The sequence below is a fragment of the Neovison vison genome, chromosome 4, assembly GCF_020171115.1.
Source record: "Neovison vison isolate M4711 chromosome 4, ASM_NN_V1, whole genome shotgun sequence".
Lineage (NCBI taxonomy): Eukaryota > Metazoa > Chordata > Mammalia > Carnivora > Mustelidae > Neogale > Neogale vison.
Genome location: NC_058094.1, coordinates 149,790,724 through 150,765,898, shown reverse-complemented (window position 1 = coordinate 150,765,898; position 975,175 = coordinate 149,790,724). Strand labels below are relative to the sequence as shown.

At 36.2% G+C, this 975,175-nt stretch overlaps 2 protein-coding genes and 5 pseudogenes across 9 annotated transcripts; 4 read left to right on the top strand and 3 right to left on the bottom strand.

Annotated features, from left to right (window-relative positions):
- Nucleotides 1-2,355: 2,355 nt before the first annotated feature.
- On the top strand, nt 2,356-514,916 carry CACNA2D1 (calcium voltage-gated channel auxiliary subunit alpha2delta 1). Of its 4 annotated transcripts, none has more exons than XM_044245914.1 (39): nt 2,356-2,844; nt 99,918-99,999; nt 118,218-118,334; nt 280,009-280,068; nt 318,100-318,141; nt 339,984-340,113; nt 376,405-376,536; nt 393,851-393,920; nt 396,298-396,348; nt 398,748-398,847; nt 426,044-426,202; nt 432,315-432,419; nt 445,816-445,894; nt 447,015-447,064; nt 448,471-448,560; nt 452,812-452,889; nt 454,737-454,811; nt 455,085-455,159; nt 462,266-462,322; nt 463,807-463,878; nt 466,441-466,502; nt 470,426-470,502; nt 471,748-471,768; nt 472,416-472,476; nt 478,885-478,982; nt 481,793-481,880; nt 482,934-482,996; nt 483,637-483,740; nt 484,620-484,706; nt 486,048-486,115; nt 486,518-486,556; nt 487,988-488,059; nt 489,116-489,268; nt 489,352-489,404; nt 491,030-491,085; nt 491,482-491,611; nt 493,665-493,774; nt 494,778-494,860; nt 510,794-514,916. In XM_044245914.1, exons 1-39 carry the CDS (start codon nt 2,750-2,752, stop codon nt 510,908-510,910), a joined length of 3,261 nt encoding a protein of 1,086 aa, XP_044101849.1. In that variant the 5' UTR covers nt 2,356-2,749; the 3' UTR covers nt 510,911-514,916. The 4 variants fall into 4 exon arrangements, with proteins under 4 accessions (XP_044101849.1, XP_044101848.1, XP_044101851.1 ...); XM_044245913.1 differs by having other exon boundaries at nt 462,251-462,322; XM_044245916.1 differs by lacking the exon at nt 471,748-471,768.
- LOC122905267 lies at nt 110,335-114,325 on the bottom strand (annotated as a pseudogene).
- LOC122905745 lies at nt 418,307-418,401 on the top strand (annotated as a pseudogene).
- Nucleotides 514,917-671,608: 156,692 nt separating the features above from the next.
- Nucleotides 671,609-762,406, top strand: HGF (hepatocyte growth factor). Of its 5 annotated transcripts, none has more exons than XM_044245909.1 (19): nt 671,609-671,676; nt 672,651-672,812; nt 679,764-679,929; nt 684,116-684,228; nt 685,731-685,845; nt 691,271-691,413; nt 697,211-697,331; nt 698,701-698,819; nt 713,802-713,976; nt 716,544-716,671; nt 726,158-726,260; nt 731,079-731,212; nt 737,139-737,177; nt 738,356-738,452; nt 741,822-741,896; nt 742,873-743,019; nt 743,518-743,624; nt 743,710-743,855; nt 760,272-762,404. In XM_044245909.1, exons 2-19 carry the CDS (start codon nt 672,725-672,727, stop codon nt 760,446-760,448), a joined length of 2,193 nt encoding a protein of 730 aa, XP_044101844.1. In that variant the 5' UTR covers nt 671,609-671,676; nt 672,651-672,724; the 3' UTR covers nt 760,449-762,404. The 5 variants fall into 5 exon arrangements, with proteins under 5 accessions (XP_044101844.1, XP_044101842.1, XP_044101845.1 ...); XM_044245907.1 differs by lacking the exon at nt 671,609-671,676 and adding an exon at nt 672,247-672,412; XM_044245910.1 differs by lacking the exon at nt 671,609-671,676 and having other exon boundaries at nt 672,455-672,812; nt 691,286-691,413; nt 760,272-762,406.
- A 143,186-nt stretch (nt 762,407-905,592) lies between these two features.
- LOC122904021 lies at nt 905,593-906,049 on the top strand (annotated as a pseudogene).
- A 45,421-nt stretch (nt 906,050-951,470) lies between these two features.
- On the bottom strand, nt 951,471-952,515 carry LOC122905403 (annotated as a pseudogene).
- Nucleotides 952,516-959,472: 6,957 nt separating this feature from the next.
- Nucleotides 959,473-959,885, bottom strand: LOC122904020 (annotated as a pseudogene).
- Nucleotides 959,886-975,175: the final 15,290 nt, after the last annotated feature.

The following is a 975,175-nucleotide window of genomic DNA, read 5'->3' as shown; positions in this document are numbered from 1 at the left end:
GAACGGAGCTGAAACAATGCATTGTACAAGGCTATGGCTAACCCAATAGACACGTAATGCTATGTTGTGAAAATGATCCTGTTTTAGTTACCATACATAAGAAATACAAGCCACACTTGGAATATCCTCATTAGAAAGGTTTAGGATAATAAAGCATTTAATAGCAAACCTCGCAACAGAATAATAAGCAATGATTTAGGCTTACAGTTGATAACCAGCACTTTCATTAAGACCTGTAGAAGCAGTATCTTTCTTCATCAATTTCGGGTATTAGAGAACACAGTGCTTCATCAAAGGAACCCAAAGAAACTGAGATTTGGCTCAAAGGCCAACAAATAATGAAGGCTGACTTACCTTCTCGAAGTTTATTACATTCCTTTTGCTCTTTAAGCTCTTCCTCTTAGAGATATAAATTGGAAATGGTGCACTTTCTTAGTAGGAAATCTGAAGTCATTACTGAAATAATTGACAGAATATAATACAGTATTTTTATGTAGGGAGGCTATTATGATACCAACATATCACATAGACAGTAATGGGCATCTAATTCTGCTATTCGTAATCCCCATGCTGTGAAAGAAAATCTGCTTTTGAATCATTAAAAATTGAAGCAAAAAATGATGGGCTTGACTATTTGGTTATCTAAATTTGGACTGGAAGGCCATCTTCAATTACATAAAATATCCTTCCCAAGCTCTAGTTCTCAATCCCATTACATCCACTTCATTTCTCATTTGCCAGCTCCCATGGCCACACTCTTTATGCTTAGCAAAAAACAAACCAAGTTAAGTCTCTGTGGGGGGCCTTTTGTGAGGCCACTCAGAATAGGAAGAAAGAAACAGAGTGCAAGCTAGAGATGTAGAGCATATAAAGAAAACAAATAAGGCACAAAAAAGGAGGAGGAAGGGAGAAGAAAACATCACCGGGTCAAGAATCATGAAATCACATACACTTTAACATTTTTGCTAGTAAGTCTTCTCTGTTTGGGGGAGGCTGCCCTCAGAAAGCTGGAAAATCAATTCTGAATTAATAAGGGTCTTTTTCCTTTCACAAGGTCCTGGTGAAACTAAAAAAGGAGCTAATTAAAAAAATCTTACTGCCATCTCATAATTACAGGTTTTACCCATATGCAGGATGGTCATTTTTTCCCATCAGGAATGGTATTCTTTTCACTTCCTGCCAAAAGTGCTCCAATACATTACTATAGGGAGTTTAAGAATTTAAGATTTTCAAGGAAACCTTTCCACCATTGGCACACCATTTCCTTCTGGAAGGCCTGTGCCCTAGGGAGAGGCCTAATCCAAGACCCTTCTGCTCTTTTTAGAAGGGCTGAGCTCGCCTCACCATTGCTTTTCCTGAGGGTGGAGGTGAAACTGGTCTGATACGGCTGCTCCCTAGCTCATACCCCCCCCCCATCCCTCCTCTGCCTTTCAAGTCCATTTCGCAAACTGCCACCTGTTCCTGCTGCCTACCCTTTTCGTGCTTTCACACTGACCAAGGGAACTCACTCCTGCAGCAGCCCTGTCAAGGCAAGGCAGCCCAGGGGCCAAAGCAGGGCGTTTTGAACCTTTTGGAGGTAGTCTCACTAGGATGTTAAAAAGCCCTTGGCAGCACTGTCCTCCCGGGAAGGAGAATTCGTCCCTTCCCCACTCCGTCCTACCGAACGGCAGGTCTGGAAAGCTTTTACAGCGTCAGGTCCTCCTCTGACAGTCCTCAGCCCGGGCCCTGAGGTTTGGTCCTCGCCAGGTGAGCCCTACTTGGGCGTGGGGCCGCTGGCACGACTCTCATTCTGCCTTGCCAAAGGCTCTAGCCTCTGGCACTCCGGGGCAAATAAATAGTGCCACCTGGTAGAGTCGAAAGCGGTGCTTTAAAATGCAAATACAACCCCCTCCTGCATTTGTTGTCAAATCACTTCTCCACGATTCCTAGGCAGGCAGTGGATTCTGCGCCTTGGAGAAGGGCTGGGGGAACGTTCCTGCCTGTGCAAAAATAACCCCCGAAGACGCAAGCCAAGTACTCGGCTGGAGCTCTCCAGCCTGTGGATGCCCGCTGGGCGGCTGGCTGTCCCCCGGGAGCCCCGCAGGGCTGGGTCCGCTCCCCCGCCTCACGCCGGGCGGCGGGAGCAAACCGACGCCGACTTTGGGAGTTCCTTTCTGCCTTGTATGGAGGGCTGCTCCGGGCCCGTCTCCGCCCGACTGCTCTGACGCCCAGCCCTCCTGCTGCCCACCCCCAGCCACCTCCCTCTGACTTGCCCGGAGAAGCCAGACGGAGCCTCTCCCTGCCACAAGTCTCTCCGCCTGCCATTCCCCCATTCCCGCATCCACCCCCACCCCCTCCCCAGCGCCGTCACCCCTCCTCCGCCCCCGCCTCCGCCTCCTCCCGCTCCCCCGTCAATCGGGGGAATAAATCAGGGAGGAAATCGGAGGCACTGAGATAGCGAGAGCGCGCGAGCGCCGGCGGACTCGCCCAGGTCTGTTTCCAAAGTCGCCCTTGATGGCGGCGGAGGCGCGGCAGCCGCGGCGCGGAGCAGCCGACGCGCGCTAGTGGGTCCGCCCGCCGCCGCCCCTTCCCTCGCGCCGGGTTTCGCCCCTGCCGCCCCCCGAGCCAGTCCGCGCCCCAGCCCCGGACGCGTCAGCTCTCCAGACGTCCGCGGTCCGGGCAGAGCGGGCGCCTTCTCCTCCCGCGGTTTCCAGCACCGTTCCTTCCCCCCGGCTGGGGAGGGAGGCGGGATTGATCTTCGATCTCGAAGATGGCTGCTGGCTGCCTGCTGGCCTTGACTCTGACACTTTTCCAATCTTGGCTGATCGGCCCCTCGTCGGAGGAGCCGTTCCCTTCGGCCGTCACGTAAGTCGGCGGGCCAGGGAGGGCCGGGAGTGCGGGCCGGGGGGTGCCGCGGGAGCTGGGCGCGGGGACGCTTCCCGACGCGCGGGGCTTTTCTACCCGTGGGGGTGGGGAGCGATCGGGGCTCGGATCTGGAGAGGCCGAGCGGGAGGTGCGCGCCGCTTGCCGCCGGAATGCGCGCCGAACCGGCGTCTCGGGTGTCGCGGTGGGGCCGGGCTGTCCCGGGAAACGTCCGCCGACGAGTCGCGGCGCCTCAGCCCGTCTCGGAAAGGATTCTTTAGACTTAAGGAGTTTAGCTGTACTGGGAAGAAAAAAGTTTCCAGCCAGATATCCGCTGTCCTCCAACCCAGTCCAGGGGGGGGGGGGGAAAGTTGTGTTTGCTTGGGTGTTTTACAAATAGGTGATTTCACGCTTGCCAGGATAGGATGGACTTCTCCCGCGCATGGCCTGGGGGATGCTCTCTAATTGCTGTAGTGCCCAAACTCATTTAGATCTCAAATTACTGGGCGCACTTGACAGTCTCATCCGAGGAGTGCTCGCTCGGCGCAGCTTCGAGTGCTGTCCACTCCGGGGGCTTGCAGGTACCGGGACCACGCCATCCAACCCCCTCATCCTTCATCTGGAGCATCTAAGTGCAGGCAGACACACTGTTCCCGTTCTTAGAATGAGTAGAACCTATTCTTTGAGGAAGGGATGAACGTTTCCAGAGTCGCCTGCAATTTTTTTTTATTTTTCACATTTCTAAAATAACTTAAAAAATTCGCAGCTGTTCTGGAAAATAGAGTTTTTAGAGGTAACTGTATAGTCTCACGGCAGGAAGGGAATGAAAAATAATTCTCTTTTCTCTTAGGCTGGAAAAAAAGAAGCAAAGTCAGTAGCTCATAAAAATATATACACGTTTTTTAAATGCGATGAAGAGCCTATCGGGCATTTTGGGAAAGCTTTTATTTTGGTCCATAAAGCTACTTTAGAGCTTCTAAGAGTAGGTGATCTTAAATGGATGAGTCACTTTAATGCATTTTACATAACAAAAACAAAGCCCAAGGTAGCCTTCCCGGTATTTCTGCTGTTGGGAATTATTTGCTGTCCTTTGTTGGCTGCGTGCTCAATACTGGAGTTTTGGGTGGATGCTAATAGTGAACCTTTACCAGTTGAAACCCTGCAGCGTTATTTAAGATGCAGCTTAAAGTATTTATTACATTAGGTGTCAGTGCAAGAATCCGAAGGATGCACATTCTCACCCGGAGAAGGGGAGTGTCGAGTATTTTTTGTCATTGATTTACGGTCATGTTCCTTTTTAGATAATCTTCCATAAAAATGATTGCAGATCCTTTTTGTGATGAAATGAAAGGGTAAATGCCATCTGTAGATCTTTCTTTAATTGGCAGGGTGTTCCAAGTGGATATTTTGAAATATATAGGCTAAGAATTACTCTAAAGATGCTTCAAAATTATTCACTCTTATTAGGAAATTACACCTTTATTGATTGAATTCTTTATTCTTTTTGTAGCTTGGCCTATAGTGCGAGAACTCAAGTGACTCGCTTGCATTTGTATCAAATAAAGAAGTGGCTCTTTAAAAAGGACGCGGTGTGTGCAGTTTACATATTTTTAACGTGTCATTTTTAACTGACAATTTATCAGTATTTCTTTCATTTGGAGGGAATGCATCATTCCCCTCACTGGGTGAAACTGTGACTTTTTAAAGATACAACAAAATACAACCTTTTATTCCTGAACATGGCATTGTAAAATATTAATGTACAGATCCTTTTTGTGAGGACATCTGCAAAAAATTCTTTCCTAAAAATTAAAATAGCTTAGTGTTTATGGTCAGAGATTCACTGGAGACAAGAAAGAAAATAAATAGTGAAGAAAAATAGGAATTGGGAAACCACAATTTCTTTCCTTTGAAAGAATATAAAATTTTATTTTTTAAGAGTGGGAATTTAAGGTATTTTATAAATAATATGAAACATCAATAGTTTTGTAGAGTGAAAGCTTAATAAAAGAGTTTGTAGAGCTAAGTCAGTCTCCTGTAGGTAACATTAACGCTATTTATGTAAGTCTTGTGTTGTCTTCAGTCATTTATTTCTAAAGTTAAAATACCGTCTTCTGAGGAGAGGAGAAATGATAGTTGACATTTGTACTTCTAGTTAGGTTTCTGAATAAACTTTATGAAATTTAAAAAAGTGCAGTGTTAATTTTATCAAGGCCGTGCCATTTGCTTTTTTTGCAAGAAAAGAATTGTTATCGAGTGTTTATCATGATAAATCTCAACTCTTGGGAAAAATTTCAAGCTTATAAAAACTCAGTACAAAGAGTATAGTATCATTAAAGGCAAACTATTACATTCTTTATATAAATTTCTCTGGAAATCATTAATAAATTCTTTTTTTTTTTTGACAATTTTATTTTTCCCCAGAAAAAGCAGTATCAGTTTTAGAAGAAGAACATGCCATCAACACAGTATAAAATTAATTGTGCACTCACTGGAGTGAATCCTGAATTCGAATTACTAATACAAAGCTTTAATTATTTTAAGTAGTGTTTACAGTAATATTAAAGGTTTATGTTTTATTATAATAAAACAAATGTGTCATTTAAAATTTCTTTTTAAATTTTTCCTGCTTTAGTGTATATCCTCATACAGCATATTCTTCTGGATTTAAGTGTAGTTAAACTGTTCTAAGACCTAACACTAAAATTACAAGGTTCCCCTCCCCCAACCAAGAAAAGAATTTTGATACAGTTCTTTTGCTAGGTTAGGCCTTTCTTTTGGAAATGATTGTCTCAATAAAGTGTGAATCATAAATATGCCAGATGGTATCAACCACCTAATGCATATTGGTTTATATATAAATGGAAATCACATCATTTTGATGTTATAGTATGCACACGTTATATTGGTAGTTTAAGGCAGAGTTTTCAAATAGGGAGTTCTTGCTTGTTCTAGAAATAATTTCTTAGCACGTAAATGAAAATACTTTTGTTTTAAAACTCAGAATAATACGTATGTTAGCCAGTATTGTAATGTTAACTTAACTCTGTTGCTCTTTATTTTAGAATCTATTTACAAATCCAGGTTTAAAAAAATAAAAAGTCACTGTAGTTATAACTACTACTAAGGTTAAACTTCTATCTAAGTCATATCATAACACCAATCAGTCAGAATAATTGGCTGAAAGCCCATTGTTATATGGGGATTTTAATATAAATTGTGTAATAGAATACATATATTAATAAGAATTATAGGTATCTACAGGAAATAGATATATTTCATGAAAGAATAGTACTTTGGGGTTTAAATACTTCAGATATAATTTTTTTTTCTGTTATTAGACAAATTTATATTTAAAGGCTGTAGAAAATAAGTTTATGTCATAACATTGGAATGGGTATCTTTTTCACGTGTTAGAAGTGATATAATTATTTTCATTGGGCTTAACAATGTCTATTCACATACTACATGTAAAAGAAAATGTGCCTTAAGCTAAAATATGAGGTAAAAAGCATAAATTAGAATCCAAGAACAATGACATTAATAAATCCCTTTCTCAGGTCTTCAATTTGTTCTCATAAGCTTAACTATAAGACATCTATTATTCCACAGGTGTATTTTTAAAATATGCAACAGTAGGTATGTTTTTCAGATAAGTAGCAACATGGTATCTTAATATTTATACGTGGATATATGTGTAGCTATTTGGATCGGCATTTGAATGAGCATTAAGCAGAGTGTGATGGAAGTGATCTAAAAAGCATTTTGGAAAGGTATAAGAATCTAAGCTTATTATGGCTTGTAAAAAGGAAATAAAACATATGTTTATTATTTTAGTATGGCTTTTACTAGTTTAATTATAATTTAATAAGTGCATCTAAAATTAAAATCTATAGCAAGTTGTTCATTCTGAAAATAGAAACTTTACCCCTCTTTTTCAAAGAAATTCTGGCTGTACAGAGACTTTCCTATTATTTCTCTAACATTGATTAAAAAAAAAAACAAAATGCTTTTCATTCTCGGATTTATACATTGTAAGGTTTTGCAAAAATATACATAACATACGCAAATTAGGTATTCTCATTTACCATTTAGGTTTATAACTATATGTAAGAAAAAACAATGCTTTTAGGAATTTTTAAAGAGTTAAAAATTGTACCTATAACAAGGTATTATTTAATTGATATGTTTTCTGGAATATCATTCTATAAAACACACACACAGAAGTTTTGTTTCTTTCCCTGTTTTTTTTAATACAGTTACAGATTTCCAGGAAAGTAATCTGTTCTTCTTAATGCACATCTTATTTTCTAATAAGTGTCTTTGCACTGTTTGTAACCTTCAACTGGATACTTAAGTGGTTAAAATAAAGTGAAGTATATTTTAGGGAAATCATCTGATTTGTTGATTTCCTTCAGTCTTTTACTTGTATAGACATAATCAGTTCCAACATAAACATACTTGATAAGAGTTTGAAAAAGTCAGAATTTGTTTCAGTATTTCTAAAAAAGTAACATTTTGTTATTACTAAAGTGTTAGCCTTCCATCATTTGTAGTAGTATTGTTGTAGTATTTCAGGAAAGCATATGTGCTGTTCACCGTGGGGAAGGAGCTCTGTTCTATCACATCCGTCCTCATTTACTTAAGGCTCATGTGTGCATCAGACACTGTGTCACACAGTGTCAGCCACTTTTTCTTTTCATGGGTTGTTTATGTCTAGTACCCAATGTCCCCAAGCCTTTCATAGGATTGCTTTCTAGTAAACTTTGAACTGTATCAAGATGGTAAACCATGTAGCTTATGCGTGATTTATTGTGTGTGTGTGTGTGTCCCAAATGATGAAACTCATTGTGTCATATTGTTGACAGATTTGAAAGAAAAAGGCAATTGACTTCAGTGTTAATGGAAATAAAAATGGTAGTACTTCGTAAAAATAATGTAGTTACCTTTTCCTTCAGGGTCTAAAATATTAACATTGCATACATAGATAATTCGCCTACTTTGTATTACAGTATTTTATTTATTAGGTGGTATTTTCTTTTTATGTATCTATTTATCATTGCATGCACACACATGTATTTCTTTTAACCTTCTTCAAGTGGTTTGCTAGGGTAGAAAAATGTCAGTGAGGTAAGTTTATTAACAGGCATGTATGCTTGAAGATTCCTGCCAATCCACATCTGTTTTTCTTGGTTGAATCTCTTTCAAAATATTTTTATAACACTAGCATTTCAGAATAATTTGTGAAGAGAATCAAATGAGATACTGTATACAAAAGTAGCTTGAAATGCTCAGGTCCTATAGAGATGAGTTGGTAACATAACTGATGAGTAACAAAGTATGATTTTGCCATTTTTTTAGCAAAATAAGTATGGGAAAGAAACTACTGCTTTTAAATGTTGGGCACCTATTAAAAGACCTTTGCATACTAAGTGAATTTTATTTTGGCCATTTAGATATGGATACTTAGAAATTTGTGAGACTTAAACATATTTGGTGTGACATGCTTTAGGAGTAAAGTATAAATATGAACAGTTTTAAAAATTTTTATTTGTAAAATATAAACTGTTAGAATTCTGTTACAGGTTTATATAATTTGTAGTAATTCAGTATTATTGCTCCTTTAAAATTGCCATTTATACAGATTTTAACAAGATCATAAACAAGGAAAGGATTGATATTGTGGCCTCAACGAACTGGCACACTTTTACAGTTAATTTCAATAATGCAGGATCAGGTTGTTGCATATGAAGCAATATTTAAAGTTCTCTTTGAATATGAATGCGGGATATTTCTGGCTAAATGTTATTTTAACATTTGCTTCTGCTGATTTTTTTTTTTTTTAACCATATGCTTCTGCTGGATTAAAAAAATTAGGATACATTTAAAATTCTGTATCATAAATGGAAGAACAACTGAAAGTAGAAATGATGGCAATGGATAATAATGGTGTTGCCCATTTTAAAGGCTTCAGATTTGGGCATGATCTTACTGTCAATTTGAAAATTCTTTTTCCTGGGTCATTAAAAATTTATTATAGTTGTCTCTGGGCAAACCGGAAAAATAACTCCTGTATTCTTCAAACAATGAATTGCTACTTCTCTCTCTTTCATACAGCTATGCATTTACTCTTAATCATGATTTATTATTATTTGTCTCTAACATCTGATCAAACGGGGAGTTTTTGCTTTGTTTTCTACCAAGTGACCTGTGACCAGACCTCAGGACCTTCTTGTTTGAATCTTCTTTGACAGTTTCAGGGGCCTTTCTCTTTATCCTCGGACATTTGTCTCTATAGGGAAATTGTTGAGGGATTTTGATGCACAGATAAATCTGGAATACATGATCAACACTTCTACCAAAATTGTCAAACAGTCTAGACAGTTGTTTCTTTTGACATTTTCCCGCCTACTTTGGGGGATAATTAGGGAAAGAGGAGAAAGAGCTAATAAAATTGTTCTCTGTCTAAGGTGCCTTCTGTCAGGCTATGGAAAGGGACGTTTAGACATTAATGATGTCTTATTTTGAGGGTTAAAGGAAGAATGGCTCAGTAAAATAAATGGGCTTAGGCACACTCAGGAAATCTGTTTTAGAAAAGTGATCAAGAGGTGTTGTGGTGAAAATACCATGAGAAATGATGCATGGGTACGAGGGGCAGACAAAGGAGCTTTCCAATTTACACGTGATGCGAATTTACATTAAGGATGCTAAAGGGGCTACTGGTAATCTTAAAATTTTCTCCACCCCCCCCCACCACTTGCCAACTGAGCGTGGCTATCCTGGAAATTATGTTTCCTGAACATATTCATTTATAGAAACCTAAATATTTATAATATGGGCATTCACCTTAAAAATCAAAGACCATACAGTTGTCAAGATCTCAAATACAGAAGCAATTAAACATAATTCTTTTTAAAGAAAACCTTGGCATAATGGTTAATTAGATAAGAGATATTAGTATAACACTTTATTAAAAGCTTAAGTGCTGATCATGAAAAAAGAAATTCCAGAAGTAAATTTCTTCAATTAGATGACAATTAGAATGAAATACCTTGCAGGTAGGTAGGCTTCGGATTTCTGAGTACATAGTACACATTATGTTTTACTTGGCGCTTTTTTCTAAATGTCTCCTGATTCGAGTATTTTTAACATCACATGTAATTTAATGATTAACGCAGGTATTGGTATTCAGTATAAATTATGTAGTGCACTGAACTACATGCAGAATATCCAAAGTGAGGAAGAGAGTCCCCAAGGAAGACATTTACATCTCCAAACCTGCTATAAAGGAGCCAGGGATCTGTCAGAGCATGACTAAGGAAAAGCACATAGCATGCTGAAGAAAAACCATCTATTTTGTATTAGGCATAGGGCTTCCAGATGGGAAGAGATGTTGCTGGGTTTGAGTCTGGGTTGTAAAATGTTTGCATCAGGGCTGTAATTTTATAAGACCTGAAGTGGGGGATGGGCAGCGTTCCCAACAATGTGGACGTTTATGGTAGCCCAGCTCTGCATACTCAAACAATGTTGGCCTTCATCCTAGGGTTTTTTAAAATTAAAAAAGGAAAAGTAATACGTGTTGAATCACAGTATGTAGATGATAGATTCAAGAGAGCCCGTAATTGAAGTGGAGACAGGGGGAGCCATTAGGAAACCATTGCATCATTCCCAGAGTGAGAGATGCCTAAGGTCCAAAAAAGAATAGTGGTGAGGGGAAAGCAGAGCAGATGGGAAACATAAGGCAGAAGTAAAATTTCAGGTGCTCTTGGTTATGGGATTTGAGGAATCAGGAAGAGATGAGTCAGAGGTGATTCTAAGAGCCCTATCAGGTAAACCAGGCTACACTGAACTTGGTAGACTAGAGAACACAGGAGGAATGGTGGAAGTACTAGTAGTTTCACTAATGGACATCTTGAGTTTGCAGGGTCTCTGTAGATGACTGTTAGGCCGTTAGAAATAGGTATTTGGAGGGGACTTGGATAATATAAGGCACAGTTCCAGTAGACTGTTGAAGAAGGAAGCGTGGTTTCGGTGCCTTGAGGAGTTGGTAGCCGGTGGCATTATAACAGCAAGTGCAGGTACTTGAAAGGCATTTTGCAATGTGAGGAGGAGAGATCGAGAGAATTCGTTCAGAAAGGAAGTTTAAGGGATTTGGCATTCTTTTGTTTACAGAATAAAGAGTTCTATCAAGCAATTTGGAATTGTACATAGTAAAAACCCATAGGACTATTTTAAAAGGGGAAATATTTTTTAGTGGTCGTGGCTGGAGGGACGATCCCTGATGGGAGTTAAGGTCAAGTATGTGCCAACAACTGCCGAAGGGGGTGGGACTGCCACCAGGATCATCTCTCGTTCCCGTCTCTGGTTTTCTTTGCCTAAGTCTTCTTTCCTCTCTGTGACTGCAAATCGGCTTTCTCTGCTTCCCGGTGTTTACTGAATAGCTGTGAGGGCTTACATTTTCTCCACTGAAGTTTTGAACCAGGTTGAGACTAGAGTCCTAGTCCCAAACATAGCCTCCTAAACAAGGTATGTCGATATTCTGAATATGGGCCGGTTCGCCATCTATAACCCGTTCAGTTGTGACTGGGAGATGGGGTTTGTAAAAAGGACTCTGGTTGCCTGGGGTTGTTGGGTCGCTCCCGCACACGTTGGTACCATCTCCCGGTGAGGCTCTACATTGCAACAGGCCAGTTGCTATTACTATGAATAGAGCAAGAGACAGTTCTTAGAAAAAGGCTTGTGGAGGGTGGGGAAGGTTGTAGAGACAACTAGGTAAGTGTTACCAGACGGGAGATTTGGGCTTATCAGAGGGAGAAGGCCAAACAGCAGAGATGAAAGAGCCGAGAGAGGCTGTGATTGATGGGAGAATGTTCTGACGGAGGCAGGTGAGGAAGGGATCAAGAGGAAGAACAATGTCTTACAAAGTAACTTCTGAAATATGAAACAGCCTTGAGAATTAAAGCAGATGGTTGGAGAACAGGATAGATACACTTTTAATTTGCTGGAGATGTTTTTGAAGGAATGCTCCAGATTACAGATTCCATTCTCAAAAAGGAATGACATGATTCAGAAATGTAATACATATACATTAGCAATGTTCAAATTTTGAGTTATACCAACTAGAGTCTTTCTTGACTCGATAGTAACAAAACTCTAGTTTACCACTGGATTCCCTTTGGACAATAACATTTGGTTCCTTTCTTTTTCTTTTTTCTTTACCTTTTTTTGGGGACAGATTACCATGAAGGTCTGTGTAGTTTTGCAGATTTTAATATATGCATATGCCTATTGTAGGAAGATGTTGCAAGATATCAGTGAAAAGAAAAGAAAAAAAAAAAGAGCAAATAGTTCTTTCTTTGGCCAGTAACACAATTTATTTGTTATTTGGCAGATTGGGGTAGTTTACTGCCCCACCCTGTAAGTGCTCCCACCCAACCCCATATCCAATATTCAGCACAGGGAAGAAATTTGAATTGTAACAGATCTTTGTCAAGAAAACAAAACAATGAGATTGATAAGATTGCACCCCCCCCCAATATTCCTGCAAAGCCTGACCCTGGTTGCTCCTTAAAAAGGCATTTCAGGGGACACCTGGATGGCTCAGTTAGTTAAGCAGCTGCCTTCGGCTCAGGTCATGATCCCAGCGTCCTGGGATCGAGTCCCACATCGGGCTCCTTGCTCCGCAGGGAGCCTGCTTCTCCCTCTGCCTCTGCCTCTGCCTGCCTCTCTGTCTGCCTGTGCTCGCTCTCTCTCCCTCTCTCTCTGACAAATAAATAAAATCTTTAAAAAAAAAAAAAAAAGGCATTTCAGGTCTCCCAAGGATCTGGGAATGACCCGCAGCTGCCATCACAGCGTTTCCCTGAGTGTCCGAGATGACTGAATGAATGGCTTGGATCGCAAATGTCAGTGGATCTAAGAATCAGTTTTGATCTCACTGGTCCCAGCTCAGTGTGGAAAAACCACCCTTGTGCTTTGTAACAAGAGATGAGTAGAGTCAGACGGGAGGAGTGGACTGTTTATTTCCCTTTTGCGACTTTACTCTTATTTTCTCTCTTGTAGGTATTCACAGTGTACTTGAGTCTGTGTTGATGTCTCTTCCCGCAGCCTGTGCAGACACGAGTAATTACTAACAGCCATCTTCCAACGATTATAATTTTGCTTTCTGATCAATTGCAGCTGCTGGTGTATGCCAAGGGCTGGGAATTAACATGGTGTGTTTTCTAAGCCATTGAACCCTCAAGCTGGTCCCCTAAGAGAAGTATTATTATCTTCCCTGTTTTATAGATGAGGAAAGGTAACTTTAGAATATGAAGAACTTTTCAGGATTTTCTTAGGACCGAAAAATTTGATTCCAAGCAGATTGATTCAGAATCCGACCCCTACCTGCTGAACTTGGCTGTCCTGTTACGGCCGGAGCTCCATGTGCTGGCCTCCACCCTCCCATCGGCTCCGGTTGCGGATGGCTGCATAGTCCAGCCGTGGGGTCGAGGGCAAAGAGGCGTCATTGTAAAGCGGAGCAGAACCAACTCTCAGTTTCAACATCTCCATCTGCAGAACAAGGATAATATTAACTTAATCTTGAACCCCAGTGTTACATTATAAGGATCAGAGGAGAGGATGCTTGGGGAAATTTGCAGGACTGGTTAATGGGCAGACTTTATTATTTGTACCACTTGGTGAGTTTTCTGTCTTCCAGAGATCATGAATTGATGACTGAGGTTTAGTGAGCTAGATTCTTGGGCTAATATATCACTCAGGCCATTAGAAAAGCCTTAAATGAAGGGGCAAAGGAACACTTAGCAGGCCTGAGAAATATATCTTCCTAGGCCTTGTGTAGCCTTTAATCCTAAAGCGGAAATGAAAGGACTAGTGAGAGCGAAGTGTTCCGTCTCGGGGTTCAGGACACAACCCGTGTCCTAAAAGGGACCATGAAGACAGCAGAACCACAAAAGAATTGATGTGTTTTATCTTGACGTTTCAGCCAACACCTGTTGTCTGAGAACTGTGCCCCAGGAAGTTGAATCTATTTTTAAAAAGCCATCCCTTTGCTGATAACCTCTCATTTTCAAACACAGATGTGAGTTTTCAGCTTTGAGACAGACTCTTGGAAAGTTAATAAAGCAATGTGGCCACGATGTTTATAGAAATGAGTTCAGACAACCCTACAAATTGGGTGAGCACAGAGGAGTAAAATCGAGGCCAGTTGCATTTTTAGCAACCAACGCAGAAGTTGGTAAAAATCTGCCAAGAGCCTACTGAAAAAGACCAATTTTCTTTTGACTCATCCAGCATGATTAGTTACACTCATTTAAGCCCATCCCTTCCCTTTACGGTATAAATGGAGGTCAGCTTGCCACAGACTCTCATCTTTTGTTGGTAGAAATAAAACACCTAAATAAAATTACTACTGCACACATCTAATTGATTCATGGAGGAGAGCGAAGTTTTAGATGAAAATGTGCATTAATAACATGGCCCATGAGTAGTACAACTTGGGGATACCATTGAAGCCACTCATTTTCAAGTGCCAAGGACCAGCATTTTTATGGCAGTCATCTTGACATTTGCCACGGAAAGGGATGTGCAAGAGTCTTATGATGTTTGTCGTCTTAAAAATACTGAACCCTCCATTGTCTTGACATTATATTAGAATTGACTTAAATTTACATTCGCAGAAATGTTAGGAGAGACGAACAAATGAGCCATGTGAAGCCTCAGGAGAATAGGCACAATGGAGGGTGGACGGACTGCTCTCAATTAGACATGCAGAATGCTTGGGTGTCTTTCCAAACACCTGATTTTTCTGTCAATATACATGTAGAAATCAGGATTAATTTTCATGAGGGAAATTTTATTGTGCATGGGGAGCTCAGTTCCCAGGGGATTGATACATGGTGTTAAGGTCTGCTGGTGAGTAATTGTTTAAAATTTATATTAATACTCTACGGTAATAAATAAACAGGGGGGAATGGTAACTCATCACAGAGCAAACCATGTTTGTTAATTAGATGAGGTCATTCATCTCCTTAAATTATCAGATGTGACACAACCTGTCTGTGTGTTGTCTAAAAGCCAGCTGGGTCCCTGGGTGTAAATGACCATGACAGAGGGGTGGTTTGCAGATTTCAAGCCTTGAATTTGGTCCCACCCTTTCTGGGTTTTTCTACAAGTGAAGTAGATTGGCCCCTGGAATTCCATTTTTATAATATGCACAGGGATCTAAAACCTGGTATCAACAAGCTGCTCAGAATGTGTTTTTTTCTTTCTTTTTTCTGTTTCCTCTGCATCCCCACCCTAAATAATTGCAAGGAATCATATTTATATGCTGCATTTAAATATGGTATATATAAATATATACCATATATATATACCATATTTATATTTATTACATATAAAACAATATATTACAATGATATATATTACATATATTAAACATTATATGTATAAATGTAAACATACTGTATGTAAATATTGTATATAATATAAACATAATTTATATAAAATGAAAATAATAGAACTTTAGTAAAGTGTACTTTATTAGATTCAGATGTGTTACCTGGATGTAGAATATATATTTAGAAGACATTATAAAAGCTGAAAGTGCTTCCTAATACCCAGAAGTGCTGTTATAGATATGAAGGATTGCAAATTTCATTAGGAATAATTGAAGCATCAAAACGGTTGGGATAGGATATATGCTTGCTGATTACAATTTTAATTTTTGGTCAGCTTTGAGTCCCGTGGATCCCACTCTTTCACATCTTTCAAACCCCACGGTGATTCCATATTGTCGCACTTGCCTCTGAAAGTTGCTCGGAAGCATGTTGATAGACACTTGAGCAAAGCCAGAACCAGACTAGTCTGTCTTCTGAAAGTCTCAGGGACTCAAATTAGGCACTTTGGTATGGTCGAAAGAAACAGAGTTTTGAGTCCGGTAGCGTGAAGGTTAAAGCCTGCCTCTGATACAGTCTGTGTAATCGTGGGAACTTCACCTGAGTTGCAGTTTCATGTTCTGTAAAAGGGGAATCATACTCTATACCTCTTAGGGAAATTCTGAGGCTTAGATGAGAAGCCATCAAGTCCTGGTGTGTGTATATTTCCCCTGAATTTGCGGAGTGAAGGGTGGAAACTGTTAGTTTCTTTCATCCCATTTACTTTGAAACCAGTAGAACTGGAGGTTTTTCCTCCCAGTTTTAATCCACTCCTTGGGCAGTCTATGGACATTATTAGGAATTACTTGATTTTTCTAAATAATCTCTTACTCTCTTCATGTTGAATAGATCAGAGCATTGGGAGAAAGCCTTCGCTGAAATGGGCGTGGGAATGGAAGGACTATGTTAAACCTAACCCAGAACTTTGTTCAGTGTCCTGAGGCTGGGCTTATGGTTCCTCATGCTTTTTGCGGTGGTGGTCACCTGACTTTGGGTTGTACCTCACTGGGAGAGGTGATGAACTGCGTCAGCTGCCCGTCGGGACCAGACCCTCTCAGCTTACCACCTTAAAACAGGTTCCTCCCAAGACATGTAGGTCTCTTGTATTTTAAATGAATTTGGATGTTGGATTCATGCTAAGTATCATTAAAGCTTCATTCTTGGCCGTGACTACCAAGTCTTACATTTGAAAAAGTGCTCATCTGTGGGGTGGTTCAGCCTTTCTAACCAGGCTTCTTCATCGGAACCGTAGAACCCCCTGATAGTGATTGGAGAGACTATTTCTCAGTTCTCTCAGAAGTGGTTCATAACTGGTACCATTCTCGAGGCACAGAGAAGTTACTTTTTTCTTTTTTTAAAGATTTTATTTATTTATTTATTTATTTATTTATTTGACACACAGAGAGAGATCACAAGTAGGCAGAGAGAGAGGGGGAAACAGGCTCCCTGCTAAGCAGGGAGCCCTACATGGGGCTCAATCCCATGATCCTGAGACCATGAACTGAGCCGAAGGCAGAGGCTTAACCCACTGAGCCATCCAGGTACCCCGAGAAGTTACTTCTTAAATGGATGGTTGCTTTGGAACATTACGGCTTAATTCTCTCATGGAACTTGCCAGGTTGGTTGAAAGTATGGATTCAGAGCTCAGCTGTCCAGTTATTAACTGGGTAACTTGAATGGTTGGTAAAACCTCCTCAAGGTTTGGAGAATGAGGAATGTTAATTCATGTAAAGCAAAGGCACATAGAAAGCACCGAATGAATATAATTTCATTAGAACCAAGAGACTTTTGTGGAGTCAGGTGACTTAGGTTCCCACTAATAATGTGGGACCTGAGGAAGAATTCCTGGCTTTAGGACTTTCTGACAGCTAATTGCTCAGCACCCGACTATTTCCTAACAACTTGGTATTATAGTGTGTCTGTTGAACAGAAACTAGATCTTTCTAGGTTCTCTAGTGCTCCAGTGCCTGTGGGTATGTTTTGGAAAAGATCCCACCTCCCTCCTCCGTATTTCAGTTTTCTCTCTTCTGATCTTTCTGAAGTTTGATGTTTTCTGTGCTTTCTAATACTGTGTGCTACCTCTAAATTGCACTAAAGCATAGTATGGTACCAGGCTTCTTTCTGTATCTGGTTGAGGGGCATATTAAGAAAAATGTAATGAAGTTAGTGATGTAGCATTCTTGTGTACAGAAGAACAGCGTTAGTGGTTCATTGTCTACCTGATGAATTTGTTCTGTGAAAGAGGTCCTATAGATGTTCTCCCTTGATGCTATATTTCCAGTAATAGTAGATAGTAATAACCAGTTTCTACCTGAAGCTGGTAACTCTAAAACCGTATCAGGAATAATTGTGATACTATGTAAAACATAGAATGGTGCCCCTCTCCCCCTTGTAAGACTAGTGATAAATATATCATATTTTACCTTGAGGGATAAATTAATAAAAAAAATTTTTTTTAGATTCATTTATTTTAGAGGAGGGGGAAGAGAGAGAGAGAGAGAGAGAGAGAATGCATTTGCTTGGGGGTGAGGAATGGCAGAGGGAGACGGGCAGAGGGAGAGAGAGACTCCTAAGCAGACCCTTCACCGAGTGCAGAGCCTGACACAGAGCTTGATTCCAGGACCCCGAGACCACCAGCCCAGCTGAAGCAGAGTCGGCTGCCCAAGCATCCAAGCCACCCAGATGCCCCTATCATGAAGTGTTAAAAAAAAAAAAAAAAGTATAAATCAATTATATTATACTGTGAAAAATATAAATTCTAATTTTTCAAGAAGAATTTGTATTTAAGCTCATCATGTATCTTAAAGTTCTGAGGGGTGTGTGTGTGTGTGTGTGTGTGTGCATGCCCAGTTGACTCGCTTTCCTCCTAGTGATTAAATGAGAGAAGTCAGGAAACCTGTTAAATTCTGAACATGTATGCCAAGAAGATTTGAATCAAATTACATAAAAGGGATTGAGCACTGACCACCGATTTAAGTGAAAGCAAACCAGACAGCATCTTCATAAAGGCATTTTACATGAAGATGGATAGATATGAATCCCTTGTGTAGATTCATTTATTTATTTCGATTTGGTGTTTTTCATACTGTGTAGTATATTGCCACAAACTTAGTGGTTTCACACAGCATGCATTTTCTCACCATTTTCGCGGTGAGGAGTCTAGCCATGGCTTATCTAGATCCTTTGCTCGGGGCCTCACAAGGCTGTGGTGGGTGTTGACTGGCCTGCTCTCCCTTCTTGGGTTCCTCTCTTTTCCTCTTTTAAGCTTATGTGGTTGTTCACACATCTTCGTGGTTGTAGGAGTACCTCCTCCCTGCTTCCATTTGTTCTCAGCTCCTAGATGCTAACTTCTTTTCCTCTCACAGAGTGGTTCACTTCTTCAAGGCCAGCAGGAAAATCTCTCTGTTCAGGAGGAGGGGCCCAGTCTCTCTTAACAACTTTCAACTGATTAAATAGAATTCCCCAAGGGGTTCCTGGGAGGCTTAGTCAGTTGAGCATCTGCCTTCAGCTCAGGTTATGATCTCCAGGTCCTGGGAAGGAGCCCTATATCGGGCTCCCTGCTCAGCGTGGAGTCCGTGTGTGTCTCTCTCTTCCTGTGTCTCTCCACACTGCTCATTCTTGTCTCTCAAATAAATAAATAGAAAATCTTTAAAAGAATAATAAATAGAATGCCCAAGATAATCTCTTTTGATTAACTAGGAATCAAGCAGTTTGAGATCTTACTTGTATCTACAGACTCCCTTTACCTTTGCCACATAACAGCCTCTCCGCGGGAGCCATGTCCCTTCATAATCACATGTCCGACCCCCTCTGTAGGAGAGTAGAAGATACATGGCAACCAACTTAGAATCCTTCCTTTCATAGGTTTTACTATAAGGTAATCATAAAAACACCCAAAATTAGAAAATAGGATACTCGTTTCTTTCCCACTTTAGATGTTCACAAACTTTGGAAATGCTTGGAAATAGATGAACTATCATCTTGCCTCCAGGCAAACTGTGCTTTTTGCATTGGTTCTGATCCATCCTGTAAGGAAAGTGAATTACAGTAGCTCAGTAACAACTCATTACTAGTGTTTAGATGAACTTTTCACCCTCTGCAAAACAAAGAATTCTCTATGCCATTTTTAAGCCAGTTTACACAATTACTGTCAATAAGTGTGTGGAAGATTGTAAGGCAGTTCTTTTGAAATATAAAGGATTAAGTTACTTCCGAGTTAAGGGTTATACTTCATGAAATCTTAGGTCTTCTGAAATTATTTGCATTTCCCTGCTTGTATAAACTTAGGTGATTTTCTCAAATCTTAATCAACATTTTTTAAAAATACATCTCGATATGGAATGGGAATGTTTCTAACTAATGCCCTAATCATAAAGTATTAATGCAGAAATGTTTATATGTAACTGAAAGCATCCATGTATAATTTCTCCTATTCAGTGAATAGATTTAGCTATGACTTCTGCTTTTCAGGAAGCAGAGGAAGATGATCATAAAATGCTTCTTCACAATACCTGAGTACTGGGTACTCAGTAAGTTTACCTTTAAAAGGGGGCCCTCCTATCCTGCATGCAGTACTCCCTTGCTCATTTCATTTGGGAGGTACTGCTGATTGCCTGGTTTGTTCAGGATTTCTCTTGTTATACATCTAGCACTAATTAATTTGCTAACACCAGGGGATTCCGGCCAGAGTAATTGTCTAATGCAGTGCTTTTCACACTAACTGTGCTAAAGGAATAGAGTTGATTCTTTTTTTTTTTTTTTTTCGGGGGTGTGTGTGTGCAAATTTTGTATCCATTGCAGCTGTTGGTTTTTGTAAAATATAGTGAAAATCAGTGGGAAAATGCAATTTAAAAGATATGGCTCTGTTTTTAGGTTAAATAGTCACGACATTACTTTTTTTAACTATTACAAACATGTCCAAACATTCTCCATTTCTATAGTTTTCCTTGAGCCGTATCTGCAGAGCGCAATTTGAGTATCACTGATTTAATTGGTTTGGGGTTTAAGGTAACTAAATGGCTGTTTTCAATTTAACAATGACGTTTAAAAAATAGATTTTGATGTTAAATCATTTTTTAAAGTGACATAACCTACTTTTTTCTTTTGGCTATTGGAAAGCTATGGACCTTTTCCTCAAAATAAGCACAGTATTTTAGTTTAAAAGGTTGCCTGTTTCAGATTGCTACATGGTATATAGTTTCTTAGAATTTTATGTCACTTACAAGCAAATTTGACTTTTTGTGTATTCTCCTTAGAACATTTACTATTTGAATGAGCCAAAACACTGGCTTTGGCAGAGCAGATATTTTGGTATTGCAATAAAGGGGAAGACTGCATATTCTTTATATGATTTAGTTCTGTAAATCAGAGCTAATAGGAAGGTAGCTAATCCTTTTTGATGGATTCTTGGATATATTCAAGAAACAGATGGATCCAATATTGTTACTCCACAAATATCTTATGTCCCAGAATCAAGATGAAAACATTTTAATACATACCTGAGGCAGGTTGATTCCCCGCAACCACCCCCCCCTTTAAAAAAATCTGTATAAAGTGTATTTGGCTTATGAGGCTGAGGGTGTATAAAAAAATCTCCATAGATACCTCATATCTCAGAGTGTCTGCCAAAATAGAAAAGTATAAACATTCTCACTGTATTGAAAAACATCTGTTTCAAACAATATGATTCTCTTAAAGGCAATTAAAAGTTTTCAAAGAATGGCTCAAATGTTCACTTCGTAGGTAGTAAGAATTGCAGAATCTTTTCATTTTTTAAAAGACCCCGATTTCTCCTTAGGCAACTTGAGTACATTGAAATTATAATGTATGAAAAGAAATTGTTGATTTTTGATCAAGGTTTGTTTATTTTCTCCCGCTTCAGCTAGAGATTTTTCTGACAACCTTTGCTAAAGATGTTCTCAAATTGTAGGATTTTTATCTAACAAAACCAAAACATACGAAGTTCTAGCCATAGACTGGTAAAACAAGATGATCTTCTGCCATTCTATGCAGTCTCTTCTGAGTTACATCTATCACTGTACATTTATTCCTGGACACTTATCTCAAGGACTTTCAGAGTTTTTCCCAATTATTGAGATAAACTAGTTTTCTAAAAAAGCCCTGGAATTTATGTATTTTAAGAATCCCTTGAAGTGTCCTTACTCAATTCTTCAGTGGGTCACTTAAAACTAATTGAATTTAACAACTCTTGATAAAGATGCTGCATCTCCCAGCTATTATGTAGGATGTGAAGCCAAGAACAATGGCCATATTGGCATTGCTAAACAAACTCCTGCTAACCCTCCCATAGCAGCTCGTACTTCTAAGTGATTTTCAAGATAAGCTCACAAAAAAATACCTTATTGATAAATTCCGTTATAACATAATTTCATGGGTCTTACATACTAGAAATTATGGCTATTTCTATGTAGTTTGAGTATTGCCTTTAAGAAAGAGGATGATAACTTAAGAGCATTAGAAAGACCATGATTTGAGAAATCTGCTGAAATTTTACCAATAGAAATTGTCCATCACCTTGATAACCATTACAGTTAATTATTACAATAAATTAGTAGCTGTTATTAATCTTACGTGCACATCATTTAAAACATCTTGGCAAGATGATCCTCATATATGACTGTTTCAATTTAATCTCATGCATTTGCAATTTGGCCAGAAATGTGGGTGAGAATTTAGAACCAGATGTCATTGTCTTATAAATTTTACATCTAAAAATAAAGTATTATTGGGGTGCCTGGGTGGCTCAGTCAGTTACACATCTGCCTTGAGCTCAGGTCGTGATCCTGGGGTCGAGCCCTGTGTCAGGTTCCACCTTCAGTGGGGAGTCTGCTTGAAATTCACTCTTTCTTCCTCTGCCCCTACCCCCGATTGTGCTTTCTCTCTCTCTCTAATAAATAAATAAAATCTTAAAAAAAAATAAAAAAATAAAGTATTATCCTCTTTGTGAGCAGGTTTGGTTAGGGTTTGGTGAGGCCTTTTTCTTACAACTACATAGAGCAATAGGGAGAGAAAATAGGTTTAAGAGTTATATATAGATGAGGCACAAAAACCTTTGTTGCTTCATGTAATTTTTATGAGGCCAAGGTGTTTTCTCCAAATTATCTATGAGATTATTCTATTGACATTTGATGGTTTTGAGAAATGAAAGTCTTTGGGTTATTCGTCCTCTTTCCCGACCATCTTTATTTATTTATTTACTTATTTTTAAAAGATTTTATTTATTTATTTGACAGAGATCACAAGCAGGGAGAGTGGCAGCCGCAGGCAGGGCCGGGTGGGGGAGGGAATCAGGCTCCCTGCTGAGCAGACAGCCTGATGCAGGTCTCCATGCAGGTCTTGATCCAGGACTCTGGGACCATGACCTGAGCCGAAGGCAGAGGCTTTAAGCCACTGAGCCACCCAGGCGCTCCCTGACCATCTTTAATTAGATTTCAATTAAGGCATATTTATTCATACCTGATCTGATTAATTTTGAGCTAGACCTGCCGCCTGGTGAGCCCCGTGGAAGTGACATGGTCATTACATTTAGTAGTGTAGGAGGCAGTCGCCAGCTGGGTTAAATGTAGTTTTGTGTCCATCTGCCTTTCTTTCCCTATACTTCTGCCACAATATTGACTCTTTTCCTCATGGATCGAGTGCCCACGGGCTCTTCCTTGGTTCATCAAATTCCTGCTTTTATGTTCCATAATTTGAGAACTTCCCACTCTCTTAAAACAATAACCAACCAAACAAACCTAAGAGGAATTCTTATTTCCCAACCCACTGAGTAAACAGAACCTTTCTAGAGACAGCATTTGAAGGAGAGCTGAGCACAGATGAATCTCTAATGCACAGACCATATCAGTGCAGACCTTATTTTTAAAGAGGAGATATTTTTGTATTTCTCTCGTTCTCTTGGGTCTTGTAACTGTTACTATTCAGTCTTAGGGTTTTCTGTCTAACTTCAGATTCTATTCCTTAAATATCAGATATTATTGTAAAAAAGTCATCATTTTTGGTAGCTATCAGTGGCACAGATAGAGCGGTAATAGAGCCAAGCATGGCCAGTAAAGAACTACTGTGGGTTTGTGTGGTATTTTATAACAGTTAAACAGGAGTGCTGTTTTACAAAATTAGAGGTAGTAGAATGCCAGTGTAGGAGATTAAGAAGGGTAGACCATTAGGATAAGAGGGACAAAGATGTTTTCAAGGACATGCACTTAAAGAATTGTAGAGAATAATTGAGTTACATACTTAAAGAACTACATGATATAACCAACATGAGAGGAAAGTGTGGTTTGATTTCTTTTTGTGCTCTGATATTTCTATCTTGTGTCATTCTGAATTGAAGGTTGAAAATTGACTCCACATAAAACACAATATAAATTTATCAAAGGCAAGTGCTCTGCAAAATTGTTGTTTAGAATAAAGAAACAAGGATCTCAAAACACTTAAAGCAATTATTCCTTGTAGTGTTTTACAAAGAAGATAGTCTAGCATTTTTTAAGAGGGAGAACTGGGTTTCTTCTTTATACACAGTTAGGTACCTTTCTAAATACTTGTCTCATGCTTTTATCTGACAATGAGAGTGGTTCTGTTTCTGGCTTCCAAGATGTGGTAGGTTAAAAGTGATGTTTTATCTTGTAAAGAAAACAAAATCAGAAATTGGTAATAGGATAAAAACTAGAAAGAGGTTTTTGGGATCTTTAATTAAAATTATATGCAATTCAGTTTTGACTCATGTATATTTGTTACCGGTTCTGGTCTTTTCCCAGATTCAGATATAGCGGGATAAAGGCTAAACTATTTTAGTTTAATTTTATGATATTTGTTTATATTTCATAATATATAGTGTTTGGTAACAAGGTATAATTTTGATAAGTTTGAATGATGTTAGAGAAATTTGACTGAAAATAACTATTAAGGTTTATTAAAATGCACCTAGGAAAGATGGTGTTACCATGTGGAATTTTTTTTTAAAAGATTTTATTTATTTATTTAACAGACAGAGATCACAAGTAGGCAGAGAGGCCCACAGAGAGAAAGGGGGGGGGGATGTAGGCTCCCTGCTGAGTAGAGAGCCTGATGCGGGGCTTGATCCCAGGACCCTGAGATTATGTCCTGAGCCGAAGGCAGAGGCTTTAACCACCGAGCCACCTAGGCACCCCATACCAAGTGGAATTTATACCAAGCTGCTAATTTTGCTGCATAATATCAGGATGGGTTTCTTTAGCTTGGCATTATTGACATTTTGGACCAGACCATTTTTTGTTTTTTCGTTTATTTTTTATTTTTTTTAATTTTTAATTTAAATTCACTTTAGTTAATGTATAGGATATTATTAGTTTCAGAGATAGAATTTATCAGTTGCATCTAACACACAGTTCTCATTACATCAGGTGCTCTCCCTACTCATTACCCAATTACCCCATCCCTTTATGCCACTCTCTGTTTCTTAAAGTTAAGGATCTTTTATGCTTTGCCACCTCTCTGTTTTTATCTTATTTTACTTTTCCTTCCCTTCACCTACATTCATCTGTTTTGTTTCTTAAATTCCACGTATGAGAGAAATCAGATGGTATTTGTCATTCTCTGACAGACCGTTTTTTGTAATGAAGGCTTGTCCTGTGCTTTGTAAGATATTTTGTATCATACCTTGGTTTCTTTTTTTTTTTTTTTTAAGATTTTATTTATTTGACAGAGAGAGATCACAAGTAGATGGAGAGGCAGGCAGAGAGAGAGAGAGAGAGAGAGAGAGAGAAGCAGGCTCCCTGCTGAGCAGAGAGCCCGATGTGGGACTCGATCCCAGAACCCTGAGATCATGACCTGAGCCGAAGGCAGCAGCTTTAACCCACTGAGCCACCCAGGCGCCCCATACCTTGGTTTCTATCTCTTAGAAGCTCAAGCAACCCAACCCCAAGTCATGATAGTAAAAAATATCTTCAGGTTGGGGTGCCTGGGTGGCTCAGTGGGTTGAGCCGCTGCCTTCAGCTCAGGTTATGATCTCAGGATCCTGGGATCGAGCCCTGCATTGGGCTCTCTGCTCAGTGTGGAGCCTGCTTCTCTCTCTGCCTCTGCCTGCCTCTCTGCCTGCTTGTGATCTCTGTCTCTCTCTGTGTCAAATAAATAAATAAATAAAATCTTAAAAAAAAAAAAAATATCTTCAGGCATTGTGCGATGTCTCCTGAGGTACGAAATCACCCCTGGTTAAGAAACACTGATCTAAGTGAAATCTGCACAATGAATTGGCCCATGATATGTGTTCCTGTTGCCAGTGCTGTCTATTTCTGGCTCAGTTTCATAATACTTATGTGGTGTTTCCATTTCAGTAACATTTTGTCACATCAGTGAGTTTTATTCATTAATCCCTGATAATAAGTATGCTATTAAAAAAGGTAAATTGGCTAGTTCAAAATATTTTCCAAATTAAGCTGTTAAATTTAGTGCTTTGTGAAGCAGGAAGTGTAATTATTTAGCATATAGTCAAATGTACAGGGGTACAATTCCGCTGTTCCTGGAGATCTGTGAATTTCCTGAAGGAAAATTTTGCAGTGAAACATGTCTTTAACAGAAGCGTCCTGGTGTCTGCTCTTTCCTGCTGGGTCTGGAGCGGAAATGAGACAATCCATCCTGTCCTTGTGCACACTGCATAAAATGCTTTGTAGATAGGAGAAATGCTGGACACTTGCCAGGGTGGCCTGTGGGCAAACTGTAATTAACATGGACACACATATTCTTGCTAGGGGTGTTTGTTTCACCTGGGAAAGCTACATAGAAAACTAATGAAGGTTTTCTTGGCTAAACGTGCTCCATTTTTTCAGAGGGAAACAATTAACAGAGACCCCAAAACAAAAAGAACACTATTGGGGTGAGCTCATTGTACTACTAAGGTGTATTGTGTAGTGTTCTATCTTATGGGTGGCTCTGAAATTTTATAGGGCTTGCCTGAGCAAAATATATCTGACCAAAAATATCTTGATGAGCGTGAAAAGAATACCAGGTGTTTCTGCTCATCGACTTTCTGTAAATGGAGAACAGCTACATGCTGGCTTATTCTCTTTGAGGACAGTGCGCTTACAAGAATGACAACACAAAGTGGTGTAGCATTGACACCGTAATCCCAGCGAGTGCTGTCTACATTGGTTAGGAGCGAATGCTATTACATGAGGGAAAATGAAAACTCAGAATGGTCCACGGCAATCTTTTTCCTTTATTTGATCAAAAAGTAATTTCTCTGCTTCTTTTTCTTCTGGCTTCAAAGAAATAATACAATATTTTACCTCTTCAGTTGATTGGCTTGAGTGGGGCTCTTGAAGTATTTTGGATCCATTCTACTGATTGACTTAGGAGAGGCCAGAAAAAACCCACTTTTATATGATTAGTGTCTCCTTTTTATATTGTGCTCTCTATGATACCTTTTTTGTACATATCGTTTTATTAACAAAAGTAGAAATATACTGGGGCACCTGGGTGGCCCAGTCGGTTGAGTGTCTGACTCTGGGTTTTGGCTCAGGTCATGTTATCAGGGTTGTGAGATGGAGCCCCATGTCTGGCATCATGCTCAGTGTGGAGTCGGCTTCTCCCCTCCCTCCCCCTCTGCTCCTCTCCTCACTCATGCTCTCTCTCTCAAATAAATAAAATCTTTAAAAAAAAAACCTGAGCTCCTACTGTATGGAAAATCTGGGGCATTTCTACATATTTTTCTCCTTTTTTGGGGTGCTCATTTTTCATACATGAGCAAAATAATCACTGCCTTTCATTTTCTGTACTACAGAAACGTGGCAAAATCTATTCTGACCCTACTTCATTTTATTTCAGCTCAGCTCTTCCGTTTGTTTGCTGTCATATTGGGTTCTATTTGGACCGTTTTGGTTTCTGCCTATTGTCCTGCCTGATTACTAACAACGCCCTTTCACTCTCAAAAATACCCAGGTTCAGATAACAAACTGTGTAGATACCCTGTGCTCAGGCAATTTCAGCAGTAGGTCTTTGCGTGTAATCCAGTATATGTTGACATCATTAGGAAATTTAGATTGTTTACTATTATTGTATAATGTGATAGACGGTAGGAATATTTGAGTATATATAAACTTCTAAACATATGTCTGGATTATAGATCTATTCTCAAAAAAGCACAGTGATCAAGAAACTCTTGGTCCACACTATCAACAGTAGCTAAACTATGGAAGCAGCCCAACTGTCCTTTGACTGACAAATGGATAAAGAAGTGGTGTATATATATACAATGGAATATTATTCAGCCATCAACAAGAATGAAATCTTGCCATTTGCAATGATGTGGGCAGAGCTAGAGTGTATCATGCTAAGTGAAATAAGTCAGTCAGATAAACACAAATACCATATGATTTCACTTACATGTAGAATGAAGGAAGGAAAGAGATGAACATATGGGAAGGAAGAAAAAGAGAGGGAAACAAACTATAAAACGCTTTTAATGATAGCAAACAGGGTCGGTGGAGGGAGGTAGGTGGGGACTGGGCTAAATGGGTGATGGGCATTAAGGAGGCACTTGTTATGATGAGCACTGGGTGTTAGATATAAGGGAGGAATCACTAAATTCTAGTCCTTAAACCAGTATTGTACTATATATAAGCTAATTACTTTAGATAAAATTTGGGGAAAAAAAAGGAAAGACACACTTGGTCTTGCTTATTCATATTCTAGGTGTACTCTTTTCTTTAAATGCATTAAGAAATGGGATATTTAGGGGTGCCTGGGTGGCTCAGTGTGTTAAGCTGCTGCCTTCCGCTCAGGTCATGATCTCAGGGTCCTGGAATCTAGTCCCGCGTCAGGCTCTCTGCTAAGCAGGGAGCCTGCTTCCCTCTCTCTCTCTCTTTCTCTGCCTGCCTCTCTGTCTTCTTGTGGTCTCTCTCTGTCAAATAAATAAATAAAAAATATTAAAAAAAAAACCAAAAAGAAATGGGATATTTATTATATATTCTACAATAGCTGCTTAACGATTTTAGCAGCTGTCAGTTACCAAGTTATGCAAAACATTAATGTGAGGAACAATCCTAATTTCTGCATTACCTGCTTCTTAAATTCCTGCGTGGGACACCTGCAAGTTGACTTATGTTTGCCCAAAATATATGTGTTGAATTTTGAATCCCGCATTATCGCAGAATGTGACCTTATTTGGAGATAGCATCTTTGAAGTTTTAAATTGGTTAGGATTAGGTCATACTGGATAGTCTACATCCATATAAGCAGGGACAGCGTGGACCCCAGCACATATGGCAGCTGCCAGACGCTAATTCAGACACCATCACCGTGTCTGTCAGCGCTGTAGGGAAGCTCATGAGATTGCCTTCAATTATTGAAGGCCTGGTACATCATACTTGTCGTCATATACCACAGTTGCTGCTATAGTTTCCTTTTCAATATGGCATCATTAAAAATAATTACTTTAGAACATTTGGTTATAAATACTTTCTCTATTTATACTCCTGGACAAATGATCTTTTACTGGGTATGTGTCCCGTACCCTACATAGACACACCCATCTATCTTGCTTTTCTTCTGGATATTTTTTTCTCTTGTAAGAAAATACAGATTTATAAGCCCAGTATTCTCAAAGATAAGGTGCAGGGCATTTAAAGCTAAAAGAAAAAATTTAAAGTCTTAGGAAGCATAGGTTTCTAGAACCTATGTGGTGGGTAGGACTCATGCATAACCTGTTGGCTAGAATAGGTGCAATGTAGCTTGTCTCTTAGGTTTTAAACCTTTTTTTTTTTTAGATTTTATTTATTTATTTAACAGAGAGAAAGAGAGGGAGAGAGAGAGAGATCATGAGTAGGCAGAGAGGCAGGCAGTGGGGAGGGGGATGCAGACTCCCTGCTGCGCAGAGATTCCCGATGTGGGGTGCGATCCTAGGACCCTGAGATCGTGACCTGAGCCGAAGGCAGAGGCTTAACCCACTGAGCCACCCAGGCACCCCGTCTCTTAGGTTTTAAAGGCAAATATTCCAGGTAATTTCATGCAGCTTCCATACTTCATGTCTAGGGAGGTTTTTTGAGTATTCTCTTACAGAGACAGACATGTCTGATGTTTTGTCCTGTGCTGCTCTCTGGCATAACACCAATGGATCTGCTCCAGATTTGGAAAAATGTGTGATGGGTAAACAGGATGAATCTTGCCAAATAGACTTTTCAAGAAATAAAGAAAATCCTTAGGCTTTTAAAGATATGTTTAATGAAAAATAAAAGGAAGCCAATTTTGAACATCTTTTTTTTCTTCTAAAATAAGGTAATGTGATAACAGTACCTTCTACTTTGGGACATTTTAAGTTAGAATAGTATGAATTGGTTGACATATACATTTTTTTTTTTTAAGATTTTATTTATTTATTTGACAGAGATCACAAGTAGGCAGAGAGGCAGGCAGAGTGAGAGGAGGAAGCAGGCTCCCTGCCGAGCGGAGAGCCTGATGTGGGGCTCCATCTGAGGACCTTGGGATCATGACCTGAGCCGAAGGCAGAGGCTTTAACCCACTGAGCCACCCAGGTGCCCTTGACATGTACATTTTAAGAATGCTAATGATGTGATTATAAATATAAATGGGTAGCCATAACCAGTGCATTAAATACAGAGTTTCTCAGAGGCATACAGGCCCAGGGTGTACACTCTTCTAGAATCAGAAGTCAGGGTCACATTGAGGTATTAGTGGTAGAACTCTGTTCCATTTCTTTCTTTTTTTTTTTTTAAGATTTTATTTATTTATTTGACAGAGAGAGATCACAAGTAGGCAGAGAGGCAGGCAGAGAGAGAGAGGAGGAAGCAGGCTCCCTGCTGAGCAGAGAGCCCAATGTAGGACTCCATCCCAGGATCCTGAGATCATGGCCTGAGCCAAAGGCAGCAGCTTAACCCACTGAGCCACCCAGGCGCCCTCTGTTCCATTTCTTGAAGAGGAAAGTTTTTACAGTAAATATGCCGGACAGCTACACCTCCCCAGAAAGTATAACAATCACTTGTAGTTGAGTCCGTCCTGGGTGTGCTTTCTTTCAGAACTTGACCCTGTTTCCCTGCCTGGCCTCCCTGGCTAGATTGTGTGGTATCTGCTTATAACACTCATCGCCACTCTTACTTTCCACAAACTAATACTCAATATTTCATTGTCTGGAGTTTTGTGTAGTAGGTCTCCTCAGTATTTTTCTTGCTTTGTTCGATGCTTCCTTCCACTAGGGTGTAGGATCTTTTGTGATTTTGGTCTTTGTGCTAGGCGTGGGTCCATGAGTCCAGTGGGCGATGTCTTATTCTCCATTTCCTGGGCAGTAAAATGCTTTCACATACTCTTTCGTAGTGAGCTCACTGTGCTGTGATATTCAGGTGAGGTAGTGTCAATGTGAATACTTTGAGAACTGTGAAGCTCAACATTGATAAGTGATGTTAGGCCATTCATTTTCCTCACTGAGCCAGGATGCTGGATTTGCAGAACATTAAATTCACCATTAACATTGGTCATTGGACTCTATTTCACTACCTAGCTTTTTCTGAGCTTACCTTATCTTGGAAATGCAGTTTAGATAGCAGTATTTATATGCTGTGATTTTAATTGTAACCGTGTTACAATTATATCTTGGTTTATTGTTCCAGTATTTTACGGGTTGAAAATCTGGTAGATGGATTGGGCGAAAGTAAGTTATAAATGTTATTCATGATAATATATGCTCCTTAATAAAATAAGTTGATGTGTATTGTCATCCCATGTATATATATCTGTATAATATACATGTATATTCTATGTATACATATTTACTCAGTAATAGAGTCTATGCAGTAATTTAGTAAACACTGCCAGGCAGCATATTAGTCCCTGAACAAAGTCAGTAGAACAAGAGCATACCTTAGATAATTTATAAGATAATAATATATTTTATATATAGTATATATAATATATATATAAGCGATATTTAATATTTATTAAGTATTTTCATCTGCTATTATTTTTTTTTTTAGATTTTATTTATTTATTTTTTTGAAATAGAGATTGAGAGCACAAGCAAGGGGAATGGCAGAGGGAGAGGGAGAGGGAGAAATAGGCTCCCCGCTAGCAGGGAGCCCAATGCAGGGCTCTATCCCAGGACCCTGAGATCATGACCTGAGTCGAAGGCAGACGTTTAACCGACTGACCCACCCAGGCACCCCTTTTTCATCTGCTTTATTTATTAAGGCTTTATTCTTATTAAAATTTTCTTCTGAATTATTTTAAGTTTACAAGTATTTTGATTATAATCAGAAAGTAGTATGAAGTTTTTCCATAAAGTATAAATAATAGAACAAGCTCCATTTCTTTTCTTAAGTCATAATGAGGCTTTAGAGCCACACTACATCAGCCGTTGTCCCGGAGCCCCTTTAGAAAGCTGCTGGTCAGAAGTATGAGACCCATGCGGCCAGGCAGAGATGAGAAGACCTCTGATCAGCCAGTTCTCTGCCCAGGCCTGAAAATGCAGGCACATCACTTCTCTGGCTGAGAAATCAGGGCATGAGTGGAAATAAACTTGCTCATGACCCATTTTTCTTTGGATAAATGTTCAATGTGATGGAGCAAAAATTAAATAAGTCAATACAAAGTTCCTTTAGCCCAGATATGAAAGTGGTTCTCCAGTCAAATTATAAAAGATAAAAAGTGAATGGCTAGGGGCACCTGGGTGGCCCAGTGGGTTAGAGCCTCTGCTTTGGCTCAGGTCATGATCTCAGGGTCCTGGGACTAAGCCCTGCATCCGGCTCTCTGCTCAGCGGGGAGCCTGCTTCCTCCTTTCTCTCTGCCTGCCTCTCTGCCTACTTGTGATCTCTGTCTATCAAATAAATAAATAAAATCTTAAAAAAAAAAAAAGTGAATGGCTAAGAAAAGTCCAATTAAGAATCTCTCAGAAAAGTTACCCAGAAAAGCCCAATTAAGAATCTCTCAGAAAAGTTACCCAGAAAAGTTAAGGGCTGTTTAGTTTGTTTTAACAGATACAAATACATATGCAGATGAATTCAAATAATATCTTTTTGTAATTTGTAAGATAAAATGACTGTGGTTAAAATAATTTAGTAATGAAATACCTCACTTTTTGCAAACTGTTGATACTTACTTGAGTGGTTCGTATGCATTTTAGAGCTTTTTGTCTCATTTTACGTCTTTGAAACAACTTGCAAAATGTTTGTTAATTCTGAATTTAAGAGTGTTTTGAAAATCTCAAGGGAGACATATAATGTTTACTCTAAATAGACCTTTTGAATTTCAAGTATTCCTTTCAGCACAGGTTCTTTGTAATTTTCCACAGTTATACCAAGAATTGATGACTTCTGGTCTGAAGAGTAAGTTGAGGAGCAATTCAGTATGTATTTCAAAAATAAAACTAGTGCTCACCAGGAGATTAACAACTGATTTCTTTCTGTTTTGAGAACCAAATCAATAGAAATGGTTGAAACAGTTACCTGCACTGATAACTTCAAACGCAAACGCAGACATGTAATTGAAGCCGAGAGCCATCCCTGGGGAGGATGATAAAGGCCCAGAGGCAGTGCCTGTGAAATGAGGCCAGTGTTTTGATCCAAGTTTACTTTTTAAAATTACTTCTTCTCTGTTCAGTGACACTTAGGTGGGTGATGACTCAATTACATTGTTTGAGATTTAGGTAAAGAGATAATAATTAACAGTGACCTAGGATTTGGGGACATTTTCAAATATAGATTGTGTGTGTGTGTGTGTGTGTGTGTGTGTGTGACAGAGAGAGAATGATTGAATGAATGAGAAAATGTTTTGGCCTGAGGTGAGTAGATGGACATCTTGAGCAATTTTCAATTTCTATGCAATTTTTCAACTTTTTGTCAAATTTAGACATCTCTTGTGTATGCCTGTTGTGGGAAATATACCAAAATGCAGAAGTTCCCCCAGTGAGGTTTATGATTCAGGAAAAAAAAAAAATTCCCCAAGATTACTTCTATCCCTCTTAGCTCCTCTGAACTATATGCCAGAAAAATTGGTAAAGGCAAGGCGTCCACATACCTATAACAAAGACTTTAAGATTTCGGATTCTTGGATATAAATGTTGTGCCTATTGAAGAACATCAACAACATATGAAATAGTATTGCCTCTTGATGTTTTGATCATCGGCTGCTTATATATAACCATGGCTGCTAGCATTTATTAAGTGCTGGGTTCCAGGCAGTATGCTAATGTTTTACTTATATTACCTTATTTAATTCTGACCTTAACCTTATAAAATAGGGGTAGACATTATGTTGTTTATTTTATTTATTTATTTGACAGAGAGATCACAAGTAGGCAGAAAGGTGGGCAGAGAGAGAAGAAGGAAAGCAGGATCCCTGCTGAGCAGAGAGCCCGATGTGGGGCTCGATCCCGAGACCGTGGGATCATGACCCGAGCCGAAGGCAGAGGCTTTAATCCACTGAGCCACCCAGGCGCCCCTTATGTTTTGTTTTTATAAGTAAAGAAGAAACTGTGGTCTTAAGCAATCAAATGGCCTTTCCTGGACTACAGAGATAGGAATAGTGAGGCAGGGATATGCCTCTGATCTGTGGGATTCCACACTTGCTGTCTGTCACAAGATTATATTGCCTTCTCAGGCAGAATGGCTTGGGTTCACAGGTATTGAAAATAGCATTTAAGGGGTTCCTGGGTGGCTCAGTCAATTAAGCATCCTACTCTTGATTTCAGCTCAGCTCATGGTCTCAGGTAATGAGGTTGAGCCCTGCACTGGGCTCTGCCCTGAGTGTAGAGCCTGCTTGAGATTCTCTCTCTCCCTCTGCTCCTCCCCTGCTCTCTCTCTCTTAAGAAAAAAAAAAAAAAAAATTAAAATAAGGATGACCTGGGATGCTGGGTGGCTCAATCAGTTGAACATCTGCCTTTGGCTCAGGTCATGATCCCAAGGTCCTGGGATTGAGTCCCGCATCAGGCTCCTTGCTCAGCGGAAAGCCTGCTTCTCCCTCTCCCATTCCCACTCCCCATACTTGTGTTCCCTCTCTCACTGTATCGCTGTCAAATAAATAAAATCTTAAAAAAAAAAAACCTAAAATAAGGATGACCTTATTTTGGTCATTAAATATTATTTATTAATATTTTAACATTACATATTACTACTAGAGTTACCATAATATTAATATGTAACTATTATATACAATTATATGATATTAATGTTATATAGAATATTACTAATAGTATTGGGAAGTCTATAGTTTTTCTTTCTCTAAGTCAGTGATTTTTAAATGGAGGACATTTAAACTGCTGTTTCTCTGGATAAATTAATGATTCTTTTAACTCTTGCTTCTTAGAGATGAGTCCCCAAAAGAATACATAAAGTATTAATGGAATAAACATTTTCCAGAATAATACATGTGAAAGAAATCTTCAAAGTAAAATGGGCAAATGCATATCAAAGACGCTTCTTTCAGAATGTAATCCTGCGAGAGCAGTCTTGAAAGATTAGAAAAGATTCTCTTTACGATTATGAATTTGAAACAGCTGGAATGAATTCATCCCTGATCAACACAACTGAGGATCGTTTTTGAAAGTGAGGGATGGAGAAAGTTAAGAGACTCATCGCTCGGGACTGAGGTCACCTGCTTCGAACCAGACTAAAATAGAAGAGAACAAGTGTTAAGCATTCATTCTGCCTTCTCCATGCCTTTCTAGCTTTATTTTTAGAGCTCTGTGAAGGGCAGTCTGGAGCATTGTTTGCCCTGATGTGCCTGTGTGCGCAGTCAGACTCGCCCTCTCTCTTGCAGTCTTTGCCTCACTTGACAGGTGTGAGGGACTTCCTGACTGTCCCAGGCCAGGCACCCCGATGTAGCTTGCTTCTTCCACCCACTGAGCTCATAAGAGAGGTAATTTTTCTACTGCCTGTTACCATGTATGGGTTCTTTCTTTTTTTAAATTTTATTTATTTATTTGATAGAGATAGATCACAGGTAGGCAGAGAGGCAGGCAGAGAGAGAGAGGAGGAAGCAGGCCCCCTGCTTAGCAGAGAGCCCCATGTGGGACTTGATCCAGGACCCTGGGATCACGACCTGAGCCGAAGGCAGAGGCTTAACCCACTGAGCCACCCAGGCGCCCCATATGCGTTATATCTTAAGATGAAGGCAATCAGAATGAAAGGGAAGGTTGGATAGATAGTGGTACAGGAGTGATTAAAAAATACGTAACAAAGAGCGGATTAAACTGCTGTGATATATTGATTCATAGGGAGAGAACTGAAAAAGAATATTTCGGGTTCTCCCTTAAAATAGCTAAACTCTCATAAGTGTCCCAAACCATACAAACATACTATTTTTTTTTTTTTTTGGTGTAATAAAAGCAGACAGAGCCCATTTTTTTTTCTTATTAAAATTGTGCATGTGTGTAATCATAAGAACCCTTATTTAGCAATTTATCCAGAGTATGCTCTTTTCTCAAGACAAAAGTAGAAGTAGCAATTTAAAAGGTATTGTTAAGAGCCACAGTTTCAAATACTTAAAAATTTAAAACCCAGAAAACAATAGTGAGCAGGAGAGATCTGAGGCAATCCGTTTCTCAGGGAACTGTCGGCAGGCATGCTGTTCGTTGGAATGAGAGAGATCTAGTGGTTTTATAGCACAGATACACATTTGAATCACTTGGGAAGTTTTCAGAAATTACCAACGCTTAGGTCCTACCCTAGAGACTTTGATAATTGGCTTGGCATTGGTATTTTTAAAAAATTTCCTCAGGTGATTTTATTGTGTAGCCATGGCTGAAACCACGAACTTTGTGAACTCAACAACAATTAGTTCTGCTCTTGCTGATACCTACGTTATCTGGAATTCCACATTCCACCACTTCGTGTGTCGGTTTCTTGTAGTAAGAGCTATTAGAAGAGATAACGCCTATTAAACACTGGACAGCTCTGTGAGGTGCATTCAGAAGTATAAGCATCCAGTTAGATCGGATTTACATAACTTGCAGAAAATAACATATTTTAAAGTATACTAGCATTAATTTAAAAAGTCTCAAGGCTTTCATTACCAAGTAAGGTATGATGAAGAGTCACTCAGCTATTTGTTTAATATCTACTGTGTAGGAGGCTGATGAAGAGACTGAGGGACTTGTCATTTTATTTGTTCTCAAGGAATTTATGTGTGATTAGGGGAAGCTAAAAGATAGAATTTAAGAAATAATTAACCTTCCAAAGCTATGTGTGTTTCTCAGCAACAGACCAACAGTGTTGTACTGAATGTAGAAAGAGTACTGTCTCTGGGCTCGTGTTGGTCATAGACAGTTCACAGGAGGTGGTGTGTCGCTTGCAAAGTTTACCAGATGGTCAGTTTGTAGTCCTCCCCACTACAGCTTTTCTTTTAAAATTTCAGTCCCTACTTTAGAAGTGCTGAGGTCACACCACCGGCTCAGACCTCTTTATAGTCTTTCCCCTGTAGACAGATTTTCTTCCTTGAAGCACATTGTCTTGGGACCATCCTTAATTAGCTGATTACGCCTCTTGTTTACAACTGCTTGATCCTTGAATATGATGTTTGTCTCAGAGCAGGGTAGGTCTTGAGATGGCCTCCACAGAATGAGTGGAACATAGGTGCTAGGATCGTACGTTGATTTTTCCCATTTCAGGTTAGTACAAAGGTAAACAGTGTATCTGATTGAAAAAGGAAAGTTACAGTAGTAGTGGGTAGAGTTTGTACAATTTATCTTCTGTGTACCCCCCATCAGCTAAGTGCATTTTTGTTATTATCTTACGTTTATAGCTTCTGTCAGGTATGAGTTACTTTTATTTAGTAAAAAAACAAAACACAGAAAATAACCCCCCCAAAGAGTTTATAATGTTACACATTAATAAGTCATCAAGTTAAAATTCAAACATAGTCCAGAATCCATTCTTTTTTTTTTTTTTTTTAGATTTTATTTATTTGACAGAGAGAGGTCACAAGTAGGCAGAGAGGCAGGCAGAGAGAGAAGAGGAAGCAGGCTCCCTGCTGAGCAGAGAGCCCGATGTGGGACTCGATCCCAGGACCCTGAGATCATGACCTGAGCTGAAGGCAGTGGCTCAACCCACTGAGCCACCCAGGAGCCCCCAGAACCCATTTTGATACCAGAATCATTGTTCTCTGTGCTCTGCTGTGCTGCCTGCTACAAAGAAGTCATGGGAAGGGACAAAAGGAAGTGTGTGGTCTGAAGAATGGATTTCATCCTGATGGAAGGGGAGAGCCATTGAGGATTTTTGAAAAGGGAATATATTTTTGGAATTTTGGAACATTGATATGGCAGAGATACATAGATTATATCAGTTCAGTAAAAATGCTTATTCATTAAAAAAAAATTAGGGACTACATAGTGTATTCTCCACAGTAGCTAACCTCTGGGAGCAGAGCTGTGTTAACGAGTGCTTTTAATCTAGAACTCTCACACTTTGGAGATAGAATTATGAGAGGGCATCTGCCCTTTCCATATCTTGTTGTTGAACCAGCCTATTGGGTAATTGCGTTACGAAACTCAGGTCCTTTGACCCAGCAACAGTAGGAACGAGGCTGGACCCCAAATGTACAAACACAGTTAAGGCTTTCCTGGGGCAACAGCTAGAGCTGAAGGGGGGGCACAGTCGTGGGTGGAGTGTCAGACTGGCTGCTGGAACGGTGGTCAGGCAGTTTGAAAGGGGCAGAGGTGGGGAATGAGGAGATGTGTTAAGCAGGCTGGGGCAGGGGAATATGGGAAGTTGGGTGCACAGGTGAAGTTGATGGAACATGAGTCTTCATACATAGCATGTTTCGTTTGCATGTTAAATCTCCACCCCGGGTGTGATTCTTAGTATAATGAGTGGAAAAATTGGTGGAAGTTTAGCACAGGGGTCCATCTTGAGCACAGATTGGTTTGGTGTGGATTCCCCAGTCTTTGTAGTAAGCATCCCCCTTTCAGGAAGCATCCTCCTCTGCATTCCTGTGAGATATACTACTCAAGAGGAATAGGGTTTTAGCTTTTTTTTTTTTCTTCTTTTCTTTTTTTATGAAGTCCACCAAAGAATGCTGGACTTTGCAGTCTGTGTTGAGGGGACCCAAGTGCAGTCCCTGTTCTGTCTGTGTTGGGTCCTTGTTGGTGTTTCTTTTTTGTACATGCAGCTGTGATAATGATGAATTCTTTGGGAAGAAAGCTACCTAGACATCACCAAGGCTTTTGGTGATTCCTCATCCGTATAATCTCAGCTTAAGGGAATGAAGAAATGGAAGTGAAGGATGGAGAGAAGAAATAATAGAAAGGAAGAGTGGGCAGAATTTGGTTACATGAAATAATGAGAAAAGCTGGGAGCAGTCAGAGATTGTTTCAGAAGTATTGGTCTGAGTGACATTTTAAAATTTCCTATCTACTCACATAAAGCTGCCAACATGGAAAAGGAGTGAGCATTTACAATATTTTTCTGCCTTCTACTTTTCGTCTGTGTTCTTTAAACCTTTATGTTTTGCTTTACACAAACTTTTAAAAAAATGGTTCTGTCACCATGAGTTAATATGTAGCATGTTGTGACATCCTAGTTAGTGTTCCAAATGTTACTTTGAAGTATGGAAATAAGTTCATCTCATTGTACACATCATTCTTTTTATGGAACATTTGATATGTGGGACTGTGAGAGATACCACTGTTGGCATGTTTCTTTATAGCTGTAAAGAGAATTCACATTGGAGAGCTTATGAAAGAGGGACTCTGTAAAGCAAGGGAAAAGCAATTTATTTATTTACATGATATTTTTTTGTGTGGCAAACAGCTAATGGTTCACTAAGTTTGACCAACATGTTTTGGAACTGTTTTTCTTTTTAAAGATTATATGTATTTATTTATTTTAGAGAGCTCATGTGCAGGTATGGGATGCGGGGCAGAGGGGGGAGAGAGAGGGAGAATGTCAAGCAGACTCCATACTGAGCGTGGAGCTTGTCTTAGGGCTTGATTTCACAACCCTGAGATCATGGCCTGAGCTGTAACCGAGAGTTGGATGCTTAACCGACAGAACCATTCAGGTGACCCTGAATTGTCTTTCTTGATGGCTGGCACTCCTTGAAGAAAAGCGACCTATCATTAAGGGTCAGTGTTATGGCCAGAACACAGAGTAAAACCGACCTTAATAAGCATTGACCCTCTTCCTGGGCTTTCTTACTGTCATGCTCTGATGGGGCATTAGAGAGGACCATGAAGTTGTTTCCAAGGAGTCCTCAAAGCCCTATGGGCACCAAACATTATGGCCTAGACATGGAAACTGTCTTATTCATAATAATTTTTGCTGTTCCTCAGTTCTATGTCAGTGCTATTATTATTAACAAATTATATTTGGGCCTATGCACTTCATTTAGTTTTTTGTTAAAAGAAATCTTCATTTAAAAATTTAAGCCACCTGTGACAACATGGATGGACCGTGAGGATGTTACGACAAGTGAAATGTCAGGCAGAGAAAAACAGATACTGTAGGATCTCACAGATGTGCGGGATCTAGAAAACAAAACAAATGGACAAACCATACAGAACTCATGTGTATGGAGAACAGAGTGGCGGTTGCCACGGGGTGACAAGTAAGGGTGGGTTGGTGAATACCCTGTAGGATTCAGGACTTCCTGTGGTGGGGTGAGTGGGTCTGGGCAGGTGGTGAGCAACAGTGTGGTTACTATAGTCAAAGGATTGTAGTAGATTTTTGCAGGTTGCTGGGAGAATGGATCTTGCAAGTTCTCATGGCAAGGAAAAAGAGTCTCCTTGTTACTTTTTTTTAAAAATTTTTTAAATGATTTTATTTATTTATTTGACAGAGATCACAAGTAGGCAGAGAGGCAGGCAGAAAGAGTGAGAGGGAAGTAGGCTCCCCACTGAACAGAGAGCCCAATGCGGGACTCGATCGGAGGACCCTGAGATCAAGACCTGAGCCGAAGGCAGTGGCTTAAACCACTGAGGCACCCAGGCGCCCCTCTCCTTGTTACTTTTTTTGGTGACAGATGGTGACTAGATTTATTGTGATCATGGATTTGCAGTATATACAAGTGTGGAATCATGACGTTGTATACCTGAAGCTATCGGTGTTGTGCATCAACTATATCTCAACTCAACACATTTTTAGTGGGCCTTGCTTTCAGTCATTTTTGTGGCATATGTGCAGATAATTTTATAAAAAATTCAGTTAAGTGAATTAAAACAATAACAATCTTTCAGTATTTGGGAGGTAGGAAGTATACATCTTATAGAGGTACAGAAATATTATGAGCTATTTTGTGCACAGTTATTTTACTTACCTCTGTCCAAAATAAAGGTACTCAAATATGGATGTCATTCCCATTTCCCATTGCCTTTTTGAATTTTGAATATATTCTCATAGCTCATAGCAATGTAAGCTCACACACCTGGTGAGTATGCTCGCTTGTGGTAACATTACCTTGGTGGCAGGCAGAGCCCTCAGAAAACACTGGAACAAAGAGTTGAAGACAACTGTCAGGTAGCTATTAAGTTAAACTCTGCTGAAGTTCTGTGTCTGCCAATCCCCGGCTTTGATTGGACGGAAGACGTTTACCACCAAAGGATCTGCGTTCTTGGCCTCTTTATAATTTTTTTTAGGGAGTTAGTAAGCATATTTGATTATTGAGATTCATTTTTACTTATGTAGGCCTATCAATTGACATTACTTAAACATTACTGTGATGCAGTGTAATTATTGAATTTAAAGAATAATGATAATTACCTGGATAAAGTTGAAAAGAAATAAAAAAGTCTAAATATAACAAAGGGTGAGAAAAAGAAAGAAAGAAAGAAAGATCTTCTAAGGTTCAGGTAAGAATTTAAAGAAAAATAGCAGTGTTTTGAACCCCAAAACTATGATTTCTAAGCCAGGTCTTCTCCAAAGAGAGAGAAAAAAAATTAAGACTTTATTTTTTAGAGTAGTTTTGGGTTCACATTAAAATTGAGAGAAAGGTAGTACCTAGATTTCCCATATACCCTGTGTCTCTGCACGTGCATGGACTCCCCCATTTAGTGACATTTTTTCCCTTTTATATATAGTACAAGAGTTCAAACTGTGAACCCAGATGTGAAAAGAGTTGAGAATATGATTTTTTTTTTAAGATTTTTTTTTATTCACTTGAGACAGAGAAAGAGAGCATGAGCAGGGAGGGGAGAGGGCAAAACAGATCCTCCCCCCACTGAGCTGGGAGCCTGATGTGGGGCTCGATCCCAGGACTCTGAGATCATGACCTGAGGCGAAGGTAGATGTTTAACCTTCTGAGTCACCCAGACACCCGGAATATGATGTTTTTTGATGGTACATTGGGGAATATCTTCCAACAAACCCCATTCAAACTCTAATCCCCTTATTTGAAGCGTAGTTCCAATTCAGACCTGATAATTTGCATTTTATAAATAACAGAAGTACAGACTGAGCCATGTCCCTAAATCCCCTTCTGAATTCCACAGAGAACATTGCTAATATTGCTGCTGGCCACTCAGCCACAGTATGAATTCCTAGTTTGTCCATTTTCCTACTGACCAGCTCCTGTATTGTTTTATTTTTGTTTTTGTTTTGGCCAGGGGTGCTGCAATGCCTTTACTTAGAAATGAAGTTATTTCCCCAGCTTTAGAAATAAGATTCTTTTTGCATAAATTTATTTGTATATCCAAATTTGTATATTGATTTTAAACCTTAATTGTATGTCTGTTTTAGATCATTCTGCTAAATTTTAGTATACTTAATACATACATTTAAAAATGTACTTAATACGTACATTTAAAAAGGTATTAATGACCTATTATTTTAATGTGATGATTATCTCAATTAGACGTGCATCTTCACTTTTTATTTTTTTTTAATTTTTTTTTTATTTGACACAGAGAGAGGGATCACAAGTAGGCAGAGGGAAAGACAGAGAGAGAGGGGGGAAAGCAGGCTTCCCGCCTAGCAGAGAGCCCGATGCGGGGCTTGATCCCAGGACCCTGAGATCTTGACCTGAGCTGAAGGCAGAGGCTTAAACCCACTGAGCCACCCAGGTGCCCCACATCTTCACTTTTTTTTAAAGATTTTATTTATTCATTTGACAGACAGAGATCACAAGTAGGCAGAGAGGCAGGTAGAGAGAGAAGAAGGGAAGCAGACTCCCTGCTGAGCGGAGAGCCTGCCGTGGGGCTTGATCCCTGGACCCTGAGATCATGACCTGAGCCAAAGGAAGAGGCTTTAACTCACTGAGCCACCCAGGCGCCACCATCTTCACTTTTAAATTGAGAACGCTGCCTTTCAGCATATTGAAATATATGCCTTTGACCGTATTTTATGTTCAGAACCCCTAAGAACAATGATATGAAATGACCAATCAGATAATTTAAAGATGTGAAAGAGACTATTGATATTTTTTGCTAACCGTCCCTTTTTACCTCAAGAAAAATTATTATAACACCAAGAGAATTTTATTTAACCAGTTTTGAAACACTCTAGCTCAGTGAGAATAATTCTCAACATCAACTAACATGGGAAAGGAAAGTATCTTGGATGGCTTGGATTCTTCTATTTAAATCTCTACTCACTACCGCAAATAAATATAGATTTAGTGTTTGAGTGACAGCAACAAATGCTGAAACCTAATCCTGAATTCTCAGTGCTCCGACGGGTCATATTTGGCAAATCACTGCTGTCCCTGGACTTCACTGATCCAGCAAATATCTTTTCTGTTGACCACAGAGGGAAACTACGTGCAGCATTGGGCATAGTGTCATGGTGTTCTTTCTGCAGTGTCAAGTTAGTACTGACGGAGGGTGTGAAAAACGAGTGAGTTTGAAAAGTCATCTAATGGTGCCAAATGTGGAATTAAAGAGTTTGACCTTAATTGTTTTATAAGGCATACAAAAGCAAGCATGCAAGAAATATATTTATTCCTCTGTAACTAAATTTTAAATTTGAGCAAGAAAAATGATAGTAGAAAATGTAAGCTAGTTACTTACAACTAACCACAGTCAATTTAAGGATTCTTCACTAATCCACGAGAACCAGGGGTGGCAATTCCGTTTCCAGGCTTCGGAAAGGGAGGGTTCATCTAGTATCCTTTGATAATCTAATGGCTGATCTGTTTTGAGCGATGTCCCTACTTGCAGATCCTTAGATATGCATGTTTCTGCACCGGTCACTCTGTCCTCTTCTTTGCAACCGTGAGGTTCCCTCAGGTCACTGGCCTCTATCAGCCACTTCCTGTGTCTCTATTTTGGCCAGAGTTTGAAGAACTTTTTTAGAACTCCCATCCAAGGATTTGACTCTTTGGTCTGTGTACTTTGGTATCCTCCTGTGACTCCATAGAGGGCTTAGGGGTGAGGGTCAGAGAAGGGGAGAAGAAAGTAAATTCTCAGTTAACAGCATTAGATGCTATTGCTTTGCATGAAAACTACTGAGCACTTACATTACTAATACAGTTGGTCATATAACTTGAATATTTCCATTATCACTATATCTAGCAAGGGAGTGTGGTTCGATTTGGGTGATGTTGGAAGCTCAAACAATCTGAAAAAAAGTCTAGAAATCTTAGGAAAATACTGTTTTGTTTCAGTTGTGATTAAAAAAAAAAAAATCCTTCAAGGTAATGGTGTAAAAAATCACTGTCAGCTTTGGAAGGGAATTAGGGGACATTGGGATCACTTCCCCGCATTCACTCCACTTTCTGCCCACTGTGTGGTATCCATACCACTGATTGCGCATGCACGCGAATCAGTGAAATCCCATCCCTCTGGACTCTGGTGGGAAGGACACCCAAGTTGGTTTAGAAGGATGTCTGGGACTATTTTTCAATACATAGGGAAAAGAATATTTATCTTATGGATTTTGTAGGATACATGTGAAATTGGGGATTTTTCCATGATTTTGCTCCCCTAGGTGAGACCATCTTGACATGATATAGGGCTGAAGGCAGTGTGAAAATAATTAGAGTCTTAATTGAACCATACTTGAAGTCCATAATACCTTGAGAGATTTTTAACAAGTATGGTAAAAATAATTCTATTAAATGAGCTAGGACTTTGAGTTTTCTGTCACTTGCTACCAAAAACACTCTTGCAAATACAAAGTTATGTTTGTCGTCAGTTCTCAAATATGTTGCTTTTAGGCCTTCCCCCAGTCAGAGTCTTGTCATCAGCTGCCTCTCTTGACTTGATTATAACCAAGTTCAAAACTAGAGCTCTTTCCACCACACCCTTCTTATCCCAAAAATCTTTCTTTTGTATTGGCTAATGGCGTCACCCTTAAATGTTCTAAGTCAGGAAACTTAAACTCATCTCAGGACTTCCCTTTCTGATGTTCTTCTGTCTCACTCAAACCCAGAATCAATTGGCTATCACATCTTCTTTCTTCCTTCATTTTCTGTCTCTACTGATTAATGGCTTGGTGCCAGCCTTTTCTACCTCTTAAGGCATTTCTTATTAAAAATAGTAATCTGTTAACATTGTGGTCCCTTAACCACACATCCTGTCCTTCACATTGTAGTCTAATAGCTTAAAAAAACAAGCAAGCAAAGACAAAACAACTGATGACGCCCTGTCTTTATTTAAAAAATTTTGGTGGACTGCACTGCTTACAGGATAAAGGTCAACTCTTTGGCCTCAACCTACTTTTTATGATGGAAAGGTCTTCATTCAGGTCTCACTTCATCATTTTAAAAATTAGAGGGATATTCATCAAGCCATAAATATATCGTGAGGGTTAATATAGGTCCTATGTGAGTGTCTGGGACGTGGGAGGCTCTAGATTAGGTGGTAATTGCTGTTATACACTGAAAGGTAGGAGTTACTGCTGAAATTGGGCTCTGTGACATTGCGTATGCTTTTGCCTGTCCTGCCCAGGCTTTTTATGCATGTCTTATCTTTTATACTCCAGTTGATTCTTTCCCTCTGTAAAGCTGTCACAGCTCCCTCTGTTATAAAAGGTGCATTTTGTTAAGAACTTTCATAGCAACTATTGCATTGTATTACCATATATATATATATATATATATATATTTTTTTTTTTTTTATGGTGGGAAAATCTTTTTTTTTTTTCAATTTATTTATTTTCAGAAAAACATTATTCATTATTTTTTCACCACACCCAGTGCTCCATGCAAGCCGTGCCCTCTATAATACCCACCACCTGGTACCCCAATCTCCCACCCCCCCGCCACTTCAAACCCCTCAGATTGTTTTTCAGAGTCCATAGTCTCTCATGGTTCACCTCCCCTTCCAATTTACCCAAATTCCCTATATATATATATATATATTTTTTTTTTTTTTTTAAAGTTAGTACCACAGAGAGGCTCAGTCCATCAAGCGTCTGACTCTTGGTTTCAGCTCAGGTCACGATGTCAGGGTTGTGAGATTGAGCTCTGAATCTGCCCAGCATGGAGTCTGTTTAAGATTCTCTTTCTCTGTCTCTCCCCTTTGCCCCCGCCTTCAACATGCACGTGTGTGTGCTCTCTCTCCCTCTCTCCCTCTCTCTAAAAAAAGTAAGTAAAAAAAAAAGTTAAAAAAAATTGAAAAAAATAAGCCTTTTTCCCCCTCTTTTGAGTTTTTGAGACCAGAGACTAACTCTTGTCCACCTTCTAAAATTAATCTCTACCCTGACACTTCCTATCCCCCTTTGCAACTTGTATTTTTTTTTTTCCAGCACTTAGATTTAGGTAATACAGTTATCTAAATAATATTTTTTCTCACATTTTTTTAATCTTTCTCACTAAAATATATGTTCCATTAGGATAGAGATTTTTCCCTTTATATTTTTATTTTTTTTAAAGATTTTATTTATTTGAGAGAGAGAGAATGAATGAGAGAGAGTGTGAGCAGGGGAAGGGGCAGAGGAAGAAGCAGGCTCCCTGCTGAGCAAGGAGCCCGATGCAGAACCAGGACTCTGAGATCATGACCTGAGCCAAAGGCAGATGCTTAACTGCATAACCGACTGAGCCATCCAGGTGTCCGGATTTTTGTGTTTTTATTCAGAGCTGTATCCCTAGTCCCTAAGAGAGGTACATATTGAGGAGATGAATGAATGAGTGTCTCACTTATCTTTAATTTCTATTTCTTCTTCTTCTTTTTTTTTTTTAATTTCTACTTCTTAACATAGTATTTGCCATAGGTTAGGTGCCAAAGAAACATAGCTGAATAAATGAATGAGTTATGCTATAAATCCAGAAAATTGGAAGAATGTGTGTTGGTGATTTAAATGTAGAAGATTCTCTATTAGGGTTTAGGTGCATTTAATAGGGAGAAGATAAGGGTGAATTGTAGTGCTATCTCCTAGGTGCCCTCTTTGGGATTTAAAAAATATATATATTTTTAAATGGAGGGTACAAAATGAAAAGAAAGAAGGTAAGAAGGGATATAGAGTCTCTTAGTTTTTATTCATTTATACAGAGAGTGGATTACCATTGTCATGTCGAAGTTTTGCCACTTTCCCTGTCTGCCAGTTTATAAAATGGAAATATAAACTTGTTTCCTTAAGAACAATTTTTTTAAAAGATTTTATTTGTTTATTTTGAGAGAATGAGAGAGAGGGGGAGGGAAAGGAGGGGGCAGAGAGAGAGGGAAAAAGAGATCTCTAGCAGTCTTCCCGCTCACGGTGGACCTGGATATGAGGCTCAGATCTCATGACCCTGAGATCATGACCTGAGCCAAAACCAAGAGTCAGATACCCAACCGACTGAGCCACAGAGGTGCCACAAGAACATTTTTTTCCCTCCAAACTCTTTTTCTGTTTTGTGAGAATATTTCAGTTCCTAAAACACACAGTTTTTGTTAAATCACAACAGAGATAAACACAATTGAGTGGAAACACAAGTGCCTTTTCCTTGATCATGGCTTTTATGAGACTGAAAACTTCTGTGTCATAATAACGGAAATCTAGCCAGATATTGGTGATTGTGTTAGATTTGAATTGGTGACTTAAATGTAGAAGGTTCTCTGTTCCAATTTCAAAATAACTCTCAGTTTATAATTAAGGAATGAAAGAACAAAAGGAAGAACAAAAGAAGGATGAAAGGAAAGAAGGGGGAGTCGCCTCTGCTTGTGTTCAGTCTCTCGCTGTGTCTCTCTGTCAAATAAATTAATAATATCTTTAAAAAAAATGAAGGAAGAGGGAAAGAGGAAGGGAGATAGGATGGAAGCAAAGAAGGAAAGAGAGACTGCAGTACTTTTGTTTTTGGTTTTGAGACTCGCTCTGACTTGTGATTCTAAAATGACATATATTTTGTGTCCCAACAACAGCATTTAGCTTCTCTGGATGTAGTAGTGTGGATATACAGGTACATATACATGTATACAGACACATATGTTTATGTAATAATAAGTAGTTCAACACGTAATAAGCAATAATGAATTAAAAACCCCACAGAGTTGTTCTCTGATTTGAAAACTATATTAATAATCTTCTCTGAACAGAATGATGTTTGTCCTTACTGTGGCAACGAGCCAATTACAGAAGTGGTAAATTAGCTGATTTGCTGCAGTAAAAATCATGAAGCAATCATGATCCACCTCTTGCAGCCCAGGGTGCTTCCCTCCTCCTTAAGTCTCTCTCCTCCTTGTTAGGCAGGGGCTGTTACTGAGGCTCCAGGGCCACTGAGTTGGTTGTACTCTGGTCTCAGCCTCCTACGGTCCTGGTGTGCAAGGACTGACTTCATCTCTAGACATTTAGGGGGTAAAGCAGTTGGATGTAGTCTCCCTCAGAGGCCTTGCCCTTGGCCTCTCTGTCCACCTTCTGTCCCACTGGCTGGTCTCACCAGCCCCTTCCCGTACTCATTACTCTTGGCTGTCGGTCATGCAGTTGGCTTGCCCTTTTCCTCCTTATCATCTTTCAAGACCCAGTTTCAAGTCTTACCAAGTAAGCAAGTTGAATCTTGACTCCTCTACTCTGTTCCTTTGGTGAGTTCCTTAACCTCTGTGTGTCTCGTTTGTGCAACAGTGTCTATCACAGAACATGGTACTAATGATTAACTGAGGTCACAAGTACTTAGCATAGTCTTTCATATGACAGTATATGCAATGAATTTGGTGGCCGGAAAAAGTTAAATGCTACCTTCTATGCTAATGTTGCTCTTTCTTTGAACAAATGCCTCATTAATATACTTACTATATTAATTATAATTGCTGGTATGCCTTTATGTTTTCTAGTAGTTTGTGGGCTCTATTGGCACAGACTTTTACATTTTTCAAATGCTCAATTTTGGGCAAAATGAATATTGCTAAGAATAATCTGGAGTGCCTGGGTAGCTCAGTCAGTTAAGCGTCTGCCTTCGGCTCAGGTCATGATCTCGGGGGTCCTGAGATCAAGCCCCACACTGGGTTCCCTGCTCAGTGGGGAATCTGCTTCTCCCTCTCCCTCTTCTCCTCCCCCACTTACTCATGTGCTCTCTCTCTCTCGCTCTCTCAAATAATTAAGTAAATAAATCCAAAAAAAAAAAAAAGAATAATCACAATCTAAAAATGTCGTAAATACAAATACATAAAGTGTTGGATAACTATTCATAAAAGAAGAAAATAGAGCATCAAAAGAATGCCAAAGGAAGAAAGAAAGAACTTTGAGTACTAAACTGTGAGCATATTAAATATAAGCATATTAAAAAAATACTGTTATATCAATATAAGACCATTTATGTTCATTAAAAATTTAATTAAGAATATAATGGTAAGGGCAATCCATGTGAGAGCAAGGAGCTTGTTAGCTGGAAAGACCAAACGCTAATGATAAACAGAAACAAGAACAAGAACAAACAAAAAACAAACTGAGGGGAAAATGGGTTGGTCAATGAATGCCTCTTCTGTCTAGATTCTGGTTCCAAGACCGAAGGACTGTGGTTGGCAACCTGTTGTAGAATGATGGGGGAGAGGAGGATCATGCAGCTTGTATGAAAAACCTGGAAATTGATGAAAAATACAAAGAACTCAATATAAGACTTGAAAAAGAAAAGCATTTAAGTCCACAGCCTCAGAAATTGGTTAGAAATAAATGGGTGGGGGCTGTCTGGGTGACTCAGTTGGTTAAGGAACTGCCTTCAGCTCAGGTCATGATCCCAGAGTCCTGGGATCCAGTCCCACAACGGCTCCAAACTCAGCGGGGAGTCTGCTTCTCCCTCTGACCTTCTCTCATTCTCTCTCTCACTCTCTCCTCACTCTCTCTTTCTCAAATAAATAAATAAAATCTTAAAAAAATATATATTTGGGTGGTTTGGGATGTTGTTAGACTTTGTTTTCAGTTAAGGAATATAAGTTAAAAGGAATTATATTTCATAACATCAGTTATGGAGTATCAAACGATTACCTAAAGACTTTTTTTTTTCATGTTTTCTGTATTGCCAATCTGTGGACCCATATTTTAGTATTTTGAGTAATAGTTTAGATCTTGGTTTTTTCATAGATTTCCTTCATTAATTGGATACCAGAAGTAGCAAGACCACTGCCAAGAAAACCAAGCTTCAGAATAATTGTGAGTTTCACTTAAAAAGTTGTAGATAGCAGCAATGGCCACGGTTGCCAAACCGTGGAAAGAACCAAGATGCCCTTCAGCGGAAGAATGGACAAGGAAGATGTGGTCCATATACACTATGGAGTATTATGCCTCCATCAGAAAGGATGAATACCCAACTTTTGTAGCAACATGGACGGGACTGGAAGAGATTATGCTGAGTGAAATAAGTCAAGCAGAGAGAGTCAATTATCATATGGTTTCACTTATTTGTGGAGCATAACAAAAAGCATGGAGGACATGGGGAGTTAGAGAGAAGGGGGTTGCGGTAAATTGGAAGGAGAGGTGAACCATGAGAGACTATGGACTCTGAAAAACAATCTGAGGGGTTTGAAGTGGTGGGGGCGGGGTGGGAGGTCTGGGTACCAGGTGGTGGGTATTATAGAGGGCACGGATTGCATGGAGCACTGGGTGTGGTGAAAAAATAATGATACTGTTATGCTGAAAATAAATAAATGAAAAAAAAAGTTGTAGATGATGAATAAAAATGAAGGGGAATATTACAAATTGAGGAATAGTTATGTAGAAGTAAAGAGCAGCGAGTGCAGGACCCCAGGGCAGAAATGCATTGTGAAGTCACCGAGTAGTGAATCAGCTGTGAGAAAGGCTAATGTAAGAAATGTTAGCTAATGTAAGAAATGTTAGCTAACTTTTAGCTAATGTAAGAAATGTTAGCTAACTTAAGACCATTCAAATATTCACCTTCATCTTTAAAGACCCAAATTATGAGACATGTAGGATGATACCTGGAACTCTGTATTGCTTGAAAATTACACAAACCTTAAAAGTTAGGAAGAAAAAGCTTGGAGAGGAAAGGGCCATTATGGTAGTTGAGAAGGTATTGTCAACTGAGAAAAAATGGTTCCTAAAATGTGAGGTTGGGTTAAGGGGTTAAGAGCAGAGTATTTTTTTTTTTTTTAAAGATTTTATTTATTTATTTGACAAAGATTACAAGTATGCAGAGAGGCAGGCAGAGAGAGAGAGAGAGAGAAGAGGAGGAAGCAGGCTCCCTGCTGAGCAGAGAGCCGGATGTGGGGTTCGATCCCAGGACCCTGGGATCATGACCCAAGCTGGAGGCAGAGGCTTTAACCCACTGAGCTGCCCAGGTGCCCCAAGAGCAGAGTATTTTTTTTATTTGAATTATACATAGAAAGATCTTAACTAATAATTGCCAAAATAATAAAATATATTTGAAAGTCCAAATCTATTTGGAATAAATAAGTTTTTTTTCTTAAGATTTTATTTATTTATTTGACAGACAGAGACCACAAGTAGGCAGAGAGGCAGGCAGAGAGAGAGAGAGATTGGAGGAAGCAGGCTCCCTGCAGAGCAGAGAGCCTGATGTGGGGCTTGATACCAGGACCCTGGGATCATGACCTGAGTTGAAGGCAGAGGCTTTAACCCACTGAGCCACCCAGGCACCCCTGGAATAAAGAAGTTTTGAGTTGTCTGCCTGACTTTAATTATCATGTTCTTCTGCTACAAAATATTTTTATAGGCTGAAGAAATACACACTTACTACTAAACATTGACCAAAGTCTTAAGTGTTGTATTATAAGTACAGATAGACAGGCTTGTTATTTTCACTTCCTTTAGACTATTAATTATACTCCAACTATTAATTGTAACCAGCAGTTCCTGTCAATGAACTACATAATATTCAGTTTATTTCCTTTAACATTTAAAAAAAAAACATTTTTGCCTTTTATAATTAATATGAGTGTTCTGCTTAGAGGTTTTGTTTTTTTTTTTTAAACCGTAACCTAATCGCACAGAATTACTACTAGCATAATATTGGGTGGAAAACCTGCTTTTGAAAGCAGAATGCTGGGCATGAACCCTGGCAAGTATGATTTTACTTCCACAGCAGGTAAAGCACATGGTGTAAAGGAGTGGGTCCTGGGATTAGATTGTCACTTAACTCAGGGCGCAGTGTCAGGCAAGTATCTTTTAAGTTCTCCATAGCTCAGTTTACTCTTCCACATTGTACAGACTGTCAGAGTTGAGGTTTTTGTCTTTTTTGTTCAGTGGAGTATTCCTAATGTCTATAATAATGGCGTACATATGTAGTAGGCAATCAATAATTGCATCTCAAAGTGAATGCCTGTGTTATCTGCCAATGGGGTACTTTAAATGAAGACCGTTTCCCATAATTCCTGGCAAATAGGCAATGTTAGTTGTTGCTGTCACTTATTTTTATTATCATGCTTAGTTTCTGTTATTGTGGTTGAGGGTGAAAGAGGTTTACAAATAAACTGTTCCAAGTAAGAGGGTGATGTTTTGCAGAAGGGCTCTCCATTCTGGTAAAGTATGTTAGTATCTGTTGGTTAGTTCTATTTAGTCAAACATAGACAGCGGAGAGGATAGATTTATGTGCTCCTCACTAATAAAGCTTTGAAGTGGCCTTCAACATCTTCAGTTCTTTTCCTGTTATTCTTCTCCTTTTCTGGTCTCCTTGTACATAAAAATAGCCTTTGATTCTTTTACTTCTGATGTTTGGGTTTATTCTGAACTTGAGACTAGTAACTTAAGCCGTTGCTGTTACGGCTTGGTTTTTCTCGTCCTTATTATTTCTCTACCTTTTCATTTTTTATATGCGATAATTGTAGCTAATTCATCGTAATGGCTAACCTGTAATTATTCTCCCCCCAAATATAGAACTGATTTGGAAGCTCACAGGTCCAGTATAATATTATCAGGGCTTAGGAACTTTATAATATACTCAGTGTTAATAGTAGCTGGAAATGTTTGTCATTTTTTTGAGAAATCTTTTTTTTAAACAGAAAGGATTCTAGGAAAGCCAACAATCCAAACAGCCCCTAAAAACCCCCCTGTACATGTTGTTCCTTTGGGAATGGTCCCTTATTTTCTGTTCTCCATGCAAGATCAACTGCTCTCACATGTCTACGAATCAGACTAACTGGCAGATGACCTTGAATGTTGATTACCTCTTTCTCTTCCTCTCTCTTCCCACCTGCTATTTACCTACCCATTTTATCTACCTATCTCTCTATCTGTCTGTCTGTGCACCCATCATCTATCTATATATGTATGATAGATTTTATCCATGGTAGATTTTAATATGGATAATTTCTTTTTTCCCCCTTCTTCCTTCTCTTCCAATTTCGTGCTTCCTGTTTCTGCTTCTTCCTTCCCTCTTTGGCTCTTTCCTTTTTTCCTTCCTTCTTCCTTCCTTCCCTTTCTTTTTTTCTGTGTCGTTTTTGTTGTAAACTGTTTAAAATTTATAAAGAGGAGCCAAGGTACGATGATATAATCTCTGAATTCTGGTTTGAAATGCAGAGAGACATGTCTGGAGCTCTGTCCACCCGAAGCCCTCCTTGACTCCTCTCATTCCACTTGCACCCAGAGTTAATCAGACCCTCCTCTGGGTCCTGTTCCACCTTATACTTGTTCCTATTGATGTCCTTAATTTTAATGAGATTTTACTCAGTTTTTCTTCTGATATTATTTGAAAGTAAGAATTGCATATCTTTTATTCCTTGCATTGCATGTTAGGCACGTACCAAAGGTTCAGTAAGTTTATTTTTCACTCTTGACCTTGGCAGTTTTTTTCAGTTCTTTTCACTTAAACCTTCTGTTGTTCCCCAGTTCTTATTTCAATAAAGGGTTGTCTTCTCACTGATGTTTCATTAGGGATCTATAAGATACCTACCTGCAAATAAGAAATTGTATATAAGTTATATATATGTACATATATAAGTAAGTCAAATGCCTGTGTATTTTGCAAGTGTGTTTGATTTTGCAGTTCGGAATATCAAAAATAAATATTTCTTTATGATTATTATTATTTTTAAAGTCTTCCTCTATATCATGAAAAGGCAGATGAAAGCATTAGTATCCATACAATGTGGCACTTAGTGATTGTGCTCAAGCGACTGCAGTCACTGGCAGATATTTTTACAAATGGATTTTACATGTTGGAGAATTTTTTCAAGTCTTAGTTTTGATTACATTAAAATAATTTAAGGATGTGCAGAAAGTACATTTTTTTTTGCCATTACATTAGAATGAAACACCAAAAGGATTAAATATTTTTCTTAATCTCACTCAGTAATTTAAATGTGTATTTTATTAGCTTTTATTTTTTATTTGTCTATATTTTTGTTGATATGGATTCAGTACTCTTATTTGAGCATGGTGTAACTTCAACACATCTGTGTAGCCTTTCATACGGATTATACATTCTTTGTATTCAAGAACATGGTTAGCATTTGTTCTTTGTGGAAGGATTCAGCATTTCCCTTTTGCAAGATGACCTTCGTTTCCATTACTTCATTAAAAGAGATGTACATGTCTGTATATAGGTAAAAATTTTACATGCAGATGCTGTTTGAAGGTCAGTCAAGTGATATTACCTCTTTTTCTTTCTTTGATTCATTCTTTCTTTCTTTCTGTGTGTAGGTGTGAAATTTTATCATATTGAATCTTTCAGGAATGAGCTGGAAGACTGATTACTTATAACTCCTATTTATAAAACTCATGATGTTGATAATATCAAATTGATATCACTCCCCGAATATTACTAAGAAAGGAGAAATTATCTTTCAAGGTAAAGGGCTAATATATTTACTTATTGTCTTTGCTATTTTCTAATGACTTACAGAGGCAATGGAATATTTAAATCCAAGGGAAAACATTTATAATTAGAATTTTTGCATTAACATGAGATGGGATACAATTATTCCCTTTTTTACTTGATGTAGTTATTTTTATGTATTATGAGAGATCACAAGTAGGCAGAGAAGCAGGCAGAGAGATCCAGGGGTGGGGGGAAGCCGACTCTCTATGAGCAGAGAGCCTGATGTGGGGCTCGATCCCAGGACCCTGAGAGCATGACCTGAGCCGAAGGCAGAGGCTAAACCCACCCACGCACCCCTTGTTCATGTATTGTTTTATCTGTTCTCTCAATCATAATAGTAAATTCATTCTTTCTAAACCGATAGTGATTTAGCATGGCAGCCCTCAAAAGAGTATTTTAAAATAAAACAACATTTCAGGAAAGAAAAAGTTTATATAAAACAAGGAATGACTGATTGCAGGTGGGAAGAAAGTTAATTTTTCCGGCACCCTTTAAGTCCCACCATATAGGACCCCCAACTTTATCTCTGCAAACAACTCCTGCTTTCTGTTCAGTTTGCATCTGTGCAAAGAAGCAGAACTTAAGGAAAAAGTCTATTATGTGACCACAGTTAAGGCACGTAAAAGCCAGATATAATATTTTTGTGCTGTATGCTCTCTTGGCTTGCCCCATAATACTGATTTTTCTTTTTGATGTTGATGATGAAAATTTCAGTGGGTTTTGAATTTACAGGTTACTCTGGATAATCTGAGGCTTCAGAATTGGATGAGTGGGTTAAAAGGTGAGTCAGAGGGAGAAGGAGAGATCGCACTGCATAATTTGCCAGTCCTGTTCAATCCACTGTTAGAAATTATGAGGAATTTCCTCCTGACACATAAAGCATGCATACTACCTAATAATCTAATTATATCCTTGCGTGGTGAATGTGTTGTCACATTCTAAAACCATCTCTGAATTGGCGCCTTTTTTTTTTTAATTTTTTTTTTTTTTTTTACCTTGGTGCTCTCTGCTTTCTGCGATTTTATATGGTCATATGAACTGTGAGTGACACTCAATATTGACAAGTACAGTGCAAACAGCAGATGGGAAGATATTGATGGAGACATTTGTCCATGAGCCAGTTGTCTTGCTTAGAAGTACAGCTTTTTGGCAGTTTTGGGCTTTTCCCCCCTGCTTTTCTATGCTACGTACTTTGGAAAGAAGTCCATTTATGTCTTTTTCATGGGAAAAAAAAAAAAGTGAATGTCAGGACAGTCTCAACCTTAAATAAAACCGCTCTTAGTAAACGGAGTCACTGTATTATGTAAAATAATACTTCTTTCAAAATCATACAGTTGCTGTGATAAACATTAAAAGATCTATTACAGTGTTATAACTCTGTTATTCTATTTAGTAGCTGACAGTTTCTATACTGGATACATAATTTTGTACGTGTGTGTGTGTGTGTGTGTGTGTGTGAGGTACTTACCTATAACCCATGGTAAGCACCTCAAGGGAAAAAAAGATGTCTTTCAAGTCCTTCGTGGAGGGGAGGTGGGGATCAGGCTTCCTAGTTTTCTGGAACTGTACACATTCACAGCAATTGCTGAATAATTTTTTTTTTTTTTAAAGAAGTAGCTTTCCATCTTTGCTATTCATTTCTTTGCTAACTAGCTATTTCTTGATGATGATGTAGTCCTTAAGACCTGATTTAAGGAATGCTAAAGAGTCTGTCAGGCTTCCATTGTATCCATTGTTTCATACAACTGCTTGAAATCTGGGAGAATGAATATTCAACTTTCCCAACAAGTTTTTCTTTTCCTCCAAGAGAATATTAAGGTTAGCACATGGGTAAGGGGCCAGTGATCCCGCTTTCTGTTAAAGGTTGGTCAAGACCCAAGAGAAGAATTGCTCTCTCCAGTCTTTCTCCTATAGATTCTTTTATTGACTTTGACTAAATTAGAATGTTCTAGGGATGGCCATTGAAATGGGCCATACCTGTACTGCCCTTTCTGTAAATCTTTCCAGATTTCTTGAATGCTAGTTCATCTTGATTTTGCTTGTTCTGTCCTGACCCCTTAAAGTCCTAGAGAAATTCCCACTACCCCATATTCTCCTCTGAGACCCTGATGCATGTACATCTTCTTAAACTTAAATAACAACACTGAATAGCATGTGAGATATGTTTAACTTATCTGATTACTTATTTTTACATACACTAGTTGATGTGATTTTCCTAACAACCCAATAGGTTAGGTATCACTATCTGTATTTTATTTTATTATTTTTTTAAGATTTTATTTATTCATTTGACAGAGAGAGCTCACAAGTAGGCAGAGAGAGAGAGGGAAGCAGGCTCCCCGCTGAGCAGAGAGCCCCATGCTGGACTTGATCCCAGGACCCTGAGATCACAACTCTAGCTGAAGGCAGCGGCTGAACCCACTGCGCCACCCAGGCACCCCACTATCTGTATTTTAAAGCTGAGTAACCCAGGTTGGGAGTCTCTGTGGTCATGTCAAGTGAGAATGAGGCATCAAACTCAACTATCAGCAAAGTGAGCCAGCTACATCATTAGAAGGCTGTGGGGCATGGGTGCCTGGGTGGTTCAGTCGGTTAAGTGTCAGGCTCTTGATTTCGGCTCAGGTCATGATCTCAGGGTCCTGGGATGATGCTCTGTGAGGGGCTCCATGCTCAGCATGGAGCCTGCTTGAGTTTTCCTCTCTCCCTCTTCATCTGCCCTTCCCCTTGCTTGTATGTGCATGTGCAGTCTCTCTCTCAAATAAATAAATCTTAAAAAAAAAAAGAAAAAAAGAAGCCTGTGTTGTAGGGAGACTAGGAGATTATTCTAGTAGAGATAATACCTTATATTATCATGCACATAAATGCAACTTTATTAATAGACTGCATATTTAAAAAAGGGAGATGAAGTAAAGGACCAGGAAATCTTTAAAAAAAATCAGAGTATATGTAATATATAAGTAAACTTTAGAATTCACTTGTTTGTCAGATATACCCATTGTGAGTATTCAGACCTCTAGTGTGCATTAAAATGTTTGGGGGCACAGAGTGCCTGGGTGGCTTAGTGGGTTAAGCGTCTGCTTTTGGCTCAGGTCGTGATCTCAGGGTCCTGGGATCGAGTTCCGTATGTGCTCTCTGCTCAGTGGGGAGCCTGCTTCTCCCCTCTCTCTGCCTGCATCTCTGCCTACTTGTGATCTCTCACTCTCTCTCTCTGTCAAAAAACAAACAAACAAAAAAACTTAAAAAAAAAAGTGTTTGGGGGGTACAATTATTTGACAGAGAGAAATCACAAGTAGGCAGAGAGGCAGGCAGAGAGAGAGAGAGGGAAGCAGGCTCCCTGCTGAGCAGAGAGCCCCATGCGGGACTCCATCCCAGGACTCTGAGATCATGACCTGAGCCGAAGGCAGCGGCTTAACCCACTGAGCCACCCAGGCGCCCTGAGAGCTGTCTTTCGAAGAAAATAGTCTAGGTATTTAAAAATGATCTTCCATCCTTATTGTCTGATTTACCTTAATTTTTTTTTTCAGTTGTGTAATTTCTTTTCACTTTTTCTGGAAAACAAAGCTTCGATTGTCAATTCTTGAGGCGAGATCCTGAACATACTACCCTTAGAGTAAATTTACATATTCTCATCTTTTCTGTGAAAGGTGAAACTGTAGAGAGACTCACATTAATTTCAAGCAAGGCTTTCCTTCCCTTTTTCTTTTCCTGAGAAAATGCCACCCTGGAGAAGCAAGTAAGCCTCAAGTGTGGTGGTCTTTGATGCCCCTGAATTCTGCTGAATGTTTTTTGCTTCTTAGTGGACATCCTGCTGCTGTTCTCTTGTGTGCCCTGGAGCTGCTCATAGCTTCGATACCCTGACCTTTGTGGGTCATTTGTATCGTGGAGAACACGCTTAAAAAATGAATAGCCAACTTGAGTATATTCTCACAGTCTTATGCATTTTGTTCTCGGAACAGTGTACTGGTGGTTAGAACACCTGGAATTTATTTTCTAACCTGTTCTCTAGCCAGTCAGTCCTCCCTTTCGCCCCAGTAAAGGAAACCAACAAGAAACCGTAGCCTCCTCCTTTGATTATCAAATATAATGAAATTTGTAGAAAATTTGCTAATTCATGAAAGAAAAGTGAATTTATAAGTAGAAAGTCAGTACTTTGGGCGCCTGGGTGGCTCAGTGGGTTGAGCCTCTCTCTGCCTTCCGCTCAGGTCATGATCTCAGGGTCCTGGGATAGGGTCTCTTGTCAGGCTCTCTGCTCAGCAGGGAGCCTGCTTCCCCCTCTCTCTCTGCCTGCCTCTGCCTGCTTGTGATCTGTCAAATAAATAAAATCTTAAAAAAAGAAAAAGAAAGTCAGTACTTCTTCCCTGTTTTCATATACTTCTTTCTCTGCCAATGGAAAATCAGATCTAGAGATGAAGAGATCCGCTCTGATTTAACTTGAACCGAGAAACCTTCACTTTGAACGTGAACAACTTATGCTTTTCTAATGTATTTTTGTTTTCTTTGCTACTTCACGTTTGCAAATGGCTAAGGAAGTGACGAAATGGCTACTGCTGTGGTCTCAGATACTTTGAAATTGACAATGTCTGAAATCCTGTAGGAAAGGTAGTTGTTTATTTGTGATTCCTCCTGGTCATCTGTGTTCCTCGGAAAATTAAGGGGCCATTTAGGAGAGTGAAACCTGATATTTTCTTGGTAGCTTTCATTGTTGGATCATCATATCCATTTATTATAACTTCATAAATAAAATTTGCCACCCTTGGCACTTTGAAGCGTGATAAAACATCTGTGAATTTGAAGAAACATTAAATTTGGCAGTACAGAATAAGCTAACAATATTGCTCAAAATTGTATGTTTTTGACTCACATCTGAGCTTCCCTGATCCAGCAGTGTTCTTCCGTTTCACATAGAGAAGAATAATACAGAAAATGCCCTTTTTAACACGAGGCAGAGGGGAGTGGGGTTTGGAATAGCAGCAAAGGATGCTTTAAATTTTGCAGGGTACGATGACTACAATTATTCCTAAGCTATTTCACAAGTATTTATGACTTCATTAGTACTATTTCTAATGGTTGTTTATGGAAAAACTAAACCTGGGGAGGACTGGCAGTATGGATTACTTTGCTCACCATCATAGTAAAGGCATTTAATGATTTATAAAGGACATATGGCCATTGGAGATGGGTTTTTTTTTTCCAAACAGCTATCTTAAGTGCAATAATTAATAATTAAACTGTCACAACTATTCTTTAACCACATGATATATATTTAAATGGTCGCTATTTTATACTGTATGCATTAACTGTGTGTGTGTATATGTATGTATGTAGAGGGTGCTAACCTAATTGCTTGAGATGTAACAATTTTCAATGATCACAATGTATTTTTACAATGAAATGATTAACAGTGGATTAGGTACTTTTGCATATAGAGTTTTTAAGTGGTGTGGGACTATATTTTACCTTGCTCTTTATACTTGCATGTGTATTTCTGCTGTTTCTCCCTTGGCTTCCAAAGGTTATGATTATGTTAAAATGTAATTTGAAACAGGAGCTAATTTCCTTCCTCAATCTCAAGTGCAAATGTATCTCTAATGTATTGTATATTTTGCACTTTCTAATGATGTGCAATTGCTTTGGTATAAAATCATCCCAGGAGAATGCAGTACAAAATAAGAATTGGGATTCTGGTTGATTAAAATGGAAGGGTATTCAATACTACCGTCCCCCCCCCCTTTTCTTGCTGAGTGTGCTTATTGCAGTGGTTATTGCTATTTGAACAGGCAGAGGCTGCTACTTACTTAATGGTAGCTGGTGGTCTCTAGGGGAATTTGCAGAAGATTCCAAGAAGGCGTAGTGATTCCATGAACCAAAAATATTTTGAAATTACCTGGAAAAATTCTAGTTCAATGTTTCTAAAAGTTCTTACAACTCTAAATCTAAATATTAATGCTAGGGTGTAATTAATGTTATATAATTTAAAAACAGACAAATAAGGGGCACCTGGGTGGCTCAGTTGGTTAAATGGTTATATGTCAGACTCTGGCTCAGGTTGTGATCCCAGGGTCCTGAGATGGAGCCCTGTGAGCCCGGTAGCAGGATTCCTGCTCAGCGGGGAGCCTGCTTCTCCCTCCTCTTTTGCCCTTTCCCCCAGAGAGAGCATTTTGTTTCTCTCTTACTCTGCTCTCTCTTTCAGATAAATAAATAAAACTTCTAAAAAACCAAATAAAATGTCAGAAAGTATATCCAGCATAGGTGGTATTTTGCTGTAGTGTTCCAAAAGTGTATTTGCAAGTTGAATTCTTTGAAAAACAAATAATGTATTGTATCATAAAAAAACAACAGTTTCCCAAGTCCGTTTGTAAAGCCCATTTAACCCACATGTACCAGATGAGTTAAAATAGAACGATTTCGAACTCTACTTGACCACCAGACTTTCGTGCTCATTTATTTATGGGCGTCAATGAGAGACATTTTTAGACCCGAGGGGTGGAGAGTAGAAATACCTATAGAGGAGTCCCTTTCTCTAAAGATCTGCTGATTCCTTCCATAATAAGTTATAATCCATTCCAGTTTGAAGTATCTTTCTTATTTCACAAATGGGACCCAAGGGTCTCCAGCCTTTTTGGGTAGCCAGTAGCGGGGCTGGAAAAAGAAGGATAAGCAAAGCACAAGCTAAACAAGCTGTGCTCGTCTTCCTCGGGGAGCTTGCCATCCAGAGGGAAGGCAGAAAATCCTTAGGTCCATGGTCTTGTGACATGGTGAGGTTCCTTAGGAGATGTTGCGGTGAGAGATGGGAACTACTAATGCAGCCCAAGAAGAAGGACTTGCAGTGGGCCCGTATTTCAGTAGGGGCTAACGGGATGGGAGCCTCTCAGTACATTAATGCGATTTATGCTCCATCTACGTGCATTAATTGATTCTTACGTCATGCCCCCTATTCCCTTGTGTCTTGATTCAACACTCAGTTAAAAACAACTCCATCTTTGCTATTTTCAGCAGTGAAATACACTTTCTGTTGATTTCTGCCCTAACTTCTTCTGACTTCAAATTATATGAAAAGTATCTCTTCCTCAACTAGTTGTTTTTGTTACTTATATATCAGGCAGACAAGTAAGCTTTACATTCTTTTATCTTTAGCCTCTTAATGCAATGTTCATTTTGTATTGTAAAACATAAATCTTTCCAGAGTATTCTTTTCCTTTTTCTCTCTTTTCTTTTTTTTTTTTAACTCATTTTACTATGAATGATCTTTTTTTTTTTTAAGATTTTATTTATTTATTTGACAGACAGATCACAAGTAGGCAGAGAGACAGGCAGAGAGAGAGGCAGAGAGAGAAGGGGGGAAGCAGGTTCCCCACCGAGCAGAGAGCCCAATGCAGGGCTCGATCCCAGGACCCCAGGATCATGACCTGAGCCGAAGGCAGAGGCTTTAACCCACTGAGCCACCCAGGCGCCCCGATCTATTTCATTTTAATTTTAAAATATTTTACAGTGAATTGTATTAGTCTGCTTGGGCTGCTCTAATAAAACACGGTAATAATATCGTGTGTTTAAATAATAGATATTTATTTTTCACTGTTGTAGATGCTACGGAGTTCAAGATTAAGGTGCCTGGTGATTTGGTTCTGGGTGAGAATCCTCTTCCTGGTTTGTGGGTTCCCACCATTTTACTGTGCTCTCACCTGCTGGAGAGAGAGCATTTTACCTTTGTTTTATAAAGCCACTAATTCCATCATGAAGACTGCACCCTGATGCCCTCATCTGAGTTCAGTTATCTCTGTACAACCTTATCTTGTGATAAGTCACATCAGGGAGAAGGGCTTCAACATACTGATTTTGGGGAGGAACATAATTCAATCCATAACATCGAAATTAAGTAAAAGTTTGAAACCAAAAGGAGCTTTTTTCAATTGCTACATTAATTCTCTGATGTTTTTGTCACGCGAACCTTGAGAAATGAGAGTTTTAGGTGTATGACTGACAAGGAGCTGGTTATTCTGTAGTATTTTACCATTTTGTATTTTCAGCACTCATTTGGCTACATGTTATGGATATATACTTCATACAGACTTGCAGATTTTTCCAGAGCTGCTTTGGCTTATTTAGTTAAAAAAAAAAAAATCATTTGGCTTTTCAGATATGTAAAATTTTCAACATCTGCATGCCTTAGTGTAAAGAGGACTATATAAGTTATTTACTGATAGCAGTGTCAGAAAATTTAATTTGTATGAAAATAACTTTGAGTAAGATAGGAATCTAACATGTGCATATTAGTCAATAAGCATTAATATCAAATAGAGCTAATTCAAAATAGATGGGTTTAGGCCAAGAGATAAAGTTCCTGTGGAGATGGGTGCAGGGAGAGGAGAGCTCAGGTATAGACATAACGTGACAGAAATACGAACCATGGGGCCCCTGGGTGGCTCAATCGTTAAACATCTGCCTTCTGATCAGGTCATGATCCCAGGGTCCAGGGATCAAGCCCCACATTGGGCTCCCAGCTCAGCAGGGAACCTGCTTCTCCCTCTCCCACTCCCCCTTCTTGTATTCCCTCTCTTGCAGTCTGTCTCTCTCTCTCCGTCAAATAAATAAAATCTTAAAAAAAAAAAAAAAAGAACGATATAGATACCATTCCTGCTCTGAGAGCCTCAGCTCATTTTGCATTGCACTGAACTTTTCAGACATATTTGCTACTAATTTATTTATTTTGACCGAGGATGCTGTCAATTTTTATCAGAATTTCCGAGTACATTGTCTCTCTCCCCTGTTCAGATACCATCATTCTTCTGTGACGCCCCTTTCTGTCATAACTATTAAAAATCCTCCTTCTTCTCAGTCTGTGTATTTGCTGCTCTATTTCTCCTTAGTGCTTTCTCTTCCAGACAAGGGCTGCTTATGAATAATTGAGTGGCAAATCGTTTCCGGTTCAGAGTGTCAGTGGTACGGCCAGCAGTCTTGCCTACAAACATCCTTGGGATGGAAGAGTGTAGTCCAGGGGTAATTGTTCTCTTTTGGAATAGATCAGTGGCCCAGAAATCTTGGTAGAAGATTTGGAAACACAAGTTCTGCAAACTCGTCTAGTGGAAAGAAATACCCACTTTGAATAATGATCTGTTTTCTGATCAAGGCTGCATTAGAAATGGCAAATGTGTAAATATCCCTGGTGGTTGATTTTACAACTTCTGCTGACTTTTCCATTACTAGATAAAATATCAGTGTGAGTCCTTCTGCTGTGGAACGGATGGTTTAGAAGAATCACGGCACTCTTTCAGTAGAAGTAATTGAACAAGTGAATCCCAAACCATGGAATCCCAATCAATAGAAGCAATTGAACCATTGACTCCCAAACCAAACTTCTGCTGTCTGCATATCTCTTGCCACCATTGTATATTTTCATGCATAAATGTCTCCAAATATATTTCTGCTTTGTTTTTAGAACAAAGAGTAAATATTTGTGAATTCCAGTCATATCATAATAGATTATATATTCTTTCTGTATATCTAAACATGTCACTTGATTAGTCTTAAATACCCATAATTCATCCAATCTTTTCAGAAGCACCATTTTAGGCCGTGTAACGTTTACGGTATCACAAAGCGTATTATGGAGGAGGTGGTCCCCTTACACTTACTGAGACAACCAATGACAAATAGAAGGTCATTTTCTGATTTAAGAGGTCACTCTCCTTTCTTCTCTGGAGGGCCTCCATCCCGCCCACTGCCCCTCCTCTGGCAGTTCTCTGAATAGTCTCTGTGAATGGGCCAGCACGCCTCTGTTGAGGCCTTCGCCACTCTTGGTGCAACACTTGAAAAGAGCAGGTGGGGGTCAGAAGTGAATGGGAGAGCCCAGGATCACTGCTGGGAAACATGTTCAAGCAAGTCACAAACTAATCTGGGAATGACTTTAGACAAAGAAGACAAAAGAACACTTTAGGGTCTAAATCACCCACTTGACAGAGGACGGCTCCAAGATGAGAAGCCATGGAAGTATTGGTTGCTTCTGTCTTCCTTTCACTTTAATTCTATTGAATTTTCAAGGTGAAGGACCAAACTCAGGCTTCTCAGAAAATCAGGAGATTTCCTTAAATTCTTAAAAGAATTGCTGTGTACAATTATTTATTATGCATGTCTGCTTTCTCACTAGGACACTGTGTGGATATAACCCAGCTTCAACTTGAACTTTATTACTTTGGGGTTCAAACTGTCTTTATTGAGGATTTATTCTTCAAGTTAGGATGCTTTATTTATCTTCTGGATGTGTGGTTTTAAAAAGAGTCTCATCTGTAATATGGGCAAAACAAGTCTGTTAAGAAAAACTGTACTTCTTTGAATCTTTTTGTGTTTATACACTTATAAGGATGTAACACAGTAGAATATAAAAATAATACAGAGTTAAAGACAGGAAAAGGGTAAATGTAAATAAGAGACTAGTGTAGTTTAAATCCAAATATATAAACCACAGGGTGTTCCATAGTTGTAAAAAATTGGCCTGCGGATTTCGTTCTTGAGTCTCCTAGAGGCTGAAGTAAGAAGGGAAGTAAGTCTGTTATAAAATTTATATATAGAAGTAGTGTACTAATTTTATAGGGGAGCTCAAATCCCTTTTCTGGTACTTAGATCTGAAAGAGATTCGTCCATGGGTTTCCATATATGAGTTGTTGAAGGATTACTATCTGTAAGACTGGAGTTGTAAACTTCCCTACATTGTAGCTGAGGGATTAATAGCAAAATCAAACTTAGGAAAAGTAATTTTATGGGGTTTTAAGATGATGTGATCCAAGAACAACATAGCTTTGGTCGACAAATAAGATCTAGACTCCAGGGAATGTTTTTAAACAGTCTTCCATAAATATCATTTTACTTCATTAGGCTAATGATAAAAGCAGTCACCAATAATTTGAGAATACACTCTCATAGGACCCTGGAACCTAGATGATCTTTGTTGCTTCTTGGAGACATATTTATATACTACATTGACAGTGAAAGAGTAGTTGGTAGGTTAGAAAGTTTGGTGAAGATGCAGTTTATCTGATCAAAATGCTTATTAAATGGAGAATTTACCCACCTCCCCCCACACCTCCCCCCCACCCTGGTCACCTAGCTCTCTGTAAAAATGTGTTCTAAGAGGGTATCTAGAGTTAGAGTCAGCTTTGCTTTATGTAATAGTTCTGGATTACTCCAAAACATGAACAGTCAAGTGATCAATTCTCTAAACTTATCCTCAAAACAAAAAATAATCTTAAGATATTTTCTTTATTTATGGACGTTGATATAACGGAAGTATTGACACGAAGTTGATGTTATGAATTATCTGAAAGCACAAGCTGGAGTTTTCATAGATTTATTTCACTTTTTTTACCTTTCCAATCAGTCATAACACTAGTTTTTCTACTTAAATTTTATCGTCTCTGGAGGTGAGAAGAATGTGAGATTTGAAATGAACAGTGTTTTAATGCCAAACAGAAACTTTCTGCTTCTTGGCTAATGCATTGGAAGACAATTATAGTTAGAACAGAATGTAAATACAATAAATGTTGACGATTTAAGCGTAATGCTGTAACGGGAGGAAGCTGGGTAAGGAGGGAGGGAAGGGGGTAAAGGGATGTGGCAAGACATTATTTTTTTTACTTTTCATACTTAATGAGTAAGAAATATTTCCTGAAACCTATGGATAGTCCAGTAGGTGCTTAAGATACTATCTCAGTTTAAGGATGAAAATAATAGAAAATTAAAAATAATTATAACTAAGAAAAGTTGGAAGAAGAGAGAAAGACAGATAGGGATATGGGGGAAGTTAGGGAAGTGGTACATGGGAGTTAATTTCCATAGATTTCATAGGAGTAAGTAGGCCCTTTTTACATCTGAAGAATCAAGAAATGGAGGTGAAAACAGATTATTTCAAGAATGAACATGGCTAAAACAGGAAATGTAAAGAAAAACTGGAAAATTGGTTGTACCTTCATGAAATAGAACTAGGCATGGAATGATATAAATCTTTTACTTTTCATTTCAGAACTTTCCATACACATATTGTTTTTATTTTTATATTTCTAAACAGGTAATGAGTGATTCACTGGGTATATTAAGTTTGAAATTTTAGGAAATTTTCCGATTAGTCAAAAATATTTGAATGTGTTTGAGGATAGTACACATATTTACATACACATGCAGGTTTTCCTAAATGCTGTTTTTTTTTTTTTTTAAAGAGATCAAAACTCGAGTTGAGATCGGTAGTTAGATAGTTAACCAACTGAGCTGCCCAGACACCACCCCCAATGCTATTTTCAAAGCATTTTATGTAGATGTAAACAAATTAGAGGTATATAATTGTTTTTATAAGTGCATACAGTTTTTGTATGGGTAATCATGAGTGTTTATATTTGTGTAAGTACTTTATAGATTTTAAATGGTTAAAAATGGTAGTGCTTCTATTATTTATGAAGGTTGTCTTTGAAATGTTTTTCTAGGGAGAAGTAAATATCTAATAACTCTATGAGAAAAAAAGTCTTATGAATTATGTTTCCATGAATTCTTTTTTTTTTTAAGATTTTATTTATTTATTTGATAGAGATTACAAGTAGTGAGAGGCAGGCAGAGAGAGAGAGAGAGAGAGAGAGGAGAAAGCAGGCTCCTTGCTGAGCAGAGAGCCTGATGTGGGGCTTGATCCCAGGACCCTGAGATCATGACCTGAGCTGAAAGCAGAGGCTTTAACCACTGAGCCACCCAGACACCCCGCCCATGAATTCTTTTGACCCATACTCTGAAATTCATTATTCAAAGGACAAGGGGCCAGACCACCAAACGTGTAATTTTATTTAATTTATTATGCAAGTGGTGAGGGAAAGACACTGAGAAACTTTGAATAAAAAGTAAATGGTTCAGATCTCTCTCTCTCTCTCTCTCTGACACACACACACACACACACACACACACACATAGGAGAGCACCATGTCCTTTTCCAGTCCTTCCCTCATCCCAATTTTAAGAAAAATACAGTTTAACAGGAAAAAATATAAATTCTTTAAGTTATAGTTTACTGTAGTACAGACTTAGGAACAGACTTGGATATAGCTCCTGAGTATGGCATAGACACAGACACAGACACACACAGACACACACAGACACACACAGACACACACACAGACACACACACAGACACACACACACACAGGAGAGTACCATGTCCTTTTCCAGTCCCCTCCCTCATCCCAATTTTAAGAAAAATACAGTTTAACAGGAAAAAATATAAATTCTTTAAGTTATAGTTTACATTCTGTAGTACAGAGTTAGGAACAGACTTGGATATAGCTCCTGAGTATGGCATAGACACAGACACAGACACACACAGACACACACACACACACACACACCCTTCAGCAGCAGTCGCAAGTTGACTGTAAGCAAAACCCTCCATCCCTAATGAGACCCAGAACTCTGCCCTGGACAGATGACAACTTGCATGTTGGCATCATGTCTCAGAGTCAAAATTTTATGTAATAAGTTTATTGATAAATTACTTTCAAGGAGACTGACTAGGATGCTAAGGTAGCAAGGAATCATATTTTAGGAAGAATAATAATTTGATATTTTTATCAAACCCAAAGAATTCATGACAGAATTAGACATGAAAGCATTCAGAAATTTAGGGCTAATGAAGTGAAAATCCTAGAGAAAGCAGAGTATGGCTCACCTGAAAGATGTTTCTTCTGTCAATTAAAAAAATGAAAATAAAATCCAGCTCAAGAAGCTGAGCGTGTCATGTCTCATAATGTTTAATCCAGTGATAATCATTGCTATTCACTGAGCACTTGTGTACCAAATACTCTTACATCCTTTTAATCTGTTATTTTATTTAATTCTCACAATATCCGAAAGGAAAAGAGATTGCTAAATAGCTTCATCCTGTAGGTGAGATAAGGAAGATTCAGGGAGACTGATTTTCCTGACTGGATCTTACAGGCTGAATGTGACAGGAAATCCCGGTTCTTCTGACACTGAATCTTGAACTTCCACAAAAGAAGATCACGTCTGGGGTGCCTACATGGCTCAGTGGGTTGATCCCTCTGCCTTCGGCTCAGGTCATGATCTCGGGGTCCTGGGATCGAGCCCTGCATCGGGCTCTCTGCTCGGCGGGGGGGGGGGGGCTGCTTCCTCCTCTCTGCCTGTGTCTCTGCCTGTGTCTCTGCCTACTTGTGATCTCTGTCTGTCAAATAAATAAATAAAAAAATCACGTCTAAATGTAATATATTTAGATGGCACATATTTGTAAGAGAGTCTGAGTTAAATGTGCTGATGGCCTTTTTTGTTTGTTTTGTGTTTAATGTTATTTACACATCTTAATTATTTTCTTTGATCTTACGTGAATCCAACTTGACATGGCTTTCTAGTAGTTACGGTTGTAGTATTTAATGGCATTAGGTAAGAAGACCAATCCTATTTCCCATCAGGTAGTTAGCAGAGCTGATCTTTCTGGAGATTGTAAGAAAGCATTTTGATGTAACTTGATGTTATTAAAAGGAAGATCTAGAAATGCATGAATTCCTGCCAAACACTGATCTTGTTTTTGGATTTTTTTTTTTTCCAGAAGAGTTGTATATACATATATATAATTCAGGAAATGCAATACTATCATAGAGGTTTCCCAGGTGATTGATAGCATAATGCAGTGTTTTGGAGCTGATGGCTTAGCTGTAATTAATGTCTTGTGAATCTAAAATTTGGGCCCAGAATGCTCCTATATTTGTGGAAACAATAAGAGCTAAAGCAAGACCAAAAGAGAAGAGAAAGCTAGATCCACAAAGGGAATTGGTCTTTTTTTCTCCATCCAAATTCTCAGACCAGAAGTTGGAGAACATTACTAATACAGTCTAAGGTCTGATAATTCTTTGGAAAAGTGCAGAGGGTGCAAAACAGAGAGAGAGAGAGAGAGAGAGAGAAAGAGAGAGAGAGGGAGAGAGGCAGATCTTTTCTCCTCAAGTATCCTTGCCCTTTATGCCACAGTGACTTCTGCACACGAGGATCAGTATTTCAGGTGCAAACCAGTGAGATTAGGAAATCCTTCCTTTAGGCAGGGAAGGGTAAGGAGGTATGCTTCTGTCTGGGAGGAAGGAGACAAGTGTTTCATGTTATGTACATAAAGCAAAACCGTTCCCTCTCTTACAATCTTTATTGGATTTTCCAGCCTTCATTCTTGACGGTTTCCCCAAACCACCTAAGAGTCTTTCTGACCCTACCAACTCTGTAGGTAAATTATAAACTGAGACAAGTTGATAGGAAGAGCTGAATCCAACAGATGGTCCCAGTTGTATTGATCTAAGAGAAGAATCCCAATCTAAATGGAAAAGAGAATCTAATACCTTCCAGAGCAACTCTGAAGCTTTAATCAATAATTGGAACATTAGATTTTGGCAAAAGAAAAGGTGTTAGATTTTTAAAGCTGACTATATGACCCCGATAGAAAAGAATCAATTTTTATTAGGAATGGAACCTAATAATTTTGCACAATACATCTAGAATTTCCTTGACAAAACTTGAGTAATGGATTAGCTTCACTGCAAATTAGGTAATTTCTTGTGACTCTAACATAATGCATAAGAAGCTTCAATCAATAATACTTGCGTTAGGGAACAGTTTTGAAGTAGGCAAACAGCACGTCTAATAGTGTCATGTGTATATAATTATCTCAGCGTGCCAAAGGGTGGGAAACAGTCTTCAAGTGGCAGAGAATTAATAACCCTCCATTTCATTGTTTAGCATTCTATTCTAAACTTGTATTGGTTTTGTTTGTGTTTTCCTCTATTGCCTTAGAGATTTTCTTATAAGTATAAACTTGACATTGCTCAATACAACTTACTTTCATGAACAGTGAGCTGAAATGCTGTTGAAAGCCAAATATTTTACTTGTCAGTGTCTGAGAAGGCTAGTCGCGAGGAAAAATTTAATTGGGCTAGGTACTGTATGGAAATTGCATGCATATATAGAATCAAGAGTGTAACCCACATGAGTTCTTCTAAATTAGGTACGGTGGTATATATTTGGAAAAGAAGCGTGGAACTGTTCTTTTCAGATGAGAAGAACTTAACCATTGCTGACACTACTGAATTAATAAGATATCTGCTGTTTTGGATTATTGTTTACTTAGCTGTGAAGAGAATATACAGTGCATAGTCAAATATTATATGTCACGTCTTGGTTGTTTCTCTTTGAAGAGAACGTTAGCCTTGTGATAGGGAAGGAAGCCCAGGACAGATCTACTGCAGATCCTGAGTGTTAATGCTGGTATTATCAAGTTCCCAGCTGTTTTCTGTGTATGATAACAACAGGGCAAACCGTAAGTGTGGTGTCACGTGCATTAATGCTTGTTTTATTTGTAGTGTGTGAATGACAGGTATGCACTGAGCTGCTTAAGACGTGTCGCAAGAGGGAAAAAATATTCATTAAAAGCTCCTAGTCATTTAAAAATATATTTTAAAGAATTTAAAAACTAAATTTGCTGATGTTTGAGATCCAGCCACATTTTTTTTTTTTAACTGACGCTTAAGCTGGTGAATTGCACCAAGCCAGCCAGATAATTCTTTCTTAAGAAAAAACCCCAAAACCAAAAAACAACACACATACGCATATTTCTTGTATTTCCTAAGAGGTAGAGTGCCCAATGCCCTAAAGATCCTTTTTGTGACACCTCTTTTCTGTATCCCCAGCTCTAGCTGACAGAATCACAGGGACACGTGGTTTGTACCACCGACAGGCAACCAATGTGTTTTCAGTCATTAAGACTGCTCCTGGAGCCGAGAGAGCCTGAGGCAATCACCAGTAACTGATTTTCACCCTAGGGACCCCATAGACACACTGTTTGGGGCTGTAGGCAATTAAGACAGTCTACTAGGAAATCAATAATATATGGGGGGCAGAGTGTATATTTGCTAACCACTGTGCTAAATACACTTATGTGTGTGTACCGCCACAAAACTCTGCATCTTTCTGGAGGAGAACCTACACATGGGAAGCTTGTTAACCTCTCTGACATGAGTAACACAAACAGAATTGTAAGAAGGTTTGGAAGCTCAACCTGATGAAGGAAGTGTTGTATGTAGTATGGGGTCTTAAGAGGAGAGAGGAGCCATGGACCTGGGGCCACTGGGAACATTTGCCCAGGAAGAGGCTTGAATGGGGCACACACTCCCATCCCTCTCTATGCCTGTGCTCCTGAGATTCAGATAGCTGAGATTTTCATCGAGGCACTTGCAGTTTCGATAGAGATTTTATGATGTGGTAGGAAAATCTGTGTCACTGAAAATGCCCAGAAACATTGCCCAACAGCGTCACCTCTAGCTTCTGAAATACAAGCAGCCACCAGTATCTTTGTGTTCTCTAGTGGCCTGAAATGAGACTTAGGTGATAGGGTATCAGTCGGGCATTTCTGTATAACTGCAGACCCTGTGGATAACAGGGTAGGACAGATAGAATAGTTGCAAACCTCAGTGTTCTCTCTCTCTCTCTCTCTCTCTCTGTGTGTGTATCTTAGGAGCATTCAGATTGAAAGTTGTGTTCCTCTAACTTTTCTGCTCCTCATTTTTTTCTCTTTGTATATCTCTGACCCTGGTAGGGAATGCCAGTTTTTCATTTGCATTATCTGCAGAAATTCAGATAAAATATAATACTTTCTGGAATAAATCTCTTATATTCCATCAATTTCATGCCTGGAGTTTGTCGAGGATTAGAAAACTGGCATGTGACTTCTAGACTGTAAAATGTACAATTCAGCTACTCCCTTAGCCTTTTATGGAAATGCCTTATTTCCTACTTTCCAAATACTTTTGTTGAGAGAGATTTTCATAAGGGTAAACTGAGTCACATCAGTCCGCAGATAACTATATACATACCTTTGAGGGCAGTTAGTCAAAGGGACAGAGAACATAATTGTGTTAACTTTCTGGGTTCTGTGCTTTGCATAAGGAAGTGAGGAGAATCACTTGGCACATTTCAGGATTTCTGAACTCCCCTTAATGATGGCTATAGGCTGATTTAATCAGCAGACCTTGCAATTGCAGTGACTGAGAATCCGTCCTTGCAACATAACAAATGTTGTGCAGTAAATTGCCGGAAGACTCAATTCCCTCTTCTGTGTATGTGGTTTTTTTTTGTTTTGTTTCTGCTTTTATGGATGTTTTTGTTTGTTTACTGTGCTCTGTCTTTACTAAAAAAATTTTTTTAAACAACTCTTTTATGAAAAACATTGCCATATAGAACCTTTTTCTGAAACTGTTGCTAAATCTGAATTCTCTTACTCTTCATTTGGTTTTCTTTATTTTTCTACCTGTTTATTTGATCTTCTGGTACTGATTGAAGCCACCATAAATTCTCATTTGCAAAGATGGATGGAACAGTGACAAAAAGCATGGATCAAATCTAGAAGGAGCACTTGTGTTTGCTGTGGGGTCTGTGTGCACACCTGTGAGTGTGCGTGTTAGATGTCTTGATCCATTTGTACATTTCTCTGGGGAATTTTCAGGCAATTAAGTCAACCCTATTGCAAATAGAGCCCTCTCCGTACATTCTGATTTGATAGGAGAATGGGTAATTCCTGTTAATGACTAGTACATCTGTTCAATTATATTGTTTAGTATTGATGGTTAATTACGTGTCAGATTGGAGGATGGGGAGACCATGAAAGCACGATTCCCTTTTAAATGTCAGAGACTCTTCCTAAACTACCTGTCTTATTAACATACATGGAACACTTTGACAGGCATTGTGTTCTTCTGACCTTAAAACATTTCCCGTCTTGGGGGAGAAGTGGAATGTTCCCTGGAAAGGGAGCTGTATTGGAGCTGGTTTGCCTTGAATGTCACTCATGTCCAGTTTCGTGTGGAGTGACCCCTGTCAACCTTTCGCTGGCACCAGAAGAAGGGCTGTCCATGGGTAGTATGATTTTCTTAGATAGCTTTTTCTTGGGGAGGGTTTTCTTTAGAAAATATGGCTCTGAATGAAATTGAGGCTGTAGTGTTTAAAACTACAACTTGCTTTTTTCCTAGCTATATCTAGATATAAGCAAATGAAACAGCATTTGCCTGTTTTCGTCTTTAAATGGCATGATCAACCTCAACTTATTTGCAGATTATAGACTAATGCATAGACTTGTTCAGTGAAGAACAGTATTTATAAATGTGACCCTTGAAAACAGAAGAGGAATAGATTTGTAATAGAGAGGAGAGTGGCTAAGGAGACCAGCATTCTCTCCCTTAGCTAGGAAGTTACGAATGCCACCGTATAAAAGCCTTCTTTGCCAGTTCGTATGTGTATTTCATTTTTTATTGATGTCAATGGGTGGGTTGAGGCCAAAGATGATTACGTTTTACTTGACAACTCCTGCTCTGTCACAAGGCAGTATGGTGTGTTTTCATAAAATTATGTATTATGTATGAGATTCTGTAACAATTAAAAAGGGGGAATTGACAGCACGGAAAATTAAGTTCTTAAAAATGAATCATAATGGTGGAGGCTTGCTTGAGTAGAGGGCTGATCTTGTTTAATCACCTTGTCTCTGAGCGTTTGGAGTGTTTTTGTGGACTGTGTGGTTTCCCTTAACAAAGGAGAAGGATATTAATATTACATTCAAATAGCAATAAAGAGTTGTTGATTGTAGTGACTTCAATTAGACTCCTCTTTCCCAAAGAAAAGGACTTACAAGGCTTATGACAGTATATTAACAACCTGGCAGTTTCTCAGTTCGGTAATGCTCCTGTTCGTGTTAGTGATCTTTGTTTTTTTCTGGCTATACCTTAAGATAGTAAAATATGAAAATACATAAAGGAAACCATAAGCCTTTCTCTTTATTTTAGATACAGTGATACTTACTTATCCATTGTCCTAGGTTCCTTGCAAGACCTCCCCTTCCCAGTTTTATCAATATTTAATCTTTTATAAATACTTGTCAAGATTCTTCTCTGCAAACCTTTCTAAACTTGAATAAAATTAGTCTCTTTTTTATGTTTTAGGTGAGATTAGAAGATGAAAATCTGTTTTCTAACATATATTACTATAATTCATTACAGAATGAGGTTTTGCCCTATTAAATTTTTCTTTAAAAAAAAAAAAGGTTTTATTTATTTATTTGAAAGAGAGAGTGAGCACACAAATGGGAAGAAGGGATAAAGGGAGAAGGGCAAGCAGACTGCCCACTGAGCAGGGAGTCCAATGTGGGGCTCTATCCCAGGACCCTGAGAACATGACCTGAGTTGAAGGCAGACACTTAACCAAATGTGCCACCCAGGCATCCCATATGAAAATTATTTCTTTTTGTTGTACTAATCAGTTCTGTAAGTTATTTATTCAGGAACTAATTCATGTATATCTTAAATGCAGCGAGGAATCTCACATTAATTTCCAGGGGATTGACAGATTTTTTTGAGGAATGGTTATGCTAAAACTACCCAGTATTTTTGGAAATGCTATAGTGATGTTACATAGTATCTTAAATTTTACAGTTTATTTTTGTGTTACTAATGTTGTATTTTTATTTCTGACAGTATTATCTTAGAAGTTACATATAAGTTAATACTATAATAACCATACATTTTATCTTATATAAAAATTTATATAAAATATAATATACAAGCAAAATAACTACAGTTTTTAAGCTTCTGATCTTATTAATTTGTTTAATATGTGAAATTAAAGATCAGTTCATTTCATTTTACTTTTTTAATAATAGAAAGTATATTAAATATAGAAAAATACAGAGGGGGAGAATTGCAGAGGGGAATTTTAATAAAAGCATGAAAATGACAAACAGTTGTACAACGTTTCAGGCCTATAGTTTTGCAGTGAAATAGCACATTACGGATCTCAAGGAATTTCATTATAGTGAAAGTTATTTCTCAGATCTGATCTGGAACAAGTATTTTTTTCAGTCAAGTTTTACATCAAAGGCACAGTTATCCCAATGTAAATAAATGTTCCCTCTTGAAAAAGCTAAGGATATAGATTAGTAATACATTTATTTCTCAACCTTAAGTTTCTAGTTCTAACCTTGTAGACTTTGGGGAGCTGCCACAGTAACTTAGCAAAGACTTACTATGTTGCAGGTAATTGTTTTGAGCACTTCATGGGTAAGATCTTTTTTAATCCTCACAAGAGCCCTGTGAGTTACGTGCTCTTAGGAGCCTAATTTCTCAAATGATAGAGCAACGTCATCTAGTCTTCTTACCTCATCTAGTAAACAGCCAGAAGATTAAAATCCAAGAAGTCTGGGGGCGCCTCTGTGGCTCAGTCGGCTAAGCGTCTACCTTCTGCTCAGGTCATGATCTCAGGGTTTTGGGATCAAGTCCTGCATCAGGCTTCCTGCTATGGGGGAGCCTGCTTCTCCCCCTGCTTGTTCTCTCTCTCTCTCTGTCAAATGCGTGAATAAATAAATAACCCAAGAATTCTGACCAAGAGCCTAGGAACTTAACACAATTACTGTGATACTGCAGACTGGGAAGGACTTGCTCCAAATCTTGTTAATTGTTGGTAGGCCATATCTGTCTCAGGAGGGTTGTAAATTAGCCTTTAAAAATTCTGTAATTAAAACAAAAATCTGTAATTATTACCTTATAATACATCATGTTGTAAGAGATTTAAACAGATAACATGTACAAAATAAACTATAGAGACCACTTCTTTGGACTCATCTCCCTGCTCCCACTACTTGTACCACTGGTTCCAGTTTGGTGTATGTCTTTCCAATAATGTCCACTTCTAACTTCTTGTATGAATGCTTACCGAAGAAAGTATTTATTTATCTACATATACATTTGGGTAAGTTCATACTCTGTGCATTATTATGACTTGCTTTTTCCATGGAAGATCTTGAGATCTTTCCATTCATTTTTTTGTTGTTCCTTCATTTTTTCCATTCAGTCTTCCAAATGCTGTGTATTCCATGGAATTGATGTGTCTGTCTTCAACTTCTTAAGGAATCATTGTATGTTTAGATTGATTTTCTTTATTTCCTTTTACTAAAAATGTCCTAATGTTGAAACATCTGTTTTTTCCTGGAATAAATGTTCTGTGGTCATGGTGCATTATTATTATTTTTTAAAATTTCCTCTTTGATTTAGTTAATCAGAATTTTATAGAGATTGCTTATATTCATAGGTGAGATCAGTTTATAGTCTTTTGGGGGAGGGCCGTGTCTTAGTAGTAGGATAATTTTTTGCTATTTCTCAAACTTGTATACATATTAATTTATAATCAGAAAAATAATGTTACTTCAAAAAATGTTTGCTCAGAAGCAATAATTTCTGGAATTACTAGAGGCAGAGGAAGCCGGAGGCAGATTGTTCAGTTAGCAGGCCACTCAAGCAGTAGCCTGTACACTAGATGAAAAAGTCCTTCAAAGCAGTGACCGCGAGAATGGAAAGGGAGAGATGACAGAGTCTTGCATGTAACAGAGTTAATATTAACTTACTCAGTGGTTAGCAAATTCCTCCCATGTGTCAAACCCTAGTCACTCTCATTGTCACCTTGAAGCTAAAAGTTGAATGGAGAGCTTGACAAACAAATAATTACTATGAAATACAACAGCCTTTTGATATTATAAGTAAATTGTATAGGATCCTGGACAGAGTTACTGAGAAGTAAATATTTGAATTTAGCCTTAAGGAATGAATGAACATTTTCTAGGTAGAAGATTTCAAGTAAGAGATATGTCTACCAGAGAGAATACAGCACGTGATGTTGTTAGTAATATCCTGTACTCAAATTATTTCAGATTTCTGGATTTTTATGCAAAATGATCTTAGGATGAATTCACATAATTCCAGAGTAAGACTGATACAAGGATCCTTGTTATGTTCAGCAAAAGAACAGAAAATATCAATAGAAGATAAGATTGGAAATATAAGAAGTACTAGTTCTTGGAAGGTCCTTGCAAAATATGAAAATGTGACTGTGATATACCTGGAAATTTCTTTTTTTTTTTTTTTTTTTTTTAGATTTTGTTTATTTGACAGACAGAGATCACAAGTAGACAGAGAGGCAGGCAGAGAGAGAGAGAGGGAAGCAGGGCCCCCGCTGAGCAGAGAGCCCCATGTGGGACTCGATCCCAGGACCCCGGGATCATGACCTGAGCCGAAGGCAGCGGCTTAACCCACTGAGCCACCCAGGCACCCCTGGAAATTTCTGAACAGGGAGTAAAATGAATAGGAAAATTCTGAAAAGGAAGTAAAATGGTAGGATCTGGCTATTATGAGTACTAGGCAGGGCTTTACTTTTTTGTTCTTGTTATTATTGTTTAATAATAGAGGGAATACAGTCCCTTAGCAACGATCTAGAAAATTGAGACTCTATTAAATCATATGTAAAATATGTAAAATTATATATTTCTTGGAATTAATATTTTCTATCAATTTAAAGTAAAATGGTCCATTGATTTGCTTACAGTCTAAAAATGCAGATATAGAGCTAATCTATTTGCACTTTAATTTCAGAATCTCCTTTTGACTTTGAATGAGAAATCAGCTATGGAGTCATTTTTTCCTGCTTCATAGAACTTAATGAGCTTTAAAAAGTAATTTTAACAATTGGCAAAGCTATACAGTGTTAAGCAGTAACCTCGGTGTATTTCCACAAAATTTGTGTGGCTGTTTTTCTTTGAAGAATCTAAATATTTACTTTAGTATGCCAATACTTTAGCCTCATAGGGAAATAACTCTGCAGTCCCTTGGGTCGAAGTTTCTGCAAGTGATGTAGTGCGTTCCCATAATCGCATCAAATGCTGGCAGTTGAAGTCTCATAGCCGAGCAAATTGCTAGTGGTTTGTATCCCTGGATCAAAGCTGGTAGAGGTGGACAGTGCCCACAAATTGTTACTCTCTGATTTATCAGCGGTTGCTGACACATTGGCTTCATTCCTGTTGAATTTTCTGATTTTTGCTATAGGGAAACAACATTTATTTTATTTTTATTTATTTATTTAGTTAAAAAAAAAGATTTTGTTTATTCATTTGTCAGAGAATGAGAGAGAGAGAGAGCACAAGCAGGGGGAACGGCAGGCAGAGGGAGAAGCAGACCCCCCTGCTGAGCAAGGTGACAGATGGGGGACCTAATCCCAGGACCCTGAGATCATGACCTGAGCCAAAGGCAGACGCTTAACCAACTGAGCCACCCAGGCGTTCCACAAAATTTCTTTTATTTCTCTCGTTCCAAAAGGATTTGAAATAATGGGCATTTGTATGAAAATTCAGAATTTGAAATCTAAGTTTACTTGCATATGGCATTAATAGAAACTTTATGGTCTCTGTGTCAGCCAAGAATTTTTTTTACCCATTCTTTTCCATTTCATTAAGAAAAAACAAAAGTCAAGTTACTGGATTTAAGACGATGTTTCTTCAGTGGAAGCCTTGTTTACCCTACCTCACCCTTAAATGTAGATATCTCAGTTTGACTTTCTCTGTGCTTTTCCCCAAAGAGTTGTACATTTATTTATTTAATATCTTATTGGGCAATCTTGCTATCCCAGCAAAGCTAAGTGCTTTTGATTTCAGATAAGACAGACCTCTTAGATGGTTTACATTCAATTAGAGGAAAGAGACTGAAAACAAGTAAATGCAATAATTGCAAGACTGTGAGTGTCCGAAGAAATCATAAACGCCCGATGTTAGGGACAGGAGGCAGGACAAAGTGATGGGTTCAGCTAGTGTGGCGAGGAGTGTGTCTGTGAGGAGGTGACATTGGTCATGGGGCCTAAAGGGATGGGAAGGAATGAGAAGACATGGAGGAAAACATGGTAGGCAGAAGAAGCAGCGGGGAAGAACGTGCTATTCAGTGATGATGTCAAATTCTACGTAGAGTGACAATGTCAAGATCCTAATTTCTTCTTACCCAAAATGTTAGTGAATGCACGGAGCGGTGTATCTATGTTGTGACAGTCATGGTCTGCGACGATGGCTGACTCAGGAGTTATTTCTCATTTGAGTTCATTTTCTCTCCATGGAGTCTGAGTGCTAAAGCTTTCTCTGGTTCATTAGCTGAAATATTAAGGAGTTAAGATACCCCCAGTTAGGATTTTAGAGAACAACCAAAGGCTCCTCCCCATAGTAGCTTGATTACCCAGTTCTTGTGTCATCCACTGTATTCAGCAGAAAATAGGGTTATGCAAATCAAATAACATAATTTCAGCCCTTCTTCAAATCTCTGCTTATTAGCCACATAGAACTCATGAAAAGAATGTGGAAGTTGTCTGCCCAAGGTTTAGAAATAGTGTGTTCTGTAGCTTTTTCAGTATTTGCTGCAATGAAATAATTAAGATTTTAAGGAAATGTGTAACTGTAAGAGTGGCTAAGATTTAGAGATGCACAAATGTGAACTCCATTGCAGGGAGCCAACCTAATGACTGCTACAAACAAATCACCATTCATTTATTGATCTGTCATTGATCTGTATAGCAAAAATCGATGTTACTCAAATCCCTCATCCACCCTGAAAAGATGTATACTTGAACTATAAAGATCAATTAACAGTACCTTTCTTAACAATAAATTAAATTTAAACCAAAAGTGTCTTACAAATAAAATCTTATAAGAGATTTGCCTTCCCAGTTCGGTGTTGAATAGACCAAAGCAACGATATGATCCATTGTAATTGGATTAAAGCCTGTATATCTTCTGAGTCTTTAGGACTGCTAATTGCATATTTTAAAAGTTGCAATGATTATTTGAAAGTAATATATTGTGCACTGTCTAAAGTTTTTGGTGAGGAGCCAATTTTTTTCAAAGGTGCTAAGGTAAATTTTCAATGTTTTTAAAAGAAAGTTCACGTTCATTTTTAAAAAATGTGCTTTTATTTCTGGTCTCCTTTATTTTTCTGCTTTCCTCCCCACTCCTCCCAACTCCATGTGTCCCTTTTCCTCATTCCTTCCCTTGATTTCTTTCTTTTCCTTTGGGTCCATTGAATCTCTTTCAATTTCTTCAGTTTCATTTTCCTTCATTTAATCTTCTCTGCTACCAGGTGGCTGTGTTACAGATTCAGGGAGAGTTGGTTAATCAGGAGCATGTTATTTCCCCTGGGCTCCCCAGCTCTGTTCACTCCTCTGGATTTCTCTAATGAAAAGGAAAGATACTGTGATGGGCACCATGGAGGCTCTTCCTTCAATTTTCTTGTCTGCCCATTCATTTCACAAACTGCCCCCTTTGTTAAGTCAGAAGAGTCAACCTAGAGTACACCGCTTGGGTGGAAATTAGAGCACCTTTCCCACAATTCTGACAGAGGTATTTTCTTTAGATGGATACCCTGTTCTTGAATTTATCCAAAGTGAATTCTATGGACTTTCTGAAAAAAATCTAGCAGGAGGAATTTGATTGAGAGATTGAGGAATAAGTCTCTAATTTTTCTCCCCAGCTTTGTTGAGAGATAATTGACCTATATCATTTTACGGGTTTGAGGCCTGTACTGCATGATGGTTTGATTTATATATATTGAGAAATGATGACCAGAGTAGGTTCAGCTAACATCCATTCTGTCATACAGATACAAAAAAAAGAAAAGAAAGAGAGGGAAAATTTTTTTGCTCTTTATGGTGAGAATTCTTAGGATCTACTCTCTTAAAAACTTTCCTACATATCCTACAGCAGTGTTAGCTGTAGTCATTGTGGAGTACATTACGGACCTTGTCCTTATTCATCTTATGACTGGAAGTTTGTACCTTTTGGTCACCTTTCTGCAGTTCCCTCCCTTTCTCCAATTCCCCTTCCTCACCACCCGCCTCCCTCCAGCCTTTGCTTCTAGTACCCACAAGTCTGATCCCTTTTTCTATGACTTTGGTTTTTTTGTTGTTTTTAGATCCCACTTAGAAGTGAGATCGTACAGTACTTGTCTTTCTCTGACTTATTTTACATAGCATGTCTTAAGGTCCACCCATGTTGTTGCAAATGGCAGAATATACTCATTTTTTTTTAATGGCTAGATGATATTCATTTATATTTCAGTGTGTGTGTGTATATATATCCCATGACTTCTTTATCCATTCACTCATCAATGGACAGTTTGGTTGCTTTCATAATTTGCTGTATGTAATTTGAGCCCTGGTGTTAACATAAAGATCATTAATAAATAATAAATATTTATTACATAAATTATTCTACTTACTTCTTTAACTTCGCTCATCCTAAAGAAATAGGAGAACCAAATTAATTTCACATTGTGGTAGCATTTTGCATGCCATGTGTTGGGATTTCAGAGTAAGAAATGATACACAGAGAGTGGAGGTTTTTAAACAAAACTTCATAGCCATCTTTCTTAACCAGTTTGGGCTTTTAGTAGCTCTTTTTGTATCCAGAGATAGCCAATAAAGCAGAGACTCTACTGATAGGTCCTCAGTTAGCTTATGAAATTCTTGGGAGAAAACTTTTTTGATCCATAATTCTGAAGTTACTTACTCTCTTTTTGGAATTTGCTGTGTCCTTGTCTCCAGTTGCCGTTCTCTTCCTAGAGCTCTGCATTCTTTCTGCCTAGCCCCTTTGAACCATTATGCCTGTGGGCTACTTCTCTGATTCTTGACTCCAGCTTTGCTTTAGGACACGAGCTGCTGGATCCTCCTCAGATATCTAGTCCAAAGAACCTGGGTGGAGGGCCGACTCCAATCCACTCCTAAACCCCAAACCTAGGTCCTAGAACTTAACTCTTGGTGAGAAAGATGCTTCTATTAAACTTACCTGGATGATTATTAATCATTATCATCTGTTTGCCCTTAGTTGCTGATGGTTGTTTTTCTCTTAATACCAGGGAGGAGATACAGATTCTCATTTTGCTCATGATATCCATATATCTTTATTCATCCCTTTCATTCTGTTTAAGTCTAAAGGCCACTAAAAATGGCAGTCATATGGCCATAAGTCTGTTGTATCTATTTTCTTTTGGCTAGGCATTAGGAATAGGATGTTTAAAGACATCTTTAATTTTCTTCTGAAATTTTTATAATTTTAGTTGTAAATTCCAATTCAATAATCATCATTAAAAAATCAAGCCATATAGAATGTATATTAAAAACTAAATCTCATTTAGATGATTGCCTAACAGTTTATAAGGTAGATATACCACAGTTTCTTTTGTCCCCAGAAGAGCTTAGTTCTGTCCCCAAACAACAAGGTTGTTAGTAAGGTGATAATGCCTGTCACAGAAAGAATTTGGGAGAATTGACATGATAATTTTTCATGGGTAGTGTACATGGGCAGCTTCTACTAACTAGGAAACTGGACAGGAAGAATAAGATGTTTCCTTCTTCTGTACTTACTAGAACTGAAAATAACGCTTATTACCCACAATCATTGGATAAATAACTTCAGTTAGAGATTTAGTTACACGGTGCTCCTAGGTGATGTAAATTCCCATGGGGCTGCCATCTCCCTGATGTAATCAAGAGATAGGCGAGGACAATCTGGACCTTGGGGAGATACACCAGGGATAGTGGAAAAGACAGCCCGCCACACAGTAAAAGATGTGTCAGTGGGCTTTCCCCCATCCTTCTACTACTACAGGTGACCTAAAACAGGTAGTATGTATTCTAACAGTTTGCCTACACTCAAATCCTTTTGTATTTTCTGAGTAGCCATATGAGGAGTCCATTCAGCCTCTCGTGCAGAGGGAGCATTCAGAGAGACACTATGGGCTGTCAAAGCTGTGGGAGGCCGCTGAGTCACATATGAGTCACACATCTGGCTTTAGAAATCTGTAGACTTCCACGTTACCAGACGGGGTGGTCCATTTTAAAACTGCTTGTTGAAATTCACATTGGGATGTGCGCTGAACGGAGCACCAGGAACAGTGACAGAACGGCTGTTAAAAAAAATTAGAATTCTGCAACGATTCATTCTGATGGTTGATGTTTAATTCATGTTACTGGCTGCTCCATGATTCCTTCCTATTTCATAAAGATGATGGGTTACGCGGGCGCGCCACCTTACCAAAGTGGTGTCCTCCGTTCACTGGGGCTTCTGACATGCTTGCCGTTGTTTCTTGGATGACTCAATGAGATGTGTGTTTAAGTCTTTCCTTCTAATTGCAGAAGAATTATTTCCAGTGTGGAAGATACAACAACATTAGGACTTTCTATAAGGAGATTGACCATTGCACTGTGAAGTTTTTCTTTCATATTTTATATGAATAATTTAAATACCAGAAATCATTGTGTTATTTGCTTCCTGAAAGGCAAAATAGACCCAGGGCTGATTTTTTTTATTGCCTTTTTTTTTTTTTTTTTTTGGTTAGTGATAGCAAATCATCTAATAATAAAGATTTACCTAGAAAACTCACATTTTAGGGCCCCTGGGTGGCTCAGTTGGTTGAGTGATTGCCTTCAGCTCAGGTCATGATCCTGGAGTCCCGGGATCGAGTCCCACGTGGGCTCCACACTCAGCAGAGAGTCCGCTTCTCCTTCTGACCTTACCCCTCTCATGCTTGCTCTCTCTCTCAAATAAATAAATGAAATCTTAAAAAAAAAAAAAAAAAAAAGAAAATTCACGTTTTAAGCATGGATTTAAAAAGGGCTTCTAAGTAGTTATAGGTATGTGAATCCTGCTTCACAGCTTTTTTTTTTTTTTTAATTTACTGGTTATGACATAGGCATTTCAGTTGAATTTAGCGCAATAAAGTGCTTTTTCTCCCTGATAATTTTTTCTATTTAATTGCCTTGACTTTCAGTTATTTTTTTCACAGACAATACATAAAAGCCCATAATTTTATAATGCTGTAACTTAAACATCACCAAATATTACATATATTACATTATTTGGAAAATTTAATTCAAATAAAAAATGTTTGAAATTGTGACTAAGAAACTAGAACTAATTTCTTTTCCTGTCTTCCTCTGATATTTATATAGGACTTCCACTGATGGTTCATATTCTTTGCAAGGAGTTCTTTGATAGTGCTAGAAATTGTTCAGGTTTTCACCATTTGATAAGCATAATTTCATGTTTAAGCACAATTCTCATTGTTAACTTTATGGCGATAACGGAGAAAAACGATTTGATCAAAACAACCAGTTTAGCTCTGTGTTTATATGGAGCAGGTCAGAGGGAGAGCTGGCTCTCACACCCCCACACGTAGCAATCTCGTGCTGGGCATGTGCACTGTGCCCAGACCCTCAGCAGCGCAAGGGCCACGAATGCTTAGGCAAAGGGGGGGTCCAAGAGAAGCACGTGTCTGTGGGGACAAAAAAGTTGAGAGCAATTAAACTGTATTTTCTGGAGCTGAAAGGATATTTATCACTTCAAATTTGAAGGTTTCATTCCATTTTTTTTTTTTCCCCTAGATTTTCTGTGCCTTATGACAAAGGAATTTAGAAAGTTGGGGATACGCCTCCCTTGCCGTGTTTCTTTCTGATGGTTTTCAGAAGGCGAGTTCTTATTTGTTGCATTTGCAAGTTAATAAATTTGCATTGACAGCTTTTTGGTTGTTAGGTAAACTCTGTCCTGGAAAGGCTGCCAGACAAATGATCCTATGGGCTGTCTTTACAAGGAGGGCCCCACCAGTCAATTTGGGCCTAGGCTTTCATATACTTGGATTTGTTTGTGTATCTGAACTTTCATTATGAAGACAATGAAGGCCAGCTGAAAGTCACATCTTCCAACCCTATTTGAAGGATTTCATGTTGCTTTGAGAATATTTTCTATTTAGAAACATAGCAGGGCTGACTCTACATCTAACCTGCTACTTGATGTCAAATCTGTGTGCATGTTGTGAATAACAGGAGAGTCCGTGGCTGTGTACCTAACACCGACCATGCTTTGGTAATGAAGGCAGAGCAATTCATGATTTTGAAAATAAAACAAATAGTGCTTATTTATTTGCTAATATGAATGAAATCTTAAAAAAAAACAGTGTGAGGAAAAATGATGGCATTTCAGTAATCGTGCATTTTTCCACAAAAAAAAAAATTTTTTAAGATTTTTATTTTTTCATTTTGAGAGAGAGTGAGAGAGAGAGAGAGAGGGAGGAAGAAATGAGAAAGAGGGAGAGGATCTCAAGCAGACTCTGTGCTGAGCGCAGAGCCCCTACCTGGGGCTTGAGCTCAGGACTCCGAGATCTCAACCTGAGCCTGAATCAAGAGTCAGATGCTCGATCAGCTGAGCCACCCCGGTGCCCCTTCACAAAATTTTTATTAAGGAGTAAAATACTTGAGTTTTCTCAATTATTTAAATCTTCATTTCCTAATTTCCTTTTCTCTTGCCATATAAAAATAAGACTTATGTAGAACCCAGGGCTCTGACCCTCTGTAAAATAAAAGACAGGAGACATTTGTGAGTTCTGATAAGAGAAGAGTTGAGGCCTCCTGTCTGGTGGTTTAATGAGGAGAGCCAAGCCATGTTTCCAACCACCCTGTCAATTAGCACTCATTAAGACTGTATGCTCTGTTGGCTTCTTAGGGAGATTTGTCCCACTTTGCCATTTACTAACTCTTTGATCTTGGCCAAGTAACTTCACCTCCCTATACCTCAGTTTCCTTAACTGAAAAGTAAGACTCCATACCTGCTTCTGTAGATTCTTGGAAGAATGAGAGGATGTTCCCATGACTTGTTTAGAACAGCTCCTCACACTTAAGACGCTCAACGGATATTATCTACTATCCAATGAGTGTCTGCTGTATGTGTAGAACTGTGTTAGATATTCTCAGAATACAGAACTATAGGCTGTGGCCTCTCTGCTCCCTGAAATTAAGTATTGCTGGAGAAGAAGAATACTAACATAAGACCTGTATCAGCGTGTGTGCCATTTTGTAGGACAGGCTATGTAAATCTTAGAAACATAGGGAAAAGAACAATTTCTGAGGCTTTGAGGACTTGGGTTGTCCAGAAGTAGGATCTAAGTACAGACTTGAACGATGAATTTTGGGAGCTGAGGGGACTTAGGTAATTTCAGGTGTGTGGAAAACACGATTGCCTAACGTGACAAAACTGCCATGATTGTGAGGTGGCTGAACTGGCTTGACTGTAGATATTGACCCATACAGGGAATTGGATTGGCCATTTAGAATCCAAATATAATAAGCACTTGAGTATTTGGTAGTAAAATATAATGAAATATAAAATATAATGAACCGTGAAGTTCATAATTCAGACAAGAAAGAAATAAGGACATTTTTAATCAGGACATTACATAATATTCACATGCTTGAATATGGCTTGAATAAGTTTTGGGAACAGTGCAATGACTGAAAAAAAATACAGATTAACAGTGCAAGGGAAGATCTTCAATAAAATGCATGGAGGTTTAGTAATAAGCAAATAGAAATGCAGGTGATTTCGTTTATAGAATACCAGTAGCAGATTGCGTGGCCCACGTGGGACACCTCCATTGGTCCCAAGCTAGAGGGATGAGACTGGAGGTTGTAACTCACTGGGACAGGGAAGGGTAAAAGACTCTCAGGGCCTCAAGAGACCAAATACCTCACAGGAGCACCCATCCCCCCCTCTAGCAAACCATGGAACTTTTGTTCATACCTGCCCTAAAGTGTATGGCTCATTGGTTGTCTTGGAAGCAAGAAGCAAATTCCTGGAGCTGAGGCAAAATATATTCACTAAAGAAACAATGAAAAAATTCTTGGATAAAAGAAAAATCAATCCAAGATAGTATAAGGAGTGTATGAAGAACCTTTGATCTTTGAGAGTGAGGAATGTGAATATTTATGACACAGATTGAACACACACACACACACAAGAACAGCAAAAGGCCAATAGAAAATGAAGGCAGAGGAACATGAACAGCTTAAAATCTGATTTTAGTGATAACCCCTCCTCCTTTTTCCTACTGTCAAGGACTTTTACCTTTCCACTGTGATTAGCACGTTCACGTCCCTTTCTGCATTTCTTACAGGATTGACTCTAGATAAAAATGGAATACTAAAGCATTTCACAAGTCTAAACAGCTTTCTAAAAACAGCAGCAGTGTTATTGAAAATGGTTTCAATTGAGAATAATTTCAGGAACTAACATTCCTGGCATAACACCCATCTCGCAAACAATTCTAGATTTAAAGCAGATATCAAGCATACTCCTTTTACACCAGGAAAAAAAAAAAAAAGAATTTAATGATATAGTTATCTACATTATGAGAAATGCCTAGTTAGCAAAATAGTGTGTCTGGGCTATCTACATCTTTGGCTTACTTATGTTATATTTATCCAACTACAGGAGCACTGTGGGTGGTTTATTACATAACAAAAAGCAGTGTGGCATTGGTGGGATATTTATAGAAAGTAGAACACTTTTGAAATATATGATCTTATTACTTCAAATTTATGAATAAGCTCTTTATATATACCACCACAACTGAAGTGGTCAGATTGTCAGATCTTGTGATATTCTAATTCTTTCCCAGGTCCACAGGGGATAACTATGTCTCTTACCTCCTTGGTTTAAAAATAAAATTATTTCTCAAGAATAGTGGCATCGGCAGATAATGCTTAAGACAAGGACCTTAAAGGCTGCAGACTTCTTACTCTCTCCCTCCTCCTTACTGTAACAGCCCCCTCCCTTCCCTTTCTCCTGTGTACCTCGGATTCCTCTTTTGCTTTAGTCTCTATGATAATTGCTAATGGGGTAATTCAAGGAGGGTGTGGAAGAAAGATGGCTGTTTTACTACTCTCTCCTTGCTAATAGCGGTGGGTTCATATACAGCCTTCTCTTTTCTAGAGGACTTACCACATAAAATAGAGCAAGGAAGGACAGTTACTCTTGGTAGGACCTATTGTAACAATTCTTATCTATCCCTTTGGCTCCTTTGTTTCAACCAGTAAAAAGGCAAATTCTTTCTGTAGCATTTAAAACAATTAAGTAGATAACTATGTAGATTTGACACTTCTTACTCAACTATTACACTTTACAATAGATTAAACAGGGTGTAATTTGTGCTGTTCTGAATTTCATGTTCCTCAAATGCATGCAAAATGAAATGGATTACCATATATTTTTTTTCTTAAATAAGGAGTTTCCTGAACTAGGGACTGCCCTTTTGAAAGCTGTATAACAGGCAAATCTGATCTCAAAAGGAACAGTATGTATTGCTTGGCAAGTTTTTTTTTTTTTTTTTTTTTTCAAATTTAGTGAAAACTTGACTATCTTATATATTTGCTTTTAAAAATTTGGGCTCTTTCTGTACCATGAAATGAAGTCCAGGATATAAAAGAATTATCTTACTAGTGAACAAAATATTTGTCTTAATATTTAGAGATCTCATAGTGAGTTCTCCAGTATAATATGAGTTTGCAGACATCATCTGTTGACGACATATTCTACTAGTTGACTCTGAGTTATTGTAGGGGCAGAGAAGTATTATGAGATTATTTTTTCCCCCTATGACATTCATTACATACTTGAAAGATTTGGAATGATGAGGTGTTCATTTTAGAGTTTTAATAATTCCCTTAAAATAGTCATATTTTGAAAATTTGCTACTTTGAAAAGTGGGTGTTTTGTATAGATGCGTGGGTCCAGCAGTTCATTTTTTCTGATGTGGATTGTGGAGAGAAGAAGAGATTTAGTAAATCAATCACTTTCTCTACTTAAGTAAAGATAATTGTGCTTCTTAAAGACACAGTAATGCAATTATATTTCATTTTAACACATTTTTCTATGTATTCGTTAAATATCTCTGTGCCTACTATTTGCACGACTGTACTAAAAATAGTGAGGATTCAGTGGTGAATGAGAATAAAAGTATATCCATCTAATCTGAAAGTGTACAGGAGAATAAACACAAAACTCAATTATTTAAAGGCTTCTGGCATTTAGTGGTTAGAGGAGAAAATCTTGAGTGTGGGAGGTTGTGAAAGGTGATAGTTCAGTCTTGTGGAATTTATTCCATCACAATGAATGTGGAGGGTTAATTTCAGGGAGAGGTTAGAGAGCAAACATAGAACATGGAAAAGGACAGTCAGCACACATGGAAATGTATGAGGTTCCTTGGTGATTAGAAAATAAACCTTGTTATGGGACGCCAGGGTGGCTCAGTGGGTTAAAAGCCTTTGCCTTTGGCTCAGGTCATGATCCTGGGGTCCTGGGATCGAGCCCCACATTGGGCTCCCTGCTCAGCAGGGAGCCTGCTTCATCCTCTCTCTCTGTGCCTGCCTCTCTGCCTACTTGTGATCTCTGTCAAATAAATAAATAAAATCTTAAAAAAAAAAGGGTTTTGATCAGGAAGGGATGCTGTACTTTGTCAAATGCTTTTTCAGCATCTATTGAGAGTATCATATGGTTCTTGTTCTTTCTTTTATTGATGTGTTGTATCACATTGATTGATTTGCGGATGTTGAACCAACCTTGCAGCCCTGGAATAAATCCCACTTGGTCGTGGTGAATAATCCTTTTAATGTACTGTTGAATCCTATTGGCTAGTATTTTGGTGAGAATTTTTGCATCTGTGTTCATCAAGGATATTGGTCTATAGCTCTCTTTTTTGATGGGATCCTTGTCTGGTTTTGGGATCAAGGTGATGTTGGCCTCATAAAATGAGTTTGGAAGTTTTCCTTCCATTTCTATTTTTTGGAACAGTTTCAGGAGAATAGGAATTAGTTCTTCTTTAAATGTTTGGTAGAATTCACCGGGGAAGCCGTCTGGCCCTGGGCTTTTGTTTGTTTGGAGATTTTTAATGACTGTTTCAATCTCCTTACTGGTTATGGGTCTGTTCAGGCTTTCTATTTCTTCCTGGTTCAACTTTGGTAGTTTATATGTTTCTAGGAATGCATCCATTTCTTCCAGATTGTCAAATTTGTTGGTGTAGAGTTGCTCATAGTATGTTCTTATAATAGTTTGTATTTCTTTGGTGTTAGTTGTGATCTCTCCTCTTTCATTCATGATTTTATTTATTTGGGTCCTTTCTCTTTTCTTTTTGATAAGTCTGGCCAGGGGTTTATCAATTTTATTAATTCTTTCAAAGAACCAGCTCCTAGTTTCATTGATTTGTTCTATATTTTTTTGGTTTCTATTTCATTGATTTCTGCTCTGATCTTTATGATTTCTCTTCTCCTGCTGGGCTTAGGGTTTCTTTCTTGTTCTTTCTCCAGCTCCTTTAGGTGTAGGGTTAGGTTGTGTACATGAGACCTTTCTTGTTTCTTGAGAAAAGCTTGTACCGCTATATATTTTCCTCTCAGGACTGCCTTTGTTGTGTCCCACAGATTTTGAACCGTTGTATTTTCATTATCATTTGTTTCCATGATTTTTTTCAATTCTTCTTTAATTCCCCGGTTGACCCATTCATTCTTTAGAAGAATGTTTAGTCTCCATGTATTTTGGTTCTTTCCAAACTTCTTCTTGTGGTTGAGTTCTAGCTTCAGAGCATTGTGGTCTGAAAATATGCAGGGAATGATTCCAATCTTTTGATACCAGTTGAGTCCTGATTTAGGACCGAGGATGTGATCTATTCTGGAGAATGTTCCATGTGCACTAGAGAAGAATGTGTATTCTGTTGCTTTGGGATGAAATGTTCTGAATATATCTGTGATGTCCATCTCATCCAGTGTATCATTTAAGGCCTTTATTTCCCTGTTGATCTTTTGCTTGGATGATCTGTCCATTTCAGTGAGGGGAGTGTTAAAGTCCCCTACTATTATTGTATTATTGTTGATGTGTTTCTTTGATTTTGTTATTAATTGGTTTATATAGTTGGCTGCTCCCACGTTGGGGGCATAGATATTTAAAATTATTAGATCTTCTTCTTGGTCAGACCCTTTGAGTATAATATAGTGTCCTTCCTCATCTCTTATTATAGTCTTTGGCTTAAAATCTATTTGATCTGATGTAAGAATTGCCACTCCTGCTTTTTTCTGATGTCCATTAGCATGGTAAATTCTTTTCCACCCCCTCACTTTAAATCTGGAAGTGTAGGGATAGAGGGCACATACCTCAATATCATCAAAGCCATCTATGAAAAACCCACCACAAATATCATTCTCAATGGAGAAAAACTGAAAGCTTTTCCACTAAGGTCAGGAACACGGCAGGGATGTCCATTATCACCACTGCTATTCAATATAGTACTAGAAGTCCTAGCCTCAGCAATCAGACAACAAAAGGAAAATAAAGGCATCCAAATCGGCAAAGAAGAAGTCAAATTATCACTCTTCGCAGATGATATGATGCTCTATTTGGAAAACCCAAAAGACTCCACTCCAAAACTGCTAGAACTTGTACAGGAATTCAGTAAAGTGTCAGGATATAAGATAAATGCACAGAAATCAGTTGCATTTCTCTACACCAACAACAAGACAGAAGAAAGAGAAATTAAGGAGTCAATCCCATTTACAATTGCACCCCAAACCATAAGATACCTAGGAATAAACCTAACCAAAGAGGCTAAGAATCTATACTCAGAAAACTATAAAGTACTCATGAAAGAAATTGAGGAAGACACAAAGAAATGGAAAAATGTTCCATGCTCCTGGATTGGAAGAATAAATATTGTGAAAATGTCTATGCTACCTAAAGCAATCTACACATTTAATGCAATTCCTATCAAAGTACCATCCATCTTTTTCAAAGAAATGGAACAAATAATTTAAAAATTTATATGGAACCAGAAAAAACCTCGAATAGCCAAAGGGATATTGAAAAAGAAAGCCAAAGTTGGTGGCATCACAATTCCGGACTTCAAGCTCTATTACAAAGCTGTCATCATCAAGACAGCATGGTACTGGCACAAAAACAGACACATAGATCAATGGAACAGAATAGAGAGCCCAGAAATGGACCCTCAACTCTATGGTCAACTAATCTTTGACAAAGCAGGGAAGAATGTCCAATGGAATAAAGACAGCCTCTTCAATAAATGGTGTTGGAAAAATTGGACAGCCACGTGCAGAAAAATGAAATTGGACCATATCCTTACACCACACACAAAAATAAACTCAAAATGGATTAAGGACCTCAATGTGAGAAAGGAATCCATCAAAATCCTTGAGGAGAACACAGGCAGCAACCTCTTCCACCTCAGCCGCAGCAACATCTTCCTAGGAACATCGCCAAAAGCAAGGGAAGCAAAGGCAAAAATGAACTGTTGGGATTTCATCAAGATCAAAAGCTTTTGCACAGCAAAGGAAACAGTTAACAAAATCAAAAGACAACTGACAGAATGGGAGAAGATATTTGCAAACGACATATCAGATAAAGGACTAGTGTCCAAAATCTATAAAGAACTTAACAAACTCAACACCCAAAGAACAAATAATCCAATCAAGAAATGGGCAGAGGACATGAACAGACGTTTCTGCAAAGAAGACATCCAGATGGCCAACAGACACATGAAAAAGTGCTCCATATCACTCGGCATCAGGGAAATACAAATCAAAACCACAATGAGATATCACCTTACACCAGTCAGAATGGCTAAAATCAACAAGTCAGGAAATGACAGATGCTGGCGAGGATGCGGAGAAAGGGGAACCCTCCTACACTGTTGGTGGGAATGCGAGCTGGTGCAACCACTCTGGAAAACAGCATGGAGGTTCCTCAAAATGTTGAAAATAGAACTGCCCTATGACCCAGCAATTGCACTACTGGGTATTTACCCTAAAGATACAAACGTAGTGATCCAAAGGGACACAGGCACCCAAATGTTTATAGCAGCAATGTCCACAATAGCCAAACTATGGAAAGAACCTAGATGTCCATCAACAGATGAATGGATCAAGAAGATGTGGTATTTATATACAATGGAATACTATGCAGCCATCAAAAGAAACGAAATCTTGCCATTTGCGACAACATGGATGGAATTAGAGCGTATCATGCTTAGCGAAATAAGTCAAGTGGAGAAAGACAACTATCATATGATCTCCCTGATATGAGGAAGTAGTGGTGCAACATGGGGGCTTAAGTGGGTAGGAGAAGAATCCATGAAACAAGATGGGATAGGGAGGGAGACAAACCATAAGTGACTCTTAATCTCACGAAACAAACTGTGGGTTGCTGGTGGGAGGGGGGTTGGGAGAAGGGGGGTAGGGTTTGGACATTGGGGAGGGGTATGTGCTTTTGGGTAAATTGGAAGGGGTGGTGAACCAGAGAGACTATGGACTCTGTTAAACAATCTGAGGGGTTTGAAGTGGCGGAGGGGTGGGAGGTTGGGGTACCAGGTGGGTGGGTATTATAGAGGGCACGGCTTGCATGGAGCACTGGGTGTGGTGAAAAAATAATGAATACTGTATTTCTGAAAATAAATAAATTGGAAAAAAAGTATAAAAAAAAAGGAAAATAAACCTTTTTTATAAATAAAATACTGTAACATTTTAATGAGATTTTTAGTTGTCTTTATTATTTAGAATGCATAGAGATCTGGAAATTTTCAGGTCCTTGAATTCACTTGTCCTTCTCCTTCTTTCCTACATGCTGATATCTGCCCCATATTCATCTGAATGCCTTTTTTTCTCTCATCTTTCCCTTTCCAGTCAAGAGATGGTGAAGACATTCACACATTTATGCTGATTAGTACCAGAGAAAGTGATGACCTCCAGTCTAGGGCACTTCTTTAAATAACCTCTGGCTAGTGCTCTTTTTAAACGTCCAACTTCCTTTCCAACCACCCTACCTTCATACCTGCTGCTTGTCTCTGAACAGAGGACTGTCTCTTCTATTACAAAAGAAATAGACACCAGCTTTCTCATCAAGTTGCTCTGGTTATTTCCATTTACCCCAAAGCTTTTATATTTTCCCTCCAATCTCTATGGGGGAGCTATCCTCCCTTCTAGCCATGGATTAGGCTTCTCCTGGGTTATGCTTATTCTTCACGTGTTCCCCTCCTTTATGTTTGGATATGGGGGGTGAGCAGGAACAGCCCTGATCTAGAGCTTCTGAAGGACCTTGCTCCGTCAATACAGTACACGTTCTCTCCTGAATCTTCAGCATCTCCTTTCTACTTGTTGTTCTCCTTGTACATGGAAAGATGCCTAAATCTTTCCTACTAAAAAAGAAAAATAAGGGTGCCTGGGTGGCTCAGTTTGTAAAGCATGTGACTTGGCCTGGGTCATGATCTTGGGGTCATGGAATCGAGCCCGGTGTCGAGCTCCACACTCAGTGGGGAATCCACCTGCCCCACTCCCTCTCCCTTTGCCCCTTGCGCTCTCTCCCTCTCTCAAATAAATAAGTAAAAATCTCAAAAAAGAAAAAAGAAAAGTAAGTACTCCTTGTTCTTTGTTCTTTTCTTTTCTTTTCTTTTCTTTTCTTTTCTTTTTAAAAGATTTTATTTATTTATTTGACAGACAGAGATCACAAGCAGGCAGATAGGCAGGCAGAGAGAGAGGAGGAAGCAGGCTCCTTGCTGAGCAGAGAGCCCGATGCGGGGCTCGATCCCAGGACCCTGGGACCATGACCTGAGCCGAAAGCAGAGGCTTAACCCACTAAGGTTTGGATAAATTTCTCCCACTTTATCTGATGACTGCATTACATCCTCTCTCGAAATTTTCCTCTTCTCTGGGTTTTGTCATATCACTGCTCTTGGATTCCCTTCTCTTTTGCTACTACTTAGATCCTCTGTCCCTTCTTATAAATGTTATTTTTCAGAGTTCCAGTATTGGGCATTTCCTTCCTTCTGTACACTGTCCTTTGGGAGTCAGACATTGACTTACCTATGTTCTCTATATACACTGGAAACAGCAAATCTTTATATTCTTATTGGAAATTGTGAGGACTCCAACTTAGGTATATTCAGTTGCCTACACATGGATCTCTCAGAAACATGTCTAATTGAACCAATAAAAGCAACACAATCATGTCCCTCTAAATTGTTCTTTCTCCTGTGTGTTTATCAACATGTCTTATCATTGTTTAACTGAGGAACTCCATGGATTATCCCCAAATTCCACTCACTGTCTACATCCCATACTACGTGAAAGCTTCTTGTCCACACTTCACATTTTTTTTTTAATTGAACTGATAGTTTCTTATACTTAGCCTCTCCTCTACTTTTCTCTATCCTCTTACTACCACTGAGCAGGTTTGAATCTCTCTCATTTCTTACTCTTCTAGACCTTCCCTTCTTATTTTTCATTTTCCTTCTGAGCCACCATCCTCTTGGCTATCAGAAAAAAAACGGTTTCATCATGTTGATACACACTTGCTGGATCTTGTTACTCTCTAACTCCGCCTTTTCCATGATCTCCTCATTATTTTGGGAATACAATCTAAATGCTTTGGAATGTTATTTAAGACCCTTGCTCTGGCCCATCTGTCTACCTGAATTTTGTCCCTGCCGTGCCTGCTCCCACCCGAAGCCGTTTGTTGAACCGACCGGGACTCCAGCCATTCGGGCTACTTGTAGTTGCTGCGTGTGCCGTGTTTTGTATTCCCTCTGCTTTCACGTTTTCTTACTTGCCTTCTCAGTTTTTGTCAAATTCCACTTGTCTTCCAAATTTCACTTCAAGTAGCTACTAGCCCACAGAGCCTTCCCTGTCTGTCTCCCTGCCCTACTGCCTTAAGAGTAAACTCTTAAGTGATTCTCTATTGGTCCTGAAATGTATCCCACTCATGGGATTCAGGACACACTACCCCAAAACACGATACTGAATATTTTAAGCTGAGGGAGTTTGAGAAATGGCGTGTGCATGAAGGACTTTCTGACCTTTCCCTCATAGGAAGGTTGCCTGCCCTAAACCCAGGGGAGAAGAACATGCTTATCTCTGAAGACGAGGGACAGAGAGAAGACTGAATGAATAGGCTTTGTTAGGTTCCCTCTAGTTTACGATACATGGATACATGGTTCATACTCTTGTCTCTATGTATCTTTCCCTACTTTCTACTCTTTATCGGATTAGCATAAGAATGCTCAGGTTTAACCATTTCTTTGGGTCTCCATTTCCTTATGAAAGTTCTCTTGTCATGTAAAATATGTATAAAATAGATGTGTCTGTTTTTCTTTCTTAACTGCCCTTTGTTATAGGGGCCTTCTATTGTTCAAGCATTCTTTAAGTTAAGAACTTAAAAATGTAGAAGAAAAAGATACTTTTCTTCCCCTATAACACCATGTTTTTGTTCTCTTCTGCCTTTTTCCTACCAGATCTGATTTCAAGACCAATCACATTGTAAGGCATATATCTTTCATTTCTACACCTGGAGTTTTTAGTATCTGTTGAATGGGTTAACAGCAAACAAAATCTTCCTTGTGGAGTCCTGTGTTAGTTTCCTATTATATGAAAGGGATATATCCTCAGTAATTTTCTCCAAAATTTCATAGTAGCTTCTGGGGATATTTAATAAAATAGGGCTTAGTGAGTATATGTATGTGCGTGACAGTTTACGCAGAAAGAGAAAGATTGAGAAAGAATCTGCACGTATGAGTGTTTTCCGTTGTGTAATTTTTCACTTCCATGATGAATGGGATCTTTGCTTATTTCTTGGCCATTATAATCTTCAATTCCAGGTGTGAAAGGCATAATACTTATGAATTTTAGGAGAACCAGGTAATCCCCCATATCTATGAAAAATTATCCTTGCTCCCCTGAAGTGTTCTTGACAGCTTGTCATGGATGGCAAGGAGACTGGGTAGGTCCTCCATTCCCAACCAAAATAGATTAAACTCGATGATGTCATTAGCAGTGACATTACACTCAGGTATCAAGTTAGAATGCACATTTTGGATCACTTTAGCATAAATCAGAATTCAGGCATGAGGTAAGTTTGTTTGTTTGTTTTTAATATATATTCTTTGTGTCTTAGTTTCTTAGCTAAAGGGACATATAACACTTGTTACTGTTTGTTGATGTTGGGAATTATTTTTAAGAAGAGCTGATTTATTTTCTCTGGGTCTTAGGACTTTTTCAGTAACTGCTTGGAGAAATGAGATAGTCTGATGTGAATTAGCAGATGGCATCAGGGGGGCACCTGGGTGGCTTGGCCAGTTACGCATCTGCCTTCGGCTTAGGTCATGATTTCCAGGTCCTGGGATCCAGTTCTGCTTCAGGATCCCTGCTCAGCCGGGAGTCTGCTTCTCCCTCTCCCCCTTCCTCTGCCTCTCCTCGTTCCTGCTCTCCCCCCGCCTCAAATAAATAAATAAAATCTTTAAAAAAATGGTGTCAGTGCTCTTTGCTCCTGCCCAATCCCTAAAGTAATTTATTGTTCTGAATAGAAAAATGGAGCACAATTGTATGTATCTAATAATAGTAGTAAGAATATTAGTAGTTCGTATTTGTAGTATTTTTCAAATGGATTATCAGGAAAGAAGGATTTACTTTGCCATTCAAGCTCCTTCTGGCTGGATTAAGAATCACATTGACCTGAGACAGATTAACTGGAGAAAATAAAATTTAATAGCATACCTGTGGGGAATCCAAACAGACATGGAAATTCCAAAGGTGTTGAGGCTTATTTTATGAGCTGAGGAGGGGAGAGGGGTCTGAGTATACAAAGGTGAGAAAGACCATTAGCAGGAAGGTGAGAGGAGATTCCCTATTAGGTTGATAAGTTTCTTAGGTAAAGAAGAATCTCTGGTCATAGCTGTCCTCCTTATATAAGTAGGCAGTTAAGGGGGAGGTAAAGAGCTTTTCCTGAATCTACTGGGTTTTGATTGCCTTTGACTCAAAATCGTGTTCTTGCCAAAGTGGCCCATTTGGGGCCCATCTTGGTGGCCTGCCCTTGGCCCCTACAATACGTACCAGCTTATAAACAGCAGGAAGTATAATATTAGAGTAATGTGACAGCCTTCATTTTAATGGTTCTATAAATTTCTTTCCATACTCTCCTCCTGTTTTGTTTTATTTATTTATTTATTTATTTATTTATTTTCTTCATAATTAAAAAAAAATTCTTGATAATTACTTACCTCTTAAGGTTATATTTATAAGCCTCGGTTAATAAATATTCTTCCCTATTTTCATTTGTGTGAAAGTATCACCAGCTTTTATGTATTTCATTAGTTAACTCGTTCGCTTCACATGTGAGTCAAACCTCTGTGTTTTCTTTAAAGCATTCCATCCTTTTTCTGTGACTGACTTTGTTTTCCTTATTCCTCTTTAGTTTGTCAGTTTATTATCTTTTGTATGTTCATCTGCACCTCATTTAAATGCCTGTTTTACATTATGCTCCCCACCGCCACATTTAATTTTTTAAATTCTGTTATATTTAAATATATCTGACAAAAAGTTGGTAACATTGTAGTTCTCTTGGAATTCTTATCTTTCCAAGGAAAAGAAAGACAAACATAGTTAAATCTCATGATGGAGCACTTATGAAATACATAGTTAATTTTTAAAACAACACTTTCCTAAACCACTCTTAGATGTGGTCTCTTAAAGGTGGGAGAACACTTGGTCCTAATAAAATTTGAAGAAGTAGAATAAATAGGCAACAGATAGATACACATGTCATACATATGTAGAGAGAAGTTCAAATTCAAATATAAGTCATTTCCTACCATTCTTACTAGTGTTTTGTTATATTTGCATGGGCAGAAAAGAATACATATCATGTGTCTTTTAATAAATAAGCATGAATAAATGCAATATATGAAGGGATTACAAACTATATTGATTTGAATAAGGAACATTGTGTGCTCTTCGGTAATCTCTCTAATGACAGGAAGAAGTAAGACCATTGATTTAAGCTTTCCTAAAATGTCCTGATATCTGTAACTTGTATTTTAAGATCTCCATTTCATTAATCTGAAATATATACATGCAGAGGATTTGAACTGAAATCTTTCAATCATAATTTTAGTGCTCAGAAACATTCCTTTAAAACTTCATCCTTGAACTAAGAATTCAAATCTAAGAGTTTAGCTAAGGAAATAAAATACTTTTAAGCTTTACACCCTAAGATATTTGTTGCTTCATAATTCGTAGTGGTTAAGGCTGATGATCTTTTAACAAAAAAGGATGGTCAAATATATTATGGGATATAAAGATAATAGAATATTAAGTGGCCATTAAAATACAGTGTTTATAAAATATTTGTAATGGCATGGGAGAATATTTATCATATGACCTAAAAGCAAACAGAGATGTGAATTTTACATAATATGCTTTCAACCATGTGAAAGAATTTTAAAAGACCAGAACATATCAAAATGTTTGGCGGAATACATCAAAATATTCCCAGTGGTTATCCCTGGGTGATGGAATTATGAGAAATTTAAAATTATTTATGTTTTCTTTTTTCAAATATTCTATATGTAGCACATCCTTGGTATTATATTAAGAATACTTACAAGCTAAAGGGTAAAGTTCAGTTTAGAATATTCTATTTTTTTAGAATATTAAAAATATTTAGAATATTCTATTTAATATAGTAATTATTTGTAATTAATTATATAAATATATTATTTAATATAGTAATTAGTAGTTAATTATTAATATAATTCTCATAAAAATTAAGGAAACATGTACCCTCATATTGGACAAGACATTTATGGCATTTTCTTTTAGTTTCGTGGCATCTCAGCATCCCGAGAAGCTGACCACTGAAGGTTCATTGGTTTTGTAATTTGAAAGTGGGTTGGGAGGGTGGACATAGTAGGAACTTGGAGGGGGAAGAAAATATAAAGGCAATTTAATGAATTATCTACAGCACGAGTATAGTATGTGTGTGGTTTCAGTTTGCCAGAGATCTGATAGAACGTTGTCTTCTGATTTCTGCAGCATCAAGTCATGGGTGGATAAAATGCAGGAAGACCTGGTCACACTGGCGAAAACAGCAAGCGGAGTCAATCAGCTCGTCGATGTGAGTGACATCCCGAGAACTTTGTTCATCTTTTCCTTGATTTGAATGCTGTCCTACCTTCTAGGAACTGCACTTATTCTTCTTCTTCTTCTTTTTATTTTTTTAAAGATTTTATTGATTTATTTGCAAGACAGAGAGATTACAAGTAGGCAGAGAGGCAGGCGGGGGTGGGGTGGGTGGGGAAGCAGGGTCCCCGATGTGGGGCTCCATCCCAGGACCTTGGGATCATGACCTGGGCTGAAGGCAGAGGCTTAACACACTGAGCCACCTAGGCGCTCCATAAGAACTGCACTTCTTCTTTTTTTTTTTTTTTAATTTATTTATTTAATTGATAGATAGAGAGTACAAGTAGGCAGAGAAGCAGGCAGAGGGAGAAGTAGAATCCCTGCCGAGCAGGAAGCCTGATGCGGGGCTCGATCCCAGGATCCTGGGATCATGACCTGAGCGGGTCGCTCAACAGACTGAGCCACCCAGGCGCCCCGGAAATGCACTTCTATATTATGAATAGGACATGATTTTTCATGCGAATTGGGTAGTGGGATCAGACAAGGAGCCTTGGTACTGCTAGTTATTATTATTATTTTTTTAAGATTTTATTTATTTGAGATAGAGACAGAGAGCATGTGTGAGTGCAGGAGGGGTGAGGTGGGGTGGGGTGGAGGTGGGGCAGGGGCAGAGGGAAAGGGGGAAGCCTACTCCTTGCTGAGCAGGGAGCCCAGTGCGGGACTGATCCCAAGACCCTCAGATCATGACCTGAGTCAAAGGCAGATGCTTAACCGATGCTTAACTGGTGCTCTGATACTGTTAGTTATTGTGAACAAATAAATGCCATTCCTGAACAATTCATGTAGCGATCTCAACACCCGTTACCGCTTACCTACAGTCTCTCCTTAGATGAGTTCATGTGATGTGTAGATTCCCCTAGAACTCATCTTGGGGTTTTATGTTCCTGTTCTTCAGAGTATATTTTAGAATCTCTCACACAGTGGTGACTTGAGGTCCTGTGATGGATTCTTTTGACTATCCTCAGTGGGAACACATGTTCTTTCTTTGAGGGTAGATTTTATTTTTAAAAATGGTTGGAAAGTGTTTATAGCCATGTCTAGAGACTAGAGTGAGTCATTGAGATGGGTAATAAAGATTTTTGTGCAAGAAAAGAAGACACTCTAAAATATGGTTTTTCTTACAATTTATGAAATGGCTATGAGAGTCACTCCAAAATGATTCTTGAAAATGATAGCAACATATAAATGATAGTAGAGCATCTTACATAGATTATTTTCCCCAGATAAGAGTGTTTATATGTGTAGGTTTCACAAGATTTTTTAAAAAAATTAATTGTCGGGGCGCCTGGGTGGCTCAGTGGGTTAAATCCTCTGCCTTCGGCTCGGGTCATGATCTTAGGGTCCTGGCATTGAGCCCCGCATCAGGCTCTCTGCCCAGTGGCGAGTCTGCTTCCTCCTCTCTCTCTGCCTGCCTCTCTGCCTACTTGTGATTTCTGTCTGTCAAATAAATAAATAAAATCTTAAAAAAAAAATGTCATTTCATTAGAGTCTCTACTTGCTTTCCAGTTCTAGCAACAATTTGAAAGTACTTTTATCTTGTGTTCTTCGTGAGACAATGAGACCTTTTGTTTTCCAAAAATGTGATGAGTCACAGAGGTGAGATATGGTATAAAAGTCAATTCATGAAGGGTATATGAATATTTATCATAGGAATATATATATGTTAGTATTCTTCCCTGGGACACACTGAAATATATGGTTACCTCATGTATTGATCGAACTTTATGAAGAAACATACCAAAGTATGTTCAAGAAACTTAAGTATTTGTGAGATGAGATAAGGAATGTTTTGGGAAGTGAAAAGTGTTCTTTCTGAATAACAGTGACTAAATGTAATTCTAATCAACATTTATTAAGCACAGATTATGTCTCAGGCTCTGTCCAGGCTGCCAAAGGCTGACAGAGATGCAGTTCCTCTCTGTAGAGGACTGACACTGCAGGACTCAAAAATCCCCCTTCAGAGTGAGAAGGTTCCTGAAAGCTACTGTAACCTGATGCTTGGGTTCCTCAGTGATTGTCCTTATAGAAAAAGGTGTTAAGGGGCGCCTGGGTGGCTCAGTGGGTTAAAGCCTCTGCCTTCGGCTCAGGTCATGGTCCCGGGATCCTGGGATCGAGTCCCGCATCCAGCTCTCTGCACAGCAGGGAGCCTGCTTCCTCCTCTCTCTCTGCCTGCCTCTCTGCCTACTTGTGATCTCTGTCTGTCAAATAAATAAATGAAATCTTAAAAAAAGAAAAAAAGAAAGAAAAAGGTGTTAAAATGTCAAATTGGGCAGCATAATAAAGTGAGCCTCTGTCAAAGTGATGGAGTTTGTGGAAATGAGAAAAAAAGAAATGAGAATTGGCAGATTCTGGTTAGAAGTTATATGACTTTCTTTATTGACAGCTTGAGATTAAAAATAAACTGCTCTTGGGAGCTCTTCTTCCCTCCTCTCCAGTTTCTCTAGCCTCAAAAACCACTTTCTTGGCTGACCTCACTGCTCCTTTTGGTGTTCATCTGTGAACCGTTTTATTGAACCTGCTTTTTGCAATGAATCACTTAAAAAAAAAACTCACCTGATTTCCATTATGGTTTATCAAGTATAGATTACTAAGAACAATGCAAATCTTGAATGAATAAATGGCCTAGTCTGAATTAGGATTAAAAAAACAGAATGGACCGGAAGAAAGAAAATCCCCACAATATTCTGTTTATGAGCCATGTACCTAATAAAGTGACAAATAAAAAATACAAATAGAAAATTGTATATTATGTAACAGGAGCAGAGAGAGAGAGAGAGAGATCGTGCGCACATGCAGAATCTATTATTGGAAAAAGAATTTAAATACTGAGACACATGAAGAGTGTTATTTTGTGTAGATAAATGATTCCATATGCCCCTTTCCTTTTGCTTAGAAAGCAAAGGTCCATGATGGGGGCCAAAGGGTTCCGTTTCTTTTTGGCCATGAAAACCTAAAACACAGAGTAGCTGAAGGGCAGCAGAGTTGAGAGTGACTTTATGCAGAGTTTGGGGTTATTAGATGCACAGTGAGGATCAGAAGTTGAATAGAGAAATTTAGTAGATTCCTAGGTTGATATTTAATATTGCAGAAATGATAGTTCTTCCCAAATTATTTAATGGAATTGTTTCTAGTGGCATCAGGGAGTATAGCTAAGTTTTTACCTAAAGGCCCAGAAACCGCTCCAAGAGGCAGCATAGCTAAAATCAGACATCTTTCCAATTTTATAAAAAATGGCTTTCTAGCATCCTCAAACACTAGCCTAGGGAGGGTTGATAATGATTAAGGCATTGTGTTAATTTAAGGTGGACATTGTATTACTTTGATATATTTATGTATTGCAGTATGGTTATAATGATACCTGTCACATTACATACCTTTAATACATTGTTATTGTCTGTTCTTAACAAACTGTATACAGACTTTCAGACTATTTCTTCTATTTCTTGAAAAATGCCTTTTATATTTTAATGGGGGTTGAATCTCCAGAAGGCTTTGAGTGATCTGGCTGTTTTAACAATATTAATTCTTCTAATCCATGAGCACAGGATGTCTTTTTATTTGTTTGTGTCTTCTTTGAAATCTTTCAACAAAGGGAAGACATTTTATTACTTTTAAACATAAACACATTGGGGTACCTGGGTGGTTCAGTCGCTAAGCTTCTGCCTTTGGCTCAGGTCATGATCTAAGGGTCCTGGGCTCTCTGCTTGTATTGGGCTCTCTGCTTGGCAGGGAGCTTGCTTCCCCCTCCCTCTCTGCCTGCCTCTCTGCCTACTTGTGATCTCTCTCTGTCAGATAAATAAATAAAATCTTTAAAAAAAAGAAATAAACATACACACACATAGACATACAAATTCCTGTAGCTGGCAAATGGAAAGGCTGATCATTATATACTAATGAAGAGATAACATTTTAAAAATCAAGATGGTCTAAATCTTAGAAACAAAGCTTTTTTTTTTTTTTTTTAAGGAATTATTTATATATTTGTCAGAGAAAGAGCTCCAGCAGAAGCAGGGGAGGAGGAGGGTCAGAGAAGGGAGAAGCAGACCCCCCAACTGAGCAGGGAGCCCAATACAATGTGGGACTAGATCCCAAGACCATAGGACCATGACCTGAACTGAAGGCAGACACTTAACTGACTGAGCCACCCAAGCATCCTGGAAACAAAAGTTTTTAACTTTATAATACATTTACCAGCAACTATTTTCTCATATAATAAGTTGATAAAATATTTCATGTAAAGATATACTTAAATCAACCAGTACCTAAATTATCAGGTATTCTGAATTAATAGGTTTTATAATAATGGATTTGTTTTATGAAAAAGATTTTTTTTGGGGGGAGAGGGAGAGAGAGAGAACGTGCACACATGTTGAGGGAGGGACAGAAGAAGGGGGAGAGATTTTTTTTTAAAGGATTTCATTTATTTATTTATTTGAAAGAGAGAGAGAGAAAGAGAGAGAGAGCAGGGGAAGGAGCAGTGGGGGAGGGACAAGCAGACTCTGCTGAGTGCAGAGTCCCATGCAGGTCTTGAAACCAGGACCCTGAGATTATGGCCTGAGCCGAAATCCAATACTTAACTGCCCAAGACACCTGGGTGACCTTGAGAGAGAGAATCTCACGTAGGCTCCAAACCCAGCTCGACCCAGATGCTTGATCGCCTGACCCTGAGATCAAGACCTGAGCTGAAATCAAGAGTGGGCTTGATGAACTGACCGAGCCACCCAGGTGCCCCATGACAAACTTTTTTAAAAGATAGATTGATAAGTACAGACTACTGTTTGCTTTTCTATAAACTCCACTTCTGAATGTTCAAAAAGAGCAAAACAAAATAGAACTCTACAAAGAGGTCAGAGAGCCTCAGCTGCCCCACTTGAGTAATGCTGTTTCATGGAGGGGGCTGGGAGGGGAGCAAATCATGACACTGCAAGCAAATCACGAGCGTCTGGGAGTTTGTTGTCTCTTTTGTTCTCTTTCTTTGCACTTGTCCCTTTCCCTTTAGGAATCCAAGGCTTTCTCAGGGCTTCCTCTTTATTACCAAAAAAAAAAAAAAAAAAAAAAAGGCTGATGGTTTTCCTTCACATTAAGTCTATAGTAACTCTTTTGTCTCTAAGCAGAACAAATTTGATACTAGGCAGTGGTATGAAGACTGTATTTTGAAAGAGGTAGAGTTTTTCCAAACAGGTCATTCTAAGTACATCTCTTTTCCTGATGGGGGTCGGATGGGGGTGGTGGGGACCCACAGAATTGGACTGAGGTATGTGATGTACCAAGGACATTGAATTGAAGGAGGCACCAGTTTGGAGAATCATCAAGTGAGTGAGGAGCTCCTGAAATTTCATGCCCTGGGTGACTGGGGTCCTCACTTGACTGGGGCCCAGGGACAATAAGGACCTGACTTGCTCTATATCTTCTGCTCCCTGTGGCTGGAGGCCCAGGCATTTGCAGCCTTCTGGACACCGACACCACATGAATCCCAAGCCTCTCTGCTACTTTTTCTTCCCTGTTCCTTTCCCATCCTACATATGATATCAGGTTCTCTTACAGGTTTTTGTTTTTGTTTTTTTTTAATGCTCTGTAAGCTTCCCAGACTCATTTTGTGTTTATAGAAGGTGCACTGGCTATTCCTGTATTTATTCCTAACAATATATGCATTTTGAAATCTCCGCCCTCATTATCTGACACTGCTCCATAGTCCGCTTCTATTTCAATTTTAATGCTGTGTTGGTGGTCTGGGAATCCACACTTTTTCTTAACAGAGATTATTGTATCCTTTTAGCTTTCTAAGAGAGTTGAAATTATGCCTGTCACCTTGTTTTAAGGCTTTCTTCTTAACTACAAATTCTTTCTGGTCTCTGACATGCTTGGCTAGAATATGCAAGCATATTTAAGAAAATTTGGGGATGGGCACCTGGGTGGCTCAGTTGGTTAAGTGACTGCCTTCAGCTCAGCTCATGATTCTGGCGTCCCAGGACCGGGTCCTGCATTGGGCTCCCAGCTCCATGGGGAGTCTGCTTCTCCCTCTGACCTTCTCCTCTCTCACGGCCTTTCTCTCTCTCTCTCTCTCTCTCTCTCAAATACATAAAACTTTAAAATACCCCCCCACCCCAGAAGTGTATTTTTGAAGGTAAAAACATTCTGCAGTGGCATCATCATAGAACTTGCTGGTTTTTGATTCACTGCTGTGATTTCGTAGAGTTATGTTACAATCAATACCTTCACATTTCAGTGTGCTCTCAAAGCTGTCAATATGACACGTGTCTAAATATTGAGCATTCAGTACTCTTAATTAAGTTAGTATTTACATAAGTGTTTTCAGTGAGTAATTTCTTTTCATTAGTAACTCGTGGTATTAACAGACTGATGCTTTTACTTTGACATTGTGGTCACGTCACTTGTGTCAATAGAATATTCATTTTCTAGGTGGCGGAGAGTTTAGTATATTAATCTGTTTACAAAGGAAGATACTCCGGAGCAGAATGTAATTAATCATTGGTGATTTTGACTTAGGGAATCACCAAGGTGCAGAGACAACAAGGGCTGGGATCTTCTTTTCTCCTCTGGGGAGTGCTTTTAAGTAGCTGGTTGGTGTCAGATGTTCTCTTACCTGCTTGTCAAGTGAGATAGAGCCTAACACTCTCTTCCTTACAGAAATGGTTTAGGGGTAAAAGGGAATATGGAAACCTGAAAGCAATAAAAGATACTATGAAAAAGTTAGATGCAAAATATAGCTTTATGTTCATATTCCATTATAAAAGTAACATAATTTATAAAACTAATAGAACTATTTTGTGAGAATAGTATAATTAATTTTCAGATAAAACTATTTATTGCATTTCACATTCTGGTTTTATTTATAATTGCCTTATTCTTTCAGTGATGAAATGTAACCAAATGAATTGCCATAATTGCATAGGCAACTTGAGATTATAGTTATTTTAAGGGGACAATACTTTTTTTAAATCTAAGTAGACAGAAATATACTTTGACTGCATATAGTATTATCAGTAGAGAATATGGATTCCCTTTACCCTCCTACTGGAGATTTTAAAGTAAGAAGTTGATTTTTTTTTTTTTAACAGTGTAATTACATTCAATTTCAAAGATGTGGAATAAACTCTAGGGGATTTCTAATCTGATAGTGACTTTCAGAATTTTATTAACAAGTTTTTCAATGAAGTACTGTGTGTTCATGAACAGTAATAGTAAGAGACTATTACAATGTTTTCTTTTTTACCTTACCAGTCTGTACCTATTATCAATAATTAACATTTAAGTTATACTAGTACTTGAGGGATGCATGATTATTCATTGTTTTTCCAAATAGCAATTTAATGGCTTGGTAATACTAATTACAGAGAGAATGATGTAATGCTGTCTGCGTCCTTTTCTTGTCTCTGAGCTACACAGTGAAGATGGAAAATAAGAACCGCTAAATGATATAGCCAAGTGGTAGCTTCTCTAGAGTGAAGATGAATGGCATAAAAGACCATTATTTGCTACTGCACCCTCTCGGTATACAATGTGCAGATTCTTATTATTTATATTTTCTGATGACAGTTATTGTCTTTATATCTAGAGCTGTGGTTCTCAGCCAGGGGCAGTTTTGTCCCCCAGGAGACATTTGTCATTGCTTGGAAACATTTGTGATTGTCACAGCTGGTGAAGGGGGGGTACTCCTGGCGCCTCATGTGTAGAGGCCGAGGATAGGGCTAAACATCTTACAAAACACAGGACATCTTCTCACCACCAAGAGGTATCTGGTGAATATGTCTGTAGCGTTCAGGTTGAAAAACTGCTCTAGAAGCACTGAGACATTTGAGGCAAGGGTAAAGGTATGGAATTCTTTAAATGAATGTAAATGTGTAAACTTGGCTGTCAGCTTTGGTAGGTAGCAGTTTTCCTTTAGAAAAACCATTTGTTAATAAGGTATAATGGTTAAGAGCAAATTAAACAGTGCCGCTTTTTAAAATTCTTTTGTTGGCAGTAGAATGAATTTGGGTCGTTTGGGGTTAGGGACATTAGGCAAGCAGCTCACTCAGCCTATGGTTAAGTATTTTTTAATTTAACTTTAATGGAATCTAATATGATCTCTTCCACTTTTAATTGCATATGAATTTGCTGCTCAAAATACATACACAATTCATATATAGCTCCTGATATACAAAAGGAAAGATGCTAGGTTAAAATAATATCTCTGGGATTAACAAACAAAAGAACCCCAAGTAGCTGGCTTCTTATTTTATGTGTCTTAATGCTTGTTTTAATTCAGGGTACTCATTTTTTTAAAAAGATTACAAGTATTTTTCTTAAAGATTTTATTTATTTATTTGAGATGGGAGGGACAGAGGGGGGATGGAGAGGGACAAACAGACTTTGCACTGAGCATGTAGCCTGATTCAGGGCTTGCTTTGAAGAGCCTGAGATCATGACCTGACCTGAAACCAAAGTCAGGGGTTTGATCAAGTATGTCCTTAATTCTGAGTATTCTTTCTTTCTTTTTTTTTAAAAGATTTTATTAGAGAGTGAGAGAGAGCATGGGCAGGGAGGATCAGAGGAAGAGGGAGGAGCAGACTCTCCACTGACCAGGAGCCCCCAGTACGGTTCATCTCAGGACCCTGGGATCATGACCTGAGCTGAAGGCAGGCGCTTAACTGACTGATCCACCCAGGTGCCCCTAATTCTGAGTATTCTTGACCATAAACTTACTCTTCACCTTATGTGTGAAATGTCTCCAAGCTAAAAACTGAAAAATTGTTACTATGCATCTCTTTTTTTGCTCAAGTTAGTCTTTATTGTAGTTTGGTTACTGTGTTGTAGGAATGAGCCCTTGTATTGCAGTTTAAATATTAGCACCTGTTCCAATGTGTAGCATGGCAGTAGCACAGGCATGTTTATGGTTGTCGCTTGTTCTAGTCCTTCTAGCATCTTCTTTTTTTTTTTTCCCCTTCCCTTCTACCATCTTTAATGCAAGGTTGATAGGGTCACCATCAAATTCTTGTTAATAAGAACGGGAGTATGTAGCAATTTATGCTGTGGAAGGTTCTCCAATTCTGACTTCATTCTTCCTTAATATTCTTCTTAAAGACAATGTCTCATTTGAAATGTGATATTATCTCAGCTAAAAAGCTGTACCATATCGAATAGAAAGAATGGAAAGACTAGGGAAATATTGAACTGCTGTATTTGATTTTTGAATGGCAGTTTGATGTAGTTCTCATCAGAAATATATGCAATATGGGGTTGGGGCTGGGTGGCTCAGTGAATTAAGCATCTGCCTTCAGCTCAGGTCATGATCCCAGGGTCTGGGATCAAGCCCCTCGTTGGGCTCACTGCTTAGTGGAGATCCTGCTTCTCCCTCTCCCTCTGCTTGCTGCTCTTCCTGCTTGTGCTATTCCTCTGTCAAATAAATAAATAAAATCTTAAAAAAAAAAAGAAATATATGTACTATGAATTCAGGAACATGATCAATTATGTATATTCATGTATATGTGTGTATGTATGTACAGTTACATGGGTATGTGTACATACATTCAGAGGATGGTCATAGTAAGCCTATGTTATATTTTCAATTCTTCCTATGTGTTAATTTTCCTAGGAGTTCTGAGTAAGATAGGTTGGAGTTAACTATAAGGTATAAACCATTACCCTGAATATTTTTTTTTCACATTCAGCATTTTATTTGATTAGATAATTTACATATCTCCCATCCTTCTCTTTAATTTAGTGTGACATTTCATACTACTTTAAAGAGCAGGTTTGGTCAAGAATGGAATGAAATAGCAAAAACAAAACCAAAAAGACCCAAATCACTGCTGCTTTTAAAAAACCAAACTCTGTCACCACTTATATTGCTCATATTCAAATCAAAATACACAAACTATATCTATATATAATTTTATTATTGTTATTGTATTGTATTATTGTATGTATTTATTATTGTTATTATATATTGAGATATATATATTATTATATATATATATTTTATTTGACAGACAGAGATCACAAGTAGGTGGAGAGATAGGCGGGGTTGAGGGGTGGGGGTGGGAAGCAGGCTCCCTGCTGAGCAGAGAGTCCGATGCGGGGCTCGATCCCAGGATCCTGGGATCATGATCCAAGCCGAAGGCAGAGGGTTTAACCCACTGAGCCACTCAGGTGCCCCCCGACAAGTGATATTTGTGCAAAACATCTTCAGCATTTCCTTGTGGCTGGCTCTCCTCACCGCATGCACAGGGCAGGGCTGCATCTGCACATTTGTCAGCTGGTCGGTCTGTCAGTTTGTCCTGCTGGATCTGGGAGGAGGCTCACGCAGCTTCACATTATTGGGAGGGTCTGGATGGGAGACGCTTAAGGTCCTGAAATCCCAAACTGTCATGGCTCCCATTGATGCCAGTAGTGCAAAATCTGCAACAATCTCTCTTGTCCACCACGTAGACAGACCCTCGAGTGATGCTCTTCTGGTGCAGCGTCTCCAAGGCTGTGTTGCGGTCCACAGTCGTGGCCCTCTTGTCTGTGCTGCGGAAGCGATCCATGGCAACTGTGTTGCACTGGAGGCTCAGGTTTAAAACGTCTAGTTTGGACATGAAAGCCCAGCAGCCCAGCAGCCATGGTCATCGTCATTAAGGAGCATTGAGCAGCGGTCATGGCCTGCAGCGACAACGCTATTCTCTGAGACAAATGACCACTTAGGAGGGGTAGGAACTCTGTTTCCAGAGTTGAGACCTGCACCGTTTTGGAGGCATCAGCAATGGATACGGTACTGTCATGAATGACCCAGGCCAGGCAGCTCCCGCTGACAGAGAAGCTGACCCCACGCACCCAGCCACCAGTGCCGCGGCCACCAAAATCGGACATCTGCTGACCAGAAGGCATCTTGCTGCCCCAGGGGGTACTGGCTGGCTTTTCACCCACCTCTTGAATGTAGGCAGGAAACACTCTGCCTTTGAAATCACAAGATCCTCCCGCCTGCACAACCTGGCTGGGATGCCCTTCCAAGCTGAGGAAGTGCCCTGCATTTCATAGCTGCCCATGGTCGGGTCTCACTTTGCCTTTCAATCTGTATTTTCCAATAATTCCTGTATCACACGCATTCTGATTTCTTTCCTCCCTCATTAACACGTGTATCTCTCAAAGGGTGACTGCAGTCGCATCTTGTTGTCTGTCATAACCCAGGGGATTGTACTTCCCTCTGAATTCTGACAACACAATTTTCTGAATCTCTTCAGTGGAACACTGTTGTTCTTCGTATTTATCATTACCTCATTTTGTGCATTTACTCTATTTTTGGGATCTAATTATCATTTGGGTGTTGTATTTACATTCCATTATCTAATTGCATAACACCTTACATGGCTTTGTTATTTTTTTAGGTTCAAAATACATATTAATTTTAAATTACAAGGAGGAACTTGTAAGTCAGCATTCACATTCCCAGCAAGGCCTGGGTGCAGTAACAACTATCTACTAGTTACTAGTAGTTACTAGTAACTAGTAACTAGTAACTAGTAACTGTGTAGGTACTGTGTTATGTGCTGGGCTGTACCAGTGAACAAAACAGGCAAAAATGTCTGTCCCCTTAAAATATACATTCTGAAAATTTAATTTAAAAAAAGCAAAGAAACCAAGGAATATAAGTATTCCTTTGATTATTCCAAATGGTCAAAAAAAAATTACATTCTGGTTAAAGGAAATAAGAAATATACAACAAACATGATACTTAATAAATTATGTTAGATGATGTTTGCATTTGCTTAAAGGTAGCCAAGTAGAACTCTCAAGCTATAAAAAGTTCAAAGGTAGTATCGTTATCTCAGAAAACTGGGTTATAGGAGAAAGGAAATAAAAGTGATTTTTACCAATTGTGTTAAATACAACTGACAATGTATTAAAGAGCATTAAAGAGTGAGAGATTTTCAAAACTTGACATTTATTTCTGAGATTACATCATTTACTATTTTAATTAAAGAGGAGGAGCGGAGAGTTTGATGAGATCAGGAGTTAATTAGTAAATATTGCATATTCTTTTATGGCAGTATTTATTTTTTTTAACTAATTTTCAATGGAGGAAGGTAAATCTTTTAAAAATCATTTTTGTTGGTAAAATATATTCTAGCATCAATTCAGATCAGTGACAATAGATATTTTTTTTACCTTAGATGAAGGATTCTTCACATATCTGAACATCTCTTTCTGTTGGGCAGCTTGTCTGATGATGTAACTTACAATAAATCAAAAGAAGGACTTTATTATACTTGTGAATCATTGCAAAATTTCTTAAGGTAAGGGAACTTTGATCTTTGAAGGTGACCACGAAAGAAGATTATATCATTCTTTTGTGTTAATACATTTTTTAGACACAAGACATTCTCAGTTGCTAGGGAACGAGTAGTCCAAAAGCCCACAAAACACTTAATAAAGAAGAAAAAAAATATAACGAAGCCATCCCATATTGCAAAATTTAAGTAAAAGTAAGTGAAATTGATTTTTGAGTCTCTGAAGCAGTTGAGGTAACAGGCATCTCTTTGCTGCCTGCATTAGTACTGAAGATGTGAGAACGTACCCCTGTAAGACAGTAAAGACAGTGAAGTGATAATGATGGTTGGAGTTCTGTCCCATTTTCTTTTAGTCCCTCTCATTATTATGAGGTAGGATCATATTCATCCAGTTCACATATATTTTTGGACAATGTGTGCGCATCTATTTTGATATTTTTAGCTTTTCTCTCTAGAATTTCATCTCAGAATCTCACATTATTGTGAGGGTCATAATAGAAGTCCTGAGATAATTTCATTATTTTGTAAAGTTGAACGGAAATCGGAAATCGTACATTTCTCACAATAGAGCTCATTCTTCCTGTGAATGAAATGAACCCAATGAGTAATGAAACGAAGGTGCAAAGTAGTAATTAATAATGTTAATCATGACTTTCAAAGCCTGAGGTCTTTCTTAGCATTTTTGCTTTTTGGAAGAGTGAATCACTTCAGCAGTTTATTATAGACTTACTATCCAGAGGCTGATTATTATTGTTACCTCTCAGCTAGGAGCTCTTCACAAATAGTTCATTGTTTTAATTTTTTATTGTTACTCTGACAAGTCACCCAAAATGTATTGGCTTAAAACACAAATTTGTTATTTTACAGCCTATAGATTGGGAAGTCCTTCCCTGGGCTTATGGCCCTCTTTCTCCATCTTCAGAACTGGCAACATCGGGAGGGTTTCTCCTCATGCTTTGTTCTCTCCGGTTTCCTCTTGCATAGTCATTTCCTTCCCTTCCACTTTTCAGGACTCTAGTGATGACTTTGGACTCACCAGAAAGGTCCACGATAATCCCTTTCTTTTCAGTTCACCTGATGAGTAAAATTTCATTTCATCTGCAAACTTAATTCCCCTTTGCCGTGTAACAACATATAGTTCCAGGTCCTGGCATTTAGCAAGTGGGTCCCTCTGGGAGGCCAGTATACCTCCTAGCATAGACATCCCTCTGGTACTCTAATATCTGCATGCTGCTTTCCTTCCACTAGTCAGACTTCTGCTTCTTCTGCCCTTCATCCACCTAACTATTGTCCCACATGTGGCGAAAGAATCCTATTGGTTCAGTGTGTTGTCATCATTTATACAGATCTTTTGGACCTGTTGCCTCACAGGCCTTCAGGCCAGAAGTTAGCTGCTTCTAGACCTGATATGTCTTGATGCAATTATTCAAGAGCCAGGGTCAAGGTGATACATTAGACTATTGCTACCCATTTGTAAGGAAACGTGTAAGACTCTTCTTTCATCGGGGACTGTCAAAAGGAAAACTTGTCTCAGAACGAAGACTGGGCATGGCAGAAATCTTGATTGCTTATTCAAGATGAGTTTCATGGGAGGGAAAGGGTTGTCAAAATTTACATATTTAAGACTCAATATGCAGGCATTTCTGTTTCTCTTAAGGGAACTTAACTTATTTAAGACCTGCCATTCTCATCCCCTGGGTGGAAAAAAAACCTTAGTTGCAGAATTTCAAGGTGTCTCCCAACTCCCTTCCAATAATCTATGGTGTTTTTAAAAACTTTGCTCCTTGGCATCTGGTGCAAGGGAAAGCATGTGACAAGATGTGTAGTATATTCGCTGTTTTCCGTGCTCTTGGCATAGATATTGAATATGATTGCTACTAATACTTGGCCAGTCTCTTCAGCCTCTTTCGGGCCCCTCAATTGTGGGTGGTTTGCACCATCATCCTGCAGCTGGAACTCAGCTCCCCACTGTCCATCTCTCAAGCTCTGCATTGATATTCCCTTGATTATCACTGACTTAGTCTCCTAGCAGACAGATTAATGCTGAGCTACCTTTCTTGTTCATCCCAGCAGCCTTTCTTTTTTTTTTTTTTCCACGTCCTGCTGAAGCCAGATGAGATCCCAGGCTGAGTGGTATTACAGATCTACTTTGCCTAAATGTGCCACGTTACCATTTCCCCTTTGGCTGCTTTCCCCTGGGCAGTGGTTTGCTCCTTTATGTGATCTGGGACCCAAACTGCCTCCACTCTGATACTCCAAAGCCTGAATTTCAGTATTCTCACTAATGCAATGGTTAAATTTTTCAGATTTCTTAAAGTGAGTAAATGGTATAATGTAGGTGAAACACCTCAGAGAGATACAGAGTAGAAGCCTCAACGTGATTGCTAATCACTTTGAACCCATTTGGATTTGCATCCAAAACTCGGAAGCCTATCTTGCTCTGGGTTATCTGTGTTATTCCATGACATAATAGTAAGTATTCTGATTTCTGAAATATTTCTTTAGTTATGTTTATGAAGTAATTATGTCAATGAGTGGTATCACTTTTTAATATTATACTTGAGATTATTTTTAAATGGATCATTCTGAAGATTATCTTGAAACTATGGACTTGGAACAAAGAGACTTAGACGTTTCCAGTGGAAAAAGGAAGGGAAACTATATTCTCTGTTGTCCATGAATGTAATAGTGAATGGTCATTAAAGCCAGTTAATTAAGATGGTAAGAAAGCAAGAATTGACAGGTGACAGATATTTTTTCTGTTAGAACTTGTGGCAGGGATGGAAGTGAGAGGATTTGCACGGCAAAAAATTAAAACATATGAGTATATCTGTCAGGAGGAAAAATATCCTGTCTAGGATTCTCATTATCTACTACATTCTTTCTAGTAGAAGAAATGGAAGCTAGTGTCAACATAACGTAAGAGGAATTGACATATGATTTGAACGGAGCTCTGTCTGGTATCGAAAACTCATGTTATTTATTTACACTGTGTTCTTTTATTTTTTTCTGGAAAGAATTGGATAAAATGGTAAAACAGACAGTTGTTTTTTAAAAAAGGAAAAAAAGGGGCATCTGGGTGGCTCATTCGGTTAAGCATCTGCCTTTGGCTCAGGTCATGATCTCAGGGTCCTGGGATTGAATCCTGCATTGGGCTCCCTGCTCCGTGGGGAGTCTGCCTCTTCCTTTCTCTCTGCCCCTCCCCCTGCTTGTGCTCTCTCTTTTTCTCTCTCTCTTTCAAATGAACAAATAATAAAATCTTAATAAAACAGACGCAAGAATTAGTTCTTTTGGTGGGGGCAGTTATATGGTTTTAATTAATTTTTATTACCAAGAGACATTTCAAATGTGGTTTTATACATTACAGAGTACAACAGGATATTTGTATTGGGGCTGTAGATGTAAGCTTCCTTGACTTCACTTATTTAAAGTTTATTTGTGAATTAGGTTCTGTTTTCTTTTTTTAATTTTCTAAGCATGAAAAAATTACCCTAGAATCAATTTTAGAGTTTTCTGTATCTATTTGAGAGGATTTGCATATACTTGAACTGAATTGTTTTTGTCTGATTCATACTCCATTTGTTCTTTAAAGAACTTATATCTGGCATATGTAGGTAGTGACTTAATAAGTGACATTACGTTTTGTACATAATGCAAAGTACAGATTGTATATTTGGAACTGATCTCTACCAACTCTGAATTCTGTCATAGTCCCTGTACCACAGGAAGAAGGTCAGACTTCATTTAGAAATGAACACAATATTAACGGCACAAAGCACAAGTGCTTTCACACCAATTAGCTTTATTGGTTTTCCTGCAAAGAACTAAATGCCCTGGATCAATTACAGTGATGTTGAGGTTTATCTGTTTGTACCCCAAATCAATTAATCTTTTCAGGAGTTCATGTTCCTGGATGTCATCTTAGGCTTAAATGAAAGAGCCTTGGGCTGGATGGAGTTGTTCATGGGCAACTTGGTCTTTAAAACAGGGCTCCATAATCTGCCCCTTAGCAGAAAGTCTGAGCAATCCAGTAATAGGCAGGAATTCCAAATAAAACTGAATGTGGGGATTTTATATGACTGGATGACTGTGCCTTGAATAGTTGGGATGATGAATCTATAGGGTCAAAATTTAAATGACTATGAGAAAAACCTCATAGTTTGAATAAGTTAAAAAAATTAGTAAAAGCCGGATTTAAATCTTTTAAAATGATTAATTTTGAATTCCCTAAAAATATGAAAACTTCATGTAAAACTAACATGTTCAGTTACAAATACATGTTAGCGTATGCATCTGTGCATATGTGAAAGCAGCTTATACCAGTAGCATCCGTGGTCAGCTGGAAGCAGGCTGTAGGACCTGTTGGTAGTATTGCACAACGCTGGAGTTGTGCCAGAAAAAACAGGGTGGAACTGGTTCCTGCATGTGCCCTGGATTCACTTCTCCTAAGACGATAAAAACCTGCCAGGCCCTGGCTTTCAAAGATGGTTTAGTCATGCATGTGCAACCCATCTGTTGGATGCATAAGGGGTTTCCTACTCCGCTCAGCCCTGAAGCCACAAGCATGGTTGCTGTTTCTCCTCACCCCTCCTTCTTTAATTCCTCCCCCCTGCCAGGAGTGTGCGGGCTCTGAAAACAGGTGCATCTGAGGCCACTCCAGGGAAATCCTTCTATGGACACTGATGGGAGGCAAAATTACAGGCTTCTTTTGCTGCCTAGCTTGCTCCCAGCGTAGTTTGATTCAGTGATTCAGAGAAGACCAAACCCCAAAGATTCAGTTTGCTAATGAAAAATATTTACAGTTACAGATTTAACCAAACTTGTATGTAGACCTCCGTGACTTTCAGCCCTTCTGTGTAGTAAAGTTCCCCGTGTTACCTGGGTGAACCGGAGCAGAGGCTTCATTCTCTCTCTTTCTCTCTCTCCCTACCCCTCTCTCTGCTCTCTCCCCCTCCCTTCATAAGGTTTAGCAGCATACACTTTAATCTCAGTGGTTGTAGCTGGCAGGATAACCGTGGGGAGTCTCCTTCAGTACATTATTGGTTCCTCCTTCCTCCTACCTTGGTTCACTGCACACATCCTCCAAGTCTGACCTGCCATGCTTCTGTCCTACTGTTTTCTAGCATGGCCTTTCTTAAAAAAAAAAAAAAAAAATCTCAATGGCAGTTAAGACCAGGTTTTGTATTCAGGGAGGTACAATTTCAAGTCACAAACTTGAAATACACAGGGGCGCCTGGTGGCTCAGTTGCTTGAACATCTGCCTTCAGGTCTGGTCATGTACCCAGGGTCCTGGGATCAAGCCCCACGTCAGGCTCTCTGCTCAGTGGGAGCCTGCTTCCTCCCCCTCCCTGCTGCATCCCCTGCTTGTACTCTTTCTCTGTCAAATAAATCTTAAAAAAAAAAAAAAAAAAAGACCTTTAAAAAATTGTGTACACAGATCTTTGTGGTACAAGATATTTTTTAGCCCCCCCTTTTTTTTTAAATTCTAAAGATTTTATGTATTTATTTGACAGAGATCACAAGTAGGCAGAGAGGCAGGCAGAGAGAGGGGAAGGGAAGCAGGCTCCCTGCTGAGCAGAGAGCTGGATGTGGGACTAGATCCTAGGACCCTGGATCAAGACCTGAGCCGAAGGCAGAGGCTTTAACCCACTGAGGCACCCAGGTGCCCCTATTTTATTGCCTTTTAACAGGGCATGCTAGCTGGTGGTCTGATAGCAAATTATTATTTACATACATATTTTTGACACATCCACATTCTAAAAAGATCGCAATGAAGAAAGGAAAGAGTGGGTCTTTCTAAAGTGGGTCTGTTTAAAATATATTCTACTATGAACTTAGGAACCACATAAGCAATTATTATTAATTTTCTTTTCTCTCCATGCAGATTTATGAGAAGTATCAAGATTTGTATACTGTGGAGCCAAATAATGCACGGCAGCTGGTGGAAATTGCAGCCAGGGATATTGAGAAACTTCTAAGCAACAGATCTAAAGCTCTGGTGGTGAGTTTAAGTTGGATCTGCTCATTTTGTTATTTTCCATTGCTTATTTATTTTTCATACTTCATTTTCTCTAGTATGCTTCCTTTACCTTGGAAACAGTGTCGAGGTAACGTGTTCCTAAAGGGTGAGAGATCACAGTTTCATAGTGGAACGCAAAATAATCAGCGTATTTGTGATGATTAGTTCATTTTTTATGTTAGGTGATTTAATAACATAGGAGCAGTGTATTTAATTGGGGCATATATCTGTTTATCCATTTGTAAGTTATGCATTCATCATGTTTAAATCTATGATACAACATAAGACCCACAAATATTGCCAGTACCCTTCAAGCTGTCTTTGTAATCATCTCTTTTCCCTGTAAGGCAGCCAGGACTCATTTTCTTTTCTTTTTAAAAATAGACACACCTCGCATAAATGTTTTGCAAAACACGGTGGTTGTGAGTTTGCTTGTTTTTCAGCTTTATTAAAATATTGTAGTGTATACAGCCATCAACACTTGCTTTCTTCCCTCAGTGTTACGTGTGTATTTATCTGAGTGTTTGCACTTGGCTTAAATTCACTCTCATTCACAGTTGAAAATTATCTTATGAGGGCTTATCTCCATTGGTTCATTTCTTCTCTGTTGGCAAACTATCATTCGAATTATCTCCAGATGAGGGCTACTGTGAATACTACTGCTGAATTTTCTTGAACAAGTCTCGTGGTACATAAATGCAGGGATACCTGTAGGGTGTTATATACATGACAGGAGAATTAATGACCATAGTGTACTCACAGATATGAATATTGTTTTCCAAAATGGTTCTATCAGTTTACACCTCCACCAGCTGTATACAAGTCCCCACCGATCCGTATTCTGGCCAATAAATGGCCATGACAGATTTCTTAATTGTGGACCAGCAAATGGAAGTAAAGTGTAAAGTAGAACCTCCCCTTCTTAGTCATGAGTCATAAGACAACTTATTTCATTATCCACTCACCATTTTTGTTTCTTCAGTGAAATATCTGTTTATATGTTTTGCACATTTTAATTTTTTAAATTGATTTTTCGTCATGTATTCTTGATGGTAACTCATTTAAGTTCTGTGTAATGCAAATATCTTTTTGTGACTTGCTTGTGACTTGTCTTTTCATTGTTCTGGTGATGTATTCTGACAAAATACATTCTTCATTTTAACGTAGTCACAGTGACCTTTTAAAAAACTTATGAGTAAAAAAAAGTTATTAGTATTTCAGGGTGTGTGTTTTAAGAAATCCTTCTCTGTCCTGAGATTGTAAACATTCTTTATATATTTTATTCTAAAAAGTTCTGTCTTTCAGATTGATTTACTCTGAGACTAATGTCAGTATACATTGTTAGATTGCAGTTTATTTCTATTAATTCATTCATTCACTCATTCATTTATATATGTATACTTAAATGACAGAGAGAGAGAACCCAAGCAGGGGGAGAGGCAGAGGGAGAAGCTCTCCCTGCTGAGCATCAACCTGATGCCAGGCTCTATCCCAGGACCCTGGGATCGTAACCAGAGCCAAGGGCAGATGCTTAACCACGGGTCCCTAGGTTGTACTTCAGATTAAATGTTTTTCTAACCAATTTTCCATGGCCATTTTTTAGCTTGCCTTACCCCAGAGAGCTCCAAATATCAAGCTAGATTTCTGGCAAACCCAGTCCCTTCCCGTATTCTTCAGAAGGATTTTGAGTATTCTTAAACCTTCACAATCTAAGTTTTAGATTCTAAGTTTAATCTAAGTTTTAGATTCATCTTGCCATTATCAAAGAAAATCTTTACTGGGATTTTGATTGGTGTTTGCATTGACTCAGACCAACTGGGAAGATTGATATCATTATGGTATTTTGTCCTTCTCATTTATAAATAGACTCTTCTTGCCACTGAGCAAGTTTTTATTCTATTAAATAATAATTTAAAATTCTTTTGTAAAGTTCCTATACATCTTTTGCTTGGGACAATGCTGGGGCTTGTGTTTAGCTTCTCTTAGTCTACAAATCACAGTGCTGTTACAAGAATTTGTCCCAGGACAACTCCCAATGTCCTGTTTACTTATCACTCACAGTTCAGATTTTTAGCTTACTCTATTATATATCTATATATCTGGGCACTCAGAAATTTTGCCTGCATTTTGGGCACTGGTAAATCTTTATGGTTCTTAAGATATCCAGGATCTTATTGTAATATAAAAGGAAACTTCTTTGGAATACTTGAATGCCATATTACCAGAAATTGAAACATTTAATTTTTAAGAAATATTTACATGACTTATCCATGGTAAAGTAGGTTTTCATTACTGGAAGATTCGAAGCATTCTTCTCGTAAATTTTGGGTATGTGAATACCATTTTTACGCATCATTTACAAATGTTAGTGTTTTCAATAAAAGTTTATTTAATAAAAATAAGTACTTTCTACTTAAGTAATTAATTAATTAACTCACTCAATGACAACTGAAGAGGATTCCAATTATACTAATTTTTATCAGCTTACCTTTTTCCTCCAAACATAAGAAGTGGATAATCTGGACATCAAAGTCCCATGAAAAATGATCACAGAATGAAATATCATGTCTCTTGCTTTAATTGGATTAAAATTGAGCCTATTGAGAGTTTCTTTTTCACCATTTGGATTTAAAGCTCTAGACACCTGGCACATTATTTGAGTCCTGTGGGGGACCAGTGACTATCCTAAATGCATTAATGGCAAAATACAGAAATTACAATGACTAATTAAATGTGGAATTAGATTATATATCAGGGGGAAAGAGTCATGTTTGTTTTCAGACTAAATTCTTTATTTAACTTTTTTGACTCCATGAAAACAGAACACACATTATTTCAAAGGGAAATGTTTTGAGGCTAATTGAAAAACAGGTGCTACATTGTACTGTAAATGAATGCAAGATGGCATTATTAATTAACTTCTATTTTTGTTGTAGGCTTATACTCTGGGAGACTTCTTGACTAAAAGAGCTTAATTTATCTGGGTGGGATGCCAATGTAATTCCACAAGTAAACATACCAGAAAATACCATGAATGTACAAATTTGAGGTAGATAAAGTTTAATGCCAGATCGACCTTATGAGTATTTACTAAGTAGCATTATCTAATTATTTCTTGTAATAAGACTAAGCTCTTGACATCATTATTAGTGTCATTTTTCCATGAGAAAACTCGGTCTTCGAGAAATCTTCTAACTTGCTCGAGGAAGTGTATCTAATAACTAATTCTGTGTCAGTGCTTCTTAAATTTTAATGGTGTTGGTTCATCTGTGGCTCTTCTTAAAATGTACAAGCTTATACAGTAGTCCTGGCCAGAGAGACTACATTTCTAAAAAGTATCCAGGTGATACTGATACTTCTGGTATAAAACAATACTTTGAATTAGCAAGAGTGGAAGAGCATTCAAATTCAGGGGTGTCAGACTTGATTTGCATTTTAAGAGTTGCATTCTTACCTACTATATAAATATATTCTTTGGTCTAAAAAAAGTGTATAATCGTAGAGGATGAAAGGAAGGCTAGAGAATTTGCTATAAATTACTGTTCATTCAGAGTGACTAAGAATTATGCTACTTAGGTATTTACCCCAAAGATACAAATACAGTGATCTGAAGGCGAACGTGCACCCCACTGTTAATAGCAGCCACATCCACTATAGCTAAGCTCTGGAAGGAGCCTAGGTGTCCATCGACAGATAAATGGATAAAGTAAGATATTATATATATATATATATATATATATATATATATATATATACACACACACACACACACACACACAATGGAATACAGCTCAGCCGTCAAAAAGAAAATGAAATCTTGCCATTTGCAACAACGCAGATGGAACTAGAGGGTATTTATTATGCTAATCAAAATAAGTCAATCAGGTAAAGCCAATTATTATATGACCTCATTCATTATGTAGAATTCAAGAAACAAAACGGAGGAGCATAGGGGAAGGGAGGGAAAAATAAAACAAGATGAAATCTGAGAGGGTGAAAAACCATAAGAGACCCTTAACCACAGGAAACAAACTGAGGTTTGCTGGAGGGAAGGAGGTGGCAGGGTGGGGTAACTGGGTGATGGACATTAAGGAAGGTGTGTGATGTAATGAGCACTGGGCATTATATGAGACTGAAGAATCACTGACCTCTACCTCTGAAACTAATAATATATGTTAATTAATTGAATTTAAATTAAAAAAAGGAAAAAAATCCAATGATAGAAAGAATAAATAAACAAATAAAATCTTTCAAAGAATTAGTCAGAAAAAAAAAAAAAGACTTGGATATTCCAGTTGATAGAATATTCTGGAAGGCTACGAATTTTTTTAAGGGACTCCTGTATCAATTAGCCATCTTCAAAAAATGACTAAATGAAGTAAAATATATAGTATTGAAAAAGTTTTCTTTTTTATTTGAATGTGAGAAAGTTTTAAGCCTCTATTCTTCAGTATCAAGATGGGCAACCTAAGAGGAAGTAGCAGCTTGAATTGGTTGTTTACTCATGTATCTACTGAAGAAATGGCCAGTTTAGTTTGATAATTCAGTTTTCTTGTTTGTTTGTTTTGTTTTGCTTTTAAGATTTGAGACTTGAGAGAGTGAGAGAGAGAGCATGAAAGGGGAGAGGGTCAGAGGGAGAAACAGACTCCCTGCTGAGCAGGGAGCCCTACGTGGGACTTGCTTCCTTCCTTTATTCTTTCTTTCCTTCCTTCCTTCCTTCCTTCCATTTAGTGGTATGATTACTTTTTAATATCTGTGATATATTTTATTACGTATGCATGTACACAGATTTTAAGGTTTTGAACCTTACATTTTTAATCAACAGCTTGTTGATTTAAAACTAATTTTATTGTCTTTTATTTATCTTGAATTTGTTTATGTGTTTGACTCTAAACTATTCCGACAAGATTGTCTTTTTTTCGTGTCAGCATTGATTTTGATGTTTTATTCACACTCATTTTATGCTATGGTCTTTTTATGTGTTCCTTCAGCCAGCCTTAAAGCTGAAAGAGAAACCAATGTAAAAAGTTTTAGTTTCTTTCGCCCTAAAACTATGTCTTTTATAAAAGTAAAACAGACTTTTGAACTTAGTTTTTTGTTTTGTCTTTATGACCATATAAAAACATGTTTCTAATGATTGATATTCCAGAAAGCCTATGACACAGGCACATGAAACATCTACTTATTCTTGTTTTATAAATGAGGAAACTCAGACAAGACTAGTGTTTTTGTTTAAGGCTTATACAGGTAACACGAGGTAGTGGTGGAATTCAATTTTAAGGTGTCTGTCTAAAGTTTTTTTACCCTCTTCTAAGCCCACACTGGTAATTTTGACCATTTTATTTTCAAAATCTTCTGCTAAGTGACTATTTCTCTGGCACTTATTACATCCTTTTCTCAGAAAATGGCTCAATGTGATGACTAGTAATGTTAATCAGTATTAACATTAATTGCTAACATTATTGAATTGTTCTAAGACATACTCAAAGAGTGTTTACAAGCAACAACCCCCTCCAGAAGAACACCCCCAAACCACAATGATCATTTAACATTGTTACCAACATTTATCTTGGCCTGATCTAGGCTGAAAAATCTGCAACTGTGTATGAATAGTTCATGGGAGAAAGCTCTTTAACCAAATGATCTAGCTTCTAGTGGTGCCTTCTGAAAGATGGAGGTGAATGAGATCATGGTCTCATGGTTCATCAACCTGCATGGCCAAGGAGACCTACTGAGTAAATGAAGGTTTTCAGACATTTTGCTCAAAGAAAAGAGGAGCAAGATTATGATAACTGAATTTTTGTAGTGACACTTTTCCAATTATGGTGTATCCTGTCTCCCTCTGGTGTCCTGGTAAGTTGAATTGAAAAGACTCTAATTTATTATAAAGCTTTAAGTACTGTAATATGCCCAGCTCTTTTTTCAGCCTTGATATTGAGCTACAATGAGGTAAAGAAAAGAAGAAAATAACAAATGTTTTCAATGACTCTTAAGTAGGGTCTTTCTTCTGGAAGGATTAGTTGTTGTTTAACCTAATGGTTTTGTTTTGTTTTGTTTTCTTACATGTTTCTTTAGCTCCTAATTCCATAGTTCTCTTTCATGTTTGTCAAAAATGCCTCCAGAGTTTGCTAAAATGCAGATTCCTGGCCTTTATCTCTAGAGATTTTAACATGGAGCTATAGGAAGAAATTTCAGAAAATTGGGTCCAAAGAGGTGTTATAGAGATTCAGGAGGAAATGTGAAATTCTTCAGAGACTCAAAGAAGAACAAAAAATGTATTATTTTGGGTTATTAGTATTAGGAGTCATTGGTTTACCTTTGCGAGAATAGATTCATTAGACTGTATTGGAACAGAATAAAGGCTACAGTGTTAAAAAGTGATTAGATTGTGAGAAATTGTCAAGAAGTTTGTTTCATGAAATTTGGTAGCACAGTGCAGGAAGAGAAACATGGAGTACTATTAAAGACTTTGTTTCTCTTTTCTGTTTGTCGTTGAGAATGGAGGGCATATAAGCATGTTAATAGAAGGGAAGGAACCTGTGACATCTGAAAATAAGAAAAAAATGTCTGAATGTTGAAGATTCCAGAAAAAGTAGGCACAGAGAAGATCAGAGTCATGTGATTTATCTTTGAACAGATAGTGGTATTTTTCACTTGAGACAAAAGGGATATTAAATATAGGGCCACCTGCATGGTTCAGTCATTAAGCATCTGCCTTCGGCTCAGGTCATGATCCCAGGGTCCTGAGATCAAGCCCCACATCAGGGCTCCCTGCTCTGCTGGAAGCCTGCTTCTCCCTCTCCCACTCCCCCTGCTTGTGTTCCCTCTCTTGCTGTGTCTCTCTGTCTGTCAAGTAAATAAATAAATAAATCTTAAAAAGAAAAAGAGATATTAAATATGAATAAAGACTTTGCAGGTACAGACAATCTGAAATTCATACTGGATGACTGCTTCTCTCTTGGCAAAGTGGAAGTTCATATTTTATGCAGGGGATGAAGGGGCTGTGGGATCTTCAGGCCCACACTAAAGACTTGGGAGATCAGAGTAAGAAAAAGTGAAGAGTCTGTTGTGGGTAAATGAAATGGCTGATAAATAAAACCTTGGGCCTTCCTAATATTGAGAAAAAACAGAAGTCATAAAATGACTTCATATTCTAAAAATGAGGTCCTAAGCTGCATATAAATTTGAAAGAGCTTTCTGAAGTGTGTGTGTGTGTGTGTGTGTGTTGACCATTAGTCCAAAATTTATCTCGTAGTTATAAATTTATCCAGACTGATGAGAACAAGAGAAATTACTTTGGAAAAATTATGAAATGTTGTGCTCTTTCTGTTCCCCGAAGAAATTGTGTTTCCTCTTCTCTTTAACGTTAGTATAAATGTCTTTGTGAGGGTTACTCATATGGCTTACGTGTATCCCTTTCACTCTGAGTGGTAAAGGGACCATGTAGTCTATTATTTGTTTTACAAAGCTGAGATTACTGTTATTTATTTGGATTTGATACATACCTCTGGATGTTAAATATTGAAGTGCTGAGGCTAGACATGCTGGCCTGGTGGCTGAGCCGTGAAAGGTAGCTTCATTGGGTATAAGCTCCCACACAGCAGAGTCAGCCCTTTTAGGACGGAGCTGGTCTGTGACTCGATCCAGTAGGATTTCCTTCCAGGGCCAAAGCCAGTATAGCAGAAAGAGGATAGATGTACCCTCTCAGATGGAAACTGAGGAGTAGGGCTGTAAATGGCACCCAGAGTGTGGTGTTGGAGTTGTATGAACTGCTTAGCTTCAAACAGTACAGAAAGCACCCTAGGAGGGGAACAAGTCAGTGTTGAGCATTCACCACTCCCAGAGAGGACCAACATGTAATTACAGTCAAGAAAGTGTCTTCCGTGCTTCTCATGGTGCTGTTGCTAAAATCAGCGCCAAATGCTGGTAAGCGGGGTCTGCATGGGATCAGGAGGAAGAGCTCAGAGAGTGGAAATAGAAATCTCCCACAGTCCTCAACCTGAAACTCCTGAAGTTTTTCAGCCCCAACTAGTCCCAAGCCAGGAAGAAGATAACAGATAATTTTTTTTAAAGATTTTATTTATCTATTTGGCAGAGAGAGATCACAAGTAGACAGAGAGGCAGGCTGAGAGAGAGAGGGAAGTAGGTTCCCTGCTGAGCAGAGAGCCCGATGTGGGACTCGATCCCAGGACCCTGAGATCATGACTTGAGCCGAAGGCAGCGGCTTAACCCACTGAGCCACCCAGGTGCCCCAACCTATAAATTTTAAACTGAGCTTTGACTTGTAATTTTTAACCTAGATGGGATATTTTAGTTAGTTGAGATTGTTTTTAGGTGTAAAAGTTGTATATTCAGTGCTGAATGGAAAAGTTAGAGGATATATAAGGAATAAAATTGTGTTCAAATATGATTAATACTCAAGCCAAGGACTAAAATTGTGTTCAAATATGATTAATACTCAAGTCAACTAATGGGTGATTTGAACCGATTGCAGGTTTGTTTTCTCTCATGTAAAAAAAAAACCTGGAGGTAGGTAGCTCAAGAGATTTCCAGAAGTCCCATTCTGTTACTTCTGTGTCCGTCTTCCTCGGTAACTCCTGTCTGCAGCAGGGAGTAAGAAATGTGGGACCTTTAATTAAAATGGGTATCCAGCCAGCTGGTGTCTCCATGAAGACCTTTTTAAGATTTAGTGTGTATTTTAGGGAAGAAGGTCTAGAGAAAATTCATTTTAAAGAAGCAGAGGAAAGAGAGGAAAACATTGCTGGTATGCATATATGTATGTATGGATGGATGGATGGTCGGATGTATATAGTGCTCCACTCCTTAAATATAATGCTTATATGCACAATCAGGTCGGCTTTCTCTAACAAGGCTTGGCACAATGTGAGTAGTAGTAGTTGAAAGGACTGTCAAATCCGTCTTGGGTTGAAGATGGGCAGAATACATTTTGTAAACACCAAGGATACTTAAGAATCGTAGTTGAAATATTTGAAATCATGAACCATGGTACATAGGGTCTGGTAATGGTCAAGAATGACAAATTCAAGAGAGTAGACATTTTTATGTGGATAAAGTGTAAGTTTATAGGGAACGTCGGAGAAACAAGAAATTGTGGTAAATGATGGAAATGAAAGAAATTAAGAGTTCTAGTGATAGCGAGGTTGAGGCATGCGTGAGGGAGCAGGTTACTTAGATGGAAAAGAGTGAAAGTTTTTCCAGTTTTAATAGTGCTGAGCAAACTAATAATTAGCACTTAACGAATATCTGCAGTGGTCCAGACACTTTGCTAGGCTCTTCCATAAATTATATTTCTAATACAGTTTATATTCTGCAAAGTTTGTATAATTGTTTTCACTTATGGATGAGAAAGGGAAAGTTCAGAGAATTTAAAAAATTTTGGCACATAATTCAAAACCACTTACATATATCTTCAAAATACTTGGTGTTTCTTATGTGCCTCTTTAAGCTTAAAACTTATCACATCAATTCATTTAGCCTTCACAGGGCATCGGAAACCCCCACCCCCAGAAGAACAATTAAAGGTCTTGACCAAGTCCTACCTAGAGTGAGATATTTGAGCTTGAATTCTTATTTTTAGAATCTATAGGTTGTAGCTCTGTGAGGTTCTCACCTCAGTGACATCTGAATAATCTTAGCCAAAATATATTTATGTGTCATTTGTCCAGTCAGCTTCAGTCTCTCTGTGAAGGTGACATCCTGACTTTAGTGGGGTCTCATGTAACCTTTGGATTTAATTCCTGTAATGTCAGCATCTATTTTGTTTGTCCCGTAGCATCAAACACACACTTAACACGTTCATTTTGCTACTAAATAACATATAGACATACCTAACACGCAGAATGTCTTTCCAGTTAATGTTTTTGAAATAGAATGACTGCTGATTTTTGAAATCCAATTTTCACGGAGTAGACCAATTCTCAGTACAATGTTTTTGTTTCTGGGTTTCTATGCCTGTAACACAACTATTTATATTTACTGCCTCCAAAATCAGGTTTTTTTTTTTTTTTTTGTCTGGGAAGAGTCTTGATTTACATTCCAAATGCGGTTAGTAGCATGTCAGAATCCCATGTCGATGATTGGAAGAGCAGGCCAGGTGCCAACCAGGGAGGTGTGTGTGCTTTCTTTTGGCTCTGAGAGGCCAGGCAGGGCTGATTGTCTGTTAACAATCCTGTTCATCTTTTCATCCGGAAGCCGTGTTTGTAGCATTTTACACTATCATCTAAGCGTTTCTTACATTTTTCAAAGCACTTGGACATTTGATAAGTGCACACTGGACTGTTTTACTTAGGCTTTCAAAAGTTGGTTGGGGGTGTGGATTGTTGCAGATACACGATGGATTTGTTTCCATTGCACATAATAGATGATCAGTTATCAGAATTTTCACTCAAAATACCAAGTTTTTCTGAGGCAGATTCCTGACTTAAATGGGATTTGCCCGTATTTCTTGATGCCTTTTGTTAATGTGTCAAATGGATATCTCTAGCAATACCATCACATTTCCTCTCTCAGCTTACACACTTTAGAAGCATCTTTATGGATTTTTCAATCTAATATGATGGTAACGATAGGAATTTGGGGCCAAACAGAAGGGATGGTAAAGAACCCAGGGCTGTGTTTAGAACCTCTTAAATGACACTAAGAGGGAAACAGATCCTTATGTCCTGTAACTGTAAGGCTACTCTTTACCACACTCAGTGTTCTCATTTTTATCGTATTTTGTTTGATTAAGATATTCTTTAAGTGCTAGCAGTGAAGGGTTTTGAAACAACATGTGCTTTTGTAAAGTACTCTCTCTCACATTGAGAGAGAGTATTTTCTTCCTCCTTCATTCCATGAAGTAGTGTCTGCGCTAGATGACTGTCTAAACAAAGACACTTCTGAAAGAAAGGTAGTTGACAGGTATCCCTTTAACTTGCAGGGCAAGATGAATGGTGTAGCTCCCCTAATTTTTTAATAGAAGGTGTTCAGACGAGGAAAGGTTTTAGGCAAAAGTTGTAATCTATAGGAAAAGAAATGTCTTTTGGAAATATGATTTTCATAGTCTTGGGTTGCCTTAATTTCATAGGATCCAAAAGTAATATTTCGGGTATCAGGAAGAGCCCAACTCTGTTCACCATCTGACCAGGGTAATGAATGCTCTACTAATGTGGCACTTGAAAAACTTAGAGTAAAAGAGTGATGGGTTTGTTGATTGCATTTAGGAAATGAGAATTTGATGCACAAAGTGACTGGCAAAGCTCGCATAGGCAGGAATGACTATGTAATTTGCGGGGCCCAATACAAAATGAGAATATGAGGCTCTGTTTAAAAAGGGATGAGGAATTTTCAGATGGCAGCTGCAGAGTGTTATACCTGGTGGGGTCAACCTGAGTGAGCCCAGGGCCCGATCCGACTGCCCAGGTCACACACCCGGGAAGCTGGCCAGCCATGCACACAGGTGATTAGTGGTAGGAATGGAACTGGACGTGGGATTTGTTCAGTGCTGTGCCTGGGGTGATTGTCATAATCTTTACCTGGTGACTTGGGAGGTCGTGAAACCTGTAGCGACCGTTAGAAGATTAGCTCAAAGTGAGGCAAAAAAAAAAAAAAAAAATCCATTTTTCTTTCTACCTCTGTTTTATGAAATTACAAACTTATTTCAACAGCATGATAGAAATGCTCTGATTTAAATGTGCTAGCGTGATGTTTGGCATAAAAATAAATCCAGGGAAACCACGCTAATCTAAGGGCACCTTCTTTGATTCACATAATAGGATCTGTGGGTTGAACATCATAGCATGCCGTAAATTTGGAGGGAATCTGATCAGACACTGTTTTTTTGTTTAAAGATTTTATGTATTTATTTGACAGAGAGAAATCACAAGTAGATGGAGAGGCAGGCAGAGAGAGAGGGAAGCAGGCTCTCTGCTCAGCAGAGAGCCTGATGCGGGACTCGATCCCAGGACCCTGAGATCATGACCTGAGCCGAAGGCAGCGGCTTAACCCACTGAGCCACCCAGGTGCCCCTGATCAGACACTGTTAACTGTGAACACCATTTTAGCATTTAATAGAGTTGAACTTCCAGTGGCTCTCTGTTCCTGAATGTTCTTAACTTTGTTTTTTTTAATCTAGTGATGGGTACTTTATCTTTTTATCCATGAACCCCATATTATCCTATCGCAGAATTACATAAACTCTAAACCTTCTTTGGTGAATTAGTTTTCTAGCTTTTACTGAGTAACATGCAGGTAGAAGAAACCCTTTATGAGATAGGCAGTGCCAGCCCTGCTTTTATATATATATGTTTTTTAAATTTATTCTCAGTAATTTTTTAGAGCTTTTAAAATCAAGAACTGCATTTGCAAAGACGAGCTGTCTGTGCCTTCTTAAAATCCCCTGACACAATCTACCATTAGAATGACAGAAAGCCCTGTTAATTTTAATTAAAATATCATAGAACCATCAATCTTAAAGGAAATTTGGGGAATTCATTTTTCAGGTCTTCTCTTCTCAGATAGGTACACCACCAAGTTTAGGGAGGGCTAGTTCTCTCAAACATTTTTAGTGATGATGTTTCCAAAGTTTTAATACCCTGTTAGTTGCTTAGCTTGTTTTTCAAGAAATTATTTCTAACCTCCACATCCTTGTCCAATTTAAAGTTACTTTGTTTTCTGTTCTCTGTGTGCATTGAATTTCCATTGGCCTTCTCCTTGCAAGAATATCTCATTTTGTGTTTGTGTGTGTGTGTGTGTGTGTGTGTGTGTGTTGGGAGGGTTGAAGGTGGTACAGACCATTGTCGGGTCATCCTAGCTTTGTGTTCTTAGCAAGTAATGATGATTCTCATTTGCTGAATGATCATTATTGCTGGACATTGTTTTAAATTCTTTACACATATTATCAAATTCAAGCTTATGTGGCAGGCACATTATGGTGTCTAAAGATCAGAGATCTTACTTAACAAGGCCAAAGCTTGGAAGAGGTTTTAAAAACACAGGCATCTCTGACTCTTTAAAGCCCATGTTTTTTAATATGCTAAGCTCTGTAACCTAAGGAACCCTGGTTTCTTTAGCTTTCCTCTATGTCTGGACATGTTTCTCATTTCTTTTTCATTTTGTACTGTATTCTGGAACTTACCAAATATTTATTCTCCAACTTCCTTAAAACACAGAGGCCAGAAGTAAAGATGGTAATTTATAGGGGGCTGCTCAGAAAAATCCCAGTACAACTGCAAGTTAACCATTTTTCATTTGCATGTGATCCAAGGTGAGAGCTGTTATTCTCTGTGGGTTCTATGGTAGATGATATGTATGTTAGATGATTCTGTTATATTTTAAACTTACGTTGATAAATATACAAGTATACCTTGTTTTAACTAATTGACACTATATGAACATATAGTGTAAGATGAAACACAAAAACTCTGAAGAGTCTACTAGAGTAAATGACTTTTTTTTTTTGGTGATTACCCTTTAAGGCCATTGTGTGTGTGTGTGTGTGTGTGTGTGTGTGTGTGCGCGCGCGTGTGTTATTTGCCAGTATTTTTGGGAGATGTTTATGTCACTGGATAATAATGTATATAATTATTTTTAATAGCTTTGTAGTATTTTGATTATGTCAATATATTGTTGTTTATTTGACCAGTCTCCTATTGAGATGCACTATTTTGATATTTTCCCCCCACTGTTTCTGTATTTTTGATATAGACAGTACCAATACTATTTATAACACATCTTTATATATGGAAAAAGGTTTGATTTTTATTTTATTAGAATTAGGCCATATAAATGGTTGACTAAAAACATATAGGGCATTTATACTTTTCTTTTAAGGAAATAGAAATCTTTATTCTTTCCACTAATTCCTTCTTCCCCTTTTTTATATTTGTTTTTAAATCCCAGGGCTTTTGATAGACTCAGGTGGGAGTGACAAGGTTGCCCTTGGCCCCGTATAATAAGTTAAATACGGTTCCTAAAACTGGAATTAATTTTAAATGATAGATATATTTTTAATTATTATAATAATGTCAAAAACTCATACTGTTCTCTGCAGATTAGTGCCTTTGTTGTTGGCAACATAATCAGTGCAAAATTAACAGGCTGGCTGGGGCAAACATCTGTCTTCCAGATTTATTAAAAAAAAAATACTCAGTGTAAGAGTTGCAGCTGCTGATTACACATACCAGCTCATCTGCTCTATCTTGCATGCATGATCTCAGCCCCAGGCAGGACGCCAGCGTGCCACACTGCATGAGTGATCCTGCCGTCGGCAGACCTTGTATTCTGGGACAACTGACACCATCGAGGCCCAGTTAAGAGCAAAAATCAAGTTGTGTCTTGACAGCCGAGGCATTAGTTACAAAAGACTGTCTACGCCTTCTGTGGCTAATTTATTCATTTAGTCCCAATTACTCCCCAACTGCAGCTGCTCTTATAAAGGTTGGTCTCGTGTTGCCTGACAATCCAATCGCTTCTGATTGAACTGTCTTTTCTCAGAAATTCCAGGTCAGCTGACTTCAAAGTCCGATAACACGTCATAAGGACTCATTTTCTATGAGAGGGTTTACAGAGAATTTATTGCCTTGTACCTTACTGCCTATGCCATTTTTTCCTCCTTTACAACAACATATTATGATCTCTTAAAAAGGAAGAGAGTTAAATAAATCATCTAGTATGATGTTTATATGCTCAGAAGACTTCTTTACAACATGGCCATGCAATAGTCATTTTTGCTTACAGTTAATCATAATGAGTTTGACTTTTTCAGAAATGTCCATAGTCATTAGATGACTGCACACATCAACAATCCCCTCTTGAATGGGCTAGTTTAAACTTAGGAGATAAAATACATCATATATATATATATATATATATATATATATATATATTTTCCATTATTATAGTATATACATGTATACTATACATAGTATATAATATCCCATGCCTTTTTTTGGTAACCATAGTTTGACTCACTAATTGTATCCATTGAGATGAAATTAATCCCCACAGTTTCTCAGTAGAGTGATGACATTTTTAAGTTGAAATAGTACAATGTTTCAAAAATAACAAATATCTTACATAACACTTTAGATAGAAGGATAATAGTGATAACAATAATTTACTAAGTGCTAACTGTATAATAGGCACTGTGCTAAGAACCTTATTTGCATTTACTTATTTAATCCTTAATATGCATCTGCACTTGGTGTTAACATAATCCCTTTTTTATGGTGATATTGTGCCCAAGGATTTGAATCCAGATCCATTTAATTCCCAAGCTTTATAGCAGCATTTCTCCTCATTCTGTCCTGACTTACTATGTGTCACATACTCTGTGGAGTATTTTACATGTATTATTGCACTTAATAACTACTTTTCTTTCTCTTCCTCTCTCCTTCTTCCTCTCTTTTTCCTACTCTTGTTCTTTAGTACTTATGTAAAAATGTGTGGGTGTCAGCTGATGAAGACAGAGATCACAAAATCCCAATTTTTAAATTTCTTAATTTTTTTATTAAGCTCAGTGTAATTGCTTCAGCTTATATGAGAAAATGAGCCATTTAAGAGTGTCTGTAAGCCACACGTTGTGCTGGGACTCTTACACCGAAAAATAAGTATATTCTGGGAGAGGTTTAGGGATACTGTGGTCTAGATATTACAACATACACAGTTGTGGTAAAAGATAAATAATAACTAGAATTAGTCTTATTTCTGAACTTGTGCTTAAATACCAGGCAGATAATTACTCTCATCTAAGCAGTGAAACCAGCTCTCTCTATATAGCTCAGTTAGTTGACATCTCAGTAAGTAAATTTTACTAGTTCTGAACGCACTGGTGGGCTATAAGCCCAGATGCAGAGCTGAGTGGATCACTTGGGGTTCTAAAGTTAAGATATGTTAAAGTGACCAGCATTTCATTACAGACAGTGAGCAGTTGGATGTGAGGGATATCTAGCTCCAACATTGGTCACTCCACGGATCATCAGGGTTGATTTGACTGATCTGGTTGGCTGGTGGTGGGCCCTCCCCTCCCTTCTCACTGCTTGCTCTGGGTATATCCTTCCTGAAGCTGCATTCTGTGACAAAGAGGACAACCTTCTGGAAAGAGGAGTTCAGTTTTCATTCGGGGGGTATCTCAATTAGATGGCCTTTAAAATAGATGGGTATGTGGAGAGAGGGAGAAAGAGAGGGAGAGGGGGAAAGAGAGGGAGAGGGAGAAAGAGAGGGAGAGGGGCATCATGGGAGGGGAAGGTAAAACACAGACAGCCCCTGAGTTTCTCTAGTAGAATCCAAAGAACTTGCGACAACTCTTTTAGAATTTTTATGCCTCCAGAGTTCTAGGTGTTTAATGTACTCACTGTTATTCTTTTGCCCTCAGATGATTTACGGGAGCTTTATAATATCGAGAATGATGTTATCTTTTGGGAATTTGGAGGGGGATAGCTCTTTCTTTAATTTCAGTGATGTCGGACGTCTGCCAGTCTTCGGGCCTGGAGAACGAGGCCTGCTTCATGTGGCTGCACTTCCATGATCAAATTTCTCCTCACTAAATGTAGTCTCTAGTCCTTAGCTGACATTTCACACCCACTGCCCTATCGCTGTTGCAAGCTAAATCAGCGTATTAAGAAGCGGCAATTGGCCCCTAATGCCTGCCCCAGAAAAAGTTACCATGTTTTAGTCACCACAGAGATCCTCAGCTGCTCTCCCTGAAGTATTTCAGACATGCTCAGTGATTTGAAACAGCATTTCTCCGCTGCGCAGAAGGCGCACTGAATAAATACTGGAAGGAGGACAGTTTAAAGACTTAAAGGCAGTTCCTGTCAAGGCAGGCCATACTTTTCCTCTCAGCCGCACACACATGGGAATTATCCCTATGATCTGCCAGTGTTTTATTGCCACATAAGTAGGCGTCCGTTACGGAGGAAGCCGGCAGCGTACATTTTTGTTGTGTTTGTGTGACAATAGTAATTTCCTGCTTCCCCGTTTAGTGACAGTGTTTAAAAAGGAAAATAATGCACACATTTTAGGAAGCAGTGAGCTCCCAAAGACTCTTGATAGCTTATGTAAATGCACGGTCGTATTTATGGTACAGCTGATGTTTTAAAAGTGGATAATATTCAGCTCCTGTGAACCTGTGAAAGACTGGCGTCCGCCCCATGTGCCCTTGTGACGTTGGTGTATCTTTTTCTGATTCACTTGTGGTGTTAACTGGTCAAGTATTACCATATGAAGTGTTTTGATTTGCCCAGAAAATCCTGATTCAGTCACATTAATTCTTTCCTTATGCTTCAAATAACAAAACCATTCCATTGTATTTAATTCTTGTTATTAGAGAAGAGGGAAAATACTTCAGGCCCGTCTCCTTGCAAGGAGCCGGATTTTTGTCTTTATGATAAATGGGGGTGGTGAGAAAGGAATTGGAGGTAGACCCAGCAGTGATGAAGATATTGGATATTATTTTTTCCCCCAGTGTTGATCAGAGAATAAATAGATTGACTCATGTTTATAAAGACAGCTAGTAATGAAAGGAAATTATTGAGTTAATCAAGAACATAAACACGAATCAGCAGACCTCAGTGAGAGATAAAACTTGATTTGTTCTGTCCTATCAGTGTTTAGAACAGTGTGTTAAATATGCTTAAAGAAGTTGTTTAAATGGCTAAATTAATTATTATATAAAATCATTAAAATACCTTATTCAATATCTAGTTCCTTCGTAATGCTTAGTGATTCTGATATTGTCATTTGTTAATAAGTAAAATATATATTAGGCTTTCGAGAGACTCTGTTTACTTTTTCTGACCCTGGTAGTCCCATACTACAAAACAAATAATACATTTAAAAAAAATTCCTCTCACCTGGTGCCATTAATCTAAAATTTTTAGAATTAATAATATCATCCAGTATTTGCAAAGCATAATCAGTGATGAATTAAAATTCAGTGAGGGGCGCCTGTCTGGCTCAGTTGATAGAGTATTTGACTCTTGATCTCGGGGTCATGAGTTCAAGCCCCACATTGGGCATAGAGCTTATTCAAAAAGAAAAAAAAACTTAGTAAGAAAAAAAAAAAGACCAGAGAATAAATTAAATTTTAATTAATTCTCATATTTGTGGCCTTGATTTATATATGGAATTAGCTATACTGTGAAAGGCAGTGATTGTATTCTGTCTTGTTCAGAATTTAATTTCTAGAGTCTTAATTTCCTCATTTTCTTCATGTCATCAATAGAGAATGACATTTTGTTTCCAATTGAACAGGGGAATTTTTAAAAAAATCACTTTGCCTTGTAATGTTGTCTCACTTTATTTTATTTATTTGTTTATTTTGCACATCTTTCCCTCTGCAGCATTTTCAACCTTTGGCTAGAGTGTTTCTTTTAAACAATATCTAATGAATTTTTAATTTCTGATTTAATAGGATAATTTCTTTTTTTTAATTGGAAGAATTCAGTCCATTCATAATTAGCTTACTGACCAAACAAACAAACCAAAAAAATCTCAGTTTTATTCCTTCCATGGGACTGTTTATCGTTTTTCAAAGTTGCTGCCTCTTATGCTTTTCTCACCCCCGCCCCACTCTGATCAAATTGGTTTTCTTTCTGTTTTCCCCAGTGATATTTAATTTGGAAGTTTTCTTGTGCTTTTTGAATCCTTGCATGGCTCCTTTTCCCTTCTGTTTTTTCAGTGACCTAATTAAATAAGATCTGTGGTTTCCCCACATCAATACTATTAGCTACCCTCCTCTGTCCTACTGGTACAACTTTAAGAGAAAGAGTCTTTCTTTCTTATCTTCTTCTTTCCTTCCTTCCTCCCTCCCTTCCACCCTCCGACCCTCCTTCCCTTTCTCCCTCCCTCCTTCCTTACTTCCTCCCTTCCCTTTTTCCTTCCTTTGTGATTTAGAGAGAGAGAAGGAGAGAGAGAGAGAAGGAGAGAGCACGCATGGGAGAAACAGAGAGAGAGGGAGAGAATCTCAGTCCACTCCCGCTGAGCAGAGAGAGCACAATTCCGGGCTACATCCAGGACCCTGGAATCATGATCTGAGCTGAAATCCAGAGTTGGCCACTTAACCGACTATGCTACCCAGGTGCCCCAAGAGACAGATTTTTCTTATTAGAATTTCCCTGAGAGTGTGTCCCTTCAGTTTCTCTTTCAAGGCTATTTTTTAAGCATTTAAATTGTGTGTTTCCACACAGTACATCTTTATCTCATGGGCTGTCGTCTTGTTTCTCAGTACTTTGTGGATTTTATCTCCCTCTCTTCTATTCTCCACGCTTCAGATGAGATGTCTAGGGCAGATCTGTTTTTTTCTTCTGAATGCAGTGTGTTCATTATGTCTAAGCTTTAGTTATTGGAATTCAAGAATTTTACCAGGATATGCCTAGGTGAGGGTCATTTCTGATACATCTGCTTTATGATTCTGGGAGCCGTTCTGATCTTCAGACTCAGGTCTTTTTCCAGCACATGTGTGCTTCTTTCTAGTGTATGTTTACTTTGTAGCCTCGATATTGTTTTAAAATATTTTTTATTTGTGTGATTGTTTGGTTGCCTGGATCTCTTCTCCACTTCTTTGAGCTTTTCCATTATTTCCATTTCTTTTTTTTTTTTTCAGTTTGATCTTCTTACATGTGAACTTTCAGTCTCATAGTTCTAATACGTATAATGATTACCCTCTTTTTTAACTCACCTGCTTAATTTTCTGTTCATGTAAACTCATGATTTTATGCTACTCCCTGCATTTATTTATTTATCTTTTAAAGATTTATTCATTTATTTTGAGAGATAGAGAGCGAGCAAGAAGTCTTGTAAGCGTGGGAGGATCCCAAGTGGACTCCCTGCTGAGTTCGAGTTTGGAGCCCCGTGGAGCTGGATCTCAGGACTCTAGGATCGTGACCTGAGCTGAAATCAAGAGTCAGGTGCTTAACTGACTGAGCCACTCAGGCACCCCTCCCTGCATTTATTTTAGTTTTTCATGAGCTCCTCTTTTTTCGATTTTATGTTCTGTTTCACTAATATATGTTCTGGTCATTTTACTTAACCTTCTCTCTGGACTTAACATTTTTATCTGTTCCTCTGGGGGTTATGGTCTGGTGATTGAAATAAACCTAATGCAAGAATCCCACAGGGGTTGAAGGCCAAAGGATTCTTTGGGCCCATATTGTAACAGAGCTTTTAATCAGTTCTGTTTTCTAGAGTCTCCCTGCATATTCTGAGCCTCAAGAACAAGGAAAACTAACCTCACTCATTTCCTCTTTGTGGGTTTTTAAAAATTGTTTCTATTTTTAAAATAATTTTAAGGTAATTTTAAACTTACACAAAATTTGCAAGATTAGTAAAAAAAAAATGCAGTTGTATCATATTCCCCACATTTCCCTAAAGTACTTTATCACAGCCACATACAGAACAAGTTGCAGAAATTTTCCTTCTTGGCTTTTTGAGGTCAAAGAATGTCACAGGGGACTGCATCCAACTTTGTGTGGGTGTGAGGGCATCATAGATGCTAAATTCCAACTCTTCCTGAATCTTCTATTTTCAGTTCTCATGGGGTATCTGTACAACATCCAATAAATGTTTACCCCCATTGTAGAAAGAGGCTCTGTATTGTTTTTCCTCTTGGATCTTACTGTGAGCTGATTTGTGCCCTTCCTCAAAATCATTTTTAAGAGACTCAGCTCCCCTCCCAGTTTCTCCAAATGTAACTGTATTTGTGATAGGGTATTTATTTATTTAGAAGGAAAGAGAGGGAGAGCAAGCATACACAGGGGGTGGGGCAGAGGGAGAGGGAGAAAGAATCTTAAGCAGACTCAAGGCTCAACATGGAGCCTTAGTTGGGGCTAGATGTCCTGACCCTGAGATCATGATCTGAGCCAGAATTGAGACCTGGTTAGAGAGTTGGATGTTTAACTGACTGAACCGCCCAGGCATCCCAAGATAGGATCTTTAAAGAGGTAATTAAGTTCTGGTTCCTGGGTGGCTCAGTGGGTTAAAGCCTTTGCCTTCGGCTCAGGTCATGATCCCAGGGTCCTGGGATCCAGCCCCACACCGGACTATCTGCTCAGCAGGGAGCCTGCTTCCCTTCCTCTCTCTCTCTGCTGCCTGCCTCTCTGCCTACCTACTTGTGATCTCTGTCTGTCAAATAAATAAAAATAAAATCTTTTAAAAAATATTTAAAAAGAGGTAATTAAGTTAAAAGGTGGTCATTATGGTGGGCCCTCATCCAATATGGTAGATTAGGACACAGATGAGCACAAAGGTTGATCATCTTAAGACTCAGGGTGAATGTGGTTTGGCCCTCTACAAGTCAACGAGATGGGTCTCAGAAGAAGCCAACTCTGCCAACGGTTTGAAGTCAGACTTCTAGCATCTAGAAGAGTCATACTTTGCTATGGCAGCCCTAACAAATGAATGCAAATCTTAATAGCTACAATGACCCAGAGGTAACTGACTCCTTTATATAGAAGGGTGATAGGCTTAAAAATCCAGAACAGGAGAGAGAAAAAGCTATTTGTCCTTTTATCCCCCAACAGTGTAATACGAAGAAGCATGGTGAAGGGTGCAGAAGCCATTGTGATCACTCCTACTTGCTTTGAACCTTCACATTATCACAGGTATAATGATGGATAAGTTAATCTCATGCATTTCTGTGCCATATTAAAACACTATTACTGCTGCTAGGGTGATTGGACATTTGAGTCAGTAGAGAAGGCCTGCTGTTTAAGGTTGCAAAACAAAATAGATGATCATTTATTTCTTATGAAAATATGAATCAAGTAAATTAAGTAAGGTTCTAGTATTTTTTTTAAAGGAAAAGGTGACGTGCAAAGGTTTGAACAACCTATTTGTCTCTGGAGCTGTAAGATCATTGATAGTTAGCACACCTCACTAATGTTAGATTTCCTTGCAATATTTCCTACATATTGTTGATATTCACTATGTTTATTTGGTATTCTGACTACGGGAACAACTAAGAAGACGGTTTTTTGCCAGAAGTCTCATTATCTTGGTATTCAAAAGAGCTGGATGAAAACAACATTCTCTGGCTTTCTCACATTGTCTAATGACCCAGCACATACAGCTGACTGGAAGACTAAATGCTTTTAGCATTTTGAACACAAGTATAATTCCTTTAGTGTCCGTAAAAAATTAATGAAGACAAATATAACTTTATTTTTTCCTTCAATTTTTAATTAAGCTAAAATGGCAAATATAAAAAATAGAAAACAATGAAATCAAGCAAACCAAAAGTATTTACCTGTCTGCATTGGCAACCTTTGATACTTTGAGAGTCAGATAGAAAAGAAACCAAACATTAAGATTGAAAGTGTAGTGGCTTAAATGTTATTTATTCACGGGGCGCCTGGGTGGCTCAGTGGGTTAACGCCTCTGCCTTCGGCTCAGGTCATGATCCCAGGGTCCTGGGATCAAGCCCCGCATCGGGCTCTCTGCTCAGCAGGGAGCCTGCTTCCTCCTTTCTCTCTGCCTGCCTCTCTGCCTACTTGTGATCTGTCAAATAAATAATAAATCTTTAAAAAAAATGTTATTTATTCATCTGATTCTTTTAAAATGGTATGATTTCTTTCATAGAAGCATGGGATATAAATAAACTTGATTGAAAATAATAATATTACTTATAAATGTATTTAAATAATTGGTAGATATAATTAACCAATATATAATACAGTTTTATTTTTTGTACTTATTTTACAATAAAATATATTATTTGTTTTATAAAATAAACATGTTTGATATAAGAAATATGAGAATGAGAAAAACTTTAAATCTTATCATAGCCATGAGATAGCCATGATTTATATTTTTGGTGTATATCATTCCACTATTTCTATAAAAATATGTACTTTAAAAGTTAGGTTATGCTGACATATTTTGTGTGTATGTGCATTCATGAATTGGACTCTTGCTATAAATATTTCAAATTTATCTTCTCAGTTAATCTTCATAATTATCATAATTATCATTTTAGAGAGAAGCTATCTAAAACTCAGATAAATATATATTTCAAAATCATAGGATTAAAAAAAATGTCTATTTGAGAGAGAAAGAGCACCCATGGGGGAGAGGAGCTGTGGGAGAAGGAGAGAGAATCCCAAGCAGACTCCATGCTGTGCTCAATCCCACCACCCTCAGATCAGGACCTGAGCTGAAACCAAGTGTCACTCACTCCACCAGCTGACCCCTGGGGCACCCCCCCAAATCAAAAGATTAATTAGTGGTAGAGTTAGGGCCCTTTGAAACTGGTAACAACTGATGCTTTGAGTCTTAAAAATTCTGTTGTATCATTTCCCTAACACATCACTACAGTTCCTGCATTTTCCTGTATTACTGCCTTTTCATTTATAACATGCCTTTTGTGCTTGCCTAAACTATCGTTTGGACATAATAAAGTTTATTGAGCAGTCCCCTCTCAGTAGACAATTAAGTTTGATTTCTGTTTCTCTGTAAGTAAGTAATGCTGGGATACCTATCCTTATAGTTAGTCATTTCCCAAATCCTGGATGATTCCCATGAATAAATTTTGCAAATTAGAGACCATAGAGCTGAGGCTGTGCACATTTCAGGTCTTTTTACTATTTATCCTCAAACTGAGCTCTGAGAGTTTGTGCCACCATTTAAGTGTACCCAGTTTTATATTGGGTATTAATATTTGAAAATATATGGCAACTGCATAAATGAAAATTTTATCATTAATTGATATATTCTTTATGATACTACACGAATTACTAAAACCCTGAAAATCTAGAGTTTTAATAATGGGCACAGTTAAATGAAGATTTTGCTCTCCCACAGAGTTTAAATGCCCATGGAACATTCTTTTTTTAAGGAAGAAATGTTAAACATACTCTCATTGTAGAATATAAAAGTATATAATTTATCAAACACAATGTACAGTTTTTTTTTTAAAGATTTTATTTATGTATGACAGAGAGAGAGATCACAAGTAGGCAGAGGCAGGCAGAGAGAGGGGGAAGCAGGCTGCCTGCTCAGCAAAGCCCGATGTGGGGCTCGATCCCAGGACCCTGAGATTATGACCCAGTGAGCCACCCAGGCACCCCCACAATGTACAATTTAATGCAAACATTCCTCATTTATGTAAAAAACTTATTAAAAATAGAATGAAATTTTTGAAAATTAGGTACCAGATTATTTTTGTCATCTAATATGTTAGTAGAAATTAATAAAATTCTATAAGGCTACTCTTAGCAACTCTGCTTTTTCATTATGTATGATTGGGTCAAGTAACATTTTGTAGTCCATATAAAATACTTGCACATTTAGATTCATTAAACTTAGAAAATATTCATCAAAGTATTCACAAAGTAGTCACATAACAAATCTTCTTTTAGCTGTTCACTTTCCTATCCTTGCATCTTTTATGCAATAATAATGAAATTGCAATGTGTAAATTTAAATTGCAGTGTAAAATTAATTACATTTGGATGTTATTTATCAACTTACATATTTTTGTAAAATTTAAATTTGGAAGTTGCCATCAACTGTTTTTTATAATCATTAATATTGGTAGTCCAGATACTAGTTCCTTAGTACTATATTGAAATATTTTGGCTCTGTTTTGAAAGAGAGATTATATGAATGTAATAGATATTTTAATTTTAGAAAGCCTATTACACATTCATATTATATCCATAACATTTTTAACTGTCATTTGCTAATTGCCCTTAGTAGAAAAAAAAAAGTTGATAGTATCTATTCTTAAGGAGATAAAAATAATTACTGCAAAAATATTACCTTTCCTGCATACTTAGGATAGCAAAAGGAAGCAAAACACTGATGCTTTTCCCCCGTCACACACATATTCTGAATAAAACTCTAGTTTTACATGAATTAGTGTTTTCGGTTTTGTTTTATATGGACAACATGATCTGTATGGGAACTCACAGAAGAGCTTTCCACGTTCCCATTTACTGTTACATAAAATATTATTCATTTGTAATGAAACCTTTTATTTCTATCAGGGTCTGTCAGCCCTTGTATGATCTGTTTTTTCTTTTTTTCTTTGATTTTATTTCATTTCTCTTGACCTCTCAAAATGCTTCAGTTCCTGGACATTTTTTTATCTTCATTCTCATGTAAAAGTATTTGCCTATTCTTTTTTTTTTAAGGTTTTATTTATTTATTTCATAGAGAAAGAGACCTAGTGCACAAGTAAGCCAGGGGAAAGGCAGAGAGAGAGAGAGAGAGAGAAGCAGGCTTCCTGCTGAGCAGGGATCCCAATGCAGGCTCGAACCTAGGACCCTGGGATCATGACCCAAGGGGCTGAAGGCAGATGCTTAACAGACTGAGCCACCCAGTCTTTCCGGAGTATTTGCATATTATTTCCTTTCCCAGGTCAGTGCTTTGTCTTCATTCCTTAGATCTCAGTGTGAGGGTCAATTGATTAAAATAGCCCTGTTTGACTGTATTGTTTGAATCAGAAACCCCACTCAGCATTGTTTTTCTGAGTTAGACTCCTACATTGCTTTTAGAGCAGTGATTACAAATTGATAATTATACAATTTTTGTTCATTTATTTCATTGTCTCCTTAAGCCCTAACGTCTGTGAAGGCCCATTTAAGTTCTTATTCTTTATGTCTGCCTGCCTCACATAGTGCCTGATGTACTGGACAGTTTAATAAATATTTACTGAGTAAAAAGTTGCTTACTGATTAAAATATAGCTCTGTTTCCTTAATAATCTTCCTAATACTTCTTAGTTTTTTTGTAATCCTATTTATTTAGGCTTTTAGAAATGAATTTGAATCACATTTATATGATTGCTGCTCATATAGTAATAAAACCAAAAGTTTGAATGAAATAATAGTGAGGAGACATTGAACTCATGTAGATGTATTATTCCTTCTTACATGAAACAATCTTTGCTCTTGTATTTGAGAATACCAAAAAAAAAAAAATGCAAAAAAATGAGCAAATAAAAGAACCAACTTCAACATACCCCCTCAAAATAAAAAACAATAACAACTACAACTACCGAGCATAGTTTGGTCTAAGATCAACGTTTATATTTTTCTTTATTGTTTTTAATTTTTTTTAAGATTTTATTTATTTATTTGACAGACAGAGATCACAAGTAGGCAGAGAAGCAGGCAGATAGAGAGGAAGGGAAGCAGGCCCCCTGCTGAGCAGGGAGCCCGATGTGGGACTCGATCCCAGGACCCTGAGATCATGACCCAAGCCGAAGGCAGCGGCTTAACCCACTGAGCCACCCAGGCGCCCTGTATTTTTTCTTTAATGTTAGTATCATATCTATATGATATAGAGAGAAATTATTAGTATTTTTTTTTTTAAGATTTAGAGAGAGAGAACACATGAGCAGGGGGAGGGGGATAGAGAGAGAATCTCAAGCAGACTCCCTGTTGAGCTAGGAGCCCTATGTGGGACTCGAGCCCATGACCCTGAGATCATGACCTAAGCTGAAGCAAGAGCTGACTGCTGAACTGACTGAGCCATCCAGATGCCCTGAGAGAAATTATTTTTTTCCAGTTCACCAAGTCAGACAAAAATGATTGGACTTTTACCCTTGTTTTTACTCATTAATTAAATGGTACCTACCTTAACTCTTACTATTATAAAAACCGTTTGTGGGAGCCTTCCTTTTAAATAAACTCCATAGTGTGATTGAACTTTCAATATGAAATTTAAAATAAAAAATACTGCCACCCAGACATTAAGAGTATTATAGAAGTGAATGGGAAACTTGGATTTTGGCAACTTCTGAAATATATAGGCAAGAAAAGAAACGAGGGGGACCTCAGAGGACTTGATAATGTGACTCTACTATTATCCTTTAGTGGCAACTATAGTTATTGTCCTTTTCTTTAATAAATATCGATAAGTACAGGAATATAAAGATGGGAATGTCCCTGCAGGAATGTCCACATTGTCCTTGGATTCCCAGTTTATAGCAAATACTTATGTGATATAGATCTTTAGACTATTACTTATTAGTGCATTTAAATAATTCATATTAACATTTATTTAGTAATTCTGATTAACATTTATGTTCTACAGTAGCTGCAAATATTTCTTTTTATCAAATCAAAGGATTTTGAATAATGTTTTCTAATTATGCATTTCAAAATAATTTTTAATGCTTTAAAGAACAAAAGTTTTTTAATTTTTTAATTTTTTAAAATTTAAACCTCAGTTATACCCTACTTGATTCTAATTAAAACTACCCTTTAGCAATAAATTCTGCTTCTGCTTTATCCATATTACAAGAGTAACTGTAGAACATTATGGTTGGATCTCTTTTGGTAATAAGGTTGTGTATAGTGAATGAATACATAATTATTTTTAAGATTGTTTATTACTTCTTCTGTTATAATGCAAAATTCTTTATTACTGGCCTCCAGCACCTTAAATAAAATACATTCCTGAGATACGGTGTTCTACAGAATGAGCTGAACAAAGCCGTAAGTCACAGATATTAGTGAAGACCACCACTAGATTAAAAAGGCTAAAGGTAATCTTGGGAATAACTGTAGGCACTATATCTTAGAAATACATAATTTTTATAGGGCCCCTCCTTCTTCTTTTTTTTTTTTTTAAGATTTTATTTATTTGACAGAGAGAGAGAAATCACAAGAGATTTGTGAGAGAGAGGCAGGCAGAGAGAGAGAGGAGGAAGCAGGCTCCCTGCGGAGCAGAGAGCCCGACGTGGGACTCGATCCCAGGATCCTGGGATCATGACCTGAGCCGAAGGCAGAGGCTTTAACCCACTGAACCACCCAGGCGCCCCTCTCTTTATTCTTTAATAAGTACAGGTAAAACTTCTCTACATTTTAATTTCCTTTAAAAATGAATGTTGACCTTGCTTGAGTTTTGTTAGCCTACTAAATACTATACATTCTGTTACTCTGTAGTTTTTACAATAAGATTAGGAGTATTTGCTTTTATTTAGATATAGCATGTAAAAAACAAGTGGTAGATTATTTTTCAAACCTATTTTCCCCCAAATTAAATGGGGGGATAATGTGTTTCTTCAATATGAGCTGTCAGAAAACATTTATGTCATACTGATTATCAGGGTTATTGTCATACTATTGAATGGGATAGTGCATTTAATAGGATTTTCTTAAGTGAATAAACCTAGTATCCTAGACCCTGAAATATAAATGATCTTTGCATATAATAGGCAATCTTCAATTATGCTGAGCGAAATAAGTCAATCAGAGAAAGACAATTATCATATGATCTCTCTGATATGAGGAATTTGAGAGGCAGGGTGTGGGGTTGTGGGAGGTAGGGAAGGAAACAATGAGACAAGATGGGACCAAGAGGGGGACAAACCATAAGAGACTCTTAATCTCAGGAAACCGAGGGCTGATGAGGGGTGGGGTGGGGGTAGGGATAGGGTGGCTGGGTGATGGACATGGGGGAGGGTATGTGCTATGGTGAGCCTTGTGCAATGTGTAAGCTTGATTATTTACAGACCTGTACCCCTGGGGCAAATAATACATTATATGTTAATTTAAAAAAAAGACACCATAATAGGCAGTCTTCAACTACATGCACAAATCCACAAATCCTGCACAAATCCTAACAAAAACTATTAGTTTTTTTTTTTTTTTTTTTTACTGGATATAGACCATTAACCAGGTACATAGATATTAGAGATAGAAGAATTCATATTTATATACAATCAATAAGGATACTATACCACCTGTGAAACTGAGACCATAGAAGGTACAATAATAATACTTAGGGGAGAATGATTAACTCCATGGTGTTGGCGTTGGGCTGGGGTCAGGGAATGCTGTAGCTGCATTGGAAACCAGCGCATACTGAAGTGAGTAAAAGTTTGACAGCTTAAAAAAAGAGACATACTTGTAAAAATAAAATGTGCAATTAGGTCCCCTAGGTCTAAGTTCCTGTAAATTCATCAGAATCCTCCCTGCTACTCCAGGAAGGTTTCTAATTATGTGTCTTTCTGCTAATTAATTGTGGTAGCTCAAAGCCTCATCTCTTGTAAGAGCTGTAGTTCTTCAGACTGCAAAAATTTAGCTTGACACATGGAGCAGACTGATTCAGATGTCACAAATGCTCTGAGATATTAACCCCATTATAAAAGGGTCACTTATAGAAACAGCTTTTCCTATTCAATATCTGCATGTTTGCCTAGTAATCTCACATTTCCCCCATCCTTTAGTTATGCTGTCGCAAAGTTGTCCTGTGTGATAGCAATAGTGACTCATTTATGTTCAGACACTAAATAGTACGTCCTGCTGAATTTTGAAATTATCCCTCCCAGTACAATGTCTGAGTCAGAGCATAATTTTTCTTTTTTTCTTTCTTTCTGGCCATGCGTGGGAGTAGGCGGGCCAGGTGCTCTTGTTATGGAAATTTGGATAGATGAATCTTTTTCTCCTCTGATATTTGTTAGTTACTGTAATAAGGAATATTTTACATTACTGTATAAATTTGTTTTTTTTCTTTATAGACTATTTGAGGAAATGAGCAAATGGAGTCTTCCCAAATAATGATGTCTCCGGTTTTACCTTCCTTTCCTGAAGGATTTTGTGCAACTGATAATTAGGTGGCAAGGCTTCCTCTGTTACCTGATTAATTTAGCATGTAAAAATACCGATAAGTATGAATCTCTGTATACTTGTTATCTTCAGCTGATATATTTTAGACTGATTTAATTTTTTTCTTTGCCTTTGTTAATTAGATTTTTATAAGTGAATATATCATCTTGCAAAAACAGAATAAAACTGTTTTAGCAAGATAGATATAAGAAGTAGAAGATATAAATTTTAAAAAAATAGCTTTAAATTTATTAGTGTAACCCCCATCTGAAGTTTCTGAAAGATAGTATTGATACTTTCTAGACTGTTAGATTAAATTTTGTTGTGCATGACTGGGCTTCAGAGACACAACTACTCTGCCTCTAGGTAATCATCTGTTTTGTTACAAGGGATTCTACTATAATTATTTTAAGCATGCTAGATTCCTTGACTTCTGAAATAGGTTTTAAATCAGGAGATAGTTAGTGAAACAATTTATTATTAACCTTTAGTCAGTCTTTTCATTTTTTTTTAAAAGATTTTATGTATTTATTTGACAGAGAGAAATCACAAGTAGATGGAGAGGCAGGCAGAGAGAGAGAGAGGGAAGCAGGCTCCCTGCTGAGCAGAGAGCCGGATGTGGGACTCGATCCCAGGACCCTGAGATCATGACCTGAGCTGAAGGCAGCGGCTTAATCCACTGAGCCACCCAGGTGCCCCCAGTCTTTTCATTTTTAAACCTTATTTCTCTTCTAAGAAAAAAAACCTGTCATCTCAAACTACAAAAAGTCACATTTGTTTTGCATCAGAAAATCCCATTATAATCAAAATAAACGATGAGTCCTGCTACTTTATAGAAACGTCAGGTATGAATAACTCTGAATTCCTAGATTCAAGAGAAAAAGACCTGGGATAAAGGAGCCTGATAGCAGGTTAAAATTATTTTTATCATGCTTCTGTGTTGTAGCGGACTCCCATTAGCAAACAAATAAACAGACTTCTAATTTTATATAATAAGCACAATGTATTTTATTATCAATTTTAAGTAATTTCTTAAAAAAGTAAATATTTGGTATAATAGTAAAAAGTATTTAACCATGTCAAAATATAGCTACTCCAGCTTATGTTGCTATTAAACAAATGGTTTAAAAGTTCTAGAGTTATGATGAAACATGGTGGCCTAAACAATTGCATTTATCTTTACTTCCTCCTGAAACTCCATTAAAGTAAAATTAAGGGATGATGAGACTTAAATCCTTGAGGATAAAGATTATAAAAGAGTAGATAATGCCAGATGGGGATGCTAATAAAAGTTGAAAGGAGTGATCGTTGACTTAGAAGAGCAAAAAAGCTAAGTACCTGCTTTGGGATGATACATGATCAACTCTACTACATTGAGGAAGAAACCCATTTGTTCATCAGAGCTCTGGAAGAGTTTAGAAATTGGAGTCACAGATGATTGTGAGAAGTTGGGCTCAGGGTAGGCTAGAGATTGGTTGAGAATGTTTCAAAGTTTTATTCCCAGTCCTTTCTTCACTGATCTCAACCTTCAGTTGTACCCAAGAAGTTCTGAATTTGGAGAAACCAGGAGATATGAAGAGTGTCCTCATTCTAAAAGAGGTATCATCAACCTAAAAAAGGAAACTCTAAAGAGTTAAATGAAGTCTCCCTTGAGTTGGGAAATTCCTAGGTTCCTTCCCTCTTAAATCCCGTAATTAGATATTTGGAGACTTAGTTTCTGAAGATACTGGCCCAAGAGGTAATCCTACAAAGACTGACGTTCTGGCATTCACTAGCAAAATGGCTGGGTCACCAACTGATCATCCTGGGGCAAAGCCCCCATATCAGAAGGGAAGTCCATGCCCAAAGATCTCCTAATGAGCTCTTCAATGCCTTACTTTTAAATATGGAGATACAAAGATTACATGTATTTGAGGACAGTTTTGAACATAATGAGAAAGTCAAAATGACAAACTGGATAAAAAGAAGAAAAGGACAAAATCAAAAACAGACACAACACGGTGCAGGAAATAGGAAAAGTTTAGAAAACTTGGGGTGCCTGGTGGCTCAGTGGGTTAAGCCTTTGCTTTCAGCTCAGATCATGGTCTCATGGTCCTGGGATCGAGTCCCACATGGGGCTCTCTGCTCAGCAGGAAGCCTGCTTCCCTCTCTGTTTCTGCCTGTCTCTGCCTACTTGTGATCTCTCTCTCCCTATCCAATAAATAAATAGAATCTTAAAAAAATAAAAAAGAACACTATAAAAAAATCCTCCTTAGTTAAGAGACCTTTTATTTTTGAAATAAGATTAGAGTGCTCTAATTCACAGAACATATAAAAATTGATAATGGAAATAAAAACATTAAGTAGAAGGGAGGGAAGAGAAAGTTGGGAACACTTTCCTATGGAAAAAAGGTAAAGGAATAGAAGACAAAGTCTTAGAAAATTAGAAAGTCAGTCTAGGAGATCCCAAATAAAATAAGAGTACAAAAAAGAAAAAAAATAAATGGGAAAAAAAGCTAGGCATATGTATGTGTATGTATGATTTTTATTATATATTTTTATATACCTTATGAATGCATATCCATGTATTCATATGAATGTTTATGTATATCTATGTATCAGTTATATATGCAACGCATAATTTCCTATAAAGGACATGAAACCCAGATGGATAGGACTCTGTAAGTATGAAATACAAGAAAGAAAAACATTGGCAATAGGTTTTTAGAGAGGAGATATTATAGCTCTAGGCAGAGAAATAAAGGATACTACACTGGAATGAGAGTCAGAAGGCAATATACTTAAAAAAAAAATACTGGAAGTTCAGAACATAGGAGTTGCTTTCAACACTGAAAAATGCTAATTTCCAAACTAGATTATATATCCAAGTCAAACTATCAATCAAGCATGAGGTAAGGCAAGTAATTTCTCAGAAAATTGTTCTCCCATACATCTTTCTAAGGAAACCACTGGTAGGAATGCTCCAGCAAAATGAGGAAGCAAGTAATAAAAGGAATACATAGATTCAACAAAATAAAACAAAGACAAAGAATTGAAAATAGAAAAGGTAAGGAAATTGCTGGATGTCAGGGGAGTGGCAGGCTGGCAATAAATCTGTCCAAGTAAGTGCAAGATGATGGAGGCATCTGGATTGATGTCTCTGTGGAAAATACAAAGCAGATAGATTGCTCAGTATACTGACTGAAGGGCTTGACCAAAAGGATTGACGGTTTCTTTCGAGAGCCTGGCAATGTATAACTTCAGGGAAATCGAAAGGTTGGAAAAGAAAGAAAATGTTATCACAGTATCCTACATGACTTAGCTATGACTAATATTTACATTACTGTAAATTATGTCAACTCTGGAAATTGAATTACCTAAAATTTGTGACTGTCTATGCTGGAAAACTCAAAGGAGGGAAAAAATGTATACGTATGTGTGTGCTGGGGAAGGGGAAGTAACATGACAAAACTAAGTACTTTTCATTGGAGAAATTCTATGGATATTATCTAGATTTAAAAAATATATCAGTTTTAGATTTGAAGTTAAAGTTAGATGTTAAATTTGAAGATAAAGTTATGAAACAGAAGAGGATAAATATGATTGAACGAACATAATGGAATGTAATATGATCACATATGGCTGGCTCTGGAAATCAACTGGGAGTGGAAAAGGGTGTGGCATAATTTTTAAAAATAATGCTTTCTTTTGTCTTCTATGACTTGTAGTATGTATTGACTTTTAAATTAAGCCTCTATCTGAATTATTTAGGAACATAAAATTTAATGAACAATAAAATACTTCATGCAGTTTTTATTTGGAAGTAAATATACTACATTTCTATTACATAAAGTGCTGTATTACCTCTCAAACTGAGCTTGGACTCTTGCTTCTTTTCTGTTTGTGCCTCTTTTTATCCAGTCTAATATTGCTGAAAGTTCTGTCTGTTTGCTTCTCGAATTCTCCAGTTTTGCATTCATTAAGGTTGAAACAGCAACAATTTGTCCTTCTGTGCCTTGGCATGTATTTGAGGCGTCCTTTTGATCCTTCCCTGTGTAATGGCGGCCTCTGTCCTCTAGTCTTCCTTTCCCAGACGTTCCTTCAGTCCATGAGAGTGCTCTCGACGGGAATGCAGTGATATCTTCTGAAATGATTTTCCGACTCCTAGTCTCATTGTGCATCAATTTGTTCTACCGTGCTTCCAGGTTAAACTTCAGAAGTTATAGCTGTGATGCAAGTTCTTTTTTCAGGGAGCAAAAAAGAGTTAAGGGAAAGAGGAGGCCATGTCTTTTCAATGGAAAAGCAGTTGTCCTGAGGAAGCCATTATTATGTCTGTTTCCTGGTACTGGTGAGAAGGTGATTCACTCAACGTTGTTTACTGATCACGGATATATGTCAGTAGCTCTATGAGTTACTAGGGTTCTAAATATTAGAAAGACAGGTCCTTCGCTTTTAAGTCACATTGGTCGAAATGCTGTCAGTATTAATGTTTTCACAGAGATGGCTAGAGTTTCAGAGCCAATAGCTGGCCAAGTATTTGCCAAGAGAGGGTCGGAATCAATGAATTCTGTTTCAGCTATGTTAGGTTAAATGGTGGCTCTTTTCCCCTGTACGTCTTTACTCACTGGGGATATTTATTCTTTTTTTTTTTTTACAATGTTTACTGCTTATTTTTAATCACGGCCGTTTCGTTTGTTATACTTCAGCTTTAGAGATGAATTATGGAGATGGTTACTTTCTTTGCTATGGTGAGCCCCTTTCCTCTCTGTCCGTTTCTCTAACTCTCGTTCCTTACCTTTTTATTCCGGGCCTCTGCTCTCTCCTATTCGCAAACGATTGCAACTTCAAGATGAATAATTCATATGGTTCATTGTATCCTGAATCGGCATATCTGAGAGCACATATTATACCTTGTGTTTGTGCAGGAAGCCTTTTGTTCTTTCCCGAGAGAAGAAAAAAAATAAGTGAAGTGTCAAAAGATGTTTGTGCTAAATTATGTATATGTTGGGCATTTGCTTCTTTCAGTCATGCTAGGGGGTATGTTTGAATGTGGGGATATAGAACTAGGCTTCATTGTACTTTTTTGCACTGGATACATTCAAATATCATTTCATCTCAATTCATCATAAACAAATAGTATTCATCTTCTTTTGGAGGGCCAAATAGGGAACTACTTCAGTTGCATACCATCAAGATATACAGCTGTGTGGAACTCAGTATTTGCACTATGTGGTCATGGTGCCTTTCTGATAGGTGGTGGCTGTTGCAGGCTGGCTACATGACTGTGATTTATTATTTAACTATGGGCTGTGTTCTTTTCAGCGGGGGGCTGCTCTCCCCGCAGCTCCTTTGAGATCAGTGACTGTCATCCTACTTTGCACAGTGGCGTGGACATCATTCTCCGTTGCAGATCCCTCTGAACTCCTCCGAAAGGATTCATTTTCATAACCTCAGTGGAACACACAGAGAATTAGTGCCTAAGCTCATTGACTCTCTGATATCCAGTGTGTTCAGAGAAGCATAAAACCATAGGCAGCTGTTCTTTTGGGTCCCAGTTGTCAGGTGGGAAATTACGAAGAGCTTCATGCTGCTCTAAATAATTAAAATTAATACCAGAAGAAAACCTGCTCAATTAGCATCAGATTCCTTACAGATATGGAATATTAAGCTGGTGTCTGTATGAGACAAGTGTGCGCTTGCAAGATACAAATATTTAAGTAGGAATAATTTTTAATCTGCCTAGACTACTTAACAAAATATATCAATTCAATGACTCTTAATAAAGAAGCGAAGTATTCAGGGGTGTGTGTGTGTGTGTTTATTAGGTAGGGAATTCAAAGAAGCTTTTAATATGAGCTTCTCCCGTCTTCCCCCCAGGCTTCTTAACCCCAAAGCTGCCCTACCTCCTCTCAATTTCCTTTAAATCATTCACAGGATAACTTTTGGTGGACAAGGATGGGACCAAAGGGAGCCAGGAAAAAAAAATGATGTGTATCTCTTTCTCTCTCTCTCTCTCTCTCTATATATATATATGTATATATAAACATGTGTGTTTATATATACATATATATATACACACACTTTTTTTTAAATGGGAGAGAGAGAGAGAGTGAGAGAGCAAGTGGGGGGAGGGGCAGAAGGTGAGGGAGAGAGGATCTCAAGCAGACTTCATGCTGCGCATGGAGCTCAATGCAGGGCTTGTTCCCAGGACCCTGAGATCACATCTGGAGCCGAAACCAAGAGTCGGATGCTTAACCCACACAACCACCCAGGTTGCCCCCAAAATAACATTTTCATTAGAAATATTGAAAAACAAGACTAAGTTCTAAATTTGGAATGAAGTTCAAGAAGACAACCATGAGAATGTTTACTCTGTGGTGCTTGAAGACCTATATATAACATTCTTGGGAAGACTGTACCTCAGGAACTGATGGCATGTCACACAGCAGACAGACGGCATCAGCAAGCGCCCAGCGTCCCCTGCTCTGCTCCACATCTGAGCTGAGAAAAGCAGAGCCGTGCAGGAGGCTGTAACCAAGGTAAAAGTAAGAATATAAACAAGTTCTATTCTTAGTCCTGGTGACTCTCAGAGCTTTATCCCTTTATATTTATGTCATTAGAAAGCCCACAGCTTGTTTTCTCATTATTTTAATTGTCCCCATCATTTTTAAAAAAGCTTGTCAAGGATAGCTCGCCGGAATACATGACATTTGAATCATTAAGGAATCATATTATGATATCCCAGATCTGAAAGTAGAATGTGCATTTTAATGCCATCTTTTGAGAATTTGGGTCAGCCCTCCTGGGAGTTCTGCATTTGATATTCATTTCCTCTCTCAGCTGTATTTTTTTCGCCGAAAAGACGGTGCAGTGAAGCATATAGGACAGATGTTGTGTATGAGAAAGAAAATGGAAAACAAACACAACCGTGCAGTGGGATTCGATTGGGAGGAGACGTAATAGATTTCAGTCTGGCTTTTTCTCTGGAACTTTCCAACCAAGTATAGCATCCCTTCCCAAGGCTGCCTTACTGCTAAATTCCTGCCTGAATATAATTTAAATTAGTAGGAAATATTTTTAAAAAATAAACAAGGGGTGGGGAGAGCCTGGGTGGCTGAATCAGTTAACCATCTGACTCTTAATCTCAGCTCAGGTCTTGATCTCAGGGTCATGAGTTCAACTCCCGTGTTGGACTCCATGCTGGGCCAGAAGCCCATTTAAAAAAAAAACAAAAAAAAAAAACAAAAAAAAAAACTAAACAAACACACAAAGGGACTTCCCGAGGAAAGAGAGAAGGAAAACGCCAGGTTAGATTTCCCATGTGTTAATTGATCTGTATGTACCTAACTGGACAGTTGGTGTTGAAGTTTCTTTCTGGAAATCCTTGAAAAAGGAAAGAAAATACATTGGTGCTAATTGTCGCTGCCCTGGGTTGAAGGCATATGTTATTAAAAAAGAATGTTCAAAGGACGATGATAATAAATTGTAAATGAACTGTAAATTAGATCATCTGATGATTAAAAATGAAATAAGTCCTTTAATCTATATGTGGTTGTTAAATGATACAGAAGGCAGAGAGCACCTGCCTGTCTTTCCCTTGACCTGGACCTGCTGTGCTTTTGAAACCTATAGATAAGTCAGATAGCAGCCCATGGAGACTGTTTCTTCTTTATAAATGGGGGAAAAAAAGAAGAAGGAGAGCGCACACACACTTAAACAGTAATGAGGCAAAGTAACTTGGCTAAGGAAGTAAAAACCTATTGGGGGAAATTCTGTCTAATGAAAACATTTTTATTTTTGCTTCTTTCTTTCTATCTATCAAAACAAACCAAAGCTTTTTAAGGCCAAAGGAGGTACTGAGACATGATCTAATCTGCCTTCCCCCGATCAGGCTGTGCTACATCAATAATCAGTGCTTGGGATTCAGAATATGAAAGTAAGGAAACCAGGGGGAAGAGAGCAAAACTGGAATATTAAAGATTTTGAAGAAATCAATCTGTCGTGTTTTATTTTGCTATCTTCGTTTATAAAGAACTGCAGGATTACTTATCTCTCTCTGTCTCTCTCTTTTAAACTGTATTGGAACTGGGGTCCATTTCAGTGAGGGGTTTTGTTTTGTGTCGCATAGACTGTGTGTGTGTGTGTGTGTGTGTGTGTGTGTGTGTGTGTATTCAAATACTTGGGAAGTCAAAATTTCCTGTGAACAGTTCTAAATCCATTTCTTCAGAAGTGTAAGAAGAGGGGATGCTCGGCTGGCTCAGTCGGTAGAGCATGCGACTCTTAATCAGAGGGTCATGAGATCAAGCCCCACATTGGGTGTGGAGCCTACTAAAAAAAAAGAAGGGAGTGTAAGAAGAAAAGGAATCGGGCAAGGGACAGAGTAAGGAAGCAGGACAATGGCACAGACAAGGGCCCAGAGGAAAGAAGAAGAGCGGAGAGATGCCATCCAACTTCCCCACAAAGAGGTGTTTCCCAATCCCTGGGCTCCTTTCCTCCCAGCGAGCTTCACAGTGCTGTCTGCATGACAAGTGGTTGTCCATGGAAGCTCCTGACACACAATTGCCATGTAGGTGAACGTGGGAGAGAGGGAGAAACCGAAAAAATTGGAAGCGATGGTATGATGTCGGTGGTATGGAGGGCACAGAGGTTAGGTGACATACAAGACAAGGGAGAGGGAGAAACACAGCTATTGGAGAGCCTGCGAGAACACTCTCCTCTTTTAAGGACTAAGTGGTGGACTCTGTGCCTTTTTTATCTTTGATCTACAAATACCAGAACTGATTATTCATTCCAGTATATACTCCTAATGGTCTTAAATGACTGTGCCTATTTTACCTATTTAATGTAATAGGGAAAAGATAGTTCCTAACCCACATTCTTCATAGAAGGTCCTGTGGGCTCTAGACTCTTCATGGTGTTATAGCCAAAATCACTAGGGTACCGTTACGTTTCCTTTTGCCCAGAACAGTCCTAATTTTGTCTGTTGCCACATGTGTTTACATATGCAGCACTCACTTTTATACCAAATGGTTCCATTTTGACAAAATTTTATGTGGTCCACTCATCACAGTGGGTCCATCCAATGTGTTCCAAGCCAAAGCTGTCACCGTGTGTCTGCAGGCCCGTCACTGAGACCTTCCCATCGCTCCTACCCAGTAGCTGAGATTTCTTATAACTGTTATTTGGTTCATCGAAGAACTGGGGTTAACAAACCTTCAAGCTCTTATATGTTAAAAGTAAACAGGAAATAATTATTTCAAGAGGATCTACTGTATCCCGGCATCCTTTGTAGTTCTGAAAGATAAAGGGGCTGGGACTCCCAAGATTACCCAGGGCTGGGCCATGTAGGGATTTGGGGCCTGATTTGAGGAACATGTAAACTGAACTGGGCAGCACTTGGGACATGAGAAGGCGGGTCCCTCACAGCATGTGACTCTCCAGAAGCTGATGGCCCAGGGGCCACCATGCGGAAAAGGGGGAAGACATGAAGACTCCTGAAGGAGGGGCTGGCAGGTTGGGCCTTCCATGTCTACGGGACGTCACCTAGCATTGCTGGGAATCCTAGCTGGAGTGCTCTGATGGCAGCAGTCTCTGGGGGTCTCCCCGGCCCAGGGCTTCTCTGTTGCTCAAACACGTGGGGTCGGGTGTTGAGGGGTACACAAGGAGGCAGCTGCCAAATGATTCTGCATCTCTTGGGGCCGTTTTAAGAACAACTAGTTGTGTCAAATTTGAGATTGGTGCCGGAGGGCTTTTGAGCTAATAGTCTTGGTCTGCTGAGAAGAAATAACCATATACACGTGTACACGGGGCGTCCCTGGCTCATTTCTCTAACAGGCTGCTCCATGCATCTTCTTAGCATTAACTGAATGAAGGGCTGGACCACTGTGGGTCTGATGCAGGTTCTAAGGACAAGCCAAACAGCTTGTGTGTTCTCTTAGCCTTTACTGTAAGAGGGCATATGGCAAATGCTTAGACACATTCTAGTCACTTTTTTTGGTCAGTTGAGGTCTTAAAACATTTCCTCCAAATATATAACAAAGGCGCTACCCCTGTGCCCTCTTAGACTCCTTGCTGTTGTGTGATCATAGTCCCTTTTCCTGGTCCAGCTCTGAACTGTGTTCAGCAGACGGACCACCGCACCAGCATGGCAGGCAATGGTATCACGTTAATCTGTAGTCATTTGTGACACCGATTTAGTGACTATATTATACTTCCTCTCCACTCAGACTCGAATGAAGCTTGGTAAGTTCATGCCATCATAGGACTCTCTCAAAGGTCTCTTGCCAAGGTGAATTTGTGATACAAGTAATGTGGCAAATATTAACTTTTATCCATTCTTAATAAGGGATGCTCTCCTTTACCATTTCCAAGGACATGGAGACTAGAAATAGAGTCTAAAATTATAGACTCTGTATCAACATTTGTGAGGCTGAGCCCCTAAGACCAGGAAAATGTTGGCTCTATTTTATAAATTGTATAAAGGGTTTGTCCAAGGGCCCACATTAGTTAAATACCTTGGGTCTTTTCTATAACAGAGCCCTGAAGACCCTTAAGTCTTCAGACATTTAGAGCTGGCGGAGACTAGTAGCCTGCTGGGCTAATGGTAGTGATAGTGCTTTGTACGCGTTCAGTCTTCCACATGTGCAACAGAACCCACAGTGATTGCCATCGCTCCCCCTGCAAACTTCCTTACATGTGCCTCCTCGCCTTCTCGTGCTCACCCCTACCTGTAATCTGACAATATGCTCAAATCCAAGCACTTTCCCTTAACTCTCCAGTAATGGGAGCTACTGTTTCACCTTCCTTTTCTCTCTGGCTTCCAAGCATCATCATCATCTTTACTTAACTCACTTAAAAATTTTTTTTTTTTAAAGATTTATTTATTTGTTTATTTGACAGAGAGAGATTACAAGCAGGCAGAGAGGCAGGCAGAGAGAGAGAGGAGGAAGCAGGCTCCCTGCTGAGCAGAGAGCCCGATGCGGGACTCGATCCCAGGACCCTGAGATCATGACCTGAGCCGAAGGCAGCGGCTTAACCCACTGAGCCACCCAGGCGCCCTCACTTAAAATTTTTTTTTTTCTTTACTTTTCATTCTTTTTTTTTTCTATTAAAATTTTGGGTAATTCCAGTATAAAGAAAAGAATAAAAATAATTTCTAATTTCTCACCTGAAGATTACCACTGTTAATGTTTTGGTATATTCCTTCTAGTCCCCAGACATATGTCTCTAGGAGTGGGGAGAGGGGAGAGAAAGAATGTATTTGCAGGAGAATTGAAGATGAGAGAAAGACAAGTATAGAGTTTGAGTAAGAGCTGTAGCTGAATGTAAGGTCAGAGAGACAAAGAGAATACACATGCCCGTGGGCTTGGATTTCGTAGTTACTATTTTGCAGGTTTCTTTTTTCCCTTATAACTATATGGTGAGGATTTAAGGTTTTCCTGGAATATTTAAGATCACTCTCATGCCATATTGATGTAATAGGATGTATTTATTACATTTTGATGTTGTTTTTATATTTTATTATTCCAAAAAACACTGTAGTAAATATGCTTGAAGATAAAGGTTTATCTTTTTCTAGAATTATAGTAATTATGTTATGAAATCTTGGTATTCTTCTAGAATATTTTGAATGCCTACATCCTGTATGAAATCAAGGCTTTGATGCATAAACTGGGCTCCAGCATGCTTGCTTAGACGCACTACCAAGTTCCTACTTTCCTAAACCTTAACTCATATTATCTACATTTCTTTTTAAAATTTTTTTAAAATTTTTAGTTAAAAAAAAAAAGACACTTTACTATTCATTTTCTTAGTAACTGGTGTGATTGAATCATTTACTGTTTTTATTTTTTTTGTTACGTGGCTTTTCATCTTCTCAGTAAATTTCCTATTTCTGTCTTTTGCCAAATTTTATTTCATGGGTTTATTTTTTTGTAATTTTTTGTATGAGCCTTTATATATTATGATTTCATGCTGCTTTATCATTCCTTTAAAATTCGTTAGCTGAGTGTCGGTTTTGATGAGCATGGAGGACGCAAGGTCTGCGTTGGCCTGAATGGGCCGCCTGCTTGGACAGCTATGGGACACCCAGTCGTGATACTAACATTTATTCCAATTTGCCTCTCCCTTTCAGTTTTTACTTGGCGTGTTATCAGTCTTTTTCTTTATAATTTTTGTTTTAGCCATTTTGTTTAGAAAAAAAACTCTAATTTGGCACTATTCCTTTTCTTTTCGCTAATTTTTTTCATTGTTTTTGTAGCCCCCCTCCCCTTTTTTTCTCTCTGCACATTTAACCTTAATCCATTTGAATGGATTTTGGCATATGCAGTGAAGTGGGCACCTTCCTTTTCTTCCCTTATCCAGATAGTTAACTAATGGTTCCAGGATCATGTCTCCATTTATTAAAGAATTTATCATAAACCTGCAATTGAAATGACACCTTTGTTTCTAGAGTTATAGCTCTATTCCATTAATCTGTTTTATATTATTTTATTAGTAACATGCATCAATGTTATTTTTTTTCCTTTACTGTGCAATTTAATATCTCAAAGTCCACGTATAACCTTGCTTATTTAAGAAATGGATATTCTTCATGGTGCATGTGAGTATAGCTTTATTAGAATCTTTCCATAACCTTATCCCCCCAATACATAATTTTAATTCCTAATTGTATATAATCTTGCTTTCCATAGTTATAGATACTGTTCTTTAAAGTCTCTAATGTCTTAATCCCCAAATCCAATTGCTTGTTAGCAAGTCTACCAGCACCTATGACATTTTATTGTGTATTATGATACATGAATAAATATCTATTCTCTGTTTGTAAATTTTAACCTTTTACAAAACCAAAGGCTCTTCATATGCTGCTCCTTCCCGGCTTATCTTTTTTATTCACCTTGCCGTCACCTTGTATATAATAACCCTTACATGTTCCTCTCCTACCATTAGAAGGGACCTTTGGGGCAGGGAGGTTTGAAAATGTATCCTAAGCCATCAAACAATCTGAGGGAGGTAAGGCTGAATTCTGGAGTACAGACTGGAAAAGATTGATACACTATTTTCTGAAATGATGTTTTTTTAACTTCAATTCTTTTCTAGCAGCAGGTGGATCGGTACGCTTCAGGGAAGGTCTGATATGGTCAAAACACAATTGTAGGTGTGAGTTTCCTGTAGTAATCTGTAAGAAGTGTGGGAGACAGAAATCCATGTTTTGTTTCAGATATTTAAGGTTCTCTTGTAAAGTTAAAGTTTCTTGAAAAATTCTGGAAGTATAGTCACCGTTGCCTTGGAACTGAGAATTTTACTCAGTTTGATTCTTACATTGGGGGAAATTGCAATGTTTAAATTTATAATATATTGCAGAAACTACATGATATACCTGAGTTGTCCCTGCGGCCCCACTGTACACCCAGGTAATAGATTTGAACAAAAGGGAGCTTATCAGAAATAATCTAAGAAATGTGTTTTCACTTTGCAATCCATTTTATTGACTTGAGTATCCTTACAGAATACCTTCTATGAGTATTCTCCCATTTTTCAATTTTATTTCTGCTGCACTTTCTTTAATAAAATGGAATTATGATTTTATTTGTTGGCAGTATGGGAATTAGTTGTAGGTGTAAGAAAATGGGATAATCATTTGGGCCAGCTCTACTGAGAGAATCAGGTATGCCCTCCTCCTGCTAAGAGTTTTTCTCCATAGGTCCCACTCACCTCTCTGCCTTCAGCCCTCCCCTGACTCACGGGGGTTACCCAGGGCGCATCGGTTTCAACCGTTACACAGATTTTCTGTCTGGGTCTTGCTATTCTTTTTTGGTTTAGATATTCTCCAACTTTCCTAGATCAGTCAGCGAATCTAAACATGACCGTGACAACAGATTAGATTTGGCTTTGGTATATGGAGTGTACTTGCTTGGTTTTCTTGATAATTATGATATTATGAAAGATTTTAGAGATTGCTGTCATAAAAAGAAAATCACCATAAATCATTTCAGTAGAGAGGGCTTTACATTCATAGGATGTAATGCCATTTTAAGATGGAATTAAGGAGTTTTGAATAAACATTTTGAATTTATAAATTTTTTGGCCATTCAGTTAAAGTTCATAATGACATATTTGTGCATTTAATGTTCCTGTTTGTATTGTAGTTTTCGTACTGATGTAAAATTTGTAAAAAAAGAGCATATCTTTTTATAAAATACCCACGGTATACTTACAGTCTTTCAATGATCCCTCCTTTCTTTGTGAGAATATGTAAGCAAAACAAAAGGCAGATCACAACTTTTTAAAGCTTTGGGGGGTAACATTGCTTAGTAATCTATGTGAAACTTAACTCAATATAACTAAGAATGTTCACTCTCTAAGGGAGGGCAATTAGTAGATAATTGTTTACGTGCAGGTGTTGTCTCCACATTCTCTTGCTGTGATAGATAATGTGACCTTCTCTTCAACATCCAGTCTACCCTCTCTTCGGTGTAGCATGTTTTGTTTGGATGTCACTGGCCAGTTTCTCACATGTACTGTCTTTTGAAACAGTTGATTCTTATAATACCTAGGACTCAGTTAACTAACACATGACCTTCCATTGTCTAGAAGGACCGATTTAGGTTATCTCTTCATCAGTAGCTGTGTGAGGAAGAGAAACCTCTTTCTTTCCCACTGATCTGAAGCCTGGCTCTCCTAAGAACAAGACAGGAGCCTTTGGATCATAGGACACTTGATTCCTTGTTCCTTCTGCTGAGGTGCTCAGTCAAGGAACACCGAATGACATCTTACCTCGGGACTTACCAGCTCCACCATCAAATAAATCCTTTGCTGGTCTTGTCAGTTTGAGTTCAGTTTTCATTTATTTGCAGATGAAAGAAACCTGGCTTATATACTTGGTGCCATGGAAATAGTTCTGACCTGGATTCCAAATTAGGAACCTCAATGCTTGTCTTAGCTTTTCCATTTGCTTGCATTTTGACCTGAGGCAAACAAGTTATTTCTATATAGGAGTAGAACAAGATGACATAAAAGGTTCCTTGTAGCTCTAAAATTCTAGAATCTTGAGATCCTAAATTGGTTTCCAGATTAAAAGTAGGGGGAAGAAAAGCAAAATGTGAATTTTGGTTAATGATGAAGATGATTAACTTCTTCCAAAGCTAGACTAGTCCTCTGGGCACTTATCAACAAATTATAGACCTTGAGAGTGGGATGACAGATCTGTGTACTCTTTGTGATATATTAAGATGACACACATCAGAGTTTCATCTGGTTAGACTTTACCATGAGTAGAAAAATGCCTCAATTTCCTTATTAATTATTTGAGCCTTCAGTTTTGTTTCTCTGAGATCCTTTGTTTCTGGGATTCTGAAAATTAAGATTTCTGAGTTCTTTTGTCACTCAAATGTTTCTTGACCATGTATATGCTATATGTGCACATGTATGTGAACATTTGCAGACACACATGTGACCCACTATTTTTACATATTCACTAATGCCTTAATATAGATAGTAGCCCAAACCTAACATTAAAAATATTATTACAGGGGCGCCTGGGTGGCTCAATGGGTTAAGCCGCTGCCTTCGGCTCAGGTCATGATCTCAGGGTCCTGGGATTGAGTCCCGCATCGGGCTCTCTGCTCAGCAGGGAGCCTGCTTCCCTCTCTCTCTCTGCCTGCCTTTCCATCTTGTGATTTCTCTCTGTCAAATAAATAAATAAAATCTTTAAAAAAAATATTATTACAAGTAGTATTTGTTTTCACTTATGGTTTACAATACATTTTATTGTTTACATTTGACACCTATGTATGTGTGTATATATATATTTAAAGATTTTATTTATATACTTGACAGAGAGATCACAAGTAGGCAGAGAGGCAGGCAGAGAGAGAGAGGAGGAAGCAGGCTCCCTGCCGAACAGAGAGCCCGATGAGGGGCTTGATCCCAGGACCCTGGGATCACGACCTGAGCCAAAGGCAGAGGCTTTAACCCACTGAGCCACCCAGGTGCCCCAACACCAATATATTTTTAATTGCTGCCTTTTTTGATTTACAGATTTACTTTAATAAATGAGTGCCAGATTTTATGTTTTCTAAATCACTATGACTCTTCTTCATATTGCTTAAAAGTCAAGACATGAAAAATGTCATGGCTATTATAATTTTTTGTTTGCTTTTTTTTTTAATGGGTATCCAAGTATAATTTACCTTTGATCATTAAAGCTGTGAGGAGAGACCAAATTGCGTGAAAATTACCTGAAGTAAATTTAGTCTTGTCATAAGATACAACCTCATAACATTTTAGTTTTTTTTATAACTATAAAATTATAAGTTACCAGTAATAAGCATTTCATATAGTACTTCTTTTTTAGGTTAACTTAATTTACTTGAACGTCTTAACAACAGATCAGTGTTTCAGAGGCAACGTGGTTATGAGCAGTGTCCACAGCCCAAGGAGATTGCAAGTGTGTCAAATTGGGCAAGAAGAGATGATTGGATATTATTTAAAGAATTATTCAGGTTCAATCTCATGCACATTTATCTGCATTCAGATAAGAATAAACCTGGAGAAGAGGTCTTCATCTCTCTCTGGTTTCTGAGATTTAGAAACATTGATATCTGATGATGAGGAAATATCTTAGAGGGACCATTATTGGCCAGTTATTGTGGTTTCTAGGAAATACAGACTCTTTGGTTGATAATCAGATTTTGTATATGGTCTGTTAATCTACAAAATAAGCATTTTCTCAAAGTTTGGATTGGCACCTTTTTGGAAGTGGCTGCTTCTTTGGCAATCTACTGCTGGAAATGGGCACATTGCATCCTGGAATGGAAGAGGAGCAGAAAGGATCCTGTCCTCTCATATTTCTCCAGAACATACGCAGTTCAGTTTATTCCTCCTCTTTGAAAATGCAGATAAATCTATTTGTCACCTTAATAAGCAGATAGTATTTTTTTCTTTAAATACCAGGACCATGTAACTTGTTGACAAGATGGAATAAAATTTTCATGAAAACAGAGGAAAATTTTAGAGCTGATTTTTCTGCAGAGCTTTTCTGGCTAGAAATCCTGGGATAGGTGGCTAAGGGCAAGAGTGCCAAGAACTAGAAGAAGTCAGATCATTTTGCTTAAATTCCCAGAAACCTTGGAATCCATGAAGAACTAATGCATATGTTCTATTGATACTTATACAGGATTATCTCTGATAATCAGAGCCTTATAAATGGTTGCCTTTTAAGTCTTAATGCTCTATATGCCCTCCAATGCCATGAAACTAATAAAATTTTAATTTGTGGGTTAAATGGCAATCTTGTTGGGTTTATCATTAATTTTTTTTAATTGCTTATATCAAAGAAATAAGAGGATTCATGACATGTTATGATAAGGTTTTTTGTTTTTTTTTTAAAGATTTTATTTATTTATTTGACAGAGAGAGAGAGAGATCACAAGCAGGCAGAGAGGCAGGCAGAGGGAGGGGGGGAAGCAGGCTCCCTGCCGAGCAGAGAGCCTGATGCGGGGCTTGATCCCAGGACCCTGGGATCATGACCTGAGCTGAAGGCAGAGGCTTTAACTCACTGAGCCACCCGGGCACCCCTATTATGATAAGTTTTAACAGAGTTCCATTTTTGGAACTTGTTTGGGCTCCTCCAAAGATGGGAATTTCTTTTGTCGGGAAGATGTATAATTTTATTTGTTGATATCACTATATTAGGTTTATCAGTGTGTTTAAAAAATTAAATTTCATTCTACCTGTTGTATAAATCATATTAACATAATATATTGACATGCAAGCAATTTGTTTTTGTATGTGATACATTAATAAAATTGCATGTAGGAAAGAATGTACAAATTAAGGGAGAGGAACTGTCCTTCAGAGAGCTGAAAGTTATAAATATTTTGTTATTCCTTTTTTATGATACAGCCTTAATTTATATTTTCAACATATTTGTGTGTGTATGTTTCTATATATACATTTCACACATAAGCAGTTTCATAGAGATATATGTATACCTCCAACTGAAGTTAGAGATTGGCTATTTCTGTTGGATCAAGTTTCTGTCATTGTCCCAACACTCGATGTAATCATACTTATATTTATGTCCCCAGGATCAGTAATTTTACTTTTCTAATCTACAGTGATTATGTAAGACTGAAAAGGACAGGGCAGCCTGGGTGGCTCAGTGAATTAGGTGTCCAACTCTTGATTTCAGCCCAGGTCATGGTCTCAGGGCCGTGAGATTGAGCCCCGCATTGGGCTCCACTCAGCTCAAAGTCTGCTTGAGATTCTTTCTCTCCTCCTGTCCTCACCCGACTTGTGCTCTCTTTCGCTGAATAAATAAATACATACAATCTTTAAAAAAAAATATTTAAAAGAACAAAATACAATTAAATTTCCGATACAGAATTACACTGATGCCGTTGCTGCTGTAGAGTTGAAGGTAAAAACTCTGTCCGATAAAACCATTGGCTCTTCACTAGTACTGAGTTGAATCAGTTCTAAATGGTCAAATATTACTTGATGTTAAAAAAAAAAAGAAGGGGGGGAGTGCGTCTGGCTGTCACAGGTAGCAGAGCATGTGACTCTTGATCTCAGGGTTGTGAATTCCAGCCCCATGTTGGGTGCGGAGCTTAATTAATTTTTTTTTTTTTTTAAACAATGTCAATGTGTAACCTTTCAAAGTATCCATTACTCAGAAGTGGTCTTTGTTAAGATTTTTTTTTTTTACAGTTACAAATATCTAGACAAGCTGATTTAAATAGCAGGCATATTTATTGAAAGCGTGTTTTGCGTAATTCACAGAATTGAGGAAGTTGACTACAGAGCCAGGTTAGGGTTGACCCACTTGCCACAAGCCCTGTATGTAGGCATCATCCTTAAAATGCTCCCGTCAGTACTGGTCACTTGGAGCTGCTGTTGCTTTTTCTAAATCTGGATGTTTCTGCCACAGCCAGGATGAGTCTGTCACTGTCTCTACTTCCCTGAGTCACTAATTTTTCATTCAAAGTCCAGGACAAGTCCGTCTAAGTGGCCAAGTCAAAGTGGTGGGCCAAGTCCCAGAAGCCAGCAAGGCAAGCATCAGCAGCTTTCGATTTCTAAACTTGGATGTGGCCACTGCTTCCTGACATAGTTTACCTCTTGGGAAATTCACCAAAGAAATGTTTCAAGGACCAAAAACAGATAAGTAAAAAACTGAGACAAATGTCCACTGTAAAGTTGAGCTAATTGCCCTGTAAGTACTTGTAGAAGATGCTATCTGTGAACTCTTGTCTCCAAAAATGATTTGACACCTCAAGAATACCTGATGACTTGAATCAGCCAACTCAACTCAGGTTGAAAATATGATAAAGCAGAACTCCTTGTTTGATGGTTTTGTTTGTGAAGAACTGGCAACAGTTAAACAGTTATTTGATGAGGATGTAAATGAGGTGATGTGAGTGGAGACCTTGGAATGGCATATCTTTTACGGTGGAATATTTTTATTAAGTGACAGTTCAAAGCCTGTTGTGGTCTGCTTCATTCACTCTTTAAAAATATATCCTGTTTCCATAAAAAAAAAAAAAAAAACTTTAGTTATACCATCTGTCAAATATATATATCAAATATATATATATCAAATATATATACATACATATATATGTATAAACAATTATTTAGTGCTTACTGTGTGCATGCTCCTGCTCTGTTGCTTACAAGATACACACTTGGATGTGTGAGGACTGCTGCTTTTCGGCTTCTGGGGCATATCGTCTTTAATCAGCTTGGCAGGATGGAGTGTTGCTTGTGGGAAGTAATTACAGGTTTTCAATGGAAATGACAGTGTAAAGCCAGCTCGATGGTGCTTGTCATGCTGAAGAGTGTATGAAACACATACACAAAGTATGGGCTCTCTGTAGAAAGACCCCTTCCAGGGATAATGACAGAGCTGCTTTCTGTACTCATGGAATCCAGAACAACCTGATAGGGAGTGCAGCCTTCACCTTGAGGGAACAGCTGTGCTATCCATTCAAGAAGATCAGAGAAGTTAAAAAGGAAATATTAAATAATGGGCAAACACTGCTGGGTACGTGCTCTAAGATGCATTTATATCGAAAGAGTGTTAACAAGGTGGGAGTGGTGTTGACATTTTGATTACTTGGGAAAACAGGCCAAACGTGGTCTTGATTCTCTTTCTTTTCAGGGAACTACACACGAAAGAGCCAAGGATCTTGCTGTAGGTCCTAAGTAAATTCTGATGTTTAAATGAAGTAATACATTTACACTGTGATTTAGTTGGCGGTATCAGCGACATAGTGCTTGGTGGAAAAAGCTCTGTGTTGTGCAACAGTGTATATATTTCATATCACATTTGATGCTTGATCAGAGACCCATTCATGAGCAAGGGTTTTCCTTCAGTATACTTCTGCTGCCACATGCCACACACAGTGTGTGTGTGTCCTTGCCTAGAATTTTCTTTGGCTTATTTTTCCCGTTCCCATACATTATGTCATCTTTATGGATGCGTGGAGCAGAATATATTGGTTCTTCCTCATTCAGTCATTTAGAAATATAGGCATCTGACAGTTTTTTATTGAGTGCCTAATATTTATCAGCCACTGATGTAGAGGCTAGACCCAACAAACAGGAACGAGTCCCCTCCCTCATGGAGATTGTATTCTTGTACTCTGAGTGTGGAAGTGCATTCATTGCATTACCATGAGCCCCTGCACATTGTTGAGGATGTTGGGATGGGGTTCTCCATTTTTCTTGACCCTTTGTCTTGCGTCAGTAAGGATAACCTAGCAGTGATGAATCAGGGTCTGATGAAGCAGTACGAGGTAGAAATGAAGAAGAAAAACGGTGCAGGGCCTTTAAGCCAAGAAGGCTTCTAGACAGTAAGAAGAATAGGCGATAGTCCATATTCCCAACATTCATTTAGAAGACATTTCTTGAGTCCCTGCCATTGGGTGGGCATTTTTCTAGGAACTAGAGGTACAGCAGTTATCCAGACAGGTGAGTTTTCTACTGTAATTTTATATTTTATAAATTAAGGGAGATAACCAATAAGTCAAAAGAAAATTAAAGAGAGATTTTTGTATAATGAAACATGCTCTAGAGATTGGTGACCAGAGGTTGCCTAGGTGGGCTGCTCTGTATATGATGGTTAATAAAGGTCGTCTAAAAAAATAAATAAGATAAATTAAAAAATAAAGGTCCTCTAACCTGATGCAAGAGTTATGCAGTGGAGGAAGCAGCTACATATAGCTGTGCAGGTGCCACTCCTGGGGGGTGGTGGTGGTCAGTGCAAAGGCCCTGAGGCCTTGGGAGCTCTTTGTGTTCCAGAATCAGGAGGGCCAGTGTGACTGGAGCTGTGAGAATGTCTAAGAAGAGTTCAGAGAGGTAGCCAGGTTCAGATGACGTATGGTCTTCGAGAAGAGCATCTGCAGTGTATGTGACAAAGTATTTCCTTATTTTCTTCACTGGATCTATTGTTCTCTCAGTATTAAGAAATCGATGAGTAGAAGAAGAGAATACAGTTGACCTTGACCAACACAGGTTACCCACACACACAGTTGAAACTCTGCATCTAGCTTTTGACTTCCTAAAACCTTAAGTACTAACAGCCCGCTATTAACTGGAAGGAAAGCCTTACTGATAACATAAACAGTTGATTAACACATATTTTGTAAATTTTATGTTTTGTATGTATTAGGTATTATATGTATTTGGTGTGTCATCGTATGCTAAAGTAAACTGTGGAAAAGAAAATGTTATTAAGATAATTGTAAGGAAGAGAAAATACAATCACAGTACTATACTTTAAAAAAAATCCACATATGGGGCGCCTGGGCAGCTCATTTGTTAAGCGTCTGCCTTCAGCTCAGGTCATGATACCAGGGTCCTGGGATCAAGCCCCGCATTGGGCTCCCTGCTCTACAGGAAACCTGCTTCTCCCTTACCCACTCCCACTCCCCCGATTGTGTTCCCTGTCTCGCTGTTTCTCTCTCTCTCTCTCTGTCAAATAAATAAATAAAATCTTTAAAAAAAGAAAAAAAGCTATGTATAAATGGACCCACGTCGTTCAAACCCACGTTGATCAAGGGTCAGCTGTATACTTGTAATTCTGTACTCGGGTATAAATAACGTTTGGCGCTTTTATTTCTCTTCCTCTTTCTGTCCTCATCTGCTCACATGCATGTGTGTGCAGGCACAGACACATGTGTACACATGTGCAACTTTATGTTCAATTGAAGTTTATTTTTAAAGATTTTATTTACTTACTTGAGAGAGAGCGTGCACACAAGTCAGGGGAGGGGTAGAGAAGCAAACTCACAGTGAGCAGCGAGCACAATGTGGGATTGGATTTCAGGATCCTGGGATCATGACCTGAGCTGAAGGCAGAAGCTTAACGGACTGAGCCACCCAGGGGCCCTATTAAATCGAAGTTATGCTCCTTACATATTTAAAATAAGCTGTTGGCACTTGCTCTGTTAAGAATGTTTGTCTAGGTCATCAAATGTAATGATGAAAGAATGGTATTACATAATATATGAAATATACAATAATATGTAACAGTAAACTTATGAAATGTCATGGTAACATCATATGCATATACTGAGATCTGTGGCTCATTATAAAAGCTTCAGTTTCTTAGCATCACAAATATGAATGCCATAAACATTTGTATATGAAGGTATGTATCTAAAACTCCAATTTCCTCAGCAGAATTTTCCAAGGTGGAGACATATCAGAAGCCATTATTATTATATGGATACAGCTTGCCAAAATTTCCATCTGAAATTGTAAGCAGAGTATGAGAGTGTCTTCATCTTTACTTCCTTTGCAACACTGGTTATTATTTCTTAAACATCTGAGTTGACAGATCACAAATGGTATCTTACTTTTATCTATTTCTTTTGTAGTTTTATTTAGGACATGAAGTCAAGTTTGTTTATTATATTGTTGTTTTAGTTATCGATGTCTGCATAGTGCATTATCCCAAAAGATAGTGTCTTTTTTTTTTTTTTTTAAAGATTTTATTTATTTATTTGACAGAGTCAGATCACGAGTAGGCAAAGAGGCAGGCAGAGAGAGAGAGGAGGAAGCAGGCTCCCTGCCGAGCAGAGAGCCCGATGCGGGACTCGATCCCAGGACCCTGAGATCATGACCCGAGCCGAAGGCAGCGGCTCAACCCACTGAGCCACCCAGGTGCCCCCCAAAACACAGTGTCTTAAAACTACAAACATTTATTATCTCGTGGTTTCCATGGGTCAGGAATTCGGGTGTTGCTTTGGTGGGTGATTCTCGGTCTCTTATGTGATCAGGGTAATCTGAAGGCCTGACTGGCGCTAGAGGATCTGCTTTTGAGGTATCTTGATCTCATGACTATTGGCAGGAGATCTCAGTGCCTTTCCACGTGGCCCTCTCTGCACCCTGTTTGGCTGTGGTGGCTGTTGTGCCCCATGGCGAACGATGCAAGAGACCACGAGGACCAAGTCATAGTATCTCTTATGACCTTGTCTCTTAGATTACACACTGTAACTTCTACTCTGTGCAGTTTGTTGGAAATGGATCACTAGGGCACCTGGGTGGCTCAGTCGGTTAAGTGTCAGACTCTTGATTTCAGCGCGGGTCATGATCTCAGGGTCGTGGATTCGAGCCCCATGTTGGGCTCTGTGTTCAGCGTGGAGTCTGCTTCTCCCTCTCCTTCTACTCCTCCCACCACACTCTCTCTGTCTTTCATATAAATAATTAAAATTTTAAAAAATGTAGAATAAGTCAGGCTTACCACTTGAAGGAAGGAATGTGAGAGAATTTGTAAACATATTTGAAAGCCACACAATAATTCTTAGCGATTTCTCCCTGGCATTTAATAGGCATGGGCCGTGTTGCTCTTACCGCCCTTGGACAACGAATGTACCACCTCACTATCAATGAAGGCTTTTTTATGAGTGTTTCATGGATTCCAATGACCTTGCTGCCAAAATTTTCTTTTTAAACTTGGAATCCTACAAGTTAGCTTATAATAATTTTTTATAGGATAACCTATCTTATAGAAATTATATTGAGGGAAAAATTTTGTTAGAGATTCTGTGTCATAAATTGATCTTCTGGATTTCTGTTTAAATGCGTTTTGACTTACATACATCTATGGTTTTTGTATGTGTACTGTTTGTATTGTTGGCTTACTATTTACTGTCTAGGACTGGAAATATTATTTATTTCAAATCAGATAGATTCAGGATAGAAGAAAATGTTAAATAGGGTTTTACATTGTAATTAGTTTCTTTCCCGGTTCCAGCCATTTATTTACCTCTCTCTTGAAGCCTTTTTATGTCTTTGTCTCTCATTAACAACTGTCTGTCTAAAGCTCAATTTCTCTCAGCTTCCAAACAGGGATAATAAAAGAAATTTATCCACAGGTGATTGTGGTTGTGGTGCTTCAGGGAAAGAAACTATGATATGTTAGTTATTGCTTTGTTCTTGGTGGTGGTAGTGGTGATAATCTGAGGATAAAAATCAGCAAATTGAAAACGAGCAAGGTTCTGTGAAATTTGGCCATTTGGAACAGGCTCACTTAAGATGGTGAAAGATACATAAAATTATAATGACTAATTTCCATTTTGATGGAATAAGTATATTTTACGGAATAAAGGATGGGTATAAAGTCAGAGAATCAAGATCATTTATTCAGTTATTGCGTGTAGGGAAGAAACAAGAGTAAAAATAAGTGACTCAAGCTTTTGAGGTTGAATGGCTGTCTGAATAGTGGTAATTTGAGTAGTAAGGGGAAACCCTAGAGGAGAGCTAGATTCAAGAGAAAGCAGTGGCTTTGCTTCTTTACATGATGAATTTGAGATGATGGTAGGCTTTCTTGATGGCTGCCTACCAGCAAGTGAAGTTGGAAGATTGACACTCCTGAGAGAAAGGATGGTAGTAGATACATAGTTTTACTGAGGCGGCACTTGACCTGAAAAAGCAAGAGCAGAGCGCTGAATCTATGGTGAAGGCATTATATTTATAGGCTAGAAGTGGGGAAGAGAGCCAGAGTCTCAAGGGAATGATGACATTGACATGGATAGAAGAAATATGTGCAGAATATGTGCAGCAAGAGAAGGGGTTTGTAGTTAGTCACATGGGAATACAGTTAAAGAAAGATGATTACGGAGAAAGTGAGATGAATTTGACGTCATGGATATTAGCATAGTTAGGCAGAAGCCATAATGAAATAAGTTAAGTAATGGGTGAGTCCTAAGGAAGTAGTTAAAGGGAGTTTAGTGATGAAGGCATTAAGAAGGTCAGTGTTCCTGGGTGGCTCAGTTGGTTGGACGACTGCCTTCGGCTCAGGGCGTGATCCTGGAGTCCCGGGATCGAGTCCCACATCAGGCTCCCAGCTCCATGGGGAGTCTGCTTCGCTCTCTGACCTTCTCCTTGCTCATGCTCTCTCTCACTGTCTCTCTCAAATAAATAAATAAAATCTTTAAAAAAAAAAAAAAAAAAAAGAAGGTCAGTGTTCAGATTCACTAGAGTGGCCAAATTTTTAAGAAAGACCCATAGTGCTAATTGTTCACCAATATACAGAACAACTGGAATTTAAATTCAATGGACATGGGGTTGCCCATATTTACAGCAACCACCAGTGTCTAACCCTATGAATATACCTTAGAATATAGTTCTTAGAATATACCTAAGAGAAATGAGTGCATGTATGTACTAAAAATCATGTAGAATCATTCACAATGGCTCTTAACTATAAACAATTCAAATGTTCTTCAACACAAGATTGGATAAATAATCTGTGCTACATTTGTACACTGGAATATTGCACAGCAAAACAGAAAAAAAAAAAGAAAACAAAAAAAAGAAAACCACCACCAACAATAAAAAACCAAAACACCACTACATGCAACAATAGTTCTAAATCTTACAGAGAGAGTGAAGAGCCAAAGAAGCCAGATAGAAAAGAGTATATACTGTATGATTTGATAATACGTGAAGTTCAAGAACAGGCAAAAACTAATGCGTGCTCACGGAAGTCAGAATAGCAGTTCTGTCAAGCATGGGTAGCTGAGGAGGGAGGCCAGCTGTTGACTTCACTAAGCATGAAGACACATGAATCAAGTCCAAAAAAGTCAAACAAACAAATAAATAACAGGAAAAGTCATAAAGAGCTGAGGAAAGAATAGCTAGGAACTTAGTTACCTGGAGCCACTGATGGTTCTGTAATTCACGGTCAGGGAACCGGCGAGGAAGAAAGACAGTGTAGAGCTATAGAACAACGTACGAATCTCTCCCATGTGCGTTTTTATTCTCCAAAGTCACAGTTTAATACTTTGACTTGGGAGGAGGGGAACATATGCACGAAGAGCTTTATTCTTTCACGCCACTTTTTTCCTAGTATCTCTTGTGCCTCAGTCATTAGCTCAGAAAATTTTTACCAAGTACCTCTTATTTGCAAACACTGAGGTAGGTATTAAGGATATGCTGCCATTGAAAGGTGCAATCTTTACCTTAACAGACTTCCAGTCCAGTAGTGAGGATTATCAGAGAGACAAACAATGTTCATAGACATACAAGGACCACGGAAGTCTGTGGAAGAGTTCTCCACTCCTGTGGTGAAGAGAAAGCCTGGGGGGATTTCAGGTGGTACACCATGGGATTATGACACATGAAGGAAATGGTAAGGTATGAGACGAGGGAATTAAGTAGAGGCCAGATAACTAAAGGGACAGTTACAGCATGTGCCCTTGGAAGCCTGCACACTGGAGAGTGAGTGGGCACATTTGGGTTTGAATTTCATGACTTGTCTGTAAAGTGGGGAAACTGGTGTCCATTTTGCAGGCTCATGAGAATTAAAAATGGAAATCCCCACTTGTTATTTTAGTGAGGGTAGCCCTATGACAACAGGGAATCTCTTAGAGGTGTCAGGGAAGGAGAAGAGGAATTGGGCTTCTTGTGAGTTCACATTGACCACTTCAGTGAGGTCTGGGCCGAAGGACTGCAGAATCTGGTTTAGACAACCAGTGTGAAGGCTGCTGCAGAAATCCTGGAAAATGAAGACAGCCCAAGGGAAACGGCTCCTGTGCAAAGGCAGGACAGGTGAGAGATGAACCAGGAGGACGTCCAGGGCGTCCTGAGTTCTTGCATGTGAACATCGAGAGGAAAGAAGATGTTTAGGTTTTTGGTTTGGATAATCAGATGGACTCGGGGTTTTTTCGCTAAGGACCAGTGTGTGGTTGGAGAATCCTTCCAGCTTTGGTTGCAAACTGCTTACACTGCCTCGCAGTTTTCCACGCTGTCTCAGCTTGTGCTCTGCTTCTGGCCCGAGGAACCACTTAGTGTCTTTTCAGGGTCCTCTTGCCACCCTCTTGGATAGATCAGGCCTGGCTGGGAGTTTCCTGGACACCGTTTTCTGTCTTTTTCCTCTCTTCAGCCCTTTATCAGGCTCTTTGGATTTATTGTCTTGGTAAAGGGTTCTTATCATCGTGTCTAGTCCCCATCCTTCATTTTATCTTTTTTTTGGGGGGTGTCCTAGGTGTCTCTCAAGTTCTCTTTCCATTCCCGTTTTCTATACAACTCATCCTTGCTTTTCGTCCCTTCTAATCATTACACAAGGCACCTAGCCCCCCATGGGGCCAAACTAGTTCCTCGGCCTTTTTTGCCATCCCTGGTTCACATGACTCTAGGAATTAGCTCAGAATTCTTTTTGGGGGTGGCTGGTTTGGGTTGAATAAATAGGCGAGGAAGAGAAGTAAGAATGGACGATGTGAGATGGAAGGAAGGGTGAAGAACTGGGTTGTGCCAATACATGTAGTAATTAAATAAACCCCAAACCGTGTGTCTCCGGTTTGCTTTGTATCAAGTTGACAGGTGGTTTCATCTATTTTTGTAAAAGAGCCTTTAGACGTGAATCTCATATTTATGATATTTTACGCATTTTCAGTTGAAGTACTTACTGCATATTTATAGAGATGATATCTGAAACATTAAATTCTTAACCATTATTACAGAATTTTCTCAAAGGCAAATTTTAACTTTGGTGCAGTTATAACACTGTGTTTCCTTTGATCAATTTTAATATTTCCATTAAAATATTAAAATATTTATTCCATTAAAATATTTCCATTTCCATTCTCTGTGTATATTTCACTAAAAGTTTTTGTCATCCATACTAAAAACAAAACTTTACACCAAAAGCAGATTTTTCCTCTTCCTATATGAAGTATTTTGGTGACTGAGTTCACCAAAGATAATAAAATAATTCTTACTTATTAATTGTTGATTTTTGTTGTCCAAATAAGACAGCTTGTATAATCTATTTTTTAACAAGGTTGGCATTAAAACCTTTAGTTTCTTCAGTCCAGCAGGGCATCACGCGTTGATGCTGTGTATGAGGAAGAGTGAGAAGTGATGGTTATACAAAAAAATGCTGTTTAGCACCTGTGGTCCAGGAATGTATGGGCTAACAGACAAGTGTCCAATGACATTACACATTAATACCATGTTATACATTTTAAGCGCTGTAGTTGAATGTCTTTTTTTTTTTTAAAAAAGATTGTATTTGTTTATCCGAGAGAGAAACACAGCGAGAGAGGGAACACAAGCAGGGGGAGTGAGAAAGGGAGAAGCAGGCTTCCTGCTGAGCAAGTATCCTGATGTGGAGCTCGATCCCAGGACCCTGGGATCGTGACCTGAGCTGAAGGCAAATGCTTAACGACTGAACCACCCAGGCACCCCTATAATCGAATGTCTTAAGATGATTTGTTAGCAAACAGATTACTCTGAGCTGTCTTTCTGTTTGGATTCAATATCAGTTGGTGCTGGCATATATATGATTGCGACACTTCAGGGCTATCATGTGTCTCAATATTAAAAAGTCAGACTTTCAACAAATCATTAAGCCAAAATTAACCATCCGTTGAAAGAGAAGGCAAGTATAAGAAAAGACATCCTCACCCCCCCACACGCAATAAACATATGAAGGTGTTTATCCCCTTCCTAGAGAAATGCAAATCAAAACATCGGTATAGCCTTTTCCAAAGATACTTTTTTTTTTTAACTGAAAAATAAGTGGTTTTTGTTTATTTGTTTATAAGGGATTTTTGGGGAGGCTTTTGATATTTGCCTTGACTCTTAAATTAATTTGTCAATTTATGGAGGCTAGATTCTGGACACCTTCATTGGGAGATATTCTGGGTGATGAATTTGGTGGATGAAAGTGTATTTCAGAAATAGTTTGTACTGTGATTGAAATGTAGATACAGAACAAATCAAATGCTTCCTGGATTCAGCCTTTTTTAGGTTAATAAAGTTCTTCTTCCAGTTTATCTGGGCATCGGAAAAGGTCAAACACATTTTTGTTAAGAATTAGTTGAAGAGCTTTTCCACCAGTAGACAGTGATAGAAAGCTTTCAAGCACTGACCTTCTCTATTTGGGGTTTCGTAAGATCCTGCTTATGAGTTCATTTCTATAGCTGTTACAGTTTATTTTACATGTAAGTGATAGTAAATGTGTAGCCATTTTCACAAAATGTTCTGAACTCACTTAAGAGTATTTGGAGAAGCATACACTTACTGAATGCAGCGACAGCTCCAGCTTATTGTCACAGCTGAGACCTGTGAGGGAGTCTGTCCGCTGCGAAGCAATAGTACCCTGCACTTACAAACCTTAACTCAAAACCCAGATTTCAGATAGACAGAGGAGATGTACCTCATTATTATCCAAAGGCCAGGCAATTTTTCTTTCACTCTTCAAATTGGTTTATTGAATACAAATCCTTTTGTGGGTTTTTTTTTTTTCCTTCCCAAGGTAATTGAATGGCTCCTCTAAGACTGTCTCTATATAACTTTATAAAAAATAATGCATTAGATGCACACAAAGAAAGTCATCATCTGGTAGATCAAGTAGATGATTGAATGAGGTAGAATATATTTCCAGGTATATTCCATCTAATTATATTACATATATTTTCACTGTTTCATCATCATATAGACAGAGCTAGAATCATTAAAAATAGCTACCCAAAAATATAAGATTCTGTATTGCCTCTCACTTCTCAGAATCAAATTCTGGATAAGGGAGAAGGAAAATAAAGAAGAGAATGATTGAAAAATCAAAAGTTTAAAGTATAAGGAAATGGAAAATGGACTACCAATATGGGAAGTAGTTGAAGAATCAGGTATAGTTTTAAGATCAGTTTCTCTTCGAGACAGCAACAGTGTAAGTTCATGTAGAGCATGATAGACTTTCCAAATCTTTCATATTTCATATGGGTTTGTAGTAAAAGGCTGATATTCAGAAAAGAAAAGGAACCCAGAGCAGATGAAATAAACTTCTGCCTATGTAGCCATGAGTCCCCAAAATAAGCTAAAAGGACCTACGGCAAATGGGATTTGAGAATTTCCTGAATGAAATCCTAGTGTGTGTGTGTGTGTGTGTGTGTGTGTGTGTTTACTAAATAGGACAAAAACGACACAGACATCAAAAAAATGAAAAGAAAAAACAAAACAAAACAAAACCCCACCACATTCATATGCATGGGTTAGATTTGGCCCTGGAGATCTTAGATCAAATATGATTGGGTTTGCATTGCTTTAGGAAAATTGTAAGGCAATATTTGGGAAAAAAAACGTATGCGGTGAAATTTAGCATTTCAATTTGAAAATAGCACTTTGGTTCTAATGAGCAGATGCTCAACTGTGTATTGAGAGACCTGATGCAATTAAAAGATGTTTTTAGGTGGGAGGAGATCATTCAGCCATGGATCGCCTGTCAGCTCTGCCTTGGCCAGCTTTCCTTGTGACAGATGCGGTTAGTTTTTCCTAAGTCTATTCAGCCAGCCATTAATTTAGCAATGGTCTCTCCAACAATAACTTATAAGACCCGGGTTTGGAAGAAGACTTACATGTCTCTTTTTTAATATAGCAGAGATCAGATGTGTCAGTGAGGTGATATGAACATGCTTGATAATGGGATGAATCACACTGAATTTTCAGGAGAGAAGATAGACTGAAATTGGAAACAGGACACATCTAGTTGGGAAAATCTGCTTTAATATAGGTGTATATTTTGCTTTGTAAATCTCTATATGTGATAGACACAGAGAGATATCACTTGTTAAAATAAGGGCAAGAAGGTTTCTTTTTGGAGTCAGTGGCTCCATCATCACTGGTGTATTGGAGATGACACTAATTTTATTTTTAACAATCATAAATGAGGAAGCAGGTGCACCTTGAGTATGAAAGTGGAGCTTAGAGACGCTGTCATTTACTGGAGGCAAAATTTGATTCAACTGATATGCTTTCCCTTGTCCATTCTTTTCCTTTTCTTTCTTCATTTCTCTTCAGGTCAGAGGCTGGCAGCATAATTAAAATTTGAATTATTTATGAAGAGCCATTAAAGTGGGTGGCTTGCAGATTAGTCAAAGACAGCAGAGCTGACACTAAGCTGCATTTCTTTTACTCTCTCACAATAAATGATACCTTGACTGTATGCCTTGAAAATAAGTGTATGACATTGAAGCTTTTAAAAGAAAAATGTATAAAACATTGTGACCATTTACACTGAAGCGAACACAAGTGTGTATCTATAATCATTATAATGTGCAAAAACAGGTCTTTGTGTGTGCATACATACATAAAAGATGTTTCTCTGCCAATAATTCATTAATATTGAATAGAAATATAATTACCAAGGGGAATAATTTTTTGTAGATATATGAAGATATGACTAGGACTATAAATATACACACATGGGTATCATTAAGTGCGCATTTTATATTTGGACAGGGACACTGAAACAGTTCAGAAACATCTGTCACCAGCGTGATGTGTTGAGAAGCAAAGAAATGGAAATGGGTGTCTGTTTTCTCAAAAGCATTAGCATCTATAAACATAAACATCATTTTTTTTTTAAATCTGCCAATTAGAATGAGTTTATGGGCCTAATGCAATTTTTGAAAACAGTGAGAGCCTACCTAATAATGTTAAACTGGAATATTCCCCAAATTAACAGAAAAAAATAAACCCATATGATGTTTTTCTTTATATCCTCATCTTAGTCTTGGGGAAGAAGGCATATTGTGGTATGTTTCATTTTGCATAATTATTGAGGCAAACTTCTCTATTTTTGCTTACCATACCCATGACTTTGTTCATGCCATTTAGAGGAATATCAAACATACCTTTGCTTTCTTAGCCTTTTTCTTCTGCATGAAAAGTGGCCTGATTCTAATTTCATTAAAATGGAAAAATATTAAATGTATCCATACCTTTATTTTCATTGTTAATATGTCTCTTTTAAGATGTCCCTATGGGAAATATATTAATACTCCATTGGTCTGATCACTTTTGTCTAACATTTATTCAGTCACATTTATTTCTAGTTTCAGAGTTAGTTTTCTGGATAAGGTCAACTTTTTCTTTTTTTTTTTTTTTTTAAAGATTTTATTCATGTATTTGAAAGAGACAGTGTGTGCACAAGCCGGGAGTGGGAAGGGCAAAGGGTGAGGGAAAAACAAATTTCCCATTGAACAGGGAGCCCAACTTGGGGCTCAGTCCCAGAACCCCAGGATCATAACCTGAGCCTACGTCAGACGCTTAACTGAACCACCCAGGTGCCCCTGGACAGGGTCAATCTTGTGGGTTTTGTTTTGTTGTTTGGTTTTGAGGGGCAAGTTTTTGTTTTGTTTTGTTTGTTTCTTTGTTGTTTTTGTTTCTTTTTGAGTTGGTAGTAGTTTGTTTTGTTTTGTTTTTTAAGAGAGAGAATATGTGCTCATGGGATTGGGTGGGGGTGGGGAGGGGCAGAGAGAGAGGGAGAGAGAGAATCTTAAGCAGCCTCCATGTCCTGTCCAGAGTCCAATGTGGGGCTTGATCTTATGACCCCGAGATCATAACCTGGGCCAAAATTGAGATTCGGATGTTACCATGACTGAGCCACCCAGGTGCTCTGATAGCAGTGCTTGAAAAGTAACACCTTGCGGGTTTAATCATTTAAGTTTGAGTTAAAGTTCTATTTGTCTGGAGTCAAATGGCCAACGTGTTTTTCCTGGCTTGTTGATGTGTGTCTATCTATAAAAAAGTAACATCGGTCTCTCTTGTCTTGTGTTCTCTCTCTTTTATGTCACTAAATCTCGTCCAGCAGATTTTTGCATGTAGGTCCATTGGTGTTGCATGATGAAATAATAACAATGTCAACAAATACAATAAACTTAATGCTTCTTGTTATTTGTTAGCATGGGAATATTCCATGCTTTGTCATTTTCAGAAAAAAGGACAGGTTGGTCAGCTTCCTCATTAGCATTTGAAATTGGCATTAACATCCAAATAAGTCACGAGAAAGATTATTCCATTCTAACACTTTGAATGCCAAGTTCACTGAAAGAAAATTACCAGTAACACACCTGGCTTTACCAATAGCGTTTACCCCATTTTTCTACTTAGAATGAAAATATGTCTATTTCTAACATTCTCTTTTCTCCATTTGGTGCTTATAATCTCTGTCATACGGTGGCTTCTATTTGATTGAAAATGATTAAGGAGAATACTGTTCTTACGTATAGGTGGAGCTGCTACCTTTACAAGACTCTGGAGTACTCTGAGAGACAGTGTTCTGTCTCATCAGCTCGTAGCCTGTCATGGATTGGTACCTGACAGGAACCTTCCTCAGCCTAAGGGCGCTTATTAAAATGGAAATACCCTGGTTACGTAGTAACCATGTAGTAGGTTGGCCTCACTCACTCTTGATGTTGTGAGAAAAAATAGGAAAAAGAGTGGTCCGAGAAGTCTGGAGATGAGAAGATTCTTAGAGCTGCTCATGCTGCTAAGGAAAGAAAGGGTTATAGCACATTGTAGGGCTTACCAACGTGTGTTCCACAGCACCCAGGGTCTAAGAGACATACTGAAAAAGTGGGCCGTGATCCAAATCATTCTGGACATGCTTCATAACCTGTCTCCCTCTAATAGACCACACTAAACCCGTGGGTATTTAAAAGGCAGGATAAGTCTCTATGTAGGAAGGTCTACTTAAGTGTCTTTAGTCCAATGTTTTATATATTTTCAAATTATATATATATATGTATATATATACACACATATATATGTGAATATATATGTATATATATGTATAACATAGTATCATTTGAATACTATTTATGTATATATATGTGTGTATGCATGCATAAGATCAATTGAGTATATGTATATAAATGTTTGGAACTAATGTTCCTTTGGACATACTTTTGAACAGTTTGAGAGCTACTAGTGTAGTTTTTTTTTTTTTTTTAAGAGTTTATTTTTATTTTATTCATGAGCGAGAGAGGCAGAGGGAGAGGCAGGCTCCCTCCCTGCTCTGGGAGCCTGATATGGGACTCCATCCCAGAACCCTGGTATCAGGACCTGAGCCTAAGGCAGACACTGAACCAACAGAGTCACCAGGCGCCCTAGTGTAGGTTTTATTTTTTATTTTACTTCTTTATTTTAAAAAAAAAATGTTTACATTTATTTGAGAGAGAGAGAGAGACATAGTGAGAGCGGGAACACAAGCCAGAAGAGTGGGAGAGGGAAAAGCAGGCTTTCCGCTAAGGGGGGAGCCCGATGTGGGACTTGATCCCAGGACGTTTGGATTATGACCTGAGCCTAAGGCAGACGCTTAATGACGAGCCACCCAGGTGCCCCTAGTATAAGTTTTTTTTTTTTTTTTTTTTAAAGATTTTATTTATTTATCAGCGAGAGAGAGGGGGAGAGAGTGAGCATAGGCAGACAGAGGCAGAGGCAGAGGGAGAAGCAGGCTCCCCGTTGAGCAAGGAGCCTGATGTGGGACTCGATCCCAGGACACTGGGACCATGACCTGAGCCAAAGGCAGCTGCTTAACCAACTGAGCCACCCAGGCGTTCCGCCCCTAGCATAAGTTTTAAAGACAGGCTTTAGGGTCTCCTGGGTGGCTCAGTCGTTAAGTGTTTGCCTTCAGCTTAGGTCATGATTCCAGGGTCCTGGGATTGAGCCCCACATCAGGCTCCCTGCTCAGTGAGCAGGAAGCCTGCTTCTCCCTCTCCCACTCCCTCTGCTTGCATCAAATAAATAAAATCTTTTAAAAAAAATAAAAATAAAAACAGGCTTTACAGCTCAACAGTGTAAAACAAAGTCTGCTTCTGTCAAACTGGCAACTTTGAGCAAGTTACTGAACCTTTCCAAAGCCTACTTCTTCAACTATCAACTAGTACAAATAATTTCTACTCACACAATTGTGTTAAGGATAGAATGCCATAATATGTGTAGAACTCTTAGTGAATTTCTATCTTATAGTCATTATTAGATATTATTAGATAATAATACACGTGAGAGACTTATCTTTAAAGTCCTATTTTGCCTATTTCAAATATTTGCTTACAGTTAACCTTGTGTAATTGTCTGGTTTGAATTATTTGCATATTATTTCATGGGCATAGCATTACTCCTCAAGGAAACATTTAGTTTCCTAAAGTAAATATTTGTTGTTTTTGCTTCTTGATATTTCTTTGTATTTCTTGTAGTACTTGTATTCCATGTGATCCTGGTGGGATTGTCAATAGTGATTTTGATGTTGATGACAGTATCATTAATAATGACCATACATGGTACTTGCCAAGTATCAGGCACTATTCTAAGTGCTATATTCAAGTGTGTGTATGTATATATATTTATATTTATATATTTTGTATTAGCTTGTATATATGATATAAATTTAACGTATATTAATTCATTTGATCCTCACACCAACCCCCATAACATCTGTACTATAATCATCTCAATTTTATAGGCCCTTCCCCCCAAACAGCAACAAAAACACATGGGCCAGGGAGCAGTTAAGAAACGAGGTCAAGGGCACACAGCTAGTAAGTGGTTGAGTTAGTGGACAGACTAAAGCAACAGGACTCCAGTGTCTGAACTCCTCCCCACCACACCATATATAGAGAAGAGCCCTCAGGAAAGGCCTTGTCCCTCACTTCCCACCTACGTGAGAGTATGGCCCCAGCCAAGCCCAATTTGTCAGTTTTCTAGCATTCCAATATCAGTGTTCCTGAATGGTTTTCCTCCCTATTTTAGAACCCTTATACCATTTAGGACTGAAAGTAGTATGTTCTCAATTGAGAAGGATGAATTTTATTTCTTATGTTGTGAAATGTTTCTAAAATACTCTAGAATACTTATTCAAATGAGATTGGTTAGCCATTTGACAATTGAAACATGTATGTCCAGAGACCTGTTGGAATCTACAGATTTGCAAAAAGCATTTGCCATTTCAGTCCTTTGTAGTTCCCATTTGTAAATGGGATGGTATGGTGGTCAGTAGTGGAAGGGGCCTTTAGCTAGGCTCAGTGACTGAATCATTTACATTCAAATTCAGGCTCATGGCCATAAGAATTCAAATATGTATCATAGAATTATTACAAAGAGGTCCATGTGATAGCTTTTTTTTTTTTTAAGATTTTTTTTTTTTTAAATTTATTTGATAGACAGAGATCACAAGTAGGCAGAGAAGCAGGCAGAGAGAGAGAGAGGAGGAAGCAGGCTCCCTGCCGAGCAGAGAGCCTGATGTGGGGCTTGATCCCAGGACCCTGGGATCATGACCGGAGCTGAAGGCAGAGGCTTTAACCCACTGAGCCACCCAGGCGCCCCCATGTGATAGCTTTGATCACATACCAATAGTTCAAACACCAAATGTGATGTGAATGTTGTACATGTACTTACAAAAGGACACAGAATATCTATAATTTAAAATCAAATTAGGAAAATTCATTTTGCATTCTCACCTTATTGCCACCTCAACTACTTGCACTGAGGTCTTACCTAATGGTCCTTTCTTGCATAGAAGATGACAACTCCAAAAGAGTGCATCTGTCTGTCTGTCCATCTACCTGTCTACCTGTCAGCATCATCATCTATGCCATTTACCCATTTGTATCCCAGTATTTATTTAGGAATTAGATATAAATTTTCTTAAATCATTATAGTTTTCTTTCAATAAGTAGAAAAGAAACTTTCAAAAGTGCTGGCTTATATATTCCTCTTACGTCAGATGAGTGATTATTGAGTGAAATCACAGAGGGGTGTGATTAATATTTAAATACCTTCAGAGGAGCTTTCTTGATGTTATATTTCATCTTGTTATCCTAAACTGTTTCAAGTGGCACTATGGGTTTTAAACCCATAGTTCTTTTTTTTTTTTCTTGTTTTTTTTTTTTTTTAAAGATTTTATTTGTTCATTTGTCAGAGAGTGCACACAAGCAAGGGGAGCAGCAGGCAGAGGGAGAAACTGAGCAGGGGACTGATTTGGGACTCGATCCCACGATCCCAGGATCATGACCTCAGCTGAAAGCAGACACTTAAACAACTGAGCCACCTCATCCTGAAATTCACGTTTTTCATAACAGTGGTGACTGAACTACAAACCTTAGCTCTGTAATTGCTGGTGACTCAACAAAAGATTATCTAAGGGAAGGCTTAAATGGTGGACCTGTCAGAAATGTCCAGGAGTAGACTTTTCTTAAGGAAAACAATGTATACCGTTGTTCATTGAACTGGATGGTTTTGCATGTTTTTAGATTGGCCAAGAAACTCTGTCCTTGGCTAAAACTCTTAGAAATGCTATTTTCCTCTTTCTCCATAGGGAGAACGAGTAAGTGAAGACCCACTGAAGGACTATAATTGCTTATGGAAATGGGCAGAAAAAGCCACCATGATTATAAAATGGAGAATGTTTGCTTTATTTTATTCATAAGAGTGAAGGCTGGGATTCCTTCCCTTTTCAGCTCTAATGTCATCAAACTTCATCTGTATCCATTGTGCCTCTTTCTCTTCAGTCCCTGAGAAAATGTCCTTTCCTCTGCTGGAAGTTCATGGCATTACCTGTTTCCAAAAACATTTGCTTCCCATCTCTTTCAGCATTGGGGTCTCCCCTCCACCAAGTCTCTGTTCCTATTTTATTTTCAATCTCTTCCATTTGGACAGCTCCTGCCTCAAAGTTTGTAAGTTTATGCATGCTCTAGTCTTTTCCATCTTTATAGGATAAAGCTACAAACAGAATTAATATTCTTTTTTTTAGGATTTTATTTATTTATTTGACAGAGAGAGATCACAAGTAAGCAGAGAGGCAGGCAGAGAGAGAGAGAGAGAGAGAGAGAGAAGCAGACTTCCTGCTGAGCAGAGAGCCCAATGTGGGACTCGATCCCAGGACCCTGAGATCATGACCTAAGCCAAAGGCAGAGGCTTAACCCACTGAGCCACCCAGGTGCCCCAAATTAATTAATTAATATTAGCCTCTAGCTAATGTGTGTCTTCGCTCCTTTGTAGCCAACTTATACCAGAGCTTCCCAGATTTTCAGTTTCACGGACCAGTATATTTTTCTTAATGTGAGAACGAGTTTAGAGAGTTTTTAATGGTCTAACAAGTGTAATAACAATTACTGTGTCTCACCGATTTACCTTCTTAAAAGGAGGTTATTATACATCATAAAAAGAGAAAGGACGTGGTTATTCTGTTCTGACTACCTATTTTAAGGTGCATATAGTCCTGGTGTGTAGAATTCGTACTCTCATTAATCCCTTCATGTCTTTGTTGTGATCTCATTGTTGTAACTCAGTGCCTGTATTCATATTTTAGGCATCACCACATTGGCTTTAAATCAAAACAAGGAGTGTGATTTAATTCAGTGGATTGAGTTGCCAGTTGTAAATGGAAATTATCCCAAGATGCATATGCATTTTCCCTGAAAATAGATGACTGGCACTGAGTGTGTGTTTTTAGTGTCAAGCCAGGGGTAATGTGTATGATTGGTGGTAAAATATAGACTGCTGTGGGCTTGGGGCCAGAGTCCTGTCTCTCATTCTGTGCCAGTCTCTTCGAGGAGCAGAGCTGACTAGAGCTGATTTGCTTGCCTGGGATGCCTTATGTAAGATACCATACTGAGTGTCATAAAAGGAGGGAAAAATGAACCATTTTCTTGACTGAAACTCAAAGAAGCTTGCTTGCTTTCCCTCCCTCCCTCCCTCCCTCCCTCCCCCTCCTTCCTCCCTCCTTCCCTCCCCTACCGTCCTTCCCTCCCTTCCTCCCTTCCTTCCTTCTCTCTTTCTTTCTTGTTTTGTAATAAAAAGTATTAAAATTTGACATCAATACAAATAACAACGACAGTATAGTATAATATGGTTAGTTTGGGGAATAATAACAGAATACTTCAAAATTATAATAATTTAGGTAAGACTTATTTATGCCACCCTCATTGTTGGCATTATTCCTAATGAAGCCTTAACACATATTGTGGGTAAGGAACTTAAAGTTTTGAAACCATTATTTCCAATGATGGTACTGTAATCTGAGCATGTACTCAGAGCACGTAATCAGAGCATTAAGTCAAACCTTTAATCAGATATAGCTGATTCAAAAGTTTTGCTTCAAATTTTAAATAGCTTAAAGTTTCAAGTTATTTTAGTTCTCTGTGCTTCTGTTTTGTTGAGATAATATTATCATAGTATCTTCTAATGAATGATTTGGTTAGGGGTTTTTGTCCATAAACATTACTTTATAAGTTAGGTTATAACTAACTAACGTTTTCTGAACAGGACAGTAAACTCATTTTGAAAGATTGAAATATACTTCAAAAACAGTTCGGGACACCTGGGTGTCTCAGTCAGTTAAGCGTCTGCCTTTAGCTTAGGTCATGATCTCAGGGTCCTGGCATGGAGTCCTGAATCTGGCTCCTTGCTCAGCAGGGATCTTGCTTCTCCCTCTGCCTGCTGCGCCCCCTGTTTGTGTGCACTCTCTCTCTGACAAATAAATAAAATTTTAAAAACAACAGTAACAACAAAAAACCCATTTCTTAAAATGCTGTACCAGTAATCTTTATTCTTTCTTTGAAGTATATGCTATATGTGTAAAATATTGAGAAATATGTGTGTGTATGTGTATATATATATATTCCTGTACCCATAAATGTGTGCAGTGATTACATGGTTTACTTAATCAGGATTACTCTATGGTCCAACTTAATGTGATTGCTTGTAAAATGTATTTAAAAACACACAGTGAATTGTACAAGGAAAGAATAAATTTTATACTTTCATATATTCTTTTCTGTACTTGGAAGCCTAGTGTTGAAGCTTCTGACAGCAACTTGGAAAGAAAATCAAACTGTGATAGTTAGATTTTACTGATATGCACAGGCACATAGACATATTGGAAGTCTGAAGTATGAGTCTTAGTAATCCAGAATGATTGCTTCAGTAATTTGACAGAATGTATTCACTTATTTAAAGAATGAAAACACTAAGCTGAAGGGCAGTTGGTTATTTAGTTTATATAAAGAAGGGACATTGTAAGAGAAAAACCTTTGACAGTGACTAAACACTACCTCTAGAGGGAGACATTTAGCTATTGATCGTTGACATTTAGGACCCATTGAAGTCATTGGTCGTTGTTAGATGCATTATCAGTCTCTCCTACTCACTACTATTAACTATGTGATTCATCCGGGGACCTTATTCCGATCACATGCTCAAAGCTGTTTATCGTTTGGCTTTTGAAGAGGTTTCACGCTCAAGGAGAAAACACATAGGTTGTGCCAGTGATAGTACAGAAAATGATATTTCTCCTGTCTTATGACCTGTGTTCATTTTCTCCTTAACAAAGTATTTATCAAGAGCTCACTAATGGGATCAGCTTTATTTTGTACTCTGGGGATAAATCAGTGAATAAACAGGCAAATTGCTTGTTTTAAAAAAACATATTCTGGAGTGGTGAGACAGAAAATATATATTGACACTGAGAAGAATACAAGAAAAGACACGAGTGTGATGATATGACACAGAATAAGTGGGGGAGTGAAAGGACTAGTTTAGAGTGTGGTGATGTCTGAGGTAGGAAATAAAGGCTAGGAACATTTGTTTAGCAAGTTAGTAGACAATGGTTTTCTAAGAGGAGAAAACCAAATATTCTGATCAGGTTAGAGTTTTAGTGTATAAAAGAATGCTAATAGGATACAGTGAGGCTGGGGATGAAGGGAGAGATCAGATTAAGTAGAATCTTATACATCAGTGAGTTTGGATTTTTTTCTGAATGCAGTAAATAGGAGAGGTTTACATCGACACCTAAGAGATAGATCAATGTCAAGGGCACTAATGAAACCAGGATTCTAAATCTCTAAAGCTGAGAGTCTGACTCTGGAATGTGGTAAATTTAAATGAGGTAACGTACTCCACCCTGTGAGGTCTTCTGGGAGGTCAGTTTTTCTTAAAACCTGAACCTGTATATTTTTTCTGTGTATGCTAGCAAAGAGATGAATGATAGCATAATATTATACAATATCAACAATGTTACATAGTTATTGTTTTAAAACATATGAATGTTACATAATTATTATTTCAAAACATATGACTGACCCCTCTTGCTAACTTGGAAAATGTTATGCTTATTTGGGCAAAGAGAAAAAAAAACACTTAGCCTAAAGGGAAATAATGCCGTTTTCCTGTAGGCCTTTTTTTTTTTTTTTTAAGGATTTTATTTACTTATTCATGAGAGACAGAGAGAGAGGCAGAGGCAGAGGGAGAAGCAGGCTCCCTGCTCAGGAGCCCAATGTGGGACTTGATCCCAGGACCCCAGGATCATAACCTGAGCTGAGGGCAGACGCTTAACCAACTGAGCCACCCAGGCACTCTTCCTGTTGGTCTTAAACACGATCTGTCCTCCCACAATGAGGAATCTCTACCAAAAAGGCACATGAAGAATTAGGCACAGAATAAATAATAGGGCTAAACAAATGAAAATTTGAAGAAAGTGAACCAGTGAAAGATGGATGAAAACAAGTGATCATTATAGCTTTCTTTTTCCACAATTATATATATATAATACTATTTTTTTCCTATTAAGCACATTTCAGGAAAATATAGGATGTCCAAGGTATTTATGCTGAATGTTAAGATGTTTTGTTTGTTTGAGGGGCGCCTGGGTGGCTCAGTGGGTTAAGCCGCTGCCTTCGGCTCGGGTCATGATCTCAGGGTCCTGGGATCGAGTCCCGCATCGGGCTCTCTGCTGAGCAGGGAGCCTGCTCCCCCCCCCCGCCTGCCTCTCTGCCTACTTGTGATCTCTCTCTGTCAAATAAATAAATAAAATCTTTAAAAAAAAAAAAGATGTTTTGTTTGTTTGATATTCATTTTTGGAAGGGCAGAATATGAATTAGCCAAAATAAATAGCAGGAATGGAATCAGATGAGAGGAGGGAAAGATGTGATCTTTTAAAGCCCTTAATGATATGTAATCCACTTTCACATAGCCCTCTACTTAGTATGTGGCTAAGCAAAAATATAATTTGTATTTCCTTATCGGTAAAATAAAATAAAGATGAGATGAATCATCTGCTGGTGGCATCAGTTTTTGATATTAGTTTGTTTTTAAGTCAGAATAGAAACACTCCCAAGCACAGAGTCAAGAAGAAGGTGAAGCTGTTTATCAAAATGACTTGTCATGGAGGAAAGAATTGTTTTTGTTTTCTTTTTGTTTTTTGTTTTTTTTTGTCCAAAAAAACCTGCCACTTAAAAAATATTTTAACCTTATGTTTCTTAGCCATATGGGAATATACCAAATTCTAAATTCATGCCTGGTTCAGTAGCTTCAAGGAGTCTGTTCTAAAACCTTGCACATTTCTGGAGAATAAACCTCAACTCTATTTTATTTCTGTTGAAAAATCATATGATAAAAATACATTGTGTCAGACCATGAGATTTAGTAAATGAAAAATAAGAGAGAAGGATTTAATATACAATATTAATATACATCCAGTTTGTATGCCAATACTGTACATCTTACCACATTCTTCTTGGTTGTCTTAAAAGATTTATCAGTATCTTTCAAATTTCCTGATAAAATTGTCTTCCATAACCAACAGTTCTTATCGTTGTGTCCTTGACTAATGTTCTTGGACATTATATGATACATAATATATAGCAGTACTGTACTCACACAGTTCCTTTCTCTCTTTATGGATTCCCCTTTTAAGTAAATTTCATAAGTCTCACTGGCCATGGCCGTCATTCCTACCTCAGTTAATGCCTTTTATCATTGCTGACCTGTTTTTGCAACCGTGCTCTTTAGAGTCTCACGGCCCTTTGATTTGATTGATTTTCCACACGAGCGCCAGTCGTCCTTTTAAAATTCAAAACTTCTTTTATTGCTTTACCCCAAATTCCATACTCCTGTCTCATTCCCTTCAGGATGTAACTCGAATTATTTTGAAAGCCAAACAGAGCTTGCATTCTGGCAGAAGCCCCGTTTCTCTGGCCCTTCCTCCTCCTGTCTCGTAGCCGGCACACTTCCATTTTCTGAATGCCCACACGCTGTGTTCTGACCTTGAACACCCTTCATGGTATTCTTCACCTGGTGAACTTGTCATCCTTAAAAGTGGGCTTCTCCCACAAAACCTACCTAGATTTCACTCTGCTTTCCTCTCTCTCCCAACTCACCCTTTTCACCTACCACAATGTATCTGGGTTGAGGGCAGCGTATTTGCTTAAATAGCTGAGTTCTTATCACACTGCGGGGACATTTTCTAGAGTTGTGATGTCCCCTATTTTGTAACTCCTTGAGTCTAAGAGCTCTGTATCTCCATTGATGAGTACAGTGGGCACTCGGTAAATATATATTTAATGAATGATCAAATGCATGTTTAATGAAGAGAGGAAGTATGTAGTTGTGATAAAGCCCGGTGGCCCTGCCAGTTTTCAAGTCCTCGTTCCATTACTTGTCAGCTATTACTAAGAGGAAAGTTATTTAACCTGTCTATGCTTTACTTTCCTGATCGAAAAGTGAATGCTACAAAAATAGCAACCTTGGACTATGGTTTCAAGAACTCCATAAAACAGCAAAATGCGGGGCGCCTGGGTTGCTCAGTGGGTTAAAGCCTCTGCCTTCGGCTCAGGTCATGGTCCCAGGGTCCTGGGATCGAGCCCCATGTCTGGCCCTCTGTTTGGCGGGGAGCCTGCTTCCTCTTCTCTCTCTCTCTCTGCCTGCCCCTCTGCCTGCTTGTGATCTCTGTCTGTCAAATAAATAAATACAATCTTTAAAAAAAAAACACAGCAAAATGCTTTGCATATCATCAGTGCTTAGAGGAATGTTATCTCTTATTTTTATTGCAAAGGAGGGAAGCTTATTAAAGTTACAGTATACAGTATCCTTATTTTGTCTCTTCTAAAGCATATTCACTTTCTCATTTGTGAGTACGAGCAAGAATAGGGTAAGAATTTAGAAAGTCATCATCAAGGGACGCCTGGGTGTCTCAGTTGGTTAGGCATCTGCTTTCAGGTCAGGTCATGATCTCGAGTCCTAGGATTGAGCCCTGCATCAGGCTCCCTGTTCAGCAGGGAGACTGCTTCTCTCTCTCCTTGTCCCTCTGTCCCTCCATTCGGCTTGTGCATGCACACATATGCATTCTCTTTCTCTAATAAATAAAATCTAAAAAAAAAAAAAGGTAGTCCTCATTGCAGTATCTAATAAGTAAAAAATAGCAAGTGACGTAAAGAACTTGATACTCTTGTATTTTGGAGGGCATACAAATTCAGGTAGTGAAAAGTATATGAGTTCGAGAAATAGGGGATGATTTGCTAGCCTTTTTAATCTCATGCATCCTTTGTAGTTCTGCATTCGAGATCTGTTTACTGACAGAAAATGTTGGAGTTTGACTTCAGGAAACTAGGCCTTTGGTGTCAGGCAGGTCTAGGTCTGTCTCCCAGGTCCCGCGCCTTCGCCATTGTGTAACCACTAACGGACCTCTTGGCATTTCTTAATTAACTTGGGAGTTATTTTAATGAACCTAACATGTGGCATATAAAACGCTGGAAGAGTGTTAGTAATGTATGGCTCTGAAAAGAAAAAGAACAGAGGGCATAGCAGCACCAAATCACTTACAAAGCCGAGAAAGAAAATGGAAAAATACATCACAGCTCAATTCTTGCTCGTCCATACTGTTCTTCCTGGGCCTGGCTATGGAGCGATTGCTTTATAAGGATCTCATTAATGTGTCACAGTGAGAATATATTGCAATTTGGGGGATTATTTAATATATGTCTGTATTTATGTATATAATTTGAGGCATAATTTATGTAGCATGAAATACACAAATTTTGTGTGAAATTAAATGGGTTTTGACAGATGTTATACAGCAATGAAACCCAGACTCCTGTGGAAATATAGATGGTTTCCAGTATGCCAAAAGGGTCTTTTATACCCCCTTTCCTGATTGATCTTAGTGGATGATTTAAAATCTCTTCGTTTTCTGATATCACAATAGCAACCTATTTTAGATGCCAGTAAACTGACCATTATGTAAGCCTCTTAAAAGTGTGGAAATTATGCAAGTGGCAGAAGCAGTTGGTGTTTCTGGCTTTGTTTGATATTGTTCAGTAACTTCTTATTACTGCATGGCATTGAGAGATGGAAGATATGGAAGAATATGAGAGATCAACATTCTCTGTTATATCCCTTGCCTAAATGAAGATTTTTGAATACAGATAGAGATAACTGACTTATTATGTTTCTTATGACTTTTCCTTATTGTACCTGGCTTCATTTATTTCAACACATAGATGAATGTGCATAGCCTACTTTCTTAACATTTAAAAATATCTGGAAAAAGATTATTAAAAATTACACAAGCCAAGTCTTTAGGTATTTTTGTGGCAAGTGGAAAGTGATTTTTGATTGCTGGTATTCTGGGAAAAAATGATAGTGGTGGAAAACAAAATTTCGAATGATAGATATTGGAAATTACCAGTGGGCCATAAATCTTTTTAAAAAGACAAGAACACACAAAAGAGCCAATATTTAATTTCTTAGAAGAATGTTGTGTACTAAAAGCAGAATGCTGAATATAAGATTCAATTAAAGTGTCTCATTACATTGTAGTAAGTTAGAAATTGACATTTATAAAAAAGTGAGATCTGTTACACATAAAGTCATTGCTTATTCCAAAACAATTGAAGCTTAGCCTCCTTCTGCCATTGTGATCACCCTGAGAGAGAAGATAATTAATGCCACTAACTGTGAGTCCCTAAAAATTACTTTGTCTGTCCTAAGTTATATGATGAGATAAAGAGGAGAATAATCTTCACGATATCTCTGTAGGATATGGTAAGTCTTTATTTGTATGGTGTTTGAGAAACAAAATACTTTCCCATTACAAACATTCTTTTACATGGGGTCAGCTCTGACATCTTGATTTAATATGATCAAGCTTCTAAAATGCAAAAAAAATGACATGGCAAGTGTGGAGACCCTTTGGCTAGTTGCCTGCTTACCACCCATTTCCTGCTCCTGCCACCCCTCCCGCCCCCCCTTGTCTCCTTCTCAAAGCTTCCCCACTATATCAGTCATAAGATTTAGGTTGGATTGATACGAGGCACAGCTTCACAGGTGTGGTTTCTGGTGGTTCTGAATGAACCCGGTTCCGGATTATTGGAGATAAAATCTGTCAAAGCCAACCAGCACAAGATCTCTGCTTGATTATAGAGTTAGGCTCAGGATTATTCTTTGATAATTGTGAGACTCTGACCCTTATTCTCCCACCAGATAGAAGGAAGGATGATTTCAGCTTGTTTTCCAGCCATTGTGCAACCATGACGTTGGCAAAGCTGAAGATGACCTCCTAGAGATAACATAACACAAAGTTGGTCAGAGTCAAGGACAAGCCTTTTCTTTCTGTAACATGCCCAAATCAGTCCTTCGTGATGTGGCTCTTTGCACACCTTTTCAGCTTCATCTCCATTCTGTTGCCCAGCGATGTGATTCTGTGAAGAATTCCCAGATTGTCCCATACTCTTATTTCTCCCGAATTCTTTTTCTTCCTTCAAGTCCCTTTATCTAGAATCCTTTAATCACGCGTTTTGAGTGCCTGACTGCCATTTGTTCAAGACTCAACTCTAGGTTACGTGTCTGCTATAGTCTGAATGTTTTTGTGCCCCCAACAGTGACGTGTTGAAACTTGAACCTAATGCCTAATGTGATGGTATTAGAAGGTGAGATTTTGGGAGGTGATGAGGTGATGAGGGTGTAGCCCTTGACTGGGATTAGTGCTCTTCTTATAATTCTTTTTAAAAGATTTTAATTATTTATTTGAAAGAGAGAGAGAGCACGAGCAGGCAGGGTGGCAGGCAGAGGGAGCAGGAGAAGTGGGCTCCCTGCTGAGCAAGGAGCCCGATGCAGGGCTCAATCCTAGGACCCTGAGATCAGGACCTAAGCCAAAGGCAGAGGCTTAACCCACTAAGCCACCCAGGCGTGCCAGCACCCCCTTTTTAATTAACATATAATGTATTATTTGCCCAGGGGTACAGGTCTGTGATTCATCAGTCTTACACATTTCATAACACTCACTGTAGCACATACCCTCCCCAGTGTCCATCACCCAGTTACCCTATCCCTACCCTCCCACCCCCCAGCAACCCTCAGTTTGTTTCCTGAGATTTAAAGTCTGTTATGGTTTATCTCCCTCCCTGGTCCCATCTTGTTTCATTTTTTCACTCCCTACCCCCATGACCCCCTGCCCTGCCTCTCAGATTCCTTATGTCGGAGAGACCATATGATAATTGTCTTTCGCTCATTGACTTATTTTGCTCAGCATAATACCCTCTAGTTTCATCCATATCATTGCAAATGACAAGATTTTATTTTTTGATGGCTGCATAGTATTTCTATCTATCTATCTATCTATCTCACATCTTCTTTATCCAGTCATCTGTTGATGGACATATAGGCTCTTTCCATAGTTTGGCTATTGTGGACATTGCTGCTATAAACATTTGGGTGCTCATGCCCCTTCGGATCACTACATTTGTATCTTTATGGTAAATACCCAGTAGTGCAATTGCTGGGTTGTAGGGTAGCTCTATTCCAGGAAACAACAGATGTTGGCGAGGATGCGGAGAAAGGGGAGCCCTCCTACGCTGTTGGTGGGAATGCAAGCTGGTGCAGCCACTCTGGAAAACAGTATGGGATTAGTGATCTTCTAAAAGAGGCCCAAGAGAGCTTTCCTGTTTCCTGTGCGTGTAAAGTTACAGTAAAAAGATAGCTTTAGGGGACCCCCACTGGACATCGCAGTCTTGGATGTCTCAGCTTCCAAAACTGTAAAAAATATAGTTTTTTGTTTTTTTGTTTTTTTAATAAGCTGTGTAGCTTATGGTATTTTTGTTATAGCAACCAGAATGGACTGAAACACCGTCTCTTTGAAGTATTTCTTAGAAGCATCTTTTACCCCTGTTGCATCTACCGATTATGGCGTACCTCCTCTGTGCTCTCATGGCACCTTGGGAAGCAGAAAACCTCTATGTTGAATTTTAAGTAAGGAGTTTTGCCTTCTGTCCTGCTATGGCAACTTTAGTATAGATATTTTTTCATTATTGTGTTCAGAGAACTGCCCCTTCTCCCTAAGGGTACTATCACAGTACAGTTGATAGACCATGTCAACGCTGTTTTTTCATAATTGAGATGTGGCTGCATTCTGATATGGTACTCACTCTACGAAACTGACCCCAATAATCATGTTTCAAATGGCGTGAGGTGTGAGAAAAATATTGTGAACATGGGTTCACCGTGTCACCTTCAATTATTGAAAAACAATCCCCTGGTTATTTGAAGTGTTAGCCTGTGAATAAGAAAACGTAGATTCTATTCTTACCTTTCACATGCTCGTAATGATGAAAATTCTGTTTTAAATAATTGTGAGAGCAAAGTGCTTGAGAAAACAAATGGCACAAATCAAATAGGGTCTTACTTGTGTTTGGTTTAGTTTCTGTGTGAGCCCGAGAGCTTCCTTCTTTTCTCAGGTCACCAGAAGTGCCCTTGACCCCAGTTATCAGTCTCCCAAAAGGAGTGCCATTAAGGAAGAGAACTCTCCTGTAGGGACCCAGGGAAATCTGCCAACAGTTTAGAAGAACAGGCAAAGCGAATGTCTGACTGCTGAGTGGACCTCATTAACCTAATGCATGAAGCACTTCGTCACTGTTATTTTAGTGTGGTTATTATTATTATTACTAATACACGTGGTCATGACCTATGGCATCTTAGAGTCCACAAGAGAGCCTGTGTAATATCTATCCTCTTTGCTTGGCCTGCTCAGTGTTTTCAAGTGTGAGCTTGGTTGCATAATAAATTGCTTAGTATCTGCTGCTTATACCTGTGCCTTTTCACACGTTTCTGGTACTTCCTACTTTCTTTTTTTGTCATATAGGAAGTTTATTGTTTGAAGAGCTTAGGGGTCATCTCTCTCTCTCTTTCTCTGTATATTTCGGTGTATGTATGTGTGTGTGTGTATACCTCATACACAATATTCCTCGTATATTCTCTTTTCAAATTTCAGGGTGACCAAATAATGAATTTATAATGTTAAAACATCTTTATGAATGTGTTAAAACACCAACTTAATTTATCCTAAGGAAATCTCCCCAATTAGAGGAAAATGGTCATGGAGCCTCTCTCTGTATCATTCATAACTAAAAAAAAACAAAAAACAAAACCTGTTTTGCCTACCTGATGTCATCATTGACAAAGTACCAACAAATCCAACAGCACATGCGAGGGTGTGTTTCAGGGGAGAGCTTAGTGGGTCCCGTGAGCAGAGTTTGGCCCTTGTACTTTGACTTGCAGAGTTACACAGTCAAATTGGCTTTAAAAAAAAAAAAAAAAGATTCATATGGTTTAATTACAAGTTAGTCACTGAGTTGTTATTTCCTTGCTCCAAATCCCCATTTTAAAAATTCCCAAGAGGCCTGTAAGAAGAGGGCGCCTGGGTGGCTCAGTTGGTTGTGAGTCTGCCTTCAGCTCAGATCATGATCCTGGAGGCCCTGGATCAAGTCCCACATTGGGCTGCTCAGCAGGGGGTCTGCTTCTCTCTCTGATCTTTCCCCTTTCATGCTTGCTCTCTCTCTCCCTCCCCCCCCAAATAAATGAATAGAATCTTAAAAAAAAAAAAAAAAAAAGGCGGCCTGTGAGAAGAGAAGGAAGACTAATGTGGTTGGTGGTCCTAGGACTTTAGCTTCTACTCTGTCCAGCACATTGCGGCTTCCCTTCCTTTCAAAGCTGTAAGTCTGAAGGATGAGCAGTGATCTGAGGAACTAGAAGAAGACCCCAGGTGAGGGGGCCTTTTCTGTGGCTCATCTGTGCTCAGAGTGTGTGTGTGTGTGTGCACGTGCACACATGCACAATTGTGGGGAGGGGAGTGAAAATGAACAGTCTGTTGATATATAAAACTGACAGAATTGAGCCAGAAGGGCAGCAGAATTCTGCCTCATTCTCCAACAGGCCTGTGTGTCTGTATCACCAGCTAGAGATGGTCTGCCCTTTTCATAAAGATCAGAGCTGTCTGAATATTCCCCAAAATAAGTTTAAAACACTTTTATAGAACAACTGCCAGTTGGAGGGGCTTGTACAGATATTTCAACTGTTTTGTCAGCTGAAAATCCCTTTTCTCAGCCCTCCTACCCCCACCAAAATTCTTCCCACCCTGCTTGCTTGCTCTCTCTCTCTATCACACACACACACAAGCTTAAGAGAGACTGTGTCCCAACTATACTCATAAAGCAGTTTCTAAAATAAAATTCTTCTCATGCAGCATTAAAAAAAAAAAAGTTCTGTGATGTTTCTTATATATTTTGGTATAAGTAATCATGAATTGGTTCATTAAAAATGATGTATGTTTATAGTACCATTCTTTGTTTATTGACCTGAAAATACATTCACATACTGCTATAATGTGAGCAGAAGACTTACATAAGTATATTTTTAAAGTGTTAAAATATTTATGCATTAAATATATAAATTAATAGCTCTATGCATAAAATGTAGAAGTAAATATAGATATAATATATACTTTGAAATATTAACTGAGTGGGCTAGAGAACATTTGCTTATTTTGCTTATCAGTGCTTTCTAGTTTTTCTCTATGATGAGCATGAGGCACTTATAAAATAAATATATATATGCATATTTTTTAAACATAGTGATTCATCAGGATTCCCAGATGCAGAGAGGCTTAGTGCTCCAAAGGGCTGTTCCTATGAGAGCCCAAGATGAGTTTACCCTGAATGCAATGAACCCAATATATACAGCCCGTATAATACCTGACCTTTAATAAGGTGAGGCCACACGTTTCTAAACGGGTGTGTAGAACACATATATAGCTTTAAATAAAGTGCTTATAAACTGCCAAAGAGAATATGTTTAAGTGTAAATCTATGGCTTATGTTATCCTATTAAGTGAAGTCATCAGGACTTTCATAAGAAACCATGAACATAACAGGTATTTTATTCTCTAATGTTGCCAGTTTATTTCTAGTAAGTGAAAATGGAGAACTTTCCACCTTTTCTTCAAAGTGCATTTTAACAAAACTAAGTTTTCTAAACTGTGTGTGTGTGTGTGTGTGTGTGTGTATCTGGATAAGAATTTGCAATGTATCAAATTACTGAATTTTTAAGAACACTCATCTTTAGCAAGATTTGGGGGTTCCACTGCTATTTATAAAACAAGAGCCTTCACCAAATTTTACTATATATAGTGGTTAGTTACACCATTATTATTAGAGTTTTCTTCCATCTTGGTAAACACCAAACTGAAGACTTCTTTTTCTCCTTGGAAGCCATTAAAGGTGAACTTCAATTACATAGTGGAGACTTTTGCATGAATAGAGAGTTGTTGAGAGGTTTACTCAAAACAAAAACAATTATGCATCATTGCAGGGCTGAACAAGCCCCAAGCCCAGCGAGTTTCAGAGAATTTTGCCTCAGCTGTGAGGATGGTGATTTGAGTAAGACTGTAATCACTGATGCTATGAAACATTAATGTTCCAATGGCCAGGTTAAGGTTTGCCGTGAAATTGCTGTCCAGGTGACACATTGCAGTTCTTGCGTGGAATCAGTGCTGCTCGTTGGATTTGAGTGGACGTGATGGAGGATGCTTTATGCTTTGTTAGAAAGTCACCTCTGAGCCCTTGCTACATTTCTATCTTCTTACACTTTTCCCAAGTGTGAGAGGCAGTCATGATCAACGATTTTCCCCATGTATAATTCATATGATTTTGATGGAACGCACATTGCAATTGTCTGTAGAAGTAGAATGTGGTTAAAATTTGACGATTAAAATAATCCTGGTAATTGTGTTTGTGTGTGTTAAAGTTGCAAGTCTGGGACTGTTAAGGAAAGATTTTCGAAGTTGATCTTTCAAAGGCTTTAGTGTTTTCACCTTTCAGCTACTCTTTAACACAGACCTCCAGGGTATGCTTTTTCAAGCTGTCAATTTGTGCACCTTACTGAAGATGGAATTTGGGGAATACTTGTGGTCTGCATTAATAACCCAGGCAGCCACACCCTTCACAAGTTGTGTGTTTTGTTTTTTTTTTTTTAAGATTTATTTATTTCCTAGGGTGGGGGTGGTGAGGAGCAGAAGGAGAGATTCCCCAAGCAGACTTTCCACCAAACACAGAGTCCAATGCCAGGCTCAATCCCATGACACACTCAATCATGATCTGAACTGAAACCAAGAGTGGATGCCCAAGTGACTGAGTCACCCAAGTGTCCCTCCTTTCACAACTTTTAAGCTACTTCTGCTTTGCCTCCTTTAGTTCAGTAGTTCATCTAATGTGAGAAATATAGTATCTGTCTCCAGATACAAATTATGTTTGTGCATTAATTAAGTAGAATATTCTACTACCCAACATTGCATTTTTAAAAGATTTTATTTAATTTATTTGAGAGAGTACGAGAGAGAGAGGAGAGAAGAGAGCACGATCAGGGGGAGGGGCAGAAGGAAGGGGGAAGCAGACTCCCCACTGAGCAGGGAGCCTACTTAGAGCTCAATCCCAGGCCTCTGAGACCATAACCTGAGCTGAACAAAGGCAGATGCTTAACCGACTGAGCCACCCAGGAGCCCCCAGCACTGCTAAGCTAATCTATGAATAAGCCTTGAAGAGAAAGACTCAGAAAGTCTTACGTTGGAATAGGTGTAACTGAACAATAACGAGACCACAATTTTAACACACACACACACACACATACATATTTTTAAACTAAGTGTACTACAAAAAATTGAATTAATAAGATGACTGACGATATGCCACCCATTTGCACATATGATATTATGTAAAAAAAAAAATTACTCACGTATGGCCTGGGGAGACATATGAAAGCTACTCACCATGTACTTAAGAAGATCAAATAAGATAACAGATGTTTCAATACTTTTAAAAATTTGAGTATACTAAATTAAACATGGAGGTAATTTGTGAGAGGGGATACTACGTCAAGAATTCCTAAGTAATGGAGAACATGTTTCTTATTGACAATAATGTTCCTTCGTGGGACCTTGTTTTTCTGTGGCTCTTAACTTTCTTTAATCATGATCATTCCATGGTTTAGTTCTTGCTTTGTTTCTTGTTTAATTTCATTTTCCTTTTATTTCAACTGACATGAAGATGAGTGGCCATGCCATTGTTTTACTTGCAAATGGGCTTTAAAAGCGCATCTCTTAGAAGTTTGTACTTGATTCCGTTTCACATAGGCTAGGGCTGTTGGTCCACTGAAGAAAACTAAAACTAGACATCCAGTATGCACATAAGAAAATGTGTGTGAATACCATTTGAAAAATGCAATCATGATTAATAGTTATTTTAGATTTTGTTTCTTAAACTCACTTTCTCCCTTTTGTCTTATGGGATCTTAGAAGCCTCTTTGATAAATAAAGGATTTACGTGTAAGGTTTGGATACCTCATCCCTTAGTGTCTTGAAGGGATTGAATTTAAAGCTGATTAAAATCCTAATAAATGAATATACATATGAAGTACTTATCCATTGAGATAAAAATGGCATTTTTAATAACAAGAATGAACTTTGTGTCTGTGAGATATTTTCCCTTGAGAAGCTCAATGCCTTTGAAAAATAATAAAACCCACAAATTATCTCATTAATGTGCATATTAATTAATGAATGAAAGCTCTTTTCCCTCTCATTTTAAGATACAAATCAAGGTGAAATATGAAAGGCTTTATACCTCTAAATTAGTCCATTGACAAAACAGTGAGCTCAGCCCAGAAAATTCTTAAAAGTCTTTGGTCTTTATTCCCTTTATGAAGCCAGTATGGGATTTCTGGTCACCTTTGAAAATGGAAATTTTGACATTTAAATGCAGGAACTACAAACCATACTTTAAAAAATTCAAAAGCTAGAGCTAACTGTAAATAATTCTGTGGTTTTGCTTGGAGGTTGTGCAGAATAAAGGTTCAGGGGCTGGGATCTGGAGTCTAGCTCTGTGTGTGTTTGCTTCATGTAGTGTGTTGTAAGGGTGTGTGTAAGCCATAGGACCTCCGGACCTCCGGGCCTCCGGGCCTCCAGGCCTCCGCCTTCTCACCTCTGACATGGGCATGACATGGGCTTGTTGTGGGGATTAAAAGAGAGAATGTGTGTAAAACACCATATCGCTTGGCAAATAGCGTTTATTCCATAAATGCGTATTTTAATCATGAATGGATAATAATTATTGGCAATAACAAGTAAATATTTGGGTAGTTGGTCTGTTCCAATTGGAAATTTTGTTTCCTTCTTGCAGCAAAAGATAGGCATCAATTGTGTGTCCAAAATGTATATTTGAAAACATCTGAGAAGGACTCACAAGACATGAAATAGACTGCAGATGTGAACTTTAAACGATTTTAAACGAAAATCAGCCAGGATTCTTCCTTCTGATCTTCTTTGGAAAGATCTATTATAAATATGATTTTTACTTTGGTGGTGCTTGTGGATGGATGGTGGGCTGGTAGAGGGAATAGGAAAACCAGTTCAGTTTCATATGCCATGTTTAAAGGATTGGTGGTATTGTAAAATATAGAACCAGAACAGTACAGTTTAGAATGTTTTGGTACAGAATTTAAATAGATATTGGAAGCACAAGTCTCTGTGTAATAAACACCAGAATGTTTTAGTATCATAACTATCTGGAGTTAAATGTAGAACTTTTTAAAAAAATTTAATTTTTTCAGTGTTCCAAGATTTGTTGTTTATGCACCACTCCCAGTGCTCCGTGCAGCCCGTGCCCTCCATAATACCCACCACCAGGCTCACCCCCCCTCCCCCATCCCCTTCCCTTTCCAAACCCTCAGTTTGTTTCTCAGACTGTGGACTCTAAATGTAGAACTTCTAAATAATTTAAAAAGTTTTCCTTGAAAATTGGACTTGTGGTTTTAAAACAAGATCGACTTTTATAGTACAAGGAACTGTTTCCTAACTGTGGCACTATGTGATTTTAAGGCACACTCTTAATTTTAATAAAATGTGAACGAAATACATTTTCATGGCTTTTGCAAAGTATTGTTTTTCCTTCTGCACTAAATTCGCTATGAGCCTGACTCAACCCTGATTTAGAACGTGTGGCTGTGTACAATACAAAACAAACAAATCAAGAAAAAAGAAATCAACTCAGAGAAGTAGTTTGGAGAAGGAAAATTTTCTCTTTTATATAATGAAAATCCCTGTTGTGTTGTCTTACTTGTTTTATTAAATAGAATCTTGTGCATTTGACAGACACATGTTCTTTCAGCTCTTACTGGCTATACATGACGTCATTCCAGCTAGTATATGAGAATAAAAAAGTGGACTTAAAAAAAAAAAAGCAGCACTGAAAATCTTACTAGGATGAGTATCAATTAGTTAAAATCCACAAATAAAATTCTTTGTCTAACAGAAAAATGCAGTAGTTGTAGTGAAATTGAATATGAAACAAATGACGTGTTGTCTAACATTATGAGAATTGCTTGTAGGACCATGATCACATTTATCTGTTCTACGGTTTTTCAGTTTTACATCCTAGCATACTGTCTGCTGAAGATAATAATGTCTCAGATAGGTTAGATGATTGATTAAAACATTTTACATTATTAATTACTTTGGTCTAGTGTATCATGGGCTACTCTATACCACTAATCCATTATTTCTCTCTCATTCTTGGCAAGAAAATTCACTTACTTTAAGAATATTCAGATTCACATAATGTCAGTTAATCCTTAAAATAGTTCATATGCTATACTGGACATTTTTACTTTTTTTTTTCTTTACTTGAGCTTCATAGTAATCTTTTGATGACTGATTTTATCTTCTTTATGAAGGTAAAGGAATTTTGGAGAATTATTTTAGAAACTTATTTTAATGATTAAAAGCAGTTGGAGAGGTGTCATCATAAGTCTGTTCTTACAGGCCAGGAAATTATATTTTCTCCTGTCCCAGGACCTTTAATACAGCAATATTATGAATAGTTAAGCAGTTGTACTTCTAGAGAAATTAAAGATGGTAGCATCGATTTATGCTGTTGGCTTGCTGCTGTATTTAAATTCATACTGTTGATATAGTAGTATTTACACTAAACCTAGAAATTAATTCCACATATGTGTGCTTGCGCCCACCATTAACCCTTCTGACCTTGTCTCCCCTCCCTTCCCTTCCTTTTATCATTAGCATGCGCCCACGCCCACGCACGCACGCGCGCGCTCGCGCACACACACACACACACACACACACACGGGCATTCTCTCTCTCCCTCTCCTCTCCTATAAGCTTTCTAGAATGATTAAGAGAGTAAGATAGGAAAGGTGAGATCGTGATGGTATAAGTAGGTCTCCCAGGACTCCTTTTGTCATGAATCCCCAAATTGATCCCACAGGGGAAGGAGTCCCAGAATGTTTGAAATTTCATTGTGGGGTACTGGCTTCTCTTCAGCTGCCTGACCTTAAGCAGGTCTGAATAGCAGTTCCCGAGAGCTCCAGAAGTCCCCGAATTAGTGTAAAATGTAGTCCCAAGTAGCACAACTTTCTCTGCAGTTTACACATGGTAGAGAGAGCAACACGTAGGGGAAAAAAGTATTTATGTCAGAAGTGCAAAGACCTTGAAATACAAAGATACAGTTTTATTTTTAAGAAGCAATAATCAATCTAAATCATTAATAAAGCTTATAAAGGTGTCTGATTCTTAATCAGGTTAATAACCATTGAGAAAATCTGAACTGTTCTCTTCAGTATATGTATGAATTACATCAGTCCTATTATACAACTGGTAGAATTATTATACCAAGGGCCTGAGATGAAATTGTAGATGTTTTAAGGACTGATTGAGGTCCTCAGGTTTGTGTACTTTTTTTTTTTTTTTTTTTTAAAAGAGAGGGGACAGGACATTGTGGGGGGAGGAACAGAGGGAAAGGGAGAGAGAGAATCTTAAGCAGGCTCCATGCCCAGCATAAAGCTTGATGCAGGGCTCAACCTTACAACTCTGAGATCATGACCTGAGCCAAAATCCAGAGTCAGATGCTTAGCCAACAAAGCCACCCATGTGTCCTAAGTTTGAATACTCTTAATTCAGCTCTAATTGTGAAGTATTTCAGTAACTACACCTCAAAACACCTTCTCAAAAGTATTTTTAATTGTAGTTGACATAAAGTATTATGTTGGATTCAGGTGTACGGCATATGGTTTCATGATTATATACATTATGAAACACCCGCCGTGATCAGTTTAGTCACCATCTCTTACCATAAGCATTATTATAATATTGTACCTTTCATCCCTGTGATTTATTTATTTTAGAAACTGGAAGTTTGTGCCTCTTCCTTCCCTTCACCTAAAATACCTTTTAAGCAAAACCTTGAAAGTGCCTTTTAGGTAAAATGTAAGGAAGAGGGCTTTTGGAAGTTAATAAATAATTTAATACATCAACTGATGAGTTAATAATAGTAGATAAAGCAAAACAAAATAAGAGATATGATTCATGAGAATATTTTGATGTGTTGACACTGTCAAGTCAACTTTGAGATTTTAAATTCATTGTATGTCTTATATTTTCTTGAAAGGAGGCTAATAGTTTTTCTAAACTCAGATATAGATTTGGGTTCAAAATATAAAATGGGGTTTGTAGAACAGGAATGAAGTTTGAACATTCTTGAGGTTTATAATAAATTAGGAGATGGAGAAGGTGAAGAGATGTAACATGTATTGAGAACCTGCTCTTTTAGTTATATCATTTATTTAATCATCTCAGTAAAATATGAGTTCAGTGATTTTATTCCAGTTTTATAGAGGAGGAAACAGAGGCTTGTAGATATTAACTAATTTGCCCAAGTGACAAAACGGGTAGGATGGGTTTTACATCTGAATCTGAATGACTCCAGACCTGAGGGTCCTTTCCTTATTCTATAGTCTCTGGAAAGTTTCTGAAATTATAGTTGGCGAATTGCTCAGTACTATTTCATCTCTAATGTGCCAATTCTTAGCTAAATCCATGATGTCTACACTAGTTCCTGCTTCCTTATACTTAATGTCTTTGTCTTTTTATCATGTATTATGAAAGAGCTCAAGCACAGTGTCTGAGATCTTGTTAGTACATAAAGAAATCGAAAACTCGTCCATGTCATGGTGGTGGTAGTTGCGGTTGTGTGTGTGTGTGTATGTGTGTGTGTGCGCGTGTGTACATCACAAGCACATAGACAAATTCAAGTAGACCCTGTGAACAGGCTATATACTTCAGTAGGTTTTCCTGCCTTCAACAAAGTATGACGATGCAGGGCGTCTTGGTGGCTCAGTTGTTAAGCGTGCTTGCTGCCTTCAGCTCAGGTCAGGGTCCCAGGGTTTTGGGATTGAGTCCCACACGGGTTCTCTGCTCAGTGGAGAGCCTGCTTCTCCCTCTCCCACTCCCCCTGCTTGTATTCCCTCTCTTATTGTCTTTCTCTCTCTGTCAAACAAATAAATAAAACCTTAAAAAAAAAAAAACCAACGAAAAAAACCCAAAGTATGATGTTACAATTGGCTCATAAAATAAAAAAAGGAGACAAATTTACGTCTACTCTATGGAAATTCTGGCATTGACTTTAACAATATAGGTTTTGATATCTTTATAATGGATATTGGGAATATTACTCTTTATCTTTTTTTTTTTTGGTAGTAAAAAGCTTTATACTACATTAATGTGCATTAAAGAGAAGAATACATTTGCTAGAAGAAAGGTACCAGATAGCACAATTATTTTTAGCTGCTTCTGGTATCGTTACTAATGAGAAACTTGGAAGGAACAAGGGAGGCATCACTATAGCAGTGGGTTTTTTGAGAAGGGAATTAGGTCTACTGAATATTTCAAATTATTGGTCCATTGAATCATGATTGAGTAGTGCTAAAATTTCATTTCCTTTGTGGTGTCTTCACATGGGCTTTTTATTAGAACATACTCTAAATTTATCACATTAGGCCCATGTATGGCTTTATTTGACTATTACTTTCATTTAGGCGCAAGAAAATCTAGGTTTCTACTAGCAGTGTCCTCTCTAATGTCTTTTGTTTTCATGACACAGTAGTATTTCTAAATTCATTCTGTTGCACTTAAAGATATTAGAGAAAAGAGGAAAAAGTATGGCTAGAACTAAAATACTGTTGTAAAAATTAAAACAGTCATTACTAGAACCTCTTCTGCATTGCCGTTTCCTTTCTATCAGTTCAGTATAGTGACTTCCAACCTATAATAAGGAACCTCCCAAGAATATACTTCTTAGTAATATTTACTTCTCTCAAAATGTCCAACTACTCAGTGTTGGTTTTTTTTTTTTTTTTTCATTCAACAAAGATTTTTTTTTGGCACATCTGTCATGTGTCAGATATTATAATGAATTTTGAGAATAAGATGAATGAATTCAATTGCCATGTTTGTCTTTAAGCAACATCTAGTCTATCAACAAAGACAGATTCAGCAGAGCCAGCTACATGCGTAGCATTATTTAATGTTTCAGTTTAACAAGCATTTAATGAATTTCTATTGTATAACAGACATAGTGATAGCATCGAAGATACAAAAGTGTCGAGGTCTCCTAGGAGGTCTGGGAGGCCTGAGTAGCTCAGTTGGTTAAGAATCTGCCTTTGGCTCAGGTCACGAGCCCAGGGTCCCTCAATATATTGAGCCCTGCATCAGGCTCCCTGCTCAGAGGAGTCTGCTTCTCCCTCTCCCTCTTCTGCTCCCCCTGCTTGTGCTCTCTCTCTCTCAAATAAAAATAAGTAAGAAGTTTTTTTTTTTTTTGGGGGGGGGGATTAAAAATTCTTCCTGTCAGATTCTTCTAGCAAACAGAGATGTAGTCTATAGTTAATAATGGCTGTGGCTGTTAGGGCTGTGTTGACAATTCTGGGGAAGTACAGATGGAGTGGTTACCTGTCTTGGGCCAGGAGTAATAATCGTACTGCTACTGCCTGCCCTGGGGAATGATGAATGTAAAGCATGTTTGGAAGCAAAAAGAAAGTAATTTGGCGGAAATAAAGAAACCCCAGAGAAGAAATCATTTTTTCTCCTGTATTTTTGGTAGCCACACAGAATGCCATGTTAAAGAATTTGGGATTTTTCTTGAAGATGACAGACAGCAACTGAGGGAATTCAGTGGATCACATTGGTTTTTAAAAATATAGACCCTGGAGTATAAACTGACTAAGGCCAGAGGAGAGACAACGTCTCATTAACGAGAACTTTCACTGTTACAGACTCTGGCCACTGGCCCACTGTTGACATTTGGCAGGTCATTTGTTCCACAAATTCTTCAAGTACCTGTAATTTTCTGGGGTCTGAGAATGTCGGGAGACCATATCATGGGTACTTCCATGGGCATTTCCTGTCGGACAAGTGTAAACATGATTTATAGTCACCTTCCTTAAGGTTGTTAGAGATGATCTTTATATAGGTCAGACCTACTGAAGACACTTCCTAAATTTGTTTTCAATGTGTGTTCTTTCAATTAAATTAACCTTAATACAGAGGTCCACTGGTTTATATCTAATGGAGTCTCAAAGTTACATGTCATATTCCTAGTGAACAACAGATGATAAAAGAGAAGCTATAGGAAAAAATGAAATACTCATGAAAGTGTAGTGGGCCTATGAGCCTTGGATCCTTGGAGGTGCCCGATGTGTGGCATAGACCAGCTATAGACCAGACAGGTGACACAGCCCTACACATGCCGGTGTGTTTCAGATGAGTATATTATTTTCTGACAAATAAACAAGAAAATAATTTCAAAGAATTATTTACGCTTTGTTATTTATTCTCCCAGTTCACAGTTACTAAGAGCTTTACAATGGGGCAGACTCCAAAATATTTAGATGATCAAAAGAAGTTCATAAAGATTATGGAAATCACCCCAGAGGAGTCACTAATGTGTTCATACCTGGCTGCTAGTTGTGTGTTCATAGACACCTACCGTGTCAGCTAGGGCCTGGCCTGTATGTAGTACACGTTAATGTTGAAGACGTTAGACTCTGAGGCACTTTCAAGTCCATTTTCAAGGTCTTTTCAGGTCAGTGAGGCTTTCTCTTCAGACCTGATTTTCTTGGGACTGTCCTTCATATGACTAATGAATAGCTCCAGTATGTGTTTGGGAATGACTAGTGGTGTAATGTAATTTTGCTGCTTTCCTTTTAGATTGGCCTTAAGTGAATTGAGGTGTCAAAAACAAGGACTTGTTAGAAGGTTAGTCTGAGTCCATTTGCTAATGGAAAACACAAGAAAACGTAGGTTCTGCCCATGTTAGATGGTGATTGGGCCCTGGGCTAGCATACAGACCACCCTGAATCCTGTTCTCTTCTTCAGTATGAATTTGTTGTGTGATTTACTGTGAGAAAATTCAGGACATCTGCCTTTCAGTTCCGTCAACCACAAAAGGAAGATAGTACCTGTCTCTCTAAGTGTAAGATGGTTGATAGATGAACTCTATAGGAGATAGTGTTTGAAAAGATATTACTATTTAACTATAAACACTTACAGTGACAGTAGCTGCAAGTAATGTTTCTATCATTCTAAGTGCCCTTTGTATCTCCTATTTTGTAGTTGACCTTTAATTTCTAGGTAAGTCACCAACTGCAACAGTAGTCGCTTTGCATTCAGAAAATAATCCCATTGGAGATTGAAATGTTAAGGTTAATGATTGGTCATGATATGGTTGTAAAATAAAAAGTACTTAAAGGATTAAGGCTTGAGACAACCTCCTTATACCTGATAATTCCAGTTGGGGGGGCGGGGTACTAACAAAAGATTGGGGAAGAAAGTAACAACAACAAAAAACCAGAACAGAAATAGGTATCCATGTGTTTGTGTGTGTGTGTGTGTCTGATGTTCTGCCAATAACACATGCAACTCTGGTATCTTGTGTTCAGTAAAAATTCACCAAGCTAGTTTTAAGAAATATTAGATATTGGGACGCCTTGTTGGCTCAGTGGGTTAAGTGTCTGCCTTTGGCTCAGGTCATGATCCCAGGGTCTTGGGATTGAGTCCTGCATTGGGCTCCTTGCTTGTCAGGGAGTCTGCTTCTCCCTCTGCCTGCCTTTCCCCTTGCTTGTTCACCTTCTCTCCCTCACACATACACACACACAAATAAATGTATAAAATCTTAAAAAAAAAAATGTTTAGTATCAGATTTTCTGTTTAGTTTCTGACCTTACCCCTTATTAGAAAAAAAAAAAACAAAGTGAGAGAGAGAAGAAAGGAAAGGATTATTTTTATATGGAATTTTATAAAGCATGCAAAGAGACTTTGAAAAGTTGCTTTTAAGGTTTAGAACATATTCTTTTTTTTTTGTTTCTGAGTTTTTGCATAATTTACATAAGCACTAGATAAGGAAAAAGCTGTTAGAAAAAATTACTTTTTAAAATATATTAATTGTATTATAGAATTAGTGCAATAATTTTTATTTTTACTGCTGCTAGTATATGATTTAGGTGAACCATTAAAATAAAGAACACTTTTATTTATAGCCGTACGAAAATGTAGAAATGTAGAAATCTAAGTGGTAGAAATGTAAGTGGATCCAGCATTTGTGGAGGAAACATCTCCTCGAACAAGATCTTGCTAATTGGATTATTTATTAATTTATTTGGCTCTTCAATATATAGTTTCAAAATTTAGAATAAAAATCACCTTCTTTAGATGGTAAATTAGTTTTATGGCATGAAAATGTTATAAGTGAGGAAATATTATTAAGAACTTATCAGTCAGGGGTGCCTGGGTAGCTCAGTTGGTTAAGTGTCTTATTTTGGCTCAGGTCATGACCCCAGGGTCCTGGGATCCCAGAATCCGCTCTCATTGGAGAGTCTGCTTGACTGTCTTCCCCTCCCCACCTCATGTGCATGCTCTCTCGCTCTCTTTTTCTCAAGTAAATAAATAAAATCTTTTAAAAATAAAAAAGAACATATCAGTCAAATAGAACTTAAAAAATACTAAGGTTTTGCTTCCATTTGTGTTGCTTTAAGTTAGATTCTTTTAGAAATAGCCCAATGTAAGCAACATAACTAAAAGGCAAGGGACAAAAGCTTCTAATACCATTGTGTGAATTCCTCATTATAATTTAAATCAATGAAGAAAATGCTTACTCCAAGTCAATTTTTTTCTGGTATACAATTGGTTAGTGTAGAGATTAAATTATGAATGTCATATTTAATTTAAAACTAAAGAGAGAAATAGCATCAGAGAGAATGTGCACTTTTGTGAATGTCAAGTGTAACTTGTTGAAGGTCTTTTGAAAAACAAGTAGGAAAGACTGTGCATTAGTTATGCATGCCGTGAGTACCTACCAGTTTGGAATACAGATGCCAAGTACACTGTTGATCATCGCTGTTTTTAATTCATGTTGGCTCTTGGAATCACATTGTTTCTGTTTTCCTTTTGAAGATTATGAGCCTGTGCTACAGTATGGATCCAGAGCCTCTTAAAATCTGTGTAGGAAAAAAAAAAAATTCTTGCCTAGGGACTTGGTTTTCATTTTCCATAATTCGAGATTTATCTAGTAACTTGCTAGGAGCTTCTAAAGAGCTCTTTCTGTGTTTCTGCTCTGTGTTCTTAAACGCTAGCTCTCCTTAATATACACGTATTTCAGTTAGAATGGTGCCACAAGACTAAGAATGTTGCCAAATGTGGTTAGACTGTTTCTTTCGATTCACTGTTAAGCCTTTCACTTACTAAGTGGGAGAGTTAATAGTGTTATTTCACGCAAGGCCCTTACTCAGCTCCCGATATATGCAGTATATTTCCATTAGATAGATGGGAAGTGTGATGCATGGAAATCTCAGTTCTTTGGTTCAGAGACATCACTGGGCCTCATCCACAGTGACATTTGAGGAATGCATGCAGTCCAGTCTTGTCCCCTTAACTGGTATGACACTATAGCTCCAGACTCCAGTGTCCAGCTACCAAAGTGGTTTGGCCTTGTTTCTTGACATTTTCGGCAAAATCTAGAAAAATGAAACGAATTCAAACATTATGAAAGCATGAGCACAAATAGAAAAGGTACAATTAGAACTGTCATCAATAGATCGATCAATATTCTTAAATGACTAATTTTTAGCTATTCTAGCATTACTGTCATCATCATCATCATCTTCATCAACACTGCCCTTCTCTGGTATCACCAAACTTGAAGCGTGATAATAGAATGAGTTATTGACAATCAGTCATCTGATCTAGTGAATTCTTAATGTTGCTATCATGTTGCCGGGGAAAGTCCATTTCCCTTTGCTGTGCCAGATCACATTTTCTCAGGCACTAACTAAAGGATTAAAAGATAATTGGTTTAGTTCCATTTTATATTAGCACTGGTTCAGAATGTTTCTTTAAGGAGAAAAGCATTATTATAATATTTTTGTCTGCAGAGGGAAGAGTTGATTTTGCGCATTGTACCCATAGAGAATATTTGAGCATAATGTTTATTTGCTTTGTAGAGTTTACCAGTCTACCTGTTTGGTAATTTTAATGAGAAGATAAAGGAACAGATTTAAAGCATACATACCACTGTTAGGACTTTAGTCTTTTAGTTTGCCTCTTTAGCCCGGTGGCCCTGTTTTGGTAATTTTACTCAATCTCATTTCACCGCTGGTCCTTGAGTTAGGTATTGGGTAGAGATTATTTGTCAAGTGATAAGTTGTGGCCTTTTAAAAATTACATCTTTATGAGTAATTCTCATAAACTATCATACTTAATACTAAATGTTTAAAATTAAACTCTGAGTCCAATGGTATAGGGATATGCCTGTTTTGGAAAGAGGTAGAAAAAAGTTTCTCTTTCCAAATGCATAGCATTTATAGGACAAACCAAGGTAATTCATATTCATTTCACTTTCAGCAGTCATCTTTTTATGTTAATAAATGTTTTCTTATGTTAACTACTTCATTTTCATGAATTGATTGGATCCATTTTCAGTGTTCTCTGCTAGTTGGGTTTTCTAAAAAATTCAAAGATAGTTATGGCCCCCTTGTGGTCAAATAATGTAAAATTCCCAAGACTGAAGAAGAGTTCTCTTTTTCTAAAATGATACCGTTGAAAATTCTAAGGCTGTGATTTCAAAAATCATAGATCACAGAATAGTCTAATATATAATAAAGACATCAATTTGTTGAACAGATATTTAATGTGTGGTCGAATATGTAATATTTTAGGTAGGTAAATAAATGACCAGGTTTATGTAAATAAAACATTTGTTGTATTTTGTTAAATATGTAAAACCTATTAAGATAGCATAGGATATGAACCAACATATATTATATGTATATGTGCTTTTGGTAATTAAATCCTAACATTTGTTTTATTTTATTTTATTAAATATGTAAAACCTATTAAGATAGTATAGGATATGAACCAGCATATATTATATGTATATGTGCTTTTGGTAATTAAATCCTAACATTTTTATTAAAATAATTATCTAGTTTCTCACATAATTCTATTTTACTCTTGATTAGAAAAAGAATCTTGAGCCTTTCAGAGAAAATAAATATTAATAAAAGTAAATTTTTGTTTTCTTTTTCTCCTGTGTTCAATATATGTTTTAAATTCTCTTTAGGGATTGAAATACTTGATATCAGGAAGTATATGTCTTTATGCATATTTCATTTAATGTATTGTAAATGGAACAAGCAATTTTCATTATCACCACTGTGATAAGACTTAAATGATTCCTCCTGAAAAGAATACTGATGCGGAGAGTTTACATCCTACTTTTTGGAAACAACTTTATGTATATAGAAAAAATAATATGGATTTGGGCCAATTGCTCTTTAAAATAGCATGTGAACGTTATATAAGATTGTTTTATGTATAAACCTTTCTACTTAAAATATGAAAACAGATGGTAGTGAACTAAGCAGAAATAAATCATGTTATGCAAATATAATTACTATCTCTGAGTTGTTTTAGTGAAACAGTCTCTTTGGCTTTAATGTGGTTGTTAAGAGTGGAGAGGAAATAAGGGTCTTATAATGTATAGTGTGTGCCAATGATAGACATTCAAAGTCTGTCTCAATCAGTGCCAGTTTGATATTACTATTTTCATCAGGTTCTCTTTCCGTGATCTCATGGGATAAACTTGTCTCTTCAGTGAAGAAATAGAAGAGCTAGCAGAAATTAAATGAATACTTCAATAAAGGTCACAACAAATTTATCAGAGCTTTGCTAGATTGCAAAACATCTATGAAGGCAAAACTCCTCTCTGGTGTTAGAAGTTAGAGCACAAGGGATGTTTGTGGAAAGGTAGTAATTTCTGTCTTTTCTACTTAAGTCCTCAATAAGAGAACTTTTACCTTGTTCAAGTTGTGACTTACACACTTTTCTGTATGTAGACTATTTTCGACAGTAAGTTAAATTAGGAAAAAAAGTTGTAGACACCTATACAAAATTCTAGAATTGGTCATGAAAATATTGACCTGTCAAAGTTAAAAATGTGCCTTGAAACATACTTCCATACAGAATTCACTCTAAGATGCTTTAGAATGCCTTATTTCACCTAAAATAGACTTTATGAAGTGGTTTCCCCTCCCCTCAGCCAGGAAAGAGAAAATTGTCTTCTATGTGGCCACTTAAATATTGTATGTGATAAGTTAGCTAACAGATTTTACATGTTCCAACACTTCTGCTTGAAAGTGGTCTTGAAGCATCTTTGTAATTAGTTTGTTAATTTCTTTCTTGTGTTTTTGGGCTGTTGCAGTAGAAACAATGTCGCCTATGCTTTATCCTGAATTCTGTAAAAACAGAAGCATTTACTACGTAATTGTCAGCCTTTAAGTAGATGAGACATGAGAAAGTCTGTAGCATAAGGTGTGGCACTGGATGTGTTTTCAGTAAAAGTTAGTTTTTTGTTTAGTTTTTTCTTTTTTCTATTTTCCTTTTTCCTCCATGGAGATCTTACCTCAGTCTGCTGTTGGAAATAGATGGGTTTTCTGGCTTGTTGGCAATACAAAGAAATGAACATTTGTTACTTTGAAATATGCATCATTTTATGAGAGCATTAACCAGATGAAAAATCTCTGTGGTGTAGATGGCATTTATCATTGTGATGTGAGAATGGGCTAAATGAGGATGGGATCCTAATTTCATCTGCTACTTGGTTTTATATTTTAATTCTGTGACTGTTTAATTTGTAAAACTGACAAAATTATTTTAGAAACAATAAATATGTTCATTCCCTTTGAACTCCTTTTGTTGGGTATGTATCCTCAAGAAATAATTTGAAAAATAGAAAAAAGGCTGTGAAGTCACAAACATGGAATAGTAAAAGATTGTGGCCTGAATGTCACATAACAGTAGAGTAGTTAGAATTTGAATTTATCTGATGGGTAGAGTACTGTATAATCTAAAAACAAATATTTTGAAGTGTTTGTCTAAGTATGCAGTGTTTCATGGAGAAAAGTACAAATCATGCATATCATGATTACCGTTATTTTTATAATTATATAATTGAACAAAAACTTTATAAGAATTAGGAACATGTAAACATCTCTTGAACTAAGGTGTTAGAATTTGGGGTGATAATGTCCCTTTAATGTTATAATTTTGTTCTTTACCTTTAGGATAAGGTGAGGTGGGGAGGGAGAGGGAAAGAGTACTGAATGAAAAGTAAGAAAAGTTGCTGGGGCGCCTGGGTGGCTCAGTGGGTTAGGCCGCTGCCTTCGGCTCAGGTCATGATCTCAGGGTCCTGGGATCGAGTCCCACATCAGGCTCTTGCTCAGCGGGGAGCCTGCTTCCCTCTCTCTCTCTGCCTGCCTCTCCATCTACTTGTGATTTCTCTCTGTCAAATAAATACATAAAAAATCTTTAAAAAAAAAAAAAGTAAGAAAAGTTGCTTTTTAATTAGACCAAGAACATTTTTCCCGGCACACTGATTTCTGTTTACTGTACGATGTAACTTTTTTTTTTTTTTTTCTTTTGGGCAATCGAGCTCATTTTATTCATTTTCCCCAGGAAGTGCATCTCATGGAAACCCGAAGCTCTTGTCAGAGTTCTTGAGAAGAGTGGGAATTTTTATGCCCATCATTGTTCCCTCTGAGTTATGTGGATATGACGGATTCTCTCCCATTTTCTCCTCTAACCAAAGAGCATTCCCACTGTCCTCAAGGGCCAGTCCCCACAGACGTGGACCCCCACTGGGCTGTTCCCATAGTATTTTCCTGCAGCAATGATGTAACTTTTTTTAAAGGTAGTATATTAAAATCTTGCAAAACTAGGATGTTTGCCATACAATTTTGTCTGTGTTTGGTTCTCTCCAAAAGAGATCATTGAAATTTGACCTAAATATGTCTTAGTAAATTTAAAGGTAAATGTAACTTTTTTTTTTAAGTTTTTTTTTTTTTTCCTTTGGACAGAGATCACAAGTAGGCAGAGAGACAGGCAGAGAGAGAGGGGGAAGCAGGCTGCCTGCTGAGGAGAGAGCCCAGGGCTCAAGCCTGGGCTCAATCCCAGGACCCTGAGATCATGACCTGAGCAGAAGGCAGAGGCTTAATCCACTGAGCCACCCAGGTGCCCCCCCATTTTTTTAAAGTTTTTTTTTTTTTTTTTTAATTTAAATGTAATTTCTTTTATAAGCACAGTTCATGGAGCAGCAACTATGAATATGCTATGATTTCTGGAAGCTTCCAGGTTTGGTGACTAACCTGTGTTTTTCTATTATCCCGTCTTGGATGCAACTCTAGCTCTAACCACCTAGAGCAGAATCTTGCTTCATCTGGCCTTAGGGTTGGAGGGCATCTATGTGAATGCATAGATGAGCAGTCTGTGGAGGCAGAGGGAGTAGAAGGTAAACATTTACTTTCCTTTCTTTTCTGGTTCAGGCCCTTCTCAGCCTCCCACAGAGGGGCATGGTCTGTCTGCATGTTCTCAGCCCTGTGCTTTAGGGCTAGAAGCACAAACAACAAAGGGAGGGCTAGGAAGGCAGATTTAATGAATTTTATCAACTGTCCTACCACCTCATTAAAAGAACATTTCAAGGGGAATGTTTGCTGACATGGCTTTTTGAGGATTCATTTATTCCACAGACATTCAGCCAGAGCCTCCTGTGTACCTGAGGTCCAGATAGAGGGGATATGAAGACGAATTTAGCTGGGTCCTGCCTCAAGCAGTTTACATAAGTGAGAAGTTTGTCCTGCTTAATTTCAAGGCTCCCTAAAATGCAAGCAGCTTCTTTTTCTTTTTATACGACACAAAAAGGAAGCCAAGGATGCTTTTATTACACTGGTATTCTCAGATATACATATTTCCAGTAGATGTAATTTACATTTTTCATAGTCTATATATTTGTAGAAATAAAACTGGCATAATACCTGTGGTTTGTCTTTTTTTTTTCCTCCCTTAGAAAAAAATATAGTTAAAAAAAATAACATTAGCAGGGTGCTATTTAGGGTGGCTCAGTTGGTTAAGCGTCTGCTTTTGGCTCATGTCATGATCCTAGGTTACTGGGATCGAGTCCTGCATCGGGGTCCCTGCTCAGCAGAGAGCTTGCTTCTTGCTCTCCTTCTGCTTCCTGGTTCTCCTGCTTGTGCTCTCTCTCTCTCTCTCTTTCTCTCTGGCAAATAAATAAAATCCTTAAAAAAAAAATAACGTTAGCATAATAGAAAATACAAGGTTGGAGCTGTGCCTGTTTGGATAGTAAATTCCCTCCTTTAGTTAAGCACAAATAACATGCCTACCATGATTTTTTTTTAATTATTAAAGAATAATTTTTGTTTCTATCCAACTGAAGCACATGCATACACTATGAGCCTTCGGTTTAACGGTTAGATATGTTCTAGAAGAAATATGTAAATTGTCAAAAGAGATGCAGTCAAATGCTCATAGCGGCATTATTTTTAATAGCCTCAAGGTAGAAGCAACCCAAATGCCCATCAGTTGTGAAGTGGGAACTTAAGTTGTGGTACATTTATTAGACTGGAATAGGGTACATTTGTTACACTGGAATGCCACATGGCAGTGAAAGCCCGCAAAAGTAAGGAAAACTGAAACATAACTTTGAGCAAAGGAAACTGGACACCAAATATAGATACTGTTCTCTGATTCCCTGTCAGTAAAGTATAAAGCAAAACTACGCTCTGGTATTCACACACAGAGGTTGCTCTTTTGGGGAAAGACTCAGCAAAAGAGGGTGTTTGGGGGCTGCCAATTACCTGAACTTCTTTCACCTGCGTGCTAATGACACAGGTGTGTTCAGTGTGTGAAAATTCGCTACACTTAGGTTTGTTTTTTTTTTTTTTACAATGTTATACTTGAACACAGACTTTAAAAATTAGCAAAGTCGGTGACTCGTTGGAAAAATGTAACAGGAGATGGAGCTGTCCTCCTAACATTCATGTTCCTCATCTATTCTGCTGTTTGTAAATGAAGATCATATCACTATCAGCAAAAGCAGAGTCTCTTTATTCAGAACTCCCTCTAGCCACTGCCATTGCTCGCAATGGGCAGAGACTCAGAGGTAAGGTGAGCAGTGGGAAAGCACGGGGACAAAAATGGAAGGCTTTGGTCGTGCTGTGGTTGGCGGATGTTGGCATGGGAATGTCGTGTGGCCGGCTGTGGGCTGGTGAGAAGCAGGGCATCTGACGTGATTGGTTGGGGGAGCAGAATTGGCTCTCTCTAGTTTGTCCTGAGTTAGAAGGCAGTGTGAAAACAAAAATGAACAAACACAAACACAAAAAGCTGACAATCTTTTTTTTTTTTTTTTTTCTTTTAAAGACCTTATCTATCTACCCGACAGAGAGAGATCACAAGTAGGCAGAGAGGCAGGCAATGAGAGAGAGAGAGAGAGAGAGAGAGAGGAAAGCAGGCTCCCCGCTCCGCAGAGAGCCCGATGCGGGGCTCAATCCCAAGACCCTGGGATCATGACCTGAGCCGAAGGCAGCGGCCCAACCCACTGAGCCACCCAGGCACCCCAAAAAGCTGACAATCTTAAACCGAGTTCCGTTAGTTCCAGGCAAGTTGCTGCAGAGTTGTGGTTTAGCTTCCCAGGTTGGTTGCTTCAGAAGTTGTGGGTCAGAGTTCTGTGGTCCTGTACAATCTGAGCCCATCTGTTTGGTTTTGGTTGTGCATTTCCACCATGTGGAAATGGAATCAATGGACAGGCTACAGGGAAAGTGACGTGCTCTGCCAGCATCTCACATTTGGTATACTTTGGATAGAAGTCTTGATGGCTTCCATTTTGGGGGCTAGACCTGTGATCTGTCTGTTATCCCCACAGTAACAGGGTATGGGAAAACATCTACTTAACTAACCTAACTAAGCCCATACCTACCGAACTTACGTAAGGGATTTATAATGGAAGGACAGTTTATTTACGTGAAGTGGTAGGTATATCTTGTTCAATAATTGGACATTCCTTTTCTTCAGGGTAAGTTTGTTCAGAAATAGCCTTTAGATGCTACATGCACACACAAAAATGTCTGGATTCTCTGTGACCATATATTTGGGAGAGTGGTTCCTAATCTGACTTAACATCATACGTGGTACTATTCCTACCTGCAGACATAGAATACAATGTGTCTGGGGTGCAGGTACTGCTATTTGTTGTTGTTGTTTAAGATCTTGTGATTGTACTGTGTGGTTCATGTCGAGATCCGCTGGTTTAGAGCAAAGGTTGTAAAATGAATATCTGTATCAGCGTATCTATAAAGTTTGACTGTATGGTGGTTGCTGGTCTTCTATGAAGTGTTTTAGATATCTTAAAATTATTGCCAGGACCCTATGATGTAGTTGCTATGATTATCTTTCTTTTAAAGATGAGGAAACTGGAGCTCATAGTAATTAAATAACATGCCTATAGCAATTTAATAATTTGTCTAAAGTTACACAAATAGACGTATGTGAGTCCTTATTTACAGAGACAGAATCTGACTTAAACTAAGGTCAGGCTATCTGTAGTCTTTATTTATCCTATTTGTCACTCAGTTTGATTACCAGGTGCTGGAAATGTTAATATAATATACAGAATATTCATCATCGTTCCTTTCTGAAGTTTAAAAAAAAAAAAACACAAAGAGAGTATATTCTAAACTGTCTGGTCTCAAGATTTTAGGTGAGGGATTATGGACCTGGAGTAAGTAGTGGAAGCTGGTCTAATGAGGTCTGGAGGAATGGTTCTGAACCACCAGGCTGTACGCCTTCATGGGATATTTTTATTAAGCTGCACTCCTCTAGTGAATTTCCTGTCATCTTTCCAAGAATATGCTTATCAAAAGAACCCAAACCAAGTCCCTGTTATGGGTACATCTGTAATGTCATGCTTGAAAGAGATTTTAATAGCTTGCTTAATCAATCACTAGCCTGTTGTTTGACTCTATCTTCTAAGGGCTCCAAACCCATCATCCTAGAGCCTGGTCCAGAATTACTAGCAAACTTTCAACATTGTCGTTTATACAGTTTATTTTCCTTTCCTTTCAGAAAATCAGTTGCACTCATTATCTCAGGTCTTAAAGCCCTTTTCTTCTTTTCCGTGAGTCATTTAAGACCTTGACAATAGTTTCAGCTGACTAATTTTCAATTTCTCCTAGCCTGTGCCATGTTCTTTTAGGCTGAAGGTCCGTAGCTCATTTAGAATTAATAAATTTCTTCTTCTAAGTGGAAGAATGGATCTGTCTTACTACTTTTTCAACTATTTATATCTGAAGGCTATATTGACCTCTGTAACAACATCTTTCAATTTTGTTACTTTGTATCCTCGGTTTTTAAAGAATGTATTTTTAATTATTAACGTGGATTTTGAGAAGGTATAAAGTAACAAAGTAGTATAAAGTTGTCCACTGTCCTTGCTCAAGTAAAAAAGATAGTATTTATCTATTTTATATAATGCAAAGGGAGGGCCTTGTAAGAACTGTAACACTGTGTCTGGCTCAAATGATCCTTCATTTAGAAGGAACGTTGAAAATATTCAGCACATAATGTAGTATATAAAAACATGCTATTTGGGGCTTACTTGAGGGGTACAAAATACTGAGATACTTTCCGAGTCTGTAGTTACAGAATTAAGCCTCTGAATCCTATATTTCTTCTTCCTTTAGGGTATTAATTGCTTTTTTTGGTCTATGGGTCTGTTTAATTTCTAACGTAATGGATGCTTGAGTGAGTTCCTTCCTCGTCTGTACTCAGGAAACCTACTTCGTTGGTCCTGTAACTCAATTGCTTTTTAATCGATCTGTCTGAAGAGCCAGGATGCTAGCAGGATGACAATGTCTCGGAGCCTGCACACCTGCCTGAGAAGTTAAATCAGTTCTTCCCTTTCAGTGAAAAGAATGGGCAATAGGAAGAATCTTCATCTCAGAAAGGAGGTCTCGGTAATACTTGCTTACCTCATCTAAATTGCAGTTCAATCTCTCTCTTGAAGGGTTGTTGTGAGGACAAATGAGAAAATGAAAAGCCTAGCAGAGTGTGAGTCAGCCTTCAATAAATGACGTGGGTGTGGTCATGTTGGTGATGGCATTTTCAGCTATAAGCATTTCTGTGAATCAGTGCATCTTTGTTTTAAGAAAGTTACTTGGCCATCAATGAGACTGTTAACTCACCTGTGCTTTGCAGAAGATGTCAGAGAAAAACTGATTGCCTATAAGCCAACAAAACAACTAACTACCTGGGACACATTAAAGAAATACTAGTTTCCTATTTGGTATTAAGACCATGTTAAAGGAGAATTATGTTGGGTTTCCTAACACATATTTTACATTTTGAAATTGGTTTTATTTTGATTGATGTGTGAACGATAATTTGATTAGCGTTTAGTTTCTTTAAAGACCTTAGTCCTATCCCAAGTCTCCATTTACATGGACAGCCTTAATTAATATGCTTAGGTAGTCAATTAAAACCCATTTTAGAAATAACCTCATGTTAAAAGAGAATAAGAATCAGAAGGAACACCTCTGTATACTAAACACGTTGGTAAAGCCAACAGTTTAGAAGCTGTCCTCTGATAGAGGATGGGTTGACCTTCCTTTATGTAGAATGGTAATTTCCCAAAGGAAATGCTTGATTGCATGTCTGAACAATGTTCTTCCATATATATGTGTATGTGTGTATATAGAATATACAAATATCAACTTTTTGTCACAATTATATTGAATAGTCTTTTTCTAAACCTCTATGTTAAGTCATGGATTCCCTTGAAAAATTGGTGGGGGATAGAAAAATTGATATATACATATATACACAAAATTTTGTGAATGGTTTTTAGAAATTGATGAAACCTCTGAATCTTATTCCGGTGGATGGTTCAGGAATCCCAGAGTCAGCGCTGGTCTTCAGTGAACTTGAGTTAAGGCAAATCTTAGCAATTTGTTTCATTTTATAACAAATTTATTGAAGTTCAGAGGAGATAAGTCACTCAGCTACTTTTTTCAGGGGCGCACAAATTTAAAAAAAATGTCCGCTTCTTAATTCTTAGCATTTTCTTCCCTTATTTCCTAGTCGTGTCCACAGTGTCTTTATTCCATAATCAGCAGGGTGTGTAGCATGTGTTGTACATTACATAAACACTTCTGCTCCTAATTCTTGCTGTTCCTTCCATTTTTTTCTGTCAGTTTGTTTTCTCCGTTTAACCCACTTTCTCGGCAAAGTAACAAGGTCACTTAGACAACATATAATGTATAAATGAGAAAACAGAAAAAGTTAAGAGAGAAAGGGAACACGTTCTGAATAATTCTCAGTATTAATTTTTGTCCTGACAGTCAGTTGTTGATGTCATTTTACACTGGATGGTTTTATCACACAGTAACTTTGCATCTCATTAGTGATCTAAGTTTGTTTTCCAACAGTGGTACATTCCAACTTAGGTTTGAATTTCACATCCAAGTAGAAGCAGAAATTTCATCTGTCGTTACACATTTTGGCTCTGCTGAGGGGAAGACCCAGATGCCACAGGGAGAGAGATGTGGCCTGGGGACGAGTAAACAGCCACTCCATGATTGATGAACAGGAGCGGTTCACACAGTTACTGTTAAGACAGGGATCCAGGTCTCCTCAGACCTCTATGAACTATCAAGTGTGGGCTGACTGAGAAATAAGTCCTGTCTTATTTCTTACCCTTCCTAACATGACAGGAAAAAATGCTCTTTGAATTGTAACAAATCATTTGACACACAGTAACAGTAGATCAAAATGATTTTATGAACCCTACAAGGAAATGAATGTTGTGAGGAGACCAGGATATTTTTGTTGGGAAGTTCCTTTTGGAAATTAGTGTGTGAGTAGTTTCTGGATCTGGAATGCTGGAGCTCAAAACCAGACCATTATTTACTGTTACAGTTATATAACTGGCTGAACCTCGGCTTTTTCGCCTGCCAGATGGGGACAATGATTCTACCTCTGTTTTACGTTTTGTGGGAAGACCAAATGACTTAATGCCTTGTGTATAGTAAATAAGCACCCAGGTGATGAAAGCTATTCTTATTTTTTCAATTTAAGGTAAGGAAAAGTGTTTCTCCATGATTTTGTAATTCTGCTGCATGCTACCTGGGAATTTTAGAAATTATTACCAGTAATATATTTATTTATTCAGCAAATAGTCCAGGAGGATCACTATGTACCAGGCACTGCCTTAGATCCCGGACAGGTAACAATGAAGGAAGCATTAATGGAGTGTGGCCGAGAGAGGCTGCTAAGGTGAGCCGGCGAGGGGATGTTGGCGCTGACAGTCGAAGTCAAGTATGAGAAGTGAACAGATGAGCCCTCCAGGCATGGGGTTTTCAGGTATAGCAAGACTCCAAAGCCACAGTGTGCTTGGCATGTTTAAGGATCCACTTGGAGGCCAGGGGTAGGAATGTCAGACTGAGCGATGAAATTGGCAGGTGGGTGGCGCGTGTCATGTCAGCCTTAGCAGGTTCAGGGAGCCACCGGATGGAGCAACAGGGTGATGTATGTGATTCACATTGTAAGAAACCTCACTGTGGTTCCTGTGTGGAGCATGGGGGCCACGCATGGAACGAGGAAGGTTATTTAGGAACAGTTGCCGTGGTTTCAGTTAGAAAGGATGGTGTTTGGGGCTAGCCTGATAATGGTTGAAGGTGTAGAAAAAGGACTGATAATATATTAAATACCTCCCATGAGCCCGGTGCTTTCCATACATATTGCCAAATCCACCCAACAGCCCAAAAGTGATAATATTATTACCATTTAGAGGAATGATTTGCCCAAGGTCATGCATTTGAAGTGGAAATATAGCATGATACTCTTTCTGGAGCTGAAAATAGAAGACAAAAAGAAAAATTACAAATACAGCACATCAATCAGTACCCGGCGGCGTTTAAACTTTCTTTTTGCACACATACTATAAATTCCAGCCCAGTGGGTATCTCGGGGATAAAGGTTGTAAGGATGGTAGATTGAGGAGAATCTACAAGAGGTTGTGTAGTAGGTTTTAGAGTTTTTTCTTTTCATTTATTTCCTCCTCTGTACTCCCTTCTGTCTCTCTGCTGAGGCTTTGGAGTTTTAATTTTGAGATCCAATGCATTGAAAATAAAAGAAAAAAAAAGGGAAATTCAAAACTTATTTTGGAACAAGATGAGCAGTAATTTAGCATTTAAAAAAAAAACAACAACACTAGAAGGAAAGTACAAAACCAAAAAATAACAAGAACAAAAAACCCTGAAACAACTTTTAACTTTTAATTGGGTATTTATTTATTGAATAAATAATTGCTACAGTTATCTAATACTTAGTATGTGGCAGGTACTATATTAGCTACTTGGGATAAACAATGAATAAGACATACATACTTACAAGAGTTTAGCTGTATAATAAATGATAATGACCTAATCAAAGAAAAAGATTAAGTTTCTATTTTAAGTTTAGAAAGCAGTAAGTAATCGGTTATGTGTCTTGAGGATGCCAAGGAAATCTTCAGACAGGAGAATGCATTTGTGATAGAACATTGCTTCTGTTAAACTTGGACACAACTGAAAAGTTGTCTTGACCGTGGAATAAAAAAGAATAAAAAAGTCATTCTTCAGTATGGAGAGCCACACAAATGTAGTCACGGGTGTATCTGAGTGCAGTTACAGGTACATATTAACCTATCTGTAGTCTTGGAGAGCTTGCTCTGGCCACCCAGATCTCAACCTACCCAGATCTCATATCAGCTTCTGGTCATTATTCTCTTGGAAGTCCCTTCCAAGAAGTTCCATTCCTGACTGAGCATTTTCTGAATCCCTACCATGTGTCAGTAACTCTCTTGGGCCCTTCCACGTTCTACTGTCTGATTTGAGCTGCATCTGTGGGCTGCTGCTTTTGATTTTGCAAACACTTTGTCTGATCTCTTTCTGTCCCCCATCAGAATACTCATTGCTCATTTTTCAATGATATTCTTCTGGCACCCAAAGAGATGGTATTAACTTCTGCATGGAGGTTGGGATTCCTCATCTACTGGTAAAAAACCCATTATACATAGATTAATAGGAACCTCTTATTTTCATTTAACTGCATCTGGTGGGCTGTTCTTCATCCCAAACTGCTCAGCTTTCAGACTGTAGGAGTTTTTCTTTATATCAAAATCATGGCTCTTGACTTTAAAAGTGCTATTATATAAAATATTCTATATCTTAACTTGTCTTGAAGCCATTTTAATATACCACTCGAATTTGTAGTAAACTAATATTTTTATATTAAATCAGTGAACTGATTTAACAGCAGCTAGTTGCTTCACTCTGAGGTTGGAAATCCAGGGACCTGTGTTAGCTCTTACAGAATCCTTGAGAATTTGTTGCAGAAAAGGCATTAGGAGTGAGTCTTATGTGTAATTCAAATCCTGAAACATAATATTTATTTGGTGTGTGTATAATGTAGCAATGTTTTATAAGTCATCTACATTAAAATACTCAAGCACGTTGGTTCTCAAAGTATGGTCTAGAGACATCTAGAAGTCTCCAGAACCCATTCAGAGTGTCTGTAAGGTATAAATCATGCATTGGTAAAGGATACATCTTATGTGCAAGACAGACCAAAAGGGTTTAATTTAGCAAGAATGCAAAGTTCATTGGTAGGACTTCAGATTCCACAGTGCACTAATCTTTTCTTTCTTTTTTTCTTTTTTTTTAAAGATTTTATTTAATTACTTAGAGAGAGAGAGAGAGAGAGAGAGAGAGAGCGCGTACAAGTAGACGGAGGAGCAGAGGGAGATGGAGAGGGAGAAGCAGCCTCCCTGCTAAGCAAGGAGCCCAATGTGGGTCTCCCTGGGATCATGACCTGAGCTGAAGGCAGATGCTTAACTGACTGAGCCACCCAGGTGTCCCCACTATGCACTAATCTTTAAGAAACTAAGAGATGTCCACTTGTTCATTTTTAGTGCAGTTATCACAAAAGATTATCCACCGTTATTAATAAAGACTACTAAAATATTCCTTTGTTTTCAAACTACATACTTCTTCCATTCTTCTCACTGTTTTAAATACTATTTTTCATTAAAGATTCATTTAATTGCTAGTAGAATTATTGTTTTTATTAAATGGATGAATAGATAATGATGTAAAAATTTCTCAGTTTAATTTAAATTATGGTAAATATTAATAGACAACAACCCAAATACACAAAACTGTTTGGGGTCCTCAATAATTTTTAAGAGTCTAAAGAGGTCATTAAACCTCTCAAGAAACACCTGGTATAAAAAATTGTTGTCCTTGACATAGGATGTGCAGTGACTTCAACAAAACACAATAAAGATTTCTTTGAATCTAGACAGCTAATTTTAAAAGTACTTTTACATTGATACTCGAATACAAAATCTGCATCTTGTGGATTTTTACAACAATGAGTATCACTCTTGATTTGTATCCGACCTGTAATACGAAGTTCTCAGGAAGAATTTTCTTTTCAGACTCTTCTTGGTATTGCTAAGACAGCAAATCCCTGGAACTCTGTGTAGATTTTAACAAATACACAAGACTAAGGGATACCCTGTGATCTCTGCTGGGAGCTGGAAACAAAGTGTTGGCGCTCCGAATCCTATTGTTATGAATTGGATGTTTGTTCCCCCCCAAATTCATATATTGAAACTCTGACCCCCAGTGTGATGGCATTTGCAGTGGGGCTTTCGGGAGGGAATGAGGATGAGAGGAGGTCATGAGGAGATCAAGAGCCTTTGTGATAGTATTAATGCCCTTATAAAAAGAACAGGACCCATGGAATCCAGTAACGGCCATGTGAGGACATGGGCCCACCAGACAGTGGGCCTTCACTGAGAACCCATCGAGGCAGGCACCCTGATCTCAAAGTGCTAGACTACCAGACTTCAAATGCTTGTTTGTTTAAGCCACGCGGTCTGTGATAATTTATAATACATAGTACCCCAAACTGACTGATGTGCTTTTATAGGCTTTTCATTTATGACTGGCTTCTGCCATTCCCAGAAACCATGCTTTGTATTTTTTTTTTTTTTTTAAAGATTTTAGGGGCACCTGGGTGGCTCAGTTGGTTAAGCAGCTGCTTTCAGCTCAGGTCATGATCCTGGAGTCCCGGGATCGAGTCCCACGTCGGGCTCCCAGCTCTGCGGAGAGTCTGCTTCTCCCTCTGAACTTCTCCCTCTCATGTTCACTTTCTCTCTCTCAAATAAATAAAATCTTAAGAAAAAAAAAAGATTTTACTTATTCATTGATATATATATATATAGAGAGAGAGGGCGATTGAATGCGAGCAGGGAGGAGAGAAGAGGGGGAGAGAGAGGGAGAGAGGCAGAGAACCTCAAGCAGATCCCTCACTGAGCACGGAGCCAGACAGGTGGCTCCATCCAGTGCACAGCCCTGAGACCAAAACCGGAGTCGGAACCAAGGGTCTGAGGCTTAACTGACGGAGCCAGCCAGGAATCCCCATTCTTTCTGTTTTTAAAAAAAGAAACCAGTTAAGAAACCTACATGAATCTTTGTCATGAAAAGGAAAAATTATAATCATTTCATAAAGATTCTACACATGATAATCCATTGGCAACATTGTGGATTTTCTTCAATGTCTGAAGTATTTTTGCATGGATATTCTTTCATAGGTACCTTTACTATTGATTTTTAAATGTTTAAATCAGAATAAGATCTAGGGAAATCGTAACGCGTAGATGAGAAAGTTGCTCACGTATTTTTGTAGCTAAAATATAGTTGGAATTTAAAAATCAAGTTTGTAATTTTTATTTAAGTATGAATAGATTTAAAATTACTCTTTTCTGACCATTTTCTTGTTTATAAAAATTGACAGTGAGAAAACTATAAAAATATGGTTTTTTTAGTCCAAAGAAAATGACTTTTAAAAAAAAAGTTTATTTATTTATTTATTTATTTATTTATTTATTTGACAGAGAGACACAGGGAGAGAGGGAGCACAGCAGGGGCAGAGGGAGAGGGAGAAGCAGGCTCCCTGCAGAGGGAGCCTGGTGAGGGTCTTGGTCCCAGGACCCTGGGATCATGACCTGAGTCCAAGGCAGATGCTTAATGACTGTGCCACCCAGATCCCCGAAATGACTTAATGTCTAAAAAAAAATTTTTTTATGTATTCATTTTCCAGAGAAAGATGGAGAGAGAGAGAGAGAGGCGCGCAGAGGGAGAAGCAGGCTCCCCGCTGAGCAAGGAGACCTATGTGGGACTTGATCCCAGGACCCTGAGATCATGATCTGAGCGGAGGGCAGATGACTAAGTGACTGAGCCACCCAGATATCCCAGAAAACAACTTTCCTTGAAATTATTTCTAAAATATTAAAACCTAACTTAATGTCACCTAGACTTTTAGCTACAGTTCTTTATTTAAAATAAATGCCATACATAATAGATAATCTTTTAATTGTTATACATTAAAATCACTCATGGTGGCACCTGAGTCGTTTGCAGGGTCCTGGGATCAAGCCCTAAGGCAGGGTACCTGCTTTCATCCTGCTTGTGCTCTCTCTGGCTATCTCTCTCTCTCTCAAATAAATAAATAAATAAAATCTTAAAAAAATATATAAGGAAAAATTTTTTACAAAGTCACACATAAACAGCAAAAATATTAAATAGCTCAAAATGTATGACTTTCTGTTGCTATTGGAAACATAATTATAAACATGGAAGGGATCCTGATGCCTTCATGTAAGCCCTACAGAAAATAGAAAAAAAATAAATACATCTTCTTCTCCTCATAACCACATTTTTTCTTTTCTAAATTAAAAAATCTATAAAATAATTTTGTGAAGTATGCTAATTCTAATATAATTGCCATAATAAAGTTAGCAAATACTTTTTTTTTACTAAATCATGAACATTTGACCTATATTACTTTTATCCATGTGATTATAGTCTATATAGATCTCTGTCTTCTAAGACTTTGCTCTCCAAAAACACTTCTTTTTTTTTTTTAGGTATTTATTAGGCAACTACCTCAAACAATTTTAAGTTCCTTGGGTTATACCATTGTGATTTTACAAATGAATACGTTCTAAAAATATCTCTTTGATAAGTGCTTACAATTTACAGTGAATTATCCACACCGCAGGAGGGAAAGTATCTGTCCTGAAACGGAGGATCCCATGAAGACCATTGAGGCAAAACTTCGCTACCCAGTCTCCTTTCTCCAATTTATGGGCTGATTTCCTTATTTTCATGGTATAAAAATGTTCTTAAAAAAATCCAAAATATGTAACTGTTATGGATTTCAGTCGGCTCATGGCATAAATAAACCACTTGAACAGCCTGACATTTCTTGAGAAAAATAGCTCACTTTCTACTGAATGGCAGTAAACGTATGCGAATGAGCTGGATGTGTGTTGTGCTGTTTCTCAGCCGTGATGGAGAAAATGAAAGTAATACTTGTTGTCTGTGGTGACACTGATGATGAGGGTGGCAATAGTGATGAAGAGAGAATGGGCCATATACACTATGGAGTATTATGCCTCCATCAGAAAGGATGAATACCCAACTTTTGTAGCAACATGGACGGGACTGGAAGAGATTATGCTGAGTGAAATAAGTCAAGCAGAGAGAGTCAATTATCATATGGTTTCACTTATTTGTGGAGCATAACAAATAGCATGGAGGACAAGGGGCATTAGAGAGGAGTAGGGATTTGGGTAAATTGGAAGGGGAGGTGAACCATGAGAGACTATGGACTCTGAAAAACAATCTGAGGGGTTTGAAGTGGCGGGGTGGGTGGGAGGTTGGGGTACCAGGTGGTGGGTATTATAGAGGGCATGGCTTGCATGGAGCACTGGGTGTGGTGAAAAAATAATGAATAATGTTTTTCTGAAAATAAATAAATTGGAAAAAAAAAAAGAGAGAATGGGAAGAGTTTTCAAAAGGAGGGATTAGTGATATTTTTGCCCCTGAAACTATTCTGAATTTTAATAGCTTTGAAGTGTATTTTTGTGTTTCTTTTACTTGAAATTAGTAAGATGGACATCTGGTCACTCTCATGATAAAAATATTATTTCTGTTTGCGTATGTGTGTGAACTTTCACCATAACTTGGCAGATCTTGATTGGCAATAATCTAATAGCTGCAGTAAAACCAGTGCAGTTGCATCTATATCCTGAAGTGGAATTTCCTGCCTCTGTTTAATTTTCCTTTGAATAATTTTTGGGTTGAATTTGGAAATGTTGTATCTAGTTTATTTGAACCCAGCTCTGCAAGTTCTTTATGTCAGAGACATAGTCTTTTTCCTGATATTTACAAAACAAGAAAACAAGGTGTAACAGACATAAATGTAACGTCAAGTACAAATCTTGATTTCTCCATGTTCTGATTAGCTTCCTAGTTTAGATCTTACAGCTTCAGATTGCTGTCACCTGTGTGCGTGACTTGAGATTAACTCAAAGTATATTGTTTAAAGGGGTCAGAGAAGAGGTGGTTGAGAGGAGTAAATTAAAAATCACTCTCGGCTCAGGTCATGATCTCAGGGTCCTGGGATCGAGTCCCGCATCGGGCTCTCTGCTCAGCAGGGAGCCTGCTTCCTCCTCTCTCTCTCTCTCTGCCTGCCTCTCTGCCTACTTGTGATCTCTCTCTGTCAAATAAATAAATAAAATCTTTAAAAAAAAAATCACTCACAAGCTAGGCCAGGCAGGTGGGTGATATGAATAAAGGAATGTGGGCTTCTGTTGTTAATGGAGAAAGTCAGACATTATGAAGAGAAGGGAGGTCGCACTTTATGTAGGAAGTGACTGAGCTATTTTCCCACTGATTTGGCATAAAAAGGATATCATATAATGTAACTTAAAATGTCTTCAACATCATCTTTGTAGAAAATACAGTAGTTGTTGAAGTCCCCAGAATTCCTCTTATCTCCCTTTCTTTCCTCTCTCCTTTCCGTCCTTCCCATTCTTTTTCCTTTCTCTCTCTCTCCACCCATTCCTTCTTCTTTTATTCCCACCTACCCCCCTTACCTTCCTATCTTTTCCTTCCTTCCTTCCTTCCTTCCTTCTTTCCTTCTGTATTACAGCTACCTAAACTTTTAGTGATACTCACTTAGGTTTATGGCCAGTTTGAAGATGAAGAGGTTTTGAGTCTGTAGCTATTTATTTGCTTTGTTTTGGTTTTTGTTCATTAGATTTATTTACTAGTTTTTTAGTTGCTTGTTTTCTTTCTTTCTTTCTTTCTTTTTTAAGAAAGAGAGAGTGTGGTGAGCAGGGGGTGGTAGGGTAAAAGGGAAAGAGCAAGTAAAGGAATCTTAAGTATTTTCCACTCCTAGATCTCACGACCCTGAGATCACGACCTGAGCTGAAATCAGGAGTCAGATGCTGAATTGCTGGAGCCACTCCGGCGCCCCCATTTAGTTGCCTATTTATGGACATTTTTCCCTATTTGGACCATCATCTCCTTTTGCTTACTTTTGGATTCATTGTACTCTCCTTACTTGATTTTGCCAGAAGTCTGGTCTTTGTATAGCTAAAATATTTGACAAAAGTGAAGCCATTCTTAGCAGTAAATTGTCTTATTGTGATGCTTTGAGTTCCAGAATGTTTTATAGAAGGAAGAATAAATCAGTAGTTTAATTTTCGGGAAGGAAAGTTCAGAATATTTACAATGAAATATCTCATGAATATGTATACAGCAAACCAAATTGATTTTGATAAACTGCTTCATATTCTACTGTTATTAGTCTGTCTGAAAAATTTGGTTTTTGTACTGAGAAATTCAAACAATGTAAGGAATATTTGGAAACAAAAAGAGGTATGAATGTCAGGAGAATAAAAGGAAAAAAGAGAAACCATCTATTACTTTTAAAATATGCTAGGCCAAATTGAGTACATCAGTGCTTTGTAATAAATTGCCTGTGTTCAAGACAAGCAATAGTTTCCTGATCTCCATTTTGGTGGACTCTGTGGTTTCCTTCTGACCTTTCTATTCGATTATTCTAGACTGGGAACATCTCCTCAAATTGGTCCTGAACTGACATCCTGTTTATGAAAAATTATTTCAACCACAGCATTCATTTGCGATGCTTTAAAAAATGTTCTTGCCTATGTCCAAAGCTCTGTATGTGGTATGATTCAGTATATTTGAAGCTATATAACTCTATAGCATAGAAAGGTCTGCTTAAAATTTTTTGTTTAGTTTTTATAAGATTTTATTTATTTGAGAGGGAGAGTGAGAGAAAGAGAGTGCACAAATGGGGAGGGAGTGGCAGAGGGAGAGGGACAAGCAGACTCCGTGCTGAGCAGGGACGACCCCCCCCCCACACCTCCTTCACTGACACAGGGCTCCATCTCAGGACCCTGGGATCACGACCTGAGCTGAAGGCAGTTGCTTAACCAACCGAGATTCCCAGGTGCCCTGAAAGGTCTACTTTTTGAAGGTGATGATATAATACCTCTTCATTTTGAGTATAGAACATACTAAACAATGAAGAACCATAGTTTCATAGTTAGTCAGTATGTCCAAGTAACCTATGATTTAAGTGAGAAAGTGCTCTATTAAGCTGAAAAATCTCAATTTGAGGCAAAATGGCTGACAATTTTTTTTAAAGATGCAGTAAGATTTGTTTGTTTGCTATTTTTATGTCTGATTAAATTGTACTTAGGTAGTGCTTAGCTTGTACAGAATTTTTCATTACCTATCAGTAAATGTACCCAACGATGAAGAAAAGATATAAAAATTATAACAGTATTAATCAGAAAAACCTTTTTAAGAAAGATTTATTTATTTATTTGAGAGAGAGAGAGAGAGAGAGCGTGAGCAGGAGAGGGAGAGAGAATCTCAAGCAGACTCCCTGCTGAATGTGGAGGCTGGGGTGGGGGCTTGATTCCAGGACCCCGAGATGCCTTGAGTTGAAATCGAGTTGGTTGCTTAACCGACTGTACTACCCAGCCACCCCCAAAGAAACATTTTTAGGTGGAAGAAATTTTGGGTTTAGTGCTTTAAGAAAATGATTGCTGTTAAGTGATTTTGACATAAAAGAAGAATTCATGGTGAAGAAGAAATATAAGGTAATTTAAAGACTGTGACACTGGATTTTAATGAAGTATTAATGAATTAAAATTATTTTAAGTGCTTACTATATAGGACATACTGGATAAACGAAAAGACTTAACAGTGATTTTTTAAAATAGTTATAGACAATTGTACATGAATTATAGTAGACATTAATTTTATTTTATATTGTATCATTTATTGCTAAAACATTCTGAGAAACTAATATTTCTTTTCATGGAATGTGAAATATAAATGCTGGGGCTAAGATTCTTGATGTATTTAGAACAAAACTATAAGAAATTCTGCTTGCTACAATGATTCTAATATACAGGTAACTGCTTTTTATGAAAGCTTTCTTTAAATTGTCTTTGGAATGCGGACTTAAGTGATATTTCTCTGAAAGAAAGAAACTGTTGATAAAGCTGGAGTTACAAATTCTATTGTTTAAATTTCTTCATAATAGTTATACCCTTTTGAAGTTTATGGATGCTTTTTAGCTTACTAGGTTATTATTATTATAATAATTATTATTATTTTAAATATTTTAATTTTAAGTAATTTCTATACCCAATATGGGTCTCATACCCATGACCCTGAGTTTAGAGTCACATGCTTGACTGACTGAGCTTACCAGGTACCCCTCACTTACTAGATTATTAAGACCCTAAGAATTAATTGATTTTCTTGATACATAACTTGCTATAAGGAGTAATTTTGATGTATTGTGAACAGAACCACTGTATGTACACTGAATTTGCTAGAGTTGTTTATGCTGTTTTTCCTTTTAAATGGATGCATTGACTATGCTCATTATTCTATTGAGGTGGTTTTTTGTTTTTTGTTTTTTGTTTTTCCAAGTAATCTCTACCTTCACTGTGAGGCTTGAACTCATGACCCTGAGATTAAGTCACATGTTCTACAGACTGAACCAACTAGATGCCCCTCATTTTTATAAATTATAGAAAAATTTTTTAAAAGATTTTATTTATTTATTTGGCAGAGATCACAAGTAGGCAGGGAGGCAGGCAGAGAGAGAGGGGAAGCAGGCTCCCTGCTGAGCAGAGAGCCCGATGCAGCGATCGATCCCAGGATAGAGTATTTGGTCTCATCTCTGATGATGTGGTTTCATTCCAGGCCCCTTTAACTTCCAGACTGGACACGTGTGCTCCGTTGGCCCCACGTAAATCCTCACTTGGAGCCCCCCTTTAGGATGGGAGCCCTTATTCTCTCAGCTGCTAGGAGACTTGACAGTTGGTGGCACTCAGACCAAGAAAGCCACCTTGCCCACAGCTAGGCCTCTTCAGGGAGAGAGTCTGCATAAGCGTGTGATGAGGGGTAAATACAGCATGAAAGAGGCATCCTATCCCTCGAGTTCTATCAGAAACAGAAGAACATTGTCCCACCAGTGATCTGGTGGTGATGGATCAAGAAAGACTTTCTCAGAGGAGATACATTTGTTTCCTTTTCAAGTGGAGAAAGAGGAGAAAATGCCAGCAGGGTATTTCAGGTACATACACAAACAGCATAGGCCATTTGGAAGTCCAAAAAAAAAAAAAAATCCAACTTGGATCAGGTACAGAACTGCCAGAGGTTCATCATGATGAATCTGCAGGTGCACTTACAGATTGACAAGAGATAAGGATAGAGCAGTAGGCCATGGCAAGATCATGAAAATTCTTATATGTAAACACAGTGAAAGTATACTTTGCCTGTAAGCGGGAAGGTGACATGATCAAATTTTAGAGATGTTTAAGTTTTAGATGTATCTTCTTCTATAATTTTAATTGTGAACAGGTTTTGTTTTTGCGTTTTGGTTTTTAATGAGCTTGGGTTTCAAGTCTGCCAAGTGGTTTGAAGTGCAAGAATAGTCGTATAGAAGTAGGACCAGCTGAGAACGGAGAGATGTTTCTTCTGTGTTACTTAGAGGTATAAATTTGCCTGTAGGTATATGAGCTGTATGCGTATACCTATGGGATTCTCCATTCTGTCAGCTACAAGAGACTCAAGCGTGTCTTTCTTTGAGCATGTATGGGTAAATATGTTTTTTGAAGGACTCTTTGCAATTTTCTAAAGAACTATTTGTCTTTTAACAAGACAGTCTAGAATGTTGCTCAAGAAGTAGGACTGTGGGGCGCCTGGTTGGTTCAATCAATAGAGCATGTGGATCTTGGACTCAGGTCGTAAGTTCAAGCCTCACATTGGTCATGGAGCCTACTTAAGAGAAAAATAAAAAAAAAAAAAAAAAGGAAATACAGACTTACATGTTTTAAATCTCAGATCTATCACATACTTGCTGAGACCTTAAATCTACCAAAAAGAATACAAGAATACCTGTGTCTTTACTTACAGGAATAATAATGACAGGTTAGGTGAGAATGTTTCAGTTTTATGTGATTTAAGCCAAACTCGTGTTTAAAAAAAATAAAAGAAAAGAAAGAAGAATAAAGAATGGAATACCCTGGCACAGTAACTTTGAATTGTGTCAATCCTAAGTCGAGAGGCCTTCATGGATCCAGGAGTTCCAATGATATCATTAGGATGGTATCTCTGCTTGAATCTGTGAGGGCTTCATTCACAGACAGACTTACCCCAATGAACAAAAGATGGCAGCCAGCAGCTCTGGGCATATGTCCTACAAATTTAGCAATTATGGAAAAAATGTGAAGTGCCTTCCATCCAATTGTTTAATATAAGTGCTGGCCCGAATCTTGCCATCTCTCCTTGTAGGATTTTTAGATAAAATTTGAATATATTTGAATTTCAAATAAGCATTTTTTAAAAAATGCTTATTTGAAAAAAAAAATTTTTTTTTTAAATTTTTTAAAAAAATTATGACCCAAACATTGCATGGAATATGCTTACACTAAGAAATGATTTGTTGTATATCTGAAATTAAAATTGAACTGGTCATCCTGTCTTTTTATTTGCTGATGTTAGACACCCTCTTTAGGGCCCTGGTCTTTTCCTGCATCCTCCACTCTGGTCACAGTGATGGAGTGTCCACTAGGCCTGGTTACAACCCTCATTAGATAACACCGCACTCCCCTCCAACCCCAAACAAACGGATTGATTGAGAAAGGGGGAGAGGTAGCCCCACAACAAAAATTGAGATGGTAGTATCGAAGATGAGATGCTGTGCACAGAGTAAACAAAAACATATCAACAAATAGAAATGTTTTATAAAAATTGTATTTAATAGAACTTCTGTGAAGATCACGTCCTGCGGATAATTCTTGGAAACCTCTTAGCACAGTGCCTGGCACACAGAAATCTTAGTAAATGTTTCCTACTGCACATATTATTACTGTTCTACTGATTCTAACCCATACGTAATTGCTCCATTCATTAAGGGAACGGGTACTGAGTAATTTTGTATTATTTCACAATTTTCATGTAGGAATAAAGGAAACAGCGGAAGAATGGTGAGACAATTCTGTTGAACATCTTTATGCTCCCTCCTCCCCAAATGAATTTTTTCCTGGGAACAGGAGAAATTTCTAGCTCAAAGAGAATGGACATTTTAAGTCCCTAGATAATTTATGTGGAGCTGTTAGTGATAGTTCTGCAGAAATCCATGTTTCCAACCACAGAGGCTGGTTGTCTGCCTTCCATCCTGGGACTTAGCCATAGTTCCTGTAACCTTGCACAGACCCATCCAGGAATCTAAACTCTGTCTCCAGTGCCCAGCGTGTATGACCCTTTATTTCCAATGTCACAGGCGAAGGTTAAAAATTACTGCTTCTGTGGTTATAAAGCCTAGGAGAGACATTCTCAACTTCCACCCTAGCACAAGGGAAGTCTCTTCTTCCAGACTGTTCGGGAGACCTGATAATTCAGTGTTATTACTATTTTCCCAGAGCTATTTCTTCTTTTTATGGTGACTTTTATCCGTATGTCTGTAATCTTCTGATACCAACCAGCCTCCTAAGCAATCCACACAACAGAGAAAGTAGTAGATAAGAGGTCTCACTTAGGAAAGCTATAGCAAACTAAGCCTGATATTAGAGAAAAACCAGAGTTGTGAAGTTGCTCAAATGACCATTTGAGGAGGAAGAATGAAGAATCCCTATTCATTCCAACCAAGAAAGTTGTTCAAAGAATGATTCTCCCCATTTACTGTTTTCTCCAGTCCTCTTTGTTCAGAAAACCAAAGATAAAATTGACCAAGATTACAGTTATTGTATTTATGTATTTATTTATTTTAGAAACCTGAAGGAAGAATAGTTGTACTGAGGTTTAGCTTTCTCTGTTACAGATAAATTTGGAAGTAAAACATCTCCCCGCAACTATCTGAACCACACTAGGGAGGCATATTTATACCTTCTCTATGAATTCTGGGAGTATTGCATGGGGCCAGCTAATATCTCCGAATCGCTATGCACAGCTCTCTAAAAAGGAATGGAAATTTATCTCTTTGAAGTAAATTGGCAAATTATCTATGAAGTTTAGACAACAGTTATTGTCTTAACCTAACATTCTTTTAACCAACAGATCTCAGTCCTACCAGTATCGGCTTTTCCGTAATCCATACTTACTTATACAAGTTCTTTGAGCTCAACTTCTTTGAAAATTAACAATGAACAGATGCTCAACTTCTTTGAAAATAAGCAGCAGACAGATACATACATAATTAATTTATTTAGAAAATTAATTCCGTCATTCCCTGATATTTACTTTTTTCTTATCCCATATTGTGGTAAAGTAACTTCGCATTTCTGTACAAGAGAAAAGCTATGTGGAGCGTTGTTATAAATTGGACTGTATTCCATTTCTTTAATTATCATTCTGTGAAAGAATAGGTACGTGCTGTTTGACCAAATGCCCCTCATTATGTTACTCATGCATGAGAAGTTGCATTATTAGTACCTAATACTGGTGATAATGCCCATTTATTCAGTGCTTTGGGTATGATAGATGTTTTACTTAGCATATGACAACCATTAACTCATTCAACTCTTATATATATGTGCGCTAGCTATTGCTACATAAGGAAAAGAACACCACTTATTTTTTAAGTTAGGGAAGCCCTGAGGATATTGATATGCAACAAAATACCAGACTGTGTGGCTAATGAACGACAGAGATTTTCTTTTCTTTCTTTCTTTTTTTTTTTTTAAGATTTTATTTTTATTTATTTGAGAGAGACCGTGAGAGAGAGCATGAGTGAGGAGAAGGTCAGAGAGACAAGCAGATTCAGCATGGAGCTGGGAGCCCGATGCGGGACTTGATCCCAGGACTCCGGGATCATGACCTGAGCCAAAGGCAGTTGTCCAACCAGCTGAGCCACCCAGGCATCCCCAGAGATTGGTTTTTGACAGTTCTGACGCTGGAAGTCTGAGATCAGGATGTCAGCATGCTTGGATTCTGGTTGATAGCGCTCTTCCGGGTTACCTATAGCTGACTTCTTTTTTCCTTATGAAGTGGAAAATAAGCAAGAGAGCTCTCTGGGAGTTTCTTTTGTAGGAGCAGTAATCCCATTCATGGTGGCTCTACCTTCAGGAGCTAATCACCTCCCCAAGGCCTCAAGTCAGATGCCTCCATTTTTCGGGATTAGGATTTCAGCATGAATTTTTTTGGGGGGCACAAACATTCAGTCCACATCATGTGCCAATTTATAAAGTGGTGTAGATGCAGGAAGGATAAAAGGTTGTGGTGATCTAAGACCAAGAAATCCCCAGAAAGCTGGGACAGAAAGGCAAGTTTCCATGCTGCACACTAATCTCATTAACTGTTTGGTTGGTTACATATAGAAGGACTGTATTTGCTAGTATTGTGTAAGGCATTAGAGGGTCAAAAAGGAGTGTAAGAATTAGGCTCTGCTCTGAGAAGCTCACAGTCCCATTGAGAAGACAAAGCATACAGGCCAAGGCATAATGCAGGAAAATTAGTGGTTAGTATTACAATGGATGCTAGAGATAATTAACATGCTTGGAAATAAGAATAACAGCAGGGAAATATGGTTTCACTAATTTTTTTTTATTTTTACTTTTATTATTTTTTAAGATTTTACTTATTTATTTGACAGAGAGAGAGATCACAAGTAGACAGAGAGGCAGGGGGCGGGGAGCAGACCCCCCACTGAGCAGAAAGCCTGATGTGGGGCTCTATCCCAGGACCCTGAGATCTTGGCCTGAGCCAAAGGCAGAGGCTTAACCTACTGAGCCACCCAGGTGCCCCTCACTAATGTTTTTTTAAATCTGAGATGCCATCAATTTTAGGATTTAGTATAATATTACATTTTAAAAAATCTATAAACTAGGTCTAATCATCCATTGTTAAGACCCAGATTATATAGTTGTTAACATGGGAAAAAATGTATCTGTCCAAGTAATAGATACAGGAGATGAGGAATACTTCAAATAAAATGAGACTTAAAGCTTCAAACTATTGCATATCTGGTGTCATTTTAAAGAGAGCTATTTTGAACTCAACAAGCAAAACAATGAACCCAGTACTAATGATCTTTTTGATTCATTTGTATGATAATATTTGCATGGTACATGCTATTTCCTAAGCAGGGTTCTTGTTATCATCATTTTATATTAGCATCTGTGAAAAATTGGTTTTATATTTAAGTTGAGAAATTTTGTCTTAAGTTAATGATTGCTGATCTCAAAAGAATGCTGGTACATAAGGCCATTTGCTTTATAGTTGGAAGCTATTTTTTTTTTTTATTCAAAGATTAACATGATGATTTAAGATTCACACTTACATTGAGGATGTTTTTAGATTATGTTGTAAATGTTGGTCTGAAAGTGCCAAAAATGTACTTTAGTTTGTTGATTTTTAGAAAGAAAGAGGCGAGGTGTTTTTTGGTTCACACAGTGCACACGTGGGGCAGCGGCTACGGAGGGAGAAATTTGGCAACAGAGAAACATTCCACGACCTCCCTTATGTCAGAAACAATGCCTGGTTTTGTTTCTTTGACTGTAAGAAAAAATTAGAGATAGAACTTTACCTGGCGTATATACAAAAATGAGCTCATTAGTGCTGGAATATCTTCTTATAACTGTTGGGAACGAGGAAAGAAAAACCAATCTGTTTGTTCCCTATTTCATATTCATGAGGCCGTTCAGGAGACAGTTTGATTGACACCATTGGTATATGTTGTCTGCTTTCTTTAGATCAAGCTGGGGGTTTCGGTTCACCTATCACTCACTTCCACTTTGTTACCGAGGTCTATTGTGGCTCTCTAAATTGTGTTGTGATGAATTGCCCACTTGGGAATTTTTAGGACATCTTAATCCCAGTATGACAGAAATCCCTTCAATAAATAATCTACCAACCCTTATGCCAAATGCGAGTGGATCAGTGGACACAGATTTATGACAGCTTTCACGAATGAAAAGTAGCAGCAGGAGGACTTTGCCAGTGCCCTGAGAATCTATGAATGGTCTCTATTTCCCAGTTTAATTTTCCCCGGATAAATTTGGTTGAAATGTGCTCTGCAGGATTTCCTTTTAAGCTATGTGTGTGTGTGTGTGTCCTGTGTGTGTTCGAATTTGCAGTGATTTCAGTGGTAAGACTTTACAAGCAGTTGTTGAAAATCAGTTTTTTGTTATAGGTTGGGTTTTTTTTTTTTGATAAATACAAGCTAATAAAATTGGGTATTAATACATTGTTAAAATTTTAATTAAATGCTTGACAGTGATATTGACATCATTTTCAGATGTCTTTTGAAAAATCACATTTGAAGAAAACAATTTGAGATTGGGTGGATGACTAATGGCATTAAAGTTTGAATGATAAGAATAGGCCACTCGTTTTAAGTGATTTTTCTTCAAAAAAGTATTTTTATGTGAGAAGTTACCCATGATAATCTCATTATAATTATATATTTCAATCTAAGCTATTTGTATGAAATTGGTATGACACAAAATAGCAAAATGTAACTTTTATTGCTTGAACCATTAGTCTGTAATTTTTTAATGTAAATTATGTTGGTTTTGATAAATTATTTATGATATGAGTCACTAGTGTTTGACATGAAAGCTTATGTAAAAGAATAGAATCTAGATAGTATACTTCATGTATATTAGATACATATATAATGCTTTTCTATTATTAGACATTTAAAAAGTAGGAAGCAATTTTAGGAAACATCTGAAATTGAATCTTCTTTTTTGTTAGTAATTTTTGCATTATCACATTTAGGCTGTGAATTCTGTGGCTCTGTTACAAAAGCGCCATTCTTTCTGAAAAGTGACAGCCCCTTTTTCTCGCCCTTAAGGTATATGGCACAAGTTCACAGCCAGTCAATGTGACATGTTGCTCTTTGCCATTAAAAATTTGACAGCTTTATAAGCTTTTTATGAGGCCCAAGGTTTTCTTCAGTAATGAAGAAAAGAGACAGTTTTGTACTTGATATATATGCTCATTTCCCTAGGAGCACACTGTGTATGTTTTTTTGTGTATATTTGTAAAAACATGGGGGAAAAAAAAACCACTACCACCAGGGGCTGGAAAACTCTGTGGTTTCCTAAATCCACAGAAGTACATTAAAATAGGCATATTGTTGATGTTGTCATTTATTAAAGACTGGATTTTTCCGAATCAGCCCTTAAGAGGTTATTAAATCCCTGCTAAGTACCAGCTTCTTTTCCTTGGACACTGGAGCTACCAGCAGGTGACTGGAGCCTCATTAAGGCTGTAACACAGGGTCAAGGATTGGAATTGCTTCTGGCGTGGATGACTGAAGAAAATCAGAGCCTTTAAATTACTACGCTTGTGTTCAAATTAGACAGTATTACATAGTTTAAGGGAAAAAAAAATCTCACATCGTCCCTAATTAACCATGAAAAGTACAACATTGGATAATTGTTAAATTGAACAAATTGTTACCATTGTGGGAGGGACTTGACATTGTATAAAGCTTTTTTATTGCCACGGTCTCCTTTGAACCATACGATGGTCTTGTGAAGCTCCAGGGCAACTGTTTAATTAAAGTCACATCCCAGGAAAATAAACTGAGGCACAGAGAGAACGGTGATTGGCCTAAGATCACACAGTCTCTAGGATAAATCAGGTTTACTAAATTCCGCCTGTTCCTCTAGCATGTTTCATCATGCTCTTACCCAGGGGTGATCGAACAGCCTTCTCTTCAGCCTCCCTCACTCCCGCCTCTGGGAGTGTCAGGGTGTTTTGGTTGTCACAGTTACAGTTGCTGGCATGCATGCATGCATGCATGCATGCATGCATGCATTCATTCATTCATTTATTTATAAGATTTTCTTTATTTCTAGAGAGAGAGAGAGCATGAGTGGGGAAAGAAGTTACAGGGGGAGGGAGAGAGAATCTGAAGCAGATTCTGCACCGAGCTTGGAGCCTGAGGCAGAACTTAATCTCAGAACCATGAGAGCATGAGATCATGATCTGAGCGGAAACCAGGAGTCAGATGCTGGACCACTTGAGCCACCCAGGCGCCCCAACAGTCGCTGGCAGTTAGTGGGTGGGGGGGCCAGGGATAGTTTCACAGCAGAATTTTACTGCCCCCAAATCCTGTCATATGTCTGTGGAGAGACATTTATAATCCCTATGCGTACCAGGGAAGGAGATTCTTATAATTTTATTTGCATGTTTAAATTCCACTTCGTACATTTATTCCTTGTTTCATTTGCTTTTATAAAATGTGTAAGATTATATGGGTAAAAAATGTTTATTTTCCAAAGAATACTACAAGTAGAATTAGAAAAATAATAAATGGGTAATTATAATTCCTCATACCCATTTTGGCTGTCACCTATAACATACACATATAAAAACATATCTGTGTTTTCTATATATCTAGTGTGCTTTGTTTAGTTCTGATTTTTTTCCATGTTAGTAATCTCACTATTGGAACAGTAATTTTTAACCCTCTTTTAAATTTTGTATCCTGCTATTATACCGCATTGGAGACCAAGGGGAAAGGTAATTAGCCTCGGGCTTTGCCTGAAGAAACAACAGCAAATGTTCCTTTTGCAATTAAACTTGCATGTTTTTGCATCTATTTAGTATCTGATTTGAAAGGTGCTAACTATTTTATTTCCTAAATATCCAGTTTGGCTTGTGGAACGTTACTGTTGCCATTTGAGTAGTTATGGAATAAAAATAAAATATCATGTACAATGTTGCTACTTATTACAATTAAGTAAAATAAATGTTAGATTTCATGGATATTGTAGATTTATCTCTCCTACTTTCCTCATTCATGAAGGGGGGTAAGAAAATAGATAAATTTTTGATAGTCTTTTCCTATTAAAAGCATAGTCTTTGAATAACGTATATATGTATAAAATATAAATATATGTATATACATATATATGTATATGTATAAAGATCTATATTTATCTATACTTATCTAGTAGGATGTATGGCCTGTGTGCAGTTCATTCACACTGAACTTGTAAATATGCTTCCAAAAGTAAGAGACCAACATTTGGTTAATAAATTGGGAAAAGAACACAATATTCACATTCATGCCATATTTTATTAAATACATACTTTAAAGTTATAATTAATAGATGTACCATATACCTCAGAAACAAATCCTTTAGACATTAAAGGGAAACCTCCATTCCATGTGCTTAAATTTTTCTTTAACTTTTACTTAACTGATTTTTTTTATACAAAGAGTTTTTAAAGTTGCATATCTGCCAACATAAAAAAAGATTAGAAACATCCTATATATTAGGATTGAAATTTCTAGTGGGAATCAATTGCACTTGATTTAGTTTTTCTTTATGGGAACTCTTTCAGAGTGTATCATACTATAGTTTCTGTGTTTAAGCCTTTTTAATACTTAAAAGCATTAACAGTTGCAAACAATGTGGGTTGAATTTATGTTTGTGTAGATCTGTTTTTTTTTTAAACCCCTTTATGTAGGGAAATCTATTATTTGCAATTACGTACAATGTACAAATAGTTGTGACTATCTACATTCTTCTAGTAACTAAGAATATTTGATTGTAATTACTTTTTTACCCAAAAAATTAGTTGATATTTCTTCAAATGTATATCCATGCAGTTTTTTCCTTATTTTATTTCTATCCTCTTCCAAGTCATAATGCACTCTTAGTTGTTGTTGAAACCTGGAAGTATTGTTTCCCAGTTATTGCTGCAATTATGTATAGAGAACAAAGTGCCCAGAGATTCTTTCTTTCTTTCTTTTTTTTTTTTTAATTTTAAGATGATTTATTTATTTATTTGACAGACAGAGATTACAACTAAGCAGAGAGGCAGGCAGAGAGAGAGGAAGAACCTCTTCCTCCCTAGCAGAGAGCCCAACTTGGGGCTTGATCCCAGGATCCTGGAATCATGACCTGAGCCAAAGGCAGAGGCTTTAACCCACTGAGCCACCCAGGCGCTCTGTACCCAGAAATTATTATCAGAATCTCACTGAGGGATTTTATAGTGAACAGCCTGAAAGGGTAAATTACTTATTTGGGAGCTTCAAATAGAGTGATCCGGGTACTTGGGTGGTTACTTCTGTTGAGCATCCAGCTCTTGGTTTTGGCTCAGGCTGTGATCTCGGGGGTCATGGCTTCGAGCTCAGCCCTGGACTCTGTCCTTAGCAGGGGGTCTGCTTGAAGTAAGCAGGAAGCCTGCTAGAAAATCCTCTCCCTCTGCTTCTTTCCCCACCACTCTCTCTCTCTCTCTCTCAAATAAATAAAGCTTTACAAAAAAAAAAAAAAAAGATCGATATAAATTAACATAGGAGTGAAAAAAATATATACAATGTATAAGAGCAAGAGGTTACTGTGGAAAAGATTTGTTAGTCTGTAGCAGTTGGTTTTGATAAATTATTGGCCACCTGCTACTGTATACTATCAAGATTTTCTTCGCAACAGTATTTGCCCACACACAGGGAGAGTGATCGCTCAGTTGGGGCAGCCAAATGTTTGCAGTTAATGCCCTCTGTAGCTGAGAGTTGGGTGTGCTTGGCCACCTTGAAGTTCCATGGAGGGTAAGCCGACGGCACCACTGCTGTCCTATCGATTAAATCATGTTTGGTAATCTGTAAGTATTTGCTGAGTAATCGTTCTGAGGCTGTAATACTGGTCAGATTATTCAGACATGTAATGCATTGTTTGAAATATCTTTCTTTTTTTAAAAATTTTATTTATTTATTTGACAGAGAGAGAGGACAAGCAGGGGGAGCAGCAGAAGCAGGATCCCCACTGAGCAGGGAGCCCAATGCGGGTCTCGGTCCTAGGACCTTGGGATCATGACCTGGGCTGAAGGCAGACACTTAACCAAGTGAGCCACCCAGGCGTCCCTGAAGTATCTTTGTGATCTGCGTTCTCTAGTGACTAAAACGGTGTGATTAGATCTGTGGGACTCAAAAAAGCAAACTGTATACCACATAAGTTGACTGAAAGTCTCTCTGAGGTTTTAGTGTCCCTAATGGACATTTTTCTTCATTTATATCATTTAGCCTTTTCTCACACCCTCACCATGGCTTCTTTCATTCTCAGCACACAGGTTCATATGGTCGATAACACCCTTACGCAGTGTCGTGTTAGTCTTCTGTCAACAAGCACCTCTTTCAATACCTGGTATTTAATGGCCCCTCCTATGTATTTGCTGAGTGAATAACAGGTGATGCTGTACGTGAATGGACCCACCTAGGATTAGAGAGAATTGAATAATGAATAAACATACACACTTTGTGATTCTTTTTCAACTATGTTTATTAAGAACTCTTTGTAAAGGGTATATCTCTGTTTCCGTGCTTAGCTTATGTGCACCAGTACATAGACAGGCACTATCATTCTCCCTTAGCAAGTTTTCTAGCCCTAAAAGCTGCATAACTCTCTGTCTTTCTTGTTGTATAATTGGCTTCGCTTAGATAAACTAAATAGCTTATCTAAACAGCTTCACATTCCTGAATACTCAGAGTTTCACACAAATCATTCCTCTGGTGATGTACTTTTGCATAATGAGTGTTCAGACTCTTTTTCAGGGTCATTATGGTAAAAAAGTATGGAATAGCCTCTGATTAGAGTATATTCACAAATAGGCAGCATTTTATGACAGAAAAGGTATGATGGTAAAGGATCGAAATAAAGACCTTAAAGAAGAAAGTTCATTGAGAAATAAAGATTAAAAAGTATCTAGAGTACCATGGTACAGATTCAAAGCCAAACAAATGATATATAAGAAATCATGTTCTTTGTTCATCAAGAAGATAGAAATGAAGTTAAACTCAACTGTTGTGTTCTTTGTCAAAATAGAAATATTCTTGGGGCGCCTGGGTGGCTCAGTGGGTTAAGCCGCTGCCTTCAGCTCAGGTCATGATCCCAGGGTCCTGGGATCGAGTCCCGCATCGGGCTCTCTGCTCAGCAGGGAGCCTGCTTCCCTCTCTCTCTCTCTGCCTGCCTCTCCGTCTACTTGTGGTTTCTCTCTGTTAAATAAATAAATAAAATCTTTAAAAAAAATAGAAATATTCTTTTAAAATAAAAATATATGCTATGATTTAAAGAAAGATAGGACAGTATGAGGGATTTTTAGGACAAGAATAAAAGATGTAATTATTATATCCTTATTAATGTGATTCATCAATATACGAACATTTTATAAATATCTATATGAAAAAAATATATGTGGTAGATAAAAACATACACATCTTTCTTTTTGGTAAACTATATAAAATATACATTCTAGTTGGTTTATAAAAAAAGAACGTTAATAATAATATATTATATGAGGGCATCTCATTTGGTTAAGCATCTGCCTTTGACTCGGGTCGTGGTCCCGGGGTTCTGGGATCAAGCCCCACATTGAGCTCCCTGCTCAGTGTGGAGTCTCCTTCTCCCTCTCCCTCTGCCTGTGGCTCCCCCTACTCATACTCTCTCTCTCTCTCAAATAAATAAATAAAATATTAAAAAAATACATTATTTGTTAATTAATTGAATTTAAATAAAAAAAGAAAAGAATGTTAAACATTCACAATTTCTGAACCTTATTTTGCTGTATTGTCTTTAGAATCTATACATACAGGTATGTATGTTTGTACACATCCAGAGGTGTTTCTCTTTTTAATGATGCTCTAGTTTGCTCCCAGCCCTAGGCAGACACCATTTTGACTTCTGTCTGTGAATTAGTTTTGCTTTTTTTTTTTTTTTAGTTTTGCATATTCTTGTGCTTCATAAAAGGAAATATTACACGTTCTTTTTTGTACCTGTCTTCTTTTACTAAGCATACTACTTTATAAATTCATTTATGTGTTGAATTGTATAGTAGTAATTTCTCATAAATATACCACAATTTATCCCCTCTCCTGTTGAAGTACATTTATGGTGCTTCTGATGTTTTGTTTTGCTGTTATGAATAAAACTGCAGTGAAAATTATTCTGTAGGGCTTTTTGTGGACGTGTTTTTATTTTGCATGTGTTCGGTGCTGGGGGAGAGTGGAGTTGTATATTTAGATTGGAGTTGTTGGGTTCTAAAATGGGAATATATGTAATTTCATAAGAAACTGCCAGAGAGGAAAACTTCAGTATGAAGGTAATTTCTGGTTTAAAAAATGTTAATTATTTCTAATATATCTCTCATCATAGAAATAGGGGTAAAGATGAAGTGTTCAGAAGCATTTAGAATCTTTGTCCCTTTGTATGGATATATCTTATATAAAAATGTGTCTCACAAAGCCAGTATAATTCATTAGTGAATAAAAGCTTTTAGGGTGAATTATTTTAAATTTTTTTACATGTTCCAGAGCCCCCAAACTCATGCTTTTTTATGATAAAACAAATGTGACTACTTCAGTAGTTAATAGTTATCATAATGTAACTGCATAAGACATTTTGTTTTCATTAATTTTTCTAAAATATCTGTTTCCTGCTCTTGCTATTGTCTTTGGTCATACACCATATATCAAGGCTATACTCACAGACAAAACACACATGATCATCAATATTTATGAAATTGATTCATTGATGCAAATAATTGATAAGTAAATACAGGTCAGTAAAAGCTAAATAAGTCCATGAAAATAGTACAATATGTAAATAAGATTAAACTTTTTGAACAAGTTGACATCATGGTGGGGGGGAAGCAGTACCCATGACTACCACAACTATAAACTAAAATCAGGAATGTCTGTGAGGGAAGATGTCTGCATATTGGTTCTTCCATTAAGACAGAGGCAAGGGAAATCCAAGCTCTTCCTTGTGAATATTGAATAAATGAGAAGAAATGATCATAACCCCAATTCAAGGTATTAAGTAAAGCTCCTCACAAATCCCATGAGTAATTGGAAGTTACAAAAATTGCGACTCATTAGTTTTGAATAAAAGGGAAGATCAAAAATCCCTGGAGCAGCATAGTATTAAAGGAGCAGAGGATTAAGGTTTTGTTCGGTTTCTCTTCTAAAATCTCTTTTCTTTCCTTCATGGCAATCCAGAGGGCAATAGCGTGCATCGTGCATCCATCTTCCTTCCTTTCTTTCCTTTTCTTTTCTTTCTTTCTTTTCTTCCTTCCATCCTTCCTTCCTTCCTTTCTCTTCCTTCCTTTCTTTCTTTCTCTCTCTCTCTCTCTCTCTTTCTTTCTTTCTTTCTTTCTTGATCCCAAATATCCCTTTGATTGTTTTGACTATATAGAGGGAATCAGCTTGTTTTCCTGGTCTCACACTGAACTAGTAACACAGACTTGTTCAAAATTCTTCATCGACACCACTGCCTTGGGGCTCCTGGGTGGCTCAGTAAGTTAAGCACCTGCCTTCAGCTCAGCCTATGATCCCAGGGTCCTGGGATGGAGCCCCGCATTGGGCTCCCTGCTCAGTGGAAAGCCTGCTTTTCCCTCTCCCTCTGCCTGCCGCTCTGCCTACTTGTGCTGTCCTATCTCTCTATCAAATAATGAATAAAATCTTAAAACACAACACAAACTCACACACACACACAATACCACTGCCATTCCCACTCCAGATGTTCTGATTTCATTGGCCTGGGATCCAACTAGGTATCAGTGTATTTGGAAGCTCCTTGGTGTTTTTCATGTGCAGCAGCATTTGGGAACTGCCATCTTAGAGCCTCGTAGATCACAGGGCTCCATGCGTTTGTTTTGCAGATGAAAATGCTGAGCCCCAGAGGGAGGGAAGGACTTGCTCAGGTTAACATAGAGTATCTGTGACAGAGCCAAGATTAGCTATAGTATACTTGTACCCTCCCATCCTACTGCTTCTCTAGGTAATTAATCTCCCTGTGCTTTGGTTTTCTCATTTGTAAAATGGGGGTTTTGATGGTACTTACTGGTAGGGTGGTTGGGCTGGTCAAAAAAGATTATGCTTCGGGGCGCCTGGGTGGCTCAGTGGGTTAAATCCTCTGCCTTCGGCTCAGGTCATGATCAGGTCCTGGGATCAAGCCCCGCATTGGGTTCTCTGCTCAGCGGGGAGCTTGCTTCCTCCTCTCTCTCTCTGCCTGCCTCTCTGCCTACTTGTCATCTCTGTCTGTCAAATTAAAAAAAAAAAAAAAGATTATGCTTCATGAGAGCTTAGCATGGTGCTTGATTTGCAGCATATAATATCCACTTACTGTCATTGTTTCTGTTTGTACTGGGGGCACGAAATGAATGAGATACCCAAAGGACAGTGAACTCATTGAGGTCAGGAACTGAGTTTTCTTTCTCCTTATCTGGCATTCAGTACAGACTCTGATGTTTAATGAATGTTTTTTCAATGTGGGGGGAAAAGTGTTTCCCCTTTATTTAAAGTTTATGTATTTGCATATTTATTTCTACATTTTTATTTATTACATATTTACATGTATAATATATTTATACAATTTATTATATGGCATGTATAAAACTCCCCATAGATGTCACTGATGTTAGAATAATAAGCTAAGATAAAATGTAGTTGGAATCACATTGTAGCAAATAGGTTTTTAAAGAGGTATCAGAAGGAAAAGATATGTAACTTAATTCCCTTCTTGAATTTTAGTTTTCTGCATATTGTGTTAAAAGTAATTATAATTGAATGTTTAAGTCCTCTGAAAAATGGTTTCTAACTTGTCTGTGTCATGTCTGTGGAACATCCATATAACAACAGAATTTGTGAAGAATCACCAGGTTTGATATTAGGTTTCTTAAGTGCTTATAATGTATCACAGTACATTAAAAGTAATTCTTTCCACATAGTAAAAGGAACATTTGTAGTTCATTATTCTGCTGCATATAATAGAAAGTTGTATGCCTTTAAATTCTAGTCCTTGCAGTAGAATGCCCTACATTTATATTGTGATTTATGGTTTACAGAGTTACAGCACATATGTGATTTTAAACATTCCTAATATTCTTGAATTATAAAAATGAGCTTATTTTAGAAGTAGATTCTGAAGTCCCTAAAACATCCGATATGTTATTAAGAGAACCATGGGTAGGGTGAAATTTAAAATACCCTCTTCTGTTCATCTCATAAACCTCCTTTATATTTTAGCTACTCTCTTTGAACATTCCCAATCATTGTTTCCTGCCACATGAATGATGTTTTTCATTAAATAATCTTTATATATATCTTAATCTTAATCACTAATGGAGCAATTTATGAAGCAACTTTTTTCTTTTTTGTATTATAATAACAAAATCATGCATATGACAGTAAATACTTAGAGTAGCCACAATTTTTCACTGATTTGTTTTTATGTAATACTTTGATTTTTTCAATTCACATTAAGAAAAAGGATATTTTTCCTTAAAAATTATCAAAGATTATATAATTTATGTTACTTACCCCTAGATAATGCCGTCACTTAATTCTCCAAAAAAAGTATTATTTCAAAACTGTACTACTTTCCTTCCACTCCGCCTATCCTCCTTTATTTTAAAGCAACTGACCTCTGTTCATTCAGAGAGTAAACAGAGGCTATCAGGTGGGAACCTCCTCAGTGTCTTTGCTCGTCTGATTCTCATCGGCAACCGTCTTCATCTCTCTCCTTTATTTCTGACTCCCTCAGGTTAATTGGACTCCACTTTGCTTAAGTCCAGCAGTCTTCTCTTGTTATTTGGATGTCTTTCCCCACTCTTTAATGACTTGGCTCCCCTCCATCAACTCTTGTTTTCTCTTGTTCTTTCTTTAAAGTAAACAAATCTATGGAAAGACCGACCAATGAAACATAAAACATTATCTCTAGGCCACAGAGGCCCAGTTCTCATTACTACCCGCTTTCTGCCTTTTTTTTTTTTTTAAAGATTTCATATATCTATTTGATAGACAGAGATCGCAAGTAGGCAGAGAGGTAGGCAGAGAGAGAGTCAGGGAAACAGGCTCCCCCTGAGCAGAGAGCCCAATGCGGGACTTGATCCCAGGACCCTGGGATCATGACCTGAGCCGAAGGCAGAGGCTTCAACCCACTGAGCCACCCAGGTGCCCCCCGCTTTCTGCTTCTTGAACCTCCTTTGTATCACCGTTCTTGGTGTCCCTGTTTGAAAGTGGGATCTCATCATTTTCTTCTTACTGTATTAGGTCTGTAACTATTCAGCAGGAATCCCTACTTCAGGAATGTCCATCCTATCTTTCCAGCATCCATCATAGAATGCTTCAGGGACCTTTAAAATCCAAAACTCATAGCCTATTAAATTGGTTGTTAATATGAGACTGTTTCTGTCTGGAAATTTTGGCTGGGCCCCAAAGCAAAGAATCGTGAGTGCCAAGGATCCCTGCTCTAAGGAGAGATATTATACCATGTGTATAGGATTTGCAGAATAGTTCCGCAATCTAGATCTAATTTTTGCTAATCTCTCACCTTAAGGCTAGTTAATAAAAAGCAAAGAGGAACCCTGGTGGGAGTCAAGATGTCCTCAACCAGAAGTGCCAGGCTGTCGGATTACCAGAATCCCAGCTGGATGGAAAGGTTCACAGGGTAGCCGGGGAAGGAATCACCATTTCTAGGTGGCCACATTTGGAAATCTCCAGCAAGGGAATTTCTGTGGAACTGCTAAGGTTTCCCAGGAAGCAGAATTAGCACTGGGATTGCTTCACACCCAACAACAGCGAATTGCAATAGTGAATTGTTACAATCAAGGAAGACCCTTTGTGCCATTACCTCTCTTGCCCCTATGTCAGCTAATGAAGGGTTGCAGCAAGGGGGAAAGGAAAGATACAGAGCTTGGGAAAAAATAGTGTTGAGTTATTCTGCAAGTTTCTTTACCTGAGTCAGGACAACCTAAAGTAAAAGTGTTGAAAAGTTCAATTGAGAGGGATGTCATTCGGCCAGAGGGTTTTTGTTTGTTTGTTTGTTTTTAAATATAAAAAGGGGATTAGAAAATTACAGAATCTGGAGGAGATAACATTCCAGGGTCAGGGAAAGGAAATTTGGCATTGAAGGAAGAGAGGCAGCCACTTGCCCCTACAGTGTCCAACAGACTTATTAAGAACGAAAATCACTCCAGTTCTGGTAGCAAGCAAGATCCTTTAAATATTTGCTATTTATCTGGCTTCGCTTTTCATCACCAGCCCTCCAGTCCTAAACTCTGTCTTACCAAAATACTTTGAATAGCCTTCATCACCTTCCTGACTTGACTGACTGCTATTTAATCTTAAGATGCAGTTCAGAGATCACCTTCTCAGTGGAGCCTCCCATAATGTCACAGCACACCCCATGTCACCTTACGTGTTCCCGTCATTGTTCCTAGGGCATCCCACTCCTTTCCACCCTACCACCCATTAACCTGGTGACCTTATTTATCTTTCTTCTTTTTTTTTAAGATTTCATTTATTTATATGAGAAAGACAAAGAGAGAGAGAGAGAGAGAGAGAACAAGCAGGGGAGCAACAGAGCGAAAGAGAGAAGAAAACTCCCTGCCGAGCAGGGAACCCAATGTAGGGCTCTATCGCAGGACCCTGGGACCATGACCTGAGTCCAATGCAGACACTTAGTCAGCTGAGCCACCCATGCGCCCCCTTTTTTATCTTACTTATGAGACTATGTAATTCTCTTTTATACTGCATCCCTGATCCAGGTTGCAGGGTCTTTAATAAACTTAAATAATTTTGTAAATGAGAATTAATTGATAATGTTAGCATTACATTGAGATATAAGTTTGTAAAAAATACTTTGTAGTTCACAAATTAGAATTTTTTAAAAAGATTGTAGAAAAAATATTTTCTGTAATAGATGAAATTCAAAATGTTTCCTGTGCCCGTTATGATTCCCTTTGTGTAACTACCTGGACGCTCTCTCTCGTGTGTGCACTGTCTCTGCCTTTGTCTTTCTCTCACTGTATCCTTGTGCTGGGAAGTTGTCAAAGGACAATACTGCTCACCCTTCATCCATCAAGTATTTTCAGTCTCTTATCTCATTACAGAATACACTTGAGAGTTCCTTTTCACTATAGATATTTCAGTCCTTCCTCACAGATAATTTTACTCTCTTTCAACTCCCTCGTTCCCCAATCTGACCCTTGCCATACAGGGTTATTGATGCCATTTCCCACATCTGAAAGTGTTTCCAGAATTAATTTTTCTTTAAGACATGAATATATATGAATAAAAATACAATGTGCTTTTGTTTGCTGGCTTTTCTCATTAAGATTTCTGATGTTTCTGCTATGACTTCAGCTTACTAGCTATAACTCATTAAAGCAAAAAAAAAAAAAAACCCACAAAAAACAAACAAACGAAAACCAAAAAAAACGCAAAAGCAATTTAAGGAAAAATGGGTGTGGGCACCACTGAGCAAATACCTCAACCTTCGTACAGTACGTCCCTGTGCATCCACTCCTATACATACAAATCATGAAGGGAAGAAAATGTTCAATTTCTGCTGTTCCAATATAGGAACCCATTTTTCTAACCCTCTATGAACTTGCAGAGGCTTATTGTTATTTGTGATTTTGGCACAAAGCATAATGATGTTTGTAATCTTGAAGGGCTGAGTGGAGACAGTCACAGGGGTTCCTGTGCCATGATGGGGCTAGGAGAGCTGCTTCCGGTTGGCTCTCAGCGGAAGGTTGTTTCTGGGAACCAATACCCAGCTCCCCTGAGCTGCTCACAGGAGAGCAGTGTGGGCTCTTCCACTGACTGGTGCCAAGTCCTTTCAAGCTAGGGAGGACTTTTAGTAGCTACTTTGAAATCTTACTCTGATAAGGTTGATTAGTTTAAGAAACTTAATTTAACACAGACTTCCTCACTGAAGGGGATTTGCTAAACAACAATGGAGTCTCATAATTTTGATGGAGAAATTATTTTAGTGAGATGGCAGTCTACTCTGAAAGTAGCTATCCAGATGTGATACCTTAAAATATATATATTAAAGTTCATAAAATATACATCATAGATAAAGAGAATATTTTGAAAGCATTAATAAATATGTTATTAGATTTCATTTGAGACCACCAAATGAATTTTCAGGTTAGAGAGCAGCTAAGATAAAGTCAAAATATGTCAAGTGTCCTACCTGCCTAGGTTGTTAAATACATTGGTGTTTTTATTTTTATTTTTTTAAATTAATTTATTTATTTTCAGAAAAACAGTATTCATTATTTTTTCACCACAATACACCTTCTTCCAATACTGAATTGTGGGTGGAGTTAGGGAAAGATTAATACTTCAAGCATTCTACAAGGTTTACAAAATATTGCCACAGTGATTTAGAAAACTCTGTGAAATTCCATGAATTAACTTTTTTACACTCACTTTAATGTTGTATGTACTTCTAAAGCTTACGGCTCAGGTATAATGCATGTTTTGTTTAGGTTCTTTGTTAATATACTATATAAATGAGACCTTTCATTTTGTTCATGCTAAATCTTTTTTGACTTAAAAATATGCCTACAAACCCACCCATCTCGAAAGATTTGGCAAACTACAATGAAAGCAATTATTGTTAATTCCAAAGACTGCAAAAATATCCCAGATATTTGTCCGTTTGCCTGGAACTATTTTGGACACAAATGTAGAAGAGATTAATTTTCTATTGTCATATGGCCATTAGTCATCAAAAAAAAACCCCAGATAATGTGTTAATGTGTATTGTTTGAAATTACTTCAGAGAAATTTCCAGCTGTATTTAACATAATAGTATTTAAGCATTTCTCTCAGATGTTTGGCCTTGTTTACCATTTTGAATTGCTGAGAGTTAGAACTCAGGTGAAATGTATGGTTCTCTCTCTCTATCTAACTGTAAAGCCTCTGGTTATATCTTGGTACCCCCTTTGAGACCAACATATTACTCACCAGTATAGTTTGGCCAAAAAAAATCAGACAAAGGGGATTAAGAATTAGAACAGATGGAATCTACTTACAATTGAATTAATGATTTGAAGGTGACCTTGATAATAATAACTGGTTGTTGTTTTAAGGAGATGATGACTGAAATATTAATATTTTCTCTGTAGGTCAGGGTAGTTGCCATTGTACAGGAGAATCATACTTCCTGGAACCAATTTCAAAGGTATATGGAGAGAATGTATGGTGTGTGTTGTGTATAAATGGTATTTAAGGTAGATTTTGCAATAAATTAAAATAGAAATGGGAACATTGCTCTAGTTATTATTTCTAAAAATCTAAGTAGAAAATATAGAAACAATGGAAAGTATTGAAGAGTCGGCATAGGGAAATCTAGGCAGCTGGCCCTTAGCCAAAGGGAGTGGATTTAATACTTACACCCCCATTATTATTTTATTATGTTTTGTTGTTATTTCCTCCATTATTATTATCACTGAAAATGTAATTACATGTCCATAATGGAACTGACGCTGAAACATCTTGAATTCTTGTTCTCTGTCTTCTTTACTGGTTGATCCTCTACCTAACAAACATGTTTCTCAAGGACTGGCCCTTGACTTTACTTGCCATTGTCTTTATATTCTCTTTTGCATATAGGAAGATGGGTATCAAGTCAATAACTTGGGTTTTTTTAAGCCCTACTTTCCCCTCCCCAAACACTGAAATCTCTACCCAGATTCCCAGTGTCCACATGCAACTCAGCATGCCACACTGAACATTTAACATTTGGTTCAAAAAATCCTTTCTCAGTATTGTTGTACTTCTACGAAACAGCAATGTCATTTTTGTATTGGACTATGGTGTCACCATGTGGCCTCTTTCTTACACGCTGGCCTCAAATACACTGACTGCATTTCTTTGATTTCCCAGAACGAGCGTGAGTGTCATTTTACAGATTTCAGGGAAAAGTTAGGAAAGTGATTTAAGTCTCTGTCACAAAAATAACACCAAATTGAGAACTAAGCTTCCCAGTTAATTAAAAAGTTTTTGGACTATCCAAAAATAAGAAATTGTTACTGGTCTCATTCCATGTATTCTCCATCCAGAGTCCGCCTTGAAGTGTCTTTTTTTCCTTGCTTTCCTCACATCCCCTGGAACCGCCTCCCTGGGGGTTTCATTTTCCCTTATGCAGAGTAATTCCGCTTGCCAAAGCTTGACTTCCAGGCTTGCGTCTGTAAACCCAGCTAGATCACCCCTGAATACAGGAGGCTTCTATTTCACAGGATTTAGTCTCCTGAGAAGGAATTCATTATTTGTAGGAATAATTTCCTATAATACCAGTTATCCTTACTCTGCTTCTTCCCTATGCAGTCCCTGTATTCCATTTAGTTTCCAAGTCCAAATCACCCCTTTGTTAGTCTCTCTTTTCCGTGAGCCACACACCACCCAGACTTTGATTTCTTATTTTTTCTCCATCTTTAGAAATTCACTTCCTTTATTATTGAATAAAATGCTTCTAGATTTCCTGTTTTAATTAGCTTGCTGATCTTGGGCCTGTTCTCCAAAAGATTTCTGTACCTTCAATACAGTTGTAGTAATTCCTGTTGATAGGGTTTTTGTGAAATTACCTGGCACGATGCTTGGCATGCAGTCCCAAGTGATTAAATGTTATAATTCTCTTATTTTCTTCCTTGGGAGTCCCGTCGAATATTAAGTAACTTTGGGGTACTACATTTGTTATCCTCTCTCTCTCTCTCTCTCTTTTTCTCCCTTCTGTTTCTCTACATTAAATTGTGAAATTCTGGGGCGCCTGGGTGGCTCAGTGGGTTAAGCCGCTGCCTTCGGCTCAGGTCATGTTCTCAGGGTCCTGGGATCGAGTCCCGCATCGGGCTCTCTGCTCAGCAGGGAGCCTGCTTCCTCCTCTCTCTCTCTCTCTCTGCCTGCCTCTCTGCCTACTTGTGATCTCTCTCTGTCAAATAAATAAATAAAAAATCTAAAAAAAAATTGTGAAATTCTTTTTCTTTTTTTTAAAAAGATTTTATTTATTTATTTGACAGAGAGAGATCACAAGTAGGCAGAGAGGGAGGCAGGCAGAGAGAGAGAGAGAGAGAGAGGAAAGCAGGCTCTCCGCTCAGCAGAGAGCCCGATGCGGGACTAGATCCCAGGACCCTGGGATCATGACCTGAGCCGAAGGCAGCGGCTTAACCCACTGAGCCACCCAGGCACCCCTAAATTGTGAAATTCTTAAGAGCAGGAACTGTACTTGGTGCTTATTGAGCACAGTAGAGAGGGATAGTTAAGATTCAAACATTTTTTTTCAAATACGTGAGTTTGTGAGAATATGGCTTTAGGAAGTTACCTGTGGCAATAAGTCTGTATTGTCAGTAAGATGATACTGATGTTGTTTGGGAATAGATGGTGACTACACTAACACGGTGAGCACTGAGTAATGGATAGAATTGTTGAATCGTTATGTTGTACTTCTGAAACCAACGTTAACACTGCATGTTAATTATGCTTCAATTAAAAAAAAAAAAAGCTAACACCTTAAAAAACATGCTTTAAAAAAAGAAGTTACCCATAATATATGGTGAGGCTTTTTGTGGAGGGGCATGGAGCTCAAACTCTCAGTACATTGTGATTATCTTTCTTTGGTTTTCTAAGATGAATGTGAATCCTAATTGAGAGAAAAGTGTTTCTGATTAAGCTGGTATATTGCAGCTTGTTCCTTTGAAATAGATCCATTAATACAGTAATTCACTTTTTCCATTTTCTTTACTTTTCTTTGTTCCTTTCTTTTGATTTGCTGCTTTCAAATACCCATTTGTGCTTGAAGTTGATTTTATATACACACACGCATTCACGACTCCTTAATAAGAGAAGAAGGGAATTATTTGGGTGTATTCATGTTATGACTTTGACTTTTTTTTTTGTATATAACTTTTTTTTTCATTTTAAAAAAATACAAAATACTTTTTTATAGCCAAACTTTTTCCAGATAGAAGGTAGAATCGAGTGAAATAAAAAAACCAAAGGTTTTATACAGGATAATATTCAAAGCAACTTGCCTGTGTTCTTTGAGTTTGAAGGTGGTGATTAGGTTTTCAGATTTAGAGAAGTGTGAGACAACCTAATTAAACACCTTTTTGCTGAAAAGCAGCTCGATAAATCCAGATTGCTTTGGGAATCTCTCAAAGCTTTTATCAGAAAGATAATATTGCAAAAGTCTTTTAAACTAATAGTTTTTGAAAAATTATTTCCCAGACTGAAAATAAATTCTAAAAATATTTAAATAAATATGCATGCTAGAATACTACGTTGCATAGATGCAAAAATATATCTTCTTCAAAAGTATAAGATGTACAGTCCCTAAGTGTGCTGGGACCCATTTTTTAACAATAGTTAAGACTGCTTAGATCCCAGATTTCTCTTTACAAATTCTCAGTAATTATTTGCTAGAGGGATCGTATGGAGATGATGATGAAGAAGAAAAATCATTATAGATCATAGAGTTGTTGGAGTTGTAGTAAAACCTTCATCTTCTCTATGAGCGTAGTGTTTACAGTTGCCGTCACCAGCAGTATACTTATTAAATGTGAATTGTTTACCTGTGAATGCAATGGAATGCATTTTGTGATTTTTTTTTAAGATTTTATTTATTTATTTGACAGATGGAGATCACAAGTGGGCAGGGAGGCAGGCAGAGAGAGGTGGGGCTTGATCCCAGGACCCTGGGATCATGACCTGAGCCGAAGGCAGAGGCTTTAACCCACTGAGCCACCCAGGTGCCCTTGCATTTTGTAATTTTGAAGTATCATTCCAGTAACGTGCTTTCCTTTCTAACAAAAATATTTTGGGGTTGCCCTTACTGACTTTCAGTGCCTCAAAATACTGATCCTTTATGTTACCAATTTTGTCATTCTGTAAAGTGAGATGGATGGACTCAGTGACCTCAAAGTTCCCTTCTAATCTTTAACAACATATGATTTTATGTCTTGATGTTTTTTCTTTTTGGTTTTCATGAGAGAACATGTTGATGGATTTAAGGAGATGGGGAGGATTCCTTTATTTAATTGAAAATTAATTGAAAATAGTCCACAGCACTATCAGAAAATATTTAATAAGATGGTATTACAATTTGAAGAGAGCATGAGATCGCAGTTAGATGGTAAGGGTGTAAACAAATCCACACACTATTAGGTTTATTAAATTTATCTTTCCGAAAATTGAATATATGGTGGTCTTTTATATTACAAATGAGATTTGAGGAAAATTAATGAAGCTGAATCCACATTAGGTGGCCATGCTTTTCTTCATGTTTGACTGATAGCAAAGGATTGCTACTATCTTTTAGTAATTAATCTCCTTTGTCCCATAGAACAAAATTATTTTAAAATTTAAAACAATTTATTCACAGTTAATACAATTATGGATATGAAGCAGTTCAACATTGGCTTACATTCAGGATAAAGAAAAGGTAATGGATAAACTGAATTCCTCATTCACAGAACAACAGCAGTCCAGTTTTGCTGTAGAGTTGATTTATTTTCTGTGGACGTGAAGAGCAATATCATCTTGGCTTCTAAAATGGTTACTTTCAGTTACAAAATTTTGTGTCTTTGTCTCTTCCAAAGCATTAACTAAAGAGTCCAAAATGGCAATTGCCCACGGTCAGACACTACACTGTTTGATTGCAAACTCTATAGTAAGAGATGTTTTCTTTTTTTTAAGGCAAGTTAGGGTTTAGCTAATTATTTCAAATGATAAAGTCATTTTAAATGGTTTAGCTTTGAACTATATCTGTAAGAGTTTGTGGCTACGGTCGTTTTATTTTTTTAGTGTAAACTTTTAATTCACCTACAGCAATGTTAACAAATTTTAAAAGAATTCTTTTGAATTCTTTCCTAAAGCAAAATTCTTTTCTAAAGCAAAATTCCAATAGTCCTAATGCAACTAGTACTCTTAATTCATCTGTGTATTTCCAGCAGCTAGCCTGATGAAAGAAGCTCAGTTAAACTCCAGGAATGAAAGTTCGGATTTTCCTACAGAAAGGTTTCTTGCATGAATTTTTCCCTCTCCTGTAAAGTTCAAGTTCTGTATTCTTCCATAACTCTCCAGGATCTGCGGCTTGGAAGCTTGAAGTTCCCATGCCATAACCAGGTGGTAGCTCTCATTCTAAAATAATCCTTTTGTTCTCCTTTGCTTTTAAATCTTTGTAAAATTTCCCATTTTCTGGTATTTTGTCCACCAACTAAAACCAATGTAAATTAATTTTTAGTGATTCCATGCAAAGAAAATTCATGGTGATTATTCCCATGGATAGCTCAGTTTAAAAGCACTTTTAAAAATAAAATAGAGGGACGCCTGGGTGGCTCAGTTGGTTGGACGACTGCCTTCGGCTCAGGGCGTGATCCTGGAGTCCCGGGATCGAGTCCCGCATCAGGCTCCCAGCTCCATGGGGAGTCTGCTTCGCTCTCTGACCTTCTCCTCGCCCGTGCTCTCTCTCACTGTCTCTCTCTCTCAAATAAATAAATAAAATCTTTAAAAAAAAATAAAAAAAAATAAAATAGAATAATAAGGTACTTTTAGAGTGGGTAGTGTATGTTTGGGGCAAGTGAGTGAATCTTGGATGGAGAAACTTTTGACCTCTATGGGTCAAGCAGGGAAAAATTGAGGCACAAATATAGCCTGCTGTATCTTTCTGGAGTCTCACTCACTCTATTACTCTGCTTAACCATTAAATAAACTCATTAATCTTCTGTCTATACATTCAGTAAGACCAGAACACTGTAGGCCCAGTACTCCTTTCATAGTGTTGAAATTAGTGGATTCCTAAAACCCATAGTTTTCTTTGCTGGCTGCTTGGAAAGTAGACCTTGTACCAACTTCCTACAGTGAGACTTTTCAACAACGTGTTCTCTTATTTTCTGAGACAAAATTGTGCTACATCAATTTATTTGACATTCAAGGAGCCAAACAAGTACAATATGCCTTACGTGAAAACTGTATCATTTTGTTTTTATCTCATCCAGCAGATACCATTTTCTCCCAGTCTGCTGAAATCCTGTTCTGCTTTCTTTCTTTACAAATCCGTTCTTCTATTCTGCTTTATGTATTTTTTTCCTTCGGTATTTTCTCCTGCTAGGTGATGACGTTCCATAATTTGGGCACGAAGTTTAGCTTATAGGTATCATGGCTTTCTACAAAGCTTCTAAAATTAAGTTCTATGTTCAGAAAGTAGGTGCTTTCTGTTCTAATTGATTTTATTAATTTGATTTTAATTTGTTGATGGATCTCAGCTATGTCCTCAGAAATCTTGGCTATTACTATCTTTTTTTTTTTTCTTTTTACATGTACCCATCTTTTGATCTTCTCTGATGTTGCCATTGAAATGGTTCTCGTCTGCACATATTGGTGGCATAATAAATTCTCTTGGGCTTTGTTGGTATTTCTGAGGTTAACTTTCTATCAGGTGAATTTAAATTAATGTATACTTTTTCATGCTTACTCTGTAGGTTAGATAATTTCTGGGTTTGCTATTCCATCATACTTAAAAGAATACCAATTTAATGATTTTCTGTATAATTTTAAATGTTGAATCACTAGTCCTTTTGGAAAGGTATTCATTTTATGCATTATTATGGTACTTGCTTTTAGCCTTTGAGGTTGATTGAGAGTAGAGATGATTTTTTTAAGGTTTTATTTATTTATTTGAAAGAGAGAGGGAGAACATGAGAGGGGAGAAGGTCAGAGGGAGAAGCAGACTCCCCATGGAGCTGGAAGCCTGATGCGGAACTCGATCTTAGGACTCCAGGATCATGACCTGAGTTGAAGGTAGTTCCCTAACCAACTGAGCCATCGAGGCACCCCCGAGATGATTTTTTTTTTTTTTTAAGATTTTATTTATTTATTTGTCAGAGAGAGAGAGAGAGAGAGCACAGACAGGGAGAGTAGCAGGCAGGGAGAGAAGCAGGCTCCCTGCTGAGCAAGGAGCCCCGTGTGGAACTTGATCCCAGGATCCAGAGATCATGACCTGAGCTGAAGGCAGACACGTAACCAACTAAACCACCCAGATATCCCCCATTTTTTTTTTTAAAGTTTCACCAAATCATTTTTTTTTCACTATGCCAGATTTTTTATTACTGGTGTGTATTTAAAGCCAGATATTTGTAAGTGTTAAAATACATGCATTTTATAAAATCATTTATTCTTGTTTGTGATCTTATAAATAGATTGTTATGGAAGGAAGAGACAACTTAAGAGATCTGGCATTTACTGTGAATTCATTAAATTTTAGATGGGTTATGTTTGTTGTGACATTGTACCTTTTACCATAAACTTGTGAGGGAGATCATTGTCTTCTTTTTACAAAAGAAGAAATTGTGATTTAGAGACCTATATCTATAGTTAGAATTCAGATCTGTGTCTTATTCCATCATGCATCTTTCTCAGATCTATTATATAATCATATAATGGTATATACTCTTTAGCTATTATGGCCTTTAGGTATTAGATCACTTATCTAGAAATCTTCCATTATACTCATTCCATTCTCTTTGTCGTAATCTGTTTCCCAGCATGTTTCCCATTCTAGAAATAAAATTAAGGTATAGTAAACTTTAAAACACATGTTTACCCAAACATTTCTTTGTGATAGTTTCTAGATATGATAATAAACTTTTTTTAAAAAATTAGTTTAAAAAACTCTCTACAAGGTGGGATTTGAACTCATGACCCTGTAGTCAGTAGTCACATGAGCCAGCCAGGTGCCCCATGGATACGATAATACCCTTCTATCTCTGTTAGGTCTGAGGAACTTTTAAACATACTGTGAGTTGTACATGCCTCAGTATTACCAATGACAGGACATACCTGTGCTCTCCTCTTTCCTTTGCTCTGTAACACACGTTGAAGTTACACTGCCTTGTGCTTTTAGTCTCTTATGGAGGTTTTGAAGTCCAGTGATATTTACTTTTTTTTTTTTTTTCCAAGTGTCCTTGGGGACCCTGGATAAGGACAGTATGTACTCAAGAGGCTTCCTCCAACACTGACCTTTCCCACCTTTCCCAAATGTAGCTTCTCCCCCTCTTTTTAAAGCAAATGTATTTGCATCTATGTTCCCTTTATTTAGAATAAATTATTTTCTTGAAAACTCCTAAATACTTTGGGTGATAAGTCTCTGTGGAAACATTGGCAGAGTGAATACAATTTATGTGTCCAAAGTAAATACAGTCCTCCTCTTTAACTTGCCTTTTTAATCATGGAGATCCTAAGTTTCTCTGGAAGGAGTAGAGTCGATAGAGTTTTAGAGGAGAAAACCCTACCTCCTCAATCTATTTTTTATTTGTTTGTTATAATATGATTCTTTGTCCATTGTTGATAGCCATTCTAACTGACAGCTCCTTTTAAGTTACCAGGATGGGTAACACTTTCCTAATTTTTAGCTACATGTTTTATCTCATGTGACCTATTGTCCTCACCTACGAATGCTGTAGCAGAGCAGTAAAGTGTGGTGGGATTGGGAGAGACAAATAATCAGATATAAAAGGATGCTACAGATTTAAAAAATGAACAGAAAATCAAAGTCATGCTATGGGAGATTTTTTTTCAAGTGCTTAATGGTTTGTTTAATACAGATCTGTTCTACTCTGTAGTGTATATGGAATCAGAAGAAATTAATTACTCCTTGTTTTTCTTCTACTTATGTGATGTGGAGAGCAAGTTGTATAACTTTTTCCGTCCATCGGGTAGGATTGGGGCAAGGGCCATGGAAAAGGTGGCCATATTCAAATGCCTACTTTTCCGCCATTTTCTCTTTGTCAGGCTCTTTATTGGAATGATCCCATCTATCTTTTCGATAAACTTAGTAGACACTGTCACTAGCTTCACTTACATTCTCTAGACTTTAGAGAATGTAAGTTGACCTTCATTTCTGGCTCTTGGAAGTCTGTTGACTCTTCTATAAAGCGTCTATTAAGTTTGTAGGGAAGAGATGGGATCATTCCTCTAAGGTGGTTGACGAAGAATCAGTACTGAAAAGATGTCATCCCGTACTCTTATTTAGACCTCATTATGATGATCAACTGAGATACCGTCTTTAAGTCATTTTTTTAATCTTTATGTTCAGTTAGCTAGCATATAGTGCATCATTAATTTTTGATGTAGTATTCAGTGATGAATTAATTGCATATAACACCCAGTGCTCATCACCACATGTGTCCTCCTTAATATCCATCACCCGGTTACCCCCTCCCCTCACCTCCCTTCTGTAGCCCGAGTTTGGTTCCCAGTGTCCAGAGTCTCTCCTGGTTTATCTCCCTCTCTCATTTCTTCCCATTCAGTTTTCCCTCCCCTCCCCTGTGGTCCTCTGCACTATTCCTTATATTCTACATAGGACAAAAGTAATTTTGTAAGTTATAAAAAGTGATATACATATTAACCATCATTATTCTTAATAACATGCGCATTGTATAATGAATATGTAATTTTATTTTTTCCCAGAAAAAAAGAAAGAGACCTTATTGAGCTTTCCACTTGAGAGCCAGAGGTTTAAAATTTTGTCATTTCTTGGAAGTTTATATCTAAGAAATATGAGCAGAAAATTATAGAATAATTGTGCAGATTATTAAGAGAATTTTGATAATGTCAGATACTGGAAGCTTTTTATTGAGATCATTAAAAACTCACTTGAGAACATGGAAAAATGGTAACAGTATGATTCAAGTGAAAGAAAATCTAAAGAATCATTGAATATAGCAACTTAGGAACCATATTCTCTAGAAAAGGAAGAATCAGGAATGGCGTTTTTTTTTTTCAGATTTATGTTGGATGATGTTTCTGATATTTAAAAACCTAGTATATTGAATATTTTACCAATGTGATTGACTAATTTACACATCATAATGATTTTCCAAGGTCTAGGAGGAAAAATTATACAACTGGGGAGGGAGCCCATGGTACACACTTTTATCCACTACAGAGGATGATACCTTCACTCCCAATTTATTAACAAAAATGAGCGGAAAAAAAGTGTTTCCATAGCAACATTAGCAAAACAGAAAATTTGCCTACTGTCTAAGATCATATTTTTTTTTTAATCCCACCCACTCACCAAACTGGAAGCCTGTGAGAATTAATTAAACTCAAAGATAAATTATTTAAAAGGGAAAAGAAATTAAGATAACATGGCAGGAATGATAAATTGTTTACAATCAGTCAAAGCATAGCTCGAGGAAAAGGAAACACATCTCCTTTGATATAATAAGAATCAAAGGGGGAGGGTTGGCAGAGGAGAGCTGGGGATGTCAAATCATTATGGTAAAATTAAAAGGATGGAAGTCGGCTGAAAGAGATAGACTCTGACAGGATCTGGGGTGCATCGCTGTACACTTAGACCATAGTAATGGATACCTTTTTTATTATAATCTTCAGTGAGATAAAGGAATGACTCCTTTTTCCCCTTCCTGATGATTCATAATAGCTGCTGTTAACAGAGATGTCATGGCTGTATTTGCTTTGTAAAAATCATGAAATCCCTAAACAAGTCTGTGAAATGGGTATTATTATTTCTCTTCTACAGATGAAGGATGGAAGTGCGGAGAAATTAAATAACTTGTCTCATGTTTCCAAAATCAATACGTGTTTTATGGTTTCCTGAGTTTTTTGAACAAGCGTTTCACAAGATTTTAACTCAAAGTAAAAACTAATTTCAGCATTGTATTCAGACCAGCTGAGGGAGCACTTTATGTAATATTTTTTGTTACCATGTAATATTAAGATGTTGTTGCATTTACTGGTGATTAAAATGTATATATAGTAGCTGCCCGGGTCAATTATCTTTTCGAAGAGTGGCTTGTGTGCAGTGGAAGGTAGTGGATGGCTGTCTGTGGGTTGATTTGGAAAGTTAATAAATTAGACCGTTTTAAAACTCTTAAACTAAGGCAAGGAAAATATAGTGGTAAATGTTGAAAGGTAAATCATATATGCAAAAAGAAATGATCCTTTGCTAAGAGGATGAACCTTTTAAGTTAGTTTTAAGTCAGTTTCCACTCTAAGCTAGCAAAATAAATTTGATTTTTTTTTTTTTTTTAAAGAGAGAGAGAGAGAGTGGGAGCGTGCATGGTTCGGGGGGAGAGGCAGAGGGAGAGGGAGAGAGAAAATCTTAAGCAGGCTCCATGCTTAGTGTGGAGCCCACCTCTGCGATCAGTCTCATGACCTTGAGATCATGACCTGAGCCAAAAATCAAGAGTTGGATGCTTAACCAACTGAGCCACCCAGGTGCCCCCAATGTGGTAAATGTTTTTATGTGCCCTTCCTGTTAATCTTTTTTTTTTCCCCCTCACTTTTTTACTACATGTATAAACTTCTATGTGTGAGTAAATGAAGCTAATAATAAATTATAAGTGTATGGTTTTTTGTTGTATGTATTTATTTGTATTCTTGCTTCCGGTTTTATGATCTTTGAGGAACTGGAGTCTTTAGATTCACTCTGTTTTTTCTTAAAAACAAACAAAAAAAGTAGAAATAAAATACCAAAAAAAGAATTTTCAAAGGCACTTTTCCATCTGGCATGCATTTTTTATTACATCAATTTGCATCATTTTCAATTAAGTTGTGTCTTTGCTCTTTCCGTAAACTAATGAGATCCACATGAACTTTGAGACATTTATAGATTTAAAGACAGGTGGAGCCTCTCACAAAGTATGTGTGAGTGAAAAGTGGCCTTTCCAGATCTTTTTCCTTCTGTTTATTTATTTAAATACATTTTAAGTAATCTCTATACCCAATGTGGGGCTCGCAACCCCCATATCAAGAGTTGCATACCCCATTGACTGAGCCAACCAGGCAACCCCTTTTCCTTCTTTTTTTTTTTAATTTTTAATTTTTTTTTAAAGATTTTATTTATTTATTTGACAGAAAGAGATCACAAGTAGGCAGAGAGACAGGCAGAGAGAGAGAGAGAGAGAGAGAGAGGAAAGCAGGCTCTCCGCTCAGCAGAGAGCCCGATGCGGGACTCGATCCCAGGACCTTGGGATCATGACCTGAGCCGAAGGCAGCGGCTTAACCCACTGAGCCACCCAGGCGCCCCCGCCCCTTTCCTTCTTTTAAAGTGGTTGTTCTAGGGGCGCCTGGGTGGCTCAGTGGGTTAAAGCCTCTGCCTTTGGCTCAGGTCATGATCCCAGGGTCCTGGGATCAAGCCCCACATTGAGCTCTCTGCTCTGCAGGGAGCCTGCTTCCTTCTCTCTCTCTCTCTCTCTCTTTCTCTCTCTCTCTCTGCCTGCCTGCCTACTTGTAATCTCTGTCTGTCAAGTAAATAAGTAAAATCTTTAAAAAAAAATAAAGTGGTTGTTCTTCTATATTATCTGATTTCCATGAAGATTTGAGCATTTTATTATTGTTACAGTAATTTCCCCCTTTCTACCATATATAGACTTTTATGCTTTATGCTTTATTTGACAGTCAACATATTTGTCGAAAAGGGACTTCAGAACAAATATTTGTTGTTTTATTTCCCACAGCTATAAGAGCTTGCCATTAAACTAACACAAACTTCTGTTAAACAATGCTATGAATTTTTATTTTTGTTCTTATTTTTTGAGAGCCATGCTTCTCCAACTGTAGTGTTCGTTGGAATCACCAGGAGAGCTTATTAAACCATGATTGCTGGGATCTACCCCAAGAGTTTCTAATTCCAAAGGCCTAGGGTAGGATCTGAGAATTTGCTTGTCTAACCAGTTCCCAGACGATGTTGCTCCTGCTAGTCTGGGCCCACTTTGAGAAGCACTGTTCTAGAGACACCAGGACTCTGAAGCAGGGTGAAAATGCGTGCTGCGCAAAGAATGGAGGATAAAATAAATATGACATCAGTTAAGTGCTGATGAGAGTTTGAAGGTATGGAGATGAACCAGTGACCATTTTTTATGGAAGCAAATGCAACCAGATGTGGTGGGTCAAGAAATATAGAAGGTCTGACATTTTTACTCTTCTTCCACACCAAAAAGATAGCTGACCACAATGTCAGGGATTCAGAGACTCCCTTGAATCAGATGCAGTGGCCCTGGTGACTCCCAGCACAGCAGACTGCATGGGCACCTTGTTCACATGAGTTACTCCTGACCCTAAGTCCAGTGGGGCCATGCTGAGTAGCCCAGATGGATACTCCTATGCTGTGAGTTTGTTTTATAGCTGAGGAAGCCTGGCTTGGGAGATCCCAATCTTTTAAAGGGAGCTTACCAGCAAACCTGTCTAACTTTGCCCTCTATTTCCCTGAGCAACAAATAAATCTGTTTTCCACCCTGCAGGGAGGCACTCCCTCTGTCTTCCAAGGCTGTTTGCTATACAAGTGTTCTAGAAAAGATACTCTGGAGCAGAGGCTCTCCCTTCCTCTGCTCCCATGGCATGCAGAAACATGATAGACCTATGAAGAATTGTCTCCCAGCATGGTGGTTGGAAGTAGGACAAATTCCGAGGACCAGTCAAAACCCTTTTGATGTTTCTAGTCTCAGTGAAGTTACACCTTATTGATGACCTTCTTTATTCCAGAAAGAATTTAAGATGAATTTTTCACTCTTAAGTAGTGAAATATGTATATTATTTCTTGGTGATAACAACCTCAGGATTTTCAGCTTATTAACTTTATAATTTCAGTCACTTAACTGCTTTTGTACTTCAGTTTTTAAGTTTGCAGTAGCTTCCACCTATTAAGGATTTTATTTATTTATTTTTTAAAAAGATTTTATTTACTTATTTATTTGACAGACAGAGATCACAAGTAGGCAGAGAGGCAGGCATGAGAGAGAGGGGGAAGGAGGCTCCCTGCTGAGCAGAGAGCCCGATGCGGGGCCTGATCCCAGAGCCCTGGGACCATGACTTGAGCCGAAGGCAGATGTTTTTACCCACTGAGCCACCCAGGCACCCCTATTAAGGACTTTATAATCATTCTTACATATGACATGATATATGTGCTACTATAATCCTTGTTTTATAGTTTAGAAAATAGAGGTAAAAAGGTGTTATTTAGGCACACCTGGCTGGCTCAGTCATTAAGCGTCTGCCTTCGACTCGGGTCATGGTCTCAGAGTCCTGGGACTGATCCCTGCATCTGGCTCCCTGCTCAGTGGGGAGTCTGCTTCTCCATATCCCACTCCCCCTGCTTGTGTTTTTTTTTTTTCTCTGTCTCTCTCCCTCTGACAAATGATATCTTTAAAAAAAAAAAAAGGTGTTATTTAACTTAGTACTTGGTCACATCCTAACGGGTGGTAGGGCTGTTTTCACCGTACTGTGATCTTCTGTTCTTCTGTGGTTGTCAGTAGTGAAAAATAAAAGCTGGATGTGTAGTTGTGAGGTTACTTAGGGACGTAAAATGACCAACATAGGATGACTTAGATTTGGTATCTGATATATTTGTAGGCAGTTTGTTGGTCGGCAAAGTGTTAGCATGATGTATTTAATAGAATTCAGATCTCGGCTGAGGAGATGTTTGGATGACCTGAGTATAGGATTTCCTCATGTAAGTACCTTGATGGTGTTCCTTAACTGTGTGGGACTCAGGAGCAGATTATCAGCAAGAATAGGGCTAGACTAGTTTTAGAAACTGCCTTGTTGCTGCTTTTCTTTCCTCTGCCGCGCCAGTCAAATTCTCTTCCTTTTCCACACTGATTATTTCTTGGTTTCTGAATCTGCATTGGTGCTCAACTGTCAGAGAATAAGGCCACTGATTGTAGTTTAATTCTGGAATTCTATCACATGGCCCCTGGATCCCTACCGCATCCACAGGCAAATTCTATTAATATATTTAAGGATTAGGTGATGATGAATTAATCCAGCAATTTTTGGTGAATTAGGTAATGATGGATTAATCTAGCAAGATGCTTGTCATATAGGAAGACAGCTTCTGTGGCCTCTCAAAGTACCACGATAATGAATGATGATAATTTAGTGAACCTACGTTTAAGTCTTAAAAGCAACTGGATAAAACATCGAAAATGCTTGGAAACGATTATTCCCACATTTTCACACACATTTAATTGAGTGCCTGCTCTTGCTACACGTTTTGTGAGATGTTGGAGGTGGACAGATATGAAAGAACTGCATTCTACATGTAATGAACTCTCATTAGTGGTCCATTGAGAGAGAGAGAGAGAGGGAGAGAGGAAGATGAGCACAACATTGTGTGGCACTCATCAAAGGCAGTGCGTTATTTTTATTGATTTCCATTAAATTACACTTCTATTTAAGACAGCGTTTCTCCAAGAGTAATTAAATCCATATGTCTAAGATAGCTACAAATGTTTTCCTCTGGGGGGGTGGGTTTCAAGGATTAGTCCCAGGAAAAGGTGTACTAAACGTGTAGATACTGGTAATGACACTATGTATAGAAATCAGAATCTTTGGGTGGTGGTGGGATTGAGTGGGTTTGTATGCAGTATGTTGAAGAAACCCATCTGGTGACTTTTTGCAGGTTTCAATGTGGAGAGTTGATACAGAAATTAATTCACTTGAGCAATCTTTTTATTTTATTGTTTTGTGCTGTAGAGCCAAAAAAACCAGGGAAAAGGTAATGATAATTACCAGTTGTGTATTATTTACTTTCACTACTACTCAAAGGAGTTTTGCTGTTCTTACCAGATGACATCTCCTTTAGCCCGTCTTCTGTGTTCCAAGAGTCTGCCAGTTTATTTGGAGCTAATTACATCTCCAAAGATTAGACTTGAAGCTTTGTGGTTAATTTCAAAAGCAGTTTCTGAATATAGCAGATCCAGACTGAAAACTATACAGTGTGATCCAGAAGCCATGTTCCAAAAGATTTATTCTTCCCTGGACTCACTAATAGAAGAGTAAATGATGACTGGCTTGATTTCAACAGCTTTTATTTATATGGTTTGCATATATTATACTCCCTTAAAGCTTGCACTTGAAAGAGAAATAGTGTTTGTATTATGAAACTTTTATTTCACATAACCTGGAACCAAATCAATTGTAAGAAAATGATAGGCTATCAAAAAGAATTAATCTGTAGCCTTACTTGCATCTTATACAGTATAAGATTTATGTGTAATTTGGCTTAATATAGTCACAAATTAATGTTTTACTATTGATTTTCATAATTCCTTTATGTCATAATTCCAGTATTTACATAAATATTAAAATATTTGAAAAGACTTAAATAGGACCACATACATTATTCTACTTGGTCAGTTTATTTATGAATAATTTTAATCAATGTATATATTAAAAGTTACATATTATGTAACCTGTTTCCCATTATAAATAGTCAAGATGCAAACTCCTTTTTTTTTCTTCTCCTCCATAAACTCAAATAGAAGGACTTGTGCTAAGCTATTTTATCAGGGTCTATTAGAATTTTCCAATCATTGGAATTTATTTTTCTAAATTAAAATAAAATTTTATTATAAATAATTTTTTGTGTCTTGGAATCAATTTGAGATTGCTCTGCTAGAATAACAAAAGTGAGTTTGAAAAAAGAAAGATAATGATTATAATTATGTGCTCATGTTTCATGTCATAAACAAAAGCAGGAAGTCTCTAAAAGCGTATTTTAAGCAAGCATAAGTAAAACATAAAAACAGCGTTTAGTTATTTTTTTTTTTAAGATTTTATTTATTTGAGAGAGAAAAAGAGAGTGAGCAAGAGAGAGAGCACAAACCAGGGGGCAGAAGGAGACTTCGCCCTGAGCAGGGAGCCTGATGCAGGCTGGATCCCAGGACCCTGGGATCATGACCTGAGTTGAAGGCAGACGCTTAACCGACTGAGCCACCCAGGCGCCCTAGCATTTTGGTTATCTTTGTCAACGTGGGCTTAGTAACCCATAGCTCCATAGTGAGAGGGAATCGACATGTCTTTTGGAAAGTAGTTTCGGTTGCGTGTTGATTTAGCTTCTTTCAAACCGCTTTTGTAACGGCTGTGCAGAAGGAATGATGGTCCCTTGATGGAAAGAAGGAATAAGTATGTTCTGATGGTGAAGATGCATAGAGGTTTGGTGCTAAAAAGTGGTCTTAGAAATAGCTCTGGTTTTGTTTCCCTGAGCATTCTTCTCCACTCTAGGCATTATCTTTACTTTCTAAAACCATTTGTCAAAACTCATTGACATTAATTGATTCTCATTTTCAGTGTCAATCATCACTTGCAAGGGTCATGGGTTTCTCCTCAGACAAATCCCCCCCCTCACCCCCTTAAAGCAGGTAGTTTCTCTTTGGCGTTCAACTTGCATGCAAACTATTAATTAGAAAGAAGAATCCACGGTGTCAACCACAGATAACATTTATGCTACTAAAAAAAAAAAATACACGCCAAACAATGCCAAAGGATACAGATCCATGCCTTATACAGATTGCTCTGGGTAGGGAAATTGGTCAGGGGAGGTGAATGAAGAGAACATCAAGGTTACTTTTAATATTGTGTTTTGTGGGGGTGCCTGAGTGGCTCAGTGGGTCAAGCCTCTGCTTTCGGCTCAGGTCATGATCCCAGGGTTCTGGGATCGAGCCCCGCATCGGGCTCTCTGCTTGGCAGGGAGCCTGCTTCCCTTCCTCTCTCTGCCTGCCTCTGCCTACTTGTGATCTCTCTCTCTGTCAAATAAATAAAATCTTAAAAAAAATTGTGTTTTGTGTATAAAATGTTTTAAAACAAACCTAAACATAAAGATGAATTCTGAGTAATGGATTTCAGACTATTTTTTTCCCCATGCTTTTCAGTATTTTTAATCTCCCCCCAAGATCAAACAAATAAAAAGACCCATGGCTAAATGTCAATGTCCAGAAGTACACACTCTTTTTAGAATCAGTCCTGTTATTTGAGATACTTCCATTTTTGATAAAAGCATTACTTTAAAAAAATGTGTTCTCCGTGTGACAAATTCCACTGACATAAAGTAAAATTAATGAAGTATGTATTTTGTAACCATTAGGAAAACATCTGTCAAACACTGATGACATGATCTATTTGTGTGTGTTTGTGTGTATGTGTGTGTCTGTGTGTGTGTGTGCTGGTTTTATAATATATGATCTAGGGATGTGTATAAAAACACCTTAAAAGTAGGGAATATGTCCTGTATTTTTATTCACATAACAGTTCTAGTACAGCAAGTATTTAATAAGTATTTATTGAATAAAAGTATTGAATATAATATATTGAATATATTCAATGTGAATATATTAAAATTCAATATATTGAGTATATATTGAATATAATTATATTCAATAAATCCTTACTATTTATCTCCTATATATGTCTGTCTGTCTATCTATATATACTACTATATATCCTTACTATATGTCTTCCTCCCAGTCAGGATGGGTATTTACATAGTGATCACAGTAATCAAGTGTTGAAATGTGCCACATTTAACTCATCTTGGTTAGTCTATTCAAATTTTATAACTTTTCAATCTTAAATTCCAGTTTCCAACTTGACTTCTTCAGCCAATAGATCTTTTTCAGAGTTTAGTAGATGTGACTTAAAAAAAATATATATATATATATAAAATATATATATAAAGCAATTTGTCTACATGTTAAAATTTTTATAGTGGTATTTTTGTTCACCAGGATATAGTAAGTTGTTCAAGAACTTTGATAGATCCTGCGGGGCATATGTGTTTATATCAGTTTAAATAAAATTGTTTATGCTTTGTTTTATGTGGAAAAGAAACACTGCCTTGTTTCCCATTATTTGGCTAAAGATATTGGAAAGAGAAGTACATTTTTTTACCTTTGAAATGGAACACTGTATTAGATATGAAAGTATGATGTTGTCTACTTGAGATCGTCACCTCAAGTAACTCAAGTAGAATTGCTACTTGTAAGTACAAGTACTTGTAAGTACTTATAAGTACAAGTTACTACTTGTAACTCAAGTAAAGTGAGTTACACCTCACTTTCTTTTTTTAATATTTCAAGAAATGAGGTAAGAAAGCAGAACATTAATGATCTATTCTATTTTCTCATTCTGTTTATGGCAAAAATAAATTAAAATAAAATTGAGCTTATTTTATTGTCTACTATATTAAATCACTATATCCCCTGAATTGCATTTGGACCACCATGTGGTTCTGTAGGCAAGAGATTTTATTTAGGGCAAAATACAGTGAAATGTAGGGACTGTTAAGATATTCCCATTCATTTCACTCATATATGTCCATGTTGAATTGGTCATCAGTGATTATAGTTCTAACCCAGTCTAGTCTTTGAAGTTACATTTGAAGGATTTAAAAAGACACAAACTTCATTGAGTTTCTAATGTGCTAGCTATTTAGCTTAGAAATAGAAAATATGAAGGTAAATATTATTCTTAAATGCTGAAAAATGTTAAGTCCATTGCCAAAAATCCCATAGTTAGTGAATAGCAGCACCAGATCTGGAAACCAGATCTGTTTGATTGAAAAGTTCATGCCCATTTACATTATACCTTCAATGTAATTGCCTGTACCTGTAGGAGCAAACATAGAAGTCTCTTCATTCATCCAGGTCTGCTGTTTTCAGAAGGTAATGTTAGACCATGGAAATGATTATTCTGATTCTTTTAATATGTTAAAAACATTTGATGAAGATAAGCAAAACTCATTAGAGTAATTAAAAAATTGTCAAGATAGGCATAACACAATAAATGGCTAATTCTTAGTGGGTGTTAAGTATTTGTACATTAATTACATTAACTTGCATATTTTACTTAGATTAGTCTATTGTGTTCATCTATTACCTCTTTATTAGAAGGAAAAATCTTGACATCGACCGGCCAAAGAAATTGTTTTGAATTGGAGATGTTTCTTTGAATGAGGTTTCTAAGCCATTCTTGATATTAACATGAGTGTCGACATTATTGGAATCTAACTGAACTGTCAGATGATACCTGAAGGTTTCCTTTCAAAGCTATTAAAAGAAAATTCTTTATAATTAAATATTTCAAAAAACTTTTAGTTTTCATCTGCAATTAACGAATAGTCTAGGAACCTTATAATATGCAGGTTTAGAAAATAGTCTATTCCAAGAGAAAACACATTTAGGTATTATAAAAGGGAATGATAGAATTATTTCAGTATACACTGTATAATTATACTGCTTGTATTAGACTTTCATATCACCTGACAGAATTCAGAATTCAGTGCTAGTGGAAGAGATAAGGATATGACAAAAAGTGAAGGCTGAGAATGAATAGGCCTTCAAGGGAGCTGGTCTTTCTCTGATCTGATAAACATCTCCCATTCTCTATTTCTGTTTCTTTCTTTTCTTCTTCATCTTCTTCATCTCTTTCTTTTTTTTCCTTATAGATCACTGCATATCAAAAGCCTTTTCTTTGATTAGCAGTGTTCTCTCAGGATCTGAGGACAAGACCTACTTAAAGACCGCTCCTCAGCTGATATATGATTTTTTGTGCTGTTTTGTTTTTTGTCTTCAGCAATTTCCAAAAATTTGCTGGGAAATTTTACATTAGCCTGTAATAGTTTTCTACCAGTGTTTTTGGTTTTGGTACTATTATATCTTTATATATTCTCTGAATGTCTGGTGATGTTAATATTTTTAATGGATTAAATGGAGACTCGTTTGGTTTTGTAGTCTGATTATAAGCTTTAGAGTCAGAAGGCTTAGTCATTTTGTTAAACTTATGAGTCCTCAAAATAGTCTTGAAATGATTTTTTGTTTTAAATGCTCAAACCAATAGGTGGGTAGGGATGTATATATTAGTAATACATCCATAACATTGTATATATACTTACTGTTCTATACCCAAGGAATTTTCATATAACGTATGCTGTATCATTTATGATAAAGCCATTTAATCTATCTGACTTATCTTAATAAGAGCAGAATTGTTTCTATCTTCTCTCAAAGGTATTTATGCTGAGTTGAGTCTTTTGTATCTGTCTATACTTGGTCTGGTTTTAATGTTTGATACTAGATTAAACTGTACTATAAATTAAATGATGAAAAACACATTTTCCTTATTCTGAATTAAGTTATTGTTACAGGATGGCACTGTGGCCATAACTGTAGTTACATACTGAGTCATATACTGAGCAAATGTTCACATTTTATTAGGTAGGAATTTTATCAGTCTTAACACAATTTGCCCATGGCATTTAGCTGTAGATCATTGGCCTTAAAAATAAAATGTCACTTGACCAGAATAGAAGTTAATTAAGGACTTGAAGTGTCCAGAAGACATGTCAGTTTTCTACAAGTCGTGGCTAGCTGGTCTTTTGCCACAGGAAAGAGCACCATCATCAGCTATTGGTCCCCAAGACACTCTGTAAGTGTAAAGTTCAGTCTTCTGTTTTATTATGAAATTTACTAGATGAAAAATATTTCATTAAATTTTGCATGAGCAAAGTAGTGCATTTTCATGATTATGTATTTATAGATTTCTAAGCTGGGGATATAAAATTTAGCAACTTTTAAGCTTCAAATGAATCTTTCAAAATACCTTTTTTTCTTATACATAACTACATTGTTAAGTTTCTAGAACCATTTTAGAATCTTGCAATAAATGAGATTCCTTTATAAAATGAGTGTTTAAAAATATTTTTTAATGTTTTTTATTGATTTTATATTGAGATAGATATATATATGTATATATCTCAATAAGGGAATATATATCAGTAAAGAAATAAAGCTGATTTGGTCTCTCCTCCTAGGAGAATTGTCTTTTGGAAGTTTTTTGCCATTGTTCATCCCTTTTAATTTTTTTCCTAGAACTAATTAACTGACAATTACTGTCATTATAGCTTATAAACATGGATTATATTCATATCATAAGCCATGTGATTCAGGGTCAGATCAATTAAGTTGTACTTTCTTATGCTCTCCAGCAGAGAGAACAATGCGGTAGTTCGAGCTAAAGCTCTGAAAAGCACGTTCTGGCTCTGTGGGTGAGAATGTCCTCTAGTGTGTTTTGTCTGTGGGAATGGTGACCTCCTTCTGTGTTTTGTGCAAAGAAAAATCTTAACATTCCTCTCTAAGACATAAAGACATTTTAGAGTTCTAATCTTTCTTAGTCAAAAAACTTAGTTAACTTATGTAAGTTTTACCCAGTATTTTGTTTAAATTCTCAAAATGGTCATTATTCATCCTGTACATATGAACATTTAGCTCTTCATGTATAGCCTGTTAAAAATGAAGACTTGTATTCTGAATTTTGTCAAGAATATGCCTTCTGGGGGCACCTGGGTGGCTCAGTGGGTTAAGCCTCTGCCTTTGGCTCAGGTCATGATCTCAGGGTCCTGGGATCGAGCCCCACGTCGGACTCTCTGCTCAGCAGGGAGCCTGCTTCCTCCTCTCTCTCTGCCTGCCTCTCTGCCTACTTGTGATCTCTGTCTGTCTAATAAATAAATAAAATCTTAAAAAAAATAGAATATGACTTCTGGTTTATTTTCTCATTTTGCATAGAAGACATTGCTTCTATTTCTACCTAATTTTTATTAACTTTCTGCAACATTTTCAAATTGAATTTGAATTTTCAGAAGTATTGTGTTTTTTTGTTTGTTTTAAAGATTATTTATTTATTTATTTGACACGAAGAGAGAGAGACGCAGCAATAGAGGGACACAAGCAGAGAGAGAGAGAGAGAGACGAGAGAATCTTAAGCAGGCTCTATGCTCAGTGTGGAGCCTGACATAGGGCTGGATCTCACGAGCCTGAGATCATGACCTGAGCTGAAATCAAGAGTTGGGTGCTTAACCAGTGGAGCCACCCAGGTGCCCCTACTACCTCTTCTTTTAATCTGTGTTTGCGTACTGGCTGATAAACTGAAACCATTGTCATTTTAAGCACACTGGAGAAGTTTTCTTTTAAATTCAGTTTAGGAATTCCTAACTGTAGATCTCCCATTTGGCAGTATTTTATAGTCATTAGTAATACCTACTTAATAGCTTCACAAGTGAACTGATCATAGTATTATATAACAGGGCATCCAAATCAGTAACTAATATAAAAACTGGCATAAAGATATGTTTCCGTAATCAAGTATAGTCTGGACTCCTTTGAAAGAGCCCTCGCTGAGGTGTAGTTCACAGTGAAAGATCAAAACGTGAACCAGTAATCCATTACAAGATTTATACTTTTTTAAAACCTAAGCCTGATTGTTTGTTTCTTAAGAATGAGTTTAATATTTATATTTACTGTATTTACTGTTCTGTTCTTCTTCTTTCTGCCGTCGTCTCCTAGCTGTGCTTGGGGGCAGGCTACTGCTGAACTTAACATTAAGTCATTTCTCAAAGGGATGTGGAGTGCAAATGGAATGAATCATAATAATCGAAGTTAGATAGCTCACATCTATGTTCCTCACTGTCACCTGTTCTAAGGCACTGTTCTAAGCACTGCACATTAAATCACTCACTTAATTCTTTCAGCCATCCAGGAGCCTACTTTGCCATTATTCACCTGAGAAAATTCCCAGGTTTGCCCAGCTAGTATGCGGCAGGGTTGGTATTTCAATCCAGGCGGTCTGGTTTCAGATCTGTTTTATCACTAAATGTCACTGTGTCTTGTAAAAGCTTCTCACACAGCGTGATAGTAACTCTGAGACATACAAAGAGAAAAATCCGAAAACTTAGAGAAAGAAAAAAAATAGAGTTTGTCTATAAAGTGTGATTAGCAGACTGACAACAGACATTTTATCTCCAACTGAACTTGATGGAATAACGTTTTAAAAGTGCTAAAGGAAAAGTCAGGCTAGAAATTTTGCACTACATTAATATACAAGAGCAAGTATGGCACAAGCCTATTTTCAGATATGCAGCTTGTGACAGTTTGGTACTCACAGATTATCTCTGGAAGAACTAATAAAAATGTACTTCAGCAAAAAGAAAATTATCTCATTTTGATGGCTTTTGGTAAAAAACAAAACCAAACAAGACAAAAACCATAATATGCTGTTAAGAAGATGCCTAGGATGGCATTGAGCCCATATTGGTCTCTCACTATCATTTCCTTTTTATGCATATAAAAATATATGCTATGAAGTATTTACAAAAAATGGGGTTCTACCAAGATGAATATAATCTACTTATTAAAGCTTTCTCTAAAGCTGAAATGTTAGTCATTGAAAGCAGGCATTCCTGGTGTCCACATCCTCTGATGACAACAGAGGTAATAAACCGTGTTATTCAGGAATAGTTGTTTATTCGTACTACTTGAGTAAATACACATAGATCAGCTCTAGTAGGTTAGATTACTAAATGATTGGGAATTTATGATTCATGAATAAGGAGTTTCTTTTGCTTGTTTTGTCCTTATAATTGATTTGAAAACCTTAGTGTTTTGTGTATTCACAAGTATATATGCATGTGGTCATTTGAATTCTAAGATACGATGTTTCCTTTTCAGCGCTTGGCCTTGGAAGCAGAGAAGGTTCAAGCAGCCCACCAGTGGAGAGAGGATTTTGCGGTAAGGACCCTTTTTAAGCACTTGAGTGACATTTTGTGCTTGATCTATTATGATTAGGGTGACATTTTTTTAGTGATAGAATCTTTCATGTTTTAAGACCAAAACTGTGCTATATCTATATAGATATATAGATATATAGATATATAGATATCTATATATCTCTAAAAAGTTTGCTTTTGGGTAGTCAGGGCCAGTAAGTTAGTCAAAATGTTCTTGCTTATGTTCCATATTAAAATAAGTCTTTTGAAATGTTCTCCTATAATAAAAGTTACTTGTAAAATTAATTACATCCAGATAGAATTACATTATAATATCTGAATCACCACTGTAGATATGATGGATACACCAGTTGAAAAACAAGATGCATTTAACAACTTGGGAGTTTGTAAGAAGTTTTGTGCATATTACCATCACCTTGGTGGTGGGCAGTGTGACTGAAGTAAGAATGAATGTATTAAACTTTGTAAAATTTAATTTGCTCCACTTTAGCTAGAATCAATCTTTCTTTCACTGTGGCCTACTTTTAGAAGTTCTGATACTAGCTTTTCCATATATATTTTTGATAAGCTTGTACCCTAAGAGTTATTGAGCTAATTATACAAATGCAGAAATTCTCATCATAATGAATTTTGTCTATCTGTCCCATCCGTCCGTCCGTCCATCCATCCATCCATCCATCTATCCATTCCTCTGTCTATCCTTTCATTCTTCCTCCCATCTATCCATACATCCATCCGTCCATCTTATCTATCATCTATCTTTCCTTCTTTCTCTACGTATCCATCCACCCATCCATCAATCTATCCATCCATCTTCTTTCCTCTGTTTCTGTATCTGTGTATGCATCCATACATCTATTGATACATCTATCAATGTATCCAGCCTTTCAACTCCCCAATCAATCAATCAGTCAATCAGCCAGCCTCCTTACAGTCAGGGACATAGTGACTGTATGCCCTTCATTGTTAAAATATTTATCTTACATATTTGAATTATTTCATTTAGAGTGAAAATCTCTCTAGTTTCTGATCATAGAAAAGTTCCATATAACTAATTTGGGAGATGTTTAAAATAGAATTAGAGTATGAGTGACAGCTTGATTGTTATTAAATTGGTTTTGTATGTTTTGTAAAACAGAAGTCTCAAAATTGTGTGTAAGAAAGTTGTGCTTCAAAGAACACAATTAGAAATTAGCACTTTTACTTTGCGTTAGCATGATTATGTTGTATATCAAAGGAAAATATGCTACATGATATGATATTCACTTATATGGTAATGGTTAGTCTTCCATGCTTCTGATGTTATTTATTGTTACTGTCTTTTCCCAAAATTTATATTTCTTAAGCCAAATATCTAATCTACCAGCTAGAGACTCTATTTGACTACAGTCAGTTTGTTTGGTTCTTTTACTCAATTGGTTATATTGCCAGAGTTGGTATCATGTAGATACGGGCTTAGCCCATAATCGGACATAATTGGTCTCATCCATAATCTATAGAGAAAAAAATTGGTGTTTAACTTAGAAACATAAGTTTGAGTATTGAGGGCTAATTGTAAGTGCGTCCAATGAAGGGATTTACAAATTGTTAGTTTCTTTTAGATGAAAGGAACACAAATTTGAATTTTTTGTTGTTGTTTTCTATCCACACATCCAATAGACAAAAAGTAGCCAAACTAATTTGTCCAAATAAATATCCTTTTGATTAGTTAATATTAAATAAAAATAATTAGTTAATATTAAATAAAAATTGATCTTTTCCTCCCATCTCGAAAGTGGCATTGTAAAGGCAATGTGAAGACATAGTGGGTATAAAGCTCGACCTTCTATTCTGCTTAGTGTTGGGTTAGTACGATTAATGTTGTTTTAGTTTAAATTTTGAGTAATTCTTAGAACTCAGAAAATCATTAAGTTCACACAGATCAGCTTTTGTAATATATTGATTCCACTGCTGTTCATAAATTTTTCTTTGGAATTAGGTACTATTTCTCAATAGCCATTTATTAATTATAGGTCGGTTTCAATTTCCTAAGGAGAAATAATGTGGTCAAGAATAAAGAGGCAAGCAGCGATATAGTAATGCCATTTATATCATTGGTATGATTGCTATTGTTTTGTTTAATTATTATGTTATAGCTTTCTGGTTTAAGGGTTTCTTTTGTAGATATATTGTAAATCCCTTGATATTATCAAATGATTAACACTAAATCGACATTTTGGCAATGATTTATTTCTCCTTACAGAAGTAATGGGCAACCCTTGTCCATGACATAAAAACTCTCAATCTGTATTGGCTGTTAACCTATTCTACTGTATTTTATGGCATGTGAGCCATCATCAGTTGTAAGACACCCTATCATTTATGTATTGCTAAGGAAGAAAAAAAGAAGCCAATTAAGTTATGAGGCATTAGCAATTTTAAGATGTATTCTGACTTCTCAGGTGTCGAAATGTGAAAAAGTTTACCTTGAACTGTAACCCCCGTTCTCTGCTCTCTTGGTGCCTGTCGCCACCGAGTAACACTGCTGGGATCAGTCATGCAAGAGGACACCTTGGTCCACCATGACACAGAAGCTATTACTCAATCTTACGCGGTTAAATAGAAAGTAAATGGTTTTCTCAGTAAGTATTAGGAGTTCTTAGCAAATAGTGACCACCGTGTAAGAGAATTCTTGGACAAATTCTGTTCTTAATTTCCCCCTAGATTACTTCACAATTTATTTAGGACCTATGAACATATTGATTGACATCAAAAGAGATTGTTAAAGGGAAAACAAGTTAGTCCACTTTAGAGCTCTGTCAACTCATTTCCTGAGTACCTTTCTGGAAGGATTGTGAACAATGTGCACAGAACACAAAACTGTCCCGATTTGCACACTGAGAATTGATACTTTACGTCTTATACCATGCCAGCCACATTCAGTCTTCACAACAGTCTTCATATTTCAAGAGCCCTTTGAAATATCATGTTATTATATGTTCAAAGAAGAGAATGTGAATGCAGTGAATGTAAACTCAAATATTGCAAAAATAAGGCACACTTTTTCCTTTTTTTCTGCCTGATGAACCAGATGATGCTTCAATGCACGTTATGTAGCAAGAGTCAACAAATCCTTCGACTCCATAAAACAAATCAAACTTAAATTTTTGTCTAGAAACTAGAAATAATCAACATTAAATCTCCTTTTAGGAGACTACCCAAAATAATTGCAAATTTTATCACTACTTTACCCAAGTATCTAAAAAATATTTAATTTGAAGGTAGATGCTACCATATTCCATAAGGCCCTCTTTTTAAATTTTATAATCCCTTTGTCTTTTAAGATATTTAACTCTTTGTATCACTGTGACAATTCTTTAATGCCACCCATTAGTAATTTAACAGTAGGGTGATTTAGAAGGCAGGAATCATTTCCTAAGAGGTATGTTAACATTTCCCAAAGATACAATTGTCGGATTCTTCCTTCCAGTGTAAGTAGGCAAAATTCATTCATATTACTTAGGCAAAACGTTGATTACCATTTCCTATTCTTTAATGTAGCGAAATCTCAGGAACAGCAAGAACAAAAGGCAGAGCACTAAAATGCTGAAAATGTTGGCAACCAGAAAAGGCCCCTGTTGTAATTCACACTCTCCCTCCACGCCACTCAGTTCCCAATTGAATGTACAATTGAGCTAACAAAGGGCATACACTCTAAATGGATTAAGATTTATGCGGTCATGCATTTACAAGTTCAAACTAATATTTGTAAATAAGTTGTATCTACCAGCTGCCTTTCAGGTCTCCACGCAAATTACGGGTGTTAACGGTGACATTTTATGTCACTTATGATGGACAAATTATTAAGGACAGGTGGGAAAAGAAAAAAGAGAGCTTAGAAAACTAATTGTTCTGCATGCAATAATTGCTGTTATTTCTACCGAACGGATCTTTTCCAGTTGCGTTTGAAATCTCATTTGATTACTTTGCCATGGTTGGTTAACTTAAGCAATTTTGTTTCCAACTAAGCCTGCGATATTAATTGTACTTACACATGTATAAACATAAGGGGTGCCTAATTTGTATTTTAATAAGTAGGATCTTTATGTATGGCTTATTAGCATCAGCTTGTTACTTTGCAGACTGAGTACAGACGCCTAGAAATTGGCCAGTAAATAAAACATTTGAGGAGCCTTTTTTAGCTTCAGCTCTACGGAGAAACTAAATTAGAAGGTGAAAATTTTTTCTGGTGAAGCTGAATGTTATTGAGTGTCAATCATGCTAACTTGGTTCTCCTAATTTAGCGTTATTTTTGTGTCTTAAAAAAATCATCTTGCTCAAATTGAATTTTTGAAATGTTGCTTTAAGAGTTTTGTGTTTATAGGAGTTAAATAAATAGGTATGGGTGTTAGGTATTTAATTATTTCATCTGTCTTATTCATTACATGGAACTGCGTCTCTTCTGTTGATTGAGGCACAAACAATTGTGAATATGTGAACTGTAAAAAATATCATATTTATTTGGTTATATCATATCAAGATCAACATTGTTCCAAGTTATAAATTGGTATAGGTTCTAGATGTGGTAGAGCTGTTTTCAGGAATAAAAAGTGGGGAGTGGCATGCTATAGTAGTGAATAAGTGAATTAAATGAAATAACTTGGTAGATTACCAAAATAATTTTGGGCTCTGGGTGGATTAATTTTTTGTTTTTGTTTTGTGTGTTTTTGTATCTGTGTTTTTTTTTTTTTTGTTGTTGTTGTTTAGTTCCTTCCTTTGGTGGAATTTCCCTGTTGAAAATATAAAATATTTTAATATATTTTTGCTACATGTCTTCTACTTTTTTACTACTACTTTCTTTTAAGAGTCTTGTCCATCTATTCTCGTTATGAAGATAGATGCAAAGGAGCCATAGAGCAAAACTATTTCTTCCCCAGATTCTGGACAACCGGTTTCATGGGAAAGAGACATGTTTGTGATGCCTTACTCTTTTTGTTTAGGCATATATGAATGTCCATAGTTAGAGCATTATAATAGAGTTATAACATTATAACAGAGTTGAAAATAATAACCATGAGCTTTATTTATTTATTTATTTTTAAGATTTTATTTATTTGAGAGACAGAGATCACAAGTAGGCAGAGAGTCAGAGAGAGAGAGAGAGAGAGAGGACGAAGCAGGCTCCCTGGTGAGCAGAGAGACTGATGCAGGGCTTGATCCCAGGACCCTGGGACCATGACCTGAGCTGAAGGCAGAGGCTTTAACCCACTGCGCCACCTAGGTGTCCCATAACCATGAGCTTTAAATGGTTAGTTATTCTAGGTGGGTAACCCTTATCTTTTGTTTCTTTTATTGAAATATAGAAGCTAAATATTTGTACATTAATTACCTATACGATAACACTGGTTTAATTTTTCATAATTTTTGTTAAGTTTTTTAATTTATTCAATGGTGACAGATCAAGCAAGAGCAGGAACAGTGGGGAAGGGCAGAGGGGCAGAGGAAGAGGGAGAAGCAGGCTCCCCACTGAGCAGGGAGCCCGATGTGGTGCTTGATCCCATGACCCTCGGATGGTGATCTGAGCCGAAGGCACACATTTAACTGAGCCACTCAGGTGCCTTCATTTTTCATAATTTTAATATTTAATAATAATCTTCCCCAACTTCACTTTCTATTATTTCTGTTAAAGCTAAGGTCACATGATAGTACAGTAGAACACCCTAAAGTAAGACATCATGACAGTATGTTTAGGATACTGCAAACTTAGATTTAAATAGGGCTGTAAATTTTTTTGTTGTTGTTTTTGGACACCTGTCTCAGGAAGGGAGGGAGAATTTGCAAAGACAGTTATCACTGACTTAGGAAACAGGGAGATGGATCTATTTTTCAAGATCCATCTGCTGCTTTAGTATCCTAACGTGAAACTGATAAAAACATTGCTAAATTATTGGGAGATTCCTGGAATTGGTGCCAATGTTCTAAAAATGCTAGCCATCTAGAGCACCCAGAATCTTCCTCATTGACATTGAAGTTAGAATTGATTACTGTCACAGCTGGTGCCAACTTGTAGCTGTCACAAGAGAATTTTCCAAACTAGTGATTTCATTAACTTCTCCATTACTTTAGCTGCATATTATTAAAATTTTTGGACACCAATTTATTTGCATTAAGATGGGGTTTACTATATTAATTTTTCAGCCACAAGAGAAATAAAAAAAAACGAACAAAAATGTGTAAACGTTATGAATCACTGCAATTTACAAATATCGCGCTGTGTGCAAAGAATTTACTGTATAACCTTCTGTCCATTTTATTTCCTTTTTTAAAAAGTTTCAGTGACTCTCCATTTAGCATCAATGGCATACTGTTGTCTGCCCCTGTCTTACTTTTCCTAAATTTTCTATTGCAGTATCCCCCAGTAGCTATTATCATTCTGAAATTCCAAGCATGAAACAGTGAACTGCTTGACGTTTCTCTGCCACATTATTTCTTTCTTTCATCTTCAGACCTTTTGATGATGTCTGCCTAGAAGTCTCCCCCATCTCTCCAATTTCCTCTTGGTTTTGATCCCCCAGTCTTGGATTTGTTGTCTGTTTTATATAGTCCCCTCATTCCCAGTATGCATTCCTATTCAAAATATACTCACTACATTATTTTCCTTTTTCTACTTTCTTTCAGCACTAAAATGTAAACTTCCTAAGGATAAGAACTATGGCTGATGCATTGCTAAGAAAATTGTAGTCTAGTCGGCAGTCCATAACACAGAGTAGCCTTTATGTAATTTTTTAAATTACTTACTTATAGATTTGAGATACCTATTTTTACTCTAAACATTATGGTCAGTTATACTGGAGATATAGTGAAAAATGTATTTGAACAGCACGTTTTATGTCTGAATATATTTGCCCACCGCCATGGCGTAGTTACAGAACACTGGGTTTGGAATTATGCAAATCCGTTTCAAATTTTGTCTTTGCCACTAACTTGCAATGCACTTTTTAGAAAGTAATAGCCTTTGGAATATCACCTTCTTTATTTAAAAACTCCTGGTTTTGTATTCTCTACCAGCGTAATTATTTTTGTTAGTTGCTCAGTAATTGTCTCTCTGTGCTCCTATAAGCCCTGTCTCTCAACCAAGGAAAATATTTTCCAGAAACCTCATGATTTCTCCATGTGTTCACAAGTGGGTTGACCAGAGATCCGTGAATGGCTGTTCACCTAGTGTGGAGGGCATCTGCTAGCTCCCATGGCTGTTGTTTCTTCTGTTTGCTGTCATTGCTCCAATGGAAGAATATGGTTCTGCTCAGGTGGTTGTCACCTGGTGCACTGTAGGCTCCAAAGCCCTTGAACTTAAGGCAGAGTGTGCCTTATGCAGAAATAGGGTGAATGACTCTATTTCCAACCATGGAGCGGTTGTTAAAAACCTAGATAAATGATATTTGCACCAGTTTGAAAAGAAAAAGTGAATGCAAACATCCATTAAACTGAATACCAATTTTTTTTAAATTTCTTTAAGATTTATTTTTATTTTTATTTATTTGACAGAGAGATCACAAGTAGGCAGAGAGGCAGGCAGAGAGAGAGGAAGGGAAGCAGGCTCCCTGCTGAGCAGAGAGCCCGATGTGGGACTCGATCCCAGGACCCTGAGATCATGACCTGAGCCGAAGGCAGCGGCTTAACCCACTGAGCCACCCAGGCGCCCTGAATACCAAATTTTTAAAGTTTTGTGAGTAGAAACATGATAGCTACTCTCTGAACAAAATTTAATACAATATTGCTGACTACAGGTACAAGGTATAGCAGATTTTCAGTGCTTACTTATCTTGCTTAACTGAAATGTTATGCCTGTTGATTAATAACTTGCCATTTCTCCCTCCCCTGACCTCCTCTTAACCACCATTCCAGCCTTTGATTTTATTATTTTGACTATTTTAGATACTTCATGTAAGTGGAATCACATAGTATTTGTCTTTCTTTGTCTGGCTTATTTCACTCAGCATCATGTCCTCAAGGTCATTGTTGTATTGCTGAATTCCCTACTTTTTAAAGGCTGGGTTATAGTGTGGGTGCTATATACACGGCATTTTCGTTGTCCATTCCTCTGTAGATGAACATCTGGGTTGTTTCCACATCTTAGCTATGGTGAATAAGAATGCAGTGAAAATGAGGGTGTTAGTATCTTTGAGATGCTGATTTTAATTCTTTTGGATATATACCCACAAGTGGTATTGCTGGATCCTGTGTGCTTCTACTTTCAATTTTTTTGAGTTATCTTCATAGCCTCTTGTGTAGGTGGCTGCACCATTTTGCAACAACGTACAAGGATTCCAGTTTCTCCACGTCTTTGCCAACACTTGTCGTACCATAGATAAAGACTTAAAGATGAGATCTGAAACTGTAAGACTCCCAGACTGAAACATCGAGAAAAAGCTTCATGACATTGTTTTTGGCAATGATTTCATGGATACAGCACCAAAAGCACAGGCCACAAAAATAAAGAAGTGATACTACACAAAACAGAAAAAGCTTCATAGCAAAGGGAACAATTAATAGAGTGAAAGGTAACCTGCAGAATGGGAGAAAACATTTGCGACCATGTATTTATCTGATAAGGGGTGAATCTTGAAAATAAATAAGGAACTCCTACAATCCAGCGACAAAAATCCTGACCCTTAAGGTTTTTAATCACCGGGGCTCTGAAGCTAGTTTTCATATTCCCTGAGTCACGGAGATCAAGAAAAGAGTTCATTCATCATTTATTTAAAATTTCTCTCAGTGAGAGCATAACACCTTTCTTTAGGAGTCTTTGAAGAGACTTATTTCTTACTGTATCCTTCTCATTCTCAGTGTCCCTCTGAAGTCTTGTTTATGCATTTCTCCTTTAGGAAGCAATCATCAGCAGCAGATGAGTGCCTGAGAACAGATTTCCTGATAATTTTCCCGCCCCTAACCTTTATTACCATGTAGTTCACCTGCATCATGGAGGACCTATCACCACATACATTCTGTCACCAAAAACCTGCTGGAGATTAAATGAGATGGTTTATGTAAATATGCTTGCACTTTGGAAGGTCTTCAAAAATGATCATTTTAGTAGAAGAGGCACTGTCTCCTTCTAGATTTATTTATTCCAAAAGGTTGGCATATTGTTTTTTAATGATTAAGTATGGTTGATTATACCTTCTGAAGAAGGAAAATGTGCATTGCCCATCCACAATAGGCACTGGATAAATACTTATTCAATTGGCTTTCATTCTGTTTACCTTATATTTCATTTATGTAATAAGACTGTACTCATGTAGAATGCCTGCATTTCGAAGTGATGTGAGGGTATGGAGGGTAACCAGATTAAGTCTTTACTTATCATTGATGTTTGTCTTTATATTTATATGAAGTTCTGGTTTACTCGATGCCTAAAACAACTCTGGTACAGTCCTTTCTGCAATTAAAAAAAAAAAGTGTGAATGTATCTTTAGGGGGTACAGAACTAATACATTTATTTATTTACTGTAGATCCTTGTGGACTGGGGCCCCAGAGCAATAACTCTTATTATTCCCCAAAATAATTTTTATCTTGAGAATTACATCAAATGCTGGAGTAATTTCAATTTAGTGGAGTTAGGGTTGTGTTACTAACTTCGCTCATATTGCTATGGGAAGGAGAGTGTTTCACGAATTGAAGAACTGGCCAAGAGAGTTTTCTTCCTAAATGCTTAACACTATGGTTGAAACTTGGAGCTTCAAATAAAGAAGCCAATTTTGAGGAATAGGCAGTTCATGTAGATCATGGAGTTCAGCCACTAGTAGAGGGTACATTTTGACTTTGGGAGCTGGCTGGGATAGTTGACCATGGTGGGGGCTTAGGGTTTAGCATACTGGATTAGCTGGAGGGATATTATGTGTCCAGAATGTGGGAAAACTGCTCAGACAGGGGTTTGGATCATGTTGAGGGTGGATTTTGCACCCAAAAGCTTAATTAAAAAAAAAAAAAAGTCTCTAGACAGAAGAAAGTTTTGAGATTTCTCTGATTTAAACCTGAGAGGTTAAAAAAAAAAATGGAAAGGAAGCCTAGATAATATTCATCTGTAAGTTTCATAAGTTTTATAACTAGACTTTAGTACTGGATTTGAATACATATGAGAACAATGATTTGGGAATTTATAGGAATGACCAGCTCACCATCCAACTTCTTCAAAGCTTATGCCTTTTGTCATCTTCTGACTTTCCAAAACAGCCTTTCAGTGGATTTATTTGTCATGCTATCCTCTCTCTAATTAGTCAACATTTTTTCCCTTTTACTTTTTCATCAACATACAAACTTGCTCTAGTCTCTTCTAGTCTCTTCTCATCATTAAGATATATATATATATATATATATATGTCTCGCCTTTTTTAGCTTCAGCATATTTATTTGCTATCTTATACTGCAAAACTCAGAAGAAATGTAGACCTTCGTGATCTCTCCATTTCCCCCTCTGTCCCCCTTGTCACCCTGCTCCAGTCTGACTGCGGATTTCATCCGTGGTTTTTTGTAGTTCACATGTCCTTGTCATCCGGTCTAATAGGCATCCTCTGGGTATTGTCATACTTGGTCTGTTTATACCATTTTCATGGACCACTTACTAATTCCCCTTTATTCAAATACTTTCTTTTCTTAGTTTTCAGGAAACCCCACTGAACCCAGTTTTCCGTTTTTCTCACTATCTGTTCCTTCTCAGTCTCCTGTTTATTGCCTACTTTGTCCCAGGACATCTCCTCCATTTCACTGGATTTAATATAATTCCACTTAAGTCTCTTTTCTGCACTCTAGGCTCATTTATCTAACTGACCACTTGCTGTTTTCACTTGGTTGTCTTGCTTGCATGTCACTAACATGCTCAGGTGAACTGCTGTTTCTGTGACTCTCCTGTAGTATCCTGATCATCTTTATTTCCCCATCTCAAATGCTGTCCCCTTCTTCCCAGTTAGTTTAGCCAAAATCAAAAAGTGAACCTTAGGGACGCCTGGGTGGCGCAGTTGGTTGGACGACTGCCTCCGGCTCAGGGCGTGATCCTGGAGTCCCGGGATCGAGTCCCACATCGGGCTCCCAGCTCCATGGGGAGTCTGCTTCTCCCTCTGACCTTCTCCTCGCTCATGCTCTCTCTCACTGTCTCTCTCTCTCAAGTAAATAAAATAAAAAAATCTTAAAAAAAAAAAAAAAGTGAACCTTAATTTCTTTCTCTGCCATAAGCCTTCATATAGTCTGTGTATAAATTCTGCCAATTTCAAATATATCATTCTTCTATTTATTTCCCTTCATTTCCTTTACCCTCATCTTTGTACCCCCTCCAATCTGGAAGAATAATTTTAAAATTGTCAATCAAATTATGAGTAAAAGTGTCTGCAGCCCTGTGGTACCCACAGATTTGTTTTATATACATAGTTCAATAAGATTTTAGACTCTCATTTAAATAGAATGATGGGGCTTTATCAACAGTTTTATAAGATAGTGGAAAACATAGCTTTGCTTATCCTTCTGACACAAACATTTTGAGAATCAAGTGAGACCAACAAGTTTGAAAATTTTAAATCAATAGGACAACCAAATATCAGAACAGAGTAGTGTGGTGCCACAGACCTGAATTTAGAAAGCATTGTGCTGCTTTTCTCACACTGCCTATGGAAAATGTGCCCGTGTGATAGCAGCAACAATAAAATCGAGGCAGCACAAGTAACAACAAGTTAAAAAAAAAAAAAGACCAAATATTATTTTTAGTGAAAATTAATGGCACAGAAAAATGTGGTTTTATATGTGAATTCAGTTTTAAATTAACAGTTACAAATACCTTTTTCTGCTCCATTGGAAGGTCTATTGGTCTGAGAAATAGAGCTTATAATTGCTGATGTTATAGAAAATTAGTTATCATGGCATTGTAGTATTGTGTGCTATGGGGTATATTATATGTTAAATTATTAGAGTCCCCCAGTTATGAAATTACTGCATTGCCAAAACTGTTTTACTTTGTTATAGTGTTTCACCACAGTGTAGACAGTTCTCATTGGGGATCTGAAAAGAATCACCCAGAAGCTTTTTTTTTTTTTTCTTTCCCTTCCCAAAGTCTTCCCTTATGTCCTCCCCACAGAGTTCTCAGTGACTTCCTTATGGGGGCGGAGCCAAGACACCACGCCGCCTCCTCTAGTGAGCAGTGTAACTGATGGAGTGTGATCTATCTGGCCTGTGTGTTAAGACTGAAGAAAGGTTGGGGCGCCCTGGGTGGCTCAGTGGGTTAAGCCTCAGCCTTCGGCTCGGGTCATGATCTCAGGGTCCTGGGATCGAGCCCCACATGGGGCTCTCTGCTCAGCAGGGAGCCTACTTCCCCCCTCTCTCTGCCTGCCTCTCTGCCTACTTGTGATCTCTCTCTCACTCTCTCTGTCAAATAAATAAATGAAATATTAAAAAAAAAAAAGACTGAAGAAAGGTTGACAACCACTAACTGGAGGACCTATTGATTCTAAGAATAAAAATGATGAGTCTGGGGCGCCTGGGTGGCTCAGTGGGTTGGGCCGCTGCCTTCGGCTCAGGTCATGATCCCAGAGTCCTGGGATCGAGTCCCGCATCGGGCTCTCTGCTGAGCGGAGAGCCTGATTTCCTCTCTCTCTCTCTGCCTGCCTCTCTGCCTACTTGTGATCTCTGTCTGTCAAATAAATAAATAAATAAATCTTTAAAAAAAAAATGATGAGTCTGAATGCAATGCTAAAGTTTAGAAGGGACTTAATGGTAAATAGATTTGAATATAGAAAATAAGACATTGGATGTTCCAAAAAAAATCTAGTTGGGTTTAACACCCAAACGGCAATAGGGAGAGTAGTCAAGGTTGTTGAATCACTTTCCTTCCAAAAGAATAGTACCTTAAATGTTTGTGTAAAAATATTTCAGGATCATTACGTCAAAAACCCAAATGATGTCCGTAACTACAAAAGGAAAACTAAAATATCTTAATTGCCACAACCAGATATATTCCTTGTTTATATTTTGTGAGCATTATGATGTTCAGTTTATCTATTATCTCTTTTTTTTCATGTATTATTTCCTGACATATACCAGGAAAGGAAAAAAAAAGACAAAACACATGGTTATAGGATTTGAACAGAACTTACAAACTTGTAGCAGGAGAGTGCATTCTACTGAAAATAAATCAACATGTTTGTGTTTCTCTCACCTTTCTCATTCATCCCCCAATCTTATAAAATTACTTTGACGTTACAATTTAGGCTCAAAGACCATAATTCCCACAGTGTTTAATCCTGGTTGTGTATTGTGATGGCTTAAATGCTATCATCAGAACTTCTACTGTAACTTTTCCATATAGACCTTGTTTCTTTATAACGTTGTTTTTCTTTAATTTGTAATTTGATTGGATGGGTTTTACTGTTGGGTAGTTTGACAGAGAAGAGCCATTGGATGCTGCAGTCCCTGAGTTCTTGCATGATTGAGAATTTCTGGGATTTCATTTTGGATTTGAAAGAAACTTGAGCTAAGTATGGCTTTTTTTTTTTAAACCTAAAATTTGGAGGCATTGTTTCATTGTCTTCTGTCATTGGTAGTGGCTCTAAAGAAGTCGTAAGCCAGTCTGATTCTAATCCCTGGACCCCATCCTGAATTGAGTTGAATTTTTTGCTTGTTCCTAATACATTGTTCAGTCTTAAGGTTGAACTAGGAATGATACATCTTCTTGTTTATTGTTTGTTGTCATTGTATTCAAGTTTTAATTTTATTTCAAAGATGTATACTTCCAGCATCTTTTTGAATATTTTTGTCTACCTCCTTTTTTTTTTAATGCTCTTTTTATCAGGAATATGACTTAATGTAAGTTGGACCACCTTTTCTGTTTTCCATAACTGGTGTCTGCTCTATTATAATCTTTTTAAAGGATCCTTATTTTTTTCACTTCATTTGGCATGGTTTCCTGAAGCCTGTCTGGGATGATGGTCTTTTCATATGCATCTGTGCTTTCCGTGTTTTCATGTAGCTTACTTCTCTAAATAATCTGTTTTGCGTCTCCCCCTTTTCTGTCAGTTCTGGCAGCTCCTTTGCCAGTTTATAAATAATCTCATCGTTAGATGTCCTCTATCCTTTATTCTCTTGCATGATTTTCCTGACCCTCTCTCTCTATCCCTTATTTTAAAGAAAAGTCTGTAATTTCTCTGAGACTGAAGAGCCATGGTCTTAATTCTTATTTTTATTTTAGAATCACATGTCTTTTGTTAGTTTTCCTTTCTTCCTTCCCCTTCCCACAAAATGGCTCTGTATGGATTCCTGAATCTCTGGGTAAACTAATGATTTGATTGTAGACGATGAGGGAGAATTAAAAAGAGAGAATCCCAAGGTAGTCTGGGGTTTCCACGAAGATGAATAGTCTGAACTGCCTCCCAAAATATGTTCTGTACTTGGCATGTTTCCAGATTGGTTTAAATGTTCAAGAAGACAGTGAGACTTAAGGTATGGGAAAAAAAAGAAAAAAAAAACACAATTAAATCGTGGCTTTTCTTGTAGCAATGTGATGATTGCCACTTCTTTTTCCTACTAGAATTTATTTCCTTTTATGTTCTATAGCTATCATTTATTAGGTAAAAAAAGAAAACATTAGCTGGTATTAGAATTAATTGCATTTTCCAAGCCAAAATAGGGAATGTTCAACACCAATGCAAATATATGTCTGATTATTCCCTAGATACCAGGTGGATATTGTAATTTCTACTTTTAAACAATTTATTAGGAAACATGAAGAAGGAAGTAAAATATAATGTAAACCACTGCAAAGATCTAGGAAGTAGAAAATAAATAGTCTGATATTTCAACAGACACCCTAAAGGTGGTACCATTTACACATGAGAAACACTGATTCAGAGTGTGCTTCTGATTCCAGTTCTTTCAATAAAATATTTTGTACTCTAATTTAATAGTAAGTCTAAAATTATTTTTGAGCCATTAAACAAGTCAGAAAATATTATAGTTAAAAGGGACATACTCTAATTAAAAGGATTGCCAACCTAGGTGCCAGAAAGAGTTTGATTATTTCTTATAGTGTGATTTTTGGCCAGTTTCTTCACCAATAAAATGGGAATGATATTGGTACCAATAGCGTAGAGTTATTTCGAAACTTAATTGAAATAATGCATGGAAGCCTTCGCAGAAAGTCCGTTCCTGGCCTTCCACGCGTGTGGGCTTGGAGTAGGCCACACCTGGCGTGAACCCCACTCCCACCCCTGACCCATGGTGTGAGGCTGGGAGCCACCACCTGGGCCTGACCTGCGTGAGTGATCCCCAGCCCCTTAGACTTCCCCTCCCAGCCCCTATAGGATCTCTGACCTCCGGAGCCCCATCCCCGCGTTGGGGGGAGGGTTGGAGAATTCTAGGCTCAAAGTCGCCCTGTTCTCTCTCCTTCGTCCTCTGGACTTTTTGGTTCTGTTTTAACTGGGGGAGGGTGAGTGGGTATGTAGGGAGAGGTGAAGGCTGGGTTGGGACGCTTAAGTAAAGGAAATACACATGACACTACATTATTGGAGAAATTGATGGCATTCAATGTTGGGTAAAGAAATATGATTGAAATTTTATTAACAATCAAATTTAGTCTCGCCCCCCCTTTCCATATTCCCCTGCTTGCTTCCAGGTGGAATCTGCAAAGTGTCCAACAATCTGCCATCATCAAACACAAATACATCTGCATAATCAATACACTGCGTTGACATTGATTTTGCTCACAAATGTGCCGTTTATCCCTTTGGAAACATATTTTTAAAGATTTCCAGAACACATAACTGTGGAATGTTAAAGAAACAACGGCAGTACAGAATCAAAATATCGATTTTGATAAATTATATTCTTGCTTTGAGCAGAAACATGCACACACACTTATATTTCCGCACAGCTGTTTTAGCCTGTTAATGTCCTGAAAGCATTTCTACACTCCTAGTGTTGGTATCAATGTTGGAATCCCATTACCTTCCAGCTCACAATCGGCAAAATCCAATACATTTTACATTTCCACACTTGTATTTGAAAGTCTTAAGCATTTTTATGTTTTTATGTTCTGAGGGTTTTGGGTTTTGAAGTAAAGAGCATTAGTTATACTCCAGAGAGAACGGATTACAGAATCCAAGTTGTAATAAATCTGAAATGTATGTTTGATGCTTCAATGGCTAAATTCTTTTCTCATAATCCTTATGCTGAGTAAAAATGACCAAATGATATATTGGAGATGATTGCAGCCTATTTCTTTGGCTAAAAGGAAATGAAACCACCTGACAGAGAATATTAATGTTTCTGTTATTTTAATAGCGTAGATGTTAATCCCGAGGTTTCCCAGAAATTTCTCTAGTTTTTGTAGGGTTTACTTTGAAATTCTCATTTTTTCCAGTTTCATTGAGGACTAATTGACATGCAGCACTGTGTAAGGTTGACAGATCTGGCATGGTGATTTACATGTATTGTGAAATGATTACTACAATAAGTTTAGGTAATAGCTATCTTCTCATATAATTACAATAAAAGAAAGATAAAAGAAAAAAAATTCTCTTTGTGATGATAACTCTTAACAATTTTTCCTCTGTACTGTACAGTAGTGTTAGCTATCGTCATCATGTACGTTATATGTTGTTGTTTTGCTATTGAGTTATATGGATTCTTTATATATTGTGGATATTAACCCTTATCCGATATATGGTTTGCAGATATTTTGTTCTCATCCCTAAGGTTGTCTTTTCACTTTCTGTTGATGTTTTGTTTTTGTTTTGATTAGTTTTTGGCTGTGCAAGAAAGTTTTAGTTTGCTGTAGTCCCATTTATTTAATTTTGGTTTTGTTGCTTATGCTTTAAGGTGTCCTATCTGAAAAATTATTACCAAGACCCATGTTAAGGAAGTTCCTTATGTTTTCTTCCATGTATTCATGGTTTCAGGTCTTACATTTCAATTTTTATTACATTTTGAGTTACTTTTTCTGAGTGATATATGAGTCCAGAGACCATCTTTTCTCCATTGAGTATCTTTGCTTCCTGGTCAAATATTAGTTGGATATGAAATGTTGAGATTTGGAAGCAAAAGAATTCTTGAGATGTCTTTGGGACAAAAAGGTGGTTTTATTTAAGCATGGGGACCGGAAGCAGGGCAGAAAGAGCTGCACTGGTTTTGTAAGGAAAGACTTTGTATATACTTTCAAGCTGGCAGCAGGTTAGGGATAGCGCAAGTCCCTAAGTAATTTGGAAGCAAACCTTCCAGGACCTTGAGGGGGGCTAGCTGTTGTTAGGGAACATTTACTACTGCCTAGTTAAGCTCTCAGTCATGAGACCCTTCAGGTGTTTATCAGTGGGCCATATATTTGGAAGATGATTGCTAACCTATATCCTGTTGGGGGCGGGCAGTACAGATAAGGGTAATTTCCCAAAGGGTTTTCATATGTTCAAGAGACTTAGAAGATCCTGGAGTTTGGGCTAATGAATTTCAAGCTAAGGCTGCCTTTTGCCTTTACCAAAGTATTAACATTGAGGTAGTTGAGTTCCTGGAAGAATTTCACTCTGCCTGTCTCAAGTACTTGTCATGAGAGTTTAATTAAATTAATTAATTAATTAATTTTGCCTTTGTTCTCCACAACAAGTTGACAATATATGCTTGGGTTTATTTCTGAAATTTTGATTCTGTTCTCTTAGTCTTTTCTTTTTTAGGTCAGTATGATGCCATTTTGATGACTGTGGGTTTATAGTGTAGCTTGAAATCAGGAGTTGTGTGATACATCGTGCTTTGCTTTGTTCTTGTTTCTCAGAATTTCTTTGGCTGTTTGGGGTCTTTTATTATGATTCCCTGTAACTTTTAGGAGTCCCCCCCACCCCCAGCATCTAAAAAAATGCAGTTGGGCAGCGCCAGAGTAGCACAGTTGGTTAGGCATCTGACTCTTGGTTTCATCTCAGGTTTTAGTCTCAGGGTCACAAGATTGAGCCCCATATTGGGCTCTCTGCTCAGTGTAAGTCTGCTTAAGACTCTCTCTCCTTCTCTCTCTGCTGTCTCCTTCCATTCTCTCTCTTTCTCGATCTAAAATAAATAAATTTTAAAAATCTATAAAAAATGCAGCTGGAATCTTGATAGGGATTACATTGAAACCAAAAAGATGAAACCATTACATTGAAACCATAGATGGCTTTTAATAGTATTGATATTTTAAGAATATTAATTTTCCAATCCATGGACACAGAATATCTTTCTGTTACTTGTGGTTTTGATTTCTTTCATCAGCATTTTGTAGTTTTCAGCATAGATATGTCTCACCTCCTTGGTTCAGTTTTTTCCTAAATGTTTTATTATTTTGATGCTCTTGTAAATGGAATCAGTATCTGTATTTGTATTTCAGAAATATTTTTGTTGTTGTACAGAAATGCTACTGATTTCTATGTATTAATTTTGTATCCTGCAACTTCACTGAATTCATTGAATGGATCTAGCAGTGTTCTGGTTAAGTTGTTAGAATTTTCTGTATATAAAATCATATTGTCTGCAAATAAAGACAGTTTTACTTTTTCCTTCTCAATTCTGATACCTTTTATTTCTTTTTCTTGTCTGATTGCTCTAGTTAGGAATTCTGGTACTATTTTAGAATCTGCTCCTTTGCTTCCTGAACTTTCTCTGAAATTCTGATTCATGAAATTATCTTTTTCATTTGATAACTTAGACTTGAATCTCTAAAATTTATTTTATCTTGCTGGGTTTTACTAATTATTTAAAAACATTTATTTATTTTTAGAGAGAGAATGTGAGAGAGCAAGCGTCAGTGGGAGGGGCAGAGGGAGAGGGAGAGAGAATCCCAAGCTGACTGGTGCCCAGCACAGAGGCCAACGGGGGCTCCATGTGGAGCTTTTTCTCACAACCCTGAGACCGCAATCCCAGTGGAAACCAAGAGTTGGACACCCAACTGAGTGCACTACCCAGGCACCCCATCTTGTGGACTTTTAATTCTATATTCTGTTTCATAATTAGTTATTAGTTTGTGGTTGCAAGTCAGAATGGTGGAAAACTGAATACTTTTAATCCAAAAATGAATATCCACAATGTGTGCCGTTTTCTTCAAACTGTCTATTTTCTTATCTGAAGGCAATGGAATAAACACCAAGAGAATGTCGTGGAACTTTAGAACATTGGATTCTCTGGCATGGGGGCTTTGTATGACCTACTTGCTGCTGTTTCTTTTCTCAGTGCTGTCAAAAGTCAAGGGTATTTCATTAGAGAATATAAATTGCCTTGATTCATGCTTTGTGATCTCAGGAAAAAACAGCAGTGACAAGAAAAGCCAAGGTCTATCTACAAAAACACTGTTGGCTATGTTGAAAGCTTTGTGAATTTAGAATGAAGATGGGCAATTGTACTATAATTCATAGCTCTGCCTGAGAGTGCCAAGAAAGCCGTATCTTTCAACAGCTTTAAACTTCTTCAGGAGATGTAAAATTCAAGGTTACTGTTGAGTGAATTAAATTCATCAAACTACTTTGATTTCTAAGGGTATCAAACATCTGTTCCATGGTTTGAGAGGAAGTCTGTATAGTCACGTTGATGCTAGTCATCTTGGTGGTATGGAAACTATAAATTTTAAGCAACTTTCACAGTAGATTATAGAATATTTACTAAAGCTTTTGAGCAAAAGAAGTCAAAGCACATTTTTGTGAAAGAGAGAACTTGACTTGGCTTTCCATTTCATTTCTCCCTCTATCTCACTTCAAAATAAAGAAAGGAAAGAAAATGTAAGTGACTAAAATTGTGGTTAATAGTTTGGTTATTTTGAGATTTTGTATATGAATCTGTTATTTGAGATTGTGTACATGAACATCTCCGTTTTGGGGAGAAAGATGGGAGTTTCTTTACTGTCATAGTAAAATTATAGTTTTCTCAATTATTTATATACTTTTTAAGAGATGCAGTTAATATATGTGGAGAGATATAGAATTCCTTTAAAACTCAGGGAACAATATATTATGTGGGATTATAGAGTGCAGGTTGGTAACATAGAGAAATCAGAACTGATTTCTGAGTTGCTTGAGATTGATTTCCCAGCTTGTATAAAACTGACATAGGTCAGGAGTTTAACTTTTAAAGGGCTTGTGAGCTTCCCTGCAGGTTGACTTGTGCAAGGCAGTTTGGTTACAAAGGGTTTCCTGCTAGGATACCTGAAACCGAAAGTGCACAGAAAGCAAAAGTAAAGAGAAGTCAACAAAATGGGTAATTAAATAGGCATTGTACGTGCTGATTGTTGCTAAATTTAAAAGCAGGGATTTTATTGAGTTAGAGCAGAAGTGTGGGCATAAAGTGGACTGCCTAGCATGCCAATATATTTTGTGTACATTTTTTTTTTTTAAATCACACCATTAGATATTTTGCAATTACCTTTTGGTGTGTGTTTAATCTTTTAAATCTTACATATTGATGCCAAGTCTTTAATGATATAAAAATTCATTTGTAGTTCTAAACCTGCTTTTTTCTTAAGCAGCTGCACCTGTTTTATTCACATTCCAATTTTTTTTTTTTTGTAAATTGAATGTTTGAAGAATTAGAGAAGGTGGTAAATAAAATATTATTAACATGTGTATAATGACATTATCTAAGCAAACATGACATGCTCAGTAGATTGCTGTTCAAAAATGATAGTATTTTGCTGACGTTCTTGACTGTGTTTCCCTCAACTTTGAGCTATTTTTGTTGCCCGCTAGTGCAATACACAGTAAGGAAGATAGTAATTTTTCACACCTTTTTTTTTTTTTTCCTCAGGTGATGAAACCTTATCTTTTATACCCTTTCAGTCTTGGATTGTTATTCTTCTTTTTAGGTCATCTGCCTTAGACTTGGGCTTCCTGGCAAAAACCAGTCAGGGAGATGTGAAGAAGCCCAGAGACCAACTTAGAGAAGGTTTAAGCTTTGAGGAGCTCATTTTCTTTCACTAATGACGAAAAAATACTATTTTAGTTAGAAGATGACCAGGAGGGATTTCTGCTATTTAGAAACTGAGAGATTTAAGACTTAGTATTCCCGTACTAAGGATGCTTCTATTGTTTATCAGTGTATGCATCATATTTGCATCATATTTGAATATAGAAAATACTAGGGTGATATGAGTAAATGAAAAGAGGACATTCACTTGCTCTAGAGGAAACTATGTGAGCTTTTGTATTAGCTCGATCTAGAGTCAAATTCTATTTTGCTCCTCAGTGAGAAACTTTGAGAAATTGGCTTACCATCCTAAACCTCAGTTCCTTATCTATAGATTATAGTAATAGCCATCTAGTTGATCGTTGAGAGTACTGCATGAGATTATATACTTTTCCAGCCTAAATTATCCATAAATGGGCAGAACATGATCATTATTATTGTTTATACCTTGTTTTAGAAATCTGGCTCTAGGGGCACCTGGGTGCTCAGTGGGTTAAGTCTCTGGATTTGGCTCAGGTCATGATCTCAGGGTCCTGGGATGGAGCCCCGCATCAGGCTCTCTGCCTCTCTCTCTGCCTGCCTCTCTGATTACTTGTGATCTCTCTCTCACTGTCAGATAAATAAATAAAATCTTTAAAAAAAAATGAAAGAAATCTGGCTCTACAAAGATCAACTGGCATTCATTTTTTGAATCCTATTTTATACCTCATTTAAGCTCAGCGCAAGTCTTTTCCAGTATTTATGTGAGCATGTGTATATGTTCCATGTGCTGTAGTGTTCTTTTTGGGAAGAAAAATGAGTGCTGGTCATCTTAGGTTCTCTTTTTTCCTCTGCACATGTATAAAACTCAAATATTTCTTAAAATATTTTGCTTAACGTTTTGTGCTGGCAAATACTAAAATAATCTTAAAAGAAAGAATGGTATTAGATTGTTGTCTATTGTCTATGTATACAAGCATATAATACTTATTCTATAGGGAAGTGTATGGAGACAGAGGGGGTCGGGAGACTGACTAAAGAATTTTTTGTGTGTGTTTGTTGAGAAAACACCTTTGAAGGCCTATGGCCATTGTATTTTTCAATGTCCTTTAGGCCTCGGTATAAGAAGAAGCTTATGGCTCAAGGGAAAAATCTTGTTTATCCTTTTCATCAGACTAGACCGATGCTACTGATCACAATTTCCTTTCTTCCAGTCTGTCAAATAGTTAGTTCATGGCTAAATTTAATGCTTCATTGCAGGATTATAAGTTCTGTTAGCTGTTTTATTTGTATATGACTCGCTTGTTTTTAGTTTAGAAATTGTAACTGTCTAGAATTTTAATTGCGAATAGTCCTGTGTCCTTTTCATGCATTCCGAAGGAAACTAGACTATAATCTTCTCAACAAAATAGCTGGTGGCCACAGGAGCAACATTATTTAGGTGCCACTTAAAATTCCTGGTTGGTGGGTTTTACCAAGTTGTCAGCATTTCATGTACCATTGACAGCAGGAATAACCTCTCTCTGGGCAAGTTGTACCATTTGACCTGGTGTGCAAAGAAAGAAGTATCACGTAATAGGTTTGAAGTTAAGTGGGTAACCAGCCTGCTGGTCAGGTCATGGCCATCAACCTAGGTGGTCTGTGGGTTGGTACGTTTGACAGCCATCTTTCTCTTTTCTGACTTTTCTCAAAGGATTAATAAATAACAAACTACTGCTGAATTATCGATGCAGTCTTTTTGATGATGCCTTTATGTATTTCAAAATGAGAATTAAATTAAATGAACAATGCCAGATAATTCTATATGTAAAATTGGAAATATTGAAGCATACAGTGCATTTAGCTAAAGATTTTTCTAAAGGCTGGAGAAGTTTATAATTTTGATGTCGCTTCTTTGAAATCATTGTTCCAGATTTAATTTCTAGGGTTCAATGGTACAGCATCTCCGTCCCTTCCAAAACATTCCTGCAACAATATTTAATTTAAAAATTGTTGGAAATAGAATAAAATGGAAATAATATAGAATATGTTTAAGGGGCGCCTGGGTGGCTCAGTGGGTTGAGCCTCTGCCTTTGGCTCAGGTTGTGATCTTGGGGTCCTGGGATTGAGTCCTTAGTAGGGCTCTCTGCTCAGCAGGGAGCCTGCTTCCCCTTCTCTCTCTGCCTGCTTCTCTGCCTACTTGTGATCTCTCTCTCTGTGTCTAATAAATAAATCAAATCTTTAAAAAGAAAAGGAATATATTTAAGTGATATAATAGTATCTTACATAGTAGGGTTGCTCGATTTAGTACATCATATATAGGGTGCCCGGTTACATTTCAATTTCAGATAAACAACAAATATATTTTTAGTATAGGTTTGAAACATACTTTTTACTAAAAAAAGTCACTATCCAAAATTCACATTCAATTGGGTGTCCTCTGATCTCTATTTTGTCTCTCAGTGCCAAAGTACTAAGATTTTCTAAAGCTCATACCTAAAAATTCTTAGCTCAAGGTTTCCTCAACTTTTTATATTTATTGAGCTATGATTTCTTTTTCTGAGGAATTCTAAACTTAAGTTTGTAAACAATACTAGGTCCGTTACATAACTGATTTTTCTATCATTTACTTGATGGGGACAGAAGAGGACATAATGTATATTAATACTTATTAACTTTGATTAATCATTTTTAGGTTTCTCTCATCTATTGTATACTGTTTGAAAATTTACCTTTAACATGTAAGATATAAATGATAATTTCACTTGCCATGCTTTTAGTTTACTTGTTCTTCTTGGGTGTTTCTAGAACTGCTATATTTTTACCAAACAAATAATCCATGAAAGTGTCCAAAATATACAACAGATTGGAGGAAAAAACACAGCCTTCTAATTTTGTAGAGAGGAAATTGTGTCTGTAAAGGTTAATTGGCTGCTAATACCTTCTCTTCCCACTTCTCACCTGGATATTGACTTTGAAATTCTTGGTTCTTTGTTTGTAAAATATTTTTCATACTGATTTTCTTATGCATTAGGAAAGAAGCCAATATGATCAAAAGATGAGTACATTGATGTATTCCTTTGTTCAGTAACACATCTGGAAGCATGTGTTTAAAATGTAGACAACTCTATAATTGGCTTGGCTTCTCTGCAGGATTTTTCCTCTCCCCTGAAATGACACCAGCCTCTTGTGATTGAAATATCTTCATTTAGGCAAGTTCTTTAGCTGATCAATTTCCTTTGTCCTCAGTTTCTTATGTGAAACTATCTAAATTTCATTGCTTATTCTTAGCCAAGATGAATGCCTTATTTTTTTGTTTGTTTGTTTCTGGAAAATTTTATTTGATATTTCAACTTCTTTTATTGTATTCTTTTTGTATAATTATATTACACAAATATTTTCTGGGAACTTAAATCATGGCCTTGGCTATAATTGCATAAAACAGTCTAAATATAATTTGAATACCAGATAATAATATTAGTTATATATATATATATACACACATATGTATGTGTATATATATATAACTAATATACATATGTATGTATATATATATATATATTCAAAATTTACAAAGTTCTTTCAGTTAAATTATACTGTTACATTATCATGCCACCCTTTCAAGTTGGAGCTCTTTGTCCAGGTGATAAATTAGGAGACAGACAACTTTGGAGAGATTAATTTGTTTGTCAACAAATTAATTATTGAACTGAAAAATAGAATTCAGATTTTTAAAGTTGTCCTTTGTATTACATCATGTTACCTCTGCTTGGTACAACTCTGTAATATTTTGAAAAATGTCTTTAATTAATACTCTCAAGAAAAAAGATTACATTTCCTTAAAAAAATGCACATTATGAAAATCAAAATGAATAATGTATAAAGTATGTTTGAGGGAAGAAGCCTAGTCCGCAGAATTTCCTTTCTCCGTCCCGCTTTTTAAAAATTTTGGACAACAGACAAAATGCAATGAAGAGTATGTTGAGAGTCTTCTGAATTCCTTGAGAATCTTTTGGATTGTGGCTTTCATAAATTAACACTCTAACAATTATGCATGTTTTAATTAGAGACAAGTTATATCTGAGTGAAGAGTTTGAATTGAAAAAAAGCTGTTTGAAATACAACTTTATTAAATACAGTTACTAAAACTAGGCTAATGAAGTATAGACTGGTAGGAATTTGTTTGTTTCCAAAATGATTCTGTATTATTCAGCTGCAATGGGAGGGTCTTCTGAAATATCAGAAATTATTCTATTCAATCCTTCTGCAGCAGCCTTCCTTTCTTTGTACTGTTAGTGAAACTATTTTCACAGAGAGGTAGTGCAGATTTAAACTGTAATCCAGCCCCTAGGAAAAAAACCCGTGATTTCTACTTTAGTTAAACATACATGAATAGTCTTCCATTATATTCATGAAAGGTAGCAGCGGTTGATCTAGAACACTTACTTTATGCTCTAATGGAGAGATTGCCAGGTTGTTGTTTGGTAGGAGTGAAGGGGTTTGATTTTTTTCATATTTACATCTTAAAAAGCGGTTCATTCAAGCTATTTGGGGAGTGTTTCTATCTCCACACCTGCATCCTTAGAAAAATGGTTATTGTTTTTCAGGGATAAGTGAATATACTTTGACTTGATCTTTCAAGATACGAAGAAAAATAATGATGTAGAGCTTCTTGCACTTGTACCTGTTTCTAAAGAAATATGTCAGAGGAATTTCAAGTAAGAAAAAAGAAGAAGCACTGCCTTTGTCTTTCAGAACTAAAAGAGATCTCTTTAAATTCTGTTGCATGTTCACAGGAGAAGAGAAAGTAATCAAAGGCTCACTGAATGAAAGAGATGAACATAGCTCCTGGATCTTCGTGTGTGATCTAAAACAAAACACTTACTCAGTGGAAATATCAAAATATATAGGTGGAAGTATTCTAGAGACCATATTTATCGACTGAGTCATCACTTTGTAGTTGAGGAACCAAAGCCTAAGAAAGTCACACTGTTTAAGTGCTTAAAGCCATTTGTTGACTCAGTCATGTGCTCAGTAAATATTTCTACAACACTGAGTGTCTGTGATAGATGTTGATTTCCGGCCCACATCTTCTCAGCACACACACGTGAATACACACACACACACACACACACACTCCTGTAGCTTTCTATTCAAGCATCTGCAAATCTTTGCTTGAGTGCCCTCAGTGGGGACAGAAATTTGCGGAAACAAACATCTCCAAGCAGTGATGACCAGTACTGGCGAATACCACCCTTGATAAACAGTGATTCCCACAGGAACTGAACCCCAGTTGCCCACCTGCTCCTTAACAAACATCACATTGAAATCCGTTGTCTCCATGTCTCACTTCTCTACTCTCCTATTATTATGTCCTGAGATCACCTCTCTCGTTGATTATCTGTGCTTAAATCCTAATTGAGTGTCTGTTTCTGGGGAACCAAACTGAAGGCAGGGGTGGAAACCTGTTCTCAAAGGCCTTGTCTGTAGAGGAGAAAGATCATTAAGCAGGCCATTCAACAACTGTGAGGAAGGCAGGCTCATTCAGTTCAGTCATTGGCATGTAAGTTTTGACGGACCTCCAGCCAGACCTTGAGCACCAAGACGATCAAGATAGTGTCTCTCCCCTTACAGTGCTCAGGCAAGTCAACACAATATATTGTGATAAGTTCAAGGGTCAAGGAAGGGGGTTTAGCTGATCTTTGGATCTGGCTTTTACTTCCTTTTTTTTTTTTTTTTAAGATTTTATTTATTTATTTGACAGAGAGAAATCACAAGTAGGCAGAGAGGCAGGCAGAGAGAGAGAGGAGGAAGCAGGCTCCCCGCTGAGCAGAGAGCCCGATGTGGGACTCGATTCCAGGACCCTGAGATCATGACCTGAGCCGAAGGCAGTGGCTTAACCCACTGAGCCACCCAGGCGCCCTGGCTTTTACTTCTTAATTCCACACAACAAACCAGGGAGGTTCCTACCTACTGTTGTTCTCCCTGATTTAGAGAGGAGGAAAATGTCAGAAGGTGCTGTGACAGATATTAACAGGGGTACTTATCTGTGATTTGAGGAGAGAAAGTGGGGGAAATTTTCCACAAGAAAAGGTTCATGGCTATCCACCAGGTGTGAAAAGGCCCTAATTCCAGAATTCCAAATAGGAAAAGTGGCAGTTTGCCAGTCCTCTAGAATTTCTCCCAATTCTTTCGTTTCTTACTGTTTTCTATGGGTAAAAGGAGCTAGGCCATGTATATTTCACTCTTCATGCTCTCTGTACGCTTCCAACCCAACTCAGGAAAGTCTCAGCAGTTATTTCCTCATGGTAAGGAACATCCCTTATTCCATATGTTGTGTTCTAACTCTCGCTTATGGTTTAGAATTTCTAGTTTTATCTTTCTATATAAAGTTACCTATTTTCTTAAATTTAGAAGTCTGTTCTCTAATAAGAGTGGCTTTTAAAACTATTGCCTGCCTGATAGGAACTTAAACCTAATGAAATACCCGGGCTGAACAACGGTGTATTTATATTAACCCCAATATTCAACTTAGAGTGCCAAACTGATTCTCTCCATAGTGGGGAGTTGGGATGGAGAGGAAGAAGGAAAAGGAAATCAAAAAGCAAAATGATACCATGATATAAGGTTAATTATGTTTTTATCAATTTTTTATTTTCAATAAGATCATATCTATGATATAATCAGAATATTATTATTATTTTAGAGAGGGGGGGAGAGCATGCACATGGGAGGGAGAAGGGACAGAGAAGGAGAGGGAATCTTAAGCAAACTCCAGGCCGAGTGCAGAGTCAGACACAGGACTCAATCCCAGGATTCCAAGATCATGGCCTGAGCTGAAATGAAGAATCAGATGCTTAACTGACTGAGCCACCCAGGCGCCCCTGTTCAGGAAATTTTATAAAACATTTAATGGTCTATGCAAATGCCCCTCATGTAATGCACACATCATCAAAATCTCTTTTCCTCCTTCTTTCCCATCCTATACAGTCCCTTAAACCCAATGAAAGAGAAACTAAATTGATATAATGGTTATTAGTTTACTGTTCTTTAAAGCTCTGATTTTGGCCAGATTATTTCATGCTCAGTAATGATTGGTCATAGTTTAAGTCTTGATAGATTGTGTTGGTATGATAATTTTCTGAAGTTGATAATGATTAATTTGAAAAGGCAGTGCTAATATTACAATTGGACAAATGAACATGACTCTAATACTAGGACATCATATATTGTTATGATCAAGTGCTGTTAACTTTGATCATGAGTCAAGAAAATCAAAGTCAATAGGAAGAAGCATAAAAAATAGAATATGTTGGGGATTAAGTTTTAATGTTTTAGATGATTATACCCAAAGCTTCATTAGAGTTTTAGATTAAAGGAGATTAAAGCAAGTTCCTCAGCATTATAGATGTGTTTGTCCAATTCTGGGCTGAGTTTCCTGGGGGATTTGGTAGCTGAAGAAAAATAATATGTTTATCTTCTCATATTCTGCTTTTGCTTTTCTTCTGCAGTTTAAATCATATATTTATCAATTTTATTTGAAGCACTAAAAAAAAAAAACCTTACAGGCAGATTCTATTGAAGTTTATCAGATAAAGAAATAAATTACTGTAGCTTTTACTGTTTAATAGGAATTGATCTTTGAAGTTCAACAACCAAGGAGTTCTGAAATCACAGCCCAATTGGAATTCCTCTTTGATTTCTTTTAGAGTGAAAGTGGTATACACTTTGACTTAGTTGGAACTTTTTTTTAAAGCTACATACTTTTTCTCTACTCTGATGCATTGTGTGTGTGCACATATGTATGTTTGTGTGTGTTTTGTTCTTCTTTTTAGTCTAGAATTTCTGATAGTTCCTTCTAGGCTTATGTTATTCATTTATTCATTTATCTGTCCATTCAGTAGTAGTTCATACAACATCGCAGACTTTGTGCAAGCACTGAATAGACACATAATACAATGCTGTCTCTACTCAAATCAAATAATTTAATCTTCTCTCTTTTTTTCCCTCAGTTTATTTTTAAATTGCTTTTATGCAGAAGTGATGAACATTTCCTTTGGCGAATATTACAATTATTTTTTTCCATGTAGGGTGATCTTTCCAATTGTGTTGCTAGCCTCATAGTATGGCTTGGGGATGGAGTACTTGAGCATCTTTGTAATTAGGTAATTAGCTATAGCAAAGACACCTGGGTCTATTATCTTTTGCTGTGACTACGTTTCTTAGAGGACTTTGGCTCATTGATTGGTTAATGTGCTGGGGCAGTTACTAAGGAATTCTTCAATTTACTAGCAACATAATGGAAACCTAAAGAACATAGCAACTGTAATATTACAAATACATAATAGCAGTTACTTGATGAATAAATATAAAATGCTGTTTGCTGAAAGTGGAAATAAGCTTTAAAAAGGCTAAAGTGATTTTCCAGTTCTTTCTTCTTCCATTAAGCTAAAAAAATTAGTATTAAATTAAATTCACATTTTAAAACATTATAAGTCAACATTAAAAGAACAGATAAGACAAAGGAATGTATCTCAAAGAATATTAGACACTTCATTGTTAGTGTCTCACTAGTTTAATTTTAACAGTCAGTCTAAAAAAGCACACGTATTTGGATTTCTGGCATAAAGTTTGACATCTGTATAATGCTCAGTATATATTTCTTATGAATGAATGCTTGAGAGTTCAGAGAAAGAGTAGAATCCCTGTATTTTTCTATTGTATTCATTGATCATTGAACACCATCTTAGTAACAGTTTCACACTTCCATCTTTAGTAGAATTTTTAAGATTTTATTTATTTGACCAAGAGAGAGAAAGAGCACAAGCGAGGAGTGGGGGGGGGTGAGCAGCGGCAGGCAGAGGGAGATAGAGAAGCAGACTCTCCTGCTGAGCAGGGAGCCTGATGTAGGACTCAATCCCAGGATCCTGGTAACATGACTTGAGCCGAGGGAGGCGCTTAACCGACTGAGCCACACAGGCGCCCTAATAAATTGTTATATTGGGGGCACTTGGATGGCTCAGTCAGTTAAGCAAATAGTATTGACTGTTAGTAACAGAATTAGAATGGAAAAAAAAAACAACAACAACAAACCTTTATTGTAGGGACTGTGATATATTGTATTAGTACTATCAGTTGTAAGAGTTTAGAAAACATAACCTAACAAGCCTAAAAAAAAAAAAAATAAGTAATAAATTACTGGTTCTATCACTGAGAACAAACAGACGGAAGTAGCCTCTGTCACATGAGGATTCAGACTTTAAGCATTTCAGCTTTTACAACCATAACTACTCCTGAAGAAATAGAATCTTCCTAAGAAAGGAATAGGGAAATGAGGTACTATCATTGCATAGATTTTGGCATCTCTGAGTTTCTCTGGGAAGTGAGCTAGTATAATTTGCCAGCCAACTGAATCACATGATTGGAAGAAATGGTTCTCCACAGTCAGTAGAGTTTCTGACTAGGAAAAAAAAAAAAATCTAACAAAGCAAATCCTCATGTTTACTATGGTTGTTAAAACATGAGGACCGTTGACTTACTCTATGCAAAGGCGTTTATATAATTTTCTTCAGCCAGATGCCCCAGTTTGGGTGTTCAAATGGATGCACAAACTTTTGGTTTAATACAGAGCTGGAATTTTTCCAGGCAGGAGCCTGTGAGGATGGAGATGTAAAGGAGATGTGGGGTTAGAAAGAGTAAATTTAGAATCACAGAGAAATTTGAAGGACAGTAACATATTTAATGGACAGGATGCATATAAAACCTTCACACATTACCATCTGTATTAGACTTATTCTGAAGTTTTTTAAGTAGTCTCTATACCCAACATGGGGCTTGAACTCATGACCCTGAGATCAAGAGTTGCACGCTCTTCCAAATGAGCCATCCAGGCACCCCTATATTTGACTTTTTAATGAATTACCTCATTTAATATATCAGATTAAAATAATAACAGCAACTAATAATCACATTTCTTCTCCAGGGTGCTCTGTGGAATCCTTGAAGAAGGGACTTTAATGAATTAAATAGACTCAGCATACTAACTAGTCTAAGAAAAATAAATGATAACCATTTACGTTCGTTCATATATAACTACATGCTAAAGCTAACAGATAACTTCTGTGGATATTACTGGTTTTTCTTTTTCAATATATAGAATAAGAGTTGATGACATACAGGGCAAATATTGTGTGCCAGGCACTGTGCTAGACACTTTACATCAGTTGTCTTTTGTCATGATGTGAATGTAGGTTTTTCTCACGCCTTCAGTCCAGTAATCTGCTGACACTGACATCCAAATGGAATGTGCCCATCTTTAGTTTTCATTTTATTTTCACCAGTAGCATGCTCATGTCTCCAGTGACATAAAAAATACTTTTTTGGGGGGTGCCTGGATGGCTGAGTTGGTTAAGCATCTGCCTTCCACTCAGGTCATGATCCTGGGGTTCTGGGATGGAGCCCCACCTCTTGAGCCCAGTGTCAGGCTCCTTGCTCCAGTAACACTGTGCTTCTCCCTCTCCTCCTGCCCCTTCCCCACTCCTGCTCTTTCTCAAATAAAAAAAAAAAATAGGATTTAATTTTTTCCCCCCCAAAACCCCTGTCTTTAGTTTACTGTGTCAGCCACTCTCAGCTCTCTTTGGGAAGATTTGTTCACATTCACCAACCACTACCCACCCCTACCCACCGCCACACATGCATGCACACAGAGTGACACATACATAGTAGGTTCCTAAGTTCTTGTATTCACACAGGTTTGCAGTGCTATGATTAGTGTGTCCCTTGTACCCTGGTTGACTTGAGCATAGGTCAATGGCAGTGGCGTGTAGGTTTACCAGGTCAGGTTGTTACAAAGATGTATGAATCAGGATATTTACAGTGTAACTGATTTGGGCTGCACAGTATGTGGATCTTGGTAGGCAGGAATCATTAACACAACTCATTGATAACAAGAGTATCCTTTTTTCCCTCTCCTTTTACAAGAGTGTCCTTAATATTTGTCTAACTGACTTCATTTTTTGAAACTGAAGAGTGATGAACAATTAAGAATGGGAGTTTTATTTTGATGGCTGCATAGTATTCCATTATGCATATATACCACATCTTCTTGATCCATTCATCTGTTGATGGACATCTAGGTTCTTTCCATAGTTTGGCTATTGTGGACATTGCTGCTATAAACATTCGGGTGCACGTGCCCCTTTGGATCACTACGTTTGTATCTTTAGGGTAAATACCCAGTAGTGCAATTGCTGGGTCATAGGGCAGTTCTATTTTCAACATTTTGAGGAACCTCCATGCTGTTTTCCAGAGTGGTTGCACCAGCTTGCATTCCCACCAACAGTGTAGGAGGGTTCCCCTTTCTCCACATCCTCGCCAGCATCTGTCATTTCCTGACTTGTTGATTTTAGCCATTCTGACTGGTGTGAGGTGATATCTCATTGTGGTTTTGATTTGTATTTCCCTGATGCCGAGTGATATGGAGCACTTTTTCATGTGTCTGTTGGCCATCTGGATGTCTTCTTTGAAATCTTGCCATTTGCGACAACATGGATGGAACTAGAGCGTATCATGCTTAGCGAAATAAGTCAAGCGGAGAAAGACAACTATCATATGATCTCCCTGATATGAGGAAGTGGTGATGCAACATGGGGGCTTAAGTGGGTAGGAGAAGAATCCATGAAACAAGATGGGATAAGGAGGGAGACAAAGCATAAGTGACTCTTAATCTCATGAAACAAACTGTGGGTTGCTGGGGGGAGGGGGGTTGGGAGAAGAGGGGTAGGGTTATGGACATTGGGGAGGGTATGTGCTTTTGGGTAAATTGGAAGTGGAGGTGAACCATGAGAGACTATGGACTCTGAAAAACAATCTGAGGGGTTTGAAGTGGCGGGGGGGGTGGGAGGTTGGGGTACCAGGTGGTGGGTATTATAGAGGGCACGGCTTGCATGGAGCACTGGGTGTGGTGAAAAAATAATGAATACTGTTTTTCTGAAAATAAATAAATTGGGAAAAAAAAAGAATGGGAGTTTTAGGGGCACCTGGGTGGCTCAGCAGGTTAAGCCTCTGCCTTCGGCTCAGGTCATGGTCTCAGGGTCCTGGGTTCAAGCCCCTCATCCAGTTCTCGGCTCGGCAAGGATCCTGCCCCCCCCCACACACCTACTTGTGATCTCTCTCTCTCTCTTTCTGTCAAATAAATAAAATCTTAAAAAAAAAAAGAATGGGTTTTTTTAAAAAAGCAACTTTAGCAGACAATACGGTTGCTCACCATTTGTCAGGCTGTGGATCATGTGCAGAGTCAGGTGTGCAGCCAAGAAAAGAGAATTAGTAAATTGGACAGGAATTTAATCTCTATTTGGATTTTGAATGTGTCATATATTTCAGATGTTGGCTCTAAAATCCTGATTTTCGGTTCCAATATTTAAATCTTTGGCACCATCTCACTTCCATGTGGAAGCTTTGTACTTCTGCTTCCGATGTTTAACATAAATTTATTCTATTCATCAGAGGCCAGCTTTTATAGGAGAGTGGCATGTAAGGGACTGTCACTCACAATATACGTTTTTAAGATGGAATGGTCTGTTTTGCCCAGATTTAATTTTGACTCCCAGTAGACAATGGGCACTGAAGTAATTTATCTCTCAACTTGCTAGGGGAAGCTTTAAATTTCAGCAAGCGGCAGTATTATATTAGCATGGAACATTTGGGTAAATTTGTTTGGAGGAGATAATAAATAACTAAACTACTTGGTTAAAAATCAGAAACAAAACAATTTGTTCTTGTCATCTGGTGGTGGTCAAATGATGAAAAATAGCTCTCTAAAGGTTTCAGTAATCTTGAATCTGGTTTGAGGCCATTGCTGGCTTTATCCTATCATACTGCACGTAATACCCTAAAATCCACTAAAAACTTTTGTATTGGAGTGTAAATACCTTCCAAGATGATGATGTTTGATAATTTGCATGAAAACATCTAGCCAGAACAATAGTAGAAAAACAAGATGACTCAATTTTGTATTCTGTGCCTATGATAATTAGCTTATATGCCATCATTTTAAAATATTAAAGGATAACTGGCATAACTCTATTTTCTGGAAGAGGGATTGAGGGAGCTTTGAGCGGTAGGATAGGTGAGTGAATGAGAAACACACACACACACGCACATCCACACATGCTTGAATTGATTAGAAATAGAAGAGGATGTTTTAGCTCTGTGAAGTTCTTAACTCTCACCTATTTTGAAACCTGAGAAAGTTTCGGTTTGTGTGATCATGTCATCCAACAATGACAAGAGATAGTCTTCGATTATAGCAGATCAGAGCAACTGACTCTGATATTCTGGCCACTGTGTATAAGGAAGTTGAGGAACTTGCTTCTTACAGTCAGGGCAGAGTCTTCATTTTTATTTCTCTGAAACAGTACAGAGTGAGGCCGCCAAAGTATTGTTGAATGAGTGACGTGTGGCTCCCTCTGTTGGTTGGGAGACCCCAAAATCTCCTTGTATACAGTCTAAGAGGCACGGAGGCAGGGGTCCCTGTAAAGGAAGAAAGAATTCAACTGATACCTCCTCTTTCTTTTTTTTTTAATTCTTCCCTCCTCAGGCCATTTAATTGTTTTTATACAATTTGGTCTCCTAACTTTCTTTTAGCACAGTGTTAATTTTAACTGACATTCGCTCCTCTAAGACACCAGAACATAAGAATTGGGCTGATTCAGTGTGGATTGCCCTTTATTCCTGAGAATTATCTTTTATCTTAATCCTGTTGGGATTCGGTTTGGATATATTTTGAGCGATTTGATTTCAGACTGATGTAGTTTAACATAGCTACACATGTCATGTATTTTTATATAGCAGAAGAGATAGCTATAAATGAATATGATAGGAAAGAGAATTATGTCTTTACCAAATTAGACTCTTCCTCAAGCTTATATTTAGAATTCTTTCTGAGCCACTCTTCCAACCCTAAACAAAAGCCACAATAAAGTAAATAATTATAATTCTCTGTAAGAAAGCATGAGGAACTGAGAGTGGACAAATTATTTATACATGTTTATACAAATTAAATATTCTGTGAATGTTTAATTTCTGTCTCATACTACCATATAAGTGTGCTTATACTTGACAAATTCAGTGCCACGACAGTTTCCCCAAAACCTGATGCCCTACATAGATTTATGCTTATGGAAGGGGATCAGTTGAGCTTTTCTGTTAGGTAAAATCAGGGAATAGATGAAATGTGCATGCTCTCCCTGCAAAGTTTAGGGTTAGAGAAACACACATGGTAAAGAAGAAATTCTGTTTGAAGACAGTGGACTTTAATCAATTCCATTATGGTCTTTGTTCTCCTATTAAAACATGACAAACTGTCTAAGAACACGTATTTAATTAGCTACTTTTTAAAAAAGATTTTATTTATTTATTTGACACAGAGATAGAGAGAGTGCATGCACAAACAGCGGGAGCGGCAGGCAGAGGGAGAGGGAAAAGCAGGCTCCTCGCTGAGCGGAGACCCTGCCATGGGGCTTAGTCCGAAGGCAGACACTTAACTGATTGACCCACCCAGGAACCCCTAAAGGAAGCTTTTTAAAAGTAGAAATAAAAAATATCCCAGGTACAATGAGTATGGTTATTGTATATGCAGTATAATTTTATGACTAAGGTGTTGGTTTTGTTTTCCCAGTTTACTTAATAGAAAAATAAGATGAGTTTTGAGGATCTCGTGTCTTCTGGAGTCTAGAAAGCCTTGTGCAAATGCATAAAATTCAAATAAATTTTGCAGAACACATTTGCATAAGTTTTAGAAGCAATATAAAGTTTCTAGAAGAGAAGTAATAGGATTTTGCATAAAATATAGTGTAGTAACGAGAGGAAAAACATTTGAAAAATTCTCAAACTTAGATTTTCTTCCTTTTTATTTTTATTTCAGGCACACTTTATTGTAATAGAATCAAAATACATAGTTTTAGTTAAAATTAGCATTTTGTTGTCATACTTTATACTCTTTCGACATTGTATGTGATACTCTTAATTTTAGATTTAATTAAATTCTTTTTTGTCTTTATATGTGACCCTGTGCCACATATAAGAAAAAAAAAATTAAACAGTTTAGTCCATTTGCTCTAGTACCATGGGGCAAATGTAAGTCTAAACATATTAGTTGTTTTATATAATTGATCTGTGTCTGTTATTTTATCTAAAGGATAGGGATAGTTACATTTAAATTATTTTGCATCTCTCTTTGAATAGGAGTGTGTGCATATAGATATTTAATATGTTGAAAATAATGATGTTGAATCACTTAAAATGTAATGCAGTTTCACCTTGTTTTCTACATTTCAGTTCTATAAATATGAGGAAGGAGTTGTCAGAAATAAAGTCTGAAATGAAGATAAACTTACTCAATATTTTATCTTTTGATGGAATCCACATTTTAAGTTGAAAATTGTCTCCTAAGTATAAATTACAGAGTTGCAAGAGGGATCAATAAACTAGTAATTAGATTTGGGGCTCTGGTGGATTCAGGAGATTCTCTTGCTTTGTGTATGTGATGAATTCTGATTTTGTGTTTTAACTTTGTTACAAAATTAATGCTGTAAGAAATGCTTCAGGAAGTAGAACTTTTATGCATGTTTAAATTCTTTAGCTACTTAGTTCTTTTTAAAAGAATTAATTAAATGGTAATTTTTAGAGCTGTTGATTCTAAATGAAATAAATTCAAAGTCATGGTTTCATTCACTATCATGAAGTATGTATTCTGTTATTTATTAATACAGTTTTTGATTTATTTGGTCTTAGAGCAATCTTAATTGCTCATGATATATTTCTCAAATTAAAAAAGAGAGACCGGTTCGGCAGCAATTAAATTTGAGAAACACAACAAGGTCTGTTTTATTCTTGAAAATGTATAATGTACATTCATATACTGTATAATGTACATTCATATACTGAATGTACATTCATATAATGTATAATGTACACTCATATAATGTATAATGTACATTCACATATTGAGACTCGAGCAAAAAAGAGGTTTTAACTTCATTGTTTATTCTAAAGTCATATGGCCATGGAATGTCTTGAAGAACTAGTGATTTGTAGTGGAGGTGATGTATATTTTAAGAAGCACTGATTTATTGAGTTTTTTGGAGAAATTTTCTTTTTAAAAATGTGTATTGCATTTTCTTTTAATACAATTTTACAGTATCCATGTTTTTGATGTTAAAGAGACACAGAAAACACATTTTTCACATAGTCCTCTGATTACTACTGAAAATGTATGGAAGATGGATTATATTTTCAATCAGTTCAGGAGAAGAAAGGAAAAATAAATTAGTATAAGTGGATTATTTTAACAGTGCATAGAACTAACCTTGAATTCTCAAAGAATAAAACTTTTAAATTCCTTGACCACCATTTTGTTCATTCTTTCCTTTCCGTTTTCATTCTGTAATAACGATTTATATCCGTAATTTATAGTTTTGGCATATTTCAGCAACACTGGTGGCTGGCAGAAATGTCTGAATACATTTATTCTTGAAAAGCCAATGCTCCTTCACCACTTTGGGAGAATATGATAGTATCAGCGTGTTAGAGAGTCTGATTTTTTTTTGCTGTCTAAGTTCAATTATTCCTGATCCCTTTTCTGAATCTCATGAAGAAATTTCTGCCAGTACCGTCCAGATACACCCTGCCTTACTAATTTCAACATTTTATATATATATATATAAAGTTGCATTGTCAGTGAAGTATTAACAAGGCGCATTCTCACATTTTTCTTGAATTATTCTATTCATAATTTCATGATTTAGGGATCTGTGTGTGTGTGTGTGTGTGTGTGTGTGTGTTGTAAGTGTGTGTGTATATAACTTCTTTGCATCATGCATTCTTTATTTTTTCTTGACGAATGGGTCTCAGACCTATACTGAGATATTTTTTCCTCAGTGCAGAATGTACTTTTCAATATCACAGATACAGTGTTTTAAAATGTTTTTAGAAAATATTGGCTAATCTTTATGGATCTTTGTGGAGTGTTTTATGAGAAGAATATCATGAGAGGTTTATTATTTAAAATATGCCTAAAATGTGTTCAGTGCTTGATCCAGTATATTTTTACATTTTTACTCATATCAATAAAGCACTCTTCTTTTCTTTTTTTTATAGAGCAATGAAGTTGTCTACTACAATGCAAAGGATGATCTTGATGTGAGTATTAAAAGTTTCACATTAAATTTCAAGATAAACTGAAATGCACTAGGATGACTGGTAGAACAAGCTGACCTAGCAGGTTGAGTTTTTCAGAAGATGTTCTATAGCGGTAAGCAGTATTACTGGTTGGCCCTAACAGGGTAATGATGAATCTTAGGGCTTATGTGATCTTTAACAAATTATCCTGGGCATCTTCTGGGGTGGAAACGCCATGTGTCTCTCTGGATCTGAACTCTCTCTGTCCCTGTCCAGACCTCAGTCCATTGCACTGGCTCGGATACCCTGCACTCTATCATCATGTGGCAGACTGAGGTTGGGTCCCATCCATCTCTGTCACCCAACTCTTGTCACCCGGGTTACAATGCAGGTCTCCTCTGGCCTGACCTGCACACACCAGGGGGAACCCTTATTTCCCCTAAAGTGTGAATGACACCCTAGAAACGGTACACCAGCTGGACTTGCCCAGGCAATTTTTGAAGCCTAGTGGGTGTTCATTCTGTCTTTTTAAATTGATGACTGTCGTATACAAACTCAGATGATGTTCCAACATGGATTATTTTAGCACAGAGAAGTTACTTCTTATGATGCCACCTTTGGACAGACTTCTGGAGATGTAATTACTTAGCTATGGTGGAAGCATTTGCAAAATTACAAAACAAAATTTTATGCTTAAGTTCATTTAAATTCTCATATCTGTGACTTTTCTATTGGGGAAAAATATGTATAAGCACTAGCGAGTATATCCAGAAATGTTTGTTGAGGGCTTCTTGTGTTTTCTGTGTTCTTCCGTGAGCTTAGAGTGATTTATCAGTGAACAAGTAAAACAAATATAAAAAAAATAGATTATTTGTTATTCACTTTTTAATCTGAATCAAAACATATGTGTATATGCTACTTTATTCCAACTACTTAAGCTGGCCTTCAAAAAATCTTTAAAAACAACACAAGGTAGTTTGCTTGAGATGCCACCTCTTTCCAAATTGCACTACTCCTTCTGCGGAACCTTCATAGTTTACTGAGCACTAATTTTCCCTGCATGCTGCTAACCAGTCTATACAAATTGTTTTATTTAATTCCTATGATGACGCTATGAAGGAAGGAGGAGATTATGTTTTCTCCATTTAATAAATGAAGAACTAGGATTGCTTTAAAACGTGTTTTCTTTTGGGGCACCTGGGTGGCTCATTGGGTTGGGCCTCTGCCTTTGGCTCAGGTCATGATCTCGGGGTCCTGGGATCGAACCCCACATCGGGCTCTTTGCTCAGTGGGGAGCCTTCTTCTCCCTCACTCTCTCTGCCTGCCTCTATGCCTACATGAGATCTCTCTCTCTCTGTCAAGTAAATAAATAAATAAAATCTTTAAAAAAAAAATGTTTTCTTTTTACTAGCCATAGGTGTTTTGCTGCTGCTTTTATGATAACAGTAATACTTTTATGATAATTATATATATCATTTTAATGAGGTAGGAGGTTTATTAAGGGCAAACCAACAGCTAAGAAAAAATGTTTTAATAGTTTATTAATGGGATGAGGAGGCGCCTGCGTGGCTCAGTCTGTTACGGGTCTGACCCTTGATCTCAGTTCAGGTCATGATATTGATGGCTCAGGTCTGGAGATGATGAAACCCAGCTCTGGGCTCTGGGCTCACCAGGCAGTCCACTTGACATTCTCCTCTCTCTTTCCCCTTGCCCCTCCCTCCCTGCTCACACTGGCTTTCTCTCTCTCTCTCTCAAAATAAATAACTCTTAAAAAATAGTTTATTTTTTGGTGTTAGAATGAGTATTATTTTTCAACAGACATTTTGTTTCACTGTTAGAATTAGTATTTAATATTTAAAAGTTATGTGGTCATTTAAATTGCATATGCTAAGTCTCGATCAGCCTTCCTGGTGCTACACGAGTTATAGCTTATTTTATTTATTTATTTATTTATTTTTTGGATGAATTTTTTTTTTCAATTTATTTATTTTCAGAAAAACATTATTCATTATTTTTTCACCACACCCAGTGCTCCATGTAAGCCGTGCCCTCTATAATACCCACCACCTGGTACCCCACCCTCCCACCCCCCCGCCACTTCAAACCCCTCAGATTGTTTTTCAGAGTCCATAGTCTCTCATGGTTCACCTCCCCTTCCAATTTACCCAAATTCCCTACTCCTCTCTAACGCCCCTTGTCCTCCATGCTATTTGCTATGCTCCACAAATAAGTGAAACCATATGATAATTGACTCTCTCTGCTTGACTAAGCAGTTAGTTTGTAAAACTATGACAAAGATTTCATGGTAATTAAAGTGGATGGATTGACATGCTTTGTCCAGTCTGTGAATTGAGTGTTGCCTAAAGATGATGATACCAAATTGCAAATATGTTTTTCTTTCCTCTAAACTAATGAAAGAAGTCCAATTTTTGATGTCACTTAAAACAGTTTTTTTTTTACTCAAGTTTGCTCCTTAATTAGAAAGTTCTTTTATTTTGCATAGAAATTGTGAGTTTTCTGTGTTCCAGATTTTAATAATCATAGGCAGAGATGGAGATGTAACTTTTTAGGGCGTGCCACCCCAGTTAGTACTCATTGGTATCATTGAATAGTTCAATAGTCAAATTCATAGTATTCAATCACTATGCTGCGAAGTTAGCAATACGTCCATTATAAATGGAAAAATGTGAGTGGGGCCAGTACTGCTAACACTTAAGATGTGCTCAGCACTCTAGGTTCACAATTTGCCTGCACGGATCTTTATTCATATATTCAAATAAAAGCCTATGTAAGAGTGAAAGGGATTAGTGCAAGTGAACCTAGTGAACTTACCATGTGTTTGTTTTTTTTCTTTTTCTTTTTCTTTTTTTTTTCTGCCTTCTCCCATCCCCAAAAGTCTATATTATTACCATAGGTTATAAATATACCCATAAAAAGATTCATTCTTGTAGGCCAAGAGATGAGGTTTAGCAAGTTAAATCGAGACTCTATAAAAAGCAAAATATCAACTTTAGAATTTAAAACTTAAAAATGGTGCCCAGAAAAAAAAAAAAAAAAAGAAAAGAAAAGAAATGGTGCTCAGGATTTGGAGAAACTATTTTCACTTCTTTATATATATAAATAAGAACAGTGCCAGAATAATTTACAGAGAATATTGCATAGTAGGAAGAGGGCCAGGATAGGAATCAGAGACTTCGGTTCATGCTCCGTTTCACCCTTAAAATTGTACTCACTCGTAGGGCATGAAAGCTCATTAAAATTGGAACTGTTTGCCTCTCACCTAAGACATGCTCCAGGTGATGAGGTGATCTACACATTTCATTGCAGTTCAGAATATTCTTGGAATACTGCTCTCGGGGTCAAAATTGCTGGGAAATTTTACTATTTCATGTACATCTTTTGAGAACTTATTAAGAACTGGAAGGTAATTCATATCACACTAAAACTTTTTATTGGGGAAGATTAAAGTGCTTTAGATATGATAATACTGTTGCTCTTGTAAACCCTTAGACACTGAATAAAAATGAACCACATTTAATGACTGGTATATTGGTTTGGCTCTTAGAGACCTAAAGTAAAAGGGACTACAAAAAGACAAAAGTTTCTTCCTGTCTCATTATGCATTCTCATGTACTCATATAAGGCCTATTGGAGTGAGTCTCAATCTTTTAGGTCCCGAGGTCCTTCTCTCAAGTTTTCTCCCCTCCTCAGTATAGCTTTTTCATGTTGGGATCCAACATGGGTGCTCCAATGTACACAGTGATTTTTACATTCTAGAGAACAGGAAGGAGGCGAGGGTATGTTTGGAAATTGTGGACATCACTTTTATCTGCCTCCCCTGTGCACAGGTTAGGGCCCAGCCTCGCCGCTGTGTATCACAAATGTGGAATATAATCCTCATCCCCAACATAGGCATGTACCCAAACAAAATAGAGGGTTCTGTTACTAAAGAGAGACCAAAGAAAATACTAATTGCAAAATAATTAGCAGCTTATGAACTGATCCATCATTTGCTCTTCTTGACATTTTGAAGCTAATTCCAAAATTCTACTCACTTATCTGAGTGGCTTCTATCATTTAACTATAGTCAAATCCTTCAACTTGGAACTGAGGAAAAAAATTCTTCTTTACAGTAAATGTATATAAAATTATATGCTATGTATTGAGTATTATTCAGTTTCCCCAGTGCATGTGTTTTGATCACTAAGATCAAATTATTTTTTGCAGTGGAAGTACTTATTTTCTTACAATGAAAGAAAGTTAATAAATGTAAGTAAAAGTTGCACCTTGATAATCTACTTTAGACTTTTAAGTAGTTACATATTTTTTTGAAGATCATTGCTTATCTCATGGATGAAGTTGGACTTCCACGGATGATGAAATTTATAAACCTTACCAAAAGTTTTCCAATGAAGGTGGATTTAATTGGCTCCAATACTCGTAATTTCATACATGTAGTGTTTGATATTTCATATATCAAAAGTTCACAAATCCTAATGCCATCACATTGTTTTGGTTCAAAATGGCTTGCCATCACAGTTCTTTGTCCTAGATATATTCTATACTGATTTAATTGTGTACGGTACTTTTATTGCTCAATTCCATGAAGCTACATCCTTTATTAAAAATTGGTGATTGGAAATTACAGAATGGGAGTTTTATCTCACACCTCAGCACTAATTTCTAATGAACAAAAGAACTAATTGGAATAGTAAATCCTGAGATAACATTTTCAATTAATTTGTCCTCATTGTTTGAATGATAGTATAAATGTTTGAGAGCTAAATAAAGTTTCTGTTTTAAATGTTATGCCTTCTGAAGGAGACTGAAAGATTGTAAATCCTGAGCCTATGATTATGATTTTTAACTTTTCCCCATTTCTGCATTAGTAGGAGAGGATTCGTTTTTCTATCATCGTGCCTAGTGGGATAGTGGTCATTTTCTCTATTTTCTGCCTCTCACATCAGTCATTTCATTTCCATGTCCATGACGATTGTATGATTTTAGACATTATTCTCAACTATTTATTTAAGGGCTGTTGAAATGGTATCACCTTTTATTTTATGCTTCTAAATCATCTATGTACCTTTAATATATTATGCATTATTAATATGTACATGTTTCTAAAATGTTACATCCTAATTCTTTTTTGATTCCCAAGATCTTCATATCAGTTATTATTGCCTTTGTTTGATATTTAAGACACTGATGAGCGCTTACTAGTTCTTTCCTAAGCTATCATGAATTTTGCAAGAAATGGCAGTTTCTCCTTGGAGGCACAGCCAGTCTTTATAAACTCTTCCCTTGGGGTCCTTCCCTAGAGTATAACTTCCTGGAGGGCAAGCTCCCAGGTGCTCACGGGCAGCTTAGGTTTTATGATAACCAGCACACTGTAATCCCTCAGTGGGGTTTTTTTTTTTTTTTCCTTCCCCTAATAAATCAGTGAGTCAAAGTTTCAACAGCAGCTTCATGTGACACAAATACAAACCGGCGGAAGGATTCAGAGTCACAGCATTGCTCTTCCCTCTCCGCGCTTCACACGTGGTCTCCTTTTTAAGGATGCCCTTTCACCTCCGCCCTCAGTTTCAGCCCAGACCCGCGTGAGTTTCTGTAATCTCACGGATTGCAATCAAAAGACCCTGAAGAAAACACTTGCCCTTTGCACATGCTTCCCGTTGACCAGAAACCGTAGCATACATTCTATATCATTTTTTGCCTTCAGGTTACAAATACGACAGAAGCAGGAACACATGCTTGGAAAAAAATCTGTACCATTTTACTGTTTGCTCATCCTGAGACAAGAAAGGTCTTTCTTCATTTAATACTAATCGAATAGAAACCCGTTAATGGAGGAATACGTGAAAAGATCAGTAACAGTACAGTAGAAGTACTGAAGTATTAAAGACCCGGGTTAAAGACATTTTTCTTTTGAGGGATTATTTCATGTACGTCACTGAAAGCAACACTAACTGTATGCTTAGTGTCCAAAGAAAGACCCAGTGATCTGTGTGACAAGTAGACTGCAGTAAAATCATCAGAATCAATACTGCTAAAATAACAATTCCATGGGAAGAACTAACAAATTTGCCAGTGCCTGATTACCTACCCATCAGTGATGCAAAGAAGAGACAGGAAATACTCCCAGAATGTCAAAAAGGTTAAAAAAAAGTTATGGGAGGAAAGAGAACATATAGAGGAGAACAATATGCAGTGGGTAAACCGCAGATCACGGGTTCTCAAAGAGCAAGTCAAAGCATATGGATTAGAGATAATAAAGCTTTAATGGGAGAAAGCATTCAGGCATCCAAAGAAATCCGTATATAATTGTAGATTTGAATGGCTACAGTGTTTCTTTTGTTAGAGGAGAGAATATGTTGACATTAGATTGGGCACTGGATTTAGGAAGATTTTTTAGCAAAGATTTTTTAAAGGATTTAGCTAAAATGCTCAGAAGACAAGAACATTTATACCAAAAACTTGCTCAAGGATAGACCAGAGGAGATTTCTGATAGTCAGCTAAAAATTGAATTTGGCCTAGACTATGTTTATGCTTAGCTTCTGAGTGGACTTCGAAAACAGGTGGCTGACATTTGCTCAGCAAGTGTGAAGTTTCAGGTGTAGCCAAAGATTCAATTATGGATACAGTATTTCTGTGGGCTGGTGCAGTGTTAAAATCAAAAGGAGTCTGCGTGATTTGGAATGTGAGACATTGTCCAGTTTGCCATTACTCTGTTGTTTGACTCTCAGCCTGTTGCACCTGTCTACACAACATAAAAAATAAAAATATACAGGAGAGCATCCTTGACACACCAATCTGTAAGGGAAGGTGTGGGCGGGGGTAGGGAGTGTCAAATATGAGTAGCTGGAAATGAACAAGGAGTGGCTTTCCTAATAGAAAGAAATTATACAAAGAAGGCCATAAACTTAGTGTATGTTGGATTCCAGATTAAATTTGGAATTTCCGGTTTCCTGCTATTCTTCCATGTTTATTATGCTGGTCTATTACCACTTAGGATTTGAATATACAGAATGATCTATTCATGTGTAGTCTATTGATTTTTTTCCTTATAATGATGATACATGGCCTCACTTAAAGGTAAAACAAGCATTCAGAGGTGATCAATTATTCCTTTGGAATATAACCTTTCAGTGGGCTGCATCTGAATTAGTCAATTTTCGGGGAGCTATGGGGTTATAAGCTTTACAATGGCTGTGATACGAGACAATTCCTCAGGGGCATTTCACAATATCTGTACTCTTATATTTATATCAGTGGTATTTATATTCACCTTATGGGTATAAAAATAAATACTCAGTGACAGCCAGATTTAGCTGAAGCAGTTGCTGAAATAAAGGGTAAAATTAATGTTCCTTTGGATTGCATAGTATGATAAAACGTTATGACTATAGTTATTTAAACAAATTTTCCAATTGAAACTTAAAGGTGCAGGTATAACTGGGCTAAATTATTTGGTGAGCCACAGTTCCATGGAGAATGTAATAAATGCATTCTTACTGGAAACTTAAGAAAACCATTCTTGCGTCCGAAGTGCTAACTAATATTAATGGAGTCTCTCCTCTAATTATATAATCATGATGTTCAACCATTTTTCTAATCAGATATGAAGTATTCTTTAAAAACCAATTCAAGGGTGCCTGGGTGGTGCAGTGGGTTAAAGCCTCTGCCTTCAGCTCAGGTCATGATTTTAGGTCCTGGGATCGAGCCCCACATCAGGCTCTCTGCTCAGCAGGGAGCCTGCTTCCCGGTCTCTCTCTCTCTGCCTGCCTCTGCCTACTTGTGATCTCTGTCTGTCAAATAAATAAAATCTTAAAAAAAAAAAAAAAACAGTCCAAGTACTACTTTCTTTGGAAGCCTTCCTTGGTTCTTCTAGGTAGCGAGCAAATGGTATTTCCTTCCTCGGGGTGTTTTTAAACAAGCAGTTAGACCTATGTGGTTTGATGGCCCAATGCTTTACACTATAGTATTTGTATACAGGGATAATCTATTACATTTGTAGCAACTTGAGATAAGGATCTTATTCACTTTCTCTCTAGTATTAGTAATAGTTTGGAGTAATGGTTGAGATAATGCCTCTTAAATTGAGTAGGTGTTGATGTGTTTCAATCCCCACATTACTTACTTATTTGTAAGGACATGTTTACTTTTATTTTTTTTTTTTAAGATTTGTTTATTTATTTGAGACAGAGAGAGAGAACTCAAGCGGGGCAGAAGGGCAGAGGGAGAGGGAGAAACAGGCTTCCTGCTGAGCAGGGAGCCAGATGTGGAGCTCGATCTGAGGACCCCAGGGTCATGACATGAGCTAAAGCCAGATGCCTAACTGACTGAGCCACCCCCAGGTGTCCCAGGACATGTTTACTTTTTAAAGTGGTGCTCTATTTGCAGAGTAACTAGGAAATCTCTGGCAAGCGTGGTGGAAATGAAAATGTTTACTTCGTTTAGAGGTTGGGTGGAAACAAGAGGGTAATGGCAAAGCTGGCCTTGTCATGGACACTGTTTTCTTGTCTGCCCCTCCCTCTCTTGGCCCCTAAAACAGTCATGAGGACTAAACATCAAAATAGACAATGTAGTTTTCCTTCTGTCCAACACTGATTCAATTTGGGGATAAGCAGAATTAGAATATTTGTTTTTAATTGCTACAAGTGCCATAAGAATCAGGATTTTGGGTTCCAAGTCTGGGCAGATCTGCTAAGCTAAATTATTAAGACTCTCTGCGATGACACATGGTATCAGGCTTATTGTATTTACTCCATCAAACTAAGTTCTGTCTGATTCTGCACATAATTAGAATAAATAATAGTTGTAGAATTTCATTTCCAAAGAGGTGATAGCATTAAAATGGGTAATTTCCGTGTAAGTTTCTTTTTTTAAACTTTTTTTTTTTAAAGATTTTATTTATTTATTTGACAGTCGGAGATCACAAGTAGGCAGAGAGGCAGGCAGAGAGAGAGGGAAAAGCAGGCTCCCTGCTGAGCAGAGAGCAACACAGGGCTGGATCCCAGAACCCTGGGATCATGACCTGAGCCTGAGGCAGAGGCTTTAACCCACTGAGCCACCCAGGTGCCCTTTTTTTTTTTTTTAACTTTTTACCATGAAAAAATGTCTTAAATATGTAGGAGACAGAATACTATAGTATCTCCATAATTGCTTCATCTTTTAATTGTTTAAATATTTTAAGATAAATTAGATATATGATGTTTCATTCCTATTTACGTCTCTGTGCAACTTGGTTTTTCCCTTTAAGTGATAACAAGGCACCCATGTGTGATCACTATACACATTGTTGTGTGAGGAGGTAGTTGAGTGTGGTGGTTAAGAGATTGCTTTCTGGAGTGCCGCTGCCTGGATTTGAATCCCAGATCTGCCATTTTCTTTTTTCTTTTCTTTCTTTACTTTATTTATTTTTTTTTTAAAGAATTTTATTTATTCATTTGAGAGAGGGAGAGGGAGCACAAGCATGGGGAGAGGGAGAAGAAGGCTCCCCACTGAGCTGGGAGCCCAGTATGGGGCTCGATCCCAGGACCAGAGCTCATGACCCAAGCCTAAGGCAAATGCCTAATTATCTGATCCACCCAGGCAGTGATATTGGCAGTCACATAATCTCTGTGTGTTTTACTCTTGTTGTCTGTGAAATAAAGGTTATAGTAATACCTACCTCACACAATTACTGTGAAAATTAGTTAATATATATAAAGCATGTAGAGTTTTCCATCCTTACAGTAAGTAATCCAGGAATGTTAAGGAGTATCATTTAAAAAAATAGTAATTATTAATATGATTGTAATAAATTTAAGATTTCTTTGATATGATTTTAACCCCAAGTAGAACCTGTTTGTATGTGTGTATTTGTTAACAATAATGAAGGTATTAGACTGAGCTATTTTCCTTTTTATCAGTATGAATAAAAACTTTTTGTGTAAAAAAGTTACGACAATGCATAACAAAATAAAAATCTGAGTAGAATCCTCAAAAAACACTTTCAAAATATGAACACAATGCAGCAGTTTTTCTTTTTACCACTGTAGACTTTGTATAACCAGATTTGAAAGAAAAATTTAATGTCAAAAAAAAAAAGAAAAGAAAATGCTACTAATGCAACTTTTTAAATGAAATTTCACATTCAAGTTCTCTTTCAATTTGAAACTGATTGAGGTTCTTAGTTTAGGTTTTAGAGACATCTGTCCCAACAAATCCTTAAATTCCCTGGAGGTTAGTGAAGCAGATTCCCCAGAAGGCTTGAGTTGTGCCAGCAAGCTGCACTATTTTCCTAATTCCCAGAGCAAGCAAAAAAAAAAAAAAAAAAGCAGATCATTACAAACCCTTATTAACCTAATTCCAAGATCTATGTTTCTGACTAAAATCCAGATGAAATGAGTTCAACCCAGAATTCCCATGTCGATAAATTGAGTTGATTTATTTGCTACATTTTATTGTATTGATCACGTTAAAAATTTGACCTGTCTGAGACATTTGGCTAGTCTCCTGAATTCCCTTGCATATTTATGTTGCTATTTATTTTCTTAGCAGAATCTTGTCCACATTAAAATTAATTCCAACATAATGCCCTATCTAAATGTCTTTTTAAAAGCCCAATCTTTCATGATTTTATTTTATTTTAGAGAAATAAATGCGATTCAAGAATGAGCTAGCAGAGGTATGCATCGAACAGCAAGCAGATCATTCTAATTATTCAAGAAACAATCAAAGTCTAGGTTTCTTTTCTAACTTTTTTTTTTTAACACTCTTATAATATGCAACCTTTATTTTCAGGCTCTGTTAATGACTGACATTGATTCCTCACATAAGTGAGGACACAGAAATATAATATTAATTGCTTCCTTATAGTAGTTGGTCTAATCAGAATTGCTTTGTGCATGAGTCTAAAATAAATGGTTTACATATTTTAGATAGTACATATTGGGATTATTAACAATTCTCAACATGTATATACTTATTCTATCCTTGGCAGTAAATGCTTTATATACAATGAACCTTTTAAAGGCCACACTAATCCATTCTGGCACATACTATTATTTTAATGATTTTCAGATAAGACAAGTACAGTTTAATGAGCTCAAGCGCTTGCCCAGTCTCAAACACATGATATTTGATCACGCAGGGAATTGAATGTCATGCCGTTGGTATGATCCACAGCGAGAGTGGGTGTCCCTATTCTGTGCCACCTGTCTATACCCTGGGCACCTGTGGGGGATAGGAGAGGGCCCCGAGATGCAGCTGTGATAAGTCAAGACTTAAGGTTAAATTTTTTTGAGAGTTTTGATATACAATTTTAATTTATCATGTCTATTCGTTAGTCTGTCCATATTTAATGAGTTGGCTTGTATTTTATCCAGTCGGCTTCATCATTGACAGTCATTAGTTTATGGTGATTTGCAGTGGGTAAAATCTCGGTGATTGAAAAGGTTGTTAACTTCACATCATAAATCTGTACTGATCTGATCTCTTCTCCCCAGTGATATTTACTCTGGATACCTTAAAACTATGCATGCTCTACTGTGTGAAATACAGTCACATTAAGATTCACTGGGGGGGAAAAAGAACATGAAACTGGTGAAAAGGAAGATTAGATCAGTTTTTGTTTCTTCTAGGAATTCTGCCTTTTGGTCTTGGAAGCTTTCAAGATTTTTTCAGTATCTTTTGACAGTTTTCTAACGCTTTGTTCTCTTAGGCATATACTCCTTTTGCACAGAGTTTGAACATTGGTTCTCAGTTGGTTGGAGTAGTGGCCTGTAAACTTTTCTTTTAGATTTCATATCCAGTTCTTTTCAGAGATCATTCATTCCTTTGTTCATTTTTAGAGAGAGGTAGAGAGAGACAGCAGGTGGAGGGGCAGGGGGAGAGGGAGAGAGAGAGAATCCTAAGCAGGCTCCATTTCCAGTGCAGAGCCTGATGCAGGGCTTGATGCCATGACCTTGAGATTATGACCTGAGCTGAAATCAAGAGTCAGATGCTTAACTGACTGAGCCACCCCAGTGCCCCCAGTTCTTTTTTTTCAGAAGTAATGTATGGTACATTTATTTAGAACTCAGTGAACATTGATTACGTTTGGCAAAGTCTTAAAAGTCATTATGTGGGCAGTTTATACTTATCCTGTGTAAAAGTTTGTAGAGTGAACAAAGATGGGGACTGGATTGTTTTGAATGGTATCTTCAACCTTTGTTTTTGGTTTGCACATGCATTATTAGTTAAAAGCTAAATGCACCTCTTGTTATAAGAATATTTACTTGCACATTCTGTATATGTGCTACTGTACTAATATGTTGACAAGTCTCAAAGAGACTTTAAGTTTGGTGAGACTTTACAAAGTATTGGTTTATGTGCATATGGCATTAAAAATCATATGTAAAGGCATAATAATGCTTAATAATAATGATTATTATTCATATATTTATATATCAATAATCATATTACTGTGGGAAACATCTCAACAGGCCACATGAACATGGGGCATTATTATCAGTGGTAAATATGGATCCAAATGTATAATAGTCTTGACAATATTGACTTTTTTAACTAACCTGACTAATCTAACTGGACCACAGTTTTTGTGTTGTAACAAGTCAGTGCTTGAAATAGAAGCATCATCTTTGTCATTACCTTTGTGTTCAGTGCGACTTCCATGACCTGAATTTCGTCTTCCATCATTATTAATTTGTGGAAATGTTTTAAAATTACTGGCCCATGTTAAATAGTTTAAACCAGAAACGATAACATGCAAATTTACATTCAAGCATAGAATATTACATTGAAAGTGACTGTCTGGTGAGAAGACATCATAACCCGTCAGCGTGAGGGGTTTCCATTTTCTCCTTTTGCTACCCGGAGTGTGACGGACGATGTGAGACCAGCTCACAACAATGAGTAAGGCAGGGGAGGGGAGTGCTAATCTCAATCCATACAGTATGTATTAGCAGACTTTAATATTTTTTTCTTATTTCATTTACTTGAAATAAATGCAGATTCTATGTCTTCATCCAGCCTTCCAGTGAATACTTTTGGAGACCGTGGACACATGGAACATTCATTTTTTTTTTTAAGTTCTTATCAAAATGATGGCCTCAGGTCATGATCCCAGGGTCCTGGGATTGAGCCCCACATCAGACTCTCTGCTCAGCAGGGAGCCTGCTTCCTCCTGCCTGCGCCTCTGCCTGCCAGCTTGTGATCTCTATCTGCCACATAAATTAAAAAGAAAAAAACAAAACCAAACAACTATATTTGAAATTAAATTTAAAAATTTTTAATTATTTAAATATTTTAATTCTTAATTTTTAATATATTAATAATTTTAATTTTAATTATTTAAATATACATACCTATGATAGTATGATGTGATTTTCTAATGCTGGTGATTTGGAAATTTCATATTCCATGTGACATGTTTTAAACCATCCCTCAGGCCTTCTTGTGATCACACTTACATGTATGGAGATTCTTTTTTTGGTGGGGGGCGGGTATGGAGATTCTAATGGCTTGCATTTTTCCTGGGTGGTAGGTCCTGGCATAGGTGGTTTTTCCCATGCATTCATCCATCCTGCAATCTTATTTTGAGGATGTTCTAAGAGTCTATCTTTTAGCTTTTTTGAATGTTATCATGGTAAGCATCATCAGCAGGAAACCTCGATACACTTTACTTAAGGAATGTCTATTTTGACTTTTAAAATGTGATTTAATAAACAAGTTATTGCAGTGACTAATCTCTTTTGTTCAATTAATTTAGTCCAGTTTTCTGTGTTTTATTTCACATTCATGCTAGATTTGACTTGCTGTCCTATTTAGAAAAGAGTATACTAATTTTTAAATTGATGTATAGTTGACACAAATAGAATTATATGTATGTATGTATGTGTATACATATATGCATACATGTATATATGTCCTTAGCACCCCTTCAGTATTTATATATACATAAATGCATACATGTATGCATATATACCCACTTTGGTATTTATACTATGCTAGTACCCACTTCAGTATTTATATATGCATATATGCATACATGTACATATGTCTTTAGAACCCATTTAAGTATTTTTTAACTTCTGTCTCTGTTATTGCACAGTGTCGCTCCTTACTCTTTTGTCCCCCACCCACCCCCCACAAAATTTGCTTATTTCAGACTATTTCTTCTTTCTTTTTTGTATGTGGTAATTAGTAATAGAAAATACATGGAGTCTTAACAATGAATCTAATCTTTAAGAACTAGAATTGTTTCTTCAATTTTCCTTTGACCACTGATGGTCAAAGGAAAAAATAAATTTGCTTTTCATGTTCACTTTAAAGCACTCTTTTATTAATGCATTGAGTAAATGGCCTCTGAGGAATTAATGCCATAGTTTTTCAGGGTAAATCTAAGGAATTATAACTTTTTAATTACCTGAAAAACTGGGGAAATCCTCTGAATTTAAACAAAACCTCTTGTTTCTTTGTGAAACGTATTATGATTAGCTAAACTAACACATTTCTGTAAGGACAATAGAGCCATTTTTTAAATTCATAATATAAAATTTTTATTTTTATTGGTGTTATGATTTGGTCAAACAAAATCCAAGTGTGTTATTGAAGTCTTTACTGCGTAATTTAGACTGTGTCCTCCCACTCATGTTTCCGTTTTAATACCAGTCACTCACTGGATGCATCCCTGAGTCATAGCAACCTCAAGGTGAAAATAGCATCGCAAACCAATTAACTCGGGAGATGCAACAATGTTCTTCCTGCCACAGCACCTGGATCATCATTTAATGTTCAGCCTGGCTTCACAGCCCGACCAGAATAATGAAGTCTGGATGGCACTTAGCACCTTTCTCTCTCTGTCCATTGTTAATTAATTGGGCATGGTCAGCTGGCAGCTGCTTTGATGAATCTCCATTTCTAATTGATGCAAATGACTTACCTGAAAAGGAGGCTTTGGGGGCATCTGGGTGGCTAAGTCGGTTAAATATCCGACTCTTGGTTTTGGCTCAGGTCATCACCTCAGGGTTGGGGGATCGAGCTTCCTGGTCGGGGTCCACGCTCAGCAGGGAATCTGCTTGACATTCTTTTCTGTCTCTCCCTCTCCTCTGCCTTCTGGCCCTTCCCTCTCTCTCTCTCAAATAAATAAAATATATATATATATAGATAGATAGATAGATAGATAGTTTTTTTTTTTTTTAAAGAAAGGAAGAAGAAGAAGAAGGCTTTCCTCTGTAAGATCAGAACAGGGACTCAGCCTTAACTAATGGAGCACCACAGAATGCTTAGATACCAAGGGTGAACTAGTGGTTACACAGGCAAACTTGCTTTTTAATCTGTGGAATTGATTCCAAATGCCGGACATTTCAAATTTAGTGACTGAGAAAGTGCATTTAAAATATAATATATGCATGGTAATTATTTATATTGGATGATGATTGCCATGCCTAAAGGCATATTATATATCCAGGATTTTATTTGAGACTGGAAATACCAGTAGAACTAAACTAAACTAAACTAAAAATCTAAAATCAGTTATGGCTACATTGTCAAAGTTACAGATCTCTGTTGTAAATAATGTCTATAAAATAGTTGTAAAAAAAGAAAAGAATGTGTTTAGAGGTGGAAATTTTATAAGGAGAATTGTACACCAGGGTATGGTCTCTAGTTATAAAGAATTTGGGTCATTACACAAGAACTCATTCATTTAACTCTGTTTTCACTTGGGCGATAGAAATGCCAATTGTGATGCTTCTGCAGAGAGTCTTAGTGAACCATTCTTTCTCAAAGTCAACTAGCTTTCTCACAGTATTTTGGAGCACAAAAATAATGGAGAAGCAGGGGAGTTAAACAGGCAGAGTATGATTGTGAACGGGTTTTTAGGTGAGCATGTGAAGTTGGAATCGTGACAAACTGGTTAAGACACTTTGTATTGCAATTTAGGTAAAATATAATTTTAATTTTAATTTATAAACATTTTGCTCTCAGAATTGTTTTAACATGATAAAGGTGATAGAACATTAAAAATAAATATTTTAGTATAAATACCAAATCTAAGAATGTTTCATTTGAGGTAAGTGTATCAAATATGCCAGAGCCTCTTATATCTGCCATAGACTTACCATTTTGATTTTCCAAATTAAATTTGCCAATATATGCTGCTTGTAAAATTGAATGGCCTACGCATCCAACACTGGCCTGTACTTTGGTCTCTGAGTGATCTAATCTATTATTTAATGACTGAGATTATATTGAGATGAATAGTATGAGAAACATACTTCTCATGTTTCACTTATGTGTTCTAATAAATGCAATCAAATCCATTTTAGAATAGACACACTCAGTTTCCAGGTACCTTTTAATGTAGGGTAGTCTGGAGAATTCAAAAGAGATATTTTTGGGGAAAAGTGTTGGTAAGAGATATGCTTATTTTTTCTCCTGTGTATTCTTGTTAATAGGAAATCTTAATTCCATGGAGGGAATTTATTTGAAATTTATAGTCAACATAGTAAACAATGTATGTTCAAAGGCTTTTCTCTGAATTCCTTTTCTCACTTTTGCTTTTGTATCTAATATTTGCTGTATTTACATTATATAATATAATGCCATAATATATCAAGATAGGCAAAGACATGACTTATGAGGGTATCATAAGTAAGTTACAATAATTTTATAAGTTTAAGGAAATAAAGGAGTTATATTAGAAAGTCTATCTAATATTGTCATGAAATTATTTTTTATTATTATAATTTTTTTATTTATATACTTATCAACTGTGCATTAAAACTAATCCTGACACATGATTATACAAGTTGAGAACATTAATAATTTTTTAATTTTTTTGAAAACTGCATTATTTTTTAAAAGTTATTCCTAAAACTCTTTATGTGGTAATTTAAAAGTGTAAGGATCTCCATAAAATGTATTTAAAACTTATTTTTAAGTATGAGAGATAAAAGTATAAACAACTTTTATCTTTGTAAGATAATCATACAGTACTTGATAGTGCAAAGGGCTCAAAACAAAAATTAATGTTTTTTTTATTACAAATACATTTTCATTGTATATTTGAAAAAACAAGATAACACAAACATGAAACATATAGTTATATCTCATAACTACAAAACCAACCAGAGTGCTTATACCGTTTGCTCTGTACTCATCCATTCATTTCTCCGTATATCAGTCTTTCTCTCAAAATAATAGGTGTTGGGGCACCTAGGTGGGTCAGTGGGTTATGCATCTGTCTTTAGCTCAGGTCATGATCCCAGGGTCTTGGGATGGAGCCCTGAGTCGGGTTCCCTGCCCAGTACTGAGCCTGCTTCTCCCTCTTGCTCTGCCCCTCCCCCACTTGTGCTCTTTCGCTCACTCTCTATCTCAAGTCAATAAATAAAATCTTAAAGAAAATAATAGGCCTTTCCCCCCTTCTTTTTGCTTAACATTTCCTTTTTATGCTTAAAGTCATTTTTAAACAAATACAGTTTATATATGCATTTCTAATGTAATTGCTCTTTTATATTACTTAATAACACGTAAGTGTGACAGTTTGCTATTGTTGAACATTTAACTTGTATCCAGGTTTAGATATTAAATGGCATTTCTATAAACGTAAGGTTAATAAATCCTTCTCCAGTCTGCCAACAAATATGTCTCAAGTGACTGAATGAATGAGATACTTGCAAATGTCCACATATTCCTAACCCTCATACACGCATGTACTTCATTATTTGTCTATTAATCTATCATCTGATCCTACTCTTCATATGTGTCTAGTAAATTTGGCTAGAAATAGATGTAAATGGAATTTCTGGGAAAGAGAGAAAAGTAATGTGTTGTTTTCTAAAATTATAGAAATGGGACTATAATTTTTTTCAGAACTGAAAATTATAGATTTTTTAGGTTGAGGGTTCTTAACGTAAGATAGGAGAGAATATTAGAATCAACTGAGAGATGCTTTCAAAAGACAGTCTCCTCGTTGTGATCATGTTATCATTAGTGGGACCTCAGGTTCCCAAGCTGATTCTGATTGGGCCCATGGGCTAAAGACACCACCTGTGGCCTTACACCATTGATTTATAAGCCAGAAAAGTGAACGCCACGGAACGCCGAGTGGCTCAAGTCGGAGAGGTTATTAATGCAACAGGGCAGAACCAAATGTTTTGGCCAGCATGCTTTCCGCTCGGCTTTTCTACGGAATTTTGTAAGTATATTCTTTGCAAAAGGTATTTAGTGGGAAAAAGGTCCCAGGTTAACATAGGCTTGAGAATGCTGGGTTAAAATCTTGAGTGAGGCCTATCTAAGAGCCTTTGATATTCCAATGTGCTCTTTGTTATTTTCTTACTAGAACAGCCTTTCCCCAATCTAAATCAATACGGCACTAGCCCCTAGAGTATCTTGAAAGATTGTTGTCTTATGAAACAAGTTTTTTTTTTTTTAAAGATTTTTATATTTTATTATTATTTTTTAAAAGATTTTATTTATGTGACAGAGATCACAAATAGGCAGAGAGGCAGGCACAGAGAGAGGGGGAGGCAGGCTCCCTGCCAAGCAGAGAGCCCGATGTGGGGCTCCATCCCAGGACCCAGGGACCATGACCTGAGCCGAAGGCAGAGGCTTTAACACATGGAGCCACCTAGGCGCCCCAAGATTTTTATATTTTTGAGAGACTGCATGCGCGAGGGAGAGCGGGCATGAGCAGGGGGAGGGGTACAGGGAGATGGAGACTGAGAATCTCAAGCAGAGGGGGTTGGGGGTAGGGGCGCCTTGATCTAAGATCATGGCCAGAACTGAAACCAGGAGTTGGACGCTCAAATGACTGAGCCACTGAGATGCCACTCTCTTCTGAAAACCTCTTTTGACAAATCCTCCTCACCATATCACCATTTTCGTGCTTCTGTTCACAAATCATAAAACTGATATACATGGAGCGTTAAAAAAGGAGATGTTCGTTAATATGCTAAGTAGCGATCAACCCAAATTTTTTCGTGAGTCGTCCCAAATACAAACGTGACTGATTTCAACTGCGGTAGTTTTAAGCAGTGGACCCCCCAGTGTTCGTGAGTAGCGCATCACCTGGAGGCCTTGTTGCCCTGCAGGTCGCTCCGCCTTTCCCCGGGTGTTTCTGACTGAGTTGATTTGGGGTTGGAGCCTGAGAGCCCACATTTAAAAGATTTCAGTGGATCCTGCTGCTGCTTATCCAAGGTCCATACTTCGAGAAACCATTTTTGTAAAATGTTGAAATTTTCAGAATATTTTCAGCTGCGAAAAATGGGGACATCATTCATAGTTGGTGTCCTCTTTACATTCATCTTCTTACTGAAAGTCGTTTGTTTTAATGTGCCCCTTTCCTTATTCAAGTCACTAGGGCCCAGGAACAGACAATGGAGTGTCAGTTTTTCAATGTGGTAAAATCCAGGGTTGAATCCCCAGCTGAATCCTAGTTACCATTTTCATTATTTATTAAATAACTACTGCAATCAAGGCTGATGTGTTAGGTTCAGAATTCCTTTCACTCTCTGATTCCTATTTTCCTTATAACTCTTCTCTCTCCTTTCTTACACTCTGCAAATGCTACACACACGCATGCGCGCACACACACACACAACCTTTCTTTTAGAAAAGAGTATGATTAATGCTTCACATTTTAGACCTGAAACACTATTGTTTGGTTATATATTCAGTTTCTTTGTGGATAACGATTCCTTATGGCTTTCATTTGAAAAAAATCCAGTGATTGATTTTCAAGTACTTTTTTTTTTTTTTTAAGATTTATTTATTTATTTATTTGACAGAGAGAGATCACAAGTAGGCAGAGAGGCAGACAGAGAGAGAGAGAGGAGGAACCAGGCTCCCTGCCGAGCAGAGAGCCCGATGCGGGACTCGATCCCAGGACCCTGAGATCATGACCTGAGCCGAAGGCAGTGGCTTAACCCACTGAGCCACCCAGGCGCCCGGTTTTCAAGTACTTTTGCGAGTGACCAATTTTATAGTCGGCATCACGGTCTAATATGTGCACATATAAACACATATAGTCCTATCTGAAACGAGTTTCACAAAATAGCTCTTCATTTTAATATACAGAGTGTACTTTTTTAATATTTTTAAAATATGTTTTCACTTAGGGATTCCTGGGTGGCTCAGTTGGTGAAGTGTCTGCTTTCGGCTAAGTCAGGATCCTAGGGTCCTGGGATCGAGTCCCACCGCGGGCTCCATTCTCAGCAGGGAGTCTGCTTCTCCTTCTGCCTGCTGCTCCCCCTGCTTGTACTCTCTCTCTCTGACAAATAAAATCTTCGGTTTTGTTTTTGTTTTTTTTTAAATAAAGTATGTTTTACTTAAATAATTTGGTTATAACCAAGTTTAATGTTTCCTTTAAAGGATAATTTGGTTTATAAGTACCTATGAAATTGATTTCATTACCTGATGGTGGGTTGGATTTTCAGCTTTGGAAGACACTGATTTTTGTTTTTTGTTTTTCATTTAAGGCCATATTGTTCATATCAATGTCAAAATCTTTCCAATGTTGCAGTTTCCCTAGGAAAGAATAAACACATGAGCATACACACACATACACATGTGTGTCCTAATATCTCAGGATATTAATGTGCTACTTGGTCATTTACATGTCCAGGGCTGTATGGACAGCTGGACACAGTTCACTGTAAGCCTGATGACTTTATGTTATCGGCACTGTCTTCCAGCCTTCTTAGGAAATTTTCTGGTTGTCCAGTTACGTCTTTTCTCTTGTTTATCACTTGTATTGCTGTAGTGTGCTGCCAGAAGGAGTCAAATGTGATTTGTTTTTCAGTTTGGTTTTGAGGAGATTACCTTTGGAATTTGAAAATAGTCTCCAACACTGAGTTGAAAATATAAACCGCAGTTAATTAAAAAAAGGGGGGGCAGGTTTAAAACAGCTGTATTTGAACTGGGAGGGGGGAATTAATGTAATTAGCCAAAACAACAACAAAAAGGTTGCAGAGCTTCATTTTGCATCAATGAATGGAATTCTCCGTTTCCTGAGATGGAAGGCCAATAAGTGGTTCAGTATCAACAGCCTAGTTTGAATAGGTAGAAAATGAATTCTCAACCTTAAACTTTTGTGGGCTTTTCTTGAATCATTATTGATTGGACCTGATCCCCCACCTCAGGCGACAAAATGGTTGCAGTTAGGATTTAATTGTGCTTAATTACAAAAGATCTTTTTTTGTTAGCATACTTCATTTTTAAAACAAAAATTGGTACAACTGGAAAGCCTGCAAAAATCAAGGGAACAGGATATAAAATAATCCTTCATTGCTATCTTTTTGCAGTCATGTTTACCATAAGCTGTCAAATGAAGAATTACCCTCAACCTCATTGTAAGAATTGAGTAGCATAGTGAAATTTATATTGGGGGATAATCTTAATTTGATTCTATTTAAAGGAATTTGTCCTGTTCTGTAAGGTTCTTTGTAGTAAGTGCTGCATATGAAAAAGCTCTGGTCCCCTCAGGAGAATCCACAGTGACTCTAGCATTGAAGAAACGAGGAGAGAAGTTAGATTTTAATGTGAATGGTATGAAGATAATACTAATTCTGATACCTGAATGTAATTTGTGTATCTGACATCATCATGGTATTATATATTTTTTCTATGTAGTTTCTTTTTTTATTCTGATGTATTTAATATCTAACATTGGTTTCAGGTGTAAAACACAATTACTGGTATTATTGCAAAACAAGTACCATATTAAGTCTAGAGGTCATCATGGTGGTGTATTTTTAAATATTCTTGCAGATGTGTTTTTTGAAGACCACACATTTGTCAAATGAAGACAGCAATATGAGACTGTTATCTCAAGTTGTAATATTCTTTTTATTGTCCATCTTTTTGGATACAGCCTGAAAAAAATGAGAGTGAACCAGGCAGCCAGAGGATAAAACCTGTTTTTATTGATGATGCTAATTTTGGACGACAGATCTCCTATCAACATGCCGCAGTCCATATTCCCACGGACATCTATGAGGGCTGTAAGTAATAAAATTTAAACAGCTGTTGGAATACCATGCGGTTGTCTGTCTTCTCTGTCTCCAAACCGGGGAAGAAAAAGGAACAAATGGGATACCGTTTTGTTTCCATGTCATTGAAGAGTCTGTGGTCAACTCTCTATAAAAGAAGAAATCTGATTTTCACAAGTAGTTTATGTTCATATAGCCTCACTATGTGAATATTTGTAGGAGAGTCTGTATCCATTGGGGATGTCCTCCTATTATTGAGTAAAAAATTCTGACTTCCCAATTGCCATCGAAACTGAAAATTAGTAGATTTTTAAAAAAAAAAAATCAAAATTACATAGCGCAAGTACACACAAATACACATATACAAACTATAAAGGGAGAGAGTGATACATTTTAGACTATGCAGTTTTAAATCCCGTCTTACCCTAGGATATAGTTGAAAAATACATGCCTCTCAAAACATTGCAGACTCCAGTGAAGTTGGGGAAAGATGAAAAGTCGAGAACCACTGAGCAGAAGACTTGCTTGAGAAGGCTTCCCTCAGTGAGGGGAATAAGTTACTTAGGAAAATAGAGGGCAGGGAGCTTGTGCCAGTAGAGTCTCAAAGATAACCGATATATGGGACGCCTGGGTGGCTCAGTTGGTTGGACGACTGCCTTCGGCTCAGGGCTTGATCCTGGAGTCCCGGGATCGAGTCCCGCATCGGGCTCCCAGCTCCATGGGAAGTCTGCTTCGCTCTCTGACCTTCTCCTCGCTCATGCTCTCTCTCACTGTCTCTCTCTCTCAAATAAATAAAAAATAAAAATCTTAAAAAAAAAAAAAAAAAAAAAAAAAAAAAAGATAACCGATATATTAGTAGGCATAGAGCCTGAGAATCTGACTAGGATAACCTATTTATAAGGAGTACCTGAGACCCCGAAAGCAGGGGCTTTGTTCAGTCATAGCCCTGGTCTCCCATGTTCACCCTTCTCTGACCAGTTTCTACTCTCCCTGCTTGTCTAAATAACTAGTAAGACGAAAGGACCATTTGAGATTTTTTAAAGTGTGCTTCTTACATTCCCCTTAATTAGAGAGGCTGTAGAATGAATTGGGTATCTATAATTTCCTGGGTTCTGGAGCCACATGGCTCGAGTTCAAAGCTAAATTTTTGCAGGGTTGTTTTTGGTTTTGTTTTTGTTTTTGCTGTTGTTGTTGTTTTTAAGATTTTTATTTACTTGAGAGACCGCACAAGGGCAGGGGGCATGCAGACAGAGAGGGCAGGGACAGACTCCCTGCTGAGCAGGGAGCCTGAAGTAGGGCTAGATCCCCGGACCCCAGGATCACGACCTGAACTAAAGGTAGACGATTAAGCTACTGAACCACCCAAGTGCCCTTTTGAAATATTTTTTTCCTTTCTTTTCTTTTTTAAATATTTTATTTATTTGACACAGAGAGAAAGAGAGAGAGAGAGAACGCATACACCCAGAAGGTTGGGGAGCAGCAGGCAGAGGGAGAGGAAGAAGCAAGTTCCCCGTTCAACAGGGAGTCCAATGTGAGGCTTGATCCCAGGTCTGAGCCCAAGGCAGATGTTTAACGGACTGAGCCATCCAGGCGCCCCTGCAGTATTTCTTTTCTTGAGCAAATGCTGTAAATTTCTGTGCAAGCATTTTCTCACCTGTAAAATGGGAATAAGATAACTAACCTAAAAGATGAGTGAGGATAAAGGAGGTTAATATGCTTGTTTTCCAGCCTACTAGTAGGTGCTATTTAAATGTTTGTTGCTCCTATTAATTATAATTCAAATTTATTTAAGCACAGGAGACTAAGTATAGGGACTAAGAATATAAATTTTTATATTTTGGACTCACTGTGAGATTGTTTAAAAGGGAATTTGAGGAGTGCCTGGGTGGCTCAGTGGGTTAAGTCTCTGCCTTCAGCTCAGGTCATGATCTCAGGGTCCTGGGATCAAGCCCCACTTTGGGCTCTCTGCTCGGCAAGGAGCCTGCTTCCCCATCTCTCTGTGTGCTGTTCTGCCTACTTGTGATCTCTCTCCCTCTGTCAAATAAATAAATACAATCTTTTTTTAAAGGGAATTTGAAATGCATGTGTGATTCTTCTCATAACAAATTTCCTCTTGATCAAATTACTATATTCATTCTGTTTTTAATTTTGAAAAAGTACACAATGTTTTCTTCCTATCAGTTCTTTTAAGGTATTAAGTATAAGACTTTTCTCTTGATACAAGAAACAAAATGATGTATATAGGTAGTTTCTGTTGTTTCATGAGAATTAAACATAAATAGACTTCTTTACTGTTAATTCTAGGTCCATTTAGGAATTACCTGGGATTTAGGTTCAGATTTTTTTTTTAAACTTTGATCATTGTGTACTTTTTTAAAAGCATTATCTTGATATTTGCCATTACATTTTGTAATTGTTACAACTATTCAGACAATACTGAGCTATATGATGGTTTCTAATTTTTAAAAAAATATTTTATTGGCCTTCATTTCAGATTTTTTAATCCATTGTTTGTTGGATATGCCAACAAAATAATCTTATTACTTTAAGGTATTATCTTCCTGTTGAATTCACATTAGAAGAGCCCACTGGCTAGATATGGAAGTTTTGAGTCAAAATAATTTTTTGTCCATACTCTACGATTTCCTGGCACGGAGTTTTATTTTGGGTGGGGGGAGGGTGTGGTTCTGTATTACTATGTTGAAGAAATTTAGGCCAACTTCAATGTTTTCAGTTTGTTAGAAAGCGGTTCTTATTGTGCTTCTGTTTTGTTGTCTCATGTTTGGAGATTTATTTTTTCGTTACTCCTGAAAATCAGTAGCATTACCAAAAAGATACTCAAGTCATTGATTTTTTTTTTTTTGTAATAATCTATGGAACATTTTGTTAAAATATATATTTGCATGGAAAAATATGTAAAAGAAATTAAAACAAGAACCACTATGACTGAAATAAATAGGGCATGAATTGAGCCCTACCTACTTAACCCGTTATGTTCTGGAGAGGAGGCCTGTCCAGTATCCATAGTCTCGATGGATTCTCTGAGCAAGTCCGTAGATTGTTTGTTGTGCTAGAAGAAAAGAAAAATAACAAAGTCAACTGTATTGAGGTTTTAATCTGCTTGCGTGTGAATGTGGAGGTTTGGGGGAGTTGGGAGGGATGTTTTGAAGAGCTTTGTCTCCATGCTAATTCTGCCAACATTGGATAGGGTTGAAAGAAACAGTGGGCCACAGCACTGTTCCTTGATGGACATGGATGACCTTCACCGGTGAAACTTAGCAGCAGGGCTGGAGCCTACTTACTGATGCCTCTCTAAGGCCAGGAGCTTACTTCCTGGTCTAGATGGCACATGAGACACCATTTCAGACCAGTATGGTATACAGATTCTGTTACCTCCCTGACCCACTCAGCCCAGTTCCCTCCCTTCAGTTACACAGAATAATGAGGCTCCCCGTACTTTCTCTAGTTCACATTCCTATAGAGCAGTACATCTATTTTTCCTCTCCATAGAAAAATTTCCTTGTGGTTCAGGCAATCTATGAGGGGTTGTCAAGAAATTCTGAAAATTTTCATTAGAATTTCCCTCTCTAAAAAGCATATACCATGATTGCAAATTTTAATATAGCACACATATTTAACATAGAAAATTAAAATCTCCAGCAGTGGTACCTCCTGAAGCTAATGACTATTTGTCATGATAAACAGGTAGTGGCCACAGTCCTATAGAGTAAATGCAGCAACTAATTGTCCAAGTAAGATTTTTTACACTGCTTTTCAACTTGCTTTTTTCCTCAATTTAGAGATTCTTGGTAAGGTATTAGAAGGGTGAAAATAGGAGAAAGGTTTCTCCTCAGTAGTAGGTTACCCAGAAAAAATAAAGTGACTGTGCTTAGTTTCTTAATGACATATTGGAAAAATAAATGAAAAAAGAGATTTCTCATTTTTTCCATAGATAGTTAGTGCCTAATTTACCAGTCTAGTAAGTTACCTTGTGTGTACATTTTGTGAACAACAAGGGTCAGAAGAGTCCACAATTCCACTGGTCTGGTTAGTTAAGGACACCATTTTTTCTGAATTTGTAGTTGCTTGACTCCACGCCAACCTTTTTAAATATAGTATCTCCTTTATTTACTATAACATTGTTAAAGTAATTTTGAAGAAGGGAAAACTGAAGCACTCTTCAAGGAAAAGCCATATTATTAATAAGAGATGGGGTCCAACTTCAAAAAAAGTCTAATTCCAGTCTTTATATTTTCAATCACTATAGTAAATGAAATTCTTGATTATTTTATTTTTTAGTTAATTTTAACTCTTAATGTTATTTGGGAGACAGAATTATCCACTGGAGTTAGTAAGATAATGTGTTCTACATGAGAATCTTTATTTTCTTACACTTTTTATCCCCCCTCTTTGATTTCTTGTTTCTGTTGTTGTTGAAATCACATTCATAGTTAAAGTCTTCCTCTGGTATATGCTGGAAGAGACATAAAAATGGACACAAAGTGAATCGAGACATAACTCTTAATAATAACACTGACACAGTATACATAGGTTTAGGGTGTTTTTTTGTCGTTGTTAGTATGTTGCAAAAGTTTTGAATTCTATAAATGTTTTTCTTTGCAGTTTAAACTGTGCACACATATGCTGAAGATGATCTTAATAGTCTGAGAGAATAAACAATACTTTGATTTAGAAATGAGAAAACATTTAAATAGGTGTTTTTAGAAGTCTGAGATATACTTGGGGACGTGTCTTAATTTAAAAAAAAGAAAAGACTCTGTCTTGGATTATTTATTTAGTCTCATTTATCTTAATATTGACTTCTTCCCCCTTTGCTGAAATCTCATCAGTGAGACTCTGACCTTGCCTGGCCTCTGCTCTTTTAAAATTCATATTCCATGTTATGGACTGTGGGAGTAAATGACACAGGAGTAAAATCAGAAATGTCAACAAGATCTTGAAATTTAATAATTACTGGTATTCTTCATGCGGTTCGTTGGAATATATCAGATTTACAGGATTGCTCTAGGTTTCTGAATTTAATAAATGTGAAAGCTTACTTTAATTGAAGGCTTAACTGAAGGAAACAGCCTCTTCTTTCACTAAGATAGTTATGTGACTGACTTTATTCTCGTAAGGAATCTCCTGTTCTAATTTCTTAGAGGCAATTACTTTTTAAAGTCCCAAGAATTGCATGTGATTATCTTTGCTCATTGATATATTTACAGTTTTAGAGTAGTACATTTAATTAGAACCATATCTGAAAGTGTTCATTTTTTAGAATTTCGCTGGCTGGTACTTTTATTTTCAAAGGCTTTCAAGCCATAATTAATTTTCAGATCCAATTTATCTGTTGGACTGTAAAAAAACAAACATAGAAAGTAGTAAAAGAAGGACTGAATATTCAGACCATTTGGTTTCAGTTACAGAACTTTATTTTTTAAATTTCTTTAGATCGAAGTATAGGAAATGTTTTCATAGAATGCTCTATAGTCATCTATCAATAGAAAGTTTTATTTATAGAATAATTATAGTTCCAAAAGAATCTTCAGTAACAAGGGAAATAATAATTCCAAATTGCATAACATTTTCAGGTACTCAACACTTTTGTCCTTACACATTGCAATGTAAGCAAGACAATTATTTCCATTTTAGAAATGGAAAAAATGAACTTTTATCAGAAGGGAGTACTCATTTTGATAAAGGGAGACAATTATCAGGAGTTGTATTGTCTTTTTTTTATTAATTGTATTGTCTTTTAAAGTCTCCTTTGCTTTACTAACAATACTTATGAATTGAACTTACAAATAAATCAATAATTTTAATTAATAAGCTGATTAATTAACTAATAAAATTAACATTAATGAATAAAATTAGTAATTAAAATGACTAATATTGCCATTGTAATTTATCTTGATGTTGATTTATTTTGTCTTTATAGCCACAATATCTCAAATGATATCAGTAAAAAGAATAAAAACCTACCCTGCCTTTGCTGACAATTGTATAGCTAGCTTTTCGATCTTTATAAATTTTAACAACAAATCTCTTGTAAGAGATGGACATCGTTTAATTGTAGAGTGCTAATTAATAGTTTACGTTTGTTTTAAACAACTCATTTTATTATTCTAATAAGGAATAATATGGGTAATAATCTCTTTTGTAGTTTTAGAAAGTTAGTATTTTAAATGATTGGCATGCTCCAAATAAGGCTGTCTGACTTGACAGTTCCAACAGTTGTAAAGATAGATGTAAACTATCTTAAAAAAAAAAAAAATATATATATATATATATATATATATATATATATATATACACACACACATGTATGTATATATATAAAATTTGGTGCTCTTGTCAAAAGGCTGGATTTACATCTGTAATTTTTTTTTCAACAAATTAGAGTACATGTGAAAAAATTTCACTAGATGATGTTACTTTATAGTATTACTTCACCAAATATATTTGGTAAGAAGAAACTTTACATCCTATTGGTAAAATACTCACTTACAGTGTATAGTCTTAGTTTTTAAATTGTAGTTAACTTAGAAATAAAGTTTGTCCCATATGTCTTTTCTTTAATGAACTGAAATTAAAGAGTAAAATTGTGAGTTCTTGGATAATAAGTGATTTGAAGGAAACACAGCCATGGGAAACAGGATTATTTGGTATAACTTAGAATGATTAATATGAATAAGGCAGATTACTTGGGATGTAACTGGTTTGGTTATAACCGAAGTAGATTTTTAAAAGTTAACAAAAAAGAGTTATCAATTGTAGAGCTAAAATGTTTTTTCACATAGTGTTTGGTTTTGAAATCTGCATTTTCTTCTATTGACTATAATGATTATTGGTACATTTTAATTTCATTCATCTCATGAGAGTGTATCTTTCATTTGTATTTGGTGTATTTAAGAAATATTTTGAATTATTTATGAGATAGCTTAGAAAAAAACCCAAAATCTCGAGACAAAAATCAAAGTTGTGCTCTGCTCTCAAAATACTGAATAATATAGATTGCTTTTATATGTGCTAAGAAAAACTTTTATAATAACACTTTTACATTTGGGTAAAATGTTATTAACTATCTAGTATTAGTGTAGAAATCTAAGAAAGTTCATGATAAGATAACCTGGACCTCAGGGGTTTTTTTATGAACCGTGATATTACTGAATTACCTCCAAAGCAGGCAATGATTAAGTGAAAGTTCACTAATTTGAGATTAATTTCAGGTATGTTCAATGTGCTATCATGAGGAGAAAATTTATAACATGTTCTCCTTATTTTGCCTGTAGTGGGTGGGAGTCGAACATAAAATGAGCAAATAAACAATAGAATGGGTTACATGATAGAATAAGAAATATTCTGTTTAAAAGTAGGGAAGGCGTATAGGTACTTCCTGGGTTAGGAGTAGGGAGCAGATATTTTAAAATAAAGGGAATCTCTTGTGGATAAGGCAGCAGAGGCCTTTGCCATATACAGCCTAATGGATAATTGCTTAGACTTTGATTTTTATCAGTAAAAATAAAAGTAGAGTTCAGTCTACTTTAACAAAATACCATAGACTGAGTGGCTTAAACAGTAGCTACTCTTTCTTATGGTTCTGGAAGGTGTGAAGTCCAAGATGAAAGTGCTTGTGGATTTGGTTCCTTTTGAGGGTTCTCTATCCGATTTGCAGATGGCCACCATCTTGCTGTGTGCTCGAATGACCTCTTTGTACACATGGAGAGATCGAGCACGTGAGCTCTGATCTCTCTTCCTCTTCCTGGGAAGACCCTAATCTTGCTTTGGAGTTTATCTTCATAAACTCCTCTATCTCTGATGACTTCTCAAAGGCCCCACTTCTAATGCTGTCACGTGGGGATTAGAGTGTCCACCTAGGAATTTGGGGAGGACACAAACGTAGGAGATGTGTTGATGTAATGAAGGTAAAATGAGCTGATAAGGTTGGGCCCCGAATCTTGCAGGATTGGTAGCCTTCTAATAGAGGTTTGTATATGTACTCACACAGAGGAAAGGTCATGTGAGGGCATAAGAAGGCAGCTGTCTACGAGCCTGAAAAGAATGCTCTCATAGGAATTCAAAAAGGCAGGCACCTTGATCTTTGATTTCTCAGCCCTAGAACTGTGAGAAAATAAATTTCTTATTTAAGCCACCCAGTCAATGGTATTTTGTTATGGTAGTTGGGGCTGACTAAAACCCAAATTTATTTCTTGAGAAAAAAATGCTGTAGTCTTAAACTCGTGTTTTAAAAGAAAAAAACAAGCTATGAAAAAGTTCAGTTGGGTATTTCATACTTTGTACTAAAATATAATAGTTGAGAAATACTCGTCTGTTATATTTGGATTTACACCCCCCCCTTTTGCATTTTGATTCAGAATCACAATTTCTGTGCTTCCCTTTGAAGCACTTGTGCCCTGGAAACCAATTAATGTTCACCAAACTCAACAAATGAGTAGACTTGACTGAAACGGCAGTAAACTTGCAATTCTAACCTTTTATAGTAATGATCAGATCGGTCATTTTCCTGGAGAATTACCTAAGTTACTGAGTGTATATGTAGGCTTTGCAGATGTAGAGATTGAAATTTATAGTTCCTGAAGTGTGGTTTTATTTCATTTTTGTTTTGTCACATTTAAAAGCGGGCAGAAGACTATTCCAACAACCCGATTGTCTAGTCATTCGATTGATCATGGTGCCCAGTGTCCAGGATGGTGCTGACAAATTTTTTACTGTTGTGTGCAGATATGATTGTTCTATGCACGCTACAAATTGATTACATTTTGGAACACTCTGTACCTGGTTTAATTTGAGAAGCCCCTTGATTGAAACTTGAGGGATATTTTAACCCATTATGATATTTAGAATTACAAAAATCTGTAGCTCGCTTTAAAAAGTTGTAAATTAGGGGCACCTGGGTGGCTCAGTGGGTTAAGCCTCTGCCTTCAGCTCAAGTCATGATCTCAGGGTCCTGGGATCGAGCCCCACATCGGGCTCTCTGCTCAGCAGAGAACCTGCTTCCCTTCCTCTCTTTGCCTGCCTCTCTGCCTAATTGTGATCTCTGTCTGTCAAATAAATAAATAAAATCTTTAAAAAAAATAGCTATAAATTAGCTCTTGAGAGAGCTACTGTTGAAGGTTCACTCAGCTCTTTTATGTAAACATATATAATGGTGGTTGCTTCTGTCTTTTGTATTACCTGCCATGTTACTGTCAACGACTCACTATTTCTAGCAATTTTTATGGCATGTTCTAAACAGAATTTAAATTATTTTACCCAATGTTTTCCATTCTATATGACCATGTCACATCAACATCTCACAAGTATGTATTTCATTTATTACTCAGAAGATCTTCTACTAATGACAGGTGGGCACAATAATTTTCATAAAATTTATAACTAACTTTATGTTCTATGGGAATTACTTTCTTGTGTACACATGGTTTTTTGTGACAATGTAACTTTATTTTGTTAGCCTCCTAAACTTTTCTAGTCAGTGACCGTGAATAAAAGGGACTTTCCTTGGGGCTTTATAATAATAAAGTGGCCTTGGTCGCTTGAAGCCCTAAAAACAGTTTAAAAAGTTTCAACTCAGAAATTAAAATGTGTATTCCCATGTAATAGTCAAAATTCCCAGTCTGACTTGGTATTTATTAACTCTTCTCCCCTGTTCTAGATGAGAGCTAATGGAAGCCTACAGTAGAAAAGTGGCCAAGGGGATAAGCATTTCCTGGCCATTCTCTGAATTTTACCCCCACCAGGTAGAAGCAAGGAGAGGAAGGGAAGGTAGAAGATCCTTGTTGCTGGGCTGGGTGGCTTTAGGTCAGAGCTGGGTAGAAGATGGGTCTTACAGGTAATTTTAACTTTTTCTTTTGAGGAGCGATTTATGGGTTATTGAGACATTTCTTGCTGGGTTCTTCTCTTCTCTAGTTCCTTTGACTCAACAGACACCTCTTTATATGGTGAAAACTTAATGCTAGTTGACTCCATAGCCCTGGGTGGCATTTTAGAATGGCCTCCTAGGAACCATGGGAACTATAGGACAACGGTAACATCTACATGCTTCATGCCCATCTTAGCAGATGCTACCAAGATCAGCCAAAATTGGGGCATAAAATGGGGCATAGTTCATAATGTTTTACTGTATGTCTTTTTATACTAGATTTCATTACATAATTTTTCTCTTCATGTTACATATTTGGCCAAATGGAAATTCTCCGGTTAGGAGCTCCATGAAAAATCTTCTCGAAGTCAAGAGTACTTAGAAAGGTGTTTAGAAATTTTTATCAACATACATGGTTAATTTTGGTACTGAACTAAATGTAGACCTCATCTAATCAGGCTAACATCCATGTTTAGATCATATAAATCTCAGCTCTTGGTCTAGTATGCATATAACTCACTAAAGAATATCCTAGATCTTCACTTCTTTTCAGACTTGGTATTTCTGTTTTCTTCTGAAGGAAGAGATAAAATATTATACAGCATGTTTATTAAATGTCCTTAACTCCTTTTATTTCTCATACCTTATTGGGAACTGTGTTAAAAAGAAAATACTCTGTGATTTTTTTTTTTTTTTAGTTTATTTTTTAACAAGAATAGGAATTTGTAAAAGGTCCAGTAACTGCTATACTTCTGCTTACAGTTGAGTGGGAACAACAAATAAAAATGAACTGTTTTTTTGTTTCCCTAAAAAATTTGAGAGGGAACATAAAGGCACAGTATAAAGGATGTGTGTACAATGCAATTCCTTTGTAAATTTGATAGCTGGAAATCAGAAGTGTACTTGGCTAGCTTTCTATGATGCATATAACAAGTGACAGGCCATTCAGAGGTTGAAGAAGAGAGATAATGAAATCTTAAATTAGAATAGCTTTCCAAACAGACTGACAGTACTGTTCACAGCAAATTAAAAAGGGATTGACAATTGGAGAGAAAACGGAGGCCTGGAATTTGAGATGAGAATTTTTAATCATCTGGCATTTTGCTTCTTGTATAAAATCTTAGCAGATTTCTCCCTAGAGATAAAAAGGCATTTAAAAGATCTTTCAAAGTCCTATTTAAAAATAAAGACTTTGAATGGACTAAAGATTCCAACACTATTTTATCTCAAGATAGATCATATTTTAAAAGTTCAGGGACTGTGAGCTACGCAAGTATTGAAATTGGATTTAGTCAGTACTTTCAGTAGAGCAAACGAAGTTCTATTTTAACTTAATGAATAATGTGTGACCCTTTAAAAAAATAGTGCTTAAGGTATATAGCATTGGAAAGATAGAGTGATATAGGCTTTGCTGGTTATTTCATTCCTGTGTAAAAGTGGTTTTTCTTTCTTGTCAGTGATTGTAAGTGGAGGTTGGGAGAAGTTCTTTATTAGCTCCCATGGACACTGGGGCCCTTTCTTGTCTCCTCTTCCCTGGGTCTGGAACATGCTAGAAGAAATGTTCCATATCTACCCTTCCAAGTCTGTGAAGACCCATTGTTGTTTCTGTACTTTCTTGGTGATCATTGCCAGTGATGTGGAAATGATCAGCAATTATCAGGCCACTTAGGATAGAGAAAATAAGACTTCAGGAGAATTACACAAATAGTGGAAGGCTTTATTTTTTAAAGAAAGTAATCTTGTATTCAGTGGTATCTGTAAATTTTTTTTCATTTTGTTTTAAATATTTGAGAGAGAGTGAGAGAGTGCATGTTTGGGAGGGGGGGCAGAGACAGAGGGAGAAAGAAGCAATAAGTAGACTCCCTGCTCAGCGTGGAGCATGGCCTTGATTGCATGACACTGGGGTCATGACCTGAGCCAAATTAAGAGTCAGTCGTCAAACCAACTGAGCCACCCAGGTGTCCCTAAATGGTATTTTTTAATTCTTAAAATGACTTCACTATTTAATTTTTGATCTCTTGTGATTGGAGGGCATCCTTAACCCATAGAAGAACATCCTTACTCCAGAATAACTTAATTTTTAGACCTTCTTTGCTTATCAGCTGCACCCCAAGCTAAGAAACAACTGACAAGAAAAAGTGGTGTTTTGATAATTTTTCAGCACACACATGCCACCTTTTTCCATTTCTAATGGAAAGGTTAATGGAAAAAATCTTTTCTCCTCTGTATTTTTGTCATTTATTGTTTGAAGTTTTTGTATCATAAAATTTAAAATAACATTTTTTCATAAAATGGTTTTTTTGGGGCATCTGACTTGGTTGGGCATCTGCCTTTAGCTCAGGTCAGGATCTCCAAGTCCTGGGATAGAACCTGTATCAGGCTCCCTGCTCAGTGGAGCCCTTGCTTCTCCTTCTGTCTCTCCCCTCCCCCTGCTGGTGTGTGTGTGTGTGCACTGCCTTTCTTGCTCAAAGAAGTAAAATCTTTAAAAAAACAAATGCTTACTTTCTAAATGTGAACTTTTAAACAATTATTTTGCATATGTGTTATTTGACCTAAAAATTCCCTTTTTATAATTAGCTTCAAAACCAGTTTTCTAGTCTAGGGAATAAAAAATAAAATAATTACCATATTAAAAAGCAGCCAAATTTTTCATCACATTTAATTCAAAAGGATTGATAGCTGTTTGAAACATAAAATAATTCCCAAAAGGGCCAAAATGTTTGCAATCAATTTAAAATATAACTCACGATATGCAACTACAATATGTTTGAGACTTAGAAACTTCTCTCAAGTATATAATTGATAGAACTGAGTGATAGCCATCTATAATTTTAAAAGACCATGCAAACATTAGGTATGTAATCATCGTAATGTAGAAAGCTTATTTATTTTAGTTTTAGTGAAGTCACAGATCATACTTACTTGTATTTCACTTCTATTATTCACTTCTATTATGTATTTAACTTCTATTATGGTTTGTTATTTAAACCAAGCCCTGTTAAAATCTTGAGTCTAAATTTATTAACCCTATTGTCTGATATTTTTTATTCTCAGAAGGATGTGTAGGTTGTTTTTGAAAAATTTTGATAGATTTCTGAAGTAGAAAAATTGAGTAGTACTGCAATGGCGAAGTTTGGAGTACAGTGGATAGCCTTTAATAGAAATAGAGAATGGTACCAAAAATTTAAAAAAAAAAATTAAGGGGTAGGGAAATCTTAAAATAATTAAAGGAAAATGGTAGTCCCATGAATATTTAAATTAATAATGATTTAGCAAAAATAAAGTTGGCGTTTGTGAGAATATTTTGATATACACCTCTAGTGCTTATCTCAGAGGTCTGTTAAGAGGATTAAAAAAAAACACTCAAAATAAGCAGACCATTGTTAGATGAGTGTTAAAACAAAATATATCCTATATTAGCAGCCCTCATTTTCCTAAGAAAACTTAGCAATAGGGGTGACTGGGTGACTCAGTTGGTTAAGCATCTGACTCTTGATTTTGGCTCTGGTCCTGATCTCCGGGTCATGGGATAGAGCCCCTGATAGGGCTCCACACCCAGCAGGGAGTCTGCTTGAGATTCTCTCCCTCTCCCTCCCTGTCTGCCTTTCCCCATTCATGTATACGCTCTCTCTCTCTCCCTGAAATAAACAAATAAATCTTAATTATACCTACGCTTTCTTTTTTTTTTTTTTTTTTAAATTGTAATCTTAGTCTAATGAATAATGTCCTCTGGAAGTTCTTAACGTGTAATTGAGCACCTATATGTCCTCTTTTTCATTCATTCGAGTTAAAAGAAACCAATGTTTAATACATATTCAATAAAACATAGTGAATTATAGAATTAAATTCCAGTGAGAGTGAACTAGGAATTATTTGATATTGATTAGTTGATATTTATAGCTCTTTGGTCAAGGTTATTACCATATCCTTTGTAGTTTGTGAACATGAGCTTCAGCAAATTTTGAGATTTTAGTATTTTAATGGATAGACTGAGTCTGAAACTCTGAATTTGAAAGTATATTTACTTTGAAGAACATAAAATTTTTAATTTGCAGTCTTTTCTGTAATAAGTGGTATATTTTCAGAGTTGATCAGATTTTAATCTTTATTTGTTTTTAAAGATTTTATTTATTTATTTGACAGAGCGACACTGAGAGAGGGAACACAAGCAGGGGGAGTGGGAGAGGGAAAAGCAGGCTCCCCGCTGAGAAGGGGGCCCGATGATGCAGGCCTCAGTCCCAGGACTCTGAGACCATGCCCCAAGTTGAAGGCAGACGCTTAATGACTGAGCCACCCAGGTGCCCCGAGATTTTGATCTTTAAAGTTCAGTTAAGTTTACTAAGCATAACTGATAAACAAAATATTTTGCTACCATAAAGCCAATTCTTAAGAATGAGTAGCATTAGCAATACCTATCTGGGTATTTTAGTATTTTACTTTTAGGGCATTACATACATTGTTTCTCTTTTTCTCTAAAAGGATATGCTAAGATTGATAATGATGTCTATTTTAATGTGTGCTAAGAAAATGTGAATAAATGTATACTAGTTTACAAGGATCTAATTGTATAACTGGTATTGATTTATACAGAGAATACGAGAAAATCAAAATATAAGAATGAGAATAAGGCTGTTAAATAACTGACTTATGGGCATTTTGTATATGACAGTATTATAGCAAACTACATAGAGTATAAGCTATGTAGTAAGCATTAGGAATTAGGTAGAAAGATGAGTTATTTGGACTGTGTGTCATATAATAGCATAATCACAATAATATTTTCTTTCTACCTTTTGAGAATTTCAGTATGTGGCCATCTTCTTCTGTTGTCTTTATCAGAGCAGTCTTCTCCATGGAACCATGTTCCACAGATGATTGCAAAGGCAGTTTTGACAGCCTTTTATTAGTTTGTTCCTTTCGTGTTCTTCTATCTAAATCATAATTAAAAGAGAAGCCGTTGTTGTCTAGTTTATACGTTATGTTTTTAATGAAATTAAAAATCACTCCATCGATGCGCTTTGAGGGTTTTGTGCTATGGGCCGAAGCTTGGTAGAGACGGCATTGTCATCTGTATCTGAGTCTCTTTCTTTAGACCAATTGGAGGATCAGGCCTTGTCCTGCCTGCAACCTGTTCTTGACTGGTGCTGCCCAGTGGTTATGGTGGTAGTGCTGTGCGTGGCTTTTCGGCTGGTAAATTTAAATGTCGGCGTTAGATTTTCTGGAACTCTCTTCCCTTCCCATGACCATATGGGTGGAAATGGATGAAACCTGAATCAGTCTAAGTCCCTGTGTTGAGTGAGTACATGCTGCAAAGACTAACCCCTCTTTCTTACCTGGATCCCACTAACAGTAAGCTCTGGGTTTGTAGGATGAGTGAGGAAAAGCACACAAACTACTTTCATGTTTTACCCACTAAAATCTTATACATAGTATACACATGTAAATATGCATACATAGTCACATACTCACTTGGCAACAATACTCTGATGGTTCTACCTCCTTAATTTCTAAAACAGTACTCTTTCATCTTACTTTTGTGCCATCATTCTGTTTATAAAATGACTATTTGGCTTCCTCTGCTTTTTAGGATTTTTTTCCCCTAAATCTTTGAAAATCAGAATTTTAATCTCAAAGTTTATCTCCAAGATAAATTTTAAAGCTTGATATTTACCAAATATTAAATCCCTTATCAGACATATTTATCTGCAACTATAAAATAAATGTCACTGGTATTTTTATTTTCAATCTTTTATTCTGTTTTTCTTTCTTTAATGCACATTTTTAAAATATGACTGTTTAGGGAAAACAAAAACTCAAAGCTTTCTCTATTAGGACATTGAATGATAGATTAATTTCAGACTGACAGTTTTATTTATTTATTTAAGAATTTATTTATTTATTTGACACAGAGAGATCACAAGTAGGCAGAGAGGCAGGCAGAGAGAGAGAGGAGGAAGCAGGCTCCCTGCTGAGCAGAGAGCCCGATGGGGGGACTTGATCCCAGGACCCTGGGATCATGACCTGAGCCGAAGGCAGTGGCTTAACCCACTGAGCCACCCAGGCGCCCCCCGACTGACAGTTTTAAATCCATATTTTGGTTCATTTCAAAGTCAACAGTCAAACTGAAGTATTATACAAATACATAAATCCTCATGTTGAAATGATAGGCTCTAATTTATCAGTTTGTTTTAAAAGAAAAACTCTAAATTATTACAATATGTGATGATAACAACCCTTCCCACTGACATGATTAGATATTGATGATTTATGACAATATAATTGAACATGTACACTGTAATCACAGGCTAGAAGACCTTTTCAAAATAAGAGATTTAAGTTTAAATCCTGAGTTAGTTGGCTATAGAGAATATATATATATAGAAAGAATATAGATTTTTTATACATTTAATACTGAAATATTTCTGTCCGGTCTTATGATGAATCAGGAAGTATTAATGAAAACTGGAAAAAAAAAAGGTTTTCAGTGGGACAAATTGGAATTGTGTATGCCTTCATAATTTTCAATGTAATGATGAACTGTGTTATTTAAAAGTTTCATTTTGACACTTTTAGGTTTTCATTTGTTTTATGAGTTCTGTGTCTAATTTAGCATTTTATTGGTGTTCATTTGTTGAATTTATGGGGAAATAATGAAGACCTCATGTGTGGCCCATCATCTTCTGTCCACATCCCCAAGATTTTGGCTGTGCTGAGTTTAGACCTTCTCTAGCAGTAAAGATACAGAAGGATGATTTGGTACAGTGAAAGATGAAAATTCTGTTATGACCAAGACATTCTTAATTTCAAACTTAAGATTCTTTTAGTACATATAGTAGTATATGTGCATAGTTATTTTCTTCTTCATATTTTCATTTTATTTTAATTTTGTAGTTACTACAAAAGTAATCTATTCATATAATCTTATAAATACCAAGAAGGCTCCCTGAGGATAGAAGTCTATAAAGGAGTATTATATTTATATATGTGTTATATCTGCACTTAATTTGTGTTTAATATAAATAGTAAGGTATATATTTCAATGTAAAAGAGTATCAAATATTTAGATGCCATTGTATCTTAAATATATAACCATAAACTCCTGGTTTTAACTATGATTTATATATTTCAAAAGTGAAAAGTTTTAAAAATTTCTAAGCTTTCTATTTAGAAAGGTGACATTAATGCATTTGTCAGAAAAATAAAACTTTGAAATATTTTGAAAATTTAAATACTTAAAATACTATTTCAAATCTTAATCATGATTTTACTTTGTATAAATGCACATATGTATACATTTCATATATGTATAGCCGTCCAGTGAGGTACTTTTTCTAGAAAACTGCACTGATTGAAATTTCATTTAAAAACCCCTTAAGCTAGGGGCGCCTGGGTGGCTCAGTCAGTTAAGCGTCTGCCTTCGGCTCAGGTCATGATCTCAGGGTCCTGGGATTGAAGCATTGGGCTCCCTGCTCCTGGAGTGGAGTTGGCTCTTCCCTCTTCCTGTGCGCCTCTCCACCACTCATGCCCTCTCTATCAAATAAATAGAATCTAAAAAACAAACAAAACAAAACAAAAAACACCAAATACCTTAAGCTAGGAAAAAAAGTATCCTTCCGTAATCTATATTTTGATGTTGATAGCACAAATATCAACTTTTTCTGAGCTAAGGGAAAGAATTGTTTAGAAGTGGACATAACAATGTTCATAAATTTTAGAGAAGATTTCATTTTAAGAACACATTTTTATGCTCACACAGCTAGTAATACCTGTGAAAGATTTATTAAATAAAAGATGCTAAATTTTAGACAATAACAGATTTTTTTTTCCCTAAAGATTTTATTTATTTGAGAGGGAGAGAGAGCATGAGCGGGGGAGGAGGAAAGGGCGAGGGAGAAGCAGGCTTACCCCTGAGCAGGGAGCCTGATGTAGGGCTCCATTCTAGGACCCTGGGGTCATGACCTGAGCTGAAGGCAGGCACAACCCACTGAGCCACCCAGGCACCCCAGTAGCAGGAAATATTAAAATTTAGTTTAAAAATAGTAAAATGATTAAACGGGTTCCAGTTGGTGGAAGGATCACTGGGCACATCTTTGGGAAGGAAGGGAATATGGTCTTGCCTGGATTTCTTAAATTTGTATTCAGGAGAAGCTTTGAGAATTACAAAGAAATGATAAGTTGAAAGGCAATGTCATTATATTTGGAATTTCCAAAGGCATAAAAATGTTTTTTCTGTGCTCACACACACACAAATTTGTTTGAAGTTTTGACAGTGTCTAGAAGGGCTATTATAACTAAGTGCTTTTAAAATAAGTTAAATGGTATTGACTATGTGCATTATAAGTATACATGAGTTTAAATAGATAATAGAAAAATACCTGGTTTCCATAATGATTCTTAGACACACACCTCACTACCATCTTCTAGAAGGTATTGCTACTTTTTTTAAAAGAAATATAATTTTAAAAAGTAGAAAAATTTCAGAAAAAGTTGATGAAATACAGAAGCATTTTTTAAAAAATGGAATTATAATTGATACCTAACGATCTAGTAGTTTCAGGTATACAGCATAATGATTTGATACATGTATACATTGTGGTATGATCACATTAAGTCTAGTTATCTATCACTAAGCTAAGTTAAAAAGAAAAAACTGTCTTGCATTGAGAACTCCTAAGATTTACTCTTAGCTGCTTTCAAATATGCAATCCAATGTTGACTATAGTCACCATGTTGTACATTCTGCCCCCGTGACTTAATTTATAACTCAAACTTTGTATCTCTTGACCTCCTTCACCCTCCCACCCACCCCGAACCCTCCTCCCTTCGGCAACCACCGATCTGTTTGCTGTTTCTATGAGTTTTGTTTTGTTCATTCATGTGTTTTTGTTTTGTTTTGTTTTGTTTGTTTTTAAGATTCCACATACAATTGAAATTATTTGGTATTTATCTGTGGTTCATTTCATTTACCAAAATACACTGCAGGTCCATCCATTTTGTTGCAAATGGCAAGATGTCATTCAGTTACCTTTTTATGTCTGGGTCATATTTCACTGTGAAATATTTTATTGTATGCACACATACCACATCTTTTTCATTTACCTGTCCAGAGACACCTGGGCTGCTCCCAAACCTTGGCTATTATAAATAAGGCTGCAGTAAACATAGGTGTGCATATATCTTTTCCAGTTCATGTTTTTGTGTGTTTTGTTCAGTTGGCATATTTAGTTTTGTTTGTTTAGTTTTGTTTTGTTTTTGGATAAATACCCAGAAGTGGAATTGCTAAATCATAAAGTCGTTCTATTTTTAATTTCTTTTTCTATTTTTAAATTTTTTGGTGAACCTCCTTATTGTTTTCCATAGTAGCTGTACCAGTTTACATTCCCATCAGTGGCACACCAAGTGTTCCCTTTCCCCCATATCCTCACTAACACTTGTACTTGTCTTCTTGATACCTGCCATTGTGACTGGTGTGTGGTGGTATCTCATTGTAGTTTTGATTTGCCTTTTCCAGATGATGAGTGACGTTGAGTATCTTCTCATCTGTCCCTTGGCCATCTGCATGTCTCCTTTGGAAAAATGTCTATTTAGGTTCTCATTCTGTGTTTTAGTTGGATTGTTTCTTGTTTTTTTTTTGTTTTTTGTTTTTTGTTTTTTGTTGTTGTTGTTGTTGTCATTGAGTAGTGTGAGTTCTTTAAGTATTTTGGATATTACTCCTTTCCAGATTCATGATATTCAAATAAGTTCCTGGTTTCAGTCAGTTACCTTTTCATTTTGTTGATGATTTCCTTCACTGTTCAGAAGTTTTCTAGTCTGATGTAGTCCAGTGAATTTTTGTTCTTGTTGCTCTTAGCTTTGGATTCAGATTAAAAAAATTATTACCAAGACTAACATCAAGGAGCTCACTGCCTGTTTTCCTTTAAGAGTTTTATAAATTCAGATTTTGCATTCAAGTCTCTAATCCCTATTTTAAAGTAATATTTGTGTATAGTGTAAGGTAAGGATTCAGTTACATTCTTTTTGCATACAGTTGTCCAGTGTTTCCAGCAGTATTTACTGAAGAGACGATTCTTCTCTGCTGCATGATCTCACCTCCGTCATTGTAAATTAATGGATCATATATGCTTGAGTTTATTTCTGGGTTTTCTCTTCTGTTCCATTGACCTATGTATATGTTTTTATGCACAGGCTTTTGATTTTAAACCCAAAATGTTGGCAATGTCATATTTATGAATAGGAGATAAGGCCAAAAAAAAAAAGTGAGATTGATATTCTAGTAAAATAAATATAAGAGAATTTTGGTTGAATCAAAGAAACGAAAGGCTTTGCTTCAGACTGATTTGGAAGGCCAGAGAAACTGACAAGTCATAGAAAAGATACTGGCTTTCATCAGTTTGATACAGAACATAAAGTGACAAGAAAGTACAGGCTTCTTTTAAAAATGTGAATAAGATTAATATCAAAGAAAAGACATTTTGCCAAGAATGGCAAAATCCATTTCAGTAAGCCATCTATGTTTGTATCAGAATGTTAACTCTGTGTTTAGGATTCAATAGAGTTTATTTCTTCTTAACAATTGCCTAATGTTGTCTGAGGAAACATAAGATTTAAAAAGTCTTGATCTGTTTGTTACCTCCTGATACTACATTTTCCCGAAAGGCTGATTGAGATTTTCTTTTTCGGAGTAAAAATGTGGTAGGCTTCTCCATAATTAAATCTTGTCCCTCTTGCCTTCTGAGGCATGAGGGTGGTTGGCATTTGTGCATTCAAAGCTGATACTGATTTAAATCATTGCTGAAAGTCAAAGGTGGTAAGTGCATTGCAGTAGAGAGCCTCACAGTGATGGTGAGAAGAGACTGTTTGGCAATTTGAAGTGTTTTTATAATACATCTACGACTCCTGTGGTAGAACTTTATGGTCTTAGAAGCCCATGTAATCATCGAGCCTTGGTCTCCTGAGGCTCCGTAAGTGTAAAGCAGAACAGATCACCTCATCATTCTGAGGGAGGCAGAAGGGAAATTGCTGCTTCTCCGAGTACGCAGTGAGCATTAGTTACAGTGTTCTACATACAAGACGTGCAGACATTGTATCCCTCGGTACTTGGTTTAAGTCAATAACTATTTTAAAAAGCAAAATTTATTTATTTTTTTAAAAGCAAAATTTTTTAAAAAAGGCATTAGATGATGGGTTTTTATTGGTTTCAGTATCTTTATTTCCTCTCTCAATGGACTGTGAGGCCTGCTTAGATACGTGGAATTTGTATTCAGTGCATTTATTTTAATGCAGATGTGAAAATCAGATTTGAAAGGCACATTTTGCTTTTCATTAAATGAGATCTTTAGGGGTGTCTAGGTGGCTCAGTCAGTTAATGTCTGCCTTCAGCCCAGGCCATGACCCCAGGACCCTGAGATCTAGGGCTCCTTGCTCAGCGGGGAGTCTGCTTCTGCTTCTTCCTCAGTCTCCCCCTGCTTGTGCTCGCTTGCTCTCTGTCTGACAAATAAATAAAATCTTTGGAAAAAATGAAAACTTTAGGCATAAAGCATTCTGCTCACTGGTTACTTTTTATGGGGAAAAATGTTCTCGTTTATGAGAGGTCCACATTGTTTCCTTTTGGCAATCTCTCTTTGATCTGTAAAGCTTCTTCAGTACTTGAGGATCTACAGTGCTTATTGGTGTCAATAACGAACTTTATCCAAACCAGTTCTTTGAGGAGTTCCTGAAACAGTGACTCCTCAACCTGATTCTTCCATGTGGCTTTCATAGCTAAGCTATAGATTCAATTCTCTAAGTGCCTGTGAGATAACCCTTTTTAATGGATATCTTCACAGGTACACCCTATTATGCTTAAAATTGAGTTCCTCACTGTTGTCCTAAATATCCTCCCTGCTCCAATGTTCATACCTTTGTTAATAGTGCTGTTTAGGCCCAAGCCAGTTTTCTTTTTTTCCCCCTTTCCTATTGTCTGTCACTACAATCTGCACATGATTTCTATTCTTCTTTCTTTTTAAAAGGATTTCCTTTTTTTAGAAAGAGACAGAGAGGTGGGGAGGGGCAGACACAGAAGGGGACAATCTCAAGCTGACTCCACAATGAGTGTGAAGCCTGATGCAGGACTTGATCTCACCACCCTGAGATTATGACCTGAGCTAAAATCAACAGTCGAATGTTCAACTAAGTCACCCAGGCATCCCTCTGCTCTCCGTCTTTTGAACCTCTTTGCATTCTCCAGGTGTACCACGTTTTTTTTTTTTTTTTTTTTTAAGTTCAGACCACTATTACTCCTCTCTAACCTGACTGTACTCCTTGTCTCTGTTCCCCATTCACATCTGTCTTCCCATCTATATTGTCTTCCTTCATAATAATTTCCGAGGGAGGGGCGCCTGGGTGGCTCAGTGGATTAAGCCTCTGCCTTCAGCACTGGTCATGATCTCAGGGTCTTGCCCCGCATAATGCTCTCTGCTCAGCGGGAAGCTTGCTGCCCTCTTTGTCTCTGCCTGCCTCTGCCTGCTTGTGATCTCTCTCTCTCTCTCTCTCTCAAATAAATAAATAAAATCTTTAAAAACAAAAACAAAACAAAACAAAAAATTTATGAGGGAGGTCTCAAGTGCAAATATGTTTCTTTTGCACATCAGCTTATATGTCTCTGCAATTCTCAAAATAAATATTTATTTTGTTTTTAGTACTTGTGGATCATCATAGCTGTATGTCTCTAATCCTAATCTGCCCCTGTTGTCCCACACACCCCGCAACTTCAATCATTTTAAAGAGCATCCAGCTCCCAGAATGCCCCTTTAAAAACAAATCAAGGAACATCCAACAGAAATCCCTGTGCCCTGCATGGGGTGATCACTGAATCAACCCCCTCACCTTCCTACTATGTCTCCAACTCCTTGAAACTGTGTTTTCCACCTCCTCCAGGAACTCGGGAGTGACCACCACACCTTCCTCTGAATCTCTGAAAACATTTACTTAGCTTCATAGGCAGGTTTACTGTTACTAGAATCTGGGATCCAAAAGCAAAATTTGATGTAAGCTGCTTTGATTTCTCTGTCTTCTCTATTAAATTTAGAGTTATTTGAAGAATTTTCACAATTTATTTGATTTTTTTTTAATTTTTTTTTTAATTTATTTGATTTTAATTCGAAGAGCCTCATCAAGGATTATGAATGTGTTTTTTGAATGATTGAGTACGGTGCTGGAATTAGACCTTCACCTCGCTAGGATTTCATTTATTATAGTAAAAGTGCCCAAACCGTTTTTAATCTATTCTACATTCTTTTGTGACACATGTTATCTGTTGGGATATTTTGGCATTGCAGGAAGACTGTTGAGAGTTCTTACCCTTGAAAAACTTCTAGATCATGAAGCCATTCTGTTGCTCTCTGTGAATTTCCCATTTGTCAGTATCGTTAGTGTCTATTATCTCCTTAGATAGTGTCTGTTATCTCCTCAGTGGTTCCATGGTGCGTCCTTTGTCTTTCATGTCTCAGCTTAAAGTATTTCTTCAGAGAGAATATTCCTGACAGTCTAGTCTCATGTAGTCCCCCAGTCAATCTCTGTGACCTCCCCAGTTTCTGTTATTTAAACAACACTGAACAACTCTGATAGGTTATTATTTATTCAGGTGTTTATTGTGTGTGGCTTCTACTAGGATGTTACAAGGCTTGACTGTGGGAATGACCCTGTAGTTCTGAAGAAGGAGCCTGCCCACCACTTACTTTTGTAATTATGTTATTTATATATCTTTGTAGCTGAGTATAGTTGACATACAGTGTTAGATTAGTTCCAAGGGTACAACACCGTGGTTTGGCCGGTTTATACATTGTTACGTTCACCACAAGTGTACCTCCCATCAGTCTCCACACATCACTACACTATTCTATCATTGACTGTATTCATTACGCTTTGGATTTTTTTTTTTGTAAGTTTTTCTTTATTCCTGTGACTTACTCCATAACTGGAGGTCTATATCTTCCACTCCCTTCATCCAGTTTTGCCAGCCCCTACCCCCTCTGGCAACCATCAGGTTGTTATAGAGATATAGAAGTTTCAGTCTGTTCTTTGTTTATTAATGTGTTATTTTAGATAAAATTTATGACTGAAATCATAATCAAATCTCAGTCTAACTTAGCATAATACCTTTTAGGAATATCCATGTTGTCTCGAATAGCAAGATCCCATCCTTTTCTGTGGGTGCGTAATTCTGTATATAAAATACATACATATGTATGTATATGTATACCACATGTTCTTTTTCTGCTTCTCTATTGATGGACACTTAGGTTCCTTTCATAGCTTGGCTATTATTAAGAATGCTACGTAAACAAAGGAGTGCCTGTGTCTTTTCAAATTATGTGTTGCTTTTTTTTTTTTTTTTAGGTTAATATCCATAAGTGGGATTACGGGAGCATAGGGTATTTCTATTCATAATTTTTAAAGGAATGTCCATACTGTTTTCTATAGCGGCTGTACCAGTTTGCGTTTCTATTAAATGTGTGCAATGGTTCCTTTTTCTCCACATCTTCGCCAACACTTTTTTGTCTTTTTTTTTTTTAAACGTGAGCCATGTAAATAAAGTTTTATGGGGACAAAGTCACAGCCATTCATTAATGTGTAGCTTCTGGCAGCTTTTTTCTACAGTTTCAGTGTGAGTCATTGTGACAGAGACCATGTGGGCCATAGACCTAAAATTTTTTCCTGGCCGGTCCTTCAAGAAAAGTATTTGCCAACTCCTGCTCAAGGGCATAGATCAGTGCCTGGCACAGATGAGGAGCTCAATAAATGTTTGTTAGATGAGTGTACGATAGAAACTAGGTGAGTAAGGAAGGAAGCACACAAATTGGGAGGTACTTAATAGGGAGCTTCTTAGATATTTTTGTTGACCTCAAGGGCTTCCTAATAACTGGGCTACGGTGTGTATACACCAACTTCTTCAAAACATGTATATTTAAAGGGATTGATGTATTACCGAACTTGAAGCCAAAGAGATGCCTGGAGTGATGGGACTCCTCCGGTTCAGATGCTGACAGCACTCGTCTGTCACTTTGAATCGAAGGGAGGAGAAGGAATTCTTGGGTCATTTATACCTGCTTAGAATGTAGCATAATGAAGGTTAAACTAAAAGTGTTTTACCCTTTACTGAAAATTACCTCTAACTTCAAAAGATGACCTAACACATGAGACTACAATTAACATATTTATTAAGTTTTTCATTTACTTAAAACTATTTTTGAGTAATTACTCATGTTAATCATTATTGTTCCTTGAATTCCTACTATGCATTAAATGTAGCGTTCTTTGCATTTTCCTAACAACCCTGAATATCCTAGGTACTGTTCTTTCCATCTTCTCCCTGAAAAACTAGAACCCTAATCCATTTGTTTAGTTTGCCCAGTGTTGTATAACTGTGTATTAAACACAGAATGGTCCTATCCCATTACCTTTTCCACCATGTTCTAGGCATTGGAGGAAAAATAACCTAGTGTCTACCCTAGTAGTGGACAGTATAATAAGGAAGCATGCAAATAAACAAGGATGGTGAAATATGGGAAGCATGTGATTGAGGTTTACAGAAGAAGCTGTAGGAGAGTGGCGAGGTTTATTGTCTGCCAAATGAGGGGCAGATGGGGTGGAAAAATAACAGAAGACCCTGAAGAGAAGGTGATGCCGGCTGTCCTAAGAGAGAAGGGAGGAGGTTGACAAGTGGGCATGGAAGACCGAGTCCAAAGCCAGAAGACAGTATGTGCAGTGCTGTGGGAGGCAGGCGGCAGCACTGAGGAAGGCACAGATCTCATTAGAGCTTGGGTTTATGGCACATGGAAGCAATGGAAGACCCAACTGGGAGGGTGGGAAGACAACCAGGTAAGACCAGTTTTTATGGAGACTAACTAAAGATTTAGAATTAGGGAGGGCATTTGCAGAGTAGAACACTGTGGCAACAGTGGGGAGGATGGGGGAAATGGAGGGGAAATAGGAAGCAGGGAGATTACCTGAAGCTTATTGCTAAAGACCTAAGTGAATGTGGCCCTAGAGTAAGAGAAGATGAGTACATAGGGGCTCGCACACATGACCTGGTCCTTTACCATCTTGTTATGTTTCACAGATCAAAAACCTTTAAACTGTTTCTAATAGTTTGTGCAAATGATTTGTTTTGAGCAGGTGTTGAATCCAACTACGTCAAAATAACAAGAGCTTCTTCCCCTGTTTGATTTTGATAAATTTAAGCTTTTGTGGAATATTAGGTATGATTTATTAATTTATTATTGAACACCTGATTTATTAAAATCAAAAAAGTATTCATTATTAAATTATTTGCTGAACAACACAGTAGCCAGGATTGATAAATATAAATTTCATGTGTCATTAACTGTAACATGTACTTTAAAATCTGAACAAATCATGCTCAGTGTGATATAAGTATCCTGAAAGCTGACAGTTGATGTATTTTTGTAGATGTCTATTTGTATAAGTAGCAAAGTATGTCCTAAGGGTTCTGCTGGTGTGTATGCTGGATGCGTAGGGACAAATCTCTATTCACATGCAAGCAGAGATACAGGGATATTAACCTCATGTCTTAGAAATGATATTAGGGGGCGCCTGGGTGGCTCAGTCGTTAAGCATCACCCTTTGGCTCAGGGTCCTGGGATCGAGCCCCACATCGACTCCCTGCTGGGCAGGAAGCCTGCTTCTCTTTCTCCCACTCCCCCTGCTTGTGTTCCCTCTCTGCCTCTGTCAAATAAATAGATGAAATAAATAGATAAAGTCTTAAAAAAATAAATAAATATTTAATAAATAGATAAAATCTTTTATTTTATCAAATAAATAGATAAAATCTTTAAAAAAAGAAAAAAAGAAATGTTTGATTTTATTCACAAGTCTGTAACAATCTAGTTCAATATCTTAGATTTGTTTTGTTTTCACTGTGAAATCCGTGCGTGGTGTTTCCACCAAGCGATTGCTCTTCTGGTTCCCGGCCGGCTACCACATTCTATGTTTCTGTGCCTCTGCTCTTTCCACCTTAAAATCACCAGGCAACTCTTCGTTCTGAAAGTGGTTGACACAAATCCCTACGCACCAGGCAGCCCGTACCTCACTGACCGCATCACCCTGTTCCCCAGGAGCCTTGTTATCCTTCTTCCTCAGCCGTGTCTCGTTAGTCAGCTCTAGTGTTTTATGAACCTTGTTAGGGAATTCAGTCCAGTTTTACACGTAGACGCCGAATTGTCTATGCACTTAGGCAGTCTGTGAGCTAAGGCAAGGGGTTTCGCAGGTCTAATTTGGTCTGTAATTCTCAGCCCCAGTTTCTTCTCAGCTTTATCAGAGCCGTGTGTTCAGAACTCCATGCACACATGAGCGTGACATACATGACACACTTTTTCCCACCAGAATTTCAGTGTGTGTCTGCTGTATTCAGGGCCGCGTTCACCAGTGTGACTTGATTTCAGGAGCACTGGAAGTATCCCGTTGCCAAAAATTACCTCCTCCCCCAAATTACGTGGTACATTAAATGATATCCTTGTTTTTTTCTTTCAGTTTGCATTCTCTTATAATGTGAGTGGTTTTGAACAGTTAACACACTTTTTTCTTCATGTAATGTAAAATGAGGTAGTGTTGTTGGCTATTAATTTGGGGCCAAAGTGAGAGAAAATGTTCTTTGAGGCAAGGGGAGAACAGAAGGTTTTCATTCCATCTCCTAGCGTTTCAGCAGCTCCGTCAGAATTGTTCCATCAGGGTATTTTGATTTTTTTATTTTTGTGGATTTTTTTTTTTTTTTTTTTGAGAGAGAGAGAAAGAAAGGAGAGCGAGTGCATAAGTAGTGGGAGGGGCAAAGGGAGAAGAGGAGCGAATCTCACGCAGAGTCCACGCTGGGGGAGAGCCCAATGCCGGGCTCGATCTAAAGACCCTGAGATCAGGATCTGAGCTGAAATAAAAAAATGAGTCACCTGGGTGCCCCCTTCAAGATATTTTTAAAAAATCGTTCCTTTGCTGGCAATTAAGAGGTAAATAAGATAATAATGGTAAGGACTGGGGATGTTTCTTGTGCAGTTAGTAAGTCACAGAGTTCTACGTTCATGTAATCTTGAACACGGCTCTGTGAAGTAGACGCTCTCCGTCCCATTGTGCAGGTGAGGAAAAGGAGGTTTGAGAGAGGGTCATTTTCCTAAGGTCAGTTATTTCCTTCTGGCATCAAGACCTGGGGTCTCTGGGAAGGCAGTCAGTGAGCATAGTCTTGGCTTATACTACATATATTCACATAGAAAAGTCATAAATGCTAAGTATTTGAGGAAAGGATCCCACCAGGAAAATATTATATGTGTTTAAAAAAACAAAAAACAAAACCCTCGATCTGAGGTGTTTAAAATTTGGTCTTAATTGAATATTCTCATAGGGCTCCCAACTCCATTTGACTGATCTCAGAGTTTATTTTGGGGGGAAATTCCCATATTTTATTTCACTTGTAAAAGTTTAAAGGTGTTTAGGGCATTTTAAGGTATTTTCATTTGTTCAAAATTTAGCAGGCTCTGTGTTTACTGAAATAAAAAGACTAATATATAGTAATAGGTATTTAACTTTTTAAACAATTTTAATTACAGATAGTCAAATTTATAATAAAAATTACATTGGAATAGTATTATTGGGAAAAATTGGATCATCTTCAGGCAATTACTCCCAAATTGCTGGTTTATATTTACACATTATGTTTTCACATTTCAAATGACAATATTTCAGTCACATGATTCCAGTGAAGAATACCTCTCCATGTGAGAGCTCCTAAATAAAGCAGATGGAAAGGAAGTGGGTTCATTACAAAATAAGTAGAATTACAGTCTCATTGCTGTATATAAAAGGAGTGTTGCTATTCAAGTAAAATAACCGACAGGACTAGAATAATACGCTGAGCTGTGGAAGCAATCTTTCATCTGTGTTGAACAGCTAAAGGAGATATGTACCATACAGGTTTATACGCAGCTGAGGAAAGGATTGTAATCATAGCCGTTGTTCATGGGTTGTATTTTAGTTGTAAACTTGTTAGATGTTCACAGCCTGCAGACCATCTAGGGTCCTTACTGTATTTGAGGTTCCCCCCACCCCAGATGAAAAGAGAAACAGAAACACAAGGAGTTAAATAATTAAAGCAGCCTGTTGTACCAGTGATAAAGACTGTTGGCTACCGAAGTTACTCATTTATTTGGTTGTGATGATACTAGAAACAGAAAAACTTAGAATGCCTGAAGGTAAAACAAAGGTTTTTCTTGTTTCCTATACTTAAAATATTTCTTAAGCAGAATCCGTACAAGCCTCCAAGAAGAATCTTACAAATAATTACCATTTTATTGGAAGTGACATTAAAATCCTTCAATTAATAAACATGACATTAGATCCCAGTGTCTTCCATTTCCCTTGCATTATTCTTAATTTCTGTAATGACAAAGTGGATTTCTTCTGAGCTCCTTCTATGCATGGCATAATTTGCAGATTTCATTAAAGCAGAACAGCTGGGTTCTGGGTATTAGCCAGGTGCTCTGTCTATGGGAAACTAAAGAGAGAGGGAGCAAGGCCAGGAATCTCCGTAATACGGAGGTTAGAGAACTGACAAGGACAAGGGCCTTTTAATATTTGCACCAAATTCACTGTAGGAATACGGCTTATCTCCTCATCAGGGTCCACATGTGCCTTTGGAGCCTTCTGTCAGCCTTCCCCAGTGGGAGGTAGATTCTGGTGCCGGAGACGTGATTAGAGAGATGAGATTTGGTCCTCCAATCTCCCTGTACCTTATTAATCTTTCATTTACACTGGGATTAGATGAGATTCCATTAGGCAAATCCACTGAAAAGATTCGTTCATTTTAATATTTATGCACACTGTCTGGTCCTTAAAGTGGATTCTTTTTGTGTGTGTACTTAATTGGATCAGTGGATTTCTTGTTATTAACATTTTTCTTTTCAGAGATGATGAATAAAATTAGTGACATCTGGTTCAGCTCCACTGTTAAATATAACTTTTAATAACTACCTTACGTACTATAGGTTAAAATGAACATTTGCTATGAAGATAAAATCAGTTTAGTTTAGAATCATATAGTAAGCATTGACTCATTAAAAGAAAAAATAAAGCAAAACTGTAATATTCTGTTCATGTCCAAAAACGGGGTGGTAAAGGATGATACTTAATGATACTGAAAAGTGGCTTTAAAACCCTTATTTACTCAGGTGTGAGAATAGTGTCTTAGAATTTGAGACTAAAATGAAAATTTGTCCAAAACAAAGGATATGATAATGTGGCCCAAAGTATTAATTTGCTATCATGAAGTAGAGTTTTTAAATTATATTAACTTTCACTTTGAAGAAATTTTGTTTTGGCTTTGTGTTGACACTGTTCATTGAATAGATTATTTTTTTTTTTAAGATTTTATTTATTTTTTTAACAGAGAGAGAGACAAGGAGAGAGGAAAACACAAACAGGGGGCATGGAGGAGGGAGAAGCAGGCTTCCCACTGGGCAGGTAGCCCGATGTGGGACTCGATCCCAGGACCCTAGGATTATGACCTGAGCCGAAGGCAGACACTTAACGCCTGAGCCACCCATAGCCTGGACAATATTGCTTTTTAAAAAGTGCATTAGTGTCCTGTGTTTGTAGTTGTACTTAAGCAAGATTCCCCAACTTGGCATTGTTGACTGTTTGAGCTGGTAATTGTCTGTGGTGGGGTCCTCCTGTGCACCGCAAGATGGTCAGAGCATCCCTGCTTTCTCCCCACTAGATTCTAGTAGGCGCTTGTGGATCTTGACAATCACAATATCTCTCGGCATTGCTGACTATTCCTTGGGGAGGAATAGTGGTCTCAATTAAGAAACAGTGTGCTACAAAAGTACAGTTATTTTTTTTTTCATATTTAAAGTTTTAAATAATCAGAGCTACATATAAAATGAAAGCTTAGAAATCGGTTGCTCATAAACAGTACAAATTTTAGAATGGGACACAATTGAGTGCTGTCTCTAAAGCTTGTGTTTTTTGTTTTGTCAAATTGAAAGTCTTTCCTAGGTTTTATTTTTGTCATAATAAAAAAGGAGATACTATTAGTATCTCAAAGTGCCATTCTAAAAGTTAAATGGCATAATGTTCTTCCTGCCACAGTATGTGGTTAATTAAATATCACTGACTTTATCAGTGGCTATAGTTTAAATAACCCATTACCTAAATGCAAGGCTATAATAGAGCAGTATTATTAGTTAAATGGAAATAGTATATTAAACATTTTGACCAGTTCTCCTGTTTTTTACTTATGTAACTATAACATATTTAGCATGGTTAAACAAAAGTAATTTTAGTATCTATTTTGTTTCATGGCTTTAATACCTGTAGGTCTTACCTAAGACTGGTCAAAACTGTCTTGTATTTTAGAAAATGTGTTTTTGATGTAGACTTACCAAAGTTATTTTATATTTTGAATAAATCCTACTACATTTTTTCTTTATTTTTACTAGCTTCTATCTGTTTCATTTGAAAGATTTAGTTGACATTTATGGGCATTACAAATGATCTTAAGGTTTTTCAAATAGTCATATGATGCTTCAAAAGCATGATGAAGCCTTAGCCTTGACTAAATCAAGAAAATGTCTTCATGTTTAAATGGGAGCAGTAGTGCAACGCTGTTTGGGTTGAAATTTGTGGAGAAAAATGGGATTCAGAACTTGTCAATGATTCTATAATCCATGTCATAAGTCTGATGTAGGTTTAAGTCCTGTATCTTAGAAGAATTAGTAGGAAATGTAAGGCACTTCTTTTGTCCTGTTACAAATTAGGTTTTTCTTTGTTCCCTTGAGAAGCCAGATTGAACAATAGAATATTCTGAAAGAGAATTGCTGAACACCAAGGCCATGCTTTTGAAAACTAACTATAGGAAGAATAGAGATGGATGCTTGGTCTTCTGAATCAATTAACAGTGAAATCCTGTCCTACCATTCAGAATAGAGGCCCGAGTCAAGGTTGACTTTTCCAGCATTCATGGCTTCCAACAGGCTTAGCCTTGCATATTTATAAAAGACTTTTTTTTTTTTTCCAGAATAAAAACATTCTTATAAAGATAAAAAATCTCCATTTCTTAGAAGTGGTCCTAAAATGAGGACTAACTTTACTCTTAATGCAGCCGTAAGACACTTAGTTAAGTTCATTAGTAATTGGCCTAGGTTCAGGGCTAGATCACTGTAGACTCGTTTGTCTTCCACAGTGGGGAAAAAAAAATGTAGGCCACTCCTGTGCTTGTAAGATTTGTTCAACTGAGAAATTCAAAGTGGATGTGAATGGAGAACATTAGAAGGTTGCAGGGAGCAGTGAGTAAAATGGCACGAGTGAATGTAGCATATGTTAAATAATGCAACACACACACAATGTGTAATTGAAAATATGAAATAAGATATTTTAAATATTGCTAAGCCTATAGAAAAGTAGCAGAGCTGTTATCTGTGTTCTTAAGTATATCTGTCTAAAAGCATGAAGTTCTGTTTGGGGCCAAGAAATATTGCAGGATTTCTTAAAAAAATAATTTATTTTGAAATAACTATATGAAATATTTTTTGGCTACCAATTTGTATCATAATTTCTGCAATTAGATGGAATACTTTGCATTTTGGTTTTTTGTGTAGACATTCAAATAAAGATTGTGACTTACAGGAAATAATTGCTTTCAAAATTCTTAGTAATATACAATGACAAAGGCAAGGTATGTTGAATTTTAGTGAGTCAGGATGCCACAGTTACTCATTGAGTGTTGAGTCTTTCTCAGAAAGAACAATATATTTTCCTATTCCTATTGAACAGTAATATTTGTTGAAAATAATTTTTTGAGGTATTTGGGCTCATTTTATTATTTTTTTCATCATAAAAAGATTATGTTTTATATCTTGTAAGTACTGTGGTCTTAGGGAAGAGGAAGAGACTGAAAATACTGGTTGAGGACAGAAAGGCACAGCCCAACCACGTAAACACTTGGTAATACGAAACAAACAAAAAATCTAACAGTAACTTTTAAATTTTCTAAGGCACCAGGCTTTCTACACAGTTGTGCCAGAAGAATTACTTAAAAACCTCTTCCTAAGTAAAGTCTACTTATGAATTTAGATAAGAGAGAGAGAGAAAGAAAGAAAAAAAGTGTCGGTAACTATAATGGAACTAGCAGGGCAAGAGAATAGATTCAGGAAATGACATAAACTTCATTTCACCAGGGCCAATAATCTGCATTAGTTTCAATCTTCTCTCATTTACAGATTACCCAGTTATTTCAGTATTGTGCAGGCTGAGTTATGCTAATGGCATAGAAGTGGAGAGAGATGAGACACCAAATGATTCTGGAAAAGCTATTTAATTTTATAAGGTTAAGCAGATAAAAGTTTGTTCACTTTAGGGACGTAGTTTAAGAAACTAAAATAAGATAGATATATTAGTCAAATGTAATACATAGAGTGGATCAGGAAAATATAGCCAAATAGCCAAGAGGGGTCTAAAATGCATTCATACTTTCCGGTGGGCTTTGATGCTTTACATTTGTTTTTAATACATTTTTAACTTGCTCAGTATAATTTGAGAAAAAATTAATTTCTAATGAAGCAATTTATGTTACTTTGTAGTTTTGGTGTTTTCAGGAACTGGAACAGTATGATTGTTCTCTCTAAACCTCTCTCTAAAGTTCTCTGAAGGAAGACTGGAGCTAACTTTGCACTCCCGCAACAGATTCTTTGATTTTGATTTCTTGCTTCAGATGTTCAAGTAAAGATAATGACTAACAGAATAATGATGGCACTAAGAAAATCTTGATACATAGACGAGGGTAAATGGAAGCATCTGTAGCCCTAATCTGAGATTAAGCCTTGCACATCTGACAGAGATACAGTTCCCTTTCTCTCATTTGAATGGAACTTAAAATCCGTTCAGGCGCCTATTACTGTAGATTCCTTAAGTCCCTGGCTCATTCGCAGATGAACAAGTTTTGAGAAAAACATTTTGATACCTACTTCATTAATGTCTTATCTGCAAAGGAATTTTCAGATACATAAACTGCAAACTTTAAGACCCATCACCATAATAAGAATATTCTGGGCCGCCTGGGTGGCTCAGTTAAGCATCTGCCTTCAGCTCAGGTCATGATTCCAGGGTCCTAGGATGGAGTCCAGCCTCCTGTTTCCTGCTCAGTAGGGAGTCTGCTTCTCCCAGTCCCCCTCCTTGTGTTCCCTCTCTTGCTATATCTCTCTGTGTCAATAAATAAATAAAATCTTAAAAAAAAATTCAGAGCTTGACTCCCCCCCCACCCCCGTACCTAAAGTATAATTAACAATCAGCATATCAAAGCGTGATATTTGGTAGTTGTCATCAAATAAAACTAAGAAAACAATCAGCAACCTTGAAAACAAATAAAACTTTATTAAAAATAATTAGATCCCAGTTGTCGCCTGATGTGAATTAAAGAGTGAAGGAAATTGAAGAGATAGCGAGAGTAGATTGGCAACTAATAAAGTGTATCTGAATCATAAATAAACATGATTATTTGTTCAGTAGAATATTACTGTAAAATTCATGACTGTTTAAAGAAAAATACAATGTTCCTCTTTTTCTGTGATGTTTTGTATATAACTATAAATATTCATGAATAGTATTAGTTCAGGTTATCCATGTGAATATGAATTTTTATATAATGGGTCACTTAATGTTCATTGGATCATGCTCTTGAATATAAATTCACTAGTATCTCAGACACACCGTGGATCTGACCCAGCTCATGAATATTCACACACACAACTGATCTTTCTGCAAGTAATCACATCCATAAAGATGGAAATCTTGTTAGTTCTCAATAATGAGAAATGCATTTGGATACCGGTCCCAGGACAATTTCACAAGACCCTTGTTTCTTTTTTTTTTGGTAAACGATAAGCTTAAAAATATAAACACATATGCTGTGCATCTTTGTTGTTAGAAATTCTTTTGTTTCTTTGACCTTTACAGAATATTGGGTGTGATTTAACCTTGACTGCATTTGCCTCCTTCATTTGCTGTGGTCCCAGAAAATAGAAATTAAGCAGTTTCTCCAGTCCTTATCCCACACGCATTTCCACTGTTTAGGCTTGACCGTAGATTCTCAAGTGCACAGCGGTCCAGTCTCCTGATCTGCTGGGGGCATGGTACATATATTCCATATAAAGTGGGGAGAAAAGATGTGAGATGTATGTCATCCTTTTGTGTAAAGGGAAGATAATATTCTAAGCTAAGGAAATGTTCACTGTGTTAGAAATAAGATGCTCTGATCACGGAGCCCCATAATGATACACTAAACCCCACCTTATGGTAGCTTCTCTTTCATTATAATGGATGGCAAATGTTTTTAGTCCCTATCCAAGTTCAATCAGTAGTTTTCAGTAAGAATCAAAATCTGGGGCCTGGCCCTTATTAGCTTCATTCTCTAATATTTAATTGAACTAACCAGAAAAAAAGAACTGTTGCTCACAAAAGTAGGTAGTAAAGGGGCTCAGTGGGTAAAGCCTCTGCCTTCGGCTCAGGTCATGATCTCAGGGTTCTGAGATCGAGTCCCACATCGGTCTCTCTGCTCGGCGGGGAGCCTGCTTCTCTCTTTGCCTGCCTCTCTGCCTACTTGTGATCTCTTTCGTCAAATAAATAAAATCTTAAAAAAAAAAAAGTAGTAGTAAAGCATCAGTTACTCTGGATTTCTAGCACTGGTATTGTCTAGCCTCTGAATAAATTTTCTTTGTCAAGATGTATACTTTTGTTGATTTGTTGTTGTGTAAACACAGTTAACAGACTATGTTAAATGGCAAACATCTTTTTTTTTTATTTTCATTCCCATAAGGACCTAATTATGTTAGAGTGTTACAGAGAATCATCAGTAGTTGAGGGAAGTGTGACCATTAAACTCTGTCCTGAGGCACTCAGTAGGTTTCTTCTTCAGAGCTGAGCTGCTTCAGGGTGAGGTATGCGTCCCTCCACCCCTGCTCAACCCACAGAGCTGCTATTGCCTGTTCTGTGTATCACAGTGGTTCCCCACACGGGGCGGTTTTGTTTGTATTCTGACAATGTCAGGGAAACATGGTGCTTATCACAGCTGGTGGGCGTGGGTGTGTGGGGGTGGTTACTGGCATCTAATGAGTAGAGGCCATAGGCACCACTAAACAATCAACAAAGCACAGAATAGCTCCCACAACAAAGAGTTACCCAGCCCAGATGGTCAACATGGCTTCCATCATATAAAAATTTGTCTGGAGAAATAATTCCTTGTCTAAACCCGTTGACAAGCATCGCGTTAGAGCACTTTCAGAGACAAGCTGATGAAAAGCTGTAACATTAGTTGGCAAATAAATGATGAATTCAAATAGTAATAATAAATTTGAATTTTTCCTTTTTTCTTTTTTTTTTTTCATCAGCGACGATTGTGTTAAATGAACTCAACTGGACAAGTGCCTTAGATGAAGTTTTCAAAAAAAATCGAGAGGAAGATCCTTCATTGCTGTGGCAGGTGTTTGGCAGTGCCACAGGCCTCGCCCGGTATTATCCAGGTAAGTGCTCAATGACTCAGTAGGTATCCAATAAAATGTAAGTACCAGACTTAATATTTCTTTATTTCTAATATCTGTCAGCTTCTCCCATATTGTGAGAAAAAGATATCACGCCACTTGGATAAGGAAAGTGTATTCTTCCTTACATGGTTCTGTATCTACCCAAATCACTTTAAACCGCGAGGCCTCAGGCACAGCTGCAGCTCTTGGCGTCTGGAGTCTGGCCAGGCTGCAGCGGTGCGGTGAGCAGGTGTCTGTGGACTTGGGACAGGGGGTTATCATGAATCTTAAAACAGTTCGGAGACGAGGGTCCATCTGCTCAGCATGGACAACGTGTTGAATCGCAGTGGAGAATGGAATAGAATTTTTAGAAGCTCCCTGAAATATTTCTCCACATTTCAAGTCAGTGTTGTTTTGTCCGAAGAGTGTTGATGCTTTGCTTTAATCAGTGAATGGGGATTTGTTCAAATGAGTATGATGAGAAATAAAATGAAAATTCAAAGAATATAGAGCTTGTGTAAGTACCCGGTTGGATTGCTTCTGAGGACATCTTCGTGATGATATGTATTCAGAGAAGATCAGTGTATTTTACACATTAAAATGAACGAACCCTTTTGTAATATCCTTTATTCTCACAAAGGAGGGTAAGGATAAATAAATCAGGAACAAAAAAGAAAAGTATATGATGTGTATAGATCCCAAGAACCTGTTGAAAAGACTAAGTGGAATGTCTGCTGGTATTTTTAAGTTCACCTTTTAGAGCAGGCTGACAAGCACAAATGGTTTTTGCTTGATCTTTATGGGATGTTAGGTAATTTGGCTTTAAACAATTATGATACATAGAAGAATTTTTTGTGAGACTGAAGTTTTCTAAGTATTTTTAACAAGTAGAGTTGTTCACAATAAAAAGACACACCAGCGAAAATGGGGTGAAGTAGGCATTAGCTAATCTGTAGCTTTGTATGGCAATAACATTAAATAGACAATTATGTGGCCCTCCTCAGACTGAATAGCACTCAGATTAGGTAGACATTCTGCATCGATGTGAATGCCAGATGGTAAGATCAGTGACAGGTCTTTTGTAGAAACCCAGTGGGCTAGTCAAGACCTACTTTATTTTTCTTTGTTGAAAAAAATCATGAGTTAATAAAATAATGTTAGTATCTATGTAATATGTAATCGAATCCTACATCAAACTCTCTGCTCATGGGGCCCCTGCTTCTCCCTCTACCTGCTCTGCCTGCGTGTTCTCTCTCTTTCTCTGTCAAATAAATAGGTAAATTCTTTTAAAAAAATAATAAACCTTTAAGTTATTTAGGTTTTTATGTAGTTTATAAAGTTTATAATTTTTTAAAGTTATTTAGGTATTTATATCAGGTCTTACAAAACATTTCTAAGTGTCATTTTGAGACATAGTAATGAGACGCTTGGTGACCTGTTCAGTAATACACAGATATAAGAATACATCTGTCAGTAACTTAAAGTCTTCTAAAATATATTGCCTCGTTACCAATTCCATTTATGAGAAATTGATGGAAAGGTGGAAAAAGAAGAGAGAAAATTAGTTAATAATGAAAAACCAAGAGTCCAGTGCCAAAGGGAAATTGATAATGCTAAGAAAAACAACAGACAAAGATTCTAAGAGAAATAGGAAGGGGAACAGAGGGAAAATTGCATTAAGAAGAAAGGAGAGAGAAAACATGGGGTCAAGAGGAGGAAGGAAAGATAGGTTGAGTTACGAGCATTTTTTAAAGATGGTCCTTTTTACAAATAACAGTTAACTTTTAGCCTTATTAATTATCTTCTATATTCTTTCATTTTAAATGCTAATCAAAGGTATTAGCTTTGTTTTTTTTCTTAACCCTCTTCATATATTTTTAAATTTGTTGACATTTGTCCACTTTGTCTTGGAAAAGAATTTTCAGTGTTTAATTTAGCTGAATCCTTATGATACCTCCATAATATTAGCCATGGAAGCAACCCTCAGCCTCTCGCAATACTTAATTTTTCAACAAAGGTGTGCCAGAAAGTTGGTTCCCTGTGGGACTGATGGCTTGGATTCATTTACCTGTTAGAGGAGGTCATTTAAAATGGCTGTCTTGACTGCTATGAAATACACTTGACGTAATTGAAACTTTGATGATCTTTTCCTAAGTTCTTTATATTTCATTTTGTTTCTAACTACCTTTTGACATACAAAAGCCGTACATGATGGGTACAACTTGATGAGTTGGGAGATAAGTATCCACGCCTGATACCATTGCTACAGTCAGTATTGTAAACCTATCCATCATCTCTAGAAGTTGCTTCCTACCGTCTTGTTTATTATTCTATGTTTTGGGATCAGAGGGTTAGCAAATATTTAGGTGTGTAATATAGTATTTTTAACTATAGGTATTATGTTAAATAGAAGATCTCCAGGATTTATTCCTCCTGCATAATTAAAACTTCGTATCCTCTGACTAGTACCTCCCCATTTCCCACATGCCCCAGCCTCAGGCAGCCACCATTCTACCCCAGTTCTGTGACTTGGCTCTTTCAGACTCCTCATAAAAGTGGTATCCTATAGTATTTTTCTTTATTTCTTTGGCTTATTTCCCTTAGTGTGATATTCTCTGGGTTCATAGATGTTGTCACAAATGGCAGAATTTCCTCCCCCCCCTTTTTTTGTTTTGTTTTTGTTTAAAACCTGAATGAACTGTTTTTTTTTTAAATATTACCAATATAATAGAACCGAGTCTCTTTATCAAAAACATTAAGATAATATTAAAATTTGGAGCTAAGCCACCATTTTTGTGTTGATGCTGACAGGCTTTTAATACATCCAACACTTTTTTTCAAGTTTAAAGACTTATTATTATTCTTTTTAAATTGAAGTCATTTTTAAAAATTACTCAGGAAGTCATACTTTTTTCCTCTGATCTTACATTTTGATACAGGTCAGGATAAGGTAGAGTGGCTCATCCCTAATAAGTGTCTGTTAAAGTAAAGGTCAAAAATAGCCTTTAATATTGTTAATTATCTTACTATGAATGGAATTAGAATAGATGTTACTTTTACATAATTGGATTTTTATATAATAAGACTTATACCTCAGGCTTAGATCTCCCTAGTAGCTGTGAGAAACTGGTTGGATTTTCTAAATTTGCTCAGCCTTGATCATCAAATCTGGAAAACAAAACAAAACAAGAAAACCCACTAACATCTCAGTTTATTCCCTGAAGGTTGTTACCAATGAGATAATAAACTGTAAAGTACTTTGGAAATAGAAAACAGTACACATTTTTACAAGAGTGAATATCAACTAGAATAATTTTGCTTAAATTCATTTTTGTCTTCATGTGAGAAATCGAAGAACATAATTGAGATTAGAGTCAGTTAACAAGGAAACTGAAATAGCCATCTGTTTATAACCCCTTCCATATTTCTAAGCAGTAATGTCTACCAGTTAACACCACATGGTGGAGGTGGTCCAGAGACGAAGGTTTTAGCCTCTGACCTTGGTTAAGACACTTCTCAGTGGGGCTTCCAGGTAAAATAAAAGTTGCTCAGTTAAGTGTGAATTTCACACAGACAGCAAAGAATTTTTTAATATAGTTATGCAATATTTGGGAAATATACTAAAAATATCTGATCTTTATCAATATTCAGATTTAACTAGGTGTCCTATATTTCTTTTAGCTAGATCTATCAACTGTATCTGTCACGCTCTGAGTTTCTGCATTTGTAATACAGGAAGATCAGCTTCCACATTATGTCATAGAATTCTTGTGGGGATCAAACAATTTATTCTATTAATCTAAGTGTAGAGATTTTATATTTAAAAAAAATTCTGTTGGGGCACCTGGGTGGCTCAGTGGGTTAAAGCCTCTGCCTTCAGCTCAGGTCATGGTCTCAGGGTTCTGGGATCGAGCCCTGCATCGGACACTCTGCTCGGCAGGGAGCCTGCTTCCTCCTCTCTCTCAGCCTGCCTTTCTGCCTGCTTGTGATCTCTGTCAAATAAATAAATAAAACCTTTTAAAAAAATTCTGTCAAATATCTTTTAAAAATTTTTTGCCACATGGGTGCCTGGGTGGCTCAGTCGGTTAAGGTCTGCTTTTGGTTCCGGTCATGATCCCAGGGTCCTGGCTGTGTGATAATGGAAAGGACAGCATATTGGGTGAAGAAGAGGTCTTGATGCATGTGAAAAGTTCTATCAGCAGAGTTGCTTACTTTGCCTAAGTCATGTTATGTCATGTTGTACCTGTGAGCCTATTTCGTCACCAGTTAATTTGGGATGATGGAAGATGACTTCCAGCGCAGACCGTAACATTACCTACTTAAATGTTGAGGCTTCAGTATTTGTGAAGTCCACAGTCTTTGTTGTGGGACAAGAAGTCCTAGGACTAGCTTCGTGGCATAGCCGAAGCCAGAGCCCATGTCTAGAGCCATCTTCATTGAGTATGTGCTAACTGGAAAATCACTTTAATTTATGAGTGCCTTTCTTTGAAAGCTCTTAAATGATTTGGATAAATGAACTTTAAAGCTATTAAACTGCTTTCAAGAGCTGTCAACTTTGTGAATTTTTACCCATCGTTAAAACAGAGGTACAAATTATTCATTTACCTATTAATATCTCCTGCAAGTGTTTTAATTCCTGCTGTAATTGGGATTATAATTAGGAATTAGTGGCTCACTGAAATGCCGATGGAAGCAGTACTTACTCTTTTTTTTCAGATAATTAGTTGTATTTGCAGAAAAAAAAATCTACTTCATTTTCATATGACATTTTCTTAATGTCTTATTAAGCACTTGTTCTTTCTCTGCCCTCCTTCATTTGTTCATTTCAAAACCATGGGATTGCAATAAAGTGACCTATTACTTGTTGAATTAGTGTTAAATATACCTCTGGGAGACAATTCTTTGTTGTTTTATCTGCTAAGATTTGCTAGAATAAAATGCAAAGAACTTGTGTGCAAAGTGTATGAAGTGACATATTTTTTCCTTATGGATGGTAATTGGTCTTGAGTTGTTTAGTACTTTTTGGAAAAGAGCTCAGAAGTACTTGAAATATCAGTCAGCAGATGACAGCTTAATCCAAAGAATACTTTTTCCCCCCTTCTTGGTTATTTATGAAGGTAGCATTTGTGATAGATTTTTAGCCAATTTGAAGAAAATGGGATAGTGTCTTAATATTTATGGTATGTATAGAAGTACTTGATATTTATGGTATGTATAGAAGAGCCTTGATGTTTATGGTATGTATAGAAGTACTGTTTCCGGTGATCAGCTATCTTTTTTTAAAAATGCCATTTTCTTTTTTACTTTGCCATTCATGAATGGATGCAAGGTTTAACTATAAATGTATTGTATTTGCAGATCACTGTATAAACAAACTTAAGATGGAAATGATTACAATATCGTGTTTTTATGCTAGTAATTCTTAAAATCCAGTATACTGGTTAGGAATACTACCAATTACAAAAATGACTTGATTTCAACACTATGGAAGTTAGTTTCTCCCTTAAGTCAGCATATCCATCATTGTGTAGACAGGGGCTGATAGGGATGCCACCCAAAGAAGGGGTCCACGGCCTGTTTTGTTATCCGAGTGTGGCCTCTGCCTTAGGCCCACCACTGTTACTTATGTTCTTTCTTAAGGGACAAAGAACGGTATTCTCCCTCCTATTGAGGGTACTTGGTGGATGTCACATAAAACCTTTACTGTTGTGGGATGTTGACCAGAATTCAGCCTCATGGGCCCAGTTACCTTCAAGGTGGTCATTTTGCAGCTGACGAAGCAGAAGCTCTTCTAGAGAGGAGAGAAGAGATACTCGGGGACAAAAACACCTCTGACATGGTTACTCTGTGCACATGTGTGTTTTATTTTTTTATCTTTTAAAGCTTTTAAAGAGATTTTACTTATTAGAGAGAGAGAAAGATCAAGTGCGTAGAGGCAGAGGGAGAAGCAGACTCCCCGCCGAGCAGGCAGCCCAACTCAGGGCTAGATCCCAGGACCCTGAGACCATGAGCTTGAGCTGAAGGCAGATGCTTAACCCACTGAGCCACTTAGGTGCCCCCACACGAGTGTTTTAAAAGGCCAAATTTTTCCTATCTGCCTGATATTTTAATCTAATTAGGGAGTCGTCCTTTATATATCTTGAAATTTAGATTACCATCCAGATAATTAAATGATTAAATGTCAGATAAAATTAGACCGGCTGTAACAGAAGATTTGCTATAGGAGTTTTGAAAAAGGCAAAGTGATTAGAGACCAGAGTTACAGGCTTGGTTTATGAACTATGGATTGAAAAATCAAGTTGAAGGAAAATTAGAAGGAAGAAAGGCACCATCAAAAGAAACGAAATCTTGCCATTTGCGACAACATGGATGGAACTAGAGCGTATCATGCTTAGCGAAATAAGTCAATCGGAGAAAGACAACTATCATATGATCTCCCTGATATGAGGAAGTGGTGATGCAACATGGGGGCTTAAGTGGGTAGGAGAAGAATCCATGAAACAAGATGGGATAGGGAGGGAGACAAACCATAAGTGACTCTTAATCTCACGAAACAAACTGTGGGTTGCTGGGGGGAGGGGGGTTGGGAGAAGGGGGGAAGGTTATGGACATTGGGGAGGGTATGTGCTTTTGGGTAAATTGGAAGGGGAGATGAACCATGAGAGACTATGGACTCTGAAAAACAGTCTGAGGGGTTTGAAGTGGCGGGGGGGTGGGAGGTTGGGGTACCAGGTGGTGGGTATTATAGAGGGCACAGCTTGCATGGAGCACTGGGTGTGGTGAAAAAATAATGAATACTGTTTTTCTGAAAATAAATAAATTGGAAAAAAAAAAAAAAAAGAAAAAGAAAGGCACCAAGTGAGAACCGGAGATGAGCACGTACTATGAGAGGCTCGTAAACCCAGTTAATCTCAGAGTTTGTTACAGAAGTGTGCTATCAGATCAAAACTTCTCTTAATGGCAGATTACATGGCTTCTAATGTCAGAATTGTTTGGGATTTAATGTGTAGGAAAATACCACCAACATTTTGAGCCGTGGAATAGACTAGCTAAAACAGTGTATATTCTCACGGGAAGGAGAAACACCAAGAGAACCTTGACCAGAAGGTACACTATTGTAACAATCAGATGTGGGATGTTAAAGATGTGAACAGGGACCAAACAGGAATCAATTTTTTAAATTTTTAAAAAGATTCTATTTATTCATTTGAGAGACAGAAAGAGAGAGAATGAGTGATGGGGAGGGGCAGAGGGAGAGGAAGAAGCAGATTCCCCGCTAAGCAGGAAGCCTGACATGCGGCTCGATACCAGGACCCAGAGATCATGATCTGAGCCAAAGGCTGATACTTCACCTACTGAACCCCTACCCCACGCACCTCCCAAATAGGAATTTACAAAGGAGACTCTTTGGATAGAAAAAAATGAGGATATTAGAGACTTACAAAATATATATATATATATATATATATATATATATATATATTGATACACTTATATATTGCCAAGTCATTACCAGTGCAGTGCTGGGTAACACCTCCCTATTACCTCACATGATTGTCATTTCTCTTTTGTGGTGAGACCATTTAAGATGCCGTTTCTTAGTGACTTCCAAGTAGGTAATGTATTACTAACTATACTCACCATGCTGTACCTCCAGAACTTACTAATCTTTTGACTGGACGTTTGTACCCTTTGGCCAACCTCACTCTATAATTTCTCCCCCTGCCCCAGGCCACCGTCATTCTACTCTCTATGAGTTCAGCTTCCTTAGATACCACATGTAAGAGAGATCATATAATATTTATTGTTCTCTGTCTGACTTTTTCACTTAGCACTGCCCAGAGAAGTGTATCAAATTAATGCATTGTTATATCTGAATTATATCTGATAAAATAAATGAATTTGGTGACAGACACAAGGTGTAAGTTAAGATGACTGTAATGTTTAGTTTGAGTGGATATGAGAATGTTGGCACTGTATGCTGAAAAAAAATACCAGAAGGATTTTTATTTGGGGAGTAAATTGGTAAGTTTGGTTTAGAATAGTAATCACACACACACACGCACACACACACATACACTCACTCACATACACATGATATTATCTTGAAATTCCCAGTTGATCCTGATTCACAGAGATTCAGTAGGCTTTAGTTGCCTTTTGTATAGCCTCATCTCTTACCTCTCTTATCTAAAGCTGTCTTGTTTTTCACACATAAGGGTTGTAATAGATCCCCATTTTGCAATCAACTATGGATCCAGTCATGCTTAAATTAAGTGATTTATTTTATTGCTGACAGGAAAGAGTAGTTAGATACTAACATGAACCTGGACGTTGCTTGTAAAACTGAATGGTAGATAACACTGTATATGAAATATGAGAATAAGTCTTGCTAAAAAGCTTCAGTTCTTTTTAACGTCTGAAGGATCTCTCTCATTCTGTTCTTTTTCTTTTACACATTGTTAAATTTCTATACCTCATGCCACCCATTTTTATATACATAGGAACATCTTTGCTGTGTAATTCATTTTATGTTCATTGTATTTTATGACATCTGTATTAACATCTTTGTCACAAATTCAGGCACCTTTCTAAGCACTTCTGTTAGTTACATCAAATAAAATAAGAAACATATTATTATCAACATTGTCTAAGAGGTATTGATTTATAAAAAACAGGTAACTTGTTTTCATAGAATCAAATTTTTTTTTGTTTTTATGAATATATCAATATTATCTCATTGGATTTGTTTGCTTACCAAATGGGAAACTTCTTCTGTCAGAGTTCCCATTTTTCTCTATGTAGCACATACCTGAAATGATTCTTCAGTAAATCTTCATCTTTCTAGAACTTGTGTTTTCAAGCTGATTTCTGAGCCACAGCTAATAACTACTGAGGGGCCATCTGAATGCTTATGTCCTTGTGCACTATTTACTTTGCTGAATATTCCACTTAACTGCAACAACGTATTTGTCATCTGCTGCTCCTGCTGACAGACAGATAACCCCTTATGTTCAATGAAAATGTTTTCCGTATTGCTTTCCTGGCATCGGTAGAATTACCAGCAAATCATTCTGTAATAATGCTTTTGTTTTTCGAACTACAGTGATTTATCCTTGGCTGTGATACAGTCTATCTGTATGTGAGTTAGTGCTGCTCATTTATCTCTAAGTTAGAGATGATCTGGACATACTACCCTAGTGATATGAATGGCACTCTCAAGCCAAGACAGGGATATGTGGACATCAAACCTCATGGCTCAGTAACTAAATTAAAATCCTCCCCCCCAAATTGCATTAATTGAATCAATATAGTCAAGTATGGGTGGCAAATTGGTAAAGTGGTAAGAACAAGCTAACGGCCTGTTGCCGAAGAAACCAAACTATTCTAAGAATTCAAGTACTAGAAAGAGTGAATTTTGCTCTGGAGAAATTCACAGGTGAGAGAAAAAATTATGAACATGTTAGATTAAAATGCAATGCCAAGAGATAGCTGATAAGTAGATTGACAAATTAGAAGCCCAGTTTAGGTTATCAGTTCTCAAGTCAAATTATACAATCTTGGAATTGTTGACTTAAGGACATCTGGCTCCCTGACTGCAAAGTTTGCGTCATCCGAACACCTTAACCCAATGTCCATCTCCGGTTTTACTTACTACCTGGTTCATTCTTGATCAGTACTCCTACGTTGCCCCTTTCTCTCCTTTTGTTTGTTTTATTTTTATAACATATTTTCAGGTCTTCTCTTAATGTTTTAATGTCAGAGCTCCATCCCTGGTCATAGGTATCTTACCTGTCATTTACATAGAATACAAGCACCACCTTTCATGTGAAAGCTTTCCCCTAAAGCAATCTTTTTTTTTTGCTTTTTCTTCAGAGAAATTGTTTTTCATTTATATTATAATAGCCATCAGATTTTATCTTCCTTCCAAATAAATTCTGTATACATTCTTTATAAAAAGCATTGCAGTGTAAGCAACTGCTGGTAGCGATAGCTGGGGTGTGTGCATGTGTGCGTGTGTGTGTGTCTGTGTGGGCATGTATGTATGTATGTACACTTCTCATATCACCTATGACAATGCCTTGTGTATAGTGATTAATAGGTGTTAAATTAAGCTGGACAGATTAACATAACAGCTACTTCAGCTGAAAACAAGTATCCAAGAGAATTATTTCTAAATAAAGTGAAACAAGGGCAAAGCACAGATGGAAACTGTAAAGAAACTCAGTGTTGCAGTTATTTAGGTCTGTGCCTATACCCCTTTCCCATCCTACTCCCCTTAATCTATTCCAGTGTTCTCCATGGGATTTCTGGAGTGATCTCATGTAGTCCTTTTTAAGATGGCCAGGAAATTTTTATTGACTCTATGACAACAGCCTGCATCATTGGCAATGGAGTAGGATGGGAAATGGTAGAACGTTCCAAGCCCTAGTAATGGGAACGTGCTTGTAGGCAGTGAAAATCTAAGCACATCCTCTATTCTATTTAAAACCTCTCTCTATAGTAAGTAGTTCCAGTGACCCAGTGATACTGTTTTCTCATTCACATATGGATTGCCTATTATGTGCCAACTTAGTTCTAATTGTTGTTTGTGAAAATCATTGACTCTTATCTATAACCCTTGGAAGTGGGAAATAGGCATCCTTCCTCTCATTTTACTGAAAAAGGTTCAATAATTCAAGCAATGAAAAATTTAGGTAGACTAGTGCCAAGCTCATTTCTGAAGTTCTACACTAGGCTGTTACCAATCAGACAAGAACATGTGAAGAAGAGACAAGAGGATAGACTCTTCCTATGAGCATTGGTTCCAGTGGAATGGCTTCCTTCTAGTCTTGCCTTCTGCCTCCGCATCTCATCAGTGGCTCTATGCCATCAAGCCTCAATCATTCAGCATTTGAAAACTTCACTTGGGAATGAAAATTGTTGGGAGACCAGTTGCTTTTCAGACCCGTGTGTGCCCCTAAATTCAGTAATGATAGATGAAATATAAGACATGAAAATGAACTAGATTCTAGTAATATCAGCATCTAAGCAATAAGCTTTTGCTTCAGGGCCAAAATAACACAGTCCTAAGAAGATAGAGGAATGTCAGAAAGAAATAGTGAAGGAGATTTCAGACACTCTGGGAAGTGTTCACTTCCTTTACGTTTAGCGCTGTGTAATGGGGTTGAGTTCTGACCCCTATCAGATTATTGGTTCAGTTAAATTAAACAATGGCTAACATAACAGAGACTACATATATTTTACTCTTACATATATTTACTGTTACCTTAATGGTAGATTAGTTGTAGAGCAAGTGTGGTCTCATCTGTGTACCATTCTTTGGGTTGTTGTCCCCATCTGTATGATTAAAACTGGATCAACACTTATCATATTTATTGTTAAGGGGAAAATTAGTGAAAGGCAAACAGCATGACCAAAGAGTTGCACATGTGTTGCTTTTCAAATGCTGTTGATGGGAATTTCATCACATGGCCCCACTGTGGCAAGAGAAACTGAGAAATACAGTTTCTAGTACGTAATCACCTAAAACTTGGGAGGTATTATTACTAGGAGGATGGAGAAGAAGAGTATTTTAAAGCCCAGAGACTGTTTCTTTAGTCATCCGAATACCTGTGCCTAAGTTTTTTTCCCCCACATGTAGAACACACTCACCATCTTTCCATACAAGATGATCCAAAATCCCACCAAGTTAGTACATCCGGATAATAATCCAGGATCTCCAGGGAATATGCAATACTCTCTATCATGTTGATGCAACTTTTCCTAATTTGACTGTTTATAATACAACAGAATGCCAGTTGCTAATTTCCCCCCCCTCTGTTTCCATTATTGCCCAGGTATCTTCTATGCAATGATACTGTCTTCTGGATGACCATAATAAAAATTGTCATTTGAAAAAAGAGTAGGAAGTACATAGCAGTCACATGTTTATGATACCTATCACAATTCTTTGGGTAAGAAACACAAAGACAGCCTGCTCTTGGATAAAGATTTTTTGATTAGGCAGCCCATTCGTTTCCTTTGGGAGTAAGCCTTCTGTCTATAGACCTGTCTGGCAGGTCCGAAGAGGGATGTGCTTGGGGGCAAAACAGCTTTCCTATCTTGGTGTTTCTGCAGAAGTTTTTGAGCCCAGATACTGCTTTTGGGTTCAAAACAGGAACAAGATTTCTGCAGTCTAGCCTTGTAGTTGCATTGGTAACACAAACAGAATCAAAAACAATACAGAGTTGGCTTGTAGTGAGTTTCTTGTGCTAGCAATCTCAGTCCTAAGATTGAGTCTAGAAGTCAAGCTTTTAAAAAAAGAGAGAGAGAGAGAACACAGTGGGGAGGAGCAAAGGGACAGAAAATCTTCAGTAGAATCTCCACTGAGCACAGAGCACAAGGCAGGGCTCTGTCCCATGACCATGAGGTCATGACCTGAGCCGGAATCAAGGGTCAGACGCCTAACTGACAGAGCCACCTAGGGACCTGAATCTAGAAATCATTCTTAAATCCAACATCTTTTTTATATTTACTGAGTTCTGAACTTAGCCCATCTTCATCTCTCATTTTAGAGGTGGTTTACTCAAAACGTCACTGACAACAGAAAACTCGTGTTAGAGTAGTGGACATTACTTATATTTTAGTTGTCCATCTGTACCTATGGCCAAGGTTAGTAGCTGCCTGCCAAAGTTGTGTCTTCTCATTACATTGTGAATTTTTGCCTTTGCAAATGACACCCCACCAGGTACTATACTTGTCAGACCTCCTTTGTATCTATCTAGCACCATTAGTCTGAGTAGAAGCAAGAGGTCTCTGTTCAAACCTGTGATTGTTAGGACTTGGTGTGCCCTCTCCACGCTTCCTGAGGGACTCTAGAAACCCAACGCTGAAAAAGACAAAAGTGCCACCAGCTCTAGGTGATTGAATACCATCTTGTAGCAGTATCTATGCCCCTGGGGCTAGTAATATATCACTTAGACTTCATATGAGTAAGAAATAAACTTTGTGCTAATAAACAGGAGACTTTTGTTCATTAAGTTATTTTGTATTACTATAGAAGATAGAGAATCCTTTCCATGTCTTGGGTATTTCCCAGGTTGAAAGTTTTACTGGAGAACGGAGCCCAGCTTGTAACACAGACTCTGAAAAGGCCAGCTATTTGCCTTTCTATATTCTCTGGCATTTTTGTGTGGGTACATAACCCTCAGTCTGTTATTGAGACTTATCCTGGACCTTGATGTGAATTAGGGAATGTGGAGAATTCATTCTGGAACAGTAGTATTTGGGAAGCAACATTGTGATTCCTGGAAATCTTGTGAACTATATGGTACACATTTATTGAATTAATGTGGGTTTAACAACAGTCCAAATTCATTATCATGTCTAAGAATTCAGAACCATCTCTAAAAATCCATAAGAGATGACTGAGGTGAGCTTAAAGCAATGACCCACATAATACCAATTAGATCCAACCGGTAGGACCAAGGTTGGGTTTTAAAGGCATTTTTGAGTATGTGAGTTTACTTTTTTGTATGTGACCAAAAATGCAAAATCTATTAGAGTTAGAAAAATGTTGTTGAACTCATTAATGGGAAAATGCAGTTAGCTGTCATTTGAAGTGGTGTATTTTTTTTTTTCTACCAAGAGAATCAGCCCTCAATTCATCATTACGTGCTTTATTATTTCCTAGCAGCTGATATGAAAAACTGTACTCTCATATTATTATTAGGGCATTTTAACCAGAAAATGGTTCTACAATCTGCATAGTTTCTCAAGAATATTTCTGTAACCCATATTTCAGTATTCTGAGTAATCATATGTGTAAGTACCTTTTGAAATCAGTGATTCAAAAACTAGCCTAGCTCTCCTGAAGTATCATGTGAAGTAGAATTATAGTCCAATAGACTTAGCCAGAGACATGCCCGCAGTTCATTTTGTTTTTTAAAGATTTTATTTATTTATTTGACAGAGAGAGATCACAAGTAGGCAGAAAAGCAGGCAGAGAGAGAAAGGAGGAAGCAGGCTCCCTGCCCAGCAGAGAGCCCGATGCAGGACTCGATCCCAGGACCCTGAGATCATGACCTGAGCCGAAGGCAGCGGCTTAACCCACTGAGCCACCCAGGCACCCCGCAGTTCATTTTCGAACAGAGAAAGCATTCTCACAACCAGTCATTCTCACCCTTAACCATGGCAGGCAGAAAGAAGATGCCCACTGTTTGGACTCCCTTCTTCTCCTGTCATCCCAAAATCTTAGTGGAGAGCAAATGGGATATCTACACTGAACACTATTATGCCTTCTTACAGGAATTTGAGAAGCTCCAGTTTCCTGTCAAAACATGCAGCTTTCGTTATGCATCATTAAGAAAGTGGTTATCTTGGGGAATTTCAGTGTATGGTTATTATCCTTTTACTATGTGACCTTCTGTAATTCTGAGCCTCCATAAATAAGGTACCGCTTAAATGCCGCAATGGGATTTTACATCAAATTAATTAGTGAGATCACAGAAGAAACTACATTGTTTAATTTTACCATAATGTAAATATATTAATTTAGTATAATCAAGGGATATTTCCTAATGGTAAATATCTCAGAAGACTTTTAAGAGAATATTATTAATATTTTTAAAATATAAACCATCTAATTTTATAAGCCATATTAAAATTGAATGGTCTGGCTCATACTGTAAATTGCAAACCTTTTTTCTGTCTTTAAAGAAACATACAAATGTATGGAGCATCATACTATAAATCATGCTTAATTTCAAATAACAATTATAGGGAAAACAAATTCTAGATGAATGTCTTCTGCAAAGAGCCCAAAAATCTAATTTAAACATGACTTTCAAATTTCAGTTTTGTTAAGTCACTTGTCAAATTCACCATTTAACCACTTCCAGCTTATGGTGGTTGTGGGGCCTTTGCAGGGTTACCTGATGTCCCTTCTGTCCTCTCTCCCTATCATTTGTAATAGTCTGAGTCCAACCAGGAGAGAGAACACAGTATTTTGGACAGGGGAAATTATCTTTTTTGAAAGTTAATTTTTTAAAATAAGGAATTATTGTCACAGGGGTTAGAGTAATGAGGGATTGGCTCTAAGTACAGATCACTCTGAGTGACACAGGACAGCCAGGTAGAGTGTGATATGATGTAATCTGTAACAGCAACTGCCCCTGGACTGGAGATTGCTGGAGGAGGCAACCTCAGTCCCAGGTGCCTCTGGACTGAGATCCAGATCTTGCTTTTTTTTTTTCCCCTTAAGATTTTATTTATTTGAGAGCTGTACCATGCAGCCTGCATGACCAAATGACCAGAGGTTGCTATGATGTCTTGCTAGAACGGTTTGCTGGTAATTCATCTTTTAGGGTCCAAAATGTCTCCTTGGAGGCACTCTACTAGAAAAGTAGTCAGGGAGTACTGCTGGCCATTGTTTTCTGGAGAGTCTGTGAGTGCTTCAAGACCCACCCAAGTTGTAATAGTGGGGCTGGGGAGAATACAAGACACCATAGAAGCCAGACACCAGGAAAGCCTCCCATGGCCGGAGAGCCTTTGAGCAAACGAATCAGAAACAGGAAGCAAAACCCCTTTTCTCATTGAGTGTCTCTCATTCATCATCTGCTGACAAAGCTTAAAATTGTGCTCCTTGCTGAGCAAAAAATATTTAAAGAGCCCAGATCCTTTTCATGGAGCAAGATAAATGGGTGAATTTGAAGCTGAGAGGCAATAAATGTATACAACCGTCAAAACGTACTGAAAGGATATCGTTCATTTGAATTTGTAGTTATCACCTAGACCGTGGCTTGGGGAGTCAGATATTATAGAGGACTAGTTGAACGTGAACTGGCATGTCTACCGCATGCTTGTTGCTTTATTCCAGGGCTCCCAGAAAAAGCAAAAGTGAAATGTTACCTCGCTGGCTCTTAAGTTTTTGCAAGTGCAGATTGTAGGAATAACAGTAATTTTATCATTTCATTTGCATTGCCTATATTGTAAATGGTTGTTGGAAGAGGGCTATATTTAAACTGTTTTATATAAATGTCCTTTAAAATGAATGTCTTTTTTTTTTTTTTAAGATTTTATTTATTTACTTGACAGAGATCACAAGTAGGCAGAGAGGCAGGCAGAGGGGAGGGGGGGAAACAGGCTCCCCGCTGAGCAGAGAGCCCCATGTGGGGCTCGATCCCAGGACCCTGAGATCATGAGCCGAGCCGAAAGCAGAGGCTTTAACCCACTGAGCCACACAGACGCCCCTAAATGTCATTTTATAATATAGTTAATAATGAGAAAGAAATTTTTTAGGTAAGGAAAGACTCAGAAGTTATCTATTTTTTACGTAACCTAGTTGGCCAAATTATTGTACTTGGCTGATAAACCTGATTCACAGTACAGTTTTCCACAACTTCCATACTTTTCAGTAGGGAAAAGGGCAAAATAGATTGGGAGGCATAAGTCATGTGAATTATTATAGGAATTTTCCTAAGAGCCGTATGTTCAAGGAGAGGACTTCTTCAGCGTAAAATGATCATCTAATTTATCAGCTTTTATTACTATCCATTAGGTCTAAGGAATGTGTGTGTGTGTGTGTGTGTTGTGTGTGTGTGTGTAAAACATTTAATTTTAATTAAAGTGCAGATTTGGTTAGAATAAGTGTAAATTAATTGCATTTAAAAGCAATGCAGTTAGCACATTATTTTTCTGATGATTGCAAAATGATAAAGGCTCTGAAACTAACACAAGATTCTTGAATTTATACTTGAATTACCACAAATCATTCAAATAAATTTAAGAAAAAGACTTTTCCATGGATTTATTTTAATTCTACTTTAACTTTTTAATTATAATCACAAATGTTCTGGCCATCATTGAATTTGTGAAGACTAAGATTAAAGAAATCATGCCTTCATGTAAATAACAATTCAAGAGAAGTTAATAAAAGTATAAGGATCAAATAATTGAAAGTATAATTTCCATTAGTGGCAGGTAATTTTTCTTTTAAGGTAAATTTTGGTGTTAGTAGAGAGGAGGTAAGATGTATAACCTCTGGACACGTGGTAAAGCATGTAAAGTTAGCATCCAGAAAATCCCTGTGTGTACGAGTTAGTTATGAAATAATGTGAAAAAAGAAAATTGACTTCTGTTAACTTTCTTTTATACCGCTGCGTTTTTTGCCATTTAAAAAAAGGCTAAGGGTATATAAATTGAAACACCCATTTTAACTATTGCTGTGGAATGTTTCAGTGGAGTTTTATGAATTTTAAAAATATCTTTCTAGATCATATCTACTATGTTGATTTTGTTTCTGTCTTTAACTTAATTTCTCTCTTTCTTGTAGCTTCTCCATGGGTTGATAACAGTAGAACTCCAAACAAGATTGATCTTTATGATGTACGCAGAAGACCATGGTAAGAATTTTTAGGTAGCCGGGAAAAAATGAACTAGACAAAAGAAGGTCACATTTTTTGTGAAAAAGTTGAAAAGATTTCCATTTTAGAATGAATATTGTCTGATTATTTTAAAGAGCTAGTGAGTTTTTTTTTCCCCAGCTAATAAATAAATACAGTTAAAATTCAAGATGGTAAGTTCAAGTGAGCAATAATAATGAAAATTGTTGAAATGACTTATCAAATGATTTCAAATGGACTAGTTTTTTTTAAGTTTTATATTCAGTGTCCCTCTCTAAGTCTCTTTTAGCCAGCAGGGGTTTCTATTGAAAAGCTCCCAGTTTGCTTGGAGTAGAGCTTTAATGAAGTGTCTTGATAGAGTAGAAGGTGGTTTGCCTCTGGCAGTGAACTAATGAGACCTGGCCCCAAGGTACAAGCTGCCCCTAGTCATGGTCACATAGCTTAGGTTTCATTCTCCCAAAAGGAAAGCTCTTTGTTCCTCACTACTAAAGCAACTCTTCTCCTAACACATCCCTCGAAAAATAGCAAATAGCTCACGATTGCACTCACTGGGAAACAACTATTAAACTTGTGCGTTTTATTTCCATTTTTAAAAAATGTATTTAATGTGAGGATTGATCTTTTTTTAAATGGGTTCACATTTTATACAGTACACTGCTTTGTAACCTGTTCTTTCATTTCAATACCTTTGAGTGCTTATGCATGAGAGACATGCTTAACGTCATTTTAGAATAATTATATGGTAACTTATTTTGAAACTCCCCTACTATATTGGACATTTAGATTATTTCTACTTGTGAGGGTTTAAACAAATTCCAAGATGCATGATGATTGAATCGAAGAAATATATTCTCGACTTTTAAAATGTCCCGTTAACCATTCCAGTAGCGATTTACGTGAACACCAGCCACAAATGATAGTATCAGATATTATTAATCCATGTAATATTCTTGTTAATATTTCTCCAGGTGTGGTGGCCCTGGAGCTATGGGTTGTTGAATGGAAGCCAAGACTGGGATATCACATAGATAGGGTTTAGAAACTGTTGTTTTGGGGGGGATCTTAGAAGCAAGGTGCCAGCCTACTAGCCTGTTCTCTCATATTCCCATAGAGAAGTATGGCTGGACCACTGCAGATGCTGGACATGAACTAGATTTGTCTTTCATTGGAATATCCCAGCAAACCTGCCCCTTTCACCTTCTTTTTTTTTTTTTTTTAAATTTTATTTATTTATTTGACAGATAGAGATCACAAGTAGGCAGAGAAGCAGGCAAAGAGAGAGAGAGAGAGAGAGAGGAGGAAGCAGGCTCCCTGCGGAGCACAGAGCCGATGTGGGGCTGGATCCCAGGACCCTGGGAACACGACCTGAGAGGCTTTAACCCACTGAGCCACCCAGGCACCCCCCTTTCACCTTCTTACAGAGAAATGGACTTGGGTGTATATAATAAACTCTGTTTCATGAACACGTAGTCCTGAGTAGATACTCACTGTGTTGGATGTTGTCTGAAAACGAATTGGCAGGTTTTCTGCAGGCTTCTGAGAAGTTAGATTCAGTCGTGGGCAGAGAGGCCTCAAAGATAACTAAAACGTTGAGTTCAGGTTTAGCTTTTCCTGTTGGATAAATCGGAACAACCCCCCCCCCCCCACACACACACACTCTCCCGCCAATCAGGCTGTGGCCAAGCAGCATGAACTTTGGGGGATCACTCACCTGCAATTCAATTTATCGCTACAGCTGGGCTGGGGGGCAGTGTGAGAATCTATATTTTGAACTGGGTCTCCAGGTGATTCTCAGACACTAAAGTTCTGAGAGGCACCACCTGAAACTCTTGGGAATGTTATACATTACTCTGTTTTCAATCACTTTATCATCACTTTGTATTACCCTTTAGTATTTCTTCTCTGTTGATAGTTGTTTTCTCAAATTCCTAGACCACCTAGCTCTTGCTGTGTTTATTTTCTGCATTGAAAAATAGGATATAATCTTACAATTCCTTAGAGTGAGTTTTAAACCCCATGGTCAATAAACTGGAGTTTAGGATACACACACACACACACACATATGTATACGTATATGTATACATATATATATTTTTTCCATATCCAGGAGGTAATTTCTTTTGCTTCTAATATTAGAACACATCTCTTGATCTCTTGTTTCATCTGTGAAACATATTCTGCCTCTGACATCTCTATTATGTTAAATGGAGCTTTTTAAAAATTGACATTGTAGAACTGTGAGTGAAAACACATTGCCTACTGAGATGCTTGAAAAAAATACCTGATCTAAAAAAAAAATCAGTGAATGCCAATTCAAAACATATCAATGTTTAATAGTTTTCAAGAGAAAAAAGTATTCATATGGTCTTTGTTTCAGGTACATCCAAGGAGCTGCATCGCCTAAGGACATGCTTATCCTGGTTGATGTGTGAGTAGTTAAATATTCTCTCTTAATATACTGAAAATTTAGGAAGATAGGAAGATAACAGTAATATGTTGGAAGTAGGTTGGGTTAAAAAAAGAAAAAAAAGCAAAGAGAAATTCTGATGACTTTATATCCAGGGGAAAAAAAGCCATATCAAGATAATAACAAAACAAAAATTAGCTTACAGAAAATAAGAATCTACATTGGAATTGAAAATTATGGCATATTTCTAATGTCTGAGCTTTTTGAAAAATTATTCTTTTTTTTCAAATTTTTGCTTTACATTTTAAACAGGATAAAGTATTTGGTTGATAAAACTTAGCAGTTCCTGGTACCCCCCCCAAAAAAAAATTAGTTGGCATTTAGCTACTAACGATTCACATAATTTGTAGGAATTTAGCCACAGAATAGATAAATATCAAATATATTAAACGACAATACTAGGACTTTTTAAAGGGAAATGCTGGTATATAGGAAGGAATTGCATGAGTTTTTGTATTGGTCATTTTATTTTTTTACATCCCTTCAAGTTAAGGGGTATGTGTGTGTAATCTTCTAATAAAATTTAAGATGAAATTATAGAATATAGAAAATAATAAGTTTTTAAGAGCAATGCCAAGGAGTTAAAAAACAAGAGGTATAAAATGCTTATTTTCCTTGAGAGGAAAGGTTAAATCTTCTTAAGTTCTTTGTCATACTGGAAGAAACAGAATCCAACGTTTTGTAGACAGCTAAATCCATACCACAAGCTAATATCATCATTTGAAAACATTTAAAAATGATCTGAACTAAACAAGTTAAAAACCTATCACTTAGCCTGAGAAAGAAAAGATAAAGGAATTCAACAGATTAACTTACATGTTAATTCCCATTTCATTTCTTAAAATATATGTAAATTAGAATATATTTTAATTAAATTATTATGGAGTTATATGCTAATCCTTGATATTCTTCTTAAGTATATACCTAAGTGGTGATTCAATATGGTATTAGCTTTTTGGATATGTGATAATTCCCAGAAATAATTCTTCATGTTAAAATCTTTAGAATCCACATGTATATTAGAAGATTAAAAATGCATATCAAGTTCAAATAGCATTTTTAAAAATTATTTCAACAAACATGTATGGAAGGTCTCCTTTATACGATGTGATAATGTAGAGACAAAGATGATTAAGATGTCTCTCAAAAATAATTCAAGTGTATTAGTGAAACTTAACCATATTCCCAAGTAACTAAAATAATTGTAGAAGGTGATAGACGTAAAGTATGACCCAGTATGAAGAGTCCATAGGGAATAACACTCTCATTGAAAGTGTCAGAAAAAACTTAACACTAAGGAAGTAAAATTAGAATTGATTTCACAAGGTGGGCATGGGAGAGGAGAGGAAAGCGAATGGAATTTCCGGTGGAAGAATTGACAGGAGCGAAGTGACATAGGTGAAAACATTTGGGGGCACTGTATTGAGCAGAAGGAAGGAAGGAAGGAAGGAAGGGAGGGAGGGAGGGAGGGAGGAAGGGAATGAAAGTCTTTGAATACAGGGCTCTTGTGATCACTGGCTAGTTACTAGGTAACTATGAACTATTAACAGTATTAGCTCAAGATGTGTTTCTAGAATTTTCACCTGTTTGCATGGCGAGGAGTAGAGGCTAAGAGTTGGATGGAATGGCTGTTAACCAAGCTCAGGGTCTTCAGGTAAGACGTGCCTGACACAGGGTGGAGAAAAGATGGAGAAGAGGCCACTTCTTTGGGAACTGAGAAATGGAATGAAAAAGAGAGGTTGTCTGAAAGGGTGAGAAAGGTGAGAGGAAGGAGGAAATTGGATGACTGAAATCCAGCCAGATTGGTACCAAGATCATTAATAGGGAAAAAAATATGTGTGGGCGTAGTTTGCCGTTCTGTATATTGACCCTGTAGTTGTTTAACAAAGCCAGGAGTCTAAAAGTGGGGAAAAGTTGAGAGCTCTAGAGATGAAGAAGGGTGAGTTAGTTGCCTAGAAGTGAGTCTCACAGTGAGATGAGGTCACCAAGGATCCGTAGAATATGTAGAGACGAGAGAAATAAGGACTAGAACCCTTCAACCTGGCTAACAGAGCTGGTATTCGGTGTCTATTTCTTCAATAAGTAAATATGTCATGAGTATCCGTAATTTCTTAAAATCATCCCTGGACATGCAATTTTCATCATTATAGTTAGAAACGTATACATTCTGATGCTGATAGGAAAGATAAGATTCCTTATAATATATTTCTACTCCATCAGAAATGTGACTCTCCTTACTAATTTTTGAAGATAAAATTACTTAATATTATATAAATGACCTAGAGTTAGTGGGAAAGTCTCCTTTTGTTAGGATGTGTGGTGTTGCTTCAGTATGTGGTCATGGACCCATTGTTTTATAGGAGTGGAAGTGTCAGCGGATTGACACTTAAACTGATCCGAACATCTGTCTCCGAAATGTTGGAAACCCTCTCAGATGACGATTTTGTGAATGTGGCTTCAGTAAGTATAAGATGACTGCATTTTTGTGGAATTAATTCTGCAATTTCTTTTTCCCTCTGATTTTAAATATTTCATAGTGTTTTATCGCTGATAGGCTGAGGTAGGTCTATCTGATCTATTATAAAGCTGTCTTACTGAGCACTCCTCTGCTTGTTGCTAATTCTCCTATGCTTCCATGCCAAGGTTCTTTTTGAATGTCTAAGGCTTTTCCCATGATTGAAGTAATTGAAGTAATAATGAAGAAAAAAAAGACGGCAGATACTCTCCCCTCACACCAAGGAGCTTAAACAGGTGACATGAACCCTGTACTTGATGTTATCGCTGTAACTCCTAATAAGTAGCAACTTGGCAGTATCATTAGATGGCAATATTCTCTTCATTATAATACTCAATTTTTCACACTGGACATGTACCCATAATGTATTAGGGTTTTTTAAACTGAAGTATAATTACGCTACACGGTGTTACATTAGTGGCAGGTATACAACATATTGTTTAAACAATTCTATACGTATCACAATGGTATGTGTTGTCACCATCTATCACCGTACAATGTTATTAAAATATTGTTAACTATATTCCCCATTCTGTACTTCTCATCTCTGTGACCTATTTATTTTATAATAGGAAGTTTGTCCCTCTTAATCCTCTTTATTTTACCCATTCACCCCACCCACCTCCCTTCTGGCAACCACTGGTTTGTTCTTTGTATTTAAGAGTCTCTTGGGTGTTTGTTCATTTGTTTTGGTTTGTAGATTCTACATACAAGTAAAATTATATGGTATTTGTTTTTCTCCACCTGACATTTCACTTAGCATAATACTTTCTAGGTCTACCCGTGTTGTCCCAAATGGCAAGATTTTTTGGGGGGGGGGGTGCTGAGTCATATTCCAGTGTGTATATCTCACTCTGTCTTTATCCATTCATTCTTTGGTTGATATTTGGGTCACTTTCATATCTAGGTTATAATAAATAATGTTGCAGTAAACATAGGGTACATATGTCTTTTTGAATTAGTGCTTTTATATACTTTGGGTAAATACCTAGTATTGGAATTACTGGATCATGTAGTATTTGTATTTTTAATTTTTTGAGGAATGTCCATGTTGTTTTCCACAGTGCCTTGACCAATTTACATTTCAGCAGTAGCACATGAAAGTTTCTTTTTCTCCACATCCTCCCCAACTCTTGATTTTTTTGTGTGTGTGTGTCTTTTTCACATTAGCCACTCTGACAGGTCTAAGGCAATATCTGATTGTGGTTTTGATATGTATTCCCTGATGATGAGTGAAGTTGAGCATCTTTTCAGGTGTCTGTTGGCCGTCTGTCTGTCTTCTTTGGAAAAATATATTCAGGGCCTCTGCCCATTATTTAATTGGGTTATTTGTTTTTTGTATTTTTGGTGGGGGAGGGTTTTGAGTTACAGGAGTTATGTATTTTGGGTATGAACCACTTACTGGATATATCATTCGCAGATCTCTTCACCCATTTAGTAGGTTGCTTCTATTGTTTTGTTTTTGTTTCCTTTGTTTTGCAGAAGCTTTTTATTTTGATGTAGTCCCAATAGTTGATTGTCTTAGCAGCTATATCTAGAAAAATGTTGCTATGGCTAATGTCAGAGAAGCGACTGCCTGGTTGCAGATCTCACAGTTAGTTCTTGAACCCATTTTCAGTTTATTTGCATATGGTGTGAGAAGATGGTCCAGTTTCATTCTTTTGCATGTGGCTGTCCAGTTTTCCTAACACCGTTTGTTGGAGAGACCATCTTTTCTCCATTGTATATTCTTGCCTCTTTTGTCATGGATTTATTTCTGGAAGACTCCAGAAATAATGTTCCATTGATCCATTGATCAATGTTCCATTGATCCATGTGTCTGTTTTCCATTGATCTATGTGTCTGTACCACAGTGTTCTGATTACTTTGTTGTATATCTTGAAATACAGGATTGTGGTATCAGATTCGTTCTTCTTCCTCAAGATTAGCTTTTGCTTTTCAGGGTCTTTTGTGATTCCATATAAATCTTAGTGTTATTTTTTCCATCTTTGTGGAAAATGCCACTGTATCCTAATAATGTATTAGGTATCCTCATAATGTATTAATAATTATTATTATAATGTATTATGTATTCAAAGTATTGTTAATATAAGAACTGACATGTCAATGTGCTTTTTAAAAAATCTTATTTCCAAAGAACCATAGTAGACCTTCCTACTCATAGGTAAAGAAAGTCAAACTCTAAGGCAAATAAAACAGACTAAATGAATGTTAGCACATCTCAGAATTTAAGCAAGATATTTCATGATCATTTATTGGTATATAATTCACATTTGAAGTGGTTATATTCACAGAGATGAAAATGAGCAATTTGTGGTGAGGTCATTTTGTATTGAACATAGAAGAGATTTGTCTTTGAAACCCCTTGGGAGGATGAAGTTAAAGCAACTTCCTTCACTGGAAGGGCACCTCTAGGAAGAAAGTAATCAAGAGAATCAAGTATCATCTCTCTGTTAGCCTGAACTCCAGGTAACTGGATGTATGATGTTTACGAAAAGGAAGGGGATTTATAACTAAAATGCTTTTCGCAGGATATCACTGGCTGAGGGTAGCTATAGAACCCAAGATCAATGAGGCAAGACTTTGTAAAAATGTTCCATAGGTGATACATGCAAGGAAGTCTGCAAACCTCCTTTGGAGACTTCTTTTCTGGGCCACACGTGTGTCTCCACCACAGTGAGGCACGACCTGGTCTTTTAGTTTCCTAAGGCTGCCGTAACAGAATGAGACAGATTGGGTAGCTCAAACTATAGAAAAGTATTTTTTCATGGTTCTGTAGGCTGGAACTCCAAGGTCAAGGTGCTGGCAGGGTCAGTTTCTCCTGCTGCCTCCTTGCTTGGCTGGCAGATGACTGCCTGTTGCCATGTCTTTAGATGGTGATCTGTCTGTCCATGTACATCCCTGGTGTCTCTTCTTATATGGACACCAGTCCTAGTAGATGATGTCCTTATCCTAATAGCTTAATTATAACCTAACCACCTCTTCGAAGACCTTATCCTTGAATACTGTTACATTCTGAGGTACTAGGGGTTCGGACTTCAACATATGAATTTGAAGAGATGCAATTCAGACCATAACCTCTGGGGACCCACAGTCACTGTCCAGATCTTGCTCTGCTTTACCCGAACCTTCACAATCCTTTAGCTTGGCTGTATCCTTGATAGTATTTCATAAAGCTTGATACTGCCTAAGATCTGATTCGTCCCATTCTTATTTTATAGTCTGCTCTCTACATTTGCTCAGCACCTAACAAAATGTGAACAGGTAAAATGTAATCTCTCAAATGATCAGAAAGGTAGTTATTTAGGTTCACTTGTATCATTTATCACAAAACATAACAAAAGAGAAAGTTGTAAAAACATTAAGTTCGATATGGATTCGGCCTAATAAAATTTATATAAAACCAACAGATATTAAATATGGTCTTTGTCTTAAACTGGCTTCTGCCTGATTCTCACTCATGGATTCAAAGTCTGGTAGTTGATTTGGGACATGATCCCAGGAAATACTACCAGTTAAAGGAGTGTGGAATTGAGTCAAGAGAAAGAAGGAGATAACCGATTAAAGGATCTCAACTTCATTTGAAGGAACTTTATCCTACTAAAGAATCCCAGAAGCTGCTTAGAATATGAACTTCAAAGTTATTCTGCTGAAATCCCTAAAGATCTGGGGTTTTCTTTGTCAGCCGTCCCCATATGTGGGCAGAGTAGATTTTGGCCACAGGAGGGGAAACTGAGGCCAAAAGTTGTAGGTAATGGTAGTGAGAAACCTCACCAGTGCGCTCTTTACCCAGTCACTGATCCTTTAAGATGGGTGACTGCTCACAATTAAAACAGCAAACAAACCAAAAAGCCCAGCTGAGAATACATCACGAAGGAGGGTTGCTAGCATTGGAACAAAGGTCTGTAATTTATACTTCTCTTTTTTCTTCTCTCATACCCTTTCTAATTTCCCTGCACATTAACTCTCTTGTCGGCAGCTTGATTAGTGAGATGGCTGAATTTGAAACCCAGAGGCCTGGGAATGCACAGTCTCTGTGTGTGCATTTCACAGTGGCTCCTGAAATTGTCTAGTCTTCACCAAGAACGGAAGGGCTTGAATGAGTCCTCTGAGTTTTATGCTTGGTTCTGCTTTCCCCACATTATGTAGCAACAGCCTTCATGACGATCTCCTTGTCAGCTAGAGTTCTACCAGATTTTTTTCTTTTTTTGCATGTAGTTTTCCTGGCTTGAGGAATCCAAAATATCGAAATAGTAGGTATAGATTTAGGTTAAATAAAATTCTTAATGTGACCCTGATGGGAGCACCACCTCAGCTTTATACCCCCACGTGGAAAGTAGAACATTTGTGGTCAGTAGAGCCTAAAGTTGCAGAGACAGGGTGAGCAGATTTCCCAGGTAGCTCACTCTCTGTGGTGGTGAGAGATGTTGCTCCCACATCCATCCCTTAGTTCCCACACTCATGCATTCTGCCTTTTTGGGGCAGAGCCAGTGTGGGGAGGGGCAACCTGATTTGTAGCATTTGTTAATTTTCATAATATAAACACTCCCACCTCGGCTGATTTCAAGCTACCTATTATGTGAGGTCAGTCGGCTTTAATGATTCCTGAAAAATATACTTTTTAAATTTATTTATTTTTAAATGAGCAGATACAAGCTGGTGCCAGCACATCAATGAACATAGCACCGTAGTCGAGAGTACATTTTATATCTTGAAGAACTACATTTCAACTCAAAGACTGTCATCCCCAAGCTAGAGCCTTCATTGTGCATTTAAGAGACTGCCCAAGTGGTTTATCACTTGGGCAGCTCCTAAACAGGGCTGTAAATGGTGGCCCCAATGGATCCCGTGTTCATGTGCCCATTATTGGACCTCATTTCCCATAAAAGAGGTTCTTGGTTATGCAGCTGATGCACAACCCCACGGTGATATCCCGTGATGGTGAATCAGGTAGTATGTGTACCTGGGAGAGGCACCGTGAACAAGAAAGGAACTCATAAGTGGAATGTTTGTCAGTAACAAGAAACAATGTATCCCACCCCCTCTAGAGGTATGAAATTGATGATTATCTAATTGACATGACATTGTCGGTCGTCTTTTTGAAAGGTGGTATTGTATTGAAGAATAAGCATTGGACAGTTGGTTGGTCATTCACCAGTGCCTGTAGCTATATTACACTAGGTGAGAAACAGCCCATGCTTTTAGGCCCAAGTATCTCATGTCTTTTTTTCTCTCTGTGTGTGTCTGTTTCCGTCTCCCCCGCTCCCTGCTCCCTTCCCCACTACCCTGCTACAGCATTTATGGGCCCCTTTTGCAAGCACTACATTTGCCACACAAAAAGGCTGGATGACCTCCAGTGACAACTCATCTACCCAGTTCAGTACTTTGTGATGAATGCTCTTTAGTAGTCGTTGATGTGAAACAGAGCAATTTGCACTTTCCATGCCTACTCTGTAGGTACATCCTCATGCTGCTGCTCCAGGATACTTTGTTTTGGGGAAGGTCTTCCAGCCTGGCTCCTCCAGGGCAGTGGTCAACCATTCAAGTCATTTGCCACTGTGTAGGAGTCTGTGTGTCTCTTCTCTCAAGCTGCTTACTCCTCCATACCACACTGCTGACTGGGTGTATGTTGCCTCATGATCCCTCAGCATCTCTTCTCTGCATATCCTCTTAGGACCCTCTGGTTCCTACTATGCAGATCTTGTATCTCTTTCGTTGAGTGGTCGGTCTCTCTCTCTCTCTCTCTCTCTCTCTGTTTTTGTTTTCCTGGAGCAGAGACTTCTCTGCCAGATGGGACGTTTTGAGACCTTACCTATTTGTTGCTTAAAGCCATGAGGGAAAATGAGGTCAGATCCTCAGGAGAACCCTTGTCATCTTTTATGGTGTTTAGGAACAGACAAACTACTACCTTCTAGGTGGAAGAGGTTACTTCTGCCTATCCAGAGGGTATAGGGGAATCTGGAAGTTCATGGTTCTCAGTTGCACTCACCTGGATGTTCTACACTTAGGGTCCCGTGATTTGCCTAGCATTGCCCCAACTGTAACATAGAAGCCTGACAAGGCTCCAAATGCAGCGTCCTTTTTAAGGACGTGCTCTGAAAAGCACGTCTGTGCCTATTTCTGGCACACGTTTACTTCACAACAGGAGATGGGAATCTCTTCATTGTTTGCCCTAGAAGTCTTCTGCAGTTCACACTCTGCCTTCAGTTGATAGTTCACTGACTTGATGTTATCATTTTCTTCAGTGAATATAACAACAGCCCACCAACTCCAAGCCTTTATGATTAATATTGCGACTATATATCTGAAATGGTAGGTACCTCCCCTTCAATCTATATTGTGTTCCAATCACTGGAGGTGAAACGCTTAGAATTTGTGATGCTACAGCCTCTGAGGGGTTTTCTTGATTCTAGTTATGACGGGTATACGGTCAGTTCCCAGTGGAGTCTTTGTTGTCATGTGGCTGGTGAGTGTTGATTTAAATCTACAATCCCATCCCAAGGATCCGCTTCCTAAAACCTCTGCGAGTATCAACTTAGACTGGGTTCCCCCAGAAACAGTCTCTGAGACAAAGATTTAAGTACAAATCATCTATTGAGAAAGTAACTCTAGGAAATACTTAGAGAAGTGTGAGAAGTTTAAAAGAGAGAGAGAGAGAGAGAGAGAGAGAAAGAAAATAGTAAATAAATAATAATTTATTTGATGGTTTATCAAATAAATCACCACTCTGCATGAGTACAGCTTAATGCTCTGGGTAGTTCTAAGAATCCATACATTACATGAGTCAGAGCTATCCCTTCCAAGAGGAAAATGGGCTGGAGTATTTAAAGTTAATTGTTGTTCCCAGGAGACATCAATTCTCTGGGGTTCCCAGGCCAACAAGTACACAGGCAGAGGGCTTGCAGAAATGTCAGGCAGTTAAATTTGGGCTGGCGTGCATGGAAATAATGGATGGGACATCAGTAGCATCTGCCTTAGCTAGAAACTAAACAATGCTATTAATAAAAATGCTTTAAAAAGAATTTTTTTTTTAAACAGCAGAGATGGATTTGAATGAATTTTGTGGTTTCCACATTTAACCAGCAATTAATGGATCCTTCTTAATTAAATCACTTAGATGGGATTGACATTGGGATTGTTAATTGCCTGACAAGGCTTAAAGACCATTACTTTTCTTAAAAATACTAAGGCTTTTAAATATGTATTGTTTTAAAGAAAATTGTTAACTGACTTCTTAAGAAACATAATTGCAAGATACTTCCTTGTGGTTTCTGTGAGCCAGTAGACCTTGTTGGTTCATTGACAGCTCTTCTCAGATCCATACTTGTGCGTCCTTACTTGATGCAGCTTGACTGTGTAGCTACAGGTGCATTGGCAAATGGAATATGTTGATTGTAGAAAGAACTGGAAATAGTGTATCTCAATATCTCAAGTTAAATATGAAAATATCCAGTTATGTATTCAAAAATCAGGAAGAAGGATGATACTGGAAAATGCACCACCCAGGGAGATTGTAAGGCAAATAATGCAGGAAGCTATTTGAAAGATGAAGCCATCATGATTTCCCACTCTCCTCCTAGAGAAATTTATTGCTGGTCTCAGCTCCTGTATATTGTCTTGTTTAGTTTCAATTAGCTCCTTTAATTTACTTTCATCGTTTATGATCCTCATTTACCATAAAAAGACATTTTTGCCAACTATATTCTGAATTTTTTATTAACTGTGTACTGTTGTTTAATTTTATTACTTCAGAAAAATTGTTAGTGCATTTTCATGATTGAAAAGTCACTGATTGATTTTAAGTGAGCTGATTATTCCAGGCATAGATTTGCCCTTCACTAATCAGTATGAACAAGATCTCAGGTAGTTATGTGTTCATTTTTTATCTTATTTATGTATTAACCTTTCTTTAATCACAAGTCATAGGAACTTTTTAGTGTGTGTTTTTTGTTTTTTTTTTTTTTTTTTTTTTTTAACACTGCTTTTGTGGCAGGAACTACTGTCTGTGTTTTCCATGGTAACTCATTTAGTCTTTACAGCTGCCTTGTGAGGTAGGTACTATTACTGTTCTTGGAAGACAGAATTGGAGCACAGCCATCTTTGTGTATGAGTCTAGATATAACCACAAAGTTATGTGGCTGAATGCTGAGGAAACTATAAAATGTATTTACTGATTTTATTGTGAAATCTGATATATTTCAAAATATTGGAATTGTTAGAATTTCTAAGATAGAATATGATTAGGTTATAAAAGCAAAAAGAAATTACTTTTAAACCTAGATCTATTCATTTTTACAAAAAGAAATATTTTTTGTTTTCGTGGAAGAATTCTTTCAGTAAATGTTTCCGTATTTTGGCTTGAAAAATCACATATGAATTGGATTGTTCTTAAAATTGCATCTGAACACTTAAACATTATATTGGATTATACATTCTGCCTAGGTAATCTATTTTCTTTTAATATATGTATTTACTTGCTTTATCGTGCCTCTTTTGCTCCTATCAACTATATGCTCTTAATTGCATTTATATAATAGTTAATATCAACCAAATAAACTTAATAGTTTAAAAGAAATTCTTCAGCTTTATTAGTTACCATGCTATATTTGGAGCTATAAAATGCCTGAAATTGATACATGTAAAGAGAATGAATTATTATTCATTATTTTGGTAAGAGAAAAGCAAAAATATTTTTTTGTCTTCGATAGGTCTTTCTCATTAAATACAAATTTTACAATTTAATGACATGGAAATTCTAAGGAAATAACTCTTCAAAATGTATTTATAATGTCCTGGTGTGTGTGTACACACGTGTGCATGTGTTTTTTTTTTTCCTCTGAAACTGAAAGTCTAGGAAAGAAATGTTGGAACTTTTAGTTTTTGTAACTTCAGGGAGTCATTACATTAAGGCACTCAGGAAGCCTGTCGTGATTGTGTAATTAACTTTGACCGTAATTTTTCCACAAAGCCATCACGCATTTCTCTTCCTTCTCATACCAATGCTTGTGTGAGTCATCCAAAGAGCTGGGATGCAGTAGATAGGAGCACTTGCCAAAGTTGCCTAGAACTCCCAACAGAAAACTCTGCCAGCCTCTCATTTTTAGGTTTAGGTTTCCAAGTCTCTTAATATTTTGTGAAGAACAGTTAAGTGTTAGGCTTCAGTCATGTGTAAGAGGTCAGAAGTATGGCCATGTCACGTCCTAGTGCCTTCTGGATGATCTCCAGGGCCTTCTTTGTTGCAGAAGGAGAGCCCCGCACGCATGATATGCAGCCTATTGCATACTAGTCGGGCTGCTTGCTTCAATGGAAGTGAGTGGTAGATGGTAGCAGCCGCAGTGTTCTGACTTACAGGCATAATTTCAGCTGTTGACACATTGGCTGGAATTTGTTTCTGAAAGTGAGGGAGTTTGACCTTTCCAAAGTAAAATACCACGAGCCAGTGGAGGATGAAAAGGAAGTGTGCCCATGTGCCCATGATGCTCATGATGACGAGTATGTGAAAAGTTAACAACTGAAGAAGACGGGCATGTGCTTCAATAAAATCACAGACCTCATTACTTAAGAATTAGATGCAAATGCCAGGATGACATGAAGGGTTTTTCAAGTCCCGTTTTCTACTTGTAAGTTTTTCTAGCTTGGGGTCATTATAAGTATCATCTGTGAACATCCATGAGAAAGAAATAATCACAATATACTTCCTTATAATATCTTCACTGTAAGTTGTAGGAGAGAACTTTTGTAAAGTTAGTTCTACTCTTTGCCCAGATTATAGTCACCAAACAGCCCTTCTGGAAATGATAGTCTCTAAATGCACATGCAGGCTGAGGAGTGCAGAGCCCTAGCCATCACAGGGGGAAGCCGGACAGGGTGGATCACGATGTCCTGCTGGTGGCGCTAGTGAGGCTCACCTCTGCTTGGGTGACCTGCTTCCCACTCAGCACAGACAAAACTGCCTCTCAGACGCGCGGGTGGAAATGCAGGGAGATGACGCACAGCCTTAGGCTCACTGATGAGCTTGCGGTTAGGATGAAACCGCGGTACTCCCCGTTTTTGACTTGACAGTTTAACACCGACTTAACGCAGGGTGGAGGTTCGTTTAAGTACGAAATTACACCGTATGTGCACGAAAGACGTGATTTGGATTGTGCCTTTCCTCATGTGCTTTAAATTCTAGTTTTCCTTCCAAAATAGGTCTCTTGCGTTCCTGGACAAGGGAATGGTTTGGTTAGCTTAGAACTTTTTTTACTTGGCATATGACAGTGAGCATAAGTATGTTGTTGCACGATTTACATTTAAAAGTGTTGGGTTTTTTTTTTTTTATTCCCACCCTTAGAAAACAGATGCAGGTCACAAATAAAGTAACAGATACCTGGCATGCCAATGCACTTTTGTGATAAGCGAGTTGTCGGAGAGTAATTTCATGTCTTATAAAATCATCATTATCTAGATTTCAAGAAATTTTTATGTGGATTCATATCTCTTTTATGTCGAAAAAGAATATGGTAGTTCATACCCTTGCAACTTCAAGTGGGGCCTGTGGGCCAGCAGCACAAGCTGCACCTGGCAGCTGATTAGGAATGCAGACTCCCGACCCCACACCCGAGGACACAGAATCTTCACTTAGCATCTCTCTCTCAAGTGAGTCCTCAGCAGTGAGGAAATTGGGAAGTCCTGCTCGGGAGGTTCATTTAGCAAAGCCCAGCAAGGCATGTGTCTGGAACTTCTTGTAACTTATAGTGCTTCTTATTGATGTAGATTTTAAGATCTTGGTATTTCATAACATTACTAGTACTACAGATGTTTATGAATATTTTTATAGTGTAGCCATTTGCTTTTTGGAGGGACATACTAAAAGGAAGGAAGGAGTAGAGTTAGGTTTCTTAAAGGAACCAAAGTTCTTTCTTTCATATATACTTAATGCTTTTTAAAAGGTTAAGATGGATGCTTTTTAAAATTACCTTCATTCAAAAGACACATAAAGAAATTATGGGCTGTGAAGAGAAGACTCTCAAAGGACAGATTTAGAGATATAATAACAGGGTACGTAATCAAGGTTATTTAATTTTAAACAAAGAGAGTGCCAGAACATAACTTAATTGCTTTGCAAATAGAAGGAAAGTTTATAAGAAGGTGTTGACAAGCATGATAACTATTTTTTCCATTAATTACATAGTATACTAAAAATTTGGTACTTAGAAACTTTTGGCACTTAGAAAGTGTTTGGTACTTAGAAATTAAATTTTCACTTAAAAAAAATTTTTTTTTTGCTATGTTAGTCACCATCCAATACATCATTAGTTTTTGATGTAGTGTTTTGTGATTCATTGTTTGTGTGGAACACCCAGTGCTCCATGCAATCTGTGCCCTCCTTAATACCCATCACTGGGCTCATCCATCCCTCCACCCCCCTCCCTTCTAAAACCCTCATTTTATTTCTCAGAGTCCATAGTCTCTCATGGTTTGTCTTCCCCTTCGATTTCCCCCTCTTCATTTTTTCCTTCCTTCTCCTGATGTCCCCCATGCTATTCCTTATGCTCCACAAATAAGTGAAACCATATGATAGTTGACTCTCTCTGCTTGACTTATTACATTTAGCATAATCTGCTCCAGCCCCATCCATGTTGATGCAAAAATTGAGTGTATTCACCCTTTCTGATGGCTGAGTAATATTCATTGTATATACAGACCACATCTTCTTTACCCATTCTTCTGTTGAAGGGCATCTCGGCTCTTTCCACAGTTTGTCTATTGTGCACATTGCTGCTATGAACATTGGGGTGCATATGGTCCTTCTTTTCACTTCATCTGTATCTTTGGGGTAAATGCCAAGTAGTGCAATTGCTGGGTGATAGGGTAGCTCTATTTTTAACATTTGGAGGAGCTGCCACTTGTTTTCCAAAGTCATTGTCATTGTAAGGGGTTCCTCATTCTCTGCAACCTCTCCAACATTTGTTCTTTCTTGACTTGTCCATTTTTGCCATTCTAACTGGTGTAAGGTGGTATCTCAATGTGGTTTTGATTTGAATTTCCCTGATGGCTAATGATGAACATTTTTTCATGGGGTCTGTTAGCCATTTTTATGTCTTCTTTGGAGACATGTCTGTTCATGTCTTCTGCCCATTTTTTGACTTTTTTTTTTTTTTTTTTTGATGTTGAGTTTGGAGAAGTTCTTTACAGATCTTGGATATCAGCCCTTTATCTGTAGTAACATTTGTAAATATCTTCTCCATTCTCTGGGTTTCCTTTTTGTTTTGCTAACTGTTTCCTTTGCCCTGCAGAGGCTTTTTATCTTGTTGAAGTCCTAAAAGTTCATTTTCACTTATGTTTCCCTTGCCTTTGGAGACGTTGTCTTGAAAGAAATTGCTGTGGTCAGTGGAGAAGAGGTTACTGCCCATGTTCTCTTCTAAGATTTTGATGGACTCCTGTTTCACATTGAGGTCTTTCATCCACTTAAAGTTTATCTTTGTTTATGGTATAAGAGAATGGTCGAGTTTCATTCTTCTGTATGTAGCTGACCTTTTTCCCCAGCACCATTTATTGAAGAGAATGTCTTTTTTCCACTGAATATTTTTTCCTGCCTTGTTGAAAATTAGTTGACTATGGGGTTGAGGGTCCATATCTCTGCTCTCTATTCTTTTCCATCTGTGTGTCTTTTTTTGTGCTGGTACCATGCTGTCTTGGTGATGACAGCTTTGTAGTATAGCTTGAAATTAGGCAACATGATGCCCACAGCATTGTTTCTCTTCAACATTTCCTTGGTGATTCGGGATCTTTTCTGGTTCCATACAAATTTTAGGATTGTTTGTTCCAGCTCTTTGAAAAATGCCAATGGTAGTTTGATCAGGATGACGTTAGAAGTATAGATCGTGCTAGGCAACATACACATTTTAATGATGTTTATTTTTCCAATCCATGAGCATGGACTGTTTTTCCATATTTTTGTGTCTGCTTCAATTTCATTGATAAGTGTTCTGTAGTTTCTGGAGTATAGATCATTCACTTCTTTGGTTAGGTTTATTCCAAGGTATCTTATGGTTTTTGGTGCTATTATAAACGGAATCGATTCCCTAAATTCTCTTTCTACAGTTACATTGTTAGTGTATAGGAAAGCAAGTGATTTCTGTGCATTGATTTTGTGTCTTGCCACATTACTGAATTATATGAGTTCTAGTAATTTGAGGGTGGAGTCTTGGGTTTTCCACATAAAATATCATGTCATCTGCAAAGAGAGAGAGTTTGACTTCTTTGCCAATTTGAATACCTTTTATTTCTTTTTGCTGTCTGATTGCTTTTGCTGGGACTTCTAGTTCTATGTTGAACAATGGTAATGAGAGTGGGCATCCTTGTCATGTTCCTGATCTTAAGGTAAAGTCTCTCATCTTTTCTGCATTGAGAATAATATTCACTGTGGGCTTTTCATAGATGGTTTTTGTGATATTGAGGAATGTTCCCTGTATCCCTATGCTCTGAAGAGTTTTAATCAGGATAGGATAGTGTATTTTGTCAAATGCTTTCTTTCCTACATCAATTGAAAGTACCATATGGCTCTTCTCTCTCCTCTTACTAATGTGTTCTATCACATTGATTGGTTTGTGACTGTTGAACCACCCTCACATCCCAGGGATAAATCCCACCTGGTCATGTACTTTTGGGTCCTATTTGCCAGGATCTTGTTGAGAATTTTGGGATCCATAATTTTCAGGGATATTGGTCTGAAGTTCTCCTTTTTGATGGGGGTCTCTTATTCAAGGTAACAGTGGCCTCATAGAATGAGTCTGGAAGGTTTCCTTCTTTTTTTATTTTTTGAAACAGCTTCAGGAGAGTAGGTAATATTTCTTCTTTGAATGTTTAGTAGACTTCCCCAGAGAATCCGTCAAGCCCTGGAGTCTTGTTTTTTGGGAGGTTTTTGATCTTTGCTTCAATCTCGTTATTGGTTATTGGTCTGTTCACGTTGTCAATTTCTTCCTGTTTCAGTCTTGGTAGTTAATAGATTTCCAGGAAGGCATCCATTTCTTCCATGTTGCTTAATTTATTGGCATATAGTTGTTGTTAATAGTTTCTGATAATTGTTTCTATTTTCTTGGTGTTAGTCATGATCTCTCCCCTTTCTTTCCTAATTTTATTAATTTGGGTCCTTTCTCTTTTCTTTTGGATAAGTCTGGCCAGTGGTTTATTGATCTTATTAATTCTTTCAAAGAACCAGCTTCTAGTTTCGTTGATCTGTTCTACTGTATTTCTGGTTTTTAATTCATTGATCTCTGCTCTTATCTTAATTATTTCTCTTCTCATGCATGGCTTAGGCCTCATTTGTTATTTTTTTCTCCAGTTCTTTAAGATGTAAAGTTAGTTGCTGAATTTTGGATTTTTTTATTTTTTTGAGTGAGGCTTGGATCAAAATGAATCTCTTGTAGACAGCATATGGATGGGTCCTGTCTTTTTATCCAGTCTGCAACCCTGGGCCTTTTCATAGGAGCATTTAGGCCTTCGTGTTGAGAGTGATTATTGAAAGACATGTTTTTATTGTCATCATGTTGCCTGTGAAGTACTTGTTTCTATAGATTATCTCTGTAAATTTCTGTTCTCCATCACTCTAGGGGTCTTCTTTTATAGAATCCTCCTTAATATTTCTTGCAGATCTGGCTTAGTGGTCACATATTCTTTCAATTTCTGCCAGTCTTGGAAGCTCCTTATCTCCCCATCCATTCTGAATGACAGCCTTGCCAGATAAATGCATATTCTTTTCATTTAGTACCCTGAATATGTCTTGCCAGCCCTTTCTGGCTTGCCAGGTCTCTGTGGACGGGTCTGACATTATGCTGCTATTCCTTCAGCATATGTAAGGATGTATGTAAGGAATCTCTTCCCCCTAACTGCCCTTAAGATGGTTTCCTTGGTTTTGAGATTTGCAGGTTTTACGCTTACATCCTGTGACATTGGTCTCTTCTTCTTGATCTTGGGATCTTCTTGATCTCTGCCTTTAAGACACAAATGCTTGTTTCATTCCCCAGATTGGGGAGGTTCTCAGCTAGGATTTGCTCAAATGTATCCTCTAGTCCCCTCTCTCTCTCCACCCCCTCAAGGATCCCAATAATTCTGACATTGTAATGTTTCATGGCATCATTTATTTCTCTAATTCTGTTCATGGATTTTAAGGGGTTTGCTCCAGGCCTCTTCCTGTTCCTTTCTATCAGTGTGTCTTCTAGATCACTAATTCACGGTTCTACCTCATTTACTCTACCTGTTACAGAATCTAGGTTACACTGCATCTCATTTATGGAATTTTTAAGTTCAGCTTGATTAGCTTTCATTTCTGCCCTTAGGGAATCTATGTTGCCATTAATGGTTTTCTCCAACCTAGCTATTGTCTCCATAACTGTTACCCTGAGGTCTGTTTCTCACATCTTGCTTATATGCATATCCATTAGGTCTGCAGGGGAGGCCATTGTCCTTGGTTTTTTTCTTTGTTGGGAGTTCCTCCTTCTAGATACTCTGTTGAGTTGTGGTTGAGGGGATGTACAACCAAAAACATCAACCAAAATCCTGGCAAGGTGCATCCTCTCGACTGATGATCCTCTGCCCCTGTAGTGATCCAGTTGTATAATCCTACATCTCAGGCTGATTTCATGGGTATTCAGAGTGGCTTGATAGATATCTAGCTAATTCAGGGTCCCAGTTGAAACAGCGTCCCCCATTCCTCCACCACCTTGCCTCTCCCCCTGCATCTTTAGTTTTAGGAATGGCAGAGTAATAAATACTTACGGTGAGCCAGAAGGAATACTTCTCTTTTGAACTGACCTGTTGTTTTTAAAAATATAGAAGTTAGCACTTACTTGCTGGGACTTGGAGAACTGGGAAAAGAGTCCATGCCCAAGAAGCAGAGCTGTGTATCACTATTTACTGGATCAAATTATTCAGGGTCTGTGTATTCATTTGATTATGACAAGAGGTAAAGAAAGTGGCTTGGGCTGACGTGAGCTGTAGGTTTAGCCTAGTTGCTTACAGTTACTTAAGTTCAACTATCATATTTGCTCCTAATTACTTAGTTTCAAAGCAGCAGAAACTGAAACATAAATTGCTACTGCACTATGGTGCTTACTTGCAGAATGTATAAACTTTAACCTTAATTTATGAATAGCAGAATCTCATTTCAACACATTTCTATGGTTCTAAAGCATTTTGAGAATTTGGATGTCGATGCTAGAGCTTGAGAACATGGACTAAGACCTGAAAATATTTTTTTGTTACATGTTTCATTGTAAGGGATTTTTTCATAAAGTGACTATTTACATATTAAATTCTGTTATAAATTCCAAATATGGCTTTTGCTTTTTCCCATAATTTATCTTTTTAATGTTTCATCCAATGCTTGCACCCTAAATATATTGCCAAAAATTTTTGGCACTCCTCATGATCTCTCTCCTGTTTAACCCTATGTTCTATCGTTAGGTATCTTCTTTATAGAGTTTTGTCTTTAGTTTCTACCATAATCAAACTCTAAATTTTTAAAATATTTATATAATTGAAATATATTTCCAAATATATATATGTATTTATGTATATTTATATATTTGACTTTAGTGGAACTGAGTTACTTTGAATATCATGTCTTTGGCTGGTGTTGGTAATCCTTTTGTTGATCCTAAATGCTATTTCATATTGAAGAGAATTCACTGGTGATGTTACTAACCATCCTTAAAAAATATATTTGTTCTATTAGGTACGTGTCTTACACATATGCATAGATTAGAAATAACTTCTGTTTACCCCGAGTCTTGATACTTGCTGAGTCTAGATAGATGCATGCCGATTCCCCCACTTTGCTCAGAACTTTGCTCAAATGCTTTCTTATTAGAGAGGACCCGCTTGACTGCCTCATCTCTAGTATCTTTCCAGTTTTAGTTATACAATCACTGTAACTATGTTGACCAGTTTACCTCATTTCCTTTCTCATAACGTTTGTCTCCATCTGATAATTTATATACATGTTTGTTGTTTATATTCTATATCCTTGTACTCCCACCTCTGCACCAATGGATGGTTTTATTTTCCTTGTTTTGGGTATAGACACACTGTCTATACTGTTTAGCCAAAATGTTAATGTATATAGAAAACTCTAAGGCACATAGCGGGGCTTCTTCAATTGAGTATTTCTTTGTTGTAATAGTGCAGGGAGAGGGAAGTCCTACACAGTTGTCAGAATTTTATAAATATTTCAACCAGTGATCAGACATTTTTGTGTTCTTAAATGACAAGAGTTATCCTCACTGTATCTGTATTGTAGCATCTCTTCTCGGCAAACCTATTATATGTGTATATTATCACTCTCTCTGAGTTCTTTGGGCAAATCCACTAGGGAAGTTCTTTAGACAGATTCAACTAGGGAAGACATTCCAGGCAATCATCTTCAGGTACCATAAAAACATTGAGCATGTTGGCCAACATTGCCTCATGATGTTGGTAAAGAGGAAAAGATCAAAGAGTATACGATGAGTTAATCATTTCATTAAAGTTGCGTCCTTGGGAACTGGTGTTCAAATTTCCACAGGAATATGAAAACAAAAACAAAAACAAACCTGTGGTAAAAATCATACTGATATGTTTATTATATCTTAAGAATCACGTAGAGTTGCCTGAGTGGCTCAGTTGGTTAAGTGTTCAATTCTTGATTTTGGCTCAGGTCATGATCTCAGGGTCATGAAATGGAGCCTGCCCAGGAGTATCTTCTGCCTCCCCCACCCCCAAATAAATTTTAAAAAATTTAAGAATTCTCTTTAAAAGAAAAAAAGAATAATGGAGAGAACCTGTCCATATTTTTAGTTTGGCACATGCTGTGGAATCAGGATTACACAGTGGCTGACCAAGTGATAGTTGAGGAAAAAAAACATAAATATCAAGTAGAGATGAGTGAGGAAGCTTAGTACAAATTACTTTGGAAGCAAAAAAAATAGTATGCCCTCAATTGTTTAAAATTCTAAGTTCATGTAATTAGAGAGGTTTAGAAGTTTTCTGTATCAAAATATAAACATAATGTATTAAAATGATAGTTGGGCTAATTCAGAAACTTAGTCAACATTTCAGCAAAAGTCAACAGACTGAATTTTGGGCATGTCATGATTTAAGTTAATTGAAATATTTGTTTAGGGGCAACTGGGTGGCTCAGTTGGTTAAGTATCTGACACCTGGTTTTAGCTCAGGTCATGATCTTGGGGTTGAGAGATCAAGCCCTGCTTCAGGCTCTGTACTGGGCATGGAGTCAGCTTAAGTTTCTCTCCCTCTTCCCTTACCCTCCCACCCCCCATGCAAGTGCTCTGTTTCTCTCCAAAAAAGAAAGAAAGGAAGAAAGAAAACTGCTTGAAGTATTTGTTTAAAAGTAAAAACACCAAAAGTTTTGGTGGGCAATGATTTATAATTATAGGCAAACAAGTTTTGTCTTAATAATGTCATTACCTTCACTTTCATTGATGTGGCTTTCTTTTGACATTTACAGAATTCATTATTCCTTTTTAAAATGTAATTCCTTTGATATTTAAAACTATCAGATTTAAATGTTAAGATTTTTAGAATTTGAGGGCCTTTCTAGTTGATCTAGTAATGCACCCCACCCCCACCTCCCTTTTCTTCCAGAAAGAAGGAAACTGAAGCTCAGAGGACACAATTGAATCAGTTGTGGCCACTGATACTTACTAGAGGTAGGGCTCGGGCTAGACCTGACTTTCCTAAATTGGATTAAAGGTGGAGAATTCTTTATCAATTTTTTCATACAATAGGCCACAGAAAACAAACCAGCAGCCAGTGTTGGGGGGTAGCAATATCAATTTGCAAATGAGAGTTTTCAAGTCCCAGAGTGCTACTAACAAATTTATGTCATCTCTAACTCTGCCAGGGTGATCACCCCTGCTGGTTTTCCCTTAACAGGGATTCATAATAAAAATCGGAATCCTATTCACTGTATTTGCAAAACATCATGAATTACCCAGCAATACTTTTAATAATGCATTTACAATCTTCATTTGAGAAAAGAGAATATGAGATACATGTACCAGAGCTGAAGTGGAGATGTATTTATGTATCTCTTCTTGAAATGAATAGGTGACTCATGATGATGTCGGTTTGTCCAAAACTTATTGGTAAGTGTTAATTTGAATTAGATAAAAAAGAGAGTTCCAAAGCTCAACAGAAAGTGTGGAAGAAGCAGCGTGACAGGGTATGGCAGCTTATACTTTTGGTATAAATTGAAAATGATGAGACACTGGAGATAGGAGTGTGTCAGGCATTTGGGGCTAAAGCAGAGCTCTGATTCTTGGTCACTGAGTGACTCTGGGTGCTTTGCTTAATACTCTAAGTCTCTTTTCCTCAACTGCATCATGGAAACTATTAAAACTAAAACCAATGCTCACTTCAGCAATTTTAATATATATATTAAAATTGGAACAATACAGAGAAGACTAGCATGGCCCCTATGCGGAAATGACATGCGAATTCATGAAGCATTTATTTTTAAATCTTAAAAAAAAAACAAAAACCATAAGCTTGGTGAAGGTTATGTGAATTACCGCATGGTAAGTGCTTAGCCTAGTGCAGTTGTGATTCTCCATATACATTAGCTCTTATTTGTGTTATTAATATTAAAGGTAAGAAGTCAGTGAAACAGTGGAAATAGTAAAGGAATAAAAAAAGTTCCAGAATTGTATCCCAAATCTTAACTCATTATAAAGAATGGATCACGAACCAGTAATAATTCAATAAAAGGGAAAATTGCCATCTAGGAAAAAAAAAAAACTCTTAATGTAATTGTCCCCTCATACTATTAGGGGAAATCAGTTTCACCCTGACCAATTGCCACAGTGTAAAATAAGCAAACAAAACCATCAAATATTAGTAGAGAATATTGATGAAATTTATCTGATTAATGAATAGTTATGTAAGTATATTTCAAGAAGTCATAAAGAATAGGTTTAAAAGTTATAATTGGAAAGTAGGCAACAAACTAGATAAATAAGACAATTCACAAGATTAAATGTAAATTAATATATGAGAAAAAAGTTTTATATTGCTAGCTCTCAAGGAAATTCAAGTAATTAAAAGATTGAAATAATTGCTTTATTTAGAATTTAGGAAATAAAAATGTTAAGTATTCATGAAAGTGGAATGAGATCGTTATAAATATAGTATAAATTGGCATGCAGTTTCTGTGAGGTAAATTGCCAATAATTGCTTAAGGAACCTTAAAATCATTCTTCCCTGGGAGTATAATGTGCATATGTGTATGGATAAATGTTATCACCTGTTTCTCTGTTTTAGGATAACCATCTTGTTTCTGTATACTAACCCTGGCTTCCAAATTTCCTACAGAAATCAGAGAATCCAAATAAACAAAGTATTTTTAATAAGAATGAAACCTAACCAAGAATTTTTGAAGATCACGCGCAGTGTTCACTTTGCTTTTATTTTCCTGCACTGCCCTCTGGTGTCCAACATGCAGATAGCTCATGATACCAGAATTGTAACCGCCCAATACACAAAATTGCATTGTAATTTAATTTAGGTAATTCGTTTAAATTAATAATTTTGCATAATATAAATTGGTTGCATAAGTTATTGGTTATATTATATAAACAAGTTCAATTGTATTTTGTAATTAAAAAAATACCCTTGTTGCAAAGCAGGCTAATCTGAATTTGAGGTTTTCTGCTGGTTTTATGTGCAGTTTGAGCCTACCATTTTGCTTTTACATGGATAAAAGAGAAAGCAAATCATTAATACAAGTTCTGAGGAATAATTTAGATACTGAACAATTTTTTAGAAACCAAGAAATTATAAATTATGTCCTTTTTTGCCCATTAAAGAATGTTTTATAATTAAGCAATGTACAAAGTACCCTAAAGCAAGTCTGTTTTTGTAAGAGTTTAGATGACACATGGATTAGGGGAAGGGGTAAAAATGAAAGGCGAGCTGAATGGTCAAAGATTCAGTGGGCTGCTTCTGTTTCTCTGCAGTTCCAAGTGAAATAATAGCACTTTTGGTTTTCTTTTGTCTTTAATTCTTAATGTTTCTAGAGGAAAACCACTGATCCACTAACAATTTTAAAGGTAGACTCGGTTCCCTGTGGAAATGCCTTACGACATCCCACAAGGGTGCCGTTCCTACACAAGCTTGCTTTTGAGGAACTTGAAGATTCTTTGACTTAGGACGTGCCAACATTTTGTTTTTATCCAAGGGGCAGCAGAGTTCTCTCTCAGAAACATTTTGTGAGGAGTACCTGAGAACAAAAATCCTGTCTTCATAAAACTAAGAGTTTTAATTACTTCATCTGAGAGGTTAACAGTTTATTTTGGCACCGAAATTATCTTTTAATAGGATGTGTGTACTTGACTATGATATTTAATATTTAATAGGAAGGTTCTTCGGAAGGATTGACATTTACTATTCATGGTTATTTCAGAGACTATTTCAAACATTAACTTTGTGTTTGAAGAATACTTGCATTGTCTTGTTAGTGAACTTTAGGGATTACTAAAGCTGATACCACTTATCAGAATCTTTCTCATTAATCTAGGAATCTGTTGTGATTTAAGCATACTTATGTTTTTACTAAAATAATTTTTTAAATGCTAGAGTTGGACTTGATTTAACATCTATGGGCCAGACTTTTCAGTAGGTGTTTTACATACATCTTTGTTTGGATATTTTAATAGCATCTGTTTGGACAGAATATTTACATATATGACTATATAAGCTTAACATATTATAAAGCTAAAACATCTCTACGATGTTAAATCTGTAGCTTGATTTTGATCAACATTTCACACTGTCGTCTAATGAAACTCCATATATTATACACTTGTTAAATATTTATGGCATACTATTATATACCCAGTACCGAGGTTGCATGGTGGAGTGGCTCTTTTCTTTGAGTATGTGTGCTTCGAAGCTAGGGAAGAATCTGTCAAAATAGTCTACAAAGAAGTAGGAAATTTTAATGGAGTCATGTTCTGTGTAAGATACATGTAGGCCCAGGAGAGCTTATAATGGGGTGGTCTGATAGTCAAGAAAGGTCATGAAAGCCTTTGTAAGGAAAGACTGTTGAGGGAAAGAAGTGTTGTAGGCAGAAGAACATGTTATGTGGAAGGAGGAAATGAAAGAATGTTCATTTGCTAGAGTAGGGATACGAAGTTCCATGTGAGTTGTACCCCACATGCTCACCTTAAGGCACACATCTTTCTGTGTGAGCGTGCTGGCAGAGATTTTTTTCTATGATTCTTATAAGACACCTACTCGGTTGAATTTTCTGGGATCAGGAAAGGAATCAGTGTGGTATTAGTTTGGATTTCTGACTCCGAGGTTAGTTAAATACACATTTTTAGAAAAATGCATTTTCTTAATAAGTGACAAAAGCAGGAGTCCTTAAATCTATTTTCATTCACAATATACTATCTCAAAGCTTTGTAATACTATATTATTAAACTTCTGTCCTAAGGTTTTTAATACAGGAGTGATTTATGTATTAAATATGTGGTTTATAAATTAAAATTTAGTACATGTTACCAAAAATTGCAGTTTCGGCTTGTGAAAATAAACCTGTTCTTTTTGTCTGTTCTAAAAATAGATGAGTGTGAGATGTCTGTGAAATACACACTTAGCTATTTTAGAACTTGTAAAGTTTCTCTTTGCTTTCCTAGGAGAGTGAGACTTGCTATGGGGACTTAGACTTTGTAAGCTGTTCCTTTCCCTGCATTATTTATGAGTTTTATTATGAGTTTAATCGTAGTATTTCTGTTACATACCACTGCATTTGTATTTAATGAATTGAATTTACATTAATCAGTTTGTGTTAAAGCGACTTAATGAGATGCTTCATTTTTCTGTGTTAAAAGCAGGTCAGGGCCAACCGAAATACTCAGAGCAATACATTACTTAGTGCTCATTTTCTGCACAACTTGTAATTTTATCATGATTCACGGTTTAAATCAGTTAATAACATTTTCTGTAACCATTTCTAATAATTCTCTAAGGTCAGACATTTTACTATTGATTCATTGGCAAACTTTTTTTTTTTTTTAACTTTCTGACATGGGAATTCTCACCTTCTTTTGTTTTCAGAACAGAATGTGTAGAATAAGATTGTGTCAGATTATCAAAGAATGGAATAAAAGAGGGAGTGGAATTTAGAACTGACGATACTACGTTTCCAACATTCGAATTTATGGAAAACAGCACGGAAACATATTAGAGCTTTTTACTCCTGTGTAGGATATAACTGAAAATAGTGTTCAAAGTAAAAATAAGAAAGAACTCAAATCATGTATCTGTGCAGGATATTTTCCTTCTTGTTTTATCTCCACTCTCTCCAAACCTTCCATCTTCTTTTTTTTTTCCCAATTTATTTATTTTCAGAAAAACATTATTCATTATTTTTTCACCATACCCAGTGCTCCATGCAAGCCGCGCCCTCTATAATACCCACCACCTGGTACCCCAACCTCCCACCCCCCCGCCACTTCAAACCCCTCAGATTGTTTTTCAGAGTCCATAGTCTCTCATGGTTCACCTCCCCTTCCAATTTACCCAAATTCCCTTCTCCTCTCTAACGCCCCTTGTCCTCCATGCTATTTGTTATGCTCCACAAATAAGTGAAACCATATGATAATTGACTCTCTCTGCTTGACTTATTTCACTCAGCATAATCTCTTCCAGTCCCAAACCTTCCATCTTCTAACTTTACCTTGATTGTGGCTTGTGTCCTCAGTGAACAGCAAGGCAGGCAGTAACCGTCACCTTTTCAACCCCCAATCTATGTATACACCCAGCAGTGCCTGTACTCAGCTCCCACTGGTCTTCCTCAGATCAATGAAGTTGATACCCATTCAAGGGTCACTCCACACGCTGGCTGTCTGTCCTTCCCTATCTTCACAAGAACTGTATATTTTACCTCTTTTCTCTTTCCCTGCATCTTTTCCTTCCTTCACTCTTCATTGTCAGTACTCTTTTGCTCTAGTGACCTTGCACTTTAAGGCAGCCTTTCCTTGACCCTGGGTTCTCGCTCAGAGGTACCCACCTCTTTACTTCTTTGTTTCCCAGCCAAGGCACTTTGAAGACGGCACTGGCCACCACTTCCCACGTGGTTCCAGCATTCCAGTGGGCTCTGCCCCGCCCCGCTCCCCGGACACTGACTGTGTAACATGTTTGACTTCCATGGACACTTTGAATTTTGCATCTTTGTATCTGAACAGCACTATCTTTCTCACTGATACTTTTATTTCTTTTTTCTCTCTCTCATCATTCCAAACAGCCCAGTCTCCTGATTTCCTTCCTGCCTCCACAGGAGCTTACTTCTTCTAAGTTTACTTAGGGACTCCTTTGACTATTTTCCTTTTATGTCTATGGCTTTACACCATATTTCTATATTGAAGCCTTCTACTTTTTTTTTTAAATCTTTAGCCAAGACTGCTTTTGAGGCTCACGCTTTAAAGATTTTGCTTGTATATTTGACACACAGAGAGAGAGCACGCGTGCGCACAAGTGGGGGACAGGGGGAGATGGGAGAGGGAGAAGCAGGCATCCCACTGAGCAGGGAACCAGATGCAGGCTCTATCCTGGGATCCTGAGATCATGACCTGAGCCAAAGGCAGACCCTTAACCTACTGAGCCATCCAGGTATACCCTGAGTCTCATACTTCAAATACTATGATTACCTAACTTCACCATTTACATGTCTTACCTGTATTGAAAACTCACCCTCACTTGAACTCTGTGCTTCTCCTGACTCTTCCTCAAGTGCCCCCGAGCCCATCACTGCTCTAGTCCTCCGGCCACGTGATGCCTGTACCAGACATCTGCACGGCATTCCTGGTACTAGGCTGTTACTCAGCCACATCCCCGGTCTACCACCACACGCTGTGGATTCTTCCTCCCAAATCAATGTACAGCCCCTTCTTGTCTGACCATCTCCACAAATGCCAAAGCCACTTAGTATATTGAGCTAGATTCCTATAATAGCCTTCTAATTATTTTCTATCCTTTGAATTTTGCTCACCTTAAATCCATTTCCCAAATAGCAACTTGCATGATCTCTTAAATTTTTACATTAAGTTATTTTCTATGTGGCTTAAAATCTTTCTGTGACTTGCCTTTTGACGGAGGGAGATCACAAGTAGGCAGAGAGAGAGGGAAGCAGGAGCAGAGTGCCTGATTCAGGACTCGATCCCAGGACCCTGAGATCATGACCTGAGCTGAAGGAAGTGGTTTAACCCACTGAGCCACCCAGGCGCCCCTTGTGACTTGCCTTTTGACAGAAATTCAAAGCACAGTTCTTTAGCATTTCTATTGGACCCTGCACGACTGGCCCGCCTCCCTCCCCAAACACATTTTATGTCATTGTCCTCACTCATGTGTGACTGAGCTAAACTCTCTTTCTTTATACATCCCTAAAAGGCTTTCCTTTTGTTGTTCTGTTTGTCTGGAATGTTCTTCCTCCATAGTCTTCAATGAAACATTTCTTTGGAATCACAGGAAATGCCATTTCTTGTGCAGATTTTCCCCTGACTACTCATGGTCCAAACTGGAATCCACTTGTGATTTGTCTCTTGGGGAATAAAGCTCTGTTGCTTTAGAGAACTACTCAGAATATGTTGTAATATGTTAAGATGCTCCGCAGGAAGAGTTGAATAGTTAAAATCCCAGACCCTTCTGTCACAGTGCTAGTCTGATCCTGACTCTATGTCCTGTGTGCCCCAGGACTGTGGGCAAGTTCTTTAACCCCCCAATGCCTACATTTCTTCATGAATAGTAATAAATACGTGCCTTGTAGGGCATTTACAAAGCGGAAATGATTAATATTTGTGGAGTAAACCCAACACATAGTAGGCACCATATATGCACTTACATATATGCGTGTGTGTATGTTTGTGCATAATCTACCTAATGCCTGAAGGCACAGAACTGTCACCTGCCACAATTCTTGACCTATAACAGGCTGACAGTAAATATTTGTTTGCTGAATTGATGAAATGTGCCGTGCACCTTATAATTAAGCTTCGTTGATTTTCAGAGGAAAAAGGAACGCTTGTTATATTTATATGTGATCAGTTATAAAATTTACATTTCGGTTTATGATCTACCCATTAAAATCGTTTAATGATACATTTTTGAGAAAATCTCCAGGATTTCATCTGGACAGCCCCCTACCTCCTAGCAGGCATGGTCTTATTATCATCCTCATTTTGCTGATGTGACACTCGGCCCTGAAAGCCTACAGGGCTCATACAAATAGCAGAGCTAATAAAAGATGGGATGTTTCCACTCGTCTCAGTGCCCTGGATCTCCCTGCAGAGCTCATTGTTCTTTTTTTGGAAATACCCAGTGAACTCCATGAATACTTTTTATAGGATTGGTGATACTAACGTCGGTGATGACTCTTAAATGTTCACACTGGGACACGCATCAGGTTTGATGTTCTCTCCTCCTGCCGCCTCCTGGTTGTTCAGGCCTTCATCATTCACAGCCATCTCTGTCTGCAAGGATCTGCTTGCCCTTGGCCTCGCCCCCGTCATTCCCCTGCCTTCTGCGTATACGCTCTAGAGCGAGCAGTTCTAAAAGGCCACCTGTTGTTCCTGATTCCTTCACCTTACTTTCCCGGATTAACCCTGGTAGAAAGACTGTACCATCACAGTTCAGGATTACTAAACTTCGGTTCCTATCATCGACTTTCTGGCTTTTTCACCCAGCTTCTCCTTAAGAAAGGCAAGCAAGTGGTTAGTTTCTCCTTGAACTCGGCCACATATCACCATATCTTTTCTGGATTCTGAATACATGACATTGTTTGTTGCCCCCCCCACCACCACCACCACCCAAGGCTCAGAAAATTTGAGAGCTGAAAGGGGCCTTATGTAATTCAACTCCCAAATTTATAATCAGAGAAACTAAGCTTCAGGAAGGTGAGTGACCGGCTCACGGTTGTGCTAGGAGTAAGGGGCTCAAATGAAAATTGCTGCTTGATCCTTAGTGAGCTTTTGTTCTCGATTTACTCACTTTATGAGAGAGAAACAATGCAACAGGACTGGGATGTACAGGCCACAAATTCAAATAAAATGATGTGATTGATTTTCATGTTCATTTATATATTTACTTTTCTGTCTTTCACAGTTTAACAGCAATGCCCAGGACGTGAGCTGTTTTCAGCACCTTGTCCAAGCCAATGTGAGAAATAAGAAAGTGCTGAAAGACGCAGTGAATAATATCACAGCAAAAGGAATCACTGACTATAAGAAAGGCTTTAGTTTTGCTTTTGAACAGCTGCTTAATGTAAGTATCCATACCGCCCCCCTTTTCTCTCTTATTACTGAGTCACGGCATCTGAATTTCAGCATGCTGGTACTTACTACCATCAGTCACTATGAGTTACATAACTGTGCTGGTTTTCATTTAATTTAAAAGCAGATGTGTCCAGGCAGTAGAAATCTTTGAACTACTTTTATTTTTAAATCCAAAATTCAAAAAACATACAAAATATAGACATTCTTTTTCTTTTAGATCTTTTCTTCCATCATCTTTTAAACATTTTTTTTAAGGATTTTATTTATTTATTTGTCAGAGAGAGAGAGAGAGAGCGAGAGAGCGAGAGTGAGCACAGGCAGACAGAATGGCAGGCAGAGGCAGAGGGAGAAGCAGGCTCCCTGCCGAGCAAGGAGCCCGATGTGGGACTCGATCCCAGGACACTGGGATCATGACCTGAGCCGAAGGCAGCCGCTTAACCAACTGAGCCATGCAGGTGTCCCCTTCCATCATCTTTTAAAACTGCTTAAGAAGCACATTTGTAAGATCATTATTTCATTTTGTATAAGCACTTCCAACTTAGTTGACATATGTAGACTATTGTTTCATTTTGTTCTCTCAGTCGCTACTATATTTATCTGGAGACTGGCGTTTTCAAATCCTCCAATGGCTGGTGGAAATATTTTAGTTTTATTTAATTTTTTTATTTTTGAAGATTTATTTATTTGACAGAGAGATAGGGAGCACAAGTTGGGGGAGCAGCAGGGAGAGGGAGTGGGAGAAGCAGGCTCTTCCGTGAGCAGGGAGCCCAACAGGGGCTCGGTCCCAGGACCCTGGGATCATGACCAGAGCCAAAGGCAGACACTTAACTGACTGAGCTACCCAGACATCCCAAATATTTTAAACATCTACTTGGTTCTTGTAGTTGTTTCTTAATGTACAGAAAGGTCCAAATGACAGACATGAAGGTGAGGAGGACATAAAATAACAGAGCAGGAATTCCTTCCTCGGTGACGATTCTCCCCCCAAACGTATCACCCACTGATATCTCTGTTCAGACTCTCACACTCCCGCACGCCTACTGTCTGCCCCGTATTACAGCGTGTATCTCACACTCCAGACTCCCGTTCTCAAATGGCTTTGTCGTCTGTTTCCTTTTGAACTCTTCAACGCAGGACTTATCATTCAGCTTTTTATCTCTCATGAAGCAGTATTACTATGGTGGTTAAAAGTGCAGACCTAAACTTTCTCCACCTCGGTTTCCTCCCTTAGACCGTGGCACATTCCTCAGAGGGATGTAGGTAGGATTGTCTGCAGAACCTGGCACATAGCAAACCTCATGTGAGTGTGGGTTGTTGGCTCGATACTGGTGTCTTGATCATTATGACTATCGTTAACGCCTAGCATATGTCTAGTAGAGGGTCAACTTGGAATTCATACCATATTTGCTGAGTCACTGAATAAGCCCTTACATGTGGTCTTATCTACGATTCCTACTTTGCTGTTCCCTGAGTAAACTTCTCAAAGAGTTTTCAGGGTATCTGACTGGTTGCTTCCTCCAGTCATTCATTCAGCCAGTATTTATCGGAAGCCTCACAGTTTCCTGTCATTTTACCAGTACTGGAATAGCAGAGGTAAAGCAGACTGTCTGGTGGCAAGAACGTCCAGCATGGCACGATTAATGATCATTCCTTGAACAGTGTGTTGGTGCTGGTATGGGGCAAAATCAGAGTCTGTTTACTTGAGTGGCACCAGAGAGGGGTTCGACTTACCCAAAGGAGGTCAGGTAAGTGGGCATTTTCATGAAAACAGGATTTTGAAGAGTGAGTAGAATTTAGGCAGGTAGATGAGAGAGGGAAAATCATGTCAGATAAAGAGAATGACATGGACAAAGGCACAGACATAGGAGACATCGTGGCGCATTGAGAAAGTGGCAGGTGCTTCCCCAAGTCCGGGACATAGCAATATAGGAGCAGCGAGGGAAATAAAAAGGCCATGAGGTATCAGTTAATGAGGTGTTTAGGAGCAAATGAAAAGTTGATAATACGAGAATGGCCATGGTCTAACGAGTGTTCTAAGTTAAGCTGTCCTGGTGTTGGAGTCAAAGTGAAGAAAGGTTAAGGAGAGTGACACAGTAACTAACGGGATGGTTCTCTGGACTTGAATCCTTGGTGGCCGGTGACACAGGACTCTCGAGAGGGGCTCTGAGGGTGGAAAAAGCTCAGTTTCAGTTATGTGGACTTTGAGGTGGTGATTATTTATTAGGTAGTGTTAGATAAGCAAGTAAGGAGACCGGGAAGCCAAGCAGCTCAGTGTTGCAGTTTCCAGCGGGAATTCTCGTTGGTAAAATGTGTAAGTTTATTAAAGGGTGTATGTTCGTTAATTAGAAGGATGAAAACTCTGAACTCGGAGATTCAGATGTAATGAACTCTTCAATGACAATGTATTCTTTCTGCAGTAAAGAAATAGAATTTTGTGGCCTTTTTCATAGAAGTTCTTTTTCTTTTGAGCCAATCAGGTTTTTCTAGATTGTGGCATTTTGATGACCCTTCTTGGTATTGTTAATTGCGTCACTCCATTCCCTCGTATTCAGGTTTCAGTTGTGAAATGATAAGGGGTCTCAAGCCTCGTGTACTGTTTCCAAGGCTGTCTCATTAGAGAGGCCACAGTAACTCCCAGATTCACTCCTACTTGCTGATTAAATATGATTTAACTCCCCTTGGCCTCTCACACTGCCTCTACTGCCAGTTGTAAATGATTTTTAATATGTTCTCAGTTATTCCTGAAATAAGTCTCAGATGTTCTGCTTTCCACATATCCCTTATGTATTGCTATTCTTTATTTTATTTGTAGTAAAGATTTTATTTATTTGACACAGAGAGAGAGATCACAAGCAGGCAGAGCAGCAGGCACAGAGAGAGGGGGAAGCAGGCTCCGGGCCGAGCAGAGAGCCTGATGCGGGCTTGATCTCTGAGACCATGATCTGAGCCAAAGGCAAAGGTTTAACTCACTGAGCCACCCAGGGGCCCCCGTTTGTCATTTTAAAATAATTCCCAGGGGCCTGGGTGGCTCAGTAGGTTAAGCAGTTGACTCATGATTCTAGACTCATAGAATTGAGCCCAGGCATGGGCAGTGTGCTCAGCGCAGAGACTGCTTGTCCGTCTCCCTCTTTCCTTCCCCTGCTCACACGTACTCTCTCTCTTTCTCTCTCTCTCTCAAATAAATACATACATAAATAAAAACTTAAAAATAGTTTCCCCAGATGTTATTACTAGTCTTATTCAAAGTTGAAGCAGACTTTCTTACCTATTTCCAATACTTGCAGTCTTCTTGTCACACAATGTCATTCTCTGGTTTTTGTTTGTCCTTGTAAGGTTTATCATTAAGATCCCTGAAGCAAGTATCAAATAGGATTACACGTATCACTTATCCCACAGTACACCTTAAACTGAGATTGGTGTTAGTCCTCAGATGGCACTTCATAAAATATTACAAATCAAAAGGCATTTTTCAAAAAAAATTTTATGAAGTCCATAAGTGATAGCTGGTGTGCTGTGTCATGTCTGCACGGTGATACAGGGAAACACAGGGATACACTTAACACAATTTGTTATGAAATCACGTATTAAAGTAAATTACCAACTCTACTAGTCATTTTATTGAAATATCCAAGTTCTTTCCTTGACTCAATTTGTTACAAACCATAACATAATTGTTAGGATTGTGTGATTCTTTAGAAAACTGCAAATCCACTGACTAGTTGCTGACTTTGCCTATCACGCATCTACTAAGGAGGCTACTCCTGGGAAAGATCGTATTGAAAACAAAACATTTCTTTCTTCCCCCTTTTGTGTATGTCCTAACATCTCTCTCTCTCTCGGGAAATTTTACTATTTTAATTACACGACTGATCAGCAAGAGCCAATGTGCTTACTTACACTGGTACTTGTGTTCATTAATACTGTTGCCCCCACTACTTCCAAAAATGAAACCAAGTCCTTTTGTAAAATTCTTAATCACTTTTCTGTAACAGCCCTTTAGGTACATATTATGTAGGCAGATAAAAAGAAATCATCAAAAAAATTAATTTTAGTTAAGGGATTTCAATGTGTTTCACAGAGGTATTTTGATGATAAAGTATGTAACTTTTTTATAGTCAAATTTTCAGATGGCTTTCTACACAGATGAGAACTATGCTTGAATGTGACAAATTGTAATATTTAATACTTGGGTTTTCACAATACTTGGTTAACAGCTTTAACTGCCAATGTTCTAATGGCCTAATCAATGGGGTGAGATTATATAAAACAGGATCTTTTCATCACTAGAGTTGTCTTGACTAATTTTTACAATGGGAAATGGGATTTATCTTCTTTGAAAAGTAAGATGGGGTATAGTCTTTCAATAAGCCTAAACACTACTTAAGGAGGCTGGTGCTATCCAGTATGGTAACCACAATCCCATGTGGCTTATTGTGTCTTAAAATTATGCCTTGTCTGAATTGAAAAATGTGTTGTAAATGTAAAATACACACCAGAATTTGAAGAGCTATTATGAAAGAAAAAAATGCATATTATCTCAATAATTTTGATATGGATTTCATGTTGAATCAACAACATATTAGATGACCGGGTTAAATAAAATATGTTAGTAAAATTAATTTCAGAGATTTCTTCATACTTTGATTAATGTGGCTATTAGAAAGTTAAAATTAGGGGTGCCTGGGTGGCTCAGTGGGTTAAACCTCTGTCTTCTGCTCAGGTCATGATCTCAGGGTCCTGGGATTGAGGCCCGCATCGGGCTCTCTGCTCAGTGGGGAACCTTCTTCCCCCCCACCGCCTGCCTCTCTGCCTACTTGTGATCTCTGTCAAATAAATAAATAAATAAAATCTTTTTAAAAATTTAAAAAAAAAAAGAAAAGGAAGTTAAAATTACAAATTTGACTTGCATTATACCTCCAGTGAATAGTACTGAGCCTTGACATTCCCAAAGAAGCTGAGCATTCATAAATTAGTGTAATCTTTTATTCTGAACAGTTTTTGTGAACACATTCCACCACAGTAGAAGTTTGAGACTAATTTCAGAACTTCCAAGTCCACCTTTCTAAATTAGTTGTTCATTTTCGTGGCCCCTTGGTGCTAATCCATTGTTCTCCATGTCTGACTCTTTGGAGACCTTAAAGTTTACAAGAGAATTTGCCACTGGAATTGAGTCTTTTAGAGTTAGAGTATGTGTGTGGATTGAGAGAAGATAGCAGGATATTCTGGGATTAGGTATTGGCATTTCAAAGATGTAAGAGTGTTGGGTGTTAGGGATCAACTATGAGTTTATAATTTTGGAAAGGTAAAGTGAATAAAGTAGGACGAAGAAGAATGAAAGGGAGCAGAAATGTTTGCAAATGGGTTGAAAATAAATGTGGGAGGGTATGCACGTTTTCTGCTCACACTGTTTCTGGTACAAATTATAAGGGCATAAAATTGACATAATAACCATTAATTTAAATATATTTATTAATCAACCATGGAGAAGTTATTCTATGCTAGGTTCTTGATCAAAAAACAAACCTTCGGAGAGCCTGCGTGGCTCAGTGGGTTAAACCTCTGCCTTCAGCTCAAGTCATGATCCCAGGGTCCTGGGATCAAGCCCCACATCGGGTTCTCTGCTCCACGGGGAGCCTGCTTCCTCCTCTCTCTCTCTGACTGCCTCTCTGCTTACTTGTGATCTCTGTCTGTCAAGTAAATAAATAAAAACTTAAACAAACAAACAAACCTTCATGTCCTTATGGCACTTAGATTTAATCAGGGGAAGCTAGCAATAAACAAACAAAATAGATACTGTGTACATAAAAGCATGTAAATGCTATGAGGGAAAATACAATCTGGGAGAGACATGGCCCTTTAAAACAGTCAAGTCCTCACTTATAGGTGACATTTGATCACAGACAAAAAAGAAGGATGATGGGAGGAGGGGAGGAGGCCTTCGAGGGATGGGCCTGTTCTGATCTCAGAAATGGTTCTTTAGAATATCCTTACTGAGCAGATCTGTTACCCACTACCTGCAGCTTATTCATGTTCATTATGTATTGTTTTATATTCCTTACCTTTTATTGTGAATGATATACATTCTTTTGTTTTCTTTACAGTATAATGTTTCCAGAGCCAACTGCAATAAGATTATCATGTTGTTCACGGACGGAGGAGAAGAGAGAGCCCAGGAGATATTTGCCAAATACAACAAAGACAAAAAAGTGAGTACAATTTTCTAGTATTTTATTTTTTTAAGATTCTATTTATTTATTTTTTGGACAGTGAGAGAATAGGCAGAGTGGTAGGCAGAGGGGGAGGGAGAAGCAGTGTCCTCTGCTGAGCAGGGAGCCTGACACAGGGTTCGATCCCGGGACCCTGGGATCATGATTTGAGCCAAAGGCAGATGCTTAACCTAAGCAACTAAGCTATCCAGCCAACCCATTTTTATAGTATTTTAATCTTGATGTCAATGTAGGTGGTTTTTAAAGAGACCATCAGGCAGGGATAGTAAGAAGGGATATTAGTGTGCCAATTATCAAATCATACAGATCATAGATTATAAACCATTGGCTAAATTACAGAATGATTAAGAATTATGTTTTTATGTGATTCATAATGACCGTATATCTAATTTATTAATAAAATAATTTGAACCTATAAAATCCTATTTGAGTTTTATATATAAATTCTATATAAGAAACTATTGGAAGAGAATAACCAGAAGAGAACAGAAAAATAGAAATAGTTTGAGCTTTTCTAGGATAAATTTATGATTATTTAATTATTAAAGATTATAATAATACTTAAACTTCCTACAGATGCCTAAAAATTATCTTAACAGACATTGTTCTGTTAATTTACAAATAAATCAATTTATAACAGCAAAAACTATATCCTTATTTGAAAACCTTTCTATTTTTGTCTACCTTAGAAGTAAAACAGCCAGTTCTCTTACCAGCAAAATGGGTTTATTCAGGAATAGCAAAAAAATTTGATCACAGGACGGTGAACCGTGGCAGGCCATAGGCCTGTGCCCGTATCAAAGAAAAGGAACACTACGCTATGGGGGGGTGGAGTCAGTGAAAAGCTGCTTTGAGCAAAAGCCCATTGGAAGAAAGTCAGAGGTCAGGGTGGTGATGGTTTCTCATTGGCTGAGTTGAGGTATTTTGTTATTGGCTGAGCTTGTTGCTGGGCAAGGAGAAACTCTCCTGCTGAAGTAGTTAAGTAGGCTCTTCTGTTGCAAATGCAAAGTACCTCTGTTTTTGGGGTCTGTGGCTGATGAGGGGGTGGTGATGATGACAGCTCCCCCTTCCCCTTCTGGTCTCCCAACACTATTTTAAATGAGATGACCTTCATTCAGTTGTACAGTTTCTAGAAAATATCTTAGACAGATTATTGTATGGTGTGTAAAAAGTGTTCTATTTTGGTATGCAATGAAGAATGTGAAGACAAGTGTTTTGAGGTTGGAATGTATTTTTCTCATTGATTGTTTAACTGCAGGGGAAAGTATTGTAGGGAGACCTGTTTTGAATGTCCTTCCATGTAGTGAAAACTGCTGATATTGTGGAGAATATCAACTGTGACTATTTCTCTAGCAATCCTACCATCAGCTTATTTCATCTTTCTTACTGACTCTTTGCATGTGATAAGAGAATGATTCTCAACTTGGTTTTTTTACAATGTTAAGGCTTCGTTTTTTAAAAAAAAATGATATAAATTATTTTTTTGTGTTTAACAAATACCAGAAGAAATCACATATTTATCCAGAAGTCTCTTCTGAATAAAATGCCAAATTTACTTTGCTTTTAATTGAACTTTTCACCATTTAGAAAGATGTGGTTCATTATGAACTCTAGTGGACTGTTTTATATGCATTTCAAAAACTAAAAGGCGAGAGGAAAAAGGTCAATTAATATATTTAGATAGTTTTGCAGGCACAGTGCTGTGAATAATTTGGTACAGTATTGATGAAAATGTTTGGAACACTTTGAAATACTCAGATGCTTTTTAGCCTATATGTGTTTGGAATATGATTGAAGAATTAAAACCATATACACACATATAACTTCAAATTAATCACAAATCTTTTTAACACGGAGCTCTTTGAATACTATATATGCTGTGGTTATGTCATGACATAAGTTTACTGCATTGGTTGAGGGTTTTCGTTTTTTTGTTTGTTTGTTTGTTTGTTTTTTCCTAAATACCTGCTGATTTTAATTGTATGGAGATACCATTTCTTTTGAAAAAGTTAATAAATTTAACCATTGAATGAATACTTACAAATGATAACTTGATGTTAGGAATAATTCTTTCTAAGAAATTATCAGAGGGGTGCCTGGGTGGCTCTGTGGGTTAAGTCTCTGCCTTCGGCTCAGGTCATGATCTCAGGGTCCTGGGATTGAGCCCAGCATCGGGCTCTCTGCTCAGCAGGAATCCTTCTCTCTGCCTGCTGCTCTGCCTACTTGTGCTCTCTCTGTTAAATAAATAAGTAAAATCTTTAAAAAAAACATTATCAGAGTTAACGGTCATGGGAAGATGTGGGTGCATTAATCTAAGATACCATTTTTCAAAATCAGGGCAGTGATTGCCCCTTGGAGGATGTCCCAGGCTCTCCCCTCCCATATTAATGTCTTGAAACACTGCTTCTCATCCCCTTCACCTTTTACAGAAACTCAAGTTTTTAAACAAAGCATTTTGTGACATCCTACACCACATAATAAATGAATCCTATCACATTCACTTCTGCAAAACTGATGAATCTAGTCTTAGCGATCCTGCTGTTTGTCTGCTCGTGTAGTGATTCCTGTGCTTTATGGACACTTAGGGCCACACAGCATTATTAAAGCCAAAGCAACTTTGGAAATGAATTGTACTTAGTTTCTGCAATTGAATGCTATTTTTTTTTTTAAAGATTTTATTTATTTATTTATTTGACAGAGAGAGATCACAAGTAGGCAGAGAGGCAGGCAGAGAGAGAGAGAGGAGGAAGCAGGCTCCCTGCTGAGCAGAGAGCCCGATGCGGGACTCGATCCCAGGACCCTGAGATCACGACCTGAGCCGAAGGCAGCGGCTTAACCCACTGAGCCACCCAGGCGCTCCTTGAATGCTATTTTTACCTAACATAATAATGAAGATGTTCTTGGAATTACATGCTTTATTGGTTCTTTAATTCTACTTTCAGTGGCTGTAGAAAGTTCTGTGATGAGCACACACTCACACGTGCATGCTGACCTACATGCACAGGTGGAGCCACACACATTTCTCTCTGTTTTAAACAGGCGTCCTCTCTGGCCATTGTATCTCCACAAATAAGAGACCATGTGTGTTACTTTGGCATGCAGTTTCTTATATAAAGGTGTAGATTAAAAGCCAACAGGTGGTTGAGAAGTAAGGGAGAGGTGAGGAAATAGAAATCTGGATATAAAGTACTTATTTTCTCCAAAATCCTTGCAAATTTGCTAAGAAATATTGGGGGGAAAGTAAGATCATCAACTCTAGGTCAGGTTGCTTAGATATGCAGGTATGGATGTATATACACACATACGTATTTTTAAGAATGGAAGAGCTAATTCATTAGTCTATGTTATGGATTAGTAAAGGGATAACCACGCGGGGAAAGCTTATAGATGCAAAATCGAGAAATGATAACTGATAGAGATCCTTGAAAAAGGAGGGACAAAGAGATACAGATCATAGATTTCTGATTTAAGCAAACAGGAATTCTATTGATGGGAACATTGCTGTCCCCCATTTCTTTTGCTCTCTACTGTTTTGCTCATACTGTTTTGCTTACCATATTTCCTAATGTGGGAAAACTGTTAAGCAAAAATTTCATCTCTTGGTATTTTCAAGTTCTATATGCACTAACAGTGAAGATAGAGGATAGCAGATGACAACTTTTAAATCAGACCTTTGAGCAGATCTGTATTTTGTCAAGATACCATTTACATAGTTAATTGTTTATGTGAAAGGCCTATATGTACATATAGTGTGTAGGTATATGTACATACTGAAGATAGCATGTATGCTCTCTGAATATAATTGAAGACCGTGAAAAAATGTCTTATATAAAAATTTCTTACTATGTATATAAGTTTCTTATATGTATATAATTTTACACATATATATGTGTGTGTGTGTATAAAAGAAATTTTTTCACTGTCTTCAAATATGAATTCAGATGGTTTTGAATGAATTTGAAGACCCCTTTCTAACTTCTCCATATTCAGAATTCCACCGTCCCACACCTTTTGATAAGATTGAAGCCCACAGATACTGATAATTAATGATCTTTGTCACATAAGGTTGTGTATGACACAGAATATTCAGTAGTTTTGCCATAAGCATTTTTCCTGTAGACATCTTTGCCACAAGCATTTTCATTGCAAACATTTTCAACTTATAACTAAATGGCCATAAGGCAATTTTGCTGTAAAAGAAAATAAAAAAAATAAAAAATTAAATTAAATTAAAATTTAAAAATTGACAGATCAGTTTGACAATTTGGTTTCTCAAACTGGTTTGATAGTTTGATTTCTTTTCTCTATTGTGCATGCTGCATTTATGGAATGTACTCCCATTTCTGTATGGCAGAGATGTTAGCCCTCAAACTGGTGTATACACATTTCTTATAGAACTTTAGAATGTCTAGCACTGGACATGTACCAGTATGCAAGGAAAAAACAACTGTGGAGAATGCTTTCACAATACCAAAAAACAAAACAAAAAAAAAAACACACACAAAAAAACAAAGCTTAGTGACAGTTAGGCATCCTAGTGTTTGGAGATTGTTACCTGTCACAACGTGAAGGAAGAGATCTTAGCAAAAAAAGAAAAAAAAAAAAGGCATGATGCCGAAGGATGAGACAAATGAACTAGCCAAAAAAATCACAGAAAAATATTAACATAAGACTGAAAGACTTTAAAGACCAGTGCTTAGGTATAACCCACAGAATAAAAGCAGTGAGTTTTGCAGTATTGCTCTGAATCTGCAATGTACATTTTGAATGTATTCAAGTATTTTGTATCTCACAAGAAAAGTCTTTTAAAATCTTTGTAAATAAATGATGCTATTTAATTTTTTGTGATTTTATCTTCTATAGCAAAATTGTCTTAAAGTCTACACTTATGAAGTCAGATGTTTGGAGTGAAATTGCTTGCCGCAAAGATGTTTACAGTGAAACTATCTAGAACCATGTATGACAGACCAGTCCCCTACTTGGAAAATTAATATTTGTTACATAACAACTTGATCAACTCAGATTTTCACCAGCCACCTTATCTTTCAAATGGCCGGCATGTAAAAATCTGATAGGTTGAATAAAATAAAAACTTTCAAGACTCTGAAAAGTTCTGCATGTGATTAGAGCTTTATGTTAAAACCTATTCTTCAACAACAAAGTTCACTTGTGACTCTCAAAGTAGCAAAATTACCAAGTCATAACGAAAGTTGGATGAGTTTTAAAAGAAAAATCTGGAAGTTGCTCTTTGAATTCTGCCTTTTCCCCCAAGCCTCTTGCTTGGCATCAGCCTTGCTGCTAAATGCTTCATTTACATTCATTTGTCATCCCGATGACATTAGAAATCACTCAGAGCAGCCCAGGTAGGTGTGCCGAGGTACGTCCATCCAGAGAGCTGATGAATGAGGCTGCAGATAAACAGCACAATTTAATGAGGCCAAAAGGTTAGAGAATTAGGACAAAATGTTTGGGTTCTTTCAAAATGCATTACTCTTGGGAATTAATCTACCTGATTATAGATAGGTACAGCTTTAAAACGGAGTCCGTGTTAATCTCCTCAAACAGCTGTTCCATATTAAAATGCGTTCACTTTATAATCTTTACCTGCAGCAATGCTGTTCCTTAGGGTTCACCCATGTGTATGACACTTCCTTAAAAATGGTGCCAAAACTAAAATGAACTCTATCATAAAGTCCAAACAAATGAGTAAAGGAAAGTGAAACCAGACACAGAGTTGAAAGATAATTCCCAGGCCCAGCGAAATTAAAAATACTTGATTTTCTGTAGAATAGCAGAAAGATCAGTTAGCCATACACACTGCAGATCGTCTAGTCCGGTAGAAAACCGTCCTTGGATTCTTAGCTTAATTCTCAGAAGTAATCAAGAAATGCAAAAGCATCAAGAATTTATAAAACCAAAGTTTCAAAATAATGAGTAAATTGAATAAGAGGAGCAAACGGGAACTATGACAGACTGATTTCAAAATAAAGAATGCATAGATAAAATTGTAAGAGGCTGACAAGAGATGCAGTATTACTTTTTAAAAATTATTTAGAAAGTGATTAGGGATGTCTTTCCTATTTTTCTGTCAGATCCATGGTAGAAAGAAATAATCTGTAGCCAACAAATATCTAAAGCAAGTTAAAAATAATGGAATATGCCTATGTTTTATATAGTAACAGTGAACATAGTCAATTAATTTTTCAAAAGGTGGTAAGGAAAGTAATTTGTTGCCTTCTCTCCTGTCCCTGCCTGGATCCTCCCAGGCAAGAATGAAACCTTTGGAAGCAATGTTTGAATATATGTGGCGTTCAGATTTGTAAAATATGTAATACCATTTAACAAATGCACTGCTCTAAAAAAGTTTGCTTTTAAGTATTTTGCCACGTTCAACAGTTACCAAAAGTTTTCCAGCTTTAGAATGGAAAATGTACCTATGGGGCGCCTGGGTGGCTCAGTGGGTTAAAGCCTCTGCCTTCCGCTCAGGTCATGATCTTGGGGTCCTGGAATTGAGCTCCACATCAGGCTCTCTGCTCAGTGGGGAGCCTGCTTCCCTCACTCTCTCTCTGCCTGCCTCTATGCCTACTTGTGATCTCTATCAAATAAATAAATAAAAACTTAAAAAAGGGAGGAAAAAAAAGAAAATGTACCTTTGTTCATAAAAATCAAGGATGTTATTTATGCCAAGTTACTATAGAGTTGAAAAGAGTAATTGCCAGTAACATTGGCCCTGCCAATAGAGAGATTATCCATTTAACAGGCATGGTGTGTGTGTGTGTGTATGTGTGTGTGTGTGTGTGTCTTCCTCTCTGACAGATTTATTTACATTTGTTTCTCTTAATATAAAATTAATGTTGACAGTTCATTCCCTGAACTAAGGAAAATCTTATCAGACACATTCTCTTCAGGTTTCAGTGAGAGTACTACCACACATTTTACAGAATCCTTATTATCTAAAGTCTAATGAAAAATGAAGTTAGGGAACTGCAAAGTATATAGAAGACATACAGAAGACATACAGAAAATGTACAGTAGATGCACCTGAATTAATCTCTAGGTAGAATCCTGTCACCTGGAATCAGGATTGGATTGCCCTTTGTTTGGGTTCAATAGTTAGACCAGAAAAAGCCCGCTGCTCTGCATTCTCTGAGGCTGCTTGCTCCTCCGTTGAAGAATTCCGCTTCCCACAGACCTCGGCAGACATCTTTTCTGCTCAGTCTTTGTGGGCACTCCCTTTCCCCCAGACTCCCAGCACCGTCTGTCCTCTTTCGTTCTCCCAGATTCCCCTTTTCAGTTATTTTAATTGTTCACTAGCCTTGAACTTCCCTCCATGAAGGAATTTGTTCTGGTAACACAAAACGACTTTAAAAAGAAAAGCAAAATGCGATGGTCACGTCAGTTTGTATACATGGTCGTAAAGAACCAAACATGTTTGTCACGTGTTACGTGTGGGTGCGTAACACAGATACACTTGGGATTATGTCGGCGTGTTACGCTTACTGGTGACAGTTCTAGTGACTCACGCTCACGTTATCAGATGATGAGATGGGCTTGAAGCTCTATGAAGTGGGTGTTATGTCGATCTGTAAAGGGACCTTCGAATCCTTTGGGGCTAGGGCAGTGCTTGCTGCCCGTTGTTGTTAAATACTGACTGATGGGTTAGATGTATCGGTAAATACGCAGTAAAGAAGCTCCTGAGGGGGCCAACTACAAGAAATGCATAAACTTAAGAAAAATGTAATAGCTCTGTTCTTCTTTTAAAAGATAATCATTTAAAACAATATTTCCTTCTGCTTGGAATGTGGAGTAGAATTGATGTTCTGTTCTTGTATATATCATCATATAAGGAAGGAGGGTTTACATTTATATAAGAAATGGTTGCATTGATGGCATCTTTCCGTTTACTCTAATCCGTCCAACATGTAGTTTTTCACAACTGCTCTCATTACTCGTGCCAGTGAAGTATTTGGCATTACCCAAGAATATCTGAAATAAATCCATATATTGCTTCTTTTCTGACCTCCTGGCTGATGATAGTCTTGGCAGAGCTACAAATTGCTTGGAAATACAGTGTGCCCATAGCTTATTCCTCCTTAATCAGGAGCTATAAACGTATGCAGAGGGAAGGAGAACTAGAAATTACTTACTTATGATCTGATACTGTGAGGGTGAACTCACAGTGTCAGATTATATGACACTGTGAGTTAATTATATATTAATTGGTGTTAATAAGTTTTAAAAACTGACATAATTCCAAGGCATGTATCAATGTTGTTATCCACCCAAACCGTAGGACACTGGAGAGAAAGAGCCGCTCAGTTCTTTTTAATAAGATCACGTATGCAAAACCTATGTGACTACTGCATTTGATTTTCCTTTATAAAGTAATTTGGTGTTATTTGCCTGTACAAATTCAATAGTCCTTGATTAAATTCTTGCCTTTGTCAGACCCTAGGAAATTTCATGTAAATGTATCTCATGGACACAATGGAATTTAGACTATATTGGCCCCTTTTCTATAGTTCATCACTAAATGTAATAAAGCAAGCCAAATTTGTGCTTCTTAGAAAGGTGTCATTTCGAGTTATTTTGAGTTCTTTTTGAGGCATAGTAGGCTAGTGTCTCACTCATGGAAAATGTAACCCCGTGGAAATCTGATAATTTGACGGTAGAATTTGTAGTCCTCTTCCTCCTCATCCTCATTACCACGGTTAATAGTGATTGAACTTTTAATTTTCCATGTAACATAAAAGCTTTATATGTATCATTTCATTTACAATGGGGATGATCATATGATAAAAATATTTTTATGACCACCACAACCACCACCACCACCATCATCATCATCATCCCCATTTTGGAATTAAGAAAACCCAAACTTGGGAAGTTAAATAGCTTGTTAAAAGCCATACAGATACTAAGTGGCAGAGTCAAGAATTTAAATGATCTCCAGACCAGATTTTCTAAGCTCACGTGGAATGCGCCTAGTTTGTCATCTGTCTCTGTCTCCCGGGCAGCCTTGTGGGGCTGTGCCAATCATCATTTGCCCACCCAGGAGCCTTCCTTGTAGTCAGACAGCAGGACTGTTCCACTAAGGGACATGCTTCTTGCAGCGTTAAGAGGTTAAGACAGATTAAACTAAGCCATCAAAACTTTTCAGACTGCAAATACCTTTCAGATCATTGGGCTTTATAAAGTAAACTTAGTGTGAAAGGTGAACGTGGACACTTTTATTTATTTCATAATACTAGGAAACTAGGGATGTGGGTTATTCTAATGCTCCGGATTCTGTTACTCTTGTGAATTATGGTAACTGCTGTAGAATTTTCTCCTAAAATATTCAATCCAATCTAGTATTTTTATAGGCTGAAGGCCAAAAATTTTAGTACACACAGTAAATTAATAAAACCCATTTTTGACATCATTTTTCTAACATGTTTCGATAGCTGAAGTTTTTATTTTAGGTTTATTGGCTTCTTTTCTTTATAGTCTCATTTCCATTATTCCTTGGAGATTTGCCTATTGTAAATTAAACTTGAACTCTGGGTAACTGATAATTGTTGAGGTGACAGTTTCCAGTAACTGGGTTCTGCTGGGAAACAAATTCCTATGGCTTTTTAAAATAGGTTGACCCTGTGGCTTTGGAAAAATCTTAATTGAAGACAACTATTTTAGTCTTCAACAAACAGAACAAAACAAAACAGATTAGCAGAAGTCCAGAATTGTAGGATAAAGTTATAAAATGGTGGTATATTGTAAGAAACAAATTAATAATCTATTTTAAATAACCAACTTTGCTGTAAATTAAAAGTTTCTACTAAAGACCCAATTTCTAGCATGATGAAAAATATTTTTAAGTCCGTCTAAAACTGTGTATGTCTCATATATGATCCTGAAGAGGCCATTTTTTAAAAACATGAGCTTAAATTAACTAAAAAATCCTCCAGATTAGTGAAGGAATATTTAACACATTTTCTAGAAATATTTTATTTACAAAGTTTCTGGCATTCATTTGTTATGTGAATCCTGTATTGGGATTGCAAATGCACTACTGCACATGCATAAAGAAATTTTCCCTCCACAAAAGTTGACTGCTTTGATGAAGGCATGGTTCAGAGTAAGTAATTTGCTTAATTGAGACTTTAGATGAAATATTTAGGGGCTCCTGGGTGGCTCGGAAGGTTAGGCATCTGCCTTTGGCTCAGGTTGTCCTGGGATGGAGTTCTGCATTGGGCTCCCTGCTCAGCGGGGAGTCTGCTTCTCCCCCTCCGTCTACCTGCTGCTCCCCTACTTGCGAACAACCGTTCTCTCTCTCTCTTTAAAATAAGTAAATATTTTTTTAAAAAATTTAGCTTGTGTGACTACACATTAGGGATTTTGAGTTTTTTATGTGTCATTTTATTTGTTTTTGTATATCCTATTTTTTTATTAAAAAGAAAAGAACTCTAAAAATATACATCCTTTACCTTAATTTTTGCCTTGTGTCTATTTCAAGGAATTACTTTATTTTTTTCCTCTTTCTCCCAAATTACAGCTAAACGAAAACAGTAAATTTAAAGAAGTGGAAAACATCAGAGGAATGAGGGTAGCAATCATCTCTATGGATTTGTCATTTGGAATTTCAGAGATAGTTCGCTCGCTATGCCACAGGGTGGCAGTCATAGAGCACAGACTAGGAAGAATGAACCGATTTAAAATTCGGAACAGAAAGTTAAGAGTGTAAACATGACCTTGTAAATTTCACCAGTTTATTGTGAACATGCATTATAACATTGTATATTGCAAATGTGCCTGAAATCAATGAAGTTAAAATTCTTAGTACATAATTAGGTAAAATATGTAAGGCGAGAAATGAAATGCAGCATGAGTATGGTAGTTGGGATTGGAATAGTTTTTATGTTGGCTTTTTCACTGTTTCACAAAGAATTTAAAAGCTAGGGTGCTCTGTATTAAACTTTTTCTCAACCAAGTATATATTAATAATATCAGAAAATTTGGGGCAGCCTATAAAATCATTAAAATATACACAGTGCATGTGTTTGTGTCTGTGTGTGTGCGTGCATGTACACATGCACATGTGTGTATCTACCAAGAGAAATATAAGCATCTTGGGTATATTAGAAAGATGTTGGAAATACTGTAATGATAAGGCAGTTGCAAAAATTATAAAAAGGTAGAATTTAAAATTCTTAGGATCTTAGTCACCATGGGGAGGGAAATTTCAGAAAAATAGTGTCTAACAACATCTACACTAAGGCAAATAAAAATTAAGAGGTACAGATTATGAAATTATAATATGGGAATGATTCAGATAATCTTTTATTCACAGAGCTGAAGATCTGTGTGGCAAAGTGACACACAGGGAGAGGCACGCACACACTGTTTGGTGTGCTTTAAAATGTTACACCTCTATACCCAGGTCTGATTCTGAATTCTTAATTTGGACAACTTCTAAGATCTTCATGTCTGCAAATCTCAGGGTTAGCCACAACTTTTGGAGTCAAACAAAGCAACGAGTATTTTTGTTGTTTGAGGGAAGTTTCTGTTTTGCTTTTTTACTAGTATGTATTTTTACTGAGTTGTGTTTATTTGGACTGTTTGATGACTAGCATCAGTCAAAATCACATGGTATGTGTTTAAGTGGAACCCCTATGTTAGTAGAAATGCTTGCCTCCCAGGGACATCGATAGAATAATTCATTTAGTCTTATTTATTTCTCTTCACTGAAAAGTCTTTTGTGGAAAAATATTTTACCAGAACACTGTTGTGGCAAGAGAGACATTAAGACAAACCAGTGCTTTAAGTTGAAAATTTGAGGCACACTTGCAAATCTTCACTATGAAGATTTCCCCCATGCTTTCTGGGGCATCTGGGTTTTTTCCCTGCCCTTAATTCTTGTGACAATTGTTTAAGGTATAGCAATGAAATTGAATTATCAGCTGCGTGACATACCTGTTTACAGAAGTACTTCCGTTTAGGAGTAAGTTCAGCTATGTCAGAGGCAACACTACCCTTGAAATATGAGCTGTATAGACAGCCCCCAAAATAAATTTTTAGAATTTAAGAAAATGAAATTGGTACATTTAAGGAATACGGGTTGAGGGTTAAGATAGGTGTCAGCGACTTCTGTTAATGTAGAATGGATCACTTGTCCTTCTAAGTTGAGATGATTCAAATTCAGATGTGTCCTGCAAATGACTGAGGCAAGCCAGAAGCCAGGACGAGTGAAGGGTGGCTTGCAGAAAACTTTACCAGTGAAACAGCACCATCTCCAGTGTACGTTTTGGGACAGGGATTGTTATGAAGTGATCTCTGTGTGGCCAAGACCAGTGGAGGAACAGAAAACAGATGTGAAATCTCTTTTGAGATTTGTGCTCTGCGGTCATGTGCAAAGATGAAACAGGCGAAACAATTAGAAAATGTCAGTTCAAACAGTCAATCGACATGAATTAGGGAAAAGCTGTTAACATAGTTCAAACCAGAATGTGAATTCATGGAAAAGTGATTTTCTGCATGTTTATCTTTAGAAAAGGCTAAAATGTTTAACTTAAAATGCTGCTTTACTTAGATTACTAAATTGGTAAAAATCAATATATCCTAAATAGCCATTTTGTTAAAAATTTGTTGACATTGAATTTATCCTCTATATTCTTAAATTATTATGAAATTATAGTCTTTTCATAATTAAATATAATGGCTTCTGATAAACATTTATGTTACTATAATTTAAAAACGATCTCAACTGAGTTTTTAAAAATATTTGCATATCTTATAGCACATTAGAAGCAGTGGACATTTTTGTTGTTTTTCAAAATTCTAGGAGCGTATTTATATATGTGAGTCCTCTTTTATAGAAAGTAATAGGACACCATAATCATGTATGTACATACTAAATATTTTCATGGTGTGAAACTAGTGAAACTATCACTAAGATAATTGCCTTAAACAACTAAAAGCATGATAACCTCCCTCCTACCTACTTTGTTATAGTCATATATTTATGAAATAGGAATTATTATTTCTACTGATTATTTTTTGCAGTGACTAGGTATGCAGATAATATGTTTTAACCAGGTGAGACAGGCGAAGTCGGGTGGGCGTAAAAGATGCCATTTCTTTTGAATGCAACCTTAGGATCGGGACCGGGTACCAGGCACCCAAGTACTATCTTAAACTGAGTGACTGACGTTCCTATTGAGAGTAGGTTATGGGGTCTCTCTCTGGTGACTTCCTGAAAGATTGACTGCCTTGATTTTTCTTGTCACATTTATCTGCTGAAAAGCATGCTTTCATTTGTTTTTTGCTTTGGCTTTTTTGTGTTGCCATCAGTTAAATTGCATGCAGCCTAACGGATCCCTGTGTTCCAATTCACCAGGTGCGTGTGTTCACATTTTCAGTTGGTCAGCATAATTATGACAGAGGACCTATTCAGTGGATGGCCTGTGAAAATAAAGGTAACAGATCTGCTTTCTCAACCGCATTTTAATACTAAAACTAAATTGGTAGTTGTTGTTCTACGTATTCTAAGATCCAGTTGTAGCTAATGTTTACGGGAATAGAGACAAGTGTAAGATGTTGAATGTTGTTTTTTTGGTTTTGGGTTTTTTTTAGATTATTTGGGAGAGAGAGAGCAGGGCAGTGGGGGGCGTGGGTGGTGAGTGGCAGAGGGAAGGGGGAGAGAGAGTCTTTTAAGCAGCCCCCACATTGCTGACACAGGCTCCGTCTCAGGTCCTGAGCCAAAGCCAAGAGTCAGACACTTAACTGACTGTGCCACCCAGGTGCACCAAGTTGTTAAATGTGTTTTCTGCTGAGAAAACCCACACACAGAACACTTGGAAATTATTACTATTACAGTATATAAAAATTCAGACATTTGATCATATGATATCTGATATCATATATTGATATCATTCTATGCTTTATTTAAAGATACTTAATGCTACTCATCAAATAGAATCTTACCTGAAAAATTAGGAATGAAAGAATATCTGAATTACATAAAACTTACATGTAAGAAAGTATGACCTGTAAGTTCCTTTTTTTCCTGAGTGGTTGAATTTTCTTTTAAATGTCTTACACATTCCTAGGTAATTCTCGTTTTGTGTAGTGAGCCCCTGTTTCCTATGTACACAGAAAAAACCTGAAAATGTTATTGGAAAAACTGATCACATAGCAATAAAGGGAACCTCAATTTATTATGAAATCATATTTAGGCAAATATTTCATATAAATGTAATTGTCAGATACCCATTATCATGTGTCTAAGAATTTCTCCAGCATAGAGTATTTTAAATAATGCCAGGTTCCCTACTGTGAAGTAGAAAAACCACATATATCTGATTCAGTTTATAAGAAACATAGTGTAATTTCTCACAAAGCTATGCATTTGTTAGGGATATACATTAATCCAAACTTTTCTACATTTATTGGTGGTATTGGTATGTTAGTGTTTGCTCAATTAGAAGTGGAAAAAAAAAAGCTCTTTTTTTTCCTCCAAAGACCTAAAATAGTTTCGTGGCCATGTATGGTAATGTGATATTTAGATATATGAAAATATGTATGTGTATGTTTCAGGTTATTATTATGAAATTCCTTCCATTGGAGCAATAAGAATCAATACTCAGGTATGGTTATTAAAATTTTGTTTAAATTATGTTTTCAAAGAAAAAGATGTTTCTTTGCTGCTTTAAATATGCTCAATTGGAGAAAATAGGTGAAAGTGAAGAAATGATCCATAGTATTGTATTTGTAACAAAATGATGAGTGTCATGGTGATGTATTGATTGCTATTTCATTAAAGTTCCAAGTGTTTTCACATATTGAAAACTCAGGTAAAAAACTATGTATGCTGTTCTTCTAAGATGTTAAAAACATCACCGAAAATAAATAAAATGAAAATTTACTAACGGTCTTGTTTCATTTAACTTGAACTTGGTTCTATTTCATATGACTTAAATTAGTTTCTTCAAGGTACAGGTCCCACAAAGAAAGTTAAGCAATACTTAATCTGGACAAGCTATATGAATTCTAACCAGAATTCAGATAACTTCTCAAATAACCGCTGTAGATCTATTTACCTGTTTAAAATAAACTTTCAACAAGGAGATGATGTTTTTCTGTAACCATTTATTTTATTTTATTTTTAATTATTGAATTTTTTTTCAAATTTTTATTTAAATCCTAGTTAGTTAACATAAAGTGTAATACTGGTTTCAGGAGTAGAATGTAGTGATTCATCATTTACATGTAACACCCCGTTCTCATCCCAACAAGTGCCCTCCTTATCCCCATCACACATTTAACCATTCAGTTTAAAATATGCCTCTTAAATAACCTTGTAGAGTGAAGCAAATTAATTTAAATGTATATTATTTTCAAGCATTCATAAATAACAATTTAAAATCATTACTCAACTTTAAATGTAACTGAGGATCCACAAAATAGACTAAGTCAAAATTGAACATAAATAACATGGCATCTGTGGAACTGAATACCGACTGTGTTTTATGTTGAAATGAAACAGCAGCTGCACTTGAGTCTGATGTCTTACTTGGCACAAGTATTTCATTTATTTTTTGATATGTTTAAATGTAGCTTTGAATTTCAGCCAAACAATCTGTGATATGAAAGCAAGTATGTGGCTGCTTTATTATTTCACATTTGCGTGATTCCATCCAGTAAATCACAGAGACTTAAATAGTTTAGATTAACATAAAGCAATTCACAAGGAACGTATTTCACTTATCATTGGCTGTACCTCAGAAAAAGAATGTTTTGTGATTAGAAAAAAACTGGGGTAGATATATTGTATAAACAACATGAGCTAAATATTGTTGATTCAAAGTATGTAGAGATACCAGTTATGGTCTGTCCAAAATAGGAATTAAATGGTTACATATTTACTCTCTTTGAGTCCATATTTATTTTTACTTCTAGGTAATTTTCTTCTGTAGAGTTATTTTGGTTTTGTTTTTAGTATAGCATTTCCGGTTTTCAACCTCTTAACCTTTTCTTTCTTTTTTCCTAATAGGAATATTTGGATGTTCTGGGTAGACCAATGGTGTTAGCAGGAGACAAGGCTAAGCAAGTCCAATGGACAAATGTATACCTGGATGCACTGGTAAGACACTGGCTGTTCAGCCACAGACCATCCTAACAAAAGCATGTAGCCATTTCTGCTGCCTTCTAGGTGACGTTTATTGTTTCCAAAAGTTCTTCTATTACAACCTTTTTTTGCTAGAATTTAGGTAATACACATAAAAACAGACTTGTCTAATCACAAATGTAAAGTGTTACTTTATTTTTTAGGTGATCTGTTATGAATGTGGGATTTCAAACCTCCAATCTTTTTTTTTTTTTAAAGATTTTTTATTTATTTGACAGGGAGATCACAAGTAGGCAGAGAGGCAGGCAGAGAGAGGGGGAAGCAGGCTCCCTGCTGAGTGGAGAGCCCGATGCAGGGCTCGATCCCATGACCCTGAGATCATGACCTGAGTTGAAGGCAGAGGCTTTAATCCACTGAGCCACCCAGGTGCCCCTCGAACCTCAAACCTTGAATTTGTGGCCCTTTCAATAACATTTTGAATTTTTATGTTAAAAAAATAGAATGTACTGGGATGCCTGTGTGGCACAGTTGTTAAGCGTCTGCCTTCAGCTCAGGTCATGATCCCAGGGTCCGAGGATCAAGTCCCGAATCAGGCTCTCCACTCAGCAGGAAGCCTGTTTCTCCCTCTCCCACTCCCCCTGCTTGTGTTCCCTTTCTCACTGTCTCTCTCTATATATAAAATAAATGAATAAAATCTTTAAAAAAAATAGTATGCTAAAGTCATGTGAATGTATACCTGCTACTGCAGACTTTGAATAAAAATTGGAGGAAAGGTTTTTAAAGTAGACTTCAGCTAGCAGATGCATGTACAGCCTCCACAACTCAAGCCAGACCCAACAAAGCTCAGAAGTAAATAGGCAGAGAATCTTAGCCTACTCTGAAGTCATCACAAACCTAATAACCTCTTTGTATATAATCTCTGCTTTCAAATTCAACCCCAGATTTTTATGGAAATAAGCCATTGAAATGATCAAACGTGGTGTGATATAACAAAAATGTTAAGTTTTCCATTGTATAATGGAAGTTTTAATGTAAGTATGCTATGGTATTTCAAAGCAGCGGTTCTCAGTTGGGGGTAATTTTGCCATGCACAGGTCATTTGCATGTATCTATGGCTGTCTTCTCTTATTGTGACTAGGATAGGGAGGGCTTGCCTCTGGCATCTCATCGATAGAGGCCAGGGATTATGTGCTTATAGTAAACGTTGTCCAATACACAGGACAGTCCCCTCACTCCATGCATATGCATACAACAAAGAATCATTCAGCATTAGAGCTTAAGTTCAGAAAACTTGTTTAATGTAAGTTTTACTTTTCCTAGTATTAAAGTTATAAATAGTAAATATTATACTTAAGATTTATTCATATGCTTAATCTTGAAGAGAGGACTTTATTGATGATTTGATTAATGTAATATATCAGGGAGAACCAAAATACTGAGCCCTGAAAAGTAAATGCTAATTCAGTAACCCTTTCTCCTACTTGGAGTACAATTATATGCTGATACTACTTCTCTGAATGCAGTGATGACCCCAAAGGGCAAAATGCAATCCATTTAGAATTACTTATCATTTGGTTCTTGTAAAATAAACATATACAGGAAGTTGGAAGAAAAATAGGCGCTATTAACAGCAGCTTTGCATGCTAAGGAAGATAAAGTGAAGCTTGCTTACCTCAAGTCCTAGCTAAAATTACCATCCAGTGTTCCAGTGTTCCTTCTTGACATCACATATTTATTTAAGGTCACATGGTCATCTAGGCTATGGTCAAAATGTTTCATTTTTCCGAATCCATCACAGGACAGGGTATGATAGGATGAGTCAATAATTATGCCCTGTAGGATTTCCTATGACCAGAAGTTCATTAACCAGCAGTCTGCATTGTTGGTAAGCTTCTTACTGATAGCGCAAATGGACGTTAGGGAGAGATTTTGGTTCTAAATGTGCTGTTCAATAAGCTGAAACTAAATGTAAAACGAGAAAAAAAAATAAGAGTCACAGGAATTGACCAGCCAGTGGACACATAGAGCATTCTTTTACTAACTTGAGAATGAAAATTGAGTGTCTTGTATTTCTAATTACATGTCTATAATCTCTGCACATCGAAGATTCACAGTATATGCTGCTCGGTGCATGCCAGTTACGTTAAAAAAAAAAAAAAAGTAAATATTCCAAGACCTATACCAAGGCAAAAATGTAATAAATATAATGAGAACAATGAGAAGAACTCTGGCATTTCAGAAGAAAAAAAAGCTGTATATTTGGGGATGGTGTAGGGTGAGCTTAAACAGTTGGTGATAGGTTAGCTGAATTTTAGAGTTCAGGTGAGGTTTCTGCAGTTGGCAGGGAGCAGTGAATCCACACAAAAAGGGTACGGTATGATCGGCAAGTGCTGGGTATGTTGGAAAAATGTTACCTCGGTCACTTGGAGGTAAGAACAGAAACAAGACTGGGACAGTATTGTGGACGGTTCATTTTATTGGGGAGGTAAAATGAGGTTCTTTGGACAAAAGGAAAGGTGGAAAGAGTTGGAATCAAGAAAATAAAAATATCACATAAATTCCTGGAGAGCAGAAATCTTTATTTCTCTTTTTTGTCCTCTAGAGACTGGCACAGCGTCTAGGAATAGAGTACAATTTTTTTGACCTCTTAGTAAATGAGAGACAAAATAGAAATTGGGCACCAATGAGTTCATCAGTGATGTTGTCTCCTTTGTTAGAAGTCTAGTATCTTATTTTAGGGCAGATATTACCATTTTTAGAAGCAAATTACCATCCTCTGTACAAACTCCTGTTTGTCTCCATATATACTTTATCGTATATCATTCTAGCATTTTAAAAGCTGTGCATATACGTTGTAACTGAAATAATAATTTCTCCAAAAGGAGTATTTACAGAATAATGTTTTGGAAACAAGTTGTATGAATTATCTATAATCTGACTTTATTGAGGTGGAAATTTTTCATTGTGATGTGAATTTGTATATTTAACTAATAAGGCTGTTTTCATTGTTGAATATTCTGGCTTACAACTCAATTGAGAGCCACTGTGCGTATCATCGTGCACCAATTATGTGTAGCTGTTTTCTTTTTTTTTTTTTTTTTGTAGCTGTTTTCTTAATTGTGTTTGTCCCAAACAATTTGGTATCTTGTTCTACTAAAAGCCTCTGTGTGATTGTCCTTCATTAATTCGGTTCCCATTGTTTTTGGGCTTCCCACATAATTATGAACTATTGCCCAAGACATTTTCTCCACGAAGCTGTGCTGTTTATGGAATTAGAACAAGGGTCATGAGATGTGGATCTAGGGTTATTATTCACAAGAAGATTATTAACATTTTCTCAGCCTAGCAAATTTGAAATTTTAAGCGGTAATTTTTAAATCATTTTAAAGCGTGGCTCTTTTGAAAATATAGTTTTGACATGAAATAATGGCAAAACTATATGTAACTGCTATAGATAGCAGTAATGAAAGAAAAAAACTCTGACCTGAAAATCGGTTAATTTCCACTACTCTCCTTGGATTCATTTAATATCTGAAATTATGTACATTCTGATTAACACTAGGTCATTATTTTTGTTCATGTTTATTTTGCTTCATGACCAGACTGTTGGATTTGATGCTTACAGTTAGCTACATTATTTTACTTTGTCCAAAAGTACTATTCGTTTTGGAGGGTATTTAGAAGCATTATTTCATCTTTAGAACAGTGTAGTATTTACCTAGACTGTTGCAGAAACGCAGTATTGATAGTGCGTTTCTTCTGTTTATCCTGCTGTACATCTGTGATGTAGCATGAAGCCTTTGGCTTAGGGCATGAAAAAATTAAGAATGAAGCTAGCAAAAGGAAGGCAAATAAATCCTATGAAACAGTATTTTATTATCACCCTGTTCATGGAATCCCATGATGTTAGGTAAACTGTCACTGTGAACAGAAGGGTGGAAGGGCAGGGTGACTGAAATATTTAGTGTCTTTGATTTTTTTTTTTTTTAAGTTATTTGCAATGCTCCCTTGGGCTATTATTTTAGATGTTGCATGCTTCAATAGCTACCTAATCGATTCTGATTATTTCCCAGACTTTTTCATTGACTTTTTAAAGAAAATAAAAATAGAAGTTTTTTAAAAAAGCTTTCAAAATCCTTTAATAATTCTTTGTGTCTCTTTATAATGTAACCATAAAATCCAGAGTCAGATACCAGAGACTAATGCAGAATGACAAAGTCTAAATTGTAATTCTAATTTGCCTTTTCTTTCTGAATCTATTTTTAGGAACTAGGACTTGTCATTACTGGAACTCTTCCGGTCTTCAACATAACAGGCCAAGTTGAAAATAAGACAAACTTAAAGGTTAAAAGTTAATTGATAAAATTAATAATAATAAATGATAAACAGTGACGTTGAAGCTGAGTGTGGATAAGATATTTCTATAAGGAAATACATACAAAGTAACTGTCTTGTGAGACCAGAAGTAAGAGGGAACAGCTGCCTATGTGATAACCACCTGGGAAAAAGGAAATGCAGGTCAAGTTCTCTGTTTCCCCAGAGCCAGGATTCAACTTAACTCTATTTAAGTATGAACTGATGAGAGCACAAGTTCAGACTCTGGGAGTAATTACATGATAAATGGGCAATACTATGGTATCCCCCCCTCTTTTTTTTTAATGTGTCTGAGATATCCTTGTAGCTCAGAATTAAAAATGCCAAGAACAAAAACCATGGTGGTGTTTGCAGCCAGTGTATAGAGGTATATTTATTGAATCATTCCTCCTCCAACTCCCATTCAACTAGTATTTTTTAATCATCACATAAGTGTCTGATTTAAAATGGATAATTCTCCATTTTTTTCTACTTTTTAAGATTCAAGAAAAATACTCAATAAATTTCTTAACAGTGTTGATTTCTGGAGCACTGGTAATATTAGTGCAATAAGATGCTACCAACTTAAGGTTCTGAAAAATCTATATCTTGTACTTGCTAAATTCCTTATTTTTCAAATACTCCTTTGATTTTGAAGTAGGGTTGCATTCCTGTTTCTTAGTTTGCATCAGAGAGAATTTAGGATTGCAGGAAAAATTAAGATTTTTTTTTAATACTAAATATTGATTTTATGGTTTGCTTAACATTCCAGATTAGAGGGAAATTTATTTCCAGTTTATGGCATAATGAAATCTGCACTTACTATTCTTTGTTATTATAAATTTCAGTTGAACTCTTTCTCTTTTAATACTGTGGCCATCAAAAACACTAGTTATTCCTCTTTGGGAAACCATTATTATTAAATATCTGTGGGATCTAAATCACTTAATCTATAGAAGAGTAATTGTCTAACTCTCAGATGGACTGTGTAAGGAATTGCTTTAATTAGGAACTTTTGCTTAGAGTAGGATTGGTCCCTGGCAAAAGAATATGATTGTTGACAAAACTTCCTCTCTGTGTACCTATACAAAATTCACAGTGTTCTCATAATAACTGTTGAGTGGATTTTATAATTTTCTTTGTAACATTTTATTTTGTAATTTACATAATTTTATTTAAAACAAAAATTCCTGATTCTAAATTTTAACACCATTTTCACCTTTAACGTCCCTGGGAAGATTATGATAGCAGTTTGCCACCTAGCCCTGTTGACTTGGAACTAAAGTTTTGATGCCCATTGTTTCATATTTAGAAGTTACCGGCACTGAGAAACAGGGTCTTGAGGGTTTCTGCTGTTTTATTACAATGAGGTCACATACTTTTCAGGATAGGGACAGCTCCCCCCCCCCAAAAAAAATCCATTGTTTTCTCATTTCATGTTTCCTAATATCTTCAGGCTGGACATTTTTGTGATTTTTTTAATGATAGTATACCAGTCACAAAGTACTCTCTCATATACAACTACAACTGACTGTACAGAGTGATTAAAATAAATAATAGAAATAATGAGTACAAGCAGAGGCATCAAAGAAAAATTTCCTATCTTTTCTATTTTAGCTGCACTTATCAAGATGTTATTTTTTAAAGTTAAATGATAATCATAAAGTTGTGGGTGAGAATCATTGTAGATTGATACCAAAAATTGTCTCACCCTTATTATGTTTTAGCTAGTATGGAATACAACTCGTCAAGCAAAGGATGAGTGTATGTAACAATTGTGTAGAAATATATGTGTTTTGAGTATAAAATACACTTCCTTTTTGCTCTTTCATTAATAGAACCAGCTGATTCTTGGTGTGATGGGAGTTGATGTGTCTTTGGAAGATATTAAACGACTAACACCACGTTTTACAGTAAGATAAAATTTACTTTTGGGGTATCTTTTTCATTTTAGAGCTTTGTGCTAATTTAGCTTGTCTATAAAGTGTTTAAGTAATTCTCAAAAATCATGTGCAGTTAACTTTGTGAAAGAGCTAATGTTAAAAAGCATCTTAAAACATAAAGATACCATTTTATCTTTCCTCATGCTTTAAAATGTATTAAAGATTTTTTTTTCTTTTAAAGAATGTGATTTCTGATTGTGATTCAGACATCTTGAAAGTTTTGTTTGTTTGTTTTTTCCCCAGCTGTGCCCCAATGGCTATTATTTTGCAATCGATCCTAATGGTTATGTTTTATTACACCCAAATCTTCAGCCAAAGGTATGTATATAATGTGTTTATAGTGACTTATGCAATTCTGTAAAATTAATAGTTAGTATTAAAATAAGTAGTTAGTATTAAACTCACTACACAGGACTACATATAAAAGAACGTTATAACATTAATGGATGACAAGACCACAGTTTATAGTATATGAAAGTGTGAAAGCAAGTCTCATTTTTCTCTTCCCAATTCAGCTATCCCATATTTCTATCGAATTTTTAACTAACAAGTATTCACACCTCAGAGACCGCCATTATCGCCCTGCCTGAGTTCACATATCCCACTTGGGATTGTCATTAAGGCGGGAAGGTAGTGAGGAGATTGCCCCAGACGGGTGTGAACCTGATAAGTGTAAGTAATATTCCTCTGTGCTCAGGCCACCTGTTCCGACACCCTTTTTTTCCGGTAATTATCTCTCCTTTTCATCTCCCAGAGAGCTTTTCTTTTTACTTTGGACAGGCTTATAAAACTGTGAATGAAAATCAGTTAAGTAAAACTCCACGGGACAGGCTTCAGAAATGAGCCTGGTGGTGGGTATTAAGGAGGGGGCACGTATTGCATGGAGCACTGGGTGTGGTGCATAAACAATGAATGCTGGAACACTGGGGGAAAAAAAAAAAGGGAAGTGTTTATTCATCAGGGAGTTGTGCAGAACGGATAAAATTCCATAGATAAACCATTTTATCCTAATCTTTATGCCAAGATATAAAATATTTTCCTACATATCTCCTCCAACTTATTTCACTTTCCATTAGTGCTTCACAGGTGGAATGAATATATATTTATCTAGAAGTAAAAAGTGGCACAACCTTCCTATATTACGTAGTTGTAATTTATAAGCATCTTCAAGATACTGTTTAACTTTGAAGATAATTCTGAAGATACTTTAACCCATGCTGGAGAGAAATACATTGGAATCTAGGTTTACTACCTTCTTTTCCTCAGCCACGGGAATTTAATGTTCGTGATATTTTAGGGCATACAGAAGTGGGTGCATAAACACATACATTTAATATTGAGTCATTTAAATATTCCAGTCAATGATAATTAAGAACCACTGAAATTGAAAACAAAACCATACTAAGTGATTACAATAAATGGTGTCAATTTTAATTCTACTTTGGAAGGTCCATATAAAATCCATCATGGTGTAAATATTAGCTAATCAAATGTAGCTCCTGATCACCCTGCATTATTTCTCAGTGGCTTTTTTAAAATTATAAATGTAGTATAGGCATTTTTCCCATTATTATGAATCTATCACAGGTCTTTATAAACATGTCTATTAAATTCTTCTTAATAAAGTTATTTATGATTAGCTAAACAGTCTATGATTTTGTCACAGTTGAAAATTTCTATCTTTCTAAATCATGCTTAAGATTTTTTTTAAAATTTGCAATACTATTCTTTGGTCTTTGTATATCCAGTATATTTTCAATTATATTTCCACAACTGAAGTGATTTAAAAGCAGTAACAATATTATGTGCTGAAGGGTGTGAAGGATCCCCATTTTTATGATGGTAGGTCTTAACCCCTTCCCCCAAAGGAACTTTATTATTTAGACAAAAAATAAAAAAGAATAATGAGAATAATGCACATATGATATATAGATATAAATCTATCACTTAGAGGCAGTAATTTGAAAAACATTTTCCCCTTCTATACACTCTACTAATAACCAGTATTTATGGAGAATTTTTTTTTTTTTACTCTTTGATGTTAACATACATTTGGCTCAGATTTGGTATAATTTACTAAAACTCATAAAATTACAATGAGAATATAAATTCTATAGAAACTCCTATTATAGCCCAAGTGATTTTTCTTCAAGAGTATGTCAGCTTTTCATATTTTTATATAGGAAATTGTTATAAGCAAGTATGCAACAAAGATATTTAGAAAATGTTATTTTATAGAATCATTAAAATATGTTTGAATAATCAATGAGTTCTTTTTTCTGAAATTCATGGTTGTGAATTAAAGATGCTTGTGAATTCTCATCATTAAACTAAACATGGTGATTTCTATTTAGTGGGTGATGGTACATGCTATACAAGTAGATAAGAGAACCTCATAAAAGGACCATACAGTGTAAGATTTTAGAAATTGACAAGTACAAAGGACCCATATGGTAACAGCTAGTGTACTAACAAAATTATTCTCAATCTGTTAATCAGAAATATACCAGTAGAAATAAAGGAAGATAATGCTCTGTTTCTGTAGTAATCCTTATTATTTAACAAGGTCAAAGTTTAGTGTTATTACAAGTATTCTTTGCTGAGCGTCTTGTGTTTGCTTCCTGAAACTATAATCTTAAAATATTTCAGTATAATTTTGTAGGTTGTAGAAGGCAGTATGAATATCCTTTAAAAAGACTTGGTAACAGGAAATAAAGTAGCTATAAAACTTTGTTTATCTAATTTTCTAAGGATTCACTACTTCTCAGAGCATACTGTCTATACTGTGACTACATTTTAACAAATACTGGATTATGTATACTGTTTTGTTTCCAAACGCATTTTAAATTTCTTCCATTTTGTTTCATGGAAATAACCAGATCAGGTATACTTACTAGATACCTAATTTTGGTCAATCCTAAGAAGTATTTATTGTACAGGAAATTGGACATAATCTTTTATTTTTTAGAAGTCAGTATTTTAGAATTCAATATTTAAAATAAGTCTATAAAAATTATAAAAAATAGAATACATTTACAGTGTTAGGATTAAATTCTCCTTTAGTTCCATGGATAAAACATTTGGTAACACTTCAGAAAACAAGGCACAAATTTTAGGGGTTTAATATTAACACTTTTCAATATCCTATAGTATTTATATTTGAACACATTTGAATCATGTAAATTCTAAAATTTGCTTTTTTTTTTTTTTCTTTTAATCAGCAGAAAAGTTGTCTGGGGCAAACTATCTTTCTCACTTCCCAAATATGTATTTCTTTGGAGGAAAAAAAATGGAAAATAAGGAGTCATTTTGCTAAACATTTTTTTGAGTATTTCTACTAGCATAAATTTTTTTATTCACCACAAATATTTTTAAACTTTCATTTTATTTGTTGACTCATCATGAACTCTCTGGTACCTCTTTCTGATCAAGGAACTATCTCATAAAATTGACCGTAGGGTAGAAGCCTTACCTGTGTTGATACATAGCATGATGAATTACCATCTTTCTGTTGCTTCAGCCTATTGGTGTAGGTATACCAACAATTAATTTAAGAAAAAGGAGACCCAATGTTCAGGTAACTGTGAATGAAGTTAGCAGTGGCTTCAAATTTGCTAAATCAGAGTTGAGATTAAGCTTCTCTTCCTAAAAGCATATGATTAATGCTGCCTTTCCTGACCTCAAGCTTCCAGAGCATGAGTTGGAGATGAGCATCATTCCTCAATAAACTGGAGCAAAAATGTTATTAATGATGGCAGAGGGTATGCATTTGCTAACTCAAGATTGCTGGCAAACTGTGTAATTCATTAATCAGAGCAATCATAATGAGATGGCCTCTAAAAATAAATTTGTTATTAAATATTGTGACATTAGTGTCAAATCCATGTAATCCTAACAATTGTTTATAAAATTAACTTCTAAGTGGAAATAAAAATGCAATTCTGATGGGGTAGTTTCTGTAAATCATAAAATTTAAGCCAAATTTCTTTGTATTTCTAAAGTGTATTTGGGGATTAGAGGTTAGAAAAATTTCCCTTAAGCTAACTAACATGTCCAGAATTGCAAATAAAGGTGCATTTTTATTGCCTGACAAGCTCATGGCAAAATCTTTTCTCTTTTGTCAGCAAAATTTAAATGTTATTTTAGGTATGCATATTTCTATAGTTACACTAAAAATCATCAGAAAGGATACTTCTCCAGTTTAGTGCAGTAGAGTAAGGGAATTAGTACAGTAAAACAATTTCAGAATTCTAAAGGAAGTTCAGTGTGACTTAATGTTTTATATATGTCTGTCATTGCTTTAAAATAAAATTAATGATATAGTGGAGTGTAGTATGATAGTAAGAAGAGATTATTAAACTGAACTAGTAAAACAGAATTTTACGTTAGTTGTACTTAACAGCTAATACTGTATCTTTGAGGAGTTCATTAAACCCCATCTTACTTTAATTTCTTTACCTGAAAAGCAGGAGGATTGAACTAAGAATAATTGTTTCTTTTTATCCTACATTGTATGTTCCCCCAGGAAATTAAATATACATGTTGATCTCCAGCTCCCTCTCCTGCAAATTCTGGTTTAATATGCCCAGGGATGGGACCCAGGTTAATGAATAGTGTTTCAAGTTTTCCAGGTTGTTCTCAAGTGCAGAGACCCTTCGGGTTTCTTGTAGCTCTAGAATTCTGTGCATTCTGATCTTCATGTTGTTGTATCAGTCTTCATGTCTTTTATGATAACTGTAGAGGTTAAAATTCTATTTACGTCTTATCTTGATTTATTCAATTGTTTTATATTACTCTCCTTGCATGCTTCTTTTTGTGTATTCAATGATACTTTTTACATTCATGTACATTTTAGTGAATTTTCATTTTTATTGTACTTTCAAATATTGCATGTAAATATTAGGATATAATTTGAAAATAAACAACCTGAAAAATGGTTTGTTTTATTTTCCTTTTCCTTCTAAGGAAAGCTGAAATGGCAAACTGGTGACCACACAAGATTTTTGAATTTGGAAAAATATTATTTGAAGTAGATAGTAATTTTCATAATACTATTAAGTATTTCCATTTAAAATTTGTGTAAAAGCATTCTGCCTGCTTTAGTTCTACAAATGATGTTTTTATGTCAGCTGATGTTAAAATTTTGTACATGAGGAATATTAGATATTAAAATACCAAACAAATTAAAAGACAGAAGGGACTTGATTCCCTTCTTGGGAATCAAGACTTGCTTGGTGCTTTTTTTTTTTTACTAGAAGATTCTACTTCAGGGTTTTTCAATCACTGTGCCTGTGATTGGTCTTTTAAAAAATGGTCAGCTAGCTTGCCATTTAAAAAGTACAAGTTATGCATTGACATTTTGCTTTTATGATTTCATTCTCTTCTCTGTGTCTTTATATGTTGGATTGGGACATGATCTTCATATTGCCAATTCTTCCTGATAATGCCTCCTCCATGCATGCTGTTTGGGTCTGGTCATGCTATGCCTTATCCATTGCATGTAAGATAATATTCTCATTTATGTTTATATTTTATCATTTTGATTATCTTGACTTTGTTTTGCAGTGAGTATGTTAAGTTTTTAATGCTGTTACGGTGTTGTGTGAAGATGATTTATTTCAGGGGACTTTAAAGAAGCAATTCTGAATTAATATTGTCCACTTTAGAGTATCCTTTTGCTAGTGACTTCCTTGGTTTGGTATTTTAAGTAAAGGATTATAATTATTTTTGGTATTGATTTTTATTTTCTCCTTATGAAATATGCTACATGTCCAATGAATATTTCTTCTGAGGCAATATGTTGCTGTCCAAACAGTGGTCAGTATTATCATCCTATTAAACAATCTAATACTCATTTTAGTATTCTAGACCCTTCTGACTCCAGATATCAAGCTCATGAATAATGAATATTTTTTAATAAAAATGCCAGACACGGTTGAGATTGTTTTTTCATTTGCCTTTAAGAATACCCATTCACCAAAACATGGGAATCATAAAGTTTGATTATTTAAATAGAGTTATTCCTTGAAGGAAGGCATTTTTTTCTCAATTATAAAATAAACATGTGCCATATATAATGTCATTCAGTGTTTGAAATAAGTGTTTAGTTTTAACACATTTTTAATTACTATTATTGTTTTAGGTAGTCAGTCCTCCTAAAACTGTTCAAAATAGTGATAATCTGGTTCATTTGGTGGTTTAAGAAAATTAAAAATTAAAAAAAATAATGATAATCTGAACATGTTTTGGAAGAGCCCATGATGCTGAAATTATTAAAATTCCAGTGGCCTTGTGCTAATATAGAATAATTTGTATTTTTTACTTCTATCTCATTAAATACCACATTGTGGTGGTATTTATTTTAGTAAACATTAAAAACCTAGTTTCTAAAATTAAGTAGTTGTAAAACTGTGGACGCCTGTTAGGACTGTATTATTGTAATAAACTTTGATATTCTTTTACGGCATGTTCTATTACTTAGCTTTGTTATAATAGTCTCAGTGTATTTTTGTTTATCAAATAATTGAATAGTTCATTTTATGATTGAAAATTTTTTTAAATGTCATCCGAGGTGAATTTGCAAGGCTAACAGTTTTATTTGATATATTTATGTAAATAAAAAATCTGCCTTGTTCCCCAGTTAGTTGTCCTTATTATTGCACACCAGCAAGAAGAAGCAGTAGGAGATGCAAAGCAGGAGACCGTATTTAGTGAACCCAAGGGTTATTATTTTAGTTAGATTTTAATTACAATAGCTTATCTTTATTCAAGTGCTTGGGACTTGACCACAAATTTTATCTTATAAGGTTTATTTAATTTGACTTGCTAAAATATGTCACATTTCTGAGATTCCAATATATGAAGTAAACTTGGATTTTTTTAATGCTTCTTAAGAATATGCTTAGAAGAGTTAGTTTCACATAGCAAATTCAAACGTAGTTTGTAAAAGATTTTCCCTCATATTACTTCTTTTTATAGAATATGAAGTGTGAATTACTTTTATTTTGCCCGGTCTAACTGCCAAATATGTTATCCACATGGGTTTATTTTTCTCCTTTCCAGTCCTAATTAAAGGAAAGAAAGTTGTGAGTAGACCTTCAACTGTCCGGTTCTCATAGAACCTGTAATTACAAATGTAGTATCTAACACAGCACTCAAAATGAAACTGTATTTGGTTGGTGGCAAATTAAAATTTTCCTGCTACACCTAAAGCCCAAATCCCTAGCCTACTTATTGTTATTTTAAAATATATGTATAGGAAACCATATATGTTTATGTAGCTATTTAATATACCTTAGGTAAGTAACATCTATGGAATTATTTTCATATTTGAATATACATTAAATTATTTATATATAGCATCTTTTTACAATGTTGTATATGCTTAATGATTATTATTTTCTGTGTAGAACCCCAAATCTCAGGAGCCAGTAACTTTGGATTTCCTTGATGCAGAATTAGAGAATGATATTAAGGTGGAGGTGAGTGAACACCTGAGTAGTACTCTCGGGCCCAATGCCGAGGCTCATCCGTCCCACAGTACCCGTTGAACAGCTTCACTGTGTTAGCTTCTCTCCTTGGTACTAGGTGCACAGTGATGAATGTTCTTTGTTTTTTAAAATATCTAGATCCTGGGCTCTCTCATCCAAACAGTCATATGGAAAGGAATCAATATTTTAATTTGGGTGTGACATTAGTTTGTTCCTTTCTCATTCCATACGTATAGCTGTTTCAGTATTTCAGTACAAATGTAACTTGTAAATTTCAGTACACAACATAGAGATTGAGGACATTGCTGTAGAGTTGGAAGAAAAGTTGGAGGGCATCTAACCACCCAAAAAGCAACCTGAGGAGAAAATTTGCCATGTTTGTCTTAGTACCCTTGACCCAGAAATTTCAATTTTATTCCAAACCAAAATTGCATGTCATTTCCTCTGAGAGGATCTTTTATAATAGTGAGGCTAATAATTAAAAATAACGATATTTATTAAGTACATAATGTGGGTCAGTCATAGATTCTCAAGAGCCTTTGAAGTAAGTACTGTCATTATATGATCATTATTTGTCATACTGAGGGTATGTTTTAAGTCCAGAGGGTTAAAAAGCCTGTATCTGGTTACTCAGCCAGGAAGTAGCAGGACTGGTATTTGAACCAGGCTCTTGCGCTTCAGAGCAAAGATTTTTAAGATTCTTGTAAACGGATAAACTTAGCTCATCTATGCAAAGGCCGCCACATTTCTTCTAGAATTTGTCAGAGAGTTTCTTAATATAAACTTGCTTTACAGAGTTTTCCACAGTGACTCCCTCATTGTAGAACAACAATTTAATTATCATTACTACCCAAGACCAAGGCTAGTGCCGGGATGTCTTAGGTGTTTAATGAATGTTTGCTATAAATTATTTCAAAATGAGAGTAGGATCATGTAATGTTGCAGAGTGTGGTCTTTGGATCCTCATGCCATGGGGTGACTGTAATAATACTATCTAACCTGTTACGGCTCAGTTTCCCCTCTGTAAGTCCCATAAAGTAATTGCCCATTCTTTCATTAACATTTAAAAAATTAATGATGAGACTCTGAAAAACAACCTTAGGGATTTGAAGGGGCTGGGGGTGAGAGGTTCGGGGCACCAGGTGGCGGGTACTAGAGAGGGCATGGATTGCATGGAGCACTGGGTGTGGTGCAAAAACAATGAATACTGTTATGCTGAAAAGAAATAAAAAAATTAATGATGAGGATACTTAATTAAGGATGCCTCTATTATTATGACTATAATGGGATAACTTTTAAAAAGAATATACCCAAAGACAACTACAACTACTAGTATAACCTAGTATAACCACCCTACTATTTTTATTCATTCTCTTCTAAAACAAGGTATAAACCTTAAGAAACCAGTACTTTTAATCACACTTTGGTAATCAATTGAATACTTGCAATAAAGCGATTCTTTCCTCTTCCTGTAGATTCGAAATAAAATGATCGATGGAGAGAGTGGAGAAAAAACATTTAGAACTCTGGTTAAATCTCAAGATGAGGTAAGAATTGAGTCAGGCTTACTCTTAAGTAAAATGTATAGATCAATAATGATATTGGTAGTTTGTCTTTCCTGTTAAAGCAGTATTTATAAAACAGATGTTTCAAGTAAATACATGTTTTTAAGACTTTCTTTGCTGAAGGATATTTTAAATATATTTTAAACTCTTTAATATTTGTTAAATATTTTGCTTTATGTTTCTTGATGTTTTACATTTTATCAACACTATGTTCTTGAAAATTGTATTTTAGGTCTCATTTTTTATCATCATAGAAAATAGAGCACCCAATTTAATGTTGTACCATCTTCTCTTAGGGCATTTCAGTCATGCAAAATTGAAGTTATTATTTAAAACTGTATGCATTTAATGGTCTGTGCATGCACATGTTCTAATTGTTGATTTTCATATATTATTTTGTTTTTTTGTTGTTGTTATTTGTCTACTTTTGTTTGGCTTATCTTCCTTCACTATTTATGCACTTTATAATTCCTTGCATTTAAATCTGAAATTAAATTAAGGGGTAGCACAATTATACCTGTAAATTACTGGTACAGATATAAAATACACATATTGTTTTACATTGATGTAGAAGAACTCTGTACAAGAGCAGTGTGTCTATCCATTATCAGTCGTATGTGGAGTAAATACACAGACATTAATATATTTGAATATTTGAAAAATACACAGAATCCAGAGGCTTTGGAGCCTGGAAATTTAAGTGTTTTTGTTTAACTTCTATCCTTTCCCTCACAGTGCCATTATTTTAAATGTAAACATTTCTTTTGAATTCCTCAGCAGATCTTTCTCTAAGATGGGAGCTAGGATCCAAATAGGATCCTCCATTAGCACTTGGCTATTCTCACTTAATATCATTAGGAGTCCCCATTACCAGAAGACAGGAGGAGGTATATATCAATTTCAGTCATTGTTGAAACTTCAATTCTCTTTTCTTAGACTATAGCCGTGTTCTTTACCCATCCGCTCTTTGAGGAAAGATGTAAACCATTAAGCAGTTCTGCCGACTTTTCCGTGTTGTTCTGCCAAGAACTCTTTACCCTGCACATTCTTTCCTCAACTTATAAATTAATTTTGTTTATATTAAGTCACATTGATGTTTTCCTCCTTTAGTTTACCATAAATTCCTCTAACCAATATGTAGACTTTTCTTATTAACCATCTAACCACTTGCAGACTTTTCTTATTAATAATATTGAAAGAAAATATATCTTGTATGTTTACTTTTTTAATCTGATATACTGTTTTTTAACTTGCTGAACATCACTAATTTGACATTTTTTTTAAAGATTTTATTTTTTATTTATTTGGCAGACAGAGATCACAAGTAGGCAGAGAGGCAGGCAGAGAGAGAGAGAGAGAGAGAGGGGAGGAAGCAAGCTCTCTGCTAAGCAGAGAGCCCGATGTGGGTCTCGATCCCAGGACCCTGAGACCATGACCTGAGCTGAAGGCAAAGGCTTTAACCCACTGAGCCACCCAGGCACCCCTTGACATTTTTTTTTATGAGTGGTATGAAACACATGAACATTATTTCTTTTCTTTTTTAAGAATCGCACTAGTCCAAAAACCTCATCAGTTCCTGTTCTCCCTCCCTCTATCCTCCACACACGTAAACCAGAGGAATATTTGATGAATAAAGCAGCATGTATGATTGCTATAAAATGAATTTGGCATTATACATTTCCTTCATGCTGTCAATTTAGATTTTTTAGAAGATTTATATATTTTTATTTCATCAATAAATTGTAGAACAGAATAGTATTTTGTCCAGGGGTTGATTAAATTAGACAGTGATTGTAAAGTGTTTAGTGTATTGGCTAAAATGAAGTAACATATCAGTGAAGATTATTGTTCTATGAGGATGATAAAGCTGGAGAGAACTAGAAAAATGTGAAAATGCATATATGCCATCACTATACCTAATGAAAGAATACTAGTATTCGGTAGCGACGTATGAAGAATTCTGTATCCATCAAGGTGTTGAGCTCTGTAGTTCCTTTCCCTGGTGGATTTAGTTGTTTTTCTCGCCCTCACTGGTACAAAGTAATTAGTTTCCTATGATAAATGCTATAACAATGGCTTAATAAGAACAGTAATATGCTAACCATATGTTTGGATCTAGAAACAGTGTGTTAACTTCCTGAGATTAACAATTTCTCACAAACACACTCTAGTATGAATATATCTGAGGCTTATCTAATAGATCCTGGTCCTATCTTATTATTAAAATTTGTTTTTTAGAAAATGTTTTCAAAGGTTTGAAGTAAATAATTCAACATGAATTACTAAGATTTTGCACTTGAGAATCTTTAAAAGTCATGTGCAGGTATTTATTTTTGTCCTAAAATTTTGCTTTACTCACATGCAGGCATACACACACACACACACACACACCCATAACAATTAATAAATGTAGAATAGATCATTTGTGAGGGGAGGGTATTGAATGATCACAGAATTTATAAATAAATTTTAGTGTTCTGCTTTTCATGTAAGTTCACATAGGTTTTATAATGTGTTAACAACCATATCAAACTTTTTTTGTAGAGGTACATTGACAAAGGAAACAGGACATACACATGGACTCCTGTGAATGGAACAGATTACAGGTAACTAATTAGATTTACATATGCACTGTATAGAAGAGTTTTCTGTTGAGTGTCTTTCACCTATTTCTAGTAGCAATTTTTGCAGTAGATAAATATTAAGACCTTGCATTTTTAGAAACTGTTTTCATTATAATTAAAAAAGAAAAGTTATTCTTTCCAGTGTAAAAATGTATTAAAATTATAGCTCTGATTTTCAAAATGGAAAAGATGGAAAAAAGCTAGGATTATAAAATTTAGAAATGAAAACCTGCGTGATATAAATCCATTTGATCATTTTGCATGTTTATGTTAGCAATAATTAATGTCGACAAAACCCCCTAATACTTAGTTTGTAGTTACTGCTTCCACTGATTTCCTCATTTAAATTGTCAGTTAGTTTGCACTGCTTACATTTAGGTAGCAAATTAACTTAAAACTTGTCACATCATAACATGATCTGATATAAAATGCTCAATCGACACAATTTTCCTCCATGCGTGGCAAGTCCATGATATCCTGAGCACTCCCATGGACAGGGCCTTGGAAAGCTGGACAGTCTAATACCCTATAGTGCCTTGAAATTTCTCTCTGCTTCACTCATTGAGCATTTCCTTTGCTTTCTTGGTCTAACTCTTCTCTGAGGTCATAGCTTTCCCTGTGGTCCTATCCCTCATGCTCATAACACTGAGGTTGATAGGAATATTTCCTTCTTGTTACTCATTAGCTCTTCCTCTTCTCTGAAATCCCCAACTCTAAATCTAAGTCATTTTCTTTGCATTCCTGTAGGATTTCACTTTCTGGCTTGCTGTTAATCACTCATTCATGTAGATCACTATTTCTCATGCTATTTTTGACATACCCACACTTTCTTGAAACAAAACAAAATTTATTTCCTAAATCACCTTTAAAAAAGATTTCAAAATGCAAGCTTAAAATTATTATTAGATTTCCCAGATCTAGAATTAGTCTGCCAAATTATTGAAAATTTTTGTAAATGCTGGGTCTCATATTTCTCTATTTAACTCGATTTGAGCTGATAATAGAGAGTTTGCAGATGGGCCAGGTCTGTGGCCCACACTGAAACAACATGGACATCGATGAGTTTTTTAGTACTTGGACTCTCAGTTTATCTCCTCTTTACTGTGTGGGAAAGTGTTCCCTGCCTTTTTTCTTAGATGAACAAATTCTAAAGTAGAAGAAACTGGATCCCTTTAACCTTGACAATGAGTCAACAGTAATGGCAGTCATAATTTTTTAAAATTGTCATTATACCTTGCTTTAAATGTGTTCGTAAAAGTTTCACAAATATCCCCTACATTCGACCTCTTTCCCTCACACACGGTGATGGGACTGATTGTGGCCAGATTAATACCCCAATTCTGAGTATGTCATTCCTTGTTCATAAACCTCATTTTGTTCCCATTTTCCTCCAGGTTAAATTGGGACTTCCGAGTCTGATTTTCTCATCTCACATTTCTCTCCCGGCCCGTGTGCATGTTGTGTCTCTCCCCGTCCATCCCACACAGTCACTGCTCTCTGAACGGTCCCAACTTTTCCACTTTGGCATGTTTTCCTCACACATTCCCTACCCAGATGTACCACTTGGGTTCAGATTCGGTCTGTTTTCATTAAAAGTACTTCCCTGAATCGGTGTATAAATAAACGCACAAGTAACAGTGTAGAGCAAAATAGAACATCTCTGTTGGAGAAGAAAAGGAAATGGCATGTTTTGACTTAATGAACAAAGTTCCAAATTTCATTTAGTGATTTTTGTCTTTATAAGCCTTGATGTAATTCAGTTATCACAGTTGAATTATAGTAATTAATTATTTTTATAGACTGCTCTTTTTTTCACGGAGAATTTAATTTTCTAGAAATGTGATTGAGTTAAATAGGAGGTTATAGTCCATTTAACTAAGGTAACCATGTGTATATGAGTCACAAAAACATTGCATCGGCTCTCATATTCACCTGGTGGCTACTGGCTTTATTAGGCTTTAGTCCTTAGGAGAAAATAAAACAGCCTTGGTCCGCTAGTTTTATATGGGCAGAGACAGCAAACACTGCCCTACGACAACATCATTGATGCAGAATGTTGGTAAAGATCTTACCTGCTAGATGTTGAAGAAAGAACCATTGCCTAGAGATGCAAGTAAATTAACTGTGACTGTATTTTTCTATAAAATGAAGTATAGCTTTTAATAACAGCCTGAGACATGCAGGCCAATAAAATGTATATTTGATATGTCAGTTTTAAAACTTCTGTTGTGTTCCTCATGAGTTCCAACACTGTTTTTATGGTACGTGAGATGTAACCCAAGCTTAGAGAATGACGCTGGGGCAGCCACATGATATAACGTTATCGGTTTTAATTAGAAGTTTCTCTTAGCGATAAATGCTGATGGAGCAGTAAAAATGTCCTAATTTCCCTCGAGAGGAATTTGTAGGAGACAATCTTCAAATGCTCAGGAATTCTACTCTACATTTTATAAATGGCAAGTGAATCATGAAAGGTCATCTTGCTTTCAGACTAATTGCACTGCTTATTTTAATTTTAATCTCTGCCTCCACTTGAAGGAAGTTACCTATAAAAAGAAAGGAGAGATTTTCATTAAATCTACATAACATTTTATTTCTCTGACCTTTTCCCATAAGGACAGTCTATGAATTACTTAATGAAGGAGAAAGATGTGGGAATTGGAGGTAACAAGCATCCACTCATTTTGTTACCTTGACTGCATAATTAAATCATAGGAAATAAACCTTTTTTCCCCCCTCTTTGTAGAGTGAATTTCTATCATATACAGTTGTAAGAAGGAAAATCTGAAATTTTATTTTTTTTCCCTGTTCTGTGTTTTCCAATTAAAAAAAAAAGTAGATAGTAAGATTACAGTTTGGGCATTCTTCTCAAAAGCCTGGAAAACATGAAACTTGAATGATTTAAAAGATCTGCAAACAGGGCAGAAATACTCAGAAGCCTAGAAACACACACCTTTGCTTGTGTATTATGAAACTTGAGAGTAAATATTAAAAATGAGTGTCGAGTGTCTTGTTTGGTCATGTTAATCAAGAGTTGCTTTTTGAAAATACTTACTTCCTTGGGAATCTTCTTCCCTCATTTATTGTACCATTAGTTTGTAATTCTCCTTCAGTATTAAAGCATAGTGAGTCATTTGCAAGTGTAAATGGAGATATGGAATAGTAGTTATGTCCTACACAAATACATTAGCCCTCTCAAGGGTAGAAGAATTACATGCAAGCTGTTGTGTTATTTCAAACTGTGTAATAATCAAATATTCCAAGGTCTTATATGCTATAAGAACCAATAGGGTGAGCAGGCAGTCTTTCTTAGTGCTGTAAGGGGATCTGAATTTTCTTACCAGCAGACACTAGGGAATTTGCTTCGAGACTATAGTCTTAAAGTGGGAGGTCTTTAACCCTCAAAGGGGTATTTTTCAGATGATTTTATGCATCGTGTCATAGAAATGGTAATACTTAACATTTGTAATTTTTAAATAGTGTACATTTGCCGGAGAGCACTTGAACATGGTTTATAATTCATGAAAGAGGGGTATCCAATTAGTATAGTATTTATTTTCTTTAAACGTAACCGTATATTCTCCATCTTTTCCAACACTCCAAGTGTTTCCGTACATGTTCCTGGAAATACAGTACACATGACATTTCTTTCTCAGCTAATTTGCGGGCACATTTAGTAGCTTATTTTCCTTGTGTCTCTTCTGATTCCCTACAACGTAGAGAACTGGAGGACTTTGGATTGCAAGACTGAATAAAGTACTCTATTCGCTGAGTGCATTTTCTTGTCATAGTAATATGTCTCTTCTTTCCCATGAGGAAGATCTTTGGATTTTCCATTAACTGGATGTGTCTTTTTTTTTTTTTTTAAGTTGTTTGTGTTTATGCTTCTCTTGTTTCTATTGCAGTTTGGCCTTGGTATTACCAACCTACAGTTTTTACTATATAAAAGCCAAAATAGAAGAGACAATAACTCAGGCCAGATGTAAGTACTGTGAAAGCGACCCCAGAGTCTATTTACCTCTTAGTATCAGATGTATAAATTTGTCTAGATTTTAGAATGCCCAAGGCCTATACATTTTAGTAGGTGTTACTACCAAATCTACAGCAATGATTCTAACCCATTCCAAACATGCAAGGAACAAGAAATATTCTACGTGGATAGAATATGAGCAGGTACCCGGTCTCACTGGCATCCCCACCACCCTACCCTGCCTCGCTTTGTGCTCATAGAATCATTGCAGTGCTGTGTTCTCTGTTGCTGTCATTTTAAGGGTCTGCTAGCTGGTGCAAAATGTTTCACATGGTCTCTACTCATGGCACTGTGCTAATAAGGCTTTAACTTTTGTTTTTCTAATTTTTTTTTTTTGCATTTGGCTAGAATAATATTGTGCTCCACATGTTCTATTTTGTTTGAATAAGTTAAATTACATTGGTCTTCGGCTTTGGTTTGGCAATTAACTTCCTTCTCATAATCCAAATCAATAATGTCTTCAATAACTCAAATGGATTATTTTTTAAAAGCATCTTTAGAATGTGGAGTAATTACTAACATTAGTGCATATTTTAAGTCATTAGTAATCTTTGTTTTTGGTGACTAGACTTAGTAAAGTAAAATGACCATCATATCCTTTGTATATCAGCTATTACTCACAACCTAAATTTTTTGTTATGATAAAGTAAAAAAAAAAATGTGTGTATATACCTTTTACATCTGACTTTAAGTAAACTGTAATTTCTTTTATTCTCCTGTTGGTTCTTTTTTCTCTCCACAATCCTTGTTCCCATTGTGCTAAATTTAGGATCGTATAGTTACTCTTTGACTTGATAGATATGATGGTCTTTTTAACAACCAGCAACTTTGCATGAGCTAGTTCTTCACTTGATAAATGAGGGGATGACTAGTTGGTCTTTGAGGGTTGGCTAATGCTTCTGAATATAGGCTAACATCGTCGCCATTGCACCTGCATTAAACACTTTGCAAAATAGACCCTTGAAATCGCCACAGTACAGAGAGGGAGCTCTAGTAGTAACTGACAGGACATACCTTCCAGTCTTCAAAGAGATGTCTTTTTTTTCCAGACTTCAGCTGTACATAAATATACCTTTGATCTATGCACAATATTTTTATTCAAGAAAGTCATTGAATAAAATATTGTTTGTGACCCCCTTTGCTTTACCCTCTTTTTTTTTTGTTTCCCTGCTTTCTCTTTCTGATGGATTTTCACAGCCAAAAAGGGCAAAATGAAGGGCAAGTATTTTCTTGTTGCTCAATTTCTTTCTGTTTAGTACACTTGACATTTCCACTGATATTTCCATTCCTATTGGATATTATCCTCTGTGCTTCTCATCTGCTAGATTTTCCTCCATGATCACTCAAACCTTAGCAGCAGAAATGGTGGAAAGAATATGCTTGTGTTTTCATATGCAATGTATTTCACATTTAGGGTTTTTTTTGAGGCTTAAATACTTGTGTGTTTTTATCCTTCCACCTACTAATTCATACCTAATACGAAGAATGTTACTAATTAACTAAAGGCATTGATGAATTTATTAAAATCATTTTCTTTACCATAATATTGATAAAAATTTTATGTTGAGATTTTAAATGAAATAACTCTGATGTAACATTGACATAAAAGATACCATGGTTATGGTATGTTTAGTAAATGGAAAACTTCTAAGACAGCATTTTTCTTACATAACTGGTCTAATTTTTATTATGAAGTTAAAATGGATTTTATAATTAGATTATGCAGTATCAAGAACCTTTTAGGATAAAGTACTCTTTTTAGTTTTTTCTTAATAGGTTATCATTCTAATGCCTTCATATCGTCGTAGAAACCCAAGATGTGTACTCTGGATGACTTATCTAATCCTGTAACATTATCTTTGCAGATTCTGAAACACTGAAGCCGGATAATTTTGAAGAATCTGGCTACACATTCATAGCACCAAGGTTGGTTTTGTTTTGTTTCATTTTTTTATAACTTGTATGGATAAGTAAGCCTTTAGTCACAGTTCTGAGTTAATCCGGTGCCGAATTATGGAACCAAAGGGAGCAATAACTTTAAAACTGAAACTGTATTCTATTTGTTCATTGACTCAGTAAGCAACATCCTAGGCTAAGCAATGTTCCGACTCCAGGGACATATCAGTGAATAAGACAGAGGTAGACTTTGCTCTTATTGGAAGTAACAGTGGTATCCATCAATAGTGAAGACCTGGGTATGTGCCTTTGTGAGTACGCAAACACAAACATACTCTGTATGTATGTGTGTATAATATACACATACACACAAGGGATACACTGAGATATCTACAGACATATATGTGTGTATAGACATAAGGTTAGAATATCTGAACATCATAATTGCTTTTTTTATTTTGAGTGTTCTAATAATGCTCTGCAAAAGCATTTTAATATAGTGACATTTTCTCACATACTTTTTAATATTCTTTTTTCTCTTATAATCCCCCTTCTCTAACCCTAATATACATCTTTCTCCCTACCTCTGTTTTCATGTAATTATTTGATACTCAATAACTCAAGTATTCTTTTATTTTTTTTCTTCGTTCTTTTATTTTTTATAGGTTTTTATTTGATGTTAGTTAACATACTGTGTAATATTAGGTTCAGGTATACAATATAGTCATTAACCACTTCCATATAATATCTGGTGCTCATCACAAGTGCCCTCCTTAATCCCCATCGCCTATTTCACCCATCCCCACCCACATCCACCTCCCCTCTGGTAACCATAATTTTCTTCTCGATCGTTAAGACTCTGTTTCTTGGTTTGCCTCTCTCATTCTTTTCTTTCTCCTTTGTTTCTTAAATGCCGCATCTGAGTAAAATTATACAGTAATAGGCTTATTTTGCTTAGCATAATGCTTCTGTCTAGCTCCATCCATGTTGTTGCAAATGGCAAGATTTCATTCTTCGTTATGGTTGAGTAATAGTCTATCGTGTGTTCATACCACAGCTTTTTTAGCCATTCATCAGTCAGTGGATGATGCTTGCGTTGGTCTCATAATTTGGCTATTGTAGATCATGCTGTATAAACATCAGGGGGCGTATCTCTTTGAATTAGTATTTTTTTATTCTTTGGATAAATACCTAGTAGTGAGGTATTTTGTAAGCTAGCTCTATTTTTAAGTTTTTCGGGAACCCCCTATATAGTTGTCCAGAGGGGCTGCAGCAGTTTGCATTCTCACCAGCAATGCAAGCGGGTTCTGCTTTCTCCACATCCCTGCCAACACCTGTTGTTTGTGTTGTTGATTGTAGCATTCACACTGGTGTGAAGTGATACATCATTGTAGTTTCGATTTGCATTTCTCTGATAAGTGATTTTGAGCATCTTCCCATGTGTCTGTTGGCCATCTGTGTGTCTTCTTTGGAAAAATGTCACTCATTCTTCTGCCCATTTTTAAATTGGATTATTTGTCTTGGGGTGCTGCATTTTATAAGTTCTTTGTATATTTTTGATCCCATCCCTTTACCAGCTAGGTCATTTGCAAACATCTTCTCCCATTCCATAGGTTACGTATTAGTTTTGGTGAGTGCTTCTTTCCTTAGATAAAAACTAAGCTTTTTATTTTGATGAAGTCCAGATGATTTATTTTTGCTTTTGTTTCCCTCAGGAGACATGGTTTCAAGTGTCCCACTTAGGTCTTTCATCTGTTTTGAATTTATTGTTGGGTCTAGTGTAAGCAAGTGGTCCAGTTTCTTTCTTTTGCATATTGTTGACCAGTTTTCCAGCACCATTTGTTGAAGAGGCTTTTTCCCATTGGATCTTACTTCCTGCTCTGTCAAAGATTAATGGACCATATAGTCATGGATTCATTTCTGGGTTTTCTGTTCTGTTCAATCGATCTCTGTGTCTGTCTGTGCCAGTACCAGACTGTTTTGATTACTACAGCCTTGTAATGTAACTTGGAGTTCAAGTTATATTATGATGCCTCCAGATTTGTTTCCCTTTGTTCCTTGGTTCTTAATTTGCACTCTATAGCAAACACATAAAATAATATCAAATTAATGTAATTCTATCAATCTAGGCTAAACTATTGAAGAGAAAAGATTTAGAATGGCATATCAATAAGTTCTCACATTTTATACTTCTTAAAAAAATTACTATAAGAACCCAAAGACAGCTCACAAAATTGAAGAGTAACTCAGACCATTTTGGGAGGGAATACTTTTTGACAAAACTCTGCTAACAAAGCGTATTTTTGGCTTCATGAGTGACTTTGTCCTTTAGCAGCTTCTCCTACTTGAATTTCCGTCATTGTCTGATACTATTGAATCCTGGGGGATTCTTTGCCTCCTCTTGCTTGTGACACCCTATTTGGGGGTTCTTCCTCCTTCCCTGGGCTGCAGAGTCAGTCTCTTTCATCAGGGTGCTAGTTCAGGCCCTCTTGTTTTTCTGTGTCTACACACACCACACATCTATTTGATGTCGATAGTTTGAGGCAATGCCTTCAAAATCCACAAAATGGCCATAATGTCTAGAGACAAAGGAGGCATGCCATTTATTGAGATTACATTATAATATAGGATCAAGCAATATATTTCCAGACTTTATGTCTACATACATATTTCAGTGGGAGACATTCATGTTTATGGAAAACTAACAGGAATATCTCTTTGGTGTGATTCAGCTCAGCATCTCCTAAGCATTTGTCTTTGCTCCCTTTCCTTTATATCTTTTACTCCATCACCAAGTCTTGCCAAACAATTTATTGTATGAATATCAAGTGTGTCTGCAAAACTCTGCTGCCTTTCTTCTCATCCAGATCAGTGTTTTCTCAGACCTAAGCTACCACAGCTTCCTCCTACTTGACGTCCCTACCTCCCCAAAGCCCTCTTTACTTCCCAGTCTCATTTCTGTAACTGGAGAGAGTTTCTAGAATGTGAATAAAATTATGTTTCTCATCTGCTAAATGTGAACCAATAGCTCAACAGTGTCTTATGACACTCTGTACCTTATATCGTAGCTTTCAGCTGCTCTGTTACTGGGTCCCAGTTTACAGTGTGGTCCTTACACTCTAAATCTAGGGTCAGCAAATTATAACCTGTAGCCTCCTGTTTTATACAAAGTTTTGTCAGAACACAGCCATACTGGTTTGGTGCTGTATTGTCTGTGGCAGCTTTCACTTCAAAGGCAGAGTTGATGAGTTGTGGCATAGACCTTATAGCCCATTGAATCTGAATCATTTATTATCTGGCCCTTGAACAAAAAGTTTGCCAACCTCTGCTCTAAATTCCAAACACATTAAACTTCTCTTGGTTCCTATGTGTGCTTCCCCCCCCCCCCCTTAACTCTGGATCCACTAATTTTCTGGTTTGGCCTGCACTCAGGCACAGCCCACCCACCCCTTCCCAAACCCCAATTTCAAAACTCCTCGATCTAGGAATTCCCTTACCATTTTCACTGGGTTAGATATCCTTGCTGACTGCTTCATTGAATACTGTATTTCCCTTACTAGAGCACTGGTCCCTTTTACGTCATTTACTTTCCCCGGTAAAGCAACAACTCAATCTGATTGACTCACCATTCAATACCTAGCATCCATCCCACTCATTGCCTAGCACACAGTGGTGCTGACTAAATATATACGGTGTTTGTAGAATCTATAAAGATGTAAAGAATATTTTAAAACTGATTATCAAAATACTTGCAATCTTAACACCTTTTCCAATATAACTGATCATCTTAAAACTGCTAAAACCAGTTTTAGCTAGAAAGAATAGTAGAGGCAGAACAAGATCCCACAGAATATTAACATATTGGTTCATTACATGGTGTAAGAAGTGTTGAAATTAGATGTGATATATTGATAAGACTCTCCTTCCATCTCTGATCTGTTTTTCTCTAGGCAACTTCTTCACCCATCTCTCCCAGTTACCAAATAGCAGACCAGGCAGGCTGGCTTTCTGAGCTATACTGTTAGACAGTGTGGAAAATATGGCAGAAGTCTCAGTGCTCGGAGAGAGGATAAATGTAGTTCTGAATTCCAGTTCCCAATTTATAAGCAATGACTGCTGAGTTCAGCAAGGATTAACATATGAACCATTTCTGTGGTATGACTGGAAAAGTAGAATTTACCTATGTGTATAGAGAAGAAGTAAATACTAGAGAAGGGAAATGTTACAGCTTGTGTGACAGTGACGTTCACCTCAACCACTATCCGTTGAACCTTTTACAGGAATGATTATTTTTACTGCTCCAGAGAACTCTGTAGTAAGTTAGTATTATCCCATTTCACAGATTAGGAAACTTCCTTGCTATTTCAAGATCTAAGTATGTATATTGATTATCAAAGGCTAATCGATCTCGGAAAAACATCCAGTGCCTCTGAGTAAATACAAATGCATAGAGCATTGTTTTTACTGTTAAAAGTTATACAGAGGGATGAAAGGTCTAAGTGACTAAGAAATGGAATAATTTGGCTATTTTTCAGAAATGAAAAAGGCATTTCAAAGATGGGTTAGAATGGGAACGGAACAGTATGTGATAGCCTGTAATTAAAGCTGATTGTGGGGGGAAGTCCATTTTAGCTCTGTCAGTCATGCAAACTTTCTCCACCCTGTCTCAAAACAAAAATTTCTACGAACTGAGAAGTTTTGTGGTTTTGTGTTTCGTGTGTGTATGTGTGTGTGTGTGTGTGTGTGTGTTTTAAGTTTGTTTTTAAGAAGTTCTGATGTTCTCTTTCTACTCTCTGAGGCTTTCTGTTTAGGTGATGGTCTTGCCTCTGAAAATGTTCACTACACAATTGCACTTCTGTCCTCAATATTTGATTATCCCATATGTTGCATTAACCTAGTTGGTATAATGACAACCTTACATTTATGTTGTTTTCTATTTGTTTTCAATTTCCAAAATACTTAGGATAGCAGTTCTCAAAGTAGGGGGTCTCAAAACCCTGTGGGTTCCAGAGGCCCTCTCAGAGAACCGTCCAGGTCCTAAAACAGTGGTGATGTTTGTCTTTTCTTCACATCGACATTTGCCGGGACAGGAGAAAGACCGTGAGGGGCGGACACCTTAGCAGGAACCTAGGCAGTGACACTAAAGGGTCATGGTAGCCATTGTAATCTTCCTTGTTGGGAGAAAAGCCAGTCTCACTCTAAAATAGCCTTGATGGAATCAGTAAAAATTATTCGTTTTATTGAAACTTTACCCTTGAGTACATGTCTTTTACTATTCAGTGGGACGGAAATGGGAGTTCTGCTGCATACCAGAGTAACTTGGCTATCTCAAAGGAAAGCACTTGTGTGACTGAATTCAGACCTAAAATAGGGGCTCCTTGCACTTTTTTCAGGAAATAGAATTTTACTTGACAGAATGACTTAGGTATTCGATGAACATTTTCTCAATAACCAAGTAAGGCTTCTGCTTTGAAGAAAATAACAGTGTTTGTTGCTCATGATAAAATCTGTGCTTTCACACAAAAGTAAGAATTTGGGGGGAATTTGTATTTACTGCATCCCCGTAGTCACCTGGTGAGATTAGTGATAATAATGAATGTGATTTTTCAGTTTTATAGGGAAATGTGTCGTCATTTGTCAGATCTGCAAATTTTCCAATGACCAATTCATGATGCTGCAAAATAGGGCTGATTTAAAATGTAACATAGTGCACTGAATTTTAATGGCAACAGTACAAAAAGTTCATTGCTTCAAATTCCATATTACAACTAACTACCAAGAAATTACTAGTAATCAAGTTTTGGTATATTATTTAAAAAAAGAAGAAGAAGAAGCGGTACAATACTTGGGAAGCATATAAAATAGTTCTGTCTTTTCCAACTGCGTATCTTTAGGAGAACACCTTTTTTTCATGTGCCCAAATAGAATCTTGCTGTTCTAGAAGAAAGTATGCCTCTGCATTCAATTAAGTCCGGAATTAGAGATTTGCAAATAGGTAAATCAGTGCCACTTTTTTTTTCCCCGATAGGTTATTAAAACACACACACACACACAGTAATTTCTCATAAAAATGTTAATATGGAATGGGTTCATTCTGGATATTTAGTGAGTATTTTCCATTTTCTCTGTTAATGTCTATATGGAAACTCCAAATATATAACAGATATTGAAAATAGTGCATTTAGAACAACAAAAGGTAACATTTGTTGAGCACCTGTTGCCAGAGGGCAGGTGCTTAATATATATTATCCACACTACTCGCCTCTTATTGTCCAAGTTTTGTTCCATTATACAGAGGAGGAAATGGAAATAAGAAATTAAACAGCTTCCAAAGTCACAAAGGTAGTAAAAGTGTTTTTACTTCCTCTGGTGGCTGTGTACTTTTTCAAAAAAAGTTGTGGTTTTCATAGCTAATGTCTGAAATATTTTTTTTTTCAGAGATTACTGCAATGACCTTAAAATATCAGATAACAACACTGAATTTCTTTTAAATTTCAATGAGTTTATTGATAGAAAAACTCCAAACAACCCATCCTGTAAGTATAGATCGGTTTATAGTAATTATTTGGTGTCATTATTACTGTATCTAGTGTGGTCAACTCTTGCTTCAGATTTGTGTGTTAGCATGCTGGCATCTTGACTTATGTTTAAATTTTTAATGGTAAAATGTAACAATTTGACTTTTTATATACAAAAGAATTTTTATTTCATTATGAAGGAAAATGACATTTTCAAAAACCAGGTGATATATGCCTACAAATGTTTAAATATAAATAGGGTATCCTTTATCTTGGCTCTTTTCACATTTAAGGAACTTAATTTTGATGATAAATATACACACACACACACACACACACACACTCTGTAGCCTCTTCTCATTCATTTATTTATTTTAAATTCAATTAGCCAACTTAAAGTACATCATTAGTTTCAGATACAGTGTTCTATGTTTTGAAGGCTTTTCGTTGCATTGTTCTTGCTATACAGAAGAAAACATACAACATGTTTTTATTGATGTATCTCTGTCCTCCAATTCATATAAACAGTTTTAGGATGAGAATAAAAACAAGGCATAAATTAAAATATATCACTTAGTGTCTTCTGATCAATTTACAGATGCTTCTATTTTATGAAGTTGGAACAAGTTGGAGTAAAAAGGAATTTTAATAATTATTCTTTAACCAGTACATTTGTCTTTCAGAGAAATTTACATCAGTCATACTATAAAACTTAATAGAAATTAATGGATTCTTGGCTTTTAAAACACTTAAAAATCTTAACTGTTTTCTTACTAAAATTGTCCTATAAAAATACTACCATGAAAAGATGCAGTGGAGATAGGTAAATGAGAGGAAAACCAACTGCATGGCAAAAATTTCCTTAATAAATATAACTTGGGGAAAAAAAAAAGTAACAGTAACTGACTTTTATGTCCTTTCCTCCTCCTCCCTTGCATCATCACTTGTTCTCCTCCTATGCTTTTTTTTTTTTTTTTTTTAAGATTTTATGTATTTATTTGAGAGAGAACACGAGCAGGGGGAAGAGGCAGAAGTAGAGGCAGAAGCAGGCTCCTGGCTCATTCTTCAGATGGGGCTCCATCTCAGGACCCCAGAATCATGACCTGAAGCGCATTTAGATGCTTCACCTCCTGAGCCACCCAGGTGCCCCTGTGTTTTTCTTTTTTTTTAAATAATTTCCCTCAGGAACAGTTAAAGAAAGCATATCCTCAGTTATAAAAAGTGAACTGAAGCCATCTCTCAAATTTAAATTTATCTCATAAAATGAAGGAAATTCCTAGTACTACTCACATTAGCTACCAGAACTAGAATGAGCTACTCTGAAAACTGGTCATGGATAGAGCAAACCCCAGAGCCCTAAGCAGAGAGTAGTGGTGGGATCCCGGCTCAGCAGGGATTAGACTTCGCCTCTCCCTCTGCCCCTCCCCCCAGGTTGTACATGCCCTAATAATAAAATCTATAAAAATGTAGTTGTAAAATTTTTATTTTCCTCTGATAGTGTTTTATATTGTAGTTTACTCAATCATGCTTCAGCTCAAGTTATTAAAAAGTGCATAAAACTAAAAGTATCAGTGATTAAAATCTAAATAGTTTCTTTTTTAGGGGTTCAGGCTATTTTTAATTTTGCTTTTATCAAAGTACTTAATCCATCAGAAAACTTACAACTCTCACTGTTTAATTTATTCTCCTACCTAAATGTTTCTGCTGTAAAGCTGTTGTCTTCTTCATATCCGCCATTATTTTGGAATATAAAAATAAGATTATATGTGTGTAAGATGGTAGAGCTCAATACTGATAATCTCTTGATGTATGCAGCAGATATATTTCAAGACATATTTTAAAATTACAGTGTAATTAAAATATGAATGCAATTATGAAATAACTCGCAATGCTGATTTAGATTATAAATTAGAATAATGGTCTCATTTCTTTGACCTAAAAGGATTTGCAGCAATTATATCTTTCACTTTTCAAATGGACTGTTTTTCAAAGTGATTCATTTTCTGCTATGATAAAAATAGTTCGTAAAATGACGTCTAAAATATGGATTCAGCTGATCCTTTAAAATTGGGTGAAAGATACATTAAAAAGTATCAACAAAGATGTTTTCCAGTCTACTCTCCACCTCTTGTAGTAATAAGATCTTAAGACCTCCTATTCCTTACCTGAATAAAATGAAATTTTATCAAAAAATGGGAAGTTTCAGAGGATTCTTGGAGCTATTCAGAGTTTTGTGGGCTTAAAACAGAGGATCCAAGAGAAATGAAAAGGTGAAGTTTTTGTTCAAGAATGTTTGTTAATTGACCCTTGGTCATGGCCATCTGTCCCTCCATTAACTGTGACCTTGGGCTAAGATGTCCTTTGGTTATTCCAGAAATGACAACCTGAAGCCTGTGGTCTTTGACCATTATCTGCAGATTCTGTGTTAAGTTATTTCGTTCCTTGGCCAAAACATACAAACAGAAAACTATACATATTATATAGTTTTATATTTATATATAAAATTGTCCATTAAATTATGATTGTTTGGAATCCCTGTACCAACTTAAAAAAAAAAAGAGGAAGGCTATTTCCTCAAAAGTTTACAAAGTAATTTTCATTTAGAATTTGCTTTTCTATTAATCCTGGCCATAGCCTGAAAAATAGGGAGGTAAGATGAACAATATTTTTAAAAAATGCAGAAAGTTAATATTGGATATATTTTGTAATTCACGGAAATATTATCCACTCTTAAGTTGCTTTTACAAATAGAGAATGTATTTGTTTCATTAGTATCCTAATGAAGAAACTATGTGGATGTAATTGAGGCTATCCTCTTTCTGTGTTAGGTAACACAGATTTGATCAATAGAGTCTTGCTGGATGCAGGCTTTACAAATGAACTTGTCCAGAATTACTGGAGTAAGCAGAAAAACATGTGAGTATTTGTTCTTATTAAATATATATGTGTGTGTTTGTGTGTGTGTGTATAGCATCTCAGTTCAGTTTTTCCCCAAGAAATTTTTGGAAAATTGGTCTCATAAATTTAGACTTTATCATCTATCATTAATAACAATTTCCTGAGAAAAACATCTTCTATTTGTTGACAACTTACATTTGCAGCTGTACGTGTGTGTCAGGACAAACACATGCCCTTGCTTAGTTTCTCGGCTTCTATTCTGCAGTGTGACAAACCAAGTTAAGTAGGCGTGTTAGGGTTTCAGTGTTTGTGATAGAACAGGGCTCCCAGTGAACGTGCGATAGACCTCTTAATAACAGTACCGTACACCCAGTCAATGAATTAAGAATCTGATTAAGGTTCTCATATACGGTCTCTACTCCATTTCCAATCAGTCACCAAATGCTAAATATTCCTAACAATGTAGCCCTGTCTCCTTCACACCCAAGTTCCTAATTTCGCATTTCTAAGAAATGATAGCAACTGTTCTTTCTGCCCGTAGGGCTTCCAACTCCACTCCCCACAGAACTCAGCCCTGCCTGTCCCACTCTTAAAATGCAGTTCCGGTTGCTTTCTGGCATAGGTGTCAAGATCATTGATGAACTGACCAGTCGCAAGAAGCTGGTCCTTGAATCTTTACTTCCTGTTGCTTCTTACCTTATGCCTTATGTTTTCATGACACCAAATATTATCACACTCTTCATAGGCTTTCCCTTAACATTTACTCTTGGCTCTACGTGTAAGAGCTTCCTGCTCCTGCTGTCATCTCTGCTAATTCAAAATGCAGCTGTATTCTTCCTTACTAAGCGGTGTGTTCCTTGAGAATCCTCCATTTCCCAGATAGTTTCACTCTAAAAACATAGTTTACATATATTGATGCATTTACTTTGTCTTCCTTTATTTTAGGAATTCATTTTATTTCATTTATTTATTAGTTATTATTACTCATTTATTATTACATCAACACCCAAATTATTATCTTACGGAGCGTAAGTGGAATAAAAAATTTCCTTCTTCTGTCTTCTGTTTTAGCAAGGGAGTGAAAGCGCGGTTTGTTGTGACTGATGGCGGGATCACCAGAGTTTATCCCAAAGAGTAAGTTCACATAACATCTGTAGAAATCGGTGTATTACAAGAGACTACTCTAGGCTATGTATATTGCTGTGTAAGGAAGCCATTGTGTAGAGAAACTGATTCTTAAATTAAAATGGAGTCACTTAACCTATGAACAATATTTTCAAAATGCATATTTCTTTTAAAATGCTATATGATTATTCAGTGAGAATTTGGATATTTTGAGTATTTATTCCAAAATTCAAGAGGTTTTTTTTTTTTTTTTTTGTCTCTGTAGACACAAGCTAACCTAAATGAACATAATGGCCATCGTCTACGGACAATGCTTCCACAGCACTTCATTGTTTTCACTGTTCTGTGGATCTTATCTCTTGTCTTTAGAACAGTCTGTAAAGTGAGCTGGGGAGGCTTATTACTGTTAATTGACCTATTAGCTGACTTGTACACAATTACCTGCAGAGCAAAACTAAGAGCTTTTTCTAAGTATCGTTCTACTGTGATGTATTGCTTATTAACGAGTATCATTTATACCATCCGTTACCACTGACTTTCTTAGACATAGCTGAGATGTAGGCATATCTGTAAAATTTCATGATGTTCATGGCAAAGTAGGTTATCAGGCAGATTAAAGAATAAAAATGATGAGCCATTTTCTCCTTAGGGCTGGAGAAAACTGGCAAGAAAACCCAGAAACATATGAGGACAGCTTTTATAAAAGGAGTCTCGATAATGATAACTATGTTTTCACTGCTCCCTACTTTAACAGTAAGTACTACTTGGAATTCAGCATTCTCAGTTTCCTTTCTTATTAAAACAAATTATTGTTCCCACCTGCTTGCCCCCCCATATATTTTAAGTTAATTGCTCAGAACTGTCCTTATTCAGTATATACTCTGTGCATGACATTGGAAAGACAAAAGCATCCAGTTAGTTGAGGAGGTAAAATGCCTACACAGGAAACAGCCAGTAATGAAGAGATGGCATGTCTCCAGGCATGCATAGTACATAGCAATACGCGTAGATAATTCTTTGTTTCACAAACTGCAAATAGTTGATGAGTGTTTAATGACTTTCAAAAATATAATGAATCCGTCAGTTTTAGTTCAATATATTATTTATGAAATTTATCAGTAGCCCACATGCTAAAATATTTTCCTGGGTTCTGCCCCAAAACCTTCCTAATTTAATGCCCGAGCCTCTCTGAGGGGAGGTGTTATTCATCCTCATGTTCACAAATGGGGAAACAGAAGTTCAGAGGTTTTGGAGTTTTGTCGAGGAACTTTGGTCTTCTAAAATGCAAAGGCCATTTTGGGTTCTAAGAACAATCTTTCCACTACACTTCAGTGGCCTCCCCAAGATTTTGGCAAATGTCATGAAGCAGAGATTTGGCAAGCACCCATTACGTTGTAGAACTATAATTCCCATCCCCAAGTCAGTTCATTCTAAGATAACTCGTGGACACTCCCCTGAGGGAGTGGTATGTAGAGAAAGAAGAGGGAAGAGAGGACTGACTACACACCTCCTTGTTACCTCTCTATTCTAGAATACTTAAGCAAAACACTATTCACCTATTAAGAGAAATTCACTATTTGATGTATCTCAACAGGACTGTTTTCCTTTTTTAGTGTTGTTTTTCTTTTTTAGAAAGCGGACCTGGTGCTTATGAATCAGGCATTATGGTAAGCAAAGCTGTCGAAATATATATCCAAGGAAAGCTGCTTAAACCTGCAGGTAAGAGTGTGTAGTGTATACAGACACATGACCAAGATGAAATGTGACCTAGTATTTGTATTAAAAGTTTGCAGTACTTAACCAGGAAGGTCATCAGAAAGCCTGAAGCAACATAGAGACAAAGACAGAGATCCAAATTTGTAAAAACATAAAATACAATTAGTTACCTCTGAGACTGGGGAAGAACAAAGTTGATACCGTACAGAGGGGAGGGATTTTTGGTGCATGTGTTTATGCAATGCTGACACAAACTCATGGAGTCAAATCAAAGTTCTAAATGCCAGACTGATCCAGCACCTCCACTCCATAAGTCTGTCCTTCAAGGTACTTTCAAGGACACAAAAGGGTATTCAGCCAAGGATGTGAGCATCTGTAATAAGTTAAACAGGAAGAATAAGTATTCATCTTTGGGGGAAAAGATGAATAAGTTCTGGCGTATCTATACTATGTGACTGATAAAATGGATTAGGTAAGAATCTCTTTTTTTTTTTAAATAAAATTACAGTAAAATAGAAAAATGACTTTTCTTGATAAATCAAGAAAACAGAAATCTCATAAAACTGAGCATCAGTGGGAACTGGAAGTAGACTGGAATAGTGGATGCAATAAAGGAGAAAATTCTCTTTTCATTGTATGATACAGTATCGGAATGTTTAAGAAAGCATACTTTAAGCCAGATTGGGATGGTAGATAGCCTTCCTGCTCCTGAGGGCAGTTTTACCCCTCACTGTTTCAATCCCCAACTCCATCACTAACTTACCCGTTCGGGGGCCCATTTACTCACTCATTCTCCCAGTCCCTTGGCCTCTCACCCTTGCCCTTCCTATCTGTCCTGGACATACACCTGGTGCATGCGTTGATAGGGCTAGGGAAGCCTCTTAACACAATCTCCTTGAGTGATCTCCTATGGAAAGGCTATTCCTGACACTACCCACTTTTTTTTTTTCTTTTTTTTAGCTTACTCTGTATAGTAGTTAATTGGCCAGGTTGTAGCCAATGAATAAACTATGTTGTATATATACATAAAATTATTTAATAGTTTAGGAGCTATTAACATTACTTCTTGATGAAAATTCCAAGAAATAGATCTTTGTAATAAACACTAGATTCAACCCAAATTTAATGCTAAATTTTCATACAGCAAATATTATATGGCTCCTAAAATTGCCACTTTTTAAATTGAATCAACTTTTCAGGGTATAGCTGCAATTAATTTAATCTCAAGAAACTTAAATTTGCCTGCTCAGGAATACTCAAATGTGAGAGGAAAAATAGATACTAAGAATCACAGCCATATTTTTTTAAATATATGTGTCAATTTCTTTTCACATCATTTTTCAGTTGTTGGAATTAAAATTGACGTAAATTCTTGGATAGAGAATTTCACCAAAACATCAATCAGGGATCCGGTAAGATTTTTTTTTTTTAATGTTTATGCTATATTCCATGTCAAATGCAAATAAGAAACTAGAAGTAAAACCTTAAAAATTGACAAAATAAATTTTCAATGCTCCTAAATTGAAGCAGAACTATAAATTACTATTTTGCGGAAGATTTTTTTTTTGGTTTAAATTAGTTAATAAGAAAAATATTCTAATGTTATAATTTGAAATGCTCGATAGCTATTTGATAGTTTTATACCTATAAAGTTACTTTTTATGATGGGCTGGGCTGTCATTTATTCTTACTTTTAGACTTGATAAATTATTCTAAGATTTTTAACCTGGTAATAGTATATTATTTAATCTTTTTTTAAGTAAAAATGTGTGACAATAATTATATTTTTGTCTAATTATATATTTTGTCTTCAGTGTGCTGGTCCAGTTTGTGACTGCAAAAGGAACAGTGATGTAAGAAAACTTAAAATTTTTAAACGTACTTTTTTTGTGTTACCATTGCTAGACTTTAATGCTAAAGTTGCTAAAATTGCAGGAATTTTTAAATAAACATTAAAATATTTCTTTATGGAATCTTGAACTAATCTTACATCCTTGTTACATGCTTGTAATTCCTAAAGTTTTTTTTAAATTTTTATTGTGTTATGTTGATCACCATAAAATACATCATTCGTTTTTGATGCAGTGTTCCTAACCTCATTTTTAAAAATAATCACATGTTAAGTTTTTTAAAAAGCCTATTTCTGTATGGACTCTCTCCTCTACAATCTCAGTTGTGTTTAATCTCACGACCCTGAGATGAGGTGCTGAGCCACCCCGGTACCCCTAAATGGCAGTTTCTAACCCAACTGTCCTTTTCTGGTCCGTAGGGCAATCTTCCCATTTCTTTCATAATTTACCTGTATTTGGTTACACTATAGTTACAGTGATGAGAAATCTTTTTGAGCCAAATTTTGGAATTGTGTTTTTTTAATCAAATTCCACTTACATGGATTGGATTTTACATTGTCTTCTGTTTCTTCATCAGCTTTTCTCAAAAGTTAAACATTCTCTAAGAATGACTATATTAATTATTCCAAGAATAAAGGGGATGAATTCCACTATTTTCTTCCAGTCTTCTTATATGTGTATATTTCCAGTGGTTTATATGATCTTATCATTTCTAGTCATGCAAAATTATCAACCAATCATTTTATAGTTTCTCCATTTTACCTAGACTTTATAGACCATGAAGACTATTTTAAGAGCCAAGGTTTTTCGGAAGCTGCTTCCACATTGGGAAAATGGAGTGCATATGTCCTCAACTCTGAAAACAATGTTTTTGTTATTTCATAAAATAGAAATTATTAAACTGATTCATGCATTTAAACATGATAAAACTGGATGAGAACTGATTTCTGTGATGAGCATTTTTTGTTTTGCTTTCTGATTTTAAATCTAGGTATCCTCATGCTGCCTTTTTTTTTTTTTAAAGTCTGAAGCATGGTGACTACAATGCATTTTTAAAGATATGTCTTTTCAAAGTATTAAGCATATGTTTATACATTCTTAAATATTTTGGTTTATCTAATTTCCTGGATCATTTAGATGACCAAATGGCAACAGGAGTGCTATTTGGAGTGGCTAAAGCTTATTTCTGATTTGTTCTTAGGATTTATTCTTATTGAGTTGACAGTTTTAACTGGGTGGGTTTTGGGAATATGAAGCTCTGAGAGTTTGATACAAATCTGTGCATGTCCTTAATTTATTTCATCAAAATATCTTGGTTATATATGTTTAAGTTGAAGTTTTTTCCTATTTTTGTTGTTATAGTCATATCTACCTCCAATGGAGTAATGATATGTATTCTCAAAATGTGGGTTGTTGTTTTAAAAATTTCATTAGGTAATGGATTGTGTGATTCTAGACGATGGTGGATTTCTTTTGATGGCAAATCATGATGATTATACGAACCAGGTAGGTACCTGACTGGGACAAAGTGTACTTTCCAAAAGTGTATTTCCTTGATCAACATTACAAAAGTCCTTCAAACCATTACAGGAGTTAAAGAGTTGTTATAATACTGCCATAAAATAAATTTTAAAATGCTGAATAAATATAAATCATTAATAAATACATTCTAAATACAGTTTCCTAGTATTAGAATTTCTTTTCTAGTACTAACAGTTAACATTACAACATGTAGTTGAGAATTTTAACATGAGAGGAACTTTTTGTCCTTGTTCACATTAAATATTAATATCTAATTTAATATATGGCTGCTTTAAACTGATGAAGTTTCTGTTCCCAAATTTGCATGTTGGCAGCATCTAAGCTAATTGGCTCCCACAGAATTGTAAGCAAATTAGAATTAGTTGCCAACTTACTTTGTTTCTGAATCTACCTTTCCAGCTTCTCTTTAAAAAGAAAAGATCTCTCAACAACAAGCATTTTCTTGTTTATTTTAAATATTGTATTTACTTACTTGAGCGACACCATGATAGCACAAGGACAAGCAGGAGGAAGGGCAGAGAGGGAAGGAGAAGCAAGTTCTCTGCTGAGCAAGAGCCTGACCCAGGGCTTGATCCCAGGACCCTGAGATCACAACCTCTTGTTAAGGCAGAGGCTGAGCCACGCAGGCACCCCAACAATGAGCATTTTCTTAACTGGCCATGTTTATGGGCTGGAGTTGATGAGCCTCAAGTTTTCCCCTTGAGGTTCCTCGTCTTTTTCCAGTCCCACCCCTTTCTCTCAGTTATGCTACTTTCCTCTTCCCCACAGGGAATCGGATTGTGACCTTAATGCTTAGTCAACCGTGTCCATTCTTTCCACAAACATCACACAGAGCCCCCGAGCAGTGAAAGCTCCTCCTCTTCACTTCTTTCGGAATGTCCCTTTCAGCTCCCCGGCTCTGGTTTGTCAGCCCCAGAGTAGTTTCAGTTCACAGTTTGTCTCACTGATCGTCGTGGCAACAGTTGGGGTGTACACATGTGGCGTCAATTTGAAACTTTCTTATTTTCCCTTCTGTACTAGATTGGAAGATTTTTTGGGGAGATCGACCCAAGTTTGATGAGACACCTGGTTAATATATCGGTTTACGCTTTTAACAAGTCTTACGATTATCAGTCAGTGTGTGAACCCGGCGCTGCGCCCAAGCAAGGGGCAGGGCACCGCTCGGCATACGTGGTCAGTAACGTCCCCACCCCGGTTCCTCTCCAGAAAACGCTCGGCATCCATTCTTGTAACGACTGTTTCATTCTATTTTCCAGCCGTCGATAGCAGACATACTACACATTGGCTGGTGGGCCACGGCTGCTGCCTGGTAAGTCACTATTTTCACTGGTACTGAGAAAGCGGGTGTAAAATAGTAACAGATTTGATGGCAATGCCCATTTTGTGACATGTGTGTCATTATACGGGAACTCCTTTTTTTCATTTCTAAGTCACACACTGATCATATTTACAAATAGTTTCTCCTCCACGGTCAATTTAAAGCAGTTACAGTTGTTTAGTTTTTCATACGAAAACAGGGTTTGTGCCTGCAAACTCCAGCCTCTTCAGAGATCTGTTGCAGCTCTCTTCTGTGTTCTCTGTACACTCCACTCTTTACGTTTTAGGTCTATTAACCTATAAAAAGTTTTTACCTGTTGCCTTTAATATCCAAATTGTGGATCCAATTCAAGACATCATGACTTCTCTCTTCACCTCCTATTTGTACAAAGGCAGGCAGAGTTTTAGAGACATTGCTGAAATGGGTATGTCTGTCTTTTCACTGACTGACCCTCCCTCCCTCCTTCTACACCTCACTTATACTCCACCACCTATGAAAATAAGACATTTAAACTGTTTGAGGCACTGTGGAAAGTCTGTAAGGTCAAATTTGTCTTCGTTTGGCTCTGGTCAGTCAAGTAACTCAATCTCCTTTGCTGTCTGGGATCCTTTCTCTCCCTCACTCCTTCTTACCTCCTTCCTTTCCTCTCCCCCTTCTTTTGTAGCCTTTCCCTACCGTATCGTCCCACCCTTATTCCGTGTGGATTCAGCTTTAACATTCATTTGATGGTGAGGCTTCCCCAGCTGAAATTAAGTGGTCGCTTTCATAGAGTGGAATAAAGATTTTATGTTAACAATCCAATTTTTTCTAGGAAAAAAACCTGGAAAATGGTGCTTTTTATTGTGACACTGGTATTTATATATTAATTGACTCATATATTCTAAATATCATAGTATATGATTTTTTCCTGGCCAGAATCTACCTCTCACCCCGCTTTTTCTAACTAAATTCAATTCCAGGTAATTCTGTACTATTCTATAATATTGGCTCAATTGTCATTTACTATATAAAACTGAAATGAACTGAATCTACTTTCTCGCCCCCCCCTTTTTCTAACTAAATTCAATTCCAAGTAATTCTGTACTATCCTATAGTATTGGCTTAATTGTCATTTACTATAAAACTGAATTGTTACTGTGTGCCCTGGATCATAGGTATATTTTAGTTTATGAATGTCACATTATGTATCTCCAAATATATTCTATATTGTCAAGTAAAGCGTTCACAGACCGAGGGCACAAGGTTGTTTTTGTTTGGTCTTTTGTTTTTCTTCACCACAGAGTGTTAAAACTAAACTAAGGAAACACTCCTGAACATGAAACCTATGTCATGAACTGTTGACACCAGAGCTACCACTCCTCCACGATCACGTGTCTCCTTAGGTCTCTTCACCCCTGCGTATCCCTCACCTGGTCCTGAACATTTCTGACTTCACAAAATTACACTGTTCTGTAAAATTTAAGAAATACTTATATAAAAATGCTCCTCAACTTTCTACTGGCCAATTCTCCATTTTTTTCTTAACAGATGCAAAACAAATGTGTACAGGCAAAATTGCTCAGGTTTTATTGTGTAGTTTAGATTTTGATCACTAATCATTCATATTTACAACTTAGGTCTATTCTACAGCAGTTCCTCCTGAGTTTGACCTTTCCACGACTTCTTGAAGCAGGTATGCAAATACTCAGCTATTGTCATAATAATTAAAATTTTGTTTTGGGATGTGCTGAGTTCACCCAACTCAATGAGAAAATATGTGCATTTGTGTCTATGAGAGAGAGAGAGAGCCCACGCATTTGGTAGGTTGGAATCTCTTTGCCAAAACTTAGCTTATGCTTTGGCAACCTTTTTTAAAATGTCCTATTGGCCTCTAGTTTGTAACCTCCTATTTATTGAATTTATTGTTATTTATTGGGCATCTGTTAGGGGCTGCTCCTGCCTTACCCAGCAATAAACAAGCCACAAAGAGTGCCACCCTTATACCCTTGCTTTTCTCTTTGAGGCATAAATGTCTGGGCATGGACCATAGTGTCTCCTCGTGGTGATCTGTGGTTTCTTTTTCCCACAGTGGAGATGGAAGAAGAGGACTTCACGGCTTCTCTGTCAAAGCAGAGTTGCATTACTGAACAAACCCAGTATTTCTTCGATAATGATAGCAAATCATTCAGTGGTGTATTAGACTGTGGAAACTGCTCCAGGTAAACATGTCTTCCTTTCAGGAACAGTCCTAGTTCACTAAAAAACTGAATTCACTTTTATAATCATTACAGATAATGAGGGGGGGTTATTGTTCACATCGGAGAGACACAGGACCATTTGTAGTTGGAAACAGATCTTTAGTTTGACTGTAGGTTTTTTAAATTTACCTTCTCTAGAATTCATCCAGAGTGACTAGGTTGTAATCCTGTCAACTATCACAATAGGATCAAGAAAATTGCACTAACTTTGAGCAGAACCTAGAAAATTTTGGTTGTATTTTACTATATTTTTGTCTAAAAGGACCCTTCTAAGAATTTTTCTGAAGTCATAGAATTAAAGGCACTGACTGTAATAATAATAGAATTATAGTAATTCTGAGTGATTCTAAGCCAAATATATGATCGATCGCTATTTACATTTATTTACTAAGTAGTTTTACAAAAGGGTATTCTGGGGAGGGAGGTGTTTTATTTCTAATTGACAACTGAATGCATCTTTGAATTAGGATGAAAAACTAGGAGAAAAATACCACTTCCTAAAAATCAAGGTTAATGTTAGTCACCAGTAGGCATAACACATCCTGAGTAATTTTTGGAAGAGATTGAGAATTTCATTTGGTTGTGAGGGATGAAAGAAAAAGGCAAGGTGGGATTTTGCAAAGTTTTGAGAGAGAGCAATCCCCCATGTCACATGATTCCTGAGAACAGAGCAGAGAGGCACAGATTGGGGACACTTGAGGGCAGGTAATTCTAGAAGCAATGTTAACCTAGAGAAGAGGAAATAGGAGGAAGTGAGGTCATCTGAGCATGTGAAAGGGCTGGGAGAATTGCTAGAGGATCCAGACGTTGGTAACAGACGTTTTCCAGTAGCAGTTAACTGCAACTAGCATGAATTTTTAACAGACCTGGTCAGTATGACTTTTTGAGTTTTAGCAGATCTCTGTGTTCTAGGAGGATGTTGAAGATAGGAAGAGAAGAGTCAGGCCTCAACTCAAAAAAAAAAAAAGATCATACCATCTTGTATAGAATTTAGCATATCATACTGTCAAGTTCCGCAAAAAGAATTGTAGCTGTATGGTTATCTCAAAATTTCAGAATTCTTTGGCCTTTGACTAACAGGTGCCTGGTAATAATCAATTTTTAAAGCACAGGTTGCTAAGTTAAATATAATATACAGATTTGTAATCAATATACTAAGTTCAATCATGGTGGCTTTGAGTCACTTTATCCTTGTATCCCACGTTCAGTGGAGAAAAAGAAAACTCCACTTTTTTGGGAAAATGTATAATCATAAAGTAATGACTCTTTAGCAACCAAGATGAAAACGTTACTGTCATTAAAGGCAACAGAAGCAGCTTAAGACATGGGGGAAAAAACAGAACAACAACAACAAAAAACCCTACATGGAATTGAAAGCCCTTATTCCATCTTTATCTGTGTTGTCCAGTTTAATAGTTACAAGCCCGAGAGGCTACTTCAATTATCGATTACAGCTAATATTAAACTTGGTGTCTCAGTCCCACTAATCAAATTTCAGGAGCTCCCGAGCCTCAGGTGGCTCTTGTATACCATACTGGACAAAGCAGAAGACATTTCTGTCTCCGTGTTTGTTGAACAGCACTGACTTAATTCTGCCCTTAACCTGGGCAGGATATTTAGACATTTCGGGCTTCTAATTATTTTTTACCTGTAGATTAATTCAGTAATAAATACAATTGCTTAGCCATGTCAAATAAAACATTGATTTTGTGAGTTACAGCAACTCAGGAGTGCTTATTTTGCACTGAGGACTAACACTTAAAAATCTATTGCAATTTTCTAGTATTCCAGAGAGGTAAGATGTGCATGCTAATGAATAAAAACATGGTCATGTTTCTCTGCTAAAAATCATTTTCATTTTGTTTCACTATTTATATTGGTGATGATTTGTGCCTCAAGATGTCAGATGTTGGCTTTCATTTTAATGTGTAAGATTATTTGAAAGATTCTGTTTTTTTTCTCCCCAAAAGAAAATGTTCATTTTCTGTAATTTTTAAAAATATTTATTTTACAGAATCTTCCATGTAGAAAAACTCATGAACACCAACTTAATATTCATTATGGTTGAGAGCAAAGGAACTTGTCCCTGCGACACACGACTGCTCATACAGGCAGAGCAGACTTGTATCCTTTTTGGGGTCAGAGATGTTGAAAGAATTGCCATCTTCCAGTAATGCATTCGTAACCTTGTCACATTGTTTACGCTCCAAGAGAAAGACATTCCGATGGCTGTGATTACCCCACAGGGGCAGAATGGACTCCTCACACGAAATCTGGTTTGACTGTGCAGACCAATGATGCTACTACCCAGGTACCAGTAGAATGTGAAAGGTTGCCTGCTCCTAGAATGAGGCTTTGTGTAGGCGATAGTGCAGGTTTCCAAGGAGATCTGGAAATGGCTTGAGGGGCCATTGAAGGAGCAACTGGTTTGGGGTTCAGTGGTGGTTGGAGAGGTGCTGGGTTTTTGTTCTTGCTAGCCAGGGCTGGTGTGGTAGAAAGCTGTCAACCTTCGATGGTTGAGTGCGATGTATGCCTATGTTTGAATATTATTCAGCCTTAAAAAAAAAAAAAAAATGGGAGGCCTGTCCTGGGCTTCAGCTGCCGTGGTAGTAACAACAAAACTTTCCTGGTTGTAAATATGCTAAAGGACAATGAAGTGACTAGTAAATCACTGTGGACAGCAGAGATTCTAGAAAGCGCCTATACTCTTTGCATTTACCCTTGTTTTTTCTGGTGGGGAAGGGGAGGGAGTTTGACATTGAGGTTTACTATTAGCAATTAGTTTGTATTTCTGTCTTGCTCCATCAGAGGCAGCCACGTCCTTTCTTGCACGGTTTTATATGTACGACTCTTCTACTCAGCGTCATTTCTTCCTTTCATCCACTTACATTTTGCAAATATCTATTCAGTAAGTGCCCAAGGGCATGCTCTACAGAGTAAAAATAAAAATGATCCCTTTGCAAAGCCACTAGTTTGACAAAAGAAAATTTCTAGAAGTCTACTTCCCTTAAATCCCTAAGCACTGGAACTCGTTGTGTTGGACTAGACTAATGGCATAGGTATCCATTCTTTTGTTGTTTGTGTGAAAAGAGAAAGAAACTTCATATTCCTTAACAATTGTCTTCAGCTGATGGTCCAGATCCTTGCGATATGGTTAAGCAACCCAGATATCGAAAAGGGCCTGATGTCTGCTTTGATAACAATGTCTTGGTAAGACCAAACATTTATTGTATTAGAATATGAGAACTCAAGTGGTCATTGTCTTCAAGAATTTAAGGAGACAGATTACAGTTTTAACTCAAACATGATCCTAGTGTTTCTCATTAGCATGATGTACTTGCTGGTCGATAGATTGTTCATTTCAGTATTTTTCACGGTTAGCCTAAGCTTCACAGTTGCTTCTATCTGTCCTTCACACAGAAATTGTACTTTCAAACACATTTCTGGTGAATTTACTAATAATCCACGGTCACAAATCTGACCATTTTAAACACCTTCTCATCAATAGTAATTGACAGTGTTATTTATGATATGAGTTGCCTCCCTTCATTTATTCTTGAAGATATAAAAGGTATTTTGTATTAGTTTAGTGTATATAAAAACCTTTGAAACAGCTATTGTCCTATTATCTTTTTTTTTTTAACATGGTTTCTGACTCTATCAGAGATTTGTATTTTTTACCTTGCATGGTATTAGACCAGATCAAGTACCAAGGGTTAAGTTGGTAAAATTATACAAAACATCTTTCTCGTATCTGATGTCAGGATGACCACTGCTTTCCTGTAGGTCAGCAGTCGTCCTCTGACAAATACTGTTGTGAGATACTCTGCATACAATCAGCTGTCTGGTTTTAAAATCATTTTAACCATTAAGAAACTGCATTCTCAAATGTGAAGGCCACCCCGTAATCCCTGCTTACTTTTATAAACTAATTTTAAGTGTAATTTTCCTCGATTCTTCTTCATGGTGGGCCTTCACACAAAGTGGCTTGTAGACTCCAAGGATCATGCAAAAAGGGAGCATTGTCTTGGGTATTGTTTATTCTAAAAAAATGTCAGATCACCTCTTGATTAATGTGCACAGATGGAAGCTATAATTTTTTTAGAACAGACTTATCAACTCCATACTTCTTTCCTCAAATGCACACATAGCCACCTTTGTCCTCCACCCCAAAATAAGGTATTTCCACAGATCCATGATATACAATGAGATGACCGAGATCGATGAGGAGGAGTAAGGCAAATATGTGTCACAATAAATCCCAGTTATCTCTGCCTGGACTACTGATCACTTCTCTGTGATGGAGAAAGTGAGTCTGAGTTTCCCCTAACTGTTGTTTTCCATTTTATCTGGTTAGACTTAAAGAACGATCCAGATCTGAGGACTTCTGTTGTTCCATCTGCTAGATTTTCAGGAGCTTTGCCCATGTCAAATCAGTCCCCAGAGAATGTTGACTGTGGGCCCAGGGGAGTGCTGCTCATTAGGCAAACTTTATTCGTCAACTATTTGTCAGCACAGACTGAGATTAAATTCAATCAGCTGAACTGGAAAGATTACCTAAAAAGCCCAGTTGCCCGAAATATCTTCAGCCTAGGAGACGATCTGCTCCAAGACCCTGGAAAGACTGAACTAAGACAAAAAATTGCAGTAGTTCCAGTCTTGTGAATTCTACATCGGGGTGTGTGTGAAAGTACAAGTCTTGCTCAGTAGCTCACCGTGCTAGTCATGGCTCTTGCTGCTTTAGCGGTGAAATACTTTGGTAATGCTTATTTTGCAATGGTCACTGTGCATCTGCTCTGGATGGAGGCTCACATGAACTGCCAACTGCCAGCAAACTGCATGAAATCTCATCTTGTATGTCTTCTTCTCTGTGTTTTCTTTCCTTTTCCTGTACTTGCTACTTTGCCTGTTATTAATAGGATCAACTTATGTGCACAACGAGTCGTGCCTGTTCCATGATGTCAGCTCCTATCTTCATTTTACTGCAAGTTTTCATGTGGTGTGGATGGTCAGTCACTTTCTCTAATTTTTCTTTTTGTGTGTGTTTGGCTTGAAATTTTATTAAATAATCCACATCCCAGAATCCACTATGATAAGTGTCCTGAAACCAGGTTATTAAAATCTCATTACCTATATTGTTTTGTCAATAGCTGAATGCAAGTATTGCTTAAGTTCCTAATCCTTAATCAAGCATATACTTTTCCTGTGTTTACTTAAGAATCAGTATTTTCTTTTAAGGTTTTATATAAAGATTAAGTCATCCTGGGGGAAATTATATATGCTTCATGAGGAGAAGTAGCTGAAGGGCAGTCAGTAGAGCTGGTCATCTCTATTTTCAAAAGATGCTAACATAGTGTTGGAAAATAACATTAATGATGAACCATTTAGGTTTTATCCAAGTCAGTAATTCAATATTTTCCTTTTTAAAAAACAAATATGACTTCATCAGCTTTTTATGTTTTTACTACCAAAATAATATTCCTACTGAAATATTTTAGTACAAGTGCTTCCAATGTGTAAGATCATCTTACTTAGTACCTAGGCTTAAATGATCCTTCATTAACCTTTGCCTAATTTCTCAATTCTATCAGTTTGACTGAGTAGATGTTTTGGGGCTTGTGCTCAGGGATTCATGTCCAGTTCTACAGTTTCTTTTCTGACACTCTGAAATCATCCTGACTGGTGTTACTGGAGCAACTTCTCTCCTGTCCTTTCTTCACTGCCGTCCAGGTATTCAGTGATTAGGGAGCCACTAGATGGAGATATGACCATTACTGTGAATGGAGTGAGCTCATCAGAGGGGCAGGAAAGTGGAGTAGCAGCGGGAGTCTCAGAAAAGGACTACATTTTTTTTTTCTAGGTTAATAACGGTTTTCAAAGCAAAAGATTCCAAGTGAAAGAAAGCTAGCTGATTTGGATAATTGAAAGACCAAAATTAATTGATCCCTTCTCCATGGATGTATTTTTAAAATTGATAACAAGGTAGCTATTTGAAGCAAAGTTTTTACCGACCCATGCCCAAGTGATTATACCATTTACATATGAAAATTATAGTAAAAATCCCGTTTTCCATGTTCTATTTTTTATACTTCTCCTTATTTGTGATCATGGTAGAAATGAGCAGAAACAGAGCTAAGGGAAAAAGGTGAGGAATAATGTAAATATTCAGTCTACTTCTATCCATCTAGAATTTTTAGGTAAGATATATAGGCAGCTAATTAACACAAAAATATAGGTCAGTTCCCTTTTACCTTTATGTTAAAAATTTATAGGTAAGCATTATCCCCTTAAAAATGTGATTATAAATTTTTCTATGGTATTATTCTTTCTCATCATAACTATAAACTTACCAAGAAAATAAATATCACTGTGGATTCAGCTGGATGGGATCAGTACATTTTAATGAAATAATTTTTATAAGACGGAAAGCACACACATGGGATTCCCTGTTACTATGTCCTTGAGGAATATATAATGAGCAGTCTTGAGAAGGTGATGTAGATGGCATATACTTTACAATAATAAGACTTGGGTTGAGTCTTTAAAAACATAGTTATCAGTATGGAACACCAAATCTAGTTTATGCAATTTGAGTGTTGCTATGATAACATCAAAAGAAGTATCATTTTCTCGGAAACAACCAAGTTGAAAAAAATAATGTAAACATTATCCCAAAATACTAGGATTAATTGACAGTTGTTCCTGACACTGAACACCAATAAAGGTGAAAGTCTAAGTAAGCTTCAGCATTAGTCTAGCGCTAACTAGGAATTTGTGGTGGGTGAGATTATGCTCCCAGATTTCTGACATCTTCTTAAGGATCATCTCTATGCATTCCAAGAAGGACTGTCTAAGGTCAAGACCCTTGTATCCTGTGAAGTCCAAAAAGAGTATCAATCATAGATGAGCAGTAATAAGGACTTCATTAAAACACAAGTGCTCAAATGAGACCTTCTGACAAGATCATTTTGAAGATTTAAGTGATAAAGAATAACAAAAGAAAAAGAAAGCTAAAGTTTAGGAAACAAGTAAAGCCAGTGAGAAAGTTCATTATTTTATGCAAACCTGATTTATGAAAGCACATCTTTGTGTCCATGAACAAGCAACATTTAAATAGTTGAACAAATATGCTACCTACTTCATGGATTGATGTGGCAAGTGGGTTATGGTGCTGTGTAGGAAAACAAATTATTTCCTAGACAACTTATTCCTATTAAGACTTATTGTGTGGTATCCAGGAGCCTAAATAATTTTAAAGGTACATTTTCTTTGAAGCTGCTGTTGGTGATTTGACATTCCAAAGTTAGCCCTTATCTGGGGGTAGGAGGAGGGGGGAGAGGTCTCCACCAGTGATTTGCCTTTTGAAGGTAATGACTGTAATTCAGTAAATAAATGAATTACTAATTATTGAGCTCTTACTATATGTAATTACTTACCCCCAGTTATTCTGGCTTGGGAAAGACAGGCAGATTTAAGAGTTTAGCAATACTTGTTTAACAAGATTTAGGCACTGGTATACATGGTCTTAAAAAGAAAACCTTGGGGCAGAATCATATGAATAAAGGCAAAAGGAATTCTTAGTTAACATATTTATTAAGAATCTTTTGCGAGACATTTCTAGATGAAAATTACTATCATATTTTAAAATTATATATAATATTAGCACTGCATAGTCTTTCTTTAATGTGTTAAACTGAAACAAAGTACCAATCCTTATGAGCAAGAAAATCAGTGTTCAGGAAATTTTGATCTATCCTTAAGACAGAAAAAAATGCTACGGTTTCTCCCACATCAGTGCATTTGCAGCTTAATTTCAAGTCTTGTTGTATATGGCTTCCAATGCAGAAAACATGACAGGAAACTGAAGAGACAGACTTTTTAGTGTGAATCAACTTGTAGACTTGAGGGACTCCAATTAACTTATCTAAACTATCCCCCTCCCAGACTGAAACCTTATCTCACACAAGAAATGCAACTGAGCAAATAAATTAAAACAAAACAAAACAAAACAAAAACGAGAAATATAAAAATAAAAGCAATGGAATCAGAGCCAGAGATAGTCTTTTTTCTTTACATTAATAGGAATTTCTTTGACAAAATACATTGTTAATACATTGATGGGTCTTGTTTGTGTGCTAATTTCCCATCCCATCAAATTAGTACTTACTATACACATCTGAATTAGACCATTCTGCTGGGCGTGAGGTATTTGAGATAGTTTATGCTAAAAAATAGGTTTTTAATCTGGAATTCAAATGTAACTGAGCATTGTTTCTTTGATCTTGCTATCCTATCTAGAGGGAAAAGTATTTGAACAAAGAGGAGCAAGTACGAATTCCCAGATATAGTATACACCTTGCCCCATTGCAAAGACAGTGATATTGGAGCAGAGGAAGTTGGTGAGGGGAGAGGAGTAGAAGAAGATAGAGAGGCAGCCAGGCTCCCTAGGCCTTGCTAAAAAATTTGGATTTTGTGCTGAGAGATTAAAAAAAAACCACAACAACAAAAAACTTGATGTATGGTTCTGAGGGGACCACTTTTTGGTAAAAAGATTGTAAAAGAGCAAGAGTAGAAGCAGAGACAAAGGAGGCAGCTTTTGAAGGAGTGATGGTGACTGAGAAGTGCTAAGTTTGGGAATGTCAAGAATGCATGCTGGTGAATTACATTTGAAAAAAGTTTTTTAAAAAGTAGCAGTCACAGATGACTTGTTGTTTGCCCTGATCTATTTCTCCTAGAAGTGTCATTCAGAAAAGTACTCTTTTTGTGCAAGTTTGAGACCTTCCGGAGACATCAGAGGAGAGGTGGCAGAGATCAGTGTGGAGGTCAGAGGAGAGAATTCAGGTCCAAAGATATAAAAGTGTGAGGTATTCTGATTCTAGTCCAAGCTGGTGACACAAGTCCTGAACTCACTTTATCCCACAGAAACACTAAACCTGTAACTATAAACAAAGCAGTTCCCTCTGAAAGAAATCAAGAATCTGAATGACCCATATCCATTGGGTAAAGGAGAAAATAGCCACATTAAAACAGGTAGGAAAGGCTGAGAAGACTCAGTCTCCATAATCCCCATCTCTGACCTAGCAACATAAAATCGGGAGGGAACTTGTAACTCTGAGCTTTACCCTGAGGAATGAAGGGTTTGGTTTGAACCTCTAGCACTCTAGATGTGGGGTCTCCCCAACAACTACCTCTGAAAGTCCTATAGGGCTTATGTCCTTGAGACCCAAAGGACCAAAGAAAGAAACAGCTCTCGTCAGGCTCAGATGGACTGACTGTGGCTTTCCTCCCAGGGCTCAGAGAAATGGACTAGACAAAAATGCCCTACTCCCACACTCTCCCTGATAGTGGCTGAAGTATGCAGATCTCCTCGATTGCCTGAGGGACTAAGGCTTCTCATTTAGCACATGCCTCCATTTTCACCCTATGACACACTCTAGGTCGCAGGTCTCTGCCTGAAAGGAGCTTGTGAACACAGCGGGCATTGGGCTTTTGAGGCTACTGCCCAAAGAACAGCCCCACCCTTTACCTCTTGGCTGTGGTGGCCAGTATGGCTGATGTTCTCAGATACCACCTAACAGTGGCAACTAAATAGTTCTTAACGCTGTATTCCCCCAGGGCTCAGCAGAGAGAGAGCCGACAAAAATGCTCTTCTATCAGTCATACCCTAAAAGGGAAAGGTCTAACTGCATACCTTAAAAACTGCTGCCTCAGGTTCCAGGCTCTAATCAGCCTACATCTAGGTGCTGTATGAAATCGCCCCCCACCACCACCAGATATCAGCCAACTTCAACTACTGGGAAAGGTGGCTGTTTTATCTAATGCATAGAAACCAACACAGAATAGAAAAAATATGTTCTAAACAGCAACAACAACATAAAACTCCACTAACAGACATTAAGGAGTTCAAAATAATACTCATAAAGATGTTTACCAAAGTCAGAGAAAGACGCATGAACAATAGAAAATATTAAAAAATACAAAGTCGCAGAGCTGAGGGTAATGTATCACAGTAATAACATAAAAAATACAAATGACATGAATAGATAGCTAAGAAAAGAGCATTTGACAAAATACGACATTTCAGGATAAGAACCTTGGTCAGATTGGGGGTATAGAGGAACATCCTTCAACATAATAAAGGCCATATGACAGACACACAGCTAACATACTCACTGGAGGAAAATGTCTCAGAGATAAGACAAGAAGGCCCACGCTCACTGCTCTTATCCAGTTTAGTACAGAAGTCCTAGCTAGAATTTTATGCAAGACAAAGAAGTATCAGGGATCCAAATAGGGAAGGAAGAAATAAAACTGCCAGTACTTGCAAATGATATGGTTCTGTATACAGAAAACCCCGAAGACTTCACCCAAAGACATCAGAGAGGAGAAGAGGCAGAGATCAATCAGTGTGGAGGTCTGAGGAGATTTCAGTAAACTTGCAGGATATAAAATCAGAAGTCAGATCATTTGTATACATTAATAATAAGATATCTGAAAAGAAAACTATCCTAGTTCACCATAGCATCAAAAACAAAGTATTCAGGAATAACTTCAAGAAAGTAAGAGAACCGCACAACGAAAACTTTAAGACTAAGACAAACATAAGTAGATATTCTGTGTTTATGGATTTAGAAAATAATGTTAAAATGTCCATATTACCCACTGCCATCAGTGGATTCAGTGTACCCCCCATCAAAATACCAACAGCATTCTTCACAGAAATTTTAAAAAAAATCTAAAATTTTTATGGTCCACAAAAGACCCAAAATACCATAATAATCCTGAGGGAAAGGAACAAACCTGCAGGTATCAGATTTTTTTGATTTTGTACTACAAAGCTACAGTAATCAAAACAGTATAGTACTGGCACAAAAAATGAACACATAGACTGATGGAACAGAAGAGAGCCCAGAAAGAAACCCCAAATACATACGGTCAACTAATATTCAGTAGGATAGCCAAGAACACCCAACTGGGGAAAGGATGGTCTCCAGCAAATGGTGCTGGGAAAATAAACACATGGAGGACAATGGGACTGGACTCCTCTCTTACATACTCACAAAAATTAACTCAGAATAAATCACAAACTTTACTTTAAGATAGGATACTATAAAAATCCTAGACCACTTGACATTGGTCCTGGCAATGATGTTTGGTTACAATACCAAAAGCACAAACAACAAAAACAGAGATCCACAAATGGGACTGTGACAATTTTGAATGTTTCTGCACAGCCAAAGAAACCACTGAAGAAAAGGCATCCTACAGAATGAGGCAAAAAATTACAAGCAATATATCTATATCTATACATATATATGTCTCTATATATCTCTCTATGACAAGGAGTTAATATCCAGAATATATGAAGAACTCATGAAAGTTTTTTAAAAAACAACAAAAATTGGGCAGGAAAACTAAATAGACATGTTTTCAAAGAAGACATCAAAATGGTCAATGGCTACATGAAAAGATGTTCAGCATCAGCAGTCACCAGGCAAATACAAATCAAAACCACATACTTCTGGCTTAAGGACACGCACCTTAAAGTATATGAAAGTGGATGGGTAGAAAAACATATTCCATGCAAATATAAATAAAAAGAAAGCTGGGGTAGCTATACTTGGACACAATAGACTTCAAGACAAACACTGTAATAAGATATGTTGATATATATTGATAATCAAAATCAATCAAGTGGATGTAACATTTGTAGATATTTATGCACCTGACACAGAGGCATTTAAATATATACAGCAAATATTAACAGACCTAATAGGGGAAGTAGGCAGCAATGTAATAGTAGTAATAGTAGGAATACTGGTAGGGGACTTCAGTTCCCCACTTACCAATGGATAGATCACCCAGACAGAAGATGAACAAGGAAACAGTGGAGTTAAATGACCCATTAGACCAGATGGATTTAAGTGACATTTACAGAACATTCTATCCAAAAGCTGAATACACTTTCTTCTGAAGTGTGCATGAAACTTCCTTCAGGATAGAACATATGTTGGAACACTTATGGAGCCTTAATACATTTGAGTAGGTTGAAATATCAAGTATCTTTTTTGGCCACAGTTGTATGAAACTTGATATCAACTATATAAAAAAAACTGGACAATTCACAAATATGTGGAGATAAAAGGGCATGCCACTTAACTGTGGGTCAAATAAGAAAGCAAAAGAGAAATTTTGTATTTTATATGGGGATGTGTGTGTGTGTGTGTGTATAAATGTGTTATATATTTATTATATATATATGCTATATATTAAAAACAAATTAGAGACAAATGAAGATGGAAATACACTGAATCAAAATGGGAAGCAGCAAGGCAGTTATAAGAGGAAAGTTTATAGTGATAAAGACCTATACTAAGAATAGAGAATGGTCTCAAAATGATTTATACCTTAAGGATTAAAGAACAAACTAAGCTCAGTGCTAGAAGGCAGGAAATAGCAAAGATCATGACTGAAACAACTGAAATAGAAACTAAAAAGACAATAGAAAAGATCAATGGAACAAACTGGCCTTTTGAGAAGATGAAATAGACAAAACCTCAGCTATACTTACCAAAAAAAAAAAAAAGATTATAATAAAACTAGAAAGAAGAGACATCAAAATTGGTATCATAGAAATATAAAGTATCATAACAGAGCACTATAAAAATTAAATGGCAAAAGTTGGAAAATCTAGAAGAAATTGATAAATTCCTAAAAACATGTAGCCTATCCAGAATGATTCATAAAAAATAGAAAATCTGAACATATCAGTTACTAGTAAGGCAACTAAATCAGCTCTCAAAAACCTCCCAACAATCAAAAGCCCATGAACAGACAGCTTCACTGGTGAATTCTACCAAACATTCAAAGAAGAATTAGTATCAATCCCTCTCAAACTCTTTCAAAAATAACAGGAGGGAACACTTTCAAATTCGTTTTACAAAGCCTGCCTTACCATAATACCAAAACCAGACAAGGACACCCCAAGATAGTAAATTACAGGTCTAGATCTGATGAACCTAGATGCAAAAAACTCAACAAAATGTTAGCAGACTGAATTCAGCAATACAAGACCAATGCCATGATCAAGTATGATTTATTACAAGGATGCAAGGACAGTTCAACATTGACAAATCAACCAATGTGATACACCATATTAACAAGGTGAAGAATAAAAGTTGTATGATCACAATAATGCAGAAACTTACAAAATTTATCCATTTTGAGAAAAACTCCTCACGAAATTGGTATATAAAGTATATACGTCAGCATAACAAAGGCCTACAGCTAACCTCATATTCAATGATAAGAACTAACATCATGAACAACACAAGGACGCCCATTCTTGCTCCTTCAGTGCAGTCCTATAAGTTCAAGGCAAAGCAATTAGGTAAGAAAAAAAAAAATAACTGTCCAAATTGCGAAGTAAGAATTAAAACTATCTCTATTTGCAGATGAAATATTTTATATGTAGAAAATCCCAAGGACTCTACCTGTTGGAATAAACAAATTCAGTGAAATTGCCAGATTAAAAAAAGGAAGGTACAAACATCAGTTAAATTTTATACACTAATAAAATATATCAGAGAAGTTGTGAAAATAATTTCATTTATAATTGTATCCAACAGAATAAAATACCTAGAAATAAATTTAAACAAGGAGGTAAGAGACCTGTACACTAAAAACCATAACATAAAATTGAAGACACAAATAGGAAGAGAATTCAGTGCTCATGAATTAGAATTATTGTTAAAATGCTCATACCATCCAAAGAATCTGCAATTTCACTTCAATTCCTATCAAAATTTCAACGACATTTTTCACTGAAATAGAACAAACAATTCTAAAATATGAATGAAACCACAAAACCCTAATAGGCAAAGCAATCTTGAGAAACAAGAACAAAGCTGGAGCCATCACACTTTCTTGATTTCTACGTATATTATATACATTAATCAAACAGCAGTACTGGTATATGCATGCACACAGACACAGACACACACACACACAGATGTACGGATCAATAGAACAAAATAGCCCAGAGGTAAACCCATGTTTATATGTTCAATTATTTTATGACAAAGGAGCCAAGAACATACCATGGGAAAAGAGCAGTCTTTTCCATACATAATACTGGGAACAGCCACACCCAAGGGAATAAAACTGGACCGGTATCTTAGACCATACACAGAAACCAATTGAAAATGGGTTAACTACCTGAGCTTTAGACTTGAAATAGTAAAACTCCCAGAAGAAAACCTAGGAAGTAAACTCGTTGACATGGGTTTTGGCGAGGAATTTTTAAAATTTTATATCAAAGGCAAAGGCAACAAAAGCAAAAATAAACATGGGACTATAGCATAGTTAAAAGCTTCTGCGTGGCAAAGGAGAACAACACAATTGAAAGGCAATCCATGAAATGGGAGGCATTATTTGGTAAGGGGCCAATATCCCAAATATAGGATGCCCAAAAAACAGGCATGCCTTGTTTTAGTGTACTTTGCTTTATTGCACTTTACACTAATGTAGGGTTTTTGTTTTGTTTTGTTTTGTTTTTAACAAACTGAACGTTTGTGGCAACCCTGCATTGAGCAAATTGTACTTGTGTCATTTTTTCAATAGCATTTGCTCACATTTGTGTTTATGTCACATTTTCATAGTTTTCACAATACTTCAAACTTTTTTGCCGTAACTAAATTTGTTAAGGTGATCTGTGGTCTTTGATATTACCATTGTAATTGCTTTGGGGCACCATAAACCCCGCCTATCTAAGAGAACAAATTGTGTGTGTTCTGAACCCTCTAAAGACCAGCTGTTTCCCCAGCCCTTTTTCTGTCCTTGGGCCTTCTATTCCCTGAGATGAAATGATATTGAAATTAGGCCAATTAATAACCCTGCAATGGCCTCTAAGTGTTCAAGTGAAAGGCAGAGTCACATGTCCCTCACCTTAAATGAAAAGGTAGACATGATTAAGTTTAGTGAGGAAGGCATTTCAAAGGCCAACCCTGGCTCAAACCTATACTTTTTGCACCAAATATTTGGCCAAAGCATGAATACAAAGGGAAGGTTCTTGAAGGGAATGAAAAGTGCTATTCCAGTGAATACACAAATGATAAGAAAGTCAAACAGCCTTATAGCTGACATAGAGTTTCAGTGGTCTGGATAGGAGATCAAACTAGCCCCAACACTGCCTATGCCAAAGCCTAATCCACAGCAAGCCCTTAATTCTCTTCATTCCTATAAAAGCTTAGAGAGATGAGGAATCTGCAAAAGAAAAATCTGAAGCTAGCAGAGGTTAGTTCTTGAGATTAAAGCAAAGAAGCCAGCTCCGTAACGTAATAGTACAAGGTAAAGCAGCAAGTTATCCAGATACTGAGGTAATCAATGCAAGTGGCTATATTAAGCAACAGGTTTTTTAAAAATAAAATTTATTTTATTTCCTTTAATTACTATGTAGTATATTAATAGTTTCAGAGGTAGAGTTAAGGAATTCATCAGTTGCTTATAATGCCTAGTACTCATTACATCAGGTGCCCCCCTTAATGCCCAACACCCAGTTACCTCATCCCACCACTCATCTCCCCTCTAGCAACTGCCAAACTATAGGAAACAAACAGGGTTGCAACAGGTTCTCAATGTGGATGAGACAGCCTTCTATTGGAAAAAGCTGTCATCTTACTACTTTCATAACTAGAGATGAGAAGTCACTACCCATCTGCAAAGGACTGACTGTCTGTCTTGTTAGGGGCTAATGAGCTAGTGACTTTAAGTTGAAGTCAGTGCTCATTGACCATTCTAAAAATCCCAGGGCCCTTAAGAATTATGCTCAGTCCACTCTACCTATACTCTATCAATGGAACAACAAAGCTTGGAGAACAGCACATGACAACATGGCTTACTGAACATTTGAAGCCCACTGTTGAGACCTAGTACTGAGGCGGGGGATTGGGGTGGGGAAATCCCTTTCAAAATATGACAGCTCACTGAGAATACACCTGGTTGATTCTAGCCCTCATGGATGACTCTGAGGGGTTCAAGACCTCAGTAGAGGAAGTAACTGCAGATGGGGGTGGAAATGGCAGAAGAACTGGAATTACAAATGGAGCCTCAAAATGTGACTGAATCGGTACAGTTTCACAATAAAACTTGAATGGATGAAGAGTTGCTTCTTCTGGATGAACAAAGTGTTTTCTGGAGATACAATCTCCTGCTGGTGAAGATGCTACTGATATTGTTGAAATGACAACAGAGGAGCTAGGATATTACATAAACTTAGTCAATCAAGCGACAGGGTGTGAGGGGATTGACTTTAATTCTGAAAGTTCTACTGTGGGTACAGTACTATCAGACAGCATCACAGACTACAGAGAAAGTGTTCCTAAAAGAGTCAGTCAATGCAATAAACTTCATTGTTGTCTTATTTTAAGAAATGGCCATGGCCACCCAACCTTCAGCAACCACCACCCTGACAAGTCAGCAGCCATCAACAATCGAGGCAAAGACCCTTGAATAGAAAAAAAAAAGAAAAAAAAAGGGAAAAAAAAAAAAAAGAGAGACTCACTGAAAACCCAGATGATGGTTAGCATTTTTTATCACTATAGTTTTTTTTAAAGTGTATGCTTTTTTAGACATAATGCTATTATACACTTAAAAGACAACAGTATAGTATAAACCTAACTTTCACATGCACTGGGAAACCAAAACATTATTTTTACTTGATTTATTGCAATATACCTTTTATTGAATATCTGCAACTAGAACGGAGCATGCAATATATCCAAGGTATGTCTGTACATGAAACAGGCTCAACATCACAGAGCAGAGACAAGCACATCAAAACTTTAAGGAGATACCACTTCACACCTGCTAGAATGACTGTTACCAAAAAGACAAGAGATAATCATTGCCGGCAAGGATGTGGAGAAAGGGAGTCCTCTGTGTTAGTGATGGGACTGTTAATTGGTACACCACTATGAAAACTGGTATGGGGGTTCCTCAGAAATTAAAAATACAACTACTGTATGAACTGGCAATTCTTGGTACTCATTTGAAGAAAACTAAAACACTAGAAAAGATATATGCACCCCTATGTTCATTGCAGCATTTTTTTAAAATAGCCAAGATATAGAAACAACCTAAGTGTCCATCAACAGAGGAATGGATAAAGAAGTGGTATGTAGATAGACAGAAGGACACTTGGCCATTTTTGACAACAGTGTTGGAACTTGAGGGCACTTTGCTAAATGAAACAAGCAAGATGAAGATGAATAGTGCATGTCATCACTTATATGTGAATTCTATTAAAAAAAAATAATAAAACTCATAGAAACCAAGAGAAGGAAAGGAGTTGCCAGTGGCTAGGGGGAGGTAGGGAGAGGTTGGCAAAAGGATACAAACTTTTGGCTATAATATGAATAGTCTGGGGGTCTATTAAAACATGATGACTATAGCTGATAAACACTGTAGAACTGAAATCTGCCAAGAGAGTAAAACTTAAGTATCCTCACCAGTTGGGGGAAAACGATAAATACATGGATAATAGACATGCTAATTATCTGGGGGGGAGGGTAACGTTTTACAATGTCTATCAAATCACCGAAATATATACTTTAAATATCTTACAATTTTGTCTATTAAAGAGAAAAGTTAAAATTTTAAAAGCAAAATGAAAAACACAAGCAAAAATCATTTTCATATTAAGGATAAAATTATGAATTGTTAACAAATGGATGGCATTTAAAACTATAGAACTAGATTAGGTTACTTAGGAAGAAAGTGTAAATTTAAAAAGAGAAGTAACTGCTAGAAAAGTCTATCATGTGGAATGCATGGAGAGAAGTAGGTTGAGCTAAAGACAAGAAGATGAGCCCAAAACACATTTGGAGGAAACCAGATCTGTTGGACAAATATACATGAGAAAATATTTTAAGGAGAGAATATTGTATATTGCCAAATGCTCATGCAAAGTAAAATAAGATGAGGACCAAGAACGGATCATCATTTTGTGTTACTCTTTAGATTTAGGAGCTAGCTTTTGAAAAATAAGCTTTTTTTAAAATAGATTCTTTTGTTTCTTTCAGACTTCTCTTTAACAAACAGAAGAAGTGTTCTGCCTCAAAATGCAGCTCAAGATAGAAATTATAAGTTTTTTACTGGGGGGCAGGCACTGTATTAAACCCTAGTGACGAAAAACAAGCCAACGTTCTCTTCTCTGCAAGCTCAGAATCTTTGGAAAATCATTCTGAACATTTTATTTACTCATCTATTTATTTACATAACCTATTACTTGGGTTATTGGATGATGAACCTTAGCATAGTGTATTTTTTAACAAGCCTCGTATCTACATCTACTTATATTCCTAAACATCCTTTATGAAATTCAGTAATTAAAAGAAATCAAAGGATGTAGAAAATGTTACAAACACAGAACCTAGGAATGAAAGATAAAGGATAATTCTGCATTTAAAGGCACTTAATGAGCTACCATGAGACAACATGGGGGGGATCCAAATAGGAATATCAATTGGTTTTATTTCATGGTTCTGTAAATTAAACAAATGTCTCTTGCTAGCTTAGCTCTTTATATTGAATATGTTTTTGGAGTGTCTTTTCATGCATGATTCAAATACACTATTATTTTAATTTTGGTGAAGGTCCCGATGCTACAAGTGCAGGTTGGTATGTAGAGATCATTTCTCACATTGATTTAACCAGTCCCAAACTTTGCCTTATTGAGCATAATTGCTAAAATGATAATTCTTGGGTATTATAAAACCTAGAGTAAATTTTATAGTTACTCCTTATTTTTGTAAATATCTAGGAATATTCATACTCTGAAAGTTGTTTTTTTTTTTTTTAATTTAACAACTGGTGTATTGGTCAAAACAGCATTTACTATTCTAGTATTTTCTTAGTCATCAGAATTTGCAACTCAAAATTTAAAGCCTTCTTGAAGTGATATTAGGAATATTGCTTTATTCAAAATTGCTGTTACTATAAAATCCAGGGTAATGTCATTTATTTGGGTTTAAATTAAAACCATTTTATCAGGTGAGTTCAGAAGTGGACTAAACATGGGTGCTCTGAAGAATAGCTTACTAAGGATTTCTTCAGGATTTTTCTTTTTCCTTTTCTTTACAACAGGAGGATTATACTGACTGTGGTGGTGTTTCTGGATTGAATCCCTCGCTGTGGTCCATCATTGGAGTCCAGTTTGTTCTACTTTGGCTTTTATCTGGCAGTAGACACTGCCAGTTATGACCTTCTAAAACTCAGTCTGCATAATTAAACTCCAGACCCTGCCAAAACATGAGCCCTCAGTTGCGTTCAAATAGGGTCAACTGTGGAATGAGCAGAACACTCGCTGGGCCCATACCATCGCTAAATCTAAGGCGCAGACTCATATGGCCCCCACTGGCTGCATGTCAGGGTCTCAGATCCTTAAACTTGTGTGAATGCTGCATCATCTATGTAAAACATCAAAGCAAAATTCTATACATGCTCTATTGGGAAATTGGAGAGTTCATTGTTTGCGTTGTTGGTGATTATATGTAAAAGGGCTCCCCATACTGTTTATGAATCCTACAAATTGTCTTGACCTTGACCTGGAATTTTGATCTGCTGCAATTCTTGTTCTTTTACCAAGAAAATCTCTAGAGGGGGGAAAAAAAGGAGTTATTTTTGCCTTCACGTATTCTTTTGTTAAAAATTATTTCCTGCTTTGAGTAGTTATTATTGAAAAATAAAATAGAGAGAGATGGATGTAATCTGTTGAAATAGAAATAATGGCCAATTTTCTACAAAAAGAAATTTGCCATAAATAAAATGCCTTATGAAGAATGGCTTCTCTGCCAAAAACAGAACACAAGTGATGACCAATTAAGATTTGCTGGGTTAATGAATTGGTGTTTGAAAATAATAACTAAGAAACTATTAAACTAAAGGTGCTTGAAGATGCAATTTGAACACGTGACATATTTCCTCATAAATGTAAGCCCTTAATGCTTCGATGTAATGTTTCTTTTGTTCACAGTAAAGTTATGTAGTGCTAGCCAAATAATTCAAAATGCTCTAAGAGAAGCTTGTTGGGGGGAGGGGAAAACGTCTTTTCTTGTGATAAATGAACTTTGGTTACCAAGGGTATTTTGCATGATGCTGCTGCTATTTTAACTTTCGGTTTGTTTTTCTCTTACTGTAGAGTATAGTCCTTTGAAAAGTTAACTGAGTGACATTATTGTTATGTAAGACTCTGAACCTTGCAGTGTAATGCACTTAAGTCCTCCTTAAAAATGTCGTTAAATTACTCTGAATATACTGTGCAATGTCAATGCCGAATGACTGGGGTAGGTAAATGGTGAAATGGGAATTAATGGATTTTATACAGACTCATGCTTTTGCCTGAAAAACCTATGTACAGATATTTTAAGTACATAAATCAGATTTGACACATTTATTTTTTGAAGAGTACATATATGTTCTCAATGAAGATTCACACTAGGTTTCCTCTTTGTTCGTTTGAATAGGAGCACATATGCTCCAGACATTTCCACCGCCGCTGCTTTTCTCCCCGCCGTTGTAAAAGGTAGATACGATCACATGACCAAGATTCCATGCAGTTTGATGACGGTTTTATAATAATCTGAACAAAGAGGAAACCTTGAATCTGTATGTATGCACATGAATACTTGATTGTGAATACTCAAAATTGTTTTTCTACAGCCTCACTGGTGAAAATGATTAGTGTAGTAAACCGGATACTTCAATATAGAGTAATATGGTAGATTATTATTTATGCTTTTAAAAATAATTTTTAGGAGTCATCAGTGTTTGAAGAAAGGGTAAAAACAACGAATGTGTAATTCTAGTTCAACTGAGTAATTCTGCCGAAGGCTGGAAGTATACAAATATTTTTTATGGTGAAATACATTTGTTCTTATTTTGAACATGCCAAATATTGGTGTGTGTCTATGCTGGACATTTTCTTATACATCATTTTTAAGTCAATACCTTATTAACATTATCCAGCATGCTTTAAGATGCTCCGCGTATCAAAGACATAACCAAGTCTTTAGCATAGTTTAAAATACATTTGTTTTGTTTTTAGCTTTGCAGACATTCGTAATTCCCTCCCACCACCGATATGCCCTAGGAACCTTTTATGTATATTTCCTTATTTAAACTATTTTTTATTTAAAAATGGGGGTGGGTGGGAATGGAATCACTTCGCCAGCTATTGTTCTAAGAGTTGACGTCAGTTACCATTTCTAACGCATTGTTGTGATTTTGTAGTCTCATTTGTAACTGGTATTGACGTTTTAGAAAACACCAAAGTGATTAAAAAACAAAAAAACATGGAACTTCTCACTCTAGTGACACTATGTTTCAATCATGTTGTTTGTTGATTACATATTTAAAACTTATTGTTAACTTTTGCTAGACTATTTTAAATCATGAAAGTGTTGGGAAGGGGATATCAAAATATAAAATTATGTTAGTTCATGTGTATCTATGACACACATTAAGACAACTGAATTGCTTCCAGCATACAACAAACTACCTTCAAATTATCTTTAAAATCTATTAAATATATTTTCATGGCTAATGTCACTGAAATTGTTTTCATCATCTACATTACTGTTGCATTAATCACAGTTAAACTCGGCATCTCTTGGCAGGGTCCTATTGGTTCCATTTGCCATCAAAATATATTTACATGCACGAGTCTTGCTTGATCCTTGCTTTTCTGTTATAAAATAAACCTATATATGAGAACCACGTACTTGGTGATAAATTGGGTAAGAACGTGCTTTCTGACTAAAAGTTGTTCTTATGCCTCACTCAGATGAGTCTTGATACTTTTAGCATTTTTTCAAAAACAATAACACTCATCCCATCAAATTGTCATATTTAATTTAGGATTTTTTTCTCTGAGTTCTAATTCTTGACAAGAACTCCAGTTATATAGCCTGTCATAAATATTGATTTTCAAAGACTAAATGATCGAGAAAAAAAGCTTTTAATCTCTTCGGCTTCTTTCACTTTTGCGCTACTCATCCAGTTTAATGTAGTTTGTCATTAGAACAAAATCAAAGTAAAGTCTTAACGTTGGTGTTAAGTAACAGGAATGACTTTAACATTAATGGTTTCTTTATATTTTCTTCATTTGAACAACCAGCATTACTGCCAAACACCAGTCGTGGTCCATATTTGTAACAGATTTTTAACATGACATAGTTAGCAAGTTTGATTGAGGAGATTTTTAGGTCCTGGGCCTATAAGATTTTAGTATGATCTTTTTTCATGTTTCTAATGCTTGAGGCGTTATTGCTTTACTTGGGGGAAAAAAAAAAACACAAAACAAAACAGTGTTGCTGCCATTTGTAAGTTTTCCTAGAATATTCCTTTTATTAACTATAAAACTGGCCTTACTGGGTTCAAATAGGCAGTATCCCTTTTAAGTGACCTTTGCAACCCAAGTGTTACTTGCTTATTTGATGCTCTCTTCTATTTTATGTCTCATTTAAATCTTTCTCTCCACCAAAGCTTAAATTCTGTGTCTTAATTTTAAACTGAACTATTCCATTAATTGTTAGTTGACATTAAAATATCTAGCAGTAGTTTGACCTTGTGAAACAAAGTGAGCGCTGTGATTTTTTTCAAGTGTAGAATAGAGCAATGATTTCACTTGCCCCCAACTTAAAATATTTTATTACTATCTAGAGCTCGTGTTGTTTTCCCATTAGCAGAATGTTAATATTGCTAATATTTCGTGTACACTTCTGTAAAGAGCAAATCAATACAATGGAAGTATCAAGTGTAAATTCCAGAATTTCAAAGACTCAGACAACCCTCACCAAGAGTTTCTTCTACCTTATTTCTAGTTCACATAATCAACTCAAAGAAATTCCACTGAGACTAATGGGATACTGTCTTGTATAGATGCCAGCTGAGTTTACAGTGTGACCTGACAAAGCTGTCTTTTTTGTTGTGCCGTATGATTGTTGGATCATGCTTTTTAGGGATACTTTTATTGAAATGCTCAGTGTGCATCCATGCAAAAGGCCAACTGGCTTTGTGAACAAAAGATCTTTTCTCCCCTTTATTATGTTCTCTTGACACTTTTGTGGAAATTAACTAGCCTGATAAAAAATTTTTTGTAAAAATTTGTATAATACTGTTATAAAAATATTTATAATCCCAGAAAATGTTGTGTTAAATCTTGTGCAAAAACAGTATATTCAGAATAAAAGTTTATCATTTAAAGTCACCAGTTTGGATTACTTAATTACATAAAATCCAGTTGAAAGAGACAGAAGTTATCATCATAAATATATTACTGTCAGTCCTTCCTGTGGAGACCATTCAAGATAATGAAATAGAACTTGGGATTAGGAAAGTGCTTTTACTATTGCAAACCTCAACTCACAAACAAAAGTGTTTGCAACTCCTTTTCTCGCTCTGACCCTTTACATATGGCTTTTGCCATCAAGGTGTTTAGGAAGTTCTTAATTCAGACTTTGGTTTTCTGTTGTTTAAAACAAAAACAAAAACATAAAACCAGCAGAAATAAAAATATTGTTTCCATGTTCCTTTAAAACCTTGGGAAAATATTTTAAAAGAGACAAGTTAGAACTTCTGAAACGTGTATATCTGTTATACATCTGACTTTTAATATTTCTCCTAGCTACATTATAGCTATCAGCTGCTGGAGAAGTGAGGTCTAGTGTCAAGAATTAAGGAAAAAGAGAAAACAAACAAAACAAAACCAGTTATGTTTCTTTTACATTTATACCCTCATATGTTGCCCTCATATGCTCACCTAATAATTAAATGAGCCTGATACCATGTGGAATCTAGTATAATGTAGGCCTGCTTTTCTTTCCGTGGACTCTCGTAAGAGAACACAAATTACCACACGTGGGAGGAAGGCAGGATGCGAGTACCAAGGACGGTGATTACTGGAAGGGCCAACCTCCAGTTTCTGATCAAGGCATTTTAGCAGGAAAAAAGGCCTACATAAAAGTGTAAGGTGGATAACATTTGTTTTTGAACATCTGGCTTCATTTTGTACCAATTTATCTCCTCAATCAGTCCTCCTGCTCCCCAGACACCCTCATTTCCTCTATCAATCATCTTGAACCCATCTCCACCTCTCCCCTTGGGATCCTGCTTCATCAATTCTCCTTCCTCAAGCACATTCAGTCTCTTTCTGCAGGCTTACTACTTTCTGCCTGCAAACACAATGAGAACACCTCTATTTAAAACAAAAATTAAACATCCATTTTTGCCTCTTATCCCTATTCTCCGAGCTGTAAACCTAGGATACAATTCCTCCTTCACACATCTACAGTCTCTTCTGAAGTTCAACTCAACTGGGACTCAATACTCAAGGGGGCCTTAGAATTTTAGATCTGAAAGGCTTATTATCTCTGAACTTTACTTTTGGGCTACTACCACTGGAAAATTTAAATTACCGGTATGAGGGCCTAATAAATTCAAGGTATTGCATATTTTTTGTTTGTTTATAATCAATCAACTAACATATAGTGTGTCATTAGTTTCAGAGTTAGAGATGAGTGATTCATCACTTGCATATAATACCCAATGCTCATTACATCATGTGCCCTCCCTAATGCCCATCACCCAGTTACCCCATCCCCCCAATGCCCTTCCTCAAGGTATTGGGCATTTCTTAATATTCAAAGGCTTTGTAACTTAAAGTGGAGTTATTCATAGAGTTCCTACATCATTTTCTATAAACTGGTATACATCAACAATGCTGTTTATTTTAATTTTTTTAAATGGACATTTAAAAAAATTCTATTTATTTGTCAGAGAGAGAGAGAGCAGAAGGAGGAGGAGTGTCAGGCAGAAGGAGAAGCAGGCTTCCTGCTGAGCAAGGAGCTGGTTGGACTCCATCCAAGGACCCTGGAATCATGACCTGAGCTGAAAGGTAGCCCTTTATCCCAACTCTACTTTTTAAAAATAAATATGTTTAAGAAGGAAATTTACTATCCCAGCCATAATTGGGAAACCAATATAATTTGCCACAATTAGTAGTTAAGGCCACAGGTTCCTATTATTATGAAAAATCCATAAAATCCATAAAATCACTTAGCATATATCACTGTCAAATGTGCTAAATTTAACATAGCACATCTTCAACACCTTTAGGTGGTTTGTTTTTCTATTTCCACCATTAATACTTTGAAGTATAAACCTAGATTCAAACATCTGACTATAAATTGTTATTAATACATTAAAAAATACAGGGCTGCCATGAGGACTAAATGATACAATAATTACTATAAAGCACTGAGCATAAGGCCCAGCACAGTGCAAGCACTCAACAAGGCCATCCATTAGGATTACGGGTTATTATCCCACTCGTCTTGGTGATCATACTGTCATCATTTTGGGCTGGATCTTTTAAGACCCTAACTATCTTAATGATTTGCCTTTTGAAACTTTACTCATTTTTCAACCAAAATGTTGGAAATAGAACCTTACATAGATTACAATAACAAAAACAGTTCCCTCCCTTATAGAACTACTACTGGCTGGGAGTATTGAAAATTTCTAAGTACTGACAATAGTATGAGGACATTGCTAGGATATAAGAAATAAATGGAACTATGGGAGCTGACAGTAAAATAACCCAGAAATAAAAAGCTGGCCAGAGAAGGCTGCCATGATTTCAAGCTGAGGAAAGGTGGTTGCAGTACTGTTTTTTTTGTTTTTTGTTTTTTTTTCCATTTTGTTTTAACATTTTTTTTTTAATTTTATTGATTTGATAGAGAGAGGGACAGCCTGGAGAGGGAACACAAACAGGGGGAGTGGGAGAAGAAGAAGCAGGCTCCCCACCTGACTCGGGGATCCATCCCAGGACCCTGGAATCATGACCTGAGCTAAAGGCAAATGCTTAATGACTGAGCCACCCAGGCGCCTTGTAATACTGTCACAGAGCAAAGTGTGAACACTGAGATGTGCATTCAAGGTAATAGAGGTAGTTGAATATGAGGCTCAGGATGACTTAAGGTGTAGGTGATGAGTCTTTAGAGAAAAGGGCCAGAGACTGGAGTCCTCCCTAGAACACATGACAGCAGGTGGAGGAATGTTAGGCGTTTGGAAACTGCTGGCAACTTCTAAGCAGAGAAGAGTATGATCAGATTTGGATTTCAAGAAAAACACTCTGGATGAAATGTGGATTACTGGTAGAAGAACATCTATAGAAAGGAGACTAGTTGAGACTACTGTCAAGATGAGAAACTTATTGATTAGCACAGGAAGCTCGATGGATAAAAATGGACTGATTTTAGCAATATTTAGAAGGGGAAAAAGGAGAGGTCTCCATGATTCACCTGTTATAATCCAAAAACAAAATTCAAAAGGAGTCCCAGCATTCTCAAGTTTAAATGTGGGGAATTGTTCCCCCAAGGTAGGGAACATAGGAGAGTACTAGAGGCAGCATTGAGATAGGTAGGACATGTCCAGAGGAGCAAATGAGAGGCTGACCTTTGGAGTAATAAGACTGAATTCATTGTATGAGCATCTGTACTTTGCTGATGATTAAAAAAAAAAACGAAAGAAAGAAAGGGTCTCTGCCACCTAACAATATATACACCAGAATGATTCTCAACACTAAATCATTTAAAAAAAACTCTTATTGGAGGTTTTCTTGATCTGTTTTGGTTTGGCTTAAACACTGATTAATACCCAGAACCTACTCAAATTCAGAATCTCTGGTGTTTTCACTGTGTGGCCAGAATTATACTGCTGTGGGCATGTTAGACTACAGATGTGACAATTCTGAGGTAGGTAATTTCTGAATCATACTTTATGAAACCCTATTTAGATGCAAGTTATTTGTTCAATTTTAAATAACCCCTCTTTTTTGAACATGTGTTTTGAAACACCCCCTATGAACTTAGCTTAAGTGCAATATTTTTGAGGATTGTACTTTTTCTTTTCTTTTTTTTTTTTAAGATTTATTTGAGAGAGAAGGAGAGAGTACATGTGCATGAACAGGGGGAGGGGCAGAAGAGGAAGCAGACTCCCCACTGAGCAGCGAACCTGAGGTGGGGCTCCATCTCAGGATCCCAGGATCATAACCTGAGTGGAAGGCAGATGCTTAATTGACTGAAATGCCCAGGTGTCCTGAAGACTGTACTTAATGTTTGATGTTTTTCTTTGAATCCAAGTTATATAGCTGTACATAGGGTAATCAATAAAGTTCTCATCAATTATGACTGATAATCAAGATCCACTATTAGAATGAGTCCTACTATAGGAGATTCTATTCCCTTTTAAGTCACATTAAGGATATTAAATGTTTCATAGAGTTGAACTACAGGTTTTCGATAAGTAGTATTAGAGAACTTTGCCAATCTCTCTCATTCTTACAGCAAATGATACTGCAAGTTGGGAAAAAAATTACATTACTTGACAATCCAGTTTCCGTACATATTTAATAATGGCTATTCTTTAATAAAAAGCTAATCAAACCTTTAAAAAACTCACTTATATGAGGAGTATTTTGATTTCAGACTATCTATCCATCTTAATCCACAAAATCTCAAAAATATCTGACTGAGGAAAGGGGCCATGTAATACATGGTAGAGATTCCAGGCATCAGACTGCCTGGGTCCACATCCCAGGTCCCCAATTTGGGCATGTTTTATCATCTCCTTCTCTTCTCTGTCAGTCTAATTTACACTACTGAGTCCAAAAATATTTGTACATAAAAACAATGATAATAGTTACTAATAGTCGTTCATGCCTTTATTTCTTATCTGAGAAACTCAGTCTGATCGTGATGATTTCAGCCTTAGAAAATCTTGGCATCAACCGAGGATTGCTGGAGTGGAAGGAGTTGGGTGGGAGATGGGCTGAATGGGTGAGGGGGCATAAAGGAAGGCACTTGTTGTGATGAGCACTGGGTGTTACATATAAGTGATGAATCACTAAATTCTCCTTAAACTACTGTTACACTAGATTTTAAATACTATTTAACTAAAATTTAAATACAACTTGAAACATCAAAAAATAAAATTAAATTAAAAAAAAAAACAAGAAAAACTTGTTATCAAGAGGATTCCTAGGTTGTAAGGATACTGCCAGAACTTCAAATCAGTTATTCTTCTGAGCCCTAGGGATACAATGATGACAATGATGAGAAATATAAACACAACACAAGCAATAGGAGAGCATAGGGAGAGCATTCATTAAAAAAAAAAAAGTAAAGAAACATATTACTAAACTTAAAAAAACACCTTGCAATAAAAGATCTTGGTAATAAAGAAGTGATGACAAAGGGGAGAACAGGGCCTGATGCAAACAGCACTGGTTTAAATGGAAGATCCAAACTGTCCTTAGAATCTTCATCCAAATCTCAGAAATAATTAAACAGAACATTATCCCTAATGTAGGTGCAAAAATTCCTAAAATAAATAGCAAACTGAATGTAAGACATTGAAGGGACTATACACCATGACCAAGTGGGATTTATCCCTGGGATGCAAGGATACTTCAACATACATAAGTCAATAAAAGTAACACATTACATTAATACAATGAAAGATAAAAATCATACCCTCATCTCAACAGATGCCAAAATGCATTTGACAAAATGTAACATATTTCATGATAAAAACCTTGATTTATAAGGTATAGAAGGAAGAAACTTCAACATTATAAAGGCCATACATTATAAACCCATAGCTAAAATTATACTGGATGGAGAAAAATTGGGAAAGCTTTTATTCTAAGATCAGGAATAAAATGCCCACTCTCACCATAGTATTGGAAATCCTAGCAAGAGCAATTAGGCAAGAAAAAGAAAAGGTATCAAAATTGGAAAAGAAGAGGTAAAAGTACTTCTATTTGCAGATGATATGATTTCGTACATAGACAATCCCCAAGACTCCACAAAAACTCTTGCAACTAATCCATGACTTTAGTAAAGTCGCAGGATGTAAAATTAACATACAGAATTGGTTGCTTGTCTCTACACAGCTAATGAAACATCTGAAAATGAAATAAACTATTCCATTCATAAAAGTACTGAAAATATCTAGGAGAAGCTTTCACCAAGGAAGTGACAGAACTGTACAACAAAAACCAAGATTGTGCTGAGAGAAATCAAAGGAAGCACAAACAAATGGAAAGACATACTGTGCCCACGGATTAAAAGAATATTGTTAAAATGTCCATAGTACCCAAAGACATCTACAGATTCAACACAATCCCCATCAAAATCACGATGGAATGCTTCACATAAATAGGACAACAGAATGCTAAACGCTGTATAAAACTGCTGAAGACCCCACATAGCCAAAAAAAAATCCTGACGAAAAGAGTATGGGTAGAAATATCACACTCCCTAATTTCAGACTTGATTATAAATCTACAATAAAAAAAAATAGTATGTGAGGGGGCGCTTGGAGAGTTCAGTCAATTAAGTAGTGGACTCTCAATTTCTGCTCAGGTCATGATCTCTGGGGTTTAGGATCAAGCCCCATGTCAGGCTCCATGCTCCCTCTCCCTCCACCCCTCCCCTCACTCATGTGTGCATACTCTCTCTCTCTCTCAAATAAACAAATCTAAAGAAAAAAATGTATAATACTGACACAAAAATAGACACATAGACCAAGAGAACAAAATAGAGAATCTAGAACTAAACCCACGCATGTACGGTCAACTAATATTCAACAAGGGAGCCAAGAACACCTAATGTGGAAAAGATAGTCTCTTCAAAAAATGATTTGGGGAAATCTGAATACAGACAGTAGAATAAAATTATACACCTATCTTACACCACCCACAACAATTAAGCTGAAATCAAGTAAAGACTTAAACAGGGGTGCCTGGGTGTCTCAGTCATTAAGCATCTGCCTTAGGCTCAGGTCATGATCCCAGGATCCTGGGATCGAGCCCCGAATTGGGCTCCCTGCTCAGCAAGATGCCTGCTTCTCCCTCTCCCACTCTCCCTGCTTGTGTTCCCACTCTTGCTGTGTCTCTCGCTCTGTCAAATAAATAAATAAATAAATAAAATCTTAAAAAAAAAAAAGACTTAAGCATAACACCTGGTACTATGAAGAAAATTTAGGAAAGAATCTCCTCACCATTGGTCTCAGCATGATTTGTTACACATTGACAGAGCACAGACAAAAGCAAAAATGAACACATGAAACTATATCAAATATAAAACATCTTGCATGGCAGAAACAATAAAATGAAGTTAACCTACTGAATGGGAGAAAAGTTTTGCAAATCCTTTATCAGATAAACTTAATATCCCAAATATATAAAGAACTCATACAAATCAATAGCAAGCAAGCAAGCAACAAACAAACAAACAAACAAGTATATGTTTTTAAAATCTAATTTTAAAATGGGCAGAGAAACTAAATAGACACTTTTCCAAAGAAAACATCAAAATGGCAAACAGGTACATGAAAAGATGCTCAACATCACTTACCATTAAGGAAATGCATATCAAAACCACAAGAGATAACTCACACCTTTTAGAATGGCTATTATCAAGAAGCAGGAGTTAAGTGTTGGCAAAGATGTGGAGAAGAGGGAACCCTCATGCACTGTTAGGCACAATGTAAATTGGTGCAGCCACTATGGAAAATACAGAGGTTCCTCAAAATATTAAGAATAGATCTCCCATATGATCCAGCAATCCCATTTCTGGGTATATACCCAAAGGAAACAAAGACAGGCCATTTAGAGATATATGCACCCCCATGTTTCCTGCAGCATTATTCACAATATCCAGGATATGGAAAAAACATCAGTGTCCTTCAGTGGATAAATAAAGATGTGTTATATACAGACGGCCCTTGAATAACATGAATTGGAACTACATGGGTTTACTTTAAAGTCAATTTTTTATATAAATACAATGTAATACTGTAAATGTATTTTTCTCTTCTTTATATTACCTTAACTTTTCTCTCTAGTTTACTTTATTCTAGGAATACAGTATGTAATATATATAAAATATAAAATATGTGTTGACTGTTAATTGTTAGGCTTTGTGCTTGGCAACAGGCTCTTCTGGAGAGTCAAAAGTTACACACAGATTTTCAGCTGCCTGGGGGTTTAACACTCCATTCCCACATTATTCAAGGGTCAGCTGTATATACAATGGGATATTATTTCACTGTGAGAAAAAAGGACATCCTGCCATTTGTGACAACATGGATAAACCTTGAGTACATTATGCTAAGTACGAGAAGTCAGAGAAAAACAAGAATTCTAGGATGTCACTTATATGTGGAATCTAAAAATGCCAAAATTTAAGAAGAGAAAATAAAATGGTGGTTATAGGAGTTGGGAGTGGGGACATAAGACAGATGTTTTTTAAGAGTACAAACCTATAACAAAGTAGCAAATAGCTCTTAAAGATAAATGTGTAAGATAGTAAATATAGACATTATTGTACTATAATCATAAAAATTCCTATGAGACTAGATCTTTATTCCAACCACTGCAAAGATAATTATGTAATGAGACAGAGGTACTAATTATTGATACAAAGGGAATCATATTATAATATATAAATGTATCTAATTAACATGCTGTACACCATAAATTTACACAATGTTATATATCAAATGTATTTCAAATTTAAAAAGAGAATAAAAATTAGACATCAGGAGCACTGTAGACATCAATGTTATGGTGAGGCAGATGGTGACAGTATTAGTTTTAGGAGAAACTGACTTCAGATAACAGTGTGGGTTGTGCAAGTAGGAGCCCTGTTGCACTGATGGACACATACTCAGGTCCCTCTGAAGAAAAACGCATCTCCTATGTTTTTCTTCTTTTTCTCTTATTGTAAATCTTCTTGAATTTGGTCTGTGCTTAATTATCACTTGATATACTACCATTTTTAGTTCCAGTTTCATCTCAGTTCCAATCTCCCAAAATTTCATCTCTACCACTTCTCTAAAACTGTCTCTGATGATAGTCCAATCTCCATGCATTCTTCCTGTCATCTTCTATCTTCTGAAAACTCAAGACCTCTCTGGGTTCCAAAGCTCCACTGTGTTCCTGTTCAGTCTCTTCCTCTTTCTACTCTTTCTCAAGACCTTCTAACTCACAAATATTGGTATTTGTAGGGTTTCATCTTTAGTTCTATACTTATCTCACTTTAAAACTTCTGCTACTCTCATTTCATTAAAAACATGTCTTTGTATATTCTATATGGCCCAAATTTCCAAAATTGCCACTGGATATTCATTCCTAGATGTCTTAAACATATGCCAAGAAAATAACTGTTATTTCCCAATATATGCCCCTCCTTTTTGATCTGCATTTTTAAAGTCCTGGACAGAGAGCCCTAGTCACCTAAACTACAATCTTCAGTGTCATTAGATCAGAACAAAACTCTGACAAGTCTGTCTACTTCTTAAATATCTTTTTCTTCTCTACAATTCCTCATGCCCACTGCTACCTTTTTTGCTTCACACTTTCATCATAACTTCCCCAATTTAAGTGGTTCCCAACTAGTTTCCCTATTTTGAATTGCTTTTTCCACTTTCATCAATATCCCATGCTAATTTATTTTTATTAAATTTACTTCTTATGACATCTTTTCTATTTGTTAACATTCAGCAGCTCCACATTGTTTATTAAATAAAATATAAGGGACCCCTTGATGGCTCAGTCAGTTAAGTGTCTGCCTTCTGTTCAACTCATGATCCCAGGGTCCTGGGACTGAGTTCCACATCAGGCTCCTTGCTCAGTGGAGAGCCTGCTTCTCCCTCTGCCTGCCTTGCTCTGTGCTTATGTTTCTCGCTTTCTCTCTCTGATAAATAAAATCTTTAAAAACTAAATAAATAATTAACATATAAATGCCTTAGGAGGATATATGAAACCAATTACCAACTGACTTATGCCTAACTCTAAACTTTAATTTCCCTCCGCTTCCCATCCCAATGTCAAAAATTGCGATTTTATCTTACGCTTCACCAAACAACCTATAGTTCTTCAAATATAACACATTGATTTGTTTTAGTGCCCAAACACATGATTCCTACAACTTCTTCTAACCTCCCCTATAAGCTACTTACACTTCAACACCCAGTTCAAACTGCCTCCTCTGTGGAGCATTCTATGATATTCTAAAGCAAAATTATACTTCCATCTACGAATTGCCATAATATGTTGATATATTTCTGTTACAATCCATAAAAATTCATTTATAACATAAAAGCAAAATGTAGACTTCAGAATTTAAAAACCCTGATCAGAACTGAATCAGGAAGATTTAAAAATTAGAACAGATTACATATGAATTTATATCAGTAATTAAAAAATTCCCAATAAACAAAACTGCAGGATCAGATGCCTTCACAGGTGAATTCTAGCAAACATTTAAGGAAAAGATAATCCTTATTCTTCTCAAACTATCCCCCCCCCACAAAAAAAATAGGAAATTTTCCAACCCAGATACCAACATCAAACAGACACTTAAAAAAGAACTGCAGTCCAGTATCTTTGATGAACATAGATGCAAAAATTCTAAAAAAAAAAAAAAAATTAGCAAACCAAATCACCAATGTATGAAAAAGATCATTCACCATGATTAAGTTGTACTTATTCTATTCTAGGGTTACAAGAACACTTCAAAAATCATTGTGATATATCACATTAAAAATAGGGAGGATTAAAAACTGTATGATCATATCAATACACATATGGAAAGCATTTTGCAATATGCAACATCCATTCGTGATAGAAAAGAACTCTCAACAAAGTGGGTTTAAAGGAAATATATCTCAACAAAATTAAGACTGTATCTGCAGCTAATGTACTTGATGGTGAAAAATAATTTTTCCCCGAAGGTCAAGAATAGTTTTTCCCCTAAGATCAGGAACAAGTGTAAATCTTTTCATGCATATATTGATATGATCTTACAGTTATTCTCCTTCCATTTATAATTGCACCAAAAAGAATAAAATACCTAGAAATAAACTTAACCGAGTAGGTCAAAGACCTTCTTACTCTGAAACTACAAGACACTGATGAAAGAAACTGAAGATGACAGAAACAAATGGCAAGATATACCATGCTCATGGATTGGAAGAACTGATATCATTAAATGTCCATACTACCTGAAGCAATCTACAGATTCAATGCCATCCCTTTCACAATACTAACAGCATTTTTTGAAGAAATGTAAGAAATCATTCCAAAATTGGTACAGAACCACAAAATACTTCAAATAACCAAAACAATCTTGAAAAAGAAGAACAAAGTTGGAAATATCCTAATCCCATATTTCAAGATATTCTACAGAGCTACAGTAATCAAAACAGAATGGTACTGGTGCCAAAAAAAAAAAAATTATACACAGATCAGTGGAACAGGACAGAGGGCCCAGAAATAAACTCATGCTTATGTGTGTTAATCTATGACCAAGGAGGCAAGAACATGCAACAGGAAAAAACAGTCTTTTCGATTAATGGTACTGGGAAAACTGGACAGCTCTACGTCAGAGAATGAAACCATACTACTTTCTTACACCATATACAACAATAAAGTCAAAATGGATTAAAGACCTAAATGTGAGACCTGAAATCATAAAACCCCTAAAAGAAAACATAGTCCATAATCTCTTGGACATGGGCCATAAGAACATATTTATGAATATGTCTCTTCAGGCAAGGGACAGGGACGCAAAAGAAACTATTGGGACTATACCAAAATAAAAATCTTTTGCATAGCAAAAGAAACTATCTGCAAAAGGGCAACCTAGTGAATGGGAGAAGATATTTGTAAACAACATCCAATGAGGGGTTAATATCTATAACACATTTAGAATTTGTACAACTTAATTAAAAGACTCCAATTAAAAATGGGCAGAGGGGGGCACCTGGGTGGCTCAGTGGGCTAAAGCCTCTGCCTTCGGCTCAGGTCATGATCCCAGGGTCCTGGGATCAAGCCCCACGTTGGGCTCTCTGCTCCGCAGGGAGCCTGCTTCCTCCCCCCTCTCTCTCTGCCTGCCTCTCTGCCTACTTGTGATCTCTGTCAAATAAATAAAATCTTTAAAAAAATGAAATAAAATGGGCAGAGGACCTGAGTATGTCTTTTTCCAGAGGAAATGTACAGATGGCTAAAAGACACATGAAAAGATTTTCAACATCACCAATTAGGGGAATGGTCAAAACCTCCATGAGATATGACCTTGCAACTGTCAAAATGACTAGTATCAAAAAGACAGGAAATCTCAATGTTGGCAAGGATGTGGAGAAAGAGAACTGATGCACTGCTGATGGGAACCACGGAGGACAACAGTATGGAGATTCTTCAAAAAGTTAAAATAAAACACAACTACTGCAGGATCCAGTAATTCCCTTCTGGATAATACCCAAAGCAAGCAAAAACACTGATTTGAAAAGATACATTCATCCCAATATTTACTGCAACAGTATTTAGAATAGCCAAGATATAAAAGCAACCCAAAAATCCATTAACAGATGAATGGGTAAGGAAAATATGGTGTGTGTGTGTGTGTGTGTGTGTGTTGTGTATGTGCACATATATACACACAAAATGGAACATTTGTAACATAGATGGACCTAGGGTATATTAGACTAAGTGAAATAAGTTAGAGAAATAAACATACTGTATGATTTTACTTTTATGTGGAACCTAAAATATCAAATAAACATAAAACAATAAAACCAAACAGACTCTTCTGTACAGAGAACAAAAGGTGGTTGTCAGAGGGGAGGTAGGTGGTGGTGGGGGTTGTGGGGATGAAATAGGTGAAGGAGATTAAAAGGTACAAATTTCAAGTTATAAAATAAGTCAGAGATTAAAAAGCACAGCAGAGCAAATACAACCAATAATGTAATAATTTTGTGTGGTGACAGATGGTGACTATACATAGTGTGGTGAGCACTGAGCAATGTGTGGAATTATTGAATCAATATGCTGAAATTAATACACCTGAAACTAATACAACACTATATGCCAGCTGTTCTTCAATAATATATTTTTTAATCATTCTTTTTATTTTTCCATTTTTTAATTAGTTTCAGAGGTAGAATTTAGGGATTCCTTAGTTGCACACAACACCCAGGGCTTATTACCTCAAGTTCTCTCTTTAATGCCCATGACCCAGTTACCCATCTCCCACATCTCCCCTCTAGCAACCCTATGTTTCCTATGGTTAAGAGTCTCTTACGATATGCCTCCCTCTCTGATTTCATCTGTTTTATTTTTCCTTCCCTTTCCCTATGCTCCTCTGTTTTGTTTTTTAAATTCCATGTATGAGTAAAATCATATGGTATTTACCTTTTTCTGACTAATTTCACCTATCATAATACCCTCTAGTTCCACCCGTCTGTGCAAATGGCAATATTTCTTTCTTTCTTTCTTTCTTTTTTTTTTGATGGCTGGGTAATATCCCATTTAATTATTATTATTTATCATACAAGAATTAGGTTGGCCAACACAGGCAGAGGGAGGAAATCTCAAATCCTATTTTTATTTCACTTGTCTCTAAAACAGCATAATCCATCATTTGGAGAAACTGTAATAGGAAATGTTTCTTCAAAAAAAAAAAAAGACACCAATTTTTCACTGTCTTGTTATTTCAATCTCTTTTTCTTTAGTGAAATGTTATTACACTCAAATGGCATAAAATAGGAAAAAAAAACAGTAAAACTGCAAAATAGTCTTAACAAATTTACATTATTGGTTACAGAGAAGTACACATTTGATGCCATATGTGTATGTGGTGTGTATAGTGAAACACATATATATATAAAGGAAGTGGTAGCAAAAATAGCTAAATTACATCTCTAAAAATGACAGTATCATGCCACAAATGGGGTTTGCATGTATATGTTATTGTATTCCTTTTCAATTAAAAGAATTAATCATGCTATGAAGCAAGAATGGAAAATGAGGGGGAATTCTCAACCAAAAACCCAGGAGAATGATTAAGCTAAACCTGGAAGTCTATTTTTTTAAGATGATCTAAAAAAGTTAAAATTCCATTATCAAAACTAGAGTGGGTGTTTCTCAACACCCAGTGTATGTCTTAAAAATCTCCATGTAACAGTCATGTTTCAGAGCCACTCCACTCTAAGATATACCATTAGGGTGGTGATACTAAATTATTAAATTGAAATGTGGTCCCGTAAGCTAGTTTGCTGCTGATTTGAGCATGTTTGGATCACTCTCTCTAATCCAGAAGGAGTGTAGCCCTAAGGTGTGTCCAACCCTGCTCTATTTGTTTCATAGGATATTGAGAATTTGAGTTCATACCAAACCACTCTATGAATCTGGAGTTCTTTAAACACAGACATTGAAGACAAATTCCATTAACTCTTTGACGTATTTCTATTTCTTATAACCTACCAGGAATGATTATGTTTCAAAAGCAGACTCAAGTTCTCACTGATTTTTTGTATTTCTTTTCCAGGCAATTCCTAAATATGCGTTATGAAGATTTATTAGTGTATCTTTCTTATAGTATATAAAAACAATTTATTGAAAAGTCTTCACTAGTGCTTTGGCCTTCATATTTTTAATTAAATGAAAATATGCAATATTATTGAGCTCAACCTAAGTAACTCAAAAGGAACCACTAAATTTCTTCCTGTGCTCTAAGTCATACACACCTCAAAGTGACACACAAGGAGGTTTTGAAGACTTGAAACACTTGCCTTAGCAGTGTCTAAATCTTTGTTACTATTCTTATAGGACGTTAGTTTCTTATTATTTTATGTCTTAGGCATAGAGAGTTGATTACATATAGTATGAGCAGCTCAGAATTACAGTGACAGACATTTATTCTTTCAAAGTTGTGTAAGTCAGAAATCTGAAATCAGTGTCAGAAGAGCACACTTTCCAAAGCCTCTAGGGGAGAATCTTTCCTTGCCTCATGCAGCTTCTGGTGGCCCCAGGCATCCCTTAGCTTGTGGCAGCCTCTTATTTCTTCTCTGTCTTCACGTGGCCTTCTCCCCTGTGTCTGTCTTTTCCTTCTCTATCCCCTTTAAGGACCAATAAATCCTCAGATGGCCAATTTGACTGCTCTTCTTAAAAATTTAAAGATGTAGGAGAGGATATGGTACAATTACCAGATCATATGTTCCTGACTGAGACATTCATTTTCCCATTGTCCCAAAGAGTTGACTGTGGCTCACAACAAAGCCGCCTCCCAGAAATTACCTTTAGGTGAAGGAGGCTTCTTTGCCCTAAGTCATACACACCTCAAAGTGACAGACAAGGAGGTTTTGAAGACTTGAAACACTTGCCTTACTTTAGTCCATCTCTGAGAGTCCATCCCAGCTAGAGAGCTTTCCACAACATTGATTGAAATCTCTGTTGCAACTGTATGACACAACTTTCTCCCTGCATAATCCTACTTCCTTCCTAGGTATTGCTCCTGAGAGCACTTCCCAATAAGCCACTTCTATACAAGTGTCTGTTTCTGAGCTTGTCTTTCATAAAACCTAGTCTAGGAAAATAGTTATCTTTAGGAGTCATGCAGGAAAACAACGCTTAATGTAATTTATCCTCTATCACCCTGACTTTCCCCCTTCCATCAAACTGTTCCATCCCCCTTTTCAACTTACGAAACAGAAGTATCATGTACAGAATTCTCAAGCCAAAACCTAGCATTATTGTAATCCATGCCCTTTTCTCTTACCAATATCCTACTTTGAACAACACCTACCATTTTTCTTCTAGGCTATACTGGCCATCTGTCTTCTTTTCTCAGTTTCATCACCACCCTTCTTAGTGTGACTAGCATCTCTCCCTGAGCTATTCTGGGTACTCGTGTTGTGATTCTGAGCAATTTACTTGACCTTTCTAGCCTCCATAAAATGAACAGAATAACAGTACTAACATAATAGTATTGACATTATAGCTGCAAATCAAGGGGTTAAAAGATGTAAGAGAGTTAAATAAAACTTGGTATATAGCAAATACTACAGTGTCAGTCATTATCAAGATCCTGAAATTGAATTAGGTCACATTTTATGGTGGGGAATAGAAAGTACATACAAGTGAATGAGAAGAACGGCTCCAAAGGTCGTCCTTGTCCTCACTATCAAACAATATACATCTTCATTGCACATAACCGCCTAATACTATTCCATATAGATGAATTTTAGAAACCTTGGTATTTTCAAATATTCAATATGTACATATAATAGTAAAATACATGTTTTATGAAGTAGTATTTTTCTAAATATCAGTTATATTAATTTACCTAAATGGCTCTAATTCAAGAACAAGTAGTCCAGATGCTCCCAGAAGTACATCCCAGGAGCACATTATGGGTCGACTGTTTCCATCTTGTGGCATTACCCCTGTTGTGAATTTGCTTACAGGTTGATTTCTTTAAAAGTTCCCACATTTGTACAAAGATGCATACTTGACTCTTAGTTTCATCTTGTCCATCCCTTCACATTCTTGGTGGTGACTAAAGGGAAAATAATTCTGCGATACTGTGGTTTAAATGTGGTGTTCAAAACTGAGACATGGGCTTATAATGCATGATCTACTATAATGAATTTCCCTAAATAAAATAGATATTAATAGCATAAATCAGGTAACATCATTTTATGTGACAGAGTTTGACAAGAATCAGAAGACAGGAACTCATTGAATCCCAATCATGGATATGTAGAGCATTTTATTAAGCCAGTTCACTACTCTTAACAACAGTAGGGTAATGAGACAGGTCAGCAAGTAAGGTTATAGTTTAAGATAGCCATGTGTTCAAGTAATAGAACTGAACCATGTCTATTTCAAAAGCTTAGACTTAAATTTCTCCTGCCATATTTTTATTTACACTCCTTATTCTTGTTCACATATCCAATCAACAAGATTTTAATGTGTATATATTTTATATAGAATCTCTGCTGAGTGCTTGAAAAATAATTCATATACTCTTCTCCTCATCCAATTCCCAACATGGCATATTCTGCATCTTAAGTACAGGCAAATGTAAGCACTGTGGAAATCAGTATGACAACAGTGACAAAATTCTTTACAAAAATGCACAGGACTTTTACTTTGGGAGATTCCATTGGTATTAACTTCTGATATAGGTCAGAACTTCCAACATAAAAAAAGAAATACTACCCTAAAATAAAAACACTGCATGCTTGAATAGCCTCTTTGTCTACTGGGGGCTAAGGTTTTGGATATGCTGTTCTAAAATATTTGTGGAGAAGCCTGAACAGCTGCCACTTTGATGTCTTTAGCAAAAGAAAGTTCTATATGTTCTAGGTTATAATCAGGACATACATCCCTGCTATTCAATCTTATAAACCTGAAGAGCCACTGAAGCTCAAAATACATGCATCAAATTTAAATTCTTAGTTGACACTGTGAGTTGACACAGTAGGTTGTTTAAGGACATTTTAGCTTTCTTATTCGGGGGTGGAGGGACAAAGTAAGAAGCAAAAAGATTTGGGGGGGAAAAGTCTTTGGAGGAAGTGAAATACGTCATTTCACAAACCAAATGTGTGTTTATGGCACATGAATTGATAATGTGTCCTGAATTATTCATCTATTTCAACCACTGGGGGAGTCAAGTGTGTCTTGTGACATCCTATCCTTAAAGGATGTGGTATGTTGGATGAGACCAGTGAACACTCTGAAAGCACAAACAAGTTGCATGAACAAGGTGCTCAAGTTCACAGTGTTCCTATTCACACCACCCCCCAACTAGGTCTTCACGGATTGTTCCTATGACCATTTGAAAGAGACAATAAAAACCACTATAGAAAGTTCTGTGCAATTCATGAGCACCAGCTTACTGAGAAAGTCTCTAGTATTAAGTTCCACTCAAGATTAGTTATAAAATAAAAAGAATGAAGAAATACTCCTTAGGGTGCCTGGGTGGCTCAGTGGGTAAAGTCTCTGCCTTCAGTTCAGGTCGTGATCTCAGCGTCCTGGGATTGAGCCCTGCATCGGGCTCTCTGCTCAGTGGGGAGCCTGCTTCCCCCTCTTTTTCTCTGCCTGCCTTTCAGCCTACTTGTGATCTCTGTCAAATAAATAAAATCTTCAAAAAAAAATACTACTTGTATATAGGACAATTAGCACTATCCCTTCTTTTCCACTTTAACTGTGAAGTCATGACTTAAGATTAGTAACTACACTAGGATAATAGCTAATAATTTACCTTGATAATCAGGGACTTGGAAAGGGTAATATTAGAAGACTCAAAATTTGGGGAACACTAATGTGAATGGAGCTCTAAGAATTTGGCTGAAGCCTACAAATATTCTTATCCTTTAGGAAGGGCCATGGGAAATTTCCCCTAAAAAACTGCTTTTTTCTTTTTCAGGGGTTTTTGTTTTTGTTTTTGTTTTTTTGTAGCACAATTGACTAAATTTTTTTTTCTGTAATGTAACATTTATTCTTATATTTTCTGCAGATTTTTTCCCAATTTATTTATTTTCAGAAAAACAGTATTCATTATTTTTTCACCATACCCAGTGCTCCATGCAAGCTGTGCCTTCTATAATACCCACCACCTGGTACCCCAACAATTTTAAAATATTTAAAGTACACATGATTATTTGATATATAATGTGAAAGGACTTCCCCATGGAGTTAATTAACATATCCATCACCTCAGGTGTCTACTATCTATCTATCTATTTATCATCTATCATTTATTTATTTTTAGTTTTTTAATTTATTATGTTACCTTTTAGAAAATAACTCTTTATAACTATATTATAAGGCCTAACTAAAATTGAGTCCAAGTAGTAAGTGCCACCTTGATGTTTGAATGTGGTCTAACTCCAATTTTCCTTCACCATTGTCCTCCTGTGGATAAGATCTCTATTTATCAAATATACCAGGCAAAGTTCCTCCTCATGCCTAACAAGTTTCAATTCTCTACTAGCAAATGGAATTATTCAAGCAAGCTAATCACATTCTCCCACTGGAACCACAGGGCAATTCACCATGAGGATACTCCAAGACCTCCCAGCACACTAGGTTATTCACACTGTTCTCAAGAGTAACCCTCATGTAGGCTCTTAATTGTGTGAGATATCATCTTACACCAGGCTGTTGGCATATGTGACAAATAAAGTACTCTGAATCTCATTTGCCTATTGTTGGATGTTCTGTGTTCAACTATCCCTATAGCCCTAGAGGAGGATCTCTCATTTACCAGTGGAGTGAATAAGAAGCAATTAAAATAATAACCGAGTAGATAGGATGATGAATTCTTCATATATTAGTCAACCTTTCTGTTTGTTAGAACCAAAGAACACTAACTGAATTAAACCAAACTAAAAGTTAACCATGATCTCAGATATGCGATGGAACCTTTCACGAAATAAGAGGGGAGCCAGGGCAGAGACTGGATTGAGAAGAATAACAGTGAGTTCATTTGGCAAGGTTGGGTTTTATGTGCATATGGGACACAGATATAGAGTAGCTGTAGAATAGGAGTCTCTATTTCAGCAGGAAAATTCAGAGGGAATTATACAGATTTTGGAGTCAGTATATATATAGTGCTTGAAGTCATAGGTTTAGATATGGTAGGCCAGGAAAGAAAAGTATTTGGTCTATTGAATTGTTTATCCCTAGACTTTCTTTTATGCCAATCTTATTTAAATTTCTTGTAAATATAGGTTTTTAAAGGATATAACATGTTTTTAAGAAGATGTTAATTTGCAGAAGTGTGCCCAAATAATTGTCTGCTTTTTAGGTAAATTCTAAAATAAAATTATGTCTGAGGTTTTAGATCATGTTTGAAATAAACCCTACATATTGAGTAGGAATTTTCTCAAAATCCTATGCAGGAATTGAATGTGTCCTACACATAGAACAGATGGCTTACTGCAGTGTAAGAAAATTAGACTATGTAAAGGAAAGGAAAAGAAGAGGAGGGTAGAAAAGAGGAAGCATGTTCATTTCAAATATTACTTTTATGTGTTCAATTTTGTAAATAATACTGTATATTCATTTACATTTCCTCCATAATAAATCTGGGCTTCTTTAAGACATGGATAAATTATCTCTATAATCCTACTGTAATATCAAAGCTTAACATTTTGATACTGTATTTGTTTTATAAATCTAGTAAGAATAGATCTGTAATATACTTTCGATTTGTGACAAAGGGGTGATCTCAAGGCATTTGATGTATTTTTCCTCATATTAGGTGTGTCTCAAAGTAAGAATATAATAGACTTAAAATACTCTAATTTAAGTATAGACATCATATAATAGTCATAGTTGGCTCCTAATTTGTGTGATGCCACTGGAATAAATGGAATGAGTACAAAGAAGAATTACAGTAGAACATCAAGAACAAGAGTGGGAAGTGAGCATCATTGACCAATGGGAAAAAATAATTTCTTTGAAGATAGAAGGGAAGGTCCAACCTACATATTCCATAAAGATGGTAGGAGCAAATTTTTCCAAAGAAATTCTAAGGACTTCCATCTCAAAGTCAAGAGTTATGAAGGGTAGAAATGGCTAAACAGGGCTAAAATTTAGTTAAAGTTTAGGTTATAGAGTAATTGTCATTAGACACACATTTGTTTTTCCTAATTCAGAACACAATCACAATCAACCCATATGTAATCCTGAGAAAATTCATGGATGGTTGTACAGGAACATGGCTATGAGCTTTGAATTGTCAGATAAATATGTGACCTTTTTGAGGAAGGATCATTTGTTACCCTTTAAGAACCCTCTTTCCATGAATCACAGGCTAGCAACAATCTTTACTGTTGTTGAAGTCACTAAGTTTTTGGGGTTTACTACTTATATTAGAAAAATAGAGTCTATCTTATTTTGCCTATACTCTAACATCCATTTTTTTTCAAACAATGAGAAAACCAAGCTTTTTACTGTGGGCATTTGTACCCCACAGTTGAGCTTCTATCATTCCAGTATTTGGAAGGTCCCACAAAATCAGGAAAAAAGACAAAGGAGAAAATAGATTTGACATAAGAGACAACTTAGAATGAAAAAATTCACCAAATGCCTAACACTTTAAATTTGAAAAAACTCACACTTAGTACTACTATTTTTATTAAACTCCAAGACAATAAAGGAGAAGATATTAAAACTTCCAAAGACTTCTTTTTTTTAGTTGTTCAAAAAAGAGTGAGAAAGTGACTGTCATGAAAGTGCAAGATCTAGTTATTTAAGCGCCTGAGTTCTAGAGTCAGGTGATGCAATTTATGAAATGTGTGATTTGGGCAATTCATTTAACTTGTAATTCAGGAATTTCAACCATAAAATGAAAATAATAGCTTTTATCTTATACAGTTGTTTAGAACTTAAAGTGTTTACAATAGTACCTAGACCTGTCAGCTGCTATAAATGTTGGCTAAAATACTTCCAGACTTATAAAGAGAACTCCTGAAGGTGAGTAGACAGTAGGGCAGTGCACTCAGAATTTGCAATATGCTTTAAATGGTTTCAATTACAAAATGAGTCCAATTACAGTGTCCATTTATAGTGTCTATACCGGTTCCTAATTAAATTCATTTTTAGCTCATGAATCCCAATTTCTGTTTGGCAGTAGAGATAATTATCTGGCCATTCAAGGTAATTTAGCTACCTAGGATTTTTAAGCATGGTCCCCTCGGAGCTCTTCTCTTCCCCTACTTCTCTTGTTGGTAGAAGGGATGAGTTGAAACTGGAGGTACCTAGGAGTGCAATATCTGCTCCAGATGTTGATGTTTGTCCTTGATAAAATTCCATGTCTGATCTATGATATTGACCACTGCCTTTCTTTTTAGGAATTTTAAGCTTTGATATTGCAGTAGAATTAAAAAGGTAATTGGTACTTGTCTTGAAGAAGCTCAGGATTTATCAGGGAGGGAAGATACAGGATTGTGAATATATAGTGTTTAAAAAATTTAATAACTATGGGTAACAGAAGATTATTTTTACCTAAGAGAGGTCTTTCCATTGCAGTGATTTATGTTCCCAGATGGAATAATTATTTATGTCTCTACTTCCATAGGAAATGTACAGCACCCATTCCCCCCCCCTTTTTTTGGAGGGAGCTTGGTGGTTTTCCTCCTGTCATTTTAGGTCCCACCTTAGTTTTTGTTGCATCTCTGTGATGCTCTGAACTCTGGCATCTCCCCAAACTCTATAGATTACCCTTCTATAGTCCCAGTTACAGGGTTCCTTTGCCCCATTCCACTGCAAATTCTCAGCAGGCATTCCAGTTTCACAATCTCACCCACATTTTGCATCACATTCAGAAATTTCCCAATCTTCTTTATCTTGGTGACAGCCAAGTCTCTTTGAACTAAGTCTCAATTACGTATTTGCATGTAGGATATATCCTAAAGAGTGTGTAAATAAGTAGTGTGACTAGCGTGAAGATGCTAACTAGATTTAGAGATGAGAGACATTAAAGTAAGCTATCACACAGTTACTGGAATACATGAGAGGAAAAAAAAAAGAGTTTCACTTATAAAAATAAATCATAAAATAAGACTAACCTACCACTACAGCATTTCTGTTGAGAAAAAACTTTTATTTTAGACAAATCCTTTCCCACAGATCTCTACTGCATTGCTCAATTATATGCGGTAGGTAAACTTTTTCTCTCCACTATTTAGACAACTATCCTAATCAGTGAATAAGAATGAGAGTTTAGTCCTGAATATGATTTGACACATGAACAATATGATCTAAGGCTCAGTTTTCAGCTTTAAAGTCTATGGATGTCTCTCAGATTCACATACAATGCCATCTGAGTGTGGTTTCCCACAGTTAAGAGAAATACTTTAATATTTTATGATTTTTTTTCATTTTGGTCCAACTATATTTGACAATATAACATTGAACAATTTAATATTTGCTATTTTTTTTGCTATTTGTTTTAAGCCAAATATATATCTCTGTAAGATTTAAGTGATCCAAGCATTAAACTATATAATATGATGTTCAAGTTTAGTATGCTAGCTTAGTTTAGAAATACGATCTTTGGAAATGTTTTTTTAGGCCTATATTTGGATGAACTTTTCTTCCTAGTAGATTAATTTTAAAATAGAAAATCCTGGTTATCAATGACAATTTAAAAAGCAAAAAGGCCTCTTGCTTGTTCATTAAAGAGAAATATATATATGTATGTGCATGTATATGCATATATATCTACATGTATGTATGTATATATATGTGTGTGTGTGTGTGTGTGTGTGTATGTGTATGTACAAATGTAATGACTTCCTTATAAGAAACATCAGTTATCAAACGCCTTAGGTCACATTTTTCTATTTCAAAATCCTCTTAGTCTTAAGAGTGTGAAAAATAATTTGTATTTCTAATTTGTTTTAAAGCATAGTTGGGATGTAAGCTAGAAGAAACAGTTAATTATTTGAAAAAAAAAATGGAGAGGTCATAATTTCTCATTGTCTGATCTTGCCCTTCTTATAGCACCTAAGTTCAAGGACATGTGGAATGAAACATGATAAAGAGTCTGTATACATTATATATTACATTACCAATGTCTAGCTTCAATAAAAACTTCATCCAGCTTCTGTACCATGTGTTATATGAATTAGACTCCCTTTAATTGATTCCAGCTGTTAGTTACTATGTGGAATAATGAATCATGCTCTTTTCAGCATTGTCTAAAATAAGATATGTGTACAAAGGGAGAAAAATGTGAAAAAATAAAAAAATAACTGCCAACTTATATTTATTGAGTGTACTAGGCCCAAATGAGGAGAAAAAGATAGAATCTAGAACATGGCAAAGTAAATAATGAACCAAGTTAAAGGCATTCAGGCATAATGCAAGGAACAGATGTCTAGAAATCAGTACACCTGGTTTTAGGCCTTGGTTATGCCACTGACTACCCATATGAGTGACTGAATTATGAATTATGCATGGTCCTTATAGCCCAGGTAAGGTAAAAAGAGGGAACGATTTATCAGATTTGAAGAGGCTGATAGGTGTCTACGGCCATACCACCCTGAATGTGCCCGATCTCGTCTGAAGAGGCTGATAGGTGAACCAGGGTGACAAGAGAGTATCTACCAGAGGACAATGCAAAAAGCATGGTCAAAGGAAATTGTTAAACCCAGACAACTCTAGGCCATAGTTACCCATAGGTGTCCATACAGTGACAGAATGTTAGCCAAAAAGATAGAGAAGAGGGGCAGAAGGAATTTTAGAGCCAGGTAAGATGAGTGGCTTTCAAACTGACTGCGCAGTTGTGGAGTCCATCTTAGACTAATAAAATCAGATATCTAGAATTGAAACTCAGACATGTAAGGTTGAAACAGACATGTATAAGTTTTTTATAGCTCCCTACATCTCATTATATTTTGTCAAGGTTGGGAACTCATTAGTTACATATAATCAATTCCAAGTTTTGCCCTTGAAAAAGCAGGTCACAAGATACTGGACTGGGCTCAGTCAGTACACTTCCCAAGCTCTAGTACTGGGAATAACAGTGAAGAGAGCTATCATTCCAGGATAAACCTGAGTGATTAGTGGAACCAAGTGGGAAGTAAATTCCACATGTAACTAGTAGCACATGGGAGATGACCACACTTAGTACTAAAGACAGGCCACTGAATAGTTGAAATGACAACCAGAGTAGCTTCAGACCCCCAATCAGCATCAGATATCAGTTAGGAGAAACAGAACAAATCAAACTATGTTAGATCAAACAAGGGTAACACCAAAAATCAAGTGTTACCTCTGCCTTGGTTAACTTGCACAGCAAAATGAGGTCAACAAACCATTTCTTGGAATACTCAGGACCCACATCAGTTCTACTCTCCACTTCAGAAACTTCTCACAAAATATTCCTCTCAGTTACATTTCCATTCATTCTGATCATCAATACTTCAAAACATTCTGACATATTCCTCTTTCATAAAAAAAATTGCACAACAACCTAACAAAGTTATTATGACATAGTCATTTTGAATGGTACCATGTAAATAGTGAAATGAGAAAGAAAAAAGGAATGAGTTAAAAAAATTGTGAAGGAGAAGACAAAACTAGTTGATGAAATAGTACTAGTTAAACCCAACAGAATATTCCAAACACTAAGTTATTTAGTAAAGTGGTGGGTGCAAAATTAATATATGTTATCAAGAACCTTTTTTTATACAAATAGGAGATTAGAAAATAAGAACAAAAAGAATATTTAGGAAAAAAATATTAACAAGGAATGTGGAAAAATAAATTGTCAAATAAGTGCTTCAAGGCACCTGGGTGGCTCAGTGGGTTGGGCCTCTGCCTTCGGCTCAGGTCGTGATCCTGGGATCAAGCACCATGTTGGGCTCTCTGCTCGGTAGGAAGCCTGCTTTCCCCTCTCTCTCTGCTGCCTCTCTGCCTGCTTGTGATCTCTCTCTCTCTCTCTCTCTCTGACAAATAAATAAAAAAAAAAAAAAGCACTTCTAAGAAACTTAAAATAGAACATTCTCTGAGTTTAATTAGAAAATCTATGATAAGGATGCCAGTTATCACTCAATTAACTTTTCTAAATTTAACAGAAAGCAAAAACAATTGGGATTTATTTTTAATACTAAACATATTAACTTCAAAGTTCATAAGGGAAAGAATATATGAAAAAATAAGGTCAGTTGGGAAGATGGCCGAGTTGGAGGACTCTAAGTTTGCTCCAACCCTTAGATTCAACTAGATAACATTCCTATCAACACAACCCAGAAACAGTCCAAAGACTGGAAGAACAGACTCCATAGCTAAAGGCTCAATAAGTTAAGAGTCTGCCTTCAGCTCAGATCATGATCCCAAGGTCCTAGGATCGAGTCTGACATTGGGTTCCCTACTCAGTGTGGAGTCTGCTTGTCCCCCTCCCTCTGCAGGCTGCTCCCCCTGCTTGTGCATGTGCTTTCTCTCTCTGACAAATAATGAAGTCTTAAAAATTTTTTAGAAGTAGCAAGAGAAAAGAAGACCATTACATACAAGGGCAACCCTATAAGCTATCAGTGGATTTTTCAGCAGAAACTTTGCAGTCCAGAAAGTAGTGGTATGATATATTCAAAGTGCTTAAAGGGATATATCTGCAGCCAAGGATACTTTACCTAGCATGACTGTCATTCAGAAGAGATGGAGAGATAGTTTCTTGGGCAAGCAAAAATTAAAGGAATTCATGAGTACTGAACATATTAAAGGGGGACCTTTGAGTGCAAAGTGAGTATGAAAAATAAAAAAAAGCTAGGGGTGCCTGGGTGGTTCTGTTAGTTAAGTGTTGACTCTTGATTTTGACTCAGATCATGATCTCAGGGTCATGGGTGCTCTCTCTCAAAGAAAACAAAAGTTTTAAAAAACAGTAAAGTAGTAAAAATAATTATCTATAAAAATCGGTCAAGGAATTCATAAAATAAAAGGATGTAAATATGACACTTTATACCCAAAACATGGAGAGGAAAAGAGAAAGGAAAGGGTTTAAACTTAAACAACCATCAATTTAATATAGACTGTTGTGTGCAGATGGGATATGCAAACCTAATGGTAACCACAAATAAAAAATCACTAATAGATATGCAAAGAATAAAGATAAAGGAATCCAAGCATATCACTAAAGAAAGCCAACAAACCAGGGAAGAAAGTGAGAGAAATTTCAGAGAATATCAAAACAATCACAAAACAAGCAGTAAAATGGAAATAAATGCATAACTATCAATAATTACTTTGAATGCAAATGGACTAAATGCTCCAATCAAAAGACAAGATCTACATGTTACCTATAAAAGACTCATTTCAGACATAAAAATACCTCCACATTGAAAGTGAGCAGACAGAAAAACATTTATCATGTAAATGAATGTCAAAAGACACCTGGAATGGCGGTGCTTATTTCAGACAAAATAGACTTTTAAACAAAGACCAGCAACAAGCAACAAAGAAGGACATGATATAATAATAAAGAGGACAGGGGCACCTGGGTACTCAGTTGTTACCCATCTGCCTTCTGCTCAGGTCATGATCCCAGCATCCTGGGATTGAGCCCCAATCAGCAGGGAGTCTGCTTCTCCCTCTGCCTACTGCTCTTCCTGCTTGTACTTTCTCTTTCTCTCTCTCTGTCAAGTAAATAAATAAATAAATACAAATCTTTAAAAAATAATAATAATAAAGAGGACAATCCAGGGGTGCCCAGGTGGCTCAGTTAGTTGTCTGCCTTCAGCTCAGGCAGGGAGCCCATTTCTCCTTCTATCCTCCCACTCCTTGCTCTGCTCCCACCCCCCTTCTGCTCCTCCTCTGTACCCCCTACTGGATTGTGCTCTCTCATGCCCTCTCTCTCAAATAAATAAATAAAACCTTAAAAAAAATAAAGAGGACAATCCAACTTGAGGCTATAACAATTGTAAATATTTATGCACCCAACATGGGAACACCCTAATTCATAAAAGAGTTAATAGCAAACATAAAAGAGATAATAAATGATTATACAATAATAGTAGTGGACTTTAAGACACCATTTACATTGATGGAAAGGTCATCCAAACAAAAAATAAGGAAATGTGGCTTTGAATGACGCACAGAACCGGATGTACTTAACAGATTTTTTCAGAACATTCCATCCTAAAACAGCAGAATACACATTCTTTCAAGTGCACAAAGAACATTCTCCAGAATATATCACATATTAGACCACAAAACAAGTCTCAACAAATTAAAAAAAAAATCAAAATCATACTATGCATCTCTTCTGACCACAACACAAACTAGAAATCAACCATATGAAAAATCTGGTAAGAGCATGAATACATGGAGGTTAAATAACATCCTATTAAACAATGAATGGGTCAATAAAGAAATCAAAGAAGAAATAAAATGTTACCTGAAAACAAAAGAAAATTAAAACACAACAATCCAAAATCTTTGGGATGTAACAAAAGTGGTTCCAAAAGGAAAGTTTATAGTAATACAGACCTACCTTTAGAAGCAAGAAACATGTCAAATAAACAACATAATCTTACACCTGAAGTTAGAGCAAAAACCCAAAACCCCCAAAAAAGAGCAAACCCAAACCCAACAAAAGGAAAGAAATAATAAAGATTAGATAAATGATGTAGAAATAAATAAATGGTATAGAAATAAATGACATAGAGACAACATAGAACAGATCAATGAAACCAGGAATTGGTTCTTTGAAGATATCAAAAAATTTGATAAACCTCTAGCAAGACTCATTGAAAGAGAGAGAAATGACCCAAATAAACAAAATTACTGATGAAAGAGAAGAAATATCAACAAAACCACAGAACACAAACAATTGTAACAGAATATTATGAAATCTTATATGTCAACAAATTGGACAAATGAAAGGAAACAGATAAATTCCTAGAATCATATAACCTACCAAAACCAAAGCAGAAAGAAATAGAAAATTTTAACATGCTAATTGCCAGTAATGAAATTAAATCATTAATCAAAAAACTTCTCCAAAACAAATGTCCAGGATTGGATGGCTTCACAGGTGAATTCTACCAAATGCTTAAAGAGTTAATACCTATTCTTCTCAAAGCAGTCCAAAAAATGGAAAAGGAAAACCCAAATTCATTCTATGAGGCCAGGATCAGCCTGATATCAAAACTAGACAAAGACGCCACTAAAAAAGAGAACAATAGGCCAATCTCTCTCAGTATGGATGCAAAAATCTTCAACAAAATATTAACAGACTGAATCCAACATTACATTAAGAAAATCATATACCATGATCAAGTTCAATCTATCCCCAGAATGCAAGGGTGGTTCAACATTTGTAAAACAATCAATGTGATACATTACCTCAATAAGAGAAAGGATAAAATCTGTATGATCATTTTAATACATACAGAAAAAAGCATTTGCTAAAGTACAATATCCATTCATGATTAAAAAAAAAAAAACAAACCCTGCAAAGTCGGTCTAGAGGGAACATAGTTCAATACAATTAAGGTCTTATATAAAAACCCACAGGCAACATTATGCTTGATGAAAACTTGAGAACTTTTCCCCAAAGGTCAGGAACAAGACAAAAATGTCCACATTCACTACTTTTTAAATTTTATTTTTTATTTTTTAAAAGATTTTATTTATTTGAGAGAGAGAGAGAGAGAACATGAGCTGAGGTAGGGGAAGAGACTGAGCAGAGAGTCTGAAGTGGGGCTCAGTACCAGGACCCAGATATCATGACCTGAGCCAAGGGGAGATGCTTAATCGACTAAGCCACACACGTGATCTTCTCACCACTTTTACTCAATAGAGCGCTGGAAGTACTATCCATAGCAAGTAGACAACAAAAAGAAGTGGCATCCAAACTGGCAAGAAAGAATTAAATTTCTCACTATTTACAGATGACATAATAATATATACAGAAAACCATAAAGACTCCACCAAAAACTTCTAGAACTGAGAAGTGAACTCTATAAGACTGCAGGATACAAAACTCAATAAATAGAAAATTGCTATATTCCTCTACACTAATAAGGAAGCAGCAGAAAGTTAAATTTAAAAAATTCCACTTATAATTGCACCAAATAATAAAATATTTAGGAATAAACTTAAACAAAGATGCTAAAAACCTGTACTCTGAAAAGTATAAAACACTGATGAAAGAATCTGAAGACAACGCAAAGAAATAGAAAGGCATACCATGGTCATGGGTTGGAAGAAAATTTACTGTTAAAATGTGTATACTACCCAAAATCATCTAATCAATTTAATGTAATTCCTATCAAAAATACCAACAACATTTTCCACAGAACTAGAGCAAACAATCCTAAAATTTGTATGGAACCAGAAAGGACCTCAAATAACCAAAGAAATCTTGAAAAATAAAAAGAAAACTGGAGGTATCACAATTTCAGGTTTCGATTTATATTATGAAGCCATAGCAATTAAAATAGTATGATATTGGCATAAAAATAAGCACATAGATCAACAGAGAATAGAAAGCCCAGAAATAAATCCACCACTATATGATCAATTCATCTTTAACAAAGGAGGAAAGAAGATGCAATGGGGCAAAATCTCCTAAAGAAATGGTGTTGGGAAAAGTGGAAAGCCACATTCAAAAGAGTGAAACTGAACCACTTTCACCATACACAAAAATAAACTCAAAATGGTTAGAAGATGTAAATGTGAGAACTGCAACCATAAAAATCCTTGAAGAGAGACAGGCATTTACCTCTCTGACATTAACTGCAGCAACACTCTCCTAAATAAGCAAGGGAAACAAAAGCAAAAATAAACTACTGGGACTACATCAAAATTAAGTTTCTGCACAGCAATGGAAACAACCAACAAAACTAAAAGACAACCTAAATGGGAAAAGATATTTGCAAATGACATATCTGATAAAAGGTTAATATTCCAAAATATAAGGAGTTGATACAACTCAATACCCCAAAACCAAATAATCCAATTAAAAATAAGCAGAAGTCATGTACAGACATTTCTCCCAAGAAGACATGGAGATGGCTAACAGATACAAGATATCCAACATCATGTATCATCAGGGAAATGCAAATCAAAACAATGAGATTCCACCTCAAACATGTCAGAATGGCTAAAATAAAAATTCAGGAAACAAGTGTTGGGCAGGATATATGGAGAAAGGAACCCTCATACACTATTAGTAGGAATGTAAATTGATACAGCCACTATGGAAAACAGTGTGGAGGAGGTGCCTAAAAAAATTAAAAATGGGGACACCTGGGTGACTCAGTGGGTTAAGCCTATGCCTTCAGCTCAGGTCATGGTCCCAAGGTTCTGGGATCAAGCCCCGCATTGGGCTCTCTGCTTGGCAGGGAGCCTTATTCCTCCTCTCTCTCTCTGCCTGCCTCTCTGCCTACTTGTGACCTCCCTCTCTATCAAATAAATAAATAAAATCTTTAAAAAAAATTAAAATGGAAGTGCCCTACGATCCAGGAATTGCACTACTGGGTATTCACTGAAAAAAAATACAAAGACACTAATTCAAAGGAATACATGCACCTTTATATTTACTGCATGATTTAAAATAGCCAAATTATGGAAGCAGCTCATATGTCCATCAACTTATGAATGGATAAAGATGTGATATATATGTTTGTAGGCTTGAAGGTCATCTGAAATGGCGGGGGGGTAGGGTGGGCAGGGGAGGTTTACATCATTCACCAGCCTCATTCAGCTTACCAACCCTGTCAGTGTAACAATTGCTCTGTTCTTCTGATCTGACTCACATTTTCCATTTTTTAGTCTCTTCTGAGGCCTCCCTTTCACAGCCCAAAGCTTACCCCTACCTTGACCTCATTGCTTCCATCCATTTTTTAAATTGAAGTTTAAATAACATTCAATATCTTATTAGTTTCAGGTGCATACAATATTGACTTGACAATTCTATACATTACTCCAATGTTATTACAACACTACTGACTATATTTCCAATGTTGTACTTCATCTCTGTGACTTATTTACAACTGAAAGTTTATACTTCTTAATCCCCTTTAACTATTTTGCTTACTCCCCTACCCTTCTCCCTTTGTCCACCACCATTTTGTTCTTTGTATATTAAATTTTTTTATTTTTTTACATTCAAACAATCATTATCTTTAATATATTTGTGCATATGTCTCCTCAGACAAGGGAAACAAAAGGAAAAATAAACTATTGGCACTACACCAACATAAAGGTTTTTGCACAGTAAAGGAAACCATCAGCAAAACAGAAAAGCAACCTAGTGAACTGGAGAAGATATTTGCAAATGATTTATCCCATGGGGGGATGTATAAAGAACTTCTACAACTCAACACCAAAATCCCCAAATAATCCAATTAAAACATGAAAAAAGGACTGAAAAGACCTTTTTCCAAAGACATATAGATGGCTAACTAACAGATGAAAAGATGCTCAATAACACTATTCATCAGGGAAATGCAAGTCAAAATCACAATGAAGGGGTGCCTGGGTGGCTCAGTGGGTTAAAGCCTCTGCCTTAAGTTCAGGTCATGATCTCAGGTCCTGGGATCAGGCTCTGCATCAGACTCTCTGCTCAGCAGGGAGCCTGCTTCCTCCTCTCTCTCTCTGCCTGCGTCTCTGCCTACTTGTGATCTCTGTCAAATAAATAAATAAAATCTTTAAAAAAAAACACAATGAAATATCATCTCACACCAGTCAGAAAGACCAGCATCAAAATGATAAGGATGTGGAGGTAAGGGAACTCTTGTGCACTGTTGGTGGTATTATAAATTGTGTAACCACTGTGAAAACAGTATGGAGGTCCCACAAAAAAATTAAAAAGAGAACTTCTATAGAATCCAGTAATTCCACCACTGCGACTTTACCCAAAGAAAAGGAAAACACTAATTTAAAAATATGTATTTATCCCTATGTTTATTGCAGCATTATTTACTTAGCCAAGATATGAAAGCAACCAAAGTGTTCATATCCAATAAGATATTGAATGTTATTTAAACTTCAGTTAAAAAATGTCTCTTTCCCTACTCTCTCTGACACACACACAAACAGGAATATTACTCAGCCATAAAAAATATTATATAATATTGAGATCTTGCCATTTGCAACAACATGGATGGACCTTAGAGGGTATTATCTAAGTGAAAAAAGACAAATAGAGAAAAACTAATCACGTTTTTTTTTTTAAAGATTTTATTCATTTATTTGACAGAGAGAGATCACAAGTAGGCAGAGAGGCAGGCAGAGAGAGAGAGGAGGAAGCAGGCTCCCCACCGAGCAGAGAGCCCGACATGGGGCTCGATCCCAGGACCCCGAGATCATGACCTGAGCCGAAGGCAGAGGCTTTAACCCACTGAGCCATCCAGGCGCCCCACGGGTTTTTTGATAATACATTTCCTTCCTGTAGACTTCACAACAAACAATGCTGCTTGAATCAATTCTATTTAACTACAACTGAAACTACTAAGCATTCTTATATTTGTTGCTATAAAGATATAATCATGTCCCTTGCCTTTACATATTAAGTCAATAAACCTCGACATCACTTTTTATTATATCTTACTTTCCTAATCGCAACCATAAAGTAAATTATTATGACATGTTTTATTGGAAAATAATCTGATTTGAGTTTCAAAAATTATTAGTCCATGAAGAGTTAATTGTGTGCTAGATGCTATGTGGATTTATCGCATAATTTCATATCCATTATTAATTTATTAAAACACTGGAGAGTTTACAGTTTCATAACTCACAGGTATTATTTTAGATGAATGGTATACTCATGTGCTGTGGAGGGGGAAAAACATTCAAAACAGCAATATTTTAAGCCAGAAAATGAAAACACATATATTTTTTTCTTTTGCTAAAAACATATATCTAGTTGACATTTTTTTTTCTGATGTTCATCCATATGGTTGAGACATAAGTAAGCCTTTTAAGACCGATATGACATGGCACTAGATTTTAGATTTTTGTTTTTCTGTGAATACAAATTGCATTTATCTTAACACAGAGGTGAAGCAAAGTCCTTATTCTACACAGAGGTTTTTTTTTTTTTAATTTAGTAGTTTATATCATTACTGATAGTTTTAGTAAAGAAACTACATTTAACATTTCTCCCCACTAAGTAAACTGCCAGTCCATACTTTTCATTTAGAAAGGATAGATTTTTGTTCACCTGAAGCATAGAATTTGGCTCTAGGCCACTGAAACAGTTTGAAAAATGACCTCTAAAATGCTTAAATTAACAAAGCAACTGTATTGTATGTATTCATTTTTGTTTCAGGAGAAGTCATTCATTTTACACCCTTTGAGCAATATGGTTAATTTATCACTAGTGTTCATTTTATAATATATTTTATAGGAGAGGCATATTGTTTCAACCAAAATACAAAAATGACATTTGGGTCATCTGAAAGTTTATTTTTTACACACTCTGGAATGTTTCTTTCTTTTTCTTTTCTTTTCTTTTTTTTTTTTTGCCAGAGTGCACACACAGTTTACCTGCAGATGGACTATTTTGACTTTTTCACTGCTGATTTCATGCCCAGTATCAGGAAGGTACAAGAGGAGAGAGTCTCATACAATGAGGAAGAGTAGTAAAAAAGGAAGAAGGGGGAGAGAGACTAAAACAGTAACACTTTAAGTTAATGGTGTTGATGAGATTAAACAAAGTAGATATTGGTCACCAAACCACTGACCTTAATGCCGGTGATGGCAATGAAGTGTTAGGGACAGAAACCACCCTTAATGACTTAAGCAGGAATTGACATAAAGGCATTAAAAGTATGTTAACATTGCTAGTGAGCCAATGAGTTCTTCAGCGGATAATTGTAGAAAAAGTTATAAAAAAAGTGGGACTCAAATTTTGTTTCTTGAAACAAATATGCATTGTGACAATCAACAAATCTGCATTTGAATTGAACCAGTGTGTAGAATTAAAATAGTCCCAAAGGAAGTCTGAGAAAAAAATATGAGGTAACTGTTCTCACTAATTTTTGTATGAAACTGAGATAATTCCTTTAATTTTCTATTCTGCAATAAAAAATGTTTTGTTCAATCTTAATAGTCTCCTAATGGCAACAGTGTCTGATTATTTGTCATAACTACACGTCATTAAATCACCATTTCAAACACATTCTTAGTGGGACTACAGATCTATTGTTGATACTCTTGTAGCCTTTTAAAATAAACCACTAAAAAAAAACAAAACACAAAAAACCCTCCGTTAGAATGGAAATTCACTAGAAATGTGTCAAAGATAAAATTAATCTATCATCATCAATTCTGTTTAGATATAAAATTCTAGCAAGCTTGAAAGATTGATTTTCCCTTCTGTAGCTAGCATCTACTATGTGATATGAAGCTTTAATGGAAAAGTGGCTTTTTGATCACATGTTATTAAAAATTTCATATTTGAAAGTCCACATTTTCCAATGTATGGGATTAAATGCACTTACTACATCTTAAAGAAGTAGTTTCATCTCCAATTACTACATGGATCTCCACTATCTAAAGTCATGTCATGAAAAGGGTATTAATAACTATGTAATTTATAAATTCTCCCATTTAAGATAAACTATTAATACAAACATAAAATTACCTCTCTTAATGTTTCCAGAATCACCTGAGAGCACTGTAAAAATTCTATAATAAACTAGAAGCATTCTTAGAGTATTGTGTAAATTGATCAAAAATTTTATAAAGTTTAAGTGAGATATTATATATTTATGCTACAAACTTAAGAAGGTGCACAAGTAACTTTCTATTTTAACAAAAAAATTATAAATAGAAGTAATGATGTTGAATTATGCTATTTACTACTAGCACACAGCAATTTTTAAATGGTTAGTTCCATGCAGTATTCACTATGGTTGAATTGGTGATTTTTCAAAGAGGAATTAGACATCTTAATTGGTTTGATTTGCTTTCATTTTGGCTTGTCTTACAAGGCAGAAACTCCCAATTTCTGTTAATGGCTTAATATCTAATAAGGCCATTATCACTATAGTTTACTACCAAAATTGTTTATGATACTTGTCATTGATTAATATTTACTTGTTATTTAGTGTTATCAGAGAATGTTGTTTATAATAGTGCTGCTCCTTTATATTTTTAGGCTGTTTGATTTGCAAAGTAATATATCGATTTTTGTGACTGTTTCATAAATCATGGAAAAGAAGATAATTTCTTTGATGTGTACCAATTAGATCTTCCTTCTTAAATATATTTTGAATTACTATATTTATCCTTTTGCTTTATTTGAGAGGAATACATATTAAAATATCCGGTTTCTAACAAGCTGTTTCCATTTCCCCTTATATCTCTTATACGTTGTTTTACTAGCTGAAATCTATATTCTACCCAAGCTAACCAATAAAGAGAGGAGACATAATTGATCAATATCAAGAATTTATCAATATCAATATCAAGAATCAAATGGAAATCTCACTGCTGATTAAAAGGATAAATAAATACTACCAAAAAACAAATGCCCATAAATTCAATAACTTAGGTGAAATGGAGTAATTCTTTGAAAAACACAATCACAAAACTACAAAAATTTCTACTAAAGAAGAAATAGTTAAACCAAATATTCCTATGTCTATGAAATTAAATTGTGGTTAAAGCATATTAAAGAAATCACATTGTAGTTTAAATTTATATGCATTTCTGTTTTCGTTTTCTTTTCCTTTTTTTTTTTTTTTTTTTGAGAGACAGAGAGAAGAAAGAAAGCTAGTTGCATGGAGGGGGAAAGGGTGAGGGAGAGACAGAATCCTAAGCAGGCTCCACACGCAGAACAGAGCCTGATATCGGGCCCAGATTCATGAGCCTAAAATCATGGCCTGAGCTGAAATTGAATCAGGTACTTAACTGACTGAACCATCCAGGCACCCCTAAAATTTTCAGTTTTAACAGACTCGAAGACCAAATGATTTTAATAGTGAATTCCACTCAACATTTAAAAGTAAACAATGCCAGTTATTTATAATGGCAGAACTACACAGTATAGGTACTGGTAGAACTACATGATCACTTCCAGAAAACAGAATCAAAAGGAGCACTTCCACCTTTTTTGATTCTGGCATATTATTAAAATTAGACAAAGACATTTTAAGTATAGACCATTATCTCTCATGAATATAGGCACAAAAACCCCTAAAAAAAATCTGATAGCAAACTAATCCAGTGATATATATAAAAGGTAACACACATCATATCCAAGGGGAGTTTATCCTGAGAATGCAAGGCTGGCTCAAAGCTGAAAATTTAATCAATGGATTTGACCATAGAATAAACCATATGACCATATCAACAGATGTAGAAAAAGCATTTGACAAAAAGCATTATCCATTCATTATAACACATTCTCAGCAAACTGGCATAGAAAATAAGATCTTTAACCTAATGTTTAATGCAGGGTATTTATGAGTTTATAACTAGCATTTTACCTAGTCATGGAAAATGGAATTATTTTATTCTAATATCTAAAATGATGAGAATGTATTCTTTTACCAATACAGCAAGAAAAATTAAAAGTGCACAAATTGGAAAGGAAAAAAATAAAACTGTCTTTATTTAGAAGACATAATTTTCTATGTGGTAAGTCCCAATGAATTTATAATTTTTCCCTGGAAATAATTAATTTAAAGTTTCAAAATATAAAGTCAATTTACAAAAATCAATTGTATTCTGAGGTACTGGAAATTAACTAATGGAATGTGAAGTTAAAAATACCATTTACAGTATAACCAAAATATGAAATACATCAGTATAAACCTATACAATTTGCCCATTATATATATATACGTAGAAAACTTTAACTCACAGATTAAAGGAAATGAAGAAATCCAAATAACGTGAGAAAAAAATCACATCCATGAATTAGAAATCTGAATATTGTTAAAATGATCCTTCCAATTTAATAGATTTGCTACAATTCTAATCAATAATTCCAAGCACTTACTAGAAACTGACTAGCTGATTCTAAAATTTATATGCAAAAGCAAAGGAACTAGATCAAACAATTCTATAAAAGAAGAACAAAGTTGAAAAACTCACATTTTCCTATTTCAAGATTTACTTTAACACTTCGGTTATCAAGACAATGTAGTACTGGAGAAAAGACAGACACATAAATCAAGGACTCCAATAGAAAATCCCAAGAATAGTTCCATGAAAATATTGTCAACAGTTTTCAACAAAAATTCAAAGGGAATTCCATAGACAAATGATAGTATTTTTAACAAATATGACTGGAAAAAATGGACATCAGTATGCCAAAATAAAAACCATACTAAGCACCAACATCTAGCTCACACCCTATACAAAAAACTATCATACACCAAAATCTAAGATCTACAACTATAAAATGTCTAAGAAAATCTATATTGCCTTGACTTTGACAAGCTATTTTTAGAGACAGTACAAAAAGCAAAATCTATGAAAGAAATTATAAATAAGTTGGACAATATTGATCTGCAAAGGAAACTAGAACATTAAAAAGACAAATAGACTGTGAAAAGTATTTGAAAATTACTTATTCAATAAAGGGTTTGATCCAGAATGTATTAAAAAAACCTCTCAGAATTCAATCTTAATAAAACAAACAACCCAATAATATAAGGACAAAAGATGTGAACAAAACTGCATCAAAGATAAGCAGTTGGATAATACATAAAATGATGCTCAACAATATTTGTTATTAGGGAAATGTAAATCAAAACAATGAGATGCCACTAATTTAAGTAACTAAAATTATATATATATATACACATATATATGCATATATATGAGCCGTTATGCTATATATATATATATATATATATACATACATATATGTGTATATATATATAAGCTGTTATGCTAATGTGAGCTTGGATGTGGGACATTTATTGCCTAGAGAATTCAAAATGGTCCGTAGACTTGGAGGGGAGTTTGGCAGGTTTTTTTTTATAAATGTATATAGACTTATCATATGATCTAGCAATTACACTTCTAGGTATTCACCCAGGTTATATGAATACTTATAGTCATACACAAAGCCTTCTTATAGCAATTTTACTCATAATAGCTAAAATTAGAAGCAACCTAAGTTGTCTTCCAACAGGGAATTGGAAAAACAAATAATGTAATATGGTCTAGAAATAAAAAGAAATGGAAGTATTGTTTTATGCTACATGAATGTATCTTAAATGCATTTTGCTAAGTAGAAAAATCCACAGAGAAAAGTCTACCTATTAATTGATTCCATTTATATAAACTTCTGGGAAAGGCAATATAATCAAGATGGGAAACAGTTCAGTAGTTGCTAATGGTTACTCAAGTGGAGTGGGAAGTTAACTACAAACAGGACATAGAGGGGAACTGTTCTATCATATTTCAATGGTGGATATATGGATCTGCATTTGTTAAAACTCATAGAACTATACACCAAAAATTAAATTTAATGTATACAATGTTTGAAAAGGAAAAAGGATTATCAGTCAGGATGCTGGGGGATGCCCATAATGGAATGCAGACTGTGACAAATGAAATAGATTGCATTAACAATATATAACATGACCATACTAAAGGGTAAGTGGGGGAAAAATGGACTTAATTAATCTTGGAAAATGTTTGACTTCAAATTGTAGGGCTAAAGACAAAAAGGAATTTATAAATCAAAAAAATATAAACAGTGGATTGTGGGAACCAGGTTTCTTATTATTGGAGAGGGATGATACAGGTAATAAAGAAGGAAAAGCTAACAGGTGAGCAAGATAGTAGACTAGGAGATGCCAGTGCTGGCCCACAGAACCCACCCAACAGAAAGGACAAAAACAAGGAATAAGCAACTGTCTAACAAGAAAAATAGCTCTGGGGAAGCTCTAGAATACAATGAAGGATTTGCAGAAATACCAGCGGTCACAGAAACTGAGGAGGGCTGAAGAAGCTGCCTGGACTCCCATCGCTACATCTGAAAGACAAGGTGGTTAATTATATATGAGCAAGGAACAAGCGCTTTCTGACTGATAAAAAGGCAGAAACCATGTTCCAAGAGTTGGGACAGACCACAGGGGATACACAAGCACTCTCTTTGACCACTACCCTCTAGTAACCTATGGATTCATTATAATATACTTACATTGTGGTCTTAACCCCTCTTGCCTTGAGCAGAGGAAGGGTGACAAAGACCAAATAGGGCCCAAAACTTCCTGTCTCAATTGTTGGAGGAGTTCTTTTAGATGACTGGCTGTAACCCTAGTCAGGAACTGCACAGCTATGACCCATAATCTATTCAAACATAAAAAGCGAAGACAACCCTGAGCCCCACTGCAGATGCAACCTCTGGGCCTGCCCACTCTTCCATCTCAAAAGTGTCCTCTTACTTAAACTATGAAACCCCCGCTTACTTAAGAATTTGGCTTTGAGTTCTTTCTTGGCCAAACTCAAGAACCATGAGTGGTAAGTTAAAGTACTGCATCAGTGTTCAGTGTGCTGAATTAGAATATCCCTAGGAAATGCCAACTGAAATATTAAAGGCCATGATATTGGTGCAGAGAGAGAAAGGGCACATATAAGAACATGAATGACTGATCAAGTAGGACAAAATGGGAATAGGTGAATCTAAATGAAGGGTATTTGGGCCTTGTGTGTACAATCCTTATTCTGGGGCTGGGAAAAAGGACTTACTATTGACACACCCAAACTAAACCCCAACCTAAACCCTGGGATTGGAGCCATCTCTGCTTCTTGCCCTCCAACTCCTAGGGCCAGATCCATGGCTACATCTTACACCACCCAACATTCCCCTCTTGCAACCACACACATGCCTTGGATCCCAAATCTATGACCACTCAGTACATACCTACATCTCAGACATGGATGCATTTGTGATGAGTGAGCCTGAACCCTAGGCCAGGTGCCACAATTGTTCTAAAAACCACTGAGCTCTGGACTCTAGCTCTGTGGCCATTCAGTATACTCCCACACTCTTGACACCATTGCCACTGGCTGCCCTAAGTACAAGTACTCCCCAGATCCCAGCGCTGCTGCTACCATTTTTGTGCCCAGGCACTAGGCTCAGTGTCACCAGGGCCAGTGCCAACAAAGACCCTTTCAACTATGATCTCTCCCACAGGGGGAAAAATAAGATCATAACATATTTTTCTGACAAAGACACCAGCAACCCTTGTTACCACCATTGATACACATAACCTTGGCTTTGCACTGCACCCCTACTACAGTAAGAGCTGCTGCACCCCACCCATATGGCACCATCACCCCCACCAATAGATGAAGTTCTTTCCCCAGTAAAAGCCAGTCTGAAAGAGGTGACTCTTCCTTAAATGAACAGACATCAATGAAAGGCTATGAAATACACACACATACACACACACATATACCTGATTAAAGAACTATGATGTTAAAAAGGCACAATACTTTTATAGAAATTGGCCCTAAGTAAATGAAGATCTACAAATTGCCTGATAAAACAAAAATCAAAATGGTTGTTTTAAGAAAAATGAGAGTGGACATCCTTATCATGTTCCTTATCTCAAAGGGAGGGCTGTCAGCTTTTCCCCATTGAGAATGATATTCGCTGCAGGTTTGTCATAGATTTTATGAAGTTGAGCAATGTTCCCTCTATCCCTATACTTTGAAGTGTTTTAATCAAGAATGATGCTGTATCTTGTCAAACCCATTTTTCTGCATCGGTTGAGAGGACCATGTCGTTCTTCTCTCTTCTCTTATTGATTTGTTCAATCACATTGATTGATTTGTAAATGTTGAACAACCCTTGCATCACTTGGATAAATCCCACCTGGTCATGGTGGAAAATCTTTTTAATGTACTGTTGGATCCTGTTAGCTAGGATCTTGTGGAGAATCTTGGCATCCATATTCATCAGGGATACTGGTCTGAAATTCTCCCTTTTGTTGGGGTCTTTGCCTGGTTTGGGGAGCAGGATAATGCTGGCTTCATAAAAAGAGTCTGGAAGTTTTCCTTCTGTTTCTGTTTTTTGAAACAGCTTCAGGAGAATACGTACTATTTCTTCTTTGAATGTTTGATAGAATTCTCACCTGATTTCAAGCTTTACTACAAAGCTATGATCACCAAGACAGCATGGTACTGTCACAAAAACAGACTCATAGACCAGTGGAACAGAGTAGAGAACCCAGATATGGACCCTCAACTCTATGGTCAAATAATCTTCCACAAAGCAGGAAAGAATGTACACTGGAAAAAAGTCAGTCTCTTCAATAAATGGTGCTGGGAAAATTGGATAGCTATGTATAGCAGAATGAAACTCAACCATTCTCTTACACCATACACAAAGATAAACTTGAAATGGATAAAAGACCTCAATATGAGGCAGGAATCTATCAAAATCCTAGAGAGAACATAGGTAGTAACCTCTTCAACATCGCCATAGCAACTTCTTTCAAGACATGTCCCCAAAGGCAAAGGAAACAAAAGCAAAAATGAACTTTTGGGACTTCATCAAGATCAAAAGTTTCTGCACAACAAAGGAAACTGTCTACAAAACAAAGAGGCAACCCACAGAATGGAAGAAGATATTCACAAATGACATTACAGACAAAGGGGCTGATATCCAAGACCTATAAAGAACTCTTCAAACTCAATACATGCAAATCAGAATAATCATGTCAAAAAATGGGTAGAAGACATGAACGACACTTCTCCAAAGATGACATACAAATGTCATATAGACACATAAAAAATGTTCATCATCATTAGCTAGCAGGGAGATTCAAATCAAAACCACATTGAGATACCACCCTACACCAGTTAAAATGGCCAAAATCAACAAGATAGTAAACAAGTTTTGGAGAGGATGGGGAGGGAGGGGAACCCTCTTACCCTGTTGGTGGGAATGCAAGTTGGTACAGCCACTTTGGAAAAAAGCATGGAGATTCCATAAGAAATTAAAAATAGAGCTACCTTATGACCCTGCAATTGCACTACTGGGTGTTTACCTCAGAGATACAGAAGTAATGAAAAGAAAGGCCATTTGTACCCCAATGTTCATAGCTGCAATGGCCACAGTCACCAAACTGTGGAAAGAGCCAAGATGCCCTTCAATGAATGGATAAAGAAGATATGCTCCATATATACAATGGAGTATTATGCCTCCATCTGAAAGGATGAATACCCAACTTTTGTATCAACATGGATAGGACTGGAAGAGATTATGCTGAGTGCAATAAGTCAAGCAGAGAGAGTCAATTATCATATGGTTTCACTTACTTGTGGAGCACAAGGAATAAGATGGAGGACACTGGGAGATGGAGAGAAGTGACTTGGGGGAAATTGGAGGGGGAGACAAAACATGAGAGACTGTGGACTCTGAGAAACAAACTGAGGGTTTTGGAGGTTGGGTGAGCCTGGTGGTGGGTATTAAGGAGGGCAGGTATTGCACAGAGCACTGGGTGTGGTGCATAAATAATAAATTTTGGAACACTGAAAAAAATTAAATGAAGTTTTAAAAAATAAATAAAATGAGGAAGCTACAAGACCAACACAACAAAGAGAAACTACACACACACACACACACACACACAGAGAACCAAATACTGGAGCTGAAGAATACAGTAAATGGAATGAAAATACAAAGAAGAGCTTTAAGATTATTTTAAGAGCTTGAACAGATTACTCAAGCAGAAGAAAGCATCTATAAACTTTTAGACAGGTCATTGGAAGTTAACCAGTGAGAAGATAAAGAGGAAAAAAAGAAAAAAAAAAGGAAAGTGTGAAAATAATGAAGAAATCTAAGGGAAATCAATGAGAGAACAAATACAAACACTCATTTAAATAAATAATGGATAAAAACTTCCCTACTTTGGGAAGGAAATGGACATTATCAATCATAAAACTGCAGTTTCTCAAACAGGAACAACACAACGAAGGCTAACCAAGATGTACTATAATCAAATTGTAAAAGTCAAGGGAAATTTTAAAAGCATCCAGAGAAAAGCAAATCCTCATTTAAGGAATACATTAAGAATATACACAGAGTTTTCAGGAGAAACTTTGCAAATCAGGAAAGAGTGAGATGTTATAATTTATGTATTCCAAGTTAAAAAAAAAAAAAAACCCTGCCAACCAAAAATACTACACTCGGGAAAATTATCCTTTAAAAATAGAGGAGAAATAAAGTCTTCCCTAGACAAACAAAAACTGAGGAAACCCATCACTACTAGGCTTGATTTATAAGAAATGCTTAACAAAATTCTCCAAACTGCAGTGAGAAATACTAAACAATAGTGTGAAGACATATGAAAGCATAAATCTCAGAGGAAAAGCCAAGTATATACACATATACAGATTAATAGAGTGCCATAAAGGGTTTTTAATATTATTATAACCCCAATATAAAAGTTAATAGGTGAAAACTTGTTAATGGATATACAACATGAAAAGAATCAACTTCTGACTATTAGAACACCAAGTATGTATGGGATGAAGTAAAAGTGTAGTGTTTTGTATGAGACTTAAGTTACATATTTGCAACTTAAAATATGTTATAACTACAAGAGATTTTATTTAAACCTCAGAGCAAACCCTCCAAAAAATCCCCCAAAAACAAAAAACACAAACACAACAACAACAACACATAAAACATACACAAAAAAAGAAAAACAGATCACTACAAAAATTAACCAAATAATAAAAGAAATAAGTTGAGGAAGATGAATGGGATGCCTCCCCTACCCAAAATCCTGCAAGATAAATAGAAAATAATTAAAATGGTAATACAAACTTGTTCCTTGTCAATAATTATCTTAAATGTAAATGGATTAAACTCACCAATCAACAGACATACAGTGGGTGAGTGGATTCAAAAAAGAAAGACATAAGCAAGATTTAGTGATATGTTTTCTAGAAGAGACTCATTTTAGAAGATACACATAAGCTGAAGATAGAGATGAAAAATGAAAAAAAAAAGGAAATTGTCATCCAAAGAAAGCAAGAGTAGCTATAATGTTATCAGATAGAGTAGACTCTAAAGTCTTATTTTGAGAGAAAAAGTTACTATAAAAAATGTAATTACATAATGATAATTATAGGGCCTGCTTAACAGGAAGAGGCTAAAGCCATTCTAAATATAAATGCAAACAATATCAGAGAAGCTACATATATAAAACAAATATTGAAAGATCTGAAGGCAGAAATTGACAACACTAGTAAATATTAGCAGGGAATTTCATTACCCTACTAACAATAATGGGTAGAACTTTTAGATGTAACTCAAAAACTGACTGATTTGGTGGAGGAGTAGGAGACCTAAATATCATCAAGTCCCAGGAGTACAGATAGATAGTTATCAAACCATTATGAACACCTACAAATTCAACAGGAGATTGAAGAGAAAAAGAGCAGCAATTCTAGGAACAGAAAATCAACCACTTTCTGGAAGGTAGGACATGTGGAGGCATGAATCCAAAGCAATATACAGGAAAAGAGACCATGGGGGAGGGACCGGCTCCTGTCAAGCTGTGGAGTAGTGGAGCACAAAATAAGAACTTTTAGAAGTCTGCTCCACTGAGGGACATTGCTCCAGAGGCTAAGCAGGGTGTGAAGACCTAGCAGGGACAGTGTGGTCTCAGGACCCATGGGGTCACAAAAAGACAAGGATTCAGCAGAACCCCAAGGTATCAGAGTGGGTAAGCCATCTGCAGAGACAGAGCCGAGGGGTGGGCTCTCAGCTGGGGGTTACCTTAAACTGTGATCCAAGGCACAGTTGGGCTGCTTTCTTCTAGGAGGTACCCCACAAGTTGCAAATCAAGGAAGACCCCTCCTTTCTCCTCTGGGAGGAGCAGCATGGGAGTATGCTGCAGTAAAATGCTGGGTCTGGAGATTCCAAATGGGGCCATGCACCAGAGACAGAAATGCTTGGTCACAGTTCAGGTGAGCACAGAGTATGGCTGGAGACCAGAAAGATGGGAGGGACTGACTGCTTTTCTCTGTGGCCATTGAGGAGTGGGGCCCGGAGATCTCAGCTCTTACTGGGCCAGAGATCGGGAGGCCATTTTCATTCCCATCCTCTACAGCTGTAAGGAAAACATTCAGGGATCAAAAGCTTCCTAGAGCAAACCTGAGCAGATTACTTAGCTGGCCCCTGGCAAGGGCGGTGCAATTCCATCTCAGGCAAAGACATTAGAAAATCATGGCAATAGGCCCCTCCCCCAGAAGATTAGCAAGAATATCTAGCTATAACTGATCAATGAGAACAACGAAACTCCAGAGCTAGGGGAAAGCAACACATAGAATTCATGGCTTTTTCTCCAGGATTCTTTAGTTTTTCAAACTTAAACTTTTTAAATTTATTTTTTTCTTATTTTATATTTTTAATTTTCCCTCTTTCCTATTTTAACATTTTTTAAACTATTTTATCTTATCAATACCTTTTTAAAAAATCTTTTAAAATTTTCATTGTTAAAGTCATATTCTATCCCTTCATTGTATTTAAGCTTATTTTCTGTATTAGATAGGTTTTTCTTTCTTTAAAATCTTGGGATACAGTTTCTTCTAATAGATCAAAATATACCCTAAATCTAGTACATGGCTTTGCTCTAGTCCCCAGCATGATCATTATTTCCTCTTTTTTTTCTTTTTTATAACCAATTTCTTATCAATTCCTTTTTTAGAATCTTTTTAAATTTTCATCTTTCCAGCCATATTCTGTCCCTTCATCATGTGTACTCTTATTTTTGTATATATCTAAGTTTTTCTTCCTATTAAATTTTGGTATGTAGTTTCTTTTAAAAGACCAAAATACACCCAAAATCAAGTGTGTGGCTCTGTTCTACTCACCAATCTAATATATATATATTTTTCTTTTTTCTTCTCTTTTCTTCTCCCCCCAGTTTTGGGTCTCTTCTGATTTGGTTAGTGTATATTTTTCTGGGGTCATTGCTACCCTTTTGGTGTTTTGTTCTCTCTTTCATCTATTTTTATCTGGATAAAATGACAAGGTAGAATAACTCACCACAAAAAAAAGGAACAAGTGATAGTACTGATGGTTAGGGACCTAATCAATATGGACATTAGTAATATGTCAGAACTGGAATTCACAATGATGATTATCAAAGTGCTAGCTGGTTCAAAAAAGCATGAAGGATACTAAAGAATTCCTTTCTGGAGAAATAAAATCCTTTTCTAGAGGAATAAAAGAACTAAAATCTAACCAAGTTGAAATCTAAAATGCTATTAATGAGGTGCAATAATAAATTGGGGCTCTTACTGCTAAGATAAGAGAATTAGTGACATAGAAGACCATATGATGGAGAATAAAGAAGCTGAGAAAAAGAAAGACAAACAACTACTGGGCCACAAGGGGAGAATTTGAGAGATAAATAGTACCATAAGATGAAACAATATTAGAATAATTGGGATCCCGGAAGAAGAAGAAAGCAAGAGAGGGGAAAAAGTATATTGGAGCAAAGTATAGCAAGAATTTCCCTAACTTGGAGAAGGGAACAAGCATCAAAATCCAGAAAGCACAGAGAACTTCCCTCAAAATCAACAAAAATAGGTCCACACCCCATCATCTAATAGTAAAACTTACAAGTCTCAGTGCCAAAGAGAAAATCCTGAAAGCAGCTCAGGACAAGAGGTCTATAACATATGACAGTAGAAATATTAGATTGGCAGGAGACTTAGCCACAGAGACTGGCAGGCCAGAAAGGACTGGCATGATATATTCAGAGCACTGAATGAGAAAAGTATGCAGCCAAGAGTATTATATCCAGCTAGGCTGTCACTGAAAATAGAAGGAGAGATAAAAAGCTTCTGGGACAAACAAATCTAAACAAATTTGCAAGCACCAAACCAGCCCTACAGGAGATATTGAGAGGGGTCCTCTAAGCAAAGAGAGAACCTAAAAGTAACACAGACCAGAAAGGAACAGAGACAATATACAGTAACAGTTACCTTACAGTCAAAACAATGGTGCTAAATTCATATCTTTCAGTAGTTACCCTGAATGTAAATGGGCTAAATGTCCCAACCAAAGGACATAGGGTATCAGAATGGATTAAAAAAAAAAAAATGACCCATCAATACACTGTCTGTAAGAAACTCATTTTAGACCCAAAGACACCTCCAGATTTAAAGTGAAAGGGTCCGAGGGGTTTGAAGTGGCAGGGGGGTGGGAGGTTGAGGTACCAGGTGGTGGGTATTATAGAGGGCACGGATTGCATAGAGCACTGGGTGTGGTGAAAAAAATAATGAATACTGTTTTTCTGAAAATAAATAAATAAATTTAATTAAAAAAAAAAAGAAGAAGAAGAAAAGCCCTTAATAAATAACTAATATTACAATTCAAGGAACTAAAATAAAAAGAACTAGATCTAAAGTTAACAGATAGAAGGAAATAAAGATTACAGTAGAAATAAATCAAGTATGGAATAAATAATAACTAGATAATCCTTATAAATAATATATAATTATGTGGTTTATAAATATTATATAAATAATAAATATATAAATAATAAATAATAACTAGACAAAAATATCAAATGAAGAGTTGGTTTTTTGAAAAAGTTAATTGACAGCCTCTTCGCTATATTAACTAAGAAAAACAGAGAGGACTCAATAAATAAAATCAGAAATGAAAGAGTAGACATTAAAATAAATATCTCAAATAAAAACATAAAGCACAACTATGGACAATTACATATCAACAAATAGATAACATGCAAGAAATTTCAGAATTCTATAATATACAAAAGTTGACTTTATAAGAAATAGAAAGCCTGAAGAGATCCATAAAAATATAGAGAATGAATCAGTAATCAAAAATCACCTAAGGAAAAGTGCAGAACCTGATGGGTTCATGGGTGATTCTAACAAATAATCAAAGAATTAATGCCAATTTTTCCTAAATTTTTTAAAAAAAAACAAACAAACAAAAGAGGGAGTACTTATAAAATTGTTTCATGAGGACAGAATCACCCTGATACTACAAAATCAAGCAAAGTTAACACACCCACACAAATTATTATAGGTTAATATCTGTGACAGATATAGGGACTAACATCCTCCATAAAATACTAACAAACTGAATGCAACAGCATATTGAAGGAATCATATACTATGATCAAGAAGGATTTATTACAAAGATGAAAGGATGGTTCAATATCCACAATCAATGTGGTATAGAACATTAACAAAATGAAAGGTAAAAATTATATGATCATCTTAGTAGATGCAGAAAAACATTTGACAAAATTTAACATCTATTTGTGATAAAAAGTCATAGAGTGACTACCCAGGGAATGTACTTCAACATAATAAAAGATGCACAAGACAAGCCCAGAGCTAATATCATACTCTAAAATGAAAACCAGAAAGCTTTGCCTCTAAGATCATGACCAAGACAAGGCTGCCCATTCTTACCAGTTTTACTCAACATACTAATGGAAATCCTAGGTAGGGAAATTAGACAAGAGAAGGAAATAAAAGGCATCCAAATCAGAATAGAAGTAAAAATGTCTTTATTTGCAACATACTATATACAGAAAATCCTCAAGATACCACAAAAAAAGACCCTATTAAGACTAATAAAAAAATACAGTATACAAAATCAATTTGCATTTTGCAGCATGCAATTATTACTGGAAATGAATGCATACTGCAAAATAAATTATTGTAATATGCGATACAAAAACAGTTGCATTCCTTTACATTACTAATAAGCTATATAATAAAAGGGAATTAAAAAAAATCTTGTATACAAATGTAACAAAAGAATAAAAATACCTAGAAATAAATATAAGTAAGGAAATGAAAGACCAGTACCCTGAAAAATATGAAGAATGAAAAAAATTAAGAAACATACAAGGAAATGGAAAGACATCCCATGCTCATGGACAGAATATTAAAATGTTCATACTACCTGAAGCAATCTACAGATTCAATGCAATCCCTATCAAAATTCCAAAGACATTTGCCACAGAAATTGAAATAACTATCCTGCAATTTGTATTGAACCACAAAGACCATGAATAGCCAAAGCAATTTTGAAGAAGAAAGCTGGAGACATCACACTTCCTGATTTCAAACAATACTATAAAGCTATAGCAATCAAAACAGTATGGTATTAACATAAAAACAGACACATAAATCATGGAACAGAATACAGAGCCCAGAAGTAAATTCACACATGTATGGTCAATTACTTCACAACAGAAGAGCCAAGCATATACAATGGGGACAGGACAGTCTTTCCAATAAATAGTGCTTAGAAAACTGGATAGCTGCACACAAGAGAATGAAGCTGGGCTATTATTTTATACCTTACATAAAAATCAACTCAAAATGAATTAATGATGTGAATGTAATACCTGAAAGAGTAAAATTCCTAGATGAGAACATAGGAAGTAAGCTCCTTGACATCAGTCTTGGTGAAGATTTTTTGGATTTGACACCAAAAGCAAAGGCAACAAAAAGCAAAAATAAACAAGTGGGACTTCATCAAACTAAAATTTATCTATAGAGCAAGGAGAACTATTAAAAATTGAAAAGTTATTCTATAGAATGAGAGTATTTTCAAACAACTTACTTGATAAAGGGTTAATATCCAAAATATATAAAGAACTCATACAACTCAATAGCAAAAAAACAAAACAAAACAAAACAAAAACCCACCTAATTAAAAAAAAAAAAAAAGGACAGAGGACCTGAATAGACCTTTTTTCAAAGAAGACATCCAAATGGCCAACAAGTATAAAGAAAGGTGCTAAATATTACTAGTCATCAGGGAATTGCCAATCAAAACCACATGAATATCTTACTAGAATACTTTCGAAAAGGTAAAATCTGACACATGTTGGTAAGGATGTAGAGAAGAGGGAGGAGCCCTTTTGTACTGTTGGTGACAATGTAAATTGGTGTAACCACTATAAAAAATAGTATGGAGACTCTTCAGAAAATTAAAAATACAACTACCATATGACTCACTAATCCTACATCTGGATATTTATCCAAAGAAAACAAAATCTCTTTCAAAAAGATTTTTGAGATTTTGCAATATTATTTACAATAGTTAAGACATGGAAACAACATAAGTGTCCATCAATGGATGAATAAAAATGTGATACACAGTCACACTTGTGTGCACAAATAGAGTGGCATATTATTCAACCATTAAGAAAAATAAAATCTTGGCATTTGTGAAACATGATTGACCTTGAAGGCATAATGCTAATCAAAATAAGCTAGAGCAAGACAAATACTTTATCATGTCATTTATATGTGAAATTTACAAACTAAATTCATAGATACAGAGAATGGGTTTGTAGTAGCCAGAGGTGAGGGTTTAACAAAATGGGTGAAATTGGTTCAAAAATTATAAATTAAAAAAAAGACAATATCAAACAACCATTCATAATACCTTCTATATATGTGTGTGTATATATATATACATACACACATACATAAGAAAGATGTAAGACTGTTACTCATAAGATTTTTTAAATGATTTTAACTAAAATATTGGTACCAGTAAAAATTTATATTTCAGGTGGTAGATAGCATAGACACTACAGAAATTAAATCAATTCAATAGAGAGCACATCTATGGTATTATAATGATGTATAAATAGACAAGTAGGTTAGCCTTAGGAAAACAAAGAGAATATATGTTGTGGACAGATAAAAGGATTCAATGTTTGAAAATTAGTAATTTTTTTAAAAGATTTTATTTATTTATTTGACAGACAGATATCACAAGTAGGCAGGGAGGCAGGCAGAGAGAGGGCGGGAGGCAGGGTCCCTGCTGAACAGAGAGCCCAATGCGGCGTTCAATCCCAGAACCCTGGGACCATGACCTGAGCAAAAGGCAGAGGCTTTAGCCCACTGAGCCACTCAGGAGCCCCTGAAAATTAGTAATTCTTAACAAGGTATCAAAATTACACCAGTCATGAAGAATGCACTAATAAAACCAAACATATAATCAGTCTCCATACTCCTAAAAAAAATACCCATTCATTCCTTTCCTTATACTTTTCCTCATATCATGAAAAAATAGTGAGTTTAGCAAATACATTTTATATAAAACAATACAATAAAAATATGAGTTATAGCAATCTATAACAAATTTTAGAGGATAAAAATTATTTAAAATTGAGCAAAAATCAGACTGGAACTGAAGATGATGATCCAGACCACCACAACACATTATCACTGCAGTTTTAAAGTACAAGTTTATAAGAATTTCACATTTGCAGTTAGAATGATCATTTTGTTTGAAAACTATAGTAAGTTTTTCTCAGATATCAATATAGCTTAGAAATATTAAACACTTCATCAATTTTTGAAATGCATATTTAAGAAAAGGAAAATAAAAAGGACCAGCACTTGGATATTGAAACATTTAAACTGTCTTCTGAATACTTTCAGTAAATATGATGGCAAAATGGAGGCTAACTATAAAAATAATACTTCAAAGTTCATATGGATATTTAAAAATATAGCCCTTAATAAACAGGGCCTAAAAACAAGAAGTATATTCAATAGAAATCTATGTGGCTCCAATTTTAAGAGTTCATAAAATAATGTTAAATTATGTTTATACTATGAAAATCAGAACTTATTAATAATCAAAATATATTAGAGAAAAAAATTTTAAATGCAGGCACGATTTATATATTGCCAATTATTTAAAAATCTTACAAAAAAAGGAAACTACATAAAAGTGACTTGTTTTTTAATTTTGGATTTTTTTTAATATAATTTACAGTATTACTGACTATATTTCTTACACTGTACTTTTCATCTCCATGACTTATAACTGGAGGTTTGTACCTTTTTTTTTTTTTCTTTTTAGGAGGGAGAGAGAGATGAGGGAAGGGCAGAGGGAGAGGCATAATCTTAAGCAGGCTCTACATGCAACATGGAGACTGTGCGGCTTGATCTCATGACCCTGCAAATCATGACCTGAGCTGAAACCAAGAGTCAGATGCTTAACCAATTAAGCAATCCAGGTGCTCCTGGAGGTTTGTACCTCAATCCCCTGCAACTCTTTCACTCACCCCCTAAACCCTTCCCCTCTGGCAATTACTGTTTATGAGTTTTGTTGTTATTCTGTTTGGGTTTTTTTTTTTTTTTTTTGAAATTTCATATAAGTGAAATAAGGTATTTGTCCCTCTGACTTGTTTCACTTAACATAACATCCTCTATGTCCATCCATATTGTTGCAAATGGCAAGATCTCATCCCCTTTTACGACTAATACCCCAGTATGTATAAATGTGCATATGTGTAAAATCTTCCTTATCCATGCATCTGTCAATGAACACTTCAGGTACTTCCATATCTTGGCTCTTTTAAATAATGCTGCAATAAACACAAGGTTGCATAGATCTTTTCAAGTCAATGTTTTCATTTTCTTTGGGTAAATACCCAGTAGTGGATTTACTGGATCCTATGGTAGTATTCTTTTTAATTTTCTGAGGAAACTCCGTTATTGTTTTCCACTGTGATTTCACCAATTAACCTTCCTGTCAACAGTATGTGAGGGTTCCTCTGCCAACATCCTTACCAACAGTTGTTATTTATAATCTTTTTGATACTAGTCATTCTGACAGGCATGAGGTGATATCTCATTGTGGGGTTTTCATTTCCCTGAAGATTAGTGATATTGCACATCTTTTCATGTGTCTGTTGGTCATCTTTAGGTCTTCCTTGGAAACCTGTCTATTCATGTCCTTTGCCCATTTTTAATTAGATTATTTGGGATTCTTTGTTGTTGTGTTATGTAAGTTCTTTATATATTTTCGATATTATTCCTTATCAGATATATTACTTGCAAATATCTTCTCCCATTCATTAGGTTGCTTTTCCTTTTGTAATGGTTTCTTTATTTGACAGAGAGAAAGAGAGACAGTGAGGGAGAGAAGATAAGCAGGGGGAGTGGGAGAGAGAGAAGCAGGCTTCCTGCTGAACAGGGAGCTGGATGTGGGACTCAATCCCAGCACCCCGGGATCATGGCCTGAGCCAAGGCAGATGCCTAGCGACTGAGCCACCCAGGTGTCCCTGTAATGGTTCCTTTTGCTATGCAAAAGTTTTTTATTTTGGTGTAGTTCCAATCCTTTATTTTTTATTTTGTTTCCCTTGCCTGAAAAGACCTATCCAAAAATGTGTTGTTAAGCAGATGTCTAATTGATTATTACCTATGGGTTCTTACACAAATTATATGGTTTCAGTCCTCACATTTAGGTCTTTAACCCATTTTCAGTTTATTTCTGTATATGGTATAAGAGAGTGATCCAGTTTTCCCAGCACCATCTATTGAAGAGATTCTATTTCTCCCATTATATATTCTTCCTTCTTTTGTTGTAGATTAATTGACCATATAAGCATGGTACTCTACCCTGTTCCATTGATCTATGTGCCTATTTTTTGAGCCAGCACCATACTGTTACCATAAGCCTTTCTTTTTAACGTTACAAACTTCTTCCATTTCTGTTTATTCTACTGTATCAACACTTGTATTAAAAGAGTTTACCTAAAATTCACTGTATTGCATTCAAAGTTTATTTCCCTCATACAGTTAAACATTTTTATATCAAAAATTAAACATCTTTAGGAATTTTCCTGCAAAACTGAATGCCAGTTCCCCTAAAAAAAAAAAAAAAATTAGAGCTAAGTTCAACTTGTGCAAATTAGTTTAATTCTGCTTGAAGTAATTTTCAATATAAAGGCTGCTGTTGTGGATATGAATAATAATTTGAATTGGTAAGTGGTCTTTCACATGGTAATACACATGCTATTATTAACAAACAATTAATTTTGACCCTTTTCTATTAAACCGCAGGATACAGAAAATCCTAATTCATGAAAGTGAGCATTAGCAAAAGAAATGGAGTGAATTTTCATAGCCACTTCTCCAGATAAGAGCAGCTTATGTCAAGGAAATTCGGAGTTCTCTAAAACATTACTTTGAAATCATGTCAAATCTTTTCTGTTTTCAGGGCTGACATCATCTTTGGCAAGATATACCTTACTGGTGCTGTCTTTGTCAGACAAGAAATAAATCCACATTTCAGTTCTGAGGTTGTCTGAGCAGAAGTCATCTTCAAAAGAAGGCTGCAAGTTTCCCAGGTGTCTTCAGATTCTTCCCTGTAGTGAATCTAATATATAAACTCTTGACTTCAGTCAGCAGAAAACTTCCCAGCACTGGAAAGCTCACATGCTGTGAATTCCCCTTCTCCCATCTCCTCCTCTAGGAATGGCAGCTTACCAAAAAAAAAAAAAAAAAACCCAAAAAACAAAAAACAAAAACCAACCAACCAAACAAACAAAAAAACCCAAACCAAACCAAAACAGAACAGAAACTTCAAAAAGCCTTCATTAATATTCCTATAAAGCTAAGGCAAGGATACCCACTCAAAAACCCAGGTTGTTTTATATCTGTTGAGAAAATTGGCGTTTATTTCCATTTTTTAACAATTAGAATTCTTTAGAGGAAGAAGAAACTGACTTCAAGTTATTTAATGGTGAGGGGGAAGCACCACCCCATTTTTCTGGAAAGTATACTGCGATAGCTTATAGAACAGAGAGATTAAAAAGGCCAGTGATTCTGAGTCTTACTGTTTCTGGAACACTCTATAAGGAATCTTCTATCTATGTTTACTAGTCTTGGTGTATTCTGACAAAGCTAACTCTTGGTAACTTAGAGAACATTGCTGTTTAACCCCTGGGATAAAAGATCTCGCTCCCAGATTAAAGCTACAGTCTCAGCTTTTACCTCCCCTATTCAAATGTGAGGCAGATGTAATATGCCAATTACTTCCATGTTACATTGAGGGAGCTCCATTTTAAACCGTGGGGAAGAAGGGGAGAATGTTGTTAGGTACTCAGGGGGAAATAGAACACAGGACTTAATCTGGAGGTACCTAAAGATTCAGGCTATTCCCATTTCTCCTCTTTATCAGAAGCCAATTTATTTCCAATTTCAGGCCTTTTCCCCTGTGAACTTAAGTGTGTGTCAGAGAACTGGAGGTTACTGCTCTGCAGGATTCTGTTTTACAATTAGTTGTTTTAGAACCTTGTTGTAAGATTTGTTTTTTTTTAAAGAAAGTTCCATTTCTGCCTTCATATCAATGGCCTTTGAGGTCTACTCCTTTTTTTAAGAACTTAGTAAAGTTCACCCAAAGTAAATTAAAATATTCCACACTTTTCAACAAAGTGCTCAAAACCTCCTGCCACAGTAGACCTCATTCTGGGATTCAAATTACAACATGAAACATTTTACTCAGGAGCTTCAATAATATATAATAAGGATTTGAACTTGCCAGTCTTTCATGGAGAAATCACCACTAAGAAAATGTTATTTTTTCTCACAAAAGATATCCATTTGTTTTGAATTGATTCTAAAACTCAAGAAATAGCCACTTAATCAACTACAGATCAACACAGAGGATTGGTTAAAGGAGTTCCATTTTGTGTGAAGTCAGAATGCAAGGTGGTAGAAGGAAAGAGATTTGGATTCAGGTGGTGGGGGAGTGACTTTTTTTTGTTATCAAATCTCCTTTTACTTTTTTTTTTTTTTTTAATTAGAAAGTAGAAGAGCCCAAAACCCCTCCCCAAAAACACCTTCATAAAATCTTTTGGGGAGGTAATGATTATAAGCTAACTATTTCTGTGTCTTCATAATCATCTTGTAACTAGAGAACGTACAAGAGCAGGAAAATCTCACAAAATCTGTGCCCAGAAGTAATGGCCCAAGATGTTCAGGGTATTACTGGATACAAATCAAAGTCATTTTTTTTTAAAATTTTTTACTTCATCTAAACTATCCTATTGAATGTTTTGCTTTCCTTTTTCTTTTTCCCATCCTAAAATTAAGATTTTATGTGTAAAGGGTATCAAAAAATAATCCAAGTGGTTCACCTGATAGGGGTTTTTAGTGGTCAAGAAACAAACTGTTCCTGGAAAGAGAAGACTTCAAAACCAAAAAGCACAAAGAAACTAGTTTCTGGAACGTTACACTAAGGTTTATGAAACACGAAGAAGTTCATAGGCCATGATTCTCACTGATTAGAATGAGGTTAGTTACATTCTTGCTGATTGGCTATAATGGGTTGAGTCATGCTAACAAAAAAAAAAAAAAAAAGAAAAGAAAAGAAATTAAGCTCAAACTTTGGCCAGAGTTTAAGTGGGTATTTTAGGATTTAGGAAGTGTATCTCTTTGAGCTATGATAACCTGGATGTAGGTCATTGGCTCAAAGGCAAAGATAAATCTCTGCTCCATTTTCATTTTTATTTAGTAAGGTATTATTTCCCTCCTTTCTTTTCATTTTTTAATCTCCAAATTAGAATAAGTAAGCATGGGATGATTTAAGAATTAATTTCAATTTTGAAATATTCCCTTGCAGGAATTGATACATTTTTGTTGTAAGGAAAAAGCCTTGCTCATGTTCTCCTGAGCCATCTTTGAGCCACAGTTTTCTTGGTGAGGATAGGATTCCCAAAGTATAATGCATTTTTTTAATACTGTGCAATAATTGAGAGCTGGCAGAGAATTCCCTGGGTTTAGAGACATGTTCATTGGGAGAGACTGATCCCTGAAAAATGTTGACATGTGGTTGCCTTTAATTTTCTTTATTTAGAGAGCAGGATAGAGTGTGAGCATAAGCAGGAAGAGGGACAGAGGGAAAAGGAGAGAATCCCAAGCAGACCCTGTGCTGAACTTGGAGCCCAGCAAGGGGCTCGATCTCACAGCCTAGGATATAACCTGAATTGAAACTAAGAGTCAGACACAACCAACTAAATCACCCAGGTGGCCCCTGGTTGCCTATTTCTAGGCACGTTGATGCCCAGAGAACTCATGCCTGTCAGCTTTCCTTGTTTTGACACACTACACATGATTCCCTCCAACACCATGTGCCCCACCCCCCACCATGGATCAACTTCATTATTGAAATAATTGACTGTACAAAAACATCTCCAGGTCCTGGAGGTGGGAGTTGTGATACAGGGCTAGGTTGTATTGCAAAGTGAGAGCAATATGCCAACATTTCTAATTTGATCTACTTAATCCTACATTGGTCTTATAGTTTACCTTGTTGCTTGGCTGCTCAATTTAGGCTTCATCAGCTCTTTCTCCACCTCTGTACAAGGTAAGCTGATGGACTATTAAACAGTTCACAAGCAGGCTACCAAATTTTAAATTATGCATAATATTTATATTTGTTTTCATTGAAGATATATGGTGTTAGACTGATGTCTGTCAAATTGAACTTTTTAGAATGAAACTGGTTGTAAAACATGTTGTAGCACTGATATTAATTTAAAGGGTAGGGTACAGAGTGACAGGGTAATGGAAAGCCAGAGCCATGTGATGTTTACTTGGGATATCAAATAATTTTATCCGGTGATAGGTAGAAAAGAGTGGTTAAATTAGGGGTGAAAAACCGCTCTTTCAAGCACCCAATTAGTCACACAAGATGACCGACTAGTACAGTAATTGTGGATTGGTGTTTTCTAACGAATACTCTGCAGTTTGCTATTTTTAAGTCCATATTTGCCTCCTAACCCTTCCAAGTGTGAGAGAGGGTAATCTGGTCTTTTCATTCCAATCTCCTTTTAAAAAAGGAAATATACTCACACCAGAGGGAATGGTAAAGCAATTGCCCAAACTCATTGTTTTCTTGGTCACTCTAGGCAGATTGCCAATTATGAAACCATGCAATGTTAAAAAAAAAAAAAGAAGAAGAAGAAAAGAAAACCACCTAGATATTCATTCCCAAAGCTGACATTTTTGGCATATTTGAAGCATCTGTATTGGTGGTAACTGTCAAACTTTGCATTGCAAAATTCAAAGCCAGAACCTGAGTGGGATATTAAATATGAGGGTGAGGATTCTGTTTTCAAGCACTGTAAAAAGAAAGAAAGAGACTAAAAGCCCTAAGGCAAATATATTGCATTGACATTTGAAACTCTTACAATGGATTTATTTATTATACTTTTTAAAAACAAAGAACTAGAAATACACATTCCATTTTGCAAGGTGAGATATATTCTCTCTCTGACAATAAAAATGTAAAAATAAGGTATTTTATGTATTGAGATCCCAATGAATTTGAAATTTGCAAATGATCTCTTTCAGAGGACCTCAGGACAATAGTTTAAAAACCTCTGGTGACTATATAATGATTCATATCCAGAAAGTGCTTGAAAATTGTTAAACACTGATGGTTTGTAATACAAGTTGAAATAGTCCATATTGAAATGACCTCTGGTGAATTGGACAGGCCTGAAAAAACTGTTTTGCCAGGGATCATGTTAAGTGAGTGCTAGCAAGCCGGGAGACAGGTGTTTCCTGTCCCAACCACATGGCATAACCATATAGATTAGCTGCAGGGAACGTAGCCAAAAGATTTTTTTTTTAAACCTAATTCAATTTACCACCACTCATATAGAAATTGGTTTAGGTTTAATTTGTATTCTAAATAGCTTAAAACTCATAATTAAGATTTATATTCTTCTTTATTCCTAATACAGGAATACTACACAATCTCCCACAGTCATAATTACTTATAACAAGATGGGCTCTTGAACCTTCCCATTCCAATTTTCTACTGGTACAGGTATTCTTTCCACTATTGCCATGGAAGAGGTGTTACCATTCTCTGCTTGAACATTTCCAGTGTTGGGAAGGGAGGAAGAGGAACTCAGAGATGGACAAATTCATTTTTAGATACCGCTGAGGCTACTGTTGACTGGTGAGGATTCAGATATTTATTTATTTATTTATTTAGTATTATTTTTTTAATTTTTAATTTTTTATAAACATATATTTTTATCCCCAGGGGAGGATTCAGATATTTAAAGTTAAAATATTAAGTGCTGCAAAATGGGAGGAAAGCTACACAACCTGCCTCTTTAATTTGATCGTGTATTAATGTCCACCTGGATTGCTTAGGGTAAGAGAGGCGCGGAATGAATGAATGACTTAGTCGCGTGACACCCTATTAGGTTATATTAGGGGTTGTCTAGGGGTGTTGTAGAGCAGAGAAGAATGTAGATGATTCCTAAAATAGCATCTGCTCACAGGCTAAAGTCTGTGCAGAATGATGAGCCCTCAAGACTCAAGTATATCCATACTTGTCTCCTATTACAGAATAATCACAAAACATTATTTTCTGTGGAGCTATCAAGGCTCTAAGAATGATGCATGGGTTATGCATAAATACGTTCTAGCAGTGGGACAATATAAGCCAGGGGTTATGACTGTGGGTTAGAGGCCCAGGAACCAAATGCCAGCATCACTACTTAAGCCCCCCATAACTTTGGACAGTTTATTACTCTTTGTGCCCATTTCTTCACATATCATGTGGAGATCATAATCAAGTAAATAGACTCAAGGTGATGAGTAAATGGGTCAACTCTAGCATAGAGTTTTCACTTGGTGAATCTATTATTTTAATGTTCTTAAAAGTCACTAAAGGTATTTTATGTATTTTGCTTTGTTTCCATCTATAAGAGAACACATACCAACTCTCTATTCTGCTTTGTAACCCTTGCTAAAAAACACTCAAAGATGATGAGTATTTTGGTGGAAGAGGCAGAGACTTTTTTTCTTTCTCTCCCTCTCTCTCCACCCCCTCCATTTCTCTCCCAAATCTCTTTCACTGAGTCCTTTGCTTTGTGGGATCTAAGGAACTGCCCACACAGGTGGTAATTTCTGGGCTGCAGGCTGAAAGCACAGAGGTTGCACGTGGTGGCTGGGACTTCATCGGCTCTGGACAGGAGTGAGCATAATTTTGGCCGAAATGCAGGGGGTGGGTAGGAAAGAGATTTCTCAGAGCAGTGCTTTGCTGGTGTCTTTCAAAAGGGAAAAAAGATTATACCTCCAGGTTAAAAAACAAGACTAAACCACAATTATGTAATTTCAAAAGATTCCTCAATCTGTATTGGCGTTGTTTTTACAACACTAAACTTCAAAGAAGTAACTAAAGAATTTCTCCTGACCTCATACTACATATATTCCATTAAAAATTCAATTTGTAAAACATATTTCAAATGGTTATTCTCAGGAGACTATGCCTTAGTAAAGACCAGACACATGGAATATTTCAACTGTGTGTGGCTCTTCTTCACTTTTTTTTTTCTTTTTCTTCACATACAGGATAAGCCATCTAGATGAATACAGATATGATGTGTGTATTTTCCAGGACCAAATTATCTCTGGGCTGTGATCAAGCATGAGAAATTTCCACCCCGAGGAAAAAATGTTTGAAGGGAAGCAAAATGAATGTGAGGTCATAGGTAGCACTACTTGTATATTGTAAACATATTATAATTCAAACATATTTTTTATGGCAAATACCTAGGAATTCCTTTACTATGGATTCCCTGGGAATATACAGATTGCCATACTAATTTTTTTTTAAAGATCACCGAAGACTTTAGAAATTTTCTAGTCCAATTCTCCCATTCTGCAGATACATAAACAAAGAGCTAAAATTCAGAGAGAGAGAGAGAATTCTAACTTTGGGATAGAATACAGCTTTCTGTCAGACCACCAACTCTGGTCAATTGCTAGTGCTTGTGTGCACATTCCGCTTAAGGCTAAGGTTAAGTTCAGATCCAGCTGGAAGGGTGGTATGATCAATTAGCATCTGCCCCAGGTTTGGGACTGGGTGTAAGAAAACAAGAATGTCCTGAGGTTGCTGACGGTAGTTGTTGACCTAGCTGAGAACTTTTCAAGTCTGGATGATCCAGCAATGGATCATAATGCTACACTTGCTGCTTGAGTCCATGTAGATGCACTTCTAAACATTTCTGTATCTCAATTTTCTCATCGAATGGGAATAAATTATTCACTGAAAAAATAATGATTCAACCAGAGCTCTCTGTACTGTCCCAGATTTACCATTCAGAAGCAATGATGCTTTGTTTCATAGGCTGACTTCTTCATGCCCCCATTTATCACCCAGGACTATGGGAATGAAAAAGACACTCAAATGAAGCCATGAAAAATGATAGGACCAAGAAATTTATGTACCAATAAATGATAGGCACCAGTAAATGTTGAACATAAGTCATGTGAAAGGAAAACCCAAGGAACCTCACTCAACATGAATATAAACAATATGTGTGAGAAATTTAAAGAGATTGATCCTAAAAGTCAACTCTGTTGAGATTCCTACAAGAGTGGGTTGGAGAAAACATGGCCATATCTACTGTATCAGAGACCAGGGCAACCAGGTATTTTGTCCTGGAAAAACAATACTTCTGTAAGACCAGCAAATTGGAGTCTGTGTGAGCAAAACTTAGAAGACTGTATAGAAGCCAGGGGATTGGGCAAACACATATTACAGCAGGAGCATTCCTGTCAATAGCTGTGACCATGTGGATTAGAATGGTGACTTGAAAAATGGAAACTCCTTTCCCTAGAGAACTATAGTTGTGTAGTTTTGAATAGGTTCCAATCTATAGGTTTATTGATCTGGAGCTTCAAATTTTACCTGTAGGTTTATAAATAAAACATGCAATTCACTGCTTCTAAGGGCCCTCCATGAGAAAATCCACCCAACTGGAGTCTTTTAAAATGCTGGGGTTAGTAGGAGTATCATCTTTGTGGCTATCCTTGGTAACTTCCAAACACTGATGACTTCCAATAAATCTTGGGTGTTCTTTCTTTCTTTTTTTCTTTTAAGATTTTATTTATTTATTTGACAGAGATCACAGAGAAGGAGGCAGAGAGAGAGGAGGAAGCAGGCTCCCTGCTGAGCAGAGAGCCCGATGCGGGGCTCAATCCCAGAACCCTGGGATCATGACCTGAGCTGAAGGCAGAGGCTTTAACCCACTGAGGCACCCAGGCACCTCAAATCTTGGGTTTTTAATAATGAAAACAGTTTCAGTGGTCAAGTTGTATTTTGTCATGTTTTCTTGTTTCTAACTTGTGGTCTAAGGACCAGATAGTCAAAAAGCAGCTGTTGGGACAGTTGTGAAGATGGAGAATTCATAAAATGACCAAAGGTCAAAGAAATACCTGTGGTTGAGGGAGAAGAGTAATCATTTCCACCTGGGGAGAAAGTGTAATGAGGACAGGCCATAATAATGTTACTACAACTGTCCAAGGCCAAGAAATTCTGTGAGAAAGGCAGTTCTTAAAGCTGGAGAGAACATTTAAGATTGTAACTGTCTAGTTTAAACACACTTGTTTAAAACACATTTGTTCATGTTTGACTTGGCAGGTAAAATTGATATCATTATGTGTCACGTGAGTCTTTCTGTTTGAACCTACATAAATATTTAAAAGTAGTAAAAATAATAAATACCTGTTAAGTACTTAGGATATGCCAGGCACTGATAATTTCTTTCAATTGTTTTTGGGGATTAGAAAAAACATTTATGGCACCTGAGAAAGTAACTAGTCACTAAAGAGTAGCTAACATTTTCCCCTATATCCACTCTGTTAAGAAAGGGTAGCTTATGACCTGGAACCAAGCATGTGCTTTTTTCTTCTACTATGCCGTTTGCATTTCTGAAAGTTCTATTATCTTTCTGCTCTGATGGATCAATCCCCTTTACCTCACTTTATTATCATCCCTGATTCTCATTTATCTTCTCACTTTTCTAGATGATTGCAGCCCCTCAAATAATTTTTTCATAATAAAACCGATATTTAGAGAGATTATTGTCTTTATTGGTCCACAGAAGATAAAGAGGAGTAAGATAATAGTATCAGAAACTCATACATACTCTGATACACACAACATACACCTGGAAATATATATACACCCAACACACCTGGAAATAACCTATTGTCTTATTTTTAAAGTAGGACATTAATGGCTACAACTTTTATCATTTATCACTTCTGTTGTATCTTATTATGGAATGTATTATGCTATCAAAAGATGACATTAGTCTTGAGGTTCCCTTTAAACATGGTTTAAATATACTATTAGTACAATGTGTGTGTAATGAATAAAGAGCAATCAGTGAGTGAAAGATCCGGTTAGTGTGAATACAGTTGGACAAAATGGACTTTATGAGCAAGGGGAGATATTTGAAACAGAAGAGATTTTAAATTGTGTACTATACTCTTAGAGTTTTATATTGTCAACTGTTACACTAACTTGCTTCAAACTAGAACAACAAACATCATTTTAGCCATGGTGACAACTGGATGTTCTTGAGAAAGATGGCATCAAAATTTCTCTGTGCTGTTTCCATTAAAGGGGGTACTGTCCTCCTGCCTGGGGTTCTGATAGGTCTTTTTAAATATTTGAAAACTATTGTGTATATACTATAATTAACACGTAAAGTATCAAACTCTTTTCAGAAAAAAAAAATGTGAGCGAAGAAAAATGTGCTCTATGTTCCAGATCTCTCAGCGAAACCTGTCATAGCTAAATCCCATTAATCTGATTAATAATTTTTTAAAAGATTTTACTTAATTTATTTGATAGAGATCACAAGTAGGCAGAGAGACAGGCAGAGAGAGAGGAGGAAGCAGGCTTCCCGCTGAGCAGAGAGCCTGATGTGGGGCTCAGTCCCAGGACTCTGGGACCATGACCTGAGCCGAAGACAGAGGCTTTAACCCACTGAGCCACCCAGGCGCCCCCTTAATCTGATTACTATTGTTCATTTAAGGGGTATTTATAGAAAATGCTCTGTTGATTTTGTATTTGTTTTACTAAGAATAAGCTTGTCACTGATAGATTAGAAAAGTTTATTAGATTAGAAAACCAAAACCTCAATTGTCTTCCTCACCTACAAAGCTAGACAAGGTCATGTTTTTTAGTTTGATGTTTATTTTCACTTAAACATGAAGTTAGTGACTTTATAAAAATTAAAAATATCGAATATACAGAAGAGAATAATCATCCTAATTCTGCCACTCCACAATCCTTATTAACACTTATTATTTGTCATCAGTGGAACTGCGCTGTGCTTGCGTCCTAGTTTCACTTAATCCAGCATTAGCATCATCCCGTCTCCTTAAAAGTTCTTTAAGAATGTATTATCCCTTTTAAGTCTATAACAAGTCAAATTCAGTCACTCTGTTGTTAGACATGAGACTAAGGGCCCCTGGGTGGCTCAGTTCGTTAAGCATCTGCCTTTGGCTTAGGTCATGATCTCAGGGTCCTGGGATTGGGTCCTGCATCAGGCTCTCTGCTCAGGAGCAAGTCTGCTTCTACCCCCAATGCCCCTCACTCCTGGCTCATACTCTCTCTCACGCTTTCTCAAATAAGTAGATAAAATCTTAAAAAAAATTGGGGTTGAGTACTAAGTTTTTTTAGATTTTTAATTTCTTGTTACTATCAATCTACTTGCAAAAAACATCTCTGTACATAAGGGTACACACATATGTTGTTAACATTCCTAGAAGCAAAATGGCAGGATCCAAAGTTAGCATTTCCAAAGCTTCTCCTACAGACAGTTTTTGTGTGGTCAACTGCCATAATATAGTCTTGCTTTAATCCTATTTCCATCTGGCTTGTGTCCCTAATTTTTTTTTCTTTTAAGATTATTTACTTATATATTAATTTGACAGACAGAGATCACAAGTAGGCAGAGAGGCTGGCAGAGAGAGAGGAAGGGAAGCAGGCTCCCCGCTGAGCAGAGATTCCCAGGACCCTTGGATCATGACCTGAGCCAAAGGCAGAGGCTTTAACCCACTGAGCCACCCAGGCGCCCCCCTAATTTCTTTTGTATCTAAATCTTGAACAAATTGAGATTTTTTGTTTATTTTATTTAGGAGACTTAACTTGCATTATCCTAAATTATCACAGAGTATAATGCATTTTTAAAAACATATTCTGTAATTAAGACATTAATAATCATAACCATGAAATTTGGGATTCTGAATAGTTGTTAGTCTCCATATTTTTTCTGCTATCTAGTATGCAGATAAAAACTTTTTGTACAAACAGTTCTTCAATTTGTTAGAGGAAGCAAAGGGCCAAGTTCATTTCTGGAAAATCTGTTCAAGGATGCCAAGGTCTAAGTATAGAATGGAAGCAGTATTTGTTGAAGTTTGTAAATAAATATTCGTTGAACTATTGAATGCTATATAAATCTTCTGAATCCTATGCTCTTAAGATGTTTTATGGGTCACTATTAATTTTCTTATTAAAACATAAAAAATGGGACATTTACTGAAATATTTGAATATTTAAAGGATCAGGAGTTGATCTAGTCTCCATTAGATCCTGCCTTTGCCCCACCCCACCCCCACCCCCCCATTTTTTTTTTTTTTTTTTTTTTTGCATAGAACCTCTCTTTGGCCCCTTTTGTTTTCTCATTATTGGCATGTCATCTAGTATCAACTGTCACTCATGCAATGGACACTGTACCCTGATCGGACTTAAAAGGAAATCATACTTGCTGGTCTTGTTGTCTGTACGAATGCAGAAGTTGTTGAAAAAATCCTGTCACAGAATTAGGATTACATTAGAGCAAACAAGCAAGAGAGATCTGGATTACAATTTTCTCATTCTCCCAGAAACCAGTTATTTTTATGGTCTGGCTTTTTAACCAATTAAGTCACCTTTTTCTTAAAAGCTCTATTCTCCAATGACTACTTAAAGCTTATAAATTATTGAAAGCTAATTATAGCCATTGAGGAACTTGTGCATTGAAATCAACTTTTAGTAAATCTTATAACTTTTTTTTTTTTTTTAAAGATTTTATTTATTTATTTGAGAGAGACAGTGAGAGAGAGCATGAGCGAGGAGAAGGTCAGAGAGCGAAGCAGACTCCCCATGGAGCTGGGAGCCTGATGTGGGACTCGATCCCGGGACTCCAGGATCACGCCCTGAGCCGAAGGCAGTCGTCCAACCAACTGCGCCACCCAGGCGTCCCCTTATAACTTTTTTTAAAACTATTTATTTATTTATTTGACAGACAGAAATCACAAGGAGGCAGAGAAGCAGGCAGAGAGAGAGGAGGAAGCAGGCTCCCCACTGAGCAGAGAGCCCGATATGGGGCTTGATCCCAGGACCCTGGGATCATGACCCGAGCCGAAGGTAGAGGCTTTAACCCACTGAGCCACTCAGGTGCCCCGACTTTTAGTAAGTTCTTACAGGTAAAATTTGGGAAGTTCCTTTCAGATCCATTCTACAAAGTGAGATCATTTTTAGATGTGAAATTCTAGATAATTTTTCCATAGGCATCATCTCTGAGAGCTTAGGATGTATGTTAATTTTTACTGTAGTCATAATGACTATCGTATTTCTATTAGATTTGATGTGGTACTCTAATAGTCAAAATAAATTATATTCTTTTTTTTTAAGTTGTCTTTTGTGTATTTGAGACAGAGAGAACACAAGTGGGAGAAGCTGAAGGAGCAGGGAGAGAATCTCTAGCAGACTCCCTGCTGAGCTCCAAGGCAGGGCTCAACTCAAAACCCTCAAATCACAACTGATTGTGATTTGATGCTTAAGTGACCAGATTGTGATCAGATGCTTAAGTGACCATGTCCCTGAGGTGCCCCTAAGCAAATTATGTTCTTAAAATAATAACTGATAAATTAGTGTATTTAGTGAAGGTTAAAATATTTGCTCATAGAAAAATACTAAAATATACTGTCACTACTCACTATGAGGTTTTTACTCAACACCTTTTCAGTGTGACTGAACTGGATATTGGCTAGAGTAAGGCTAATGGTCCTAAGTAATTGAAGTACTATTATGTGACAAACACACTGTTTTTGTTAACTATACATTCCATGTTAGCAACCCATTTCTCTTACTAGGAAAACCTGCATAAAATAATCATTTTTTCTAAATCCCAAAGCTTAGTAGTAAAATCAGGATTTCAAATCCAGACTGGAATGACTCAAATGTCCTGTTTTTTCTACTTTGATAGATCATCTTTACCTGATGAAAAGGATCCAGGCATTGTGGAATCCCAAGTTGATTCCAGTAATTCTTATGTGGCATCAGTGCTTGATATGAGAAGTATCATATTTTCTATGGGAAGTTAATTCATTGCAACAGCTGGAAAGCCACATCATATTCCTGTGAGACTCTAGACCCAAAATGCCAACCAATACTTAACTGTGTGTCTGTTGTTAACCACAGAGCAGGGGAGCCCTAGGACTAATAGCTTCACTCTCTGCCTTATAATGCAGTTTAAAGGGTATGGGTCCAAAAGGTGTCTCTACACAAAATAATCTGTGTGTAACCCTAGCTCTGGGTTTCCTTTCTTAACTGTTTATAGGAAGAAATTTTCTTTTTCTTTTAGCTATATATACCTCTTGTTCCACATTGCTAAATTCCTGCAGTATAGCATATAAAACTTGAATAAAGATCCTGACTTGATCTCAGAACCATACACTATATCTATGGAGTTGCCTTACTCGGGGTGAGGGGGGGGAGGTTCGTAGCAATCAAAAAATGGTCAAAGTATAATTGTCATTATACTCTGCTTACTGACAACATTTTAGCTTACAAATATACATACATGGTTTAGTGCACAGCATTAGTATTCTCAGTGTAGGCTAAACTCCCTTAGATTAGTAAACAGATTCTTCTTTGTTTACTTCCTTTCTAAATAGTTCTATATTTTTTATTAAAAAGTTTAAACATAATATTTTAAATATAATATACAATGTATTAAGTTCTCTTGCCCTCTCCAATACTCCCAGCTCTCAGTCCAAATAATATTTCAGGATGTATGCTACTTTTGATTTGTTCATAGAGTATACAGAGGCCAATTCCAAGTGCTAATTTATCTCCTTTTTTTTTTTTTTTAAAGATTTGGAGAGGAAGCCTGAGGCAGAGATGGGCGAAGGGAGAGGGAGAGAGAGAATCCCAAGAAGACTCTGTGCAGAGCTCAAAATGGGGCTTGATCTCAGGACCCTGAGATCATGACCTGAGCTGAAATCAAGAATCAGATGCTTAACCAAATGAGCCAACCAGGCACCCCTTCATGTTCTTGAAAATCATCAAATTTCATGGAGTTCAGGTATACTACTTTCTTTTTAAATATTCTGTTATAAATAATCTTCATTTTATCAGAACTCTTAGTTCCAAAGATAAATCAATTCATAATAGCTTAATCACTAACAAGCAATGTACTGGACATGTGTTGTGGAAGAACCGAGAACTGAAGGAAAGCTGCATACCAAAGTATCCAGCAGACAGCTGCAAAGTCAGACCGGTTCAAAACAAACCACCCCACAGATGCCTGTAAGATTTTGCCCATCACTGTTTCTAGTCGTGATTTATCTTTGTGTAACTATAGATGGGACTCTCCACAAAGCAGAGAGAAATAGCCACCTGCAGCTCAGTCCTCAAAAGCTCACTTCTGAAGCTAAAAAGATTACTTCTGCTAAACAATCCTTTCAAAGATTCTGCTTTTCAGAAGGGTGAGATTGGTTCACTTGCCATCACTTGAACCATTATAGCTAGGGGAATAAAATATCATTATTGACCCAGCTAGAGTCCCTGTTATGTCCCCCAGTGTTTTGCAATGGTCAACCCTCAAATATTTATGGAATTAATAGCCCAGAGACAAGTTTGTTAAAATACAAACATTGAAAAAAATAAAAAGACCAAGTACTTAGTAAACATCCTCTGAGTGTAATCTCCTTAATTAGTGAAATTTTATATAAATTTCTATTGTATTCATAATATATTAAAATATATGTTATTCTGATAGGATTTATACACAATAACTAAATCTACCATTTAATCCATCCATTATTTGAAATTAATTAAAAACAAATAAATAAAATAATATCTGAAATTAATTAAAAGACCTATTTTTGATTGTATGACAAAGGCAGCTATTCAGTTAGTTTAAGGCATTGAATAAAGTGCTTAAAATAATTAACAGTTAAAATTTTTTAATCTATTCTTCTTTCCAGATATATTCATAGAACATTCTGGAAATACAGCTGCTTATGAAACAAAGTCCTTGTTATCATAGACTTTATATTCTCATTAGGGGAGTCGCTAAATGAATAAATACACAAATCCCTATCAGGTATTGAAAAGAACTACTTACAAAACATAGAAATTACAGTTAGACAAGAGAGTGGTGGCATCTGAGGAACTGACAGTTTAGATGGTGTTCCCAGGACAGTTACTGAGGGTTGGTTGTTGTTTGAGAAAGACTTAAATCAAGGCTGGAGTCATGCAAGTAACTCAGGGCAGAGACAGTTACTCCTCTAAGGAGCCTAAAGGAAGGATCTAGGATGCAGGAGGAAACTACCCAATACCTGAAGTGGCCTGAGAGTGAGAGTAGGAGTTAGACTGGATCATATAAGGCTTTATAGACCATCTAATCAGCAACACTGATTTTTTTTTTTAAGATTTTATTTATTTATTTGACAGAGAGAGATCACAAGTAGGCAGAGAGGCAGGCAGAGAGAGAGAGAGAGGAGGAAACAGGCTCCCTGCTGAGCAGAGAGCCCGATGCGGGACTTGATCCCAGGACCCTGAGATCATGACCCGAGCCGAAGGCAGCGGCTTAACCCACTGAGCCACCCAGGCGCCCCAGCAACACTGATTTTTGTTTAAATCCTTTCTATGGCCACTAGGTGTCTGCTGTGTTGGGAGAGCTAATCTGCAGAGTCAAATGGAGGGCCTCCAACAACTGTGATGATTATGCCATTAATTTTTGCTTATTCTCCACTGTTTCAGCAACCTTTTGGTGACTTCAAATAAAGTAAATGATATGCAAGAAATTACAATGTCATGGATCAAATCAATTTTACTTTTTAGATGGGAGGACCTCTAAGTATTGGGAATAAAAGGATGGATGCTTAAATGACCAATGAGACAGTGAGATCAACAAAGTGATTAATACATTGGAATGATACCGTAGGTCAGAAGGAACACCTAAACCAGTCTTTAAAAAGGTGGGAGGGTTAACAAAACTTACAGAAAGGTGGAACTTTTAAGTTAAGTTTGGAAGAGCATGTGCAAAGACTAGAAGGCAATGTGGAAAATTCAGGAAATGTTCAAGGAAGTCCACATGGCTGAGGCAAAAGGCAGACTTGTAGAGTTTGGGAAGTTGGAGAAGATAAGAAGGAAAGGTAAATGTGGGTCAGTGAGAGACATGAAGAACTATTACAGCTGAAGCCCCATCAACTTCAACATTTGGGTGATGCCATCAAACAGGTGACTATGGACAGAGCTATCAACGGAAAAGATGGAAATGTACTGAGCCCTCAAAGACCCATCATGCTCCATGTCAACCAGCTATAAAGGAGAGGAAACCATATCAATGAGATCTGCGCTCATGACAACTTGTGACACCTCCACAGACAGATTCACAACTCACCGGCTTAAAACTCCTATTGGAATACAAACAGATAGCATTATCTAATTTATAAAGAAGCATTTTAAATGAGCTTTAATGTGGTTTTTTATTTTTTATCCTTTACTTGTTTTATAATTATTAAAAATGCTTCTATTAATGAAAAAGTATCATAGAAGCTTACTAAGGATTTTATTTTGGGTATGATGTTTGGAACAATGGAAAGCCCCAAGGCCCTTTAAACATGAATGGTTCAGATTTCTATTATAGGTATCTTTGCTATCTTTGCCATTGTTGTATTGACAGTCATTCAGAGTAATTTGAGATTGGACGTAAAAAAGATATAGGCTTCTTAGGGAATTGTATTTAACACAAATTACGATATAAAATGCAATGTATATACTGTAGAGGTATTTAAAAGCTATTATTGAATGGGACCATATAGTTAGGAATGAAGAGGAATTAAGGACAAAACTCAGTTTCTGGCATTACTTTAGATTCCAATATTTTAGACTCTGAAAAATTTTTCAGCAGTCTTACTTAAATTGACATTTGATAGGCTTTTAAAAATATTTCCCAGAACAAATTAATAGTGCCAACAAAATGGGGCAGAGAGATTTAAAAAACCAAAGTGCTACGTATATGCAAAAACCCCACTATTCTAAATATGTTATTTTAGCAAGAAACCTAATCAACTCATTCATGTTTTTAAATGCTGCTCATCAAAATTAATACAATTACATTAAAATGGTAATTTAAATTGTTTTTGTATGCCCATCTGCCTTCTATATTTTTCTGGGTTAGCAAGATCTTTGTGCATGTTTAATTCTATCATTCATGAGAGTGTATGTGCAGATACTATTGAAGTATTGATGACTGCATGTTAGGTAGATTTAGCATTTCATTTTTAAGTATTGGTTGATGAGCAGCAGACAATCACCATTAGATATTCATGTAAGAGAATTATTTTGGGGACCCAACCAAAATTGGGCTATTGGCTTTATATGTAGAAAGACATGGATGTATAGTAAAAAGACAGATAGTTTCAATAGATAAATTTTTATAATCTGAATTACAATATACCATATATACAAATTAACCAGATGGAAATTCATGTAGTCATTTTAAGAATTATGTAATACATTTTCAATGAAAAGCCACTGAAATTCTCAAGGCCCGGTAAAATATTACGGTATTATGATTGTTGGAATGCTGACTTTTACTCTTATTACCATCATCTCTGACACTCAGATATGACAGTTATGTCCTTTGTTCTTGTTAGAAATCTGTAAAATTACAAATGTAACCTAAGATGAAGTCAGTCTTTCAGCTGACTAACATTAGTTTCCTAAAGGAGTACTAGACAGAGGAAAAGGGATGCAACCAGTCTTGCATTAAGAGGAACTAAAGGCAATATTCTTGCTTCCTGATTTTGCCTTGATAAACCCATGTGTGGACGTTAATTTAAGTGTTTAATCACACCTTACTAATATTTAATAATAAAGTTCTTTTTAAAGTTTCAACAAACTTCTTAAAGGGAAATACAGAGCCTTAATCAGTGTCTTAATAATTCATCAATATAGTTCATTTTTATCTTATGCCAGTTGCGGGACCATTTACAACAATAACTTCAAATTCTTTTAAATAGACATCAGATTCTAATTACTGTAAACAGAAACACTTCTAAGAAAACAATGTGTTTAATTTATGAAATTTTTGAAAACCTCCATCTGTTCTTGAGAGACATCACTGCTTTGACGTCAGTGACTTAACCACATGTAATAAATTTTTCTTGAGTTTTTTTTTTTTAAAGTACCCTTGACGGTATATTTTATGATCTTCAGAATCCTAGCCATTCCCAAGAAACACTTTTAGCATTTTCTTTAGTAATATAAGTGTATTATTAATAGGGGGAAAAAAAGGATGAATGATTCTAAAGACAGAGAAGCCATTATCAAACAGTTCTTTAGTTTATACGGTCTTATACACTGTGTTATGAAAATAGAGTATAAAAACTCCGTGCATTTTTAAAACAAGGAAATTGTGAGGATTTTAACTGGTTTGTTATTTAGAGCATCTTCATAAAACAACATAATAAAACTATGTTTAGAACATCTTCATAAAACGACATAACAATAAACCAACAGGTTATCTAATCTTGTATCTGGGGAGATAAGGCCCATAGACAAAAATACTGTGTTTCTTCTCAAAAGTTCAAGATGTGTATTAATAATCAAAAGTTTATTCTGTTTTCCTTTGAAACTATTCAAAGGTCCTCTCAACTTAGGGTGGATCTAGTCTTTCTTTCACTCAGATCATAAGAGTTATAGTCATTCTTGCCTCTTATTTCTTTCACATTCTGTCCAATTCAGAAACAAATACCACTGATTTTACTTTCAAACTGTGTTCAGACTGAGTCCTTGTCTTCACCGTCACAGCTACCACTTTGATCCAAGTCCCCTGTGTCTCTAGAATCACTGCAAGATCATTTCCAAGTATCTCTGTCACCCTTGGCCCTATGTTCTATTCACCACACAGCAGCCAGAGTGATCCAATTAAACAATTTAACTTTTGCATTTTAACCTCCTGATGGTTTCCCATTTTACAGCTTAAAACCCAGAGTCTCCACAAGCACTTTCCAGTTACTACATGATCCCGTACTCTTTCTAACATCTACTCTCATTTTGTATAATTTTTCCCCCTTGTTTTTTCCACTTCAACAGAATTTGGTCCTTCTATGCCTCTTCAGCAAGGTAGTTGGTTATTCTTGGCCTCAAAACCTTAGTGTCTGCTCTTAAGTTGTGATAAAACACTCTTCCTCTGTATGTTCATATTGTTAGCTCCTTCGTAAAATATCTTTGCAAATCTTACCTTCTCACATCGCAGCCAGACCTTCCACAACCGCTGACATTCCGGCAGAAGAGTTGGCAACGCAAAAGCGTAAGGTAAGGAGTCATTAGGGACTATTTATAAGGACTGGGAAGGCTGCAGCAGCATGGGAAAACACCCACAGACTAGCAACAGCTGGAAGCCATTACCATCCCAAGAGTGAAAACAGGAGAGATGTACCTGAAAACAATGAGAAGAAAGGTACCTGTTTACAGCAGCTGATGGCTCTAGGTAGAGAAACAGATACTAATAACCTCTAGTTCATCAGGCAGTGAGTAAAGGGAGTAACACTCTGATACGTCTGTCTCTTCCCATCCTGTGACTGACTGCTGAGGCCACACATGGCTGGGAGTCTGAGAGATACACACTGGGAAGGAAAGCCTCTGAGAGCAGAGTGGTGGCAGAGAAAAGGAGAGGCAGATCTGGTGGGCAAAATAAAAAATAATCACAACTGCCCATCCCTTCTACGCTCCCAGAATGCATGGTTTCGTAAATAACAGCTCTACCAAGATCCTATTTTACATGCTACCAAATTGACCATTTTAAAGGTCAGTTTCTACTGACAAAGATAGTAAAGGTAATTGAATGATATGAGGAAAAGGCAGGTGTATATGATCACTGCCTCATCTCAGGACTCTGTCAACTCTTCCCTCTGTTGTAACTCAGAGCAACTATGATCACCTTGTTGGTCAATTAAAAGAACATTCTACTAGATGATTACAATGTATGTAATATGCTTGCTTATTTCTCTAGGCCACATCCAGGAAACAAAATTCTTCTACCTTTCCAGGAGCAGATCAATTACTTCTACAAAAGAAAGTGATTCTTTATTCATTAGATGTATATCAAGCACCAAGGACTGATTTACAGCAATGGTACCAAGAGCAGCTGAGATTAGCTGAAGCTAATGATCATCCTGAAGAAAATTCAGTCACTCTTCAGGCTCATTTGGTTTGGTAATGGCTAAAGAGACAAGCTAAACAGTGATGTAAGAGGAATTGCAAACCCTGCATTTGTCAAGATGTTAATGATAGTTCTAACAACTTCTGTCCTTCCCCGATAGATGTAGTTTTGCCTTGAAAGTTCTATTTTGAATGGAGAGTAGCATTTATAGGGGCTTCCACTAAAGATAAAATTTTTCTCTCATAATAGTCCCTTTCCCACAGTCAGCTAATTAATAAGTCAGCTATTTAATGGATTGTTTTGCCAGTTACTAATTATATACATTCTTATTGTGTCTGTTTCTACTGAGTAAATAATCACAAGATGGGTTACCGGTTCCACCATGAGATAGCCTCAGATCAAGGCTCCATCCATTGATGTGCTGCAATAAACCACTCTAATCTGGTGGAGGTTAGTCATGGTTTGATTTCTAGGGATTAACTTCAGGGAAGAGCCTCTGGGTAGTTCTAATAACCTTCCCCAAATCTGTGTATTTTCATCTCTGGTGTAGATTTCTACCACCACCTCCCTCCATTTGGGGAAGACTTAGAGAAAGATTCGTGGTTACACTGTGGCCACATTGTGTCTTATGGTTTAGGCCTGCTTCTGGCATGGAGGACCAGGAGTTTATCATTAGAATTAAATTCAAACATCTTTTTTTTCCAATCCATCCTCCCTCCCCATCTTTATCTCCAGCCTATAGAAGACGGTCATCCCAGAGCTTTCATTAAATCTTCGGAGGAGAGAGTGTCTTCTGGCCTTTCCAGGAAGATAGCAGTAGGTGGCCTGAGCAGCTTACACAAAATAGATCTGCCCAACATCCTTAAGGCCCTCACACTCCTTCCATTGGCATGCCAAAAAGTGTCATTTCAACTTCATTGGTAGTATTTCACCACTGAGTTCGATTTTCATTTGGTTAATGAACCAAGCCACTGTTAACTGCAGTCCTAAGTTCTTGAGCTAACATTAAATTCATCCCAGGAGGGTTTCCCTAAATTCAGTTAAAATCAATCTTGTATTCTGTCCTCTGTGGTCTTACATTTGTGTAAATAATTTCCATTTATGCTGCCTCACCTCCTGGCTATGCAAATAGACAAGGTCCTTTGAGTAGGTTTTTCGCTTTTATACCTGGGCTGTGCTGAGCTGTAAATCTTCTAGAGGCCTAAGGTTGAGGGGATTAGCCTAAGTGACAACCAGGAGGATCTGTAACTCCTTGTTAACTGATGAAGTTATTTAAAGTTTTTATAAAAGGGGAGGCTTGTTCTCTGGGGGCCAGAGGGAGGAAGAAACAGTTGTCCAGGGATTGTTGAGAAGGATTTGAGTGTTCAGTGCTTTCTATCTTGTCGGGATCTGCCCAGAGGCCGCCATGCCCCTTTTCGGGGTACTCTTCCTATTAAACCTGTATCTTTCAGAGAAGCCAAAGGTGTCACATATTTAACTGGAACTGAAATTCTGTAACCCAGTGAGTAAGCCCACAGCTGGTCTTTCCTGTGTCTACATAAGACAATTCTTTTATAACTGCCTAAAAGGTAATTGATTTTTCATCCATGTTTTGAGTTTGTAAATCAAGTATCTCTCATTTTTCATGCTTTTATGTTATTTAGAACAAACTAACTTGTCCCACAGTTTTTATAATCACCATTGTGACTAAAGGCTTCACTACCACAGGATTTGAGCATGTCTTACCCTCCACCAGCTTTCCATCCCATGCCGCCACTGGTGGTACTATGAGTAATCGAAATACCCACGCAAGCCACAAATTAGCAGTGTCCCATTCTTTCAAACAAGGAGATTCCCTGTTTCCATTCTTCAAATATATATGTAACAGTTCCAAGTACAATGTTGAAGGTCTATTTTGGGGAGGCAAAGTTTGTAAAAAAAAAATTAAATATCAGTAATTGTCCAGTCAGGAAACAGCCCACTTAAAAGAGTATTGTCAACAGTTTAAAGGAAGAACTATTTCTACAGATGTGAACAGAATAAAGAGAAGCAAAGAGGGATGGTAAGGCACCCAGGAAGAATCACTGTTGGGAAGCCCTTAAAACCTCCATGCCTGATAGGCAAGAGAAGCGAAAGAAATATTAAGAGACTTCATGAGAGTTTTGGTCTATAATGTAGAAGTTGCCCAACAGTCACTGTGGCTGGAACAGTGAACCATAGCCTCTACCAAGCCATGACCCATGGTTGGGAGAAGTAAATAATCAGACCTCTCTCACTTGGAATCTCCTGCTAGTAATTTCCATCATCCAACTCAATTAGAATCCAGAGAACAAGAAAGCCTGGATGCTGCAGTACACAGAGATCCTTTTCCTGGCACACAACACAGAACAGAGAGATGTGGAGAAAGGTCTGAACAGGCAAATGGGGGATACTTGCACCTTTCTCTGGCACTCTTGATGCCTTTATTAAAAACTGCAACACTTCAGGTGTGCCTTGGTGGTTCAGTCAGTTAAGCATTTGACTGTTGATTTTGGTTCAGGTCATGATCTCAGGGTGGTGAGATGGAGCCCTGCATTGGGCTCTGTGCTTAGTGGAGTCTGCTTTTCTCCTTCTTGCTCTGTCCCTCCCTGTATACTCTCTCTCTCAAATAACTAGATAAATCTCTTAAATAAATAAAAAATAAAAACTGTAATACTCCCTTCACTTGGCACTGCCAATTTGGGTTTTTCTGCTTTATATTTTTTTCCATATCATGTATCATCTTCACTATGTAGTTTATTTATTAGGTTTATTAGCTATCTTTTCTACTAGAATGAGATCTTCATGAAGCATAAATTTCCCTGTCTTGCTCATGGCTCTCGGTGCCTACAATATTGCCTGGTGCATAATGATGACTCCATAAGCATTGTGGAACGAAACTCTATTTTAGGCATAACTTAAACTGTTCAAGTTTAAGTGTTCAAAAATTGTCAGAGGACTTAAGGAAGACCCTGCATATATTCTGCGGTGTAATTATAATGACCATTTTACAACCTAATATTAAATGGCAAATGTTTTCACAATGTACCAAAAAACAATTTATAACAATTCTGCCTACTGTTTTAATTCGGTGTTTCAAGACTTATTAGAGAACTAGTGCTTTAAGATTTTTAAAAGACTGATGACCACACAGGACAATCCAAATTAGCAGTTTGGATGGTTGAAAGAATTGAATATACTGTCTCTTCCCGTTTATTTTGAGACTAGCCATTATCACATGGCCATTGCATAATCTTAGAAATTGTAAGACAGCAAAAGAAAAAAAAAATGCACATACCTTTGATTATTCACACAAGACTAACAACTTCTTGGTATTTATCATATCACATACTCTATGTAAAAACAAGGTCATCTTGGGGTGCCTGGGTGGCTCAGTAAGTTACATCTGACTCTGGATTTCAGTTCAGGTCGTGATCTCGGGGTCATGATATCAGGGTCACGATCTAAGCGTTGTGAGGTCGAGCCCCATGTGGAGTGTCTTGCTCACTGGAGATTCTGCTCGAGATTGTCTCTCTCCTTCTTCCCACCCCCTACCACATACTCCCTCTCTCTATTTAAGATAACTAGATCTTTTAAAAAAAACAGGGCTATATCATACATTTCATAATAATCTCAATAATTAAATGATTTAAAATTTCATTTTGATAAATCATGTAGCAGAGATACTTCCCCATATTAGTAAATATATAACTAAATTTTTTGATTAATTCTTATTAGGTATTCTGTTTATATATATTTAGTTTTAAATTGTTACTTGGATATTAAGCTATTTTCTTATTTCAGAAACTTTATAAAAAGAGTGGAATAAACATTTGTTCATATATTGCTGTACAGTATTTCTTCTATCTTCTTGGGATGAATTTCCAGAGGCAAAATTCCCTAGTCAAGGTAGTCTAGTTCAAAGAGAGAGCAGTTTGACTCCAGAAATCGTGCTCCAATTGACATGTCCTCAAAATTACATGAGAATGCATGTTTCTCCCTATACTGGCCAACAATCATCAAAATCATTTTTGTTAAAGTTCACAGTCCAATATAAGAAAACAGCAGGACATTGTTTCAAATAAATTTTTATACTTATTTTTAAGATTTTATTTATTTATTTGACAGAGATCACAAGTAGGCAGAGCAGCAGGCAGAGAGAGAGAGAAGAGGGTGAGGAAGCAGGCTCCCTGCTGAGCAGAGAGCCCGATGTGGGGCTTGATCCCAGGACCCTGAGATCATAACTGGAGCCGAAGGCAGAGTCTTAACCCACTGAGCAACCCAGGCACCGCTCAAATAAATTTTTTATTGATAATCACTGTGGTTAAAAGACCTCATGTTAGAATAGGTATGTGACTGATTTAGAAGTAATAGCATCTCAGAGCAATTATCTATCTCTATAACTTCCACACACAACCTCAGTTCACTTAAATATTACACATACATATCTGAAGACTTTTCTCATCCATGAGCTTTTTGTAAGAAGACTGAATGGCTAATGGAATGCAGAATGTTTCATTTTACTCTTATTGAACATCAGGTTCATTAACGACCAAATTTCTTCTCTTAAGTCCTCAAGACATATATTCACAACAGGGATATTGTAGCCAGTGATTGGGTCATAGCTCATTTTGCCCTTCATGCTTTTCCTATGCCCCAGTTTTTCCTGGTGTTCTCTTTGACCCCAACGTTCAATTTAAAATTTATGCTCTCAGGTCTAACTTCTCTCTTTTCAATTCATCGCTCTAAATGATTGTTTAATATTGTGATAACTTACCATCAAAATTAATCTAAATTTTTACTCTCCAGGTTCCCAATGTCAAGGTGTTGTTCATAAAAAGACTATAAATTCCTACACTGCAGACCAATAGAGTGGATTCCCTGGATAGGTCTCCTTGGTGCTCAACACACATTGTGTAATAAAATACTACCAGCATGTGCTCATTTCTGAATTATAGAGAGATCCTACTTTTTGGCTGTACCTTTTATTGAAACAAAAATAACAAAAAGGGAGTTCTCCATTATATTGAAATAATCCAAAAAGTTTGGGTGTATTTTAGCTACTTAGTTCCTCAGTTTCCCAGTTGTGGATTATTATGGTTTTTCTTGATCCTTTTCCTTCTTGCGATGGTCTCTTTGCTACCCTTTCATTGGTGGCTGTCTGCCATGTTTGTGAAATAGCATGATTTTTCAGCATGCTTTTAGAGTGTTACGTGACTCACTAAACATGTGTCCGAGAGAGTTTTGTAGTATTCTTTTTTTTTTTTCTCCAGTAGCTGTTTTTCAGGATCATTTTCTATTTACCTCAGTAGGTCTGCAATCACACATAGTACGTTATTATTTCAGTAGGACATGAAAAACAATAACAGCAGTGATTGAAAGAGCCTGAGGAAAGACCTGATTACAATTCAGGAAAACAAAAGACTGAAAAGCAGATGAACAGATACAATCTATTATAACTGGATTGAGAGGTCATTGCAGTGGGAATGACCACAAGAATATCCGGATTTTTAAATAACATTGTTTTATATTTTTTCCTGACTTACAAAAGTAACACATGTGTATGCCCATTGGAGAAAACTTGAAAAAACATATACAAATACGTAAAAAGGAAAAGAAAAAACTACAAGTGCCTAAAAAATGGTTTTTTTAATGTGTGAATACCACACCTCAAGAACTGTGGTTCATTATTTTTTACTTTAAATTATTTAATTAGCATTTTCCTACATATTACTTGATACATACTTTAAAGACTTTCATAGAAATAGTCTGCATTTTTAAATGTTCTTTTATTGTAAATGAAACATTTTGCATCTCTTGATTATTATTGCTGCGTAGTTGCCAAACATTTGACAGCAAATTATGAGAATGTCTATGTCTTTGAATTATCATAAGCATTTATATATGTCATGTGTTGAATTGTGTCTCCCAGAAAGAAATGTTAAAATCCTGATCCCATGTATCTGTGAATGTAACCTTACTTGGAAATAAGGTCTTGGCAGATACAATTAATTTAAGATCATTCTGGATTAAGGTGAACCTTAAACCCAAGGGCTGAAGTCTCCATAAGGAGAGCGAGGTTTGGAGACACATGGAGACGCAGAGGAGACACAGGGAGTTAGACCATTGAAGACAGAGGCAGAGATTGGAGTTAGGCAGCCACAGACCAAGGAATGTTAGGGGTTGCTGGGAGGTACCACAAACCAAAAGAGGCAGGCAGGGATTATCCCCAAAGCCTTTCCAGGGACAATGGCCCTGCCAATAACTTGATTTTGGACTTCAAGCCTCTGGAACTGTGAGAGAATACACTTCTGTTGTTTTAAGCCACCTGTCTGGGGGGCTTTGTTATGGCAGCCTTGGGAAATGAGTGAAATAGCCTCAAAAAGCATTCCAGAATTGCAACCTTATTTGGGCTTTTACAGATATGTATCTTTCAATACTAAAGAGGATACGTCTTTTTTCTTATGCTTGGGGTAGAATAAATGTTGTCTCATATCCAGTCTGATTGGTCTGAGGGTCTAACAAGGCCATTTTGACAGACGCCTTGTTAACGGTCTTCCTTAGGGCGAATGTGTTCTAACTGTGGTTTTATAATTTTTTTTTTTGTAAGATGTTCATCCTCTATGCCACCCCTCCCAACCCCCTGCAAAGAATGACACATGTACAAAGCTGTGTGAAAGCTTGGCATTTTACTTCTCATGGATGACTTTTTTTTTTTTTTTTTTTGCCACCCAAAGAAAGCCCTGACATAGGCAAGATTTCTGTATCATTACAATAGGACACAGAGAACTATTTTTTTTAGAACCTCTTTGTTTGTTTTGAGTGGTCAAATCTTCTGAGCCCTAATTTTATTTAGAAGTCCAATTTCCAACTTACTCTGAATTCAGATCCAATACCATGTTTTCTCTTGTAGTTGGCTATTAAATCTTCAGCTCCCTAGATGCCAGATTCTATATTAAGGCCTAATTCTTCCTTCCAAAGCATGAGCTAGTGAATTTCCCATTTGCTTTTACATTCCCTCTTCATTTCTGGAATGAAATGAAGCTTCAGGTGTCGCTTTGGAAACTTCAAATTTCCTTATATATATATATTTTTAAAGATTTATTTATTATTTTTAGAGAGAAAGAGAGAGCGCACCCTTGGGGAGGGACAGAGGGAGAGGGAGAGAGAGAATCTCAAGCAGACTCCCTGCTAAGCATGGAGCCCAAAGCAGGGCTAGATACGGGGCTCGATCTCATGACTCTGAGATCATGACCTGAGCTGAAACCAAGTGTCAGATGCTTAAATGACTGAGCCACCCAAGAACCCCATTCCTTAAAGTTTTTGAGTGCCTACAGAACCAGCAGTAGCATTGAATACTGTAAAAAGAAATGTTAAGACTAATGGCCTATTGTGAGATGGCTGGGTTTAACGCTGCATTCAGTAGCAGGAGAAGGAATAGTATGATGACATTTGAGCTTGTTCCTGTAATCGAACTGCATTTTGTAATCTAGCCATACTGAAAATAAAGAGAAAGTTTTGAGTTCCATCTGATCCTGGTATCTATCTACTTCTCAGTTGATTCAGAATATACTGGCCATGTTGGACCAGGAACTTTAGAAACAGCTTTAGGAACCAGCATTTTGGGCTCAAGCATTTTGGGACACAGAAGCTTTTTAGTAACACAATGGTACATTTAATGAGCACATTTCACTTTTCCCTGAGGCAGAGAACTCAGACTCTGCAGTGATGAATGGTTGTTGCTTTAAGCCACTAAGATTTGTTGATTTTTTTTCAGCAGCAAAAGGAAAGTGATAGAGGCGGGGCGGGTGGAAGGGGAGGGGCGGAAGCCACAGAAGGACAGAACTAAAACCAGTCTCCTGCCTGATGTGCTAAGCTTGAAGTGAACGGGGAAGAGGGTCTGTCTTTGCTCTTTCACTGCACTTCATAACATATATAAGACATGTTCTACTTGTTTGTCATGTGCGTATCTCCTATGACACAGAAACAGTGTAAAACTCTTGTGTTGTTCAATTCAGTTTTGTGCCAAAATCAAGCTCTACGGTACTTTGACAATCTTTTCAAATGTAAATTTCCTTTCGAAAAAGACATGTATTACACAGTGTATTTTCACAAAGGATAGGTGTGAGGTTCTCTCTCAGCTCATTAATTCCTATCGATTCTACACTAACAGTAGAAACACTGAAAATTTTCTTCCCCATCATACATATTTAATACAATTTTAAAAACCGACGGGATATGAAATCTTTACTTCCTGTCCTTTAAATCTTCCACTTGATATGAACTGTGTATTAAAAGAAATGATAGATAAATTAGCACACATATTTATTGAGCACCAGCTCTGTGCCTGGCTGTCTGTGTCTGGTGGTGACCAAAAGAAGTAGAGCTCCTGCCTGGCCTGTCTAATGGTCTATAATTACAACTGAAGTGTATATTTTCTTTAATTTATTCAACTGGGCACTGAATTCATTTCCTAGGGCTGCCCTAATAAATTATCGGAAAGTGGGTGGCTTACAACAACAGAATTTATTCTCTCACAATTTTGGAGACCAGAAGTCTGAGATTAGGGTGTTAGCAGAGCCAAAGTCCCTCACAGGCTCCAGGGGACAATCTTGGAAGCCTCTCCCAGCTTCTGGATACTTCTGGCATTCCTTGGTTTATGGCTGTACAACTCCGATTTCTGACTATCTTCGCTTGGCTTTTCCTCTTCTCCCTCTAGTTTTTGTTCTTTGTGTACTTCTTAGAAAGGCAATTGGCACTGGATTTAGGACCCACCTTGATAATCCACAATCATATCATTTAGAGACCCTTAAGTTAGTTACATCTGCAAAGACTTCTTTTTTCCAGATAAGATCACATTCACAGGCCCTGGGGTTAGGATGCAGCCTTATCTTTTTAGATGCCAGCTTTTAACCTACGGCAATACTAATCTAGAATTCACACCATAGAAATGATGATATTAATCATCAGAATTTCATGACACCTTATACTACTTTGTTATTAAAAATACTTAAGTGACAAATGGAAAATATTCCTCCTACTATAATTTTAAATATTTAAAACAAGGAAATGGTTCTCTTTTTTTTCAGTTTGGTTCATAGTTATTTATGATCTTTTGACCTCTAATAGAAAACTCAGCATTCCAGAGAGTCCTTTTCCACTAGGGGTTGGACTATAAAACTTATCCTCTGAAGAAGGGACTTACCCAATACACATTTTGTGGGTCAGACAGGGATTCTGGAGTTATGAAAAAGACTGTTCTATATACCTATTGCCTTTAGATATCAGAACTGAAAAATTATTCATAACTCACGGGGTAGTGGGAAAGAATTATAGGATTTAAAATGTAAAAAAAAAACCAAATCTCTGATCAGTACTCCAATCATTAGTATCCTCATACTGTTAGTATCTATTAAATATATTCCTCTGTCACACTAATTTAGGAGTCAAAACTAAATATTTTGTAAATGTGATGTCAAAACATCACATTTTGTAAATCTGTGCAATAATCCTTGAGCTACCATGAATGACCATTGGTTATCTCACTACACCCCTTAAAACTTGTGTCTGCTTCAAATATACTTCAATAAAAAATGATAAAACAACAAACAAACAAACATCTATCTGCTCATGTAGTCTAGTAATCACAGGCTCCTGCTGTCCTCATGTACTCCTGTTCAATTTCTTTGTGCAAGTTCCTTACAATATTGTTCCTAAATCTGAGTCAAAAAAGAGCAGGTTATATACTTTCTTCCCGTATTGAGAGCTGCATAAAATTTAGAATCTACTTCACTTATTCTAAAAGAAAAAACAAAGAATAATAACATTTTCTCTCATATCAGTGATAATGTTTTCTTTAAGACCCACATAGACCTAAATATCTTTGCAGCATAAAAAAATATTAAAGGTGCTGGGAGAGTCTATGGTGTGTTTGTGAGAGAGAGATAGAGAGAGAGAAAGGGAGAGGGAGAGAGAGAGGAGATTTTTGAGGCATACAAAGGAATATGGGTGAGAAAATGTGTGAGAAATTCCTCCTCCAAGTTTCATAAATAGAATGCATGACTTTGAGATTGATGTACATGTGCTAATATAATCTTCTTCGAAGTGGGAAACAAACATTTCTTGGGTTAGTTCTCCAAAATTTTGATAGCTTATGTCTAAAGAGTAGACATTTGGATTTCATTCCCTCTACGTATGCCTATGAGAAATACAAGACACATTTATTTCTTTGCCAATTATGCCTTCTATTAGAAGGAGATGCTTTGATTTCAGGGGCCACCCCAAAAGGCAACACATATTGGGAGATTTGTACACAAAGAAAAAAATGAATTAAAAAATAACATGCAGCTTAATGAAATACAAAATGACATATGATATAAAAAATAAAATACAAAATGTCTGGAGTGTAGTTTGAGACATCTGATGGATTTATAATATGCTTAGCTTTAATTAGCCTGTCAGACAAACCGAAAGAATTGTTCTGTTATTCAGAGTGCAAATCAAGAAGTATCCATGCGATGGATGATGACTGAGTTCAAAGTTTGGGTCAGGTGTCTGTTCCTACACTACATCATGTGTATTCATGTCATCATGATGAATGCAAGGTAACTTAACACTAATACCATCTAAATCCAACTGAAAAGAGTATGTGATCATATCACCATCTAAGGCTACTTGTTTGTTCAGCCTGCTGCTTGACAGCACGGCTAAAGTCAAGGGTTATCACTAACGGTGAGTAACATCCTATAATAATGCCATGTGGGCTAAGGAGAGACTTTGTATGTTTGAAAAAATAAAATGTGCCCCAAAACGGTAAAACCTGAAGCCCCCTTTTCCTGGACATAATAACTCATTAGCATTAATTTAAAATTAGTGCAATATACCCATGGATGTTATACCGCCATAACCTAAGAATGTAAAGTTAAAAATAAAAGATAAGCCTCTGTGGTTTCTCGTGTATTTTTTGCATATAAATCAAACTGTATGCAAACAATTGCTTAGGTAGAAAAATGTCATGAATTCTGTCCAGAGTATCAATAAATTCAACTTAAAGGACATGCTTTATAATACTACTTATAAAAATAACATTGTTCAACCTATTCTTTTTTCTTTTCAGTAGTCTGATATTAGGTTTCGAGGAGAATGTCAGAACAAGTTCTTCTGAGGTTAAACAAATGGATTTTTTTTTAAAAAACTTCAGCTCTCGTGAATTAGAAATTTGTCTGTTGCTTCTCTTAACCACTAAATGACTATAACAACAGCAGCAATAATAATAATACACCTCTAGTGTAATAGAGAAGAGTTTGTTTGCTTTATTTTGAGCAAACTTAACATATGCCCAGTTTTCTGAAATAAATACATTGTACGTTAAGCTATTTTAAGAAAGATACTATGATTTATGGCTTCTCATCTTTACAGTGAATCTATATTTAATTACCAGTATCTGGCTGTCATAAAGTCAGATATTTGTAAAAGAGAAAAGCCAAAATTATAGGTACATTTAGAACACTTGTAAGAATAGGTCTAATTAAAGTATATCAGTTACCAAAGTCATACAATACCTCCTTATCAAAATTCCTTAGAAGTCAAACATTCTCTTTTGCCACAACAATGACTTAACAATGGGTTACATTAAAAGATCAAAAACAATCTTGTCCTGATAAATATAAGGAAACTTAATAAGAGAGATCACCAAAATCAGATCTAAATGGAAGAAATATATATATTAGAAATATGTATATTTAATATATAAATATTATGTATGTATATTATCTTGAGATACATTATTTAGGGATGGTTTGAAACCTGCCTTCTATCAGTTACCTAAGACTTAATTAGGTTAAATGAGGTTCAATGTTATCTGTGCATTTTCTTTTTGATTCTTGTAGAGCACATCTGTTACTTAAAAAGCTTTTCCACAAAGGTAGATTTGCAAAGGTTTAGAAAAGTACTCCCTATTTTAATAGTTGTGGTAAATTTGTCATTTGGCCGCCACTTCCCATGTTTTCATTATTCTGATATCCCTTTATACTGAAATTGCCTTATTCCTTGCTGTCTAATCAATATATAAATATGCCTCACCCAACGGGACAGTTTTCTAAATTGACTAGGTTACTAGATCTTTGAGCCACAAGAAAGTATTGTTCTTGCTCATAGGTACTGAAAAATTACTTTATTTATATACAATATACTCTTTTTTGCATGAAAATCCCCTTTATCCATATGTTTGGGTGGGAGGGATACACCTCTTTGATGCTAGGAGAGAGTTATTTCAGTGACTTCTTTACATTTTGTCAGTCCCGGAAGCCATGGGCATACAGTCATACAGTCGAAGCAGTTGCCTACTTGAGTCAAGCTTTTCAAAGAACAGCAAAAAGAATTAAAGCACAAAAAAGTGTAGCTCATTTCTTAACTCTTATTATTCTTATTAGATTTTTTAAAATGTATGCAAAAATGAATGGAATAGTAAAATAAAACCCATGTGTATATATTCTAATTTCAGCAGTGTGTCTGATTTTGTTTCATATGTGGCTTCTCACTAGATTATTTTCATGCAAATCTAAGTATTATATTATTTCTTCTATGCATAGTCCAATAAATCTCTAAAATACAAATATTCTTTAAACAAAAACATAACTACAATCCAATTATGACAACTAAAAATAAATAAGAATTGCTTTATATGAGTGACTTTCAACTAACTAAATTCTTACCTCTTAAAATGTTCTTATGTAGGTTTTAGATGCATGGGCTGTGATTGGTTCAAGTCCTGTGCTGATTTCTCTATTTAGACCAACATTTTAGTCTTCTTTGTTGTAAATATTATTATGATCTCAAATTTTTCAGATTGAGACCTATATGAAATAAAGATCAGAGTTTAAGGGATAGAACTGATTCAGTTCTAGGAATCTTGTTCTAGTATGCATGCTTTTTCATACTCAGATCCATATAATTTTGCTTATTTCAGGGTAGAAGAATATAAGGAATGGAACGGTCCCAAAAATATAACATTTTTTTTCTAAAATTAAACCTATATTGAAAATGTAAATGTTTTCCTTCCTTCCTCCCTTCCTTCCTTTTGCTTCCTCTCTCTCTCTCTCTCCTCCTCCTCCCTCACTCCTTCCCTTCCTTCCTTTCCATAACAAACATATTTAAATTTTTGCTTACCGACTCAGAAATGCCTATTCAATTAATAAACTTACTAGGAGTTTCAATTTTATTTTCTGCAAAAAAAAGTTTATGTTTCTTTCCCCTTAGTTAAAATATGTCAGAGACAGAGACTATTATAGAATTAATTTAAGGATATATTTGGGTGTATAATTCTAAATTTAAATTTAAAAACATAGGTTCCCTAATTGAGATTGGCCTCTCTGTGAATATAAAATAGAGGTTTAACAGTTTTAGGACCCCAAACTATAGGAATATAAACAAATCACGGGAGCACTAAAATCAGGGGGATTTGTTGTGGTGTGTGGAATGCATGTTGGCTGAAGCAAAGGAAATTCACTTAAGAATGCATTGGTTTGGGGCCAATTGCTTTGAGGCCAATTTCAGTTGAGTGTTGACTCTTGATTTCAGCTCAGGTCATGATCACAGGGTTGTGGGATTGAGCCCTGTAACCAGCTCTATGCTCAGCAGGGAGTCTGCTTGAGATTCTCTTTCTCCCTCCATCCCCCACCTCCACTGCATGTGTGCACATGTGCACGCTCTGTAAATTAAATAAAAGGATGAATGAAGGAATGAATGAATAAAATCTTAAAAAAAAAAAAAAGAATGCATTGGTTTGAACTTAGTTCTGAAGGTTTATGTGTGGTTAGGGCACTCCTGCAAAGTTCACTCCAACTGTGTTCCATTGTCCTGAAGTGTCAAGTAAATTTTTTTTTTTAAGATTTTATTTATTTATTTGACAGATAGAGCTCACAAGTAGGCAGAGAGGCAGGCAGAGAGAAAGGAAGAGAAGCAGGCTCCCTGCTGAGCAAAGAGCCTGATGCGGGGTTCCATCCCAGGACCCTGGAATCATGACCTGAGCTGAAGGCAGAGGCTTTAACCCACTGAGCCACCCAAGCGCCCCTCAAGTAAATATTGACCAAGTTGATCACTTTTGCAAAGTGATTTCTACATATGGACTCCTTATTTCTGTTATTAGAATTATCTATTATGTTAAAGACACTGCCAAATTTTGCAAGGGATATAAATAAAGACCTGTATCCACAGTGGGAGAGATTGAAAATAAAATAGAATATATGTTACAAAAGTTACATTCATAGCTCTGAGTGTGTTCAAAAGACAAGGAATCATCAATTGCAGAGAAACAAGGATAGATTTGTGGACAAGACTATAATAATAATTACTATTTTTATTTGATGAAACCCTTCTCCCTCTAACTCACCACGCTGAAAACCTTGGAGGCATTTAAAATTTCTTTGTTGGGCGTCACTTCCATTAAGATGTTGCTACAGCTTCTACCTTGGGGCCATTTCTTGTTTGGTTCACAGCAAAATAAATCAGGATCTCAATAATTTTTCTGAATTTTCATTTTCCTGTTGTTGAATTTAAGAAAGCTGCCAGACTGATTTTCCTAAAGAACAGTTTTACACTGTTATTAGAATTAGGGTTTATAGGAAACATGGCTGAGAGAATAATAATTCCTTGAGAAGCATCAAGTATCTAAAAAGTCAAGATAGTATTGACCAGGTCTGATTCTCATCCCCTTAGCATGTATCAGAATCCCTTGGAAGGTTTGCACACTTTGTCGGGTCCTAGATCTTCCAGTTGAGTAGGCTTGAGGAGGGCTTGTAAGTTTTTCATGTCTATGAATTGCTCAGATACTGCTGAGGCTGCTGGTCCCAGGATCATACTTTGAGAACCACTGGTCTATATTACTATTATTAACAAGGTGAGTAGAAAAAACACGGGACTCATGAGATGATCTGGGTTCTTTCTCAGATATTGCACTTTGTGAGGACTATGAGATTATGGAAGTTGGGTGGTCTCTTGAGATTTCATTTTTTCCTCAAACTGGCTCCTATTGGAGTTAGAACCTATTGTGTTAGAACAAATTTTGTGACTCTTCTCTGAACTCTAAATTCAGTGACATTGTGGAAACTGGAAATCAACTGTGGTGGGGATATTTACACCATAAAAATGGACAATTGTTCTAAATCAGATTTGCTTTTCCATTTTTGAGAACTAGTTGTTAATCATCAGTACCTGTTGATTAGATCTATACTAATTTTCATAAAATTTCAGGTCTTAAAATAATTTTAAACCTCTCACTCCCTTTCAAATCATCTATTTTTCTCTGAGCAACAGATCATCCTTTCTCAGTGTGTCTTTATTATAAAACTATAATAAATCTATGACTTTGAGAAGTGTATTGGTTGGGAACAAAAACATTAATGACTATGTTTTGGTATAAATGAATCCTAACTTCATGGAAATGTCTATATTGTGATGCATAAATCCAGGAAAATGAAAGGGGGAAAATTTTGAAATAAATGTAAGACATGCTTTTCTAGTTTTCTTCTGGTCGCAATACCAGATGTTTTTAAAGATCAAGCCCTAGGCTCTCCTCTCTTCAAACCCTATACTTTCTCCAAAAGAATTTCATCTGTTGGTATTCATTAACCCACTTTCTTTGCAAATGACTCCCAAATTTGTATTTCCTATTAAAAAAACTCTTTGCGCCTCAGACCCACAAAACCTATAACTAGCTTGATATTTTCACTTAGATGATCTAAAACTAACTCTAATTTGATATGTACAAAAAATCTTCCTGGTCTTCTCCCCAAATGTGGTCCTCTTCCACATTTTATTTCACCACTACATTCCTTATTTTAAATGCCCTTTGAAATTCTCTACTTCTCTTCGTTTGAGCTGCTATCTCCCTAAGCCAAACTTCTATCTTTTCTTACCCAGACTAGTTTGCTAGTCTCCCTTTATCTCCACTTTCCTTCTTCCAACACAGTCTCCTCCTAATGATTAGATGGTCATTACAAATACAAGTCTGATATTACTTCACTTTTCTTTAAAATGCTTCATTGACTTCCTCAGCTTTTATTTATTTATTTTTTAAAGATTTTATTTATCTATTCGACGGAGAGAGAGATCATAAGCAGGCAGAGAGGCAGGCAGAGAGAGGGGAAGGGAAGCAGGCTCCCTGCTGAGCAGAAAGCCTGATGAGGGGCTCCATCCCAGGACCTTGAGATCACAACCTGAGCCGAATGCAGGGGCCTAATCCACTGAGCCACCCAGGTGCCCCCCAACTTCCTCTGCTTTTAGAGTAATAATCAAAGCCTTAATGGGGAGGGGGGTGCTTGGGTGGCTCAGTTGGTTAAGTGTCTGCCTTCTCAGGGTCTGGGGATCCAGATCAGTATCTGGCTCCTCGCTCAGTGGAGAGTCTGCTGCTTCCTCTCCCTTTGCCCCTCCCCCTGCTCTCTCTCTCTCCCCTCCCTTGTCTTAAATAAATAAATAAAATCTTAAAAAAAAAGCCTTAATAAGCCACATTATATAGGCCAACATTATATGGCCAAGAAGCATGAACTGACTCTTGCATATTTTTCTAGGGACATATCAAACTAATACGTCCCTTATCTTTATATGACAGCCTTACTGACTCAGGACATTTGTACATGCAGGTCCCTCTGTCATATATCACTCCACTTTTTCATATTTGCTTGTAATGAAGATCTCAGTTCAAAACCGCACTTCATCAGGAAACCCATGCCTCCCAGGAAATATAGAAGAACACTTTTCCTATAACACTATGTGTTTTTTGTTTCATGGCTTTTGTCAGTTATAATTTCATAGGCGTTTTTACTTTATTTGATTATATTCAAGTGATATATATATATCATCATATATATATGATTCACATATATTATATATATATGATGGTTCACGTGATATTCACTAAGAAATCTATATCTATATATGCCAATTATTGAATAAATGTTACAGTATTATAAATTGGAATAATCAGACTTTTTCTCTCTCCTTTCCTCCCTCCTTCTCTTTCTTTCTTTCTTTTCTCTCTCCTCCTCCCTCTCCCAGCATCCCTTTCTCTCTCATATTCTCACACTCTTCCTTGTTTCTCTCTCTCTTTCTCTCTTTCCCTTCCCCTAATTGATCAGCAAAAGATGTGTATTCTTCAATCTGCAAGTCATTCTAAGAACCTGCCTGCAAGGTTGTAATGTGGTGATTCTTAACCCTGACCGCATATTAGAATCACCTGGGGAGATTTTAATAAATACCCATGCCTAGGCCCACCGCAGACCAATTAAATCAGCATTTCTGGAGGTGGGGCTCAGGCAACATTTTTTTTTTTTTTAAAGCTCCCTGGGTGATTCTAATGTGCAGCCAGGGCTGTGAAACATGCTGTGATGGATGAAATCTGAAGACCCATCTGTTCATGAACCATTCAAGCTATTACTCTTGGCCTAGGAAATTTCTAATCCCAATTATATGATCTTTATATTCATGCATTCACTTATTCATTCAAAACTTACCATTTTAAATCTTATCTTATTAAATCTTCTATTTGTTACACTCATATTACATGGTATATTTACTACGAGAAGCAAAATTTTCTCTAGGCATTGTGAAAAACTACACAATGTGGTCAGATACTTTCCTGATTCTGAATTGGACTCTTTCCGCGCTTAGCTGATAGCATGGGTTTAAATCATAAATTTAAAAAAAAATTTTTTTTAAAAACATAAATTTGTCCCTAGAATTTTCTCTTTGTTTCTCCTCTCACCATGCATATTACTTGAACACATAGTAGACTTTTCACATTGATTGCGCAAATGTAGTAACACAGACATCATTTATGCAAGAAAACCCGTGAACCTCTTCTGTAAAATAGGCATGTCTGTGCAAAATGATTTCTCCCTTGATCTGAAAACAGGGAAGGGGAGCTTTTCCAATTGCTAGAACATCGAGGGGACAGTGGTTAGAGGTGCTGTTGCAAAAAGAGAAGCTGAAGAGCTGTTGGGGGTGGGCAGGAAGAGTAGAAATATTTAAAAAGAGACATGGTGAAATCAGGAAGCTTTTTCCTCAAAGGGCAGTTGCTGCTGGAGCAACTGAGTCATCCTCCCAGTATTGTCTGTCCTAGATACAGCGAACAGGAAGTGAAAGTTCAGTGTTGCTTACTGTCAATTACCATCCACATAAACAGACACAGGAAGATCAAGTCATGTTTCTTAGCCTTAGTGCCCTTGGATGTTCTGATAAATATGCTAGCTATTTACTCAATATAAATATTAAACTTACATACCCCCGAGGCCAAATTTTATAGTTTCCCTTTGAATTCTTCTCTTTTAAAAGCACTGGCTTGAGCCACCCTTTTTCTCTTTGAATTCACCAACTCTACGCCCCTTGCCTCTCCTCACCTTCAGCTTCCGGGAGGGGAAAGTCTCATCATCCAGGCCTCTCGTAAAGGGTAACTTGGTGCCAGGGAGTAATCCCCTTGGGTCACTAATGGATATTCACACATCTGAGAATGCTGTTTGGGAGCTTCTGAAGTGGAATGCGATTCCAGCTGTAGCAATTACATACTGCTCAGATTTCCTAGTTTAGACTCCAGGGAGTTCAACAACTGCCTATTAGCAAGCTGACGATGGAAGGAAGCGCTGTAAATCGCACAGGCAATGATAAAGCTGATGCTCCTGGAAGAAGTAGGACAGAGTGAATGGCAATTAAAAAACAGAACCGTGAACCTTGGCCTTTTAAAAGAACAACACCCGCAGTAAGTTAATGAAGAACACGGGAGGATAAACTGAACTGTAAACATTTCTTGTATCTCTTTTCAGTTATCTTGGTTGCAGGCAGAATAAAAGAGAAAACTAAACATCTAGAATCCAAATTAGTCTGTAGGATACATCTAATTCTCAAACAAATACCGTATTGGTTTGGAGGTTTCAGGACCTTTGGCTTAGATGTAATTTGGTCATGCCTGCTAAGACCAAGAGGCAAAGAGTTTATACTGCCTATCATCTAGGTATTAAAGACTATTTAGGACTCTTGAAAATCACTGTCCAAAGAGGATTTGATTTAATTATGATGGAAAGAAAAAAAAACCTGCACTTCTTATCACACATAGAGAGTTCGTTAAACGGCATAGGATGTATGAGACTTCATAACAACTTGAGAGGCCCTGTTTCTGGGCTTACTTGGCAGATAAGGAAACCAATGTTTAGAAAGATTACATAGGTCAATGGTAAACCCACAAACATGAAATAGCAAGACAAGGATGGGGACCCAGTTTTGTCTGATATCAAAGTACACGTGTTTTATATTAACTGATGTTTCCTGCTGTGACTCAAGCTGGGATCCATTTAAGGTGATGGAGATATGAATTTAAAGACCAAAAAAGGAAGTGTCAAATCACAGATGCTTTAACTAGATAGGTTTAATTTTTGAATGACAGTATAGAGAATTGATGGCTTATCTATTCCCATTGTTTAAACATAAGTTAATGAAAATTTTGGAATGTGAGGTAAGTTCCCTGACCATACCCAAAGTAGACTGAATGTCTTCATTGATTGATGACTAGCAGGAAATCTACCCCCTGTAGGATGAAAGGAGGGAGATTAGATATTTAGGCTGAAGGAAAGGGAGAGTGAGATGTAATAAATAAAAAAGATGTAAGAATTAAACGTTAAGAATGATGGAGAAGAATATATTGCTCTATTTTTATCTTCCTGAGAGCTTTTATGTATATCATCTTGTTTCAAACACTCTTTTTGAGGTGTAAGATCCACTGGCTATAGAAGGCACTGGGTGCTTCAAAACAAGAAAGAAACAAAAATTGCTATATATTACAGAATAGCAGAACGCTATTGTCCATTTCATTGACTATTAAAGAGGTATAAAATATGAAGGCTTTTTATATTATCATATCATCAAAGAGGTATAAAATACACCATGCTTTTGCAGATTGCTCAATGTAGATTTTGTAGATTGCTAATAATGTCTCACAGTACCATCGATAGATCTGTTGAAAAGATAATTATGTTTCTTAAAATCAAGTGTACCAAAACAATAAAATAACATCAGACTAGATAGGACCATCCCAGCTATAGGATACAATAGCCTCAAACCATTATGAAATGAAGAAAAAGAAGGGCTTACAAATGTATGATTATATTTGTAAAGCATTATCTCTAAGACGTACAAGTTAATTATCCTTACAGGTGAAACAGCTTAATAGCTGACTTTGTATTGTATTGGCAGTAGATGTAAAGCTTAATCTGTATAGTGTACAGTTTACAGTTCACAAAAAACATAGGAAATACAAGTGAGGAACATATTTATACCCTGTGGAAAATCTACCTGCTAAAAATAATTATTTTTTCTCCTTGAAAATACTTTTTGTGTTGCATTGCAAATGACTTTATAACATTTCCGACCAAAATCTTTCAGTCGATTGGCTTTAAGCAGAATTAGTGGCTGCTCCTCTCTATGTAATGGAAATTTGTGTTCCACTGCCAGGGATCCATTAAGATGATTCAGGAAAAATTCAACCAACCATATTTTGCAATTGTCAGTCTTATCTACTTGGTCTGTCTCAAAAAGAAACAAACAATGAATATTGATAAACTCCCCACACAGTCTAGATTCTGTTTAAGTTAAATATATGCATTTTTGTTTCTTAATTTTAAATAATACTTTGGACTTAGAGAAAAGGAATGTTATGTGAAAACCATATTAGCTAACATAAGGTGTTACAAATGGCAAACTCTGGGGCCAGAATGTCCCAGGCTACCTGCATTCAGATGCAGTTAAAGACTGTTTCTGTTAGTCCTTAACTTTTTTATAAGGCATCTTTTTTCATCTGTAAAATAGCTTATCAATAGTCCCTCCATGACAGGATGAGGATTAAAGAAGTTAATGTTTGTGACATGCTTGCAACAGTGCCTAGAACCGGGGCGCCTGAGTGGCTCAGTGGGTTAAAGCCTCTGCCTTTGGCTCGGGTCATGGTCCCAGGTCCTGGGGTCAAGCCCCGCATTGGATTCTCTGCTCCGCCGGAGGCCTGCTTCCTCCTCTCTCTCTGCCTGCCTCTCTGCCTGCTTGTGATCTCTGTCTGTCAAATAAATAAAAATAAAATCTTAAAACAAAGAACAAACAAAAAAAAACCAGTGCCTAGAACCTACTAACGGACTGTATCAGTGTCAACTGTGTGTTCCCACCACCATCCCCTTACTGGGCCCTTCTCTCTTGTTTATAAACCTAATTTCCAATCTGGGTGTTATCTTCTTCTGAGATTAATACCACTGAGGTGTAAATGTGGAAATATTATAGTAATTTTACTTGAAAAGTATAAATAAGCAGGTCTGGTAGTTGCCCTCATATTGCTTAGAAGTTAGTAAAACTGGAAAAAATAGAACTTAGGAAATGTGAAAAGGTGAAATAAATCTACACACTAACAAAATTCCTACCCACCTTAATGATGCCTGTTGAAATCTATCATCCATATGCCAGTTGTATTGTTTATACACAGACCACTTATATCTTGCTTTGTCACTCATTATTTTTGTCAAATACATTGTGCCAGGTTCTTACGAAACTTCATAAACATACTTAAATAGCTTGCAGTATTATATCAAATGGCATATTCTGTTATTGTTGGATATATTGTTGGTTTTAATAATTAACAATTATAAATTTTGTTCCAATAAAATAGTCTATAGATTTTTTTTCTTTTGAATTATTTTCTCTGAATCAACTATAGTATGTGAGATTACTGGATCCAAATGTATGATTTATTTTTTTCTGACCCAACTTTTCTTTCAAAATTGAACTTCTATTACTGTTATAATTACAAAATAATATGCAAGTGTGAAATGCAAGTGGCACAAAATGTATGAAATAAAAAATAAGAAAAATTAAAAAGCCTAATTTCCTGTGCCTCAGTAATTACTCTAATTATTTGCTGTCCTCCAGACTTTTGTTTAATAATTTAGGATTATATCCCATAAAGTAGAGTCTGTATACTGAATATAGCAACCAGCTCTACTATACTTGCTATCTTGTGGCTATCTGCTCATTACTACTAGTTATAGTTGAGACATTCTAATGACTAAATAGTGTTTTTCAGCATGGTTATGCTACACTTTTTCTTATAAATATCCCACTGCCATTGGTCATTCAGGTCATTTCCAAATTATTATTATTATGTTCAAAGAACCACACACATATGTGTTTTTTTGGTCACATTATTTTATTTTAATAAATTCTAGAAATAAATTTGCTGAATAGAAATTGTTGTGCACTTAGAATTTAAAATTTATTTATTTATCTATTTATTTCTTTTTTTACCAAATTGCCCTTTAGAAATGTACTGATCTGTTCTCCACAGTGTTTGGGGTCCTTCTTCCACTAGGTTTGTTCACTCATTCTCAGTTTGATTGGTTGTTTACAACTACAATATTGGATTGCTAATGAGGGAAAATACCTTTTCACTTGTAAAATATATTTTAAACTTTATTTATGGCAAATTTTGTCATGCACTGATTTTTATTTTTATATTTTCATGTAAATGGATATATTTCAGTCCTTTATGATGTTTGGTCTCCCCCACCCCAAACCTAAACCCATCCTACAACAAGGGGATGAAAATTTTATTTAAAAATTTTCTTTTATCTTATAGTCTAAATCTAAACACGTTAATGAAACTGGAATCTTGTGTGTGTATGTGTGTGTGTGTTACATAGGGGGAGAGCATATCATCAAATAATTTTTTGCTACTTTTCAATTATAATTTTATCCTATGTGCAGTTATTGCCAGAATTTCTTTAATGTCTTTTTATGTGTTTATTCTTGTTCCTTGCTATAATAAACAGGGCCTATTTGTTCTTTATTATTATTTTTTATCTGATGGGAAGAGGCATAGCATTATATTTGTAAAAGTTGCCCTGTTTTCTTGCATTTGTTTTTCAAATAAAATACAGTGTTAATTAGTTAAGGTCACATCTCCAAAAGTAGAATTGTGCTTGCATAGAGTTATAATCCTTAATTTGGGAAAAAAAGCTTCATCTTTTTTGATTGGGTCTCTCCTTCCAGGAGCAACATACACCTAATTGTTCATATGTTCTTTGGCTCTTTTGATTACATTTTTCTTTTTTTTGGTCCCCATATCTATTTTTTATTTCCTTGGTTGAAAGCAATAAAACTATCCTAACAGTTTCAAATCAATTAAACTTTTATAGGGTATGTCTATAAACAAAGGGTAATAATGGGCTCAAAAAGAACAGACGGCCAGAGTGGCTCTGGGATCTAGATGGCTCATGGAATGGACATCTCCAGCTCCCCTCCATAAAACTGGGAGATTACTCTATCAAACAGGAGGAGGAGATAGTGAGTAGCCAAAACCAAAATATGGCCTCTATTTTAAGCTTACTATCATTATTATTAAAGTGAATAAAAAGACAATTTTAACTTTTCATGATTAGCTGATCTTCCCTAGTATGAAGTAATGATTTTTAAAATTTTCTTTTAATAAAATTTTCTATATTCTTTCAAAATTTGAATATTTCGCTACCTTTTTTCCTGAATTCTCTAAGCATCAAAAATATTTTATGTCAATAATGCTTTTTTCTCTTTCACTTATATTAGATATTTTCTTATCTTATTATGTTCTAGAATATAACCTAATACAGTAATGACTGTCACACTCTTCTTATTCCTAATTCTAATAGAAATGCATCTACTAGTTCACTGTTCAATACCATTTTTTATTATATAAATATTTTTTACCATGTTGAGAAATATTATTTTAATGATTAGGCTGGCATTATTATTTTTTAATTAGGGTTGGATATTGAATTTTATGAAACACTTTTTGGGTTATGTTGAGATGCAGTTTTTATCCATTATTTTTGAAATTAGATATTACTATCAGATTTGCTTTTAGTGAACCATCCATGTGGTCTTGAAATAAAGCCTTTTCAGTCATGGTGTCTGATTTTAATAAGAAAGGACCAGCTCACATTGCATTTGTGTATGTAGATCAACAATTTTAAGTAAACTTTACTCATAATTTTATCATTACTGTCTTTGGTAGTTTTAGTGTGGAATTTCATTTTATTTTCAAATGTAAGCTAAGAATACACTACTTTCTTCTTAAAATTTTTCCTTTAATAAGTTCTTCTTGACTCTCTCAGAGAAGCAGACTCCCCGTGGAGCTGGGAGCCTGATGCAGGACTCAATCCCGGGACTCCAGGATCATGACCTGAGCTGAAGGCAGTCGCTTAACCAGCTGAGCCAGCCAGGCACCCCCGATTTCTTTTTGAATATTGTTTATTCAGTGGGGTAGTTAACATCACAATTTAAGCAAGTCCTGTAATGTCCCTTAATGTTCTTTTTTCTGCACATTCCCCTTTCTCATCCTCATGTCATCATGCCTCTTCACTATTGAATTCCAGATCTCGTTCCTCCTCTACAGAACTTCTAGAGTTCCAAATTAATACATCTCTCTGTGCATAATTAATACATATAACTATACTAGGATGTCCCATAGAACCCTGGCACACCACATACTAAAATAGAATGTACTCTCTTCCTCCCTCTTAAGTCCCATCCTCTATTAGCTAGGGTACTCCATATACCTCATCACGCATCATAGACTTAGGAGTCAGACTAGATTCTGATTTATTTTCTCTGCCTCACTTTGAATCAGTCTTAGTTCTACAGATTCGGTTTTTTTTCCCCTACAGATTTTCTAAAAATCTATTTTAGAGAGAGTGTACAGTGGGGAGGAGCAGAGGGAGCAAGAGAGAGGGTCCTAAGCAGATTCAGTGTTGAGCTCAGAGCCTGTGGGGCTGGATTCCACAGCCCTTAGATCAGGACCCCAGCTGAAACCAAGAGTTGGATGCTTAACTGACTCTGTCACCCAAATGCCCCCAAGATCTGCAGATACATTCAAATATTACATATATCTTTTATACACCAAATTTCTATCATTTCTACCTAAAGTATTTGGTGAAGAAATTTTAACTCAGAATTTTAAATACCATAATCTATGTTTATTTATTGGATATTCTCCAATTCTTAAAAACATCATTGTTATAATAAGAGGGAAAAGACTAAAACTCAAGTCCTAATGAGGTAATAAATCAGGAAATATACTAACTCAGAGAATCATCAATAGTAAGGAGCCACAAGTCTCTGTACTTCGCCTGTTCAAAATTTGCTTTAGTTACTTTGTAGGTAAGAAAGGGATAATTACCAATTTCTAGCTTGAAAATTAGAATGCATATGTAATAAGTTGATTGACTTAATCAAGGCTGTAAAAATGAAGCAAAAGGCTATATCTAGCTAGTTAAATGTAGTAGGAACATAAAATTCTGCAATTTGGTCAAAAAATCCAACTGCAACTTATGGTTTAGTGCTCAGCTGAGCAACATGGAGGTTGATGGTAACTGAAAGAAAAGAAAACTCAGAAATGTGGCCCTCTGTGACTATTTTGTGAATGTAACTCCATGCTAATATAAAAACAGTCATATGCTACATTGTTAATTATATTACTAGTAAATATTGAGACTAAAAATTCAAATGGCATGGAACAAAGAATTACCTACTATTTATATATATATATATTCTTAAAAAAGTGTGTGTGACTTACTTAACAGAAGCATCATGCAGAGCGCTAACAACGTCTGGGACCTGGATCTGATCCTGTCCCCAGGCATACAGTTGCCACAGAGGGGACGAGAGCCCTGCGCAGAAGCAGGCATATTTAACCCAGCAGTTAGAGGAAGACAATGACAAATAATGATGCTGGTATAATGGTGAAATCCAACATCAGGATTCATTCTGACATGCAAGCAATTGGCTGTCCATTTATGGTCAGGAACAGCATCAGTTTAAAGACTAAGTCTTAAGACCAGGTGCATGTTCTGGAATGACAAGTTTCCAAGCAGGAGCTTTAGCACAACTAAAGAGTCAAGGACCCAATCATTACAATAAAGGTTCAAGTGAGAATAGGGGAAAGCTGAGTTATTGGAACACAGTTATGAGTCACTGCTGGAGTGACTTATGTTTTGTCTCATTTAGCTGGAGCTCCAAGTATCCCTCTAGGATGTAGGGGAGTGTTGAGTCTGCAAGTGGTTTTCAAGGAATTCCAGCTGTGTAGAAAGTAGCACTTGACTGTGAATTAAATACCAGAAATGTAGTGCAGTTGTCTTCATCACGATCAAAGAGGGTTGTCTAAAAAAATGCTCTATTGTGCTTGGTTCTGGATATAAAGTCTTGTGAAGGACAGTAACATCATGCTTTAGGAACAAATTTAATTGCCTCAGGTGCCAGGCAGGTATTGAAAAGGAGTAAAGTAGACCCAGAATGAAAAGAAAGAAGGAAGAAAGGAAGTCAGGAAGAGAGGGGAGTGAGTGGGAGGGAGGGAGAGAGACAGTGTGTGAAAGACAGGGAGAGGAAGAAAGAGCAAGACGTTGACTTGGCAGCTGCCACTGGCCCACGTCAGGCAGTGACTGGTGAAGGTTGTGATGAACCAGTAGTGTGTGCCCTGGTGAAGGGGTGATCACATTAGGGGCCTTTGATCTAGACACCTTCAAGTACTTCCCAAAATGTGAGAAGGATTTATTATTATGCAGATCTTCTAAATTTTCATCTTGGCAATTGATGTTTTTAACTATGTGTGGGCCAAGAAAAATATTCTGCAAGCATGCACCACCAATCTGGAACTATGCCTCGAGATAGCAGCTAGAAAATTGAACGTCTTGACTCTTCCTCCCAAAGGGAAAGCATAGGAATGTTTAGTCCAGACAAGTCACAAGACATACTTCAAATATGCCTTAGACTGTCATGTGGCAAAGGTACTTGTTTTTATTCAAAAAGCAGAATTAGGACTAATGAAGGTAGTTTCTAATACAATATAAAGATGAACTTTCTAACAATTAGAACTATTCTGGTACACAAATCCCAGAGGGTCTTCTCCTCCAGGACATGGTGTACCTGATGGATAAAATTTATGGAAGGCATGCAGGAACTTTTGAACTGAATTGGGAAGTAAGATCTGGATGCCTTTCCAGAACACTGGAGGACATCAGTTTTCCATCTCTTGATGATTTATGTCTTTAGGTTGGTTAATAACAGTACTACCTGGGATTATAAAGAATTAGACTTCTTCAAATATGTATTTTCTACCACCACCCTTTATTTAATGTAAGTGTGACAAATAGATGTGTTACTTCCAACATGTTCCTTCTCTCATTTTTAAATAAGAATATTATCTATTGTTTTGTTTTGATTTTCTTTTATCATTTAATGAGTTTGCTCCTTGATCTTTTAAAGGCAGCTCATAAATGAGAAGCTTCATGTAACTGTGGTAGAAATTACAAGCTTTGAAAGCTGATGTAAATGGGTTAAAATCATGATTATGCCACGTATTAAGTACGTGATTTAACTAATTTCTATGAGCCTTAGTTTTCTCTTCTATAAATATTTAGTTTGATTTTCTAAACTATGTTTCCTTTTCACATTTATAATAGAATAAAAGTATTACAACACAGGGCTGGATAAGTTATGTGAATTAAACCATGTAAGATGACTGGCCCATATTTGCCCTAGAGTTTACAAAACACGTTTAAAACTAACCCAAATTCATGTTCAAATAATACTATATTGACTAATGAGTAATCCAAGTTCTTGTAACAGAGTATTCCCATTTTGTCCCTCCCATCCACTGTAATATTGATGTCATTTGTTTCACTTATCCATAAGCTATAATCACCAGATACATTATTATTATTATTTTGACAAACTATTATCTAGCAGATCAATTAAGAACAGTGTGGAGATTCCTCAAGAAATTAAAAATAGAGCTTCCCTATGACCCTGCAATTGCACTCCTGGGTATTTACCCCACAGATACAGATGTCGTGAAAAGAAGGGCCATCTGTACCCCAATGTTTATAGCAGCAATGGCCACGGTCGCCAAACTATGGAAAGAACCAAGATGCCCTTCAACGGATGAATGGATAAGGAAGATGTGGTCCATATACACTATGGAGTATTATGCCTCCATCAGAAAGGATGAATACCCAACTTTTGTAGCAACATGGACGGGACTGGAAGAGATTATGCTGAGTGAAGTAAGTCAAGCAGAGAGAGTCAATTATCATATGGTTTCACTTATTTGTGGAGCATAACAAATAGCATGGAGGACAAGGGGCATTAGAGAGGAGTAGGGAATTTGGGTAAATTGGAAGGGGAGGTGAACCATGAGAGACTATGGACTCTGAAAAACAGTCTGAGGGGTTTGAAGTGGCGGGGGGGTGGGAGGTTGGGGTACCAGGTGGTGGGTATTATAGAGGGCACGGCTTGCATGGAGCACTGGGTGTGGTGAAAAAATAATGAATACTGTTTTTCTGAAAATAAATAAATTGAAAAAAAAAAGAAATTAAATCATCTTTCCAGCAAATTAAAAAAAAAAAGAATAGAAAAAATTTAAAAAAAATTTTTCCTTCATTTTCTCCTTCTCTAACGCTCTTTCTTTCTTTATGTAGTTTTGAGTTTCTGACCTGTATAATTTGTCATTTCTTTGAAAAACTTCTTTAAACATTTCTTGCAGGTTAAGTCTACCAACATGGGATCCCCTGTAGAAGGCACTGCTGATAAATGTCAATATTGTAACAAAGGTAGCTGTGGCCTTCCAGGCCATTCCAGGAGAATGTCCCACCTAGAAAGAGGGTGGCACAAGTCTGCTTCTGGAAATGAAAATCACAGTCATGTGACAGAAGAAGCAGATGTCGCTGTGGAGCCTCTCATCTTCCTGGGGAAGACTGGTGATCATGGTGTGGAGGGGTCAACCTCTCTTCACACCTCTGTGATGTGGGGCTTAGGTCTGTCTGGCCCTGGTGGTGGGATCCCTGATGCTGGCTACCATTGTTCTGGATCTTGCCAGGAGGCATCACACTGTTTCCTGCCCTGTGATATGCCCTGTGTCAGTTTCCCAATAAAAGAAGAGAGAAAAACAAAACAAAATCCCCAAATTCCCTTAAGTCTTACTTGTCTGAGAAAGTATTTTTGCTTCACTTTTTTCTTTAAATCTAAGAAATTAATTTTTAAAAAGACTTTTTTTATTTTCAGAAAAGTTTTAGATTCACAGAAAAAACAAGGGGAAGCTACATAGATTTGACCAATATTCCCTACCCATATGCATGCATAGCCTCCCCCATTAACAATATCTCTCACCAGAGTGGTACATTTGTTACAAGTAGTGAGCCAGTCTTGACACACCAAAATCATCAAAATACTCTCTTTTACTTTTGAAGGATAATTTTGTTGAAAACAAAATTTTAAGTTGGCATTTTTTCTTTTCAATAACTTAACTATTTCACTCCATTCATTTTTTGCGTGTATAGTCTCAGCGGTTTCTGAAGCAATGTCCAGTGTTATTCTTATCCCTGGACTTCTGAAGGAAATGCTCTTTATTCTTGGCCTTCTTTCAAAATTTTCTCTTTGGCTTTGATTTTTCTAAAGTTGAACCTGATGTGCTTAGGTATAGAATTTTAGTATTTGTCCCGTTTTTATTTTTTGCTGAGCTTCTTACATCTCTAATTTGATGTTTGTCATTAATTTTAGAAAATTCCATTATTTTTCAAAAATTTCTTCAGCTCTTTTCTCTCTTTCTTCTCCTTCTGGTATTCCCATTATACATATGTTACGTCTTTTGTAATCAACCCACAGTGATTTGATACTCTATTCCATCTTTTTTTTCCCTTTCTCTTTGCATTTCAGGTTTTTATTGACATAACTTCAAATTGACTAATTCTTTCTACAGTTATGTCTAGTCTGTTGATGAGCTCATTAAAACAATATTTTTGTTAGTCTTTTTATTTCTAGCATTTCCTCTTATTTTTTTTTTTAGATTTTCCATCTCTCTGCTTATATTACCTTTCCATTCCTACATCTTGTCTTCCTTTTCCAGTAACCCCCTACACATATTAATCATAATTATTTTAAATTTCCAAGGTGACCATTTAAAAATCTCCCTACATAGTGGTCCTCACTTATCCATGGTTTTGCCTTCCATGACTTCATTTTCCATGTGTTTGTTTTCTGTGGTTTCAGTTACCCTGTGGTCAACCATAGTCCAGAAGCAGAGGATCCTCATTCTGATGAATTGTCAGAGGGTCAATAGTAGCCTAATACTCTATCACAATGCCTGTACCATTCATCTTGCTTCATCTCATCATGCAGGAATTTTACCAACCCACATCATCACAGGAAGAAAAGTGAGTACAGTATAGTAAGATATTTTGAGAGAGAGCTACCATATTTAAATAACTTTTACTATAGTATATTGTTATAATTGTTCTATTTTATTATTGTTGTCAATTCCTTGTTGTATCAAACTTATAAATTAAACTTTATCATAGGTATTTATGTAATAGGAAAACATAGCATATATAGGGTTGTGTGCTATCCACAATTGCATGCATCTAGTGAAGCTCTTGAAATATATATTCTGTGACTGGAGGAGGGATGGGGTGCAGTATATCCGGTTTTGGTCCTGATGCTTTGCCTCTACAGAGTGTGTTTTTGTCTTAACCATGCTTTGCTATTTTTTGTTAAAAGCAGGACATGACTACCAAGTAAAAGGAAGTGAAGTAGATAGGACTTTTGTGCAAGGTTTTATGTCTTTCTGGGTGTAGGGTGTATTTATATTTGCTGTGTTTCCCATGCCCCTCACTCCCAGGAATGGGTCACCTATGAGTTTTTAACTATTACTGTGCTGCCCCCAATTCCTCAATTATAGTTTAAAGTCCTGACTGATACTGGCTCCAGTCGTAGGGTTCTGCTCCTGTGCTTCTGCTTCAAATAAGTAGGGATTCTCTGTATCTGCTTGTCTGTCTTTCAGTTTTTAGCAGTTAGGCTTGTGACCTGAATTCTTTGGTATATAAAAAGGATATTGACTTTCAGTCTATTCAGCATTTTTCATGTCTAGATGGGAGTATATTGGTATACTCTTGGTATACTCTTGGTATATTGTACCAGAAATCTAAAGTCAACTTTAGAATGGAAAGGCCCATAGAAAATACTCAAAAAATAATTTTTCTCTTCTCATATATTTTATTGATTGATTGATTTGATTGGTTGGTGTTGAAAGTGTAGCCTCTTCTTTGCCTTAAAGAAGACTATTCTTTTTGGTATAGCTTTGTAAAAAAAAAAAATTAGATATGCCTAACAAATCATAATTAGCCACAATTTTGCCTCACAAGCATTAAAATCCATATTTTGTTCTTAAAATAATGAAGTGAAAATGCACAAGCAGATTGTTTGGGGATTCTTGATCTTCACTCCATCAGAATATGTTTCAGTATGTAAATAACACCATTAGCACGATTAATGCCTGCATAAACTACATCAGAAGCTATATACAAAAGCTATTGTTTCATGAAGGAAAATTCCTTTGCCAAAGAGGAAATCTTTGTAGGTCTTCCAAACACAAGTCTGTAGTTAGTCCCATTTCCCCCTTCACCTAATTGGAATAGAGCAGTAAAATTCTTTTTATTTTGCATATATTTCCTATTTATGTTTTATGAGTTACCTCTCTATAATTGGTGACATAGTTTTACTTCTCATCTGACAGTTGTGTTTCCCAATTGTCAGGTATTTACCCAAAGTCTAAATTCTCAGATCAGAGTTAAACACACACACACACACACACACACACACACAAAACAAAACACAAACACAAGCAAAAAACAAACAAAAAAACTGAAACAAAAAACAGATCTTGAAATCTCACTTGGTGAAAAGCAGCAGCAGGTGCTGTGTTCATAGCTAAACCCATTCTTCTCTTCAGAGGTTGCAGATTCTGTCTCAGGTCTCACAATGCCTCATTTCTTCCTAATCAATAAACATGGCTTCTATTGATGTGTGTTCGAATAAAACCAGATCATTGTGTGTGCACTCAAGATTGCTATTATATGTCAAGAATCTTTAGCATAGGATTGTATCTGGATTGATAGCTCTTCTAAACTGAAAACACTAAATTTTATTGCCATTAAACCTCTTCTCACTTTGCAAGCATCCATTTCATTGATGGAAGCCTGCCAGTTTTAAGTATTTTATTTGACCTCCTATAGTTCACCAGAATGGTATAAAAGTGTTTCCAAAATAATCTATTTTTGTCTCCATGCTGGTAGGGTGAAACTATGTCCTCTCTTTAAATTCCACATATGTCCTGACAATAAATTGTCCTCCTTATTTGGGGGCTGTCACTTTTGTTTAAAGAATGTGGTAGGAAAACAGGCTGTGCTAATCCAATGTACCTTTCTGTTAGAAAGTCTCCTGAGGCATCTGTTCTAAGACCAAGGAAACGTTTGAAGGCTTTAAATCTGATTTTTCAGACAGCTGTACTAATTTAACTAAAAGGGTTACAGGAGGGAATGGAGAAAAAAAAATCTATAAAGTGTTTGGTTGACATTTGAAAAAGAAATTGGATATTTTCTCCTAGCTTCATATAGAAGCACATACGTGAATTGTGACAATGTTTCCAGATTCAATAGGAATAGATGTAAGCACTGGAGAGTTTATCTCTAGATTTATAAGAACAAATGAATATCAACTTGCATGATTATTTACACACATGTATATCCTGGTGTGAACAGTGTATAATTATCTATGGATGCATTACATATACATACTCAATATAACCATTTTATAAGTTTTGATCGAGAAATAGTCTTGAAAAATTCACTTGAAAAATGTAGATAAGCAAACAGATAATTTGGTTTAATATTTAAATAAAACCAAAAGCTGATTGAGTTTCAAAATAAGAAAACATTTCAACAGAAATTGAACAATGCAGCTAATTAATACAGAGGTGCTTACAAATATTTGACTTTTTGCAATCATGTAATTGACATAGAAATAAAGTACTTATTTTTTTTTTCTTTCATAAAAATGTATTGCACCAGGAGAATTGGCCATATGGTATGGGATTACTTGTCTTAATATGTGGAGCAGAGGAAAGGATAGAAAGAGAAAGAGAGAAGAGGAAGCAGGAGTAAGGAGAGGAGAAAATAGAAGAAAACAGAAAGCTATACAATTCATAATGAGAGAAAGGGTTTCCTGAGGCTTTTGTGGGATTTAATCAATGGATTCTCACTTTTTGCTTGGACTGGGTGATCCACTGTTTTCCCACTACTCTCCTTCCATGAAACAATTAATTTCACCTGAATCATTGCCACCATTCTCCTATGATAGGTCAAGGAAGGCCTCAAAGGCCTGGGAAAGCCAATGATTTTAATAGGCAAGGCTTAAGGATATAGAGCAATGGACTAGAACATAGATAATCTGTAATCAAGGGGGTCATAACTACCATAGTGACTTTATTAAAAATACATCTTGATGATCCAAATCAACTGACCAAAATTATATATAATTATATATAATTTTCCTTTGTTTTTTCTAATTAAGAATTTTTTTAAAGATATAGCTAGAATTCAGAGACTTATTAATAGTTCTGAATGAGAACTGTTTTGACAAAAAAAAAATTTTGCCCAAATATGGAACCCAAGAGATACTTCATCTAATAATGAAACATAAGACTTATTTCCATAAAAGGGTTAGATGTAAAATAATGGACATCATAGATATTATGTAATACCAAAATACCAGCAATATATCAGCAAAAGGAGCCAAACTGAGTACAGTGTACTTTGTATTCATTAATATCATCTACCTTTTCAAGTACATATTTCTGATTTGCAAACATATGTGTGCACTGTATTTCTCTGCAAATAAGAAAAAGAAAATAAGCATTTATTGAACACCTACATAATCTAATTAAATCCAAACAGCAACTCCACATGGGCAGTATTGTCATTATCCCCAGTTTTCTGCAGAGGAACCTACAGATAATGGCTTGTAGGGTAGTGAGATTCCAAGGTCTGCACCATCTGGCTGCATGTTTTTATTTCCATTGCACCAGGTGAGAAACACTACATTAGAGAGAAAAGATTTTGGGATATTTACTTTTCATTTTATATGATTCCAAAAAAGTAAACACACAAAGAGGGTTTTAAAAGAATTTTTATTGTATGGGAGAGTACAGATCAGCCTAATATGTCCAATAAATTCTTTTAAATAGGGGCTCCATAGCCACAGACATAGGTCACTTTATCAGACAATTACCTGACTGTCCAACAAAACCACCTTCTTAAACATTCCAATATGTTGTTAAGAAAAAGATATGAAGTGTGATGTTAAGTATTAAAATACTTAAAAGCATGCCTGCACTTCTTTGGTGAATGGACGTGCCATTAATGAAGGTATATAAACTTCAGAAAATAAGAGCAGAGTGTGTGAGGAGAGATTTACTTCAAGTGAAATCCTCTGCCCTCAAAGGGTTAAATGTTAACAAAGTTAAAAAGCAGAAATCAGGCTCCTATTAGTCTTGAACACTAATCTTGTTGACGGCTGAAGTGTTTCCTTATTTTATCCATATTTATTATATTGAAGGTGGGTTATATGGTGGTGACTAATGACCAAACATCTGGACCTAGTGACCCTTAAAATTCTCCAGCCATTGCTGTTCACAATTAAATACCACATGAACTAAAATGATATTTTGGCTTGACCAGGACAAATTAGTGTGGCAAAGCTAAAGAAATAGCCTTGCCTTTAGCTTCCAAGAAATCATAGCCTATACACATTTTAAAATAAAAAATACGAAATTTTTTATAACACTTGTGTGTCTCATCATCATTACAGAGCTAAGAAAATAAAATGAGTATTTTTCAAAAGAAAATGAGTATTTTGGTGGGTTTATTATTGTGACTATGAAGAACAATTTTTTTCTAACGTTTTACCTCCCAGAATTTTGATTGAGCTGTGGAAAATGGGATTACTTCAGGTTAAATAATTGGCAAACCTCATTTCCAGAGTAATTAATTTTATTTGCAGACAGATAACTAAAGGGAAGAAAAGGCAAATGTCATCATCATCATAAGAATTATTCATTAAAGGTAGGTGAGTTTGTCTTTTCCCAGATTTCTACAGAGGGGAGAGGGAGAGTCAACATAGAATGATAATGGCCAACACAATGAAGATAGGATTGCCAGAAACACAAAAGGGGTGAGTAACACAAGAACTCTGAGGCTGTGTAAGTACCCAAGGGAAGGGCCTCAAAGAAAGTTCTATTTAGATTCTACAAAATTTGTCTGTTTTTGTTCCCTCTGGCTAAGAGAGGAGATGAGGTGCTCTGGAGAAAGGTTGACAAAGGGGAGAAGCTCAACCCCTTCCAAGATGAAATCTTCTTGATTTGATTTTGATATCAAATTCAAATGTATCATCTGTTAGATGCGATGAGACCTCTAAGCAGTATAAAACCTTTGATTAAAAAAAAGGTCAGATACCAAATCCACCAACATGTCAACACACAGCTTCCACTGATGAACCCATGCCCTCCATCTAAAATAAGAGCCCCAAAATACAGACGGACGCAAACCAGCAATACTTGGTCCTCAACTACATGACAGTCTGAGGTGAACACTAAGAAGTTTTAGATGGAAGTAAAAGAATCATGGGGTATTCATATAAATTGTATCTGGGGGAAAATATTCAGATAAAACTACCCACATTAAATATGAGAAAGATGAAAAGAAAGACTCTGATCATTATGAAAAGAGATGCCACACCATTTTTAAGAACATAAAGTGCAATATAAGATTAAATCCCCTTCTTAGAGAATTTATGAAAGATACTGAAAAATATTTCCTTAAGAAATACTTTGAAATCTAGAAGAAATATGTTAAGAAACATGGAACCCATGAAACAAAAAATATACCAAATGAGATCGAGGATGAGATAATGAAACAACAGAGTGATTTAAAAAAGAGACTATACAACTGAGGAAACAAACTGAAAGTCAAACCCATATCATCACAGAATTAAAAAATAAGACACTATTAGGAAATTATAAAATATGCATATTTAAAACCTAGAATGATGTCATAAAAAGACAATGTTTTTAAAAGTAGTTAGATAAGGATGATGTGGTCCATATACACTATGGAGTATTATGCCTCCATCAGAAAGGACGAATATCCAACTTTTGTAGCAACATGGACGGGACTGGAAGAGATTATGCTGAGTGAAATCAGTCAAGCAGAGAGAGTCAATTATCATATGGTTTCACTCATTTGTGGAGCATAACCAATAGCATGGAGGACAAGGGGCGTTAGAGAGGAGTAGGGAATTTGGGTAAATTGGAAGGGGAGGTGAACCATGAGAGACTATGGACTCTGAAAAACAGTCTGAGGGGTTTGAAGTGGCGGGGGGGTGGGAGGTTGGGGTACCAGGTGGTGGGTATTATAGAGGGCACGGCTTGCATGGAGCACTGGGTGTGGTGAAAAAATAATGAATACTGTTTTTCTGAAAATAAATAAATTGGGAAAAAAAAAGTAGTTAGATAAAAGATGTTTTTAGGGGGGGTCCAGAATTAACACTATGCTTATAGAAAACTAATGCTCCTGAACTCGAAAGTGAATTATTAAGTAGGAAATAGAAAACAATCAAATATATACAACAAGCATGACAGATTCTCAAAGATAAATCTATAGGAACTCAGTAGAACTAAGAGAGTAACTCAAGAAATCTTATATCCTAAGATAAATCAAGTAGACAAAGAGATATAGATGTATATGGTAATTAAGTTTGATCCAAATATATGTGTGAATAAATATCATGGCACTGAAACAAAAATTCTCAAGGTATTTTAGAATATTTTAAAAAAATAGTATATTTTGGGCACATTCCAAAATGCAAAATAAACTTATAAGATTAAATTAAGCATTTACTAAAACAAGACATAGACCGCAAAAGAAATCTAAGGAAAGACTAATAAAAGGTACAAAGAGAGTTTAAAACAGTCACAAATTAATGAAAAAAAGAAAAAAGAAAGAAAGCAAAAAGCCACTTTTCAGTTTACTATTAAAAAAAAAGAAATAAAACAAAATTAAACAATTGTGAGTTGGGGGAAATTGGAGGGGGAGACAAACCATGAGGGACGATGGACTCTGAGAAACAAACTGAGGATTTTGGAGGGGAGGAGGGTGGGGGTTTAGGTGAGCCTGGTGGTGGGTATTATGGAGGGCACTTATTGCATGGAGCACTGGGTGTGGTGCATAAACAAGGAATTTTGGAACACTGAAAAAAAATTTAAAAAAAAAGGAAACAGAAGGAACAAGGTACAGACACAGGCAATTTAAAAGTATTGGTAAGTAAATGCAAAAACCTAGAAAACATACATTTTCTATAATAAAAACCAATAGACATGAAAAAGCTAAAAAAAGAAAAGAAAAGAACTAACAAATGATCCTAGCATAGGGAGAAACACTGAACAAACCATTCACCATGGGGAAAATGGCCACAGAATCATGAGTTAATGCTCTTTGCAAAGTGTCAGGATCAGATACTTTTCCAAGTAGCTTTTCTTTTTCAGTTCTTGAAGGAATTGACAATGATGTTCTTATTTAATATGTTTCATAACATAGAGACAGGAAAGTAACTCAGCATCACTCTGACTATAAATCCATATACAAAAATGTAGATTAAAAAAAATCAAAGAAAAATTTTGGATGTAAGACATCATGTTTTATAATTTCTCCCATAGTCCATTACCAGTTTTGAAATAGCAGTATCACTTCTAAAGTATCACTTAAGGTCCTTGCCCTAACTCCTGATTTTGAGGTATAGCAGAAATTCAGGAACCCTAATTATTTTTCATAGCTCATGGCATTTCTCTCCAACACATGCTAGCTCAAATTTATAACATCAAAAAAAGAACCCCAAGTAAGTTCCTTTTCCTTCTAGTAGTTTTCATTTGGAAATTACACACATGCACACACATACACATCACTATATACGAGTGCATGAAACTGATAATTCTTGCATCAAGTTCCAAAGTCAATAAGTCAAATCAACAAATGCTTGTTCAGTACTCAACTCTCCCTGTCAAGGAATTTGCAATCTGTAGAGAACTAACTGGAGAACTTTTAGAAACAATACATCCTCAAAAGGTATTTTTATCTTAGAGATTATAAATAACATGGGAATTGAGATAAGAGAAATATCGAATCATCAAAAGAGGTCAATATCTTTATTAGGAGGAAATAATAAATTTCCAAAAGTTAAGTAACTGTCCCAAAGTAACTTTATTTTGATCAGGTAGTAAATCACACACGCAGAACAGCTCAGTGGTAAGAAAGCAAAAATTGTTCGTGGGAAATAATTCCCAATTTTTGAAATGCAGTTATATTTTTCTCAATAAATGAGTTAACCAGACACCATTTGTTGATAAGCATCATATGGGAGAATGGAGTGGTTTGCCATAGTCAGAAAGTAAATCAATCATAGGTTTGGAAATAGAATCCACATGTGCAGACTTGTGGAGCTGGTTGAGCCACCGGCCAACACTCTCTCATCACACTAGATTAGTTCTGCTCCTGTCCAGGAGAAGACTGTTAATGGTGAGTCTGATTAGGCCATGAAACCCAATCCCAAGGGAACTGACAGAGACGCCATCTCATGTGTCATTTAAAATAACTTTAGGTCCTGGAGGATATCATTTGGTGTTAAGAAGTAAATAAAGGGCTTACTTATCCCAAGATGTTTACTAAACCCATTCAACCTAAATAAGACATATTAAGGATTTTTTTTTTTAAGGAATTGTGACCCATTATGACCCGGCATATGTAGTACCATAATTTGAAAATAGTTAATTTTCACTTGGAAGATTTTTGTTTATTTTGGTAGGATGGCATCAAAGTGTTGATATACTGGGACTTGGGCAAAATATTATTTTTCTTGTATTCCTAGGCTATATTTCATTTATTTACTTTCATTCATTCATTCTTTACTTGTTTAATCAGTAAACAAGATGAATGCCAATTTTTGTTCCTAGTCATGTCATTAAATGAAAGAGGCAATTTCTACGTCACAGTGTAGTGACAGAGAGAGACATGACATATTAATGCAGTTTCTTCCAGTTGAAAATGATGAAAACACAACCCAAACAAAAATGTGCATTAGCAAGAAGAGCTGAAATATCTGGCAGTATGAATGGCTGTGGCCAAAGCTAAATCTAGGTGCTGAAATAATATTTGTAGGGTTCATCCTCTTTCTCTCAACTTCCTGGTTCTTTACTCCTTACTGGCTTCCCTCACATATTTACATGATGCTTAGCAGTTGTGATCTTAGAAAAGAGACACTTTCTTTTCAAGTGTCCATGTCAATTTCAGAGTGAAATCTGGTTTTTACCACTTGGCTCATTTGTTTTCCTTAAGTTATTCAGCATAACCAGGGAAATTTATTACTACCATTGGCTTTGACTTGGGTTTTGTGTCTATCCTGCAAGCAAGAAAGTGGAAGCAGGTCCCTCTGAATCACAACGACTAAATTGGGGAGAAATAGTTTTTCAAAAATTGGCAAGAAACATAAAATATGTCCATTACAGATACTTAAAAGGGTATGTATGTAACATAGGAATCATTGTAGAAACAAAGCGGAGCTTAATCAAAGAACAAAGGAAGTGATGTTCAATGCTCTAGAGGGTTGGGAAGGGTCAAGGAAGGCTTAAGAGAGTAGGTAAACTTTGGCCTAAGTTTTAAAATATGAACAAGATGTTTAATTTTGGGACCAGAGTAGTAAGACATGACAGCAAGCAGGGAGACCTTGAGTAGTATAAAAACACAATAAACAACTGGAAGGTTAATTGTTAGAATTCATCAAGTGGTAAACTTTAATCTACAAGTAGATCAATCACTATACAACTGTGCCTAGATCATACTAGTTGTTCAACAAAAGTTTGTTGAGTGAATACAAGTTGAACAATTTCCAAATCAAATTGGGAAGAAGCAAACATGGAATAAGGGAGGAGTAGAATAAACATTTTTCTTCTTTGAACATTAGCCAAGTACACTTATGCTTTCTGCAAAATTATAAGGTAGGACTTGGCAGAATTTGAGGTTTAGTGATACCACTTTCTTTAATGGACAAGCTTCTAGAAGAAAATCTGTATAACATAAGCCAATCTCTTATATCTTCAACATCTCTCAAGACATTTAGGTACAGTTTTCTACTTGAAAGGAAACAAACATTTCAGATGACACAGAATGCTAGTAAGGTATAGAGGCTGTTCAGTGCTGTCAAATATTCATTGCCTTTATTTACCGAGTTAATTTTTGGCTTAATTAGAATTTTTTGCCAATATTCTGAAATCCTTTCACCATAGACTTTTACTGTCTATCTCTTTTTCCCATCATCTCCTCAAGTATTTCTAATTCTCATGATGTGGTGCTAAGGAGAAATGTCCTTGTAATAATGGACATTCTAGATCATACTCCTTGTAGGCAGGTAGCAAAGTTACTTTCACTGCCGGAAGAAATTTTAAATAATTCATGTGTTTCCAATTGGAGTTTCATGGAAACTAAGTAAGTGTTTTCATTCCTTATATTATCATCCTATTACCAATACACCTTGCCCTAATCTTACCTTACCACCATGGGTGAGGAAGGGAAGGAACAAAAATGAGGAGAGTATTCTGACCTCTTGTGTTTCAAGATTAAGCAATTTACATTTTTCCAAGAATGTTGTGGTGATTAAGAACACACTTTCTTCAACATTTATTAGTCATTTTCTATTCCATCATATCTGTGTGTATTCTCCTAATAAAATTATGCTATTATTTACTTATTTATTTCAAAGATTTATTGTTTATTTGAGAGAGAGCAAGTAGACAAACATGAGGGGCAGAGGGGGATGGAGAGAATCCCAAGCAGACTCCACACGGAGTGCAAGCCAATCACCGGGCCTCAGTTTCATGACCCTGAGATCATGACCTGAGCGGAAACCTAGAGTCTGGCGTTCAACCTTCTGTGCCACACAGGCACTCCAATTATACAATTATTTAACTTCTGTTTTTAAAACAGCTAATTTAAATCTGTCCTCTATTATTAGACATTCCCAAATATTCCATTAAAACAAATGTGAGCTTAGTACCAGATTTTGTCATTGAGCCTATGCATAGAATGAGGAAATGGACTACATAAACAAATACATAAAATTCCTTAATTCTTTGTTTGGATAGGCAAATGCTCTGCTAGACAATCAGTTTTCTCAAGTGGCTAGGCAGACAATATATGAAGAGAAAGAGAAAACAGAAGGAGAATACACAAGTGTTTGGAATTAGTGGTGTCCTTCATAAGCTGAAGTATAAAACCAGTGTACAAGACAATATGCCTTGTGGTTATGGCATTGGGATCAAAATTAATCCAAAATATAGCTAATTTCCAGTTTCACCAGGTTTTGTTTGTTTGTCTGTTTACTAGTTTTTACTTTGGGAAAATTAGTTAATTCACTGAAATTCATTTCTCTTCTCTGTAAAATAGGAAAAAATTATCAGGGCAATTGTGAAGATGAAATGGGAAAATGTCTGTGAAATACATTGCATCAGATCTTACATTAGAAATAGGAGCGCTATAAATAATATTATTATCTGAGCAATCTGCCCTTGAGGAACAGATTAGATCCCTGGTTATAACAAAATCAAATGAAGTTAAAGAAGTGTGTAAATAAAGAAAATATTCATTAGAAACTCAATGATAGATATTTCAAGAAGGCACTTCAGTGACAGTCTTCTTGTAACTAAGTCCAGGGGACAAGGGATGAGGATATGAACTGTTCCGCCAAAAACTGATGTGGAGGTAAACACATTGCATTGTCCTAGAGCAGGTCTAATACACATTAGATAATCCTTTAATCATTCCCAAATGCAGCAGAATTATCCCAGGTGCTTTTAAAATACAATTCCCACACCCCACTCAGAATCTCCAGAGTATGGCTAGATAATCCATATTTTTAGCTTAAGATCTAGATATGCACCCCAGTTCAGATGATCGGGATAATTCCCTTTATTTTGATTCTGTGCTTATCACTTTGAGTTATGGTTTGGATTCCCATGCCAGTCTATCACAGAAAGAAAATGAACTGGTCAGATGGGCAATGTTTTCAGTTTCCAATACAACTGCATTTCTTGTTGTAGATTGATAACTGTCGTTCTGCCTTATCCAGAGATTATTATAAGCTAGATTAATATATTTACTGTAGACTACTTGTGGTATGTTGACCAAATAAAGTTTTCTCACTTCTCAATTACAAAGAGCAGATAATCCCTTTAGGGAACTGTCAAACCAGGAAGCCTCTTAGAAGGTCACATGAGTGGCAGAACCCAGTTTTAACCACAGCTGCCTTCTTTTCAAAGATCAACGGTGCTGGCCTTCGTACCTCTGTGCCCTGTGTTTATGTATCCACACCATATGTTTAGTTAGAGTCAGCTCTCTTAGGGTCAATAGGGCTGATATGCTCATTCCGTGATTAATTTCCTTCACAAAATATTGTAAGGGAATTTCTGAAATGAATGTTCTTGGACAAACATTATAGGACCTGCTGTCTTCTCATCCCTAAATTGGTCTCTGTGTGGTGACGGAGTGGTCAGCTGACCTTCACTGCATCAGATCTCGGTGATCCGGTCAGAGCCTCCCCATATACATTGCCATACTTAGAAGAAAAAGAGGAATTATTATCTCACTGTTTTTTTTTTTTTTTCCCCAATGAGGGACTCAAGACCATTAAATAATACTTAAAAATAATCCTGCTGCCTCAGCAAGCAATCCCTGTGCTGTCAGCGCAAGGCTTTGGTGGACACATGATCGTACAGTCTGGTGGGGTTAAGTTCAGCATCTTTCACTGACCACTGTAGGCAAGTCTCCTAGTTTGTCCTCACTCCTGAAACCCTGAGAGACTAGGTTTATTGTGAGGACAGCATCACTCCCTTCTCTTTTCCCCAAGTAAAAGTAAAAGACCATTGCTCTTGTGTTTAATCAAGATCGGGCTCTTCTCTGCATATAAGGACTATATCACTGGAAATATATTTTTGCCATAACTTCTTGCTAAGTTCCCTAAATTAACTTTGGTCTTTCTGGTCTGACAATACATGAGGTTAAACTTCCCCCACCCAGTGCCTCTTGCTGAATGGGTCAAGTCTTAGTCCTGCATTGTCTCATCCCAGTTACAGAATGAAACTGTTTTTAAAAAGTCTAAGAAGGCCTCTCCCATGTAAGGTGCTTACTGGCCCGCTGCCAACTAGCCCCGAGCCACAGAGCAAAGTGGCATTCAAGCTGGGCTTCTAAAATTTCTTTTCCTTTAAAAACTTGCTCTACTGTCCAGTTTACTATGTTTTGGGAAGTGTCCCAAACAGGATGACTTTCCCTTAGACCTGCACTCTTCTGAGGCCTGAGGGGAGGCTGTGATAAACCAGCTGATAGGAAGCTGAGATGATGCATCTCACCCACTGTGCAGTCACATGTAGAGAGTACAACTGCTCCCTGCAAACTTGAGGGTCTGCAGTTTAAGTTGTGATTGGTAGAGTAAGGTACAGGAGGTCTAAAGAGAAAATTACTTCAAATCTGTTGTATTTTATGTTTGTGGGCACAGAGTTTGCATTTGTAAACTGTGCTTTTCCGAACAGTGTCATTGCCTCTTTCAGCACTAAGGAGGAAGGAGTGTGTGTCGGGTGCACACATGCTCATGCCCTTAACCTCCCAGTCCCAGGTCGATGCCAAGCATGGGAGGGGGGTTGTGTTGTCTTTATGTGCTATGTCGATCCTAACAACCTAATGAGAAGGGCGTTATTAGCTCTATCTCTTTCATTTTTTATTTTTATATTTTAAAAAGATTTATTACTTGAAACAGAGAGACAGAGAGAGCACACCAGTGGGAGGGGCAGGGAGTGGGAGATAGAATCTCAAGTAGACTCAGCGCTGAGCGTGGATCCCAATGCAGGGCTGGATCTCAAAATCCTGAAGTCATAACATGAGCCCAAATCAAGAGTAGGTCACTTAAACAACTCTGTCACACAGGCATCACTTAAAAAAAAAAAAAGATTTATTTTATTTAACAGAGAGAGAGTGTGCATTAGAGAGTGCTGGGGGTGGGGGCAGAGGGTGAGAGGATCTCTTAAGCAGGCTCCATGCCCAGTGTGGAGCCCAATGTGGAGCTTGAGCTCACGACCCCAAGATCATGACCTAAGCCAAAATCAAGAGTCAGGGCTTAACTTAGTCATCCCGGCACCCCTAGCCCTATTTCATAGTTAAGGCAAAGGGAAATGAAATGACTTGTCCTGGAAGTTGAGCTAGTATTTTACTAACTCAGCCTTTCTTTTATTGTATATATACTTTCTATGTTATCTCTAAACGTGCTAAAGACCAAAACTCTGAAGTTAATAAATATTTTATAAAGACAATTGAAAGTGTCAAACTATAGAATAGAGGAAATCTAATCTTTTCTCTTCAAGGTTGTTGATAATATGATGCTTGCAAACAATTCACATACTATCTTTATGATACATATTATAACACAAAACAGGATTGTTTCTCTCAGAATGTGAATGAATAGAGGAAAATGATATTACTAATTTTCAGATGAATAAACATATACTTGTACACCTTATTGATTAAGTATGGAAATACCTACAGGAAGGTCATAGGTTTGAGAAAATTGAAGCAAAATTTCTTACAATGGAGTATCTATTTTTCCATTATTAAAATATTTATTTAAATGTGAACTGAATACAGGTGTGGTTTTTAATTCCTCTAGTCATAAAATGAACTTGGCACCGAAATGCACAGACATATAGGGAAAGAAGAGAGCATGTTGTAAATCTGTCAAACCATTTCTAGTATTGAATTCTTTTTGATATAATTCAAATTTTATATTTCTATTTTTAATCTTTATGATTCTAATAATCAACAAAAATTAAAATTAAATTTAAAAATATATTTACAAGCTCATTTGCAACAACACTAAGACCACCTAGTTATCTTCTACTATACCTGCTAAAGCAGGCACTTGGTGTTTCCCTACCTATCGGTAACTCTGGTACTGCCTTTATGGGGCTCAAACACTACTTAAATACAAAGCAGGTGACAACCGAGAAAGGAAAAGGCAAGGCTGACAGTAGATCAGAACCAGCAGTGTGGTTTCACTGTTTTATTTTCCAAGAACACATAGGTGTTCGTCTACTTGTTTGAGGCATTAGACATCTGTCAACTCTATTTTTATCCAACTTTCTTTTGTCTTAAAATGCAACCTTTCTATTTGAAAACAATCTTTAAGTCTTTATAAAATCAAGAGTTTTTGAATTAAAAAGGTTCAACTCAAAATGTGCCTTGATTTCTTAATTTCATGATCCATTCTACTAATGAATTCATCCCATAAAGCAAAACATTTGTGATAGAGTAATAGGAGAGGGGTGCCTGGGTGATTCAGTGGGTTGAGCATCCGACACTTGGTTTTGGCTCGGGTCATGACAGTGTCGTCTTAGGGCAGTCTACTTGCCCCTCTTCCTCTGTACACCCCCTTTCTCTCTCAAATAAATAAATAAAATCTTTTAAAAAAGATAAAATGTTAAAGCTATTACTAAATATAATAGTTACCAAATAGTCAAAGTACATTACCTAATTTAAAGGTCACAAGGCCTAGTAAGACAAATATTATTACCACAAGTTTACATTGAGGGAACTGAATTTCAGAGATGACATACACTTAGAAAGACTGACATCAGTGTGATTTGCCCAAGGCCACCGAGGCAGAGTTGGAAAAAATTAAATTAAAAACATTGATTTGGTGCTTTCTTTCCTACAGAATTATCAGAAGATCCAAAATATTTAATTAAAAGTCAAGAAATTAGAAAATTTCAATAACTGGATCTAGCCTAGAGATTTAAAAAAATGGAATAAATACACTATGAACTGAAAACTATAAAATAGAATTCCCAAGGCTTAAATAGTTAAAAAAAATTAAAAAGAAAAAAAAAAGAGAAGAGCTTTGAAGATGCTCACATATAGCGGAGAGAAAATGGACAATAAAATCTTCACATTTTTATGCCATCAATCCCTTTTATAACAGTGACCTGCAAGGTGAAGAAGATTTCATTTGTGATTGTACAATAGTTCCAAGGGCCAAAAACTATCCCTCTTTTTCGTTTCTCACTGTTCCATCTCTTTGTATCCTGCCAGATGTTAATAGAAGATGATGGACAGGTCTGTCCCCAACTCCAGACTAATGAAACCATCTTCAATACCCTGGACCTGAGGACTGTGGAAAGCAAAGAGTCCAGAGAGAGGAGAGAAGAGACACAGCAGAATTCAGGTATAAGAGATGAGGGCCAAGAAATAGGGGTGAAGTCTTAAATTGGTGAAGTAAGGAGGGGCCACAGAACACTTGCTGGGAATTGAGAAGGATTGTATCTTGTTCTTTCCCCATGATTTATTGTCCTTCTCAACACTACTCTTGGCCTCTTTCTTCTCCTTTTCATTCTACTTCCTCTCTACTGCAGCAGGAGAACTGTGGAATGCTATGGTTGCTCACAGCCTGATGGTATCTGGGGAACAGTACTCCCTCTTCTCAGAACTTGTCCCTCCTTATACCACTGCTTGTGCTGCCATGTTCTCCTGCTCCCCACAGACCTCTATAATGGGAGAGGCAGAAGGAAATCGTGCTAGGCAGGTGGTGGTGAGTTGCAGTAGGCTTATTAGACATTAATGGATCATGTTACCCATGAGTTGGGGAAGGCAAGTGATATAGTCTATAGTAACCAGAGAGTAAGCCCCACAGCTGGCCAGTTGAGGTAGTTGATCATAAGTAACAAACATAGATGTGGAATGTGTGCATTAGTCAGAAATTGCCACATATAGCTTATATATTACATATATATCTATGTATCACTAAGAGATAATACAAAATGCAAACACAAAAAAGATTTTTGACTTACTGGCTAATGGACTAAAAGATTTTTTTTTTAAATAAGTATAGAGCATTACTGAGATGAAAAAGTTGAGATACTTTTTTTTTGAGTTGGGAAAGTCTGAGGTTATTAACACCAGCTTATGGATAAGGAGACACTGGTGTTTAAAGTGGCCAATGCACTTATCTGGGGTTGCCAGATATTACGTTTGAATAAAGGGCTTTCTTACTATGGCATTTTATTTTTACTTACATCAAAATTGAAATTAGTTTAGGTTTCCCAGTTCCCCGTTTATTAATGTCTATGGCCCTCATCCAAGTGTCATAGTGTCATAGAAACACTTACATCTCAAGATATATATATGTGTGTATATGTATGTATGTATGGGATCTTTCAACAGTTCTCCTGAGTCATATTTCCAACTGCTTGTAGGGTGTTGCCACTGAACTGTCTTGCCACTGCATTCAATTCATCAAGTCCTAACTGCATCATATCTCTCACAGATACTGTTATTCTTCTAGTCATCTGAATGAGACTAGAAATTTTAGAGTCATCTTTTACTCATTCTGCTCCTTCGTCGACTAATTATGATCTGTCCCCGAGAGTTCTCATCCCTTCATCTTTGCCTCCCCTGCTTGATTCCCACAGCTTCCTCGTACTCAGGGTTTTCATCACCTTAGACTTAAATTACTGATGGGCTCCCTTGCCTACACTCCATCATCTACCACTCTGGCCTCAGATTAGTGGCCCGTCAGTATTTCCAGCCACTAGTTAGTCCAAATACTTCTTCTGGGATTCTGAATCTTTCTAATCTATTCTCTATGGCAGTCTTAACATTTACTCTCAGCTTGAGGGAGACCATTTTCCATCCACTGCCCAATGCAAGTCACTTGATTTCTGCTACCAGTTTGTCTTGAATAATTTCCTCTTCCTTCCTTCTTACCTCTCCTCTTTTACTCAAACTATAATCGTAACTGGAAGCTCAGCTCACAATCATTGTCCCCCATTTTCTCTGATTGAAAAAGTTCATATGATTTCTCTATTTCCTGAATTCATATGATTTTTCAGCAGTATCATATGCTTTGGGTCTCTACTATGCTTTAATGGATATGATGTATTTATCTTACCAGAAAGATTATAAATACTAATTATGTAGAACTAATATCACTTGCACCTTTCATAGTGTCAAAACAGTTGAAGACACATAAAAGTGATATTTTACTAGCTGACTGATTCATTAAACATGGATTATTATTTTTTAATAAGCAGTCAGGACAAGTGGGAAAGGCATCCCTTGGTATCAAATATCTCAAGGAAATGAGTGACTTCTTTAGATTTTTACAAGTCGAATAATTTTAGCTTTATTTATATACTTACCCTGAGCCAAATATTTTGAATATTTTGCTGACAAGGGAAGTATCAGAATAGGAAACATCCTTTACTTTAAGGACTAGAGATTTACATGCAAAATTATATATTGAAGTTCTATCCTATTTTTTTTCTATCCTAATTTAAAATGTAACTCTGATGCCTGAGCTTCATCATCTTGTCTAATTGTCATATCAAAATTAATGAGCATCTGAATACATATACATGCCTGAATTTCTGATTTTTTTTTTATGTCAGCAGCATAATTTCACAAACCAAAAAGCTGAAAGATACATAGCTCTCTGTTAGGTGTCCTTGGACTTAAATAGAAAACATCTAATTTAAGTTACTGCCAGTCCTGCCACATATTCAAAATCTTTGCAAGCAATGGCAAAAAAGGAACAAGTTTTTCCAGTAAAATGAAACTGCATAAAATCCCCAGCAGTTCAAAACTTGGATTTCTGGACTTTTTCACGAATTACAACTGCAAGTTTAACAGCCAGCCTTTGGGACTTCAATGCACCAGGTAGGGGATATTGTTCCATAGAATAATTGCTCTCTAGGGAAAAGGCATTTCGGTGACTTTCATGTTATAAGGGCAGCACGAGCCAGTGGGTCATTAATCATTAGTGAGTGTCACTGAAGAGTTTAAATATAATGAAAAGAGTCCAAGGACATTAACTATTAGAGGGGAAAAAATGTACAAATTTTCATGATAATCTGACTTACTGACACGAAAGTTCATGACTATACATATATGCAAAGATCAGGTTTAAAAGAACTCCGATAAAAGAAACTTAAAGACTAATTTATTACACTGAATAAAAATTTATGTCTTCACAGCTGACTCTTTTGGGGTATGTGTAGGAGAACAGCAGAGTAGATGGAAATGGGGCAATGCTTTAACAGTCTGAAATTAAAATGTACCATCTCTATCTTTGAGTTGATAATTTTTTAAAGGTGCATTTGAAAAAAAAAAAACTTTTGCAACCATCTAAGGGTAAAGGAAGCAACTTGTGATAAAAAGCGAATATGTAGTTAAAATTAAAATAAGGTAAAATATAATTAAAATAAGGCACATAGGTACTAATAGGAGAAAAAAAAAGGCATTATTTTCCCCCCAAAATCCTACTGCAAGAAGAACTATGGTAGTTATGAACTATTTCCAGCCCTAACTTTGTAGCAGCTAAGCAGAAGGAGAAATAGAACAAATTATCTCATGGGACAAGTAAGACAATGCTAGGGAAACAAACTTTCTTGTCGCACTAATTTTCAGGAGTTTATCTGGTAAGTGACATTGTATAGCATTGATTCAGTTAGTCTTCATTTTCAAACAGCAGAAACCACCTCTGGGTAACTTGAGGAAATTTATTGAAAAGATATGAGGGAGTTCTCAGAATCAAAGGGAAAGTTGAAAAACCAGGCTTGGACCCAAGAGGAATCAAGTCTTTTAGAGTCTTAGCAGCTGGAACAGTGTGACAGCCTTTCCCAGGCAGTAGCACTTCAATGACGCCACTCCCCTGCTGTCCCAGTGTCTGCGACTATCACAAGGTGACCTGTGTATCAATAGCAGAAGGAGCTTGACAGTTCCTCCCTGGCACTAGTCTAATGAATGGGTCCAACTTTTTCTGATGCCCTTGATTCCATAACAAGGATTTACTCGTGCCAGTCATTTGAAATCTGGAGCTGCTTCCCTTCTCCTGCCATCAGAGTCTCCCCAACCTTTTCCCACTATGTCAGTGGCTAACGGACATTGGCAGGTCAAGATGAATATGGTTGAGCAACATAGTTTGAGGGGAGAGCGAATATAGAACTGAAATGAGAATGAAATTTAATAATCCAATGAGACTACAAATCACTGCACTGAAAGACATACTTTATTCAGGAGAAAACGAATCACTTTCAGTGGGAATCTTAGTCTTTTCTTCTCCTCACCCCTACCTCCAGGCCAGAGTGCAGGAAGAAGGAGGAGAGAATCCGCCTTCGGGGAGGAGAGCTGTAAAGAGCCAACCCTAAAAAAAGCAAAAAAAAAAAGTATCTAACATTTTATTTTATTTTTTTTCCAATTTATTTATTTTCAGAAAAACAGTATTCATTATTTTTTCACCACTCCCAGTGCTCCATGCAAGCTGTGCCCTCTATAATACCCACCACCTGGTACCCCAACCTCCCACCCCCCCCCGCCACTTCAAACGCCTCAGATTGTTTTTCAGAGTCCATAGTCTCTCATGGTTCACCTCCCCTTCCAATTTACCCAAAAGCACATACCCTCCCCAATGTCCACAACCCTATCCCCCTTCTCCCAACCCCCCTCCCCCCAGCAACCCACAGTTTGTTTTGTGAGATTAAGAGTCACTTATGGTTTGTCTCCTTCCCTATCCCATCTTGTTTCATGGATTCTTCTCCTACCCACTTAAGCCCCCATGTTGCATCACCACTTCCTCATATCTTAGAACACAGCTCCATGTCCATAAGATGTTCAGGATGTAGTCTGGTGAGAAAGTGACCGGCTGAGCTTGGGTGACACTCAAGCCCTTATGAATGCGATCTGGGGCAGCAAGGGGACTGCCCAGACTAAGGAACCTCCAGGGAGCTCACGGGCCTCCTTGGTGGCAAAGGAGGCATCCTAACCACCAGTCTCTTTGAGGCTACACAGAGCGACAAGTGACAATTCTCCAAAAGGAAATCAATGTTCTCTTAAATGAGGGGAAATGGATTGCTGAATGATCAATCCTGAATGGATCCATGCCCAGTACAAAGGACGGCAGCAGCCACCACGGTAGCAGTATCTTATCGGACATTTAGTGGGCGCTTACCATCTGCTAGACACTGTTATTTGTACTTAACATTTGTTCAGCCCCACAACCTCCCTGCGAAAGCAGTACACTCATTTATAATTGTGATTTTAGTAAGTTAGTTGCCAAAGACACCCAGATGGTCACGGATGGAATAAGGACTCAAACTTGACTACAGGACTCTCGTTCTGAATCCCTACGAGCACCAACACTCACTGTTTTAAATAGATGCAGAAACTCTTCATATAGCTGCTTCCATGAAGATAAATGCAAAATCAGAACTTATATATACCTGTGTATATAATCAAATACATTTTGAAAATTATGTTAAATATATTATTTAAAAAACACTCTAGTATCAAGTGCATGCAAAAAAGAAACCTAAACACAGGAGACTGTCAATGGTCACTATCAATATGTCAATATCATTTCAGGAAAAATAAAGTTGATTTTTGTTCTTGTTTGTTTTTTAGAGATTTTGTTTTCTCTATGTATTTTCTCTGTGTATTTTGATAAATGTATCTTTCTAGTCCAGACAGGGTAATTTATTATTATTATTTTTTGCTATTTGTATATTTAAAAAAAAAACAAGAACAGTAAAAAAATCTGCTGCCAATAATTTTATAAAAATTCAGATATTCCCAACTTAAAAAGCAAAATTCTTTGTCATTCATGCCCAAATCTGCTGCCAGTTAGTCCCATAATATATATAGTTTATAGTTTCATAGTTTATAGTTTATGAAAATAGTTTAAGGTGTTTTTAAAGTTTTTAAAGTGCTCCTCTTCACAAAGAACAAGCAGGCTGTTTAACTTCTATGGTATATTTCTAGCCAACAATTAAAGCCAAATAAAAGAGTGTTCACTTCAGTAGCATGTATACTAAAGCCAAATAAAAGTGAAAGCTATCAATTTATTGAACTTTCATAGCACTAAATCCTAATGTCTTTTATATTTTCCCCTAAGACAATGGTCATGAAATTATTTAGGAGTTGCAAGGATGAGAAATTGAAGAAATATATCCCTCTACTAATCCCAATTTCTGTCTCTGCTCTCTATTCTTAGTTTATTTATTTATTTATTTATTTAACTCTGTTGAGGTTAAGAACCATGGGGGAATTTGATAATAACTCTGAATCTTTTTTCTCTATTCTTCTCACGAAAAAAATAATGTACATAAATACACCTGCATGTACATATGTGCTTCCCACAAGTCTATAAATAACTTGCAGAGTTCATTAACCCATAAAACCTTCCAAGTGACAATAGTTCTATGGCAAGACCTCCTATTTTAATTTTTTTTTATTTGTGAATTTACTTATGGGAAGATGTACTGAGAGATTAAACCAGGAAATTTGGCCATTATATGCCATGAAGTCCATGACATACATATATATATAATCACACATACAAAATGGTGTTATTTTGCTACAAATTTAAATTGTGTCTCTGTTGTAGATTGAGCTGTTACAGAGAATTTCTATTATTTTGAGCACCTGTTGAGAAAGGAATTACTGACTACACTTTCAAGGTAGTCTTTCAATTTAAAAATATGCTGTGCTGTGAAATGTGTAAACCTGGTGATTCACAGACCTGTACACCTGGGGATAAAAATACATTATATGTTTATAAAAAATTTTAAAATTAATAAAAAATAATTAAAAATACATAAAATTCCTATTCCTTTGAATAGGAAATGGGCAAGAGCAAGACAGATTAAATTGAGACTTGATTTTACTAATTTTCCTCAGCATCCCCAGGCATCTCTGCACATCCCAACTCTCTTCAATTCACCTACTTACTATTATTGAAAAGATGCAGGTGGAGGTACCAACATATGTGGGCACAGGATGTAGAGGGGTAACATTTTCTCATGTCCAAAGAACACGAAAGTATCTTATCTTGAAGTTTCCTTAAGTATTTTCTATGCCTGAACCACCTTACTTATAAAGTAGCTTTCCTTAAGCTACTCAAAACTCATCTCTCCCACTAAATCAATCTTAACATTTTATATTGCTTAATTCTGGAAATAAATCATTTGTTAGATGTTTGATGATAAAATAACAAGAGGATCAGCATAGAAAATGAATTTTTCTGAGAAAATATTTTATATACATGTATTCTCCTGGATGGGGAGGATAAGGAGGGGTCTGTTTTCATTTGTACTTTAGAGTGACCCTAACTTGAAAGGTAACGGTATCAGTATTAAATTTAACTAGAAATTTGTTCTGTGGAGAAAGTGAATGCCAAGAACAAGCTATAAGTCACCACAGGGAGGGGAAGTTTCCTTAGGCAAAGCCCTGCCTGTAACACTCGTATACCAAAACCATTTTCTATTGGTTCCCCTTAAAAAAATTAGCACGCAACCGAAGATGTCTAGAGAGAGGCAGAGAAGAAACAACTTCAAAATAAGAGAACAGAGTAAACAATGAGAAGAATAAAATTGACCCAAGGGGAAACAAAAGTGGATTTTGCACAAGAAGAGCCACATAATTTGTGGAGCTCAGTTAAAAAAAAAACTCAGTCCCACTGTTCAAAACTTATTAAAGATTTCAAGATAGCCACATACGAGTATTAAACCAAGAGAGACAGGTTCTGAGCACAGGGCGCTGTGAAGCTCCCACACTGTGTGGCAGACTTTCCCTACTTGGAACAGGGAAGCAAACCTGAATACATCTTAATAAATTACCTTGGATAGATTTGAAACGATAATCATTTCCACAGCCTCAGAATAAGACAAAAGAAAGAAAAGAACAAAGGGAAAACAAGAAAGAACTCATGAAGCTTAAATACATTTGAAGACAAGTCAGGGCTCTCCTTCAGTCCTTAAATTTGGCCCAAATGTGCTAATTAGCTTTATCTTCATTGTAGGCCTTGGGAAAGCCAAAGTGTTGATTATCTGCTTCCATATCATTGTTGGCATTTCTGAGTTTGTATATGAAAAGTCACTGGATTCCTGTGAAATCTAATTGCCATATCAATGTCAATAAAAGAAACAGGCCACACCATTAACATTTATTTGACATATCTGAATAATTACCTCCCTTAGAGTCAAAGATTCCCGTGTGTTTCATACATTGCAATTCTATTAAGAATTAAAGTATAAGGGTACCTGGGTGGCTAGTTGGTTGCTGGTAAGCATTGACTCTTGGTTTCTACTCAGGCCAGGATCTTAGGGTCCTGAGACCGAGCCCCAGTTTGGCCTCAGCCCTCAGCATGAACTTTGTTTGCCCCTCTCCCTCTGCTCTCTCTCTTTACATATATATATATATTTTTTAAATGTATAAGTGTGTGTGTGTGTGTGTACCGTAAATGAAAAATTCTGCCTTCTTAATGCTAACTATAAGTTGGTATTTTTATCCTCCAAAGTAGTTATTTGCAAAGATTTAAAAAGAGAAGTGACTTAGTAATCAATTTGCGTATTGAACAAAAATTTATAACCTGAATCTGTGGAAATCTGATGTTTTAGTATAAATTGTGAATGTTGTAATGTTGTGAATGTTGTAAATACTATAAGCAATTTTTAATATTTATCTTACTGGAAGTTCACAACAATACTTTGAGGTAAGTAGAGATCATTGTGTACATTACACATCTGAGAATACTGAGCCTCACAGAAGTCAGATTTGATCAAGGTCACCCTGGGTGTAAATGGAGGCAATGGAACCAAATCAAATTTTGTTTCTCTAAACCCACTGTTACTTACTTCATACCACCCTATCTTTTCAGAACTGTGGGTAACTCATAACAAAATGTTATTGAATGAGAAAGGGTAATTATTCTTTGAATAATCAAACAGGGAGGTATAGTCTTCTTTTTAAAGATTTATTTATTTTAGAGAAAGAAGGAGAGATCACGCGTGTCCGAGAGAGAGAGCAAACACCAGTAGGAGGGGCAGAGGAGAGGGAGAGAATCTCAAGTAGAGCCGGACATGAGGCTCTGCGCTGGGCTCAGCTTCCTGACCTTGAGTTCACAACCTGAGCTAAAACCAAGAGTCGGGAGCTTAACCAACTGCGCCACCCAGGTGCTCCAAGGGAGATAATACTTTAAAGAAAAGCGTTAACACTTGTAGTAAATGAACTATTGGACCAAACATTTTTCTGTTAAAAGACTCCTGAAAAGAACGTTTCAAGCTGAGCTCCGTAGTACCATGAAATGTTTAGGATGAAGGTATGCAGGCCAATCTGGAAGCTGGAAGAATGCTTCATTCAGAGAAGATGGAGTTTTATCTGCCTTAAATAGCAAGCATATAACTAAACTAGCTAATGAAGGAAGAAATTCATGGCTAAACAAAAACATTATAAAAGACAAGACAAGACAAGAGAAAAGAGAAAAGAAAAGAAAAGGGAAAAGAAAAGAGAAAACCAGCAACACACTGCTTACTTATTGTTAGTAAAGCTAAAATGCAGTGTTTTGTCTATGGTCCCACTAGCAACTGAACAACCAAAATTCTAACCCCCTTTTAATGATCCCATATAGATCTTCTGTGATAGAACACAGCCTATGAATTTAATTATAAACTTCATTTCACTCATCTAGTTACCTGGAGAATATCATTTCTTACACACTGAAGTTGATTATACTGTATTAAATACCACTATTAACTTCTTAAGTAAAACATAACGATGGGTTTGGGTATAACAACATTTTAAAAACCGCATTTTCAAATATCCCAAGCTTTCCTAATATCGTCATACAATTCCTATGGTTATGAGTTCTCAACAATTCCGCTTTCATTTATACACAGATATCATGATCACAAATCCCCAGGAAAAAAAGTCCCATTTTACATAGTCAACTTTGTGTAAAGCCAGATTTATTTATAAGTACATAAATCATGCATTTGCACCTGCATAAAAAAATGCTACATTGTACAAATGATTTGTTCTTGCCAAGATGATGTTTAATAGAGCCAAACCCTGCAAAATTGTGGTGCTTTCTATTCATTTCCTCTGTCTGAAGTTTCCCCCATGCTTTGCTGAGCCTATGTCCTCCTATCACATTAATAACACTAGCTATCATTTATTATCCTCCTCTTGTGCACCGGGCATTTTATGTATGCTATTCATGAAACTCAACACAACTCTGTAGGGCATTTATTGGTTTCCATATTTTTCAGATGAGGAAAGTGTGGTTTAAGAGATTGGAGCAGTGAGTCACATTGCTAATCTCTATGATTTCATAGCTACTTTATAACTTCACCTTCTAGAAGAACCTTTCTCCAGACCTTGAAGGTAAAATTTGATATAGTCCCTTTAAGGCGAATTTGTCTCAAAAACAAAAGTTCCTACACCTACGTTTGGAAATTAACTTGATCATATATGAAGCAGTTGCCAAATATTGTTTTTATTCATTTGTCTTTGCATATTTTTTCAATCTTTTCTGATTTACTATACTTCTCAGGATCAGATCTCCATGAGTAAAATTTTGTCAATAGTATGTCAAAATTTCATGATCAGAAAATAACATTTTCTGATATTTTCACTTTATATAGTTTGTATACAAGACATATATTTTATTTATTTATTTATTTTTTCCAATTTATTTTCAGAAAAACAGTATACAAGACATATTTTTTATACAAGAAATATTTTGTATACAGGAAATATTTTCCTTTACAAAAATATCACTTGTAAATACTGATGGGTTTATGTATGGGGATTATTAACTATATTATTAGTGATAATACTTTAAGTCCTTCAAATGTTCATTTCCCTCCCTATGCTAAAGTTCTACATTTCAGCCAGATTGTTCACATTTTTAATGTCAAATCCACTCTTGGATTTTCTTTATTTTGAACATGTTATAAGAACCAAGAATGATTTCAGTGCATCAGTACTTATAGTTTTAGGCTTTGATGATGTTATGAGTTGTATTTCAGTATTAAATATTTATATTGGGAAAAAAAATGCCTTATCCTCTTTTCCAAAGAGGGATAGCCAAGACAAAAGAACACTGGAAAGCACAGGAAAGAAGGTGGTCCTTGGGGAGAGGGTGCTGCAGGGCTGCAGAGCAAACATAAATGACTAAAGTGATCAATAAGTTATTTACTTGGAAGATAATTATATATTGGTCTTTATTTTATAGACAAATATTCTATTTTATTGTCACATACAGTAATATTCTGTTTCAATTTTTTATATTATTGTATTTTATTTTGCCTTTTTTAGCTTGACGTGTGGTTCTATAGCATGATCTCTCAAGGAACCGAGGTAAAAAAAGAAAATATCCCAGGGATTTCTACTCATCCTGTTATGCACGGTTAGACAACTCCCTAATTCATAGGCTACTGGAGTAACGTGTGCCTCCCTATTCTAGTTTAAGCACTTTGCTCCAAATAGTCAACGTGAAACTAACGTAATTCTTTAAACTACTGGTAAGTCTTAAATGTTTCATGGTTAGATTTCTTTATGTATTTATTTTTTAAAAACTCAAGTAAATGGATGATTTCCTCTAATTAGAAAAGTCACTCTCTTTGCCCATTTCCATTAAAAAAAATTCTAAAATAGAGCTTTTTTATACAGGAATTTATTTAAATTTGTCACCAAGTTTTATATGCTTCCATTTTAACCTTCTGGTTAAGTATGGCCACATTTTATCAATTACAGAGATACACGCACAATATTTTATGAGAGACACCATGGTATTGTAAAAAAGGGTTCTGGACTTTGAATCAGGAAAACAGATTTCCAGCTCACTTTTACCAGTAACTGTGCACGCCACGGCAAGTCACCACAGTGATCTGTTTGAGTTTGCTGATCTGTGAGGTGCAGTGCAGTGGGTAAATTACAGAATTTCCAACCCTCTGTGCTCCAGTAGTCTAATGAGTCTACCCTTTCCCCCTACCCCTACCTGACTGGGAAATCCAAATGATGGAGAATGATGGAAGAAGCCCTTCAAAGATCAAGGTTTACGTCTTTCTTTTAAAATTGTTTAAGTAAAAACAGGTATGGTGATCTTCAGAGGGAATCTCTTCTTCTCTCTTTCATATCTATCTATAAAACTTGAGGCATTAAATAAATTCACTGTGTGTGTGTTCTTTGGCAAACTGGTAACTATTAACTTAATGTGACATTTCCTTCTTATTTTTCTTTTTAGAGAAAAGAAATCAAATTTAAAATTAAACATTATAACCCTTATTATTTCATTCTCTATAACTGCATAAAATGGTTTACAAATGAGATTAGTATGTATTTGAGAGAGAAATTTGCAGGTTAATCTTCTTGATATTACTTAATTGCAACCTTCTGTGAGTCTATAGTAACCTTATTTCCAGGGTTAGAGCCAGTTTTTTGCATTAGCTCTTCCAAAGGGACCACATGTCAAATATCCTTGGAACAGGGTACAATTTAAATTACTGGTGGTCTACTAGTTATTTTCAGTCTAGGAGAACAAACACCAGATGTATTATAGACAGACTTTAAAGGGCATTATAAAGGCAAGGGGAAAATGTTCTACTTCTCAAACTGTGGGATCCACCCATTGTTGCTCTGTATAATAATCTCATTCTGGAAGAATTTAATTCATATTTATCACCATGCTCCTTGAAATTATTCCATGAATGAAGAGTCTGTGGATAAAGCAACCTCATTTAAATAAGCAAGACATAATTCAGTCTTGAGCAAGGGACTTGGAATTTGCACGCCTGATTTAAAGAGAGAGCTTGATGATGCACTGTGCATCCGATCTTGTTTAAGGTTACTTGATAATGCCCTGTGGCTTTGTTTGAAAATAAAATGTTTACTGATTCAAGAAACAGTTTAGAATGGTTGTCCGCAAAATGAATCTGCTCTTATTAAGAGCCAAATAAGTTTGAAAGTCAAAATCATTTTTGTTCTCTGTGGGGCAAGGTTGTCCTGGTGATTTTGCTGGGTTTCAACTTCCCTTCTTTATAACCCCTTGTGCATTTTCCTTCCCTGATCTACAGCCGTACACTGGTTTCGGGGTGACACTGACACTCAGCACAGCCATTAACCACGATTTTGCTAACTGCTCAGTGAGGCCTGGTGTGAATTGATGGCCACCATCGCCAGCTGTGCAGAGCCTTTGATCTTTATTTACATTTTGATTTCGTGTTTTGGTGCTGGTGGAGATTTTCTGACCAACGCTGGTTAAATGGATTTAAAATTCTGTACCAGGGTTCTTTTCAGCCACTGCCTAATTAGTGGAAGTCTGTTATGAACCTTTTCAATATAGGGGTATAGTACAATGGAGTAAATAACTCCGGCTTATTTTTCCCACCCCTAAGGAAATATATATACATCATGTTCTAAGGTAAACACATTTCCTATTACGCCTTGGCTATTTTCTAACCTATCTCGATATTTCCATTGGGAGTAATTTAAATAAAAGTCCTTAGCGTTTGTACCATCTTATAAACTTCACTGAACAACGTGCATTATAAAATTCACTGGAAAATTTTTTGCACTTTTTATATAACAAAGAAATGCAGTTCTTTAGGGCAATACCTAGAGAGATCGAGATCAGTCAGGGTGTTTCAATAAAAGTGTCTGTCAATATGTATATTTTACACTTTTTAAAATCAGAAGTAGGGGCTACAGGAAGTATCTTATAGGCATGGCTAAATGTGTTATCATTTAAATCTGGAAATTTTAAGTATTTTAAGAATTTTAAGTATTTTATTCTCTTTAAAAGAGAATTTTAAGTATTCTCATGTATTTTGATTTAGCAAAGCACATATATAAATATTGATTGCAATCAATATATATCAGTTTGCACATCGATCTCTATCTTATAAGGATCAAAGAATTACATGGAGCCAAAAAATATTTAAAAGCAAATGGTATTTTCTTAGACATAAACAAACTTCAAAACACAGAACCTACAATATTTAACTTATTTTTTAATGAAAATGTTGTTTTCATGAGATGAGATGATGAGAGAATCTAGAAGTTATTTCTAATAAATCTAGAAACAGTCAAATCTATAGCAACCCACTGGTCACCCAATGGAATTTTTTGATTGATTCAGTCTGATGTAATTAGAGGTCACTGAGGATTCTGGAGACATAAGTATGCTTTTTTGTCCCTTGAAAGATCACTATATGGCATTTTCATTAACATTTTAAGATGACCACTATTTACTGAAATGTGGACTGAGAGATCTCCTTAAAAAGAATGTGTTTGTTCAGTGTAACAGACAAATCTTTTCTCCTGGAAATGGCCTTGGAGTGGGCATGCTCTCAAAGGTTATTGCCTCTCTTGCTGTTACTCTTTAGTGCCAACAGTAACATCTGCATTGGTAAAAGCTGATAAGTGCCTTGAGTTGTATTGTTGTCATTTGCTTATTTTACATATTATCTGTGGGGTGGATATAATTATCCCCATTTGCAGACAAGGAAATGAAATTCAGAACATTGTGTCCAAGCACATTGTAAGTGAACCATACATATCAAGGACACTGTTAATGGGCTTCTTGGAATTGGAATGTGGGTTGGACAACTTCTAATCCAGGAAAGTAACTTAGCAGAGTTCTGTAAGTCAGACCTCAGACTTAGTAGAAAACTTAGAAAATAAGTGCATTTTATTCATGGAATATCTATCCTTTGTTTTTTTAACATTCATATTTTGTTCAGCTATTCTCTGACTCCAACTGAAAATACAAAGATATTTAATACAGTCCTCACCCTTAAGGATCTAAGAAGAGTCTAAAGTGAGAGACAGACACACCGTAGATAAAACCATGTGACAAATATTGTAATCAGCACATTTTACAAATGAGGAGGGAAGAACTATTGTCTGGTTCAGAGAATATAATTCAGTGGAGGTGCTGGGTTGTAAGATAGGATGATGAAGGATGAGCATAAGCCAGATGAACTGGAAAGAGTATGTTCCAGGCAGAAAGGACCCTCCACGGACACTCACATGTCAAGTTCAGGGTGCATTCATGAAGCTTGCCCGTAACTCTGACTGGTTTTGGCACTGCATAGAGTGGAGGAATTTGATGAGATGAGACTGGAGATTTGATTACAGCTGAGCTGGGATGGGGCTTGTATCCCAGACCCTGGAAAGCCGTAAGTCCCTCAGGCAAAGAAATAACAGTCATATCTCAAGATCGTTCTGGTGTAGGATACATTTAAGGGAATGTAATAAAGACTATGAGGGAATGTAGAATATTATTAGAATAGGACAAGAAGCAACTGATGAGAATATAAACTAAGTAGTAATGAAAAGAAAATAATAAAAATTATTTGAAAAAAATGTATGAACAGTTAGGTATTGGTAACAACTTTAATAGAAGAATATTTTTAAAAATGTTAAAATGACTGATGTTTCTTCCTTAGAAATTTCCACTAGTAGAGATAAGTAGGAGAGGCAGCAAGAATGTAGGAAGCCTCTGGACCCTGTTTTGGATATTAGGAGAACTTTCGAAATTTCAACATAGATGGTGCTCAGTAGTAGCCAACCTAAATTTAGCTCTCAGGAGCGATAGGGAGGTGTCACAAGAGTAGTTAAGGCAGTGGGACTGTACAGAAAGCAAAAATTCAGTTATTATGACAATAATAACAATAACATTAACAATAATAAACAAATACCTTCTGTCTGAGATTCAGCTCCTCTGAGGCAAACTCCGAGACAAAGATACAGGTATGAGTGATTTATTAAGGAGCCCCCCCCGCCACCAGGGGACTGTGGCAAAAGAAGAGGAAGGCAGGACAGGGCCAAACAACAGGTGATCACAGGCAAAATCCCGCAAGAGGCAGCTTTGACCTGATGCTGTGGGGGAACTTCGTTTTATTTATTTATTTTGAGGAATCTCTATACCCAATGTGGGGCTCAGACTCACCACCCCCAGATCAAGAGTAACATTTTCTCCTGTCTGAGTCAGCCACACCCCCTTGTAGGGGGACTCTGAAGTTTGGATTGTGCTTCATGATTGTTCTTTCAGGCAAGAAAGCTTAGGTACATTTAGGATTGCTTCTAGGCCATTCCAGAGGGCTAAAAATTCCCAAGTCCTAGAGTCATCCTCAGAAGAAGAGTCACAGGAGCTGGATATTGAAAGTAAAACCACCCAGTGGGTAGGCAGGTAAAGGGCAAACACTGGATGGGACAGCAACATTATCTGCTACCAACATTATCCACTATCCACTCCTCGGTGCATACACTATGATTTGTTTGTAGAATATTAGGCCCTATTTGGTGTAAGAAAGGAGCATGGAGTGATTGAAAAACGCTGAAGTAAGAATGAAGAGACTTGGCTTTTACTCTCATCTTGGTCCAGTGTAATAGAATTAGCAAGTTTCCTGACCTCTTTATGCTACAGTTTTCTAATCTGCTAAATGGACAAAACAATATTTGCCTCATTGCCTGGGACGTAATTTGATGTAATTAACAACAACCAAAAAAATGCAAGAAAAATTTCAAACTTGATCTTAGCCCAAGGGCCGAGAAATGATAAAGCAAGAAACATTTCAAACCCAAGCTGAATCATTTTTTCCAAAAGATTCTTTTATGGAGTGTTTGTGACTATTAAAACAAAAAAAGCCATCTTTCATAAACTTTATATAAATGCCAGGTGTTGTGATCGAAGCCTCTCCCAAGTAGACTATCAATGCAAGAGTGATTCAAGAACTAGAGAGAAACCAGCTTTATAAGTAATGATTAAAATGTTTTTTGGGGGGCACCTGTGTGGCTCAGTCAGTTGTGTCTGTCTTTGACTCAGGTCTTGATCTATGGGTCTTGGGTTGAGCCCAGTGTGGGACTCCCTGAAGAGTGGGGAACCTGTTTCTCCCTCTGATTCTGCTCCTCCCTACCGCTTGTGCTCTCTCTCTCTCTCTCAAATAAATAAATAAACTCTGTAAAAAAAAAAATGTTTCTCTTGAACATAAACTCCTATTGTTTAAACTCAGAAGAAAGAAAAATTTCTTTTCTGTCATCAAACAGCCAAGAACTTGGCAAAAACAAATTCAATGTTCTGGTTTTCTTCTTGATCAAAAGTTCTTGCCGTGGTTAGAATTCTTCTTCTCATCCATCTTCTGTGGAGGCATACTGGCTAGGGTTTTTGTTTGTTTGTTTGTTGTTGTTTTAAAGATTTTATTCATTTATTTATTTGAGGGAGAGCATGAAGATGAGTAGGAGAGGGAGAAGCAGACTCCCCGCTGAGCAGGGAGCCCAGTGTGGCGCTTGACCTCAAACTCCATGTGGAGCTCCATGTGCAGCTCAATCCCAGGACTGTGAGACTGTAGAAACCATGACCTGATCAGTCAAAAGCAGTCAGGCAGACAGGTGTTTAACTGGCTGAGCCACCCAGGCACCCTGGGTTGGCTAGGTTTACAGCTACTTAATAGCTGTGGGATTTTAAGGCATTCATTTGACATCTCTGAGTCTCAAAAAATGGTAGATAATATATATTTCTCTGGGTTATTTGAATTCTTAAGTGGGTAAAATGTTCTAAGAAATTTATGGCACCAGAAAAGAGTGATATACTTTTTATAGAGTTCTATATGAAACACATGAAAAGAGCTCTTTGCTACACACACACACACACACACACACACACACACACTATATATATATATATATATATATATATATATAAAATAAAATAAAATGCATGTAACTTTTTGTACACCAGATAATTATAACTGTCCAGGGTCATAGAAGGAGTTTAATAAATATATGTGAAATGAAAGGCTTAGTTTTATCCTATGATTCTTTGGCTTTAAAATAAGGAGAATAATTGAAGAATTAAAAATATTATCTATTCTCTTCTACTCCTCAAAATGATCACTACATGTTGAGTCTAAGGTAATTTAAATACTTGTGTGATCATAAATGTTTCCAGCGGATTATACAATTTATACAGTTTATTGTTTTAATGAGATTCAACATTTTGCTTTTATTTTATATGTCACATACAGGATGGAGTAGTTAAAATTTCAATTATTTATAAAGTAGCTTTTTTTACACACAAGATGGTATTGAACAAATAGCCAATGTATTTTAGTTAACAAGATGGCTCAGAGAATGTCAACCAAATTAGACAAATTTACAAGATTAAAAATTTACATGAACATGGTTAAAGCAAGTCCTTTAAAGGTGTTTCATTGTGTAATGTACTATTCATAAAATAATTTTGTTTTGTAAATATTACAATTTTTTTCTCTTTGGTAGAATCTAAAGTTTTGCAAGGGATTTGATGGTTCACTCTCTGTATCACTAGAAAAGGCACACAGCAGGACTAAGCGGTCCAGCCTTACACCAAGAGAGCTGATTATGTGTGTCTTTCAAAACATCCAAGTTCTGTACTTGCTTCTAGACCAATTAAATTCTGGCAGCTATAATTAATTTGACAAAATCTACTAAAGATCTTAGAGAATGATTTAATAATAAAATGGGTCAGAATACTTAGAGGTAGCATTAAATACTGTTGGTGTTACACCTATCATAAAAAAAGTCTGGCAGCATGGAAGGAGCATGGAGAGGAGGACAGCTGGGCCACATCATGTTCTGCTCATCCAACTTGACCATGGGTGACCAGGGATTTCAAAGCCAATGCTTTCTCATGAATGCCTTATCCCCCTCCATCACCCAGCTTATTGTTTAGTCTAATATACTTTCTGCTTAGCCAGTTCCATTCAGTATTTCTTAGTCCCTTCCCATTTGGCTTTGGCAATGCATTCTTGTGAATGGGTGGCATTCTGAAAAGTTTCCATTTTTCTTCTTGAGAAAGAATGTGAAACAGACCTCTTCTAGTTTTTATTCCACAGAATTCCATTTCGTAAGCCTTTCCTAAGAAAATAATATAATACTGATAATAATAGCAGCTGAGATTTATCGAGTATTTACTATGTGCCAGGCACTATGCTAAACACTGCACATTCATTATTTTATTTAACACTTAAAACAATTATAAAGGGAAAATACTAATATTAATGACCATTCTGTAATTGAAGATCTGAAGCAGAGAACTGGTAAGTAGCTTACTTATAGGCAATGGCCATTAAGTGGTAGAGCCGGCGTTCAAGCCTTCTAAACCTGACTCCAAAGACTGGGCACTTGTGATAAGTATTCCAAAAGTTGTAAAGAATTATCTCATGAGCTTTTAGGGGCTTGTGATAAAATCATGCACTGAATGAGTAATAAAATGTACAAATTAGATACCATATTTTTAGTAGCTGCTACAGGCAAATGGGAGAAATCAAAAGATAAGTGTGAATCCAGGAATCTGCAGAGAAGATGGTCAAGATTTTGCTTTTTTGGAATTAAAAAAAAAAAAAATCAAGAATTAAGGTGAAAGAACAAGATAGAAGGAAGGAGGCGGAAGCATTTCACAGACGTCAGGAAAAGAGCCTGAATCTTTCTGAGGGGCCAAACCGTCAGGAGGAAACAGAAACGCATGAATACTTTCTTCTAGTCCAGTGGTTTTCAAATGATTTCCTGGAGCTCTGAAATTCTTGGAGTCAAGTGGCCCCTTGCCTGCTTGAACCGAAATTGCTCTGTATCTATCCGTGCATATGTGTATGTGGATGTCCATCCTGGCAGATAGGAAGCAAGCCCCATCTGGCATTGTAGTTCGTCCCTTGGCTCTAATTGCTTTTCTTAAAAATTTAATATCCCCAGTGACACCTTTTATTTTCTTAGAGTTCACAATTCACAAGGATGGCTTTCATGACGTCATATCTTTTGATATTTCCCACAGCCTAGAGCCTAATAGGTGTTCAGTAAATAAATAAAAGGGGGGGGAAAAGGAGGAATAAGAGACCCGGTATAAGCCGGGTCTCTTGCTTTCTTATTCCCCAAGAACAAGATTTCCAAACTTTAGAAACATTATTTTTTACCATTGCCTTTCCTCTTCCAGATTAGATCTGAAAATAAGAAAAATGTAGAGTACTGGTTCTCTTTCTCCCTGCTTGTAATTGTTTCCTCCAATCAGGATATAGTTTCAAGGGTGGCCAACACTGTCAATCACCCTCTACCCTCCTTTGAAACTCCTTGATTATGGGAAAGTGCTTTGCATGTAATCACTTCAATTACTCAGTAAAACTTCCTGTGTTCCTTCTGCTGTGCTTGAATTTGGGTTTTTAAAGAGGCTTTGCTACTTTCTCCTCAGTTTCATTTAAAAATATATTTGGAAGGAATAGAACAAAATGGCTTTTGAGTATGAGCACACATCTAGTTGTCCAAATTAGCTTGCCCAGCCTGGAGAGTCCATAGGGTTGGGGCAGACAATAGGGATGGCAGAGGCATCAGAATGAGGGGCTTTTTTGCTGGGGGCTAATCCAAGACCAGATTCCAGGGAGATTGCAAGCTGGGAACTTGGTAGCAGGCTGTTGCGTTTGAAACCATTCATTTTGTCAGAAATTCCTCTGGCATGAAGTTCTGGGGTTACTTTATGGCGATACACTTCTTTGGCCTTGAACTTGGTTTAAAAAAAAAAAAAAAAAAGCAAAAGCAAAAACAAAACCAAAACCAAAAATGAAAACAAATATAGCAACCACAGCAAAAGACCCTCTTTGCTAGACCTCCCAGTGTAGGGAAATCGCTTTAAAAAGATATTCTCTGTTGCTCTTTGAGGGCTAGGACCTGCTCTTATATTATAGTCACTGTGTTGGCTAAGTCTGCAGAAGAAGCTGCTAGGCTCCTGATCATGGGTGATGGGGGTGGTTTATAGGACTAAGAGAGGACCCCCTTCCCATTTGGCTCATCGAATATAGTCCTTTCAGGACAACCAGTCACTCAAGTCACATGAGGGCAGGAGTCAAAGAGTTTTCCACGTAAACCTTGCACCCTTAGAAACTCAATCATGGGTACTGTGATGAAGTCTTTTATATGGCTTTATATTCAGTGATCTATCCTCCTCCTATTTCAAGATGCATTTGACTATATCAGTATCATGTGAAAATAAATACTTGCATTTATTAAGCACGTACCATGTTCTAAAAACTATGCTATGCACCCGTGGTACTGAGATGAATGAGATCTGGCTTTGACCTCCAGGAGATCACAGTTTAGTGGAGAAAATTCTTCTAATAAAGTGGTTGGAATCCTCTTTCTACCTTACCCTGAACTTCCACCTCATTCCCAGGGAATTCTGTGGTGGAGCAAGAATCACATGGCACTTTAACTGCCAAGACTGTCCTCCTCACACTTCCTGTCTCCTATAACCTATTCTAGAGAAAATCTCCAGGCTGTATGCTCCAATGTCCCAATTCCAATTTGCTTGTCATGAAAAAGCTAAAGGCAGAAGAATTCTGAATTTTTTAATTTGGCATCCAAAGAGCAGTGAAAAATTTAAGTGGGAAGAGATGAGAATTTGTATCAGATGGTGACACTGGGAATATAAGGGGGACAAAAAACATACACAAAAAATTGACAAAATGTTTTACATCGTCAGTACTTTCCTATATTAATTCCTTTAGTTCCATAATCAAAAAGGAAAAGACAGTTTACTTGGCACTCATTAATTATTTGTTAGGTTCCCCTTATTCTTTACAAAAATTTTGTGAAGCAAGTACACCATTTTTATTTTGTGCAATCTCTCTCTATAAGGTGAGGGATATTAAAATAGGTTGTCTACATTCCTGATGCCATAGTGGTAAGTGCCGGACCACATTTTAAATTTGTCTATGTCTTTCTCAAAACCATGTTATTTCCACTAGGAGTGCATATAATTTTTAATCTCTATTTTACACGTGAGAAACTATGTTTTAGGGAAGTCACCTAACTGGTCTAGGTTGACCCATCCGGGGAAGCAAGAAGAAAGATAGGAGAGCATCTTAAAAGAATAATGGCCAGAGCTTCCTGAAAAAGATGTGGGTCTCAGCTAATTCAAGATTCTGAACCTGGTGATCTGAAAATTCTAATGTCATCAAAAACATTTTCAAGTTAAATGGGTTGGCAAATTTAAAATAAAGTTAATATATTGGTCTGTTAAATGGACTCTGACTTGATGTCCAAATACTACTGAGATGGCCAAAAAATAACTGAAAATTATTGAGTTGGTAAGTCAGGTGACAGCTCATCTGGAAGTGTAACTTTAAAATCATACTTGCTGTTCCCTCTGCCTGAAACTCCCTGTCCCACATTTTTCAGAACTATTTCCTTTTGATATTTTGGTCTTAACTATCTTGTCACCCCTCCTGCTTTGTCTTCCCTAGACCAATCTAAATTTTCCATCCTTACCTACCCCACCATTCCAACACATTGCTATACTTTATGTCCACCATAGCACTTTTTATCTGAAATAATCTTAGTCATTACTTATTTACTTGTCGGCTGTCTCTCCCCACCAAAATATCATCTCCAGATCACCGGAGACCTTTGTCTATCTTGTCACCAGTGCTTCCTGGTGAACATTTATGGTATAAGATGAAAAAAAATTAAAATGTAATTTGCTGGTTAATATCAGACATCATTAAAAAAATATGTAGGACTTACTTAGATGCTCATTTATTAACTCTTGGTTCTATTCAAAGATGACTCATGAGTTAATTTATAGTATTTTTGCTTTTGGCCCCACACATTCCTAAAGTTTTCCTGTGGTAATATTTTTAATACAAATTTGCATGTGCTTTTATGTCACATTTGTATATCATAATGAATATATAATAAGAGTAGAAAAAAGTATAATACTATGTGCTACATCCTCACAGTTAAGTAGAACTGCCCCTTCTACATCAGAGCACAATATTTGGCCTGTTATATATTACCATCTTCCTCTGAAATCAGTGGCCCTACTTGGAGTTAAGTGTAACATTAGTGGTAGTTCAATAGCTGGAAAAGATTAGCAAAAATGAAAACAATCTTTCGTTTGGCGGAAAATTAAAATTACATTTTAATTATTACCATTTAAATTTTATTTTAGTGAAACCTACACTTAATCTATAACTCATGGGGTAATTATATACTTAATAGTTTAGTCTTCAAATTTGTTTGAGTTTTGACTATTTTCTCTTGAATGTCTTTGTTGTTATGATATATCTGATAGGAGGTAGAACACTGACTTCTTTTTGTTTTTATTTCAAGGATTAAAGTAAAATAAAAAATTTATATAACAATTCATTGTTGTTGTTGTTGTTGTTTTTCAGGAGTTGTTTTCCTTCCTGTCATTAAAAACAATCAGTTTAAATCATAGATCCCTTTGAAAAATCCATCTCCTCTGTTTATGGGGCTATAACACTCTCACACACACCTATACACACTTTTAACTACAGTAGCAGAAAATTACGTTAATCGTGAAGATAATTAATGCATCACATTAAGAAGCCCTTGGGTAACTTATACCCTATTGAAAAAGTTTTTTGTTCTTAAATCAAATCTACTGAGTCATTACACTTTAAAATGAATTTGTGTTTGAAAAATGTTACACCACCAGAAATCCTGAATGAATAGTATCAAAATCTTTGTAAGTAAAAAGCAAACACAGTTTGGGGGAGATGATCCTTCGAGAATAATGACATCAAACACTCAATTATTTTAAGGAATATCTGTGAATTTGCTACTTTTAAGAAAATATTAAAGAAAAATGAATGTGCTTATATGAAAATGTATTCACAGATTCAAAATGTGTATAGAGAAACTATATGACACAGATTAAAAATGTGTATAGAGAAACTACATATGTGTATAGTTTCTCTATACACATTTTGAATCTGTGAATACATTTTCATATAAGCACATTCATTTTTCTTTAATATTTTCTTAATTTCTTTATAAGGAAATTAAAGGATGGTAATTTAAATGCATTGTATTTCTATAAATATTATGAAATATTTTATCCATTGTTTTATTATTTTGAAGTAGCCACAGTCCTACCCCTGAAGTCTAATAAGGCCACATAATATAAGGGTGATTTACCAAGTATTATATAAACTCGAGGTGCAGGTGAAAACAAATTGAAGGCTTCAGGATACGAGACAGCATCATCTAGCTCATATGCTTATCTTCATCTTGCTCCCTCGTTTTCTCGACCCATATTTACCTCAGTAAGATTTTGATTACATCTTCCAGAATGAGCAGAACTCAGTCTGCAGTAAATCTGTTTTAGAACTTTATTAAAAAAATGGTAAATATATGACAGATAACTACTAAAGGAACTCATTATTTTACCAGTTAGCTGCAATCGGCTTTGCTCTGCTGCTTGGCTTTCAAGAGGTTATTTTTCTTGCTCATTTTAAACTTTATTCTGAAATATGATTTTTTCCCCCATAGGCATTCTGCCAAACCTTAATAAATTTAGTGAGGTCTGACAAGTCTGTTTATATTTTTGTGAACTATGAAGATCAGGGGTTCCTAGAGTAGATGTGAAAGGAGTGTAAGGTGTCATTTAGTTAATTTAAAACACATTATTGGACAGTTATTCTTGATCTTAATGGTATCATAATTAAATTTTATTCCAGTTGAAAAACAAGGTCTCTGGTTTTGAATGTGGGTAAATGTTTCAAAGGCTTTTCTTTGTGATTTATGGGTACTTTTTGTATAGGTGTTTTTATTTTTATGTTCCAAACGCTTTTCCTTAACAATAGGTATTTTTTTCTATTTATGGTGGATTTCAACTTCAAAAAAAAAAGGTAAAAATTCTATGACCAAATATTTATCTGTAAATATTACATAATCAAATTATATGTAAATATATGGGCTGACATAACCTTATAAGCATGAGCTAAAGAATGGGTTACATAGGAAAATAACACTTTAAAATTACTGCATTTATGAAGATTTATTATGTGGGAATAGTTTTACTACATTGTTTTAATACTGCTATAAAATATATTTATGTACATTTTATATTTTATTGTTCCTAAATATCCACAAACTATGTAAGAGAAGTTTCACAAGGCTGCTTAAAGAAGTGATACTGGGTGGGCACTGAGAGACCGCACTGTACAAAATGTGGGGAAAGAAAATTTGCATCTGGGCAGAAATAGTATGCTTTGCTCCTCACATGACCCACCCCGGGGGGTTGTTATGAGGATTAAATGGTATGATGTTATATAAAAATCTTGCCCAGTTCTGGACATATAATAGCCTGTCAATAGATGGCAGATTCTGCGTTAAAAGGATTGAATCCAATTGACATCTCTTTAGTTTTTCAATGCCTGAAGAGAGATAAGTTGAGTTCTATTCTGTGTACCTTGGATCATGTTTATGGTGTTCATTCTTCTCTGAACTTAGTGATTTAAGAGGGCATTTGAACATAAGCAAGAGCTGAAAGTAAGTAGTTGAAAGGACAAGGATGAGGTCCATCACTTGAAGTGGTACACATATTCGTTATTTGAAAGGGAATAGTACTTGTCTTTGAGAGGCAGAATCAGGACCAAACCCTGAAAATTATAAGGTGGTAGATTTCAGATTAGTATGAATGAAGGAGAATTTCCAAGGATATAAATGATCAACAGCAGAAAGCACTACATGAAATGATTGTGGATTCTTTGAAGAAATACGAGAAGATAAGTGACTATTAGCTGAAGGTGTTGCTTGTGGCAATGGGTAACTAGTATTTTAGAATCGATGTTTTAGTTCAATGTCCAAAGAACTAATCACTAAGAGGGTTCAGAGGAAGTTGAAGGTGATATAGATGAGTACAGGGCATGTGGAAGTCTTGAGTTGTGATTAAGAGAAATGACTGATCCATACTACCACCAACCAAATGGAGAAGTCAAGTAGATTATTAAGGAGTAAATCTCCCCATTTTCCACGTTTAATTCAAATTTAAATTAGAGGAAAAACTCTATCCTCTGTTGTAGACTGTTGTGCAGTACTTTACTCTTTTTTCTTTTTCTTTTTTTTCTTTCTTCATTTTTTTTTCCTTGTTGGAGGTTAGTAACATAAGTTTGGGTACCAATCCTAGATTTGTCTATACTAAAAATATACAGGTAACCTCAAGACTTTATCTGTAAAGTGGAGATAGTAATAATAGTTATCCATATGTTTGTCATGAAGATATAAAAAAATACTTAAGAGACATAAAATGTGGAATATGCTTAAAATGGTGCTCTGATAAATGTCTATTATTATTTATGCTCTAGAGTTGATGCATTTAAGTTACTTATAGCAAAATCAATAAGAGAGATAACCTGGTGATTTCCCAGACACATTTCTTAAATTAATAAAGATGGTATTTCTAGTTATTTTTAAATTAAAAAAAATATAGTGAAAATAATAAGGTTGCAGAAACTATAATCAGATGAACATTACTGACTAGCCATCACAATGATCAAAAACTAGGATACTTGAGGAAGAAAGAAAGATAATAAATTCAGTTCTACTTATAGTTTAAAAATCATGAAAAATGTAATACAAAGAATGGAAATGCAAAATGAAATGTAAAAAAATCCAAGAAAAAAATTTATATAGCTTTAGCAACTCTCTCAGGTTATTGTTGTTAGGGTTACTGGTAGAAGATTATTTCTACTGTGGCTGGAGAGAGCGTATCTCCTATTTCTTTGTATGACCTCATATCTATTAGTACATTGGGCACTCAGAGATTATTAATGTCATTTCCCAGCAGGTGCAAGAATTGGAGTAGGTTTTAACATATGATTTATGTTTGTAATAAGATGTGTAAATACAACAGTCATCCAAGAAATAGTAAATGGGCCAATACGGTGGGGGGGAGGCGGATAAAAATACTTTCAGTTACCCACTTTATACCCACAGGTCCTAGAGGATGTGGGCCAGGATTTTTAGCACAACCCATCTGTAGTTGACAGACTTTGTGTAATTCCTCTATTTTCTGCTCCTCTTAAAAAATTATTTGGCAAATTTTTTGCACTGTTACATCAATTTTTCAGTTACATTTTGCTCAAGAATTTTGGATTTGGATCCCAGAGGAGCCTCTGGGAAGCCTTAGGGTATCAGATAAACTGGACTGGAGGAGCGCCAGACTTATAAAAGAACCTCCAACAAGGATAATACTAGCTGTAAAATCCTCCTTCCTTAGGAATCTGAACAGATAAAGGAAAAGACAGTTTTGCAACTTCCCCTTTCAAAGATACAGATCTCTGTCTTTCAAAACAGCGCTATTGTTTGCTAATCTTCCTGCAATGTCAAGTGTAATTTTTGTGCTTTCTCCTGATTACTTGAATAAACAGCACATTGCAAAATGCTTCTCTGGGGCAGCATCATTGCGCAGGACGAGACAGAAACCACTACGAGGTTAAGACTGCCACCACGACTTAATCAGTATAAATAACTTTTTAAAACTTCCTTATTATATCATTCAGTCAAGATTTCTTGAATGCTTACTAAGTGAAAAGCTAGAAGTAAATAATTTGAAAGCTACAAAGAAATGTAAGGCCTAACTTCTACCTTTAACGAGTTTACAAACTACTCAGAAAACGAAGACAACACATATGCGTGGATGTTTGTTGTTGTTGTAATCACTACTACAGACTCAGTGGCTTAAAACAATGCAAGTTTATCATCTTTGTTCATGTAGGTCAGAAGTCTCCCATGAGTCTCCCTAGGAAAAAATGCACATGATGGCCTATCAGTGTTCCTTGTGGGAACTCTAAGGGAAAATCTGCTTCCTGCCTTTTTCAGCTTCAGGAGGCTGCCCCAGTCCTTAAGTTGTGGCCCTCTCCCTTCATCTGGAATGTCAGCAATTTGCATTTCTCTGACCCTTCTTCAGCCGCCTTAGCAAGGTCTCTCAGCTGGGGAAGGTTCTCTGATTTAAAGGACTCTTAGGATGAGGTAGAGTCCACCTTAATAACCCAAGATAATCTCCCAACCCAAAGTCTTTAACCTTAATCACATAGGCCAAGTCCCTTTGCTCTGTAAGGTAACATTCATTGGGTGGAGCAACCAGGACAGGGGCATCTTTGGGGGCCATTCTTCTGCCTACCACAACATATAAAATCAATGTAGTATCTTTAGCACCTCGCAGAGGGCTCCATAAATGTTTTGAATCAATGAATGAATAGAAAGATACATAAAGCAATGCATTTAAAATATAAGGGAAGAGTATTTAGGAAATACACAGCACTTGTACATGAATTTACAGAGCTTGGGTATGGTTACAGAAATATCTAATTGTTTGAAGTCAAAAGATTCCAAGTCAATTTAGAATTTATGTTATTCTAAATTTATTCTAAATTTATCAATTTAGAATTTATTTTAGTATATGCTCATAAATATATTCTTGGGTGTTGTTTTAACTATCAATAATAAATTCTAATGCCAATGCATGTTAATAGCTCCTAAATTTTGTTATGAAAAATGATATATTATTAAGATGGTATTTCTTAGAGCTGAAATCAATTTCATTAGAACATCAATAGACATGGATCTTGGGTTTTGTCTTAAATCAATGTCTAAAGATGTGCGTCAGAGAATAGGGGTCTTTGAGAGTTCTAGAAAAGTAGATTTTTATTTTCAGTTTCAATTTCTTCTTTTGTAAATTGACAGACTTTGGGTGACTTAAAAATCTAACAGTCCACTAGCTGGTAAACTGGTGTTCTTAAGAGTAGTTTGGGGTGGTTTTGACAAAAAGATTTTATTTATGATTCATATGTGTGTATATGTATATGTGTGTTTATGTGCATAAAATTAAATGGTAAATTTGCTACTATCTTGTCATGTTGCTTAAAAACAAACATCATACATTTTGGGTATATTAGGGGAAAATTAATAAAGCCTACCCAGAGCCTACTTTTAATAGTCAGTAAGGTGTTCTAGACACCGCTTGCTATAAACTGCAAGTGGACAGTATCTTTAATTGTTTACTTTAAAGACTTGAATGTAAAATGAGGAACTAGCTTGAATTATTTGGATATAAGAAAAAGTTAATATTTTATTATTGAGAAATTGAGTCAATAATGATTTTTTTGGATGGAGCATGTCAATACTCGGTCTTCTTTTTAACTGATTTAATGGAAAAAAGCCCACAAATGAGTTTCTGGATGTTGTATTTCCCCTATGTAACTTCAAGAAAATTATTGTAATGGCATGAAGCCAGGCAAGATGCCAATGTAAAGTTAAGCATGCCCCAAATTTTTAATTTTAAAATATTTATTTATATACAATTTTTATTTATATACAATTTTATTTATATACAATTTTTTATATGCAAAGTTTTATTTATATACAATTTTCACTAGCAATATTTTATCACATGGAATTCTGTGACTTTTTCTGCCTCTCTAGATTAGTTAATACAGTGATGCATCTGGAAATTTAAATTCATAGTTAGTGTCACTCAAAATTTATTGTAAAATAACAACAGAATTTTAGATTAAATAGCTGTTAAACACTAGGGGGTTTCCTAATATCATTATGCCAAACGCATGTCATCACTTTGCGTTTTTACTTTAGGCATTTTCTGTGTGAGATATTAATGACCAAAAGAGTATCTTAAATATTTCAGTACCAATAAGGATATTAATAACTAAAATTATATTATGTTCCTAAATATTTCCCACATGCTTTGTATGACTATTAACCACCATTACCATAATTGATTATTATAAAATAAACATAATTATAAGTCACTGTCACACCTTTGTTATAATCATTTTTCAGAGGAGTGAAGTGAATTAATTTGTTCAAGTTTTCTCAGTCAGTGGTTTATTTAGGGTTTGAAGCAATGGGTCTTGACTTTATCTTTTTGTATGCATGAAAAAATAAAATAAATTCATAACAAGAAATGTTAAATCACAGGGCATTAAAGCTATATATTGTACAAAAATCCTGAATTAAAAATTAAGCAAGACACAATGTTTTCTTCTGATAAGTAACTCTTGGGATGCTGCTGAGTGACCACAAGGCATGTAGCCCTTTGGGGAGGTGGAAATTTGTTTCTGAGGAAAGTAAAACAAACAAACAAAAAAACCAAACCTGGAAAAAATATTAGTATGACTTTAAACTAAGAAATGCTAGAATAAGTATGTTCTCTTGAGGGTGGACAGAGGTGGCTAAAGAAATTATTTTATTTACTTTTAGAAGAGAAGGCTGTAACTTCTCTTACTCATAAAAATAAATAAATAAGTAAATGAAGCATGTGAAAGAGATTCAGAAAACTCTAGGAACATTTTTTTCTTTTATCAGGGCAAAGAAAAAAATAAGTTTGAGATAGTTATAATCAGGTGTTCTTCATTGTGGGTGTTCTGCTAAATGTCATCACCTAGTCAATATACGAGGTATAATTCTGTTTTAGAGTTGCAGGGTGAGAACATTTCGTTCATTCTAGAGTTCATTTTTCTCTCTTTTTTCAGAATTATATTAAAACATTGAGCAACATACTTCATCTGTCCTTTAAGCTTGGCAATTTCCGTAACTTTGCTATTTTTTCCCTAACATTATTGTGAATTATAAAAGCATATAAGTATAGGAAGATTAATTAAGGAATATAGACAGTTTCAAGAGCCGTAATTTGCCTCCTCATATTCAACATTACATGGCTAGAAAACAGTGATGTTTCTGGTGGATCTGAGAGTCCCTTAGCTCTAGAAAGTCTCAGGAGTCCAGTGAGTACAAAGACACCCAAACTCGAGAGAAGTAAGAAGTCTGCCAAGTACCGCACCATTTAGAATAAGTCCCAGGCTCACACATTAGGAATTTAAGTGTAAGATTTAAAAGAAAACAAACAAACAAACAAAAAAACCTAAACCATACAGTCTTTTAACAAACAAACTAGATATAAATTTAGTCATTTCAAAAAAATTACCAAGTCCTTATGTTTATGGGACAATGATATCATAGCATTAAATAGCTCTTTAAGTAATTCATGAGGAGATCCAATACACCAGATGCTACATAGTATAGTATATTATAAAGAACCCTCCCCCCACACACACCCCTACGCATATATAGACATACACATTCACACAAAAGCAGTGCCTTACCAGGTGAAGCCTTTTTCTCTCAAGTTTGAAATGTAATTCCTGGTGTTGGTGTTGAGTGCCATCTGGTAAATGGAGTTGCCCTCAGATATCCCCAAGACCACAATAAACATGCAACATGTACATATAATAAAAGGGAAACCTCACTTTTATTATGTGGCTTTTAAGATGCTCAATGAATGGATTAAACAGTTGCTTTGAAAAGGGTCATATCATGAATATTTCATTTTTCTTACACTAATGATTCTATCCTTGTTGGATTTTCAACTCAGAAAAAAAGATATCGATTCCCCAAGTTCATACATTTTACTAATATGCCAGTGCCCAGCATACCAGGTGTGGAATGCTTGGGCTTTATAAGTTTGGGGGCACTGCAGATTTAACAAAGCAGCCAACACCTGGAAATACATAAAAGCTGGCCTCTAAGCACAAGGTGATGAGTGTTAGTTAACTAGGCCCCCTGGATTCAGAGAATGGCCCCTCGTGACTCAGAAAAGAAAACCGAAAGGCAGCATCATAGAGTTTAGTTTTAGCTCAGATTTCCTGGTGTTCTCAACGCCTATCTTCTCTACTCCCTAAAGGCAAGAAACAGTTCTAGTTAGGACTGTCCTTTTGATTTTTGGAGAATTTCTTTTAATATGTGTCATGCTACTGCTTTATAAACACGAGTGAACAACAAGGAAAAAATGCTGATTTCCGTTGAAGTGGATATGACATATTTCTAGAAGAAAGATAACCCTGCTTTTTTTTAAAAAAAATTTATTTATTTGAGAGAGAGAAAGAGAGAGTGAGAGAGCATGAGAGGTGAGGTCAGAGGGGGATGCATACTCCCCATGGAGCTGGGAGCTTGATGTGAGATTCCATCCCAGGACTCCGGGATCATGACCTGAGCTGAAGGCAGTCACTTAACCAACTGAGCCACCCAGGCACCAGATAACCCTGCTTTTTAACTCACTTGACAATTCCTACCTTGTGATGACATACTCTGTTACTGTAGCTTCCCTGGATGTTGCTTTGTGGTCTCACCACAAACTCTGCAACAGATTTCCTGGGAGTGTGGCAAAAGTCATGAGTGAGTGGATGAGTCTATGATTTGCTTGAGTAAACTTTAGAGTCTTTTTAGTGGTTAATCCATGTTGAATTAAAAAAAAAAAAACTTTACATTATGCCTATAATTCATCTTTAAGTCCTGTCTATTGTTTTCAGTCAGGTCTTTTTCTTTTCTTTTTAATGTTATAAGCAAAGACTTGCCACATTCCCAGGACCCTCTACTCGAAAGTATAGATTGCATCTGATTCCTTAGAAGACAGAAGTTTTGTTAAAAATCCCTGTTTTAAAAAGTTTTTCTCGGGGCACCTGGGTGGCTCAGTGGGTTAAAGCCTCTGCCTTCCGCTCAGGTCATGATCCCAGAGTCCTGGGATCGAGCCCCACGTCGGGCTCTCTGCTCCTTGGGGAGCCTGCTTTCTCCTCTCTCTCTCTGCCTGCCTCTCTGCCTACTTGTGATCTCTGTCTGTCAAATAATTAAGTAAAATCTTGAAAAAAAAAAAAGTTTTTCTCATGGCCAATTTCTCTGTGCATGTGTCCATACTATGTGCTGGAGTCATCCTTCAACAATGAGCTGTCTTCAGTCATTGTTGCTCTATGTTCAGAATACAAAGTAACTGAAGTCCTGTTAGGCATGTTCAAACTGTGTGAAGTAGGACTGGAGAAAAAGGGGGGAACTTCAGATGAAATGTCACCAGTATATAGATTACTCTTTGGTATCCTCTTTTATCATTAACATTGCCTTGCCATGCCTCTTTCATTGAGCCTGTAATCACATTTAGATGACATTTATATTAACCATCTTAGACTGGAGCAACATTATCTAATAGAACTCATGGCAATGACGAAAGTCTCTATCTGTATGGTCCACCAGGAGAACTGGTGGCTGCATACACTTAGCTACTGAGTATTTGGAACAAAGCACAACTTTAAAGTTCAGTTTTAGTTTTACTTAATTTCAATTGGAATTTATGAAAGCATAAATGCCTTGAGGCCATCAGACTGACAGTACAGATGTAGGCTTTTGTGTGATCACTGTACCCACTCTTCAATTAAATATGCCATCATACCTGCTTGTATCATTCTGATTTTTGATTCCGCTTCATATATTTAAAAATGTTATCTATCTGATCCAACATTTTAGTTGAACTACTACTCAGTGTTAGGCATTAGACACACTTTTAAATTTTGTTTTCTGTGGAGCAATTTCCCAATAGCCATTTTCTGTCCCTGGAGTATATATTCCTTTTTCATAAGGAGCTCCTATAAAAGATACGCATATCTTAGTCCTTAGTTGCTATAACAAAATGCTACAGAGTGGCTGGTTTACAAACAACAGAAATTCATTTCCTATAGTTCTGGAAGCTAAAAGTTCAAGATCAGGGCACCAGCAGATTCAGTCTTGTGAGGGCCTGCTTTCTAGTTCGCAGATGGTGCTTTGTTGTGCCCTCATAAGGTGAAAGAAGCAAGAGATCTCTCTGGAGTGTCTTTTTACAGGCACTAATGCTGTTCATGAGGATTTCACCCGAAGCCCCTGCCTCCTCATACTATCATCTCTGGGGGTTAGGATTTCAGTATTTGCACTTTGGGGGAACACAAACATTCAGATTATTGCCCCTTGGATTTAGGCTAAGGTGAATTAATGTGTTGACCAACATTTTATATATGTGCTCTGAAATGAACTATATTATATAAAGAAAATTAATACAAATTACGATGAATTTCGCAATACTTTCCTACATTAAAGTTAGTTAACGCGAATTCTTCAGTGGTGAGTCCTATAGATGACAAATCACCAATTAGAGGGTGTAACAAATAAGGAAGGAAAGAATAAGAAAATATGGTTGCATGGGAAAGATAAGCAGCACCAAAAATTACACGGGTGCCTCTTTCTCAGATGTGGGAGGTAAGAATTGTATAAAAGTATGGTGACTCTTAAAGAATTCAGTAGAATAATCACATTTTCAAGCTGGGAAGGATGTTGGAAATCTCTCAGTCTGGATTTCTGTCAATGTGGCGACTTATACCTGGACAGCTGTGGCTTCAAGTCACGCTTTATTAACAGATAAACCGAATGCTAGTTACATACCACCTCCAAATCTCAGTTTCCTTACTTATAAGTCAGTGGCAATAGAAATACATACCTGGGGGCACCTGGATGGCTCAGGGGGTTAAGCCTCTGCCTTCCGCTCGGGTCATGATCTCAGGGTCCTGGGATCAAGCCCCGCATCGGGCTCTCTGCTCAGTGGAGAGTCTGCTTCCTCCTCTCTCTCTGCCTGCCTCTCTGCCTACTTGTGATCTTTGTCTGTCAAATAAATAAATAAATAAATCTTTAAAAAAAGAAAAAGAAATACATACTGTTAGATTATACATATCTCTCTCTCTTTTTTTTTTCCCCCAGGTAGGAGGATTGGTAGGTGAGATAATACCTGTGAGGTGTTTAGCACAGTACCTGGCACATAGTGTCCCATTTTAGTGGAAGGGAAACAGAGCTTAAGGAGCTTAATTAATTTTCTCAATTAATGGCACCTGAAACCAGGGATCTGACTAAACTGGGTCTAAGAGTAGAGGCACCAAACAGAATGGCACCATGCACGTGCCAGTCACTGTTAAGTGATTTATTAAAATGAAATGACTCATCCAAGAGCACAGAACTCATCCGTGGTCTGCAAAGCACAAAGTCACACCAGCTTCTTCCCCATGTATACAAATGCCAATATCACTTGTGCTTGAAAACTTGGGGCTTTTGAAACTATAATTTTTTAAAACTATAGGAAACCTTTTAAAACAGCAAGTGTAATAATGTACATTTTTTCCTATCAATCCATCTAGTTTATATGGCTTTCTGGAGACTTCAAAGTTATCATCTATTTAAAATGATATAATATTGGCAATGAGTATTCAACTTGCATTTAAGTAATTACACAGGGTGTAGCAATTAAAAATTCTCCTTACAAGATTCTCTGTTTTATCAAAAAATTTTCAGACACATTTTGGGGGACTTTTACAAACAGTTTAACACTTAAAGAGTATAAAGGTGAGAGCAAGGGATGGACAAATCATCATTACTATAAATTAGAAAGAACAAAGGGAATGTGTTACCAGGACAAAGTGAAATAATAGCACAACTAATAATTTATTTCATGTGCATATTTCTTTATGGTTTAGGGAGATTTTAAGTTATTTATATATTGGTTTATTTTGTAGCTTATTACTGAGCATTTCTTATATGTTCCATCCTGGGCTAATTTTGGAGATTATAATCTTAAACAAAAGACAGGTGGTTCTTCTCATGGGCTTACAGAAATTTTTTCATTCTATGGGCTATGACCAACTCTTTGAGTCTCATACCTGGATCTTTATTCCTTTGGGATCTCTTGGAAGTTATTTTAGGAGAGAAATAATTTACCTACATTTTCTCAGCTATAAAATAGGAATTATGATAATTCTTTCTATTTATGAGTTTATTGTAAGGATTAAATAAGACAAATTTTAGAGAGCATTGGACCCAATGCCAGCATATACTAAAAGCTCAATGCATATTAGCTATCATTTGAACACAGAGAAATCAAATAACCTGTCAAAAGAGAAATATAAACATACAATTATAGATAGGTTTACATGTTTATGTATTTAGTGTGACAATAAAAATTGTGAAAATGTGTGACCTATTAAATAAGTTTATTCAACTTCCTTGTGGTGCTCTAAATCTCTTATCCAAGATGGCTTTTGCTCCAAGCCTATAATGATAATTGCAATCACGCTTAGAGCCCTGATTCTGCTTTCTGTGTGTGTGTGAGAGAGAGAGAGAGGGAGAGAGAACAAAAACAAAAACAAAAAACAAAGACTGGTCTCCTTAATTCTTTACTACGAGTATTTATTTATAGAAAAATCTAGCTTCTTTAAAAAAGAGTTTGACTCCCTAATAGAGCACAAGAGATGCTGTGGGGCATTTCAGGATCACGGCCAGGCAATACACTGAAATTGAGATTTTCCAAAAGCCTATCAGAAAGTAAAAAGACAGTAACATGGATATTTGGGACACCAGGGAGAGGCTGCCAAATGATTTTTCAGTTTGCTCAGTTTTGTTTTTATAAGGAGAAAATGATTAAAAAGGATTTACAGTAAGAGAAGTTACTATAAAGTAGATAACCGAAAAGTAATTTTCTTAATCCCAGGCTTCTCTTGCTATCCTAAACTTGGGTGTTCTCTGGAGGGGGGGCAGTGGGTGGAGCTGGAGGAGGAGGAATGACAGCCGCACTGGAAGGGAAGGCAGTTCTGTGCGGATGGCATTAATTCTGCCCACTACCACTTCTGTGCAGCTGCACACTGCCCCAAAGTCATTTTCACATCATGCCCACTTTCTCTTCCTCTGTCAACAGAAAAGCTGGTTCCCATTTGTGCCCATCTCAGAGATGCACAGGAAACTATCCCCCCAAAGCCATTCCAAATAAAGTCAGCTCTTGCCTGAAGTAGTCAGAGCATCACCTGGGGATGCAAAGCTAAATCAATCCTCTCAGTAAAAGGAGAGGTTTGAGCCATGATCTCACAGATTCTGCAGACATGAGTCTCCCCATCCCCCACCGCCTTCCACTCTCCCCATGCAATCGCTCTATTTCTCTGTTTAGATTTTGGGAGGCTAGTGGTGCATTCAGAGGGATGAAGCTGGAGAAGAGGGGCACTTTCATTATTTAGGAATTAAAATGGATTTAGAGATTTCCAGTTAAAGTCTTAGAAGGTACGTGCATCATACAGACATACGAGCGTGCGTGCGTGCGTGTGTGGTATAAGGACACATAGTCCATGCTGCATTTATCTGTCAGAGACAGGCAGCAGATAATCCTAATCTCTTAGATATTTTAAGAAAGAGCATGACCAGATTTTATCACGGATCCCAAATCAGGCAAGTTGCTCTGATGCACTTTAGGTACATTTGGGTTGTTTGCACAGGTTAGTGTAGCTGCCAAAAGCTGCCTGCTCTGAGCATTTGGGGCTGGGGCAGTTTTCTTACCTGACACAGTGGGTGTCTGTTGCTTGTTTATTTTTACCCCACAATACCACATCTTTTCTTACTTAAGGTCCTTTTACCTGGGCTGGACCTGCCTGGCTCTGCCTCCTCGCCTGCCTCCCTCCTCCCTCCCTGTCTCTCCCACTCCAGGGAACCTGTGTCAGTGTTTTGAATCCCTACTTTGCTCCAGCAGGGAAACCAGACACATTAGAAGCTAAAGCACATTTGACTGAAAGGCAGCTCTTCGCTTTCTTCTGCTGCTGCTTCCCCTTCCTCTTTTCCCAAAGAGACATGTAAACACATGTATTTTCCTGTTTAAATTTAGCGAGTTGGTCCTCTGCCTGTGCCTTGATTTAGCTCTTGGGCTGAGCCTTGCTCCTCCCTTCCCTACTCGGATAGGAGTCACAGGGATCTGGAGCTCGAGATTCCAAATTGAGCTGGCCTCAGGCCAGGTGACCTTTTCTTTGTAAGTTTCTTTCCTAAGCAGAGTTGGGGGGGGGCGGGGACCTGGGATCTCTTTGGTGTTGTGGGTGGAGGTGGGGGGAAGTTAGTGAGGAGAGAAAGGGGGTGGAAGAGAGTAAGGGCTGTTGTTAAACAGTTTCTTACCGTAAGAGGGAGTTCAGACCTAGATCTTTCCAGTTAATCACACAACAAACTTAGCTCATCGCAATAAAAAGCTGCTCAGAGCCGACTGGTTCTTTTAGGCACTGAGTCGGAACAGGCTTCTCTCAGCCAGGCATCTCGTCCAGTGGGATCCGCCAGCGCGTCCGGCAGCACCATGTGGGGGACCAAACTTCTGCCAGTCCTGCTGCTGCAGCATGTCCTCCTCCATCTCCTTCTGCTTCCCATCGCCATCCCCTATGCAGGTTAGTCTTCTCTTCTTCCTTATTAGTCTTCCTTTAACTCTCTCCTGTTAACCTCTCCTTTCCTTAACACCCTCTTCACCCCAGCCTCAGCATCCTTTCTTAACTCGGTGTGTGGCATGGGTTTTTTTTTTTTAAAAAAAAACATCTCGGCTCTTTCTTTTGATATTCTCTTCTTCTGTTTGCAAATCATTTACAATGATAATTAACATCCCCTGAATGTGTCCTTCTCCCCAGCCCCAGCCCAGGCTCCCCCTTAGCCTCCTGGTTGTGGACTGTGGGGGCAGGAATGAAGTGCTAACGCTGGCTGAAATTTTGCTGGGTTTGGACAAGTTTAAAGCTGAGCAGAAGGTCTGGGCTTGAAGAGGGGAGAGTGACTGTCAGTACAGCAGGGACTCCCTTCTTTCCAGAGGATTATTTGCCATGACATTCCTCTACCCCATGTCACTCAGTCAACTTTCAGGGCTAAATGATGACTTTATCCAGGTTTTCATCTGGAGAAGGCAGGTTAAACTCTGGAGATATGCATGTCATAAAAATGAAAGAGAAAGCCTCTCTTCTGAGATCTCATTCTGTCTGGGTATGGATGCCTGCCCTCTGAAACTGCAGTGCAAGGGAGGCACAAACTGTGTGACTCTGATTAAAGCTGGCGAACGGCTCCTTTCAGTCTCCCATTTTCTCCCTCGAATTTACAGGTTGGGAAGGAACTGCTGGCGAGTTCGTACTACCTTCCTGGAAGTGTAGAGATTCCATTTGCCGCTTTGGGAAGTTCTCTGTTGTTATCAGGGCAAGAGGAAACATCTGTATTTGTTTGTACTATCATTGTAGTGGCTGAGATGCCAATGGGAGAAGGTAGTGAGCACCATGGGTAGGCACAAGGGAATAAAAGAATGGAACAGATGCCCACATGGTAGACATGGCCCTTTCATAATACAAACCAGAGGGCTGGCCATATCTTTGGAGATAAGCTAAATATGAAATTTATCAGAGCTCTGATCAGTTTCTGATGTAATACCCTGGTTGAAAACATCGAGAATTTGCTAAATGACAAGGGAAAGCATTCGACCCACATGGCTTTCTTCTTCTATCTTGTGGAGTGGTCCTTGTGAAAAACAACCGTGTGCAGGAAGGACCAGTTTGAAAACAAGTAGGTACGATTTCCAAAGAGGCGAAAAGGAAGTTAGTTCCATCAGGCAGGTTATCATGCTTGAGGTGTGTCATGCTAAAATGAACTCTCATAAGGCATTGCTGATTTTAGGGGATTTTCAGCGTAAACTGAAATCACGGCTAATATTTGGAGGGCTTTCATTTTTAAAGGTTCAAATGGTGACGGTCTGAAGTACATTACGGTTACCTGAAATCATCTTGCTAATGCAAAGGAAACACAATGTGGAAAACCCAAACGGTAGATCAACCATAGACAACATCTATTTGTTTTTGGCATGCATTACGAAGTTTTGGCAGGAGATATACATTCGTAATTATATTTCACTTTGGCTAATGTTGAAATGACTGCGTTTCCTGAGTATAGGGAGAAAGTAGCCCAAGAGTGTGCTGGCAGGCAAGGCAAGGCCAATTGGGAATTACAGATATGCTGTGAATAATTCCTGAAGTGGATAATGCTAAAATTGTCATCAAAAAAGGGTCTGGCTTAGGTTGGGTGGCAAGTTTATTTTGATAGATTTTTTTTTTTTTTAATAGCATTCTCCAAAATGGAGACCATGGATAGTCCTTAGAACATACAAAGTTTGTCCTTTTTTATATCCTCTAACATTAAACATTTAGGGTTTTTTGTTGTTGTTAATTGCTTTGGTTATACTTTTGGGTTTATCCTGAGTCTACACTTGTACATATTGCAAAATAATACAATGTTAGAAAAGTAGTGGATACTATAATGAGGTGACAACCAATTATAAGCAGAATGTATTATGGAGATCATTTACTGCAAAGTTTCTTAAGAAATACGCAAATAGTGGATCTAAGCCATCCTTACAGGAGGAGCTGGTCTACATAGAATTACCCCCATCCACTTCCACCTACACTGGAAACAGATATACAATTCCCTGTACTAAAAGAAGCATTAAGTAAGCATCCAGGAACCTGTGGAAATATAAAGATGGACAAATGAGAAAGAAACCTACACTTGTTAAGCAACTATTATGGACAATGTCCTAAAAAAGAAATTATCTAACTCTAATTAAAGATTTGCAGTATTCAATTTATTTTACATGGGGAAATTGAAGTTAAATTGAGGTTAACCTTAATTATCTTATGGTAAAGAGATAGAGCTGAGATTCCTACCCAAATCTATGAGAAGGCAATATGTGCTGGTTTTTTTTTTTTTTTTTTGCCCTTTTATTTATACTGAAGCCAGAAACAGTGAAATCAACTGAAATTTCTTTTTAAAAATCAATTTTTCTAAGCAATATATGAAAATCTCCATGTTAGAAATACTATAATACCATGGTTTAGAGTTCATTTCTAGCTTAAGAAATTTGGGGGAAATATGGTACCCAAATTGAATATGGAAAAATGGATAATAGTATGGTCAGTACGGAAGTCGGGGGAACACAAAGTGGCCAAAGACATAGAGGTGAAAATCATGAGGACAGGTAACCATGTGCGACTGGTGCACTGAGCACCTGACCAGTATGACCTGTGATTAGAAAAATGAGATAGGGTTGCATGCATAAGCATGAATATTGTGCCAAACTGTTCTGAACATCTTGGGTAGTAGTTGGAAATCTTAAGAGTAGACAAGAGACCTGACTTAAGTTGTACTTCAGCATGGTTGTTTTGGTAGCTGCATGGAGGGAGAGTTGTTGGCAGAAACAGGTGGTGAGGGAAGAGATCAGGAAGAAATGTCTGTGACAATGACATCCTGAACAAGGAAGCTGAGTTAAGATGAAGAAGGGAAGCCCTGAATCACACCTTGACTATCACTTCATTGTATCACCTTCATTATACATTATACATACATCTTCAATACACTTCATTGTATAATCCCTCTTTGGAAGGGATTATTTTGCTTACTTCTCAAAATACCAACTCGGAAATCCAAGCCCTAGATAACAGCAATGAGACTGTGAACTAGTATTTATGATACTTGTCTTTGGGAAGGCTAAAATCTCTAGTCACAACCATTCCCTCCATTAATTATTTGTGTACTTTCATCTTAACATCTTGCCACTTCAAGCTGTTAATCACTAATCATGTGGGTAGGTTTCTCAGAATATGTGGAGCCAGATTCCTGCTTCTTTCCACACCCTGCAAATCCTTTCCTTGCATGGTTTTCCTTTGAAGTCAGTGGTTAGTCCATACAGAGAAGAAAATATATGAGGTACTGAGAGAAATGAGTGTGAGGCCAGGGACCAGAGGGAGAAATGTGTCTTTCTTCAAGCACCTTGATACATTTGACCCTACTTTCTGTTTGTAGGTTTTCACTAAGATCCTAATGATTTCAGCTCTAAAATAGGGATTTCTGGTTCTTCAGGAAATATAGCTTCCAGAATGTTTTTCCATACTGGGAGATGAGGAGAAAGGAGTTGTAATTTAAAGTACAGAAAGCATGACAAAGTTGAAGTGATCTCTCACCCTTTGATTTCATTTCAATATTTTGTTTATAAACTTCAACTAATAATTATGTACACAAACAAAAAAAAGGTAGGGAAAAATCTGATCCAAAGTGGTGGTTTTTTTGTTGTTGTTTTTCTTGTTTTTTTTTTTTTTTAGTTTCTTCCCAAATTAAGCTAATCTTTTAACTGTTTTCAGTAAAACAATCATCAGTTGTTAATACATATGGAAGAAAAAGTTGAAAATCTTTTCAGAAAAGGAGTTTTATTTTGACATGCTATCTTTTAGACTCCTGTTTAAATTTTTCTTTTACTGAAGAAGAAATTAGTTTTATAGATGCCTGGATTACATGATGTACAACGAGCTTGAACTTCACATTTTTGAGTAATTTGTTACTGACCCAGTAGAAATGACTAAATTATAAAGGAAAGCTTCTCAATCATGAGAAATAAATAGTGAAAAGAGGATTCTGGTATCTGGTTCCCATTGCCTTTGGTTAGCTCTGTAGCCCTATACAAGCTTTTCACTCCTATTTATTATCTAGTAAGCGGAAATCATAGATTTATTTGCTTTTCTGGATGCTTTTTGATCTTTAGATGAAAGACGTGATGGAAAAACTTATCAACAAGCAAGAAGTAGGGGCGCCTGGGTGGCTCAGTGGGTTAAAGCCTCTGCCTTCCGCTCAGGTCATGATCTCAGGGTCCTGAGGTCGAGCCCCACATCGGGCTCTCTGCTCAGTGGGGAGCCTGCTTCCCCCTCTTTCTCTCTCTGCCTGCCTCTCTGCCTACTTGTGATCTTTGTCTATCAAATAAATAAATAAAATCTTTAAAAAGAAACAAGCAAGAATTAGACTACTTTTATGAGGTATAGTCACATATTAACACATCTCAATAGGACAATTGAGGATCAGTAGGATTAAACACAATGAACAATCCCACAGAGACCTCTTTTCTCTACAGTAGTCTTCAATACTTGCCTTCATATTGCATGGTATTGAGCCAAGAAAGCGGAGCATCCACAAGGGGTTCTGTTTTATTTGCTAATTAGTAAAATACATTTCTGAATTTAATGTTTGCCTCGGGCTTTTAAAATTTAGTTTTCTGCTCTTCTCTCACATTTAGATATGTATAATAAACACATTATTCATCAGGCCAATTTTAATTCTATATTTTTAGGTAACTGAATTTATTTGAGAAATATATATATGTATATAATCCACATATCTCTATATAGTTTTATTTAATAGATTTTCAGCATCCATAAACTACTATTTGTTTCTAAGAAATACTCCAATTTACATAGGAAATCAGATGATTACTATTCTGTGAAACACTTCACAGCACTTAAGATATAGTGCACTACGGTCAAAGGAAGAAACTCCTAATGCAGAGACATATCTTCCATTAATATGGTTCTGTGGCAGAAACCAAAATGTGAAAAGAGTTATACCACTTCTTTGCTTGGGAGAATAACAATTTCTTCTCTATGTCAGAAATTAAAGAATGGAATTTCAAAAACAAAGCTGAAATTTTGCATATTTATAACATTTTTATCCAAATTAATGTCTAAATATTTACTTAATAATTATAATTTAAATAGCTCCCAATATAATATAACTTTTATTTTAGTAGACCGAGTCATCGGTATATTAGCATTTCAGGTAATTAAACAAAGTCATTTGGCAAGTCGGTAAGAATGCCAGGATTATCATCTGTCTGCCAACATTATGCAAGTCATTTGCTCCACACTCAATAAATAACATGTTGATAGATTATTTGGTTGAATGAATTTCTATGTTAAAATGTCTTTTGAATTATATCTGTTGTACCATGGCCATTCCATCTTGTAGGGCAAAGAAAAGTTAAAAATGAAAACATTTCTACAGAAATTAGTACCAGTCTTTTGGGGATTGTGCTGTAGAGTTTTACAGAGGACCAGAAATTTAGAGGACTTCATGTTTTCTTTTATTTATTGTGGACTTCAGGTTAGGCTGGACATTAATGAATAGCATCTGCATGTTTAATAAACCAACTGGAGCCAGTGGTTGCTGGCAAATTGAGGGTATGATGCCATTGTTTGTACCTCACTCTGCTAGCCATATTTCCAAGTTTTCTGCACAAAAATTTTCACCTTCTTTTCTTGGCACATTTCACCACATATAAAGACCAGGAATGCATTTCCTGCTCAAGCATCCAAGTTTCTTTTCTACTGATAGCTCTGAACTGGATCTTCAGAAAATATTTATAAGCCATATTTCTACCTACTTAGAATTTTTTTTAAAGATGGCATCATGAGTGTTAAAGAGCGGGGGCTGGGGGTTCTGAAGTGAGGCAGCTGGGTTTCAAATGAGGTTTGCTAAATGGGCAATTAATTTTTCCCTGTGTCTTGGCTTCTTCATCTTAAAAATGAATATATTATTACTGCCTTTGTTATAAGGATGTTCAAAAGAACTGGCAGGCAGAGGAGAGGCACAATCATGCCCATCCTTATTGTACAACAGATGCAGTCTCTTAGACATTTTGATCCTCATTTTGAAGATGGTAACCATCACTAGAAACTAGGTAACTTTGGGCACATCAAGAATGAAGCAGTAGTTCTTGATACTCTAAAGTCATCTATAAGATTAAGTCCTTTAGGATGTTTTCGTTCTGTTTTTCCCATTTTTAATAGGAGGCTTTGTGCTATCTAGGGGCCTTGTAGAATACACTCATGAAGAAAAATGATATTGCCACATTAAAGCTTGAAGTTACATACATTTGATTTATAGCATTTGGCTTAATTTCAAGACAAACAATTCAGTTATACTTAAGAAATAGTGCCCCCAAGCACAGAAAACACTTCTGTAGGAAATGAGAAGGGCTAAAATATGAATAATATGAAATACTTTAAAGAGAGCCAGAAGAATTTATCCTTTGCACCATTTTTAGTGAGAAGTTTCTCACGTGTAATTGAATTGACTTATCTAATTAATACTATAACTTACATAAAGACCAACTGTAGAAGGAAATGACAAATTTAATTATAGAGCATGATATGATATGCCTGGGCATTCGCTTTCATACTGTTTGGAGAATATTATGTCATTTATTTCTGTAGAGTGAACTCTGTCCTAATTTTTAAAAGCATATTTCATTTTAAAGTATGTAGATGAGTGACCCTACATGACAAGTTAACTTATTCTTCACTGATTACAATATTCCTCTCTTGCTCTTAACTATCCAAGAGTATCAATCCCACCTCACTTCACCCCCAATCTTTGGAGCTCTAGAATGTTCTCAGATAAAATCACTATCTTGTGGATGATCCTTAAGGACATTTTTTTCTATATGAGCCTTAAAAGCTTTTCCTCCATTTTTAAAAAAAAATTATTATTATTAATAGAAGGACAGAAGAAAAGAAGAAACACACTTCATGAATTCAAAAAGTCAGCAAAGACTACTCTAATTAAAGAAGACCCATTACTGAAGATAAAAACAAAAAAAATGAACACTGCAGACCAATGTGCCAATAGATGTATTAGGAATAAAGGACTTCCATTCACTTGCAAGTAAGTTGCTTCATTTTGTTCTTAGGGTAACTATCCAAATATAACATCTACTAATTATCATCATGGGTTTTTTGGGGGCTTTTTTTTCCCTTTGTATTCAGTGTAATTTGCCCTTAAAAGCATAAGTTTGACTTTAGTCTTAACTCATTATAACAGAAAATGTAGCTCTAAGTTGATGGAAATATGAGTAAAGGAGAGCACATAAACAGGTATCTTTTAGAACTCAGAGTGCCTTTGGTTATGAAATTTGTGTTTTCTCATCTTATGAACAGTTGGACTTTATAAACTAAAATTCCATTAGATTGCCTTTTATCCAACATTTTAAAATATTCTATTCAGAGTGAATTTTTTTTCTTGCAAGAGGAGTGAAGGGATTTTCAGAATATAAATTGGATCAGAGCCAGAATTTACTGCAACTTACATCATTGTCTTTAGGGATTTAAATAAAAGGTGTTGAGAGAATTAGATTAAAAAAAAAATAGAAGGATTGGTGTCAGCAGCAAAGGCTGTTCAAAAGGAGTTGGGTGTAGTGATGATGAAGTTTCAGGTGAAAAGTTAAAGAAAGATTCAAAGAGGCATGAGGGGATCCAAATGGAGGGTTTTCTTATCATTTGCAATTCCCTGTCTAACCTCATAGGGAAGAATTCCTACCTACTTTGCCAATGCTCTCAAGGATAAGACTTGGGAGTTTTGGCCACGAAGGAGACTTGTGCATGTGAATAATTTTCTGAATTGCCAGAAGAAAATGCAATCCTCATTCTTGTTTGTAAACATTCCCATCCCCTCATTTACTTTATACCCGTTTATTCCCTATTTCATTCTGTTTTTTACAGGACTGTGCATGATATCCTGTCAGTTTTGAATTCTACTCTACTGCATTTGGACAGTGACATGCAATGTGAACCCATTTTAGTAATGCCGTGGCAAGCGATGCTAATCTCATTTTACCTTTTTCAGAGAAATGAGTGTTACGGGCCTGGGGAAAAGGACCTGGTCAGAGGGGGTCCTCAACAGATGTAGTGCAGGACAGACTACCTCCCTTCTATTCATTTACAGCTCCTCTGAAAGTATTTTTATTGCCAAACTGCCACTTTCAGGGAGATATTTCCTGGCAAGTGGAGTGGGGAATTGACTTTGCAAGTGTATTCCTATGATAATTCTGTTTCTTTTCCTGACTTTCGTGCCTTGAGATTGTTAAAAATAAATTAGAGAAAACTACTCTCAATCAACGTCAGAGCTGTGTAGATTTATGGTGATATTCTGACAATTGAGGAGGTTGGATTTATTGTATTTTCCCCTCACAGGCTTGTGAAGGTGGGGCAAGGGAAATGGGAGAATTTCATCTTATTATTTATTTTTAACTCTGAACTTGAAAATACAGTGTCCTGAATCCATGAGAAAGTATTACTATCTTTTGATTTTCACCTTAGTCAGCCTTATCTCCAGAAAGCAAAATAAAACAAAACCTTCCCTATGTTTTATTTAGGAGGAGCTAGGATGATTTTGCTGCATTAGAGAACACATGTAACTTGATTACAAATCTTTACATATCCCATGTATATGAAGTTTCATACTTTCCTACTATATTCTGGTTGAGTTACATTTAGCCTTCAAATTTACTGCAAACTGTGCAGAAAACCACATGTATAATATCTTTGTACAGAAAGAATTCTTCTGCCCAGAAATGTGTCATCCTTCTCACTTGTCTATATATATGCACATGTATTTGCAATCACTAAATACATTGGTTGTTCAGAACTGAATGGACATATTGTGATACTCTGAAATTAGATTCTTAATGAGTTAAAGGATCTTTTTGCAGGCTTGTTAAATGGACTAGAGTCATTGAAACACAATGGCAAATATGCAAAGTGCTTGGAAAACACCAACAATGCTGTGTGAAAACATCTGTGATTCAGTGGGTGAGGGGTGGAACATTCTCAAACACGATCTCCTCCTGAGAAGGTATCAACAATATTGATTTTACAGAGATTGAAGTTCTTTTTTGCTGGGTAGGGAGGACCAGAATGCCTGATTCTAAGCTCCTCAGAAAACTGTTATCCATGACTTGACTGAAGAGAAGAAAATACGAGGCTTTCTTCTTCCACCCATGACTGAGTAACTGGTACTGGAATTGCCTACCTGCTGTAAACAACTAGAAACTAGACAAAGTAAATTACTGAAAGGAATATAATAATTAAAATAAGGAGAAGATAAAGACTCTTAAAGTCAAACTTAAAAGAAGATGCAACCCTAGAATCTGATTGTTTGGATCCAGTCTATTTGGAGGCATGAAGTGATTCAAGGAAACACTTTTCTGAGAGAATATGGCATTGTAATGGAATGAGCAAAAAGGGTGAAGTCAAGTCAGCAAACTGGAAACTTGGTTACCCACTTGTCAGATGGAATTGCCTGTGTGCATTCATGGAAACAAATCTCGCATGTTCCTGATGGGGCTCATGAGTCACCTCCAAGGCATTCTTATGTCGAAGCCATATTATCCATAGAAAAGTAGTTATATATGTGTGACTCAACTTTATTTTAATGTGAAGTAAAGTAGCAACTGTAACTTTAACATTTGGTTTTAGATGTCTGTTTAGTTTTTTTTATATGTCGTCTTTTTCTAATTACTATGCCTTCAAAGTCATTTAACACACCCCCAGCATGCTATAATAACATTATAGAAAATTTAACATGTATTGCATAAGGCTACAGTCCACCAGATCAAAATTCAAGTCTATTAATAGCCAATCCTCTCAAGTTACCTGCCAGCGCTGCAAAAATATACTTTTTATGATTTCTCTTAATTACAATTTCAGCTGTAAGATGTTCTTATAGTTAGATATTTCAAATCTTCAATGTATAGGTCAAAGCTCAAAGTTTATGCATATAATTTTTTGAAGTTATTTGGATATTGAATAAAATGTACTATATAAAAATATGAGATCATAGGTAAAATACTTTAAATAATTTTATAGCATATTTTATGTTTCATAAAAGTTATTTCTCCTTATTTAAAATTATTTAAAAGTTGGAAATTACTAAGAAATAAGGGACTAGCTTGGAATATCTAAAATTATGAGAAAAATAGATGTTCTTAAAAGATATTATATGGATTAGAAATGAAAAAATCATTATTCTTAGAAAATCTGTATTTTAATTAGTTACTTAAACTAATGGTGGTGGCATTGTAATTAGCACAAACATAGTGAGGAGTTTTAATACCATTTCTTAAAGGAAGGTAAACAGTTCAGTTTCTACATTTCAACATTTCCACTTCATTTTCTACATTGTAAAACATGGTAACACTTAATATGTTGAAAATTTTATCAAGTTCTTTACTATTCTCAGTTAAGGGTTTTTTCCTACTTATCATTTTGTTTAGAGAGACTTTTTTTAGTGAACAACAAAACCCAATATCATATTTAGTTATAGGAATGATGATTGTAGGAGTGACACATTTTAGTAATTTTCTTCAAGACAGATATATCAAGAGCATATGCAATGTGATATTAATAGATTTTTAAATTAAAAATACCTAGCAAGCAAGTCTATTTAGGGAACATTGCTTTACATAATCACTGATCCTGATACAAGATTTTCATAACCTTTAATAAGCTTCCATGTTTTATAACTCACCAAGAAGGGATATAATATGCAAAATTTTACAGACATTTGATTTCAGATCCCTTTTACTAGGAGAATCTCCTGGACTGTGATGTGGCTAATACATTTTAGGAAATATCCTTTTAGAATGTACTTTACACAATTACAAACTTTGGGAATTAGTCATGATATATCAGATGTAATCATTTGTACGTACTTACAAACAAAATCTTCCCACTTGCTGTGTACTTATGAAAAAGTCTTCAGAAATAATCCAGGCAGTTGTGTTATATATTGATTTTGCTTGTTTAAGACTTCATTTTTCTAGACATCGTTTAAAGTAATGAGAACATATCTAAATAGTATTCTTATATTTAAATCTACATGTATGAAAACTTGATTTTGTTCTTTCTTATTTGGCATTCAAAATGGTAGTTTCAAAAATCACTCATGTTTATTATGATGCATATATAACTGTGTGTTTTCTTTTTATTGCCCTCCTTGGTTAAACCATGTACCCATTCTTTAAAAACTGTATAAATTGTAGTATTCCTTCTTTTCATTTAGATATTTTTTTCAGGGCCTTTGTTTTTGATAAAGCAAGGAAACGATGCCTCTGGTTACCTTTCAATAGCATGACAAGTGGAGTGAAAAAAGAGTTTGGTCATGAATTTGATCTCTATGAAAACAAAGGTAACTGGTTCTCCCTAAATATTTCATAACAATATAAAGCATAAAATATATGTAATTTTCTGTCACAGTGTTCTTTCCCACTAATTCTTCTATTATATGCTGGATCTGTTACGCAGTCAACTAGTCCTTTAAGACAGAGTATACTAGAGTCTTGACTATTTCAATATGATATTTTAAATAGAGTATTTCCCAAACTTCCCGTAATTTGACTGCTACCTCCCTCTTTATTTATTTCTAGGAGCATATCCTAGAACTGATGTTGTCCATGTTCATTTTAGAAAGTGCCACCTTAAATTAATAGTTTAAAACACCTTATATCATAGTATATTTTGAGCTTATTACATAGCATTTTAAATGTTAAAAACTTTGGGTAACTACTCTGTCATGGTGGTGATTGCTGATAATTTAATGTGGAGCTTTTGAAATATTAGTTGTGTCTTTTCCTAAGTATATACTTTGAAAATCTTTGAGAGAAGAATTGACATTATATTATTTATTAATGTGTCTATTTTGTTTATCTGATACTATATTCACAGGTATTGACTTTGGTCCAAAGCAGATTTATATCGAGGAAATAACTGGAGAATGTTAAATAAATATGAGTTTTACAAAATAAATCTCTTATCACATGAAATAATAATTATGGATTATATTTATGATAATAGTATTTATTTCAAGTTAAGTATTTTCTTAAACTGTATTGTGTCATTAAATTTGAGTATTTGGTAATATACACAAATATCTCCCTGTTAAAAACATAGACACTTAAAATTAATTTATGGTAGAAAGTAAGATAATCCTAAAAAAAAGAAAATAAGATGATCTCTACATATAAATCTTAATCATAATTTATGATCTAGTATAAGATCACCTTTTAATCTTCTAGGTTGCTAGTAACTGTATACACTATTATTTGATAGGGATATATAGTTTGTTTTAATTGAATTGCTTTATAGTTTTGCAGCCAAAATGTTAACAAAAATATAGAAAATAAGAATCAATATAATACAACTGTCACTTAGACATACACACAGACGCATATACAAAAACCTATACAATTTTATTAAGATAAAGACAAGTTAGTTACTTTTATTATCTTAAAGTAACCCTTTTAATTGAATAGATTTTACATATTATTTAATATTTATATTTAACATTTTCTTAAAATAGTATTATATTTGAGCAAATTATTCTGTCAAATTAAGTTTGCCAGGCCAGTTGTGTATATGCACTAATCTACAATAAGTATATAGACTAATCTCTGCTGTTATCCAGGAATATAGTCATAAAATTAAAACTTCTCAGAAGTCTTTTTCTTGTTTTGTATTATTCTGAAATGCATTGTTTTGAAAATAGTAGAAACTGTAGGCAAAAATGTCAGTATGATTTGAGCGAACTTATTAAGTACTTAAAGATTTGGATGGAATTTTCTTTTTCTTTTTTAATATATATAACATGTGTTACACATAGTTATAAAATTTTTCCCTGCTTTCTTCTGATAGACTACATTAGAAACTGCATCATTGGTAAAGGAGGTAGCTACAAGGGAACAGTATCTATCACTAAGAGTGGCATCAAATGCCAGCCCTGGAATTCCATGATCCCTCATGAACACAGGTAAGAAAAGCATGGAAAAAAGAGGGTAGAACCTTTCTTTTTTACATGTGTGTTAGCAATATCCTGTGTGTCCTTCAGAATAATCCTACGGTTCTATAATAATGGCCAATTTTGCCGAATTGCATTAAGCCAAGGGTTACGTGAATTCATGACTGAAATTCAAAGACGAATAAATTTTTTTTTTAAAGATTTTATTTATTCATTTGACAGACAGAGATCACAAGCAGGCAGACAGGCAGGCAGAGAGAGGGAGAGGAGGAAGCAGGCTCCCTGCAGAGCAGAGAGCCCGATGCGGGACTCGATCCCACGACCCTGAGATCACGACCCGAGCCGAAGGCAGCGGCTTAACCCACTGAGCCACCCAGGCGCCCCCAAAGACGAATAAATTTATCATGAAGATGAAGCCTAACAGTATCTTACCTCAAAAATGTCAGCTCATACATCTTGGTGTTGGTGAGGAAGTAATGAAAAGGTGATTAAAAAAAATTTTTTTCCCCCTCCTCTCTTTGCCTTCCAGAAAGTACAGCACTCTGCAGCTGGAGTGGAAAGGTTGACCCTGATATAAAAATGATGGATCAGATTCTGGCCTGAGCCAGGGCCTGACTATACTTTAACTGTGGTGGTACACAACCTTGGCTACACTTCAAAAATCACCTGCTATGAGCCCTTAACAAATCTCACCACCCAGGCATCAACACAGGCCAATTAAATTAGAATCTTTTAGGGAAATAACCCATGCACTGGTATTTTGTTTTTTAAAGCTCCCTAGATCATTCCAAAGTACTGACAAAACTGAGAACCTCTGCTAACAGAGACTGACCAGCTTTCCCATTTTACCTATTGCCCAATGACTTGAGAAAACTTCTCACTGCTTGGAAATTAAATGTCTACATTGCAGAGAAGAATTGTGTTCATTTTAACAGATGAATTCTATTTAAAGATGAGTAAACACAGCATCCATGGGCTCATTAGTCTGAGAGTTTTAATCATCAGGAGGAAACATAGATTTCTAATACTTGCTAAAGAACTAAATTTAGCCCCAGTTTTTCAGGATTTATTTCACAAATAATCTGGACAGGAACCAAGGTAGTTTAAAACAGTTCTCCCTGGTTAGTAAGTGCATTGGAAGATCTAGTTTACCATGAGCCAAGTATCCTGCTGAACAGTCTATCTTATTTCTCTCATTTAATCCCCCCAAGAACCACATAGTGGGTGGTTTTATTAATTCTGTTTTATATACAGTGAAACTGAAGAACAAAGAGGCTTAGGAACTTTTTAAGGTCATGCACAACTAGTAAGTGCTCTGGCCGGAATGTGAACCGAGCCAGTGTCACTGTATAACCTGTGTTTTTAACATAAAATAGAGCATGAAACACTGAGCAGTAGGACGCATACTATGACTTGTTTTTGTAATAATGTTGATGACTTTGCCTTGATTAATTCACTTTTTTATCTCATTTCATTCATTTTTTTTCTTTGAAGATTTTATTTATTTATTTGACAGAAAGAGAGAGAGAGATCACAATTAGACAGAGAGGCAGGCAGAGAGAGAGAGGGGGAAGCAGGCTCCCTGCTAAGCAGAGAGCTGGTGTGGGGCTCAATCCCAGGACCCTGAGATCATGACCTGAGCCGAAGGCTTAACCCACTGAGCCACCCAAGCACCCCATCATTTTATTCATTTTTGAGGGGCATAATTATGCAAGATGATTTTACTTCTATAAACAGACATGAGTCAATTGTCCCATCTATAAAGAAAAAGAGTTAGTTGCTCTACACTGGAATCAAACCTGTGATTCTGGCCTAATTTCACACTTGCTAGTAAGTATCTAAGCCTATTAGTTTACAGGGTTCTAATAACAGAAAACAACTAATTTTTGCCCCAAATTAGTTACTTACAATAACACACAAATACATCTGAAATAGAGCATTATATTACAAAGCAAAAAAATCCAATATAATTGGTTTCTTCCCTCATAAGCATTTGCATGGTGTGACTCCCATGACACCATATGAGGAAACTATTTTATTTAAATAGATTGATCTAAGTTTTTCATGAACAAAGGAATAGCATTTGAAATCAATCCTACCCTAGTTGAGTGCACTGGACTGACCCAGTAGAGGTCTTATTTCAACCCAAATTCTCTATGATTGTGATTCTGTGTGAGAAGAGTACATGTGAAATAGATCTCCCTGGGAACTGGCTTCCCAGTCCAATCAGCTATTTTACCAACAAACATTTCCTTGTGATATAGAGATTTAGGGCTGAGAAGATCTTGTATATTAATCAAATCTTCTTTTGTTTGTTTTTTTGTTTAACAATGGAAACACTTAATTTTTTATCAAGTAGCAGATTATTGATTTATCTGCATGAAAACAACACTTTAAAGTTAAGTGTTATCTAAAGATTAACTTTATGAGAAATGGAAAAAAATATACATATATCTGTCTGGAAGAGTGATTTATTGTCGACTCCTAAATTGAAATTTTTTACAAGTAGCTTAATGGAAAGATGATGATAGATGATGAAATTAGTATAGAAGCTTAACCAGAAAATCAGGTGACTCGATATCTACATCTATATCCTTCACTGGCCACCAGCATTCATTAATGAAGCAGATGATGGAATAGATCAAGTTTCCCATAAATGTAGTTTATATTAAAAGAAGAGAAAAGGTGACTAGCACCCAGAAGAACCAATTTATAATTCAAAGTATATGATGATATAACTAAGCTTTAAAGATTTCTTTACTTCTCTCTCTTAAAGCCTTGCTAACAACGACAAAGAACCACCAATACTATATATGTGAATAAAAGTTTATTACAGAACCTTTGTTTGGCAAAGGACTTGTGTGTAATTCAACATTGGTTGAATGAACATATAAAAGTGAAAAGAGCAGGGCTGGCTTCATCCCTTGGCCAAGTATAGCATGCTAAAGAAAAGAAGGTTATACCTTAGGACACAAAAGAAAATCAGCTAATTTGGGTAAAAAGCCATAGACACCAAAGGATGAAGAAAGAGATGACCAGACTGTCATGAATGTCCTCAAAAGGAATTTCATATGCATTGACATAGAATCATGGAAAGCAGTACCTTTCCTTTTCAGTTAAATTTTATTAGTTCCAGTGAGAAAATATTATTCATATTTCTGCCATATCTATTTTGATTTTTAATTTTTCTCTCTTCTTACTTGTATTTTTACTACTAAACCATTGACTGATTCATTCACTACTTCTTTACAGCTTCTTTTTAGCTTTACAAATCCACTGGCAAGGTATATGTGTTCTCTGTGTGTTTGTGTGTGCGTGTGTATACAACAAAGGTCTCCTCCAAAATCACTGATTTTTAACTAAATCCATTATTTAATTTCTTCTAAGTAAACTCAATACATAAAATGGCCAAAAAGGACCTTATAGTAAATTCATGCCATATATCTTGTAAGTGAAGAAGTGAAAAGCAAAGAGTAAATAAATTAGGTAGGGACTAAAGACTAGTGTCATATAAGTAGCTAAATGATATTTTGGGGGCAACAATGTAGATTTTGTGATTAACAATAATTTATTCTTTCTACCCTACTATGCCAAGTTTTTTTTTTTCATACAATAGAGTTATAGGAGCATTTTCTTAGATAAATTTATGCATTTCTTTACAAAAAACAATCTGAAGTAAAAGTCAGGTTTGATTCTGTCAGAAAAATGAGTATTTCATTAGAAATTTATTATGAAAAGTTGTTGGAAAACTGGCAAAACTGTAAGAAAATTTCAAGCAGTGGAACAAACAAAAGGTATCTTAAGCTATTCTGGAATAAAAGGGCCCAAATTAATTTTTAAAATGCCTTCTTTTTATTTTAAAATTAAATACTGTTAGAAATTGTGAAATCATGATGAGCGTTAATTGTATTACAATTTACGTCAATCATATGGCCTGATGTTTAATTTTTGTTTCCCCATATTAAAATTCTACTGAAGTAAGAATATAAATTCTATTTAAAGACATTTTGGAATTTCATAATATTTATAATAATAGTTTCCTTGAAAATGTTTGGTTAGTAGTAAGTATCTTAAAGTAGACTTTTTTGAACCAATAATTTATATTTTCTGAGGACTAACTTTGGTATATTTCATGTCCAAATGAAAAAATGTCATGAAATATTTCTGGGTACCCAGCGCACATCCATATACATTTTGTGGCACAACGTGACAAAAAAACAATGATGTCTAAATAAGTTTCAATGGATCAGAAACACATTTGACTTCTCTAGAAGTACAAGTCAGAAGTCAGAAATACTAAGAGTACAAATAAAGCTTTATAGCAACAATGAACTGAGTATTGAAAATGTAACTGGATTTTCAAAAAAAGTTTAGTTTCACCCACGGTATATATTCTTTCTTACAAGATTTTTTTGCAATCAGTCCAGCAGAAGAAAGCATCATTGAAGCCAATGCCACAAGCAGTACAAACAAATGAAAAAGTCATTGGATTTTTCTGATTTTGTGTTGAAATATTTTATGCTGATAAAACTATAACTAGGGCATTACAAATTTCAAAAGAAGGCAATGCATTATAGTCTCTGCACCCAGTGGCAAACTGTTACAAACACAGTCTGGAAGCACTAATCCACTAAACCCCAGTTGCAGTGAAGATTGCTCATTTTTTGAAGAGGAATAAATAATTCTGTTTTTCACTGTGACAGGGTAAACACTACTAAGTGGAGTGAGCTTAATAAGTAGCATTTATTGAATGTTGATTACTCTGACATCTCTTTGAACTTCTCAAAAACACCCCAAAAAGCGTAAGATGCTGTAAGTTACGGTTATACTCCGTGTGCAGGTAATCTACAAGGCTGAGAGAGTCTAAATTACCTGCTGGGGTCTCCAGTTAGTCAAAGAGAGAACTGAAATTTGAATCCAGGTTTAATTTGATTCTAGACCTTTTGTTTGTGTCATTTCATCAACCTGTTTCTCAGCTGGGCAGAAAAAAAGAGGGCTATTCTTCATGAGAAAAGGAATAAACAAGTAATTATCTCGGATAAGCAGTGTAATAGTGAGATTTCAAGGTTGGCTGCAGTGTTTCTTCCATTCTCTCCTCAGTGGCCTTGCTCAATCACGTGCTGTCTTTGAGGGGAGCTTTGAAATTGTGGTTTGAACAATGTCAGTTAGGTTCTAGAATGATTGGCTATTAGCGACTCCAGAGATTAGTCATTGTTAATGACTAATGTGGGAATTTGGTCAGGTAAATATTTATAAAATTTAAGTATCTTAAGGGCGGATGAAAATGATAGAGTTCAAGTTAATAGATATGGAAGTCTGAGGTAGAATAAAGGATTTCTGTACTTCAGGAAACACTTGCCCACTGATGAGTAAAATTAAGAGGCCCAAAATAAAGTTGCATGCTCTTATACTGTAATGATTATCATTTTAAAACTAGCTTTTTGCCTTCGAGCTATCGGGGTAAAGACCTACAGGAAAACTACTGTCGAAATCCTCGAGGGGAAGAAGGGGGACCTTGGTGTTTCACAAGCAATCCAGAGGTACGCTACGAAGTCTGTGACATTCCTCAGTGTTCAGAAGGTAAATGAACCTGAATGCCGTGTGGGGCACTCTGCTCCCGCTTTCTGTAGAACTGCAACTCGCATTAAAGGTTAACAGAGATGAATCAAACAGTAATAAATATGTTGTTCATTCAAATGCAACTATAGACAATCATTTGAGCATTTTTACACGATATTTTAAAAACTGATTTTCATCAGATTAATACAAAGGGGTTATCAGTTTGAATTTCAATGGAGCCTGAGGCATCTATCTGGGGAGAGTAAAAGTTTGGGCTTCCTCACCTACTGTCAAGTTCTTCACATACCTCACAGTCTCTTCCCACATGTCACCTGAAAGGAGCCAAAGGAAGCTTAGCTCTCTAAGAGTCATGCTAATTCTATTCATCCAGCACCTGCTTCTGCAGAAATTTTGTCAAACCTACCCGGAAGTGGTGTGGCCAGAGTCTCTGAGCCCAGAAGAGAGTATGGGGAGGGGTCGCTGGAAGTTCGATCGGGTTGTGTGCCTTCTGGTGAAAAGCAAATCTGATACATAGACTGACACTACACACCATTGAGAATAGTACCTGAAGAGATCAAAGCCATAGAGCCCACACTGTCTTGAAGGCAGGCCCCCCAAGGCCATGTCTGTTTTTACCTCCCCTCACAGCATAAAGGGGCCCTGTCCTCACTCTTGCACTGGAAAACTGAAGGCCTAACAAGAAGGAAGAGTAACCACTTCAGCATTGTATGTGGTTTCACTTTTCTTAGTTGCCTATCTACCGAACAGCTGGCTTTTCAGTTCTGTCAGAAACTAAAATTCTAAAAATCCAAATGAAACATGGATTAAGTTCTGATAGAAATTTAGTAGGATTTTGAAATACTTGGGGAGAGAGGGCGGCTGGGACGCTGTCCAATTTTTTATAATAAGATATCTTACCTGTTTGTTATTAACCCAATTTTTTAAACTATTTTTCCATAAATATCCATTTAATATTAGGTCGATATTGATCACATAAAAAGGCCATTGTTAGCGAATTGTCATGGAGAAGGTGAATTTGTTTTCTGTTGTTATTTAAAATTCTTGACTTCATGTGCTAGAGCCAGTTCCATCTCTGTTTGTAAATTCTTACTTTCCATTCCATATCATATTCTGTTCACTATAACTTCTTCGTTGTTTTCTTCTCTTTTAAAAATAATAAACTGATCTGTGATAACGTTATGAACAAGTCTGTTTTGTATGAATAAATCTGTAATTAATATTTGTTTTAAATTTACACATGGAAGGAAAAAACCCTACTTTTTTGGAGGAGCTCTTCATTATCACAGTTTTCTGAGGTTGAAAGTCATTGCAAGGAGTTTTGTTTAGTGATTTTTTTTTTTTTTTGACCTGGGAAAGTATTTTCAAGGGAAGGTAATTTGGTCAAACTTTAAATAGCTGAGCATTTATGTTATCTGCCTAGTTCCTGTGGGAATATGATGTCTCAACCCTGGTTTACAAGAAACTTCATCAAAATACACTGGCATAGATCTGGACTGATAAGACAACGTAGAATAAATATGCTAGAAAAGAAGTAATTGGAAAAATCTTATTTCGAGTTATCAACATCTCATTAGAATGTACATCTCTATTATCCTTTAATAATTTGAGGTTATTATATTTCCCTTAGAAAAGGGCAATGCTCATTACTATTAATGGCATATGATGTTATTGATCACCATGGCACTAAAGGTTGCAGATAGGCTTTTTCTGGAAGTAATTAGGAATCTGATGGTAGTTGAATAACCTCCTGTGAGAAGAGTGAACCAACACCTGCCCTATAGGCTAAACATATATCAGGGAGCGTGAATTGAGCTGTGATATTTAAATTCACATGATATTGAATAATGCGTTAGCAGGATTTTACTGAAGAGAATCTAAAATAAGAAGCACTGTCAAAATATTAATAGAGAAAAACAGAGCTATTTTAAAATGGGTAATACAAAATATACAAAATAATGTAGATGTATTTCTTGAAATTTTTGTAACTCTATTAAACTCTTGGCTAAATTGTCATATGAAATTTATCTGAAAGTTTGGTTCATAAGAGAAGTATTTCTGATATCCAGTGATTAATATTATTTTCTCATAATTTAATCTTTGAAATATATTAAGCATTCCAAAAGAAAATGAATACTCTTATCACATTTAGAAGCTTACACAATTATGTAAAGAAAATAATAGCACTGATGTTTAATTCAAATATAACAAACTGAGGTATCTAAAATCTGATTACTTGCTTTAACACTTGCTTGGGATTTAGAACAAAGCAATCACCAGTTACTGGAACAGATGTCTCTTTTAATGACTGCCAAATATTCAAGTAAATACATTTTTTAAGCCATACTCATTATTTTTAATAACTTACATTTAAAATCCCAAATAATACTGCTGTAACTTTATATGTATAATTTCATATTCTATGGAGAAGGACTTTTAAAAACAAAGATCTAAATAAAATGATTACTTATAAATGTGGGTTTGTAAAACTATCCATATTTCAGGCATACAGTTTTGCTGAAGTAATCACCAGCATGGATTTTTCTGAGAGATATTTTCAAAATAGTTGTTTTAGTCTGTAAACTCAAATCACTTGTAGTTTTATAATTGAGAAAAATAGAACATAACAATCTTTGAGTTAGTTGGTTAGTATAAGAAAGATGTTGAATGAATCCTATTCATATTATAATTCATGTGTAGTTAATATAGTTTTCTACTTTTGTTTAGGCCAGTGGTATATTTAGGAAAACTAGTTATGAATAGAAACATTTACTTAGTTTGAGTTTATGTGCCCTGGGACAGTATTTTGCTTTTGTTTTTTGTTTTTGTTTTTGTTTTGTTTTTAAAAGGATGAACTTGTTAGAACCATTAGAAAATACACTGGCAAAAAAAGAGCCAAAAGGACATAGAGGAAGAGGGGTGATCCTCAGTGTTCTATAGATCATACTGTATGTTATGTGTTATATAGATCATACTTTCACCTACCTCCCTGGGTAGATGGATTTGATTTCCATTCCTACTGCTCAACTGAGCTTGAACAACTTAGAACTTTCACAGAATTCTGGAAGTTTGAAAAGGGACTATGAGTTTAAAACTTGGCTTTCTTGAGGAAATTTTTACTAGAAGCCTGATGCTTGATGGAATAGTGAAACAATAACATTTTCAGCCCGAGTAAGTTGGCCAATCTACTTGCTCCCCTTCTCCCCATCCTCCAATAGGTGAGACTACAACAGGGCAACCTACTGTTATAAATAGGAAAGCAGAGGGGGTAATGAAGACAATGTTGAAAAGGCAGGAAGATTGACTTTCTAAAATTATTGCTAAGACTCTATCTTAAAAGTATGACCAATCAGAATGCATAAGAAACAAATTAAAATACATGAGACAAAAAGATTATTAGGAAGAATGGAATGAACCCTGGACTGTGGTCAGAAGATCCGTGTTCCAGGCACAAGTCTGAAATTTTCTGTTTTAGGTAAGTCCCTTAAAACTTGTGTAAGCCTTGTTTTCCTCATTGCAGGGGTCAAATGATTTCTTATATGTTCAAAGTACTGAGTAATCAAAGAATTTATAACTATAATATACTTATCATCTCAGTTCTATCACAGGACACATTTATTCCCACCCCAACAACAACTTTCATTGCCTACCAAAATCTTACGCTATTCTTGCTTTTATTATTTTTAAAAAATCTTCTTTGGTCTGCAACTGCATCCATAACTCTCTCTTCACTTTGCTATAAACATAATACACTAATTTATGTTTCTGTGCCATTTTATTTTATTTTGCTCCATAATAGCTTATCCAAATCCATCCATCCTTCAATATCTGAGTAAAATCCATTCTCTCCTACAAAGCCATTATCAACAAACACTTAGAACTTCTAGAGTAGGATGAATTATCCACACATTTGCTACTCAACGTGAATTCTAAGGACCAGAAACATCAGTATCCCCTGGGAACTAATGATGGATGCCCCCGTCCTGATCCTCTGAATCAGAACTTGTTTATTAACAAGATCTCAAAGTGACTTTTATATACATTGAGGTTTGGAGTAGCAGTGATCTACCACACTCATTCTTGTAAAGCAGTTGTCTTATGGAATCATCTGTTTAATTTGCATAGTATTTTCCCTTAAGATGATTAAAAATACTGAAGCTTAGGAAAAATGTTTTATAATAATCCCCACAATACTGCTTCGCAGAAAATAATTTAATTCACTCTCATTAGAAAGGGATCTACTCTTATCAACTCACATCTGCTAAAGGAGACATAGATATATTTCTGATTCCAGTGTACCATACAAGGCTAGAGAATGAACATGTAGACACTTAGTTCTTACATGTGACCATAGTATTCTATTCTACTTTTTCATTCAGTACAAAAGAACAAAGAATGATAAATGCCACGTTATTTTCTGTGAAGATATCAAACCTTGCATTCTTCTGAAGAAGGGAACTAAATAAATCTGTACCCCGTTGAACTGGAAAGCTGAGATGTGATAATGCATAATCCATGTTGAACATGTTATTGTGGAAATAACCTTGGCCAAAAAGAGCACCTCTCATTTATAGTTCAGGTGTTTATTGACTGTAGTCTGGGGAATCTCAGAATTGAATGAGAAGAAGCTGAATTCATCTCTTGTCTTGTTCATAGATTAAGCTACATAAAAAGAAGTAGATGGATCAAGCCAAATGGTCTTATATTTCAGAAAGTTAATAGTTACTGTCCTATTAGGTTGTAAAAATCAAAGGTCCAGAAGTGATTATTCTAATATTATATCCCAAATTATTACAAATACCTATTAGGCCAGATACCAACGGATAAAGCTAAACATTTATATCTTTTCCCTGCTTTGGCTAAAGTTAGATGGTCAGTAGTCACAAGATACAAATGATGTGTTTGGGGAAGTTTGCCGGATTCATAAGAAAGCCAAGCAATGATTTATTCCACAGGATTCCTGCTGTGCTACAAATCAACCTGTCCATTTGAGAAGTCTCATTTTCAGCTAGCTGATGTGATTCAGAGATTTCAGTGCAACATAAGAGGCCAGCCAGAGGAGAACTATTAATTAACCTCACAGAATCATCAGTGGGATCCTGCATAATTACATGAGCTTATACATTTTAAAGACAGTGAGTACAAGGAGTTCAATAGCAGGTCATCTTCTATCTTAGTCTAGATAAGAATGTAAGGCTGCCCAATTATTCAACATGGATACTCAGGAACAGAGAGGAGCCATGATTTCTTTTAAAATATCGCTGTTCTTTGAATAGTACCACACTTATGTTTGAAGTTGATCTCTCAAGGTTACCTGGTCCTGATTTTGGCATTAAACCTAGGGGCATGATGTGTACTCATTTTAAGCTGTGTATTTCCCATTTATGTATTTTGAGGTACATTGAAAGAAGGGGATTATTCTACTGTCAGTATAGACACTGAAATTCTGTGCATTTTAGACCAGGAAAGGGTAGATCTCAAGGGCCTGTCTTATATTTCCAGTTTCTGGGTGCCTTTTGGACAGCTATTGAAAAATTAGAAAGATAGCGTCCTGGTACTATGAAAAAAATGCATGACACTAAGTACACAAATCCCACGCAAACTATATGAAGAGCTCTGTGGGGAGTATTTTATGTCACTCTTCAAGGACATTAGACCCCAATTCAACATTAAAGTGGTACATAAACTGTTCTAAAAATCTTTTTGCTAAACAGATGATTTAATGTTCTTTCAATGGAAAAGTGGTGTTCTGGATTTTTCTGTCAGAAGCAATTAACATGCCATACTTTAATTTTATTAGTTGAATGCATGACCTGCAATGGGGAAAGTTATCGAGGTCCCATGGATCACACAGAATCAGGCAAGATTTGTCAGCGTTGGGATCATCAGACACCACACCGGCACAAATTCTTGCCAGAAAGGTAAAATATTACCAAATCATCCCTCCAATGATTCTTTTTACAAACTGACATTTGCTCCATGATGAACTGCCTTTAGAAATTCTCTTTATATCATATTTTCTGGAGAGCCTTGGGGTGAAGGGACTCATGAAGTATATGAGAATGCTGGCTACACATTTGACTGGTGTCTGCTGAGTAGACTGAGTCCCTTGGAGTCATAATGGTCCTGAACACAGGAGCATCAGTGGGGTGCAGAAGAGGAGCACTAACAGAAGCTTCCTCTTTCTCTTCCATGGCAGCAAAAAGACAGAGGCTCATTAAGTAATGACCACAGTCCAAGCTATGGGAGGAGGCATTGTTGCTAGATACAAGCTAATGTCCTTCTAAAGCCACATCTTCAGTGACTGGGTAAAGTGGGGTCCCATGTGTGGCACCATGACATAAGTTATGCCCATAGGAAGGGAATGCAAGGTGAAGCAAACAATTCTTTGGCTCTTTATCCTAGCGTATTTTAGAATTGCCAGTCTGGAGAAGTCATGCCACCAAATCTACTTTTCTCCTCAGGATTGGGTTTTGAGATAAAATGGTTTAAAAAATATGTCTACCTTTGGTTCATTCATTTCATATGAAATATTTAGTTAAAAGTTACTTTATTTTTATTATAAAGAATAAAAATACAGTTATAGGGGAAGCTTTATCCCCACCTTTCTGAAAGGTGTTTTTCTTTTTTTCTTTTTGTTTGTTTGTTGTTCTCTTAAATTAAATTCAAACTATGTGTGTTGGGTTTTTTTTTTTTTAAGTGTATCTCTTGTCTTTTAAGTGAGTGCAGAAGGAATATGGTAGCAATTAAAATCAAGTCACCAATTCAGGACCTTGTTAATTTAAAGGGAGGAAGGTATAGAGAGACTGGTGTGATGGAGTTTCTCTCTTGCCAGGGTGGAGGAGAGGGCATGACCTAGAAGGGCTCTATTTTCAAAATTGAGCTATCATTAGTAACAGAACTATTGAAACCTAACTTTCAGTTTGAGCTTTGAGCCATCCTCAGAAAAGGACCCCTTTTCTTAATGAGCATTCTACCTGAGTTCATGTTTATGTAATCTGTCCTTAATTGGGCTTTGTGAGAAGAGGATTCAGTTTGGGACCTCAGCTGGTAGACAGGTACCAAATGGACCTAACTTACCAGCAAAAGGGATGTATTCTGTACTTACTAGATATGTAAGCTAACAGATGCAAAAGTTGATAAACAGAAGTTTTTGTAAGGCACAACAGGAAATCTTTTCTTCCCCCATCTAGTAGTAGCAAAGCTAGGTCGAACATTATTTTGTGAACTGAGGGGTGGGTGGTGTTTCCAGGCAGATTTACATGACACTTTTCTTGGTGTGGTTCGCAGATATCCCGACAAAGGCTTTGATGATAATTATTGCCGCAATCCTGATGGCAAGCCGAGGCCATGGTGCTATACTCTTGACCCTGACACCCCATGGGAGTACTGTGCAATTAAAATGTGTGGTAAGTTAAGGTCAAATTTATTGCTTCCTTTTCCTCTCACAGACTGGGTCTAAGCAGGCGATTATTAGTGAGACAGGTTAACAGCTATTTTACTTGATGCTTTAGTGTGTATAGGTTTTAATATTTTAAGAATGTGTTACATAACTCTACCCAAATTTTTGGAATTTTCAGAGTCATTGTTTTGAAAGAGATAAATATGCAAGTGAACATATATACAGAAAACATTTATAATTACGGTGAAGGCCTAAACATTCTCATGTTATTAAAAAAAAAAAAACCCACTGAGGGAGAAAAAGATCAGGGATTATGTGCAGTATCCTAATGTCATTAGGGCCATAAAAGCAAGGACCTTAGATTTTTACTTTCCAATCTGGTATCCTTTCCATACTGTTCCTCCCCAGACATAACATGAGCTGTCAAGTGATGGTGAACCTCTTTTGGTGAATGGCAGAGTTGCAAGGAAGACTAAGAAGTCTACTGGAAGATTCTCACAGACATCCTTAATCTCTAGTTGCTGACCCCACCTCTCTGTCTGCCTTGTCCACAGCCTGTGTTGTTCCAACCTGTCTTCTATCTGCGCTATGGTTGTTTTCTATGTACAGGCCTTTACTCAACACTCCTGAATTTCTGATAAAACCTTCTGTCCTCACTTGCTTTGTGGTAGCTTTTTAAATCTGTATACTTGGTCCTCTCCTCCATGGTTAACATACACATTTTTACTCTTTGAAATAATTCTGGATAATTAGATTTGGCCATGCTTTTATTTCTATGAGTACAAGTCTTATTTTTTCAGCTGGATCCTGAAGTACTTTAAGACCAGTAGAATCACATGAGTTTAGCAAGGTATAATTACATTATAAATTGGCTTGATAATATAAAGATATGCATATATATGGATATATAAAGACAAATAACCTACATAAGATCAGGTACCAGCAGCCTAAATGATAAGTGGACAGTTCTGAGGGTAGGGATAGGCATTTGCCTATTTTCCTAGTACAGCCTGATGGAGATATTCCTTTGAACAAACTTAATTCAATATTATCCACACTGTGATAGTGCCAAAGTAAATCTCTCCCCACTTAGACCTGCTAATAAAAGGAAATGTTTTGGACAACTCAAATAAAGCCCATAAAAAGAGGATGTGTCTAGCATATGTGAAGTAACTGCAGAATCTGGTAGGCTCTGGATGTGAACACAATGTTCCAAGGAAACTGAATCATCTGTTTGGTCCCTTAAAATAAAAGAGGACTCCTGTGACAGTGTTTCTCCGTATAGATCGGATCGGTTCCACTCGCTGACTTTTTTTTTTTTTCCAATTTATTTATTTTCAGAAAAACAGTATTCATTATTTTTTTCACTCGCTGACTTTTAAAATCTTGTTAAGCTTTCCATTTTTATAGACTACTTAGGTACTATAATCCATGTTTCCCTTCCATTCTGGGTGTGTATATGTGTGTGTGTTTTAGGTACTCTTATACTTTTATAAATTGTCTCTGGAATAAGATCCGTATAAATACACACACAGATACACACACGTTCACATGCATACTCACCCGCACATTCACTGTTGTCCTTCCATTCATTTACCAATCAGTATTTGGTTATTTTAGAAGATGTTGTGAGAGAAAAGAAATAAAATAAGTATGACACTTCCTCACTACTAGATATATTTCTTTCTCTTTTTTGTCCAAAGAAGAGTTGGCTAGTTATGCAGCTAACGTGCAGTGATTCAGATGACTTTGCTAAACAGAGGATGATGTTTATAGGATGTTAATTCTAAGGAAAGGATGGTAGAATTTGTAAGCCAAACCTATACAGTTAAGAACAAAATAATGTTTTAAACATTGGGAATATTTTAGAAATATTTCATTACAACAGGCTTTTAGTTTGTAAAATCATATATGGAGACTACATTTTTATTCAAATGAATTAAAGTTGACATTCTGCAATTCTGGAAAGCCTATGATATAATGTTTTATGAATATGCTTCCAAATATTTTGGTCTACATTTACAGTACAGCCTATGAGGCAACACCAAGACATTTGGTGACGGTTTTAACTGTGTAACAGTTTTCTATCACTGTATAACAAATTACCAAAAACTTAGTGGCTTAAAACAATGCTTATTTATTATGTCATAATATCTAGGGGTCAAAAGTTCAGGCATAACTCAGGTGGGTTCTCTGCATAGGACTTTACAGGGCCATGACCCAGGTGCCTGCCACACTGTCTCATTTAAGACTCAGCATCCCATTCCAAGTTCACTGGTTGTTGGCAGAATTCAGTTTCTTGGGTTGCAGTGCTGAGGTCCTCAGCTCCTAAAGACTGTCTGATACTTCCTACTACATGACTTTCTCCACAATAGGGAAGTTTAGTTCTTCAAGGCCAACAGCATAGTTTTCTGCTAGTTTGAGCCTCTGACTTCTACATCCTTTTTTAAAGAGCTCGCCTGATTAGGTCAGGACCATCCATGGCAAACTCCCTTTAATTAAGTTAAAGTCAGCTTATTAGGGACTCTACTTACATCTGCAAAATCTCTTCACTTTCGATGTATGGCATAAGCTAATACAGAAGTCTCCAAATTGGTATCCAGATAGTCAGGGGAACACGAAGTCTCTCCTCAGGGTCTGTGGGCATGAACAACTTAGAGGTTCAAATTCTAGCTCTTTTACTTCCGTATGAATTCTTGCCCCAAATCTTCTGCTTGAAGTGCATGTGTTACTAAGGAGTTAGTCAAGTTCAAAATCCTTCCTTCCCATTCACAATTTCCCTTTATTTCCTACTGAACAAAGGCAAACTTCCCATCCTTCCTGAATTTTATTGTGGTGCACTGTCCTAAAAACCTTGGTGACACTCAACCAAGAGACCTTTGAAAATACTATATATTCATGCCGCTTATCATTTATGCAGTGTTGTTACATAACTCTATCCAGAATATATATGTGTGTGTGTGTATATGCGTGTGTGGTGTATATTTGTATTTATCTCTTGGAATTCTGTGGTCACAAGAAATGTAAATAAATAATTTTGAAATATAAAAGCCTTTCAGAAAAGTATGATAGGGTGAAGAATAAGTCTCTCCAGCATAAAATACATTAAATTCAAATAACATTCCATGAGTAAAGTAGAATGGAAAAAAAAATGATTCAAGGAGAAAAAGAGCTTGATAATGTACACTTATCCAGGAACAGGTATCAAATCACTCCAGGATTTAGAGTCCATTCACACATATAAAAGTGTGATATAAAATTTTTGGTTTCAACATGTCAGTAGTTAACATATGCTAGAAATCACATCTTTTGCAGCCATCAAAATGTAGATGTCAACTTAAAACCATGTGAGAGAACATAGATACTTAAAAAAAATTCTTTTAGTAACAGGAACAAAAAAACAAAAGCAAAACCAAAAATACCAATACCAGCTAAAGACCACTGAACCAGAAGAATTACTATATATTTCCAGTAACTGGTGTGGAGAGGCTAAGAAAGGAGGCAGGTGGGTCTGAGAAGAGCTGATTTGAAAAGGCTGCATTGATTCAGTCATGCGAATTAATGCAACAAGCAGTGAGAATAACAAGGTGAGGAAGGATGTGAACAATACTGAAGAACTTGGGTGTCCAATATATGATGACAAGTTGAATGTGAAGGTAGGGAAAGAGGAAAGTCAAATATTTTTTAAGTTATTAGATAGATGATGCATATTTAAGAGACACGTAAGTTTGAGGAGAAAGGTAAAGTTTAGTCCTTCTTATGTTGAAGTGTATGTGCTTGATGTCTGTGCTAAGACCACATCTAAGTTCAGTCTCTTCTGAAGCTCATGCAAAATCCGAAGTACATAGTGGCAGCCAAAACCTTTGCAGAGCAGCGATTCCAGGGAGCACACAGAAAACACAAGAAAGATCGGTGACCCCTTTTCCATAGGGTTTATTCAATACATATTTACTGTCTAGCTCTTATACCTGAAACCATTTTCTAGATTCTGGGGATATAGAAGTGAACAAAACACTCCAAGTTTTATATAAAATTTGAATTTCAGAGCATTGGTTCTAACTAGTAAAGTAAAAGCTGATATAGCCTTGACATGGGCATATTCAGAACCCTTTCAGAGTAGAGGTTTTGAATACTTTGTTCTGTTCCTTTCATTTGTTAAATAGCTGAATGAACCACAAATTTGTTCCTGTCACTTTGTTTCCAACCTTTTAGTCCTATAATTAGTGAGTACATCCCTGAAAGTGAATGTGGGCCTCAGTGTTCTAGGACTGGCCTTCTCAGTTACCCCCCATACGGTAGGCAGTTTTTACCCAAATGGCAACCGCTCACGAATATTCTGGCTGTGTACCTTTTTAAAAACATATTACAATTTTATTTGACAGTTATACTCAAGAAAGCTGAAAAGCGGTTTCAAAATTTTATGAACAGATTGCCTCCTTCTGAATGCATCCAGAATAATATAATATGCATATACCCAGTTCTCTTCTAAGAATTACTCAATCAAAAGCACAGGGGTAGAAAAGAGGGAATTGGATATGTTATAGTTTTCATAAGGTTTCAGCATGCTTAAGATCAGGAGCCACCCCTCATGTGGAATGAAGTAAGTTGGTCATCTGAAGAAGGGGCAAGTTTCAAGTCCAGATGCTGCATTAAGCAGCTTTCTATTTCTGAGTCAGTAAGGTTTCTATCTCAGTCAATCAGTGTAGGGGCTCCCTAGAGGCACAGAGGGAAAATGTATATACTCAAGGGTAGATCCTGTCATCTGTAAGCTAGTTATCCTCACCCAGAGAGACCAGGTTCCTACTGTTTGTTCTGCAACATCGCTGTACAAGGCCCTCTGAGCAGGGTCCAGGCATTCCCATTGCTCCTGAGAGAATTTTGTGCCCCAGCCCTGAATGTCATCCTATTTCTGGCTCCTATTCTGTCTTTTTCCTCCTCTACCAGGCTTCTTCCTCAGGCAACAGGAGCATGTAGAAGGCAATTGATCGTTTCAGGGGTCAGTGTCACCTGATTCAGAATTTTGGGTCAAGTCTCTCATCTCCATGTTGAGGTAGGCTCACTGAGTCTCATAGAGGGAGTCATTTCACCAAGTTATCCCGACAACATCTCAGTTGAGTGAGCAGAACTGGATGAAATGGAACTCTGAGATGTTGGCCTGAAGGAGCTAATGGGCAGGGGTGTCTTTATGGATCTTCTCCCTTAAAATTTCTACGACCATATTTCACATGTGCTGCACAGAGTGACCTTTGCTCTGCACCATCCATATGTGGGTCTACCTCGCTATAAAATTTTTAATCATTTCCAGGTATTTGGAATTTTAAGACATTACAAATATATAACAAGATTGGGAGTCCTGTATAGCCCCTGAATGAAGTACTGATTTTCCTCTATAATCACTTTGTATTCTGAATAATAGTTTGTTCCATAGATTAGTTCACTACTTTTCAAAGAGATATAATATTTGTTGGGAGTAACTATATTTTTCTGAAGTGAAAATAGTTCTCTGGAAATTGAAAATCTGTCTTTTGTTTGATACGACATAGAAAATCTAATTGATTATTTAAATTATTTGTTCCCAAACTTCTTGGACTGAAGATATTTTTACACTCTACCATTATTGAGAACCCAAAATCATGTATTGAACTATATGAATCAATATTTATAATATTGGAAATTAAAATATTAATTCATTAAAATACTAATCTAATTGGATGCTAATAAATACAACATATTTAAAATGAAAAATAACTATGTTTTTCAGAAAAATAAGCTGTGGTTCCATTAGAATATGTATTAACTCAACAAAAAAAAGAATATACATTAACTCTCATATACCTGTTGGCTGCTCCAATTGTTTTCTACTTCTCACCACCCAGTTGGAGATTTTCATCATCTATCACCTGTTCTTGATATTCTTCCTTTATCTTGTAGGATGGTCTAATCTGCTTTTCAGCCCTCATTTGTATGACTGATACCACGATTACATTTAAAATCCAAAAACCTAGAATAATCCTAGACATGCTCTTTCCTTTACTCTTCACATTAGGTCCATCACTAAGACTTGTCAGTTTCTCTTGTCTGTACCTCTCAAATCTGGCCATCACTCCCATGCTGTCTCCTTTATCTAAGAGAGTGTTATTTTTGTCTTGAATATTTAAATGGCCTTCTGAAAGGAGCTGGATCCATATTTACTTGTTTTTTTTTCCTTTAATCCCTTCTTCACACTACAAACAGAATGATATAAAAAATCTGAGTATATCATTTTGTATCCTTAATACACCACACCACACACACACACACCCAAGTAAAAAATGCTTCAATGATTTACTTCAACCTTACAAAAACAAAATACCCTTTGAACAAAGACAAAGCCATTTTTTAGTTCCCTACCCATATCTCCCACCTTCTATAATACCATTGTATAGTATTCCTGTCTATTCCAGCCAGAATAGCTTACTTCCTGTACTTCATTTTTTCCATATTCTCATTTGCAGTTCCTTTACCCCTGTCATCTCCTCTGCCTTGAAAATTTTTTTCGTCCTTCCCCACCCAGTTGACAGCTACTCATTGTTCAAATTTCAACTCAGTTATGATCTCTTCAGTTATCATTTTTTCATTTGACTTCTCTGACTTGTCAAATTCCTTATTATATGTTTATACCACCATAAACCTCTTCTTCTAAGTACTTCTCAGAGTCAGGTCCTTACCTTTGATTTTGAAATTATTTGATTAATAGGTCTATCAAAATTTCTAAGTTCCAACGGAGCAAAGATCATGTCTCTTTTTTGTGTCAGCACATTGCCTTGGACATGACAGGGATTTGTTGAATGAATGAATGTTATTTCTACACGGTGATAGCTTTTCATCTCTCTCTGTGTGTGTGCGCACGTGCATGCATGTGTGCATGTGTGCACGAGCGCATCTCCTGGAATTTTTTCTATGGTTCTAGATTTTCTTTCATATGACAACTTAGCTTTTCTTAGACATTACTACCCAGGAAGGTTTCTTCCTATATCCTCAACTCATCCTAAGGTTTCATGCTTCCCTGAGCTACTTTTGTTCATTTGTTGCTGGTTGTCTCAATGGCATTTTCTTTACCAAAAAAATAGACAAGTTTCATCATGTTTTACCTTATTTTTCTCTTCCTCTTTCTTCTCTTTTCCTTTTAAGTTCTAGATACATAAGTGCCCAAAATCATTTCGTTAATTTTTTTAACAACTTACTGTGGTGTAGTTGATATAACCTCAACATATTCATTGTATACAATTTGATGGGTTTGAACATGGCTGTATATCCATGAAACCATCTCCAAAATCAAGGTAATAAACATAATAGTCACTTCCAAAAGTTTCCTCCTGCCTGGAGCCCACTTTTTAAGTATGTGTAAGAACACTTAACCTGAGATCTATTCTTGATATCTTTTTAGTATATGATATAGTATTGTTAACTATAGGTACTATGTTGTAGAAATGACTAGTTCTCTAGAATTTATTCATCTTGAACAACTGAAACTTTATACCCATAAGACAACTCTTCATTTCAGAAATGTGGCCAAGGCAGATTTTTTATATCTTTCTATTCAAACTATTGTTATAGACTGAACCATGCAACACCCCTCCACCACAAATTCATAATTTAAGCCTTAAATCCCCAATGTGACTATATTTGGAGATAGGGTTTTTAGGAGGTAATTAAGGTTAAATGAGGTCATAAATGTGGGATGCTAATTTGCTGGGATGAGTAGCCTTAGAGTAAGAGAGAGATCTCTCTCTTTTCTCTATATGAGCATATGGCAAGAAGGTGACCATCTGCTAGCCAGGAAGACAGCTCTCACTAGAACCCAAATTGGCTGGTACCTTGATTTTGGTCTTCCCAGCCTCCAGAATTGTGAGAAGTACATTTCTATTGTTTAAGCCACCTCATCTATAGTATTTTGTTATGGTGGTCCAAGCAGACTAAAATAGGCATGTTGCCACTGGTAATAAATAAAAGAATCCTTCTTTCCAGTAACCAATGTACATTGGTGTCATTTTAAGAGAATATGTATCCTTGTGTGTTTACATGTTGGGAAAATAATTTTAGCTAATTATTTTCTTTCTTAAAGAAAGCCTATATTTCTCTGTATTTTATTATTTCATCCAAGGCTAGAAGAGATTCATAGACATAGAATCTCATTGATTCCGAGTCAGGAAAAAACAACATCAATACCCTTTCTCAAGGGACAGATCTTATACTTGGAGGTCTTTTTCAAGTCATCTTCTAAGAAATAAGAGTATAGAATTGAAGGCCTTTCATCAAAGTCTTGTCTCTTGAGCATTTTCTACCAGAAAAGGCTTCCAGGGAAAAGTTTCAGATAGGAATTCTAGGTTCACATGGAAAGCAAATGTACAATCAATTTGAGGATTGTACTTTGGAGGTCTTTATACTACTTTCCCATGTCAATTTTAAAACAAGAAGCTCTTTAAATTTTCATTGAACCTGATCTTGCCATTTGTGGAACAAAAAGCACAAGTCCGTTGACGGGAGAATAGCTTTACACACTGTAATTAGTCTCCAGGGATCATCCTAAAGTAAACCCTATGTTTCAGTTGCTCTTCAGCAGCTGAAGTGGGAATAGATTAGGTTGGACTGAAGTGTTCCAAGGAATAATCAGGTATTTGTCCAATGGCCTATGGAACAACTTGCTGTTAGCTATAGGCAAAAGAACAGCAATAGTATACCGCCACGGGGAAATTTAGAATTTGGGGGGGGGGGAAGGGACTGTAACTGCAAGGATTTACTAATCGTTCATGTAGAGGTTATGAGCTTTGGGCATGGCTCTCTGTAACATACACGTGCACTCATATTCTCCAGTTGCCTTTCTCAGACCTCCATCAGAGCTGTGTGGTATCTCAGCAAAAATTTGGCTAGACTTTCACTGAGAAAATGGATCATATTTATTTTTAGTCATCTTGTTCTAGAGGTTTTTTGGTTGAGTGGCAAGATGTTCATCTAAAAGATTACATAACAGTTCATCTTTATTCTTTAAAAAAATCTATTCAAACTTTGAAATTCCTGACCAGATATTACAGCAATCACCATTACACATCCATACCAATGAAGTGAAATGAATGTTCCAAGAGGCACCCATGGTATTTGATTATGTTGTGAAAGGACAGTGAAAACTGTCCATTAGCACATGTTCTTTGTAAAGCATTTTCAAATAGAACATTTTGTGTCAATCATCAAAGAAAAACATTTCTTCATTCATAGGCCACTAAGGATCATATAACTATTTTTGTACTTGCTCTAAAGGGTAGCCACTACTGACAGCCTCGAACAAATGTTTTATTTGTGAGGAACTCTCATATTTGTGTTTCTAGTATTTTTGGTGTGCCTGGTAGACATACTTGCAAAAATGTTTGTGTATATGAAGATACACATGATATGAAGATACACAAGATACACATGTTGCTTTGGCTAAACTTGATCAATGTCCGCTGATATTTAGGGATGTTCCTGTGCTTCTTTAACACTTTTCTTGGCACTAGACACTTCAAAATCTTCTCTTATTTAGGTCCCATGTTAAAGTTTTAAATCCAAAGGGATAGCTTTCCCCCATATTTAATAGTTTTTCCCAAATCGATTGGTATGAAACATTTGTTTTGTTTTTGCACCAAGTTTTGTTATTTATACAGTAGGACAGATAAAGGAGTCTATTTTATGGCAATTCAAGAATAATTCATCTTGTTTGAGTATGAACTACCTATGTAGGGAACAGAGTTGAAACATTTGCATCACAGGTAAATGGTCTATGAAAAATCATTCACATGGTCCTCATCAGATAATATATTCAAATAATATAATGAAGTTTTTCATTTTATTCTATAATTGCCACCAGAAATCATGTAGTTTTTGTTTATGAGGTCACTTCTAGGAGCTGAGTGTCAAATGGGATAAATACAGACATGCTAACGTCAGAAGGCACTTTTTAGTTAATGAAAAATATTATCTCAGTACTGCTAGTTCATAGTTAAAATCATAAGGAATATTTCCAATGAATTAAAACATCAAGTGGTTTGAGGTTATATATTTCAAAGTTATGGATGCTTATTAAAACAAAAGTTAAAAAAGAATATTACTAATTAGATTTTTTAAATATTTTGTTGAGGCCTGTCTTGGGCTGCGTAACAGAACACCAAGGACCAGGTGGCTTCTAAACAATAGATACTTATTTCTGAGAGTTCTGAGGGCTGAGAAATCAAAGACCAAGGTTCCAGGAGATTCCTCATATGGTAGAAGGGTGAGAGAGTTCTGTGGTATCTCTTTTATACATGCACTGATCCCATTCATGAACAATCTGCCTTCATAATCTAATCACCCATCAAAAGCCCTACATACTAATACCATCACATTAATTCAATTACTCTTGTCCAGTAACAGGATTTCAAGGTATGAATTTGGGGGAGACACAAGCATTCAGTCTATAGCAAGGTCTAATAAAAAGTTCTATTTTTTCTGTACTATGCTCTATTTTTATTAATGTGCAGTAATTCTTTTTATTGTGTAATTTCTATAATTTCAAAAGGTTCAAGTTTCCACCAAAAGATTAGAATCTGTTAAATAATCCAATTATTTAAAACAAATCCAAGCTTGTGTTTTTATTTACTCATTTTAACTTACACTGTCTTTAAGTGAATATTTAGTGATTCCTAAATTTATATCAAAGATTTTAAATTATATTAATGAAATTCAAGAAAAAATTGTTCAACAAAATTGTCCAAATGATGATTTTATGATTGCAGTGAAAAAATCTTTAATTAAAACTTGTTAGGGACCTCTGCAGTTGAGGTGCAAAGTTAGTATCAACAGGTAGGTCTCTGAACTTCACACTGGAATTTTAGTGGATGAATCAATAGTGAAATATTTTCCTCAATATTTTTATTCAAGTTTTTTTTTACATAGGGTTTTATAATATAGATATTACTTAGTAATATAGATATTACTTTTCACAGATACTCCTAAACTTTGAAAACTTCTACCTCAAATTAGGAAAATGTTCATTTCTACTAGCCTTAAAATTTTATGATTCCTCTTCAAATTTTCTGATGAACATGTGATTACTCACCGAATTTCCTAAGTATTGATTTCTTAATGAATTATGATAATATTTGTTTATTATCTGTCCTTTTATTTTTAAAAATGCAATTAAATTGTTTTGAGCTTAAGGCTCTGTGTTTCAAATTTTAATTATCATGGGTTATTTCTATAAAATATTGCTTTAATAAAAATATTTATGAAAAAATACTTTGTAAATCCAATTACTCTTGTATAAAAACAATTCTAGAAATCATATCTGATTTTTAATCTTAAATTGACATTGTGGTATCCAAGGAGCAGAACATGTTAATCTTTCATGGGCTCAGCCTCTAGCTGTGTTCTCAGTGAGATGTGATGGACCCACATCTAACCAAAGGCTGTCCTGATTGACCCTGAAACTCACAAAGACTGGGTTTTTAGATTATATGTTCACAATGTCACAGTAATAGTTTAGAAAAATATGTCAGTAATAAACATATAAAACCAAATGCACACAAATACACAGGAAAGTGAGACAGTAGAAGTACCCAAGACAGAAAAGTAGTCCCTAAGAAGATTAACTAAAGTACTTTTGTTCTGGCTGCCATAACTCTGACCTTCCTCCCTTTGTTTGGGTTCTAAATCCTAACTCAGTTTGCTTCCCAGGAACTTGTGCCCAAGAAGTGGGGGAATAAAAACTTTACTTCTTAAAATGTTAAGGTAATGAATTGATATGTTGCTGAAGACATTTGTTTTTGTCTTTTTTACATTATAGTTATGTAACTAGATATGAAATAGGTCAGTACAAGTTTGATCTCTTAACTGTTTTAAAGTTATCACCCTTTAAAGATGCTCCCCTCCACATACACCCAGTATCTTCACATCATTTAACAGTTAACTTAAACCATCAGAAATATAGTAGCTTGGTGGCATTTGTTTTGATAAAATATAGTTCCTGAGGACCCTTATAATCTATCTTACTTTCTGTTTCATTTAAGAACTTTATTTTATTTTTCAACAGATTTTAAGTATTTATTTGAGAGAGAGAGAGAGAGAGAGAGAGCATGAGCAGGGGGAGGGACAAAGGGAAGAGGGAAAGGCTGTGGGACTTGATCCAAGTACTCTGGGATCATGACCTAAGCCGAAGGCAGATGTTTAAGGAATTGGACCACTCAGAAGCCCCTCATCTAAGAACTTAAATATTAAAATAATAAAGAACTTGATTAACTAGCACTAAGTTTTTCATACAAGTCATTTCTTCAGGCCAATAAATTTTGTTCTTGCTGAATTGATATGTTACCAATATCAGTATATATTAACTCTCAGAAATCAACTGTCAATGACCACTTTGGGATCACTCTCCGGACATTTTGCTTATCTCCATTTGAAGTTCCTTTTAATTTAGGGTATTTCTGGGCCAAATTTTCATTGCCTGCAGTAGATATATAAGATAAAAATATATTTTAAATGGAACTGAAGAAAAGTTATTTTAAGGGCAACATATGGAAGTCCGTTTATACAACATATTCCAGTGGTTGACATGGTCATTAATTAATCTTCCTTCTTTTTCACTGTTTCATAGAATAACTCCAAACTTAGGTTCCACTTAGTTTGCATGGAATTGAATGAAATAAAACATTAAGTCCCATAAAGAGTAGTTATTTGTAAGAAATTTATGTATGTATGTATTTATGTATTAATTAATTTATTAATCATTCATCCATTAGTTTTAAAGATTTATCTATCTATTTTAGAAAGAGAGCACATGTGAGCAAAGGGAGGGGCAAAGGGAGAGGGAGAGAGAATCTCAAGAAGACTCCCCACTGCACATGAGTGGGGAGTCCCACGTGGGGCTCAATTCCATGACCATAAGATCACGACCTGAATGAAAATTAACTGAGCCAGCTATGCGCTCCAGAAAGAAATACATTTAAATGAAATTGAGGATCCATTTAAAATGAACTTACACTATTAAATATGGAACACTTTTTTTTCCCAATTTATTTATTTTCAGAAAAACAGTATTCATTATTTTTTCACCACACCCAGTGCTCCATGCAAGCTGTGCCCTCTATAATACCCACCACCTGGTACCCCAACCTCCCACCCCCCCCCGCCACTTCAAACCCCTCAGATTGTTTTTCAGAGTCCATAGTCTCTCATGGTTCATCTCCCCTTCCAATTTACCCCAAAGCACATACCCTCCCCAATGTCCATAACCCTACCTAAATATGGAACACTTTTATAGACATCCCTAGCCTCTGAAGGCATGTCTAATTCTGACTTCTTTTGGGAAATGATACATATAATTCCAGAATGGATGAATCAAAGGCATTTATTCAAATCCTAAATTGTATTAGAGTATGTCAGTTTGAGTTTTATCCAGGGACATCTTTAATGACCATTTAGAGTGTAAAGGTAACTGGGGAGTTTACATTGACTTTACTCTATTGAATCATAAATATTTTTATGTATGTTTTGAGAAAGTGTATGAATTTTAGTTGCTCCAGAAAGTTTTCAGTTACATTTTGTTTGGATAAACATTAAAGAGTAAAGAGAAAGTCCAAGTTGTAGTAAAATTTTAATTTTGTACTTTTTCTTACTTTGTTATGGAGATTTTTTGATCTGTATGAAATGTGGTAGGAATTGTATTTGAACTAGGAAAAAAAAACAGGAGATAATTCTGCATAGGAACGGCTGATTTCTTTTAATACTAAAAAATTGATTAAAAAATTAAGACACCAGCTTAGAATATATTTATTATACTGGAAGAAAATCATGGATAATACCATTACCAACTTTTATATGTTTTTAAACAAACTCATTAGGATTAACTGTAGAGTCATTTCAGAAATACTGTCTGGGGACACCTGGGTGGCTCAATCAGTTAAGCATCTGCCTTCATCTAAGGCCATGAACCCAAGGTCCTGGAATCAAGTCCCACATCAGACTCATTGCTCAGCAGGGAGCCTGCTTCCCACTCTGTCCCTTCTCCCCCACCCTGCCCCAAGCACACTCTCTCGCAAATAAATAAATAAGTAAGTAACCTTAAAATGCAAAAAGAAATATTGTCTATTTAGCACATATTAGTTATAGTGCCACACGGAAGTAAAATGCCTTTAAGGAATTTTTCCAAAAATATACTATTTTAGTGTTTGAATGAAAAGAAAATTGGGATGGGGATGGTAATAATGATAAATTGATTTAAAAAAATCTGTTCTCTAGTCAAATTTTCCCTTTCTTCCTTTTTTATGGCCAAACATATAGCATAGTGCTTTTTATTTATTTTTTTAAGTTTCTTAAAAGATTTTATCTATTTATTTGAGAGAGAAGTAGAGAGGGAACATGAGCAGGGGAAGGGGCAGAGGGAGAAGGAGACTTCTCGCTGACCAGGAAACCTGACATGGGGCTCCATCCCAGGACCCTGGAATTGTGATCTGAGCCAAAGGAAGATGTTTAAGTGACTGAGCCACCCAGATGCCCCAGCATAGCACCTTTTAATCTCCCTATGTGGTCACTATATTACTTAATAGATGTTTTTCAATTTCTAAAGTAAGAAAAGTGATTAAAAAACACATTTGAAAAACATTAATAGATAGAAAGATTTTACATCTAATATTAATCAATGAGTGGATAGATCTAGGAAATTTAAGTGCTATCATCTGATGTTCTTTCAAACTAGTCTATGTCAAGCCAAGCTAGAACATTCTATTTCACAGCAGAGAAATCCTATAGTTGAGTCCACCATAGTAACTCATTCCTTTAGGTTGAGTGAGATAGCAATAATGATAACTTGAATTTTAATTCTACTCAATTTTTATAAAAACCTATGTGACAGAAAACCCTAGTAATATTTATGCAAATTAAAACTAAGAGGTAAGTGACAAATTAAAAGATTTTACTCAAGTTTAATATTTTTTCTTTCCAATAGCTCATGGTACTATGAATGACACAGATGTCCCGATGGAAACAACTGAATGCATTCAAGGTCAAGGAGAAGGCTACCGGGGCACCATCAGTACTATTTGGAATGGAATTCCATGTCAGCGTTGGGATTCCCAGTATCCTCACCAGCATGACATAACTCCTGAAAATTTCAAGTGCAAGTGAGTATATTAGGCACATATAAATTTCAGTAGACTCTGCAGGAAATGAGGTGGAATGGTTACTCAATGAATTTTGGTGTTAGTAATTCTTAAACTGTAGTGTGTCTAGGGACAAGTTGAGTTAAAAGGCAGATTCATCCACTCAGATATTTTGATTCCTTAGGTCTGAGGCCAAATATCCATTTTAATGAACACTCTAGGTAATTTTGAATCAGATGGTTGATGTACTGTATTTTGGGAAACACATCCCCAGTTTTCTGATCACCGCTTTGATTTTGCAGGTGCCTTTAATAAATCATTAATGGTAATGATAACCAGGCAAGTTTCAAATTAGTGCCTTCTTAATATTTCACATTAATTTTAAGGGAAATTACATATTTTTTTCTTTCACAAGAAGAGGCATGCCTTGATTTCACTCAACAATGTAAACTGATACATTTTTGACCTTGAAGTAATATTATTTTTTAAAATTTTAAATATGTTTTCTGCTGTTTCAGATTTCCTTTAAAGAGTGGGAAAGTGAACCAATTGTTTAGATGAATCAAGCCAAAGAAACTGCCCTTGAATATCAATTATATTGCTGTTATGTACCTTCTCTGTGGCTGTTTTTTTTCACCACTTGACTTTTGCTACACAGAACAGCCACGATGCCATGTGTTTTTAAATTGTCCGCCTTGTTATGAGGAACATAAAATGATTGCTTTTGAAACTTATAACACACGTGCCATTCATAGTGGCTTTGCTGAAATAGCACCTATAAATAACATATATTGGCTTTATATAATTGGCTTTTAATAAGAGAGCTTAACATTTCAAGATGGGGAAGTATGAGTACTAGTTGGCCTATCCACTGGAGAGAGAAGATATTTTATAGGTGTTTTTTGTTTGTTTGTTTTAGCCAATTCAATGTATTTGCTCAGATAGTAAATAATTCATGTTATTATATTTTCATTATTTTATGATAACAACTATTTACTTGTCATTGTAAGTTTGCTTCCCTCATATTCTTCATAGAAGTTCTCTCTGTTCCTGACCCATGTGTTTCACACCTCAGAAATAAATACCAAAGTAGAGAAAGCAAAGAAAATGACAAAAGATTAGTTAAGATAAACAGAGAAGACAGTGTCAGTGCCATTCACATGTTTTGTTAATTTCTAATGACTGGTAATAATACTCAAGTAAAAAATTGTATATGTACAAATTTTCAAGAGAATTTAACTAAGCAATTATTCATCTAAAATAGCAAACTTGTGTAAACTTGATGTAAAACTCAATGCACATATTTTATACTATCATAAATTTTTAAAATGTAAGTGCAAATTAGTTAAGAGAAATAAAAGATTATCTTTATCTTAATAATTTAATAATTTTATAAGAAAACTAATGACTTTAATATGAGTTGTAACTATGAACACCTGCTGTCCAGTGGCTGTAACTGTTGGCAATCATTGTTCTCATAATCTTAAATAACACAGTTTGTGTCAGCACCTATTTTGACTAGATAACCTCTTAACTTGTTGATTTTACAGCAAAACCCAAGTTTCTTCCTTAAAAATTTCTCCATTTCTAATGGTGAACTGGGGTATTAATAAAATTGTAGTACTTCTTATTGGACCTAAGTGATATATATAAGGCAGTTTCTTATATATTGAATATTAATTTTGTTAAATTACTAGCCAGGGGTCTATGAGGAGAAAACCCATGCTTGTTTCAAATTAAAGAACATTTTTCAGAAGAGTAAATAATGAAGTTCACATTTTATTTAATGTGAACCCTATGTTAAGGTAAAATTATTTTACATACAGAGAATATTAGTATAGACTCTTTCCTTGTTGAAAAGTTCAGTGTTAATTAAATCACTGCTAAAATAAAGGATGTACATTTACTACATTGACAATTTATTCTACAGTTAAGTTTTCTGTATTATAAAGGCCTTCATTTTACAGAAATATTTATAAAGATTTCAAATAACTTTTGTGAATCAATAAAGAAGTACTTTGTAAGGCAAAGAAATCTATGCAGCAAATTAAGTTAAAAAAAAGTACAGAATTCAAGGAAGAAATAGCTATTGTGTTTTTTTATCAAATGTTGGATAGGTAGAACTCCCATTTTTAAATGAGAATAGTTAACAGTTATTCATAATAGCCTTTCTTCAGCAAAGAGAGATAGATATTGTTTCTACATTGTATATGGGTCATGAAAACATAATAAATAATAGGCCAGTTTTTAAAAAATTGTAATAGTTGAGAGTCTGAGTGTTGAGAATGAGTGAGAAAAATGAAGTGGTACTATTTTTTCCCTTTCATAAAGCAATAGTGTTTGTGTGGAACTCCAGGCCTGTGCAATGAAGAGAATACTGACATCTGACATCTGACTGATTATTTCAGTAATGTGGGCAATGTCAGTTGTGTATGCTGAATTCTAAATTGTTGTAACTATCCTAAATCTAAAACTTAGAACTCTATTTATAAACATGCATGCATTCTGGGATTCTAGAAATTTAATAGCGCTAACTTACCATTTGTAAGAACTCTGGCAATTTACATTAACATGCTTATTCTCAATAGGGACCTAAGAGAAAATTATTGCCGAAATCCAGATGGGGCTGAGTCACCCTGGTGTTTTACCACTGATCCAAACATCCGAGTTGGCTACTGCTCCCAAATTCCAAAATGTGATGTGTCAAGTGGACAAGGTAATAGCTGACATTTTGCAGGGTGGGCACGATTAAATTCAGGGAAAATGCCTCAAGAGAGACCTACTTCTTGTTGCACTAGTTTTGCTAGTTCTCAAACAAAGTCACCAAGTCTGAAGTTGCATTTCTTTTATACATTCTTTTGCTCAACACTCACTTATTTATTTGAGCTTATACTAGTGTCAGGCTCTGTTTTAGACACTGGGGATATACTTGTAAACACAACAAAATTCTCTGACTCCCATGGAACTCCAGAAACTCCAGCAAACAGAAAACAGGAACAAATCAAGCAAAATAGAAGTGGGAATGAGTTAGTTTGTGGTGAGTGCCAGAGAGAAAAATGTCCCAGGGTTAGAGGACAGGGTGTTATTTCGTATTTTAATGGTATGGGACGATCTGACATACCAAGGGAACACTTAAGGAGGACCTGGAAGAAGCAGCGTGTGCCATGTGCATATAACCTGTAAACAGCATTTGAGGTGGAGGAAACTTGCAAATGCAAATGGCATGAGATGGGACAGTGCTTGAAAGGTAAAGAGATAGCAAGCACATCACTGTGGCTGGTACAGAGCAAGGGGTAGAGTCACATCACTGTGACTGGTACAGAGCAAGCGGTAGAGTCACAGGGGATGTGGTTAGAGAAGGGTCGGACTAAAATCGCATACACCTTAGAGGAATTGGAAGGATTTACATTTTTATTCTGAAAGAGAAGGGACTCTATTGTATGGTTCCGAAAAGATAAATTAGATGATCTGTTTGGTTTAAATTTTAACAGGATGACTGTGGGTGCATTATGGAAAACATCCATAATTTTTGAACTTTTGACAACTTCTCCCAAACAGGAGAATTCATTGTGTGACTGTTTCAGTATTTCAGAAAAGAGAGGAGAGTGATGTGGACCTGGGGGTCAGCACTGGAGATGATGTATAGCAGTGGGGTTTGGGATAAATCACCATTGTACTGGGAAACATAGATGCCATTGAAGATCATCGTTTCAGGGAGCAGCAGTAGAGAATAGTAGATTGAGATAGGTTTAAAAAAGAAATAATTTGTCAAAGGTTAATGATGATGTTGGAATCTAGGCATTTATTAGTATATAATGAATTGAGGGTTATGATTTTTAAATAATCATATTCTTGGCCATAAATTTAAATATGATGATCATGGTTAGTCATAAATCATCCTAAAAAGCCCAAGCCAAATTTAAAGCTCCATTTCATAGATTTATTATTCTATACATACTTCTTCCATCCTTTAACTTTTTCTGCAGTGCCATTTTTCATGAGCAGCTGTTAAAAGTTGTAGAGGGAAGAGAGTTTGAGTCCCTCTTCAGTTAATTTCACTGTTCTTTGGCAGATTTTAAAGGTTGGTTAGAAATAAAGTTGAAACCAATTTTTTTTTAATTTTTTTTTAAGATTTTATTTATTTATTTGACAGAGATCACAAGTAGGCAAAGAGGCAGGCAGAGAGAGAGGAAGGGAAGCAGGCTCCCTGCTGAGCAGAGAGCCCGATGCGGGGCTTGATCCCAGGACCCTGAGATCATGACCTGAGCCGAAGGCAGAGGCTTTAACTCACCGAGTCACCCAGATGCCCCAAAACCAATGTTTAAAGGAGGTTTAGTACCACCTGGATCTTCTTTGTCCCTGTCTTATTCATTTAAACATGAGTTGATAATTTGAGATAGAGGCAAATTAGATCAATTGCTTAATAAGTTTCTTAAATATATTAAGATGCTTTTATGTACATATATATCACTTACCAAAGAATCAGGTAATAGAATATGAGAATTTTTAGATTGTACAAGTTAAGCCAATGCTATTGCTTATCTAGTAAATCTAGAAATTAATAGATGAAGAAATTAGTTTTATGAAATTTGGATAACTTGCCTAAATTCTCAAATTAGCACAGCTGGGATTAAATACAACCTTCCTTAAAATGAGCTTTCCATTACTTTTGACAATATATTATATTTTTTTAACAATGTATTATACCTGATACATGCAACAATGTGCTAGGTTTTGTGGGGCAAATAAAAAATGAAGACATCCACTTAAGAGACACTGTTAGCTAATCCAACATAAAGCTATGAAATTTTAATGGTTATGCCATTGTGTGATACTGCCAAGCTAATGGTATGCGTTGTTAAATATGTGATATGTATGCACGCATGCACATACACATACGTGAACAAGAAAGGATGTTGCTCTTATCCTTCTCCATATAAACACTTAGACTGATGAGTTAGAAATGTTTTTCCTAAACCTTGCAACATCTGAATTAGCATATATATGAATAGTCTTCCAACTGAATATCAAGTAACTATTAAAAATGAAAACTGAAATTACACACTTTCTTTAAAAAAGCTTTTAAAACATAACTTATCAAATGATACCATAAATACTTAGGGTAGTAAATGGAATGCAATTCATAGCTTTAAATGGTTATATCAAATCATTAATAATAAGAAAGTGAATGAAATTTCAAACTTTGAGTTGGGGAAAAAAAGTAAATTAAAAGCAGTATAAAAAGGAAAATCAAGATAAAGCAGATATTAGTAAGGTCTGGAACTAATAATGGTAAAACTAATGAATAAAGCAAAATGATGGTTCTTTGAAAAAATTAACAAAATAGATAATCACCAGCTAGTTGACTCAAGAAAAAAAGAAAGGACAAAAACATAAAATAATAATTATTAAAGGGGAAATAACCATTGAAACAAGAAAATTAAAAAACATAAAAGACTATTTTGTATAACCTCATGTAAGAAACTTTGAAAATAAAAATGAAATGAATAATTTACTAGGAAAACTAAAATTACTTGAATTAAATTGTCACTGATCAATTAAATTAGTCAAAGAATTAGACCTATTCTTACAGAAGAAATATGGAAATTTATTAATGAAATCTGTTCCATCAAAAAATACTCTCCCTAAGTTGGGGGAAATTGGAAGGGGAGGTGAACCATGAGAGACTATGGACTCTGAAAAACAATCTGAGGGTTTTAAAGGGGTGGGGGATGGGAGGTTGGGGTACCAGGTGGTGGGTATTATAGAGGGCATGGATTGCATGGCGCACTGGGTGTGGTACAAAAACAATGAATACTGTTATGCTGAAAATAAATTTAAAAAAATTTAAAAAAAATACTCTCCCTAGATGCATTCACAGACCAGTTAATCTCAATGCTACATATACTGATACGTAGCTCAACAAATACAATAAAACGTCCATCAGTAGTGATGACATTACAATATTAGTACCTGAACATGACTAAGGTAACATAGGAAAAAAGTAAACTTATCTCATTTGTGAATATAAAAATTTTAAAAGAAATTTGAGTAAATAGTCTGATAAAGCAACTTAAAATATAATACATAATGATTGAACAGAGTTTAGTCTAAGAAAAAAATGATTCTGTTTTAGAAACCCATTAACACATTCATCTTAGATCTAAGAAAAATGATCATATAATAAATGTCAATAAATTTTGAAATTTCTGTTACAAAATTCACTCCTTTCTCATAAAAGTACCCGAATAAGCATTTCTGGAATACACACACTATACACACATATCTATCTATCTATCTATCTATCTATCATCTATTTATATCTATCTATCTATCTATCTATCTATCTATCACCTATCTATCTATATTTATATCTATCTATACATAAACAGAGAGACAGATACTACCTTAAAAATATATTCACATTCTAACATATACACATATAGACACATAGACATGCCTACATACACAAAAGCATTTATCCCTTATAGTTGATGGGGAAACATAGACATTCTTAGGAAGTTAAAAAGGAAAGCTAGAATGTATACTGTCTTTACTCATTAACATTGTAAAATATAAGTTAACATAGGTTAACATATTCCTCTTTAATACTGTATTGGAGATATTCCATATAAATAAGAAAGCATATTTATTGGTAAAAAAGCCAAAGTTCTTTATTTATGCAAATGATGTAATAGTAATATACTTTGAAAACTGAAGTCAAATAATAAAAAATTCACTAAGATAGCATTCATATATGAAGTTGAAGATTTAGTTAAGGGGAAAATTATCTAATAGCAACAAAACTGATAAAAGTAGAAATAAATTTAGAAAGAATGTGCAAAATCTCTGTAATAAAATCTTAAAATCACCACTGAAAGCCCCAAAATTGTACTTTAACGTGACAAAGCATCCCTTGTTCTTGATATGAGAAATCAACATCATAAATACATCAATTCTACCTAAGCTAATATTAATTAATTAATTAATTTTTAGAGAGAGAGTGCTAGCAGGGTAATGGTAGAGGGATAGTGAGAGAGAGAGAATCTTAAGCAGGCTCTATGCTCAGCATGGAGCCTGACCTGGACCTTGATCTCAGATCCTTAGATCATGACCGGAGCCAAAATCAGGAGCCAGATGCTTAACAGACTGAGCCCCCAGGCACCCATACCTAAACTAATTTGTAAATGTAATGTGATAATAAATAGATTCATAAGTCTTCTGATACCAAACAAACTGATTCTGTAGTTATCTTGGAAGAATAAACACGTAAGTATACTATGGAAAATCTTGAAAAGTAAGGGTGATTACAGGTAGTTAACCTTATCAGATATTAAAACATTTTATAAGCAGCTTGTTAAGACTTTAGTTCTAGTGCAATGAATAAATTGACAACTGGAAAAAACAGAGGGCAGAAACAGACCCCTTCAAAGATTTGTTACATTAAAAATGTGGCACTATGTAACATCAGATGAAAAATGAACTTTTCTTAAAGTATAAAAATGGATAAAATTATAAAAGACAAAATTAAATCCATGCCTTATAGTATACCTCCGAATAAACTCCAAATGATTAAGATATCTGAATGTACAAAAGGAAACCATACAGATACTAGAAGTAAACCTGGAAGAATCCCTTTTTAACTTAATATGGTGAAAAGCATTTTAATTAACGTTCAAAGTCTAGAGGCAGTAAAAGAAAAAATAAAAACAAAAATGATAAACTATATTAAAAGCTTACCAAGGCAAATGCTTGTGCACACTCATACACCATATATATGATATATATATTATATATATAATATTACATAATATTATATTTATTTATTTATTCATTCATTTATCTTTATTTATTTTTTTAGAGAGGAAAAAAACATGAGAGAGAGCAGGAGCAAGATGGGGGTTGGTGGGGAGCAGAGAGAGAGGGAGACAGAGAATCTTAAGCATGTTCCATGCCCACTGCAGAGCCCAACACTGGGCTTGATCTCATGACCCTGAAATCATGACCTTAGCCAAAATCGAGTGAGATGCTTAACCAACTGAGCCACCCAGGTACCTCCAAAACCCATATTTAAATAAAAAGACAAATGACAAATTTGGAAATAAGTGTTGAAATGCATATTATAGATAAAGAGAAAAAAATTTTTTAAAGATTTTGTTCATTTATTTGACAGAGATCACAAGTAGGCAGAGAGGGAGGCAGAAAGAGGGGGAGAAGCAGGCTCCCCGCTGAGCCGAGAGCCTAATGCGGGTCTTGAACCCAGGACTTGAGATCATGACCTGAGCCGAAGGCAGAGGCTTTAACCCACTAAGCCACCCAGGCACCCCAAGAAAATATTTTTAATGTATAAAAATTCTGGAAACTAAAATGTTAAGGACCAAAAAACTTAAGCAATGAACAAAATATGTTAAGATTTCTAAAAAAAAAAAAGTATATATAAATTCCCTTCAAACACATGGAAATTATGTTTAAATTCATATTTAACAAAAGCACCCTTGGCATCTATTTCTTATCTTCTGCTTACTTTTCAACTGTAAAACAAATAAAGTTCCCTTGGAGACACTGATGATTCCAGGAGGCCTGGGACAAGAAAAGAACAAGATGAGGCTGGAATATCTTTAACTAGCAAGTAATGAAGTGCTAAAAGAAACCTCATGTCTTTCTCTTAAAAACCTATAGCCTATATCTAATCATGAGGTAAATATCAGACAAACCCAACCAATGGACATTAAACAAACAAAACAAAACAAAAACCCCAAAAAACAAACTTGCCTGGGGTGCCTGGGGGGCTCAATTGGTTAAACATCCCTCTCTTGATTTTGGCTCAGGTCATGATTTCAAGGTCATGGGATAGTGGGATCAAGCTTCATGTCAGGCTTTGTGCCCTTTAGGGCAGACTGCTTGAGATTCTTTTTCTCCCTCTGCCCCTGTCTCCTTAAATAAATAAATTTTTTAAAAAATGTTCAAAAAAATACTTGATCAATTTTCCTCAAAACTGACAAGGTCATCAAATAAGCAAGTCTAAAAACTGCAACATTTAGAAGAGCCTTAGCAAACATGACAACTAAATATAATGTAAAATGTGGAATCCTAGAATACAAAAAAGGATATTAGGTTAACAATTAAAGATATTTCTGACACCATGAAGGCCAAACTATTGTCTTTGGTTAATAATGCATCAGTATGGCTCAATAGTTACAAAAAATCTATCATTTTAATGTCATTAAATATTAAAAGTAGGGAAAACTGTGTGGTATATGAGAACTCTCTGTACCAACTTATAACTTTCCTATAAATTAAATCTAGTCTAAAATAAAAAGTTTACTAAGAAGGAAAAAAATATATATATATATATCATAGCTTTTATTCAAATAAAAGGGCATAGAGGACATCAGGCATGGAGAAGGAAAGGAAAAAGTGAATTGGGGGAAATTGGAGGGGGAGATGAACCATGAGAGACTGTGGACTTTGAGAAACCAACTGAGGGTTATAAAAAGAAGGGGGATGGGGGGATTGGTGAGGTGGTGGTGGGTATTGTGGAGGGCACAGATTGCATGGAGCACTGGGTGTGGTACATAATGAATCTTGGAACACTGAAAAAATAAAATTTAAAAAAAAGAAAACAAATAAAAGTGCAGTGATGGTGAGGAGGATCGATTCCTCCAATATAGAAAAAATATATACAAAAAACCCAAAAATGTATAAAAAAGTAGTACTAGCATATTGCATTGCACAATTACGTTTTTTTAAATAACATGTAATGTATTATTTGCCCCACATAATACATTATTGGGGCTGTGAATTATTGGGTCTGTGAATTGTCAGGCTCACAATTACTTTCTTAAGTAAGAATTTATCTAACAGCTAAATATTTAAACTTTCCTAATATCAGAAAACAAAAACAAAACACCATCAGAGGAAAATATTTTCATTATTATAGTCTGCTTATGTATGAGCAATGAATTTTATAAGCTTATGCTTTCTGAAAGCGATTTTATTGTGTGCTGGAATGATTGCTATGTTTTGTGTATCAAATCTTATCCTATTTGTGTTTTTATATTTAAGACTAATTCCTTACAGTGCTATTATGAAATATCTATGGATTTGAAAACATTACTGTTGAATATATTTATTATATTTCTTTTTCACTATGTTAATTGATTCTTGAACAAATTATTAAATTATTTAAAATTTTTATTAGGACTTGTACTTATTTATTATGATTATAAAGCATATTTAAAGGCAATGATGATAGACTATGGTTTACCAAGTTATTTTTCTTATTTTTTTTCTTAAGATTTTAGTTATTTATTTCAGAGAGAGCAAGCAGGAGCAGGGGTGGGGCAGCAGGAGAAGAAGGGAGCTTGACGTGGGGCTCAGTCCTAGGACCCCAGGATCATGGCCTGAGCCAAAGGCAGATGTGGAACCAACAGAGCCACCCAGGAGTCCGGTTTACCAAGTTTAAAAAAGAAATACTCTTGATGTATATTCGTAGATAACATTTTATGGCCAAATCTACAGTCCTCAGTCATATAAAAATCAGGAATGTTTAATAGGTAGTCACTTTTTAAATATATGTTATTAATTTAAAATTTGGAACAGTGTTTCTTTTTAAATATAGAACTGCAACTCAATATGTTTGGAAGAACTTGACTTCTTTTTCATGTTATTTTAAAATTAGGAATATGGACGCCTCTTTCAATATTTAATAAAACACAAATTACTCATTAAAAAAAAAGTGAAACAACCACATGGGACACAGTAAAAGGCACAGAAGTGAGTTTAAAGTGGCTTCCATCAGCTAACTTTGGAATAACTTTGAGCATCAGAATGAGCAACAGGAATAGATTATTTCTCATGCAAGTACAAAGAGGCCATAAGAGTCTCTGTGCATAGTCCCACTTCTGCAGCAGGCACTACTATTAGTAGTAGTAGCAGCAGTGGCTCCAGCAGCACCAGTGGTAGTAATAGAATACTTATTCAGAAGGAGTAGAAGAGAAGGAAAAACTCTTATTTGCAGAAAAATGATAATCAATAAAGAGATGTAGAAAGTTGGAAAACAACTATTTTTTTTAAAGATTTTATTTATTTATTTGACAGACAGAGATCACAAGTAGGTAGAAAGGCAGGCAGAGGGGGGGGGGAAGCAGGCTCCCTACTGAGCAGAGAGCCTAATGTGGGGCTTGATCCCAGGACGCTGGGATCATGACCTGAGCTGAAAGCAGAGGCCTTAACCCACTGAGCCACCCAGATGCACAAGAAACAACTATTTTAAAACCAGCCTAGTAGTGACTGATGCATGCAAAAGTAATCACAGTATGCCTAAGCCATTTTATGAAAATTTCTTTGGAAGTAAGATACTTAGTCTCAGAGGTCCCAACAATTTTCCTTTACATCCTTTAACCAAGTTATCAAACTCACCACCAACAATGGAACAAACTAATATCAGATGTCAAGAGATAAAATGCTCTGAAAAGGACAATATATCTTCTATGCCCCAATCTTGTTTTTAACTTGATATTTATCATGAAAGAATAATCAGACAAAATGGAATTAAAGAGCACTTGCAAAACAGCTGGCTTGGGTGACTCAGAATGTTAATCTCTGATTAAAGAGATTTGAAAAGACAAAAACCCAAACACAATAAATGTGACGAGTATATGAGTGTTCATTGTATCATTCTTGTGACTTTTCTGTGGAGAAAATTTTTCCAAAGAAAATGTTGGGATGGACTCTGAAAAACAATCTGAGGGGTTTGAAGTGGCGGGGGGGTGGGAGGTTGGGGTACCAGGTGGTGGGTATTATAGAGGGCACAGCTTGCATGGAGCACTGGGTGTGGTGAAAAAATAATGAATACTGTTTTTCTGAAAATAAATAAATTGAAAAAAAAAAAGAAAATGTTGGGAAATATATATGTCATTCTAAAAATTCCTATTTCTTTGGTATCCGTAAGGGCCACTCATTAATTTTTTTCTTTGATTATTTTTAAAATCTGTAATGAAATCCATAAACCCTTATTTAAGGTAGAAGAAATTTGGCTGAAAATAAAGACACTTTAATCTGAAATATTTGAGTATCTTTGATTTGTAGAGTGTGTTGTCAACTTTTATGTTGACTTTCATGAATTTGCATGCTTGTAATAAATGTTTTTGTTCTATACTTCCTTGTATTCACTAGTCCTTTTCATATATTTTATGTTTAGATTGTTATCGTGGGAATGGCAAAAATTACATGGGCAATTTATCCAAAACCCGATCTGGACTAACATGTTCGATGTGGGAGAAGAACATGGAAGACTTACACAGGTGTGTAAATATCTTTCTTTCAATACATAATATGTAGTGATAATAGCAGATAGTGTATTCAGATATGCACGTTGCCATTTCTTTCATTTCTCTTATACATTATAGTAAGCTAATAAAAACATTAGATTTGTTTTTCTGTGCAACTCAACTTAATGTATTCCCTTCATGTAACAACCTTTTTTCTTTATAAAGATTTATTTATTTATGGGAGAGAGAGAGAGTGAGATAGAAAGCTGGGAGGCGAGAGGGGCAGAAAGAGAGAGAGAATCCTAAAGAAAACTCCCCACGGAAGCCTGACCTAGAGATCATGACCTGAGTTGACATCAAGAGTCAGCCACTTAACTGACTGAGCCAACCAGGTGCCCCCAAACTTTTAAATAAGCAGTTCAATCTAGAACATTTTTATTGAATGTTTACGATGTGTTCTGTGGTAGGTGCCCATGGGAAACATTAATAAAAATTGGACATACATTTTGGCTTCACTGTCAAGGATGATATGGTCATGTTGAAAAAACAACTGTATAATTTGATAAGACAGTGCATAATTAAGTGGCAAATATAGCATTTCAAATAGTACATTATATGATTGTGTTCTCACAATTATTAACATCAGTTCATGAAAAATTAGTAAGTGACCATCTTCATGGACATATATACCTTAAATATCCACTTAACTATTAAAAACTTAGAGAAACAGATTTCCTGGTATAGCTTTATTTTGACATATTAAATTTTTCTACAACTAAAGAAAGGTATTATATGTAATTGAAAAAATTATATATTTCAGAGAATTAGAGATTTTGACATTGGACATATTTAGAGAAAAATATGTCTGCCATTCCACCCTAGCAATAGTGCTAGTGTGTTTGAAATTACTAAAGAAGTCTGAGACATACTCGTGACAAAAAACTGAATTTTTCCAAAATCCCAGAAGAGATTATGCAGTAGAATAGAAGGAAAAAAGTTAGTATCATATGATCAAGCACTTATGCCATGGTTGCTATATGTGAGTTATTATCTTATTTGGCCATCACAATCCTACATGGAAGATATTTCTGTATGTGTGAAAAAGAATTAAAGGGCTCTGAGAGGTTCAGTTATTTTGCCTCTAGTCTTACTTTAATTTTAACTTGATTCTCTTCCAAAATGTACTTACTAGTGGATGATACAGTTTATAAACTGTGATAGTTCTAAAGCAATGCTCTCCAACATAAATACAGATTTCACATATGTAAGTTGCATGTGCACTTTTGTTTTCTAATAGCTACATTTAAAGGAGTACAAATGAATAGGCAAGACTTTTTTAGCTAATATTTCTTATTAATTAAATGTCTCTAAAAGCATTTTCATTTCAATATGTATTCAATATGAAAATTGTTAATGAGTTTTTTACATGTTTTCATATTAAGTCTTTAAGATCTAGTATGCATAATTATAAATAGTACTGTAACTGTTAATTAGAATGTAATTCTACAATAATTCCATTTTAATGATTAAATAGAAATAAAAATCACAAAACTTTTCATCATTTTATCTATGGTAATTTTGTAGCTCTATTTCATAATCCTGAGTAGAGAATGTGCTTCCAAACTGCAAGAACAAAACCAAAATAAGTCTAAAACAAAACAACCAAATTAGACTGCCTCTCTATTTGGGCTAGCCACGTACCAATGCTTCAGTAGCCACATGTGGCTAGTAGCTACTGTTTTGGACACTGCAGCTCTAGGAGTTCAAAGATAATGCAGAATTCTAACCTCATGGATCTCACGCTCCAGAATGCCAGCCAACAGCAAATGTCCATACCATATTATAAAAATCATGAAAAATAGCATATTTTATGCCATGAGAGTGCAAAGAAGTGTCTAGACTTAGATGGTCAGGAAGGCTTCCTAGAGAAAGAGAAATTAATTAGAACATATATGTTAAGTAGAAGTTTGTCAAAGGAAGTGTAGAAGGAGCATACATAAGGCAGAAAGGGTAGCTTGCCCCAAAGCCCAAAGATGGAATTGTTTGAAAATCAGAAATAATTTTGGTAAGGTTGAAAAAAAAAAGGTATGTTACAGATGAAGAGAAAATATTTTTAATATACAAAAATTCTGGAAACTAAAAAGTTAAGGACCAAAAAACTTAAGTAATGAACAAAATACGTCGAGATTAAAAAAAAATGTATATATAAATTCCCTTCAAACACATGGAAATTGTGCTTAAATTCACATATAATGAAAGCACCCTTGGCACCTATTTCTTTCTTTCTTTCTCTCTTTCTTTCTTTCTTTCTAAGATTTTTGACAGACAGAGATCATAAGCAGGCAGAGAAACAGGCAGAGAGAGAGAGAGAGGAGGAAGCAGGCTTCCCGCTGAGCAGAGAGCCCGATGCAGGGCTCCATCCCAGAACCCTGGGATCATGACCTGAACTGAAGGCAGAGGCTTTAACCCACTGAGTCACCCAGGCACCCCATCACCTATTTCTTATCTTCTGCTTATTTTTCATCACTAAAACAAATTTGTCATTTGTCATTTGTCTTTTTATTTAAATATGTGTTTTGGAGGCACCTGGGTGGCTCAGTTGGTTAAGCATCTCTCTTGATTTTGGCTAAGGTCATGATTTCAGGGTCCTGAGATCAAGCCCAGTGTTGGGCTCTGCAGTGGGCATGGAACATGCTTAAGATTCTCTGTCTCCCTCTCTCTCTGCTCCCCACCAACCCCCATCTTTTTTTTTTTTTTTTGGAAAAAAAAAAAAGAAAGATAGTGTAATTTGGTTAATGTCCACAGAAAAGGAACTCTGCAGTAGCAAGACAATATACAGCCTTGTAAGCTGTGTTAAGAACTTTGGATTTTATCTTAAGCATTAAGATCATTACAGAATTTTAAATGAAAATTAGCATGAAGAAGATTGAATGTTAATTTCAACAGTGCTATTTGGTGGCTCTAGCTCTTATGAATTTGTGAGAGACAATTATACTGACTCTGCCTTCAGAAATCTCTGAAGATTTGGACATTAGAAACTTGATATTTTTATGGCAGAAGAATTTATACCTCAAAAATTAGCAAGGACAACAAATAAAGATTTCTTAAACATCTCAGAGTCCCCTTTTAAACATTATCAACATATAATTGGAAATACATTACATATTTATTTAGGGAACTCATAGTTATAACTCATAGTTATAATTCATGGAATGTGGGTTGGACATTCAGAAATTGTTGAAAGTCATTTGAAAATAATTTGCAGTGAATTGATGAATGGTTAAGTCTCATGGTACCATTTTGGTTTAAGAATAAGCTGCAATTGGGTAAGGACATTATATATAATGGTGGTTTGAACACTGATTCTGGAAAGAGCCATTTGTTCAAACCTCTGCTCCACTGCTTATAAGCCATGTGATTTCAGAAAAATTGTTTTTTGTGAATTTCTATTTCATCAAATATAAATTAGCATAATCTTAGAGCCAGTCCCATTAGGTTGGTCTATGGTTATATATGTAAATCACATAAAATAGAATCTAGCACATAGTAAGTACTATTTGTATTTGCTGTTATTATTGGTCTAGGAAATGAACCTGAGTTTGGAAAGATAGTCCAACTTTACCTGACTAAGCTCTTTCCAGTTTTTAAATGACCCATTAGTGACACTCAAGCACAGTCATAATTAATAATCCAAAATAATTCAGTTACTTGTGTAGTTTTCATGGCTTGGTCAGGATGGCCATTTGGAATTTGGCTTTCTTAATCTTATCAAAATAAATACTGATACTTTATGACTGTGCATGATCTAATTTGCTTTCCTTTTGTAATAAACTTATTTAAGATGTAAAGTGAAAAACTGTTACTCAGTTAACTGTCAAAAACTCATATATTGTAACTATATAATCACTGAGAGTTTAGATTTTAATTATTTCATTAGCACACTATTATTAATTTTTAGTGTATCTTTCTGTCCTGTCATGATTTTGATAGTAATGCTTTTTGTGTTTCTGAAACATGAAAAATGATTTTGCAATAGCTTGCATTTTCTTTTTTTTTTTTTTTTTTTTTAAAGATTTTATTTATTTATTTGAGAGAGAGAGACAGTGAGAGAGCATGAGCGAGGAGAAGGTCAGAGAGCGAAGCAGACTCCCCATGGAGCTGGGAGCCTGATGTGGGACTCGATCCCGGGACTCCAGGATCACGCCCTGAGCCGGAGGCAGTCGTCCAACCAACTGCGCCACCCAGGCATCCCAGCTTGCATTTTCTATGTATTTTATGACCTTGATCTTCTTTGTCATCTGCTCTTTCTCTGGCAGTGCATCTCCATTTCTTTTTTTTAAGATTTTACTTATTTATTTGACAGAGAGAGATCACAAGTAGGCAGAGAGGCAGGCAGAGAGAGAGAGAGGAGGAAGCAGGCTCCCTGCTGAGCAGAGAGCCCGATGTGGGACCCGTTCCCAGGACCCCGAGATCATGACCTGAGCTGAAGGCAGCGGCTTAACCCACTGAGCCACCCAGGCGCCCCTGCATCTCCATTTCTATGCATAGAGATGTTGGTTTTCACCTTGCCACTATACTTATTAAAGAGAAGCAAAATCACAAAATATTTCATCATTTTATCTATGCAAATTTTGTAGCCTTATTTCATAATTCTGAGTAGAGAATATGCTTCCAAGCTGGAAGAACAACAAAATAAGTCTAAAACAATATAACCAAAATTCACACCAAATAGAAGTTTGTGTGGTATCTATAATGAAAGTTATGTGCTATGATTTTATCTTCTTGGTGACAGTTTGTTTCTGTTGGACGCAGTGAGCATCTTGTGATGTTTAGAGTGTGTTGTTTATGCAGGCATATCTTCTGGGAACCAGATGCTAGTAAGCTGAATAAGAATTACTGTCGGAATCCTGATGATGATGCCCATGGTCCCTGGTGTTACACAGGAAATCCTCTCATTCCTTGGGATTATTGTCCTATTTCTCGTTGTGAGTATTTTTAATGACTTTCTTCAGGTGAAATATTTTAACTACTCTGAATCTCCTTAAAATTGATGCCTCATTCAGAGGAGGAAATATAGGAGGGCTGGAATCAATCCTAAAGTGGGGATGCATTCCAGACAACAATAACAACAACACACACACACACACACACACACGCATGCATGCATGTGTGCCCCTTGCTTCATCTCTCCTGTAGACAAGGAGACATTCTGCTGACCTTTTAAAAAAGATTTTCCTCCTCAGAAGATCCTCATTTGAAATCCAGAAGCAATAAATCACCATCATTTTAATATGACTGCACCAGAAAAGACACCCCTCCCAATACTAACTGTTCAAGCTATAGCAGAGCTCTAACAAAGCCCCTGCCCAGTAACAGACCCATCAACAGACCTGAGATACTGTTGTTTTCACTATCTTCTCAGTAGCCAAAGACCAAAGAGCCTAGAATATCCCATCAACATCTCTGAGTCAAAGATGATTTCTTTTGAAGATGATTTTTTCAAAAAAGTATCAGTGTGTAAAGTAAAAGATATGTAAAATATATATGTCTGATATACCTCATTTAAAGAGCTCCTATATATTGATAAGAAAAAATGAGATAATTTAGGAGAAAAATGAAAATAAATCTTCAAGAACAAGTATAATTAATAAACAAATAAAATACATTAAAGCTTAATAGTAAGAAAAAGTGAAATTTTAGTAGCATAAGGTCATTTTCACCAATCAGGTTGGCAAATAAAATAATAGTTAATGCCCAATATTAGTGAAGTTCTGGATAGTCAGAATCTTCAATACTGTGCTACTTTGTGAATTGGAAAGCTTGTCTGAAAGTCAGTTTTGAGAAATGTCTCGGGATTTTTCAACATAGGCACTATTAATATTTTGTACTGCAGGAATCTTTGGTGTAGGAAGCTGTCCTACACACTATAAAATATTTGGTGGTGTCCCTGGCCTCTACCCACTAGGTGTCAATAAAACCACCCCTGCCTCCAGTCATGAGAACCAAAAACTATCTTCAGACATTGCCAAGAGTCCCCCTGGGGAACAAAGTCATCCCCAATGAGTACCACTGAATAATATATGTTGAGATGGAGGTATATCCTCTGTATAATATTGAGTGAAAAAAGCTTATTATAAAGCTGTGTCAGTAGCGAAAGATTGTTTTACTAGATTACATATCTCATAGCTCTGTGTTTTTTTTTAATTAATTAATTTATTTATTTTCCAATTTATTTATTTTCAGAAAAACAGTATTCATTATTTTTTCACCACACCCAGTGCTCCATGCAAGCCGTGCCCTCTGTGTTTATAACAAAAATACTTTTTTAAAAGATTTTATTTATTTATTTGACAGAAAGAGAGATCAAGAGAGGGAACACAGGCAGGGGGTGTGGGAGAGAGAGAAGCAGGCTCCTTGCAAGCAGGGAGCCTGATGTGGAGCTCAATCCCAGGACCCTGGCATCATGACCTGAGTCGAAGGCAGATGCTTAACGACTGAATCACCCAGGTGCCCCTATAACACACATCTTTAAACACTATGTTAAACTATCTCCTGTCTAAAAAGGACATATTTGCATAAGTTCAATAGGAGTCCTATTTAGGAATGTTTCTCTTCGTGGATGGGGAGGATGAGTGAAATAGGTGATGGGGATTAAGGAGTACACTTATTTTGATGAGCACGGAGTAATGAATACAACTGTTGAATCACTATATTGTATACCTGAAACTAGTATAGTATCACTGTATGTTAACTATACTGGGATTAAAATTTTAAAAACTAAATAAATAAATAAAATTAAAAGAATGTTTATTAATAAGATTAAAAAGAATGTTTTTCATGTGAGAAAAGCTAGTAGCAAGTACCTTGACAATAGGAACAGAAGTACCGATTTTAAAAAGATTAGATTGAAGAAGTGGTGTTTGCTTTAAAACATAAAATACAAACACATAATTTATGGCAAATTAAAGAGATAATTTCTCACCTTAAGTGGGAATAGTAGTCATGTTTCATGAAATTTTAGCATAAAAAGGCAAACTTCTTAAATATGACCTTCATCTAGAATGACTATAATTAAGACTCAGAACTTCCCAACCTATTTTGAAGAAAAAAGTTATTTATATAATGGTAAATAAACGTGTAAATAAAGGTGTTTACCCTATAGGTTTGGAAAGAAATAGCGTATCATACTATTATATTTTATTCCATCAGCTGTAATCATAGCCTTTCAAATTAATTCATGTGTTCCTAATTTTCTATTTTTCTAGTATTAGGGTTTGCATAGGTCCTGAGAATGTATTTCTTTAAAAGATATCTTTCTAGTTTTAACACTACAAAGCAAAGCTACTACCTCTCTCGGACATATATCTTTTTAATGATTAAATGATTGTTTTTTCATAAATGTTAGCTTTACCTGATGGTACCTTTTCGTGAATTGTGAATCTTAATCTATGATTAAGAATAATGGAGGCTAATAAAATATCCAATGGTCTAGGAAGGAGGAAAAAATGTTCTTTTTTTTTTTCAAATATTTTATTTATTTATTTGACAGACAGATCACAAGTAGGCAGAGAGGCAGGCAGAGAGAGAGGAGGAAGCAGGCTCCCCACTGAGCAGAGAGCCCGATGCGGGGCTCGATCCCAGGACCCTGAGATCATGACCCAAGCTGAAGGAAGAGGCTTTAACCCACTGAGCCACCCAGGAGCCCCTTCTAAGACAGTTCTATTGCATGTAGACACTGAGAAAAATGCTCTTGTAGAATCGAACTGTGATTTGGTTTATAAATCTGACAAAGGACTCTAATAATTTAAATGTTTTCAAAACATACTTTCAACTAACATTTTAAAACTGAAAGTTAGTAATGTGCTATTGGAAGACTTCAGCGTGTCACTAGCATATGATTAAATGTTATTGCAGATAACTCATTTTTATTTCAACATATTCTGAACATTAATTTCAATAAATATTTTTATACTGTCATTTTTCTAAATAATATTTATAGCCAGGATTTATTTACACTTTCCTGCTGGTGAAAAGCTAATAAAATTTATCTTTAGAAGATTTGAGTTCTTATTTATTTAACTGTAGAGGCTGTATAAATCATTTTCACACTATACATTTGTATTATAAAACATATAAAAATTTTTATTTCTTTTTAAAAAGTGCTTACAGAGTATTACTTAGCATACATTTTAAAGATTATCAGATATGTAAAAATAAAATTACAGAAATGTCTATATATTAATCTATACACATACACACTTTGTAATCTTGGAAAAATACTCAGTATTAAATACTTAGAGTGTAGTGGTTAAGAGCTTCAACTCCAACTACCTGGTTAAGAATTTCAGTTCTCTGCCCTATGACCCAGCAATTGCACTACTGGGTATTTACCCTAAAGATACAAACGTAGTGATCCAAAGGGGCACGTGCACCCGAATGTTTATAGCAGCAATGTCCACAATAGCCAAACTATGGAAAGAACCTAGATGTCCATCAACAGATGAATGGATCAAGAAGATGTGGTATATATACACAATGGAATACTATGCAGCCATCAAAAGAAACGAAATCTTGCCATTTGCGACAACATGGATGGAACTAGAGCGTATCATGCTTAGCGAAATAAGTCAAGCGGAGAAAGACAACTATCATATGATCTCCCTGATATGAGGGAGTGGTGATGCAACATGGGGGCTTAAGTGGGTAGGAGAAGAATCAATGAAACAAGATAGGATTGGGAGGGAGACAAACCATAAGTGACTCTTAATCTCACAAAACAAACTGAGGGTTGCTGGGGGGGAGGGGGTTTGGGGGAAGGGGGGTGGGGTTATGGACATTGGGGAGGGTATGTGCTTTGGTGAGTGCTGTGAAGTGTGTAAACCTGGCGATTCACAGACCTGTACCCCTGGGGATAAAAAATATATGTTTATAAAAAATAAAAAAATTATTAAAAAAAAAAAAGAATTTCAGTTCTCTCACGGTAATTGCCTTGGACAACATAACTTTCATTTCAGTTTGCATTATTATTCATTTATTAATAATTTTAAATTGAGTGGCTATTGTGTACAAACCCCATATTAGAACATGCTAAATATACAGCAATAGAAACACTATTTTTTTTCCTTTGGTTAGATCTCAGTGTAGAGACATTTATGTATCTATAATAATTTAACAAATATATATTCACATTAAAATATGTAATAAAAATGGGAACATAGATACCTGCCCGGAGAAATTTGTGATGTCCATAATGTTCTGAATTTGGTTGAAACTTTCAGAATACATTAAAGAAAGTTTTTTTTTTTAGTAAGAACTCATATTTGGTTCTGAGGCCATATAAACACCCATACACACACACACACACACACACACACACACATTTACCTACACTTCTACAGGTAGAAGTTTTATTATTGACATGTTTCCCTTCAAATTCAAATTGAATTAATACTGCAGATTTGTATCATATATATATGATATATACATAAAAATATATATGATATATAAATTTCAGATTTTAGTACTGTGGTGGGGCAAAAAGAAGTAAGAATAGTATTTGATGGTAAAATGGCAAAGTCCTAGAGTGCAGTTTCCCAAAGTTTGGCTAAAAGTGTGCAAAAGAAGAACCTAAAATGTTTTTAAAAACTCATAATCTAACCACCAACTCAGAATCTCTAGAAATCTGATTTCAAGTGATATTTCAGCTTATTCTAAAGTATAAGAAATAGTTTAAAGGAAAAATATGTAAGTATAAAATAACTATAAATTACCAAATTCCCAAATATACAATATCTATATATTTTTAAATTTTAAATACTGTAGTAAATTATAATAATGAAATATTTTGTTGACCTATTAACTTGATGCTTAGAAATAGAAAACTTGATATACAATTAAGGAGAAGTCTAGTCTTCTTCATTACAATACCAGAAGGAATAAACATCTAGTTTTTAATATTAGAATTTTAAGTAATTGATTTGAATGGAAAAACCAATATCCTTGATGTTTTAATGACCATAGTTGGCCTCAATCCTAATTTGTAGTAATAGCTAAAACACTGACCTCTGCTGACTCTAAGACAAAACCCTCCCCCAGGCTGCGCTAAAGGGAAAGGGAAATGATGAAATATATGTTTTCCTTTACACTTACTCATTTAAAATATCTAGATCTGGAAGATGAACATAAATAAAAGCTCTTTAGCATGTATTAATTCTCATGAGATTCCCTATAAATAACAATCAAATTTGCATGTATTACAAATGAATCCATATGCCATTATTGTTTTGTTGCCGGTTTATTTGAGCTCAGTGCATTTCCAGGGATTAACAACCAGCTGGGTCTAAACAGTGCCTGACTAAACTCTATGCCATTAATTCTGAACAGACAGACATTAAACTACAGGAAATGTCCTATGCCTCATTCATTATTGCATAAGTATTTTCTAATCCCAGCATCTTCCAAGCTTTTCTCTTTGCAGCCATTAAACCCCAGTTAGGGAGGTTATGAAAAAGTAGTAAGTTATGAGGTTTTCGTTCTCTTTTTTCATACATTTTTATTACAGTATAAAAAAACAATCTTTTAAATATTCTAATGAAACATAATTATATTTTGTTATCCCTCTTTTTCCATTAGTGACATTGATTTCTACCTTCTAGAATTCTTGAAGAGTTTTCTGAAACATGATGTTTCAATTATCTTCAACCATATTAAAAAATAAAAGTAATTTTCAGAAAAAATAAAAAGTGCCCAAGTTACAGTAAATCTGTATGAATGGCCCAAGCAAACATTTTCATTTCAATATATAGTTTTGGTTCTATATAACAGAAATATGTATGTTTATGTATTTATATGTATGTATATGTATGTCTCTATATAACAGAAACATATATGTGTATGAATTTATTTTTACAGGTGAAGGTGATACCACACCTACAATAGTCAATTTGGACCGTAAGTAATCTTTTAAAATTATAGTTTATTTGACTCTCTACGTGTCAGAAATGATGTCATAATTTTCTTCATGGAAAACTTTCACTATGTTAACTTCTATCATAAAAATAAGTTAATCTATTTGTTTTTATTAATTTTTCTATATACATGTGTAAAAGAGGTTACAAAGGCAACTACATACTGAATATCAAAATTCAATTCTCAGAAAATATAAGATGTTATATTTAACTTTGAAAAGAGCATTTCTCTTGTTTGTGATTTTGGACAAAATGTATGTAATGAATTTTCACCATCCTTTAAATTAAATCAGGATGTAAAGTTAGAAAGAATAAAATCAGAAGGTCGGAAAATTATGCAGGGTGTCTATCCTACTTTACCTTTAAGGCTCTTTAAATGATCCACTAGGTAAAAGATGATACAAACTGAGAAGTTCAGTGAATCCTCAATTCAAGAAAATCTTTGGAGCTGCTTGTTTTTGATTTTCACATACTTCTTGAGCTGAAGGAAGATACTCAAGTGTTTTGACTTAAGAGACCACCTTCTGTGTCCCAGGCTGAAGAAACAAATGGAAGTTTTAGACCATACACAGGAGTAGAAAGGATAAGGCAAGGAATATGGAGGAGGGTCAGGAAAAAGTTGACTCCAAAGAATTTGGTATTGTGTCATTTGGATATAATGATTTGGACATAACAATTATGTCATCTGGATATAATTTCAGTAAATACAATGTTGGTAAGCTGTTTCAAAATGGCTCTAAATTCAGGAGTAACAAAAAAACAAATAGCTTTTTATTGAGGCTATTGATTTCCACTGACATTTAGAAATAACTGTTGTAAATACAATTGTTTCATTTTTATATTGAGATTTGTGAAAGAAATACAATTAGTGTTAGTCTTGAAGAGCCTGTACTGAGTGCTTGGTGAGCAAAATCATTGTGACTGTGGAAATACCTAGAGTTGATTCACTTTTCTATGTTGCTTGTCTCCTTAGATAACCATAGCAAACATTTTAGGCCTGCTTTGACACTCCAGTCTTAATACCTTCTTTCCCCCCAAATGTACTGATAAAATTACAGTAGTTACATTTCTTTAATTACCATTGCTTTTAAGAAACTGAGAGGCATTGATTATTTCAAAATGTTTTATTAAAATGTTATTTATCTTTGGTCCTCTTTTTAGATCCTGTGATATCTTGTGCCAAAACAAAACAATTACGAGTTGTAAATGGAATTCCAACGCGAACTAATGTAGGATGGATGGTTAGTTTGAAATACAGGTAATTATTAATAGACACAAATCGTATGTGTTTGGATTATTTGCAAAAGTCATATTTCCAACAGGATGGTTGCAAGCACCCATTTGAGTGGGACACAAGAAGAGACTGACCGTATTCTGCTTGCTGAACATCCCTGGATTTTACAATATGTGCCTTCAAAGATAATGCTTTTTTAAATGTTCATGAGGCCCCATATGTGATGACACTGTCTCTGATTGCAAGTGATGCTTAAGAGTGTTTGAGAAAACACAACTACACAGAGAAACTACTTATACCTTGAAATCACTGTAATAGTTGTAATACACATGTAATTATTTTCCTAATCTAGGATATTATGACTTGACTTTCTAACACACCCATGCATAATTATACCAGAAACTTTACATTTGCTTTTAATTTCTATTTTTTCATTGTAATTCAAATGAAAATAGCAATAATTTTAAGTTCTAGAATATTTTATCATTTTTTTAAAAATGACATGCTATGGTTTGTCTCCCTCCCAATCCCATCTTGTTTCATTTATTCTTCTCCTACCCACTTAAGCCCCCATGTTGCATCACCACTTCCTCATATCAGGGAGATCATATGATAGTTGTCTTTCTCCGCTTGACTTATTTCGCTAAGCATGATACGCTCTAGTTCCATCCATGTTGTCGCAAATGGCAAGATTTCGTTTCTTTTGATGGCTGCATAGTATTCCATTGTGTATATATACCACATCTTCTTTATCCATTCATCTGTTGATGGACATCTAGGTTCTTTCCATAGTTTGGCTATTGTGGACATTGCTGCTATAAACATTTGGGTGCACGTGCCCCTTTGGATCACTACGTTTGTATCTTTAGGGTAAATACCCAGTAGTGCAATTGCTGGGTCATAGGGCAGTTCTATTTTCAACATTTTGAGGAACCTCCATGCTGTTTTCCAGAGTGGTTGCACCAGCTTGCATTCCCACCAACAGTGTAGGAGGGTTCCCCTTTCTCCACATCCTCGCCAGCATCTGTCATTTCCTGACTTGTTGATTTTAGCCATTCTGACTGGTGTGAGATGATATCTCATTGTGGTTTTGATTTGTATTTCCCTGAGGGTTGCTGGGGGGAGGGGGGTTGGGAGAAGGGGGGTGAGGTTATGGACATTGGGGAGGGTATGTACTTTGGTGAGTGCTGTGAAGTGTGTAAACCTGGCGATTCACAGACCTGTACCCCTGGGGATAAAAATATATGTTTATAAAAAATAAAAAAATTTAAAAAAAATGACATGCTATACTGATAGTATGGTATATCAAACTATATTGATAGTTGACTAGCCCTGCTATTATACTGTTCAGTATGGATAAAAAAATTCTCATTGTCTATGTCTCAATGCTCTTGAGAATCAAAGATATGTTCTCAGTAATATCACTTTGCACAATATATTCTTATACAAAAATTAAGATTAGTAATTACATTTGAAGAATTAAATATTAAAAATAAGAGTTAAGTTAAAATCTGATCTTAAAAATTCCTATATACTACATATATTATGCCATATGGTAATCAGAATGTTAAAGTATCTTTGTATATGTCTCTACTGGAAACTCATCATACAACTTAACCCCAAATACACCTGAATTCAAACCACATTATCCCTTGTTTTAAAGATACCTCATGTTTTCCCCTTCAGGCCTTTAAGCTGTTGTTCCCACTAACTGTTGTAGCTTTCTTTCTCCATATTTTGTGCCTGCAAAATCCTTCTTATTCTTCAGATACTAACTCAAATATCTCCTCCATTTGGTGACCTTTTTTGTTCCTTTACCTCTAACTTCCTAGAGTAGAGGAAGAAAGTACATCTTTTGCTACAATTAAACTCCACAGTGACTTTTAGAATAAAGACAACTTGAATCCAAAGTTCTTTTATGAAGAAGCCAATTCTTAAGAAGCACGGAGTTTATATCCTTTTATATAAACATACATAAGACTTTAGACACCAGGTAGAAGATGGTCTAAACTTCTTTTAATATATCCTTCTTGCAAGGAGAAACCCATCAAATTTTACAAATATTTATGTCGATAATTATAGTGTAGCTGTCCTAGGTGTGTAGTACTGAAACAGAATTGTGAAACTCACCAGAATTTTACAGCCAATTATGAAATATAAAGATTTAATGAAAGCTGCCAACTTTAGGGGAAGAGTGTTTTATTTTATTTGTGAAAGAAAATGTTCCAGGAATCCATATATCTGAATGAATAAGTGATTCTTTGCAAATCTCATGACTCCAGGAAAAAAAAAAAAGGGCATATACTTCTAAATATTTTATTACCCAGGGGAGAATGTATAAGAATACTCCTTTGGAAGTCTCCATCCTTTGAGGAGCAGGTGAAACTCTTTTACATCAGATTAGAGTAGTATAAACTTTTAGATAAGTATATTTTTCTTTTAAATCCAAGTCCTCAGTAAAAACAGCTGGTTAGTTATTCTTCCAAAACACTTACTGAGAGGAACAGAAATTAAAACTCGATATATAATCTCATCCTCCTCTGTGGTACAGGCCATAAATAATTGTGGTCTTAGTCTGGGAAACTTCTTCTATTACCCTCTGAAGCACTGAACATCTGTACTCTTTGGAAATGTAAATTGTGAAAAGTTGTGCTTTTTCCATTTCTCTGCCAAAAAATAATGCATCTACAGATTTAGGATATGATCAAACAAATGGTACTAGTATTTTTTATTCTCTACAGATATTTTATAATTTCCCAGATGATACGTTCACAAAATTATTTAAATTTTATAAGCGAAATTTTATATTGCTTCTTTTAAGCTGAACAAATTTACTCAAACTCAGCAATGTTCTAAGTTAATGTATCAAAAATAAATAATGGTAATTAAGAAGGGAATAGTGTATAAATATGTATTGCTACCATCAGATAGTTTACATAGTTTATGTAAAAACTCAGATTCGCATCTTTATAATCAGACACTGAATTTAAAACCATGTTGTTTTTGTTGTTCTTTTGTGATTTTTTTTTGTTTATTCTAACTATTCTATTTTTGTAGTACAGACTTGCTCTCCCAAGGATAGAGACACACACATGTGAACGTGCGTGTTGGCAATGGATGTTGGTGTGTAGTGACAGGGCTCCTTATGCAAAAATAAAGTTGATTTCCTAAAATTGTAATCACATTATAAAAAAATTCTAATGCTACAATCATCAAATATCATCCTTTCAGTCAAAGGATTACTCACTTTATTCTAGTTAATTCTGAGTTAATTTCTACATTTTTCTCCCAAATGCACTTATTTTTTAACAAACAGAGCCATAGGTTTTGCATTAATTGGCAGGCACCCTTTCCACACAGATGTTACTTGTTTCTCTTTCCTGTTTCTCATAGAAATAAACATATCTGTGGAGGATCATTGATAAAGGAAAGTTGGATTCTTACCGCAAGACAATGTTTTCCTTCTCGGTAAGTGTTTCTGAAACCAATATTTGTTTTGAGCACTTAAAAAAATGTAGACTTCCATTTAGCTTTCAGGCTTAGAATGTGTATTCATTTAACAGATTCAGCAACAAGGGATGAATAAATTAATCTCTTTCTTTAGATTTAGTTCACAAAGCCTACTTTGATGTAATGGATATTTATGACTGGATACTCCTGTTCCATTCTTTCCACAATTGGCATTACTCTCATTTGGGGGGAAATTTTGCTAGAATTATGTAAATAACTTTTCCTCAACTTCTTCCTTTCATGCTGTATGTCTAGGCAGACATCCTGAGAATAATTTTTAATGAGAATTAGCCTAAGAAAAGTTAGGGAGGCAGCATTTGTAAGCTGACTTCCTGATTCTCATCAAGGCCTCTGATTTTGTTAGTATAAATTTTTAATCCTAATTGATTATCAAACATATACAAAGTTAAGGAGGAAAATCTGCAGAAAATTATAATTCATGTAATGTGCTTTACCTGAGAATTTTTCAAATATGATTTACTCTTAAGCCTTATCAAAAGGTTTTCTTTTTTCTTAAATAGCTGTTTCAAATTTGAGCAGTTTATTTTATTTATTTATTTGACAGAGAGAGATCACAGGTAAGCAGAGAGGTTGGCAGAGAGAGAGAGAGAGGGAAGCAGGCTCCCTGCTGAACAGAGAGCCCAATGTGGGACTCGATCCCAGGACCCTGAGATCATGACCTGAGCCGAAGGCAGAGGCTTTAACCCACTGAGCCACTCAGGCGCCCCCAAAATTGAGCAGTTTAAAGGCTCTTTTTGCTTCTGTGTGCTTGTAGCATTCAGAATCTCTGTAAGAAATGTATTGCGCTTTCTTATACTTTGATTCAAATTTTAAATTTAGGTTATTTATCTGCCCTTATAAACTGAAATAATAATATGTGTGAACAATATCACCCAGTTTAAAATTCTATTTTACATTTTAATTTTTTTCTTAGAAACAAAGACTTGAAAGATTATGAAGCTTGGCTTGGGATTCATGATGTCCACGGAAAAGGAGATGAGAAACGCAAACAGGTTCTAAATGTTTCCCAGCTGGTGTTTGGGCCTGAAGGATCAGATCTGGTATTACTGAAGCTTGCTAGGTTAGTTGCTTGAGAGCATTTTTAAGCTACAGTGGAATTCGTGAAGCTTTTTCTTCAGTTATGTGGCTATTCTCTCTTTTATGTAAACATATTATAATAGCTTGTCATATGTTCTGTGTGTGTGTGTGTGTATAGAGAAAAAGAGAGTGATCTTCAAAATTTTCAAAAATTAATAAATGAAGTTTGACCAATAGTCTGATCAGCCTGCTCTAAAATCAAAACTTAGTGAATCATTTGATAACTTTAATAGTTAAAATAATGAATACAAAAATGCAGTGACCATTTAGCAAGTAATATTAGCAAGTAAGTGACTCATTTCTCTGCTACCTACTCCTACCTCTACTACATACATTGTATATTAGACATTCTCTTTTTCTTAAGAAATAAGACTATTTATTCTCTCTTAATCTCATATTAAAAATTAACACCAAATTTTAATTTGTTAATTTTGGGTTGAATTCAATCAAAGATATTTACCATTGTATTTTCTATTTTCAGGCCTGCTGTCCTGGATGATTTTGTTAGTACAATCGATTTACCTAATTATGGATGCACCATTCCTGAAAAAACCACTTGCAGTGTTTATGGCTGGGGGTATACTGGATGTAAGCTATTTTTAAAATGATAAGGCAATATCATACTTATTTTATTTAAAACAATTCTAACTGTACATTTTTTACCCCATTCTAGCCATCAACTTTGATGGTCTGTTACGAGTAGCACATCTCTATATTATGGGAAATGAGAAATGCAGCCAATACCATCAAGGGAAGGTGACTCTGAATGAGTCTGAAATATGTGCTGGAGCTGAAAATATTGCATCGGGACCATGTGAGGTAAAAAGAGCATTTTTTAAAAAATAAGAAGTATATAATAAATATCATAACTTATGTTTCTTTTGTGCGTGTGTTTGGTTCACTTTTCTCAAATAAAAATCATTCTCTACTAATAGAATTTGGGAAAGAGAACTCCCTTCGTTATCCTTGTACACTTATTTTAAATAAACAGTAAGAAAATCCATATTTCATTATCGGCAAGCTGTGATGATATTTGTCTCTCAGAAAGGCAATAAACTAATACAACCAGAGCTCTAGGGGAAAGCTGTTCAAATTAAAAGTATCCAATATGCAGTTTGATACAATAGCTTGCATTTTTCTAATGTTTTCTAAAGTTATCAGATCTTCCCAAATTCTGCCTAAATGAACTCTATGTCTGGTTTTAAACTTTTAAATGTGTTTTTTATTAAGCCAGTGTGTGTGCGCTTGTGCGTGTGTGTGGTTTAAACGAATTCTATTTTAAAAAACCAAAAGGTCGAAGTTGGTGACTTTAAGAGCTTGAACATTTTCATTTGTTAGACAATTGTTTTTTTTTCAACTTGGCAGTATTCCAAATTTTATTTTACATAGACAAGCTGTTAAACCATTATTTTACATGTTTTTTTATATTTTAAATTTTATCTATTTTATTTTATGCACATTGTGAGCTTTTAAAATTATTTCTGAAGTTGAGAACTTTTTTTTTACATTTTTATTCAAAATTTTAATTCCATTATGGTTAACATTAAGTGTTATATCAGTTTATGCTATACAATATAGTAATTCAAAAATTCAACACATTACTCAAGGCTCATCATATAGTCTTAATCCCCTTCACCTATTTCACCTCCCTCTACTCTGGTAACCATCAGTATGCTCTCTATTGTTAAAATTCTGGGTGTTTTTGTTTTTGTTATTGTTTTGTTTTGTTTTGTTTTGATTTGTCTTTTTTTTTCTTTGTTGTGTCTCCTAAATTGTACATATGAGTGAAATTATATGGTATTTGTCTTTCTCTGACTCACTTATTTCACTTAGCATTATACTCTCTAGATTTATCCTTGTTGCTGCAAAGCAAGATTTCATTCTTTTTTATGGCTGAGTAATATTCTTTTGTGTGTGTGTGTGTGTATCAGATCTTCATTATCCATTTGTTTATTGATGGACACTTGAGCTGCTTTCATAATTTGGCTATTGTAAGTAATGCTGCAATAAACAGGGATGCATATACCTTTTTGAATTACTGTTTTCATATTTCTAGGGTGAATACCTAGTAGTGGAATTACTGGATCATACAGTAGTTCTATTTTTAATTTTTTGAGGAACCTCCATACTGTCCTTCAAAGTAGTTATACCAGTTGGCATTCCCACCAATAGTGCAAGAGGGTTCCTTGTTTTTCCACATCCTGGCCAATACTTGCTGTTTCTAGTGTTTTAAATTTTAGTCATTCTAACAGGTATGAGATAATATCTTGTGGTTTTGATTTGCATTTCCCTGATGTTAGGTGATGTTGAGCATCTTTTCATGTGTCTGTTTGCCATCTGTTTATTTTTGAAGAAATGTTTGTTCTTATCTTCTGACTATTTTTCAATTGGATTTTTTATTTTTTTGGTGTTGATTTATATAAGCTTTATATATTTGGATGTTAACCCTTCATCAGATATGTCATTTGCAAATATCCTCTCCCATTCATTAGGTAGCCTTTTAGTTTGTTGACTGTTTCTTTCACTGTGCAAAAGCTTTTTATTTTCATGTTTGATGTATTCCCAGTAATTTATTCTTTGCTTTTGTTTCCCTTACCTCAAGAGACATAGCTAGAAAAAATGACTTATGGCTTATTTCAGAGAAGTTACTGCCTGTGTTCTCTTCTCTGATTTTTATGGTTTCAAGTCTCACATTTATGTCCTTAATCCATTTTGAATTTATTTTTGTGTATGGTGTAAAAAGTGATCCAATTTCATTCTTTTGCCTGTAGCCAGTTTTCCAAACACCATTTGTTGAACAGACTGTCATTTTCCCATTATATCTTCTTTCCTCCTTTGCCGAAGATTAATTGACTATATAATTTTGGGTTTATTTCTGAATTTTCTATTCCATTCCATTGATCTATGTGTCTATTGTTTGCCAGTACCATACAGTTTTGATTATGACTGCTTTGTAGTATATCTTAAAATCTAGGATTGTGATACCTCCAGTTTCATTCTTCTTTTTCAATTGTTTTGCCCACTCAGGGTATTTTGTGGTTCCATACAAATTTGATTGGTTGTTTTTTCTAGTTCTGTGAAAAATGGTGTTGGTATTCTGATAGGGATTGCATTAAATCTGTAGATTGCTCTGTGTAGCATGGACATTTAAACAATATTTTTTCTCTCAGTCCATGAACATTGACTGCCATTCCCTTTCTTTGTGCTATCTTCAATTTCTTTCATCATTGTTTTACAGTTTTCAGAACACAGGTCTTTCTCTACCTTGGTTAAGTTTATTTCCAGGTATTTCATTATCTTTGGTGCAATTGTAAATGGGATTGTTTTCTTAATTTCTCTTTCTGCTACTTCATTATTTGTATATGGAAATGCATTAGATTTCTTTTTTTTAATTTAATTTTCTTTTTCAGTGTTCCAAGATTCATTGTTTATGTACCACATCCAGTACTCCATGCAATATGTGCCCTCCATAATACCCACCAAGGGCTCACCTAAGCCCCCATCCCCCTTTCCTCCAAAACCCTCAGTTTTTTTCTCAGAGTCCACGGTCTCTTATGGTTCATCTCTCCCTCCGATTTCCCCTACTTAACTTTTCCTTTCCTTCTCCTAATGACCTCCATTAGGGGGAGGTCCCCTAATGTTCCACAAGTAAGTGAAACCATATGATAATTGACTTTCACTGCTTGACTTATTTCACTCAACACAATGTCCTCCAGTCCTGTTCATGTTGATACAAAAGTTGAGTATTCATCCTTTCTGATAGCTGTGTAATATTCCATTGTATATGTGGACCATATCTTCTTTATCCAGACGTCTGTTGAAGGGCATCCTGGTTCTTTCCACAGTTTGGTGACTGTGGCCATTTCTGCTATGAACATGGGGGTACAGATGGCCCTTCTTTTCACTACATCTATATTGTTGGGGTAAATACCCAGTAATGCAATTGCAGGGTCATAGGGTAGCTCTATTTTTAATTTCTTGAGGAATCTCCAAGATGAATGCACCAATTTGTATTCCCACAAACAGTGTAAGAGGGTTCCCCTTTCTCCACATCCTCTCCAACAGTTGTTGCTTCCTGTCTTGTTAATCTTTGCCATTCTAACTGGTATAAGGTGGTATCTCAATGTGGTTTTGATTTAAATTTCCCTGATGGCTAATGATGATGAAGATATTTTCATGTGTCTGCTAGCCATTTGTATGTCTTCTTTGGAGGAGTGTCTGTTCATGTCTTCTGCCCATTTTTTGACATGATTATCTATTCTGTATTTGTTGAGTTTGAGGAGTTCTTTATATATCTTGGATATAAGCCCTTTGTCTGTAGTGTCATTTGCGAACATCTTCTCCCATTCTGTGGGTTGTCTCTGTTTTGCTGACTGTTTCCTTTTCTGTGAAGAAGCTTTTTATTTTGATGAAGTTCCAAAATGACAAAATACAGCACTCTTCCCTGATTAAAATGCTTCAAAGTATAGGGATAGAGGGAAGATTCCTCAGCTTCATAAAATCCATCTATGAAAACCCCACAGTGAATATCATTCTCAATGGGGAAAAGCTGACAGTCTTCCCTTTGAGATCAGAAACATGACAAGGATCCCTACTCTTGCCACTGTTGTTCAACATACTACTAGAAGTCCTAGCAACAGCAATCAGACAACAAAAAGAATAAAAGGTATTCAATTTGGCAAAGAAGAAGTCAAACTCTCTCTTCACAGATGACATGGTACTTTATGTGGAAAACCCAAAGGAATCCACTCCCAAACTACTAGAACTCATACAGCAATTCAGTAATGTGGCAGGATACAAGATCAATGCATAGAAATCAGTTGTTTTCTTATACACTAACAATGAAAATATAGAAAGGGAAATTAGAGAATGGATTCCATTTACTATAGCACCAAGAACCATAAGATATCTGGGAATAAACCTAACCAAGGAGGTAAAGGATCTGTACTCAAGGAGCCACAAAACACTCATGAAAGAAATCAAAGAAGATACAAAGGATGGAAAAACATTCCATGTTCATGGATTGGAAGAATAAACATTGTTAAAACGTCTATACTGCCCAGAGCAATCTATACTTTCAATGCCATCCCAATGAAAATTCCACTGGCATTTTTCAAAGTGCTGGAACAAACAATCCTAAAATTTGTATGGAACCAGAAGAGACCCCAAATTGTTAAGAAAATGTTGAAAAAGAAAAGCAAAGCTGGGGGCATCATGTTGCCTGATTTCAAGCTTTACTACAAAGCTGTGATCACCAAAACATCATAGTACTGGCACAAAAACAGACACATGAACTAATGGAACAGAGTAGAGAGACCAGATATGGACCCTCAACTCTATGGTCAAATAATCTTTGACAATGCAGGAAAAAAAATATCCAGCAGAAAAAAGACAGTCTCTTCAATAAATGGTGGTGGGAAAAATGGACAGCTATGTATAGAAGAATGAAACTCGACCATTCTCTTATACCATACACAAAGATAAACTCACAATGGATGAAAGACGTCAACATGAGACAGGAATCCATCAAAATCCTAGAGAAGAACATAGGCAGTAATCTCTTCAGCATTAGATTTCTATTGATTTTTGTATCCTGTCACCTGTCTAAATTCATTCATCAGTTCTAGTAGTTTCTTAGTGGAGTCTTTAGGGTTTTCTATGTAGAATATCATGTCATCTGCAAATAGTGAAAATTGGACTGCTTCCTTGCTTATTTGAATGCTTTTCTTTTCTTTCCCGTGTCTGATTGCTGTGGCTGGACTTCCAGAACTATGTTAAGTAACAGTGGTGAGAGGGGACATCCGTTTCTTGTTCCTGACAATATAGGAAAAGCTTCAGTTTTTCCCCAGTGAGGATGATATTAGCTATGGATTTTAGATAGATGGCCTTTATGATGTTGAGGCAGGTTCCCACCAAACCCATTTTGTGGAGGGTTTTTTTAAAAATCATGAATAGATGTTGTACTTTGTCAAATGCTTTTTCTGTATCTATTGAAATAATCATATGGTTTTTATCCATTCTCTTGTTTGTATGATGTATTGTGTTCATTGATTTGCAAATATTGAATCACTCATATCCCAGGAATAAATCTCAGTCACGGTGAATGATTTTTAAATGTATTGTTGGGTTTGGTTTGTTAACACTTTGATAAGGATTTCTGCATCTATGTTCATCAGAGATATTGGCCTGTACTCTTTTTCTGTAGCATCTTTATCTGGTTTTGATATCAAGGTAATGCTCACTTCATAGAATGAATTTGAAAGCTTTTCTTCCTCTTCTATTTGTTGGAATTGTTTGAGAATAAATATTAATTCTTTTTTAAATGTTTGGTGGAATTTACATGAGAAGCCTTCTGGTCCCAGACTTTTGTTTTTTGAGAGTTGTTTTTTTTGTTTTGTTTTGTTTTTTTTTTTACTGATTTAATTTCATTGGTGGTAATTGGTCCGTTTTTAAATTTTCTAGTTCCTCCTGATTCAGTTTTGGAAATTTATATGTTTCTAGGAATTTATCCATTTCTTCTAGGTCGTCCAATTTGTTGGCATATAATTTTTTGTAATATTCTATTACAATTGTATTTCTATATTGTCAAATGTTATATTTCCTCTTCATTTCTGATTTTATTTGAGTCTTCCTTCTTTCTCTGTCTCTCTTTCTCTAAGATGAGTCTGGCCAAAGATTTACTGATTTTGTTAGTCTTTCCAAAGAGCCAGTTTCTAGTTTCATTGATCTGCTCTATTGTGTGTCTAGTTTCTTTTTTTTTTCCTCCCCTAATCTTTATTTTTTTTTAATTTTTTATTTTTTATAAACATATATTTTTATCCCCAGGGGTACAGGTCTGTGAATCACCAGGTTTACACACTTCACAGCACTCACCAAAGCACATACCCTCCTCAATGTCCATAACCCCACCCCCCTTCCCCCAACCCCCTCCCCCAAGCAACCCTCAGTTTGTTTTGTGAGATTAAGAGTCACTTATGGTTTGTCTCCCTCCCAATCCCATCTTGTTTCATTTATTCTTCTCCTACCCGCTTAAGCCCCCATGTTGCATCACCACTTCCTCATATCAGGGAGATCATATGATAGTTGTCTTTCTCTGCTTGACTTATTTCACTAAGCATGATACACTCTAGTTCCATCCATGTTGTTGCAAAAGGCAAGATTTCATTTCTTTTGATGGCTGCATAGTATTCCATTGTGTATATATACCACATCTTCTTTATCCATTCATCTGTTGATGGACATCTAGGTTCTTTCCATAGTTTGGCTATTGTGGACATTGCTGCTATAAACATTCGGGTGCACATGCCCCCTTTGGATCACTACGTTTGTATCTTTAGGGTAAATACCCAGTAGTGCAATTGCTGGGTCATAGGGCAGTTCTATTTTCAACATTTTGAGGAACCTCCATACTGTTTTCCAGAGTGGTTTCACCAGCTTGCATTCCCACCAACAGTGTAGGAGGGTTCCCCTTTCTCCGCATCCTCGCCAGCATCTGTCATTTCCTGACTTGTGGATTTTAGCCATTCTGACTGGTGTGAGGTGATATCTCATTGTGGTTTTGATTTGTATTTCCCTGATGCCGAGTGATATGGAGCCCTTTTTCATGTGTCTGTTGGCCATCTGGATGTCTTCTTTGCAGAAACGTCTGTTCATGTCCTCTGCCCATTTCTTGATTGGATTGTTTGTTCTTTGGGTGTTGAGTTTGCTAAGTTCTTTATAGATTTTGGACACTAGTCCTTTATCTGATATGTCGTTTGCAAATATCTTCTCCCATTCTGTCAGTTGTCTTTTGATTTTGTTAACTGTTTCCTTTGCTGTGCAAAAGCTTTTGATCTTGATGAAATCCCAATAGTTCATTTTTGCCCTTGCTTCCCTTGCCTTTGGCGATGTTCCTAGGAAGATGTTGCTGCGGCTGAGGTCGAAGAAGTTGATGCCTGTGTTCTCCTCAAGGATTTTGATGGATTCCTTTCTCACATTGAGGTCCTTCATCCATTTTGAGTCTATTTTTGTGTGTGGTGTAAGGAAATGGTCCAATTTCATTTTTCTGCATGTGGCTGTCCAATTTTCCCAACACCATTTATTGAAGAGGCTGTCTTTTTTCCATTGGACATTCCTTCCTGCTTTATTGAAGATTATTTGACCATAGAGTTGAGGGTCTATTTCTGGGCTCTCTATTCTATTCCATTGATCTATGTGTCTGTTTTCGTGCCAGTACCATGCTGTCTTGATGATGACAGCTTTGTAATAGAGCTTGAAGGCTGGAATTGTATTGCCACCAAATTTGGCTTTCTTTTTCAATATCCCTTTGGCTATTCGAGGTCTTTTCTGGTTCCATATAAATTTTAGAATTATTTGTTCCATTTCTTTGAAAAAGATGGATGGTACTTTGGTAGGAATTGCATTAAATATGTAGATTGCTTTAGGTAGCATAGACATTTTCACAATATTTATTCTTCCAATCCAGGAGCATGGAATATTTTTCCATTTCTTTGTGTCTTCCTCAATTTCTTTCATGAGTACTTTATAGTTTTCTGAGTATAGATTCTTAGCCTCTTTTGTTAGGTTTATTCCTAGGTAGCTTATGGTTTGGGGTACAATTGTAAATGGGATTGACTCCTTCAATTCTCTTTCTTCTGTCTTGTTGTTGGTGTAGAGAAATGCAACTGATTTCTGTGCGTTGATTTTATATCCTGACACTTTACTGAATTCCTGTACAAGTTCTAGCAGTTTTGGAGTGGAGTCTTTTGGGTTTTCCACATATAGTATCATATCATCTGTGAAGAGTGATAATTTGACTTCCTCTTTGCCTAATTGGATGCCTTTAATTTCCTTTTGTTGTCTGATTGCTGAGGCTAGGACTTCCAGTACTACGTTGAATAGCAGTGGTGATAATGGACATCCCTGCTGTGTTCCTGACTTTAGCGGAAAAGATTTCAGTTTTTCTCCATTGAGAATGATATTTGCAGTGGGTTTTTCATAGATGGCTTTGATGATATTGAGGTATGTGCCCTCTATCCCTACACTTTGAAGAGTTTTGATCAGGAAGGGATACTGTACTTTGTCAAATGCTTTTTCAGCATCTATTGAGAGTATCATATGGTTCTTGTTCTTTCTTTTATTGATGTGTTGTATCACATTGACTGATTTGCGGATGTTGAACCAACCTTGCAGCCCTGGAATAAATCCCACTTGGTCGTGGTGAATAATCCTTTTAATGTATGTTGAATCCTATTGGTTAGTATTTTGGTGAGAATTTTCGCATCTGTGTTCATCAAGGATATTGGTCTATAGCTCTCTTTTTTGATGGGATCCTTGTCTGGTTTTGGGATCAAGGTTATACTGGCCTCATAAAATGAGTTTGGAAGTTTTCCTTCCATTTCTATTTTTTGGAACAGTTTCAGGAGAATAGGAATTAGTTCTTCTTTAAATGTTTGGTAGAATTCCCCCGGGAAGCCGTCTGGCCCTGGGCTTTGTTTGTTTGGAGATTTTTAATGACTGTTTCAATCTCCTTACTGGTTATGGGTCTGTTCAGGCTTTCTATTTCTTCCTGGTTCAACTTGGTAGTTTATATGTTTCTAGGAATGCATCCATTTCTTCCAGATTGTCAAATTTGTTGGCGTAGAGTTGCTCATAGTATGTTCTTATAATAGTTTGTATTTCTTTGGTGTTAGTTGTGATCTCTCCTCTTTCATTCATAATTTTATTTATTTGGGTCCTTTCTCTTTTCTTTTTGGTAAGTCTGGCCAGGGGTTTATCAATTTTATTAATTCTTTCAAAGAACCAGCTCCTACTTTCGTTGATTTGTTCTATTGTTTTTTTGGTTTCTATTTCATTGATTTCTGCTCTGATCTTTATGATTTCTCTTCTCCTGCTTGGCTTAGGGTTTCTTTCTTGTTCTTTCTCCAGCTCCTTTATGTGTAGGGTTAGGTTGTGTACCTGAGACCTTTCTTGTTTCTTGAGAAAGGCTTGAACCGCTATATATTTTCCTCTCAGGACTGCCTTTGTTGTGTCCCACAGATTTTGAACTGTTGTATTTTCATTATCATTTGTTTCCATGATTTTTTTCAATTCTTCTTTAATTTCCCAGTTGACCCATTCATTCTTTAGAAGGATGCTGTTTAGTCTCCATGTATTTGGGTTCTTTCCAAACTTCCTCTTGTGGTTGAGTTCTAGCTTCAGAGCATTGTGGTCTGAAAATATGCAGGGAATGATCCCAATCTTTTGATACCGGTTGAGTCCTGATTTAGGACCGAGGATGTGATCTATTCTGGAGAATGGTCCATGTGCACTAGAGAAGAATGTGTATTCTGTTGCTTTGGGATGGAATGTTCTGAATATACCTTTGATGTCCATCTGGTCCAGTGTGTCATTTAAAGCCTTTATTTCCTTGTTGATCTTTTGCTTCGATGATCTGTCCATTTCAGTGAGGGGAGTGTTAAAGTCCCCTACTATTATTGTATTATTGTTGATGTGTTTCTTTGATTTTGTTGTTAATTGGTTTATATAGTTGGCTGCTCCCACGTTGGGGGCATAGATATTTAAAATTGTTAGATCTTCTTGTTGGACAGACCCTTTGAGTATGATATAGTGTCCTTCCTCATCTCTTATTCTAGTCTCTGGCTTAAAATCTAATTGATCTGATATAAGGATTGCCACTCCTCCTTTCTTCTGATGTTCATTAGCATGGTAAATTCTTTTCCACCCCCTCACTTTAAATCTGGAGGTGTCTTTGGGCTTAAAATGAGTTTCTTGGAGGCAAGATATAGATGGGTTTTGTTTTTTTATCCATTCTGATACCCTGTGTCTTTTGATGGGGGCATTTAGCCCATTAACATTCAGGGTAACTATTGAGAGATATGAGTTTAGTGCCATTGTATTGCCTGTAAGGTGACTGTTACTGTATATTGTCTCTGTTCCTTTCTGATCTACCACTTGTAGGCTCTCTCTTTGCTTAGAGGACCCCTTTCAATATTTCCTATAGAGCTGGTTTGGTGTTTGCAAATTCTTTCAGTTTTTTTTTTGTCCTGGAAGCTTTTAATCTCTCCTTCTATTTTCAATGATAGCCTAGCTGGATATAGTATTCTTGGCTGCATGTTTTTCTCATTTAGTGCTCTGAAAATATCATGCCAGCTCTTTCTGGATTGCCAGGTCTCTGTGGATAAGTCAGCTGCCAATCTAATATTTTTAGCATTGTATGTTACAGGCTTCTTTTCCCGGGCTGCTTTCAGGATTTTCTCTTTGTCACTAAGACTTGTAAATTTTACTGTTAGGTGACGGGGTGTGGGCCTATTGATTTTGAGGGGCATTCTCTGAACCTCCTGAATTTTGATGCTCATTCCCTTTGCCATATTGGGGAAATCCTCCCCAATAATTCTCTCCAGTATACCTTCTGCTCCCCTCTCTCTTTCCTCTTCTCTGGAATCCCAATTATTCTAATGTTGTTTCATCTTATGGTGTCACTTTTCTCTCGAATTCTCTCCTCATGGTCCAGTAGCTGTTTGTCCCTTTTTTTCTCAGCTTCTTTATTCTCTGTCATTTGGTCTTCTAGATCGCTAATTCTTTCTTCTGCCTCATTTATCCTAGCAGTGAGAGCCTCCATTTTTGATTGCACCTCATAAATAGCTTTTTTTATTTCAACTTGGTTAGATTTTAGTTCTTTTATTTCTCCATAAAGGGCTTTTATATCTCCCGAGAGGGTTTCTCTAATATCTTCCATGCCTTTTTCGAGCCCGGCTAGAACCTTGAGAATTGTCATTCTGAACTCTAGATCTGACATATTACCAATGTCTTTATTTATTAGGTCCCTAGCCTTCGGTACTGCCTCTTGTTCTTTTTTTTGTGGTGAATTTTTCCACCTTGTCATTTTGTCCAGATAAGAGTATATGAAGGAACAAGTAAAATACTAAAAGGGTGGCAACAACCCCAGGAAAATATGTTTTAACCAAATCAGAAGAGATCCCAAATTGTGAGAGGGGAGAAAGGGGATAAAAAGAGGTTCAAAAAGAAAGAAAGAAAAAAAAAGAAAAAAAATTAAAAAAAGAAAACAAATAAAGAAAAGTATAAAAAAGAAAAATATATATATATTAGATAAACTAGTTAAAAAACATTAAAAAAGAAAAGGGTAAAAGTTAAAAAAAAATTAGCAGAAGGAGAGAAAAAAATGAAAAATAAAAAAGTTAAATTAACTGCAAGACTAAAAAATCACAGGGAGAAAGCCATGAGTTCCGTGCTTTGCTTTCTCCTCCTCTGGAATTCTGCTGCTTTCCTTGGTATTGAAACCGCACTCCTTGGTAGGTGAACCTGGTCTTGGCTGGATTTCTTGTTGATCTTCTGGGGGAGGGGCCTGGTGTAGTGATTCTCAAGTGTCTTTGCCCCAGGCGGAATTGCACCGCCCTTACCAGGGCCCGGGCTGAGTAATCCGCTCGGCTTTGCTTTCAGGAGCTTTTGTTCCCTGAGCGCTTTCTGTAGAGTTCCGGAGGATGGGAATACAAATGGCAGCCTCCTGGTCTCCGCCCGGAGGAGCCGAGAGTCCAGGGCCCCACTCCTCAGTGCGCCCTCATAGAACAGCGCCCAGTATCTCCCGTCTGCCTGACCTCCGGCCGCGCTCCGAGCTCACCGAGCCTGCGACCGGTTCAAGGTAACCCCAAGCTGCGAGCTTACTGTCGGCTCTGTCTCTGTAGCCGGCTTTCCCGCTCCAATACCCGCAAGCTCTGCAACACTCAGACACCCCCGATCCTTCTGTGACCCTGCGAGACCTGAGGCCACGTTGACCCCGCGTGGGTTTCGCCCCGGTTTAGCCTCTGGAGCAATGTCCCTCAGCGGAACAGACTTTTAAAAGTCCCGATTTTGTGCTCCGTCGCTCCGCCGCTTGCTGGGAGCCAGCCCCTCCCCCCGGGGTCTATCTTCCCGTCACTTTGGATTCACTTCTCCGCCAGTCCTACCTTTCAGAAAGTGGTTGTTTTTCTGTTTCTAGAATTGCTGTTCTTCTCTTCAATCTGCTGATGGATTTGCAGGTGTTTGCAATCTTTAGATAAGCTCTCTAGCTGATCTCCTGCTAGCTGAAGTAGTCTCAGCCTGCTACTTCTCCGCCATCTTGACTCCTCCCCTCCCCTAATCTTTTTTATTCCTTAGTCTGGGTTTTGTTTACTCTTTGTATAGCTCCTTTAAGTATAAGGTTAGGTTGTTTACTTGAGATTTTTCTTGCTTCATGAGGTAGGCCTGGATTGCTATAAATTTCCATTTTGTAACAGCTTCTGCTCCATTCCAAAGATTTTAGACCACTGTGTTTTCATATTCATTTGTCTCCATGTGAAAGATCCCCCCGGGGCTCCAAGCACCCCGGAATGGACCCCTTCTCAGGAGGAGACCCCCGGACCCAAAAACCGAGCCGAGTCCACTGGTCAGATGCAAACAGCACGAGGTTTATTGAGTAGACACAGGTACCTGAGGGCGGTCAAGTCTTAGGAGGACTCGCGCGCCAGCCCTTTGTTCAGGGCCTTTTTATGGGGTTTGGGGAAGCGAAAGCATACGTACAGAAGCGGAAGCATGGTTACAAAGTTTTCATTGGCTGGTTTGAATGTAAAGGCATACTTGGCGCGCGGGAATACCCCTGATTGGTTCGCTCAGCATCCTTCATTTACATAGTGGGAAGTTACTTTCATTGGTCGTTAACAAAAGGGAAACAGACAGTATTGGCTAGATTTCAATCCTATTTCAATAAGGGATTGTAGTCTGGCATTGGCCAGACTACAATCCCTTATTAGCATGTAGACTGACCTTTCAACATTCCTTGTAGTATCTTATCACTTTTTACAACATGGGAGGATTGTTTAAGGGAGTGGGAGAAGGGGGTGTTGGCTAAGCAAAGAGAAGGGGGAAGGAGGGGGAAAGGGAGGGAGAAAACCCTTTTCACATGTTTGTTTGTTTTTATGTTATTTAACCTCAATATATTTGTGGTCTTTCCAGATTTTTTCTTGTGGTTGATTTCTAGTTTTATAGTGTTGTGGTTGGAAAAGATGCCTGATACAACTTCAATCTTTTTGAATTTGTTGAGACTCGCCTTGTGGCCTTATATGTGATCTATTCTGTAGAATGTCACCTATGCAATTGAATTCTACTGTTTTAGAATGAAATGTTCTGAATATATCTGTAAAATCCAACTGGTCTATTGTATCATTCAAAGCCACTGTTTCTTTATTGATTTTCTGTTTGGATGATTTATCCATTGATCTAAGTGGAGTCTTAAAGTTTTCCTACTATTATTGCATTACTATAAATTACTTCCTTTACGTTTGTTATTAGATGCTTTATGTATTAGGGTGCTCCCATATTAGGTACATAAATATCTACAATTTTTTAATGATGCTTTGTTAGACACCATACAGTACCTCATTTTTTTTTTTTATTTAGTGTTTCATGATTCATTGTTTACATATAACACCCAGTGCTCCATGCAATTGCTCTATCTACTTATTGGATTCATCCCTGTATGGTTATATAGTATCCTTCTTTATCTCTTGTTACAGTCTTTGTTTTAAAGTCTATTTTGTATGATATAAGTATTCTTATGCCTGGCTTTCTTTTCACTTCCATTTGCATGATAAATTCTTTTCCATCTATTTATTTCCAATCTTCATATGTCTTTAGGTCTAATATGATTCTCCTCTAGGCAGCATATACATGGGTCTTGCTTTTTTATCCATTCTGTCACCTTATGTCTTTTGATTGGAGTGTTTAGATGTATTTTGAATATAAGAGACACAGTCTCCAAGCCTAGGAGCTTTGGAGTTGGGGAATACTATGTGAGATAAGATATGGAATGAGTTCAATAAATAGTGAAATCTCTTTTGACATGTAGGAAAATAAATATGGAGCATAAATATGTATTTCCAAGCATGTGCTATATATATTGGTCTGAGATTCTATTCCTGATAAAATACATTGCATAAGTTAGAGTCTTAAAAACTGCTTTAAAATGACATAGTTAGAAACAGATTGTGTATAACTACTTTCAGGTTTGATGTTTTCCCAGTAAATCAGTATTACTTCGTTCATTATTAGAACTGAAAATCTGCTGGAAGAATGATTGGTTGATTGATTGATTGCTTACTTAGCTACCTATTTACACTAAGAGCCCTTTAAACACAAAGGTTTGAGCTCAACCCAGTCTTTAAGATCATTTAAGAATCTATGCACTTATCCAGTCCTATTGTCATTACTAAAAATGCTTCGACAACTGATCATCAGGAATAGCCTACAATATGATTTATCATTTATACATTGATAGATTTCTAACTTTAGCATTGAATTATTTATTGCAGTATCGTGTATTTGTTATTTTTATCCATGTTGGCAAGATAATTTTTAAAATTGATTCTGCCACTTCTCAAAAATACATTTTTTAATCACTTATATTTAAAAGGTAATATAATCCCTGAAGCCATTGAAATCTAAACACTTGAAGAAGACCTCCCAGATGTTTGTATAATAGCAATAAGATCACATTTGGAGAAAGTCTGCTAACGTGAATTGCTTTTAAAGAGTTTCTATCAGTAATCATTGCTGTGTTTTTTTAAAATCAGATTTATTAACTTATGTGTCATAATTTATATGTCTCTTAGAATAAGCTATTTTCCCTTACTGTTTTATTTCCTATTTCACCCCGTCTTAATTTATTATACGGCTCCCTGCTAAGCAGAGGCTTAACTCACTGAGCCACCCAGGCGCCCTGATAGTACTCTTCTTTACATGTGTTACAGAAGTAAATCCTATAGTAGTTTCATTTTCACTTATCACATCACTGATAGAGATAGGTGATAGGAGAATATTAAGGTAGTCTCAAACACTCTTCTTCACAAAAGGATGCCAAATGTGAGTCACTGCAATCTTAGAAGGCTACATGGTGCATGAAAATGATGCAGCATATTTGTAATGATTATATATATAATAATATGCATTAGTGTATACATGTTTATAAAAATATACACACAAATCAATCTATCAATCTATTCATATTTCATCTATCATCTATCCGTGTATGATGATAAAACAGGGTAAACATATTAAAAAATGTCATGAAATTAGAAGCTACCTTCTACAAAGGGGGGTATGAGACATAAAAAAATACATAATATAATTATGTTAACTACAAATACAACAGTAAATTCAGTAATATTCTTTCTTTATGCCCCCAAACATAATTTCCAAACAGTAAATAGAATTATTATCAATTATGATTTATACTTAATTTTCTAAAATCTTTTTGGGGACAAGATTAAAGGAAGGAAAGCAAAAAGTTTCAGAAATAAGAGAAATTTTGGTGCAATTTAATAATTAAAACTGTATGATTATAGGTGGAGTACAAAAGTTCTTATATTTTTTGCATTTTCTAAATTGTCTATATTGAACATATTTTGAACATCAGAGGAAAATAAAAGTAAATATAAAGCCTACCTTAAAAATAGCTATCTTTTATTTTGTGTTAATGTATCTGCATTCAACAAAGAAAAAACATTTTAAAAGATGAGTGGATATTTTGTATAAGACAAGTCATTCTTTTTTATGTATTTTAAATAATTAATTAACTAAATTGAGAAAGAGAGAGAGTGTGTGTGTGTGCAAGCAGGGGGAGAAGCAAAGGGAGAGGTACAAGCAGATTCAATGCTGAATGTGGAGACTGATGTGGGGCCTGCTCCCATGACCCTGAGATGACAACCTGAGATGTAATCAAGAGCCACCCAGGCACCCCTAGAAAAGTCATTCTTTTTGTTGTTGTTGTTAAATTTTTATTTATTTGACAGAGAAAGATCACAAGTAAGCAGAGAGGCAGGTAGAGAGAAAGAGAGAGGGGAGGAAGCAGGCTCCCTGCCAAGCAGAGAGCCCGATGCGGGACTCAATCCCAGGACCCTGAGATCATGACCTGAGCTGAAAGCAGAGGCTTAACCCACTGAGCCATCAGGTGCCCCTAGATAAGTCCTTATTAAAGGAATACTCGACATGATAGAACACTTTGAACTTCTGTACTTCTCTCAGTCTGACTTGGGTAATTCAATAAAAAGATGACCAATGGCCTAGTACATCTATTTATGTCTTCATATCTCAGTTGCAGCTATTCTTTTTCTGTATATGTGCATATTTGAGATCTAAATATGTATAGGAAATATTAATGAACTATTAATTTTTATTTCTAAGATAATACTTTTTTGTTGCTTTTATTGTTCCATGTCTTCTTCCTAGGGAGATTATGGTGGCCCACTCGTTTGTGAACAACATAAAATGAGAATGGTTCTTGGTGTCATTGTTCCTGGTCGTGGATGTGCCATTCCAAATCGTCCTGGTATTTTTGTCCGAGTAGCATATTATGCAAAATGGATACACAAAATTATATTAACTTATAAGATACCACAGTCATAGCTGATGGAATTTTGTCTGAAGCTCCAATCAATAGAAATCTATTTTACATGAAGATTTCAGAGAACATGGAATTAAAATGTCACTTAAAGCAATCCTAAGACAACTACTTGAGTGTCATGTTTGTTAAGATACTCATTAATATTTATGGGTGTTTTCTGTTGTTTTGTTTGTCAGTGTTATTTTGTAAATGTTGAAGTGAATTAAGGTACATGCAAGTGTAGTAACATATCTCCTGAAGATACTTGAACGGATTAAAAACTGCAAAGGTATAATTGCTGGATGATAAAAGATTTAATGGAAAAGTTCAATTAATCTCTCTACGCTGCTTTCCAAGGTTAGTTTATGAATAAACCGTAAGTTAAACATTATTTTAACCTCACAAAGACAATTTATACCTTTGTCCTTAGCTTGTAACTCTATATTAAATTATATTACCTTTCATATGCCATACATTATATTTCATTCATTTCTCTTCACTGTGTATCCTGTGTATCCTCTAATACTGGATATTACTTCTACAAAATCATATGCCCAACTATGCAGACCTGGGTACACATGTGCATGCACTAGAGTTCAAATCATGGTATATCTAATATAACCTCTAAATATTCTGAAAGTGTGTACCTGTAGTTTTTCCTTAAGAGAAAAAGAGAAATTTATAAAGACCAGTAGAAATTTCAAGGAAAGGAGAAAGAAAGAAATGACCAACTCATTCTGTATATGAAATCTGCAGATGACCTCTCTACTGGTTGACATTTAAGGTGTGGTCATGACCCACAAAGTTAAGTAACACCTAATCTATGTGTTTAACTGTATTTATCAACCTAGTCATTGTGTAGTTTCTAATTCTTAAAGGGAGGAGGGTTATGTGTATTAGTATTATATCTTTCTTTTAAATTTAGGGACCCTTATTTATGCAAAATATTTTTAGATCTACTTTCCTGAAGTATTTTCTTTATTATTCTTAGATAATTGTCTAACTGAAGCTTTAAAAAGTATTTAAGTAGGTTAATTCTAAGAGTTGCTGCTGTGATTGGCTTGTAGCTCATCTTCTTTAAATTTTTAAAAATTATTTCAGAGGAAAATTTCAATATGTTTCCAAAGATCTGTAAATAGACTTTCATCAAACTAGGAATTAAAGTATATATTGAAGAAAAAAATCAGGTTACGTATCTCAACCTAAAAGTTTTTTAGCCTAATGAAACTTCACTAAAGTAAAGGAAAGGAAAGGAACTAGCTTGTCTAAACGGACTTCAATTATTTTCTAAAGGGGAGTTAAATCTGCAGAATGAAATATTTTATGAAAATTTCTCCATTTTATCTTATTTCATTTTACATAAATCTTTCAAATGCCAAGGGGAATATTTGTTCAAATTTTGTATTGTCTCATAATGCAAAATTATCATATTTGTTATTGTATTTGGCATGATCAACTAAAAATCCTGTATTTGTCAAGAAATGAGACAACAAAGTCTAATAGGATAGGCTGTGAATTTTCAAAAAATCACCCTGTACAAATTTAAAAATAATTTTTGAGTGATTCCAATCCAGTATCCCCATTTCTCTAATTTGTTTCTCTTGAATGATATCAGTTAAGACCAGAGATCCAAACAATGCTCAACGTTTCATAGGACACTGTTCAATCTTGAGTAAAACACTCTTAAATTTACTTGACAGTTTAGTCCCGAGAGTACAGCAGAGGAAATCCAGAAATAACTATGCAAATCCAGAATATCTATCCAAATTGTGCCAACAAATTGAACATATTATAATAAAACATGTTCTGATATCAAGAAACAGTGAAAGTAAAGAAAGATCTGAAAAGTTGTCAGTCCACATTATCTTCTTTGATTATATTTTTCTTTCCTTATGTGATATATCATTTTAATAAAAACACTAGAAATTTCAAAGGTATATTGTCCCCAAATTAAAGAACTTTTCAGTTTTTTTCTCGAACTGGTAAAATTTGATTAAATCATATATTAATGATATTTGTAAAACATTTATGAAATTATAATATATCTAAATACATTTTAAGATATTTCTTTCTTGTCTTTTCTCTAAATTCCCATGGAAAGAGAAATAGGAATAGATAGAAGATGCAGCTAACTTTTTAGATATTTTGAACTCAATGTTTTCCATTCCATTTCCATTTTATAAATGTTTTCCATTTATTTCCATTTTATTAAAACATACCACCAATAAAACATCAGACATGGTGCACAAAGCAGTCCTAGCTTTGAGAAGTTCCCTTTGTAATGAGAAGAGATCAGTAGACTTGACAGTAAAAGCATGATTAACAAGATCCATGCAATTTTAGGTGGTAAGACAATGAATAATATGCCATTTTTCTCTGGAGAAAAATACTATTTCTTGGTCATTCTTTTCTTAATAAATCACAAGAAATGAAAAATCCAACTTATCCAAAATCCATTGTATTTTGAGTAATGGACAAACAAATCTTTTAATCTAGAAGTTTTCAATGTTATTTTTTGTTTGGGCTGTTTGAATAATGGTTATGTGCTGTTGTAATTGTGGACATTTTCTTATGTCTGCCAGGAATAGTAACATAAAATTAAAATATTTGTCATAATGCCTCTGCCGTGCAGAAGGGATGATAATCCTTTTGTATACTTCTTTAGTTTTATTGTAAAATATGTAATGAGTTTTACCTATTTGCTGTGGGCAGGTCCTCAGTAAAATGGTTTATATTGAGTCAGTCTCTAGCATTAATAGGCTCTTGCTTGCTATCTAAGTGTTTCAAACTATGGGAAACGTGAGACACTGGAAGGCAAGAAAAATAAACAATAATGGCATGTGATAGCAAAATTGTATTTCACTTATTCCTGTGAATATTTCTTGTTGGTACCAATGGTACTATACAAAGTGAATGTTATACCACAACATTCTTTTAGGGGGAAAAAAAAAAAGCACTGTCAAGAAGTAAGAAACTGTTGTCAGCATTTTGTTCTTGTTTTTAAATATTTTCTTTATTTTTTAAAAGAGATACTAGTACTGCAATATAGAAATCATGAGGTAAAGAATTTTAATAAACTCTCATACTAAAAAACTTTAAATTGATTTACTAAGTTTCCACATATCACTTTTAATTTTATCCCGTATTTATAGACAAACTCATTTGAATGATAAAGTTAACTTGAATAAAAAGACTTAGTCTATGTGTAAATACTTTACACAATAAAGTTCAAAAAGAAGTTCTCCTTCAATGTTCAACTGAGTTTCATACTAAGAATTTACTAATACAAAAAAAGTTAAAATTTTCTGGTCCCCCAAACCTTGACAGTGTAAATTTAAGTAGGTTCATTTCCATTTGCACAGAAAGTTTCTGTCTTTAGGAAACTGAAAATGGAATACTGTGGATGTTATGACTGTTTGTCTTGGTGTAAATAGGAAATTGATAAGCTGCCTATAGAGTGGTATAGCTGAATGCTTACCCAAAAAGGGAACACTGTGGTTATGACTTGTATATAAAGTTTCTGTAGTTAATAAAGTTGCTATTTTTATAACCATGATTATATTATTATTATTAATAATAAAAATATTTTATCAAAATGCTTCCTTTCTCTTATTATAATTATCTACATAGACATGTTTGAATCTGTTCTAGGACTTAATGCAGAAAACAAGGATCATACTGACAGAAATTACATATACTTTGTTGCAAGAAATACTAGAACTAAGACAAATAGCCATTATTTTTTTCCAGCTTCTATCCATGGCATTATCAGTGGTCTTCATTAAACCATCAAGCTCCATGCACTTTGATTTCTCCCACTGTAATATACAATTATTTAGTTCTTTTCATATTTGCTAGAATGGTGCTGTGATATACCTTGCTAATATAGGCAAAATATTGTCATGAAGGATCATCTGAATTCCTTTACCATCACCACTATGTATCACAAAAGTAATTGTAAATGATCCAATTAATCAATTAATCAATCTATATCTCTTTAAAATAATCATTAAATTCAGAATAAATGTGAATCCAACAGATTCACCTAATTCAAACTGAAAGCAAGCTTGGAAGAACATATTATCAATTGATCTAACCAAACAGAACTCTATAACACTATTGATTATTTCAAGTTATATTGTCTCTTCCCCAAAAAAGTTGCACTATTAATTCTCTGGCATAGATACCTATCTCAGTTGATGATTAATATATCTAACTCTAGACCTTTGATAGTATCTTCTCTTCCTAATGATTATTATCTAAGCAGAATATATGCATTTATTCAGTTATGGTATCTGTATTTCTGGTAGCAGTATCAAAGAATTTTTAAATACATATATTGTTGATTTTTCTAAATTTTATTTTTTTCTTCTTTTTTTTTTTTTAAAGAACTCTATTCCATTCTAAACCTATAGTCTGCTGTTTTAAGTAGAATACTTCAGGAAAGGTTCTCTAAGAGATGGTATTTGAGCAAGCATGAAAGCGCAAGCTAGGTAAATATGGGGTCTAATAAATAAAACTTGGACAACATTTTTGTTGGTTTCTTATTATAGTTTATTTATTCTTATAAATTATAATGCTTTAATTACCCCATTTGTCAAAGTCCTGAATAGAATCAACTAAGTTTGCATTCCCTCAAAGTTTTAGTCCAGAAGGTTCACTGCTATTCTATTTCACTATTTTCTGACACAGGCACCAGCCTTAATCTGTACAACCCTAAAAGTGCTTTCTATGTCATTTTACCAAACTGAAACCCCTTCATTAAAATCCAGATTAAAAGTGTTATTCTACACAGTCTCTATCTATCTATCTATCTGGTTCCTTACATTTACAAATATCTCAATTGCATGTGTTGCTTAGGAGAGCCAAAATTTAAAAGTAACTTCAATATAAAAAGAATATTTGTAGTAATTTGGTTAAAGTTTATAGTCCTATGAAGAATATGTTATTGCCTGAAGCACATCTAAGCAAGACAGAAAATGCTGAGCAAAGGAAATAATTCAAAAGAAGTGTGTGATTATAGATTATATGTATTATTTTATGCTTTTAAAAAGATAGAGAAGAACATCAAAACAAAACAAAACAAAACCTATCAATTGACCTAATAGCTAATTCCAAACTGACTCTGGGGCCTCATTTCTCTCAAATACTCCTGAACACCAGTCATTTTATTTTCATTATTTTATTTCAGTTCATAAATGTCTTCACTTTTAAATTTCATGCCATGGGACACCTGGGTGGCTCAGTAAATGAAGCCTCTATCTTTGGCTCAGGTCATGATCCCAGGGATCTGGGATCCAGTCCCAGGAAGGGCTCCCTGCTCAGCGTGGAGTTTGCTTCTCGCTCTCCCTCTGCCACTCACCCTGCTTGTGCCCACCCACGCCCAAATAAATAAATAAAATCTTTAAAAAAGAATAAACGTCATGCCTGTGTTCAAACATTCCTTGTGAATACTAGGCTTCTCTTTAATACCCTCGGCCTTTAAATATCACATAATTTCTCTTGGGAATCCAACCTCAACACCTTTTATCTAGAAGTCATTACTCCTCCAGCTCTAGGTTGGGTTTGCTGATGGTTCCTTTCCATTTGTTATCAGAGTCTTCCTATGACTGCATGAGATTTATTTTGTTTTGTTTTATTCTGTTTTGTTTTTAAAGATTTTATTTGTCAGAGAGAGAGAGAGAGAACACGCATAAGCAGGCAGAGTGGCAGGCAGAGGAGGAGAGAGAAACAGGCTCTCTGCAGAGCAAGGAGCCCATTGTGGTACTCTATCCCAGGACCCTGGGACCATGGCCCGAGCCGAAGGCAGCGGCTTAACTACTGAGTCACCCAGGCGTCCCTATTCGGTTTTGTTTTTAATGTGCAAACTGCCTCCACCCAGTTTGAGCTGCTCAGAGACATAAGCAATGTCTTGTTGTTAATATTTGTATATTCTTTATTTTGCATAGTGGTTCACCTGTTATGATACTCTATGGATATTTTACAATTATTATATTCTATAAACCAACCTCTTTTTGAAGGTTTATCAGTATTACACAGAGATGTACAATTTTTGTAAAAATTAGGCAAATCTCAGTAAGGATTAAGAATTTTAGGGTTTCATATTTAGATTTGAATTAGTAAGTGAGACTATTTTTCAATGGTCTATTGTATTTTACACACCAGAGCACACAGTTGGAAAAAAGAGGAGTTATTAAATCTGAAGAGTTTATACATTTATATTTGTAAATGTGGTCATTAAAAATAAAAATGGAGAAGTAGATTGTAGTTTGCTAATGAATGGAGGTGTTTACTTCATACAGCCTTATACAGTTTTGATTATGTCCGTGAATGTTTCTGCATCTGAGTTTCTTCCACAATAACTTCCACAGTTATTGATATCATAACATTGAGGGGGAAAGGATTGTATCAATGATTGCAAAAATATTCTGAGGCAACAATAGTCTACTTATTACATATGTGCAAATATGCCATCTGCTGTGCATCAAGAAGTTTCACAATATTGTTACTTAATTAACAAAATGTTTTCATTTGATGACTTCTCCTAATGGAGAGAAATCAACTTGGGGAACACAGTACAATGAAATGAAGTGAGGAAAAGGCAGATGGATTTTCATATTTTTCATATATTTTTGAAGCTTTACAAAGATATTGTCCAGTTTTCAGGACTCTAATTTTTTTTAAAAGTGGCTAAAATTCAAATGCAGTGATAGTTTAGAAGATAGGACTATACCCTAAAACAGACTTTATAGTCTATAAAAGAAAAATAATGAAAATTTGAAACTATGGAATGATAAAAGTGATTAAGGATCTTTAAAGGAGAGAGGAAAAGGTTCACTTTGGTTGTTTAAAGAGTCCTTCCAGTTAAGAGAGTAAGAATTTAGGGAAATAAGATTGATGTTTCAGTCAGGTAGTTTATGTACTAAGCAGAACCTTCTCATTCATGAACTCATGGAAGCTCTTACTCTGGATATTTCTTAAAATCTTCAGTGACTTAGGTAAGCTTTACCCAAACTGGTCTCTTGGAATACTGCTTTCCAGGACACTTTAAAGCTGTAATGGAGACAAAATGGGGCTTGCCTAACTTTTAGAGATTTTGGGATACTTTGTTGCAGAGTTCTCAAGGATCTTTTGATGATCTTAGGTATTTTGAAGCTTCATGAGAGAGCATGGTATGGCGTATTCTTCAAATCTGCTATACTACAGAATCCCCTTAAAACTTTGTAGACAACACACTTAGCACAACAGATCTGCTAAATTATGTCTAGAAAAACTTAATTAATGTGTTTATTTTCCGAATAGGAGTCAGTGGTAACTATATAGTTTGAGATTTCTATTGTCTTTCATAATCTACAATGATTTCTCTTTTCTAAAGAAAAATCTCCCAGCAATCTTTCCTTTGGCAAATTTTTCTTTTCTATACTCAATTTGAGTAAAATTCAGACACTTAGGAAAAGTTGAGGCATATTTTTCCTGACTTATTCCATCTACTAGAACTCTCATATAATATTATTAACATAACAGGTGCCTGGTGGTTCAGATGGGTAAGCATCTGCCTTCAGCTTGGGTCATGATCCCAGGGTCCTGGGATGGAGCCCCGCCTCCATCTCTGTGCTCAGCAGGGACTCTGCTTCTCCCTTTCCCTCTACTGCTCCCCCTACCTGTACTCTCTCATTCTCTGTTTAATAAATAAATAAAATCTGGGGCGCCTGGGTGGCTCAGTGGGTTAAGCCACTGCCTTCAGCTCGAGTCATGATCTCAGGGTCCTGGGATCGAGCCCCGCATCGGGCTCTCTGCTCAGCAGGGAGCCTGCTTCCTCCTCTCTCTCTCTCTCTGCCTGCCTCTCTGCCTACTTGTGATTTCTCTCTGTCAAATAAATAAATAAAATATTAAAAATAAAAATAAATAAATAAAATCTTAAAAAAGATTTAAAAGAATATTGTTAACATAAAAACAAAGTTCATGACACATAAATATGAAGGTGATACTACTCCACCCACTCAAAACTAAAAAAAAGAAAAAAAAAATTTTGTAATATTTTCACGTGTTACTAGCCCTCACAATGTCCCCTCATCGGCTGAAATTTCCAGTTGGAAATGGGAGTGCTAAGGAGGAAAAAAGATGAGTAAAGTTTATAAAAGAAAAGAAAATGAAAAGGGGGAAAGGAAAGGAAAAGAAGGAGCTGTGGGGAAGTTTTCTGGGGGTCTTTACATGACCCAAAAGTAAAGTCAACAAAAAGATCTAAAGCATTATTCTTTATTACCCTCTTTCCTTTTTAGTCATAACTATCTGCATTTCCCAGATCCACTCATAATCACCAAGTGTAATGACTCATCCTAAAATAAACAAACATAGAGTCTGAGCATAGATCATTGGCATTCACAGTCAATACTCCATTTTTATTCTTTCATTTTCTCCGTCCCTTTTTTATTGGCTGCCTTCATCGATTATATCTTAACTGTGATTCAAAGTAACAGGGAAAAACAAAGTTTTCTCTGTATTAATGTCTCTCTCTAATGCATTATAACACTCTTCTCAGCTTCAAGGGCTTCAGCATCTTCCATTGCCAAAACTTACAGGTGAACTTGGCCAGAACTTTGGCACAGCAGCTAAACAGAAAGAACTAAAGCACCAGATGGAGTTACAAAGGCAAGACCTTAACCATCTCCTTGAGATCACTGCTTGGATGTGCTGTCACTGTCTAAACCAAATGTATCCAAAACTAAACAATCCCTTCCCTCCCTTCAATATTCTACTCTATAAAAAGCACGTTATTCTGGTTTACCCAAAACAGAATCCAGAAAGTTAGTTTTTAACTATTTACCTTTTACCCATTTCTCCCTGTCTATATCCAAACACATTCCAAGGAACGATTTTATTTCCTGAATAAACGCTACAGCATTCACATGTCTTCATCTCCAGTGGCTCTTCCCTGACCCAAGCCACAATTCTCCTTTGCCTTTATTACTACAATAATATCAAAGCAATTCTTCATATATACTCCAAACCATCTTCTATTCAGTTTCTAAAGTACATGTTTTAAAATAGAGCTATGTCATTCTAGTGCTTAAAAGCCCTCAGTGATTTCCCATTGGCCTACTGATAGCCATATTGACTATCCTTGACTGTTCAACAGTTCAACGCATCCATCACCTCTCTTCCTTTTGCCCACTACGCTTATGCTATTTCAGACTTTTTCCATCCTAAGACAAGGTTAGGATCTTTTCTTCCTCGAAGTCTTTGCATCTGCTGTTCTTTCTGCCTGGAATTACCTCCTCCCCAAGCTGACTAATGCCTATTTCATCCTTCAGCTTAAATGTCACCAATTGTCCCTCCACCCACTCTCCTGACCCAGTTACACACTGCACATTTGAAAGTATGATACACTTCTATTTCAGAACACTTACCTCAGTTAATCAAATATCTATCTATCTATCTATCTATCTATCCTGTCAGAGAGTAAGTTCCATGAGAACATGGGCTAGGTCTAGGTTCTTCGCATGTTTTCTCTTTAGTACTGGTTAAGCCCTACATGGTAAATATTTGTTACATGGATGTATCAGAAACTATCAATAATTATCTGCTTACAAGTTTCTTTTTTCCCCCCTCTGTTCAATTCCAAAATATAATTATATATACAATCTCTCAATTTTATTCACTACTGAAATAGTAATATCTTCAAATTCTTTTCATGGTAGTGTTGGGAAGGTGGTTTCTACCAGCTTTTGTCATACATTTTTGTTTTATGTGAGCAAATATTTATTAATCATTTACTATGATTGTGCTAGGTACTGGAAATGTGATAGTGAATAAATAAAACTTGGTCCCTACCCTCATTATAAATACAGACAAGTGTGGGAGACAAGCACAAAACAAGAACGTGGAAGTGGTAACTGAGAAGTGCAAAGAGCTTCTGGAACATACAGCAAGATTTGGTTGAGCTTTTTGGCTCATCTTTCCTTAATCCTCTATATTGTTGTAGTTTTAAATCCTGGCAATGTGAATATTATCTTTCTATTTTTTGAATACTTCCATCATTGCATTACTAATTGTTTAAGTTTAGAGTTACTTTCTTTCATCTTCCCCTTTCTTTGTTCAATCCAGGTTCCTAAACTTTTAAATCCTGCTCCTTCTTCCTTGCATTCCCAAGAAACTTATGACACTTTTAGTAGATTGAGAGGTTTATACATTTATTATCAAGAGAATAACATAACTTCTCAAATGGTGAGACACTAGCAATTTTTTTAAGATGAAATTATAAAGGTTTTTTTTTTGCTAGTGCAAGACTGATAAATGTTTCATCATTGTAAGTTTTTAATTATATTTGAAGATGATCTAATAATAATAATAATACATAATGCTTATTCAGTTATTTCTTTTTGCCAGGCTCTGTTTTATGTCATTTAATCATCATTACATTGTTACATAGGCAAGTTTTATAACTCTATCCATTCTAGAGAAAAGGAAGTTTTCAAATAATTTGTAATAAGAACGCACTTGGGCATATTTTTAATATTAAATCTGCTTGACCCTTTCCTTCCATTCTGTTGAATGAACATTTAATTTAATTATTTTCCTGAAAAGTAGGGGAAACAGGGAAACTCTTATTTAAACAAGAAAACATTGCCATCATCTGTGCAGGATATGAACAAGAAGCTATTCAGAGGTCAAACTGTTTTTCAAGTATGCCTGGCTCAGAGATCTGTGAGGCATCAACTAAAGGACCATGGCCTCCTCACCTTCAAATATGACTAGCTAAAGTATGAGTTGCTTGTAATATTAATTACTATGGAATTGAAGGTTAGGAAGGTGAGGGGGCTAGTTTAGAAGGGGAAGATTCTTTATCTTTTTTTTTTTTTTTAAAGATTTTATCCATCCATTTGACAGAGAGAGATCACAAGTAGGCAGAGAAGCAGGCAGAGAGAGAGAGAGGAGGAAGCAGGCTCCCTGCTGAGCAGAGAGCCCGATGTGGGACTCGATCCCAGGATCCCGAGATCATGACCTGAGCTGAAGGCAGCGGCTTAACCCACTGAGCCACCCAGGTGCCCCCAAGATTCTTTATCTTTGGTGGGACAGAGGGATATAGCTTATTGACAAAGGAAAGCAACAAGCTTGTGAGATAGAAATAGTATGAAATTTAGAAAAACGTATAGCATGGTAAGAATTCAAAGGGGGCCCATAAAGGGAGAGACAATCCCAGAATTTATTCTGAGGCAAAGAAAAAAAGTAATGGTGCCTGCCCTTTATTACAGATACTTGAGGGTGTTTTATGAAAGAGGGAAACACCTTCAAAGGCCATTATTATAATCTTTTACGTAGGGCCACTTCAGTCCCAGAAAAAAAATGTGATTTACCTATTTATTTTTTGCATTATATTACATGAATCAGAGGTTTTGAAAGTTTCAAAGACATGCTAAAAATCACCTACTTGATTTACAGAAGAAAAAAAAAAAAAGAAAAGTGGATGAGACAAATGACTTGTCCATGGTCACACAGCTAGAGGCAGAACTAGTCCTGGAAACAAAATCTATTCCTTTTTTTAATTCAACACCTTGGTTTTATTATTTACTTATTTTTATAAACTGAGATCATAAGTATAAAGTATGTAAGAGTCAAACCTCAAAAGAACAGTAGTACTTAAAAAGAATTATACAAGAATAGTTAAAAAAAAAAAAACTTAAAATGTTGCTCAAGCAAAAGTGTGGTCCAGTTTACTTTATAGCCTAAAGGGATGTGGACAAAGGCCAGGCAGAGAAAGCCAATCCCAGGTAGAGATCTAGCAGACTCCTCCATAAGGAGCGAGCCAAGGGGCTGTCATTTGGCTTCCTTCCCCTCTGTAGTTTGTGATCCGACTCCATCCCTGACTGGGAAGGAGCCTTCTAAGGACAAGTTGGAGGATTAATTTTCTCACAAAATGGAACAATGTTAGGACCAGCCTTCCCAACCTGTGGGGAAATAAACCTGCTAGAGCTAACCGATTCAGCAATCTGCAAGAGCTCCTGACCCAGAAACAATTCCGTTTTTCAAAGCAGCTTCAGAAGACTGGATCTGCTGAAGACTAGAATTGCTTACAATTCCTCAACTGTGATTGTGCAAACTGTGACTTTGAAACTGTAGCTCTAAGTTTCCCAAATACGGGGTTACACGTTGGGATTAAAGCTTATTAAAGAGTACTTACAGTTCTTGATATTAAACACATGATCTGTATATTACTCAGCCACCTACGTCCATCAGTTTGAATCTTTTTTTTTTTTAAGATTTTTATTTATTTATTTGACAGACAGATCACAAGTAGGCAGAGAGGCAGGCAGAGAGAGAGAGGAGGAAGCAGGCTCCCCACTGAGCAGAGAGCCTGATGCGGGGCTCGATCCAGGACCCTGGGATCATGACCTGAGCCGAAGGCAGAGGCTTTAACCCACTGAGCAACCCAGGTGCCCGCATCAGTTTGAATCTTTAAACGCTGTCTCTATGTACCTTGGAATATCATGAGCGTTCTCAGGATATTTACAAGTCTAAAAACACAATAAAAAGCCCACCTTAGTCCAATGATCCTGTCTGGAAACTGTAGCATCTTTCTTTCACGAATGGTTCTGATGGGGAAGAGGCAGGGTTGTTATGTGGTCTCATTTGAAGTTTTATCTTTTTAGCATGTAGTTAAAAGTATACAGTTGCATGAGGCTGAGTTTTGTGGATTTGTTTCTTAAAGACAAAGTGAAAAAAACCTGTTTTTATTAGCTTCACAATAAAGTTACATGCATTTAAGTCATTCGAATTTTTTTGAACTTTCTTACAGTGTTATGCTTCGAGTTTAGTGTATCTAGAGTCCAAAATTCTCTCCTGGGTTTTACTCAGAAAGACAAACACCCATATGCCTCTCTCTGCCTGGATGTCCAATAGGTATTTCAAATAATTTCTTCCAAACCCAGGTCATGTGGTTTCCCTTTAAACTGATTTGCCTCTAATAGCTTTTGTTTTGTATTCCAGTTGTGGCAGCACTATCTGAAAAGGACGGAAACTAGAGTGAGAGCAGTGATCCATGCCATCCTTCTCTCACCTCTCAGCCCAGACAGCTGGGTCCTCTGATTTGGGCGCCTATTTATGCTTTGAAAATCATCATTCCTCTTCTTTTTTTAACCTCTTTCCCTGGGTGAAGCCCTTGTTATATTCCTTGACTGATTTAGTGTCCTAAACTGCTAAATCCACTTTGGTGCTCCTCGAAACCGTCATGGTCTGTGCTGTTTCAGTGATCTACAGAAAAGACACATATGAAACACGCAGGCCACGCCTCCAGTCATTATTTGGCTCTCCATCTGCCAGAATACAGACCCCAAGAGCTCACTGAATACCTCTTCCCTCTTCGCTAACTGGGCTTCAGAGAAAGAAATACCATGTTAGCTGCTTGAAATAACAGTGATTTGTTTCATTGTTTGTTTCTTTTCATTTGTTCCTTTGTCTCTTGCCTTGATAACTTTGTTAGGGATATTCTGTCTTCCTGAAATGGTTCTGCCTCCCATCTCCATTTTTGCTATATTCTACTTAAGTTTTTGAGTTTGACCCTAGGTGTAACTTCTTTTTGGCCTTTATCCCAACCAGCTGGCTGGCTGGATCCCACGTTCTTGTTCAGTTCCTGCCAGCCTGATTGTCTGAGAGCAAAACACTGCTCTAGATCTGTTCCATCTGTTTTTAGATGGATATCCTTAAAGAACCTATTTTTCTTGTAGCAACAGTGTGGGGAGATAACAAACTCGTCTTACTATACAATACGTACTTAAAGCAAGTATTGATATAATTCTATAACTCACCTAGTGATAGTAGCATTACACTGGAAGGACAGTGCAACGTTACGTGCTAAGTATTTTCCTCAAAGTTGTGAACAATTGTGAATAGTTAGTACGAAGGGAAAAAAGACTTAAATATTTTCCGCAGAGGTATAAATCGCCTTTATCACAGAGTTTGCTAGTGTTCCCCCAAATCCATTCCCCACTTTCTCCTTAGTTATAAAATCCCCAGTATTTAGCTGGGCACATAGAGCCTAAGAGGTCATGTATCCCAGGGACCCTTTCAGTGCAGTTTCCCATGTGACCGAGTTACGGCCAAGGCTCTCCCAGGAAGCGTTACTAAAGGGAGGGGGCCCTCTGTCATTTCTTCTTCCTCCTTCCTGCTGCTTAAATGTATTTTACCTATTGTTATGTATGCTTTTATTGTAACCAATTTTGTATACTTTGTGAGAAGAAAATGTACAATGGATCAATGAGTTTTAAAGAAGACAGGAAAAAATCAAAACAATATCTTGTTAAAATTAGGAAGACAAAATTATATTTATCTCGTCATGAGTATTTTAGGTAATACTCGTGATTTGAAGATATACAGATAGTTATGAAAGAGTTGGATCTTATGCAGGGCAGAAAGTGGAATAGTACATTTTAAGCATATTCTACTAATGTTTCCATTTAAATTAACATATTTATATTCTTGTGATAAAGAATGCAGTACATTAAAAAAAACCACGAAAAATGCTAAAGCCTGATTATTCCATGGGAATTTCTTATATGGATTTTATGTACTTGTGAGAAAGGGGGTTTTATTTTACAATGGCCAAATTCTTAAGATAAAGTGTATATCTAATGTAATGTCTACTTTCTCGTTTTTAAGTAGACATTTTATTTGGAAAACATTTATTAGTTAATCTACTTCTAGATAATGGTGTGTTATATACCCAAAATTTAAAACATCTTTATTAAAGATAATAAATAACAGTTAATATTTTTGAGGGCTTTCTATATGCCACTATACTAAGAAACGAGTATAGATTTCTAATTTCATCTTCAGAACAATCTGTATATCTTCCTGTTACCTAAAAATTAATGGAATGTTAAGTACCAGGTGTGGTGATAACTATTAAGGAACTACATCTAACTCATGCTCTTTACCACAGATTTTTTATTTTGCTTTGCCATGACAAGTACTTTATTCACATTCTTTAAAATATCAGGATGAGGGGTGCCTGGGTGGCTCAGTGGGTTAAAGCCTCTGCCTTCGGCTTGGGTCATGATCCCAGGGTCCTGGGATCGAACCCCGCATCGGGCTCTCTGCTCAGTGGGGAGACTGCTTCCCCTTCTCTCTCTGCGTGCCTCTCTGCCTACTTGTGATCTGTGTCTGTCAAATAAAAAAATAAAATAAAATAAAAATAAAATATCAGGATGATATAGCTAAAATATTTATAATGATAGATATACTAGTGTTTTTTTATTTTGTTTTTTAAAGATTTTATTTATTTATTTGACAGAGAGAGAGAGATCATAAGTAGGCGGAGAGGCAGGCAGAGAGAGAGAGGAGGAAGCAGGCTCCCCGCTGAGCAGAGAGTCCAATGCAGGGCTCCATCCCAGGACCCTGGGATCATTACCTGAGCCAAAGGCAGAGGCTTTAACCCACTGAGCCACCTAGGTGCCCCTATACTAATGTTTTGGCTGTATTTGTATGTTCTGTCTTCCCGGTTTTCAAATATATAATTCAAGGAGTTAATTCATTTTCTGCTTGTTGATATTTATGGAAATTCCTTGCAGCAAGACAACAAACCGTTAATGTAAGAATGTAAAACTTGGCCATTCTTGAAGTTATAATATTTGTTAATTAATTTAACCTGCACGTATTTACTGAATAGATGTTACATGTCAGGTACTTTTCTAAGCACTAAGAACATAGCAGTGAATAATTAAGGCAGTAAACAAGTAAAGGAATTCTAAAAAAAAAAAAAAAAAAAACAGTTTCCACGGGGAGGGACATGCAAATAAAAGACATGGAGCAGCCTGCTTGAGGTTCAGAGGTAGACAGGAGCCAGATCATATATTCGTATATGGAGAGCTTTGTAGGCCTTGGTTAGGAGGTTTGTTTTATTTGATTTTTCTTTTCTAAATGTACTAGGAAGCTCTGCTTACTCAGCCTGATAGAAAAGGCTTAGTCTGGACCACGGCCAGTCGTCACTGCAGAAAGGACTTAAAGTTGCTGCCCAGAGGCAACACATATCACTTCTGCATTTAGTTCATTGATGAGTGTGTGTCATGTGGCCAAGTCTGCATCTGTGAGACAGACAGAGTAATCCTTCCTCAGGGAGGGGGAGGGAACATTCGTGAGTAATAACATAACCGACCATAATCACTGTCTGTGTCTTTGACAGTCCTTTGGACTCCTTGAATAAATTTCATGACTTCATATAACAAAATTTAAATCATAACATTTAAAAGATACTTTCCCAATTTGGGGAAGAAAAGTTCCACCTATTTCATTGAAGCAAACAGATCCACCAAACAGGTTGAAATCTCCATTTATTTAAAGCCCCAGGGCACCTGGGAAGCTCAGTCATTAAGCATCTGCCTTGGTTCAGGTCATGATCTCAGGGTTCTGGGATGGAACCCCACATCAGACTTCCTGCTCAGCAGGGAGCCTGCTTTTCCTCTCCCACTCCCCCTGCTTGTGTTCCCTCTCTCACTGTCTCTCTCTCCGTCAAAAAATAAATAAAATCTTTGAGGAAAAAATAAAGCCCCAGAAAAGGAATTACTGGATTACCAAGATGACTATTTCTGAAGCTCTTTACACATATAATTGAATTGCCTTTAAAATAGGGTTGCATGAATTTAAACTTCCATCAGCTACATATGAAAATTTAAGTGTCATCAGAGCATCACTAGTAGTTGGTTTTCTGGCTTCATATATTTTAGTTTCTTCATAGAGTATAACAGGGACACTTTCTTCTGCTTTGGCTTCCAAGAGTAGCTAGATTTTGGATATAAGTCTGTCTAGCTCTGAAGATGGCCCTTTCCATGCCCTCTCCACTAGCAGTAGATATGTGGGTTAAAAAGAAATAAAGCTTTTGTCTGAGAAACCACTAGGATATTCATGTTGTTTATTACCATGACATTACTATACCTAGCCTATCTTGATTAATAGAATTATGCTTCTGAGGATTACAACTAAGATACACTACAATTCCTACATGAAGGTCAATAAGTACCAGCACACAATATGTATTAAGATCCTATGACAATAGAGATAGAAAAAATGATTCTATGGAGTGAGAAAAAAAATGTTACTTCCGCATAAGAGCCATAATTAAAATTAAGATTGGCCAGCACTTTGAGTTTTTTGTTTTGTTTTGTTTTGTTTTTTAAGAGTGTATTTATTTATTTGACAGAGAGAGATCACAAGTACACAGAGAGGCAGGCAGAGAGGAGGAAGAAGGCTCCCTGCCAAGCAGAGAGCCCGATGTGGGACTTGATTCCAGGACCCTGAGATCATGACCTAAGCCAAAGGCAGAGGCTTAACCCACTGAGCCACCCAGGTACCCTGGCCAACACTTCAAATGAAGACATGTTGATTACAGTTGACCTGCCACTCACTCTATAAGCAAGTCTGGTTTAGGGCAGGGTAAGTGGTATCAGGAATTTATTTATTACAAGTATTATAACTGATTCTTGAGATTGTGACCAAGAAGGCTAATTCACCTAATGTAAGGAAATAATTACATTACAGAGGAAATAAATGCAACTATGTTTATCAAAGTAATTTTATAATATTTAAACACTGCAAAATGTAGATATCCAGTTTTACAGTGATGTATAGTACAAATTCAGATATATTTTACTGCCATTAAAACATGTTACATTGCTGAGGTTACATATAAAATACTTGTGCTTACTGTGAAAATAAAAGTGAGAAAGTAAACTGTAGATGGGCAATAAACCAAAATAGCAGCACCTATAATAATAAGATGATAGACAAGTGATTTTAAATTATTCTTGTTACTTTACTAAATTGTATATGCATGTACCCACATTTAACACAGATAAAAATAGGGGCAACAGGTTTGGCAGACAGTATTACGGTTGAACCTAGAAGGACAAGATTCAGTTGCGGGAGAAAGTAAATTAAACATAAGTATTGGATTAGCAGGTAATTTGAGTTTGTTTTTGTTTTTCCAAATGTTCTCTCTCACTCTTGGGTGTATCTAAGTAGAAAACATAATATATACAAATGCAAAATGTTCACGAAGTGTTCAGAAGAGAAAATCTGTGTGTGTGTTTCTCCTCTACATGAAAAATAGCACTTTTCCCTTTACCATTGCCAACGTTTTTTGTGTGACGTAGAATAAAAATTTTTATGACTCCATATTAAGCCATTTCAAAATCTTCTATTTCGAATTTATCTCCTGAAAATGGCACAGACTTTCTTAATTCTAGCTGGATTCTCCAAAAAGTCTCTGAGCGGCTGTAGGTGCCATATACTGAAGTTTAGCTTTACGCTATCTATCACCTTGGTTCCTGACTACCTTTGCTTCTCATTCTGCGTAGAATAAAGGGTGTGATTTATCTTTATTTACTTGAGAGCCTCACAGATTGCCTCTGCTGTCCGTGCACGGCAGCAGCGTTGGTAGTCAGTAACCACATGTGAGTGGAGGCATACCTCTGTGTGTCTCTTCAATTACCCTCCCCTGGACTTTCTCAACGTCAGCTTTATCTTCTTTAAGGTAGAGCCACCACTTCCGCTTTGGATTTTTGTGAGCTAGGTCACTGCATACAAGGAACTGGTATTTTGTTCTTTAATACTATCTTTTGTGTATTATCTTGGTGCACAATAAACAAATAGCTTGTTGAGGGGTGTTTGTGTGTATGCATCGCGAAGTTTTGTGTTTATAATAAAAATGTAACACATGCCTATAGCTACGAAAAATGCAAAGAATGCCAAACAATATAACACTATAAGCTAAAATTGAAAGTAACACATCATCATAGAAATATCAATGGTCTGGCATAGATCTTTCAAATAGGATTCTATTTATAATAATATATATTTGTTTCTAAAATTTGATCAGCCTGTACATATTATTTTGTAATCTGTTTTGCATGTTCAACACTATGTCATGTGCATCTTTCCATGATCATCTTTATAGGCCATTTCTCTCTATCATATCTGAAGCCATTCTATATTTCAGTGATCCATACAGAGGTCAGCATTCTATTTGAAAACTATTATTTTTGGTGTGAATGGATATCACATAACTTTATTTTTGTCATTAAAAAAAAATCACACTGCTTAATCCCTAAGATTTCCTTATGGCACTTTCAAAATGAGATTTTTTTTTTTGCCTTTTCTTATAAAACTAACATTAATAAACACTTATTTCCATTTAAACATAAAAAGAAAGGGAAATGAAAAATTTGTGTCATATGTGCCAGAGTCAATAGTAGGAACTTTAAATATATAAAAGTGTACATTATTTTTTATCTTTGTAATCCTGTGAATAAAACCATTGGTGGTAAAATATTTTTTGGATACCTACCATATGAACTTTGTCCAGCTATCACTCAAGTTAGATATGTTGTCATTGTACAAAATTGATATGATGATAGATGATTATATGACATGCAATGATATACTACCATTTTACAAAATGGAGGGAGAAGTGGTTCTAATGATTAAAAAGTAAGGGTGATAAATGGTTGCCAAAGTATTTGAGCATGGCTCCATAAATACGTTTCCTTTATTCTTTCCATTATACCATTTAGTGTCACTTACTTAAGTGTATGTCATGAATAATATTTGTTTTACTTTGCTCCCAAATTAACCTTTCTAAAAATAAAATTTAGTAATCCTAGTTAAGTACCACAATGGCTTCAAATTCTCTAAAGGATCTAGTCTTAAATCATCAACAATGTTTAAGAGCCAAACTCTTTTGCTCCTGCTTCCCAATTCGACTATTATGCTGACCTAATTTTTATTCAAACCAGACACATTGTTTCACAACTTTGCATGTTTTCTCAGATGCTACCCCACCTCACCTCTACAAATGTTGAATTCATATTCACATTCACATCCCATTAAATTGTCACCACCTCTGGAAAGCCCTCCTAAACTTCCTCATAGAGTAATCACTTTCTACTATGATCTGTTAAAGTAATTTGGACATGCCTTTACCACAATACATGTCATAGTATCATATTATAGTACAATTATGTTTATATTTCCACTAGAACACAAACTTTTGGAAAGTAAGATTTGGGTTTAAGGCTTCAGGTTGTCTCCCCCACTGTCTAACACTGACCACAGAATTAGTTACCAAACCTACAAAGAGAATATTGATCAGATTTAATGTAAATCTGCATTTTGAAGGGAGGGTATTTTTGTATCTTGTGGATAATACTAATCATGGTCTAAACCTTATCACTTTTGTGGCCTCTTCCCCTCTAGATATGAAGAAGGTGAGAATGTAAGATAGACATCTCTTTTCACTGTACAACAGTTCAAAGAAGCCAACAGATATTGCCAGAGTTTACCACAATTTAGGTCCAAATCATGTGTACTGCTTTGCTGGCCACAAGAAAATGGATGGAAGACTCCTCTGACCTTTCTTTAAAAGCACAAGAACCTGCTGTAGCTTCATGATAGCCACACCTTACCTATTTATAAACTCATCTTTCTGGTAAAGTTAACATTGGAAAGTCACGCTGGTGTCCCTTTTACTGGATTTCACTGACATTTGAGGGTCTTTTGATTAATTTTTATAAGCACCTATTTCTTATGATTTTAGAAGCAGAGTCTTTCCAGTGGGAGATACAAGAAATTCCTTTCAATAATATCTTGTATTTGGAGTTTGCCTCCAACTGATGAGAAAATTTACTTTGGATTTGTGTTTATGCTATCATAAAATTGTTTTCCAATGAAATACTGATTTCTTTTTTTTTTTTTTAAGATTTTATTTATTTATTTGTCAGAGAGAGGTCACACATAGGCAGAGAGGCAGGCAGAGAGAGAGGAGGAAGCAGGCTCCCTGCTGAGCAGAGAGCCGATGCGGGACTTGATCCCAGGACCCTGAGATCATGACCTAAGCTGAAGGCAGTGGCTCAATCCACTGAGCCACCCAGGTGCCCCTGAAATACTGATTTCTTAAACTGAAAGTCAATCCTCATTAAAAATAAGTTTCATTTAAATGAGTGAGCTCTAACAAAATAGTGATTAGTTACATTATTATGATGTTTAAATATCCAATTATTCCATAATGACTTAGAAACCAGCTGTTGTATCTAAGCACAGTATTGGGTTTATTTCAGCAATGAATTAAGTGAAGTAGATACATACATAATGATAACACAATGACGTCAGCTTGAAAAAGCAATCCTTTGAAGATGATGTGGTATGCACTTGAGTTATTTGTACAAAGATCCTCTATTCATTATCAATAATTGAAGACTAGCATTGGGGAGAACTTTTGCCCTTTTCTCATGCCATGCCTTCCTCTGTTAAACCCATCCCTGGCTTTCTTCAATGAAGAGCTTGTTGCTGGTCTGACTGATCAGAGCTCAAGTTATCACAAACCACAATATCCAGCAAATGGACTCACTATAATTTAAAGGTTGGTTGTCATTGTTTCGATCTTTCTCTTCCTCTTCCTCTTTGCAGGTTAAGATCCTAGCTGAGCCTTTCAGTTCTCAGCCTACCTCTACAAAGAATGCTTTTACTTCAGTTATTTAATGATTTCAGGTCTTTGTTAAAGTACAAAGCTCTCGATGAGACCTTTTCTTGCCCATGCTATTACAAACTATATTTCCATCTTTCTGGCTTTCCCTATTGTTTTTCCCTGCTTTATTTATTTCCACTTACTACTTCTACTTATGATCATCCATCAGACTAAAAATCTAACTTAATTGTTAATTGTCTCTCTTCTAACAAAAAAATATAAACTCCAGGAGGTAGAGAGGTTTATGTTCAATCCTGTAATTCTAGTACTTTTCAAAGCATAGATAACCAATATTTACTTACCAATGGGGTACAATGGGGATAGTACCCCCCCATTGGTAAGTAAATATCCCCCCATTAGTAAATAAAGTGGGCAGAAGGTAGAATGTAAGCCCAAACTATATATTCCAACTCAGTTTCACCAGAGCTATCACTTGAGATTATGGAATCCTGTCTCAATGGACACTTTAATCCTCACTTTGTTGCCATTCACTAAGAATAATGCCACAGGGAAATGCACATAGTAGTGGAAGACAAGAGGTTAGTTTTTATGAGCAGGAGAAATGTGGTTATTTCTTTCTGCCTAGACTTAATATCAGTAAATATCATCAAAATCCCATTAAAACCAATTTCCCATTAAATCCAATAATAATACACAAGTGCCTAATAAATGTTGGCTTATTCATAATAATCCTGATTTTTAAATTTTATCCACCTGAGTCTTTAGAGAAAACCAATAGTATGAGAAAACTGACTATCAACCCATTAGACTCTATACATTATTTCCCATATATAATTCCATAAAATGGGGACAGTAATAAAATCCTTATAGGGTGAAGTGTTTGCAACTGTGTTCAGGATATATAAAGTGTCCAACATAAAGTTAACTAATTTTACCACCATTACCCAAATAGTTCCAGGCCTTGGTGATTCTCTTAGTGTTTATCTTTTCTGTTTTGTTACACTTAGAATGATGGATGGTATTCTTTTCCAAGTTGTTCTTGTGCCACTAGTGATACAGAGGATTATTTCACATGGCATGGAAGAATCAATAACAAAAAATAAAGTTAGTTACTTTATTTTTTTAATTTTTATTTTTTTCATTCTGAATGAATAGGCTTGAATTTAATTTAATTTAATTTAATTTTTTTCAGTGTTCAAGATTCATTGTTTATGAACCCAGTGCTCCACGCAATACATGCCCTCCTTAATACCCACCAAGGGCTCACCTAACCCTCCATCCTCCTCTCCTCCAAAACCCTCAGTTTGTTTCTCAGAGTCCACAGTCTCTCATGGTTCATCTCCCCCTTCCCATTTCCCCCACTTTACCTTTCCTTTCTTTCTCCTAATGTCCTCCGTGTTATTGCTTATGCTCCACAAGTAAGTGAAACTATGTGATCATTGACTCTCTCTGCTTGACTTATTTCACTCAGCATAATCTCTTCCAGTCCCGCCCATGTTGATACAAAAGTTGGGTACTCATCCTTTCTGATGTAGGCATAATACTCCATAGTATATATGCACCACATCTTCTTTATCCATTTGTCTGTTGAAGGGCATCTTGGCTCTGTCCACAGTTTGACTATTGTGGACATTGCTGCTAGGAACACTGGGGTGCCTTTGGCCCTTCTTTTCATTACATCTGTATCTTTGGGGTAAATACCCGGTAGTGCAATTGCTGGGTCACTGGGTAGCCCTATTTTAAATTTTTTTGAGGAACTTCCACACTGTTTTCCAAAATGGCTGCCCAACTTGATTAAAAATCAACAGACTGATTTTTAATATTAATGCCTTGTATACTCCATAGCTTTTTAGGCTTGAACTTTCTTCTAGGTATTAAAGTGTCTTCTTAACCAGTTATATTAGGGTCCAATTTAGTCATGTCAGAATCTCAAATTCAGTTAACTTATTCAAAAAGGGAACATTTATTATCTTATTGTATTAATTATGTACTGCCACAATAATGCTGTATCAGAAACAATCATAAAATCTTGATGGGAATATAACACTAATATATTTTGCTCTGAACCCTGAGTTATTCTACTGATAGGAATTGGGTTTGGCTAGGCTAGCTTGTGAGTCTGAGCTGGTGGGGGGCAGATGGGTTATCAACTGGCTAGGTTGATGCAACTTTTCTCCACGTGGACTCTCAACCTTTAGCAGACTGGCCTGGGTTTGTTCTAACAGGAATGGCAAGGTTGTAAGAGAACAACTTGCCCTATGTCTCTTGAGGCCCAGGCTCAAAACTGGCACACAGTCCTTTCCACCTCATCAAAGCAAGTCACAAGTTTATCCCAGTTCAAAGATGGAGAAATAGACTCACTTCTTAATGAAAAGGACTGAAAATTCACATTGCAAAGGGCACAGGTAAAGGCAGAGGAAGAATGGGTGCCATTTTCACACTCAATCTGCTATAGTCACATACATAAAGTTGAGAAATGGGATTGGGCTGTTTTTAGAGAAGACTGGCTATGAAGCTATAACTCTACTGGGAATGAGTCCCTCTCTTCCTCTCTTCAGCTTCAATCTATAATTCTCAGGTAGCTATTCCCACAGGGACTGGTTCTAAGGTTGCAAGTAGCTTTGTCTTTACAATGAAAGTAAATTCTTCCCTAGCAGCAACTGATAAAATAATAATAATAATAATCTGGGGGTAAATCCAAATTTCTTCTGCAAGGCATCTGTACCTATCGCTGGCCCTTTCACCATAGCCGGAGATGAAGGATACTATAATTAAAACAGCCAAGGTAGGTTAGGATGCTCCTTGCTCCCAGAATCAGAGAAAAAGCAAAATGTGATTTTACTAAAGGGGGAGGAAGAGTGATGAGAAGGCCAAATTAACATGCCCTTGGTCTTGTGCAATTCAATTCCTTCACATTCTTATACTCTACAGTATCATAGAAATTTCCCAATGACAGATTTCATTGTGTTATTTCCTAGCTTAAATTCAGTATTCTTTCATTGACTAAAGTTAAATACAAACTTTTTGGTATGATTTGATGTGAAAAACTCTTCTCAATTTGTTGAGATAGATATTTGAGCCTTAGTGGCCTATTTGCCATGACAGAAATTTACCGTGCTATACTGCCAAAGGTTCAGTTAAATTAACTTCATTAGTAGGCCCAAATCTCTATCTCCTACGTTGTTTCCCACCAGACCATTTCAGCACCTGGTAAAAGTCACGTTATATTTTGTCCCCAAACTCTTAATATCTTCTTATGATTCAGTGCCTTTGATTATGTCCCTTAAATAGAATACCTTTCCTTTTTTTCATTCCTTATTTGGTATAGTCCTGGTTATTTTCCAAGTCCTAGATTCAATGTCTTTCTTTCCATGAATCTTGCCTTATCCATAAATTGATCACTTATTTTTCTGCCATAATCCCTACCTTACTACATTCTGATTAATTGTATTTTTTAAAAGACATCTCCTCCCTCTGGAATTCTTTTTTTGTTGTCTTTTAATCCTCTGTGCTTAACATCATGCCTAGACTATACGATCTACACAATAATTACCAAGAATTATTTTGTCTCTAATAATTAATAATTCTCAGTAATTTAAGTGTATGTAAATGTTAGTGGCTGAGAAAAAAGGATACTATGTAGATATCAACAAATCTGCAATCTTCTTCTGTCAAAAAAATCATTATGCTTTAATCCTGAGCAATAGACTAAAAATAAATGACTGTTTTAAAACACTGTCTTCTTCAAAAACCTTTAAAAAATACCTGAGTGTAATGAAGTTCGAAACCAACTTATCAACTTTATCTTTAAAAATTCATTATTTTATTAGTTATGAATTATTCTCTCCTCTTGCACAAAAACTGTGCCACTATCTTTTGAAATTAAATATCTGATGTTTCCTTCTTGGTGTAATTCAAATGTATCCTGTTTCTTAGTAGAGATAGACACATTTTTACTTTGTTCTATAAAACCATACACGCTAGTGATAAATGAGCAGTGTCTGTGGTTACATTTGTTCTTATCTCTTTTGAAGCAGAAAATCTGGCAGTCTCTTATCTAAACTTTAACAAGTGCAGATAAACTTTGATAGAAAAATGTTTCTGGACTGCCATCGCTTTTAGCAAGAGTAAACAATTTAAACTAAAAGCAGCTGTTTGATTTTTTCCAAAAAATAAATCTAAAAGTAAAATTCTCTCCAAAGAATGGCATATAATTCAATGTAGCTTTCAATCAAGTGTAAATGCAGCTATACAGCACATTTACCTGTTGTAAGTATAAGGCCATTTTATTAAGCTCTTTTGGCTTTGGAACTAAGATGGTTATTGCAATAATGTCCGTTTATGCTATTATTATGATCAAAGAAGTGTTGCTAATGTTGTAGTGGCTATTAAGCTTATAAGCATCCTTTTTTTAAAATTTTTGTAACAATTGATAAATCCATTTGCTGGATTTTAATTTATGTTCCAGCAAACAGGAGCTCCCCCAGAAAGTTCTTAGAGTGTATCTTGACTCCTTGGAAGACAATTCAAGAGTGGAGTGTCTGTTTCCTTTCAGAAGGGCTGCAAAAAAGAAAAAAAGAAACCCAAGGAAGAAGAGAAAAAGATAAATTCTAACAGTGATGAAGGCAGCAAATAAACAAATATTTCTGCCTTATGACGGCCAGAAGTGTATATCTTAAATTTTAAGATTGTCATTTCAATTTGTTATCCTTGGCTCTAATTAGCTCACTGCTCTGATTTTCCTGATTGAATTGCAGGCACAAACTGACTTATTTCCTTTCCTCTTCTGCCTTCTCCTCTCCTCTCCTCTCCTTTCCTTCATTCTTGTGTTTACCTTTTGAGATATTTTAGCTACAAATTTTTCATTTGGACAAATACTAGGCTGATATATAATGAAATTCAGTATGTTTTCAAGTTGCTTCATTAACACAACAAATTTCTTTCCTTCTTCCTCCCTCCCTCCTGCTCTGTTTCTTCCTTCTTTTCTTTTTCTTTGTCAGGACAAAAGAGAACATTACCATAGTTGAGCAAAACTTATTTTCCTTAGGAAATAAATTAAAAAAAAATATATGTATATATCTTAACTAAGTCATATTAAGATCAAGTGGTAAATTAAGCTAAATTGCCTTAAACCATAATAACACAGGCATATATGAACATATTGTAGGTTCAGTTCTATACCATAAGAAAGTGAGTCAAAAGAATTTTTTGGTTTCCCATAGCATATAAAAGTTATGTCTATAGTATACTCTTCTGTATAATAGCATTTTGTCAAAAAAAATGTACACACCTTAATTTAAGAATACTTTATTACTAAAAAATGCTAACTATCATGTATGTGAGCTTTCAGCAAGTTGAAATCTTTTTGCCTTGATGTTGATGGCTATTCACTGCTTAGGGTGGTGATTGCTGAATGTTATGGTAAATGTGGCAATTTCTCAAAATAAGACAATGAAGTTTGCCACATGAATTGACTCTTCCTTTCACAAATGGTTTCTCTGTAGCATGGGAAGCTGTTTGATAATACTTGTCCCACACTAAAACTTCTTTCAAAATTGGGTTCAGGGACGCCTGGGTGGCTCAGTGGGTTAAGCCGTTGCCTTTGGCTCAGGTCATGATCTCAGGGTGCTGGGATCGAGTCCCGTATCAGGCTCTCTGCTCAGCAGGGAGCCTGCTTCCCTCTCTCTCTCTCTCTCTCTGCCTGCCTCTCTGCCTACTTGTGCTCTCTCTCTGTCAAATAAATAAATAAAATCTTAAAAAAAAAATTGGGTTCAATCTTCTCAAATCTTCCTGCTAATTTATCCACTAAGTTTTTAATGTTCTAAATCCAGTGTTGTCATTACAACAATCCTCATAGCATCTTAACCAGGAGTAGATGTCATCTCAAGGAGCCACTTTCTTTGTTCATCCCTAAGAAACAACTTCTCATCCATGGAAATTTTATCATGAGATTGCAGCCATTCATTAACATCTCCAGGTTCCACTTTGATCTTGCTTCTCTGGCTGTTACTGCCACATATGAAGTTACTTCTTTTACTGAGGTCTTGAACCCATCAAAGTCACCCATGAAAGTTGGAATCAACTTCTTCCAAACTCTTGTTCGTGTTGATATTTTGACCCCCAAATCATGAACATTTTTAGTGGCTTCCAAAATGATGAGTTCTCTCCAGAAGATTTTCAGTTTATTTCAACCATTAGCAGAATCACTATGTATAGCAGCCAGAGCCTTACAAAATGTATTTCTTAAATAATACAAAGTGAAAGTCAAAATTACCTCTTGATCCATGCACTCCAGAATGGATGTTGTATTAGCAGGTGTGAAAACAACATTAACCTTGCTGTATATCTCCATCAGAGCTCTTGGGTGACCAGCTGCATTGTCAATGAGCCATCATATTTGGAATGGAGTCTTCTTTCTGAGAGATAGGTCTCAATAGTGGGCTTAAAATATTCAGTAAATCAAGTTGCAAACAGTGGTGCTGTCACCCAAACTTTATTGTTTCACTGACAGAACACAGGCAGATTTAATGAAATTCTTAAGGACCCTACGATTTTCAGAATGGTCAATAGGCATCGGCTTCAGTGTTCATTACCAGCTACATTAGTCCCTGATGAGAGAGTCAGCCTGTTCTTCAAATCTTTGAAGCCAGGCATTGACCTGTCCTCTCTAGCTATGAAAGAACTAGATGGTGTCTTTTTCCATTAGAAGACTTTTCATCTCGATTGAAAATTTGTTTTTCAATATAACCGCCGTCATTAATTTGCTGCAGCTTATACATCAGCACTTCCTGATTCACCTTGAACTTTTATATGGTGGAGATGGCTTCTTTTCTTAAATCTCCTGAACGAACCTTTGTTAGCTTCAAACATTTCTTTTGCAGCTTCCTCACCTCTCTTGGCCTTCAAAGAATTGAGGAGAGTTAGGAACTTGTTCTGGGTTAGGCTTTGTCTTAAGAGAATATTATGGCTGGTTTGATCTTCTATCCAGACCACTAAAACTTTCTCCATGTCAGCAGTAATGCTGTTTTCTTTCCTTAGTGTTTGTGTGTTCACTGCAGTAGCACTTTTAATTTCTTTCGAGAACTTTTCCTTTATATTCACTACTTGGCTCACTGTTTGATTTGGTTGAAGAGACCTAGCTTTTGGCCTCTGTCAGATTTTGACATGCCTTCCTTAATAAGGTTAATAATTTCTAGTTTTTGATTTAAAGTAAAAGATGTATAAGTCTTCCTTTCACTTGAAGAGTTAGAGATCGTTATAAGGTTATTAATTGGCCTAATTACAATATTGCTATACTTCAGAAATTAGGGAGGCCAAAGCAGAGGGGGGAAATGGCTAATTGGGGGCACAGTCAGAACACACACAACATTTATAGATTAAGTTCACCATCTTATATAGGCACAGCTCATGATGCCCCAAAGCAATTGCAATAATAACCCCAAAGATATGCTCACAAATTACCATAACAAATATAATAATAATAATGAAAAAGCTTGAACTATTGCCCAAATTATCAAAATGTGACACTGAGACATGAAGTGAAAAAATGTTATTGGAAAAATAGCACTGACAGACTAACTCCATGCAGTGTTGTTTGTTTAAAAAAACACAGTATCTGAGAAGTACAATAAAGTAAATCACAATAAGATGAGGTATGCCTATACCTAGGAATCATTTTTCTGTCGTTTCAGAGACTACAAATCACTTGACTTCCAAGTTCCTGTAGTACTTTCAAACTCTTTCAACTTTGGCTTAAAAACATAGATTTTTATCTTTAATTAACTCCAGAACTGACTTTAGAATTACAGTTACATTTTTCTAGAAATTTGTAATGTGAGGATTCTGCATGTGTATGTGTTTACCTTAAAATAACCTCTAATTTTAACTTTAGTGGTTTTCTTGTGTAAACTTAGCTGCTTCACCTCCTAGCCCATCTTTCTCATAGTTGATGTGGTTAAATTTATCAGTTTGCCTCACTTTTGTCTTTTAGACTATAATCCTTCAATAAGAGTTTGCAGCTAGTATTGTACTTTAGTTGTGGTCCCATTTTTCAGAGAACAGAAGTAAACACACAATATATGAATTTAAGTAATACCACTACTTAAAAATTATGAAATATTTTTCTTGGCCCAACTTGCATTTGTAGTTATGATTGTTCCAAACCAAATTATTAGTGACAAGAGATAGAAGTGAAGGGGTAGGGCACTCTGATCCAGTAGGATTGGCCAGAAGTAACTCAAAGCTGACTGTAAGGCAATTAAATGAGAAAAAGAATGCTAGAATCATTCCTTAAAGAGAAGTCTCTAAGATTTTTTTTTTAAGATTTTATTTATTTATTTGACAGACAGAGATCACAAGCAGGCAGAGAGGCAGGTAGAAAGAGAGAGAGAGAAGCAGGCTCCCTGCTGAGCAGAGAGCCTGATGCGGGACTTGATCCCAGGACCCTGAGATCATGACCTGAGCCAAAGGCAGCAGCTTAACGCACTGAGCCACCCAGGTGCCTGAGAAGTCTCTAAGATTTACTGTCACAAATACTGAAGCTGTTAAAGTAATTCTCCTCCTTCAATTGTGGGATCTCCCCCAAAACACAGAGGTTTGGATTTTCTTAAGGTTTTGCCTCCATACTTTAAATAATCCCACTCTCAATAGGCATTAAAAGTACACATATTACTTTATCACGAATAGATCTTGCAGAGAAAAACTGGAAGTGGACTGCAAGTAAATTATAAGTAAATATAGTTAGTTTAAAAAGGAGTTTCATCCAACCCAGTGGATTGGCCAACATTCTCTTAGTCCTTCAAGCCAGTTCAAAGTTAAAGCTTGATAGAAAAAGGTACTTTTTATCAGTCACTATGTAATTCCTTGGATATAAACCATAACTACTCTTGGAAATGTTACAAACTAATTGTTATCTTCTGAATAGTTGTTAACACCCAGAAATTCCTTGAACTAGACTCCTGTGTTAGCTAACATAGGACAATTGAGCAATATGATTCTTTAAACATTGATATTAATTTTCTTATTCTTTTCTCCTCCCTATGTACAAATTTTTTATTTATTCTTTTAATCCTAACTAGTTATCTTCTATGCTTATACTACTGTATCAGTTACACCAGATAAAAACCCAACTTTAAATGACTGTCAAATGGCTACTTCCTGTCTTTTAACTATTTAATCTATAATTGATAGATACTTTAATGAATTGAATAAATGCCTTTCCTCCATGAAAAATGCAAAATAAAACATTATCATTCATAGTTAACGGCACTTTGCTACTGGATTTATGTTGAGAATGGGCTTGATGATTGATGGATGCTTACAAAGACATCTCAGTATCAATTCCACAAAATCAAAAATGGTTGTATTCTGTATGTGTTTTCCAACATTAAAATCAATAGACTTTAAATGATAGCACCAAAACTCTTTCAGCTTTATGGTTAAATTCATCATGGCCTGATAAACTTCTTTGTATAATTTAGACATTTTGCGAGGTATATACAGAGCTACTAACACTTCCCTAATTTTTTGTTTCACACTGTCATATCTTCTGTGGTTTAAAGTTCATACTTCTGACATTTTCTCATAGCACTTGAGAAGATCCAAAGCTCTTAACTGAGCACAAACTTACATCCAACTACTGACACCGAATGCAGCAACAATTCTGTTATCTTTGAGATTAAAATTCTAATTCTTAAAAATTTAAAGTAGAACAATGACTTTCTCTCCCTTGCCTCTGTTTCATATAGCATATTAATTTCACATTAGCAATGTATCTAAATGAAATATAATTATCAGAAAATTCAATCATGTCTTGACTGCTATCCAATACCTGCCAGAGGCTCTTTTAAGACACTGACATTTGAGGACAGCCTAATGGACATTTTAACTATCTATTTACTACATTTTCCAAATTCTATTCCAGTATTAAGTAAAAGTACATAAAAAAAGTAAAGTGTCTGGAACTTATGTCTTAGTCTTCTGTGTTGATTTAGTATCATACCCTGCACTTCATATAATTTCTATTAAGTGGAAGAATTTCCATTAAAGCAGTGATTCTACCTTCTGGAAAATTTAACTATGTAAGTTAAATAGGTATCACTGGAATAATTAAAATTAATTTTAAGATAACTTTGCTGTATTTAAAGATATTTTGTACTCTATTTTTAAATGTCATGGAAGGTAAATTCCCAGTTGAATTCTGGGGAAAAAAATATATATACATGTGAATTAGTATACTTTGTGAGTGATACAGTATTTGCTTTCTTTGGCCTTAATTTTCAAGAAATGTATAACAATTAATTATCATTTAATATTGGTACTTTGACAACTTCTTTATCTGTAGTCTTAAACTTATTTTAAAGTTTCATTTTCCCTTTTCCTGTATACTTAATTTTATACCTTCCAAAATCTTATTGGAAGATGTGGAGTATACATCATGAGTAAACTGAGATAAGAGAAATTCATGCATTGTGAAAAAAGAAAGAAATTCTGCATTGCAATTACATACCATAATTATTAAATAGCAACCTGCAAAACTTCAGCCTTGCTTTAAAAGAGGTGAGAGTCTTTGCCTCAAAAGTTTAAAATTATAATTTGTAATAATTGCTGATTTTTATTTTGGTAATTATTATTTAGCAAATGGAGAGTAGCTGCCTTTGTCAATATATTTATTATATAAAGATTTGTGTAGAGAAAAAAAATCAGTGCTGCCTGTTGAGACAGGCAGTTTGTGGTGTGAATGTCACATAAATATTTAACAAAAGGAAACCCAAGGTCTCCGATGGACATACAGCTGCTACTGAAGAGTTACAACTCACATATCACATGTTATTTCTTGACATATGGCATGTCAGAAAGGAATGTTAAAAAAAAGAAAAATTAAAAAATGCAAACTCCTAACAAAGCATTAAAATCATGTATATATAATAATACAAGTATGTCTCATTAAAGAATTCTGAAAAAAATGTCTGGAGTACATATGGAATAAGACAGCTGTTAGGTTGCTCTAAGGTTAAACAGATTTATAATATCTCCATTATACTCCCCACATGTTAATATCAGGAACTTCTAGGAATGATTAATATTAATGACATTAAAAAGAAACAAGTATGTCTTTCTTTGGAAAAACTCAGATTTTGCACATAATTTTTGAATTGATTCAAAGTGTTTAAGAGTATGTAAGCAAGAAATGTTATTTTAGGCAAGACTGAAGAATGCTGAAAATAAATCCAAATGAGAAATGGAAAGTATTATAAGATTGCAGCTACTTTCAGAATCATGCAAAAACAGTTACTCTTTTCATGAGTTAGATTTCTTAACATTCTTTCACAACAACCTCATAAAGAATATGAAGAAAGTAATAATGAATTTAAAAACCTGAATGAATTGCAGTCTGAATAATGCATGTCTGAAAACAATTATGCCATAGGATCTATGTATAACTAAGTGTAGAATACCTCGTCCCTGTCTCTGTCTCCCTGTTCCCCCCACCATCACCCCATCTCCTTCCACTACTGTCCATCTTCCTCTCTCCTCTCTCCCTATCTATGCAGACTCTGCTGTGTTCCAACAGGATTTAAGTCACCTTATATGGAAATACAACAAATTCAGCAAGATAACTATTGGGGTCTACCAGGAAAATTGAAATTGTTCTAATCATGTTTTAATAAGGTAAATTTAAAAGAAGAAATTGTTTATGCAAGTGATAACCCAAAAAGTGGCCAAATAGGGTACAGTGAGGCAACACAGAAATTAACAACAGCAGGAAGCAGCTGCCATCCTCAAATGAAAGAACATGTGATGAGGCTGTGTTAGTGGGATGTAAGGACTGGAGTCTTACTATAGGAGCTAGACCCATCGTAGGTCAGTCTGGCAGGAACCAGGGCCACAGGGAAGAAAGGTCACTAGAACATGATCGGAGAAAGAGAGACATGGGGCTTCTCTCATCCTCTGGACTCCAACTATTCTTCCAAAGTACCTTCCACAGGTTGAACACAGTAAGGCTGGGAAGTGCAGTCTGCTGGTGTCAGGCCCCCTCTGAAGAACAGAGCAAGGGGAGGTTATAATGGATCTCTGTGAGAGCCCCACACAGGCGCATCCAGCTTCCAGCTGCCAGACTGGCTGAGCTGGCTGGAGTCATTATGTTCATTTCTAAGAAACAATGTAGCATCTACTGGATGAATTCAGGGAAGGGCAGAGGTTGAAACCCAGCCCAGAAGCTGAAAGCCCCCCAAGCCCCAGCCCAGAAGCTGAAGGTCCCCAAGCCTCCTACCCCTCTCACACACTGGCTCTGCTTGGACTCCATCTCTCTCTTTCTCTCTCTCACTTTTCCCCCAGGTTGGGCTCCAGGAAAGACTAAATCACCAAGGTTTCTATGTCTTCTCTCCTCACCAGGCCCTTCTGAGGACCCTGCTCTATCTGGCAGCTTTCTCCAGGCCATTGCTGCCATTATAATTGGGGTTAGGCATTTTCTATGAGCACTACTCCTATGATGGAGACTGTATGTGTGATATCTTCCCTTGGAGCGACTTGCAACCCCCATGGGGGTAGGGGAAGAATGTATGAGAGAGAAATCCAAAGGAAGAAAATGAGGACAACATTGACTCTTAGCAAAGATGAGGTTGGTGTAATGTAGTATAAATGTGACAGTGAGCTGCTTTGATAATAATGTAAAGTGCTTGACATGAAGCTTTTGATTGCAGAGGCATCCATTTCAAAGGCATCCATCTCAAATAAATACACTGCCAGCTATACAACTAGATAAAAAACCAGGCCACCCCACCCATGAAGTCCCTTTCAGAAAGCCTTGGATGACCTAGATAATTTACCCCTTGAGTGACCCCCATTTTCCCATTCCCACATTATAATTCCTGTTCTTGGATTTTAAATTCACCAATAAAAAATAACCCACAAAATCCCAAGCACTCCACCCTTGACCCCAATAAAAGCAGAACTGCAGGTCAAAGCCTCTCTCTATCCATGACGTTCTACTCTGTGACCCTTAGTGTACCGTGCACCCAACAGGATTTGTGAGTAATAAAACTTTTTTCAAAGTTCCATGATGGTTATTGCTGAGGTCCATCTTGTAAGAGTAATACGAACCACAAGGGCAGGTCTAGCCATAACACTGTCTTCTGTTTGAGAACTGTCTGTGGGGACTCACCACAAGCAGTACAGGCCCAAGTGAGTGCCCCAGGCATTCCTAGCCAATAGCTGAGAACAACATAAAACATATACAAAACTCTGCCTCAGAAGTATACTAGCATGATAAATGGATGAAGCCATTTTTTAAAGCTTCCTAACAAACAACTCAAAGAGGAACATATAGGTAGACATATAGTTTAGTCTCAAAAATTACTCAGAAGAGACAGAGCTTTCTTGATGCCAAAACCAGAAAATAATTTGTTCTAAGTGTTCTAATAAAGAAAACATAGCTTAAAGTAAGGCATACTATTCTCAAAATCCTTGTAGTAATGAGTTTCATTCCTCACAATATTTTAAGATCTAAACAAATACTGTTGAACAAAAAACATTTTGGGGAAACTTTTCCAAGGGGAAAATGCATCCAATAAGATCCAAATAGACTGCTGCCTGGTCATCTAGATTCTAGATTAAACAAGAGACATACTTAGAAAGGGGAATAGGATGCAAATTCATTAGCTACTACTATTCAATCATGACAGACTTTTTAAAAAATTTCTTTTCAGCGTAACAGTATTCGTTGTTTTTGCACCACACCCAGTGCTCCATGCAACATGTGCCCTCCCTAATACCCACCATATTGTTCCCCCAACCTCCAACCCCCCACCCCTTCAAGACCTTGAAGTTGTTTTTTAGAGTCCATGGTCTCTCATGGTTGACCTCCCCATGTTTCCCAGTTTCCCTCAACTCCCTTCTCCTCTCCATCTCCCCATGTCCTCCATGCTATTTGTTATGCTCCACAAATAAGTGAAACCATATGATAATTGACTCTCTCTTTTTGACTTAGTTCACTCAGCATAATCTCTTCCAGTCCCATCCATGTTGCTACAAAAGTTGGTATTCATCCTTTCTGATAGAGGCATAATACTCCATAGTGTATATGGACCACATCTTCCTTATCCATTCTTCCTTTGAAGGGCATCTTGGTTCTTTCCACAGTTTGGCAACCGTGGCCATTGCTGCTATAAACACTGGGGTACAGATGGCCCTTCTTTTCACTACATCTGTATCTTTGGGGTAAATACCCAGCAGTGCAATTGCAGGTTCATAGGTAAGCTCCATTTTAATTTCTTGAGAAATCTCCACACTGTTCTCCAAAGTGGCTGCACCAACTTGCATTCCCACCAACAGTGTAGGAGGGTTCCCCTTTCTCCACATCCTCTCCAACACATGTTGTTTCCTGTCTTGCTAATTTTGGCCATTCTAACTGGTGTAAGGTGGTATCTCAATGTGGTTTAAATTTGAATCTCCCTGATGGCTAGTGATGATGAACATTTTTTCATGTGTCTGATAGCCATTTGTATGTCTTCATTGGAGAAGTGTCTGTTCATATCTTCTGCCTATTTTTTGATATGATTATCTGTTTTGTGTGTGTTGAGTTTGAGGAATTCTTTATAGATCCTGGATATCAAACTTTTGTGTGTACTGTCATTTGCAAATATCTTCTCCCATTCCGTGGGTTGCCTCTTTATTTTCCTGACTGTTTCCTTTGCTGTGCAGAAGATCTTGATGAAGTCCCAAAGCTCATTTTCACTTTTGTTTCCTTTGCTTTTGGAGACATATCTTGAAAGAAGTTGCTGTGGCTGATAGCAAAGATGTTACTGCCTATGTTCTCCTCTAGGATTCTGATAGATTCCTGTCTCACGTTGAGGTCTTTTATCCATTTCGAGTTTATCTTTGTGTAAGGTGTAAGAGAATGGTCGAGTTTCATTCTTCTACAAATAGCTGTCCAATTTTCCCAGCACCATTTATTGAAGAGATTGTCTTTTTTCCACTGTATATTTTTTCCTGTTTTTTCGAAGATTATTTGACCACACAGTTGAGGATCCATGTCTGGGCTCTCTACTCTGTTCCACTGGTCTATGTGTCTGTTTTTATGCCAGCACCATGCTGTCTTGGTGATCACAGCTATGTAGTAAAGCTTGAAATCAGGTAATGTGATGCCCCCAGTTTTATTTTTGTTTTTCAACATTTCCTTAGCAATTTGGGGTCTCTTCTGATTCCATACAAATTTTAGGATTATTTGATCCAGCTCTTTGAAAAATACCGGTGGAATTTTGATCAGAATGGCATAAAAAAAAAAAAAGAATGGCATTAAAAGTATAGATTGCTCTAGGCAGTATAGATATTTTAACAATGTTTATTCTTCTGATCCAAGAGCATGGAAGGGTCTTCCATCTTTTTGTGTCTTCTTCAATTTCTTTAATGAGTATTCTGTAGTTCCTCAAGTACAGATCCTTTACCTCTTTGGTTAGGTTTATTCCTAGGTATCTTATGGTTCTTGGTGCTACAGTAAATGGAATCTATTCTGTAATTTTCCTTTCTATATTTTCATTGTTAGTGTCTAAGAAAGCCACTGATTTCTGTACATTGACTTTGTATCCTGCCACATTTCTGAATTGCTGTATGAGTTCTAGTAGTTTAGGGGTGGAGTCTTTTGGGTTTTCCATATAAAGAATCATGTCATCTGTGAAGAGAGAGAGTTTGACTTCTTCATTGCCAATTTGGATACCTTTTATTTCTCTTTGTTGTTTGATTGTTGTTGCTAGGACTTCTAATACTATGTTGAACAAGAGTGGTGAGAGTCAGCATCCTTGTCGTGTTCCTGATCTCAATGGAAAGGCTGCAGGCTTTTTCCCAATGAGGATGGTATTTGCTGTGGGTCTTTCAAAGATAGAGTTTATGAAGTTCAGGAAGGTTCTCTCTCTCCCTATACTTCGAAGCATTTTAATCAGGAACAGATGCTGGATTTTGTCAAATGCTTTTTCTGCATCAATTCAGAGGACCACGTGGTGCTTCTGTCTTCTCTTATTGATTTGTTCTATCACATTGATTGATTCGTGAATATTGAACCATCCTTGTAACCCAGGGATGAATCCCACCTGGTCATGGTGAATAATCTTTTTAAGGTATTGTTGGATCCTGTTTGCTAGGATCTTGTTGAGAATCTTAGCATCCATATTCATCAGTGATCTTGGTCTGAAATTCTCCTTTGTTAGGGTCTTTGCCTGGTTTGGGGATCAGGGTAATTCTGGCTTCATAAAAAGAGTCTGGAAGTTTTCCTTCTGCTTCAATTTTTTGAAACAGCTTCAGGAGAATAGGTGTTATTTCTTCTTTGAAAGTTTGATAGAATTCCCCAGGGAATCCATCAGGTTCTGGGCTCTTGTTTTTTGGGAGGTTTTTGATCACCGCTTCAATCTCGTTACTAGATATCGGTCTATTCAGGTTGTCAATTTCTTCCCAGTTCAATTTTGGGAGTTTATAGTTTTCTAGGAATGCATCCATTTCATCTTGGTTGCTTAGCTTATTGGCATATAACTGTTGATATTAACTTCTGATGATTGTTTCGACTTCCTTGGTGTTAGTTGTGATCTCTCCCTTTTCATTAATAACTTTATTAATGTGGGCTTTCTCTCTTTTCTTTTGGATTAGTGTGGCCAATGGCTTATTGATCTTATTGATTCTTTCAAAAAACCAGCTTCTAGTTTCATTGATACGTTCTACTGTATCTCTGGTTTCTACCTTATTGATCTCAGCTCTAATCTTGATTATTTCCCTTCTTATGTGTGGAGTTGGTTTGATTTGTTGTTGGTTCTCCAGCTCTTTAAGGTGTAGATACAGCTGGTGTATTCTGGGTTTTTCAATTTTTTTTGAGCGAGGCTTGGATGGCTATGTATTTTCCCCTTAGGACCGCCTTTGCTGTATCCCATAGGTTTTGGACCGAAGTGTCTTCATTCTCGTTGGTTTCCATGAATTGTTTAAGTTCTTCTTTGATCTCCTGGTTGATCCAAGCATTCTTAAGCAAGGTAGTCTTTAGCTTCCAGGTGTTTGAGTTCCTTCGAACTTTTCCTTGTGATTGAGCTCCAGTTTCAAGGCATTGTGATCTGAGAATATGCAGGGAATAATCTCAGTCTTTTGATATCGGTTGAGTCCTGATTTGTGACCCAGTATGTGGTCTATTCTGGAGAAGGTTCCATGTGCACTTGAGAAGAATGAGTATTCTGTTGTTTTAGGGTGGAATGTTCTGTATATATCTATGAGGTCCATCTGGTCCAATGTGTCATTCAATGCTCTTGTTTATTTATTGATTTTCTGCTTCGATGATCTATTATTGAGAAAGGCATGTTAAGATCTCCTACTATTAATGTATTCATATCAATATGACTCTTTATCTTGATTAATAGTTTTCTTATATAATTGGCTGCTCCCATATTGGGGGTGTAGATATTTACAATTGTTAGATCATCTTGGTGGATAGTCCCTTTAAGAATTATGTAGTGTCCTTCTGTATCTCTGACTATAGTCTTTAGTTTAAAATCTAATTTATCTGATATGAGAATCGCTACCCCGGCCTTCTTTTGAGGCCCATTGGCATGAAAGATGCTTCTCCATCCCTTCACTTTCAGTCTGGGTGTATCTTTAGGTTCAGAATGGGTCTCTTGTAGACAACATATGGATGGGTCCTGTCGTTTTATCCAATCTGCAACCTATGTCGTTTTATGGGTGTATTTAGGCCATTCACATTGAGAGTGATTATTGATAGATACGTTTTTATTTACATCGTGTTATCTTTGAAGTCTTTCTTTCTGTAGATTGTCTCTATATTTCTGTTCAATTTTTAGGATTTTGTCTCTTTTATAGAACCCCCCTTAATACTTCCTGCAGTGTCGGCTTGGTGGTTGCATAGTCTTTTAAGCCTTGCCGGTCTTGGAAACTCTTTATCTCTCCATCCATTTTGAATGTCAGTCTTACTGGATAAAGTATTCTTGGCTGCATGTTCTTCTCATTTAGTGCCCTGAATATATCTTGCCAGCCCTTTCTGGCTTGCCAGATCTCTGTGGATAGGTCTGACATTATTCTGATGGTCTTTCCTCTGTACATAAGGAGCTTCTTTGTCCTGGCTGCTTTCAAGAGGGTCTGCCTGCAATTATAATTCTTCATTGTTGCTATTAGGTGTCTCGAGGACTCTTGAGAATCTATAATCTTGGGGGGAAACTCTTCTGCCTCTACTCCATGAATGCTGGCACTGGTTCCATTTGTGAGATTGGAAAAATTTTCATGGACAACTTGTTCCACTGTATCTTCTAGACTTCTTTCTTTCTCCTCCCCTTCAGGGATTCCAATAATTCTGATGTTGGAACGTTTCATGGCATCATTTATTTCCCTGATTCTGTTTTCGTGGCTTCTAAGCTGTTTGTTCCAGGCTTCCTCCTGATCCTTTCTCTCTATCTGTTTGTCCTCCAGATCACTAATTCTATCTTCTGTCTCAGTTACCCTAGCTTTGAGAGAATTTAGATTAGATTGGAACTTATTGAGAGCATTTAGAACATCATCCCTGGTGGTTTTCAGTTCTGCCCTAATCAATTCCTTTTGGTCATCCATGGCTTTCTCCAACCTAGCTATTGCCTGGATAATTGTTAGCCTGAATTCCCTTTCCAACATATTGTCTATGTCGATAGCCATTAGCTCTATTGCAGAAGGCCCATCCTCTGTATTTTTGTTCTGTTGGGCATTCCTCCTCCTAGTCATTTTGGTGAGAGATGACTGAACGGATATAGCTGCATGTATTGACATGGTGCAGTCAAGGTGCACCCTGGAATGCTTCTGAGCAATCAGGATTCTCCACCCAAAAGAAAGAAAAAAGAAAAGAAAAAGAAAAAAGAGAGAGAGAGAGAGAGAGACAGGAAAAAAAGGGAAGATAAAAGCGAAGGCTCAGCCCAAATGGGCCCCAAGGTAAGATTTATGAAGTATACAAACAAAAACAGACAAAGAGACTGATAAAAGTATATGGCAAGAGAAAAAAAAAGAAAAAAATATATATATATAAAATCAAAAAAAGGAAAAGCCTCATCAAAAAGAACCCCAAGTATAAGATTTATATACTATCAGGACAAACACAAATACAGAGAAACACTGGCAGAAGAAAAAGATGGGAGAGTGGTTATAAATTCTCAGTGTGGGTGAGGAAGATTATTTTGATTCTTCCTGGATGAATTTTGATATCTTGTTAAAGGACTCAACTTTCCTGAGATAAAGGGGGATTAAAAATTGGTTTACTGGGGCGCCTGGGTGGCTCAGTGGGTTAAGCCGCTGCCTTTGGCTCAGGTCATGATCACAGGGTCCTGGGATCGAGCCCCGCATTGGGCTCTTTGCTCAGCCGGGAGCCTGCTTCCTTCTCTCTCTCTGCCTGCCTCTCTGCCTGCTTTGATCTCTCTCTGTCAAATAAATAAATAAAATCTTTAAAAAAAAATTGGTTTACCTATAGGGGTAGCATTGATTGGGAAGAGGGGGTTACCTTGAAGTTTAACTCTATGATAATTAGAAAATAAAAAAAGAATAAACTAGACTAAACTAAACTGAAATTTTTTAAAAAGTTAAAAAAATAGAAAAGCAAAAGAAAAACACAGGTGTATGGATCTATCAAAAAGTTCAGGTTAGAAGGTTATTATGGAATTTAATGTACTGGACATCTCACTGTGATGGTAAATAGGTTAAAAAATTATCTATATATATATTTAAAAAAATGAACCAGAATAGTGGGAATGAGTTAAAAATAAAAGTTGTATCTATGAAGTAGTGGTGGTTGTCCTCTTGTCATTTTTTTTTTTTTTTTCTTTCCTGGTTGGTTTTCTGGGGGAGGGGCCTGCCATGTGGGTTTTCAGTCAATGATATTCCCTGAGTTAAGTCCCCCCCCCCAAGGGGGTGGGCTCTGAGGAAACTGGTTTTGCAGGCTTTTGTTCTCTGCAGGTTTTTATGTTTGTTCTTTTTTTTTTTTTTTTTTTTCTCTTGCCTTGACAGCTTTTGATGGTTTTTTGGAGGTTTAGAGGAAAGCAAACTGCACCCCGACCTCCCTTTCAGAGAGAAACCTCAGTCTGCTCCCTTGTGGGTGCTGCAGAACTGCTGGCAGAGCAGGTTCTGAATCGCGGTCACTGGGGACGCAGGATCTCCTGCTTGTACCCAAAACCACAGCAGCGGCGGCTGTCTGGGCAGCTCCAGACCACCAGAGAGGTTCCAAGCAGCGATCGCACACTGAGATTTTCCTGCTGGCCCGGGCTGGGAGTGCCTGGTCTTTCCAGGTCTGAGAGCACCGGGCTGGCAGCTGTGCGCACCTCTCCCAGGGGAGGGTGTGGGGTGCTCGCGTCTCAGGCTCTGATATTACAGTGAGGGTCTAAGAGCGAGGGGCTGGGCCTTCGTGCACCTCTCTCAGGGGAGGGCGTGGGACACCTGCATCTCAGGCTCTGATAGCATGGCCTGGCCTTCTGCCATCTGGCGAGGCTCCCAGCCCCTCAAGGGAGCCGGACCCCATGCGTTCTCGGCCATGCTGGCAGCTTAGGGATTAAGACCTGGTTTCTCTGCTGCACTCTCTCTGGCTCAGCGCCAGGGGAGGCTGTCCTGGGTCTGGGGACTTAAACCCCTGTCCCTAACCACCCTGAATCCCACAATTTCCCCCTGTGATCCTTTGCTCTTTTTGAGTGCTTTCAACCAGACTCCAAGTTAATGCTGGTCCCCAGAAGCAGGGCACTCTCGTATTGGGATATTACTTTCCAATCGGTAATTGACCTAGGTTCAGGGCCAATCACGGAGTATGTAATAATGATATAACAAAGAGTTATCAGCGAGCCCCAACAGTTAAAACCAGAAATAGACAAGACAAGTTAACTAACTGTGCTCATTTCTTACTACGCTTTCTTGACACCTTGACAAAGATGTTTTATAATGATGGGACCATTCCAACAGTTAGGCCAGAAAAGCCCTAATAGAAATGGAATGCCTATAAGAACATATCCCACATATTCCTTTCCCTGCCCATGATCATGGATAGAACACGTACCAACCCCCACCCATGATCACGTGCTCTCTGTCTGCTCTCTTCCATGTACCCCTCTGAACCTCCTCCTATAAAACTTTAGGTAGCCATTTTGCTGGCAGAGAGATCGGTTGTTAAGATTTGAGCCTGCCATCTCTCCCAGCTGGTGACACCCAAAATAAATTTCTCCCTTTCTCTTTTCTTTTCTTTTCTTTTCCTTTTCTTTTTCCTTTTCTCTTTTCTCTTTCCTTTTCCTTTTCCTTTTCCTCTTCTCTTTTCTTTTCCTGATCTCTTGAGTTATTGGCTTCTCTTGTGATGAGTTTATCCAAGTTTGTTCAGCAACGATGTTGGCAGAACCAGACACGAGCTAAGATTTTGATTTGTCCAGCTCCCTCAGGATTCCCCAGGATGGAGTAGTTGGCCAGGGCAGTGTGCTAGGGCTTACCCAATCATTTCCTGAGTAAGCAGCTGTGATAGATCATTGGGTAACAGCATGATGTTCCAAAGTGAAGACATAGTGGCATATGATTAATGGTGTATCTACATTACCATGCTAAAAATGTCAAGGTATTACTAGCTAATGTTGATTTCATTCCTATTTAGTATAGAGGCCCAGGGCAGGCTGTCCCCAAATGGGCCATGTTGGTACGAAGGTTTTTCTGAGTTGACAGGAACTGAAGCCCTACGGACACAAAGAACTTTTCCCCCTCCCTTCCCAGCATAAAAGAATCTAAATTGGGGACTTTCCCACAATACGTGTTATTAGCAGAGATAAATTTTATCTGAGTGACCCATCTGTACAGCAGGGCAAACATCTAATTACATATGCTCTTATTGTTCTGTGAACTGCATTCCTTTTCTCTGAAGTCCCAAGCCCTACTCCCTACTCCTTAGTTTAATATAACATACATGCCTCATTTTGCCTGAGGGTCTTTAGAATTTCCATGCCTGTGTTGATTCCCCATAAATACACTTTTAAATTTGATTTTCTCCTATTAATTTGTCTCATGTCAATTTGATTCTTAGTTCACATATAAGGACCTTGAAGGAGACAGGATATCCTTGCTCCCACACCCCTTGCCATTAGAATGGCAAAATGATTCAGATTAGTGTGTCATATAATTTATTCAATAATCCTTAACTTTCAGTTTATTAATTAGTTAAAATATATCCTTTCTTTTCTTTGACTTTTTTTTCTTTTCTTTTTTTAGTTTTTAGTTTTCAGCTAATTGGTATGTGGATCAGGGTTACAAAATCTTCTGGTGTCTAATATAAGCAATTGATCTTATCATATTATTGCCAATAACTGTACTTTTAGCTAAAATCTGCTGGGGAACTATGATGAGACACAAAATTAAGGGGGAAAAAAAAGACTTGAACTTTAAAAGTCAATATCCAAGTATATACGATCTTTCTTTTGGATATAGTATTAGTGAAATAAATTAGCTTGTTTAGGGGTAGAAACATTTTTTCCTTCTTCCCTTCTATGTTCTTTTGGCTGCTCTAATAATTAAATTGACATAAGACAGATTGGTAGGAGAAACATGACTAAAATTACATATGGCAGAGCCCATACAGATAGGAAGACTCAAAGGGCAGTCAGGTAATTGAGGCTTATGTAACATACTGAATTAAAGAAAAAGGTAGAGGTTTGGGATTACAAAGGAGGGAATGTCATTCACAGGAAGGCAGAGAAGATGTTTAGAAAACAGTTTCCCCTGTTATGCAGATAAGTTTCTCAGGTTAAAAAGGTATCTCTGGTAATAGTTTCTTCCTTGTATAGACTCCCTTTCCAATGTAAACGTGGGCAGTTGAGGAGGGAGGTAAATAATTTATTTCTGAATCTGCTGGGTTTTGATTGCTTTTGGCTCAAAATAATCCTCATGCTGGAGTTACTTATTTTGGGTTGAGAAATTCTGCTCCCCTTTACTTATAATTACAGTTCTCTACACATTTATATGAATATCTCAGAGAATACTATTTGCCAATTCTCACAAAACGCATTTTTTGTTTGGTGTTACATATAAAATTCTTACATTTTACACTTTTTTTTTTTAAAGGTTTTATGTATTTATTTGACAGACAGAGATCACAAGTAGGCAGAGAGGCAGGCAGAGAGAGGGGGGGGAAGCAGACTCCCCACTGAACAGAGAGTCGGACAGTGTGGCTCCATCCCAGGATCCTGAGATCAAGACCTGAGCCAAAGGCAGAGGCTTAACCCACTGAGACCCCAGGTGCCCCAACATTTTACACTTTTTATTAAGGATGTAAAAAGTCTGATAAAAGATAACAGTGCATTCTAATCAGTGCTGCTATATCACTTCATTCACCATTGCATAACCATGCTGTCACCAGCTAGACCCCAAAACCTGACCATTAGTACTCATCTGCCCATAGACTTTTGTTCCCCATTTTCCTTAAACTCTTCTTTCTAGCTTATCTCTTAACTAGGCAAAATACCCTTCAAGCATAGCATCTTGACTTTCTGCCCAGACCACCTAGACTGGTTCGAACTTAATCCCTAACTCATGCCTGCACATATAGACCGTGGAGTGACCCATGGAGTGACCAACAGTTACCTTTACCTCATTATAATACTAATATCTTTGTCCAAGAAGAGCACAGCCCTCATTTACAAAACATACAATGTACTTATAGGCGTGTTTCCTTAAGGCACATGAGCCACCTTATGCCCACCTCTACATACAAAAACAAGACCCCCCGATCTATATATTCACTCTAATCTTAAATAAAAAGAAATCCATTTATTCTTGCTTGGGGAGTCAGGGGTTTGGAAGTCATTCCCTATGGATCTCCTTATTTGCTGCAAATAAAGCTTCCTTTGTATGACAACTCTACCTGGTGTAGCTTCTATCTGTGACTCACCAAAGAGGAAATCAAGTTAGTTCAGTGGCAATGTCAAGTCTAGTAACTATGTAGATCAAATGATAACTATTGAGAATGTAGGAGCCAAGGAAGGCTGCCGCAAGATAGATCACTTTTGTATGAAGATTATTTTGAATTAAAAGCAATCAAAACCCAACAAATACAGAAAAAACTCTTTAGCTCTTCCACAACTGCCTAAAAAGAATTTAGGTAGAGTACTTCAGGAAAACAGATATCACCACGGATAACTACATTATACTATGAACTAGGTCAGGTATATAGACAGGAAGTAGAAGGCCTGTTTGATCACAGTCCTCTGTGTTCTATTCTTTGTGAGTCAGGAGTCAATATCTGTTTACCAAACATTTGCTCTTTTTCATTTTCCTGTGAATTGAATTCCTTTCATCTGAAGTCCCAGACCCTTACCCCCTTTTCCTTAGTTATGATTGACATATATTCCTCATTTTGTCAGACTACCTTTGGAATTTCTTATGTGGGGATTCCCTATACATAAGCTATTACATTTTTTCTCTTTTTCCTCTGTCTCATGCCAATTTGATTCTTAGTTCAGCTAAAAGGACCTTAAAGGGGACGCCTGGGTGGCTCAGTTGGTTGGACGACTGCCTTCGGCTCAGGGCGTGATCCTGGAGTCCCGGGATCGAGTCCCACATCAGGCTCCCAGCTCCATGGGGAGTCTGCTTCGCTCTCTGACCTTCTCCTCGCTCATGCTCTCTCTCACTGTCTCTCTCTCTCAAATAAATAAATAAAATTTAAAAAAAAAAAAAATTCTTTAAAAGGACCTTAAAGGACAAAAGAAACTCTTCCTCCCCATAAGAAATATAAGAATTATCTTAGAATACTATTACTATTGGAAGTAAAAATATTTTTTAAATGGGATAGTGAATGTTCAGGGATTTATAATATAAAACAAAACAAGCTTTGACTTTCTTTTACTACCTATAAATGACTTTGTCACTTTTCAAGTGAGAGGCAGCAGAGGGCTGTGGTTAAAAACTTCGCTTCAGAATTGCATTTGCTGGTGCTAAATCTAGCTTGGCTACTTATTAGATGTGTAATCTTGGAAAATTTATTTCTCTTGCTTCAGTTTCTTTATCCGTAAAATAGGGGCTACATTAGAACCTTCCTCATTAGGTTCTTATGATGACTAATTCTTTTTTTAATTAAAATTTTTATTAAGTTTTAAAAATTTTATTTATTTGACAGACTGAGATCACAGGTAGGCAGAGAGGCAGGCAGAGAGCGGGGAAGCAGGCTCCCTTGCTGAGCAAAGAGCCCGATGGGGCTTGATCCCAGGACCCTGAGATCATGACCTGAGCTGAAGGCAGCGGCTTTAACCCACTGAGCTACCCAGGCACCCCATGATGATTAATTCTTAAATGAATTAATATTTGTAAATTGTTCAAGAAATTTTCTGGTACATACTAAGTGTCATAAAATGACTGTTAAATTAATAAATAAAACCTTTAATATAACTGTTTTTAAAAATGAACAATAAAATTATCTGCTTATTTATAATGAGTAAATTTACATTACTTTGTATAATTCTGACCAGGATTAAAGTACCTTTAGGAATATCTTACAACTACTGCGTTTTTATATTCACAAATAAACAACCATATGACATATGGATAGTTCCCTGTGAGCAATGCCATTTATCAGATTAAAGCAAATTTACCGAGTTTTCTTTACTATGTTTTAAGTACATTTACTGTCTCTACCAAAGTCTGTTAAGGCCAAAAAAGAAAAAATAAGTGAGACAAAAAGAAGGAGAGAGAGACAAAATAGATGTAGATGCTTGAAGCTCTCTATATGTGCAGAGTTAGGAAAAAAATGTGTCAAGACAAAAATATAGCTGAAGTATGGTTATGGCTAAATGCCTCAAATATAAACTCTTTGTTAAGTACTAAATAAGTTCTACATCTGGCTGGCCTTTTATTATTCATTCTACTTCCTAGGGGGACTATCACAAATGACAAAGCATATGTTGATTTGGGATCATTTCAATAAAAACTCTTTCTTATGCAAATATTTATCTTAAATTTCATAAAGCTACTAATGAAGTCAACAATTTTGAACAGACAATAGAATATTGCAAACCTTGGGGACACTGAGGGCCTAGAATTTCAAAGATAAACTGAGATTCCTATTGTGTAATACTTAAAAAAGTCAGTTATATTATTTAAATCTTTTTAAAGTATGCATGTGTTGCTTTGTAAGCAGAAAAAAATCTATATACAGAGAGAGATTCAAACAAAAGTTAAATATGTACTTCTATAATGGCGATGAGAGCTATAATTTTTCCTGTACTAAATGCTTTCCAGATATTATTCAACTCAGCAATAGCCATAAAGTAGGAAATTTTTAAAAATATTCACTAAAAAAGAAATTAAGGAAAAGAAGTATTAACTATCCAAAATTATATTACTGTATTTTTGTATTATTTTACTGCATGTTTGCCTGATAGCTATACATCTCCTCCACTAGAATGTAGTCTCCGAGAGAGCAGTCCTTGCTCTGTCTTTTCACCACCATTTCTCAGTGCTTAGAAAACCTTCTTGCAGAAAAGTATTGAAGAATAAAAGAATATTAAATTCATGAGCTTGTTAAGATCTCACAGCTAGTAATTTGTTAGAGAGACGAGCACTTAATCACCCAAGATGCTTTTTCTTTTTCATGACCATATATCAAAAAACAAAACAACGACAACAACAAAAACAGCATAGAACAGCATTGTTAGAAATTTCTAGACAGGCTCTGAAAATTACAATGTCTTTTATCAAGTTTTACACAAAGCAAAGATAATGTCCTAACTCTAATACTCATCCTCTCAAAAACACCTGCATGATTTTTGGTAGGATACTTCACCACGTGGAAGAGGTGGAATATTTAATACTAGTGTAATGAAGATTTGATATGTTAGTATTTTTAAAGCTCTTAAAATAACAGCTGTCATTTAATAAGTGATTTAATAAATGTTAGCAATTATTGTCATTATTGTTATATTAAATTAATTTCAAAAGATTTCTTACCTTTTCCAATTTTGTACTAGGAAAATATATTTCCAACTGATCATCTTTTAAAAGAGGAGAAATTTGCTTCACCTTGTCTATAAAAAAAAAAAAAAGGACTGGTAAGAGAGCAGAAAAAAATTTGATTTTTAAACATTTTTTGATCAGGAAAAACAAAACAAAACTGTATGCTTTACCAAACACTTCCTATCACAAACATGCAAGAGCAGAAATTCTTTTTGGCTAATTTTCTGGAGCCTTAGATCGCTAACTTTGGCTGAGTTATCAATTATTAGTAGCAAGAGCAGGAATGGCTGAAGGAAAAAAAAAAAGAATGGCTAAAGAACAAAATTAAATTCTTTTGACCATGTGAAGTGAAGTTTGAAATTAAAATTTAAAACTCATTCTTTCTGATTTTTTATTTTGCTCTCACTCAGCCAAAGATGTTCTCAATGTCTGCAGAGATGTGAGCACCTTTAAGCATCTGTAGCCTGGGTTCTCTTCCATGGTAATCACAGGGGTCCCTCTAGTACCTCAGAGTCCTAATTAGTTTCTCATGAGCTTCTCTTTAAGAAAGTTCAGGAATTAACAGAATAAATGAGATGGTCATCATGCTGACTTCTCATCCACTAAATTAAAAAAAGTAAAAATATGGGTGCCTGGGTGGCTCAGTGGATTAAAGCCTCTGCCCTCAGCTCAGGTCATGATCTCAGGGTCCTGGGATTGAGTCCCGCATCAGGCTCTCTGCTCAGCAGGGAGCGTGCTTCCTCCTCTCTCTCTCTCCCTCTCTCTCTCTCCCTACTTGTGATCTCTGTCAAATAAATAAATAAAATCTTTAAAAAAAAAAAAAAGTAAAAATAAAAATTAAAAAATCAAACCCTATCACCCGAAGTTATTAATTCAGGCGAACATAGGACTCCAGAATAATTGTGAAATATAAAGTGGAGATGCACTGGGTCTCACATATGGCAAGCAAATAGAGAAAATTGTTTTTTGCCTCAGATGATACTTTCTTCTGTGCTGTTGTCTCTAGTTTACAACTTGGTCTCTTAAAGTTTATTGGGAAACTCTCCTTTCAAGTAGTCAATTGGCATTGTTCATTTTCCTGTTGAACAGGCAAGTCATTGATGTATATTCTCTCTTCCCTCAGAGAATGGCATTTTGGGCAGCCTATGCAAAATGTGCCTGTTCAGCACATTCAAACTCTCCTACTTGACACTTCCTACTATGCTGAATTGGGTATGGCCTCTGGGAATGGTATATCTTCTATAGGCTTTCAGTTGATACCTAACTCTTAGGGTAGGTTTGTCCTTCATCTCTACATTTATTTCCTTTGCATATTTGTTCTCAGGAGATTTCTGAACTGAGTCTGCAGATGATGCCTCTGAAATGTGGGCTCCACAACACAAGTTAGAACCAGTGACACTGCTTGTGTTCCCCCAGACACTGACCTATGTTAATTATTTTTTTAAATTTTGTTTGGTTTTTGTTTGTTTCTTTTTAAAGATTTTATTTATTTGAGAGATAGAGGGTGCAAATCCACATACACAAGTGATGCAGGTGGGGAGGCTGGGAGGGACAAAGGTAGAGGGAAATGCAGACTCTCCTCTGAGCTGGACCCTGGGATCATGACCAGAGCTGAAGGCAGACACTTAACTGACTGAGCCAACCAGGCACCCATGTTTTGAAAAGCTTATGTAGCATTAGGCATTAGGCCTTGAGAACCTTCATTCTGTTATATCATTTTTTAGTAGTAGTGGGTTGTGCCTCTAGTATTCAGTTTCTCTATACTCTTTATTTGCTTTAGGAAGGTTTAGTTGAGTGGATATAAGTTCCAGTTGTTTCTTCTTCATCTTTGGTACACAAAGATATAGTTTCCTAATTGCTCTTGCTATGAAGACTTATAAAGTAATTTCCAATCATTTTCTGGATCTAATTTTGCTTTGGACTTTGCTCCAACAGGGACTCAATATAATTCAGGAACACCTAACACATCTTTGTCCTTTATCTCTTTAAGAGTAATTGGATCTGAAAACTTAAAATTTTCTCTTCAATATATGTTTTCCAGTCTATATCTCCAGCTGCTCTCTTACTGAATGATATCTCTCTTGCAACTGTCTTCTTCACAGCCACTATCTTACCAACTTTTTTTTCTCTTCACAGCATCTTTTATAAACCAGGTTCTCTGAGGAAACCTGGTTCCTAGGCATAGTTTTACATCAAAGCCCCATTTAATTATCTTCTTACATGTAGGTTTGGGTAATTTCCCTCAGTTCTATTTTAACCCAAGAAGACTGTCTATTTCTTTAAAATATAGACTTGTTTTTCTTTCATTTGTTCATTGATAAAAACTATGTGTCTCTGAGTGAAGCTGAAACCTAAAGGTCTTTGATTTGTAGGATGTTATCAGAATTTATGTAAATAACAAATCCAGGGCCAACTAGAGACCATAAAATGGATGGCAAACTTTAAAATCCTGTACAAAAGTTGCATGGATCTAAGGATTTAGCTCCTGCATTTCTCTACAGATTAAAATGCAGAATGGAATGTGGAGCAGTTAGTCTAGCATTGCCTGCCAAGTCGAACACTAATGACTGAAACTAGAACTTCACTCGCAGTGCCCGATAGCGCACACGGGATTTAGGGAGAGTCTAAAATCCTGGCCTTCACAATCCAGAGATATTGCTTTTGTTTTTGAGTGGAGTGGAAGTGGGGGTGGTTCCAGTGAATGTTACTTTTTTGTTTACTATCATAATGGTTCTCATTTCCCATGCAGCAGGAAACAAATGTGAACATTCTGCTAGTTATTAAGTATATCTTTTTCCATTATACATTCTGGGTAATTAGTTTTTCTTGGTAATGTAGTATTCAGTGTTGAGGTATTATGAATGTCTTATTGATACGTTGTATATGATATCTCTTTTTAAGTTTATATTCTAATCATTTAAATAGATATGAGATTCATAACAATATAAGCAATTATATTTTGATTTTTATATTAATCTTGTATCATCACCCTTTCTGATTAATTCCAATAGTAAAATTGTAATTATAGAATAGTAGTATAATAATACACTTTGTAGATTCTTTTAGATTTTTTATCTATACAATTATGTTGACTATAAATAATGATAGTATTGTTTCTCTTCCTTATTTTACTGGCTAAGATAACCAGAATAATGATCAGTAGAAATGGTGATAATGGGTATTCTTGACTCATTTCTAAACTTTGGCTGTGGGGGATACTTCTAATATTTTATAAATGTATATGTATGTCTGTTCTTGAAAACAAATTTATAAACATACATATTTATAAAGTTATATGTCATATGTCTTAACAACAAATATGTAAATATGTTTTCTGTAGGTTTTTGTACTATTCATGCCTTATCTCAGATTAAGAATATATTCTTTAATTACTTGTTTTTGGATATTCAGAAATTCTTATAGATGGCTGTATTTAATTAGCAGATATTTGTTTTGAATTTTTGTGATGATGGTTATGAGAAAGACTGACTCATAATTTTCCTTTCTTGTGATATTCTTGTCAGGTTTTGGTATCTCACTTATGCACATCTCATAAAGCATGATGAGAAGTTTTCCCTTTTTTATATTCTTTGAAAAAATTATGTAAGACTTTTATCATCTTGTTTTTATTGTTTTCTTGTTTAAATTCAGTTGATTTACAAATATATGCTATACTATTTACATCCTTAAAATGTATTCAGACTTGCTTCCAACATTTTGGTAAATATTTCAACTGCATGTGAAAATAGTGAGTTTGCTACAATTATTGGAGGTGGTATTCTATACATATCAAGTGGAGCTAGTCTGTTAATGTTATTCAGATATACAGTGATTATTTTTTCTACATGCTCTATCAATTATTTGAACTATCTATTCAAAATTCCCACAATAATTATTGATTTTTCTATTCGTTTTTATAATTGCACTGATTTTTGTTTTATATATTTTATCACTTTGTTATTAGCTGCTACTTTAGAATTTCATATCTTTTGGTAGATTGATACTTATATCACTGTTAAAACCCATTTCCATCTCGGATAATTTTTTGGCCACAAGTCTGTCTAACATTGTATAGCTACTCAAGTTTTCAGTAGTTGGTACTAGTGCTTGCATGGAAATTTTTTAAATATTTCTTTTTGAATTGTGAATGTTTCTGCATCTTTTTTTTTTTCTTTTTTTTAGAGAGGAAGGGAGAGAGAGAGCGTGAGCACAGGACAGGATAGAAAGAGGGAGAAAGAAAGAGCGGAGACACAGAGGGGGAGGGAGAGAGAGGATCTTAAGCAGGCTCCATACCCAGTACAAAGCCTGATGTGAGGCTTTATCTAAACCTTGAGATCATGACTTGAGCCAAAATGAAGAGTGAGACACTTAACTGACTGAGCCACTCAGGCGCACCTCTGCATCAATCTTACCTTTTCACTGGACTTTTTACTCTATTTACTTTTAATGCAATTAATGATATGTTTAGTTGTACAGTTACCACTTTCCTATTTTTATCTCCTTGCACCATTTTTTTCTTTGCTCCTTTTTTCCCTCCTTTCTATCTTCATCTTATAAAAGTTTTCTTTTAATTATCTTCTTACTCTGCCCTCTGACAGCTATTAATTACACAGTCTTTTCAATGTATGTTTTGATGGTTACCTTGGGGATGGCTGTATAAATCTTTGGCTTACTACAATGTGAAGTACCTTGGTATTTTCATCATTTCCAAGACAAGGACCTTGACCAGTTAAATCTCATTTTACTTCCCACTTGTCTTTTGTGCTTTCTTTGCCAGGCATATTGACTCTTATGTTATTTTATACAATTAAAATTAACTCAGAGTTGCTTACCTATTTCCCCTTTCTGATGTTTTTTATTCCTTCCTGAATTTCTATGTTTCAATTATAGGTGATTTTTCCTCTGCCATAAGAACCTCTTTAGAAGAGCACCTCAAGAAGAGGTCTACTTGACCAAAGTTTTGCAGATGTTTTTCCTGAGAAATCCTTATTTTGTCTTCATTTTTTAAAAAAGATATATTTTATTTATTTGAGAAAGTGAGAGATCAGGAAGAAGAGGGAGAAAGAATCTGAAGCAGACTCCACACTGAGCATAGAGCCTGACATGGGGCTCAATCCCACAACACTGAGATCATGACCTGAGATGAAACGGAGAGTTAGATGCTTAACCGACTGAGCCACCCAGGGCCCCCTTCAATTTTTTTTTTTTAAATCACAAGCATATTTTTTTTTCATCACACAGAGTGTGAGACATACCATTTTCAAACATATAAAAACATCTGAAATAAATCTGTGCATGTAATTTTTTTTAAAAGTTACAAATATCTTATTTGAAATTAGATCTATCCACTTTGCAAGGCACTAACCTTCCCTGAAACTTTGCCATGTAATCTCAAATATTAACTACTATAAAGAAAAAATAAATCCTATTGCTAAAATATTTACTATTTTCCTTTTGGAAGAAAGCAGTATCATTCCATTCCTCTACTAAAATCAAAAGAGAAAGTTTATATTCAGGAATGAACAACAAAATTCTTCTTTATATTATATATGGATATTTCATCATATTCCTTAGGAATGGAATTGCATAATATTACTGTGAACAAATCACAGATTCTGAACAGATAATGTTACATAGTATTATAAAACTTGCTCAGAAAGTTCCAAATGAAAACTGTAGCCTCTTTCTTGCATGACACACTTCATCTGAAATAAGCTTAGGCCTTTATTTACTCTGTACACACATTAAAAGGCCAATTTAGAACGAAAGCTGAAGGTTTCTGACTCAGTATACACAACTGACTTCTGACTTAAATTCTTCCTGACAGATTTTATGAACTACTATGTGAAACAGAGGAAGTCTACCAAAGAAAACCATGACCAGGGGGCATTTCATATTTAGTAGTTCTTATGGCAAAACAAAACTAAGAGACACAACTCTAATCTTCTTTCCTGGGTCTTAGATAACAACTTAAGAAATTATTTATACCTGCAATCAAACACAGATATGTTCAAAATGTCAATAGTCTTTCTATATAATAGAATGTATTTAAATAACAAAATTAAACAAAATTTTTAGGCTCTTTTTAGTAATTATCGTATTTAACATTCTCTTTTTCTTTTGAAATTTGATCAATAGAGTCTGTCTTCAAACCATAGTGGATGGGACAGAATTTCCGTCTTCCTAACAGAGACATTTATACCTTCATTTTGTAGGTCTGAAAGTAACCATTAGTTTAGGAATCCTCTGCAAATTCCATTGCTTAAATTTCCCTGGAAATCACTCTTGGTCATAGCAAGAGCGTTTATTCCTTTGAGGGTCTTGAGAATGTGTTCCGGTTTTCTCATGGCAGTTAGCCTGGCTTTGGGAGGGAGAGAACACCATGTTTCTGAAATCCTCAAGGTATTATTACCTCCCCATTATGTTCTTGGAAAATAAGAATCTTCAGTCTTCATTCAGAACATTTTATAAAGGGCTAAATGATGTTTAAACTTAAGAACAGCTTACTGGCACTGAACAGGTCATTCCATGCTGATCACAAGAATATCTATCTGCATCATTTAAGCAGGCCACACTTGCACTGAGGACATATTCCATTGGAAATATTGCTTCTGGATCATCTTCTCCCAGTAACATGCTAATGATATCCATATCAGGTACAGGAGCATTATGGAAGTTCCCATCTAATTATTTAAGAAGCTGAGAGAAGTGTTGCATATAGAGTACTAAGAGTACCTACCTACGTGATGAATCTCTATGGTACACAGCTATCTTATATCTTGTTATGTCTCATATGGATCAAAATGCTTATCAAATCCAGAGATTAATTGATTTCCACATTTGTCACCTGTACCTGACCAGAACTCAGCAGTCCCCTTATTCAAACTGGGTAGCTTCCTAAAGAACACTACATCCCTGTTGATAAAGCACCTATTGCCATTCCAGAAACAACCTCAGTGTTGTATCTATCAAGGATGATGTTTCTATTCTTGAAGTACCAGAGTTTTAGCCATACATTCATTTCTGAATGCTTGTTCCGCATCAAACAGCTGATCTTCAACAGAGTAAAGCAAACAATAGTTGTTTTCATCCATTGACATCTTTGCTGTCATACGCTATACCAGAGACAGGTCAAGGCTTCTGGTTGCCTAATCTCTGTAAGCAACAAACCATCCTATGTGGTCACATCCTATGTGACTGCTAGATACCACACTGAAATAGGGCTTCAGTCAGTCTTCTTTGAGGAGGCTGAAGGGCTTCTCATGGAAAGTAGGAAATTCTGAAAGCCCAGGTAAATGGCATTTAGTTCTCTAAGAGGGTCATGACATTGCTGCATTGGGATGGGCAATGAATAGAGATGTATACCTAGGAGGAGGGGAAGGCACACACTGAAACTGCTGGTGATGGCACTGGTGATGCTGGGATTGCCTGACTTATACAGGCAGAGAAAATAAAAAGAAATTGTTGAGTTGTGGAGGGAGGTTGATTTTTGGATAAAGTCTTAGACTGGCAGTTATTTTCTATAATTTTGAAACGTCAATTTCTTTTGTCTTCTACTGTTTCTATTAAACTGTCAGCAATCAGTCTCATTATTGGCCCATTAAAGACGATGGATGCTTCTGAGATTTTTCTCTTTTTATTTTGATTTCTGATTTAGTTTTTGAAACATTTTTGGCCATTATTTTTTCAAATATTTGCTTTATTCCCTTATTTCTTTTTTAGTTCCTAGGATTCTAGTTATCTGTATGTCAGAACTTTTTACTGTGATCAAAATACCTCTTAAACTTTTGTATTTGTTTTCTTTTTTCTCACCTTTCTTGAGTTGGAACAATTTCTACTGATCAGTCTTCCAGTTTAATTGTCTTTTTGTAGTGTCTATTTGGCTTTTTGTCCCATCGATTGGATTCTTATATAAAATTACTATATATTTCAATTTTAGAATTTCTATTTGATTATTTTTAACAGTCTAACGTTCCCTGGAGGAATTTTTTAGTTTTAAAAAATCTATTTTCTTGAATACATCTAAAATTCATGACTGAAAATTAGAATATATGGCTCACACTTTCAATGACTTTAAGGATTTAAGGTCTTCCTGGTTTTGTTTTTTTTGTTGTTTTTTTTTTTTGATTAATCTTCCTCAGAAGTCTGAGGAAGTCTGATTTAGTAACTATTGCATATACAAATTATTCATTCTCTGAGTTCTATTATCTTATTTCAGGGAAGATTTTGTGTGTCTGGCATTTTATTGGGATAGCTTGAGATTAACATCAAAGGACTTGTGGCTGTATTTCAGCATTGTGAAGAGTGATCCTGTTTGTATTTTCTTTTAAGGAAGTGTCCTTCAGAAATCTCAGATAAAAGTCTGGGTTGTGTTTCAGGTAATGTCCTTTCTATCAGGCCCTTAGATCCAGTTTTTGTCTCGTTAACACTGTTACTACTAAAGTTTTGTTTAGCTCTCTAGCTTCTATTGCCTTAACCTTGACTTCCCGGCCACTTACTATATGCAGCATAAGGATTAGGAAATACCTCTAGAAAAAAACTGTGCAGAATTCTATGCTGATTTCCCTATAGTTTTGTTTTCTCTGTAATCTCAGCCCTTCAGTTGTACTTACAATTTGTAGCACTAATTTGTAGTTCTCAATTTCATTTTTTTCTTACCTATCCTCTTGAAGCTTCCAAAAGGGCTGAGCTACTGATCAGCTTGCATACATTACAGATATACAAGTATCTTGGGTTGAAACTCAGCGAAGAATTTGGAGCTTACCTTAATGTATTTTCTTGTCTCAACAGCTTAGCCTTTCAAATCCTCTCTGCCTTAGTTGCTCTTTTAACTCCTCCTTACAGCATTTTAAAATAATTTTATGTAGCTTTTATAGTTTTTCTCAACAACAGAGTTTGTCTCTTATAAGCTACTCTATAAAAACCGGAAGGATAAGACCAAAAAAAAAAAAAAAAAAAAAAAAGGATTGAGAGCATCTACTCATGTCTTGCTCTCTGGGGTCTGCCAGGATGTATAGCTAAGATGTGACTCATCAGGATGCTATTTTGTTAGCTTGCATTCAAGACAAAGGAGGCAGGAAATACATAATTTTTTTCAGTAAGTACTACTAAGAACTACTACAATGCTCAGAGGATGGATACTCTTCTAAATGCTGGAGATTCAGAAGTGAACAAAACAGCAATCTCTGCCACATGGAACTTACATTCTAACAAAATAGGACAGTTATAGTAGACATAGAAATGAGACAGAATTTTAGAAATTTCTCAGATCTTGTGAAGTGTTTATAAATTTATGATATGAGGCTATATATTACCTACAAGAATATTTGAGGGATACCAATGGTCACTGGGCCATGTGCTTTCGTGGTTACCTACAGTTATACAACTTCTGGGGCACCTGGGTGGCTCAGTGGGTTAAAGCCTTTGCCTTTGGCTCAGGTCATGATCCCAGGGTCGTGGGATCGAGCACCGCATCGGGCTCTCTGCTCAGCAGGGAGCCTGCTTCCTCCTCTCTCTCTGCCTGCCTCTCTGCCTACTTGTGATCTCTGTCTGTCAAATATATAAATAAAAATCTTAAAAAAAATATACAACTTCTGGAATGATGGAATTTAATTTCTAAGTTTTGCTTGCTAGCTTAAATCCAGAACATGCTCTTTGGATTTTGGTTCTTGGAGTCCCTCTACCCACAATAGGAGTTTTCTGCTATTGGATTGAATCCATATTTCATCTTACCTTCTAGACTGCTTTCATTAGACCTGAACTAATTTCTGGTGATCTAACTATTCTCTAAGGATTTAAATTTGGTTCCACTAGCAGGAGAGCTAACCTCTGTATAACTATGATATATAGAGTTCTTAATCTGCAGTCCCCAAATCTTCGAGTGTCCACTGTGCATGTTTTATGTGGTCATTAGCTCCATGAAGTATAAAAACAATATCCATGTTTATATGCCCATGTTAGAATATTTACTTTTTTTGGATAAAGGCCCTATATTTTCCATAACGTAGTAATAAAAAAAATTTTTTTAATAGTAGCAACCTTAGAGATGTTTTGTACATCTCCCTCATCCAAATCTAACTAATAGCTAACCATTTTGGATTCTAAATTTTGAATAGCTCTCAGGTCTATCCACTTTACAACATCTCTTTTGCCATCATCAAAATCTAAGCCACCATTATTATTCCCAGAGATATACTGGGCTTTTTGATTCTACTCTTCGATGAATCATCTGAGTAATTTTTTAAAATTTTATTTATTTATTTTGATAGAGAGTGATCACAAATAGGCAGAGAGACAGGCAGAGAGAGAAGGGGAAGCAGGCTCCCCGCTGAGCAGAGAGATCGATGTGGGCGCCCGATCCCAGGACCCTGAGACCATGACCTGAGCCAACGGCAGTGGCTTTAACCCACTGAGCCACCCAGGCGCCCCTCATCTGAGTATTTTTAATATAAAATATTTATGTTTCTCTTCTCTCTCCTTGTAACCTTTTCGTAAATTCTCATGCCACTTTTTAAAATGCATTTAGAATAATGTAAACTTAAAATAATGTTAAATCCTTAGCATTACCCCACAGTCCATCTAGTGAGACCGTAAAACTCTTTGGCTAAGCAAGCAGCCTCTGGAGTCACTTCAAATTCTAGCTCTCCTGCTTACTAACTATGTAATTTTGGGCAAGTTATTTAATTTTCTGTGCCAAGTTTCTTCTTGTATACAGTGGGGACTAAATGTATCTACATAAAGACAATATTATGAAAATTAAATGATTTAAAAAATAGATTTCAAACACTACCTAGCAATTACTTTCAATAGGTATTAAATATAAATAAATATCTTAACAGTTATTAAGTTTTGCATGATATAACTCTATGTTTTCATCTCTGTATTTACTTCACATATAATCCCAATCCCTGCCTACCAACTGAGATTTAATTCCAGTCTTCCTATCTTTTTTTACAGCTCTATGAATACTTAAGAAGTCATTATTCCTTAAGCTCTTCACATCTACTACTTATACTTTCACTTCTAGGATATTTTGATTTATTGTTGTTTGATTTCAGGACAAGTTTAGGTCTTCTTATGTATTGCTTTCCTCATGTTTCATTAAAGAAATATGATTATAATGATTTTAAATAATTACAGATGTATTTTGTTTAATCGTGTCTCACTTTATTGTACTTCACAGATATTGCACATTTTAAAAATTGAAGGTTTGCAGAAATCTTGTGTTGAACAAGTTAATCAGTGCCATTTTCCTAATGGTATTTGGTCACTTTGTGTTTCTTTGTCACATATTGGATAATACATCAAATCACAATATTTTAAACTTTTTTCTTTATTATTTTTATATGTATTACATTTCAATATTTCAAAATTTTCATTATTTTTATATTTCTTATGATTATCTGTGATCAGTGGTTATGACTTGCTGAAAGCTCAGATGATTGTTAGCATTTTTTAGCAACAAAATATTTTTAAATTAAGGTATGCACATTTTTTATACATAATGCTATTGCACACTTAGTGAGACTACAGTGTTATAAACATAACTTTTATATGCAAAAATTAATTTGACTTGCTTTATTGAGATATATGCTTTATTATGGTAGTCTGAAACCAAATCTGCAATATCTCTGAGGTCTGCCTCTATTGTTGATCTACTGTTGTCCCGACTGCTGTCTAGGCTGAATGTCTTATAGTGAGCTTTGAATAGATTTTCTCATCTCTCTGTCATTAGCACATATAAATAAAGTGCAACACATATAAGAAATGCAATAAAAATATTATGATAAAAGAATAAAAGTAATCCTAACCCCCTTAAAGGGATAAATATGCAATTATATAGGAGGAAACAGATTGACACAATAGAGTTAATAATTATGTACTTGCAAGAATTGAGCTCAAAGATCTGGTGGGACAACTGTGAATTGCTCAGAAGAGATAAGTTTTTTTTTCATGTAAAGACAACTTTAACAGTAAGTTCTAGAAATAGAAAACTGAATAGCTGAGAGTAATACACCGAGGCAAATCTAGCTAAAATAAATATCAAGCTCAGCTTTCTCAAGTATGAACTGTACCTAATATGGGTATGTTGTTTAACATGAGTAAGAGACTGATTTTCTTTTTTCCTCTTGGGATGTCTTTTTGGGAATCCTTTATGTAGTCAGTTTTTTCTTGTCTGTTTCCCTTTCTACCTGCCAGCACCCCACAAAGATATTTTTGATCATGTTAACCCAATCTCTTTTCCCACAAAGAGGCTCAAACCATAAGAAACCACAAATAGGCATGTATGTCTTTGAGGCTGAAGGTTTGCCAGAGAAAAGTGTTCATGCCAAATCAAACTTGAAACTCTAATACTTTCACACTTAAAACATTGCAGTTTCATGGTAATGTAATGTCCAAGAAAACCACAACATTAAAAAAATTTTTTTTCAGCACTTCATGATGTTAAAGGATAAATAAATGAAACATAACATTTTGATTAAACTGGAAACCAAATAAAATAAAGGTCTAATTTTTCATCTTTCTATTTTCTTCTAATTTAGGAAAGTTTAAATGTTTTTAGCCTAAGTAAAACTAAGATGTAAAATAAAACATGAGGTATGATACAGGATGCATTTTAAAATGATAAATGCTAAAGTTAAGTCTGCACAAGAAGTATTCTAAAGGCTTTTTGAAAGGAACATAATTTTAAAGTTAAAAACAAACATTAGTTTTGTGAAGTCAAAGTATACAACTTAATTAAATTTTCTGCAGTCTGTTTCTGCTTAATGATAAACGATTTTTAAAAATATTTGCAGTTTATGTTTCTTCTTTCTCCAATAAACAGATTTAAAAATGTAGAGATGCTCTTATTGATTGTTGTGTTTCTACTATTAGTAAGCTTATAAAAATATGTGATCAGAGTACATTTTTTAAATATTTATTTGTTTGTTTATTTATTTATTTATTCATCAGAGAGAGGGAGCACAACAGGGGCAGTGGCAGGCAGAGGGAGGAATAGGCAGTGAGCAAGGAGATAATGCGGGACTCAATTCCAGTATCCTGGGATCAAAAACCTGAGCTGAAGGTAGGCACTTAACCAACTGAGCCACCCAGGTGTCCTCAGAATATATCTTTTTTATAAAAGTTTATTAAGTGTTTATTCAGTGCCAGGTAATGTTCTAAGCACCTCACTTGCATTAACTCATTTCTTCTTCAGAACAACACTTTACAGTTTCAAGTCCTTAACAAACCTATTAATCAGGTGACAAAAAAAAAAAAAAACAAACAAAGACACTGAATAAATTTCCAAAGTGTACCCAGTTTTCAAATAGCAGAATTGAGATTTAAATGTTGACAAGCTTGAATGTGTGTGCTTGATCATGAATAGGCCACCTAGAATTTCTTACCATCTGTTTCCTTCTCAATCTAAACCAATCTGGCTTTTATTACAGAGAAACACTCTTTTTTAGGGTCACCAAGTTCTTTCCTAATTTCCAAATATCTTGGATGTCTTCCTGAGCTTAACTTGGTTTACTTCTTTGCCATAATTAACATTATTGTCCATTTCTTTCTTGTTTAGCTTCCACAAAATGTTCTCCACTTCCTTCTTACTATTCTGGCTATTTTTTTTTCTTTCTTTCACATATTCTTCTACCTCCTTCAACTTCTTAGTTTTATATAGCTTTGTTTTTGTCATTTGTTTTGTTTTTAATTCAGGATTTCATTTCTTCCACATTGCTTTTATTTCATCTTAAAGTTGATGCATATGCATAAATGTTTTCTAAAAATCTATACCTGGATATCCTCTATAGGCAGCTAAAACTCAACCTCGTGAAGGAGTTTAAAACACACCCGCCCAAAGTATGCCACTCTGGCACATTGACTATAATGAGTTAAAGGTATTTGGAATACAGCAGATATAAGAAGGACACTCTGAACTTTCTTATTTTTCTTAAAAGCAGATGAAATTCCCATGTGAAACATGCCCTCCCTATATCAGAATGAAAGTAACATTCTTTTCACCAAAGATGGGAAGCTGAGACCAAGATAAATCTATACAAACCAATTTTATTAAACTAACCTTTATTTTTCATCTTTCTAGTCACTTCTCCATCTAGTTAAGTACCCAGCCTAAACCCCTTTTTGCTTTATTGTGTTTTCCAAAATTTACTATGTTTTGTTCCATTCACTATAAGCATTCAACTCCAATTGTTTCTTTGAGATTTTGTAATTGTGATAAATTTTCTCAAGTATATGGGAAATATGTAATATCATATATGGGAAATATATAATAATAATAATAATATTTTACAGTTTTATCCTGAAAATCCTGTCTTATGTCTAATTCTCAAAACTTAGAAGAATGGAGGAAAAAAATTTCCTCCTCTATATTAGTTAAAATTAATTTCCCATTTTTTTCCCTCTTGAAATTGCCTTTAATTGTTGTCTCAGTACAAAAATCTCTGTCATCAGAAAGTCAAATTTGATTCCTCCTTCTCATTTATCCTTTACCTTGAATCAGTCATCCCTTCCCATCATTCCATTGTCACTTTCCTTCTTTTTGGTTTTACAATTTCTTACCAGGATTAGTACCAGGGCTTCTGATCAGTCTCTAATTTGTTTCTCACCACTTCTCTCACCACACCACACATAAACAAAGTGATTATTATAAAACCAAAATACAGTCTTTGCTCCTCAGTTTAACTCTTGCTTCATGCCCAGATTCCTCTAGGGTAATACTCCTAAACTAGAATCCAACCTATTATCAACCTTGTCTACTCTTCCAACATCATGACTCTTCTCTTTCTACAATATTACTTATGAATCTTTCACATACAGCCAATCTTTGGTGTTCATAGATTCCACATTTAAGAATCCATCTACTCATTAAAATTTATTTGTAATCCCCAAACTAGTACTTTCAGATCTTTTACAGTCATTCAGAGATGCGCACAGTGACAAAAAATTTAAGTTACCTAATGTAGAAATGCCCAGTGAAGGTCAAAGAATCTGAAGCTTTGTCTTGTTCCAGGTCTGTTACTCTAAACAAGTGCCCTCTTCTCGGTCTCTCAGTGCCACATTTTTCACGTTTCTGTACTTTTTTGTTGGTGATTTTGCTGTTTACAGTGGATCCCAAGCACGATGATAAAGTGCTGTGTAGACTGTTCTTAAGCGTAAGCAGGCTATGATGGACATTATGGAGAAAATATGTCTGTTAGATAAGTTTCATTCAGGAATAAGAAATAGTGTTGTTTGTTGTGAATTTGAGGTTAATTAATCCGCAATATTTATTAAATGAGGTGAAATACATATAAAACAAGGTTACATAATTTAAAACTTTAGGTCATTAATATTATTACTTTATAACATATTATAAATAAAAAAAGAAATTGTGTTAATGTTACAAATTCAAATTTCAGCATAAAAATTGACTAAATTAAGAAACTGACTAAATATTAAATTGACTAAATTAAGAAAAATCTCCTTACTTTTTCTGTTTCCTTATTTTTCTTTTAATTTATTCTCCATTTCTTCCAAATTTTCTCAGATATCTTTTTTTTCACATTATAATTTTTTAATGAGTTATATACAAGTAAAATTAACAGCCTTTTCTAAATCTTCTTTTTTTTTTCTCCAATTTATTTATTTTCAGAAAAACAGTATTCATTATTTTTTCACCATACCCAGTGCTCCATGCAAGCTGTGCCCTCTATAATACCCACCACCTGGTACCCCAACCTCCCCCCCCCCCCCCCCGCCACTTCAAACCCCTCAGATTGTTTTTCAGAGTCCATAGTCTCTCATGGTTCACCTCCCCTTCCAATTTACCCAAAAGCACATACCCTCCCCAATGTCCATACCCCTACCCCCCTTCTCCCAACCCCCCTCCCCCCAGCAACCCACAGTTTGTTTCATGAGATTTTTCTCAGATATCTTGCACGTCTTTGTCTGATTTACGTCTGGGAGGATTACTAGATTTTACCTTGTATATCACCAGCTTGATTCGTTTTATTATATAATTAACAATTATTTATTCTTATTTTAATTTCAACCATAGTTTTAATTTCCAGTAATATCTCTGGTTATTTGGTGTATTATTTTCTACAGTGAATATAATATGAATATAGATTAATATATGTATACATATATTATATGCATACATATATGAATATAAAATATACTTATAAAAAGTATGAAAAAATATATATGTATATATATAACGCTTATAATCACTTGACACTGTGACCAGCTCATAGTTACCCTTCAATTAATGTCCATATTATTTTAATTATCAGTCTGATGTTACACTAATAAAAAATGAAATCTTTTTTTTTCTTTTCCTTGAATTATTTTGTTTTCCAGCTCAATTTCTTTATCTTGGTCCCTTTCAATTAGATTTTTTTTCTTTATTTAATGATATGTGGCAGTTGTTCATATTTTAAAGTGAAGGACTAGGTTAATTATCTAGGTACCTTGTGTGGTTTTCCTCTGCCTTGTTTTATATAAATTGCTCCAACGGAGTAGTTTTTAATAGAGTGAAGCTGAAGGCTCAACAGCAGTACTCACAGCCTGTCAGGATTCTGTGTGGTGTTTGTGAGTATGTAGCAAGCAAAAAGGCAGTGTCTCTACCTTTACCAAAACAGGAAAGGATTTGCACTTGGCATTTCAGGGTTTTAATGTATTTCACTCTCTGATAAGGCTGTCTTTGCTTTTAAACAGCCTTATGCATGATATCCTAGATTCTACAGCTACTTCAAGTTCTGTTTTGAAAAATCCTTAGTCTGTGACCTCCATATTTGAGTAATTACGTTGGCAGATGTTTCACTATCCTCCCAGAGCAGTCTTGGTTTGTAGGCTGAGGGGAAAAATCACCAGTTTCCTTTGGTTCAGATATTCAGAATGAAGTTCCCTCTACACTCTGATGATTAACTGAAGGTCTACTCAAAGATTTGCATTTTTTACTCCCAGCTTGAAGCTTCTTAAGGGCTCTGTTGCTCTTAGTTTAGATTTTGAACTGCAGTATCTCTTCTTCCTTTTCTCCTGTTACTCAATTACATTTATTTTCCATCTTCCCACATTTTCTCATAATTTCTGTATTGCTTGGTGTTCCATTTTCTATTTTCTAACACCATTATAGTTCCTTTCATTATTGTGTGTGTGTTTACATATATAATGACTATATATAATTATATGTATATTATATATGTCATGAAATTATCCTTTGGGTGGATGGAGTATGCTGAATTTGTATGCTGAATTTGACATTAGCATCAAAAGTCACAACTAAAAGTATATAATAGAGAAATTAACATCCATAAAATCCTGTATTTCTTTACCTTCCTTATGTTTTGTTAGCTTCCTTATCATACTTCTCATTGCTTTTTTTAAGCCCTCTACTCAAGCCTGTTCTCTTCAACTGCTATAGTCCCTTTTGTTTTTCTTAAGAAAATGAGATGCAGAATCACAAACAACTCAGCTTCACTCCCATTCCACAGGCCAATTTATTTACATTGCCCTGGTTATTATTTTTTTCTAGCCTCAGAACTTGAGGGGCCTTCCCCATGGAGGCCAATTTCTGCTTCTGAACTCTTGATTCCTCTTTTTTCATCTCAAGGAACAAGAACTATTGCTCATCTGTTTGCTTCTCTATTAGCTCCATTGTTCAAGTTCCTTCTATTTTGAGTAACTTGTTTCTACTCTTTACTTCTAAGTATTACTTTTTCTCTCTCCCTGTCATACTCTCTCCCTTTTTAGAGAAATTGTTTTGAGAGAGATCCAGCAATCATCCTTTCTGTTCACCACTGAAACTTTCTTCACAGACAAACTTTAACTAATGACTTTCATGATATCAAATTGAATGGCTGAACTTTTGTTTCTTAGCTTTTTGACAATCTTTCTTCTGATTCTTTTTTTTAAATGTTTTTAAATCATATTTTCCCATTCTTCATTGTGGTGTGGTTTTGCTAGGACCTCTTAAATAAGGGTCTTTCTTTCCTTTTCTTCTACTTTGGTCCATCTTACTTATACTCAAGATTTAAACTAACAAGCCTATGCCAATTTTTATGCCAGATATTTACTTCCTGACCTGATTTCTATTGTGAAATATATATATATATATATAATATATTACTAAATGAATAAACAATAGGATATCTCACTTGTAACCCAAACTCAAATCATCATTCACTGCTTTCCCCTTCCTCTCAATCATATGTTTCAGTATTCTTCCTGCATTTCCCATCTCACTTAATGACACACCCATCTGTATAACACCCAAGGTAGGGACTTAGGCAGTCACTTAGGCTATACCTCACTCTTACAAGCCACACCTAATGAAGTATCAAGTCATAACCTCTTTGTCATTTGCATTTGATAAAAAAAGCTGTCTCCTTTTGTTCCATTTGTATTTATATTGGTTTAGCTTGGATCCTTGCTACTTACCACCTGAATAACTGTGACAGAGTTCTATGTGATTCGTACATTAGATTGTATTCCTCAAAGCTCTGCAACACACTCAAATCAATGAATCTAAAACAAATCTAATCATACTGACCCTTTTAAAAATTATCAGTTAAAGTCATCATGATTTGCTATTCAAGGTAGATTACTTTTGCATTTCCTCACATTTCTCTCATTATTTGTACTGACTCTTACACACACACACACACACACACACACAGAGAAGTGCATGACTGCATTTCATACCTCTATGTCTTTGTTCATTTGTTTCCCCTGGAAGGGACTTTCTCTTATTTCTAGTTTGGTTAGAACATATAACCCACTTAGGCTCACCCCTGTGTTACTTTCTCAGGAGGGAGTTTTCTGATTTTTTAAAAGACTTACTTATTTTCTCACCTAAATTATCATAATGTATTTGAATTATTTTTGCCTATCCATTTCCTCATGAAACCATAATTCCCTTCATGTAGGGATGAAATTTTATTCATCTTTATTCCTTTAAATGTCCAGTTCAGCAGTGAGGAAGGTAATGAGCCTTTAATAAGGGTTTATGTTATGAACTGAATATGAACAAAACAAAAAATATGTATTATATACTGTCTTGGGAAAATACACAATTGAAGTATTCAGGCTTAGATGAAAATGTTTATATATGTTAATCTTTGATTATAGATATTTTAATGACAATAAAATTGACCCTTGAACACATGAGTTTGAGCTGCACAGGTCCATTTATACACATATTTTTTCAGTAAGCATTTAGGAAAATTTTTTGGAGATATTCAGTGATTTGAAAAAATTTGCAAAAGAACCATGGTTGCCAAGAAATACCAAACAAGAAGAAGAAGAAGAAGAAGAAGAAGAGGTAGAAGGAGGAGGAGGAGGAGGAGGAGGAAATTAGATATGTCATGAATGTATAAAATATGTGCAGGTACTACTCTATTTTATCTTTTACTATCATAAAATATACAAAAATCTATTATGGAAAGTTAAAACTGATCAAATCTAAATACACACAGAGTGTACATGGTGCCATTTGCCATCCAGAGAAACAGAAATAAACATAATGATGAAGTATTAAATTATAACTGTATAAAAATGACTGTAGATAAACATGCTGTAGTACTGTAATAATTTTGTAGCCATCGCCCTTGCTATTGCAGTGAGCTAAAGTGTTACAAGTGTCCACTTAAAGTGCCATATAATATTAATTATCTCAGTATAAGTAGTTCATCTTTCCAGTTAGTTGTATATCATACAAAAAGTGATCTCTTGTGGTTCTTGTGTAGATTTTCATCATGTTCAGTGCAATACAATAAATCTTGATTAACACCATGGGGCTCATAGGAAGGGCCAATAGTAATGCTGAACATGCTCCTAAGAAGCAGAGAAAAGTCATGACATTACAAGAAAAAGTTGAATTGCTTGGTATCTACCATAGATGGAGGTCTGCAGCTGTGGTTGCCCATCATTTCAAGATAAATTCATGAAGGTGTCACTGCAGCTTTGCCAGCTGGCAAAACAAAAACAAAAACAAAAACAAAAAACAAACAAAAAACAAAACCCTTGCCTTTTTTTGCAGAATAATCATTATATGACTATATGACTCTGATTGTATTTATAGACATTATATGACAATTTAAAGCAAAAAGAAGAAGAATATAAAATTGGAGAATTTTATGCCAGTAAATTTTGGTTTGATAACTTTAGGAAAAGGTTTGGCTTTAAAAAATATCAAGATAACAAGAGGAGCATCTACTCCTGACCAAGAAGGAGCAGATGAGTTCCCAGATGCCACTAGGAAATTAATGAGGAAAAAAGAAAGAAAGGTAGATAGAAAGAAAGAAAGAGGAAAGGAAAGAAAAAAAGAAAAGAAAGAAAAGAAAATCATTAAGGAGAAAAGATATTTGCCCAAATAGGTTTTTGATGCTGACAAGAGTGTCCTAATCTGGGGTGGGGGAAATGCCATAAAGTACATTTGTTTGTAATGAAGAGAATCCTGAGCACCAGGATTTAAGGCAAAAAGGGATAAGCTAATTCTATTGTTTTAGGCAAATGGAATTTGGTTTATGATCAATTCCCTTATCTGTAAAGCTCTAATCCTTGAGCTTTGAAGGGAAAAGATAAACATCAGTTGTCAGTCTTTTGGTTGCACAATAAGAAGGCCTGGACAATGAGAACACTTTCTCCAGATTGGTTCCACTGATGCTTTGTCACTGAAGTCAGGAATTCCCTTGCTAGTAAGGAACTCACTTTTAAAGTTCTTTTGATACTGGACAATTTCTCTGGCCACCCAGAACCCCCAGAGTTCAACACCAAAGGTGTTGAAATGGTCTACAGACACAATGACTCTAATTTAACCTCTATATTGGGGATAATAAGGACATTTAAAATTCATTATACACAATACTCTATGGAAAAAAAATTGTCAAAACTTTGGAAGAGAAATCTGATAGAACATCATGCAAATGTGGAAGGATTACATCACTGAAGATGCCACCGCTGTTATAGAAAAAACTGTGAAAGCTATCAATCCTGAAGCAAATTCCTGTAGGGAAAAAAAACAAAAAAACAAACAAACAAAAAAACAAAATAAAACTGTGTCCAGATGTTTTGTAAGGCTTCACAGAATTTATATACAGAGCCAATCAAGGAAATCATGAAAAAGAGTGTATGACCAAAAAAAGGGGGGTGTGTAGGGAGGAGTTTTAAGATATGGATATTATAGACACTCAAGAGTTAACTGACAGCACGCCAGAGGAATTAACCGATGACTTGATGGAGATGAGTGCTCTCATACCAGTGCCAGATGATGAGGAAGAAGTCATAGAAGAAGCAGTGCCAGAAAACAAATGGACATTAGACAATCTGGCAGAAGGCTTCTGATTATTCAAGACTGCTTTTGATTTCTTTTATGACATAGACTCTTCTATGATACGGGCACTGAAACTAAAGCAGATGGTGAAATAAGGATTGGTACCATATAGAAACATTTTTTAGATACATGGAAAAGCCAAAGAATGAAGACTTTCATGATGATGCACTTCCATTTAATGAAAAGTAAATAATCACCATGCTGTACAGCTAATACACTTATCTGTTATATATGTGTACCTTTGTGTGAAAATTTAAGAAAAGGCAAGAACTGTATGAGATGTTTCTGAGTTATCATCATCAATTTTATCACTTAATTGTCCATAGCTTAGAAAACTGTGTTCTCCCTCTGACCTCTCCCCTCTCATGCTGTCTCTCTCTCTCTCTCTCTCAAATAAATAAATAAATAAATAAAATCTTTAAAAGAAAATTGTGTGCAAGACATATGGAAGTGGATAACCTATTTTTATATGGACATAAGGTGAGTGACAGTTAAAATAAAATTAATGATGTGTTAGTTTACTTGCTGTCTTATAACTCTGCTTTCAAGGAATAATATAATTGTACAATATGCATTTCTTTTAATAGGAAAAGCTTTTCTATTAATTGGAGAAATTGTGAATCAGCCTTATATCACAGCTACATTTTTTTCAATATAACATTGTTTTTAATATTATATTATGAGTGATTATAATGATGTATGCCATAAAAATTTTATAAGGATTCACTCATTATTGTATAGGCTAGGTTACCTGAAGCAATCATGTAAATTACAGTAGGCCACCATAAAACAATCATATCACTTCTTCACTATCAATGCATGAACTGTTATACTTGTATGTAAATATTACATTTTTGATGTCTAGTATTTGTAATATGTGCAACATCTACAGTTTTTTGTATCATATAACAATATAGCTGTAGGTACTGGCAGACAGTTGATTTATCTTGTAAAAAGATGATGTAAATTTATGGTACTGATAAACACAGTACAGTATTTTCTCTTATGATTTTCTTAGTTACTTTCTGTAGCTTACTTAATTTTAAGAATAGAGTATATAATGCATATAACATGAAAATATGTTTTAATCAACTGTGTATATTATGGGTAAGGCTTCCTTACAGTCAACAGTGGACTATTAGAGGTTAAGTTTTGGCAGAGTCAAAATTATACACAGATTTTTGACTGCATGGGGGATTGGCACTCAAACCCCCATGTTGCTCAAAGGTCAATTGTATATCATTTATCTCATGGGTTATAATATTGTAACACTCAAAATAAAGTGAGGGGCGCCTGGCTAGCTCAGTTGGTAGAGCATGTGACTCTTGATCTCAAGGTTATAACTTTAAGCTCCACGTTGGATATAGAGATTACTTAAAAAGAAAATCTTTTTTTTTTTTTTAAAGACTTATATACTTATTTTAGAGAGAGAGAAAGCATGAGCAGGAGGGGCAGAGGGAGAGGGAGAGAGTGGTGAGCCTGGATGTAAACTCTATGCTGAGCATGGAGCCCAACACAGAGCTTGATACTACTTTGATAGAAAGCAGTTGGCTTGAGGGTTTACCTAGCACATAGATATTATCTCAGATGATCTATTAATGTCTTTCCTATTAATGTTCTGTGATATGTATCTGGAATTTTATTTCTTTTTTCCTATCTTAGATATTGGTATATATATATTTAATCAAGTATATATTTGCATATGTATATATTTAATCAAGTAATTTATCTGATAAATGGCTACTTCAACTAAAGTATTTTTAAAATTTGAACTCTGTGACATTCCACAAGGTTAAAAATTGAAATGTTATATCTTGAAGTCCATAAAGACATAAATCCCTCTGTTTATTTGCAGTATTTCATTTGTGGATCTCTAAATAATCTGCACTGTATCTTCCCAGGATGACCCCACAGCCTGATAGACACCAGAGACCTTTAGACCATCTCCTTGCTAGACTGACATGTATATTAGAGGAGACACTCTAATCTATAACTGTACAGTATATCATACTTCCATTTATTTCGTGCATCACTATATTTTATTGATGCTTCCTGAGATGTTCAAATAAGTTATGTTCTCATGCCAAAAATGATTGTACTGTCTCTGTTTTTATTGGTTTACCATTTCCTCCAGGGAGCTGACTAAGAGGCATACTTTTGAGATTGCTGTAAAGTGAAAGTTAATACTAGATCCTGACAGAAAATGTTGAAAGTAATTGAAAGAAAAAGAAAGGAAGAAGGAAAGAAAGAAAAAAAGAAAGAAAGGAATGGAGGAAGGAAGGAAGAAAGAAAGAAGGAAGGAGGGGGAGAGGGAGGAAGAGAGTGAGGGAAGATGCCACTGCTGTTATAAGGAGGAGGGAAAAAGAGGGAGGACGAAAGAGAGAGAAAGTGGAAAAGGAAGTTTCTTATTTTTTTTCTACTTCTGATTCTTTAATCTGACGTTCAAGTTTCTGCAAATTAAAAATGAAATATGTTATATAACACTTATAAGTGTATCTAAATCAGGAGACACAAGTAAAGAGTCCGTTGCGTCTAGAAAAAAATTCATTCATCCAAAGGATAAATTTGCTGAAATGTGATTATATGGAATTCAAAAGAATTTTGACTAAGGAAGTATCTTCTAGAATACTAGTTCTCATATCTTCTAGAATGCTAGTTCTCATATATATATATATATATTTTTTTTTTTTAAGATTTTATCTATCTATCTGACAGGCAGAGAGAGAAAGAAAGAAGGAAGCAGGCTCCCTGTTGAGCAGAGAGCCCGTTGCGGGGCTCGATCGCAGGACCCCGGGATCATGACCTGAGCCAAAGGCAGAGGCTTTAATCCACTGAGCCACCCAGGAGCCCCTCTCATATGTTTTAGTCTATGGATCATTTGGGGGTACCAAAGATCTCCAGTACTGGCTGACTTATTAAACACTTTTTTTTTCCTTTAAGCAGAACCAACATGATTTCCATATCTTCAAACCTCTAATTTTAGTGACTACAGAATATTAACTGTGCCATGATTAGAGATTTATCATATTTAAATCACTTCTGGTGACTGGGATACATTTATGATGAACTGGAAGGCCACCAGTGTTGGCTAGATCATTGATAGTTATATGAAAACCTCTTTGATAAATTCTAACGGGAAAAAAATATATCACCTCTTCACAGTGTTATTTTTAGCATTAATATAGACAGTTTCCATGCATAGTAAGAGATAAAAATATTTGTTCTTCATTCCCAGAATGAATTCATCTCTTATTTCTCTCCAAGACCCTAGTTTATTCTCCTTGACATCTTTGTACTAGGACCTGGAGAACTCGAGGGTATTTTTATGTGTTCCACTTATAATCTTTGATTATATTGAATACTATCTCCACTGCTGGTAATCATCTCAAGTGAGATCAGTTTGTGTAACCAGTCTGAAATTGAATTTGAAAAAGAAGTTTGATTGCTTTACTTTATTAATTCAGATAACAGAATGGTTAAAGGACAGCCAAATAATTACATCATGAAAAATTGTAAGAGTCTTAGTAATAAATTTTAATCACTACCTCTGATGAAATATGGAAAAGAGGAGTAATGAAAAGGAAACAAAGTTGATGTTTCTAATTCTAGAAGGCTCTATTTATTTCCTTAATAGTAATCAAGAATTCTTAAAATCTTTATTTATTTAAGTTTTAATTCCAGTATAATTAACATACAGTACATACTACTTTCAGATTACAATAAAATGTTTCATCAATCCTATATGTTACTCAGTGCTCATTAAGATAAAGTACCTTTTTTTTTTTTTAAGATTTTATTTATTTGAAAGAGCGATTGACAGTGAGAACAGGAATACAAGCAGCGGGAGTGGAAGAGGGAGAAGCCGACTTCCGGCCAATCAGGGAGCCCAATGTGGAGCTGGATCACAGGATCCTGGAACCAGGACCTGAGCCAAAGGTAGATGCTTAACAACTGAGCCAACAAGGTGCCCCCAAGATAAATGTACTCTTACTCCCCTTCACCTGTTTCACCTATCACTCCCGTTCACTTCCCCTCTGGTAACCATCATTTCATATAGTTAAAAGATATGGTTTCACTTATTTGTGGAGCATAACAAATAGCATGGAGGACATGGGGAGTTAGAGAGGAGAAGGGAGTTGGGGGATATTGGAAGGGGAGGTGAACCATGAGAGACTATGGACTCTGAAAAACAATCTAAGGGTTTTGAAGGGGCGGGGGGTGGGAGGTCGGGGTACCAGGTGGTGGATATTATAGAGGGCACAGATTGCATGGAGCACTGGGTGTGGTGCAAAAAGTAATGAATACTGTTATGCTGAAAATAAAAAATAAATTTTAAAAAAGTCCGTTTTTTGATTTGTCTTTTTTTCCCTTGTTCATTTGTTTTGTTTCTTGAATTCCAAATATGAGTAGAATCATATGGTATTCGTATTTCTCTTACTTATTTAGTATTTTACTCTCTAGATCCATAATACACGTTGTTGCAAATGGCAAGATTTAAGTCTATTTATAACCTAATAATATTCCTTTATATATATTTATATATATATATATATGGTGTGTATACACATACACACCATATCTTTGTTATCCATTCATCTTTTGATGTACACTTGGGCTTCTTCCATAATCTGGTTATTGTACATAATGTTGCAATAAACATAAGGGTGCATATTCCTTTCAAATTAGGGTTTCGTATACTTTGGGTAAACACCAAGAATTTTTTAAAACTTATAATTGAAAAATGGGTGATATTTTAATGGAAAGGGACTTAGAAAATCTCCTATAATCTAAAACCATTACTCTTAATTAAATATCCTTTTTTTCCTAATTAAATATTCTTTTTTCTAATTAAATAATCTTAGTTTAGTCAAAATATAAACACAGAGTGTATGTGTCATAAGTGTATTTGTCATAAGTGCACATAAGTATGTGTCAGAAGTGTACAGAGCAACAAATATCATAAAATCAACATATATATCCATTGTGTTAAAAATTAAATTTTTTCAGTATTTGTTAACTTAATTCAGTCATAATGAAATAATCATGGTAACATTTTTTGTGTGAAGGATAACTATATTTTCCAAACAAAATTATGAGGAGAGTGTCATTGTTTAACATTTTTCAAATCTCTCTATTATCTGTGTTAATAGAAGGAAGTTGGATTTTATATCAGCTTCTGCAATTAATCTGTTATTATATGTGGTCTGGTTGAACAATTTGAAGGAAATGTAGTCTCAGGCAAATATGTAGTTCAAAATGTAAAGTTGTTTTAATGTCTTTTTCAGATTATTATGGATATTCTTTGACTCTAGAGAAGCTTTATAATTTTAATTTCTTAAAGGTAAATTAAAATGTGGAACTGAAACTAAACTAAATCTGTCACCCTCATACCTCTTCCACTTGTATCCCTGGATACAACTAATTTCTTAATTTTGCCAGATGAGATTAATTTCACCTGGTCTTAAACTTCATATAAGTGGAATAATACTCTGAACACTTGAAGGAGAATAACAATGAAGATGGCACATACATCTTGGTATTATTATGAAGTCAATTTTCTCTTTGTAAATCACCTGCAAGAGTCTCAGGGACTATTAGGGTACCCCTAACCATCCTTTCAGAACCAATATGTTGTATGCTGTATAATACTTCATTATATGAATACACTGATTTTTTTTTTACCTATTTTATTATTAATAGATACTTAGGTTGTTTATTAGAAAGGTCATCCTTTCCCCTATTATTCTTCAGTTTGTTTTTGTTTTATGTACATCTATTTCTGGACTCTATAATATTATATTGTTTTAGCTAATATTACAGCAATATAACAAAATCTTACACATTATGCCTTTACTTTAAACTTACATATACTACAAAGTCCTCTAATGTTTTCTTTCAATATTTTCCCATTTTTTAAAATATTTTCCTATTTTTAAGCAAACATGGAAGACAAATTTTTAAAAATGCCAATGTATGTGTAATTGGTTTTACAGAAGAGAGAAAAGGCAGAATTGTGAAGAAACAAAATTATAACCCATAGGGGCATCTGGCTGTCTCAGTCAGTCAAATGGCCAACTCTTGATTTTTGTTCAGGTCATGATCTCAGGGTGCTGAGATTGAGCCTCAAGTTAGACTCCATGCTCAGTGAGTGTTCTGCTTGAGATTCTCTTCTCCTTCTGTCCCTCCCACTGCTTACATGCCCTCGCCCTTTCTAAAATAAATAAATACATCTTAAAAAATTAAAATGGGTCTCTTTTTGTATTAAGACTTGCTGATTTGTTATTAAAAATTAGAAAACTAGAACATAAGTTAGAACTGGAACCAAAATTTGGATAGTCTCATAAAAACAACAACAACAACAACAACAACAACAAAACCACTATGACATGTGGTTTGGGGACCAAGTCTATGGAAGCCTGCCAATTCTTGAAGGGCCTGTCTATGAAGGGTTGAAAGGAATTGAGGAAAATGGTTTTTGAAACTTGAGGAGAAGAAACTCTTACCTTTGATAATATTTCTAGTCTGCAAAGGAGTTGCGTTAAAATAAGAAAGAGATTAGGGGGAAAATCATTAAATCTCAGAAAAACACGGCCTTAAGATAAAAATAAAGATAAGGTTTGAAAGAAACATTCTTCAGTAAGATCCCTGAAAGATTTAAGGTACTTTCTCATAGATGTTTCAGAAAGACATAAGGGCTTCTAAAAATCTAAGGGGTAGGCCTTGCAGACACTATTAAATCACAGTATTTCTAAGAATGTTTAGGACTTTGTCATACAATAATTTTTATGTTGTGGAACTTAAGTTAGTGAAAGGATTAAGTAGAAATAGTTTTGTCTAATGAATTGAATTTTGTCTAATGAACAAATTGTGCATTAAAAAAGACAATGTTTTAATGGGATATACCAGTCTGCACTGAAAGGAATAGAGACAATATACATTTTTTTAAATGGTCTTTACCCCTATATTACTATGATCTGTAAACTCTACATAAGTAAGGTAGAGTCACATGAGTAGGGTAGAGTCACATGCTGCCCAGAATCATTTTCAGGGAGCAGGTCTGAATTCTAATCAAATAACTGGATTGTGGGTGTGTTTGGTTTTAGACTTGTTATGGACTAAGAACTTTTGTGTACCTTCTCTTTTCCTCTACTTTTTTAAATTGACATATAACATTATATTAGTTTCAAGTGTACAACATAATGATTTTATATATATATATATATATATATATATAACAAAATGATCACCATAATAAATCTAGTAATATCTATCACCACACACAGTTACAATTTTTTTTCTTGTGATAAGAGTTTTAAGATCTACTTTAAGATTTAAGATATTGTCTGTTGTAATCCTATTGTGATGGTTCATTTTATGTCAACTTGATTGAGCTAAAGCATGACCAGATAGATAGTAAAACCTGATTTTTGAGTGTGTCTGTGAGGGCGTCACTGAAAGAGATCAGCCTTTGAATTAGCAGACTGAGTAAAGAAGGGTGCCTTCGCCATGCTCTTGGGCATCATCTAATCTTTTGAGGGTCTGAGTAGAGCAAAAAGATGGAAAAAGGATGAACTCATTCTTCCTGCTTGAACTGAGACATCCATCTTCTCCTGCCTTTGGACACTAGTGTTCTTGGTTCCTGGGGTTTTGGAACCAGGATTTTATACTTTGCCACCCTCCCCCTCACCCCAATTTCTGATCTTTAGACTTAGATTGAATTACGTCGCTAAGTTTTCTGGTTCTGCAGCTTGAAGATGGCAGATTGTGGAACTTCTTGGCCTCCATAATTGTGTAGGCCAATTCTAAACTCCATATATATATTTCACTAGAGGATCCTGACTAATACACTTATGTTGTCCTACCACTGAAGGTTGATGTGGTGGTGGTGCATGAGCAGATCAAAAGAATCTGTTACTCAAAATTGCACTTTAGAAGCTTCATCCATATGTGCATCTGATTTAAATTATGGCATTTTTTAAAAAAGATTTTTATTTATTTATCGGGGTGGGGGAGAGTGAACACAGGCAGACAGAATGGCAGGCAGAGGCAGAGGGAGAAGCAGGCTCCCTGCTGAGCAAGGAGCCCGATGTGGGACTCGATCCCAGGACGCTGGGATCATGACCTGAGCCGAAGGCAGCTGCTTAACCAACTGAGCCACCCAGGCGTCCCTTAAATTATGGCATTCTTGATCATGAGCTTGATCCTGTGTGGTCACTGGATAATACTTTTGGGGGATCTTGGAAGGAAATGAGGGTTTTGCTCATGGGAATCATATAAACAATTTATGGTCACAAGGTATATTGGTATAATTTTTCTAAAAGAGCAAATTATTTGACATTTCTCCCATAAAGAAGTTGAGTCTATGCCTCCTCCTCTTGGGCCTAAAGGGACTATGACAATTTGACCAATAAAGAATGGCAGAATCAAGGCTATGTGACTTTTGAGACTGTCTAAAAAAATCAAGCACCTTGTTTCCAAGATAAATTATTCTTTGTGTCCTGAGTCATTTGGGCTATTGGCATATAGGAAGAACACTACCTACATTAACTTCTTTTTTTTAATATTCTTTTTTTTTTTAAAAGATCTTATTTATTTGTTTCAGAGAGAGAAAGAGTGAGAGAGAGAGCACAAGAGTGGGGAGGGTTGGGGGAGAAGCAGACTCCCTGTTAAGCGGGGAGCCCGCCAATGTGGGACTCAATTCCAGGACTCTGGGATTCTGACCTAAGCTGAAGACAGACATTTAAGCAACTGAGTCACCCAGGTGCCCCCCTATATGACTTTCTAATTAACCTCCAGGCCTAAGGTCAGGAATTTATAATTTTCATCAAAAATCAATATATAATTTTATATTATTATCTAGCTCTTTATGTGCCTTAAAATTCTAATGATTATCATACTTATTATCAATTGATACAGATTTATGGTTGACTCTTACCAATGTTGAAATTAAAACAGAATGTCATGTACATTAACTTGAAAATGTGTTTTTAATGTTTATTATTTTTTTTGTCTCTGGAAGTAGTAATAGGGAAAAGTGTTCACAGAGGAGAAATTCATATAGTTAAATGAGGGTAAGAATTCCTAGGCCAAGGGACGCCTGGGTGGCGCAGTTGGTTAAACGACTGCCTCCGGCTCAGGGCGTGATCCTGGAGTCCCGGGATCGAGTCCCACATCAGGCTCCCAGCTCCATGGGGAGTCTGCTTCTCCCTCTGACCTTCTCCTCGCTCATGCTCTCTCTCACTGTCTCTCTCTCTCAAATAAATAAAATAAAATCTTAAAAAAAAAAAAAAAAAGAATTCCTAGGCCAAATCTGGATTTCAAGGATAAAAGCTCCCATGGTTTCCATTTAGAGATACAGGATACAAGAGAATAAAATACGATGAATGTGCCATGGTTACTAGTAAGTGATTGATTATCTTACTGATTTATTCTTATTTTCTCTAAAGTTTAATTAATCTAAATATAGGTATGTATTAGTGACTAAGACAATTAGACATAAAGTAAAAATCTATTGTTTATCAAGTTTCTACTCAATTATTCATTTGTTATTTGTTTAGACCTCATTTATGTTCTGAATCACTTCATATTTTTTCATTCATAGTTCCTGATTCATTGAATTTTAACTAACTATTTGTGCTGAAAGTAATAGGGAAATCACTTTCCCACAGATTTCAGTGGCATTAAGGATTTATTAGGTGAATTTCAAAGACAAGTGTTTTGATTTTATAGTTAACGCTGAATTCAAATAACAGTTTTAACTTCCTTAAGGTTACTCAATTTTATTGAATCAAGATCCATTATTTTGATTGCTCAGTTTTAGTCATCATATACCAGATGTACAGCCTGGTGATTCTTTTTAGGTCCTTGAGATAATTTATAAAAGGAAACTATTGTTTACAAATTCATCATCATAGCCTTTTTGCAAAATGTATTTCAACAACAGCTTTCTAAACTTAGTATATAAAGGAAAATGATGTCACAAATTTACTTTTACTTAAAATTACTTAAATTATTTTTATTTTCTTAGTCATGGACCATCATTTTTTTAACATCTGTGTTCTTTGAAGATTATTATCATAATGAAGATAATCATTAAAATACCATTTCCCTGCACTATAACTACATTTGTAACTATAAATTATATATTGGATCCCCTTGAATTTCTGATTAGAGAAGAACAGAGATACATTTACAAGAATAATTGAAAGTTACATAAGCAAATTCAGAAGTCCTAAAATCCATCCAATGTAGTCTTAAGTGTATAAGAAATAGGGAATGCAAACATTCTAAGGAAAATTTAATTCACAGAAGAGTAATTTTATATTCACAAATCCCCAAAGTATTAAAAATAACCATAGCTCCTGAATATACAATATAAAAATGGATTAGTTGTGACCTCAAGAACACAAAAAGAGGGAGGAGTAAAATGATAGGGCTTTTTGTATGTAATCAGCGTCCAAGTATTATTAACATAAAATTGACTGTTATATCTATAAGATGTTTTGTGTAAACCTCATGATAATCACAAAGCAAAAACCTAGATTTACAAAAAATAAAGAGAAGGAAATAAAATCATACTATTACAGAAAACATCAATTCACAAAGGAAGTCACAGGAGAGGAAAAAGGAAAAACAAAACCAAACAGAAAGCAATGAATAAGGTAATATTAGTCAGTCTTTATAAATCAATAATTCTTCTAAATATAAATGAATTCAATGCTCCAATCCAAAGGCATAGAGTGCTTGGATGGATAAAAACAAAACCCAATTAAGTGCTGCCTACAAGAGACTTAATTCCAGCTTTAAAACACACAGGAAAGGGTGCTGGGTAACTTAGTTGGTTAAGTGGCTGCCTTCAGCTCAGGTCATGATCCCAGGGTCCTGAGATTGAGCCTGCATTGGGCTCCCTACTCAGTGGAGAGTCTCCTTCTCCCTCTCCCTCTGCCTGCTGTTCTGCCTACTTGTGCTCTCTCTCTCTATCTCTCTGTCTTTAAATAAATAAAATCTTAAAAAAAAGAAAAGAAAAGACACACAAGGACACAAAATGAAGGAGTAGAATAAGATATTCTATGCAAACAGAAACCAAAAGAGTATAGGGGGAGCCATATTTACACCTGAAAAAATGGTATTTAAACCAAAATTATCAAAAAAGTCAAAGAAAGTCATTACATAATGATAAAGAATTTCACGTTATCAAAAATACATAATGATTGTAAATATATATGCATCCAACATTGGAGTACCAAAATATATTAAGCAAACATTAGCACAGCGGAAGAGAAATACAGACAACAATACAGTAATAGTAGGGAACTTCAATACTCCACTTTTAATAGTGGGCAGATCAGATAGAAAATAAACAACAAAAAATTTTGGATTTGAACCATACTTTAGATCAAATAAACCTAACAGAAATTTATAAAATGTTCTATCCAATAGCAGCCAAATGCACATTCTTCTCAAGTCTATATGGAACAAACTGTAGGATAGATCATGTGATAGGTCACAAAATAAACCCCATTTTTTGAAAAGTCAAAAAAAAAAAAAAGAAAAAGAAAAAGAAAAGGTAAATCTCTCACCAGACTAAGGAAAAAAGAGAGAAAGCGGAAATAAATAAATAAATAAAATTAGAAATGAAAAAGAGACATTGCAACTGACACCACAGAAATATACAGGATCAAAAAAGATTAGTGTGGACAATTATACGTTAATAAATTGGATAACCTAGAAGAAATGGAAAAATTCCTAGAAATGTACAGCCTACCAAAACAGAATTATGAATAAATAGAAAATCTGAACAGTAAAGAAACTGAATCAGTATCAAAAATCTCCCAAGAAGGAAAGGTCCAAAACCAGATAAGTTTCTCTAGTGAATTTTCCCAAATATTTAAAGAAGTAACACCAATCCTTCTCAAGCTTGTCCCAAAAAATTTGAAGAAGGAACATTCCCAAACTCATTTTATAAGGCCAGCATTACCCTGTTATGAATATCAGATAAGGACAATACAAGAAAACCACAGGTCAATATTCCTGATGAATAAAGATGCAAAAAAAATTCTTAACAAAATTCCAGCAAACCGAGTTTAATAGCACATTAAAAGGATCATACATCAGGGCACCTGGGTGGCTCGGTGGGTTAAGCCTCTGCCTTCAGCTCAGGTCATGATCTCAGGTCATGATCTCAGGGTCCAGCAGGATCTCTGCTCAGCAGGGAGCTGGCTTCCCTCTCTCTCTCTGCCTGCCTCTCTGCCTACTTGTGATCTGTCTGTCAAATAAATAAATAAAATCTTTAAAAAAAAAAAAGGATCACACATCATGATCAAGCAAGATTTATCCTGCAACACAAAATGGTTCACTATATGTAATTTAATAAATGTGATATACCACATTAAGAGAAGGGAAGACAAAAATCATATGATTATCTCAATAGCTGTAGAAAAGGTCTTTGACAAAATACAAAGTCCTTTCATGATAAAAACTTCACAAATTTTATATAAAAAGAACAAGCCCCATGTATGATAAGCTCACAGCTAACAACATATTCAACAATTAAAGGTTGAAATGTTTTCCTCCAAGGTGAAGAATAAGACAAGAGTTCTTAAGCATAACACTCTTTTTCAACATAGGACTGGAAGACCCAGCTGGAGCAATTTTGCAAAATAAAAAGATAAATGATTTTCAAATCAGAAAATAAGTAAAATTAACTTTGCTTGCAGATGTTTTGATCTTGTATGTAGGATATCTTAAATTCTCAACCAAAAAAAAAAAGTTACAACTAATCAATGAATTTAATAGTTACAGGATACAAAATTGACATACAGAAATCAGTTGCATTTCTATTCACTAAAAACAAACTATTTAAAAAAGAAATAAATAAAATAATTCCATTCAGAATAGCATCAAAAATAATAAAATACTTTGGGTGAATTTAACCAGGGAGGTAAAACACCTATACAGGTATACCTTGTTTTATTGTACTTTACCTCACTTTATTATGCTACACAGATACAGTATTTTTTAGAAATTGAAGGTTTTTGGCAATCCTGAGTCAAGCAAGTCTATGGACACAATTTTCACATAAGTATTTCCTTATTCTGTGTGTTTGTGTCACATTTTGGTAATTCCCATATTTCAAACTTTTTCATTATTTTTGCATTTGAATGCTACAATTTCATGACAAAACTTTAATAGATGAGGAATTGCTTCTTATGGGTAAACAAAGAAACTAGTTTCTTGGGGCACCTGGGTGGCTCAATTGGTTAAGTGATGGCCTTCAGCTCAGGTCATGATCCTGGAATCTCACGATCAATTCCTGCATTGGGCTCTGAGCTCAGTGGGGAGTCTGCTTCTCCCTCTGACCTTTTCCCCCTCATGCTCTCTCTCTCTCTTTTATTCTCTCTCAAATAAATAAATAAAACCTTTTAAAAAATGTATTACATGGGGCACTGGGTGTGGTGCATAAATAATGAATTTTGGAATGCTGTAAAAATATAAAATAAAGTTAAAAAACAAAACAAAACAAAACAAAGAAAGTAGTTTCTTGAGATGGAAGCTACTCGGGCAGAAGATACTATGAAGACTGTAGAAATGACAACAAAGGATTTAGAATATGATATGAACTTAATTGTTAAAGGGTGGCCAGGTTTGAGATAGTTGACTCCAATTCTGAAACAAATTATACTGTGGGTCAAATATCATCAAATAGCATCCCATGCTACAGGGAAACTGTTCTTGAAAGGAAGAGTCAATCAGTGTGGCAAACTTCACTGTTGTCTTATTTTAAGACATTGTAATAACCAATACAACTTTCAGCTCCCACCACCCTGATAAATTAGCAGCCATCAACATTGAGTCAAGACCCTCTGCCATATTGATTCTTTAAAAGCTCAGATGATAGTGAATAGTTTTCAGCAATAAAGTATTTTTAATTAGGGGATGTATGTTTTTTAAACATAAGGGTATTACACAGTTAATAAAGTATAGTACAGCTTGCTTCGGCAGCACATATAATAAAGTATAGTACAGTGTAAATATAACTTTTATATGCACCAGGAAACAAATAATTTAACTCATTTTATTGTGATAGTCACATCATAGTGGTGTTCTGGAAATAAACCAGTGATATATCAAGTATGCTTAAACACTGATAACTACAAGACTATGATGAAAGAAACTGAAGAAGACACAAATGGAAAGATAGCCTGTGTTCATGGATTGGAAGAATTAATATTGCTAACATGCCCATACTACCCAAAGTCATCTATAGATTCAATACAATCCTTATTAAATTCTAATAGCATTTTTTACAAGTTGGTTAAGCGGCTGCCTTCGGCTCAGGTCATGATCCCAGCGTCCTGGGATCGAGTCCCGCATCGGGCTGCTTGCTCGGCAGGGAGCCTGCTTCTCCCTCTGCCTCTGCCTGCCTCTCTGTCTGCCTGTGCTCTCTCTCTCTCCCTCTCTCTCTGACAAATAAATAAAATAAAATAAAAAAAGCTATCTCTTAAATAAAAAAAGCTATCTCTTAAAAAAATAGAAAAACAAAACCAAACAAAACATACAATATGCACAGAATCACAAAAAGCCCCAAACAGCCAAGGCAATTCCAAGAAAGGAGAATAAAGTTGGACGCAGCTCTTTCCTAATTTAGAACTATACTTCAAAGCTATAGTAATCAAAATAGTATGATACTGGCTTAAAAATGACACATAGTCAAATGGAACAGAATCCAGAGCACAGAATAAATCCCTGTATATATAGTCAACTAATATTTGACAAGGAAGCCAAGAATACAGCATGAGGAAAGAAGTCTCCTCAATCAAAGGTAATGTGAAATTGGATAACCATGTACAAAATAATGAAGTTAGACCTCTATCTTATACCACTCACAAAAATTAACTCAAAGTATATTGAAGACTTAAACATAAGAAACGAAACCATAAAACTCAGGGAAAAATTTTGATATTGGTCTTGGCAATATTTGGATAGGATACATCAAATTATCCTGGATAAGACTACATCAAATTGGATGTAGATAAGACTTGGATAAGACTACATCAAATTAAAAAGCTCCGCAGAGCAAAGGAAGCAGTCAAAAAAATGAAAAGGTAACCTACTGAATGGAAAAAAAAAATGTGCAAATCAGTTATCTGATAAGGTTACTATCCAAAATATTTGAAGAACTCCTACAATGAGATAACAAAAAACCCAATGTGATTTAAAAATGGGAAAAGAGGGGCACCTGGGTGGCTCAGCTGTTAAGCTTCTGCCTTCGGTTCAGGTCATGATCCCGGGGGGTCCTGGGATCCATCCCTGTATCAGGCTTCCTGCTAAGTGGTGAAGCCTGCTTCTTCCTCTCCCACTCCCCCAGCTTGTGTTTCCTCTCTCACTGTGTCTCTCTCTCCCTCTCTGTCAAATAAATAAATAAATCTTTAAAAAAAAATGGGAAAAGAAACTGAATAGATATTTTTCTAAAGAAGACATTCAAATGGCCAACAGGTACATGTAAAGATGCTAAATATCACTGATTATCAGATAAATGAAAATCAAAACAACAGTGAAATTATCAGCTCACATCTGTTAAAATGGCTGTCATCAAAAAGAAGAGGTAAGTGTTGGTGAGGATTGGAGAAAAGGGAACTTTGTGCACTGTTGCTGTGAATGGAAATTTGTACACCCACTATAGAAAACAGTATGAAGGTCCCTTAAAAAATAAAATGAAACTACCATATAATTTAAAGCAATCCCATTTCTAAAAAAAATGAAAAAAGTTCTAAAAAAGATCTATAATATTCTCGTATAATAGTGTAATAGTGCAATAGTAACATTGACAAGACCAATGTCAAATTAGATCCCAAAACTTACTCATTTTATAATGGAAGTTTATATACTTTTGACAAACATCTTCCCATTTCCCCAACCTCTAGTCCCTGATAATCACCATTTTACTCTCCATCTCTAGGAGTTTAGCTTTTTTAGATTCCTCAAATGAGTGAGATCACAAAATATTTGGCTTTCTCTATCTTATTTCACTTAGTATAATTCCTTCCAAGTCTACCCATATTTTCCTAAATGACAGGATTTTCTTCTTTCTAATGGCTGAATACTTTTATTCTGTACACTCCCCCAACACACACACACACACACACACACACACACACACACACAATCTTTATCCATTCACCCATTGGTGGACACTTAGACTATTTCCATACCTTGGCTACTGTGAATAATGTTGCAATGATTATAGGAGTGCACTATTATATGGTATATGACTGTAGATAATATGATTATAGATAGTGATTACAGATCTCTAAACTATGTCCTTTACTCAATTTGCTAAGAAAATAAATCTTAAATGTTCTCAACTCAGGAAAGAAATGGTATTATGTGCGCTGATGGAGGTGTTAGCTAACTCTACTGTGGTAATCATTTTGTAGCATATAAGTGTATCAAATCAACAGAGTGCATACCTTAAATTATGTAAATTTTATGTCAATAAAACTAAACAAAGAGGGGCGCCTGGGTGGCTCAGTGGGTTAAGCCGCTGCCTTCGGCTCAGGTCATGATCTCAGGGTCCTGGGATCAAGTCCCGCATCGGGCTCTCTGCTCAGCAGGGAGCCTGCTTCCCTCTCTCTCTCTCTGCCTGCCTCTCCATCTACTTGTGATTTCTCTCTGTCAAATAAATAAATAAAATCTAAAACAAACAAACAAACAAACAAACAAAAAAACTAAACAAAGATAAGCCAAGATTATAAAAATTTCATGGGAGTAAATGTGAAAGCTCAGACAAAAGAAGAAAATATGCTGAATAAGATTTTAAGATAAATAAAATTATTAAGTCATTTTATCATAAAACAAATACAAAGGGCTTTGCTTGAATTCAATATAGATAAATCAACAGTCATCAATAGGCTTAAAAAGGAGGAATAATATTTTATGATAATGCATAGTGTTCTTACTGACAGTGACTTCTAATAATTAACATTAAAAGAGTAAGTTTTCTAGAAAAAATAAAGAAATGTAGCATTTAATTAAATGCAGCATAAAATCATGAAACAAAGATATACGATTCTCTTTCATTCTCCCATCAAAACTCCAACTATATATAGTATATCAGATTGAGATAGTAGTAAAGTGATCATATTTTCTATTTATTACCATAGTTTGCAAATAAAATCATGCCATTAATAAGTAATATAAATGCACAATTGTTGCTGTTCCGTCTCCAAATAACACCAAATCAGTTCTGAACATCCATTTCACTTTGGTACTAAAGAATGTGGTTTAATCCATATTTTCCTAGCTAACAACCATTTCTAAAGGTTCATTCAAACAATCTATGATTACTCCACATTCTTAGGACCCTGCCTATTATATCCAAAATAAATTATTTTCCTCAGTGATATTAAACTGGGAGAGCTACTGGAGAGGTTTTGGAACACGGCCAAAAATCTGTGTTTGTTTCTTTAACTGGAATCTAGAAGAACCCCAGATTTCCCCCCAACAAGTAGCTATTCATGAGACCAACATTCTGTAAACAAAGCCATAGTGATCATATATTTAAGTGACAAAAACTTCAGTAGTTAACATAGGATAGAGAATGTTTTTATGAACATGATCTGTGTTTGAATTTGCAGAAATTTCATTGGACAACCAGTGACAGAGGAGAATAATTAAAAGACGTCTAACACTGATGACTCACAGACCTCTATGCCTGAAGTAAATAATACATTTTGTTAATAATATAAATAAATAATAAATAATAAAAGATGTCTAACAAATAATTATTAATGTCATCTGGAAGAAAAACCTGAATAATGTACATAAGAATACTTTCCACAAAGAATGTCATATTAAATGAAAACACTCTAAAAAAATAAAATAAATAAATGAAAACATTCTAAAGTGGGAAAACACAGAAGAGAAAACAATACTGCTTTCATTAATCTAATGACTAACATAATAAAAATTAATATTCATTTTAGTATTTTATCTCCTTTTGAAAGCCTTTATATTTTTAAAATAGTATTTGTGTATCACAGTTTACAATCTATGGAAGAATTATAGCCTGACTAAGAAAGATTGCACTTTTTCAGGGGAAAAAATATTATTTTGCTGCTCAAAACAGTATTTGGATTTTAAGAACCTCATTTAAATGCCTAAGAGAGGGAACACAATTTTAAAGCATCTTGTCTTTTGAGAAGTTATTCACAAATCATAGAGTTAAACTATAATAGCAAATGTTAAGAATAATTTGGTTAAAAAATACTGTATTTGATGACTTAAAATAAAACTCCTAGATTCTTAAAACAGAGATCTATACTCTTGCCAGGATTATTTTATACTCTGTCACATACACTTTAGTTTGTTCTTGAAAAAATAAGAAAAACTTTTCTGTCTTTTTTTTTTTTTTTTTAGATTTTACATATTTTTTTGAGAGAGAGAGTATGAGAGGGGAGAAGTTCAGAGGGAGAAACAGACTCCTCATGGAGCTGGGAGCCTGATGTGGGACTCAGTCCCGGGACTCCAGGATCATGACCTGAGCTGAAGGCAGTCACCCAACCAACTGAGCCACCCTAGTGCTCCTATTCTGTTATTTTACATGATATTTAAAATTCCTGTTATTTCCCAACCTGCTAATTGCAAGTGAATTTGATAAAGAAGTTCTACATAGCACACATTTGGATAAGAAATTCTTAAATATCTACGTGCAGTAGCTATTGATGGTACACCCAGAAGCTATGCTGTCATTCTAAATAGATCCATCTGGCTTATCACTTAAAAGTAAGATAGTTCCATCAGATCAAACACATACAGATGTTTAAGACTTATGGTACAAATTAGAGGGTAAAAATGGTTTTTGAAAGAACCAACCTGTTTAAAATACAAAATTGACTTTTAAAAGTTATCTTTATGGAAACGCAGCTTTCCCTGAAGTTTTGTCTACACTGGTAATCATTCTCTGTGAGATGTGCCAATGTGCAGTGTCTATCCCCACTGGAAAGAGGGAAAATGGATGTTTTCCATCTGCAGCAAAATAGAGTCAAAACAAATGTATTTAAATTGGAAACATTTGTGGCTAAGAGAGCTTTTCTCCATGAAAACATCTGGTTGTACTTTTAAGTCATTGCCAAATAAACGCATGCTGGAAAATCTATTTTATGCCACACATGGTCACCCATGTAGATGTAGCCTAAAACTTTTTTTGTTTGAGGTCAACACCCTATTTTAGGAAGGAAAGTACAGATTTGTGAGTGTGCAGTGAATTTTTAACAATACTGCTGGAATGGCCATGGGACTTTGAACATGTCTAGTTTCTTCCAGACAAGGAACAGAATATGACAGACAGTGTTTTTGATAATTCTCAGGTAGACAATGCAAACATTGAAATAATGATGATTTCGAGACAGATTAAACCGCTACTTACGTGTGAACAAAGACTGCTTGTGGTTTCTGGTTTCAGCCAGTTTTCATTATTCTTTTTTCTTATTTACATTGACTCAGAGAGATAATTAACTAAATAGTTGTGAAGAGGTAGTTTTTCAGACTATTTGATTGACCAGGTTTGTGAGGGAAGGTAATTCCCAAATATCAGTGGCTTAACACAATAGAAGTTTGTTTTTCACTCAAGCCTAAGGTAGATGTTGGGGTTGGTAGGAAGCTTTTCAGATTGTCTTTCAGTGATCCAGGTTCTTTCATATCAAGTGGCTTTTCCAATCTTAGGACTCAATGACGACTTAAGTTTGTTCTGAATCTGATCATAGTGAGGAATTTAAAAGTTAAAGAGTTTAAAGAAGGAAGTTAAAAGATTTTTATGTGCCAAGACTGCACTTCTCCCACCTCTCCTTGCCATACCTAATGAAGGGAAAGCTCATAAATGCCCTCTGTGTACCAGAAAAAATAAAATAAAATATAAAATAAAATAAAATAAAATAAGGGCTTCGGTGAATGCAAAATCATCTTTGCTATGTTCATGGTTGGAATTTAGTAGAAAGTTCAAATATTAAAATACAATATTTTATATTTCATAGACAAATAGTACAAATGCCAGAATAGGGTCATATTAACTATTTTATATAAATGTCACTGGATTTTGCCTTTTTCTTTCCACATTGGTAGCCAAAGACATTGGCTACTTATAAAGTAACCTTCAAGTACGCGTCTGAAAATGTCTCACAGGCACACATGAACAAAACCACTGCCATACCACGTTGTATCTTCTAGCAACTTCTGGGCACCACTATCTCCGTTCATCATGTATCCCCTCCTGCTACACCAACCTCCATTTCCTAACAGATCATCTGCTGGATTCTGCTGTCTCTAAACATACCAGGCATATTTGAAGACATGACAGCATAGATCCTCAGGATGTCAAATATATACAATGTTCTATTGCAAAGTTGGGAAAAGGCTGTTAAAAGTATATCTAGGAGTGGAGTGCCTGGGTGGCTCAGCATGGAGCCTGCTTCCCCCCACCCCGCCTGCCTCTCTGCCTACTTGTGATCTCTCTCTCTCTGTCAAATAAATAAATAAAATATATTTTTTTTAAAGTGTATCCAGGAGTAGAAGAGGGAAAATTTTACCTCTACTCTCTAAGGGTCTTTGCCTGATCCTGAGAATTAAATGGACATAAAATGGATTAGCAGGAGAAAAGCATATACATTTCTACATGCACATGGGAGCTCCCACAGGAAAATGTAGATGCAAAAAGCCAATAAACTCAAATGCTTATATATTATATACTACATTGAAAACAGAGTAACAATTGTGGAAAAATAACTAAAATATATGGGATCACTAAAGGAAGATAAAGGTAATTTTAACAAGGTCTGTTTGTACAGCTTTCCTTTGGCCTCGGTTCCCCATATCTAGTGATAAGTATGTTTTCTTTCCTCCCAGTATAGGGAGGTAATCGTTCACAAAAGAGTTCATCTCTAGCTTCCAGGAACAAAAGGGAAGGTCACAGTGACTTTCTTGCATCTATTGTTTTACAAATGTCTTTAGCTCAAAATAATTCTTACTCTACCATGGTATATTTTGGGGTGGCATAGTCCATCACTCTTCACAAGCATTTCTGCTGTGCACCCAAGACAACTTCATTTTCTGCCTGCAGCCCCTCCCTCTGCAGGACTCAAGTATTTCTCTTGGTGCATTGTAACTGTCTGCACATGTCTAGGCATGACTAGTTCCTTTATGCTCAACCGAGCCTGCATATAGTTTGTCATATTTAATTCTTAAAACAAACCTAAGGGGTAGATCTGAAATAATGTAACTATTATCATTCTTATTTTTCAGATGAGGAAACTTAACCTCTAAGAAGTTAAGTGGTTTGTCCAGTCTAGCAAAATTCCTGGCCAGATCTCTGAATCTAACATCCAGGCCATTAAGCACTGCACTATATAGCTTCTTTTAAGATTCAGGTAAGACCTTTTACATTCTCTTTCTTTTTATTTACCTCGTACTTACCTATTTCTCCACTGTTTCTCTCTTCTTTAATATATATTATCACTCACTTTTTACTGAGAAGAGTGGTGTTCAACTTAAAACAATCCTAGGTTAGTGTTCTAAAAACCTTCACTGAATCCCAAGGTCAAGTTCATATACCAGTAGTGAGTATGAGAATGTTGTACAATAAGAATAGAGGGACAGAAACTGCATGTGCCAGACTAAAGGGGGCAACTACCATCTAACTGGAGCCAAGAGTTGTCATATAAGAATGCATACTATGCGTTGCCAAATCTTATGATTTTCCAAGGGAAGTTAGGAATTTAGATTTTATGTCAGATTTTTAATTATTGGCATTTTACTCACTTTTTTTTTAAACAAAATAGATTTCTATTGTGCAATGCCTATATGAGATCTATTTGGCCCCTTGTTCTATTTTTTTTTTATTTATTTTTATGGATGGAAAAGAAATAGACTACATTAGCCATGGTTAGCTGTATTCCAGATTTAATAACCATTGCACATTTAGTGGTTTACTCACTCTCAGTTATTAATTAATTAATTAATTCATATAATTCATACATTCATTCATTATTCTGTTGTTTGATTAATTTCATATTATGTGCAACACACGTAGTACAGAGATGAAAATAAATCATTCCTGTCTTCACAGTTGTCATAATTTAACATAAGAAAAAGACATATTATAAATAAATTAAAATGTTTTTGGTAAGTATATTAATAATGAAAAGAGTAATTAACTCTGGGAATGAGCTGGGAACTTGCCAGGGAAAAAGAACATGGAAAGAACAGCATACAGAAAGCCAACATAATTTAAAGCAGCAGGCAATAGTCGGGAAAACTGGAAAAATTTTATATCAAGAAAGTATCCATGTATATTAACAGCTGTAGGATGGTGAGGAAAACTTTTGGTAAAGGTCTAAGGAAAAGAAAAAAAGAAAAAGAACATACCGTGGGGTGCCTGGCATTAAAGTAAATGTGCCAGTCATTTCAAGCACAATGTAAGAACAACTGAGGTGCGAGCTACATGATACGGCAAAAATTTGATCACAGAAATGAGTCACAGACAAGAACTATTTGTGATATGGAAATATGATAATCCAGACAATAAATATAAATTTTATTTTACTAAAGGATGAGCACTTGTTATATTTTTATTCTGTCTGAGTATTTCTTCTCCTAAGAGGTAAAGGGAGTGACTGACAAGTACAGTTGCTGTATTGGATTTAAATCTGAAAAACAAGGATTAGGTAATGTTAGTGTTACTTGGAGAAAAGTGACCATGTTATTTTAGTATATCATGCTCAAGGTCCAAATCACTAATGTGATCAAATACATCTCCTTTACATTAGAAGTATAGACTTCCCCAACTTCAAGGGAAAGTCTTCAGAGCTTAAAACTTTTGTGGTTAAGGAAGAAAGGGGGTATTTCAAAACTATCAGTTCAGGATTAGTTTCCCGTAAGAAGAAAATAATAAATTGGCTTTAAAAAGTTTCTCCTTAGAATCCTCTATAATATTGATGATAAAACTAATAGTATGCCATGATAATTTCCTGTAAATATCACTATTAATTCATGCCTGCTTTATGTGCCAGACACCAAAATACACACAACCTGTAAGATGGTTATTATTATACCCATTTTACAGAAAAGACCAATGAGGCTTAAACAAAGTCAGCATTTCCCAAAATAATAAAATAGGTATTAGGGCATGTGCTGTATGCTTTGAGGTTATGCAGTTAGTATTCAAACCTAAGTTTCTGTGAATATAATGATCTCTTTGAGATTTTTAAATTAATTAATTTGTCTATTTATTTATTTATTGGGGGGAAAGGTAGAGGGAGCAAGATAGAGAATCTTAAGTAGGCTCCATGCCCAGTGAGAAGCCCAGTGCAGGGCTCCATTTCCTGACCCTGATATCATGACCTGAGCTGAAAACAGGAGTCCGATGCGTAAAGGGTGACTGAGCCACCCAGCCACCCCTTTCTGAATATACTTGAGTCATTTTGTTCTTAAATATAGAAGAATATGAACAAAAGTTAGTAGAGAATAGATTTTCATTGCAATGTTATCATTATTATCTAAGTATAACATACACCTCAGGATAATTGTACTCTGTATGGAAACAATCAAGTTTCCCTAGCAGGTACTAAACTGACTCCAGGCACTGCATTTCAGAAATTCACGGATGTCCTTTTGAAAAAAAAATAACTATATTTTGAAGAACAGCTGAAATTGTAAACCTAAAAAAAATACATGTTTAATGATGTTTAACCCAGAGAACAGAACAATTGGATAATTAAGGAAAACAATGACAGTGCTTTTCAAAGTCATGAAGCAATATAAAGAATTGTAATAAGGCTTGTTTAATGTAGCTCCAGAAAACAAATGCAGAATGATGAAGTGGAAGATAAAGAGTCAGTTTTCACTCAACATACAGAGAAAGGTAATGAAGTTGAATGTGATTAATAGTTCTAGGAGCCAAGAAATGTCATAATTATTTTTTAAACCTGGGGGGGTGTTTCTCTTTATTTTAAAGAAAGGAACAATGAGGGCGCCTGGGTGGCTCAGTGGGTTAAGCCGCTGCCTTCGGCTCAGGTCATGATCTCAGGGTCCTGGGATCAAGTCCCGCATCGGGCTCTCTGCTCAGCAGGGAGCCTGCTTCCTCCTCTCACTCTCTGCCTGCCTCTCTGCCTACTTGTAATCTCTCTCTGTCAAATGAATAAATAAAATCTTTAAAAAAAAAAAAAAGAAAGGAACAATGAGGAGTTTGGAGAAGCAATAAAAAACAGAGCTATTAAGTGTTAAGCAGCCTTGCAGTTTTCTCTCCCATCAAACCATGTATATGAATTGAATTCTCCAAGAATAGAGTGAAATGTCCAACATAACCACCCAAGATCTTGGTTTTCTTATGTGCAAAGGGAATGCTGAAATAATTCTGGCTCCAGAGAATACCCCATTGCTTTATATTCTTCTATTAGATTCATCCCCTCTTTGTATGACATCAAATTAATCAAGATAGCATTCATATGTTCGGTTCATATATTTACATGTATTCATTTTTTGGTTATCACAACCTAAGGAAGTTGAAGAACTAGCATAATTAACTTTGACTCTTCAGGACAGTCTAGTTAAACCTCAGCAAAATTGTTTCCAATTTTCATTTTGTGACAGATTGACTGGGCCATACACAACTGTATATTGATTGATAATTTTAAGATTTCAAGGACTGACTACTTCTCAAAACTGCATAAACAATAAAATTTTCAAAAGAACATTTATGAGGGGAGAAAGGGAAAAATATTCTTCATATGTCAACCTAAACATTCTATAGAGGAAAAAAACAAAGCAAAAAACAGATTGCTTTTAACTGTATACCTTTTCTATCAGAGGTAAATTTACAGATTTTTTTAAAAATTTAGGCTTTTTAAGGATTTTAGGAGATTTCAGAATAAAGGTAATGAATCCACCCTCAACCAGCTAAATAATAAGCAAATACCTGAATGATCTTTTTAGTCCAACTAAAATAGTGTAGTCCTAAATAAACATATAAATCAAGGAAAAGAGATTATTACTTTTTAAACTCACATCCATCTGTTAGCTTGATATCTTCTTTGAGGGGATTCATATACAAATAGGTTTGTTCATTGTAAGATTAAATAGTAATTCAGAAACCAATTATAAACTCTCATTTCCTCCAGGGGTTACTTAAGCCTTTGGTTCAAAAGAACTTGAGTTACTCATGAAAGATCTGTATTTCTCAGACACGCAACCAGTGACTCACAGGATGAGTAACAAACAGAACTAGTCCTCTTATTTCCTTCCTCCTCTCCCCTCTGTTCTTCTCTACTTAACCAGAATACATGAATTAATTGATTGTTTTCAACATGCCCTTCTGTTGCTTATCTTAGTTTCTGACTTCCAAAGATTTTTTAAAAAAAAAAACCTAAAACTAGAGTTATTTCATACATTGAACTATATTCTACAAGGATCTGACTAAATAATCACTGAGAGAGGGAAAGATACATAATATAAACATATAAATCTATCATTTTCCTTTCTTCCTTCCTTTATTCCTTCCTTTCCTGGGAGGAACTATGAAATCTGTACACCAAAATCCATTTCAATGTCATAAATCAAGTTCTTGCACTTTTGTTTGAATTAGTTTTTATAGGATGCCAATTTTTGGAAGAATGTGATGTGAAAATCCTTGCCATAATTTGTCTCTTCTAGTAATTATTTCAAATAATCATTGAGCCAGGTATTCTTCTAGTTACTAGAGATATCTCCTTGAAGAAAAGGAAAATATACATACATATATACAGAGATGTATATTTTGTATATAACATATTAGTATATATTGTATATAAGTTTATATATGTATATAAATTATATATCCAATATAGTTTACATTTAAGTGAGTGGAAATCGACAATAGATATAGGTTAAATAATGCATAGTATATTAAAAGATGAGGAGTATAATGGTGGGGAGAATGAATTGCTATTTGAGTCAGATGGTATAGGCAAATCTCAATAAGAAAATGATAATTGAGGGGTGCCTGGGTGGCTCAGTCATTAACTGTCTGTCTTCACTCAGGTCATGATCACAGAGTCTTGGGATCGAGCCCCACATCGGGCTCCCTGTTCAGCGTGCAGCCTGCTTCTTCCTCTCCCACTCCCATTGCTTGTGTTCCCTCTCTCGATGTCTCTCTCCACCAAATAAATAAATAAAATCTTTAAAAAATGATAATTGAGCAAAATCACTAAAGAGAGGATGTGTCAAGGCATGTGAACATCCAGGAGAGGAATATTCCAGGCAGACAGAATGGTCAATTCAAAGGGACAGTGGCAGCAGTGTCTTTGTCAAGATGTGCAAGCCAGATAGTTTTGGATTTTAATACAAGATTCTTTGAGAATATATATCCTTAAGACTCAAAGGAAGTACCTTCTTATGATAGAATTTAATCCATAATATCATGGTAGATACAGAGTCTTTTGTTCACTCATTCATTCAAAGATCAAGCAGATAATTTTTTTTTTATTGTCTGAGCACTAGAAACACAAACATGAGTTAGACAACAAGGAAACATTCATATAAGTAGATCTTTACATTCCACATTATAAGCATAATAGAGTGTGTACAGAACTCTTTTGGATGATAGTAGAATGGGTGACAAACTATCCTGGGAAAGTCATAAATGGCTTCACTGAGGAAGTGATATTTGATTTGGTTTCTGAAGAATGAGTAAGATTTCACAAGTAAGAAATGAGAGACAGGCATTACTGGACACAGAATCATATTCATAAACACAGAAGTAGTGAAGAGAATATGAAAAAGAATATGATATTACTGGATGTGTGGTACTTGAGAGGGGAAAAAGAGAATTGAGCAAAATGTGAAATGCTGCATGCTATGCTGTTTGGATTCTCTTTTGTAAGAGGAATGTTTTAATAGAAAACGGACATAATCAGGTTTTTAAATTAGAGCTATTTGATGGTGGGGTGGAGGATGAATTGCACTATTCAGGCAACCTTCTACAGTTACCAGCTGTTCATAAGAGATCCCTATAGATACATGAATAAAGATGCTTTAATTCTTCAGGGGAAGCTTTATAACATTACATAGGAATCTTACTGTTAGTGTTGATGTAGAACAGAACTCAGAAAAGGATAGGTTACTTCCGAAAATATTCAAATCACCATCCCATGGGGTGTACAATATGAGGGTCTACAAGATTCCATCCTAGACTTTGAGTTTTTTAATGAGGTATCCTAAGTACTCTAAAGCAACATAAAATATTTGTTGAGTGCTTCTCATATATCCTGTACTGTGCTCATTCCTTTTATGCATTACCTCATATACTCTTTGTAACAGCTTTGAGGTCTTTACTATAACTTTCCATATATAATAAATGAAGTAAATGATGTCTAGGAAGGTTAAATGAGATCCATAGATGAAACAGCTTTTATTAGAATCAGGTACTTCAGGTTACAAGTGCTTTGCTATACTATTTCCCTGAAAATTTGGCACATATTTGTCTCTAATATATTGTCATTAAGGCACAGCATACATCTGAAATATTGTGAACATTTTGTAGTTTATTCACCAAGATCAGCTTTAGTGACTAGAAAGATGAGATTTCCCATGGCAAGAACTCGTCAAGGGTCTAAGATTTTGCCTTACTTGCAAGTTGAAAGAGGTTAGCTTCCCAGAGTTTCATGGTTGCTAGTAGAAGATAAAGACTCTTGGGTTAGAGACAAAGGATATTATTACTCAAAGGAACTACAAAAGCCAGAGTTTCAGCATTCACACCTGTTCCTTAATTCTAGATCACAAAAGAGTGATTCAAAGAGGGACATACGATGGCTGCACATGCAATAGGTTGGGTTATAGAAGAGGATCTTTGAGTTCAGTGGATTCCAGTCTTTCCTAGAGGTGATTAAATTTGCCTAATCTTTGCCTTGGAGAGACTTAGTCTAAATTATATCAGATAGTAAACAAACAAGCCCCTAGTTCTAGAGAGACATTATCACCACATCTCAAAACTTTTTTCTTTTTTTTGTATAAAAATATTTGAAGGGGTGCCTGGCTCGGTTGGCTGAGCATTGGATTCTTGTTTTCAACTCAGGGTCCTGGGATCAAGCCCCACATCGGGCTCCAAGCTCAGTGTGAGTCTGTCTGAGATTCTCTCTTTCCCTCTCCCATCGCCCCTCCCCACACCCATGTTTTAAATAATAAATGGATAAATAAATCTTAGGTGGAAAAAAAAGAATCCTTGAAGATAGTCTAGAACAAAGGTGGTTAGGTCCTAAGTTCAAAATATCTACAGAAATGCAAGAAACCCATGAAGAAATGTCTCCTAGCATCTCACTCAGAAGGAAACTGTGCTAGAGGATATTTGGGGAAGTCAAACCAACTACCATCTCTACCTTACGTTTCTGAAATCCCATGGCAGACTTGAAAGGCAGACATTTTTTAGAACTTGACATTGATAATTTAGGCCAAGTTTGATTCCACAGCTAGAGCCATATAGAAATTTGTTGATTTCATTACATAATTAATAAGTCTGCATGTCTTGATTTTTAATCAAATTATAGAAAACTCTTACTTCTTGGTTGATTTTGATGTCACAGTTAAAGAATGATGGACTTTGGGGCACCTGGGTGGCTCAGTTGGTTAAGCAGCCAACTCTTGATTTCAGCTCAGGTCATTCTCTCATGGTTGTGAGATCAAGCCTAACACGGGTCTCTGCACTCAGCATGGAGTCTCCTTGAGATTCTCTTTTTCCCTTTCCTCCTGCTCATGCATGCATGTATACGGAGCTCTCTAAATAAATAAATAAATAAATATCTTTAAAAAAAAAAAAGAATGATATGCTTCAAAGTATTTTTCTAGCATTTTAACTGTTTGAATTATATATACCATTGTTTCCAGCAATAGAAAGACACTGTTGGCAAAATAATTTAACTTTTAAACTACTCTAATCAAGATAATGCTCCATGACATATTAATTCTCTTAAAGTCATGAAAGAAAATGTGAAAATTTTCTTTTTACCACTAAATACAACTTCATTTTTCCAGTCAATAGATAAAGGGGATTATTTATACTTGTAAAACCTGTAAGTTTAGATGAATTTTCAGACAGACTAGTGACACAACTGGAGATCATGCAATTTCTTTAGTTGATCTTTGGATGAAGTATGACATAAAGCATGCATTTGAAATCATGAGAGTACCCAAAGGAATGAATAATAAATAATATGGTATACAATATAGCAGAAACATTTACCACACTGTGCAAAAAATGTTGCAGGATCCCAATAAAACAGAAATGAAATTAATACAAGAAATAGCTGATTGTGGGAATACATAAATGAAATTAATACAAGAAATAGCTGGTTGTGGGAATGGTGGACCCTGCTGCCATTAGAGAAACTCTAGATACCAGTCAGAGGAACTCAGTGAAGGAAACATATCAAAATAAGTTAAGAAGGTGGTTGTAACAAAGAAGATAAGGAAGTCCCAGAGGCAGTGACACTGTTAAAAAACTTCATGTTAAAGAAAATCGCAAAACATTTCATGACATTGAAAGTGCTAAAAATAAAACATGGCAAGCTGATCCAACCTCTAAAGGAATAGGACAATTTGCCAAAGCACAGAAAAGATCTTTGTTCTGTATCTTAAATTATACGATGACAAGCAAGCACCGTTCAAACTCCTCAGTATTTTTAACAAAGATAAAAAATAATTCCTATTTAAATTACAGTGTATCAAATAAATACTAGTTTATTATTATTACTATTATTTTAAAGATTTTATTTATTTATTTGACAGACAGAGATCACAAATAGGCAGAGAGGCAGGCAGAGAGAAAGGAGGAAGCGGGCTCCCTGCAGAGCAGAGAGCCCGATGTGGGGCTCAATCCCAGGACCCTAGGATAATGACCTGAGCCGAAGGCAGAGGCTTAACCCACTGAGTCACCCAGGTGCCCCATAGTTTATTATTTTTAATACCCTATCCATCTCTAGCCTATGCCAAGAGAATTTTTAATATTTTGACAAAAATTTTTAAAGTCCTAGAACAACAGTATTTTTTCCTGATTATCTTTTTGATTCTTCAGATTGATTTGCATAATTTTAGCTGGCACAGGCATTTTTACAGTCCTGTAATACTGTGCAAAAGAGGAACTACCTTATCCTTGTCATATGTATGATTATTTATAATATAAATACATATTCCTCATACCAGAGATTATACCATAAGTATGAAGTATACATATCTTTCTATATCCTGGACATCATATTTTAGGTACTCATTACTTCTCACATAGAAAGATATAGAAGTCTTTTCACCATTCTACCTTCCACGTTCTCATCTTGCAAGTCAATCCTTCATTTCCCTTTATATGGATCTTTCTAAAATGCATTTGTAGTCATGTCAGCCTTACTTAAAAGTGCATAATGAGAAACTGCTGTATATTTCATTAGAAAACATTTTTCCCCACTGTTTTCCACTATGCTATCTTTGCTTATAGTTCCCACTCCACTTACGCTTCATGTTCCCCTTTCCTCTTTCCCTTATTACATGAATGTATAAATCAATGAATAAATGAGCAAATATTTACTGGTGGAATATATCATATAAATTAAGCAAGTTAACATAACATTCTCCAAAGGTGTGGATTCTCACACATGAGGGATGTGGAAAAAACTCCTGTACTGGGGGCACCTGGATGGCTCAGTGGGTTAAGCCGCTGCCTTCAGCTCAGGTCATGATCTCAGGGTCCTGGGATCGAGCCCCACATAGGGCTCTCTGCTCAGCAGGGAGCCTGCTTCCTCCTCTCTCTCTCTCTGCCTGCCTCTCTGCCTACTTGTGATCTCTCTCTGTCAAATAAATTAATAAAATCTTTAAAAACAAAACAAAACAAAAAACAAAAAACAAAAACAAAACTCCTGTACTGGTGAAAGGAAATATCAGAAATTCTATTACAGGGGCACCTGGGTGGCTCAGTTTATTAAGCGACTGCCTTTGGCTCAGGTCATGATCCTGGAGTCCCTGGATTGAGTCCTGCATCAGGCTTCCAGCTCCACAGGGAGTCTGCTTCTCCCCCTGACCTTCTCCCCCTCTCATTCTCTCTCTCTTTCAAATAAATAAATAAAATCTTAAAAAAAATTTTATTACATTTCTTATGTTTTTTAAATCCAAAATACAAAAGAGCCTGGGTTGCTCAGTTTGTTAAGCATCTGAGTTTTGATTTTGGCTCAGGTTATGATCTCAGGGTCCTGAGATTAAGCGCCATGTCAGGCTCCTCACTGGGCATGGAACCTGGTTAAGATTCTTTCTCTCCCCGCCCCTCTCCCTGCTCATGTGCTCTTTCTCTCTCCCTCTCTAAAATCAATCAATCAATCAATCAATGTTTCTTTCTAAAACAAACAAACAAACAAAAAAGAAAAGCCTTAATATCCATGTAGCAATGGCATTCCTACTGGGTCAGTTATGTGCCACATGGAGGTCAGAGTAGGAATTCCACTGTACAGACAAGGGCCTTCCCCCTTGTTTGTTAATGACTGACACATTGCAATCATTTGCACTTGTAAATATGGTTGAAGTGGATTTATGTTTTATATTGTCTTGTTTAAACTAAATCTCTCTTCACTAAATAGAAGAGAAATTTAAATTCAATGAGACAAGAATAATGAAAAAAATGGAGGGTGATGGCAAGAAATGACATTGGACATGCATGCCTGCTGCTCGTAAAAGGGGCTAAAAATTGATCTGCCAACAAGTCAGCCAAAATATTCAATATTACTCAGAAAAAATAGTTGTAGTATGGATTTACATGTACTCTTAATAATGAATTTCAACTAAACTACATATTTCTCTTGGAGATATTTGAAGACATGACAGTTAGTAAAGTGTTAGAATTCTGTACCTATAATATGAGGTTAAAATGATGCAATATTTTTACGGGGACAGTAGGAACCTGACAAAATTTTACCAACTTAGCTATAAGCGTATAATAGCAAAAGTCAAAACCAGCATTTGATTATGGCAATTGTTATTCATACAGTAGAAAAACAGCTAAAAGAGCTTATGTGAAATAACAATTATTATTTGGGCAGATACAGAGAAATGTTAGAGATTTTAGGAAACACTTTTAGAACTAATAATCCAGTATGAGAAGTATGCGCTAGAGTTGGATGAAAGTGCAGGTCTTAAACATGCCTTAGCTGATAGATTTGAGAGATTCTATTTTGTTAATGAAAATCTGAAGAACTACTCTTCTTGAACCACTAAAGGGAAAGTTCTCTAAAGAAAAAAGGGCTCTCATTTTTTAAAAAATGATTAAGGAAAAGAAAATTAATGGGGAAAAATATCTAAAGATACTATCTGAGAAAACAGCTGTTTTGTATTAAAAGTAAACAAAGGATCAAGAATTAGTTCATAGAAATAGAATCATGTGAAATACATTCATTTGTATTATTCATAGACAAAGGATTGCATCAAAGTGGAAAAGTTTTTCTTTTCTTTTTTTTTTTTAAAGATTTTATTTATTTATTTGAGACAGAACACAAGCAGGGAGGAGGGTCAGAGGGAGAAGGAGAAACAGACTCCACATTGAGCAGGGAGCCTGAGGTAGGGTTAGATCCCAGGACCCTGGCATCATGACCTGAGCTGAAGGCAGCTGCTTAACCGACTGAGCCACCCAGGGGCTCCGAACATGGAAAAGTTTAAGCAACAAGTGGAAAGTAATCATCAAAGTGGCTACTCAGGTTGGGATGAGGAAACTGATCTTTAAGCATCATGACATTTTGTAAAAATGGTAGGCAATGATAAAAAATTTTTACTGTACATATTTACTTGTTGTTAAATAGTATACAGTTTACTTAAAGAACTGTCAAATTTAAGGATGAGTTACATATATTTTCCCTAAAGGACACATCTTCCAAATTTATTTACTATTTGCATAATATGCAAGTGTTTCATGGAAGTAGTGTATCAGTCCTTTAAAGATTAACGTGGCATTCAACGACGAATAAGAAAGCAACTGCTTACTGAAAAAAATACACTTCATGGAAAAATGGATTTCAAAATGTTTTTATCATTGTATGATTCAAAACACTGCAAGTGTGTCACCTACAAAAATTTTATGTCAGCCCACTTGTACTGGGAAACAGAATTTTCTAATCAGTTTAAAAATCTTCCACATGAAGAGTCTCAGTAGATTTTAAGCTAACTGATTAAAAATGTAAAATGTAATACCTTCCAATCAGTTTGAAATAAAATCTGACTTATATCAAGAATTAGGGATACTGATAGCTATCAATACTCAGTGCTTTGCAGTATTGGTCACTAAAACAGAAAATGAGTTTGTGATTATTAAGTACAAAATGACACCCTTCTTTTATTTAGATCTACACATATTTGTGAGGAATTTTTAGGCTCTTTTCCATCTTTAACAGCAAAGTAAGGGTGGGTATAAAGTGAACTTTGTCCCTGGTTATGAACATATTATACACACAATGCAAAAATTGGATTATTAATAATAATAAAACATATTTATTTGTTCTTACTGTATTCTTAAATAATACACTCTAAATAACAATACAAAATATAATTGTTAGACTAATTTACAAAATGTCTCTTATATGACTAATTAAAATAAAAGTTTTGGGGCACCTAGGCACCTTGGTGGATCAACAGGTAAAGCACTGACTCTCAGGTCTTTCTCAGGTCTCAGGTTTTCCTCTCAGGTCATGATCTCAGGGTGATAAGATTGAGCCCCACATCTGTCTGGCTCCATGCTCAGCAAGGAATCTGCTTGAGAGTCTCTCTCTCCCTCTGCCCCTCCCCCCTCCAATAAATAAATAAATCTTTAAAAAACAAAATGTGTTTTTAAAGAGATATTGTTTATCTTCAGCTGGTTATTCATCTCATTATGAAGTATTATTAAATAACAAGCACTATGGAACACCATTTATAATATTATAAAGAGAAAAAGACATTTAAAAACTTTGCTGTAATGTACTTATGTCATTTTGCATTATAATATTTATGATAATTAGAGTATGCATAACATAGTGTGACAGAATATTTTCCATCCTTATATTGTTCTTTTAAATTTATTCTAATTTTTGTTTATATTTTATAAGCATAAAATATATTATGCCATCTTACATATGAATAATTTTTAAATATATAGCTGTACGTATATTGGGAGATAACCCACTGAAAACCATTTTAACTGATAAGATTCTATAATCAAAAGACTTTGGTGCTTATAAAGCCTCATTTTATAGGAGCTACCTTCTACTTAAAGGTCTCTCTTTCCATTTTGGTAAGTGTCTCTTCTTTCTCCTAAACTTTCACATTCTTTTATTGAAACTTCTCAGGCACTTTGCTACACTGTAATTATTTTTATCTCCATTATTTTTTCTAGTTGTTAGAAACTACATAAGAATTTTTCTTAGCTATGTATCTGCTCAGTCATCAACAAGAGTAGTGAGTCTACAGTTAGAGACACTCAAAAATACATGTTGATTGAATCATCTTGGGGTTTGCAACTGTGGAGTCACGTTAGAAATAACTCTTTCTCATTACAGAGAAGCTTCTATTAGGTAAATAAGGACTAAAGAGCAAATCACCTGGACTGCTTGCCAAATATTCTCCATAGGATACCCCACATCAATTCTAAATATTTATAATTTAAATTGATGTTATATAATGATCCTTGCTTTGCTGATAATCTTCTCACCAAACGTATATGGGAAATAGACATGGAAGTTGAAATATGACCTATGAGCATAATCATTCAATTAAACAGAATAAAACAGTTGGCTTTTTACAATGTTGAGTAACAATTTATTGACCTGTTGGTTTAATCGGAGTAAGGACTAAATTTGTATAAATAGTCAAAGCTTTGCATTTGTTAATGTGCATTCCTAGGGGAATTGGGAAGATGCTCTAGATATGAACATTTCAAGGTTTGCTTAACTTTTGGGCTTTTTTTTTAGCTTTTAAGAAACTTAAGTGTTAGTTAGGGAATTTGATGCCTACTGAGATCCTTTTACTGAGTATTATTGTCTTTTATTCTCTCATTCTCACTCTCTTCATGTGTGCGTGTGCATGTACGCATATGTGAATAAAGAACAAAAACTCAGCACTTAATCCTAAATTATTCAAAAAGGACTCTCTTCATATTTTTTCTTCCTTCAGGGTCCTCTTAGAGTAATTTGCTATATAAAAAATCTTTCTCTATTATTATGTGAAATATTGATTAATTTAGGTCTATTTTTTAATATTGGCTAGTTTCAAATTGTTTATATAGCCTTTTAATTAGACTGCAGACTCTGGGAAAGCATTACAAGATAAGCCTATGTGTGCTTTTCTCTTTGGAGGTGCACCTCAATGCAATTTGCAGTGAGTCACAACTTGACCAAAACAGAGTTCTGTTCTTTCTAATTAAAATAAATATAATAGAACAACAATAATGATTTAATTAATGGAAAATGCTGTTTCATTAATTTTTTCAACTAGCATTTTAAATTATAATACAAGTTTTTACATGAAAAAGTTCATATCAATATGTAAAATGATTTGATGAAATGATCAATAAATGAAAGTTAGAAGTTAATGAAACTGGCTTTTAACATTCTCTATAGCAGTTATTAATGAAGGAAAGAAATAAAGGTGTAGTAAAGGTAGAATGACAACTTATTTTTTTCTTTCAAGTTTGTTCTGCAGAGCACAACACAGAAAAACAGTATTGAGAATTACGAAAAAAAATTAACTCAATTTTAGAACTTTTTTCAAAGTCACAATTTTACATATCAATGTAATTTATAGGGATAGTCCCAAATTATTTTTATATTTATAATTTTATTATATATTTTATATTTATATATAAATTATTACAAAATTTATGAATATATATCATACAAATTTCATTATATGTCTATATATTTTCTATCATTTATATTCATAAATTATATATAATTTATAGATAAAATTTCTTTTATATTTTAACTTGGTTTTACTTAAAACTCTCTATGTTATTTCTGCAGTGTTTTCACACACTGCAACAGAAATTTCAGATGTTAATTAATTCAGTTAATTTGCCTGAAAACATGTTTCCTGGGACACAACTGATTTGAGCTTATAAGGATGTAGCTGGAAAAGCAGATGCCTACAACTTTCTAGGTAAAATGAAGTATTTTATCATCAGTGTAAGTAAGTAAATTTTAGTATTTATATTTGTATGTATTTTATACTTACGACCTTTAAGATTCAGACTTCAGACATATTTAATTAACCTAAATGTTATACTAGATTTCTTGGTTAAAACCGGCTACAGATAATTATGTAAACATAAAATTTCCAAAGGGGCTTCCCATTACTACCCTGCCCCACATTCCTGATAGTCTAATGTTGCCACGAATGTCTGCTGAAAAAATAAATATTGTGTTTGTCAATTTGGCATGAGAGTCACCCTATTATTTTCAGAGAAAAAAAAAGTCCTCTGAATAATAGGAAAGATGATCCAAAATACATATTTTTGTACTGATTTCAAGAAAAATAACTTTTTAAAATATCTGGCCAACTGAGTTTTATTTTTTCCAAAAAAGGATGAACTAATCAACTAGTTAGTTAAGACAGATAATATGTTCTGTGCTCTGAACTCCCCACAGTACCTGTGTCTAGTCAGGTGGTTTGCACAGTATGTCCTTAATAGGTTCAAAGATAAAGGGTTCCTCAGTTAAAACCAAAATTCAAAAAACCTTTGTGTCTATAATCAATCCAGCCAGGGACAAATGCAGATACAAATTATGTGTTCCTGGATGCCTCTGAAATAAGAACCATAGATTTTCTTACCAGGGTGCTTTTTACTCAGGTTATGATTTCTTGAGTAACATACAATTAACTAGATGTTAATTTTTTTTTAAATGATTTATTTATTTATTTATTTGATAGAGAGAGATCACAAGTAGGCAGAGAGGCAGGCAGAGAGAGAGAAGGGGGAAGCAGGCTCCCCGCTGAGCAGAGAGCCCGACGCGGGGCTTGATCCCAGGACCCCGAGATCAAAACCTGAGCCGAAGGCAGAGGCTTAAACCACTGAGCCACCCAGGCGCCCCTACTAGATGTTAATTTTAAACTGAGCCCTAAGATAACATAGTAGTTATCTACATTTTAGAGAGGTTTCATAATGTGCAAACAAGTACTTGCATAGTATGCTCAGGAAATGTTAAAATATTGCCTGACGTGATTTTTATAAATTTAAGAAAGTGGTTTCAAAAGGAAGAATAGACAGGTTTTATTTGTTGTTGTTGGGTTTTGTTTTTTTTTTTTTTTTGGTCTTACTTGCAGCCCAGTGACATTTGACTTGAATGCTTGCTTGAGGCTCGGCATAGTCCCCTACTCTGAGAAGCCCAGCCCCTTTCCACAGACATCTTTCTAAGCTTTTTTGACTCAACAGCTGCCCTTCCTGTTACTAGGACTGTGCTCTAAACCTCCAAATTCCAAATAACATCTGAACATTCCTAAACTCTTTGTTTTCTCCTGGTAAGGGTCGAGATACTGGAAGACTTCTTTTGGTGGGACAATTTCTGATTTCTTGTAGAGAAACAGCAATAATGACCACCTTCTCAGGCTCCCTGATCACCTGCTATTTGAACCTAAGGCTTTTTTATTTTTTTATTTTTTTCTTACTGTACCTCTGTTGGGAGTGTGATCACAGACCTGGGCTTGAATCCCAGAAGAATTTCCCATCCTCTTTGTGCACCACTCCCTTAATAATATGACAATATCTGAATCTAATTACATGAAGAATGTGTGCCCACTCAAAATCCCTGTTTCTCATTTCCCTGTTATCCTTAGTAATTGCCCAAGATGAAAGCTCCTGCAAATATGAATTTATCCTTTTCTCTATTCTCATCCCCATTCTACTCCATGCTTTCTCTCCCCTAACCTAACTTCACATTCTTCCTGCATTCTCATACCTTTCAATTATGGTTTGTGAAATCCCTGGTATGTGGCAAATACATAAATACACACACACATACACACACACACACACACACACACACATCTCTTACTTTGTCAACTTCTTTTGTGACATTTCTCTACTTCTTTCTTTAACTGAAATTTGTTGTCCTCATGAGACAACCAACCACAGCATGCCTCAAGCTGATGTTAATCATTCACCCACACATCTCATATCTCTGGGTCAGGAAGTGGGAAGTCAGCATTCTTCTCACTTCCCAAACTGATCCCTGACCATTGCTCTGATCCTCCTTGGAAAATCCCTTGCTCTTTTGGAGCTCAGGATATTTGGCTCTTTACCAAATATACTAATCACTCCCTCTCAAGCCCCGGGCACTTGAATGCATCACTCACTCACAGTGTTTCTCCCTATTTCAAGTCTTGCTACCATCTCTGAGGTGTTTGTTTGTTTGCCAATATTCACATTATAGCTCATCCAGCATCCCACATGCTCAATCCATTGACCTTCTCTACTGTAAATTCCTATACCTAAATCCCTGCATGTTTAAAATCTACTTCCATCCACACCTCCATGGCTGCAGCCAAAACATAAACAGCACCCTTTCTACACTCTTCATCTCTTCCTATGCTTTTTTCAGCTCTTTTATTCTTGTCCCCATTATGCTATTTGGTCAGCAGCATCAATTCCACAAATCCACTAAATTATTTTCTTTCTATCACTCATCTCTTCTCTTTACTTCTCTATCTAGCATTATGGTCCATTTTTCAAACCATTCTTGACAATATGCTCAGGTAACTTGCCTTGTTATTCTTCTATAACTTTTCACTGGAAAAACTAGTATGAGATAAATCCAACAGTTATTTCCTGCTATATCTGGGTTGATGAGGAATGTTAGGGAAAAATCACATGAATCAGTATGTTAACTCTAAATTTTATTTGGCCCTTTATACTTTCTGGGAATCGTTCACAATTTCTCTAGTTAGATCACTCTTTTATTTGCCAAGTTAGCTATTTAAAATTTTCTCCAATCTCATCTCAAATTTCCTGCTCACCTTAAATCTTTTATCTTTTCAAATGAACTCAACTCTACATGTTTGAGGAAAAATAAAAGCAATCAGGCAGGAATTTCCTTCTGCTGTTACCTAGACAGTGGTTCTTTGTGATTTACCCCTTTTTTCTGTTCTCTTGTCACAAAAGATGCCTGCTTTCTTTCATCTACTTCCATTCCCTTCTACTTTATTCTGAGTTCTATTTTTTTCCCTCTTTCAGAGATCTTGCTGTGCTGTTTATCCCCTAATCCCTATATTTTATCTTCTTTGCTGATTCACTTCTACTAAGTAGTCTATTGAGCCTTTCCTACCTTAGACAAAATTCACTTTGGCCAACATCCTTCTCCTTTTACTGTCTTCCTCCTGACCTTTTATAGAATGTCTCACTTCTGTAAGAGGTCAAATCTTTAACGAATTCTCTATACTTTTTCCACTTCTGCATCTTCGGTTAATTCTTAAATAAAGGTCAGTATAAATGTTGACATATCACTTCACCAAGATATGGCACCATACATAGCAATCTTCTTTATTGTTAAGTACAATACCATATTTTGTCCCTAGTCTCATATAATACCTCTTTAACATTTAGAACATTTAGTAACATTCCATATTTTTTGAAACGCCCTTATCCATTGATTCCTATGATACTATATTCTAATTTTACCCATTTCTGTCCTCCATGTCATTTCCCATTTAGGTTCCCATTTAGGTTCTTCAGAAAATAAAAGAGTTAAATATGTAATATTAAAATCTCTCAAGACTTAGTTATGTTTCTATATACTTACAGTCATTATAATTTATGTGTTATCTCTGAACTAGGCTCTACCAAGATGTTTAATTATGAAACTGCTAGTCTATAATGGCAGGATCCTGAGACACGTTTTGACCATTAATATCACTGATTTTCCAGAACCTCTAGACTGTACTGATGGTCCCTCGTTTTTCCCAGGCACAGGTATGGTACATCATCTTCCTACAGTTTACTTTTAACAGCTACATATAATGAAAGTGGGCAGGCATATTTCTCCAGTTATAGTTGTAGCAGTTACTTTTATTATGTATATTATGTGTTTAAATAAATATAAAAATTATGAGCATATACTCATGTATGTAAGAAAATATATAACCTCTCTATGAAATAGTTAGGAAAAAGGAATTATCATGTAGAAATTCTCATAGATGACTGGGATTAGAGAGCAAATACATTAAAAACAGCAATAGAGAGTCTTCCAAAGATTGGTAAGAAAAGTGAGGCAGAAGAGACAAAAAACAAAAGGCTTTGCAATTTAATATATAAATTTAAGCCACGGCCTCTGAAAATGCCACAGCAAGCAATTTATTTTTAAAATCCTTATAGCTCAAAAGTTTCATGTTGTGAAAGCAAATAATGTGTGCTTGCTTGGGGTTGACCAAGTCAGAGACACAACTTTCTCTAAATAACTAACAATTTACTTTAAATACAAAGTCTAATATGAGTAAATGAGCAAGAGAGAAGGGACAGTATTTCATGTAGAGGAATTAATATGTACAAATGTTTTGAGACAGTGTAGAGCATGGTGAGTAAGAAGAATTGAGTCTTGGGACGCCTGGGTGGCGCAGTTGGTTAAACGACTGCCTCCGGCTCAGGGCGTGATCCTGGAGTCCCGGGATCGAGTCCCACATCGGGCTCCCAGCTCCATGGGGAGTCTGCTTCTCCCTCTGACCTTCTCCTCGCTCATGCTCTCTCTCACTGTCTCTCTCTCTCAAATAAATAAAATAAAATCTTAAAAAAAAATTAAAAAAAAAAAAAAAAGAATTGAGTCTAATGTGATTGGGATGCCTGGCTGGCTCAGATAGTTAAGTGCCTGGGTTTAGCTCAGGCATGATCTCAGAGTCCCACATTGGGCATCCTTGATCATTGGGAAGTCTGCTTCTCTCTGCCCTTCCTCCATACCCATCCTCCTTGCTAGTACTCTCTCTCTCTCATAAATAAAAAAATCTTAAAAAAAAAAAAAAGAGAGAAATTCTAGTGTGATTGAAAAGAATACAAAATGATTTGTGAAAGGTAATACAGCTATTTTAAGAATTTTGGTCTTAACCTTAAGGATAGTAGGAACCTTCATAATATTTTAGGCAGATAGGTGTTTTAAATAGATTCTTCCTGTTGAGTGTAGATAAAGACTTAAAGATGGCAAAGGTAGAAGAGGTATCCACAGATGTAGTAAAGGGTCAGCTGATAAATATTTGGGGTTTTGAAGGCTGAAAGGAAAAATCAAGAATATTATTTGTAGTATATATATAACAACGGAGGGAACAAATTTCTATTGACAAGTTTTTAAAAATACAACAATAATAGTAATAATAGGTTAGAATTTTTATAAATGTATCCTCTATAAAACTATGAAATATAAAAATAATGGATATAAAAATATCCTTTGGGAGGATAGAATTTCCTTGTATTGGATGGAGGGGTTAAATAACTGAACATCATTGAATGGTTTTCTTTGCTTGGCTAACACATGAGTCACTAAGAATCTTATTTCAGTTATAGCCTCATTTTAATTTATATTTGTGAATACAGTCCATCATCATGAGATTTTTTTTTTCCTTTTCTATTTTTTTCTATTATTTTCTTGTCAGTTGGGAATATTGTGATGAGTGCTTAGTCTTATAATTCTGATGTATATCATATTCTTTTATTATGACTATAGTGCCTTTGTACAATAAACACAATGCTTTACCACATAATTCGATAACAAAGTAATCCACACTCTAACATGCCTAAAAGTGTGGCATTCAAAATCCACATTTCCCTTCTTTTCTTGTTTGGCCCTGATGGGTAGGCATGGTAATAAAAAAAGACGTGGTAATCAGCATGCTGTTATAACTGGATTACTGCAATTTATAGTATGTGAAATTATGAAAACACCATATATGGTCTCTATCTCCATTACTCAACTCCACCAACACTGCAAGAATGGAACAACAGATACTACATAAACAAGTGGGTGGTTATGTACATGTTCTGTTAACACTTTGTAAGTAGTGAAATTTGGATTCCTTATAAATTTCACATGTCACAAAATATTCTTTCTTTTGATTTTTTTAACCATTTAAAAATGCACAAGACATTCTTAGCTCATAGACTATACAAAAACAGTCAGAAGTCTAGATTTGGCTCATGGGCAGCAGTTTGATGAACCATGGAGTAGAGAAAGAGCAGTTAGCGGGTTATTTCAGTAATCCAGCCTAAGCAGGTGATGGAGATAAAGATAAAAGAATAATCTTGAGATACTTAAATAGTTAATTAATCTAGTATTGACTTAACTATAAAGGAAGACAGGAGGACTCTGAGCTTTCTGATTTGCATACTGGTTTGGAGATCTTCAGTTAAGATAGGAAAATCTAGAAATAGACCACATTTGGAGAGAAAATTATGAGTTCACTTTTGAACATGTCATGTTTGATATGCCTTTGTTATATCAAAGGAGAGATTTAAATAAGCAGTTGAACTCAGAGGTCCTGCCTAGGGCTATAAATGTTTTGTAATTGAAACCATGGACTTGGATGAGATTACTCAGTTAAAGAGTAGAGAATTAGAAGAAAGGAGGACAAAAGGCCAAATCCTGAGGTACTCCTACACTTAATGACGTGCGGGAAGAACCCTAGCCTGCCAAGAAAACTAAGGAGCAGCTAAAGTGGTGGTAGAAAAAGAGAGTTATGCCCTGAATCACCAAGGAAGAGAGTGCCAGTGGTTAGTAGTCTAGAATTCCACAACCAAGTAAAATGAGATATTAAAATGTCCATTGCATTTACTAACTGATATGGGGGAAAATGGTAAGTGGTGATCCTGAGAACTATTTTATTGATGTTATAAGGCTGGAAGCCAGAATGGAGCAGATTGAGGAGTGAGATGGTGACATATAAACCATTTTTTAAAAAAAGAAATTTGCATGTGAAATAGAGAGAAGACAGTGACAGAACAACATTGGATTGAAACAGTTTTGTCTGGTGTATTTGGTTTTAAAGTGAGTCTCTTAGGTAAATTTACAAACAATTGGGGAGAAGCCATTGGACTAGGCATTTGAAGACACATGAAAGCAAAACATAGGAGAGAGATGGGATCAAAGCCCAGGTGGAATCAATCAATCATTTATCAATCTAGTATATTCATTTATCTTATGAACATTTATATGTCTATATTTGCATCCTCAATTTATTTTTATATTTAACAAATTCAAAATGCTTTGAAGCATTAGGCTTTTTCCTTTGAGACTGTACTGGCAACTTTAAAAAAAATATTTTATTTATTTATTTGACAGAGGGAGAGATCATTAAAGGATTAGAATAGGAGAAGCAGGGTCCTCACTGAGCAGGGAGCCTGATGTGGGACTTGATCCTAGGACTCTGGATCATGGCCTGAGCTGAAGGTAAATGCTTAAACCAGCTGAGCTACCCAGGCATTCCTGCACTGGCAAATTTAATCTCTAAAAAAATACTAGTGAATTGAGGGTCCCAGTTTATTTGGCTGTATATTTATATTTATATATATTAATATATTTTATATATATATAAATATACTATATATTTATTATGTGTATTATTTTGTGTTGGAATGAAAATTTCTTTATCATTACAATTGAAATACAGTACTTTGAAAACATGCATGCATTTCAAATCAATGTCCCTTGATTTGAAAAAATCATGAATATAAACTATAAATTCCTTTAAAAACATAAAATAAATTTAAATTACCATTAATAAAAATACAAACCAAAACCAAACAGGCATTTAATTAAACTGCCATATTAAGTGCCTTTTAAATTCATTATAAAAATAGACTCATTTTCTATATGTATTATATCTATTACACTATGTTCAAATAGCACATTCATTTTCTTAAAAGCTAATTACACCAATTACATTAAAATGTAATGCTTTTTATGTTGATACAAAAACACTATTTTTCCCCAATTTTCACTATTAAAGGTAGTGCTCTCTGATAACCATGAAGTTATTTTTCAAAGCAAACACACATGCATACACACACATATACAGATGTTAAAAAAATGATAACGGCTATGGATATGAATAAATAATGAGAATCTTCATATTTTTTTTTCTTTTTCTCTTGGTCAAGGAGTACGACCCCAAATCATCTCTTCCAAGCTCTCCTGGGCTCTTAGCTCTCTTCTGTGTCACACTAAGGGCCTGTAAGTCCTTCCTATTTTCCATTCCTAGTGTTGGATCTGTCCCAATTTGAGGTGGTAAAAGGTACATACTTAGGGATGACAGAATAGGGTGGTAGGTAAAGAAAACTGCAGATTTAAAAAGTTGTTGGTTAGGATTTGAAAAGCTATAATAAGGATTTTATCTGATATGAGAACTTAATGGCTGTTCAGGAAATTTGCCAAGTTTGATTTTCCCAGGCAATTGTTCCAAAGGTACTTAGAAGTTTTAGAATAAACCCTATAGATTTGTAATAATATTTTTCTGCCAAGAGAAAAAGCAAGAAGTAACTGTAAATGCTGAAGAAAAGTGAAATAAGATGAACACTGAGTGTAGATTGGGTTTGGCAGCATAGAGACTTTTGACAACCTTTGGGGGAAAGTTTTGGTGTTTAGGCAGTAACCTCTAGTAGAGTGGACTAAAGACTTTGCCAGAGGTTAAGAAATATATAAAACTCTGGACCTGAAGAGCGGAAAGTGACAGAGCCATAATTAAAGTATACTTGGAGCTAGGATGCTTTTTTTTTTTTTTTAATGGTAGAGATTTGAGCATGTTTAAATGCTAACAGAAAGCAGACAGTAGTGATGGAGTATTTGAAAATGGAAGATAAATTTAAAGTCAAGTTCCTGAGAGAGTAGAAAGATATCTCTCAGTGAACAGGGATTATTGTTAATGACAAGATCTTCCTTTTACTCTAAAAGGAGGGGGAAAGTTCCAGACATAATTGGGGTTATAGATCTTATGAGAAAAAGGTGAGTTACTACTAGTCTAATGGTTTCCATTTACTCGGTGCAGTAAGAAGGGAGATTCCTTATGGGAAGTGGCATAGAAGGGAAAAGGTAAAAGGTGGGGGGCAAAAGGGCAAGATTTAAAATAAATGTAGAAAGGTGAAGAATAAATATAACAGAGACTTGCTTAAGATGATTAAGGCTCCAAGACATTTATTCTTCTATTAATTTTTTTTATAATCAATATTTTGGGCTCATAATTGTGAAATGCCACAAAAGCTAACTCTAAGCATTGACCAAAAAATTTTAAACTCAGTTTTCTGATTATTTGAGTAAAAAAACCAAGTTATAGATACCAGCATATTTCTCGCTCAAAATCTTCAGGATTCACTATCCATGGCAGACTTACAACATGTATTTCTTAAATAATAACACATGAAAGTCAAAATTACTCCTTAATCCATGGACTGCAGAATGGATGTTGTATTAGCAGGCATGAAAACAACATTAATCTTGTACATCTCCATCAGGGCTCTTCGTGACTAGGTGCATTGCCAATGAATCACATTCTGAAAGGGCTTTTTTTTTTTTTTTCCTGAGTAGTAGTTCTCAACAGTGGACTTCAGTGTTCAGTAAATTGTGTTATAAAAAGCTGCTGCCATCCAGGCTTTGTTGTTCCACTGATACAGCAGAGGCAGAGTAGGTTTAGCATAATTCTTAAAGGCTCTAGGATTTTCAGGTCAATGTGCACTGGCTTCAACTTAAAGGCACCAGCTGTATTAGCTCCTGATGAGAGTTAGCCTGTCCTTCAAAGTTTCAAAGCCAGGCACTGACTTCTCCTCTTTAGCTATTTAAGTCCTAGATGACGACTTCTTCTTTTTCCTCTTCTCCTTCTTCTTCTTCTTCTAGATGACATCTTCTAACAACAGAAGGTTATTCTGTATACATAGAAGATCTGTTTTTTAGTGTACCCACCTTCATTGATTATCCTAGTTAAATCTTTTGGATAAATTCTTGGCAGCTTCTACATTAAGACTTACTGCTTCACCTTGCACTTTCATGTTATAGAGATGTTTTCTTTCCTTAAACATCATGAACCAACCTGGGCTACCTTCCAACTTTTCTTTTGCATCTTCTTCACCTCTCTTGGGCCTCATAAAATTGAGGAGAGTTAGAGTCTTACTCTGGATTAGGCTTTGGCTTAAAGAAATGTTGGGGCTGGCTTGGTCTTCAGGCTACTAAAACCTTCTCCATATCAGCAGTTGGGCCATTTTGCTCTCTTATCATTTGTGTGTTCACTGAAGTAGCAGCTTTAATTTCCTTCAAGAACTTTTCTTTACACTGAACATCTTGGTTAATTGTTGTACAAAAGGCCTCACTTCGACCTCTCTTGGATTTTGATATGCCTTCCTCACTAAGCTTAATCATTTCCTAGCTTTTGTTTTAAAGTGAGAGATGTGACCATTCCTCTCACTTGAATACTTAAAAGAACATTATAGAGTTATTAAATGCCCTAATTTCAAAATGATTGTGTCTCAAAAAAGAGGGAGGCCTGAGGAGAAGGAAAAAAATGAGGAAATGCCCAGTTGGTGGAACAGTCAGAACACACACATTTATCAATTAAGTTCACCATCTTATATGGGTGAGGCACCTCAAAATAGTGATATCAATGATCACTGATCACAGAGCACCATGACAAATATAATAGTAATACATTCAAAATATTGTGAGAATTTCCAAATTGTGACACACATAGACAATGAGCATGTGCTGTTGGAAAAATAGTGCGAACAGAGTTGCTTCACATACGGTTGCCCCAAATGTTCAATTTGCCAAAAATGTAATATCTGCAAAATGCAATTTCTATAAAGTACAATAAAGTGAAGCACAATCAAATAAGGTATGCTTGTATCTTCCAGGACTTGTTGAGCCTGTTACTTTTCTTTTTAAAAAACTTACTTAAAATTATTATTAAGTTTGATCATGTTATGTCTTTACTCAGAGGGAAGGCTTTTGTGTAATCTTGTCTTTTTCTTTTTTCAGTATTATTTTTAGAGAAAATATTAGGAGACATGCTTCTAGGCAGTTACTGTTCACTTTATTATCTTATTATCTTTGCTTACCCCCAAATCTCCTGATCATTTAACTTTAAATGTAATTACATTAGGAAAACAAAGATTTATTAAATTGAGCCAGGCAACTTATTAAAATTTAAACTTATAATGAATAAATTTGGTCCACAAATGTATGTCCATAAAATATAGAATAAATTTAAATGTCTTATTACCCAACTTTAGCTAAACTTCATTTCTAACTGATATCCCATGGGCTGTGATTAAACACACACACAAGTTTGTGTGTACACATACACACATGCACACAAAACACCAAGAAACTAATAAATAATTCCTCGAGTATTTTCTGGGGTCACTCTATCCATGTTGTATTGTAGTTCAGCTTTTTACCCATGGTCAAGCTATGGGGAGATGTCAGAAGCTGTGTGAGAGATGGAGGTCAATCAGTTTTCTAGAAATGTGTTTCTGTAAGAAAGACCTCCTCCATGAATGGCTCTACCAGAAACTGGAGTACAGGAATCTTACAGAAGGCTACCTTCTGGCTCCCCACAGGACAGTCTATCAGCATATATGTCATGCTCTTTTTCTTTAAGTTATAGTTGCCGTTATCAGTGACTTTAAGATTAAAAAAAACACTCTGTAGGAATAGTAAAAATGATAGGAAGCTGGGGGTGGGGATGAAAATAAGAAAAAAAAATAGACATCTTAAAATATTATCCCAGTTCTACCATCCAACCTAAAGTTAGTACTGTTCTGTTTTTATTATATGGAAATCTAATGAAGTCATAGTATACTTTAATGTTTATACATGTTGATTTTTTGCTTCACAGCTGCCTTAGAAATTGATGAGGGTTATCTATTATTTCAGTCCATATATAGAGTGACAGCCACAGATGAGGACTCTTTAATTGGTGATAGACTGATGGTAGGTGGTGATCATCATGTGAGATGCATATATTGCTTTAGGATACAGGACTATGCTTCATTTTTCAAGAATAGTTAACATATTTAATTTGATAACTAAAGAGTATAATTAAGTTGACATATTTGTTCTATATTTGTGTGAATGCTGGGAATAGCATTTTTAGAAGACATTTCCTTGATTTGTACAAGAAAATTATATGACTTTTAATGAAGGTGGGCAGCTGAGAGGAAGATGTTGATGCTGAGCTGAAATTGGGACTTTGCCTTCTGGATTCTACTCAGAACTGTTTCACTTTTCTAGCTATTTCAATGACACATCTGAATGTGATTATATTTTTTGATGTTTCAGTATCCTAATTACTAGATATCTAACTGTAAGAGACTTGCTTTTCTCATAATTGATTCATGGTTGTAAAGTCTTTAGAGATTTGGCAAAATGAAAAGAACCTATAAAGCTCTTTTGGGATATTTAGTGGTACACTGGACTAGGCCAGCATGCTTACTCTGCAGCTGTTCTTTTCAAACATATATTGAAAGAGTTTACTAGTTCTAATTTAGTAACTCACAGTATGGAGTAATGGAGCACTAAATGGGGATGAAGTAATGGAGTTATCATGGGACTTGGGTAAATTTATGGCTTTAACACAAACTAGCAGTATAATCCAGAAAGGTTATCTAATCTCTCTTGCCTTTGATTTACACAGTTAACCTTCAGAGTTATATAGGCTATTGTTAGTCAAAGTACTCAAAATTCCTGCTCAAAAATATTTTGCTGCATACCAGCCAATACAAAATTAATATAAAATTGTTAAGAAATATGAGACCTCTCCTATTAGATGTTAAGTCTTTCTAATAGGTTAAAAAAATAACCTATGATTTAGTTGAAAATTGTTATTACCAGTCTGTCATTTTCAAGGAAAGGATAGGGACCCAGCAAATGATTGTTTTAAAATTTAATGTTTTAGGTAATAGTTACATTGTTAGAAAATAGATCCTTATCAGATTTAGAAAAATACACAGATATAATCACACTTTTCTTTAATCAAATTTGACCTCAAACTAATTTGTTCAGATCCTTTTGAGAATAGATTTATCTACTCTCATCCCTTCTCAGAGGTTGTGGCACATAAATAAAAAGTGAAATCAAGAAGTAAGATAAATTACAGACTGCATATTCAGCCACATTAATATGTGAAGTTGGTTTCTATCATAATTTTTGTTTGTTTCTTAAAATCTGAACTTAGTGATGATGAATTAATTTTGTACATTCTTTCAGAGTTGTATTAATTTATTGAATCAGAATTAATATTTTTTAAAATTATCTTGGGGAAATGTGTAGAGTATTATGCAGCACTATAAAAACATAGAAAATCTTTTGGTTGTGTTGATAGGTTAAATAAGTATTATTTTTCTTGTATTCTGCATCAGTATTAGTTTTAATTGTATCAGTTTTAATACAAGCTAGATCATAAAGAAAGACTAAAATTAGTGTGAAAGTAGGGAATTTTCTACATATTCACTCTATTATTATATATTAAAAGTCTTCCAAACACCTTTTCATTTATTTTGGTGTGAGTAATGAATATATTATTTTTTTAGTATTCCATTGAGACACAGTTATCAGGACCAAAGAAAGGAGCAAAAATTTTTGAAGTAGATTCATTAAGTGGAATTGTTAGCTTGAGAGGAAAAGATCCCTTGGACTTTGATGTTGGATATCATGTAATTAATTTAATTAATTAATTATGCTACACAGAGTGATAGGAATTTTCAAAACTTAAAGCTCTTCCTGAAAATATTAAATACATTATTATTTTAAAAGAAGAGTAATGGGGCCCCTGGATGGCTCAGTTAGTTAAGCAACTTTGCCTTTGGCTCAGGTCATGATCCTATGGTTGTGGGATTGAGCCCCACAGCAGGCTCTATACTCTGTGGGGGAGCCTGCTTTTCCCTCTCTCTCTCTGTCTGCTGTTCCTGCTTGTGCTCTCTCTGTGTCGAATAAATAAAATCTTTAAAAAAATTTTTAAAGAAAAAATGAATTTTTTAAAATTTTATTTTGTGTGATTCATTTATGAGAATTTGTTAACCAAAAGTGTAGATCCAGTCTTTGTGGTTACTCAAAACATAGCACATCTTAACTTCTTAGATTTATCTAAAGAAGTTTAAAGGAGTAAAAAATACTTTAAATTGTTTGCTAATCAGGGAAAAATAAATTAGTAAATCATTAAAATTTAAATCTCTCCTAACATCAAAGAAATGGAAGACACTTAAAATAATCAGGTTTTTATACTGAAACTTTTTCAGTTTTCATACTCTACCTCATGTAGAATGGCAAACGCATAGATAGCCAAGGTAAGAGCAGGTATAAATGAATTTGAAACTAATGTGATAGGAGAGAAGAACAATTTCTGATATATCCATAAGAAAGATAATTTAAGGAAAGCATTGTTGGGAAGATTTTCCAAAGTGGATAACAAAGGCTGCATTAAGTAGGAAAAACTAACTGGAAAGAAAGTAGTCAGAAGACTATTGAGATGATCTGTCCACACGGAAATAAGGAGTGAGATTTGAGAAATAAAGGGATAAGAGTTATTGTTATTGTTATTGTTATTAAAATTTTCCATTTTCAGAAATCTTCCAAAATGTTATTTCAATAAGGTGATTAAGAAAATAGCCACAAGAGGGTAAATGCATGAATTAAAAAAACAGAGAATTTGCTGCTTTATAAATAGATATTTAGGAGAAAAAAGCAATAATAACTAAGGATGATATCAACTTTCTAGCATAAAAAAACATAAATGATCGAAGAAAGCCAATGACTTCTATTTCAACTTGGATTTGTTGAATGTTACAGGATGATGGAGAGGCTAATGATACATATGTTTTAAGCAATCTGAGTATTAGGACTACAAAATGATGTTAGAATTAGGTGGGGATAAAAGGAGATTATTTGTATGAAGCACATATTTAGCAGTTCAACTACATACTTTCCCTGTCTGCATTGACTCACACATTCAACCAAACTTCTACTTGCCGTTTAAAACCTATTTCATCATTCTACTACATAATTAACCAATTTATTTCAAGAGTCTCATGCTCTACCGACTGAGCTAGCCGGGCTAACCAATTTATTTTATTATATTTGACATGTTAGTGCCCACCCAAGAGACCCAAGAGATTTAAGTACAATCACTGTCAAACCCTTATTTGGCATGGGCTCTTATATATTGTAAAGTGTTACTGGATATTTGCTTAAGAAAGGTTTTAGTAGATATTTTACTGCCTTGGAAGTGTTTCTTTCTTTTCTTTTTTTCTTTTCTTTACCAAGGGGCACTTGCTGATATGTATGAATAAATTACATCTAAAGAGTAAAATGTGTGACATGATGATGAGGAAAATATTTGAGATCCGATGACATGCTTAACTCTTCTGAAATTATCTTCTGTTCTTGATCCCAAAGGGTAGCTCATGGTCTTGTTTCTATGGGTTAACATCAAACAACCTGTACTGTGAATAGTTTAAGTGCATTGTACTTTGAGTTTATGATTGAATCTGGAATTCATTCATTATCTTTTTTTTCTTGGTTCAATTTAATCTGCATGTATTTATACAGCCAAGCTACACATGCTTTTGAGTGAAACTTAATGGCATATTAAAGTTAAACTATTCTGAAATACACAACTAAATCTAGTTAGCTAAGAAAGCATTTCTATGTCTTTTAATTACCTATAAGAAAAATTAAGAGCTATATCTAATTGGGAAAAACAAACAAAAGTTTTTAAAAACTCTTTTTCCAGGTTTTTCTAGCTTGCACTGAGAGCAACAAATAAAACAGTTTTGTTCTGTCAAGGGATATTAATTGTCACAATTAGAAACATAAATGATGAGAAATCTAAGTTTGAATAAGTATATTTATGTTGAGGTTGTAACCACAGGAAAAGACTAACTAAATTTTCACATATATTATAAATAATAATAAAAAGATTATGTAGCTATAAATTATTTTATGCATTATATTAACAACATATGATTATATATCCATAATTGGTACATGTGCTAATATAAAGTGTATATGTTTTATTTTATTAAAAGAATTTATTTATTTATTTGACAGAGAAAGAAAGCACAAGCAGGTAGAGTTGCAGGCAGAGAGAAAGGGAGAAACAGACTCCCTCTGTCTGTGAGCGCGATACGTGACTCCATCCCAGGATCCTGGGATCATGACCTGAGCTGAAGGCAGACATCTAACCAACTGAGCCACCCAGGCTCCCTAAACTAAATATATTTTGGAAAATACTGGAAGACAATTGTAGAAGTGACTAACATTGTAATATGATAAAAGGATTTTTATGTACTTTTTCCTTTTGTTTTCTTTCCCAAAGGTTTTATGAAGTTGTCGCATTGCTTTTTTTTTTAAGTTTTTTTTATTTATTCATTTGACAGAGAGAGATCAGAAGTAGGCAGAGAAGCAGGCAGAGAGAGATGAGGAAGCAGGCTCCCCGCTGAGCAGAGAGCCCGATGTGGGGCTCGATCCCAGGACCCTGGGATCATGACCTGAGCTGAAGTCAGAGGCTTTAACCCACTGAACCACCCAGGTGCCCCTGTTGCATTGCTTTTTAATAAATACAATAATTTTAAATAATGGCAAAATTATACCTTAAAGAATAGCTTAAAATATTTTATTTAAACTATTTAACTTCCATACCCTGAGGTATAAATGGAACATTTGCAGATTATGAATGCCTGTTAGATGTCTTTCTATATTTCAAAGTGTAGTAATCAAGTATATTACTACAGTGTAATCAAATTCTAGACTGGTGAAGAGAAAGAGAAAAAAAACTGTTGTATTTAAATTATTTCTATCATTAACTTACATCTCTACAAATGATGAAGGGGAGTAATTCGCTGAGTCCCCAAATTCACTTTAAGTTATATTATTTGAACAACAGAAGTAAATATGGAGCTTAGTTTATCCCTTATTTCTGGGGACAGTTATCCTGTCTACCTACCTTTGCGGTAGAGGTGGTATCAATTTCTTGGAACAATTTTCTGCTGTGTTCATGCCTTCAATAGGCATGAACTTCATGTTTTTACTGATTTAGTAGAATTTAATGCTGGATATTATAAGCAATACCAAAATTACTGAAATATTTTTTGACAATATTGTTTTCATTTCTCAAGAAATATAGTATGTTAAACTGCAGTTAATAAAACATAAAAGGAAATGATTTAAAGTGGTCTATAAGGCAAATATTGTGAGTTACATTATATTATGGTATAAAGGAGAAACTATGTTGTAAAAGAGAAACCACATTAGGCTGGGATGGTTGGGAACGTTGCTGGAATGCAAGTTGGTGCAGCCTCTTTGGAGAACAGTGTGGAGATTCCTCAAGAAATTAAAAATAGAGCTTCCCTACGACCCTGCAATTGCACTCCTGGGTATTTACCCCAAAGATACAGATGTCGTGAAAAGAAGGGCCATCTGTACCCCAATGTTTATAGCAGCAATGGCCACAGTCGCCAAACTATGGAAAGAACCAAGATGCCCTTCAACGGATGAATGGATAAGGAAGATGTGGTCCATATACACTATGGAGTATTATGCCTCCATCAGAAAGGACGAATATCCAACTTTTGTAGCAACATGGATGGGACTGGAAGAGATTATGCTGAGTGAAATCAGTCAAGCAGAGAGAGTCAATTATCATATGGTTTCACTCATTTGTGGAGCATAACCAATAGCATGGAGGACAAGGGGCGTTAGAGAGTAGTAGGGAATTTGGGTAAATTGGAAGGGGAGGTGAACCATGAGAGACTATGGACTCTGAAAAACAGTCTGAGGGGTTTGAAGTGGCGGGGGGGTGGGAGGTTGGGGTACCAGGTGGTGGGTATTATAGAGGGCACAGCTTGCATGGAGCACTGGGTGTGGTGAAAAAATAATGAATACTGTTTTTCTGAAAATAAATAAATTGGGAAAAAAAATAAGCTATGATTTTAGATAGCATTTTGTCACATCAGATAATAAGATGAAAATGAATATAGTAAGTCTTTTATGTTCAATTGCCAACTATTCCATATATTTGATATTTGGAATAATAGAGATGCATTATTTTAATCTTCTTTTCAGTTTTCATTTCTTTGATGTCTGGCATGGTGCCAGAGGCTAAATGATTAAAATTACTGCTGAAGAAAAAAATTAAGTAACTTTATACCAAAAATCGTTGTTTCAACATTTGAATACTTTAGGAGCTTTTTAAATTCCTAACAAAACTAAGATGGAATCATCACAAATCCCAAAATATTTTTTGCAGGTTATCATAAGTCAGCAGATATGTACACATAAATTTGCACTTTCAACATTTTATATCACTGTATTTTTTTCTGCTTCCTTTGAATTCTATTAATGTGACTGAAAAAAAGTCTCAAAGACATTATAGCAACAGTATAAGTAATAGATCAAGATGAAGGTAGCTTCATTACTTATTTCTTTGAAACTCAGCAGGAAATGTTTGGCTTGCACCCTTGTAAGTTTTAAATACATACTTATTGATTAATTTAGTTAATCATTCACTTTCTACTCTCTGCATTTCCTTTAAAACTTGGTAACTAAACTATTTGGGTAATAAAATTGATCTTTCAAAATTAAATTAAATATGGAAAAAGAAACAGCAAAAATATGTGGGATTTGACAGTTGTTATTTTCCTATTTGTTAAAACAACATTCTTGTGAAGTAATGAGTTTCATAGGACCTTATTTTTATAACTCACCATCATTTTCATAGGCAATCAATATAAATGCTTCTGTGAAATCTTTGTAGACTATAAGACAAATAAGTCATATCTATCTCCTTAATTTCATGTGTAGAAATTGGAATGTTGTCTTCACAATTATATTTTGGATATTTTATTATGGATAGATTTCTGCCTGTGTGGACAGGTTCACTACTCTGTGGCCATTTAACAGCATGGGACAGAAGCACACAAAAAGGACAGATAACCTGGTTGTCACTTTTCACTGTGCTTCAGATAAACTACCTGTATCCATGCAGGCATGTGACCACTTTCCTGGGACAGAACAGTATAGGGTTCAATGTTGCAAGGCTCTCCTCTGGGGTTGGGGAATGGGTCCACACCTTGCTGGGTCTTCTAAGATTTGGAGTTTTGAATCCCAGTCAATGGCAAGAGATATAAAGAAGAACTGTAATGTCAGTCCTGCTGACATCATTAAGGGCAGGCATTTGAGGAAAGCTTGGGACGCAGAAGGGAAGATTGTTCACTTTTCTATGAGGGGCTCCTGCATAGTAGTGACCATGACTTCCCCTCCCCAGGGAAGAGAGGGCAGGGTGCTGCCATCATCCACCCCCCCCCCAACTTCTCTCTACTGGCTCACCAGCACAGATTTCAGAGAAAAAAAGACTGCCTCCAGTGGAGGCTGGGTCACTTACAACAACCCCCTCCCCTCTGTGTCCAGCAGGGGAATCTTCTTTACTAGGGCAACTCTGACTGCAAACCAGAGCAGTGGATCCTTCCCTTAGAAGACCAGTACAGCAGCCACCCCCCACCCCCCACCATCAACCAAGTCCAATCACAGAGTGCACCAAAGCTTCAGCTCTGGTGGAAATAGGACCAGGCTTTCCTTTTTATTTATTCTTTTTATATTTTATTATTTATTTATTATTATTTTATTTTTATTTTTTCTTTGGAATCAGGCTTAGAGTGTTTTGTCCATTTGGGGTTTTTTTGTTTGTTTTTTTCCTTTTCTCATTCTTTGGATTAGGCTGCTGCTGCTGCTGCTGCTGCTGGTTGTTGTTGTTGTTGCTGGTTGTTGTTGTTGTTGTTGTTCTTCTTCTTCTTCTTCTTCTTCTTCTTTTCCTTCTTTTTTTCTTTTTCTTTGTAATCAGGCTTATAGTTTTTTGTCAGCTTGTTTGCCTTTCTGTTTCTTTTCCTTTTCTCTTTTCTTGAGTCAAGCTTGTTTTTTGTTTGTTTGTTTTGTTTTTGTTTTCATCAGGCTTATCTTAACAAATAAATCAAAGCACACCAAGTTAAGAGTTCAGACACTCCCTACTGCAAGCAAGGAGGAACTGTGCAGAGGATTGTCTTGTAGGAAAGAGCAGGCAAAACACAACGTAGAGTGCACACAGCCTACACCAGGAATACTTCCTGAAGCACCAGGCCCAGAACAATGTATGACCCCTTCTTGATAGAGTATTACTTTCAGGAGCAGGAAACATTACAAGTTTTCATAATACGCAAAAGACAGAACATAGACGTAATGGCAAGAGGGAAGAATTCTCCCCAAAAGGGAGATCAAGGAGAAATCACAACCAAGAATTTGCTCAAAACAGATACAAGCAATATATCTGAACAAGAATTCAGAACAGCAGTCCATAAGAATACTAGTTAGGCTTGAAAAGCTTATAAGACACTAGAGAAACCCTGGCTACAGAGACAAAAGACCTAAAAACTAGTCAGGACAAAATAAAAAGTTCTATAACTGAGACGCAAAATCAACTGAATGTAATCACAATGAGTATGGAAGAAGCAGAGAAATGCATAGGTCATATAGAAGATAAAATTATGGAAAATAATGGAGCCAAAAAGAAAGAAAGAAAACTATTAGATCATGAATATAGACTTAGGGAACTAGGCAATTCCACAAAGCATGATAATATCTGTATCATGGGAGTCACAGAAGAAGGAGAGTGGGAAAAAGAGGCAGAAGGTTTATATGAACAAATTATAACTGGGAGCTTCTCTAATCTGAGGAAGGAAACAGTTATTCAAATCCAAGCACCACGGAGAACTTTCCTCAAAATCAACAAAAACAGGTCAACACTAAGACGTATCATAGTGAAACTTGTAAAATACAAATACAAAGAGAGAATTCTGGAAGCAGCTAGGGACAAAAGGCCCTTAACCTGCAAGTGTAGACACATAAGGCTAGCAGCAAACCTGTCCATAGAATCCCATAGGCCAGGAGAGAATGGCATTATATATTCAACATGCCAAATGGGAAAAAATATGAAGTCAAGAATACTCCACCCTATAAGCCTGTCGTTCAGAATACAAGGAGATAAAGAGTTTTCAAGACAAGCAAAAACTAAAGGAGTTCATGAACACTAAACCAGCTCTATAAGATTTATTAAAGGGGATCTTTGAGTGGGAAAGAGAGATAAAAAACCAACAAAGACTAGAAAGGAACTGAGGCATTTTACAGAAACAGAGACTCTTCAGGTAATACAATGGCACTAAATTTTTACACATCAATAATAATTCTGAATGCAAATAGACTAAATGCTCCAATGAAAAGACATAAAGTATGAGAATGGATAAAAAACAAAACAAAACAAAAAAAACCCATCAATATGCTGCTTACAAAAGACTCATTTTAGATCCAAATACTTCCAGATTGAAAGTGAGGGTGTGGAAAACCGTCAATCATGCCAACGGACATCAAAAGAAAGTTGGAGCAGGTATATTTATATAAAATAAATTAGATTTTAAAGATTTTATTTATTTATTCATTAGAGAGAGAGAGAGAGAACACATAAGCAGGGGTTGGAGCAGCAGAAGAGGAACAAGCAGCACAGAGTCCAATGCAGAGTTCTATCCTATGACCTTGAGATCATGACCTGAGCCAAAAATCAAGATTTGGACATCTAACCAACCGAGCCACCCAGGTCCCCCAGACAAACTAGGTTTTAAACTAAAGATTGTAATAAGAGATGGAGAAGGGCACTATATCATAATAAAGGAGGCTATCCAACAGAAGACCTGACAACTGTAAATATTTATGCCCCCAGCTTGGGAGCAGCCAAATATATAAATCAGCTAATAACAAAATAAAGAGACTCACTGATAATCATACAAAATATTATAAGACTTTAACACCTCTCACAGTAACAGACAGACCATTTAAGCAGAAGAGCAACCAGGAAAAAATGGCTTTGAATAACACACTGGACCAGGTAGACTTCATAGTTATACTCAGAACATTTCATCCGAAAGCAGCAGAATACTCATTCTTCTCAAGTATACATGGAACATTCTTCAGAATAGATCACATTCTGGGTCACAAATCAGACCTCAACTAGTACAAAATTATATGGGATCATACCATGCTTATTTTCAGACCACAACACTATGAAACTTGTAGTCAATCACAAGACAAATTAGGAAAGACCTCAAATACATGGAGGTTACGGAACATCCTACTAAAGAATGAATGGATTAACCAGGAAATTAAAGAAGAAATTTTAAATACTTGGAAGCAAATTAAAATGAAAACATTAAAGTCCAAACCTTTGGGATGTCACAAAGGCAGTCCTAAGAGGAAAGTATATAGCAAAAAAGGCCCTCCTCAAGAAGCAAGAAAAGTCTCAAATATACTATCTAACATTACAACAAAAGAAGCTGGAAAAAGAGCAGCAAATAAAGCACCAAACCAGCAGAAGAAGGGAAATAATTAAGATTAGAGCAGAAATAAGTGATAAAGAAATTAAAAAAAAAAAAAACTAGACCAGATCAATGAAAGTAAGTAGGAGCTGCTTCTTTGAAAGTATTAACAAAATTGATAAATGCCGAGCCAGACTTATCAAAAAGAAAACAAAAAGGATCAAATAAATAAAGTCACAAATGAAAGAGAAAAGATCACAGCCAACACTGCAGAAATTAAAAAAAAAAAAAAAAAAGAATATTATGGCAATTACATGCCCCAAACTTGGGCGATCTGGAAGACATGGATCAATTCTAAAAATATATAAACTACCAAACCAAAAACAGGAAGAAATAGAAAATCTGAACAGATCCATAACCAGCAAGGAAATTGAAGCTGTAATCAAAAATCTCTCAACAAACAAGAGTCCAGGGCCAGGAGACCTCCCAGGAGAATTCTACCAAACATTTAAAGAAGAATTAGTACCTATTTTTCTGAAGTTTTTACAAAAAATGGAGGCCAGCATTATGCTGATTTCAAAACTAAAGACCCCACTAAAAAGGAGAATTACAGACCAATATCCCTAATGAACATGGATACAAAAATTCTCAACAAGATACTAGCTAATAGTACATTGATTATTCACCACAATCAAGTGGGATATACTCATGGGCTGCAGGTATGTTTCAATATCCACAAGTCAATCAATGTGATATACAAAAGGATAAGAATCATATAATTCTCTCAATAAATGCAGAAAAAGCATTTGATAAAATACAGTATTCTTTCTTGATAAAAATCCTCAACAAAGTAGGGACAGATGTACCATATCTCAACATCATAAAGGCCATATACAAAAGATCCACATTTAATATCCTCAATGGGGAAAAACTGAGAGCTTTTCCACTATGGTCAGGAACAACACAGGGATGTCCACTCTCACCACTGTTGTTCAACACAGTACTGGAAGTCCTACCCTCAGCAACCAAAAAACAAAAGTAAAATGCATACAAATTGGCAAGGAAGAAGTCAAACTTTGCAGGTGACATGATATTGTACAGAGAACACCTAAAACACTCCACCAAAAAATTGCTAGAACTAATACATGAATTCAGCAAAGTTAGCAGGATATAAAATCAACATTCAAAAATCTGTTGCATTGCTATATATGAATAACAAAGCAGCAGAAAGAGAAATCAAGGAATCAATCACATTTAAATTGCACAAAAACCCATAAGATAACTAGGAATAAACCTACCCAAAGAGGTAAAAGATCTGTATGCTGAAAATTATAGAATACTTATGAAAGAAATTGAAAAAGACACAAAGAAATGGAAAAAAAATCTGTTCTCATGGATTAGAACAAATATTTTAAAATATCTATACTATCCAAAGTAATCTACATATTCAATGCAATCCTGATCAAAATAACACCAGCATTTTTCACAGAACTAGAACAATCATAAAATCTGTTGGAACCACAAAAGACCACGAATAGACTTCATTTTAAAATTCTACTCAAAGAAATATTCATAAAATATTAATTGGAATCAGTATGTCCATGTGTATAAAGCAATAAGGCATGCTCTTCTCATTACTGCCATATACTGTTCCCTGACTTCACTTGTATTTGTGTTTGTATCTTTCATGATGATCTATTGAAAATAAAAAAATGTAAATATCTGAATGAACTTGAAACTTTGCATATAACAGGATTTCAGAAAATAAAAGTTGGCTTGATTTGGATTTAGTTGGGTCAATTGGAGCTCATCAATTTTATCTGTTCTGCTAGTTACTCTCTCTATTCTTTTCCCTCCACTTATTTCTAACTGCTGGGAATGGTCAGCAATGCCTATACCAATGGATGAACAATTACTCCAAACTTTGCTGTGAAAGAAAGGAGAGTGTGAGGGGGTCAACACTAAGAGACAAGACCCTTTGCTCTTCTTTGCTCTCACCTTTATTGGTCTTTCAGGATAACCATAAATTTTTATCTCTCTTTCTCAAACATGTGATGTATGACAAGGAATCTTACTGGAACAAGGAGAATCTGTTTATGGGAAAGATAAGATATGCTAATCTGCATGTTCTACGAGTTCTGCTAAACATAGCCTAGGGGACAATGCATACATCTCTTGGATCACAGCTGACTGCTTTGGGTAACTCCCCAAGGCATTCCAGTGGCAGAGGGGTCACACAGCCTCTGCATTCCAAAGACCTACACTCTTCTTTAAAATCTTCCCTGCCCCCAAGGGGCCTCTGTGTTACATTTTAGCAAGCCAGGTATTAGGGATGCTTTTATGCTATATATCAATCCCAACAGCTAACCTTACTTGCTTACTTATCTTTCATATTAAAACCCTTTCTACTTTTTCTACCTTCTCTGTTTTTTGACTGCCTTTCTTCCTTTTGCTATTTCTATTAAAAGAAACTACCCAGCTAACTGGCAGATAAAGAGAGAAAAATAAAACGGAGGGCAAATGGAACAAAGACAAAATTCATTAAAATAGGTTTTTTATCTTTTTTTTTTTTCTGGATTCCTGTCCATCATGGCATCTATCCATTTCTCACTACTAGTATTATCTCTTCTCTATTTTTAAGAAACATCACTCTTTTGGGAGCTTCAAATTCTAACATGCATATGTGTGTGCACGCGCACACCCCCTCCCCCCCAGACTTCTTACCTTAAAGGCTCTTACTTTCCTACCTTCTGGTGTGGGAATAAAACATTACATGAATAAGAGTTTGTGCTGAAGGGACCTATTCACAGAGGCCAAACTTAAGAAAGAAAAGTCTCCTAGAAAGTCCTTGGCAGTGTACCAGCATATAGGGCTGGTGTTTATGAAAACATTATCTTTTGGATCACTTTGAGACAATCTAACTGATGTTCTTTGTAATTTCCTTTCAGTCTCCCCCAAATTATAGAAAGTTTTGAAAAGATACTTGTGGGTCCCAAGGAGGTCATTCTGACCTGATTTCTATCACACGCTTAGCTCAACTAGCATAAACTGCTCAAGCGATATCAAGATCAAGATGCCCTTCTGTTTCATCATGTGATTTTTATGATCCTTGGGACAAAGGGATATCAAGAAAGAAAAGAGGGTCTGTGAGGGCATCTATGAGTCTCTGTGAGGTTCCCCAAAACAGGATATTGACACAATTTTCAAGTGGCTGATGTGCCACACATGTACCCAGTTCACTTACTGTGTCAAGTTATTCAGTTGCCTTAAACTATAGCAAACCACTAAATAAGGGAATCTGTTTACACATGTTCAGTTTGAGGTCAAGCTTCAAAATAAGCAAGATCCATTCACACAAAAATTGTTTCATTACATTCTTAGAAATGTCAAATTATATGAGGCTTTTGCAGGACTACCTACTCCTGATTACAGTCCTTGGACTTGATATCCAAGATTCAAATGTACAGAAAGCAGTAGTACTTTTTTTCAAGAAAAGTGTATCACTTATAGAATTACCTAGCAGGTGAAGAACTTGCCTATGGTTTAAATATGTTTCCATTCATGTTGTTCGATTTTGAGATAAGAGAATCACAACAATCACAGGCCACATTGAAAGGAAAATAAGGAGCAGTGGTTGAAGAAAGAAACAAACATTTCATGAGCACTTGTGAAATGTGTAATAATGTATGTCTTATTTAATCCTCAGAACTACTCTAGGCTTGAAAATGTACTTTATTGAGGCTCCTGGGTGGCTCAGTGGGTTAAGCCTCTGTTTTCAGCTCAGGTCATGATCCCAGGGTCCTGGGATTGAGCCCCACATGGGGCTTTCTGCTCAGCAGGAAGCCTGCTTTCCCCTCTCTCTGTTTCCCTCTCTGCTTACTTGTGATCTCTCTCTGGGTCAAATAAATAAATAAAATCTTAAAAAAAAAAAAAAAGAAAATGTACTTTATCTCAATTGTACAGGTAAGAATATTGATGGATGAAAAATTCAAATTCATTTCTTCCTGACTTCAAAGGCTATGTTTTTATATATTTTTATATGTTTTTTATATTTTTTGTTTTTGTTTTTTTGCACATTATTGTGAAAAGAGATAAAAAGCTTAAATTATCTAACATAAAGGAATCAAAGTTGAAATCATATCTTAATGACCATTGACTCTGCACAAAATTCTGAGCAATTATATCCCATTCTACACACTAGCCCAAAATTTAAATGTAAAAATATGAAACTGATATTGTAATGGTGGCTCTCTTAAAATGAATGTCACTGGGAATAATTATTTGGAGTCTTTTTTCTATTTGTGAAATAAATATCATAAGACAACTGCTATCAGGAGAAATATAGCATAATAGCTATGGCACCAATAAGAAGCAAGAGGTGGTGAAAGAATGTTTGATTTTTATTTGATTTTTTTAAGAATGTATTTATTATGAGGGAGATAGAGTGTGAGCAGGGAAGGGGTAGAGGGAGAGGCAGAAGCAAGCTCCTAGCTGAGCAGGGAGGCCCATGCAGGGCTTGATTCCAGGACTCTGGAATCATGACTTGACCTGAAGGCAGACGCTTAACCTACTGAGCCACCCAGGCACCTCAAGAATGTTTGAATTTAAATTATTGTTCATGGTTTATATAACTGTGAAGGTGTTTCAGTGTCTGCTCCTGATAATGTTGCTGTATCTACTTTAATATATATAATTGTTGCAAGAGACTCAGATCCATAACAAAAACGTGATGTGTTTCATGATCATCTATTTATATTTCCAAATTTGGCTAAAAAAAGGACTCAAATTTTCAATGAGTAAAAAATCATTTAATGAGGCTATGAACTGAAGTGTTCTTTATATCTTATGGTAGTCATTGAAGTGGAAGAAGGAATTTAAACCTTTGAAATTGTAACATAAACTAAAAATGGTATGACTAGAAAATGAAAGCAGTAGACCTTTAATAGTCTGAAAGCACTTTGAAAAACTATAGCTTACATTTATTTCCATTTATCTGATGACATTAACATAGCTGGGAAAATAACCTTTCATGATTCCCTGACTTTTATTCATCCTAGATCAAGCATATTTTCTTTATCATATGTATAATTTGAATAAAGGGTATATCTTCATATTATTTCTGGTTTTAACATAATAAAATATAGTGAATTAATAAATAATAAATGACAAGATAATTACAGATTAAGAGGTGGTAAAGAAGAAGAAATACAAGATAATCCATCAGCCTAGATTTTCTGAGTTTTATGGTAGCCTTATGATCTCTATTCTAATTTATAAGACAAATTTTGGTTTCTTGATTAGATAATATATTATTATAAATCATTAATAAATAGGAATATATACAATAATTCTCCCTTTAATTATTAGAGCAAACTAAGTTTTTTCCATTTATTCATACTTTACCAATTGGCTCACAAACATAGCTTAGAGAGGAGAATATGGTTGAAACAGAAGTTTAGGGCATAGCTTGCTGGAGAATTTAGTCTGTATATAATTTTTCTGGTGACCTGATTATAATGAGGCATTGATCAGCCCTCCAGTTTCCAGATTTTTGCTCATGTGAATTTTAGACCGGGAAAAAAATGTAAGTTCTGGTTTCCCAGATTCAGAAACTCCATGTATGTGACCGTGTGAATGTGTGCAAGGAGAAAGGGTGAGGGAGTGTGGATGTGTGTGTTTAGGGTATGTGGGTATATGTCTGGGTTTAGGCCAGGATATATGTATGCATGTGGAAGATGTGTGTCTATGCAAGTATTAATTGAAATACATATTTATATGTATATTTTCCATACATAAAACTTATAATTTCCGAATTTTATTGCAAAAGTCATTAGGAAAGAACAACAAAAATCTTGGAAAATGTTATTTTTCTTAACAAATCCAAAACTATAATAGTAAGAGGAGAAACACAGAAAAGGAGAATTTTTTGTGTGAGAAATTTTAATGGGTTTTAGTCAAACATATGCCAACTTTGGTTGTTCACTTATAGACAAGTAGAAATCAGTTAATGCACCCATAAAAATGACTGTGATGTCTTCTGGAAATGGCACTGAATACCACATCTCCCAGGTTTTACTGTTTTTCTTTGGGCCAGAAACTGGATGTAAATCTTTAAAAATATAATATCTTTATTGAATCCTTTTCAAAATAGTATTTGTCTTGAAACTGAGCCCAACTATAAGTATGGGTGGTAACAGTAGAGAGGAACATGATACTTGTCCATAAAAAATAAATAAGTAAATAAATAATCTTTGTCTAAAGGAGTATTTTATTGTGCCATACCAAAAATCGTTACAAAGATGAGATCAAATGGCTTCTTCAAAATAATTCAGTATCTGTGACTCCTTGAGATACATTTCTTGAGCATACAAGAGGGAATGACTTACTTATATATTAGAAAAATCTATAAATGCAAAACTAGATAATAAACTAATTATAAAACCAATGATCTCTATTTATCAAAAAATGCTTTAATACTTAAGTATAAAAATATTTGGGAAAAGGTGCAGCTAAAAATATGAAAGAATTTTCAGATTGCTTTTGAAGTCTGGAATGGAAAGAAAGTTTAGATTTTATAGACACTGTCTTTAAAAAATTAATTTGGGTTTAGTTAGGTCTTGGCAAATAATTACATCAAAACTGTCAGTTCAGAATCCATGCTTCTCCGGTATGTTAACCATTTGTGTGTGTGTGTGTGTGTGTTTAAGTTTTCAGTATTAAATTTCAGTTAATACCACTGCCTACTTCGCTTTGGGTTTGCATAATGGTATTATTTCTTAAAAAAAAAAGAACTTTTTTTGGACTATGAAACAAATTCTAACATAAGAATTAATATAAACCTCAACACTAAAATAATAAAGGTATTTCAATACACTTCAATAAGAATAATTTTCAGTATTTTCAAGAAGAATTTTAAAAAACATATAAACTGAAATTTTAAAAATATCAAATTCATATAATTGCATTTTCATATTCACATAGGTAAAGCAAAAATTCTATTTAACACAATAAATTTAGAAGTCTATCTAATTCCTTTTACTTTTCCCATTAGACTTTATTTAAATATTATTTTACTTTCTGTATTTGTTTCCTCAGGTATGTATAAAAGTTGAAGAAAGGATTATCTTCACATTCAAAAGCACAGAGCTGATACAATGTTCTAAGTAATTAAATAAAATTACACTTTTTACGGTCATGAATTATCTGGAGAATTGCTTCCATCCTTGGCTTTACCTATAGAAACCTAGCCTTATGTCTTTTTCCCCTCAATGTTCTGGTCAAATTTCCAATTTGCAAACATTTGGAAAGAAGAAGTATGAGGGGATAGAAAAAAAAATCACTTTTCCTACCAAATAATTCTAGGAAATGGGACCACTTGAATTTCAAATGTTTTCCAGTTTCTTTAATAATTTCTCAATATTTCCAGTAGTCATTTACAGCACACTTTTTAAAAAATATCAGCTTACTTAGAACAAGCCTTTATAAACTGCAAACATTTTGACCTGGACTTTTTTCACTGTGTAAGAATTAGAGAAAAAATAGAAAGCAACAACAGTTTCTCCATGACTATTGGCTAACGGCTTATCATAATGCATTTACTCTGGTATTGTAGGGTCATCTCTCATATTATTAACTTTGCTGTTTTTCACTAACTCCTAAATGATGTGCTTTGGTTCTTTTTGTTTTTTCACTTTTTTTTTTTTAAGATTTTATTTATTTATTTGACAAAGAGATCACAAGTAGGCAGAGAGGTAAGCTGAGAGAGAGGGAGAAGCAGGCTCCCTGCTGAGCAGAGATCCCGATGCAGGACTCGATTCCCGGATTCTGAGACCATGACCTGAGCCGAAGGCAGAGGCTTTAACCCACTGAGCCACCCAGGCGCCCCTGTTTCTTTACTTTTATATAATGTTCAGGGTTAACTGTATGAAACAAAAGCCCAATTGACATTTTGATTTTAATTGCACTGAGTGTTTAAATTTTGAAGAGAATTAGTATCTTTATCCTCCATAAATCTGGAGGATTTCTTCATTTACTCAGAACTTCATTAAGTACTTCAATAACATTTTGTGCTTTTCTCCATAAAATTTTGTATTTTTACACATTGCATATATGACATTTCTAGATTACTTGGATTTTGTTGCTAACTATCCATTCCTAATTATTCTTCAGTGTTATAGAGGAAACAATTGATTTTTGTCTTGATCTTGAAAACAACAATTTTACTAATGCCTCATATTGATTCTAATAATTTCTAGATAATCTTTCAATTTCTATATGTTAACATTCATAAAATATCTATGAAAATTACAGCTGCTTCTTTCCATTGTAACATTTTTTTCACCTGCTTAGAGAATTAGTTTTTAAAAATCTATTAAAGTTCTAAGTTACTTCAATATATTTTCTATTATCACACTATCTTTGTGTTTCTGTCATATAATGTACCCCATATAAGGTAGTTTTCAATATAGATGCTATACTCAATTTGCTAATATTTCAATTTAATTCTGGAATTTTAATCTTGATTGTTCCTCCTGCCCTTTGCTGACTAAAGCTCAAGGTGGTAGGTTCACTCATGCTTTGTTTGCTAGCTTGTTTGTTTGTTTTTCCCATACATGAGCTCATCTTTAAAAGAGATTTACATGTTTACATATTTGGACAGTGTTGAGCAAATGTTTCTCCAAAGGTGTTTTTATCTTTGACTCTAACAGGCATCCCTAAGGCATCACTGGTCTCAGGAAAGTTTATCTGCTAATTTCATGGCTTAGCTATTCTGGCCCAAATATTAGGATAGTCTTAACTATTATGGGTCCTCTCTCTCTCTCAATCTTTCTTTCTTCCTCTCTCCCATATTTCCATGATATTCTGGAAGGATCATGGCAAATTATTTTACTCTGGCTACCAAATTGATCTCAGAGAAAATTTTCATTTGATCAACTTTCAACCCTTCTTCGGTTTACATATCAGAGTTCTCATTAGAATTGGATTTCCTCCCTGGTAAGGTTATTTCTATTTTAGTTCTTGTCTTTAGTTTATTGCACCGTGCATTCTACGGTCAGTGTTCAGGAAATATTCTTGTATCAAAACATGGATTCTCTCTACCAATTTCAAGGGTCTTTGTGTTTGGTGACTTAAAACAGTGAGAAACAATGAATTCATTGGTCTGAACCATTTTATTCAATCTCTGTTGTATGCCTACTACCATGTTGTCACTCTTACCTTGATCTAAAACATCACATCACATAGAAAGCTCAATAAGATATAATCTCATAGAATTAAAAGAAATTTAAAGTGCTTTTTTTGCTCATACACATAACCTACTTATTAATTATAGAATTACATTTAATAAAACAAAAATCATTCTTTGACTTTTTCAAATTTATTAAACTTACATTTCTTAATTATTTGGTCATTGGAATATTAACTTTTAAAATAAAATTTTACAACTTTTTTTTGCAATTTCTAAAGTCTCCATGATTTCTCAAAATTTTCCAAAAGTAAGATTAACTCCACATAATTTTTAGGTAAGCAATGGTTAATTTAAGTATTTAAATGTTAAGATTTAATCTCTAAAACTGTTTTTATAATGGAGTAAATATCCGTATTTTGCTATTATTACAACTGCCAATTTTCTTACAGATATTCAGAGTGACTTAGAAGGCAAACATCTATGAACTCTATATGATTTTTCTTTTAACATACAGTGCAAGTTAACCTCATTTATATTTTGCTCTTGATATCATAGAAGAAAGTCAACTTTATTTGGTGGAATAAAAATTGAATAAAAATTCAAAGCTTTCTTCTTGCTATTTATCTTTAATAAGTAAATATTATAGAAAATGTATATTGATACATTCATATGACAAAATTAATGTAGCTATTAAAGAGGATTTGGACAGTAAGTAATTGCTAATATGGAAATGTTTCCAAACATATATAAAATGAAAAAGTGATTGCAGAAGCATACAGAGTATTTTGTATTCTGGAATAAAGTATAATTTACCAGTTAGTAGAAAGTCTAGGGAAAGGGTATAGGTAGGAGGAAACTTTTAGCTTTGCTTTATAGTACACAAACATTCATATTCATATATATATAATCTATCTGTGTGCATGTGTATATGTATTTATATAGTGATTTGCAAAGAAATTTTTTAAGGCCAGGGGCTTAAAACTGTTACAAGATATGTATCACATAAAATTTAAAATATTTATTGTGTGACATAGATGAAAAGAGACATTTGTTTACACTAAGTGATAAAAAAAAATCCCTTTTGTCCCCCAGATACATACCAGATGCATCTATAAATATTTATGAAAATCTGCCTGTTGGAACAAAGCTAGTCAAGTTGACAGCAACTGATAGAGACATAGGGGACTTGGGGCATTTTGAGTGTATAGGTATACAAAAAGAATTTTTAATAAATGAAGGTAGAGTATTTTTTGTTTTTAATCATTTAATAAAGTATAATGTAAAGTACATTTTCACTAGTTAAAAATAAGCCTGATTATCTTCCATTAGGATAAAGGAATTTTTAAAATATTCAGTAGTATATTTAACATGTTTTGTATGAGGTAAAATGTGATCATTCTTTCAGAGGTATGAATACACTCTGCACAATGTGTCTGCACTAGGGGACTTCCAAACAATTCAGACCCACAGCAGGATTCCCTGGGATTTTATTGTATGATTTTTTTCTAAGAAGTGGATTTTCCCATGGAACCCATGATAGTAGTCATATAAACTGAATATTTATTCCTCATTGTACATTCTCACAAGTACTTGGCATACATAATAATTTCTTTGGGTCTTTACTTTCATAATCCTTATCTTATGTATGATGCCTGGACAGGAATCTTAATTTATCCAAGCTCATACACCCAATTTGCATGGTAGAATTTACACTGAAATCAGTCTGCTTGATTGATACTTGTAACTCTAAGTACATTCTATATGACTACAATTTAGGAGCCCTGTCCCCTAACAACCAAGGCATAATGCAAAGGGAGAAGAGAAAGGAACATTTCTCTTCTTAAAAAGTTATGTACATTTTCATACATGAAAAGAACAGGATTAAATGCTTACTGTCTATTATATCAGCAGAAAGAATCCCATGTAGGAAGTAGACTCTGAGATTGAAGAGGAAGGTGATCTATGGAAGACAGGATCTATGGTAAGTCAGCACTTCAGCAAAAGGAGAAGGCTGTCAAAACATGTAGTGAGGACAAGAGAATGACAGCAGAAATGGGACAGTAATTAAAGATTGGAAGATTGATAAAATAATTATGCTAAATATAAGTGGAGGCTGGTTTCTCCTGTTAACATGGGATACAAATGTAGAAAATGAGAAAATACAATGAACAATATGAGGATGAATTTAAATCAAAGGCTTTAGAGTAAACTTAAGTTTTTCATTTTATGTATATGTGCAGGAAGATATGTATGTGTGTGTGTATATGTGTGTAGTTACATAAATAAATATTGATGCTATTTTATGTGTGCATGCATACACACACACACACACACACACACACACATACTTCTGTAGTTATGTATCCTGAAAGAGTAAAAAAGCTTAGGAGGATGATACCACAATAGAAATGAACACAGCTAGTAGGCAGATACTGACTTTTAAATGCCATTTTATCCTATAAGAACTCTTCAGAGAAAAGGCTTTTTTTTTTTTTTTAGATGACTGGGATTAGAATACAAGATGAATTTGTAATGTGACAGAAAGCAAGAATGCGCTCAAAGAATGATGAGGGGGTACTGGGTGGTAAAATCGGTGAAGCGTCTGACTCTTGGTTTCCACTCAGGTTGCAATCTCAGGGTCACTGGGATCTAGTCCCGTATGGGGGTCTGCACTAACATGGTGTCTGCTTGAGATTCTTCCTCCCCCTTTCTCCCACTGCCCCTCCCACTTGTGCATGCTCTCTCTCTCTAAAAATAAATAAATAAATCTTTTAAAAAAAATAATATGAGAATATGTTAAAAAGTCACAGAAATCAGCTTGAACAGCTCCCCCTAGCCAATATTAACATAAAAATAAATAATAGTTGCAGATTATAATGCATTATATAAAATAGGATACCATGATTCCATAAAGATATAAATACATAAATTGACAGTTTGATAGTAAACTAATGCTTATATATTTTCACAAATACCTTACCACAAAATATATATTAAATGCAAAGAATAAAATAGAATTTTGGAGTGGTAGACACCATTCTAGTCAAGTAATTAAAATGGACTTAAACAGTAATGAGACAAACTGATAGCATACAATAAGAACACAGATTAACTTTTGTGATATTTAATCCAAAACTACATAACCCAAATCTTACTATGAGCTGATATCAGACAAATCCTTTTTGAGGAAAATTCTTCAAATTGCCAGCCTTAAATCTTCAAAATGCTCTTAAAACTTAAAGCCATATTAAAGAATTTCCCAGATTGAAGGAGACTAAAGAGGCACGATAATGTGATTCTGAATTGGATTTTTTTTGCTATAAAAATATTATTGAGACAACTGGTCAAACTCAAAAGATGGAAGGTCTCAATATTAGACTTCAGAATTTTGTTTTTGTTGTGATAATGTTGGAGAATGCTCTTTAAGTACTGTACATTAAAATATTTAGAGATGATGAATATCACATAACCAATTTATTTATTTTTTAAAAATTTTATTTCTTTATTTGACACAGAGAGAGAGACAGAGAGAGGGGGTATATAAGCAGGGGGAATGGGAGAGGGAGAAGCAGGCCTCCCGCTAAGCAGGGAGCCCAATGTGGGGACTGAGTCAGGACCCCAAGATCATGACCTGAGCCGAAGGCAGACACTTAATGACTGAGTCACCCAGGTGCCCCACCAACTTATTCTTAAATGGTTGAGGAGGGAAAAAAAATCTCCGCCTGTCTGAGATTATTTAAAACATTTAGCAATTATAAAGACTTAAAAAATAGAAAGGAAAAAAAGATAGATATAGGAGACATGCAGAGAAGAGAAAACATCTGAAATCATACTCTAAAACTTCCTGAGGAAGCACACAAAAAGTAAGAGGAACTAATCCTAAAGAGTGTCATTCAATAACATGCTCTTAAAAAAGAAGATTTGATGCTACATATTAAAAAAGGAAAAATAGGTTTCTGGAAAACCAATACAGAATTGCTGAATCTAAGACATACTGTAATAAAATAATAGATATTAACAAAAAAGGGAAGAAAATACTTGGGCCCCTAAGAAGGAAGACTGAGTCACTTATAAGAGTGATAATTATATTATAAACAGATTTTTCTACAGTATTTTTTGTAAGTTCATGGAATAGCATATTTAGGAAACTTGAGGACACAAAATGTGACTTAGGAAATTTATACCTAAGAAAATGACCTCATAGATTAAGAAAGCAGATACAATTTTAGGAATATGAAAGCATTAAGGAAATATTGTTCCTGTAAGCTCTTTCTGAGGAATTCACTAGAGAATGTACTCCAGACAACCAAAATAGCTGGAGAGATATCAGCATGAGAAATGGTGAGAATTGGATATATAGTTACTTATAGAACTAAAAATAAGTAATGTTTATAAAGGACAGAGTGTGTGTGACACATAGAGGGCTCATGTTTTGTAAATATAGATACAATAAAATTATTTAATAAGCAACTCACTAGTGAAATATTTTTTTTATTTTTGTTGATTTTTTTTTGTTATTATTTTTTTTTCTCTTTGCATACATCCCCCTACTCCAACCTCACCCTACCTGGTGCTGGAAGAACAAAAGCTTGTAGAGTAAGGGGGAAAAAAAAAAGAAGGGACTGGAAGAGCAATGGGGGGAAGCTGATCTTAGTAGCTATTAAAACATAATTCCTCTGAATTGCAAACTGTAATACTAATAAATGATTAGGTAGAAAGACATATGTAACAGAATATAAAATCTTGATAAGAGTTCCAAATTATCATGAAAATACAGCTTTCAATAAAACTGCAGAAAAGAATGGACATTTTCATAAATGCTATAATAACTGGATAGTATTGGGAAAAATGTAATTTTTTATACCATATACCAGAAAAAAATCAAACAGATTATTTTTTAAAAATGCAACCATATATGTAACAGAAAAAGTATGAAGAAATTTATAACCCTGGAGTAGAGAAATCTTTTCTAACTATAAGTCAAAATCCAAAAATTACATGAGAATAAATTGATGAATCATCACGTCATCATCACAACAACATTTTTATGGCAAAAAAAAATCACCATAAGCAAAGCAAAAATATAAATAAGATACTGGGAAAATATTGGCATATTAGAAGAAATAAAAGTAACAATCAAGTATGTCAATGGACTAAAGAATCAACAGTTTAGAGGAGTTGCAAATGACTAAACCATATGAAAAGATGCTCAATTTTGCTCATAATAAAATAAAACATTAAAATAATAGCACATTATTGCTTTTAACCTATCAGATTAGCAAAACTTCATGTTTGATTTTCTGTTAGGCTGTAGGAAACTAGACCCATACACTCTGGTGAAAATGAAAACTACTCAACCCTTGCTAACCCTTGCTAAGGAAATTTGGCTGAATCAAAGAAAATTGCATGTACATTTCCATTTAACTCCATAATCTCACCTCTACAAAATATCCCAAAATAACTCTGAAAAAATGTAAAAGACCTATACAAATGTTATTCATTGCTGCATTATTTAATAGCAAGATTGAAAATATACATAGGGTACTGTTTGTTTAAACTGTGTTTGTATATAAACTTGTTTGTATACATCTAGACAATAGAATAACCCATACCTAGAAAAAAAAGTGAGAAATTTATCTTGGTATATTATGTCATAATCATCAAGATAAATCAAGGGGGAGAAGGTAGAGAAACGTGTATGTCCTTTAATTTATCAAGGAAAGAAAACAGAATTATGTAACAAAAGTTTTAAAATGTGGGAGAACCTTATAGAGTTAGGAAATACATCAACCAATTATAAAGTATAGACTTTACTTAGATGATAATTTGAAAAGCAACAAAACCTCAAAGATGATCCAATAAATTTGATCATTACTGGAAATATGATGATGCTAATAAATTAATGTCATGCTTTTAGGTATGCTAACTATACCACAGTTATATTTTAAAGGAAGAGTCCTTCACCTTTAAGAGTAGATAAGAAAATATTTACAAATGTTATGACACGTTTGGGATCTTCAAAATAATCCAGGTAGAGAATAAAGCCGGAAATGCCACAGATGAGAAAACTGTGGCATGTATTGTCATTATTGAAGTGATATGTACCGGCAAGTTTATTGCATTATTTTTTTGGATTTGGTATATGTTATTTTTTTAAATAAAAAATGTTTTATTCCAGAAAATATATGCCCCATGATAATAAGCTATGAAATAAGATATTGCAGTAAGTTTTATCTTTAAAATAACAGATTTTGAAAAACTGATAGAAAAAAAGATATTAAGATTAAAGATTAGGGTGCCTGCATGGCTCAGTCAGTTAAGCATCTGTCTTCAGCTCAGGTCATGATCCCAGGGTCCTGGGATCCAGGCGCACATCAGGCTCCCTGCTCAGCAGGAAGCCTCCTTCTCCCTCTCCCACTCCCCCTGCTTGTGTTCACTCTCTGTGTCTCTCTGTGTCAAATAAATAAATAAAATCTTTAAAAAAAGAAAAAAGATTAAAGATTAAATTAAGATATTAAAGATATTAAGAATTTCTTTAATTGCACTCACTCTACTTCTGTTATCTCCCAGATACATAATGTCCAATCAGTCACAATATGGTTATCAATTCTACCTGCTAATTATGAGTTAAAATCCTTTCTTTCCTTTGCTATTGGAATTCAACATCTTTCACCCAGTCTTGAGCAATGCATTTTACTTTTCTCGAAATGTTCTGTTCTTGCATTATTTTTACTCTCCCACCACATCTAATCACCTATTTGGAGTATCCATACAATTTCTTCCGCTTCTTTGGCGACCCTTTGCCCTAATCTCCTAACCTTCATTCCACCTCAGCCTTCTCTGCCTGGATATCCTGTGCTCATTTTTCAACACTCAGCGCAAACTTCTCTGTGGATTCCACACCTCCACTCACCATGACCCTTCTATGAAATATTTTCTGATCTGCGCAGTTGAAGAGGCTTCTCTTTTCCTTGTCATTAACCATTCTCCACAGATTCTCAATGATGACTGGCTTATGAGATTCATCAGGTCAGTAACTGTGATTTGTCCTTTACCCCCAGAAATATTTTATCCATATCATTATTTTTATTCTTAACATATTCATCTTGTGAATGTTGAACAAAATTGCATCTGTCTTTTAGAGACAGGAGAGGTCACAAATGCCTATCTTTTGAATTATGAAGATACAGCCACCCCACATTCTTGGGTACTATATTTTATACCTTATGACGATGAACAAGGCATTTACAACTGGAACACTAACAGTGATTCTTCAAGATGTTAATCATAGACAAGCCACTTCCATGCACTCAGGATATTTACATGTAAGTTATTACAGAAATTTGGCCTTCAGATTTTGGCATAGAGAACAAGAGAGCAAAGTTGATGGATAACCAACATACCTTTCCTGGAAAGAAGAATCCCTTCATCCCATCCTTACTATATTGTCGAACAATGCTTCTCATTTTTCTTCCCTATAACAACTGAACCTGCTTTAGTTTGCTTCAAAAATTATAAAATTTAAAACTAGAAAGGACCCTAAATGATGACCATTGTTTAGCTCCTTGCTTTCAGGGAAATGTTTCACATTTTAAAATTGTAATATAAATATATTATAAACTTTTATAAATATATATATACTTTTGTAAATATGTATATATTATATATATAATATATATATAAATTTTATATATATATATAAGTTTTATATATATATAAAAGTTACAAATCTTTTTTCAAAAATTATTGACATTAATTGCAAGCATGCCTTTTCTGGTATTTTAAAATTATACAGAGATTTAAAAATACAGGTATGGCCCCCTCAACACTCCCTCCGCTCTCTCTGTCTTCTCGGCCCTGGGAACAGTTCTCCTGCCACAGCCCCTCATCCTCTGAAAATGTACGCCCGTGCAAAGTTCGTCTCCACCCTGTTCTTGGTCAGGAGCACCTCTCAGCTGTTGAGCTGATCACTGTCTGCAGTGGTGCTAAAACCACCCGAGACACTTAGAGATGAGGCACCTTATAAGGGCCTCAGCATCTTGGCAGCCCCACGTCCCCTGACCTCACTTATTCCTAGCTGCAGCTTCCAAACCGGCACCATTTCAAGGGACATTGATACAGTAGCCAAGTTCATTGGGGCTGGGGCTGCCATGGTAGGGGTGGCTGGCTCTGGGGCTGGAACTAGGACTGTGTTTGGGAGCCTCATCATTGGTTATGCCAGGAATCCCTCTCTGAAGCAACAGCTCTTCTCTTACGCCATTCGGGCTTTGCCCTCTTGGAGGCCATGGGGCTCTTTTGCCTGATGGTGGCCTTTCTCATCCTCTTTGCCATGTGAGGGAGCCGTCTCCACCTCCCATAAGTCTTTCTCCCATGTCTCGTCTGCCCTGTATATTCCTTTTCCTATACCTCCCCAGGCAGCCTGGGGAAAGTGGTTGGCTCAGGGTTTGACAGAGGGAAGACAAATAAATACTGTATTAATAAGAAAAAAATAAAAAAATAAAAATACAGGTATGCTCTTATTCCCATTATATAAATGGAGTACCAAATATGTAAAATTTAATTTACTTACAAAATTTATAAAACTAATCAGCAAGAAACTAGATCTTGAAAGCTAGATTTCCTGATTGTTGCTACATTTTTCTTTACAGAATACCTGATTGCTTAGAACTCTTAACCTAGTCTGGGAGTATTCTGAAAACACTCTTCTTTGGCATTCTAGTTATGTTATCTCATTCCCACAGTGTGTGTAATAAACCACCCCTGAAGAAAACCAAAGAAATGTGTACTTTATATTATCAGGCCACCAAACACAATCTAGATGGAGCTAAAATCAACTATATATATCGGAACTTCAGTAGTTTTGCAAGCTGAGCAATGACAGCTCTTGCTTAATCAGAATTTTCACTTAGATCAGAAATACGGTTTTATATAATGCCATAAAAGTGTTTAGTGGTTTGCTCTTGAATAACTTATCTCTCACTTAAAGCAATATTTTACAAATATTTTTGCAATGTCTTTTATCACTTTGTAGTAACAAACTGTAAGCCAAAATCCACACGTAGAAAACAATACCATTGCTCTGTTATACATCAAAAATCAACTGTTAGTTGTAAACCTTTTGCCAGAGATATGTTTTACTAAAAAACAAGGGACAGAAATTGTAAACAATAAATCTGTAGCCACAGATTTAATTTGTTTTCAATTTCAATTCCAGATAGTAGTCTACAGATTGTTATTAGAGGAATATTAGAAATTTTGGTTTCTAGAACATTCTTTTTATTAACAAATTGGACAACTCAACTTTTATCCTATTTTTTTTCCAAATCTAAGGTATTTTGAGTAACTAAAATTAGAAATATCCTTTTAAAACAACAACAAAATAAAACAATTACAATTATAACTGTCTTTATTAATCAGGTTTCTTAACACTATTGCCAAAACAAGTAAAATTAAAAAAAACAACAACAAAACAGTGGCTAAACATACTAAGCATTTCTTTGTCCCTTAGGCAGAGGAATGGAGGTTGGTTAACTAGATTGAGTGGCTCTCCTCTAGGCTGTGACTAGGGGTCCTGTTTATTGTATCTTTTGGCTTTGCTGTGTTGTTGCCTTATGTTTTTTCCCACAGGAAGAGGCTAAAGAGAGGGATAGTATGTGAAAGGTACCCCAAATATTTAATCATCTTGCTTAGACTGATACATAGCATTTCCACTTGCATTTCACTTGTTAGCACATCTTCTTCTCCCACCACCCCCAGAGCCAACTGTGGAAGTTGTAGGGGAAACCGGGGTCCGTAGAAGGTATATAATAAACACTGACAAAATTTAACAGTGCCTGCTAACTGTTAAGTAGATATAGTAGAAAGTCAGTAGTAGGACTACCATAACTTGAGCTATGCATAAACCAGATCAAATCTGATATTAATTTAAGAATATATATGTGTTTCATGGATTCTTCTCCTACCCACTTAAGCCCCCATGTTGCATCACCACTCCCTCATATCAGGGAGATCATATGATAGTTGTCTTTCTCCGCTTGACTTATTTCGCTAAGCATGATATGCTCTAGTTCCATCCATGTTGTCGCAAATGGCAAGATTTCGTTTCTTTTGATGGCTGCATAGTATTCCATTGTGTATATATACCACATCTTCTTGATCCATTCATCTGTTGATGGACATCTAGGTTCTTTCCATAGTTTGGCTATTGTGGACATTGCTGCTATAAACATTCGGGTGCACGTGCCCCTTTGGATCACTACGTTTGTATCTTTAGGGTAAATTCCCAGTAGTGCAATTGCTGGGTCATAGGGCAGTTCTATTTTCAACATTTTGAGGAACCTCCATGCTGTTTTCCAGAGTGGTTGCACCAGCTTGCATTCCCACCAACAGTGTAGGAGGGTTCCCCTTTGTCCGCATCCTCGCCAGCATCTGTCATTTCCTGACTTGTTGATTTTAGCCATGAGAGACTATGGACTCTGAAAAACAATCTGAGGGGTTTGAAGTGGCGGGGGGGGTGGGAGGTTGGGGTACCAGGTGGTGGGTATTATAGAGGGCACATCTTGCATGGAGCACTGGGTGTGGTGAAAAAATAATGAATACTGTTTTTCTGAAAATAAATAAATTGGAAAAAGAAAAAAAAAAACAATTAAAAAAAAAAAAAGAATATATATGTGTTGTGAGTGTTGTATATTGTATAAGACCGATGAATCACGGACCTGTACCCCCAAAACAAATAATACATAATATGTTAATAATTTTTTAAAAAAAAATTTTAAAAACTTTGTATAACAACCAGATGGTCTTAAAACTAAGTAAAGAAAATTATTCTGCACGTGGAGGCATTTATTCATTTTTCCAGTCTGTGTCCTTTAAATTGTCATTTAACTTCTCTAGTTTTCCTTTTCCTTATTTTTAAGTGGTAACAATAATAATTCATGTTCCTGATAGCAAATGTATGGAGTAAATAATTTCAGATCACTTTCAGATCACAGATTTATGAATTAAAAACTATGAATCTGATGTACAAATTTCTCCAATGAATCTGATGTACGAACTGCTCCAACTGTTCCAATGATAATATATGTATTTGCCTTACTAAATTTTCCACTTATTAATCCAACATAAAAGTAGTTCATTTTCCTTAGGCTTGAGTAAGGATGCCAAATAATTTCTTATCTTTCACAATTTTCATCAACATTATAATTTTATTATTGGCCGGAGTGGTTAATTAAAATATGAACATATTTTAAAACATTTAAATTTAGTAGTATCATAGGTATAAATCTACATGAACATGCTAGATCATATTTTTTCTCATACTTTACTCATTACAGAATTGAACTTCCTGAAAAATCTCAGTTGAAATTCTTTTGGTCTTTCTAACTTGTCCAGATAAGAATGGAACTGTTCCCAATAACAGCATCACTTATCATTTGATTACAGATACTTTTTCAAATGTAACATTTACCCTCACACACAATGAACTGAAAGTTAAGTATTTTAAAGCTGCTCTCTAATTGTGGTCTTATGATTAAACTTAGATTAAAAATAAAATTATTTTTCTTATTATAAAATTCTTACTGAACTACAGTAGTTCAAATAGCTGATGGCAGAATTTGTTTCTGTATTTTCAACCGTAAATTGCCAATAAACTATCTTGCTGGAATGCAATTTTGATCTTGAGAATGGAACTACGAAGGTTATAAATTTCCTTGAATAAATGGTTTTGTGATAAAGTACTGACTATTCCTTTGGAATATGTTGAAATCACCCTAATTGCCATGAATAAGTATATAAAATAACTACTGAGCATTATAAAAAATAGACTAAATACACATACATTATTACTGCATCTTGGAATATACAACAGGTTAAATAAACTGGTAAATATTTTACCAGTTCAGTAAATCTAAATTTTATTTTATTTATTTATTTTTTAAGATTTTATTTATTTATTTGACACAGAAAGAGAGAGATCACAAGTAGGCAGAGAGGCAGGCAGAGAGAGAGGGGGAAGCAGGCTCCCCGCTGAGCAGAGAGCCTGATGCGGGGCTCGATCCCAGGACCCTGAGATCATGACCTGAGCCGAAGGCAGAGGCTTTAACCCACTGAGCCATCCAGGCTCCCCTAAATTTTATTTTTAATAATTTTTGAGACCAACCTCTATATGTTGCTATATTCACAAATTTTTAAACTGAATAGGCAAGGTTAGACAAGGTCTTGTGTTCAATCAGGATTCACGGGTGAAGTCTGGAAATTATAATTTAAAAATTGCTCACCTAACCAATCTGCTAAGACACCAGATATGAATGATATGGATAAGTAAGCCACACATAGGTAACAGGTATTTTGGGCCTTGATTTGCCACAATCCCTTGTTCCAAGTTGCATTTCATTCAAAACCCTAACATCCTTACCATTTGCTACTTCAGATTCTGTGAATAGAGTACACAGAATCACTTTCACAACCTTAGAACACTGTCCTGTCTTGTAGCTCTGGCTTCTGGTTCTGGTGCTCACACTATTATATTGCTAGGAAATGACCCCCACCTATTTTGTGCTTCCATTACCCACACACTTTTGCACAGTCTTAATGACTTTGTTGATACATCACTTCTTTTAAGAAACCATCCCTGATATTTCTTTTCCCTCTTCTCTAGGGTTTTCATGGAAATTTACTTCTCTCCCACCATTGCACTTACCACTTACCTAACTGAGAAGACAGGAGAAGAAAAAATATCTGTCATTAAACTAGTGCCTGGCACATATTCAGTACTTGTTAAATATATGTTAACCAGTAATGAAATTACTAAATTAATGAGTAATAAATGAACAAAATCAAGCTGTGAAAGTTTTAAAGACACTGACAGGATTTAGTAAGAAATTTATTCCCAAGTGCATCAATATCACATTTTCACAATTCTTTGCAACTAGAAAATATTGTTTGTATGACCAGAATGTTAAAGCAGAGGCTCATGAACTATATATATTAATTTATATTCTGATAATGATGGGAAAGAATACAATCTAAAGAAATTCTTAATTAAGAATATGAAGATCCTGACACTATATAACATTACTTTGAATTCTTCCTATTCAAACAACTTTCAACAAGAATAAAACAAAACAAACACAAAAAATAGATGAGCAAACAACAACAACAAATTGTTGTATGGGGCCTTCTATAATTTTGATAAAAACCATAAAACCTGACACATAAACTTCCTAGAAGCAAAGGTCACTGAGAGTACCCCATAATGGCTTTTCCTACCTTTTTCTTGCAAAATATGTAACATTACAATGCATTAAACTCACTGGTATGTGGTATAACCCCCTTTTCTAAAAAAATTAAATCACTGGAATGAGAATAATCGTATTTTTCTCAAAAGATGATTAAGTTCAGAAAGGATTATTAAAATGGCATGTCTTATCTTTCTATTCTAGTCAAGAAAGAAAAGCTAATTTATAGACAAACAAGAAACTGAAACAACTTTAATGCTTAGCAAATAAAACCTTTATTATGAGAATACAGAAAACATACATATTTAGCTTTCCATATCATGCCCTTTTAAATTCACAAAAGGGCATAATTAAGATACAAATACAAATTTTCAAAAAATAAAATTGATTTTTTCTTAGTTGGCCACACATATGTATGTGTATTATACTAAAAGGTGAAAAAAAGAGAAGTTTAACATTCAAAACTAGAATTTACAATAAGCACCAAGAGTTTTATGTTAAAATAATGAGTAAAACTCTAATAAACTAGTGGACACCATTAACTCTAAATTTATCTTAATTCATTGAGAATGATTTTCATCAAGGTACCACTGATGACCATGTAATTTCAATATTAAACAATGAATTTCTATATAATGAAGCAAAACATTTCATATGTAATATATTTAATTTATTAATAAAAACATAAAAATGTTTCTTTATACTGGTATTGCTAATCATGTATTTTATTAGGTCATTTCTCTTTAATGAGCATTGACCTGAAAAACCACCCCAATATATTTTTACTAGTCAAATCATTTTTAAATACTGCTTTATGATGTAATATTTGATATTTACAGGATAACATAACTAACATATTTGCAAATTACGACATGTAGTAATAGAATGAACTCTGAGCCCATCACCCCCCTTCAGAATTAGAACATTATTAAGAGCTGTGTTACTACTCTTTCCCATCCTTCTGCTCTGTCCTTCAGAGGCAGCTAATACCCCAAATTTTGTATTTGTCCTATTTGTGGGCATTTTATAGTTTTATCATCTGTGCATATTCCTGATGAGTAGTGTTGATTAGCTTAGTTCTTGAGCTTTCAAGAAGTCGTCTCATATTCTATTCCATCTTCTGTGACTTAATTTTTTCATTTGTGTTATGCCTGAGGAGCCATCTATGTACGGCATCTCTCTCTCCCTCTGTCTCTCTCTTTCATCATCTATGTACCTAGTTGCAGTAATGTTTCATTATATTCCTTAATATTCCATTGGGTGAGTATAACTATTCTCCCATTGATAGAGATTTTTATTTTTCATCCTGAGTTTTGTTTAAAGTTCTTGTATGTTTCTCTTGGTTACATGTGTAACACCTTCTCTAAGGTATATACTTAAAAACAATTGCCATGTCATAGTGTATGTAAATGGTCAGCTACATGATGTGGTTGGTGCTAAGTTGTTTTCCAAAGTAGTTGCATCACATTACACTCACAAGCAATGTGTAAGCACTACTCTTGGCCAATATCTTTTTTTTTTCCAATTTATTTATTTTCAGAAAAACAGTATTCATTATTTTTTCACCACACCCAGTGCTCCCTGCAAGCCATGCCCTCTATAATACCCACCACCTGCTACCCCAACCTCCCACCCCCCCGCCACTTTAAACCCCTCAGATTGTTTTTCAGAGTCCATAGTCTCTCATGGTTCACCTCCCCTTCCAATTTACCCAAAAGCACATACCCTCCCCAAAGTCCATAACCCTGCCCCCTTTCTCCCAACCCTCCTCCCCCCGGCAACCCACAGTTTGTTTCGTGAGATTAAGAGTCACTTATGGTTTGTCTCCCTCCCTATCCCATCTTGTTTCATGGATTCTTCTCCTACCCACTTAAGCCCCCATGTTGCATCACCACTTCCTCATATCAGGGAGATCATATGATAGTTGTCTTTCTCCGCTTGACTTATTTCGCTAAGCATGATACGTTCTAGTTCCATCCATGTTGTCGCAAATGGCAAATTTCGTTTCTTTTGATGGCTGCATAGTATTCCATTGTGTATATATACCACATCTTCTTGATCCATTCATCTGTTGATGGACATCTAGGTTCTTTCCATAGTTTGGCTATTGTGGACATTGCTGCTATAAACATTCGGGTGCACATGCCCCCTTTGGATCACTACGTTTGTATCTTTAGGGTAAATACCCAGTAGTGCAATTGCTGGGTCATAGGGCAGTTCTATTTTCAACATTTTGAGGAACCTCCATGCTGTTTTCCAGAGTGGTTGCACCTGCTTGCATTCCCACCAACAGTGTAGGAGGGTTCCCCTTTGTCCGCATCCTCGCCAGCATCTGTCATTTCCTGACTTGTTGATTTTAGCCATTCTGACTGGTGTGAGGTGATATCTTATTGTGGTTTTGATTTGTATTTCCCTGATGCCGAGTGATATGGAGTACTTTTTCATGTGTCTGTTGGCCATCTGGATGTCTTCTTTGCAGAAACGTCTGTTCATGTCCTCTGCCCATTTCTTGATTGGATTATTTGTTCTTTGGGTGTTGAGTTTGCTAAGTTCTTTATAGATTTTGGACACTAGTCCTTTATCTGATATGTCGTTTGCAAATATCTTCTCCCATTCTGTCAGTTGTCTTTTGATTTTGTTAACTGTTTCCTTTGCTGTGCAAAAGCTTTTGATTTTGTTGAAATCCCAATAGTTCATTTTTGCCTTCGCTTCCCTTGCTTTTGGCGATGTTCCTAGGAAGATGTTGCTGCGGCTGAGGTCGAAGAGGTTGCTGCCTGTGTTCTCCTCAAGGATTTGATGGATTCCTTTCTCACATTGAGGTCCTTAATCCATTTTGAGTCTATTTTTGTGTGTGGTGTAAGGAAATGGTCCAATTTCATTTTTCTGCACGTGGCTGTCCAATTTTCCCAACACCATTTATTAAAGAGGCTGTCTTTTTTCCATTGGACATTCTTTCCTGCTTTGTCAAAGATTAGTTGACCATAGAGTTGAGGGTCTATTTCTGGGCTCTCTATTCTGTTCCATTGATCCATGTGTCTGTTTTTGTGCCAGTACCATGCTGTCTTGATGATGACAGCTTTGTAATAGAGCTTGAAGTCCGGAATTGTGATTTGGCCAATATCTTTATTGTGATACCTGGTACTCTCACACAACTTAACATGATTTAGCCTGATTACTAATGAGGTTGCATACTTTTTCATGTATTAACCAACTGTGCTGTAAAAAGTGTGAAATATCTCTGTCTCCTTTATGTGAAAACATCTATTTACCCATTCCTGCTTTGTTTTCCTTATTAACTTGTATGGTATGTTCATCTATTCTAAAAAATACCCTCTACTTTCCTGTAAATATTTTAGTAAGTAGACTTTCAAATTTAAGTTTTCTAAATACAAGGGAAGTGATTTTGTGGTTTAGAGTGAAGTATAAATTCAATTTTATTTTTCCCCATTTGTAATACCAACTTGCACAGTAATATTTCTACAGTGACCTGCAATGCCATCTCTGATACATATAGAAATTTTATGTATGTTTGTTTCTGCCTCTGATTATCTTCTTCTTGTAGTTCTTCCCAATGATCAACTTATATCCAGTTTTTCTATATCATTTAGATAGACACAGGATGAGAAAAGACATGCAGTAAATTAATAGGAGCACTATGAGTGTGAATTATTTACTTCTTGACTGATGGTTTGCTCAGTGTGTCACTGTTCTATGTGTTACCTCTCTTTACCCACATAGAGTACAGATGGTTAGGACTGAAAAGTACTTTAGAGAATATCTAATACTCTATGCAGAATTATTATTCCCTGTTTAGTCTGGCAATTCATTTATAGTCCTCAATTTCTCCAATTCTCAAATGTTGTAGAATCTTAAGAAAACAATGCTATTCACCTATGCTTTTCTGCACCATGTCATCAACTAGTTGCTACACATAACTTCTCTCCATAATAGGTGTTGGCTATTGAGGAAAATAGCTAAAGTCAGTGTGGCTAAGGCATAAAAATGACCTCAGAAGAACTGGAAACACAGCGCACAATCACATTCCTTCTACTTTTCCTAGATGGCCTCATACCTACTCTAGCTATGGCCACACTGAAGATTGTGCCATTATGCATGAGCTGTGAAGGAGAAGACTCGTACCATCACCCTTTTCATTTAACATTATGCAGTGAAAGATCCTGAATGTATCATCTCTTCCCTGCACATCCTTCCCTAGAAAGTAATGTGAAAGAGCGAAAATATAAGATACTTTGACCTCTCTCACAGAGTGGAACTTAAGTTCTGCTTTAGCATGATTTCAAAATTTTTGCAATTTAAAGCTTGTTTCTGAGTAATTATTCTGGTTAATAGTAATCCATACTTAATTCTTTTTAAAAGTGAAAATAAATTCATAACAACTATAAATCTTAAATACAAATAGCAGCTACTTAAAGAATAAGAAAAAAGGTCAAACTATGGCAAGTGAATCAGTGTGAACAAATGTACATCAAATATATAACCCTACTTTTGCTATCAGTATGCTTTAATAAGGCAATAATTACAAAGTACCAGAATATATATTAATATTATCTTAGCTTTTGCAATAAAGTATAGTTTACTTTTTATAGAATTTTGCTCTCCTATATGGAAGCCACTAACTACATGTACTTTTGAATCTCTGAACTATGGTTTGTTTGAATGGGGTTATGCTGCAAATATGAAACAGGCAACAGATTTATCATAATTAATATAAACAAACAATTGTAAATATCTCACCAATTTTTTTGGTGTGGATTACATGTTCAAATTATAGAGTTTTGGATATATTTTGTTAAATAAAATGCTTTACTAAAATTAATTTTACCTGTTTCTTTTTCTTTTTAAAAATGGACCTACTAGAATTCTAGTACTATGATGTAAAGGAGAGATGAGAGGAGGCATCCCTTATTCTACCTGATCTTAGTGGCAAAGCTTTCAGCTTCTTGCCATTAAGTTTGATAGCTGAAGGGTTTTTTTAGATTTTCTATATCAAGTTGAGGAAGTTCCCCTCTAATCCTAGTTTACCCGCTATTTTTATCATGAATGGACATTAGATTTTATCAAATAATTTTTCTGCATCTATTGATATAACCAAGTGATTTTTCTTTTTTAGCTTGTTGACGTAATGGTAACATGGCTCCTAGAGGAATTAAAATTACTTGTAGCTTGCATTTGTGACTCACATTCCTATTGTTATAGAATAACTATAACACTGTTATAGAATATCATAAGAAATAATACTGTAGAATATGATTTTTACTTTTTCATGTTTTTATTTAAATTCCAGTTAGTTAACATACAGTTAATGTTAGTTTCAGGTATGGAATTTAATGATTCAACACTTCCATACATCACCTGGTGCTCATCACAAGTGTACTCCTTGATACCCGTCACCTATTTAACCCATTCATCCTGCCACTCACCTTCCCTCTGGTAACTACCAGTTTGTTTTGCATAATTAAGAGTCTGTATTTTTTTTTAATATTTTATTTATTTATTTTGAGAGAGAAGAGAGAAAGTGCATGAGCAGGGAGGGGGCAAAGGGAGAGGAAGAAGCAGACTGCCTGCAGAGCAGAGAGCCCAATGTGAGACTTGATCCCAGAACCCCAGAATCATGATCTGAGCCAAAGACAGATGCTTAACCAACTGAGCCCTTCAGGCACCCAAGAGTCTGGTTTTGTTTGTTTGTTTGTTTGTTACCAAGTGTTTCACAAGTCTTAGTTTGAGATTCATGAAAATGATAAAATCATTTAATCAATTAAAATATATTTTTCATCTCCAGACTGTACCTGCACATCCAGATTATGATAATCCTATTTTTGCAGGAAAGCACTTCAAATATACATTGTTTGTGAGAGTGTCCGATTAAGGAACCCCTATACTATCAAGTAAGAGTTATTAATTTGAACTATTAAAATATTTTGAGTCATAAAAAATAATAGGTATTTTTAAAAATTAGTTCTTAGATTGGGGTGTCTGGATGGCTCAGTTGTTAGCTTTTGGCTCAGGTCATGATCCCAAGGTCCTGGGATCGAGCCCCACTTTGGGGTTCCTGCTCAGCAGGAAGACTACTTCTCCCTTTCCCACTCCCCCTGCTGTGTTCTCTCTCTGTCTAATAAAGAAATAAAATCTTTAAAAAAATTAGTTCTTAGAAATTTATTATATCTGTAAATATTCTATGTTACAATAAAATATTATTACTCTTATATTTAGTGCATATTTTTTATTAAAAAAAAAAGTTCAAATGAAACCCAAAATATGAGTGAAAGAATGATGTCCAAAAGTAATTAGAGCACACTGTAATTATTTAAAGGCTATGTCAAATTTGAACATTTCTGAAATCTTTGTTATTTATAAGATTTCTCAGGGAATTAATTTATTTTACATTTGAGGAAAAAAACCTTATATTCAGATTCTCATTAAATTGTATTTCTTTTAAATTTCTTTATTATATGTAATGGCTGAGGTATTTAATCATACTCAACTGGTAGGAAATGTCCATTCTTAGAAACTTTAATATTTAATTTAGAATAGTAGCATTTGTGTATAAACATTATAAAAGGCAAATTGTTATGACAAGTATTCAAAATCAGTTTAAGTGTTTTAATCATAAAGTTATTGCCAAATGCTCTATAATTAAAGAGGTAATAATTTAACTACAGAACTTAACAATATAGAGGTATGTGTATAATTTACATATTTGGCATTTAATAGACAATTGAGCCATGACAACATGGATTGTACCTGTTTGGTCCACTTATATGTGGATTTTTTACAGTACAGTACTATAAATGTATTTTCTCTTATGACTTTTTAAATCACATTTCCTTTCTCTAGCTTAGTTTATTATAAGAATGCAATATGTAAAATGTATATAAAATACAAAATATGTGTTGATCTCCTGTTGAAGTTAGATAAAGCTTCCAGTCAAAAGTCAGTTATTAATTAAATTTTGGGGGTAGTCAAAAGTTATATGTGTCTTCTTGATGGCTCAGGAGTTGGTGCTCCTAACCTCCATGTTGTTCAAGGGTCAAATGTATATTAGAGGGTAATTAAGAAGTAAAGGGGGGAAGGAGCAAGATGGAGGAGGAGTAAGAGACCTAAATTTCATCTGGTCCCAGGAATTCAGCTAGATAGTTATCAAACCATTCTGAACACCTATAAACTCAACAGGAGACTGAAGAAAAGAATAGCAGCAATTCTATAAACAGAAAAGTAGGATATGCAGAGAAGTGAATCTACGGTGATAATTGAGAAGATAGACCATGGGGGGATAGACCTCAGCTGGCCACTGGCAAGTGATAGAGCAGTGGAGCACAGGACTGGAACTTTTAAGAAGTCTGTTCTATGGAGGGACGTCACTCTGATGGCTAAGCAGGGGGTGGAATCCTTCATTGGGACAGTGTAGTCTGAGGATCTTTAGGGTCCCAGAAAGACTGGGGGTGCCTGAGTGGGGCAGAGATCCCAGGTGTCTGAGTAGGGAAGCTGGCTGCAAAGACAGAGCTAAGGACTGGGCTTTCAGCTTGGGGTTACCATAAACCGTAATCTGAGGCACAGCTGGGCCATGGCTCTTCAAGTAGGGACCTCACAAGTGGCAGTTCCAGGAAGACCCCCTTCCTTCACTGGGAGGAGCAGCATGAGAACATGCTGTAGGAATCTGCTGGGTTTGGAGACTCCAAACAGGGCTGTGTACCAGAGATAGAAACACTCAGTCAGAGGCCAGGTAAGCATGGAGTGTGGCTGGAGGTAAGTGAGACAGGAGTGACTGACTGCTTTTCTCTGAGAGCTCACTGAAAGGGGGTACCTGAGCTTGTGGCTCCCCTGGGTGAGACTGGGAGGTCACCTTGTTCATTCTCAACCTCCAAAGCTGTACAAAAAGCGTTTAGGGAACAAAAACTAACAGAAGCAAACCTGAGCAGATTACTTAGCTTGACCCCTGGCAAGGGTGGTGCAATTCTACCTGGGGCAAAGACATTTGAGAATCACTGCAACAGGCCCCTCCCACAGAAGATCAGCAAGAACATCCAGCCAAGACCAAATTTACTGATCAATGAGAAGTGCAAAACTCCAGCATAGGAGAATACAATACATAGACTCCATGGCTTTATTTCCCAAGAATATTTACTCTTTCAAAGTTAAATTTTTAAAATTTTCTTTATTTTTTCTTTTTATATTTTTTTGAATTTTTCCTCTTCCTTATTTTTTTTTAAAGATTATATTTATTTATTTGACAGAGAGAGATCACAGTAGGCAGAGAGGCAGGCAGAGAGAGGGGAAGGGAAGCAGGCCCCCTGCTGAGCAGAGAGCCCGATGCGGGACTCGATCCCAGGACCCTGAGACCATGACCCGAGCCGAAGGCAGCGGCTTAACCCACCGAGCCACCCAGGTGCCCCATCCTCTTCCTTATTTTAAACATCATCTTATCAATACCTTTTTAAAATTCTTTCTTAATTTTCATTTTTATAGTCATATTCTAACTATTCTAACCCTTCATTTTGGTATAAATATGTTTTTCTTTCTTTGAAATTTTGGGATACAGTTTCTTCTAACAGACCAAAATATACCCTAAAACTAGTGTATGGCTTTGTTCTCTTGCCTGATCACATTCTCCCCCCAAATTATTAATTTTTTTTCTTTCTATTTCCAACCAACTTCTTAGCTTATTAATTCCTTTTAATTTTCATCTTTATAGTCATATTCTATCCCTTAATCATATTTACCCTTATTTTTGTGTGTGTGTATATATATATATATTTTTTTTTTCTTTCTTTCTTTAAAATTTTGGGAGGCAGTTTCTTCTAACACACCAAAATACATCCAAAATCATGTGAATGGCTCTGTTCTAATCACCAGCCTGATCATATATATACATATATATATTTTTTTCTTTCTTTCTTTTCCCCCCAGTTTTGGGTCTCTTCAGATTTGTTTAGTGTGTATTTTCTGGAGTCATTGTTACCCTTTTAGCATTTTATTCATTCATTCATTCATCTGTTCTTCTCTGGACAAAATGACCAAGTGGGGGGAAAAAAAAAAGAACAAGAGGTGGTACTGACTGCTAGGGTCTTAATCAATATGGACATTATTACGATGTCAGAATGAGAGTTAAGAATGATGATTATAAAGATTTTAGCTAGGTTTGAAAAAGGCATAGAAAACACTAGAGAATCCCTTTCTGGAGTAATAAAAGAACTAAAATCTAACCAAGTTGAAATGAAAAAAGCTATTAATATGAGGTGAAATCAAAAAGGGAAGCTCTTATTGCTAGGATAAATGAGGCAGAAGGCAGAAGAGAAAATTAATGATACAGAAAACCAAATAATGGAGAATAAAGAAGCTGAGAAAAAGAGAGATAAACAACTATTGGATCATGAGGGGAGAATTGAGAGATAAGTGATACCATAAGATGAAATAATATTAGAATAATTGGGATCCCAGAAGAAGAAAGAGAGAAGGGCAGAAGGTATATTGGAGTAAATTATAGCTGAGAACCTCCCTAATTTGGGGAAGGAAACAGGTATCAAAATCCAGGAGGCACAGACAACTCCCCTCAAAATCAATTAAAATAGGTCAACACACTGTCATCTAATAGTGAAACTTGTAAGTCTCAGAGACAGAAAGAAAATCCTGAAAGCACCTCAGGACAAGAGGTCTTTAACCTATGACAGTAGAAATATTAGATTGGCAGCAGGCCTATCCACAGCAGACTGATCCACAGTAGAAATATTAGATTGGCAGGTCAGAAAGGACTGGCATGGTATATTCAGAGCACTAAACAACAAAAATATGCAGCCGAGAATACGAAATCCAGCTAGGCTGTCACTGTAAATAGAAGGAGAAATAAAAGGCTTCCAGGACAAACAAAAATTAAAAGAATTTATGAACACCAAACCAACACTACAGGAAATGAAAAGGGTCCTCTAAGCAAAGAGAGAGCTTAAAAGTAACACAGACCAGAAAGGAACAGAGTAATAGTCACCTTCAGGCAATACAATGGCAGTAAATTCATATCTTTCAGTAGTTACCCTGAATGTAAAAGGGGTAAATGCCCCAATCAAAAGACACAGGGTATCAGAATGGATAAAAAAGCAAGATTCATTGATATGCTGTCTGCAAGAAGCTCATTTTTGATCCAAAGACACCTCCAGATTTAATGTGAGGGCATAGAAAACAATTTACCATGCTAATGGACATAAAAAAAAGCTAGGGTGACAATTCTTATATCAGACAAATTAGATTTTAAGGCAATGACTATAATAAGAGATGAGAAACGACACTATATCATACTCAAAGGGTCTATCCAACAAGAAGATCTAACAATTTTAAATATCTATGTCCCTAACCTGGGAGCAGCCAATTATATAAATCAAATTAATAACAAAATAAAAGAAACACATTGACAATAATACACTAATAGTAAGGGACTTCAACAAACCCCCTCACTGAAACGGACAGATCATCTAAGCAAAAGATCAACAAGGAAATAAAGGCTTTAAATGACACACTGGACCAGATGGACATCACATATATTCAGAACATTCCATGCCAAAGCAACAGAATACACATTCTTCTCTAGTGCACATGGAACATTCTTCAGAAGAGATCACATCCTGGGTCACAAATCAGGTCTCAACCAGTACCAAAGGATTGGGATAATTCCATGCATATTTTCAGACCACAATGCTTTGAAACTAGAACTCAACCACAAGAGGAAGTTGCAAAGAACTCAACTACATGGAGGCTAAAAAGCATCCTACAGAATTAATGCATGAATGAATGGGTCAAACAGGAAATTAAAGAAGAATTTAAAAAACTCATGGAAACAAAGGAAAATGAAAATACAACTGTTCAAAATCTTTGGGACGCAGAACAGAGGGTCCTGAGAGGAACATATATAGTGATGGAAGACTTTCTCAAGAAACAAGAAAGGTCTCAAGTACACAACCTAACCCTAAACCTAAAGAAACTAAAGAAAGAAGAGCAAAGAAAGCCTAAACATAGCAGCAGAAGAGAAATAATAAAGCTTAGAGCAGGGATCAATGAAATAGAAACCAAACAAACAGTAAAACAGATCAACAAAACTAGGAGCCAGTTCTTTGAAAGAATCAATAAGATTGATAAATCCCTGGCCAGACTTATCAAAAAGAAAAGAGAAAGGACCTAAATAATAAAATTGTGAATGAAAAAGGAGAGATCACAACCAACACCAAAGAAATACTAATGATTAGAAGAACATATTATGAGAAACTATACACCAGCAAATTAGACAAACTGGAAGAAATGGATGCATTTCCTAGAGACATATAAATTACTAAAACTGAACCAGGAAGAAATAGAAAACCCAAACAGACCCCTAAACAGTAAGGAAATTGAAGCAGCCATCAAAAATATCCCAACAACAACAAACAAACAAACAAACAAAAATATCCCAACAAAGAAGAGCCTCAGGTCAGATGGCTTCTCAGGGAAATTTTACTAAACATTGAAAGAATTAATACCTTTTCTCCTGAAACTGTTTCAAAAAATAGATATGGAAGGAAAACCTCCAAACTCACTTTATGAGACCAGCATTACCTTGATCCCCAAACCAGACAAAGATCCCATCAAAAAGGAGATTTAGAGGGGGGTCTGGTGGTTTAGTGGGTTAAGCCTCTGCCTTCATCTCAGGTCATGATCTCAGGGTCCTAGGATCAAGCCCCGCATCAGGCTCACTGCTCAGCATGGAGCCTGCCTCCCCTTCTTCCTCTGCCTGCGTCTCTGCCTACTTGTGATCTCTTTCTCGCGTCAAAAAAAAAAAAAAAAAATCTTAAAAAAAAAAAAAAGAGAGTCTGTTTCAAAAAGAAGGATTACAGACCAATATCCCTGATGAACTTGGATGCAAAATTCTCATCAAAACACTAACCAATAGGATCCAATAGTACATTAAAGGATTATTCACCATGACCAAGTGGGATTTATTCCTGAGCTGCAAGGTAGGTTCAACATCTGCAAATCAATCAATGTGATACAATACATTAATAAAAGAAAGAACAAGAATCATATGATACTGTCAATAGATGCAGAAAAAGCATTTGACAAAGTGCAGCATCCTTTCTTGATCAAAACTCTTCACAGTGTGGGGATACAGGGTACATACCTCAATATCATAAAAGCCATCTATGAAAAACCCACAGCAAATATCATTCTCAATGGGGAAAAACTGAGAGCTTTTCCCCTAAGGTCAGGAATACAGCAGGGATGTCCATTATCACCACTGCTATTCAACATAGTACTGGAAGTCTTAGCCTCAGCAATCAGACAACAAAAAGAAATAAAAGGCACCAGAATTGCCAAAGAAGAAATCAAACTTTCATTCTTTGCAGATGATACAATATTTTTTATGTGGAAAACCCAAAAGACTCCACTTTAAAACTGCCAGAACTCATACAGGAATTCAGTAAAGTGTCAGGATATAAAATCAATGCACAGAAATCAGTTGCATTTCTATACACCAACAACAGGATTGAAGAAAGAGAAATTAAGGAGTCAATCTGTTTATAATTGCACCCCAAATCATAAGATACTTAGAAAGAAATCTAACCAAAGAGGTAAAGAATCTTTACTCAGCAAACTATAGAATACTCATGAAAGAAACTGAGAAAGACACAAAGAAATGGAAAAACATTCCATGCTCATGGATTGGAAGAACAAATATTGTGAAAATGTCTATGCTACCTAAAGCAATCTACACACTTAATGCAATCCTTATCAAAATACTATCAACTTTTTTCAAAGAAATGGAACAAATAATCCTAAAAAGTTTATATGGAACCAGAAAAGACCCTGAATAGCCAGAGGAATGTTGAAAAAGAAAACAAAAACTGGCAGCTTCACAATTTCAGACTTCAAGCTATATCACAAAGCTGTAATCATCAAGACAGTATGGTACAGGCATAAAAACAGACACATAGATCAATGGAACAGAATAATGAGCCCAGAAATGGACCTTCAATTCCATGGTTAACTAATCTTTGACCAAGCAAGAAAGAATGTTCAATGGAAAAAAGACAGTCTCTTCAACAAAGGTGTTGGGAAAACCGGACAGCCACATGCAGAAGAATGAAACTGGACCATTTCTTTCACCACACACAAAAATAGACTCAAAATGGATGGTAGACCTCAATGTGAGACAAGTATCCTTCAAAATCCTTGAGGAGACACAGGCAGCAACCTCTTCACCCTCAGCCTCAGCAGCTTCTTCCTAGAAACATTGCCAAAGGCAAGAAAAGCAAAGGCAAAAATGAACTATTGGGACTTCATCAAGATAAAAAGATTTTGCACAGCAAAAAAAATAGTCAGTGAAACCAAAAAACAACTGAAAGAATGGGAGAAGATACTTGCAAAAGATATATCAGATAAAGGGCTAGTATCCCAAATCTATAAAGAACTTATCAAACTCAACATGCAAAGAACAAATAATCAAATCAAAAAATGGGCAGAAGATATGAATAGACATTTCTGCAACAAAGACATCCAAATGGCCAACAGACACATGAAAAAGTGCTCAACATCACTTGGCATCAGGGAAACCCAAATCAAAACCATGGTGAGATACCACCTCACACCACTCAGAATGGCTAAAATTAACAAGCCAGGAAATGACAGGTGTTGGTGAGGATGTGGAGAAAGGGGAACCCTCCTACACTGTTTGTGGGAATGCAAGCTGGTGTAACCACTCTGGGAAATGGTATGGAGGTTCCTCAGAAAGTTGAATATAGAGCTACCCTATGACCCAGCAATTGTACTACTGGGTATTTATCCTAAATATTTATCCTAAAGATACAAATGTAGTGATCCGAAGGGGCACATGCACCCCCATGTTTATAGTAGCAATGTCCTCAATAGCCAAACCATGGAAAGAACCCAGATGCCCATTGACAGAGGAATGGATAAAGAAGATGTGGTACTTATATACAATGGAATATTCTGCAGCCATTAAAAAAGAAAAGAAAAGAAAAAAGAAATCTTACCATTTGCAATGACATGGATGGGACTAGAGGTCATGCTAAGTGAAATAAGTCAATCAGAGAGAAACAATTATTATATGATCTCACTGAAATGAGGAATTTGAGAAATAAGACAGGGCATCATAGCAGAAGGGAGGGAAAAATGAAACAAGACAAAACCAGAAAGGAAGACAAACCATAAGAGATTCTTAATCTCAGGAAACAAACTGAGGGCTGTTCAGTTTGAGGAGAGGAGGGTGGTGGGAGGGATGGAATGACTGGGTGATGGACATTGCGGAGGGTATGTGTTATGGTGAGTGCTGTGAATTGTGTGAGACTGATGAGTCACAGACCTGGATCCCTGAAATAAATACTACATTATTTGTTAATTAAAAAAAAAAAAAGAAAAGGGAAAATAAAAATACAGAAAACCTGTGATCATCTTAACTGTATTTTTATGTACTTTTTCTTCACAGAATTTAGTACAGTCATCATTAGGGTGAGTGGCATAAATAAACTGAATCCAATTAGAACTACATTGACATTTATCTTCAATATATTCAAAAAGAGTCCAGCTAATACCCTGGTTTGGAAAATTACACTAACGGATGCAGACTGGCCATTGTAAGCTGTATCCATGCATTAGTAATTACTGCAGAAAAATCACCAAAGATTTGATCTTTATTATATAGATCTTCAGAAAGTTTAAGCATATCTATGTTCCTTATATCTAAGAATGTAAAAGAGGTGGTTAAATGGTGTGTAGATGGGATGCCTGGGTGGCTCAGGATGGAGTCCCACACTGGGTTCCCTGCTCAGTGGGGGCCTATTTATCTCTCTCTCTCTCTCCTCCTGTGTGTGTGCTTTCTCTCTCTCTCTCTCTCTCTAGCTTTCACTCTGTCTTAAATAAATAGATAGATAAATAAATAAATAAATAAAATGATGTGTAAATTAACATCTGCCATGATTTTGCTGATGAATTATACTCTGGAAGTATGAAATTATAACCAAATTTTATTTGTAATAGTTCATTTCCATTTGTTATTTTGTGATTATTTTATTTATATGGTTTATGATTTAGCATAAATTAAAGATATTTATTGTCCCAGGGATAACAGTTCTCTGTTCATTTTAGTGTCAGGAATGGTAAAGCTATTGGATTCACTGGTTAGGGAAATTGAATCTCAGTACAAGATAACAGAGAAAATAACAGTCTTGGACCTCTATCCCCTTAGACAGAGAAGTGGTACTGCTCAGGTAACTATCAATGCTCTGGTAAGAATGAGTTACTGCTTATAATGCAGTTATCCCTTAGGAAGTTTATTCTTGGGAAATAAAAAGAGAAATTGTGAGTGGATACAATTTGGTGTCTTCAGCATGGATTTAAGTTCAGAGAGTTACATCTTGGGTTAAAAAAGTGGTAAAAATACCATTTTATATATGATATATTTCAAATATATATCATTATATATTATACATAATAATTATATATTATATATCAAATATATATATTATCATATATATTTCCATATGTTATATAGATTCAATTTTTCCATTTTCTTCTTGTAATTAGTTTCTAGGTTCATAACACTACAGTGGGAAAAGATGCTTAATATGACTTCAGTAATCTTAAATTTATGGGGGCTTATTTTTTTGCCTAATATATGATCTGTCCTGGAGAATGTTCTATGTGCACTTGAGAAGAATGCATATTATGGTACTTTTTTATATACTGTTCTGTATATATGTGTATATATATAGTTTAGTCTAATGTGTAATTTTAGGCGAGTTTCTTTATTAAATTTTCTGTCTGGATGATGAGAGCATTGAGGTAAGTGGGATATTAAAGTTCTCTACTACTATTGTATTTCTATTTCTCTCTTTAGGTCTTTATATAGTTAGATATTCTTATAATTATATAATGCCCTTATTATTATATAATGCCCTTATTATTGTATAATACCCTCTCTTGGCTTTTATCGTAGTTTTTTTTTTTTAAGATTTTATTTATTTATTTGACAGAGAGAGATCACAAGTAGACAGAGAGGCAGTCAGAGAGAGAGGAGGAAGCAGGCTCCCTGCTGAGCAGAGAGCCTGATGCGGGGCTCGATCCCAGGACCCTGGGATCATGACCTGAGCCGAAGGCAGTGGCTTTAACCCACTGAGCCACCCAGGCGCCCCCTTTTATCGTAGTTTTTATTTTAAAGTCTTTGTTCTTTGATACAAGTATAGCCACCCCAGCATTCTTTTGGTTTCTATTTGCATGAAATATCTTTTTCTATTCCTTTACCTTCAGTCGGTCTGTGCCCTAAATCTGAAATAAGTCTCTTCCAGGCAGCATATAGATGGGCATTGATTTTTCACCCACTCAGCCACTCCATGTCTTTTAATTAGAGACTTTATTCCATTTATATTTGAAGTAATAATTGGTATGTATGCACTCATTGACATTCTGTTAATTGTTTTCTGGCTAGTTTGTAGTTCCTCTCTGTTGTTTACTTCTTCTCTTGTTCTCTTCTCTTATGGTTTGATAACTTGCTTTGTTATGTTTAGATTCATTTTTTATTACTTTCTGTGTATCAATTATAAGTTTTTGCCTTGTTGTGACCATAAGGTTCACCTATAACATCCTATATAAATAACAGTCAATTTTGAGTTGATGGCATTTTAAGTTTGAACACATTTTTTTAAAAGATTTTATTAATTTATTTGAGAGAGAATGAGTGAGAGAGAGCATGAGAGAGGAGAAGGTCAGAGGGAGAAGTAGACCCCCCAAGGAGCTAGGAGCCCGATGCGGGACTTGATCCTGGAAGTCCGGGATCATGACCTGAGCCGAAAGCAGTCGCTCAACCAACTGAGCCACCAGGCGCCCTACTTTGAACACATTTTTAGACTCTATATTTTATTCTCCTGACATTTTATAATTTTGATGTTATATTTAAAACCTTCTTACTTTGTGTATCCTTTAAATGATTATTATGATTATAATTATTTTCATTGCTCTTCTGTTTTGATCTTCTTACTAGCCTTTATAAGTGAGGGATTTATTTATAAGATATTTATTAATCCCTTACCTTTGCTATATATTTGCTGTCACTGAGATTGATACTTTCATGTTCTCTTCTTACTAATTAAATTAATAGTTGGTCTGGCTAGCCCGATGGAGAAAGCGGGCGGAAGCTGGTGGCTCTCATGAGGATTTATTCAGTGACCCGCCAGTCTCCAGTAGGGTTTGTTTTCTAAAGGGCAAGACAGAAAAGTGTTTTCTGTCCCTCTTTGGTGAATGGAATGGGCATCTGAAAATCTATGACGTGGGGCTGGATGGCTAGATGATTGGGCCGGGATAATCAGAAGGGGGAGCGAGCCACCAGAAGGGACCCATTGGAAAGTAATACCCCAATACAAGAGCACCCTGTGATTGGGGACCCGCATTGTCTTGGAGTCTGGTTAAAAGCACTCAAAAAGAGCAAAAGATCTTAAGGGGAAACTAGTGGAATCAGGTGGTCACAGACACAGGCCTAAGTCCATGGACCCAGGACAGCCACCACTGATGACCACCTGTGCCAAAGAGAGTGTGGCTATGCCCTCAGGGTTGCAAGGCTTGCATCATGGACACTCCCGCCTCGCATGAGGGAGTCTGATGATGGCGCCAGCCTGTGCTCTCTAGAACTTTTGCACACCACTCGACCAGGAACTGACCCACTCCCCCTCAGCTTCCCACCAGCCCTGAGAAAGCTCTGTCCTAGAGCTAACCAGTGGTCTCTAGGACCCACCGAGGGTCTGGATTCTCCCAGCCTCCGTGCAATCACCTGAGCTGTCAACCTGAGGTCTGCAGTCCTGGGAAAAGCAGCCACCAGGAGTGGGATCCAGACCAATGTTGTTCATAGTTTTGGCCCGGGGGTTGCAGGGACAAGAGGTCACTTAAGGCAAACCCTAACACGGTGGGGGGACATGCTCTACCTGTGGGATGGTACATGACTCAATGGAGTTTACAGAGAGGGATTGTGTGTGTTCTGGGCCAAAGAGAGAAGAGCAGACTGAGGCTTCTCTCTGAGACACAGGTTGGGGTGCAGTTTGCTTCCCTCTAAACCTCTGAAAAGCTGCAAAAAGCCACCAAAGGTAACAAACAAACAAAAAAACCTCCAGAGAACAAAAGCCTGAAAAACCGGTTTCCACAGAGCCCAGCCCCCTGATAGGGGGCAGGAGGACTCAACCCAAGCAAGACTGACTGAAAAACAATGTAGCAGGCCACTCCCCCAGAAAGCCAGCCAAAAGAATGAGAAGACAACCACCACAGGATCCCCATAAAACTGTAAAACCCTAACATCAGGGGAAAACCATATATTAAGTTCCTGGTATTGCCCTAAAACCTGTATATTTCATAGATACAACTTTTATTTTTAATTCATTCTCACTATTCTTGTTCTGTTTAATTTTTTAAACCTACTTATCATTACAACTAGAGATTTAATACAACATATTCCATAATTACCTTTTAATTTGAACTTTTTCTATACATGTACCTGGGTTTCTCTTTTTCTTTTCTATTTTTTTAATATACATATAGATATAAGCTTCAAGGTAATCTTCTTTCCGTAATCAATACTACCCCTATATATAAACCGGTTTTTATCTCCCTTTATCTCTGGAAAGTTGAATCTTTTAACAAAGTTATTAAGATACACCCAGGAAGAATCAAAATAATCTTTCTTGCCCACATTGAGGATTTATAACCAACCTCCCATCTTTTTCTTCTGTCAGTGTCTCCATGTATATCTTTTTGTTCGTATTATATAAATCCTATACTTGGGGTTCATTCTGGCTGGGTTCTTTCTTCTTCTTGTCATTTACATTTGTTGGTCTTTTTGTTTGTCCGTTTATGTTTGTATACCTTATGTTTGTATACCAGAGGGGCCCATTCTGGCTGGGTCTTCTCTCTCCCCCCGCCCCCCGTCTCTCTTTTTCTCTGCCTCTTTTTTTTTTTCTTTTTTCTTTCTTTTTGCTGGTGACTTCTGATTGCTCAGAAGTGTTCCAGGGTGCACCTTGCCTGGATCGCGGTTGATATGTTCAGCTACACATCCCTTCAACCACCTCTCACCAAAATGATTAGGAGGAGGAATGCCCAACAGAGGAAAAATTCGGAGACTGTGCCCTCTCCATCAGAGCTATGGATATGGACATAAACAGTATGTCAGAAAGGGAATTTAGGGTAACAATTATCCAGGCAATGGCTAGGTTGGAGAAAACCATTAATGACAACATGGCATCGATTAGGGCAGAAGTGAAAGCTGCCCAGGAAAAAGTTAAAAATGCTATCAATGAGATCCAATCTAATCTAAATTCTCTAACAGCTAGGGTAACCAAGGCAGAAGATAGAATTAGTGATCTAGAGGACAAACTGATAGAGAAAAAGGATCAGAGAAGACCTGGAACAAATAGCTTAGAAGCCATGAAAACAGAATTAGGGAAATAAATGATGCCATGAAACGTTCCAATGTCAGAATTATTGGGATCCCTGAGGGGATGGAGAAGGAAGGAAAACTAGAAGATATAGTTGAACAAATTCTCCATGAGAAAATTACCAATCTGAGAAATGGAACCAGCGTTCATGTCCTAGAAACAGAAAGATCACCCTCCAAGATCATAGAATCTAGAAAGACCTCGAGACACCTGATTGTGAACTGATGAATCATAATTTCAGACAGGAGCTCTTGAGAACAGCTAGGGGGAAGAGATTCTTTATACACAGACGAAGGTCCATCAGAATAACATCAGACCTGTCCATAGAAGTCTGGCAAGCCAGAAAGGGCTGGCAAGACATATTTAGGGTACTAAATGAGAAGAACATGCAGCCAAGAATTACTTTATCCAGCAATGGTGACATTCAAAATGGATGGAGCAATAAAGAGCTTCCAAGACCAGCAAGGTTTAAAAGAGTATGTTACCACCAAGCTGGCACTATAAGAAATACTAAGGAGGGGGTTCCATAAAAGAAGAAAGAACCCAAGAGTGTCAAAGAACAGAAATTTACAGAGACAATCTATAGAAACAAGGACTTCACAGGTACCATGAGGTCAATAAAAACATTTCTTTCAATAATCACTCTCGGTGTGAACGGCCTAAAGGTTCCCATAAAATGGCACAAGGTTGCAGATTGGATAAAACAACAGAACCTGTCCATATGTTGTCTACAGGAGACCCATATGAACCAAGGATATATCCAGACTGAAAGGGAAGGGATGGAGAAGCATCTTTCATGCCAATGGGCCTCAAAAGAAAGCTGGAGTAACAATTCTCATATCAGATAAATTAGATTTTAAACTAAAGACTGTAGTCAGAGATAAAGAAGGACACTACATCATTCTTAAAGGGTCTATCCACCAATAAGATCTAACAATTGTAAATATTTATGCCAATATGGGAGCAGACAAATACATAAGACTATTGTTCATCAAGATAAAGAGTCATATTAATATGAATATATTAATAGTAGGGAATCTTAACATGCTACTCTCAATAATAGACAGATCATCTAAGCAGAAAATCAATAAAGAAACAAGAGCATTGAATGACACATTGGACCAGATAGACATCATAGATATATACAGAACATTCCACCCTAAAACAACAGAATACTCATTCTTCTCAAGTGCACCTGGAACATTCTCTAGAATAGACCACATACTGGGTCACAAATCAGGGCTCAACCGATACCAAAAAATTGAGATTATTCCCAGCATATTCTCAAACCATAATGCTTTCAAACTGGAACTCAATAATAAGAAAAATTTTGGAAGGAATTCAAACACTTGGAAACTAAAGACCCCCTTGGGGGAAAATATATAGCCATCTAAGTCTCCCTCAAAAAAGTTGAAAAATCCAGAATACACCAGCTGTCTTATACACCATAAAGAACTGGAGAATCAACAACAAATTAAGCCCCTGACACAAGAAGGGAAATAATCAAGATTAGAGCAGAAATCAATGAGATAGAAACTAAAGATACAGTAGAACACATCAATGAAACTAGAAGCTGGTCTAGAATCAATAAGATCGATAAACCATTGGTCAAAGTAATCCAAAAGAAAAGAAAAAGGACCCAAATTAATAAAATTATGAATGAAAAGGAAGGATCACCACTAATACCAAGGACATAGAAACAATCATCACAAATTATTATCAACAGTTATATGACAATAAGTTAAGCAACCTAGACAAAATGGATGCATTCCTGGAAACCTATAAAATTCCAAAACTGAATCAGGAAGAAATTGACAACCTGAATAGACAAAAATCTAGTAATGAGATTGAAGCAGTGATCAAAACCTCCAAAAAAGAGCCCAGGATCTGATGGATTCCCTGGAGCATTCTACCAAACATTCAAAGAAGAAACAACACTTATTCTCCTAAAGCTGTTTCAAAAATACAAACAGAAGGAAAACTTGAAGACTCTTTTTATGAAGCCAGCTCTCAACAGGAACCTAGCTAATAGGATCCAACAGTACATTAAAAGGATTATCCACCATGACCAGGTGGGCTTTATCCATGGAATGCAAAGGTGGTTTAAGCAAATCAATCAATGTGATAGAAGAAATCAATAAGAAAAGAGAAAAGTGAAGACATGGTCCTCACAATTGATGCAGAAAATGCATTTGACAAGATATAGCATCTGTTCCTGATTAAAACGATTCAAAATATAGGGATAGAAGGAACATTCCTCAACTTCATAAAATCTATGTATAAAAAACCCACAGCAAAGATCATCTTCAATGGGGAAAAGCTGAGATAAGGAAGACAGCAAGGATGCCCACTCTCACCACTGTTATTCAACATAGTACTAGAAGTCCTAGCAATAGCAATCAGAAAACAAAGAGAAATAAAAGGTATTCAAAGATTTATTTATTTGACAGAGAGAGATCTCAAGTAGGCAGAGAGGCAGGCAGAGAGAGAGAGAGGAGGAAGCAGGCACCCTGCTGAGCAGAGAGCCTGATGCAGGGTTAGATCCCAGGACCCTGGGATCATGACCTGAACAGAAGGCAGAGGCTTTAACCCACTGAGCTACAAAGGCGCCCCGAAATAAAAGTTATTCAAATTGGCAAAGAAGAAGTCAAACTCTCTCTCTTTGCAGATGACATGATACTTTATATGGCAAACCCAAGAGACTCCACCCCCAAACTACTAGAACTCATACAGCAATTTAGTAATGTGGCAGGATACAAAATCAATGTACAGAAATCAGTTGCTTTCTTATACACTAACAATGAAAATACAGAAAGAGAAATTATAGAATGGATTCCATTTGTTATAGCACCAAGAACCATAAGATACCTAGGAATAAACCTAACCAAATAAACGTAACCAAAGTGGTAAAAGATCTATACTCGAGGAATACAGAACACTCATAAAAGAAATTGAAGAAGACATAAAAAGGTGGAAAACCATTTCATGCTCATGGATTAGAAGAATAAACACTGTTAAAATGTCTATACTGTCTAGAGCAATCTATACTTTCAATGCCATCCTGATCAAAATTCTACTGGCATTCTTCAAAGAGCTGAAACAACAATCCTAAAATTTGTATGGAACCAGAAGAGACCCTGAATTGCTAAGGAAATGTTGAAAAAGAAAAACAAAACTGGGGCATCATGCTGCTTGATTTCAAGCTTTACTACAAAGCTGTGATTACCAAGACAGCATAGTACTGGCACAAAACAGGCACACAGACCAGTGGAACAGAGAGCCCAGATATGAATCCTCAACTCTATGGTCAAACAATCTTCCACAAAGGAGGAAAAAATATATAGTTGAGAAAAGACAGTCTCTTCAATAAATGGTGCTGGGAAAATTGGACAGCTATGTGAGGAATGATATTTGACCATTCTCTTACACCATACACAGAGATAAACTCAAAGTAGATAAAAGACCTTAACCTGAGGCAGTAATCTATCAAAATCCTAGAGAAGAATATAGGCAGTAACCTCTTCAACATGAGCCACAGTAACTTCTTTCAAGATATGTCTCCAAAGGCAAAGGAAACAAGAGTGAAAATGAAATTCAGGGACTTCATCAAGATCAAAAGCTGCACAGCCACAAAAACGGTCAACAAAACAAAGAGGCAACCCACGAAGATATTCGCAAATGACACTACAAAGGGTTGATATTCAAGATCTATAAAGAACTCCTCAAACTCAACACACACAAAACAGATAATCATGTTAAAAAATGGTCAGAAGACATGAACAGACACTTCTCCAAAGAAGACACACAAATGACTAACAGACATATGAAAAATGTTCAACATCATTAGCAATCAGGGAGATTCAAATCAAAACCAAATGAGATATCACCTTACACCAGTTAGAACGGCCAAAATTAACAAGACAGTAACAAGTGCTGGAGAGGATATGGAGAAAGTGGAACCCTCTTACAATGTTGGCAGGAATGCAAGTTGGTGTAGTCACTTTGGAAAACAGTGTGGAGATTCCTTAAGAAATTAAAAATAGAGCTACCCTATGACCCTGCAATTGCACTACTGGGTATTTACCCCAAAGATAAAGATATAGTGGAAAGAAGAGCCATCTGTAGCCCAATGTTCATAGCAGCAATGGCCACAGTCGCCAAACTGTGGAAAGAACCAAGATGCCTTTCAACAGACGAATGGATAAAGAAGATATGGTCCATATATACAATGGAGTATTATTCCTCCATCAGAAAGGATGAATACCCAGCTTTTGTATCAACATGGATGGGACTGGAAGAGATTATGCTGAGTGAACTAAGTCAAGCAGGGAGAGTCAATTATCATATGGTTTCACTTACTTGTGGAGCATAAGGAATAACACAGAGGACACTGGGAGATGGAGAAGAGAAGTGAGATGGGGGAAACTGGAGGGGGAGACAAACCATGAGAGATTGTGGACTCTGAGAAATAAACTGAAGGTTTTGGAGGGGAGGGGGTTTGGGGGTTGGGTGAGCCTGGTGGTGCGTATTATGGAGGGCATGTATTGCATGGAGTACTGGGTGTGGTGCATAAACAATGAATTTTGGAACACTGAAAAAAATAAAATAAGTGAATTAAATTAATATTCTTTCCTTTTAATTTAAAGAAGCCTCTAACATTTCTCATAAGAATGGCTTAGGGTTGATGAACTACTTTAGCTTGCTTGTCTAGAAAACACGGTCTCGCCTTCAGTTATGAATGATGACCTTGCTGATAGACTATTCCTAGTTGAAAGTTTTTTTTCCTTTCAACATTTAAAATATATTGTGCCCCTCTCTTCTGGCTTGCTAGATTTCTGCTGAATAACCCGCTGATACCTTTATGCCATTTTTATGTATATGTAAGAATTTGTCTTTCTCTTGCTGCATTTAAGATTCTTTATCTTTACCTTTTGACACAAAATATAGTACATCTTTTGTGGATTTCTTTGGGTTCATCTTATTTGGATCTTTCTGGACTTCCTGGAACTAGATGTCTATTTACTTCCCCAGGTTAGAAAAGTTGTTAGCCATCATTTTTTCAAATGTTTTCTGCCCTTTCTCTCTTTTTATCCGCCTTTTCCTTCTTTCTTTATAATACAAATGTTATTCCACTTGATATTGTCCTATGGGTCCCTTAATGTATCTACTTCTTAAAAATTCTTTTTTTCTTCTTGCTGTTATGTTTGTGTGAGCTCTTCTGCCTCATCTTGTAGATCACTGATCCTTTTTCCTGCTTTATCCAGTCTGTAGTTGACCTCTAGTGCATTTTCAGTTCAATTATTGTATTCTTCATTTCTATGACTCCTGTTTGGGACCTTCTTATATTTTCTATCACTTTTTGAAGTTCTCACTATATTCATCCATCTTCTAAATTTCTGTGAGCACCTTTGTAGCCATTACTTTGAACTATTTATCAAGTAAATTACTTACCTTCATTTGTTTAAGGCTTTATTTCTGAGGTCTTACCTTATTCTTTCATTTGGAACATATTCCTGTGTTTCCTGATTTTTCTTGACTCTATGTGTTTGTTTTCATTTATTAGGTGAAAAAACTACCTCTCCCAGTCTTGAAGGATTGGACTTCTGCAGGAAATGAGCCTTATCTTTCAACCTTGCCCTTGGAATGTGATTGTTATCAAATCTTGATATTTGTCTAAATAGCCTGATTTATTCTTGCTAAGTGCCCATTGTACCAAGACCCCATTCAAAAAATGGGGTCTCATTCAACATATAGTTTCAGGTTGGAAGACAGATCCTTAGAGAGCAGCTTTTAAAGTATGCAAAATATATTGTCTTATGGGACCACAATCTTAAACCCTCCTGGTCTCCAAACCAGGCAATATGGAGGTGTTCCCTGGGTGACAATTGCAAAAACCAGGGCTTGAGACAGTGTATAAGTTCCTTTCTGGGAGATACTAATGTAGCAAGGCTGAGGGAGAGTACAACAATGACATCCCCTGGCCTGCATTACTTGAGAGCATCTCCATAGCTTGTAGATGTGTGGCAAATCTCAGGCTGAAGTTCCAAGATCAATAGTAAATAGACATTTTTCCCCCCCACAGAAAGAGTGGGGATGTATTTCTGTCTGCTGTCTTTATAGTGCCCTAGGGTTGGGGGCCTTCCAAGACCTGTCTCTTTAATTGATACTGTCCCATGAGTTCCAGGAACATTAGCCTCCCTGGCCATCAGAGCCAGGCAATGATGGAGCATCCCCTGTGCAGACTCACATGCCTGCTGGTTTTCATGGGTCTATGGAAGTACTGAGGACTGGGATGAACCTGCTGGCTTTCACAGGTCTTTGGAAAAGGTTAGAGCCAGGGTGTACTTGCTGGCTCTCATGGGGCCACAGGAGTGTGAAGCTAATCTACACTAGTGAGGCTATCAAGGTGGAGGGACTGCAATAATGGCACCTGCCAGTGTCTCTGTCCCAGAAGAGAGTCCCAACAGGTCCCTGACCCTCTAGTAGATGTTTTAATACCTGCAAATGAATATCCTTTACATATAGTCCAGGTGCTTTTCAAGCTGCTGCTTTTGTGCAGGTACCCAGGGCAAGTGTTTCTGCATGTGAGCCCTTTGAGAGGAGTATCACAGTTCTGTACAGTCCTTTGGGTCTCCTGGATGTGAGCCACATTGGTTTTCAAGGACAGATGTTTTGGTAGTTCATCTTTATATTCAGGTCCTAGGGTTTGAGGTGCCTACTGTAGCACAGGAACTCCTCACTTTTCAGAGTGAAGTTATAGATTTATAAGATCCCTTTAAATTGTGGGTCACTGTGCTAAATGTGGACATTTTGGTGAGACATCTCTGCCTCTCCTACCTGTCTTAATGTATCCTTTTTACCACTTATTATAAAGGAGTCATTCAGCTAGTTTCCATGTCTTTTTCAAAGCAAACTGTTCCACATGAAGCTATATATTCCCTGCATCTGTGGGAGGAGGTGAGGTCAGGATCTGCCTACACCATCTTGGAACACCAGAGAGAAGCTGATATATATATATATATATCAGATTAATTTAATCTCAGATTTAAAATATATATATATATATTTTTTTAATCTGTTTTTCTGCTTACCTGGCTATTCTCTCCTTTTCAAGTTTTCACTTAAGAAATAATTATTATTTTCACTACTAGTGAAGATTCTGAGGATCAGTTACAGAAGATCCAAACATGAAGAATACAGGCAAGAACTTCTAACTTATAAATACTGTTTAAAATACTCTAAGCAAAAATATATTTGACTTGGCTTATTCAAGACTTACATCAATATAGTTCTGTACATTACTTTTACTGGCAGAACTATACAAAAGGAGATTTTTTCCTTTATAGATAGTGCCAAATTTTCTTTATCTTATAACTTTGTGCTTTATCTTGCTACTTGAGAGCAATAAGAATTCCAAAAACGGGTCCCACAAAGCAGGCAATGACTTCTAATAAAAATGATTTAAAACCACAAACATTGTTTAGAGTCTGTGTGTATGCTTATATGATGAACACTTTCATATGTGTTCTTGGTGAACTAACCTTAGTGGTGCCCATGACTCAGTGTTACAATCCCCACTATAGGCTCATTATGTCTGGAAAACACAATAAACCAGGCCAACATTTTTTGTGGAGAGAAATTTAATAAAGTGATTTGAATGGTTTCAACCATGACTCAGAAGATGTCATAAGTTAATGAACCTGCTGTCTTTAAGCAAGTTTTCAAAACATACCCCAAGTGCACTCTAAATTGCATTATAAGATTACATTCAGAAGATGTCCTTTTCATTTGCACTTCTATAAATGATTGTTTCTACTTTCATTTTGTTTGTGAATTCCTATACTCAGAGAGGACAGAACAAAATATCTTTGCTATCCAGCCTTACACGTATTCACCTTTCTTTCTCGTATGGGCTAGAAAGAATTACTGAGGAATATATACTTGCTTCCTTGGGACTAGAAAAAGACTATGCATTCACCACCACTGGGCAAGTGGGCTTAACATCTGTATTGATACTAAATTAAAATATTTCTCCTCTAAAGATACTTCCAACTAAGCTTTGGGTGGAAGGTATCGATATATATTATTTAGCAAAATAATTCAAGGCCAAAATGCCCTAGGAAAATATAATAATTTTTTATACTATAACTTCTTCCAAGAAAGACTAAAGCTGATACAAAAGATAAACATAAGATAGCAATTCTACTTAAATTAGAAGTAGATGAATGAATACATTTAACCAGTAAGAATGAGTGAACAAGAAAAAACTCGTATGTTGTATAAAATGTGGGTGAATGGTGTCATGGTTTATTTGTGTCCCACCAAAATTTATGTTAAAATCTTAATCCTCTGTGTGATATTATTTGGAAATGGAATTTTCTGGAGGTGATTAGAGTTAGATGAGGTCATGAGGGTGAGGCCCTAGTTGGATGGAATTAGTTTATTTATGTGATACCTGAGAACTTGTTCTTTCTTAACCATATAAAGGCACAACAAAGAAGCAGCCATATGCAAGTCAAAAATGAGGACTCACCAGAAATCAAAACTTGCTGAACTTTAAGTCTGGACTTTTCAGCCTCCAATACTTTGAGAAAATAAATTTCTATTTTTTAAGTAACCCAGTCTCTAGTATCTTGTTATGGCAGCCCAATTTGACTAACACAAATAGCAATTTAAATTAATAAACACAAAAATGTTATAAACTATATTTAAAAATGTGTGTTTCTGGGCCACCTGGGTGGCCCAGTTTGTTGAGCATCTGACTCTTGATTTCATCTCATGTCATGATCTCAGGGTCATAAGATCAAGCCCTGCATGGGGCTCTGCACTCAGTGGGGAGTCTACTTGTGATTCTCTCCCTCCTCCCCTCCCCCACACTCTCCCTCTTTAAAAAAAATATATTTTTTATATAAATATGTATATATTTATATTATACACACACACACACACCCCACATCTTCTTTATCTATTATGGATCATATGGAATTCTATCAATATGGAATATTACGCATGTATGTGGAATATTTTATACATATATAAAATATATAAACATATATATTTGTATATTTATTTGTTTTTATTATATATATTTATGTGTGTATATATATACATATATATAATGGAATATTACTCAGCCATCAGAGAGGATGAAATTTTACCATTTACATCAACATGGGTGGAACTGGAGGGTATTATACTGAGCAAAATAAGACAGAGAAAAACAATTATATGGTTTCACTCATATGAACAATATAAGAAACAGAACAGAGGATCATAGGGGAAGGAGGAGAGGTAGAGGAGAGGTGGTTGGAAGGCTATGGTAACTGGGTGATGGGCATTAATTAAGGAGGGCATGTGATGGGATGAGCACTGGGTGTTAACTGATGAATTACTGAACTCTACATCTGAAACTAATGATGTACTATATGTTGGTACAACATATTATGTTGTAATAATTGTACAACATAATTGTACAACAATTATGTTGGTTAATTGAATTTAAATTAAAAATGATAATAATTTTAAAAAAAGAAGGGAGCCTTCACAATGATAAAATGAAAGAACCCCTACACATACCGACCCAGAAAGGCAATAAGCAAGCTTATCCATCCACCCTGAGCTTTGAATTAACAGGAAAAACGAATCCCCTGAATTTGAAGCAAATATACTGGGTTTGAATTATACACACTGTGAGATATTGGGAAACCCAAAACAAGACAGAAAAACTTCAAATGAAGTTTCAATTTCAAATAATTTACAAGTTGTATCATGATACCTGAAACACATTTTCAAAAAGAGAAACAAACCTGTCCTTTTATATAGATATGGCCTGAGTGGCTTCAGTCAGTAGATGTGCCTTTTATCAATTAGAAAGTGAACACAGAAACAGGTCTGTGCCATAAATAAGCAAATAACTAAAAAATAATATGCATATTATCTAGTTAGAAACACAAGTTTTGCACCTGGAACATTTGAGGTAAATGAGTCAATATTCATTAATAGTGTTCTTGCCTAGATTTGAAGAAAACAAACCTGGAATTTATTTATTTACTGACATAAAATAAGTAATAAGAATAAAATGATAATACCAATTTCCTAGATGATCACACATTGTCTATTACACTATTGTGTACTTGCTGACAAGAGTTTGCATACAAAATTGAAGGCTGTTTGTCTCCTGCAAAGAGCATGATAAATATCCTCAGAGGATAGTTTCTAAATCATCACTGTCTCTTCAGTGATTCTTTTGAAGAAATTATTCCCAAACACATTCCTTTTGTTTCTAAACCAGAGTACAGTGGCTCTCCCATGACCAGATGCTTAGTTCATTTCTACAATATGTAAAAATACAAGCATTTTCTTAATCTCTACATTATTATAAGAGTCAATTACTTATAAATTAATGTTGGTCCTTCCTTAAATATGGCTATAAGAGAAGTCAAACGCTTAGAACTCATTCCTGTTCTAAAGGAACTAGTATCCACAAGCACAGTAATGGCCACACTAATACTAGCCAGTTTCAGAAATAAACTGCTTATTTTGATAAGTTAATTTTAATAGCTTTACTTTCTAATAGGAGTTAGAAAGCACAGAAATAACCATCTGAAATGACAAGGCACTATCAAGAGTTGCATGTCTCTCTGTGGCTACTTTTCTCTTGAAAAGCTTTTCATGCCAAATAAATAAATACTGGATCTTCCTCTGTGCCTCTATCTATCTATCTACCTATCTACCTACCCATCCATCCATCCATCCATCCATCCATCCATCTTTCAGCTTTACCACTAACTGTCTTTGTGACCTGGGCAATTTATTTAACCTCTCCTGCTTTGTATTCTTATTATAGAATGACATCAATAATAGTGTCTAGCCCAGAAGGTAGTGACAGGTTTTATAAAATGAATACTTGTAAAGCACTGACTTGGCTATAGTAAGTGTCATACGAGTGGTTGGTAAATAAATAATCTAAAACCATTTCCACAGCTGGAGAAGAAAATGATGGTAATTGTTCTGTTGAATGAACATAAGATTGGATTTTTATCATTTAATCTTCAAAACAAAAGCCAGAAACCTCTGAAATGTAACTGATAAGCATTTCAAAGTGTTCTTTTTTCTTTTTTAACAAACTGTAATAAATAAAGCTACAACATAAAAGTCACTAAGCTTGCATATTTAAAAAAAAAGAATAATGTTTTTTGAATTGTTTATATTATTATGAAACTAAAACTATAATCCAGTTACTTTCATATACTAGATATGGCACAGCTTAAAGAATCTTAAAATATAGCATAAAGAACTAACCTACTGCAGATTTTATTTACAAAATGTGTGAGATAACATTTTGGGAAAAAAAATAATGAAAGCTGAAGGAAACAAGCAAATAAAAACAAAACAAAGTGAAACAAAAACACTGTATTCATCAGAGTTCTCCAGAGAAATATCTATCTATATCTATCCATGCATCCATCCATCTAGCTAAGAGATTTAATATAAGAAATTGATTCACATGATTATGGAGGCTGGGAAATCTCATGACCCGTGTCTGCAAACTGGATACCTAGGAAAGCTGGTGGTGAGTTCCAGTGTTAGTCTAAAAAGTTGATAACCAGGAGCACCAATGGTGTAAGTCCAAGTCTGAGGGAAGGAGAAAAGCAATGTCTCAGCTCCTAAGTCAGAGAGAGTAAATTCTTGCTTTCCCCACTTTCTATTCTACTCAGGACCTCAATGCATTGGATGATGCCCACCTACACTGTAGAGGGCAATTTGTTTTATTCAGTCTGCCTATTCAAATGTTAATCTCATCCAAGAATTCCCTCTCAGACACACCAGAAGTGATATTTAACCAAATATCTGGGTTATCCCATAATCCAGTTAAATTATACAACTATAAATTTGATAGGAACTATGAGTAGGAAGAAATATATTACTGCCTAAGTACTTACTGTCATTGAGTATGAGAATCGGGGCTGGAGAAAACTTAAGAGAAACTCATATCTTTCTCTCATTTTTTGCAAAAGATGTTTTCTTTATTGAAGTTGAAAAGCAATGTGACTGTCAATGGTTCCCAAAATGTGTAGCTTTGAAGTTTGAGGTCATGACAGATACACTGGTTTGTGCTCCCCAGATTTATTTTTTGGGTATACAGGAAGACTACCCTCTTGGGCTACTTCTTAGTGAGATAGGGACTGTGTGACTGGATGTAGGCTGAAGCTTCTTGCCAACTCTGGCAATGAAAACTCCAGGGCAAGCATCCACTTTCCCTTCGCAAGGTGGTTTTCAAGGTTTTTCAAAAATGGAAACATTAAAAAATGGAAGTCACTGTCTGAGTGTCAAGAAGATCCATCGAACATGTCTGATTGGATACAGGCAAGAATTAATTTTGTTTCATGTTGTCAATCAAAGTTCAATTTTAATTGTTACCACTACCTAGTCTAGCCTATTGTACCTGATGCAGAATTTTTCTAGATGACAGCTGAATTTTCCCAGCTAGTTGGAATTCTTAATTTCTTTCCATGGTTTTAAGAGGAACCAACAGTCTTTTTTAGAATATCAAGGCACTCTTATATGCTCTTATGGTTTTATTTAGATTCTGAGAGTATATAAACATTTATATGAGGAACTTTCTTGGAAAAATCATTCATATAAAATTTTATCAGCTAATGTTCTTTACAACTATGTGCTTTTCTACTTGTTTGATAATTTTTCCAGTATCACTGAATGATAAAATAAGAAAAAACTCTGGATATTTCTTGATAAAATTTAATAATTACTTATTTTAGCAAACATTAATTCAACTTCAATAATAATAAAAGATAATAAATAATGTGCTTTGAAAATCACAAAAAATGAAGTGAGATATCTGTGCAATGTTAAAATTATTATGTATATTGGCATTTTTATTCCAATATTAAGTGATTTATGGGATCAACTTCTTGAGATGAAGGTTGTCTTTAATTTGTCCTCAACTTTTATTTTTACTGGAATATGACTGTCCTGGGAGTAATGACTCAGTGTTATACTAGATTGTTATATATGATTACAAGAAACCAGTGCATTTCTGGGAAAATGGTATTTTTTGAGCATGAGGGAGATTTGATGATTACTTTAAGTAAGAATCATAGAAGACATAAAAATGAACATAAAATGATGTTTCCTGTCTTGACAAATTAAAATTCTTCTTTAAGTAATTCTCTTGGCAATTTGTGGGGGTAGGATAAAATAATTTATTCCCTACAATATGTTGTTAATCATAAATGCAAAATTTTAAGTTTAATTTCAATTTAAGCAAAATTGATAACAAATAGGCATATATAACACATTTTTAAATGAAAACATGTGTACTTGTTTCCTGAATAAAAATACATTCATTATTATCATTATTATTATTATTTTAGATGCACTAACTTCAAAATTTAGTTTTAATTATTTTAAATTATATTGCAATTTGGGGGGATGAGATATATTCTATATCAACCATTTTCTAATAATCTGTATACATTTCTGCAAATATGAGAAATATGGCTATCCTATTAGTTTTAAATACTGAATGTAACAGTTCACTGTTTTTAGTTTCCTAGGACTGCCATAGCAAAGTAGCACAAACTGGATGGCTTAAAGCAACAGAAATACATTCTCATAATCTGGAGTCTCAAAGTTAAAAATCGAGGTGTCACCAGAGCCATGTGCTCTCTGAATGCTCTGGATAATCCGTTCTTTGCTTTTCTTTTCTTTGCTTTTCTTTTAGCTTCTGCTATTGTCAGCAATTCTTGGCCTTTCTTAGTTTGTAGATGCAGCACCAGAATCTCTGTCTTCATTGTCATATAGTGTTCTTCCTACATTCTCTTCCTTTCTTATAAGGACACCATATTAAATTAAGGGTCTACTCTACTCCAACATGACTTCCTCTCAACTTGATTACATCTGAAAGACTATTTCAAAAAATCTATATATCAGATTTACAGATATAAAGGAATAGAACTTGAGCACATCTTTTTGGGGGGTTCACAATTCAACCCATAATAATCACATATGTTTTCTTGGTCAATTTCTGTTTTGAAAAGGAAGTTTGAAACAGCAGTTGGAACTAAGGATTCTGGATTTAGATAAACCAATTATAAATCACTGTCTTGTTCTTATAAACTGTAAAGCTTTAAATAATTAATTACGTCTGTGGGCCTCAATGCCCTCACGAGTAACATGCGTTGACAGTAGTACTCACGTCAAAGGTTTTAGATATGATTACGTGAAAATGCAGTTCCAGCAAAATGCCAGGGACATGGTAAATATAAAGTAAATTTTAGTGTTTATGACTGTTTTTGCTATTACTACAATTACTTGAGTTTTATTCAACTTTCATTGAATAGTTCTATTCAGAAACTAAAATTCTCTGTAATTCACAGAAGAATATGCACATTTACCTAGTTAATATGATAAACATACTTTTTGGAGAAAGTTACTTGGAAAATTTGAACAGAGTTCAGTAATATCAATATCAATCACTTTAGTAAGATCAATACCAAATCAAATGTAATATAGATAGATCAACAGATAGATATATAAAATACAGAATCAATTATATAAACTATTTTTAAATCCTCTGCTCAAATTGTTAGGGTATTTCAGAGTCTCGTATGCATTATTAATCTCTGAGGGGTTGATAATAATAGTTTATGTAATTTCCAGACTCATTGTCCATGAACCAAATCTTCATGGTATGTCTCAGAAAAATTATATTCTTTAGAACACATATTAGGAAATGATGTGCACAAAGAATGGATAATTGTTATTAAAATTGAAAAAATAAATTTAAGTATAACAATGTGCCATAATTACACATATATTTATGAAAAGTCTCTTAATGTATCTCTTAGATATAAATTTTATTCCTAATAACTTAAAAAGTATATATCTAGTACAGTATTCTGGATGATCAACTGAGAGATTAGTTATAGGGATTTTGTTGCTGAAATTATTTGAACTAAAACCTACAAACAAAATGCTTTGTTTGGAAGACTCAGTATTGTCCAGATGTCAGTTATTCCCAATTCGATCTATGAATTCACTCAAAATCCCAAGAAGTTATTTTATGGATATAACAAAGTGATTTTAAAGTTTATAAGGAGAGTCAAAAAAACACAGAATAATCAACACAACATTAAAGGAGAATAAAGTTGGAGGATTGACACTACCTAGCTTCAAGACTTAGTGTAAAGCTATAGTAAACAAAAAAGTATGTATTGATGAAAAAAATAGATGAACAAATCAATGGAGCAGAATAGAGAGCTCAGAAATAAACCTATATAAGTACAGCGAAATGATCTTTAATAATAGAGCAAGGGCAATGATATGGAACAAAGTTAGTTCTTTCAAAATATGGTGCTAGAATAACCAGATATCTAATAAAAAAAAAAAAGAATCTAGACACAGACCTTATACCTTTCATGAAAATTAACTCAAAATAGATCATGTATTTAAGTGTAAAATGCTAAATTATTAAACTCCAAGTAGATAACACAGGAGAAAACTTAGATGACTTGGGTATGATGATGATGCAAAAACCATGACCCACAAAAGTAATTTAACTAAGGTGGACTTCATTAAACTTAAAAAAAAAAAAAAAAGTTCTGCTCTGTAAAAATCTCTACCAAAAAACTATTAGAACTAATTATGAACTCAGGAAAGTTGCAGGATACAAAATCAACATACAGAAATCTGTGGCATTTCAATATAGTAATGATGAAGTAGCAGAAAGAGAAATTAAAAAAACAATCCTGTTTATAATTTCACCAAAAATAATAAAATACCTAGCAATAAACTTAACCAAGGAGGTAAAAGACCTGTTCTCTGAAAACTATAAAACACTGATGAAAGAAATTGAAGATGACAGAAAGAAATGGAAAGTTATTCCCTGCTCATGGATTAGAAGAACAAATAGTTAAAATGTCTATACTACCCAAAGCAATATTTAATGCAATATCTATTAAAATACTAACAGAATTTTCCACAGAACCAGAAGAAACAATCCTAAAATCTGTATGGAACCACAAAATATCCCAGAAGTCAAAGTAATCTTGAAAAGAAAAACAGAAGTGGAAGGTATCCAATTCCAGACTTCAAGTTATATTAGAAAGCTGTAGTAATCAAAACAGCATTATACTGGCAGAAAAATAGACACATAGATTATCTGAACAGAATCTACAATTATATGGCCAACTAATCTTTGACAAAAAAGGCAAGCATATGCTTTGGGAAAAGTGCCTTTTCCTCAACAGATGATGTTGGGAAAACTGGACAATCAAACAGAAAAGAATGAAACCAGACCACTTTTTTATACCATACACAAAAACAAACTCAAAATGGATTAAAGACCCAAATATGAGACCTGAAGTCATAAAAGAATACATTTTAAAAGGAGAATTAAAACAGGAAACTCAATATTGTGGATTATATTGGAGAGAAAACATGTAAAAGAAAATTGAGAGTTTTACATGCTGAAAAGAGTGACACAAAGTCTTCGTTTTTAAAGATATGGATCAAAAATTGCAAAGGCAGTTGGGTAAGATGGAGTGCACAAATGGGACTGTGAAAAAACACTGGTTTCTTCACCGGGCCTGGTTAGGTTTCAGTACTTCGTTCTGCTCCTCTAGGCTGGTGCCTTGTTTCTCCTTGCACAAAGCACTCAATTCTCTGGGCTCTCTATGCCTAATGTGTGAAACAAGAGTGATGGAACTAAAAGGTCATTTCCAGCCGGAAAGTCAAATGATGTATGGCTTTTTTGGGGGGGGGGGAGTAGGGTAAGAGTGAGAGAGAAAAAGATGATACTTGAAGGATTAACGATGATGGTTTTCTTATATATGACAGAGTCCTGATCATGTTGGTAGACAGAAAGAAAAAGATCCAAGGCAGATCATGGGTAAATTGACTAAATGGGGGAGAATATGTGTAGACTAGGATGAGGAAAGGAATACAAGTTATAAGTAAGGGTCTAAGGTTTCACATGAGTGAAAAAAATAATTATTTCTCAAGAAATAATAACAGTATTAAGGATGTCTACACAGGTGCTGTCCTAAATGCTTTGCATATAATAAATCTTTTGATTCTCACAAAAATCTAAAATATAGTAAGTTTTTGTGCCTAGGAAACTATGATAGGGACAAGATTTTGACTCAAAATTCTGACTCCATGGGGCATCTGGGTGACTCAGTGGGTTACAGCCTCTGCCTTCTGCTCAGGTCATGATCTTAGGGTCCTGGGATGGAGCCCCACATCAGGCTCTCTGCTCAGCATGGATCCTGCTTCCTCCTCTCTCTCTGCCTGCCTCTCTGCTTACTTGTGATCTCTGTCAAATAAATAAATAAAATATTAAAAAAAAAAAAGAAATTCTGACTCCAGATTGTGTACGCTGGTAAGCAGAATCCTGTGGTTTGATCACTTACTAAGACTGGTTATTTAGCCAAGCCATTTACTACTCTGCACCTCTGTTTATTCATCAAACAGGCAGAATATTTTCTTTCCCATCTAACTTCCAGAGCTACTCTGAAGCATACTTGAGAAATTGTACTTTGTAAAGGGTAAATTATGATAGCTATGTGGTATACTTTTATTAAAAATGGACAAATGGGCATATAAAGTTTTAATTTAAAGGAAAGAAATTAGAGTTTTTATCTTGAATGCCCTTGATTATTCATTAATGTCGACAAGGTCATATACTTAAAATAAAGAGACAAACAGTATTTAAGTTTAAGGGGCAAGGAAAAAATCTGGACAAGTTCATACTAGATAATCCCCAGTAGTACTACTATTTTTACTCTAGTTTGATAATGGGAAATTTGCCAGAACATAACAAAGGAAATTCCAGATTATGATTTAGCAGATACTCTTATGTTGGCTTCAGTGCCTTTTTGCTTTCTATATTGTCTGTCAACATTCATACCATCTTATATTAGTGCAGTGTGTCAGACATACAATTGCACTCACTATGGAAACCAAGATTTCTCATGAGATTCTGAACATTAGCATGACAGCAACATTGGATACATATACCCACACAAGAGCTTTTCTTTCTGAGTTTTCTCTTTTTCTTCTTTGGCTAAGACTAGAAAATGCAGAAATAGAGCCTGAGGGGTTTAGGTTTTTATTTTTGTTATCTCTTTGTACCTGAACATGCATTTGCTTCTATTTTCAAAGCTGTTGTTGTTTAACCAAAACTACTTTTTTTTTTGCAATGCCGCAAATCTTAACAGCATGACGAAAGTATGGATAGGAATGTATTACTCTTCCTTTTTTTTTTTTTTTTTTTTTTTTTTTTGGCTCAAAAAAAATAATCTGTGTGAAAAAAAAAAAAAAAGACAAAGGGAAAATTATGTCTGTGCCCACCCACAACTAGAAAACCCTCTCAAGTTAAAATAATCAAAGCCCAGTCTCTGGCTGGAGGCTGTGTGTGTATAAAACCCCAGAGATAACATAAAAACAGCCTCTGGGCATCCTCTGAGACAAAGGATGTTCAATCAGATTCCAAGAACTCAAGAACATGTGTTTTACAAGAGAGAAAGCCAAAATACAAACTTTCCTGTAAGAACTGCAAATACCATATGGAAAATTGATCCCATAAAGAAGAACACAACAAAGGCATGGCTTTTGAATCTCACTATGCTGTGTAAGGGATATATCCAGCTTTTTATCCTAATTTCCAAAAAAGTTATGATTGAATTAAAAGAGAAAAATTAACTAATAATTCAGGTACCATTTCTCACTGTCTTAGTAACCTTACACAGACTCCTTCCTTGTCTTGTTATTCTACAAAATAAACCAGTATGACAGAGCAGGCGGTAGGGGGAAAGAGAAACCATTACTTTCATTGGTTTCCTGTTTTATTTGGTATTGTGGGTGAGTGTTTATGTTTCAAGTAAAGCTGTAGGATGGTAGCAAATTTATCTTAAGTTCTAAGGAGTTGCTCAATATATAAGGAAAACAGGCCATAGTTTCTGTATTCAGGGATTTATTTATTTACTGTATTTGCCCATAAGGCAAAGATGTCAGTGATGAGATTATATATTATAATTAGCATAAACTCTATCCTTATAGAAAATTATACTTTTTACATGACGCTTACTATTATTTCCAAGTGAAACAGAAAAAAATATGGCATTTATCAAGTCATATCTTTAATAAGGCCTTATGCTTTATTTGTAGTTTATCATATTTAAAAATTTTACTTTAGCCAATTTAAGCATACTTACATATTGTCCCTTTCATATAATTCTATCATTTCCTAGAGAATTATTTCTCTCTGTGTTTTGAAATTTTTCACTGTGTGCTTATGTTTTGAAGGGAGTTTTTTTCCTTAAAAGAAAAGTCAGTTGACTGGCTTACAAAATGATCCCCCCAGAACAGATTTACCTTTATTTCTGCTTTGTACTCTATGAATTTCATGGGTTTTGGATCAAATTTTGTATCACTCTCTTCCTCAAGATTCTCACAGGATGAAAATAGGGTTATTTTGAACTCCCTAGCAGAACAAACATGGGATTTTTGTCTTTATTTATTCCAAAGAGTTTTTGATTTGCAAAATGAGTTTGCATCTTTTTGCACAGCCTTTCTGTTTCTTCTCCATTAGTGGCATCTATGGATTCCCTTTTCATTCCTGTAAACCCACTTCAGTAAGTGCAAATTCATAATTTTACGCAACTTGTAGTTGAAGATGTTTCTGTCATTTTTCTGGAAATTGAAATCTGAAATGACTTTTTTCTTTTTATAAAGTTGACCTCACTTTAAAAATAAGCTTTTGTGCATAAACTTGGTCCTTGGTTCAAAACTAGTTTCCATTGTTATTCCATGGCCTGCTCTTAAAGTCATTTTTAAAAAAGATTTTATTTATTTTACTTATTATTATTAAATATTAAAAATATTTATTTATTTATTTAACAGAGAAGGAGAGAGAGAGCACAAGCAGGGGGAGGAGGAGAGGGAGAGGGAGAAACAGGTTCCCCACTGAGCAGAGAGCCCCACACAGGGCCCAATCCCAAGACCCTAGGACCATGACCCATGGATGCTTAACCAACTGAGCCACCCAGGAAACCTAAGTAATTTTTAATAATAAAATTATTACCTTAAAACTCATCAAACAAAAATAATACTCTGAATCTTGATGACATAAGGTAGAACAGTGGGCAAATGATGACATAGCAGCCAGAATGAATAATTCATAGTTACACCAGCCATATGCAATGGATCTTAGTAATATAATATTGAGTTTTAATAAGTTCCAAAACTTTAATAAGTTCCAAAATTTTATACCGATTTGAAAAAGTTATAAAAAAAACAAAACAAAACAAAGCAAGAGAATATTGAGTACTAGTTTCAGGATCAGGGTTATCTCTCGTGATGAAAGCAAGTCTAAGAGTAGACTGTGAGGACCAGAAATACTGCATGGTTAGACGTGTATTATTTTCAGATCCTTTTATTTTCAACTCAAAACAACTTTATGTAAAATTCAGATACGGTCACACTCTGTCCTACCCCCTGATTGTGGAATTTCTATTTTATTTTATTTTTTTTCCCAACTCAAACTTCATCTATTTTAATCTATTATTTGCCTCCCACTAATAAGCCTTTATTTCACTCGTTATAACTGAGCAATAAATCTTCGACACTGAAGTATCTTCCTTGCCCAATTAATCCAAAGGGGAAAAAAAACTGAAATGATTAGTAAAGAAAAATGTAGGGACTAACACACCCTTTTAATATGTTTTTAAATATTTTTAAGGTTTAAAAAGTGTTTAAAGTGTGTAAAGTTTGATAATGTTCAATCATTATCTGAATGAACAGCCTAATGGCAAATCATTGTAGAATGTCTCAGTTGCATAGGGAGCAGAAGGGTAGGGATTCTCTTCATAGCACCCCAGCTTTCTTCATGAGAAGGTTAGAGATACACTGGTTTGTTTTACTATGACATCAATTAGGTGATCAAAGCTGCTTTTCCTTCAGCAAGGGCTTTATTTGTCAGAAGGGCATTATGCTTGAACTCCAAATTTGGCGGACAATTTACTGATGAAATTCATAATCTTTGGGTTGTTCTTATATTTTGACATATTTGCTGGATTCTGGGCCACATCCTTGGAAGGCCACCATAATTTCTGGATCCTCCATGGCTGCAAGAACTTCTGGATCACTAAGAATTTCATTGAGCCCAGGCATTCCTGCCATTCCAGGCATCCCCCTGCCATTCCAGGCACTCTTCCAGGAAAATTACCAGGCATTCCCCCTGGAAAGCCACCTGGGAAAGAGCCATACTGAGCTCCTGATTGCTGTCTGGCTTCTTCCTCCCTCTGGGCTCTCTCATGTTCTTCCTGAGCCTTCTTAACCCTTTCTATTCTTTCTTTGATCTCTCGCTCTTCATGTTTTTGCTCATACTTTCTCCGATGTTCATCAATTTTCTGGGCCCTCGGTTGAACTTCTTTCAGCATTGCAATAGCATCTTCATCATAATCCAGTTTACAAGCAAAGGCAAGATCATGTGCTGCTTCTTCCCAATGGCTCAGAATTCTATGTGCTTTCCCCAAGCCACTTAAAAGGCTGAGCTGAAACAGGATTTATTTCAATAGCTCTGTCACAGTCTTGAATGGCATCATTTGGCTTCTGTAATTTGATGAAGACACTGGCTCTCTTGGCATACAGAATGGCCAAGCGAGGATTTAGTTTGATGTCCTCTGTGAACAAATCAATGGCTTTCTGTAGCTCACCACCATTCAGGGCATCAATGGCAGCCACTTTTTTATCATTTGCCTTATCCATCATTTCCTCGATTATCTCTACATTTTCACCTCCCATTTCTTGAGGGGCATCAGTATCTGGTTCAATCACACCTTCATTGTCAATTTCTAGATCATTTTCCTCACTTGATGGTTCATCTGTCTTTGTTTTCCTCTGCCTTCTTACTATCTGATTTTTCTTCCTTGATACTGTCTTCTGATTTAGTTTTATGAGTGGCAGGTGGTATTTTACCCCCCATGCTCTCCACCCAGTCCCGCAGGAAATGCATTTCCTCAGTGTGCAGAACGCTCAGATCCTGCTTACACGTTTTCATGAAGTCCCGAAGCTCGCTCGCTTTCCGGGGGTCCATGGTCCGGAGGCAGTGGCAGGCAGCAAGCGGCAGGCACAGCTAAGGTTGCTACCCGATTCTAGGCGCGCGCGGGTACTAGCTCAGCATGACCATGTGGAAGGTGTGAAATTTCTATTTTAATTTGTATTCCTAAGCAGTTTTGGAATGTCTACAGTTTGTAGGATTACAAACAAAAATCTCTACCTCAAAGTAGGAAGATATTCAGGTCTTTTTGTAGCTGAAATGGTACAATGATGAGATCAATTCATACCTCTTTTATTTCATTTGAGGCAGATTCACTGTGTTAGGGCAGACATTTCATAGGACTATATGACAGTATATGGACAAAATTTTGTTTTTGTCAAAATTTTTGACAAAAATTTTGACAAGTTTCTGAGAAACTTGTAAACTCAGGATACACTATTTATAGAAATATTACGAAATTAAACTTTTGACAAAGATGAAGAAAAATCTTAATTTGATTTTATAGTGAAAAAATAACAGCATAAATTTGTTATCCACACTCCCCCCACCCCACCCCACCCCCCCGCAGGGAGAGGGGGAAAAAAAAATCATGTTTGGTGAATGTCTGGGAAATTTATGATTGGGCAAAGAGTACCTTGAAATTGATTATAAATAAAGATAATCTAGCTTCTAGAATTTTCTTTCAGCCTTCTTCCTTGTCTGGAAATTTTCAAGAATTGACTAATTATTAGTCACATTTTCAAAAATGGCAGGTTAACTTCCAGTCAAAATGTCACAATCCTCTTTCTTCGTGCTCCTCCCTTCTAAACACAACTGTAAACCCTGGAATAATACAAGAAGAAACCAAAGGAGAACTCTCAAAGATTGTAAAGAGAAGACAGGCTTGTTTGGAACCCCAGGATTTGAGGGACAAATGGCAATTTATTTTACATTTCCCTGTTCAACAGAAGAAAGTGACCCAGATTCATTTCTCAGGTCAGGTAGGCTCATTCTGCCACAGGATGGAATGGGAATCACTCTGACAACTTCAGGGAAGCCCAACACCACTGAGGGTGGATCAGGATCTCTACCAACAATAAGTGGCCATTTGAAATGCCCTCTTGGTTAGTTGTATCAGCAAATGTTCACTCAGTAGACCTTTTTCTCTACGTGATCTTTGTTTTTCACTTATCTGTGAATGACCTCACTCCAGGGAACACTGGAGTGAAAATTAAGTATGTTTTCTTCTAAAGAGATTTACTTTTTCTGCTTGAGGAAGGGCTAACTATCCATTAAAAACCACTATATGCAGCCTGGCTTAAATGATCTTAGATTCACCTCTTTTAGCTTCAAGTCTGTTTTGGGATCTCAGTGCTGATATGGTCACTGTCCAGCTTTAGCATTCACTTATAAATTTGTGTTCGAATTTCCCTTCTTTTCTCTCTCTTTAATCATAAAATATTGATTATGTAGAGATGAATGCGTTAATCATTATATTTTATATAAAATAAATTTATTTGTTACAGCACAGACTTTCAGGGCAACTGGTTTGATTATGGCACAAAGCAAAATTCTCAAGCAGACTTTTTGACTACTTAAACTCAGTTTATATATGCGGATGATTCTGCAACAACTCACTGGCTGAGGAATTACTTGTGTACATAGTCAAGGGATTGAGAGACACTTTAGGGTAAAAATTATGCACTTTGATTAAGAATTTTTAAGAATTATTCACAACTGTCCCTAACTTTAACTGGGTAAACATCACCATTTTTTCCCCTGAATTTCCTTTTGAAATTTTTAAATTTGTAAAATAAATTGATATTAATTTGAAGAGATATTTCAATGTATGTTCCAGATGATTCTTTTAAATGGCTGCCTAAATAGGGATGCCTAGATGGTTCAGTTGGTTAAGCATTTACTTTCAGCTCAAATCATGATATTTTGGTCCTGGCATCCAGCTTTGGGCTAGACCCCCATGTCAGACTCCTTGCTCACCTGGGAGCCTGCTTCTCCCTTTCCCTCTGCCTCTCCCCACCACATCCCACTTGTGTTATCTTTCTCTGAAATAAATAAATAAATAAATAAAATCTTAAGAAAAAAATAACTACCTAAATATTTTACCCCATAGACAACTGTATTAAACTTAGTAAGAATTCGAAGACAAATTGAAGTGCACACATTTATAAGGACAACAAGTCATTCACTTTAGAACTCTACAAAAACTTAATTTATCCTAAATGAGAAGTGTCATATGAATAGCAGTACTGCCAAGATAGTTACTCTTGATTTAGATTATTAATATGCAACACTCTGGCTTGTATTCATATAATATATTATGCATTAATTACAATAGCATAAGAAAAAAAATAAACCTATAAAGCACTCACAAGATAGTTTATGTTGAAAATTCTATCACTTTATAAAAGAGAAAGTGCACATAAACAAAAAGTGCAACAAAGTCTTACATCTAAAATCTAATTGAGGAAGCGAAAAATCTTGGGAATCCATAGCTGTGTTTTGAATCAAGAGCCCTACTACAATGAATTAGAATTTTCCGTCAAATCCTCCACCATATTTTGTAGGATTTATTTAACAGTCCATTGAATCCATGGTCTTATGCATAGCACATATCACAATCCCATCAGTAGCTTGTTCAAAATAGAGATTCTTGGAACTCATCACAGACCTACATACACAATCAGAGTCCCCAGAGATAAAAACTGGGTATTTTCAATTTTTAAAATCTTCAGTTAATTCCAGAATAAACAATTCTTTTTAATTGTTTAATTCAATTTTTACTTAATTGTTTAAGTTAATTTCTCAAAGTAGGTGATGTTTAACTTAATTCTCAAGTTTAAATTCTGATATAATTTGGATGCTGCATTAGCCAACAACTAAACATATATTGATTTTAATAAAAACACAAACCACAAACCACAATTATAAAGAGGATTATAAATTTGATCATTAACAATGGCAAAAAAAAAAAGAAAAATCACTATTTTTTTCTGGGTTGTAATTATTTTCTTTATTATATTCCTTATAATAGAAAGTTTATAATAGACTCTCATGATTTAGCATATTTATTTTCTGTAGGTAAATATCAAAAGATTTTATTTCACAGCTAGAATGCTAGCTTTCTGGTATTAGCGACTAATGGCATATATTATGTTTTCACACAGATTTTAGAGCATTTAAAGGTATTTTAATGGATAACTGATACAATTGATTATTTTTGCAATTACATACTAACTTATTACAACAATTATATTTAAATTTAAGTTTTTCATTTATGGGAAGCATGCTACATTAAACAAATAACAATAATGACGAAAAGGACACTATTATTGTCCAGTTTAGGAGCCTGGAAATTAGTTGTTCTGATCTATTGTGCACCACTATATCCAAGCTGGGGTTCTGGGGTCTCCTTCATTTCAAAATCCTGGGTTACAGTCTTCCTAAGATTATAGTTATTATCACCTACAGGTCTAATAAATGTAATATTGCCCTGTGCTTGTTTTGAGAAATAAGAGAAGACCCTTATGTTGCCTTTACATAAAAACATCACTTCTGCTAAACTGTTCTATGCCTTTAAAATACAGAATTAGCTTTTTAGAGCCTTTTTATTAGCATTTATTAGCATATATATTGCATATATATCATTAAAACAAACGTGCATATATTCACTTGAATTATTTTTTAAATGATAAGGCTTTAGTATCATATGTACATTTTAGTGGAAGAGAAGACATGAGAGGTTAGAAGGAGTCTGAGTACCTGCATTCTAAAAGCCTACCATGGACTTTTCTGTGTAGAGCAATTAATGACCTTTGATATAGATAATCTCTAAATTTCTTCTAAGTTTCAAAGCCAATGGATTGTTTAATTTCATTCATGTCAAATAAATAATGTATAAATGGTAAAACTGTGGGTGGCTCAGTCTGTAAAGTGTCTAGCCTTCTGCTCACAGATCATGATCCTAGGGTCCTGGGATCAAGCCCCACATGGGGTTCCCTGCTCAGCTGGGAGCCTGCTTCTCTGTCTCCCAGTCCCCTGATCATTCTCTTTCTCTTTCCAATAAGTAAATAAAGTATTTAAAAAAATAAATAAATGGGAAAATTGTGTTGGCATTCTTTATAAGTAATTAGTATCATTCACTTTTGATGACAAGTTTGTTATTGAGAGGTTTTACATAAAATATAATTAAGATGACATAAAATCCAGTATAATTTGTCACTAGAATTTATCATTTTATGAAAGAGAAATTTTGCAAATCACTCTGTCCCATTTGGTAAATTCATCATTCATTTTGGGTGTGTAAATGTATAGGGATTAAAAATGAAAACTTGAAGAACTTGTCACAAACTTACATGTAATAAAATCTGTAGAATGTATATTTAAAAGGTCTTTACATTTCCTTTTTTTTTTTTTTAAAGAGAGCGCATACACACATGCACAGGTGAACATGAGAGGGGGAGGGGCAAAGATAGAGGGACAGAGCAAATCCCAAGCAGGCTCCCTCAACGAAGAGCTCAACACAGGGCTGGGTGCAGTGGGGCTCTATCCCATGACTCTGAGATCATGGGCTGAGCTGAAATCAAGAGTTGGATGCTTAACCCACTGAGCTATACTGGTGTCCCAACATTTTTTGAGTATCATCATTATTTGTTTAATCATTCTATGAAAAGCAAGATTTTTTTTAAAACACTTTGGACAGTACATAACTCTGTTTTTCTCTCCATGAATTCCATGAATATTCACACAAATAATTTTAAATTAGAAATTAAAATTAGAAATTAAAAAGTCACACTTTACCTGAATATTCCCTGAACATTTCTGTGAGAGAAAGCCCTGTTTAGAGATACCCAAGCTCTTAATTTTCCCTTGCAGATTAAGTTCTTGGTTTTATTGTCTTATATTACTACTCTCTTTTGCATGATAAAAATAAGTATATAGTACCCATATTAGCATTGCATATTACTATTTGAAAGTTTGCCTAACTTAGTTAAGTTTCCAATTGAGATTTTTTCATTTAACTACAATTTATATTAAGATAATGGTTCATAGCTGACTAATGATCTGAGAGTTTACCTTATTTTTATTTTAACAATATACCTCCTACACTTAAAGAAAATCTATTCTATCTCCAGAATATAAAATAAAAACAATAAATATCATTAAGAATTACAGCTTCTAGGGACACCTGGGTGGCTCAGTGGGTTAAGCCTCTGCCTTTGACTTAGGTCATGATCTCAGTGTCCTGGGATCAAGCCCTGCATTGGGCTCTCTGCTCAGCAGGGAGCCTGCTTCCCTCTCCCCCTTTGCCTGCCTCTCTGCCTGCTTGTGATCTCTCTCTGTCAAATAAATAAATAAAATATTTTAACAAATTACAACTTCTATATTGAAAATAATACTTTTCTATATAAAAAATAAGAAAATACAGATAACTTTGATTTCTATATCAACAAGAACGAAATTGAAAATGTCTTTCTTATTTCTTTTTTGTTAGTTTGTTTTTTGTTTCATCAGTTTTATTGGTCATATCCCATATTCATCATATAAATCTTTCAAAATAACTAGATGTTACAAGAATAGTTTATAATTCAGCTCTGATTGCACAAATACTTGACCCAGGAAAGCATTTTTACAAACACATATGTTTACTTATAAAAATACTTTAATAAAGAAAATAAGTCTTTATATGTCTTACAAAAAATGTTATGCAGTCCCCCCCCCATTCAACCATTTCAAGTTTGCTATCATAGCATGTTTATCACATCCAATAAACCAAATTACAAATTACAGTTATAATTTTCAACCATTATTGAGATTCACAATGTTAAGAGTTTTTAGGTCTTTTCTAATCTTTCCAGATCAGAAATAATCCACATATTTAAGCTAGAATAGGTATTAAATGCCATTCCTTCTAAATATAACTTGCAGCCTTGTTAATCATTGGGCTTGGTGATCTTCTCCTCACTTGGGCAAGACAGACTAGTAGTTTTACCCCTCTGCACCAAGCATGAAGGATAAAGTCCTTGTATTCCTAATAGTTTCTAAACCACAAAAACAAACCCTAGAAATAAAGACTAAATACAAATATTAGGAAAGCTAATATTTGCTAATGATTAGAATAAAGGTCATTTTGGGGGATCCCTGGGTGGCTCAGTTAATCAGGTAAGTGTCTGCCATCATCTCAGGTCATGATCCCATGATCATCAGTCTCCTTACTCCATGGGGAGCCTGCTTCTCCCTCTTCCTCTATTCCTACTCTCTCTTTCTCTCACTCTCTGATAAATAAATGAATAAATAAATAAATACATAAATAATATTTTTCAATTCAGGCTCTCTTCTAAGCTGAAGAAGACAAAAGAAATAAAGTATAAGGCAGCAGTTTTATTAATACTGAAAAACTAAAATAATACTAATCACTTAGGTCAGTAGTGTATCATTTCCATAGAAGATACAGAATGCTAGACTCTAAGGCTAGCTGAACTTAGTGTCCAACATTCTTATGTTGTTGCTTTGAAATAGCCTAATACACACTTGCCTAAAACAAGTCATCATTCAGGCCAAATGGAACTTTGCAGAATACTGACCACAGTTATCTAAAGAGACAGGACACACATTCCCTCACTGTTACTGAAACATGTGTCCACTTGGCAAAGTTTGTCTTACTTTCCAGATAGCATGAATGAAAACCAAGAGACCAGAGATATTTCACAGTCAAGTTCCTGACTACTCTGCTCCAATTATCCAACATTCTTAAAAGGAATCTTTAACCAAGCTCTTGTCCAATAAGAAATTTAACAGTACTTGAGGACTACAATATGTCCCATTGCTTTTCTATTTCTCTTGATTTTTCTTTCTCACTCTAGTGTAATAAACTGCTATAGGTTTTTACCAAAATAATGCAGCAGTAGTTCAAAATGTGTTATTTTGCATTACCAAAAGTGTTCAATCACATCATAATGGGTTACATTTGCATATAACTAGATGACCAAACAATGTCTATTGCAGTGATTTAGCAAATTCAGCACAATGTATTCATCATTGTTCTTGTCATCCTTCTCAAAACACCATCAAGTTAATCAGTTCAGTTTCACTCATTGGTGGTGCCTATTCGTTCTCTTTCTTCTTATGAAGTGAGTGATTGCTATGGAAAATTCTAGTCATAATGCAAATTATTGTCATCATAATCAAGCATTTTGGAATAACAGAGCTGTAGCTCTTGTGGAGATATCTCCACCTCTGGTTTGTTGATATTTTTTAGACGTTCCATGATATGCTCTTAGTCATGTACTGTGTTCTCATCCAGGCCCACGCTGTGGGATGGGGGAAGCTCACTCCAGGCACTTCCACCCTGGCACCTGAAGCTTAAAAGCAGACCACACAGAAAGTCTGAGCAGCCATATAGACCTCATGGTCCCCAGTACCATTGCTTCCCCTAGTTTCCAAGTAGTTTTCCTCAGACATGAAGACTTCCAGCCAACTTTTCCTTATTTCTTAAAGATAATCTTAACTTGTTTTTAATTGGGAATAGGTTTGGAAGAATTTCCTAGATAAATTGGTTGTTTTAGTTATTGAAATTTAATTAATAAATACATATTATAAAATTCTAGAGTATGAACAATAATGTTATGAATTATGCTGCCTTGCTTTATTTATATTTTTGTGATGAAAGTTAAGAGAAAGATGTACTACTACCTACCTTCTTTTTCTTAGTGAAAAGAGCTTTTTGCATTCTAAAAGCTTAATAATTCTATGTTTTTGAAATGTTCAAACAGCTAAAACTTAGTTTTTCTCTCTCTTGTAGACTTTGTATTGAGGAAATTTCCATAATTCAATAGTCATACTTCTAATATTTTAATTGGGAACATTTAGAAAAGTGAATGTGCTACGTTATTCTGTAACTAGAGATTCAGTTAGTCAGTATAATGATGGTCTTTTGCCAAAATTAATTCTGACAAGGAACACTGGCATAATATATTAAATGCCAAGCCATAGAAACAACACCCCAGAAATAGGAGCTGATGATTCAAGCTTGGCAGAGTCTCCCTCTGCTCAATGTTAAAAACCAGCTTAAAGGCTGGCCATAACAATGTTTGAGAAGGAAGAATTCTTTCTAACATGTTCCTTGAGTTCAAAATCATAATGGAGATTTCAAAGATTGTTGAAAAATACGGGTCTAGAATATAAGGTCAAGAGATGAACTTGGAAGCCACCAATAAAGAAAAGCCACAAAGTATCATGGGAAGACTTTTTTTGAAAACTTTTAGACAGCTTCCATCTGAGGACTATGTGTTGATCCTTACCTTCTATCCTTTTGGTAATGTTATTATTACCTTTAGGTTTGTTAATTCCTCATTTATGTTGTGAGATGGATTAATGTTCAAAGTAACAAAGTTCACAAGAAAATTCATGAATAATATCAACTCAATTATCTCATATCTTTATATTTGATCTTGTCCTTGTAACCATAGTAACCATAGAGACCTTTTCTTTTTTCTTTTTGCCTCAAAGTTCTTCAACAACCCTGATTTTCTCTTTGTTAATTCACACTGTTCCTGCAAAGTACTATACTAGAACACTCAAAATAAAGCCATTGGAGTCTTTAGTATTACTTTAGGCCCTTTTACTATGAGACAATCTGAAGTTAAGTAATACATTTTCCCATGTAATCTTTATGAAAATACCACTGCATATTCATATCAATAGTATCAGCAGTTCAGTTTATCTGTTTTATTTCATAAATGAATAACTTGAGAATAGAAGAAAAAGGTATTTGAATGAATGAGTCCAATAGGAAAATAAGTGGTAGAACAAGAATTTTCTGTGAAGAGAAAATATTGTGCAAAGTTGTAGAGGTGAAGAACTCTGCCAACATCCAGTTTTGATCATTTAAACCGTCTTGGCTATTCTGCAATCTCAGGATTTGAGCCACTGGGAATAGATATGTATGTGTGTGTGTGCATGTGTGTGTATGTTTAGATAAATAAATTGCTATATTATGTCACACATAGTATATTTACTTCTGTATATATACATACATACATATATATACACACACACACAATATAATACATTTTTGTGTCTTCAATTTCTTTTCTATATCCAGTTTTATATGGACACTTTCTCCAAATATATCTCTATTTTTCTCATTCACAACAATAAAAAAAAAACAAATAGAAAAAAAACAAAAATTTAGGTTGAGTACTGGACAATGATATCTTCCTTCATAGAGTAACAGAGACACCTATATTTGCATTTAAAATGTATTGTTTTATAACCAACATTTCAGTTTATAATACTTAAAATATATTTGGCTAATTTAAAAAAGTGTCTGATTAACAAGGGAAACCTATTTGGGATTTTGTTAAATTTTCAGCTCGGCTATGAAGAAGTTATAAAACACATGAACCATAGTTTCTTAGAATTGTAAGTGCTTTGAGAGTTCACGTAAATTGAACCATCATTTAGAAGACAAAGAAAAATCCTCTTTCAATGAATTTATATCATTCAGAATATCTTTTAAAGAGTGGAAGGGACCTTTTATGAGAACATAGCACAGTAGATTAGTGTTGAATAGTGTAAATAAACACTGTTTATGATTATGTAGAAAGTAATATTCTCAGGTTAAAACTTGAGTTCTAGAGATATTGTTGAATTCTGGTTCCTATACACGTTATAGCTATCTGAGCTCTTTTACCTCTTTTCACTTTCCATTTTAGGATAATAATACTATGCTTTTCATGGGGTTGTTAAATATATGTTAATGTAAGTATGTTAGAGTCTAGTACATATTACTCATTCAATAAATATTAATTATAATTATTATTATTTATTATTACTAAAGCAACTATGAGAAACTGTGAAAGAATAGATACCATCTTTCCCTATTTTGGATTGCATTTGGAAGGAGAAAGGGAAACTAAGGGTGATTCATTTTCAGAGAAATATGGTTATCAAGGATTTACTTTTAAGGAAATCTGTACTTAGTGAAATAGTGATTATTATTAACAAGTACCTCTTTATGGTCTCCACTGAGCAATCCAACAAAGCAAGCTGCATTGTGTTGGAGGAAAAACAAAAACACGTGACTTCTAAGAAAACTGTGCAAACTGAAGGAACCCAAGAATGTTCAAGAACTATTACTAAGGAAAGGAAAAAAAGGATAAATGGATAAGGCACTTCATTTTCCTAAACTGAGGACATAAATTGGTTTCATTTCACGTCCCATTCTGAAAAATTGCTAGTGTCTTCATTGATTACTACTTTGAAAATGTCTCTGAGACTATGCTTATATTCTTCAGGAGAGGGGACGTCTATAACAAAGTCTGTTACAGGTGAGAAGAGGTGTGTTAGTGGCAAGTAGTTCATCAGACTTCCAGATTATACAGTCAAAGAACCTTGGAATTCAAACATTCTCAGAGATAATATAGTTTCCCTTTCAATCTAATTGCTGGAATCCCTCACATATTTGAAATATGTCACATGCCTTATTAGATTTTAAGTTTCCTCAGAACAAAAACAGAAAGAATAGGTTAAAGTTGCTTGCAAAAAAATACTTGAGTCAACAAAAATGAGTATGTCTAACAATTAAAGTTCTCCAATAGTGAAATACACTTTCTTTTAAGTAGTGAGTACCCTTTTTGAGTATAATTGGTTGAGAAGAGACTTGATGACATATATCTTCTTGATTAAAGTGAAATAATTAAAATAGATAGCATTTAGTTTCTAATTTTAAAATTCAGCAGTCTCATGAATGTCATGAGTACCTGTCCTAGAAAAATTATGTGGGAAATAGACATTATTAAAAATTAATTCCTCATTCATGGGGCATCTGGCTGGTTCAACCGCAGAGCATGTGACTCTTGATCTGAAAGTCATGGGTTCAAGCCACATATTGGGAGTAGAATCTACTTGGAAAAGAAAATAATTCCTCATACATAATATTAAAAAGGGAACATGGATTATACTGCTGGAAAGCCCCAAACAAGAGTTTCTACGATGAAACACTAAAATATAGTCTTCAAATGTAAAATGAGATGGACTGTAAAAGTATACTTGAATGTTATTATAAAGGTGAAAATAATGAGTGAGAAAAAGAAACAAGTAATTGACTGGATATGGAAAGATTTTTTAAACATAAGCTAAAACAGGTAATATTCTTGTTTTATAGAACATAAATGATAAACCTCTTGTATGAAATCCACCATGTTTGGAAATCCAGATTTATTACACTATTAGGACACCTTTTATTCAGTTCAATTGTCCAGACAAAGATTCTTCATATGAACAATTGAGAGATTTAATTGTAGGAGGTAAGACATAGATTTTAAGTAAGTAACTTCTATGCTATTTTACCAGATACCCAGATAATATATTTTAGAACTGTTAGAAACACATTATCATGTAACATATTTTAAAGAACTTGAACAAGACAATAGAAATAATATAATACATGATATACTTTTATTTCTGTTTTATTACCTCATCAGTCTCAGGAAATACAAATAATCAATTCATACTTTAGAGACTAGGTGTTGATCTTCCTTCTCTGACCACCACTCAGAATTTCCAGTATGATGTGTTTCAAGGGATTCAGGAACCTATGACTTTCCAGCTACTTATTGAAGTTACTGATGAATTAGGTGGGAATAAAGCTAGTCAGCTGTCAGCCACTATAACAGTCATAATTCATGTGTTTCCTTGGACCACAGTGCAGCCAACTTTTTCCACAAAAACAACTACAACTACAGTAAGTACTTAGTGATGAAATATAATTCTAAAGTAGTCTGAATTTGTCATAAACACAGAAAGTATTCAGGAACTCTTATAGGAGTTATTCTTATATTTTGGCAATAAAAGACATTAATGAAATAGTTACTTTAATACATTAGAATTTCTATCATCAAAGTAATAAAAAGCTGTTAGAGCTGTTAGGCAGTAATTTTGAGTCAAGGTAAATATTCATTTTTATAGGACTTTTTAATATTATTTAGTTTAGATTCTTAGTGATTCTGTTCTTATCATAGCATGCTTTTCTCTGTTTAAATAAAGACTTATTAGGTTTTCTTATGTACATAGCACTCTATAAGGTTTACAAAAACAAAAGTATGTTTCCTTGAAAAGCATACAGACTCATTGGAAGACAAGATATACACTTAGAACTATTTAAATAAATACTAAATAATGTCAAATGATAACACAATTGTTATACAACTTAGAGTTTGAAAATAAAGTAAATTTATTTGGGCTGAGATACACAGAAAGTTCTCAATAAATAGAGAAGAAAAATAATAATGTAGTTCTTTAAGAACCAATTTTTTTTTTTTAAATGTAAAGAGAAAAAGAAAAGCTTTGCAGGAAGAATATATAGCATTACCTAGGAAGAGTGTAGTCTGTTCTGAGAAATTCTGGGAAGGTAGTGAAACTGGAGGCTAGACTTACATCAGGAAAATGAAGCTCATGGTAGATAATGTAAAATATCTGAGCATGGAACATCCTGAAAAAAAAAAAAGAATCCTCTTACACCATACACAAAGATAAACTCGAAATGGATAAAAGACCCCAACATGAGGCAATAATCTATCAAAATCCTAGAGGAGAATATAGGCAGTAACCTCTTTGACATTGGCCACAACAATTTCTTTCAAGACATGTCCCCAAAGGCAAAGGAAGCAAAAGTGGAAATGAACTTTTGGGACTTCATCAAGATCAAAAGCTTCTGCACAGCCACGGAAACAGTCAACAAAACAAAGAGGCAACCCATGGAATGGGAGAAGATATTTGCAAATGACACTACAAAGGGCTGATATCCAAAATCTATAAAGAACTCCTCAAACTCAACACACACAAAACAGATAATCATGTTAAAAAATGGGCAGAAGACATGAACAGACACTTCTCCAAAGAAGACACACAAATGACCAACAGACATATGAAAAATGTTCAACATCATTAGCAATCAGGGAGATTCAAATCAAAACCAAATGAGGTATCACCTTACACCAGTTAGAATGGCCAAAATTAACAAGACAGTAACAAGTGCTGGAGAGGATATGGAGAAAGTGGAACCCTCTTACAATGCTGGCGGGGTTGCAAGTTGGTGTAGTCACTTTGGAAAACAGTGTGGAGATTCCTTAAGAAATTAAAATTAGAGCTACCCTATGACCCTGCAGTTGCACTACTGGGTATTTACCCCAAAGACAGAGATATAGTGGAAAGGGCCATCTGTACCCCAATGTTCATAGCAGCAATGGCCACAGTCGCCAAACTGTGGAAAGAACCAAGATGCCTTTCAATGGACGAATGGATAAAGAAGATATGGTCCATATATACAATGGAGTATTATGCCTTCATCAGAAAGGATGAATACCCAGCTTTTGTATCAACATGGATGGGACTGGAAGAGATTATGCTGAGTGAACTAAGTCAAGCAGAGAGAGTCAATTATCATATGGTTTCACTTACTTGTGGAGCATAAGGAATAACACAGAGAACATTGGGAAATGGAGAGGAGAAATGAGATGGAGGAAATCAGAGGGGGAGACAAACCATGAGAGCCTGTGGACTCTGAGTAACAAACTGAGGGTTTTGGAGGGGAGGGAGGGTAGGAGGTTTGGTGAGCCTGGTTGTGAGTATTACAGAGGGCACGTATTGCATGGAGCACTGGAGCACTGTTCCTAAACAATGAATTTTGGAACACTGAAAATAAAATAAAATAAATTAAAATTTAAAAAAAGAGAGATTAGAATTCTGCATGATTACTGAAGACAGGAAGTTTTTAAGTTTCACAGCAGAAGACCAACTCCCAATACCTCATAACCTTTGTTAATGTGGAAATATGGAGAAAATTAATGATGTGTAGGATGGCTTTGTGTGGAATATGCTGTTTGATTTCAAACAGGTGGACTTTGAATATCCAAGTAGGAATTCATATCCATGCCTTCACTCACATTATTATGATGTTCCCTATATAACTGAGCTAACACAATTAAGATATGTTTGAATTAAAATAGTTATTTGTTGGAAAAGTTATAGAAAATTTCCCCCTTGCTTGATTTCACAGTCAAGAAGTTTTGCATTAGTTGTACAAAATCATCATAATACGATTTGGATACTCCAGATCCAAAGAAAACAAAACATTGGATTAAAGTGGTGTGGGACTGGTAATGCTCCCCAGGGCCTAGCAGAAAGAAATGTAAATTCTTTCTGTGAGAAGATAACAGTATTCTAAGCTTCCAATTATTTATAACATTTTTTTTTCAATCTAGTGAACACCCTAAGATTAAATATAGCTAGGCACATAAGAAAATAAGATGTCATAACAAAGAAGCAACAAAACCACAAAAAGCATAAACAGAAATACAGTAACTACAGAAGTTTTCAAAAACAAACCACAAAATAATTATGCCTATTAAGTTCAAGAGATATATATCCCAAGTTTGAAATTTGGTCAGGTTATTAGAGACTATATAGTAACATAGAATATCTGAAAACATATTAAAAAATCTAGAAATCAAAAAAACAATAACTGAAATTCAATCATGACCATACTGATATAGAAAATATACAAACACTACAATGAACAATTATCAAACATGCATTTTTTTGAGCACACATGAATGCATACAAAAGTTGATCATATATTAGTTTATAAATCAGATCTAAACAGATCTCTGGGGATTGAAATCATGCTAAGTGTTATCTGTGACAAGAGATCAAAACAGGTATTTAGAAGTTAAAGAAATAAAGAATATATTTAAATAAATGAATGAATGAAAATACATAATAAAACTGCAAGATGAATGAAGTTAAAAAGAATTGAAAGCTATACATTTCCCCCTAAATACTATTTTAACTGCATCTCAAATATGTCATATTATTATTTAAAAATAATACCTAGTTCCTTAAAACTTATTTAAAACTACGTTTCATGGGCGCCTGGGTGGCTCAGTGGGTTAAGCCGCTGCCTTCGGCTCAGGTCATGATCTCAGGGTCCTGGGATCGAGTCCCGCATCGGGCTCTCTGCTCAGCAAGGAGCCTGCTTCCCTTTCTCTCTCTCTGCCTGCCTCTCCATCTACTTGTGATTTCTCCCTGTCAAATAAATAAATAAAATCTTAAAAAAAAACTACGTTTCATTTGAAGTTAGAAAAAGAACAAAATAATAAACTCAAATAGACTTTTTTAAGTGAAAAAATAAACTCACGACTTTTTTAAACTAAAAGTGACTTTTTTAAATGATAAGAAATGAAATTAATGAAATTGAAAGCAAACATACAAAATAAAGCCAAAAGTTGGTTATTTGAAAATAATAATAAAATCTATATATTACTTTGAAGAGGCTAAAGGTGAGGAGTGAAGTCACATTTTATCAATGTCAGAAAGAAAAGGGAAAACTACTGCATATGGCAACTCTTCCCCCCCCCAAAAAAGAAGAAGAAGATTATAAGAGAGTATAATAAACAACCCTGTCATTATGTTTGATGGAAAAAAATCAAGGTGGGAAGAATTTCTACACCTCAAATAAAGACTTAATATAAAATGCAATGATTAAGATAGTGTGGTATGGGTGCATGGGAGACAAATAGACAAGAGAACAGAATAAAAAGTCTAGCTAATGATCTACAATGTATAGACATGGTTTATATCAAGTGACACTACAGAGCAGTGGTAAAAGAATGATACAGGTTCAATAAATTATACTGGGCAATGGTCATATATATATATATATATATATATATATGGTCTATATATATAGACAAAAAAGAATGATACTGAGTTCAAATTAAGCCCAGATGAATTTGTAGACTTTAATGGCAAAAATAAACAAAATTAGGGTCCCCTGGCTGGCTCAGTTAATTGAGCATGTTACTTTTGATCCCAGGGTTGTGAATTCAAGCCCAATGTTGGATGTAGAGATTACTTAAAAAAAATAAAATCTCTTAAAAAAAACTAAATAAACAAAATTACAAACTTAGGAAGAATATAAGATACTATTTTAATAATTTGAGGGTATGGAAAGATTTCTTTTTTTTTTTTTAAAGATTTTATTTATTTATTTGACAGAGAGAAATCACAAGTAGATGGAGAGGCAGGCAGAGAGAGAAGAGGGAAGCAGGCTCCCTGCTGAGCAGAGAGCCCCATGCGAGACTTGATCCCAGGACCCTGAGATCATGACCTGAGCCGAAGGCAGCGGCTTAACCCACTGAGCCACCCAGGCGCCCTGGAAAGATTTCTTAAATAAGACCAAAAAAAAAAAAAAAAAAAACCTAGCCATAAGGAAAGTTTTTGGAAATTGAGTACTTTAGAATTAACAACTTCTTATTATGGATAAAATAGAATATTTTTCTATGTAATGTTTGATCTGAAATAAGTTAGTGGAGAAGACCATGTGTAAGTTTAAATAATACTGGGAATAAATTGATAATTACTGAGATTGTGTTATGGATTTCTGGTAAGTTCTTGTTCTACTTTTTTATACCTCTGTATGTATATTAGGTATCACAAAATAACAGTTGTAAAATAATTGAAAGGGAATTAATCTGAAATTCCTATGCACTTTTAAAGCTATTTCTGTTTAATGCTGCAAATTTTCCCCCAAATTCCCTTTACAATCAAAATACTCTAAACTCTTTTTGGAGCTTCACTAAAACTGTCTGCTTTGGCACTTTTAATCATATTTCATATAGTCATCCTCTGAAATTATTTTAAGTATAAATGTTCTCCTGGTCATTCAGTAAATTAATTCTTAGCTCTTACTTTATCTCAGGTTATGTGACCATACAACTTTCACATTCCATAAATATATACTCAAATCATTTTATAGATCAAGAAATATTACCCAAGACCAATCTACAACATCAGTAGTATCTTAAGTGGTTGTAGCAGCATTCTAACCATTAAAATGTTTTGCTTTTTATTTCTGACTCAACACGAACATCATCTACCTATTCTGAGTTAATCTTCTCTACTGGATCTTGCTTCTTTGGGACAGATTATTTTAGCCTGTTCCATGGTGGAAAAAAAAATCTAATTTATACCAATACATTGATTTTTATCATCTAAATTTCTGATTAATAAAGCAAAATCTAGCAAAACAGAAGGCTTGAAACAAAGCATAATAGAATAAACAAATTCTGTAGCAAGACATGAAAGGAGTTTCAGATTTGTAGTTGAGTGAAACTAATCCATGTAATTCTCTTGACAAACTACATGAGACTTGCTAAAAAAGGCAAACCAATTAATGTTGCCTAGAAATCATTACAAATGTTTGACTTCAGAATTTACTTCCAGAGTTTGTGGCAAATGGTCTTTGCTATTTTCCATAAGCCATGTCAGCTTTTATGCTTCCAAGTGTACATACATAATACACACATCTCTACAGGGAGATATATATGCTTCTCTTTGCAAAAAGTATTACCAAGCCAGAAGTAACCTTAGAACTTCTACAGTTCAGGCAAACCCACTGTGCAGGAAGGAGAAATGATACCTAAACAACTTATAACTTCCATGTTCTTGAGAGCAAGCAGACAAAAACACCTGCATATTTTAAGATAGGTTTTTAAAAAAAGATAATATTTCTATAGGCTTATTTAATGTATTATTGACTAGCTATTATTTGTATTTGAGTATGTTATGAAATTTCCAGTAAAGATCACCTATGTCTTTAGATTATTGAGTCAATCGCACGACCAAGCCTTGTGATAGTTGAAGTACAAAGCTAAATAAATCAGGGAAAAAATTGTTGTAAATAATGTAATATCTAGGGGCACCTGGGTGGCTCAGAGGGTTAAGCCTCTGCCTTCAGCTCAGGGCATGATCTCAGAGTCCTGAGATCAAGCCCCTCATTGGGCTCTCTGCTCAGCGGGGAGCCTGGTCCCCCCCCAACATTCCCCCACCCCCTGTGCCTGCTTATTTGTGATCTCTCTCTCTGTCAAAGAAATAAATAAAATCTTTAAAAAATAGAATATCCATCTTGAAGTGGCTTAAATAATAAAAAAATGGGTTCAAGAAAGTAGTAGACTATTAATACAAAAAATTTAAAGATCTCTAATATTAACCTAAAGAATATGGATTTTATCTTCTAATCAGAAAGGCCCAAAAAGGTTTTACAAGAAATGAGTGATAGGGGGCACCTGAGTGTCTCAGTTGGTTGAAGCATCTGCTTTCAGTTCAGGTCATGATCCCAGGGTCCTGGGATCAAGTCCCCACATCCAGCTCCCTGCGCAACTGAGAGCCTACTTCTCCCTCTGCCAGCCACTCTCCCTGCTTTTTTATTCTCTCTCTCCTTCTCCCTGTCAAATAAAATCTTGAAAAAAAAAGAAAAGAAAAGAAAAAGAAAAGGGTGATAGGATGATCAGATATGTTCCAAGGTGTAAGTAATTTAGAATACATGAAGAAAAGATTGGAGAATAAAGAAAGCAGTGCCCATGAAATCATTTAGGATCTTATCTCTTTAATCCAGATAAAAGACTTAGGTCTTAAAAAGGCAGTGACACTTCATGTGGAGGTGAAATGCTAGATCTGAAATATATATAATCTATAATATTCACCATTTATTGTGTTTGGAATTTGTGTATTACAATTTATGATAGGAAAGAGAATTTCTCTCAGGATTTACCAATTATTATTCCACTACATTTTTTTTTTAAAAAGCCAGATCTTTCAGCTAGAATGTTGAATGAGATATAAAAACTTAAAAACATTTCTAAGTGGATAGAATACACTGCCAGAATTTTATCTACTTCTAAAATGTAACTATATAACTATAAAATCTATTACACAAATATAAATAGAAAATTCTTGAAGTCAGAATGCTAGCAATGTGTATCTATGAGTAATAAATAAATTAAGGGCTGAAGATAAAAAAATGCAAAGTAATTAAAATTAAATCTAATCATATTATAAATATTATAAGAGACATCACCAGCATGAAATTTACTATAGATACAGATTTTTAAACAAAAAATTATTCAAAACTCTAGAGAAAATGCAGGGCATCTCATAAATTGTAATCTAGTGAAGACATTCAATAAAGACTTCTGCCTCTTTTAAAATGCCAAGTATGGTAGCTGATAAGTGAAAGGACCAACGTTGTATGTTATGCAAAAGATATGTGTTCATTCTTAACTGGGGGCAGGGAGGATTCATGAACTGTTGCAGAATCTGATGAAAGCTATGGTTTCCTCTCTCCAGAACAATGTGCACATGTGTATGTGCATGCACTTTTATATTTAATTTTACAGGCTTGTATAACCCATCCATGGAACCCAGATTTAGAAAACCTGAGTAAAACTAAGAGTTTATTCCTGCTTAAGAATTTATTAAAAAAAAAAAAGAAAAAAGAAATTATGAGCAAAACATATTTCTATTATTATGAAGTAAACAAAGCAATATAAACCACTAAAATAAATACACAGAAAACTTTACATATTTCTTATATATGTTAATACTTGCCATTTTCTTATAGACATCATAATAAGTAAATAATACCTTGAAGCTTAGAAAGGAAAATAGAAGAAATACTTTTATCTTAAATGTAGAAAGACTTAGTCAAAGAAGCTAATAAGTAAACCCAACCCCAGACTAAGTAAAATAAACAGAACTGTAAATTGTCTCCTGATTAACGTTCATCTTTGAACCCATACCTGCCTACTCAGAGGTCCATCTCAGGGCAGGTAGAGAGAGACCAACTAACTCATGTTTCAGGAACTGAATTAACTTGTTCAATTTAAGTTCAGATTGGCGAAAGAGACAATGAGGTAACTGGCTAGACACCATTTCCTGCAAATATAATCCCCAAGGGATTATGAATCAAAATTCCTGAAACTATCACATGCAGCAAATTGAGTTCCATAGTAAAAAGCCCAGAATTAATATCTATAAATCACATTAATTTATAGCCATATCTTTGCTCTGATTTCAACATTAAACAATGCATGGGTAAAAGAATACAAGGGAGAAAGTTTCTATAAATAACTCTGTCCAATCTTCTCATCCATTCATTCTGTTACCCATCTATGTTTCATGATGGGTAACAGAATAATAAAAAAGGTTTTTAACCCACCAATGAAGAACTTGAAAAAGGTATTATATGCTTTAGACTTAATCTGAATTTTGGAAAACTGATCTGAAAGACATGGCTGCTTAGAGACATATGCTTAGAGGTGAGAGGTTATGTCTTTACAACCTTCATGTTTTCTACACTATTGTGTTCACTGCAGAGGCATATTATTATCCCAAGGCTGATTTGACTCATTGAAGACCAATCCTTTACTAGCATTACACCTCACAAGGTAGTTTGCAATCAAATATGTCTAGAAATTTGTTCTCAGCTGATAATTTGGAACAATGGGGTGCTGCTCATTCAAAGTCAGTAAGAGTACTGTTAAGCATTCAGAAGTTTTGTCAGCTGGTTGTTTAGCCTTTTTTTTTTTCCAATTTATTTATTTTCAGAAAAACGGTATTCATTATTTTTTCACCACACCCAGTGCTCCAGTTGTTTAGCCTTTTATAGCTTGAAATCTGTCATGGTGGGAATATTAACACTATGGAATTTGGTAAATAACAGGATTTTTTTTTTCTTTTTAAGAGGTAGTTTATCAGCACACTACTGTATGTAATTTGTCTATCTTTTTCCTTATAATTTTCCCAAAGTAGAAGAAATTTAAAGTGGATAGAAAGAACAATTAAGATTAGCAAATACTTATGTATGATAAGCCAAAGGCTAGCCACCAAAAAATAAAAGAGCATTTACTTTACTTTCTTAACCTTCATCTCAAAAATCATTCTAGGCAAATTTTTATAGGTCAAAGTATCAGTAGAAGCCACTGGCATGTTCTACTGACCTGAGTCAAGTATCACTGAAAAAACTAGGGAAATATATATTACTTGTTGTGAGCTATGCCTTAACAACCACTATGACCTATATGCCTGGGAAATAGATCCCATCATTTATTTTTCTATAATCACCCAAAATCTTCCACCCAAATTAAATTTATCGTCTTTGACTTTTCTAATATGAAGAAATAATGACACAGTAGTGTTGGTAAGTGTGGTCACTAATTGATTGTTTACTGAATGCTAGAAGTTCCCCAATTTAACTGACAGTCATAATTTCAGCCCAGACCTGTTTTCAGATCCTACATTTGTTCTACTATTGCAGTATTCCTATATTTCTTAAACTTGATTAATCCATGTACCCCTTATAAGGAAAAAAAAGAAAGAAAAAGCCCTCTCAGATATTCAGCATTATTTTTGTAAAAACAGAAAAAAAAAGTGTATTAAATTATAACATTTTAAATGCAGTACAGATTATAACAAGTTCATTTGTCTTATTTTAAATTATTCTTAAAAATACATCAGTAAAAAAGCCTTGATGTAATGGGTTGACAATGATGAATATAATAAAATACCTTTATGGTAGGCCAGAAGTGGAGAGAGTGTGAAGAAACACATAACAGGAAAGCATGCCTATTTTTATCTGTTCTTACAAAACATGCAGGAAGATGTATTATGAGATATGATATATGTATACCCCTGTGGGGAACAGCAATATAAGTTCCCTTGAACCTATGGGGAAAATGAAAACCTTTGCTTCATTTCTCAAGTCATTCTGCTGTTCAACCTCTAACTATAAACCATATAATTTCTCTTCTTAAGTAGCAGACAGGGGAACTAGGTGGCTAAGTCACTCTCCTTTCTTCAGATGTTGCTCAGGAATAAATTCTCTTAGTGACCCTCAAAACACTGCATTTTTTTCTTTCCTGTTGAGAAGTGACATGGTTATGCAAGTGTTTGGGAATTTATTTCCATGTGTTTTAAGTGTTATATTTATATACCCTATAAGAAAATCACTCTATTATTAGTGAGAATCACATTTTACATTTATTTATTTCTCAGTCTTTTTGTTCAGTTAAGAACCAGTTGTACATGTACAAAGTAACAGAAGATTTACAGAAGAGCTTATTTAAAAAGGTGTAGACAGAGCTGTGGAAAACCAGTATGGCATAACTTTGCCTATCTCTTCATAAACAAATTCATCCTGGATATTTGGTATATAATTTTCTTTTCTGATTTTATTTGACTGTTCTATTGCCTAAAGTACATGACTAAATCTTTCTGAGCTACTTTGCAGAAGACCAAGGATTTATTTTTAAGGAAAATAATTGTTATTAGTGTAGTTCATTTATTTTGAAAAGTTATTTACAAAATAGAAACCAATAATTTAAATACATTATTAAATATATTAAATTTAATAATTTAAACATTTTAAATTTTAACATTAAAATATTAAATAATATTTTACAAAATATAAGGAAAGTCACACGACCTTCAAGAATAATAATATGGGTAATCAAAGTGAGAATATCACTAATTAAAGAGACTTAGGAAATGTTTTCATTTTGTTTTACTTTCCTAAATAATGTCTTTTAGCTAGTGGCCCTGTGTTTCATTCCAGGAAAATCAAGTAGTGCTGTTAATTACTTTAAACTTCTGTTGTTATATTTTTAAATAATATTTTCATGTCTTTTTATTTTCAGCATTTTTTCTAATATTATAGCATTTACTAATTTCACTAGTACCTCATATATGAGAATGCATAGGAAGTTCTAGGAGTAATATCATAGTTTAAAAAAGAAGTTATTTTTTATAATAACTTCATATTCAGAAAACACATTAGCAATATTACTAAATTCTCACCATA

What these genes read in the sequence shown, in the direction of transcription:
- CACNA2D1 (XM_044245913.1), top strand. Translation starts at nt 2,750, where the DNA reads ATGGCTGCTGGCTGCCTGCTGGCCTTGACTCTGACACTTTTCCAATCT. An exon ending in GACAATAACTCAGGCCAGAT is followed by an intron (nt 470,503 to 471,747) that starts GTAAGTACTGTG and finishes GGATTTTCACAG; the next exon opens with CCAAAAAGGGCAAAATGAAG. An exon ending in TCCACGACTTCTTGAAGCAG is followed by an intron (nt 491,086 to 491,481) that starts GTATGCAAATAC and finishes TTTTTCCCACAG; the next exon opens with TGGAGATGGAAGAAGAGGAC.
- HGF (XM_044245911.1), top strand. Translation starts at nt 672,725, where the DNA reads ATGTGGGGGACCAAACTTCTGCCAGTCCTGCTGCTGCAGCATGTCCTC. An exon ending in CATCGCCATCCCCTATGCAG is followed by an intron (nt 672,813 to 679,763) that starts GTTAGTCTTCTC and finishes TATTATTAATAG; the next exon opens with AAGGACAGAAGAAAAGAAGA. An exon ending in CCTGAAAATTTCAAGTGCAA is followed by an intron (nt 713,977 to 716,543) that starts GTGAGTATATTA and finishes TATTCTCAATAG; the next exon opens with GGACCTAAGAGAAAATTATT.